General features: G+C 42.4%; 10 protein-coding genes, 1 long non-coding RNA gene and 1 pseudogene across 48 annotated transcripts in view; 7 read left to right on the top strand and 5 right to left on the bottom strand.

The window, feature by feature from the left end:
• The window catches only part of si:ch211-15d5.11 (nuclear receptor coactivator 7), a 342,600-nt gene extending 296,123 nt beyond the window's left edge, over positions 1–46,477 (bottom strand). Inside the window, exons 1-3 of one of the 2 annotated variants that reach the window (XM_059654361.1) lie at positions 46,129–46,477; positions 38,750–38,878; positions 15,429–15,493 (exon numbers count right to left, since the gene is read on the bottom strand). The gene's annotated coding sequence lies outside the window, so the exon portion shown is untranslated. The remainder of the gene's footprint in view (positions 1–15,428; positions 15,494–38,749; positions 38,879–46,128) is intronic. The other variant, XM_059654362.1, reaches the window with a different exon arrangement.
• LOC125464921 (eyes absent homolog 3-like) lies at positions 46,207–115,920 on the top strand. 9 transcript variants are annotated; one of them, XM_048557812.2, is made up of 20 exons: positions 46,207–46,472; positions 47,070–47,117; positions 74,894–74,953; positions 75,751–75,800; positions 79,036–79,151; positions 79,685–79,762; positions 85,683–85,749; positions 86,855–86,991; positions 87,732–87,854; positions 93,547–93,641; positions 93,723–93,903; positions 95,652–95,791; positions 97,889–97,972; positions 100,206–100,295; positions 101,463–101,521; positions 101,929–102,089; positions 102,203–102,317; positions 102,925–103,046; positions 109,455–109,555; positions 113,780–115,920. In XM_048557812.2, the coding sequence occupies exons 2-20, from the start codon at positions 47,112–47,114 to the stop codon at positions 113,858–113,860; spliced, it is 1,866 nt and encodes a 621-aa protein (XP_048413769.1). In that variant the 5' UTR covers positions 46,207–46,472; positions 47,070–47,111; the 3' UTR covers positions 113,861–115,920. The 9 variants fall into 9 exon arrangements, with proteins under 9 accessions (XP_048413769.1, XP_048413771.1, XP_059510352.1 ...); XM_048557813.2 differs by lacking the exon at positions 46,207–46,472 and adding an exon at positions 46,812–46,827; XM_048557810.2 differs by lacking the exons at positions 46,207–46,472; positions 47,070–47,117 and adding exons at positions 57,293–57,338; positions 60,149–60,189.
• A 7,533-nt stretch (positions 115,921–123,453) lies between these two features.
• smpdl3b (sphingomyelin phosphodiesterase acid like 3B) lies at positions 123,454–189,937 on the bottom strand. 7 transcript variants are annotated; one of them, XM_048557865.2, is made up of 11 exons: positions 189,849–189,915; positions 189,212–189,326; positions 185,917–186,127; positions 179,217–179,314; positions 171,841–171,984; positions 168,042–168,211; positions 166,912–167,092; positions 151,782–151,915; positions 136,591–136,799; positions 129,071–129,261; positions 123,454–126,085 (listed from the first exon to the last, which is right to left on the bottom strand). In XM_048557865.2, exons 3-11 carry the CDS (start codon positions 185,958–185,960, stop codon positions 125,364–125,366), a joined length of 1,893 nt encoding a protein of 630 aa, XP_048413822.1. In that variant the 5' UTR covers positions 185,961–186,127; positions 189,212–189,326; positions 189,849–189,915; the 3' UTR covers positions 123,454–125,363. The 7 variants fall into 7 exon arrangements, with proteins under 7 accessions (XP_048413822.1, XP_048413821.1, XP_059510354.1 ...); XM_048557864.2 differs by lacking the exon at positions 189,212–189,326 and having other exon boundaries at positions 189,849–189,937; XM_048557866.1 differs by lacking the exon at positions 189,212–189,326 and having other exon boundaries at positions 125,395–125,544; positions 189,849–189,937.
• rpa2 (replication protein A2) lies at positions 160,562–240,447 on the top strand. Of its 6 annotated transcripts, none has more exons than XM_059654374.1 (13): positions 160,562–161,036; positions 167,469–167,604; positions 167,851–167,911; positions 179,266–179,332; positions 206,194–206,312; positions 208,704–208,805; positions 210,945–211,058; positions 217,177–217,251; positions 217,993–218,103; positions 219,108–219,224; positions 223,591–223,685; positions 223,768–223,872; positions 236,735–240,447. In XM_059654374.1, exons 2-12 carry the CDS (start codon positions 167,531–167,533, stop codon positions 223,850–223,852), a joined length of 1,020 nt encoding a protein of 339 aa, XP_059510357.1. In that variant the 5' UTR covers positions 160,562–161,036; positions 167,469–167,530; the 3' UTR covers positions 223,853–223,872; positions 236,735–240,447. The 6 variants fall into 6 exon arrangements, with proteins under 6 accessions (XP_059510357.1, XP_059510356.1, XP_059510355.1 ...); XM_059654373.1 differs by having other exon boundaries at positions 223,768–223,868; XM_059654372.1 differs by lacking the exon at positions 236,735–240,447 and having other exon boundaries at positions 223,768–224,078.
• Positions 232,522–342,432, bottom strand: themis2 (thymocyte selection associated family member 2). 3 transcript variants are annotated; one of them, XM_048557871.2, is made up of 7 exons: positions 341,728–342,432; positions 304,538–304,678; positions 286,769–287,206; positions 271,647–272,740; positions 247,041–247,200; positions 243,682–243,801; positions 232,522–237,416 (listed from the first exon to the last, which is right to left on the bottom strand). In XM_048557871.2, exons 1-6 carry the CDS (start codon positions 341,798–341,800, stop codon positions 243,710–243,712), a joined length of 1,998 nt encoding a protein of 665 aa, XP_048413828.1. In that variant the 5' UTR covers positions 341,801–342,432; the 3' UTR covers positions 232,522–237,416; positions 243,682–243,709. The 3 variants fall into 3 exon arrangements, with proteins under 3 accessions (XP_048413828.1, XP_048413831.1, XP_048413829.1); XM_048557874.2 differs by lacking the exons at positions 232,522–237,416; positions 243,682–243,801; positions 247,041–247,200; positions 341,728–342,432 and adding exons at positions 260,785–261,525; positions 316,303–316,461; XM_048557872.2 differs by lacking the exons at positions 232,522–237,416; positions 243,682–243,801; positions 247,041–247,200; positions 341,728–342,432 and adding exons at positions 265,713–266,021; positions 316,303–316,461.
• On the top strand, positions 263,580–293,835 carry LOC132210932 (uncharacterized). Its single transcript, XR_009447187.1, has 3 exons — positions 263,580–263,662; positions 267,319–267,409; positions 293,657–293,835. It is a non-coding gene; the product is annotated as an uncharacterized LOC132210932 (long non-coding RNA).
• Positions 342,407–664,148, bottom strand: LOC125464900 (receptor-type tyrosine-protein phosphatase U-like). Its single transcript, XM_059654370.1, has 32 exons — positions 664,045–664,148; positions 593,480–593,599; positions 588,202–588,473; positions 579,834–579,915; positions 560,850–560,965; positions 557,876–558,053; positions 533,276–533,569; positions 519,033–519,341; positions 504,248–504,357; positions 495,049–495,250; positions 487,156–487,258; positions 485,805–486,078; positions 473,516–473,552; positions 471,427–471,544; positions 450,610–450,734; positions 439,344–439,531; positions 425,812–425,899; positions 422,491–422,553; positions 414,205–414,226; positions 400,045–400,073; positions 395,408–395,505; positions 390,933–391,049; positions 381,694–381,848; positions 377,545–377,680; positions 373,091–373,240; positions 368,262–368,435; positions 366,240–366,380; positions 364,746–364,871; positions 347,401–347,406; positions 347,189–347,340; positions 345,426–345,561; positions 342,407–342,507 (listed from the first exon to the last, which is right to left on the bottom strand). The coding sequence occupies exons 1-32, from the start codon at positions 664,112–664,114 to the stop codon at positions 342,457–342,459; spliced, it is 4,242 nt and encodes a 1,413-aa protein (XP_059510353.1). The 5' UTR covers positions 664,115–664,148; the 3' UTR covers positions 342,407–342,456.
• A 36,079-nt stretch (positions 664,149–700,227) lies between these two features.
• Positions 700,228–805,005, top strand: mecr (mitochondrial trans-2-enoyl-CoA reductase). The gene is made up of 10 exons (XM_048558046.2): positions 700,228–700,440; positions 725,232–725,329; positions 732,360–732,491; positions 740,344–740,487; positions 760,120–760,222; positions 769,227–769,329; positions 784,875–784,948; positions 785,552–785,612; positions 795,266–795,338; positions 804,501–805,005. The coding sequence occupies exons 1-10, from the start codon at positions 700,274–700,276 to the stop codon at positions 804,656–804,658; spliced, it is 1,113 nt and encodes a 370-aa protein (XP_048414003.2). The 5' UTR covers positions 700,228–700,273; the 3' UTR covers positions 804,659–805,005.
• Positions 805,006–834,260: 29,255 nt separating this feature from the next.
• On the bottom strand, positions 834,261–915,936 carry LOC125464905 (transmembrane protein 244-like). 14 transcript variants are annotated; one of them, XM_048557779.2, is made up of 8 exons: positions 870,644–870,754; positions 870,178–870,308; positions 861,556–861,605; positions 856,579–856,664; positions 847,213–847,286; positions 839,674–839,799; positions 837,257–837,301; positions 834,261–835,929 (listed from the first exon to the last, which is right to left on the bottom strand). In XM_048557779.2, the coding sequence occupies exons 4-8, from the start codon at positions 856,608–856,610 to the stop codon at positions 835,838–835,840; spliced, it is 369 nt and encodes a 122-aa protein (XP_048413736.1). In that variant the 5' UTR covers positions 856,611–856,664; positions 861,556–861,605; positions 870,178–870,308; positions 870,644–870,754; the 3' UTR covers positions 834,261–835,837. The 14 variants fall into 14 exon arrangements, 13 of the variants coding, with proteins under 13 accessions (XP_048413736.1, XP_059510361.1, XP_048413738.1 ...); XM_059654378.1 differs by lacking the exons at positions 870,178–870,308; positions 870,644–870,754 and adding an exon at positions 915,407–915,936; XM_048557781.2 differs by lacking the exons at positions 870,178–870,308; positions 870,644–870,754 and adding an exon at positions 915,401–915,936.
• LOC125464904 (serine/arginine-rich splicing factor 4-like) lies at positions 915,440–931,050 on the top strand. 2 transcript variants are annotated; one of them, XM_048557770.1, is made up of 6 exons: positions 915,440–915,650; positions 923,223–923,365; positions 924,295–924,407; positions 926,213–926,427; positions 928,968–929,057; positions 929,699–931,050. In XM_048557770.1, the coding sequence occupies exons 1-6, from the start codon at positions 915,544–915,546 to the stop codon at positions 930,522–930,524; spliced, it is 1,494 nt and encodes a 497-aa protein (XP_048413727.1). In that variant the 5' UTR covers positions 915,440–915,543; the 3' UTR covers positions 930,525–931,050. The 2 variants fall into 2 exon arrangements, with proteins under 2 accessions (XP_048413727.1, XP_048413728.1); XM_048557771.2 differs by lacking the exons at positions 915,440–915,650; positions 923,223–923,365 and adding an exon at positions 923,439–923,922.
• A 115,588-nt stretch (positions 931,051–1,046,638) lies between these two features.
• Positions 1,046,639–1,082,153, top strand: LOC132210936 (uncharacterized; annotated as a pseudogene).
• Positions 1,082,154–1,095,259: 13,106 nt separating this feature from the next.
• LOC125465046 (transmembrane protein 200A-like) lies at positions 1,095,260–1,116,439 on the top strand. 2 transcript variants are annotated; one of them, XM_048558115.2, is made up of 3 exons: positions 1,095,260–1,095,337; positions 1,095,510–1,095,688; positions 1,112,072–1,116,439. In XM_048558115.2, exon 3 carries the CDS (start codon positions 1,112,091–1,112,093, stop codon positions 1,113,414–1,113,416), a length of 1,326 nt encoding a protein of 441 aa, XP_048414072.1. In that variant the 5' UTR covers positions 1,095,260–1,095,337; positions 1,095,510–1,095,688; positions 1,112,072–1,112,090; the 3' UTR covers positions 1,113,417–1,116,439. The 2 variants fall into 2 exon arrangements, with proteins under 2 accessions (XP_048414072.1, XP_059510362.1); XM_059654379.1 differs by lacking the exon at positions 1,095,260–1,095,337 and having other exon boundaries at positions 1,095,462–1,095,688.
• The last annotated feature ends 28,606 nt before the right edge of the window (positions 1,116,440–1,145,045 follow it).

The raw sequence follows: 1,145,045 nt of genomic DNA on the forward strand, positions 1-1,145,045 counted from the left end.
TTCCCTCACTGATGCCCAGGATTGACTAGGAGCAGCCACATCCCCTGAAAAAAAAAAGGGAGACATGCTGGACTTCAGATGAGACTGAAACGTTGGGGTTTCAAGTCTCCTCTCCCCACCATACTCTGAGCAATTGTCCAAGCCAATGAGAACAAAATGGATGATTGAAAGCTGGATTCACCTTCCAAAGGAACTGAGACACTGCTGTGTGCTCTGTTTTACAGAAGTTTGGCTTAGTCCTGCTATACCTGACTGTGCTTTACAACCTGAGCATTGCTCAATTGACCAAATGGGCCACTTGGCGTCCTCGGGCAAGGCAAGGGAAGGTGGGGTCTGCCTCTTAATCAACACTTCCTGGAACTCAAACGTTGCGACCCTGGTGAGTTACTACTTCCTAGACCTAGAATATCTTAAAGTGGTATCCCTACTATCTGTAACTTGACCTCCTGACCCATTGACCATAATCAATAAGGACAGGTGACAACACCTCCTCCACCATAATCTTCAACACCTGTGCCCCACAAATCTGCATACTCAGCCCCCTCCTTATACCCCTTATACACTCATGACAGAGTGGCCAAATTCTGTCCCAACTCTATTTACAACACCACTGTTGTAGGCCACTTCTCAAACAAAGAAGAGACAGAATACAGAAAAGATATTGACTGCTTAATGACATGGTGTCAAGACAACAATCTCTCCATCAACATCAGCAAAATGAAGTAGCTGGTCATTGACTTCAGGAAGCAAAGTGGAGGACTCGCCCCTATCTCCATCCAAGGTAGAAATCGTCGATAGCGTCAAGTTCCTAGGAGTGATGATCACCAACAATCTGTCCTGGTTCACCCACGTTAATGTGATGGTCAAGAGAGCACAACAACGTCTCTACTTCCTCAGGAGGCTGAGAAAATTCGGCTTGTCCACAAGGACTCTTGGCAATTTTTATAGAGGCATTATAGAGAACATCCTATCTGGATGCATCACAGCTTGGTACGGCAACTGCTCCTCCCAAGGGTGTGAGAAACTACAGAGAGTCATGAACACAGCCCTGTCCATCACACAAAGCAGCCTTCGACCCACTGACTCGATCTATACTTCTTGCTGCCTTGGGAAAGCAACTAACATAATCAAAGACCCGTTCTTCCTTGTTATACCTTCCTCCACCCTCTTCTGTTGGTAGAAAATATAAAAGTTTGAATATACATACAAATAGATTCAAGAACAGCTCCTTCGTTGTGGTTATCAGACTTTGAATGGACCTCTCAGGTTAATTCTGATCCCTCTCTCTGTGTACCTTCTTGGCGGCTGTAACACTGTATTCTGCACACTGTTCTGCTACTGTGATGCAATTTGGAAAGTACGATCTGTCTGCACAGCACACAAAACAGTACTTTTCACTGTATCTCAGTATGTGACAATCAATCAAACCATAGGCATATGACACAAATAATTAAAGTAGTCAGCCCCTCAGAATGAGAGACAGAGAAGTGGAGAGGTTTTCTGAAGGAATTTAGATTTCAGGTCCACAGCAAGTGACAAACGGTCGAACTATTAAAAAAATGGCTGAGAAGAGGTCAGAATTAGAAGTAAAAAAGAAATTTTGAAGGCTTGTAGGACAAGTGGGGATTGTAGAGTGGGCGGGGAAGGGATGGCTAGGGGTACAATCACAGAGTCCACAGAGGCACATCGGACAGCGAGTTGGAGAGACCTGACCTGGTGCTAAAATGCCCCCGGACCGTCTCCATGAGAAAGGAACAGCCTCAGTCACCAGGTTCTGCCTGGGAGGGATAAAGTGAGTGTAATGAGGTCAGCCAGCTGGACCTCAAAGATGTGAGATCCCTAAATGGGGCTGCTGTTCTGGTCCAATCAAGGAGCTCTGGCTGATGTATCATAAGATTGAGGGCCAGTGATACTAAGACTCTGGCACCTGATTCTGAATGAGGCAGTAACATGATCAAGGACTGTTCATGCATAAATAAAGGGCACCTTGGTGATAGCATCCTGGGCCCTATGGAGTATTTCAATTACAATCCACTAGACATGGAGAAGAAAAATTTTTACATTGATATGCCTTTTGGTGCATCTCCAGCCCATTTCAGAGTACTTTGCAACAAATGAATCAATTTATGAAATGTAACTCTAGGTTGTTATGTGGGGGAATGCAGCAGTTTATGTGCACAGGAAGATTCCACAAATAGTAATTGTGATGAATGATCAATACCTCTGCATTTATTAAAGAGTTTTCTTTTACCAAGAATCTTTGCTCTTCAAATTGGACTTTTTGGATCGACTTTTAAAGGAAATTTAGACTAACTGTGCAACCAAGAAGTGGCATATTCATCAACACAGCAACTCCTCAAAAATTCAAAGTCTTTGAAAACAAACATGGTTGTTTCGGCACAATGTTCATGTCACTGCTGCCGGGCTAAAAGATCTATGTCAATTCCCACTAATGCACTGAATGTCTCTCAACATACATGAACAGGTTTCTTCACAATATTTATAACGTGATTTAGCCCATTCTGTGTCATTTACTTGATATGGGACAGCGGTAGTGTCCCTGCCTCTAAGCCAGACATTTTGGGTTCACATCCCACCTCTACCAGAGGTATGTCATAACCTGTAGCGTAAATGTATCAATGACAATTTACAGAATTTCTAACGAAACCTGTAAAGATAACAAATGAACCATCCATATAGCCACTGCTGCCGTGCAACTGAAAGCAATGCTCTCCATGGCAACAATACAACCATGTCCTAAAATTGAGCAGGGGTCAGGTGTCAGACTTGAAGTGAGGGAAGAGTGAAATGACGTGGTTTTATTGAAGGAATTCAGATTTCAGGGCCAAGGCAGAGTGTCAAAAGATGGAGCAAATTAAATTGTGGCTGAAATGAGGCCAGAATTTGAAGAAACAATAAAAGTTGAAGGTTTGTAGGACAGTGGGAGGTTGTAGAATGGATCAGGGAAGGCTGGCTAGGGTAGCAATGAGAGACAAGTCCACAGAGGCATTTTAGAATTGATATTTTACCAGACTGATGGTAATTTAGCTCAACACATTTAAGACTGACATATTAACAGAACATGATGAAATATGGGCAGCAGAGTTTTGGATGAACACAATTTGATGTCAAGTGAAAGGTGGGAGGATGTCAGGCATCCACTGGAATCAGTAAATCTAGACCGGATGAGAGTTTCAGCACCTTGGGCAAGGCTGGCATCGAGAGTGGCTTCTGGGATTTTCTTACGAGGACAGATTGAGTAAATTGGCCTTGTATTTATTAGAGATTGGAAGCATGAGAGGTGACCTTATCGAAACGTATAAGATTCTTTGGCAGCTTGACAAATGTGCAGCAATGAAGAGTTGCAGACCTCTGATTGGCCGGCAGCTCAGCTCTTAGAGTGCAGGATGCCTACTCCTACGATCCGTGATCCTGAGGAAGGTCTGTCATGATGCAATTAAATGTCAGCTTTAAAGGCTGCTGCTTTTTCCTCAGATGGGAGTCTTGCTGGTTCTCCAGCCACTGGGTGAGAGCTCCCATCAGCAATATTGAACGATCCCGGTGTGAGAGATATTGACCCTAATCCCCAACACCATGCTGTATCATTTTCCTTTATCTTCAAAAGGTTCTGTCTCTAACCCAGTTTCCTTCATGCAGTTGTTAGCTTGCAGAATGACATCCTGGGCTTTCATGGATGGCTTGTGGCTTCACTTGGCCTTTGCTGTTGTTGAAGCCATGATTTGCATTATTTATCAGGGTATACATTTCCCTTCTTAATATTAGTCACTTTTGGCTACTTGCTTACAAACATTTTAATCTGTTTGAATGGAAACTTTTTTGTTAAAATCTGAAATGCCTATAATCTCAGTGAATTAAGTGGGTTAATATCAATGTCAAATAACCACTGAAAGGATTCCATTTGAATGCATTGCATATGTCAGCACAAATGCTCAGAGTTTAATCACACAATATTTACTGAGTGTCCTTATGATTGACAAACAAAAAATACATCTTAAAGTTACTGCATTTATTTTCCCCTTTCACATTTTGGACCTACTCATCATCAACTCTTCAAACCAGAATTTAGCCAACAACCAGTTCTAACCTCAGTTGCAAACTCCCCTGAAGATTTTCTGATTACTGTCAGTGCTCAAGAGCCTACTGAAGCTTTCCTTGGATTCTCCTATGTTCCTAATGGAGATGAGACTGACTTACAATAAACCAGTGGGACTATAATGTCCTTGTATTTTAAAGAGCAAAGTATAAATGGAGGTACAAATCTTCTGCACATTGTGCACCCTAACAGCATAAGAGCTCTCTTCTCAGAATCTCCTTTGCTGAAGAGTTTCTGTGTAGGAGTAATTGCAGACTTCAGAATTCATCAACTTCAGAGAACAGATCCTGTGAACCCTGCTCCACAAAGTTTGACAACATATGAATTTTCACACACTTAATTTTTCCCTTTCAGCCTTGCAATACTATACAAGAGGAGGTGTTATGAATAACTGCCCGCCTGCAATATGTCATGACTAAGGAGAACATTCTTCAGAGTTACTCATAGTAGATGACCTCCAGCAAAGCAGCAAAGTCTGTCAAACATTTGACTAACAAAGTTTTTGATCAAACTGAGACACTGTTATATATTTTCCTTTTGAATCAGGGAAGGATTTGGAAGAAAATCTGTCCCTACTTCTCAGATGGTTTGTTTGAGTGGGCAATGCCAATAAAGTTTGATGAAACGGTTTTAAGGAGAAAGGCATTTGCCTACACAGAATCTAATTCACAGATTACCCTCAACGGACCGGAAAATGTCTTACATTCCACACAAGAACTGGCAAATTGTTAGTGGAGTCTTTCACTGAAGTAATTAATGACAATACAGTCAGGAGCATTTGCAACAAAAAAATTAAACCAGTAGATCCTAGAATTTTCAACACCTTTATTTCCACAATAAGGTGTGTCAGCAATTTTGACAGAAGTTAAGAGATATTGATGATATTGTTGGTATTGCATCGACTGAAGAGCTTGTTTTAATGTTTTAGAAGAACAATTTAATTAATTTAATTAATGTTTTAGAAAGAACAATTGTGTTGAGAAGGAGACATGGAAGAAGGTGCTCAGGCCCTAAAGTTAATGATCTGTCCTGAAAGCTATAGAGGACCCCTTTTCCCCACACCCCACACACCTGGTCATGTCATCACACAGGCTGCTACCACAACCAACCCATTGCCGGCTACAAATGGTACCCATTCACAGCTATTGATTCTTTCAGGGTGACCATTAGCCATTCCTTTGTCTGCACAACTGCTGTTCTCTCTTTCTGTGATACATTTCCACCTATCGTTTATTCCTCACCGCCCCCCCCCAACTCTATATTCAGTATATGCACCAGAGTGTGCCTAACCATAATCTGTTCTGAAGAAGGGTCATTAGGCCCAAAATGTTAACTCTGCTTTCTCTCCACAGATGCTACCAAATCAGCTAATTTTGGCCATCAATTTCTGATATTGTTTCTGATTTCCACCACCTGCAGTTCCTTGAATTCTTAAATGTTTATTTGAAATTAACCTTTGATCTATTGAAGACAACAGTTAGTATTTCGCATCAGATTTATTGCAGTTACTTGTCCTTCAGTTTAGATGAACACGCTGTATGAAATTGTTCCCAACTCACTAAATTTCTCACTACATCCTAATATGAATCAACCTTTTAAGTTTTTGTTTTAACTCAAAAAGACAAGGTATAGAGTCAGCAGTATGACACCAAGTCTAAAGAAAGTGTATTCAATAAACCCAAACTGGGTTGTGTTTTCAAGGCCAGATGGATGTAGCAGGAAGGAGAGATTTTGAAAGGCTGGGGAGAAGTTAGTTTTGGAGTTCTTCAATTTGTGAGGCTGTAGGGCTGGCAGGGATTTAGTTTTGGGAAGGGGGCTGGTAGCGAACGTTTTAAATTAAGACTCATAAGGATGATGGGAGATAGGGATCAAATTCTAAATTGGCTGTTATATTGTGGGAAGTAAAGGGGGTTGTGATGCAATGGGAAGAGGTTCATTGGATACTCCAATATAAGACCATCCATGTGGAATGTGGCAGTAGCGCTAGCACAATTTAGGAAATGGACTATTCATTTGCTGAAAACTCCTAAATAATTGTTGACTTGATATTTCCTTCATAGTTGGAAGATTATGTTTAGTTTCTCTTTAATTTTGCATGTTGTAAAAAATGATCCCTTAGAAACATTTGAAATGAGATGCAGCAGTATTTAAAATGTTGTGGTACATATTCTGGGATTTTTCCTGACTGTGTTGTAACAAGGTCACAAAGCCCCAGGTTGAAAAATCAAGGAATAAAGGTAAGCAAGCTGAAGTATGCATATCGGAGACCATGTCCGAGCTAATGGTTGAGAAAAAATGAGAACACGTGGAATACAAAATGGATATTTTTACTCCAGAGAAGTTAACTAAATTGTAACAGAAAGATGTTACACATGTATCAAAAAGTGTAAGTTGAAGAAGAACCTGAGAGCATCCAAGAATGTTCCTGTCTTAAAAATTGAGTGATAGAGTAATAGATATGTACAGCACAAAAACAAATCCTTCGCTCCAACTGGTCCATGCTGACCAGATTATGAAGACTGTCACACATTCAGAAACGGGCAGAGGTTCATCAAGTTGCATTACCAGTGGATTATAGAAAGGACATGTTGTGGGTAGCCCAGGAATTAATTTGGGAGAAGGAAATGTCATGCCAAAATCCATAAACATTTCTTTTGGCCTGGACTGCATAAAGATGTGATTGAATTTTGCGGTTATGTTATATGTCAGGTAATTGGTAAATGTCAGGTAGCGATAAAACCAACCCCCTTAATACCCATTCCCACTTTTGATGAGCCTCTTACAAGGGTCTTGATCTGATTATATTTCTGTGGATAGTATGCACCTAGTACAAAATTTCTAAACTCCTATTAGCCATGATACTGCAAAATGGAATGGCGTCTGGAAATCTAGTAAACACATCCAATATGGTTAGCAAATACCAATCCCCATTTTTTGTTTTAGGTAGAGAACCTATGGAATCAATCAAGAGTCAGGTTTTACACCAAAATTATTCAAGGAAGTTATGGATAGATTAGGAATAAAATAACTCAAATCTAATGCATTGAGACATAGTAAGAATTGCCGATGCTGGAGTCAGAGATGGCACAGTGTGGAGCTGGAGGAACATAGCAGGCCAGGCAGCATCAGAGGAGCAGGAAAGCCAACGTTTCGGGTCAGGACCGTTCATCAGACATGGGTTTTTGAAGATTTCTGATGGAAGGTCCTGAACCAAAACTTCAGCTTTCCTGCTCCTCTGATGCTGCCTGGCCTGCTATGTTCCTCCAGCACCACATTGTGTTATCCAAATCTAATGCATGCCTTCCAGAATCACAGGGAGTGTTAGAATGGAGGCATCAAACTTTAAAGAGCATGTTAGGGGCTTATTGCAAGAATGTCCAGAGGACTGGAACAAAGGAATTTCATTTGTACCTTTTACAAATAGTGGCACCAAACAGATCTACCAAATTCAGTCCATTTCAATTAGTTTTTGTGCATGTGCTGACAGGACCACTGAAATTAATTAAGGAGAAATTGGTGAGTCAGAGTTCAGACATCGCATATTTGGACTATGTGTCAAATTTTACAGAAAGATTAAATACAGCGGGTGAATTGGCTAGACAACATTTAAAGGTGACATAGAATGTGTTCAATTGTAAGCAGACAAGACATCAAAAATTCATAATTTTTTGTGTTACTTCCAGTGGCAGGTGAGTCCTTAAAAGCAAGGTTTAGTGGGCCTTAACAAATTGAAAGGAGATTGAGTGAGGTGAATATTTGAAAAGAATGTCAGATAGCAAGAAATCACACAGCATGCTCCATGTGAATATGCTCAAAAGGTATTTTGATAGGGAAGGAAAGCAAAAGGAGAATGTGTTACCGAATACAACAGAGTGAAGAACCAGGTTCAGAGGATTCAGAATTGGACACTCATCAAAATAAATTGGTTAATGAGGAAGTTCTCAAAAATTGGGATAAATAATAGCTATCTTCCAGCGGGAAATCAAAATGATGTGAAAGAGTTATTACTATCGCATGGGGAGATATGTGGGAACAATCTGGGACATACTAATCTAATTACGGATGATGTAGAAATGGGAAATGTTGTTGCAATTAAGCAAAATCCTTATTGACTGAACACTCTAAAGTTGGCACAGGTTCGAAAAGAGATTGAACACATGCTCAAAGGCAACATACTCGAAGTGAATTTTAGTGATTTGAACTCATCCAAAGTAATGGTGGCAAAACAAAATAGTACCCAATGATTATGAAAAGACTACTGCAAAGTCAATGCGCTCAAAAAGTATAATTCATATCCTATTGCACGTTTGGAAGACTGTATTGAGAAGGTGGGATAAGAGGCTCATATTCCTAAATTGGGACTTAGTCAGAAGAAACCGGCAGTTATCTTCATCTGAAAGAATAAAGACAATTTTGCCTTTCATGACACCAAATGGACTATTATCAATTTAAAGTCATGAAATTTGTTATGCATAACATGCTAGCCTCTTTTCAAAGACAAAGCAACAAAGTCATTTCTGAATTACACAACTGTGTGCTAAACATTTACAACCTGGTGATTTTTAGTGACACAGGGAAGGAACACTTGCAGCATCTATCGGAATTGTTCATTTGACTTTGGGAGCTGGGCTTGATGATGAACCAGGCTAAGAGTGAATTCACAAAACCCCAAGTCTCTTTCTTGGGGTGTGTTATTGGACATAGAGAAATGGCCCTACAGCATATGAAAACAAACATTTTTGTGGCATTTCCCGAACCATCAACGAAGAAGGTGCTACTATGAATGCTGGGATTCAGTTGTTCTTATCAAAAATTTGTATCCAATTTTAGCAGTGTGGTTGCTCCACTAACTGAATTATTGAAGACTTGTAGAAAATTTAGGTGGCGAGGTGAGCATCAGAAGGCATTTGACTCCTGAGGCTGTGTTCACCCCTGCCCCAGTGATAGCTACAGCTCATTACGCAAAGCCATTCAAGGTGGCTATCAGTGAGGGTTTTGTCAATTCTGGTGCTGTACTCATAAAACAAGATGATGTAAAGATAGAAAGGCTAGGTATTTTTCCAGAAATGCTGAATAATCATCAACAGAAATATTCCATGATTGAGCAGGAAATCTTGAGCTTGCTGTTGGTGTTACAACACTTCAATCCATATGTTGCCAAGAATAACATCTGAGACAATTGTGTATCCTCATCATAAACCCCTGGAGTATTTGTAGAAACTTAAGGATAAAAATTCCTGACTGTTTAGTTGGAACTTATTATTGAAGCTATTCAATTTGAGAATTATAAAAAATGGCAGGATGAGAGAATGTAATTACTGATGGCTTGTTGTGATTTTGATGAAGAAACACACACAATTTTGGAGGTAGGAAGAAACACAGAATCAATGGTCAGCACTGCTGCCTCACAGCTCCAGGAACACGGGTTTGGTTTGACTCTTGGGCAGTGGAGTGTGGAGTTAGCACATTCTCTCTGTGTCTGCATGGGTTTACCGTGTGCTCCAGTTTGCTCCCACAGTCCAAGATGTACAGGCTCGGTGGATTGGCCATGCTAAATTTCCAAAGTGTTCAGGGATGTGTAGATTAGGGTAGGTTAAGGCCGATGGGTCTGGGGGGGATGCTCTAAGGGTCGGTGTGGACATGTTGGGCAGAAAGGGCCTGTTCCTACATTGTAGGGACTCTATGAAATGGACCATCATCGTGAATGTTTGCTTAGAGTCAATGTATTGCATATTTATTGTAGTGTAGTGATCTTAAAAATGAAGCCTTCTTTGTAAATGGATGCTTCATTTTTTTAACGGGGGAAGTGTGAGGATTCTGTGGCTTTAAGAGTTACATTTTGTCCTGGTTTCTTTTAACAGAGAGATTGCTTGTCACCTCTTGTTCAATCTGTGGTAATGTAAACTGCTTGTGAGCCCTTGGGCTTCCTAAAATTGAGAACAATAGCAGTAGCCTGAATGGTTATGGCCAGCTCTTACAGGCCAGGATTTCTCGCTTTTCCTTCGTCTTCAGATTTCATAGAAGCGGCTAGAGTTGTGAAGAAGGAGAAGCTATTTCTTGACCTCTCTCGGCTACAGCTCGAAGCTGGGGGTTCTCTTCCTACTGCAGACATTGCATATGAGAAAATTTGATTTCTGCATTTGCCTTTTTGGCAAGGAGTGTGTTCATTGAACGTTACTATTTTGTAACAGTTAATTAGAATTAGTCACTTTATCTATGATTTTGTTAAGTTTTCTGTTCGACTTAAGTTATTCTAAGTTCTTCTTTATTTTGTTCTATTTTAACTCAGGTGTTTGAATAAATTGAGGTTTGCTCAATGCTGAGTAGTTTTACCAGATGAATTGCATCTGAAACAGTTAACTTTACATTTTGTCTTTAAAATAAGAAAAAGGTAAGGTGTAAACAACCTTCTTAAAATACCTTGATTGAAACATATTAAATTCTGGGGCATCTGGGAAGCTGGATGTGGTGGGGGTGTTTGCAATTTTGGGACAATGGAGATGTTGTCCATTTAACACTGAGATGAGATGCTTTTCTTTTCTCTCTTGAATCCCTGTAACTGAAAAGGTGTTTAAAGGTGAAGTCCCTGAATATTTTTCACACCAGGATAGTTAGATTCTTCATAAACGATGGGTTAATTAGGAATGTGCAGTTTCGGTTCTCAACAAAATACGTTGATCCTGCAAAATTGCATAGTAGGCCTGGGGCTAAATGACTTATTCCTGATTCTGACATTCATGTATGTTTTTCAGTGAGAAGTCAGCAATCCAAAGAGGTGCAGAGTAAAAGTGAATTCTTGTTGATAGAGTGATGGAGCCATAGTGCTGTACAGCATGGTGACAGACCCCCTGGTCCAAGCCAACCAAATATCCCAAATTAACCTAGTTCCATTTGTCAGCATTTGGTCCCCAATTTTACAGGATCAACGTATTTTGTTGAAAACTGCAACTGCACATTCCTATTTATCCCATTGTTTATGAAGCACCTATCTTGGTGTGAAAAAGTATTCAGAGACTTTAAACACTTCTGTTTCCGTTCAATACAAGGCAGACATTGTCCATCATGTTCCATTGAAGCAAAAAAGTCAAACTCCATTTAATTTGCAAAGCATTTCTGACATTTTACAGAGGCTGTAAACTTCACATGCTTTCCGCTAAAGCCCACGTATCGGGATCAGACTCACTGCATCACATCAGCAAGTGTAAACAATTCATAGGATTTCTAAGCAGCACCCCGCAGAACTGCAAAAGTAACGAGTGAATCATACATGCAGTCGCTGCTGCTTTTCCAATTGAAAATAAAGTTCGTCATTGGAAGCACAGAGCCATGTTCTAAAATTGAGCTGGGTTCTGATGGTAAACGTGGGACTTTCAACTTTATTCTCACCTGGAACTTGTTGAAGCCGCACGTTCTATTTCCAGAGGCCGATGGAACACCAGAGGGCAGTGTTGCTGCATAACAATGCCAGAGAGCGCAGAGCGCGCAGTGTCACTGAACACAGACCTCAGCGCCCTTCTGCAGCTCCTAAGATGCTGCTTCACCTGCTATGTTCATCCAGCTCTACACTGTGTAATCTGGGGATTCTCCAGCGTCTGTAGTTCCTATTATCTCTATGTATCTGAGTCAATTATGTATTCCGATCATAACCCCTCAAAGTATGTGTAGAAATTTAAGGATAAAAATTCCTGACATATTATCGCAGCTATTCAATTTGAAAACTATACACACAACAGGATGAGAAAATGTAATTGCTGATGCATTGTCACGGTTTTGATGAAGAAATTTGCAGGCTTTTGAGGGCAGGAAGAAACAAAGACTGAAATGGACTGTCATCCTGAATGTTTGCTTAGAATCACTACAATATATACGTGTTACCGTATTGTGATCGCGTAAGACTAAGTGTTTTTAAAAAATGAAGCCATCTTTTCGAATGGATGCTTAATGTTTTTAGCCGGGGTTTGTGAGAATTTTATGGCTTTAAGAGTTACATTTTCATCGGGTTTCTTTTAGGAGAGGGATTGAACAAGAGGTGACAAGCAATCTGTGGTAATGTAAACTGTTTATGAGCCCTTGGGTTTTTAAAAATTTAGAACAATAGAAGCAGCCTGGATGGATATGGTCAGCTCTTACAGACCAGGATTTCAGGCTTTTTCTTAGTTTTTGGATTCCACAGAAGCTGCTGGAGTTGTGAAGAAGGAGAAGCTATTTCTTGCCCTCTCTCGGTTACAGCTCGAAGCTGGGGGTTCTCTTCCTCCGCAGACATTGCATATGAGAAAATTTGATTTCTGAATTTGCCTTTTCGGCAAGGAGTGCGTTCATGGAATGTTACTATTTTGTAACAGTTAATTCACGTAAGTTGCTCTATGTATGATAGCGTTTGTTCAGTTTTCCATTATAGTTAAGGTACTCTCAGTTTGTCTTTCTTTGTTGTATTTTAACTATGGTATTGGAATAAATTCAGTTTTGCTGTGTTGAGTAGCTTGCCCAGAAGAATTGCATCTGTAACACACAGCCATACATTTGCCTTTAAAATAAGAAAAAGTTAACGTCTAAGCAACTTTCTGAAAATATTTGGAAGGGGCTAGTCTGGTCTGGCCCATTGCTTTATTCAGAAGGAATGAGTTTGCTATTTATGCTTCATATAGCTTCCTCCTTCCTGACACTCATTCCATCCAAATGGTTAATCTGAAAGAAAGTTCATCTAGATGAGATCTTGTGTGGATGGATTTGTGGAGAACTGGCCTATGCATAAAGGAAAACGCCATTAAAATATCTGCTAAAACTGGACATCCTGTTAAAATATGCCCCATTCAGGGATTTGGAGAGCCATCTTCCTAGTCTATCCCTGTTGGAATGCTTGGATTATTTGCAGGACATGATCCTGGCATAATGGGTGAGATTAGCTGAAGCAGGCAAGTATATCCATTCCAGTGAGGTGAGAATTACTAATTGAAGAGCTACAGCAATACAAAGGCTAAGGTTTGTTAGTGAAACATGTGCTTGAGCTGAGTGCATGAAGTTATATTTATTCATTCATGGTATGAAGGTGTCACTGTCAGGGTTAGCAATTAATGCTCATTCTGGGTACAGGGAATTTCCCTGGGTCTCTGGTATAGGATTGCAGTGATATAATCGCTGGGCCATCATCTCCTCACAATAAAATGCATAAGACATGTGGAAAAGACACCAGGATCAAAATCAAATTGACCTCTTGAGCTTATGCCATTCTTCCTCTGTTGACCAGTGACCAAATAAATTGAAAGGGGCTAAAATTTGGCTTTCATTAACAGGGGGATTGAGTTTAGGAGTCGTGAGATCTTGTTGCAGCTCTATAAAGCTTTGGTTAGACCGCACTTGGAATACTGCGTCCAGTTCTGGTCGCCGTATTATAGGAAAGATGTGGATGCTTTGGAGAGGGTTCAGAGGAGGTTTACCAGGATGCTGCCTGGACTGGAGGGCTTATCTTATGAAGAGAGGTTGACTGAGCTTGGTCTCTTTTCATTGGAGAAAAGGAGGAGGAGAGGGGACCTAATTGAGGTATACAAGATAATGAGAGGCATAGATAGAGTTGATAGCCAGAGACTATTTCCCAGGGCAGAAATGGCTAGCACGAGGGGTCATAGTTTTAAGTTGGTTGGTGGAAAGTATAGAGGGGATGTCAGAGGCGGGTTCTTTACACAGAGTTGTGAGAGCATGGAATGCGTTGCCAGCAGCAGTTGTAGAAGCAAGGTCATTGGGGTCATTTAAGAGACTGCTGGACATGCATATGGTCACAGAAATTTGAGGGTGCACACATGAGGATCAATGGTCGGCACAACATTGTGGGCTGAAGGGCCTGTTCTGTGCTGTACTGTTCTATGTTCTATGTTCTAAAATGAGGGATAAAAGCCAGAAACAATTCAAAAAGGTAAAGAGGAATCTGTGAGATTCCCTGAATGAGGAGGTAAATGTAGTGGAGAGATGACCTTTGATATTGACATTGCTTGATATTGCTAAGCCACAATAGCAGGCTGTTAACTCTGAGCTGTGCACTGACAATTATCGAGCAAATCAACATTCAGAATGCAAACATTGAGAGGGGTTCCAATCAGCTCTCAGAAGGGGAATGTCAAATGTCTAATAACTTTAGGCTTGATTCCCTGGAGTTTTAGCAGAATATGATGTAACTTGATTGATACATATTAGATTATGAGGGGATTGGCAGGCCGAATCTGGAGGAAATGTTTCTAATTTTGGGACAATGGAGACGCTATCCATTTAAAACCGAGATGAGAGGCATTTTTTTCTCTCTTGAATTCCTGTGGCTGAAGAAGTGTTTGAAGCAAAGTCTCTGAATATTTTTCACACAGAGATAGTTAGATTCTTCACAAGCAAAGGGGTAAATAGGAATGTTGTGGTTTCGGACAAATTGCCTTGTTCCTGTTAAATTGCATAGCAGGTCTGGGGCGAAATGACTTATTCTGGATTCTCACCTTCATGTATGTTTGTTGGTGAGAAGTCAGCAATCCAAACAGGTGCAGAGTAAAACATGAATTCTCATTCATAGAGTTGTACAGTATGGTACAGACCCGCCAGTCTAACCCATCCATGCCAACCAAATATCCTAAATTAACCTAGTCCCATTTGCCAGCATTTGGCCCATACTCCTGGAGAAATGACATCAACTCTTCATGCCTCTCATAATTTTATAAACTTCTTTATGGTCATCTTTCAACCTCCATTGCTCCAAGGAAGGTATTCCCAGCCTATTCAGCGTTTCTCAAATCCTCCAACACTGACAATATCTTTTTAATCTTTTCTGAACCCTTTCCAGTTTCACAACATCCTTCCTATGGCACAGAGAGCAGAACTGAATGCAATGTTTCAAAAATGGCCTAACCAATGTTCTGTGCAGCTTCAACATGACCTCCCAACTCTTATACACAATGCACTGATCAATAAAGGCGAGCATATCAAACGTTTTCTTCACTATCCTGTCTACCCGCGACTCTCCTTTCAAGGAAATATGAACCTGCACTTCAAGATCACTTTGTACAGGAATACTCCCCAGGAGCTTATCATGAAGTGTATAAGTCCTGTCCTGATTTGCCTTTCCAAAATGCAGCACCTCACATTTATCTAAATTAAATTCCATCTGCCCCTCTTCAGCCCATGGGCTCATCTGACTAAGGTCCCATTGTACTCTGAGGTCCTCTTCTTGGCTGTCCACTACACCACTCATTTTGACGTCATCTGCAAATTTACAGACCATATCTCCCATGTTCACATACAAATCATTTATACATATCACAAAAAAAGATTTATTTAAAATCACCTTTTCCCTCTGCTCTGTTTCCAGCAATTCTCTTTTTATTTCACAACAACAATGTACGGTCATATCTGTAAAAGACAGAATAAAAATTGAAAGACGTGCAGATGGTGTAAATCAGGAACAAAAACACAACAGTTTTGAGGAATGTTCACTGGACCTTAAAAGATGCTGCCCATGCTCCTGAGCTTTTGCAGCTACTTCTGTTTCTGTTCAATAAGAGACAGACTGTCCACGATTTCGATTGAAGCAAAAATGTCAACCTCCATTTAAAATGCAAAGCATTTCTGACATTTTCTTGAAGCTGTAAACTTCATCCACAGCTGCGTTTGTTTTCACGTGCTTTCTGTTAAAGCCTCCATGTAGGGATCAGACTCTCACTACATAATATAAGGAAGTGTTGTGTGAATGTGTGATTCTGATGTTCCTCTGCATAATAATTGAATCCTGCCTCTACCGAAGCAACGTCAAAAGCTGTAAAGTTTGGCCAAAAGAATGACTAACAATTCATCGAATTTTTAAGAAGCACCCCACAGAGCTGCAAAAGTAACGAGTGAATCATAACATGCAGTCGCTGTGTCCATTCCAATTGAAAGTAAATGTCCTCCATTGGAGCCACAAAGCCATGTTCTAAAGTTGAGCTGGATTCGGAACGCAGACGTCCAAGTTCAACTTTATTCTCACCTTGAACTTATTCTGTTTCCAGCTGCTAATGGAACACTAGAGGGTGGTGTTGCTGCCTAACAATGCCAGAGAGCCCTGAGCGCGATGTGTCACTGAATACATACCTGGCCTTTCTACTGAAATCATTGTCAGAACTTCGAAAATAAAGAAATGTTACACCATGGTTCCAACAAAATGTGATTTGTATTTGCACTGGTCACTAACATTCCATGAATGGTGATGAAAACCCTGCAAGAGCATGATACCTGGAACTGGAATGGGTCAAAAGATTTGAAATTTGAAGTTGAAATGTTGAGTTTCAGTTTGTAACACATGCATTAAGGATGAATCTCCGAAAGTGAAAATGTTTTCTGAAGCAAGAATCCGAAAGACCTGTGGATACTGTAAATCAGAAACAAAAATAAATTGCTGAAAAATCTCAGCACGTCTGGCAGCATCTATGGAGAGAAATCAGAGTTACCCTTTCAGGTTCCATAACTCTTTTTCAGAATGGAAGAGATTGCAATAATTACTGCTGAGATCGCCCAGCAATTTCTGTTTATGCTTTCGATTTTAAGTTGATTTGGAGGAGGTTCCTAAAAGAACAACACCTCCAGTATAAATCAAGCATGAGCCAGTGATGTAGACTGTCTGAAAATTTACACAATCCATTCTGTTTTATTATTTTTCGAGCACTGTTTAAACCTATTATGACAAGTCCATCAGGAAGTGGTCAGCGCTGTTGTGTGCTTCAGAACCTGTGGGAAAAGGAGAGGGTGGGTCCTGTCACATGGTTCCCTGAGCAGATTGTCAAAGACATTTGGCAAAATGCATCACCAGAACTTTCCAACAAGCACCAAGACAAATTGTTTTCCAATCCTCTAAATTTCTCATTTCAGTATAATGTGAATCAAAATTTAAGATTCTGTTTTACCGCTAAGAAGACTACATACAGGGCCAACAGGATGACACCAAGTCTAAATAAAGTGGATTCAATAAATCCAAACTGGGTTATATTTTAAAGGCCAAATGGATATAGGAGGAAGGAGATTTTGAAACGCTGGGGTGAAGTTGGTTTTGGAGTTCTTCAGTTTTATGAGGCTCAAGCGGTGGCAGGGATTTAGGTTAGGGGAGGGGGCTGGTGGGGAATATTTTAAATGAAGAATCATAAGGATGATGGGCGTAGAGATCTAATTCTAAATTGGCTGTTAAATCATGACAAGTGAAGGTGGTTGTGATGCAATGGGAAGAGGTTCATTGGATACTTCAATATTAGACCATTGTGTGGGATGTGGCAGTAATGCTGGTGCAGTCTGTTGGTATATCAATGACTGATGAGATTGCAATTTTGAATTTAGACTCTTTAGTCACTAAAATGGCTTAACTAACTGTTATCTTGACACTTCTTTCATATTTGGAAGATTATGTTTAATTTCTCCTTATTTTTGCATGTGGAAAACAAAAGGATTATTTGAAACATTTTAGAGTCAGAGTTAGAGGCATACAGCATGGAAACAGGCACTTCAGTCCAACTTATCCATACCAACCAGTCATCTCAATCTGGCTTTGTCCCATTTGCCAGCATTTTGCCCATATCCCTCTAAACTCTTCTTATTCAAATAGCCATCCAGATAGCTTTTAAATGATGTGATTGTACTCTACCACCACCACTTCCTCTGGCAGCTTGTTCCATACATTCACCAACCTCTGTGAAAAAGTTACTCTTCAGGTCCTTTTTAAATCTTTCCTCTTTCACCTTGAACTTATTTAAGATGAGATAGAGAAGCTGCAGGACATATCTTAGAAACTCAGTAAATATTTATTTTTATAATCCTAACAGTACTGAATTTGACAGCCATGTGCTGTAGTTGGCTTTTGAAGCCTAGTTTTCAAGTATAAATTGTGGTAGAGAGGGTAGATGTGATCTAATGATGCTTTGGCTCAGTATTGTCACAAACATCCTGACAATGTATAACGATAAGCATGTCATTCCTTGAACACCCAATTACTTTTGGAAAGAGCAAATTGGCTTAGACAACATTGGGCTAAAGTATTAGAACTGGGATCAATTTGAAAGGAATTAAGAACACAAGTAGATTGAAAATTGTAAGAACTATTTTCCCTCTGGTCTATCGGTTCCAGAAAATCTAGATCTCGTACTGGGGTGCAAATAACAGGGAAAAGTTAGTATATCTGGAAACATTAGACGTTTATTCAGAAAGAGTCAGTCTGCAATTTTTACTAGAACCAGCTATTGCTTTTGTGACGCCCATGGTCTCCAAACAGTTAATTGGAATAAATGTCCACCTAGATTAGACTTAAATATAGACTCAATGTTTCCTCCCTCACACGTCTTCATTCCAGGGACTGGCCACGTGAACTTCTGAATTGCTTATGTTAAATGTATTTCATTCCGTCACTAAAGGAACCATAATAGGATCATATGAAAAACTGGCCATCCTATTGAAATCTACCTCATACAGGGATTTGGAGTGGAATCTCCCTACTCTATCCCTGTTGGAATGCTTAGATTACTTCCAGGGTGGAGCCTGGTTTTAATAATGGGCGATTAGCTGAGGGTCTTTCATTGGCACCCAGCCTCTGGGTTCTTAACCAATTATGGTGGGTGGGCATGACAGTACAGCCATCTGGTGGGGGGTGGAAATTACTAATTGAAGAGCAAGGACCTCACACTGCAAGACAGGAAATGGCTGAACATTGTCTGGTGCCAGACCCTGAATACTGCCTCTCTCAGCATTCTTCTGCAACAGCATTCTGCAGGATGAAATACCTTGCAACTCCACACCACCTTCTCTCACCTGGGGCCTCACATCTGCTTCACAGAAACAACACTCTTGACCTATTAACTTCTCAAACCCACATTCAGGGAAAGTGAGCACACAATTTGACAGAAGCAGAAAGTGGAGGTTAGGGTAGCCATCCAACGACAGATAGCTGTTCAGGCATTGCTAATGCATGTTGAATGAAATAGAATGCTGTCTCCATCAGGCTGCAAATTTCAGCAAAGATACAGAAATGACAGGCTAAACATCCTGAAGGATCAGTGCTCAGACATACGTGGAAAGCTGAAGGTTGTTCTGTCAACCAAATGTTTAGGCACAATGCAAACCTGAAAAACTATTCACAGGATAAGGGCATTGCTGGCTTGAACTCTATTTATTGCCCATCTCTAATTGCGAAGGTCAACCACATTGCTGTGGGCCTGCAGTCACATGTTGACCAGACCAGGTATGCAAGGCAGAGATAAAAGGAAGTACAGATGCTGGAGAATCTGAGATAACAAGATGTAGAGCTGGATGAACACAGCAGGCCAAGCAGCATCAGAGGAGCAGGAAGGCTGACATTTTCGGCTTAGACCCTTCTTCAGAAAAAAAATGGAGGGGCTAGGGCTGAAACATCAGCCTTCCTGCTCCTCTGATGCTGCTTGGCCTGCTGTGTTCATCCAGCTCTACACCTTGTTATCTCAGGTAAGCTAGGCAATTGTCTAAAGGGCATTAGTGAACCGAATGGGTTTTTCGAGACAGCCAACAATGGTACTCTGGTTATCATTCGGCTTTTAATTCCAGATATTTATTGAATTCAAATTCCAACATCTGCCAATGCAGAAAACATGGAGAAATTACATTGGGGTCAAAATTAGATTGAGCATTTGAACTTATGCCACCTGTCGACCAGTGACCAAATAATTTGAATGAGGCTTACTAAAACGAGGGACCGGAACCTGACCAAATTCAAAAGAGGAAGACAAATCCGTGAGGTTCCCTGAATCATGAGGTAAATGTAGTGCAAAGCTGACCACTTGCCCACATAATGGTGCTACACTCTGAGAGTTTCACACTCCTCTGAGATACAATCACCTTTATGCAGGACAGGGGAGTGGACGCCTGCCCCAACAGCCTGAATCAGGAGACGGCCTTTGACAGAATATCACACATCTACATGCAGGACATGCTTTCCAAAGCAGGATTTTGGGAGGGAATTCACAACTGGATCCGACTGCTCTACACAAGCATCGTTCCTGCAGTCTCAATCAATGAGTAGGAATCAGAAAGGTTCCCGATCAGATCTCGAGTCAAGCAGGGCTGCCCATTCTCTCCTGCCTTGTTTGTCTGCTAAGGCCATCAGGAAGGATGTGAGCCTGAAAGCAGTGAGTATTCCAGGAGGCATACATGAATGATGTCACAGTTTTCTGCTTTGATCTACTGTCAGTGTGCAGACTCATGAGCATCTGCAACCAGTTTGAACTGGTGTCAGGTGCCAAGTCAAATCAAGGAAAAAGCGAGGCCATGTGCTCTGGGAACTGAGCCAACCAATCCTTTATACCCATCACCATCAGGGCAGATTACCTGAAGGTGCTGAAAATATGACTTGGAGCAGCTGGGGTGTGTGCAAAATCTTGGGAGGAGCACATTACCAAGGTGAGGTAGAAATTGGTCTTTTGGGAACACCACTCTCTCTCCATTGTGGGTAAAAATCTGGTCACCGGGTAAAAGGCACTCTCTCTGTTGTTGTATATGTTGCAGGTCTGGGTCATTCCCCTGAAACTGTGTCGCTGCAGTCATCCGAGCCATGTTCCACTTCAGCTGGAGATCTAAGATGAGTTGAATCCACAGGGGCACCATGTACAAAACACTGGGTAAGGGGGAAGAATGCACCCAACACCAACCCCGTCCTAATGGTCACCACTGTGTGCAGCTGCATCAAGCTGTGCGTAGACCCTCGATGTGCAAACATGAAGTGTCACTGCATGTTGAGGTTCTACTTGGCCCTTGTGTTCTGAAGGATGGGACTGGCCTCACTGCTGTGGAACACTGCAAATAGTTGAACAATTCCATATCACCTGTCCTTCGTGGAGAAACTCACAACAAAAAATACCTTTGACCACATGTCCATTAGGAAGTGGTCAGCACGTAGTGTGCTTGAGAACCTGTGGGAAAAGGAGAGGGTGGATCCTGTCACATGGTTCCCTGAGCAGACTGCCAAAGACATTTGGCAGAATGCCTCATCACAAGAACTTTCTAACAAGCACCAAGATGACACTTGGCTGGTGGTGAGTTGGGCAATACCTGTGAGTTGTGTCATATTCGCCTGGTCAGTCTGTGCCACTGCACACTGCCTTCCAAGCAGCTACAGGGGAGTTGAGACAGTCACACATCTATGAAGGGAATGTGGGTATTTAATGAAGTCTGGAGAAAGATGCCATTGATATTGTTGCAGTTCGTCCCCAGCAGGACACTGACACAACACTCTGTGCTCTACAGTCTGTTCCCTAGGAAACACACTGAGAAAAACATCGACTGTGCCTGGATGACCATTAACTTGGTGAAAGGCACTCTGGTGTGTTTTTAACTGCCGGTCTTCCAGAGCAAAGAGTTGACCTTGACCAAGTGTTGAGACTGGTACATTTCAAAGTCAGGACTACATGGTGAGGGACACACTAAAGCTTGGGGCAGCTGCCACCAAGATACGGTGGGGAAAGACCATTGTCTGAACTCTTTCTGCTTAAGTTAAATGGGGGTCTGTTCAGCTACCAAAAACTCTCCTGGTGCCTTAAATGCATGTAAATATAGTCTTGCAAAAGAAAGAGGTGTCTTTGGTTTGTTTCCTGGATAGAGTCAAATGGTAATGTTTGCTTGTTTTCTCCACATGCTGTTACACAGAACAAACTTGCATTTGAGATTCTTGAAAAAGAAATCACAGGAGACTGTAAACTCAGCTGTAAGCTGTTGTACACGGACATCTTTTGAGCCAAAGCAATGTTCGGAATGCAAACATTAAAAGAAGGTTTCAATCAGCTCTCAGAAGAGGATATTCAAATGTCGAATAAGTTTAGGCTTTCTTTGAGTGGTGTTTAGAAGAATGAGATACAACTTGATTTAAACATATTAAATCTGAGGGGCTTGGCAGGCTGGATGTTGGCAGGGTGTCTCCCTCCTGGTACAATCTAGGGTTCATCCATTGAACATGAGATGAAATGCAATTTTTTTTCTCTCAGAGGATTATGAGCCTTTGAATTTCTGTGAATAAAAAGGTGATGTAAGTGTCTGAATATTTGGAAGGACAAAATCACTATGGTCTTATGAAATGGTACAACTTGGTTGGTGCTAAATGACCTATTCTTGTTCCTAACCTTTATGAAGGTTCATTAGTAAGGAGTTAGAAATCCAAACAGATTCAGAGTAAAATGTGAATTCTTGCTGATATTTAAACTTGCCTTTTCTCTCTGCTGCATGTTCCAGCAATTCTCTTTTCAGTCCACAGCAAACAATGCCTATCGGATCAATAGACAGATAGACTTTGTTCACGAGATAATGGGAAATGCAGATGCTGGAGAATCCGAGATAACAAAGTGTGGAGCTGGATGAACGCAGCAGGCCAAACAGCATCTTAGGAGCACAAAAGCTGAAGTTTCGGGCCTAGATTTTGTTCATGGTTACCACTGAACCAAAAAGTTTAATTCCATTTAAATTGCAAAGCATTTCCTATATTTTCCTGAGGTTGTAAATTTCTCGCTCCACAGCTGGGTCTTTTTTTTACAGGTTTTCTGCAGGGATCTTGCAGGGATCGGAATGACACTGCATTGTGAATCGTAAATGAAAGCAGTGTTCTCCATGGCAACAATCAAGCCAGGTCTTAAAATTGAGCAGAGGGTGGATGTCTGATTTGAAAGCTTCAGTTTCACTCTTACCTTCAACTTGCTGAATGCAAACATTTCATTTTCAGCTGCAGATAGAACACTAGAGAGCATTGTTGTGGCATGACAGCGGTGAACCGCTGAATGCAGACCTCAGCCCTTCTGTTAAAATCATTGGGAGGACTTCGAAGAGAACAAAGTGCAGAACCTTAGTTCCAATTAACTGTGATCTGCATCTGCACTGGTTACTAGAATTCCATAAATATGAGAGAACACAGGAGAAAACACTGCATAAATAAGCTCATAAAGTCAACAGAGATACAAAGTGTAAAGCTGGATGAACACAGCAGGCCAAGCAGCATGTTAGGAGCACAAAAGCTGGCGGTTTGGGCCTAGACCCTTCATCAGATGAAGGGTCTAGGCCCAAAACGTCAGCTTTTGTGCTCCAAAGATGCTGCTTGGCCCGCTGTGTTCATCCAGCTTCACACTTTGTTATCTCGGATTCTCCAGCATCTGCAGTTCCCATTGTCTCTGATCATAAAGTTGACAGGAGCCTAACTCCTGGAAATTGAACGGAATAAAGTGAAAGGTTTGAAATTTCGTTGAGAAGTAGGTGTTACAGATGCGATAAGGAGAAATGATAAAGTTTGATTAAGAAATTTTAGAGGAGCATCAACAGCAGTATAAGTCAACCACGGGCTTGTAGTGTTGGTTACAGGTGAGTAACTGACCTCCTGTTTACCCAAAGCCTGTCTACTACCATCTAGAAGGCACAAGTCAGCATTGTGATGGTATACTCAAGTTTGTGATGAAATACAGCATGTGGTCTGCAGTGGTTCAAGAAAGCAACTACCACTTTCTCAAGGACAACCATGGACAGTCGCTATATGCTGTCCCACCCAAAAATACTCATGTCCAACAACTGAATAGTAAAGCTACAATCCATTCTGTTAAATTCCTTTTGCTCACCATTTAAGCTCCTTGAATAAATACATTAAGACTCTCAATGAAACAGCAGACAGAAATTCCATAGTACCACGTTAAATTCATTTGAACGAATTCAGATTTTCAGGCCAAGACACAGCAACTAAAGGTGGAACAATTAAACTCTTGGCTGAGTAAATGGCCAGAAATAGAAATAAACAGAGATTTTAAATGTTTGTAGGACAGGAACAGATTGGCCACAGGAGGGTTTATGGTGGAGTGATGATTGCCAAGTCCACAGAGGCAACTGGAATTGACGTTTTACCAGACTGTAAGGTAATTAGGTCAGCAAGCACAATGGTAACATGGGAACATGACCTGCGTTAAAATATGGGCAGTTAGTTTTGAAAGAACAGAAGTTTTAAGTCAAATGGTGGTGGGTGGGGGTGGGTGTAGGTGGAGGCTCATCAGGCATCTATTGGAATAGCCAGATCTGGGGATTGCAGAAGCACAGATGAGAGTTTCAGCAGCAGATGACCATTAAGATTGGGTCGTTAAGTCTATTCAAGGCTGAGATGAACAGATTCTGAATCAGTGAGAGCATCAAGGGCAAGGGAGGGGTCAAGAGTACCAGGAGACGCATTAAGGAGGAAGCCAAGAAAGTGAGAAAGTTTGCTCAATTTGTTTCCTAAGAGGCTCTTACAGAGCAACAACTCCAGCATAGACCAAGCATGACATGGTGCTGTAGGTTTTCTGTACATTTACATAATCTGTTCTGTTCAGTTCCTTTTGTCCACTGTTTAAACCTTCCATACGGAAAATATTAATGCCCTCAGTGAACTAGCAGACATAGAATTTCCATACTCCCAAAATCCAGGATAAGGAAGGGCAGCAGCAAATTTTTTTATAGGTGGGTACCCGAATGGCAAAAGAAAATTCCGAACAGGAATCATGTCACTGAGGGATTCAGCAACAACAACAACAATTTACATTTATAGAGTGCTTTTAGCACAGCAGAATGTCCCAAAGTTTTTCTGAAAGGTATTGTCAAGGAACGTCTGCCACTGAACCACAGGGGATCTCAGGTTCGGTGATCAAAATCTTGGTCAAAGAGTGAGGTTTAAGTAGCATTTTAAAGAATGGCAGAAAAAGGAGAAACAAGAAAGAGACAGAGATTGATGCAGACAGAAGCAGAGAAATTTTCCGTAGGACTTCAGATTTTATGATTCCGCTATAGCAACTAAAGGTGGAGCAATTAAAATTGTGGCTGAGAGAGGGCTGCATTAGAAGGAACAGAACAGGGTTACTCGGGGAGTCACAGTGACATTTTAGAACTCACATTTTACCAGAATGGAGGTCAACAAAGTAAGGGTGACAAGTGAACAGAACATGATCTCAATTTAATTACGGGTAGCAGAGCTTTGGATGAACATAAGTTGGTGTCAAGTGAAAGGTGGGAGGCTGTTGAGCATCCACTGGAATCGCTAGATCATAGAATCTCTACAGCATGGAAACAGGCCCTTCAGCCCAACAAGTCCACACCGACCCACAGAGCGTCCCATTCAGACCCATCCCCCTACAACCCACCTAATTTACACATGTCTGAACACTTTAGTATGGCTAATCCACCCTAACCCACACATCTTTGGACCGTGGGTGGAAACTGGAGGAAACCCACGCAGACACGGGGAGAATGTGCAAACTCCATACAGGGTGTGTGGAAATCTGAAATGAATGAGAGTTTCAGCAGCAGATGAGCTTAGGCAGGACTGACATTGAGTATGGCTGCTGGGATTTTCTTATGAGGTCAGATCGAGTAAATTGGCCTTGTATTTATTGGAGATTAGAAGAATGAGAGGTGACCTTATTGAAACATGTAAGATTCTTTGGCAGATTTTCAAGTTGCTGACCTCTGATTGACCGGCAGTTCAGCTCTTAAAGGGCAGGTGTCTCCTCCCAAAGTCTGTGATCCTGAGGAAGGTCTGTCATGGTGCAGTTAAGTGTCAGCATTAAAAGCAGCTGGTTTTTCCTTAAAGGAAAAACCTTGCTGGTTCTCCAGCCACTGGGTGATAGCTCCCATCAGCTATATTGAATGATCCTGGTATGAGAGATATTGACGCCAACTCCCAATACCATCCTGGATAAATATCCTTTATCTTTGAAAGGTCCTCTCTTTAACCCAGTTTCGTTCGTGTTAGTTGTTTGCTTGATAAATGACATTCCAGGCTTTCATGGGTGGCTTGTGGCTTCACTGGCCTTCGCTATTGCTGAGCCCCTGATACAAATGATTTATCAGAGTATATGGTTCCTTTCTTAGTATTAGTCACTTTTGAGTACTTGCTTACAAACATTTTAAACTGTTTGCATGGAACCTTTTTTTGTTAAAATCTGAAATGTCAATAATCTATGTGAATTAAATGGGTTAATAATGGTAGATGACCGCCACCCGAGCAGGAAAATATGTCAATCATTCAACTAACAAAGCTCTATCAACTCAGCTACTGTCACGGCAAAACATTTTCCTTTGAATTCAGGTCAAATTTGGCAGAACACCTGTCCCTACTTCTGAGATGGTTTGTTTGGGAGGGAAATACTACTATCATTTCCCAAAAGAGTTTTAAGGAAAATGGCATTTGCTCACACTCAATCCAGTTCACAAGATGACCCCCCAAATGACAGCAAAATGTCTGACTTTCCACACAAGAACTGACAAGTTGTTAGTTGAGTCTTTCATAGCTGCTGTCAGACCTGCACAGCTTATCCAGAAGCTGCTGTTTTTGTTCTGAAGAAGGGTCACTGGACCTGAAACATTAACTCTGCTTTCTCTCCACAGATGTTTGAGATCGGCTGAGTTTTGCTATCAATTTTTGATTCTGTTTCTAATTTCCAGCACTTGCAGTTCTTTGACTTTTAAATTCTTAATAGATGTTAATTTTGAAAGACTACATGAAAGACTACAGTTAAAATTTCGGCACCAAAGTTAATTCAGCTGTCCTTCAGTTTAGATGACAATCCATACCAAATTGTTCCCAATTCTCTAAATTTCTCACAACATCATAATGTGAATCAACCTTTGAGGTTCTGTCTTAACTCCAAGAAGACTAGACACAGGGCCAGGAGGACAACACCAAGTCGAAAGAAAGTGGATTCAATAAATCCAAACTGGGTTATGTTTTAAAGGCCAGAAGGATATCGAAGAAGGAAACATTTTGAAGGGCAGGGGAGAAGTTGGTTTTGGAGTACTTCAGTTTGTGAGACTCTACTGGTGGTAGGGATTTAGTTTAATAGAGGAGCATGGTGGGGAATATTTTAAATGAAGAATCATAAGGATGATGGGAGTAGAGATCTAATTTTAAATTGGCTGTTAAATCAGGCGAAGCGACGGGGGTTGTGATAAAATGGGAAGAGGTTCACTGGAGACACCAATATTAGACCATTGTGTGGAATGTGGAAGTAATGCTAGTCCAGTCTGCAGGTATGTCACTGACTGATGAGACTGCATTTGGAATTTAGACTCCTTAGTTACTAAAATGGCTTAAATAACTGTTCTCTTTATACTTCTTTCATATTTGCAAGTTTATATTTAATTTCTCCTTATTTTTGCATGATGTTAACAAAAAGATTCCTTTGAAACATTTGAGATGAGATAGAGGAGTATATGAAATGCTGTGGGACATATCTTAGAAAATCAGCAAATATTTAATTTTATAATCCTCACAGATCTGAATTTGACAGCCATGTGCTGTAGCTGACTTTTGAAGCCTCGTTTTCAGGTGTGCATTGTGGTAAGAGGATAGCTGTGATCTAATGATGCTTTGACTCAGTACAGTTGTTAACGTTCTGACAATGTCATAATCATAAAGATGTTATTTCTTGAAAAGCCAATTGCTTTTGGAAACAGCAACTTGGCTTACACAACATTAAGCCCAAATGTTAGTACTAGGATCAATTTGAAATGAATTAAGAGCACAGCAGCAGATTGAAAATTGGTAGAAATATTTTCCCACTGGTATATTGGTTCCAACGTGCTTTATCAATTTAGTGAAAAACCTGGTATCTAGTATTGGAGTGCCAATTAATGGGGAAGAAAACATTAGAAGTCAGTTCAGAAAGAATGAGTCTGCAATTTTTCCTGCAAGCAGCTTTTGCTTTTGTGACGATCATGCTTTCCAAACAGTTAATTTAAATGAATGTGCACCTTGATCACACATTGTGCACATATGTTTGTGGAGAACTAGCCTAAGTCTTTAGTCTGGAAAGACATTAATGTGTAATCTTTATGCTGGTTGATGTACATATGTAAATTGTGGATCTTTAGATATACACTGCATATTTGTAAGATGATATTCAGCCTTCCCAGAAATTATTGATTTAAGATTAGAAATGTGTTAAAATTCATCTCTTATTCTTCTAGATACCAATAAATACAACTCAATGTTTCCTCCCTCTAACCACATTCCAGGGATTGGCCACATGTACTTCTGAATTGCTTATGTCAAATGTATTTCATTCCATCACTAAGGGAATCATGACAGGAACATGTGAATAAAACGGCTATCCTACTGAGTGGAATCTCTGCACTCTATACTCTGGAATGCTTGGAACCAGGCTTTAATAATGGGAGAGTAGTTGAGGCTCTTTCATCAGCACCCAGCCTCTGGGTTCTTCAACCAGTTAGGGAGGGTGGGCATGAAAGTACATTCATTCTGGTGGGGGGAAAGTGACTAATTGAAGAGGTACAGCATTACAAGAGCTAAAGAGCAAGGATCTCACGCTGCAAGACAGATGATGGCTGAACACTGCCTGGTGTCAGGCCCTGAATACTGCTTTGCCAGCATTCTTCTACAACAACACTCTGCAGGATGAAACACCTTGCAACTCCACACCACCTTCTCTCTCCTGGGGTCTCACATGTGCATCTCAGAAACAATGCCCTCGACCTAGTACCTTCTCACAACCACATTTAGGGAAAGTGAACACATAATATGACAGAAGCAGAAAGCGGAGGTTAGGATCGCCATCCAGTGACAGACAGGTGCTCGTACATTGCTGATGCATGTTCAATGAAATAGAATGCTCTTTCCATCAGGCTGTAAATTTCAGCAATGAGCAGTAATGACAGCCTGAACATCCTGATGTATCCGTGCTTCGACATGCTTGGAAAGCTGAAGGTTGTTCTGTCAACCAAGTGTTTAGGCACAATGCAAACCTTAAAAACTATTATTCACAGGTTAAGGGTATTGCTGGCTAGAACACCATTTATTGCCCATCGCTAATTGCTGAGGTCAACCATATTGCTGTGGGTCTGCAGTCACATGTCGAACAGACCAGATAGGTAAGGCAGTTACTTGTCTAAAGGACATGAGTGAACCCAATGGGTTTTTCAAGACAACTAACAATGGTACTCTGGTTATCATTCGGCTTTTAATTCCAGATATTTATTGAATTCAAATTCCAACATCTGCCAATACAGAAAACATGGAGAAATGACATTGGGGTCAAAATCAGATCGAGCATTTGAACTTATGCCACCTGTCGACCAGTGACCAAATAATTTGAATGAGGCTTACTAAAATGAGGGACCGGAACCTGACCAAATTCAAAAGAGGAAGACAAATCCGTGAGGTTCCCTGAATCATGAGGTAAATGTAATGCAGAGCTGACCACTTGCCCACATAATGGTGCTACACTGTGACAGTTTCACACTCCTCTGATATACAATCACCTTTATGCAGGACAGGGGAGTGGACGCCTGCCCCAACAGCCTGAATCAGGAGACGGCCTTTAACAGGATATCACACATCTACATGCAGGACATGCTTTCCAAAGTGGGAGTTCGAGAGGGAATTCACAACTGGATCCGACTGCTCTACACGAGCATCATTCCTGAAGTCTCAATCAACGGGTAGGAATCAGAAAGCGTCCCAATCAGATCTTGAGTCAGGCAGGGCTGCCCATTCTCTCCTGCCTTGTTTGTGTGTTGTCTAGAGCCATAGCTGTGTCCATCAGGAAGGATGCAAGCCAGAAAACAGTGTCAAATCAAGGCCAGAGCGAGGCCCCGTGCTTTGGGAACTGGGCCAACCAATCTTTTGTCCCCTTCACAGTCAGGGCAGATTACCTGAAGCTGCTGAAAATATGATTTGGAGCAGCTGGGGTGTGTGCAAAATCTTCAGCGGAGCACAATGCCAAGGTGAGGTAGAAATTGGTCTTTTGGGAACACCTCTCCCTCTCCATTGTGGGTAGAAATCTGGTCACCACTAAAAGGCACTCTCTCCGTTGTTGTATATGGTGCAATATTCCCCTGAGACTGTGTTATTGCAGCCACCCGAGCCATATTCCACTTCATCTGGAGATCTAAGATAAGTCGAATCCACAGGGACACCACATACAAAACACTGGATAAGGGGGAAGAATGCACCCAATGCTACCCCCATCCTAATCGTGACTTTTGTGTGTGTAGACCCTCGGTATGAAAACAAGAAGTTTCACTGCATACTGAGGTTTTACTTGGCCCTTGTATTCTGAAGGATGGGACTGTCCTTACTGTGAAACACTGCAAATACTTGAACAATTCCATATCACCTGTCCTTCGTGGAGAAACTTACAAAGAAAAATACCTTTGACCACAAGTCCATTAGGAAGTGGTCAGCATGTAATGTGCTTGAGAACCTGTGGGAAAAGGAAAGGGTGGCTCCGGTCACATGGTTCCCTGAGCAGATTGCCAAAGACATTTAACAGAATGCCTCATCACCAGAACTTTCCAACAAGCACCAAGACAATGCTTGGCTGGTGGTGAGAGGGGCACTACCTGTGAGGTGCATCATATACACTGGTCTGTGCCACTGCACACTGCACTCTAAGCAGATATGGGGGAGTTGAGACTGTCACACATCTCCAACTGGAATGTGGCTTTTCAAAGGAAGTTGGAAGAAAGATGCAGTGGTCATTGTTGAAGTTCGTCCCGCGCAGGTCACTGACACAACAGTCTGTGCTCTACGATTCATTCCCCGGGATGCACACTGAGAGAAACATCATCCATGCCTGCAGGACGGTTAGCTTGGTGAAGGGGGGTTCTTTGGTGTGCCTGAAACCTGCTGGTCTTCCAGAGCAAAGTGGTGACCTTGACCAAATGCTGCAGACTGGCAGATTCCAGGATCCAGCACTACGTGCTGAGGGGAGCATGAAAGCTTGGGGCAGCTGCCGCCAAACTGCAGTGGGTAAAGATCATTCTTTGAACTGTTTCTAATGAAGTTAAACAGGGGTCCATTCAGTTACTAAACACTCCTGGCACCTCAACAGCATGTAAATATAGCCTTGCACATGTAAGAGTTGTCTTTAATTTGTTTGTTGATTTGTTGAATAGAGTCAAACTCCAAAGTTTGTTTGTTGGTGCTAAATGACTTATTTGTGTTCCTAACGTGTATGAACAATCATTAGTAAGGAGTTAGAAATCCAAACAGGTTCAGCGTAAAATGTGAATTCTTGTTTATATTTAAACTCACCTTTTTTCTCTGCTGTATGTTTGAGCAATTCTCTTTTCAGTCCACAGCAAACAATGCCTATCCGAGCAATAACAGATGGACTTTGTCCATGGTTACAATTGAACCAAAAAGTCAAACTCCATTTAAATTGCAAAGCATTTCCTATATCTTCCTGAGACTGTAAACTTCACGGTCCACAGCTGGGTCTTTTTTCATATGCTTTCTGCAAAAGCCTACTTGTTGGGACCAGAATCACATTATATCGACAGCTCTTGTCTGAATGTATGATTATGAAGCTCCTCTGCTTAAAATCAACTCCTGCCTCCACTGAAGCAATGTCAAAACCTATAAAGTTTGGGTAAAAGAATGATTAACAATTTATAGAATTTCTAAGGATGATCGTGTGCAGTTCTGGTCACCCCATTACAAGAAGGATATGGAAGCATTGGAAAAGGTGCAGAGGAGATTCACCAGGATGTTGCCTGGTCTGGAGCGCAGGCCCTATGAAGAAAGGCCGAGGGTCTGTTCTCATTGGAGAGGAGGAGGCTAAGAGGGGATTTAATAGAGATATACAAGATGATCAGAGAATTAGATAGGGTGGACAGTGAGAGTCTTTTTCTGAGGATCATGACTTCAGCTTGTACAAGGGGGCATAGCTACAAATTGAGGGGTGATAGATTTAAGACAGATGTCAGAGGCAGGTTCTTTACTCAGAGAGTGGTAAGGGCGTGGAACACCCTGCCTGCCAATGTAGTTTACTCAGCCACATTAGGGGCATTTATACAGTCCTTGGATAAGCATATGGATGATGATGGGAGCGTGTAGGGGGAGGGGCTTAGATTAGTTCACAGGTCGGTGCAACATCGAGGGCCGAAGGGCGTGTTCCGCGTTCTATGATCGCACAATGCTGTGAAAAAGAACTAGTGAATTCATATATTCAATCCCTGTTGCTATGCAGTTAAGAGTAAAGTTCTCCATGGCAACAATCGAGCCATGTCCTAAAATTGATCACGGGTCAGATATCAGACTTAGAAGCTTCAGCTTCGCTCTCACTTTGAACTTTACAGCTGCCAACAGAACAGTGGAGAGCAATATTGCTCCATAACAATGCCAAAGAGCTCTTAGAACAGTAAGCCAGAGTACACACTTTAGCCCTTCTACTAAAATCACTGGGAGTACTTCTAAGACAATGAAAAGCTGCACCTTGGTTCCAACAAAATGTGATTTGGGATGTGCACTGGTTACTAAAATTCCATAAATAGGGGAGAACACGGGGCAAAACACTGCATGAGTAATGTCATAAACTTTACAGATCCCAGTTTCTGGAATGTGAATGGGGCAAAGGGTTTAAGATTTCATTGAGTGATGGTAATAGGAAATGCATTAAGTAGGAAGATAGGAAAGTGAAAACGTTTACTTAAGTAGTTTTGGAGGACATTCCGAAAGCAGCAACAATTCCAGCTTGGATCAAACACAGGCTAGTGCTGTAAATTTTCTGTAAATTTATTTAATCCATTCTCTTAAACTCCTTTTGTTCACTGTTTAAACCTCCCAGAATGAATAAATCAGCACCCTTGGTGAAAGAGCAGACAAAAGAGTTCCATACTACCAATTAAAGTACAATGTCAAGGATTATAAAAAAGAAGCAAAGTAGTTAATAGGTAGACACATAAATAACAACAGAAAAATTAGAACTGGAATCCGGTCACTAAGGGATATAGTAACAACAACAATTTACATTTATACTATAAATATAGCACAGCAGAATGTCCCAAAGTGTTTCACAAAGGCTTTGTGAAGGAAAATCTGTCACTGAACCACAGAAAATATCAGGTCAGGTCATCAAAATCTTGGTCAAAGAGGGAGTTTTCAGGAGTATTATTTAAAAATAGCAGAGAAATAGAGAGCAGGAGAGAGACATCGCGGGAAGGAGAAGTGGAGAGATTTTTTGAAGAAATTCAGATTTCAGGGCCAACGCACAGTGACAAAAGATTGAGCAATTAACATGGTGGCTGAGAAGAGGCCAGAATTAGAAGTAAGGAAGCACAGTGTGAAGCTGGATGAACACAGCAGGCCAAGCAGCATCAGTGTAGCAGGAAAGCTTGACGTTTCGGGTCAGGACCCTTTTTAGAAATTTCTGAAGAAGGGTCCCAACCCGAAATGTCAAGCTTTCCTGCTCCACTGATGCTGCTTGGCCTGCTGTGTTCATCCAGCTTCACACTGTTATCTCAGATTCTCCAGCATCGGCAGTTCCCTATCTCTCTTAGAAGTAAGGAAGAAACTTTCACAGTTTATGGGAAGCAGAAGGCTGCAGAGTGGAAGGGTTGGCTCAGGGAGAATCAGTGGCTAGTCCTCAGAGGCATTTTATAATTGTTAATTTACCAGACTGGAAGGCAATTCCGTTTCATAGGTTTAAAGGTGACATGTGAACAGAACATGACCTGTGTTAAAACACGGGCAGCACAGTTTTAAATGAACACAAGCTGATGTCAAATGAAAGGTGAGAGACTGTCAGGCGTTCACTGGAATCGCTAAATCTAGAATGGATGAGAGTTTCAGCAGCAGATGAGCTTAAGCAGGGCAGGCATTGAGTGATGGCTTCTGGGACTTTCCAATGAGGAGACATTGAGTAAGTTAGTCTCGTACTTATTCAAGATTACAAGAACGAGAGGTGACATTATTGAACCATACGAAATTCTTTGTGAGCTTGATAAGTGTGGCTGACTGGCAGCTCAGCTCTTAGAGAGCAAAATGGCTACTCCCATGGTCCTTGATCCTGAGGAAGGTCAGACTATGCTTGAGATTAATTTTAGCTTATATGTTCATAAGATGTAGCGTCAGACATAGACCATTCAACTTTTCAAGTTTGCTCTGCCATTCAAAGAGAGTCTGGGTTTTTTGATAACACAAAACTCCACTTTTCTGCCAGACAGTGTTTTGGTTTGCTTTGCTATCTTGTTACTGTTCATAATGCAACAGATTATACAGAGAGAAGGTTATTGTTTGAATTGATGGCTTGGGCTCTCCGTCAAATACTTACCTTCAGACAAACTGACTACTTGCTGAAACAGCTGTATGGAAACATAGGAAGACAAGCTAAGCAGCTATTGGTTCAAATTAATAAAAAGTAATTATAGGATAATGAAATGTCAGATAATAAATATTAACACTCAACACGTTCATAAGAAATGGTTTAAGGAAGAAGGATAATGATACAGCTAAAACTGCCAGTGACAGAGGAATCAATTGTTTCAGAAGCTGAGACAATCTTTTGTAGTGTTGACTAGCAGTTTCAGATATTTGGCTGTGTCACATGTGCTAGGATAAAAGACAGTGGTAACATAAGTCAAAATATGAGTAAAAAAATGCTGGAACCATCAACAATAAGGCAACATTTCGAGAGAGAGAGAGAGACAGACAGACAAACAGAGTTAACATTATAGTTCCAAAGAAGTTTATCAAAACTGGAACAGGTTGGAAATTTAATCTGTTTTTCGAGAAGTGTGGGTTTATAACATAGAGATATAGAAGCTAGGAGATGGTCATTTGGCCCTTTGAACCTGCTGTGCCGTAATCATGGCTGATCCTCTAAATCATACAGTCAAACAGCATGGAAACAGACCCTTCTGTCCATCCAGTCAATGCTGAGCATAACCCCAAAGCCAGTCCCACCTGCCCAACCCTGGCTCATATCCCTCCAAACCTTTCCTATTCATGTACTTATCCAAATGTCTTATAAATGTTGCAATGGTACCTATATCCACCTCTTCCTCAGGAAGCTCATTCCACATGTAAACCACCCCCTACATAAGAAAAGCGCCCCCTATGTCTTTTTAAAATCTCTCTCCTCTCACCTTATAAATGTGCCCTCTGGGCTTGAAGTCCACCATTCTAAGGAAAAGACAGCTACCACTAACTCTATCTATACTCCTCATTATTTTATGAACTTCTATAAGGTCTCCTCTTAACCTCCCACCCTCCAGTGCAAAAAGTCCCAGCCTATCCAGCCCTTTCTAATAACTTAAGCCATCCATACCTGGCAACATCCTGGTAAATCTTTTCTGAACCTTCTTCATCTTAATAGTATCCCTCCTATAACTTGGCAACCGGAACTAGACACAATATTCCAGAAGGGGCCTCACCAATGTCCTGTACAACCTCAGCATGACTTCTCAACTCCTATACTCAAAGGATTGAGCAATGTAGGCAAGTGTGTCAAACACCCTTTAACCATCCTGTCTATGTGATGCAAACTTCAAAGAATTTTGTACTTGAACCCCTAGGTCCCTCTGTTCTACAACACTACCCAAGGTCCTACCATTCATTATGTAAGCCCTACCCTTGTTTGTTTATTTTACTAAAATGCAATACCTTGCATTTATCCAGGCTGAACTCCATCTGCTATTTTTCAGTCCATTGATCCACTGGATCAAGATCCCTTTGTATTCTTAGAAAGCTTTCTTCACTGTCTACTTTGCCACCAGTTTTAGCATTGTCTGCAAACTGACTAACCATGCCTTCTATATTCTTAGCCAAATAATTTATATAAATGACAAAGAGGATCTAGAACTGATCCCTGTGGAACACCAAGGGTGACAGGCTTCCAGTCCAAAAACCAACCCTCCACCACTGCACTCTAGTCTCCTGCCGTTAAACTATTTATGTAATCAATAGGCAAGCTCACCCTGAATCCCATGTGACCGAACTTCACCAAATTGTTTACCTTGCAGAACCTTGCAAAGGCTTTACTAAAATCTAAATAAACAACATCCACTACTGTGCCCAAATCAACATCCCCAAAAACCTATCAAGTTTGTGAGACATTATTTTCCTTCTGCATGAGTTCAAAGTGAGAGGAGGAAAGTTTAAGGGAGATATGCGTGGCAAGTTCTTTACGCAGAGGGTGGTGGGTGCCTGGAATGCATTGCCAGCGGAGGTGGTAGACGTAGACACGTTAGCATCTTTTAAGATATATTTGGACAGGTACATGGATTGGCAGGGAGCAAATGGACACAGACCGTTAGAAAATAGATGACAGGTAAGACAGAGGATCTTGATCGGCGCAGGCTTGGAGGGCCGAAGGGCCTGTTCCTGTGCTGTAGGTTTCTTTGTTTCAAACCATGCTGACTATCCCTAATCAATTTTTGCATCCCTAAATGTCCATCAATTCTATCTTTTATAATCACCTCCAACAATTTACCCACAACCAAAGTCAGACTCAGAGGTCTATCGTTCCCCGGTTTCTTTGATTGAAATGTATAAAATTTGAACAGAATTAGACAAAGGTACAACACTCCTTAGCCACCCTCCAGTCATCAGGCACCCAACCATAGTTATAGATGCTGAAAATATTTCTGCAAGGAGTCTCAAAATTTCCTCCCTTATTTCCCACAACATTCTGTGATACATTAGATCAGGTACTGGAGATTTATCTATCTTCATATTCTCTAAGACCTCCCAAACTTCCTCTTCTGTAATGTGAATTGTTTCTAAAACATCAAAATTTATTTCTCTGCACTCTCTACCCTCCATTTCTTTCTCGACAGTAACAACCAACACAAAATATTCATTTAGTATCACATCCATCTCCTGGGGTACAACACAAAGTCAAACTCCTTGATATTCAGGGGCCTTACCCCCTCTCTAGTTAGCCTCTTGTCCTTAACGTATTTGTTAATGATAATTCAGAGAGATTCTACCTTATCTGCCAATGCTATCTCATATACTCTTTTTGCCTTCCTGATTTCTTTCTTAAGAATGCCCCCAGTGCCACATTCTTGCTTTCTCTCCATTCGCCTTGATGCCTTTAAAATTTAAACGCTTACCTATTTCTTCCTGGAATATATTCACTGACTTGGCCTCTGTAGCCTTCTGGGAGTGGAGGATTCACAGTTTCACTGTTTTCAAATGAAGACATTTTTCCTCATAACAGTCCTAAATGAGCTACGATAATAAAGTGCAAAGCTGGATGAATACAGCAGGCCAAGGATCTAGGCCCGAAACGTCAGCTTTTGTGCTCCTGAGATGCTGCTTGGCCTGCTGTGTTCATCCAGCTTCACACTTTATTATCTTGGATTCTCCAGCATCTGCAGATCCCATTATCCCTAAATGAGCTACATTGTATTTTGAGACAGTGCCTCCTCGTTCTAGACTCCCCAACTGGGAAATTGTTCTGCCTGTGTTTAGCGCTGTTCAAATTTTATACATTTCAATCATCCCTCTTCATTCTTTTAACCACTACTGAATATGGGCTCAGCCAAAACAATCTTTTCTCACAGAACAGCCCTACCATCCCTACTCTCAGCCTAATGAGCCTCCGCATGCACTGCCTCTAAGGCAAGTATAAAATTTTCTTAGGTGGGGAGACCAAAGCCACATGCAATACTCCAGGTGTGGTCCTACTAAGGTCTTGTATAACTACAGTAAGTCAACCCTACTTCTGAATTCAAATTCTCTTGCAATGAAGGTCAAATATCATTTGTCTTCCTAATTGCCTGCTGCACCAGTTTGCCTATTTTTACTGACCAATTTTCAAGGACAGCTAGTTTCCTTTATGTATCCACACTTCTCAATACATCACTGTTTTTCACATCAAAGTGTATAACTTTACATTTGGCCATGTTATACTGCTTCTGCCTTTTGTTTGCCCACATGCTCAACTTGCCCAATGACCTTGACGTCTCCTCGCACCCTCCTCACAACACTGTCCAATTTTGCGTCATCAACAAACCTGTAAATATTGCACTTGGTTCCCTCAATGAAGCTTCAGCTGGGAATTGAGCCCAGGAACTCTCACATATCTTTCTACAACTCATTCCAAAGCCCCCAGACGAACAAGCCAAATTAATGCACAGCTAGCATGCGTTTGTCAAAGGAAATTCATATCTGGCTAATGGGATTGAGTGCTTTGGTTAACAATTAAAGACTTGATGAAGGTAGTATAGTAGATGCTGTATTGAGGGACGTCGAAAAAAATAATTTTATAAAGCTCTGTCCAGAACTTGTCCAGAAAACAGAAATACATGGGTATTAAAGTGATGACAAAGATATTTAATTAATGAGCACAACATTATTTCAGGAATAGGTACGAGAAAGGGCAAAGTGGTGATGTAAGTTTACGTGAAAGAATTAAGTATGCACGGGGTCCTCAGGAGTCAAAATTAGGACCTTTTTTTCAATATATACGATAACTTAGCAGGACATTAAAATGAAATGTTAGTCAATACTTTTAATACTGGGCACAACTTGCTGATGGAACACTATCTATTCCTCATCAGCTGGTATTTGTGATGGTTTCCATTTCATCATTTATACTTTGTCTTCCAAGTAGATACCAGGATACTGTTTCTTCCTGAGTTGGATGTGTGGTATAACTCTTAATTCTGAATCTGTCTGTTGCATTTCTATTCATGACTTAACATATCATCAGCATTCTCTCTACCATCATCCCTTTCTTTCTATTTCCAGTTACTGAATCTCCAAATCATCTCACTGTTTCATAGAATTAGACAGAGAAGAAAAGGAATCTGTGTGCCTGGGATTTAGTCACAACAGTGAAAAAACAATCTGGGATATTCATCTTGTAACATTTCAATTTGTTTTACCTCTACGTTAACCAAGGGTGGTGGAACAACCCTTGAGTGAAACAGAGGGCGGCTAAGAATCATCGCAGTGGAATTCTGAGAGACTGCCACAGTCATCACGACTGTACAGGAGATCTCCGCAGGACACCCCTGCAAGACAGTGAAGAAGGGCAGTGAATAAGATAGCAGCTGACAGTCATCACAGCAGAATTCTGAGACATTGCTACAGTCTTCACCTGTACATCAGGTCAGAGAGAACCTGGTGTTAAGGTGTAGTTAAACCTGAAGCATTACATTGGTGTTTCCCACCTTCCCTGACCAAAAAAATGACTCTGTAAGGAAGATAAGGAGGGTCCTGAACTAAAACCTCAACTTTTCTGCTCCTCTGATGTGTGCCTCTAGCTCCACACTGTGTGGTCTATAATTAGCAAGGTAAAAGTGTACAAGGGAGCAGCCATTAAGAGACTGGGCCAGCATTACAATTGAAGTGTTGAGGCCATTGCTTGAGAAGTTTTGGCATGAGGATGTTAAACAGGGGTACAGGGAATTCTACTCTTTTTCTGTCTGGACTGAGGGCAATGGTCTGCTCCTCTTGCAGGATGTTGGAGATCAGGGAGACTTCCAGGGTCACTGGTGGCTACACCTGCGAGAAGTGCACCTGACTGCAGTTCCGGACAGACCGTGTTAGGGAACTGGAGCTGGATACACTCGGGATCATCTGGGGTGCAGAGAACATCATTAATAAGAGCTATAGTGAAGTGGGCACTCCTAAGGTGCAGGCTGTAGGTTGGGGGGGGGTGCGGTGGTGGTGAAGGCAGATATTGCAGGGTTCCCTGTGGCCATTCCTCAATAACAGGTATACCACTTTGGATTCTGTTGGGGGGGAAATGACCTTTCGGGAGCTAGCAGCAGCAGTCAGGTCAGTGGCACTGTGATCGGCTCTGAGGCTCAGAGGGAAAGGGTGCAGTCAGACAGAGCGATACCGATGAGACTCAGTTGAGGGGGACAGACAGGAGATTCTGCGGCTGCAGAAGAGATATCAGGATGATGTGTTGCCTCCCGGATGCCAAAGTCAAGATGTCTCTTGAGTAGTTTCAGAACATTCTGAAGGGGGAAGGTGAACAGCTAGAGATAATTATGCACATTGGTACAAATGACATATGTAGGCAAAGAGATCGGGTCTTGCAAAATAAGTATAGGGAGTTAAGTAAGAAATTAAAAAGCAGGACTTCAAGGGTAGCGATCTCCAGCTTACTCCCAGTGCCACCTGCCAGTGACAATAGATAATAGAAAGATAAGCCAAGTGAATGTGTGGCTAAGCAGCTGGTGTAAGAAGCAGGATTTTCAGTTCTTGGATCATTGGGATCTCTTCTGGTGACCTGTACAAAAGGGACAGGTCGCACTTGAACTGGGAGGGGGGCCAATGTTCTTACAGGGAGGGTGCATTTGCTAGTATTACCCAGGAGGGTTTAAACCAGTTAGCAGGGGGTTGGGACTCTGAATAAGGCAGGGGCCACTGAGGAGTCAGGGGAAAATACATTAACCATCAAAAGCAAGTTTACTATTCAGGATAGCCAGGGGCACAGTAAAAGCAGGGAAAGGACTCCTGGTTTAAAGTGCATTCATTTCAATCCACAAGGCCTGCCTGGTAAGGCAGATAAGCTCAGAGCATGGACTGGCTCTGAGGACTGGGATATTATAGCCATAACAGAAACATGGCTGAGAGAAGGACAGGTATGGCAGCTATACAGAAGCTACAGGCCTGACAGGACTACAAATAAGCGAGGAGGGGGAGTTAATAAAATGTGAGGCTGGATGAACACAGCAGGCCTAGCAGCACCTCAGGAGCACAAAAGCTGACGTTTCGGGCCTAGCAGAGGAGGGGGAGTTGCCCTTTTGATAATGGAGGACATAACAGCAATGCTTAGAGAGGATACTCTTAAGGGGTCATCAAATGATGCCATGTGGTTAGAACTTAGAAACAAGGGGATGGTCACTCTGTTGGGACTAGATTATACGCCCCCAAATTGCCAGCAGCTACTAGAGGAGCAGTTGTGTATAGAGATTGCAGATAATCTGTAGGAATAATAGAGCAGTATTGGTTGAAGATTTTAATTTCCCCTGTACTGACTGGGCCAGCCACAGTGTAAAAGGCCCAGACAGGGTGGAATTTGTCAATTATGTCCAAGAAAGCTTCCTAAATCAATATGTAGAGGGAGGGTGCCATAGCCTACTCGGGAGGGTGCAACACTGGACCTCCTCTTGGGAAATGAGGTCAGGCAAGCGACTGAAGTGTCTTTGGGTCCAGTGGCCATCTCTCTCTTAGTTTGAATATAGATGTGGAAAAAGATAGGACCGGTCCACAGTTTAAGGTGCTGAACTGGAGCAGGGCCAATTTTGGGGCTATTAGGCAGGATCTAGCAGACGTCAGTTGGATGAGTCTGTTTGAAGGAAACAGAATGACCAACAAATGGGAGGCTATTAAAAGTGTGAAATCAAGAATCCAGGGACAGTATGTCCGTGTTAGGGTAAAGAAAATAGCTGGTAAGTTTAGAGATTCCTGGCTGATGAGGGTTATTGAGGCTCTGCTCAAGAAAGAGAAGGCATCCATCAGGCTCATGTAAATCCCTAGATGACTATAAACACCGTAAGAGCACACTGAAGAGGGAAACACTTAAGAGGGAAATCAGAAGAGCAAAAACAGAGTATGAGATGGATCTGGCAGATAAAGTTAAAGATATTCCCAAAAGATTCCATAGCCATTTTAAGAGCATAGCTACGGAGAGAATAGGTCACCTTAAAGTTCAGCATGGCCATCTATTGTGGAACAACAGGAGATTGGGGAGATTTTTTATGAATATTTTTCCTCAGTGTTTACTGAGGAGAGAATCATAGATGCTAAGGGAAACAAGTGGCAATGCTTTGTACCGTATACATTTTATCAGAGAGGAAGTGTTTGCTGTCTTAAAGCGTATTAAGGTGGATAAATTCCCAGGCCTGATCAAGTCCATCCTTGGATGTTCGTTGAAGCTAGGAGGAAATTGCAGAGGCCCTTGCAGAGATTTTTGCTTCATCTTCAGCCAAAGGTGAAGTTCCAGAAGACTGGAAGGTGGCTAATGTTGTTCCATTGTTTAAGAAAGGTATCAAAAACAAGCCAGGGAAATACAGACCAGTGAGCCTCACATCAGTGGTAAGCAAGTTATTGGAGAGGGTACTGAAGGACAGGGAAAACCAACATTGGGATAGTCAAGGTTTTGTTTCCATGCTGAAGTGTTTGTTTCCATGCTGTATTGCTCTCTGACTAAGGCAGTCACTACCCAAAATAAAGTCAATTTATTTGAAAGGTTTTTCTTTCATTATTATCATGACAACGTTTCCGTTTACGAAATAACTCTTTAATCCAACTCAGTATGATATAATTGGTTTGTAATCTCTATTTATATCACCAGTAAATATTTCTACTTCATTATGCCCCTAGAAGACATCAACCAGCATCAATAATTGACCTGTGCTAATGTCTCTTAATATCTGTATTGGTTTACCTCATTAATTCAAAAGATAAAGAAAGATCTTTGAGATAAAGTACTCAGAATCTGCAGTGATCTGATTTTCCTTCTGAATAATCAATAAAGATTTTGCATGGTCATCTTGAATTCTCTTTTCCTTCTTGGTACATTTCTAAGAAAACATGTTCTCTTTGTACTAACACTGCAGTTTTAATACTCATTTCCTTCTGATTCCCCAATTACTGAGATTCCTTAGACATTCCTACAACGTCAATCAATCTCCCATTTAACACCTAGCAATTGTATGTCCCATCTTATTACAAAGGAAGCACATTCATTTCTTTAAATCTCTTGGCTCTGATCTTTCCATTTTATTATTTTGGCAGCCCGTTCATCTGTTCTCTAAAATTAGTGCCTCATAGATCGCAGATTTTCTATTCCTCCAATGCCTTGTCGTTTTCCAACTGACCATCTCCCTATCTGTAACTGTGTTAGATTTACTAGGTATGTACCAGGACTGCTCCTTTACTGAAATTTTAATATTTGACACTAATCTAAATAAGGCTTTAAATTTTCAGGAATGAAATTTTGAATTCTTCCATGATCATAATTTCGCTTACATTCTCCAGTTTTTCTTCTGGCTTGAATGATCTAATACACTGATCTCAACATTTCTTTCTCCCTTTATAAATACCACAAATATCTGATTAGGGTTCTTTCTTATAGCTGCAAATGTTAATTGATAAGCTGAAGGGACAAGCATATAAGCATTGAGTATTTCCTTTCAGTAGTTTCACACTCTGCAGATTGTACTTTTGACAAATTGTATGGTGTACACAGGCATGATAGTACTTGTCAAAACACTTGATAGTACTGAAGTGCAAATATCTTTTCGCCACTTCATCAGTCCAGATACGTTAAATTAGGTAGGATACTTTTTATCCCTAGAAAACATAGACACTAAGTGCAGATTCTGAATTCAATCAAATCCCACACTACAATCCGAATCATCCATTGAGCTACTATCTCTTCCTTACTTCCATGGTAACTCAGGTTCTCTAAGATCCCTTTCTCTTTGGTGTCCACGTTTTGTCCATGTCTTTTTCCATGATTCCCCATTTTCTTCTTTCTTCCTTCTATGTGAAGTTTTATTAACTCTATGCCCCCTTACGTTAGTCTGTTCTCCTCCATCCTACACCTCTTTTGATCTGTTTCTCTTCTACCTCAAGGCTCTTAATTCACAACAATATCTTAGCTAATTCCAGTTGTGACATCAGCTTTACCAATTTTCTTTCTTTCAGTTCTAAATATTGGATATAGGTCTTGCTTTCCATTCTACCTTCAATTTATCTGCTAACTGTCTGTTTAGCTTTAGTCAAAGTTTGCAAATAACCCACCATTATATCTTCCATTTCTGGAAATCTCTCAACAACATTCAAAGTCACTTTTAAATTCCTTGCAGTAAACTTCAACACAACGTAGCTATTTTACGTCCAGATTAACCATGTACCCATTACTTAGAAAATGACACAGATCCCTTTTAAATTTAGTGAATTTAAATGCCACAATAACCTCACTTGTTATGATCCCAGCTGTTGTTACTACCAGTCAAATTTGATACTAAATTGAAATATGACTTGGTAGATCATATTTATTTCTTTAACAATGCAGTTTTTCACTGAATGTCAAGTATACATTGCTACAGATCTGGTTTTAAATATAAAACAGAAATTTATGCACAAAAGATAAAATAAACCAAGCTACTTACACATAACACAAATTCAAAAGTTTCAAAACACACAGTAAAAATAGAATATTCCATCTAATCAAATACCATTCCTCTCTCGTATTCAAACTCCACAGAGAATTACACCTATAGGTTTGATTTATGTTGTGCTTTCAATTTCTTGTCTTGAGGATCTGATAGCCTCTTTCTTCAGTATTCACACTAATGAGCTTAGATTTTCTCAAACTCAAATAAGCCTTTCAGGGATCTAACCAAACACTTCTAGTCTAGAATTTTAAACGAACCCCTGCACCGATTTCCTTGACCCAGGAGAACTATGTCTTTACATCTAACTTCAACCAGGATTTCTGCAAATGGAAAATAAAATCTTTCAAAGCACAGTTGATTCACCAAGCTAAAAAAAATCCTTATTCACTCTAACTAAATGCAACCTAATGCTTTTCAATGCTTATCTGCAGCTAAAAATCTTCCCATGCAAACAAATTCACACTAGCACTGGAAGAAGTATCTCTATCATAACAGTTTTTAAAAAATGCTTCAGAAATAGAGAAATCATCATGTCCATCATACAGACTAAAAGTTTCATACCACGAGTTAAAAATTCAAAGTCTAAATAAATTATGTTTATATCAAAATCACGTGTTACAATATGTAAGTTTCAGAGAGATCCGTCATTTCTAAACTGGAGGAATTTGAAAGGAAGGAAATAACCATCAAATGCATAAGTTTCCTTTACTTGACAGTTAACAAGCTTAACTAGCTGCACCTCTCTTAACAAAAAAGGGACACTTTGTCTGGCATAACAAAGTGTGGAGCTGGATGAACACAGCAGGCCAAGCAGCATCTTAGGAGCACAACAGCTGACGTTTCGTGCCTAGACCCTTCATCAGAAAAGGAGGATGGGGAGAGGATTCTAAAATAAATAGAGAGAGAGGGGGAGGCAGACTGAAGATGGATAGAAGAGAAGGTAGGTGGAGAGGAGAGTATGGATGGGGAGGTAGGGAGGGGATAGGTCAGTCCCGGGAGGACAGACAGGTAAAGGGGGCGGGATGAGGTCAGTCGGTAGGAAATGGAGGTGCGGCTTCAAGTGGGAGGAGGGGATAGGTGGGAGGAAGAACAGGCTAGGGAGGCGGGGACGAATTGGGCTAGTTTTGGGATGCAGTTGGGGGAGGGGAGATTTTGAAGCTGGTGAAATCCACATTGATACTGTTGGGCTGCAGGGTTCCCAAGCGTAATATGAGTTACTGTTGCCGCAACCTGCCCCCACATCTCCTGCCTCACCCCCATCCCAGGCCCCAAGATGATTTTCCACATCAGGCAGACGTTTACCTGTACACCCGCCAATGTGGTATACTGCATCCGGTGTACCCGTCGTGGCCTCCTCTACATTGGGGAAACCATGTGGAGGCTTGGGGACTGCTTTGCAGAACACCTACGCTCAGTTCGCAATAAACAATTGCACCTCCCAGTCACATACCATTTCAACTCCCCCTCCCATTCCTTAGACGTCATGTCCATCCTGGGCCTCCTGCAGTGCCACAACAATGCCACCCAAAGGTTGTGGGAAAAGCAACTCCTATTCCGCTTGGGAACCCTGCAGCCCAACAGTATCAATGTGGATTTCACGAGCTTCAAAATCTCCCCTCCCCTTACCGCATCCCAAAACCAACCCAGCTCGTCCCCGCTTCACTAACCTGTTCTTCCTTTCACCTATCCCTTCCTCCCACCTCAAGCCGCACCTCCATTTCCTACCTACTAACCTCATCCTGCCCCCTTGGCCTGTCCGTCCTCCCTGGGCTGACGTATCTCCTCCCTACCTCCCCACCTACACTCACCTTTACTGGCTCCATCTCCGCCTTTTTAACTTGTCTGTCTCCTCTCCACCTATCTTCTCCTCCATCCATCTTCGGTCCGCCTCCCCCTCTCTCCCTATTTATTCCAGTTCCCTCCCCCCATCCCCCTCTCTGATGAAGGGTCTAGGCCCGAAACGTCAGCTTTTGTGCTCCTGAGATGCTGCTTGGCCTGCTGTGTTCATCCAGCCTCACACTTTGTTATCTCGGATTCTCCAGCATCTGCAGTTCCCATTATCTCTGATCACACTTTGTCTGGCATTTCTGTGTTTGTTTGACGACACTGGAACAACTGACCCGCCTGCACGTGCTACCATCCAGGGGATAGAAACGCCGTCCGCTAGCGGCAAAGAGAGCGGTTCGAGCCATGTGACCGTTGGAAGGGCGGGGAAGACGGAATCCCAGCGTGCAGTGCGGTTCTGCAATGGTGGTCCTTAACTCCTAGCGAATGAACAAGGGCGATGAAAGCGGAGATTAGGGCAAGTCAGCTTTGCGAAGTCGCTGCTGTTCGGTTTGTTGCTTACTATTTTCCTCTGTCAGTTAGTTAGAGCTTTGGTACAGTTTGCTGTTGTGCGAGCTCTGGAGGAAAGAGGTTCGATGGGGCAGCCCGGACCCAGGCCCCGAGTGTCCTCTGCCAAATAGTGAGTATTCATTGACAGGAGCGGCCGCGCATGCGCTTGACCTCAGTACACACTTCCTGCACAATTCTATACCTCTGTGTATTAAGCCGTAGTGAAGTTAACTCCTGCAGCTCAACAACGTTTGGGAATATCTCCAGCATCTGCAGTTCCTACTATCTCAGGAATAGAATGGGCTCTGGTTTATTTTTCTGATGAAGGGTCTAGGCTCGAAACGTCTGCTTTTGTGCTCCAAAAATGCTGCTTGGCTTGCTGTGTTCATCCAGCTCTACACTTTGTTATCTTGGACTCTGGTTAATACGTTTCTTGTTATAGGATTAATGCAGTGCCACAATTTGAAATTCATCAGATTGCAATGGTAAAAAGCTTTTGTAATTTAGATAAATTTAACGCACAAGTTTTGTTTATTGTACTGTTCAGACCTTGTATGTAGCCAAGTTGGTTTCAACGTTTTTTCCTTAAAACACAAACTTTGTTGAAGCACTAGGACAAAAAAAACCTGTCCTATTCAACCCGTGTTGAATTTAAAAATACAAAGAAGTAAATTGTTTGGATAGTGTTCTTATTGATTTGTGGTATGCACACTTTATTACCCTTTAGTGACTGCTGACTTGAGAAGCTGATGGTGAACTGCTTTTTTGAATGCAGGTAAATGGCTTTTGATACAATTTTAAAATAGTTACTGTTGTGTAATTTTTTAAAAAATCAGTCAATGGCTGTGGATCTTGCTATTAGAGAAGGAGTTCCAGGATTTTGATCCAGCAACAATGAAGGAATAGTGATGTCAGGATGATGAGTGATTTGGAGGGGAATTTGGTGGTGTTATTCCCATGTATTCAGATGCCCTTGAGTGGTGTTGGACGTGCACTCGTCGAGATGACAAGTGGTGAGTATTGCCGTCAACAACTTCAATCGTGCCTGGTAGATGGTGGACAGGCTTTAGGGAGTCAGGAAGTGCAGTATTCCTAGCATTTGACTTGCTGTTGTAGCCACTGCATTTATATGGCTAATTCAGTTCAGTTTCTGGTCAGTGGTAACTCCAAGATGCTGATAAGGATTCAGTGATGGTAGTGCCTTTTGAATGTCAAGGACTGATGGTTAGATTACTAAATTGAAGAAATGTGGAACAAAATGAATCACTGATATCAATAATGGTGACCATATAACCAACTGCCTCTTATTGAAGCCAGTTATTGTCTGTCATTTGTTACTTGCCATTTATCAGCCCATGTGTGGGTATTGTCTGGACCTTGCTGCATTTGGACATTGACTGCTTCAGTAAATGAGGCGTTGTGAATGGTGCTGAAGTGTGCAGTCATGAAACAGTAACACCATACGTGTGATAACTGCAAATTTCCTCAATGACGTTGTAAAAACCAGAGCAGAAATTGCTGATGAAACTCGACAGATCTGGCAGCATCTGGTGGTGGAAAGAAAGTAGGGTTAAAAATATAAGCTAAATGCTGAGAACAGTGGGTCTGTCAGTATGCCAAGGGCAATAAAAATCCTCAGCACCCTGATGCACATCCACTTCCCTTGTTCTGAAATATGATCCACACCCCTCGCCCCATCCCCTGACAATTGTAACTATGTAACCTTGCCACCTGTAGTCAGATCTGTACTTGATAAAGTAACCATTTTGAGGAAAGGCTATGTGGAATACACGAGACAGTTGATGTGATAGAACATAGAACATAGAACATAGAACATTACAGCACAGTACAGGCCCTTCGGCCCTCGATGTTGTGCCGACCTGTCTTACCGATCTCAAGCCCATCTAACCTACACTATTCCATGTACGTCCACATGCTTATCCAATGATGCCTTAAATGTACCTAAAGTTGGTGAATCTACTACCGTTGCAGGCAAAGAGTTCCATTCCCTTACTACTCTGAGTAAAGAAACTACCTCTGACATCTGTCCTATATCTTTCACCTCTCAATTTAAAGCTATGCCCCCTCGTGCTTGCCGTCACCATCCTAGGAAAAAGGCTCTCCCTATCCACCCTATCTAACCCTCTGATTATTTTATTTGTTTCAATTAAGTCACCTCTCAACCTTCTTCTCTCTAATGAAAACAGCCTCAAGTCCCTCAGCCTTTCCTCGTAAGACCTTCCCTCCATACCAGGCAACATCCTAGTAAATCTCCTCTGCACCCTTTCCAAAGCTTCCACATCCTTCTTATAATGCGGTGACCAGAACTGTACGCAATACTCCAAGTGCGGCCGCACCAGAGTTTTGTACAGCTTCACCATAACCTCTTGGTTCTGGAACTCGATCTCTCTATTAATAAAAGCTAAAACACTGTGCCTTCTTAACAGCCCTGTCAACCTGGGTGGCAACTTTCAAGGATCTGTGTACGTAGACAAGAGATCTCTCTGCTCATCTACACTACTAAGAATCTTACCATTAGCCCTGTACTTTGCCTTCCGGTTACTCCTACCAAAGTGCATCACCTCACACTTGTCTGCATTAAACTCCATTTGCCACCTCTCAGCCCAGCTCTGCAGCTTATCTATGTCTCTCTGCAACCTACAGCATCCTTCGTCACTATCCACAACTCCACCGACCTTAGTGTCGTCTGCAAATTTACTAACCCATCCTTCTACACCCTCATCCAGGTCATTTATAAAAATGACAAACAGCAGTGGACCCAACACCGAGCCTTGCGGTACACCACTAGTAACTGCTCTCCAGGATGAACGTTTCCCATCAACTACCACCCTCTGTCTTCTTTCAGGAAGCCAATTTCCGATCCAAACCGCTATATCTCCCACAATCCCATTCCTCTGCATTTTGTACAATAGGCTATTGTGGGGAACCTTATCGAATGCCTTGCTGAAATCCTTGTTGCTGAAAATTAAGTTGAAATAATATAGTAGGGCAAAATGGAACGTTCAGAGTCAAAATAGTGTTACAGTAATGAGCTATAAGGAGGTTAGTCACATGTTGGCAAATATTTTCATGAGGCTAATTGTTCATAACCTTGGGTTGTTGAATTGCATTGGACATGACAAGTGCGTATTTTATTCAGAGCTGTTCTATGGTCTTATTGTATAGTATAACTGTAGAAAAAAACTTTAGCATCTAAGGTTTAGCATTATCCAAAAGCTGTAAACACTGTGCTGTGGAATAGTTGGAAAACAGGGTGACAACCACTTACTGTATTTCCAAATTGTTTGTTAAAGCACATGTTTAATTGACTTTGAAGAGCATGAAGCGCAAATGTCAGTATTTCTTAACAATTGGATTCACTTGAAACTTATATAAGATATTTTGGCAATGTGTTTACATTGTTCTCCATCATGTCTTGAGATGTTGCTATGCTTGCAAATGGTAAGGAATTCTTTCTTAAAATGAAACTTTCTTTGAGTTTGTAGGCATCCTATGCTATACCTAAACCCTGCATGTCTTAGTATTTGAAATCTTGGAAGTGCCTACTGTGCATAGAATAGAATTCGATCCGTGACTTGCGATTCAGGAAGTTTGGACGTCTGTGCCTGTGTCTCACTTATTAATGTTTCCATAATCTGTTTATGACTACATCATAATTTCAACTTCTCATGGGTTTTTTTTCTTTTTCAAAGATACAACAAATACTGGTTTTGCCAAATGTTATAGCAATGGACTTGATGATTAGTGTTTGAGAAGCCAATTTGTATCTTGACTTCAGCGTCCCTTTGAGCATTAGCAGCATTTCACCTAGGGTGTTTACTGTCTGAAGGCATTGTTTTACCTTTGAAATGTTGCCCTGATGGATTTTTTTGGAAAGTAAAAAGCAGATTTAGGTGCTGCTTAAGAAAGATGGCTAAACTGTTTTGGCCTCATATTGAATGAACCTGATGCTGTGTCTTTTCATTTGTGACATCTGTAAAGAGGTGACTGTATTCTAGGAGATGGTTAACTGGTTGCCTAAGTTTGACAACATCATAGTGGGCTTTGTTTGAGTTGGTAATTAGAACATTAAGAAAATTAAGAGCTTCTGTGTTCTCTCAGGATGCTATAAGCGTGTCAAGCATGAAGGGATATTAGATGCTATATTTCAGTTTTAATGCGATGGTAGGAATGAAAATGATTTGAAAGAAGTCAAACAATGAAATACTGTAACTATAGAGCAGAAAAAACTTTGGGGGTGAAAAATTGGTCAAACTCAAAAGAACCAGATTGCATTTATCTACAATCCTGAGGGAACGTGACTTGAGTTTGGATATGAGCTTAATGCACTTGTAGGGATAAAAAAGCACTATCTTACATTTAAGTTAAAGTGAATATTGCTTTAGTTCTCTATTTGAAATTGACCTTTTTCCCTCTCTACGTAATGTTACTTTGAATTGCATCTGAATCATCAATTCACCTGATCCTTGATGTTTCCAGGATTCATTCTCACTGTAAAACCCAAATTCTCTGATTCTAAAAATTGTCCTTTCTGTACTGTTGCCTGCGTTTCAGTGGTTTCACAAATTTGTTGACATTGTGGCGTACATTTTCTGTCATATTGCCTATTGTCCCCTTTGCACCAGAATATTGCTGGAAAGGAATGCTTTCCAAGGATGTTTTTTATGTCTATGCCATTTGTTCTTGTAGTGTGTGGTCATTTTAAATGTAACTCGCTGCAAACAACGTGTTGGCACTGTTTAAGAGCCGAAATGCCAGCACAGTGTGGAATTTTTGCAGTCTTGCATACAATTTACTGAACTCCCATTATGCACCTTCTGATGAACTATTTTAACTCTTTTGTTTTAAACTTGTCCGAATATGACCATGTCATATAAGCAACCAGTACATGTTTTTGATAAATTTTATCTGCAAATGTTAGCCATAACTGCTAATTGTCCTGTTTTTATATGATAGTGAAGGTGCCTGGACATAGCTCATCTTCTGTTTAGTAAAGAGGTAACCTAGGTCCCTCGGATCACTTTATAGTTCCACAGGTCATAAGGGTCATATTCAGAAAACATGGATGGATACCCATACCCTGAAACTTTGCATTTTTGAATCATCCTTCGCTACCAGTATGGCTCACTAAAAGTTGAATGCATTTATAGAGAGTCCAGGTGTACATTTTCCTATTAGTCTTTTTCAACCAACCACATGGCATAAAACACTCCTCCTGTGGCTGACTCTCCTTTTTTTTAGTCAATTGTGTTAAAATGTATATAGTTATTTCACTACAACTTTTTGCTTGTTATCTTTAACATCCTAATAACTGAATTAGATATTAACATCAGCAAGGACGTTGTTTCCTGTTAAGCTTGCATGCTGCCTATATATTTTTTAAACAGTCACAGGGCCAGCCATTCACGTCAACACAGATGTGTCTGAACTGTTGTGCAGCATGTGAAGGGATACTGTAGAATCAGGACTGTACAAAGACCAGTGCGTGGACCCCAGGGCAGTTAGGTCTCCAATCCTGGGAACCAATATGTGCAGTTAAAAGTTGGTGATGGGGCTGAGAAAAAGCCCTGGTAGCTGTCTGGAAAACTGGGGCTCAGAAGAGCAACTGGGAAACAATGATAATTCAATGCAGCTGAGATTGGGGGTGACCTGGTGATCCTTCCTCAGAAGTTCTTTTGGTTTTTATCCAAAAGTTATTTTACTGTGATTGAGAAATATTGGAGTTTTTTCTATTTTATTCATAGGATATGGTGTTACGGCATGGCCAGCATTAATTGCCCAACCCTAGTTACTCTTTGAAAGTGGTGGTGAACAGCCTTCTTGATCTGCTATATCTGCTTCTCCCACCCTTCTTGATTGTAGACATTGTGGGCTTGGAAGGTGCTATATAATGAGCTTTGAATGGTACACGCTGCTGCTATTGAGCATGCAGTGGTGAAGGAAGTGCGTGTTTGAAGATGTGGTGCCAGTCAAGTGGGTTGCTTTGTCCTGGGTGGTGGCAAGTTTTTTTTGTGTTGTTGCAGCTGTACTTAGCAAGGCAGCAGGGGCATAATCCACCACAATCCTGACTTGTGCCTTACAGATGGTGAACACTCTTGGGGAATTAGGGGCTGTCACTCACTGCAGTATCCTAGCCTCTGACTTGTGCTTGTGCTTGTTGACACTGTATTTGTTGGACCAATTCAATTCATTTTCTGGGCAGTGGTAACGCCAGTGATGTTGATATTGAGGGATTCAGTGATGTTAACGACATCGTGTGTCAAGGTCTGATGTTTAGATTCTTCCTTGTTGGAGACGGTCATTACCTGTCACTTCTGTGGCAAGTGCTGTACAGTGTTGCCACTCTCTTCTTAAAACATAGAAAAATAAACCATAACTTAGAATATAAAAGCAGAAAAATGAAGAAATAAAGTAAGTGTCCAAGTTGACAGTCCTTGTTAAATGCTCTATTATGGGCCTGGTGGCCAGGCATGATTCCCCTTTGCTGTGCCACTGCTGCCGGAATGAAAGTCACCACTCTTCAGTGCCATCAATCCATTACTGATATAACCAGCGCCATCTTGGTTACGCATTTGATTACAAAACTGGAATTAAAAAAAAACAAATAAAGGAAATGAAGCCAAAAGGAATGAGAAATGTCCAGGTAATAAAATCTTACTTCAGTCTTATTTCCACGCAGGCAGCCGGGACAAGCCACAGCCTGGAGTCTCAGGAGGAGCTGATGCTGCTGTCTCTGATTCTATAACTACCAGTGATGCGGCCGGGTCCTGGAATGTGCTCTGGCAGGGCCCTCCCACAGCCCCTAATCAGCGGATCCCAGAACATGCTGAGGCAGGGCACACTTGTAGCCTCCAGTCACCTGGCCCTGTAACCCACTACGGCAAAGACCATAACCAGTGCTTCACCGAAGGAAAAGACTTTAAACAAGGGGGAAAAACAGAAAGAAACAGCAAAAAAATTAGACAAAGTGAATGAGTTCAGGAGTACAAACACATTACTGCTACTCTGCAGCCATCTTTGAACCGAACAATTTGGATTTTGAATGCTTTGGTGTCCAAGTCATGAATGGTGTTGAACGTTGTGCAATTGTCAGCGCACACCTCTACTTCTGATCCCATGATATATGGAAGGCCATTAATGAAGTTGCTGAAAATGGTTCGGCCTAAGACATTGTACTTTAATATCCTTTACAAGTTTAGAATCATGGGATTCTAAGTTTAAGCATATGGGTTTGCCTATGTCATGACTTAACAATTAAAAACTATAACAGCCCTAATTCCAAGTGAGGACATTTCCCTCAGAATTGTGGGTTTTACACATACGGCTGAGGGCAACAATTTTAAAGACTGATTCATTCCAGACTAGGGAAACCCTTCCCAAGGGGAAGTACGAAGCTTGAATGCTAAGGGTTCTTCCGATATCGAAATGCGTGCTTAGCAGCGTTCCTAAGAAAATGAGTTCAAAGCGATGAAATTATCTTTAGAGTGAGAAATTTTTATTAATCTCAGTGTTGGGTTATAGTCGGAAAAAGAGTTTTCAAACTTTTTTAAAGAACTTCACAAAGGGTTGTAGTTGTGGTAGTGACAGTGGAGCACTGGAAGGAAACCAAGCAGCATAGTAACTGATAATGCCAAGTGAAAGGGAATTACCCAGAGTTCCTAGGGAATTATGCAGAGGGGTATTTTCCAAATTGATTCAGTCTGACCTGGGAAGCCATTCAAAAGAGAAGTATGTGTCAAGCTCCTATGTCGAGGCCTTTTGATAGGAATACTACCTAGCACATTGTTACTCTAAGAAGTTATCTTGGAATAGAGGGTTATTATTAGTCCCACACCAGAGTGTTGGGTTGTAGTTTGTGGAAATGAGTAAAGTTACATTTCTTTTTTAAAAAAAAGTTTCTGATGGGTAAACATGGCACTGGAAGGAAATCAGGATCATAATAATTAAAGTATCTATGGTTTCAGCAGATAAGTCACAATTTCATTAACTCCAGGGAAGTGAATGGGACAGCTACATGTTCTTAGACTGGCAACAGTGTTAGTAGCAATACCAGGATGTACAGCTTCACACACATCTGTTGTTTCAGTTCATTTTATCGAGTGAATGGGTCGCTTCTACTGAAAACAACAAATGCTGGAGATCACAGCAGGCCAGGCAGCACCCATGGAGAGATGGCAAGCTAACATTTCGAGCCTGTGTGTGTTTAAAAATCTTTTTAAAAAGTTTCGAAGAATAGTGTTTATCTCTGCTTTTCTTTTCCGTCATTAATATGCTTCTTTGTTAAACAAAGACTGCAGCATTGTGTGCTGTTGTTTCAGTGAAAAGAAAGCATAAAATTATAATCTATTCAGCAGTTTCTTGTTGAGAATCTGACTTATCCTGTACTGATACCAATTGGACATTTTCCCCCATAATTGTTGAAGCCACTAGGTCAAAATAACTGGGGGTTTATCTGAGATCTTTGAATTAATGACTGAAGTGATGCTGAGATATAATTCAGTTGCGTTGTAATTAATTGCATGACATTTGAAGATGACTTTGAATGTTTTAAAGAGTTTTATGGAATTGGAATATATAACAATATTATTTAAAATCTTTGACGAAAGCTAAGCTGAAGAGTTTGGCAAGTAAATTGAAGTTAGGAATAAAAGCAGGATCTTGTTAAGGATGAAGTACTCCAAGTGATCATTACAACAAAATTACAAGAAAGGAAATTTGAAAAAGGGATATTATTTTTGGAATTAGCTAAATCAGCTTGCGAAGGCTCTTGAGGAATTATAAATCTGTTTATAGGAACAGACCAGGAAAAACTGTTGTGACTGTTCATGACATTCGTATGGGAGTGCATTATCAAGAAACCAGTGCTGTGGACAAAACTAGTTTGGAGCGCGCATGTTTTCAATGAGGATTTGATCCCCAGCAGCCATGTTACTCAGTCACTAACCACTTCCAAACTAGTACTGACTGACAGAATGCGAACAAAGCTTTCAAGGAAAATGAGAGACTATTGGGAAGTCAGGATCACTAGAAGATTCAAACAAACTAAGTTATTCTTATTCAAATGTGAAATTTGCTATTGAGCAGATGATTTTTTTTAACATTACACACCTTTAAGGAATTGAATAAACAGGACTTTCATTAAGAATTCAGAATTGGATCAGTGTCTGTTAAAGGACTCTGTTAATACTATTTCATACTTCAAAAGTGCTGAAGAACTGGAAACAGAAGAAGTCTAAAATACAAAATTTCATGAAATTATGTTGCTACAGTGAAAAACTTCAACAGCCTCCTAAGACGTCAGAAACGGGATACGACCGATATACTACCCTGTGTTGTCCGGTACTTCCCTAGAGCGAAGAAACTGCACCATATTCTTCATAGTCTTCAACATGTCATCAATGACCACAAGCATCTCACCAACATCGTCCCTATGCCTCCTGTTCTTATCTTCAAACAACCGTCACATCTTAAACAGACCATCGTTCGCAGCAAACGATCCAGCCTTCAGAACAACATTGACCACAGCTTCACAACTCTGCCACTGTAGACATGCCAGATCATCAACATAGATGCTACCATCACAGGTGGGAACACCACCCACCACATACACAGCAGATACTCATGGAACTCGGCCAATATTGTCTCCCTCATACACTGTAGCCAAGATGCCCTGAGGCATGGTATATTGGTGACACCCTGCAGATGCTAAGACAATGGATGAATGGACACTGCGCAACAATTGCCAGATAGGAATGTTCCATCCTGATCACTTCAATGGTCAAGGATATTCAGCCTGCAATCTTTGGGTAAGCATCCTCCAAAGTGACCTTTGAGATACGCAACAATGCAGAATTGCCAAGCAGAAACTGATAGCCAACTTCTGTACCCATGAAGGTGATCTCAATTGTGATCTTAGCTTTTTGCCGCACTACATGTGACTCCACTGTTTTGTTCTGTAAAATTTTGCTCACTGATCTGTTTTGATACCATCACTTTGATAATTTATGATCGCTCTACCTTAGTTTGTACAGTTTTTCAGATTACTTGTTACTTTGGTTAGACCGGACTGTAATACCTACATGTTATTCCAGTCATTTGGCTTATCTTCAGCACCACCTTATTTTTAATTTTTTTTTTTGTAATCATCTCTCTGCTTCAATTAATTGGATTATACATCATCCCTTCAGTTGTTATTTAGCTGTGATAATGGAAACTGCAGATGCTGGAGAATCCAAGATAACAAAGTGTGAAGCTGGATGAACACAGCAGGCCAAGCAGCATCTCAGGAGCACAAAAGTTGACGTTTCGGGCCTAGACGCTTCTTCAGAGAGGGGGATGGGGTGAGGGAACTGGAATAAATAGGGAGAGAGGGGGACGCAGATCGAAGATGGAGAGAAAAGAAGATAGGGGGACGGGATAGGTCAGTCCAGGGAAGACTGACAGGTCAAGGAGGCAGGATGAGGATAGTAGGTAGGAAATGGAAGTGCGGCTTGAGGTGGGAGGAAGGGATGGGTGAGTGGAAGAACAGGTTAGGGAGGTGGAGACGGGCTGGTTTTGGGATGCAGTGGGGGGAGGGGACAAGCTGGGCTGGTTTTGTGATGCAGTGGGGAGAGGGGAGATTTTGAAGCTTGTGAAGTCCACATTGATACCATTGGGCTGCAGGGTTCCCAAGCGGAATGTGAGTTGCTCTTCCTGCAACCTTTGGGTGCCATCATTGTGGCACTGCAGGAGGCCCATGATGGACATGTCGTCTGAGGAATGGGAGAGGGAGTTAAAATGGTTCGCGACTGGGAGATGCAGTTGTTTATTGCAAACCGAGCGGAGGTGTTCTGCAAAGCGGTCCCCAAGCTTCCGCTTGGTTTCCCCAATGTAGAGGAAGCCACACCGGGTACAATCGATACAGTATACCAAATTGGCAGATGTGTAAGTGAACCTCTGCTTAATATGGAGAGTCATCTTGGGGCCTGGAATGGAGGTAAGTGTAGCACTTCCTGCGGTTGCAGGGGAAGGTGCCAGGTGTGGTGGGGTTGGAGGGGAGTATGGAGCGAACAAGGGAGCCACGGCGAGAGTGGTCTCTCCGGAAGGCAGACAAGTGTGGGGATGGAAAAAATGTCTTGGGTGGTGGGGTCGGATTGTAGATGGCGGAAGTGTCTGAAGATGATGTGTTGTATCCGGAGGTTGGTTGGGTGGTGTGTGAGAATGAGGGGGATCCTCTTGGGGCGGTTGTGGTGGGGGCGGGGTGTGAGGGATGTGTTGCGGGAAATGCGGGAGAGGCGGTCAAGGGCGTTCTCGACCACTGTGGGGGGAAAGTTGCGGTTCTTGAAGAACGTGGACATCTGGGATGTGCGTGAGTGGAATGCCTCATCCTAGGGGTGGAGGCGGAGGAATTGGGAATAGGGGATGGAATTTTTGCAGGAGGGTGGGTGGGAGGAGGCATATTCTAGGTAGCTGTGGGAGTCGGGCTTGAAACAGTTTCTAGCTGGTTCCCTGAGATGGAGACTGAGAGGCCCAGGAAAGTGAGGGATGTGTTGGAGATAGCTCAGGTGAACTTGAGGTTGGGGTGGAAGGTGTTAGTAAAGTGGATGAACTGTTCGAGCTCCTCTCGGGAGCAAGAGGCGCCGCCGATACAGTCATCAATGTAACGGAGGAAGAGGAACTGTTCCACGTAACCTACCAAGAGGCAGGCATAGCTTGGGCCCATGCGGGTACCCATGGCCACCCCCTTTGTAGGAAATGGGAGGAATCGAAGAAGAAGTTGTTGAGGGTGAGGATGAGTTCGGCTAGACGGATGAGGGTGTTGGTGGAGGGGGACTGGACAGGCCTGCGGGACAGGAAGAAGCGGAGGGCCTTGAGGCCATCTGCATGAGGAATACAGGTGTATAGGGACTGGATGCCCACGGTGAACATGAGGTGTTGGGGGCCAGGAAATTGGAAGTTCTGAAGGAGGTGGAGGGCGTGGGTGGTGTCACGGACGTAGGTAGGGAGTTCCTGGACCAAAGGTGAGAAAATGGAGACCAGATAGGTGCAGATGAGTTCAGTGGGGCAGGAACAGGCTGAGACAATGGGTCGACCAGGGCAGGCAGGTTTTTGGATTTTGGGAAGGAGATAGAAACGGGCCGTGCGGGGTTGGGGAACAATAAGCTGGGAGGTCCCCTGAGGTAATGAGGTCATGGATGGTATTGGAGATGATGGTTTGGTGCTCGGGGGTGGGGTCACAATCAAGGGGGCAGTAGGAGGTGGTGTCGGAGAGTTGGCGTTTAGCCTCGGCGATGTAGAGGTCAGTGCGCCATACTACCACTGCGCCTTCCTTGTCTGCGGGTTTGATGGTGAGGTTGGGATTGGAGCGGAGGGCTGTGTTCTGCGGGGGAAGAGGTTGAGGCGGTTAATGTCTCGACGGCAGTTGGAGCGGAAGAGGTCGAGGGAGGGGAGGAGGCCTGGGGGTGGTGTCCAGGAAGAGGACTTGTGTTGGAGGCGGGTGGAGGGAGGGTTAGGCTCCTGGTTAAAGAACTAAGTGTGGAGGCGAGGGTGGCGGGAAAAACTGCTCGATGCCCAAACGTGACTTGTATTCGTAGATGTGTGGGTGGAGGGGGACAAACGTGAGCCCCTTGCTAAGGACTGACTATTCGTCCTCAGTTGGTGGGAGGTCTGGGGGGATGGTGAAGATTTGGCAGGGCTCAGTGTGGCTGTCTTCTCTAGGGTTGCTGGCTGTGGAGGTTGTGGGCGGAGCGATGAGGTCGTTGGCTGTGGGTGGGGTTCCGTTGGCGGTGGGACAGGCAGGGTGGGTGGCAGCAACAGCGGTGAGGGTGATGTGTGTGGCGTTAGTTCTGTAAATGGAGGCGGTGACTGCAGCAGCAGTCGCATTCGCAGTCCTGGAAGTGGCGTGCCCAGCGCTGGCAGATATGACATCGGTGGGTTCACCGGCTGTGTGCTCGTGGTCAATGGCGGCGAGTGCGTGCTGGGGGAGGTGCAGGGATGGGCTCGGAATTTGGGAGGTGCAGGAATCCTTTTTAAGGTGGCAGGAGCCAGTGAGTTTGTTGTACTTACGATTTTTGATGTTCAGTGAAGCTGAGTAGTACTGGGTGTTCAGTCTGTGGATCCTGTGGAGGGTAAAAAACAGGAGAGGTCCTTTGCAGGTCTGGGAGAGGGAGGCTCTGAGCTGGGGCAGGTTGGATTGCAGTGCCTGGAGATGCCGGCGCATGGCTGCAAGTGTCCGTTTCAGGACTGGCAAGGAGAAACCCTTCTGAAGGGTCTGAATGTTCTGGGTGTAGAGGTGGTCACGGTTGGGGCCAAATTGGGAAGGCTTGAATGTAGACTGTAGTCCATTGGGGATGGTCTGGTTCCGTAGGAAGGTGATGTGACTGTGGTACCTGGTTTGCTTCAGGACATGGAGCAGTTTCAAGGCTGAAGAGATTACAAGAGAGTTGCAGTGGGAGAGAGATTCCCTGAGGTTGGTCTGGAGGGAGGAGGGTAACTTCTTCAGGTTAGGCCTCCCTGGAAGAGGCTTCGCAGTGAGGTTAAAATTGTATCAGTGATAGTGGGAACTGCAGATGCTGGAGAATCCAAGATAACAAAGTGTGGAGCTGGATGAACACAGCAGGCCCAGCAGTGTCTTAGGAGTGCAAAAGCTGACGTTTTGGGTCTAGGCCCGAAATGTCAGCTTTTGTGCTCCTAAGATGCTGCTTGGCCTGCTGTGTTCATCCAGCTCCACACTTTGTTGCGAGGGACATTTGATTAAGGACAAATCTCGTGAACCTTTTTTTTGCCCATCTGCCATGACAATAATAGCTTTCCCAAGACAGAACACAAAACTGCATACAGAACTCCAGGTGAGGTCTAACCATGTTCATACACAACTGATGCAAAACTTCTTGACTCCTGTTGTCAAATCCCCTTCTGATAAGGACTCGTGTACCATTAGTCTTTCTAATAGCTTCCTGCATTGGTTGTTAGCCACATAATATTCCATCTATGTTCTTGCTGTTTGCTAATTCTGTCCAAATATTTCTGAAAGCATTTTACATCTACCTCACTATTTATTTTTTTGTTCAGCTTGTGAATGAAGCATTCTGTTACTATCGCACAAATCACCCAGCATCTGCCTGTAAGGAACAGAACCTTTGAATTGAAAGACCTTCTTGTGGGGCACTATGCCATTCTTAAGAAAACTGTATGTCTCTCTTAACCTCTTATAGTTGCATAAAACAGCTGCAAATTCATGCTAATTGCCCTTTGAACTCACATGAAAATGTTTAGTCTTATGGTTGATCATACAAGTCACCCTCCCTGGCTCAAGGAGCCATCTGAATCTCTTAATATTTAGTGAAGTTTTGTGGGAGATGTTTAAAACACATTAAAATTTAATTTCTTATCTTAATCCAGTCTTTTTTTTCTTCTATTTGTCTGTACTTGATTTAACTCCCAATTTAACTTTCTTCTCCATCCTCCCTATTTCTTTCTTAATCCTAAAGTCTGGTGAAGGAGCTAGACTTGTAGTTCCCAACACAAGGTTGTTGAATTGCTCGCTGCGCTGGTTTGTTTTTGTTCAGATGTTCCATCACCATGCTAGGCGACATTGTCAGTGGAGCCTCCGATGAAGAGATATTGTTCTACTCTGCTTGGAATTTCGCCATAATGGACCAGACAGTCTAAGTTCCAAGTGGAGTGGAACAACGTCAGTTCATCGGAGGCTCCACTGATGTCATCTAGCATGGTGATGAAATGTCTGAACAAAAACAAGCCAGCTCAGCGAGCAAGTCAACAACTTCATCCACAACCCAAGCTATAAATCTCTGCCAGTACTTTAAAGTTCCCAATATTCCAGATGTCCCTTTTATCCTTTGTGGAGTTAAATTCTTGTATGAGCTGTGCAGTGAGGAGCATAAGTCGAACAAATGACATACATCAAAAGATGCCGAAGTACAGAAACTTTTGGACTAGTTTCGTGAATTAGCTTTGCATTTCAAAGCAGTTTATACATTTTAGCTTTGGGCATTATGATGGTACTGGTCTTGCAATAACCTATTTATGAAGGGATGAAGGCACTGTGCATCAAAAACAGCCCTATATTTCTGCTAATGGAGCATTGTAACTTTTCTTCAATATGCTTGTTCAATAGCTGCAAACGGTTTTGTCATTTCTTGTTTTCTTTTGGCTCCCATGTGCTAGAACCAGTTCACGGGAGGTTCACTTGACTAATTTCAGGAATGAAGGGACTATTTTATGAAGGAGGATTGAACAAGTTGACCCTTTACCCATTGAAGTTCAGAAGAATGAGAGGTGACCTTACTAAAACATACAAGGCCCTGAGGAGGGCTTGATAATGCTGAGAGGATGTTTTTTCTTGTGAAAAAGACTTGAGCTAAGGGATAAAGTAAGAGATTTGCATTTTAAAATTTGAACGAGAGAATTAAGAGTGCTTTGTGTCTCATTCTCTTCCTCAAAACAATGGAGTGTGGATAATTGGATTTATTCATGGCTGAGTTAAGTTTTTTTCTATAGCCAATGGAGTCTAGGGTTTTGGGGAGCTGACAGGAGAGTGGAGCTGAGACCATGGCTAGTTTTGTTGTGATATTATTGAATGGCAGAGCAGGTTCAAACAATGGTCTCCTATTCCTAAGTCCTTTTGGCCTAGGTTCCCTCTTGTGGGTTTCCCTATTACCTCTATTTCAAATTCAACCCATTTAGCAATCTATAGATCAGTAGTTGATGTTACCTTCCTATTGGCTTTTAAGTTGTCTTGTAAGACAGTTGTATACAGAGAAGCAAACATATTGAATATGCATATTCAAATGTGCTAATTGAATTGTAGCAGTATAAAAAGCCTTTTTGGATCTACCATAAATGGGCAGCATGGTGGCTCAGTGATTAGCACTGCTGCCTCACAGCACTAGAGAATCTGGTTTGATTCCACCCTTAGGCGATGTGTGGAATTTGCATATTCTCACTGTCTAATCTATATACTTCAGTTTCCTGTCCCACTCAAAAGACATGCAGGCTAGGTGGATTGGCCATGCTAAATTGCCCATAGTGTCCAGGGATAATGGGAACTGCAGATGCTGGAGAATCCAAGATAATAAAGTGTGAAGCTGGATGACCACAGCAGGCCAAGCAGCATCTCAGGAGCACAAAAGCTGACGTTTTGGGCCTCAACCCTTCTTCAGAGAGCAGACAGTGTCCAGGGATGTGGTTTAGCGTGGCAAATGTAGGGTTACAGGGATATGGTGGAGGCATAGGCCTGGGTGGGATGTTGTGCGGAGGTTCGTTGTGGACTCAATGGGCCAAATGACCTGCTTCCACACTGTAGGGATTCTATGATTCTCTAAATTATTTTTGTATAAGGAATCAAATTGTATTCTGCCTCTAAACAACAATAAATGGAGCATTGTCTGTCTATATAGTAATTAATTTAATTTTCTTTTGAGTACCTGTGAAGTTATGCATTTGGGTAGGAAAAATAGTGGAGGTGAATATTATTTAAATTAGACTGCAGAAAAATGCAGGAGGGGGAGATTCTGGTGTCCTCATGCATAAATCACAAAAGACTAGCATACAAGTTCAGTAAGGATCAGGCAATGCAAATGGAATGTTGGCCTTTTTCTAAAGGAGTGGATTAGGAAAATAGAGAAGACTTGCTAATTCTATACAAGACACTAGTTAGACCTTGCTTTGAATATTTCCAACAGTTTTGAAATCTTCATCTAAAGAAAGATATACTGGCAATGGAGGCAGTAAGAGATGGTTCATGAGGATGAATCTGGGTATGGAGGAGCTTTCTTATGAGGAGAGGCTGAGTAAGGTAAGCTTGTATTCATTGAATTTAGAACTAGAGGTAACCTTATTGAAATGTGCTGGATTCTTAGGGGGCTGGAAAGGCTAGATGTAGAGAGGTTGTTTTGCTCTTGTGAGAGAGTCTAGGAACAAAGGGCATAATCTCAGTAAGGATGACCAGTCAAGACAGAATTGAGGAATTTCTTCTGTCAGAGTAGTGAACCTGTATAGTTCTTTACCACAGGTAGTTGTAGAGGTTGGGTCATTAAGGATATTCAAAGCTGAGGTAGCATTTTCATCAAAAAAGGATTAAAGGGAAAAGTTAGGGAAGTGGAGTTCAGGATTATCAGATTATTGAATAGTGGAGCAGACTTGATGGTCAACTGGCCTCCAGATCCTACATCTTTTAGTGTCATTTTTCCAGTTGCCACATATATGCAGTTCACTGATGTCAGGCCCATGAAAACAGTACAACTGCTATTTTTGACACATCTTTGTCAGAATATTTAGTTATCATCTTTGAAATTGATGCCTGTTGACTCAAATGTATTAATCTTACTACAGTTTCAAGTTATTCTTAATCTGGTTGAAAGTATTAAATTTAATGCAGTCAGAGCTCTGATGAAGATCATCTAGACTCCAAATGTTAGCTTACTCTGTCTGCATGGATGCTGCCTGAACTGCTGTGATCTCCAACACTTTTCAGTAGACCACTTGGCCCTTCAATCCTGTTTTGCCAATCACTATGACCATGGCTGATCTGATCTTAACCTCAGCTCAAAATTCATGTGTAACCCTGATAATCTTTCATTCCCATGTTGGCCATCAATTATATTTTCAATCAACATATTGGAAGATGCGGATGATCTTATTAAAAGTTATATCTTAATTTGGTTGTAGATTCATTTCCCACTGCATTGATGAAACTGGTGTAACAGCAAGCAAAAAGCTCTGTGACGTTATATTTTTCGCCGTTTCCATTGTAGTTTCCCTCTAGAGAGATGGCTGGGAGGGGAGGGGGAGTTGAAAAGAAGCTTTCCATTGGAAAAGGTGTTTGTGAAATGTAAGGTTTAACCCTGAAGTGCTATGTGCTAGTGGCTAGACAGGCCAGAACAAGCTGGAGGATCAGCTGCTGGCTTGTTAGTCTAGAAGTATGATTCTCACTTGGGTTGATATAGAGACTGAGAGACGCCCTGGGTTCAAAGCCCAGATGAGCCCTTGTTTTCGGGGCAGCACAGTAGTTAGCACAGTTGCATCACGGCACCAGGGACTTGGGTTTGATTCCAGCCTTAGGCGACTGTCTGTGGAGTTTGCACATTCTCCCCGCGTCTGTGTGGGTTTCCTCTCTCAATCCAAAGATGTGCGGGTTAAGTGGATTGGCTATGCTAAATTGCCCATAACATCTAGGGTCGGAAATGTAGGGATAAGGTGGAAGGTGAGTCTGAGTGGGATGTTCTTCGGAGGTTCGGCGTGGAATTGATTGGCCAAATGGATTGCTCCCACACTGTAGGGATCCAACGTAGATGGTCAAGTGTCAAACTTCCACTTATGGTAGTGAATGTATGGAAAAACTTTTTTTTTGTTATTGAATAACAAAAACCTTGATTACTTTTGAGCAATTTTTAATGTAGCAATGCTCCTTCAATAAGCACATTTGGAAACACTTCACAAATAGAATGATAAAGCATTCAAGACCATTTAGACCCCATACCCATGGCAGTTCATTGGAAAGCATTTTATTCTGCTGTTGCTCCTGCCGTGTACCAAACAACTTTCTCCTGTATAATTATTTACTTAATTCCCTTTCCAATGTTGTTATTAAATCTGGTACCACCATGTTTTCTACCTATAATTCCAACAACATGTGCCTGATTTGTGATAATATACTACTTGCAAAACTCCCAGCAGTGCAGAGGAATAAGTGAATGCCAGAAGTCAACATGCCTGGGTAGGTTCCTGTTCACTCAGCTCATTTTGCCTATTGTCTGCCTCAACTAATGTTGGATATGTCCGCAGCCTTTCACCTCTAGATGAGAAATCTTTATATATGAGGTGAGATGTAGTGTTCTATTTGTGTATTGTCCAGTTTATTTTTGTATTTTTATACAAACGATATGCTCGTTCTAGTATCAGAGATAATAGGAACTGCAGATGCTGGAGAACCCAAGATAACAAAGTGTGAAGCTGGATGAACACAGCAGGCCAAGCAGCATCTCAGGAAGATGAGATGCTTCCTGAGATGCTGCTTGGCCTGCTGTGTTCATCCAGCTTCACACTTTGTTATCTTGCTCGTTCTAGTACTTCGTATAATGGTATGGAAATATAATCAAACGTGCATGGGTTTCTTTGAGAATATGTTTCAAATTTGCTAAAGATTCTAATATTTGCTGAATATAGTGATTTTCAGGAACTTAACTGCTGCGTTAATCAAGGGCTGCCTGTATGAAGGGTATCAGCTGGGACGTGGATTTATTGTGAGGGGGCAGCGATCTCCTCTGAATAAATCTGCTGTCAGTGAAAATACCGATGTCTTGTACTTTTTAACCATATGGCTTGGATTCATTTAACATAGTGCTATGCCTCACCGGGGTAATGTGCTGGAAATCAAGCCCTGCTATTCCTAGAGTCATTACCGGGTTTAAAAAATTGTCTATCAAAGTATGCAATGTCCCCATTGTCTGATAGCCCATGGTTTTTGTAACTTAAGTCTATGTTTCTGGTCTTTACAAGAATTACTGGTTATTTTAACTACAAGTAAACAACTAAGTTGTTGGCTTACAATTCTAATATGATTAAAACCGTAATCCCCTTCTAAAATCTCCTCGTGCAGACAAAAAACCCTTCGGTGTTATTGGTAGAGGGAATAAAAGAAACTGGCATTGGTTTAAATTGCAAGTTCTCAGGATTCGATGCAATGTCCCTGTTGTTTGCCCAAATCCTTCATGTCCCAGATTATTTCCTTCATTTCCTTTCACTTAACTGGTGGTACAAAGCAATTGGTTTGCACAGGACCAAAAGTAGACCATTCAGCCATTTTCAGTCTGCTCTGCCGTTCATTATGATCATCCGTCTCCGTGTAACCTTTTGAGCCTTACAAGTTATGTATAATTTCTTGAAACCATTCAATGTTCTGGCCTCACCTGCTTTCTGTGGTAGAAAAAATACACAGGCTCACCACGGGTGGGGGAAAAAAAACTCTCCTCATCTCAGTTCTAAATAGCCTACCCCATATCCTTAAACTGAGACCCTTTGTTCTGGGCTCCCTTGTCATTGGGAACATCACAGAATTTAAAATCTGACTTATCGATTAAAAGCAACAGCTTACAGTGACTGGTGGCAAGAAAGCAACTGGTGTTTTTTGACTTCCAGTATTTTACTGGAGAGAGTCATCACCTCCTTCCAGGGGTCTGAGGCCTTTTTACTCTACGGTTCACGACCGCAAGCTGCTCAGCTACTAGGAAACAATCAGGTAGTTTTGATATGCAGATGGTCTTTAATATTCACAACTGGTCATATCTGAATGGCCTGTTGTCACCCCAGTCTCACTTTACACCGACCCCTACAGCTGGCCAGCTTAAAAATGTTTCTGTCACTGCTTGTACAAAGCAGCAATGTAAACACCACACACAATTCATTTCGGTTATTGACTATTTAAAAGCGCATCAATTCCTTCCCCAGTCTATTTTGAATTATAATCCTTTTCCAAATTCGGTGCACAGTCAAAAGAATGTGAAATAAATAGTCTTTACACTGCTAACAGAGAGTGATTGCTTAAAGATGAAAGTGGGAGCTAATATTCTTTTTAGGTAAAAGATTGTAATCTAGTTTAGTTTTGAGACGAATGGCTCAAGTGTGAAGTGTTAGGACGCGACTTTACACTTGAGTCTGAGTCTTATTGATGAAAAATGAAGTGGACATGTAGTCAAAGGTTATACTCCTGAAGAAAAATCAAAGTGTATGGTCTTTGGCCCTGTTGCTTCCTTCCAAAGGCAGGGTCGGGGATAGAGTATTTTCAGAGTCGGAAGCTCATCAGATGGACTGAGGAAGATTTGGATATTCTACCACAAAAGATATAATAAATGCATGTGTGGTGTGATGTAACTTTAATAAATTTGGATGGATTTTTATCCCATGGAAGTTGTGAATGTAATTTGGCAAGACTGCATACAACTTTGTAGAAATTCTATTTGGAAATCTTTAATGTAACATTTGCTTTCAAATTGTTTTGTTGTGCTGAAGTGTCCCGTGTTGTTGAGCTTTGGTTGTAATAGGTGTTATATTCTCAGTGGGTGGTACTCTAAGTGACCAGATGTTTAAGGCTTTTTAAAAGATATTTCTGGGAAGATTGTCTTTTCCAGCAGCTTTATGACATAACTGGATTGGGTATAGGTGTTGAGAACGTTAGAGAATTATAGTCAAGAGAAAGGAGGGTGATGCTTTTTTTTCCCCCTAGAGCTAGTAGACCAGAATGGAGTGATAATAGCAAAATAATGAACCCCCAAGGTTGGTTGGGAATCATTGTGTTTTCAGACAAGAGTTGGTAACATTTATGTTGTAAATTTTGCATAATGAATTTACAATGCTTTAGAGTGATAGAGACGTACAGCATGGAAACAGGCCTTCGATTCAACTCATCCATGCTGACCAGATAGCCTAAATAAATCTAGGCCCATTTGCCAACATTTGGCCCAAATCCCTCTCAAACCTGGCTATTTCATAAACCCAACCAGATATCTTTTAAATATTGTAACTGTACCAGCCTCCTCCACTTCCTATGGCAGTTAATTTCATAAATGCACCACCCACTGCATAGAAAAATTCCCCTTTAGGTCCCTTTTAAATCTTTCCCCTCTCACCTTAAACCTCTATAAGGTCGCCCCTCAGCCGCCAACGCTCCAGGGAAAATAGCCCCAGCCTATTCAGCTCTCCCTGTAGCTCAAACCCTTCATCCATGCAAAATCCTTACAAATTTACCCTTTCAAGTTTCACAACATCCTTCCTAGAGCATACAGGCCAGAACTGCAAGCAGTATTTCAACTGTGGCCTAACTGTACAGCCGCACCATTATTCCCCCAACTATACTCCATACACTGACCAACAAAGGCAAGCATACCAAACGCTGCCTTCGCTATCTCATTTACCTGAGGCTCCATTTTCAAGGAACCACAGAACTGCACTCCAAGGTCTCGTTGTTTAGCAACACACCCTAGGACATTACCATTCATTATGTAAGTCCTGCCGTGATTTGGTTTTCCAAAATGCAGCACCTCTCATTTATCAAAATTAAATCTCAATTATAATGAATTTCTTTGTTTACTTTTTCAGTTCTTGAAATATACCTTCATTCTACTTTCTTGTCTGTCTTTGAATATTTTGGTTTGTGATGAACCACTGGTTTTGATCTACACCTCAGCTGTTGCATGAGAGTTTACAATCCAGATGCCCTGTTTCACCTCAAGACAAGCTCCAGATAAAATATTATAAGCTATCATTGCCTCCACCATATTTGCTTATCAGGATCAGTATGTCAGACATTTAGGGAAAAGAATCCAAGTTTGGATCAATGTTTGATAATCAAATGGTCCATTTCCAGTCATGTAACGTTACTCATCACCTATATTAAGATCAGAAACAGAAATACTTGGAGAAACTCAGCAGTTCTGGCAGCATATGTGGCGAGAAATCAGAGTTAATGTTTCGGGTCCAGTGACCCTCCTTCAGGGGAAAAAAAACCAGAAGTTGCTGGAAAAGCTCACCAGGCCTGGCAGCATCTGTGAAGACAAATTATCAAAGTTAACGCTTTGGGTCTGATGATGCTTCTTAAGAGCTGTTTGTTGCTGGGAAAGGGTTAATATATATGCTGAAGAGGGGAGGAGTAAACAATAGGTGGAAATGGAGCTGAATTTCAGTATTTGTCTCCTGATATGTTAAGCTTTGAAAGAATTACTTAATGTGATTCACAAAAAAGTATTGAAGGATATGTGATGGCCTATTGCAAGCCTCCCATTAGCACAAGACTTTAAATCCAAAGCTACTTTTTCATTAAAGGTGTGAGACAAGGACTGAAACCTTTTGTTTTACTTTTCATCGACATGACATCATTCACTCTTTCTCTGGTAGTACATGAGAAAGACAGAAAGCATTTGTATGTAAAACTGCGGTAAAGTGCATGGACTGGAATGCAAGCACTAGCTTAATTGTAACTGCTAATGAAGAATTTTTATGTGCAAATATAAAAACCTTTTAGCGACAAACTGCAGCTGAAAGTCAATTCTGCAGTGGGTAATATGAAAAAATCATGACATTATGAAAGAGTTGCTTCTTGGATCTTAGGTAAATGAACAATTGTAAGCTAATACCTTTCCTGGGCATTACAGGATTGGCATTACAACTGAAGAGCTCATGAGATAGTAAGGGCTGTGGTCTGTGTCACTCAGTCTTGGACAAATTCAAAATTACTTTTAGTGATGTGAGATCATCCCTGGTCTCAGAACGGTCTGCAATTAAATGCATGATTTCTGCACAGTTGAATCCCATCTGTGCAGGGAGAAGGACATTCATCGAGGCAACAGTCTCTCAAAATTTGCTAAACCTTTTAACATTGGACTGGACCTTCAAAGGTAAACTTTAATCCTGGGCTTTAGTATACCTTAAAACTGTCAAAGTGTGGAAGGTCCAGGTGAAACAATGTGGTGTGATTAAAAAGAAAGTAATTGTCCAATGGTCTAGTAAAACTATTAGATAACATTGATCAATCCCAGTTATTTGGGATTACAAACTTGCAGAATCTGATCAATTCAAAGGTTTTGAGACATTCTGTAGCTGTGCAGGAATAGTCAGCTGGGCCCCTCTGATCTGCTCTGGCATTCAATAAGATCATGAGTAATGTGATTTGCTCCATACTTCCATATACTTTAATCCATTTGATTATTTCTTACCTTTCACATCTCACCTGCACTGGAAAGCTGAGTGGGTTGATTCAAAATACTTTCTTACTACTTACCTTTCTCCTCCATTATTCAAGTGTACTGCTTCCTCTTCCTTTTTGACAAGGCCAGAACACCGGGTTATAGTCTTAAAGTTTTATTTGAAAACCTGGTGTTGTGTGATTTTTGTGACCTTGTTCACCCCAGCCCAATAAGGTTCCCCATGGTAGGTTCATTCAGAAGGTCAGGAGGAATAGGATACAGGGGAACTTAGCTGCTTGGATACAGAATTGGCTGGCCAACAGAAGACAGCGAGTGGTAGTAGAACGAAAATATTCTGCCTGGAAGTCAGTGGTGAGTGGGGTTCCACAGGGCTCTGTCCTTGGGCCTCTACTGTTTGTAATTTTTATTAATGACTTGGATGAGGGGATTGAAGGATGGGTCAGCAAGTTTGCAGACGACACAAAGGTCGGAGGTGTCGTTGACAGTATAGAGGGCTGTTGTAGGCTGCAGCGGGACATTGACAGGATGCAGAGATGGGCTGAGAGGTGGCAGATGGAGTTCAACCTGGATAAATGCGAGGTGATGCATTTTGGAAGGTCGAATTTGAAAGCTGAGTACAGGATTAAGGATAGGATTCTTGGCAGTGTGGAGGAACAGAGGGATCTTGGTGTGCAGATACATAGATCCCTTAAAATGGCCACCCAAGTGGACAGGCTTGTTAAGAAAGCATATGGTGTTTTGGCTTTCATTAACAGGGGGATTGAGTTTAAGAGTCGTGAGATCTTGTTGCAGCTCTATAAAACTTTGGTTAGACCGCACTTGGAATACTGCGTCCAGTTCTGGTCGCCGTATTATAGGAAAGATGTGGATGCCTTGGAGAGGGTTCAGAGGAGGTTTACCAGGATGCTGCCTGGACTGGAGGGCTTATCTTATGAAGAGAGGTTGACTGAGCTCGGTCTCTTTTCATTGGAGAAAAGGAGGAGGAGAGGGGACCTAATTGAGGTATACAAGATAATGAGAGGCATAGATAGAGTTGATAGCCAGAGACTATTTCCCAGGGCAGAAATGGCTAGCACGAGGGGTCATAGTTTTAAGCTGGTTGGTGGAAAGTATAGAGGGGATGTCAGAGGCGGGTTCTTTACACAGCGAGTTGTGAGAGCATGGAATGCGTTGCCAGCAGCAGTTGTGGAAGCAAGGTCATTGGGGTCATTTAAGAGACTGCTGGACATGCATATGGTCACAGAAATTTGAGGGTGCACACATGAGGATCAATGGTCGGCACAACATTGTGGGCTGAAGGGCCTGTTCTGTGCTGTACTGTTCTATGTTCTATGTTCTAATACTGGCACCTCCGCTTTTGAGGAAGACTGTTTGAACAATTCACAACAGAAATATTTTTGCCTTGTCTCTATCTTAAATGGGCTGTACCTTATTTTTAAACAGTGACCTCTGGTCGTAGATTCTTCCACAAGAGGCAATGCCATTTCCATGTCTACCTTGTGGAGACCTTGCATAATGTTTCTTAGAATCGTAGAATCCCTACAGTATGGAAACAGGCCCTCCAGTCCACCAAGTCCACACCAACCCACAGAGCATCCCACCCAGACCCATCCCCCTCTAACTCACCTAATCTACACATCCCTGAACACAATGGGCAATTCATATGACCAATTCACCCAGCCTGCACATCTTTGGACTGTGGGAGGAAACCCACACAGACATGGGGAGAATGTGCAAACTCCATGCAGACGGTCGCCCGAGGGTGGAATGGAACCCAGGACCCTGGTGCTGTGAGGCAACAGTGCTAACCACTGTGCCGCCCCTTCCTACTCTTTCCTACATACATTTCTAGACTCTAATGGATACAAGCTTAATCTGTTCAACCTTTTTTATAAGCGAATTTGTCTATTCCCAATGTTAGTGCAGTAAATCTTCTCTAAACTGCTTGCAACAAGCTTTCTTAACTAAGAGGATTGATACTGTATGCTACTCTGAATGTAGTTTCACTGGTCTCCTGTATAGTTAAGACATAACCTTCCTTTATATTTGGTATTCCTTGAAGTAAACAATAACATCTGTTAGCTTTCCTAATTACTTGCTGTACCTACATGCTATTTTGAGACTCGTACCAGGAAACCCAAATCCCTCTGCATCTCAGCTCTGCAATCTCTCACCATTTACTAAAATGCTTCTTCAGTTATCATACCACGATGCAACATTTCAGATTTTCCCACCCTATACACTCATTTGCCAGTTTTTTTTGATGAGCTGAATGCTTCTACTTCAACCACCAAATAGGCATTGAATTCCATAGTCGCACCATTTTTCTTGTATTACTTAGAATACTTCTGGTTATTTTAAGTCCGTGTTTGCTGGTAACTTACCTCTCAGTCAGGGAAACACATCTTTCCTGTCCACTCTATCAAAGCCCCTCATTATTTTGTACTCCTCAATTAAGTCATCCCTCAGCTGCGTCTGTTGTAAAACAAACCTAGCCAGCTGAACGTTTCCTCGTGCTTGCAATTTTCACTCACTAGCAAACTTTTTGAAGATCTCCTCTGCTCACTGTCCAGATCGATTATGTACTTTCTGTAATGAGGACACCAGAACTGCGCACAATTCCAGCTGTGGACATGGGTGGAGGAATTGAGACATTTGAGAGCCCTCTCAGTACACTACTTGCTTAATGTGCATTCCCTTGTTGTTTGCCCTCACCAAGAGCATAACTTTGCACTTCTCCAGATTGAATTCCATTTGTTACTTTTCCACTCAACCAAACCATTGTAATCGTCCTTCTGTTGACCGCTATCATCATCACTATCAACTGCAAGGCCGAATTTTGTTGTCTGCAAATTTCCCACTTATGCCTTCTACATTAAAGTTTAAATTAATATTACCACAAACATAGAGACCCAACCTAGTTCTGTGTAAAACCAGTAGGAAAAGCTTCTCATTTGAAGAAAAAAATAATCCATTGCCTTCTGGTTCCTGTCACCTAAGCCGATTTTTTGAGCCCAACCTACCACATTTCCTTGTGTCCTATGGTCTACTTTTTCTGATCAGTTTTCCATGTGAGATCTTTGGCCTTACTAAAATCCAAGTAGACAACATCCACTGCATCGCCTTCATCAATCCTCCTTATTCCCTCAAATTTAGTTCTTAGTAAGACATGATCTTCCCTTTAACACCATTCTAACTACCTTGATTTAATCTGCATCTTTATAAGTAATGGTTCAACTTGTCTCCATATCGATTCTAACAATTTGTTTGCTACTGAGGTCAGACTGACCTGCCTGTAATTATTTGCCTATTTCTTGCATGCTTTTTGACTAATGGTAAAATATTTGTGGATCTCCAGCCCTGTAGTACCTTGCCTGCATCTGGTGAGGTTTAAAAAATGCCCCTTAGAGCATCCACCTTTTTCCTTCTGCCCACATCGTCTGCATTCATGCCAAAGGCATCCTGTATACTTGATGATAAACCCTCCTATTTCCCGAGTTATTCTCTCGCTTTCAGTGTGCATTTTTGGATGAAACATTGTGGGATTTTCCTTAATTTTAGTTACCAGTATTTTCCATATCCTCTCATTTATTTATTCTCCTAAATTCACTTTTTGTTTCAACCTCATTCTGTATTTTCTGTATTCCTGAGGTTTCTTAATTAGGGGATGTGGGCATAATTGGCTAGGCCAGCATTCATTTTCCAGCCTTACTTGAATTTGAGAAAGTGGTGCTGAGCTGCTGCCTTGAGCCACTGCACTCCATTTACTGCACTGTCTTTGGGAGGGAGTTCTAGGATTTTGATCCAGTGGCAGTGAAAGGAACAGTGATATATTTCTCATGTGAATGGCAAATGGATTAGGGGAGAGCTTGCAGGTGCTAATGTATTTGCTCCCATGTCCTTCTAAATGGCAATGGTCATGGGTTTGGAAGATGCTGTGTAAAGAACCTTGGTGAATCTTTGCAGTGCATCTTGTCTGTGGAACGTACTGCTGCAACTGACCATTTGTGGTGGTGGGAGTGACTGTGGATGTGGTACCAATCAATGTCAAACTGCTTGAGTGTTATTGGAGCTACACTCATCCATACAGGTAGTGATTATTTCATCCCACTCTTGACTTGTGCCATTTACATGGTGTACAGGCTTTAGGGAGTCAGGAGGTGAGTTACTTGCTGCAGGCTTCGTAGCCACTATATTTATCTGTCTTGTCCAATTGAGCTTCTGCTTACTGGAAACCCCCTAAAGATGTTGATCATGGGGGGTTCAGTGATGCTATCAGTATTGAATGTTAAGGAATAGTGGTTATGTTATATCTTGTTGGAGATGGCCATTGTCAAGTATGGCACTTGTTTATAACACAAATTCTCCAAGAACACCTTTCTTGCAACTCTCATGCATTCAGAAGAGAGAGTTTTCTTTTTCTTCTACTTATTGGATATCAGATTACTTCACCCCTCAGTGGCAATTCCATGTGAGTATATTTTTCACCTATCAAAGAGACTTTGAGATTTTGCAGGATAGCAACTACACATGGCTGTGGCCCTGATAAGTCCACATGATATCCTTGTATATTGAACATGTCATCCTTTCTACCCAGCTATTGGAGCTGTTTTGAGATTAAGTGTGCAGGTGTACTTTATATTTTCATTCACCAAAGTTAATGACAGGGATTTGTTGCAGATCAGGTTTCTTGTCACATTGAAATAATTAAGTTACTTGAGAGCATTTGACCTCAGACAATCTGTTGTGATCAGGGTATATAAGACTGAGAAAGCTCTTGCAGACATTATTGCCTTTGAAGATAAACGGTCATCATTGTTCCATTCCTCCAAAGGCGCGAGAACCACAACACTTCACATCAATGGAAGATCCACAGGACTGTCAGGAGCAACCTGTAAGTCATATGATGCTTCAAAAAAAAGTATGAATTTATACTGTATTTTTGTGTAATATTAAATCATGGTTTTTACTGAAATGATTTAGATCTGAGTGAACCATGGCCAGAAATGTTTTTATTAGTGCTGAGCAGATATTTTCGTGCAATTTCAGAGATGAAGATACTGTAGAAACATTTTCCTCTCCAGCTCCATCTGTCGCTATCTCTCGACCTCCTCTTCCACCCTCCTGCTCCCCTCTGTCCCTCTGCCCGCCCAAACTTCCTCCCTCTCACCCATCTGACCTCTGAGTTCTCCTTCCATCCTGACCTTGCCTCCCTCTCTACTGACAATTCTGCTCATTTCTAGGCTCCTTCTTTTCTCTGACTATCTTTATAAACACTTCTGCATATTGTCACATCCATCCCAACACTTTTTTGCTCCTTTCACACCCTTCCTCTTCCCTCCTTCTTGCTTGAAACATTGAGCTGCTAATGTCGCAGTCTATAACTGTGAATCCTTGCTATTGTAGTAAAGCTCCCCTGATGTCAATAGATGATGCATTGTCTCATTCTTTGGCAGTGTACTTTTTTGTATATCATCCACTCTTATCAGGATATGGAAATTTCTCAAGATTGAGTTTTCCTGTCTGTGCTTATTATAAGTAGTAGAGCTGTATAGCAAGATGCATATGTTTGTTGCTTGAATGTAACCAAGACCATTTCCCAATCTTTTTAAAGATCCTTAAATATCTTATTTAATTTTTTGAAAATCTGTTATCTGTGAAGATTAAAAAGTTAATATCTTTCCTTGTCAGGCAAAGAAATCACGCCGTGATTTAGATTCTACAGATGAGCAAGCTTTAAGGTTTGTCAGTATTGTTACATAATGGAAATCTTTCATATGAATGTTTTTGTATTTTGTCTATGTATAGATATATTTATATATCTGTACATGTATTAATAAGGCAGGAAGAAATTTCACTGCTTGCCTTCACCCTATCTCGTGACCTTTTAATACCATGCCACTAATTTCAGGTTTATAATATTGCTGAGAAACTTCTGCTTGAATCAATGCAGAATAAATGAAGGGTATATTTGTTAGTCCTCCAACTTTAGAGGGTGCAATTTCTACAGAGGCACACTGTCAGTGGAAGAACTTGAATGTGTTTCCTTAGGAACTGCATTCTATCAGTATATTTATGATGGAGAGTCTCCTCACTTCCATTTTAAATTTACCCCCTCTAATTCTAAGGCTGTGTCCATGGGTCCTAGTCTCCCCAACTAATGGAAGCAACTTCCCAGCATCCACCCTTTCTAAGCCATACATTATCTTGTGAGTTTCTATTAGATCTCCCCTCAACCTTCTAAACTCTAATGAGTAGATCGGGCAGCATCCGTTGAGGGAGAGTAACAGTTGATGCTTCAGAATTCAGTCCGTCAAGCCTGCTCAGCCATTCAGTATGATCATGATTGATATTTATCTTGCCACAATAGTCCCAATCTCTCCCTATGCACTTTGATACAATTGGTCCCTCAACTTCTCTTATTTTCTTGAATATGTTCATTGACTTTTCCTTCACAGCCAAATGTAATAGAAAATTACACAGGTTCACCACCTTCTGAGGGAAGGAATCTTTCCTTAATTCAGTCTGAAATGACATACCATGTAGCCTGAAACTATGACAACCTGTTCTGGATACTCCAGCAAAGGAAACACTATATTTCCATCCAGTCTGATCCAACCCTTTTAAATGTTTGTGTTTCAATGTGATCTCTCATTCTACTAAACTCGAATGCATTCATGCTCAGTGGACCCAATCTGTCCTTGTATAATAAACCTGATATCCCACAAATGGCCAGCTGTGTTCATCCAGCTCTGCACCTTGTTATCCCAGAAATCAGTATAGTGAACGACTGCTCCATTCCCTCTCTGTCAAGTACTTCTTTCCTAAGGCGATCAAAGTTACTCACCACGGCCCAGTAAAGCTGCACTTAGACTTCCTAGCTTCTGTGCTTCAAGCCTGTTGCAATTAAAGTTAAAATAATATTTTACTTTTTGAACTGCTTGCTGCAACTATGTGCTTGATTTGAGTGACCAGTGTACAAAAAAAACTCAGGACCCTTCAGTTTATCCTACTGAAGTGGTCGACTTATGTTTATCTATGCATTTGCCCACAGAACTTAAAATCTGCTTGAAGCCGACTTGCATCTTTCTCACCACTTGCAATCCCACCTAGTTTCATGTTGTCAGCAAATTTTAGATAATATGATTGATTCCCTTATCTACACCAATATCTTGTGAATAGATTGTACCCTGCATCCATTCCAAAGAGGACCCATTTATTGTCAGTATATTGCTACCACATGTTTTATTTTGGCACACAAACCTCTTATGTCGGGCTTTGTCAAAAGACTTCTGAAAATCCAAATATACTACAGCTATTCATTCTTGCTTATCTGTTTCACTAGTTATATCCTTTTTTAAAAAAAAAACACTCCGTTAAGTTTGTCAAAAGTGATTTCCCTCTTGTAAGCCCATTGTGACTTTGTGTAATCCCTTTGGTATTTTCTATGTGTCCAGTTGTCACATACTTTTAAGCATTTTGTCCACTACCGACGTTGGGGTAACCAGATTATAATTCCTGATTTTCTCACCTTCAATTTTTTTAAATAGTGGGAGTAAATGTACTGCTCTCACTAATTAATAGCACTTCCCTGATTCCTTTTTTTGTGTTGTTCAGTTTACGGGCTTGATCATTTTGTAGCTATATCTTGCTAATTGCAATCATATCATATCTATTTACTAATATTTGTGATATTAATTCATCTACCTTATTGCGAATGTTCCAAACAATCAAAATTGTACCTTCAGATTTGTCTTCGTATACACTTAATGCATTAAGGTCCTAATTGTAGTTAGCCTTCCTTTCTCGTAATTTTCAATTTAATCTGTAATTAAAATAAATATTTCTTGAAAATATTAAAATCAACCAATGTGGGGCTTGCAATGCAACCCTGTAATTGAGTCTTATCATCTACCAACTGAGCTATCTGGGTTATCTGGGGAATCTCTGTAAATAAAGAGGCTTTGTCACAGAAACAACCCAGAGGACCATCTGGGGGGATAAGAAGTATTGGAAGAACTGGATTGCCTCACATGCTCTGGGGATTAAGGTAAATGATTCAACAGGGAACATTTCATACAATTATGGCTTTTGAAAAACTTGAAGGAACCAGTCAACAGTGATTTTGCTTGGAAAAATTGATGGGCTCCATTGTGCACTTTGCACTGTTACTTTTCATGCCTTTTTGCTTAAAACCTCAGTCATGCGCAAGTTTGCAGATTCATGCTACTGCAATAATCAGAGTGATCTGAGTTGAGAAAATATAATGTAACCAAAAATGGGCAAAAGCTTCTGAATATTTTATTAAAAGCAATTTTGCAGTAAAACATATCAAAATAAAATATTGTTCAGCGGTTACTAATGAAAAATAAAACTGGTTCAAAGAGGGACACCTGTTCATATATTGAAATGTACAGCTAATCCTTCCATCTCTCAATCTACCTCTATAAATGCTAAGAGATAGCAAGAACTGCAAATGCTCGAGTCCGAGATAACAAAGTCTGGAGCTGGAGGAACACAGCAGGCCAGGCAGCATTAGATGAGCAGAAGAGTTGACGTTTCGGGGTTGGTGTCCCAACCCGAAATGTCAATTTTCTGTTTCTCTGATGATGCCTGGCCTGCTGTGTTCCTCCAGCTCTATACTGTATTATCTATAAATGTCAAGTTTGTTTTTAGTATTACACATTGTCAAAAAGGTAATTTTCAAATCTCTGTCTTCCATTTTTGACACGCGTTTAAACAAAACAGGGAAAGAATGCATTGCTGCCGAAATGTAAACTAGTAATAGGAAGGTTTGATGAAATTCCATTGACTAGATCACTCAGCTTCCAGTTGTGTGAATGTTAGAAGTGGGCATCAGATATGCCGACTGTTCGTTCTGTTAAAATTAACTAGTTGATAAGCAGAGGGTTTCATTGACTGCACCTCAATTAATATATTATGGTTGAAGGAAACTAAATTCTTCTGTCTCCTTAGGACTGAGGAACTGCAGGACGTAATTCAACCGCACAGTCAAACAAACAGGAATGAAGGGCAAAAGTCTAAGTTTGACTGTCTGTCTAGTAACTTTACTGTGCTGAATGAAGCAGAAGGTGAGTTAAACTCATGGTTACTTTGACCACTGAGAGGCATTGCTACAAAACCCATCAGTTAATCCAATTTCAGTGGTGCCAGGCAATGACCATTGCCAGCAAGAATGAAAATAACTATCTCCCCTTGACGCTCAATGGCATTGCCATCACTGAATCTCCCACTGTCAGTCTTTTGGTGAGCGTTGCCATTGATGAGCAACTGAACAAGAGGCGACTACCCGAGCAGTTCGGAGGCTAAGGAATTCTCGTAATTTTGCTATTTACTTTCTGTTAATGAGCTGCTGTTCCTCTTGTCTTTGTTAGTTCTTGCAGGTTTTATTTTATTTTCTTATTGGTTAAAATTTGCTTTTATAGCTGAATTACAACAGTTTCCCGAGGGTTTTTAAAACGTTCTTTCTATTTCTTCCCCATTTGTCAACTGTGGCACACAGTCCCACTATGGGTGGATTATTTCTCCATTTTAGAACAAGGCTTTTATGTTTCAGAAGATTTTTGAACCAGTCTTTATTTTTTAATCTTTGATCTTTCCATAGTTAAAAATGAAATGATACAAAGCAGTGTGTCTGAAACACTGACAAGGAAAAGATCTGCTGTTATACATCCGGGATCAGGTAAAATCTTACAAGTAGATATCACTACTTTTCCGCTACCTTATTTACCACGTTTACTTTGCGAAAGAAGTTAAAACAGTTTATGGATTTATACTGAGAGAAGTTAACTAACACAAGATCTTTTGCAAATCATGGGATATTGGCAACAGTTTTGAACAAAAAGTAATTCACGCCGGTGGGATTAGTTTCATCCAAACCATTGTGGGGTCTCGACGAGAAGATAAATAGGGAGATGGCCAAATTTTTGTCGGTAAATAGTTGGGAGAGCAGTATTATAAGAAATGTAAGCAGTCGGAATGTAGCCAGGGCAAGAGAACATAGGTAAATGCATCAAGGACATTAATAAGGAGATTAATAACATTACAGAACCAGAAAAATAAAATAACAATTGTTACAACAATGCAAAAGTCTCTGTGCCATAAATCAGAGGAGTTGGAGGCAGTCATCTTTTGGGAAAGACCAGACATGGATTACTGAGAAAACAGGACTGGGAATTAAACATTACAAGGTGTAATAACAAGATCGAGGGAAAATGAACAATGGAGCAGCTATACCTATTTAGGATAACATAATGCAGTGGAAGGAGGACAACTTTCACAGAGACAAAAATAGAATTCATATGGATTGAGGTAAGAGATAATCCAAAACCCATCACCCTTGGAACTTAGAGACCACATAAGTGTAAGTGAGGTGAAGGAAAAAAATCTGCGCTAAATGGCGATTTGAATAAAAAGCAAAGACCTTGATTATTCCAATAGGATTATTATCGTTGCTGAAGCTTAAACTAGAGTTCTGTGTCAGGATCATGCAGAATTCCTCGTGCAGTTGACTGTGGGAACTACCAGGGAATTTCAGACCTCCAACTGGCAATTATGTACAATCTGCAATGTTCCAAAGTCCGCAGCTCTGAGGTAGAGACTTTGAAGTGTTCAGACTCGCTTAGTGGTAAGCCAGGAAACGTTGAAGGAATTAACACCCATTCTAATTGCCAGCTAACTATCAAGCTGAAACCCTGATCCCACGTGGGCACGTACCATCCTTTTGGACAAACACTCCCATCCTGTAATGAGTTGTAGATCAGAAGCAGTATACACTAACGGGTCAAGGCTTAGATAATGTTGGATTAAATTCCATTCTGGAAATCTCAGCCAGTATCCTAAGCAATTGACATCCACATTTGTCAAAAGATGCTGCCAGTGTGAGCAACAGCCAGTGTTTATGGAGCCCCTTTTCTAATAAAACATCCAAGGCATGTGATAGGAGCAACATCAAATCGCTGAATCTCGTAAACCAATATTAGGACAGATGACTTAAAGTTTGAGAAAAGAGTTAAGATTTAAACAGAGATCATGAGATTCAGAAAAGGAATTCTATAGCTTATGGCCTAGGCATCTGAAGGCAGAGCTATGTATACTGATTTACACTCGAGACACAAGAGGACAAAATGGTAGTATGCAGAGATGTCAGTGGCTGGAAGTCTGGGCTAGGTTACAGAGTGAATTCATGCAAAGGAATTGAAAACAAGGATGAGAATTTTAAAAATAGAAGTGTTGTCAGACTGGGAGCAGTATAGGGGAGTGAACATGGGTGAGTCAGATAAATGAGATTATAACCATTTGGGAAAGTTTGCTGATTCTTGAGCCTCACTTCTCATCAGAAAAGTTAATGATTTAATCAAAGCAAACAAATCAAAACAAAGCCTTTACTTTCCCTGTCTACTGGAATCAAGTTACCAGAAAATACTAACCAGATTACTGTACTTAACAATTACTATTGCAAGTACAAGCACAAGTACACAATTGTGAACTATCAACGCGTTACGCTACGAGCTAAAATTCAACCTCTTAAATTCCCTACCTGCCCACACAGACTGCCACAAACCTAGGAAACACTGGTTTATGGATGGAGGGAAAGAAACAGGAAAGCACAGATCATCTGCGCTGATCCATGGGCATTGTGGACTTGTTCATTTTGCTTACTAGACTTTGTTCTCCAAACTGTCTTTTCCAAGCTCTTTATTCCATTTTGCAGGAAACAAAAAAAAAACTGTTGTTGGAATAACTACAAAGCCTCTTCGTTAGTGGTTAAAAGAAACAGCTTAACAGCTAGTGGGAGAAAATAACTGACTTTCTTCAGACTTCACAAAAATGTTGCCACACAGATTGAGAGGGGACACACGTTACCCTGACCTTTCAGCAGCCTGAAGACTTGTGCCTGTATCATTCACAGGTGTAAGCTGTTCTGTCGCCCAGGAACCAATCACATATTATCAGGCTGATGACCTTTGTCACCCATGACCTGTTATAATTGTATGAGACAATCAGCTAATTGTTAAAACAAATTCCACTGTACTCATACTCTGGTGACCTGCATTCTATAAACAACAGTGCCCCACTGCTTGAGCAAAGGAGCAGTGCAAAAACCACACTTTAAAACAGCCGTTTTCTGTTTTAGTCCACAAAAATACAGAAGATATAATGATACAGTCTTTGCAATGGTATCCAACGCTGATATAAGTAGCTGAATGTTGAATGATTTAAATTTAAAGAGTGCAAGGTAGAAGATGGTCCATTGGAATTGACAGGCCTAGAGATAAAAGAAATGGTTGAGGATTTTGACAATTGATGACCAAAGACTGGACTGACTTGAACAGTGTTCCAAAGATGGCAGTACATAGTCAAATCATTTGCACTACCATTTGGAGCTTTGAAACACTGGTACCCTGTACAGGTAAGGTTTTATAAAATTGAAATTTTGTTCTTCAAAATATCTTGCTAACTATTTTTTAAAAATGTCTTCCAACTTGGACGATGAGATCATGGGAATTAAGTTTCAAACTTTGCCCATTGATTTTTTTTTTTCATTTCCTGATCAACATTGACAGACACCAGACATCTTGCTGTTATAGTTAGACATAAATTTAGGATTTAAAGGGAGTTCCAAACCACAGTACCCTGCTATATTCTTCTGTTGGCCTCTTTCAAAGCTAAAGCATGTTTAAGGTGGACAGATAGGAGCTTTGGGGCTTGTGAGAAAAAGATCAAACATCATCATATTGACTGTCTGAGCAGGCTCATGGGATCATATCGTCTACTCCCTGTTTCTCGTGTTTTTGTGTGCTTGTTAATCAGTCCGAAGAGTTTCAGACAGGAACTAAATGTAAGTTAAAATAACTGGTTAGAAAATAAATTACATACAATAATGAAAATTTTAGAGCACACTGTTCTTAATTACTTAAAGCTTTGTTTTAAAGTGCATAGAACATTACAGCACAGTACAGGCCCTTCGGCCCTCGATGTTGTGCCGACCTGTCATACCTAGGTGCAAACTTGGGACAAAATGTAAACTGGCAGTAACTTGTGTGAAATTTAGACATATTGGGCCAATATATCTGTTTCTATGGACTAAATCTCAATAGTATTTCCAAGTGTCAATTTCATAAAGTTTAATGGACAGTTTCTCTTTGATGCATGGTGAAATTTCTTGTAGTATCACTCTAAACTTGCCTCATTAGCTACCTATCAAGCTTCCATGGTGCCTTTATTGCCTAATGTTAGCCCAATTCTACCACTTTGCTGTACTCAGAAGAACTCATCACTCGCTGGCGATCAGCACTCTTTTAAAAGACTGTTGTGTACCCACAAAAGCACTCAGTTCTGAGCTGCCATCCCAGGATGTGGAAAATGATGATCCAGTTCTCCAGACAGGCACTGGGAGGTGCTAGTGAATAGGATAGTGAGAAAGTTATTTTCTTTTCAAATGGATTTTTTTAAAGCAATTAGATTAGGGTCAAAGGCAGAGATCAGAGTTGAGCTGTTGGTTTTAAATAGATTACCCAGACAGATTATTTGTACATCTTATTAATGACCACCAATAAAAATTGAAGACCTATTTAGTTTGATTGTTGAAATCTGCTACTATGCATATTTGGAGATATTGGAAACTGAATAAAAGTTGGCTTGCAGAAGAGAAGAAACTGGTAGTTAGGAGACACATGCTATTCTGTACAGACGAATTGAAGTGCTAAATTTGAAAGTGGAAAACAACCCAAAACAAATGCTTGACTGAACAAACGTAGAACCGAAGAGGCAGATGCATAATTCTTTCACATCAGAATGCAGATAGGTCTTAAATGGAAATCTAGGCTTTATGCATTGAATAAAAAAATTTGGGCAGCAATGGTAAATTTAAATAAGGCTTAGCATGCAGTTTGGATTCTCAATTTATGGAAGGGATGAAGTCATGAGATGATTGACTTCAATGTACAAGAATTGACAGACTTAATTAAGAAAGCAAAGAAAAATTGAGATTTTTTTTCCTCTATTAGACCAGAGGGATGATTTTTAAAATAATTTTTATTCTAAGCTTTTGCAAACCTTTTTGAAATGGCTTGCTGTAAAAATCTTACTGTATTTTAACTGCTTCATGTACAGTAAGTATCATCTATTGAACGCATTAAACCATGAGGTATAGGAACAGAATTAGACCATTCAGCTCATGGTCTGCTCCACTGTTTGATCGTGGCTAATATCTTTCTCAATCCCTTTCTCCAGCCTTCTCCCCGTGACCCTTGCTCCCTTTACTAATCAAAACCTATCTATTTCTGTTCTGAATACGTTCAATGGCTTAGCCTCTGCAGTTTTCTGCGGCAGTGAGTTTCACAGATTCACCACTCTCGGCTGAAGAAATTCCTCCTCATCTCAGTTCTAAAGTATTGTCCCCTCAGTCTGAGGTTGTGCCTTCATGTCCTACTAATGGAAACATCTCCACACCCAATCTATCCGGTCCGCTCAGTATTCTGTAAGTTCAATGCGAACTCCTCTCATCCTTCTAAACTCCCATCAACTAGAGTCCTTTACAGCTGCTTATATGAAAAACCTTTCAACCCTAGCATCATTCTTGAAAACTTCCTCCGAACACACTCCAGCACCAGCATGCTTCCTTGAATATTGGACCCAAATCTACTCTCAATATTCCTAATAGCCTGGCCAGACCCTTACATTGCCATAGCAGTACATCTCTGCTGTTGTATTTTTGCCCTCTTGAAATGAATGCTAACACTGAATTTCCCTTCCTAACTGCTAACTGAACCTGAATGTTAACCTTAAGAGAATCCTGAATTAGGATACCTAAGCCCCTTTTTCAGATTTCCAATGATTTTCTGGTGTAGAAAGTAGTCTGCTCCTCTAGCCTTTCTACCAAAGTGCGTGACTTCAAATTGTCCCAGTTGTATTCCATCTGCCACTTCTTTGCCCACTCCTCTAGCCTTTTTGCTGGCTCAACACTACCTGTCACTCCACCTATCTTTTTGTCATATGCAAACTTAGCAACTTAATCCTGATTCGATTGCCTGACTAAAGCAAATATTTTGAATGTTTAACAATTTTAAACTGGGCAAGTAGGACAAAGCGATTTTTGTGTTCAATTTTAATTCCAGGTAATTGAAATGAAAATCTTCATAAGACAGTTAGGAACAGGAGCAGAAATTAGGCCATTCAACCCATCGTGCCTGCTCCACCATTGAGTCATGGCTGACTAGTTTCTCAACCACTTTCTGCCTGTAACCTTTGATCCACTTGACAATCAAGAACCAATCTATCTCTTAAGTATTGTCAATGACCTGGCTGTCTTCAGCCTTCTGTGGCAAAGAATTCCAGCGATTCACCACTCAATTGCTGAAGCAGTTTCTCCTCATCTGTGTTCTAAACAGTCTCCCCTTTACTATAAAGCTGTGCCCTTGGGTCTTAGTGTCTCCTACTAATGGAAACATCTTGCCAACATCCACCCTGTCCAGACCGTTCCGTATTCTGTAAGTTACAATTAGATCCCCCCTTATCCTTCCAAATTGCATTAAGTATAAATCCAGAGTCCTCAAACATTTCTCATATGTTAAGTCTTTTATTCCTGTTTCTTTTTACAGTTATAACCTGCGCGGGTTCTAGTCCACATGTGCCAAATCAAGATAACGTGCTAATGTTTCCTACAAAGTAAGTTCCAGCTGTTTTGAATCATGTTGATTTTAGGGTTTCATTGGTTTTTCAATTGGACTAAACAATAGTTTTAAGATTGTGGTTACATAGGATACATAAGTTCTTTTTTAAAAGTAGTAGAGAAGACCATTAGGCACAAGTACGTGTATTTCATAGATCAAGCTATCTCAGCTGCCTTTTTTTTTTCCATCTCCCTCATTCTGTCCTCCCTCATCTTGTCTTTCAAATCCATTCAATCTTTCAGTTTCAAAGACCTTTCCTGGCAATTTGTTAAATATGACTGTGTTGCTGCTTGAAATTTTTTCATCTGATTTTCCTTTTTAGCTATTTATAATTTTATAGCCTTGACATAAACTCTGTCCTGTAATGAATAATTGGTCCAGATAAATATATTTTGATTAAATCGAGTGAGGAGTGGTAGTTTCTATAGTTACATAGCTCAGTTAAAAAATGTAACTGAGCAAGGATGTAGTAAGTTTTCCCACAGGATGGAAAATCGGGCAAGTTAGTACCTACATGAGACAAAAAAAATCACTTCCTTGCTGGTTCGTGTTTTGTTTAGAAATTAATTTAAACTAATTGCAAAATATTTTGCATTCCAATTGGTTTTGTCACCTTGCTGCATCATGGGTGGTGGACCACTTTTTCTTTGGCTTTGTGTAATTTGCTCTGTGAATTTTCTTCATAAATTGTGTTGTTTTGGAAAGCATGCAGTTTTTTTGCACTTGTGGCCCATTAATTGGCAGATTTCTTCTCATATGTTTGTCATTTTATAAGTCCTTGCAAACTTTTGAACTTTCAAGTACTAATAGGAAATTTTCTTTATCTTGGTGATTTTTGCATTGGTGCCAGTGCTGTACCTTGTATTCCCTGCACTTGATAGCTACATCATGTATGTTTTTTTTCCACTGAGAATTGCTGAATTACTGATCCTATTGCTCAGCTGTTGTGGTAATGCTCCAGGACTCCCCCTCTGCTAACTAGAAATAAGTGCAACTTATCAATCTGTCATGAAAATCAAATCATCTCGCGTTGTAGTGAAAACAGCTTTTAAATTTACTTAAAGATGCTTTAGTCTAATATGTTTCCAACCTTTTTATAGGCCATATCCACATTTATTTTCTCCACCAATAGTTCGAGCTGCTTATTCAGAAGAAGCTCGATACCCAGCAGCGCAACCATCAACATCTTACACATCATATCCAGAACCAAATCAGCCTTATGGACTACCTCCTTTTGGTAAACTTATTCTGCATTTTCCTTGTGTCCATTAATTGGATTGAATAATTTTTTTGAAGTACTTAAGTCATTAGCTTTTCTCAAAATTGTGTATTCAAGTATTGGCCTTGTGTGACATTAAGCTTAAAGAGCCTCAAAGTTTGAAATGAAACTGTAGAGGCAAAAGGTAAGAGTGGATCAGTGAATGTATGTTGTTTTTGCTTCATCAATTGTGCATTTTTCAGCAATGCTAGAATTTGCTTGGATGAAATCACAGTTAATTATGCTGGGCAGTCATCTTTCTTTGAACAGTCAGACACTCTGCAGATTGAGCCTTGAAAGTCATTTGGTTTTGTCCTATTATAGAAAAGACAAAGGGATATCTTGCATGCACTCCATCTGGTCTAGTTTTATACCCAGGTTCCAAATTCCATTTTACCCTCCTCTCCATTCCCATAATAGTACTTTCCTGAAGGAGTAATAAGTGGTGGCTGTTCTATATATGGCATGTATAAACTTTTCTTTACAAATTCTCCTGACTTTGAATTGTATACAAATGTTCAATGAGTTTTGTAGTATTAGAAAAGCTATGGTGATGTGTTCGACTGAAACTTTAAATATTTTCTTGACGCGTTGCAGAACAGCCTCCTTAATAGTTTGAGTGGAAATAGGTTTGCATTAAATACTTTCATTCGTGTATTTTGGTTTTGATCATCTGGTTATGTAAAAGTACTACTAATTAATAATTATTTTTATCTTAGGTGCATTGTGGCCTGGTGTGAAAACAGAATGTGGATCGTCCAGTCAGCTTGGATACCTTTGTTATGATACAGGGTTTAGCACAAACCAAACCAGCCCAGCACATTACACACATCCTGCACAAGGTAAATTTGTGACATCAATATTAACGTCATCCCATCCTGCCCCTGTGCTCTCCTCCCTCCACATTGTGCCTATCATAGTCATACTGCATGGAAACAGACCCTTGGTCAACCTGCACTGGTTGAACCTATGTTCCCAAACTAACTTTGTCCCATATCCTTCAAAGTCCTATCCTATTTGTGTCTTTTAAATGTTATAACGGTACCTGCATCTACCACTTTCTCTTACAATTCATTCAACACAAACCACTCTGTGCTTTTTAAAAAAAAGTTGCCCCTCGTCCTTTTTAAATCTTGTTCCTCTCACCTTAAGATATGCCGCTAGCTTTGAACTCCACACACCCCCCTCCCCTCCACCAGAAAAAGAGCCCTATCGTTCAACTCATTTATGCCTCTCAGGATTTTATAAACCTCAATAAGGTCAGCGCTCAACTTCCTATCTCTAATCCTCCATTCCAGCAGACATGCTTCTAAATCTTCTCTCAAGTTTGCCAACATCCTTCCTTTAGAAGGCAACCAGAATTGTAAGTGGTATTCCATAAACGGCCTCACCAATGTCCTGTACAGCTGCAACAAGACATCCCAACTCCCTATATTCAGTGTTCTGACCAACGAAGGCAAGTGTACCAAAGCCACCTTCACTACTCTGTCTACCTGCGACTCCACTTACAAACAACGATAAATTCACCTCAGGCCAAGCAGTATCTTAGGAACAGGAAAGCTGATGTTTTGGGCCTAGACCTTTCATCAGAAATGGGGGAGGGGAAGAGGGTTCTGAAATAAATAGGGAGAGAGGGGGAGGCGGATCGAAGTTGGACAGAGAAGAAGATCGCTGGAGCGGGGACAAACAAGTTAAAGAGGCAGGGATGGAGCCAGTAAAGGTGAATGTAGGCAGGGAGGAAATCGGTCAGTCCAGAGAGGACGGACAGGCCAAGGGGGTGGGATGAGGTTAGTAGGTAGGAAATGGGGGTGTGGCTTGAGGCGATAGGTGAGAAGAAGAACAGGTTACAGAGGTGAGGATGAGCTGGGCTGGTTTTGAGATGCGGTAGGGGGAGGGGAGATTTTGAGGTTTGTAAAATCCACGTTGATACCATTGGGTTGCAGGGTTCCCAAGCAGAATATGAGTTGCTGTTCCTGCAACCTTTGGGTGGGATTGTTTTGGCACTGCAGGAGGCCCAGGATGGACATGTCATCTGAGGAATGGGAGGGGGTGTTGAAATGGTTCGTGACTGGGAGGTGCAGTTGTTTATTGTGAACCGAACGTAGGTGTTCTGCAGAGCGGTCCCCAAGCCTCCGCTTGGTTTCCCCGATGTAGGGCAGGCCACAACGGGTACAGAGGATGCATTACAGGAGGTTGGGGACCACATTGCAGAGTATACTGCATCCGTGGGTACCCACATGGTCCCAAGCTATGCCTGCCTCTTTGTAGGTTATGTGGAACCATCCCTCTTCTGTACCTACACAGGCCCTAAATCCCACCTCTTCCTCCGTTACATTCATGACTATATCGGCGCCACCTGGTGCTCTTATGAGGAGCTCAAATGGTTCATCTGCTTCACCAACACCTTCCACCCTAACCTTAAGTTCACCTGGACTATTTCTAAACCTCCCTCATCTTCCTGGGCACCTCTGTCTCCATCTCGAGCAACCACCTAGAAACTGATATCCATTTCAAGCCCACCAACTCCCACAGCTACCTAGAATACACCTCCTCCCACCCACCTTCCTGCAAAAATGTCATCCCATATTCCCAATTCCTTCGCCTCCGCCGCATCTGCTCCCAGGATGAGGCATTCCACTCCCGCACATCTCAGATGTCATCGTTTTTCAAGGACCGCAACTTCCCCCCTGCAGTGGTTGAGAACGCCCTCAACTGTGTCTCCCACATTTCCTGAAACTCGTCCTTCACACCCCGGCCACAATAACAACCAAAAAAGAATCCCTCTCGTCCTCCCATATCACCCCACCAACCTCCGGGTCCAACGCATCATCCTCCCCCACTTGTGCCATCTGCAATCCGACCCCGCCGTCAAAGACCTTTTTCCCTCCTCACCCTTGTCTGCTTTCCGGACAGACCGCTCTTCCTTTCCGTGACTCCCTTGTCCGGTTCGCACTCCCCTCCATTCCCACCATACCTGGCACTTTTCCCTGCAACCGCAGGAAGTGCTACACCTGCTCCCTCACCCCCACTCCAGGCCCCAAGAAGACTTTCCACATCAAGCAGATGTTCAACTGCACATCTGCTACTGTGGTATCCTGCATCTGCTGTACCCGTTGTGGCCTCCTTTACATCAAGAAAACCAAGCGGAGGCTTGAGGACCGCTCTGCAGAACACCTACGCTCGGTTCACGATAAACAACTGCACCTCCCAGTCACGAACCATTTCAACCCCCCCTCCCATTCCTCAGATGACATGTCCATCCTGGGCCTCCTGCAGTGCCACAATGATGCCATCCGAAGAGGTGCCGTTCCCGCAACCTATTTCCGCTTGGGAACCCTGCAGCCCAATGGTATCAATGTGGATTTCACAAGCTTCAAAATATCCCCTCCCCCTACTGCATCCCAAAACCATCCCCACTTTCCTAACCTGTTCTTCCTCTCACCTATCCCTTCCTTCCACCTCAAACCACACCCCCATTTCTGATCTACTAACCTCCTCCTGTCCCCTTGACCTGTCCGTCCTCCCTGGACTGACCTATCTCCTCCCTACCTCCCCACCTACACTCACTTTTACTGGCTCCATCTCCACCTCCTTTAACCTGTCTGTCTCCGCTCCGCCTATCTTCTCCTCTATCCATCTTTGATTCGCCTCCACCTCTCTCCCTTCCTGTCCCCAATTTCTGATGAAGGGTCTAGGCCCGAAACATCAGCTTTCCAGCTCGTAAGATACTGCTTGACCTGCTGTGTTCATCCTGCTCCACACTTTATCTCAGATTCTCCAGCATCTGCAGTTCCCATTATCTCTGATATAAATTCACCTCTGTCGTCATGTTCGGCAACATTCCCCAGTACCCCTACCGTTTACTGTATATAGCCTACCTTGGTTTGCCTTACCAAAATACAACACTTCACAGTTTTCTAAATTAAATTCCATCTACCACTCCTCGGCCAATTGGCCCAAATGATCTTGGCCCTTTGTACTCTGTGATAACCACCTTCGTGGTCCACTAACCACCTATTATTTTGGTGTCATCCGCAAACTTAATAACCGTACCTCCTATACTCGCATCCAAACATGTGTAAAACGAAAAGCAGTGGACCCAGCACTGATCTGTGTGGCACACCACTGGTCATAGGCCTCCTGTCTGAAAAACATCCCTCCACCATCCGCCTCTGTTTCTTACCTTGAACCCAATTTGGGGATCCAGTTGGCTAGCTCCCCCTCAATCCCTTTTGATCTAACCTTACTAACCAGTTGACTGTGGGGAACCTTGTGGAGCACTTTACTGAAGTACATGTAAACAATGTCTAATGCTCTACCTTCTTCAACCTTCCTTATCTGTCTTTAATAAACTCAATTAAGTTAGTGAGACACAATTTCCCACAAACAGAAAGCCATGCTGACTATCCCTAATCAGTCCTTGCCTTTCCAAATACATGTACATGCTGAGCCTCAGAACCCATCCAACAGCTTATCCACCACTGAGGTAAGGCTCACTGGGCTATATTTCCTAGCTTTTCCTTACAGCCTTTCTTAAATAATGGCACCACATTAGCCAGCCTCCAGTCTTCTGGAACCTCCCCTATGGCTGTCGCTGATACATAGGGCTGAAAACTGGGGCCCAGCAATCTCAATTCTGGGAAACATCTGATCAGGTGCTCAGGATTTACCTACCTTTATGCGGTTGAAGACTTCCAGCACTTCTTTTGAAATGCATATGCTTTTCAAAATATCACGATTTATTTACCCTTTCTCGCTTCCATGTCTTTCTCTACTATAAATATGATGCAAATCACTCTGTCAGTATCTCGCCCACCTTCTGTGGTTCCACAAATAGATGCTTTTTGTTGAACTTTAAGGGGCCCTGTTCTCTTCCTAGTTACTGTTTTGTTCTTACCTCCTTGACTCTGTTTGCTAAAGCTATCTCATGACCCATTTTTTTCCCTTCCCGTTTTTCCAGTCTAAGTTTCCTTCTGCTGCACTGATACTCTTCTAGGATTCACTTGATCTCAGCTGTTTATACTTGATAAATGCCTCCTTTTTCTTGACCAGAACCTCAATTTCTCTAGTATCCAGCATTCTCCATACCTTCCAGCCTTGCTCTTCTCACTAACAGGAATGTACTGTCTCTGAGCACTCATTATCTCATTATTAAAGGCCTCCCACTTCCCAACCATCCCTTTGTCTGTGAATAACTTCTCCCAGTCAAATTTTGGAAGTTCCTGTCTAATGCATTCAAAATAGGCCTTACTCCAGTTTAAATTTTAAGTTTTTGATCAATTCTATCCTTTTCCAAAACGCTCTCAACATTGCTAGAATTATGATCACTTGCCCCAAAGTGTTCCCTCAGTGACGCTTCATGCACTTGCCCCACCTTATTTCAGAAGATCAAGCATTGCTTCTTTAATGCATCCACAAATTGAATAAAGAGGTTTTCTTGTACACATTTAGCTAATTGCTCCCCGTTGAAGCCCTTAATACAATGATAATTCTAGTCTATGTTTGGAAACTTAAAATTCCCTACAATTACGACCAAATTTTTCTTAAACATTTTTTATATCTCCTTACATATTTGCTTTCCAATTTCCCACTAACAATTGGGGGGTGGGGGGTTTATGATACGATTTCAACAAAGTGATCGACACCTTGTTATTTTTAAGTTCACCCATATAACTTCCAAGTGCAATCTCCCAGGAGTATTCTCCTTAAGTATAGCCGTAGTGTTCTGCTTAAACAAAAATGCCATTCCACATCCTCTCTTGCTTCCCTTTCTATTCTTCCTGTAGCACCTGTACCCCAGAACATTAAGCTGCTAGTCCTGTCCTCCCTGAGCCATATCTCTGTAATTGCTATGATATTCCAGTCCCATGTTCCCAACCATGCCTTGAGTTTATCTACCTTACTTGTCAGGCCTCTTTCTTTGAAGTAAATGCAGTTTAACTTATCAGTCTTGCTTATTGTCTGCCACGTTCTTGTCTATCTTGACTATTAGACTTGCTCTCCGTATCTACTATAGCAGTCTCAGCCTTTTTTCTATCACTTTGATTTCCACCCATCCACAAGACTAGTTTAAAGCCTCCTGAGTAACACTAGCTGTGGAACCTGTCCCTGTTATTCAGGTCATTTCTACCCCTGAAGAGATCCCAATTATCCAAAAATGTGAATCCTTGCCCGCGTACCAGCTGTTCAACCACACATGCATCTGTTGTATCACCTTATGCCTACTCTCACTAGAACATAGCACCTGTAGTGTTGCAGATATTACTACCCTGAAGGACCTACTTTTTAACCTCCTTCCTAGTTCCCTATATTGTCCCTGCAGAACCTCGTACCTTTCCACACCAGTGTTGTTGGTACCAATTCTTAACAACGACCTCCTGGTCACACTCCCCTTTCAGAATATTCTACACCTTCTCCAAGACATCCTTGACCTTGGCACCAACGAGGCAACACATCATCCTGATGTCCTGTTGATTACTGCAGAAATGTCTGTTATATTGTATGCATGTAAATTTTAGCTTTTATTTTTGACAGGTGCCTGTTTCCCAAGAGCCACTAGTTATTCTGGCAGTACTGCTGCTGCTGCTTTTGTTGTCACCAGTTCTGCGAGCCTCAGCAGCTCTAATCAGGTACATAATTTTTTTTCGTGTCGTATTTGAAACCACTTTAATTAAGCAATATTATCACCCTTCTCCATTTTGTTTCCACAGGATCATCCTTTCTACACGTCTCTTGGACAAAGCCAATTTGTGTCATATGTTCCCAATTCAAATCGTGGAACCACTACTCCAAATTCTCTGCCTGCCAGTAATCCCTCAACAACTGTTATTTTCCAGATGCATAAAATGCAAACAAATAGTTCCAGTTCATCAAGCCAGGATTACCAAGCTGGTAATGCATTTTTGTAGAATTCTGTTTATAAGCTAGTCTGTTGAACGTCTATAATATTGCCACGTGGAACTGTAATACTTTTTATATTGAGATTTATGATAGTGCAATAGCTTTTCTTTTATTAATCAGATGAGGGAGATCAAGGGACGTATAAAATCTCAGTCTGATGATGAGGTAAATAAGATTAAGCATTGCACCCTTTCAGCTTCTCTGAAGAAAATTGCTGCTGAGATCCAGAGGCACACTTGACTTGCATTCAGATCCGGTTTTCCTTTGCTCCAATAGTCGTGTCCTTTCGTTAGAAGTAAAAATTTTTATTAAATAGATGGCTAATATATTTTGGAACCTTTTAAAGTCAATTTTAATGACACTGCTAATTAAAATAACGATTGCTTTTTGGCTTTTTTTGTTGACTATGGGAGTAGTGAACTGGTTGAAAAATGATTTTTCTCACAAATTTAATAAAAACAAAACTATTGAAGAGTTAATGCAGACTATGTGCTTCTGTCACAGGGAAATCTGAGCATTCCCAATGCTATGTGTGTGCATCTGCAGTCTCAATTTTTAGCAGATAAAGGGAAGAAGTGCAGTTTGAAATTTAACAAGGGCCTGAATCACCTTTTGATAATGTTGTGAGGATTTTAAAAAAATATTAAAAAATTATTTTCAGAATGAAACATTGACAAAGGGCACTGATATAGTTGACGTACTAATAGTTCCCGGTTGACTTCTCAAACTTGTTACAATGCAAAAAGAGGCCATTTGGCCCATCATTTCTTTGAGCGGTTTATGTTGTGCCATTCCCCTTTTTCCCCATAAAACTGTACACTTCCTGTTCATGTAATGGTTCAAATCCCACCTGAATGCCTCAGTTGAGCTCGTCAGAGTCTCACTGTGTGAATTCTAAACATTACCACTCTGTGTAAAAATTATTATTCTCATTTCACCTTTGTTTCCTTTGTATTCGCTTCAAATCTGTGTCCCCTCTTCCTGGATATTTTCAAGCATGGGAATAGTTTATCTACTCTCTTTAGCTCTCTCCTGATTCTGAATACTGCCATCAGATCTCCTTTTTGGCCTTTTTCCTCTGAAAAACAGTCAATATGCCTCCAGTCTAGTTAGCATTCCTCCTCTTTGGAACCATTCTCATGAATTTTTCTGTATCGAATATAAAACCCCGTGACTCCACATTGTTTCTGAAGTGGTGGGTCCAGAACTATTTGAATTTTTCTTGCTGCGGATTCTACAGTAGCGGATAAATGGATTGAACTAAAAGTTGAGAAAACTTGAACAGAAAACTGTATTTTCCCAAATCAAAAGCTGCACATTTTTTCTGCCATAATGATCATTCTTCTTCAATATCAAAATCTTCTTGATGTTATTTCATGAGTTAGAGAACTGACATGTAGACTTTGAAACTGACTGTGGAACATTATAAGCTGGAAAAGGTTTTTGTAGGCCAGTCTGCTGAAAATGGTTGGTAGTGTAAGAGGAGGACAAAGCTGTTGAAAGTGCTGTTGTATTGTTTGAAAAAAGCTCCAACTGAACAGTATACGTGGCAGCTGTGGATCAGAAATTTAATTGGAGCAAAAATAAATGTTGGTTAAAAGAGAAAAATTTTAAAAGACACCACTTTAGTTTTTGCAGTCATGCAAAATGTCAAGATATTGATGTTTTTGAGGAAATGTAATCTTAAAATTCCATATCCACCCTTCAAAGTACTGGCGTAATTTTTCTTTTTCGCTTAGGAGATTCTGGTGCAAGTCAAAGTGCAACACCCGTAGTAGTGAAGGAACTTGAGGAGCGATCTCGTAAAACTCCAGGTGGCAAGTCCAAGGGGAAAGGAAAGAGGAATTGTTTTTCCCCACTGCCTGATAATGAACTGGAGGTTTGTTTTAGCTTTTGACCAAACTTTGTGTAGGAGAATGAGGGTAGAATGGGCAAGCTATTTACTACAACTCCTGCCATTGACAGGAAATGTACACGGTTTTGTGAATCTGCCTGTTGACATCACCATTGAATAAGTGTTTATGTTGTCAGTTTCTATTGATGTATTGTCAGATCTCTGCAATGACAACAAAGTAGAGAAAGTACTGCAACGTCAAAGAGATAAAGCGAACCCCAGACAGAACACCAGTTAACTTGCCAGAACCTATATCAGGCCATGGAAGTTATCATGATATGGAGCTTATTTAAATATTGTTTTCTGGCTGGCATGTTGAGGCTTTACATTGAGCGCTTTTCACAGCCCAGCTAGCTCAGTTGGATAATAATCAGACCTTTAATCCCAGGGGCATTGTTTTGAATTCTATGAGATTAATAAATTATGTATTTTGTCTTAGGTAGGTGCTCATTTTTTTAACAAAAAGTTAGTTAATTCTCGACAAACTGAGTTAATTGTCGTCTGCAAGGTGTTAGAAAGGATTCTGAGGGATAGGATTTATGACCATCTGGAAAAGCATGGCTTGATCAAATACAGTCAACACGGCTTTGTGAGGGGTAGGTCATGCCTCACAAACCTTTATCGAGTTTTTTTGAGGATGTGACTAGAAAAGTTGATTGAGGGTCGAGCTGTGGATGTGGTGTATATGGACTTCAGTAAGGCATTTGATAAGGTTCCCCATGGTAGGCTCATTCAGAAGGCCAGGAGGAATGGGATACAGGGGAACTTAGCTGTCTGGATACAGAATTGGCTGGCCAACAGAAGACAGCGAGTGGTAGTAGAACGAAAATATTCTGCCTGGAAGTCAGTGGTGAGTGGGGTTCCACAGGGCTCTGTCCTTGGGCCTCTACTGTTTGTAATTTTTATTAATGACTTGGATGAGGGGATTGAAGGATGGGTCAGCAAGTTTGCAGACGACACAAAGGTCGGAGGTGTCAACAGTATAGAGGGCTGTTGTAGGCTGCAGCGGGACATTGACAGGATGCAGAGATGGGCTGACAGGTGGCAGATGGAGTTCAACCTGGATAAATGCGAGGTGATGCATTTTGGAAGGTCGAATTTGAAAGCTGAGTACAGGATTAAGGATAGGATTCTTGGCAGTGTGGAGGAACAGAGGGATCTTGGTGTGCAGATACATAGATCCCTTAAAATGGCCACCCAAGTGGACAGGGTTGTTAAGAAAGCATATGGTGTTTTGGCTTTCGTTAACAGGGAGATTGAGTTTAAGAGTTGTGAGATCTTGTTGCAGCTCTATAAAACTTTGGTTAGACCGCACTTGGAATACTGCGTCCAGTTCTGGTCGCCGTATTATAGGAAAGATGTGGATGCTTTGGAGAGGGTTCAGAGGAGGTTTACCAGGATGCTGCCTGGACTGGAGGGCTTATCTTATGAAGAGAGGTTGACTGAGCTCGGTCTCTTTTCATTGGAGAAAAGGAGGAGGAGAGGGGACCTAATTGAGGTATACAAGATAATGAGAGACATAGATAGAGTTGATAGCCAGAGACTATTTCCCAGGGCAGAAATGGCTAGCACGAGGGGTCATAGTTTTAAGCTGGTTGGTGGAAAGTATAGAGGGGATGTCAGAGGCGGGTTCTTTACACAGCGAGTTGTGAGAGCATGGAATGCGTTGCCAGCAGCAGTTGTGGAAGCAAGGCCATTGGGGTCATTTAAGAGACTGCTGGACATGCATATGGTCACAGAAATTTGAGGGTGCATACATGAGGATCAATGGTCAGCACAACATTGTCGGCTGAAGGGCCTGTTCTGTGCTGTACTGTTCTATGTTCTATGTTCTAATTGGATATTACCAATTTCCTGATGCGCACATCTTCATTGTCTTGAACTTGCTGTTTGTTTTGGTCATAATTGTTGAGAATGGAATTATCGAACACTGATCAGATGCAAAGTAAGAAGCCTAATGCAATACAACAGTGTTGAATATGAAGAAATATTTTTAAAAAATGGTATTTCACAAAGCTTGGAAGATTTGGAATGGCAACTTAAAAGTTATGTATAATAATCTTCCCATATGTTCCTTTACAGCGTGTGTTTGTGTGGGACTTGGATGAAACCATTATCATCTTTCATTCACTACTTACTGGGTCATATGCACAAAAATTTGGAAAGGTTGGTACAACAATGATTTGAAAGGCTTCATATAGTGCAAAGTATTGGAAATGGAACAATACTAAATTTGTAATGGAGTTTGTTTTTAAAAAGTCTATTGTTCTGCAAATCTGCATAACAATTTTTGCCACATTTATTTAAAAAACACAATTGTTTGCATTAGGCATGCAAGCTAACTCAACAACGCAAAATGCTTTTACAGGCTTCAGGTATAAAAATCTAAACACAGAAGAACTACAGTTGCTAATTGACCTGAATTCCTGTTAGTGATGCAGCCTTCAACTGACCCAAGGAAGCCTCAATTGCAGCTTGTTCTGTTGGAGTACATATTAAGTTTTGTATATAGAAACACTTCAGTAAAATAATACTTTGATATTACTTTCTATTTCTTTTAAATGTCCTCCAGCATTCTATGATCAGAACACCAGGTGATCTTCCAGTTAATTTTCTTCATAAATTTCCCAGAATCTGAACTGGAAATTTACACAATTGTAGTGAAATTAGTAAGTGTCCGAATCTGCAGCTCTGTAATATAGACTTTCAGCATTAATGAGTGCAGCAGAGCTGAACTAACAATAGCTTAGAACTGATAGTTAGAGTGCCAGTTGACAGCTGATTTATTAATAGGCAAAAGTAGACATGCTAGCACTTTTAAGCCAAGTTAACTTCAAAGTGGCTATAAGGAAGAGGTACGCAGTTGCGGATTAGATCTGGTAGAATTTCCTTTTAAATGCTTGATGTGCCATGTTTGAACTTGGGACGGTGTGGTGGCTCAATGTTTAGCCAGGGACCCGGGTTCGATTCCACCCTCGGGCGATTGTCTGTATGGATTTTGCACATTCTCCCCATGTCTGTGTGGGTTTCCACCGGGTGCTCCAGTTTCCTTCCACATTCCAAAGATGTGCAGGCTAGCTGGATTGGCCGTGCTGAATTGCCCATAGTGTTCAGAGATGTGTAGGTAAGGTGTGTTAGCCATAGGAATTGTGGGGTTACAGGGAAAGGGTAGAGGGATGGGTCTGGGTATGTTGCTCTTCAGAGGGTCGGTTGGACTTGTTGGACCAAAGGGCCTGTTTCCACACTGGAGATTCTATGATTCACTATTCTTATAATATACACCTGATGCTGTTTCTGATTTTACAGAATATCGCTGTTTTATCATTACACCACACTGGTTTTTAAATGCCATCTCTAATTTTCTCCTTGCACAATTGTGTAGTTTTACTAAGTAATTCTGTTATTTGGAAATTTGGATACATTTATTTTTCATATATCAATCTAGACACAATGTTAATCCTTTTAGTATTAGTGATTTAGTTGAAATTCCATAGCTTCCTCAAAGTGGCAAGACAGATGGATAAGTTGGTAAAGAAGGTGTATGGCATATTTGTCGTCATTGTATATAAAAATTGTCAAGTCAAATTGCAGGCATTTAAAACTTAGGCCACATTTGAAGTAGTTCTGGTTACCACACCACTGAGATGGATTTGGAGAGGCTGCAAAAGGGGCTTACCAGGATGTTGCCCAGATTGGAGCGTATTAGCTATAAGGAAAGATTAGACAAACTGATGGTTTTCATTAGAGCGTTGGAGGCTGAGAGGTGACCTGATTAGATGTACATAGAAATATTAAAGGCAAAGGGTGGATAATTGGAGTTTTTGATTTTCCAGTGTGAAAATGTCAAATACTAGGGGCCATTGTTTAAGGTCAGATGGGATAAATTTATTGGAGATGTGCAAGGCAAGTCTTTTACACAGAGGGTAGTGTGTGCCTGGAACCCACTATCAGTGAAGATGGTAGAAGCAGATACTGTAGCAACATTTAAGAAACATTTAGACAGACGCATGAACAGGCAGGGAATAGAGGAATATGGACCATATGCAGGCAGATGGGATTATTTTAGAATGCCATCATGATTGGCACAGACATGGCAGGCTGAAGGGCTTGTTCCTATGCTGTACTGTTCTGTGTTACGTAGCTATACCCGGTCCTGTTCAAGAGGCATTGGATGCTGAAAAGGGAGGAAGGAAGGAAAGGGAGCTTTGAAGCATCTGTTTCTTTCACTTCAGTCCTCCGATTACACTCCAGAGTCTCAGTAAACTATCTTTGGTGCTGCAATTATATTTTCCTCCTATGCCAACTAATTGGCCCACGTTATTTTTTTAAATCTTCCCTGAAACATTACGTAAAAGTCATGTGTATGCTGACTTTTTTGATGTGTTTGATTGTTTTACAGGATCCAACATCAGCATTGACATTGGGACTACGAATGGAGGAAATGATTTTTAATCTTGCTGACACACACTTGTTCTTCAATGACTTAGAGGTAATAAAGAATGATTAGTGACCAATTATTAGCATGTCAAAAGATTTAACATGTTCCCATGTAAGCTTTAAACTCAAATTCTAACCATTAGAAGCAGGAGTTATTTGGAAAATTAACTATATCAAAATCCCATTTTATTCAGGCAAAAACATTGCTATTCTGTTTAGTGTTAGTACCACCTACAGAATAATAAGTTGTGGATTGGTGTTGGACTTTACATATCTTTATTACTCGGGCATTGCTGTGCAAAGACTATGCATTTTTGCAGCAGTTAGATAATGAACCCTGAAGGTTAATTCAAAACGAGACTTTATCCATTTTCAGGACTGGTAGGCTGAGATATCATGTTGCAGCTAATTCAACATTAAGGAGTAATCACAGCTTTTTCTTTCTTTTCTCCGTGCTATGTAACATAATCAGTGATGCCTCCAATGAAGCGATGTTGTTCTACTCTGCTTGGAATTTCTACTGACCAGTCCATTATGCCTCTAGGAATTCCTATTCGTGTCTGCGGCAATGACTGCCATAAGCAGTACATCAAACAGACAGGAAGGAAACTAGCCATCAGAATACGTGAACATCAGTTAGCAGCAAAATGACACAATGAACTTTTCTTAATTTCAGAACACTTGGACTGTGAAGGCCATCAATTTAACTGGGACAACATAACCATCATAGCCCAAGCCAAATGTAGACACGCACGGGAATTCCTAGAGGCACGATTCTCAACCCATAATTAAAATCAACAAACATAAAATTGGACCCCATATACAAACTCGTACAGAAGAAAACTGGAAATGACACTCCTCACCATAACAGACTGGACAGTCTAAATTCCAAGCAGAGTAGAACAACATCACTTCATTGCAGGTCTCACTGATGATGTTACCTGGCATGGTGATGAAACGTCTGAACGAAAACCAGCCAGCTCGAACAGCAGGTCAACAACCTCACCCACAACCTGAGCTACAGATCTTTGCTAAAACCTCAAATAGTGAAGTATGATACAGAATCCCATGGATAGTTGGTACTATGCAACATGCAATACATATGATTGTATCACTATTCTTGTGTTAGGCCTCTAATATTAATGTGGAGGCTAGAACCTTGAGTTTGCTTTCTCTGTATAATTCCTAATTCATATTTTTTGCCTTAATTACTCAACAGGAGTGTGATCAAGTTCACGTGGAGGATGTTGCAGCTGATGACAATGGACAAGACTTAACGTAAACATTTTAAGCTATGACACAGTTATGGTTGAAATTGATAACTGTCTGAGACTGGTTGTTTGCATTTTTTCCTTTTTGTTTTATACTTGTGTTTCTTTTATTTTTAACTTCACTCAGAGTACTGGAAATCTGGAACTCTCTCCTTGAGCATAACTATAGAGAAAATTTAAGTTGATTTTTCTTTTTGTTGGCAAGGGTATTAACTTAAAGAACACAGGCAAATCAGTGAAGTTGAGATACAGATGAGCTTTGACCTAAATGAACGGTGGAACAGGCTGAGGAGCTAAATGGCCTACGCCTGATCCTGCACATTCTGTAGCTTTGCTTGTGCTTTATTGATGAATGTAAGTTTTTTTTTTACATTTGAACAATATCTAATAAGCTGTCTTAATTTTTGGTTTCAGTAACTACAACTTTACTACTGATGGTTTTCATGGATCAGTGTCTGGTTCGAGCCTTTGCACAGGTGGTGGTGTACAGGGAGGCATTGATTGGATGAGAAAGCTGGCCTTTCGATATCGCCGTGTAAAAGAAATATACAACATGTACCGTACAAATGTTGGAGGTAAGCTTTTTGTAACAAAGTAGTAAGTAGGCGGCTTTGAGAACTTTTTTCCCATTTGTTATTGGAAAAGGGACAAAAGAAAATGAACAAGTATCATTCTGTTATGTCAACAGATCTGCTCAGTCCAGCCAAGAGGGATTCCTTACAGCAGTTAAGAGCTGATGTTGAAGTTTTAACTGACTGCTGGCTAACAACTGCATTGAAATCACTATTGCTAATTCAGTCAAGGTAACGGACTTAAATAAAATATATAAAAAACGTAAATGTTTTTGAATCCTGTTGACAATATTTGTTTATTGTGTCATTCTTCTGCATTTTCATCTAGACAGTGCTGTGGTATTTCAAATTTTAAAAAAAAGCCAATTCCAATTCACCAGGTTCAGATTTGTACAGACTTTGTGGTAGCATGTTTGAAATTATAATATAATGTCTTTACTTCCTTGGAAGGCTCATCTCTCAAGTGCAAATAAAGAATTTGAGGATGTGCTGCATATTGTTTTCCTATTATTTTAACTGAGAAATGTTTGAAATTGTCTGCTCATTGTAAGTAACGTTAAATTGAAGTTTTCAGTCTTAGTCTGCAATAGTTGCTGGACCCCTGTATAAAACTGCTCATATTTAAGCACTAATAATCTTGCTTGGAAAGGGCTTTTAGGTGGTTGATATAAAAAGTGAAGGAATTCTAAGTTGTATGAGAAGTTGAAGCTAACAACTGAAGTGACAGACTTCAGTTTAGTAATCTCCAAAAGAATTAAATTGAAAGGTAGGGGAAGGAGGAAAATAATAAATTCAGCAAAATAAACAGACAATTTGAAATCTTGGTTCTTTGTTCCAGAAGAAACTGTGTTAACATCCTGGTCACGACAACACAACTAGTTCCAGCTCTGGCTAAAGTGTTGCTGTATGGACTAGGGAAAATTTTCCCTATTGAAAACATTTACAGTGCCACAAAAATAGGTAAGGGATTTGGTCTGAACTTTATTTTCACTTATTGTCTTTGGATGGTTTCCTATTGAATAATCAAATACAGCTTCATTGGCACAGCAAATTGGGTAGGTTTCTTCAAACTTCACACATTGCATTACAAGTACGCCTGGTCAATATAAAGTAGAAATTCCTGTTTTATGACTGTAACAATTCTGTGATTCTGATTAGTGTATGAAGGAGGCCAATCAACTAATCATGTCTGCATTAGTTCTCTGAGAATTTAATTTAGTGTCAATTTTCTGCCTTTTTCTTTCTTTCTATTCTACTCCTTTCTATTAAAATAATCATAGCCTTTTCAAATTGAATTTTTCTCCTCCACACTCCCAAGATGTACATTCCATAACCCAACTACCCACTGCGTGAATTTGTTTCTCACACTTTGCATTTGCTGTTTCTGCAAATTACTTTAACACTGTGCCCTCTGGTACTTGATTCATTTGTGAGTGGGAACAGTTTCTTCACGTCCACTCTGTCCAGACCCCTCATGACTTTGAAATCTTCCACCAATCTTCTGTTTGTCTTCTCCTCTTGAAGGAAAACAATCTCATCTTCTCCAATCTTCCCTGGTCTAACATACTTGTTAGACTAGGGAAACCCAATAGATGTTATCTATCTAGATTTCCAAAAGGCCTCTGATACAGTGCCTCACGGGAGGCTGCTGAGCAAGGTGAGGGCCCATGGTGTTCAAGGTGAGCTACTGGCTTGGATTGAGGATTGGCTGTCTGACAGAAGGCAGAGAGTTGGGATAAAAGGCTCTTTTTCGGAATGGCAACCGGTAACGAGTGGTGTCCCACAGGGTTCAGTGTTGGGGCCGCAGCTGTTCACCTTGTGTATTAATGATCTGGATGAAGGGACTGGAGGCATTCTGGCGAAGTTTGCCGATATTACAAAGAAAGGTGGACAGGCAGGTACCACTGAGGAGGTGGGGAAGCTGCAGAATGATTGAGACAGTTTAGGAGAGTGGCCCAGGAAATGGCTGATGAAATTCAATGTGAGCAAATGTGAAGTTTTGCACTTTGGAAAAAAGAATACAGGCATGGACTATTTTCTAAATGGTGAGAAAATTCGTAAAGCGGAAGTACAAAGGGATCTGGGAGTGTTGGTCCAGGATATTCTCTAAAAGTTAACTTGCAGGTAGAGTCCGTGATTAAGAAAGCGAATGTAATGTTGTCGTTTATTTCAAGAGAGTTGAAATATAAAAGCAGTGATGTGCTTCTGAGGCTTTATAAAGCTCTAGTTAGGCCCCATTTAGAAATTTTGGGCCCCACACCTCAGGAAGGACATACTAGCTCTGGAGGATGTCCGGCGGAGATTCACACGGATGATCCCTGGAATGGTAGGTTTACCGTATGATGAACGGCTAAGGATCCTGGCTCATTAGAGTTTAGAAGGTTGTGGGGAGATCTAATAGAAACTTACAAGATAATGTATGGCTTAGAAGGGGTGGACGCTAGAAACTTGTTTCTGTTAGGCGGGGAGACTAGGACCCGTGGGCACAGCCTTAAAATTAGAGGGGGTAAATTTAAAACTGAAATGAGATGACATTTCTTCAGCCAGAGAGTGGTGGGCTTGTGGAATTCATTGCCACGGAGTGCAGTGGAGGCCGGGACGTTAGATGCCTTCGAGGCAGAGATTGACGAACTCTTGATCTCACAAGGAATCAAGGGCTACGGGGAGAGTGCAGGGAAGGGGAGTTGAAATGCCCATCAGCCATGATTTAAATGGCGGAGTGGACTTGATGGGCCAAATGGCCTTACTTCCACTCCTACGTCTTATGGTCTTTCCTCATGGCCTCGTGCTTTTATCACTATATTATTAATCCAAAAATGCAGCTAATATTCTGGGGATCTGAGTTTAAATCCCAACACGACAGACCAAAGAAATCTGGAGGGACCACTCGACTTGACTCCCTTGTCTGCTCCACATTCTCCTCCAACCCCACCACACCCGGCACTTTTCATTGCAACCGCAGGAAGTGCTACACCTGCCCCGACACCATCTCCCTCGCCCCCATCCCAGGCCCCAAGACGACTTTCCACATCAAGCAGAAATTCACCTGCACATCTGCCAATGTGGTATACTGCATCTGCTGTACCTGTTGTGGTCTCCTTTACGTCAGGGAAACCAAGTGGACGCTTGGGGACTGCTTTGCAGAACACCTACGCTCGGTTCGCAATAAACAGCTGCATTACTCAGTCACGAACCATTTCCACTCCCCCTCCCATTCCTCAGATGGCATGTCCATCCTGGGCCTCCTGCCATGTCACAATGATGCCACCCGAAGGTTGCAGGAACAGCAACTCATATTCCGCTTAGGAACCCTGCAGCCCAATGGTATCAATGTGGATTTCACAAACTTCAAAATCACCCCTCCCCCCTACCGCCTCCCTTACCTGTTCTACCTCTCACCTATCGCCTTCTCCCACCTCAAGCCACACCCCCATTTCCTACCTACTAACCTCATCCCATCCACTTGACCTGTCTATCCTTCCTGCACTGACCTATCTCCTCCCTACTTCCCCACCTGTCCATCCCCGCCTCTTTAACTTGTCTGTCTCCTCTCCACCTATCTTCTCAGCTATCCATCTTCGATCCGCCTCCCCCTCCCTATTTATTTCAGAACCCTCTTCCCCTCCCCCATTTCTGATGAAGGGTCTAGGTCCAAAACATCAGCTTTCCTGCTCCTCTGATGCTGCTTGTCCTGTTGTGTTCATTCAGCTCCACACCTTGTTATCACGGCAGATTGAGTTGAATTTTAAGAATATCTGAAATCAAAAATCCACTGATGATCGTAAAACCATTGTCTGAAAAATCCATCTGCCTTACTAATGTCCTTCAGGGACATCCTTGCCTGATCTGACCTACATGTAACTCTCTCCTCTGCACTAGAAGGTCCAGATGTTGGGACAGTAAGTTTTGATGATTAGAGCCTTCTCTGTTTCATTTTTGTCATTTTCAGTTCTGAAATTTTGTGTGTTGGGGTAAGTAATTTTATTGAAAAGCCGGCAAAGTATTATTTAAACAAGCTATAGCTGACATTGAAAACATTAGTTTGTGTCGGGGATATAGTTGCAATTTAATTGTGATATTCTGAACACAATGTGCATATTAAATAAGCAGGAATAACTGTTGAAAAGGACAATTAGAACACTCAGTTCACACTTAGGCCACAGGTATGAATCTAGCTCAAGCTATTGGATGCATTGGACAACTGACAGAAAGCTCAGCAGAATAAATTTGGCCGATCTTAACTTGGCCCCATATGGGCATGAATTCATGGTAACATTCTTCTGTTACAATGCCTTACATTAGCTAAGCCAAGGTGAGTTACTTAGTAATTCTGCCATTATGCGAATCAAATTCTCAAAGGTGCAAGCAGTTGGTTCTCTGATTCCAAGGTGCATATGTATGCTGTATGCTTAAATGTCTGAGGAAGCCAAAGTGCCTATCATGTACAATACATGATACTGGAGGAATGCACGTTACATCTGCCAGTGCATTGGCATCATTTCAGTAGCCAGCTATAGTGCATCTCATCAGAGACACAAACAATAAAGGTACATCCGTAAACATAAGTGTTTAATCTGCATATAGATTGGGCAAATCAAATCAGTAATAATACCACAGAGGAGAAATTTCTGGAGTGTATATGGGATGGTTTTCTGTATCAATAAGTTGAAAAACTAACTAGAAAACAGGCCATCCTGGACTGAGTATTGCATAATGAGAAAATTATAGTTGAATATAAGGACACTGTAGGAAAGAATGACCATAATATGACAGAATTCCTCATTAAGATGGATAGTGATGTAGTTGATTCTGAGACTAAATAAAGGAAACTATGGTGCTGTGAGCTGCAAGCTGGCCCTGATAAAATAGGGATGTTACTTAAAGGGATTGGTATAGATAGAAAATGGCAAGCATTTAAAGAGCACGTGGGGGAACTGCAATAACTCTTCAATCCTGTGTGGCAGAAATCTAAAATGGGAATGATGGCTCAATGATGGCTACCCAGGAAAATTTATGGATAACATTAGATGCAAGAAAAGGGCATAGAAATTGCCCCATAAAAGCACAATACTTTGGGATTGGAAGCAGTTTAGATCTCAGCAAAGGAGGACAAAGGGCTTGATTAAGAGTGGCAAACTGACAAACTGTAAAAGCTTTGAGACGTGTGAAGAGAAAAAGAATGATTAGTGAAGACAAATATAGGACAAATATAGTCAGAAACAGGAAGTTATAATAGGGAACAAAGAGACAGCAGACCAATTAAATAAAGCCCCTCTCTGATGAAGGGTCTAGGCCCGAAACGTCAGCATTTGTGCTCCTGAGATGCTGCTTGGCCTGCTGTGTTCATCTAGCTCCACACTTTGTTATTTTGGATTCTCCAGCATCTGCAGTTCCCATTATCACTGATACAATTAAATACATATTTTGGTTCTGTCTTGACAAAAGAGGATGCAAATAATGTCAGAAAAATGTTGATAACTCAGGGTCTAGTGAGAGGGGTGAATTGAATAAAATTGTTGTTAATAGGAAAGAGGTGCTGGGGAAATTGGGAATAAAGCCCAATAATCTACATCCTAGCAAAATTAAGGACGTAGTTCTAGAAATAGTGGGTGCATCCATGGTCATCTTTCAAAATTCTAAATATTTTGGAACAGTTCCTTTTGGATTGATAGGTATTTAATGCAAACTCACTATTTAAAGGAAGCAGAAAAACAATTTATAGATCTGTTAGCCTGGCATCTACAGTGGGGAAAATGCTACAATCTATTACAATAGCAGAGCACTTGGAACAATTGTGACAGGATTGGACAGAGTTGCAATCGATTTATGAAAGGCAAGTCATGCTTGACAGATCTACTGGAATTTTGAGGATGTAACTGGTAGAGTTGGTAAAGGAGACACCAGTGGATGTCATTTACTTAAACTTTCAGAAAGCTTTCGATAACATGTGACATAATAGATTAACCTGTAAAGTTAAATCCTTGGGATTCAGATTAGTCTATGGACATGGATAGAGAACTGGCATGCAGAAAGTAAAGAGTTGATATAAACTTTTTCCAAATGGCAGTGACTAGTGGGGTATTCAGCGATCAGTGCTCGGACCCCAGTTATTTACATTATATATTTATGGTCTAGGTGAAGGAACTAACATTAAATGTAAATGTAAAATCCCTACATTTGCAGATGTGGAGAAAGTGGGAACAGGGTAATAGGCTGAATGATCAGCCATGATCATACTGAATGGCAGGCTTGAAGGGCCAAATGGCGTATTCCTGCTTCGTTTTCTGTTTCTGTTTCTATCTTCGTGCTCACAGTGATGGAATATGTTGCACGTGGGAGTCTGAAAAGTTGAGATTGGGCTGCAATTATGAGCAGGTTTTAAATTGAAATGAAGTTTGGTGTCACTTTTTTATTTAATTTACCCAATGAATAACAACTCAACAGGTGTGAAGTTAGCATAGAACTCTGTACAGTGGGGATATAAGCAGTTGCTAAAACATGCTATCATTGTAAGTGAAGCAATATTCAGTATTCAATTTGTACTTCACACTAGTGTTAGTTGGTAAAAATGAATATATTCTTGTTCTCAGTTTGGGCCACTGATTTTTTTTGCCACTTCAGATCAATGTTTTCAGAAATATATAGGGATTGCATCAAAATATGAATGAATTTGCCACATTGAAGAACAATTCTTTCGTGTTCACTTAATGCATTGAGTGCCTTTATTTACTAGCTTGTTGTAAACAATATACAGTCTATTTGTCTGTGTTGTATGTTGACTTGCAGCCGACTGCTCCATGCAGTCTTATTCAGCTGGCCGGTTTAAACTGAAACAGTACAGGTTCCAGCTGCTTAGAACATTTTCCTGAGAGATCTGTCCGATCACCACCCTGAAAATTTGTGAAAATCCTTTCTCAAGAAGAAACGTTCTGTGTCGTCAAAGCATTAATCTTGTCTAAGCTGGGAAAATTAGGTCGTTGTTTATTGCCAAATGAGTCCCACAGACAGCATTCTGATTTTGGTGATTTTTTTTTACTTTTACAGACATATACTTATTGGACGATTTCCTCCTTTTCATCAATTTGTCTTGAAGGTGAAGGAAGGTTTTTTTAATACCTTCTGAATGGATAAAGAGCATTAGTTTAACATCACAACATTCAATATATGTGAAGTACATCGCCACACCTTGTTATGCTCCCAAGAGTCTTTTCCGCAAAGTTTGTTTGATTCAAGCTACTATTATCAGGAATTTTTTTTTAAATTTAACATTGGCCTTGAAGGGCACATGGAAGGAATTCATGAAGCCTAAATAAACAAAACCTCTTCTTGGCTAAGCTGCAAAAATCAATGAATTTGTCATTCTTTCAGGCAAAGAAAGTTGTTTTGAACGGATTGTGTCCAGATTTGGGAAGAAAGTTACATACGTAGTCATTGGGGATGGTCGAGATGAGGAATATGCAGCTAAACAGGTAAACTTGATTTTAAAATGGTTTGCAATGAATGTAAGTTATGACAAAGGTTTGATACAAAAGTAGCAGACACAATGGCAGTAATGCAATTAAAGGATTAAGTGTCAAAAATTGAAAATGATACATTGTTGAGCAAAGTTGACAGCAAAATATTGGAAATGATAGTTTCAAACTGTCATAATGTATGGGTTCTTTTTGAAGAAAGTGGGATTTCTCTTAAAGTAAGTTTTGGTAATCACTGCATAATTAACTTTTTTGGGTAAGTTTGAACCTAACCGATCAAAACAGGGTAAATTGCTTTCTTATACTTAAAACAGAGTCAAATTCAGTTGTTTGGAAAATGCACTTTAAACGTACATTACTTGAAAATCCTAGTTTTTTTTCGTCCTTCATTTGCTTTGTTTGAAATTTTGCCAAAATTTGCTTATAACCTTCTCTGAATCTATCAAGTCTTAATGTGCAATAGGTCAGAAATCACACAAGCTTTTGAGTCTCAGTCCTCCTTCAGGTGTTAGGCTCTGAAAGCTTGTGTTTTCAAATAAACCTGTTGGACTATAACCTGGTGTCATGTGATTTCTGACCTTGTTCACCCCAGTCCAACACTGGCACTTCCACATCATTGATGTGCAATAGGTCTGAGCTTAATGCTAACATCGGAGTACACATTAAATACCTGAAATGATCACACTAAACTGCCATATTGACCTGTGAAATGGATTCTGAAACTTGATCAAGCATTTTATCAGTTTTATTGTTAGTTTTTTCTGTGATTTATTTTTTCCATAATTAGACCTATTCAGGTTTTCAGCACCATTTGAATGTTGCATTGTTTAATTTCTTATTTTCAAACAGATTTTCCTTCTTATCGTTTACATTCACTGGCTACTTTCATTTGTATTAATTGTTGCGTTCCTGTCTATTTTCATCCATATTAACTAATTGTGCCTCAAATTAAAATTTGTTTGTAAAAAAATTCTCTTCCCTGAGAGACAACAATTCCAAAGATGCATTCTTAAACAGGATTGTAACTTCTTAGCATACTTTTTAATTAGGGCCTAAATCAGTTTATTTTCTGTACCACCAATAGATGAAAAAGGACCAACTTGCATTATATCTTGTCCTTCATGATCTGTCCGTCAACAGTACTTAAAACCTCATTAGTTACTTTTGGAAATTTTCCAGGTATACACAACAACCAATTTCTACACAGCCAGAAGCCACAAACAACACAAAGAATGGTTAAAAATAAAAACTAGTGTGAAAGTTGGGGAAAGTTAAAGGTTCAAAGTGTAAATGAAAGAGTATATCATTCCTAATCTATCAGTAGGTAGTCTTTTGTTACATTTCCTTTTGATGTTTCAATTTGCATTGCAAAATATACCAATGGGCTGGATTTTCCAAGGAGTGGCACTCACTCTCTATTTTTTAAAAATTGGGAAAGAACTTCATATTTCTGATGAGGTTCTGATCAGAACTCCTTCAAAGATTCAGAACAGTTGTTTTAAATCTTACAGCTGCCTATTAATACTGGATAGTTGGGGGAATGCAAGCCACCCTCTCTTTCACTTGCCTCATTCTTTGATTTGTGTCCAACGTCAAAGTCAGCCACTTTAACAGCTCCTGTGAGCAGGTAATTACGTAAGTCTGGTATTGGAATGCCAGAGGGCAAAGTGGGAAGAGGGCCAGGAGAGTGAGTGTATGTTGGGGGTGCAAGATATTGGGTTCACTGGAAACGGTTGTTGGATCCAGTGGTAAGAGAGGGGTATGTTTTGAGCCCACTAGTGGGGAGGGGGTGTGGGTGTCTGTTCCAGTGGCAGCAGCAAGGATGGGGCATGGTTGGGTCTGGTGGAGGTTTGTCGCATTTCCCACAGTATGGGGACTGGGATCTGAGGGGTGTGCGCTACTGGGTTAGGATCTAGGGATGTAAGGGAGGTGTGGATTATCCACACCTCCCTTACATCCCTAGATCCTAACCCAGTAGCGCACACCCCTCAGATCCCAGTCCCCATACTGTGGGAAATGCGACAAACCTCCACCAGACCCAACCATGCCCCATCCTTGCTGCTGCCACTGGAACAGACACCCACACCCCCTCCCCACTAGTGGGCTCAAAACATACCCCTCTCTTACCACTGGATCCAACAACCGTTTCCAGTGAACCCAATATCTTGCACCCCCAACATACACTCACTCTCCTGGCCCTCTTCCCACTTTGCCCTCTGGCATTCCAATACCAGACTTACGTAATTACCTGCTCACAGGAGCTGTTAAAGTTAGACCATTAGAAATAGTCTTGCGCCTCCTGAGTACCTATTCACGTAGCTGCAGTGCATCCCTCTGAATTCTCTGGCTGAGATGGATATTTTCAGAAAGTTCCAGGCATGGAAGAATTGCCCAGTGAGATCTTCAATTTCCCAGGCAGTTCCTCACCTCTGCAACCTTGGGATTCTGCAGGATCCCAGTGCGCAACTCCACCTCGGTTGCAGGAATGACTCTGACCATCAGAAAATCAAAGCTGATATCTCTGGTCATAATCCAGTCCTTCAGAAGAGCAGAGATAATAGGAACTGCAGATGCTGGAGAATCCAAGATAATGAAGTGTGAAGCTGGATGAACACAGCAGGCCAAGCATCATCTCAGGAGCACAAAAGCTGACGTTTCGGGCCTAGACCCAAGGGTGGGTCTAGGCCCGAAACGTCAGCTTTTGTGCTCCTGAGATGCTGCTTGGCCTGCTGTGTTCATCCAGCTTCACACTTTATTATCTTCAGAAGAAGCACATTGGAATAAAACTGTTGCCAACCTTGTTTTAATGTAATCATGCACTTTTCTGTGTCATTGCAAATAGCTTGATCTCATTGTATTGTAATAGATATTTTGCCTTGAGCGGATTGCAAAACATGCCCTGTTGATGACCAAGTAGTGGAGTCTTTCTGTGGAGATATATTCAAAATTTTCTATTTATTGCATTTCATACACCTAAAAATCTGCTATACTGTATAGAATAGTTTTTTTTTGCTTCTGGTATTTTTGCTGTTCATGACAACTGAAAACAGTGATCACTGGAACAGAAGTTCACTTTATTGTAGAATTCCATAGAATTCCTACAGTATGGAAACAACCCATTTGACCCGACAAGCCCACACCAACCCTCCAAAGAGCATCCCACCCAGACTCATCCACCTACACTTTGTGTAATCCTACATTTCCCGTGGCATACACACCTAACCTGCACATCCCTGTACACGATGGGGCAAGTTAGCATGGCTAATCCATCTAATTTGCACATCTTTGGACTGTGGGAGGAAACTGGAGCACCCGGTGGAAATCCACACAGACCTGAGGAGCACCGACAGTCACCCGAAGATGGAATCGAACCCGCATCCCTGGTGTGGTGAGGCAGCAACACTAATGACTGAGCTACTATGCATTATCTATAAAGATTGTCCTGAAGAATTAATCCAAGAGTGGGGGATGTGCATGAGTTCTTACATGGATATAAGCAAATATCCATCACATATATTGGGGGTGGGGCAAAAATAAATCCAGTGGCAGCACGCTGGCTCAGTAGTTAGCAGTGCTGCCTCACAATGCCATTGACCTGGGTTCGATTCCACCCTTGGGCAACTGTGTGGTGTTTGTACATTCTCGAATAAGACTTTGGCTTTGACAAAGTTTGTACAGTCCCATCTAATTTATTCCGAAATTTACCTGCAGCTAACCCTTGTGTATCTCACTTCGATAAATCTAAGACCTAATGAGTAATATTGCAGATTAAAATGTCCTTTAGTACATGTAACCCTCTCTCTGAAGATTGACTGCTGGACTTAACCCCGTGCTTTGCAACCCTAAATTGAATTGAAACAAAAACAGAAGTTACTGGAGAAGTTCAGTCCATCTGGCAGCATTCCGAACACAGATCACTGGACTCAACGTTAACTCTGTTTCTGTTTCCACAGATGTGGCAAGACCTGCTGAATTTCTGCAATTTCTGTTTTTATTACAGATTTCCTTCATATGCAGTTCTTTGTTTTACTACACAGGTTATGTTTCCAGTTTTACATCATGCATTTTGTCACTTCACGTAATTTTGCCCTCTGCTTTAATCTATTTTCAAAGTGGACCTTTTTCTATTTGTAATATTTGATTCAAAAGTTTTTCTAAAATTGTTTGAGTTGGCATTTACCTGTTGTTCATACTTAATGATATGCATACTGTTATTTCCAGCACAACATGCCATTTTGGAGAATATTGGATATTGGTGATCTGATGTCATTGCATCGAGCTCTGGATTTGGACTATCTGTGAGAAACTGGAAAAGGACAAGTTAAGCTACTGTGACAAATGCCTTACACCCTGTTTGAGGATGGACCACTAGTTTTATTCATTGTGATTCTTGTTTAACCCAGGGTAAGCCAGTTAGGACTGTGGGCAGTTGAACTATGTGAACAAACTCTTTGTTTAATGTCAGGCAAACACGTACGAATATACACATCTGCAGGAACACAAGGAAGTTAAATTACTGTCCTTTTGTGTAAAAGAAAAATGATATCTGAAACCTCTGGCATTAATAGAGGCATTATGTAAAGCATTCTTTGGAAACTTTACTGTATAATGTTCCTGAATATACATCGACATTAGCTACACATCAACCCTGATCCAGCAATGTGTTATACTGGGAGGTTCAGCTGCAGAAATGGTACTTGATGAGAAGTATAAATAAAAGTTTTATCTTTGTTTCAAATGGACCATGATTTCAGCTGGGGGGTCTTTTTTTAATTGTAATTTTCTGTGGTTTGTTTTTAATAAACCCCCTTAGTTCTAGACAACTCTGAATGCTCTCATGGTGATTGAGGTTCCGTTTGGTACCGAGTGGACCTCCAATACAGCCATGAACCATTCCAGTTTAACACTACATGACAGTCAGAGAGGCCGATGATATGCTGACCTTAGTATTGCATAATGTCCTTCTTTCACTCTATCCCTTTAGAAGTTAAGTCACTTCTTCTAATTTTTCTTTTGTCAGCAACAGAATCACTATATTAGTGATTTTCTGTTGTTCGCAACTCCACTCGATTTGTTTTTCAGGAATATTTTTACAATAGTTAGAAGCAGACTTTAATATTATACTTTTTATAGCTGCCACCCTGTAGAAAATATCTGGTTTGAGCAATTTGGATATTTGAGATGCTGGTAATAATGTGTATTAGTTCATCTCTGAATGAATAAAGAGACATGGAAAAACTATAGTTGGCTGTGCCTACTACTCTCTGTTTAAACATTTACAAACTATTTATTCCAAACTATAGAACGCAATTGAAGTTTTTGAAAATGAATTGGACAGGTAGTCAATTCAATGTGTATACTGTGCATTGTGCATTTCGCATTTCAAAATAAATGCAACATCAGTTGAAGTTAAATCAGGTCATGTAAAATACCACAACTGTTACATGTGAAGTTGCAATGTGGTCCTTTTTTCAGGAAGAGAATTGCATATCTTGGAACTACCCCTGAGATGATGATTTGCATTCTGTAGCCTAAGTTCAATGCGTGCAGTGGGACCAAACCAGAATCTTTATGGATAACTGTGGTGAAACTGAGATTCATATATGTGTATTTTAATATCATTTACTGCAAGTTTTTGAGTTTTTTGGATTTAAGTTAAATATATGTTTTAAGTCTGTGTGTTTGGAGTTAACCATTAGCTTTTAAAACTACAATGGCCATAAATCTGAGTGAGAGGAAGTTATTCAGAGTTCCCAGGAAACTATCCAAGGGGCTTAGGGGGAAGAACTTTCCAGACTGACTTACATTTGTGTGCTGGGAAATTTGTTTGAAAGAGAAACGTGTATCAAGTTCCAAAGTGCTCAGAAATTTTTAATGGAGTAACATCTGCTAAGTAGGACAAGTTTTCATTAATCATAGATCAGAATGTTAGTATACAATCAGTGGAAAGGAAGTGAGGTTAAAATTAAAAAGAAAAGGAATTGAGGCTGCATTGATGATAGCTTCGCTTCATTGTCATACTAAGTCAGCAGCATTATAATAATTGAGACACCTATTTACAATCCCATTTAAATGAGTTGAGATTTTAATTGCTTCAAGTCTGTCAGAGTATTTTTCAAAAAAAGTCTCTTCCCCTTTGGAAGTGAGCTGGAATGGGTCTTGCACTAGATGTTCTCAGAATTGCAACAACATAGGATGTAAAATGGTGTCTTGATTTTGATACAAGGCTGTCGTTTTTGTTCAAACTATAAAGAGTTCTTGAGTTATTTCTACTAAAAAACTTTGTAACAGGATTCAAAGAGAATAGTGTTATTATTTCTTGTTTATCTTCTTTTCAGATAATAAACTTCTCATTCTTAAAACACAGACTGCAATGTTGCGTGCTTATGTTTTAGTAAAAGATCATTGGCAACAAAACAAAATGATGATCTATCCAATCAGATTACTATTGGGGCCATTAGATCATCATTACTGGGGGCTAATTGAGTAGGATATTTGGTTTAGCAATTATGAAGTGGTTCTGAGACATAAAGCAGTTGGTATTGTAGGCAACTTTATTACATGACATTTAAAGTTAGTTCTGGAAGTTGCTAAGAGGTTTTTTGGGAGTGTAAGACATAGGTTATTTTAAATCTTTTTGACAAAGGTTAAACTGAAGTATGTAGTAGATAAATGAAAGGTAGAAGTAATAGCAAGGTATCACAAGGATTAAATTCAAGTTGCTGCAACTTGTTGGGATAGCACACTGGAAGCTCTGCAATTTTTGCACTTGTGACAAAAATTTAAGATTTTAAAATTACATAATTCTCTAATTTACCTGATTTTCAGACCCAGATTGCCAGAAAGTGCAGACCAGATTTCTGCACTTAAGGCTCATTATTTATTACAAGTAGTTAGACTATCAACTGTTAGCATATGACACCACAAATTAAAACTTCAACCTGCTTATAAACTCCAAACCCACATGGACAAACAACAGTCTACATTTCATTGAATCGAGGAAAACTTGGAGGCAGTTCAGTGGTTTTTGCTCATGGGCCGCTGAGATTATTGTAATGCTTGTCAAAGTTTTTTCAGTCATCTGACTTCCAGTGCTTTCGCCAGATGACTGACTGATTTCCAATAAAGGTCTCTGACTTCCCAGTTAAAACTCTCAGCCGACAACTGCTGAAGAAAAGAAGAACTGGTTTACTTCAAACTTATTTGACTGCTGCAAACAGAGAGACAGTTTACGTGCTGGTAGAGATCAAAGCAGTTCTCTCTCCCTTGTCCTCAGTTCCAAGCTGTTCAGCTACCTGAGAACCAATTACTGGTTGACAAAAGGCTTTTATCATCAACAACTGATCACTTGTCGATAAATCAATCAACTCTTGTTGATACCCAGCTGCATTGGTAAACAACCCCTTAGCTCCACTCATGGGCAACCACTTCAGCGGTTTACGTGATACTTGCCATGACTGTCAGATTACTTGATTTTCAAAACATGCAGCAATCCTTTAAAACACAGGTTTTAGAACAGTCTTTTTCATTTCAGTCCAAAATTTCAAAAGCATAAAATTCTGAGTATTGTAAGGAGATTTTATAAATGGCTTATGAAATTTCAATGGCAGATAATTTGCAGATTAAGAAAATAAAGGCTAAAAATATTAAAACATTTTTATTGATCAGGATTACATAAATAGAACTCTTTTGTTAGACATGCTATGCATTGAGTCATGGAGAATCCCAAACTTTCAATTAAACCTATGTCTTTAATTCTAGTAATCAGCTTTTGAAGAACCGTTTAGCATGGTCTAAATAGGTTGTGTTAGACTCCCAGCTAAACCTGGAATAGGAACAATATAATTTCATAATTCTAATGATTTTAATGTTCCCTCTAGATTTTCTGAAGCAATGCCTCTATAGGAAAAAAAAAACTGCAAAAGCTGTAGTGGAAAAGTTAGCTTTATTTTAAATTGAGATACAGATAATCCAAAGAAATACAACCAGACCTAGGTTCAAATTTTATTCTACAAAGTTTAAAGAAATAATAACTAGTTCTGGAATTAAATAATTTATATCTTTTGCTTATCACCCACAATCTTCAGGTGCATCGGAAAGATAGTATTAGACTTTGAAAATTACGATAACTTCTAAATGATTAAGAAAAGGGAATTCCTTTATTACGATTTGCCATTAGGGATGCTCTTTAATGAGTACACAGGCTTTAGTCCTTTTGACATATGGACATGAGGTAAGAGGCTGACTTAATTAATGAAAATTCAGGAACAATGCTTTCAATCTAAGTCTCAAATTTTCAAGAGAAACTGACAAATGTATGCAAGCTGGCTAGAAAACATCTGAAAGAACCCAACAAATAATGAAAAATAAAGCAGACAAGTCCAAAGATAAAACTTTTGTCGGAGAAAATAAGGTGTCAGTGTTGTTGCTCGACTCTGGGAAACAATTAAAAGCAATGTTCACTGGACCTTACCAAATTGAGAAGAAACTGAATAATATAAATTGTGTAGTGAGTGCTCCCAGACAGAAGAAAGTGTCAGCAAGTGTGTCAAGTTAATATGTTGAAAAGATAGGGATAATGGTGAGGAGAAAAGTGTATTTATATTAGTGAAGGAAGTAAGAAATGAAAAAGACATATTAGAGCAATTGAATGAAGTCTAAAAGGGAAATTTCGGAAGTTAACACTCCAACAATAAGATTGGAAAAACTTGGTGCTTAAAAGGTTGAAGACTGTAATGTATTATCTTCCAGAAAATTATTGAAGTAACTAACAAAGGTTCTTACAGAAATATAAAATCAATCAATCGAGGAAAAACTGTTTCAGTTTTCATGATTTAATATGGACAATGGATTACCTATAAGGTAATACCAATCTGGGTTCCATCTGGAGAGATTGGCTGAGGTGAGGGAAGAGATTAAGTTCTTGATGGACAACATTATAGAATGGAGTCAAAGCAGCTGGAATTCATCTATCTCGATGGAGCCAAAACTAAATGGGTCACAAATATTTTGTATTGTCATAAAATTAATATGGCAATGAAGGTGGACTCATATCCTATATCAAGACTTGGAGGACTGTATAGACTAAATGCACATGCACAGTTGGTCACAAAAGTTGACTTTGTACAGAGATATTGGCAAATTTGTTTAACAGACTAAACTAACAAAATAACAGCTTTTGTGACATTGGATGGACTTTGTTAGTGCAAAAGCATGCCATTTGGAATGAAAAGTGCACCAGCAATGTTTCTATAGTTGACCACTGAAGTAATTAAAGGACTTAACTGCACAGTTTATATCAACAATTTGGTTGGTTTTAGCCAAACTGGAGGAAAGCATTTACATCTTTGACTCAACTGTTCAAGTGAATGCTACAAGACATGTTGGATATAAATATGGCTTAGAATGCATTTGTCAAGGCTCTGGCAACTTATTTAGGCCATACTGCAGGGCAAATATCATTGAAAGAAGTAAAAGTACAAGCTATTTTGGATTTTCTCAAAGACCAAGAATGACATTTTAAATTAAATTAGCAAGAGCAGATTGTATTGTATGTTTGTTCTAACCTTCATTGTTGGTGGTGCACCTTTAAAAAAACTTGTCAAAAAAGAGCAAAATATTTGAATGTAAATAGCAGTACAAATTGCCCTTGTGAAGCTGAAAGTTCTATGTACAACAGCATCACAGCTGTGCCAAATTATGCAAAACCATTCAAATTGGCTATTGATGCCAGTAATATTGGTATGGGAGCTGTTTTACTGCAAGATGATGCAATGAGAATTGAATGGCCTGTCAGTTATTTAAAAAGACTGAACATAGATGAACAGAAATCTTCTGCAGCCCAGTTAATTTAATTGGATAAAGAAGTATCAGGTTTTGTGTCAGCTCTACATTGTCTTACATTGGTAACAGTATGGAAAAAACTATTTGTACAGACAACCCTTTGGCCTTCTCAAAAAGATAAATGTCATTGTCAGCTATTTGAGTGTACACAGCAGAGATTGTGTAATGAGTAAAGTGTCTGCTGTACAGCTCATTATATATTTAATTTCAACATGTCATTATCATTAGACTGATATAGAAATAGTGGTAAGATCATTTTGATACCTCTTTCAGATCCATTTTAATTCTTCTTCGAGGAAGGTGTGATGAAACTGTGATATATATATGGGTGTGGTTAATATCATTTACTGCAAGATTGGGTTCTTTGAGTTCGAAGTTAAATATATGGGTTTCTCTGTGTGTTTAGAGTGAACAATAAGCTTTTTAAATAAATAAATAAATAAAACTACAACATGAATAATTTCAAGGGAGACAAGTCACCTAGAGTTCCCAGGGAACTACCCAGATTCTAGGTTGCATTTCTGTCTGTGCTGGAAAGCCATTCGAAAATGAAGCATGTATCAAGTTCTGTAGAACTGAGAAGTCTTTCAACGTAGTTGACATGTACTAAGCACTGTTCCAAAGGAAAGGAGTTTAATGTAATGACATTTTTGTAGAATAAGAAGTTATTGTTAATCTCAGACTGGATTGTTGCTATACAGTCAGTGGAAAAAAGTTTTTAATAACGAAAGGTATTTAAGTTGCATCAAGGATAGTATAGCATTGGAAGGAAATGAAGTTAGGGGCATAATAATGAAAAAAGAGTTATGTACCGTTCCAGCAGATGAGTTGAAAGACTTTTGTTTCTGTTCAATCTCAAGAAAGTTTGGGTTATTTTTAATGTGTGTTTAAGGGAGCAGAATGAGTTTCTTTATCTGCATTTCTGTTGTTGACAAACTTTTGTTTTATTATTAAAACAAAGACTGCAACAATATATGCTTATGTTTTAATAAAAGATGATTTTGGTAAAGATGTTGCTAGGATTGAAGGGTTTGAGCTAAAGCAAGAAACAGGCCCTTTTCTCCCCTGGAGTGTCAGAGGCCGAGGGGTGACCTTATAGACGTTTATAAAATCATGAGGGGCATGAATAAGGTGAATAGCCAAGGTTTTTTTTCCCTACGGTGGGGATGTCCCAAACTAGACAGCACAGGTTTAAAGTGAAAAGGGAAAGATTTCAGAGGGACCTGAGTGGCAACCTTTTCACACAGAGGGTGGTGCATGTATGGAACAAGTTGCCAGAGGAAATGGTGGAGGCTGATACAATTACAACATCTAAAACACATCTAGATGGGTACATGGATAGGAAGCGTTTAGAGGGATATGGTCCAAATAATGGCAAATGGGACTATATCAGTTCAGGATGTCTGGTCAGCATAGACGAGTTGAACCGAATTGTCTGTTTCTGCACTGTATAGCTCTGACTTTATGTTCTATTTATCAAGATTTGCGACTTGTTCCTTCCTCACGCTAAGGGAAGTTGTTGGCACTGACTCAGCTGAGATCAGATAAATTGGAAACCTCCTGGGATATATGGAGCTACTGATATAATTTCTTAATCTCCCATTCATTTCTACAATTTAATTAATGCCCTGATTCCAAGAGCACCTCAATTGCTGCCAGGGCGGCCACCTCACTGCTCTGCTGACTGATGTTCTATACAGAAGTTAGAATCACGTAGAAGGTGGCCATTGGCCTATTGAGTCCAGCTGGATCCACCAAATCAAAACCACTTTTGAAATTTAGTTGCACAATAGAAAAAGATATTTTTGTACATATATTATATGTGTTTTTTCATTCAATATGTGTAAAAAGAAACACGCTTATGTAAAAATAAGAACAGCTGACCCGTTTAGGTACCAAGTTCAGATAAAGATGGAGTCTTCAGGGACAGCTGGTATATTCTCAGACAATCCAGAGTTAAACACACTACATTTCCATTTCTTTCATGAATTATATGTTATAAGTAGTTCAAACTAACTAAATCAGAATCACCTTTCTGCAGCCCAGTTAATTTTAATACTTACATTTCCTCGGAGAAAGTGATGACGTTTTAACTTAACCTAATTTCAATCTCTGTGTTTGACCTTCTAATGGTACATACAATGGTTGTCAAATGTATGGTTGCATATGACCACCATAAGCAGATGTGGTGGCTTTTTTGGGACAATTGGGACTTCCTCTCCATTGTGGTAGATAGCAAAATCATAAATGCATTCTTTAGAAATGTCTCATTTGCCATATCATGCACCAAAGGAAATATGCCCATGCTTACATTTTATCTCTATTTGCACATAATATATTTGGTTATATTTCTGTCAAGCTAACACTTGTTAAATGTAATAAAATGTGAGGCTGGATGAACACAGCAGGCCAAGCAGCATCTCAGGAGCACAAAAGCTGACGTTTCGGGCCTAGACCCTTCATCAGAGAAGGGGATGGGGGGAGGGAACTGGAATAAATAGGGAGAGAGGGGGAGGCGGACCGAAGATGGAGAGTAAAGAAGATAGGTGGAGAGGGTGTAGGTGGGGAGGTAGGGAGGGGATAGGTCAGTCCAGGGAAGACGGACAGGTCAAGGAGGTGGGATGAGGTTAGTAGGTAGCTGGGGGTGCGGCTTGGGGTGGGAGGAAGGGATGGGTGAGAGGAAGAACCGGTTAGGGAGGCAGAGACAGGTTGGACTGGTTTTGGGATGCAGTGGGTGGGGGGGAAGAGCTGGGCTGGTTGTGTGGTGCAGTGGGGGGAGGGGATGAACTGGGCTGGTTTAGGGATGCAGTGGGGGAAGGGGAGATTTTGAAACTGGTGAAGTCCACATTGATACCATATGGCTGCAGGGTTCCCAGGCGGAATATGAGTTGCTGTTCCTGCAACCTTCGGGTGGCATCATTGTGGCAGTGCAGGAGGCCCATGATGGACATGTCATCAAGAGAATGGGAGGGGGAGTGGAAATGGTTTGCGACTGGGAGGTGCAGTTGTTTGTTGCGAACTGAGCGGAGGTGTTCTGCAAAGCGGTCCCCAAGCCTCCGCTTGGTTTCTCCAATGTAGAGGAAGCCGCACCGGGTACAGTGGATGCAGTATACCACATTGGCAGATGTGCAGGTGAACCTCTGCTTAATGTGGAATGTCATCTTGGGGCCTGGGATGGGGGTGAGGGAGGAGGTGTGGGGACAAGAGTAGCATTTCCTGCGGTTGCAGGGGAAGGTGCCGGGTGTGGTGGGGTTGGAGGGAAGTGTGGAGCGAACAAGGGAGTCACGGAGAGAGTGGTCTCTCCGGAAAGCAGACAGGGGAGGGGATGGAAAAATGTCTTGGGTGGTGGGGTCGGATTGTAAATGGCGGAAGTGTTGGAGGATAATGCGTTGTATCCGGAGGTTGGTAGGGTGGTGTGTGAGAACGAGGGGGATCCTCTTGGGGCGGTTGTGGCGGGGGCGGGGTGTGAGGGATGTGTCGCGGGAAATGCGGGAGACGCGGTCAAGGGCGTTCTCAATCACCGTGGGGGGAAAGTTGCGGTCCTTAAAGAACTTGGACATCTGGGATGTGCGGGAGTGGAATGTCTTGCAGCCATATGGTATCAATGTGGACTTCACCAGTTTCAAAATCTCCCCTTCCCCCACTGCATCCCTAAACCAGCCCAGTTCATCCCCTCCCCCCACTGCACCACACAACCAGCCCAGCTCTTCCCCCCCACCCACTGCATCCCAAAACCAGTCCAACCTGTCTCTGCCTCCCTAACCGGTTCTTCCTCTCACCCATCCCTTCCTCCCACCCCAAGCCGCACCCCCAGCTACCTACTAACCTCATCCCACCTCCTTGACCTGTCCGTCTTCCCTGGACTGACCTATCCCCTCCCTACCTCCCCACCTACACCCTCTCCACCTATCTTCTTTACTCTCCATCTTCGGTCCGCCTCCCCCTCTCTCCCTATTTATTCCAGTTCCCTCCCCCCATCCCCTTCTCTGATGAAGGGTCTAGGCCCGAAACGTCAGCTTTTGTGCTCCTGAGATGCTGCTTGGCCTGCTGTGTTCATCCAGCCTCACATTTTATTATCTTGGAATCTCCAGCATCTGCAGTTCCCATTATCTCTGATACTTGTTAAATGTAAACTAGTTGATAACTTTTCAGTCATACTAAATACTTGCTGCGTTCTCCAGATTAGCTAAATTCAATAACAATAAAATGCACAAAGAGCTCATAATCTCTTCCTTAATGATCTCCTCTGTTCAGCATTCATTAACTGCAGTACTCTGCTTTAAGCACTGCCCTGTACCTCATTCATGTTGCTACTACTTCTTATGTGAGTCTTGACTATTAGCAACATCATAGCCTAGACTGACTTCTCCAACGTCAACTGGTAGGGAACTGTAGCAATTGGGTGAGAAGAACTCCCTCTCCACAATCAATTTTCCATCTCCAAGACTAAAATGTCACAGTTAGTTACTTTGCTGCTCAAGAGATTCTGGCAACAATCAACTGAGTTGACATAAATAGGGCATTAAGCCTTGAACTTTCTCACCATCACGGCTTTCATTCTGATCCAACTCCGAAAGCCTTACTTAATAATATCTTTCATTTTAGTTGCCTAGCTGGTAACTGATTATACAGCCCAATTTCTGAATTTGTAACGATAAATGATGTAAATTTCTCTGCTGCATCATGATATACTTTCAGAATTTTTGAAACTTTTTGATTTTGCTGAACTCAGCTAACTGAACTACATTTTGTTAATTTTGAGTTGGTTAAGGCAGTAGAATTGAATCTAATTTTCTTTCTGTTGTACAAGCTTACAATAAAAATGGAGAAATATACCATAGACAAATCGACATCTATAATAAGAAAATTCAGCCTGAAGTACTAAGGCCAATTTGGATGTTCCCATTATGGCTCCAGCTGAGCTCAGCTAAGCCAAAAATCTAACCTGGAAACAACGAAGAAGCAACTAAACAGGATTGCAACATAAATCTGAATTTAAGACATCCAAAAAGTCTTTGAAAATTAAACAAACTGAAAAATATTGGACATGAATAAGGGGCATAGAATTTGGGAACTATGGTTTCTACGGTTATAAAATAGTTAGAAGTAGAAAATTAATGAGAACTTCAAGGCAGCTTTATTTCTCAGAAGGGTGACAGTCGATAATAGTAACCCATAAGAATCTGTTCCAGTGTTGCTTCTGTTAGTTTCTATATCAATACTATAAATATGACTCTAGAGCAAGTAGTGTCCAAATTTGCCACTGATAATAAAATAGGTATAATGAATAACTTTGAGTACAAAAAGAATCTGCCCAATGTTATTGATAAGCTGTTGCGATTGGTAATTCAGTCAGAAGGTGAAGTAAATTTAAAAAGCAACAATTACATTTTGATTTTGAGAAGCTGTTGTGTGTGCATGCAGGGTCACATATGTGGATTAAATGTATCAGACTAAGAATAGGGAGCAGAAAAAAAATCCAAATATTCACAAATGTCTTTTAAAAAGAAATGTATCACCTGAGTTCGTGACTGAAGCAGATAACATCAACACTTAAAGCAGCTTTTGGTTGAATGAAAGGAAAGCGATATGGGAATGAGGCAAAAACATTGGTTTTGACTTATTGGTCATGCAGTTTGGCCTGTATAATTTCTACATAACTCAATATATCAGGAAAAATTAACGCATCACATTGATGGAGAAACTCCTCTTCACTGACTCAGGGATGGCATCTCTATTCCTTGATGCTGATTTTAAGCATATTAATTTGTTGAACACCCATTATATAAGCTGAGATTGGCAGGAGTGGAGAACATCAGAACAAAAATTAACTGAAGAACCATGTGCTCCAATTGTATACATTCTCCTTTGTGCATTTTGACCTGAAATACACGTGACATGAAGTTTAATAGCAGTGAAACAAACCTTTACATAAACTGACATTCAACAGAATACTGGAGCTTTAGATTTTAGTTTCCTCCATATCTGAGTGGCATTTGTTTCTGCCAGGTTTAGAAGAGTAAAAACAATTGGATAGGATTTGCATTCTCTTGTTTATCAAAGGTCTGCTCTCACAAATCGATCGAAATCCAACCTCTTGTAGAACGTCTATTTCATCAGTTGATAGCAAGTCTGCCGTGACCCTGGGATGAAGATACTTGTAATAAGTACACTTTACAATCACCCCAAGAAAATATGACGATGATATTGCAAAAAGGAGTGGGAGAGCATAGGAAGCGGTTAAAACTGGATCTCTATAAATCCACCAAAATCCAACTAAAATCCCACAATCCACAGCCAAGAATGAGTGATAAATAACTTGTCTGATGAATGTTTTTCCCTCAGCAACATTAAGCCAGGTGAAATACAAGATCACTGCTACTGCACCCCTGTAGAATACCTCTTCAGGAAGGTTGTTCATAAAGTCTGTGCCTTGTTGGCAAGTCCAGATAAACATGGGCAAGCATATAAGAGCAAAGTGCAAGAGGACATAGTGTTTGAATATGATTGCAAATAGGGCAATGCTACAAATCCTAGGACAGATGAGTAGCAGGTTAAAGATAAAATAAGTCACCGCAGACTTGAATCTAAGATGCATTTTGTCAGAGAGAGAGCTGCGCAGGGATTTGTGAAAGTCCAGGACGGCCCAGGCAATGGAGAGGAAAGACGCCACAATGGAGAAACCTGCGGAAATTGGAATAGTGAGAGGGCAATCATTGAGAAGGTTTTTCACGTTATTAGTTGCTTAAGCAATTGAATAGCAAAGAATTCAGCTTTGTGTCTTTATGTCAAAAAAACCTGCCAAAGTCTGATTCACATGATAACACCTTTAAGGGTGTTAAATAAGTCTCATTCAACGGTAATTTATAAAATATTTGGCAATTACAACAAAATATTCGGTACAATAAAACTACTATTGTGCAGTTTCACTGTAAGCTGCCAACTTCAAGTACTATTTAACTGGCCCTTAACGTGCTGTATATTTATTCAAGTAACAAACGTCACAATGTTACAGAAAACACCTTCCTTTTAAATCGAGCAAGAGCAAAGTTATAAAGTGCCAAAATGATCACTTATTTTTCACCTAATAATTTGTTTATTGGTGGTGAAATGTGGGGGTGAAGAGTTGAAATTAGCTAGGGAACTATCACCCAGTGATTCTTCTCAGAAAGTGTTTGTATGGGATTTCATTAAATAAATGCAGCTGCAGGACAAAATATAATCTTAAAATTCAGTCCAAAAATCATGAACAAAATGAGGACTGACTTTTTTTTGCAAAGCAAGTTACTGTTTCCTAATGCAATCTGCAATAGCTGTCCAACTTGGGAAGTTAAATGGGATAGGATGATACTTCATAGTCAAATAACCTCTTGACACAAAGGACCCAGCTTTAATTCTGCTAAAGTCAATGGTTACCAGTGCGTAAAAATATCACCTTATCTAAGCCGGTTCTAGATTTGATCCAAAGGACCATCACAAAGGACCAACAAGAATCAAGCTCCTGGAAAAAAAACCACATGGATACCAATGATTGTGTGAAGTGGTAAAACAAGAGAAAGGGGACACTTTTTAAAATAGTTATGGAAATTGTGGGAATGCATTTGTGATGGTGTTCTCTTAAAAAAAACTATAATAGCTATTCTGAAATAGCTTCGTCTATATTTTGTTTGTCAAAACAATTCTGTATTGAACAGCAACTATCAGAGGCATGTATTTTCACGAAAAGGCCTTTGCAAAGTTAGATTTACCACATAATTTAGTTAGCTGACCTCCTTTAAATGAAATGTGATTCCACCACTTACGTCAGTCAGTGGCACCAAGTGAAATATATAAAAAGCAATATCTCTTTTTAAGATATTTTCGAATCAACCTGCTCAGAGATTGTGTCATACACCTCTAGAACAGGTGCTTCTTGAACCTAGGCCTCCTGCACCACAAGATTTCTATTTAACTGTGACATCTTGAAATCCTCCCACCTGTTGTACTGTAATTGGCCACAGTAAGGGGTTGATTAGAAATCTGATCAAAGCAGAAATGATAACACAGTTATGTTACAGACTGGAATTCATGGTCCTGGACTAATGATCCGGAGACGAGTCCAAATTCCACAAAAACTTCCCAATTGGGAAGGTGGTGGCCTAATGGTAAGGTCACTGGCTAATAACCCCCAACCCTGAGTTAATGTTATGGGCCAAGGGGTTCAAATCTCACCATCATGAAACTTGAATGCAATGCAATCCAACAGCAAACATATGACCATTATTGTAAAAATTCATCTGGTTCACCAAGGGCAGGAAATCCATTGTTCTACATATGACTCCAGACCTACAGCAGTGTGGTTGTCTCTTAACCGCACCTCAGGCCTAATGAGAAACACAAACAGAAATTGCTGGTGATATGGTCCAGACCAAAGCCCCTCAAAATACATTATGAAGATAGCCTAGATCCTAACTTCTTCTCATTTTAAAGTTTAAGGTGTTGTGTTCCAGATGCAATTTGCTTGGTTAAACTGCTCGACTTAAGCAAAATACACTTAATTTTTATGGTTCAGTAAAATACAGGCAAAATAAAAATAAAAGAATTGGCTTTACTGAAACTCTTAAAATGCTTAACAAATAATATATATTAACCACTACTAATTAACCGTTCCAATATAGTAATAGCTCATTAACACATCCTTGGCAAAGGCAAATTCAGTAAAAAAGATTGTTTCACATACAATTTTAGCAACAGGAAGAGAACCCCAGCTTTTAGCTGTAATGGGAGACAGGAATAAGAGCTTCAACATCCAGATTCAAGACATCTGCAATTGCTGAAAGCTAAAACAAAAAATCCTGGTTTTGTGGGAGGTTCACATTCAGGCTGCTTCTACTGCTCCAACTTGAAACAAAAATACCTGAGGCCTCACAAATTGTTTACATTGTTGACTCTGAGCAGACTACTCAGTTCCTCTATCTCAACTTTTCTTCATGAAAAAAATACACTGGAAAAGCTCTGTAGATCTAGCGGCATCCGTGGAGATAAAACAGAATTAACGGTTCATGTCCACTGGCACTTCTTCACAACTGCGGTTTCATTGGACCAGAAGCATTAGTTCTGCTTTCTTTACCCTGATGCTGCCAGATCTGCTGAGTTTTTCTAGCAATGTCTGTTTCTGTTTCTGATTTCTAGTGTCGACAGTTCTTTGTTTTTTTTTGTAGGCCTAGTGAGGTTGTTCCTAAAAAAACCTACCTGGTTCAATACCCTTCAAGGGAAGAAAACTAAATTATCCTTACTTGGTCTGTCCTATGTTAGACTCTAGAAACAATATAACAAGGTGTGGAGCTGGATGAACACAGCAGGCCAAGCAGCATCTTAGGAGCAGGAAAGCTGACGTTTAGGGCCCAGACCCTTTTTTGTTGAAGGGTCTAGGCCCAAAACGTCAGCTTTCCTGCTCCTAAAGTGCTGCTTGGCCTGCTGTGTTCATCCAGCTCCACACCTTGTTATCTCAGATTCTCCAGCATCTGCAGTTCCTATTATCTTTAGAAACAGCGTGATTGGCTTTTAGTTGGGCCCATGACCAAGCAAACCACTTATCAAGATGGCAGGTTATCATCTTCTAGTGCACAGCACATAGTGATGGTCACTGGATGGCATTCTGATCTGCTTAAGGCAGTGGTTAGCACTTACACTGGTGAAGCTTCATCTGGTTCTTCAACATCATGATGTACAGCATCAGTGAGAGTTGAGGAGCACTTTCAAAAATACTCTCAAAGAGTCGTAGCATGCTGATATCACTGATCAGGTAAATAACATATTGCAAGCCAAAAGTGTCCCTCTCTTTGTGCATTCGGATCCCCACCTCCAGTGCAGTTATATACCTGATGGAACAAAGTACAATTCATAAAGTAAGACCATGGTAGATCTTGCATCTTCTGTTTTTTACCCTTTGAGATTGCAATGGATGACAAAAGCCATTCTGCCCATCATGAGCCATCGATCACAAAGCCTACATTTCCTTATTACAGTATTAAACTATTTTGTGTATGATTTCTGCACACTCAGCTGAACCAATAAACTTGTCCTAGGGACTTAGGATACTTTGTGTGAAAAACTAACAAGAACAATAACTTCATACATTAAAAGTGCCTTATAAATGCGTAGCATTTCAAAGCAACCTCGCAGGAACGTACTAAGCCAAAGTATAATGCTGAGGCACACAAGGATGTGTTAAGTAAGATGACCAAAAGTTTGGTAAAGAAGGAAGGTTTTAAGCAGCAATCCTTCTTAAATTTATTTTCCGCTGCCCAAGCCTCCAAGGCACATGCATGGCACAACTTCTAGAAGTGGAAGTCCATGCTGCGATTGGGGATTTGTTGGTGAGTACTTGCATGGGAGCTGGTGGATCTATTGTGGTTCATCATGACCACATCCGTAGCAAGTGTTGGTTGCTTTGTATTCCAGCTCAGTTGATGTGTAAGATTCTGAGTTTCAAATTGTGGCATATCAGGGAAGGGAAGAGATAACTGTGTTGCTGTGTTTCAGGAGGCAGTCACACCCTATAAATTATGTACTTCAAACATGGCCAGTGGTCAGGGATGGGACGGTGTAATTACAAGTGAGGCAGATGGAGGGATCCTGAATTTAACACTGGAGGAGTGTCAGCTCTTGATTTTGTCCAACAGGTTTGAGGTACTTGCTGTCTGTGCGGATGAGGAAAAAGACCATAGGAAGGATAGGCCAACTGACCACTGCCCTGTGGTACAGGAGGCCATTGGAGCAGGGGGAGCAAAAAGAACAGCACAGTAGTAATGGCACGGATATCTACAATGATACGCACAGCCACATCCTTTATAAGCAGGATCAAGAGTCTCACACGGTGTATTGCCTGTCTGGTGCCAAGGCAAGGGGCATTGTGAGCTGGCTTAAAAGGATTTTGGAGTGGACAGGGCAGGATCCAGTTATTGTGGTTCATGTTGGCACAAACAACATAGGCAAGAGGTCCTCTTTGGGGAACATCAGGAATTAAGAGCACAATTAAAAAAAGATTGGAGTGGAATAGGAAAGTAGGGTTCCATTTCATGGTGCACTACTATTAGTATTAGGACAGCAGTGGATGAGCTTCATCTGAACTGATCTGGGACCAGGGTCCTGGTGGGAAGGCTAACTAGGATGGTAACAAGGTTTTAAGTGAGTTAAAAGGAGGGCTCAGGAGATGCAATTAAAATTTCCAGAACATGCAATAGGACTTAGAGTACTGAAAGGGTCCGGTGTCTAAGTCATGGCATGGCAGATAAGTGGACAACAATGAAAAGGGGTTCAGTCAATACGAAATATCCAAGGATGTGCATCCAATCAAAAGGATAGGCAGACATGGCAGGGTTGCCCTGTTAGTAAGAAGTGAAATGAAATTGACAGCAAGACGCAAATATTCGTCAGAAGCTACGGAATCTGTGTCACTAGGATTGAGGAACTGCAAAGGAAAAAGAGCTTGATGGGAGTTATGCACAGAACCCCTAGCAGCAGTCAGGGTGTGGGGAAGAAAATAAATCAGGAGACAGAAAAGGCACAAAAGAAAAATGCTAATACGATAATCATGGAGGACTTCAATATTCAGGTGGACTAGGAAAATTAGATTGGAAGTGGATCCCTAGAAAAGGGATTTGTGGAATGCCTACAAGATGTTTTTGGAGCAGCGTGTGGTACAGTCCCCTATAGAACAGGAAATTCTGGATTTGGTGACAAGCAATGAGACAGACTTGGCCAGAGAAATTAAGATGAAGAAAACCCTAGGGTCCAGTGACAATAATATAATAGAATTCACCCTGTAGTTTGAGAGGGAGAAGCTGGAATAAGATGCAACAGTATTACAGTTGATTGATTGATTTTATTGTCATGTGTACCGAAATACAGTGAAAAGCTTTGTTTATGAGCAGCACAGGCAGATCACAGCAAGCAAAGGATGTACAGATCAAAAAGACTTTCAGCATTAAACTATACAAGTTACATTGCAGATTGCATTATTTGAGGCTAGAATCCATTCAACAGTCTGATAACGGACAGAAAGAAGCTGTTCTTGAACATGCTCGTGCGTGTCTCCAAACTTCTGTATCTTTTACCTCACAGAAGAAAATTAAGGAGGTCATTACCAGGTGCGACGGGTCTTTGATGATGTTGGCTGCCTTTCCGTGGCAGTGAGCCATGTAAATAGAGTCTGTGGATGGCAGGTTGGCTTTCATGATGGAATGGGCTGTGCACACAACCTTCTGTAGCTTCTTATGGTCCTGGGTAGAGCAGTTGCCATGCCAGGCTGTTATGCACCCAGACAGTTTGCTTTCAAACACGCATCTGCTGAAGTTGGTGATGGACCTTATGGACATGGCAAATTTCCAGAGCCTCCTGAGGAAGAAGAGGCGCTGTTGTTCCTTCTTGACTGTCACATTTACGTGGGAAGTCCAGGACAGGTCATCGGTTATCATTACTCTGAGGAACTTGATCCCCTTCACCCTCTCAACCTCAGTTCTATTGATGTTGATGCAGGCGTGTTCTCCTCCTGTCTTTCTGAAATCGATGATCAGTTCTTTAGTTTAGCTGACATTGAGAAACAGATTGTTTTCATCACACATCACCAAAGCCCTCTATCTCCCTTCAGTATTTTAACTCGTTGTTGTTAGATATCCGTCCCACTATGGTAGTGTGATCAGTGAACTTGTAGATGGCATTTGTTCAGAATTTGGAAACACAGCTGTAGGTGTACAGGGAGTACAGCAGGGGGCTGAGGATGCATCCTTGGGAGGGGGCTCCAGTGATGAGTGTTATTGTGGAGGAGGTGCAGTTACCTATCCTCTCTGATTGTGGCCGGTGGGTCAGAAAGGCGAGGATCCAGTTACAGAGGGCGGAGCCATGAACAAGTTCACGTAGTTTTGAGATCAGTCTGAAGGGGATAATGGTGCTAAATGCAGAGCTGTAGTCCACAAGCAGGAGTCCGGCATAGGTGTCTTTGTTCACCAGATGTTCTAGGGATGAGTGCAGGGCTAGGGAATTGGCATCCTCTGTGGATCTGTTACATCGGTCGGCAAATTATAGGGGATCGGGGCAGGCTGGGAGACTGGAGTTGATGTGGGCCATGACCAGCCTCTCGAAGCACTTCATGATTATTGTAGTCAGAGCCACTGGGCGGTAGTCATTAAGGCACAATGCACATGTTTTCTTGTGTACAGGGATGATGGTGGTCTTCTTGAACCAGTTAGGGACTTCAGCTTGTAGAAGAGAGAGTTTGAAGATGTTGGTGAATACCTCCACCAGTTGGTCCGCACAGGATCTGAGAGTTTGGCTGGGGGCACTGTCTGGGCAGATCATGTTCCTTGGGTTGACTCCCAGGAAGACAGATCTGACGCCAGCAGCAGTGACAGAGGGAACAGGTGTGTCTGGGACTGTCGGGACAGGTGATATTGCAACATTGACATTCTGCTCGAACCAGGTATAGAAAGCATTGAGCATGTCGGAGGTGGTGGGGGCGGGGGGATGTGTCTTTGTCTGCTATCTTACACTGTTTCATTTTGTATCCTGCAATGCCGTTTAGGCCTTGCCTTAGACGGTGGGAGTCCATTTGGTAGGTCTGCGCTTCTAACTTGGTGTGGTACTGCTTCATGGCCTCCCTGGTTGTTTTGTGGAGGTCATACCTGGATTTTCTGCATTAGTCCGGATCACCCAACTTGAAAGCTGCACATCATATTTAGTAGAGACTGGATTTCCTGGTTCATCCAAGGGTTACTGTTGGGGAACACTCGGACTCAGTTTTTTGGCACACAGTCCCCCACGCATTTGCTAATGAAGTCCATGATAGTGGTGGCAACTCATCTAAGTTTTCTGATGAACACGGTCCAGTCCACTGAGTCCAAGCATTCCTGGAGACAGTCTTCTGTTGCCTCAAATTAGCACTGTACTTCTTTTTGTGAAGGATTCTCCTGTTTCAGCCTCTGCTTGTAAGCTGGGAGGAGGAACACAACGCTGTGATTTAATTTTCCAAAGTATGGGTGCAGGATGAGTGTTAGTGTGGTGGTTGACGGTTGTGTGGCAGTGGTCCAGAATGTTCGGTCTTCTGGTGGGGCAGGAAATGTGTTGGTGGAATTCTGGCATCACCTGCTTGAGGCTGGCTTGGTTGAAGTCGCTGGCCACAATAGGGACTTGGGGAATTTTTTTCCCGTTGTGTTTTTGGCAGTGTAAATCACATCTAAGGCATTCTTTACATCCATGTGGGCTGGCAAGTGGACTGCTGTCAGGACGGCAGATGTGAACTCTTGTGTTAGTAGCAGGTAAGGTATTCTAGGTCCAAGGAGCAGTGGCTTTCCAGGACACTAGTAATGGTAACTACAATAACATGAATGAGGAGATGGCTAAAGTTGATTGGAAGGACAGCCTAGCAGAGAAGACAGTGGAGCATCAATAGCAGGAGTTGTGAGGGTAATTTTGAAGGCACAGCAGAAATTCATCCCAAGGAAGAAGAAACATGCTAAGGGGTGGAAGACGCAACCATGACTGAAAAGGCGAATCAGGGACAGCATAGAAGCAAAGGAAAAAGCATATAATATATAAGATCAGACAGGGGCAAGACAGGGCATTGGACTGATGGAAAATGAAGTGGGAAAACTAGTAATGGGAAATAAAGAAATACCTCAGAGAACCGAATGGGTGTTTTGCATCAGTCTTCATGGTGTGTAGCATGAGTAGAACGTGAAGACCATCAGGGACAGAGGTGAATGTCATGACTATGCTGGGGAAGGCAAAGGGTTTGAAGGTGAATAAATCACCCAGCCCAGATGGACTACACCTCAGCATTCTGAAGGAGATAGCTGAAAAGATTGTAGAGGCATTGGTAATGATCTTTCAGGAACCACTGGAGTGAAACAAGTCCCATAGGATTTGAAAATGGCTAATAAAACACCTCTGTTTAAGAAGAGAAGAAAGCAAAAGGTGGAAAATGATACGCCGATTAGACTGACCTCGTTGGTTGGTACGATTTGAGAGTCCAATATTAAGGATGAGATTGCAGAATACTTGGAAAGGCATGGTACAGCAACTGCTCTGCCCAGGGCCAGAAGGAACCACAGAAAATTGTGTGCACAGCCCAGACTATCACCTTCCATCCATGGACTCCATTTACACGCCTTATAGCCACAGAAAGGCTGCCAACATCATCAAAGACCCCTCCCAGCCCAGTAATGCTCTCTTCCAACCTCTTCCATCAGGCAGAAGATACAGAAGCTTGAACACACGCACCAACAGGCTCAAGGACAGACTCTTCCCTGCTGTTACTACACTGCAGAATGGACCTCTCTAACTTCAATTATGTTGATCTTGTTAATGCTGGTCTTGCTTTGTGCACCTCCTGCGCAGCTGTAACCTTGTAAGCCTCACACTGTCTATGCCCTTGTTTGCTATCATCTGCTTGTACTGCTCGCAAAACAAAACTTTTCACTGTACTTAGGTATGTCAAATCAAAGTCACACCTGACGAATCTGTTAGAATTCTTTGAGGTGGCAACAAGCAAGTTAGACAATGGAGAGCTACTAGACATGACCTATTCAGAATTCCAGGGTAAACAAGGTGTTGCACAGGAGGCTAAATAAGAGCCCACAGTATTAGCAAATGGATAGACGATCAGCTGACTGAGAGAAGGCAGAGAGTGGAGATAAAGGGGTCTTTTTCAGGATGACAGCTGATAACTAATTGTATTCCGTTGAGGTCAGTGTTGGGTCCACAACTATTCACATTATACTTTAATGATCAGGATGAAGGAACTGAGGACCCTGTTGCTATGTTTGCAGGTGGCACAAAGATAGGTGGAGGGACAGGTTGTGTTGAGTGAGCAGAAAGGCTGCAGAAGGAGTTGGACAAGCCAGGATGGTGGACACACAAGTGGCAGATGGAACACAATGTGGGAAAATATGAGTTTATGCACATTGGTGGGAAGAATAGAGGCGTAGAGTATTTTCTATATGGGGAAAACCATTGGAAACTTAAAGCACAAAAGGACATTGGAGTCCTAGTTCAGGATTCTCTTAAAGTTAACATGCAGGTTCAGTTGAGAGTTAGGCAAATGCAATGTTAGCATTCATTTTGAGAGGGCTAGAATAAAAGATGCAACTGAAACTGTATCAGGCTCCCATTAGATAGAGTATACGTGAAGAAAATGTTTCCACTAGTCAGAGAGACAAGGGCCTGAGGCCACAGCCTCATAATGAAGGAATTTTTTCAGCCAGACAACAGTAAATCTGTGGAACTCATTTCTGCACAGCGCTGTGCAGTCCACGTCTTTTAGTATATTTAAGACAGAGACTTGATTAGTAAGGGGCTCAAGGGTTACAGGGAGAAGGTAGGAGAATGGGGTTGAGAAAGATATCAGCCATGGTCATAGGATGGAGCAGACTGAATGGGTGAAATGGCCTAATTCTGTTCCTATGTCATATGGGCAGAACCGCTATGACACATCTTTGGAGCAGGTGAGACTTGAACCCAGGCCTCCTGACAGAGTAATGCTGCATTACACTGCAAGCGACTCCCAAAAAAGGTAATTCGGATTATTTTAATGAACCTGATATACCATGACACACTTGCGGGATAGGTGGGACTTGCAACTTGTGGCTGCTAGACGCATATGTTACCAGCATGCCACAAGACTCCTCAGGTGTAAATATCCAAGGGTGCCACATTCGCTGTTGCAGTCATGAGCCCAGTAACAGTCTCCCAGTACTCCGGCCACATGGGGAGCTAATAGAAATATACCCCAGCTGTTGCTGCTCCCTCAGAAGGAATGTAACTATTATACAGACTATTGGTTGCAGTATTGCCCGAACAGGAAATTCGCCAGGGACTAGATCAATTTTGTGACCATCGAGCTCTTCCTGGTACCTCTGAGCGGGACAGTCAATTTTCCACAGTGGGTTTCAAATCTTCCAATCACCCCCTCTCCAACCCCGCAGTAGATCGCTAACCACTTACTCCCCTCCTTCTGCTTCTCACATCCTGCTTTACTTTCATCATGTCTCACTTTCTCCCTGACCTGGTCGTTTTCCACTGCTGGTTTCATTTAGTTTTTCTTTTCTCTTTAGTTTCCTCCATCTTTTTTTTCAACATTTTACTCCTCGAAGCAGCAGCCATATCTCTCTACTCCCCTGTTATGGGTTTTCTCCGCCCTATCAGTCACTGACCTGACCAGAAATCCCAGTTGCAGTCCGTGTAAAAGCCGCAGGGCACCATCTCCTACCGTGGTCTTGAAGGACGGAAGAAGTCCGGAATCGGATAGGCTCTTCAATTGCTCTCGATCCCCGGCAAACCAGAACCAGCTGAACAGCTGAACGACCACTGAACAAAACAGCACCAGACATAACACAGCAGCACCCCAGAAATAATCTCCTGCCTGAAAGAAAGAAGCCACCACCCAGGCATCAGTCCCCATATCGAACAGAAAGGTGGCCAGCCCAAGACAGATGAAGACCAGATCAAGCAGCGAGAAACGAAGCTCATCGCCCGAGCCCATCGTTGTAACAAAAGGAGTAGAGGAATTTGTCATTCCCTTCAGAGCTGACCGCTTACTTCGAACTTAGAAACTTTTAGTTCCACTTTAGGTTTTTGCTGCTGTCGACTCAATCCGCATCTTCTGGATGGCATAGTTTTCACTTTATTGATCTAGCTGAGCTCAGTTGTAACGTTTCAAGGCATTTCTTTTTCCTAATACCGGAGAGTAAATTATTAAAAAGGACACAACATGGAGAGAAATTGAAACAGGGCAAGAGGGAACAGAACTTGAAATATTTTTCAGTGGCACCCTCTAGTGTTTCTTCCCTCAGTCCGCGTAAGATTCCTGCTCAGACTGACAAATCTCAGTAAGTCGGACAGAAAATACTGATACAGAACGTCTGATTTTGTTTTTTTATTTACTGCAAGTGTATATAAGGAGCTGACATTGACTTGAAAATTGCATCTAATTAGTACCTCAAATGTTAAGCCTGCCTTTTTTTTTGGCCTGCCTTTTTTTTTGGTTTAGCATCTCCAGGGAATGTCAAATCATACAAATTAGAAATTAGAGCCAAAATAAGCTTCCATATTAAAGCATACCCAAGGAATTGGCAATTGGAAAAAGCCCACCACAAGATGCCATAGCTAGAAGAATATTTAGTTTGGGGGGTCATGTGATTTACAGGGGTTACAGAAATACAGATATTAAAATATGAGGTGGATCTTATTGAGGGGACAATGTGAATCAGTAGCAAATGTAGGTCTTCTTTGATCAGAGCAATGGGTAGCATGACATAATGCTGGATACAAAATGGGCAGCAATATTTTGGAATAACCATAGCTTAGAAAGCATGGAGAATTTTACCAATTAGAGGAGTACTGGACTAATCAAGTCCAGCAGTGATAGACATTTACAAAAATTATTTTTCATCAATCTATTCAGAAATGTTATTCCACACCTTTGGAGTAGGTCTGACTTGAACCCAAGCCACCTGCCCCACAGGTATGACATTACCACTCAGCCACAAGATCACTCATTATGACATCTATTTTGCTTTCTAATCAGGTGGGACTTGATCTCAAATTTAAACTAAAAATGTTGGAAATACTCTGCATGTCTGGCAACATGTGTAGAGAAGAGTAACAGTTAAATTGCAGATTTGAGGAACAACACCTTTATTTTCTGACCGGGCACCCTACAGCCCAGACAACTTAACGCTAAGTTCTCCAATTTCAAATAACCTTCCCACCCATCCCCCATTCCCTTCCCAGCCCCACCTCCTCCCTTCCTTCCAGCTACCAACCAGATTCATCCCTCCCATCAACCAACAAAGTCGTACATACTACTGGTGTTCACCTATCTCCACCATTCTGCTACCCTCTCGCCACCCCTTTATCTGCAGTTCCCCCTACCTCCACATCTAGTACTTGAGAAGGATAATATCCAAAATGTTGATTTCTCCTCCTCCAGATGCTGCTTGGCTTGCTGTGTTTTTCCAACTTCCTGTTTGCCTACCTTGGATTCCAGCACCTGCAGTTTGTTTTTGTCTCTAACAGAGTTAATGTTTTAGGTTTCAGACATTTTCTTCAGTGTGAAGGAAGATAGAAATTAAAGAGGTGAGGAAATAGATTAACATGTGGTTCTTTCACTTCTGGGATACTGTGTTCACAGCTGTCAACATAGTCACCTGTACATTGGGGAGACTAAATACAGACAAAAAAATTGGGGTGACTGCTTTTATCAATAAACTACAGTCTAGAACTCTGGGCCAATGTTCTGGGTTTGAATTTTAGGATTCAGGTGGCAAAATTTGAATTCAATAAAATGTGGAATTAAAAACTGATCTAATGGCAACCATGTAACCAGTGGTGACTGTTGTAAAAACCAAATGGTTCACTAGTCTAGCCTCTGTGGTACTCCAGATCCAGAGTATTATGGTTGACTCTTAAATGCCCTTTAGGCAATTAGGGATAGGCAACAAATGCTATAAATAACTGGCCAGTGATGCCCATTTCCTGTGAACAACTAAAACATAAACTACAAGAAGATGTAACTGCACGAGAGAAGATGCAGGAGGTTTACCAGGGTGCTATCTGAACTGGACCTTTTCAGCTATTCAGAGAAACTAGATAGGCCGGGGTTGTTTAGTTTAGCGCAGAGAAGGCCGAAAGGGAACCTGATTTGTGGTATAGAAAATAAGTGGCACAGAGAGGGTAGATAAGAAGAAATTTTTTTCACTCTAATCGAGTGATCCATAACCAGGGAGTTATTTTTAAATCAGATTTAAGGTAAGAGGCAGGAGGTTTAGAAGGATTTTTTTTTCACTCAGATGGTAGTGAATATAGGAGCTGATTGCCTGAGAGAGTGGTAGAGGCTGGAACCATCACAACAATTGGGATGTGTTGAAATGAATGCTTGAAGCGCCATAGCATACAAGGCTCTGGGCCAAGAGCTGGAAAATGGAGCTAGAGTAGATAGGTAATTGTTGATGGGCCAAAGGTCCTCTTTCTGTGCTATAAAACTCCATAACTATTATTCTGTTATTCATACTCATTCTGGACAAATCCTTTTTCTTGAACACAACAATTATTATTCCTTTTGCTTTTTGTGCCATGAAATCCTTTGTCATATAACCTCTCTGCTGTCCATCCTATCACAGGCCTCCTCTTTTGTTCTTCCAGAGCCTTCCTTCCTTCAGCTTGTACAAAATCTATTTCCGGCTGATTGCCTTGCATAGAATCTGGAGCTGTGAGCTGATTTCTCCCTTCTCAAATCAGGAACACTGAAGTCAATTACAGATCATTGCCAGCACTCCAGCCACACCTGAGTTTAGCTAACTCAGCAGGATCAATAGGCGGATTTTCCTTCCAGGAATATGAAATAAGGAACAGAACTGTACCTGAGTCCCAAGCCCTCAAAGCTGGAGTGCCAATTTGAGGTCTTCTAGCTTGATTAATCGATTTACTGTTTTTACATGTACTGCGATACAGTGAAAAGTGTTATTTTGTGTGATCTACAGGCAGATCATACCATACAAAGTGCACCAGGGTGGCAGAATAGAGTGCAGAATACTGTGTTACAGCTGCAGAGAAGGTGCACAAAGAGAGAGAGATCAGAGTTAACATTTGAGAGGTCCATTCAATAGCCTGATAACAGCAGGGAAGAAGCTGTTCATGAATCTATCTGTGCATGTATTCAAACTTTTATATCTTCTGCCCAATGGAAGAGGGTGGACAAGGGTATGACTGGGATGGAAGGGCTCTTTGATTATGTTGGTTGCTTTCCCAAGGCGGCATGAAGTACAGTTGGAGTCAGTGGAAGGCTGGCTTGCATGATGGATCAGGTTGTGTTCACAACTCCCTGTAGTTTCTGGCAGTCTTGGGAATAATAGTGGCCAAAGTACACTGTGATGCATCCAGATAGGATGCTTTCTCTGCATCTATAAAAATTGGTAAGAGTTCTTGTAGATATGCCAAAATTTCCTTAGCCCCCTGTGAGGAAGTACGGTGTCACTGTCAGAGATAATGGGAACTGCAGATGCTGGAGAATCAAGGATAACAAAGTGTGCAGCTGGATGAACACAGCAGGCCAAACAGCATCTCAGGAGCGCAAAAGCCGATGTTTCAGGCCGAGACCCTTCACGTCAGCTTTTGTGCTCCTGAGATGCTGCTTGGCCCGCTGTGTTCATCCAGCTCCACACTTTGTTATCTAGGGCTGTCGCTGTGCTTTCTTGGTTGTTGCATGACATGTGTGGACTAGGATAGATTGTTGCTGATCATCACTCCCAGGAACTTGCTTTCGACCATCTCCACCTCAACACCATTGATGCAAACAGGGCCACCTCCTGAAGTCAATGACCCATTCCTTTAGTTTGCTGACATTGGTGGAAAAATTGTTTTTACACTATTTTGCTAAGCATTCAATCTCTTTCCTGTATTCTGTCCTGTCGCTGTTTGAGATCCGACCTACAAACAGTGGTGTCGTCAGCAAACTTGGACATGGAGCTGGGGCAGAATTTGGCCACAGAGTCGTGAGTGTGGAAGGAATATATTGGGGGCTGAGTATGCAGCCATGTAGGACACCGGTGTTGAAGTTTGTGGTGGAGGGGATGTGCTTGCCTCTTCTCACTGACTGTGGTGTACGGGTCCAGAAGGATCCATTTACAGAGGGTAAGCCAAGACCTAGGTCTCAGAGTTTAGAGATGAGTTTGTTTGAAACTATGGTGTTGACTACAGTTCCACCTTCAATATGTAAGAGCCACATGTAGCTTGAAAGGTGCAGTAGGCTGTGATGCAGGATTGAGTAAGACAAGGTGCCCTCCCTCTAACCATTTTAAATTTCAAATTAGAAAATGGATCTGGTGGTCAGGCTACATGGGTGGGGGAATGGGAGTCCTCTTCACAGTGGTTTACTGTTGCACCCAGGGAGCCCTTTAACCCTGCTAGGATGTTGCTTCCCCCAATTGGCCGTCAGGAGCTTAATGCAGCTAAAATGTCCAATGCTCTGCTTCCCTTAATTGGTCTCAGGTGGCTCTTAACAAGTTGTGTCTGCTCGCCTTCATTGGGGGTCATGGGCTTTAGACCTGCTGGCATATCCCATTATTCTACTTCTGCAAAAATAGCTGAAAGGGACACTGGCCAGGGAGATTAATTCTAGCTCCCACCTCCAATTTTAGCCTTAATCCAGAACTGGAGTTTCCAGTTTTGTTTTACACCACTGTTTGCTGATTTAGTCTATCACTGATGTTAATTGAGGAAAATTGAGTTTCTGCCCCTCAGAAAAAGGGTTCAGTGACTGATTTCTTTTTGTCTTGTCAGGTGATTTATTTTTAAAATTTTAGTTGGAGGAGATGAAGGTGGGAGTAATTTATTTATGTGCACCATACATCGTGTTACTGTAACTGTTTTCTGTGACTAACACAATATTGGGTATTTGACTCCTATTTAAGGATTTTTTAAAAGTCATTTTGATTGTCATTAAAACAGTTGTTGGGGGCTGCACAGTCCTGATGTGGTTTTACTATTGAAAACAGTAAAATGAGAGGGCCCAAAAGTCAAAGTTTATTGAAGAAAATCAATTTTTCTTTTGAGTGTCATAAATGGATATAAATATGCTTATGTTTCATGACAGACTATTTCTAACAGGACAATATATTTTGATGTTGACAGGTGCATTGTTAACTAATGAAATCAGTAGTTAAAGAAACAATGACCATCTTGAAGCACAAATGTTTTTTTTTTAATACTTTCAATTAGTTGTATACATTATATTGCAATGTATTAATCTCGTAAACATCTTATTATCGAAACTTTTTAGAAACTTCATTTTGTACACTTTTGTTTCCAAATGTATCATCATGTCGTAATGCTTGCAAAGAACATGCTGTGACCCTTAGTCTGATACAGATCCAACATTCCAAATTTGTCTGACAAAACTGAACCACCATTGGGCTGTTTTTTTTTCCTGATGAAGGGTCCAGGCCTGAAATGTCAGCTTTTGTGCTCCTAAGATGCTGCTTGGTCTTCTGTGTTCATCCAGCCCTACACTTTGTTATCTTGTATTCTCCAGCATCTGCAGTTCCCATTATCTCTGATCACCATTGGGCTGGAATATCTTACCACATTTAACTGAAAACTATTTCTTGGTTCTGGTATCTACTGTTGCCTCTCTACAGAACTTTGTCTTTGTCTTTGTATCTAAGTCACAAATTTCCTGACTCCTCCTATGATACTACTGATAATAGGGTGGGGTTGGTTGAGTAAAAATTAACCACATTAGAGATTAAGTAGTTTTTTTTTTAAGGGTGAGGTCTATTTGCTAACTATTGCAGTGTTCAGTCCCATTCACAACCTCCTGAGGAAGCAGTTCATGTCAGCCTACAGCAAGACTGATAACTTTGACATTTTAGGTGAACAACAAGATAATGGACATATGAATAACACAAAGCACAAACCCTAACTTCTAATACCTGTGTTTTTCATCAATGTCCAGAAGTTTAACCGGACAATGTGAATAGGATACAAGCTAGATGCTTCAGCATTCTGCTATTTTCTTTTGTTCACAGAATTTGGGCATGCTGGCTAGGTATTTATTGCCCATCCCTAATTGCCCTTCAGAGGTTACTGTGAACCACGTATTTGAATTGCTGTAGTCCTTGGACATAAGAGTGCCTGCTATAGAGGAAATTCCAGGATTTTAAGTAACAGTGAAGGAACGGTTATGTAATTCCAAGTCAGGATGTTGTGTAATTTAGTGGGCTGCTTGCAGGTGGTGGTGGTGTTCCCAAGTATCTGCTACTCTTGTCCTACTAGGTGGTAGAAGTTGTGGATTTGGAAGCTGTGGTTAAAGGAGTCTTGGTGAGTTAGTGCAGTGCAGCTTGTACACTGCTGCTACTTTGTGTCAGTGGAGGGAGCAGATGTTGAAGGTTATAAATGGGATGCCAATCAAACGGGCTGCTTTATCTTGGATGTTGTAGAGCTTTGAGTGTTGTTGAAGCTGCACTCATCCAAGGAAGCTGAGAGTATTCCATTATGCTACTAATTCAAGCTTTGCAGGTGCTGGACCGGAGACAAATTTTATGCTGCAGAATTTATTTCACTGGTCCAGTTCAGTGTGGGGTCATTGGTATCCTCCAGGATGTTTACGGGAATTTGCTTTTTTAAGTGGTCAGGAGTTATTGAATCTTCCCTTACAGCAATTTAATCTGAATTGAGAATGGTAATTCAGGCACTTAACAATTTCTCCAAAATAATCAAAGGAACTTTTATTCAAATGAAGAAACAATCACTAAATTCCCACTGGACATTTAGAACTCAAAGACTGGAGCCAATGTGTTCAAAACAGCATATTCAAGAGTCAAAGGGCATCAAGAGATGGACAACGAAAACTGGTCTGCCCAGTTACATCTCATGAAAGAATAAAGAGAAAAATAAACCTGAGGTGCTTATGTTTGAATCTGATCTCAAAGTAAATGTGGCTCAAGGGTCTGGAATGAGGGGCATTATCTTGATGTGTGGTCAGCTACTTAAGACTGAGAGGAGGAGAAATCACTTCACTCAGGGAAAATTGAGAATCTTTGGAATTCTTCATTCCAAAGTGCTGTGGATGCCTTGCTTTTAATGCATGCAGGGTCAAATTGATAGATATATGATTGGGAGGGAGCACAGAATCAGGATCTGACAGCCTATTCTTACTCCCCTTTCTTACCTTTCAATTAGAGGGTATATTTGCCAATTTTGACCTGATCTTTTGATGACTTGGTAGAAATCCATTAATCTAATGCTTAATTGGTACTTAACCAAAAACAAAGAACTGAAGATGTTGCAAATGAGAAACAAAAACAGAAATTGCTGGAAAAAGCTCAGCAGGTCTGGCAGTAGTTGAGAACAGTTCTGAAGAACAATCACTGGACCCAAAATGTTGACTCTGCTTTCTCTCAACAGATGTTGCCAGACCTGCTGAGATTTCTAGAAATTTTTGTTTTTGTTCCTATTTTGTACTTCCTTGCCTCACTCACCATACCCTTACTTTACCACAAAGTAGGTCCTATGTTGTGTTGAATAGTATGAGTCAGCATCCACGTGATGACTTTAACCACTAGCATCAGTAACATTACTGACATGAATTGGCTATGTATAGCAGCAATGTATGAGTTAACAGAATTTTCAAAGCATTGATTAACAATCAGGTTCTTTACATTTACCCCAGCGAAATCTATTCTGAACCTGAAGTCGTTACAGATGTTTGGAGATTTTTAGGCAATTTGTGAAATAACTGTGGGAGATTGCACAGGAGATTTACCACAATGGTTCCATGAATGACAGATTTTAGCTCCAAGATTGGTTGGAAAAGCTCAGATTCTCTCCTTGGGACAATGAAGATTGTAGGTGATCTATTAGGAATGTTTCAAATCATGACAACAAGTTTATAAGTAGACTAAGAAAAGCTGTTGCCAGTAGCTGATATCATCAGAGGACACTGCTTTTAGTTTTAGAGAGATGCAGTTGTTTGTGAGGAATAACATTTTAAGTCTTTTGTTAGAAAGCTGTAGTGGTAGGCTTAGAAATGATGTATTCAAACCAGACCATTAAAGGTTAATGAGCATGAAAATGGACAACTGAAATAAGGTGGAAAAATGCTGGAAAACAGACCCAATGTGATCACAGATAATAAAATGTGAGGCTGGATGAACACAGCAGGCCAAGCAGCATCTCGGGAGCACAAAAGCTGACGTTTCGGGCCTAGACCCTTCATCAGAGAGGGGGATGGGGGGAGGGAACTGGAATAAATAGGGAGAGAGGGGGAGGCGGACCGAAGATGGAGAGTAAAGAAGATAGGTGGAGAGGGTGTAGGTGGGGAGGGGATAGGTCAGTCCAGGGAAGACGGACAGGTCAAGGAGGTGGGATGAGGTTAGTAGGTAGCTGGGGGTGCGGCTTGGGGTGGGAGGAAGGGATGGGTGAGAGGAAGAACCGGTTAGGGAGGCAGAGACAGGTTGGACTGGTTTTGGGATGCAGTGGGTGGGGGGGAAGAGCTGGGCTGGTTGTGTGGTGCAGTGGGGGGAGGGGATGCACTGGGCTGGTTTAGGGATGCAGTAGGGGAAGGGGAGATTTTGAAACTGGTGAAGTCCACATTGATACCATATGGCTGCAGGGTTCCCAGGCGGAATATGAGTTGCTGTTCCTGCAACCTTCGGGTGGCATCATTGTGGCAGTGCAGGAGGCCCATGATGGACATGTCATCAAGAGAATGGGAGGGGGAGTGGAAATGGTTTGCGACTGGGAGGTGCAGTTGTTTGTTGCGAACTGAGCGGAGGTGTTCTGCAAAGCGGTCCCCAAGCCTCCGCTTGGTTTCCCCAATGTAGAGGAAGCCGCACCGGGTACAGTGGATGCAGTATACCACATTGGCAGATGTGCAGGTGAACCTCTGCTTAATGTGGAATGTCATCTTGGGGCCTGGGATGGGGGTGAGGGAGGAGGTGTGGGGACAAGTGTAGCATTTCCTGCGGTTGCAGGGGAAGGTGCCGGGTGTGGTGGGGTTGGAGGGCAGTGTGGAGCGAACAAGGGAGTCACGGAGAGAGTGGTCTCTCCGGAAAGCAGACAGGGGAGCACAGCCTGTTTTGACTGAAAAATAGTAATGTGGTATGAATTTATCAGTGAGCACTGTCTTGAAGAGCTGTTACACAAGGCTACCTGGACATGTTATTCCAGCATAACAGAATTCTGGAAAAGTCCTGCGAGTACCGTGGAAGGATGATACAATGTGTAATCTTAGATTCAGGTTAGTGTTTATATTGGAGGCTTTGTTCTATTCAGGGGACTTCACCTTGGACTGAGATTGCCAATGGTGCCAAGAATGTAGAGTTCTCCAGGCCAGCCGTCGTAAAGTGGGCAAGGGACAGTGAGACTCATTGTTGAACACGTCTAAAGTAGTTTCAGCACTCATTAGTTTATTTGTGTTTAATATACATATGTGTACTTGTTAATTAGTATCACATGACTCAGAGTATTTTGTTACATCCTACCACGACAAGAGCAAACGGTAAAGAACTTATTGGCTGTGAGAGAAGTAGGAATGGAGTCAATTAATTTCGAAAAGATATTTGCAGACATGAGGGAAATAGACCTGTGGGGCTACAAGGACAGAACTGGAGAATGAGTGACTGAATCTTTCTGTAGATAGCCAGCATAGTCTTAATGTGATGAATTGTCATTGTCAGTGCTGTAATGATTCTGACTCCATTTATATATTTTCTAACCAACTTGTTTAGATATTATTACACATCTGTAGATCATATAGGACTTGAACCCAGACCTAGGGGGAGGGGCAGGGGCAATACTACTGCACCACAAGAAGGCCCCCTCTGGGTCACAGTTAATGTCATGATGTTGGTTGTTTTTAAGTGTGTCTGTGGAGATTATCTTCAGCATGGACTGGGTGCAGTAAATGCAGTTTTGTTGCATTTTTTCTTCTCAATTACCTTTAGCTGCATAACTGTACATAAAGTGAAAGGAATAAATGGGTTGGTTGAGTTTAACAAAGACCCAATCCAAATTAATCATACTGGATAAATTACATGCAGATTTAAGTATAATTATCGTCAGTTAGGTATTGTCTGTTAAACAATGTCTATGATCTGTTATATGCTAGAACTGGAGAAGCACAATGGAAAGCAACAGAAAAGAAATAACATGCACTTGGGCAGTAACAGCAGAACAGGAGCTTTCTCTTTTCACACAATCTTCATATTTAGCAAAATCAACTTCCTTGATTGCACAAACCTGATCAATTTTGCAGCTCATGTCACATTCAGCTAAATCATAGTTTACAGAATTAAGTTTATAATATTTCTGTAGATAGCCGTTTTCACAGTATAACTTATCCAGTACTGTTTGCATTGACTTAAATGTACCATCTGGAACCTTAAATGCCTCTGTTAAACGGTATTCCAATTGCCACTGTGGAGCTATTGCATTTGCATGGCTTAAATTGAAAAAGTATGTCACCATATCCTAAAGAAAAACCGAAAGTTACATGAATTAATGACAATCATAATAAATCAATTACAGCTCATGCCTAAAGATGATAAATAATTAAAAGGTTGACTGTGGGGTTTTCAGGTGTTTTGACATTCGGTAGTCAGCATTTGTTGTAGTTACCCTCAATTGGATTGCAATTTTGGATTTAGCGCAAACAGACATGATGGAGTTGTGCAATATTTGTATTACAGAAGGGAGGCCACTCAGCACATCATGTTAGTACTAGCTCTAAGAATTACTCAGCAAGTGCAACTTCAAGGTATTTCCCCGAGCACCATAAGTTTATTTTCTGATAATATCCAATTTCCTTTGAAAATATTAATTAAATTTGTCTCCTCCAAATTCTCAGACAGAGCAATCCATATTCTACCCACTTGCTGCATAAAAGGCTTTTCTTTATATTGCCTTTGCTTCTTTTCCTAATCACCTAAGCTAGTGTATCTGTTCATTGACTCTTCCACCAATGGGAACAGTTTCTCTTGATCTACTCTATTCAGACCTTTCAATTTTGACATTTACATCAATTTTCTTCTCAACCTTACATTCTTCTATGGAGAATAGCTTCAGCTTTAAAACTCGTGTGAATCTTTTCTCCACCTTCTTCCTTGTGTTCTCTCCTGTTCTTACATCACTGTTTAAAAACCCCATTAAAGTTACGCTCTGTAAATGAGTTGTAACTGAATTCTTGATTGCGATCTGACCAAAAACTACTTTTAAACATACGAAATAGGAACAGAAGTGGAATAGTTACCCATCAAGTATGCTCAGCCACTTAATAAGTTCATCGTTAATGCATCTGTGTTTCAAGTTCCACATTCCCACCTACCCCCAATAACCCTTGATTTCCTGTTAAAATCTATCTACCTGTGTCCTAAAAATGTTAAATGATCCCACCTCCAACTGACCTATGAACTGCTGTTCAATGTTTAATTAATTACTAGATTTGGCTAACTAGATCTTGTTGTATAAGGTATGGTTCTGAAAAAGTGAATGTTCACTTTATATTGGCCTATTCTACTGATGTCACACAGTTGGTTGTTGGAAACAACTTGTTCTTCTCTCGCTTTTGGAGAAAGCAGTTGTTATCTGTACCAGTTCTTTAAGGTCCCAAATGTTGTTGTATTCATTGCTACCATGTGATCAACCTTCCTGTCATCTAAGAACAATGTTTCTTCTGCAGATACTCTATCGTGAAATGTCCTCAACCAATTAGTAGACAGGCCCAAAGCATAGGCAAAAATGTTTGGTAGCAACAAACGACCTCAAATAACCTGTACCCAGTACCATTTTGAATGTGAATAAAGGAGGAATGGTTAGTAAATTTTCAGATGACAACAAAATTGGGGGTGTAGTGGACAGTGAAGAAGGTTCTCTCAGAGTACAATGGAAACTTGATCAGATGGGCGGATGAGCTAAGGACTGGCAGATGGTGTTTAATCTAGATAAAAGTGAGGTGTTGTATTTTGATAACGCAAATCAGGGTAGGACTTGTACACTTAATGGTAGGGTCCTGGGGAGTGTTGCCAAACAAAGAGACCTTAGGGTGTAGGTTCATTGTTTCTTGAAAGTAGAGTCATAGGTAGATAGGGTAGTGAAGAAGGCATTTGGTACATTTGCCTTTATTGGTCAGTGTACAGTCAGTTCTGATATAACACAACAATTCCATTCTCATGTGATCTCACATTATAAGAAAATCACACAACAACATTTAAAGTGACTATATCATGTTATAGCCAATACAAGTAGGGAAAGTTTGCATTCTACAAATAGCATTCTACAAATTTTTCAATTGTGTTAAAACCATTTCACATTGCAGAAACATACATTATTATCAGGACTGAATGTAAATAGTAAAGGAGTTGGGATGTCATGTTGTGGCTGAACAGGACACCAATTAGGCCACTTTTGGAATATTGCTTTCAATTCTGGTCTCCCTGCTACAACGAAGATGTTGTTAAACTTGAAAGGGTGCAGGGAATATTTACCAAGATGTTTCCAGGGTTGGAGGGTTTCAGTTATAGGGAGATGCTGAATTGACTATGGCTTTTTTCCCTGGAGCTTGAGAGTTTGAGGGGTGACGTTATGGAGGTTTATAAAATCATGAGGGGCATGGACAGGGTAAATAGACAAGGCCTTTCATCCCAGGGCAGTCCAAGACTAAATGGCATGGGCTTCAGGTGAGAGGGGCAAGATAAAAGAGACCTAAGGGGCTACTTTTTCACACACAGGGGGGTGAGTAAATGGAAATGAGCTGCTCGAGGAAGTGATGGAGGCTGGTACAAAAATACCATTTAAAAGACATCTGGATTGATACGTGAATAGGAAGGGTTTAGAAGGATAAGGGCCAAATGCTGGCAAAAGGGACTAGATTAGTTTAGGATATCTGATCAGCATGGACAAGTTGGACGAGCCTATTTCTCTGCTGTACTACCCCATATGACTCATCTGGAAGGGTACTAACTACGATGAAGTGCCAACAGTGGTCATCTGAAAAATAGCATGTCTCAAACTTGACTTCACTGTATAAAATCTTTATGAAAGGAATAGGTTACTAAGCAATTTCATGGCTGGCTGAGTATGAGAGTTCTTTAACGTGATTGGGCAGCTTGACGACATCACTACAGCTTGATCTGTGAATCATAGACTACCTACAGTGTGGAAATAGGTCATTCATCCCAATAAGTCCACACTGACCTCCAAAGAGCATCTCTCCCCAGACCTATCCCCCTACCATTTCCCTGTAACACTGCATTTCCCATGGCTAAAGCACCTAGCTTACATAAGCCCAGACACTATGGGCAATTTACCATGGCCAATCCACCTAACCTGCACATCTTTGGACTGTGGGAGGAAACTGCAGCATCAAGCAGAAACCCACACGGTCACGGGGAGAGTGTGCAAACTCCACACAGACAGTCGCCTGAGGGCGGAAACCACCTGAGCGACTATGCCATCCGGTAGCATTGTGTAATGGGAAAGACAGCTAAACTTCTCACCACAGGGATTGCAAGAATTCTGAACATAGCTGTCTTCAAGGTCAGCACCAGTACTTCATCATTGACACAAAATCTGTAGTCCTTTCCAATAACTGTTCCACTAAAAAAACCACGTGAGTAGAGAGAAGCTGATTCTTTCAAACTCTATGCATCATGACTGGGTCACATAAAAAATGGCAGTTTTTATTGAATGTATGTTTTACTATAATCTTAAACTTTGTCACAGAAAGTAACTTGCAAATTTGCCCACATTTAGAAATTGAATTTATTTCTGTCTTGATGCGAGCCAGGTCAATAGAATGATAACTAATATTGTAACACATGGAAAAGCGGAGATAACTTGCCTCCTTAAAATGTGATTAGTTCCTGTATGGAATTAAAGCACTTTCAAATTGGAAATGATAATAAATAAATAACTGGATAATTACAATTGTTCTGCTTGACACAAAATCAACTAAACTAAGTAAAGATTTAGAATGCATTCTGTCTCAAGATGAAGTAGAATCCAGCAATGATTAAGTGATGTCTTATTTTCATTAATACCCAGATAGAGACAAAAACATATTCACTCAATATCATTACAGCTAAGCATTCATTTCAGTTTTATCATGTTAGGAACTTTGGAGTTGTGATGTGCCAGCACTTAATTGGCCAACAAGAGATTGACTGGACACAAAGTGTGGTGAAGTTTACCTAAAAGTGAAGGCAAGGCTGTAGAGATCTGAGTGTGCACTGCTCAATTTTTGAGTTTCTGTTACATAAATGAAGTATTCCTTCTACCCCACTCTCCTGAAGGCATTGGCTGTTGAATAGTTCCAGATGTGCTGACATGCTCAACAGGCCTTTCTTCATGTGGGTATAAATGTGCTATTCTTCAATGGAAGGCACCATCCCTATTTATTTCAGAATCGTCTCCCCATCTCCCTTTTCTGATGAAGGGTCTAGGCCTGAAAGGTCAGCTTTTGTGCTCCTGAGATGCTGCTTGGCCTGCCGTGTTCATCCACCTCCACGCTTTGTTATCTCGGATTCTCCAGCATCTGCAGTTCCCATTATCTCTGATCACATATTTAACATGCACACCTTTTCTGTTACTAAACAATCATTTGACAACTTTTAGAGCTGACACTTCAAATCATTTCATTTTAACTAAGTGAGGCTGATTGTAACATTTCAAGTGTTGTTCTGGTTAATTTCATATTAGAAAAAAAAAACTTGGGAAATACTGGTCTAAAATTCATGGTGTCTGAAGGTATGGCACTTTTACTTGCTAGAAAAGAATAACAAAGGAAGCACTTAAAGTGTATCTACAAAATTATGAAGTGCTGAGATTTTAAAACAGACAGCAATCGTACCTGGATTTCGAGTGTATATGTGTTGTACTCAAATATCCGAATTGCTGGGTTGTTAGCTCCATTCTCCACACCAGGCAGTGTTGTTTTCCATGGAGTAATGCCAGGTGTGACAAACATAACTCCTATGGGAGAACCTGGCAGAAACATCAGAAGATATATATTTGACTCTTGCTTTTTGTTGACTCCTCGAAATATTCATGGTCCATGATCACAATATTCTGTCATGGTACTCAAAACTGAAACTACTCTAATGAGTCCTCTGGCACCCTGTCCCTTTCAAAGTCTTGGTGACCATAAACACTGTCCTTGCTGATCTACATAGATTCTTGTCCTTCAAAAGATCTATTCAATAACCCTGCCCTTGGATGAAGAATCTTTGAATATGTTTTAGGCAGCTGTAGATAGGCTCTTGAGAGATAATGGGAACTGCAGATGCTGGAGAATCAAGGATAACAAAGTGTGGGGCTGGATGAACACAACAGGCCAAGCAGCATCTCAGGAGCACAAAAGCTGACGTTCGGGTCGAGACCCTTCATCAGAGAGGGGGATGGGGAGATGGTTCTGAAATAAATAGGGAGAGAGGGGAGAGGCGGACCAAAGATGGATAGAGGAGAAGATAGGTGGCCAGGGGATAGGTCAGTCTGGGGAGGACAGACAGGTCAAGGGGGAGGGATGAGGTTAGCAGGTGGGAAATGGAGGTGCGGCTTGAGGTGGGAGAAGGGGATAGGTGAGAGGAAGAACAGGTTAGGGAGGCGGGGACGAGCTGGGCTGGTTTTGGGATGCATTGGGGGAAGGGGAGATTTTGAAGCTGGTGACGTCCACATTGATACCATTGAGCCGCAGGGTTCCCAAGCGGAATATGAGTTGCTGTTCCTGCAACCTTCGGGTGGCGTCATTGTGGCAGTGCAGGAGGCCCATGATGGACATGTCGTCTAAGGAATGGGAGGGGGAGTTAAAATGGTTCGTGACTGGGAAGTGCAGTTGTTTATTGCGAACCAAGCGGAGGTGTTCTGCAAAGCGGTCCCCAAGCCTCCGCTTGGTTTCCCCAACGTAGAGGTAGCCACACTGAGTACAGTGGATGCAGTATATCACATTGACAGGTGTAAAGGTGAACATCTGCTTAATATGGAAAGTCATCTTGGGGCCTGGGATGGGGGGGAGGGAGGAGGTGTGGGGGCAAGTGTAGCACTTCCTGCAGTTGCAGGGGAAGGTGGCGGGTGTGGTGGGTTGGAGGGGAGTATGGAGCAGACAAGGGAGTCATGGAGAGAGTGGTCTCTCCGGAAGGCAGACAAGGGTGGGGATGGAAAATTGTCTTGGGTGGTGGAGTCGGATTGTAGATGGCGGAAGTGTCGGAGGATGATGCGTTATATCCAGAGATGGGTGGGGTAGTATGTGAGGACGAGGGGGATTTTCTTAGGGTGGCTATTGCGGGGGCGGGGTGTGAGGGATGTGTTACGGGAGATGCGGGAGACACGGTCAAGGGCGTTCTCGACCATTGCGGGGCGGGGGGGGGGGGGGGGGGGGGGGCGGAATTGCGGTCCTTGAAGAACGCGGACATCTGGGATGTGTGGGAGTGGAATGCCTCATCCTGGAAGCAGATGCGGTGGAGGCGAAGGAATTGGGAATATGGGATGGAATTTTTGCCAGAATGTGGGTGGGAGGAGGTGTATTCTAGATAGCTGTGGGAGTCGGTGGGCTTGAAATGGACATCAGTATCTAGCTGGTTGCCTGAGATGGAGACAGAGAGGTCCAGGAAGGTGAGGGATGTGTTGGAGATGGCCCAGGTGAACTTGAGGTTGGGGTGGAAGGTGTTGGTGAAGTGGATGAACTGTTCGAGCTCCTCTTGGGAGCAAGAGACGGCGCTGATACAGTCATCAATGTAATGGTGGAAGAGGTGGGGTTTGGGGCCAGTGTAGGTGCGGAAGAGGGACTGTTCCACGTAAACTACAAAGAGGCAGGCACAGCTTGGGCCCATGCGAGTGCCCATGGCCACCCGCTTTGTCTGTAGGAAGTGGGAGGAATTGAAAGAGAAGTTGTTGAGGACGAGTTCGGCTAGGTGGATGAGGGTATCGGTGGAGGGGGACTGGTCGGGCCTGCGGGACAGTAAGAAGCGGAGGGCCTTGAGGCCATCTGCATGAGGAATGCAGGTGTATAGGAACTGGAAGTCCATGGTGAAAATGAGGTGTTGGGGGCCAGGAAATTGGAAGTTGTGGAGGGCGTGGGTAGTGTCACGGACGTAGATGGTGTCATGGACGTAGGCCCAACTCGTCCTCGCCCTGAACAGCTTCTCTTTCGATGCCTGTCCATCTGATCAACTATTGAATCAAATAACGACTGTTACCTGATAAACAGTAACATGTCACCACTGATAAAATCAAAAGGGCTGAGTAAAATAAACCTTAATTTGTGTTTGGAACTTTGGATCTTTATTTACCTTGTTTATATTCTTTTTTCCACCCATTGTATCTGTGTTAAACCATTTATCTTTTATCTGTCTTAACTGTGTGTGTGTGTGTGTGTGTGTGTGTGTGTGTGTGTGTGTGTGTGTGTGTGTGTGTGTGTGTGTATTTACACATGCATGCATGCATGTGGTTTTCAAGTTTTGGAAGGGGTATAGTTTAAATTGCATAGTAGTTGTCTACTAGTCTTTTTTTCCTGCTGCTCTTGTCAAAGTTAGCACTTTTTAACAAATTGTTATTTTGCTGTTACTTACAAAACCTGGTGTGAATTGCTTCCGTCCTGAGTAGCAATCAGTCAGGCAAATTGGTCATTTTGGTGGTCCAAAATGAGCCCAAACTGAGCTTTATCAAGTTTATAGATCAGTTGTGTAAAGTGTTTTGAAGAAAAAGAAATCACTCAATTTAAGGGTTTGCAGTGCAAAAGATCATTTGGCCCAATTTATCTGACAGTGTTTATTGTCCATATGAATCTCTTCCCATTACTCTTCCAAACGTTTTCTTTTCAATCCTGGCCATCTGCATGAGGAATGCAGGTGTATAGGAACTGGAAGTCCATGGTGAAAATGAGGTGTCAGTCACACACTCTCTACTTTTTCCTTAAATGCATCTGTGCTATTTGCCTCAACTTTGATGCCATCTTTCAAACCCATGACTTCAGCCATCTAGAAGGACAAAGGCAGCAGATGATGGAAACATCATCACCTGTACATTTCCCTCCAAGTTACACACTATTCTGACTTGCAACTATATCACCGCTCTTTTGCTGTTACAGAGTCGAAATCGTGGAACTCCCCAACGAACTAGAGCACTGCGGTTGTGTCTGCACGGCATGCATGCAATATTTAAGAAAGTTGCTCTCCACCCCATTCTCTCCTGGCAGTTAGGGGTGAACAATAAATTTTGGCCTTGCCAAATAGTCGCTGTTCCAACACTGACCCACGCTGAAATTCACTAGTCACCTGCTGCCATCCTGAAAAATACCCTATTATCCTTGCTCTTGGTCTTTTGCCAATCAGCCAATCTTCTACTCATGCCAGAATCTTGCCCCTTACACCATGGGCTCGTATCTTAATTAGCAGCCTCCTGTGGCACCTTGTCAAAGGCCTTCTGGAAATCGAAATAGATCACATCCGCTGACTTCGCTTTGTGTAATTTGCATGTTCCCTCTTCAAAGAATTCTAACAGAAATGTCAGGCAGAACCCCCTCTTAATGAAATTATACTGACTCATCTCTATGTTCCTATGCACTTCCGAGTACCTTATTCTTAATAATGGGCTCTAAATCTTACTGATGATTGGAGTCAGATTCAAAAACAAAGTTGCTGGAAAAACTCAGCAGGTCTGGCAGCATCTGTGAAGGAAAAATCAAAATTAATATTTTGGGTCCGGTGATCCTTCCTCAAAACCCTGCTGAGCTTTTCCAGCAGCTTTGTTTTTGTTCCTGATTTACAGCATCCACAGTACTTTCAGTTTTATTTGAAGTCAGACTAATTGGTCTACAATTTCCCATCTTTGGCTTCCTTCCCTTCTTAAACAGACGTGTTACATTAGCCATTTTCCAGTCCACTGGGACCTTCACTGACTTCAGTGATTCCTGAAAGACCACCACAATTTCCTTAGACCTGTCCTTCAGTACCCTGGGGTGTGGACCATCTGGGCAAGGTGTATTATCCACCTTTCAACTTCTTCTGCACCTTCTCCCAATTGATGGCCATTACACTCAACTTGTGATAGAATATTAGTGAATGCAGGGAATCAGAGAAGCTTCAAACTGAAGGAGTTGATTTAACTCAGGAAAGGGAAGCTAGTGTGCCGTACTGAATTTTCCTTACTCTCTCTCTGTATTTATATTGGGAAATTAAATACCAAACTGGAGAGGTCATGCTTTAGTTTCTTTTATTCATTCATGGGATGTGGGCGTCACTGGCTAGGCCAGTAATTTGTTGCCCATCCCTAACTGCCCAGGGGACAGCTAAGTGTCAGCCAACATTGCTGTGGGTCTGGAGTCACATGTAGCCTAGAATAAGAAAAGGATGACAATTTCCATCCCCAAAGGACATTCGGAACCAAACGGGTTTTTCCTGACAATCAACAATGGTTTCGTGGTCCTCGTTCACCTCTTAATTCCACATTTTTACTTGAATTCAAATTCCTCCATCTACTATGTCAGGATTCAAACTGAGGCCCCCAGGACTTTACCAAGATCTCTGGCCTAATAGTCTAGTGATGATACTACTAGGCCATTGCCTACCCTTTTAATACAGGGTATTGGGGAGATTTGTGCTTCTGAGGCTTTATAAAGCTCAAGTTAGGCCCCATTTAGAATACTGTGTCCAATTTTGGGCCCCACACCTCAGGAAGGACATAATGACACTGGAGCATGTCCAGCGGAGATTCACACAGATGATCCCTGGAATGGTAGGTTTAACATACGATGAATGGCTGAGGATCCTGGGATTGTATTCATTACAGTTTAGAAGGTTGAGGGGAGATCTAATAGAAACTTACAAGATAATGTATGGCTTAGAGAGGGTGGATGCTGGCAAGTTGTTTCCATTAGGTGGGGAGACTAGGACCAGTGGGCACAGCCTTATAACTAGAGGGGGTAAATTTAAAATGGAAATGAGGAGACATTTCTTCAGCCAGAGAGTGGTGGGCCTGTGGAATTCATTGCCACGGACCACAGTGGAGGCCAGGACATTAAATATCTTCAAGGCAGAGATTGATAAATTCTTGATCTCACAAGGAATCAAGGGCTACAGGGAGAGTGCGGGTAAGTGGAGTTGAAATGCCCATCAGCCACGATTAAATGGCGGAGTGGACTCGATGGGCCGAATGGCCTTATGGACTGCATGTGTAGTACTGCGTTCAGTATTGATCTCGTTGATTAAGGAAGGATGTAAATTTGTTGCAAATAATTCAGAGAAGATTTAACAGCTGGAATGAGTGAATTTTCTTATGAAGAAAGGTTAGCACGTTCTGATTGTATGTACTGGAGTTTCGAAGACAAAACAAAGACTTGACTGAAACAAAGGCTTGATAGGGTGAGTATGGAAACGATGTTTCCTCTAGTGGGACAATCTAGACTTTGGGGTCACTGCTCAAAAATAAGGCCTGCCTGTTTAAAGCAGAAAAGAAATACTTTCTTAGCGGAGTCTTTGTAATGATCTTTTTAATGGCAGAGCAGCTTCCTCCTGTTCCTAATTCATGTGTGGCATATATATTTGCATGTTAATACATGTTAAGCATGGTGGTGTTCTACAACTGTACAATTCACAGTGTTAAACATCATCTGGGCAGTTGAACCAACTAAGTATGCTCATGATAGTTCACAGGGAGTAAACTAAAATCTGTGATCATACCTTTTTCCTGTTGCATATCATCTCTGAATGGGATGTTATGACAATAGACCAAGAACGACAAATCTGTTTTTCTTATGGCTAACTGTTGGATGAAGCCATGTGTGTAATTTCAATAGTGCCTTCGCTTCTGCGGTCCGAAAGCCGTGGTTTCCAATACCACACCAGATATTTAGTATACAATTTCAAGTGATGGTCTAGTGCAGTACTAGAAGAATGGCACACTTTCACAAGTGTTAACTTTCAGGTGGGATATTAAACTGAGGCTAGACTGCTCTGCTCTGTTAAGCTAATGTTAGAAGAGCTCATGCCACTGTTTTGAAATGAAACTATGCAATTCTTCCTGTGTGACTTGGACAAGAGATCCTCATCAACCATTACTGGTTATCTGGTTGTTTGTGCTACCTTACTCTGTGTAAGACAGCTGCTACATTTCCTACAACAGTGACTACAGTTCAAAAAATACTTAATTGTCTGGAATGCACTTTGGGACATCTGGAAGCCTGAGGAAAGTGCAAATCTTTCCTTAGTTATAATTCCACCAAACAGATACTTTAAAAAAACGATTAGATCAGAAACATTCAGATATACAATAATGGATTTTCATAATGTCCAAAAGGAGATAGAAAGCAAGTTCTCATGAACAGCAAGGTCACATCTCACTCCCTTACCACTAGAATCTTGTGACCAAGTCCACAGACTGAATCATGAACTCACAACATTGATTTGGGGATCAGAGGTAGGTAACTTACATTGTCATGAAATCGAAGAGTCATGCAGCATGGAAACAGGACCTTTGGTCCAACTCATCCACAATGACCAGACATCCCAGTCTGACCTAGCCCTATTTGCCAGCATTTGGTTCATATTCCTTTAAATCCTTCCTACAATTTACTCATCCAAGTGCCTTTTTAATGTTGTAACTGTATCCAACTCCTCCACTTCCTCCAGCAGCTCATTCCATACACACACCATTCTCTGTGTGGAAAAAGTTACCCCTAAGATCCTTTTTAAATCTTTCCCTTCTCACCTCAAACCTCTACTTTTGGACTCCCCACCCTAGGAAATATATTTTGGCTATTCACCCTGTCCATGTCTCTCATGATTTTATAAACCTCCATAAGGTTACCCCTCAGTCTCCGACACTACGGCTAAAAAAAAACCCAGCCTATTCAGCCACTCCCTATCAGTCAAACCTTTCAGTCCTGACAACATCCTTGTAAATCTTTTCTGTGACCTCTAAAGTTTAACAACATCCTTGCTTTAGAAGAACAACCAAAATTGTATGCAATATTCGAAAAGTGGCCTCACCAATGTCCTACATAGCTGCAACATGACATTCCAACTCCTAAACTCAATGTTATGACCAATTAAGGCAAGCATGCCAAACATTTTCTTCACCACCCTGTCTACCTGTGACTCCACTTTCAAGGATCGATGTACAAGTTGTTGGAGGTGATGCTGAGAGACCGGATTTACATGCATTTGGAGAGCAGGAACTAATTAGGGATAGTCAGCATGGCTTTGTGTGTTGGAAATCATATTTCACAAAATTGATTTGAGTTTTTCAGGACATATTCAAAAAGATTAACGAGGGCGGAGAGGTAGATGTTGTCTACGTGGACTTTAACAAAGCCTTTGATAAGGTTCCGCATGGTAGACTGATTAGCAAAGTTAGCTCACATGGGATTCAAGGACACCTTTTTCGGTTGGATACAAAATTGATTTGACAGGGCACAGAGGGTGGTGGTGGAGGGTTGTTTTTCAGACTGGAGGCTCCTCTGACCAGTGGTGTTCTGCAGGGATGAACACTGGGTCCACTGTTATTCGTCATTTACATAAAAGATTCAAAGGAGAATTTAGGATGCAGGGTTCTTAAGTTTGCAGATGACACCAAAATTGGTTGTATAGTCAACAGCGAAGGTTATCTAAGAATACAAAGAGATCTTGATCAATTAGGCCAATGGGCTGCGGAGTAGCAGACGGAGTTTAATTTGGATAAATGCAAGGCAAAGCGAACAAGGGCAGGACTTATACAGTTAATGGTAGGGCCCTGAGTAGTATTGTTGAACAGAGACCTAGGGGTCCAAGTACATAATTCTTTGAAAGCTGTGTCACAGGTAGACAGGGTGGTTAAGAAGGCATTTAGCATGCTTGCCTTCATTGCTCAGACCACTGAATTTATGGGTTGGGACGTAATGTTGAGGCTGTACAGGATGTTGGTGAGGCCTCTTTTGGAGTACCATGTCCAGTTCTGGTCACCCTGCTGTAGGAAGGATATTATTAAATTAGAGAAGGTTCAGAAAAGATTTACCAGAATGTTACGAGAACTGGAAAGTTTGAGTTATAGGAAGAAGGTGGATAGGCTGGGACTATTCACTGCAATGTAGGAGGTTAAGGGGTGACTGTAGCGGTTTATAAAATCATGACAGGCATAGATAAGATTAACAGCAAAGGTCTTTTCCCTCAGGTTGGAGAGGTGGGGGAACGGGAACTGGGATGGTGTCCAAAACCAGTGGGTATATTTTTAAGGTGACAGGAGAACGATTTAAAAGGGATCTAAGAAGCAATATTTTCACACAGAGGGTCATTCATATGAACTGCCAGCAGAAGTGGTAGATGCAGGTAAAATTACAACATTTAAAAGTCATTTGAACAGGTGCATGAATAGGAATGGTTTAGAGGGATGTGGGCCAAAAATCGGCAAATGGGACTAGTTTTTGTTTGGGAGTCTTGGTTGGCATGGACAAGTTGGACCGAAGGATGTGTTCCTGTGCTTTATGGCTCTGAGGGTGCTATGCACATAATTTCAGCTGGAGTATGGAATCATATTGTGATATGAAGGCTATGAATAAGAAACAACATTGTTGTTTTGATCACACTGATGTTATTTCTGAACTAGTCAGATTCCAGACTGAAACATGGATTGATAAATCATTTTTGCTTTTTGAGTGCGAGCAGCAGCGGAGGCAAGACGGACCCGGAAGACTGCAGCTAAGGTAAAGCAGTTTATTTTTAAAATTACTTACCGGTAGCGGGCAGCGGTGTTTTTTTTGCTCTTTCAGAGAAGGAGCGGGAGCATCAGAGGAAGTGACGAGGACCAGAGGGGCAGCCGGGAAGGAAAGCAGTGAGTATAAATACTCACCCTTCGACGCCAACGGCCTTTTTGAGTGCGAGCAGCAGCGGAGGCAAGACGGACCCGGAAGACTGCAGCTAAGGTAAAGCAGTTTATTTTTAAAATTACTTACCGGTAGCGGGCAGCGGTGTTTTTTTTGCTCTTTCAGAGAAGGAGCGGGAGCATCAGAGGAAGTGACGAGGACCAGAGGGGCAGCCGGGAAGGAAAGCAGTGACCATATATCTCAGCAAGGCGGCTTAACCTGAGACTCTACAACTGTAGTGTCTCCCACCCGCCCTCCTCCTCTAACCTAGTTAATAAGGTAAGGTTCATTCTAAACTTTCTCTATTGAACATAAGTTTGTTATTAATTTGTTATTATTACTTGAAGTGAGCTTTCTGCTTTAGTACTGAGTGGGTGTTCAGATAAGTGGGGTATGGATGCTAGGGCAGTTGCTTGCTCCTCCTGCAGAATGTGGCAGTTGGGAGATGTGGCACACGTCTCCGCTGGCTACATCTGTGGGAAGTGCACCCAGCTACAGCTCCTTGAAAACCGTGTTAGGGAAATGGAGCTGGAGCTGGATGAACTACGGATCATTCGGGAGGCAGAGGGGGTAATTGAGAGGAGTTATCGGGAGTTGGTCACTCCTAAGGCTCAGGACGAGGATAGATGGGTTACAGTTAGGGGGAGGAAAGGGGACAGACAGACAGTGCAGAGATCCCCTGTGGGCATTCCCCTCAGCAATAAGTATACCGTTTTGGATACTGCTGGGGGGGTTGACCTACCAGAGGAAAGCCATAGTAGTCAGTTCTCTGGCACTGAGTCTGACACTGTGGCAAAGAAGGGAAGGGGGCAGAATAGAAAAGTACTCGTGGTAGGGGACTCGATAGTTAGGGGAATCGACAGGAGATTTTGTGGGCAAGATCGGGATTCCCGGAAGGTATGTTGCCTCCCTGGTGCCAGGGTCCGGGACGTCTCCGATCGGGTGTATAAAGTTCTGAAAGGGGAGGGTGAACAGCCAGAAATCGTGTTACATATTGGCACAAATGATATAGCCAGAAATAGGTTTGAGGATATAAAAAGTGATTTCAGGGAGTTAGGATGGAAGCTGCAGAGCAGGACGAACAGAGTAGTGTTCTCTGGTTTACTACCGGTGCCACGAGATAGCGAGGTGAGGAACAGGGAGCGGGCGCAGCTGAACACGTGGCTACGCAGCTGGTGTAGGAGGGAGGGTTTCAGATATGTTGATAATTGGGATGCCTTCTGGGGAAGGTGGGACCTGTACAAGAAGGACGGGTTGCATCTGAACTGGAAGGGGACCAATGTCCTGGGTGGAAGGTTTGCTCGAGTAGTTCGAGAGGGTTTAAACTAGTATGGCAGGGGGGGTGGGAACCTGAGCTGTATACCAGAGGTGAGCGTTGATGCAGGTGAGGCAGTAGCAAGAGGTAGACCAGCTAGTGGGAAGGATTTTCCTGGGAAGGAACCAAGGGATCGGTTAAAGTGTGTTTGCTTTAATGCAAGGAGTATCAGGAATAAAAGTGATGAACTTAGAGCATGGATCAGTACCTGGTGCTATGATGTTGTGGCCATAACAGAGACATGGGTTTCTCATGGGCTGGAATGGTTGCTGGATATTCCAGGGTTTAGAACATTTAAAAAGAATAGGGAGGGGGGAAAAAGAGGAGGGGGTGTAGCACTACTAATCAGAGAGGGTATCACAGCTACAGAAGCTTCCATTGTCGAGGAAGATCTGCCTACTGAGTCAGTATGGGTGGAAATTAGGAACAGCAAGGGAGTAGTCACCTCGTTAGGGGTTTACTACAGGCCCCCCAATAGCAGCAGGGAGATTGTAGAAAGCATAGGTTGACAGATTTTGGAAAAGTGTGGACGCAGTAGGGTTGTTGTAATGGGTGACTTTAACTTTCCTAATATTGATTGGAACCTCCTTCGAGCAGAAGATTTGAATGGAGCTGTTTTTGTAAGGTGTGTTCAGGAGGGTTTCCTAACGCAGTACGTTGACAGGCCGACGAGGGGAGAGGCCATTCTAGACTTGGTGCTCGGAAACGAGCCGGGGCAGGTATCAGATCTTGTGGTGGGAGAGCATTTTGGTGATAGTGACCATAACACTCTCTCATTCTACATAGCTATGGAGAAGGAGAGGATTAGGCAGAATGGGAGGATATTTAATTGGGGAAGAGGAAACTATGATGCGATTAGACACGAGTTAGGAAGCATGGACTGGGAGCAGTTGTTCCATGGTAAGGGAACTATAGACATGTGGAGATGGTTTAAGGAACAGTTGTTGGGAGTGATGAGTAAATATGTCCCTCTGAGACAGGCAAGACGGGGTAAGATAAAGGAACCTTGGATGACGAGAGCGGTGGAGCTTCTAGTGAAAAGGAAGAAGGTAGCTTACATAAGGTGGAGGAAGCTAGGGTCAAGTTCAGCTAGAGAGGATTACATGCAGGCAAGGAAGGAGCTCAAAAATGGTCTGAGGAGAGCCAGGAGGGGGCACGAGAAAGGCTTGGCAGAAGGAATCCGGGAAAACACAAAGGCATTTTACACTTACGTGAGGAATAAGAGAATGGTCAAAGAAAGAGTAGGGCCGATCAGGGATAGCATAGGGAACTTGTGTGTGGAGCCTGAGGAGGTAGGGGAAGCCCTAAATGAGTTTTTTGCTTCTGTCTTTACGAAAGAAACGACCTGTGTAGTGAATGAAACCTTTGAAGAGCAGGTGTGCATGCTGGAATGGATAGAGATAGAGGAAGCTGATGTACTGAAAATTTTGTCAAACATTAAGATTGACAAGTCGCCAGGCCCGGATCAGATTTGTCCTCGGCTGCTTTGGGAAGCGAGAAATGCAATTGCTTCGCCACTTGCGAAGATCTTTGCATCCTCGCTCTCCACTGGAGTCGTACCTGAGGACTGGAGAGAGGCAAATGTAATTCCTCTCTTCAAGAAAGGAAATAGGGAAATCCCCGGCAATTATAGACCGGTAAGTCTCACGTCTGTCGTCTGCAAGGTGTTAGAAAGGATTCTGAGGGATAAGATTTATGACCATCTGGAAGAGCATGGCTTGATCAAATACAGTCAACACGGCTTTGTGAGGGGTAGGTCATGCCTTACAAACCTTATCGAGTTTTTTGAGGATGTGACTAGTAAGGTTGATGAGGGTCAAGCTGTGGATGTGGTGTATATGGACTTCAGTAAGGCATTTGACAAGGTTCCCCATGGAAGGCTCATTCAGAAGGCCAGGAGGAATGGGATACAGGGGAACTTAGCTGTCTGGATACAGAATTGGCTGGCCAACAGAAGACAGCGAGTGGTAGTAGAAGGAAAATATTCTGCCTGGAAGTCAGTGGTGAGTGGGGTTCCACAGGGCTCTGTCCTTGGGCCTCTACTGTTTGTAATTTTTATTAATGACTTGGACGAGGGAATTGAAGGATGGGTCAGCAAGTTTGCAGACGACACAAAGGTCGGAGGTGTCGTTGACAGTGTAGAGGGCTGTTGTAGGCTGCAGCGGGACATTGACAGGATGCAGAGATGGGCTGAGAGGTGGCAGATGGAGTTCAACCTGGATAAATGCGAGGTGATGCATTTTGGAAGGTCGAATTTGAAAACTGAGTACAGGATTAAGGATAGGATTCTTGGCAGCGTGGAGGAACAGAGGGATCTTGGTGTGCAGATACATAGATCCCTTAAAATGGCCACCCAAGTGGACAGGGTTGTTAAGAAAGCATATGGTGTTTTGGCTTTCATTAACAGGGGGATTGAGTTTAAGAGTCGTGAGATCTTGTTGCAGCTCTATAAAACTTTGGTTAGACCGCACTTGGAATACTGCGTCCAGTTCTGGGCGCCCTATTATAGGAAAGATGTGGATGCTTTGGAGAGGGTTCAGAGGAGGTTTACCAGGATGCTGCCTGGACTGGAGGGCTTATCTTATGAAGAGAGGTTGACTGAGCTCGGTCTCTTTTCATTGGAGAAAAGGAGGAGGAGAGGGGACCTAATTGAGGTATACAAGATAATGAGAGGCATAGATAGAGTCGATAGCCAGAGACTATTTCCCAGGGCAGAAATGGCTAGCACGAGGGGTCATAGTTTTAAGCTGGTTGGTGGAAAGTATAGAGGGGATGTCAGAGGCAGGTTCTTTACGCAGAGAGTTGTGAGAGCATGGAATGCGTTGCCAGCAGCAGTTGTGGAAGCAAGGTCATTGGGGTCATTTAAGAGACTGCTGGACATGCATATGGTCACAGAAATTTGAGGGTGCATCCATGAGGATCAATGGTCGGCACAACATTGTGGGCTGAAGGGCCTGTTCTGTGCTGTACTGTTCTATGTTCTATTAAAAAGTGAGAGAACTGTGGATGCTGTAAACCAGAAACAAAAACAAGAACAGAAATTGCTCGAAAAGCTCAACAGGTGTGGCAGCATCTGTGAAAAGAAGTCAGAGTTAACATTTCAGGTGGAGTGTCTCTTCCTCAGAACTTGGGTTTGAGGAAGGGTTGCTTGACCTGAAACATTAACTCTGATTTCTCTCCACAGCTGTAGGACCTGCTGAGCTTTTCCCACAATCTCTTGATAAATCATTATTGTTTCTAATTTAATAATGTGGTCTTTCACTGATGCACCAGCACACAATGAATTTGAATTTAACAATAAAACAAAAGTTTATCAACAAAAGATAAAACAAAATAAACTGAGATACTTGCGTATCACAAGCTGAAAGATTTTGAAATGGTAAAATGACAATATTTTGTCTATCACAACAGCATCCCTTTATAACACTCAAATTTCAAAGAGAGAAATGCCTTCTTTAGATCTGAAGGTTTGACTTTAACTATTACTTTCAATTCCCCAACTTGACAGTCTGATAGTCACTTCCTTGAGTGTCCACACAATTAAATTTATACCTTCTCAGCTTCAAAAAAAACCTCAGGGCTCTAACCAAACAAGTATGGTCTGGAGCTTTCAAGCTAAAACCCTTTCTTTGAGCTAACCTATTTCCTAACTTTTCTGAACTAATACCTTGATTCAGGAGAATTGTTTTATACGTCCAACTCCAACCAGGACATTTGTGGATTGAAAACAAAGTTTCTAAGCTATGAGTATTTCCCTTAAGCAAGAAGATACCAACCTTTGATTCTTCAAACTGACAGCAAGTTAAAATGCTTCAATGTTTATTCTGTCTGCTCATGAAACTCTCCCAATACAAATAAATTTCTATGAGTACTCTAGGAACTGTCCTTCATGTTGTATTTATTAAAAAGCATCGCTCCAGAAATACTGACATTAATCATCAAACCTCCTCATACACAGACCAAAGTCGATATGTCACTAGTTCAAAATCTAAACTCAAAAATAGATGACATTAATATATATAAGTCACACAGCATACATCACAATAAAAGACTACTTTGTAGCTTTATCACAGAAGTGGTATACAGTCATGGTTGATCACATAATCTCCTTCTGCACTGTATGATTCTATTGTTTTGGTAAAATTACACCCAAAATTACAGCCTCACTCAGTCAGCCTCTGAACATATAGTTGCATTATTTATAAATTGTATTATTCTGAGATTTCCATTTCTACAATCAGAATGTGTCCTGCATCTGTGTCAGTGAGCTTATACCACCCAACACTGTGGCAAGGAGTGTTTCCCCTAATTTTTGTTCCTGTTGTATGGGCCTCTGAGGCCTGTGCATGGAAGCAACTTCTGGAACAAAAACAAAGTTGCTGGAAAAGCTCAGCAGGTTCCAGAACTTCTGGAATTGGAGATCAATGCCCCGTTCAGTGTGCTGACCCTGATCACTGTGCACAGAACTGTAAACTTTGAGGGAACATTGGTAATAAGGAGTCCAAACTTGAATGGCCAGTTTAAAATCAACAAACTGTTCTGATTGTCTTGGCTACAATAACAGTAGGGGGTATCTTTGGGCCAAGAAGAAAGAAACATCAGTCAAAGTTTATGCTCCTGATCATTACCGCAGGCATTGAGTGGAAAATGTGTGTTTGCAGACACCTGGATCGGTCAGTTGACTAACTGAGTAACCAACTAACAGTTAACTAACTAATTCAATGCTCATGCAGTGAGTGGGTAAATGTAGTTCAGTCTGTGGACCTTCACTCTAACACAGGAATCGTGTCAATGGGACTGTGAGGGGGGAAAAAAAATAAAAAATGCATTAAAAATTACCTGATTGATTGTAGAACATCCTGAAGCTATCTGTATGGTGGTGTCCAAAGAACTGACCAGCTATCACACTGTGATACTTTTGGATAATTTCAACATATCTGCTATTGAAGTGTTCCAGAAACCAAGATGTCCACCTCTTCTTTTCAAAAAAGCCAGGTGGCACATGCCCAATGATGTAAACCTGTAAATGTTGAGAATACACAGTTAGCCCATTAACCAAACAATTTGATTATCATTTGACTAATTGTTTAATAATGAGCTGCTTCCTGTTGATAATATTAAACCATCCTTGGTATTTTGAGTTAGCTGATCTGAGCATTAATATCGCTCAGCTTATGATGACCAACTGCTGCATCTTGAGAGAGGGGAAAAAATTCCAATGTTTCTCCTCTTGATATTTATTCAGTAAACTTTTCCCTGATGACAGTGGTGTAGTGTGTATGCTCTTGTATGATGGCACCAACGTCCAATTGGCTACAATCCATGTTGGTGACATGGTGATGGTTAACAATAAGGAGATAACTGATGTTAATTGATTCTTTCACCTCACTTAACAGGGACAACTGAGACATCCGGAAATAAGGATAAAAGATCTGCAGGCCATACATATCTGCAAAGCATGCATATCAATAAGGTTGTTCCTACATCTGAGCCAGGATGTTCAGGTTTAAGCCCCACCTACTCTAAAGGCAGGTAACAGGTTCATTAAAAATATCTACAATCCACGAAAAACTCTATCTTAATTCTTGCTTCATTGAACAAAAAAATACTTGTACCTTCTCTGTCTGTCTGTTGGTATACCTGAAAACATTTGTTCCAGGTTTAATTTCCCTATCTTCTAAATGGCTAATCTATTCTCCATAAATTCCCTGTATGGCGGTAGAATGACTAAAAAGGACCTTTTAAACAAACTTGGTTTTATGTTTTTTCACATCACAGATATTTTCAATCAACAACTCTGGAGCAGGTGGGACTTAAACCTGAACACCCTGTCTCAGAGGTAGGGACAATAAACTTTGTCTTATTCCACACCTTATTTTCAATGGGGCAAAAGACCTCACCTCACTCACCAACTTCAGTTATTTTTAGAAAAACTGTAACATGTACGTATATTTCAAGTTGCCACTTACTTTTTCTTTTGCTACGATTGCATTTGAAAGAACCTCTTCAAGCCATTGAAACTGCCCAGCAGGGTCATTAGTCTCAACATTAAGCTTATTGCTCCTGTAGTACAGATTTGTGTTCAAAACAATGATCCTCTGGTCATTCTGACCCAGCAGCTTCTCAGTGTAGAAAGCACCTAAAGACAATCAAGATTCAGTAAGAGGATTATTTTAACCATAGCCAATTCTTCCTTATTCCTTTACAATTCCTATCAATCTTGAGTTTTTCTCCTTTTTTCCTCACATTGGCCCTTTTTATGTAAGCTAATAACCAGCTTCTCCCTACAATCAAAACAAAGGAGTTCCATTGAGCCTGCTCCATCATTCAGTGAGATCATGGCTGATCTCATAATCCTAACTCAACTTTCTTGCCTTTTCTCATAATCCTTGATCCCCTCACTGATTAAAAATCTGTCTATATCAGCCTTGAATATACTTAACAGCTAGCCTCAACAGCCCACTGTGGTAAAGAATTCCAGGAATGCACCAAAATCCTCCTCATCTCTGTCTTAAAATGGTGGCCCTTTTATTCCAAGATTCCTTAGACCTTTGGTCTCAAACTTTCCCACAAGGGGAATCAAGCTTCTTGCACCTAACCTGTCAAGTCACTGAAGCTCCATGACTTGGGAAAGAACAAGACTGTCAGTGTTATGGTCCCAGCTGATAGAACTATTGGACAAGTTATATCCCAGAATGAAATATGGCTCAATTATTTTCTTTTCTAATGTGGTAATTAGTTGGAGTCATATTCACACAAGGCTGTAGATTATCTTTAACAACAGAAGTTCCTTACATAAAAGAATAAGAAACAACCAAGCTATTTAAACATCAAAGACGAGTATGATATTAAAATACAGCAAAGCAAAGTCCACATCAATTTCCTTACGTAGTCAATTTCAGGGATCCAAATCCAGAAAATTTACCCCAACTCAACTCTTAAATTTCTAACTGAACTGTTTATTTGCTGTGGACTGTGGGACAATTCAATTAGTCCTTTACAAAATTGGCCCAAATGAAACTTTTCACAAATCTGAGAACCTAAAATCTCTTAGTTCTAATAACCTGCGGATTTCCGGTCAAATTCTCCAGTTTGACAAACCAAACCCTTCTAAAGTGACTTGTTCCCCAACTCTTTCTAGGTGAGAAAATACATTGGATTCCAAACTCAACCTGGTATCTTCTGAACTGAAAACAAAAGCCAATTATCTAAAATACTTGCCCTACTTGGCATAAATCCAACAGCACAAACATTGTTTCTATTAACATCAGAGAGGTCTACAGTTACTTGGTCTTTGATAATATGTCCGATATAGTCACTATTCCAAAAGGATTCTGCCTTGTTCGTTTAAAGAAGCGCTTCACAGAAGTAACCAATGCACATCTACTGTTATTTTTAAATCCATATTCCAAAAATGGCATTTACATATAAACTATAAATTTTTAATCATAACAACCATTCATTTCCATTGCCTGTCTTTGATCAGCAGCCTAGTGTAGTTGGTGGATTTCAATGAACCAAAATGCCAGAGATAGTCAAGAGTATTAAGCAAATTATCAGATATGTTTTTGGAGATTTGTTCATTAAAATTATTGCCCCTTCAGTGGAAAAAAATCAGAAAACTAAATGCACGGTCAAAACACTATCAAACAGTACTCCAGACAGAACTTAAATCAAGTCAAGGTATTCCACATCCATATTGGTCTGTTATAAAGTGGATGCTAGCAGGACTTTTACATAAAACACCTTGTAACCAGAATGAGGTAATTAACTGAAGAAATAAGCACCATGTCCTGACTTCACATCTCTAACTTCCCTTGTTCTGAGATCTCTGCAATCCTCCATATTTGGTGTCTTGCACATCCAATCTTAATTGTTCCACCATGGGCGGCCATTCCGAATCTGCATGAGTCCCGAGCTCTACAAGTTCTTCCTGAAACCTTTTCAGCGGTCTCTCTTCCCTCCTCAAAAACCTATCTTTTTTATTCAAGGCTGTAATCACCTGCCCTAACATATCATTGTTTAAACTGGTATCAAATTTGACCTAATAACGCTTCTATGAGATTGTCGGCAATATTTTGCAATGTTGAAATGCAATATAAATATAAAATGGTGTTCTACCTCAGGATGTCCTTGGTCACTGTGGTAGCCCATTTATGAATAATAAAGTTGCAAAAATATCAACTAAACCAATTTTAGTTTTGTTTCTTGAGTAATAAATATTGGCCAGAATAATTGAAAAAAATTCTCAGCTCTTATTAACGTCAGTGTTACAGGATCATGTAGTACACTTGAGAGAGCAGAGAAGATATTAATTTAATGTCACATCAAACCAGCAGGAGTTCTTTGTGACTCCTGTCAATATCTGACAATGGGAACAGATCTGGGTTCATCTCTGCTGGCCACTTTTATGCACCCCTGACAAGTATGTCTAGACGGCAGTAGCTGATTGGCCATTTGAACTGTAAGGCTACAAAATAGGAGAAGGACATTAGCCCTTCAGGTCTCTTACATTTCCCACACTTCTGCCCTCAAACTCCCTCCCCTCAAAAAAGACAGAATCCCCTTTGTCCTTGCATATCACCCCACCAACCTCCACATCCAGGGTATCATTCTCCAGCACTTCTGCCACCTACAATCTGACCCCATGACCGAAGAGATATTTCTCTCCCCACCCCATCTGCTTTTCATAGGGACCACTCTCTCCGCAACTCCCTCATCTGCTCCACACTCCCCACTAACCCCACCACAGGAGGGGCAACCGCAGCAAGTGTTACACCTGCCCCATACACCTCCCTCCCTCACCTCCATTCAAGGCCCAAAACAAACATTCCACATTAGACATGGGTTCACCTGCACATCCATCAACTTGGTCTACTGTATCTGCTGCTCCCGATGTGGCCTCCTCTACACTGATGAGCGTAGACTCGGAGGCTGTTTCATAGTGCATCTGCACTCTGTCCGTGACAAACAACAACACTTTCCGGTCGTCAACCATTTTAACTTTCTCTCCCACTCCCTGGGTGACATGTCCATCCTGGGCGTCCTCCGGTATCACAATAACATCAACCATAAACTGGAGGAGCAACACCTCATATCCCACCACAGGAGTCTACAGCCCGATGGCCTAAACATAGAATTCACCGGTTTAAAATTTCCCCACCCTGGCCTCACCCCAAGTCCAATCCTCCCTCTCAACTCCACCTTCTTGACCTGACACAATCCGTCCATCTTCTCTCTCACCTATCGACCCATCCATCCCAATGACCAATCCCCACCACTTCCTACCTGCATTCACCTATCATTATCCCACCAACCTTCTCCAGCCCGACCCCTGCTCTCTGTATTTATTTCCCAGCTCCCTCCCCACTCCCAATTTCTGGAGATGGGTCCCAACCCAAAACGTCAACTTTCCTGCTCCTCTGATGCTGCCTGGCCTGCTGTGTGCCTCCAGTTCCACTCTGTAATTGTCTTTGACTCCAGCATCTGCAGTCTTGCTATCTTTGAGCCCTTCAAGACTGCTGTGCTGTTCAATTCAATCACGGCTGAGGTGTCAACAGCTCCACTTATCTGCCCCATTTCTCCTCATACCTCTGGTTAATATTAAGTCTGATCTCAGATTTAAAATTAACCATTGATCTATTATCAGTTTTCATTCATGGGAAAGTGAAGAAAACTGAACAGTGATTCCATAGGCAAGATAGAAATCTACAATTTGTATTTAGATTGTGTCTCAGAGAACAGAGGACTGTTTTCCTTTTAGCCAACCTTGATTAAAGAGAGTGATAGATTGATGGTCCATCCACGGTGCCCATAGCTCAGCCGTTCTGTTGTAAATCTTGTGATAGTTACCAGGAAACTGATTTTTTGGATGGAAGTCATGATTTCCCATTGCAGAGTAGACTTTAGTGCCTGTTGAGATACATTCAATTAGTATAGAAACAAATCTATTTAAATTTATAAGGACTGATGATATAGTAATTAAGACCTTTGCAAAAACAAATTCATTGAAGAAGCTAAATGTACATTTTAACCATACCTAAAAGAATAAAAACTGAAGTCACATGACACCAAGTTCTGGTCCAACAGGTTTATTTGAAACCATAAGCTCTCGCAGCTGCTCCTTCATCAACTAAAGTGTTCACCTGATGAGGGATCAATGCTCCGAAAGCTTCTAATTTCAAATAAACCTGCTGGACTATAACCTGGTATCATGTGACTTCTGATTTTGTCTACCCCAGTTCAACACCAGCACCTCCATATCAAAATAAATTGTTTTGTTTCTGGAACTCTGAGAAAGAACAGGATGTGTGTCAAAAACGTAGGGCTGGATTTTACATAAAAGATGGAATCTCTCTGTCCCACTGTAAATTCATAGGGTGGGATTCAGAGATGGAATTCCAGAGTTTAGGTCCAATGCAGGCAGCTGAAGCCACAGTTGCCAACAGCGGAGTAATTAAATGTTTAAACAAAGATCTGTAAATGGTGATGGAACTCTAATGTTGTTTAAGGTAATGGCTTTGAAGAAGTTGATAATCATGGCCTTCATCAAAGCGTTCAACGAGGTTCCACATGGTAGACTGGTTAGTTAGATCAGATTAGGGGGAACTAGCCAATTAGATACAACATTGGCTTGACGGTAGGAGACAGAGAATGGTGGTAGTGGGTTGCTTTTCAGACTGGAAGCTTTGACCAGTGGTGTGTCATAAGGATTGGTGATGCGTCCATAGCTTTTGATATTCATATAAATGATATGAATGTGAATATAGGAGGCACAGTTAGTGAGTTTGCAGATGACACCAAAATAAGTGACGTAGTGGACAGTGAAGAAGATTTATCTCAGAGTACAATGGGGTCTTGATCAGATGGGCCAATGGACTGTGAAGTGGCAGGTGGTGTTTAATTAGATAAAAGTGAGGTGTTGCACTTTGGTAAGACAAAACAGGACAGGTACTTACACACCTAATAGTAAGGTTCCGGGAAGTGATGCCAAACAGAGACCTGGGGTTCAGGTGCATAGTTCCTTGAAAGTGAAGTTGCAAGTAAACTGGGTGGTGAAGAAGGCATTTGGCAAGCTTGTCTTAATTGCTCACAACGTCGAACATAGGAGCGGGGACGTCACGTTCTGTACAGGACATTGGTGCGGCCACTTTTAAGTATATTGCGTACAATTCTGGAAGCTCTTCAAATTGCCCATAGTGTTCAGGGGTGTGTGGATTATAGGTGAAGGGGTCTGGGTGGGATGCTTTAAGGGGCGGTGTGGACTTGTTGGGCCGAATGGCCTGTTTCCACATGGTAGGGAATCTAATCTAATCTAGTCTTCTGTAGGAAGGATGTTATTAAACTTGAGAGAGTGAAATAAAAGATTTACATGAATGTTGCCAAGACTGGAGGGTTTGAGCTATTAGGAGAGGCAGGATAAGCTGGGGCTTTTTTCTTGCTGAGAGGTGACCTTATAGAAGTTTATAAAATCATGAGGGGCATGGATAGGCTGAATAGCCAAAGTCTTTTTCCAAGGGTGTGGGAGTCTACAACTAGAGGGGATAGGTTTAAGGTGAGGGGGGAAAAATTTCATAAAGACCTAAGCAGTAACTTCTTCACACAGAAGGTGGTGTGTGTATGAAATGAGCTGCCAGAGCAAATGGTGGAGGTGTGTACATTTAATAGGAACCTGGAGAGGCAAATGAATAAGAAGGATTGAGAGGGATATGGGCCAAATGCTGGTAGAAGGGACTAGGTCAGAGCGGGATGTTTGGTTGGCACAGACGAGTTGGACCAAAGGGTCTGTTTCCATGCTGTATGACTCTATGATTGTGTTACTGCGATTCCACCCATTCTACTGATGTCACAGTCTGTAGATGGAGATAGGGAATCTCATCTCAGCTACATAAGGAACATACATAATTATACCAGCATCTGAAGGTCCTAGTAATTATGCCTGACTAAAATGTAGTTTCACTTGCTTGCATAATGCAATAAACCTCTTTATTATTTAAGAATAATACCTTTTCTGTAGATTCTCTATGGTGGGGTATCCCTCATTGCTAGTCACTAACTTGACCCAAGCCAAAGCAAAGACAAAGAAGGATTGAGTGGCAGCAATTGATGACTACCTTAAAACAAGCCTTACCCAGTACCACATACTGGTAGACGTGGCAAATGCCACAAGGTGCCACAAGTGGCCAATTGGGAAAATAGCACAATTGACTCCTCACAGGGACATGGTGCCCAGAATCTTAAGTCGGAAAGAAGAAAAGAAAGAGCTGTACTCAGTATTCTATACAATCAATACAAGGCTACAGGAACCTCCAGAATGAAAACAGAGGGCAGAATTTAGATCTCAATCTATGGTATCAGCTGTGGTAGGTTAAATCATAGACAGTTCAATCCTTCAAAGTTTGGGATGTTTAAGACACTAGAGTTGAAGAAATTCAGATATCTTCAAGATTTGCTACCTTCCCTTAAAATGCTGTTTAAGGTCAAGCTATGTTGATTGATTTTATTGTCACATGTACCAAAATACAGTGAAAAGCTTTGTTTACGATCAGTACAGGCAGATCACAGCAAGGAAAGGATTTATAGATCAAAAGACTTAGAGGCATGCAGGTTACATTATTTGAGACTAGAGTCCATTCGCCGGTCTGATAATGGCCGGAAAGAAGCTGTTCTTGAACCTGCTTGTGCGTATGTTCAGGCTTCTGTATCTTCTGCTTCACAGAAGAGGTTGTAGGAGATCATTTGGGTCTTTGATGATTCTGGCCACCTTTCCACTGCCTGGAACCATGTAAATAGAGTCCATGGATGAAAGGTTAGCTTCCACGATGGTCTGGGCTGTGCACACCACTTTCTGCAGTTTCATACAGTCCTGGGCAGTGCAGTAGCCATGCCAGGCCATTATGCCAGGACAGTATGCTTTCAATAGTGCATCGGTAGAAGTTGGTGAGGAACCTTATGGACATACCAAATTTCCTGAGCTGCCTGAGGAAAAAGAGGTGTTGCACCTTCTTGACTGTTGCTTTTACAATGGGAAGTCCTGGACTGGTCGTCATTCATCATCATTTCAAGGAATTTGATGCTCTTCGCTCTCTCAACCTCAGTTCTGTTGACGTAGATGGGACTGTGTTCTCCTGTCTTTCTGAAGTCAATGATCAGTTCTTTAGTTTTGTTCAGAGACAGACTATTTTCATTACACCACATTACAAAGCCCTCTATCTCCCTTCTGCATTTTGACTCGTTGTTGTTAAGATATCTGTCCCATTACGGTGGTGTTGCAGCGAACTTGTAAATGGTGTTCGTTCGGAATTTGGCAACACAGTCGTAGGTATACGAGGAGTGCAGTAGGGGGCTGAGGACAGATCTTGTGGAGGAGGTGCAGTTACTATCTTCACTGATCGCAGTCTGTCGGTGAGAAAGTTGAGGGTCCAATTGAAAAGAGTGGAGCTGAGACCGGAGTCTCTCAATTTTATGATCTGTTCACGTGCTCATTTTGTCTTGTGTGGCTTGGTGTCTAATTTTGCTTTATAACATCTTTATGCACTACTTGTCATTATCAGACTTGAGGCAAATAGTTGCTCAATCGAATGGCATGATAAAAGAGTTTCAATGTTGGTAAAGGAACCAATGAGATGTTAAGCATCATTTGTTTTCTTTAAATGTAGAAGGCTTCCTTGGTGTGGAATGGCCAGTCTTAAAGAGTAGCCAAAGCAGACTGAATAATACTTTCCAAAAGGGAATTTAGTACATACTTTAGGGGAAAACTTTGCAGGAAGAAGAACTGGTGAATGGGGCGAGAACCGAAAAGTCTCACTGGTCTCAATGTTGGCTTTAATTCTCTCTCTTATAGATGATTTCTTCCAACAATTTGTGTTTACTTAAGACATCCAGCATCCACAGAATTTTGCCACTTTGGAGTTTGACTGTTTGGATAGCTCCTTCTGTGCTGCATGATTCTACATTAACTTCATTTTATTCACCCATGAAATGTAGACATCACTGACAAAGCCAGCAGTTATTGGGCATCTCTAATTGCTCTGATACTGAGAGTTTGCTAAGCCATTTCAGAGGGCTGTTAAGAGTCAGCTACATTGCTGCAGGTCTGCAGTTACATATAGCCCAGATCAGGCAAGTATGGCAGATTTCCTTTCCTAAACAATAATAGCAAATCAGATGATGTTTTCTATAAATTATTATGTTGACTTTCAACTATTAAATTTCATAGTTTGTTCCTAGGTGATAAATAAGCATTTTGTAGATATAAGATGGCAGTGGAGTTGTAATAAGGGCCTTAGAAAACTGCTCTCTAGGGTGACCAATATCCTGAGTCTTACGATGAGGCCAAGACAGCCAATGTAGAAAAATGAGAAGGGAAGTACTAATAGAGCAACTGAAAATAGTAAATGTTAACCATAACACATGATCAAAAACTGTGACAAGTGGAAGTAAGGGTCAGCAACAGAAAATCAATTTATTCAAGTTGTAAAATATATTGATGTTTCCTCTGAATTCCAAGTATCTGTTATCACAGTTCACGCTAGGTGTGAATTCCAGCTGCTTTGGCATGATTGTTTAACTTGCCTACATAGTAAGAATAGATTTCCTCATGAACTAGAGAAAGTCTCAATACTGGACATGTTATCCGAAAGGTTTCAGTAAGGAACTAAGGAGCAATGTGCAGATTTTCTTAACTATTTCACAAGAATCTGGCACAAAATGATGAAATGGATCTACTGCAATTAATTTTTCTCTCTCTCTCTCTCTTAGGGAATCTTTAAAGATCTAAAATGCAATATTTGAGAGTTGTCACGATAATGTAAATAAGAACTATTTAATTTTAGTGTCCACTATCTAACTTTTACAATCCAGACATTTCAGGGCCAAAGTGTGCTTCTCAAAGATTAAGATTCACTCTACCTGTGTTTCTCATCTCAGAAAGTAGCACACAGTGAAAAGTATCCATTCACTGAGAACTCAAAAGATATTTAAACTTAACCATTGCTGAGGATTAGGTTAACCATGACACAATGACAGCCATTCCAACTCAGGAATTCACAGGCAGCACAGACATGTCCCTACACCGGGTACAGCGGATGCAGTATACTACACTGGCAGATGTGCAGGTGAACATCTGCTTGATGTGGAAAGTCATCTTGGGGCCCGGGATGGAGGTGAGGGAGGAGGTGTGGGGGCGGTTGCAGGGGAAAGTGCCAGGTGTGGTGGGGTTGGAGGGGAGTGTGGAGTGGACAAGGGAGTCACGGAAACAGTGGTCTTTCCGGAAGGCAGACAAAGGTGGGGTTGGAAAAATGTCTTCAGTGGTGGGGTCGGTCACTGCTTTACAGGAAGACATAATTGTTCTCGAGAAAGTACAGAGGACTTTTACAAGAATGTTGCCATGGCTTGAAAATTGCAACTATAAGTATGGATAGAAAAGGGTTGTTTTTCTTAGAACTGTGGAGGCTGAGGAGTAACTTAATTGAGACATAAAAATAATGAGAGGTCTAGATATAATCAGGAAAGATTCAGTTCCACTACAGGAGACATTAGTTATCAAAGGCACAAATTAAAAGTGATTGATAAAAGGACTAGAGGACACATGAAGAAAAACATGTCATCCAGAGGACAGTGGGTGTCTGGAATTCACTACCCAGTTTAATGTCCAAACAGAAGCTCTCAACCCATTTCAAAAAGGTACCTGGACCTGTAAGGGAAGCACTGGAACTTCCACCTGGTGTAGACACGATGAGTTGAATGATCTCTTTCTGTGCAGTAACATGTTCTGTGGTTTACTGTTGTCTCAGGTCAATAATCTAACACTTCAAGGATTTTATACTGCATTGTCTTTATTCTTCATGTCTCATAAAACTTATCACCTGTTTTTGTTGTTATGCTCGCATCTCTTAATTCCCTCTCTAACACCCTTCAGGTTAGTAAGTAATAAAATTCTTCTTTTGTAAAGAAAACCTTGCAATTAGCTTCTTCATTTTGATTTAGTTACCTCATTCTTAACTGATATTTGATGTAATTGTGAACTCAATAAGATAAAAATATTTATTGTGATCAACTAAGGAGTTTTTAAAAAGGGGTTGAATTATTCTTCCTCATAGGATTATAGTTGTAGATGCTGACCACACATCCCAATCTGATCTAGTCCTATAAGCCAGCATTTGCCCAATATTCCTCTAAAGCGTTCCTATTCGTGTGCCAACCTAGATTCCTTTTAAATGTTGTAACTGTACCATTTGGTTGTCATCGTGGAGATGCAATTGGATAATTATCTGAAATGAAAATGGGAAAGGACATGGGAGCAGAAATGCTCTTAGAGAGCTGGCATGAAGACAACAGACTAAATAGTGATTTATGTAATAAGAATTCTATGATGCTATGATATTGAACTACTTAAAGAACCACAGGTGTATCATACTCTATGGTTTCCTTAAAGGTATCATGAAAAAGTGAAACTTCTTAAGTATTCAAATGAAATAACAAGAATGAGTTAAACATCCTTTTGTTAACTTTATGTACCACATTACTGTTTCCAACGTGGCTCTCCCTCCCTTATACCAGAACAAAAGTTTTGCCATAATTTTGTTTCTCATGAAGATAAGATTCTTTTAAATGGCATATTTAAGCAATGCAAGTCTTCTGGAGAAAAACACATGAAAAGTCACCACATTGGTGAATTAGAATTGGTATTAGGTTTTATTATCATGTGCACTTAAGTACAGAAGTGCAGGAGTGTAGTGAAAAGTGCACAAAGGTGTCATTCACTGTCAGCATTTTAGACATAAAAACCTGAATTTTTAAAAAAAAATTATCTAAGATGCTAATGATTTTTTTAAAATGTAGAAATACAAAATAAAACAGAGCCAAGAAGAAACAGGAATTGTTCCAGATCTAAAAATCAAATCTCCATGAGGCAATCTATCACCATAAGGTAACCTCTTGCCCCAAAGCCTCAAGTCTCAATGCCACCGCAGGTTCTCAGAAATTGCTCCTGCTGCTGCTGCAGGCCTTTGGAACTTGCTCTCACTGCCACCACAGGTGAGTAGTTATTCTGGTTGGTCATCTAGTTTTTTTCAGGTTAGTGCACTTCAGACATTTACACTTAGTGTTCACTCTGCTAATAAGAATTTATAGTTGCCACATACCTGGAAAGACCACTTGTATCAACTTGGTTAACTTGCTTATTATCCGCAGGACTGCATCCTCACCAAGCTTCTCATCAGCGACATGAGGAGTGTCATCACTGAATGTTACATAAAAGGTAAAGGAATGAATTTCTTAAAACTGCAAGCACACATTGATTTGTGCATGGAATTATAATACAACTGCAGGTGATCTTAATCTAGCACTGTTCGACAACATTGCCAGAGCAAATTTTGAGCAAGCTCATGATGTTCACTAAGATTGAAAACCGAAGATGTAGAAATTTGCCACACAGCCCCTTCCTAAAAATTCTAAGAAATCACAGGCACTATCATAAGGTACACTTGATTCCTTGCAAAATAAGCCTGGGTAGAATTGGAAAGCTAAAACGAGTACATTAAATCTTAGTTGGACAAAGTACTCTGTGTTGTTCATATTATTACATTAATATATATTATATAATTAAACAGTTTCCATATTATTAAAAAGAATATAATGACACTGGAGAAGGTGCAATAATGATTCACAATACAAGAGCTAAGATTATACTTATAGCTGTACAGGGTTGGGTTCTTCAGTGTAGAGCCTGATCATGTGGTATATTCAAGGCCAAGACAGAGATTTTTTAATCAGTAAAGGAATCAATGGTTCTGAGGAAATGCAGTAAAGTTGAAGATTATCAGATCAGTTATGGTCTCAGTGAATGGTGGAGCAAACACAATGGGCTTAATGGCCTACTTGTGCACTAACGTCTTATAGTCTTTTCACACGTGATTAAAATTAAAGTGGTTTGATAAGCTAGATCAAAAATATGTTTCAGAAAATCAAAAAATACTGAAAGTCTGGTGGCATCTGAAGCAAAACGGAGCTATCATTTCAGGTCGGTGATTCTTCATCAGAACTGGAAATAAAAATGAAAATATTTTTGTATTTCAAACTAAAGAGAAAACGTCTCTTAGTTACCACTAGTTTTAAAACTAAAGGGAATTCAGGAAAATCTTTACAAAGACAGTGCAGAACTTACAACTACTGTCGGTGGTCGAGGCCTCTAGTATCATGTATTTCAGGGAAAGTTATGAGCACATGATTGTGAAATAATTTTGAAGGCTATGTTGATAGAATGAGATGGATGGAGCTGAGGGTGGTTTGCCTGGATCAGGGAAAATTGCGACATAAGTATGCTTTTGTACGGTCCACAATGTAATTCTCTCCACAGCTGCAGTTTAAAGGGGTTATACGGCTCTGCAAAGCAGCCCTATGAAATAGAGATTCTGTTATATATTGATGATTACAAGAGCTATCAGAAAAATATTTTGTGCTATATTCAATGGAATTGAATTGTTGTTTCGACACAGCCCCACTGAAGTTCCCCTGTCAGATTGTTCATACTAACATTTGCAGAAATAGGAATACAGAAATCTGGTGCAGTCAGTGGCCTCCTGATGTATCCTCATGGTTTGGATACAAAGACCAATGAAGGGTGACAATTTTAGAGGTGAAGAAAACCAGGATATATGCAATTCATATTTCCTCCTGACTGGCTTGTCTGTGAAACCACATAGATTCTGCAGTGCAGTTGATCCACCAGCATCTGGTTAATGGGCTCTGTCAACTTAAATTTCACCCTACTTTTGCCACCCATGTTCAAAAACTATGCTTTAATATGGTACCTATTCATCCACATGTCATTAGCCGCATCCGCTATAGACCATAGAATCCCTACAGTGTAGAACCAGGCCAATTAGCCCACCCAGACTGATCCCCCTACCATATCCCTGTAACCCTGCATTTCCCATCACTGACCCACCCAGCCTGCACATCCATGAACACTATGAACAATTTAGCATGACCAATCCACCTAATTTGCACATCCTCGGACTGTGGGAGGAAACCAGAGCACCTGGCAGAAACCCATGCAGACACGGGGTGAATGTGCAAACACCATACAGACAATTGCCCAACAGTTGAACCTGGGTCCCTGGCACTGTGAGGCAGCAGTGCTAACCACTGAACCACCAGGCTGCCCTATAATAATTTCCACAATTACAGTATATGGCACAGAGAGTAACTTCTTGTAAGTGCAAAAACCTTTTCTGTGAACGTTTTGCTCACTTCCACTCATCCACTCATGCTGTAGGACACTTCCAAGGCATCCTTCACTACCTCCTTTGTTATTTATTGTGTATATTGACAGTGAGTGTTTCCAAAACTTCTTCCATTATGAAAACATCAGCCCGCCCAAATTCAATCGTTGAGGGTTTTCCAGTGAAGGAAGGCTGCTGGATGATCATGGTGTCCACATCTTCAGTTACCTTGCTCTGAAACTCTACAACTCCCTCCTTGCACCTGTCCTGTCCCTTTCTTCCATTAAGATGCTCCAGAAAAAAACCTACCTCTTTGACTAAGAGCTGGATAATCTTTCTTAACAGTGTGTCACGTGGTATAGTATCAGGGTAATAAAATGTGAGGCTGGATGAACACAGCAGGCCCAGCAGCATCTCAGGAGCACAAAAGCTGACGTTTCGGGCCTAGACCCTTCATCAGAGAGGGGGATGGGGTGAGGGTTCTGGAATAAATAGGGAGAGAGGGGGAGGCGGACCGAAGATGGAGAGAAAAGAAGATAGGTGGAGAGGAGAGTATAGGTAGGGAGGGGATAGGTCAGTCCAGGGAAGACGGACAGGTCAAGGAGGTGGGATGAGATTAGTAGGTAGGAGATGGAGGTGCGGCTTGGGGTGGGAGGAAGGGATGGGTGAGAGGAAGAACAGGTTAGGGAGGCAGAGACAGGCTGGGCTGGTTGTGTGGTGCAGTGGGGGAAGGGGAGATTTTGAAGCTGGTGAAGTCCACATTGACACCATTGGGCTGCAGGGTTCGCAAGCGGAATATGAGTTGCTGTTCCTGCAACTTTCAGGTGGCATCATTGTGGCACTGCAGGAGGCCCATGATGGACATGCCATCTAAAGAATGGGAGGGGGAGTGGAAATGGTTCGTGACTGGGAGGTGCAGTTGTTTATTGCGAACCGAGCGGAGGTGTTCTGCAAAGCGGTCCCCAAACCTCCGCTTGGTTTCCCCAATGTAGAGGAAGCCACACCGGGTACAATGGATACAGTATACCACATTGGCAGATGTGCAGATGAACCTCTGCTTAATATGGAAAGTCATCTTGGGGCCTGGGATAGGGGTGAGGGAGGAGGTGTGGGGGAAAGTGTAGCACTTCCTGCGGTTGCAGGGGAAGGTGCCGGGTGTGGTGGGGTTGGAGGGTAGTGTGGACCGAACAAGGGAGTCATGGAGAGAGTGGTCTCTCCGGAAAGCAGATAAGGATGGGGATGGAAAAATGTCTTGGGTGGTGGGGTCGGATTGTAGATGGCGGAAGTGTTGGAGGATGATGCGTTGTATCCGGAGGTTGGTGGGGAGGTGTGTGAGAACGAGGGGGATCCTCTGGGGGCGGTTGTGGCGGGGGCGGGTTGTGAGGGATGTGTTGCGGGAAATGCGGACAAGGGCGGTCTCGACCACTGTGGGGGGGAAAGTTGCGGTCCTTGAAGAACGTGGACATCTGGGATGTGCGGGAGCGGAATGCCTCATTGTGGGAGCAGATGCGGCGGAGGCGGAGGAATTGGGAACAGGGGATGGAATAGAGCAGTTTTTCCACTGCCCACGGTTGGACATAGAGCAGTTTTTCCACCGCCTTCGCCTCCACGCTTACTTCTTCAACCAGGAATCTAACCCTCCCTCCACTCACCCCTTCGCCCGCTTCCAACACAAGTCCTCCTCCTGGACACCACCCCCAGGCCTCCTACCTTCCCTCGACCTCTTCATCTCCAAACTGCCGTCGAGACATTAACCGCCTCAACCTCTCCACCCCTCTCAACCACTCCAACCTCTCCCCCGCAGAACGGGCAGCCCTCCACTCCAATTCCAATTCCAACCCCAACCTCACCATCAAACCCGCAGACAAGGGTGGCGCAGTGGTAGTATGGCGCATTGACCTCTACATCTCCGAGGCCAAACGCCAACTGTCCGTCACCACCACCTACCGCCCCCTCGATCATGACCCCACACCCGAGCACCAAACCATCATCTCCAACACCATTCATGACCTCATCACCTCAGGGGACCCCCCACCCACAGCCTCCAACCTCATTGTTCCCCAACCCCACACGGCCCGTTTCTATCTCCTTCCTAAAATCTACAAACCTGCCTGCCCTGGTCGACCCATTGTCTCGGCCTGTTCCTGCCCCACCGAACTCATCTCCACCTATCTGGACTCCATTTTCTCCCCTTTGGTCCAGGAACTCCCTACCTACGTCCGTGACACCACCCACGCCCTCCACCTCCTCCAGAACTTCCAATTCCCTGGCCCCCAACACCTCATTTTCACCATGGATGTCCAGTCCCTATACACCTGTATTCCACATGCAGATGGCCTCAAGGCCCTCCGCTTCTTCCTGTCCCGCAGGCCCGACCAGTCCCACTCCACCGACACCCTCATCCGCCTAGCCGAACTCATCCTCACCCTCAACAACTTCTCTTTCGATTCCTCCCACTTCCTACAGACAAAGGGGGTGGCCATGGGCACCCGCGTGGGCCCCAGCTATGCCTGCCTCTTTGTAGGTTACGTGGAACAGTCCCTCTTCCGCACCTACACAGGCCCCAAACCCAACCTCTTCCTCCATTACATTGATGACTGTATCGGCGCCGCCTCTTGCTCCCCAGAGGAGCTCGAACAGCTCATCCATTTCACCAACACCTTCCACCCCAACCTTCAGTTCACCTGGGCCATCTCCGGCACATCCCTCACCTTCCTGGACCTCTCAGTCTCCATCTCAGGCAACCAGCTTGTAACTGATGTCTATTTCAAGCCCACTGACTCCCACAGCTACCTAGAATATCCCTCCTCCCACCCACCCTCCTGCAAAAATTCCATCCCCTATTCCCAATTCCTCCGCCTCCGCCGCATCTGCTCCCACGATGAGGCAATCCACTCCCGCACATCCCAGATGTCCGCGTTCTTCAAGGACCGCAACTTTCCCCCCACAGTGGTTGAGAACGCCCTTGACCGCGTCTCCCGCAACACATCCCTCACACCCCGCCCCTGCCACAACCGCCCAAAGAGGATCCCCCTTGTTCTCACACGCCACCCCACCAACCTCCAGATACAACGCATCATCCTCCGACACTTCCGCCATCTACAATCCGACCCCACCACCCAAGACATTTTTCCATCCCCACCCTTGTCTGCTTTCTGGAGAGACCACTCTCTCCGTGACTCCCTTGTTCGCTCCACACTGCCCTCCAACCCCATCACACCCAGCACCTTCCCCTGCAACCGCAGGAAATGCTACACTTGCCCCCACACCACCTCCCTCACCCCTATCCCAGGCCCCAAGATGACTTTCCATATTAAGCAGAGGTTCATCTGCACATCTGCCAATGTGGTATTCTGCATCCACTGTACCCGGAGTGGCTTCCTCTACATTGGGGAAACTAAGCGGAGGCTTGGGGACCGCTTTGCAGAACACCTCCGCTCGGTTCGCAATAAAAAACTGCACCTCCCAGTCGCGAACCATTTCCACTCCCCCTCCCATTCTTTAGATGACATGTCCATCATGGGCCTCCTGCAGTGCCACAATGATGCCACCCGAAAGTTGCAGGAACAGCAACTCATATTCCGCTTGGGAACCCTGCAGCCCAATGGTATCAATGTGGACTTCACCAGCTTCAAAATCTCCCCTTCCCCCACCGCATCCCAAAACCAGCCCAGTTCGTCCCCTCCCCCCACTGCACCACACAACCAGCCCAGCTCTTCCCCGCCACCCACTGCATCCCAAAACCAGTCCAGCCTGTCTCTGCCTCCCTAACCTGTTCTTCCTCTCACCCATCCCTTCCTCCCACCCCAAGCTGCACCTCCATCTCCTACCTACTAACCTCATCCCAGCTCCTTGACCTGTCCGTCTTCCCTGGACTGACCTATCCCCTCTCTACCTCCCCGCCTATACTCTCCTCTCCAGCTATCTTCTTTTCTCTCCATCTTCGGTCCGCCTCCCCCTCTCTCCCTATTTATTCCAGAACCCTCACCCCATCCCCCTCTCTGATGAAGGGTCGAAGCCCGAAACGTCAGCTTTTGTGCTCCCGAGATGCTGCTGGGCCTGCTGTGTTCATCCAGCCTCACATTTTATTATCTTGGATTCTCCAGCATCTGCAGTTCCCATTATCACTGGTATAGTATCAGATTCTGTTTCAGAAAATTGCTGTGAAGCACCTTGGAACATTTTTATCATATTAAGTAACACCAGAAAAATATGCATGGTTGTAGCAGCAACACAGTCTCGGGGTACAAGAGATATCGCTCATGGTCTATGAAAAACCTTCTATTTCAATAAACTATTGCAGTCCAAATAATTTGACATTCTTGATAAAATATTACTTATTAAGGGCATTGGAATGGGACAGAGAGATTACCAACATAAATATTTTAAAATCGTTTTCCTTGTAAAAAATGTTTTTGTGATATAAATTTTTGAAAGAAATTATGTAATAAAATGAATCATCTTAAGTGATTATATGACCTACAAGTGGCATTACCATCATATAAACTCAAACTATTCTGCTCCCTATACAAAACAGCAACCTTTGGTACCTTTAAGGACAATCTTAATTGATTTATTCCACAATCTATTTTTTATCTTTTGATTTCCAAACATTTACCCAGTCCAAAGAATGAAGTCTGGCTCAGGGTGAAGGGCTTTCATGGTATAAAGGGTCAGATTGATGAGGTTCCAATTGGAGTCACATAGGTAGCTGCCCCACTTCCCTGGGTTTGGTACAGGTTTCGAAGATGAAGGACACACGGTGTTTGGGTTCTCTGTGATTTTATAATCAGGGTCCCAGTGAAGATCTGTGATGTGCCAAAAGTGACCTGGCAAAAATAAATATTTGGACATTTTTAATCAACCTATTTAGACATGTAACAATACCAATCTAAGACAGGCGGTACTTGAGACCAAACCTTCTGCCCCAGAGGTTGGAACAACACCACTGTGCTGTAAGATCCCAAAACAAACATTTCCATTGGATTAAAATGCAATTCTTGCTTTCTCAGCCCATGGCCTATCTAAATTACAGCAGCTACAGAATAGGCCTGATCCACACATTTTGTCATAGTGCATATATTTAAATTTTTCCAATTAAAGTGAAGCTAATGTGATGTTTAACCAATTGGGGGTAACAAATCATGTTCAATTCCTGATCCAAGGGATTTCCTGAGGAGTGGCAATCTCATGCAGAGTGGGGCAGGGTCCAGACTGACCTAGCTAATGGGGTGCAGTCTCATGGATCAGTCGAGTCAGTTATGGCAGGCGTTGGGGGTTTGCTGTGAGTTCCGAGGGGTGCTGGGGGATAGGGGACAGATTCTACAGGGGGCAGGGGAGTGGGGTCAAGTATGGCCTTGTTCATGCTTGTCTTAAAAGATAGATCTCTTACTTTTAAATTATGTCCCTAATCTAATATTGCCCAGAAGAGGAAACATTCTCCTGCTCCACTGTGGTATCTGTCATCCTCGAGAGACAATGGATCTGCACCTGGAGAGTTTTGATTCAGCTGCTGATGATAGTGCGGCATCTGTTGTGGCTGTACAGGCCCACACGGGAGTGACAGTCTTGGTTACAGCGACTGTATTTGAAGACACTCTCCTCCTGTGTTGCCATGTTGCTGTCTTTCCGTCAAGTGCGCTTTTCCTCAGCAGCAAGCTTCAGCTTCGCCTCTCCTCACTCCAGCCCTCTGCGTAGTTCCCGTCTCCAGCGTGAGCGATGGTTTGTGATGTCTTCCCATCGACTTCATGTCCCTTTTGCAGACGTCTTTGAAATGAAGATGAGGTCGTCCTCGTGCTCTCTTGCCAATGGCCAATTTCCTGCACAGCAATCTTTCGGGATCCTCCCATCTGGCATACAATGTACGTGACCCAACCAGTGGAGGCAGCATTGTTGGAGTAGGGTGAAGAGGCTGGGTACCTGGACGCGGGTGAAGACTTCGGTGTTGGTGACTTGGTCGGTCCACTTGATGTCCAGAATGTGTCTCAGGCTGCGAAGGTGGAAAGCGTTGAGACGCCGCTCTTGTCTGGACTAGAGGCTCCAGATCTCGCTGCCATACAGCAGTGTGCTGAGGACGCATGCCCTGTAGACTCCAATCTTGGTGTTCGTAGTCAGCTTTTTGTTCTCCCAGACTTTCTTGGTCAGCCTGCGAAATGTGGAGGCTGCTCGTCCAATCCGCCTGTTGATCTTAGAGTCCAGGGAGAGGCTGTCTGTGATGGTGGAGCCGAGGTATGAGAATTCGTGGGCTACCTCCAGCGTGTAGTAGTTGATGGTGATGACAGGGGAGTGCTCAATGTCTTGACCCAGCACATTGGTCTTCTTCAGGCTAAATTCCTGGCAGGCTCTTGACAGGTTGTCCATAAGGCGCTGCAGTTGCTCTTCAGAGTGTGCTGCCAATGCTGCGTCATCTGCAAACAACATGTCTCTAATGAGTACTTCACGAACCTTGGATTTTGCCCTCAGCTGGGACAGACTAAACAGCCTTCTGTCCGATCTGGTGTGGACGTGGACACCATCAGTTGATGTTCCAAACTCGTGTTTCAGCATGACTGCGAAGAAGATGCCGAACAGGGTGGGGGCAAGCACAAAGCCCTGCTTCACACCGCTGCGGATGTTGAAAGCCTCCAAAGAAGAGCCGTCAAATTGAACGACGCCTTTCATATCCACATGAAACGACTGGACTATTCTGAGGAGTCTCAGAGGGCAACCAATCCTGGCCAGGATTTTGAACAAGCCGTCTCTGCTCACAAGGTCGAATGCCTTCATGAGGTCAATGAAAGCGATGCAGAATGGTTGTCTTTGCCCTTGGCATTTCTCTTGTAGCTGTCGGAGGGAGAAAATCATGTTGATTGTGGAGCGTTCTGAACTGAAACCGCACTGGGATTCGGGGTACACCCTTTCAGCAATTTTCTGTATTCTGTTCAGGACCACGCAGGCGAAGACCTTCCCAACTCCTGCTATTCACTCTATTAAGTCCCTTCAGGATCTTTTATTGTTTAGTGAGATCATCTCTCTTTTTTTCTAACTGCCATTGGATACAGGCACAAACAGTTCATCTTTCTTCATAAAATAAACCCCTCATTTCAGGAAGGAGTGGAGTGAACCTTCTCTTAACTGTTTCCAACAGAATTACATTTTTTTTTTACAAATAAGTTTTTACAAAACTTAACAAAATTATCCTCCAGATGTGATTTGACCAAGATGTCATACAGCTGCAGTACTACTTCCCTAATATATTCCAATTCCCTTGCAATAAATAGCAACAAAGTATTTCTCTTCCTAATCACTTGCTGTACCTGTATCTAACAGTTCTATAAGGTAAGTTTCCAAAAGGATTAGCACGGGAGACTGCATTAAGCTCCACCCAAAATGATGACATTATACAGTCTTGGCTGGGGAAATGGGCATAATAGCTTTGGACATTTAAGGGGAACAAAAGTGTCATCTGTTTCCCAATAGCCTTAGCAACAATGTCTAGCCAGCCTAACTTGTACCTTTACTGCTACAAATAAACTGTATAGTGTTAAGATGAGAGCTACTTCTTTTTAGGACTCTGTGCAGTTATTTCAGGGGCTGGTACCCTGTCATCCTTTGGTTACCTGGGCACAATACACCAGCTCAGAGTCAGTCCCCTCAACTGGGCAGATTCTAAATTTATATTTATATAATTTATATTGGACAGCCTGGGCTTCCTGATTGGCCCAAGTTAACAACTCCGCTCAAGGACCTAACAGTCGACAAGATCCACCTGGTTTCAAACACTATAGATTCACATGCAGTTGTCTCCCTAGTATTGGAAACTAAATTGGCCCTTAGAAACAAACAAACAAAGAAAGAGGAACGGTAGTAGCATCCTTCTACACATAAATACCACACTAAAGTTTTGTCATCGTGTACCTCAATGGTGCCTTTACCTCTGTCCTGGTGTGGGTAGGTAGCTTCCTGGTACGTCAGATACCTTCACTTCCCTGTTGTGACTCTGAAGGTACATCAAAGCTGACACTTGAAATGAAAATCCAAATCTAGCTCCTAAATGAGAATGATAGCAAGCTTGTTAATGACCTGAAGTGGCCATTTATTAAGTTCCAGTGAGTTGCTTCTGTCATCATCTTCCAAATTCTGAGTAGCTACACTAGGAAATGAATTTAAGAATTTGCCAGTCGTTTAAAATAATCCAAAATTCCACCCAGGGTAGGATTCAACACAACATTAAAACTCTTTGTTAACAGCTGATTCACTCAAAAGTAAATGATGATGACCTTTGGACATGCAATACTGTACCTCAACTGTGGTTTTTATGTGTGTGGGTATACTTGCAATAATAAATCAAGGCATTTAATATAAAAGCAAAAACATAACAGCAAAATGTATTACTCGCTGTTCTGTTCTGGCCTCAGTCACAATAACAACTTAGTTTCATGTAACATCATTCATGAAATTTCAGAGGCTGATCAGCATACCGTGATCAAACAGACAATTTAGGAGTTAACCAAGTACATGATATTTTCATCTCCAATTGAATTAAGTAATTTAAAACTAACCAGGCCTTACCTCCCTGGCTGAAAATGATCCCAAAGTTAGTAATAAAGAGAAGAAAGCCTAGAAGTTTCATTGTTACGAGAGCAGTGTGTGTACTGTTACTGATCACTCAACTGAATTAAAGGCCAAAGTTCCAGAGTTTAAAGTTTTATTATGGCCCAAATGAAAGAACTTTGAATGACACCCAAAATCCTACTCTAAAAGCCATTTATACCTTGTTAAACCTCAAGATAAAACCATCTGTAATCATTTCCCTCTACACATCTCCTTACACCAGCAGAAATTAATCTAGCTCATCACCCAGATTATTTCCCACTGATTACATGCTGCATTGCCACTCACAGCTTTACTGCTAAATCACAACTGTGGCTCAGTGGTCATAGTCTTGTTTCTGTAAGAGAAAGTTGTAGGTTCAAGTATCAGGCCTGACAGTTAAGCACAAAGGCTGATATTCCATATAGTACTGACGGAATGCAACACTGTTGGAAGTGCTGCATTTCAATCAAGATGTTAAATCAAAACTCCATCTGTGTGTTCAGGTGGGTCTAAAAGACCTTATGGGACAATTTTGAAGTGAAGTATGGGGCTTATCCCCAGTACGCTGATCAAATCTAATCCTCAACAATGTTGCAGAAAAAGATCATCAGATCATTTTCACCTTGCTGTATTTCTTACCTCACCAGTTGTAATGGAAAGATAGTCCGCTGCAAATAGAACAGTTCTACGAAACATTACTCAGCAGAGACCTTGGTGTCTTTGTACGTAAATATTGAAAATGGCACTTACTCAAGTTTTTAAATTGAGATTATCTTGTAAAAATTAAGAGATAATGGCAGAAATTTAGAAAACATTGATTAGGTCTCAACAATAACAGAAATATATACTTATACAGCACTCTTTAATGTAATTTAATGTCTCAAGGTGCATCACAGATTATGTGAAAAATTACGATACTGAGCCACAAAAGGACATTATAGCTCGGTGAACAAATGCTTGGTCAAGGAGGGAAGAACTGGAGGTATACTCTGAATAATTCTGTGCAGCACACTTCTGGAAAAAGTTAAATAGCTTTAAAGAATAAACCACAACCAGGGAAGAGGGATGTCCGTTCTGAGAAGTCATTAGAAGCATTGGATCTATTTTCCTTGGACCACTGGAGATTTTAAAGGCTGTGAGAGGATTTGAGTTTACAGAAAAAATATTCCCTTTCTAGAGGGGGAAACAAGGAAACATTCCCTCAGTGAGTTATAGAATCTGGAATGCTCAACTGGAAAGGGTGGCAGTAACAGATCAGAAGTGGGGATGTATGCCAATGATTACACAATGTTCAGCATCGTTTGCGCCTTCTCAGATACTGAAGCTGTCATGTTCAAATGCAACAAGATCTGGACAATATCTAGGTTTGGGCTGCCAAGCGACAAGAAACATTTGTGCTACACAAATGCCAGGCAATGATCATCTCCAATAAGAGGCAATCTAACTACTGCCCGTTAATATTCAGTGGTGTTACCATCATTGATAGCCCCACTACCAACATCTTTGGGGCTACTATTGACCATAAACTCGTGTCTCACAATCTTGATTGAGATTTTTTGAGGCAGTAACCAAAACGATTGATGAGGGTAGAGTGATAGATGTCATTTACACTTAATAAGGCCTTTGACAAGCTTCCATACGGGAGACTAAATAGTAAAGTTGTATTGCATCGGATTCAGGGAGAACTTGCCAATTGGATAAAAATTGGATTGATGGTAGGAGGCAGAGGGTGGTGGTGGAGGGTTGTCTTCCATACTGGAGGCCTGCAACCAGCAGTGTTCCACAGGGATCAGTACAGGTCCACTTTTGTCATCATTTATATAAAAGATGTGGATAAGAATGTAGGAGGCATGGTTAGTAAGTTTGTGGGATGACACCAAAATTGATGGTAGAGTCGACAGTGAAGAAGGTTATCTTAAGATTACAAAGAGATCTTGATCAATTGGCTCAATGGGCTAAGGAGTGGCAAATGGAGATTAATTTAGATAAATGCAAGGTACTGCATTTTGGTAAAACAAACAAGGGCAGGGCTTTAATAATTAAAAGTAGATTTTTGGGGAGTGTTGTTGAACAGAGAAATCTAGAGGTTCAAGAAAATAATTCTTTCAAGTTTGAGTCACATGTAGACAAGGTGGTCAAAAAGGCATTCATCACATTTGTCTTAATTGCTCAGATCTTTGAATACAGGAGTTGGGATGCCACGTTGAGGTTGTATAGGTCTTTGGTGAGGCTTCTTCAGGTAACAAGAGTAAAGTACATTCCTAAAGAAACTGAGTTACAATAGCCATCTTAAACTTGGAGTAAGCATTTCTGGTATCATACTGTTATTTGGGAAGCTTGTCTCATTTGACTCTGTTGCCGAAGATTGGGCCCAGCCTGTGAAAAGAATTTTGCTTTTTCAAGGCAAATGACATTGGGAAGGATGAAGAGCAATGAGTAATTCTCCTGATGGCTTGTGGATTGGCAGCTTTTTAAGTCATTAGGAACATAGCTTTCCCTGTGGCACCAGATACTAAAACCTTTCAAGAGTTAACAGATTTAGTTAAGGATTATTACAACCCCAAGCTTCCCCGAATTTTGAGACGCTATCGTCTTTACTCAGCAATTCAAGAACCAGGGGAATACGTATCGGAATTTTTGGCTAGGTTAAGATGACTAGCAAAGGCATGTGACTTTGGTTTAACCCGTAATGAGATGCTGAGAGACCATTTGGTATGTGTGTTTAATGATGTAACTACGCAAAAGCGCCTATTGACTAAAGCCAAACTGGACTTCAAATAGGCATTATAAGTGTCTTCATCATAAGAAAGTGCAGGAAGTGGAGCATATGAGCTGCCGGACATTTTGAAGGAAGTGGACATCCTCACCAGTCCGAATGAGCTTAGGGCACACCACTTGAGTTAATATCCTGAACAACAGGACTCTAGGTTAGCCCAAAGCACGACCCAAAAACAAAGCCAAACCTCGGATAAATATCTGATAGTTTTGTCAGGATTGGCAAGCCATTGTAGTTGCTGCCTGAATGTGGACTCGACAGCAAAGTCTAAATGGAGTAAAAGAACTCCTAGCCCAGTGTTGAGGAAACTGCACATAGTGGAAAGTCCACCTACATCGTTTTGGAACAGATAAATTACGTAGCAATATCCCAATCAGAGCCAATTAAAATAAATGTTTGGTTAAATGGTCATCTAGTTCTAATGGAAGTCAATACTGGTACTGTCGTTTCAGTGATTGTAGAATCAGTCTTTAATGAAATTAGTTCTGGTCTCTAACACTTAGGTTTGCACAAGACCTTGACTAGACTAAGAACCTACACTAGGTAACCTTTGCAGATTAAGGGTACAACTTCAGTTCTGGTCTCGTATGAGAAGCGGCTGGTTCAGTTACTGCTGACTGTAGTAAACGGCTCAGGCCCAAGCCTGAAGGAGTGAAATTGGTTGAGAGATTCACCTAGATTGGCTCAACATTTTTCAATTAGAAAATGGCTGCCTGAGTGAAGTCCTAATTAAATATCTGGAAGTCTTTCAAGAAGGTCTAGGACTGTCAGAAGGGCCGAAGTTACTTTGCATACTGACCAGGAAGCAATTCTGAATGGCCCAGCGCCATTTGCCTTATGGGCAAAAGTAGAGAAAGAAATCAAAAGGCTGGAAAGCGAAGGAATCATGAAACCTTTCCAGTTTGTGGAAGGAGCAGCACTGGTTACGCTGATTGTGAAACCCGATGAACCAGTTTGCCTTTGTGGGGATTTTAAACAGATAGTAAACTGCTTTTTGCAGCTGGATAAATACCTAATACCTCACAGAGAGGATTCAAACACAAAGCTGGGAAGGGGGAACTCTCTTTCATGAAACTGGACATCAGCTATAAGCACTTGCAATTGCGGTTACATGAGGATTTCTAGAAGTACGCGACCATTAGAGTTATCGAGTTGTACAGCAAGGAAATAGACCCTTCGGTCCAACTCGTCCATGCCGACCACATATCCTAAATTAATCTAGTCCCATTTTAAAATTCCCTCTTATGATAAAACTAAGATGTAGTTAAGTTGTACATAAAGAATCATGAATGTGTACCCATAATCTAAGCGACTCCACGGAGCAATATATTAGGACACTGCAGCATGCAATCCTTCCTTCACAATCTCTCTTTCGCGAAGATCTTCTTCACAGCTGGTTTCTTTTTTAAATCCAAACTATGAATTGAAGCTGTTATCCATATCAATAGAACCATAGAGGTGTACAGGATGGAAACAGATCCTTCAGTCCAACCCGTCCATGCGGACCCGGTATCCTTAATTAATCTACTGCAATTTTTCAGCATTTGGCCTATATGCCTCTAAACCCTTTCTATTCATATACCCTTCCGCATGCCTTTTAAATGTTGTAATTTTAACCACCTCCACCACTTCTTCTGGCACCACCCTCTGCAAGAAAAGATTGCCCCTTAGATCCCTTTTAATCTTTCTTCTCTCACCTTAAACCTATGCCCTCCAGTTTTGGACTCTCCCAGTCCATGAAGAAGACCTTGGGCTATTCACCCTATTCATGCTCCTTTATAAGCCTCTGTAAGATCACCCCTCAGCCTCTGATGCTCCAGGGAAAATAGCCCCAGGCCATTCAGCCGCTCCCTAAAACACAAATCCTCCAATCCCAACAACATCCTTGTAAATCTTTTATAAATCCTTTCAAGTTTAACACCATCTTTCCTTATGCAGGCAGACAACAACTGAATGCAAGATAATAAAATGTGAGGCTGGATGAACACAGCAGGCCCAGCAGCATCTCAGGAGCACAACTGAATGCAGTCTTCCAAAGTGACCTAGCCCATGTCCTGTATAGCTGTAACTTGACCTCTCAACTCCTATACTCAATGCACTGACTATGAAAGACAAGCATACCAAACACCTTCTTCACTACCCTGCCCACCTACAGCTCCACTCTCAAGAAATCATGAACTTGCACCCCAAGGTCTCTTTGTTCAGTGACACTTCCCAGGACCCTATCATTAAGTGTATAAGTCCTGCTGTGATTTGCCTTACCAAAATGCAACATCTCTCTTTTGTCTAAATGGAACTCCATTTGCCACTCCTTGGCCCATTGGACCATCTGATCAAGGTCCTATTGTACTTTAAAATAATCCTTCTTTATTATCCACTACATCACCACTTTTGTTATCATTGGCAAACCTACTAACCAGATCTCCTATATTCACATCCAAAGCATTTATACAAATGACAAAAAGAAGTGGACTCAGCACCAATCTTTGTGGCACACCACTGAACCAAGGCCTCCAGTCTGAAAAACAACCTTCCACCATCACCTTCTGTCTGGGCCACATGATCTCCTTCTGTGCTGTATGGTTCTCTTTGCCTTTAACCTTTTACAGATTTCCTTTGAAAACTGTGTCTGATAACTAAACATCTTATCTAATTTTATGTGTCTAAGACCTAATCACACCACAATCAGAAAACAATCCAGGATGTTCTTTTTGTAACATTTCGATTTATTTTATCACCACTAATTGTTTTAGCACTCCTGATGAAGCCTATATTTTTAACCTGCCAAGTAATTTCCTAAAATAATATCAATTCCCTCCACATGAATTTGTTTCACTACTCCAATTACCACGTCACTGTGTAATCCAATCTATGTAATAAGACTTGCTTATAAGCTCTACGTATATCCCCAATTAATATTTCCCCTTCATCAACTCCTCTGGAATGCAAATCGTGTCATCAGCTAACATTACGTGTAAATATGCTGCAGTATCTCATGGTATCTTGATTGGTTTATGTCTTTAATTTGAAACATAAGGAAATGACTTCCCTTCTGGGATGAAATATTTAGAACTTCCGACAGTCTAATTTTCCTTGTCAGTGTTCAAAACAGAACTTTCATGCCCTGAGACTTCACTTCCTTCTTAGTACATTCCAGGGCAACATGTTCTTTTGTATAAGTGGTAATTTTAGCACCCCCTTCCTTTCTTGATGCCTCCTTTTTTTAAGACATCTTATATTTACTTAATGCTGCTATTGTTCTCTCATTTTATCCAGCCATTAACTTTGGAATGTTCGATCTTATTACAATGAAAATATGTTAATTTCTTTACATCACTTTTCAGTTTCAGCCTCTACCCTTCATTACTTTGACGCCTTTCTGCCTACACTTTAAAATCTCTTTTATCTTTTTTTTATTATTTCCCTCCTTTCTCGTAGCTGATTCATGGTCAATTTAAGTTCTTTAGTTTCTCTGTCTTTGAAGCTCAAGTGTTTAAAATACGATCTTTCAATGTGTTTTTCTCTGCTCTTCTCTGTTATCCTTTCCTCTTATTCTCTGGGTTGCTTTTTCTTCAATTTCAAGATTTTAATTTATTTTTTTCCCTTTAAGTCAAGTTCTTTTAAAAACTTCTTGGATCTTAGCTATTTCTAGCTGTGACATCCTATTTCCAGGCTTCCCATATTCCAATTACAAATGCTGCAGTCACTTCAAGCATCTCATCTTTACAAGATTCTTTACTTCCACCTTCATGTTATCTGTTAAATCGCTCAGTTTAGCCTTAATCAAAGGTTTTAAATAATTCACTATTGTGCTTTCCACTTCCAGAAAACTCTTAGCAACATTCAAAGCTATCTTCAAATTCTGTGTGATAAACTACTTTTCTTCAGATCCCTCTAAAATCCTGGAGGAGCTACCAATTTTATGATCTCAGTTGATATCATTACTAGACAAGTTAGATCCCAGAATGAGACATGGTTTGGCAATCATATTTTGATTTGGTATTAAGAATGTGGTCTTTCACTGAAACATTGAAACACAATGTTGCAGATTTTGTTTAAATAATAAAATAGAAGTTTACTAACGAATGCAATGAAAACAAAATACAGTATACCAAACTATCTACTATACAAAATCCCATCAATCCCCAAACACTTATATTTATAAACTGAAACGAAACACAGTTTTTGTATTGTACCCAAAACACATCCTGTTACAACAGTCAAAAACACACCTAGTACAGTATCAAAAAACAGCACTCATAACGTACTCACCCCAGAGTCACTGTCTCTAACAGGTTTATCTCATTTGTGCTTTTGGTTACAGACTGGAACTGCAGATTGTTTCTTCAGGGAACTATTCACGCACTTGAGCTTAAACATACTCAGGCCCAAGTAAGCTCTTCACAATTTTATCCCAACACTTCTAATCTGATACAAACACTGACTCTTACTGTAAAGCAATCTCGTTTCACTATGCCTTCCTTTCTCAGGAGCTGTGGTACATACAAGTATCTTCATAGAAGAACTTCATAGGATTGTTTAAAGCCACTGTAAGGCTGAAAAAAAACTATGTTATCTAAGCTGCCTCCCAGCACCAGCCTGGAACAATAAACAAGTTTCAGAAATCTCCAATAAAACTTGAGACCTCATTACTAACGTTGCTGGGTTACCAACAAGTAAATAATAATCCGTCATTGGTGCCCAAGTACCTCCAACACATTATAACGGAAATAAACATGGCTACAGAAATATTTACAATGATTAAATTCAGACACACACAAAAAAAAATGTATCTCACTAGCCCAGAGATAATGGAACTGCAGATGCTGGAGAATCCAAGATAATAAAGTGTGAAGCTGGATGAACATAGCAGGTCAAGCAGCATTTCAGGGGCACAAAAGCTGACGTTTCGGGCCTAGACCACTCATCAGAGAGGGGGATGGGGTGAGGCAACCAGCTTGTAACTGATGTCCATTTCAAGCCCACCGACTCCCACAGCTACCTAGAATACACCTCCTCCTACCCACCCTCCTGCAAAAATTCCATCCCCTATTCCCAATTCCTCCGCCGCATCTGCTCCCACGATGAGGCATTCCACTCCCGCACATCCCAGATGTCTACGTTCTTCAAGGACCGCAACTTTCCTCCCCACAGTGGTCGAGAATGCCCTTGACCACATCTCCCACATTTCCTGCAACACATCCCTCACACCCCGCCCCTGCCACAACTGCCCCCAGAGGATCCCCCTCGTCCTCACACACCTCCCCACCAACCTCCGGATACAACGCATCATCCTCCCACACTTCTGCCATTTACAATCCAACCCCACCACCCAAGACATTTTTCCATCCCCACCCTTGTCTGCTTTCTGGAGAGACCACTCTCTCCATGACTCCCTTGTTCGCTCCACACTGCCCTCCAACCCCACCATACCCGGCACCTTCCGCTGCAACCACAGGAAGTGCTACAGTTGCCCCCACACCTCCTCCCTCACTCCCATCCCAGGCCCCAAGATGACTTTCCACATTAAGCAGAAGTTCACCTGCACATCTGCCAATGTGGTATACTGTATCCATTGTACCCGGTGTGGCTTCCTCTACATTGGGGAAACCAAGCGGAGGCTTGGGGACCGCTTTGCAGAACACCTCTGCTCGGTTCGTAATAAACAACTGCACCTGCCAGTCGCGAACCATTTCAACTCCACTTCCCGTTCTTTAGATGACATGTCCATCATGGGCCTCCTGCAGTGCCACAATGATGCCACCCGAAGGTTGCAGGAACAGCAACTCATATTCCGCTTGCGAACCCTGCAGCCCAATGGTATCAATGTGGACTTCACCAGCTTCAAAATCTCCCCTTCCCCCACTGCATCCCAAAACCAGCCCAGTTCGTCCCCTCCCCCCACTGCACCACACAACCAGCCCAGCTCTTCCCCTCCACCCACTGCACCCCAAAACCAGTCCAACCTGTCTCTGCCTCCCTAACCTGTTCTTCCTCTCACCCATCCCTTCCTCGCAGCCCAAGCCGCACCTCCATCTCCTACATTCTAACCTCATCCCACCTCCTTGACCTGTCTGTCTTCCTTGGACTGACCTATCCCCTCCCTACCTCCCCACCTATACCGTCCTCTCCACCTATCTTCTTTTCTCTCCATCTTTGGTCCGCCTCCCCCTCTCTCTCTATTTATTCCAGAACCCTCACCCCTTCCCCCTCTCTGATGAAGGGTCTAGGCCTGAAACGTCAGCTTTTGTGCTCCTGAGATGCTGCTTGGCCTGCTGTGTTCATCCTGCTTCACACTTTATTATCTCACTAGCCCAGATCTCTCTCAGTTTACATCACAGGAGGAAATGTGTTTCTATCTCTAACTTCAACCAGGAACTCTGTAAACTGAGATCAAAAGCTTTCCAATCTGTGTATTTTTTCCTTAAGCAAAGAAAACCTTGATTCTTCTAACTGAAAGCAAGTTAATGCTGTTCAATGTTTACTCCATATGCTCATAAAGCTCTCTAAGTGAAATAAAGTCAGATTATGACACCAGGAACACTCTCTCACATCGATTTTAAAAATACATGGCTCCAGAGTACTGACCAGTTGATCATTAAAAGCTTTCATATACACAGACCAAAACTGAATACCACGAATTGAAAATCCAAACTCCAAAATAAATGACATTTAAAATGTACAAAATTATACATCTTATGTCACAATGCATGCACTCAGAGGCCAAGATACAAGTTTTATCATTGATGCATTAATGGAGGAATATGAAAAGTTTACCTTAGGCTAAACACTTGGAAAATAAAGGTCCTCTACCAACTTCCTACCACTGCGCAACATTGTCCGACTATCACAATCCAAAGTGAGCCATGGATAAGGTGAATCCAATTCCCTTATCTCAGGGGCCTCCTTTCAGTCAGGACTGACATGAACAGTGAAATTCAATGTCATCTCCGGTATGCTGGTACAGACTTTAGCAGGATCAAAGTGACTGAACCATGACCTCAAGCCTGACAACAATGATGAACATCTGCAGGGCAGCAGTATTACAAGCACTCCTTTTTGAACTATGAAGGCATAAACAACGTATAGATGAAGCTCAATCTCTTGAAAAATATCATCAGAGATACTCCTACAGATCCTTCAGATTTGATGCTCCAGTACCAATGTCCTCACTCAGGCCAATACTCACTGTATCCAGGCACTGACCAAAAGACATAGTAGTAGAAGTACGTGCTGGCTACATTCAGTCAGCTGCATTGGGTGTGCCACATTATCTTCATCAAAACCAGAAATTGCTGGCAAAATTGCTTGAGCTTAGGCTTGCTGGAACACTGTAGCAGATCAGCAACAGAAATGTTGTAATGGGAACATGGTGTGGTGAAGTAGCAGGCGACTGGAAGCTCAGTGTCATTTTTACCAACAGAATGCAGGGGTTTTGCAAAGAAATCACACAGTCTATGTTGCTTTTCCCCGCTATAGACGAGACCATACTGTGAACAGTGAATATAGTAGACTGGTTTGAATGAAATGCGGGTAAGTTGCCACTTCACCTGGGAGGTATATCTGGGGACTTGGAGGGTGAGGACGGAGAAGGTAGAGGAGGGAGGTTTTGTACCTTCTACTATCACTGTATTGGTGTGGGGAGGTGTTGGGAATGAAAAAGGAGTAGGCTAAGGTGACTTTAAGGGAGTGGTCCCACATATTAGTGACAAAGGAGGAAAGGGAAAGATGTGAAGCTGGATGAACACAGCAGGCCAAGCAGCATTTCAGGAGCTGCTTGGCCTGCTGTGTTCATCCAGCTTCACATTTTGTTATCTTGGATTCTCCAGCGTCTGCAGTTCCCATTATCACTGATACAAAGGGAAAGATGTGTCTGGTTGTGGCATCCTGTTAGAGCTGATGGAAATGGCGGCTTACAATCCTTTGGATGCACAGGCTGGTGGGGTGAAAGTGAGGACCGAGGACCCCTGCTGTGGGAAGGAAGAGAATGAGTGAGCCTCAGCACAAGCTCAAAGAACAGCATCTCATTTCCTGCATAGGGACCCTGTAGCCTCTGGCACACAACGTCTGAGTTCAATAACTTTAGAGCTTGATTCCATCCATCTATGTTGTTTACATACTCCCACACCCAGTTCTATTATGACATCTATGTTGTTTACATACTCCCACACCCAGTTCTATTATTTTGTAAGGTGTGTTCAGGAGGGTTTCCTAACGCAGTACGTTGACAGGCCGACGAGGGGAGAGGCCATTCTAGACTTGGTGCTCGGAAACGAGCCGGGGCAGGTATCAGATCTTGTGGTGGGAGAGCATTTTGGTGATAGTGACCATAACACTCTCTCATTCTACATAGCTATGGAGAAGGAGAGGATTAGGCAGAATGGGAGGATATTTAATTGGGGAAGAGGAAACTATGATGCGATTAGACACGAGTTAGGAAGCATGGACTGGGAGCAGTTGTTCCATGGTAAGGGAACTATAGACATGTGGAGATGGTTTAAGGAACAGTTGTTGGGAGTGATGAGTAAATATGTCCCTCTGAGACAGGCAAGACGGGGTAAGATAAAGGAACCTTGGATGACGAGAGCGGTGGAGCTTCTAGTGAAAAGGAAGAAGGTAGCTTACATAAGGTGGAGGAAGCTAGGGTCAAGTTCAGCTAGAGAGGATTACATGCAGGCAAGGAAGGAGCTCAAAAATGGTCTGAGGAGAGCCAGGAGGGGGCACGAGAAAGGCTTGGCAGAAGGAATCCGGGAAAACACAAAGGCATTTTACACTTACGTGAGGAATAAGAGAATGGTCAAAGAAAGAGTAGGGCCGATCAGGGATAGCATAGGGAACTTGTGTGTGGAGCCTGAGGAGGTAGGGGAAGCCCTAAATGAGTTTTTTGCTTCTGTCTTTACGAAAGAAACGACCTGTGTAGTGAATGAAACCTTTGAAGAGCAGGTGTGCATGCTGGAATGGATAGAGATAGAGGAAGCTGATGTACTGAAAATTTTGTCAAACATTAAGATTGACAAGTCGCCAGGCCCGGATCAGATTTGTCCTCGGCTGCTTTGGGAAGCGAGAAATGCAATTGCTTCGCCACTTGCGAAGATCTTTGCATCCTCGCTCTCCACTGGAGTCGTACCTGAGGACTGGAGAGAGGCAAATGTAATTCCTCTCTTCAAGAAAGGAAATAGGGAAATCCCCGGCAATTATAGACCGGTAAGTCTCACGTCTGTCGTCTGCAAGGTGTTAGAAAGGATTCTGAGGGATAAGATTTATGACCATCTGGAAGAGCATGGCTTGATCAAATACAGTCAACACGGCTTTGTGAGGGGTAGGTCATGCCTTACAAACCTTATCGAGTTTTTTGAGGATGTGACTAGTAAGGTTGATGAGGGTCAAGCTGTGGATGTGGTGTATATGGACTTCAGTAAGGCATTTGATAAGGTTCCCCATGGAAGGCTCATTCAGAAGGTCAGGAGGAATGGGATACAGGGGAACTTAGCTGCTTGGATACAGAATTGGCTGGCCAACAGAAGACAGCGAGTGGTAGTAGAAGGAAAATATTCTGCCTGGAAGTCAGTGGTGAGTGGGGTTCCACAGGGCTCTGTCCTTGGGCCTCTACTGTTTGTAATTTTTATTAATGACTTGGACGAGGGAATTGAAGGATGGGTCAGCAAGTTTGCAGACGACACAAAGGTCGGAGGTGTCGTTGACAGTGTAGAGGGCTGTTGTAGGCTGCAGCGGGACATTGACAGGATGCAGAGATGGGCTGAGAGGTGGCAGATGGAGTTCAACCTGGATAAATGCGAGGTGATGCATTTTGGAAGGTCGAATTTGAAAGCTGAGTACAGGATTAAGGATAGGATTCTTGGCAGCGTGGAGGAACAGAGGGATCTTGGTGTGCAGATACATAGATCCCTTAAAATGGCCACCCAAGTGGACAGGGTTGTTAAGAAAGCATATGGTGTTTTGGCTTTCATTAACAGGGGGATTGAGTTTAAGAGTCGTGAGATCTTGTTGCAGCTCTATAAAACTTTGGTTAGACCGCACTTGGAATACTGCGTCCAGTTCTGGGCGCCCTATTATAGGAAAGATGTGGATGCTTTGGAGAGGGTTCAGAGGAGGTTTACCAGGATGCTGCCTGGACTGGAGGGCTTATCTTATGAAGAGAGGTTGACTGAGCTCGGTCTCTTTTCATTGGAGAAAAGGAGGAGGAGAGGGGACCTAATTGAGGTATACAAGATAATGAGAGGCATAGATAGAGTTGATAGCCAGAGACTATTTCCCAGGGCAGAAATGGCTAGCACGAGGGGTCATAGTTTTAAGCTGGTTGGTGGAAAGTATAGAGGGGATGTCAGAGGCAGGTTCTTTACGCAGAGAGTTGTGAGAGCATGGAATGCGTTGCCAGCAGCAGTTGTGGAAGCAAGGTCATTGGGGTCATTTAAGAGACTGCTGGACATGCATATGGTCACAGAAATTTGAGGGTGCATCCATGAGGATCAATGGTCGGCACAACATTGTGGGCTGAAGGGCCTGTTCTGTGCTGTACTGTTCTATGTTCTATGTTCTATGTTCTATGACATTGGTTGTTTTTAGCACAGCCAACCCATATTCACCCACTGTCAGGCCATTTACTACATTACATGATTTACTTTCAGCATAGGCTTCCCATTTTCTGCTACCTGCAGCTCACATTATCACTCATTTAGCTTCTCTTCTGCCCTGGCCTGCATCCATAATACCAGACTTTTCATATTTCTCCCTCTTTCACTGGTCTCCAACCCAAACTAACCGCTCACGTCTCCCTTTATCTCCCTCTTAAGCATGGATACCAGTTTTTCTTACCTGCTATAGTTCTGATAAAGAGTTACCAGACTTAGATCATAGAATCCCTACAGTGTGAAAGCAGGCCATTTGGTACATCGAGTCCACACCGATTCTGCAAAGAGCGTCCCATCTTCCTGTTCTATAACTTTGCATTTCTCATGGCTAACCCACCTAGCTTACACATTCCTGGACACTCTGGGAAATTTTAGCATGGCAATCCACCTAACCTGCACATCTTTGGACATGGGTGGAAACCACAGCACACCCACAGAGGCATGGGAAGAATGTGCAAACCCACACCAGCAGTCACCCAAGGACAGAATTCAACTCGGGACCCTGGTGCTGTGAAGCAGCAGTGCTAAACATGGAGCAACTCTGCTGCCATAAACATTAGCTTTGCTCTCATCCCATAGATGATGCTGGATTTTTTTTTCTTTATTCATTAATGAGATGAGGGCATCGCAGGCTAGGCAGCATTTACTGCCTATCCCTGATTGCCAAGAAGGCAGTTCAGAGTCAACCACTCTGTGGGTATGGAGTCATATGTAAGTCAGACCAGGTAAATTTCCTTCCCTAAAGGACATCAGTGAACCAGACAGGCTTTTCTGACAATCGACAACAGATTTATGGTCACCATTAGATTTTTAATTCCAGATATCTTTTTTGAATTCAAATTCTGCCATCTGCCACGGCAAGCATTCAAACCCGCATGCCCAGATCATTATCTGAATCTCTGGATTAATAGTCTATTGATAATGCTGCTAGGCCATTGCCTCCCCCTGAGATTTGCCAGCAGTTTCTGATTTTGTTTCAGATCTACATCAACAGGTTTGTTTTATCCCATTATCCAAGCACTTGTTCCAAAACAAGCTCTTTACTGCAAGCATCATTAATGAAAAGGATACCAGGAGTAAACATTTTACAGATGACTGCAAACCTCCCTGAAGAAAAACAATATCCTCACCGACTGGAAGAAATCCCAAGGCTAAGACCACCCAAACTGGAGAAGCAGCATTTTCGAAGGACCCAAACTTTTCGAGGATTGCTGTGGATTGTGACAGTCAGTAAGGGCAATACTGTGCATTGGGCGCAAGTTGATACAAGATCTTTTTCCTTGCAAATAAGGTCACACGCTTCTATTAATGTATCAATGCTAGTCCCAAGCTTGGCCCCTGAATGCACACGTTGTGATGTAAGGTGAATAATTTGTATATATTTTAATGTCATTTATTTTGAAGTTTATAATTTCAACTAGAGAAACTTGATTTTGGTTTGTGTATATGAAAAGTTTTAATGATTACTCTGACAGGCCCAGATGTAGCGTTGGAAGGAGAATGCAAAAATCCTTATCATCCCAAAACTTCAAACATTACCGACCTCCCTTGTGGTAGAGCATGCGAATCAAACATTGGGCTGCTTAGTCATTTCGAGACCCAGGACTTTGGGGTGGAAGAAAGTCACTGTTGATACCGAAGGACTGCCCAAGAAAAAGAAGCTGTGATTATGTGTCATGAAGTATGAACTTACAGTCTTGACAACAATCATGGAAAAGAACTAGAAACCAAACCAGCCCTCTGGCAGTAATAAAAATTGCAGCGGCCAACAGTGCTTCACTATGGTAAACCAATCACAGGCGGGGGAGCGAGGGGGCGGGAACATACTAGCACACCACCCGGAATCCCTGGCAACGGTTGGGCGAGGGATTTGAGCATTGAGGCCTGTGAATGGTAGACTGCTGCGCGCGACCTGCTTGGCGCGTTTTGTCCAGTCTGAGTGCATTTTCGTCCGTTAAACGGTCGCAAAAGGGGAATGATGTGGAACAACCCGGGTGAGGGGCGTTGAGAGCTTGTTTGTTTGCGTCTTCCACTTTTCTGGGCAGATGGCTTCAAGTTGGGGGTTGCATGATGCAAGAACGGTTCAGCCGATTACAGGCCCGGACGGAGCGGTGGGTCGACCGGCAGCCGTTGCCTGTCCTGTTCTCTTGCGTTTCGATCCCCACTTCATCCGGTGGCTTTAACGGAGTGAAACAAACCGAAAGTGCATTTTAGGGAGGGGAGGAAATGATTTTACGAAGCAGGAGGTGACAAGAAGTGAGTTGAGATGTGAGTCGGGTCATGCGGATGGACAGGGAGGGTAGAATAGGGTATTGAGGCCTAGATATGTTTGTAAACTCTGGTTGTGATATTTGTTCCTTAAAAGAGGTGTGCTTTTTAGGAAAAATAAAATCATACAGTTTTAAAAGTCATACGTTGTAAAATACCTTATGCACTTTCTTTATAAACTGAATTTGTGATGTGAATTCTTTTTACTTGTGGTATTTCCTGTCTCATTTCAGTGCTAAAGCCACACAATTGTCAGAGTGGGTGGCTCTTTCGGGAGTGGACTTCTCATCAGTGGCCAAGGTTCTGAAATGTTAATTTTTCTCACTCCACAACTGCTGCCAGATTAACGTTGTCTTTAATGTAGGAGGATGAGGTGAACAATTTAAGGGAGGGAATTTCAATCAGGAATATTTAAGGGGCCTGCATTAGGTGAGTTTAGGTATCTATGGATGGCAGAGCTGGGAGGGATTATAGCGATGGAGTAAGGAGGCTAGGGAGTGTTTGTATTTGGGCCATCTGTGCAGGATGGAAAATACTTTTTAGAAATAAATGAAAACTGTTATAAGATGCAAGTTGTAAATGTAGCTTTGTTTTGATACTGTAACTGACCTCCAACAATCTCTTCTAGGTTCTTTTGGTGGAGGCTATGGAGGTTTTGGAGATACTGGTGCAGGAGCAGGGGGCTACTTGCAATCACCTGGAGGGTTTGGCTCACCAGCTGGAGGCAGCCAAAGTGACAGAAAAACTGTAAGCACGGACACTTACAAGAAAGAATGAGACTAGCAGTAGGCCATTTGACCTTTTAAGCCCTTCCTATCATTCAACACTATCATAGCTAAACCCCTCTCCCAATACTCTCTTTTGTTTCCTTTATCTCTTGAAACTTTTAGCCACTAAAACTCAGTTTCTTTCTTAAACACTTCCAGTGACTTGACCTTCACAGTCTTTTCTGAGAAAATTCTGCAGGATACTACCATTTAGGTGGAGAAGTGTGTCCTCATCAGTCAGAAATGGTCACCCTCTATCCTGAGCATGTCATATCCTGTTCTGGATCCCCAGCTAGGGAAACAACATCACTGCATTTGGTCTGTCTAGACCAGTAAGAAGTCTGCTTCAATAGCTTCTCCTGTTGCTTCCCCCGCCTCATTATTTCAAAACTCCATTGAATACAGGATCCGTTGACTGATGACCTGAAAATGACTTTCTCAAAAGTCATCTGAAAATCAAATCCACCACCTCTAGTCTTAGTTAAATCTTTAAGAAGCTTTTTCTTTGTCAAACTTTATTTAGTTTTCATCAACCTGTGTTGACTTTGTGTAATTCTGTTGGTATTCTCCATTATTCACCCTTTATAATGGATGCCAATGTTTTCCCTACCACTGATGTTAGGCTAACCTGTCTGTAATTCTTGGTTTGCCCCCTTCCTCCTTTTTAAAATAATGGGTTCTATGTCTGCCACTCTTCAGTCTGTTGGAACTGTTCCAGAATCTACTGAATTTTGGAAGATGACAGCCAAAACATCCACTGTTTCCACAACCACCTTATTTAGTACCCTGGGAAATAGATTATTAGGCCCTCTGAGTTATCAACTTTTAATACTATTAATTTCCAGCACACTTTTTAAAGCCAGTAGTAATTTCCTTTGATTCTTCCTCCCCAATAGACCCAAACATCTTGGGGAAAGTTATTTTGTTGCCTTCTGTGAAGATCTAATTAAAATAGTTGTTATTGATCTGCCATTTTCTTTTTTTTTACTATTGATTCTATCAGTATGGGGCTTTATGACTCTGTGGGTCTAATGCTACCTTTAGTTTAATTTGTTAGCCATGGTTGATGTGCTCTTATTGTGTTCTCTCACCCAAAACAAAGTTGTAATTCATGCATTTGTTCCTTGCGTGTTAGCCATTGCTTATTATTGTCATGCCTTTTTATTGAAGTTGCTGAATCTCTTTCAGCCAACTCATCCCTCATACCTTTGTAGTTTCCCTTGTTTCCATTTAGGATCTGAGTTTCAGATTGGACTACTTCATTTTCTGTGCCACTTATCGCTGCAGTTCTGCTTGTGGAATGTAATTATAAAATTGGGTGTTAAAATGCATATCCTTTTATTCAGAATGTAGAAATTGGTATTGGCCTTGTTTAAACTACCAGTGATAAATTTGTAAAGAAACCAAAAGAACTGCAGATGCTGTAAATCAGGAACAAAAACAAAGTTGCTGGAAAAGCTCAGCAGGTCTGGCAGCATCTGTGAAAGCGAAAACAGTTAACGTTTTGGATCCTAGGACGTGTCACCAGACCCAAAACATTAATTCTGTTTACTCCTTCACAGATGCTGCCAGACCTGCTAATGATAAATTTGTGATGTGCTATATTTTTGTTTATTTTCGCAATCTGAGTTATTTCACCTGATCAAAAAAATGGTAGGAATTTATAAAGTCTCTACCAGTTTGTAAAAACTTACTTGAATATGTTGAAGAACAGCAACAGCTGGGGCCATAAACTGTAGCAGGTTTTGTGAACGTGATAGGTGCAGTGTACTTTTACACTGAAATTTAAAACTTTGTTTCCATTTAAACAATTTGAAACAATCTGCAAACTAAACAAGGTGACACCAGCATTACTATCACAGTTTTGTTTAAAATTGCATTTACTGGGTTTGCATAAGCCAATCAGTAAAAATGTTGTTATTTGTTTTACTTTGCACCGTTTGGCTACTCTGACCTGTTGCAATGTCAGAGTTATGATGCCCTCAAAATATACATAATTCTGTAATACAATCCTGCAATCAAAATAATGACTAATCATGATTAAGTGGCAAATAAATGCAATTCTGACAGGATATGGCCTTGTACCTGTGGTTTCCATTTTGCACTGCGATTTATTGCAAAACCCTGTAATATTGTTATTAAAATCTTAAAAGTGCTCTGATTAATGCATCATTGTAACAAAATGAAACAAAGTAATTACTTAGTGCAGTTTGTAATATCTAAAATGTATTGGGGTAATTACTTTGTGTGTGGGGCATAGTCTATAAATTTTCTTATACTTTTGTCATTGAACCAACTCTTTTTCTCTGTTTCTGTGAACAAACCTATTTGAGATCTGCTGAACTAACCTTATTATTAATTCTTCTATCAGAGGTCACGTGCCCAGCAAATAGTTCCTTGTACAGTGTCACAGTTACTGGCTGCTATTCAAACAGAAGAAATTTTCAGGATTGGAGAGGTGGAATTATCTCAGGTGATTGAAAATCTTCTCACTATTGAACATTCCAAATTCATCAATATGATTTTGAAATGATTTCTGGTATATCAGTGAACACCATCTTTGTGACTTATTTTAAGGTTTATAAGACCAAGTATCTTATTTAGATGTAATATTAAGGGTATAAAGACTTTTTGACCCTGAAACAGTGTCACTTCCTTGCTTCCCTTAGGGTGACAAGGAGATATTCGGTCATTAGCAAAATGTGAAAGTTTTTTTTAAACTTCAGTAAGGGTGTAAAAATTGTAGTGTGCAATCACCAAATTTGATTTGACCTTTGCTTGCTAATCCATTTTAAAAGACTGTGTATTCATGATCCTTTTTTCTTTTGAGGCTTAATCTGATAAGTATTTCTAGTAGAGGACTTTGAGTGTTGCTGAAAGATGACACTTGGTTGAAACTTGGCGGGGGTGGGGGCGCAGTGTGAATCAATGATGGTAATCCCATTGAATTTTTCTTGTTGGAGATGGTCATTGCCTGGCATTTGTGTGGTACGAATGTTACTTATCACTTTGTCAGCCTAAGATTGGATATTGTCAAAATCTTGTTGCATTTGAACATGGACTGTTTTGTACCTGAGGAGTTGGAAATGGTGCTGAACATTGTGCAGTCATTGGTAAATCCCTCCACTTCTGATCATATGATGGAGGGGAGATCCTTGAAGCTGCAGAAGATGGTTGGGCCTACCTGAAGGAACTCCTACAGAGATGTTCTGAAGTTGACATAACTGACCTCCGACAACCACAATCACCATTGATCACTTGGCAAATAGATTGTGTGTGGAAGAGATTACAGTGAAGAATGCACCAGTCAGATAATGACTAGCACTTGACTGTCAAGTTACGTACAAATTAACCCAGGATTGTTGATTCTGGTCAAGGGATTGCCCTGAGAAATGAATCTGAGAATATCTATCGGTTTTTTTAAAAACTAAAGCAAGTGCAGTGAGAGCAGGATCAGACCCTTGAAGTACTATGGACATATTTCTAAATCTATTCCAAATTGTTATTTTGTTAAAAATGACTGTGAAGATAAATTAGGTGGTGTTTGTTTGTCAAACTTTTGTGGAATCCATGGAATGTCGTATCTGGAGAGTGCCCTGGACACTTCAAATAGAGACACTTAACAGGAAGAGATAGAAGAGTTAACTATATCCCTCCTTTGTCAGCAGAGAGCTACCACTTGCAAGCATTTTTCACTGTGCAAAAGAAAAGTTATAAACCAGTTTCAACCTTGGCCTGGTTGTAGTAACAGAGAAGGTGAGCTTGTGAGCAGAGGTGATCATGGATACCAGCCTGGCTTGAGATGCTGTAAAGTTCCTGATCAGTAAAGCACAATAAGTCACTGCTGCATTGCTGGTAAAATGAATAGAAGATTGCTGGAAGTAAAATAGCTAGCAAGCCAGTCAGAAGGAAACAGAGTAGGAAAAGCATTCATGCTTTGAATGCTGCCAATCAACTGCCATTGAAAGGATTTCTAGAAACTGGCAAAAGCCAAGAATCCTGAAATTGACTTCAACTTATAGATAGCAAGGTAGTGTGTTATGGCAGACTGTGATAACAAGTTAGCATGTTATCACATAGTCTGCCATGACGCACTACCTGTGGTTAGTGACTAACCGTCTCCATTGACAGCTATTCACTCTCCTAGCCAAATCATTATACACTTTTTTTTGTTATTCCATCTGTTCTTCTCTCTTATTGGGCTCTATCTCCACCTCTCATTTACTCTTTACCCTCTTCCCAACAGCTGCCCCCCACCACCACCAACCTAACAAACCTTTTTTCTACATATAAACCAACATTTTTCTTGCTACTATCAGGTCTGAGGAATGGTTACCGGACTCGAAACATTACCTGATTTGTCTTCACAGATGCTGCCAGACCTGCTGAGCTTTTCCAGCAATTTCTGTTTATCTTTTTGTTTGTAGTTAACTTTAGTCTGCATCAGATGTCCCTATTGGGGTACTGGAGCTTAAGAATGTGATTTCGAATTTTAGTATATAAAGTGTTCTTCGATTTTAAAAATAACATTAAGTTTTTCTTTAATCATTAGCTCTGTAGTACATTTCATCTAACATTTGAGCTTTTATGGGTGTGTGTTTCCTTTACTTAGGTAACCCTGGTTGGCATGATTAAAGATGCAGAAAAAGCACCAACAAACATTTTGTACAAATTGGATGATATGACTGCCCCCCCAATGGATGTAAGACAGTGGGTGGATACTGATGTAAGTATCTGAATTTTCCATATGTTTAACATATCTCCTCAACCCTGAGGCCGTCAAATTTTTGTTTCAATATCAACCAGTTTTTTTTTTAGAATCGTAGATAACGTTTGAAATCCCACCTTCTCAAGAATAAAGCCATGAGTTTCCACGTGTTTGAGCAAAAATCCATTCGACTATGTTAAGTTGGAATGGTGTTACGAAGCAGAGATGAGGTCAGCATTTCTCTGACAATTAAAACCGAAACACACGAAGCTTGCTTCACGATCTGTTAAAGGAAATGTGAAAAGTGGCATAACCTGTCTCATACCTCCCAATCTGTTATAAACGAGAGGTGAAATAAAATGAACTCCTGACAGTCACTCTACAATCAACAAGTAATAATGTATCTAACTCTAACAGTGAACAAATTAAGTGTTTCTAAGTCACCAAACAATTCCCCCTTAACTACTGACTATTCCCTGCTGTTCCATTAGACATAAGTCCCACTTAAATAATCCAAATTAATACAAAAAAAAATTTAAAAACTTTAATCTCTTGAATTTACAGCTAGGATAAGCTTTCCGTAATGTTTTTTGCCTTCTCTGCTGTCCTCCAGTCAGGAATGCCTTCCTCAGTCAAATTCTTGTGTGAGGAATATTAACTAAGTGCCTTGGTATCTTTTATTTAGATGGTGCTTTCTGAGAGCTTGGAGATACTTATGAGAGCCAGTAAGTTTCTCTTCAGATGGCAGTTTGGTGTCTCAAGGTTTTTCAAATGCTTTCTTCTTTTGTACCCTGAATGACCTGTTAATTTCTTACAATAGGATTGGTCCTAAGTTGCCAAGACCACCAGATTTAAATTTAATTTTTTTTCCTAAGTGCTTGGTTCAGATTAATTGACTGATTTTCAAACTGGTTGCCTTAGTGACAAAACAAGACTACTGTCTGGGTTGTTAGCCATACAGCTTTTCCATACGGTATTTCAATTTTAGGAGCTTTCTGAATATCTGAACGATTATTTTAATCTCCAAGCCTCAAAAAAACCCAACCCCACACTCTTTCTCACTCCCCCTTACCCCCATCATTTAACAAACATCAAATTTTAACATCCTGCCTTCCAATCCATGAATGCTGTACTCAACTTCACCACAAACGGTAACACAACCTTCAAATGTATAGAAGTATGTACTCTGACATCCAGAATTGGAGGTAAATATTAATAACAGGCAAACATTGGTTGAGCACCTTACCAGTATGTCAAAAAGCATATATGATTATCCTCCAGATTTTTCAGCAACCTACCCCAGATATTAGTGAGACTAAGTTGCCAAACTTAATTTAAAACTCTACAAATTGCTCAAATTGTGCAAATCTAGCTTTAGAGCTCCCTTTGATTGCTACATTCCATCCTACCTTGATTAGAACACATGTCCTGGTAGTTCACTCTCCTTTCTTTGAGACTGCCTTTCTTGATACTTTAGACTACGTCCCAGCACGTGCTCATCGGCACACTTCTACCTTTACCACAGATAACTAGCTTCCCTAAGGATTTCCTCAAGCCCCAATATCGGTTATACCAGCAAATGTCTTTCACCCTCATTCTTGGCTGCATTGAATTATTAATAGCTTTTGTGCTTTTTCTTTTCCTTATTCTTGGAATAGGGGCATTGCTGGTTAGTGCAGCATTTATTGTTGATCCCCAGTTGTCGTATAACTGGCTTGCTAGGCCGTTTCAGAAGGCCATGATGTGGAGTTGCCACTGTTGGGCCGGGTTGGACAATATCAGAGGTCACATGACACCAGGTTACAGTCCAGCAGGTTTATTTCAAATCTCAAACTTTTGGAGCACTGCTTCTTTTTCAGGTAAAGTTTGAGAGTTCAAATAAACCCATTGAACTATAACCTGTTATTGTGTGACCTTTTTATTTCAGAAGGCACTTATTGTGGATGTAGAGTCACATGTAAAGATGATAAATTTGCTTTCCTGATGAATTAGATATGTTTTTATGACCATTAGCAGTGGTTACACAGTCACCATTAGGTTAGTTTGTAGTTCTGCATTTTCTGTTCAATTGTATTTGCATTTTAACCGTCTGCTATGGTGGGATTTGAACTCATGTCTTTGCAAGATTACCTAGGTTTCTGAATTACTGGCTCCGTCACATTACCACCAGACCAATGAGGTCCCCAGTCCCCAAGTCTGTAATCAGCTCCTAACATGCTTTCTGAGCTGTAACTCCAATAACTGGCTGTTTCTACTGACTCCTGACTGCTTTAGTTATGTTCCAGCAGAGCCCTTTTTGGGATGGAACCTCTTTTTCTTGCAGCTGACCACCAGACTCACTAACTCTGGCTTATAGAATCGTAGAGTCATACAGCATGGAAACAGTCCATGTCTTCAGTCGAACCAATCCGCACTGAGCCTAATCCCAAACTAAACTAGCCCTCTCTGCCTGCTCCGGCCAATATTCCTCCAAATCTTTCCTATTCATGTACTCAGTCAAAAGTCTTTTAAATATTGTAATTGTACCTGTGCGTGCACACATGCTCCACCCCCCCCCCCCCCCCCCCCCCCCCCCGCAACACCCAACTTATTCAGGAAATTCATGCCACACATGAACCACCTTCAACTTTTTTTAGATCTCTGTCCTTCCACTTTAATATGCCCTCTGGTCTTGAAATCTACCATCAGAGTTAATGGTAGGTGTCTTTTTCCAATCTATACCCGACATCATATTATAAACATCAATAAGGTCATCTCTCAACCTGCTGCGCTCCGCTGAAGAAAGTTCCAGCCTTCTTTACAATTCGCATCATTCATAGCCAGCAACATGCCAATAAATCTGTTCTGAACCTTCCCTGGCTTAATAACAACCTTTCTACAACTGGGCAACTAGAACTGGACACAGTATTCCAGAAGAGGCCTCATCAATGTCCTACATCCTTCATATTATCCTGTGATCTAGTCTTCATGCCAGTCACATAGTCTCCACAACCTATAGCACATTCCTGATGGCTGGGTCTTCCAAATGTTTAAAAATACCGGCATGTACAGCCTGTCTTGCTGCCATCCAAAGTATACTGTTAATTTAAACCAAGCACGTGGTGATTGAAAGCCAGGTGAATTTAAATCTGATGGTTTTGACAGCCTTGGACCGATGCTATTGTGGAAAAAAAATCGGTATGTCATCCCAGATATATAAGGAGAGGGTTTTTGGTATAAGAGTGAACTGCCATCCAAGAAGTAAACATCTAGCCCTCACAAGAAATCACTAATCTTCTCTAAGAAAGCACCATCTATCCATAAAAGGTACCGTGGAACTTCTAGCTCAGATTACTCACAGATGACTTCACAGAGAAAGCATTCCTGACAGCTGGATCAGCAGAAGAAAGATATTCCGGGGCAGCTCAGTGGTTAACGCTGCTGCCTTACAGTGCCAGGAACTTGGGTTTGATTCCAGGCTTGGGTAATTGTCTTGGTGGAGTTTGCACATTCTCCCTGTGTCTGTGTGGGTTTCCTCCCACAGCCCAAAGATGTGCAGGTTAGTGGATTGACCCATGCTAAATTGCCCATACTGTTCAGGGATGTGTAGCTTATATGGGTCATAGGGGAATGGGTCTAGGTGGGATGCTCTGACAGTTGGTGTGGATTTGTTGGGCTGAATGGCCTGTTTCCCCACTGTAGGGATTTTGTGATTCTGTGTTTGACTTGAGAACAGCAGAAAAAAGGCATGTAGACTTTGAGAGACTAAGTTTTAATTTATTTTCTTATTACTTGGTCTTCTATAAGTGACCTTGTGTTTGCTGGTACAGCAAACCAATAGAATTTAGTTCAGTTAGGGAATGTTAGTAGTTTTGGGGGAAATGTTCAGATTGTTAGTAATTCTACTAATTTGTTCACTGTTAGGGTTGAGTAAATAATTACTTGTTACTTATAAAATGAATATCAGGGATTTTCATTCATTTAATTTTCCCTCCTCTGTTACAGATTAGGCAGGCTTCTCCACATGTTTTGGGTTTAATTAGACGGGGACCTGTACTCCTGCTGTAACAGATTGGGGCTCGTGTTTTGATTTTTAATTATCAGAGGGGTTCAACCTCTCCTTCCTAACAGTCTGTTATGATTTCCAGGGACTATTAGGAAATGGAGTCCTCACTGGAGTCTAAAACTGGATATTGTATGTTCAGATTTCGTAACAGTATAAATTAGGTCAGTTTAAAAGTATGCTGTATTCCCTTGTCAGCCCTTTCAAGTTTTATGTTTTGCAGATAATTAGTCCTGGACAGACTGTTGATGAATCGGTGTTTAAGTGTGTTAGTTTGAGTAGGTCAAGTTCATTGTTGGAAAGAGCACTTGATGTCTGTAAATGGGAATAGTTTGGTGCAATCCATTTAACTTTATTTGCATTGATCACTTAATTTCCTGTCTAAACTGAGTTGAATCTCTTCCAGCTGGTGGTGGCAAGTTGAATGTTATTTCAACCCTGCCACATGTTTGTATTCACTCATTTGAAATTGAGAATTTACATCAATTGTATTTAATGAACTTGAGCTCTGTGCTGTTTTAATGAAGTCTGCAAATTTCCCTTATTTTAACAAGTTAAAAAGGCTTTGCCTTAAATTTGCAAAACTCAACATGGTGTATGTTATTTTGTAGTCATAAAATTCTTGTTTGCTTTATATCACGGGAATAGGTTGATTATTTTCACTTGCATGTGTAACATTTTAAATTTAGTGCTGAAATGAATAGTAACTTTGCTTCAGTAAATTACAACAGCTCCACATACATCCACTGTATATAATTATCCTAAACTGCCCTGTAAATCTGTTGTAATCATAAATTTGAATTTATTAAACTATCTCTGTTCAACAAACATCTATTGCTATATACCTTAACTCTGAAACCTGAAGACTTGTGTTAAGCCATATATTTCCTTTTGCAGCTCTGGACAAGAAAAGATCAAGCATTTTTAAAATGACTTTAGCATTGAAACTAATCAGCTTTAAGCAGCACATGTAACGTAAAATACACTTTTCTACTGATTTGCACACAGGATGTCCATTTGATTCAACTAGTCCATGTCATTGTTTATGCTGTGTTTGAGCCTCCTCTGTTTCCATTGCAAATCCATCAGGATAACTTTAGTTCATTTCTTATGTTCTTTCTGTAATTAAGTGCACAACAATACTACAACTTAGTTTAACTGAGGTCTGTACAGTTTAACCATTATCGCTTATGTTCTGTGCATCTAACTGTAAACCCACAAATTCCAGTTAATCTGATAGTCATACCTACTTGTTGGAGGTTCTGGTTTGTTTTGTTTAAAATCTTAGTGATAATTTTGTTTGTTCCAAAGAATGTTGTTTTGATTTCCCCCTGCTGTCTGCCCATCTGGCTAACTTCCATCATGTTCTCCATTTGCTATCCATCCTCTCCACTTCCCTGACCTAAAAACTTTAGTCCCATCTGTATATATCAGTCACATCCTTTCAAATTTGTTATTAACTTACGTGGCCTGATTTTAAGTCAACTTTTTTGTTTGGTAAGCCTTATCTGCAGTGCACGAGATTTTTCTTGTGCTCCCAAAAATGAATTTGCGGATAATTCTAATGAAATTGACTTTAAATTAAAGGAGCGGTTGTGTAATAGTGTTAAATACCTATAGCAAGACTTATCTGGAATGTTTGATGTTATAAAACCACTAGGGTACTAGTGAATAAAAACCATGATCAATGTATGTTCTTCAAAGACATTTTAAAGATTTATCTAACGAATACTGGTTTTTGTCCCACCATTGCCAAAATGCATCACGGGCTGCTTTGGGTGAGCAAGTTGTATCTCTGGTGGGAGTATGCTTTTGATAACTCCCATTTGTTCAGTTCTGACTGTCCTTGAATAGCTCCTGTTTCTGGAAGTGTTTATAACTCATCCAGCATAAACTGAACTTGTTTATTAACAAATCCATTTTGAGCGTGCAGTTGTCATTCATACCTCAGTGTCACTTTCCTTTTCCCTCCAGATGTTATGACAAAATTTTAACTTCACAAAGCTGTTTAAATTTCTTTCAGATTCGTGTTTTATTTTGGCTGTTTGAAGTTACCTCTGATTTTAATCGTTCTAACAAATTTTCTAAACACAGGAAGTCGGAAGTGAGAATATTGTTGTTCCCCCTGGTAGCTATGTAAAGGTAGCTGGTCATCTCCGATCGTTCCAGGTATGCACATTTACACATGCATTGATACTTTAGACATCTCTTTTGTTTTGTCTCATTGCATTTGCTTCCTATACTTTACCAATTTAGTATTTTGGGACATAACGAGTTATTCATAACACTCTATTTCTCCAGATTTTTTGTTTATTTAATGACCTAATTAAATGGAATAGTATTCATTAAAAATATGAAGCCTATATTTATAGAAATAAAATTTAACTGGGGGGAAATATGCTGGCTGAAATATATTACCTGAGTAACAATTTATACAATTCTTTTTTGAAAAGTGCTACTGAATGATTTGATGAAGATTTTTGATTGCTTTGTGTAATCATGCCATTGGGAGCTATCCAAAGTCGCAGTTCAAAGAATTGTAACGTTGAATGTGTTCCTGATTTTCTTGTGTTTCTGAACACTTGGCATTCACCATATCTTTAGAGAAAGGAACTAAGCTGAATCACTTTTCAGTGAGGGAACAATTAGTGTGTGGATATTTTTTTTAAAAAGTTTACTGGCGTATTCATGCATTTGTAGCTTAATGATAGCCTCTGCTTTTGAAGTTAGGCAAAACAAACCTCGTCAGTCTTTTGTATCTATTAAAATAGAACAAAATTAGAGGTTACCTGTAACACTTCAGCTTTTTATTACACTGTAATATTTTATCTACTGAATTCACTTGTAACATTTGATTCTGTGTGAATGTTAAATCTAATCTTGAACTTAACTGTTACTTTAAATTGACAGAACAAGAAGAGCTTGGTGGCATTTAAAATCATGATTTTGGAAGACATGAATGAGTTAACATCGCACATGTTGGAGGTGGTGCAGGCTCACTTGTTGCTAAACAAACCACAGGTGAGTATAAGGCTAAACACTTGAAACAACATCCTGATAGGATACAACTAATGTATGTTTCAAGATTTGAAATTGTGCTGCATTGTATAATAGCTAGCTAGAAAAGGACAACAACTGTTACTACCTGGCTTGTTGAATATTTGTATTTGGAGAGAGAAGCAGGATGCCATAGAAAGAGCAGCTGGTTAAGGATGCTGAAAGGGGAAGTGTTTGCCATCGTGCTGGAGGAGTGGTGGATTTGGCTGGTGACAGAAGTGGAACATAAGTGTGATAGAATGTTTTCCACTTGCCTGGATGAATACAGATCTAACAGCATGCAAACTCAGCACCATCAACACCATAGCTGCCCTCTTGATTACCAGTGCTTCAGACATTCACTCTTTCCTCATAGTAGTGGCAGTGCGCGTCATCTACAAGATGCGCTGCAGCATCTTGTCAAGGCTCCCTTGAAAGCACCTTCCAAACATGCAACCTGTTCTAGATAGAAGGACAAGTGCAGTGGGAGTATGGATGTGCTACAACATGCAGGATTCCTTCCAAGTATCTCATGATCCTGACTTAAGACTATATTGCCATTCCTTCAAAGTTATGGGACCAAAATCCTGGAAAACCCTTCTGGACAACACTGGATGTAGCTATCCGTCATGGACTGCAGCAGTACAAGAAGATAGCTCACCACCAGCCCCTTAAAACACTTTAGTATAGACAATAAATGCTGCTTGAGTCAGCAGCATCCATATCCTGTGAATGAATAATAAATTCAGCATCTTGAAGAGTGGAAATCATTGGAAGATATGGGCAATGGGCGTTAGAAAAAGATCATTGGTCATGAGTTGTTCACTCTGAGCTTCATTGCTACTGAATAATTTTTACAGCCAATAAAATTAAGTGCATTTTAGATTCAACTAGGATTAAGACTTTACACCAGCTTACTTATGAAAAGTCATTAATGAAGAATTGTTCTGAAGTTTCACTTCTTCAATTTTTAAATTTTTTTTTGTCAGCCTGTGCCTGGAGGATCTCTAGCTTTGCACACCCCAATGCGAAATGAAGGTACAATGGGGCTATATGGTGGTGGTAATGATGCATTGATGAATGGACTAACAAGTCAACAAAGTCAGGTAAAACTCACTGGGAAAGAATTGTGAAATTGTCTCATCTGAAGTTAATACGGTAGAGTTAAGAGAAAAGCAATAGTTTATCTCCCTCTAATTGCAATGTTAAATTTGTGGTGCAATGTCTCAAACAGACTGAACACAACTGACAAGATATGAAAAAAAGCTGGTTTAATGTGTATCTATGCCCACAATATTGAAAAAAATCCCTTTTCTTTGGGATACAGTACAGATATGACAGCCTTCTGTGCTGTGACTCTTCTCTAACCCCTGTTGTTTCAAGGCAATGCTTTGGTTCCCCTTGCAAACCCAGGAAAATCAAACCAATTTGTAATTAGTTTGCCGCTTTGTACTATTTGAGTTTTTGTAGTGCTGTTTGGAAAGGGCTGTTATAGCATTATTACTGCAAATAACTTGCATAGTTTCATTGATAATGTTAGCAAGAGTTTGTTTTTAAACGTTACGTACAGCTCCTTCAGGCTTAGACCACTACTTTGTTTAGTTGAATGCATTTTAGTTTGAACAGAATTGTATTTAAACGTGCTGGTTTGATTCTAGGGATGGGGCATGATATGTTAATTAAATTTTGTGCTGACTATCCTTTAGCAAAGGTCCTCAATATCACAGATGCCAGTCTTGAGCCAGTTTGATTCTTTCCACATGATATCGAGAAATGGTTGGAGACAGTGGATACTGCAAAGGCTGGGAGCCCATGCTACATTCCTGCAAGTGTAGTGAAAGGTGGCACTTAGAATTTGCTCCACGCCTTGCCAAACTGCTCCAGTGCTGGTACAACATTGACACTCGACCTAACAATGTAAAAAAATTGCCCAGGTATGTCCTGTATGTACAAAGCAGGACAAATCCAACCTGGCTAAAAACCACTTTATCAGTTTTCTTGAGATCAACAGTAATGGAAGTAGTCATCAACAGTGCTATCAGGAAACACCTGCTAACTAGTGACCAATGTGGTTTCTGCCAGGACCACTCACCTCCTGACCTCATTACAGCCTTGGTCCAAAATAATTGAATTCCAGAGGTGAAGTGAGAGTCACCAATCCTTGCTATCAAGGCTGCGTATGACAGTGTGACACCAAGGAGTCCTAACAAAACTGGAATAAATGTAGACCTGGTGGTGATGGGGATCTGACCAGTAGTTGGAGTCATATCTGGCATTTGGGAAGATGTTCTGCTTGTTGAAGGTCAGTAATTTCAACTCCAGTACATCTGTGCAATAATTCCTTAGGGTATTCTTCAGCTGTTTCATCAAGCAACTTCTGTCCATCTTAAGGTCAGAAGTGGAGGTGTGCCATGATGATTGCACAATAGTCAGCACAATTCTCTACTACTCAGATACTGAATCATGCCCAAATGCAACAGGTCTTCGGCTGAAAAGTGACAAGTAACGTGTGCCGCACGACAACCGTTCCAATTAGAGAATCTAACAACTGTCCCTGATATTCAATGTCCTGGGGATACTGTTGACCAGAAACAACTGGACTGCCATATAAATGCACTGGCTACAAGAGCAGGTCAGGGGCTAGGACTGTTGCTGTGAGTAAATCCTCTGAATACTCAAAGCCTTTATGCTATTTGACAAGGTACAAGTCAGGAGTGTGATGGAATACTCCCCATTTGACTGAGTGCAGCTCTAACAACACTGAAGAAGCTTGACCCCATTCAGGGCAAAGAAGCCCACTTGATTGGCGCTCCCTCCACCACTGACACTTAGCAGCAAGGTGTGCTATCTGCAAGATGCAATGCCAAAATTTACTAAAGATCTTTAGCACCTTCCAAAACGAAAAACCGCATCCATCTAGTAGATGAGAGCAGCAGGTACATAGGGGCTCCATCCAAGCCACACACCATCCAGATTTGGAAATATATCACCATTCATTCAATCACTGGATCAAAATCTTGAAATTCCCTCCCTAAAGACATTGTGGCTTACCTACAGCAAGTGGTCTGCAGCAGTTTAAGAAGTCAGCCTGCCACCATGTTTTCAAGGACAGATTGGCTAGTGAACAACGAATGCTGGCCCAGTGGTTAGGCCCCATGTCTGCAAGTGGATAAAGTTAGATCGCATGGAATTTGAGGAAAGCTAGCCAATTGGATACAAAATTATATCAGAGATAATGGGAACCGCAGCTGCTAGAGAATCCAAGATAACAAAGTGTGGAGATGGATGAACACAGCAAGCCAATCAGCATCTTGGGAGCACAAAAGCTGAAGTTTTGGGCCTAGACCCTTCATCAGAGAGGGGGATGGGGAGAGGGTTCTGGAATAAATAGGGAGGGGGCGGAGGCGGACCGAAGATAGAGAGAAAAGAAGATAGGTAGGGAGGGAATAGGTCAGTTCAGGGAAGACGGACAGGTCAAGGAGGTGGGATGAGGCTAGTAGGTAGGAAATGGAGGTGCGGCTTGAGATGGGAGGAAGGGATGGGTGAGAGGAAGAAGCGGTTAGGGAGGCAGAGACAGGCTGGGCTGGTTTTGGGATGCAGTGGGGGAAGGGGACAAACTGGGCTGGTTTTGGAATGCATTGGGGGAAGGGGAGATTTTGAAGCTGGTGAAGTCCACATTGATACCATTGGGCTGCAGGGTTCCCAAGCAGAATGAGTTGCTGTTCCTGCAAACTTTGGGTGGCATCATTGTGGCACTGCAGGAGGCCCATGATGGACATGTCATCTGAAGAATGAGAGGTGAGTTAAAATGGTTCGTGACTGGGAGGTGCAGTTGTTTATTGCGAACCAAGCGGAGGTGTTCTGCAAAGTGGTCCCGAAGGCACCGCTTGGTTTCCCCAATGTAGAGGAAGCCACACCGGTTACAATGGATGCAGTATACCACATTGGCAGATGTGCAGGTGAACCTCTGCTTAATATGGAAAGTCATCATTCCGCTTGGGAACCCTGCAGCCCAATGGTATCAATGTGGACTTCAGCTTCAAAATCTCCCCTTCCCACAACCAGCCCAGTTCATCCCCTCCCCCCACTGCATCCCAAAACCAGCCCAGCCTGTCTCTGCCTCCCTAACCTGTTCCCAAACTGAACTAGTCCTACCTGCCTGTATTTGACCTATATCCCACCAAACTTTTCCTATTCATGAACTTGCCCAAATGCCTTTTAAACTTTGTAACTGTATTGCACCCACTTCTAGTAGTTCATTCTGCACAGGAGCCACTGCTTTTTTGAAAAAATAAGTCGTCCTTCATTTCTTTTTAAAATCTTTTCTTCCCTCACCTTTTGCAAAAAAAATGTGCCCCCCCCACTTAGTTTTAAACTCCCCTACCCTAGAGAAAAGACCCTTGACATTCACCTTCTCTGTGCCCCTCATGCTTTATAAACCTTAATAAGGTCAGCCCTAAACTCATGCACTGCAGTAGGGAAAGAAAAATGTCCCATTCTTTCCAGTCTGTTTCTATATTTCTAACCTCCATTCCCAGCAACATCCTGGTAATTTTTTTTTTCTGAACTGCTCTAATGGTTTTTGGAAGTTGCTGGCTGATCATGTATTGCCTGTCCTGTCTGCCCTTGGGGGGGAAAAAGTGGTGGTCAGCTATGACTTTGTAACTGGGATTAATTTGGTGTTGGTACCTCTGCAGTGTTAGGGAAGGAGTTCCAGAAGTGATCCAATGTTACTGAATCCAACTGATGCTAAATTGGTTATCAGCATAATTCTTTGCGTACTCAGATTATCCAGCCGATTACTGTCCAATGATAATGGATACAGTTTCAAGTTCTACATGTGCAGACTGGTTGGGTGTACACAGTGTGTACCTTGTTGCAGTAGCCAAAGGGATATGCTGCTCGATAAGATCCACCACTCTGTGACGTAGGATCTACATGCCTGGCTTCAGATTAGCACTGCAGTTCTTATACCAGGTTACTTGTTTGGGTGATGAGCAGGATGTCTTTTTGGCTGAAGATCCTGTTTGTTGCATACACAATTTGTGTTGGTACTTAGCTGAATGAAGCAGCTAGCTTTGCTAGTAGCCCAAATGTTTGAGGATACGTTGTTCTTCTAAAGTAGTCTGGGCAAGTTTAATAACTAAATGTGAGACTGCCTTGGGGCCATTCACGAGTTTGTGTGGTATATGATAAATTCTCTGATCAGGGCAGTCACCCTATCCAGAAGCATGGCTTTAATGTGCCCTACTTACTGCTTATGTACTGAACAAATATCATGGGCCCAATTCATTAAGTTGTTGATAAGGCTAATCTAATGTGTTGAACCTTGGGAACCTCAAAGTGTGTCCTCTCCTTTCAAACACTTTTAAATTATGGTTTTCCCCTTAAATTGCTAGCTGAAAATTTTTTTTTTGTTTTGTCAGAATTAGACTTTTATTTGTGGTAGCTAAAACAATGCTTTCCTTTCAGGTACTGAACTTGATTCGCAATTGTCGAGAACAGGAGGGCATGAGCATTGACTACATGAGGAAAACACTGAAGAATATGAACATCATTGCTATCAAGTTAGTGTTATTTTCATTTAATATTATTGTGTTAAATTAAATATTTAACATCTTATGATTACAATTTTTTTTTTCTATATAGGCAAGCAGTAGAATTTCTTAGCAATGAAGGACACATCTATTCTACGGTGGATGAGGATCATTTCAGGTCAACAGATGCTGAATAATTGAATAAAAAGATGTGTAGGTAAAATTCTGAACCCATTCTAAAACCTGCAGAGTCTATCATCCTGTAGTATAATGTAAATAATCAATTTTAACATGAAAGAGTGGGTGTCTCTATGTTCTACTTGGATTTTGGACATTGTTTGATTGCAAACAGCTGCATTTTTGGTTTTGTAAATCTGCACCTTTTTTGTATCATGATAGAAAATAAACTTTTTTTGATCTTGACCATAGCCGCCTCCTACACTATTGAGGCATGGAAGTGTGTTCTGTATCTCTCTCACTACCTTCAGATTGGGAATGTTACTACTAATATTTGGATATAACATTGAAATTTTGACTAAACTGGCATCATAAGTAGAGAAGAATAAATGCTTGTAAATTAACAATGCCAAATGTAGTAAACTTTTTTGATTTTATTGGATTTTATTAAAATCCAATGCAGCATTTTGATTTAAGACATTGTTTTCTAATTGAGCTCCTGAATAGTTGGTCATGTGATGCATTGTTGAACTTTGTCGATGCATGTTTTATAAGTTTGACCTTTGATAGAGTTTGTTTCTTTTGCTCATCCATCAGATTGGGATGGGTAAATCATATGGCAGTGTTCATAGTGTCTCTCATTTAAAGAGCATAAAGAAAAGTAAATATCAGCTTTTACATATCTAAGTGCAGATCTAAATTGGATGCAAACAGCTCCAAATTATGTGCAATAAAAAAGAAAGAACTGTGGATGCTGTGAATCAGGAACAGACATAGAAGTTGCTAGAAAATTATATTCATTGTTTGTTTATTCTAGAATTGCAACATGAACTTCAGGATCCCAGTAGCATCTTGCTTAGAAATTTAGTATTTTTATTTAGTCTAATTTGAGAATTCTTTAGAATTATAACTTTATGACAACAGGAATAATCAGTGTAATATCTGATTTATTTTGTACTTTAGAGTTTTCCTTGACCAGCATGTTATACCTCTAGTATGTTTTTCGCTTCTGTTGTGGGACGTGGGCATTGCTGCTGGGCCAGCCAGACTCTAGTTGCCCTTGAGAAGGTGGTGCGCTGTTACCTTGAGTCACCGTGGTCCACATGCTGCAGGTAGATCCGCAATGCCATCTGAGAGAGAGAATTCCAGGATTTTGACCCTGTGACAGTGAAAGAACAGCAATATATTCACAGCTCTGCCTTTGAGAGGTGGTGGTGTTCCCATGTATTTGCTGCCCTTGTTCTTTCTAGGATAAACTGATCATGAGTTTGAATGATGCTGTCTAAGCATTTTTTGGACAAATTTGTAGATCATTTGCAGTATTAGAGAGAGTTAATGTTTGTGGATGCACCAATCAAGTGGGCTGCTTTGTATTGGATGGTTAGTGTCAAACTTTGAGCTGTGTTGGAGCTATATTCATCCAGGCCATTTGGGAGTATTCCATTACACAGAAAAACAGAAGTTGCTGGAAAAGCTCAGTAGCACTGGCAGCATCTATGAAGAAAAATCAGAGTTAACATTTTGGGTACAGTGACCCTTCCTCATGCCCCTGACTTCTATGTAGATGGTGAACAGGCTTTGGGGTGATGTATTACTTACTGCAGTATTCTTGGACTCTGACCTGCTTTTTAAACCACTCTCATTTGGCAAGTCCAGTTCTGTTTCTGGTCAATGGTGACCACTACCCCTCTCTTCTCAAACCCCTCATCTCTGGCATCAGTCTAATGGACTCCTGAACTGTGCCCAATCCAGTTATAAGTCGCAAGTAAGGGGAATAAAAATGTGTGCAATACTCAGTTTGTATAATGCATATCATATTTTACTTGTGAACAAATGAGGCAGGAAAGAGTTGAAACTGAAGATCAACCATGATTGTATCGAATGGTGGAGTGGGTTTGACAGATGGAATGTTCAAAGTTGCTTCTATTGTTTAGCAAACTTAACCTTAAACATAATAATCTCTGGGATTGCCTCCAGGAGGCATGTGTGCAACTGCACCCCCAAGTTGAGCCACCAGTGCAGTAAAACAAGGGCAGAATTAGGTGGACAGAAGCAGTTTTTGGTTAGGGGCCTAAAACTGGCTAAATTGATCTGGCACCACAAACCATCTGGAAATGATATGAAGACTGTTCAAAATGTTGGCACCAGAAAGGTGACATCTCTGGGAAGAATGGCCTGAATAGGACTCTTGTTGAGGCAGCAGCCTGGCCTAGCAGCAGAATGAGGAACTCCTGGTTGTAGTCACCGTAGGCCTGGAGCAGGGACTCTTGATTATTAGCACAGCTGGGATCTTCTGGTTGCGGAACAAGTCTGGGTTCAACATGGGACCCACTGTTGACAAGGTGTGCCCAGAGGTGAAGAGATGGCACCGAAAGAGAGCCAACTCCTATGCTGGTGAGTCTGGTACAGGCAGTGGAGGAACAGGTGTCATTGGTGAGCTGGCTCAGGACTCATGGCAGAGGCAACAGAACAAAGATAGACTCTTGCAGTTAATCTTTACTCTTAAACTATTCAAAATTGTGCTGGATTGTGGTAACAGTCAAAGCTTTTGTATTTTACTGTATTATTCTCCGTGAAATGCAAGTGACAATAAGAAATCAACTAGTACCATGTGCAAGTGAGTATAGAACTGAAAGGATAAGGCTGTGGATAATGCGTGGCTGGATAGGTGGATGAGGGTGAAGGGAAGAAGAGAGAAGATTCTTGGGGCAGTGGGACTAGTCTTGGGGAAGATGGCACTTTGTAAAACCAGATGAGTTGTACCTGAACAAAACTGGTACAGAGTTCCTAGCCAAGTTTATTTTTTAGTACTATTGGGAATATTTTAAACTAATCAGACGGCAGCAAAGGAACCAATAGAATATCTAGGAAATACCAGGATGCTTAGAATGATTGGATAGATGGTACTTCTGTAAAGAATAATGAAGATTAAATCAGGATTAATGTGGATACACAAGGTATAGGGGAGTTACAGGTACAGTTTGCCAATATGGAGTTAAGACATTATGATAAGACCTGGTTCAAGGAAAGGCAGGACTAGGTGTTAAATATTCCTGGGCATGAGATGTTCAGAGGATGCAGTACTGGAAAAAGAATGTCCAAGGCCAGCATCAATCTCGTCAGACCTAATGTTGCAGTCATACTGCTCGATGTACTAATTAGGCAAACAGCTAGTTTGAAGGATCTAGATGCGAAAAAAATACACTAATTCAGGATGCAAATACTCCTGAGTAATTAAAATGGGGACGTCAACTGCAGAAATTAGACTGCAACAATGGCAGCGTGAGGGTAGAGTGGAGTACCATTTCTAGAAATTGTTGTAGGAACTTTTCCTGAACATTGTGTCCAGTTCAATAAGAAATCTTTAAAAAAGATCTGCACGAAGTTTTTAAAATTGTGAAAGGTGTGGATATAGTTGACAGGAAAAAACTATTCCTGTTCATCTTTTTAAAAAAAAAATCACAATGAGAGGGTGCAGATTTAAAATGATTTGCAAATGTTGAAAAAGTTTCTTCAAATCACTTTTGCAACGTTGGCTTGTGAAACTGCCCAAGTGCAGTGATCAAAAAGAGCACTAGATTGTTTCTGTTCAAATAACAATGTACAAAGATATAGGAAAAAGGTAAGAGAATTGTAGTAAGTTGTAACACTTGTTTGATAGCCAGGGCAGCCACAATGAATTGAAAGGCCTCCTGCATTGAATCACAAAATTGTTACAATGATGTGAATTCAAAGGATGGGTCTTTGCAGCAAAATACCAAAATCAGCAATGTGATACTGATGATGATCTTCTCTTGGGATACTAAATAAGGACTATTGAGAGGCAATTGGACACAAGCAAGAATTTCCTTAATGTTAAATAAAGTGCCTTAGCATTTCTGATGAAGGATCTAGGCCCAAAACGTCAGTTTTTGTGCTCCTAAGATACTGCACGGCCTGCTGTGTTCATCCAGTTCTACGCTTCGTTATCGTAGAATCTATTGCGTTTACCTATGAGGAACCTCAGTTTAATGTAGTGCTTAAGCTAATTTTTGTCTATCATTATAGAAAATACCATTTCCTACTGTACAAATTTCCCTCTGCTACAATGGATTTTTGTGCTTCATGTTTTAAAGTTGGACATGCTGTCAGTCTTTTCAGGTGAGCATGTTGCCAAAAGTCTCACTGACATATTGAAGACAACTGTCCTTTTATTTACATTTTGCTTTAATTCTGACACAAATATACGAAGACCAGAAACAAAGCTAACATATGGCTTCTTTAAATGGTGGAACTAGGATCTTTCTGGAAAGTTTTAGCAGTATTCTTGCAGGCTTATCTATCAATTGCATCTAAATAAATAACAATGCTAAAGCTCCTGTCTGGAAGAATACAAACAAAATGTACACAATAAAATGGAACATATAGTACTACTGTTTTAATGTAGCAGCCTCTGTCTATTTGTAGTTCATAATGTTCATCTTTTTATGATGGCAAGAATAAGAGGCGAGCCCCAAGGGCTACCTCAGCTGGTATAGGGACTAAACCCACACTTCCTTTGCCACTAAATTCATCAATTTAAATGTAAGAAATTGATATTCCAGAGATAACACAATGTGAAGCTAAATGAACACAGCAGGCCGAGGAGCAGGAAAGTTGATGTTTCAGGTCGAGACCCTTCTTCAGAAATGGGGGAGGGGAAGGGGATTCTGAAATAAATAGGGAGAGGGGGGAGGTGGATAGAAGATGGATAAAGGAGAAAATAGGGTGAGAGGACACAGACAGGAAAAGGGGTGGGGTTAGAGCCAATGAAGATGAATGTAGGTGGGCAGTTAGGGAGGGGATAGGTCAGTCCAAGGAGGACAGACTAGTCACGGAGGTGGAATGAGGTTAGTGGGTAGGAGATGAGGGTGGGACTTGAAGTGGGAGGAATAGTTAGGGAGGCAGAGACTAGCTGGGCTGGTTTTGGGAATTGGTTGGGAGAGGGGAGATTTTGAAGCTTGTGAAGTCCACGTTGATACCCTTGGGCTGCAGGGTTGCCATGCAAAATATGAGTTGCTGTTCCTGCAGCTTTCAGGTGGCATCATTGTGGCAATGCAGGAGGCCCAAGATGGACATGTTGTCCGAGGAGTGGGGAGATGGGTGCGGGGCGGGGGGGCGGTGCTGTGTGTGGCGGGAAGAAGATTTGAAATGGTTTGTGACTAGGAGGTGTAGTTGTTTTTTGCAAACTGAGCGTAGGTGTTCCACAAAGCAGTCCCCAATCCTCCACTTGGTTTCCCTGATGTAGAGGAAGCCGCAACAGCAGATACAGTGTATCACATTAACAGATGTGCAGGTGAACATCTGTTTGATGTGGAAGGTCTTCTTCGGGCCTGGGATGGGGGTGAGCAGGGAGGTATAGGGGCAGGTGTCGCACTTGTTTCGGTTGCAGGGAAAAGTGCCAGTTGTGGTGGGGCTGGAGGGGACTGTGGAGTGGACAAGGGAGCCATGGAGAGAGTGGTCCCTCTGGAAAGCTCATAAGGGTGGGGAGGGGAAAAATGTCTTTGGTAGTGAGGTCAGATTTCAGGTGGCGGAAATTTCGGAGGATGATGAGTTGGATTTGAAGGTTGGGGTGGTACGTGAGGACAAGGGGGATTCTGTTTTGGTTATAAATGCGATTTAGGGGCTGTGAGGGATGAGTTGTGGGAAATGTAGGAGACACAGTCGAGGGCATTTTCGATCACTGGAGGGGAAGTTGTGGTCCGTTGGGGGGGGGGGGGGGGGGTGGGAGGGGGAGAAGCTGGGATGTTTGGGAGTGGAATGCCTCATCTCAGGAGCAGATGTGGTGGAGGTGAAGGAATTGGATTAGAGGTCGCCTTTTTACAGGAAGGTGGGTGAGAGGAGGAGTATTCTAGGTAGTTGTGGGAATCAGTAGGCTTAAAACGAATATCGTTTCCAGGTGGATGCCAGAGATGGTGACAGAGGTCCAGGAAGGAGAGGGAGGTGTCAGAGACGGCCCAGGTAAACTTAAGTTTGGGGTGGAAGGTGGTCGTGAAGTTTGAGCTCCTCGTGGGAACATGAGGCAATGCTGAAACAGTCATCAATGAACAGAGGAGGAGATGGGGGATAGGTCCAGTGTAGCTTTGGAAGAGAGATTGTTTCAAGTAGCCTACAAAGAGGCAGGCATAGCTTGGGTCTATGCGGGCACCCATAGCCACCCTGTTTGTGGGAAGTGGGAGGAATTGAAGGAGAAGTTGTTGAGGCTGAGGATGAGTTCAGATATCCAGGTGAGGGTATCAGTGGAGGGGGCCTGGTCAGGCCTGCAGGACAGGAAGAAGTGGAGGGTCTTTAGGCTATCTGCATGGGGAATACAGATGTAAAGGGGACTGGACGTCCATAGCAAAAATGAGGTGTTGGGGACTGGGGAATTGGAAGTTCTGGAGGAGGTGGAGAGCGTGGGTGGTGTCGCGGACGTAGGTCGGGAATTTCTGGACCAAGGGGGAGAAAATGGAGAGGGCACTATACAGGAACAGATAAGTAAAACCTCATGGATCTTTTGATAAGATCATATGAGGGTTAAGGATGCATGATATGATCTTGGGATGCCAATGTAAGCGTGCAGAAGCGATTCTTACCTCAAGTAACAAACATAAGGAAACGCACAAAACAAATGCACTGAAGAACAGGTCTCAGACATGTACACATACTTGACAAAAGGTTAGTGGCTAGGAAGAGGATAAAAACATATCTTAAAAGATAAGGCACTGACACATAATCCATGTAGAAAATTGCTTGAAAACAGTGACAGTGAACTGGACTGAAATGGCCTAAAAATGTTAACATACAGATACCTCTGAAAGAGAGGGGAGCCATAAACTCGAGGCAAAGCCTGATGAGCGTATTGTAATTTGTTACAGCTGAATTGTTTGATATGTACAGTGCAGACCTGAAGGGGTGCTTGCATTTGGAGGTAGTTACCGCACAATGACACAATCATTCATAAAATTAGCAAAGAAGGAAAAATACTGAAGTATCCTCATGATGAGTACAGATGAAGAGAACTAGCGAATTCTGAGTGCATGCATGATGTTAACAAGCAACCAGTGACTGAACTTGAAGCTCGATAAGAACTGTTACTACCAACTTCCCCCATCTCGGGACAAATATATTACAAGCCGTCTGTATTTTTAATGTTTGCCTACTAGTAACTTGCTAAATTGCTGCACCAGAAGGAAGACAAAGCAAAAGGGAATTGCGTGTAAATACTTTTTTGTAACAGGCAGCTACCCTAGAATAGATTGCCAATGACACAGCCCAAGTTTAGATAACATTAGTGCAGAAATAGTGGCCATCCAGTAAACAGCTTTGTAGAACAGGATGACCCTTGATTTGATGTTAGTGGGGAAAGAAGGCACTGATCAGAGCAGAGTGCTGTACACATGTCCCTGACAACTCTGAGGGAATCACTGACCTGGCAGCACACATTTGGAAAGAAATGGATAAGCTATAACAACTCCCACCCTCCACTCTGTGGAGTTGGGCAACAGGCTGGTTGGGAACTTTGACAACCTCTTTGCTGCAGGGTATAGTGTTAATTGCAGTAATTCTCATTTTATATGATTTGTTTTTGTTAATCAAATGTAGTTGCCAACAGTTGGCTTCTGCTGCAGCCCCGCAGGTTAGGCTCCTGAAAGATAAGCATCCCATGAGGCAATCCTTTCACAGAAAGCCTTGTAGTTCACTTAAGGGGGAATCACAAGGTGATTGTTAGGGGTGTCCATGACAGAGCTGCACAAAATGGCCAACAGCTGCTCTGACAAACCCTGCAGAACATGGATGACGGTAATTAGAGAGTGGGAAAATGTTTTCTTAGTTTAGTCTTAGCAACTAGAACAAAGGCAGGACTGTTTAATTAAGGCTACTGTCTGGGATGGAATGTACAGCTGCAATTATTTACACAGATAAGAACATTTTACCTTGAAGTGCTGTTTCTCAAATTATTTAATCACCAGTTACAATATTAAAAGTAGGTTTTAGTTCAGACCCTTAAGATAATCATAGATATAGATTCTAAAATAGTTTTAGATCCACATGTATACCGAAAAAATCACCAAAAGAAAATATTCAGGCTGTAGATTGTGCCCTGCCCCCCTCCTTATCATTAAAGTCTGTGAAAACATCATGACTGTGCATAGACCACAAGCCTGCCCATCTCTTTAAGATGCTGCACCAGAGACCCAATCACGGAGGGATAACCTGGTTAGCTGCCAACCAACAATATCAAAAAGGAGGACGTGCGCTCTAAGTTTTAACAGTATCTCATTTGAAGTTTTTGTGTCCTATTGCAAAGAAAATCTGAAGCTAAAATAAAGTTGTACCTGAACCTACTACTGGGCGTGGACTCTCATTGGATAAATGAGATCAAACAGCTGTCGACAGTTTGATTTTGGCAACAAGAACCCAGTGGACCATGAGAATTAATCTAATTTGTTCTGTTTTTTAGACATTATCCGACAAGGGTGATTTCCTTTTACCTTTTGCAAAAATATTGTTCTAATTTTGGATTTTAGTTTAGATATTAAACAGCCTTACTTCATTTTAGAAACGAGTTTTGTTTCACAATAAACAGACTGTATTTGAATTCATTGAAGAAACCTGTTAAGTCTTTTATTCTGGAAAGCAGAACAAAAAGGAAACAATGAACGTTAAAGCAAAACATTTGATCGTGCAATTCCTACAGTAAAGGAACTTTGATTACCAGCGTAGTCATAGAAATTTGTATAAATCAATATAAATTTAAAATATTCATATGCAGTTTTTAAAAATACGTTCAAGTTTTCTACAAGTTTTATGAGCTATAGTAATAAGTACTTTTTATGCATGACTCCAATTTATAACATTGATTTGGTGATATGCAGTATCTCATTTTAATAGAGATTATAGTAAATATTTAGCTGTTTCAATTGCTTTGCAAAGCAATGATTGCATAAACAGTCAATCCTTTGGCATTTTAACAATACTTAAAAACAATTTCAATTATTTTGCCATTTTAAAAAGGATTTACACTTGCAAACAGATGTCTTGTTGTATAAACCACTCAACCTACATCATATATTTACAATGACGATGAAAAACATATACTAAGCACATATTCAAATAGCATCAGCAATCCCACTTAAAACAAAATCTCGTTGCATTCTCATCAAATATAAATTTAAAGCTGATCAGTACAGACTGTTATTTGATAAGACATATTTGTTAAATAGCCATAGTCTGTACAGATGTTTAATGGTCAATTTGACATGAGTCAAGTGGAGTTCAGAGAAATGATTCAGCCTGCTTGCTGTAAGCCGTATCCATGAATAGTCATGATATCCGGATTTTGTGAATTTACCATACTGCTAGTTAAAGCTAAAGCAGTCTGAAGTGAATGGCCTTGACTTGTACTGTATTATTTTGCGATAATTTCATATATAGCTCCTAACGCATAAGCCACTCACCAAAGTATGGAATAAATTGTGAAGTGTGAAGCCATTTGAGGGTTTAGTCCCCTTTTCCCTTTTTGTTACATTTCCTTTTTTTATGTTTGCTCTTTTTCACTGTACCCTCACTCCAGTGACCAGCTCATTCTTTAAAAATGTGAATTGAGATGACTAGACCCATGCATTTATAAATGGCTGTATTGTTCTTTTACAAAATTACTTTTGGTTTTTTGTTTGTTCTGTAAACTTACTTCAAGATGACAAATGTTTCTTCAGATATTGCATCACCCAAGTGTGACTGTATTTTGAACCCAGGAGGTAATTTGAGTCTCACCTTCTAACATTTTCTCAATATTCACCCACTATTTCTCTTAGTTCATCCAATATAGGTTAAGGGATGTGATCAGAATGGCAGCTCAATCATATTTCCTTGAATACTGTGTCCCAGCTGGGTTCAACTGACTATGCCCAGTGAAAGCAATACCATACTAAGTGTTGAATTTAGTCATTTGGAAGGAATTTTGTTTATTGTCCTAGTGCCTGTGATGTACTGTGGGTTTCAGAGGAAGATGTTGGGCTGGCTGACAGAAACACTCAAACATGATCATTGATAGTTTGTGCATGGAGCTCAAGATGCTAGGAGCACAGAGGACTCTGGCTTCAATTTGGCATGTGGTGCCTTGCCCATGTGAAAGTGATGGTGAAGCCCAAGACAGCATTTAAGGGCCCACCAAAGTGCAGCATCAGGTATTTGCTAGCTCAGCTTCTTTCACCATCCAGGAGAAATGACCTGTCCTTGCAGAAAGATAGCATTCATCTTCCTACCACTGCCATGCTGAAAGTGTCCCTGTATTTGTTGAAAGGGTCAGTAGGCTAGTCTACCTTTGCCTATGCTAATTTAGTGCAGTCTGAAGCCAAGTCCTCAAAGCCAAAAAAAATGCTTGAGGGTCTATTGCAAAGCCATCTGCAGTCTTCCCCAGTGGAGATCAGCAGGCTAAACTTGCATAACTCATGCTTCAGAGGTCAACCAGCAGATGGTAGTGTTCCAATTGTTGTCTGAAGCAGGATATCTCTGAGACCCCCACAGACTCCTCAACCAGTGTACACAATATTAATTTACTCCAGAACCATAGCATATATCAGGAAAGGACTGCACAGTACAAATCTGCAGTCAGCAAACATGATGCAACTTTATTTGAAGACAGCAAAATTAAGAATTTACACTTCTAATAGCTCTTCTATCTGATTTTTCAGAAACTTGAAATACTTCCCAGATACTTGTACATTTGCTGGTATAACAAATTGTTCAGTCTGTTCCTCTCCTCATGGGTTGATGCACTCTGGCTCTCACATGTCTCTGGTCACAGGGCAAGCTTCTCCAGTCACTGCCATTTACCAAGGGGACACAGTCAGGTGGAGAGTACCCACCACAATCCTCACCTTCACCACTGCCACAGAGTCCTGCCAGGCTGGGTTCTTATACCCTGCTAATTACCTTCCAGAATTTTCCAAGGACTTGACAAATCAGAGGTCTTGAATTAATTGGCTTTATTATTTGAAATGCTGCTGCTAATGGCTCTTGATGGGGGATGTTCATTAATGAAGCATTTAACGATGGGTAGATGTTGGACATTACCTTGAACTCTTGCAGTGGTATCCCAGAGCTGAGTGATTAGCCTCCAAAATAGCAACTGTCTTTGTGGCAGATATGATTGGAAACATTGGAGATTTCAATTTTGAGAGGTTGTGTTGATATAAAGTACATTTATGCTCTGTTCGCTTCTGGAACTTTGTTCTTTTGTTCATGGAAAAGGGCTGTGATGAAGGCTGGAATTGAGTGCTTCTAGTGGACCCAAAGTGGAATATTGTTGAGCAGGTAATTGCTGAGGAGGTGCTCTTCATAGCACTTGTAATAACATTTTACACTGCTTTGCAAATTGAGGTTAAACTGATGGAGTGGCCATTGGCTGGATTGGATTTGAGCTGTTTTTGTGAACATGGCTTGCCTGTGCAAGTTTCTTCATTGTTTGGTAATACCACTGTAGTAGCTGTGCTATAAAACTTGGCTAGGGCACTCACTATATCTGGAGCAAAAGTGACTGTAGCTGGGCTGTTGTCAGGATCATTGCCATTTCCAGCATTTGTTTTTCAGTCATTTTCTTGATGTGATGTAAACCAAGGGATTTTTACATGTAACTTTTAATGTTATTTGTTGTGAATTTGGATTTCTGCTTTTTGAGTTAAGAGCCAAATGGTTTTCTTTGTGTCTGAAATTGATAATTAACTTCCAGGCATTTCTGTAACTATGCCTATTTCTTCTAAAGCATTTTTGAAGCTTGGCTGTAGAGTCTATGGGTTTTATGCATTACAAATGGATTTTTGCTTGTTTTGAAACCAACCTGGCATATAATGGCACCTTTGTGTTTATTGGAGTGTTCTGGACTATCTTTTTTAAGTGAAAGGAAAACATCCAATAGAGAGAGAGGGGAGAGACTTGTAGTTTCACTTTTAACCTGAGTCGGTCAGTCCTGTTAGTTCCTTGGAATAGGATGGATATGCAGAATAGTGATCTTGAAAAAGGAGGCATATGTATTCTGAAGAAGGATGACTGGACCTGAAATGTTAACTGTTTCTCTCTCCACAAATGCTGCCATATCTGCAGAGTTTCTCCAGCAAACTCTGCTTTTGTTTTAGATTTCCAGTATCCCCAGTTCATAATTTTTTTTGCTAAGGACATGGAGTGAATTGGATTATCTTAAAGCAAAGAGTTGGTGTTAATCCCAGACCAGGAGTGTTGGAAGATGTTACTTAAAGCTAAAGACACTTAAGTGTGATAGCACAACAAGAAAACTATCTGCAGATCCAGTCTAAAAGTTCAAGTCACAACTGATACCTACTATGGTACAGGGACTCTGGTATGAGTAGTGCATGAGTGATACTTTGGGTACAACATGAAATCTTTTTTATTTATTTCCATAAAATCTCTATAGTACAGAAAGAAGCTATTTGGCCCACTGAGTATGTACTGACTCTTTAATGAGCGTCCCATCCATATCCAGCTCCAACATCACCTCCCCTGTAACCCCACATTTACCATAGCTAATCCAACTGGCCTGCACATCTGTGGATACTATGAGACAATTTAGCATGGCCTATCAACCTAGCCTCCACATGTCTGGACTGTGGTAGGGAAACCAGAGCATTTAGAGGAAGCCCATGCAGAATAAGGAGAACTCCTTTCAATCTATAAATGAATGGTTTGGGAATATACTTCCATTGTGTGTTTAAGTCTTTGACATTATAATCTAAATAATTTCAATTCTTCTATTTTTGTTTATTTCCTCTGTAATAAACTTTTATTGTATTGTTCAAACAAAATCTGCAGCTTTGTATGCTTGTGCTTCAACGAGAGGCCCCTCTTATTAAAATTAATACAAATCAGAATATGATCTATCCGGCCAGGTTCCTGTCTAGAATATGACTACAACAGCTGCAATCATAACATTGATGTCACGAGGGGTGGATTAAATTGGCCAAACATTACCATCTAGGATGCTGGGCGCCTCAGGAAGAGACTGAGATGCATGGTCCATTCAGCTGGGCAAATGCTTCCTCATCATTGAGAGTGGAGATATTTGTGGAGACTGTTTCCAGAAAACTTTTGATTGTCCATCTTCATTCTCAACAAGAAATAGTGGACTGCGCAGCTGCAGAATCATAAGCTATGCCTGGCTGAGTAATATTCTGGCTGAGTAGATTCATTACAATGACAAGTGGGGCAACCGTCCATTTGGAAACACAGCAAATGTTGAATGTTTCTCAATGTTCCTTTTTTTTAATGGATTAACGTAACAAAACAATATTTTGCTGTAATGCTATCCATGTGCATGCAACTATTAAATGTGTTTTAGCTGACTGAAAGAACGTTTTGATCTGTCACCATTCAGCAACCACTCAAATCTGCAAACAAGTTCTGGAGTGAGAGTTTTTTTATACTGATTCCATTTTCCCAAAAAATGTCTTTACTTCTTTCCAAAGTAACAGTTCTTTTGTAATACTTGGGATTAAACAATTTCTTATCGATGAAGCTAAGTTTGCAGTCAGCTAGATGTAGATTCTGGAACAAGCTATTTATCCTTGATCCCTGAAGGAGCAATAAGCAAAATTTTTTTAAAAATTAAACATTTTATATTGATATTAATCACTAGAACTCAGTCTAATATAGACCATAGTTTTCTTGAGGTTTGTAAAATACAGTCTAATATAATGGTAAAAGAAAGTCTCTGCCAGAACAAGAAAAGCTATTGTGATATTGATTAACCTTTGTCTGCCACTAAATATCCACCCAGAATCATAGAGCTGTACCACATGGAAACCCTTCAGTCCAACTCGTCCATGCCGACCAGATATTCTAAATTAATCTAGTCCTATTTGCCAGCATTGGACCCATATCCCTCTAACTTCTATTCATATACCCATCAAGATGCTTTTTTAAATGTTGTAATTGTACCAGCCTCCGCCACTTCTGATGGCAGTTCATTTTATCCAAGCACCACCCTCAGTGTGAAAATGTTGCCCCTTAGGTCCCTTTTAAAACTTTGCCCTCTTGCCTTAAACCAATGCCCTCTAGTTTTGGACTCTACTGCCCTGGGGAAAAGACCTTAGGTTATTACCATATTTGTGTGCCCCTCATTATCTTTTAAAGTTCTATAAGGTCACCCCTCAGCCTTCGACACTCTCTGGAAATTAGATCCAGCCTATTCAGCCTCTCTATAGTTCAAACCCTCCAGCCTTGGCAACAACCTTGTAAATCATTTCTAAATCCTTTTGGTTTCTTCAATCATTCTCCTTTGTAACAAAGATTACACAAACAATGTTACATTTGTTTTGGATTTATACTTCTTGAGAATTTAAGGAGTGATAAAGATTTGGAAAAGAAGGTGGCATAACAATTTTAATCAGGGAATTTAGTAGTGTTAGGATACTCTGCAAGTTGTATTAAGAAAAAATTCAAATGGGTAGAATTATGCAATTGGAAAGAAAATTGCATATCTTTTTGGTGTGCTTTACAAATTGCAAAATACCAGATAATGAAGATTTAATAGAGTATGACATCCATAGACATTTCAGAGAAATATGCAAGGACAACAGATGATAATAATGTGATTTTAAGTCTTTAGCAATCGATTGTATGTGGTCAAAAACGCAGCAGGCCAAGCAAGCATCTTAGGAGCACAAAAGCTGACCCTTCATCAGTAAAAGGGGAGCAGGGGAGAGGGTTCTGAAATAAATAGGGAGAGGTGGGAGGCAGATCTCCTGATATGATGGACCTCGAGGCTAATTTGCAAATTTGCTTGATTTATGTTTTGGAATTTAAAGATAAATATATAATCTCAGGAGTATAAATGGGAAAGGTAGAATGAAGTATAAAAGAAAAGGCTACTGTACTAGTTTTAAAAAAAAGTTAGTTCAGTAAGACTAGATCGGACAGAAGCCCAATGACTTTGGCTGGAAAGGTTGGACTAGAGTAGCAAGGAAAATCAGGAAGAATGCCGAAATGTGTAGTGGTGAAGTAAACGGTCATTAGAAGGATTTATTGGTGTTGCCTGGATTGGAGAAAAGCTAGGAAATGTGCTATTCAGAAGCAATAAAATGCTTTGATAAAGGATTATAGATTTCCTTGAGAAAATAAACAAAAGCTAATTGCTTCCTCTCTTCCGTACTTAAAATATGTCACTGTAAAAGTGAATAAGAAAAATAGAAACGCAACTGCTAAGAAAATAACTTTTTTATGCATTTAACCAATAAGATTTTGTTAAATGGTTATTACAGTTGTACAGTCCAAAAGTAGTGTGAGAAGAATTGAGCACTTGTTGATTACTGCTGGATGTGTTGGAAATTACTTGTGTGAAGCTAAGTTCAGACTGGGATCAAAGTCTGTAATGGCTCCAAAATCCCTTAATCACAACAGATTACTTAAAATAGTAAAATCATTATACATACTTCGCATGTCATTCATAATTAATGACTCCTACATCTTAATTTAGTGTCATAAAATAATAACAATCAAGGAGTTTTGATAATTATTTGACCAAGTTTTGTCAACATGTGGAGTCTATTTTATTACATTGATTTTAATCCGTTTCATATGAGTATTGGACATTTTGTGATCCTATACTATTGGTTCCATGCCTGTGTCACTCTGGTGTTACAGAAAGATCAATTGTTAGGGCTGAACTACGTAAATAAATTCTTGAATGCTCATTCAGGAAAGAATTCCAGCTAAAAGCCTAGCCTCCCTGGTTGGCTTACTATTCAATTGAAACCCAAACACTTAGGTGTTAAGGATAACAACATTCCCTTCTGTTTTTAGAGTAAAGAGAAATGTCAGTTAATAGCAATGTGATTTGGAATGATGAACAATAGCCAGTTCTTATTTCTGAAAAATTTAGATTTCGTCAGTAAGTATTTTACTATTCCAGATTTTCCAAGAGCAAGGCTTCATTTCAATTTAATTGAAATACTTATAATGTCCAGATAGGTTGTTTTAATTTTCCATGCTACATGGTCAAAGCAAAACTAATAAAAGATAGTACTTTTTTATGAAAAGTAAAATGTTTGCTTTGTTTCTAAAACTACCAAAAATAATGGATATTGACAATTCTTACTACATATTTGAATTGTGACGATACTATTGCTCTAAAACGTGTATATTTTTTGTCCTCGTTGTTTGATGGAGAGAATTTGAGACAGAGGTGAGAGTGGTCTGTTCCAAACCTAAAAAATAAACAGCTTGTGAGGCCTTTGGATTTTTTTAAAAGCTGGAATGCTAGAAGCAACATGTAGAGGTGGGGTCAAGCTCCCACAGAACCAGGATTTTAGTTAACTTGCAGCCTGCTATAGCAAAACATTTCAGTTCTCTCTCTATCTCAGAGTTTCTGTTGATGTTCTTTTCTCCTGGACTGGAGAATTACATAAGAGACACTGTATTTTACTGAATTTGCCCTTCCCAAGGATGTGTTTATGGGATGTTACTATATTGGAACAGTTGTTGTTTAGTAATTAAATAATCTACAATTTTGTTAAGTTTTCCAATAGAGATGTTATTCCATTTCTTCTTTCTTTTGTGTGTGTTTTAACTGTGTAGTGTATGAATAAAGTGTGTTTTGCTTCAAGCCTTGTAGTTTGACCAATTGAATTGCATCTGTAACACAATCCCTTACATTTGCATTTAGAAATACAATAAAGTTGGCGTCTAGGCTATCTTCTTAGTACATTTTGATGGGCTTTAGTCTGGTCCAAAATAAAGTATAATAGAAATGTGAATTCAGAAATAGATTTACATTTTCTCCAATATACCATTGCTTTTGACATAGTTTAAAGTAATATTTTACAATATATCTTGGTATATGTATTGTTTATAGGCCACTAGCCTTATTGGTTAACAAGATACTGTATTTTAATACACTTTTAGATCTTTTGGCCCTATTATTTTTCAAATCTATTATTATTTTGAGTTATTAATTTTATTTGAGTTAATTAACAGACCAAAAGAATTACCTGCTGCATTCTTAGCACTATTAAGTATATTCTAATTTCTTGAAAAAAAAATTGTCGACTATCATATGTTTTGGTTTTATGAGATTGTGTCAACTATTATATGTTTAGTTTAATGAGAGACCCAATCATATCCTCGCTAAATGGTCTACAGTTGATAAACAAGTTAGACTTCTTCCCTTTGTCTTCAGCTTGAAAATAATCTTCCTTCTAATTTGCTGCAAGTGTGTGCTGTTAACTGCGCAGCAAGGGCAAGAGGGCATCTAGTTAAAGACTTTGCTCATCAAGGCTCAATGAGGTTTAGGGATTGAGAAAGAAACAGAATGAAAAGAGTCAGATCATGGAGAGAAAGTAGGATAGGGAAAGGAGGAATAGATTAAAAGATGCAATAAATTTAAAATTTTAAACCTAAATTTTAAAGAAATGACTATATGTAGGAATGTGACAGGTTGAATTTTGTATTTCCTTTTAATCAGAGGTGAGTGTTGCTGGCATGCCCAGTAGTTGTTACTCATCCCTAATTATCCTTGAACTGAGTGGCTTTAGTACCTGTATATGTATATAAAGACTCTTTTTTTTATGATTTAAAGTATATCATTGCAATAAGAAAATTCTGATTACCATCAGTAATAGGAAGACGATAACCTAGTGGTATTATCACGAGGCTACTAATCTAAAAACTCAGCTAATGTTTTGGGCATGGGGTTTGAATTCTACCATGGCAGATGGAATGCATAGAATTAGAAATGTAGTGATGACCATGAAAGCTTTGTTGATTGTTGGGGCAAAAACCTATCTGGTTCATTAATGTCTTTCAGGGAAGGAAATCTGGCATCCTTACCTGCTGTGGTCTAAGACCATAAGATAAAGGAGCACTTAGGCCTTTCAGCCAATTGAGTCTGTTCCACCATTCGATCATGGTTGAAATGTTTCTTAACCCCATTTCTTTCCTTCTTCTCAACCCTTGATCCTCTTACTTATTAAGAATCAGTTTTAAATCCACTCAATAACTTGGCCTCCACAGCAGTCTGCGGCAATGAATTCCACTGATTCACCACGCTCTAGCTGAAGAAATTTCTCCTCATCCCAGTTGTGAAGGGTCATCCTTTCACTCTGAGGCTGTGCCCTAGGGTCCTAGTCTCTGTAAAGATTTTCTCCACACCCACTCTGTCGCGGCCTCTGAGTATTTTGTAAATTTCAGATTCCCTTTTATCCATCTAAACTCCTTCAAGTACAGACCCAGAATCCTCCTGTGACAAGCCCTTCGTTCCTGGGATCATTCTTGCAAACCTCTTCTGAACCTCCTCCAAACCCAGCACAGCTTTTTTTCGATATGGGGCCCATAAATGCTCACAATGTTCCTAATTGTGTTGTAGCTCTCTTGAAATGAATGCCAACATTACATTTTTCTTCCTAACTGCCAAATGCATGTAACCCCAGAACCACACCAATGTGGTTAATGCTCAAATGACCAAGCAGGCCACTCTGTTCTATTAATCTCTACTAAGTCTCAACAAAGAAATGAAACTGACATACCAGCTGGCATCGATCTAGGCACCAGAAATGACAATGGCAAAAACAATCCAGTTGACCCTGCCAAGTCCTCCTTACTGACATCTCCGGGTTGGTATCAAAATTAGGAGAACTGTCTCAAACTAATCAAGCAATAACCTGACAGACAATGTTCCAGACACTACCATCCCCATTCCTGGGTAGTTCTTGTCCCATCTACAGGTCAGACCCAGAGAAGTGGTGACACTGTGGTATACAGTCAGGAAGGAGTTGCCCTGGGACTCCTTAACATTGATTTTGGACCCCATGAGGTCTTGTGTTATCACGTTAAACATGGGTGAGGAAACGTCCTGCTGCTTACCACAGACTGTCATCCCTTGGCTGATGAATCAGTACTCCATCACATTGAACAACAATTAGAGGAAGCATTGAAGATGGCAAGGACACAAAATGTATTCTGGGTTGAGGATTTCAATATCCACCATCAACAGTAGCACAACTACTGATTGAGCTGGTCCTAAAGGTTATAGCTGCTGGATTGGGTTTGCAGCAGATGGTGACGGAACAAACAAAATGGAAAAATATACTTGACTTCATTCTTACCAATCTGCTGACTGCATGTGCATCTGTACATGACAGTATTGGTAAGAACGGCCATTGCACAGTCCTTGTGGTGACAAAGTCCCATTTTTACATTGAGAATAACCTCATTGTGTTGTGTGGCAAATCACCATGCTAAATGGGCCAGGCATTTGAACAGATCTAGTAATTCATGATTGGGCATCCATGAGGCTCTTTGGGCCATCAATAGCAGCAGAATTGTACTTGAACACAATCTGCAACCTCATGGCCCAGCACATCCCCCACTTTATCATTACCATCAAGTTAGGGGATCAACCTTGGTTCAATAAATAGTGTGGGAGGGCATGCCAGGAGCAGCACCAAGTATACTTTAAAATGGTGTCAACCTTTGTGGAGCTACTAAATAGGATTACCTGCATGCCAAAAAGCACAAGTAGCAAGTAATAGATCTAACATACATATCTTTGGACTGTGGGAGGTACCTGGAGCACCCAGAGGAAACCTACGTAGACATAGGGAGAAAGTTGTCCAGGGTGGAGTCAAACCTGGGTCTCTGGCACTATGAAGCAGCAGTGCCAATCACTGAGCCACAGTGCTGCCCTCTTGTTGTCTTCCTCTTTATTGTTTCACATAAAGAGTCATTTACGGAATAAATCATCTCTTAAAAGCCATTAGACAAACTGTTTACATCTTGCATTTCCTGAGGATTTTTTTTTGTTCATTCAGATTCATTTCTCCAGTATAATATATCTACTTACCAAACAGGCTGAGCTTGTTTTACACATACTAAAATGCCCATTTTTTCATTTTCTGCAAAGCCGTCAGGGTAACTCCTTCTTCAATCTGTTCATAGTCATGATCACTGTCATCACCTGACTCTGGCATTTTAGTGAAGGGAAGAAGGAAGAACTATTAAAGTTTAACTATCTGATCTTTCATAGGTGATCTCAGCAAATGCATTGTGAAGGAGGTTACATTCTCTTCACAACTGTCAGCATTAAATGACATTACATATGCTACCATATCTAAATCAAACCATGTGTTGCCTTAGTTCTGTATAAAGAACTTCCTTACAACAGTCCTACGTTAACCTTTCACCGTTTGGCACCTACCTTACTATTGTAACTTTGTTTGAATTGTTTTCTATACCTGCTTTGTTTTTAATTATTTTTCACCTTGGAAACTCCTGTAAGGCGAACAGTCAGAAATCTCTTTCAGCAGTGAAAAGCTCAGATTCCTCCAGTCTTTCTTCATAAATCAGGCTAGGAGCTTTGGGAAATTAGCTTTGTTGTTCTCTGTTTTCTACATTCAGTATTCTAAAGTCTCCACTTCTAAAACTTAATACAACGCTTAACAGTGACAATGGGAACTGCAGATGCTGGAGAATCCAAGATAATGAAATGTGAGGCTGGATGAACACAGCAGGCCAAGGAGCACAAAAGCTGACGTTTTGGGCCTAGACCCTTCATCGGAGAGGGGGATGGGGTGAGGGTTCTGGAATAAATAGGGAGAGAGGGGGAGGCGGACCGAAGATGGAGAGAAAAGAAGATAGGTGGAGAGGAGAGTATAGGTGGGGAGGTAGGGAGGGGATAGGTCAGTCCAGGGAAGACGGACAGGTCAAGGAGGTGGGATGAGATTAGTAGGTAGGAGATGGAGGTGCGGCTTGGGGTGGGAGGAAGGGATGGGTGAGAGGAAGAACAGGTTAGGGAGGCAGAGACAGGCTGGGCTGGTTTTGGGATGCGGTGGGGGAAGGGGAGATTTTGAAGCTGGTGAAGTCCACATTGATACCATTGGGCTGCAGGGTTCCCAAGCGGAATATGAGTTGCTGTTCCTGCAACCTATGGGTGGCATCATTGTGGTACTGCAGGAGGCCCATGATGGACATGTCGTCTAAAGAATGGGAGGGGGAGTGGAAATGGTTTGCGACTGGGAGGTGCAGTTGTTTATTGCGAACCGAGCGGAGGTGTTCTGCAAAGCGGCCCCCAAGCCTCCGCTTGGTTTCCCCGATGTAGAGGAAGCCACACCGGGTACAATGGATACAGTATACCACATTGGCAGATGTGCAGGTGAACCTCTGCTTAATATGGAAAGTCATCTTGGGGCCTGGGATGGGGGTGAGGGAGGAGGTGTGGGGGCAAGTGTAGCACTTCCTGCTGTTGCAGGGGAAGGTGCCGGGTGTGGTGGGGTTGGAGAACAGTGTGGAGCGAACAAGGGAGTCATGGAGAGAGTGGTCTCTCCAGAAAGCAGACAGGGATGGGGATGGAAAAATGTCTTGGGTGATGGGGTCGGATTGTAGATGGCGGAAGTGTCGGAGGATGATGCATTGTATCCAGAGGTTGGTGGGGTGGTGTGTGAGAACGAGGGGGATCCTCTTTGGGCGGTTGTGGCGGGGGCGGGGTGTGAGGGTTGTGTTGCGGGAAATGCGGGAGACGCGGTCAAGGGCGTTCTCGACCACTGTGGGGGGAAAGTTGCGGCCCTTGAAGAACTTGGACTTCTACAACGCTTAACATATAGTTTGACCAGAGCAGTAGGAGTGATTTCCTTTTACTTGTATCGTGCTGTCTAGCTGTATGGTTCACCCATCTCTTTGGTTTGTTAATTGTTCCTTGCAATGATTAGTTGTGTATTTTGAAACCTTTGGATCACTTAATATCACCCTTAACCACTTCAACACTGCCCCTGAAGTGTGTATGTCATCCATATTTTTGTCACATGCTTATTTGGCCTAATTAAATTTAATTTGCCATAATTTTGTAGTCCTTGATCTATCTGTACAAGGCAAAGTGCCCTTCCTATTATGAGGCTGGAAGAGTTAAATAAGGAAGATAGGTTGGATAGTTCGGGGTGGTCTTCCCTTGAATATGGAGGATTAAATGGTGATCAAATTTTTGTGTTTAAAATTATTAAAACAATTGAGAGAAATTATTTCATCTAGTCCAGATTAAGTTGATATAACCATAAAATTGGAACTATATCGTTCAAGAATGATGTCAAAAATTCCTTCACATGTCAGGTGGTGGATAAGTTCAGGACTCAGATTTTTGTTAAGTAATAGTATTAAAGGTTATGAAATCAAGTGAGCTTAATTGGTAATTTATTTATGCTGAACTAATTGCAAATACCTTACCGTGTAAAGAATAAAAGACAGATCTAAACCTATTTTGCTATGTATGAAAATGAATTATAACAGCTTTGAATAATAACCCTGCCCTAAATTTGATTATATTTTCAACTACCAATTCTGAGATGTTATTACGCACTCAAGGACAGGGGTGTCTTGAACCTATATCTCCTGGCTTAGAGGTAGAGACACTACCACTACGTCAAGAGAATCCCCTGACCTAAATCTACAATTGAATGAGTGCAGCATAGGAAACAGCTCCCTCTGTCATCCATGAATTTCAATATGTCAACAACAGGTCATCTATCACCATCCCACCTACCTTCCCCAGTCCCACCCCACCTCTCTATTTATTTCCCAGCTCCCTTCCCTCTCCCCATTTCTGAAGAAAAGTCCTGACCCAAAATGTCAACTTTTCTGCTCCTCTGATGCTGCCTGGTCTGCTGTGTTCCTCCAGCTCCATACTGTGTTATCTCTCACTGCAGCACCTGTAGTTCTTGCTATCCCAACAATGAGTGAAGTGCATTTACTAAATACAGTGACTTGTGGAGTATTTATTATCTGTGTAATATATGCCACAATAAACATCATTTTTCATAAATTTCTGCTGAATATATTAATAATGTTGACATTTTTTTCTGAACACTTGTTCTCACTTGCTGACCAGACTCAAAATTTTAAGATTTAGAATTTCTCAGCCAGAAACAAATCATTTAAAGAACAGTGGCTCAAAGATAATAATCAATTCTCGTCATCATAAGCCAACAGAAAACACACTTTGCTGCCATTCTTAATGGCTAATTTGCCAACCAGAAATTTGAATTTGTCAACAAATTTCTCCATGTAGTTAGCAATGAGGCAGCTTTGTGTGAGAAACAAGACTATGCTAATTTGGTTTGCTGAACTGGAGAAACAACTCTCTTATAATTGCCTGAAAAGGTCAATTATAACTCATAAAACTATAAAACATAATACTTTTCTGACTGCTCAACTTACGTTCAGGGCGTACAGGAGACACCTTTGTTTTCCCTTTTTGTACTTTGGTATATTCATTAGGAGCAACTTGTAGAGGTTGCCTGGAAAGGGGTTTTCCCGAACTTGGTAGCGTTGCTTCATTCTCGTTGATGATGTTATGTTTTAGGGGCCTAGGAGTTCCCTTAGCGAAAGAATGAATCAAGACGTTACTCGACCATTTTTATGAAGTTTTTATTTGTGTTTTTAAATATATAAGCACTCTTCATTTCAGCTCCTCACCTGAAATTATTGACTCTTCCTGGGATTATGAAGCATTTACAGATCCTCAGCATCTAAGCCATACTGCACAAATGGATACAGTCTGGTGATGAATAACAGTATGCCTATGGATCTGACTTCTACATAGTCAGTTTCAAGCAGGTTATCACTGGAGAGTGATGAGAGCAAAGGTGGCCTGGCTCACTTACACATTCCTAGCCCTTGTAACTCTAATTTGAAAACAGGAAAATCACAGCCTGAATCCAAAAGCCATGATGGCTGACCCTGTTCACATCAGCTCCCTTGGCATAGACAAGGATAACATCTGGAAGTTTCCACTTTGTATGATTTAGTATGATGTATCTATTAGGCTCCGTAGGAATTTTTAATAAAATGACATCAATTGTCTCACAGTCTGAACCACTCTTTTACTTTTGCTTTAAACTCTCCAGGGTTTGTGCAAGATATCTTTGCAATTTTATTTTAATTCCCATAGATGAGAGTTCTAAACTGTAATAGCGATGCTTTAAAAATTTGTGACCTTTTGCATTTAAAATGGTTGACACATATCGAAGCTGTTCATCTACATTTGTTAAAATATTTCCTGTAAATTCACCTATTGTCAAAACTCTTGACCACACTTTGTGTCAACCGGTAACATTCACATTCTGGTTGAAAACATCTTTAGAGTGAATTCTGTGTATAAATAGTTGCATGCGACACTAGTAATTGGATTTATCTAGTAACTGAACTCAATCCCAGCACTATCCCCTATACAAGAGGACAGGAGTGATGGCACAGGCAATTTATTATAATATCAATACATCTGGATGAGGTAAGGTAATAACTGAGCAATACATATCAAAATTAATTCCATCCCCAACTGGAACACAAATAGATATATTTTCAACCTTGAAATTTGCTGACTGAATCAGGAGCATGCAAATATTTTGATCTGTGTGAGAGAAAGCCCTTTCTCTGCTTTATTAACCTACAAAATCATTCAAGTAAGTTAGCCCTAATGTAGAAAATACAATCTTCATTGCATCAAGTCAATGTCAGGGAATGATACAAGGATTATGACTTTATCTTGCCTTTTGATGTGACCTTTTCTGATTCTGACTAATGTAATTGCTGTCTTCCAAAATAATCTGACTAATGGGCTGTAATTTATATGGTGTGTTCTTTTCTGTTGGTTGAAAGGTTAAGCGTGCCACCTGGCATTATATGCTTTCACACAGACCAATAAAATTGCAAGAAGCTAAGCTGCTGTGGAGCCTGCCATCTGGTCAACCTGAGCATTTCAGCCTTGTGTCTGTCTCTAGGTCCTATGTATAATATCTAGACTTACCCTCAGTACACAAGGCAACAGGTAGCAGTTAAGTTTTCATGTATTCTTCCTTATGGTGTAAGCATCACTGTCAAGACAGATTTCCTGCGCATCCCTAATCAGAGGACAGTGAAAAGTTAAATATTAACAGACGTCCGAAGCCCTATGTAGGTATGCCCAAGTAAGGATGGCAGAAAGTACTAGCTTGAATGGTAGTGGAAATTTGCACATGGTCTTGATATTGGTGTACATAACAATTTTCATTCATGTATGGTTGGGTACCTTGAGGGACAAGATTGGTACTAACAGAATCGTACTCCAAGGTACTTGAACTGAAAACTGAAATAATTATCAACTCAATTTGTTGTTGATTAACTATGAAATGGAGTAACGATTTGTACGCTGGGACATTGAGCCCTGGGGATTTTTTCATGAGCAGAATGACACAATGTACATGAAAACTGCTGATAGATCAGGTGAGTATTTGTAGCAGCCTTTTATTCTATTATAAGCTCCCAAGAAACCTTTCAAGCCTCTTAATTTTGTGGAGACAAAGCAGAGTTAAGGTTTTTGATCAATTAAACCTTCTCAAGAACAGAATACACTGAAGTCAAGGTTGGTGTATGTGATAAACATTTGACCATCAAAGTGGGGGTGGGGAAGTGGGGAAAGAGCTATAAACATTAGTTGGAGATGGAGCCGGAGAGAGACGACAACAGTTGTGTGGACAAAGTAATGGGTAAATGTCAGCCTGGGAGAATGAACAGCTGTAATGAGAAACTTTAGTGGCTGACAGCAGGTGGCTGTTGTAGCAGCCTAGGTGATGACAAGACCTGGTGTTGGTGTTGGGGTAAGGACGTGGGAGAGGATGCTCAGCCTGTGAAATTATTTAACCCAATATTAAGCACAGAAGGCTGCAGGGACTAAGTGGAAATTAATTTGTTAATTAAATTTTTTAGCAATTTGCAATGACAGCATGTCCATTTTGAATCTCACTACCCCTTTTAAATTGTAAGGCCTCTGACTCACTCTCCACCTTAGCGAGTCAGGCACCATTCTGGACTGGATCGCAAAATGATCTCAAAGCCAATTATGGGTCTATGCAGTGAAGGTTCAAGTGCCGAGGCATGGTAAAGATCCAAAATACTCCCAATCCTGTCTAATTAACAAATAGAATACTCAGTGAGAGTGCCACACTATGTCAGGGCATCTGAGCTTAAGGGAAAGGTTGGAGGAGGGGAGTCTCTGTGCAGCGTGGAATATAGCTGATTTCATTCCCTGACCAGAGAGAATCACCGGCTGCCTCCCAGGCTGTCATCGAGTGCCCGGGCCAGTCAGTTTTGTTGATTAATCTCAACAGAGCTGTTACTGAACTTAAATGGAAAGTTTATTTGGACTGGACTGTGCAGAAATTCTTGATAATAAAGTGTGAAGCTGGATGAACACAGCAGGCCAAGCAGCATCTCAGGAGCACAAAAGCTGACGTTTCGGGCCTAGACCCTTCAGAGAGCTCTCTGATGAAGGGTCTAGGCCCGAAACGTCAGCTTTTGTGCTCCTGAGATGCTGCTTGGCCTGCTGTGTTCATCCAGCTTCACACTTTATTATCTTGGATTTTCAAGCATCTGCAGTTCCCATTATCTCTGTGCAGAAATTCTTTCCATTTTTATCATGCTTTTTTTAAAAAATCAAATACTCAAAAATATTCTCTGCAAAGTGACTGGATTAACTGTTTGATTTGAAAACTGCTATCTACTTCATGATCACCTCATACGTTACTCAGGAAATAAAATGTAAAGGACACTCTTCTCACCCACCAGGTAAACATTTCATATGACCTTTTCAAATTGAACCCACTGTATTAAAATTAAGTAAACAATTCAAGTAACTTGAAATCAGCAGCTGAAGCTTTTACAAGAGCTCTCATGTCCTCACAAACTCTGGTACTCACGCTGAGGATTCTGGTAGTTAATGAAATTTTTAGCAAGGTGTTTGAACTGAAAACGCAACCAGTTTTCAATTCAGTTTGTTGCTGACTAACTGTGAAAAGGAGTAGTCATTTGTACACTGATACGTTGCGCCCTGGGGTTATTTCATAATATGCACACAGAATATATCAAAACTGTAACTGTTTTTCCTGAGATTGCTGTGAAAGAAACAAAATGAAACAGTTTTGAAAGTATCTCATGGAAAAACTAAATAACAAGTTGTGTGACACTAGCTACAAATGGGATAAGGATATTGGAGAAGATGAAGATGCTGCAAAATTATTTAACTTGAATATTTAGTCCAGAAACTCGCAGAGACCCAAGTGGAAAATGAGATGCTGTTCTTCCAGATGACATTGAGCATTGCTGGAGCACTACAACAAGTCTGAGGCAAGGAGATATTGCCAGGAAACTTAGTTGTGCATTGAAGTCACAGGCAACATGTAGCACTGGGTCACTTTTAAGATAGAACATAGGTGTCCTATAAAACGGTTGCCCAGTCTGCATTTTGTTTGTCCATTGTAATGGAGACCACACTGTTAGTAGCATATTGAAGTGGATCTGGGGCTGGTACAACATTACATGCTCAGCAGTGGATTAAGTTCAATAACAGCTTTTGTGCTCCTGAGATGCTGCTTGGCCTGCTGTGTTCATCCAGCCTCACATTTTTATTATCAATAACAGCTCTGTTGAGATTAATCAATGAAACCGACTGGTCCGGGCACTCAGTGGCAGCCTGGGAGGCAGCCAGTGATTCAGCTGTGTCAGGGAATGGAATCAGCCATATTCCACTCTGCGTAGAGACACCCCTACTGCAATCTTTCCCATTAGATCACATAACCTCACATACGCTGGTGGCTCTCGCTGAGCAGTCTTATTTGTTAATCAAATTTTTAGCAATTTACAATGAGAGTACATCCATTTTGAATCTCACTACTCCGTTTAAATTGCAAGGTCTCTGACTCACTCTCCAACTTATAAGAGTCAGGCACCTTCGTAGGCTGGATAGCAAACTGACCTCAAAGCCAATTATGCGTATATGCAATGAAAGTCCAAGTGCCGAGACATGGTAATGATCCAAAATACTCCCAATCCTGTCCACATGGAAAATTCATTTGAACTGGACTGTGCAGAAATTCTTTACCACCAGTTAAACACTTCTTCATATAAGCATTTCAGAGTGAGCCATGGGTATTAAAATTAAGTAAGTAATTAAAGTAACTTGAATTCAGCAGCTGAAGCTCAAACACAATGTTTATCACATCAAGTGAATCTCATAGATCTATATAAGGGTTATGACTTGATCTTGCTAAATGAAGAGCCTTCTCAGATTCTGACTAATGTAATTGTTGTTTTCCAAAATAATCAGGTTAATTGTTTATTGTTTACATGTTGTGTTCCTTTCTGCTGGTTGAAAGGATTAGTGTTATATAGTTTCTCACAGACCAAGAACCTTGGTAGAAGCTTTATGCTGCTGTGGAGATTGCCATCGGGTCATCCTGAGCATTCTGACCTTGTGTATGTCTCCTAGTCCTGTGTATATTATTTGGACTTCAGTACATGAGGCAACTGGTAGCAGCTAAGTTTTCATGTATTCTTTCATAGAGTTTGAGCATCGCTGTAAAGGCAAAGATTTCCTGCACATTCATAATCAGAGGGCAGTGAAAAGTTAAATATTAACAGAGCTCTGAAGCCTCATGTAAATATGCCTAATTAAGGATAGCAGAAGGTGGTATTGGTTTGAATGGCAGTGGAAATTCACACATGGTCTTGATATTATTGCACATAACAAATTTCATTCAGGTATGGTTGGATTAAATGATAGAGAAGATTTTTGACAATAGGATAATACTCGGAGGTGTTTGAACTGAAAACACAATTTTCAACTCTGTTCATACTTAATCAGTAACAGACTTAGAACAGCAGCACAGCACAGGCCTGTCGGCCCGTGATGTTGTGCTGATCTTTTACCCTAAACGTAAGGTCTATCTAACCTCCTCCCCTATCTTTTATACTATCATCCATATGCCTATCTAATAGCCGCTTAAATGCCCCAAATGAGGCCAACTTCACTACCCTCTCCGGCAATGCATTCCACGCCCCTACCACTCTGAGTAAAAAACCTACCTCTGACATCTCCCCTATATCTACCTCCACTCACTTTAAAACTGTGCGCCCTCATAGTATCTACCTCCACCTGAGGAAAAAGTCTCTGGCTGTCCGTTCTATCTATAACTCTGATCATTTTGTACATCCCTATCAAGTCACCTCTCATCCTTGTCATTCTAAAGAGAAAATCCCTAGCTGCCTCAACCTTTCCTCGTAAGACCTTCTCTCCATTCCAGGCAACACCCGGGTAAATCTCCTCTGTACCTTTTCCAATGCTTCCACGTCTTTCCTGTAATGAGGCTACCAGAACTGGACGCAATACCCCACATGTGGCTGAATTAGGGTTTGTACAGCTGGAGCATAACTTCTCAGCTCTTGAACTTAATCCTTTTATTAATGAAAGTAACACACCATACGCCTTCTTAACAACTTTATCCACCTGGGTGGCAGCTTTCAGTAAACTGTGAACATAAACCCTAAGATCCCTCTGCTCCTTCACACTGCCAAGAATCTTTCCATTAACCCTTTAGTCTGCTTTCAAGTTTGACCTTCCGAAATGAAGTGGAATTGTGAGTTGTATGCTGGTACGTTGAGTCCTTTGGGTTATCTCATGATATGAACACAGTTTATATGAAAACTGTAGCTGTCTTCCCGAGATTGCTATGAAAAAAATAAAATGAAACAGTTTTAAAAGTATCCTGTGATAAACTAATTGCAAGTTGTGACTCTAGTTACAATATGTTGATGTGTTTGTTTGAAATTTATCTTATGAAATTTATTATTAATTTGTTTCCAACAGCTTTCTGAATCTAGTTATTTTCCATAATGAATACCCACTGTCAAGTTTCACAGTTTGTGAAGATCGTGCTTAGTTGTACACTCTCATCTTTTAGCGATCACTGGGACCATTGAGGGCAATGTACCTAACTAGACTTTTGTTCCCTGCCCTGCTGCCTTTCAAATTGTCTCAAGGTCCAATTCCTCTTCATTTCTGTGAAGTGCATTGTGTTACAAATTGTATGACATTGTGTGATCTGCAGCATGCACACTGAAGATTTTTCATTTGCTTCCCACGATTAACGATCAAGAAAGTTGTAAACTCTGATAGAAAAGCAAATAACTGCAGAATCTGGAAATTTGAAGTAAAAACAGAAAATGCTGGAAATACTCTCTAAGTAGATTTTAAAGATGCTGCCAAATCGGTGAGTATTTACAGCAGCTTTTAGTTCTGTTACGAGCTCCCAAGAAACCTTTCAGAGATAATGGGAACTGCAGATGCTGGAGAATTTGAGATAAGGTGTGGAGCTGGATGAACACAGCAAGCCAAACAGCATCTTAGGAGCATGTGAAGAGAAAGCAGAGTTAAGGTTTTTGGACAATTGACCCTCCTCCAGAACTGACTGTACCGAAGACACGGTTGGTATATGTGATGAACATCTGATGGCCGAAGCGGGTAAAGAGGTATAAACATTAATTGGACATGGAGCCAGAGAGAGAGAGAGAACAGCAGTTGTGCCGACAAAGGAATGGGTAAATGTCAGCCTGGGAAAATGAACAGCTGCTAATGAGAAACTTTAATGGCTGTCATTGGGTGGCTGTTGTAGCAGCCTAGGTGATGACAAGGCTGTGGTTGCCATGGCGTAGTGGTGAGCACGTGGGTTTGTGACCGCTGGGATCTGAGTTCTAGTCCCGGGGCAGCCTATTTCCTGGTCACTTTAGTGCTCAGCCTGGGCAAGTCCCTTTTAACCACAAAGGCAAAAAAACTGTAATGGGAGTTATGTAGGGACCTCCTAACAGTGATCAGGACCAGGGGCACAAGATGCACCGAGAAATAAATAGGGCATGTCAGAAAGGGAAGGTCACAGTGATCATGGGGGACTTCAATATGCAGGTGGGTTGGGTGAATAACGTTGCTGGTGGATCCAAAGACAGAGAATTCATGAAATGTTTGCAGGATGGCTTTTTGGAACAGCTTGTGATGGAGCCCACAAGGGAGCAGGCTATTCTGGACTTAGTGCTATGTAATGAGCCAGACTTTATAAAAGATCTTAAAGTAAGGGAACACTTAGGAGGCAGTGATCATAATATGGTAGAGTTCAGTCTGCAGTTTGAAAGAGATAAGGCAAAATCGGATGTAGTGGTGTTACAGTTAAATAAAGGTAATGACAGGGGCATGAGAGAGGAATTGATGAAAATCGACTGGAAGCAGAGCCTAGCCGGGAAGATAGTGGAGCAACAATGGCAGTAGTTTCTGGGTGTAATTGAGGACACAGTACAGAGGTTCATCCCAAAGAAAAGAAAGATTATCCGGGGTGGGATTAGACAGCCATGGCTGACAAATGAAGTCAGGAAATATATCAAAGAAAAAGAGACAGCCTATAAAGTGGCCAAGAGCACTGGGAAATCAGAAGATTGGGAAGGCTACAAAAACAGAGGATAACAAAGAGAGCAATAAGGAAGGAGAAGATCAAATATGAAGGTAGGCTAGCTAGTAATATTAGAAATGATAGTAAAAGCTTCTTTCAATACATAAGAAACAAACGAGAGGCAAAAGTAGATATTGGGCCACTCCAAATTGATGCTGGAAGGCTAGTGATGGGAGATAAGGAAATAGCTGAAGACCTTAAGTACTTTGCATCAGTCTTCACTGTGGAAGACATGAGTAGTATGCCAACAATTAGGGAGAGTCAGGGGGCGGAGTTGAGTACGGTAGGTATTACAAAAGAGAAAGTGCTAGAAAAGCTAAAAGGCCTAAAAATTGATAAATCTCCTGGCCCCGATGGGCTACATCCTAGAGTTCTGAGGGAGGTGACTGAGGAAATAGTGGAGGCTTTGGTCGTGATCTTTCAAAAGTCACTGGAGTCAGGGAAAGTCCCTGATGATTGGAAAATTGCTGTTGTAACTCCCTTGTTTAAGAAAGGATCAAGGCAAAAGATGGAAAATTATAGGCCGATTAGCCTAACCTCGGTAGTTGGTAAAATTCTAGAATCCATTGTCAAGGATGAGATTTCTAAATTCCTGGAAGTGCTGGGTCAGATTAAAACAAGTCAGCATGGTTTTAGTAAGGGGAGGTTGTGCCTGACAAACCTGTTAGAATCCTTTGAAGAGGTAACAAGTATGTTAGACCAGGGAAACCCAGTAGATGTTATCTATCTAGACTTCCAAAAGGCCTTTGATACAGTGCCTCACGGGAGGCTGCTGGGCAAGGTGAGGGCCCATGGTGTTCGAGGTGAGCTACTGACTTGGATTGAGGATTGGCTGTCTGACAGAAGGCAGAGGGTTGGGATAAAAGGCTCTTTTTCGGAATGGCAACCAGTGACGAGTGGTGTCCTGCAGGGTTCAGTGATGGGGCCATAGCTGTTCACCTGATATATTAATGATCTGGATGAAGGGACTGGGGGCATTCTGGTGAAGTTTGCCGATGATACGAAGATAGGTGGACAGGCAGGTAGTGCTGAGGAGGTGGGGAAGCTACAGAAAGCTTTAGACTGTTTAGGAGAGTGGACCAGGAAATGGCTGATGAAATTCAATGTGAGTAAATGTGAGGTTTTGCACTTTGGAAAAAAGAATACAGGCATGGACTATTTTCTAAACGGTGAGAAAATTTGCAAATCAGAAGTGCAAAGGGATCTGGGAGTGTTGGCCCAGGATTCTCTAAAGGTTAACTTGCAGGTAGAGTCCGTAATTAAGAAAGCGAATGTAATGTTGTTGTTTATCTCAAGAGGGTTGGAATATAAAAGCAGGGATGTGCTTCTGAAGCTTTATAAGGCTCTAGTTAGGCCCCATTTAGAATACTGTGTCCAATTTTGGGCCCCACACCTCAGGAAGGACATACTAGCCCCGGAGTGTGTCCAGCGGCGATTCACAAGGATGATCCCTGGAATGGTAGGTTTAATGTATGCTGAACGGCTAAGGATCCTGGGATTGTACTCGTTAGAGTTTAGAAGGTTGTGGGGAGATCTAATAGAAACTTACAAGATAATGTATGGTTTAGAAGGGGTGGACACTAGGAAGTTGTTTCTGTTAGGCGGGGAGACTAGGACCCGTGGGCACAGCCTTAAAATTAGAGGGGGTAAATTTAAAACTGAAATGAGACGACATTTCTTCAGCCAGAGAGTGGCGGACTTGTGGAATTCATTGCCGCAGAGTGCAGTGGAGGCCGGGATGTTGGATGCCTTCAAGGCAGAGATCAACAAATTCTTGTTCTCAGAAGGAATCAAGAACTACGGGGAGAGTGCAGGGAAGTGGTGTTGAAATGCCCATCAGCCATGATTTAAATGGTGGAGTGACTTGATGGGCCAAATGGCCTTACTTCCACTCCTATGTCTTATGGTCTAAGGCTTGGTGTTGGTGTTGTGTTAAGGATGTGGGAGAAGATGCTCAGTCTGTGAAGTTATTTAACCCAATATTAAGTACAGAAGGATGCAGGGACTAAGTGGAAAATGAGATGTTGTTCTTCCAAATGGCAGTAAGGTTTGCTGGAGCATTGCAGCAAGTCTGAGACCGGAAGTTTTGGCCACAGGACTTGGTGGTGTGTTGAAGTTGCAGCGATAGGGAGTTCAGGTCATATTTGAGACAGAAAGTAGGTGTTCCGCAAAGCGGTTGCCCAGTCTGCATTTTGTTTGCCCATTGTGCCGCAGACTGCATTGTGAGCAGCATATTGAGGTGGGAGTGTGGCTGGCGTGGCTTCATATCTGCACATGTGCAGCAGCCCATCAAGTTATGTAACAGCCCTGTTGAGATTAATCAATGAAACTGACTGGTCTGGGCACTCAATGGCAGCCTGGGAGGCAGCCAGTGCTTCAGGATGTCGGTGAATGGGATCAGCCATATTCTACTCTGCATAGAGGCTCCCTTACTCCAACCTTTCCCATTAGCATGTCAGCTTACTCTGGTGGTTATTGCTGAGGATTCTATTTGTTAATTAAAGTTTTAGCAAGGTGTTTTGATCTGAAAACACAACTAATTTTCAATTCAATTTGTTGCCGATTAACATGAAGAGGAGTAGTTATTTGTACACTGGTACATTGTGTCCTGGAGTTATTTCATGATACGAATGCAGTGTATATGAAAACTGTAGCTGTTTTTCCTATGATTGCTGCGACAGAAACAAAATGAAACAGTTTTGAAAGTATCTAATGAAAAAATCTAAATTACAAGTGGTGACACTCGCTACAAGTACATTGACTTGTTTGTTTGAAATTTCTTTTGTGAAATTCAAAGTAATTCATTCATTAATTCATTTCCACCAGCTTTCTGAATCAAGTTACTTTCATAATTAATACCCAGTGTCAAGTTTCACAGTGTGTGATGATCGTACTATGACGTACCCTCGTCTTAAGCGATCGCTTGTGCAATTAAGGGTATTCTTTCTAAATAGACTTTTTTCCTCTGTCCTGCTGTCTTTCACATTGTCACAAAGTCCAATTCCGCTTGCATTTTATAATGTCTATTGTGCCATATGCAATATGTATGTTGGTTATTTTCATTTAAGAAAGTTGAAAACTGACAGAAAAGCAAACTACTGCACAGTCTGGAAATTTGAAGTAAAAACAGAAAATGTTGGAAATTCTCTCCAAGTAGATTTTAAAGATGCTGCCAGACAGGGTGAGTATTTTCAGTAGCCTTTTGTTCTATTATAAGCTCCCAAGAAATCTTCCAAGCCTCTTTCTTCATTTTGTGTGAGAGAGAGTACAGTTAAGGTTTTTGGTTAAATGACCCCTCTCCAGAACTGACTGAACCAAAGACAAGGTTGGTATATGTGATGAAAATGTGATAGTCAAAGTCAGGGTCAGGGAGTGGGGAGAGAGGTACAAACATTAACCGGAGATGGAGCCAGAGAGAGAAAGAGAGAGAGACAAACCACAGTTGGGCAAACAAAGGAATGGGTAAATGTCAGCCTGAAAGAATGAACAGCTGCTAATGAGGACCATCAGTGGGTGGTTGTAGTAGCAGCCTAGGTGATACCAAGACCTGGCGTTGGTTTTGGGTAAGGGCATGAGAGAAGATGCTCAGGCTGCAAAATTATTGAACCCAATATTGGGTACAGAAGGCTGCAGGGACTGAGTGGAAAATGAGATGCTGTTCTTCTAGATAACACTGAGCTTTGCTGGAGCACTGCAGCAGGTCTGAGACAGGGAGATGTTGACCGTGGAACATTGTGGTGCGTTGAAGTTGCAGGCAACAGGTAGCTCTGAGTCATATCTGAGACAGAAAGTAGGTGTTGTGCAAAATGGTTGCCCAGTCTGTATTTCGTATGCCCATTGTAGAAGAGACCACATTTTGAGCATGAAATTGAGGTGCGATTGGGGCTGGTAGGGCTCCATATCCATACATGTGCAGCAATGGATTCAGTTCAATAATGCTGGAAATACTGTCCAATCAGGTTATAAAGATGCTGCCAGATTGGGTGAGTATTTGCAGCAGCCTTTCATTCCATTATAAGCTCCCAAGAAACCTTTCAACCCCCCTTCTTAATTTTGTGGCGAGAAAGCAGAGTGAAAGTTTTCGATCAATTGTCTCTTCACCAGAACTGATTGTACTGAAGGCAAGGTTGGCAGATGTGATGAACGTTTGAATGTCAAAGTGGGAGTAGGGGGAGTGGAGAAAGATGTGTAGACATTAGTTGGAGATGGAGCCAGAGAGACACAACAACAATTGGGCAGACAAAGGAATGGGTAAACGTCAGCTTGGGATCTCAAGAAAAGCCACGTACTGCAGAATCTGGAAATTGGAAATAAAACAGAAAATCATGGAAATACTTTCCATGTATATATTAAAGGTGCTGCCACATCAGCTGAGTATTTGCAGTAGCTTTACCTTTTATTATAAACTCCCAGCAAACCTTTCAAACCTTACTTAATTGTATTCTGTTCTTGATACACCACCTGAAGTATGTGTAGCATTTTACATTTGCCGATCTTAAACTTTATCTGTACTTTTCTTGTTTCGATGCATAAGTGATCTGTGGTGCAGGGAAGGAGTCCCAGGTGGAGGCCAGGGAGGGGAAGCGACTGTCCTGACCCAAAACGTCATCTTTCCTGCTCCTCTGATACTACCTGGCCTGCTGTGTTCCTCCAGCTCCACGCTGTTTTATCTCTGGGAAAAAAACTTATCTTGGAGCAGTTGAGACCTGGTGCTTTGTGGACTAGAGGCCTAGATCGGAGCGGGAATAGTTGTTGTTCTTCGGTCTGGTGCAGGCAGTCAAACCACATGTGGAAGCCCCTGTGCTTAGCTACTGCAATGTAATGTTTATTTGTAATTTGTTTATATGACTACCTTTCATTTATATCAAATTTGTCACTTATTCTATGAATCATTGTAAAGTAATGCACTGCTTCTCTTTTTATTCCTCCTTTGTATTAAGATATGTTCTTGGATAATTGTACCTAAGATGGTGCCATAAGAGGCGATATTGCAAAACTTTTCACTGTTCTCCTGTATGTCTGTACTTGGGTACTTGTGACATTAAAAGACATTCTAATTCTATATTATCTCGGTAATTAAATTGAGACTAAACAACTGAGAAAGCAGTTGAAGAGAAAATATAGTAATTAACAGCAAAATTATATGCATGGCTGTAACTGTATAAATCTATTGTATCTTTCATGAAAAGAAGTGATGACACTGTACAGGAAGAGAGAAAATGTAGAGGTGATGAATAAGGAAATGACTAACAGGCTCGGTTTAAAGACAATGGGAAAGATACCCCATTGATAACCAGATAGCCAGAAGACGAGAATTAAAGAGAGAGACACCCTGCTAATCCCAACCTTGTTATTTACACTATGGTTCTTGCTATTTCCAATTTGGAATTCAGAAAGTAAAGCTTTCTTTGCTGAATTGTCTAATTAATTCTAATCAAGCTGCTTCCCATTGTAACATCTTCAGATGCCTCTAAAATAGCCAAACACGTTTCACAGTTCAAGAACAATTAGGGATGGGCAATAAAAGTTGGCCTTGCCAGTGATGCCTGATAAACATCAGAGAATAGAATATTGGTTAGACAGAGTCCAGGCCTATACTTTTCCAGTCAGATTTTTATTACTCTTCACATACAGTCAATTTGATTTTATTTGTTTATTGGCACATGTATATAAGTACAGTGAAAAGTTTTGTTTATGAGCAGTACAGGCAGATCATAGTAAGCAAGGACATACAAATCACAAGGTAAAAAAAATGTAGACAGAGGCATACAAGTTACATGGCACAGGGCATGCACTAGGTAAGATGAACAATAGCAAGATCAGCATTATTTAAAGTCAGAGAGTCTATTCATCAGCCTAATAATAGCCGGGAAGAAGCTGTCCCCGCATCTGCTGGTGCGTGTGTTCAGGCTTTTGTATCTTCTGCCGGGCAGAAGAGGTAGGAAAAGAATATTATTGGGGTGGGATGGGTCTTTGATGTTAACAGCCTTTCTGCAGCAACAAGCCGTGTAAATAGAATCCATGTTTCGGAGGTTGGCTTCCATAATGGTCTGGGCTGTGCACACAACCTGCTGTAGTTTCTTACAGTCCTTTGCTGAGCAGTTGCCATACCAGACCATTATGCACCCAGATAGCATGCTTTCGCTGGTGCATCTGTAGAGGCTGTGAGGGTCCTCACGGACATGCCAAATTTCCTGTGCTGCCTGAGGAAGAAGAGGTGGTGTTGTGCCTTCTTGACTGTCACGTCTACGTGGAAAGTCCAGGGCAGGTCGTTGATTATCGTCACTTTGAGTAATTTGATGCTCACCACCCTTTCAGCCTTAATTCCATTGACATAGATGGGGGCGTGTTCTCCTTCCTTCTTTCTGATGTCATTGATCAAATCTTCAGTTTTGCAGCTGTTGAGACAGAACTTGTTCTCATTGCACCACTTCACCAAGCCCTCTACTGCCTTTCTGAGCCAATTCTAAAACGACTGATTACTTGCTCCCCATATGACCGGTGAAATTCTTAACTAATTACCCTCGTATTACGTATACCTGTGCCTTTATTCTACTTGGCCTCACGCAGAGTGCCACTAGATAATAAACATGACTACATTCTAGGAAATAGTAGAAAATAAAACTAACTTCCAATAGGAATAACAATTGGGTAATAAAATGAGGCAGAAGGTGATTGGAGGCTTGGGTAGCTGTGTAGATGGGAGAATTAGGCACTTTCTCTTATACCTCAAATTCTTTCTATCACAACTGGGCTCCAAGCAGAACATTTACTTCAGGAGTCTGGTGTCAGTCGTATGAGTGACTTGTCCTGCCCAAAAGAGCTGGTTTTGACTGCTTAATGCTTAGATATTGGACATGTTGGCTTCGAAGAGTGTTCTGATTTTGCCATTTGATTTAGAGAATCTTGGAAAGGCACCACTGGCAATGTTTCTACAGTAGTTTGAAGTGCTTCTGTAAGTTCTCCAAGCCTCCAAAACATAGAGAAGCACAGAGATTACTGGTGCAAAGTAAACCATGGTTTCAATCTAGGCTTTGAGATCCCAATCCACAATTTTTCTTCTCTCTAATTGCCTGAAGGCTGAGCTGGCACATTGGTGATGATGATGAATTCCATTGGCTATGTTTGCCTTCACCTGTGGGAGGTTCCCAAGACATGGAAAATGGTCCACATGCTGTGGAATCTTGGTGTTCATTTTAAGGCATAATACATATATACAATATAAGACAGGTACGTATTTGTCAATCCACGTAGAATCTGTACTAAAAGCATTAAAAGACTGGTAAGACGTATCTCTCTTTTCCAAAAGTGAGCTTCTGAGAAGCAACTAACGTAAACGGCATTTGGATTCAGTAAGTTCATACTAGTGTTTATCCTGTGCATGCAGTAATGGCAATCCCATGTGCATTCCTTCTCCACACATCGCCTTTTCCCACCTTTCTTTCAAGTACCTAAGCTGTCTTAAAAGTTGACATAGCTGTTGATTTTAACTCCCTTCTACCCAATGAGCATGGTACAAGAGATAGACATAAGATTGCCTGAAGGTGGACCAGAGGGAGAGAGAAAGACAGTTGAGCAGACAAAAGATTGATATCAGTAATAAGAGGTAACAAAGTGTGGAGCTGGATGAACACAGCAGGCCAAGCAGCATCTTAGGAGCACAAAAGCTGACGTTTCAGGCCTAGACCCTTCATCGCCCTTTTTCTCTGAAGGGTCTAGGCCCAAAATGTCAGCTTCTGTGCTCCTAAGATGCTGCTTGGCCTGCTGTGTTCTCCAGCTCCATACTTTTTTGTCTCGGATTCTCCAGCATCTGCAGTTTGCATTATCATTGATATCAGTAAGCCAGGGAGAAAGACAAACTGCTAATAGGAACCATTAGTAGCTGGGAATGGGTTGGCTGTGCTGAAAACAGCCCATGTGATGACAAACCCTGGGGTGTGGGGATGGATGAAGTACAAGGAAGAAGGTGCTCAGGCCCTAAAATTATTGAGTTCTATATTGTGGCCTGAAGGCAGCAAGTTGAAAATGAGATGCCTTGATGGAACACAGTATCAGACCCACACAGAAATGTTGCCATGTGAACATGGTAGTGCGTTGAAGTGGCAGGCAACTGAAGCTAGGAGTCATTTTTGTGGACAAAACATAGATGTTTTGCAAAGTGAACATCCAGTTTACATTTGTCTCTGCAATGTACAGGGCAGCATATTGTGAACATCATCAGCAGGCTTTCTTTCTCCCTGGCTTACCATTATTAGTCCATTTGTCCAGTCAACTGTCTTTCATTTCTTTCGGGCTCCATTCCCACCTATTGCTTATTCCTTTTTAAGCCTGTCTCTAGCCCCAGTTTTCAATGTGTATATAAGCTATTCCTAGTTACTATCTGTTTTGAAGAAGAAATGTTAACTCTGCTTTCTCTCCACAAATGCTACCAGACATACTGGGTTCTTCCAACAGCTTCTGTTTTTGTTTCAGATTTCCAGCGTCTGAAATTGTTTGTTTTATTCCAGATGATCTGGGCTAATTTACAGGCCAGAGGTAAGATCAATCCCACCTGTTAACTGTGCTTGCAACATGTAAATAATTTCAGCATCAGGTGGTTTGTATCCACAGTTCAGTCTAACCTATATTTCTGTGACGGTATGCATACACTAAGTGTACGTAATTAAAAACCAGACCGAAAGAAGAATTTGAATGAGTGGCTGATTTCAAAATGAAAGAATAAGGGATCAGAGGGATATTTTAATATATTGAGATGAGGCAAGGTTGGAAGAAGCTTATGTAATACATTGACATCAACCGATACCATTGGACTGAATGGGCTGTGACTCTGCTGACAGATTCTATGTCATGAACACACCTCTTTTTAATGACATTGGTGTCAGTCCAGACTTCTGTTATGATTGAGAGGGCCCAGGCTAATTTGAAAATTGTTGCTTGATGACATCACTCGTGTCAAAACATTATTTTTATGATGGCCCACATTGAGATTTCTATGTGGGCAAACCTGTCAGTTGAGACTGCTGGTGAGAAACCTGGCAGAATGTAGCAGTGTACCCCAAAGAGATTGAAGTTAAGTGATAGTTTTTATTCCAGTTGGAGTTGAGAAAACAGGGAAATGTTGACCTCTCTCTTGCTCTTGGTCCTCCCTTTTCCCTCTCCAACACCAGTGTCTGCTTGGGATTAGTGTGTATCCCTATCTTAAACACTGGAGCTCTTCATACTGGTCTCACCTGTGATAGGGTCAGGGTAAGTCCACTCACTCAGCTCTTCGGCGGATGGTTCATGCTCCCAATTCCACTCATCAACCTTTATCTCATTCTAACATCAGATTTTAAATCTTAAAGTGTAGCTTGAGAATTAAATTTAGCTAGGGCTTGCCTCTTTCATATTGCAATACATTCTACAGTTTGGCTATCTCAAGCAATAAATCTACCTCCCCAAGGTCTCTACTTCAATCATTATTAATAAACAACAACACATGAAGAATCTAACAGCAAAGTTATGCATTTGCATTATTTAACATGTCAGAGAGATGAATTGAAGAATTGTAAGTCAAATAAATTTGTCTAACCTTCCATTAAAGACTTACAGCATTGCACTTTTCTTTCAGGATTATCAATTTGTCATTTGTCCCAAACTGACTCAGACCCTTTGAGACTTTTAGACTACTTCTCAGCTTCTTTGAGAGTTATTTTCCTTAAGAGCCTGCCTCTCATTTGAATAACGTTGCAAAACAGTTGAGTTTTTGAAGAGAGGGAGGATGATGTCAACATGAAATGACTTAATGAGGCAGTTCCAGTGAGCTGGGTGAGAATGACAGCACCAAAGCTGCTGTGAACTTTCGCTGAAATCCAAGTGACTGATTCTTGCTCTCAGCATTTTAATGCATTCGTAAAAAGTGCTGGTAATTGATTAGAAGTCTATTCCTGATGGTTAGAATATGACATTTGCCCAATGCAGTTTACGAAAGCTTTGAAATCACACATCGAGGAGATAATAAGATTTTGTAAATATCAAAAAATTGTGATTTATAAATTAGAGGTTAATAACTAGCAAAGAAATTGATTTACATGATCATTTATGATAGTGAACTTGTTGTATCTTCCTGCTTAGTAACAGTTGCCATAACAACTGTTTCTCAGAGATGTTCCCCCTTAATGGGATCAGGTGTTCTTTTGGTATTCTATCAATTGCAGTGATAATCTAGATTTAATTGGAAATTTAAAAACTTTTGTGGAACATGTGCTGACATTTTAAATGCTGTTGTGTTGCAAAGATATATTAACCTTTAATGTTAATACTTCTCTGACATGTCAAATTAGGCATTGGGTGAAGGAATGTAAATAAAACAGTCATATACTATGACATGGGATTAAATTTTCAGGCAATATCTAGGTGTATCTTGTTTAAAAATATACCATTTCTCATCAGTATCTAGTGACTCCCTGCTGTTAGATACATTAATGTGATTTTTTTTTTGTTAAGATAATAAAATGTGAGGCTGGATGAACACAGCAGGCCCCAGCAGCATCTCAGGAGCACAAAAGCTGACGTTTCGGGCCTAGACCCTTCATCAGAGAGGTTAAGATAGCTTTGAAATCTCATTATTGGCACCAGGAAAATTTAAATTCAATTAATTGAATAAGTCTGGAGTGACAATCTAGTGCTGCTAATGGTCACCATGACATTACTGGATGGTTGCAGAACGATGTCATTAGGGAAAGAATACGACTGTCTCTACTCAGTCAGGCCTGCAGGTGACTCCAGACTCATAGTAATGTAGCTGATTGTTAACTGCCGTCTAAAGTGGCTGAGAAAGCCATTCATCTGTATTCAAGAAAGTAGACCTGTACTACCTTCAAGCATAATTGGGGTAGACAACAGATGCCGAATCCTGTAAACAAATGAGAGGAGGTTAAAAAAAAGCCACAATTGACCAGCTTTGATAATACTTCAGTCTTTATACTCTTAGGTTTTAGCAAAGAGCTGTAGCTTGGGTTGTGGATGAGTTGGTTGACTTGCTGTCCAAGCTGGCTTGTTTTCAATCACCACGCTAGGTAAGACCATAAGACATAGGAGTGGAAGTAAGGCCATTTGGCCCATCAAGTCCACTCCGCCATTTAAATCAAGGCTGATGGGCATTTCAACACCACTTCCCTGCACTCTCCCCGTAGCCCTTGATTCCTTCTGAGAACAAGAATTTGTCGATCTCTGTCTTGAAGGCATCCAACATCCCGGCCTCCACTGCACTCCGTGGCAGTGAATTCCACACGCCCACCACTCTCTGGCTGAAGAAATGTTGTCTCATTTCAGTGTCATTTCTGGCTTTGTTCTGGATGGGTTTGCATATGGGGTCCATTTCTATATGTTTGTTGTTTGCATTATGGGTTGAGAACCATGATTCCAGGAATTCCCGTGTGTGTCTATGTTTATATGAGCATGGTGGTGAAATGCCTGAACGAAAACCAGCCAGCTCGGCGAGCATGTCAACAACTTCAGTATTTATACTCAAATACAAATAAAATAGAAAACACGAGAGAAACTCAACAGGGCTGGTGACATATGGGGAGAAAGAAACAAAATTAATGTTTTGAGTCTAGAATGAGTTGCTTTCAGAAGAGGGTTTAGAAGAGTTCCGAAGTCATATCGAACTTGAAATATCAACTCCGCTTCTCTCTTCTACAGGTGCTGCCAGACTTGCTGATTTTTTTCCAACATTTTCTTTTTTTTTGTTTTAGATTGCTAGCCTTTATGGTAGAAATAGCCATTTACTTGGAAACTAAAGGAACCAAGTGATAGGGGAATTGGGGCAAGTGGAATTGAGGTCAAAGATCAGCTATGATCTTACGGAATGGTGAATCAAATTCTAGGCACTGCATGACCTATTCCTGCTCCTACCTTTTACGTTTTTACATTCAAAACAATTTTCAACAGATTTTGGGGTAATAAAGGAAGTTGTGCAGGAAGCTTTTGTTGAGGCAGAAAAACCAACTGTGATATTAATTAATAGTACAGAAGACTTCAGTAGCTGAATGGTTCTCTCCTGCTCCTACTTCATATGTTTTAACAGGTCAAAAAAGTTGAGAAACAGGAAAAAAATGAGGTGGGGAGCTGAAGGAATGGTAGAATCAGGGCATTACGCTAAAAAGGATATAGTACTTATTTAATTTTATGCTCATTCTGTCTTTTAGAATTCCCACAATAGTGTATCCTTGTTGAATCCTATGAGTCAGAGTTCCTTGAACTTGAATACCAATAATTCCTGGCTGTAACATACCAGAGGTAAGAAACCCAACATTGAGCAATTTCCAAAGAAATATTGTGACTCACATCTAATTTGGCAGCTTTCCAGCAGAAAAAAATGCATAAAAACTAAAAAACAAAATTTTGTGTGCCGATTTACACACAATGAAACTTTCTTTTAAGTTCTGTTTTCTTTCTCTTCCCCTGAAGGTACTAATTCAAGTTAAGATTTAATGCATAGACTTATAGTGTCATAGAATTCAAGCCATTGTGTCAATTCAACTCTTTGCAAGAACAATTTACTAACCCCCATAGTCCTTCAATCAATTTCTCATCAGGTGCTTGTCAAATTCCCTTTAAAGGTCACACTCAAGCAGTGCTTCCCAACTGTATGAGATTCACTCTGCTTAAAGATTTTCTTCACGTCACCTTTAGACCTGTAAATTAAGGCTGTAGCTTCTAGTTTTTAACCGTTTGATGAATGGAAACAACGTCTTTCTATCTACTCTATCCAGACCTTTTCAACATTTGAAAAACCTGTGAAAAGACTCTGCTCGTCCTTCTCCGAAGAAAATACATAAATGTAACTTTTATTTTCATGTGCAGGTCATGATGATAGGGCAAGCTGCAAATGTGTTTAATAAGGTCTGCAGGATCCTAAACTTTATGAACAGGGGCTGAGGGTACAAATGCCAGAAAAGTTATGATGAGCATTGATATAAAACTTGGCCCGGTTCTTTTTGCTAAATTTGTTGGATATAGTCAGGGCTCTAGTTGTCAGGCACTATCTACAATTAGCAATTTTCATCTGTAGGCGAGCTGTATAAGCTAAATTATAAAGCAGAATCTCCAAAGTAATAATCTCTGGATTACTACCTGAACCATGGTCAAACTGGCATGGGGGTAAATAAAGGCAATGAGTTAAATGCATGGCTGACAGAGTGGTAAGTGGAATGGATTTCAGTTCATGGACACTGACACTAGTACTGGGGTAGAAAGGACCTGTTCTGGTGGGACAGTGTTCACTTGAACTGGCTGGAACCAGAGTTCGGGTCCTATCAAATAACTAGGGCTGTAGAGGGAGAGAGACATGTCCATCATGGGCCTCCTGCAGTGCCACAATGATGCCACCTGAAGGTTGCAGGAACAGCAACTCATATTCTGCTTGGGAACCCTGCAGCCCAATGGTATCAATGTGGACTTCACAAGCTTCAAAATTTCCCCTTCCCCTACTGCATCCCAAAACCAGCCCAGCCTGTCTCTGCTTCCCTAACCTGTTCATCCTCTCACCCATCCCTTCCTCCCACCTCAAGCCGCACCTCCATTTCCTACCTACCACCTCATCCCGCCTCCTTGACCTGTCCATCTTCTCTGGACTGACCTATCCCCTCCCTACCTCCCCACCCATACTGTCCTCTCTACCTATCTTGTTTTCTGTCCATCTTTGGTCCGCCTCCCCCTCTCTCCCTATTTATTCCAGTTCCCTCTCCCCAGCCCCCTCTCTAGGCCCGAAACGTCAGCTTTTGTGCTCCTGAGATGCTGCTTGGCCTGCTGTGTTCATCCAGCTCCACACTTTGTTAACTAGGGTTGTAGAGATGGTTTTAAACTAATTGGGGTTGGTGGAGTTGGGAAAGGGGGATGTAAACTTACAAAGCAAAATGATATGACAGCATTACAGGAACAAATTGGATAATGATTCCCAGAATGGACTGAGTGCTCGGCCTCCATATTTAGCTCTGTGGGTGTACCTACACCATGGAGGACTGCAGCAGTTCAAGAAGGCAGCTCATCAGCACCTTCTCAATGGCAGTTAGGTATAGACAATGAATTCTGGTGGATTAAGAGAAGCCCACATCCCTTGAATGAATTAAACTAATTAGTCTTTCTCTTTCTATGAAGGAGAAATTACTTTGCACAGAGTCATGAATCTGTAGAATTCATGACCAGTATACAGTGGATGCTGGGACTTTGAGAAAATTTAAAGAGGAGATAGACAGATTTTTTAATTAGTGGTGGGTTGAAGCGTTATGGGGAGCAGGCAGAAAAGTGGAGTTAAGGCTGATCATATGTGTAGAACAGCAGAGAGAGCATTGATCAGAATAACAAGGAGAAAACGATGCTGCTGAAGTGGGCTATAGGCTGCTTAGCAGTAGATATATGGTAAGACAGTGAAAACAACAGGAGATAATGAAGGCGTGTTTAAAAAAAAAATGTAGTGCATTATTCATGGGATACCTTAATCTTCGTGTAGATTGGGAAAGCAAGCTTGGCACAGGTGATTGACCCTAGCAAAATTCTGCCAGTAGTATTAAAGACTTCTGCTCCAGAGTTTGTTGCTGTTCTAGTACAGATATAACACTGGCACGAATCAACAATTTGGAAAAGTGCTCAAGTGTGTCCTGTATAAAAAAAGTGGACACGTTCAACCCAGTCAATCACTGATCACATCAATCTACTCTCACTCTCAGTAAAATAATAGAAGTTGTCATTGACAGTGCTATTAAGGAGCAACCACTCACCAGTAACCTGCTCAGTGATGCCCAGTTTGAGTTGCACCAGAATCACTCACCGCCTCATTACAGCCTTGTTTAAATTTATACTAAAGAGCTGAATTCCAGAGGTGAAGGAAGAGTACAGCCCTTGACATCAAAGCCACATTTGGCTCAGTGTGGCATCATCGAGCCCTAGCAGAACTGGAGTCAATGGGAATCAGGGAGAAATCACTTTGCTGATTGGAGTCATATCTGGCACAAAAGCAGATGGTTGTGGTTAATGCAGGTTAGCCATCTCAGCTCCAGGATCATCTTTAGCAATTTCACGAATGACCTCCCCTCTATTATAAGGTCAGAGGCAGAGATGTTCACTGATGGTTGCACAATGTTCAGCACCATTCTGGACTCCTCAGGTGCTAAAGCAGTTCCACGTCCAAATGCAACAAGCACTGGACAATATCCATGTTGGTGCTGAAAATTGTTAAGTAACATTCATGGCACGCAGATGTCAGGCAATGACCACCTCCAATAAGACACAATCAAACTAGTGCCTGTTGGTTTGCAGTGGTGTTACAACCATTGAATCCCCCATTGTCAATACCCTGGAGGTTACCATTGTCAAGAAACTCAACTGGACTTGCAATATAAATACAGTATCTACAAAAGCAGGTCAAATGCTAGGAATACTGTGGTGAGTAGTTCACGTCCAGATTCCCCAAAGCTAGTCACCATCGACAAAGCTTAAGTCAGGACTGTGATCGAAAACTCCCCACTTGCCTAGATGAGTACAGCTTCAACAACACTCAAGAATGCAGGAGAAAGCGGCCTGTTTGATTGGCATTATATCCATAAGTGTCCATTCCCTCCACCACTGACACTCAGTAGCAGTGTGTGTACAATCCACAAGATGCACTGCAGAAATTTACTAAAAATCCTTAGACAGCACATCCCAACCCACGACTACTTTCATCTGGAAGGACAAGGGCAACAGACACATGGGAACACCATCACCTTCAAGCTCCCCTGATGCCACTCACCATTCTGACTTGGAAATGTATAACTACTGGGTCAAAATCCTAGAATTCCCTCCCTAATGGCATTGTGGGCCTACCTACAGCATCTGGTCTGCAGCAGTTCAAGAAGGCAACTCACCATTACCTTCTCAAGGGCAATGTGGTTTAGCCAGCAAAGCCCACATCCCATGAGAGAACTTAAAAAAAAAAATCAGTAACTGCTGAAACACAGACACTGTTTATTACATCTCAGAGCACAGGTATATAAGAACAGGAGGAAGCCATAGCCTCTTAAGACTGTTCTATATTTACTTGGTTTCCTATTCCTTGATACCTTATCCAATAAAAATCGAACAATCTCAGAATTGAATCAATCAATTAATACTAGCTGTAATACCTTTCCGATGGTGAAATTCCAGATTTCCACTCCCCTTTTGTATTTGTTGGCATTATCTCTGGATGGCCTAGATTTAGTTTAAAGCTTCTGGTTCCTTGCAATGGAATTCTACCAACAGAGGTAAGGTCTTACCTCCAAATTCTGTGTCAACTCCTTTAATTATCTAAAAAGCTTCAATTAGATCACCTCTTAATCGCGTGTGTTCAAGAGAACAAAAACCTACTCTTTGCAATCACTTCTCATAATCTAACACTTTCAGTTCTGGGCTTATTCTGGTGAATCTTGATTGCAATCCTTTCAAAAATCTTCTCCTTTCTGAGGTATGGTGCCCAGAACTGAGAACTATACTTTTAATGACATCAGATAATTCTTACCTTAGGGGGTAAAGGTGGTTGTTGCTGCATATAACCTGGAATAGGAGAACGAGAAGGGGGTTGAACTGGAGTGGAGTCTGACAAGACAGTCTCTTTGCTTGGTTTTTTGGGTGGCCGAGGTGGTGGGCACAGATTTGGAGAAGAACATTTCCGTAGATTGTAGTACATGAAATCAGTCAACTCTTCCACTGAGGTTGCATTTTTAAAGTTACAGTCCTCCATAGGAAAGTCTTCTAGATGACAGACTGTCATGGTTATCCATTCAACTGGAATAGAGAAGCACTCAGAAGGCTGTTCATGAAAACTGACAACCAAACTAGGTACCATAATTATTTCCTCTAGCTTGATTGCTGGGAAGGCTGTTAAGATATCACTTGGTAAAGTAGGATCTTTTGATGTGACTTTTACTTGAAAAGGTAGCTTGAATTTATCACATATTTCTGAGATTTTGTATCTCTTGGTGTCATGGAGTTCTTCCACAAAATGACCCTCCAGGTATAAAGGAAGCATCAGAGTCTCGTCCTCATCCTCATCCTCATCTTCTGTGATCTTGTTGCACATGAGCATGTCCACATTTTGAATTACACCATCAAAGCTCAGTTGTGTAGTGGTCCTAAACATAGTGACCAAGCGGTCACCCATGCATAAAGAAGATAATCCATCTTCATTCCACATACAGTCTTTTGTAACCACAACATTCAAAGGACTCTGTTGGCTGATGGCATTGCAAAGATCAAACACAGTCACAAACTCTCTAGGCCGCCTTCTGAACATTCCCTTGTAGTTTATAGAGATTAGGAAATGCCGGTTCACCTTGTTGAGCATGGATGTTGCCAGGACGTGCTTCAGCAACTGCTTCTTATAAATTTTCAAAATTCTACCCTTTCTCAGTGAGTGAAACCATTCACCCTTAAAGGGGGGCTGCTGTTCCGGGGCATCCAGAATTTTGACGAAGATTGGAAATTGATCGTATGGCTGGTTTATAATATCAGACAATGACAATGGTTTGATGAACGTGATATCTTTTTGCTCCTCTGTTACATCCCTCACATCAACTTCCAAAGTTGAAGGTATTTTCACAATCTCTTTTCTGTCTGCAGGAAGAGTTGATAGCAATTTTAATAAGCATGCTTTCAGACGTTACATAGACAAACCTCTTTGGCATTATTCACAACATGAGATATTTTTTATCAAGTAACCTGTAATAAAAATCTCATTATTATCTTATTTTGCCTGCACCCCTATTCCCTTTGTCATTTAATCCATCTCGCCTTCTGCCAAAACTTAGATTTTACCTTTGTCCTTTCCTCTCCACCCCACTGCTTTTCCCTACCTCTAATACTTCCTTAAAGCTGGTAACATATCCATGTTTTTTCAGCTCTGATGGCAGTTGTCTATCTGAAACATAGCCTCTACTTCTGTCTCCATAGAAACAGCCTGAACTGTTAAATATACAGTTGATAATACTGATACAGCCACGTCAGTTTTTATTTCAGATTTAAGATGGAAAAGGTCATGGGTTTTGAAGGCACTATAGAAGAAATTAGTGTTGATGAGTTACTGCAGTGCATTTTTTAAGTGATATATGCCTCTTCCACTGTGCACTGGTGTGGAGAGTGAGTGTTTAAAGGGGACAGGATGTGATCAAGCAGGCTGCTTTGTCTTGGATGGTGTTGAGCTCCTTGAATATTAGATCATAGAACATTACAGCACAGTACAGGCCCTTCGGCCCTCGATGTTGTGCCGACCTATCGTACCGATCTCAAGCCCAACTAACCTACACTATTCCATGTACGTCCATATGCTTGTCCAATGACGACTTAAATATACTTAAAGTTGGCTAATCTACTACCGCTGCAGGCAAAGCGTTCCATTCCCTTACTACTCTGAGTAAAGAAACTACCTCTGACATCTGTCCTATATCTTTCACCCCTCAATTTAAAGCTATGCCCCCTCGTGCTCGTCATCACCATCCTAGGAAAAAGGCTCTCCCTATCCACCCTATCTAACCCTCTGATTATTTTATATGTCTCAATTAAGTAATATTGTTGGAGCTGTACTCATTGAAGCAAATGGAGAGTATTCCATTGCCGTTGTAAATAGTGGATAGTCTTTGGTGACTCAAGAAGTGGGTTACTTAGCACAGAATTTCCAGACTTTGAACTGCTCTTGTAGTATTTATTTGGTTGGACCAGTTAAAATGCTGAGCATTGGTAAACCGAAGGATGCTGATAGTGGAGGATTCAGCAATGACAGTGCCATTGTATATCTTTTATCCAATAATATGTATTCACTGTAGCATAAAATAACACCGCAGTCATTTGTGAACACCAATGCTTGAGAAACATTAATGAGATGTGTGACCAATTCATCTGATTTTTAATAACATCAGTTGAGGGTTATATTTTGGCCATTGGTACATTAGGACAACATCCCTGCTTTTCAAATAGTTTTAGGGTTTATTTGCATCTCCAGCAATTCAGCAATCTATAAATGCACACCAAGTGTGAATAAAGATTACCATCTGGGGCCTCTGTTTCCGGACCCCAAAACATCAACTTTCCTGCTCCTCTGAAGCTGCCTGGCCTGCTGTGTTTGTCCATCTCCACGCTGTGTTATCTCTGAATACTGTTCAAGATCATTTCAGAGGGTTGTTAAAAATCAGCTACATATGGATCTGGAAGTATCTGTAAATCATTTCTGTAAGACAGCAGGATGGTTTGGTGGGGTTTCAGTGCAATCTGACAATATCATGGTCACTGCTACTGATTCCATGTTTTTATTTCATAGTTTAATTAATTAAATTGTAATCCCTCAGTTGCCTTCATGGGATTTGAATTTATAAATCCAGAACATCAGTCCCAGTCTATGAATGATAAATTCATTGTAAGCGTTAATGTTTAAAGAGATTTGATTATGCTCATATAATGAATGCAGAAAATCAACTGATAGGTGCAGCAAGCAAATAGGATTTTGGCCTTTATTGTAAAGGGGCTAGAGTGCAGGAATAAAGATGTCTTGGTAAAATGTACAGCAGTATGGTGAATGGCTTTGGTCTTGACATTTAGGAGAGCATGTATCTATAATGGGTGTCTGTTCCCTGCATGACAAATTTGTTTGATCATAAGTAAATTGAGGCTATATTGTATGGTCTTTAGAAGAATGAGAGGCAATATTGTTGAGAAATACAAGGGGCTTGAAAGGATAGACATTAAAGATTGTTTCTGTTCAATCGTGACGAGGTAAGCCAGGTGGTCCTCATAGAATATCATTCCTTGACTAGGGCTGCTATCTGGTCCAATCAGGGATCCCTGACTGACAGATATAAATGGGAGCATCAGCGATTCTGCTCATTATGAAAGCTGGCTCTGAGGAAGCTGGACCAGCATCAAATACTATGTATGAGTAAATAAAGGATGACATGGTGATGGGATGCACGACCAGTGGTGCCACCAAAGGAGGGGTCTGTTCTGGTTTTAAACTTTCTGCATAACTTTCCATTATTGCTGAAATATCAGACTGTGGATGTAAAAAGATATGGTCCTGACAAAACTAAAACAGCGAGTTGTGATGGGAAAACAAAAAGGCCATCACAACCAAGATATTGGCTGAACTCCACCAGGGTCATCCAGGGGTCTCCTACATGGAGATGTTGATGAGAAATTATGTCCGGTGGTCAGAAGCGGACGCTGACCTAGCCACATTGGTGGGACAGTGCCCAGAGTGTAAACGAGGGCAAAAATTGCCACCAGCATCTCAAAGATTTTAGGGGATGGCTGGGTAAATGCTGGACTCAGTTACCTGTTGCCAATGCTGGTCCTTTCATAGGCTCTTTGTTTTTAGTTATTATGGCTGTCCATTCAAAGTGGTTGGCTATACATAGAATTCATTCATCAGACATAGGGACAATGATTGAAAAATTATGCGCACCTTTTGTGATACATGGACTTCTAAAGGTTTTGATCACAGACAACGGGCCATCATTTATCAGCAGAGAATTGAGTATTTCCTAAAGTTGAATGGCATTTGGCATATAAGAACAGCTCCATACCATCCATCTTCCAATGCTTTGGAAAGAGCAATCCAAACTTTGAAGGCAGTCTTAAAGAAACAGCCTACAGCTTCACTAGATACCAAACTGCCCTGGTTCCTGTTTGATTATAGGATCACCCCTCACACAACTACAGGGGCATCTCCAGCAGAGTTGCTATTGGAGAGAAGGCTCTGCGCTTTGTTGAATCTGATCTTCCCAGTCCTGAAAGAGAGGTTGAAACAGCATCAAGAACACCAATGCCTGGCACAAAACTTCTCTAAGCGAGAGAGGCACTTTACTTCCACAGACACAGTATGGGTAAGAGGCATGGTTGATATGAGGATAGGTTCTGAAACGTATAAAGTTCAGGTAGGAGAAACGGTCCTGAACAAGCACATGGACCACATGAGAGCTGTGACATTGCAAATGGGGCAAGAGCAAAACATGCCTGGCCACTTGGAACATCCAGCAAGGCTGTCAGAACCCATGGGTTCTCCCCATCCACCTAATGTTGAAGAAACCTCTGAAGATGAGATGGACATGGTAGATGTCAGAGCCTCAATGTCATTTATGCCTGAAGGAAAAGAAGATTTTCAGCCAAGACACTCTGGGTTCAAGAGGCGGGCTATGGTCTGATTATGCATCACCAGTATCTGAGACAGAGTTGGTAGAACCAGATGTGGTGCGAAAATGCGGAGAAGCTACCAGAAGAAGAATGGATCTACATTCCAGGAATTAGAGGGAGAGGGATGTAGTGATCAGAACGAGATCAGCCAGATGGATATCGTCAAGTACGAGTTCCTAAATTAGGGTTGTTAATCTGGTCCAATCAGGGAGTCCTGGCTGAGAGATATAAGCAGGAGTGTCAGAGGTTCTGTAGGAACTGGCTCTGAACTAACTGGACCAGTGTCAAGTACTATACACATGTAAATAAAGGGTTACTTAAAGATGATACACCGACCTCTGTGGAGTGACTTTAGTTTCCACTAGCTTAGGGAAGTTAAAGCATCAAACGAAGCAAAATTATTTATATCATAGGGTTGAACATCTATCGAGTTCTCTACCCAAAAGGGTTCTGGGTGCTTCACTGTAAACTATGTTAATAGCTGGGCTGGACAGATTTACGGAATCGGGACATACGTAGAGGAGAACAGGAATATAGTGATAAAGCCCAAGATCAGCCATGATTTTATTAAACAATAGAGCAGGCTTGATAGACTTCATGGTCCACTCCTGCTCCTATTTCTTGTGTTCTCATGCACACCCTTATAAGGCACTTTCCTGTATGTTTCTTGTTTTTAAACTATGTTGCACTCAGGGTAACATTAGTTTCTGTTCTCATTTTTCTACAGCTAATGTTAGCAACTTCTAACTGGAAATGTAAAGTGGGGGTTTTTATCTTTTTAAATGATTTCTAGAGTCCAGGTTTAAGATGACTGAACAAGTCAAATTTTTGAAAAAAAAATGATCTTTGAAATTCCACCCATTTTTCCAGGAAAACTACAGATGTTTGATCTGACCTATCATTTCTTCATGCTGCCTCATTTACCTTTCATCTACATTCACAAACCTGCTTCATTAATGACCATCCCCCCCTTTTAAGGTCAGAAGTGGACATGTTTGTTTATGATTGCACAATATGCAGTGCAATTTGATACCGAAGCAGCTTATTCCCATATAAAGCAAGACCTTGACAACATTCAAGCTTAAGTAAATGGTAATTAAAATTCACACCACTCAAGTGCAAGGAATAACACATCTGCAAATGAGACAATCTGTGTCTCTTTGACATTCAGTCATGTTTCTGTTGCTGCATCCTCCAGTATCAACCTCCCAGGGATTACTACTGATCACAAACAATGCTGCAAACATATAAATATTATAGCCACAATAGCATATTAGAAGCTAGGTATTCTGCAGTGAGTAGCTCACCACCTGACTCCCCAAAATCTGTTCATTATCTGCAAGACGCTAGCCTGGAGTGTGAAGCAAAAGTCTTCGCTTGCCTGGATGAATGCATTTCCAATAACACTCAAGAAGCCTACCAAGCAATCAGGACGAAACAACTTTTTTGACTGGCACCCAATCCATCATCTTTAATATTTCATTCCCTTCACCACCAACATACATGGAAGCAGTATCTACTATCTATAATACGCACCATAGCAACTCTCCAAGGCTCTTTAACAGCATTTTCCAAATCCATGACCTCCACCAGCTAGGAGGACAAAGATAGCAGATCTGGACACCACCACCTGTACATTCCCTTCCAAGCCACGCACTGTCCTGACCTGGAATTGTATCTCTATTCTTTCACTTTGCTGCATCAAAGCCACAGAACTTCCTCCCTAATAGTATGGTAGATCTACTCATGGCAGATGGACAGCAGTAGTTCAAGAAGGCAGCTCACTGTAATTTATTGACAATTGGGGATTGGCATTAAATGCTCACTTAACCTGCAATGCCACATTGTGCAAAAGAATAAATAAAAATTCATCCAAAACTAACAGTAACGCACTCCCAGTAAATAATTCAACATCACTTGGACTAACATTGGTCAAGCTATGGGTATATGCACTTAAACACATGCAGACAGCATGTGTCTTCTAACTTCTGTGAGATCTTCTATCAAGTTGTAGAATCAGTAAAATGTTTTGCATTGACTGAGGCTATTCAGTTCCTCAGGTCAATACTCGCACTCTGAAGTAATAACCCACTTAATCCTGAGCCCCTGTCCTTTGCCAATACTCTTAAATTTCTCTTTTCCAAATATTTATCCACATCACTTTCAAAACTATTGGCTCAGATTTTGTTGTAGTAATGACAGTGGAAGTCTCACATTTGCTGCCATTACGCCATCAAAACTGACAGCAACTTCCAGAGTCCACTCCGCATAAAATAATACAGAAATCTAGGACCTGCAGTAAGTTTATGTGTTCCTCCAGAGGGTGTGTTGTTGAGGCATTTTGAGATCGCACCAATGGCAAACAACTGAATTTACAAGAATTTCCACTTTAACACTGTGCCTCTTAGTATTAAAACCCTTAAAGGCTCACCGTATTTCATGAAATGGATTTGGGTTTTTAATGGCATAAGAACATCAGAGTTATTGCTAAATATCCTCACAGTGGCCTTGAAATGCTAATTTTATCTTTTTATAATGTCAAATTTCTCCATGATAAAATGTTCCTGGTATTTATGTTTTGTTAAAAAAACTCAAGTTTAGCTCCTTTTTTTATTTCAATTAATCATTTATTATATTATCTGAGCATTTAAATTAAATATCAAGGATATTAAGTTTTAGTTTGCTACATTTGACACAATTACTGCTTCCCTGCTTGCTGACATCACAGCTGTGGATGTCTGGATATCTCCTTAACTCGGCAAGAGATACAACATGCCTTTGGGTGTGCTACAGTGTTCATTAGAGCTATGTGGCCAGTTTTCTTAGTGGTTGTTGATGAATGCCCTTGCTTAGTTATTTACTTTTTTATGTTGGCTCACAGAATGTGGGCATCGCCCGTGGGGTCAGCATTTATTGCCCTAATTGCCCTTGAGAAGGTGGTGTTAAGCTGCCTTCCTGAACTGCTGTAGTCCATGGGCTGAAAGACAATCGCTGTGGTATTAAAAAGGGAACTCCAGAATTTTGACCTAGTGACAATGAAGAAATGCAAAATTCAGTCCTATTTTCATCACTTTTCTTTGTTTGGCATTTATTTGGGCACAATAAGTTAGTCTATGGGAAGAAAGAAACAGGCAGTTTAAAGTGAGGGACAGGAAGGAAGACGGTACTGATTGACAAGTTCACTGCAATCTACATTGACACTACTAAACAGCTTGAAAGCCTCTTAAAGTGCCCTTTGAATAATCACATCTTTCATGTCAGCGCCAATGAATTAGTCTTATTCATATACCGATCGAGATACCTTTTAAATGTTGTAATTGTGCCAGACTCCACCACTTCCTCTGGCATACATTCCATACACGCACCACCCTCTGCATGTAAAAGTTGCCCCTTAGGTCCCTTTAAAATTCTTCCCCTCTCACCTTAAACCTATGCCCTCTAGTTTTGGACTCCCCTACTCATGCGAAAAGACAATGACTATTAACCCTATCCATGCTCCTCATGATTTTATAAATTTCTACAAGGCCACACAATATGGTCCCTCTTCTGATGCTGCAGAAAAATTGGCTTAACCCTATTCAACCCCTGTCTATAGCTCAAACCCTCCAAGCCCATCAACATACTTGTAAATCTTTTCTAAAATCTTTCAAGTTTAACAACGTATTTCTGAGCAAGGGTCACTGGACCCAAAAGGTTAACTCTGATTTATTTCTCCTCAGATGCTGCCAGAACTACTGAGCTTTTCCAGCAACTTCTGCTTTTGTTCCTGATTTATAACATCCACAATTCTTTCAGTTTTTATTTACGTATTTCCTATAGGAGGGAGACCAGAATTGAACACACTATTCCAAAAGTGGCCTTACCAATGTCCTGTACTGTCACAATGTGACTTCCTAACTCCTATACTCAATGTTCTGACCAAGAAAGGCAAGAAATCCTATGTCTTCTTCACTACCCTGTCTACCTGCAACTCCACCTTCAGGGAACTATGAGCCTGCACAATCTAGATCTTTACCCTAAAGTGTATAAGTCCTGTACTGATTTGCCCACCAAAATGTAGCAGCTCTCTTTTATCTAGATTAAACTTTACCTGCCACACCATAGCCCATCGAGATCCCTTTGTACTCTGAGGTAACCTTCTTTGCTGTCCAAGACACCAACAATGTTGGAGTCATCTGCAAACTTACTAACATACCTTCTATTTTCATATCCAAATCATTTTAAAAAATGACAAAAAGCAGTGGACCCAGCAGTGATCCTTGTGGAGCAACACTAATCACAGGCCTCCAGTCTGAAAAACAACACTCCACCACCACCCTCTGTCTCCTACCTTCGAACCAATTTTGTATTCTAATGGCGAGTTTTCCCTATATTTTGTATGAGCTTGGTACTTGCAGAAATTCTAATGAACTTTCTCCAAAGTCATATTTGTTCCAGCCATGTTTCCCATCATAAATGGGAATGTTCCCATTTTGTGCCTTTTATCAACTTTCTGCTATAGCCCTGTGGACTTTATTTTGTTCTGTGTGTCATACAACAACAACTTGCATTTGTAGCCCATCAACAAACCTGAAAGACAGTCAGACTTTGTTGCATTTTATAGCACCAAAATTCGTCATTCAGCCTGAACAGATGAAGTGGTAGATGCAGGTAAAGTTACAACATTTAAAAGACATTTAGATAGGTACATGAATAGGAAAGATTTAAAGGGATGTGGGCCAAACTCAGGTAAATGGGATTAGTTTAGTTTGGGAAACTTGTTTGGCATGGATGAATTGGACCAAAGGGTTTGTTTTCATGTTGCATAAATCTATGACTCTATAAAAATAATCTCCCAATTGCTCCCTTATCCCTTAATGTGATGATCATCAATTTATGATGTTCAAGGGGAGGAGACAGCCTAGTGGTATTATCAAAGGACTGCTAACCCAGAGACCTAGACAATTTTTAGGTAACGTAGGTTTGAATCCTACCGTGGCAGATGGTGGAACTTGAATTCAATAAATATTTGGAATTAAAGAGTCTAATGATGACCATGAATTCTTTGCTGATTATTAGGGAAAAGTCCATCTGGTTCATTAATGTTCTTTAGGGAAGGAAACTACAGTCCTTACCCAGTCTGGCCTAGGTGTGATTTGAGATCCACAGCAATGTGGTTGACTCTGAATTAAGCAATTAGGAAAGAGCAAGAAATGCTGCCTGACCAGTGATGCCCTCATCCTGTGTGAATGAATAAAGAAAAATTACCAATATTATCAGCTTTTCTGAATATACTTCATTCAAACCTCTCATAATTTTGAACTGGCTCTCATAGAGTCGTACAGCATAGAAACAGGCCCTTTGGACCAACTTGTCCATGCTGATCAGATTTTCTAAACTGATCTATGAGGTGTGTTAACCATGAGAAACTGGCTCATATCCCTGTACACCTTTCCCATCCATGTACCTATCCAAATATATTTTAAATGTTGTAATCCTCCAATGAAAAAGTATCACATTTTTCTACTCCCACCTCATAACCAAAACTGCTGATTAATGGCACCAGGTGTTTTGGAGTCATCGAGTCATAGATTTGTACAGTGCAGAAAAAGGCCCTTTGGTCTATTGAGTCCACATAAACAATAACTGCCAAGCAAGGTGCACTAACCCCAATTTTCTGCTCTTGTCCCATATCCTTGAATATTATGATATTTCAAATGCTCATCCAAATATTTTTAAAGGTTTCAAGGTTTTCAGACTCCACTACCTTTCCAGAGAGTGCATTCCAGACACCCATCACCCTCTAAATGAAAAGTTTTTTTCTCAAATCCCCTCCAAATCTCCTGCCACTTACTCTAAAACAATGCCCTAAAACTATGATTCCTCAATCAAGGGGAACAGCTCCTCCCTACTCATCCTGCCCAAAGCCCTCATAATCTGCTACACCTTGATGTCTCCCCCCAGCCTTCTCTGCTCTTAAAAGAAAACAATTCAAGCCTATATAATCACTCCTTTAGCTCCATCCCAGGCAACATCCTGGTGAACCTCCTCTGCATCCCATCTAGTGGTATCAGATCCTCCTGTAGTGAGGTGACTAGAACTGTACACAATATTGCAGCAGTGGCCTAACCAACATTACCTCCTTGCTCTTACATTCTATGCCACAACTAATAAAAACAAGTGTCCCATTTGCCTTCTTAACTATCATATTCTTGAGCTCTGCCAACTTCAGGGATCTGTGAACAATTATCCTAAGAGCCTTCTATTCCCCTGAGTTACCAGCATTCAGCCATTCATTAAATTTTCGTCATCTCCGTTCTTCTTCCAAAGTACATCACCTGGCACTTATCAGGTAAAATACTGCCCATCTGACTAATTCATCTACATCTTCTTGTAACCTACAATCATCTTTTTCACTATTAGCTACCTGACCAATCTTGCTGTTGTCTGCAGATTTGTTTATTTCCTCCATATTTTCACCTGTATAGGTAATATATATATAGCAAACAATAAGAGTTCCAGCACTGATTGTTGTGATACACTGATGGACACTGGCCTGCAGTCACTTGAACAGCATTCTTCCACGAGCCTTTATGTCCTATTACTAAACCAGTTTCTGATCCATCATTGATAATGGGAACTGCAGATGCTGGAGAATCCAAGATAACAAAGTGTGAGGCTGGATGAACACAGCAGGCCCAGCAGCATCTCAGGAGCACAAAAGCTGACGTTTCGGGCCTAGACCCTTCATCAGAGAGGGGGATGGGGAGAGGGAACTGGAATAAATAGGGAGAGAGGGGGAGGCGGACCGAAGATGGAGAGTAAAGAAGATAGGTGGAGAGGGTGTAGGTGGGGAGGTAGGGAGGGGATAGGTCAGTCCAGGGAAGACGGACAGGTCAAGGAGGTGGGATGAGGTTAGTAGGTAGGAGATGGAGGTGCAGCTTGGGGTGGGAGGAAGGAATGGGTGAGAGGAAGAACAGGTTAGGGAGGCAGAGACAGGTTGGACTGGTTTTCGGATGCAGTGGGTGGAGGGGGAAGAGCTGGGCTGGTTGTGTGGTGCAGTGGGGGGAGGGGACGAACTGGGCTGGTTTTGGGATGCGGTGGGGGAAGGGGAGATTTTGAAGCTGGTGAAGTCCACATTGATACCATTGGGCTGTAGGGTTCCCAAGCGGAATATGAGTTGCTGTTCCTGCAACCTTCGGGTGGCATCATTGTGGCACTGCAGGAGGCCCATGATGGACATGTCATCTAAAGAATGGGAGGGGGAGTTGAAATGGTTTGCGTTGTTTATTGCAAACCGAGCGGAGGTGTTCTGCAAAGCGGTCCCCAAGCCTCCGCTTGGTTTCCCCAATGTAGAGGACGCCACACCGGGTACAGTGGATGCAGTATACCACATTGGCAGATGTGCAGGTGAACCTCTGCTTAATGTGGAAAGTCATCTTGGGGCCTGGGATAGGGGTGAGGGAGGAGGTGTGGGGGCAAGTGTAGCATTTCCTGCGGGTTGCAGGGGAAGGTGCCGGGTGTGGTGGGGTTGGAGGGCAGTGTGGAGCGAACAAGGGAGTCATGGAGAGAGTGGTCTCTCCGGAAAGCAGGCAGGGGTGGGGATGGAAAAATGTCTTGGGTGGTGGGGTTGGATTGTAGATGGCAGAAATGTGGGAGGATGATGCGTTGTATCCGGAGGTTGGTGGGGTGGTGTGTGAGAACGTAACCTACAAAGAGGCAGGCATCCCTACCTACGTCCGTGACACCACCCATGCCCTCCACCTCCTCCAGGACTTCTAATTCCCTGGCCCCCAACACCTCATTTTCACCATGGATGTCCAGTCCCTAAACACCTGTAATCCGCATGCTGATGGCCTCAAGGCCCTCCGCTTCTTCCTGTCCTGCAGGCCCGACCAGTCCCCCTCCACTGGCACCCTCATCCGCCTAGCCGAACTCGTCCTCACCCTCAACAACTTCTCTTTCGATTCCTCCCACTTCCTACAGACTAAGGGGGTGGCCATGGGCACCCGCATGGGCCCCAGCTATGCCTGCCTCTTTGTAGGTTACGTGGAACAGTCCCTCTTCCGCACCTACACAGGCCCCAAACCCCACCTCTTCCTCTGTTACATTGATGACTGTATCAGCGCCGCCTCTTGCTCCCCAGAGGAGCTCGAACAGTTCATCCACTTCACCAACACCTTCCACCCCAACCTTCAGTTCACCTGGGCCATCTCCAGCACATCCCTCACCTTCCTGGATCTCTCAGTCTCCATCTCAGGCAACCAGCTTGTAACTGATGTCCATTTCAAGCCCACCGACTCCCACAGCTACCTAGAATACACCTCCTCCCACCCACTCTCCTGCAAAAATTCCATCCCCTATTCCCAATTCCTCCGCCTCTGCCGCATCTGCTCCCACGATGAGGCATTCCACTGCCGCACATCCCAGATGTCCAAGTTCTTCCAGGACTGCAACTTTCCCCCCACAGTGGTCGAGAACGCCCTTGACCGCGTCTCCCGCATTTCCCGCAACACATCCCTCACACCCCGCCCCCGCCACAACCGCCCAAAGAGGATCCCCCTCGTTCTCACACACCACCCTACCAACCTCCGGATACAACGCATCATCCTCCCACACTTCCGCCATCTACAATCCGACCCCACCACCCAAGACATTTTTCCATCCCCACCCCTGCCTGCTTTCCGGAGAGACCACTCTCTCCGTGACTCCCTTGATCGCTCCACACTGCCCTCCAACCCCACCACACCCGGCACCATCCCCTGCAACCCGCAGGAAATGCTACACTTGCCCCCACACCTCCTCCCTCACCCCTATTCCAGGCCCCAAGATGACTTTCCACATTAAGCAGAGGTTCACCTGCACATCTGCCAATGTGCTATACGGTATCCATTGTACCCAGTGTGACTTCCTCTACATTGGGGAAACCAAGCGGAGGCTTGGGGACCACTTTGCAGAACACCTCCGCTCGGTTCGCAATAAACAACGCAAACCATTTCCACTCCCCCTCCCATTCTTTAGATGACATGTCCATCATGGGCCTCCTGCAGTGCCACAATGATGCCACCCGAGGATTGCAGGAACAGCAACTCATATTCCGCTTGGGAACCCTGCAGCCCAATGGTATCAATGTGGACTTCACCAGCTTCAAAATCTCCCCTTCCCCCACCGCATCCCAAAACCAGCCCAGTTCGTCCCCTCCCCCCACTGCATCCCAAAACCAGTCCAACCTGTCTCTGCCTCCCTAACCTGTTCTTCCTCTCACCCATCCCTTCCTCACACCCCAAGCTGCACCTCCATCTCCTACCTATTAACCTCATCCCACCTCCTTGACCTGTCCGTCTTCCCTGGTCTGACCTATTCCCTCCCCACCTATCTTCTTTTCTCTCCATCTTCGGTCCGCCTCCCCCTCTCTCCCTATTTATTCCAGAACCCTCACCCCATCCCCCTCTCTGATGAAGGGTCTAGGCCCGAAACGTCAGCTTTTGTGTTCCTGAGATGCTGCTGGGCCTGCTGTGTTCATCCAGCCTCACATTTCATTATCTTCTGATCCATCAAGCCAAGTTTCCCTGAATTCCTTGTGCTTTAAATTTCTCCATCAGTTTTCCATGTGGGACTTTGTCAAAAACTTTGCTAAAATCCATATAATCTATATCAACTGAACTGCCTGATCCACACACGATCACACTTTCGAAAATTCTGACAAATTTGTTAGACATGATCTCCCTAATTAACCCATGCCTTTCTAAGTGCATATTAATTCTCTCCTTCAGAATTTTCTCCAATAGTTTCCCTACAACTGACGTGGACTTATCAGTCTGGAATTTCCTGATTCACCTCTAGCACCTTTCTTGAAAAGTGGAATCACATCACCCATTCACAGGATGTGAGCAGAATTTATTGCCCATCTCTAATTGCCCAGAGAGCAGCTGAGAGTTAACCACATTGCTGTGGATGTTCAGCAATCTGAAACGCATTTCTTTCAATCTTCCGTTGAAATAACTGAAAATGGAAACTAGGAGAAATGCATAGGCGCCATACACTATCGTCTCAAGCTAATATAACCCCAATATTCAAACTGCATCTTCAGCAATGATTTCTGTGCTTTCCCTCTGAAAGAGCTGATGAGACAAACTTTAGTGAAACATCCGAAGCTTCTGTACTGGCATTTATTGCGGAAAAGGCAGAAATCTCGTCATGGATATTGTCACACCAACAAACTCAGCCCATACTAACTACATATTTCGAACAGAAGGGCTAACGCGCACCTGCCTGGCCTGCTGCATTCCTCCAGCTCCACACTGTGTTATCGCTACCACCTTAAGTGGGATACTTTATGGAAACTGTGCCCAGTTTTGTCATGGTCACTCATATAATATATTAATTCTCCCATACTTAGGGTTCACATAATGCAGTTGAACTGTTTTTTTTGCCACGGACGAAGTCGGAAAGAAATGAAAACCATTTGCTAAAATGTTCACTTACAGTGCATAATTGCTTGAATTTCATATACAGGTGACAGCACCAATGCCCCCTGAAAATGTTTCGGCATGCAGACACCCTTCACCTCAGCAAGCCTCACTCTTCTTTTGGTCAGGATTTTCGATTCCACGATGTCTTTAATAGTATATAGCTTGTTGTCTTCACATTCATAAAACTCCCCTTTCAAAGCAAACGACAGTGCAACGTGGACCTGCTCAAAATCTCCATCCACAATACAATTTGCATATTTGTGTCCCTCACGAAACTCAGTGGATGTGACTGTTATGGGGTCTCCCTTTCCAATTACAAAATCATCTGTGATGATATCTTTAAGGGACTGAAAGGTGATCAATTCTGAACGCTGATTTTCAATATCTAATGATTTAATGATTTCCTCAACTGATGTGTAAGGGTATCCATCGGGAATAAGCTTGAAGTGCCCTGTTAAGAAATAAAAAAAAGCTTAATTATTTCCCATGTCATTACTCTACATTCCCAAAATTTACCCGTTCGAACACAGCTCGCGGACAAGTGGGATTTGAACTGGGATGTTCTGATTTAGAAAAGGGACATAATTGTTGCGCAACAAGACCCTCAAAATGACATTACTTCATAGATTATTAAAAGTACCTCAGTTAAAAGAAGGCTGGAGATTTAAATAGATATTTTCTAATCAACCCGTTCAGAGATGAGACACCGCAAGTGCAATTTGATTATAATTTTGCTCTAGAATTACACCGGATAAGTATACATGGCGTTAAGAAAATACAGATATTTTTCCAGTCAACTCGTTGAGAGATGCTATCACAAGCCTTTGAAGAAGATGGGACTTAAACACAGATCTCCCGACTCAGATGTATGCCACAAAAGTCGTAGGCGATTAAAGTACTGATCCAATGTCAATAAATTTCACCAGAGCTGCTTGGATAAATATAGTGAATTTTACTCTCTAAATTGATACTTGGCTAAAGCCAAACAGAATTCTCTGGTGAAATTCAGCAGGTAGGGCAGCATCTGCAAAGACAAAGCAGAGTTAACGTTTCTGGTCCAGTGACCCTTCTTTAGAACTAACGGTAAGGTCAGAAAAAGTGGAACACATGCTGAAGACAGCGGGGAGAGGAAGAAGGCGTAAGTATCTCCAACTATTCGCTTAGTCCATCCCCCGTCTTCAGCATATACACCAATTCTTCTAGCTGCCAATAGTTCTGAACAAAGATCACTAGAGACAAAATGTTAACTCTGCTTTCTCTGCACAGATGTTGTCAGACCTGCTGAGATTCTCCAGCAATATCTGTTTTTTCTTTCTGATTTCCTGTTATTTGTTTTACTTTGGTGCTTAATTAAACCAAACGCGTATGTGAGAAAAGCCAATTGTAAAGTAAACAATTTGAATTAATGGTACAATTGCTGCAATATTAAATCCATTAAAGGAGGTGAAGTAACAACTTTCTTCAAATCACTGCAGAGTTGTTGAATTAAGGAACTTTAAAACTGCAGACTTTTTTTTGGCTTTGGCATTGCAGAACACCATATTGCCTCAAGCCAACATTCAAATACAGATGTTGCATTGAAAGGCAGGCACCAGGGAAATAAACACTAGCATTCCTCGGCCCGTACCTTACTTGTGAACTCTCACCTGATGCCGGTCTTTAATTTGGCTCTCCAACAATCCTCAAAGGAACATGAGAGACTCATTAGGATATAAAGGTCCAGGGGCCTATATATAAGGTGGACTTATTGCCATTTTAGTTTTATATTAGCACACAGTGTCTCCCTTCTCACATCCCACTTCAAGCACCCACATTGGGGATATCTTGACAGTGGATTTACATCATCTCTCCTGTGTCACAATGAAAATCTTCCCAATCCAATTCTTGCTAAAAGTAGTTCTAAAAATGTAAAACAAAATATGTATTTCTCAGAGATAAATGTGAGGCCTTTCCTAAGACTTGATCAGAAAGGAATATTTTAATAAAAAGTCAAAAAAGTCCATATGGTAGAGGAAAAACACACAAATCTGAAATACATATCAGCCAAGAGCTGCTAAAATGTACATATTCCAGAAACACTAACCCTTTTATTTTCAGAAGCTTCATGGCCAAATAGAAATGCTCAATTCAAAGAAACAAGATTTGATGGGAAATTCATGCTCATCTGTGAATTTGATTCATTCTCTGTTATGATTTCATTGGTTTTCAAACTTGTTTATCCTTCAGGCATTCATGTCATGGAAATGACCAATGACCAATAAATAGCCAACTGACACCCCCACCCCATGTACCTCAAAACCCCTCCCATATTGAGGTCTCCACAATATTCTGAATAAGCTCTTGAATCTCTGCACTTCAACTAGGGACTGACTGGTTCAATAACCAGACTACAAAGACATGGATTCCTGGAACCCGTTAGGATAACCTTTGACTGGAATCAGATGATCCCCTTGACTAACTGTGGTACCAATTCCTGATTAGCCAGAATTCACCTTAATCCCACTAAGAACTTTGAATTTGACTTTCAGACATAGCCATTTGTTTGTCATGCATGCAAAGCATCCTTGCAATGTAAGCAGCTGGTACATAAGTGCATGTGTGACATAATTCTATCAATGTGCTATACCGGAACGTGTCCACCCCCTGAACTCCTTATTGCTGTGAACAGTGACACGCTGTCCGCCTCTCCTCCTCTTAAAAAGCAATGCAAGACATGGAGACTGGTAGCCCCCAAGTAAATCTAAAGGGAGTGAATACTAAGAAACAAAGCTAAAAGTGATAAGAGATACCTATACATCCCTGTGCGCAAATTGTCTTGGCAGAAGCATGCAAGTTATAGGTGTTCCTCAGCTCCGAAGTGAAGTCCTGAAAGGGTGAATTGATGTGTGAGTTAGTCTGAAAGTAGTCATGGCGATTCACTTGGACAAAGGGTGGAAAAGGTTGGTGTACATGGACCATGGAATGATGTAATGAAGACAAAATTGTCTGAGAAACAAATGGTAAGCTGCTGCAGCAGTCAGGTTTCTGCTGTGAATTAGATGTCGGGAATTGGGAAGGAGAGGAGAATTGGAATATTATTTAAATGGTGACATATTCATGCCTAACCAAACTTGTTCTTACCCTTAACAACTTCTCCTTCAACTCCTCCCACTTCCTCCAGCCTAAGGGGGTGGCCATGGGGACCTTCATGGGCCCAAGCTATACCTGCCTCTTTGTAGGACACGTGGAGTAGCCCCTCTTCCATTGCTACACTGGCCCCATCCCTCAACTCTTCCACCACTATATCGATGACTGTATCGGTGCTGCCTCCAAATCAGTGCTCCAACTAGGAGTTTGACCAGTTCATCAACTTTACTAACACCTTTCACCCCAACCTCAAATTCACCTGGACCATCTCCAATACCTCCCTCTCCTTCCTGGACCTCTCTGTCTCCATATCTGGTGACTGCCTTGAAACCAACATCTATTTCAAGCCCACTGACTCCCACAGCTACCTCGACTATACCTCCTCTCACCCACCTTCCTGCAAGAATCTAATCCACTACTCCCAATTCCTCTGCCTCCTCCACATCTACTTCCACGATGGGGTGTTCCATTCCCAATCATCCCAGATGTCCTCTTCTTTCAAGGACTGCAACGTCCCCCCCCCCCCGGTGATCGAAAATGCTCTTGACTGCATCTCTTGGGTTTCCTGCACCTCTGCCCTCACATCCCCTCTCCGCAACATAAACAAAGACAGAATCCCCCTTGTACTTGTGTATCACTCCACTAACCTCTGTATTCAAGGTATCATTCTCCACCACTTCTGCCACCTGCAATCCAACCCCACAACCAAAGATATATTCCCCTCCCCACTCCTATCTGCCTTCCGTAGCACTGCTCTCTCCGCAACTCCCTCATCGGCCCCACACTCCCCGCTACCTCCAGCACCTTTCCCTGCAACCGCAGTAAGTGTTGCACCTGCCCTACACCTCCCCCATTCACCTCCATCAAAGGCACCTTCACATCGGACAAAGGTTCACCTGCACATCTGTCAATGCAGTCTATTGTATTTGCTGCTCTTGTTGTGGCCTCCTCTACATCAGTGAGACCAAGTAGAGACTTGTAGACCGCTTTGTAGGGCACCTGCGCTCTGTTGGTGACAAATGACAACACCTTCCAGTTGTGAACCATTTCAATCCCTCTCCCACTCCCTGCATGACATGTCCATCCTTGGCTTCCTCCAGTGTCACAATGATGCCACCCGGAAAATGGAGGAGCAGCACCTCATATTCCGCCATTGGGGCTACAACCCAATGGTCTTAATGTGAACTTTACCAGTTTCAATGTCTCTCCACCTCCGGCCTTATCCCATAACCAACCCATCCTCTCATCCCTGCCTCCTTGACCTGACACAACCTGTCCAACTTCTCTCCCTGATAACAAAGTGTGTAGCTGGATGAGAACAGCAGGCCAAGCAGCATCTCAGGAGCACAGTGCTGCTTGGCCTGCTGTGTTCATCCAGCCACACACTTTGTTATCTTGGATTCTCCAGCATCTGCAGTTCCCATTATCTCTGATCACAACTTCTCTCCCTCTTATCCACTCCTCCCACCTCACTGACCAATTCCCACCACTGCCTTTTTGTACTCACCTATCACCATCACACCCACCTTCCCCACCCCCACCCCTCCTCTCTCTGTTTATTTTGGAGCTTCCTTCCGCTCCCCATTTCTGAAGAAGGGTCCCGACCCAAAACGTCAACTTTCCTGCTCCTCTGATACTGCCTGGCCTGTTGTGCTCCTCCAGCTCCACACCATGTTATCTCTGATTCCAACATCGGCAGTTCTTACTATCTCCGTCATATGACCCCTACAGTGTGGGAGCGGGCCATTTGGCCCATTAAGTCCAAACCAACCCCCCAAAGAGCATCCCACCCAGTCCCAAGGCATTACCCTGCATTTCCCATGCACAATCCACCAAGCCAGCACATCCCAGTACCCTCTGGGCAATTTAACATGGCCAGAGACAAGAATATGCCATCTCAACACAGGCAATCACCCTAGGCTGGAATGAAACCCGGGGGTCCCCGGCGCTGTGGGATAGTGGTGCTAACCACCGAGCTCAGCCACTGTGCCAGTGGGGAGAGGAGAATTGGAAGCTGTGTAGAAAATAGGTGCAAATGCACTGAGCTTGGATTGTTGCCATTTTTCAGCTGGATTCTGAAATCACGATTCAAATCTTCATGGAAATTTGAAATTGATTTTGACATTGAGTTTCAAGTTGTTTCGTTTTTACACATTTCCGACCATTATTTGTTATTTCCTATGCCACTCAAGGGAATGGAAAATTTTACCATTGGAATATCAACAACTGCAAGTCCTCCTCTAAGAATTGCAGTATAGAATACGCAGCAGGCCAGACAGCAAAACTGAAAATAGACTGAAAATATCTCAGTAACTTTCTCCAGCCCTACAAGCCTCTAAGAATTTCGACTTTCTCCAACTCTGACATTTGGTATGTCACCAAATTCCTTTGTCTCTTGCCATATCTTCGGTGGTCTTGGCCTTATGCTCTACAATTTTGTTGCTAAAATTCTCAACCTCTCCATTTCTCTATTGTTCCTTTAAGAGGTTCATTAAAAAGCAGCATTTTCACCACTCTTCCTATGTCACTTTATTGAAACAACAAAATTTATGCTCTTTCATGCTTCTATGAAGCAATACATTCATGCTCACATGCTTTGTTAAAGGTACAACGTACATTTTTATTCTCAATCACAGAGTGTGGCCATCGCTGGCAAGGTCAGCATTTACTCCCCATCCCCAGTTCCCCTTGAAAAAGTGTTGGTATGCCAACACCTTGAAATGCAGCAGCTTGTGTGTTCATGGTATTCCCACAGTGTGCAAGGATAGTCCATGCAATAATGAAGGAAGAGCAACCATGATGGTGTGTAATCTAGATGGGAATTTGAAGAATAACTTTGTTGTTAAGATGAACTTTGTGTAATTTCCTTTCACTTAGAAGGATCCTGAATGTATTTGAGGGAGATAGCAAGAATTGCAGATGCTGGTTTCAGAGACAACACATTGTGGAGCTGCAGGGACACAGCAGGCTCCTCATCAGAGGAGCAGGAAAGTTGATGTTTCAGGTCGGGACCCACTTTTCTGAAGAAGGGATCCAACCCAAAACGTCAATGTTCTTGCTCCTATGATGCTGCCTGGCCTACTGTGTTTCTCCAGTTCCACACTGTGTTGTCTGTAAGTGTAATTGTAGTTGTGATTTGAGTGTCGTTCCTAATGGAGGCAGCGTTGGAGCATCCGTTATTTACATCATTTGGAAGTAATTGCATTTAGAGAGGCTGAAGGATGGTTGGTGTTATGAATGTTACACAGGTGAATCAAAAAATCATAACAGATTAACACCAGAGAAGAGAGATGTTGAGTCTGTCCAGAGTCTTTTTCAATGCATCCTTTATATTTGTGGTCTACAAATATTAATCCAATTCCATTTAAATGCATTAACTCTGCCTCATTCGCAACTGTTGTTAAAGCATTCTGTGTTCCAATAACCTACAGTATGGAAAAATAATCTTTTAAGTTTTGGGTTTTGAATGATAGTCTAGTCTTGGGGAATTCTGAAATATGGTTCAGAATGTTTCCATCAATCTCATGTCATTTTCTAAAGCCAATAGAGGAGGAAATAATTATTCACAAAATTTGTAAAATTCAACTCTATAACATTCTACTCTAAAGACTGTACAGATGTTAACACATTAATATTGAAAATTCCTAGGTATGAAACATAATTATTGAACAATGATAATGACAATGTAATGAGACGGAACAGCATGGTGTTCTTTTAACAAAGGTGAGAGTACCAGAATAAATCTCATATACATTCACTGTCCATATTTTCACAGGCAACTCTCTGGAGCTCAACCTATATTATTTTATTGAGATCCCCTGCTGATGAGGAGCATTCATTTCTGGAACGAGAGTGGATGCAGCCTTCACTGAATCCAGAGGCAGAGCTCCACAAGTGATGTCGCTGTTCAAAAAGTGATGTAGGGCAAGAAAATTGGCAGCCAGGGAAACAACTTTACAGACTGAGTGAGTCGTACCAAGATGGAGTTAAAGTGCAATGCCCTTATTTTTGCTGTTTTGTCATTTGCTAGGTCATGAGAGAGAGAGAGAGAGAGAGAAGTCTGATTTGGTGAGCAGTGGATAAGATTGAGTAATTGCTTCCTAGTTTATTGTGTGTCGTTAATAAGGTTCACCCAGCTCCGTGGAATGCTGCTCCTGCAATAGGTGAGAAATGAAGGACATTTCTAGTTTCCTTGGTAATTGCATACACAGCAGGTGTGTTGAGCTGTAGTTCCTAATTAGCTGCATGGAGCAGCTGGAACTGTGAATGGACTCACCATGGAGCATCTGTGAGGATGAGGACATCATGAATAGTACATCTAGTGAGCTGGTTGCACCACAATTAAGGGCTAAACTGGCAGAAGAGCATTGGGTGACCACCAGTAAATGTGGGCAGCCTGTGCAGGCGTCCCTGTGGCCATTCCCTTCCTAAACCGATGTTCCGTTTTAGATACTGTTAGGGGGATGTTTCTCAGGAGAATGCAGCCACAGCCAAATTTGTGGCACTATAGTTGTCTCTGCTGCACAGCAGGGGAGGAAAAAGGCTGGAAGAACTTTGGTGATTAGGGACTTGATCGCAAGGGAAATTAAAGGTTGTTCTGTGGCAGCAAATGAGACTCTTGAATGATATCTTGCCTGTCTGTTGCCAGAGTCAGGGATGTCTCAGAGTCACTGCTGGGCATTTTGATGCAGGAGGGTGAACAGTCAGCAGCTGTGGTGCATGTCAGTACCAATGACAAAGGTGGAAAAGGTAACAAGTTGCTGCAACAGAAATTTAGAGAGTTAGATAGTATATCTGCTTTTAGGTAGTGTTATTGCTGGATTACTCACAGTGCCAAGTGCTTCTGAATGTGCAAACAGGACGATAGGTCAGATGAACACATTGCTTAAGGGTTGATGTGTGAGTGAGGGCTTTAGATTATTGGATCATTGGGACAGCTTCTGGAGTAGATGGGAGCTGTACAAGTTGCACAGGTTTCAACTGAACCAGAATGGGTCTAGTTTTCTTGCTGGGAGGTTTACTTGTGCTGTTGGGAAGGTTTTGAACTAATTTGGCAGTGAGGTGGGACACAGAGTTGGGAGCAATGTTTAATCATATGAAAAAAGAATACTTAGGATATTTTAAGAAGACATGGCCAGAGTAAAGACATGGGAGGTCCAAAAAGCTAAATTATATCTATTTTAATGCAAGGAGCTTGACTGATAAGGGAGATGAACTTAGAGCATTGATTAGCATGTGGGACTATGGTGTTGTTGCAATCACTGATACATGGTTGAAGGAAGGACAGTGCTGGTGGCTCAACATTCCAGTGAATAGAAGTCTCAGGCATGATGGGGAATGGGGTTGTAAGAGAAGTGAGGCCATATAGTAAGGGAGGTGTCCTAGAAAGGTCTTCCTAAGGCCATCTGGGTGGTGCTTAAAAGTAAAAAAAGGGGTGATTACCTTGCTGGGGTTATACTAGAGGCCTTCCAACAGTTAGAGGGAGATAGCGGAGCAGTTATGTATGCAAATTACAGAAAGGTTTGAGAGAGAGATATTTATAGTTATTGGGATTTCAACTTTGCTGATATTAATGAGATTATCTGAATGTGAAGGAATTACATGTGGTGGAATTTATAAAGTGCATCCAGGAGAGCTTTAGGTAGTTGTACATAGATAGTCCTACTAGAGATGGAGTAGCGTTAGACCTCATTTTAGGGACTGATGCGGGTCAAGTGGTTGAAGATTTAGTCGATGACCATTTTGGAAATAGTGATATAACTTTGTAAGTTTCAAAGTCTTTGCAGAAAGGGATAATAAGAGTAAGGAAATTAAGTATCTAAATTGGAGTAAGATCAATTTCAATATCACTACATAGGATCTGGCAAACATAGACTGGGGCAGGTTATTTTTTGTTTTTTCATTCATGGGATGAGTGTTTCACTGGCCAAGCAGCATTTATTGCCCATCCCTAATTGCCCTGAGGGCTGTTAAGAGTCAACCACATTACTGTGGGTCTGGAGTTGCATGTTAGCCAGAGCAGGTAAGGATGGCAGTTTTCTTTCCCACAGAACATCAGTGAACGAGATGGGTTTTTTTCCTGACATCAGCTATGGATTTATGGCCATCATTAGACCCTTAATTCCAGATATTTATTGAATTCATTTTCCACCAGCTGCCATTTACAGGTAAGTCTAGATTTGGAAAGTGGGAATCTTTTAAAAAGTAGTATAGTGAGCATTCCTGTAAGAGTGAAGGACAAGAGCGGCAAATCTAGGGAACGTCGGATGTTAAGGGATACTGTAGGTTTGCTAAAGAAAAATATGAAAGCACATTTCACATACAGCACATTTAAATCAGGGAAGGCCCTTCAAAAGTATAAAGTGTAGGGTCGCCTTAAAAAATGAATTTGGAAGGTGAAATATCATTGGCAAATAAGATCAAGAGAAACCTGACTAAACCTTTTATAAGAATATTAAAAGTAAGAGGATTACCAAGGAAAGAGTAGGACTTATTAGAGATCAAAGGGGCAACCGACCATGGAGCTGGTGAACGTGAGTGAGGTCTTTATTGAATATTTCTTGTTTGTCTTCACAAAAAGAGAAAGACACTATAGCCAAGGATTTCAGTTGGGATGATGAGGTTCTAGAACATGTTAAGATTAATAAGAAGGAGGTATTAGATGTTTTAGTGGGCAATAGGATGCATAAATCCCAAGGTCCCAATAAGATGTATCTCAGCTGCTATTGGAGGCAAGAGAGGAGATAGCTGCATTCCTGGCAGAGCTATTTAATGCTTTGCTGGCCACAGGTGCAGCGCCAGATAACTGGAGGACAGATAATTTGGTTCCTTTTTACATGAAAGGCAGCAGGGATAGACCAGCTAATTACAGACCAGCAATTAAAGAAGGGCAGCATATTCCCAGGTAATTACAGACCATCGATTCCCATCATACTCACTCCTTTTCTTTGTCCCATTACAGAAATAAATAGCCTATCCACCTACACCCGCCCTTCACAACCCCCATCATTCTCATGTCTCCACAACATCCTGAATAGCTGTCTTGAATCTCTGTACTAGAACTGGGGGACTGACTGTGGCCAAATACCCAGACTGCAAAGACATGGATCCCTCGATCCTGTTAGGATAACTTGCGTGGCTAACCAGGACCAACCCTTTGACAAGAATCACATGACCCCCTTGACAAACAGTGGGAGCGAACCCCATGCAACCAGAATGCCGCTTGATCCCACCAAGAACTTTGACTTTGGTCATTTAGTTATGCATGCAATGCATTCTTGCAATGTAAGCAGCTAGCGTATAAGTGTGTGACATTGATATATCATGGTGCTATACAGGAACATGTCTACTCCCATGACTGCTTATTGCTCTAAACTGTGACATGCTGTCTGTATCTCCTACTGCTAAAAAGCAATGCAAGACACAGAGACTGATAGCCTTAAAATGTGAGTACTAAGACACAAAGCTAAAAGTGATAAGATGATCCTTTGCCGGAAAATGAGATGCACGTATGGCCCTCTGCAGAAATTGACTTGACAAAATCTTGTAAGTCATAGGTGTTCATCAGCTACAAAGTGAAGTCTGGAAAGGCTGAAGTAATGTATGAGGTAGTCTGAAAGCAGTTGTGGTGACATGGTGAGACTGGTGATTTGCTTGGACAAAGGGTGGAAGAAGATGGTGTACACTGACCATAGAGTGATGTTGTAATGAAGACAAAATTGCCTGAGAAGCAAATGGTGAACTGCTGCTGCAGCCAGATTATTGCTGTGATTTACATGTCAGGAATTGGGAAGGAGAGGCAAATTGGAATCCAGGGAGAAATGAGGTGCAAATGCATTGAACTTCGATTGTTGCCTTTATTTTTAGCAGGATTCAGAACTCACTGTTTAAACCTGAAGGGAAATTTGAAATTATTTTTCTTGACATTTGAGTTTGTGATTTTTCTTCATTTATGCCACATTTCCCCCAATTTCTTGCTATTACCCAGTGCCAATTAAGGGAATAAAAAATTTTACCAATAAAATGTCAACAACTGCAAGTCCTCCTCTAAGTCACATAGCGTCCTGACTCAGAATTATATCTTTGTTTCTTCAGTGTCACTGGGCCAAAATCCTGGAAGCTTCCCCTAGAAGTCTACCTACACCACATAGACTGCAGTGGTCCAGGAAGGCAGTACTTCACCGTCTTCACCAGGGCAATTAGAGATGGACAATAGACTATGTTCTACCTTTCAAAATTTGCAACCCTTGAATGAATAGAAAAATGCTTGTTCTCACTAGACATCCACAAGTATGGAGTCTCCAGTTGAAGTCATTAGATACTGAGCAGGAGTGAGGATCCTCCCCTGTCATGTCTGAGCACTGAGATATTTTGGCTTAGGGCAACTGGTGTCCTCGCTGCAAGCTAAGAATGCAGCACAAACTACTTCCAATGGTCTGTTTGGTTTGGCAGTGCATCATCTATTGTGTTCATGCCCTTAGACTGTGAGCAAAATATACGCTATGTTTTGAATCTGAAAGTGTGGATTCACTGATCGCACATTCATAACAGAGATCCTGTCATAAACATGGGAGGACAGGAATAGGAGAAGCATCAACCCCTCAAGCCTGCTGTGTCATTCAGTGGGATTGTGGCTGATCTATATCCTCACTCCATTTCACTAATTGCCTCCAAATACCTTCACTTTCTTATCAAGTAAAAAACTATCAGTCTTTGGACGAGAATTATTAATTGAAAACACAACTTTTGTAAGTGAGTGCCACATTTTTACAAGTGCTTGCCTGAAGAAATGTTTTTTAATTTCTCTCCTGAATGGCCTGGTACTGATTTTAAGATGGTCTCTTTCTCCTAGTCTCCCCCCATCAACAGATTAAGTTTGTCTCTCCTGTAGACTCTTTAAAAAGCTACATCAAATCATCCCTTAATCTGCCAAATTTGAGTAATTACAAGTCAAGTTTATATAATGGCTCCCCGTAATTTAATCAATTTGATACTGATAAGAATTATGTAAATTTGGTGAATGAAAAGAAATAATAGAAAAGAAGAAAAAGATATTTTAAAAGTGTAAAGAGAATATGTAGAAAAAAAATCACTGGAACAGGCGGGAAATATGGGATAATCACACATAAATTTAAAAATACAGAAATCAAGTGAAATATTCAATACTGTGAACCCTTTTGAAAATGAAATATTTCCAGACATGGCCACTGTTGGCTGCCACACTCCACCTCATCAAATCTATCAACTTTAACAGAGGTGCAATTTCATTAAAGCTGCTAGTCCCTGTCTGACAGCCAGTTCTTGACTTGAGGTCAACAAGTAATCTGAAGTTAACAATCAAGACTCAGATTAGAAATGATAAAGAGGCTGGGTCACTTTTCGCTTGTAAACAGAGGGTAGAGGATGACATAATACATGCGTTTAAACTTCTGAACGGTTTTGATGAACTAGGTGCAGAGAAATGTTATCCAATTGTGGGGAAAGAAAACTAGATATGAGATAGTCCATATGAAATATTTACCAAAATAATTAAATGGGGAATCAGATAAAATCAGTTCATTCAGAGGGTAATGAAAATTTGAAACTTGCTAGTACTGAGAGTGGTTTGAAGAAAATAGTATGGATGTATTTAGAGGGAAACTAAATCAGTACTTGTGGGAGAAACAAAGAGAACAGTATGTTGATAGGCTAAGTGGAGTGTAGGTGACAGGTGGGCTTTGTGACATGTAAGCCCTAGTACAGACCTGTTGGGCTGAATGGCCTGTGCATGTGCTGCAAAAGCTAAGTAATTCTATAAATATTAAGTGGGAGGGCAGACAAACAGAACTGGCTGACACAAGAAAATCAAATAGCAGCAGAGTCTGTCATGAACTCTATCTATAAATGGGGAACTAAACCAGGACATGGTCAGAGAAAAGAACATGTAAGGCAAGCAATGACAAATCAAATTGCTTGAAGACATCTTACTGACATGCCATGTTTGAAAAGAAGAACATGAGTCAAACTGAAATTTTAGAGATTATTATGAGTAACAGTAAAAGTAAATAAAAGCAACACGTTCAATGTTTAAGCTGAGTTGGCAAGTCTTCTAACACAATGGTTAAGAAGAGATCAAAAGGCAAAAGAGACAAATTTGTACAGGGCCACAAAAAGACAGTAAGAAACATGTGATATGTGAAGGTAGACTGAGAATAAGAAGTAAAAGTTTGAAAACAATGCAATAAAAATATGGATTATAGTAGTGGCAAGAAGGTTTTAACTATTGGAAGAGCAAATGATTTGGAGGACTGAGGGAGAAATTGCAGCATAAATAAAAATAAATAAATTCTGAGAATAGACAGCAGACCAGGCAGAAACATTGAAAAGAGACTGAAAATATCTCAATAACATTCTCAAGCCCAACAATATTCAAGCCTGAATGATTCTGACATGCTGCAACTCTGACATTTGGTATGTCACCAAATTCCTTCATCTCTGGCCATATCTTCAGTGGTCTTGGCCTTATGCTCTGCAATTTCCTTCCTAAAATTCTCAACCTCTACAGTTCTCTATTTTCCTTTAAGAGGCTCCTTAAAATGCAGCACTTTCACCACTTTTTCTATGTCCCTTTATTGACACAACATTATACCCTTTAATGCTTCTATGAAGTAATATATACATGCCTACATGATAACAAAGTGTGAAGCTGGATGAACACAGCAGGCCAAGCAGCATCTCAGGAGCACAAAAGCTGACATTTCGGGCCTAGACCCTTCTTGGCCTGTTGTGTTCATCCAGCTTCACACTTTGTTATCTTGGATTCTCCATCATCTGCAGTTCCCATTACCTCTATGCATGCCTGCATGCTTTGTTAAAGGTACTACATATATTTTTATTCTCAATCACAGAATGTGGCCATCATTGGCAAGGTCAACATTTACTCCACATCTCCAGTTCCCCTTGAGGAGGTGGTGGTATGCCATTATCTTGAAATGCAACAGCTTGTGCATTGAAGATATTCCCACAGGGTGCAGGGATAATCCATGCAGTAGTGAAGGAAGGGCAGCAAGGATGGCATGTGATTTGGATGGGAATTTGAAGATGGTGGGCTTTCCATTTTCCTTTAAAGGAAAGCAACACCTGCAATAAAAATAAAAACCAAAAGATCTGTGGATGCTGTAAACCAGGAACAAAAACAAAATTGTTGGAAAAGCTCAGCAGGTCTGGCAGCATCTGTGGAGGAGAAAACAGAGTTAATGTTTTGGGTCTAGTGACCCTTCCTCAGAACTGACTGTGGTTGGGAAAACATCAGTTTATATGCAGAAAATAGGGAGGTGGGTGGGGTAGGGAGTAAATGATAGGATAGATCCCAAACAGAGAGGAAGACAGTTGGACAGACAAGAGACTTGCTAACATCAGGCTAGAGGGGGGCGAATAGTTGTTAATGGGACCTTGTAGTGACTAAGTGTGTAGTAGCAGGCTATGTGGTAACAAGACCTGGTGTGTGGGGTTAGGGCTGCGACATGGGAGAGTTTAGGCCCTAAAATTATTGAACTCAATATTGAGTCCGGAGGGCTGTAGGGTCCCCAAGCGGAAAATGAAGTGTTGTTCTTCCAGCTTGTGCTGGGCTTTACTGGAACACTGTAGCAAGCCAGAGACAGAGATGTTGGCCAGGGAGTAAGGTGGTGCATTGAAGTGGCAGGCAACAGGTAGTTCAGGGTCTTTTTTCCAAGCAGAATGTGGTCTCCTCTACATTGGAAAAATCTGCTCGCAGAAAATACCCTGAACTATCTGTTTCCTGCCACTTCAATGCACCACCCTGCTCCCTGGCCAACATCTCTATCTCTTGCTTGCTGCGCTGTTCCAGTAAAGCCCAACACAAGCTGGGTCCACTTGGGGACCCTACTGCCCTCCAGACTCAATATTGAGTTCAATAATTTTAGGGTCTAAACCCTCCAAATCCCAGCACCCCCCACCCCAAACACCACGCCTTGTTACCATATAGCCTGCCACTACACACCCCATGTTGTTAGTCACTAACAGTCCCCATTAACAATTATTCACCCTCAGAGCCTGATCGTTAGCAATTCCTTTGTCTGTCCAAATGTCTTTCTCTCTCTGTGGGATCTATCCTATCATTTCCTCCCTACACCAACCACTTCCCTATTTTCTGCATTTAAACTGACGTTTTCCCAACCACAATCAGCTCTGAGGAAGGGTCACTAGACCCAAAATGTTAACTCTGTCTTCTCCTTCGCAGATGCTGCCAGACCTGCTGAGCTTTTCTAGCATCCTGCAATAAAAAGTTGTTGGTTGGTGCTCCCAGGTCTTTCGACTTTGTGCTCACTGAGAGTAATCATGAGATTACCATAACAGCAATAGAGGCTGCAGCTTGACCAGCATGGGGATGAGCTAGGGCTATATTACATCTGGAAGAGCCTTCTCCACTGTGTATTAGACTTTGTTGTTAAGATGAACTTAGTGTAATTTCATTTCACTTGCGAGGATCCTAAATGTAATTGAGATTGTGTTTTGAGTCTTGTTCCTAATCAAAGCAATATTGGAGCATCCATTATTTGCATATCTGGAAGTAGTTGCATTTAGAGAGGCTGAAGGATAGTTGATGCTATAAATGTTACTTAGGTGAATCAAGAAATAACAGAAGAGATCTGTTGAATCTGTGTGGAGTCTTGTTTCCATGAATCCCTCTATATTTGTGGTCTTCAAATGTTGATCCAATTTCATTTAAATATGTTTAACTCTGCCTAATTAGCCACTGTTTTTGAAGCATTCTGTGCTCCAATAACCTGCAGTCTGGAAAAATGATCTTTTAAGTTTTGGAGATAGTGGGAATTGCTGATGCTGGAGAATCCGAGATTACAAAGTATAGAGCTGGATGAATACAGTAGATCAAACAGCATCAGAAGAACAGGAAAGCTACTGTTTCGGGTCTAGATTGATCTTCAGAAATGGAGGATGGGAAGGGGATTCTGAAATAAATAGGGAGAGAGGGGAAGGAGGATAGAAAATGGATAAAGGAAGAGATAGGTGGAGAGGAGACGGACAGGTCAAAGAGGTGGGGTTGGACCCAGTAAAGGTGATTGTAGGTGGGGAGTTAGGGAGGGGATTGTTCTGTCCAGGGAGGACAGATAGGCCAAGGAGGCGGGATGAGGCTAGTAGGTAGGAGATGGGGGTGGGGCTTGAGGTGGGAGGAGTGGATAGGCGTGAGGAAGGTCAAGTTAATGAACCGGGAACTTGGGGACTTGGTTTCCAGGTAGTTGCCAGAGATTGAAACAGAGAAGTCCAGGACAGAGAGAGAGGATGACCTCTCTGTTTCCATCTCTGGTAACCACCTGGAAACTGATATCCATTTCAAACCGACCGACTCCCACAGCTACCTAGAATACACCTCCTCTCACCCACCTTCCTGCAAAAATTCCATCCCCTATTCCCAATTCTTTTGCCTCCATCGCTTCTGCTCCTGAGATGAGGCATTCCACTCCCGGACATGCCGGATATCCTCGTTTTTCAAAGACTGCAACTTCCCTTCCACAGTGGTTGAAAATACCCTCGACCGTGTCTCGCATTTCCCGCAACTCATCCCTCAAACTCCCTCCCTGCAATAACAACCAAAGCAGAATCCTCGTCATCCTCACGTATCACCCCATCAACCTCCGGATCCAACGCATCATCCTCCAGCACTTCTGCCGCCTGCAATCTGACCACACTACCAAAGACATTTTTCCCTCCCCATCTTTATTTGCTTTCCGGAGGGACCACTCTCTCTGTGACTCCCTTGTCCGCTCCATACTCCCCACCAGCTTCACTATCCCTGGCTCTTTTCCCTGCAACCACAGGAAGAGCTACACCTGCCCCTACACCTCGCCCCTCACCCCCATCCCAGGCCCCAAGACCTTCTGCATCAAACAGATGTTTACCTGCTCATCTGCTAATGTGGTATACTGTATCCGCTGTTCCCAATGTGGCCTCCTCTGCATCAGGGAAACCACACGGAGGCTTGGGGACCGCTTTGTGGAAACGAACCATTTCAACTCCCCCTTCCACTCCTTGGATGACATGTCCATCCTGGGCCTCCTACAGTGCTACAACAATGCCACCTGAAGTTTTCAGGAACAGCATCTCATATTTTGCCGAGGAACCCTGCAGCCCAACGGTATCAATATGGACTTCACAAGCCTCAAAATCTCCCCTCCCCCGACCGCGTCCCAAAACAAGCCCAGCTCTTTGACCTGTTTGTCTCCTGTCCACCTATCTTCTCCTTTATCCATTTTCCATCCGCCTCCCCCTCTATCCCTATTTATTTCAGAATCCCCTTGCCCTCCCCATTTCTGAAGATGGGTCTAGACGCAAAACGTCAGCTTTCCTGCTCCTCTTTTAGGTTTTGGGTTTTGAATGATGGCCTTTGATGGGGAATTCTGAAACATGGATCAGAATGCTTCTATCTTTTTCATGTCATTCTCTAAAGCCAATACAGGAAGAAATAACTATTCACAAAATTTGTAAAATTTGACCCTTTGAAATCATAGTATACAGACTGTACAAATGATAACACACTAATATTGAAAATTCCTGAGTATGAATCATAATTATTGAACGTGATCATGACAATGTAATGAAATGGAGCAACACGGTTTTCTTTTAACAAGGGTGAGAGTACCTGAATAATCTAATGATAGATCAAATTTGCATTCATTTTCCATATTTTCACAGAAAACCTTCTGGAGCTCGACCTGTATTATTTTTATGAGATCCCCTGTTGACAAGGAGCATTCATTTCCTGACATTTCATAGACTGAACCTGTGAGAGATAAAGTGCATACAATAAAACAGAAAAATCAGTAAGACATGACAGTGTAACAGTTTAAAACATTTCATATCCATAGAATTTGTTAATGGGGCTTTATCTGAAACATTATGTGATTGACTCTGTGAGGTGTTCCCCGGGACACACTCTGAGATAAACTTTGGCCTCACCTGGAGGACCATCAGCTGAATGAAAGATGCTCTTTTGTCTGCCTGAAACTTATTGGTCTTCCAATGTAAAAAGTTGATCTCGACCAAGTGATGTAGACTGGCACGTTCTGGATTCAGGATCTTTCCTGAAGGTCCAGGATAATGTGCTGAGGATGCACTAAAGCTTGGGGTACACCCCGCCAAGATGACATGGGGAAAGACCACAGACTTTCTGTCAAAGGACAACAGGCGTCTGTTCTGTTATTGGACGCTCCTCATTGCCTCAGAATGAATGTTAATAATGTCCTGCATGAGTAGAAAATCATTTTGATTACAACTTCAGGGAAGCACGAAGAATTCAAAGTCCATTGTGTTTGTTTTTTTATTCTGCTTTGCAAAGACAGTACAAAACTGTCTTTGTCCCTTCTGTACATACACAAAGGTTTTTAATAGATTAAGTATAATTTTGCAATTAAAAAAATGTGATTGACTTGCTAAAGCAGTATCATGCCATTCACCTGCTAAATTTAATTTGGGGTGGGAGTGATGGTGATTATTGACTCATTTGAAAATGGGTCCTTTGTGTAAATGAGAATTAGAAGCATTGCATTAGAACAGTGTTTAATGAGTTTGAGCCATTTCTATTGCTGTGTATTTTTAACATTTTTGCTTTATCCTCTCAAAGGATAAAATTTTACCAAAGTTTTTCTCAACACTGCTTGTAAATCTGCCAAACTTTTTCTCAACACTGCTTGTAAATCTGCATCACAAAGCATAGAACATCCAGTTATGAGAGCAACACAATTCTCCATTCTCACCGATTCATCTACTGGGTTGTCAACTGATATGAAAGAGTAATTAAATTCTGCAAAATATGTCTGGAGTAACGGGATTTGACTTTTGGTTAGTTGTGAAGGATTTTCACCCATTTGGGCAGCCTCTTCTGAATAAGTTGCTAAAATATCCATATCTGCATTTTGGACTATTCTTCTGGTATTGATGAGAATTTCAGGAGAGATGTTTTAAGGTTGGCTTGTGTTCAAAATCATCAAGTGTAAGTCAGAAGGAAGAAATTAAACAAAGTGCTTAACATTATGTATTTCCTTTAGAAATTAGAAAGGGAGGAATTGCTTGTTCAGGTTGGTTTAGGTAGAATCACAAAGGTTCAAATTGAAGACAGACAAAACAGTGGTTCAGAAAAAAGATCCTTTGTTTGTTGCAAAATCATTCATTTAACATTTCAAATAGAGTGATTTTAAATTTTAGTTTTTGAGTTAAGGAGTGACAATTGCATTGTAAAGCATCTAGTACCATTTCATGAGCTGAAAACTTTCTAATGAAAGCCCAGTGAAATATTAAACTTGGATGACCATATTAGACCAATTTCTGGACTAGTTAGTAATATATTCAATAGTTATCATTTACAGAGGAACTGACAGATGCTGATTCAATCCACTTCATAGAAACGAGAACTTGTGGTTGGCACTTCCTGTTCATTAGATTAAATGCTTCAAGTTAAAGTGGGCCTTGACTGTGATCTTTTGGTTCAATACAGTTTGGTTGTTAAACCAGTGAATGATAACATTACAAAGAACAAAGAATAGTACAGCTCAGAACGACCCTGTCTAGATACTTCTTAACCATTTCTATTGTATCTACCTCCATCACCTCCTCTGGCAGCATGTTGCAGGCATTTCCCACCTTCTATAAAAAACAAACTGCTTCTCACACGTCCTTTAAACTTTTCCCCTTTTACCTCAAACCTATTTCCCCTAGTCACTGCCATTTCTGCTCTGGGGAAAAAGACTGTATTCTTTCCATGCCTCTTAATTTTGTCTGTCAGGTTGCTCCTATCTTTCGACTTTCAAGTGAAAATAAACTAGACTTGTCCAATCTCTCCTCATAGCTAATACCCTCCAAACCAGAATGGCAAACTATTTATGTACCCTCTCCAAAGCCCCCACATCCTTCTGGTAGTATAGCAACTAGAATTATACACAACATTCCAAATCTGGCCAAAATAAAGTTTTACATAGTTGCAAGGTGACTTACTAATTTTTACACTCCAAGGTCTGACCGATGAAGGCAAGCATGCCTTTTTGTCCACCTGATCCATTTGTGTTGCCACTTTCAGGGAACTGTGGATCTGCATGCTTCAATCCCTTGGTATGTTAATGCTTCTAAAAGTTCCTCTATTTCGTGTATTCTTCCTCCTACATTAGACCTTTCAAAATGCTTCACCTCACGTTGTCCAGATTAAACTCCATCTGCCATTTCTCTACTCTAGTCTTCAGTTTAAAGTCTGCAAACTTACTAATCAGGCCACCTACATTCTCCTCCAAATCATTCATATATTTATTATGAACAACAGGGGTCCCAGCACTGATTCGAATGGAACATCACTGATCATAGATCTCGAGTCTGAAAATCACCCTTCCACCACTACTCTGTCTTCCATGACAATGCCCATTCTCTATCCTTATTACCGGCTCACCACAAATTCCACGTGATTTCACCTTTTGTGTCATGAATATGATGGTTGATGGACCTTGTCACAGGTCTTGCTAGAGTTCATATAGGCGACACTGACTGCCCTGCCCTCATCAATCATCTTTGTCACTTCCTCAAAAAACTCAAACAAATTTGTGAGACACAAAAAGCCATGTTGCCTATTACTAATACGTCCATATTTTTCCAAATGTAAACAAATCCTGCCCCTGAGAATCTTCCCCAACAATTTCTGTACTACTGATTTCTAATTTCCCAGATTATTCCTGTTACCCTTCTCAAACAAAGGAAAAATGTTGACAAATCTCTGTTCTTCTTGGACCTCTCCTGTAACTAAAGAGGATACAAAGATTTCATACAAGGCACCCCCAATTTCATCACCTGCCTACTTCATCATTCTGGAGTCTTGTTTACTTTACTGCTTTTTGAAACAGTAATACCTCCTTTTGTATATTGACATATCCTAGAATATCAACAAAACCCTCCTATGACTCACCATCCACCATGTTCTTCTCCTTTGTGAATACTGATGCAAAGTATTTGTTAAGGACCTCATCCACTTCCTCTGACTCCGTGCATAAATTTCATCCTTTGATGGACCCACCCTTTCCTTAGCTACCCTCTTGCTTGTCATATATGTATAAAACACCTTGGGATAGTGCTTCTCCATTTTTGTAGGGAAATTGGCCATTTGGCTTTAACCTGAGCTGAACTAGGATATGAAAAGCTTCTTTGACAACTACTGAATTGTATTTACACAGATAATAGAAACAGGCCATTCTACCCTTCTATGTATGTGTGGCTGAATGCTTTACAGAAGCAAAAACTCAAGTATGCTCAAAATCTCCAGAAGGCTCTTGTTAATACACTAAACTTTGAAAACTTAATAAGGTTGTGATATGATTAAACAGGCCTCAGAGAAATAACAAAATCAACTTGGATAATATATTGTTTCATCAAATACTGCATTGTAGCCATGCTTAAAGAATCTTGTTATTGACAGGCAACAAGGAAAGCTATTTTCTTAAACCATCATCTATTCACAGTCTAACTTCAGAACCGTGTTGACAAAAGGAACTTGCTAACTTGCATGATGTCTCAAAATGCACCTCACCCAATTAATTCCTTTTGAATTGTGATCATTATCAAGGTAGGCAGATGCAATAGGAAATTAGTCCACAGTGTAATTCAAAATTGATAATGAGATGAATGACTAGCTCTTTTTATTTGAGATTGACAGAGAGGAGGTGGTAATGTCCTAAATGAATATCACCTTCCTTCTTTAAATAGTACTGTAAGGTTCTTCATATACACCTGAACAGGTATTCACTTCAATATCTCATGTGAAAGGTAGCAACTCTGACAATGCCGCATTTCCCAATTCCCAAACACCCTGAGGTCACCCTGCACTAAAAATGCTCAGATCTTGGGAAAGGGTTTGAATGTACAATTTTCTGCCTCATATTTCTAACTATTATTATACTATGACACAAAATGTTGTAACAATGTAACATTTGAATAAGAATAGGAATGTAGAATTTCTTAACAGAATAACTCAGAATAAGATATCTCTAATAACAACATTCAGAAACCTTTAAACATTATATTGACCTATGCTAACCAAATTATCCAGATACAAACACAATGGTCTGGATCTTCCATGAGGTTTCAATCACTGTTAGATTGCCTCTCTGCTTCTAATTTTCTGCAGCCCACAAGAGCCCCCATTTGTGGCTAGGTCTTCCAATCCCCATTTAATTAGAAGTATGGAGGAAAATGTCCCATGGAGAACTCCATCATAGCAAGCTGCTGTAAGGTAAGTTTAAATGTCCAGAGTGAATATCAGTGATGGGCAAAAGGATGCAAGTGAAAGACTTAATGGGTGAATGAGTGAATAGGCAGAGTAGTAAGGTGGGCAAGTGGGTGTGTAGTGGGTCGGCGTTGTGAGTCAGTGGCAGCTAGTGTTGAGTCATTGTGAAATGATTGGGATGTTAGTGTATCCTTACTTAGATGCCCTGGAGTTAGACTCAGATTTCACATTTCCTGGGTGCACATAAAAATGTTGCAACTATCTGATGGTCCCAGGAAGTTCAGACTTCCCGCACAGTGTCCACAGAGTCCATACTTTGGGACACATGCCTTAGTTTGTTCAACCAGATTCCAAAAACTCTGATATCGGATAATTAGGCCATTTTCCTCCATTCATTTGAGCAGTACTGTGAGTAGATTCAGTGATTCTCTAAGTTTTCTCTTAGTATAGTTTGATTATCTTTAATATTTTAGCAATTGACATTGATTAGGCATTGGTATGATAGTCATACTACACCTTAGCCCTGATCAGATATATCAAGGTTCAACAGAATCCAAGATAACAAAGTGTGGAGCTAGATGAACACAGCAGGCCAAACAGCATCTTAGGAGCACAAAAACTGACATTTCAGGGTCTAGGCCTAAAACATCAGCTTTTCTGCTCCTAAGATGCTGCTTGGCCGGCTGTGTTCATCCAGCTCCACACTGTGTTATCTCAGATTCTCCAGCATCTGCAGTTCCAATTATCTCTCTCAACAATCCATTTTGTAAATTCATTTATAGGATGGACATCACTGGTAGCGTTTATTGTCTGTCCCTAATTGCTCAGAGGGCAGTTAAGAGTCAACCACATTGGTGCCTCTCTAAGATCATATGTAGGTTAGACCTGGTAAGGATGACAGATTTCCTTCCCTAAAGGGCATTGGTGAGCCAGATATGTTACTGCAATGATAGAAAGAGGTTGCATGGTTGCCATTAAGCCAGTTCTTTATCCCAGAATTTTATTGATTTTGCTCTCGCCATCATGGGATTCAAACCCCTGCTTCCAGAACATTAGCCTGGGGTTCTGGATTAAATGCTCAGTTACATTAGCTCTATACCACATTGGGATTTGTACTCGGGTGGGGCTGATGTGATAGATTAATAGCTAAAGGAGATTGTGTTTTGTGAATTTTGACTATTGATTTTCTTCACACACCAAACGAAACAAATTGAATTTATCCACCTTTCACCACATGCGTGAATATGGGACTCGTACATTCCACTCCTCTGAGTCTGCTGTCCAAAACTATAGAACTCGATGAAACCTTCAGTCAACTTGTTCATTAAATAAATGCTAGAACAAAACTAAACATATCAAAACTTCATACATAGACATCAGTATCCTGATAAAGAGGAAACCTTTAGCAGAGCAGTAATGCTGGAGACTCATACACAAAGACAGAAAAGCCTAGAGGCTTGTAGGCAACTTCAATTAAGTCCAAATCTGTCCTTGACCAAAATAACAAATAAAAGTCAGGTTTTTCTAAATCATCAAATCTCAAATCATTTTTGATTCATCCTTTTGGATCAATGTTTAACTCTGCAAAGCCGTACTTCCATCAATGAGCAAACTGTGCATATTTTTAGTCTTTCAAGTTTTGTCTGAAAAGAAGAAATTTCACGATGGAGCTTTTTTAAGCCTGAAATTATGCTCCTTCTATATCCTCAAAAAATATTCTGTAAATTTACTGGAGATTAACAAATCACAGTCAACCTTTTACAATTTCAGATGACACACCATTTCATAGTTAGTTCATTTTTCAATGATTGGGCTGTGTTACAGTATGTCACGGATATTTCTGACGCCACAATAATAAAATACTGATTTTTTAACTGGGAACTGCTAGCTGTCATGGCAACCAGCCAACAATGTGGAACATTAATCATCTAATGATTAGAATTCTGATCAAATGAAGCACAGTTCACTGCCTGAAGAAGAGCATTTTTCATGTTAAGTGTTGGAGTCTTGCTCTATCTCTGTCTCTCTAATGCCGTGTGTATTGCATTTCCTAGGATTTAGAGAAGAAGAGAAATGAGATTTCTACCAGATGTGGATATGGATGTAGTGACTTCGAAATATATCACTGTTCCTTCATTGTCTCTTGGTCAAAATCCTGGAATTCCTTCCCTAAGGACATTGTAGACCTACCTACAGCACATGGACTGCAATGTTTCCCGGAGGAAGCTCAGCCCCACCTTATCCTGGGCAACTAGAGATGGGCAATAAATGCTGGGCCAGTCAGTGATGCCCATGCCCCATGAGTGAACAGCTGCAGGCTGATACTTTCTCTGTCTAGCCAAATGCTAATTCACAGCTCAGGAATTAAACATGGAACAGCAGCTAATGTTAGTATTCCTGTTCCATAACTTTGTTCGAAGCACGGCATTTAAATTGACTTGTCCCTGCACATCCAGAGAACTGTGATTGTGGAGCAAGAGAAACTCTCAGATAATTCACAGTTGTTATATTTGCCCCTGGAACAATACTGACTGCCATTCAGAACATTATTAGTTATAAATATCATTTCAAAGAGTGTCAAAAAAAGTGCAGTAAAACGCAATCTTCTTTTTAATTGCTCTCAGGATTTTGGCAAGGTCACTTTTTAATTAAAAGAATTGCTCACACTTAATTGTCCTGAGAAATTGTCGATAGGGTTTTGCCTTGAAGTGCTCCGGTCCTTATGCTGACAGCAGTAAGTCAAAGTTGCCAGGTAGGGAATTTTAGTAATTTGATCCAGCTGTGATAATATAAATAACAGCAACATATTTCCAAGTCAATATGGCATGTGATTTAGTGGTGATGGCATTCCAATGACAACGCTTTTCAAAACTACCTATTTATTCAGTTATTGGAAGTGAGTGTTGCCAACTATGCCAGCATTCTTAATTACATTTTAGAATGTGGCAGTGTGCCATTTTCTTGAACAACTGTAATCTTAGCAGTGTAAAGGAAGAGCAAGTGTGCTAAGGGATTATCTAGTAATGCCGAAATGTGCACTATTGAAACAGAAAGAAACAAGAAGCAAGACAAAGTTCAAAATAAAGGACCAAAAATGGCAAAATCAAAAACTGCAGATTCATAAACTATAAATTAGAAACAGAAAATGTTGGAAATTTCCAACAGGTCAGGCAGCATTTCTGGAGGGTAAGCAGTCATTTCAGGTCGACGATCCTTTGTTCTGACAAAAAAACTGCATGCTGATTGATATGCTACGTATTCTGTTGAGGAGGAAATTTAAATTTTGACAAAAGAGTACACAATGAAGAACAAGAGATAAAATCGATATCTACCTCTTAAAATTGCCTATATATTAAAAAAAATTGCTGAAGCACATCAAATATATTGGCACTCTGAAGGGTTTTTACCATAGAAAATCTTTTGCTTGTACATTATATGTAAAAGAACTGTTTAAAGTTACATTACTTTATAATACATACCATGTTTATCATGCACTGTCGCATTTTAATAGCATTAATTCTAAAAGGTAAACAGGAATTTGTAAGAACAGAATTCTTAAAGCTGGAAAATTATCCCCTTTGTTTCATTCAGGTATTGACTGCATTTTCATTTTTTAGCTCTGAGTGCAGATTTGGATTGAAATTCTGTTTCTGAACAGATAAACCATGTAAGCTGTGTGCAAACCATGCACATAGAACAGAATTATTGTAATACCAATGAACAACAAAACAAAATTTAACTCCACTTCGCTGAGCAAAATCTTCATATGCAACAGCTTTTAAATTTTGTTTTGTAATGTCGTGTGTCTTTATTTAGATGATTTCTCAGGAAGATTTCTTGAAAAGGACAATTCTGCAATGTAAGGGGATACAAATAGATTAAAAGCTCTTTTAAGGAACCTGGACAGACTTGATGAGTCAAATGATTTCTTCTGTGCAATAAAACTCTACGATCAGCTTTATTTTGTGTCATCTCAAAATTCTAAGCTGGAGGTGATTCGATGATAAGTCCATAAGATATAGGAGCATAATTAGATCAATTGGCTCATTGAATCTGCCCCACCATTCAATCATGGCTGACATGTTTCTCAACCCCATTCTCCTGCCTTTTCCCTGGAACCCTTGATCCCCATAATATTCATGAACTTATCTACCTCCATCTTCAATATGCTCAATGACTTGGCCTCCACAGCCCTCTGCAGAAATGATTTCCACAGATCCACCACCCTCTGGCTGAAGACATTCCCCCTCATCTCAGTTCTAAAGGATTGTCCCTTCACCCTGAGGCTGTTCTCTTGGGTTCTGGGCTCTCTTACTAGTGGAAACATCTTCTCCGTGTCCACTCTTTACAGGCATCTAAGTATTCTGTAAATTTCAACCAAACCCGCTTTGTCCTTCTAAACTCTATCAAATATTGACACAAAGCCCTCAAACACTCCTCATATGCTGTGCCAATCATTCCCAGTGTCATTCCTATAAACGTCCCCTGGATATCCTCCAAGGACAACTCATCCTTCTTTAGAAACAGGACCTAAATCTGCTCACAAGATTCCAAATGCAGTCTGACCAGAGCCTTACATAACCTCATCAATATGCCTCTGTTCTTTTAGTCTAGCCCTCTTAAAATGAATGCTATTTTGTATTTGCCTCCCTAACTGCCCTGCATGTTAACCTGAAGAGAATCGTGAACTAGGACTCCCAAGTCCCTTTGTTCTTCAGACCTCCAATGGCTTTCCCTATATAGAATATACTCTATGCCTCTAATTGCCTACCAAAGCTCCCCAATGATACTTCTCCTAATTATAGCACAGCTATCTGTACTTGTTTCCCACGGCAAGTGCTTTAAGAAAGTTGGTTAATGAATTAAACTTGCCCTCTTTTGCTTGCCATTTGCAGTAATTTTAATGTATTCAGCTGTTCAGTACAGCTTCTCCTCTCCTAGCAATGCAGTTGTAAATATTTTGTACATCTTACAACATACCACCCTGCTGAACACATAATAACAGTTGATATTTAATAATAGTAAGTCCTCCCTGGACTGACCTATCTCCTCCCTGCCTCCCCACCTGCACTCACCTTGACTGGCTCCATCCCTGCCTCTTTGTCCAGTCTGTCTCCTCTCCACCTATGTTCTCCTCTGTCCATCTTCTATCTGCCTCCCCCTCTCTCCCTATTTATTTCAGAACCCCCTTCCCCTCCCCCATTTCTGAAGAAGGGTCTAGGCACGAAACATCAGCTTTCCTGCTGCTATGATGCTGCTTGGCCTGCTGTGTTCATCCAGCTGTACAACTTGTTATCTCTAATAATAGCTGAAAGCTGCTTTGCTTCTTCTGCGTCTGAGCAAGACCTAAATGGAGTGAATGTTGCAAAGTCAAACAGAATGCAAAGCATATCTGCAAAGGAAACTGCTCAAGCTATGACAGGTAGAGCACCTCTCCTTCAGAACAACAATATTGTCCATTCGGAAATTGCCTTTAACATTGTGAAATTCCCCAAAACAACTCACAAGAATGTTACCAAACATAATTTGACTCCCAGTCACACTAGGAGACATTGGAGAAGATGACCAAAAGTTTGGTCAAAGAAAAGAGATCTTATGGAGCATTTTAAAAGAGGCAAAGTAGAGAGGAACAGAGATTGGGGGAGAGAATTCCACAGTTTAGGGTCAAGGCAGCTGATGGTGGCGTCATGTAGATTTGAATTGCGTAAGAGGTCAGAATTGGAGGAGCTCAGAGATATGACAGGATCAGAGATCTGGAACAAGTTACAGAGATAGGGAGGAAGGGGTGAGGCCATGGAGGGATTTTTAAACAAACATATTTTAAAATTGGGGTGTTGCTGGATCAAGAGCAAATAGAGGTTTGTAATAGAAATGGCTGTAAAAACTCAGCAGGTCTGACAGCATCTATAGGAGAGAAAACAGAGTTAATGTTTTGGATCCAGTGACATTTCTTCAGAACATTTTGGGTTCAGTTCTGAAGAAGGTTCACCTTGACCCGAAATATTAACTCTACTTTCACAGATGCTGTCAGACATGCTGAATTTTAACAGCAATTTCTGTTTTTTTTTGTTTTTAATTTCCTGCATTTGTGTTTTTTTGTTTTTTCCACTACAAAGGTAATGGGTACATGGAATTTGGTGTCATTGTGCATATCTTAAGCATAAGGCATGCTTATCATACTGTGCTGAAATATGAATCAACTCTGTGTATATTTCAGCTACAAGTGGTTGCTACATAACCAACTGTTTCTAATGATTGAAGTGCTCTGTTAAAAGAAAAATTGTCTCCTAATCATTCAGCAGATCATAAGGAAATAGCCTCAGGAATGCTGTCCAATACTAATGTGATGTTTCCTTGTGTTGATTTGCTCATTGAAGGTGGTAAATGGGCAGATCTGATTTTGTTGGAAGCAGGAAAAAATAATTTTTGTCCCTTGAGTGTGTTCTTGCCATTCATTGAGATAATGGCTAGCTTGAGACTTAACTCTATATAACCACTTATATCCAGTATCCCTTAATATCTTTGGATTAAAAAAAAGTAACAATTTTTGTTTTAAAATTAGCAAAAGATCTAGCGTCAAATTTTATTTGAATAAGAGTTGCAAACCTCTACCAGCCGTGTGAAGCAGTGTTTCCTCATTTCATTGTGAAAGTCCTGGTTCAAATTTCAGTCCTTACCTTCCAGATTCTCCAAATAGAGGAAACCGTTGTTCTTTATCTACTCTTTCTGCCCCCTTAGTTAATTAAAATCTGATCAGGTCACCCCTTAACTTCTCAAATTCCATCAGCATAACTCTAGTTTTTGCAATTTTATTTCACAAGCTGACTTTGAGAGTCCAGCTGTCAAAGCATTAATCTATCTTTCTTTTTTAGAAGTTAGTTCCTGACTGTGTTTCACATTTCTGGCATTTCCTACTTTTTCTTTAGAAACGTATAACTTCTCCTTTTTGCGTTTTTCATACTAGAATTAATACAAAGGCTATTATTTCTGACTAACAATTTGCATCAGAATAGAGTAATACACATAAGAGAACAGAACACAGCAATGTTACTCGTGAAATTGAACTGTAAAGCCTAATGAAATGTCAGACTGAACGCAGTTGTGGCAGTCTTAAAAGCTGTAAATAGGAGGATGCTCTTGCTTTCACATACCTTGAAAATACACTCCAGAATGGATCTCCAAAATCCTGGGAAGTGTGGAAAGATTCAAAGAACAAATAAACTCTTGTAATGAGGAAATTTGTGAATCTGGATGGTAAAAGTCTGCCATGGTACACAGCCTAGTCACTTGAATTATGAGCTCCTCACCAACATAACCATAGACATCAGGCAAAATGATATACTGGGAACTCAGCTAATAGTTTCAGTGAGAGAAGAAAAAGAGCACTTCTGGTTTGAATTCTTATCATCACAAACCACCGTGATGACAATGAATCTGGCAAGATGCCAATAGCCAGAAAACAACACTTAAATGAGAACAAACATCCGTTGGTTTCAATTTATCCACATTTCTTGCAAAACTGATATATGTTCATCTATGTAGTATTATAAGTGGAGATGTATGGTATCACAATCTCTAACCCACATTATCACAAACACCCCCTCCTCTCCTCTTTTAAAGTCTGGGACAAAAAAGGCGCCTATACATATATCCTCATGACATCCCCTTAGGTTTGATTTCTGAGAAGTGGTTTGACAGTTTTTTAAAATTTATTCACAGGATGGAAGCATTGCTGACTAGGCCAGCATATATTGACCATCTCTAATTGCCTGGAGACAGTTAAGAGCCAATCACATTGCTGTGGGTCTCAAATCACATGCAGGCCAGACTAGGTAAGGATTTTTCCCTGACAATTGATTCATAGTCATCACTAGACTCTTAATTCCATATTTTTTATTGAATTCAGATTCCACCATCTGCCATTAACTGGGTCTCTGGATTACAAATCCATTGATAATACAACTAGGCTATCACCTCCCTTTGTGGTGAACAGGATTATGATGGGATAAGGTGGACAAGGAAATTTTTTTCCAATCAGCTGATGATACAAGGGAAATGGGATGCAGATTTAGTATCTTAGGCTAGAGAAGTAAGGGGAGTCTGAGGAAGAACTTTTCACGCAGTGAGTGGCAATGAAACTAACACTGAAAATGCTGGAGAAGCCCATCAGGTCTGGCAGCATCTTGGGGAGAGAAACAGAGTTAACATTTCAAGTCCAGTCTGATTCTTCTTTGGATCAACAAAGTGATGATAAGTTGGAAGTCACTTTCCACCAGGTGGTCATAATGGGAACAATCTTTGATTTCAAAAGGGAATTGGATGGGCACTACAGCATGTGAACCTGCAGCTCTACAGATCAAATAGAGTACTGGGGTGTTTCCTAGATTTTTTTCACTGAGCTGGATCTGAATCAATAGATTTCTTTTAACTTCACTCATGGGTTGTGATATCATTGGTAGAGCCAGTATTTATTGCCTGTACCTTGTTGCTCTTGAGAAAATGAGCTGCCAATCCACATGCTGTAGGTGGACCCACAAGGCCCATAGGAAGGGAATTTCAGGATTTGACCTAGTGACAGTGAAAGAGTGGCTTTAAATTTCCAAGTCAGGATGGTGTGTAGCTTGGAGGGAGAACTTGTAGTATTACCATGTATCTGCTGCACTTGTCCTTCTAGATGGAAGTGGTCGTGGATTTGGAAGCTGTGGGCTAAAGATCTTTGGTGAATTTCTGCAGTGCATCTTGTGGATGTTACATACTGCTGCTGCTGAGTGTAGATGGTAGTGTGACTGAATGTTCGTGGATGTGCCCACCAAGTGGACTGATTTGTTTTTGATGGTGTCAAGCTTCTTGAGAGTTGTCTGACCTGCACTCATCCAGACAAGTGGGGAGTATTCCATCACAATTCTGTCCTTTGCCACGTAGAGTGAACAGGCTGTGGGGCATTGGGGGCATACTATTTACTGTCGTATTCTTAGCCCCTGACTTGCTCTTGTAGACACTATTAATATGAGAGCCCAGTTGAGTTTCTGATCAATGGTAATCCCCAGGATGTAGCTAGTGGAGGATTCAGTGATGGTAAAACCATTGATTGTCGAGAGATGGTTGTTAGCTTGTTTTATTTTAGAGATTGTAATTGCCTGGAGTGGGAACATTACTTGCCACTTTTCAGCCAAAGCCTGGGTATCATCCAGGTTTTGTTGCAGTTGGACACAGACTGCTTCAGTATCTAAGGAGTCATGAATGGTGCTGAACATTGTGCAATCATCGGCAAACATTCCCACTTCTGGCCTTATGATGGAGGGAAGGTCATTGATGAAGCAACTGAAAATGTTTGGATTGAATGCTGTAGTTCTGTACTAGAAATTAGTTTTGACTTTTAAATTTCAGGTTGCCTCCATATTGTTTTATTTCATTTCAAGCCTCTCATTTTTGTAGCATTTTCCTTTTCTGTTGAAAGGTGATTAACCTGAAACGTTACTTGTTTCTTTCCCCGTGGATACTGCCAGGCCTGATGAATATCACCAGCATTTCCATTTCTACTTAGAAAGGATGAACACTGAATAGCCACCTGGAATGGAGTGTGGGAGAATATGGGCACCATTCCTAATTTGTTATCTTCCTCATCTTGCAGCACTGAGACAAATGCAACATTCTTGTCATCTGCTTAACTGTGATCAACAATTGCAGCCTCAATCACTCATGATCTCTATGAAATAAGAAAGAAACATACAGCAAAATTGCTGAAGAAACTCACGAACAAAGCTGGGATCATCTGCAGAGAGAAAACAAAGTTATATTTCAGGTCCAGAGACCCTTCTTCAGAACAAGAAATGTTTTCACTCGCTGAATTATTGTCAGAACACTCGAAAGGAAGATGCAATAAAAAAAGGATCATTTTCTGAAGAGGAAACATTTAGAGGGAAACGGAGAGAAGGCAGGGGAATGGCGTAACTCATGCAGAAAGTGGGATCAAGCACGGCAGACAGTTTGGCCTCCTGCTGTAACTCAAGAATTCTAAATGTCTCAGGCAAGGTATCAAAGTATTTTAGTCTGCAGGGGGAATGGAAATCAATGGTCTACCTGTATTTTTGTAAATAAATGCTGCTTTATTTGTGCCTAGCTATTGACTGAATTTTACTAGTCCTGTGAATTCAATGAGAAAAAGCACAGGAAGGCATCAGATATGTTTACATTCGCTTGTGATTTCTTTTTACGGAGTTGCTTTCAGGAAGGGCATGGAGCAGCGATAAGATGCCAGTGAAGGTCATCAATTGGAGACCATTTTCAGAAGGAACTGGAATTTTGCTAGTGGCACTCGAGCTGGACATTACCCACAGTGGTGGGCGAGAACACCATGTGATGTATTGGCAGTTGTCGCTTTGGTGGTCTGAATTGGTAAACCCCAGTTCATTCCCACAACTGCACCTCTGAATCCATGTGCTTTGCTACTGGATATTGCTGTTGAGTCTGTAGGATGGACTGCCAGACTCATCATGATGACAGCATCCCATTCCGGCTTGTTGCAGCTCAGCATCTTCCAGGGTGGGAATGCCTGGCACCAACTGATTGACCATCCTGCACCTCTGGGGCACTTATTTGTGCTGATGAGATGCCAAACAAGTAGCTTAACCTGCTCATAGACCACCTCGCTTAATATTAAGCTGATGTTTGCTTTGTGACAATGAGTGGAGGGAGATGAAATTGATCACACCTCCTGAATATTTTCAATGTTGGGAAAATTAAACCTCACATGAACAACCAGCAGAAATGGGAATCGTTGGTCCATACAGGTGGTAGGTATTTTCTCTTTGAAAGATGAAGACCTCAGCTTGAGTTGGATTTATGGTGGAGCCTGAGATATCTGAAAGTTGGTGATCTCAGTGGAAAGTTAAAACACAACAGTTGCTGTTTGTTTTCAGAGGCCTGAACACATTATATGGGCTGATTCTTGCAGCGCTAGTAGCGAAGATGGGCAGCACTTTCAGAGGTGCCATTTTTTGGATTAAATGTTTCACCCAGGCCTCTGTGAAATGAACTTTGAAGGTTGACTTTGAGGAAGAACAAGATTGTGACCTACAGCAGAATGATTCATCAACAAAAATAACTAAATAGCATTATTTTTTCATTGTTGCGCTGTTGTTTGTAAGGGAGCACATTTTTTCCTATGACTATATATTTATTCTTTCTAGCAGGGCATTACAAGTGTTTAGAAGAGCAAGTAGTGGGGTTAGTTGACATTGAGAGCTACCTGCTTCCTTTCTACCGGCAGGGTTGTTGATGTTATCCTGAAGGCTGGGTAGTTTGCTGCAAAAAAATGGTCTGTTTAAGATTTGGCAGTTGTTTGAAGGTGAGAAGTGGAAGTGTAGGAAATATCTTGGCGAAGTGCTCATTATCGTCGATGACATGTTGAAGGCTGCTAAGAACATTGTGTAGTTTCTCCGCTCTGAGGAAGTAGTGGACGACGAAGGATATTTTGTTGGTCGTATCCTGTGTCTGTCTTCTGAGGAGGTCGTTGTAGTTTTCCACTGTTGAAATGGGTGATCAATGAGTTGAGCTTCATATCCTGATCTGATGAAGGTGCCCTCCAAAACCATCAGGTGTCTGCCGCATTCCTCCTTGTCTGAGCAGATCCTATATATGTGCAGAACTTGTCCATAAGGGATGGCTGCTTTAGTATTTTTAATGTGGAATCTAGTGGATTGCAGCATTGTGAGGTTATCCATGTGCTTTTGGTAGAGTGTGGTACTGAGGTGTCCAAACTTGATGGAGATGTGCGTGTCCAAGAATGAGACTGATTCTAAAGAATAGTCCATGCTATGTCTGATGGTGAGGTGAAACTTGTTGATAATACTATGTCATCATTTCAGTAATTCCTTGCCATGAGTCCAAAGAAAGAAAATGTCATCAATGAATCTGGTGTATAGTGTTAGTTGGAGATTCTGCACAGCAAAGAAGTCTTGCTCGAACTTGTGCATGAAAATGTTGACATTTGGAGAGCAAATCTGGTCCCCATGGCTGTTCCGTGTGTCTGGAAGATGAACTGTTTGTTGAAGGTGAGGACGTTGTGGTCAAGGATGAAGCGGATGAGTTGTGGGATGGCATCTGGAAATTGGCAGTTGGTGGTATTGAGTACTGAGGCTGTTGCAGTAATACCATCATCATGGGGGATGCTGATATAGTGTGCTGAAATGTCCATTGTGACAAGGAATTTTCCTGGTTCGACTGGCCCGTGGATGCTGAGTTTCAGTAAGAAATCTGTCGTGTCACGACAGATGCTGGGGGTTCCCTCTACAATGGATTTCAAGGTGCCCTTGACATAACCAGAGAGGTTCTCACACACGGTTCCATTGCCTGATACAATGGTATATTCAGGTATTTTGGCTTTGTGTATCTTCAGAAGGCGGTAGAATCCCCTACACGGGGAGCACATGGTTTGAGAGTGCATAGGACAGATACTCTGAAGTTCTGGATCAAAATTCTTGATTGGTCTGTTCTGTTGATGGGTGTGTTCTTTGGTCAGATTGGCAGATAGTTGTAGTGTTCCTGGTTGTTCAGTTGACTGTCTACTTCTTTGCAATAGTCTGTTTTATTCTGTATGACAATAGCTCTGCTTTTGTCTGCTGGTTTGATGATAATGTTGAGGTTGGTCTTAAGAGCACGGATGTCATTGCATTCTGCTTGGATGACATTCTGCGCTACCTTGTGAATGCGGCTGATGAATCTGGTGTCAATGTATCTCCTGATGGCTTGAGCATACATGTCAAGCCCAGGGCAGCAGCCTTCTGCAGGGGTCCAATTTGACTCTCTCTTCTTCAGTTGCTGCGCTGCAGATTTCTCTGTGGATTGTTCCTGTTCATTGGTCGTTTGATTGGGCTCACTGTTAACATCTTGGGGTTTGTGGAAGAGTTCCTGGAGCCTCATTTACCTGATGAATTCCTCTTTGTCTGCTACGAGCCCAATGGGGTCCATTTTAGCACTGGGGCAGAAATTGAGCCCTCGGATGAGAGCTTCAATTTCGTCCAGTTGAAGTGTGTAATCAGATAAGTTGATGATGGATTTTCCTGTAATGGTATCGTTTTCAACTGTGGTACCTGGGGAGGCTTGGTTACAGTTGGTGGTGATGGCAATTTTCTCCAGCTTCTAGTTCTTGGTGTGCATGTAAGTGGTGTAGTTCAGTTGCCTCGTCTGTTTGGCAGCATTTCGTAACAGTTCTGCTGTATCTTGAGATCTACCTTGATAAATTGTTACAATCTCTCTACCTCAATCAGTTTGCGCAGTTTTGAATTTGGTATGCAATTCTAGTTATTGAGTTTGTCCCCAACATCACCTTATTCTTAATTTTTTGTAATTATCTCTCTGCCTCATTTAATTGGATTATAGGCCATCCCTTTTCTGGTTATTCAGCCGTTGACATGTTACTCAACGTCTAACACTCTTGCTGAGACTTATTATCTGATGCTCCACTCGTACCAGTCGTATGAACGTTTGATCTCACTGCCTTGGATCTCTCTGCCTATAAACTTTGTGTCTGTGTGCTGTCCTCTCTCACTGCATCTGACAAAGGGGCCACACTTCAAAAGCTTGTGTGATTCCAAATAAACCTGTTGGACTATAACATGGCGACGTGGTACTTCTGACTTTGTCCACCCCAGTCCAACATCGGCACCTACACATGGTGGCTACTGAGGCTGAGATGAAGACCGGGTCTGCTTTTATAACCTCTTAAACAGTAAAGATATGACTCAGTCACAATTTTTCTTGCAGTGCAGGTGATGTTAGGGAGCATAGACTGACAAAGTGAGCGATTAGACAGAGCACCACTGCACTGGTGAAAAAAGTGAAAAACACATTTTACTTTGTCCTTATCATTTTTGTGAAATCCTCTCCATGGATGTTGCCTGCCCTGCTGTGATCTCCAGCATTTTTGTTTTCAGTTCAGATTCCCAATTCTGCAGTAATTTGCCCATATATACATTTGTCTGTTTTGAAAAATCCGCATAAATTAGTGCAAAGCATCGTGAGACAATTGAGTAAAGGAGCTATTCTATGAACAAATTTACAGAAATGTGACAGCAGTTCTCAAAGTTTTGAAATCAGCTGTGCTTTCTTCATATTTTGGTATGAGATGCTGAAGCTGTCAAATGAGAGCACTGAAATGAGTCAACATCTCATGCATTTGGAGAAGAACATTAACTGAAGTTGCCACTTCTTGTTCCTTTCCAATTTCTCTCGTTAGGTTTTCCTTTTCCAAATATTCTTGTGATAATCAGCCAACCTTCAACATTCACTCCCTTCACTGCAGATGTACACTGGCAGAAGGGTGTACCATCTATATGTTTCACTGCACTAACTCACCAAGACTTCCCAAACCTCTACCACCTCAAAGAACTCTAACAGATTTTTCAGGCATGACCTACCCTTGATGAAGCTGTGCTGACTCAGCCTCATTTTACCATGCACTTCAGAGTTCTCTGTAATCTCATTCTTCATAATGGATTCTAAAATCTTACCAATGACTGGGGTCAGGATAACTGGCCTATATTTTTCCATCTTCTGCCTCCCTCCCTTCTTAAATAGGCCTGTTACATTAGCCATTTTCCAGTGCTGTGACTCCAGTGATCCCTGAAAGATCACCACCAATGTCTTTTCAATTGCCTCAGATATCTCTTTCAAACTCCGAGGTGTCGTCGATCTGGTCCAGATTTATCCACCTTTAGACCATTCAGCTTCCCTAGCATCTCCTCATTAGTGATGGTCAATACATTTATGTGTGCCACCAACTCGCTTGAAGTTCTGGAATGCTACTGGTGTCTTCCACTGTGAGATTGATGCAAAATACCTGTTCAGTTCCCCCACTATTCAACTCCACACTTTGTTATCTCGGATTCTCCAGCATCTGCAGTTCCCATCATCTTTGCTCCCTATTCCTACTTCTCCAGCTTCATTTTCCAGCAGTACAGTGTTCACTCTTGTCTCTCTTTTACCTTTTATATATCTAAAAGAAACCTCTTATATTACTAGCTAGCTAGCTCTCATATTTCATCTTCTCTCCCCTATTGTTTTTCTGTTCTCCTCTGCTGTTTTTTTAAAGGCTTCTCAATCCCCTGGCTTCCTACTAATCTTCACTACGTTGCCTGCTTTTCATTTTTATTTTATGCTGTTCCTGACAACCATTGTCAGCCACACTTGCCTCATCTCCCCTTAGCATTTTCTTTTTCCTTGATGAATAATGCTTTATGATTGTATCTCCCGAATTACACCCAGAAACTCCTGCCATTGCTGCTCCACTGTCTTCCCTGCTAGGGTCCTCTTCCAATCACCTCTGCCCAGCTCCTTCCTCATGTCTTTTTAGTTACCTTTATTCAATTGTAACAGTGTTACACCTAATTCCAGCTTCTCTTTCTCAAACTACAGGGTGAATTCTATTATATTGTGGTCCCTGTCCCCTAGGGGGTTCTTTCAACTTAATTTTCCTGATCAAGTCTTCCTCATTACTCATTGCCAAATCAAGAATTGCCTGGCTACTAGTGAGCTCTACTACAAGCAGCTCCAAAAACCCATCTCAGAGACATTCCACAAATTCCTTTCTTGAGATCTGCTACCAACCTAATTTTCCTTGCCAACATGCATATTGAAGTCCCCCATGACTATTGTCTTAGTAGCTTTCGTACATGCCTTTTCTATCCCCTGATTTGTTTCTACCCCTGACTACTGACAGAGGCCAGTACATAACTCCCATCAGGGTCCTCTTCTTTTGCTGTTTCTGAACTCTACCTGTACAGATTCTATGTCTTACGACTCTATATCACTTCTTAGAACATAGAACATAGAACATAGAACAGTACAGCACAGAACAGGCCCTTCAGCCCACAATGTTGTGCTGACCATTGATCCTCATGTATGCACCCTCAAATTTCTGTGACCATATACATGTCCAGCAGTCTCTTAAATGACCCCAATGACCTTGCTTCCACAACTGCTGCTGGCAACGCATTCCATGCTCTCACAACTCTCTGCGTAAAGAACCTGCCTCTGACATCCCCTTTATACTTTCCACCAACCAGCTTAAAACTATGACCCCTCGTGCTAGCCATTTCTGCCCTGGGAAATAGTCTCTGGCTATCAACTCTATCTATGCCTCTCATTATCTTGTATACCTCAATTAGGTCCCCTCTCCTCCTCCTTTTCTCCAATGAAAAGAGACCGAGCTCAGTCAACCTCTCCTCATAAGATAAGCCCTCCAGTCCAGGCAGCATCCTGGTAAACCTCCTCTGAACCCTCTCCAAAGCATCCACATCTTTCCTATAATAGGTCGCCCAGAACTGGACGCAGTATTCCAAGTGCGGTCGAACCAAAGTTTTATAGAGCTGCAACAAGATCTCACGACTCTTAAACTCAATCCCCCTGTTAATGAAAGCCAAAACACCATATGCTTTCTTAACAACCCTGTCCACTTGGGTGGCCATTTTAAGGGATCTATGTATCTGCACACCAAGATCCCTCTGTTCCTCCACGCTGCCAAGAATCCTATCCTTAATCCTGTACTCAGCTTTCAAATTCGACCTTCCAAAATGCATCACCTCGCATTTATCCAGGTTGAACTCCATCTGCCACCTCTCAGCCCATCTCTGCATCCTGACAATGTCCCGCTGCAGTCTACAACAGCCCTCTACACTGTCAACGACACCTCCGACCTTTGTGTTGTCTGCAAACTTGCTGACCCATCCTTCAATCCCCTCATCCAAGTCATTAATAAAAATTACAAACAGTAGAGGCCCAAGGACAGAGCTCTGTGGAACCCCACTCACCACTGACTTCCAGGCAGAATATTTTCCTTCTACTACCACTCGCTGTCTTCTGTTGGCCAGCCAATTCTGTATCCAAGCAGCTAAGTTCCCCTGTATCTCATTCCTCCTGACCTTCTGAATGAGCCTACCATGGGGAACCTTATCAAATGCCTTACTGAAGTCCATATACACCACATCCACAGCTCGACCCTCATCAACTTTTCTAGTCACATCCTCAAAAAACTCGATAAGGTTTGTAAGGCATGACCTACCCCTCACAAAGCCGTGTTGACTGTATTTGATCAAGCCATGCTCTTCCAGATGGTCATAAATCTTATCCCTCAGAATCCTTTCTAACACCTTGCAGACGACAGACATGAGACTTACCGGTCTATAATTGCCGGGGATTTCCCTATTTCCTTTCTTGAAGAGAGGAATTACATTTGCCTCTCTCCAGTCCTCAGGTACGACTCCAGTGGAGAGCGAGGATGCAAAGATCTTCGCAAGTGGCGAAGCAATTGCATTTCTCGCTTCCCAAAGCAGCCGAGGACAAATCTGGTCCGGGCCTGGCGACTTGTCAATCTTGCTATTGATTTAATTTTATTTCTTGCTGACAAGGCAACACCACCTCCTCTGCCCATCAGCCTGTCCTTTTGACAGGTTTTGCATCCTTGAGTATTTAGTTGCCCGCCCTGATGGCCTTGTAATCAGGTCTCGGGATACCTGCAATATTGTACCCACTGATTTCAGTCTGCGCTACAAGCTCATTTATCGTGTGTCATATACAGAGTGCCTTTAACTTTAACGTGCACAGTGCTGTGTCAACTGCCCCCCTTCTCATCATTGCCGCTTAGCTGCTGCATCTGAAAATAGACTCCTGACCATTTACATACTCTCAATTCCTTGTTCCTTGTTCTGGAAACTTTAACAACCCCTGATTAAACCTCCCCTCTCCTGAACTTTTTTCATAAATTTTCCATCTAATATACCACCCTTAACCCACTACTTAGTTTAAAGCCTTATCTTTCACATACTGATTCAAAACAAAGAACAAGCTTGCCCACATTAGAATTCATTGTATTCCACTGAAACATTGTTTTTAAGCTGTCCTGCAGAATTTCCACTTTGTCTGCCTCAGTGAGAAACTCAGAATTTTATCTTTGCCTAAACCTGACTGCTCAGCCTTCCTGTTTCAAGCAGCTAGCTCTCAGAAAGAAAGGACTTTTGAAAACAACAGGGTGACATCCATTACTGAGGAAAGCTGATGAATCGCTTATTCTTCAACTTCAGGGAAATAGTGAGCATATAAACCACATTTGATTTAGGTGACTTTTTAATGCTTGTGGCAATACACTTTCCTCAGAGGACTTTTTAAACATAGCTGTTCAAATTCTGCCTCTAAGGGAATAATAAGAAAAAGGAAATGTTGCCTTAGCTAGGCAGATATATTCTAGGACTTAAATAACCACGTTATTAAACTTATTCCTGAGTCAGTTGGCATAACTGCTAAAAGGATACTGCATTCACTGAGACACAAGACATACATTCTAGCCCTGGAAGTGATTCAGATAAAAGCCACAGGACTGATTTTTCCTATCATGAGGACTGAATTATGAAGAAAAACAGCAGGAGTGTGGGCTTTTCTGCCTCGAAGGAAGACAGCTGTGAAGTGGTCTTGCAAGAAACTCCGATACAATAGCATAATGCTTGCGTTACTGAACTAATAATTCAGAAATGTGAATTAATGATATGGTGACAAAGATCCTCAAACAACATTTTCCAAACTCACAACTACTTTGATGTAGAAGGACAAAGGCAGCAGACATATAGGAACATCACCACCCTCAAGTTCCCCTCCAAGCTACGCACCATCGTGACTTGGAATTTTATTAACGTTCCTTCACTGTCGCTGGGACAAAAACCTGGAATTCTCTCTCTAAAACACACGCAGGAGGACTGCAGAAGTTCGAAAAGGCAGCTCATCACCATCTTCTCAAGGGCACCTAGGGATAGACAAGAAATGCTGGCGGCCAGCAACACCCACAGCCCAGAAATGAATAGAAAGAAAGTTCAAACCCTCCACCAAAAGTTGGGAGTAAATTCAATCAAATGAAATCAGAATAAGTAGCTAGTGCTAGTAATAATAACAATTTCAGTTAATTATTGTCAAGAAACAATTTATTTCCCTAATAATTTAAATCTGTCGGCCTATGTGGGCTCCTAAATCCACTGAAAGGTGGTTGACAAACTACCCTCTGAAATAGATTGGTAAACCATGCAATTGTATTCACAAAAGCACTACCATCTTCTCAAACAATAATTAGGGATGGGTATTAAATACTAACAACAGCAAAGTCAACATCCTACAATAGTTCAATATTGATAAAATAGATTTACAACTCTTATCGCAAACTAAATACAAAGGTCATGGATTGAAAGGCAAGAAATGCAATGGGCCAAGTGCTGGAAAATGAGATTAGTATAGTCAGGGATAACACGTTGTGGCGCTGGATGAACACAGCAGGGCAAGCAGCGTCAGAGAAGCAGGAAAGCTGACATTTCAGGTCGAGACCCTTCTTCAGAAAGATATTAGTATAGTCAGGTACTCGTTTTTGACTGACATGGACGAGATGGGCTGAAGGGCTTTATCTGTGTTATAAAACCTGTTAGCTGCGGCTGATATCAAGTCTTCCTTCTTTGCACAGAATGATCAGTATATGAAATGAGGAGATAACTTCAAATTGTTTTTAAAAGAATGCTAAGATTAGTGTTCTGTGGAGTCTTTCTAGGTGGATGAGCTCTTGGGAGAAATATTAGCTTTATAATGCTGTGATAAAGGAATTAAAGTTTCACATTTACAGTCTCTGGTTGTAATGTTCTGTCCCTTCTGGGTGAAGAATTGTGCAATGCTGATGATAGATGCAGAATGTCAGCTGTAAGTGTTTAGAAAGCCCAAACCAGTATGTTGTAATCAAACTGCTCAGTGACGTGTGCTCTTAAAGCTGTCAATATTACCTAGTCTGGGCACTTCTCAATGTTTGATGATCTAATATAATAGTCACTGATACTGATATAATTTACACATTCGTTTTTTGACATTAAGCAATCATGTTCCCACAATGAGCTTTTAAGAACTCATTATTTTCTAATTTAAATTTCCATGACGCCAACACCAAAAATCATTTTTTTCATCATTTCATACTTGTCACCACTGTAAAGAGTGTATCATTTTATTTTCTGTACTATTCATTGCAGACTAAAATGAGAAAAGAACTGTTTTACAACCCAAGACTACATAAATAATTGCACAACTCTTAAAAACAAGTGAATGAAACTCATTGTGTGAGATATTTACATTGTTGCTTTTTTCAAGCAGCTGGGCAGGTGTTTGTAGGTTGCATGGCAACATGGCATGTGTGCAGAATGAGATTTGGCCAGCACCAAGTAACTTATTGGCCTGTGCAATTCTGACTAGTCATGGATGACAGCGGTAACAAGTCGCTGGTTTCCGGGCAATTGAATGGCCTATGGATATGAAGGATACACAGAGAATCCTTTTGACTACTGGTACAGCAGGTCTGTATCTCTGCACTAAAAATGTTAGAAGCCTGAAGAAAGCTATTTTTGTTCTTCATCAGTTGTAATTAATCTGCCAACTGCCCTGTGCTTCCTGTGCAGAAATGAAAATGTTTGAAGAAAGGAAATTAAACACGGAAATTTCTGACAAGACTAAAGGAACAGCACAACACACTCCCTGAATTTAGATTATTTTTTCCCCAACTTTTTTCTCTTCATCCATAAAACCAATGTTTTTTGTTCATGTGTCTGTCTATTTATGTGTGTAGTGCTTTTAAAAAGAGGACTGACTGCTGTTTTAACAGATAGAGCCATATGTTGACAGTTTATAATTTTGTTTTCTGCTGACTAGAATTTGTTTGTTTGTCATTATAGGTTCTTCATAAGTATAGGTGCCTGGTCAGTAATTTTTATTAACTTGATGCCAGCAGACAGATGAATTGAGAATTTTGCCAACTTTGATGAAGTTGTCAGAGACGCTTGTGTCATTGTGGTAATGACTCTACCTCTGAGGCAGGAGACCTGGACTGAATTTCCACCTGCTTTCTGAGATGTGTGAGGATATCACTGAGCAGGCTGATAAAAATATCTGATTAAATTGTTAACTGTACAGTACAATATTCAGATGCGTCTTGATAGGAGAACCCCAACACCCCCACCACGGCCCCAGGTGGGGATCTAGAACACAAGGGCGCAGGCGTCTGGATGAGGCATCAGTCATTTAGACTGGGATGAGGAGAAATTTCTTCACTTGCAAAGTCGTAACTCCAGCTAATTCTTTACCCCAGGTGATTGTGGATCACAGAATGGTTACACTGTAGAAGTAAACTATTCAACTTATAATGTCAGTGGCAACTCTCTGAAAATCAGCTCATCTCACTTAGAGTCATAGAGTTAGAGAGTCTTACAGCAAGCAAACAGGCCCTTCAGCCCAAACTGGTCCATGTCATCAAAACGTCCATCCACATTAACCCCATTTCCCTGCACTTGGCACATATCCTTCTCAACCTTTCCTATGCACGTATTCATCAAAATGCCTTTTAAATGCTGTTAATGTATGCACCTCAACCATTTATTCTGGCAGTTTATTCCATATGCGTACCACCCTCTGTATGAAAAAAGTTACCCTTCCAGTTCCCATGTATTTTTTCCCCTCTTACCTTAAATTGATGCCCTGCAGTCGTCGATTCCCCAACTCTGGGGAGAAGACTGAATGCATTCACCCTATCCATGCCTCCCATGATCTTACACACTTTTATAAGATCCCCCTCACTCTCCTACATGCTAAAGAAAAATGTCCTAGCTCATAGAACATAGAACAATACAGTGCCGAACAGGCCCTTCGCCCCTCGATGTTGCGCTGACGTGTGAACTAATCTAAGCCTCTCCCCGTACACTATCCCATCACTATCCAAATGCTTATCCAAGGACTGTTTAAATGCCCCTAATGTGGCTGAGTTAACTACATTGGCAGGCAGGGCATTCCACACCCTTACCACTCTCTGAGTAAAGAACCTGTCTCTGACATCTGTCTTAAATCTATCACCCCTCAATTTGTAGCTATGCCCCCTTGTACAAGCTGAAGTTGTCATCTTCGGAAAAAGACTCTCACTGTCCACCCTATCTAATTCTCTGATCATCTTATATGTCTCAATTAAATCCCCTCTTAGCCTCCTTCTCTCCAATGAGAACAGACCCAAGTCCCTCAGCCTTTCTTCATAGGGGCTGCGCTCCAGACCAAGCAACATCCTGGTAAATCTTCTCTGCACCTTTGCCAATGTTTCCACATCCTTCCTGTAATGGGGCGACCAGAACTGCATGCAATATTCCAAATGAGGCCGCACTAGTGTTTTGTACAATTGCAGCATGACATCACGGCTCCGGAACTCAATCCCTCTGCCAATAAAACCTAACACACCGTAAGCCTTCTTAACAGCACCTTCAACCTGGGTGGCAGCTTTCAGGGATCTATGTACATGGACACCAAGATCCCCCTGCACATCCAACCTGTCCCTATAACTCAGTCCCTTGAGTTCTGGCAACATCCTTGTAAATTTCTTCTGCTCTCTTTCCAGTTTAGTAAAATCCTTCCTATAGCAAAGTGACTAAAACTGAACACAATATTCGAAGTGCAGCTTCACCAATGTCTTGTACAACTGCAGCATAACTTCCCAACTTCTATATTCAATACCCTAACTGATGAAGGACAGTGTTCCAAAAGCCTTCTTCATTGCCCTGTCTACCTGTTACGCCACTTTTAGAGAACTGTGCACTTGAAGTCCAAGGTCCCTCTGTTCCACTATATTCCTTAAGGCCCTACCATTCACCATGAAACTCCTAACTTGATTCAACTTTTCAAAATGCGACACCTCACATTTATCTACATTAAACTCCATTTGCCATTTCTTGGCCCACTTCCCCAGGTGATCAAGATCCTGCTGCAATTTCTGATAATCTTCCTCACTATCCATGATACCACCTATTTTAGCATCATTTGAAAATTTACTAATCGTACCTTGTACACTCTCATCCAAATCATTGATATAGATAACAAACAGCAAAGGGCCCAGCATGGACCCCTGAGGCACACCACTAGTCACAGGCCTCCAGTCTGACAAGCATCATTCTACGTCACTTCCTGTTTCCTACCATTAAGCCAAAAGTGTATCCAATTTGCCAACTCTCCCTGGATTCCATGCAATCTAACATTTCAGAGCAGCCTACCATGTGGAATCTTATCAAAGGCCTTATTGAAATCCATATAGACCACGCCTATTGTCCTGCCCTTATCAACCTTCCTGGTCACTTCAAAGAACTCTAACAAATTTGTGAGGCGTGATCTCCCACATACGACGCCATGCTGACTATTCCTAAATCAAACTCCGTATTTCTAAATGCATGTATATCTTATCCCACAGAATCTTCAAGAAACTTACACAGATGTTAGGCCTATTGGCCTACAATGCCCAAGTTTTTCTTTGCAGCCCTTCTTGAATAAGTACACAACATTTGCTTACCTCCAATCTTCTGGGACCTCACCTATGGCTAATGATGATGTAAATATATTAGCTAGAGCCCCCTCTATTTCTTCTCTAGCTGCTTGCAGGGTTCTTGGATATATCTGATCAGGACCAGGAAATTTATCCACCTTCATATATTCTAATACTTCCAACACCTCCTCTACTGTGATATAGACTGTCCCCAGGACATCGCAACTGACTTCCACAAGTTCCCAAGTCTTCATGTCTTTCTCTATGATAAACACAGTAGAGAAATATTCATTGAGGACCTCACCCATTTCCTGCAGTACCATACATTCATGTCCACTTTTGTCCTTGTGGAGTCCTATTCTCTTTCTAGTTATTTTTTTCCTTTAATATACTTAAAGAATCTCTTTGGATTCACCCTAATTTTCTCAGCCAAAGCTTATCTCATGCCCCCTTTTCGCCCTCCTGATTTTCTTCTTCAGTAAACTCCTTTTTTTTCTGGTAAAAACCTGAATATCTCTTGTCATCCATGGTTCCCTATTCCTGCCAACCTTCCCCTTCACCCTCATAGGAACATTTGGACCTTGAGCTCTACCTAACCTAGCACCTCCTAACACTTTTACAGGAATCCTGCAAATCATTTCTGTTCAAATGGTTATCCAATGCACTTTTGAACATCCAATACATTTCCATGACAACCTCAGGCACTACATTCCAAGCCTTAACCACATGCTGCTTAAAGATGGTCATCTGTTAATGAGACAGAAAGACACTCAATCTCTTAGGAAATTGATGGACAGATGTGAAAGTGGTGATGAGAGACCAGATCAACACCAATTTTCATTTGCATTCTCTGGAGAAAGTAAAAAGATTGAGGGGAAACAGTATCTTCTCAAATTCAGTTGTTAGATTTAAATATAGTTATTTTTGAGGCTTTCAGATAGAAACATACAGTATAAGAACAAAGAAGTCATGATAAACCAGTTTTAAAATGTCACTGTTAGACCTCAACTACTATATCCAATGCATAATGCAACAATACATTTCAAGCAGGCTGAAGAAGGTACAGAGCTGATTCTTTTGGACAACATCAAGGATGAAAGACATCAATTACATGGAAGGACTTGAGAAACAGATTTTTCTCATTAAACCAAAGAAGTCTAAGGGAATATTCAATAGAGATCTTCAGAGATTGAAAGAGTAGCTATGAGGAAACAGCTTCTGCCACTGATAAGAGGATCAATCACCAGAAGACATGGATTTGAGATACTCAGCGAGAGAGCCTATGAGTGGATTCAAGATTTTTTTATGTAGCTGATGATTTTGATCTGAAATATACTGCCTGAAATGTTGGTGAGGGCATGTTGAAAATAACATTCAAAAGGACTATGACCTATGCATGAAAAGGAAAATGTTTGCAGGGCTATGGAGAAAGGACAGGGAGTGGATGAATTGAAGATTGATTAATTAATGCAATTTTTAAAAGGGCTCGCAAAAGCATGATGAGTTGAATGATTGCCTTCCATGCTGAATAATTTGTAAATCCACATGTAACTATGCACACTGAAATAGTTTACTTCAAGTTTTAAAGCAAATGTGTGAAAACTCAATGCAAACCCTTACTGAACTCAAAGAAAGATGCTGAAAATTTACGAAAGTGTCACATTATATGATTTCTCTTTGTTACTTCACTAGACAACTGGGACTAAAAATAATTTGTACTTGTCACATGCTCTATCTACATGGAATTTTCATTGCAGTTTCAGTTAAAAAGGAAATTTCCCTTTCTTGCTTGCTCATTGTTCAACCACTCCCTGTGGCAGCAAATTCGCCTGTAAAGAAGTTTCTTCTGAATTCCCTGTCAGATTTCTTGGTGACAATTTTATATGGATGGCCTTGAGTTATGCTCTTCCCACGGCACCTTATAAGTTTAAAGTTCTCTACTAAGTCGCTATTCAGCTTTCTTTTGTGAGAAAAAAAACAGCCAACTTGTCAATACCTAACATATGTATATCCTTGTGTTTCTAATATTGCCCTTGCCCTGTAAGAACAAAATTTTATGGTCTCTCATCGGAAGGTTTGCAGGTAGGGATACCTATAAAATTCCCCAGGTAACCCTCCCAATAGCTTTTACCTGACTGTAATTTGACACGGTTTGTATAAGGCACAGGACAGCCTTTCTACCTTGACCAGTTATTGTCCACTTTCTGGTTCAGGCTCAATTTTGAGGCTGGAAGCAATTCAGAGACGCAGGGTAAGTCCCACAGACCAACCTGCTCAGGTCTCAGGTGTGAAATAGGGAGCCTCCATGAAAAGCCCCTTCTCGTGTTAGGCAACAGCCCAAATCACAAAATCTTCTTCCCATGAATGGCCTCTTTTACCCCCATGCCTCTCCATACAGCACTCCATTCTCCTGAGGCCTGTTCTCACCTCCCTAGCATACAAAACCCAAAAGCTTATCTGGTTACGTACTCTGAGACATATAATCTGGGAGCTGCAATTCACCCCAGTCTTATCCACTGTTGCTGCTTAGATAACAGTAAGGAGCAGATGACAGATTTGCTGGCAACTCTGAAGTGGAATTTATGTCCATCATGCTGTTGCAAGTCCAGCCTCCAGCAGATTAACACTCCTTGAAGTGAGAAAACCGGACACCTGAAAATTCCTGTCTTAGGTATAAGGTATTGCCATTGGCAAAGCTAACTTCAATCCATTGATTACTACATTAAACTGCATATGAACAAACCCTGTGGGAGAGGGAGGTGGGTTGTTTCAACAAAAAAAACAAAAGAACTGCTGATGCTGTAAATCAGAAACAAAAACAGAAGTTGCTGGAAAAGCTCGGCAGGTCTGGCAGCATCTGTGAAGGAAAAAACAGTTAATGTTTTGCGTCCATGATAATGGGAACTGCAGATGCTGGAGAATCCAAGATAACAAGATGAAGGGTCTAGGCCCGAAACGTCAGCTTTTGTGCTCCTGAGATGCTGCTTGGCCTGCTGTGTTCATCCAGCTTCACACTTTGTTATCAACGTTTTGGGTCCAGTGACCCAATGTTAACTCTGTTTTTACCTTCACAGATGCAGCCAGACTGGCTGAGCTCTTCCAGCAATTCAGGTTGTTTCAATAGTTTATTGTTCAGTAAGAACAATATAGGCATGCAATTTCTATTTCAGTTTTGGGTTTTACACATTTTGAAGGCTTCCTGAAACCCAGCAGTGAAATCAAGATGAAAACAGCAGTTGACGTGGCTAAACACATTAAAGAAATATGGTAAAGAAATATAGCAAGAAATTTTCAGTGCTCTCCTAACAGCCTGTTGGAAACAGATTGTTTGTTTTATTCATGAAGAGAGGCTACTTTACATACTTGGGAGGTGTGACTTACACTTGGAGGTGCAATCTATCACATAAATACAAGTGCTACTTATTCTGAAATAAGGTCAGGATGTAAAAACCTCATTGTCAAGACACTGCTGTGAATTATTTTTCAACCCTAAAGAAAATGGGGCATCAGACGGCCATAGCTCACTAGAAGTCACATACCTGATTTATGAGGAATTCAGGCAGTAGATAAGATTTTCCAATGTGTCTGAACACCAGTGTCTTAGGATATTAAGATGTTGGTAGATGTTTTCAGGCTGCTGAATCTAGGCAAACAGCAGCTGTCGAAGTTACCACTACCCTCAATTTGTGTTGTGAGCTCCGTATAGGGAGAGTCACTTGCTGATATACTGTTAGCTTTGCCAATGGTAACACCTTATACTTAAGACAGGAATTTTGAATTTTTAGGTGGCTGGTTTTCTCATTTCAGGGAGTGTTAATTTGCTGGAGGGTGGACTTGAAATAGCATGGACATAAATTCCACTTCAGTGTTGCTGGCAAATCTCGGCTAGAGACAAATGCAAAGACTTGGAGATGGCAAATAAATGCTTAAGATAGGTGACCAGTGATTTGCTTCTCAGGGCTGGCAATCATGACAACTTTGCAGGTGAGAATGTCAGTCAGAATGAGATGGTGCTTGGGTTGACTTCCACAGTGGCAGTGCTGCCAAACATGCAGGGAAGCTGGCTTCAACCTACTGCAATTAACTGCAGTGAGCATCTCCCTCAGGATAGACAGGTTCGAAATTTCAATGTCTAGGGACAGTCTGATAACTTAGAGCTACAAAGTGTTAATCGGTGGACAATTCTCCAAAGTAATGAAAATAAAATCTCAGAACCAGTATTGTGAGTAATATTCACAATGTGAGGTTTCAGTTTAACCTGTCATTTGCCATTATGCTGTCACCTTGTTTTCACTGGTCAGTTCTGCAAAGCTTACAAATATTCCAAATACTTGTGAAAATCACTTTTCATGAGCGATTGACATATTGAAATTGCCAGCCTTCATTTTTCATGGGAATTACTCTCACACGTGGTCTAATGACTCATGGTTAAAATACAATAAATTGACGTGATGCAGCAAGCTTCTTGATGCACTATCAGATTGAATTTACAAATCCTACCAGGGCAGAGAGATCGAGGTAGGTAGGGGCAAAAATATAGCTCAAGTTCACTGCCTCTTGTCTATTTTTTAAGATTAAATTTAATTAGCCTGTTTCAGATGTGTATGATACATCTCCGGACCAGATGGCACTTGAACCCACGTCTTCTAGGCTCAAACATTATCGCTTGGGCTATTTTTACTAGAAACTGAATCAGTGTCAACAGGTAGTCAATTAGCCTTATTAAGGGCCTAATTAAACCCAGTTAGGTGAGGCCAGCTAGAATTTTTCAATTAATTTCTAGTTTTGCATGTCAGCAGGGGCCAGGTTAGGTGCCCGAACCAGGCACACAACTGCAGGCAGGCTGACAGATCCTCCATGCCTACTTAGATGCAAACAGCAGCCATATGACATTCCGTAACCACAGAGATCTTACCCCTGGCCCCCATAAGGAAAACCCTAGGACTTAATTCGAGCACTTTTAAGCCAGAACCTCTTCTGGAACTCGAGATCCTGAAAATAAAAATCCCTCCAATGATCTCTCCACAAAGCTAACTCATCCACTGAACAAGGGTCAGATTTTTCTATTTCTTCCGTGTAAAACCACAGATGTTTTTAAATCAAATTGTTCAGATACATTATTGTACAAAATGCGGAGGAATCCATTGTACAAAATACGGAGGAATGTATTGTACAAAATGCAGAGGAATGGGATTGTGGGAGATATAGTAGTTTGGATCGGAAATTGGCTTGCTGAAAGAAGACAGAGGGTGGTAGTTGATGGGAAATGTTCATCCTGGAGACCAGTTACTAGTGGTGTACCGCAAGGGTCGGTGTTGGGTCCAGTGCTGTTCGTCATTTTTATAAATGACCTGAATGAGGGCGTAGAAGGATGGGTTAGTAAATTTGCAGACAACACTAAGGTCAGTGGAGTTGTGGATAGTGACGAAGGATGCTGTAGGTTGCAGAGAGACATAGATAAGCTGCAGAGCTGGGCTGAGAGGTGGCAAATGGAGTTTAATGCAGACAAGTGTGAGGTGATGCATTTTGGTAGGAGTAATTGGAAGGCAAAGCACTGGGCTAAAGGTAAGATTCTTGGTAGTGTAGATGAGCAGGTGTCCATGTACACAGGTCTTTGAAAGTTACCACCCAGGTTGATAGGGCTGTTTAGAAGGCATACAGTGTTTTAGCTTTTATTAATAGAGAGATCGAGTTCCGGAACCAAGAGGTTATGCTGCAGCTGTACAAAACTCTGGTGCGGCCGCACTTGGAGTATTGCATACAGTTCTGGTCACTGCATTATAAGAAGGATGTGGAAACTTTGGAAAGGCTGCAGGGAGATTTACTAGGATGTTGCCTGGTATGGAGGGAAGGTCTTACGAGGAAAGGGTGAGGGACTTGAGGCTGTTTTCGTTAGAGAGAAGAAGGTTGAGAGGTGACTTAATTGAGACATATAAAATAATCAGAGGGTTAGATAGGGTGGATAGGGAGAGCCTTTTCCGAGGATGGTGACGGCGAGCACGAGGGGGCATAGCTTTAAATTGAGGGGTGAAAGATATAGGACAGATGTCAGAGGAAGTTTCTTTACTCAGAGAGTAGTAAGGCAATGGAACGCTTTGCCTGCAACAGTAGTAGATTCGCCAACTTTAAGTACATTTAAGTCATCATTGGACAAGCATATGGACGTACATGGAATAGTGTAGGTTCGATGGGCTTGAGATCGGTATGACAGGTCGGCACAACATCGAGAGCCAAAGGGCCTGTACTGTGTTGCAATGTTCTATGTTATCACATTACACTGAAGCAGGTAGGACTTGAACATATGCTTCCTGGCCTAGATGTAGGGATATTACCAGTGTGCCACAAGACCATGCTTATTTGAACAATTGCACATGTTAACCCTTACTAATTTGTGTACATGCAGATTCAACACAAGTCCTTAATTCTGGAATGAAAGATACTAATGTTGGGAATGCATTCTGAGGCTAATCATTATTAGAAAATAGCAAGACATTACAGTAGTGAGTTAGACCCGTCATCATTACTGGAAGATCTTTAGTTCACATTTCAGTGATTGTAGTCAGACATAATAATTACTAGCACATGAATGAGTAGGTAATAATGTGGTAATATTGGCCTATTTGTTGTTTGTCACAAATTTAATCAGTAAATATTGAAAAAAGATGTTCAAGTCAAGGTTAATTGCGCACTTTTACTCAATGGGGTACAAAGAGGCTATCCGAGTTAATACTTCCAAATATGCAAAATAGTACACAGATTGACAGTTCTAAAAGGCAAGATTAAGGCAAACACCAGTAAATATTTTGTATTACACACAGCAATCAATAGTTAAGTAGCTGTTAGAAATGGCTATGAGGAAAAGATATTGGTATTGTTTAAGAAGGAACTAAGTGCTCCAATGTGGCAATATTGGGGGAGAATTTTGGAAGGCAGCGGCCAAATGGACTAAAGGGTCTCCTCCATTCAGATGGGCATTTTGCTAATAGGGATTCATTAACTTTATCTCTGGGCCAGGGCACACTATGCAATACAAAAGCCACATACACAAACAGATATTTCATACTTTAGATCTCATTTTTGTGAATGTATACTGGTTGTGGTGAAGCTATGTATGGTGAGTTTGTTCAATGTTGGTAGAATGGGCATTGAGAAGAAAACTTATACCTGATCAAAGAACTGCATTTTTGGAAGGCAAATGGGAAGACCCACAGAATTTTGCCAAGAATCTGAAATTTCTTGAGTCCCATCACATTATTTCTAGGATTATAACAGTGTCTGCTAGATTCCATCATTTAGACATATTAGAGATAGTACCTTTGACAACTGCTGGTCTTTATTCAAGCATTGCCTTGAATGATAAGATCCAGGGAAAATACATCTTTGAACAGGATAATGATGTAATTAAAGGCCAGAACAAGTATTACCTAATATAGCATACAGTCACAGAAAACAAAAAAAACGGACATTGCAATCAATTTGCCTCCACAATCAGGTAGACGGGTTTGGTCAGCTGTTTTGAAACTTCATCAGGTGATCTGTTGATGAATTGACCAACTCAGACAGATCTTAGTTTATAGGACTTATAAATAATCAATGTCATTGTGAATTTCTCCTGTTGCTTTACAGTGTCATAAATGTGTACGATAAAAGTAGAGTGGTATCCAAGTTGTTACATGACATTGATATCTGGACCGTAACTTTTGGCTTGAGGGAGTTTTATAATTATTCGAATTCCATTGATTAACTGCATATAAGTAAGGTGAGTCGGGGAAAGGGAATAAAAATGGAAAAGAAAACTCCAACTGAATAAGAAAAGTCCCTATAATTTAAACATTTGTGAAGCCCTAGGAACAGTACAACTTAAGTATTTTTAGACTTTTTTTTCATAAAATAAGCAATGTCCAATGTGAAACAGGTTTGCAACCATTCCAGATAATTTATTTTATTTGACATATTCAGCAAACATCGTGACTGAAAGAAAATATAATTGTTACTTGCACTGAAGCTAAAGTGTCAGGACCCTTTATACAACATTAATTTACAAGATTTCACTGAATCAAATAAGAACAAAGAGCAATACAGCTCAGGAACAGGCCCTTTGGACCATCAAGTATGCACAGATACACGGCAACTTTCTAAGCTAAAGACCTTTTGTCTCCTGTGGTACGTATCCCTCTATTCCCTACCAGTCTGTATATAAAAAAAAACTCTTGCCTCTCTCAACTGCATTATATTTTCCCTCTTTCATCTTAAACCCATGTTCCCTAGTAGTTGAGATTTCTATCCCGCCTTTCAATTTTGTAAACTTCTATCAGGTTGCCCTTCAGCCCCTGACGTTTCAAGTGAAAACAAACCAAGTTTGATCATAACTCTCCTCATAGTTAATACTCTCCAAACTAGACAACATTCTGATTAATAAAATATGAGGCTGGATGAACACAGCAGCCCAGCAGCATCTCAGGAGCACAAAAGCTGACGTGTGCTCCTGAGATGCTGCTTGTCCTGCTGTGTTCATCCAGCCTCACATTTTATTACCTTGGATTCTCCAGCGTCTGCAGTTCCCATTATCACATTCTGATTAAACCATTTCTGCACACACTCTAAAGCATCCACATCTTTCTGGTAATGTAGTAATCATAACTGTACATAATATTCCAAATGTGGCTGACTAAAGTTCTATACAGCTACAACATGATTTACCAATTTTTTTTACCCAATTCCATGAATGATGAAGGCAAGAATGCCATATGCCTTCTTGGCCACCTTATCCACTGTGGACCTGTATACCTAGATCTCCTTGTATATTAACGTGTCTAAGGTTTCTGCAGTTTACTGTTTCCTTCTCCCTTGCATTAGACCGTTTAAAATGCATCACCTTGTATTTGTCCAGATTAAATTCCATCTGCCATTTCTCTGCCCAAGTCTCCATCCTATCTGTATCCTCTGGCAATCCTCCTCACTAACCACAGCTCCCCCAATATTTGTGTCATCCACAAAACAAAGTGACACACACAACACACACACACACACACACACACACACACACACACACACACACACACACACACACACACACACACACACATAAACAAGAAGGGCCCAAGTACTGATACTAGCAGAACACCACTCCATTTAACAGAAATCACTAGTTTAAAAAAAATCCTTCCACCACTAGTCCATCATTTATGACCAAACCAGTTCTGTATCAATCATACCAGCTCACCATGGATCTCACGTGGCTTCACCTTCTTGATCAGTCTGCCATGAGGCCTTGTTAAAGCCTGCATACACAACATCCAGCATTCTATCCTCACACATGCCTGTCACTTCCTGAAAAATCTGAATCAAGTTTGTGAGACATGACCTGCCCCGCACAAAGCTATGCTGCGCATCACTAATAAGTCACAGATTATGAATAAAAACACAAATCCTTGGCTGTAAGTTGTCATCAAGTTAAACAGACCACTAAATGACGAGGAAATCAATTTTTACCTCAGTGAGAAAAGATGAAATAATTCAACAGTGAAGTAAAAATTGAGATTTTCCACCATCATTGTATGTATAAGTAATACTCAGGATGATAAATTCAACTATTGAGATAAAAAACTTATACAAGACATCAATAGGCACATTACATATAATACTACGACCACGTCCTTAATGGAATTAATCAAAAGCAATGTTTGAAATCCTTTTCCAGTACAGGTTAAGGTGCAGCAGTTTTAACTTGCAACCATTTGGAAATTTCACTCATTTACTACTGCATGGCATCTATTCAAAATATTGGCTGAGGTTCAGTGGTTTAGGCCGGATGTGGATTGACATATTCAGATATTGATATATGTTAAATCCAATCTGAGTATCACAAAACATGCTTGAAAACTTTAAACAAAATAAAAGTACAAAAACAAAGATGCTTTTCGGCCACTGATCATTCTGTGCTGCTTGTGTCCTAGAACTCCAAGTAATCAAGTGCAATGTCGTAGCAGAAGCGGTATTGTTTCTGAAAAATAAGGAACAAAGATACAAGTTTAGTTCAGGATCTACCTTCACTGTCTAAAATTTCCCCTTTCAGCTTTTTTTGGTATTGCTAATTTCCCCGTTTTCCTCCTGTCTACTAAATGCCCTTCTTTATTCTTGCAGTACATTTCTAGTGTCATCTGTCGTTTTCTGGCACCAAGCTTGACTCACCATTTTTCACAGGTGAACAGAACAGTGGAGGTGATTAGGACATTAAATTGTCTCAATTTTAGCTTCACCTGATGTCCACATGCACAAACATTTAAAAGATATTTGAAGAGTCACACTGTACTTGAAACATTAACTCTTTCTTTCTCCACAGATGTTGCCAGACCTGCTAAGGTTCTCCAGTACTTTGTTTCTGTTTTATCTTGTAAATAGAAACTCTTAGTTGAAGTTAATCAGTTATTTTGGAGGGAGTGTTGAACAGTTATGTCTTTCAACAAATATCTCAAAATACTCAGCTGCTAATGAGTAAAACCTAAGTGATTACAGTGCACAGCACATCTTCTGTGCATAGAAAACCAAACCAGCATGTTTCCTTAGAAACAGCAGTTGGGAACAATTCATCACAAAACCTATTCCTGTTATTCTACCTGTGATGTTTCAAATAATGAAGAAGTAAGATTTTCTGTTAATAACTAATTCTATATTATAATTATCATAGAAAGCATTCTGTGCAGCTCCAAATAAATTTAACTATAATAGCTATGTGCTTCTTGTTACAGTCATTTAATATTCAACAGGTGTTCTTCTTTAAAGTAAAACACTTGCAGGATACACCTTATAATTTCTCATTCAGTGTAGGCCGTAGCGGATATGCATCAATGGTAATATAGTGTTATGATGGACTTCAGCCAATAATTTTGAACAGGGAAGGTATACATAAAATAAGCAGCCTGAGCCTTAATTCTGATCATGATTTAGTGCTAATTGGTCCAGAGACGGAGCTGTCTTACTTGTAGCTCAATGAATAGAATGTTCAACTACCTCACTCCAAAGACTTGCTTAGATGATTCAGGCTGATAGTCTCATGAAGTGTGAAGAATGCAGTAATGTAGAGGTGCTACTTTCATAGGAGACATTAAATCATTGTCTATCTTTTCTGGGAAAATGCCAAAGATCCTAAGCCTCTACTTAAACTTAGAGTCCTAGCCAGTATTTGTCCCTTAAACAGCATCATAAAAACCAAAAGAACAGCAGATGCTGTGAGTCAAAAACAAAAACAAAGTTGCTGTAAAAGCTCAGCAGGTCCAGCAGCATCTGTGAAAGAAAAGGCAGAGTTACTATTTCAGGGCTGGTGACCCTTCCTCAGAATTATGGTGGCTGGAAAATGTCAGTTTATATGCAGAAAATGGGGATGTGGGTAGGGTAGGGAGAGGCAAAGATTAGATAACGATCAGGCTGGGAGGGTGAATAGTTGTTAATAGGGACTGTTAGTGTCTAACAATAGGTGGTGTGTAGTGGCAGGCTATGTGGTAACAAGGCTTGGTGTTGTGGGTAGGGAGCCGAGACATGGGAATAGATTAGGCTCTAAAATTATTGAACTCGATATTTGTGTCCGAGGTATTGTAGGGTCCCCAAGCGTGAGATATTGTTCTTCCAGCTTGCATTGAGGTTCGCTGGAACACTGCAGCAGGCCAGAGACAGATGTTGGACAGGGAACAGGGTGGCATGTTGAAGTGGCAGGCAGCAGGTTGTTCAGAGTCTGTTTTGTTAGCAGAACGTAGATGTTCTGTGAAGCAGTCACCCACTTTCATTTCTTCACTTGGAGACCAGATTGTGAGCAGCGAATGCAGTAGACTAGATTCTGAGAAGTGCAGGTGAAGTGTTGCTTCACCTGGAAGATATGTTTGGGTCCTTGAATTCTGGGGAGGGAGGAGGTAAATGGGCAGGTGCTGCACCTTTGCTGGTGACAGGGGAAGGTGCTGGGGAGTGGTGGTGTTGGGGGTGAAGGAAGTGTGGGCCCGGGTGTCCCAGAAGAAACAGTCCCTGTGGAAGGCTGACAAGGGAGGGGAGGGGAATGTGTGTCTGGTGGTGGCATCTTGCTGGAAGTGGTGGAAATGGCATCACAAGAACAGATAATCTATTCTTTTTACATTGCTGTGTACAGAACCTTGAAATAGACAAGAAGGGTCCTGAGCCGAAACGTCAAACTTTCCTGTTCCTCTGATGCTGCTTGGCCTGCTGTGTTCATTCAGCTTCACACCGTGTTACCTCTTAAAATAAACAAATTTGCTCCTGTATTTCCCACATTACAGTGCAAAAGTACTTTATTTGGAGTACCATGAAGTTAAAAAAAATGTTATTTGTAAATATGTATATTCTAAATGTAATGGATGAAAATTGCTGAGCTTTGGTGTCTTGTAGACTATGATTACGGCAGGCTAAGTGAAGACTTCCTGCTGATTTCTTATACGCTAAATTAATATATAAATGTCAATGAATAGCTGTGAGAGATCAACAAACCCAGACTGTATGAAGCCTTTGCAGCGAGTATGAAAATTTAAGCGTTTAAAATGTGTTTTTGATCAAAAATTAGAATTCAATGTCTAATTTTGAAAGACAGAATTGAATTTTAGTCGTCAATATAATCTCACACTAATCTACCCACCCTAATTTTTGAAAGTTTCAATTAACTCAACATCACCAGATTTTTAGAGGCAATAACTGCAGTTTGTTTATATTGTGCACCTTTGAATGTCAGATGCATATAGAGAACACACGCACACACACCATATCACAAAGCTACAACAGTTGCTCAAAGCACTTCACATTCAAAGGCTGCAGTCCCATCAGATACTTCAATTCATAATGGTGTAAAGCTAATCATATTTGTGAAAATTTGGTTCATGGATCTTGGAAGCCACTTCTGGTTTGACCTGCACAGCCCCCACTCACCAGGCAGTCAACCATGTTTGGTTGGTTGTTGCGTAAAGTCTGTACTGCATGGAAAACATCCACCATCTTTTGGTATTTGATCATCTCCATGATGGAAATAGATGCACAGAGTATTCCACTCTGCCCTCCTCCATTCCTAAAACAAGATGGTCAAAGATTAAACAGGCTTTCATTCTTTCCACTGTATTAAAATTCCTACCCATTACCAGCACTATTTGTTCATTTGTACAGATAGACAGATTTACAGCCACCAGGGATGAAGCGTTTGTAAGGAATTGACAGAAGTGGTACATTGAAATTGCAGCCTTGCCAGGGCAAGAAATTGAAATGGGCAGTACTAGAAGTTACTCTGTGAGTGCCAACGAACTGGCATTTCAGCTATCTCAACACACTTCCTCCATCTTGGGCCATTTTCCTAGTGATAAAAAGTGGCAAGTGACGAGCCTACCCACCTGACTACAGCACGTAACCAATAAAAATAATTAGCAGCCTCATAAGGCCAACCGAATTAATCTGATAGGCTCCAGTAAGCAGGGTTAGTTTAGCTACTGAAAGTAGTTTCCCAGCAGCTGACTGTGTAGGTCAACATTCCAGGCAGGCCTGCAGGCTCACCTTGCATGCCTAGGTGCAGCAGTAACCACTGCAGTGCGGGCTTCCCATCACCCCATCTATACACACCTGTCCCCTGCTTTGGGGGCTTGACAACAAAAATTATTTTTTAATTTCAAATTTAACATGTTGGAGAGAGCTTCACTCATTTCTCTTCCACAGCATGCATGCAGCTGCTTTCAAACTGGAAGGTCTCTGTTGATCCATCAACCTTAACTGGATAGTGAGACTGGCCTTTAATTGGCTGTATGGAAAATCACAATGAATGGCTGTTTCCTGCACAGTTGCTCACTGCCTTTTGAGCCTATCAGTGTGATTCAGGAAAATGCAGGGGAAGCCAGTTACTATTACTATTCCAGGAGTCTGGTATTCCTTTTTTTTCCCTCTCTTCCAAAACAGAACTTTGAACTACTTCTCTGGTATCCAGTCCGATAGTTAATGAAAAATATCATAGGGAAGCAAAGGTGACTTTAAAAAACAGTTAAGATGAGTTTTTAATAATTAATTCTTCAAATGTGAGCTTTGAAAACTGTGTTCTGATACAGTGCCAGAACCTGATGAGCCAAAACATGGCAAAAACAAATTGACAAAAAGGAAAACAGGAAAAAGGGGAAAGTTTTTGGAGGTTTTACTTCCTACAGTTTGTGAATATTAAAAGGGACAAGCTAGTATAGATTTTCCAAGGGAGTTTGTTGTGACAAATGTTTAAAATATCTACTTGTATAAATATTGTACATTATCAACAGTCTATTTAACAAATAGAAGTTGTCTTAATTTATTCTTTTCAATTTCTCCACTGTTGCTACAGTTCAATCCAAATCAAAGTATTGTCCATAGCTACTATTGACTGGGCTCTTTATCTATCAATCAATCAATCAATCAGGTGTACGTTCACAGGCAAGAAACAAACAGTCTTGACACTTTGCTCACATAATTTGGGATAAAATAGACTATCCAAATATTAATTATCAGTCATCTGTTCACAAGACAACTGTGCGAAGAGTTTGAATAGTTGACTGAGGAATTGATCATTTGGTTGAATGGTTGTTGCTCCATCAATAAACATGCAAAGTTAACCTTCGGACATCTCAATCATTAACCTGTACAGTCATCTATTTCAAACATGAGAAATGGCCGATAGCTAAATTACTCACAAACGGTGAATGACAATTCGCCCATCACCACATTTTGTCTGCCATTGTTCAATTTTCCTCAGTAGGTTTAAGAATGATTTCTTGCATTTGGGTACACCACTGTTTGTAGGCCACTGAAGGTATTGGAAATGTTTCACTCTCAGATATTTTTCCTGTAACAGAGACAATATGAATAATTAGTGTTAAAAGAAACTCTTGAGTTTCAATTTAACCTCAAGCTGTAATTATGTGTTTTTACAGTAGCTGAAATAATAACCCTCTTCTAAGATTCGTGCTCCAACCTTACTGCTCCCCTAGCCATACTCTCCCAGTATAATTTCAACAATGGCATAGACCTGACAATATGGAAAATTGCGAGCACTGTAAACAAAAAGCAGCACAAATTCAACTCTGTCAATTACTGTCCCATCATTTTACCCTCAATTATGAGTAAATTTAAGGAAAATCAGGCAGCACCCATTTACAGTTTGGGTTCCATCAAGGCCACTCAGCTCCTGACTATGTGACAGCCTTGGTTCAAATATAGACAAAAGAGCTGAATTCCAGAGGTGAAATGAGAGCAACAGCCCTTGACATTAAGACTGTATTGACTGAATGTGGAATCAAGGAGCAAACTCTTCACTAGTTGAAGTCATGCCTGGCACATAGGAAGACAGTTGTGGGTGGTGGAGGTCAGTCACCTCAACTCTAGGACATCTCTGCAAGAATTAATTAGGGTAATGTCCTGGGCCCTATCATCTTCAACTGCTTTATCAATGACTTTCTGGCCATGATAAGGTTAGAAGTGGGGATGTTTACCATTTGTAACTCCTCAGATACTGAAGCAGTCCATGTTCAAATGTAACAAGACCTGGACAATTTCCAGGATAAGGCTGGCAAATGGCAAATAAGTTTCATGGCATGCAGTGCCAGGCAATGACCATCTCCACGAGAGACAATCTAACCACTACGCTTTAACATTCACTCATGTTAACATCACTGAATCCCCAATATCAACATTCTAAGGGTTACCATTGACCAGAAACTCAATTTGATTTGCCACATACACAACGGCTACAAGAGCAGGTCAGAGGCTAGGAATACTGTGGTGAGTAACTCACTTCCTGACTCCCCAGATTCTGTTCACCATCTAAATAGCATAAGTCTGGAGTGTGCTGGAACTTTCCTCATGTGTCCAGATGGGTGCAGCTCCAGCAACACTTAGGAAGCTTGACACCATGCAATACAAAGCAACCTGCTTTACTGACACCACATCCACTCCCTGCACTACCGACACTCAGTAGCAGAGGTGTGTATTATCTACAGGATATGCCATGGAAATTCACCAAAAATCCTCAAATAGCACCTTCCAACCCAAGGGCCATTTCCATTTAGAAGGACAAAGGCAGAAGATATACAGGAACACCACCACCTCTAAAACCCCCTCTGAGCTATTCATCATCCTGACTTGCAAATATATCACTGTTCCCTCACTGTTGCTGGGTCAAAATACTGGAATTTCTTCCCAAAGTGCATTGTGGCTCTATCTAAAGCATGTAGACTGCACCAAGCTTGAAGGCAGCTCACCATCATCTTCTCAAGGGTAACTAGGGATGGGCGATAAATGTTGGCTAGCTGGAGATAGTGGTAGCTCAGTCACTAGGAAACAAGCCAGTTGCACATGTGAGTGAATTCCCAAAGTCATAGTTGAATTTTCCCTTTATTCATTTTTTTGTTGCATAAAGTGGCACAATAATATCAATTAGTTTCTTGCTTTGTAAGATACAAGGTGACCTCAAGGTCAGAATTGCTTGAGACTTCTTCTCCATCCTCAATCTCTTGCTCTCTCTCTAATCTTTCACCACACAGCCTAGAGTCTGCTCTTGGTATGACAGGACTTCTGATGTCTGATGTCCTTTTCTGTGACTAAATTAGCATTTCACTCCCAGGAGGTGTTATTACACATTAATTGTGCAGTTAGAACTCAGTAAAGCTTGGAATGTCAATCTATTCTGGTATTGCAGTCTAACGTCACATTTCTGAACAACAGACTTTCATATATCATAGACAAAATCCACAGGATCCATTTAAGATCCCACATGAATTTGAGATCTTCTGTTACAAAAGCCAAGACATTTAATTCAGAATTTTGCTTCTCAATACTTCACCTCTATTTTTCCCATCCACTGATACAAAGGTTGATTTTGTTCCAAGTGTCTTATTTGTTTTGTTTCATTCTGTTGACAGGATTTTTGCAATAACGGTCCTTCAACATAAGTTTTTGTTCTGTTCATTTCAACTGACTAAAAAATGATTTTTTGACAATTTTTTCTAAGAATATTTAATCATCTTGGGTGCCCTGACTGCTGAAGCAGTGTGCTGTAAATCAAGACTCAATATTCACATAAGGACTTTGTTTTAAAAATAATGAAGATATGCAGAGTACCTCAAATTTACTTGACTCTGTTCAAGGTACACAGAAAGCATTGACCACATTTATACTTAAAAGAATTTTTAAAATAAATAATTAGACTATAGCTACAAAGCAAACAGGTGTAAACCATTGGATTACAACACTTCAACTAAAACTCTAATCACAGCTCACATCAACTGCTGCAGAGAAAGTTTCAGATTTTCTTCAAACTTCAACTAAGTTGCTTTTAAACTACAGAAAACAGGCAATTTCTGCTGGGGAGAACAACTGCACATACTTGCATGTCTTTTTCTCTGTCCCTCCGCGTCTCTGTAACTCACTTCCAGTGACAACTTGTTCAGTTAGCAGAGAACTAATTACCTCCACTCATAAGTTCCTCAGCCTCTGCTTGTCTGTACACTGCAGAAACCCGTAGTCATAAGAATACAGAGTTTGAAATAGGTACTGAATTCCTTGCTGTGAAATTATGCAATCATCCTGTCTAAGCCTGCATTATCTGCCCAGTTGCCCTTGAGAACGTTGTGATGGGCTGCCTTTTTAAATCACTGCAGTCCATTTGGTACAGGAGGATCCTCAGTGCCATTCCAGGAACTCGATCCATTGACATTAAAAAAAGCTGTGGTACAGTCATTGGGGTCATTTAAGAGACTGCTGGACATGCATATGGTCGCAGAAATTTGAGGGTGCATCCATGAGGATCAATGGTCGGCACAACATTGTGGGCTGAAGGGCCTGTTCTGTGCTGTACTGTTCTATGTTCTATGTTCTATGTTCTATTTCCAAGCCAGGACAGTAAGTAGCTTGGGGGAGATTGCAGATGACTGTTGCCGCGCTCTTTTCCTTTTAGATGATAATGATTATGGGCTTGGAAGGTGCTGTTTAAATGGCCATGGTGAATTTCTGCAGTGCATCTTGTAGGCAATGCACACTGTTGCTACTAAGTGTTGGTGATAGAGGGACTGAATATTTGTGGATGTGAGGCCAGTCAAATGGGCTGCTTTTTCCTCGACAGTGTAAAGATTTTTGAATATTTTTGGAACTGCCGTCATCCAGGTAGGTGGGTAGTAATGAATGATATTCCTAATTTATGAGCTGTAGATAGTAGACATGTTTTGGGGAGTCAGGAGTTGGCCTACACTCTGCAGGATTCCTAATCACTGACACACTCTTTTAGCCATTGTGATTATGTGGCTAGTCCAGTTCAGTTTCTGGTCAATAGAAGATATTGATCATTTGGGATTCAATTATGGTGATCCCTGGTGAATGACAAGGGGCAATGGTTAGATTCTCTCTTGTTGGAGATGGCCATTGTATAGGATGGGAAAATAGGCTGGGAAAGTTAATGATGATATTCAATAGCTGCATGACCTTGAATAAGTCCTGTGAACATTCCTTCACTGGCCGAAGACGGCACCAGCAACTTGTTGTTCTGTAGCTGTTTTCTGTACTAGCTGTTTGTTACACAATAGAAGAGAGAGAGTGTGTCGTTCCGAGATTTGGACCTCATCTCGGACCAGGATTGTGAACGGTGCCAGGAATGAATCTAAGATTCTAGATCTGCCATCGATCAAGGGTCCCCAATGGGCAGATGTGCATCAGACTTGTTGCTTTCTCTTTTCTCTTTTCCATTTATTATTAACATTATCGTTATTATTATTACTTATTAAACATTCCTATTTAAGCAAATTGCAGTTGTCAAGTCTTCGCTTAATTATATTTAAATGAAACCAAAATAACCGCATGGATACACCCTGTGATCCAAGACATTTTGACATATGGGGTTCGGAAAAATATTTAAGAGAAGGGTAAGGCAACCTAATGCTCCAGAGACCTTCTGTATTCCAGGATGGAATGTGGCACACTCTGGATTTGGGTGCATAGCTAAACTGTGAGCACAATTAGGACCCTCGCAAGAATGAGGGACAGTTACAACTGGAAGAGAGAAAGGAGGGTTATTCATACAGGCTGCCATACATGAGTGCTTGTAGAAAGCAGACCTCCTCAAATGCAAGGATAGTGTACTGCAAATGGGTTGGATACTGTTAACAAGGGTCTAGGCCTGAAACGTCAGCTTTTGTGCTCCTGAGATGCTGCTTGGCCTGCTGTGTTCATCCAGCTCCACACTTTGTTATCTTGGATTCTACAGCATCTGTAGTTCCCATTATCACTGGATGCTGTTAACAGCTTTGCACTCTACACATAGAGAATTGGAAGAGTGCCAGTCCAAAAACAGGCAGCCTGAGGCTACATTTGCAGCAGTTGAACAGTGTAACAACCGACAGCACAGGAGAGAGCTGAGAATGTGGAGGAAAAACAGAACCATATAGTTTGCTGTCTGGCGACGGTACAACAGAAAGAGAGAGCAAAATGGTGCAACTAGAAAGTTGACCCAGTCAAGGAACGCACGTTATTAACCTCACAATGGGACCCTGACCATTGGGATGGGGACATTTGGTATGCATCTGTTTCAGAGTATCAGTGGTAGACAGAAAAGGTGATGCTCCGTCTCCATAGCCATCCTCAGGACAGGGACTGATAGAACATCCCCGAATAAAGAATAAGGCAAAAAAGTGAGAGGACAAAATACACAAAAGTTGAGAATAGTGAAAGATTACTCAATGTACAAATTGCAGGATTTGGAGTGGAGTTTTAAGCAGAAGTTGGTGAACTCTTGGTCTCTTGGCTAATCCAGTTATGGGACCAGGGTTCTTCCCATATTATGCAGAATGCCACAGAGCGGGGGAATTTGAGAGCATGAAGTGTTGCTCCACATGTGAACAATGTCTTTAGAAACACAGGGCAAACTGGATTGCTGTAGAATGCACTGACACTAGCAGTAGGACTCAAGTACTTTCCCTGATAGGTTGGGATGGTGATGTTGAAAAAAATGGGAGAGCATACCAGAAGGTATAAAATGTTTGAGGGATTTGCCTACACAAGCGGGTATGCATTCTCCACAATTTCAGAGTCCAGACAAGGAAACTTTCACAGCTGAAATGAGGAACTCTAATGCAAAGTGGTCTGGGCTAGATGAGAGGTGCTCTGTTAGTCCTATTAGGGCCAACTCAGGGAAAGACTGTGGGACAGGTATGTTTGTTGTTAGGACAGTTAGAGGATGTGGAGGCTGGAGGGTGAAGACTGAGAACCATCCAAACAAATGACAAACAGGGACAACAAAGAGGAGATGGGGTGGGTTTGAAGGTGAAACAAATGATAACCAGAAGGGAATTGTTCGCAGCATTATTAAAAACAGGAATAGAGAGGAGTAAGATAGGCAGAATACCTACAAATGCCATGTACAATATGTGGAGGATGCACTTCTCTCCAAAGAGTAAGGAAATAAGAAAGACTGAATCAGATGTGGAGGCAGCAAAGGAAGCCACACTGACTGCATCTCCCACAATATCCCTTTACCCTAGCCTGAAGGAAGTTGGGCAATTGTAGCTAGCTAGTCAGCCAATTGATTAGGGCTGGGGCCAGGACTCTGGGGTCTGTGTACGGTGTTTGGTAGGGTGACCAGACACCTGAGGCTTCATCACTGTTTATTGGAAGAAAGACAATGTGCAATAATAAGACATTGCATTATTAGACACTGGGGAAGAACTTACGACTGCACATGGCAATCCAGACAAGCATGTAGGACTCCGAACAACCATTAATAGATTTGGTGGGGTGATAACACCGGCAGCTAGAACTAATATTAGAATGGCCTTGGGGAATGAACCGTCATGAGTAGTCCCGGCATGGATTTTCAACATAGCAAAAAATATTATTGGTATGGGCTTATTAAAAAGGTACCAGCTTGCAAACCCCACTGGGCAAATTCTCTTTTGGTATACAACCTGTGATGGTTACTGCTGGCAAGGCAAAATGGGAGCCCCTCATTATTCTTCTGCTCATAGGTGGTTTCAATGAAACAGAATCATATTCCAGGAGGACACAAAGAGAATTGGGATACTATAAAGATGTTGCTTGGCCTACTGTGTTTATCCAGCTTGACACTTTGTTATCTCTACTATATCGGGCCTATTGGATGCAGGGATTGTGACACCTGCATAGAGTGGCCCTGTATGGCCTGTAAAGAAGCCTGATGGAAGTTGGCAAATGACAGGTGATTACTGTGAATTCGATAAATATGCTCCTCCGCTATCGGTGACGTTGCTCACTGTAGTCACTGTTATAGAAAGTTTGTCTTGGGGCTGGCTGCCTGGTACACTGTTATTGACCTAGCAAATGACTTTTTCTTGATACCGATAAACCTGGGAATCACAAACTCAGTTTGCTTTTAAGTTAGAAAGTTGCCAATATACCTTCTGTCACCTACTACAGGATACCTACACAGCTAAACTTATGCCATGGGCTAGTAGCAAGGGACTTAGATTTGTGCCCGCTGCCACTGGACATTCCCGTAGCACATTATATTGATGACATGTTGATCCGTGGACAAATGGAAACCACACTGGCGGAAGCTCTGGCCACACTGGTGCAACATATGCAAGACAGAGCCTGGGACGTGTACTCAACAAAGATACAAGGAGCAGCACAAAGCTTCAAAATGGTGGTAAGAGATGAGGAGATATGTAATTCAGAAGGAATATTGCCAGAAAAGGTGGTAATACGTAGAATTCACAGTGAGAAGAGCAGGGTTCCATTATATAAAGTGAGGTTGGAAAGTCTCGTGAAAAGTTGTGAAGCGATGGTAGATGCAATAGAGAAGTTCTTGGTTCTAAAAATACAGTTTATCCTTGGCAATGATTTAGCTGATCACAGGTGGGAGTGATACCTACTGTGGTTAAAAAGCCAGTGGAAAATCAGGGAACTGAGGGGTTACCAGATATATATCCTGGGATTTTTCTTGACTGTGCAGGGGGAGAAATCAAAGAATAAAAATAAGGAAATTGAAGTTCAATTATTGTAGACTATGTTTGAACAAATGGCATGAGAAAAACCCAGAACTGGTGGAGGACAAAGTGTATATTTTTAGATTATAGAAATTCACTGAATTGCAATGGAAAGATGAAAAATCAAAGCAATTGTATCAAAAAGTGTACACAGAAGAAGAATATGAATGTATCCCAGAATGTTGCTTTCTTAAAAATGGAATCTTAATGCAAGAAATGGATGCAAACACATATTCTGGTGGATGAGAAATGTACAGAAGTTCATCAGTTTCTAGAAAGGAAATATTGTGGGTAGCACATGAATTACCAATAGGAGGTCATTTGAGATTAAGGAAAGATCAAGTCAAAGTTCAAAAACATTTTTATTGGCCTGGAGTGCATAAGGATGTTATTGACTTTAGCCAGACATGTCATATGTGTCAGGTAATTGGAAAACCTCCAGGCAGTGATAAAATCAGCACCCATAATACCAATTCCTGCATTTGACGAACTTTTTACAAGGGTCTTAATTAATTGTGTAGGTCCCCTACCTGAAACAAAATTTGGAAATCAGCAATTGTTGACCATACTGGATGCATTTATTAGATTTCGAAAGTCCATTTCATTTTGCAGTATCATGGCTAAAAGGATTGTAGAAGAGTCACTCAAATCTATTGGGACGTACAGACTATCCCGTAGAGATACAATTGGATCAAGGGTCAAATTTTACATCAAAATTATTCAAAGTAGTTATGGATTGCTTAGGAATAAAATAATGCATACCCATTGTGTACCATCCACAATTGCTGAAAGTGTAAGAATGGTCACATCAAATATTAAAATTCTAGTCAAAACTATCCAGAGAAATGGGACAAAGGAATGCCATTTGTACTTTTCACAATTAGAGATACACCAAATGAATCAACTAAATTCAGTCCATTTGAATTAGTTTTTGGGTGTGAGGTGAAAGGACCATGGAAATCAATTAAGAAGAAATTGGTACATCAGAGTTCAGGAACTGCACATTTGTACTTTGTCAAATATTAGGGAAAGAATAAACAGAGCGGGTGAGTTGACTAGAAACAGGAAGCAGACAAGAAATCAAAAATTCACAATTTTGCTTGAAAAGATAAAGTGTTAGTGTTACTTCCAGTGGTAGGTGAACCTTGAAAGACAAGGTTTAGTGGGCCTTATCAATTCAAAAAGAGATTGAGTGAGGTGAATTATTTAATAAGAACGCCAGATAGAAAGAAATCTCTTGGAGTGTGTCATGTGAATATTTTCAAAAGGTATTTTGATAAGGAAGGAAAACAAAAGGAGAATGTGTTACTGATTACAACACAGAATGAATGACGAACCAAGTTCAGAGGATGCTGAATTGGACATTGCTCAAATTAAATTGGACAATGAGGAAAAATTGAGTTAAATTACTAAGTTACCTTCCAGAGGAAAATCGAAATGGCCTAAAAGAGTTATTACACTCATACAGACAGATTTGTGGGAATAAGCTAGGAAGTACTAATCTAATTATGCTGCATATAGATAAAGGAAATGCTGTTTCAATTCAGTAACATCCTTACAGAATTAAGTTCTGAGGAAGCTTCACTCGACCTGAAACATTAATTCTGATTTCTTGCCACAGATGCTGCCAGGCCTGCTGAGCTTTACCAGTAGTCTCTATTTCTGTTTCTAATTTACAGAATCTGCAGTTCTTTAAGTTTTTATTCATTATAGACTTAACCCTCTAAAGTTGGCATCAATTCAAAAAGAGATTGAACGTGCTCAAAGACAATATAATTGAAGTGAGTTGCACTGAATGGAAGTCACCCATAGTAATGGTGCCAAAAGCAGTTCGTGCCCAACAATTATGTGTTGACTATCGCAGTTAGTGCAGTCACAAAATCTGATTCATATCCTAATTCACATTTGAAACACTGCATTGAGAAGGTGAGACAAACAACTTTTATTTTAAAGTTGTACTTATTCAGAGGATCCAGGCAGGTACCTTTATCCAAAGGAGTGAAGGAAAATTTGGCTTTTCAGACACTGAATGGATTGTATCAGTTTAGTCATGCTGTTTGGCATGCAAAGTGCACCAGCCACATTTGAAAGACTGGCCATTAACGTCATTTTGGAATTACCCAATTGTATGGTGTACATCGATGATCTGGTGATTTTTAGTCAAACATGAAAAGAACATTTGGAGCATCAATTGGAATTGTTCATTTGATTTTGGGAGGCGGGCTTGATGACAAACCTGGCACGGTGGCTCAGTGGTTAGTACTGCAGCCTCACAGCACCAGGGACCCGGGTTCGATTCCAGCCTTGGGTGACTGTCTATGCAGAGTTTGCACATTCTCCCCATGTCTGCGTGGGTTTCCTCCAGGTGCTCCGGTTTCCTCCCACAGTCCAAAGATGTGCAGGTTAGGTGGATCGGCCATGCTAAATTGCCCATAGTGTTCAGGGGTGTGTGGGTTATAGGGGAATGGGTCTGGGTGGGATGCTTCAAGGGGTGGTGTGGACTTCTTGGGCTGAAGGGCTTGTTTCCACATTGTAGGGAATCTAATCTAATCTAAAAGTGAATTTGCAAAAGCCCAAGTCACATGCCTGGACATGGACCAATGGCCCCAAAGGATGTGAAAACAAAGGTTAGTGGAGATCTTCCCATACTATCAATGAAGAGGGAAGTACTATGATTTTTGGGACTGAGTATTTTTATTGGAAGTTTGTACCAAATTTTAGCAGTGTGGTTACCCCACTGACTGACTTGCTGAAGAAGTGCAGAAAATCTCACTGGACAGAGAAATGCAAAAAGGCATTCGACAGCCAGAAAGCTGTGTTAACCGCTGCCCCAGTGTTAACCACACCTTAACACACAAAGCCTTGGAGGTGGCTATCGATGTGAGTGATGTGGGTGTCGGTTCATACACTTACAAGAAGATGATGAGAAGATAGAAAGAGCTGTTGGATATTTTTGCAGAAAATTGAATAATTATCAACAGAAACATTCCATGATTGATATGGAGACCTTGAACTTGGTGTTGTCATTGCAACATTTCAACATTTATATTGCCAGTAATCTGTCTAAAACAATTTGCATATATTGATCATAAACCTTTAAAGGTTTTAGAAAAAATTAAGGATTAAAAACTCCAGACAGAGCTTATTATTGCAGCCATTCAATTTGTTTGTATTGTTCCAACTTTTAAAAAAATTCCCAATGCCCACAGATTATTTACCTTATGTGCTTGGAACAAATTGCTCATCAACCCCATGTTTCAACCTCTGTTCATAAAGGAAAACTAGGACAAAAAAATGCCTCTTAAAGCAATAGCATTGTCACAGCCCTAATGAAATAAAAATTCTTCTATTCTGGGTTATAAATGGACAATCCCTTATTTTTAAAACAGACTTTCCTGGTTCTGGATTTCCCCACAAGAGAAATGTTCTTTCCACATCCAACCTGTCAAGGCCCCCAGGTACTTCATTTCTTTCAATCAAATCACCTCCTACTCTTCTAACATCCAATGATATAAGACTCCTGTGTCTAACTTTTCCTCAAAAGACAAACTGCACTCATTATTTAGATAATTTCTTTTTTGCAAAATAAACAATTTCACATTTTCCCTCATTATACTTTATTTGACAGATCTTTGGCCAATCATTTAGCCATATCTCATTGTAGATTCTTTGTAAGAAGAAAGAGGAGAAGAGAGGTCTTTTGATCCCCCAAGCCTGTCCTGCCATTCCTGCTGATCTATCCCAGGCCTCAACCCTTTTCTTGAATCAGCTCCTCACAGTCCTCAGTTCTCCAATATTTCAAAAATCTACCTAGCTACTTCTTAAATATGTTCAATGATAAAACCTCCACAACTCTCTGGGCTAAACAATTGCAGACATTTACTGCTCTCTGACAGAAGAAATTCTTTCACATCTCAGTTTTAAATGAGCGCTCACTTATTCTGTAACTATGTTGCCTAGTTTGAGATAACAGTTAGCGTTTCAGACCTGGTAGTAGCTCGGAAAAGGTGGTACAGATGCTGATAGTGGGGGAAGGGAGGGTGAAAGGAGTGAGAAGATAGATAGAGACAGACAAGAGAGAGAGAAAGAAAGTTACACAGACAAAGGGCTAGTTGATTGTAAGCCATGGAAGGAGAAACAGTGATAATGGGGACCATAAGTAAATGGAAGCAGGTTTGCTTTGGGAAAACAGCCCATGTCATAACAAAGCCTGTGGTGTGGGGGTGGTATAAAAGACATGGAAGGAGGTGCTCAGGGTCCAAAATTATTAAACTCAGTATTGAGTCCTGAAGGCTGTACAGTCCCCAAACAAAATATGAGAGATTGTTCTGCCAGCTTGCACCGAGCTTCACCGGTGCACTGCTGCAGACTCAAGACAGAAATGTTGATCTGGGAAGACAGTAGTGTATTGAAACGGCAGGCAGTCAGAAACCCGGTCATCACTCAGAACAGGAGAATATTGTAGAGGAGATGACCAAGTTATGGGCTACTAGAATTGAAAGGATTAAGGTTAGTAAGGAGGAGGTTTTATCAATTCTGGAAGGTGTGAAGGGAGATAAATTCCCTGGGCCAGATGGGATTTTTCCCGAGGATTGTCTGGGAAGCTAGGGAGGAGTGGCGGAGCCTTTGGCCTTGATCTTTGAGTTCTCATTGTCTAAAGGTTTAGTACCAGAGGACTGGAGGATTGCAAATGTTGTGTCCCTGTTCAAGAAGGGCAGTAGGAATGACCCAGGTAATTATAGACCTGTGAGCCTTACGTCTGTTATAGGAAAAATTTTGGAAAGGATTATAAAAGATAGGATTTATAATCATCTAGCAAGCAACAATTTGATTGGAGATAGTCAGCATGGATTCATCAAGGGCAGGTCGTGTCTCACAAACCTCTGAGTTTTTTGAGAAGGTGACCAAGCATGTGGATGAGGGAAGGGCAGTTGACGTGTACATGGACTTCAGTAAAGCCTTTGATATGGTTCCACATGGTAGGCTGTTGGAGAAAATACAGAGGCACGTGATCGAGGGAGATTTAGCAGTTTGGATTAGAAACTGGCTTTCTGTAAGAAGGCAACGAGTGGCGGTTGATGGAAAATATTCAGCCTGGAGTCCGGTTACTAGTGGTGTGCCTGAAGGATCTGTTTTGGGACCACTGCTGTTTGTCATTTTTATAAATGACTTGGACGCAGGCATAGGTGGATGGGTTAGTAAGTTTACAGATGACACTAAAGTCGGTGGAGTGGTGGACAGTGTGGAAGAGTGTTGCAGGTTGCAGGGAGACTTGGATAAACTGCAGAATTGGGCCAAAAGGTGGCAAATGGAGTTTAATACAGATAAATGTGAGGTGATTCACTTTGGGAGGAATACCGGGTCAATGGAAAGATTCTTGGGAGCGTGGATGTGCAGAGGGATCTTGGTGTCCATGTACATAGATCCCTGAAAGTTGCCACCCAGGTTGATAGTGCTGTTAAGGCGGCTTACGGTGTGTTAGGTTTTATTGGTGGAGGGATTGAGTTCCGGAGCTGTGATGTCATGCTGCAACTGTACAAAATGCTAGTGCGGCCTCACTTGGAATATTGTGTGCAGTTCTGGGCGCCGCAATACAGGAAGGATGTGGAAACATTGTAAAAGGTGCAGAGGAGATTTGCCAGGATGTTGCCTGGTCTGGAGTGCAGGCCCTATGAAGAAAGGCTGAGGGACTTGGGTCTGTTCTCATTGGGGAGTAGGAGGCTAAGAGGGGATTTAATTGAGATATACAAGATGATCAGAGGATTAGATAGGATGGGCAGTGAGAGTCTTTTTCCAAGGATGATGGCTTCAGCTTGTACAAGGGGGCATAGCTACAAATTGAGGGGTGATTGATTTAAGACAGAGGCAGGTTCTTTACTCAGAGTGGTAAGGGTGTGGAATGCCCTGCCTGCCAATGTAGTTAACTCAGCCACATTAGGGCCATTTAAACAGTCCTTGGATAAGCATATGGATGATGATGGGATAGTGTATGGGGAGGGGCTTAGATTAGTTCACAGGTCGGCGCAACATCGAAGGCCGAAGGGCCTGTTCTGAGCTGTGTTGTTTTATGTTCCATATGTTTTATGTTCTATTTTTACAGACAAAACATAGGTATTCTGTAAAGCAGCCATGTAGTCTGTGTTTTGTTTTCCCATTGTATAGCAGGCCACATAGTGAGCTGTGAATGCAGTAGACTAGAGCGAAGTACAGTAAATCACAGCTTCACCTGGAAAATGTGTGTGGAGTCTTGGATTGTGAGAAGGGAGGAGGTAAACAGGCAAGTGTTGCAACTTCTGCAAATGCATGTAAAGTAGCCATGGGTGTGTGGGGGAATGCTGATTATGGATAAGGAGTGGAGCAGGGCGTCCTGAAGGGAACAGTCCATGCGAAATACTGACAAGGAAAGGCAGGGCAATATGTGTCTGGCGGTGGTATCCCACCAGAGGTGGTGGGAATGGCAGCTTTAATTGACATTGATGATTTATCAGCAGACAAATAGACTACTATAACCAAAGGAGCACCTCCTTTCCTTCTCCATTCAATTGTCTTACGAACCCAACTCCTAGCATTCTGTTCAATGCCACACTCATGTTGAATTGCACTGATTGTGCCTCTAATTATATGCCTTGAGTTAACTTGGCTCAATTTGAATAAAAGCCAGTTTCAGCTAGTTTCCTTAACTTACTAAGTTTAGCTGCAATCTAATGGAGATCTGTTTATCCCTGTTTAAGCATGGATACATTTTAGAATTTAAATGATACTTTTCCACTAAATATTATGTGTGTATTACAAACAAAATAAGATGTTTGGAAAGGTGTTAAGATTCCACTCACATGATTCCCAGCTCTCAAGTCAAAATTGCATTTAGGTGTACCTGTTTATATGGATATTTTTAAATCAACCAGTCCAGACATTTCATGGTACGTATCAGGAAGTTGAAACCAGGCCTCTTGTTCTGGTAATAAGGACACCATCACTGCACCACAAGAACACTTTCATTAACTCATTCAGAGAGGTTATTATACGCCCCCACAGCAGGTGGGACTTGACCCTGGGTCTCCTGGCTGAATTCGAAGGATACAACCAGTGTGCCACAGAACCCTTTCAGCTATATTTTTATGCTCTGAATTAGCTCAGGCCATATCATAAAAAGTTTCCATAATTAATTGACATCAGCTATTTTCCAGTCTCCAGATTCCATTTATACTGATTATCTTAAACCCTTTTGTGGCGCAGTGATAGTTTCTACCTCTGAACCAGGATCCCTGGGCTCAAGTCCCGCCTGCTCCAGAGGTCTGACATAACATAACATCTCCGAACAAGTTGTTTAGAAAAATAGTTCAATCAAAAAATACTGATTGTCCCAACTGTCTTCTGTGACATATTGGTTATACAAGTTCTACTGAACTCTCTTCCCCTGCCTTACACCTCTTATTTCACTTACTCATTAACCATTCTGAACAACTGTGTAATGTGTATCTGTCATTCTGATGCCCCACACAGCCAGTCCTGTATTTAATCACGTCACTAGGATAGGTAATTGACAAATTGAGGGCATTAACTTGCACAAATGTTTATAAGGATGAGAACAACAGTAATGCCTTCTATTTTAACAGCTTACCATCAACAAGGTGCACTGCAGTAATTTGACAGTATCTTCAAAGCATGCAATCTCCATGACCAGAAGGACAATGCAGCAGAATGCATCAAACACCACCATCTGTGTGTTCCACTCTAAGCTACACATGATTTGGATTCGGAAGAATGTCACCTTTCCTTCACTATTGCTGGATGAATATCTTAGAACTGCCTCCTAACAGCACCGTGGATTAACCTGCACCAAATTTCTCAGCCGTTCAAAAAAGTAGCTCATCACCATGTCCTCAATAAAAATTATAGAAAAGAGAAAATGTTCGCCTTGCCTGTAATACTCACATACAAATAACTAATAAAAATAAGTCTTAGCCTTTCACTCGTTGCCTGGGATCTGGGACTATATCCCCCAGAACAGCTTCCTAGCTCAGTCAGCATTCTGTAGCCGTGTGTGTTGTGGAAAGGTAGAAAGACACATTGTGGGTGCAGTTCATTTTCACACAGGTATCTGTTGAAGAATAAAACGGAATGACAGCAGAACAGGTGATCCTCAACTGCCTATTTTCCTCTTGCAGCACAGTAAAATTCAGCCCATCAGTAGCAAGCCTGCCTAGGGCCTCGAGACAACAGAGAAGCAGACTGCACTGAACCTTGGATTACAGTATATAATGAGCATCGAGGTTGAGCCCAAAAAGTGCAGACACATCACAATAACTCTAACTTAGCAATGGTGTTAAATACCAAAGTACTTTCAAGGCATTGTAGAATAAATACAGGGCATTCCAACTACAACCTTGATTTTTACTCTAGCGACATTACAATTCACCCAAAAAGTGTCTTGATTATAATGATCAATCGGGTCTTTGTGCCACAGAGTTTATGCCATTTCTCTTAAATAAAAACAAACTAACACAAATGCTAAAAGTCTGAACTAAAACCCGAACGTGTAGAAAACACTCAACAGCTCAGGCATTGCCTGTAGATAAAGAAACAGAGTTAGCATTTCAGAGATAATGGGAACTGCAGATGCTGGAGAATCCAAGATAACAAAGTGTGAAGCTGAATGGACACAGCAGGCCAAGCAGCATCTCAGGAGCACAAAAGCTGACGTTTTGGGCCTAGACCCTTTATCAGAGAGGGGGATGGGGGGTGGGTTCTGAAATAAATAGGGAGAGGGGGGAGGCAGACCGATGATGGAGAGAAAAGAAGATAGGTGGAGAGGGGAGTATAGGTGGGGAGGTAGGGATGGGATAGGTCAGTCCAGGGAGGACGGACAGGTCAAGGAGGTGGGAGGAGGTTAGCAGGTAGGAAATGGAGGTGTGGCTTGAGGTGGGAGGAGGGGATAGGTGAGAGGAAGAACAGGCTAGGGAGGTGGGGACGGGGGTTTTGGGGTGCAGTGGGGAAAGGGGAGATTTTGAAGCTTGTGAAATCCACATTGATACCAGTGGGCTGCAGGGTTCCCAAGCGGAATATGAGTTGCTGTTCCTGCAACCTTTGGGTGGCATCATTGTGGCAGTGCAGGAGGCCCATGATGGACATGTTGTGTAAGGAATGGGAGGGAGAGTTAAAATGGTTCGCGACTGGGAGGTGCAGTTGTTTATTGTGAACCGAGCGGAGGTGTTCTGCAAAGCGGTCTCCAAGACTCCGCTTGGTTTCTCCAATGTAGAGGAAGCCACACCGGGTACAGTGGATACAGTATACTACATTGGCAGATGTGCAAGTGAACATCTGCTTAATATGGAAAGTCATTTTGGGGCCTGGGATGGGGTGAGGGAGGAGGTGTGGGAGCAAGTGTAGCATTTCCTGCGGTTGCAGGGGAAGGTGCCGGGTGTGGTGGGGTTAGAGGGCAGTGTGGAGCGAACAAGGGAGTCATGGAGAGAGTGGTCTCTCCGGAAGGCAGACAGGGGTGGGGATGGAAAAATGTCTTGGGTGTTGGGGTCGGATTGTAGTTGGCGGAAGTGTCAGAGGATGATGCATTGTATCTGGAGGTTGGTGAGGTGGTATGTGAGGACGAGGGGGATCCTCTTCGGGCGGGTATTGCGGGGGTGGGGTGTGAGGGATGTGTTGCGGGAAATGCGGGAGACACGGTCAAGGGCGTTCTTGAGCACTGTGGGGAGGAAGTTACGGTCCTTGAAGAACGTGGACATTTGGGATGTGTGGGAGTGGAATGCCTCATCCTGGGATCAGATGCAGTGGAGGCGAAGGAATTGGGAATAGGGGATGGAATTTTTGCAGGAGGGTGGGTGGGAGGAGGTGTATTCTAGGTAGCTGTGGGAGTCGGTGGGCTTGAAATGGACATCAGTTTCTAGCTGGTTACCTGAGATGGAGACTGAGAGGTCCATGAAGGTGAGGGATGTGTTGGAGATGGCCCAGGTGAACTTGAGGTTGGGGTGGAAGATGTTGGTGAAGTGGATGACCTGTTCCAGCTCCTCTTGGGAGCAAGAGGCACCGCCGATACAGTCAATGTTAGCATTTCAGTTTGGCCATCTCTTTCTTACAGAACACTAATGGGTGCAACACACGAACTCACGTTTTTTTCAGTCTCTCTTCCATGGATGCTCCCTGACCTGTTGAGTCTTTCTAGCATTCTCTGCTCTTAATTATCATCTCACTTAATAATTCTGAAGTAAGAAATGTCAAAGAACCTTACCTTTGATACACTTCTGACCTCGAACAAGGTGTCACAGATTTCCTCATTCATTGTGCAAGAGACGAATTTCACTTGTATGGGGCCATATTGCCAAACTCCATTCATTGGCCAATACTGTAAGCTTGGCTGCATAGTGACAAGCAAGAAAATAAAAGCCAAGATTAATATATCACCAAAATACATATGGACTCATAATACAGGAGGTACTTATTTTCCAAGTCAGAATGACATATTATTTTAGATAGTACAATGCAAGAAAATTCAGGAAATATAGGATTTGTTACATCTTAAGGTAGCAATGTATAAGCACCATGATGCAAGTCTAACATTTTCTGTAGGATTTAAATCAGATTCAAAATTTGAGAGTGTATCTTATTATCATAATGTATGTCTGATTGCACTTACTTTGGTTCAAAACTGTGGCTTATTTTATAGCATAAAGTAAATAACCTGAGCTGTAGGAGAAAACAGCTGTGTGATATTATTGCATAGAGTTTTAATTCCTTTGTTTGTTAAATGCAATGAGAGATCAGCCCATCGAAAGCAAATTGGTTATTGCTCCCATTAAAGTAATGCATACTACAGACTTGATGCAACAATCATTTGGATAAGATGGTACTTTTCATTTGTGTAAATGAGAGGTAGTTATCTCTAATCATATTTCTGTGACATGGAGACATTAAGGACTGCAGATGCTGCGAGGCAGAGTCTATAGGTGTGAAGCTGGAAAAGCACAGCAGTTCACACAGCATCAGAGGAGCGGAAAAGTCAATGTTTCAGGCTGAAACCCTTCGTCAGAGCTCTGATGCCAGATTAGTGGCAATGCCAAGTCGATAACAATGCACTCACAGAAGATGCACTGGGACAGTGCATCAAAGGTGACAAAGAATCTTCAAATTTACTATAACACAAGCTGGCACTCAAATGACTCATCTACAAGACGCACACTGCAATAATGCAAAAGTGAAATACTATAGGCACTGGAAATCTGGATTAAAAACAAAATGAACTAGATAAATTCAACAGGTCAAGTGGTATCTGTGGAGTTAAACTGAGTGAATGCCTCGTTATCAACCTGCAATGTTAGCAATGTTTTTGTTCACAGATGTTTTCTGACCCATTGAGCTTTTCCAGCTTTTTTGATTCTTGGATGCTGCACTGCTTACAGACTCTGCAACACCATATTAAGCACAGTGGCTACAATCCCACCCTAAAGTCACAAAGTAATTTACCATATAGGAGGAGGCTACTCAGCTGAGAAAACTGCTTCTTAGGAGTTACAGATGATGCTTACACACTTCCACGTAAAAGTAATAGTCTGAACTGAAAAACGATGACAATACACAGAGGGTTGGTTAATATTTGCAAGAGAAACATGGTGTTTGGAATACCTTTCACCAGAATATTACAGGTCTTGCTCAAAACGTTAACCTGGCTTTCCTTTCTTTTGCTTAATCTGGATTTGCAGCTTTTCTGCTTTAATCACTAACTTACCCGAGCAGAGTTTAATTCGTCAAGTTGGTTCAGCATGATTATTAAAGAACAATTGCAGTTGTACACAAGTCTCCAAAAGTCTGCTGCGTCATTTTGAAAAGGATGTGGGATCACCACAAAAGCTTTTGCTTGGCAGTAGCTCTAAACAGAAATGAGATATAAAAGCAGTTCATACATAAGCCTTTTATCCAATCCAGAGTTTTTTCCATTCTAATTTACGGTATAAATTTATTCTATTCTTTTGTAAACTTTCTTATCACACAATGCACCAAATTTGTTAGAATGTAATTGTTTTCCAAATAAAGTGTATCTGACCATTACACAAAAGATTTGTTTAGCACAGGATGCCACTATTTTACCTATCAGGTTTGTGCTGGCTCTTTGAAAGAAATATCTAATTAGTGTCACTTCCCGATTCTTTGTTTATAATCTGAAAACATTTCCTTTTCAGGTATATTTTCAGTTTCCTTTTGAAAGGTATTATTGTATTTGTTTACATCTGACTTTCAGAGAATGCATTCCAGATCATAAAAATCTCAAGGTTTTTTCTCATTTCCCATCTGATTCTTAAATGTATCACAAACTGTTTCCACAGGTCACCAATTCTATTGTTACTGGCAACAATTTCTTTTCTCTTACTCTCTCAAAAGCCCCCATTAATTTTGTTCACCTATATTTTTAGTTTCTTATAACTGTCTGCTTTCCAATATAACTGAGGGTCTTCATCTTTTACTCTACTAAATTTTAGTTCTTTGAAGGGGTGACCAAGAAAGTAGATGAGGGCAGTGCAGTAGATATTATCTACATGGATTTTAGGATAACCTTTGACAAGGTACCACACGGTAGGCTATTGAGTAAGGTTAAATCTCATGGGGTCCAGGGAGAGCTAGCCAAGTGGATATGAAATTGGCTTGATGGTAGAGGGTGCTTTTCAGACCAGGGACCTCTGTTCAGCAGTGTGCCACAGGGATTGGTGCAGGTCCACCATTATTCATCATTTATATAAATGATTTGGATGAAAATGAGGAGGCATGGTTTGTAAGTTTACAGATGATGCCAAGACTAGGGTGGTATTCACGACAGTGAAGGAGGTTTACTGAGAATGCAGTGAGATGTTGATCAACTGGGCCAGTGGGCTAAGGAATGGCAAATGGAGTTAATTTAGATAAATGAATTTTAGTGGGGAAAACCAGGACAGGACTTACACAATCAATGGTAGTGCCCTGGAAAGTGTTGTTGAACAAAGAGACCTTGGGGAACAGGTGCATTGCTCCTTAAAAGTGGAATCAGAGGTAGACAGGGTGGAGAAGAACGCTTTTGGCATATTTGCTTTCATTGGTCACAGCATTAAGTTGGGATAGTACAAACTTTGGTGATGACACATTTTGGACATTGCATGCAGTTCTGGTCACCCTACTATAGAAAGAATATTATTAAACTAGAAAGAATGCTGAAAAGATTTACTAGAATGTTACCTAGATGAGATGGTTAGAGTTATTAGGAGGGGTTGGATCAGGTGGGCTGGGACTTTCTTTCCTGGAGTATAGGAGACTGAGAAGTGAGTTTATAAAAGTCTATAAAATCATGAGAGCCATACATAACATAGATAGCGAATAGCTTTTTCCCATGGTAGCACAGTCTAGAATTAGAGGGCATAGGTTTAAAGTGAGAGGGGAGAGATTCAAAAGGGTCCAGAGGGGAGATTTTATCTCACACAAGTGGTCAGTGTCTGGAATAGGCTGCCAGAGGTAGTGGTGGAAGCAATAAATTTAAGAAAAATTTGGAAGATACTTGGATGGGATAGGTATGGAGGGATATGGATCAAACACAGGCAAATGGGACTAATTTAATTGTGAAAACTGGGCTGCAAAGGGCCTGTTTCCATGCTGACACCTCTATGACTCTATGTCTAAATGACCCATACATCGTCTCCAAGGTCTTCAGATTGATTCTAAATCCTTTAAGTCCTCTTCATAATTTTGAACAACTCTGTTAAAAGTACACAATTATAAAAAGACGTACATCCAACAAGGTAGCATTGGTGTACTTGTTACTTTCATCATCCACAGTAATGAGCAGTGGAAGGCATTCATCAGGTGGGACGGTGTCCATATTACAGTTGTTTGCTTGATTCTGAGGTAAGGGAGAGATGCTGGAATCTTCATTATCTAGTTGAGAAGTCACTGAATTAAGAACCTGAAATTGTTATAAGGATACAAACTTCAATGAGTTGACTTTGAATTATAGGCATATTATTGAAAAGAAATGCCCAGGCACATACTTCAAATACTTTCGTTGAGCTCAGTAGAATCTGAAAGAAATAAATTTATATGGCATCTTTTACCACATCAGGTCATTTGAAAGTCCTGCAATTAATGAAGCAGTTTTGCTGTATAATCTCTGTTGCAATGGAGTGGGCATGGCAGCCAACTGAGCACCAAGCTTCCACTTAAAAGCAATTTAATAAATGGTTTGGAAAAATCCACTTAAACTCCTCCTCCCACTGCCCTGTGGACATGTCCATCCTTGGCCTCCTCCACTGTCAGCATGAGGCCAAATGTAAACTGGAGGGACAACACTCAGATTTCGCCATGGGACCTTACAGCTCAATGGCCTGAATATTGACTTTACCAGCTTCAAAATCTCTCTGCTTTCAAGTTATCCATCTTCCTACTCACCTATCCACTCCACCCTTCCCGTTGACCAATCACAATAGCCACCTATGTGCATCCACCTTTCTCCATCTCATCTCCCCTCCACCCAGCCCCACCATCTCCGTCTACTTATTTCTAGGCTCTCCTGCCCCTGCCCAGTACTGACAAAGGATGTCCAACCAAAATGTTGACCCTCCTGCTCCTCAGAAGCTGTTTGACCTGCTGTGCTTTTCCAGCTCCACCTTTATTGACATTGAATTAAATAAATGACATGTTTTTCTTCTATTTGTTCACAGAATGTGGGTGTCACTAGCTAGATTGCATTTATTGTCCATCTTTAATTGTCCTTGAGAAGACAGTGATGAGCTAATTTCTTGATCTGCTGCAATCTTCGGGGTTCTGGATGTTAAGGATTTTCTGGATTTTGACCTTGTGACAGTAAGGAAGTGGCAATACAGTTCTGAGTCAGGATGGTATGTTGCTTAGAAGGAAGGTTGCAGTTGATGACGTGCTCATGTACCTTCTGCTCTTGTTTTTCCAGGTGGAAAAGGTTGTAGGTTTAGAAAGTGATATTTAAAGAGCCTTGGTGAGTTATTGCAATGCATTCTGTACACAAAACTTTGTATCTATGGTGAAGGGATTTATTTTTGAAGGCAGTCGATGTGGTGTCAGTCATGTGGGCTGCTTTGTTCAGATTTGTACAGCTTCCAAATGTTGTTGGAATTGAACTCATCCAGTCGAGTAGAGAATATTCCACCACACTCTTGATTTGTGCCTTATTAATGGTAAAAAAACCTCGAGGCATGAGGACGCAGTTACTCACCACAGAATTCCCAGCCTCTGACCTAGACTTGTAGTGGTCTAATTCACTTTCCGGTCAATGTTAATCCGCAGGCTATTAATAGGAGGATACAGCAAAGTGAATGTAATGCCAATGAATGTAAAGGAGTGATGGTGGCTACATTCTGTCTTGTTGGAGATGATTATTCTCTGATACTCGTGTGGTGTGAATGTTACTTGCCACTTAGAGCCCAAGCCAAATATTGCTTTGATGTCAGGCAGTCACTTTCACCTCAGTACTTGAGGTTAGCTCTTTTGTCCATAATTAGACCAAGGCTGTAATAAAGGCAGGAGTTGAGATGGCCTGGTGAATCCATACTGAGCATCAATGAGTAGAGTTTTCCTTTGCAAGTGCCACTTAATTGCACTGTCAATGACTTCTTCCATTATATTGCTGATGATCTATATTTGAATGATTGGACGATATTTTGCTTTTTTACATTCATACACAGGATGAGACCATCGCTGGCTGGGCCAGCATTTATTGCTCAATACTAATTACCCAGAGGGCAGTTTAAGAGTCAAATAAATTGCTGGGGGTTTGCAGTCACATGTAGGTCAGACCAGGTAAGGATGGTAGATTTCCTTCCCTAAAGTGTTGTTATTAGTTAACATTAGTGAACCAGATGAATTTTTCTGACAATTGACAAACATTTCATGGTCAACATTAGACTCATAATTCCAGACTTTTTTTAATTGAATTCAAATTCCACCATCTGTCTTAGCAGGATTTGAACCTGGGATCTGGGCCCCCGAACATTACCTAGGTCATTGGGTTAATTGTTCAGAGATAATACCACCAGGCCATTGCTTGATGGATTTATTCTGCTATTCATGCACAGGGTATTCCTAGACAATTTTCCATAATGTCAGGTAGATGCCGCCGTTGTAGCTCCGATAGAACAGCTTGGCTAGGAACGAGACTAGTTCTGGAGCGCACATCTTCAGTACTATTGCAGGAATGTACCTTTTTTTTGCTGTCATGTGAAGTGATTTGAATTGGTTGATGACTGACATCTATGATGCTTGGACCACAGCAGCAGGCTGAGATGGATTATCCACTCTGCACTTCTGGCTAAATACTGTTGCAAATAGTTTCATCCTGCCTTTTGCACTGATGTATGGCTCTCTCATTGTTGAAGATGGGGCTACTTGTTCAGGACGCAGCTGGATTTGTAAGTTGGTTTTGTGAAACAATGGGATCTTGACACATTTGTCCACAGATTATGAAGGCAGAAGGGCATGTTAGTAGGGTGGTGAGAAAGGCATATGGAGCAATTGCCTTAATCATTTGAGGCATAGATTACAAAAACAGGGAAGTCATGTTGGAATTGTATTGAACATTGGTAAGACCACAGCTAGAGTACTGTGTGCAGTTCTGGTTGCCACATTGCAGGAAGGACATGGTTGCACTGGTGTGGGTGCAGAGGAGATTCACCAGGATGCTTCCTGGGATGGAAATTTAAGTAGAGAGGAAATATTGGGTAGGCTTGAGTTGTTTTTGTTGAAGAGAAAACCAAAGGGTGATCAGATTGAAGTGTATAAGATTATGAGGAACATGGACAGAGTGGATAAGGAGCAGCTGTTCCTCCAAGCTGAAGGGTCAGTCATGAAGGGACATGGGTTCCAAGTGAAGGACAGGAGACTTGAGGTATGTGAGGAAAATATTTCTTGCCCAGAGAGTGGTGATGGTCTTGCTGCAAGTGTGGTAGAGGCGGGTTTCCTCGCATTCTTTTAAAAGTAGCTGGATGAGCATTTGGCATATCATAACTTCAAGGCAATGGGCTGTGTGCAAGTAGATGGGATTAAGTTCAAAGTCGGTGTTTGTCACACGTCAGTGCAAATTTGATGGTCCAAAAGGCCTCTTCTTCACTGTATGATTCTTTGATTCTATGTTAGTTAATTATCCACCATCATTCATAACTGGATGTTGCAGGACTGCACAGCTTAGATGTTACCCATTGGTTGTGGGATCACTTCGCCCTGTCCATTGCTTGTTGCTTCTTTTGCTTGGCAAACAAGTGGTCCTGGTTTTGTAGCTCCACCAAGTTCATTACTTATTTTTATATCTGCCTGGTGCTGCTCCCTTCATGGAACCAAAGTTGTTCTCCTAACTTAATGGCAATGATAGAGTAGAGGATATGCCAAGCCTTGAGGTTATAGACTGTGGTCCACACTTCCTCATGGATGCCCAGTTTTGAGTTGTTAGATCTATTTGAAGTATGTCCCATTTAGCAGGGTGGTGGTGCCAGGCAACATGGTGGAGTGTGTCCTCAATTTGAAGGTGGGACATTGTCTCTACAAAGACTGAGTGGAGATCATTGTACTAAGAGTGGATGCATTTGTTATAGGCAGACTGGTGTGGATAGGGTCAAGTAGATATTTTGTTCTTGTTGGTTCCCTCATCACTTGCAGACACAGTCTAGCAGATTTGTTTTTTCATACTCAGCCAGCTCATTTAGTAGGGGTTTACAACGCTACTTTTCCCAACCAAAGGACTTTCTAAGTTTTTGGTACTCTGAATGCTTTCTCCAAGTGGTGTTCACATAGGGGAGTATTGATTCATCAGCTGAGGTGGGCAGGAGGTTTCCTTGTCTACGTTTTATGCTATGAAACTTCATGGGAATCAGAGTCAATATTAAGGATTCCATGGACTCCTTGCCAGTTGTATACAGTAATATTGCCACTTGTATGTCCTGCTGATAGAACAGGATGGTCAATGGTGTTGTCTCGTACATGGTCTGTTGGCTGTGATTCTGACTATATCAAGTATGATGTAGCTCTTTTAATTTTGTCATAAGCCTCCAATGTTGGTAAGGAGAACATTGCAAGGACTGTGGAATCTGTACTGAATAGAGCAATATCAGTTAAGTGAACCTCAGAATATGGATTCCAAGATTGGGGCTGTTAATCTGGTCTAGTCAGGGAGCCCTGGCTGACAGTTATAAAGAGGAGCGTCAGAGGTTCTGTTCACTTAGAATCCCAGGGAGGCTCAGTGGTTAGCACTGCAGCCTCACAGCACCAGGGACCCGGGTTCAATTCGAGCCGCAGACGACTATCTGTGTGGAGTTTGCACATTCTCCCTGTGTCTGCGTGGGTTTCCTCCCACAGTCCAAAGATGTGCAGGCCAGGTGGATCAGCCATGCTAAATTGCCCGTAGTATTCAGGGGCATGTGGGTTATGGGGGATGGGTCTGGGTGGGATGGACTTGTTGGACCAAAGGGCCTGTTTCCACACTGTGGGGAATCTAATTTAAATAAAAAGATGATTTGGTGAAGGGATACTGGCCTTAGTGGAGTTATTTCAACCAGTTCCCTCCCATGTGAATTATTTCGATTAGAATGTAGGGCTACTCACCTGAAATTCTTCATTGAGCTTTGAGGAGTTACTCTGAGGGTTGACTCTGATCATTTCTTCATAAGTAGATTTGAATTTCTCAACTGATATGGAGGTGTCACCACACAGATGGGCTTCCAAGATCGCATTGTGGATGAAAACATACTGTTCCTTCAAATAAACAAGAAGTTCATTGTTATTATCCAATAGATTTAGTTTACAGTTCATCTAAAATTATTATTCCTTTCCTATTTTTTAAAGTATGCTGTTGTGTTTTTTTTGGATCTGGAACATTTAAGATGTCACAGCTCAGATGCCATAAACTATGATCATGAATAAGGGACTTCGAATTGAAAATAAAGTGATTAGACTGAGAGTGCCCTCGTACATGGGGTGTAACTTATTACTGATGTATATATTCAGCATTCTTTCGCTTTAAGTACTTAAAACCCAAAGGGGACAAAAGAATAATTTATGTTCCAATGGAATTTAGATTTTCAACACTCGGACATATTTTCCTGTAATTTTACTGCTATTGTCAATGAGGGTGCTGAAATTATTTTATTTAACTGAATAACTGGAAACTGATCTAATTGTTATTTCTTGGTATTAATTTATTTTCTTCATACTTCGAAATTTCTTTCTACAAATAACTTAATTTCCTTTAAAAATGAAGAACAAAGAGTTTGAAATAATGCATGACAATTTTCATTTTTAACAATCCTTCTTCATGCTGTCTCTGCCCACCTAGGGCTGTGCTCAGAGATGGGTCTGAGAACTTTGTATCAGAGATAGTAGGAACTGCAGATGCAGGAGAATCCGAGATAACAAGGTGTAGAGCTGGATGAACACAGCAGGCCAAGTAGCATCTTAGGAGCAGGAAAGCTGACATTTCAGGCCTAGACCCTTCATAAGAAATGGGGGAGGGGGATCGACGATGGATAGAGGAGAAGATAGGTGGTGAGGAGACAGATAGATCATAGAGGCGGGGATGGATCCAGTAAAGGTGAGTGTAGGTGGGGAGGTAGGGAGGAGATAGGTCAGTCCAGGGAGGACGGACAGGTCAAGGGTGCTGGATGAGGTTAGTAGATAGGAAATGGAGGTGCGTCTTGAGGTGGTAGGAGGGGATATGTGTGAGGACGAACAGGTTAGGAAGGCAGGGATGAGCTGGGCTGGTTTTGGGGTGCGGTAGGGGGAGGGGATGAGTCTCCAAAAATATCCCCATCCTCAATGATGAAAGACCCCAAAATATCAGTGCAAAATCCTCAGCTGGAAGCACTCATCACAATTTTCAGCCAGATGTGTCAATTGGATGATCAATCTTGGCCTTCTCCAGTGATTGCCAGCATCTCAGATGCCAGTCTTTAATGAATTTGATTCATTCCTTGTGATAGCCAAGAAACGGTTGGAGGCATTGGATACTGCAAAGGCTATACGCCTTGACAGCATTCCAGAAACAACACTGAAGATCTGTGCTCCGGAATGTGCAGCTCCCCTACCTAAGCTGTTCCAGGACATTTACATCAATGGCATCTACCTGCCTACATGGCAAATTTCTTAGGTATGTCCTGTATAAAAAGCAGGACAATCCAAGGTGGCCAAATATTGCTCCAAGGAGGTAGCAAGAAGGGCACTGGAGGAGGCCTAGGATAGACATGTCACCAAGGGAGTGGGAGGGGGAGTTAAAATGGTTAGCGATTGGAAGGCGTTGATTATTGGGAATGGAGAACAGACACTCTGAAAATCTGTATCCGAGTCTATGTTTGGTCTCACGGGATACTCAGAAGGCCACATCAGGAGCAACGGATACAGCAGACCACTTTGGAGGATGTACAGATAAACCTCTGTCAGATATTGAAGTTTGTCTTGGGCCTGGGATTGAGGTGAGTGGGGAGATGTAGCACATCTTGCGGTTGAAGGGAAAGGTGTCGGAGGTGGTGAGGTTGGTGGGGAGTGTGGAACAGACGAGGAAGTCATGGAGTGAGCAGTCCCTACAAAAGGCAGATAGGAATGGGGGGGGGGACATATGTCTTTCATGGTGGGGTTGGATTGTAGGTGGCAGAAGTGGTGGAGTATGATGTGCTGCATGTGGAGGTTGGTGGGGTGGTTTGTGAGGACCAGGGGGACTCTGTCTTTATTTTTGTTGGGGAGAGGGGGATTTGAGGGCAGAGGTACAGGAAATGCAAGAGATGCAGTTGAGGCCATCTTCCCTCGGATGTCCAGGAGTGAAATGCTCCAACTTGGGAGCAGATGCACTTCCTCTCATCCACCCCCCTGCAAGAATGGGATTTCTTATTCCCAAATCCTGTGACTCCACTTCATCTGGTCCCAAGATGGAGCATTCCACTCCCAGACATCCCAGATGTCCTCATATTTCAAGGACCACAATTTACCCCCTCCATTGATCGAAAATGCCCTCAATCACATCTCTTGCATTTCCTGGACTTCTGCCCTCAAATGCCCTCTCCCCGGTCCTGATGAAGGGTCTAGGCCCAAAATATTGACTCTCCTGGTCCTCTGATGCTACCTAACATGTTGTGTTCCTCCAGCTCCATACTGCATTGACAATATTGTGCCACCAGTCTACTCTCAAATATCAGCAATGTGATGGAAGGTGTCATTAACAGGCTCTAAGGCAGCATCTATTCAGCAATAACCTATGCCTTATGCCCAGTTTGAGATATGCCAGGGCCAATCAGCTCTTGACCTCATTATAGCCTTGGTTCAAACATGGACAAAAGAGCTGAATTCCAGAAGTGAAATGGGAATGATAGCCCTTGACATCAAGGCCTCATTTGAATGAGTATGGCATCAAGGAGCCCTAGCGACACTGGAATCAATGGGAATTGGGGGCAAAATGCTCTGCTGGCTGGAGTCATACCTAGCACACAGGAAAATGGTTGTGCATTGTTGGAGGTCACTCATCTCAGCTCCAGGACATCTCTGTAGGAGTTTCTCAGGGCAGTGTCCCAGGCCCAACCATGTTCAGCTGCTTCAAAATAACATTTCCCCCCATCATTAGATCAGAATCTTTGATTGCAATATTTTCAGCATCATTTGCAACTGCTTAGATACTGAAGCTGTCTATGTTCAAATGCAACAAGACCTGGATAATGTCCCAGCTTGGGCTGACAAATGGTGAGTAACATTCGTGCCACTCAAATGCCGGGCAATGGCCAGCTCCAATAAGAGACAATCTAACCACTGCCTCTTGACATTCAATTGTGTTATCAACACTGAATTCTCTATTATCAATACCCTGGGGTTACCATTGACCAGAAACTCGCTGGACTTGCCATTAAAATATATTGGCTCTGACAGCAGGTCAGAGACTGGGAATAGTGCAGTGAATAACAGACGTCCTGAATGCCCAATGTCTGTCCACTGTCTACATGGCACAAGTCAGGTCGTTGAGTCATAGAATCCCCACAGCATGGATACCAGTCATTCAGCCCAACAAGTTCACACTGATCCTCCAAACACCATCCCACCCAGATCCAATCCCCTACTCTACTCCTGCATTTCCCATAGCTAATGCACCTAACCTACATATCCATTAACACTAAGGGCAATTTAGCATGGCCAATCCACCTAACCCATCTTTGGACTGTGGGAAGAAACTGGAGTACTCGGCAAAACTCCATGCAGGCATTGGTAGAACATGCAATCTCCACACAGCGGGTCACCCGAGGTTGGACTCGAAGCAGCAGTGCTATGGAATACTCCCCTTTTGCCTGGATGGGAGCAATTCCAAAAACACTCAAAAACTTGGCACCATTTTACTAGAATATCTTATTCAAGATTCTGTCATATACGTCAGTGCCAAATCAAAACGGATGAAGGTTTAACGAAATTAGCCCTTGGGCTTCAACCATCAATGAGAGATACAGGTGATGTTCCCACTTCCATATTAACTTTACATAAATGGAGCAATATATTTTGGGCCTACTGTCTTACTTGACCACTGGGCCTCAGGAAATTCCCATAATGAGAAAGCCACCAGTGGCTGGAAGAATTTCTTTGAATTTGGAAGAACACTCTCGTCCTCCTTAGCCCATCGGAACATTTTGTTTTAACTGAGCTTTTGCTGGTGAGTGCAGAAATTTGTGAGGAATCCTGAGCTCAAATGTGGGCTGAGGCATCTCCAACTCTTTGGCGATTGATATCTTGTTGGCAATACTGTAGCTAGGCATTTGATTTACTGACAGGACACCAAGAAAAGCACCATGAATTTAATTATATGTTCATGCATAGTCAGGTTCGGTGGGTACACCCAAATGACAGCATGTTTTGTGCAAAATTTTATGTCCCAAAGAATGGTTAACATGTACTAATTTCTAACCACCCATATTTAGAGATGTAAATCTTTCAAATTTGCCCCAACAGCACACCCACCCTGCTTTCTTTACCGTGCAGGTTAATCATGCACTAAATGGTTGGGAGGGATAAGAGTTCTTAGAAGCTTTCACTCTTACCTCAGTCTGAATCATGTTAATGTGCCATGAGGACAGAGTCTTCACACAGTTGTAAACATCAATAACACCTTCATACGTTGCCATGTCCATCATCATGTCCAAAACAATGTAGCATCCAGTTCTCCCGGTACCAGTGCTATGATGCCCAAAACAAAGAGTAGGTTGTAAAACTTGTTGAGCAGTATCTGACACGAGGTAATTAATAATTAATGAATACTGTTCATATCACTCATTGTAATTATTTTATCAACATGCTACATTGACAAAATTAAAATTAACTTAATGGAAGAAATTGTGCAGCAGAACGTTCTTATTAATGTGAAACAAACTTCCTGAAAATTTTCAGCAGAATAATTACGTGTACTCATGAATAATCATTGATATCTAATTTATCATCTTGTTAATGTTAAACTAGTGTCTGTTATTAGACATCGAGTATTTACATACACGTCTATTAAGCACACTGTGATGATGAACCTGTCATGTTGAAATAAAGTGGATAATAGTTATCGTTGAGTGCAAAACACAGAGGATTTATTTTTGGTCTGTTATTGGTTGCTTTAATAATGCCAAATTTATAAAAAAAAATCATTGCATCAGTTTTTTAATCCTCACTCTGTATTTGAAAATTAAAGGATTGCCTGATATATGAAGCCAGCAGAAAATTGGTTCTGCTGTCGAAGAAACATACAGGATTGAAAAGGCACCTAAATTGGCTCTTTAAATACTTTAATTCAATTTTGTCACACATGTCACGATACACCTTCAGAGTAGGTAGGACTTGAACACAAGCCTTATGGCCTAGAGATGGGGTCAGTGCTACTACATCACACAAGCCTTTAAATTGGTTTCATACATTAAGCAAGATTGCAATTAGCTCTTGATATGCAAGTCTGGCTCATGAATGTCTCATGAAATGAGTCAAATACAGGAAGATGAGCCAGAAAATGTATGCATTCTTCCAGTTACTACCTTCATTGATTCTGTTAAGTTTAATGGGGGATATGTCAGTGGCATTGACATGAGACTAGAATAATAACAAAGTCAGCTTTATGTTGTTCATGCTTTGGATATTTTGAACAATTTATTAAAAACACCACCCTTGCTCTTGTTGGTAAGGCAGACAAAGGATTACAGAATGCAGTATGTGGTTCAACTCGAATTTATTAACAAAATATTCCTTTTTAAAACATTATGTGAGCATTTCCCAAATTCCCACAATATTTAGTCTATCTGGCTCTATCTGTCTGAGAAAGGATATTATCTGCGATGATCCATCTGTTTAAGTTGGGCTGCTGGAATCTCCACCCTCTCTTCCACAAAGTTGGGTCTCACAGGTCAGGGTGGATTTTCTCCTGGGTCTTTTGCCATGAGTCTTGCTGTGCGTCTTTGCTAACTTCCAAGTGTGTTCTTATTCCTCTTAACCTGGACCTTTCTGAATGTTGTGACCTTTGGCCAATTAGATCATGAGCAGGGTAGAAAGTATCCAGTTGCTTCCCTCCAACACTCTTCATTGTTGCTAATGCAGGGGAGGTGTAAAGTGCACGGCCTCAGGCACTGGAGGTCAAGATGCCAGAAATTCTCATCAATACTCCTCCATTACGCATTCCACAAGCTGCTTGTAATGGGTTCACACTGAAAATGTGATCTCTTTGACCTTGGATTCCATTGTTTTCTGTTGCCAATAGCTGCTGGCTGGTGTTTAATTTAGTTTGGCCAATTTTCTACCAGGTCTGATTTCTCTGGATGTGGGTCAATTGAAAAAGTCCAATTTTGTGGGCCCATGGTCACTTGAGCGCATATTGAAAGGTACTGGAGATTGGTAACGTACGCATTTATTTTCTTAAATATGTGCATTCGTGGTTTAAAGCAAGTTGTAAAAGGAATTCTACAAATCCCTACTCAGGGCAGCATGGCAGCTCAGTGTTTGGCACAGCTGCCTTACAGCACCAGGGACTTAGGTTTGATTCCAGCCTTGAATTTGCACATTCTCCCCGTGTCTGCATGGGTTTCCCCTGGGTGTTCTGGTTTCCTTCCACAATGCAAAGATGTGCAGGTTAAGTGATGTCAAGGGATGTGTAGGTTAGCCATGGGAAAAGTGGGGTTATAGGGTGGGAGGAACGAGTCTGGATGTGATGTTCTTCAGAGAGTTAGTGTGGACTTGTTGGGCTGAATGGCCTGTTACCACACTGTAGGGATTCTATGAATATGGAACCAAAGTAGTAGATAAAAAAGCTCTAAAGGTTATTTTGATACGGCAAAGTAGGCAATCCTTATGGAATTTCTGCCTATTATATAGTACTTATTGAAAGAGTAAATATCAGAAATAAAGATAAAATTAAGTAATACAGCACTTTAAATAACAGCTGGATATCTCAATACATTTTACAGTCTATGAGTACTTTTGAAGTTCTAGTGTGCACATAGTGAACCTCCCACAAATATCAATTGACAAGATGACTATAATCTGTTTTTGTGACATAATTTCAGGGATAATATTAGCCTGAGCATAAGGGATAATTTGCTGTCCTTTGAAATACTGTCATAGGGTATTTTGCATCCATTCATACAGGTAGATGGTACTTGGTTTGTGAAAGATAGAACTCCTGTACTGCACTTGAAAGTCAGTCTTTATTTCTGTGCTCAAGTGTTGAAGTGGAACTTGAATCCAGGTCTTTTCACCCAGAAGCAAGAACAATGCCAATTGAGCCAGAGTTGTCATATCGACAAGAAACAAACCAAGAATGTCAGGCCAGAAAACAGCATTTGTAAAGAATTTATGGTAAAAGGTATCACCCTGAAACCTTCGCTTTGTTCATCTTGTCACAAACATTGCCTGACAAGCTCAGTGACTGGCATATCTGCTTTTATTCCTTATCCACTTCTAATTAATACACGGCATAAAGGGTGTACAAGAACATTTGACCAAGAAGAGAAGAAAGCAATACGATTCATATCAAGTGTAAAGAAGATGAGGAAGGATTATCAACATTTAATGCTTCAGTGTCTGGAATGAAAACATTTAAACTGTAGACAAGATAATCCCAGAACAATAATTTAAAGTAATTCGGGAATTTTGACTAGAAGATGTAAACAAAAATCAGAGAAAACTGAATAATCTGAGTGATGAAGATTTCAAATTAAAAAAAGTAATTGGTCATGTGAGGCAGTGGTGGACTAAAGAGAGTTTTCGCATTCTAATTGGAGATTTTGCTTTCAAATTCCAGAATGATAAAGCACCGAATTTGTCCCATTGTGCTTGTGCTAGCTACTTGGGAGAGCCAACCAACTAGTTCCACAACCTCATCCTTTCCTGAAAGCCCTAGAAATTTACATTCAAACATTCTCATATAAAATTTATTTTTGAATTTGCTTCCACTGTCTTCATACCCGAGATATGGATTTTATTAGGTGTCTTAACATTTTATTCCCTTTGACTTTATTTTGTTTAGGCCAGAGTATACAGTATCAGAGCAATAAGCAACATGTATGGTTCGTGGAAATTCAGACTTTGCATTATGATCTTTGGATAAGCATCTATTTATTGTGGAAGGTACAAATCAGCCAGGCTTTGCCTCCTAAATCTGAAAACCACTTCACGCACACTTCCCAGTACGCGTCACTAAACAAGGGGCAGCAGAAGGAACAAAGCTGATTTTCCTAGCTGAAGCTAGAAAGCTTTCTGGTTTCTGTTTAGAAATTGCTGAGTTTGGAATCCAAAATAACTGCATAGAGGATGGTGTCACTACGTCACCACATATTTACTTATGCACAATACGCTGTGACCAGCAGTTCAGTCAGTCCACTAAACTGACGAGATTCTAATCTCCTGTTAATATTGGTTTGCCAGGGCTTTCCTGATTGGCCCAGGTTAACGTCCCCAATCAAAGACCTTACGTTCAGCAGGATCAATCTGGTTCCAATCATTACAAAATCCAACTGCAGAGAAACAAGCAAATCTGGTCTGTCGCAGTTTCATTACACTTCTGGCAGTACATTTTGCCAGTAAATCAATGGGGAAATCTTATGCTACCCCAATGCCTAAACACTTTTCCCTTAAAAAAAACTTTAAAAGATGGCTCATTTCAGACAGCAGTTCACTGTTGCTTAACTTTAAGTTAATGTCTGGGTTGTTATTTGGTCTCAAACCTGCAGTGGATGACGAGTGGTCCAGATTCAGAAGAATTAGCAGCCTTGACACGACGAATAAATGCGAGGAGACCTGTTGCATGACAGGGAACTCCATGTTCTGGCCAGGCTGTGAAATGAAACTGCTGAATTTCACGTCTGGCTGCGTAACCTGTCTATAAGAAATAAAAGGGACTCTATAAATGAGTTTGTCAACAGTTGAAGACAGAAGAAAGCAAATTCACAACAGCCATTTAGATTGTCCATGAAATACTTGGAACTAATAGAGAAAAATTATAAGCAATTAATTTGATTTTCTTTATATATTGGTTTGAATTGAAAATGTGTACCTTAGTTTTGAAATTTATAAATATGGATACTCATCAAGATGAAGTCTGTTTTGGTTCTACATTTCAGAGTCCAGCTATGCTAGCAAGTGGACAGCAGATTTGCCAACCAAATTGAAAGCATTATTATTTAGCAAATCTTGGATCCTTTGGACTAATTTTGGTTTGTTACTTAATTGACTCTAAAAATGTTCTGCCATAAATAAAATGCACAGTGGTTCAATTAAACTTTAGGGAACAGCGTTGAATGGGTGACATCGAATTGAACACCAACTAAATGTCCTATCCTGAACTTATTATTGCTGTGTTGTCAACTTATGTACAGATATATTCCTAATGGGATGGTGGAAAGAAGAACATTCTCTGGGACAATAAAGGATGCCTGAGCTCCTTCAAATAAAGCCAATGGACCATTGGTTTTAGGCAGGCAGAACCTCAAATTAACATGTCCTCTAGAAGACTGTACTGTTGTAGATGTAACTCCACCTTTGCACTGAGCTGGAAAATCAGTCTAGATTATGTACTCAAGCTGGTGGTGCTGCAGGTGGTGGTCAGGGACAGGGTTTGCTGATGGGATTGTAGTAATGTCACTGGGCTAGTAATGTAGAAATCCAGGTTAATGTTTTGGAGACTTGGGTTCAATTTGCATCATGACAGATAGTGAAATCTAAATTCAATAAAAATTTGGTTCAAAAAGCAAGCTTTATTGACGCACATGTAACAACTGAGAATTGCTGCAAATGAAACATCGGGTTCATTAATGTCCTTTTAGTAAAATAAATCTGCCTTCCTTACCTGGTATGGCTTACATATGACTCGTGATCCACAGCAAAGTGGTTGACATATAACCATCCTCTGGGCAATTAGGGATGTGTAATAAATCTCCCAGTTTCTCCAAAATTTGTTTGTCTCTCTGTTTGTTTTGGATTTACAGCCTATGCTATATTTCTCTTTCAAAAAAAACTCTATTCTGCTCTTTAACTTGACACTGAAGTTGAGCAATCAAATGAGCTCTCTTTCCTTGACATATTATTTTAGGAATCTGTCAATGTGTTTCCATTATGATATATAGAAAACCTTGATTCATTGGTCAATATACATGTGGGGATTCCTACACCTCCAGACATTATATTGCCTCTTTGGCAATATCACAAGTAGGATTCTAACCATCTGCTCATTGTGTAAGCTGTGAGAAGGCCTACTAAAATTATGCTGCATGATGATAGCTAGCCTGATCAAATCATTACTTGCTGTATATTACAAAACTAATGAAAGGACATTTGTCTACTATTTTTGACCCTGAATGGTGCACAATAAGAGGAAGATATCTCAAAAATTTGAACAATTGGTGGAGCCACTTTCTCATGTTGTCACAAGTGGCATTTTTCACTAACAGAATGCTGTTAACAATCAAAAATGACATTTTGCCTACCATGCAAACGGGTGATGGGATATCGGTTTTAGTGCTGCTGGGTTGGTAAGTAGGCTGTATGTCCCAATGACTGGTGGACCATATCAGAAAACATGTCCTTTAGATCATTTGTAGCCGGTAGCAGGCAGCAGGCTGATTGTACTCAAGCACTATGTGCTTGCATGCCTCAGAAAAGTATGTTCATGACAAGATGTCATTCTAATATTGGAAACTGAAAGGGGAAAACCAGTTAAAATAACAGCTTAAATAATCTTACATATGATAGTAATTGGAAGAAGTAATGCAGTGAAGGAAAAATAGTTGAATTAATCCAGTACATTAAGGTTGCATGAGGCCAGACATGTTAGCAGAACAAACAGGGCACAACAGAGGAGAAAGGATTAAAGTGAATGGTCATGTTGCACAGTTATAAAAGAATCATACAGGACAGTGAAATTATGCAATAATGTAGTGATTGGAAAAACGGCCATGTGGATCTCTGAGCATGAAATCTCTGATTGGTGTTATTAACCTAGGCCAAACTGGCAGCTCTGGCTGACAGATATAAGCAGGAGTCTTAGAGAGGCTCCTCATTCGGGGGACAGGCTCTAAGCTACTCAGAGTCCATCCACAGTGCACATGTAAATAAAAACTGACTTGGTGATGTGATATCTGCCTCCTTGGAGTTATTTCAGCAGCAATGAGAGAAAACAGCATGCTCCTGAAGAACATTTGCTCACAATAGTTGACTTTGAGGTGGAGTAAGGATCTCTGGCATCATGCCTTTATTTGGGAAGTTTGACTTGTTCGATACTTCCATCAAAGGCTGGACCCAGTATGTGGAAAGAATGCGTTTTTTTTCTGGGCAAATGACATTGGAGCAGATGAAAGGTAACAATTAATTCTTCTGACTGCTTGTAGGTCCGCGGCTTTTTTGGTTATTTGGAAACTAACTTTCCCTGAGGCATGAGATACTGAAAACTTTTAAGAGTTGACAGATTAGGGAAGGAATATTATGACTCCAAAGCAACTCTAGTTCTGAGATACGATCAGTTTCGTTCAGCAGTTCAACAACTAGGGGGATCCATGTCTTGATTTTTGATGAGGTTAAAACAGCTGGCAGAGGCATGTGATTTTGGGTTAACTTTGAATGAGACACTATTTGGTACATGGGATTAATGATGTAAGCATGCAAAAGTGCCTACCAGCTGAAGCCCAACTGGATATCAAACAGGTACCACAACTGGCTTTATCAATGGAAAATGCAGCAAGCGGAACATGAGAACTACAGGATATCCCAATGGAAGTAGACACCCTCATCTGACTGACTGAGCTTGGAGAATACCTCTTGAGTGTGGGCAATCACATAGCCTCCTAAGCAGAGGGATTCTAGGTCAGCCCGCAGCAAAAGCCCAAAACAAAGCTAAGCCATGGCAACTAGCTAATAATTTCTTCAGGATCCGGGCCGGCAACTCAAATCTGCATACTGGCAGCAATGACTATAAGCCAGTAAAGGAGGCTTATGACACCTGACATGAGTAAGGCCAATATCCAGGGAAGAGTATACCCTGGAAAGTCTACCTACATGTGGCTTAGAACTGGTAAATTGCTTTGTAACATCCAAATCAGAACCAAAAATAAATGTCTAGTTAAATCGTCACCTTCCAATAGAGATCGATACTGGTACACTCTGGACTCCAATCCTTAGGTTTGTGCAAGACCTCAGTCAGACTGAGAACATATATTTGGGAGCCTTTACAGGTTAAGGTATGGGCTTGGTTCTGGTCTCCAATGAAATGGCATTGGTGTACTTACCACTAATTGTTGCAAAAGGTTTGGGATTGGGCAGAATTTGTTGAGAAAAATTCACGTTGATTGCCTCAACATTTTTCAATTAGAAAATGACTGCCTGAGTGAAGTCCTAATTAAGTACCTGGAGGTTTTTTAGGAAGGTGTAGGGACTATCAAAGAAGCTAATGCCACCCTACATGTTGATCAGGAAGCAATTTGCAATTCTGCAAGGTCCACCCAGTGCCATTTGCATTATGTGCAAAAGTACAAGCAGAAATGAGAAGTCTGGGGAGCGAAGGAATCAAACTATTTGTGAGTGGGCAGAATCAGTCGTACCAATTATGAAGCCTGGTCAACTTGCTTTTGTGGGAACTTTAAGCAAACGTTAAACTGCTTCTCATAGCTGAATAGACATTGAAACTCTTGTATAGCTGATTTGTACGTAAAACTGGTCGGGATTTGTCCTTCATGAAGATGGACATGAGTCAAGCATATGTGCAATTGCAGCTAGATGAGGAGTCCAAGAAGTATGCCACAATTAATACCCATGTGGGTTTGTACCAATATTCAAAACTGCCATTTGGGGTACATAAAACTGTGCCCTTTATCAGCAGATTATGGAGAACATTTTACAAAGTCTACCCCAGGTTGCCATTTATCTGCCTGACATGGAAGACTAATAAAGAGCACTTGGAGGACCTGGACATAGCGCTCAAAGATTTCCCTCAGCCAGGTGCATGCCTTATGGGGGGTGAAAATGAATGTTCCAGGCACCCCAAGCGACCTACTTGGACTACAGAGTTGACAGGACCAGGTTACACCCATTGGAAGATAAAGTGAGGGTGATCAAGGGGGCCCCGGCTCGTGCATCTGTGCCAGAGCTGAGGATTTTCCTTGGGTTGGTGATTTATTACAGAACATTCAAACGTAACCAGGCCTCCATCTTAGCAACCTTAGACTTAAAGGTTCAGCGTTGGAATTGTTACATAACCAAGAAGTAGCCTTGAGAGAAGTAAAGAAGCAGCTATCGCCATCTAAGGTGTTGGCCCACTGTGGTACCAAGTGAGATGTGGCACCAACATGCAAGGCCTTCCCATACAGTACTGGGGTAGTATTGGCTCACTGGTGGCCTAACAGAGTGGAACGCCCGATAGCGTATGCTTCCTGGACTTTGGCTGATGTCGAATACAAATACGTCCAGATAGAGAAGGAAGGTTTGCCCATCATTTTTGGTGCGAGAAAGTTATACCAATATCTTTATAGATGTAAATTTGTAAAGTAAGGGACAACAAACCTCTGCTAAGGCTACCTAAAGAAGACAGGGCTGTGCCACCAATACCTTCTGGTTTAATTTGGCGGTGGCCTCTTATTCTGACTGCATACAATTGCAAGTTAGAACGCTGTCCGGGCAGCCAAAAGGCAATTGCTGATCCCTTAAGCCACCTCCCTCTGGCAGCTACACCACCCCTGGAAAAGTCCATTTTGGTTTTAGACTCCCTGGACACCCTTCTGGTCACTGCTGACAATATCCAAGTGTGGACACAAAAAGATCCCATCCTGGCAAAACTAAAATAATTGGTGGTGATAGGGGGAACAAAAGGGCTATCACAACCAGAACTGAAAGCTTTCTGGACCCAGTCAGACTGGATCAACTGTGGAGGACAGCATATTATTATGGAGAGCTAGAATGATTGTCTTGAGTAAAGGTTGCCGCATGAACTCCATCAGGGTCATCTGGGAGTTTCCAAAATGAAAATGTTGGCAAAACTTTATGTCTAGTTTCCAGAATTGGATACTGACATAGCCTCTTTGGTGGGGCAGTGCCCAACATGCCAACAAGGACAAAAACTGTCACCAGCAGCTCTCTTATGTTTGTAGGAATGGCTGGGAAAACACTTGTCTGAATTACACCCAGAGTATGCTGGTTCTTTCATGAGCTTAATGTTCTTGGTCATTGTGGATGACTGTTCAAAATGATTAGACATGCATATCATTGAATCAACAAACTCAGGGATGACAACTGAAAAGCTGCATGCATCATTTACCATACACGAATTCCCAGAAGATTTGGTCACGGACCATTGGGACGTCATTTACCAGCAGTGAATTTGAGTATTTCCTAAAGTTGAATGGCTTTCAGCATGTTTGGATAGCTCTATATTATCCATTGTCCAATGATCTGGTGGAAAGAGCAATCCAAACATTGAGGGCAGTCTTAGAGAAAGCTTCACTTGATACCAAACTGTCCTGGTTCCTGTTTAATTATAGAACCATCTCTCATACATCTACAGGGATACCTCCAGCAGACTCCTTTATTCTTTATTTATTCATGGGATGAGGGCATTGCTGGCCAAGCCAGCTCATCCCTAATTGCCCAGAGGGCAGTTAAGAGTCAATCACATTGCTGACAGTCTGTAGTCACATGTGGGCCAGACCAGGTAAGGATGGCAGTTTCCTTCCCTAAAGGACATTAGTGAACCAAATGGTGTTTTTTTCCTGGCAATTGGCAATGGATTCATAGTCATCATTACCTTAAATTCCAGATATTTATTGAATTCAAATTCCACCATCTGCAATGGCAGGGTTTAAACTCAGGTGCCCAGAATTTTATCTGGATCTCCAGATTAACAGTCCAGCAATAATACCACTAGGTCATTGCCTCCCCTGATCCACACCAACTAAACCTCATATTCGTGGACCTGAGGAGGGAGGGTGAAACGGCAGTAGGAACACAAATGCCAGCCAAATGCCTCCTCTAAGCAAGAGAGACAGTTTACTGCAGGGAATGAAGTTTAGTTGTGAAACCACTGAAATGGTGCTGCCTGGGTAAGAGGTGAGTTTGATGTGAAGTCAGATCCGTGACGTACAAGGGTTAGGTTAGGTGAGGCAGTCCTGAACAAACATATGGAAGCTGCTACCTCACAAATGAGGCAGGGACAGAGCATAGCTGGCTCATCAGAACAGCCAGAAAGGCTGTCAGAAACCATAGGTATTCCCCATCTGTCTTGAATCGAAGAAATTTCAGAATCTGAGGTGGATGCAGCCGATGTTACAGCCTTGATACCACTACCTCCTGAAAAATAGCAGGAAACTCTCCTGAGATGCTCCAGGTGCAAGAGATGTGTTATGACCTGGTAAACATTACCTGAGTCCGAATAAGAGGAATCTGAACTGGGAAAAAAATGTCCCAGGAAAAATTAAAAGAAAAAGAATAGGCTGATATCTCTGGGCTTAGGTGGGGAGGGATGTAGTGATTAGAACGAAGGCCAGGTGGATCTCAGCATGAGATCCTTGATTGGGGTTGTTAACCTGGGCCAATCAGGGAGCTGTGACTGATAGATATAAACAGGACACTTTGTGATTCTCCTCATACTTGACACTGGCTTTGAGCAAGTTAGTCAGAGTCCATATACTGTGCACATGTAAGTAAAATGTGACTTGGTTATGGGATAGTTGCTTCCTTGGAGTTATTTCAGATAGCCTAACATGTTGCCATTTATGTGGATCCTCATTATTTTGCCTTTACTTTCATCATTTTGGTTTGGAGTAGTGAATAGTGAGTGGAGAGCTGAAGTCGACCTTTGTACTGTGAGCAGCAGCTTCTTTTTAAAAAGAGAGAGAGAGAGAGAAAACAAACAAACTAATATTTGCTTATGAGGCTAGGCCTAAAAGTTAATTGCAGATGGATTCTTGTTCAAAGAACCCTAAAGATGTTTCATGTCTGGAGAAGCATTGTGCTCAAGCAGATGGCAGATTTTTAAAAATTCATTTGTGAAATATGAATGTCACCAGCTGGCCAGCATTTCTTACCATCTTTAGTTGCCCTTGTGAAGGTGGTGGTAAGCTTTCACCTTGAACCACTGCAGTCCTCCTGCTGTGGGTTGATCCACAATGCAGACAGGGAGGGAATTCCAGCATTTTGATCCAGTGACAGTAAAGTAATGCTGATATATTTCCAACTCCAGGATGGTGAGTGGATTAGAGGGGAACTTGAATACGATGGTGTTCCCATATGCCTGCTGTTCTAGATGGAAGAGGTCATGGGTTTGGAAGGTGCTATCCAAGCATTTTTGGTGAATTTCTGCAGTGCATCTTGTAGATAGTACACACTGCTGCTACTGACCATTGGTGATGGAGAGAGTGGATGCCTGTGAATATAGTGCCAATCGAGTGGGCTGCCTTGTCCTGGATGGTGTCAAGCTTCTTGTGTGTGATTTAAGGCTGCACTCATCCAGGAAAGTGGAGAGTATTCCATCACATTCCTGACTTGTGCCTTGTAAATGGTGGACAGACTTTGAGAAGTCAGGAGGTAAGCTACTCATTGCAGTGTTCCTAGCTTCTGACAAGATACTAACTGGAGCATCTCAGGGATACCAGTGTCAACTTTTTCAAGGAAAAGAAACAAGTTTTTGAACAGGTTTGAACTTTTTTTTTTCAGAAAGATTGTGGTGCCAAAGCTAAGGAAAGGAGGTTTGCACTCTGGTTATCCTCCTATTATCAATTTATTGAAAGTTCAGAGACTAGAATCTCAGTTATCAGGATTAAGGGAATATTTTTTGAAGCTGTTTCGACTCACTAGTGTCCTCAGAAACCAAGCAAGGTACAATCTCATGTGCCTGTATTATTGTGGATCATGGGAATTGCTTAAGTGAACTGTTTAAGTGAACAATTATATCTCTCTTTTGTTTTGATTTATCCACTAACTGTCTCTGTTTTGTGAGAGTAGGGATTAGAATCAAAGAAGATTGAGTCAAAAACAGACATTAATTAGATTATATTATTGTTTAACTTTGCTTTGCTAAAACTATTGTATTGTTAATTCTTTTTTTTTTAAAGCTATAACCTTGGTGTTTGGTATCAGTTATTTACAAAGTCTGGTTAGAAACCTTTGGGATAACTTTGAGGGTCATTGAATGCCTTAATTTTACTGTTTTTTGAATACAGGAATTAGGAAAGTGGCTTGATTTGTTTGTCTGTCCCTGTCATAACCCATTGCATTGGGGGCAGTAAACAGATAAGATGTTCCAGTAAGTAAAGGTACCCCATCAAAACAAGATTAGAAACATGGTATCAGAGATAATGGGAACTGCAGATGCTGGAGATTCCAAGATAATAAAATGTGAGGCTGGATGAACACAGCAGGCCAAGCAGCATCTCAGGAGCACAAAAGCTGACGTTTCGGGTCTAGGCCCGAAACGTCAGCTTTTGTGCTCCTGAGATGCTGCTTGGCCTGCTGTGTTCATCCAGCCTCACATTTTATTATCTTAGAAACATGGTAGTTGGCCGTCTGTTTACCTCCCATCCATGGATGCTGTCTTACCCACTGTAATCCCCACTGTGTTCAGTACAGATTCCAGTATCTGTAGTAATTTGTTCCTACCTAAGGTCATTGGGTTAGATGGGAATGTGGAATCTGAAACACAAGCAGCACAACAATGATCTTATTGATTGGCAGAACATGCAAGAGGTTCTGAATGGCCTACTTCCAGTTTTGTATACACAAGTGTCACTTTGCAAGAAATGAGTCAAAACATATGGCAATTTTAACTTTAAAATACTGAAGGGTTTTGACCCGAAACATCAGCTTTCTTGCTCCTCGGCCTGCTGTGTTCATCCAGCTCTAAACCTTGTTATCTCATTCTCCAGCATCGATAGTTCCTACTATCTCTGAACTTTTGAGGCTGCTCAGCAGAGAAACCTTTGAACCATACCTTTTGAAGTGAGAAGATTCTGACAGTATATTCTGCTCGAAACTCTGCTTTAATGAAAGTAACACTTATGTCTCCATACAGCTCTTTGTCATCAGGCCAGTATTTGCAGCAGTTGACCTGTGATATAGACAAAATGCCAAATTTAACCTTTATATAGCTCAATTTTGTTTGCAATTCAATGCTATTAAATATGATTCATTTCTGCCAAACTTTCACTCAACTGGTGAAGGGAAATGTGCACTATTAAATCAGACTATCATACTGTTCTTGACCGCAGACCACCAGACAACATCTTCAGATTGGTTATCCTCATACAAAAAATACTGCCTGCTGCTTTACTTGAATTTCAATCATAAAGGCCAGGCTTCTAAAGCCCTTGGAGGCTAACATCTAATCCAGGGATAAGAGCTATGCATGAAAGTCTGTTCCAGGCCTACAGCCCTGAGGAAAAAGCTCAAAGTACTACTGAAGACTGGTAGATCCTTCAGCAAGCATGGTAAGGGACAGGGTGAATACTGTCTAGAATAGAAGGAATCTTGAAATACTGTTGGAAGCCACAACAAAGAGAAACAAGGGAGATGCTGGAGAACACTGAGAAAAGGAAAGATTCTGAAATACAGATCACTGTGCCTTAATGAGAGAAGATTTCGAGAATCCTATTTGTTTGGGAGACAGCAGAGAAGGACTTTCCCCAGAGTGTCACACCCTAGCCCCAAATAGTATTACACTCAGTATAATTTGGCTTTATCAACTTTTGACTCCATCTCCAAGTGGATGAGGTTTCCTGTTACTAATGCGTGCTTCAAACATTACTCTTCTGTTAAATTAGTCTCATTGTATGCCTTTGGGAGATGAATTCAGCTGTAACTCCCACTCTGACTGCAATCTAGTGTCACCTGCTAGAAAGGGCATGAACCTAAAGGTGGGGTAATGACAATGGAGGCCTTGATTACAATGCTATTCATGGTTAAGTAGTCATCTGACACTTACTTAAAAACCTGTCACAAATGATTAGAGGTTAGCAACCAGTCCCCAGATGAGAGAGATATCTCATGTTTACAGTTTTTAAGGACATTAAAGGAGAATATTGAGAGATGCAAAGAAAAACTTGAAAAAGAAAGGACTTCATTAGAGAAAGTTGAATCTTTTGCAATATGTTGTTTGTCTGGAAAATCATGGTTTCTGACTAGCTAATCTCCTGATCCATGTTCTGGGCTATAATGTGTCCCTAATGTTTCAGAACATATGTCAAACTTTGATCATTTGAAACTGCTGAGACTTGAAGTTATTTATGAAACCACTTGTAGTGCCAAATCTGAGATTTTTGAGAATCATTATTTAGAGTAATGGGATTGGCTACTGAGTGACATTGGTCTGTTCTTTAACAATGATAAGGGCAGAATTGCCCAGATCTGACCTCAAACTGCCCACTTCATGCACCCTGTTTAATGTTTGAGTCCATTCTCTCACAATGCAGATTCACCAAGAAGAAAAGTTGAAGTGGTAATCAATTGGTATTTTGCATCATCCCATCTTCCACGTCCATCTGTGTATTATACTGTCCAATATGGCCTCATATATAGTGATACTATACTGTATGTCAACAACACAGTCATGCCTAATTTCATTGCACTAATGAACATGTGGGCATACACCAGCACGTGCACGTGCACACACAGTGACATGGTAGAAAATTGTTGGAGTGATAGAAAACTGTAAAATTCTGCAGTCTCTGGCCAGGCCAGCACTTATTGCCCATTCCTAATTATGGTACAAGTCAACCACATTGCTGACGGTCTGGAGGCACACATAGACCAGACCAGTTAAGGATGGCCACTACCTTCCCTAAAGGATATCAGTGAACCAGCAATGGTTTCATTTTCACTATTACACTCTTAATTCCATATTTTAAAAAATTAATTTAAATTCCACAATCTTCAAGCTGAGGTTCAAACCCAGGTCCCAGAATATTACCTGGGTGTCTAGAATAATAATCAGTAATAACTGGCTTTGCCTCGCCTTTCATCTTTAAAGAATGGCTGGTTATGTTTGGAAATTTTATACATAAAGCGGGTGAAAGGCAAAGGTTAAGGAAGTGATTGGACACAAGATCCTGTAGAGGGCTAAGAAATAGCACTAGGAAGGTGACCAAGGATGGAACAGAGGAAATAGAAAACAGCATCACCTACTCGAGGAAATGCACCACAACTTTTAATTGTCCTGCGTCCTTTTCTATTTTAAATATATAATGCATTAATTCTTACTTCTGTCAAATAGGCGTAACTATTACAACTAAGTGTTTTTTCAATTTTGGGATGCGAACATCACTGGCATTGTCATGAAGCAAAGTCTTATTGCTCTTGAAGATAGCGTTGAGCCACTTCCTAGTCGTGCTAGCGAGACCATTTAAGAAGGCAGCTAAGAACCAACCATAATCCTGCAAATCTGGAATCACATTTAGCCTAGACAGGTGAAGATGGTAAATTTCCTACCCTAAAAGGCACTAGCAAGTCAGATTTTTGACAATCTGGCAGTTTCACAATCACCATTACTGATATAAGCTTATTATTCCAGATGTAATTTAATTGACTGAATTAAAATTCGTGAGCTGCTTTGATGGGATTTGGGACTCTACAAACATAGGAGCAGTGGTGGATCATCAAGTTCTTTGAGCATGTTTTGCTATTCTAGATCATCGCTGGTCATTTATCTGAAAGCCATTTTTCCACTCTATCCCCATACTTGAAATCATTAGAATATAGAAATTTGTTTATCTCTGCCCTACATGTACTCAATGACTGAGTTTCCACACCCCTCCATGGTCGAGAATTCCAAAGATTCACGAGCCTCAAAATGAAAAAGAAATCCTCATCTTAGCCCAAAGAATCTTGCCCTTTATTCTAAGACTGTGTACCCCAGTTCTAGACCCCTAGCCAGGGCAGCCATCCTTTTTGCATCTTCCCTGTTGGCCACATTAACAATTTTGTAGATTGAAATCACCACTTATTCGTTTAAACTGAAGAAGATGAGCACAGTATCCGCCATCTATCCTATGGACAGTTCTGCCATCCCAGGAATTGTCCAGTTAGCCTCTGTTAATGAACATGATGCTGCCATATATAGTGCCAGTATAAAAAAAAAATGAGCTGAATAAAAATTAACAATCCCGGATGCCTTAGAAACAAACATAGACAAACTAGCTCATAGAGGCCACTCTATCATTAAAGTTATTGATATTGTGTACCTCAGCTCCACTTTTTCACCTTTTCTTAACATCCCACAATTACTTTAACAAACAAAAAATTTGATTCTTGCAATGTCTTTGATTGCATGATTGTTGGATTATAATGCCTGCTTCCTATCCACGAATCCGAACAAAAGGAAAGCTGGATAAACTCTAAAGATGAGTGTGCTCCTCCCAATTATTCCATATTTGTTGTGGCTAACTGATCATGAACATATAGATGGAGGATTAGGAATCCCTGCAAAATGTTTTTCATACTTTAGTTGCCTCTAGACTTGACTTTCAACACTCGTCTGCCTGGTCTCCCAACTTTCTCCCTCTGAAAACCTGAGCACATCTAAAAGCATCCCATGCAAATTCTAACTCGCATCAAGTTCTGCTAACCTGACCCCATTAAGCTACATCACACTTTCACCAGTACAGCTGTTTGATTCTCATCCGTGATTTAAATCTCTCCAGGATTACAATCATCTTCACTAGAGAAGGAGATTTCGTAGCTTCCTTTATATTCCTCAAGGACCTTATCTGATTTCAGTTTCTTAAACCTTACATATGCTTCCTTTTTTCTAGTAGTAGTATTGGATGGGCTTATAGCAAACTGTGCAAGGCACAACTTAATCACAAGAAAAATGGAAAATTTCATGATGCATTGGGAACTGCTTCAGTGTTTAAAACACATCCAGCTGCAACTGACTGGAATACAGCACACTGAGGGAAAGGGATGAAAAATAACGAGCTTTCACTCACTGGTTTCTTCTCCCGTTATACAATTATAGATACTTTAAAATTCCTTGAGGCTCCAGTTCTTGAAACCTTTAGATTACTTTTAGGGAAACATTTTGGAGATCCTATTTCTTGAGAAACTGTACTGCACATGACAACATCAGGGAATAGAAAATGGGAAATAGGTTCTCTGTTATGCCCAAGCTTCCCCATCACAAAGATGGAGAAAACCAATCCTTATTATGCCCTACATTTAGACTTCTTGTTAAAACTGATTGATAGATAAACAGACAGACAGACCTCTAGGCTCAATGTAGCAATGAGTCCTATCAGACCATTTATCAACACAACTAGACTGTTGGTAAGGAGGGACTCTGAAGTCATCCAAACCTTTCACTTTGTCAAGCCTTAATGGAAATGGATGGCATTTTTATATATGAGTTCAAATCAATGTAAGATTCAACCAATCTTTTACTTACTCTCTGACAAACTGTGGTGCTGTGCTTACCTGTCCAACTTCCACCAGTTTGGTAATCATCACGATACATTTACAATGCTCCTGCCACACCATCCTCCAGAAGTCATACATCATTTCTCGTTTGGGTCCTAAGAAATAAAGAAAAATATTCAGGTTTGAATCACACTTTCAACTGATTAAACACAAAAACAAGACAAGGCCATTTAGTCCCACAAGGCTGATCCACCATTCAATGATATCGTAGCTGTTTTAATATAATACGATCGGGATCAAGTTTGACTTTCTCCCTCTCTGCTATTGTCAGCCTGGACTTGCAAACCAGGCAATAGTTGGACAGCTGATATTTGCTGAAGCAGGTGTGTGGAATGTATGGAATTTTGCATTCTTCTGCTATTTGCATTTGGCTTCCATCTATGTTTGTCGAGTCCCTGAAGCATTTCCTCTTCTTTCCTCTTCTCTGCACATAACACCCCTTGCAATCAAAAATCTATCAGTGTCAGATTTCAAAATTTTGAATCAATTCAGCATCAATTACAAGTTGAGGAAAAATTTTCTAAACACAAAATGGGGTGGCATGGTGGCTCAGTGGTTAGCACTGTTGCCTCACAGTGCGAGCGACGTGGGTTTGAGTCCACCCTCGGGTGACTCTGTGTGGAGTTTGTACATCCTCCCTGTGTCTGTGTGGGTTTCCTCCAGCTACTCCAATTTCCTCCCACACTCCAAAGATGTGCAGGTTAAGTGCATTGGCCATGCTAAATCACCTGTGGTGTTCAGGGACGTGTAGATTAGATGGGTTTATAGGGGAATGTGTCTGGGTGGGATGCTCTGTGGGTCAGTGTGGACTTGTTGGGCTGAAGGGCCTGTTTCTACACTGTAGGGATTTGATTCTATGAAAGACTGGGAAACATTGAAAGTTCCCTAATCTCACTCTTGAAGCACCTGGCTGTCATTTTGGGCAATGCTCCTAATCCTAGAATCCATGTCCACCAAAAATATTTCTCTCTACCCATCCTGTAAGCTCCCTATAATATCTTCAAACTGCATTCAGATCAACCCTCCACAGTTTAAAGTTGAGGAATTTGACTCTAGTAGTTTCTCTATGTAATTTAATCCTTCAATCCAGATTTCATTGTGGTGTATGTACGCTGCACTCCTTCCAAGGCTATTGTATTCTTCCTAAAGTCGGGTGTTCAGAACCCAAGACAGTGCTTTAAGTGTGGTCTATTTGCAGATTTGTACTATTGTAGCATGAGATCTTCCATCCTGTATTTTAATTCTTGAGAAATAAACAACCATACACATTAATCTCTGATAATATTTAGTACCTGCCTGAGACATTTTATTAACTTATGTACATGGACTCCTAAATTACCTTGGACCTCCACAGTTTTCAGCCCTTCATCATTTATGAAGTAGTCCACTCTTTCCTTTTTTGGACCCAAAGTAGATCACGTCACAAATCTGACATTCAAATCCATTTTCTACAGTTTTACCTACCTACTTAATCCATTAATGTTGCTGTTCAATTTACTGCTTCCATCTGAGCTGATTGTAATGATATCTATCTTTCTGTCATCAACAAACCTAGAAATGTAATCATCCATTCTATCATCTCAGTTGTGAATCAATGGATTTTCCTATGATCACACTTAAAAAGAAATCATTTATTGCGAAATACTCTGGGATTCACAGTGGGATGCTATATAAAATTGCAGCTCTCTTTACTTCCTCTCATTAACCTGCACAGCAAATCTTGCATCTATGTTGAACATCTTGCTTCCATTTGCTGTTGTTTAAGTTCTCTCGCAGCAAATTCCATCTAATGGTATGTGATAAAATCCATTCCCTACTCTCTACCTAAAGTAATTTGTGGTTCACATTGCTACCCTTCCTATGTTCTATTTGTAATTTGCCTGCAATAGGCCAATGAATAGTTCAAATTACACAATGAATTTGAAGTATGAACTTGTGTTCAATGCTGTATTGAAGAACATTGCAGCTCAAATTACTTTGGCATAAATCGGTATTTGTGTATACTTCAATCTGCTTCATAAAGGGAGAAATATACATATAGTAAAAGGTTTTCAGTGGAAGAAAGAACATAAGAATTAGGAGTAGGAGGAAAAAAATGCAGACTCTCGAGCCTGCTCCACCACTTAATATAATCGTGGCCAATCTCATTTCAGCCTCAAGTCTACTTTCCAGCCCATTCTGTATAACCATTCGACTCGTTACTAGTTTAAAAATCCATCTATGTCCTCCTTAAATTTATTCAATGCACAGCATCCATCACACAGATTCACTACCTTTTAATTTCCTTTTATCTTTGTTTTAAATTTACGATCCTTTATCCTAAAACTTTGACCTAGATTACCCCACATGGGAGATATCTTTCCACATCTACTTTGTCAATCTCCTTTAGTAGCTTACATAGCTTAGTAAGATCTCCTTTCATTCTTTTAAATTCCAAAGAATATAGACCTAAATGGCTCATAAAACAAACTACTCAACTCGAATCAATCTAGTGAACCTCCTCTGACTGCCTCCAATAGAAGAAGAAGAATGAAATCTATATGCAAGTGCAGTCTCACTCGTACCTTGTACAGTTACAGCAACACTTCCCCACTTTTATTCTCCCTCCTTTCAGCAATAATAGAGAGTTGGAATAACAGATAAGTATTCAAATTAACACATTGCAACTCGTGGTGTTCTACAGGGATCTGCTTTGGGGACCTCAATTATTCACAATATTCATTAATGACTTGGATAATGGCATAAAAAGTCAAATATCCAAATTTGCTAATGACACAAAATTGGCAGCATTGTAACAATGTTGACTACAGCATAAAATTACACAGAATATTAATAGACTAGGCAAATGAAAACAGTATGGCAGATAGGCTTTAATATAAATGAATGGTAGGTTATCCATTTCAGACCAAAAGAAGTATACTTCATTTAGAAGGCACCAAGTTAAATACAATGGATTTCCAGAGTGATTAGGGAATTGGACTCCACTTAGGGTACTGTGAGCAGATCTGGGCATCCTTGGGAACGATGGTTTGGCCCTGGAGGGAGTTCAGGAATAAAATGATTAGATAAATTAGGCCTTTATTGTCTCTTAGAAAATTAAGAGGTCATGTAATCGAGATCTTCGGATATTAACAGTGAAAGATGGGGTAGATAAATTATTTCCACTGGATGGTGATTCGAGACCCAGGGCATAGTCTATTCAGGAGAGATGTTAGAAAGCACATCTCAAATACAAACAGTAGAGTTTTGGAACTCTCTTCCTCAAATAGTGGCCGATGTTAATTCAGTTGCTAAATCTGAGACAGACACATTTTTTTCTGCAGGTGTGTTGTGGGAAATGGGCCCAAAAGAAGCACATGGAATTCAGCCACAGATCAGCAATGATGTTGGAATAGGTTTGAGGGCTTCAATGGTCTACCCCTGTTCCTATGTTCCCAAATATTGAAGTGCAATTTTCCTTCCTTATTATCTGCTGTACCTGCATACTAGCTTTCTATAATTCAAGCGTGTGGACATCGAAATCCTTCTGCACTGAAGTACTGCGAAATTTCTCTCCATCTAGATAATAAATTACCTCTATACCTCCCACCAAAATAGATAATGTTGCCCTTGTCCACACTAAATTTTGGCCCATTCACCTAACCTATCCTTACCTATTATTAAATTTCTTATTTGCTTGTTGCAACTTACTTTCCCACCTATTTTAGTGTTATCTGCAAATTTGGCTATAGTAATTTCTATCCCCACATCCAGGTCATTAATATAGATAGTAAGTAGTTTGGGTCTGAGGACTGCACCCTGTGGCATCCCACTGGATACATATTGCCAATTAGAAAAAGGCCGAATAATTCTGACTCTTGCTTTCTGTTGGTCAGCTAATCCCCTACCTAAGCTGATAATATTACCTCTAACTCCACGTGATCTCATCTTATGTATAAACCTTTTGTGTGGCACCTTATCAAATGGTTTCTGAAGTTCTGATGGATGACATCTGCAGGGAACCCCATTATCCAAATTGCTTGTTACGTCTTCAAAAAACTTAGCAAATTAGTCAAACATGATTTACCCTTCATAAAATCATAATGACTCTGAATTGCATTTTGACTTTCTAGATGTCTTGGAGTTACTTCCTTAATGGATTTTAACAACTTCCCTTCAACAGATGTTAAACAAACCAGTCTGTAGTTTCCTACTCTTTTGATTTTTTTGAATAAGAGTGTTATATTCACATTTTACCAATCCAGTGAAGCCTTTCTCACATCCAGGGAACTTTGGAATATTATAACTAATGGATTCACTATCTCTGCTGCCACTTCTTTTGAATAGACCATCAAGCCCTGTCTTCAACCCCACTAGTTCGTTTATTATGTTGTCCCTGGTGAAGATGGTTGTTCTAAATTCTGCATTACCTGCTTCATATGTAATTATGACCACAGTGGGATTCCAATGGAGATCCAAAGAACAGTCATAATTAACTCAACGTTCACTCTTTCTCTCTCCACAGATGCTGCCAAATCTGCTGAGTTTCTTTAGCACTTTATTTTCATGTCAGATTTTAAGCATCTGCAGAATTTTGTTTTGCATAATTTTACAATGTTAAATTTCTGTCATTCTACACAGATTTGTAGACTTACCTTGTGCTGCAATGAATTGTTTTGCTTTAAGATTGACCTGTAGAGGTCATCAAAAAAAACTGTATTAATGAAAATACATTTTGCATTTACTGGAGAATGGCTGCATGCACAACATAATTCAAACCAAACTGTGTCAGTTACTTCAGAAGTCATGTCAACTTTATTCAGTGTTTACTTATATATACGGTGCCTGTTAATGTGGACATGGTTCATGGGCACTATAATGTGGTTTTGCAGGAAAACATTCATTCAATTTCACACAGAGCTGATGAATTTTTATTTGGACAGTTGCTACCATTTTAAATGAGGATGATAACAGGGTTTCACAGGGTTTAATTGCATTTACTTTTGCCCAGTGCCTACACAAAGTCAGCAACATTTCAAATATTCTCCCAATCTCAGTGGCAGAAAACAAACATTAAATAACGGCATAGGTAACTGAAAATTTAAACAAAATAAATTCAATTCGAGCTTTCGAAGATGTGGAAACCTGTTTTAATCAATTCAAGTACTGCACTGAAACTAATCATTAGATTATAATCAGCAATAGGTATTATCTGCAAGAAGTTATGTTTCATTGAAAATTGGACTGAAAGGCATTGCAGAAAATTACTGGATGGGAGAGACTACTGATTTCACCTCCCCGTTGATCAGTTTTCACCACTAGGGTGAAATTAGCAATCTTCCATCTGTTCAGCTGCACTGAATGATGTGATTCCAATCTGTCACCACCTACTCCACTGTATCATATTTTATGTTTCTCAAATAAACACATCATCTCTATCTCACATTTATGTGTTACCCACATTTATGTTTCCAAAATTGCCACATCTGTTACATTGGAGCTTTATTACAGACTCACCCTGGGAATCAAAGCTGACTCTCAACTGGATTTAAACATTCACTTAAGGCAATGACAAACACATTCACAATAAAATATGCATTAAGCAGTAACACTGCATCTCATATACAGCACAATATATTCTTCAAGTACGCACTCCTCCCTTATCCACTCCACATACACAAGTCTGTAAATGCATCCTTCTTTACCAAACTATCACTCACACCATGCAATGATGTATTCTTTTCAAGAAATATACTACTAATCTGCAACAGTTGCTCAGAACACACATGGCTCAGCTGCATTCTAAGAGGCAACGTTCTATCAATTCTAACATACTAACTGGAAGTTCTCATGTAATCTCAAATCAACTGAGCATGCCAGGACATCTCAATGTGTCAGTCAACAGACAGGATAAAAGACCATCACGAATTTGATGATGGATAATATTAAATCCTGCAACTTTTTGAATAATGCATAGTTAGAACAAAATGGAACAGCTAGTGAACATAACAAAGTTGCTACAGTACTGACTTATTCTTGTTTTCATTGATATGCCTTCCTCAATAGTTCAACTAAAAAGATCTGTAAAAGGCACAACTATATTTCTGTAAAAATTATGTATTTTTACACTGTGAATCCAATCTTGGATTTGTGAGAACTGGGTTCTGGAATTTAGATGGGTTCCCAACCATTACCTAACTACTTCAAGTGTATACAGCTTCTCCAGTCCCCCATCTCACCCGCAACCACGCTTATCACATTCCAATACATTCTATGTTCATCTGCATTCACAGAGTATGAGCTTCTTGTAGTTGTGCAATTTCATTCAACCAACTGTCATTGCCACTTACTGAAGGACTGAAAAATCAGGGAAAAGTATCTGGCTGAAGATTTCTCTATCACTGCATTCTTGTGTCCCATCCTTTTAATTGAGGCGCAGATCAAAAGCGTCAAGTTTCAGGTACATTCCAAAGCATTGAACAGATGAACATATGATTGAGGGGCAGTATCCTTTGTATTACATCAGTGCTTTCCCAGATGGAGTCAGAGTCCAATATATCAATTTCTAATGGCATGCAAAATTCACTCAAATTCTTTATATAAAAGAGTGCTCCTAAAACTGGCAGGAGAAAAAAAAAATCAACTTGTCCACAAATTTTAAATAAAAGACAAATAATTAAAATTCACCACAAGAACTGATGTACTCTCAACACGATGCATTTTGTGTTATACTCACTTCACTGTTCATCTTTGCCTACACTCCAGATGAGGAAGGGGTGTAAAAACCAACAAAGACACGAGTATATCAGAAAAGGAAAAAATCCTATCAGGACACATCATAAAAATAAGAAATTCTCACGTACAATCAATTCTTTTGCATAGCAAATGTGCAAAACTCTTTTGCAGAACCATTTGGCAGATAAGTCTAATTCAAAAAATGAATTTCAGTATAACCTTACACTATAAATGACTGTTGTGGGTTATATGATACTCTCTTTATTCTTTGCCATTTCGCTGGCACATCACATAAGTAGCCATCATTAATGCAAGTCTTGCGATGACAAATAGTTTCATCATGGTGAGGAGGGGGAAGATTAGGCAATAATCCCAGTATATCCTAATTTAATCTGATACCTGTTTGTGCACTCTCAAGAACTATCATTAAATCACATTGAAGAACAGGATCCCTGATCAATTTTCTCCTTAATCTAACAGTGCTGAGTTCAATTGTGGTATTCCTACTTCTAATCCAGCCTACTCGGACCAAGAACTGAAGGTGAGACATGCCTATTCTTTGATTCAATTGTTTACTGGGTGAATGTGCTCAGCAAATGGACAAATAATATGTATCATATTTGTTCAGAAGACCAAGAGACCCTTGTATGTATTTGCATTTTTTATGCACTAATGATGAATCAAAATGGTTGGGAAGTAATTTGAATAGTGTTTTTATATATAAAGATTCATACTTTATGACCTTATCTCCACTAATTATAATTTTTCTTTAACCATGACAAATTGCAAAATGAGAACACTTAAATCACAACTCAAAGGCTTTTCTTTTCCACGCTTGTTATTTGGTCTGAGCTCCAGTTATTGTGAATAGTGGAGATTGATAATAATTAAAGTCCTAATAACATTTCAAATTCTGGACTCTCACTTTCAAACCTTTTCTGAATTGACCCTGGAACTCTCCCCTTCCTGACTGCACTTAGATGAATAGATGTATTCCAGAATCTGGATGACCTGGCAGTTGAGTTTTTTGCTCTGTATAAATACTCACCCTTCGATGCCAACGGCCATTTTGAGTGCGAGCAGCAGCGGAGGTAAGATGGACCCGGGCGACTGCAGCTAAGGTAAAGCAGTTTATTTTTAAAATTACTTACCGGTAGCGGGCAGCGGTGTTTTTTCTCCTTCAGAGAAGGAGCGGGAGCAGCGGAGGAGGTGACGAGGACCAGAGGGGCAGCCGGGAAGGAAAGCAGTGACCATACATATCAGCAAGGGTTACAGTTAGGGGGAGGAAAGGGGACAGACAGACAGTGCAGAGATCCCCTGTGGGCATTCCCCTCAGCAATAAGTATACCGTTTTGGATACTGCTGGGGGGGATGACCTACCAGAGGAAAGCCATAGTAGTCAGTTCTCTGGCACTGATCCTGACACTGTGGCAAAGAAGGGAAGGGGGCAGAATAGAAAAGTACTTGTGGTAGGGGACTCGATAGTTAGGGGGATTGACAGGAGATTTTGTGGTCAGGATCGGGATTCCCGGAGGGTATGTTGCCTCCCTGGTGTCAGGGTCTGGGACGTCTCCGATAAGGTTCTAAAAGGGGAGGGCGAACAGCCAGAAATCGTGTTACATATTGGCACTAATGATATAGCCAGAAATAGGATTGAGGATATAAAAAGTGATTTCAGGGAGTTAGGATGGAAGCTGCAGAGCAGGACGAACAGAGTAGTGTTCTCTGGTTTACTACCACTGCCACGAGATAGCGAGGCGAGGAACAGGGAGCGGGTGCAGCTGAACACGTGGCTACGCAGCTGGTGTAGGAGGGAGGGCTTCAGATATGTAGATAATTGGGATGCCTTCTGGGGAAGGTGGGACCTGTACAAGAAGGACGGGTTGCATCTGAACTGGAAGGGGACCAATGTCCTGGGTGGAAGGTTTGCTCGAGTAGTTTGAGAGGGTTTAAACTAGTATGGCAGGGGGGGTGGGAACCTGAGCTGTATACCGGAGGTGAGAGTTGATGCAGGTGAGGCAGTAGCAAGAGGTAGACCAGCTAGTGGGAAGGATTTTCCTGGGAAGGAACCAAGGGATCAATTAAAGTGTGTTTGCTTTAATGCAAGGAGTATCAGGAATAAAAGTGATGAACTTAGAGCATGGATCAGTACCTGGTGCTATGATGTTGTGGCCATAACAGAGACATGGGTTTCTCATGGGCAGGAATGGTTGCTGGATGTTCCAGGGTTTAGAACATTTGAAAAGAATAGGGAGGGGGGGAAAAAGAGGAGGGGGTGTAGCACTACTAATCAGAGAGGGTATCACAGCTACAGAAGCTTCCATTGTCGGGGAAGATCTGCCTACTGAGTCAGTATGGGTGGAAATTAGGAACAGCAAGGGAGTAGTCACCTTGTTAGGGGTTTACTACAGGTCCCCCCCAATAGCAGCAGGGAGATTGAAGAAAGCATAGGTCGACAGGTTTTGGAAAAGTGTGCACGCAGTAGGGTTGTTGTAATGGGTGACTTGAACTTTCCTAATATTGATTGGAACCTCCTTCGAGCAGAAGATTTGAATGGAGCTGTTTTTGTAAGGTGTGTTCAGGAGGGTTTCCTAACGCAGTACGTTGACAGGCCGACGAGGGGAGAGGCCATTCTAGACTTGGTGCTCGGAAACGAGCCGGGGCAGGTATCAGATCTTGTGGTGGGAGAGCATTTTGGTGATAGTGACCATAACTGCCTCACATTCTACATAGCTATGGAGAAGGAGAGGATTAGGCAAAATGGGAGGATATTTAATTGGGGAAGAGGAAACTATGACGCGATTTGACATGAGTTAGGAAGCATGGACTGGGAGCAATTGTTCCATGGTAAGGGAACTATAGACATGTGGAGACTGTTTAAGGAACAGTTGTTGCGAGTGATGAGTAAATATGTCCCTCTCAGGCAGGCAAGAAGGGGTAAGATAAAGGAACCTTGGATGACGAGAGCGGTGGAGCTTCTTGTGAAAAGGAAGAAGGTAGCTTACATAAGGTGGAGGAAGCTAGGGTCAAGTTCAGCAAGAGAGGATTACACACAGGCAAGGAAGGAGCTCAAAAATGGTCTGAGGAGAGCCAGGAGGGGGCACGAGAAAGGCTTGGCAGAAGGAATCGGGAAAACACAAAGGCATTTTACACTTATGTGAGGAATAAGAGAATGGTCAAAGAAAGAGTAGAGCCGATCAGGGATAGCATAGGAAACTTGTGTGTGGAGTCTGAGGAGGTAGGGGAAACCCTAAATGAGTTTTTTGCTTCTGTCTTTACGAAAGAAACAAACTTTGTAGTGAATGAAACCTTTGAAGAGCAGGTGTGCATGCTGGAATGGATAGAGATAGAGGAAGCTGATGTGCTGAAAATTTTGTCAAACATTAAGATTGACAAGTCGCCAGGCCTGGACCAGATTTGTCCTCGGCTGCTTTGGGAAGCGAGAAATGCAATTGCTTCGCCACTTGTGAAGATCTTTGCATCCTCGCTCTCCACTGGAGTCATACCTGAGGACTGGAGAGAGGCAAATGTAATTCCTCTCTTCAAGAAAGGAAATAGGGAAATCCCCAGCAATTACAGACCAGTAAGTCTCACGTCTGTCGTCTGCAAGGTGTTAGAAAGGATTCTGAGGGATAGGATTTATGACCATCTGGAAGAGCATGGCTTGATCAAATACAGTCAACACGGCTTTGTGAGGGGTAGGTCATGCCTCACAAACCTTATCGAGTTTTTTGAGGATGTGACTAGAAAAGTTGATGAGGGTCGAGCTGTGGATGTGGTGTATATGGACTTCAGCAAGGCATTTGATAAGGTTCCCCATGGTAGGCTCATTCAGAAGGCCAGGAGGAATGGGATACAGGGGAACTTAGCTGTCTGGATACAGAATTGGCTGGCCAACAGCAGACAGCGAGTGGTAGTAGAAGGAAAATATTCTGCCTGGAAGTCAGTGGTGAGTGGGGTTCCACAGGGCTCTGTCCTTGGGCCTCTACTGTTTGTAATTTTTATTAATGACTTGGATGAGGGGATTGAAGGATGGGTCAGCAAGTTTGCAGATGACACAAAGGTCGGAGGTGTCGTTGACAGTATAGAGGGCTGTTGTAGGCTGCAGTGGGACATTGACAGGATGCAGAGATGGGCTGAGAGGTGGCAGATGGAGTTCAACCTGGATAAATGCGAGGTGATGCATTTTGGAAGGTCGAATTTGAAAGCTGAGTACAGGATTAAGGATAGGATTCTTGGCAGTGTGGAGGAACAGAGGGATCTTGGTGTGCAGATACATAGATCCCTTAAAATGGCCACCCAAGTGGACAGGGTTGTTAAGAAAGCATATGGTGTTTTGGCTTTCATTAATGGGGGATTGAGTTTAAGAGTCGTGAGATCTTGTTGCAGCTCTATAAAACTTTTTGGTTAGACCGCACTTGGAATACTGCATCCAGTTCTGGTCGCCTTATTATAGGAAAGATGTGGATGCTTTGGAGAGGGTTCAGAGGAGGTTTACCAGGATGCTGCCTGGACTGGAGGGCTTATCTTATGAAGAGAGGTTGACTGAGCTCGGTCTCTTTTCATTGGAGAAGAGGAGGAGGAGAGGAGACCTAATTGAGGTATACAGGATAATGAGAGGCATAGATAGAGTTGATAGCCAGAGACTATTTCCCAGGGCAGAAATGGCTAGCACGAGGGGTCATAGTTTTAAGCTGGTTGGAGTAAAGTATAGAGGGGATGTCAGAAGCGGGTTCTTTACACAGAGAGTTGAGAGAGCATGGAATGCGTTGCCAGCAGCAGTTGTGGAAGCAAGGTCATTGGGGTCATTTAAGAGACTGCTGGACATGTATATGGTCACAGAAATTTGAGGGTGTATACATGAGGATCAATGGTCGGCACAACATTGTGGGCTGAAGGGCCTGTTCTGTGCTGTGCTGTTCTAGGTTCTATGTTCTAAACAATTTCTCTAATTTTACACTGATGTCAAGGTATTATTACAATTTCTTGTTTGTTTTTGATAATACTGAAGTCAAAGTTGATGTAACCAGAAATAGACCAGTTCTGAGAAAATGAGCTAAAGTCACTCTATTGGCACACTAGCCAGCCATAAATACAAATAAAAATTGCCTGAACAAATCTAAATAAAGCCATATTTGCCTTTGTTTAAAAAGACTTCTGAACAAATTTGGACTGGCAAAGTGATTGAGATAGTTCCTTTACAAAAGGAGACAGGCAACAGATAGAAAACACATTCCAAACATTTGAGCCTTTCAGACTTCATGAGCTGCAGGTTCTGAGACTAGGAAATTTGCAATATATTTGAATAATATATGCGGGATTTGTATGGCTGATGGGAAGAGACAAATATTTATGTTTGACAATCAGCAATTAAGAGCTCCTAAAATCTAGTTGTAGTTATTTTCAACTTCTGTCACTGAGCAGGGAGGTCCCAATTTTACTCCCCTCCAGCTTGGTGATGGCTTGCATCTGAATGCCTGATATCATTTTGGAAGGATTTTGCAATCTGGCAAGGAACCAACAGTTCCAAATCTAAAATCTGAACTCAATTCTAGTGTGTGTCAATATCATGACCATGCCTTGAAACATGCAATATGAAGGAATCAACTGACTTTCAGCCTTATTGGTCATGAGTTAATCTGACATTTGAGTTACCGGAATCACTGGCTCACCTAAATATTCACATACAAAAAAGTATTGTTACTAGGATCAAATATTTGGCCCTGTGCTGAACATATTTCAAGTTATTGCCTGAAAATACTGGAATCTCAACCAAAGTTTGGCCATTTGTGAATTAAGAATTCCAAAAAAACTTAATAAATTTGTGTTTTTACCTAATAGTTCTGCAGATTATAACGTAGACATGTTCATGAAACTGATTAAGGGATTTGAATTTGATGAAATGTCAACATTAAAATGAATGTGTGGAGACAGGGAAAGAGGAGCTCTGTCATTGTACACCTTCAAGGGACTAATGTCATGGTCAATCAGAACTTTTTTTTTCCCCCATTTCTAGCACTAGCCCAACAGAGATTAATCTTTCTTGTCTCCACCAACCCCTTCCAACAAGCCATGCAGTCTCTGGACTGCAGGATTCTGAGAAGATGAGTCGTCACCACTTCCTCCAGGGCAATTAGGGATGAGTAATAAATGTTGATTTAGCCAGCAATGCCCACCTCCCAAGAATCCATACTAAAAAAAACTATAATGGTTTTGAGACTAGATAATTCAACTGTCTTAATCTAGAGTGATTTCAGAACATAAATCTAATTCTGGTTTTAGCACAATTCATCGAACAATGACAGTTATATTCAGAGTGGCTCAAAGGGTGGCTGGTGGGGGAAACAATAGAACTGTTTAAGGTTATCGCAGTATGTTTTGGGAATTATGGTACAATGTTGGGAAGAGTAGAGAGAATATTACTTTGTACTGAATGTGCACTATCTTATCAAGAATTGTTTGCTGTTGATGCCCTAATCTTCGAAATCATAAGAAATCAAATACAAAAAATGAATTGTATACAATCTTCTATTGTAATGAATAATATTTTAATTCGATGCAAATACAGAGAATGTTGGAGAAACTCAGCATTCCAGAAGAAGTCATACTGGACTCAAAATGTTTGCTCTGTTTTTCTCCACAGAAGCTGCCAGATTTGTTGGTTTCTATGGTATTGTCTGTGTTTATTTCAGATTTTCACCATCTGCAATACTTTGCTTTTATTTTAATGTTTAAATTTGAAATTGTTCTATGAGCTTATCACTTTGTTGGGTTAGCCAAGTTAAGTTTTCAATATTAAACCATATCTTGTTTGGCTTAATAACGTATCTACAATAGCCAAGGAACAGATAAAGTCTAATTAGGTTGAAAGCCAAAATATTTTGTTGTTGATTTCTGACAAATCTTATTGGATCACTCAGGATCTTTAATGATTGAATTACGTCGTGTAGGTTTAGGTTTTTAGATTAATGAGAAATTGACTAACAAAGTTAGTTAGATTATAGTTGACACATGCAAAGTGGTGTCAGCCAGGAACCCTACTGGTTATCAGAATAATTCAATAATAATGATCATCTTCATTACTGAACTTTGGCCTGCTTCACTCCAGCATTACTCATTAGTGCCACGATATTTATGAATATTTGTTGTATATTTTCATCATATCAAGAATACCAAAATCTCATTATCCAATCTTGAAACTACTAATCCTATTCTCCATAGGTAATTTATCAACCTCAGTTCCATTTTCAGAAAGCCCATTCCACACTTGAACTTCTTTCCCCAAAAATGCAGTGGATGTTGGACCAATTAGAATTATTAAGACGAACATAGATAAACATGTTGTTAGGTGAGGATTTCTGTGTTATGCCAATTTTGGCCTTGAACATACCCCTGATTTTTAGCACATACAATTGGCAACATCAAATTAAGCTCCAGAATGTTAGCCCTAAGCCTGTATCTCTCTGTCTCCTCCTTCAACTTGCTTCTTGGCCTCATTGGCCAAACTTTAGGTCGCTTGTCCTAATGCCTTGGTGTCAGATTTTGTCTGATAACGTCTTGGTGAAGTGCTTTAGTGACATTTTATGACATTAAAGGCATTATATATATGCAAGTTATTTTTGTTGTCAGTGTATCCAGGAAGTCAGAGCAAAGATGGCATACAAAGACAGTGTGGAAAGGTTTATTCCTGCTCCAAATATCCTGTCAACTATAACTACCTATATGCTTGCATGAGTTGTCAGCAATCAAACGTGTAAATGATATTGGTTTTTACTTGCTTCAGAATAAGTTGCCATTGTAACTACACAATGTTAAAGAACTATTCTTGCTGATCACTTTCCATCATGCAGTAAATAAGGTACATACCTTAAACTTCATTGCACACAGAAGATTATACCGCATTTTAGTCCCGTTTATGTTCAATCTTCTATATTCCTTACTCTGTAGATAGGCCAAGCAACGACAACTTGAGGTTAGTTGGAACAATCTACTCATGTACCATTTCCCTTTATACACAGTTTATAGCTTGAAACACATTCATTTGACAATTAAGGAATAAAATACAGCTATTTGGAGACTTGGTAGTTCAACAATTTAAGATCAGTGAATGTCAATCATTAAAGTTTTGATAAAGTGAGTATTATAGTTTTTGGTTTGACCAGGTTATCTCCTTGGTATAGAAATTTCCATTTATGGAAGTCAGGAAGTGAATTTCCACCAAGTATACTAAAGAAATTCCTTACAAAGGAGGCTATAATTTAGTTTTAAAGATCACTCAGAACAGAGCTTTCCTCCGATTGGAAATTTGAAAACCTCCAATTAAGGATGCCCAAAAATACTGGCCTCATTAGCAATATCCACATTCCACGATTGAACAGGTAGATTATTCATAAGTTTTCTTTATATAAATGAGTAAAATTGTGTGGATGGTGGTGGTGTTAGGAACAGCTCTCTTGACATCGAAAGACAACGGCACAGTTTATTTTTAATTGATAGATTAAGAATAGATAAGCAAAGCTAAACAGCATGTATATTGTCAGTATCATATCATCAACTACATTAAAATGGGTCTGGGTTTTATATATAGGCCAAGCCCATCAAATGAGGGCAGATTTCCTTCCTTAAAGAATACAACAGAAACAGTTAATGTCAATGTGATAATTTCATGGTTTCCATTACAGTTGCCATTATTCCCAACCTATTTATTGAATGGAATTCAAATTCCCCAGATGCCATGGTAGAATTTAGACTTATGTTTCATGTATCAAGAATCTAGGCCCCTGGATTACTTAAATAGTAACATAACAACATTCTACTGTTTTCTCTACTTGCATCACTGGTCTGCTGAGTAGCTTGATCTGAAACAAATGGTTACTGTTGGTTCGGAATGAACTGACTCAACCATTAATAACTATTGCAGGTTTGGCTTTGGTGAGCCTAATGTTCTACAAAGTGATTATTTAACTTTAAGTTCTCAGGTTTAAACTGGCTAAAACAAAAAAAAACACACATTTACACATCAGCATTAATATGTGCTATTGACTAAAAGCACCTCCCACCTTTAAAATGCACAGTGAGATCCAGCAATCAAAAATATAAATTATCCCAATTTTGTTTTCAGAAAAGTAAACAAGAAAATCACAAGCAAAAAGGTTAATTATAGTTTGAAGCAGGACAGGCGAAATAAAGAGATTTGCATTTATTTGACATCTTTCATGAACTCAGGTCACCAGAGCACTTGAGAGACGAATGTATTTGAAGTGCAATTATTTTTATTCACTCTGGGGAGGAGTGTGTCATTGGCTGAACCAGCATTTATTACCCATTTCTAATTTCCCAGAGGGCAGTTAATAGTTAACCAAGTCAACAAAGTAGGGATGGCAGTTTCCTTCCCTAAAGGACATTAGTGAACCAGATGGGTTTTTCTGACAATCGACAATGGATTCACGGTCATTGTTAGACAGTCAATTCCAAATTTTTAATGAATTCACCATCCACCATTTACCGTGGTGGGATTCAAACCCAGATCCCCAAAACATTAATGGAGTTTCTAGATTAATAATCTGGCGAATACTTCTTAGTCATCGCCTTCCCAAAGTTACTGTTGTAATGTGGCAATAAGAAAATGGGAATTAGGGCAAATGGAATTAATTTAACTTTTAAATTTTCAAAATATTAAAAGTAATTTTAAGCAATTAATTTGATATATGTAGGATCAATATAGTATCGATAGCTTACTTTATTTGATTGCTGTAATAATATGTCTACTGATATTTAAATAATTCCTATAATTCAGGTGTTTAATCTCACGATTTTAAGAACTGGAAAGCAAATTATCACCACAGAGAGACCGTCCAGAGAGCTGTAATTGCGTACGATGGTGAAACTAATTTAGTCCAGATTTTCTGATAGGAGCATATTCTCCCCATTTTTGCATGGGTTTCCTTGGGTTGCTCCGGTTTCCTCCCACAGTCCAAACGTGCGCAGGGCAGGTGAATTGGCCATGCTAAATTGCCCATAGTGCCCAGGGATGTTTAGGTTAGGTGGATTAGACGTGGAAAATGCAGGGATAGGGGAATGGGTTGGGTGGGATGCTGTTCGGAGGGGCAGTGTGGACTCATTGGGCCGAATGGCCTGTTTCCACACTGTAAGGAATCATGATTCTATGATTCTACAAACATTGCAGGAGCACAGATAGAAATTGTGCTTCAGGATGTGTGTCAACACAGCTGACTTCCTGAGAATTATTCTGGAAGTTGATGCTTTCTATGATCAATTTCTTGGCATTTCACCTGACTAGAAATTGGGAGTGGAATTTTCCCAGTATCTGAATGATGTAGGCAGTGGCGACAACTTGGAGGAAATATGATGAGAATGAAAAAATAAGATTCTCAACACTAAGAAAACAAAGTCCCCTTAAGGTTTCAACAGTTATATGGAAATCTTGCTAGTAAATTAGAGGGCTCTAACTGCATGTACTAACATCTGATTATTAACTAATCTCGATGCGTTTTTATGCAGATTGTTATTCCCCCTAAAAAAATGTGAGGAACTAGATCGTACCAATTCCTAACTTGAAAGTTAGAGTGCTTAACTGGTTGATTCAATTTGTCAGCATCTTCTCTGGGACTGCAGAGTGACCAGCATTTCTAATGACTCAGGCCACATATGGAAGCTGCCATTGTCAGAGCACGAGCGCAACCAATTCATCGTGGCTCACATCAGACTCACTGAGAATACTGTACAGCACTTCAATACTCCACTTTGGAACTGATATGTTGCAATACTGCTGCCACCACAGTAGATGGTGGAATTTGAATTCAATAAAAATCTAAAATTAAAAGTCTAATCATGATCATGAAACTATCGTCAATAGTCATAAAAAGTCATTTGGTTTACTAATATTCCTTAGAGAAGGAAACTGACATAATCACCTGGTCTGGCTATATGTACTACAGACTCACAGCCATGTGGGCTGCATGGTGGCTCAGTGGTTAGCACTGCTGCCTCACAGCCCCAGGGACCAGGGTTGATTCCAGCCTTAGATGACTCTGTGTGGAGTTTGCATGTTCTCCGTACATCTGTGTGGGCTTCCTCTGGTTTCCTCCCACAGTCCAAAGATGTGCAGGTTAGATGGATTGGCCATGGGAAATGCAGAGTTACAGAGATAGTATAGGGTAGAGGTGTAGATCTGGGTGGGATGCTCTTTGGAGTGTCAGTGTGGACTCAATGGGCAGAATGGCCTACTTCCACATTGTAGTAATTCTATGTAGTTGGTTCTTAACTGCCCTTTGAAATGGACAAGCAAGTCATTGGTTTGTATCAATCACTTAAAATGAGAAAACAAATGAAACTGGATAGACCACGGCCATCAACTAAGGCTCCCAGAAATGACAATAAACACAGCATTATTGACCCTGCAAAGCCCTCCTTACTAACATCTGGAGGCTAGTACCTCCTACTGATTACCATTTACTACCTCTATCAGCTGATGAGTCAGTACTCCTCCATGTGGAACATCACTGGGAGGAAGCACTGAAGGTGGCAAGATGTGTAATATACTCTGGGTAGGGTACATTCAATTTCCATCAACAAGAGTGGTTTGGCAGCACCACTATTGGCCAGATTGGTCGATAAGAGTGATCAACGCATTGTTTTCATGGGCACAAAGTTCCCATGTTCATATTGAGAATACCCTTCATTGTATTTGTGGCACTATCAACATGTAAATGGGAAAGACTTTGAAAAGATCTAGGCATACAAGACTGGGCATCCATTAGCTGCTGTGGGCCAGCAGCAACAGCCAAGTTGTACTCTGACTCAATCTGTAACCCATGGAACAGCTTATACCATTCTCTACCATAGCCACAAAGGCAAGGATCAAACCTGGCCCAATTTACAATGCAGGAGGGCATGCTGAGAGCAGCATCATGGGTACCTAAAAATGAGGTGTCAACCTGTTGAAGGTACAAAACAAAACTACTACAAACAGCTTAAGCAGCAAGTGACAGATCTAAATGCACCAACCACCAATGATCACATCTAATATTTACAGTGCTGCACCATCTAGTCTCGAATAGTGGTGGGCAATGAAATAACTCACTGGAGGATGAGGTTCTACTAACATCTACATTCAACTCAATCACTGATGGTTCAACTCAGTCTACTCCAGAGGTCCCCAGCTTGACAGCTAACTCAATTTAGTCTTCATGATATCATGAAATGATTGAAGCACTGGTTACTGCAAAGGCTATATGCCTTGATAATAGTGCTATAATAGTACTGAAGACTTGTACTCCAGAAGTGTGCCTCTGGCCAGACAGTTCCAATATAGCTACAATACTAGCAACTACCCATGTGGAAAATCATACAGCTGTGTTCTGTACATAAAAATCAGGACAATTCTAACCCAGCCAATTACTGCCCTGTAAGTCTACTGTCAATCATCAGTTAAATGATGGAATGTGCCATCAAAAGTGCTATCAAGCAGCACTTTCTTAGCAATAATCTAATCACTAATGCTCATTTTGAGTTCCACCAGGGATACTCAGCTCCTGACCTCCTTACCACCACCATGGTTCAAACATGTGCAAAAGACTTGGGTTCCAGAGGTAAGGTGAGAGTGACCGCCTGTGGCATCAAGGCCACATTTGACCAAGTGGAGCATCAAGATCCTAAATGAAACTTGAGTTAATGAAATCAGAGGAAAACTGCCCACTGCTTAGAATCATACCTAGTACCAAGCAAGATTCTCGTGGCTAGAATAATAGAATCAGACAGTACAGAGGAGGCCCTATGGCCCATTGAGTCTGCTCTAAAAAAAACTGTTCTAAATCTGCACGAGTCCTATTTTCCAGCACTTGGCTCATTGCCTTGAATGCTATGATATTTCAAGTTCTCATCCAAATACTTTATAAAGGTTGTAAAGTTTCCTGCCTCAACTATTCTCTCGGGCAGTGCATTTCAGATTCTCAGCATCATCTGGGAAAAAATAATTTTCCTCAAATCCCCCCTAAGCCTCCTGCCTTTCTCTTTAAAGTTATACCCCTTGTTACTGGCCCTTCAACTATGGGGAACAGCTGCATTCCATCCACCCTGTCTATGTCGCTCATATTCTTATACATCTCAATCAGTTCCCCCCTCAGACTTCTCTGCTCTAAAGAAAACAAACTGAGCTTATCCAGCTTCTCTTCATAGCTATGTGGTTGTTTGTGGGATCAGTCACCTCAGTTCCACAACATCTCTACCCAGTTCCTCTAGGTAGTGTCCATGGCCCAAGCATCTTCAGCTACTTTATCAATGACCTTCATGGTATCTTAAGGTCAGAAGTGGAGGTGCTCACTGATGATCGCACAATGTTCAGCACCATGTTTTAAATTTATTCATTCATGGGGTGTGGGCATTGCTGCCTAGGCCAGCATTTATTGCCCATCCCCAATTACCCAGAGGGTAGTTCAGAGTCAAGAACATTTCTGTGGGTCTGGAGTTACATGTAGGTTGGACCAGGTAAGGATGGCAGTTTCCTCCCCTAAGGGACATCAGTAAACCATAGAGTTTTTCTCACAATCAGCAATGGTTTCATGACCGTTGTCAGACTCTTAATACCAGATTTTTATTGAATTCAAATTCCACCATCTGCTATGGCAGGATTCAAACCTGGGTCCCCAGAACATTTACCTGGACCTCTGGATTAATAGTCCAGTGATAGTACCTCGAGGTTGTTAGCCTCTCCAACACCATTTGTGACTCCCCAGATACTGAAGCAGTCCATAGCTAAATGCAGCAGAACCTGGACAACGTCCAGTTTGGTTGATACGTTAACGCTCATAGAACACAAGTCCCACCAAATGGCAATCTCTCACAAGACATAATTTAATCATCATGATATGACATTCAATATCATCACCATCACTAAATCCTCAACTATCAATATCTTGAGGGCTCCCATTGATCAGACTCTGAACTGGACTAATCATTCACGTACTGAGATTTCAAGAGCAGGTCTGAGGCTATGCAGTGAGCAACTCATTTCCTGACTCCCCAAAGCATGCCCACCACCGACAAGGCATAAGTCAAAAGTGTGATAGAATGCTTTCACTTGATTAGTTGAATCGAGCTCCAAAAACACTCAAGAAGCTTGACATCATCCAGGACAAAACAGCTTGTTTGAATGACAACAGCAACAAACATACACTCTCTCCACCACCGATGCTGAGTAGCAGCAGCGTGTCCTATCTGCAAGATGTAATGCACAAGGTTTCCAAGACTGTTAGGGTAGCAAACCCATGATCAGTGCCATCCAGAAGGACAAGGACAGCTGATATATCGGAACACCACCACCTGCAAGTTCCCTTTAAAGCCACTCCCCATCCTGACTTCGAATATATTGCTGTTCCTTCAATGTCATTAGGTCAAAATTCTGGAATTCCTTAATAGTATTGTGGGTGTACCGACATTAATTGGACTGCAAAGAAAGTAGCTCATTGTCACCTTCTTAAGGGCAGGTATGGATTGACAATAAATGGTGGACCAGCTACGAACACCCTCAACCAATGAATTAATAAGAATATAGTATCAATCGTGATTTCACTTCATAGAAAGATGATTTTCAACATGGAATCCTAAACAATGAAGTCACTTTATTTTCCCTGTAAGTTAACTAGCGTTCTTAAATTAGAATTTCCTCTCTTTACTTAACTACATAACTCAAAATTTTTGGGTTCATCATAAATGCTGCAAACTTTCCTGCCTATAGAGATGGCTTCTGAGGTACTGGGAAAGGAAATTCAGTTGGTTATACATTTGGATGGCTCCCTAATGCTGATCTCTCCTCTGGGCAAATGTGGCTGTCAATGGAACTGACAACATTTTGCGCAGAGGGATGTGAAGTCGATTCAGACACCACTCAATGGCTGTTTATAGAACCGGTCAGAATTTTTTGACATCAGACTGACCACAGCCTGAGTCCAGGACTTGGAGGTTACTTGGAGACAATGGTCCAAAGAGGCATGGGTAGAAAGGCAACATTCAAGGCCACAATCATCCTGTAGAGGGGCACTACTTCCACAATTATGGTTACAAAATCTCTGAACCTTCTTTATTTTTAAGTTCTCTGCAGGCACTGGGGAGAATGTTGTTGAGATATCCTGGTTGTAATTCTCTTTATACCTAGCAACAGCCACACGGCAAATGTCTCATGCTGTGTGCCCTTCGATCGGGCTGCTTATGTTGGTGTTTCACATGATGTTCTAAGGTGGGGAACAAACATTTCACAATTGCCTGGTAAATGCAGAAGCAGTCTCTTAATTGGTCAGTTCTGATTGTGTATTGTTGGGCATTGGTAGGGTTGAGACTTGGAATTGGTCCTGACATGAGAATTCTATCAATGCTGAATGAAATATTCAGTCCCCTGGCTTTGCTGGGCTTCTATTATGCTAACAAATTTTTCCTGTCCTCTGAAGAATCAGGCAGAATCTTCCATTTCAGCCAGGTGTTTGTCAGAGGCTCAGCTCACTTTAGAAGCCATCTGTAAGCTAGCTGGGTCAGTGTCATGTACTATGCACATGTAAATAATTGGTGACTTATTGACAGGATACCAGCCTTTGTGAAGTTATTTCAGTGGTGATGAGAGAAAAACATGCCCCTGAAGACATTTGTTCATAACAGTCAACTTTGAATTTGGGTAAACATTTCTGGCATCATTCTGCTTTGGGAAGCTTTGCTTGTTCGACCCTGCTGTTGAAAACTGAGCCTTGTGTGTGGAAAGAATGCATTATTTTTTTCTGGGCAAATGATATTGGAGCAGATGAAAAGTAATGTGCAATTATACTGACAGCATGTGGACATGCAACTTTTTTTGGTTATTAGGAGCCCTACTTTCACTGAGGCACCAGAAACTAAAACTTTTCAAGAGTTCACAGATTTAGCTAAGGAATATTACTACCCCAAAACTCCTTGAATTCTGAGATGCTGTCAGTTTTACTCAAAAGTTCGAAAACCAGTGGAATCCATTTAGAACAAAAACAAAGTTGCTGGAAAAACTCAGCAGGACTGGCAGCATCTGTGAAGGAGAAAACAGAGTTAACATTTCGGTTCCGGTCACCTTTCCTCAGAAATAAGAATGGGTTTCTGGACCCGAAACGTTAACTCTGTTTTCTCCTTTACAGATGACACCAGACCTGCAGAGCTTTTCCAGCAACTTTGCTTTTGTTCCTGATTTATAGCATCTATAGTTTTTTAATTTAGAATCCAAATAGAGATTCTTTACGAGGTTAAGATGACCAGCAGAGGCATGTGATTTTGGTTTAACCCTAAGTGAGATGCTGGAGACTGGTTATTATGTAGGATTAATGAAGTGACCCTGCAGAAGTGCCTAATAGCTGAAACTCGACTGGACGTCAGACAAGCACGACAACTGGCTTTGTCATTTGAAAAAGTGGCAAGTGGAGCTAATGACGTATAGGTATTCCAATGGAGGTGGACACTCTTGTCAGGTCAACTGAGCTTGAGGAATGCCACTTGATTGTAAGCAATTGCATAGCCTTACAGAGGACATATCCTGAACAGAGGGACTTGAGGTCAGTCCACAGCAAAACCCCAAAGCAAAACTTGGCCAAATAATTAACATTCCCTGGAGGATCATGGCTAGCAGAACATTGTCGGTGCTGCCACTATATTGGCTCGATACAGCAAAAGATTCCCACTAGGTCCAAGTTGAGTAAGAATTCACAGGCTCATATCCAGGAGAGTACACACCCTGGAAAGTCCACTTACAACAGATTCAGCACAGTTAAATTGCTTAGCAATATCCAAATCAGAATGAATCAAAATAAACACCTTGCTAAATGGTTACCTGGTTCCAACGAAGGCCAATACCAGTACAGCTGTATCCGTGGTTGCCAAACCAGTCTTTACCAAAATTTGCTGTGAACTTCAATCTTTACATTTGCTAAGACCTCAGCCAGACTGAGAATCTATACAGAGGAACCCCTACAGATTAACGGTCCAACTTCGGTTCCGGTCTCTTATGAAAAGCAGCTGGTTCAGTTAACACTAACTATTGTCAAAGGCTTAGGCTGAAGTTTGATGCGGTGAAATTTGTTGAGAAAGATTCAACTTGATTGGCTGAATATTCTTCAATTAGAATTTGGCTGCCTGAGTGAAGTTCTATTTAATGACCCAGAAGGTTTGCAGGGAACTTTACGGGCTGTAAAAGGTGCCAAAGCTACTTTACATGTGGACCAGTAACCAAACCATGATTTTGCAAAGCGTGGGAGAGCCATTTGCCTTATGGGCAAAAGTAGAGGCAGAAATGAGGAGGCTGGAAAGCGAAGGAATCATCAAATCAATCCAAGTAGTGGAATGGGCAGCAACGGTTGTACCAAACGTGAAGCCTGATGAGTTGGTTTGCCTTTGAGGTGAATTCAGACAAATGGTAAACTACTTTTCACAGCTGGATAAATACTCAATCCCTTGTATAGAGAACCTCTTTGCAAAACTGGTGGTGGGCATGCCATTCCCGAAACTGGACATGAGCCAAATGTACCTGTAATTGCAATTAGATAAGGATTCCCAGAGTATGCTACAATTAATACCCATAAGGGTTGTACCAACATATGAGACATCCTTCTGGGATATCATCAGCCTGTGCCATTTTCCAACGGACAATAGAGAACATTTTACAAGGTCTGCTCCAGGCCGTCATTTATCTGGATGATATGTTAATAACCAGGAAGACCAATAAAGAGCATTTAGAAAACTTGAACATAGTGCTTTAACATTTCTCCGAGGTGGGGGTATGCCTTAGGAGGGAAAAGTGTGTGTTCCAGGCACCCCAGGTGACCTACATCAGCTGCAGATTCGAAATGACCAAATTATGAGAGTTGGAAAAAAAAGTGAGGATGATCAAAGACACCCTAGCTCGTACATCTGTGCTGGAGCTTAGGCCTTTCCTTAGGCTGCTGAATTGTTACAGAAAACTCATATGTAACCAGGCCTCCATTCTGGCACTGTTACATTTGCCATTGAAGAAGGGACAGCTTTGGAAAAGGTCTCGTAGCCAAGATGTAGCCTTTAGGGAAGTGAAGAAGCAGCGATTGCCGTCTAAGGTGTTGGCGCAGTGATCCAAAGCAAAATGCGATGTCTCCCTGTATGGTATTGGGGCTGTGTTGGCTCACAGGTGGCCTGGGCTTCCTGGGCTTCGGCTGATGCCAAACAAAAATACAACCAGATAGAGAAGAAAGATTTGGCAGTCATCTTAGGTGTGAGAAAGTTCCACCAATACCTTTACAGATGTGAATTTGTCATGGTCACAGCCCACAGACCCTTATTCAGGCTATTTAACGAAGCAAGGCATTGCTTTCCATAGCTTCTCGTTGAATTCAGTGGTGCAGTCTTATTTTCATCGCATACAATTACAAGTTGGACCACTGTCTGGAATGTCAAGTAGTAAATGCGGATGCTTTGAGCCACCTCCTACTGGTGGACACACCAATGGTGGTGCCACCACTGGAAGAGACTGTTCTGGTTTTAAATTTTCTGGACACCCTTCCAGTCACCATTGACAATATCTGATTGTGGACACAAAAAGATCCCATTCTGGCAAATCTAAAACACCTGCCGGTGATGGGGGAAACAAAACAGCCATCACAACAAGAATGGAATCCCTCCTGGGCCCGGCAAGATCAGATCACCATAGAGGATGATGTGTTATTATGGGAAACAACAGTGATTGTCCAGGGCAAAGGTCACTGCCAAATACTAGCTGAACTCCACAAGGGTCATCCAGGGGTTTCCAAAATGCTGATGATAGCGAGACATTATGTCTAGTGGCCAAGATTGGATACCAGCATAGCTGGTTGGGGAGGCAATGCCCAGAGTGCCAACAAAGACAATAATTGCCACCAGCAGCTCCTCCACATTTGTGGGTATGGCCGGGTAAACCCCAGAATTGGTTACACCTTGACTAGGACTGTCCTTATATGGGCTGTATGCAGACGCCGATTCAAAATGGTTGGATATGCATAGAGTTCATTCATCAAATACAGGGACAATGATTGAAAAGTTACCAGTATCTTTTTCAATGCATGGACGCCCGAAGGTGGTGGTCACAGACAGTGGGCCATCATTTACCAGCAGGAAATCTGGACTCTAAAGTTAAATGACTTTTGGCATGTAAAGAAAGTTGCATACCATCCACTATCCAATGGTTGGGTGGAAAGAGCAGTCCAAATGTTGAAGGCAGGCTTAAAGAAACAGCTGACTACATCACTTGATACCAAGTATCCTGTTTGATTAAAGGACCAGCCATAACACAACTACTAAAATAGCTCCTGCAGAGTTGTAAATGGGGAAAAGACTCTATACCAGGTTACATCTGATCTTCCTGGACCTGGGGAAAAGGGTGAAACAGCATCAGGAATACCAATACAACAGAATTAGTTTCCGTTAGGAGATGAAGCTCACTGTCAAAACATGGGAATGGCCCTGCATGGGTAAGAGGCATCATTGGCCTGAGGTCAGATCCCATAATATGAAAGATTTAGTAAGAGGACTCAGTCCTAAACAAGCATGTGGACCAAATGAAACTGCAACTTCACAAACAGGGTGGGAGCAAAACATACCTGGCCCCTCAGAACATTGATAAGGCCATCAGAACCTATGTGTTCTCCACTTCCGTCAAAGAATCCTCTGAGGACAAGATGGACATTGCAGGTGCTGCAGCCTTGACGCCACTACTGCCTGAAGAAGATGAGTTTAGGCCAAGATGTTCTGGGTGCAGGCAGTCTATGGTCTGGGACGTGCTGCCAGTATCTATGTCGTAAAGTTGGAGTAACTGGGCCTGGTGTGAAAACGCCCCAGGAGAAGCTACAGGAAAAAGAACAGGCTTACCTCCCAGGACTTAGTTGGGGAATGATGTAGTAATTACAATAAATTCAGATAGGTGCATTTCATAGAATATGAGTTCCCTGATTGAAGGTGTTAACCTGGTCTAATGAAGGAGTCCTGGCTGACAAATATAAACAGGTGTTCGGCATACTCTAGGAGCTTGAGCTAGCTGGGTCAGTGTCATGTAGAGTGCACAAGTAACTAAAGGGTGATTTGGTGATGTGATACTGGCCTTCATGGAGTTATTTCACATTGATTTCCCAGTTAAGTGAGCTGACTCTTCCAATTATGACTCCTGCACAGTTCTAACATTGCTAGTAGCTCCTTAGTGCCTTCTCCAAATTATCATTCTTCGTTCATGAGCCTAGAAGAATGAATATAGTCAAGCTATTTTCTCTTAACCTCAATGTACGGCAACTTATTTTGTCAAAATAGGGAGATTTGTGCATAATTATGGGCAGCATCACTTACTTCTTCACGATTCAAATAAATAAATCCAGGATCTTCCAAATATGGAGGTAACTTGGTTTGACGACAATCATCTGCAAAATATTTTTTATATGCTCATTAGATGTGGTGATAATAGCTTGTGGTGTACATACTGGAACTGAAACAAATGAGTATGACTGAGTAAACGTCCATAGAAGGGACATTCATCATCCATTCTCTGCAAAATAGCAAACTTCTCCCCATTAGAAAATGCCTGTGTCTCCTCCACTCTCATTTATGTATTTTAAATGCTTTGTAGAGTTAAAAGTAAAATCCTGATAAATAACAATGCAACTTATTTGCTTGGAACTTTTAATCAAGGGTTTAATATTTTGAAAAGAACAATTCTCAACAAGATAAAAATTCTAAACAACAGTCTCCATTTTTTTGGAAATGTGGTCAGATTTCTAAAGACACTACAGTTTCTGGGACAGTGATTGGATGGGTTGACTAAGTTTAGTATTATGACCATTGTAAATGCTTCTGTCAAGGCTTACATGGCAGCTTAAACAGGGCAAGTGTCAGAGGTTACCAATACCCACAGTACCCCAGGCCAAATGGAATCAATGTTTTTAAGAATAAGGAAAAATAAAGATTCTTTGAAAGAAAATTGAAAGAAAGGAGCAGCAACTTATTCCCATAAAACTGGGAGCCTGGAGATAGCTGGTCAAGATTTATATAACATTATTATGTATCACGATTCCAAATTGATGACAGTGAATGAGGAATACTTCAGCACACTGGAAGTCTACAGCTGTATTTTTAAAATGCATTGTGGTTTATGGAAGAAATTGTTGATATAATGAAAGTATATCAAATCTGATTCAGCAGTAGTAATTTCATGGTAACAAAGTGTGGAGCTGGATGAACACAGCAGGCCAAGCAGCATCTTAGGAGAACAAAAGCTGATGTTTCAACCTCTCTGATGAAGGGTGTAGGCCAGAAATGTCAGCTTTTGAGCTCTGAAGATGCTGCTTGGCCTGCTGTGTTCATCCAGCTCCATACTTTGTTATCTTGGTTTCTCCAGCATCTGCAGTGCCCAATATCTCTGATCACAATAGTAATTTCATGCCTGGATTTGAATTATTCTGACTGGTTTTACATTAATTGGCATTCGATTGCCTTGATCCTTCATTATAGAGGATTCTCTGTTACCCCCTTATATCGACTACAATTTAGTATATTTCCAAAATGTAATCAAATTAACTGAGTTCACAAGCACAGTAGCCCCAGTTCAAGTCGACAAATCTCTCACATTGGAGACACAGGTAAACTGCCAGAAATAGGTCGCAATTCTAATCTGCAGAGCCAATTTATCAATTGTCCAAGAAATGTAGCTGTATCCATGTATTAAAATAAATATACGAAAATAACATTGTAAGGAAATGCCAAAGAGTAATACAAAACAATGTTTCCACAATTCTGTTCAGTCCTCTAAATTTACTTGAGCAGTAGACCATTGAGTTAATTATTGAAAAGACTATCAGACAAATAGGTAATTTCGAGAGCTTCAAAGGATATATGGTGTTCAAAACCTATTGATTCTCAGGTTTTTAGTTTGTCTCTTTTATTTGCTTTTCTCAATTTACTCTCTGATGGGTCCTAGTTCATCAATTCACAAACTATTTATTGAAGGACAATATGGTCTTGGAATAGACTGCATTTTGTTTGTTTTCAATGCCAGTGCCTGCCACTATTTACTACTGGTGGGAAACTAGGTACCTTTCTTGGAAAAAGGAATGCCACCATTTAAATTTCAAATAATCAGCAATATCATACCCCTTATAATAAAATGTGAGGCTGGATGAACACAACAGGCCCAGCAGCATCTCAGGAGCACAAAAGCTGATGTTTCGGGCCTAGACCCTCCATCAGAGACTGTGATGATGGGTCTAGGCCCGAAACGTCAGCTTTTGTGCTCCTGAGATGCTGCTGGCCCTGCTGTGTTCATCCAGCCTCACACTTTATTATCTTGGATTCTCCAGCATCTGCAGTTCCCATTATCACATGTCATACCCCTTGGCAGTTTTATTCAAGGCGTCATTGGTGGAGTTAGTTTGTGTGAAGAATGTACTTCGCTTTGATTTATTCTCATTTTGTGTATCCTTTTCAAAATGCATTCACTCTCTCCTGAGGGTTGGTTTAGCAGTTTCACACCACACCAGCAGAGATAAAGCTGGGAGGAATTCAGGCTGACAAAGCCAGATCTCTAGGGTTCAGAATTAACACTTGGTATAATATTGAGCTTGATAATACAATTTCACTGCTCTTCCACTGTAACATCAGTTGACATCCTGCTCCTACACTGCCATATGCTTCATGCTCATACCCTCATCATGCTACGAAGCAGAAATCAACCAGGGATGAATGACTTCAAATACATGAAGAACATAAAGAAGCTTATTCTCCTTGGATGTGAGATTTAATCGTGATAAAGACAATGAGGGGTTTGATTAGATAAATAGTGAGAAACTATTGCTACTGGCAGGTGGGCTCATTACTCAGAAGCACAGATCTAAGGTAATTAAGCAAACCAACCAGAGAAAAGTTGTTTGTTTTTTAAGCAGCAAATTGTTGTAATCTGAAATTCACCATCTCAATGGTGATGGAACCAAATTCTATAATAACTTTCAAAAGGGAATTGGATAAAGATTCTCAGGGAGGGGAATTTCATGGCAAATGAGAAGGAGCAGCCTTATGTTGTTAACTGGTGAGCCCTATTAAACACCTGATAAAAGCACAATGGGTCCACCAGGATCTTTCTGTGCTTCTTCATTCCACAGTCCTATCTCATTATTTTTGTGAAGGCACCTAGTGATGTGGCATAACAAGCAGTCTGAAGGACTGTATGATTAATGTTTTAACAAAGATCTGTAGCTCGTGTTGTGGTTGGTGGTGTTGATTGGTTTGCTGAACTGACTGGTTTTCATGCAATGTTTCATCTTCCTTCTAGGTGACATCATCATCGCTGTCTGGCCTCTATGTGATTCATTTTTTTTTGTTAAAAAGGAATGCCACCTGAATGATGCCTTTACTTTGCAGCTGATCAGATCTTTAGCTGGAACATTTGAGGTGTATTTGCATCTTCTATTGCATGGAGCAGATGGGAGTCAAAGTCGTGGCACTAACATTTGGCTAGCCCTTTGAAAGTGAAGTGCCCTCCCAGTGATCCTGCAAACTCCTGCAATAGATCAGTGTTCAAAACACCAATAGACATCATCTCAATTTAAAATGGCAGATTCACTAGAAATAGAAACTTGAAGCCCAACACATTCAACAGTGTCTCAAATAAGTATTCTCTGCGTACTTACAGACAGTGATGTTTACATATCTACTTTCAGAACGTCGTACTTTCTTCTTTGACATTTTGTGACAGGAAGACTTGCGCTCAAAGAAGCTCTGAGGAAACAAAAGTCCAATTAAAATGTTCCATAAATGTACAACCTTTGCCTGCTTCATTTGTTCTTCATTCTTCTCTATAACAGTTTTCTTGAGGTGCAACTTAATGCTTTCCTTTTAGGTGAGTTTTGAAATCGGGGGGCGTTTAATCAGATGGAGGGTTGACAAGTGAAGCTTCTGCTGCTTTCCTGATTGAATCCAGTGTAGTATGACTACATGTCCACTTAAGCGTATCATATTGTTGCAATTGGCATTCAACAGGTAGTGGCAGGATCTTGTCAAGTGGGGAACTCAAAAACAAACCCTGTCATTGTGACCTGCAGGCTCACAGGGAAGACATTCTTGATTCAAAAGCAGTCAGTGTCTGATCAAAGGATACTGATTGTGGATGATCAGCCATGATCATAACAAATGGTGGTGCTGGCTCGAAGGGCCGAATGGCCTATTCCAGCACCTATTGTCTATAAGGTGGGGGAGGGGGGAGTGGGGATGTTGAATGCATCACACTGCCCTTGCTGTTGAACCCCTGCCATCTCCTTGTGATAATCCCTGCCCTGTGCTTTCATTCTGCCCTCATATACCTTTGGCATGGAGTTTCTCAGCGATCCTGGTTCTCTGCTCGGTGTATTGCCAGCAGCTGTTACTGCACCAACTGGCACTACATGCAAAGCAGAGCTGTTGGCTTCTGATTGGCTGCCAGTTCTCAGGTGAGATTCTCGTAAGGTGGACCCTCTTCCCCCTTGCTAGCTAAGTATGTAACTGGCACCAATGTGGGATAGGTCTTCAAAGGAGGAGCGAAAATAGCTTTTGCCACCAATATGTTTGCTGATCAAATACTACACTTGCTATGGGTATGCTTCGCTGACATCAATATCCATCAATGTTGTGCAGTTATGCTTGCAATCACATACTATATGAACATGAACGTTGGCCCATTTAAACATTTCATTATGTAAAAACCATTAAGTGACTTTCAAGGAAGTGAGCAAATACGCTTAAGGTAAATATGGCACAAGTCTTGAGGGGTAAATGGGTTGCTGCTGTGTTTTCCCTAAATGTTGCCTATCCCCACTCATTCATCAGGAAAGCTGCATTTGCATTGTAAACTACTCTGTTTATTCACAGACAAAATGATAATTTTTTTTAAGTTCACCATCAACATTACAAGAAGATTGTCCAACAAATCACATTGAAATCGAAAGTTCATCTAATAAGTGTGAACAGATGATCTTACTACTGATTAGGTTTCTCTAAAAATGGTTTAAATATATCCTTGAAACCAAAAGATGGGCTGCCATTCTTGCTCATGTAGGTCAGAAATTGCTAATCCAATGTATTTTGCTCACAGGCACCTGACTGTAATTGCCATAGAGACAAAATAGCAGCAATTTTACCCTATTGTTGAGGACTTCTAAATGAAGTAAACACTCCCAGAAATTTTGCTCTTATGTACAGGACTTAGAGTCATAGAGTAATACAGCATGGAAACAGGCCCATCGGTCCAAACTGGTCATTGCTGACCGTGGTGCTCACTCATCTAGTTCCAATTGCCCACATTTGGTCCATATCCCTCTAAACACTTCTCATCCATGCACCTAGCCAAATTTTATTTTAAAGATTGCTATTATACCTGCCTCAACAACTTTCCATATATGCACTACTCTCTCCGTGAAGAAGTTCCCCTCTCACCTTAAATTTGTGCCCTCTAGTTTTCAATTACCCATCCCTGGGAAAAAGACATTATGCACTCATTCTATCTATGTCCCTCATTATTTTATACATGTCAATTAGGTGATCCTTCATTCTCATATGTTTCAAGTAATAAAGTCCTATCCTGGCCAACATCTCCCTATAATGCAGGCTTACTAGTCCTGGTAACATCCTCCTAAATCTTCTTTGCACACTTTCCAGTTTAACTATAACTTTCCTGAAACAGGGTGACCAAAACTGTACATGATACTCTAAGTGCGGCCTCACCAACGACTCATACAACTGTAACATAACATCCCAACTCCTGTACTCAATACCTCGAATGATGAATGAACAGCATTCTAAATGCCTTCTTCACCACCCTGTCTACCTGTGATGTCGCTTTCAATGAATTATGTTCTTCTACTCTGAAATCCTTCTGCTCCACAACACTCCTCAGGACCTTACCATTTACAGTATAAATCCTACCTTGGTTTGACTTTCCAAAATGCAACACCTCACAATTATCTGCACTGAATTGCATTTGCCAATCCTCAGCCTGCTTCCCCATCTGATCAAGATCCTCTGTAATTTTTGATAACCTTCTTTGCTATCAATGACACCTCCTAATTTTTATCATCTGCAAACTTACTAATCGTGCCTTGTACATTCACTTTCAGATCATTTATGCAATTAACAAATAACAAAGGTCCCATCACTGACCCCTGTAGCACAGCAGTAGTTACGCATCTCCAATCTAAGAAACAAGCTTCAACCACCACCCTCTGCTTCCTACATTCGAGCCAATTTTGAATTCAATTAGCTAGCTTTCCCCGGATCCCATGCAACCTAACTTCCATGACTACCCTATCATGTGGGATCTTGTCAAAGGCCTTACTAAGGTCCATATATAAACAACATCCATTGCCCTACCCTCATCGATCCTCTTGGTTTCCTCTTCGAAAAACTCTAAAAGATTTGTCAGACATGACTTACCGCGTACAAATCCATGCTGACTATCCAAATGTTGGTTGATCCTGTCCTTGAGTGTCCTCTCCAGTAACTTGCCTACCATTGACGTCAGGCTCACTGGCCTCTAGGTCCCTGGCTTGTCTTTGCTACCTTTCTTAAACAATGGAACAACATTACCTACGTTCAGTCTTCTGGAACTTCACCAGCGGCCAAAGATGAGGCAAAAATCTCTGCAAGGGCCTCTGCAATTTCTTCCCTAACCTCCCACATGTCGGAGGGTGAACTTGATCAGGTCCAGGGGATTTAGCCATCTTAATGCCCTTTAAGGGCGCAAACATCCCTTCTCTGGTAATGTTTATGCTGTCCAAAACATCCCCACTTGTTTCCCTTAATTCCACAGCATCCATGATTCTGTCCTCAGTAAATGCTGAGGAGACCTATCCATTAAAATCTCTCCCATCTACTGTGGCTCTACACAAAGACAGTCATGCTGATCTTTAAGGGGACCTATTCTCTCCCCAGCCACCCTCTTACACATAATAGAGTAATAAAACCTCTTGTAGTGATCTTTAACTTTATCTGCCAGATTTATCACATACCCTCTTTTTGCTCTTCTGATTTCCCTTGAGTGTGCTCCTATACTTTTTAAAGTCATCTAAGGATTCACTTGATTCCGATAGCTTAAACCCAATGTATGCCACCTTCTTTCTCCTGACCGGAGCCTCAATATCCCCTGTCAGCCAGGGATTCCTAAACTTGCCAGCTTTTCCCTTCACCCTAACAGGGACATACCTGTCCCTGAATTCTTGATATCATACTTTTAAAAGCCTCCCATTTGCCAGGACATTTGAAAAATCATATGTACATGACTAGAATTGAATGCCCAAATGTGAAAGTGCCAATTAATGATTGTTCACTTAGAAAATACATTCAATACATGAACATTTAGGCTGGCAATAACAATCATAAAACTATTAAACATTTCAACATATTAAAATGGGATTATATTGTTAAAATTTAATTCACATGCTAGCAACAACCTACTTTTAATTCCAAGTTATTTAATTCCAGATATACAAAAATTCAATATTCAGCACTGAATTTCTATTTTGCTGTGTTATTTTATAGCTGAACTAGATTGGATTTTTTAAACCATAAATCTCACCTTAAATTATCAAAAGTAAACTAGAAAATACTTATATAAACATAACAGAGCACTGATGTGAAACTGGTCAATTATTCAGTTACATTCAATGGTTTTGTTGAAAAGAAATGACATGGACCGCAATAGATTTCCAAGCCAGTGGCTAGTTTCCATAGCAAACTTCCAGACAGTATAAATGTTTGTCTTGTTGGTCGCAGATGAAATAGACAGTCTCAATTCAGGGGGTAAAATTAGAACTAAATGGGTGACATCACTTGGAACTACAAGGGTGAGATATAAGTGAAACAAATATCTCTTTCGTACAACAGGAATAGGGATATAGAAACATGTTAAATAGAGTAGGACATTCAGCCCCTTTGGCATATACCATCAGTCACCGCATCATGACTGGTCTGTGTATTAACTTGGTTTACCCACTTTGGTTACATAACCATAAATATATTTGTATAATAAAATCTCAATTTTGAAATTTACAACCAAAATATCTCAACGGCTTTTTGGTTAGTGAGATCACCCATGAACATCCTAGCTGTAATTTTAAGGATATGCCACAACCCCCTAACAATGCTCCCAAACAATGCCCCCCCAACCATTCAATGCTTCCCCTCAAAACAATCCACACCCCAATTCAAGGTTTCCCCAGCAGGCAGAATAGCTTGAATTTATCTATAAAATCCTTTAATCATTCTAAACATCTCAAATACCTTATACACAAGGGAATACAAGTTAGCAACCTCTTCTAATAAGTTTGCCCTTTTAGATATTTTTAAATCAACTATTCAAAAATATTATATCACAGTTCTGGAGCAGATGAATCTTGAAGCCAGGTGTCCTAGTCCAGGGGTTGGGAGACTACCACTGTATCTCTAGGGCCCCAAGTTTACCGTTTTATCGAAGGTGTTTGTCTGGAAGTCAGCAGAGACAGATTGCCTGAGCAGCGTAGATAAATTTTACTTTGTGCTGTATCTGACCAGGAAATTTTTGATGCCACGTATAGATATCTGTAATGATTAAATATTCCCTTTCCATGTGAGTGACATTCCTAACTTTGAAGAATCCAAAATTTTGTCTGAATTAATATTCTCTATCAGTTATTGCAGATTCAGCTCCAGGTCATAAAACCTTGACCTTCTTTTTATTCATTCATTCATAGGATGTAAACATCACTTGCCGTACCAGAATTTATTGCCACCCATAACTGTCCAGAGCACTGTTAAGAGTCAAACACATTGCTGCAGGTCTGAAGTCACATATAAACCAGATCAGGTAAGGGTGGCAGTTTCCTTCCCTGAAGGACATCTTTTTCACAAGATTGAACCAGATGGGTTTTTCCAACAATCAACATCAGTTTCATGGTCATCACTAGACTCATTTCCAGATATTTTATTGAATTCAAATTTCACTATTTGCCAAGACTGGATTTGAACCCAGGTGGCTATTACATTGCTGCGGTCTCTAAATTATGAATTAATGGTCTAGCAATAATACCACTAGGCCACTGCTTCCTCTAAGGGAGCAGAAGTAGGCTATTTGACCCATCAATTCTGCATCGCCATGCAATTAGATCATGGCTAAACTGATAATACTCAGCTCCACTTTGCTGCCTTTTCTCCATTACATTTGATTTCCTTACTGATTAAATATGTATCTGTCTCCACCCACAACAAACTTACTGATCTAGCCTCTACAGTCCTCTGTGGAATAAAGATTCCACAGGTTCGTTAGCTACTGAGAGACAAAATTCCTCCTTATCTCTTTCTTAAATGGGAGAACCCTTACACTGACATCATGTCCTCTGGGTCTAGATTCTTTCACAAAGAGAAGAAACTTCTTCACCTCTTCCCTGATAAGTTTCTTTCAAGTTTCATACACTTCAATTGTGATCACCTCTCATTCTTCTCATAGTCTAATGAGTTCAGGCCTAACCTACTCAATCTCTCCTCATAAGACATTACCATATTCCCATGATCAACTGAGTGAACCTTCTTTGGGCTGTCTCCAATGCCAATATATAAAGTGACCAAAGCTGTTCACAGTACTCCAGTTGTAGACTGATTAGTACCTTATACCGCTTTACTTACATTTCCCTATTTTTAAGCTGTCGTTTGGTGGAGGGGGAGTTTGGTAGTGGGTGTAGGGAGCTGGTGGAGAAACAGAACTTAACTGAACTCATCTTTACCCTTAACAACTTTGCCTTCAACTCCTCCCACTTCTGAAAGACTAAGGGGGTAGCCATGGGAACCCGCATGGGGCCAAGCTACGCCTGCCAAGATGGAAGATCCCAGATGTCCTCTTATTTCAAAGGACCGCAACTTCCCCCCTTCAGTGGTCAAAAATACTCTCGGCCGCATCTCTTGTGTTTCCCAAACCTCTGCCCTCACATCCCCTTCCTGCAACTAAAATAAAGACAGAATTCCCCTTGACCTCACATATCACCCCACTCCGTATTCAATGTACCATCCTCTGCCACTACCGCCTGCAATCCAACCACACAACCAAGGATATATTTCCCTCCTCACTCCTATCTGCCTTCTGTAGGCACCACTCTCTCGTCCCTCGTCCACTCCACACTCCCCACTACCCCTGGCACCTTTCCCTACCATTGCAGGAAGTGCTACACATGCCCCTCCACCTCCCACCTTCACCTCCATCCAAGGCACCAAACAAACCTTTCACATCAGACAGAGGTTCACCTGCACATCCACTAATGTGGCCTACTGCATCCGCTGCTCCTGATGTGGCCTCCTCTACATCGGTGAGACCAAGCAGAGGTTTGGAGACTGCTTTGTAGAGCACTCGTGCTCTGTTTGCAACAAATGGCAATACCTTCCAGTCATGAACAATTTAACTCCCCCTCCCACTCTGAGTGACATGTCCATCCTGAACCGCCTCCAGTGTCACAATGATGCCACCCAGAAACTGAAGGAGCAGCGCCTCATGTTTCGCCTTGGAACCCTACAACCCAATGGTTTCAAAGTTGACGTCAGCAGTTTCAAAAGGTCTCCCCATGGCTGGCCTCATTCCATGACCAACCCTCCCTCTAATTCCAGCCTCCTTGGCCTGACACAACCTGTCCATCTTCTCTCCCACCTCACTGGCCTATTCCCACCATTGTCTACTGCACCCAACTATCACCATCCCACCTACCTTCCCCAGACCCACCGCTCCTCTCTCTATTTATCTTGGAGCTCCCTTCCCCCTCCCCCATTTCTCAAAAAGGGTCCCCTACCCGAAACAAACTTTCCTGCTCCTCTGATGTTGTCTGGCCTGCTGTGCTCCTCCAGCTCCGCACTGTGATCGCTGACTCCAGCATCTGCAGTTCTTACTATCCCTACTGGAGAAATGATCTTGATCAGAATAAGTGATTGGAATGTGAGTTTGGCAAAACAATTGTTACAGAGATAGAAGGAACTGCCGATGCTGGAGAATCTGAGATAACACGGTGTGAAGCTGGGTGAACACAGCAGGCCAAGCAGCATCAGAGGAGCAGGAAAGTTGACGTTTCAGGTTGAGACCCTTTTTCAGAGGGTCTCGACCCAAAGTGTCAACTTTCCTGCTCTATTGGCAAAACAAAGATGGGTTTCCTGCCAGACTTGAAAGGACAGTAATTGGGATGTGCGAAGGGGAGAACGTAATAACAAGTTAAAAGAAAGGGAAGAAATGGTTTACAATTTAAAGTCAGTATTAATATACAATCTCAGTATTAAGTCCAGAAGCCTGTAAAGTGGCTAATCTGAAGACGAGATGCTGTTCCTCCAGTTTGCGCTATGACTCACTCGAACACTGCGGCGTACTTAAGGCAGACATGTGGGCAAGCGAGCAGGATGCTGTGTTAAAATGACTCACTATGGGAAGATTGGGGTCCTGCTCACATACAGACTGTAGGTGTTGTGTTGTATTTGTTGCACCCAATGTAGCCTACTCTGCATTGCAGAAACTAAACGCAGACTAGGTGACTGCTTTGCAGAACACCTCCAGCCTGTTATAACAAGGTGTAGAGCTGAATGAACACAACAGGCCAAGCAGCATCAGAGGAGCAGGGAAGCTGATGTTTCGGGCCTAAGCCCTTCATCAGAAAAGATCTGAATTTCATTTTCTGAAGAAGGGTCTAGGCCTGAAACGTCAGCTTTTATGCTCCACTGATGCTGCTTGGCCTGCTGTGTTCATCCAGCTCTATACCTTGTTATCTCAGACTCTTCGGCATCTGCAGTTCGTACCATCTCCAGTTTGTTATTTTGTCTCCCCACCCGTCAACCCATCCCAGTTACTGTCCTTTCAAGTCTGACAGCAGACACACCATTGTTCTTCTATTCCAATCACTTAATCTGAACTATCAACATTTTTTCTCCACCAGAAACCTTCACCTCCACCTGTCCACCCCAAACTATAGCATAAATGCTGTCCGCTCCTCAATTCACTTCAGCTCCCACGAAGAGTCATCTAGACTTGAAACGTTGCCTTGCTCTCCCTTGATGGATGCTGTCTGGCCTGCTGTGATTTCCAACATTTGTCATTTTCAGCACAGATTCCAGCATCTGCCATAATTTGTTCTCTACTTTTATACCCCACTTACTTTAAAATTAAGGACAGCAAAACACTCATTTCCTTATCACCCTCTGAATTTGTAAGTATTTTTAATTAACTTGTACAGATATGTTATGACACAGAATTAGACTTAGAATCCAGGCCGCTACCACACACCATAAGAGCACTCAGGCTGAACTTGGAAACTGGCTTTTTGTGATTTATTCAAGAGGATCCATGAACCCTTGTTTGCTGTGACTTTTGAAGTTTTCCTTTATTTGCATAACATGCAGCTCCCCTACTCATCCTGTAAAACAGCCTGCCAAGATTTTTCCTACGTATTTTAAAAAAATTCATTTACAGGATAAGGGTATTATGCTCTATAAACTGTTTGCATTGTCTTCACCATCTGCCTTCCCATCTATTTTTGCGTCACCCACAAACTTTGGTGATACAACATTCATATCCCTTATCTAAGTCATTGATGCATATTATAAGTAATTTCACAACTGTGGCACTCTAGTTACAAGTTGCTATTCTGAAAATGACCCCCTTATCCCAACTTCCATCTCCTATTTATCAGCCAATCCTCTATTCATGGGTTATTATTAAATAGCCTTACATCTGGTGCCTTTTTGAAAACCTTTGGAAATCCAAATGTATTACAGCTACATGTTTATCTATCCTGCTTGTTCCCTTCTTAAAGAATTCTAATAAATTTGTCAGACATGATTTCCCTTTATGAAGCCATGTTGACTCTACTTGATTATATTATGTATTTCTAAATATTTTATTGTTACATCCTTTATTAAAAATACTAATATTTTCCAATGATTGAAATTAAACTAACTTGCATAGAGTTATCTGTTTTGTTTTGTAATTCACTGTTTCTGAATAAGGGCATTACATTGGCTGTTTTCCAGTCCTCTGGGATTTTTCTAGAATCTAAGATTCTTGAAAAATCATAATCAGTACATCCATCTTTGAAGCTACTTCTTATAATATCCTAAGATGCAACCAATTAAGCCCAGATGACTATCAGCCTTTAGCTACCATCGAGAGTGGCTCGGCAGCAGTACTACTGATCGAGCTGGTCAGGTCCTAAAGGACATAACTGCTAGACTGGGTCTGCGACAGGTGGTGAGGGAACCAACAAGCGGGGAAAAACATACTTGACCTCATCTGTACCAATCTGCCAGCTGCAGTTGTATCAGTCCATGACAGCATCACTAAGAGCGACCATCACAAATCCCTTGTCGAGACGAAGTCCCGTGTTCACATTGAGAATAACTTCCATCAAGTTGTGTGGCACTATCACTTGGCTAAATGGGACAGACCTCACACAGATCTAGCGATTCAAGACTGGGCACCCATGAGGCGCTCTGGGCCATCAACAGCAGCAGAACCGTACTCCAGGACAATCTGTCACCTCATGGAATGGCATTTCCCCACTCAACCATTACCATCAAGCCAGGGGATCAACTGTGGTTCAATGGAAACTTCAGGAAGGCATGCCAGGAGCAGCACCAGACACACTTAAAGATGAGGTATCAACCTGGTGAAACCACCAAACAGAACTACTTGCACACCAAACAGCGAAAGTAGCAAGTGATAGACAGAAATATGAGATCCCACAACCAATGGATCAGATCTAAGCTCTGCAGTCCTGTTGTGAATGGTGGTGGACAATTAAACATCTCACTGAATGAGTAGGATCAACAAATGTTCCCATCCTCAATGGTGGAAGAGCCCAGCACATCAGTGCAAAAGATAAGTCTGAAGCATTTGCAACAATCTTCAGCCAGAAGTGCTAAGTGGATGATCCATCTCAACCTCATCCAGCGGTCCCCACAGATACCAGTCTTCAGCCAATTTGATTCACTCCACGTGGTATAAAGAAATGGTTGAAGATACTGATACTGCAAAGGCTATGGGCCCTGAAAACATTCTGGCAATAGTACTGAAGACTTGTGCTCTGGAACTTGCTGCCCACTCAGCCAAGCTGTTCCAGTACAGTTACAATGCTGGTATCTACCTGATAATGTGGAAAATTTTACTATGTCCCGTATGTCCTATACTTGGCAGTTATAGGAAAAGCAGGACAAATACAGCCCAGCTAATTACCGCCCCATCAGTCCACTCTCAATCATCAGTAAAAAGTGATGGAAGGTGTAATGAATAGTGCTATCAAGCAGCACCTGTTCACAAATAACCTGCTCATATACGCCCAGTTTGGTGTCTCCCAGGGCCACTTAGCTGCTGACCTCATTACAGCATTGGTTCAAACATGGATAAAAGAGCTGAATTCCAGAGGTGAGCTGAGAGTGACAGTTCTTCATGTTAAGGCTGCAACCAACCAAGTGTAGCATTAAGGAGCCTGAGCAAAACTGGAACAATGGGTATCGGGGGCAAACTCTTGGATGGTTGGAGTCATACCTGATACATAGGAAGATGTTTGTGATTGTTGGAGGTCAATCATCTCGGCTCCAGGTCATCTCTGCAGGAGCTCCTCAAGGTAGTGTCCTTGGCCCAACCATCTTCACCAGCTTCATCAATGACCTTCCCTCTATCATAAGATCAGAAGTTGGGATGTTGGCTGATAATTGCACCATGTTCAGCAACATTCGTGACTTGGCAGATACTGAAGCAGCCCATGTTCTGCAACAGGATCTGGACAATATTCAGGCTTGGGCTGACAAGTGGCAAGTGACATTTGTGCCACAGAAATGCCAGGCTATGACCATCATCAAAAAGAGACAACCTAACCACCACCCCTTGACATTCAATGGTGTGACCATCACTGAAACCCCATTATCAAAATCCTGGGTGTTATCATTGACCAGAAGTTCAACTGGACTCACCACACAAACACAGTGACTACAACAGCAGGCCAGAAGCTAGGAATATTGCGACGAGTAACTCACCACCTGAATCCTCAAAGCCTGTCCACCATCTACAAGGCACAAGTCAGGAGTGTGATGGAACACTCCCCACTTGCCTGGATGAGTGCATCTCCAACAACACTCAAGAAGTTTGACACTATCCAAGATAAAGCAGCCGCTTGATTGGCACTACATCCACTCCCCCCACCTCCTACGTTCAATAGCAGCACTGAGTACTATCTACAAGGTGTACTGCAGAAATTCACCAAGGATCCTCAGACAGCACCTTCCAAACCCTTGGCCACTTCCATCGAGAAGGGCAACAGACGTATGGGAACAACACCACCTCCAGGATCCTCTCCAAGCCACTTACCATCCTGACATGGAAGTATATTGCCGTTCCTTCACTGTTGCTGGGTAAAAATCCTGAAATTATGTCCTTATTAGCATTGTGGGTCAAGCCACAACAGGAGGACTACAGCAGTTCAAGAAGGCAACTCACTACCATTTTCTCAAAGGCAATTAGGGATGGGCAAAAAATGCCGGTCAGCCAGCGATGCCCACATCTCACAAATGAACAGAGAATTAAACAGAGATAGTGGGAACTGCAGATGCTGGAGAATCCAAGATAACAAAGTGTGAGGCTGGATGAACACAGCAGGCCAAGCAGGATCTCAGGAGCACAAAAGCTGACATTTCGGGCGTAGACCCTTCATCAGAGAGGGGGATGGGGAGAGGGTTCTGAAATAAATAGCAACTCATATTCCGCTTGGGAACCCTGCAGCCCAATGGTATCAATGTGGACTTCACAAGCTTCAAAATCTCCCCTTCCCCTACTGCATCCCTAAACCAGCCCAGTTCGTCCCCTCCCCTCACTGCACCACACAACCAGCCCAGCTCTTCCCCCCCACCCACTGTATCCCAAAACCAGTCCAACCTGTCTCTGCCTCCCTAACCGGTTCTTCCTCTCACCCATCCCTTCCTCCCACCCCAAGCCGCACCCCCAGCTACCTACTAATCTCATCCCACCTCCTTGACCTGTCTGTCTTCCCTGGACTGACCTATCCCCTCCCTACCTCCCCACCTACACTCTCTCCACCTATCTTCTTTACTCTCCGTCTTCGGTCCGCCTCCCCCTCTCTCCCTATTTATTCCAGTTCCCTCCCCCCATCCCCCTCTCTGATGAAGGGTCTAGGCCCGAAACGTCAGCTTTTGTGCTCCTGAGATGCTGCTTGGCCTGCTGTGTTCATCCAGCCTCACATTTTATTATCTTGGAATCTCCAGCATCTGCAGTTCCCATTATCCCTGAATATTTAATTCCCAGGTTTGATTTCCTTATAATCAAGTCTTTGTTATCACCAGAAGATCATACACATTAAGCTTTATTTCTATCATTGTTTCATTTCTTTTTCTGTGTATCATGTGCTTTCAAGTGAAGGGCCATTAATTTTGACTTTTAACATGCTTTCCCCTGTTTACCCAATTTAGTGCATTTTTTTAATGTTTGTATACTTTATCTGTTCATGTACCATTCTGGATATCGTTACCTAACTAACTATTCTGCAATGCTGCCATATACCTTTTGATATGTAAGTCTACATTTCTCCTTTCTCAACTCCCCTCTCACCTACATTATGTTTAAAGTTTACAGAGATGGGAGGAACTGCAGATGCTGGAGGATCTGAGATAACAAGGTGTACAGCTGGATGAACACAGCAGGCCAAGCAGCACCAGAGGAGCAGGAAGGCTGATGCCTCAGGCCTAACCCTTGGGTCTAGGCCGAAAGCATCAGCCTTCCTTCTCTTCTGGTCCTGCTTGGCCTGCCGTGTTCATCCAGCTCTACAACTTGTTATCTCAGATTCTCCAGCATCTGCAGTTCCTCCCATCTCTGAAATAATTTTACCACCACTGCAAAGCCTCTTCTAAGGATGCCTACCTTCAAGAAGTTACCCTCCTCCCTCCGGTTTAAAGTTTACAGTCCTGTTTATTCAAGGTTTTATTTCTGTGATGTACGGCTGGTCTATTTTTGGATAAGACTGAAAACTGACAGCCAAAGGAAATATCTTGGGATCATCACAAAATTAATCTAATGGCTTATGCCAAAATCACAATTTTGTTTCATTCCTTTGAATAGAAATATTTAATACATGTTTAGACGTGTGCCAAGAGATTTGAAATAATCTCAGCCTCAAACATGTTCTCTGGTCATCACCTCATACTCTTGCTTGAAGCCATAGTCCTTTGATGATTTCATTTGATTGATGTGCTCTTTGAGGTCAACCAGTCGGATTGCAGGGTGCAGCTCCTGAATCTGGTAAGGAAACCCAGCTCGATGACAAGGTCTCTGGGAGAAGTTCTCTGATAAGCTGCTTGATATACTCATTGTGCTGTGCTGTTCATCTTTTGGAAAGTTTGGGAGGAAAGAAAAGGGAAGAAAGTTCAGCTGTTAGTAGCCCAGGGAGACAAAAGTTGTCCAAATGAAACAACACAAATCTTTGGTGGTTTAAAGTTGAAAGGTCCACTTGTGGGATGGTTAAAGTGAACTGTCAAATATTTTTGGCTGTTTTTGACAAGTCTTTTAATATGAATATTTAAAAGAAGCACTTGTGACTTTCTATACATTGCAAATAGAAATTTTTTTCTCCTCGTGTGAATTAACCTCTTAAATTTCACTGAACAGCAATGTAACAGATGCTTAATGTTGCAGCATTACTTCTTTCAGATCCATTTTAGAACTGATGGAAAAATATTCCGTTACTTCCTCTGAATTGTTTGTGAAGGAGGTTGATTAAACGTGTTCATGTAAATGTAACAACATTGAAATATTAACATGATTCAGAATTGGGAAGAGCAAATCAGGATAGAGCAGCACATCATATTCCACCCTGGAAGCCGACAACCCAGTGGTCTCAATGTGGACTTTACCAGTTTCAAAATGTCCCCACCTCTGGCATCATCCCAATCCTCCCTCTCATTCCTGCCTCTTTGACCTGACAATCTGTCCATCTTCGCTCGCACCTCTCCGCTCCTCCTACCTCACTGACCAATCTCCACCACTGCCTACCTGTACTCACCTATCACCATCCCACCTACCTTCCCCAGTCCCGCCCCCTTGTCTCCATTCATTTCAGAGCTCCCTTTCCCTTTCCCCATTTCTGAAGACAGGTCCTGACCCGAAACATCAGTTTTCCTGCTCCTCTGATGCTGCCTGACCTGCTGTATTCCTCCAGCTCCATTCTGTTGTCTCTTGTTCGAAGCTTTGGCCTTTTTAAAAATATTTATTGTTTACAACTATTTGTACCATCTGTAATTTTTGGGTGAGATGCCGTATGACTGGAAAGTGGCTCTGACTTCAGTGGCGGGTAAGTTGCTGGAGGTGATTTTGAAAGATTGGATTTCTATGCTTTTAGAGAAGCAAGGGATAATTAGGGATAGTCAGCATGATTGTGTGTGAGGGAAATAGTGTAACAAACATGACTGCATTTTTTGAGCAAGTAACCAAGATTGGATGAGGGCAGAGAGTGATAGATATTGTTAATTTGGACTTTAGTAATGCCGTTGATGAGATTTCACGTGGTAGACTAAGTTGGATCACATGGGATTTAGGTGATCTTGCTAATTGGATTTCAATTGGTTTAATGGCAGGAGACAGTGTGATGGTACAAGTGATACTGGGAACTGCAGATGCTGGAGAATCCGAGATAACAAAAGTGTGGAGCTGGATGAACACAGCAGGCCAAGCAGCATCTCAGGAGCACAAAAGGAGGATGATATGTTGTATCCGGAGGTTGGTGGGGTGGTATGTGAGAACGAGGGGGATCCTCTGGGGGTCCAGGAAGGTTAGGGATGTGTTGGAGATGGCCCAGGTGAACTTGAGGTTGGGTTAAAGTGGATGAACTGTTCGAGCTCCTCTGGGGAGCAAGAGGCGGCGCCAATACAATCATCAATGTAACGGAGGAAGAGGTGGGGTTTGGGGCCTGTGTAGGTGCGGAAGAGGGACTGTTCCACGTAACCTACAAAGAGGCAGGCATAGCTTGGGCCCATGAGGGTACCCATGGCCACCCCCTTTGTCTGTAGGAAGTGGGAGGAATCGAAAGAGAAGTAACCAGCTCAGGTAACCAGCTAGAAACTGATGTCCATTTCAAGCCCACTGACTCCCACAGCTACCTAGAATACACCTCCTCCCACCCACCCTCCTGCAAAAATTCCATCCCCTATTCCCAATTCCTCCGCCTCTGCTGCATCTGCTCCCAGGATGAGGCATTCCACTCCCGCACATCCCAGATGTCCATGTTCTTCAAGGACCGCAACTTTCCCCCCGCAGTGGTCGAGAACGTCCTTGACCGCGTCTCCCACATTTCCCGCAACACATCCCTCACACTCCACCCCCGCCACAAACGCCCCCAAAGGATCCCCCTCGTTCTCACATACCACGCCACTAACCTCTGGATACAACGTATCATCTAATGAACTTAAAAGACCCTATACAGACAACAAATAAAACGAACGTCATCTACAAAATACCTTGCAAGAACTGTGACAAACACTACATTGGACAAACTGGCAGAAAGCCAGCCACCAGGATACATGAACATCAACTAGCCACAAAACGACATGACCCACTATCACTCGTATCCTTACATACAGATGAGGCAGGACACCACTTTGATTGGGACAACACATCTATCCTAGGACAAGCCAAACAGAGACACGCACGAGAATTCCTAGAAGCATGGCATTCCAACCGGAACTCCATCAACAAACACATTGGCTCCAAATCAATCTACCATCCCCTGAGAAAAAGAACAGAAAATGACAGCACCAATGCAGGAAATGACATCACCAACCCAAGGAAACCTAACCAGATAAATAGAAAGCGGGACATAACACCAGCGCTTCGTTGGAGGCTCACTGTTGATGTTACCTAGAATGGTGATGAAACATCTGGGAACAAACGTTCAAGCTCAGTGAACCAGCTTACATCTTGAACACAATAAAGACCCGCTCTCTTGTGGACCGAGAGGAGGAGAGTGCTATCTTGGAGGTGAAAGGAGGATGTCGGGTTGGCTGTGCACCCTTGCGACCAGTGGATCTTAATGCTGGCTTCGGCCTAATGCTGATTCAGGGGAGCAGCCAACCTGCAACGATGGCTGCGGCAAGTGCTCGTGCCCCGGGTCAGGGGGTCCGGAACACCATTCGTGTTTCCGTGAAGAAGGTGGATGAAGGTGCACCTGTGGACCGCACCTTCTTCGTGAAGAGGGTCCTGTTGGACTGTTGTGGGTTCGCTGCTGCGGACATTTACTGCCTGCAGGATTTCCCCGGAGGAGGTTTTTACGACATCACCTTCAGGAGTGCCAAGCTTTGCGAGCGCTTCCTGGAGGTTTTCAAGGAGAAAGGAGGTGAGGGCCCCCTCTCTGTACTGACCGCTGTCCCACTGTTTGTGATGCCAGCACAGAGGAGCCGTATGGTGACTGTGCATATGTACAACCCGCATGTGCCAGCAGTTGATGTCCTGACCTTCCTCGGAAGGTACGTGAAGGTGGAAGGGGACCTAACTGATATCGTGGGCCCCTTTGGCATCTGGACGAGTAAGAGGCAGGTCAAGGTGACGCTGAGGATGGGCGCAGACGGGAATGTCGCACACCCACCGTCCAGCTTCGTGATCGGCGGGAGCAGGGGCTACCTGACCTATGCAGGGCAACCTAAAGTCTGCCATGCCTGTGGTAGGTCAGGTCACGTGGCGGCCGACTGCAAAGCCACCATCTGCAGGGAGGAGGGACACCTTGCAAAGGATTTCCCACGAGAGAAAAGCTGCAACCTTTGCGGGGAAGCGGGCCACTTCTATAGGGCATGCCCGCGGCGGGGTACCACCTATGCCCAGGTTGCTGGCAGGGGAAATGCGGGGCCAGCCCCCCCGGAGGAGAGGAAGGCACCACGGCCCAGCAAGGACCCCACTAATGTGCAGGAGGGCCAGGCCGTGCAGGAGGGCCCAGCCCTGCAGGATGGGCCCGAGGCCAGCAAAGCACCCCTGCAAGCTCCGATTTTCCCCCCCTCACCGACAACCCGGAACCAATGGAGGCGGCGACAGGCAACCCAGGGGAGTGGACAGGAAAGCGAGAAGGAAGGTGCGTCGACGGGCCCAGGAACCGCAACCATCAGGCGGGAAGAGGCAGCTACAGGGGGGCTATAAGAGCTCCTCTGACGAGGAGGATTCGGAGAGGGCCCATCCGAAGCAGAAGTTAAAGATCTCGAGGGGGAAGGAAAGCAGCACCCTGCTTCCAGGTGACGGGACGCATCCTGAGGCTCTCTCCGACACCCAGTCAAGTGCCACTGGAGGGCCCCCCGGAACTTCCAGGCGGGAAGGAGGAAACAGCACGTCCCCTGCCTGACCCGGAGCCGGACCCTCCTGCCTCCGCACCCCTGATGGGGGGATGCCACCCAGAAGGCAGCACGGACGGTTTCCTGAGCCCGAAGAGCGTCCAGCAGTTAGCCCGGGCAATGGGCATGCAGGGACAGATGGAGGGGCTGGACCTTGGACTTGGGGAGGGTACTGCGGTCACTGCCCACAATGGGGGTACGAGTTGCGAGCATTAATGTGCGCAGCGTTAAGTCAACCGCGAGATGTGTGTCCACGTTGGCCTACCTGACCACCGTCAAGGCTGACCTCCTGTTTCTGCAGGAGTGCGGGATACCGCACCTCAGCAGGTACGGGAAATGGTCTGGCGCCTGGACCTGTGGGCCTTCAATCTGGTCGGGGGGTAACGACTGTCGCTCCTGGCTATTCTGCTGCGGGGGCGTGACTTCACCATCTCTCAAGTTCAGGAGGTGGTAGGGGGGGCGCCTCCTAGTGGCTGATGTCACCTACAGGAACACTCCCCTGAGGCTGATCAACGAGTACGCCCCAGCGGTACGGAGTGAGCGGTTGGCCGTCCTGCAGCGGCTTCCACCCCTGCTGGCTACGTCCAGGCCGCTCATCCTAGGCGGAGACTTCAACTGCATCATTGATGCAGATGGAAGATCCGGCGTGGGGACAGCGGGTGGGTGGAGTCAACTGGACGTCACGTCCAGATTCCTGATGGGCACGGTGAAGGACGCCAAGCTGCTCGACGTCTTCAGCACCCCTGCAGACGGAGCGCAGCAGAGGTACACCTGGTCGCGGCCAGACGGGTCTATCCGCTCAAGGATAGACTTCCTGTTTGTGTCACGGACGTTCTCGGTCAGGTCCACCGGCGTCGAGCCAGTGTTCTTCTCTGACCACTGCCTCCTGCGGCCGACTGTCACTTACAGGACGACCAGCCGGCCGGCAAGGGGACGTGGAAGCTCAACACGACTCTGGTGACCCCAGAGAACGTCGAGGAGCTTAAGAGGGAGTACACCGGTTGGAGAACCGTGAAACCCCTCCTTGAGTCTCCGTGCGACTGGTGGGAGACAGTGAAGGAGAACTTCAAGAGATTCTTTGTCCTCAAGGGTGTTCAGAAGGCAAGAGAGAGGCGGGGAAAGCTGTCGTGACTCCAGAAAAGGGTGCAGAACCTGCTCCTTCTGCAGTTGATGGGGGTCGATGTCACAGAGGACCTCCGCGAGGTGAGGGGCCAGCAAGCCTCGCTCTTCGCCGCGGAGGCCTCCCGGATAATCTTCCGGTCCAGGGTCTGCTCCGTGGAGCAGGAAGAGACGTGCTCGCGTTTCTTCTTTCAGAAGGTGCACAAAGAGAGCTCTGTTCTTAGCCGGCTGAAGGAGGACGACGGCTCGGTGACGTTGTCTCGGCCCGACATTTTGAGGATCAGCAGATCCTTCTATGCCGGACCGTACGACATGAAGCCCACGGACAGCACGGCCTCCGAGTCGTTCCTGTCGTCTATCACGGAGGTCTTAGACGACGGCACGAGGGAGTGGCTGGACCGGCCGATATCCCTGGACGAGCTGGCCAGAGCCCTCAAGTCCTTGGAGAGGAATAGGACTCCCGGAAGCGACGGCTTACCGGTCGAGCTGTATTCCGCTCTGTGGGGCCTGGTCGGCCAGGACCCGCTGGAGGTGTACGATAGTGCGCTTCGGGCAGGGGAAATGTGCAAGTCCATGAGGGAGGGCATCATCACCCTCATTTACAAGAGGAAGGGGGAGAGGGAAGAAATTAAGAATTGGCGTCCCATTTCACTTTTGAACGTGGACTACAAAATCCTGGCCAAGGTCATAGCCAACCGGGTCAGGTCTGTCCTGGAGTCGGTGATTCACCCTGACCAAACCTGTGCTGTGCCGGGCAGGAAGATCGCTGAGAGCCTCGCGCTCATCAGGGATACGATCGCCTACGTACACGGCAGTGGGGTGGACACCTGCCTTGTCAGCCTGGACCAGGAGAAGGCCTTCGACAGGGTCTCTCATGCTTACATGAGGGACGTCCTCTCCAAATTGGGGTTCGGGGACGGCATCCGCAATTGGATCCAGCTGCTCTATGCCAACATCGTTAGCGCAGTCTCGATCAACGGGTGGAAATCAGACAGTTTTCCTGTTAGATCTGGAGTCAGGCAGGGCTGCCCGCTCTCTCCTGCCTTGTTTGTGTGCTGTGTGGAGCCCTTTGCCGCCTCCATCAGGAAGGACGTGAGCCTGAAGGGCATGACTATCCCAGGCAGCGGAGGCCTTCAGGTCAAGACTTCCCTGTACATGGACAATGTCGCCGTCTTCTGCACCGATCGTCCGTCGGTGAGTAGACTATTGGACATCTGCGGCCAGTTTGAACTGGCCTCGGGTGCCAAAGTCAACAGGGGTAAGAACGAGGTTGTGTTCTTCGGGAACTGGGACGACCGCTCCTTCATCCCCTTCACCGTCAGGACAGACTACCTGAAGGTGCTGGGTGTTTGGTGCGGTGGAGCTGGGGCGTGCACTAAGACTTGGGAGGAGCGTATCGCCAAATTGAAACAGAAGCTGGGCAGGTGGACGCTCCGGTCCCTCTCCATCGCGGGTAAGAACCTGGTTGTCAGGTGCGAGGGGCTTTCGGTACTGTTGTATATGGCGCAGGCCTGGCCTATTCCCTGGACCTGCGCCACTGCAGTCACCCGGGCTATCTTCCACTTCATTTGGGGGTCGAGGATGGACCGGGTCCGCAGGGACACCATGTACAAAGACCTGGGAAATGGGGGGAAAGGGCGTACCGAACGCCACCCTCGCCCTGATGGTTACCTTTGTGTGCGGCTGCATCAAGCTGTGCGTGGATCCTCAGTACGCAAACACCAAGTGTCACTACTTACTGAGGTTCTACCTGTCCCCGGTGTTGCGAAGGGTGGCCCTGGCCTCGTTGCCGCGGAACGCTCTGAGTAGTTGGACCATTCCGTACCACCTGTCCTTCGTGGAGAAATTTTTGAAAGGAAACACCTTTGACCACAAGGCCGTCAGGCAGTGGTCAGCGCATAGTATCCTCGGGACCCTTCGGGAAAAGGAGAGGGTGGATCCCGTCGTGTGGTTCCCCACGCAGACTGCCAAAGTCATTTGGCAGAATGCCTCATCGCCAGAACTTTCAAACAAGCACAAGGACATTGCTTGGCTGGCGGTGAGAGGGGCTCTGCCAGTGAGATCCTTTATGCATGCCTGAATCTCTGCGCCACCGCACGCTGCCCTCGAGGTGGCTGCGGGGGGGACGAGACTGTCGATCACCTCCTTCTGGAGTGTGCCTATGCGCAGGAGGTCTGGAGGGGGATGCAGTGGTATTTGTCGAGGTTCGTCCCGAGCAGCTCCGTGACGCGGGACTCTGTGCTCTACGGGCTGTTTCCGGGGATGCACACCGAGACCAACATCAACTGCGCCTGGAGGACCATCAATGTGGTGAAAGACGCTCTTTGTTCTGCCCGCAACTTGCTGGTCTGCCAGCTGAAAGAACTGACCCCGACCGAGAGTTGCAGACTGGCGCACTCCAAGGTCCAGGACTACGTGCTGAGGGACGCGTTAAAGCTTGGGGCAGCCACCGCCAAGGCACGGTGGGGAAAGACCACAGTATGAAACCCCTCGTCCAGAATAGAAAAAAGGGCCCTATCTGGTAACTGGGCCCAGCTGGCGCCTTCCCCAACTGGTCAGGGGGCCAACTGGGACTATGCGGGGTGACGACTGCCAGGGCGGTTTCTTTGCTTTGTTTTGTTTTTCTCTGTTTTGTTTTTTTCCTTTTTAGTTGATGTACGTACACCCTGGGTAATCTGGAGTGGTTTGCATGACTGGGTAGGTGTATAAATGTTTTATTTTTTGTACATTCTATGAATAAAGCATATTTTTTCAAATAAAAAAAGGTGACGAAACGTCTGAAAACTAACCTTCCAGCTCAGTGACCAAACTCACATCCACAACGTATCATCCTCCGACACTTCCACCATCTACAATCCAACCCCACCACCCAAGCTATTTTCCCATCCCCACCCTTGTCTGCCTTCCGGACAGACCACTCTCTCCGCGACTCCCTTGTCGGCTCCATACTCCCCTCCAACCCCACCACACCCGGCACCTTCCCCTGCAACCGCGGGAAGTGCTACGCTTGCCCCCACACCTCCTCCCTCACCCCTATCCCAGGCCCCAAGATGACCTTCCATCTCAAGCAGATGTTCACCTGCACATCTGCCAATGTGGTATACTGTATCCATTGTACCCGGTGTGGCCTCCTCTACATTGGGGAAACCAAGCGGAGGCTTGGGGACCGCTTTGCAGAACACCTCCGCTCAGTTCGCAATAAACAACTGCAACTCCCAGTCGCGAACCATTTCAACTCCCCCTCCCAATCCTCAGATGACATGTCCATCATGGGCCTCCTGCAGTGCCACAATGATGCCACCTGAAGGTTGCAGGAACTGCAACTCATATTCCACTTGGGAACCCTGCAGCCCAATGGTATCAATGTGGACTTCACAAGCTTCAAAATCTCCCCTTCCCCCCACTGCATCCCAAAACCAGCCCAGTTCGTCCCCTCCACCCACTGCATCCCTAAACCAGCCCAGCCTGTCTCTACTTCCCTAACCTGTTCTTCCTCTCACCCATCCCTTCCTCCCACCCCAAGCCGCACCCCCAGCTACCTACTAACCTCATCCCACCTCCTTGACCTGTCCGTCTTCCCTGGACTGACCTATCCCCTCCCTACTTCCTCACCTATACTCTCTCCACCTATCTTGTTTTCTCTCCATCTTCGGTCCGCCTCCCCCTCGCTCCCTATTTATTCCACTTCCCTCTCCCCATCCCCCTCTCTGATGGGTCTAGGCCCGAAATGTCAGCTTTTGTGCTCCCGACATGCTGCTTGGCCTGCTGTGTTCATCCAGCTTCACACTTTTGTTATAGTGTGATGGTACAAGCTTGCTTTTCAGATTGGAGGCCTCTTATCAGTGGTGTTCACAGGATTTCAGTGGTGCTGGATCCACTTTTGTTTGTCATTTATATAAATTATTTAGATGACAATATAAAAGGCATAATTATTAAGTGTGCAGATGACACCAAGATCACTGGTAAAGTGGAGAGTGAAGAAAGTTAGCTCAGATTATAAAGAGATCCTGATCAACTGGATCAACAGGTTGAAGAGTGGCAAATGGAATTCATTTTGGATAAAAGCAAGGTATTGTACTTTGGTCAAACAAACAACAGCAAGACTTATACAATTAAAATTAGGGCCTTGGGCAGTATTGTGGATCAAAGAGGGGTTCAGATACATAATTTTTCAAAGTTTGCATCACATAATCGATAAGATGGTTAAGAAGGGGTTTAGGATGAACTTTGAGTATAGGAGTTGTGATATTATGTTGAGGTCATACAGAACATTGGTGAAGCCTCTTCTGGGATACCGTGTCCAGTTCTGATCACTCTGCGACAGGAAGGATATCACTAAGCTGGAAAGGATGCAGAAGAGATTTACCAGGATGTTGCCAGGGATGAAGGGGTTGAATTATAAAGGAGAAGCTAGGGCTTTTTCATTGGAGTATAGGAGGTTGAGGTGTGACCTCAGAGGTTTATAAAATCATAAGGAATAATTGATAAAGATGATTCTTGTAAGACAATATTACCCTGTATATAACTGCCAATGTGAGACATCATAGATAGCCGCCAGGAACCCCTACATTGTTATTGGTTATTCTGGTCTTCTAAGTGAGATTTCAGACTGTAATCTCTTTTCCAGTATTAACATAACTTTTAGTTTTACAGCTTGGTTGCTTCGGTTGACACTGAATATATTCACATTAGTTTGTCAATATAATTTTAATGAAAGAAAATGTTTATCACAGAAAGGAAAATTTAAAAGGCAAAATATAAAAACAATATAGAAAAATAACAAAAAAAACTTAGCTTTTTACCAGCAATATCCTTTACAGTCAGGCACTCAACTCTAGCAAAGTCTCACTCCTGTCTTTACTCTTTAATCTCTTCCTCAACTGATGAACTTGCAAGCATTCCTTTTCATTAACTTTCTGCGTATTTACCAGATGTATTCTCTTCCTCTCTATTTGAGATGCAAAGACTCATTGATTTTTCTCACTGAACTCTCAGAAAAGAAAACTTAAAGCTTTTTCCACTTATTCTGACAACTTTGGGGCAGCCAAACACCACATCTGCTGTTGTGGATGTTTTCTTCTAAACTGAACCTGCTCTTTCTGGGTAGTAAAAAAATCGACTTAGCAAACTCGTCAGCAGTTATCTCACCAGGTACTTTGTCTACACATATCTTCAGACTTTTAAAATTCACTCATGGGATGTGGGCATCACTGACTGGCCAGCATTTATTGTTTGTTCCTAGTTGCCCTTGAGAAGGTGGTGGAAAACTACCATTAGGGAGGGAATTCCCCAAGTCACATGGCTTCTCATGTTTTGATGCAAGGCTAAAACAATGAGTTTCTGACTCTTAAGAAAAAGCAGGCAACTTATAGAATTAAAAGCCAAACACATGTTTATCTCTACCTTAGAACCCAAGTTCTGAAATCATGTTATATTACAAACCTTCATCGCAATGGGCCAGATGTAACTCAGTTACAATCTCAAACAGGTGCAAAACAAAACAGACACTTTTAAAAGCTAAATGATTAGTAACTGAGCTTCTGAACATCAAACCTTCCATGAAATAAAAGCGTCTTGAAAGCAACAAAGTGGTGTCCATGGCTTACATGCACATTTTTAGGGCAAATCACGCCAGATGCTGTATTGCCATATCAAATAACCAGGAAGCATGTGAGAGGATTTGCTGCTTGTATTACATTGACTGAGCTCACCCTGCTTCGATTTTGGGGAGCTTTGCAATCTTGCTCCTGTAATATTTTCAGATGGTTGTTTCAATGCAAGCATCATATATTGCATCTAGATCAGTTAAGTATTCCACAATAACGGGCAGTTCACTGCATCATTGAAAACCGTATTCTGCATATAAAGCATATGGTCTTTCATGGAGAAAATTACCAGAGTGCAGGGAAGATATTTTCCCACAAATAACGTCAAGAGATAAAAAGGATTTATAATAGATGTTACCCTTCTGAATAACTTACGACTGCTGCTGTTAAGTGTTTCTCGCAGGGTGCCCTGGTCAGTGGAGCTCGTTTCCATGACATTCCTCCTGTGTGTTTCTTCACACTGGGAACTCGCAAAAGTCTTGGCTGTTTGGGTGCATTTCCTATTGGAATGCATTCAAATCAGTTAGTAGATTGTGGCTTTAAAATAAGCAAGTCTTTCTGTAATTCAGAACGCATGGAAATAAATTAAAATCAAAGACAGCACTAAATAAGTTTACTTAACGATCAATGCAGATTATCATAGTTTCAATAAGATAATGATAGAAAACATGGGCACAACGGAAAAACATAATGTAGTTTTGAAACTGAGATTGAGGTGGATGATATGCTTTCTCACAGTCAAGGTCAAATGTCATGATGTCAAATATATCCATCATTCCATAATTAGTCTTGTGCATTTTAAAAACTAAAGACTTATTTTTGCACTGTGCTTTTGCACAGTGACTAGAAAGTGGATGCTAAAAGGTACTTGCACTTTATTAGCGTTAAAGAGAAAAGCTTCAAGGACTTTCAATGCAACATGTTTACTACTCTGTAACTTTGAAGACATGATAACAAATCTACTCCTATATTTGCAAAACAACTTACTAAAACAAGACCAGTACAGATTATAGGTGACTGGTGTTTCATAATTTCCTAGCAAAAGGACCCTCAAGGATACATGCTTTTTCAAAATGACTTCAGTTCTCCTTCGTGTGTCTACAAACTAGAGTTAAAGTTGGTATTCATAGTAAGTGTCGCCCCCATAAATCTACAACAATATATATTCTTTAGATGTAAATGATCCACATTACTATAAATCAATGTAAAAGCTTGACTGGAAATGGAAAGTGCTGCATCAAAAGATATTGATCCGCCTCTGCACGTAACCACTCATTTACAATATTTCCTCACAAAACTATAAAAATTTATTGAATAGATTTTCATAAGAAAATGTTAGTAGAAATCTGAAACTCTGCCTTCTAAAGTGCTGTTGTTACTCAAGAGAATTGGCATTTCATGACAGAGAAATAGGTTTTTGCAAAGGAAATTACAGGCCGGTCAGCAAGATATCTGTCATGGGAATGTGTTAGAATTGATCATCAAGAACATTATAGCCAGGCACTTAGAAAAATTCAAGTGAATCAAAAAGAATCAGCATGGTTTCACGAAAAAGAAATAATGCTTCACCAATTTATTGGAGTTGTTTGAAAAAACTAACTGGCACTGTGAATAAGGCAAAGACTATTAACATGCTATCTGGAGATTTCAAAAAGGGATTTGACATAGAAAATTGCCTGGTACTCAGAAAACAGAGAATATGCATAAATTAGTCTTTTTTTGTGACCAGTGAGCTTTGCAGGGATTTGTGCTGGAGCCACAACTGTTTGCGATTTATGAATTAATGTCAAAGGCTTAATTGAAGGGAACAAAGGCCTGGTAACTAAATTTACAGATGACAAAAATATAGGGAAGTAAATGTGTTGTGAAGACGACATAAGGAGTTTGGAGACCAAAGTAGATGGGTTGAGTGATTGAGCAAACATCCAGTTGATGCTGCAAAATAGAGAAAATATGAACTTGTTCACTTGGCAGGAAGAATATAAAAAGTGTATTATCTAAACAGAGAACAAGTGCAGAATTCTGGGGTGCAAAGGAGTTTAGGTGTTTTAGTACATGAGTCACAAAAATATTAGTATGCAAATACAGCACATAGTCAAGATGACAAAAAAGATACAACTCTTTTTATAAGGAGAATTGAACATAACTGTTATTCTTCAGTTAAAAAGCAGATTGATAAAGACTAAATCTTGAATACCGTGTGTAGTTTTGATCTCCTGATTTAAGGAAGGATATAATGCCCTTGATGGCAATTAAGATGAGGTCCATTAGTGATTGATATCTGGAATGAATGGGTTTTGTTACCAGGAAAGGTTGGACAGGCTGCCCTTGCTGTCACTGGAGTTTAGAAGATTGAGCAGTGACTTGATTATGTATGCAAGATTTTGAACAGCATTTACCTCTTGGTAAGTCCAGATCTTGGTCACTTTTAGAAGTCATCCTATTAGGACAAAAATCACAAATTTTTCTCAGAATTGAGGAGTTTGACTTCCAGCCTCAGAAGGTAATGGACGTGGTATCATTGAATATTTTTAAGGCAAATGTAGACAGATTTAAATGAAAGAGACAAAGGTTATTTGGAGTAGATGGGAATATGATGTTCAAAATGAAACAGATCAGCCATGATCTTATCGAATGGCAAAACTGGCTTAAAGAGCCAAATGGCTCACTTGTGCAACTAATTTACAGTTTTTTTTTCCATTAAAGGAAATGGATCAAAGGAAGATAGAGTTGAGCTTAAAGGTGGCTTTCTCCTGTTTTTATAAGATCAATTGATACAATAGTAAGCACTGTAGCTCGCAAAGATCCCATTTTTGAGCCTGCCCTTTTTGTTTAGCTGCGACTGTTGTATGTGTATGCCAGCTCACTGTACTGCTGCTCATGATAAAGGCTACCATTACACTGTTTCAGTGGAAGAAACGACAAGACCAGTTTAGTGTAGCAGAGAAAAGTTACTTGCTGGTTCAACTAGAAACGTCTAATATCATGTTAGTAATTAGTCACAGGTTACATTGACACGGTTGTTATAAAGCCTTTGAGGAGAACCAAGGTTAGGTCGCAGTCCTTTGAGATCCTAAGTTGTTGTGTCTACAAGTACACATGACATCATAAGATGCTCTTGATATTCCTCAGCATAAACATTGAGGTCCAACACAGCATCTCTAAGCTGAAGAATGAAAAAATTTAAGAAGAGTTCCTACTATCCAAAAACTATTGCTGGGAAACATTAATGGAGACTCCTACAGCTAATGACAAGCCTGCCATCAAAATCAACAAAGAAAGAGTTGTCAGTTGGCATGAGGTGACTGTTAGCACTCAGAGGACCATGTCTCCATCATAAGTAGGAAAGAATATAAAAACAGGTGCTCGCAGCAAGTGCGGATATTTCAATGTCTAGCAGTAAATCAAGCAGTTCTACTATTAGGTCCAAGTCAGTAGGCTGTAAGTTGAGAACAGTGAACTGCCTGTTGCTATATCGTAGTCACTTCCATTGAGAAAAGTTTGTCTTTTCTCATTCAGGCAGTGGTCTTCTAATATAAGGGCCTTCAATAATGGGAGAGAGGGAGGAACATTAGTGTAGTTTTGGATAGTTTGCCAACAAGATTTGCATCAGTGGTTAGCCATTTATATTGAAAGCAGTCACCCTGAAAGCATTGGCTAATGTTCATGTTGACACTTTTAATGTAAGATGGAAAGCTGCCTAATAATAGACAGAAACAATATTAATCCAGAAACTAAAATTAGAACTGTTGGAATCACAGGGTCCCACTCAACAACAATACATGAAATGGAAGAGTTTTAATCATGGACCCTGCATTCAACCTTGAAAATCAACTGTAAAGCAGAATGTTCTTATCTTGTTTCTGCAAAACAGACAGCCTTGACACATTAATAAGTTGCCAGTGAAGCAAATAAAAAGTTGAAAGAACCATCATAAGTCATGTTAGTTGACATTTTCTTCTACACAGATGATTAACCAATGAGGAAGATCATTCCAACTCTGTATGGGACAGAAAAATGTGTTTTTTAATTTAACTCACATTTAACGGGTTATATATTGACAACAACTTGTCTGAGTAAAGGTAAGGCAGTCAGGAGTTAATCAAATCAGCAGATTTAAGGTTGCCATAGTTCTAGACGACCACAGGTTGATCTCTGATTAGAGATATGGCTAGCGGCAGTTTAACCTGGTATTGCAAAACAATAGCTTTGGGCGCTTACAGGTAACAGGAAAATGTAAAATTGCTCATCCTAACAAATGGAATTATAAAGGGCAACCAGGGAAAGAGTGAAAAATTCAGTGAATTAAAAAATAAAATGAGTGTAGTTTCATTATTATTTTGATAATTCTAAAATTTAAGATGAATAATAGTCAAAATTTGCTCACTGATTGGTTGTTTAATATTTCATTATTAAAGGGACACCAGTTTAATGAGGTTATGTTTGACCATGCCTCATTATTTCCCTTTGAAGAGAGAATGCTGGAAGGTTTGCAATGAGGATCTTAGTTGAAGCAATAACCCACATGTTCTTTTGAAGATCTCACTTATTTCTGGCATTTCTCCCATTTTGTCATTGTAAGGATACTGTTAGTTTTGTCATGACATCCCACTTCAGCAATGCAACAATATTATTTCAATGCAATATCTGTTGTTCTGTCATGCATCTGGCAGGCACTTTGTATCGTAAAAGCAGTGTCTCTTTAATGAAAGGTCATTGTGCAAAGGGCCTCAAAATCTAAATAAATAAATATTAGTCATTTGGTTGTACAGAGCTGAGTATTACTGAGAAAAGAAGTACTTTGTCAAACCTTTCCTTCTTCCACTCAGCAGGATAATTTGCAAACATATAATTTTAAGGGAAAACAAACATTCATCCCCCCACTGCACCACACAACCAGCCCAGCTCTTCCCCCCCACCCACTGCATCCCAAAACCAGTCCAACCTGTCTCTGCCTCCCTAACCGGTTCTTCCTCTCACCCATCCCTTCCTCCCACCCAAAGCCGCACCCCCAGCTACCTACTAACCTCATCCCACCTCCTTGACCTGTCCGTCTTCCCTGGACTGACCTATCCCCTCCCTACCTCCCCACCTACACTCTCTCCACCTATCTTCTTTACTCTCCATCTTAGGTCCGCCTCCCCCTCTCTCCCTATTTATTCCAGTTCCCTCCCCCCATCCCCCTCTCTGATGAAGGGTCTAGGCCCGAAGCATCAGCTTTTGTGCTCCTGAGATGCTGCTTGGCCTGCTGTGTTCATCCAGCCTCACATTTTATTATCTTGGAATCTCCAGCATCTGCAGTTCCCATTATCTCTGATTCATAAGTGCTGATTAGTTGGCAAGTGGACCATATTCTGTAGAGGCATTACCATGGGCAATGTACCAGATTATGATAGCTGAGTGTTAACTATGAGTGTTTTTAAAAGTTGAAAAATGGTGGCTCAGTGGTTAGCACTGCTGCCTCACAATGCCAAGAACCTGGGTTGAATCCTGGATGACTGTCTGTGTGGAGTTTGCACATTGTCCCCATATCTGTGTGGGTTTCCTCCGGGTGCTCTGGTATCCTCCACAGTCCAAAGATGTGCAGGCTGGGTGGATTGGCAATGCTAAGTTGCACGTCAGGGATATGTAGATTAGGTGGGTTATAAGGGGATAAGTCTGGGTCAGAGGCTCTGAGAATCGATGTGGGCTTGTTGGGCCAAAGGGCCTGTTCCCACACTGTATGGATTCTATGATCTATGATCTATGATCTATGATCTAAACCAGGCAGATTGACTCTTATAGTTCAAGGCATTGCCCTGAGAAATTAACTCACGAATGGCTGTCACCTATTTTTGTTGTATTGAAAACAGGCAAAATTCATATACCTACTCTTTCTGTCCTGGGCAGGTGGAACTTGAATCTAGACAAACTGGCCTAGAAGTAAGGACTAGCAGTCATAAATACAGAGTTGCAAGTATTAGAATCACAGAGAAATGGCCTGAAATAACCCCACAAAGGCCAGTCTCCAGTTACTAAGTCACAGATTAAAACCGAAAAAACTGCAGATACCGTAAATCTGGAACAAAACCAGAAGTTGCTGGCCAAGATCAACAGATCTGGCATCATTTGTAAAGAAAAAATCAGAGTTAACATTTTGAGTCTGGTGACCCTTCCTCAGAACGGTTCCTGGACGTGAAATGTTAACTCATCTTTTCTTTACAGATGTGCCAGACCTGCTGAGCTTTTCCAGCAACTTCTGGATTATTCCCATTTATTTATACATTGACAGAGCTTGACACTGATCCTCAGAGCAAGCTCTCAGAATGAGCAGAAACTCTGACACTCTAGTTTATATCTATCAGCCAAGGCTCCCTGATTGGATCAGGTTAAACATCCAAATCAGAGAACTCATATTCATGAAGGCACTACATCCCTTCCCCTCTCTGTCCAAGGACACAGGCCAGTTCTTATTTTGTAGCTCCTCCTGAGGCAGTTAGCAGTGCGTCAAGTTCCACCAACACTGTCTCTGAAACAGGTGGTGTACAACACACAGTAGTTCACTCTTGAACCCAGAGCATCTTGGTCTTTATGCGGCAAAAGCATTGAGGCACTGATATCTGCTGTGCTCATCTCAGATTCCAAGCTATCTTTAATGCTTGATGGACAGGGGGAGCCCAAGAATTCCGAAACAGTCAGAAAGGCAGTCGAAGAGCCAGTCACTTTGTGCTCCCGATTGTATGTGAGGTTGCAGCTTTCACGTGGTCCATGTGCTTGTTCAGGACCATTGCACCCTCTGAATTTTATACATCACTGCACCTGACCTTGTGCCAATCATGCCTGTTATCTATAAATGGCCATTCTTGTGGTTCCAATACCAAGCACTGCACTCTGAAGCAAACTGTCTGTCACATTTTGAGGAGTCTTGGGCCAGGCATTGGCATTCCTGAAGCCTTTTCACCCTCCTTCCCTGGTCCAGAAAGATTAGATGCAACTTGACACAGAGTCTTCTCCACATTAGCAACTTTGCTGGAGCTGTCCCTGAAGTTGTACGAGGGGTGGTCCTATAATGAAACAGGAACCAGGGCAGTTTGGTAACATGTGAAACTGTAGGCTGTTTCTTGAAGCATGTTTTCAAAGTTTGGACAGGTCTTTCTGCCAGACAGTTGGGTAATGGGTGGTATGGAGCTGTCCTTAGATGATGAATACCATTCAATTTTAGGAAATACTCAAATTGCCTGCTTGTAAACAATGGCCCTGCATTATCTGTGACCAAAACTTCTGGGAATCCATCTATTGCAAAAGATGTGCAAGCTTCTCTATTGTAGTCCCATGTTTATAGAATGAACTCTATGCATGTCTAGCCACTGTTAGTGGGCGTCCACAATGACTAAGAACATTGACCCCATGAAAGGACCCGAGCAGTAAAAGTGATTGAATCTAGTGTCTACCCAACCATCCCCGAAGCTGCTGGCCGTAACTTCTGTTCTTGTTGGCACTCTGGGCACTGCCCTACCAACACAGCTATGTTGCATTCTACCCTGGTCACCAGACATAATTTCTTATCAACATCTTCATTTTGGAAGCTCCTGGATGACCCTGGTGGAGCTCAGCCACTATCAGGTAGCAACCTTTGCTTGGGACAATCACTCTTGCTCCCATAATAGTATGCCACCCTCTACTGTGATTCTTTTTTCTCTCTAGGTTCATAAAGGTTTCAGTTTTGTTTGTGATGACCCTTTGGTTTCCCTGATCACCACCAGCTGTTTCACTTTTGCCAGGAATAGATCTTCCTGGCTCTAAAGTCTGATATTGTGAGCTGTGACTGGAAGTGTCTCCAGAAAACTTAAAAGCTATTGCAGACTCTTCCAGTAGTGCCACCACTGCTGGAGTGTCTGCCATTGGGAGGTGACTCAACGCATTCGTATTTGCTACTTTGCCTCCTGGCCAGTGTTGCAACTTGTAATTATACATACACAGTATCAGAGCCCACCACTGAATTCGGCCTGAAGCTATGGGCAGTACTGCCTTGACCTCTTTAAGAACACCTAGCGGGGGTTTGTGGTCTGTTGTTACTATAAAAAGGTATTGGTAGATCTTCCAGACTCCAAATATGACCAAACATTTCTTTGCTATCTGGACATATTTACACTCTGCATTAGCCAAAGTCTAAGATGCATTTGCTATTGGGAGCTCTTTTCCATTGGGCCATCTATGAGCTAATACTACCCGGATGCCATACAGGGAGGCATCGCATGTCAATACCAAATCAAATTTGGGAACATAGTGTGCAAATATCTTACAGGATGATAACCACTTCTTTACTTCCCTGAGGTTCACTAGGCGACCATTTCCAAGGCTTATCTATGACTGTTGGTATCTATTATCTACATCTGTTACTATCTTAAAAATGGCATTTTGACAAGGAAATGGAAATCATCATGCATTGAAGTGGATGAAAAATGCAGAAGTTCATCAAATTGTAATGTCAGTGGGTTATAGAAAGGGGATTTTGCGGGTAGCACATGAATTAACAGTAAGTAGTAATTTGGGAGTAAGGATAACTCAAGCCAAAATACAAAAACATTTTCATTGGCTTGAACTGTGCAAAAATGTGTTGGAATTTTGCTGGGCATGTCATAAGTGTAAGGTAATTGGAAAACCTCACAATAATAAAACCAGCACTATTAATACCTATTCCAGTTTTGAAGAACCTTTTATAAGAGTCTTAACTCTTAGGATCCCTACATAAAACAAATGTGGGAATCAATATTTGCTGACCATATTGGATATGTCTAATTGATTTCCAGAGACCATTCTTTATGCAGTATCATGGCTACAAGAATTGCAGAAGATTTACCCATTTTTTAAAACTGTGTACAGACTATCCACAGATATGTTGTCAACTCAAGGGTCAAATTTTACATGAAAATTATTTATAGAAGTCATGGATGGCTTAGGAATAAAGCAATTCAAATCCACTGTGTCATCCAGAATCGTAGGAAACATTAGAACAGTGGCATCAAACTTAAAAGACCATGCTGAGGGCTTGTAGTCAAGATGATCCAGAGGACAGGAATAAAAGAATTCCATTTGTACGTTTCGCAATTAGAGCTGGGCCTGATGAATAAACTAAATTCAGTCTATTTGAATTAGTTTTTGGGCATGGGGTGCGAGGGCCACCAAAATAATAATAAGGAGAAATTGGTGAGTCCACATATTGGTGAATTCAGAAACTAGATATTTGGATCATGTGTCAAATTTCAGGGAAATATTAAATATAGCAGGGGAGTTGGTTAGACAGCATTTGAAAGTTGCACAGCATGTGATGAGAGAGAATGGGAACTGCAAATGCTGGAAAATCTGAGATAGCAAAGTGTGGAGCTGGATGAAAGTAGCAGGCCAAGCAGCATCTTAGGAGCACAAAAGCTGACGTTTTGGGCCTAGGCCCTTCATCAGAAAAGGGGGAGAGGGGGGAAGAATTCTGAAATAAAGAGAGAGTGCGGGTGAGGCAGGTCGAAGATGGATAGAGGAGACAGACAAGTTAAAGAGGCAGGGATGGAGCCAGTAGAGGTGGGTGTGGGTGGGGAGGTAGGGAGGGGTTAGGTCAGTCCAGGAAGGATGGACAGGTCAAGGGGACAGGATGAGTTTAGTAGATAGGAAATGGGAGTGCGGCCTCAGGTGGGAGGAGGGGATAGGTGAGAGGAAGAACAGGTTAGGGAGGCAGGGACGAGCTGGGTTGGTTCTGGGATGGAGTAGGGGGAGGGGAGATTTTGAAGCTTGTGAAATCCACATTGATACCATTGGGCTGCAGGGTTCCCAAGCGGAATATGAGCTGCTGTTCCTGCAACCTTGGGGTGGCATCGTTGTGGCACTGCAGAATGCCCAGGATGGACATGACGTCTCAGGAATGGGAGGGGGAGTTGAAATGGTTCGTGACTGGGAGGTGCAGTTGTTTATTGCGATCCAAGCGTATGTGTTCTGCAAAGCTGTCCCCAAGCCTCCGCTTGTTTTCCCCAATGTAGACGAAGTCACGCCGGGTACAGCGGATGCAATATACCACATTGGTGGACGTGCAGGTGAATCTCTGCTTGATGTGGAAAGTCTTCTTGGGGCCTGGGATGGGGGAGAGGGAGGGAGGAGGTATGGGGGAAAGTGTAGTACTTCCTGCGGTGGCAGGGGAAAGTACCAGGTGTGGTGGTGTTGGAGGGCAGTGTGGAGTGGACAAGGGAGTCACAGAGAGGGTGGTCCCTCCAGAAAGCAGACAAGGGTGGGGATGGAAAAAAGTCTTTGGTGGTGGGGTCAGATGGCCGAAGTGTCGGAGGATGATGCGTTGGATCAGGAGGTTGGTGGGGTGGTACCTGAGGAGAAGGGGGATTCTGTTTTGGTTTTTATTGCGGGGATGGGGTGTGAGGGATGTGTTGCGGGAAATGCGGGAGACACTGTCAAGGGTGTTCTCGACCACTGCCTGGGGTTGCGGGGTGGGGGGGGGGGGGGGCGCGGGTGGAGGTGGGAAAGAGTTGCGGTCCTTGAAAAACGAAGATACCTGAGATGTATGGGAGTGGAATGCCTCATTCTGGGAGCAGATGCGGCGGAGGCGAATAAATTCGAAATAGAGGATGAAAGTTTTCCAGGAAGGTGGGTGGAAGGTGTATTCTAGGGAGTTGGTGGGCTTGAAATGGATATCGGTTTCTAGGTGGTTGCCTGAGATGGAGACAGAGAGGTCCAGGAAGGTGATGAGACAGGAAGCAGGCAAGATAAAAATTCGCAATTTTGCTCACAGAGATGAAGTGTTAGTGTTATTCCCAGTGATAGCTAAAACATTAAAAGCAAGGTTTAGTGGGTCTTTTCAAATCGAAAGGAAATTGAGTGAGGTGAATTATTTGACGAGAACACCAAAAAGAGAGAAATCTCACAGAGTGTGTCATATGAATATGGTCAAAAGGTCTTTTGATGGGGAAAGCAAAAGGAGAATGTGTTACAGCACACAAGTGAAGAAAGAAGTTCAGATGATTCTGAATTGGGGATTCTGCAAATTAAATTGGATAATGAGGAAGTTCTTAAAAATTGAGAAATAATTGTTGAGTTCCCTTCCAGAGGAAACTCAAAATGGATTAGAAAGAGTTATTAGAATCAGATGTGGATATATCTGGGAATAAGCTGGGAAGTACTAATTTAATTACACATGTTGTTCATGTAGGAAATGATGTTCCAATTAAGTAATATCCTTATAGACTTAACCCTCTAAAATTGACACAGTTCAAAAAGAGGTCGAACTTATGGTCATAGACTATATAATCAAAGTGAGTTGCAGTGATTGGAGCTCACCCACAGTAATGGTGCTAAAACCAGATGGTACCCAGTAATTACGTAATGAGTGTCACAAAGTCCATGCAGTTATAAAATCTGATTCATATTCTATTCCACATTTGGAAGACTGTATTGAGAAGATGGCACAAGTATTTCTAAGTTAAACGTACCCAGGGAATATTGGCAGGTACCTGTGTCTGCAAAAGCAAAGAAAATTTTTGGCTTTTGTGACACCAAATAGACTGCACCAGCCTATACTGGGGAAGACTTAAAAACTGAGTGCAGGAGTATTCAGACCTCGGGTATGTCCTTGGGAAGTGCTAGCAGCAGAAGCCAGATGGAAGAACTTGGTGTTGGAAAATGAGCATTGCCAGGTGATCAAAGTTTCACTGGGGGAGCATTTTGGGCATAGTGACTATAATTCTATACATTTTCAGATATTTATAGATAAGGACAAGAGTGGACCTTGGATGAAGGTGTTAAATTGGAAGAAGGTGAGCTATAACCAAATTAGGCAGGAATTGGAGAATGTGGGTTAGGAGTAGCTGTTTGAATGTAAATTCAAATCTGACATGAGGGAGTCTTTTAAATACAAGTTGATTAGGGTGGAGGTCAGGCATGTTCCTATGACGAGGAAGGACAGGAATGGCAGGATTTGGAACCTTGCGTTAAGGGAAAATTATCCCCTTAGTCAAAATAAAAAGGAAGCATACCTAAGGTGTAGGTAACTAAAAACAAAGTCCTTGGACAATAGAGAAAATAGAAAGGACCTCAAATGGGGATCTAAGAGCACTAAAAAAGTGGCCATGAAATGTCCTTGGCCAGCATGGTTAAGGAGAATCCCAAGGCATTTTATAAATGTATTAGGAGCAAGATGACAGCTGAGGAGACAGTGGGACCATTGAAGGATAAAGGAGGGAAGTTATGTATGGCGCCAAAGGAAATGGGTGAAATCTGAAATGATTACTTCACATTCATAGTCACCAAACAGAAGGACATGCAGGGGAAGGTGTGTGAATGCTCTCAGGCAGGTTAACATAATGAAGGAGGAAGTATTGAGTGGCTTGAAATGCATTAAGGTAGACAAATCTCCAGGACCAAATGGGATCTATCCCAGGATACTGTGGGAGGCAAGGGAAGAAATAGCTGGGGCCTTAATAGATGTTGTTGCATCCTCTCTGGCCTTCGGCAAGGTTACAGAATGGCTAATGTTGTTCTTTAGTTTAAGAAGGGATCAGAAATAATCCAGATAATTACAGGTTGGTGAGCCCAACGTCAGTGACAGGGAAGCTGTTGGAGAAGATATTGAGAGACAGGATTCATTCACATTTGGAAACAAATGGACTTGTTAGTTATAGGCAGCACAGGTTTGTGTGGAGAAAATCAAGATTGAGTTTTTGAGGAGGTGACAAAAATAATTGATGAGAGACTTTATTCAGACATTTCATAAGGTAAGGTAAGGTTGGGGCTGTACTACAGGCCTCCCAACAGCGAGCGTGAGATAGAGGTACAAATATGTGAACAGATAATGGAAAGGTGTAGGAGAAACAGGGTGGTGGTGATGGGAAATTTTAATTTTCTCAACATTGACTGGGATTCACTCAGTTTTAGGGGTCAAGACAGAGCAGAATTCGTAAGGTGTGTCCAGGAGAGTTTTCTAGAGCAGTACATATGTAGTCCAACTCGGGAAGGGGCCATACTGGACCTGGTGTTGGGGAATGAAACCGGCCAGGTGGTTGATATTACAGTAGGGGACTACTTTGGCAAAAGCGACCACAATTCCGTAAGTTTTACAATACTCATGGACAAGGATGGGAGTAGTCCTAAAGGAAGAGTACTAAACTGGGGTAGGCCGACTATACCAAGATTCGGCAGGATCTGAAGAGTGTAGATTGGGAGAAACTGTTTGAAGGCAAATCCACATTTGATATGTGGGAGGCTTTTAAGGAGAGGTTGATTAGTGTGCAGGAGAGACATGTTCCTGTGAAAATGAGGAATAGAAAAGGCAAGATTAGGGAGCCATGGATGACAGGTGAAATTGTGAGACTAGCCAAGAGGAGAAAGGAAGCATGCATGAGCTCTAGGTGACTGAAGACAGACGAAGCTTTGCAAGAATATCAGGAATGTAGAGCGAAACTAAAACGAGGGATTAAGAAGGCTAAGAGAGGACATGAGATATTGCTGGCAAACATGGTTAAGGAAAATCCCAAAGCCCTTTATTCATATATAAAGAGCAAGAGGGTAACTAGAGAAAGGATTGACCCACTTACGGACAAAGGGGGGGAAGTCAGAGTCAGAGAAAATGGGTGACATTCTTAACGAGTGCTTTGCATTGGTATTCACCAAGGAGAGGGACATGACGGATGTTGAGGTTAGGGATAGATATTTGCTTACTCGAGGTCAAGTTGAGATCAGGAAGGAGGAAGTATTGGGTATCCTAAAAGGCATTAAGGTGGACAAGTCCCCAGGTCCGGATGGGATCTGTCCCAGGCTACTGAGGGAAGATAGAGAGGAAATAGCGAGGGCCTTAACAGATATCTTTGCAGGGTCCTTAGACATGGGTGAGGTCCTGGAGGACTGGAGACTTGCTAATGTTGTCCCCTTGTTTAAGAAGGGCAGCAAGGATAATCCAGGTAATTATCGACCGGTGAACCCAACGTCAGTGGTAGGGAAGCTACTGGAGAAGATACTGAAGGATAGGATCTAAGCCCATTTTCTTGCAAATGGGAATATCAGTGATAGTCAACATGGTTTCGTGCAGGGAAGGCCCTGTCTTACCAACTTAATAGAATTTTTTCAGGACATGACAAAGTTGGTTGATGAGGGAAAGGCTGTAGATGTCGTATACATGGACTTCAGTAAGGCATTTGATAAGGTTCTCCATGGCAGGCTGATGGAGAAAGTGAAGTCACATGGGGTCCAGGGTGTGCTAGCTAGATGGATAAAAAACTGGCAAGGCAACAGGAGACAGAGAGTAGTAGTAGAAGGGAGTTTCTCAAATTGGAGACCTGTAACCAGTGGTGTTCCACAGGGATCTGTGCTGGGACCACTGTTGTTTGTGATATATGTAAATGATTTGGAGGAAGGTGTAGGTGGCCTGTTCAGCAAGTTTTCTGATGACACTAAGATTGGTGGAGTAGCTGATAGTGAAGGGGACTGTCAGAAATTACAGCAGAATATAGATAGACTGGAGAGTTGGGCAGATAAATGGCAGATGGAGTTCAATCCGGGCAAATGTGAGGTGATGCATTTTGGAAGATCAAATTCAAGGGCGAACTATACAGTAAATGAAAAAGTCCTAGGGAAAATTGATGAACAGAGAGATCCGGGTGTTCAGGTCCATTGTTCCCTGAAGGTGACAACGTAGGTCAATAGGGTGGTCAAGAAGGCATATGGCATGCTTTCCTTCATTGGACAGGGTATTGAGTACAACAGTTGGCAGGTCATGTTGCAGTTGTATCGGACTTTGGTTCGGCCACATTTGGAATACTGTGTGCAGTTCTGGTCGCCACATTACCAAAAGAATGTGGATGCTTTGGAGAGGGTGCAGAGGAGGTTCACCAGGATGTTGTCTGGCATGGAGGGTGCTAGCTATGAAGAGGGGTTGAGTAGATGAGGATTATTTTCATTAGAAAGATGGAGATTGAGGGAGGACCTGATTGAGGTCTACAAAATCATGAGGGGTATAGACAGGGTGAATACCAAAAAGCTTCCCCCCCCGCCCCCCCAGAGTGGGGGACTCAATTACTAGGGGTCATGAGTTCAAAGTGAGAGGAGGAAAGTTTAAGGGAGATATGCGCGGAAAGTTCTTTACACCGAGGGTGGTGGGTGCCTGGAATGCGTTGCCAGCGGAGGTGGTAGATGCAGACACGTTAGCGTCTTTTAAGATATATTTGGACAGGTACATGGATGGGCAGGGAGCAAATGGACACAGACCGTTAGAAAATAGATGACAGGTTAGACAGAGGATCTTGATCGGCGCAGGCTTGGAGGGCCGAAGGGCCTGTTCCTGTGCTGTAATTTTCTTTGTAACTCATGTCAGGCTGGTACAAAAGGTAAAGTCTATGGGACCAAGGTGTACTGGCTGGACGGATACAGAACTGGCTTGGTCATAGACACAGTAACAACAGAAGAATGCTTTTCAGAATGGAGATCAACAACTAGTGGTGTTCTGCAGGGATCAGTGCTGGGACCTTTGTTGTCTGTAATTTATATAAATGATCTGGAGGAAAATGTAGGTGGTCTGATTAGTGAGTTTTGTGAATGACAAAAAAAATTCGCGGAGTTGCAGACAGCAAGGAGGACTGTCAAAGGATACAGTGGGATATAGATAGATTGCAGAATTGGACAGAGAAATGGCCAATGAAGTGTAATCTGAACAAGTGCGAGGTGATGCTTTTTGGAAGATCAAATTCAGCTGAGAATTATTCAATAAATGGCAGAACCTTTATGAGCATTGACATAGAGGGATTTGGGTGTACAGGTCCACAGATCCCTGAAAGAGGCAATGCAAGTTGATAAGGTAGTCAAGAAGGCATACAGCACACTTGCCTTCATCAGCTGGGGCATTGAATATAAAAATTGGCAAGTTGTGTTACAGCTGTATAAAACTTTATGTAGGCCACATTTCGAATATTGGGTGCAGTTTTGGTCACCGCATTACCAGAAGGATGTGCATGCTGTGTAGATGGTGCAGAGAAGGTTTACTAGCATGTTGCCTGGTCTGCAGGGTTTTAGGTATGAGGAGAGGTTGGATACATTTGGATCTTTTTCACTGAAAAAAGACGAAGGTTGAGAAGCAACCTGATAGAGGTCTACAAAATTATGAGAGACATACATAAGGTGGGTAGTCAGAGGCTTTTTCCCAGGGTGGAAAGAATGGCTACTGGATAGCACAGGCTCAAGGTGAGAGAGAGAAAGTTTGGGGGAGAAGTGCAGTTAAAGCTTTTCACCCAGAGGGTGGTAGGTGCCTGGAATGCACTGCCCCTGGACATCGTGGAAGAAGGCATGGTAGCAAAGTTTAAGGCATAGCTTGATAGACACATGAACACGAGGCAAACAGAGGGCTAGAAACCATATATGGGCAAGAACGAGCTGGTCTAAGTAAGGAATAGTAATTGGCATGTGCTCGATGGGCCAAAGGGCCTGTTCCTGTGCTATATTGTTCTTTGTCCTTTAAAAGATGGAATATGGTTAAAGCTACTTATTGTCGAAGCCAAAGTTAGGATCTTGCATACATTTTATTGCTTGTAAAAATATTATATGTTGAAATACTGTACTATACATGTGCATGACTATGGGTTACAATAGTTTGCAAAATAAAATAAATCTTTAAATACAAAAAAACTCTTATCAGAATACAACTTTAAAGTATTAGTTAATTGAAATAGTGTATATTTCTAAATGCTGACATTCATAAACAAAATAATTTTAAAACAAATACACTTAAAGATATGGAAGAAAAACATTATTACCATAGTTGGTTGAAATAAATGTTAAAATATAACTTAAACTAAAACAAATCACTGGAGAAACTCAGCATCTTTGGAGGGAGAAACAGAAACTGGATGAGTTCTGAAAATTGTTATTGGACTTGAAATGTTAACTCTGCTATATATCCAGAATTTCTGTTTTTGTTTCAGATTTCCAACATCCACAGTGCTTTGTATTACTAAAATTTAATTTATCTGATTGAATTTTAATTGACCAGACTCCATCCAATGGTAGAATGTCGTTGGTGCAGGTGGAACTCCCCACACAAGCCAACTTCTGTCATTAGGTGGAGACCAGGACTTCAGTTCGAGTTTAGAAAAGCAGCCAGGATAGAAACAGAGATATTGAGGTGAAGAGGAAATAAGGTGAAGGGAAATAATCAGATCTAGCCGATTGCTAGAAAGGAAGCACGTGAAAAAAATCTAGTGAACAGGTAGACCATGCAGAGATCCACTGCAAGCAACATCATGTAAGTTGGAATGTTGTCTCCTGATGGCACTTGTAAAGCTACACCAAGGCTTGTGGTTTTGGCTATCTGCAAGTAAAGGGACATCTGGCATGTCAGAGGGTTTCAAAAATGAGATAATGGGAGTTGAGTGACAATATGTTCCTGCAGTGAGTGAACGGCAAGGCTGCAAGGCATATTGAACACTGGATGACAAGAGATACGAAGGCTTTGGTCAAGAAAAAGGCGGCGGCATATGTTGGGTGTAGACAGTTGGAGTCAAGAGAATTCCTCCCAGTAGTCAATAGGAAGTTGGGGAACAAATATGTAGGGAGATCTTAGATTTCTGTAAGAAAATAACTTGAATAGTTTTTTGAAGAATTAACAAAGAAGATTGATGAGGCCAGAGCGGTGGACATGATCTGTATGGACTTCAGTAAAGCATTCAACAAGGTTCCTCATGGTAGACTGGTTAGCAAGGTTAGATACCATGGAATACAGGGAGAACTAGGTATGTGGAAACGGAACTGGCTCGAAGATAGAAGACAGAGGGTGGTGGTGGTGGAGTGTTGCTTTTCAGGATGGAGGCCTGTCACCACTGCCTTTTGTCATTTATACAAATGATTTGGATGTGAACACATGAGGCATGGTTTAGGTAGTTTGTAGATGACACCAAAATTAGAGGTGCAGTGGACAGTGAGGAAGGTTACCTCAGAGTACAAAGGGATTTTGATCAGATGAAGCAAGGAGTGGCAGATGAAGTTTAATTTAAATAGATGTGAGGAGCTGCATTTTGGAAAGGCAAATCAGTAAAGAACTTACTCACTTAATGGCAGTGTCCTGGGGAGTGTTGGTGAACAAAAAGACCTTGGGGTTCCTTGAAAGTGGAGTTGTAGGTAGATAGGATAGTGAAGAAGGCATTTGATATGCTTGCCTTTATTGGTCAGTGCATTGAGTTTAGGAGTTGGGAGGTCATGTTATAGCTATACAAGACATTGGCTAGGCCACTTTTGGAATACTGTGCGCAATTCTCGTCTCCCTGCTATAGGAAAGATGTTGTGAAACTTGAAAGGGTTCAGAATATATTTACAAGGATGTTGTCAGGCTCGGAAGGTTTGAGCTATAGGGAGAGGTTGAATAGATTGGGGGTATTATCCCTGAGGGGTGACTTTATAGAGGTTTATAAACAATGAGAGACATGGATAGGGTATATAGGCAAGGTCTTTTCACCAGGGCAGGGTAGTCCAAAACTAGACAGCACATGTTGAAGGTAAGACAGGAAAGATTTAACAGGGATCTAAGGGGCAACACTTTCACGCATGTGTGGAATGACCTGTCAATGGAGGTGGTGAAGGCTGGTACAATTGTAACAATTAAAAGGCATCTAGATGGGTATATGAATAGGAAGTGTTCAGAGGCATATTGGCAAAATGGCAAATGGGACTATATTTATTTAGGATATTTGGTCAGCATGGACAAGTTGGGCCAAAGAGTCTATTTCCATGCTGATTCTATGACTAATAATAGGCTTGTAATGATGGGAGATTTTAACTTCACAAGCATAGACTGGGGATGCCATAGCATAAAGGGCTTTGATGGGAGGAATTTGTTAAAAGTGTTCACAAAGGTATTCTTATTCAGTTTGTGGACATACCTACTAGAGATGGATCAGGTGCAGGCAAATGGGACTAATTAAGTTTGGGATACCAGGTCGGTATGAAAGAGTTGGACTGACGGGTCCGTTTCTGTGCTGTGTTACACTATGACTCTATATGAGTAGAATCACAAGTGGAAGGAAAAGCAATTTTGAAAGTGTTTTTTGCATGTTAGAAGCAAATGCTTGGCAGTATAGATGGATTGATATTAAAGTGGCATGTCTGCTGGCAGGTCAGCCCAGAAGGAAACATTCCTTTATCCTCCAAAAGCAGTACCAAATGAAGTGCAGTCACTCCGGAAGTTAAATAAATTGGATAAGGACTTTAGGATCTGGACAGTTTCCTTTTTCATTTGGCTCTGTTTCTTTTATTTCTTCTATTGTTTAATTCTGGTTCTGTGTTTTGTATTTTAAGATGGCACTGGAGAGTGGCAACTTTATACACTTTTCACTGCACTCCTGTACTTGAGTACATGTGACAATAAAATCTAATTCCAATTCAGATTCCAAAATGTATGATTAAATGCCTCCAGAACTTGATACTCTTTATTAAAATTGGGCTGTCTTCCATTAAAAACAGGTGACATGTTTTACAGGCACCTTGAGAGGCATCTTTGTAAGAGGAAATGTTAGCCCCATTGCTATTAGTCAAAGTAGGGCTTCACAAATAGATATAGTGGCTTTCAGAACTGAAATGGATAGCAGAATTGGCTGAGAACCCAAAGAAGGCCAGATGCCAGTTTTGAAGTGCAACTATAATAAGGTGGAAGTTATTATTCAGGCAAAAAAAAACATGGAAAAGAAATGAAAAATGGAGCATCTTGTTTCAAAGTTTCCATCATTTGGGAAATGCCAGGAAAATGCAATTTGTTTTTAAATTATGCCTCTTGTACCAATGGAATTTATTCTTGGGAGAAAAAGAAGTAATGGAGGGAAGCTAAAAACATATCAGAACAGTAAAGAGTACACTTAGCGGCAGAAACTCTCACTTTTTAATGAGGTAGTAAACTTGAAATTTGTCTTGGTGAAAATATTTTTAAAAATTAAGGGATCCAGCAGCAACGTCTATTGAATACTACAATCGATAATAAGTGAGTGATTAGGGAAAGGTACATTCAACAAAACTATTTTTAAAATATTCATTCAGGGCATGTGGCCATTGTTGGCCAGGCCCAGCATTTATTGACCATCCCCAATTGCTCAGAGGGCAGTTAAGAGTCAACTACGTTGTTGTGGGACTAGAGTTATATGTAGGTCAGACCAGCAACTACTGCAGTTTCTTTCCGTAAAGAACATTAGTTACCCAGATGGACTTTTCCTGACAATAGACAATGATTTCATGGTCACCATTAGACTCTTAATTCTAGTTCTTCTCTAAAGAATTCAAACTCCACCATCTGTCGTGACAGGATTTACATCCAGGGCCCTGGATCATTTCCTGGTCTCTATAATACCACCGGGCCACTGCTATCCCAAAATGTGTGAATGAAAAATGATTGATGATAATGCAATTTTAAAACAGTCATTGGAGAATAAAGAAATTCAACACTGATATAGGTGAACAGCAGTCAGTTATCTGACTGTTTTGCAAAGAAGGAAGTAAAGTTCAAGAAACTGTTGGACATGTTGGGAATATAGAACAATGCTTGGAACTTTAAACTGCTAAGAAATAAATTGAACATAATATAAATTGACAGGATGCTTGAGAACCGAAGGAACACGTGTATTAAAGAACAGTTAATTGAGCTGTGAATAGATTATATAAATCAGAGGAATTTGTAGCGAGTGTGGCTAAGTGAAAAAAGTTCAACTAAAAGAGAGTGGACTCTGACTGTTCGAAAACATTTATTTACAAGTGTATAACATTATTTATCAATGAGATTAATGGAAAATCTATGTTATTAGCAATGTTATTTAATTTTAAGTTAATAAAAATTGCTTACCTGTGACATTTTACAATTCAAGAGAAACCTACAATAAGCACTGGGATAGCACAGAGTCACAGACGTACAGCATGGAAACATAACCTTCGGTTCCCCTCATCCAAGCTGACCAGATATCCAAAATTAATCTAGTCCCATTTGCCAACATTTGGCCCATATCCCTCTAAACTCTTCCTACTCATATACCCATCCAAATGTGTTTTAAATGTTGAATTGTACCAGTCTCCACCAAATATGTCTTGAGAATTGTTTATTTACTCGTAATATGAGCTAGACAAAGTATATATGCCATGCTCAATCCCGGCATGAGAAAAGTAACGGATGTACTATTTTTTGCCTGAAATTCAATTTTGCACTTCAATGCTTACCCCTTCTTGACATACAAGAGAATCAGGACAAACAATGCCAAGCTTCCAACGCAGATGCCCAGGATCAAGCCCATTCCATGAAAATGTGGAGCAGCCACTTGTCTTCCTTTATAAGCAGCTGTTGACAGATTGGGAAAGGGACAGAGAAAAGACAACAACGTAGCATTATTTTCCCGAAGATCAAACCAAATGTCCTTGGACTGAGTTTACTCAGTTTTCTTGAAAGTACAGAGTGCAATAGAGTCCATTCTAAACCAGAACTGGCTGAAATGCTAGTTGGCACTGAAAATGTTTCATTTACTCCAATAGTCCTATTCCAGCATTAAGTTTTGTAGGAATGCACTACAGGAGGTTAATATTCATTGTCTGGACAATTATAGTTGTTATAAAAAAAAACAACTTAATTGTATTAATGGGCAATTGAGTCAGAAAGAAACAAGAACTTTTAATACTCTTACCTTTTTCTGATCTACTCCTTGATGTCATCAGCTAGAAATAATTCAGTGCAGGAAACCTTTAATTGTATTTGAGAAAGAAGCCTGGTGATTCTGTTCATACTTTTACACTTTCAAAAATATGGAAGGGTGAGACTTTTCTTTATCTAGTGTTGATTTTAACTCAAACCCTGTGGAGAGGATCACTGGCATAGGGATAGTAATTATGTTGCAATGGAATGTGTTATTTTCTGGGCACTTGCAATAGATATTATATATATTCTGTGATGTGATTTTCATACACCAAGTTTGGGCAATAATTCTCCCATTTTAATGTGTAATAACATCCATATGTTAGGTTTCTGATTTAGAAGCTGAAAGGCTGAATAATTAATTAGAGTTGAACTTGAAATTCTTACCACAAACGTTTATGAAAACATGAAATTTTAGAAGTATCAACAAACCACATGAGCTCTCAATCTTGTACTTAAGTCACTTAGACTATGTGTGATCTTTACCTCCAATCCACATTCCCACCCACCAATGACACATTCACTTTGTGAACGCTTTGAGACTGCAAATTTCAAGTGAAAAGTTAACTTCTCTTTTGTTTTAAGATAACAAAGTGTGGAGCTGGATGAACACATCAGGCCAAGCAGCATCTTAGAGACATTCAAAGGTAAGAAGTGAACACAATTAGTATGCAACACATAGTGTCTTATCCTTCCTCCATTAAGAGTCTATACTTTGTAATCAGACGCTCCTCTCCATCTGCAGGCATGCTCTAGTTCAAAGCACAGATCTTTCCCATGTCAGCTGATCATGGAGCTCCATGGTGAGAAGAGCGTGCACTAGCACAAACTTTCATTCAGTAACTTTAACTTTGAAAAAGAAAACAAAGGCTGAAAGTCATCCATTCAAATAAAAGATGTGTTTCCAACAAAGAGACTTAAAAACAAGCATGCTGCTTGACAAGGCATACATAATATTTTAATTATCTAGCACAATCTTTTCTTTTGAAAAAAGGTCATATTTCACTCAAATGAACTAGACGTTGTGTGAAAACTCATTTAAAAGAAATCAAAGCTTTGTGAAATAACTGCACAGATAGTGGTATCCTATCACCATGTCACCCTTTATTTAATTGGGCACAGTACACTGGCTATGATCAGCCAGCTCAGAGTCAGTCCCCTAAGGAGATTCTAAATCCCCTGTTTATAGTGGTCAGCCAGGACTTTCTGACTGCCCCAGGTTAACAACCCCAATTAAGGATCTCATCATCAAGTTCCACCTTTGGCAAATAAAATAGTGGGGAAACCACTAGTTTTAATGTGATTAGACAGATTTACTCCATAAGATGTCAGAATCACTAATGAATTTAACATATTTGGATTTTTACATGGTTGGGTGTTGGGTGGGAAGGCAAAGAGAGCAAACTGAACAGAGAACAAGTCTCAAATGCTTCAGATTTTGTCACCATGTAATATGGCCTTTTTATTTAATCAACATTTTTGTATCAAATGTTTATTACCAAATAGAAAACCTGGAATGTCCTTTTACTACTAAAAGATGATATTACTTCAATATAACAAAACAAATGAAATGCCAAAGTAATGATCAGGCAAACACTACATTAACAAAACAAAAACCTTTACCTTTCTCAGCAATTAACGTACAGTTTGTTTTCTTTTCCTGCATGTAATACGTAAAAACAAATAAAAAAAAATCAATAACCCTTTCATTTTAAATTTGTAGCAGAAAAAAAAGCAATTTATTCAGTAATGGCTGATCTGATTTTAGCCACAACTACAATTTCCACCCCATTCTCCTTAATCTTTTAACTCATTACTAATTGAAAATGTGTCTACTTCTTCTTAACATAAAATATACTTTGTGACGTTCTAATAATTCTGTGCAAGTTAACTTGAGACATAGACAAACATATTCAGGATCAAGCAAACTATTATATTCTGGTAATTGGAATACAAATTAAATAGTGACCTTGATGTTCAAAATCCAGAAACAGATGATGTGAAAACATTAATATCTTCAATTTTACTTGTGGCCATACACTGTAATCTGAAATTGTAGTTTGAACTTAGCAAAGTACAGCTCTTGAACATGTTTCTAAAAAAAACACATAATTATTCTTTCTACACATCTACCACAGTTTAGTTACTGTTATTTCCATATTGATTCTTCTTCAGGAAGTTGCTGAAAGCAAGGAGGATGCTTGTCATAAGGTAAAGCTTAAATCAAAAGCCTATCTGTATGGTCCTTCAATGTGGGGAGGCTATTGCACTGCAGATACCAGTAGGTTGAATAGAAAACTGCAACAGGTGCAGCACATAATTTGCAGGCTGTAAATGAACCAGTTTAGATACATCATTAATGCACTTTGGTAGCTTTAAGACCTGGAGTGGGACATCTCAGCTTCTGGAATGGAGTCAAGGGAGCTACTTATTTAGCCACAAGGGTGAGGATTAAGACTGTAAGAAACAGAAACAGGTGTTCAGCCCCTTGAGCTTCTCCACCATTCAACTGAATCAAGACTGGTCTGATGTTCCTCAAATCCAGTCTCCTGCATTTTGTCTGGAAACCCTGATTCTGCGACTGATCAAGAATCTATCTCGGTCTTAAATATAAAAAAGAACCCTGCCCCATAGCCCTATATGGCAAACCATTCCAATGGCCCATAGCCTTCTGACAGAAGAAATTCCTCCTTATTTTCGGTCTTAAAATGGTACCCCTTTATTCTGAGACAATGGCCTTCTGATCCAATCTTCTCCAATAGTTTTTCAATTGTTCTGACAAGTAAATAAATTTTAAAATTTATTTAATTGGATATTAATTAAAGTGTTGGAAATACTGAGCAGGTCTCATTAAGTCAAAGTCCAGTGATTCCTGTTCACATGCCTGAATGGAACAATTAGGCTTGTATACGTTGATTCCTAGTTTTCATATGTTTATGGCAAAGTCTCTGCCAGCCCCTACTAAAACTGACACTATCTGGTTGGGAGTACTGGGTAGGAATCCTGGGACTGGAGGTCCTTTGTCTGCCATAAGATTAATGAAGCATTGGTGACCATTACATTGAACAAAGCAGGCAAATCGGCTGATCACCTGCCAACAGGCAGCATATAATTAGGTGATCCGTCTACCCCAAAACCTTGTAATAGGTTATGCATTTACTATCATCAGGTTATCCACTGTCATTTTACATGGAAATATATGCTGGCCTAGCCAGTGGCATCTACATTCCATCAATGAATTAAAAAAAAGTCACACAGATTATTGTTGTCTATTTTGGGTCTGTGACACAGAATACCTCCAGCAAGTTTATCAACATCATGCAGATATTAGTCCACACATCAGGACACTGGGAAGGGCTCTGTGGTTCTGTAGAGGTGATATGTAGCTATAGGATATGGCAGTAATGCAGGGCAGCAATGTAGATAGTGAAACCCAGAATGGGACAAGTGTACAAACAAAAATAGCAGCAAATAGGTTCCAAAGGAGAAAAAGTGTCGAAAGAGCAAAATTAATATCACTTAACTTAAATGCATGTGGTATTCCATACAGGCAACTACGAACCAAGAAATGGCAGATGGGGTTGAATAAGTACTTTGAATCAATTTTCATGATTAAGCACATGAATAATGTTCCAAAGATACAAAATAATCAAGGGGCAAAAGACAATAAGGGTAAATAAACATAATAGCTATTACTAGAGGAAAAGGTATTGGAGGAAACTTTTGGATCTAAAGGACCAGTCCATGTAAACCAGTTCACTTGCGACTGTAAGTATTGTGTAGGTAAGTTTATGAAGTATCACAATTATTTTTGTAGTGTACCTTGTTTTAATAAAAAAAAGCATATTCTGTTGTCAGGACTGCCTTGGGTTATTGATATCCAGAGTAAACCTGGTGGACCAGGGCAAGAAGAAATAAATACCTAAGTAGCCACAGAGATAGTGGATACACTGGTAGTAATCTTCTAATATTCCTTAGATTTTGGATAAGTCTCAGTTGAAAAACTGCCAACATAATACCCTAATGCGAAAAAGAGGGGGGTGCAGGAGACAAGAAAACAGGTAACTGTGGACTAGTTACTTTTAAAATGTTATTGGAAAAATGTTGAGTTTATTGTAAAGGATGTAGTAGCTGAAAATGTAGAAATACATGATATAATCCAGCAGAGTCAACATGGCTTCTTGAAGAGGAATACATGCCTGGCAAAGTTATTTAGAATTCTTTAAAGAGGTAACAAGCAGGATGAATATAGGGGAACTAGATGTAATATATTTGAATTTCCAAAAGGCATTTGATTAGGCACCCCACTTAAAGCTATTTGAAAAGATAAGAGCCCATGGATTATTATGTAGAATATTACCATGGATAGAGTATTGGTGAGTTAATAGAAAATGTTGGGGTCATTTTCGACAAGGATCAGTGTTGGAAACACAATTGTTTACAATATGTGTAAGGTATGTGATAGCCAAGTTTGCAGTAATTACAAAAATAGGTGGGAAGACAAGTGGTGAGGATAGCACAAAAAGCAGCATTCTTGCTATAGGAGTGCAGATATTCTTGCTGTAGGAGTGCAGCAAAAGTTTACTAAACTGATTGTTGGGATGGCAGGCTAATGTATGTGGAGAGATTGAGTTGATTAGGATTATATTCACTGGAGTTTAGAAAAATGAAGGTGGGTATCTCATAAAAAATCTATAAAATTCTAACAGAGCTAGACAGGTTAAATCCAGGAAGAATGTTCCTGATTGGGGTAAGTCTGAAACCAGGGTTATTGTTTAAATTTAAGGGGTAAACCTTTCAAGACTGAGGAGAAATTTCTTCAGCGAGACGATGATGGGCCTGTGGAATTCACTGCCACAGAAATTGGTTGAGGCCAAGACATTGGAAAGGGTACAGAGGAGATTTACCAGGATGTTGCCTGGTATGGAGGGAAGGCCTTATGAGGAAAGACTAAGGGACTTGAGGCTGTTTTCATTAGAGAGAAGAAAGTTAAGAGGTGACCTAATAGAGGTATACAAGATGATCAGAGGATTAGATAGGGTGGACAGTGAGACCCTTTTTCTTCGGATGAAGATGGCTAGCATGAGGGGACATAGCTTTAAATTGAGGGGTGATAGATATAGGACAGATGTCAGAAGTAGATTCTTTACTCAGAGAGTAGTAAGGGCATGGAATGCCCTGCCTGCAACAGTAGTAGACTCGCAAATTTTAAGGGCATTTGAATGGTCATTAGATAAACATATGGATAATAATGGAATAGTGTAGGTTAGATGGGCTTCCGTTTGGTTTCACAGATTGGCGCAACATCGAGGGCCAACGGGCCTATACTGCGCTGTAGTGTTCTGTGTTCTAAGATATTATGTGTTTTCAAGGGGGAGGTAGGTTTTTCTCTTTGGCTAAAGGAATTAATGGATACGGAGCGAAGGCGGCTCAATGATTAGCCATGACCATATTGAATGGCAGAGCAGGCTTTAGGGGTAATATTGCCTACTCTTGCTCCTATCTTCTTTGCTTCTGTTTCTTCTACTGCTCCGACATCTTATGTAATTTAATAATTACAGCTCAAATGCTAATTCATGTCATGCAACAAGACAGGAACCTGGATCAGATTGTATTTAAAAGCCACACACTGTGGATCCTGGAAATCGAAAGAAACACAGAGAATACTGGGGAAACCCATACTGTTAACCCTGTTGCTCTCTCCACAGAGGCTGCCAGAACTGCTGGATCCTGTAGCAACCTTGGTTTTTGTTTTGATTTTATTTATCCTGATCCAAACAGACAACAATTTTGAGGAATCTGAAATCAGGGGAGGCAGTGGTCTAATGGTATTATTGCTGGACTGTAATTGCAGCAACACAGATAATGTTCTGGGGACCCAGGATCATATCCTGCCATGGCAGATGGTAGAATTTGAATTCAATAAATATCTGGAATTAAGAATCTAATGATGACTGTGAATCCATTGTCAATTGTCGGAAAAACCCAACTGGTTCACTGCTGTCCGTTAGGGAAGGAAACTACCATCCTTACCTGGTCTAGCCTACATGTGACTCCAGACCCACAGCAATGTGGTTGGCTCTTAACTATCCTCTGGGCAATTAGGGATGGGCAATAAATGCTGCCTAGTCAGCAACACCCTCATCCCATGAATGAGTAAAGAAAAAGAAAATCATACAAAGGAGTTTACCAAGGGCTACTGAGCTGGTTGTTGCCATGTTGGAGATTAAAATTTATGTAACCTATTATTAATAAATCAGGTTCATTGAGTTGTGATAATGCCACTGGTCCCCAACATACTGAACTCTCACTGTGCCCTTAAAAAAACATCGGGCATCTTTCAAAATTACACCTATACTCAAGTTTTTGCAAATGGCCCTAGGTGAAAGACAGAAGTTATTCACATAAAAAGTGCTAGAAAGAGTTAACAGGTTGGGCAACATCCTGAGAATAGAAAAGAGTAAACATGCTGATTTTTCTTTTATGGACTCAATTTCCACTGTTGGGATGAAATGACGAGCAGAAACTCACAAATGACTCTGGGTGATTTTGTTGGACATAACCAACTGTGACTGCTCCAGAAAATCCCATTGAATTAGGAGGTTGTCCAGCAGTGTCAGAGTGGCAGCTCAACTATCTGAGGTGGGAGCTACTGAGGGCACGTCTACCTCCGATTGCCAGCCACAAATTACTTAAGTAGGAGGGTTGGAATCTCCCGGGCATCAGGAGGAAAACCCCTACAGTTCTGAGGCCCACAGTCAAAGTGTTACTTCCAAATAGCCTGGAGAGTCCAGCTATCTATTCTGCCATGGGGAGTGTACCACAATTTTTTGGATGGCTTTCTGACGCAGCAGATACCAATGCATCAGGTCGAACATCTTGTTGAGGTTGGGGCTGTATCCTAAGGATTTTTCTCAACAGTCTCTTTGGGAATTTAGAATAATGGGAATGGAGGTCAGGGCAGTTGAATGTTCCTCCTGCAGAATGTGGGAGGTAAGGGTCACCACTAGTGTCCCTGCTGACTACATCTGCAGGAAGTGCACCCAACTCCAGCACCTTGAAAACCGTGTTAGGGAACTGGAACTGGAGCTGGATGAACTTCGGATCATTCGGGAGGCAGAGGGGGTTATTGAGAGGAGTTACAGGGAGGTAGTCACTCCTCAGATACAAGAAAAAGGCAGATGGCTTACGGTCAGGGGACGGAAAGGGAACCGGCAGGCAGTGCAGGGATCCCCTGTGGCCATTCCCCTCAACAATAAGTATACCGTTTTGGGTACTGTTGGGGTGGATGACTTACCAGGGGAAAGCAGTGGGGCACAGGTCTCTGGCACAGAGTCTGTCCCTGCTGCTCAGAAGGGAAGGGGGAAGAGGAGCAGAGCATTAGTCATTGGGGACTGCATAGTTAGGGAGACAGACAGGAGGTTCTGTGGGGACGACAGAGACTCATCGTTGGTGTGTTGCCTCCCTGGTGCCAGGGTTCGTGATGTCTCTGATCGTGTTTTTGGGATCCTTAAGGGGGAGGGGGAGCAGCCCCAAGTCATGGTCCACATAGGCACCAACGACATAGGTAGGAAGAGAGATGGGGATTTAAGGCAGAAATTCAGGGAGTTAGGATGGAAGCTTAGAGCTAGGACGAGCAGAGTTGTTGTCTCTGGTTTGTTGCCCGTGCCACGTGCTAGTGAGGCGAGGAATAGGGGGAGAAAGGAGTTGAACACGTGGCTACAGGGATGGTGCAGGAAGGAGGGTTTTGGATTCTTGGATAATTGGGGCTCTTTCTGGGGTCGGTGGGATGAGTACAAGCAAGATGGTCTTCACCTGAACCAGAGGGGTACCGATATCCTGGGGGGTAAATTTGCTCAGGCTATTCGGGTGAGTTTAAACTAATTCAGCAGGAGGATGGGAGCCAAAATTGTAGTTCGAGTATAGGAAAGGTTGAGAGTAGGGATGTCCCAAATTAAGTTTCAGGGACGCAAGATGGCACCGGCAAGCAAGACGTCGGTTTGAAGTGTGTCTACTTCAACGCCAGGAGCATCCGAAATAAGGTGGGTGAAATAGCAGCATGAGTTGGTACCTGGGACTTCGATGTTGTGGCCATTTCGGAGACATGGATAGAGCAGGGTCAGGAATGATTGTTGCAGGTTCCGGGATTTAGATGTTTCAGTAAGAACTGAGAAGATGGTAAAAGAGGGGGAGGTGTGGCATTGTCGGTCAAGGACAGTATTACAGTTGCAGAAAGGATGTTTGGGGACTCGTCAACTGAGGTAGTATGGGCTGAGGTTAGAAACAGGAAAGGAGAGGTCACCCACTTGGGAGTTTTCTCTTGGCCTCCGAATAGTTCCAGGTATGTAGAGGAAAGGATAGCAAAGATGATTCTCGATAGGACTGAGAGACACAGGGTAGTTGTCATGGGGACTTCAACTTTCCAAATATTGATTGGGAGCACTATAGTTTGAGTACTATAGATGGGTCAGTTTTTGTCCAGTGTGTGCAGGAGGGCTTCCTGACACAGTATGTAGACAGGCCAACAAGGGGCAAAGCCACATTAGATTTGGTACTGGGTAATGAGCCCGGCCAGGTGTTTGATTTGGAAGTAGGTGAGCACTTTGGTGATAGCGATCACAATTCTGTTATGTTTACTTCAGTGATGGAAAGGGATATGGTGATAGCGATCACAATTCTGTTATGTTTACTTCAGTGATGGAAAGGGATAGGTGTATACCACAGGGCAAGAGTTATAGCCGGGGGAAAGGCAATTACGATGAGATTAGGCAAGATTTAGGGAGCATAGGATGGGGAAGGAAACTGCAGGGTATGGGCACATTAGAAATGTGGAGCTTATTCAAGGAAAAGCTCCTGTGTGTCCTAGATAAGTATGTACCTGTCAGGCAGGGAGGAAGCTGTAGAGTGCGGGAGCCATGGTTTACGAAGGAAGTGGAATCTCTGGTCAAGAAGAAGAAGAAGGCTTATGTTTGGATGAGATGTGAAGGCTCAGTTAGGGCGCTTGAGGGTTACAAGGTAGCCAGGAAAGATCTAAAGAGAGACCTCAGAAAGCCAGGAGGAGACATGAGAAGTTGTTGGTGGATAGGATCAGGGTAAACCCTAAGGCTTTCTATAGGTATTTAAGGAATAAAAGAATGATGAGAGTAAGATTAGGGCCAATCAAGGATAGTAGTGGGAAGTTGTGTGTGGAGTTAGATGAGATAGGGGAAGCACTAAATGAATATTTTTCGACAGTACTCACTCTAGAAAATGACAATGTTGTCGAGGAGAATACTAAGATACAGGCTACTAGACGAGGTGGGATTGAGGTTCACAAGGAAGAGGTATTAGAAATCCTACAGAGTGTGAAAATAGATAAGTCCCCTGGGCTAGATGGGATTTATCCTAGGATCCTCTGGGAAGCCAGGGAGGAGATTGCCGAGCCTTTGGCATTGATCTTTAACTCGTCATTGTCTGCAGGAATAGTGCCAGACAATTGGAGGATAGCAAATGTGGCTCCCCTGTTCAACAAGGGAAGTACAGACAACCCTAGTAATTATAGACCAGTGAGCCTTACCTCAGTTGTTGGTAAAGAGTTGGAAAAGGTGATAAGAGATAGGATTTACAACCATCTAGAAAAGAATAATTTGATTAGGGATAGTCAGCACGGTTTTGTGAAGGGTAGGTCGTGCCTCACAAACCTTATTGAGTTCTTTGAGAAGGTGACCAAACAGGTAGATGAGAGTAAACCGGTTGATGTGGTGTATATGGATTTCAGCAAGGCGTTTGATAAGGTTCCCCACAGTAGGCTATTGTACAAAATGCGGAGGAATGGGATTGTGGGAGATATAGCAGTTTGGATCAGAAATTGGCTTGCTGAAAGAAGACAGAGGGTGGTGGTTGATGGGAAATGTTCATCCTGGAGTCCAGTTATTAGTGGTGTACTGCAAGGGTCGGTGTTGGGTCCACTGCTGTTTGTCATTTTTAGAAATGACCTGGATGAGGGTGGAGAAGGATGGGTTAGTAAATTTGCAGACGACACTAAGGTCGGTGGAGTTGTGGATAGTGACGAAGGATGCTGTAGGTTGCAGAGAGACATAGATAAGCTGCAGAGCTGGGCTGAGAGGTGGCAAATGGAGTTTAATGCAGACAAGTGTGAGGTGATGCACTTTGATGTACTTAGAGTAACCGGAATGCAAAGTACTGGGCTAATGGTAAGGTTCTTGGTAGTGTAGATGAGCAGAGAGATCTCGGTGTCCATGTACACAGATCCTTGAAAGTTGCCACCCAGGTTGACAGAGCCGTTAAGGAGGCATACAGTGTTTTAGCTTTTATTACTGGAGGGATCGAGTTCCGGCACCAAGAGGTTATGCTTCAGCTGTACAAAACTCTGGTGCGGCCGCACTTGGAGTATTGCGTACAGTTCTGGTCACCGCATTATAAGAAGGATGTGGAAGCTTTGGAAAGGGTACAGAGGAGATTTACTAGGATATTGCCTGGTATGGAGGGAAGGTCTTACAAGGAAAGGCTGAGGGACTTGAGGCTGTTTTCATTAGAGAGAAGAAGGCTGAGAGCTGACTTAATTGAAACATATAAAATAATCAGAGGGTTGGATAGGGAGAGCCTTTTTCCTAGGATGGCAACGGCGAGTACAAGGGGGCATAGCTTTAAATTGAGGGGTGAAAGACATAGGACAGATGTCAGAGGTAGTTTCTTTACTCAGACAGTAGTAAGGCAATGGAATGCTTTGCCTGCAATGGTAGTAGATTCACCAACATTAAAGTCGTCATTGGACAAGCATATGGGCATACATGGAATAGTGTAGGTTAGATGGGCTTCAGATTGGTATGGCAGGTCAGCACAACATCGAGGGCCAAAGGGCCTGTACTGTGCTGTAATGTCCTATGTTCTGTGTCTAGTTTCCTATCTCATTCTTGTGGCAGCTGTTATTCATGACCCACCAGTTCTGCCAAAACTGCTGGAGGTGAGACCATTTTGGAAAGCTGGCTCACTGATGAGGGTCAGACTGCATCTTACCCTGCCTCCAGTCCTGCTGGCTCCGTCAAGCAAAAAGTGAGCCCAATGTTTCAGATCAATGACCTTGCATACATGTTGAAAAGTTAAAGAGTATACATATTAACATAGTGGGAAGAATTTTGTGTGTGAGGAGAGGGGAATCAGAGTGGGTCGGTGAAAAGAGAATCAAAGGAAGTGTTTGTAATAGCCTAAGAGTGGATTTAAAACCATGAAGGAAATTCTATTTCTCCAGTTTTGATGAGAAAACATCAACTGAAAAATTAACTGTTTATCTCTCCACAGCTAGTCGTGCCGAGCTTTTTCAACATTTTCACTTTTCTAAATATAAATTTTCAGCGCCCACAATATTTTCCTTTCCACTGAGGTTAACAATGTTTATTGACATTGATATAATTATGACTTGTGACCTGCACATGGGTTGGCTGGGAATCCATAGAGATTTATTGCATGTTGGCATGTTATTAGATTTGTATTTACATGAGCAGCAGAGTGGCACAACCCAATAATTTTAGAACTTACATGCTCATTTCAGTGACAGTGGCAACAGTATCTTTAAAGGCAATGTTCTTTTCTTCCTACAGGGATATTGTGAGCTTGCTGCCTCCTCCTATTTCGAAATTTGTTTCTCTTTGCACATGTACGTAGAACCACAACAGGATGCAGAGGAGAGAGTCAAACCATATCTTAATATGACAACATAATCGAAAGACACTAGACATCACAAACTAAACAGCTTGTAGTTAGTAACTGATCCTAATGCTGTTGCTGTGCTGCATTTGAAGGACCCAAAAAATTTTAGAACTATGAAACAGGTAGCCAATTTTGATATGGGTTATGCATCTTCAGCTTGCGGAAATTAGTCCCAGGAAAGGAATAAATTTGCTTTATTGGAGCAACAAGCAGTACAAAAATGCAGAACATTATTGCTCACATTGGGTAATATTACTTTCTTGACACACATAGAATGCAATATTCAAGCACTCTGGGGTTGTTCTCCTCAAGCAATTAAGGTTGAGGGGAGGCTTAATAGAGATGTTCAAATGATGTGCATCCTTAGCCAAGCTGTTCTGGTACATCACTGAATTGGCAACCATCAGGCGATGTGTAAAATTGTCCATGTACGTCCTGTCTGCTAAATCCAACTTGAACTACTGACACTTTACTCTTTCTCATCAACAAAATAATTAGCTCACTGAAACTCAGCTTGGGTTCCACCAGCCTGACTCAGCTCCTGTCACTACTGCCTTGGTACACATATGGACAAACGAGCTGAACTTTTGAGTTGCGTTGTGCATGACTGAACTTGACGTCAAGGTAACATTTGACTGAAAGCAAAAAACACTGGTAAAACTGAGAACATTGTGAATTGGGGGAAAAGAAAAAAATCTTTACTTGTTGCACTGATACCTTGTGCAAAGTAAACTCATTGTGATTGTTTCAGGTCAGCAGTTTCACAGGATAAAGATCCAGGCCCAACCAACTTCAGCTACTTAATATTAACCTTCTTTCCATCATAGGGTTAGAGGTGGGGACACTGATTGTGTTTATTTTCTTCTTTTACTCACTCATTATCTGTGTTACTGCAATTACAATACAGCAATAATACCATTAGACCACTGCCTCCCCTGATTTCAGATTCCTCAAAATTGTTGTCTGTTTGGATCAGGATAAATAAAATCAAAACAAAAACCAAGGTTGCTACAGGATCCAGCAGTTCTGGCAGCCTCTGTGGAGAGAGCAACAGGGTTAACAGTATGGGTTTCCCCAGCATTCTCTGTGTTTCTTTCGATTTCCAGGATCCACAGTGTGTGACGGAGCCAGCAGGACTGGAGGCAGGGAAAGATACAGTCTGACCTTCATCAGTGGGCCAGCTTTCCAAAATGATCTCACCTCCAGCAGTTTTGGTAGAATTGGTGGGTCATGAATAACAGCTGCCACAAGAATGAGATAGGAAACTAGACATGTTCCTTGAGGATATAGTCCCAACCTCAACGAGATGTTCGATCTGGTGCATTTGTACCTGCTGCATCAGGCAAGATGGGGCCATTTGCGAGCTCCCTACAGCAGATCTGACTATCATTTCTCATAACCATTCTATTCTTTAAAACTTCAATTCTAAATCTGCAAAAATGACCAACAATGTTTCTTTTTAAAACAAAGTAGCTTGTACCTCTGTCTAACTTGTTTTGATCTGTACATCCTTGCTTAGTATGATCTGCCTGTACTGCTCGTAAACAAAGATTTTTACTGTACTTTGACACACATATCAAGAAATCAATCATTCATTCAATTAATCAATCAATCAATCATTCAGCTATGAAGAATGGACTGGATGAACATTTCAGTGGAAAATTTGATGTGGAAAGTTGCATCGTCATAACAGCTAGATTTTTCATCCATCAATTTAGATGAGAGGAAATTATGCAGCCTTTTTTAATAAGAATATAATTTATCATGCATTATTCTCCTCACAGCACAGGAATCCTTTTACATACAAGAATGATCAGAGGAAATGTTACGCATTCTTCCCCTAAAAAAAGTCCGCTCCAGTCTTCTATTGTTGACACAGTGCCATAGGCCCCAGAAGCTCTGCAGCGCTTTGACTGACCGGTTTTTATCTGTTATATTCTCATTTTGACAGAAATAACTGCAATGGTTTGGACATGTTCCAAGAATGGAAACAGCTGGAATAGCTTCTTTACAAGCAGAGGTATATGGAACAAAGAAGACCAAGGAGGTACTGGAGAGGCAATGTCAAGAGTGACCTGTCATAAAACAGGATTGAGATCCAACTAGTTCAGAACTAACTACAGTAAAGTGAATTACTTGGCTCCATCATTGCTGCTGAACAAATGGTTAGGAGCTGAATGCTTAGTTGTAATCATTGTATACAAACCCCATTGAAATTGCTCATAGCTTGGAGGTAGATGCTATAGTTCTTCATGGATTCTAGTGGTGCATTCAAGTAGCCACTGTAGATGTTATTATCTCCAACAGTGAAAGGCCTGGGTCTTGTAAGGCTTCTGGGTATGAGCTCTGCACTGTAATAGTGTGGAATGCCTTCAGCTACAGCCACTTCCCATGTAATGGACAAAGGAAAGCACTCTTGTGTTCTGGGTTCTTGCTTCACTTTACGTAGCTTGTCCTCTTTCACAATGATGTGGTAAACACTTTAAACACACAATGCACAGAAGAAATTTATAATTAATAAAATTGTATGCTCAGCTTATTTGGAAACAATTAGAATAAAAATATAACAACATCCTTCCTTAAAATGTTAAATGGATAGTCTGGAGAAGATGGGGTTATTCTCTTTGAGGCACAGAAGATTAAGGACAGATATGATAGCGGTCTTCTAAATTATGAAGGGCCTAGTAGAGTAATTAAAGATATACTATTGTATACAACAGAAAGGCCGGTAGACAGAGGACAGATTTAAAATAATTTGCAGCTGTGATAACATGAGAAAACATCTTAAGGTGTAAAGCAAAAGCTGAGGTGAAGCATTTAAACATGGTATTTCATCTCTTTTCAGATGTGTGGCTTTGTGGGAGGTAGTGAGTAATGAGGTGAACCTCTGAGAAGACCATAAAGGGATCATTACCCATGCCGAGTCTCACGTAAAATAAATAGGAAACTTCATTATAAGAAAATCGTATCATTTATTTTCTACTTAAATTTAAGTCCAGAGTAACAAATATATTGAAATTTGTTGATTTTTCAAAGAAATTCTTATGCATAACTGCCATTATAATTCCTCCTGTCCTATTACCTCTTTTGGAGATATGTGAAAATAATTGATTGACATGTGGAGTAACAAGGTAGATGCATACAGGAAGGTAATCCAACCAAAATAATGCACCATGAAAGGGATGATGTCTAATGGCTATGTAGCTATTTTAATGAAATTTTAGAAACATACTTTTGAATATATTTAGAAGGTTGCTATTGGTAGTATGTAAATTTCCAAAACCAACCCTTTCCCGCATACATCCTTTAATGTATGTGCACATTTATCTGTGTTTTGTAAAAAAAAGCACAGACTTGCCCAATGTGATATGTGATACTGCATGTTTCTAATTTTTCTTCCATTTGGAAAAGTCAAAAATCAAAGATCTTGAGATATTGAACTTCCCCACTGTTCATAAATCTTTTGTGATAGCAATCTGCATGGAATATATGGCTCACTATGGGGTGACCGATGCCTTCCCAATTTCCACAGTTTCTTTGCCAGCAGGAAATCTCACCTGATTGGAGCACCACGGCCTCGTGCTGGCTTCAGCTGGACAGTAATGGTGGTGTTTGTTACAGCCAATGGAGAAGGCATGCCATCATATTCAAAGGAAGGAGCTGTGGGAGTGAAATATTTCAGATATATGATCAACCATTTTAAACTGGGATAGACAGAACCCACTCTCTGATCCAAAGACGACTAGAGGCATTCCAGGTTCGCACATCTTGACGAATTGCTGATCAATTCTACCAATATTTGATATATTTCGTGGAGATGACATGGATAAGGGGCGTGGAAGCATAATCATCAGGGCAGCATGGTGCCTCAGTGGTTAGCACTGCTGTCTTATAGTGCCAGGAACCCAGGCTGGACATCAGCCTTGGGTGACTGGCTGCGTAGACTTTGCACATTCTCCCTGTGTCTACGTAGATTTCCTCTGGGTGCTCTGGTTTTCTACAGTCCAAAGATGTGCAGGTTAGGTGTATTAACCACCTGTTAGGTGGGTGGAGTTGTGGATATTGTAGAGGGCTGTTCTAGGTTACAAAGGGACATTGATAGGATGCAGAGCTGGGCTGGGGAGTGGCAGATGGAGTTTAACCTGAAAAGTGTGAGGTGATTCATTCTGGAAGGAAAAATTTGAAAGCAGAATACAGGGTTACCGGAAAGATTCTTGGCAGTGTGGAAAACAGAGGGATTTTGGAGTTCATGTCTACAGTTCCCTGAAAGCTGCCTCCCAGGTGGATAGAGTTGTTAAGAAGGTGTTTGGTGTGTTAGCTTTCATTAATAGAGGGATTGAATTCAAGAGCTGTGAAGTTATGCTCCAGTTATACAAAACCCTCAGCCACATCTGGAGAATTGTGTCCAGTTCTGATCGCCTCATTACAAGAAAGATGTGGAAGCATTGGAAAAGATGCAGAAGAGATTTACCAGGATGTTGTCTGGAATGGAGGGAATGTCTTATGAGGAAAAGTTGAGAGACTTAGGGCTTTTTTCTTTAGAATGATGAAGGGTGAGAGGTGACTTGATAGTGTCTACAAAATGTCAGAGGTATAGATAGAGTGGACAGCCAGAGATTTTTCCCAAGGGTGGAGGTAGCTATTATGAGGGGACATAGTTTTAATGTGAGTGGAGGTAGATATACGGGAGATGTCAGAGGTAAGTTCTTTACTCAGAGAGTGGTAGGGGCATGGAATGCATTGCCAGAGAGGGTAGTGGAGTCGGCCTCATTTCGGGCATTTAAGCGGCTCCTAAGTATGCATATGGATGATAGTATAAAGTAGGGGTGGAGGTTAGATAGATCTTAGGTTTAGGGTAAAAGTTTGGCACAATATCGTGTGCTGAAGGGCCTCTACTATGCTGTACTGTTCTATGTTCTATTTAATGTACAGGGATGTGTAGATTAAGTGGGTTAGCCCTGGTAATTGTGGGGTCATGGTGATAGGGTGGGGATCTGGGTAGAATGCTGTTCTGAGGTTGGTGTGGATTTGATGGGCCAAATGGCTTCTTTCCCCACTGTAGGGAGATTCTATGTTTATGTACTAGTAATCGAGAAAGCTCAGCTGACAGTCCAAGAGAACTGAAATCCCACCATAACAGCAAGGACACTTAAATCTATAAATACATTTGATACAATAAAAAACTGTCAGAAATGGTAACATTGATTTTCTTAAAAACCCATCCCATTTGCAGGCAGGATAGCTGTTGTCCTTACCAGGTCAGGCCTACATGTTACTCCCTTCCGAGAATATGTAGTTAGCTTTTAACTTTCCTATAATGCCCCAGCAAACCACTCATTTGTTTCAATATGACAACTCACCACTATTTCCTCAAAGGGATGGCTTAAATTCTGGTCTTTACATATTCATTCATTGAAATTAAAAAGACTGCAATATGTTTTCTTTTTCTCAATGAAAATTGATTTGAAAAGAACGCTCAAAGGACATTAGCCCTAAACCCACAGCATAAACAGTTGTGAATATGTCATGACAACTCTGTTTTCTGAGACAACAATCAGAGCACTGTGTGATGGTTATGGGCCTGACAGCTGATTCCGCATCCTGGACTAATAATTCAGACAGAATACTTCAAACCCTTTTTGGCAGTTTGAGATTTTGAAGTCAGTTTAAAAAAATCTGAGATTAAAAGAAGCTGGCCTTAGCAATTGTGATCTGAAGCCACCAAATTGACATAAAAATCCAACAAATCCTTTGAGAACTCGTTATCCTTACCCAGTCTGACATATATATTCATACCTCTCAGTTCCATTAGATCATAAGATATAGGAGCAGAATTTATCCATTAGGCTCTTTGAATCTGTTCCGCCAATCATTCATGGCTGATTATTCTCTTGCCTTTTCCACATAACCCTTGATCCCTTTACTAATGGAGAACAATCCACCTATGTCTTAAATACATTCAATGACTTGGTCTCCACAGCCTTCTTTGGCATATCATTCCTGCACTTAATCACCTCCTTGCACCTCCTCTGAAGTGTTCCTTTTCCCTAGATCTCACTTTGCTTTAATGATAATGGGAACTGCAGATGCTGGAGAATCCAAGATAACAAAGTGTGGAGCTGGATGAACACAGCAGGCCAAGCAGCATCTCAGGAGCACAAAAGCTGACGTTTCGGGCTTAGACCCTTCATCAGAGAGGGGGATGGGGAGAGGGAACTGGAATAAATAGGGAGAGAGGGGGAGGCGGACTGAAGATGGAGAGAAAACAAGATAGGTGGAGAGGAGAGTATAGGTGGGGAGGTAGGGAGGGGATAGGTCAGTCCAGGGAAGATGGACAGGTCAAGGAGGCGGGATCAGATGGAAAGTAGGAAATGGAGGTGCGGCTTGAGGTGGGAGGAAGGGATGGGTGAGAGGAAGAACAGATTAGGGAAGCAGAGACAGGCTGGGCTGCTTTTGGGATGCAGTGGGGGGAGGGGGCGAGCTCGGCTGGTTTTGGGATGCAGTGGGGCAAGGGGAGATTTTGAAGCTTGTGAAGTCCACATTGATACCATTGGGCTGCAGGGTTCCCAAGCGGCATATGAGTTGCTGTTCTTGCAACCTTTGGGTGGCATCATTGTGGCACTGCAGGAGGCCCATGATGGACATGTCGTCTGAGGAATGGGAGGGGGAGCTGAAATGGTTCGCGACTGGGAGGTGCAGCTGTTTGTTGTGAACCGAACGGAGGTGTTCTGCAAAGCGGTCCCCAAGCATCTGCTTGGTTTCCCCAATGACTTCACAAGCTTCAAAATCTCCCGTTCCCCCACTGCATCCCAAAACCAGCCCAGTTCTTCCCCTCCCCCCACTGCACCACAAAACCAGCCCAGCTCATCCCCTCCCCCCACAGCATCCCAAAACCACTTTGCTTTAATCCCACTTGAATTCAAGCTAAAATATATGGAACAGCTTTGAATTGGTACATAATTATTCTCTATACCTTGAATGTACCTGAATGAGAAATCCTAGGCAAAGAAGTAAAATCATACTTGCTATGTCCTGTCCTTCCACCTCACTACATTTATTTTTATTTGTCCTTGGAATACAGCAATGTTAATGAGTGAGCATTTTTAATACCTAACATTAGTCACTAGGGACCATGAACTATCAGTCACAAATTTTGCAACAGCAATTACATGTTTTTTGTTCCCATCTCTCAAGGAGATTGGTAAATCTGTTGTGATTTTTTTCTATAATCTAGCAGCTTCAATGGTCATTGATTTCTGTTGCTAACCCTCAAACTGCTACATTTATTAAATTAAGCTATGTCTTACAGTGGGATTTGAACTCAGGATGTCAAGCTTTCTAATCTGTTGCTATGATGTTTGGTAGGTAATTAAGCCTAATCTTGATGTGGACATGAGTTAATTGATTAATATGTATATGTAAATCCCCAAATTTCTTTCAAGTCAGTGCCCTGAGAGAACTAAAGGATTTATCAGTGTAAAGAAGAGGTCACATTTTAGGTCAGACAGTACATGACAGGTGCAAGATCTTGTTTAGAATCTGTTTGTGTTTTGATTTGGAGTCAGACTAGTTTTATTTCAAAGGTAGGAATTTATGAAACGACACATTGACACACGGCAACTGAGGAATGGATACTGCGCTAATAGTACTGAAGACTTATGCTCCAGATCAAGCTGTGCTCTTAGCCATTCTGTTCCAGTACAGCTACAACAATGGCATTCAATCAACTATTTGCAAAATTGCCCAGGAATGTTCTGACCATAAAAATCCAGGCCAATGCAAATCCAATCCAGAAAATTACCCCCTACTCAGTCTCAGCTTGACCATCAATAAAGTGATGGAAGAAGTTATCAGCTGTGCTATCAAGCAGCACTTGGACTGTAATCAGAGATAACAGGAACTGCAGATGCTCGAGAATCCAAGATAATAAAATATGAAGCTGGATGAACACAGCAGGCCAAGCAGCATCTCAGGAGCACAAAAGCTGACGTTTCGGGCCTAGACCTCTGATGAAGGGTCTAGGCCCGAAACGTCAGCTTTTGTGCTCCTGAGATGCTGCTTGGCCTGCTATGTTCATCCAGCTTCACACTTTATTATCTTAACTTGTTCTGTAATAACCTGTTTACTGACGTCCGTTTTGGATTCAGCAGGGACACTTATTTCCTGACCTAATTACATCCTTGATCCAAACACTGCCAAAGGATCTGAATTCCACTGGTGAGATGAGAGTAATTGCCCTTGGCAGCAAGATAACATTTAACTGTATGGCATCAAAGAATCCTGGCAAAACTGAAGTCAAAGAGAATTGATGGGAAAATTCTCTGCTGGTTGGAGTCATATTTTGCACAAAGGAAGATTGCCATATTTTGTTGGAGGTCAATTATCTCAGTCCCAGGACAGCATTACCGGAGTTCCTCGGGGTAGTGTCCAAGGCCCAACCAACTTCAGTTGCTTCATCAATCACGTCCCCACCATCATAAGATAAAATGTAGGGATGTTTGCTGATGATAGCAAAATGTTCAACACCATTCACTTCAGTATTTGAAGTGGCTTGTGTCCTAACACAGCAAGACCTGGATAGTATCCTGGCTGGGGCTGATAAATGTCAAGTAACATTCACAGGTGAAAAATGTAAGGTGATAACCATGTCTAACAAGAGAGAATCTAAGAGTTGCCCCCTGACATTCAATGCATGACCACTGCAGTCAAATCCCCCGTTATCAACATTCTGGGAATTATGTTTCATTAGAAATTGAACTTTAGAAAAGTGTCTCAAATGATGTAATAAGAAATGATGTCTGCAATATCCATAGATCATGGATACTTGGGAAATGAGAGAAAACCTGAGATACAATAATGAGGCTGAGACACTCCTATGGATGAGTAACGTGCACTCATTAAACCTGTTACAGAACAGAGAGCATGGCCTCACTGGCTGCCAGCTCAAGAGTTTAACAGATGTAAATAAGATTAATTGTGTGATAATATGCTAACTGACATTGTTCTGACAATTCCTGTTATACCAGGATCAACACCCTCTAAGACAATATATAGAATGGAGAATATTGGGATAATTGTGGAATAGTGTTACATGATGTACTATAATATCCCAGCATATGCAGTCGAGATAGGAGGTGATACACTAAGTCTTTAGATAGATGTAATATAGCAGTCACTTCAGTCATTGTTGTCCTCTGATATATGAGACAGAAGAAGCACAGTTCAGATTTAATGCAACTGTAAACTGTATGAATGGAAGCTATGTCAGCTGTAAGGAACCAACTCAAATTACACATACAGGTACAGGAAGATGTAGTATCACTACATCACAAAAGGAGTATCAATATGTGAACAATTGATCCTGTCCTAAAACCATTCTTGCAGTACATCAGTAGTCAAAGGTACCGGCTAGGGTGGGAAAGATAAGAACTGGTGGAAATCTACAGGGTAAACTTTATGGAAAGCCTGACACAGTATATGGGCTAATTCTCCCATGTAATCTCACTATTACCTGAGCACCTTAAAGTTATTAAAGATGATGCCTAATGAGAGCATAGAAAATATGATTCCCCTGGATTTCACGTGATCTAAACTTGCTAACCAGTCAACTGGGTGGGATCTTGTCAAACACCCAACTAAAGCCCACAAAGACAACATCTACTGCTCTGACTTCATCAATCTTCTTTGTCACCTCTTCAAAAAATCCCAATCAAGTTAGTGTGTCATGATTTCCCACACAAAGCCATGCTGATTATCCCTAATTAGTACTTGTTTTTCCAAATGCATGTAAATCCTGTCTACAGCACCATGTGTCTGGGGGAATCCAGCTATGTTTCTGATTCCTACTTCCTCCAGCACTGACTTCATCATTGAAAGGAAAATGAAAAGTTGTGGCATGGCAGAGATTAAACCAGCCAAAGTCACAGTGCGGATGTATTTATGGGTACATGACTGGGAGATCCATCGCAGGTCATCTGTTGCTCTCTGGAAGAAGCTGGAAGTTCAAAGAGCCTGTCACGTTCACAGCCACTGGGAGCGGATAGCCTCCCACTCCTGCAGTCCTCATGTCCTGGTCCAGCAATGGGTATAGTTCTATTGTAGCATCCTGTGACGTATGGAGCCTACACCAATACTGAGCCTCACTCATTCCCCTGGAAATGGAGTTGGGGTCAAGAAACCTTGGTGGCCTTATAGACTGCACACATCTTGAGGGCCCTGCGGCTGCAAAATCTCATAGGCTTGTCATCTTCCATTTCAACCAGCTGCTGCCCCTGGGCTTGACATCAAGTCCTGCTCTTCCTATACCCACCTTCAACATTTGCAGCTGAAATGGGACTCGTGGCCTGGCTTAGCAATGGAGACAGGGAATCTTGGTTGTGGGCTGAGTGTGGGTTCCACAGTATCAGTGAAGTGGGCCCAGTGACAAACAGATGGTGCCTAAGTGGGTTCTGGCAAAGTGGCGGCGAGATCTCCCTTAAGCCCAGGTGCCCGCATGGACTGGGTCAGAAAGACTAATATTCTGAACATTTTACTTCTCGATGTTTCTAACTCATTCTTATGACCTATAATGCTGAACTATTTATTTCTTAACTTTACCAATTTTTTTTGTTTCCTAAGAATTTGATCTTAAGTATCTGTACATAGGTACCTTTGAATCCAGAATGGTGCTGTAATATGGCGACTGCAAACTTTTAACTGCACTCATTTGAACATATGTGACAATAAAGCTAATTCAATTCAATATTCACAAGAAAGTTACTAACGTTCCTTTAACAAAATAACACAAGTTTATTACAGCAAAAGTAAGAAAGCAAACCTATATATGACAATTTGAAAAGATCGTTTTATAAACAGCAAAAAGAAAGATTCAACTCCTTTTCCCCTGAAATTTCCCTTATAAGCATTCATCACTATCTTCACTTTTTAACTTCCTACTTAACTGCTGTGCGTGCAAGTTCAACTTTTTGTAAATTTCTTCACTTCCATCAAATGTGATTCTCTCTGCTTCTTCCCAGGTCACAAGGGCATAGACTGACCCATTGACTTCTCTTTATGAATGCTAATAAAAAACGTCAGGGATTCCTCCAGCTACTTTGAGTGCTTTGGACTGCTAAGCAGCATACTTGCTGCTATAGATCTTTTCTTCTAAATTGTTTTTGGCCTGTAGCCTCTCTTTCTCTGAAATAAAAGCTCAACTTTGTGAAAAAAATCGGCAATGATCTCAGCAGGTAGCCTGTTTAATCATTTACCTCACAAGTTTTTGAAAATGTTGTTTTGACCAGCAGCAAAAAAAGTTTCTGATCTTTAGATGAAATCACTGTTACAGAACTGAAGACCAAAAACACTTTTATTTCTTCTTTAGGATCCAAGTTTCCAACAATAATATACTACAGAGCTTTATTACAAATTTTTATGTATCATTACTGCAGCCACCACATTGGACCTCTTACCTTTTATGTTTGTGGTGATCATAGAAAATACTCTCAAGCCAAATCCTTTGACAGTGGATGCCCTAATTGAGAAACGATAAGTAGTGCCCGGTTCCAAATTCTTAAACTTGTGGTTGGTCTCAGTCCTGGGTTTCAAGAGAGTTTTCTTTGGACAGGGTACAATCACTGCTGGGTCAGAGGATTTGGTGCATTGATAGCTTACCTGATGAACAGAAAACATTTTAACTAGACACATAGTTGTGCTTTATAAACTATCATTTTTCATGTTTCATTGTACACCTGTTCAACTCATAGTACCCAAAAATAATTAAATTGTACAATGGTTACACCATGAGGCCATTCTGCTTGTCATGTCTATATCTGTTTTCCACAACAGCAATTTAGCTAGCCTCATTCCTTTTGCATGCCTTTTCCCTATGACCCTGCAATTTTCTTTTCTCTTTAGGTGCTTGTGAAATTCCCTTTTGAAAGCCATGATTGATCTGTGATCATCAAAGCATCAGGAGACACATTCCAGAATCTAATCACTTGTAATATGAAAGATGTTTTCTTGAAATCATCGGTGTTCCTTTTGCCAATCACTAAATCTCTGTTTCCTAGATCTCACCCCTTTCATCAAGGGGAATAAGTACCCACTATGCACTTTGCCAAGTCTGCACATGATTTTGAATACTGCTATCTTATCCTCCCCATTCTTCCCGAAGAAAAACAACTCCAGCCTCTCCACATTAACCAAATAGCCAAAATCCCTTATCTTTAGAACCCCATTAACTGAGATTTTTTCTGTAATTATTGAAATTCATTCATTCCTAAAGTACCAGTTGAGGTCAAGCCAAGGTTTCATAGCTTTTTAGCTTTTGAACTGTTTTGGAGAAAATAATAAAAAAAAGTGAACCAGCAAACATGAAAAACATGGGAGCAGAGATTATGATCTAAAATTGTTGAACTAAATGTCGAGTTCAGACTCTTTCTCTTGTTTTTTTTCCTTAATCTCTTTAAAATTTCATTTGGTTACCTGCTGTCCAGCTATTTACATCTCATCTTGGCACACCTTTAGTTTTATTTTACCTTGCATATTACCACTCCCTTAGCTTTTGTGAACTTTTGCCATTTAATCTCGCCTGCCCTCTGCCCTGTCACAGCATTTTCTCTTTATATTTCAAATATTAAGCATCTGTAGAAATTTCTTTAATTTAACTTATTAATTCATATTCACTCTTCTTCCAGGTATACCCACCTTGAGGAAGTTTTGCTCTTTTCTCTGGTCATAATTCTGTTTTAGTCTGTTGGTTTGTTCAACTTCATTTCATTTAATTTCTCTTCTAGTGTTCAATAAAGTGTTTCCAAAACCCAGTTCATATCCGTATTTAATTCCTCAGTGACTCTTCCCAGCTCTACATTACACTGCACGAATTCCAATAGAATCCTTCATGTTCAGAATCCACCCAAATTATAGGTATCTTCCTGACATACAATGCTCCTCACGCAGCTGTTCCTGCTGCATCCCAAGATCCTTACTCATCGTCATGCACCACCACATGCGCATTCTCAACCTGTCTCTTCATCAGCACCACCTCACACTATCTCAATATTGTTCTGGACCCTCTTCATCAGCACCGCTTCACACTACCTCAATATTGTTCTGGTTCCTCTTCATCAGCACCGCTTCAAACTACCTCAATGCTGTTCTGGTTCCTCTTCATCAGCACCGCTTCACACTACCTCAATGCTGTTCTGGTTCCTCTTCATCAGCACCGCTTCACACTACCTCAATGCTGTTCTGGTTCCTCTTCATCAGCACCGCTTCACACTACCTCAATGCTGTTCTGGTTCCTCTTCATCAGCACCGCTTCACACTACCTCAATGCTGTTCTGGTTCCTCTTCATCAGCACCGCTTCACACTACCTCAATGCTGTTCTGGTCACTACTTTCATTTCATTTTTCACCTCATTTGATGTTTTAACATTTGGTGCTTTGATCCTTTTCAGGTGTTATGAAATGCAAGCTCCAAATAGCTCACAGGACAAATATCTCCTAATTTATCTCTCCCTTCCCTTTCCCTCCAATTCCATCCTCCTTTTAATATCACCTCTTGCCTTGTATTCACTGTACCTATGGACCTTTCCCTTTCTGATGCTGAACAATCTATGTTTAGCAAAGGACTAAGTTTCAGCCCTTTACGACCCCACCTCAATGAAAGTTCAGCAGGGTGTGACATTGAAGTCTTCTTCCATTACCTTCTTCTCTGTGACTACTTCTCTGGACAGGGGTCCATTTCTAGCCTTGCAGGCCCTTTCACCCATCTCCAACACATCACATCCATCTGGACTTCTCTATCTTTCTCTAAAAGCCTTTTACAAGCACTTGATATCTTCATTCAGAACTGTTGATATGACATCTGCTGTCTTAATTTCTCTAATATAAAAATGAAGAGCTGTGTGTTCTGGATATCTGAAACATAAACAGGAAGTGCTGGACACCCTTTCGAGCTCCATTTTGATTTAGGCTCCTTCTCCTCTCCTTCACTCTCCCTCATCTTTGATGGCTTGCATCACCACTTAATAGGCTTTGTTTGTAAATAAATCAATTGGAAAACATAGGTGATTTGCTAGTGGTGTTTCATAGATGAAAAAGATAAACAACAGGTGATCTGGTGATGGAAAAAACATTCAATTACGTGTAAGAACACTTCTGAATATGAAAAAAAAAGCATGTGAGAAACTCAGCAGGCCTGGCAGCTACTGTAAAGAGAAGAACAAGTTAAGATTTCAACTCCAATGACCCTTTGTCAGAACATTCTCACTAACCCAATCACTAATCAGGTTGGAAACTGATGGAGGTGCTGGTACCTTGGAGAAATGTAGTCAGAGCCAAGCTCCTGGCAGACAAGTGGCCTGACTGTACAGGAGACGAGGAAGAATAAAGGAAGAGCAATCGTGATAGGGGATTCTTTAGTCAGGGGAGCAGGCATGTGTTTCTGTGGCCGAAGACATGACACTAGGATGGTGTGTTCCCTCCCTGGACCTCAATGGTTGTAATCTCTGGATTATTCCTGGTCCAATATTATTCAACAGAATAATAGGGCAGATGAATGCATGGCACAACAGTTGGTCCAAAAGGAAGGATTTTAGACTTCAGGCTCACTGGGACCGATTTTGGAGAATGTGGGACATGTAAACATGAAGGTCTGCACCTGAGCCACAATGGGACCAAAATCCTTGCAGGTAGGTCTACCAGCACTAGAAGGAGTCTGGAGAGGAAGGGGACACAATATCGATGAAACAGACACATGGCACGACAAACAAGGAACCAAGTCATAGTGAGTTCAGTTATGTTGAGTGTCATAAGAGTAAGGCAAGACTGATGGTCTTCAATGCTAGGAGTGTTACAGGTAAGAATGATGAATTAATGGCATGGATTGACACATGATAATAATAAAATGACATTGCTGCCATCGCAGAAACATGGTTGAGGGAAGGGCTGGAGACACAACTCAACATTCCTGGGTATAGGATCTTTAGGCATGACAGAGGAGGGTGTAAAAAGGGTGGTGGTGTAGCACTATTACTTAAGGAGTCAATTGTTATAATAAAAAAGATATTTACAGAATCCCTACAGTGTGGAATCAAGCCACTCAAGCCATTGAGTTCACACCAACCCCGTGACAAGCATCCTACCCAGACCCAGCACCTACCCTATCTCTGTAACCCTTCATTTCCCATGGTTAATCCATCCAACCTGCATATCCCTGGACGCCATGGGCAATTTAACATGGTAAATCTACAAAACCTGCAGATCCTTGGACTATGGGAGGAAGCCCATGCAGACACAGGGAAAATATGTAAATTTCACATAGTCGCCTGAGGCTGGAATCAAAAATGGGTCCCTGGTGCTGTGAGGCAGTAGTGCTAATCAGTGAGCCTGTGTGTTGACCTTGGAAGGGCCCTCGAACGAGGCTTGTGTGTACAACTTAGGAATGTTAAGAGGGCAGCTACTTTACAGGGAATATATTATAAGCTCCCAAAGACTCAGCAAGGAAGGGGAGCAAATGTGTAGACAGTTCACAGAAGTGTGTAAGAGTGACAATCGGGTAACTATACTGGGGATTTCAACTTTCCCAACATAATTGGGATAGTCATAGTGTTAAGGATTTAGAGGGGGTGGATTTCTTGAAATGTATCCAGGGGAGGTATTTGTACCAAAAAGCCCAACAGCATAACGCTGGATCAGGTTCTGGGGAAAGAAGCCAGAAAACTGTTTGATGTGGCAGTGAGGGAAGATTTAGGTGATGGCAATCACAACACAGTTCGGTTCAAATTTGTTCTGAACGAGGAAAAAAATGGCCTGCAAAAGATGGCTTCAGATTGGGGAAAGCAGATTTTATTAAAATAAAGCGGGATATTGCCACAGCAGACAGGGCAGTTCTAATGGGTAAGGCTGCAGTGGAGAATTGGGGGGACATTCAAAAAGGAGCTGGGCAGAATACAGGTTCAACATGTACTCTTAGAGGGAAATGCAGGAGCATTAAGTTCAGAGAACCCTGGATGAAAAGGACAAATCAGGACTGGATGAAGGAAGAGTATAGCTTTTCGCAAGTCCAATGGGAGCAATTCAGCTACAGGTCTGGAGAAATTCAGGAAGTGGAGAAGGGGAACTTAAGAAAGCAATTAGAAGCTCAAAAGGAACCTTGAGAAAGGACATGCAAACAGGGTTAGGCAGAATCCTAAAATATTTTATAAATACTTTAATGGGAAGAGGTTAAGCAGGGAAAGAATAGGGACCATTAGGTACCAAGGGGGAAAACTGCGTGTGAAGCCGTACAATACTGGTCATGGCTCACATTAACTCCAGCCTCCCAGCCTGCCTCAATCCCCTCAAATTTGCTTACTGACAAAATTGGTCCACAGCAGATGCCATTCCCCTAGCCCTACACTCATCCCTGAAATACCTGGTTAACAAGGACTTCTATGTCAGGCTCCTACAGTTCCACCTTCAACATCATAATCCCTACCAGACTAATCCCAAAACTCTGAGAACTAGGTCTTGGCTCCGCCCTCTGCAAATGGATCCTCAGCTTCCTGACCCACAGACCACAATCAGTGAAGATAGACAACAGCACCATCTCCATGATAATCATCAACACTGGCGTCCCTCAAGGATGCAATCTCAGCCCCCTACTGTACTGCCTGTACTCCCATGACTGTGTGGCCAAATTCCATACAAACACCATCTACAAACTTGCTGATGACACCACTGTGATAGGATGGATATCAAAAACATTGAGTCAGAATACAGGAAGGAGGTAGAGTGCTTGGTGTCATGGTGCAATGACAATAATCTCTCTCTCAATATCAGTAAAACTAAAAAACTGATCATTGACTTCAGGAGGAAAGGAGGAGGACATGCCCCTATCTACATCAACAGAGCTGAGGTGGAGAGGGTCGAGAGCATCGAGTTCCGAGGAGTATGATAACCAACAATCTGTCCTGGTTCTCCCATGTAAATGTGACGGTCAAGAAGGCACACCAACATCTCTTCTGCCTCAGGAGGCTTAGGAAGTTCAGCATGTCCATAAGGACTCTCACCAACTTTTACAGATGCACCACAGGAAGCATTCTATCCACGTATGTAAAAGCCTGATATGACAACTGCTCTGTCCAGGACCGTAAGAAACATCAGAGAGTTGTGTGCACAGCCCAGACCATCATGGACTCTATTTACACTTCTCATTGCTGCAGAAAGGCTATCAACATCATCAAAACCCTCCCACTTTGGTAATATTCTCTCCCAACCTCTTCCGTCAGGCAGAAGATACAGAAGTTTGAACACAGGTTCAAGAACAGCTTCTTCCCTGCTGTCATTAAACTGATGAATGGACCTCTCTAACTTCGAATAATGTAGATCTCACTAATGTTGATCTTGCTTTGTGCTCCTCCTGTACAGCCATAAACTTATACACCTCACTGTCTAAGCACCCTATGATCTGTATGTCCTTATTTGCTATGATCTACCTGCACTGCTTACAAAACAAAATTTTCACTGTACTTAAGTAGATGTGACTACATTAAATCAAATCAAATCAATATTATCAATATTGGAAGGGTGTTGAATGAAAGACCTTTCTTCAGTCTGGAAAAGGAGAATATAGGTATGGAATTCAGGAAAATAGACTATGAGGAACTTGCACAGTTTAACATCAGAAATGGGCAGGTATTGGAGGATCTGTTGGGCTGAAAAACAGGCAAATTCCCTGGCCTGGCTGAATTGCATCCCGGGCTGCTGTAGGAAGTGAGGCAGGAAATTGCAGGGGCTCTGACACAAGTTTTTATTTCCTGTCTGGCCACAGGGTAAGTGCCAGATGACTAGGTGACAGCGAATATAGTTCCACTTTTGAAGAAGGGTGGTAGAGATACGCCAGGAAATTACAGACTGCTGACTGTTAAGTCAGTGGTAATGAAACTATTGGAGAAAATTCTGAAAGGACGAATTAATACCCACTTGGAAAGGTTGGGGTAATTAGAAATAGTCAGCACAGCTTTGACAGAAGGAGGTCAGGCCTAACAAATTTATTAGAATTTTTTGAAATGTGATTGAGGGTGTTGATGAGAGAAGTTCAGTTGATACAGTTTATTTGGATTGTAGCAAAGCTTTTGATGGTCCAACATGAGAGATTGATTGAGAAGATTAAAGCACATGGAATTGAAGGAAACTTGGCGAAATGGATCGGAAACTGGCTTAGTAATAGGACACAAAAGATAGTGGTAGAACACTGTTTGAGTGACTGGAGACACCCAAAGTTGGCTTGACTTACATCTTCACACCCTGCTTTCTGTAATGGTTCCATTCATTCTACTAGATTCTCTCTGCCATTGCTTTGGGGCACCTCCAACATGTCGCCCTTTTTTTCTCAACTAAGGATTTCCTCCAATACCCTTTCTTTCCCACTCAGTACAACAGCACTTACTTTCCATCCTGTTGGTCTCTGACCATCCTCTGCCATTTTCACCACTTCCAGCAAGAGACTACCACCAAACATATCTGCCTCTACCGTCTTTCCGTGCTCCACCAAGACTATTCCCTCCACAACACCCTGGTTCACTGCTCCATCACTCCTATAACCACCCCACCAGGCAACTCCAATGCAACTGCAGAAGCTGTGGCATTTGCTCTTTCACCTCATGTCTCCTCACTGTCCAAGGCCTCAAATGCATTCCAAGTGAAGCAGAATTTTACTTGTACCTCTATCAATCTAGACTATCATTTTGCTGTTAACAATGCAGTCTTGTTTGCATTGGCAAGACTAAACACAGACTAGATCGGCACTTTGGAGAACATCACTGATCTATCTGTAAAAATGACCCTAAACTTCCAGTTACTTCTGTTTCAATAAACCAGTTGCTTCCATACTATTACTTCCATCCACGCAATTACAGTGTTCCGCTGAAGCTCAAGCCAAGCTGGAGGAGTGATACCTCATTTTCTGCTTCAGTCCCCTAGACTCAACATTGAGTTTAATTTCAGAGTGTGACCTCTGTCTTCCAATTGTATAGGACCATGACGCCTCTGCCCCAACCATGTATTATTTGTGCCTGGAAGAATATAGCAGGCCTGGCAGCATCTGGAGGAAAGGAGCAGTCAACATTTCAGGTATTACGTTTCTTCAGGACAGACGGCTTTACTCTGAGCAGAGAGGATCCATTTTCTCCATTTCACTACTAACAAATTTATACTTATTTATACTATGCATCTTTTGTGTACATTCTGCAGTCCCTTTGTCTTTTGCACTTGGCACCCTCAACTTCCTCAACCCTCCAATAGCTCCTCCTCCCCCTCTGTCAACAAAATAAAAGTCAATATTTTCCAGCTCCTTTCAGCTCTGAAGAGGAATCATATCAGACTTGAAACATTAACTCTTTTTGTCTTACCACAGATACTACCAGACCTGCTGAGATTCTCTCGCACTTTCTCTTTTCATTACTTAGCATTGTTGAGTAATAAAAACATAAACTAAATTGTTAAGAAACAGATTAATAAAATTCCTTCAGTCTTTAATTTATATAATGTGCAGTTAGAAAATTATACTTAATAGATGAAAGATACATGTACAAACTCATTAGTATGGCATATAATGTTCTGTAATCTGATTTCAGCTTACATAAATCACTCAGTGTGAATACCAAACTAGCTCACTGATGGTTGAAAATTTACCAAACTACTGCTTTAAGTTATGCAACATTTCCATTGTACAATTAGGGAATATTCTCAAAGTGTATCTGCCAACAGGACTGTTTGCTGGTGATTGCAGTGAAAGGCCAGAAGTCTGCAACACAGTATCAGAAGTTTGTGGCCTGAGACAGAGCAAAAGGGAGAGGTATGAGGAAATATGGAAACAGGGAAGTGAAATAATTTCATGGAGTCTGGTATCCCTTAACCAAGTTACCCTTTTTTTAACATGTGGGGAGTCCTTGACCCTGGTACAGATTCCACAGAGTCAGCTTTCAGAGTGTGCAGAACCTCTGACACTCCAGTTTAGACCTGTCAGCCAGGGCTCCCTGATTAGATCAGCATAACAGCCCCAATCAGGGAACTCATATTCTATGAGGTCTACCTGGCTTACTCCGTTGCAATCACTACAAGAAAGATTGAAATGTCTACTCTTCTAGCTTAAGGAAGAAACTAACGGCTAACTCAGTGTGGGTAACATGTATTTGGTGAAACTTGAGTGATGTTCAGTGATGGCGTTTGTAACAAAATGAGCATGCATCAAACATTCTCACTTAGTGAGGTATCAAGCAAACAGTATTTTGTCACAACTATTGTGAACATCTGTCTTCAGGTCTACATTCCATCATTTCAACAAACTGCTGATCATAGCTGCACTGTTATATATATGCCCAGGCCTAGAGTGAAAGAGCAAAACTAAAGCACTGTTACATTCGTTACTATAATGGTTCTGCTTCTAAGGATTGGACAGAATTTGGATGCCAGTTGGAGATATGTGGTCTGGAAACGCTGAGAGGAAAACGAGAACACAAATCATCCATACACCTGAGCATTCATTCACAATTTGTTCTGTTGATAGAATCTGATTAGGAGAATCTTTGAATGACTTTGCAATTTGCAAATGACTTTTCTATTATCTATGTGACCAATAATCTTTTGCTCTAATGTTGACCAGCTACTTATCACAATAATTACCTCATACTGTGTGATAACACCATTAGTCTCCTGTGGTTCATTCCATTCCAAAAATGCCGTATCCTCTGTGGATGAACTCCTGATGGACGATGCTGGAATTCTGCCAGGTACTGAGGAAGAAGAAGAGTAACCACAACACGCTATATTCTTAATATACATTGTTATAATATTCATACGTATTTAATCAGTAGCCCTCCATTTATTGATATAGAGGAGTTCTAAGAATGTAAATAAAAATTGTCAGTCTTGAAGTTGCCCCATTACGTGGATATACTTGAGGTCCAGCTGACACTCAGCTCAACTGGTATATGCTGACATTTCCTACCTACTTTCATCTAGAACTATCAGAATATCCTCTATACCTTGTTCCCTCATATGCGTATCTAGCTTCCCGATAAATTTACGCAGACTATTTGTTGTTTTTCATTCTTAAGCTAAAATGCTATGATCTCAAGTAATACTTGAAAAGATAGATCCGAGAGTGAAATATGGCTTGACAGATCATAAGTCTAATTTTTGCAGTTGGTTGCTGTGACGGTCACTAAATGTATTCATACCAGGCTGCCAATTTTTTAAATTAAATGACACAATCTTATTGTGCAAAAGAAATCAATAAACAAAACAACATGACAATTTACGAAGTCTTAACATAGAAAGCAAAGAAAACAAAGTTCTAACTTGTTATCCAACAGTATCCTTTACAGATACTCAATTCTTTACAAGATACTGGTATCTTAACTTCAATACTCCTATCTTAAATCTTTTTGTTAATTTATTTAACTGACTGTTTCTAGGTTTGTTGGGCTAGAGACCTCCTTCCAGTTCCAATTACTTAAATTTTAGTTCAGTTCGGAGCTTAAACATCTATACTATTCTCACAGACTTCACAAACTATACTCCTGTTGAGTGAAACTGTTCTCTTGAATCTGATTCTGAATTGAACTCAGATCAGTAGCGGCTCCGAGTCTGTTTCAACAGTTTAACCCTGCAAACACTTTATCAGTTAACATTACAGGAAACTTGGTCAGCATGTAATAAAAATCACATGCTTTCTTGGAAATTGTGTAGCTCCAAATGACTTTCTGACCTCTTTTTAAAATGCTTTGTGCAGAACTGAAACTACACATCTACTTCTCCTTTAAAATCTAAATTCCCAAGTTTCACATTCTTTGCTTTCCTTAGGTAAAGAGGTTTTTCCGGAATTTCCTACTGGATATATTGTGACCATCATATATTTGTGGTTCCCCATTTTGGTTTCCCTTCAAATGACAATATCTTCTCTATGTGTAACCAATCAAATCTTTCTGTGATCGATGCAGAATTTACAACACATTTAAACTGAGTTCAGCAAACAATAGAAAGTATTCACTGCCCGTCTCATAGGCGTAGATAGCACAGACGCTGTGCAAAATAAAAGTAATGGCTGCATTTTTGTACAAATGTGGCCTTTTGATCTCAGGACAGAGTGAGAGTGTCTGGGTCCTATGCAAGTTGTCAGATTGCTCGACAGTGATCTATTCCACGTGGTCCCTAATTAACTATTTTTTTGTTCGTTGGCTATGGTTCCTCAGGTGAAAGATTCAATCAGAAAGCCTGCACCCCAGATCAGCCAGCTGGCTGGCAGGCCTTTTGGGAGAAGTGAGACCTTCAGATCCGGACAGAGGAAAGGCAGGGCGTCTCAAAATGGAGGTGCTGTCTGAATATTCAGCAAGGTTAAAAACAAAGCATGCTGACAGCTGTCAGGCCATCATTAGTGAGTCCTTGACTCACCTCGCTATGCTTCTTTGAGTCCATGGCTTCAGGATTGGAAAGAGACATGGGAAGAGCCTGGCCTGGTCAGAGAGGTCAGTTTCAGGTACCTACTGGACTTTGCCCTCAGCAGAAGGGTTATCTAATGCCCAGTGATCCTGGTAGTTGGATCAATTTTGTCCTCAAGCAGGCATTTATGTGTCCTGCTGGTGCAGATTGCCAATACTGGTTTGATCTTGCCCCCAGCAAAATTATCCAGAGGTTGAAACACGTCAGGGAGGTGGTGCAATGTACTATTTTCTCATTTGGCCTCTAGTGCTTGGGGGTTAAGGTGGATTGCAATGTTTTTCTGTTCCTTTATTTCAACGTACATTGTTTTTCCAAGAGTGGATTTTGTTTCATTAACTTAGAACGCGCTAATTGTGGGATGAATTGTTTGGTTTTTGTTCAATTTTGTAGCTGTAACTTTAGTCATGACTCAGTTTGATGTCAATGTTGTGAAACTATTTCTCTCTGGCATAATGCAGTTTTAAAGTTTAATTACTGAATTCAAGTTTGAAGTAAGATAGAACCTTCAAAGTTTCATTTTTGTCTTTCCTCAGCTTTCTAGTTTCTCAACTTTTACAGTGGCTTTACTTCTCATAACCAAAGTTTTAATTTCTTCAAATCATGAAACAGTGTCTAGAGTTCCACTACTCTGTGTCATACAAACATCCAAAATAGGGGCAGAAGTAGACCATTCAGCTCCCCAAACCCTGTCTCTGCTGTTTAAGAGGATGTTGGCTGATCTATTCATGCTTCAAATTGCACATTCCCATCTATCCCCAAACTCCTTCTAGCAAATATTTCCACCTGTATCTTAAAAACGTTCAATGACTTCACATCTACTATTTCAAAGTCAACAACCCTGAGAGATAGAAAACCTCCTTGCCTTTGTTGTGAAACCACACCTGTCTCACCACCAGGTAATACCCCTGGCTTTATAATAATCCCAAAAGAGTGAAATACTACAGATGTTGAAAATAAAAATAGAAACATCCAGGACCATTTGTGGAGACTGAAATGTAGGGTTACTGTTTTAGGCAGACATCTTTTCAGTTTCACTATTATGCTCACCCTCTCTTCCAATATCCACAGATGCAGCTTCATCTGCTGAGCACTTCCAGGTTGTTATAACCCTGGTCTTGTCAAGAAAGGCTGCAGAGGTTAAACCCGTGCTCTGGGTAGTTTATGAGAGATATCATATTGAAATACGTAAGATCTTGAGGGAACTTGATAGGGTGGATATAGGAGGTGAATAAGAACTAGGGGACATAGTTTAACAACAAAAAGATCCTGCTTTCTTGTGTAGCAAACAGTGGAGGTAGGATCATTCAATTTATTCAAGGCTGATCTACATAGGCTTTTGATTGACAAGTGAGTTTAGGGATATGCGGACCAGATAGGAAAGTATATTTGAGATTGTGAACAGAACAGCAGTAATCTTCTGGACTAAATATTGCGTTCAAAACCTTCAAATTGTGAACCTACTCCCATACCCTCCCTTTTTTTTAGCTTCACTTATTACATTGTCTGACACTATTTCCTCTCTTCCATCCCCCCACCCCAGTGGGACTGTCTGTTATTTCATGTCTGGCAGTTAGACACAACAATGTTCTGCCATTCTTACATTCCCATCACTTAATCTGAACAATCAACATCCTATTTCTCCTAGCACTCTACAACCCAGCATCCACTGCCACCACCACCCCCAACTATAGCATTAATGCTGCCCCCTCCACACTGCACTTTTATCTCAAAATTTAATTATTTAGTCTTGAAACTTCAGCTTGGTCTCTCTCCATGAATGTGTCTGACCTGCCATAATCTCCAGCGTTTGTTGTTTTCAAAAGATCCATCCTGACCTGCGAGATCCACCTTCATGGAAGAGCCCCAGTCCTACACCAGAGAGGAAAGAGATTCTGGCCCAGCACAAAAACATGGGTCATTACGGGTAACATTCTTCCTCAGACGATTGAGGCAGATACAGAATAAATAGTGTAGGAATTTCAGAAATGCTCATGTGGTATTTTTACGAAGGAATATTTTGTTAATAAAATTGAGTTGAACTACAAACTGACAACAGCACTTTGGTGAAGTGTTTTTAATACATAAATTGGTTGAACTGTCCAAACATGGCAACATTTCCTTCCTTGAATAGGGCTTTGATTAGAAGTGTTCGTATAACCTTAAAAATCAAACCCCAACAACTTTGAATTGTCAGACATCCAGCCTGAGCCTGAATAAAAGGGAAACTGTTCTCACTTGACAGCCAGGTTTCAAGTGGGTGAAAGAGAGTGAAGGACAATCAGTGATCAGGCCATAAACTAAGTGCTCATAACGTGACGCCAAAGAGCCAGATTTGCTACAGGGTTGAGGACCTATAGAAAGCAGAGTCAAGGAAGTCAAATACACAAGATGGTGAGAATCTAGACATTGGGCCAGGGACCCACGAGCATACAGAGAAGCTAGAGTAGGGTCAGGGATCCATGAGGTAAACTACAGGGAAAAGGGTTGGAGACCCAGAGTTAGAGAGAAGTGAAAAAGCAGCTAATATAGGGTCAGGGTCCCGCAAGAGAGAAAACAGAGAGAGAGAGAGAGAGAGAGAGAGAGAGAGAGAGAGAGAGACAGACAGACAGACAGACAGGCAGACAGAGAGCAGTAAATTGAAAGGAAAAATGTAGAAGAATTGGCACAGTGCCCAGAGTGGGAAGACGTACTAAGAAAGAATATTAATAAAAAATAGTGCAGGTGGGTCAACCATTGCAGTGAGCAAATATCTGGTCCAAAATCTGTGGGACAAAGATGCTTGGAGGAGGCAGAGAAAATGGAAGGGAAGCATGCTTTAAATCTCAGCAAGGCGATAGCGATACCCAGATACATGAAGGGGCTGAGAGGTAGAGAATGAGAGAAGGTGAATGCAAGTACGGAGCTGGAGGAAACAGGAACTGGTGAAAGTGAGAGTCAAAGCAGCAAGGCAGGAGCAGCGGAACCAGATGCATGTGGTGCCCAGTGCAATAGAGTGTGACAGGAGATGGGGCGTATGATTAGCGATCAAGACACAGCACCAAAATGCCATGGATGAGGTGAACAAGAAACATGAAAACCAGAATACCAAATCCAAAAGAACTACGGATGCTATAATTCAGGAAGAAAAACAAAGTTGCTGGAAAAGCTCAGCAGGTCTGGCAGCATCTGTAAAGAAACAAAATAGAGTTAAAGTTTTGGGTCCGGTGATCCTTCCTCAGAACTGATGGTACCTGGGAAAACATCAGTTTATATGCAGAAAATAGGGAGGTGGGTCAAAACAAGTATAAAGCAACCGGTTGCTCTCAGAGTCCTGTGCCAGGCAAAGAAAACAGAGCCCATGCAGTGAACCATTCAAAGTGCCAGTGTCAGTTTGAAAAATTAAAGAGTCAGCTTTCTGCACAAACAGAATTTTATGCCCATTTGGAACAAGAGAATCAGATGGGAACAGTGATTATGAGATAAACTGAGAGGCCTGCAGATATGCCAAGAATGGTGAAGACTGGGGATATCCACCTCCCCTTCTGGAGGGAGTAGATCATTCAGTATTCCTACGGTCTTACCCCGCCCTGATGGACTGACCACAGCTCGTCAAGGCAGCTAGAACAATTAACCAATTACTTGTATAAACTTGTCTACAGTAGCGCTATTGGCAGAGATAGCAAAAACATCTCATATGTGAGACTACAGCTGACTCTCACATGTTTTTCGATAGTATCCTCCAGCAAAGATTTGGCCATGGGCTCAATGACGTCGTGGAGGTAAAATTAGTGTTAATGTGCCCAAGTCCTGCAATCCATACTGCCTGACCCAATCCATAGAATGTGGAAGAGGGGAACTACACCCCATGAAAACAGCAATCCTAGCTTCTGTGGGATACAATGGGGAGATCTGTGGAGGGATTAAATGAGTATAGGCTGTGAAAGGGAGAGCTTACAACAGCATTTGCCAGGCACCTGCAGACAGTTCACAAGACTTTTTGGTAACCTAGACTGGACTGCCCTGACACCGCAAAACAGTGCAAATTGGACCCAATGCTTGTCTCATGCGCCACTGAGGCATCAAGAAAAGTCTGTGAAAATCATGATCCCACAGAAAAAACCCACACAGAACAATGAAGAGAATTGTCCAGGTTTGTGAGAGATTCTTGAATCAGAGTACGCCAAACCAAACAAGCAAAAAGTGCACCTAACAAAAGCTTCAAACCCCAGCTCCATGTGAATCAATGAAGGGGGAGACTGAAACAAGGTGAGTTATCATCGGGCCATCCACTTCCAAGTGCCCATTCCACATTGAGAGATAAGGATCAGTGGTAGGGAAGTCTGAGGCATCAGCTGCTGCCACAAAGGAAATGCTACAACTGAGGGTGAATGTCCACTTCCCAAGGGACTGCGAGGTACCCAGGCATTTAGCTCCTGCACAGGTGCCAGGCTCAAAACTTCGGTCCATGCGCTGGAAGGACCGAAAGACAAGCAACAGTTAATTTGGTTGGGGAGATCACACAGCCAAATTTAGTGAAAGAAATCCCGCACTTTAAATCCTTGTTTTCCTGCTTGGGGAAAACTCTAAAAGCATCATTGGGACTGTGCCTCTTCTTACAGAGTGTGTACAACCAGATGGATCAGTGTGGGGCAGCCCCTGGTAGATGTTGAGGTGGAAAGCTGCCTGTCGAGATTTTATGGGACGTACGAGTCCAGGATGACACTTAACATATCTCGAGATTATGACAACACATGGCGTACCCAGAAGAAATATTGTCCAAACAGATTTAATGGACACCTACCCAAAGGGGTGGAAATAGAACTTCTTTAGAATCCCTACAGTGTGGGAGCAGTCCCTTTGGCCCAACAAGTTCACAACGCCCCTCACAGCATCCCAGCCAGACCCACCCTATTACTCACCTGATCTACACATCCATGAACACTATGGGAAAGTTAGCATGGCGAATCCACCTAGCCTGCACACCTTTGGGCTGCAGGAGGAAACCGGAGCAACCAGAGGAAACCTGCACAGACACAGGGAGAATGTGCTAACTTCACACAGACAGTTACCCGAGTGTGGAATCAAACCCGGGTCCCTGGTGCTGTGAGGCTGCAGTGCTAACCACTGAGCCACTGTGCCAGCTTTTTACTACAGAGGTTAGATTGGGAGACATGGTCTGCCACCTCCCAGCAGAACTGCTTAATCTCCATACGGACAGCAAGCACATTTTAGGCTCGGACCTTATGAGGAAGCGTAATTCATCTTTTGACCCAGCCAGTTGTTGTTTTTGGCAAACGCTGGCGCTGGATGAGGCACTGGTGGAGACTGCAATGGGCACATACACACAGAGAATTTGTACCAGAGGACAACTGTGGATTAGACCCACCAAAGAACTGAGGACCCAGCATCACAGGCAATTTTCACAGAGCATCAGTGCATTCGCCAGACACAAACACAACTGTGCTTGTACAGTGGGTGAGGCAGTGATACATGGACTGGATCAAAAGAGACAAAGACAAAACACTTTCCCCAAGCAGCAGAGGGGAAAGTGGCTAACAATTTCCTCCTGCAGACAGACAGGTGAACAGAATATTTCACTCTGTTGAAGGAACTGTTAACCCTCCTGACCACCCCTAGATGAAAAAGTAACCCCAAGAAGACATAGAACATGAGACTCCAGGCATCATATCTGGTAACTGTGAGAACTCAGGGAAAACACAAAATAGAAGGAAAGTGCATCGAGGCCATTTGCTACCCAACAGGGATGTGAGTATGTTGTGTTACTTTCTGGACGTAGTGGGATACTGTTGGAGTCACGTTGATGGTTTCACCACTAAATCCGGCTCATCGTCTGTCCTCCTTAAAAGAAATGTCCAATGGTAATGAACTGAACAGCTCATGGTTGCTGTTGCTAAATTTAAAAAGGCCCTGGGCAGAGCCTCTGCACTGCTGGTACCTGACCCAGAATTTCCCTTCGCCTTGGAAGTTGCAGACACACCGGCAGCCACACTTCTCCAAGAATAACAGAATAAACACGGACCAGTAGCCTATGCCTTCCAGACTCTTTCACCAGGAGAGCAGAGCTTCTCTATATGTGTGAAGCACTCGTTAGCTGTGCCCTGAGCAGTACAACATTTTGCCTAAATTATCAGCCTGAACGCAATAACCATTCTGACAGATCACATTCTCATTCAAATTTTGCTGGATGGCAAGGATAGAGAAGGCACACTGTCAAAACCATAAACTGGTTGCTGATGTTACAGAGTTGCAACATTGCGGTCATACATACCAAAATGCCAACCTTCTTAGTCAACAATTTGAACTATGGAAGAAAACCCGACGAGTGTCAGGCAGTAGCAACACATGTTATCAAGAGACTATTTGTACCAAAGCAAAATGGTGGAAGACCCAAGGGAACCTGGGGAGCAGATGACAGACTGTCCCCATAAGAACGTTCATGGGCAGATCTGCCACCATGGAGGATGGATGCTGAAAGATAGAATGTGATACATATACAATGAAACCACAGACGGAAATTCCTATTAGCATTAGTGCTGATGCTCCCCAACAAAATGAGCACTCAGGCAGCTGTAGCCGACCTGCAGAGCATTTATGTCTACAGCGGTTTAACTGACTTTCTGCCACTGTAGAAAGCTTGAATTTTCATCTCGCAAACAGGAGACCATTGCCTCTGCACTTCTGCTCAAATATATTCTCCAAACTGTCCAAGGCATCATTAAGGTTGCAGCCCACCTCCAAACTTCCACAACCAGTAACATAAAGACAGATGAGTTGGTGAAATGAGTGCCTGCAAAGGAGAACTATGGCAACACCCCTAATCCAGAGTAAACAGATGCTGTGACTGTGATCCAAATCAAGGTCAAAGATCTGGTACAGGCTCAGGGCAGCGACACTGAGTTAAAGCAGGTACAGGAAGGGATGATCTCTGCCTCACATAGCTAGTGGGAGGGCAAGTAAAGTATTAAGGACAGATATTTTCTCAATGTTGGATAGTACATGGTACCACTCCAGGACTGAAATCAAGCGACTTATCAGTGCCACAATGTCCAGCATCATTAACGGACAGAAGCCATGGCTGACAGAATTAAGGGATTATGTTAGTTGCCAGAAATGGGAAAAGACATGAAATATTACATTGAGAATTGTATTGTCTGCACTCAGAACAATCTAGAAAAGTATGCCAATAAAGAAAAATTAAATCTTAGCCAGTAGCAGGACCATGGACTACCTTCAAACAGACTATGTCAGCCCTCTACCATGATACTACATGAAAGTGGCGGTAATAACAAATGGCTCCACACCAGCCTGTTCCTATTTGGACCAGGGTCAAGCGTCATCACCTCAGCACTGTTTTGATCTACCTTGCTGCAATGCTATACCTCACCACCGACACGATCCCTGCTGGAGTGGAGCTAACCTACAGAACCAAAGGAAAATTATTCAACCTCCATCAGCTTCAAATCAAAAGCAAAGCTCACCCCAACCAGTGTCATCGAGCTGCAGTACACAGTTGATGCTTGTATATGGGCAAAATCAGAGGACAAACTCCGGACCATCATCTGCACCTTTTCCTAGGCAAATGAGAGCATGGATCTCACCCTGCAACATTTGCAAGATGAAGGTCCTCCACCAACTTGGCCCAGCATTGTGGAGCAAACCCCCAATCATCAAAGTCCACGGGAAGGCTTCAGAGAACGTTGGCTTCCAATACCTCAGAAGTGTGCTGTCATTAAAATTAGCTATTGATGAAGAGATCCAGCACCACCTCTAATGTGCTAGCTCAGTCTTTGGCTGCCTGAAGAAAATGGTGTTCAAGGACAACAAACATCATATCCGACACCAAGCTCATGGTATACAGAGCTCTGGTGGCTCCTGCCCTCTTATGTGGCTCTTAGACATGGACTAAGCAGACACCTCAGGGCAGTGGAGACGTACCACCAATGCTGCTGCACAAGATCCTGCAAATCTGCTACGAAGGAAGGTACATCAATACTATCATTGTCAGCCAGGGCTTGTCCCCAGCATTGAGGTGTTGACTACCCTTGGTCAACTGCAACGGGCTAGGCACGTTGTCTGCGTGACCAACACGAGACTCCCCAAGCAAGTGCTCCACTCTCAGCTCCAAAACAGCAGGCAAGCCCCAAGTGGGCAGAGGAAGCGCTTCAAGGAAATTCTCATGCCCTCCCTTGTGAAATGCGGCATTCTCACCAACAGCTGGGAATGACTGGCCCAAGACAGAGTGACTGGTGCAAAGTGGAGGAGAAGCATCCGGAAAGGCATCAAACACCTCAAGACTTGCTGTCGGAAAAAAATGGAAGCCAGGTGAAAACAGCATAAAGAGCACACTGCCATACCAATGCCTCTGCACATCTACCCCTTCCCACGACTACCTTCTGTACCAAGTGTGGTAGAGTCTGTAGAAGCTGCATTCGTTTGGGCAGCCACCTACACATTCACCCAGAGAGTGGAAGAGAGTCATCCTTGCCTGCGAGAGATCGCCAATGATGATGATGATGGTGTAAAGGATTATATAAGTATATCTGCATTATTGTGGACAATTTTAGCAAATGAATTGAGGTGTTCCCCACTTGAACATACACCACTAAAGTTGCAGTGGGCATTTTAATTCAGTACATTTTCAAAGATGAGGTCTTCCCTGCAAAATAGGTTCAGACCAGGAAACCCATTTCACAACCAAGCCACACAGGTGATGATGAATAAATGTGGTGTCAGCCAAAGGTTCCACTTCGTCTACTTTCCTCTATCCAGCAAGACTGTAGAGAGGTCGAATCTCAACCTCAAAGGGATTCAGTGAAAGATCACCCAGCAAAACAGCTTGACCTGGAACACAGTTTTACCCTTTGTCTTTATAAGGAACACACCTTCCAGTTCAAGAGGATTCAACCCATTATAGCAAAAGAGGTCACTTCTCAAAGATATGATCCAGTCTGAAGGATATACCAAACAACAGTTAAATTATTCCTTATCCAACATGTAAATTCATATCTTGGAACAGAACCTTAAAGAAGACATCAATACTGCAAGTAAATAAGATTCTTTACATGAAAAACACAACGTGCTACTTCATTTCTTCCTAGGGGACCCAACAATGATATCCAATGCTAATAATGGAGCAGAAGATACATAACTACCTTGTAATTCTCAAACATGTCCACAGTTACATCACTACAAGTTTCTTCAGTCAGTCTGATTAATCTCTGATCTGGCAGAAGCAAGCAAAGTCAACCAAGGTAGCCAACAATAACTTGAATGTATCCATGCCTTGTCATAGATTACCTGACCCACTTTTAGAAACATAAGAATCAAGTTGAAGGCTTGATGAAGCGTAGAAGAAATAAAGAAAATATATATAATAAAGTTACACATTTATATACATATATATTGTATAAATATACATTAAATAAGAAAAATCTGAGTGACTTATTTAAGTATATGTCAATCAATGTTCATGATAGAGGCAAAAACTCTTGGGAAGGAGTGGTAGAAAGGGTTTGAAGACTCTAGGCCAAGCTTGCAATGATGTCACAAAGCTGCTTTTTATTGGGCATAGTGTGGGTGAAAGTAGTTTGATCACAACAGAAGACATATAAGTTCGAAGAAAAGAACTGGAATAAATAGAAACGTTAGCATATGCACGTGAACTCATGAAGAAGATAAGCCAGTCCTTACTAAATGTAACGATAATTCAGAGCCTGGTAAAATACTACATTCATGGTAAATATGTAATAAATAATGTTACTTGGAAGTTTAAGCCTGAAAACAGTTCTTGATTTTGCATGCTGTATCTGAATACGTGTAGTGATTGTAATAAGTTAGAGAAGTTTGTGGGACAATTAGTACTAAATAATTATAGCTTCACAGCTATTATGGAGATGTAATTGCAGGATAACCAGGACTGGGAACTAAATATTCAGGGATATTCAATGTTCTGGAAAAACAGACAAAGGTAATAGACAGTGGGGTAGCATGGTTATTAAAAAGGAGGTATCAGCGCAGTGGAGAATGTGATATTGGTGCAATAGATGGTGATGTGAAACCTGTTTGGGTTGATGTAAGGAATGGCGAGGGGAAAAAAAGTCACAGGTGGGAATTATTTGTGGGCCAGGAAGAGCTGCCTTGCAGTCAGACCAAAGCATAAATTGTAATATCACTTAAGTGGTTAATTTAATTTAATCTGGGAAAGTGTGACATCATACAATTTAGCAGAAAGGACTAAAATGCTGGCTGTTATCTAAATGAGAGACACTCCAAAAGAGTACAGCACAGAAGAATCTGGGTTTTTTTTGTGCAAGGAACAGAATAAGTTAGCATGCAGGTGCAGCAAGTAATTACATAAGCAAATGGAATTGTTAGTTTTTACTTGTTCACTCAGTGGATGTGAGCATCAATGGCTGGGCTAATATTTTTTGCCCATTCCTAGTTGGCCTGAGAAAAATGTTTTAATGCCAGGATGCCATGTTACAAATGTACTGGGTGTTGGTTAGGCCACACCTGAAGCACTGTGTGCCATTTTGATCCCCATATAACAGTGGGGCTATACTGGCATTGGAGAAGTTCAAAAGAAATCCATAGGCTGATCAATGACTGTGACCAGCCAAAGCAGACAACTACTGCCAAGCCCAGAACTGTACACAGACTGCGCCCACGACTGACAGGAGCAGGATCCTCTGACTGACATACAAAGGGACTTGGGGGTACTTGTGCACAAAACACAGTTATAGCAGGTAATCAGGAAGAGCTAAGGGAATGCTAACCCTTATTTCAAGAGTATAAAAATCTTACTGCAATTGTACGAGGTACTAGTGAGACCACAACTGGAGTACTGTGAGCAGTTTTGGCCCTCTTTTTAAAGATAGTCAGGGTCTTTTTTACAGTCTATAAATGTCAAATAATGGAGAGCATAGATTTAAGGTGAGAGGGGAAAAGTTTAAAGGAGGAAAATCTTTTACTCAGATGGTGATCAGTACCTAGAACATGCTGCCAAGCAGAAGCAGATACAATAGCAGCATTTAAGAGGTGTTTAGACAGGGCTTGAACAGGCAGGGAATAGATGGATACAGACTATGTGCAAGCAGATAGGATTAGTTCAGACTGGCATCATAGTCAGCACAGACATGATGGGCCAAAGGGCCTGTTCCTGTACTGTACTGTTCTACATTCTTTGTTCATTGGAGGCTGTTCAGAGAAGGCTCACTAGGGTAATTTTTGGTATGCATTGTCTTTTGAGCAAAGATTAGACAGGTTGAAACTCTATTCACTGGAATTTCGAAGAATGAGAGGTGACCTCATTGAAACATACAAGATTCTTAAGGGTCTTGACAGGGTATAAACTGAGAGTATGTTTCCCCTCATGGGACAGTCTGGGATTGGAGGACATAGCCTCAGAATAAGGGGGTACCAAATTAATAGTAAGGTATGGAGGAATTTCTTTTATCGGAAGGTTGAGAGCCTTTGGAATTCTTTGCCATGAAGACCTGTGGGGTAGAGTCCTTGTGTATATTTAAGGCTGAAATAAATAGATTCTGGATCAGTAGGGAGATCAAGAGTTACAGACAAAATGCAGGAAACAGGGTATGAGGAATATCAGATCAGCCTTGATCTAATCGAATCATGGTGTAGAAGTAATGACAGACTCCTGTTCCTATTTCTTTTCATTGAAGCCAATGATCTTTGTTGATTGGTAGAGGAAATCAAAACTCATTGATATGTTTCCAGCTGATATTATTATTGGTCAAGGTGCATCCCAGAATGAAATCTACCTTGATGGATCATATCGTTGACAATTAACATGGTGGTCTTTCACATAAACATAAGCACACCAAGTTACAGATTTGGCCTTATAAATAAAATAAAAATATATTAAACAAAATTAAGATAAAACAAAATGAAGCTATCCACATACAACATAGTTTAAAAGATTTCAAAAAACTTGGGAAAAAAATCACATTTGCTCCCTAACCCTGCTACTTTAGAGTTAATTAAAATCCAGAGAAATGTTCTTTTCATATGAAGTTTATGGGATAACAACTGTATTTTGCTCTGTTCTGCTGTTGTCAGCTGTGAAGCTTTTTTTTAAACTCATACAAAGGATGTCTTGGACCTTCTCAACTTTAAACAACATGTGTAGATTTCTAACCTAACACTCCTGGTTAGGATTTAATTATAAACTAAGCCCTTACATAATCCTTAACTGCTCTGACAAACCCATTTCCTAGGAGAAACCATGCTTATATATCTAAGTGTGGAGCTGGATGAACACAGCTGGCCAAGCAGCATCTCAGGAGCACAAAAGCTGACTTTTCGGGCCTAGACCCTTCATCAGAGCTCTCTGATGAAGGGCCTAGGCCCAAAACGTCAGCTTTTGTGCTCCTGAGATGCTGCTTGGCCTACTGTGTTCATCCAGCTCCACACTTTGTTATCTTGGATTCTCCAGCATCTGCAGTTCCCATTATCACTCACCAATGCTTATATATCTGACCTCAATCAACTTTTCTTTGAATTAATTCAGAAGCTTATAATGGAAAAAAAACCGTACTCATCCTTCTGCTAATGTTTCAACTAGCATTCTTCTGCCAAGCTAATGGCTTTTTAAAGCTATATCATACCACCAAACTTTGAATAGCAGTCCAGGAGGTCTCCAGTTGTCTGCTCTCTGACTCTGATTATGATTCTGAAAAGCCTAAATAATTAACAATTAAACCCTTTTACACAAGCAGACCTAGCCCATATCACTAGTTTAAGAACTAAACTCTAAGAAAAAATATTTACAAATATATTTGTAGATGTATTTTACAACTCACGTAGTTTCATTACAACATCAAGTTTCACCACCATTTCTAGATCATTTTTCCAGCAGTTTAGTTCAGGCTGTTACTCAGTTAATTGAAGGAGAAAGCAACCAAACCATGTTGAATGGAAGGGGAAAACAAACAAAGAGTGTTCTTACCATCTTCATCTGTCTGAAAGTTAAGTTCTTCACTCTCTCTCCTTCCTTCAGAATTGTGTACCGTGATCTTGGCGTAGACATTAGTATAAGGTTGGAGATTTCTAATGATGAAGGAAGAGGTGTCTTGTGTAACAATCTGGCATTCTTTGAACGTCTGAATGTAGCCACCTCTGAAGGTGTAGTGGTAACACACAGTGTAAAAATAAGTCTGGCATAGAGTGCTGTTATATCCCAATGGGTCCCATCGTACAGTGGCTTGCCTTGACTTGATCCCAGAGAAGGTGATGTCTTTGGGTGCCCGCACTGGTTCTATGATTAAAAATAATCAGCTCCAGATCAATGCCCTCAAATTATTTAATTACATTGAAATATGTGTCATCAAGAATTTTGTTTCATTTTCATTGACTACAGCAAATTATGAATAAAAACTGAGTTGGATCATGCTGCCTAGAGATGACAGAATCAGCTACACATACGAAAAGCTTCATATCAGTGGTTTTATAAATTACTCATAATATTGAGGTGTTTTATTACTTTGTAAAATCTTAATCACAGCCTCACACTCTCAATTTTTCATATTCATTATGTGTAATTGTACAAAGCAATAAATACCTTGCACTTATATATTATTCTGTCGTTCACAACATCTGACAGCCAATGACTTTGATATTCACATCCTCATGATGGGCAGAAGAGGATGTCAGTGTCATTTATGACACAATTTTCCTGGTATCAAGGCAGACAAGTGATCCTCATTGAGTTGTATGGTCAATGTTCTTAAAGTTGGTGGTATACAGTGCAACTGGAAACCTGCTTTGAAGTGAACTGTTTCCTTGGGGATTGAAAAATGCAGCATTGCTAAGGAGACAAGAGCTTCCAGTTCAATTATTTTTTCAGGACTATTTTGATTATATTGAGAAACTGGACTGCTTATAATAAAACTTCTGGCCCCTCTCAGCTCCGATTCCCCAGCTATTCTTCAACTGGCTGACCACTATTTCCTAATATTTTTTGTGATTCTCAACAGTGCCCATCCCCAACTCTGGTTTCTCAACCAAAGCTGCCTTTCACATTTCCTAGTTGCCAGGTACCATCCCAAAAGTCTATAACTTTCATCGCCTGCTTCTGTTTTCTCCAACAGACCTCTAGTCATGCTGTCGATTTGGGTGAAGCAGAGCTACAAGTTGTTAATGAACTCCTGCCATTATGGTTGCCAGGACTCCCAAAGCCCATATTCTGGTTCCTCAGCTGTATTTGCCTTGGTAGTATTCTCTTTCTCAACAATAGAGAACTACTTTTGGAGAGTGGGCAACTGAAAATCAACAGGGAGAATCAGTATTTGAAGGGTTAATGTGTGCACAGGCATTTGTCACCAAAATCCCTCACCAAAATCTCTGTTCCCGCTTTGAGCTTAGAAAATGTAGGCTGATTGTCTTCCGAAAGGATATTGCCCTTTGGCCTTTGATTATTATGTAAAAGCAGCGATTTATGTAAATTTACTGAACAAATTCTATGGAGCCCTGAACTGTTGTTGCACTCTCTTTTAGTATTCATGAACAAGTACATAAAAGAGATGTACTAACTGTCAGTTCTAAAATTATATAAACTAAATATTTTTAGTGTTTCTAGCCCACACATTCAGAAGGTACACTTCTCTTCTTTTGCCTACTCTTTGAACTCCCTTATGCTGCGATAATGCAGGGCAGAATTAAATAGATTGAGAATTACAAGATCAAAACTTAAACAAATTGCTGATGACGAAGGAGAACACAACTACTGGATTGACACCTGAGAAAGAAGTCACACTGTTGAAAGGTTTTGGCTTCCACTCATGACAACAGACATGAGACTGCAAATTTCAAATGATCATAGCAACTTAAACTGTTTGAGAACCATTACTGATAGATTAACAAGTCGTCTCTGTTTGGTTGATGAATTGCCATGGAGAATGCACTGGGGAACTACTGCTCCCCAGACTTGAGTTTAGTTCCAAAAAGCTGCAATACGTGGAAATGTTCCATTTGCCTAGAGAGGCCAGGTCCATTCATATGAACGTATGTCTACATATAGCACATGAATTTCAGGGCTGGTGTGGCTCCAGGAGTGTGGGTGACATAAAACAACATGTCCCTTTGGCTAAGATAATAAAGTGTGGAGCTGGATGAACACAGCAGGCCAAGCAGCATCTCAGGAGCACAAAAGCTGACGTTTCGGGCCTAGACCCTTCATCAGAGAGGGGGATGGGGTGAGGGTTCTGGAATAAATAGGGAGAGAGGAGGAGGCGGACCGAAGAGGGAGAGAAAAGAAGATAGGTGGAAAGTAGAGTATAGGTGGGGAGGTCGGGAGGTGATAGGTCAGTCCAGGGAAGACGGACAGGTCAAGGAGGTGGGATGAGGTTAGTAGGTAGGAAATGGAGGTACGGCTTGAGGTGGGAGGAAGGGATGGGTGAGAGGAAGAACGGGTTAGGGAGGCAGAGACAGGTTGGACTGGTTTTGGGATGCAGTGGGTGGAGGGGAAGAGCTGGGCTGGTTGTGTGGTGCAGTGGGGGGAGGGGACGAACTGGGCTGGTTTTGGGATGCAGTGGGGGAAGGGGAGATTTTGAAGCTGGTGAAGTCCACATTGATACCATTGGGCTGCAGGGTTCCCAGGCGGAATATGAGTTGCTGTTCCTGCAACCTTCGGGTGACATCATTGTGGCACTGCAGGAGGCCCATGATGGACATGCCATCTAAAGAATGGGAGGGGGAGTTGAAATGGTTCACGACTAGGAGGTGCAGTTGTTCGTTGCGAATCGAGCGGAGGTGTTCTGCAAAGCGGTCCCCAAGCCTCCGCTTGGTTTCCCCAATGTAGAGGAAGCCACACCGGGTACAATGGATACAGTATACCACATTGGCAGATGTGCAGGTGAACCTCTGCTTAATATGGAAAGTCATCTTTGGGCCTGGGATAGGGGTGAGGGAGGAGGTGTGGGGGCAAGTGTAGCACTTCCTGCGGTTGCAGGGGAAGGTGCCGGGTATGGTGGGGTTGGAGGGCAGTGTGGAGCGAACAAGGGAGTCACGGAGAGAGTGGCCTCTCCGGAAAGCAGTCAAGGGTGGGGATGGAAAAATGTCTTGGGTGGTGGGGACAGATTGTAGATGGCAGAAGTGTCGGAGGATGATGCGTTGTATCCGGAAGGTTGGTGGGGTGGTGTGTGAGAACGAGGGGGATCCTCTTTGGGCTGTTGTGGCGGGGGCGGGGTGTGAGGGATGTGTTGCGGGAAATGCAGGAGACGCGGTCAAGGGCGTTCTTGACCACTGTTGGGGGAAAATTGCGGTCCTTGAAAAACTTGGACATCTGGGATGCGCGGGAGTGGAATGCCTCATCGTGGGAGCAGATGCGGCAGAGGAATTGGGAATAGGGAATGGAATTTTTGCAGGAGGGTGGGTGGGAGGAGGTGTATTCTAGGTAGCTGTGGGAGTCGGTGGGCTTGAAATGGACATCAGTTACAAGCTGTTTGCCTGAGATGGAGACTGAGAGGTCCAGGAAGGTGAGGGATGTGCTGGAGATGGCCCAGGTGAACTGAAGGTTGGGGTGGAAGGTGTTGGTGAAGTGGATGAACTATTCGAGCTCCTCTGGGGAGCAAGAGGCGGCGCCAATACAGTCATCAATGTAACGGAGGAAGAGGTGGGGCTTGGGGCCTGTGTAGGTACGGAAGAGGGACTGTTCCACGTAACCTACAAAGAGGCAGGCATAGCTGGGGCCCATGCGGTTGCCCATGGCCACCCCCTTTGTCTGTAGGAAGTGGGAGGAATCGAAAGAGAAGTTGTTGAGGGTGGCGACGAGTTCGGCTAGGCGGTTGAGGGTGTCAGTGGAGGGGGACTGCTCTGGCCTGCGGGTCAGGAAGAAGCGGAGGGCCTTGAGGCCATGTGCATGTGGAATACAGGTGTAAAGGGACTGGACATCCATGGTGAAAATGAGGCATTGGGGGCCAGGAAATTGGAAGTTCTGGAGGAGGTGGAGTGCGTGGGTGGTGTCACGGACGTAGATAGGGAGTTCCTGGACCAAAGGGGAGAAAATGGAGTCCAGATAGGTGGAGATGAGTTCGGTGAGGCAGGAACAGGCTGAGAAAATGGGTCGACCAGGGCAGGCAGGTTTGTGGGTTTTGGGAAGGAGATAGAAATGGGCGGTGCGGGGTTGGGGCCAATGAAGTTGGAGGCTGTGGGTGGGAGGTCTCCTGAGGTGATGAGGTCATGAATGGCGTTGGAGATGATGGTTTGGTCATGTCCAAGTTCTTCAAGGACCACAACCTTCCCCCCACAGTGGTCGAGAACGCCCTTGACTGCGTCTCCCACATTTCCCGCAACACATCCCTCACAGCCCGCCCCCGCCACAACTGCCCCCAGAGGATCCCCTTCATTTTCACACACCATCCCACCAACCTCCGGATACAACACATCATCTTCCAAGATTTCCGCCATCTACAATCTGATCCCACCACCCAAGACATTTTGCCATCCCCACCCTTGTCTGCTTTCTGGAGAGACCACTCACTCCGTGACTCCCTTGTTCGCTCCACACTGCCCTCCAACCCCACCATACCCGGCACCTTCCCCTGCAACCGCAGGAAGTGCTACACTTGCCCCCACACCTCCTCCCTCACCCCTATCCCAGGCTCCAAGATGACTTTCCATATTAAGCAGAGGTTCACCTGCACATCTGCCAATGTGGTGTACTGTTTCCATTGTACCCGGTGTGGCCTCCTCTACATTGGGGAAACCAAGCGGAGGCTTGGGGACCGCTTTGCAGAACACCTCCGCTCGGTTCGCAACAAACAACGGCACCTCCCAATCGCGAACCATTTCAACTCCCCCTCCCATTCTTTAGATGGCATGTCCATCATGGGCCTCCTGTAGTGCCACAATGATGCCACCCGAAGGTTGCAGGAACAGCGACTCATATTCCGCTTGGGAACCCTGCAGCCCAATGGTATCAATGTGGACTTCACCAGCTTCAAAATCTCCCCTTCCCCCACCGCATCCCAAAACCAGCCCAGCTCATCCCCTCCCCCCACTGCATCCCAAAACCAGCCCTGCCTGTCTCTGCATCCCTAACCTGTTCTTCCTCTCACCCATCCCTTCCTCCCACCACAAGCTGTACCTCCTTTTCTTACCTACTAACCTCATCCCACCTCCTTGACCTGTCCGTCTTCCCTGGACTGACATATCCCCTCCCTACCTCCCCACCTATACTCTACTCTCCACCTATCTTCTTTTCTCTCCATCTTTGGTCCGCCTCCCCCTCTCTCCCTATTTATTCCAGAACCCTCACCCCATCCCCCTCTCTGATGAAGGGTCTAGGCCCGAAACGTCAGCTTTTGTGTTCCTGAGATGCTGCTTGGCCTGCTGTGTTAATCCAGCTTCACACTTTATTATCTTGGATTCTCCAGCATCTGCAGTTCCCATTATCACATGTCCCTTTGGCTGTTTGCAACAAGCAGAAGATTGGCAAAAGTCTATGCTTGTAAACTTCAGAACATGATGCCTAATTGACATTAGCCATTGGACATCATGTACTCAACAATCTCATCTTTTAAGAATTATGCAAGTAACGAATCATGTGTAATATGATGCACTTAGATCTACTGTAATTTACATACATTCACACAGAGAAACCTGTCCTCTGCAAGGAAAAGGACTATATCCAAGCATTTAAGCACTGTTTGTATTTAACATAGTACAGCCAAAATATTTTGTAGGTGCTCTCTCTATTGTAACATGTCAATCAATCAGACTTGACATGCCAACAAAATTGTCATCCTTTTCTGAAGTAGGAAATTTGACATTCTTGTTTCTATTCCGAGGTGTGCTAAATGTGAAGTTTCTCAGGAGTGTAGGAAATAAGATGATTACACCATTCAGCTCATCATGCCTGTTCTGCCATTTGACTGGATCATAGCTAACTTTCTACTTTGTCACCATTTTCCCACATTATCACAATGGTGCAGAGTGCAAATAACTCCAAATTTGCAGATGATACTAGGCTGTGAAGAACACTGAATAGTTAGGATGATGCTGAGAAACTTCAAGGAGACATTGACAAGTTGGCTGCTTAAGTGTGCAGAGAAATGTAAGGTATTTTGATAGAAGAAACATAGAAATACAATACATGCTCAATGGTACAACTTTGAGGGGAGTACAGGAGCAGAGGGACCTTGGTATTCATGTGCATAATTCTCTGAATGTGGACAGAATGTGGCAAACATTTGTTAAGAAGGCTAATAGGATTCTTGGGTTTATAAACAGAGGCTTAGAATATTGAAGCAAGGAAGTAATGCTAAACCTCTACAAATCACTGGTCAGAACACATCTGGAGTATCAAAAACAGAAACAGAAATTGTTGGGAAATTTAAACAGGTCTTTCAGCAACAAAAACGGAAGTTGCTGGAAAAGCTCTGCGGGTCTGGCAGCATCTGTGAAGAAAAAATCAGAGTTAACGTTTTGGGTCTGGTGACCCTTTCTCAGAACTGGATAAGGAAGGGTCACCACAGACAAAATGTTAATTCTGATTTTTTTCTTCACATATGCTGCCAGACCCACTGAGTTTTTCCAGCAACTTGTCTTTGTTCCTGATTTACAGCATCCAGAGTTCTTGTGGCTTTTATTAGGTCTCCAACAAAGACAGCTTTCTTGCAATTTCTGTAATCTTTCCTTGAATCTAAAATCCCCCATTCCTGGTTTACTTCTTTTAAATCTCTTTTGAACTCTCTCCAGGGCTTTAACACTCTTCCTTAAATAAGGTGCTCAGAACTGAATGCAATAATGTAAATGTGAACTAAACAAAAAAACCGAAGGAACCACAGATGCTGGAAGTCAGAAATAAAAACAGGAACTGCTGGAAAGTTGGATTTCTTGGTAGACTTGCTGCATTTTTCCAGAAATTTCTGATATTGTTTCTGATTTCCTGCAACCACAGTTCTTGTGGAGTTTTATTTATTGCACATTCAGATTATTGTGTTTAGTTCTGGGCACTATATTTAAGGAAGTATGTTAAGTCCTGGAGAGTTCAAAGGAGTTTTAGTGGAATGAAACCAGCAATGTTAGAAACAAAGAAAGATTAGAGAAGTTTCGCTTATCCTCCTTGGAACAGAGAAGATTAAGAGGTGGCCTTATTGAGGTGTTCACAACTATAAACAATTTTGACAGAGTAAAGGATATTCTGTTTTCACAAGTTGGTATGCAAGTAACCCGGGGTCATAATTTCAAGGTTTTCAGCAAGAGAGTAAGATGAAGAGAAACTTCTTTACTAGGAACGTTGTTAGGATTTGAAAAGCACTGCCTTGGAGAATGGTGGAGGTGGATACCGTAGGAGGTTTCAAAGAGAGCTGGATGTATGCTTGGAAGTGATGAATTTAGATAGTGGGTTGGAGAATGGAACTAGCTGGGTAGCTGTTTCAGGAGCCAGCACAGACACAATGACCAAAGTGTCTCCTTCTCTCCTGTAAAATTGTATAGCTCTAATTTACTGGAGGAGGCTCCTCAAATATCCCTGTGGAATACCTAAGGCTTAAGTAGTCACAACAATCAAGCAGTGGATGATCCATCTTGGCCTCCTCAAGAGGTCACCAGCAGCACAGTTGCCAGTCTTCAGCCTAGACAATTCACTCTAAATGATGTCAAGAAATGGTTGGGGGTACTGAATGGTGCAAAGGTTATTTTGGTCCTGATGATATTCCACTAATTATACTGAAGATGTGCTCCAGAAATTGCTGTGCCCCTAACCAAACTATACAACTACAAAACTGGCATCTACCTGACAAGTGGAAAATTGTCCACGTGTCCAGTACACAAAAGCAAGGCAAACCCAGCCCAATCCAGGGAATTACTACCCCGTCAATATACTCACAATCATCAGTAAAATAATGGAAGGTGTCATCAATAGTCCTACCAAGCAGCACCTGCTTAGTATTAGAAATAATGGGAACTGCAGATGCTGGAGAATCCAACATAACAAAGTGTGAAGCTGGATGAACACAGCAGGCTTACCTGCTTACCTGCTAACATACTTCACCAACACCTTCCATCCCAACCTTAAGTTCACCTGAGCCATCTCCAACACACCCCTCACTTTCCTGGACCTCTCAGTCTCCATCTCAGGTAACCAGCTAGAAACTGATATCCAATTCAAGCCCACCGACTCCGACAGCTACCTAGAACACACCTCCTCCCACCCACCCTCCTGCAAAAATGGTATCAATGTGGACTTCACAAGCTTCAAAATCTCCCCTTCCCCCACTGCATCCCAAAACCAGCCCAGCTCATCCCCTCCCCCGACTGCATCACAAAACCAGCCCAGCCTGTCCCCGCCTCCCTAACCTGTTCTTCCTCTCACCTATCCCTTCCTCCCACCTCAGGCCGCACCTCCACTTCCTACCTACCCACGTCATCCCGCCTCCTTGACCTGTCCGTCTTCCCTGGACTGACCTATCCCCTACCTACCTATACTCTTGTCTCCACCTATCTTCTTTTCTGTCCATCTTCTGTCCGCCTCCCTCTCTCTCCCTATTTATTCCAGAACGCTCTCCCCATCCCCTCTCTGATGAAGGGTCTAGGCCCGAAACGTCAGCTTTTGTGCTCCTGAGATGCTGCTTGCCCTGCTGTGTTCATCCAGCTTTACACTTTGTTAACCTGCTTAGTATTAACCTGCTCACTGATGCCTAGGTCACTCAGCGCATGACCATAGTACAGCCATGGTTTAAACATAGACAGAAATGCTGGAAAAGCTAAGCAGGTTTGGCCGCATCTGTGGAAAGAAAACTGAAATAACATTTGGAGTCCTGAATTTGGATTCCTGGAAGTGACAACTGATCCATAACCCAACTCTGGAAAAGCCAAAATCCTTAATCATTTAGAAAACGCCACAGGTCATGTCAAAGCATATTCAAAGCATCAAAACTTCCCAATATTTTCTCAACTGAATGAAAATTCTAACCAACCTATGTAATTTGTATATACTGTGTGAGAAAACGGCCAATCAACAAAATAAATGTGTATTCTTATTTCTGAGATTTCAAATGGTTCAAAGTTTGGGGCAGGTTTCATGGTTCTAGCACAAACACAATGAAGGCATGACCATGCAGGCCTATGGTGTTACAAAACGTGCAATCAAGACTGTCATTTTTGGTCTTTCTGGATCAGGTTGGGAAACCCTTTCAAAACCACTTAACCAGCCAGACGATAAGAGATGCAAACATTGCATTTCTTGATTTAAAGCTGAGCCTTGGGATCTCATTACTGCAGAATTTGCGACGTGTGCACAGGGATGGACCAATGCAAACTCAATTGTTTTTCAGCAAGAAGAATCAGTTTCAAGTTGCAGTTCAGGTTTGCACTTCTGTTCCTTCCACTGAAGGTCCATTCAAGGCAACTGTTTAGTCCAGCTTGACAGTCAATTTGGCCAGGACTAGAAAACACATTTGCAGTGATATTGACTAGTCAGATGTTTCTGATGTTTAGAGATGTTTCATTTGCTATCAGTCTTGTTTTCTGAACCTAGAACTAGATTGATAACACTAATATCAATCAGCTGTGAAAAATTTCAGTATTGTAAATGCTACACACAGGTTGAAAAGGGAAGCTGTTCAGTCTCAGACAGAGCTCCATCATGAAGCTTCCATGCCCAAATGCACCAAGACCTGGACAATGTCCAGGCTTGGCTTGGAAGGTGGCAAGTAACATCCATGCCACACAAACACCAGACGATCGTCAGTCAATCTAACTATTGGCCCTTGACATTCAATGGTGTTACCATCAAGAAATCCTGCATTATCAATATCCTCGGGTTACCATTGACCAGAAACTCAACTGGATTAGCCATATAATAGAGGTGAAGGCCTAATGGCATTTTCATTAGACTATTAATCCAGAGACCCCGGAAGTATTCTGGGGACGCAGGTTTGAATCCTGCCAGTTGGAAAAATTTGGATTCAGTAAGAGAAAAGAAATTTAGAGTCCAATAGTGATCATGAAACAACTGGCAACTGTTGAAAAAACCTACCTAGTAAATCTTTCTGATCTGGTCAACATTTGACTTCAGACCTATAGCAATGTGGTTGACTCTTAACTCTCCTCTGGTCAATTAGGGGTGGGCAATAAATGCTGGCCTGGCCAGCAACATCCAATCTTGTAAAACAATGAAAAAAATGGTAAATACAGAGGCTAAAAGAGCGAGTCAGTGGCTTAGAATGGCAGCGACAATGAATAACTCACCTCCTGACTCCCCATAGGCAGTTCACCAGCTACAAGGCCCAAGTGAGGAATGTGTTAGAATATTTCCCCATTTGGCTAGATGAGTGCAATTCCAACAACTTTCATGAAGCTTTGAAATATCTAGGCCAAAGCAACCCACTTGTTTGTCATTACATCTACAAATATCCTCTCACTCCATGATCAATACTCAGTAGCAACAGTGTACTATCTCCAAATGCCAAGAAGAAATTCACCAAAAGATCATTAGTCAGCCTTCTAAATCCATGACCATTACCATCTAGAAGGACAAGGACAGCAGATGCATCGGAATACCACCACCTACAATTTTCCCACCAAGCTTCTCATCATCCTGACTTGGAAATATATTGCTGTTCTTTAAGTGTCCTTGATCAAATCATGGAATTCCCTCCCTAATGTCATTATGGGTTTACCTATAGCACATGGACTATAGTAGTTCAAGAAGACATCTCATCTTCTCAAGGGCAACTAAAAATAGGGAATATATGCTAGCCCAGAAAGTGACATCCACACATCACAAGTGAATTTAAAAAATACTCTATCCTATAAGTATTAGCATTGCTTCCAGATAGCTTCTAATCAACCATTCGAAAGAGGTTATTGCACTAGCCATATAATACGGAGGCAATGATCTAAAAGATATTATCACTTCACTACTAATCCAGACAGCCAAGAAGTGTTTTGAGGACCCAGGTTTAAATCCTTTCATGCCAGATAGTGTAATTTGAATTCCTGGTCTCAGGCCTAGACAGGACCTGAACCCAAGCCTTCTGGCTCAGCTGAAGGGAAGCTGTCAATGCACTTCAGGAGCCCTGTACCATCACTTCCAAAACTATTGGCTGAATTGCCTACATTAGGGTAAATCATGCAATGTAATTGAAATTAAATTGTCTGTAGATAAATTAATTACTCCACCCCTAAATATTCATTAACTTGCAGTCCAAAACATCAGTGCACCATCTTTAATTGATAAATATTTACAAAAATATGCTGATGTTTAATAAAGGATGAGGCATTTTTGAGTGATCAAGGAGATTAAATTTTATGAATTTATTGCAAAGGTTTCCAGAATTCCATGTTAACATTATTACAATTATTATGTGACAAAATTTGATAATGAGTGATGTGTCAGGAGGTTTCTTTGCTTCTGCCAATCCTGTTGATGAGTTTGTCAGTCAGATTTGAAAGATTTAGCTGCAATCAACAGCATCAAATATAGAAACCAAATTTAGCTTTTGTTGAAAATACAAAGGCTAAAGCATTTTAAATTAAGTCAAATTTCATATTGTCTGTTAAATGAGATATTTTGATAGTCTCTGGTACTGCTATCCCATTTATTGGTAAATAGCCTGAATGCTTCGTCAACCTCAGGAAAGTAGACAAAAGGAGTAAATGCTGACAGAACATTCTGATTAGAGTGCCTCAGAAATTCATTCATTATCTATCTGGCAGCTTTTTGGAAACTGCTGCAGCAGAATTGATAGCAAATAGTACTAATTTAGTTATTATCTTTGAACAATACTAGCAATGCCAAGAGGTGGGTCTTGGTTTGGAAACTTTAAGTTTCCATCTTGTAAATCTTTTCCTAATCAACACACTACTAGAGAAGGTGGGACTTGAACCTGGACCACCTGGTCGGGAGGTGGGACACTACCATACATAATTACAGCCTGCCGATGATCTTGCATATATTGATGATGCAAATTACAAGGCTCAATGTTGACAATGCTGCGCTGCCAGAAACTTGGCTTAGTCAAGGTAGATCCCTTTGAGAAATACTATACCTTTTTTGGTTGGGGGGAGCCCAAGAGGCCCAAGATCTAACAATATTGCAAGTTAGACACTTGGAATATTGTATTCAGTTCTGGTCACCTCATGAGAGAAAAGACATGGAAGCTTTAGAGACGGTGGAAAGGAGATTTACCAGAATGCTGCCTGGACTAGAGGGCAGGTCTAATGAGGAATGGTTGGGGAAGCTAGAGTTTTTTTTCATTGGCACAAAGAAGGATGAGAGGTGACTTGATAGAGGTGTACAAGATAATGAGAGGCATAGATAGAGTGGGTAGTCAGAGACCTTTTCCCAGGGAAGAAATTACTATTATGAGGGTGCCTAGTTTTAATGTGTTTGGAGGAAGGTATAGGAGAGATGTCAGAGGTAGGTTCTTCATACAGAGAATGGTGAGCATGTGGAGTGTGCTGCCGGCAGTGGTAGTGGAGTCTGGTACTTTAGAGACTTTTAAGCGACTCTTGGATAGGCACATGGAGTTAGTATAAGATAATAAGATGTGAGGCTGGATGAACACAGCAGGCCAAGCAGCATCTCAGGAGCACACCTGCTGTGTTCATCCAGCCTCACATCTTATTATCTTGGAATCTCCAGCATCTGCAGTTCCCATTATCTCTGGAGTTAGTATAACGTAGGATATGCAGGGTAGATTGATCTTAGTAAGATAAGAGGTCAGCACAACATCGTGGGCTGAAGGGCCTGTACTGTGCTGTACTGTTCTATGTTCTATAAGCATGGCATGGGGTTTCACATTCAAAGTCCAATCACGATGACTGAAGCTCACCACAGAAGGGTCAGGGGGCCTTCTTACTCATCACTTGGCAAGAAGCATGAAGCCAGTTGACTTCATCTGCATTTACGCTCCAAAATTTACCAAGATGTCAAGGATCAATTCTGTAAGCATTGGACACTGCCACCTGCATAATTAGCACTCAGGGGCTATATCTTCAAGGAAATTTCAGTGCAAAGGTGGTTACCAGCTGCACAGCATGACGAGAGTGCATATGAAGCCAAGATTACAGAAAAGATTACAGAAACTTGTTTGAGAGAGGGACACAACTGGTTGCAGAACATTCCAGGATTTTGTAGTTTTAAGTGAAGTACAGAGAGATATAAAAGGAGCTGGGGAGATAAAAGAGGTGGAGGAGTTGTATTACTAATCAGGGAGAATGTCACATCTGAACTCAGAGAGGACATACTGGTCAGGTCATCCACTTAGGCAATACGGATAGAACTCAAAAAAAGAAGGGTGCAATCACTGATGCCACCAGGACATTGAGGAACAAATATGTAGGCAGATTATGGAGAGGTGCAATGACCAGAAGACAAAGGAGCAGAAATTAGGCCATTCAGTCCATTGGTAGAGCTCCACCATTCAATCATGGCTGATAAGTTCCTCAACCCCATACTCACGCTTTCTCCCCATAACCCTTGATCCTCTTGATAATCAAGAACCTATCTATCTCAGTCTTAAATGTGCTAAACGACCTGGCCTCCACAGCCCTCTGTGGCAGTGAATACCATATATTCGCTACTCTCTGGTGAATTCCATATATTCACCACTCTCTGGCTGAAGAAGTTTCTCCTTATCTCCATTCTATAAGGTCTTCCCTTTACTCTAACGCTATGCCCTCAGGTTCTAGTCTCTCCTACCAATGGAAGCACCTTCCTAACATCCACTCTGTCCAGGCCATTCAGTATTCTTTAAGTTTCAATTAGACCTCCCTCATCCATTTAAACTCCATTGAGTATAGTCCCAGAGTTCTCAAATGTTCCTCATCTGTTCAGCTTTCCACTCCTTGGATCATTCTCGTGAACCTCCTCTGAACCCACTCCAGGATCAGTACGTCCTTTCTGAGATATGAGGCCCAAAACTGCACACAATACTCAAAATGTGGCCTGACCAGAGCCTTATAAAGCATCAGTAGTAAATACCTGCTTTTATGTTCAGGTCCTCTCAAAATAAATGCCATCATTGCATTTGCCTTCCTGATTACTGACTCGACCTGCAAGTTTATCTTGAGAATTTTCTCCCCATTTAGAGAAAAATTCATGCTTTTATTCTTCTTACCAAAGTGCATGACCTCACACTTTCCCACGTTATACTCCATCTGCCATTTCTTTGGCCACTCTCCTAACCAGTCCTTCGAAATCCTTGGATGTATCTCAAACAAACAAAAATAGAAGTGATTTACCTGCACATTTGGTCTTGCTGATGAGTTTGGGTCCTGGCTTTCCTTGCCCTCCCTCACCAGGCCGAGTCAGTCGGATGTTGATCTGGTATTTGGTGTCTGGGTCTAAGTCTATCAGCTTATAGTTTGGACCGACAACAGCCTGGACTTCTACCTGGGAATCTGAGATCTTCTGGTATACCATCTCTTTCTGAATAATGGGACCATTTCCAATAGTGTTGTTGATATTTAGGTCCACCATCAGGAACGTTGAGCCAACCTCTATCACTCGGGGTGCAGCTGCTGGTGTTGGAGGTTCTAAAAAGGAAAGAAGAAAACAAAGTGCATTTACTTTACTTACAGCTTTTCCAGTAGGTGATTGTAACAAAGTCAGACAGGTGGACATCATAGAATATGAGTTCCCTGATTGGACCAAGTTAACTGCCTCAGTCAGCGAACCCTGGCTGACAGATAGATATAGAACATAGAACAGTACAGCACAGTACAGGCCCTTTGGCCAATGATGTTGTGCTGACCTATTATCCTACTCTATGATCAAAACTAACATGCACACCCTCCATTTTAATACCATTCATGTACCTATCCAAGAGTTGCTTAAATGTTCCTAATATATCTGATTCTATGACCATCGCTGGCAGTGCATTCCATGTACCCACAACTCTGTGTAAAAACCCTACCTCTGACATCTCCCTTATATCTTCCTCCAATCACCTTAAAATTATGCCCCCTCGTGATAGTCATTTCCGCCCTGGGAAAAAGTCTCTGGCTATTCACTCTATCTATGCCTCTCATATAAACAGAAGAGTCAGAGGTTCTGTTCATTCTGACAGCAGGCTCTGAGGATGCCAGACCAGCGTCAACCATTGGGCACGTGCAAATAAAGGGTGACTCGGTGATGGGATATTGGCCTTTGTGGAGTTATTTTCATGCAACAAAGGAAAAAAGTATGCTCCTGAATAAATTCATTCATAATAGTCATCGTTGAATTGGAATAAACATTTCTGGAATCATGCTGTTGTTAGGGAAGCTCAATTTGTTTGATCCTGCCAGTAAACACTCAGCCCAGTATGTGGAAAGAAAACATTATATTTTTCTGGGCATAAAGGTTAAGACGACAGGCGTGTGACTTTGATTTAATCCTTCACAGACTCATACAGCCATATAGCATGGAAACAGACCTCTTGGTCCAACCGATCCATGCCAAATATAATTCCAAACTAATTTAGTTCCACCCGCCTGCTCCTTGCCCATATCCCTCCAAGCCTTTCCTATTCAAGTACGTAACCAAATGTCTCTTACACATTGTAATTATATCCACATCTATCACCTCTTCAGAAAGTTCATTCCACAAACAAACACCCATGTGTAAAACATTTTGAGATGCTTTGAGCTCATTTGGTATGTGGGATTATTGACGTAACCATGAAAAGCACCTACTAGTTGAATCTCAGCTGTACTTCAAATAGGTTCTACATCTAACTTTATCTTAGAAAATGCAGCAAGTAGAGGTTATGAGTTACAGGGTATGCCAATGGAAGTTGACACTATTGTCCGGCTGACTGAGCTTGGGGGACACAAGTGGAGTGAAGTTAATTGCATATCCTTGCTCAGGATATATCCTGAACAGAGGAACTCCAGGTCAGCCCACAGTAAAACTCCAAAACAAAGGCAAGCCTCAGCCAAACAGTTATAATTTTCTTGAGAGTCTAGGCAGCCAAGCCAGTGTAATTGTTACTGGTATGTGAACTCAAAACAGCAAAAGAGGCCCACTAGGCCTGACCTGGGTAAGAGAACAGAGTGGCATATATCCAAGAGAGTGCACACCCTGGAAAGCCCACCTACATCTGCTTTGGAACTGGTATATTGCTGAACAATGTCCAAATCAGAAGCAATCAAAATAAACATCTGGTTAAATGGTCACCCAGTTCTAATGGAGGTTGATACCAGCATGGCTGTATCAGTGACTGCAGAACCAGTCTTTAACAAAATTTGCTCTGGACTCCAACCCTTAAGTTTGCATTAGACCTCGGCTAGGCTGAGAACTAAGGTTGGGCAACATTTATAGATTAAGGGTACAACTTCATTTCTGGTCTCATATGAGAAGCAACTGGTTCAGTTACCACTGATTGTTGCACAAGGCTTGGGCCCAAGCTTGACAGGGAAAAATTGGTTCAGAAAGTTTCATCTTGATTGGCTCAACATTTTTTGATGAGAAAATAGCTGCCTGAGTGCAGTCCTACTTAGATACCTTGAAAATTTTCAGGAAGGTCTAGGGACTATTAAAGGAGCCAAAGTTACCTTGCATGTTGACCAGGAAGCAATTCCACAATCTTTTGTTAAAGACTGGTTCTGCACTCACTGATACACCCATGCTTGCATCAATTCCACAGTGCCATCAGCCTTACATGCAAAAGTAGAGGCAGAAATCAGAAGAGTGAAGGAATCATGAAACCAATACAGTTTGTGGGATGGGCAGAGCCAGGTGTAGCAATTGTGAATCTTGATGGGTTGTTTGCTTTTGTGAGGATTTCATACAAATGGTAAACTGCTTCTCTTAGCTGGGTAAATATTCAATCCCTCGCATTCAGGACATATACATAAAGCTGACAAGAGATTGTCCTTCACTAAGGTGGACATGAGCCATGCGTACCTCCAATTATGGCTAGTTGAGGATTTCCAGAAGTATGCTGCAATTAATATCTGTAAGTGTTTGTACCAATATATGAGACTGCTATTTGGGATATCATCAGCCTGTTCAATTTTCCAACGGGCGACGGAGAACATTTTGCAATGGCTACTTCAGGCCACCATTTATCTGGATGAGGGCTAATAAGAGGGAAGATGAATAAAGAGCACTTAGAGAACTTGGGCATAGTCCTTAGACATTTCTCCAAAGCAGACATACATTTTTTCCATTCTCGGGTGTATGTTCCAGGCACTCCAGGTGACCTAATTGAGCTACAGAGTTATCAAGACTGGGTTATGCCTGTTGAAAGAGACAGTGAAGGCGATCAAAGGAGCCCCAGCTCCCACATCTGTACCGGAGATCCGATCTATCCTTGGACTGGTGAATTATTATGGAAAGTTCATACATAACCTGGCTTCCATTCTGGTACTCTTACATCCGCTGTTGAAAACGTGTCAGCCTTGAAAGTAGCCTTGTAGTCAAGGCAGAGCCTTTAGGGAAGTGAAGAAACAGCTATCATCATCTAAGGTATTGCCACACTATGATCCCAACTGAGGTCTGGTGCTGCCATGCAATGCCTCTCCATAATGTATTGAGATAGTATTAGCTCACAGATGGCCGGATGGAGAACAACACCCAATAGCGTGTGCGTTGCGGACTTTGGCTGATATAGAGTGAAAATACGCCCACATAGAGAAGGAGAATTTGGTGGTCATGTTTGGTGTGAGAAAGTTTCACAAATCCCTTTCCAGGCATGAATTTGTAATTAACAGATCACAAATCCCAGACAGGGCTAATCGAACAGGGCACGGCCATGCTGCCCATAACTTCAGGTCAAAATCAATGGTGGGCTCTCATTCTAAGTGCAGACAGTTACAAGTTGGAACTGTCTAGGAGGTCAAGTATCAAAGCAGATGCCTTTAGCCACCTCCCACTGGCAGATACACTACCAGTAGTGCTGCCACTGGAAGAGTCATTCTGGTTGTTACCTTTCTGGACGTCCTTCCAGTGACCACTGAAAATATCAGACTGTGGATACAAAAAGATCTGGTCCTAGTAAAACTAAAACAACTGGTGGTAATGGAGGAAATAAAAGGGCTATCACAATCAGGACTGAAATCTTACTGGACTTCGTAAGACCAGGCTACCATAGCGAATGGTATTTTGTCATGAGGAGCAAGAGTAATTATCTAAAGCAAAAGTTGCTGCCAAATACTGGCTGAAGTTCACCAGGATCATCCAAGATGAGAAGTCATGTCTGGTAGGCAGGATTGAATGCTGACGTTGCCACATTGGTGGGGCAAAAATTACCATCACCAGCTCCTCCAAGTTCAGGGGAATGGCCAGATATACTCTGGACTATGCTAGCCCTTTCATGGGCTTAACATTCTTGGTCATCATGGATGCCCACTTAAAGTGCTTGGATATGCATAGAGTTCATTCATCAAACACGTGGACAACAATGGAAAAGCTGCAAGCACCTTTGCAATACAAGGGCTCCTGGAGGTGTTGATCACAGATAACAAGCCATCATTTACCAGCATGGAATCTGAGTATTTCCTGAAGTGGACAGCATTCAACATATAAGGACAGCCCGTACCATCCACCCTCCAGTGGTCTGGGGAAAGAGCAGTCCAAACTTTGAAGACAGGCTTAAAGAAACAGCCTAGAGCTTAACTCCACACCGCACTGTCCTTGATCCTTTTTGGTTATTGGACCACTCCACACACAACTACAGGTCCAGCAAAGTTGCTAACTGGGGAGAAGACTCAAAACTAGGTTAAATCTGATCTACTGGGCCTTGTGGGGATGATGAAATGACACAAAAATGCCAAGCAAGACACAAGACTCCTCTAAACAAGACAGACAGTTTACTTCAGCGGATGAAATTTGGTACCGAAACTGTGGAAATGGCCCTAAGAGACACTGTCAAGGTGAGGTCAGATCTTGGGACATACAAAGTTTGGGTAGGAGAGGTGATCCTGAACAAGCATATGGACCACATGGAAGTTGAAAACTCATGAATAGGGCAGGAATAAAACATACCCAAAAGCTCAGAACAGACTGAACAACTGGTGGAACCTGTGGATTCTCCAATTTGTTGATGTCACAGAAACATCAGAGACTGAGATGGATATAACAGATGTTGCAGCCTTGACTCCGTTATTGCCTGAAGAAGAGGACGGATTTCTTCCGAGACACTCTGGGTACGGGAGGCGGGCTACAGTCTGGTACACACTCCCTGTATCTGAGGCTAAGTTGGAAGATCCAGACCGGATGTAAAAATGCCCCAGGAGGCGCTACAAGAGAAAGAGCAAGTCTACATCCCTAGACCTAGAGCAGGACCTGTAACAAGGTCAGCCAGGTGGACTTCATAGAATATGAGTTCCCTGATTGGGGCTGTTAACCTGTTCCAATTGGGGACCCCTAGCTGATGGATATAAACAGGAGTGTCAGAAGCTCTGCTCACCCTGAGGATGCTTCTGTTGCAAAGTCACTGTGTGTAAGATTGTAAAAATGAGGGAGGGAAGAAAAGCAGTGCATTGTACCTTCAAAAGATGGTACTTTTAGTGGTGCTGAGAGTTAAAATGGATGTCTGAACAGCAGCTTAAAGTGCAGATGCATAGACAGCACCCAAATTGAAACATTTTGTATTGAACCGCCAAGCAGCATTTTTACCAAGGTAAGTGATTTTAAATTTAGCCAATCAAATTAAACAAAGCTCTAAAAACCTAATACTTAAATCTGATTGTAATGAAATGAATAGGTCATCAAGATTATAAAGATGATGGCATGTGGAAAATCAGACAGCAAACTGCCATATGAGAAATAAGCATTGGGTTCTCATGAAGTCACTCAGCTCTCTAAGAAGGCACCATCTTATCCATCAAAGGTACCACTGCAATTTTTTTTAGCTCAGAGTGGTCAGGGGAAATTATACAGAAAACATACATGGCAGCAAAATCAGCAGAAGAAAGACATTGATGGCTTCAGATCCACGGAAGAAAGGCTGGAGAAGGCAGGGTGTTCCAGGAGACATAGTCTATGCAATTTTGGAGACAATAAGTTTTTAAATTTATTATTGTCTTATTGATTTGGGTTTATATGAATGGGACTTGTGTCTATTTAAACAGCATTCCAGTAGAACTTAGTTCACTTTAGGGAATGGTGTGTATTTAGGAGGGAATTGTTCAGTTTATTAGTAACACTGTTAATCTGTTCATTCCTACGGTTAAATAAATAAATTGTTACTAGTTTATGAAGCAGAACAGGATTTCCTTTCTTTTGACCACTCTTTTAACAGATTATGAGAGGAAAGACAAGCTTCTCTGGGTTAATTATTAGAAGGGAACCTCTCCACTCCTGTTTTGCTTTAATCAACAGAGGTTTGACCTTCCCTCACTTTGTAACAGTTCAGAGTAATAAAGCTACAGTCAGTGGCATGAGACTGTCCTGTCAATGTACACTTAAACATTTAAATTAGGAGCAGAAGGTCATTTGGTCCCAACTGTAACAAGCCAATTTTTTTGGGGGGGGGGGGGGGAAGAAGAAGCAGAAGGAGAAGGAGAGCAGATATCCCCAAACTGAGAATTAAAACCCAGCAATAACACTAGCTGTGAGCCTAGAAATCAGCCAAGGAGGGGTGGGGGGAGGAGGGTTATTGGTCAGCCAAGGCTTTCCTGATTGGAGCTGTTAACCTGGGCCAATCGAGATCCAATTGGTTCCATTCACTACACTGAAACAATCTTTCAGTGCTTTTAAGACTGAGGCAGATAGATTTCTCAGGAGTGAGGATATGAAGGGTTATTGAGCAGGACAGGAGTATGGAATAATCTGATCAGCTGTATTCTTGTTGAATGGTGGAGAAGATTTGAGGGTCAAATGATCTTCTTTTGTCCCTAATTTAAATGTTTGTGTACATTTTGATATGGTGTGGGGGTGAGTATCTTGAATGTACATTGTCTAAAACTTTCTCTTATGGTGTGTTATGGTGGGATTTTGGGGTCTGGTTAATGCTCCATTTCTCTGCAAATTGTTGACTGATTTGCTAACTTCCTGCTCAGTAGGATTAGGGGATTTGTATTTTGCTGTCCCTATTTTCCTGTAAGTTGTTTGTTGACTGTTGCCTTAATTTGTTTTCTATTTTCTACAGTTTAATTGAGTATAATCAGGAGATCTGAATCTCCTCATTTGAGGCTCAACTCTGAACTGACTGACCACAGCCAGCATATTATGCCTTAATAAATAAAAGGTGACTTGGTGATTGGAACTGGCCCTTGTGCAGTTATTTCATTGTATTACCTTTTTTGTTTTTAGGAAGAGAATTCCAAATACTCATGGCACTTTTCTGCTCAAGAAAAAACCCTTTACTAGGCACCCATTTATTTTTGTGATTTGCTGCAAATTGTGGTTTTTGTCTTCACAAATGTTCAATACCTCAATCAATACCACTTTTTAAAAAAACAGCTTATTTGACTAAGTGTTGAGCTGGAGGAACACTACAGGCCAAGCAGTATCAAGAACAGGAAAGCTGGTGTTTTCCTGTGATTTCTTAAGAGTCCTGATCCAAAAAGTTAGACTTCCTGCTCCTCTGCTGCCTGGCCTGCTGTGTTCCTCCAGCTCAACACTCTTGTCTCTGACTCCAGCATTTTGAGGTTCTTGCTGTCTCTGCTTACTTGACACTTCATCTCACTTCTATTTACTTGTTGGATAGTTTGGTTTTGCTCCCTTTACATACATGGCTTCCATGCGGTGCCATGACCATTTAGTTCATCCATCCTGCAGCTGTTATTCCATCCAGTTGAAAGTGGGAGCTGTACCACTCACTGGCCCACACCAAGTTTATAATTTAAACAAAAATAGATAACTTATCAATACTATAACATTAGCAGGATAAAGTTAAATAAGCTAACCTTACTGGATTTACATCAAATGTTAATCTTCCTTGGTGCTGGGTCCACTGTTCTGTAGAACTGCATTATTAGGGAAGTAGGGATTAATTTTAATCCTTTATAGGAGTAAAGAATAATTGAGGGGGAAAACAGTCACCTCAGGAGAAAGGTTTAGTTTGTGCAACATACAAGGCAGCAGTATTTGATTTGAAATCTGAGTTACTAAAGCTGTAAGAGTTTAACCTGTTTGGGAGTATTTATGTAGAAAGGTTTCACAAATCATAGGAAAGAAACTGAACAGAATCAGATAAGTAAACTTACAGATTTGACAAAGGCGGTTAACTTCTCCACATTCGGGAAACTGATGTGAATTAACCTTATCAGTAAGCAGGTCTCTGACTAGAAATCCTATCAAAAGCTTTGATAGAGCCCAAGTAAGTTACTTTGAATGCATTGCTTTCATCTAAACAGCTAGTTACCTCTTCCAAAAAGTCAGTCAATTTGATTGACAGCTTTCTTCACAAACTGTTTGTTTTTCATCCTTGCCTCTCAAAGTGCAGATTAATTCTGTCCCTTAGAATTGCTACTGTTAGCTTCCCCATCGCTGAGGTTAGATTGACTGGCTTATAGTTTCCTGGTACATCCCTCGTTCCCTTCTTGAATAACAATATGACACTGCCTGTCCTTCGATCCTCTGACAGCTCTCCTGTGGCCAGAGAGGAATTAAGAATTTTTGCCAGCACCCCTACTGTTTTCCCCCCACCTTTGTCTCACTCAGCAGCCTGGGATACATTTTGCCCAGACCTGGACATTTACTTATGTTTATGCTGACCAGACCATTCAGAGCCTTGTCTGAAACAATGCTAATTTCTTTAAGTATATTAGTCTTTCTCCCTGATTTCTATACCCCCATTGCTCCTCCCACTAGTGAACACTAACACTAAGGAGCACAAAAGCTGACGTTTTGGGCCTAGACCCTTCATCAGAGGGGGGGATGGGGTGAGGGTTCTGGAATAAATAGGGAGCGAGGGGGAGGCGGAGCAAAGGTGGAGAGGACGGGATAGGTCAGTCCAGGGAAGACGGACAGGTCAAGGAGGTGGGATGAGGTTAGTAGGGAGGAGATGGAGGTGTGGCTTGGGGTGGGAGGAAGGGATGGGTGAGAGGAAGAACAGGTTAGGGAGGCGGGGACAGGCTGGGCTCGTTTTGGGATGCGGTGGGTGCTGTGTTCATCCAGCCTCACATTTCATTATCTTGGATTCTCCAGCATCTGCAGTTCCCATTATCACTGATACAATTTCAACCTCACTGCGAAGCCTCTTCCAGGGATGCCTAACCTGAAGAAGTTACCCTCCTCCCTCCGGACCAACCTCAGGGAATCTCTCTCCCATTGCAACTCTCTTGTAACCTATTCAGCCTTGAAACTGCTTGACCATGTCCTGAAGCAAACCAGGTACCACAGCCACATCACCTTCCACAGCACCTGCCTACGGAACCGGATCATCCCCAAGGGACTACAGTCCATATTTCAGCCTTCCCAATTTGGCCCCAACCATGACCACCTCTACACCCAGAATATTCAGACCCTTCAGAAGGGTTTCTCCTTGCGAGTCCTGAAACAGACACTCTCAGCCATGCGTCAGCACCTCCAGGCACTGCAATCCAGCCTGCCCCAGCTCAGAGCATTCCTCTTCCAGACATACAAAGGACCTCTGCTGTTTTTTATCCTCCGCAGGATCCACAGACTGAACACTCAGTTTCACTCAGCTTTACTGGACACCAAAAATCGTAAGTACAACAAGCTCACTGGCCCCTGCCACCCACAAGAGGATTCCTGTGCCTCCCAAATCCGGAGTCTGTCCCTGCCCCTCCCCCACCATGTATCCGCCGCCATTGACCATGAGGACACGGCTGGAGACCCCACCGATGACATCACATCCGGCTCCGCCGGCCACACCACTTCCGGGACCGCTGCTGCAGTTACCGCCTCCACTTCCAGTTACACCACCCTCACCGCAGCTGCTGCCGCCCACCCCGATCCTCCAACCGCCGACAGAACCCCGCCCACGGCCGACGCTGACGGAACCCCGCCCACAACCTCCACAGCCAGCAACCCCAGAGAAGACAGTGACACTGAACCCTGCCAAATCTTCACCATTCTCCCCAGACCTCCAACTGAGGACGAACGGTCAGCCCTTAGTAAGGGGCTCACCTTTGTCCCCCTACAACCACACATTGACGAATACCGGTCACGGTTGGACATAGAACAGTTTTTCTGCCGCCATCGCCTCCACGCCTACTTCTTCAACCGGGAGCCCAACCCTCCCTCCACTGACCCCTTCACCCACTTCCGACACATGTCCTCCTCCTGGACACCACCCCCAGGCCTCCTACCTTCCCTCGACCTCTTCATCTCTAACTGCCGTCGAGACATTAACCACCTCAACATCTCCACCCCTCTCACCCACTCCAACCTCTCCCCTGCAGAACGGGCAGCCCTCCGCTCCCACCGCAACCTCACCATCAAACCCGCAGACAGGGGTGGCGCAGTGGTAGTATGGCGCGCTGACCTCTACATCGCCGAGGCCAAACGCCAACTCTCCGACACCACCTCCTACCGCCCCCTCGATCATGACCCCACACCCGAGCACCAAACAATCATCTCCAACACCATTCATGACCTCATCACCTCAGGGGACCTCCCACCCACAGCCTCCACCTTCATTGTTCCCCAACCCCACACGGCCCGTTTCTATCTCCTTCCCAAAATCCACAAACCTGCCTGCCCTGGTCGACCCATCGTCTCAGCCTGCTCCTGCCCCACCGAACTCATCTCCACCTATCTGGACTCCATTTTCTCCCCTTTGGTCCAGGAACTCCCCACCCACGCCTGTGACACCACCCACGCCCTCCACCTCCTCCAGGACTTCCAATTCCCTGGCCCCCAACACCTCATTTTCACCATGGATGTCCAGTCCCTATACACCTGTATTCAGCAAGCAGATGGCCTCAAGGCCCTCCGCTTCTTCCTGTCCCGCAGGCCCGACCAGTCCTCATCCGCCTAGCCGAACTCGTCCTCACACTCAACAACTTCTCTTTTGACTCCTCCCACTTCCTACAGACTAAGGGGGTGGCCATGGGTACCCACATGGGCCCCAGCTATGCCTGCCTCTTTTGTAGATTACATGGAACAGTCCCTCTTCTGCAGCTACACAGGCCCCAAACCCCACCTCTTCCTCCGTTACATTGATGACTGTATCAGCGCCGCCTCTTGCTCCCCAGAGGAGCTCGAACAGTTCATCCACTTCACCAACACCTTCCACCCCAACCTTCAGTTCACCTGGGCCATCTCCAGCACATCCCTCACCTTCCTGGACCTCCTCAGTCTCCATCTCATGCAACCAGCTTGTAACTGATGTACATTTCAAGCCCACCGACTCCCACAGCTACCTAGAATACACCTCCTCCCACCCACCCTCCTGCAAAAATTCCATCCCCTATTCCCAATTCCAATTCCTCTGCCTCCGCCGCATCTGCTCCCACCATGAGGCATTCCACTCCCGCACATCCCAGATGTCCAAGTTCTTCAAGGACCACAACTTCCGCCCCCCCCCCGCCCAACAGTGGTTGAGAACGCCCTTGACCGCGTCTCCCGCATTTCCCACAACACATCCCTCACACCCCGCCACAACCGCCCAAAGAGGATCCCCCTCATTCTCACACACCACCCCACCAACCTCTGGATACAATGCATCATCCTCCGACACTACCGCCATCTACAATCTGACCCCACCACCCAAGATGTTTTTCCATCCCCACCCTTGTCTGCTTTCCGGAGAGACCACTCTCTCCGTGACTCCCTTGTTCACTCCACGCTGCCCTCCAAAACCACCACAACCGCAGGAAATGCTACACTTGCCCCCACACCTCCTCCCTCACCCCTATTCCAGGCTCCAAGATGACTTTCCACATTAAGCAGAGGTTCACCTGCACATCTGCCAATGTGGTATACTGCATCCACTGTACCCGATGTGGCTTCTTCTACATTGGGGAAACCAAGCGGAGGTTTGGGGACCGCTTTGCAGAACACCTCCGCTCGGTTCGCAACAAACAACTGCACCTCCCAGTCGCAAACCATTTCCACTCCCCCTCCCATTCTTTAGATGAGATATCCATCATGGGCCTCCTGCAGTGCCACAATGATGCCACCCGAAGGTTGCAGGAACAGCAACTCATATTCCACTTGGGAACCCTGCAGCCTAATGGTATCAATGTGGACTTCACCAGCTTCAAAATCTCCCCTTTCCCCACCGCATCCCAAAACCAGCCCAGCTCTTCCCCTCCACCCACTGCATCCCAAAATCAGTCCAACCTGTCTCTGCCTCCCTAACCTGTTCTTCCTCTCACCCATCCCTTCCTCCCACCCCAAGCTGCACCCCCATCTCCTATTACTAACCTCATCCCACCTCCTTGACCTGTCCGTCTTCCCTGGACTGACCTATCCCCTCCCTACCTCCCCACCTATACTCTCCTCTCCACCTATCTTCTTTTCTCTCCATCTTCAGTCCGCCTCCCCCTCTCTCCCTATTTATTCCAGTTCCCTCTCCCCATCCCCCTCTCTGATGAAGGGTCTAGGCCCGAAACGTCAGCTTTTGTGCTCCTGAGATGCTGCTGGGCCTGCTGTGTTCATCCAGCCTCACATTTCATTATCTTGGATTCTCTAGCGTCTGCAGTTCCCATTATCACTGACACTAAGTATTTGTTTAGAATGCTGCCAATATTCTTTGGCACAAAATACCACTGTGGTCCTTTAAAAGGACCTAAACTTTCCCTAGTTACCATTTTATCCTTAATGTTATTGTAAAATAATGTAGGATGTTCCTTTATTTTTCATGTTCTTATTTTATGTCCTAAATTTGCTCTCCTAACTTTAAGTTTCCCCTTGCCCATTGTATACCCATCAAGGACATCTGGTGTTGCTCGCCTTCCTTTTTTCTCTTTAGCCAATCCTATATAATCCCTTGATATCTAAGGTTGACAGGTTTGTTGGACACACCTCTGCCCTTTTTTTTTGGAACAAGTTGGCCCTGTATGGTGTCGCTGCCCACCCCCCGCCATTTCCTCCTTGAATTTCCCATTGCTCTGATACAGATTTGCTTAAAAGTATCTGCTCCCAGTCCATTCTACCCAACTCATACCTAATCTTATTAAAATCAGTCTTTTCTCCCCCCTCCCAGTTTAGAACCCATCCTTGTCCTTTTCCTTAACAATCTTAAATCTAATGGAATTATGTTTGCTTTCTGCAAAATGCTTCCCCTGCTGATACTTAACTACTTGCCCAGCTTCATTATCAAAAATTAAGTCAAGGACTGACCCCTCTCTGTTAGCCCTTCTATGTGTTGTCTTAAAAAGCTCTCTTGGAAACAATTTAACAATCCCACTCCATTTAAACCTTTCAGATTATCATTATCCCAATTAATGTTGGGCAAGTTAATCTCCTAATATCACAAACCTGTGACTTTCCTGAAATTTGGCTATATATCTGTTCATCTATTTACTTTGGACTCTTCAGGCCCATAATACTCACCCAGCAAGGTTATAGCTCCTTTATGGCTTTTAAATAATACTCATTTGGCTTCATTTGAGATTTTTTAAAAGATGTCATCCCTCCTTTATTACTGTAATACATTTCCTGATCAAAATTACGACACTCTTGTCTTTTATCTCCTTTCCTATTTTGCCTGAAGACCCTATATCCTGGAACTTTGAGCTGCCTGCCTGCATCTCTCTCAACTATGTCTCTCTGATGGCAAGTACATTGTACATCCATGTTTTGATTTGTTCTTCAAGTCATCTGCCTTGTTTGTCAGACCATTATATTAAAATAATTACCATCCAACTTTGACAAACTTACTTGTGCCTTAACCAGCCTGTAATTCCCAGGCTTTCCTGACTCTCTTGCTGTCTCTTCTAATCTTGGCTGTTCATCTTCCCCTGCTGAACATTCTGTCCAGATCCCATCCCCTATCCAGTTAGTTTAACCCCTCCCCCAACATTGCTAGAAAACAATCCTACAAGGAAAGTGACCCCATTCTTCTTGAGGTGCAACCTGTCTGCAGTGTACAGGTCTCAATGCCACCACCACACCCACCTCACCCCCAAAGACAGTCCTAATGTCCCAGAAATCTAAAACCCTAGCACCCACACCATCTCTCTAGCCATCCATTCATCTGACTAATGTCCTATTGCTATATTCACTAGACATGTACTGGAAGTAATTCGGAGAACTTTTTTTTGGGTCCTGTTCTTGAAACTACTTCCCACCTTCCTAAATTCTGCTTGCAGGATCTTGTCCCATTTTCTACATATTGTTGGTTCCAATATATACCATAGTATCTGTATGTTCACATTCACCTCTCCCCCACCCGCCTCCCCTCCACCCCCCCATCTTCAAAATGCTCTGTAGCTGTTCAGTGACATCCCTAACCCTGGCACTAGGGAAGCAACATACTATCCTGAAGACTCTTGTCTGTTTTCCTTACATTTCAGTCCCCTACCATCACAGCCCTGTTGCTCTTCTTCCTCCCCTCTTGTGCAGTAGACCATGCATGGTACCATAAAGTTGGCTCGCACTACTTTTTCCTGCACAGTCATCTTGCCCAAAGGTATCTAAAATAATATCTCTTAGAAAAAGGGATGGACACAATGGATTCCTGCACTACCTGCCCTCCTCTACTCTGCCTGGTGGTCACCGATGCCCTTTCTGCCTATTCAATCTTCACCTGTGGTGTGACCACTCACTGAACGTGCTAGCCAAGAACTGTTCACCTTTCGTTTCACTAGCTTAAAAGTCCTAGTGATCACCCTGTTTAGCCTTTCCATTAGAACACTGGTTCCAGCTTGGTTCAACTGATATTGTCCCAACGGTGCAAATCACTCCTGTTCCAAAACTGATGCCAATGCCCCATGAAAAGGAATCCTTTTTTCCCCACACAGCTCCTTTAGCCATGAGTTTACTTCCCTAATTTTCTTACCCCATGCCAATTTGCACATGGCTTGGGTAGTAGTCAGAGAATACAACCCTTGAGGACTTGTTCCTTCATTTTGTTCCCAGAGGTTGATAATGTCCAAACAGGTCCTCCTTCCTAGCCTTACCTATGTTGACTGGATCCTTGCTCTCCCCCTCCAATATCCTTGGTCAGAGATGTCTCACTCTGCACTGGGAAGACAACACCATGCGGCACTCTCAATCCTGTTTACAAAGGTGGTTATCTATCCCCCTAATTATAGAGTCCCCTACAACTACCACTTGCCTTTTGCTCCCCTCTTGAATGGCCTCCTGTACCATGGTGTAATGGTCAGTTAGCTCATCCTCCCTACAGCACTTTTCCTCCTCATAGGGAGCAAGTACCTCAAACCTGTTGGACAAGATCCAGAGCTGAGGCTCCTCTGTTACTGAATTCAGGATCTCCCTACCTGCTTCATTTGCAATTACACCATGCCATTCCTGATCACTCACTGAATTTGAAGTAATTAATCTACCAGATGTGACCACCTCCTGAAACAAAGCTCCCCAGGTACTTCACCTTCTCCCAAATGTGCCGCAGTGTCTGAAGCTCAGATTCCAGCTCATTGACTGAGCTGAAGTTCCTTGAGCAACCAACACTTGCTGCACATGTGGTCACTGCAGCTCGAAATGGGATTAGCCGGCTCCCACATCATACAGCAACAGCACTTGTTCAGCCATCTCTCCTTGATTAATTGATCTGTTAGTTAATCCCAGTTAGTTTGTTTTAGTTCTGGAGTATCCTCTTTAAATTTAGAGCAGATTTCCTACCAGCCAATCAGGTCACAGCTCTTCTGTGATATCACCATTCCAGTTAGGCTTCAGTTATCAGAGATAATGGGAACTGCAGATGCTGGAGAATCCAAGATAACAAAGTGTGGAGCTGGATGAACACAGCAGGCCAAGCAGCATCTCAGGAGCACAAAAGCTGACGTTTCGGGCCTAGACCCTTCATCAGAGAGGGGGATGGGGTGAGGGTTCTGGAATAAATAGGGAGAGAGGGGGAGGCGGACTGAAGATGGAGAGAAAAGAAGATAGGTGGAGGGAGTATAAGTAGGGAGGGGATAGGTCAGTCCAGGGAAGACGGACAGGTCAAGGAGGTGGGATGAGGTTAGTAGGTAGATGGGGGTGCAGCTTGGGGTGGGAGGAAGGGATGGGTGAGAGGAAGAACAGGCTAGGGAGGCAGAGACAGGTTGGACTCGTTTTGGGATGCAGTGGGTGGAGGGGAAGAGCTGGGCTGGTTGTGTGGTGCAGTGGGGGGAGGGGACGAACTGGGCTGGTTTTGGGATGCAGTGGGGGAAGGGGAGATTTTGAAACTGGTGAAGTCCACATTGATACCATTAGGCTGCAGGGTTCCCAGGCAGAATATGAGTTGCTGTTCCTGCAACCTTCGGGTGGCATCATTGTGGCACTGCAGGAGGCCCATGACGGACATCCCATCTTAAAAATTGGGAGGGGGAGTGGAAGTGGTTTGCGACTGGGAGGTGCAGTTGTTTTTTGCGAACCGAGCAGAGGTGTTCTGCAAAGCGGTCCCCAAGCCTCCGCTTGGTTTCCCCAATGTAGAGGAAGCAACACCGGGTACAGTGGATGCAGTATACCACATTGGCAGATGTGCAGGTGAACCTCTGCTTAATGTGGAATGTCATCTTGGGGCCTGGAATAGGGGTGAGGGAGGAGGTGTGGGGGCAAGTTCTTCAAGACTCCCGCACATCCCAGATGTCCAAGTTCTTCAAGGACCGCAACTTCCCGCCACAGTGATCGAGAACGCCCTTGACCGCATCTCCTGTATTTCCTGCAACACATCCCTCACACCCCGCCCCGCCACAACCGCCCAAAGAGGATCCCCCTCGTTCGCTCACACCACCCCACCAACCTCCGGATACAATGCATCATTCTCCGACACTTCTGCCATCTACGATCTGACTCCACCACCCAAGACATTTTTCCATCCCCACCCCTGTCTGCTTTCCAGAGAGACCACTCTCTCCGTGACTCCCTTGTTCGCTCCACACTGCCCTCCAACCCCACCACACCCGGCACCTTGCCCTGCAACCGCAGGAAATGCTACGCTTGCCCCCACACCTCCTCCCTCACCACTATTCCAGGCCCCAAGATGACATTCCACATTAAGCAGAGGTTCACCTGCACATCTGCCAATGTGGTATACTGCATCCACTGTACCCGGTGCGGCCTCCTCTACATTGGGGAAACCAAGCGGAGGCTTGGGGACCGCTTTGCAGAACACCTCCGCTCGGTTCGCAACAAACAACTGCACCTCCCAGTCGCAAACCACTTCCACTCCCCCTCCCATTCTTTAGATGAGATGTCCATCATGGGCCTCCTGCAGTGCCACAATGATGGCACCCAAAGGTTGCAGGAACAGCAACTCATATTCTGCCTGGGAACCCTGCAGCCTAATGGTATCAATGTGGACTTCACCAGTTTCAAAATCTCCCCTTCCCCCACCGCATCCCAAAACCAGCCCAGTTCGTCCCCTCCCCCCACTGCACCACACAACCAGCCCAGCTCTTCCCCTCCACCCACTGCATCCCAAAACCAGTCCAACCTGTCTCTGCCTCCCTAACCTGTTCTTCCTCTCACCCATCCCTTCCTCCCACCCCAAGCTGCACCCCCATCTACCTACTAACCTCATCCCACCTCCTTGACCTGTCCGTCTTCCCTGGACTGACCTATCCTCTCTCCACCTATCTTCTTTTCTCTCCATCTTCGGTCCGCCTCCCCCTCTCTCTCACTATTTATTCCAGAACCCTCACCCCATCCCCCTCTCTGATGAAGGGTGTAGGCCCGAAACGTCAGCTTTTGTGCTCCTGAGATGCTGCTTGGCCTGCTGTGTTCATCCAGCCTCACATTTTATTATCTAGGCTTCAGTTATTCCGGCTCCTCCACCCTCTGACTCCGCTCCTGGAAACAAGGCCTGCGGTTATGTTGCCACTGGACATAACTCCTCACTATTTTGGAGATCCCTGGTGGAATTCACCCAGTATTCAATGGCAGTTGGTGCTCAGGACAATCTCTCTCCCCATAACAACATGCTGTCTTCTGCCACGAGCCAGTCTATCCACATTCAAAACTCTTTCAATTCTAGATGCTACAGCTCTTTAGGTTTCCCCCACTAATAACTGTTGTTTATGTGGAAAATTCTGGATCATTTTGTGTCCCAAGGCTAATATTGTTAGCAATATTCATAAAATTCAATGTAATGACACTCTTCCATTGGGAGTACCATGGGTGGCATATCTGCAAATGGAAGGCAGCTCAATGCACCCACTTTTGCTGCTCAGCCCTTTAGACAGTGTTCTAATTTGTATTATAATCACTTAATATTAGAGCCCATCACTGAATGCAGTCCAAAGCTATGGGCAGAACAGACTTAACTGGCCTCTTTCTGTTCCTATTTCTCATGGCCTTAAGGGAAAGGATGTGATGTAATGAATCTAGGTGTCCTTATACAGCAGTCACTCAAAGTAAGCATGCCAATGCAGCAGGCAGAGCAAATGGTATGATCTTCATAGTAAGAGGGTTCAGGTACCGGAGTAGGAATGTCTTGCTGCAATTGTACAAGTCTTTGGTTGAGGCCACACCAGGGGTATTATGTGCAGATTTGATATCTTTATCTGAGGAAGGATATTCTGGCTATGGAGAAAGCACAATGAAGATTTACCAGGCTGATTTCAGGTATGGTAGATCTGACCAATAAAGAGAAATTAGATTAGTTAGGATTACATTCACTATGTTCCATTTAAAAGAATGGGTGGGTTGGGTTCTTGTCAAAGCAAATAACATTCTAACAGGATCAGACAAGGTACATTCAGGATTAATGTTTCCAATGATCAGAAAGCCCAGAACCAAGGGTCACAATCGAAAGCTGAGAGTAAGCTATTTAGGGCTGATGAGAAGTTTCTTCACCAAGAGAGTGGTGAGGCTGCAGAATTCTCTGCTGCAGAATGTAGTTGAGACCAAAACATTGAATGTTTTCCAGAAGGAGTTAGATATAGTCCTTTAGGGATAAAGGGACCAAAGTGTATGGAGAGAAAATAGGAACAGGAAGCTGAGTTGGATGATCAGCCAGGATCATATTGAATGGTGGGATCAGGCATCAAGGGCTGAATAGCCTATCCTCCTCCTCATTTTCTGTTTCTATTACTATTTCTGTGAATATCTATAGTTGGGATCACTAAGGACACTAAGAAGATATCTCTTTTCTGACTAGCAAGACATTTGTTCCCTTTGTTAGACAGCATATATTAACATTTTTCTGCCATGGCCATAGTGCACATATGATTGGTGGTGACTTGGCTTGGCTATTAATAGATTTTGAAATTATACAATTTGAATTGAACGTTTAAGTTGTTCATAGAAATTTGTTTAGATTCAGAGAGGTCTGCCAAAGGGTTACTGGACTTGAAACATTTACTCTGTTCTTTTCTCTACAGATGCTGCCAGACCTGTTGAGTTTCTTCAACACTTCGTGTTTTTGTTTTAGATTCTCAGCACCCTCAGTTCTTTGTCTTTAATGAGACAGATGAAGTATATTCATCACTTCTAGAGTTATAGAGCATGGCAGCCCTTTTGGTCCAACTCATCTATGTCGACCAGATATCCTAAATTAATCTAGTCCCATTTGCCAGCATTTCACCTAAATACCCCTAAACACTTCCTATTCATGTATCCATCCAGATGCCTTAATGTTGTAACTGTACCAGCTGCCACTATTTTCTCTGGCAGCTTGTTCCATACAAGCACCACCCTCAGTGTGAAGAAAGACCCTCAGGTCCTTTTTAAATCTTTCCCCTCACATTTTAAACCTATGCCCTCTGGTTTTGGACTCCCCTACCCTGGGAGAAAGACCTTGGCTATTCACCCAATCCATGTCCCTCATGATGTTATAAATCTCTATAAGGTCATCTCTCAGCCTCTGAGGCTCCAGGGGAAAAAACATTCTTATCAACAAAACATCACATTGTCCTTGTAAACAGCAGTTATTCATTTGCAGGAAAGGCCCTCTGTGTTAAAAGCGATAGAATCACTGCGAAGATGTTTATTCTGATAGGAAATTCCTACTTTCCCAAACCAGATGAACAAACAATGCTACTAACTTGCCAAATTAGGATTCTGTGGGCAGTAGCAAACTTTATTAACTCAACCAAGTAACTACTCTGACTGTGAAAGCTTCAGAGATGACTACAAATGTAGTCTGTTTTCAGGGGGACATTGCCAATAACCAACAATCATTCCACTCTACAGTGGTTCCTGACATTTAAAGTATCAAGGCATACTTCAATGATCAAATAATGACACAGCACACCAAGTGATACAGGCAGTCTACACATGCACAGCTGTGGAGACTTGCACATGCACAGTCAATAGGGGTGCCTGATATCAGCAGATACTGTTTTCAACAATAGACACCAAGGTTTCAAAGCATGTCAGAAGCGCAGATGTGGCCTTGACATGCAGGTAAAGCAGCATTCATTCTTCAACATATTCCAGCACTTTTCACCTTGCCATGGCACACAGTTGAAAACCATTGCAGTAATTTTCAGGATCTGGGACTCAGGATTATATTTGACCACTTAATCTAAAAGCATGTAGATCAACAGTAGTCCCCATTCAATGCAATCTTAAACAGAGAAATCTTATCCAACTTGACGTTCTATAATTCATGGTGCTTACTAAGACAGTAAAAGAATCAAGGGCGGCACGATGGCTCAGTGGTTAGCAATGGGCTGCAAAGCATCACGGACCCGGGTTTGATTCTAGCCTCAGGCAACTGCCTGCGTGGAGTTTGCACATTCTCCCCGTGTCTGTGTGGATTTTCTCCAGGTGCTCCGGTTTCCTTCCACATTCCAAAGATGTGCGGGCTAGGTGGATCAGCCATACTAAATTGCCTGTAGTGTTCAGGGGTGTGTGGGTTATAGGGGATGGGTCTGGGTGGGATGCTCCAAAGGGTGGTGTGGACTTGTTGGGCTGAAGGGCCTGTTTCCACACTCTAGGGAATCTAAGGAACTGAACTTCGCTGGATGCCATTTACTTATTACACTAGAATTGTGCCTGATAATGGATAATACCTTCCAGCTATGACCCTGAAGGTGGATGAGAATTCTACCTCGGGCACTACTCAGACTTTCACATCCCCCTTGCACACTGGTAACCCTGGCACCTGTGTGATTGCCTTTCCTTAGGCTGCATGGCCTTCTAACCTTGAAAGATAACTTGGGTTAGAACTCGTGTACATGAAACTGAACTCTATAATGTGGACACATAGTAATTCTTAGATTAAGAAGTCCTCACCACTTGCTCCAGCCTTTGATCACCATTAACCTTGGATAGAATATCAGATGATTAATGTCATACACAGCAAAGAGGAAAGAAGAGCACAGATACAATCAGGTCTCCCCAATGTTTTGAAGTCAAGGAATGAATGGCTTTATGTACAAGTAAGGATGGTTATAGGTTCAGTCACAAAATAGGACTATATCTTGAAAGATTAAGATGTAGAATTTGTTTGGGTGAAGACAAGAAATTGTAAAGGCTAAATAGACATTTGTGTGTCAATACAAAGTCTTCAAACAGTAGTTACAAGGTCAGAATAATTAGAAAGAAATAAATGGGGTAAAGACAAATTTATGGCAATAATCATGGGGAACTTATCTCATGTAAATTGGAAGAACCATTAGCAAAAGGTAATTTAGAAATTTAGCTTACAGAATATCCTCAGGGCAGCTTCTGAGAGCAATATTTTCAAGAGCCAATGAGGGAACAATCTATTCTACACCTGGTAATGTGTAATAAGTTAGGATTAATCACTAACCTCTTCCTAAAGAAGAATACAGCTGACAGCAATCACAACACAATAGAATTTAATATTTAGATTGAAAATGAAAAGCATGGGTCTATGACTAGTGTTTTAAGCTTAAATAAAGATTGATCCAGCTGAGGTGAACTGGCACCATTTAATAATTCTCAGCCTATGTTTCTATGTAAGGTTATACGTTGCACCACAAGATATTAAAATTCAAAGCCATTTACTAGCTTTTGTAATAATTTTGCAACAGTTATTACTTATTAATATTCTATGCATATGTGTTAGCACTGGACTTAAATGATTTATAAGAGCATTCAGATATTCTGAGGCTGTAGCTCAAAAATAATGTATTCTGAAAATCTGATTAACACACCTCCTTTATATAATTTCTTTTCCAGTATGGATTCACAGTTTATCAGATTTACTTCAGGTAAGTTGGGAGACAGTCAGCTTGCCCCAGTTCCTCAAAAGTAGAATGCCACAAGGTTTTTATTAGCAAGCATACTCTTCAATGGCTACAGAAGTGCTATATCTTCAATAAAATTGCTTAACTTTTTAATATGTAGATGATCTTGTTCTATCATTCATGTAACTGTCGTTGACAACATAGAACTTGCTTTGAACAAGGAACTAAACACAGTAGGGGTTTAGGATCTGCAAGCTCAAGCCAAACTGCCACGGAACAGCAGTCATTGCAGTCCATCTTGAGAATACAGACATTAAGTATGCCCTGAAAGTGAATGTCTGGGTACATCCCATTCCCATTCATCTTAGAATGAAGTTGGACTCCAATGATTCCATCCACTCATAATTATCTGAAAAGAAAGCTACTTACTCGAAGATGAAAGTAAACTTGGTTCTAAAACTGGTGAACACAAGTTTGAGCATCAGCTTGAGTGCCTCACGCTTCAATGGCTAATATACTCCACAGCTAGGTATTGTCCAAGTCAAGTGTGGCTACTTCTCATCTTGACTCTTGCTGTTTACAAACTGAACAAACAGTTTGCAATACATCATGAGAACTCAAGTCAATCCCAACAGCATACACATCTGTGTTATTGCATATCAGCCATCCATCAACTTTCCACGATGCAGTAACCCCTCAGGAAATCCAACTAATTGAGGAAAAAACAAAATCTCTCCGTATGCTAAGATCTGAATAGTGATCGTCAAAACGACTAGGCAGCTTGCAAACCTTTCTAAACCCATGTGCTTGGCTATCATGAACACAACTTCAATCCTAATGAAGGTGGGAAAGCAGGATAGATATCATAAGAAGTCATTAATGCCTCGTAAAAGACCTGATGCAGGAGATTTCTGACTGGTTTGCTGTGATGATTGAATGCGTAATTACAGCTGTTACATTTTATGAGAATGAACGTGACCTTCCATTTCAATAAACCATTTGCTCCTACGCTAACATTTCTATCCTGTACTATCCTAGTATTCCAATGAAGCTCAGCACAAGTTCATGAACAACTGATTTTCTGCTTCAGCACCTTGCAGGCTCTGGGACTCCACACTGAATATAACAACTTCAGAGCATGACCTCTGTCCTCCATTTTGATTATAACCGCTTACTCAATTACAGCTGTAATTATCTGCATCATATTGATGGTGCTCTCAGCGATGAAAACCTATTTTCTCTTTTGACACTTATCACGTACGCCTGTTTTAGATCTCTATCTCCTCTTTACTGCCATTCACACCCTTTGTCCTTTACTCTGGGTACCCTCACCAACTGAAGCTCTTGCTCCTCCTGCCTCTTTGTTAACTGCATAAAAGCACCATTTTCTATTCCTATTCAATTCTGAAAAGTTGTTTGAAACTTGAAACATTACTCTGTTTGTCTCTCTCTCTCTCACACACATGCTGCCAGATCTATTGAGTTACGCCAGCAATTTTTGTTTTATTTCAGATTTCCATTATCTCTAGTCTTTTGCTTGTCTCAGTAGACAGATCTTTGCTGTCTCCTTTAGTAACATTTCTGTAATAAATTGATGTCACTAAAGGGGAAGTACATGCAGCTACTAAAGATAAAATGGAAGTTCCAATACTTTCAGCTTTAGAAAATGGTCACAATGATTTTTCAAGCAACAACAAACAGTGAGCCAGATGAGATTTACAAAATTGTAGAAAACAACTGCACTTCAGAAACATCTTTTGGCAGTAATAATGATATTTTACTTTTGAATGAGAGCCTATAGAATGTAGAAACCTAGTGTTCCCAGTTTATTGTCAGAAATGGAAGTGGTCAACTTTGGAATTCTTATGTTGTCTTCTCAGGGAGAATGTTTTGCAATAGTAACAGATGTGGTTTCAACAATCCTGACAGCAAATCTTCCTGTGCCTAAAGCAGTCCTAAAGAGATTCTTATTAATGATTTGCAGCCCTAGTATGAGACTTGAGAAGTGAATCTATAGTCTGCAGTCTTCCTGATGATCCATTGTTCTCATAAGAACCTCGAGGTATCATTCAACTGTTATTGTAGTTGAATGCTGATACATCTCAGCTCTTCATGGGTGCTGCAACTTCAATGTGCAAAGGTCTTTTGTTGTTGAATATTTTTCAGCATAAAATATAATGCAAAAGAAGAAACTAATTGGTGTCCAGTCAAGATGAACCGATATACCCTCTCAAAGAACACCCACTTATCTTCAAACTGAAGTGAAGAGGATTTGGAATGGTGTTAATCAACTCATTTAATTTCAGCTGCTGAAAGTAGTTCCAGGCCAGTCTTTGGCCACTGCCTTCCTACAGCATTTCAAATGCCTGTATCGGAGATTAAGGAAGTATGAAAGACTCTGAAATTGCTGGAGAAACTCGGGTCTGGCAGTATCTGTGGAGAGAAAGCAGAGTTAAGTTTCAAGTTTGCTGACAACTTTTTCAGAATTACTGTACAGGAAGTCTGTTTTCATTCTGTAGATGCTACCAGATCTGCGGAGTTTCTCCAGCAATTTCTGTTTGATTTCCAGCATTTGCGGTTCTTTGTTTGAAAATATAAAAATTCTTGAAATTGCCAGGGAAAGAGTCAGGGACTAGGACATGAACTGACTTAAAAAGTAACTGCATGCTAACAATAATTAGCAATCTTACACTAGTGTACTGTGCAAGAAAATCTGAACAACAAAGTTACCTTTCACAATCAATGCTGCAAAGTTAGACACTCCAGATCCATTTCCAGACTGAATCACACAACGATACAGGTCCTGATTTTGCTTTGTCAACTTATGTAGCTGAAAGATTGCAACGAAGCTTTTGGGGCCAAGGTACCTTAGATGTGCTGGTGGGCCGGTTAAGCCTCCGTGTTGTCTCTGTTAAAGAAATCAGCACAATGTTAAAATACAACAGCAATTCAGGGAGGAAAGGTGCAAAATGTTTAATCAGGATGTCACTCAAACAGCACAACTTGTTCCAGTGTACGGTGGTTTTTAATGTGCACTGACGTAAATTGTATGGTGTAGTTTGGACATGATGACATTCATAGCACAATTAGTGGAGGGCAGTAAACATCACACTGAAATGGTAACCTTACAACACAGCAAATAACTGCGTCCAGACTCCATGTTATGGAGGAAAAGGTTCCATTGATATCCTGAGATTTTTTTAAGTTAGTCTCATGCGCTACCAGTGTGGCAGTGAAGTAATTCTTTGTTGTGATGCCAGAGTTGCAGTAGAAGCAGAAATAATTTGACTTTTATTGCACCAAGACTAAACTCTCCACACCCTGGAAACTCCCAACCATATTGCTTGTGTGGCCTTCTGTCATTGCAAATCTATCGTGATGAGAAGGTGTGAAGTGATTAGTTGCAACCAGCGTAATGCAGCCTTAAAAGTATCAGCTGTGACTCAGTCAGTAGCGCTACCCTTGTCCCCCAAAAAAGCATAGCAGGCCCATCTCCCGACACATGCACAATGGTCATCTAAAGTTTCAGACCCCAGTTATTAGGCTCAAGCCTCACTTTACAGATTTGAGACAAATCTAGACCTGTACTTCATCTTTTTCAAGACATTAAACCAATGACCCATATGCTATCTTGAATATAAATTGAAGATCCTATGGACCTACATTGAAGAAAAACAGGAGATTCCTCCACTCTATTCTGACTAGTATTTATCACTCGTACATAATCAAAGCAGACGATTTGGATACCATCACACTGTAGCTTGGGTATCCATAAAATGGTTGTTACATTTCCTGCATCACCAGATACACAGCTCTTCAAAGGAGTATGTTTTGATGTGATGATCAACAGAACGAATTCATCTTTTTGTGGTGGACTTTGCTGTTCACTTAACTCATTTGAAATGGTATAAGCTCAAACTGTACTGTGTACTTGTTGACAATCATGTAATCACTATTTATTTATGTACAGTAGGCAGAATTTAAGAAGCTTGCCTGAAGAATAGAAGCTTACAACCAAGTCAGTTCTCCAGGACAGGCTTGGTAATTTGATAATCAAATTAAGCAGGTCTGTAACACGATAGAGCAATGTGGGTAACTAACCAATTGATTCTGTTCATTTTTAGATTCGAGAGGCATAATCAGTTCATGGAGTGGTGGGGAATGCGGGTGTCACTTTTCTTCAAGTCCAGGGAGCCTTATAGAACATAGAACATTACAGCACAGTACAGGCCCTTCGGCCCTCGCTGGTTTCACAGGTTGGCGCAACAATCTGATGCCCATCCATTCTACACTATTCTATTATCATCCATAAGTTTATCCAATGACCATTTAAATGCCCTTAAAGTTGGCATGTCTACTACTGTTGCAGGCAGGGCATTCCACGCCCTTAGTACTGAGTAGTGCCTCTGACATCTGTCCTATATCTATCACCCCTCAATTTAAAGCTATGTCCCCTTGTGCTAGCCATCACCATCTGAGGAAAAAGTCTCTCTCTATCCACCCTGTCTAATCCTCTGATCATCTTTTATGTCTCTAAGTCACCTCCTAACCTTCCTCTCTCTAAGGAAAACAGCCTCAAGTCCCTCAGCCTTTCCTCATAAGATCTTCCCTCCATACCAGGCAATATCCTGGTAAATCTCCTCTGCACCCTTTCCAATGCTTCCACATCCTTCCTATAATGCGGTGACCAGAACTGTACGCAATACTCCAAGTGCAGCCGCACCAGAGTTTTGTACAGCTGCAACGTGACCTCATGGCTCAAACTCAATCCCTCCACCAATAAAATCTATCACACTGTACGCCTTCCTGACAACCCTATCAACCTGGGCGGCAACTTTCAGGGATCTATGCACATGGACACTGAGATCTCTCTGCTCATCTACACTACCAAGCATCTTACCATTAGCCCAGTACTTTGCCTTCGGGTTACTCCTACCAAAGTGCATCACCTCACACTTTTCCGCATTAAACTCCATTTGCTACCTCTCAGCCCAGCTCTGCAGCTTATCTATGTCCCTCTATAACGTGCAACATCCTTCCGCACTATCCACAACTCCACCGACGTTGGTGTCATCCACAAATTCACTAACCCATCGTTCTACGCCCTCATCCAGATCGTTTATAAAAATGACAAACAGCAGTGGCCCCAGAACAGATTGTAAGTGAATGACCTAATGGGCTCCACAGCAGTAATATTTCTTCTTGATGGAGATAGTTTTTGCTTCGCAAATGTGTGGGAGCGATGTTACCTGCCTCTTTCAGCCAAAGCCTAATCTGCTCAGTTTCTTCAACACTTTCTGTTTTTATTAAATCTGAATGTTATCCATGTCTTCCTGCATTTAGACATGGACTGCTTTAGTGGTACTAACTGGGTCTGTTGATTAAGTGTCTTTCAGAGGGATTGGTGAATGAATAAAATGCTGCAGTTGAGGTTTCATTTTTGGAAAGTTTGTAATGATCCTTTGAAAATGAACTCCTAATGTAAAAACTGTAATCGTACGCTTGGATGGATAAAGCTTTGAAAAGCAGAAACATTTTGGTTCATGCAATTTAGTTGTTAGAGGTTTTAACTCTCAATTATTGCTTGACAATTATTTGATGTTTTCATCTTTCTCTGTAATCCTCAATTGGTCTAGAGACTGAAGGGATGCCAAAGATAAACTTTAGTGATTGAAGTTGATCAATGCAAAACTGACTTATTTACCTGCATTGAAAGGCTTTGTGCCTTATTTATTTGTCCATGTACAATACAATGGAATGCTGCATCCTGCCCAGAATTTGTCTCCGCATCTTCAAGCAGCTGGAAGTATGCCGTTTTAGCTACAAATAGAAATAGAGACTGACCATTCACGTTTTCACTGAAAGCTTTTGCAAGACAATTAGGACAGTGACTAAAATGCATATTAAGTTTAGAATTGGATAATTTTAATTTTCTGGGCATCTCAATCCAATATGAAACAAACAACATTTTTTCTTCTCCACATTAAATTCTCATCAGCATCAAAGCAGGTATTAAAAGTGAAGTATAATGTCCCTTATATGTTTTGGTTGGTAAATGCATTTAGTCTATCCCCAATCCATAATCGCTCACATCGTGCTCTCAATTTAAATTTGCCTTCTTCACCTGGGACTCCATATAATTGGATAAACAGAGGGGAATTTTTTGTTTTCTTGTTTAGTTGAGGACTGCTTTTCTTGTTAGTGAAGGAACATTTGAAGTAGAGATAACAAAGCTCTCCTGCTCCCATGATGCTGCTTGCCCTACTGTGTTCATCCAGCTCTACACGTTGTTATCTCAGATTCTCCAGCATCTGCAGTTCCTGCGATCTCTGAGAGCATTTGAAATAGCTGGAACTTTAATAGTTGTGCAATGTATCAATTGTACATCTAACCAGGAGTTTGTCCCAATTTCACACGAACAGCAATCAAACTTAAATCAATTTCAATCAAAAGAAATGTATTGTCAGTAGCATGAACTACAATATCAGGCTGACGAGAGAATTCTGAGAAATGCTTTAACCATACAGAACCAGGGTGGAAGTGTAATTTACAACAATATTAAAAGACAAATTGGTAGGCATTTGTGGGGAAAAAACAACAATATGAAAAAAATAAGGAATTAGAAATAAATAAATAGATGTACTTAAAATGTTGGTGCAGAATATATGGTACATTATAGCTCCCCGTGCCAAAAGGATTCTATGACTGTGATTCCTATGGACCAAAAAATTAATTGTGCGGCATTTCATTGAGTCACTTGGGGGGTAAGAAGATCTCAAGGCGAACATTTGATTTCAGTTGGTAGCCAAACTTGTCAGGGCATCAAATTTAAGTATTGACTCTTGCTTTGTTGACCAATACAGAGTTTAAAAAGAACTCGTCCAATTAACTTCACCAACCATGGGCAATATTCAATATGACTATTACCTTGAGTTCAGCATATTGAGGGTAAGAGAGGATAATAGCAAAGATTCATATCCTCTGAATGAAGGGACTTCTACTTATCTCCATCCTAAATAATTACTCTATTATCCTGAAACTGTGCCCCCAGTGTTTTAGATTCTTCAACCACAGAAACAATCTATTAGCATCTACCCTATTCAAGCCCTTTCAAAATCTTGCATATTTCAGTGAGATCGTCTCTTCTTCTTCTAAACTCTGAGAATATAAAGCAAAATTACTTAGTCTCTCATCTTTGGACAGCTTCCTTCATCCTTCGTCCCAGGGATCAATTTCATAAATTGTTGCTGTTCTTCATTCAATACAACTATCTTCTTAAATATGGAGATCACTTGCTAGCTATAGAGTTCCAGAAACCAACTGCAATTTATGTCTATCTCTATCATTGTCAGTTACCCGCTTGCTGCCAGCCAAATATGCTATAAATTCATCTTTCAATCATTCCAGGAATCTGGTGATTGAATATTATTGTGGTCTTAAGCTGTCAATTTTCTATTGAAAAGCAACCTTTCCTTTAGAATATCATTGCAGAACAATATTATAAACAGCAGGCAGGAAGCATTTATATACATCAAGAAATAAAGACAATGCCAAGGAATGAAGGGAGGTACAAATGACTACATAATTAGTTAAGATTTTTACAAGTAAATATAATCCCAGAGTACTTAATCACTGAGTATTTAAGGAAGTAGCCCCAGAGTTAGCAGATATATTACTACGCCATGTTGCTGAAATGAATTGAGATCAAGTTGGCAGCCAGGTAGCAAAGAGTAGGAAGAAATTTGTTTTTTGTTGGCCAAGTGGCAAGCAGTGATTAGTGGAATCAATGCTTTGATTCCAGATATTCACAACATAATTGCTTAGATGAGGAAACTCTGGGTCATATCTCCAAGTTTGTAGATTACACAAAGCTGGGTGGAGGGTATACTATGAGGAGGATACAGAGAAGTTTCAGTGTGATTTGGACAAGTTAATGGAAAAACACATGGCAGATACAGCACTATGATAAATGTGAGATTATCCAAATTGGTAGCTAAAGCTGCAAGGTAGATTATCTGAATAACAATAGAGTGGAAAAAGGGGAGATATATCCTGACTACATCAAGTTACATGGTAAATCCACAGGAACAGATTCAGGAATGCTGAGTGTTTATTTCACATCTTACGTGCATTCTCAAATTTGTTCTAATCTGTGGCATTACTCTTCTAAAAACTATGGACTTTTTATTATTCGGTTGTGAGACACGGGTGTTGCTGGTTGGCCAGCATTTATTGTCCATCCCTAGTTGTCCTTGAGAAGGTGGTGGTGGGCTGCCTTCTTGAAACGCTGCAGTCTACCTGCTGTAGGTTGACTCACAATGCCCTTAGGGAGGGAATTCCAGGATTTTGACCCAGCAACAGTGGCGATATATCGAATGACGATACATTTCCAAGTCAGGATAGTGAGTAGCTTGCAGGGGAACTTGAAGGTGGTGGTGTTCTCGAATATCTGCTGCCCTGGTCTTTCTAGATGGAAATGGTCATGGGTTTGGAAGATGCTATCTGAGGATCTTTAGTGAGTTTCTGCAGCTCAACCTGTAGATAGTACACACTGTTACTCCCTGCACTGGTGGAGGGAGTGGATGCTTGTTGATGTAGAGCCATTCAAGAGGGCAGTTTTGTGCTGGATGGTGTCAAGCTTCTTGAGTATTGTTGGGGCTGCTTTCATCCAGGAAAGTGGGGAGTATTCCATCATACTCCTGACTTGTGCCTTGTAGATGGTGGACAGGCTTTGAGGAACCAGGAGGTGAATTACTCGCTGCAGCATTCCTAGCTTCTGACCATCGCTTGTAACCACTTTATGTGGTAAGTCTGGTTAAGCTTCTGTTCAATGATAACCCCCAGGATGTTATTGTTTGGAGATTCAGTGATGGTAACACAGTTGAATGCAAAGGGGGCTGTGGTTAGATTGTCTCTTATTTGTGGTAGTCATTGCCTGGCATTTGTGACATGAATGTTGCTTACCACTTGTCAGCCCAAACCTGGATATTGTCCACATCTTGTTGCATTTGAACATGGATTACTTCAGTATCTGAGGAGTTATGAATGGTGCTGAACATATGTGCAATCATTGGTGGACATCCCCATTTCTGACTTTATGTTGGAGAGATGGTCGTTGATGAAGCAGCTGAAGATGGTTGGGCCTAGGACACTACCCTGAGGAATTCCTGTAGACATGTCCTGGAACTGAGATGATTAATCTCCAACAACCACAACCACCTTCCTATGTGTCAGGTATGACTCCAAACACTGGAATGTTTGCCCCCCCCAATTCCCACTGATTCCAGTTTTGCGAGAGCTCCTTGATGCCACACTCGGTCAAATTCAGCCTGGATGTCAAGGTCTGTCACTGTCAGCTCACCTCTGGATTTCAGCTCTTTTGTCCACATTTAGACCAAGGCTGTAATGAGGTCAGGAGCTGAGTGGCCCTGGCAGAACCCAAACTGGATGTCATTGAGCAGTTATCACTGAACAGATGCTGCTTGATAGCACTGTTGACGCCACCCTCCATCACTTTACTGATGATCAACAGTGAACTGATGGGGCACTAAATGCCCAGGTTTGAATTGTTCTGCTCTTTTATATACAAGACACACAGGCAATTTTCCACACTGTCGGGTAGATACTAGTGTCATACCTGTACTGGATCAGCATGGCCAGGGGAGTGGCAATTTCTGGTGCACAAGTCTTCAGTACTATTGCTGGAATGTTGTCAGGATCCATAGCCTTTTGCAGTATCTAGTATTGCCAACTGTTTCTTTATATCGCATGGAGCGAATTGAGTTGGCTGAAGACTGGCATCTCTAATGCTGGGGGCACTGGAGGAGGCCAAGATTAATCATTTATTCAGCACTTCAGGTTGTAGATTGCTGTGAAAGATTCAGCCTTACCTTTTTTGCACTGGTTGTCCTAGGCTCTTCCATAATTGAGGATATTTGTGCAACCACCTCCTCCTGTTTAGTTGTCCACCACCATTCACAACTGGATGTGGCAGGACTGTACAGCTTAGATCTGATCTGCTGGTCGTATGATCACTTAGCTCTATCTGTTCCTGCTTATGCTATTTGGAATGGAAATAGTACTGTTTGGTGGCTTCACCAGATTGACAGCTTATCTTCAAGTGTGCCTGGTGCTACTCCTGACATGCCTTCCTGCACTCTTCTTTGAACTAGGGTTGATCCCTGGCTTGATGGTAATGGTTGAGTGGGGAATATACCAGGCCATAAGGTTACAGATTGTGCTGGAGTATAATTCTACTGCTGTTGATGGCCCACAATGCCTCATGGATGCCCAGTCTTGAGTTCCTACATCTGCGCAAAGTCCGTCCTATTTAGTGGTGATAGTGCCACACATCACAATGGAGGTTATTCTCAATGTGAAGGCGGGACTTCATCTCAACAAAGGCCATGCAGTTGTCACCTCTTACCAATACTGTCATGGACAGATGCATCTGCAGCTTGTATTATGGTAAGAATAAGGTCAAATATGTGTTCCCTCTCGTTGGTTCCCTTACCACCTGTCACAGATCCAGTCTAGCAACCATATGCTTTAGGGCACAACCAGCTTGATTAGTGCTGCCAAGCCAGTCTTGGTGATAGACATTGAAATATGCTACTGAGAGTATATTTTGTGCCCTTGCCACCCTCAGTGTTTCCTCTAAGTGTTGTTCAACATGGAGTACCAATTCATCACCCAAGGGAGGATGGTACACGGTAATCAAGCAGGAGGTTTCCTTGCTCATGTTTAACCTGAAGTCATGAGTCTTCACAGGGTCCAGACTCAATGTTGAGGTCTTCCATAGCAACTCTCTCTCTTGATTATATACCACCGTATACCACTGCGCTGCCACCTCTGCTGTGTCTGTCCTGCCAATGAGACAGGACATGTCCAGGGATGGTGGTGGCAGTGTCTGGGACATTGTCTGTAAGGTATAATTCTGAGTATTGCCATATCACGCTATTGCTTGATTAAGCTGTGAGACAGCTCTCCCAGTCTTGGCACTAAATCCTAGATGTTAACGAGGATGACTTTGCAGGGTCAACTGGGCTATTTCTGCGTTGACTTTTTTCTGATGCCTTGGTCAATGCCAGGTGATCCATCTGGTTTCATTTCTTTGAGACTTTGTAGCAATTGACACAAATGAATGGCTCGCTAGGACATGTCAGAGGGCAATTGAGAGTCAACCACATTGCTGTGAGTGTGGGGTCACATGTAGGCTAGACCAGGTGAAACCAGATTTAACTCCCTGAAGGACATTACTGAACCAGATGGGTTTTTCCGACAATCAACAATGATTTCATGGTGATCGGTAGATGCTTAATTCCAAAAATTTGTTAAATTGAATTCAAATTCCACCAACTGTGGCAGAATTCAAACCCAATTCCCTAGAATATTAACTGAGTGTCTGGATGGATTAATAGTTGAGCAATAATACCACTAGGCCATTATCTGACCCTTTTTTTTAAAATGGACAGCGAAGTGGAATTTGCATTCAATTCTGTTCTCACTAAGTCCTCAGCAAGAAACGACGTGATGAATCAAATAGGTTTAAACCAATTCTAACATAGGAGTAGCCCCTCAAACGTGTTTTATCATTCAACTAGATTATGTTTTATCAGCAAAATTCAATGATGATCTATAAGCAAACATAAAGAAGACAATGGGAAATTGCCTCATATATCCTTTTCCTCAAATGTATTCATCATTGAAGTTGAAAATCGGAGGCTCCTACAAGTAATGGAAGGAGAAAGATTAAGACTATAATGTGCAAACAAACGAGCAGAAGTCCTTCCCTGAGGCAGATTGCTGCTATTAAATTGCATCTCACCATCTGTATCATTTTAATATGGTTCCATGACTCTCGAGCACTGTCACCCAACAAATACCTGTCAATCTAAGATAATAGGAACTGCAGATGCTGGAGAATCCAAGATAACAAGATATGGAGCTGGATGAACACAGCAGGGCAGACAGCATCTTAGGAGCAAGAAAGCTGACGTTTCGGGCGCGAGTAAAGGGGAGTAGGTGGGGAGGAGATAGGTCAGTCCAGGGAAGGCAGACAGGTCAAGGGGGCAGGAGTAGGTTAGTAGGTGGGAAATGGGGGTCTGGCTTGAGGTGGGAGGAGCTAGGCTGGTTTTGGGATGCAGTAGGGGGAGGTGAGATTCTGAAGCTTGTGAAACCCACATTGATACCATTGGGCTGCAGGGTTCCCAAGTGGATTGTGAGCGCTGTTCCTGCAACCTTTGGGTGGCATTTTTGTGGCACTGCAGGAGGCTCAGATGGACATGTCGTCTAAGGAATGGGACAGGGAGTTGAAATAGTCCGTGACTGGGACGTGCAGCAGTTTATTGTGAACTGTGGAGGTGTTCTGCAAAGTGGTCCCCAAGCCTCCGCTTGGTTTCCCCAATGGTAGGAAGAGGCCACAATAGGTACAGCGGATGCAGTATACCACATTAGCAGATGTGCAAGTGAATCTCTGCTTGATGTGGAAAGTCTTCTTGGGGCCTGGGATGGGGTTGAGGGAGGAGGTGTGGGGGCAGGTGTAGCACTTCCTGCGGTTGTTGGGAAAGTGCCGGGTGTTGTGGGGCTGGAGAGGAGTGTGGAGCAGACGAGGGACTCACCGAGAGAATGGTCCCTCTGGAAAGCAGACAAGGGTGGGGAGGGCAAAAATGTCTTTGTTGGTGGGGTCGGATTGTAGATGGTGGAAGTGTCAGAGGATGATGTGTTAGATCCGGAGGTTGGTGGGCGGTATGTAAGGACGAGGGGATTCTCTCTTGTTATTGCAGGGACAGGGTGTGAGGTATGAGTTGCCAGAAATGCGGGAGACACGGTCAAGGTTTCTCAACCACTGGGTGGGGGGGGGGGGGGCGGGGGGCGCGAAGTTGTGGTCCTTGAAGAACAAGGACATTTGAGATGTACGGGAGTGGAATACCTCATCCTGGGAGCAGATGTGGCGGAGGAAAAGGAATTAGGAATAGGGGATGGCATTTTTGCAGGAAGGTCGGTGGGAGGAGGTGTATTCGAGGTAGCTGTGGGAGTCGGTGGGCTTGAAATGGATATCTGTTTCTTGGTGGTTGCCCAAGATAGAGACAGAGGTCCAGGAAGGTGAGGGAGGTGTTACAGATGGTCCAGGTGAACATGAAGGTTGGGGTGGAAGGTATTGGTGAAGTGGATGAACTGTTCGAGCTCCTCCGTGGGAGGACAAGGCAGCGCCAATACAGTCATCAATGCAACAGGGGAAGACGTGGGATTTAGGGCCAGTGTAGGTGCAGAAGGATTGTTCCATATAACCTACAAAGAGGCAGGCATAGCTTGGGCCAATGCAGGATTGGTTAGTTGAGATTTGGTGCTTGCAAAGATTTCAATTTCAACTAGGTTTGCTCAGGTACTTCAGGGGGACAGGAACAGACATACGGAATCTGCTACTTTTGGTGAATGTGATGGGGTTAGAGAAGGGCATAAAAAGTAGACTGAACACAGAAGAAGACACAAGACTTAAGAGAATTGTAGATGAGGGTAAGGATTAAACCTGCTCTGGGTAGCCTGATGTGACAACAACTGACACCTTTATCCATTCAGCTACAGGGAACCGACTATTTTCCCTTTCCATGATCAAAGTTACCTACTACTTGAGTTGTCACCTTTTGTTAGGATCAGAACTGCAGAAAGAGGATAAGGAGAGATATACCTCCAGGGTTGGAGTTCTGATAATCTTGTTGCTGCAGTATGTAACAAACATTAGATAATCTGGTAAGAGACTATTGTTTTGAAAAATGTCATTTTTCAGGGCCATTCTCCAAACTGGCAGCCCTGTTGTGAAGCCACTCAGAAAACACTAGGCAAGAAGCCCAAAGGCTCCTAATTTATAGAATCATAGACCCTTCAACCTAACTTGTCCATGCCAATCAGGTTGTGTAAACCTGAATAAGTCCCATTTCCCTACGTTTGGCCCATATCCCTCTAAGCCTTTCCTATCCATGCAGCTGTCCAAATGTCTTTGAAATGTTGTAATCTCTACCACTTCCTCTGGCAGCTCATTTCTTACATGCAACCATCCTCTGTGTGAAAAGGTTGCCCCTCAGGTCCCTTGTAAGTTTTTCCCCTCTCACCTTTAGCCTATGTCCTCTCATTTTGGGCTCCACTACCCTGGGGAAAAGATCTTGGCTCTACACCTTATCAATGCCCGTCATAATTTTATAAACCTCTACAAAGGTCAGTCTGCTACAATCCAGGGAAGAAATGTCCCAGCATATCCTTCCTCTCCTTTATAATTCAAAACCTCAGTCTTGGTAACATCCTTGTAAATCTTTTTGAATCCTGAAATAAGTCCACATCCGTAAAGTATTATTAGAACTTCCAGATTCCAAATATGATCGCCAAACCACCTTTCTCTATCTGGGCACATGCATGCACTGAATTAGCCAAAGTCTTGGATGCATATGCTATTGGGTGCTCCCATCCTTTGGCCCACCTGTGAGTTAAAGCTACCCCTATGCCATATGGGAAGGCATCGTATGGATCATAACATATCAATACTTAATAAAGTATGACAGCTGTTTCTACACTTCATTAAAAGCTATGGCTTGGTGACATGACCATTTCTAAGGCTGATCCATTAAGAGTTGATGCAAAGGTGCTAAGTTAGAGGCCAGGTTATGCATGAACTTTCCGTAATAGTTCACCAGCCCAAGGAAAGGCATGAGCTCTGGTACAGGTATGGGAGCAGGGGTACCTTTGATCACCCTCTATCTTCCAACGGGTGTAACCTGATCTTATCAACTGTGTATCACAAATAGGTCATTTTTGGTGCCTGGAACACATTTTTTCCCTTCTAAAATGTGTGCTGCTTGGGAGAAGAGTCTAAGGACTATGCCCAAGTTCTTTAAGTGCTTATTATTGGTCTTCCCTATTATCTGCGTGCCATTGAGATATACAGCGACCTGGGGTAGACCATGTGAAATGTTTTCCATCATCTGCTGAAAAATTGCCCAGGATGACGATCCCCCAAAAGGCAGTCTTGTATATGGTACAAACACTTATGGGTATTAATTGTAGCATAATTTTGAGAATCCTCATGTAACTACAAGTGTAAGTACACATGACTCATGTCCAGCTTTGTGAAGGACAGCCTCACTGCCAGCTTCTGTATAAGTCCTCTAAGCGAGGGATTGGGTATTTATCCAGCTGTGAAATGCAGTTTGCTGATTGTTTAAAATTTGCACAAAGGCGACCGACCTATCAAGCTTCACAATCCATACAACCAGCACCGTACGTTCCTCAAACTGGACTGGTTTCATAATTCCTTCGCTTTCCACCCTTGTGATTTCTGTCTCTAGCTTTGGCTGTTAAGCAAATGGCACTGGGCGGGCCTTGCAGGATCATGGAATTGCTCCCTGGTCAACATGCAAGGTGGCCTTAGACAGTCCTGAAAAATGCCTGGGTATTTAAATAGAACTTAACTCAGGCAGCCATTTTCTAAACAAAAAGCATTGAGCCAATCTAGGTGAATCTTTCTTAACCAATTTTGTTCCGTCAAGCTTGGGTTCAAACTTTTTATTACAAGCTAGTAACAGATCTAGCTGCCTCTCATAAGAGACTGGAACCAAAGTTGTACCCTTAACCTGTAGGGGTTACCTGGTATAGTTCTCGGTCTAACTGAGGTCTTGTACAAACTTAAGGGTAGGGTCCAGAGCAAATTTTGTTCAACACTGATTCTGTGATCACTGAAACAACCACAGCAGTACTGAGCTCCATTAGAAGCAGGAGGCCATTTAACCAGATATTTACTTGAATTGGTTCTGAGTTGAATGTTGCTAAGCAACTTAACTGTTCCAAACTAAATGGAGGTGGGCTTCCCAGGTTGTGCAATCTCCTAGATACCAACCTATGAGCTCTCTTACATAATTTCAGTCTTGCTGGAATCATCAAATAAGGTTTTAATAAAGTATGCAATGTTTTGCAATTCACCTGTCAGCCCCAGGTTGATAGAAAGCACAGACCAGATTTCTGTACTACGAGAATTACTAAATTATAATTAATTGGACTCAGCTATAGATAAACAATTATAAACCATCAGCATCTAACATTACTAACTCCAATACTTTATAAATTTTCCACCTCACCCTTACTTGCGCACACACAGACAAATAGACAACATTAACTATGTTAAGAGAGGATAAACAGGAATGACAGTGAGAATGAGTCTTTGTCCTTAGCTATGTTGTTGAAATGTTCCTTTTGATTCTTCTGCTGGCTAGCACATTGCTTCAGTCGTCCTTTTCCAGATACTTCCATTGATTGGTAAGAAACATAAAGTGGCTAGTTCCCTAAAAGTCATTGACTTATCAGTTAAAAGTAACAACTTATAACAACTGTTGCAGGGAAGATATGCTGGTTTACTTCCAGTTCAGTGAGTTTTGATTGTAGATAGTGTTATGGGCTAGACCAAACCCCTGCAAAATATTCACAAGATAGGCTAGACCCTAACATTATCTTGCTTTAAAGGTTAGTCGAAGTGTTGTGTTCCAGATGCAATTTGACTTGTCAAATTACCGGATTTGAAGTAAAACACACTTTATTCATATGTTATAGTTAAAATACTGTATCAAATCTCAATTCCAGCATCCAGTTCTTGCTATCTTTTAGAATCAGAAGACTCTCAATGTCCTATTCATATTTGTCAGTCAAAGCTCCCTGATTGGTGTAGGTTAACAACCCCAATCGAGGATTTCAGTCAATGAGATTCACCTGGCGGTCATTCCAATCAAATCATTGAGGGGTGGCACGGTGGCTCAGCGGTTAGCACTGCAGCCTCACAGCGCCAGGGACCCGGGTTCAATTCCAGCCTCGGGTGACTGTCTGTGTGGAGTTTGCACATTCTCCCCGTGTCTGTGTGGGTTTCCTCCAGGTGCTCCAGTTTCCTCCCACAGTCCAAAGATGTGCAGGCGAGGTGGATTGGCCATGCTAAATTGCCCATAGTGTTCAAGGGTGTGTGGGTTATAGGGGGATGGGTCTGGTTGGGATGCTTCAAGGGGCGGTGTGGACTTGTTGGGCTGAAGGGCCTGTTTCCACACTGTAGGGAATCTAATCTAATCTAATCCCTCCATCCCTAAGTCCAGGGATGTCGGCCTGGACAAGTTACTGGAAATGCTCAGCAGGTGACTTTGGCTGCTTTGATAGTCCTTAGACCTTCCTAAAATACCTCCAGGTATCTATCTAGAATTTCACTCAGGCAACTAGTCAAATCCAGCTGATAACGGGCTGGTGATCCTTATGACAGTGGAAGGGAAATTATTGGAGAGAATTCTTCGAGACAGGATTTACTATTACTCGGAAATAGGTGGGTGCATTAATGAGAGGCAACATGGTTTTGTGAAGGAGAGGTCGTATCTCAGAAACTTGGTTGAGTATTTTGTGGCAGTGACAAAGATGATCGATGACAGTAGAGCAGTAGATGTTGTCTACATGGACTTCAGTAAGGCCTTTGACAAGGTCCCTCATGGCAGGCTGATACAGAAGGTAATGCCACTTGGGGTCAGAGGTGAGCTTGCAAGATGGATAAAAAACTGGCTTGATCATAGAAGACAAAGGGTAGCAGTGGAAGGGTGCATTTCTGAATGGAGGACTGTGACTAGTGGCATTCTTCAGAGATCACTGTTGGGACCTTTGCTATTTGTAATATATATAAATGATTTGGAGGAAAATGTAATTGGTTTGATCAGTAAATTTGTGGATGTAAAGGTTTGTGGAATTGCAGATAGCGAGAAGGTCTGTCAAAGGATACAGATCGGTTGGTGACTTGGGCAGAGAGATTAATCTGGAAAAATGTGAGGTAATGCATTTCTGAAGGTCTAATCCAGATGGAAAATACACAGTAAATGGCAGAACCCTTAAGAGTACTGACAGGCAGAGGGATCTAGATGTACTGGTACACAGGTCACTGAAAGTGGCAACACAGGTGGATAAGGTCAGCAACAAGGCACATAGCATGCTTGACTTCATCGGCTGGGGCATTGAGTTTAAAAATTGGCAGGTAATGTTGCAGCTTTATACAACCTTAGTTAGGCTGCATTTGGAATATGGTGTTCAATTCTGGTTGCTACCAGAAGGATGCGATGGCTTTGTAGAGGGTACAAAAAATATTTACCAGGATGTTGCTTGGTTTGGAGGGCATTAGCTACAAAGGAGAGACTGGAGAAACTTGGGTCATTCTCACTGGAACGACAGAGGTTGAGGGGTGACTTGATAGAGGTCTACAAGATTATGAAGGACATGGACAGAATGGACAGTCAGAAGCTTGTTCTCCAGGGTGAAAGAGTCAGTTATTAGGGGCCATAGGTTTAAGGTGAAAGAGAAAAGGTTTAAAGGTGATGTACGAGGCAAGTATTTTTTTTAAAGAGGGTGGTGGGTGACTGGAACTCACTGCCGGGGAGGTAGTGGAACCAGAAGCAGTAGTGACTTTTAAGGGCTGTCTTGACAAATGCATGAATGCATGGCAATATAGAGGGATACGGTCCCAGGAAGGGTAGGGGCTTTTAGTTGTGATGTGCAGCATGTTGGTGTAGGTTTGGAGGGCCAAAAGGCCTGTTCCTGTGCTGTAATTTTCTTTGTTCTTGTTCTTTGCAACCATTTTCTAATTGCAAAATATTGATCTAATCAAGGTGAAACTTCTCAACCAGTTCCACCCCATCAAGCTTGGGCCAAAAGCCTTTTACCACAATCGATCTCATAAGGGTTTGGCACAATCCATTTCTCATTGGAGACCGGAACTGAAATCATACCCTTAATCTGCAATGGTTCCCTGATACATTCTCAGTCTAGCCAAGATCTTTTGCAAACTTAAGGGTTGGAGTCCAGAGCAACTGTTTCTGTAATCACTGACACAGCTGCACCAGAATCAGCCTTCATGAGAACCGGGCAACTATTTAACCAGGCATGTATTTTGATTCTGATTTGGATGTTGCTGAGCTGAGCAATTTAGCTGTTCCCGACCACACATAGGTGGACTTTCCAGGGTGTGCAGCAGGAACAGAAACCCCGCCAGCTTTTAGCTGTAGCTGAGAAAAAGAAAGACAGCTCCACATTTTCAAGACCCCAGCAGCAACTGATGCTCAAACAAAAAGTCCATGTTCTGTGGGATTTTGCCCCCACACATGCAGGCTTCCTCTATTGTTCTGACTTTAGAAAAATGCCCAAGGCCTCACAAGCTATTTAATGTAGTGGCTCTGTGCAGACTGCTCATTACGCCTGCGTTGAAACCTCTCTTCAAGAAAAAAGACAATACACCTCTTAAAGCCACGGTATGATCACAACAATGAGACTATTCCTGAGCTGGAGAAGAACCAAAAACTTCTCTTTGTCTCTGTCTCTGTCTCTGTCACTTGTACCCAGATCCAAGGCTTTCAGTCACCTGAGAAGCGATCACATTCTGCTGGTAGGCAAAATGGTCTGCCTTTGATAACTGATCATTTGTCTATAGACCAATCAACTTCTTGTTGCTAGCCAAAAGCTGCAGTTGTACATCCGCCTCAGCTCCAAATCTTCTGTGACTCAGCAATTACTGGTTGTTAAATCAGTTGCTTAAACAATGCCTGCAAAGCTTTCAAAAACTGCTGTCGCTTTCTCATACACTGAAATTTAAAACAGCTGTTATTCAGATTCCAGCTTTTAAAAACACAAACTAAAAGGACAGTTCTCACAAGAATGCAAAGATGCACAAGGAAAATGATCAAAACAACTGCTTCCTGAAGTGCAATAATTAACAGTGGTTATATACTCAGAATCATAAAGCCCATCAAGTTTGCACTTATAAAAACTACTCTAAATCTACATTAGTTCCACTTGCAAGCATTTGGCCCATAGCTTCATTGTAATGACATTTTAAGAGCTCACCCAAGTATTTGTAAAGGTTGAGATTTTGCATCTGAGCTATCCTCCCAGGCAGTGCATTTCAGATTCTAGTCTTTTACAAGAGGGTGATTGGTGCCTGGAACACACTGCCAGGAGAGGTAGAAGTAGTTAATAATAGCAACATTCAAAAGGCATTTAGAGAGACACATGAAGAGGCAGGGAATAAAGTGATACGGACGACGTAGTTTAGTTTAGAATGGCATCATGGTTGGCACAGGCATGGTGGGCCAAAGAGCTTGTTCCTATGCGTACTGCTCTATTTCCTTAAGTACAGAAACCTAGTCCACACTTTTGGTCGGTCAACCTGGGTATATAAGACTGGTAAATTGGAGAATTTTGAGTGTTTTTATAAAATCTTTAACTTTTGCGATGATTCCAGGAATAGCAAGCTTGACTTCCAGGGTGCGCCCCTCATGAGAATTAACACTGTAACCAAAAACCTAGGGCTGAAATTAACTTTTGGAGACTGGTCACAAAATGAGAAGGGTGAAAAAATGATGGCAGCACACATGGAGGGATCCTCAACACTTTCCAACCACCATGGGATATTACCAGTGGTTGGTACCATAGTAGCATGGCCACGTTCTCTTTGCAAATTCAGCAGGGGCCATCTCCATTGACTATGCTGGGAAGACGATAGGTCCACTGATTGTATTTCCTAGTGCTAGGCCCAGTCTTAATAGTCTTTAATAGTCCCAACAGCAGTTTCTTAATTGACCTTCATGGTCATGATGTGGTGTTGATATTCATAGAACATAGAACATAGAACAGTACAGCACAGAACAGGCCCTTCAGCCCACAATGTTGTGCCGACCATTGATCCTCATGTATGCACCCTCAAATTTCTGTGACCATATACATGTCCAGCAGTCTCTTAAGTGACCCCAATGACCTTGCTTCCACAACTGCTGCTGGCAACGCATTCCATGCTCTCACAACTCTCTGCGTAAAGAACCCGCCACTGACATCCCCTCTATACTTTCCACCAACCAGCTTAAAACTATGACCCCTCGTGCTAGCCATTTCTGCCCTGGGAAATAGTCTCTGGCTATCAACTCTATCTATGCCTCTCATTATCATGTATACCTCAATTAGGTCCCCTCTCCTCCTCCTCTTCTCCAATGAAAAGAGACCGAGCTCAGTCAACCTCTCTTCATAAGATAAGCCCTCCAGTCCAGGCAGCATCCTGGTAAACCTCCTCTGAACCCTCTCCAAAGCATCCACATCTTTCCTATAATAGGGCGACCAGAACTGGACGCAGTATTCCAAGTGCGGTCGAACCAAAGTTTTATAGAGCTGCAACAAGTTCTCACGACTCTTAAACTCAATCCCCCTGTTAATGAAAGCCAAAACACCATATGCTTTCTTAACAACCCTGTCCACTTGGGTGGCCATTTTAAGGGATCTATGCATCTGCACACCAAGATCCCTCTGTTCCTCCACACTGCCAAGAATCCTATCCTTAATCCTGTACTCAGCTTTCAAATTCGACCTTCCAAAATGCATCACCTCGCATTTATCCAGGTTGAACTCCATCTGCCACCTCTCAGCCCATCTCTGCATCCTGTCAATGTCCCGCTGCAGCCTACAACAGCCCTCTATACTGTCAATGACACCTCCGACCTTTGTGTCGTCTGCAAACTTGCTGACCCATCCTTCAAGCCCCTCATCCAAGTCATTAATAAAAATTACAAACAGTAGAGGCCCAAGGACAGAGCCCTGTGGAACCCCACTCACCACTGACTTCCAGGCAGAATATTTTCCTTCTACTACCACTCGCTGTCTTCTGTTGGCCAGCCAATTCTGTATCCAGACAGCTAAGTTTCCCTGTATCCCATTCCTCCTGACCTTCTGAATGAGCCTACCATGGGGAACCTTATCAAATGCCTTGCTGAAGTCCATATACACCACATCCACAGCTCGACCCTCATCAACCTTTCTAGTCACATCCTCAAAAAACTCGATAAGGTTTGTAAGGCATGACCTACCCCTCACAAAGCCGTGTTGACTGTATTTGATCAAGCCATGCTCTTCCAGATGGTCATAAATCTTATCCCTCAGAATCCTTTCTAACACCTTGCAGACAACAGACGTGAGACTTACCGGTCTATAATTGCCAGGGATTTCCCTATTTCCTTTCTTGAAGAGAGGAATTACATTTGCCTCTCTCCAGTCCTCAGGTACGACTCCAGTGGAGAGCGAGGATGCAAAGATCTTCGCAAGTGGCGAAGCAATTGCATTTCTCGCTTCCCAAAGCAGCCGAGGACAAATCTGGTCCGGGCCAATTCATCTGGTCTGGTCTGGTTCCTCTGCATAGGCTGAGGACAGGAATGGCCACTGTGATTATTAAACTTGACTATTGTATGGAATCAAGGATCTAGATTTCCTTTGTCCAAGGGACTCCACTGGGAGTGCCAATGGACATTTCAGGTACACTTTCCCATGGCTTTCTGATAATTAGAATTAAAATATGCCTTCCTGACAGCACTAAGCAGCCTTAAAGTAAACAATCCAAGGAAGAGTCTGTGCACCCCAAACAGTCCCCCTCCACAAAATTTCAAACCAGTAGGAATGTCAACAGAAGCCAAATGTTTTGTTACTGTTTTTTTTCTCAAATCAACATGCAGATGGTCTCAAATTGACAATCATTGCCATTGCCATCTGTCCTAATCCCTCTCTCGAACTTGCTACCCTTCTATTTTTAAAGGATGATCCTGCAATGAAATTCTACCCAAGCTGTGATAGTGATCTAAGCTTGAAGATACAGGCAGGCACTTGTTCATTTAAGCAGACACCATTTCAACATTAACTCTACTCAAACTGGAATGAACCTCAGAAACATATAATTCAATCCTGACTTTCAAAAGGAATTGGAAAAGATTAAAAAATTGCCAAGCAACGAAGGGGGTACAAAACAGGAGAATGGGCGTAAGTAACTGTGTTTCTCTTACATATAGCCAGCACAGCATGATTGGCAACAAGATCCCCCACTGTGCTGTAACTATTTTATGATTCTATAGAAAGGTATAGAGCATAGAAGGATGCCATTCACCCAATCCTTCAATGTCTATTTCAAAAAGATGTCCAGACTATAGAAGTTATTTTTTGACCTTTCCGTGTCCTCAAGGACTCAAGCCTGAGTTTGACATTAACTAACCATGATTTTATGCTTTTCTCTGGTCATCTCTCTCTTTCATCCTTTGGATCCTGCAACTGTGCAGGCTTTGGACCTTCAATTTTGAGAAGCACAATATTTCCACTGGTTAAGGGACTATGTGGAGAACAAAATATAAATGAGATGTAAATTTAAAGGTTTGATTTTATTCCACTTCTGATTTACATCCTTAATCTGGAAATGTTTTAGTTCAAACAATGAAAAAAGGTAAAAAGAAAGTCCACTGTCTTTTACCAATAGACTGTGAAAGCATTTGTTTACAGTAATTTGGTCAGAAACAAGCATGACCTCCTATGCTATTTTAGAATGGAAAATAGTTGCATTAGAACTTCACAGCAGTTTACATAATGGCTTTAAGACCCAGATTTTCTGACAAAACAAACAGCCAGTTGGTATTTTTTCACAGATTGAAATTGTGTTTGCCGAATTCTCATCGTAGCACGTTCCAAAGAAATTTCTCCTTTAAAATTGGAGAATTTGAAGAGATCCGATTAAATTAAGAAAATAATTACTCAGTAAGAGTTAGCCTACTAAATATATTGCCTAATTCCTGAGTAACTGTTCAAGTATCCCATATTTATCTCTGGCACCATTAGACACACCTCTCTCAGACAACTTACAAACCCCTGACACTGACCAGACTCTACCCATTCTATCCCCATGGCAGCCAACATCTCCACCACATTAAACCTGCTCCCTGGCTTCCCCTGCTCCTGACTAATCCCTCTACCCCTGTTCTTGACCTGGTACCCTCTACCAGACCAGGCCTGCTTTTCCCCTAGACCTGGCTCCTTCTTCCTTCAATCCACATGAGTTCTGCAACCCTCTCTGGAACTCGTGCCCTTCCCTGACTCCAGGGGCACAAGCACCCATCCCTTCTCCAGGCCAGTTAGTAATTCTCATTCATTGTTAGGGTTAAATAAATAAATAGATACTTGTTGTTATTTATAAAGTGGATTATAGATTTTCTTTCTTTTAACCATTCTTTTAACAGATTACGAGGGGAAAGGCAAGCTTCTCTCGGTGTTTGGGGTAATTATTAGAAGGGAAACTGGACTCCCATCATAATAGATTGGGGCTTGTGTTTTGTTTTAATAATTACAGGATCTCAAATTCCCCTTTATAACAGAATTCTCAACCTTTAAACTTCAGAAATACAGTAGCTGACTGCTGTGAAAAGGAGGCATTGGTTTGCCTTCCTTGGCAGTTCAGCACCAAAATGGAACATTTGAATGGAAGTATGACTCTGCATTGCTGAAGGAGCTCCACCTTCTGTGATGTGGAGTTCTGATTTCATGAAAAAGATGCTGCAAATCCAGTACATGGAATGATATAACAATGAAGGGAGCCATTTGGCCCATTATGCTTATGTCAATTAGATAATAACATAATCCTCTTAGTGTCATTCCCCTGTCCTTATCCAAACTTTTACCATTTCTTTTTTCCTTTCCATGTATCAAGTAGTATTGATTTTGATTCCACTATTCCTTTTAAGCAGTGTTTTTCAGATCATTGTAAGTGTCCGATTAACGCAAAAAAATTCCCTCATCTCATCCTTCAGCTTTTTATTCATAAGTGGAAAGACAGAAGAGATTGTTTACTTACTGCAGGAGGAATTTGCAATCAGTATATCATCTAATGCGATATAACCTCTTTGTTCCGTCAAGATCGCTGCTTCAAAAATAACCTGGTATCAATTAGAATCAAAGAATATCATTAAAGTCACATAATAAATTCTAATGGTTGCAGACAGATGGACAGTCGTGGAAAATTTGCAAATAAAAAGCTGAGTCCTAGGGTTATCTGAAATTATTACAGTTTAGTCTGAATTAGTTAAAAGTACAACTGCTAATATTTGGACCAAATTTTTGTTTTAATGGCTACCTCATTTTTCCCTGCCAATCAACAAAGATCTAATTGTACTCATCCCATTTTCCAGCTTTTAGTCCAGAGCCTTGGAGGCTATGACAACACAAATGAATATGTAAGTGTTGCTTAAATTATAAGAGTTTCTGAATAGTTATCCTGCTTACTGACTTTTCTACTAATGAAAATGTGCCATCACATCTGCCCTATCAATGTCCCTCATAATCTTATACACCTCTATCAGATCCCCTCTCAACCTACTCTACTCCAACGAAAGCACCTCAAACATACCTATAGTGATTGGAACCAGGTCGACCTCATTTGACGATGAGATTCTTGATTGGGGTTGTTAACCTGGGCCAATTAGGTAAGCCTTTGCTGACCAATATAATCAGCAGATTAGAATCTCCTCAACTGAGGACGGACTCTCTGAACTGGCTGACCACAACCAGTGTACTGTGAACAAGTAAATAAAGGGTGACAGGAACCAGCCTCTGGGCAGTTATTTCAGTATCCAAACTTTCCTCATATTTCTGACCCTCAAGCCCAGGCAGCATCCTCTCACCCTAATTAGGTCAATCGCATCTTTTCCATGATGTGGTGATGAGAACAGCAAGCATTACCCCTGTTCTGACTTAACCAGCCTTTTATACAGTTCCTGTGTAACTTCCTTACTCTTGTTTCATATGCCTAGGCTGTTAGAGGTAAGTTTTCTAAATGCCTCTTAACCACCTTATCTATCTGCCCTGCTACCTTCAGGGATTTTTGAAAGTGCACACCAAGGTATCTTTGATCTTCAGCACTTTGCAAGGTCCTATCTTTCATAGTGTATTTCCTTGCCTTATTAGAACCCCTCCCCACGTGAATCATCTTACATTTTTCCAGGAAGAACTCCACTTGCCACCACTGTACCCACCTAGCCAGTCTATTGATATTGTCTTGTCATTTATGGCTGTCCTCCTTACTACCACCCGGCCAATTTTCATATCATCTGCAAACTTCTTTATCATACCCACTATGTTTAAGTCCAAATCATTAATGTTCACCACAAACAACAAGTGCACAAACACAAGCCCAGCAGAACTCCACTGGAAACAGCCTCCCAGCCTCAGAAGCAACTCCAATACCAAGGACGTTACCAACTGCTCACTAAAGCCCATGAAGGCCTTTGGTAATATTCTTGGTTATAGTCACAAACTTTTCGAACAAATTTGTCAAATGTGCTCTTCCTTTAACATATTCACTTTGACTATCACTGATTAATCCATACCTCTCCAAGTGCAGCTATATTCTGTCCCTCAAATCTTTCTAATAACTTCCCCACCACTGAAGTTAGGTAGGCCTGTAATTTCCTGGTCTATACCTACCTCTCCTTCTTGATAACGAGTCCACCAGTCCCTTGGAACCACACCAGTGGCCAGAGGAATTAAAAATTGCTGTCAAGGCACATGACATCTTTTCCCTTACCTCTCTCAATAGCCTAGCATACATCTCTCAAACCTGCAGATTTATCCACTTTTGAGGTTGCTAAACCTTCTAACAATTTATTTATCTCCATGTTAATCCATAGCCGTCCAGCTGAAAGACTGTGCCATTCTTCTCCATTGTGAAATTCAATGTAAACTAATCATTGAGGACTGTTCCCACATCTTCTGGGTCCACACAGTTTATTACTTTGGCCCCTAACATTTTCCTTGTTATTCTCTTGACCATTCCATTTGAAAAAAAAACCCTTTTTTTGCAATTTTTTAAAATTCCAATTGCAATGCTTTCTCATCCACTCTCTGCTTTCCCAATTTCCTTTCTAAGTCAGAAAGATTTAGTCTGAAATTTCCAAGGTAGGAAAGTTTTTAGTTTGGAAATCTGCAGGTTACAAGAACTGAGAATGCTTATGCTCCCAGATTTGTGGAAAAGCTCACAGCGACATTTTGAAAAGGACTCAGTGCATTACATCCATTGTTGATGGCAAAGAAACTTGCAGATGTCAGTTATATAGAACACTAAGAAATGAAAGGTGAAGTTTCCCTGCATGTGAATTTCTGTAACGGATAATGGCTGAGGGAGGAAGGGGACAGAGAGGGCAGGTGTGGAGAAAGGAGAGGGGAGGAAGTGGAGAGTAAAGATAAGAGAAATGGGAAAGCGGGTAGCTGTGAAGTGGGAGTGCAGTTGAAGCGTCAGTGAACAAGAGGGGAGAAAGAAAGATGCATGAGAGAAGACAGTAATGAGTGGCCTGAGGCGGAAGGTGGGTGGGAGCAGGAAAGGAGAAGGAATTAATGACAAAGCATAATGAGCAGCAGCGGGAGAAAAGGGATTAAAGGAAGCAGGCAAAGAGAAAATGTGTGGGGAGACAGGAGGGGTGAAGAGAGGAGAGGATGGATTGAAAAAGTAAAGATAGAGCAATGGGGTAAGGGAGAGGAAGAGGGTGAAAAGAGAAGGAGGGAGACGGAATGTGGATAGAGACTGCGGAGGGGAGTTGGGAGAGAGAGTGGAGAGGGAGTGGTGAGAAAATTAGGGGGGATGAGTTAGAGATGGAGAACACTGTACAGAGGAGGAAGGGGAAGAGGTAGCGGGGGCATCAGAACAAGTGCAGAGAGCAGGTGGTGGTAGGAAGTGAGTGTGGAGGGGGAGAGATGAGCTTGAGGGGATGAGAGGAATCCAAAAGGAATGGAGGGAAATGGGTAGAGAGGCAGGAAAGGAATAGGGAGAGGAGGGAAGAGGAGAGAAGAGATGGTGAGAGGGAGGAGGGGAGGGGAAGATAGAAGATTGCGTGAGAGGGAAGAGGAGAGGAGGAAAGTTAGCAGAGAGAGAATTGAGGTTTAGAGAGGAAAGACTGTAGAGAGGAGGAGGGGCAAAATGAGGAGAGGGAGAGGCAGAGGGTTTCTCAGAACCTCTTTGTCTTCACTCCTCCCTTGTCCTCAATCATACCTTTTTCTCAATCTCTGAATTTCTCACTCCCCTTCCCACACATCGTCAAAACACATCAAAACTATTAGTTTTGAAATCTGAAAACAAAAAACTTAAGCTTTCAGTTCAGATGCAAGTTGTAGCTTCCTCGTAACAATCAAATTTTAGCTTAATGGAAGAAGTCATCATAGAAATAATGCCTCCGTTTGTGAAATTTCCAAGCTGGAGAATTCAAATAGAAATCCTTGATCTGAAAAAGTTTAGTTCCAGCCGGAAAACTTGGAAAGAAACTGTAAAATTGTTTCAGCAATCGATGAAAACGAAAGTGAGAAAAGTCAGGGAACCGGCAACTTAAGGAGTTGAGATGGGAGTCATATTTCTCTTGAATTGACCATCTGTAGATAAATAGCTTTGGGAACAAGTTGAAACTTTGTTTTGTGGTTTGTACTAAGATTTTAGCCTTGTTTACTCTTTTCCTCTTTAGTGTGATAAATTTAAGTTCTATTGTCAAATATAATTTGCAACTATTGCAAATATATTTCAGGAACTAACCCTTATGGTAGCCAACAGCAAAAAATTAAATAGATAGTCATTCTAAGATCAGTGCTGTGTCCCTCATTGTTTACATATATCACAAACAATGTCGATGAGAATATGAGGAGGAAGATAAGTAAGTTGATGACTTGAAGATTGGCCGGATGATTGACAGTTATGAAAAAAAGTCTGAGGTTACAGGTGGCAGATCAGTGGCAGATAGAATTTAACCCTGATTAAATGTGAGATGATGCACTTTGGAAGAAAGAACAATACAAGTAAATGTTCAATGAATGTTAGAACACTAGGAAATTCAGAAGAACAGAGGGATCTTGGAGTGTTTGTCCACAGATAGTTGAAGGTGATAGGACATGTTAATAGGGTAGTTAAGGTGGTGTATGGGACACTTGCCTTTATTAGTCTCAGCATAGATTAGGAAGGTTATGTTGAAGCTATACAGGACATTGATTAAGCCACCACTGGTGTACTCCATTTTCTTCCCCTTGGTCCACGAACTCCCTACCTATGTCCATGAAACCACCCACACCCTCCATCTCCTGCAGAACTTCCAATTGCCTGGTCCCCAAAACCTCATTTTTACTATAGACATCCAGTCCCTATACACCTGCATTCCCTATGCAGATGGCCTCAAGGGCCCCGGCTTCTTCCTGTTCCGCAGGCCCGACCAGTCCCCCTCATCCGCTTAGCCGAACTCTTCCTCACCCTCAACAACTTCTCTTTCGATTCCTCCCACTTCCTACAGACTAAGGGGGTGGCCATGAGTACCTGCATGGGCCCAAGCTATGCCTGCCTCTTTGTAGGTTATGTGGAACAGTCCCTCTTCCGTACTGACACTGGCCCTAAACCCCAACTCTTCCTCCGTTATATTGATGACTGTATCGGCACCACCTCGTGCTCCCACGAGGAGCTCAAACAGTTCATCCACTTCACCAACACCTTCCACCCCAACCTCCAAATCACCCGGGCCATCTCTAACACCTCTCTCACCTTCCTGGACCTCTGTCTCCATCTTGGGCAACCACCTAGAAACTGATATCCATTTCAAGTCCACCGACTCCCACAACTACCTGGAATACGCCTCCTCTCACCCACGTTCCTGCATAAATGCCATCCCCTATTCCCAATTCCTTTGCCTCCACCACATCTGCTCCCAGGATGAGGCATTCCACTCCCATACATCTCAGATGTCCTAGTTTTTCAAGGACCGCAACTTCCCCCCTACAAAGTAGTTGAGAACATCCTCGACCGTGTCTCCCGCATTTCCCGCAACTCATCCTTCACACCCCGTCCCCGCAATAACAACCAAAAAAAAATCCCGCTTGTTCTCACATACCACCCCACCAACCTCCGGATCCAACGCATTATCCTCCAACATTTCTGCCATCTGCAATCCGACCCCACCACCAAAGACATTTTTCCCTCTCCACCCTTGTCTGCTTTCCGGAGGGACCACTCTCTCTGTGACTCCCTTGTCCGCTCTACACTCCCCTCCAGCCCCACCACACCTGGCACTTTTCCCAGAACCGCAGGAAGTGCTACACCTGCCCCCACACCACCTCCCTTGCCCCCAACCCAGGCCCCAAGAAGACTTCCAACGTCAAGCAGAGATTCACTTGCACATCTGCTAATGTGGTATACTGCATCCGCTGTACCCGTTGTGGCCTCTTCCCAGGCTTGGGGACCGCTTTGCAGAACCCCTCCACTCGGTTCACAACAAACAACCGCACTTCCCAGTTGTGAAGCATTTCAACTCCCTCTCCCATTCCTTAGACAACATGTCCATCCTGGGCCTCCTGCAGTGCCACAGAGATGCCACCTGAAGGTTGCAAGAACAGCGCCCACAATCCGCTTGGGAACCCTGCATCCCAATGGTATCAATGTGGATTTCACAAGCTTCAAAATCTCCCCTGCCCCTAACGCATCCCAAAACCAGCCCAGCTCATCCCCGCCTCCTTAACCTGTTCTTCCTCTCACCTATGTCTTCCTCCCACTTCAAGCCACACCCCCATATCCTACCAACTAACCTCATCCCATCCCCTTGACCTGTCTGTCCTCCCTGGACTGACCTATCTCCTCCCTACCTCCCCACCTACACTCACCTTTACTGGCTCTATCCTCGCCTCTTTGACCTGTCTGTCTCCTCTCCACCTATCTTCGCCTCTATCCATCTTCGATCTCCCTCCCCCTCTCTCCCTATTTATTTCAGAACCCCCTTCCCTTCCCCCATTTCTGATGAAGGCTTAGGCCCGAAACGTCAGCTTTCCTGCTCCTAAGATGCTGCTTGGCCTTGCTGTGTTCATCCAGCTCTACACCTTGTTATCTTAGATCCTCCAGCATCTGTAGTTCCTACTATCTGTGAGGAAGTATAGTCTAGGTAACTGTGAGAGTCAATAAGTTTGTACTGGATTTTGGGGACAGTCCATTCCAAGAAATGGAAATCATGATGTCAAGGAAGGGAAGGAAAGAGTCCAAGATCAACCAGGTGAAAGTGAGAGAAGGATGGAAATTAGAAAAAAAACTGATCGATTTTTCCAATTCAATAAGAGCAGGACATAGTACTGCTGACATAATTGATGTATTGGAGAGCCATTTGTTGATGGGAGCCCCAGGAGGCCTGGAACAAGGAATATTCCACATATCCAACAAAGAGACAGGTTGAACTATAATCCAAAGCCAGACATTTGACTTGGAGAAAATGAGCCCATTCTAGGTATGTCTAGTAAACCTTGTCTGGATATCTCCAATGTGTTTATATCCATCACAATCAAAACTGTACACAGCTGTAATCCCACCAGTGCCCTGTATTACTGAAGCATAATTTTCCTATTTCTGTCTTCAATTCCCCTCATGATAAATTATAACATTCTATTAGGTTTCCTAATCCTGAGGCCACCCAGATTCTTCTGCATTTCAGAGCTTTGCAATCTCTCACTTCTTAGATAATGCGCTTCTTTTGAATTTTACCACCCAGGCCCTTACATAATTGCTCAACAGCTGTTGTCAGAAGACTGGTATGGTTAACCCTTTACTTGACATTTCCTCAAGTTCATTCTTCCAACAAACTGTTAACTTCATGATCTACTTAGCTTCCACCTCATTACCCATCGTCAGCTCTCTAATCAAACAGTGTTTTCTGCACTAATGGAGGATATGTAAGAACTCCCTGATGAGTTTCCTGATTGTCTCAACAGAAGTCAAATACATTGGTGAAGTAGGCTGGTAGCTTCTCACAACACTGGTACCTGGGCAGTGACACTTAAGCAGATTTTGATGTGAAAACAGTGAAGACCAAGAAAGAAAGACTGATTCACGTGACAAATCTCCAGGATTCAAACTATCACAAACCTCGGAAAAAAAGACAACAGTCTGAATTTTCAGTCTTGACTTCTACTGCACTGCATACCTGGGGTACCCAAAGGCACCTGCTTGATAAAATGAAGAACTTTTGGATCCTATGAAGAACTGAGCCTGTTTCATTCACCATGACGGTGGTGACAAAGGAAGTAATCAATATTTGATACAGGAATGGAGCTAATAGTCATTAAGGAGAATGGGAGGATGCCCCTAAGATAATGCTGGAGGTGAGGAATTGAGAAATTTCCTATAACTCTGTAGGTAGATCTTTTTTTAAAAAAAATCATTCATGGGAAGCGGGCATTGCTAGCTAGGTCAGTATTTACTGTCTATCCATCATTACACTTGAAAGGTGAGTTGCATTGTTGAATTGTTGCATTGCACGTGATGTAGGTACCTCCACAGTGCTATTAGCAACAGAGTACCAGAATTTTGTTGCAGCAACAGTGAAGGAACAGCAGTATAGTTCCAAGTTAAAAAGGTGAGTAGTTTGGAGGGAAAATTACACATGGTTGAGTTCCTTTTTCTTCGAGGCAAATCCACCCCAGTCAATTAGTCCACTGTCTGTCATCAGTAAAATGTTAAAGGTGTCACCAGTAGTGCTATCAAGCATGTTTGCTGAATAATAACCTACTCACTGATGGTCTGTTTGAGTTCCACTACAGCTACTCAGCTCCTAACATCATCACTGCCTTGGTTCAAGCATGGACAAAAGAGATGAATTCTAGAGGTGAGTGAGTGTTTGCCCATAAGGTTAAAACCACATTTAACTGAATGTAGCAAGCAAAACTAGAGTCAATGTGAATTGGGGGAATTTCTTCACTGGTTCACTCCAAGAGGGATTCCAACCATCATCCTTTGACATTCAATGGCAATACCATTAGTGATTCTCAAACTGTCATCACCCTGGGGGTTACCAATGACCATAAGCTGAACTGAGCTGGCCAAATGAATACTGTGGCGACAAGTGCTAGGAATTCTACAGCAGCAAACTCACCTCTGGATTCCCTAAAGCACCATCTACAAGGCATGTCAAGAATGCAATGACACATATGTAAATTCATGAGCTGTGCCAGCTATTTTACAGGCCTGAATTGTTTTAAGCAGTAACATGAACTGATCTGACTGCAAGTAGCTTTATTTCTACCCTTCCTACTTTGAAATGATATTTCTACAAATCCTGAAGTTGTCTTGACAAAACTACTCATCCAGCTCTACACCTTGTTATCCAGGATCACAGCTTAGGTGTGAATGTCATTTTATTTGTCCTGAAAAGAAAATCTAAAGGTAGTACCTGATAATTATTTGGGTTTCTGATATTGACAGCGACTTCAGCCTGGAACCATTGCTTCCCATGCGATTCTGACATATTCCAAACTGAGTTACCAAGAGATCCGTTGTTGGCCCTGATGAAGATATTGAGTGAAATCGGTCTAAATCCATCTCTATCATAGAGGAAGTAGCTGAATTGGATACAGTGAGCACAATATTCAGTGAAAGGAGGGAGCATGAGTTGAGCTTTCTGGCCTTGAATGTGCTTTGAAGAGTTCACCATCATATAGGAGCCTAAAGAAAGAAAAACACATTTCTCGATTGAAAATGTAGCCAAGCTAGGTATTATTCTTCTTGGGGTACCAACAGTTAAAGAAAGCATTGGCACCTAAATTTTTATTTCGGGAGGCAAGAGTGGATCAGCATGGCTTTGTCAGAGGGAGGTCATGTTTAACAAAATCTGGTAGAATCTTTCGAGGAGGTGGTCAAGTGTTTAGATAAGAGTAGTGCAGTTTTTGTAGGTTATATGGATTTCAGCTAGGCCTTTGACAAGGTCCCTAATGGGAGACTGATAAAGATGGTAAACCCACATGGGATCTAGAGTGACCTGGCAAGTTGGATCCAAAATTAGCTTAGTGGCAGGAGACTGAGGGTGGTAGAAGGCTGTTTGTGTGACTGGAGGCTGGTGTCAGATGACATACCACAGGATCTGTGCTAGGTCTCTTGTTGTTTATGATTGTATGTAAGCAATCTAGTCAAAAATGTGGGCAAGGGGTGGTACATGGTGGGCACGAAGATTGGCCAGGTGGTGACAGTGAGGGAGAAGGTGTTAGGTTACGAGGGGATATAGATGGATTGATCACATGGCCTGATCAGTGGCAGATGGACTATAACCTATAGGAGGGGTGTTTTGAAACTAAATGGATTCAGAAAAGATTTACAACGATGTTGCCAAGGTTGAAGGGTTTGAGCTATCGGGAGAGGCTGAACAGCCTGTGGTTATTTTCCCTGGAGCAGAGGCTGTGGGGTGATGGTATAGAGGTTTATAAAATCATCAGGTAAACAGGAATGGTCTTTTCCCCAAGGTTGGTGAGTCCAAAGCTCGAAAGCATAGGTTTAAGGTGAAAGGGGAAAGATATAAAAGGAACCTAACTGGCAACTTTTTCACATAGAGGGAGGTGTGTGTATGGAATTAGCTGCCAGAGGAAGTGATGGAGGCTGGTACAACTACAAAATTTAAAAGGCATCCTCTTGGATATATGAATAGGAAGCAGTTAAACTGAAATGGACCAAATGCTGGCAAATAGGACTAGCTTTATGTACAATATCTGGTTGGCATGAACAAGTTGGACCAAAGAGTTTATTTCTGTGCAGTACATCTATATAGCTCTACAACTCTAAGTGTGAGATATTGCAATTTGGAAGAAGTAACAAGATAAGGGAATATTCAGTGAATGGCAAGACATGAGGGATCTCATAAAACAGAGGGATTTTGGGGTGCTTGTCCACAGATCCCTGGAACCAACATGATAATCATAAAGGTATAGAGGACACTTGTCTTTATCAGTCAAGGCACAGATTAAAAAGGTCAGGGAGGTTGTGTGGGAGTTGTGCAGGACTTAAGGTTTGGTCACAGCTGGTGTGCCATGTGTGGCTCTGTTCAGAACATTATAAGAAGGGTGGAATTGCACTGGAAGGGTAGAGAGGAGATTCATCTTGCTCAGCATCTTACCCATGAAGGCAGCCTGGATAAATTGGATAAACAGTTCTGAGGAAGAGTCACCGGACCCAAAACATTAATTCTGTTTTCTCCTTCACAGATGCTGCCAGACCTGCTGAGCTTTTCCAGCAACGTTGTTTTTGTTCTGGATAAACTTGAGTTGTTTTCTTTAGAGAAGAGATAGTTGAAGGGGCATCAGATCAGAGAATCCCTAGAGTGTGGAAGAAGGCCATTTGGCTCATCAAGTTCATAGCAACCCTCCAAACAGCATCCCACCAAGACACACCCCTTCATTGTAACTATGCATTTCCCACGTGGTTAATTCATCTACCTGCACATTTTGGGCAATATAGCGTGACCAATCCACCTAACCTGCAGATCTTTGGATTGTGGGAGGAAACCAGCGCACCCGGAGGAAACACACGGAAATGTGGACGGAATGTGCAAACTTCATACAGTCACCCAAGGCTGGAATCAAACACAGGTCCCTAGCATTGTGAGGCAGCAGTGCTAACCACTGAGCTACCATGCCAACTAGAAGTATAAAACCTGTGTCCCTGATACTGTGAGGCAGCAATGATAACCACTGAGTCACTGTGCCACCCCTGATAGAGATGTATAAGATAATATTGAGCATGGACAGGGTGGATAGAAAGCAGCTGTTCTCCTAGTTGAAGGGCCAACAGCTGGGGGTATATTTTTTAAGGCGTATTTTTAAGCAGCTTTACAGGGACTTAAAGAATGGATTTTTTTTCTCACAGAAGTAGTAGTGGTCTGAAATGCAGATCCTGGGACACAGATGAGCACTGGCTATGGGCCTTATGCTACAAAGTGGGATTAGTGTAGATTTAATGTATTTTCACAGTACAGACTCAATGGACCAATGAGTCTCTTCTGTGTTGTATGATTTGATCTACAGCTAAGTTGAAGGCAGTCCTAAGGAGTGAAGCAATTTTGTTGCTTTTGATTTCCCAAGTCGTTTCAAAATGGCAATTGATTCTTGTGACTTGGGGTAAAATATCATCTTGTTACATGATGAGTCATGTTTAAAGAAGCCAGTGAAATAATCCTCCAAGGAAGTAGACTAGTATCAGAAGTAGCACTTCTTTCACCATAGAAAAAGAAACTTTGGGATCGTCGTTGGCTCTTTGAAATTTGAAATCTTTACAAGGTTACAAGGAAATGCTAACTTACAATAATCTTCATTGTAAAGCTTAATATTCAAAATGAGACCATCCAGACGGAGGCTTTCATTGCAACCACTTAATTATTGATAGTGTTGGAAAAAAATAACACCATTGCCATGCATTGTCCCAAGTGTAATGTGTTGGAATGAGTTTAAGGAATGCTATGATGGTCTCAGGTTGTAAAAGAGAGGAGGAAAAATGAATGATTGTAAGTCTTGAGTTTTGTGCATCTCATTTTCTCTGAAACATCTTTTGAAAAACAGTATCTTTCAGTTTATCCCTAATTTTTATCTGTGGATTTAAATGGAAAAATAACTGCTTTGAAAGACAAGGATTGCTGGAGGATTGCAGTATGTTTTGAAAGCGAGTAACCTGACATAGGAACATAAGAAATAGAAGCAGGTGTCAGCGGTTGCAGGGGAAGTGATACACAACCGCAGGAAGTGCTACACTTGCCCCCACACCTCCTCCCTCGTCCCCATCCCAGGCCCCAGGATGACCTTCCACATCAAGCAGATGTTCACCTGCACATCTGCCAATGTGGTATATTGTATCCATTGCACCCGGTGTGGCTTCCTCTACATTGGGGAAACCAAGCGGAGGCTTGGGGACCGCTTTGCAGAACACCTCCGCTCGGTTCGCAACAAACAACTGCACCTCCCAGTCGCAAACCATTTCAACTCCCCTTCCATTCCTCAGACGACATGTCCATCATGGGCCTCCTGCAGTACCACAATGATGCCTCCCGAAGGTTGCAGAAACAGCAACTCATATTCCGCTTGGGAACCCTGCAGCCCAACGGCATCAATGTGGACTTCACAAGCTTCAAAATCTCCCCTTCCCCCACTGCATCCCAAAACCAGCACAGGTCTTCGCCTCCTCCCCCCACTGCATCACAAAACCAGCCCAGCTTGTCCCCTCCCCCCACTACATCCCAAAACCAGCCCAGCCTGTCTCTGCTTCCCTAACCTGTTCTTCCTCTCACCCGTCCCTTCCTCCCACCTCAAGCCGCACCTCCATTTTCCACCTACCACCTCATCCTGCCTCCTTGACCTGTCCATCTTCTCTGGACTGACCTATCCCCTCCCTACCTCCTCACCTATACTCTCCTCTCTACCCATCTTGTTTTCTCTCCATCTTCGGTCCGCCTCCCCTCTCTCCCTATTTATTCCACTTCCCTCTCCCCATTCCCCTCTCTGATGAAGGGTCTAGGCCCGAAATGTCAGCTTTTGTGCTCCTGAGATGCTGCTTGGCCTGCTGTGTTCATCCAGCTCCACACTTTGTTATCTTGGATTCTCCAGCATCTGCAGTTCCCATTATCTCTTAAGCCTGAAGAAAGACAGTTTATTTTTCCTTCAGCAGCTGCTGTAAGCTGTGACTTTTAACTAAAAGTACAAAAATTAATTAATGACATTTTAATGGTATGAACCAACCCCTCCACCTCCTATAAGCCAGTGAAAACATCTGGAGAGGCAGTGCTCTAATCAGCATCAGAACCATCTCTACAAATACTGTTCCCAGTTTTCACCTGTCCGTCACACCCATGTATTTTTTTCATGTCTCTGTGTAAGATGGAGTTAACAATGGGATTAGTATTTTAAATGTATGGTTATGTGCAAATAGTCCACAAATATTAACCTACAGATATTTACCTTTACCTAATAGTAATTCTTGGTAAATACAGAAACCTGGTCAACCTAGTTCTAAAACAGATAAATCAGGAAATTTTGCACACTTCTATGGATTTTTAACTTTCATGACAACCCCAGGAATCGTGCGGCTTGATTTCCAGCCCACTCCCCCAGTGAGATGTGACATATGAGTTAGGGGCATTGCTAGCCAGGCAAATATTTACTATTCATTTCTAATTGTCGTTGAAAAGATAGCAGTGACCTAAACTTATAGTCTCCATTGTTCACAGTTACAGTTGTCTGATACCTGCAAAATAAACTGCGTGAATACCACACAACAGAATTCAGCACTGTAGCAGAGATGTTCTTTGAAATATCAGTATCCCATAAATTCACGGATCGTGTGTTTCAATAGCATCAGCTTTAATTATTTAATGTACACTTAACTGACTCATTATGGATTTTTTCTTCTACTGTTTAGATAACTAAAAAAATCTACAGCAAGCAGTCCTACTGCTTGCGTAGCAACATCACCCATAGAAGAGATAACATATGTACCTATAATTTCCAAACTGCAATTTGTTTAAACATACACCTCCAGTTTTCTGATTTGCTGCCTTGATAAAATGATAATTTAAGTTAGTCACAAAGGGACAGCCTTGATCACAATGCATTTCCAAGGTGATTTTATGGCTTTGGCAACCGTATATTTCCATAATCTATGCCGTGGAAATAGACGGGAAGAAAATAGAAGCAACTGACCTTGAAGGAGGTCTGACGTCTGTCCAGATGGATTTTGGATTTCAACATGCTGCCAGTCAAAGTCATCATCAGTGCCTTGGAAATAGTCACACGCATTATCCTCACCAAAAGTGCACATTTCTGTGGATAATAAAAGAGACAGTTTAGTTTTCCCATGGAATTTTCCAAGGTCTACTCAACTCAGCAAACTGAGTCAGCAAGAAGCCAAAAGGAAAGGGAAGTGCAAACTCTTCAAAGATAATCTGATAACTGTGCCCAGATGACCATTATCACCTGCAAACACACCTGTGGGGGGGGGGGGGGGAGGATTTCATCACAGGGACCATCACTGCAAGTTTTAATTCGCATTTGCTGACCCCACACACACATAACATTAGCAGATGTTCACAGTTAATGATAGTGGTATTGTCAATAGATCAGTAATCAAGAGACCTGCATTCAAATCCCACTATGCAAGTTGGAATTTGATTTCAATGAAAACCTGATATTAAATTTTAATAATGTTCATGACACCACAGTTGATTGTCATTAAAAAACCATTTGGCTCACTATCATTCTTTAGGGAAGGAAATGGCCGTCCTTACCTGGTCTGGCCTACATGTGACTCCAGACCCAGTGTAATGTGACTAGCTCTGAATGGTACTGTAAGCTATTCATTTGCATCAACCACTAAAATGTCTTCAAAAAGAAATGAAACTAGATGGATCACCCAGGATTGACTAAGGGACTGGAAACAACAGCACACTTAAGCTTGTTAACTCTTCAAAGCCCTCTATATCAATATCTGGGGCGTAGTGCCAAAACTGAGAGCGCTGACTCATAAACTAGACAAGATACAATGTCCTCACCAACAGGATAAACCCAGTAGAGGTGATGACACAGTTGTGTGTAATCATAGAATCTCATTTAGCACATCACCAGGTATGCCTAAAAATGAGCATTAACCTGCTCACTACTTGCATACCTAACAGTATACATAGCATGTGATATATATGGCTAAGCAATCCACAATCAATAGATTAGAACTACTCTCAGAACTGGTCATGCCGCATTCAGGTGTGGACTTCTAATAAGTACACTGGAGGAGGCAGCTCCACAAATATGCCCATCCTCAGTGATGGGAAGACCCTAGCATAACAGTGCAAAAGTTAAAGCTGAAGCGTTTGTAAAGATCAACCAGAAGAGCCAAGAAGATAATACAGCTCTGTCAGCTCCAGAGGTCTTTAGCATCACAGATGCCAGTCTTCGGCTGATATGATTCACTCCACATGACATCAACAAAATCTATGGGCCCTGAAAATATTCCATCAACAGTGCTGAGATCCAATACCCAGAAGGGTACAGCCCTAGCCAAACTGTTCTAATATAGCTACAAGAAGTGCATCCACCTGTCAATGAGGAAAATTGCCTACGTATGTTTTGTACACAAAAAGCAGAGTAAATCCATCACAGCCAGCTGCCAACCTATCAGTCCACTCTCAATCACAGCAAAATGATAAAAGTTGTCATCAACAGTGCCATACAGTGGCTCTTTCTTAGCAAGAACTCCTCACTGACCATTCACTGTTTAAAAGAGCAAGTGCTGATTCCAGGAGAGTGAACCTCCTGGAGTCTAGACATGGAGCTTTGATGTTTACAATTGCCAGTGTGACATGAATTGGATGAGTATTAATCTTTATTCAATTTAATTTTAAAAATTTGGTTTCGTTGGTTGGTAAGTAACTGCTAATTTGAATACCTATTCTAAATTGCTTTAGGGTTAAAAGTAAATAGGAGAAACATCTTACAGATTAAAAAGCTAAAGGCCAGTAGAAAATTCAAAAAACATACTAAATAAAAAGACATGCAATATCAGATGATGTGTTATACCTGCATGATATGCAAACTGGTTGAACCCACTGTGGTTCATAGTATTCACGTCTGCAGCAAGCATTGATTGCTTGAGGAACTCTGGCTCAGATACTGTTACACATCAGGGAAAGAGAGTGTGACCTAGATACTGTGTTTCAGGAGAAAGTCACACCCCTTAAATTGACAACAAGCGGTCAGGGATTAAAGGCGGTGTGGTAGATAAAGAAGTCCAGGAGGTAGTGCTACAGGAGTCTCAACCCTTGGCCCTGTCTAACTGTTTGGAGATTCTTGCTTTCTACGTGAACAAGAGCAGAAACTGTAGAGAGTACGAGCAAGCTCATCATAGCACCAGGCTGCTGGGGAGCCATTCAAGTGGCGGGAGAACAGATAAATGTAGTCATGCTCATGGATGCTATAGTTAGTGGAATAGACACTGTTCTCCGTGGACAGGATCGAGCATCCCAAAACCTGTTTAAGGATTTGTCATCTGGACTGCAGAGGAACTTAGAATGGGAGGGGAAAGATCCAGCTGTTGTAGTCCATGTGGTTACCAATGATATAGTTAGAAAGAGGAAAGAGTTTCTGCTGAGGGAATGTGAGCAGCTAGGGGTTAAATTAAAAAGCAGGACCGATAAAGGCAATAATCTCTGCAGATAAAAATGCGTGGAGCTGGATGAACACAGCAGGCCAAGCAGCATCCTAGGAGCACAAAAACTGACGTTTCAGGCCTCGACCCTTCATCAGAAAAGGGGGATGGGGAGAGGAGTCTGAAATAAATAGGGAGAGAGGGGGAGGCGGATTGAAGATGGATAGAGGAGAAGATAGGTGGAGAGGAGAGTATGGGTGGGGAGGTAGGGAGGGGATAGGTCAGTCCGGAGAGGACGGACAGGTCAAGGGGGCAGGATGAGGTTAGTAGGTAGGAAATGGAGGTGCGGTTTGAGGTGGGAGGAGGGGATAGGTGAGAGGAAGAACAGATTAGGCAGGTGGGAATGAGCTGGGCTGGTTTTGGGATGCAGTGGGGGGAGGGGATTTCACCAGTTTCAAAATCTCCCCTCCTGCCATTGCATCCTAAAACCAGCCCAGCTTGTCTTCACCTCCCTAATCGGTTCTTTCTCTCACCTATCCCTTCCGCCCACCTCAAGCCGCACCTCCATTTCCTACCTACTAACCTCTTCCCACCCACTTGACCTGTCCATCCTCCCCGGACTGACCTATCCCCTCCCTACCTCCCCACCTATACTCTCCTCTCCACCTATCTTCTCCTTCGTCCATCTTCAGTACGCCACCCCCTCTCTCCCTATTTATTTCAGAATCGTCTTCCCATCGCCCTTTTCTGATGAAGAGTCTAGGCCCAAAATGTCAGCTTTTGTGCTCCTAGGATGCTGCTTGGCCTGCTGTGTTCATCCAGCTCCACACTTTTTATCTCGGATTCTCCAGCATCTGCAGTTCCCATTATCTCTGATATCAATAATCTTTGCAGTACTGACAGAAGGAATTCTTAAGGGCTTGTCCACTGAGTTCATATTGGATAGAACTAAGAAATAAAAAGGAGAGATCACTTTGATAATATTGTACTTTACGTCCCCCCAGTGGTCAGCAGGAGATTAAGGAGCAAATATGCAAGGAGATTGCAGATAGCTGCAAGAATAACAGGGTTGAAATGGTTGGGGTTTTTCACTTTCCGAACATTGATTGGGACTGCCATCCTGTTCAGGGCTTGGATGGAGAAAAAATGGGTTAAATGTGTTCAGGAAGAATTTCTCATGCAGTCTGTAGATGGCCCAAGCAGAGAAGAGGCAAAACTTGACTTCCGCTTGCCAAGGCAAATGACCAAAGTGTTAGTCGGAGAGCACTTTTGAACCTGTGACCATAATTCCAATAGTTTTTAAATAGCTATGGAAAAAGGATAAGTCTGTTCCACAAGTTAAAGTTCTAAATTTAGGCAAGGCCAATTTTGATGGTCTTAGACAGGAACTTTCAAAAGTTGATTGGCTCTTTGCAGATAAAGGGACGTCTGGTAAGTGGTACACTGTCGAAAGTGAGTTAATGAGGGTTCAGGGCCAGCATATTCCTGTTAGAGTAAAGATTAAGGCTGGCAGGTGTAGAGAACCCTGGTGATCAAAATTATTGAGGCCCTAGTCAAGAAAAAGAAGGAGGCATATGATATATATAGGCAGCTGGGATCAAGTGAACTCCTTAAGAAGTAAGATAATAAAATGTGAGGCTGGATGAACACAGCAGGCCCAGCAGCATCTCAGGAGCACAAAAGCTGATGTTTCGGGCCTAGATCCTTCAGCAGAGAGGGGGATGGGGTGAGGGTTATGGAATAAATAGGGAGAGAGGGGGAGGTGGACCGAAGATGGAGAGAAAAGAAGATAGGTGGAGAGGAGAGTATAGGTGGGGAGGTAAGGAGGGGATAGGTCAGTCCAGGGAAGACGGACAGGTCAAGGAGGTGGGATGAGGTTAGTAGGTAGGAGATGGAGGTGCGGCTTGGGGTGGAAGGGATGGGTGAGAGGAAGAACAGGTTAGGGAGGCAGAGACAGGTTGGACTGGTTTTGGGATGCAGTGGGTGGAGGGGAAGAGCTGGGCTGGTTGTGTGGTGCAGTGGGGGGAGGTGACGAACTGGGCTGGTTTTGGGATGCGGTGGGGGAAGGGGAGATTTTGAAGCTGGTGAAGTCCACATTGATACCATTGGGCTGCAGGGTTCCCAAGCGGAATATGAGTTGCTGTTCCTGCAACCTTCGGGTGGCATCATTGTGGCACTGCAGGAGGCCCATGATGGACATCTCATCTAAAGAATGGGAGGGGGAGTGGAAATGGTTTGCGACTGAGAGGTGCAGTTGTTTATTGCGAACCGAGCGGAGGTGTTCTGCAAAGCGGTCCCCAAGCCTCCGCTTGGTTCCCCAATGTAGAGGAAGCCGCACCGGGTACAGTGGATGCAGTATACCACATTGGCAGATGTGCAGGTGATCCTCTGCATAATATGAAATGTCATCTTGGGGCCTGGGATAGGGGTGAGGGAGGAGGTGTGGGGGCAAGTGTAGCATTTCCTGCGGTTGCAGGGGAAGGTGCCGGGTATGGTGGGGTTGGAGGGCAGTGTGGAGCGAACAAGGGAGTCACGGAGAGAGTGGTCTCTCCGGAAAGCAGACAGGGGTGGGGATGGAAAAATGTCTTGGGTGGTGGGGTCGGATTGTAGATGGCAGAAGTGTCGGAGGATGATGCGTTGTATCCGGAGGTTGGTGGGGTGGTGTGTGAGAACGAGGGGGATCCTCTTTGGGCGGTTGTGGCGGGGGCGGGGGTGTGAGGGATGTGTTGCGGGAAATGCGGGAGACGCGGTCAAGGGCGTTTTCGACCACTGTGGGGGGAAGGTTGCGGTCCTTGAAGAACTTGGACATCTGGGATGTGAGGGAGTGGAATGCCTCATCGTGGGAGCAGATGCGGCGGAGGCGGAGGAATTGGGAATAGGGGATGGAATTTTTGCAGGAGGGTGGGTGGGAGGAGGTGTACTCTAGGTAGCTGTGGGAGTCGGTGGGCTTGAAATGGACATCAGTTACAAGCTGGTTGCCTGAGATGGAGACTGAGAGATCCAGGAAGGTGAGGAAGGTGATGTGCTGGAGATGGCCCAGGTGAACTGAAGGTTGGGGTGGAAGGTGTTGGTGAAGTGGATGAACTGTTCGAGGTCCTCTGGGGAGCAAGAGGCGGCGCCAATACAGTCATCAATGTAACAGAGGAAGAGGTGGGGTTTGGGGCCTGTGTAGGTGCGGAAGAGGGACTGTTCCACGTAACCTACAAAGAGGCAGGCATAGCTGGGGCCCATGCGGGTGCCCATGGCCACCCCCTTAGTCTGAGGGAAGTGGGAGTAATCAAAAGAGAAGTTGTTGAGGGTGAGGACGAGTTCGGCTCGGTGGTTGAGGTTGTCAGTAGAGGGGGACTGGTCGGGCCTGCGGGACAGGAAGAAGCGGAGGGCCTTGAGGCCATCTGCATGCAGAATGCAGGTGTATAGGGACTGGACGTCCATGGTGAAAATGAGGTGTTAGGGGCCAGGGAATTGGAAGTCCTGGAGGAGGTGGAGGGCATGGGTGGTGTCACGGACGTAGGTGGGGAGTTCCTGGACCAAAGGGGAGAAAATGGAGTCCAGATAGGTGGAAATGAGTTCAGTGGGGCAGGAGCAGGCTGAGACGATGGGTCGACCAGGGCAGGCAGGTTTGTGGATTTTGGGAAGGAGATAGAAACGGGCCGTGCGGGGTTGGGGAACAATGAGGTTGGAGGCTGTGGGTGGGAGGTCCCCTGAGGTGATGAGGTCATGAATGGTGTTGGAGATGATTGTTTGGTGCTCGGGTGTGGGGTCATGATCGAGGGGGCGGTAGGAGGTGGTGTCGGAGAGTTGGCATCTGGCCTAGGCAATGTAGAGGTCAGTGCGCCATACTACCACTGCGCCACCCTTGTCTGCGGGTTTGATGGTGAGGTTGGGGTTGGAGCGGAGGGAGCGGAGGGCTGCCCGTTCTGCGGGGGAGAGGTTGGAGTGGGTGAGAGGGGTGGAGAGGTTGAGGCGGTTAATGTCTCGACGGCAGTTAGAGATGAAGAGCTCGAGGGAGGGTAGGAGGCCTGGGGGTGGTGTCCAGGAGGAGGACTTGTGTTGGAAGCGGGTGAAGGGGTCAGTGGAGGGAGGGTTAGGTTCCCAGTTGAAGAAGTAGGCGTGGAGGCGAAGGCAGCGGAAAAACTGTTCTATGTCCAATCGTGACTGGTATTCGTTGATGTGTGGTTGTAGGGGGACAAAGGTGAGCCCCTTACTAAGGGCTGACAAAGAGGGTGTAAGAGTACATTTAAGGGAGAAATCAACATGGCTAAAACAGGACACAAGATAGCTCTGGCAGATTAGGTAAGGGAGAATCTGAAGAGATTCTACAATACATGAAAGACAAATGAGGAATTAGAATGATTATAGCGCCTCTTAAAAATCAACAAGCTTTTCTATATAGAGTGACAAGACATGGGTGAGATCCTCTTTGAATATTTCTCGTCAGTATTTATCATCAAGAAAGGCATTGATGGAACTTGGCAACTTGGGAAATTAAATAGTGACATCTTGAAGAGTATCCACATTACACAAAAGGAAGTGTTTGAAGTCTTAAAATGCATTAAGGTATATAAATCCCCAGGACTTTGTGAGAAGCTAGGGAAGAAACTGTGGGGCACCTAGCAGAAATATTTGTGTCATTGACAACCATGGTTGCTCAAAGATTGGAGAATGAGTAATGTTGTGCCATTATTTAAGAAAGGCTGCAGGGAAATGCTTGGGAACACAGACTAGTGAGCCTCTTACATCAGGAGTCTAGGGTGGAGAGTGCTACATCCATCAGTCCCATGTAACCAGCAACTCAATAAATTTACTGGGTGTCAGATCACATACACATTCTGTGGTCTAGAGGAAATGGTGTTTCACATTTATGTTGATTGTTTTTGCAGCTCCTTTTTACTTTTTTCAACAGGCACCCAGTGCTGGGAGGGGTGAACAAATCTAGGAAAATACTTGAAGCTTTGCTCCTGGGCTTGGTCAAAATGTCTATTAACGGGTCCAAGGAGAGAACCGAGAAAGGGCTCTGGTTCTGACTGTCTGCCCCTTTTTGTGGTTACGTCCTCCTGTGCTCAGGTGTCCCTGGAGCGGGAACATGCAGTACTCATCAGTACTGTGAAGGCCTTTCATGATTGATGTGTGCCGCAGGGCCTGGAAGGCATCATCAGTTTGAGTAATGATATTTTGATTTAATAGTGCAAGGTTCCATTCAACTTTTTAAGTTCTCGGATTTGTGCCCAGAAAAGGGCTGCTTTACTTTCCTTTTGTATTGATTTTTTGACCCCGTTAAAGGAGGCTTTTGTTTAAACCCCATACCGTCCCTGTCAATAAGACCATAAGACCATAAGACGTAGGAGTGGAAGTAAGGCCATTCGGCCCATCAAGTCCACTCCGCCATTTAAATCATGGCTGATGGGCATTTCAACTCCACTTCCCTGCACTCTCCCCGTAGCCCTTGATTCCTTCTGAGATCAAGAATTTGTCGATCTCTGCCTTGAAGGCATCCAACATCCCGGCCTCCACTGCACTCCGTGGCAGTGAATTCCACACGCCCACCACTCTCTGGCTGAAGAAATGTTGTCTCATTTCAGTTTTAAATTTACCCCCTCTAATTTTAAGGCTGTGCCCACAGGACCTAGTCTCCCCGCCTAACAGAAACAACTTCCTAGTGTCCACCCCTTCTTAGCCATACATTATCTTCTAAGTTTCTATTAGATCTCCCCACAACCTTCTAAACTCTAATGAGTACAATCCCAGGATCTTTAGCCATTCATCATACATTAAACCTACCATTCCAGGGATCATCCGTGTGAATCTCTGCTGGACACGCTGTTGGGCTAGTATGTCCTTCCTGAGGTGTGGGGCCCAAAATTGGACACAGTATTCTAAATGGAGCCTAACTGGAGTTTTATAAAGCCTCAGAAGCACATCGCTGCTTTTATATTCCAACCTTCTTGAGATAAATGACAACATTACATTCGCTTTCTTAATCATGGACTCTATCTGCAAGTTAACCTTTAGAAAATCCTGGACCAACACTCCCAGATCCCTTTGTACTTCTGCTTTATGAATTTTCTCACCATTTAGAAAATAGCCCATGCCCGTATTCTTTTTTCCAAAGTGCAAAATCTCACATTGAATTTCATCAGCCATTTCCTGGACCGCTCTCCTAAACCATCTAAATCTTTCTGCAGCTTCCCCACCTCCTCAGTAAACCTGCCTGTCCACCTATTTTTGTATCATTGGCAAACTTTGCCAGAATGCCCCCGGTCCCTTCATTCAGATCATTAATATACAAGGTGAACAGCTGCGGTCCCAACACTGAACCCTGCAAGACACCACTCGTCACCGGTTGCCATTCCAAAGAAGAGCCTTTTATCCCAACTCTCCGCCTTCTGTCAGACAGCCAATCCTCAATCCAAGCCAGTAGCTCATCTCAAACACCATGGGCCCTCACCTTGCTCAGCAGCCTCCCGTGAGGCACCGTATCAAAGGTCTTTTGGAAGTCTAGATAGATAACATCTACTGAGTTTCCCTGGTCTAACATACTTGTTACCTCTTCAAAGAATTCTAACAGGTTTGTTAGGCACGACCTCCCCTTACTAAATCCATGCTGACTTGTTCTAATCTGACCCTGCACTTCCAGGAATTTAGAAATCTCATCCTTGACAATGGATTCTAGAATTTTACCAACTACCGAGGTTAGGCTAATCGGCCTATAATTTTCCATCTTTTGCCTTGATCCTTTCTTAAACAAGGGGGTTACAACAGCAATTTTACAATCATCTGGGACTTTCCCTGACTCCAGTGACTTTTGAAAGATCACGACCAAAACCTCCACTGTTTCCTCAGCCATCTCCCTCAGAACTCAAGGATGTAGCCCATTGAGGCCCGGAGATTTATCAATTTTTAGTACTTTTAGCTTTTCTAGCACTTTCTCTTTTGTAATGCCTACCATACTCAACTCTGTCCCCTGACTCTCCCTAATTGTTGGCATACTACTCATGTCTTCCACTGTGAAGACTGACGCAAAGTACTTAATAAGTTTTTCAGCCATTTCCTTATCTCCCATCACTAGCCTTCCAGCATCAATTTGGAGCGGCCCAATATCTACTTCTGCCTCTCGTCTGTTTCTTATGTATTGAAAGAAGCTTTTACTATCATTTCTAATATTACTAGCTAGCCTACCTTCATATTTGATCTTCTCCTTCCTTATTGCTCTCTTTGTTATCCTCTGTTTGTTTTTGTAGCCTTCCCAATCTTCTGATTTCCCATTGCTCTTGGCCACTTTATAGGCTGTCTCTTTCTCTTTGATATATTTCCTGACTTCCTTTGTCAGCCATGGCTGTCTAATCCCACCCCAGATCATCTTTCTTTTCTTTGGGATGAACCTCTGTACTGTGTCCTCAATTACACCCAGAAACTACTGCCATTGTTGCTCCCCTGTCTTCCCGGCTAGGTTCTGCTTCCAGTCAATTTTCTCTCATGCCCCTGTAATTACCTTTATTTAACTGTAACACCACTACATCCAATTTTGCCCTCTCTATTTCAAACTGCAGACTGAACTCTACCATATTATGATCGCTGCCTCCTAAGTGTTCCCTTACTTTAAGGTCTTTTATAAAGTCTGGCTCATTACATAGCACTAAGTCCTAAATAGCCTGCTCCCTTGTGGGCTCCATCACAAGCTGTTCCAAAAAGCCATCCTGTAAACATTCCATGAATTCCCTTTCTTTGGATCCACCAGCAACATTATTCACCCAATCCACCTGCATATTGAAATCCCCCGTGATCACCATGACCTTGCCTTTCAGGCATGCCCTATCTATTTCTCAGTGCATCTTGTGTCCCCGGTGCTGATCACTGTTAGGTCTGTACATAACTCCCATTATAGTTTTTTTGCCTTTGTGGTTCCTCAACTCCACCCACACAGACTCGACATCCTCTGACCCTATGTCATTCAGTGCCATAGACGTAATTTCATTCTTAACTAACAAGGCAACCCCACCCCCTCTGCCCACCGCCCTGTCTTTTCGATATGTTGTGAATCCTTGGATGTTTAACTGCCAGTCCTGAACTCCCTGCAACCGTGTCTCTGTGAAGTCTACCACATCATAATCATCCAAGAGGATTTGTGCTGTTAATTCATCTACTTTGTTGCAAATACTACGAGCATTTAGATAAAGTCCCTTAATGCTAGCTTTCTTATCATTATTAGAGAGATTGGAAATCTTAAGATGTCTTGAGGTATCCTTTCTTTTTGCTGTATTCCTAGTCTGCCTCGAGCTTAAACCCACCTGCACACAAGCTATCCTGTTGCTTATCTTTCCAGTTAACTCCATACTCCCTGCCTCTTTCACTTTCCCTTTCCCCCGACTCAGAAGTTTCAAGTCCTACTGACCACCCTATTTATCCTTTTCACTAGAACACTGGTTCCAGATCGGTTCAGGTGGAGACTGTCCCAACGGTACAGATCCCCCCAGTTCCAAAACTGATGCCAATGCCCCATGAAATGGAATCCCTCTTTCCCACATCAATCCCTTAGCCATGTGTTTACTTCCCCAACTTTCTTTTCCCTATTGCAATTAGCATGGAGATTATGACCCTTGAGGACCTGTACTTCAATTTCTTTCCTCGTGCTTGATGATCCCTGAACAGGTCCTCTACCCGAGCTTTGCCTATGTTGTTAGTCCCAACATGGACCACAACAACTGGCTCCTCCCCCTCCTGCTCCAATATCCTTTCAAGCCAGTTGGAGATGTCCCACACCCTGGCACCGGGCAGGCAACACACCATGCGGGACTCCCAATCCGGCTTGCATAGGATACTATCTGTCCCCCTAATTATAGAATCCCCTACAACAACTACCTGTCTTTTTGCTCCCCCCTCTTGAATGGCCTTCTGCACCATGGTGCCGTAGTCAGCTGGCTCATCCTGTCCACAGTCCTTTTCCTCATCGATACAGGGAGCAAGAATCTCGTACCTGTTGGTCAAGGGCTGAGGCTCCCGCACTCCTGAACTCTGAGTCCCCCTACCTGCCTCACTTACAGTCACACCTTGTCCCTGAACACTTTCTGAATTTGAGTTATTTAATCTACCGGGTGTGACTGTCTCCTGAAACAAAGTGTCCAGGTAACTCTCCCCCTCCCGGATGTGCCGCAGAGTTTGAAGCGCAGATTCCAGATCATTTACTCTGATCCGGAGTTCTTCCAGCAACCAACACCTGCTGCAGATGTGGTCGCTGCCGTTCACAATGGGATCAGCCAGCTCCCACATTATACAGCTACAGCACATCACCTGTCCAGCCATTACTACTTATTTAGTTAACTTTTACAGTTTATGTATTAAATGCTTTCTAGTACTTCTCCACAACACCCTTTTTCAATTAAGCAATTAAACTTTTAATCAATACACAATACCCAAGGATGTAAATTGAAAAGCCTTACCTTAACAACACACAAGAGTCCTTTTCGGTTACGGCTCCCACTCTTTCTGCTGCTGGAGCAGGAATGGAGGGCTCCGCCGGTCAAGGTGGGTATTTGCTAAACTTTAAAACAGAGACTCACCCATCTGTAGGCCTCTGATCGACACTCCCGCTCTTTCTGCTGCAAGTCTGTGGACTTTTAATTAGGTTAGAGGAGGAGGAGGGCGGAGGGAGGCCTAACTGTGTAGGGCCTGGGGCTTCGAGGTAAGTGCTGAAATAACAATCACTTACTTTCCCAACTGCCTCTCTGCTCCGACTTCACTTTCGCCCAGCTCCCGCTGCTCTCTGCTGTGTCATGTTTCTCTATTTCATCAATATTCTGTGTCCCCCTGCCCCTGTCAGACTAGTTTAAACTCCTCCCAATAGCACTACCAAAGCCACCTGCTAGGACATTGGTCTTAATGTGGTTTGGATGTAGACCGTCCATTTGTACATATCTCATCTTCCCCAAAAACGGTCCCAGTGATCTAAGGGTATAGAACCCTCCCTCTTGCACCAACTCTTGAGCTTTGCATTCAGCTGTCTTATTTTCCTACTTCTATCTTGCTAGGATACGACCATTGAAATCCTGTTTTTAAATCCACTGCCTGACTTCCTCAATTCTTAATGCAAAACCTCATTCCTCACTTTTACCATATTGTTAGTACCAACATGTGTCATGACCATTATCCTCCTCTTTTAGGACACCCTGCAGCCGTTAATTAACATCTCTGACCCTGGCATCAGGAAGGCAACACACCATTCTGGATCCATGTCTTCTGCCGCAGAAATTCCTGTTTGCTCCCTTGACTAAAGAATTCCCTAACACTATTGCACTTCCTTTCTTCTTCCTCATCAAAATTCCCCCCACCACAGTCCAAGCAGAAGGATGGCTAGTACTGCTGCCAGGGCCTCCCCAAGTTTGATTCCACCCTTGGGTGACTGTCTGTGTGGAGTTTGCGCATTCTCTCCGTGTCTGCATGTGATTCTTGCAGATGCTCTGGTTTCTTCCCACAGTCCAAAGATGCTCAGGTTAGGTGGATTCGCCATGCTAAGTTGCCCATAGTGTCCATGAATGTGCAGACTAGGTGGGTTAGCAAAGGGAAATGCAGGGATAGGCTGAGAGAGTTGGGTCTAGGTATGATGCTCTTTGTAAGGTTCGTGTGGATTCGATAGGCTGAATGGCCTGTGTACACACTGTAGGGATTCTATGACTGCACTCTTCCACGATACTAGCACCCTCATGAGCTTTCAAAATGGAATACTCTTTATTAAGTAGGACCCCAGGGGATTCCTGCATTACCTGCCTGGTCCCTCGACTATCTGGTAGTCACCCATTCCCTTCTATCTTCTCGTTCTTTGAGCTGCGGCGTGACCACCTCTCTAAACATGCTATCCATGTGACTGTCAGCCACACACCAAAGTGTCTCCAGCCATTGCTCAATCTCTGAAACCCAAAGCTCCAGCTTCTGCAGCTGGGAGCATTTGGTGAACATGCGCTTCACCCAGGATAGTGGTAGCATCCGCCACTTCCCGCATATGGCAAGCTACATACTTTGCTCAGCTGTTGTCTCTTGACATGTTTTAAATTTACAATTAATGCTTTAGACTAGAACCAGTCTAGATACAGATTATATATTTTATTTTTCCCAATAAATAATACTTTTTTTAGCTTCACATATATGAACACACTCCCTAATATCAATTATTTATCAACCAATCAATTTAATGCTTTCCTGTGACATCACTCAATTTTGTTTTTAAACTCAGCTCATTGTTTGAAGAGGAGTTATCTGTGCTGCAAATGTGAGTTTATATTAGCTGTGGGTGATTGTACTACTTTTCAATTTTATGAAAAACCTCTTTTGTTGTGCTTTTGGTTGTCTTTCAGCCCCATGCTCTTGATATTTCTGCTTCTGGTGCAGAGGCTTGCATGCAAGGCAGGGGATTTCTCTTAAGTCTTTTACTAGGCCTGGCCAAAGTGGCAACTAACTAGTCCTGACAGTGGACTGTGCAGGGGATCAGAGTTGACAGCTGCCTGCCCCCTTGCATAGCTATGTTCATGTTTGAATGTCCCTGAAGAGAAACCGCATAGTGACACCAATAGTTTTGATGCCTTTAGAGAGGTTTGGAGTGCCTTAACTCTCCTTTCTTCCAATTCCATTTTCATTTACGTCACATCCCCTTCTCCCTACCTTTTTAAATATTAATGCATTGTCCATCATGGCTCTGCATGTAAATTGGATGATTGGAAACATTGGTGATTTACTGGTGATGGTTAATTAGTGAAAATTGCCACAGATGATATAGTGATGAAAATGGCCATTCAGCTATGTGTAACAAGACTTCTGGATCTAAAACAAACAGAGACTAGGATCAGGAGGTAATAGCCTATTGCTATTATCATTAGACTATTAATCCAGACACTCAGTTAACATTCTGGGGTGGGAGCCCTCTTGTGGTAGTGTCCCTGCTGCTGGACCAAGAGACCAGTGTTCAAGTCCCATCTGTTCGAGGTGTGTAACAACATCTCTGAACAAGTTGATTAAGAAAAATTGCTTAATGAAGTTCAAATCCTGCTGCAACAGTCAATGGAATTTGAATTAAATAAGCATCAGGAATTAAGAATCTTGTGATAACAATGAAACCTCTGCCACTTGTTGGAAAAACCACCTGGTTCACTAATGCCCCTCAGGGAAGGAAACTGACATCTTCACTTAGTCTGGTCTATGTATGTGACAGAGCTATAAGAATGTGATTGACTTTCTGGCCCTCTGATATGGCTCAGCAAGTAGCTCAGACAACAAAGTGTGGAGCTGGATGAGTGCAGCAGGCCAAGCAACATCTTAGAAGCACAAAAGCTGATGCTTCTGGGCTAGACCCTTTGTCAGAAAAGGGGACAGGGAGAGGAATCTGAAATAAATAGGGAGAGACAGGGAGGTGGATTGAAGATGAATGGAGGAGAGTATAGGTGGGGAGGTCGGGAGAGGATAGGTCAGTCTGGGGAGGACTGGGGGTGGGATGAGGTTAGTAGGTAGGAAATGGAGGTGTGGCTTGAGGTGGGAGGAGGGGATAGGTGAGAAGAAGAACAGGTTAGGGAGGTAGGGGTGAGCTGTGCTGGTTTTGGGATGCAGTGGGGGTGGGGGGTAGATTTTGAAGCTGGTGAAATCCACATTGATACCATTGGGCTGCAGGGTTCCCAAGTGGAATATGTGTTGCTGTTCCTGCAACTATGCGTGGCATCGTTGTGGCACTGCATGAAGACCAGGATGGACGTGTCATCTAAGGAATGGGAGGGAGAGTTAAAATGGTTTGTGACCAGTGATTCTACGCCAGAACTGATAATAGCTGGGTGGGCAGGGGAGCAGAGGAGAGCCTGGGGAGGGGTGGGTAGGTAGGGAAGGGGAGGGGGAGTGAGAGAACAAACACCATCCAAGGAAGAGTTGTGAAGAGGTCGCCTCCATCACAATGAGAAGATGCTTTCAAAGGATCTGGTGCTCAACAGAAGAGAGAGCATCAGAGAACATTGGTGGGAAGTGACTGAGGATTCTGGGAGGATTTTGGATTTTCCTCTTTAAGCCGAAAAGTATCATGAGTGGCTGGATTTAGTTTTCTCTCTCTTCTGTCTAACCTGTCATCTATTTTCTAATGGTCTGTGTCCATGTGCTCCCTACCCATCCATGTATCTGTCCAAATATATCTTAAAAGACGCTAACATGTCTGCGTCTACCACCTCCGCTGGCAACGCGTTCCAGGCACCCACCACCCTCTGTGTAAAGAACTTTCCACGCATATCTCCCTTAAACTTTCCTCCTCTCACTTTGAACTCATGACCCCAGTAATTGAGTTCCCCCACTCTGGGGGGAAAAAGCTTTTTGCTATCCACCCTGTCTATACCCTCATAATTTTGTAGACCTCAATCAGGTCCCCCCTCAATCTCCGTCTTTCTAATGAAAATAATCCTAGTCTATTCAACCTCTCTTCATAGCTAGCACCCTCCTTACCAGGCAACATCCTGGTGAACCTCCTCTGTACCCTCTCCAGAGGCCCGAAACATCAGCTTTTGTGCTCCTGAGATGCTGCTTGGCCTGCTGTGTTCATCTAGCTTCACGCTTTTTGTTATCTTAAAATAGCTGAATATGAGAAGGCAATTGAACAGTTGAGTTACAGTTGAAAGTGAGGAGAAACAAAGAATAGCCCTAGCAAAGGAAAGGGAGAGCACAAATTTGAACTTGGTGTTGATGATGTAGTGACATTTGACTGAATAATGACAAATAAAAGTAAAAGGTAGGGGCAGTGATTGGAGAAACTAAGGAGAGAATATTGATCCTTCAGGGGCCCCAAGACTGTCTGTGAGGAACCAAAAGAGAGGTGAAATATTAAATGAGTGTTTCGTACCAGTGTTTACAGTGAGAACGTCATAGGATCTAAGGAACTCGGGGAAAGAAATAATGATATTTTAAAGTATCCCTGTTATGGAAGAGGAGGCGCTGGAGGTCTTAACGCATAAAGGTGGATAAATCCCTGGTACGTGGAGTATCCCAGAACTTTGTGGGAAGCTACGGAAGTGATTGTTGGGCCATTGCTGTGATGTCTATCATTTAGAGCCAAAAGTGAGGTGCCAGAACAAAGGTTTGGTTACTATGGTGCAATTATTTAAGAAAGGTGGTAATAAAGCTATAGATTTGTGAGCCTGATATCAATAGTAGGTAAATTGTTGGAAGAGAAACTGAAGGCTAGGATTTGCGTGCATTGGAAAGGCAAAGATTGATTAGGTTTAGTCAACATGGCTTTGCATGGAAAAAGTGTCTCAACAAATATTGAGTGATATTTATTGTTTGTTTTTTTTTTGAAGATGTGACAAAGAAGATTGAAGACTTCAGCAAAGCACTTGATGAGGCTCCACGTGGAAGACTGGTAAACAAGGTTAGATCAGATGGAATCCAGGAAGAGCTAGCCAGTTGGATCCAAAATTGGCTTGATGTTAGGAGTCTGTGATGGGAGAGGTTTTTTCAGATGGGAGGCCTGTCACCAGTGGTGTGCCTCAAGGATCAGTGCTAGGTCCATTACCTTTTGTCGTCATTATAGAAATGATTTTTGATCTGAACATAAGAGGAAATGAAAGTGAGTTGCAGATGACAGCAAAATTGGTACTGAAGTAGACAGTGAAAAAAGGTTATTTGAGTACAGAGGGGCTTTCATCAGATGGTCCAATCTGCTGAGGAGCGGCATATGGAGTTTAATTTAGATAAACGTTAGGTGCTGTATTTTGATAAGGCAAATCAGGGCAGGACTTGTATGGTTAATGGGGCTCTAGGGAGTGGTGCCAAACACAGTCCTAGGATTGCATGTGCACAGATCCTTGAAAGTAGAGTCACAGAAAGACAGTGGTGAAAGTGGTATTTGGCACACTTGCCTTCATTGGCATGTGCATGAAGTGTAGGAGTTGGGATGTCATGTGGCAGCTGTACAGAACATTGGCGAGGCCTAGAATATTGCAACCAGTTCTGGTCTCCCTGCTATAGGAATGATATTAAACCTGAAAGGGTTCAGAAAAGATTTACAAGGATTTTGCTGGGAGGGTTTGAGCTATAGGAAGAGTTTGTGAATAGACTGGAGCTATTTTCCCTGATGAGTCGGGCTGAGGGGTGACCTTTTTGTAAAGATTTATAAAATCATGAGGGCCATGGATAGGGTCAATAATCGGACCTCTTTCCTAGGGTAGGAGAGCCTAAATCTAGGGGGCATAGGTTTAAGGCGAGAGGGGTAAGAGGACCACTAGGGCTGAGTGGTTAGCACTGCTGCCTTAGTGCTGGGGGTCCAGATTCAATTCCACCCTTGGGTGACTGTGTGGAGTTTACACATTCTCCCTGTCTCTGTGTGGTTTCGTTCCACAGCCCAAAGAAGGGCAGATTAGGTGGATTATGCAGGCTAGGTGAATTAGCTATGGAAAATGCAGGGTTTTGGGGATGGTGTGGGGGTTTATGGTGGGTCTGGGTAAGATCCTCTTCAGAGGGTCAGTGCACCTCACTGGGAATTCTGATTCTATGACCAGCTTCTTAAAAGTAAGAATCGGTGAGGCAACATTCAGAGACAACATTACTGGGCTGTGTCAAATGTTAAGAACAGATTTAAATAGAAGTTGAGATAACAAATATGAAGCTGGATGGACACAGCAGGCCAAGCAGCATCTCAGGAGCACAAAAGCTGACAAAATCTAGACCCTTCTCTAGGCCTGAAATGTCAGCTTTTGTGCTCCTGAGATGCTGCTTGGCCTGCTGCGTCCATCCAGCTTCACACTTTGTTATCTTGGATTCTCCAGCATCTGCAGTTCCCATTATCACTAAATAGAAGTTGAGTTGGCTAGACAGCAGTTAAAAGTAGCATAGCATGGTGATTAAACAGGAAGCAGACAAGAAATCAAATTCATAGTTTTGCTGGAAGAGATAATGTGTTAATATTACTCCCAATGGTAGGTGTACCTGAAAGATGAGGTTTAACAGGTCTTATCAAAACAAAAGGAAATTGAGTAAGGTGAATTATTTGATGAGTTCACCAGATAAAAGGAAAAGTGTCATGTGAATATGTTCAAACAGTATTTTGATAGGGAATTAAAACAAAGGAAAATGTGGTACTTGAAACAACTTGAAATGAGAACCAAATCCAGATTCAAGATGGCAGCACAGAAGCAGGGCTGAGCCTGGGGCATGTCTGCCCTGGTATGCTTTCTCTTTTCCATTTCTTTCTGTTCTCTAAAGCCTGGAGAGTGGCAGGTGAATGAGGAGCCCTCCAGCACCAGTGGCAGTAAAGCAGGACCAGTTGGACATGGCTGCACCCCAGCTTGGGGAGTGAGGGTCCCAGGCTAACTGCCTGGGACTCGTCAGCTGAGCTGAGGCTCCAAGTCCACAGCTAAGCCCAGGTGCCTGATGGAGTGGTAGTGTCAATAAAAGGGATGGTGGAGCCAGGACCAATGACTAGCAGTGGTGTCTGGAGGAGTGTCAGATGGGGAACAGGAGGTAACCTACGAATCTCCTGCCCATGTCTCCAGCTCAGACACAGCAGTCGCAATTGTGGCAGCAGTGGAGGCTAGTGCTAAACCAAATCACAAAATGTTCTTCACACGAAAGATTAATGAAGGTTTGAGTGGGACCCATATGGAACAAGTAAGGGGGAGTGCTCACTGAGGATATGGCAGAGTTACCAAATGAATATTTCGCTTCTGCTTCTACCAAATTAGAAGATGGTGACAGTGGCCCATTTGAAAACATGGATGTTGAGCAACTGAACAGAATAGTGAAATATAAAGAGGAGATGCTACAAATGCTGGCAGCACTCCAAGTAGAAAAGCCAACGGGCCCTGATGGGATACATCAAAGGTTGCTGAGTGTGTTAAGGGAGCAAATTGCAGAGTCATAAATAGTAATTTTCCAGCCTTCTCTGAACACTAATAGCCCCAGGGTACTGGAGGATTGCATGCGTGACACCATTGTTTCAGGAAAGGGGCAGTGAATAGGTGGTGGAGACTGGTACAACTAGAACCTTTCAGAGGCCTCTGAATGGGCATATGAATATGAAGGGTTTAGATGAATATGGGCCAAATGCTGGCAAATGAGACTTGATTAATTCAGGGTGTCTGGTTGGCATAAATGAGTTGGACCTAAAGGTCTGTTTCCATGCTGTGCATCTCTGACTCTGATACCCCAAGAAACTACAGAACTCACCGTGACATCAATAGTGGGGAAAATTGAGGCCATAATATGGGATATGGTAAATATACAGTTTGAGAAAACTAATTAGATAGTGAACATGACCTGCCCTTAACAAAGTTATGTATGACAAATTTGACCGAGTTCTTTGAGGTCACAGAAGCTGTGGATGTTGTATATTTGTACTTTCAGAAAGCATTTATCTGGGGTGATGGCAGGTTGTTTAGCAAATTAAAATTTTTGGGATTGATGGTCCTTGGCAACATTGATTAGAAGATGGGGAAACGGAGGTAGGTATAGAATGGGGTTAAAATTGATTCGGAGATAATAGAAACTGCCACTGCTGGAGAATCTGAGATAACCTATTCACCTGTGTGTCTGCTAATGTGGTACGCCATATCAGTTGTTCCCCTTGTGGCCTCCTCTACATCAGGGAAACCAAGCAGAGTTTTGGATACTGTTTTGTGCAGTGCCTACGCTTGGTTCATGACAAACGACTGCACTTCACAGTCATGAACCACTTTAACTCCCCCTCCCACTCCTTGGACAACATGTCCATCCTGGGCCGCCTCCAGTAGGCAACAATGCCACCTGAAGGTTGTAGGAACAGCACCTCATTTTTCGCTTGGGAACCCTGAAGTCCAATGGTATCAAATGTGGACTTCACAAGCTTCAAAATCTCTATGTTCCCGACCTCATCCCAAAACCAGCCCAGCTCGTCCCCGTCTACCTGACCTGTCTGTCTTCTCTCCCCACCACCTGCTCCCCCACCTCAAACCCCACCCCCATCTCCTTGACTTGTCAGTCTTTCCTTGACTGACCAACACCCATCCTAACTCCCCACCTACACTCACCTTTACTGGCTCCATCTCTACCTCCTTGATCGGTCTGTCTCTTCTCTACCTATCGCTCCTTTATCCATCTTCTATCTGCCGCTTCACCCACACCCCACTTTATTTCAGAAACCCCTTCCCCATTTCTGAAGAAGAGTCCAGGCCCGAAACGTCAGCTTTCCTGCTCCTCTGATGCTGCTGGGCCTGCTTTGCTCATTCCACTCTACACATTGTTGTTCTTAGGTAGAGAATGGTATTTCTTGGATTAGAGACAAGTTTGAAAATAGTATTCCGTAGGGATCAGTGTTGGGATCCTTGCTTTTTCTGATTTATATAGACAAGTTGGAGATGGATATGGAGGATCTAATCTCTAAATTTGTAAATTTTAATTATAAGGATGATGCAGAGCGACTTGAGGGATAAGTCAATGGGCAGACACTTGGCAGATGAATTTCAATTCAGAGAAATGAGGTAAAGCATTTTGACAGAACAAACATGAAGACACCATATAGGCTCAGTGGTACAACTTGTGAGTAAAGGAGCAGAGGAACCTGGGGGTACACATGCATTATTCTCTGAAGGTGGTCAGGCAAGCTAAGAAGGCTATTTAGACTACATGGTCCTATTAGAGGCAGAGAATATAAGAAGCAAGGAAGTGATGCTACGCCTCTACAAATCATTGCTCAGACTATGTTTGGAGTATTGCATTGATTTCTGGGAACCTTTATTTAAGGATGGATGCGAAAGCCCTGGAGTGAGTTCCATGGAGATTTCTGTAGTGATACCAAGAATGAGGGATTCTAGATACAAGGAAAGATTAGAGAAATTGACCTTATTCTCCTTGGAGCAGGGAAGATCAACAGGTGACCTTATTGGGGTGTTCAAATTTATAAACAACTTTGACTGAGCAAAGAAGGATATTCTGTTCACAAGTAGGACTGTCAGTAACTAGGGGGTCACAATTTCAAAACTGCCAGCAAGACAGCAAGATGAGGGAAGAACTCCTTTTACTTAGTTGGTAGGGTTTGGAATGTGCAGCTCAGTGGCGGAGGTGAATCCCATAAGGGGTTTCAAAAGTGCACTGGATACATTATTTGAAAGTGAATTTAGAGGGCTATAGAGAGGGGGTTGAAGAACAGGAACAGCTGGGTAGCTCTTTAGGGAGCCAGTACAGGCACTGTCAAATGGCCTCCTATACTGTAAAACTCTGTTCAATAATAATGAGAGCTAAGAGTAGGGGGAAAAGAAGTAGGCTGCACTGAAAGCAACCCATGTCATGATAGGATTAGGATCTGGGGGTAGCTTCAAAGTTATTGAACTTGATATTGAGTCCTACAGACAACAGGGCCTGCAGAAGAGTAAAAGGAAAAGGAGAGATGACAAGACAGGAGAAAATAAGTCTGGACAAGCAGTACAAAACAGGACTATGAGCAAAGAACATCCATATAAGGGAAGCTAGTGTAGTTTAGGTAGCTTAACCACAAGAACATAAAGGGAACAATTAGAAGTTAATGGAGGGGGCAGCTGTTTTTATTGATCAACAATGGCTCCCAGGTCACAGATCGTTATCACACAATACAGTCAGAAATTACTGTATGGCGTAAGATACCAATCTTGAAGTCTTGCGTGTTGGAGCAGATGGTATAGACAGAAACGTTGAGGATAACATGGAAGTGGATGTTTTATTAGAATTACAGCACTTGGTGCTTCACAAGAAACTAAACCATATCCTATTTTTGAAGAAAAAGTTGACGTATAAATTTTTTTACGCTAATGTTGCATGTAACTATTGTGATGCGAAAATGTATAAATTTGTTTTGATCTATAATCAGTAGGGTCTTGGAGCATGACTCAGACCTCTCCTGCATGCCTTGGTAAAAATATGAGAAAAGATGACCCTGTTATGATCTATCATACCAAGGATCAGGTTTGTGCAATAGGGTTCCTCAGGAAAAGATGAGAAGCCCTTCTCTGAACTTGTGCTGAATCTCACTGCAGCACTACAGCAGGCCTGATTAAAAATGTTGGCATGAGAACTTGGGGTGGTGTTTTGAAGAGGCAAGCAACTGGAAACTCAGGTTCTTTCTAATGGACACAATGCAGGTGTTAATTGATCATTCAGTCTGTATTTTCTTTGCCCTATATAAAGGAGAAAAAAATCACAATACCAGGTTATAGTCTAAGATAACGAAGTGTAGAGCTGGATGAATACAGCAGGCCAAGCAGCGTCTCAGGAGCACAAAAGCTGACGTTTTTCGGGCCTAGACCCTTCATCAGAGAGGGGGATGGGGTGAGGGTTCTGGAATAAAATAGTCCAACAGGTTTATTTGAAAACATTAGCTCCCAGAGTTACACTGGAGGAAGGAGCCAAGTTAAGAAAGCTGTGTTTTTTTTTAAATAAACCTGTTGGTCAATAACCTGGTGTCATAATTTTTTGACCTCATCAACTCCACTTCAGTCCAACACCAACTCTAAAACCTCCACAATATAAAGCAGACCACATTGTGAACAGTGAATACAACAGACTAGACTGAAGTGTAGGTAAATTACTGTTCACTTGAAATATATATTTGGAAACTTGACTATTGAGAAAGGAAGAGTAGGTGTTACTGGTAGGTGTTACACCTTCTGCAGTTGCATGGGAAAGACTCTGGAGTGTGGAGAGGTGTTGGGAGTGGACCAAGGTGTCCTGGAGGGAACATTCCCTGTGGAATGTTGATAAAGATGGGAAGGGGAATATATGTCTAGCATATCTCCCCCTGAAGGTGACCAAAATAGTGGCTTATAATCCTTTGGATGTGAAGACTGGTAAGGCAGTAAGTGTGGGTGGGTGTGGAAGCCTTTAGTTGTGAGAGGGAAAAATGGGGTCAGGGCCCAAATTGGGAGATTGGTTAGACACAGCTAAGGACCCTGTCAACTAAGGTAGCAGGGGATCCTCAGTTGAGGAAAAAGGTGGACATTTTGAAGCCCCTAAATGGGAGATGGATGTGGGATTGCTTGAAGCGGAGGCAGCTTGTGGCTACAAACTGGAAATTTAAGGACCTTCCTTTCCTGCCTGTGTCTCTGGCTCTATCCTTCTAACCACACCTCTCTTGTCAAGTGTTTACTATCTCTTCTAACCTTCAGCTCTCTGCTGAATGTTCTATATTGAGCTAAGGTCTTAGATTAATCCTTCTGCACCTCCACTCAATGAATTTCAAGCACAACTTGACATTGAACTTTTCTTCTGCCAAGCCACCTCCATGTCCACTCTTTGACAAGTCCTCCCCCTATCCCACAGAACCCTTCACCCACCTCCAATGCTCTCCCTGGATCCTTCCTTCAAGTCTTTTACCTGCATTCAAACTGTTCATGGAGAACTGTCAACATGAGATTCTTAATTTATTTCCTCCCTTCACCCATTCCATCCTATCTCCTGCCAAATTAATCACACTCCATGTTCTCAGGTCCTATCCCGACTTTGTCATTAAACCTGCTAATAATGGTGGTGCCGTGTCTTCTGGCATACTAATCCCCCACTGTGTAGACTGAGGAAGCTCTTAAATACTTTGTTCTATATCCTCCGGACTATGATCCCATTACCTCACCGTTGAATATCAGGCCACTGTGCCCAGGACTGTCACCAACCTCATTTTCATCCGGGAGTCTTCCCCAAACAGCACACTTTAATCTTCTCCCTAAAATCCATAAACAGTTTATGTTCCTACCATACAAAATTTATTATTTTTTTCCTTACCTTGAATTGATGTTCCTTTTTCCTCTCCCCTCTCCTTCTCCCCACTTCCATCCGTGGTTCAAGAAAAGGTTGGACATGCTAGACACTGCAAGTTCAGGTGCCCTGACAGCATTCCAGCCATGGTAATGAAGACTCGCGTTCTGGAGCCTGCCACACCCCTAGCCAAGCTGCTCCAGTTTAGGAATTATGGGAAGGATATAGACTGCTTAACTGCACAGTGTAAAGACGACAATCTCTCCATCAGCAAAACAAAGAAGCTGGTCCTTGACTTCAGGAAGCAGAGTGGAGGGCAGACCCCTGTCTGCAATGGTGCAGAAGTGGAGATGGTAGAGAACATTAAATTCCCAGGCATGACCATCAACAATCTGTCCTAGTCCAGTCACGTTGATATTACAGTCAAGAAAGCACAACCTCACCTTCCTCAGGCTAAGGAAATTCAGCACACCCATAAAGACACTTACAAATTTTTCTAGGTGCACCATAGAATCTTATCTGGATGCATCACAGCATGGCACTGCAACTGCTCTTCTAAAGACCAAAAGAAACTACAGAGACAAAAACAAAGTTGCTGAAAAAGCTCAGCAAGTCTAGCAGTGTCTGAGTGAGCAGCTAAATGGTTAATGTTTTGGGTCCAGTGACCCTTCCTCAAACAGGAGACACCGACTCAAGTCCCACCTACTCTTAAAATGTCCAAAATTAGGTGACTGAGGGTCTTATTGAACAAAGAATTAGGAGCAAGGGTAATCAATTCAGCATCTCAAGCCCACTGTGCCATTGCATCCCTTGCAAGAGAATCAATGCCTATAAGATTGAGAGCAAATTATAATACCCGTTGTGTCTTTAACAGCTCCTGACTTCCTCTTTTGTGCAGCAACTTGATACTTCTGTTGTAGCATCCTGAACTACAGATTTGCATTTGCTGCGTGCACAGAATGTGTCACCATGCAAAAGGGTTCAGTCTGGTGTAGAAATCTTTGTTACCAGTACGCTATATTGCACCTCCTGTATATTCCTTTCAAACTGATGGATCGCACTGGGAAATGAGTGAATTCACAACATCACTGCTTTAATTCCAAAGGTACCCTGCTTAAAATGCTGAAAGGCCTCTGGTTTTGAAATGCCTAGCCCACGTTATTTGTTACTCAGTCAACTGCCCTCACTCTGGCTGATTCACCCTATTAAATCCCAAGAGGAGAAAAAGTACCATAGGTAAATAAAATACCCATCCACGACAGAGCTGCTCACTACAAACATAAGCAAGTTTTCACTTTCCTCAAGGACAATGTTGGACTCCAGTTCAATTTTGAACAACTTCTTCTGCACAATAAAGCATTTCAGGAGTCTGGACAATCCTCTGCCAAATTAAAGCTGGAGAAATAGATACAATTGGCTTGATGGTAGGAAGCAGAGAGTAATTGTGCAAGGGTCTTAATAAAAACCAAAAGAACTGTGGATGCTGTAAATTGGGAACAAAAACAAACTTGCTAGAAAAGCTCGGCAGGTCTGGCAGCACCTGTGAAGGAGAAAACAGTTAATGTTTCGGGTTCAGTTCAAGGCAGTGAAGAATGCTTTTGGCACACTAGTCTTCATCAGTCAGGGCACTGAACATAGAAGTTGGGAAGTTATGTTGTAGTTGTACAGGACATTGGTGAGGCCACATTTGGAGTATTGTGTTCAGTTTTAGTCGCCTTGCTACAGGAAGGATGTTCAATAAACTGGAAAGAGTGCAGAAGAAATTTACAAGAATGTTGCCTAGACTTGAGGGATTGGCTTGTAGCAGGAGGCTGTCATGCTGGGACTTTTTTTTTCTTTAGAGTGTAGGAGACTGAGGCGGGATCTTGCAGAAGTGAACGAGATCATGAGAGGCATGGACAAGGTAAATGCATTCAGTCTCTTTCCTGCAGTTAGGCAATCTAGGACTAGAGGGTATCAGTTGAATTCAAGAGGGGGAAAGAATACATGGGAACCTGAAGGGCAACCTTTTTAAAACAAAAGGGTGGTACACATATATGGAATGAGCAGCCAGCATAAGTGGTTGAGGTGGGTACGTTACCAACATTCAAAAGGCATTTGGATAAATGCCTGGATAGGAATAAGTTTAGAAGGATATTGGACAAGTGCAGGGAAATGGGGTTAGCATGGATGGACATTTTGGTTGGCATTAACTAGTTTGGGCTGAAGGGCCTGTCTCCATGCTGTAGGACCATGACTCAGTGGTTCATGGTGCCCAGGCCATGGTGACATGAAGGATAGAAGGATTCAAAGTCAATAAGGAAGAGGTCTTGGATAGATTATTGGCACTTAAAGTTGGCAAGCACTGGGACCAGATAAGATGCATCCAAGGATTTTGAAGGAAGAGAGAAGTAGAAATTGGGAGACACTGGTTGTAAATGTTCAGTATTCCCTGGACTTGGGAGGTGCAAAAAGACTGGAGAATTGTGAACGTTACCATGTTCAAGAAAGGTTGTAAGGAAAATCCCAGCAATTACAGATCAGTTAGTTTTAGCTTTGGTGGGGTAACCTAGAAATACATACTTAAGTATAGAAAACAGGTTGCATGGAAAAAGTGGGCTGATTAGGAAAGATCAACATAAGGCTCATACACAACAAAAACAGACCCTTTGGTTCATCTTGTTTGTGCCAACCAGACAGCTCTTCTGACCTAATCCCACTGGCCAGTATTTTGCCCCTATCCCTCTTAAACCCTTCCTATTCATGTACCCATTATATGTCTTTTAAATACTGCACTGTATTTGTAAAAGACTCCACTTTTTCTGGCAGCTTGTTCCATAAAAGCACCATCCACTGCATGAAAAAGTTACCCCTCAGGTACTTAGTCTTTCCTGTCTCACTTTGAACGTATGCCCCCTAGTTTTGGGCTCCCACCCTAGGAAAAAGACCTTAGCTATTCACGCTATTCATGATTTTTATAAATCTTCCATAAGGTCATCCCAGAGCCTCTGCTCCAGAGTAAAAAGCCCAAGTTTATTCAGCCTCTCCCCTTACCTCAAACCGTAGAGTCCCACAACATTCTTGTCGATATTTTCTGCACCCTCTACAGTTGAACAAATCCTATAGAAGGGTGGCCAGAATTGTATGAAGTATTCTAAAAGTGGCTTCACTAAAATGTCCTGTAAAGCCACACCATCCCAACTCCCATATTTAATGTTCTGACCAAGGAAAGCAAGCGTACCAAAGCCTTACTTCACCACCCTCTCTACCTGTATTTCTAAAAGGATATGTGAGTGTATTTAACTTGCTGGAGGTTTTGAAGGGATAGCAAAAAAGGTCATGATGGTAATGCTGATATGGCATACATGAATTTCCAGAAGGTGTTTGATACAGTGCCATATTTTTCAGGCTGGATGATGGTTTGTAGTGGAGTTTCCCCAAAGTTGGTATTGGGACCCTTGTTGTTCATATCATTAATATATCAGGAATGGTTTATAAGAATGGTTCCAGGAATGAGAGATTTCAGTTATAAGAATAGATTGAAGGAGAACAATCCCAACTTCTAGGAGTGAAGATGACGAAGAGGAGACTTTTTAAAAAATCATGAGCAGGCTGACCATGTAGGTAGTAAGCAGCTGTTCCTACTCGTAGAGCATAGGGTGCATAGATTGAAAGTGATGTGCAAATGAAGCAAGATGATGAGAAAATACTTTTTCAGTGAGTAGTTAGCATATGGAATGCACTGCCCCTGGAAATGCTATATAAGCTGATTCAGTTTGGAAATTCAAAAGAACAGATTATTACTTTTATTCAAATAATGTGCAGGGATATGGAGGAACAGGCAGGAGAATGGTACTAGGTATAAGAACCATTGAGGGTATACTGGCCAAATGGCTGCCACCTCTGCTGTAACAATTCTGTGATTCCAGGATTTTAAGGTATCATTAATTGGTGAACAGGGGTTTCCTGGTATGAATTCTCAGCCTGGCCAAGGTCTACCTTCAAGTGTGGAGTCCAGAGCAAATTTTAGAATAGACTTGTTTCACAGTCTCTGATACAGGCATGCCAGTAATTGACCTCTGTTCAAACTGGGTGACCATTAAACTAGGCGTATGTTTGGATTGGATGAACACAGCAGGCCAAGCAGCATCAAAGGAGCAGGAAAGTTTGACGTTTCGGGTCAAGATCTTTCTTCAGAAATGCTTCTGCTTGGCCTGCTGTGTTCATCCAGCTTCATACCATGTTATCGCAGATTCTCCAGCATCGGCAGTTCCTACTATCTCTGTAGGATGTGTTTTGATTGGTTCTGATTTAGATGTTGCTGAGCAATTTAACTATTTCAAACTGGCTGTAGGTGGACTTTCCAAGGTGTGCAGTCTCCTGCATACCAGGCTGAGTCCTCTCTCTCAATTCAGGCCGAGTGGGACTCTCTCTTGCTGTTTCTAGTCCACGTACCAGCAGCAAATATAATGCTTGCTGGTCCAAGTTGGAGAAAATTTTAACCATTCGGCTGAAGCTCGGCTTTGTTTTGGGCTGACCTAGGGTCGGTGAATTCAGGATATATTCTGAGTGCGACTTTGCAATTGTCTTCACTCGAGTGGTGTTCCCCAAGCTCAACTATCCTTGCCAGGATGTCCACTTTAATAGAATACTCTAACTCATTATCTCCACTTGCCACATTTTCTCATGACAAAGCAAGTTTGTAGTGCCTATTGTTTGAAGTCCAGATAGACTTTAAGCTAGTAGGTGCTTTTGCATGATCACATAATTAATCCCACATACTAAACAGTCCTTCATCTTGTTTGGGATTAAACCAAAATCTCATGCCTCTGCCAGTCATCTTAACTTTGTCAAAGGTCCCAATATACAGAATACCTTGGCTCTCAAACTGTCAAGTAAAACCATAGTATCTCAGAATTAAAGGAGCCTTGGGATGGTAATATTCCTTAGATAAATCCACTATCGTTAAGGTTTTAATATCTGGTGCCTTGGGGAAAATTAGGCTCCTAAAAGGGAAAAGCTACGCATGCTGCCAGGAAAATTGCTTGTTGCTCTTTGTCTCCAGTGTCATTTTTCTGGACTTGGGAAGCATTTGTTCCACATATTGGGCCCAGACTTTAACAGAGATCAAATGAATTAAGCTTCCCAAATAGCAGCAAGATGCCAGAATTTGCTTATCCCCCAATTCAAGGACGAATCTGAAATATGGTGTAGAGATGGATGAACACAGGCCAAGCAGCATCAGAGGAGCAGAAAGGCTGGCCTTTTAGGTCTGGACCTTTCTCCAGAAGTGGGGGAGGGGAAGGGGATTCTGAAACAAATAGTGGGGGAGGGGGGAGAGGGGGAACAGATAGAAGATGGATAAAGGAGAAGATAGGTGGAGAGGAGACACAGGTCAATGAGGTAGGGGTGGAGCCAGTAAAGGTGAGTGTAGGTGGGGAGTTGGGGGATAGGTTGGTCCAGGGAGGATGGGCAGGTCAAGGGGGCAGGATGAGGCTAATAGATAGAGGTGGGAGGAAGGACCTGTTGGGAAGGTGGGGACAAATTGGTCTGGTTTTAGGATGCAGTAGGGGGAGGGGAGATTTGAAGCTTGTGAAGTCCACATTGATGCCATTGGGCTGCACGGTTCCCAAGCAAAATGAGGTGCTGTTCCTGCAACAGAGGTATTCCACAAAGCGGTCCCCAAACCTTCACTTGGTTTCCCCAATGTAGAGGAGGTCACGCTGGGTACAGTGGATACAGTATACCACATTAGCAGACGTGCAGGTGAACATCTGTTGGATGTGGAAGGTCTTCTTGGAGCCTGGGATGGGGTAAGCGGGGAGGTATAGGGGCAAGTGTAGCACTTCCTGCGGTTGCAGGAGGTGGTGGGGCTGGCGGGGCTGGCGGGGAGTGTGGAGCAGACAAGGGAGTCACGGAGAGTGGTCCCTCCAGAAAGCAGATAAGGGTGGAGAGGGAAAAATGTCTCTGGTAGTGGGGTCAGATTGCAGATGGCGGAAGTGCCGGAGAATGTTGTGTTGGATTCTGAAGTGGGTGGGGCGGTACGTGAGGACGAGGGAGATCCTGTTTTTGGTGTTTGTTGTAGGGAGGGGTGTGAAGGATGAGCTAGTGATGTGGTCGAGGGTGTTATTGACCATGGGCTGGGGGGGGGGGGGGGGGGGTGGCGCGGAGGTGCGGAGATGAGAAGAGAAAGAGTTGATGTCCAGGAGTGGAATGCCTCATCCCGGCAGTGGAGGCGAAGGAATTGGGAACAGGAGATGGCATTTTTTGCAGGAAGGTGGGTGGGAGGAGGTGTATTCTAGGTAGCTGTGGGAGTCAGTGGGCTTGAAATGGACATGAGTTTCCATGCCTGAGATGGAGACAAATGTCCAGGTGAACATCAAGGTTGGCAGAAGGTGTTGAAGTGGTTGAACAGTTTGAGCTCCTTGTGAGAGCGTGAGGTGGTGCTGATACAGTCATCGATGTAACGGAGGAAGAGGTGGGGTTTAGGGCCAGTATAGGTACAGAAGAGGGATTGTTCCACATAACCTACAAAGGCAGGCATAGCTTGGGCCCATGCAGGTACCCATGGCAGCCCCCTTTGTAGGAAGTGGGAGGAATTGAAGGAGAAGTTGTTGAAGGTGAGGACGAGTTCAGCTAAGTGGATGAGGGTGTCAGTGGAGGGGGACTGGTCTGGCCTGTGGAACAGGAAAAAGCGGAGGGCCTTTACCCCATCTGCGTGGGGAATGCAGATGTATAGGGACTGGACGTCGATGGTGAAGATGAGGTGTTGGGGACCAGGGAATTGGAAGTTCTGGAGGAGGTGGAGGGCGTGGATCGTGTCACAAATGTAGGTGGGGAGTTTGTGGAGCAAGAGGGAGAAAATGGAGTTAGGTAGAAATAAGTTTGGTGGGGTAGTAGCAGGCAAAGGCAATGGGTCAAACAGGGCAGTCAGGCTTGTGGATTTTGGCAAGGAGACAAATCTCTTCAGATTTTCCTCCCTCCCATCACCACTGAAATAACTTAGAGGTTAGTATTTTGTTACCACATCACCCTTTATTTACATGTGCATCGTATAAGAAACCGATCCAGCTAGCTTTGAGCCAACTCCCAGAGTGAGCAGAATTCCTCACATAATAAAATGTGAGGCTGGATGAACACAGCAGGCCAAGCAGCATCTCAGGAGCACAAAAGCTGACGTTTCGGGCCTAGATCCTTCATCAGAGAGGGGGAGGAGACGGTCTTGAAATAAATAGGGAGAGAGGGGGAGGCGGACCAAAGATGGATAGAGGAGAAGGTAGGTGGGGAGGGGATACGTCAGTCCGGGGAGGACGGACAGGTCAAGGAGGTGGGAAATGGAAGTACGGCATGAGGTGTGAGGAGGGGATAGGTGAGAGGAAGAACAGGTTAGGGAGGTGGGGATGAGCTGAGCTGGTTTTGTGATGCAGTGGGGGGAGGCGGAGACGAGCTGGGCTGGTTTTGGGATGCAGTGGGGGAGGGGGAGATTTTGAAGCTTGCGAAGTCCACATTGATACCATTGGGCTGCAGGGTTCCCAAGTGGAATACGAGTTGCTGTTCCTGCAACCTTCGGGTGGCATCATTGTGGCAGTGCAGGAGGCCCATGATGGACATGACGTCTAAGGAATGGGAAGGGGAGTTAAAATGGTTAGTGACTGGGAGGTGCAGTTGTTTATTATGAACCAAGCGGAGGTGTTCTACAAAGCTGTCCCCAAGCCTCCGCTTGGTTTCCCCAATATAGAGGAGGCCACACCGGGTACAGTGGATACAGTATACCACAATGGCAGATGTGGTCCCACTTCCTACATTTGGCCATGGGTACCCGCATGGGCACCAGCTATGCCTGCCTCTTTGTAGGTTACGTGGAACAGTCCCTCTTCCGCACCTACACAGGCCCCAGGCCCCAAACCCCACACCCCACCTCTTCGTCCATTACATTGGCTGTATCGGCGCCGCCTCTTCCTCCCAAGAGGAGCTCGAACAGTTCATCCACTTCACCAACACCTTCCACCCCAACCTCAAGTTCACCTGGGCCATCTCCAACACATCCCTCACCTTCTTGGACCTGTGTCTCCATCTCAGGCAACCAGTTAGAAACTGATGTCCACTTCAAGCCCACCGACTCCCACAGCTACCTAGAATACACCTCAATCCATCTTCGGTCCGCCTCCCCCTCTCTCCCTATTTATTTCAGAACCCTCTTCCACATCCCCCTCTCTGATGAAGGGTCTAGGCCCGAAATGTCAGCTTTTGTGCTCCCGAGATGCTGCTTGGCCTGCTGCGTTCATCCAGCTCCACACTATCTTACTCAGTAGCCCACCCTGGTTGGGGCAGCAAATACCACAAGATATTGGGAGTGGTCATCTGGGAACATACCACTTTTTTTAAAGTTGTTGTTCAATTTGTTTCTATTATCACTTCAGATATTCTGATCTAGATTAGAGCAACCTGGGCTTGAGATTTCTTATCACATTTCTTGTGAATTATCTCTGTCTTGGCATTATTAGGATTACAAAAAGGAGGAGGGTAGATGACAACTATAAGAAAATTTGGCCTCTGGCAGTAGTTACTATCCTATGGCAATAAAATTTGATTATTTGTCAATGCCTTTTGGAGTCTGAAGCTGCATTTTCCATCACTAAATTTTAGTTTTGGTCTGAAGATACTTCAAATCATACAAACGTCCAAGATGTGCACCAAGAAAACTTAGCTTTCAAAACATTCAGGAAAAATTAGAGGAAAACTATATAAATGAAACAATCTGCATATTTAGTACAATTCTGTACACTCGATTGTAAAACAAGTGTTTTACAAGCCAGGAAACAAGTTTGAAGAGCACATGTTATGTGAGATGTGATGAAACATGAGAAATTGTTTCCGGTGACTTAATCTCTTTTAAATAATGCATCTCCTTGTGGAAGAGAGTCAGGCGAAATGCTGCCTTATAAAACCTGTCATTTTCACACATTCCATGGCCTCGGGATAGTGCGAAGCACTAAGCAACCAATTATTTTGAATTAGAATGAGTAGCCAAGACAACCGGAATGTTATGCCTCAGAGATAGTAGGAACTGCAGATGCTGGATTCTTGTCCCCCGGTGAACTTGTGCATCTAACTGCCTCAAAGACCGGGATATCGTTTTACACAATGTTTAAAAAGAAATGGTTTGGATGCAGCAATTTTGCAAAATTCATGCAAATAACCAGGTTTTATTAAATGCACACAAAGCCGCGTACTTCCTTTAGATGTCATTATGTTCCATATTTTGTCACTTTAGAGGGGACAAATAATCCAAGTGGGTTTCTGTTTCCGATAATTTGCGTGTCTGTTTGAATAGATGAGAATTTAAGACGTAAAACTTTGTTTCAAATTTTCACCGGCACCATCACACTTTGAACTAACTGTGTGTGTTGTTTTTATCCTATTCACACCAGAGTGGGGGCTGAGGACTGAGAGTTCCCTTGCCGCTGTCCCCCGGGACCCTCCAGCTGCCCTGCTGGGGTGAGTCTACTGACTGATAGCTGCGGCTGTTGTAAGGTCTGCACCAGGCAACTGGGCGATGTGTGAGACTCCGGGCAGCTGTGTGACCAACTGTACTGCCACCTACCCACACTCTCCAGCGGGCAAACTGGCATCTGCGTGGGTAAGCTCCTGCCGTACCTGACAACATGCCTGAAGTAAAAGGGCGCTTTTACCCCTTCCCATTAGGAAGTGGTGGCTATTTATGGTGTCTTTCACTTGCTTAGATACCCTTATTCTGGATGAACTACGGATCATTCGGGAGGCAGAGGGGGTAATTGAGAGGAGTTATCGGGAGTTGGTCACTCCTAAGGCTCAGGACGAGGATAGATGGGTTACAGTTAGGGGGAGGAAAGGGGACAGACCGACAGTGCAGAGATCCCCTGTGGGCATTCCCCTCAGCAATAAGTATACCGTTTTGGATATTGCTGGGGGGGGATGACCTACCAGAGGAAAGCCATAGTAGTCAGTTCTCTGGCACTGAGCCTGACACTGTGGCAAAGAAGGGAAGGGGGCAGAATAGAAAAGTACTCGTGGTAGGGGACTCGATAGTTAGGGGAATCGACAGGAGATTTTGTGGTCAAGATCGGGATTCCCAGAAGGTATGTTGCCTCCCTGGTGCCAGGGTCCGGGACGTCTCCGATCGGGTGTATAAGGTTCTAAAAGGGGAGGGCGAACAGCCAGAAATCGTGTTACATATTGGCACTAATGATATAGCCAGAAATAGGATTGAGGATATAAAAAGTGATTTCAGGGAGTTAGGATGGAAGCTGCAGAGCAGGACGAACAGAGTAGTGTTCTCTGGTTTACTACCACTGCCACGAGATAGCGAGGTGAGGAACAGGGAGCGGGCGCAGCTGAACACGTGGCTACGCAGCTGGTGTAGGAGGGAGGGCTTAAGATATGTAGATAATTGGGATGCCTTCTGGGGAAGGTGGGACCTGTACAAGAAGGACGGGTTGCATCTGAACTGGAAGGGGACCAATGTCCTGGGTGGAAGGTTTGCTCGAGTAGTTTGAGAGGGTTTAAACTAGTATGGAAGGGGGTTGGGAACCTGAGCTGTATACCGGAGGTGAGCGTTGATGCAGGTGAGGCAGTAGCAAGAGGTAGACCAGCTAGTGGGAAGGATTTTCCTGGGAAGGAACCAAGGGATCGGTTAAAGTGTGTTTGCTTTAACGCAAGGAGTATCAGGAATAAAAGTGATGAACTTAGAGCATGGATCAGTACCTGGTGCTATGATGATGTGGCCATAACAGAGACATGGGTTTCTCATGGGCAGGAATGGTTGCTGGATGTTCCAGGGTTTAGAACATTTAAAAAGAATAGGGAGGGGGGAAAAAGAGGAGGGGGTGTAGCACTACTAATCAGAGAGGGTATCACAGCTACAGAAGCTTCCATTGTTGGGGAAGATCTGCCTACTGAGTCAGTGTGGGTGGAAATTAGGAACAGCAAGGGAGTAGTCACCTCGTTAGGGGTTTACTACAGGCCCCCCAATAGCAGCAGGGAGATTGAAGAAAGCATAGGTCGACAGATTTTGGAAAAGTGTGCACGCAGTAGGGTTGTTGTAATGGGTGACTTTAACTTTCCTAATATTGATTGGAACCTCCTTCGAGCAAAAGATTTGAATGGAGCTGTTTTTGTAAGGTGTGTTCAGGAGGGTTTCCTAACGCAGTACGTTGACAGGCCGACGAGGGGAGAGGCCATTCTAGGCTTGGTGCTCGGAAACGAGCCGGGGCAGGTATCAGATCTTGTGGTGGGAGAGCATTTTGGTGATAGTGACCATAACTGCCTCACATTCTACATAGCTATGGAGAAGGAGAGGATTAGGCAAAATGGGAGGATATTTAATTGGGGAAGAGGAAACTATGATGCGATTAGACATGAGTTAGGAAGCATGGACTGGGAGCAGTTGTTCCATGGTAAGGGAACTATAGACATGTGCAGACTGTTTAAGGAACAGTTGTTGGGAGTGATGAGTAAATATGTCCCTCTGAGACAGGCAAGAAGGGGTAAGATAAAGGAACCTTGGATGACGAGAGCGGTGGAGCTTCTAGTGAAAAGGAAGAAGGTAGCTTACATAAGGTGGAGGAAGCTAGGGTCAAGTTCAGCTAGAGAGGATTACATGCAGGCAAGGAAGGAGCTCAAAAATGGTCTGAGGAGAGCCAGGAGGGGGCACGAGAAAGGCTTGGCAGAAGGAATCCGGGAAAACACAAAAGGCATTTTACACTTACGTGAGGAATAAGAGAATGATCAAAGAAAGAGTAGGGCCGATCAGGGATAGCATAGGGAACTTGTGTGTGGAGCCGGAGGAGGTAGGGGAAGCCCTAAATGAGTTTTTTGCTTCTGTCTTTACGAAAGAAACGAACTTTGTAGTGAATGAAACCTTTGAAGAGCAGGTGTGCATGCTGGAATGGATAGAGATAGAGGAAGCTGATGTGCTGAAAATTTTGTCAAACATTAAGATTGACAAGTCACCAGGCCCGGACCAGATTTGTCCTCGGCTGCTTTGGGAAGCGAGAAATGCAATTGCTTCGCCACTTGCGAAGATCTTTGCATCCTCGCTCTCCACTGGAGTCGTACCTGAGGACTGGAGAGAGGCAAATGTAATTCCTCTCTTCAAGAAAGGAAATAGGGAAATCCCCGGCAATTATAGACCGGTAAGTCTCACGTCTGTCATCTGCAAGGTGTTAGAAAGGATTCTGAGGGATAAGATTTATGACCATCTGGAAGAGCATGGCTTGATCAAATACAGTCAACACGGCTTTGTGAGGGGTAGGTCATGCCTTACAAACCTTAGATTTTTTTGAGGATGTGACTAGAAAAGTTGATGAGGGTCGAGCTGTGGATGTGGTGTATATGGACTTCAGCAAGGCATTTGATAAGGTTCCCCATGGTAGGCTCATTCAGAAGGTCAGGAGGAATGGGATACAGGGGAACTTAGCTGCTTGGATACAGAATTGGCTGGCCAACAGAAGACAGCGAGTGGTAGTAGAAGGAAAATATTCTGCCTGGAAGTCAGTGGTGAGTGGGGTTCCACAGGGCTCTGTCCTTGGGCCTCTACTGTTTGTAATTTTTATTAATGACTTGGATGAGGGGATTGAAGGATGGGTCAGCAAGTTTGCAGACGACACAAAGGTTGGAGGTGTCGTTGACAGTGTAGAGGGCTGTTGTAGGCTGCAGCGGGACATTGTCAGGATGCAGAGATGGGCTGAGAGGTGGCAGATGGAGTTCAACCTGGATAAATGCGAGGTGATGCATTTTGGAAGGTCGAATTTGAAAGCTGAGTACAGGATTAAGGATAGGATAGGCAGCGTGGAGGAACAGAGGGATCTTGGTGTGCAGATACATAGATCCCTTAAAATGGCCACCCAAGTGGACAGGGTTGTTAAGAAAGCATATGGTGTTTTGGCTTTCATTAACAGGGGGATTGAGTTTAAGAGTCGTGAGATCTTGTTGCAGCTCTATAAAACTTTGGTTAGACCGCACTTGGAATACTGCGTCCAGTTCTGGTCGCCCTATTATAGGAAAGATGTGGATGCTTTGGAGAGGGTTCAGAGGAGGTTTACCAGGATGCTGCCTGGACTGGAGGGCTTATCTTATGAAGAGAGGTTGACTGAGCTCGGTCTCTTTTCATTGGAGAAAAGGAGGAGGAGAGGGGACCTAATTGGGGTATACAAGATAATGAGAGGCATAGATAGAGTTGATAGCCAGAGACTATTTCCCAGGGCAGAAATAGCTAGCACGAGGGGTCATAGTTTTAAGCTGGTTGGTGGAAAGTATAGAGGGGATGTCAGAGGCAGGTTCTTTACGCAGAGGGTTGTGAGAGCATGGAATGCGTTGCCAGCAGCAGTTGTGGAGGCAAGGTCATTGGGGTCATTTAAGAGACTGCTGGACATGTACATGGTCACGGAAATTTGAGGGTGCATACATGAGGATCAATGGTCAGCACAACATTGTGGGCTGAAGGGCCTGTTCTGTGCTGTACTGTTCTATGTTCTATGTTCTATATTCAGAGATAGTAGGATCTGCAGATGCTGGAGAATCCAAGATAACAAGGTGTAGAGCTGGATGAACACGGCAGGCGAAGCAGCATCATAGGAGCAAGAAGGCTGACATTTCGGGCCTAGAGCCTTCTTCAGACCGGTCCAGACATGAAACATCATCTTTCCTGCTCCTCTGATGCTGCTTGGCCTGCTGTAGTCATCCAGCTCTACACCTTGTTATCTAGGAATCTTTTGCTGCTCTACTCAAATGGTGCTGTGGGGCGATTATATCCACCCAATAATGCACGTAGGGTGTCAATTTAACATTGCATCCAAATGTTTCAGTATCAAACTACCAACTTTATGACCCCAAGGCAGAGAGCTACCAGCACTTTCAACCTGAGTCAAAAGGAGACTACAATCAGTCATGGTACGTAGAACAATACAGCGCAGAACAGGCCCTTCGGCCCTCGATGTTGCACCGACCTGTGAACTAATCTAAGCCCATCTCCTTACACTATCCCATCATTATCCATATGCTTATCCAAGGACTGTTTAAATGCCCCTAATGTGGCTGAGTTAACTACACTGGCAGGCAGGGCATTCCACGCCCTTACCACTCTGAGTAAAGAACCTGCCTCTGAATCTGTCTTTAAATCTATCACCCCTCAATTTGCAGCTATGCCCCCCCTCGTACAAACTGACGTTGTCATCCTAGGAAAAAGACTCACTATCCACCCTGTCTAATCCTCTGATTATCTTGTATGTCTCTATTAAGTCCCCTCTTAGCCACCTTCTCTCCGATGAGAAGTCTTCTCCTCTACAATATTCTCCTTTTCCTGAGTGAAAACAGATGAGAAATATTCGTTTAGCACCTCTCCAATCTCCACAGGGTCAACGCACAACTTCCCACTTCCGTCTTTGACTGGCCCTATTTCTACCCTTGTCATCCTCTTATTCCTGACATACCTATAGAAAGCTTTAGGGTTCTCCTTTATTCTACCTGTTAATGTCTGCTCATGTCCCTTCGTTGCCGTTGACTCTCTCTTTAAATCCTTCCAAGTTAATCTGCAACTCTCCATTGTCTCATCTGAACCATCTCGTCTCGTGGTCACATAAGCCTCCCTCTTCTGCTTAACAAGAGATACAATTAACCCTAACCCTATCGCAGATTCCCTTACCTAATCACTTCCTCCCTGCCTGACAGGGACATACCTATCAAGGACACACAATATCTGTTCCTTTAAACCAGCTCCACATGTTGATTGACTCCATCCCCTGCATTTTGCTACCACATTCTTTGCCTCCCAAGTCTTGCCTAATCACATTCTAATTTCCCTTCCCACAGCACCCCCCACCCCAATCTATGACTCTTGCCCTGCAGCATGTTCCTATCCCTTTCCATTGCTAAACGAAACGTAACCTAATTATGTCACTCTCAAATGCTCACCAACCACTAAATCAAACACCTGGCCTGGCTCATTACCAAGTATGAGATCCAGTGTGGCCTCCCCTCTTGTCGGCCCCTCGACATACTGTGTCAGGAAGCCGTCCTGCACACATTGGACAAAAACTGATCCATCTGACGTACTAGAGTTGTAGCATTTCCAGTCAATGTTGGGGAAGTTAGTCTCCCAAGATGACCACCTATTCCTTTCACTCCTGCCCAGAATCATTTTGCCAATCCTCCCCATGTCCCTGGAACTTTGCGGAGGCCTATTTTTAAACAAAAACTCCCAGCAACTGTAGTACTGTACAATTCAGAAATAGTATTTTGAGTGTACAGTTAAATCAAAGTACACAAGTATTCTTCGCTTTAAGTTATACTATTCTTCTGTCATTGTCCCACTATAAATTTTAAAATAAATTAATTGGATTTGGGCATTATTGGCATTTATTACTTAATTGGCTTTGAAGAAGTTGATGGTGAAATGACACTGTGAATTTGATGTGGGGGACCCAAATGCTATTCAAGGGTAGATCTCCAGAAGTTTAACCCAGCTACACCAGTTGAATAACAGTGTATCTTCAAGTCAGGAAAGTGAGGGGAATTTGCAGGTGTTATTCCCATGTAACTGCCACTCTTATCTTTCAAAATGATGATGGATGTGGGTTTGGAAGGTGCTATCTTAAAAACTTAGTGAATTGTTGCCACTGTATTGTATTGTTGGAAATCCATTCAAGGCAAGTGGAGAGTTTGCCATCACACACTATGCTTTGTAGATGGTGGAAAGGCTTTGCAGTCAGGATCAATCATGATTCCAAGATTCTGACATGGTCTCGTTGCCACAGATTTGGCTTGTCCATACAGTTTTTGGTCAATGGTAACTGATGGGCTACTGGTAACAAGTGATTGAGTGAAGGTAATGTCATTGAATGTCATGGGGGGTGATTTAGATACTCTTGGAGATGGCCATTGCATGGGAATGTTACTTGCCACTTGTCAGCATGACCCTGGACTGTTTCAGTAATAAGAAATGATGAATGGTGCTGATACACAGAAGCATTTTAAAAAAGGAGTAGGCCATTTGGCCCTTCGAGACTGCTCCACCATTCATTATGTTTAGCCAGTTCCTGATTTTTAGTCCATATTCATAAAATCCCTATGGTGTGAAGCACACTATTTGGTCTATCAAGTCCACACTGATCTTACGAAAGGCAATCAACCCAAACCCACTGCATCCGTGATAGCCTCACATTTCCCATGGATAACTTGTCCACCACTCCCATCCTTAGACACAATGTGCAATTTTGTACAGCCAATCCACTGAATTTCCACATTGTGGACCGCGGGAGAAAAATCAAAGCATGCAGAGGAAACCTATGCAGATACAGGGAGAATGTGCAAATTCTACATTGACACTCACCCAAGTGTGAAATTGAACCTGGATCCTTAGTCTGTCAGGAAGCAGTGCTAACCACTGAGCCACATGCCACCCTATGTTTCTATGAATACACTCTCTCATGTCAGTTATTGCAGTGTTCTGCTAAAAATGGAAGACCAAGACAGACACCAATAGGCTAAAATGTTTAGTGATGCACTGATAGATTGAGCACATGTGTTTAATAGAGAGAGAATGCAAGAGATGGCTGAAGTTTGTAAAGTTGGTCATCTGTAAAAGAAGGAGCAGCTTGTTCTATGATAATTTAAATACTGAACTAATTGTATAATGTCTTTTGCTCTTGGTTAACCATGCTTCATAGATTTGAGAGAACAGCACCCCTAGCCTGTGGTGATACTCTTTTGTGGCACAATGACTCACCAGAGAGGGAGGGAAAAACAAATCAGGAAGTATACTTCAACACATCTTACATCTAGGCAATTTAGCCTGCTTAGGCTAAGACTGAAAACTTAGCCTCCCCTCCCCCATACAAGCAAGAGGAAGTAATAACATCTGCCCTCTTGAAAGACAACAGACCAATACCTTACATTGCAATTAATTTTCCAGCCTCTTAGATTGTCTTCACACTATTTATGAAGCTAGTGACTAAAGTCTACTGATCTCTGGCACGGCCAGCAGCCATTGTGAAAATAAAACCACAGTCAAAAATGCCAGTGTTTTTCTGGTACCAGAACTGGTATTGACCTTCCTAATGATTATGGAGCTCAACATAGTTGTACCCTGAACAACAATGAGTGAATAAAATTGATTACTGTACTTGACGTTAGAGGGGAATTAGATTGGTGGTTTAAGGGAAGGACAAAAAGTCAGTTTTTATTTCAGTGAGTAGTACTAAAAGTGCTCTCACCAAAAGTCAAGTAAGAACAGGATCAAGCACAATTGTGATGCCATGCACAGTTGAATAACTTGCCAAAAAACACACTCCTGTGTAACTTTGACAATAAATGAGTGAAGTGATTTGAGTAAACTATTGCACATCTGACAGTGATCATTCTTTTAAGAAAAAGGACCGAAACTGACCAGAGAATTCCTTCTGCAATTTTCTTATTATAGTATGCTAGTCATAGTTTTCCTGGAATGGTGGATCAAATATGTTTATTGAAGTTCAACTTTAAATCTGCTCCCAGTATCTCCAGGGATGAACATATGCCAGAGTATAATAATTAGTATGACATTCATGTGCTCATTTAAACTCATGACAATCAATGATTATTTAAATATATGGCACCATTAGTCATCGCTAAAGAGAAGCATTTTCTCATCAATACAAGTTAAGAGATGATAAAGTGCTACTGCCTAATATTAGAGTTGCCAGTCAGATCCAGGAGTGCAAAAATGTTAGTTCCTGAAATTTATTCAGAACAAGACACGGTCAAATATTGCTGTGATTTCTCAGTTGCCTTTGCACAATAGCCAACGCCAGCCAACCCGAGTGCATTGCAAGTGAATCTTTCAGAGCAAATTATCTATCACGGCTATAGAAAAGAATCCAGTGGCTGATTCCACTAGTGTTTATGGTAATTATCCATTGAAATTTGTTTAAAAATACCATGGTCAGGATTTACAATATCATGTCCATCCAAATCACACCAGGGCAATTTGAAAACCTTGATCTTAGCCTTTCATCACTATTTTCAGTCTCACTGCAAATCAGTTTTCTTGTGCTGTTTTCTTATTTTCTATACATTTTATTTATTAATAAATTTTAAAACCAAAAAGCAAGGCTGTTGGCATTGTATAGTTGAGTCATATTTTACATCAGTGTCCTCCATGCTTCTGCATGTTATCCTTGATTTGAAGAAATGATTTTGTAAGAACAGAGAAATTGTCTCATTCCCACCAATCCTGTAGAAAACCTGTTTCAATAGTGTTGCTATGAACCTGCTGCAAAAAGATCTTAAAATAAAAACAGAGAATTCAGTGGAGCACCAACAGCATAATATGGAAAACATTAAGAAATCAGTATTGCGATACATTAAAACAGGACAAGTAGATGCAAAGGACCAGTTAAAAGAACAGACAGGGTACATTCACAGTATTATAAACAAAAACACAAAGCTGGATAACAAACATTTTATTATAGTGATGAAGATTGTCTGTATTTAACAACTACAGAAATCTGTGGCTGACGGATTTCTCAAACTAATTGTTCATTTGAAGTCAGTCTTCAAGAAAATCTTAATTTCTTTTTGGACGCTAACAATCAATGGCCCACTGAAGAATACAGATTTAACACCAAAAATGCTACATTAGAGACAGTGGACTCAATGTAGAGAGTAATCATTTTTATTGCCTGTTAGTTGAAAACAAACAATATGCTATAACCAATCACTTAAACAAACACTTTAGATACTAAATGGAGCAAAACATACAAGTACATGATGAATATTAACATTCAGAATTTGTCAAGTATTATTATCACACTTGGAAAGAATGCACATGGACTCATCATTAAACTAAATAATATGGCTTCCTTTATAAGTGGATCTGCGTTCACGAAGGGAAGCTCTCTCTGATGAAGGGTCTAGGCCCAAAACGTCAGCTTTTGTGCTCCTGAGATGCTGCTTGGCCTGCTATGTTCATCCAGCCTCACATTTTATTATCTATACCAGAAATGTTGGAGTGCAGAGTCTCGTGAGAAGGAACTCTAGGAAATCCATATTAGTAGGGAAATTTTTGAGGGATTGAAAGCCAGTAAATCCCCAGGGCCTGATAACTTGCTTCCCGGCATACCTAGATGGTGCTAACGTAATGGATGCATTGGTGGTAACCTTCCAAAATTCTTTTAGACTCTGGGACAGGTTCCTACAGTTTGGATGGTGGGTAATGTAACCCCTGTATTTAAGAAAGGAGGCAAAGAATTATGGACTAGTCAGACTAACATTGGTTGTAGGAAAAATGCTAGAGTTGACTGACCAAGGTTAAACAATTTAGCACTTGAAAAACAGTGGAATGTTCAGACAGTATCAGAAAAGAAAATCAAGCTTGACAAATCTGCTGGAGTGCTTACAGGATACAACTAGTAGAGCAGGCAGAGGGGGGCAGCCAGTGAATGTTGGTAATTCGGACTTCCAGCAGGGTTTCGTTATAAGATATTAATGTACAAAACTAAACACATGGAATTGTGGGTAGTGTATTGGGACATATTGAAAACTGGTCAGCAGAAAAGAAACAAGGAGTAGGAATAAACCAGTATGTTTTAGAATGGTAGGCCATGACTTTTGGGATACCTTAAGGATCAGTGCTAGAATCCCAATTATTCAGAAGAAACATTAATGATTTAGATGGGGGAACCAAATGTAATATCTTCAAATGTGCAGATTGCAAAAAGCCAAATGAGAGGGGGACCTGTAAAGGAAAATGCAAATGTTTCAATGTGATTCAGACAATGAGTTAGTAGGCAAATGCATGGTGGATGAAGTATCATGTGGATAAATGTGAGGTTATACATTTGGACAACCACAACTGCAAAGTTATTACCTGGAAAGGCACAAATTGAGAGAGGGGATGGTTCAACAAGACTTCTCTGTAAAGCAGTCTTTGCACAACACTTGCATGCTTACTTTCAATGGATGGTAAAGAAAGCAAATGGTATGTTGTGTTCACAGCGAGATACTTGAGTCCAGGCAATTATAAGGGCTTTCAGACCACATCTGAAGTATTGTGGGCAGTTTTATTTTAGACTCAATCTGAAGAAGGATGTCCTCACCAAATAGGGATTGTAGTAAAGGTTTACTAGGTTGACTCCTAGGGTGGCAGGACAGATGTATGAGCAAAGGCTGCAGTTATGATTATTTTCGCTAGACTTCAGAAGAATTTGGAGAGTGAGATGGAGTGTATCTCAAACTTCTAAAATACTAACAGGACTAGTCAGATACAGGAGGATTTTCCCAATGGTGGGTGAGTTAATAACCAGAGATCACAGTCTAATGATACGGGATAAACCATTTAGTACTGAAATGAGGAGAAACAAAATGTTTGTCCAAAATAAAAGGTGTGTCTGTGGAATTCACAACCAGCGAAAACAGTCAAGGCTAAAACTTTGCAAAACATTGATTTCAAAAAGGAATTGGTTAGAGTACTTCAGGCTAAAGAAATCAAAAGATATTGGGAAAAGCAACAAACTATTGAATTGGATGAGCAGTCATGATCAAAATGAATGGTGGGGCCAGCTCAAAGTATCTACTTCTGGTCCCATTTTCTGTTTCCATGTTTCTAAGGTTGTGTGCCTTTCTAATTCCATGCCACAGTGAACTATGGACAAAAAGGTCACTGAATATTTTTAATGCAGTTGTAAATAGATTGCTTAATAAACCTTTAACTTTCTTGTTAGTCAATCAGTAGGATATGGATCAGAGGCCACAATCAAATCTAACAGAACATGATTGAGGACCTGAATGGCCTACTTTTATTATGTGTTTGTTCAGAAGATGTGGGTGTCACTGGCTAGAACAGCATTTTCCCCGTCCCCAATTGTCCAAAGGGCAGTTAAATGTCTACCACTTTGCTACGGATCTGGAGTCTTGTGTGGGCCAAGACAGGTAAGGACAGCCGTTGCCTCCCCTAAAGGATAATATCTAACCAGATAGATTTTTCCTGACAATTCATAATGATTTCACAGGTATCATCTGACTCAATTTCAGCATCTGCCATGCCAGGATTCAAACCCAGTAGCCAGAACGTTGCCAGGGTGTCTGAAGTAACAGTCTCGAGATAATACAGCTAGGCCATCACCTCACTCCTGTCCCTAGTTCATATGTTAGGAAATTAACATCACAAGAGGCCATTCAGCCAAATGTGTTCATGTTAGCCAACAAAGAAAAATCAGCTACACTAATTCCATTTTCTAGCTCTTGGCTCAAAGACCTGGGGTGTGCAGCAACACCAGTTATCTAAACATTGCTTAAACATCACGCTAGTTTCTCACTCAATGAGTTCTACCCTCTGAGCAAAGAAACTCAACTCTACTGTCAGCCTTCTATCACTTATCTAAGAATCTATACTCCTTGTTCTTTACCTCACTACCAATGGAAAAAGTGCTTTCCTATATATATTAAATCAATGTCATATGCCTCTATCAGGCTCCCTCTCGACCTTCATTGCTCCACTTAAAACAACCCCAGCCATTCCAAGCTGTTCTCATCTCAGACCCTTCACCCAATTTTTCCCTTCTTTTCTGAATGAGATCCAGACTGCCTTTATCCATTGGGCTGTGTACAGGCTGAAAACATTCTTCTGGTGCATTTAAATAATGCTCCTTCCCCACCCCTCCCAACATTGGATACTAAAATCACCCCATTAATATTTTAGGTACTTAATCTCAACTATTACCATATTTTGATCTTAACCACACGACCCCTTTTGATGATCCTTCCAAGATATCATCCTCACTCTACTGTAACTGGTAGTTTCCTTAATATTGCAACCACCATTCCCCATCTTGTCTGAATGCACCATAATCAGGAATGGTGAGATTCTAATTCTCCCCATATTGAATGAAGTCTCAATCATGGCCATGATATGCTTTCACATGCCTTTCTGTGCCCTCAGTTCATCTGTCTTACTCCTAAGATTGCATATCATTTTGTCTTCCTAAGCTTATTTCTTTCTCGACTAGCCTGCTTCCTCACATCAACTCACTCGCATTTTAAATTTATCATTCTATCTCAGCTTCTCTCCCTTCTATACTACTTGCCAGAATCCCTGCTCCTCCCTTTCTCTCTTTCTCACTTTGTTAACCTCATTAAAGATGATACACCATCCTAGTGTCATAACTACAGCAGCAAAGCCACCTGTCTACTCCCCTCGCTAAAAAATTCCCTACTGCTAGACTTCTTACTCACACTTTATGCAGCTGGGCCACAAAGTTAACTTCCTGCTCCTCTGATAACAGTGTGAAGCTGGATGAACACAGCAGGCCAAGCAACATCTCAGTAGCACAAAAGCTAATGTTTCGGGCCTAGACCCTTCATCAGAGGATCTAGGCCCGAAACGTTAGCATTTGTGCTACTGAGATGCTGCTTGGCCTGCTGTGTTCATCCAGCTACACACTTATCTTGGATTCTCCAGCATCTGCAGTTCCCATTATTCCTGCTCCTCTGCTGCCTGGTCTATTGTTCCCCCAGCTTCACACTTTTATCTCTGACTCCAGCATATGCAGTTCTTTCTATCTCTAACTTGGCTCTGGCTGGCTTCCACAAAAGGAACCATTGCTCTCAACCAAGGCTAAGAAACAGTCAAACAGGGCAATGCACTTAAGGGAAAGGAAAGTGCTGAATTAGCTTGGGGTAGGAGTTATATAGAGCTGGAGAAGGTTCCATTTACCAGTAGTGGGGTGTCATGAATGAATATGAAACAAGTCACTGAGAATTTTTAGCTTTCAACATAGACCTCCAAGTTAAGCAAGAGTTAAACAAGATTTTCTCTTCAGTGCCAGTCAAAGGCCAATGTAAAAATTCTGGCTGTCCCCAGGTTTTTGGTCACACCTCCTAAAACTTTTTTGACTATGACCATCTTTGACCTATTAAAGCAGCCGAGAACATTGTACAATATCCTGACATCCAAAATGTTCAATACAAAAACAGAAATTGCTGGAAAAACTCAGCAGGTCTGGCAGCATCTGTTGGGGGCGGGGGGGGGGGGGGGGGGGGGGGGAAGGAGAATTAATGTTTTGTCTAGTGACCCTGCATCACAATTGTTATTGGCTTCTCTTCAATCGCCATTGACTCTAACACTTGCTGCTAGAGTCAGGAAAAACAAAGTTTGCATCTCAACGACTCAAGCTAACATTACAGCATTGAAGTCAATCTGGCAAGGAGAGTTGCATTGTTAACATAATGTTGAATTCTGGATCTTTCCAAGTCCTCAACAATTTACACCTGATTCCTACTATTGAAGTGTATCATGTACAAGCAGCATTGCTTTCTTATAACTTTGACAAGAGGAGTGGGCTGGAAATCAAGTCCCACGATTAAACTTATCACATGTCTCAACTCGGATATCTTAAGTAATCACCAAAATTCAAAGTTTGTTTATCTTCATTATTGTTATCTTGACCAAAGGGTTTTCCATTTTTTAAAAATTAACTCAACTCAAATTTATCCCTTAGACATATGGTATAACTAGTTATCATCTAAGCTACTATGTAGAATTAAACTATATCCTCTTAATCCCAAGCACACACAATTATACAAGACAACATGGCTCTGCAAAGAAGTCCAGTTTTAGAAAATTTTTGACAATAAAAAATCAAAATCTCGTAGGTCAAAAGTATGAGTTCAGAAGACAGATTGAGTTCCTGTTGACAAGATCTGATTAGGCAGTCATAGAATGATGCACGATCATCAAACCAGACTTCCCATTCAGCTGGGAAACAGGAGTCCTGCTCCATTTTAAAATTCAGATTTCACAAGTATTTCAGAAAGACAACACTCTTCACACTCCAGCCTATTAAGCATCATAGTTACATACCTGGTGGAAAATTCTCTTTGCAACCTGAATGTAGCTGAAAACAAAAAGATTCAGCATGGGGAAAATGTTAGACTATTAAGTAGTTTTCTAACTCCCGAGTAACTATTCAACAGATCTTTCACCGCTCTTCCCCCCCACCCCCAACCCCATACACCAAACCGACCCGATTCTCTACTCCATTACACCTATTCCAGACTTCAATACTTCACCTCCATTTTTAAGGCAGAAAAATATCTCTGGCTTTTCAGACAGATTTAATTCAAATTTGAATGCTAAGCCAAAAAGTATGGTATTTTAAAATGGATCTTCAGAAGTAGAGAACAAGATGGGTTTTGAGAGAATACTCAGACGTTAAGACTAGACAGCTAAAGGCACACAAAGAATGGCAGAAGTCAGAGTGCAGGGAGCCCACAGCTCTGGTGGTAAGAGTGCATAGGCTGGAGGAGATTTCAGAAATCAGGAAGGATTTAAACACGCTGGGAAAAGAGTTTAAGTTGGACCCTGAACCAGTGTAGTTCAGCAAGGTGGCTAGCAATGGTTAATTGGAATTTAGTGTAACTTAGGTTTCTGTGGCAGTTAGGCAAAATAACACTGAGTGAAAGCTGGAGGGGTGATCTGATAGATGTTTATAATATCATGAGGGGCATAGATAAGTTGAATAGCAAGGATATTTTCCCGGTGTTCAAAACAAGGGGACATATTTTTGAAATGACAGGAGAAAGTCTGAAAGGAGAATGGGCAACTTTTTTTATTTTAGAGTGGTTCATGTATGGAATGAACTACAAGATGAAGTGATGGATGCAGATGCAGTTACAGCATTTAAAAGACTTTTTGGATTGTTGTGTGAAAAGGAAAGGTTTGAAGTGATATGGGCTAAACACAGGCAAATGGGACTAGTTTAGTTTGGGAATATAGTTGGCATGGACTAGGAAACAGACCCTTCAGTCTAACCTTATTGTATGACACTCAATTAATCTGCTCTTCGTCCTACAGGACCTGCCAATCCCCCTCCATGAGGTCTGACCAACCCCCCACCTCCTTCCACACCGGATCCTATGTTCCCTCTCACCACTACCCAACCTCTGGACCAGACATCCATTCCTGCAGCACAAGCCAAAAAGCAATCAGTGCCCAGTGATAATAGGAACTGCAGATGCTAAAGAATCCAAGATAACAAAGTGTGAAGCTGGATGAACACAGCAGGTCAAGCAGCATCTCCTGAGATGCTGCTTCGCCTGCTGTGTTCATCCAGCTTCACACTTTGTTACCCAATCACTGCCCTCTTACCAAACCAGATATCTCCCACCCACACTTAATCTACTCACTTACCTGGATCCTTGCTCCCTTATCCTCCCTGGTACAAGCACAAATTCACCATTTCACAGGAGTTGACAAAATGGCTTTCTATAATGCTGGACCTTACAGAATATGACAGCTGACTAATGAAAAGGGGAGTCATTTGCCTTCCACTGACAAGGAACCAATGCACTTTGGAGAAAACAGGGATGTATGCTTCAACTTGTTTTCTTTTAATCTTCCATTCGCAGTGAAAGTTTGCAAATCCATTTTTCTTTGAGAGATTTCATGGTTAAACTTATTCTACACTGCAATGAAATGTTTTAAGTGACAGTTGAGAACAATTCAAATCATACTTAACCCATATACAACTGAGCTTCTACACCAAGGTAGTAGTTAGATCATAATGAAAGATCATATCTGAACTGATAAGACTGCTTAAAGCAACTGTAATAGCTTAAAAAATGAAGCTTATGGCTTCATTCTTCAAGTTGAAAAACTTTATTTTCAGCAGTTTGTAATAAAATAACTCATTTAAATGAGACAGCAACTGAAATAATTCACACGTAACTCCATGTACTGGATATTCACCATTTAAACCCTAACTCTAATTATAAACCTCCTCCACTTTCGTGAACTTTATACCCGGTTGAAACATCAGGTAAATAGAATGGAAAGCAGACCAGGTTGGGCTGTTACAACGATACAAAGTGTTTCAGAACTTGGGGATCATTGAGAATTATAACGGCATACACACTTTTCTTCAAAAAAGGTCAGTTTTCACAAAAATCTAAGCTGATGTTTGAATATTGTTGGGAAAACATTTCCAGACCAAGAATTGAAAAATGGAAGATTTGGGAAATTCCTGGATTGTAAAAGGATTTAGCATGTGGCTGTTTGTTTGGAATGCAGAATGATGAAGTACAGGGGCTTGTCTGCTTTTTGCAAAAATGCAGAGTGACTTTGGAAGAAAGCAATTTTAACAAAAAGGAAACTAGAAGGCATAGACTTAAGGTGAGAAGGGGAAGATTTTAAAATGGGCTTAAGGGGCAACTTTTTCCACACAGGGTGGTGCATATATGGAATGAGCTGCCAAAGGAAGTGGTGGAGACTGGTACAATTACAACATCTAAAAGGCATATATGAATGGGTATTTGAATAGGAAGGGTTTAGAGGGATATGGGCCAAATACTGGCAAATGGGAGTAGATTAATTTAGGATATCTGGTCAGCATGGATGATTTGAACTTAAGGATCTGTTTCCATGCTGTATGACTGAGCATTTAATGGCCTATGGCTGGATAAACAAACTGGTTTTGGAGGGGAGACTTGCTTGAAAGTTGCTTAGCAACCCGATGTATTTTCCAGTGCACTGGTTTGGCCAGTTGAAAAATAACCTGGCTGGATGCAAAACATTCTGACTCTCCTTACATGGTATTTGGAAGAAGCCTGTCAAGGGCAACTAGGGAGCAGCAATAAATACTGGCTAGCCAGCAAAAAGCATGTCTCACAAGTGACCACAGGAAAAGGGAAAAACACCTGTCCCTCTGTGAGCAGGAATAAAATATCATTAAAACAAAAACTATCTTAAAAATGGCTCTCTGAAGTTGTCTGAAAAAGCTTTATCATAGAACATAGAACATTACAGCACAGTACAGGCCCTTCGGCCCTCGACGTTGTGCCGACCTGTCATACCGATCTCAAGCACATCTACCCTACACTATTCCATGTACGTCCATATGCTTATCCAATGACGATTTAAATGTACCTAAAGTTGGCGAATCTACTACCATTGCAGGCAAAGCATTCCATTCCCTTACTACTCTGAGTAAAGAAACTACCTCTGACATCTGTCCTATATCTTTCACCCCTCAATTTAAAGCTATGCCCCCTCGTGCTCGCTGCCACCATCCCGGGAAAAAGGCTCTCCTTATCCACCCTATCTAACCCTCTGATTATTTTATATGTTTCAATTAAGTCACCTCTCAACCACCTTCTCTCTAATGAAAACAGCCTCAAGTCCCTCAGCCTTTCCTCGTAAGACCTTCCCTCCATACCAGGCAACATCCTCTGCACCCTTTCCAAAGCTTCCACATCCTTCTTATAATGCGGTGACCAGAACTGTACACAATACACCAAGTGCGGCCGCACCAGAGTTTTGTACAGCTTCACCATAACCTCTTGCAGTATCCGCAGTATTCTTTTTACATCTGTGAATCCTTCACCTGACATTTGCTATAAACATGAGTGTGTTTATTGTTAAATATCCTATACAAATCCAAACAAACACAATTGATTTTATAAAATAAATACATTTTTCTTTATCTTTCACATTAAATTTCAATGTTTTAAGAAATATGGAGTTTCATATATGAATACTTTTAAAATCAGATCTACTTTTGCATGAGAAAAATCTGAATTGTCCAATAATGCATATTAAGAAGTATAAGTGACTTAGCATAGAAAGCATTTATGGCTTGAAACAGATCTGAAAAAAACCTTACAGGTTACAGATCAGTTTTGGATCTAAATAAGTAGGATGTACTCTACAGAATGGGATAGTTTATGTGCTAAGTTGAACCATTAACTGCAACATTCTGTATTGAAATTCTAGGGTCCCAATTTTAACTTAAATACATTGATTTGGGATTGGCTCTCATTTTGCACCCCTCAAGATTTTACATCTGTTGACTTTGCATGGTGGGTAAAATGAGCAAAATTTAACTTGAAATTGCTCCATTTTCACTACTTGAGTTAGGACAAAATCAGTGTTTAATTCAACTTTTAAAACTAAATTATTTTGCACATTGAAGTAAATAAATATGATCTGCTAGCCCTTAAAAATGGTTTCAAGATGACACGCATTGGCGCTGAAGATTGAGGGTTATATGTTATTTAAGAAGAATTGCAAGCTAGGTGAAGGTGAAGGGGTAGCATTGTTACTCATGGATTGCATTTGCTTAATAGAAATGATTTTGGCTCAGGGATTCAGGATGTAGAATTGGTTTGGATGGTGATAAGGAATAAAAGGAGAAAGAAACCACTAGTGGGAGTAATGACAATGTGGAACATAACATAAAAGAAGGCATATTAGGTTCCTGTGATAAAGGGACAGCAATGATCAAGTTTCAGATATCAGGGATCCTAATGGTTTCCTGTCTGAATCCAAAATGAAGATCTTCCATTACGTTCGACTGATAGCAACTTGATCTTGCAGCCAGGAAATCAACAGAATTGTAAAAAGATAGTTTATTCTACATTTTAAATTTGAACTTGTGATCCACAAGTTAGTTTCTTTGCCCTTTTGTCTTCTAAACACATTGTACCTTGCAGAACGGTGTTGTCTTGTCTGGTCTGTGTAAGAATGTATATGTTAGGATTGTGGGGATTTGTTCAAGTCTGCGTAGTTATCTAAAACCATTTTCCCACTTGTTTAAAGAATAATTTTGTTCTCAAACAAATTTGAATTTATTGAAGAAATATGGTGAGAAAGGAGAAAGAAATAAATTGACCATTTTTGTGAAAAGGACTGACAGTTTTATGCATTACAGTTCATGCAATGGGATTTAGTTTCAATACAATACAGCATAGGAACAGGTCCTTCAGCCCACCGAGCCTGTGTTGATTCCTAGTCCTTATTTAGATCCACTACTTATTTCCCATGCATGGAATCTATCCCTCTGTTCACTTCATGGTCATGTGTCTACCAAGATATGCCTCAAACATTAGCTCCCACCACCTCCACTGGCAATGCATTTCCAGGCATCCATCACCCTCTGAAAAATATTCCCTGCAGTTCTCCCCTAACCTGAGCCCTCTAGTTGAGCTTTCCAACTTGGGAAAATGCCTTAGGGTGGCTAGTCAATCAGTCTCTCAATTTTGTATTCATCTATCAGGTTGCCCCATCAACTTATTCCTTTCCAGTGACAACAATCCAAGTTTATCCAATCTCTCGTCAGACTAAAACCCTCTAGACTAGGCAACATCTTGGTAAAGGTTCTCTGAAACATTTGCATCCTACTGGTGGTGTGGCAACTAGAACTGCATACAATATACCAAATGTGGCCTAACTAAAAAGTGTTTTTTGTTCAACTATAAGATGACCTGCCAACTTATATAATCTATGTCCTGGCCGATGAAGGCAAGCATGCTGTATGCCTTCGTGACTATCTGTGGACCTGTACATTCAGATTGTTCAGCAGGGCACTGCTCATAAAAAGGTTCTGCCATTTATTGTATAATTCATACCTAAATTTGATCTTCCAAAATGTATCACCTTGCATCTGCCCAGATTAAATTCAATTTGCCACTTTTCTGCCTAAATCTGTTATCTATATCCTGCTAAATCCTGCTGTATCCTTTGATAATCCTCTTCACTATCTGAAAAACTGCCAATTTTGGTGTCATCTGAAAACTTACAAACGAGATCATCTATATTTTCCTCCAGATCACAGCAGCACAATGGCTCAGTGGTTAGCACTGCTCCCTTAGTGTCAGGGACCGGGGTTCAATTCCAGGCTTGGGCAGCTCTGTGTGGATTTCCTCCCACAGTCCAAAGATGTACAGCTGAGGTGGATTGGCCATGCTAAATTGCCCATAGGTGTTCAGAGATGTGTAGATTAGGTGGATTAGTCCTGCAAGACGCAGGGTTCCAGAGATAGGATAATGGGGTGAATCCAGGCAGGATGACGTTTGGAAAGTCACTATGGACTTGTTGGGCCGAATGGCCTGTTTCCACACTTTAAAAGATTCTGTGATCATTTAAATATATTACAAACAAAAAGGTCCCAGCATTGATCCCTGCAAAACACCACTAGTTACTGATCCTTTTTTCCCCAAAAAGCACTCCTTCACTGCTGCTTCTATGACCAAGCTAGTTTTGTATCTCTCTAGCTCATTCACGATGGTCCCTATGATACTTTACCTGCTATACCAGCCTGCCATGAGGTATTTTAATCAAATGTCTTGCTAAAATCCACGTAGACAACATCCACTGCCCTTGCCTCAATTATTCTTGTCACCTCCTCAATCAAGTTGGTGAGACATGACTTTCCCTGCACAAACCCACGCTGCCTATTGCTAACATGTCCATTTGCTTCCAGATATCCTGTCAGAGTCATTATGAAGTTGAAGAAATTTGAGTCATTTTGTTAGACATTGTAAATTGAACTTACACTAACTGGTCTTTTTCACAAGCCACCACACTGGCTGCACTTGTCCACCATTTTGTATCTGTGTATCAGTCACCTACTCCCATGCCAATGGTCCAAGATAGCAATGTGTTTTTTTGTATTTGGTGACTAGATTGTAATCTATATTTAGTGTGAACATTTACATAGAAAGTTTTGCAATGTAAAGAGTTCTGTGTGCAACTGGAGTATTATTAGCTCAGTCACACATTTAGAACATAGAACATTGAACATAGAACATTACAGCTTAGCACAGGCCCTTCGGCCCTCGATGTTGTGCCGACCTGTCATACCGATCTCAAGCCCATCTAACCTACACTATTCCATGTACGTCCATATGCTTGTCCAATGACGACTTAAATGTACCTAAAGTTGGCGAATCTAATACCGTTGCAGGCAAAGCGTTCCATTCCCTTACTACTGAGTAAAGAAACTACCTCTGACATCTGTCCTATATCTTTCACCCCTCAATTTAAAGCTATGCCCCCTTGTACTCGCCGTCGCCATCCTAGGAAAAAGGCTCTCCCTATCCAACCCTCTGATTATTTTATATGTTTCAATTAAGTCAGCTCTCAACCTTCTTCTCTCTAATGAAAACAGCCTCAAGTCCCTCAGCCTTTCCTTGTAAGGCCTTTCCTCCATACCAGGCAATATCCTAGTAAATCTCCTCTGTATCCTTTCCAAAGCTTCCACATCCTTCCTATAATGCGGTGACCAGAACTGTACACAATACTCCAAGTGCGGCCGCACCAGAGTTTTGTACAGCTGCAGCATAACCTCTTGGTTCTGGAACTCGATCCCTCTATTAATAAAAGCTAAAACACTGTATGCCTTCTTAACAACCCTGTCAACCTGGGTGGCAACTTAAGGATCTGTGTACATGGACACAGAGATCTCCCTGCTCATCTACACTACTAAGAATCTTGCCATTAGCCCTGTACTTTGCCTTCCAGTTACTCCTACCAAAGTGCATCACCTCACACTTGTCTGCATTAAACTCCACTTGCCACCTCTCTGCCCAGCTCTGCAGCTTATCTATGTCTCTCTGCAACCTACAGCATCCTTCCTCACTATCCAAACTCCACTGACCTTAGTGTTGTCTGCAAATTTACTAACCCATCCTTCTCCACCCTCATCCAGGTCATTTCTAAAAATGACAAACAGCAGTGGACCCAACACCGAGCCTTGCGGTACACCACTAGTAACTGGTCTCCAGGATGAACATTTCCCATCAACTACCACCCTCTGTCTTCTTTCAGCAAGCCAATTTCCGATCCAAACTGCTATATCTCCCACAATCCCATTCCTCCGCATTTTGTACAATAGCCTACTGTGGGAAACCTTAGCGAACAAATACTTGAACAAAGAATAGGTTATCAGCAGCACAGAATTTTTAAAGCAAATAGGAAGAACAATTGAAGGCCACCACTGATGCAGGAAAAAAACTGGGGAAGCACAAGATATTTATTGTAATGCAGAAAAAAAGTGTAATGAATGGCGTGCAATAACTAGGATTTAGGATTGTGGCATTCTGATAAATGTGAAGTTTTACAAATGGAAATGAACTTGTACAGAAACTAAAGGCAGGATTCTTAAAAGATAGATATGTCATCTAATCTAAACCTGGAGAGTCTTCCCGCACGCCCCCCCACTTAACGTCATTAAATTCTAACTAAGTCAAGCAGACAAGTTCAAGTTAATCAGAGATTAAGGGTCACTGGACTTAAATTGTAACCATGCTTTCTCCTCACAGATGCTGCCAGATCTGCTGAATTTCTCCAGCAATTTCTGTTCTTGTTTCAGATCCTCAGCAATAGCAGTCCTTTTGTTTTATGTTAATCAGAGGTGTTGTTTTGTCAGGAAATGATGCTGATTGAAACTGACTGTACTGCAAATCGATCACAAAGCAGCAGCCAGAATTAGGCTTTAATTGCAATAAATTGTGTACAACTAAAAGGTCTTAATGTTCACAAATTAGGAATGTAGCATATCAAGCAAGTCTTTGATTTAGTACAGATCAAACAAATCCCAAATTGCATACTTGGTTTTGCATCCTTGTTCATAGTTAAAACAAAATTGACCTGGAACCTAAAGTCCAGTTGTAGTTTATGACTTCCAATCAACCTTTTGGAATATGCAAGCAACTACAATTATTTGGATTGCTGTAGGGAAGCAGTGGTCATGAAAAGGAATAGCTCAGATTAACATGTTAAATAATACAAGTGATTCCTGAAACCAGCTCAAGTAACACCATGGGAAATTTTCTGGAATGTTTACAAAATGGACAATACATCTCCAAATACCATGTTTCCGAGCCCAACCCAAACATTACAACTCTGTGGATAAACTGAATTGAAAATATCACCAGTGATTTAAAAGGTTAACAGCATCATTTGATTAAAAACTTACATATCTCAGCAGCCTCCGAGTTGATCTTCACTGGTGTCACAACAGCTTAAGTGGAACTACAATTGCCCTGTGCTGTTGCACCCCTTTTCCAAGAAAAGGAACATTCCTTCTACCAGAGGCTCAAATTTACATACAACTTCTCAAATGTTGTGTACAGCGTTGGCTGTTTTGGCTGGCTCACCTCTAAATGTAGAAGCCATATTCAACTAACACCACTTCTGTCCACAACTATAATTCAGAACTAAAAACCAAAAGAAATGCAGATGCTGTAAATCAGTAACAAAAGCAGAAGTTGCCAGAAAAGCTCAACAGGTCTGGCAGCTGTGAAGGAAAAACCAGAATTAACGTCTTGGGTCTAGTGACCCTTCCTCAGAACTGATGGTAGCTGGGAAAAATATCAGCATAAAATAGGAGCAGGATGGGGTACAGTGAATGATCGGATAGAGCCCAAAGAGAGAAAAGAGCAGTTGGATAGATGAAGGAGTTGATATCGATCTGGCTGGGAGGGTGAATAGTTGTTAATGGGGGCTGTCAGTGACTAACAATAGTCAGTGTGTAATGGCAGTCTGTAATAACAAGGCCTGGTGTGTGGGGTAGGGGCAAAGACAGAGCGTTTAGGGCCTAAAATGATTGTGCTCAATATCGAGTCTGGAGGGCTGCAAGGTCCCTAAGCAGAAAATGAGGTGGTGTTCTTCCAGCATAAATGGAGCTTTGCTGGAACATTGCAGCAAGCCAGAGCGAGATGTTGGTCAGGGATCAGAGTGGTGTGTTAAAGGTGGTAGGCAACAGGTAGCTCTGTCTTTCTTGCAAGCATAACAGATTTTTTTGTAAAGTTGTCACCCAGTCTACGCTTTGTTTTCCCCAATGTACAGGAAACCACGGTGAGAAGTGAAAGCAATAGATTAGATTCTGGGAAGTGCAGGTGAAGTGTTGCTTAACCTTGAAGGTATGTTTGGGCTCCTGGATACTGGGGACAGAGGAGGCAAATGGGCAGGTGTTGAAGGTGAAGGAAAACCAGACCAGGGTGTCCTGGAGGGACTAGTCCCTATGGATGGCAAGCAAGGGAGGGGAAGGAAATGTCTGGTGGCATCTCGCTGGATGTGGTGGAAATAGCATCAGATGACCTTCTGGATGTGGATGCTGGTGGGATGGTAAGTAAGGCCAAGGGGAACCTTATCACTGTTATGAGAGGGAAGAGAAGGGTAAGGGCAGAAATGCTGGAGATGGGTTGGACCCGGTTGAGGGCTCTATCGACAATGGTGCTGAGGAATCCTCAGTTGAGGAAGGTGGACGTGTCAGAGGATCCCTTGTCAAAGTTGGCCTCATCTGAACATCCGTGACATAGACGGAGGAATGAGAAAATGGGATGGAGTCCTTTATAGGAAGCGAGGTGTGAGGATGTGCAGTTCAGGTAGCTGTGGGAAACCGTGGGTTTGTGGTGGATACTAGTGGCCAGTCTATCCCCAGAAATGGAAACAGACGTCAGAAGGAAAGGTGAGAAGTAAGACAGAGGCTTGGGCCTAAACTCTCCCAGGTCTTAGCCCCTTACCCCACACACCAGCTTTGTTACCATTATAGCCTGCCATTACACATGATCTGTTATTAGTCATTAATAAAACTCATTGACAACTATTCACCCTCCCAGGCAGATTGTTATCAATTCCTTTGTCTGTCCAACTGTCTCTATCTCTACCTCTCCCTCTCGGCTCTATCCTATCATTTACTCCCTACCCCGTTCCCCCTCCCTATTTTCTGCTTATAAGCCGATATTTTTTCAACTACCAATCAGTTCGAAGGAAGGGTCACCGGACCTGAAACGTTAACTATTTTCTTCACAGATGCTACGGGACCTGCTCAGCTTTTCCAGCAACTTCTACAATTAAGAACTTCTTGCTGCAGAGCACTGTTCCTTCCTATTCCCACTAACTAAGTGTTTCAGACAATTATTGTATACTTCAAGAGCAAGTATGTCTTTCTAATGGACGCTGTGGCAATCAAGGTGAAAACAAAAAAAAACACTTAGTAACTTCTGATGTTAGCTGTAGTTTTTTTTTAAAGCAGGAGATGCTAATAAATTGAGTTAGATATTTGAAAAGAGAAAAAAGTAAAGACAGGCAGATCACTTGGACTGAAAAGTGTTTTGTCAACACAGTGCCTTTGATTTCTTTTATCACTCAATTTGGTGTTTCTAAGCCTAACTGGTATGTTTTTTTTTCAGTCTTTTCTAAATTAACTTGTTTAATGGCCACATCCCCAACTGAACTCTTTTTCCAAAGTTTGAATATCTTTGTTCCTCCTCTGTTTTATCTTTTACCCTAAAATTTTAATAAAATGCTTGGATTTGTCTTTTATTTAACGTGAATTGGAAACATTCCAATCCAAAAACTGCTTACCTAACCACTTCTATTTACAGAAGATGCTGCATACCTTCATTATAAACAGCATGTTTCCAAAAATCTCCCACCTGTATTTATTTTTCCACAAGTTCTTAAGGTTTAGGTTGCCTGAACATAAAATTTCCTTCTGGAGTTTCTTAATGTTAATTGAGAAATTATATAGCACTGGACAAGGAATTTTCACCAGCAATATCAGCAAAGACAAAAAGGTGAAGACTAGTACTGAAGACTTTCCATAAGGAACTAATTTGATCAATTCACTAAGTAATTGCATCATAAATTCCTTCACATGCCTAACTCAAAGAATGTGTGGACTGAAATTAGAACCCAGCAAATTGCAAGAATAAGTGAAAGAAAAAAGGCTGGCAAAGAGCAAGCAAATACAACCCAACTTAAGATAGCTGGCCGATAGCAGAAACAGAAAATGGAGTGTATATGCTATGATCCGGATTGATATTATGATGAGAAAAGTCAGATCCAGACTGAAATCTGGTTCGATAAGATTGCATTTTAAAATTTAATGGAGGTAGTTACTCATTGAAACACAAGCACACTTTTACAGATCTGGTTTAACAAAAAAAGGACAAACAAAGCTACAGAATAATTGAAACATTTCAAAATATAATAAAAGGTACAGTATTCCATTTAGCCCAACAGTATCCCTTTACACTAGTCAAACACAAGAATTCTGTTCTGTCATAAGTTTGACTTAGCTATGTTTTTCAATTCCCAGTTGAAAGATTTTCTCAGCTTCAAACAACCCCTTCATGGTTCAAACTAAATACTTCTAGTCTGGCGCTATCAAGGTAAAACCCTTACCCTGGGGTAAGGTTTGTTTCTCAAGGAGAAACTTGTTAGTTCAGAAATATTTCATATTCAAAGTCATCCAGGACATCTGTAAACTGAAGTCAAAAGTATCTCAAGCTATGATTTGATTTGAATTACAAAACACACTGAAAAATGTTGAGTTGTAAAGTGTTGCCACTCTGAAGCCGTCTTACAACAGAAAAAAAACAAATTGAATATAAAAGCAAAAAAATTGAAGAAATAATGGGGGGAAAAAAGGTGTTCAGTTTTACTGTCCTTCTTGTTAAGTGTTCTGCCATGGGCTTTGCCTGGCCCCCAGGCCCAGAGTCCCTTTAGCAGCTTCTGGAGCAAAAGTCGCCACTTTTCAGTGCTGTCTTGCCTCCACCACTGTGAATTCTGGTGGATCACGCCACCAAGTACCGATCTGGCCTAAACTCCTGTCCATGAGTCATGAGTCTGCATCTCACTGTTGCAGCCACTGCTCATGCCATCAGGTCTCGAGCTGGGTCAAAATATGCCTCCATTGCCAACTCCGTGAATCTGTGCTGGATGCAGTCGCTGTTGGGAACCCAAACTTGCTTCAGGTGCCACTGCACTGCAGGGCATGCTCGCTGCTGCCGAAGCCGCCGCCACCACAACCAAGCTTCTAAATGTACCCTCGAGCAAAAACAAAGAACAAGCACTGATCTTAACAAAGCAGTTTACTACTCCTCAAATGTTTATTTTGTCTGCTTTAAACTTTCCCAATGAGTAAGTTCCCATTAGCAATCCTGGAAACTTCTCTCTCTCTCAAAAGAGATGACTCCAGAAATACTGACAAGTTAAATCATTAAACATCCTCGTACACAGGTCAAAGCCCACAAGTCAAAGTTCAGAACCCAAAATGGAAGATAAATAATTTACACCTTAGTGGTAAACTGACTAACATTTGATACCCTAATGGGAATGAATTACTATGGTGCAAATATTAAAGTATGTTTAAAATTCCAGAATAGGCAAGTGAGAGAGTTCTGCATTTGCCTTATGGGTTTGGATGATTCTTAAAAATGGAGGGACACCATGGATTTTGGTATTTATCAGAGAGAACAAGTTCAAATCTTCTGGATTGAGCTGTTTGAACAATGGACTCTAGCGCTGTTTTGAAACTAATTAATAATGGTTTACACAATGATGCAATTAGTTGTTGTTCTTCTTCAGTAATATTATAATATTATGTTTAGATTATTGGCCTGAGCCTGAAAAGTAGCTACTCTGAGTGGGATATTATGCATTGCACTGAGGCAAAGTGAATAATTATTATTCTGACAGCAGATTTTCCAGTTCACCATGCACTAAATACCAATATTCCTTCCATAGGCAGTATGAATTTTGAACATAACAGGTATTTTTTAAAATGTGAGCTGGAATTTTAGTGTGTTAGGAGGATGCCCTAGTTGAAAAGGATTAAAATGCTAAGTGCAATAATTTACACTCAAAAAATTACAACAGCAAAGGCATCTGCATTCCTGCCCTCTGCACCTGTTGCAGTTGGTCATTGCTCTTTCCTTTGACTATGATAAATCCAGGACACCTTGTCAGTTACATTGTCTCTGCATGATTTACGCAGTATATACAAGGGTCCCAACCCGAGACGTCAGCTTTCCTGCTCCTCTTATACTGCCTGGCCGGCTGTGTTCCTCCAGCTCCACACTGTTATCACAAACTTCAACTAAGTACGAAAGGCATTAACACAGTATAAAGAATACATCCTGTCAACAGTCATCTTGGATAGATATAATCATCAACGAAACAAGGAAGGAATGCATATTAGCACTCAAGAACCAGACATTTAAGTTAACAGGTCATTTAGCAATCAACAAAGCCTTTCAAATCATCACTAGCCATTAAGCAGGATATCCTTGATAATGGGAACTGCAGATGCTGGAGAATCCAAAGATAACAAAGTGTGGAGCTGGATGAACACAGCAGGCCAAGCAGCATCTCAGGAGCACAAAAGCTGACATTTCAGGCCTAGACCCATTAGAGAGGGGGATGGGGAGAGGGGGAGGCGGACCGAAGATGGAGAGAAAACAAGATGGGTAGAGAGGAGAGTATAGGTGAGGATGTAGGGAGGGGATAGGTCAGTCCAGGGAAGATGGACAGGTCAAGGAGGCAGGATGAGGTGGTAGGTAGGAAATGGAGGTGCGGCTTGAGGTGGGAGGAAGGGATGGGTAAGAGGAAGAACAGGTTAGGGAAGCAGAGACAGGCTGGGCTGGTTTTGGGATGCAGTGGGGGGAGGGGGAGATTTTGAAGTCCACATTGATACCATTGGGCTGCAGGGTTCCCAAGCGGAATATGAGTTGCTGTTCCTGCAACTTTTGGGTGGCATTGTTGTGGCACTGCAGGAGGCCCATGATGGGCATGTCGTCTGAGGAATGGGGAGAGTTGAAATGGTTCGCGACTGGGAGGTGCAGTTGTTTGTTGCGAACCGAGTGCAGGTGTTCTGCAAAGCGGTCCCCAAGCCTCCGCTTGGTTTCCCCAATGTAGAGGAAGCCACACTGGGTGCATTGGATACAATATACCACATTGGCAGATGTGCAGGTGAACATCTTGATATGGAAGGTCATCTTGGGGCCTGGGATGGGGGTGAGGGAGGTGGTGTGGGGGCAGGTGTAGCACTTCCTGCGGTTGCAGGGGAAGGTGCCGGGTGTGGTGGGGTCGGAGGGGAGTGTGCAGCAGACAAGGGAGTTGCAGAGAGGGTGGTCTCTCCGGAAGGCAGACAAGGGTGGGGATGGAAAAATAGTTTGGGTGGTGGGGGCGGAAGTGTCGGAGGATGATACGTTGTATCTGGAGGTTGGTGGGGTTGTATGTGAGAACGACGGGGATCCTCAGGGGGCAGTTGTGGCGGGGGCGGGGTGTGAGGGATGTGTTCCGGGAAATGCGGTCAAGGGCATTCTCGACCACTGCGGGGGGATAATTGCAGTCCTCGAAGAACGTGGACATCTGGGATGTGCGGGAGTGGAATGCCTCATCCAGGGAGCAGGTGCGGCGGAGGCAGAGGAATTGGGAATAGCGGATGGAATTTTTGCAGGACGGTGGGTGGGAGGAGGTGTATTCTAGGAGGCTGTGGGAGTCAGTGGGCTTGAAATAAACATCAGTTTCTAGCTGGTTACCTGTGATGGAGACAGAGGTCCAGGAAGGCGAGGGATGTGTTGGAGATGGCCCAGGTGAACTTGAGGTTGGGGTGGAAGGTGTTGGTAAAGTGGATGAACTGTTCGAGCTCCTCTGGGGAGCAAGAGGCGGCGCCGATACAGTCAATGTAACGGAGAAGGGTCTAGGCCCGTAACGTCAACTTTTGTGCTCCTGAGATGCTGCTTGGCCTGCTGTGTTCATCCAGCTCCACACTTTGTTATATTAAGCAGGATATCCTGGCTGGTTAAAGCTACGAAAAGATTCAGAAGAGACAGTAGGAACTGCCGACGCTGGCATCTGAGATAACACAGTGTGGAGCTGGATGAACACAGTAGGCCAGGCAGCCTCAGAGGAGCAGGGAAGCTAACCTCTTGGGTGTGAACCCTTCAGACTTTTTTCCGAAGGGTCCCAACCAGAAACATCAGCTTTCCTGCTCCTCTAATGCTGCCTGGCCTGCTGTTTTCATCCAGCTCCACACTGAGCTATCTTAGAAAGACTCAGAAGTTAGGGGTACAGATCTAAAACATAGGGCTTACCTTAGAGAGAGGGGAGAACCTGCTGCGGAGGGAGAGATATAGAGAGAGACACGCGCTCGCGCGCACACACTAACACTGGCGCGCGGCGAGAGAGAGACATGCTAGCACGCGCGCGCACGCACACAAAGCAGGTGTTCCAGAGCCAGAGTAAGCAAGGCATGAGCTGCAAGTGTGTAGCAGAGTCTAGGGAGAGTCTTGAGGAAATCAGCTTAGAGGGGCCAAGTGTTTGCTTCTTTAGAGAAGAATCCAGAGGTGTTGCTAGCAACAAGAAATTACGAAAGAAGGTCACTAAAATAACCACAGCATGCAACCCAAATCAGAAGATTCCCCCAGCCAACTAGCTTAGATTAGATCACTGCGTGAGCACTTGGAAATTACAAGTGATGAACTGGAAACGTTATAGTTTATAATTAAAGAGCTGGACACCAGAATGCAACAAAACCTGATCCACGTGGTTAAATCCATGCCCAATATGAAAAGGCCTACTCTGAAAGAACTGCAGTTGGACAGGGAAGCTGCCAAGCCCCGATTATTAGGCTTAGAACAGCAATGCAAAGAGCTGCAGGCAGCAGTAAGAATGCTGCGCAATTGTAATACCGGAAAAAAGTCAAGACTAGGGTGGACAGTGAGAGTCTTGTCCCTAGGATGACGTTGGCTTGTACGAGGGAGCTGCAAATTGAGGGGTGATAGATTTAAGACAGATGTCAGAGGCAGGTTCTTTACTCAGAGAGTGGTAAGGGTGTGGAATGCCCTGCCTGCCAATGGAGTTAACTCAGCCACATTAGGGGCATTTAAACAGTCCTTGGATAAGCATATGGATGATGGTGGGATAGTGTAGGGGGATGGGCTTAGATTAGTTCATAGGTCGGCGCAACATGGAGGGCTGAGGGGCCTGTTCTGCACCATATTGTTCTATGTTCTAAGACTGTTACAACTGGGAAACACATAAGGTGCTCCGACAGGATAGAGAATCTAGAGAACCAGATATTGGCCAGTAAATGCATATGATCTGCCGTTGCGTAACACCAAACATGGGAGATAGTGAAAGTTCAGACAAGGGGGAATCAATACAGACCCTGTATACATCCAACAAAAAGGAACACCTATGAGGACGCCCGCTTTCTTTCCCTGAAGCTACCGTCTCATTAGACCCCCCACCTCTCTCCTGGAACCCATGAGCCCCCTGGACACCCAGTGCAGAAACAACTACCTTGTCAAATATCCCCCCTCACACATACACCCCTCCTTGTCAAATATCCAATTGGCCAACATTAAGGTGTATCAGAGATAATGGGAACTGCAGATGCTGGAGAATCTGAGATAAGGTGTAGAGCTGGATGAACACAGCAGGCCAAGCAGCACTTTAGGAGCAGGAAAGCTGTTGTTTCGGGCCTAGACCCCTTTTCTGATGAAACATCAGCTTTTGTGCTCCAAAGATGCTGTTTGGCCTGCTGTGTTCATTCAGCTTCACACTTTGTTATCATTGCTAAGGTGGTCACGGTTCTTGACGCTACTTCAGACCCGTACTCCTCGGAAGAAATTTGTCACCAGTCCCACAGTACATTCAAGCTCTGCCAGATCCACAAAATATTGGCGGCGGAATTCTGGAAAAAATGAAGACAGAGGTCTTGGTTGCTGCCAAGCATGACAGGGGTGTGGGGAGGGAGGATGTCATAGGCAGCTTGCGTAAGAGCCGCTAAGGGAAGGGGGAAATATCCCACCCTCTTTGCCTGCCAGCTGTGTGTTCTATTCACCCATGTACGAGGGAATATGGACCAATCCCAACTCACTGATCAACATCAAGTCAAAATGGGTATATACTCCCATTACACAAACTGCTAGGAGCGAGCCCAGGCCTGTGAAATATTTGACCCAACACCAACTCACCATACTGAAGCCCAGACTCCACAAGCACTAATCCTAGTGTGGCGGAGGGAAGTTAAGAAACAGGACAAGGTAAAGCCTAGTGCCCTCTGCACATCCCACAGCCCTTCTCCAGACTAGATGAACGCGGGGGAGGTGGGGGGGATGGGGCTGAGGCAGAAATAATTACACGAGACTTAAAAGAATAATAATACAAGTCACCCATCCCCAGAAGAAGGGAATTCCCACAAACGAACTCTAAACTAAACATGTGCTGTTACTGTGTGACCGAACGAGCCACTTCATTCAGGACATTCTACCCTGGCTGGGAAATCTGGAAAAAAGGAGTCTAGAAACCAAGGTGCCATCCTGGCAGCAACAGCTAGAACAAAAGCAAGCTATAGCTTATACAGAGATAGTAGGAACTGCTGATGCTGGAGAATCTCAGATAATGAGGCGTAGAGCTGGATGAACACAGCAGGCCAAGCAGCATCAGCGGAGCAGGAAGGTTGACGTTTCAGGCCTAGACCCTTCTTCAGAAGTCCAAAGCGTCAAGGCCCGAAACATCTGCCTTCCTGCTCCTCTGATGCTGCTTGGCCTGCTGTGTTCATCCAGCTCTACACCTTGTTATCTCTGTTGCTTACACACTGAGGGTGACAGGGGCAACCCTGTTACAGGAAGCTTGAAAGCTCCCCAGAGTGCACAAGCTGCTCAGCTTGCTACAGTCACATACATGGTGTTCAGTCAGGGACAGCTCATATCACTGCTTCACATCCATCTGCACACAGTGACAACCCACCCCTCCACACTACATCCTGCATAGAGAACACGTATTCTATCACCGTTTTTGTACTCCTTTCTGAAAGAAAAGGGCCAGAAATAGGTGAAAATTGGGCATCTTGACAATTTTATAGTGCCCTGTAGCACACAGTGCCAGATAGGAGACAAAGACATTTCCAGACAGTACTCTGTTCTCTTTTTGCAAAGTGCACAGGAGTGGCTACTCCAAGACAGCAATGTGACCCTTCCACAGTATTTATTGTGTATTATGTATAATTATTTTAAGGACTACAATTAAAATATAGTGCAGGTGCATGGGAAAACAACGTATCCACAAAACCTATGGTACGAACAACCAGATGCTGCAGTAAGTCGAGATTGATGTCCCCCCCACCCCTGAAATCGGTAATATTCAGGTGTAACAACCAACTCATGGTGTACAAGAAACCTATTGTGAGTTCCACATTGTGTTACATGAGCACAGGGATCATAGACGATTAATGGGGTCTCTTCAAGAACTCACGCATGGTAGTGGGATACCTAGCACATTGTCCAGACAAGGAGACAGAGTTAGGACAGTGATGCCCGGGAAGGTTGACCAAGGAGAATTCTCAGAGTTGAAGTTAAAAAGAGGGACTAAGACCAAATGCAAATGCTCCTCCCCCAAGCTTGTCCCATACAGACCAGGCCCTTGCAATGGACTAGTTATTAAATACACAGGTTAAAATCTTGTTTGATAACATTCATCACGAGCTAATGCCAATAATAACAGATATATCAGGGATACACAGTTACCAGAATGGTGTCCTTCCCTTAAAATGATTATATTCTCACCCGACCCATAGAATGGCATGGAGGGGTGGACAAGGACATATGGGGAGAAAACCCACACCAGCAGTTAATAGGCAAAGGAGAAGGGAATTCCTTAATAATCTGGCCACGGTATATGAAGCAGGAGTGTCTACGGTCAATACCCTTGATTGAGCTAATTTGATAAAGTCAGGATTTTGATCCAGCAAGCCAAATGAGCACTAGAAGAGCTGCAAAAACAAAGTTCCTGGAAAAGCTCAGCAGGTCTGGCAGCATCTGTGAAGGAGAAAACAGAGTTAACATTTTCAGGTTCGGTGACCCTTCCTCAGAACTGATGGTGGCTGGGAAAACGTCAGTTTATATGCAGAAAATAAGGCGGTGGGTGGGGTAGGGAGTAAACGATAGGATAAAGCCCAAAAAGAGAGAAAGACATTTGGACAGGCAAAGGAGCTGCTAACGACCAGACCTGATTCACAGCATCCGCACTTCTTTTGGTCTTTACCTAGAAAGGCTGCATTAGACAACCAGCAAGAGTCCGTGGGACAGCTAGCGGAGAATCTGTTTAGCCACCATTTAGTGACCATATTAGAGCGTCACTCCGAGGCGATTAACCAGATCATCCAAAGAAAAATCAAGGATAACATTGAGCAGCAAATCCACTCCCTATACATGGATATAGGGGCCATAAGATGGCTGGAACTTCCAAGGTTCTCAACATTGCCAATTCTGTTTGTTCTGATTTATGAATGTTGTCCATACCCCACAATCCCGCATGGATTGTCTTGACGTTATTTTTTAAAACCGAATTCTGTACGTAACTAAGCCTCAAACTCTCAAGACGTTATTACGGTGGGTTTCTTGTTTTATGAACATATATCCTTTATCAGACTTGTGAAAATAAGCTTCACCAATGTGCACAATGGCTTTCTCATTGATATGTAGCCTCCCCTGTCAAGAACCAGAACCAGCATTCACAAATACACTTGAATTTTATTTGCATAAACTTCTTTCTGTTCAAAGAGGAGGAAATTTAGCAGCCACGAGGCTGCTACAACACAGATTGATAATTTGGCCAAACAGCAAGGGATGTTAATAGTGAAGTAAAACTCAAGTCACAAAACCCAGAAATCAAACAGACAGCGACTAGATGCTAAAAATATTTGCATAGTGTAAAGGACACATGCTGTCAACAGTCATCCTGGATAGACACAGTTCATCAACTAAACAAAGAAAGGACGCGTACTAGCGATTAAAAACCAGGACATTTCACAAATAAAGCCATTCAAACCATCAGTCATGAGAGTGAGCGAGAGCGAGAGCGGGAGACCGCGAGAGAGCAGCTTTGCAGTCTCACCGACAGAGAAAGACAGAACGAGAGACTGCATAAATCTACAAGAGACTCGGGACGTCTTGTAATCGAGTGATAAGATTAGTGATAACAGGGTATAGAGCTGGATGAACACAGCAGGCCAGCAGCATCGGAGGAGCAGGAAAGGTGACGTGATAACAAAGTGTGGAGCCCGATGCACGGGTCTGGACCCTTCTTCAGAAAAATGTAAGCAGTGATTTGAGTAGTATTGCGGGACACCTGGGAAAATTCATTCATAACATTCTGATTGGAGTTGTCTAACGTTTTAAAGGAGAAACTATACAACAATACCTTTAAGAGATTTGCTCATGATATATAATAATCACAATTATATCATGCAGGCAGTTGATGACTTGCAGCAATTTTCTGCTAGTTTATTGAGTTTGATAAAGAAGCGGCAGTTTAGATATGATACATGAGTTAATCAGATGAAGGAAGTAAGTATACAACTGTCAGAAAAAATGATCATTGATCTTGAAGCTGTATCCACAATTATTTGAGATTTTGAGATAAACTGGTGTCGTGTGACTTCTGAATTTGTCCGCCCCAGTCCAACACCAGTACCTCACAACATCATTGCTGACCATGTCAGTTGTTTCAGGAAAATAAAGTCTGTCCAGTCAGTCAATCGCCTGCTACGTCAAAGAGGTTGCCTAGGCAATGCAAGGCTACCAAGATTTGTAGAATTCCAAGCCAGCCTGGGTTTATAGACAATGAACAGCATATTGCTGAATGTCTGCGGGGGTCAGTTAGTTATTCGGCTCAATTTAGGAGAATAACTTGCCCTTTTTCAAAAGACAAACGCCCATCCATCTGGAACTAATCAACGGAAATACTTTTACTGCTTGGTCATTAAATCGACATGCTCTGCACACACTTTGAATTTGAACGTGGAAAGAAGGGTAGCTCTAACGTTGAGTAATTTTGAACCAAGAAACAACACCTCGCCCCACATCAAAAATACGACTATAGTCAGTAATATCGCAGTCGATCTTACAATTGAAAACAAGAAAAAAAAGACTTTCCAAACTTTAAATAAAACTGCCTACCTGAATGCAGGCATCTGCATGGAAATTTTTTTCCGTTTGAAAGATTACTAAATTGACGTTTTGATGGGCCGAAAATAAGATGCGGCATGCCAATTATTAGAGGGGCAACTGGAGTTTCATTTGGTTTTAGCCTGTTTTATTCCAGTATTAAAGACCACAGTGAAAGCACACCCCCGCCCCCACCCCCCCCGACACCATCCACCACCACCCCACCTCCGCGCCTGCACCTCCCGCTCTTACCTCTCCACTTCTGGTGGTCTGCTATGTTCTTTATAGGTTTATACATAAATCAAATAGAGAACATGGTGATTAAGTGATAGGATAAAAACATTCATTTGTGCAAGAACACTTCAAGATATAAAAATTCTGAATCAGAATTATTTTAAATACAGCTAACGTAAAATCACAAAGATTCATGCGAGTTACTTTTAAAACCGATTCTGGTTCGTTCTTAAGATCGAGTATTTCAAATTCTTCAAACTTATCACATGAACGAGTAATGCAACCTAAATTGACCAGGATCTTTTCAAACGAAAAGCAAGGATTCCGTCTATGGCTTTAACAGGTGCTCTCAGGCAGCTAAATTCATACACGTTGCAAATAAACTAACTTCAGTAACACCTACCCACTAACATAAATAGTTCAGTCTGAAGTCACACGACAACAGGTTATAGCCGAGATAACAAAGTGTGGAGCTGGATGAACACAGCAGGCCAAGCAGCATCCCAGGAGCACAAAAGCTGACGTTTCGAGTCGAACAGGTTTATTTGAAATGACACGCTTTCAGACCGCTGCACCTTCGTCAGGTGAAGTGACCACTGTTGTGTGCCTTCTGACTTTCCCCAGCCCAGTCTGGCACTGGCACCTCCACACCATAAATCATTTAAAAATGTTTGCATCTCACCAAAATATGTCTGGCTTCTTATTCTGATGAAGCTGATAGCTGTAAGAAGAACGAAGTAAAATTGTCCCATGTTGAAACTTCCACGATAAACGAACACAGCTGAGATGAATACAGAATAGGGATCGACAACCCTTGCGCTGGAGTTAAATAGAAGCCGGTTTTATATAACTGACGTCAAGATTTATCACAGCGCTTCTGCGTGTGACTGGCACTTCCAAAGAAAAGCGTGTTTCTTGAAAGCAAGGCATGCAGTTTTAAACAAATCTTTTTTCAGGTTGGAGGCAGCCAAGCGAACCGCAGTAATTAAATAAAACTATGAACTACTGACTGACAGGAAGATGTCACAAAACGCCAAATTATCGTCCAACAGGTCTGTCAACATCTGTGAAAAAAAATTATGAAGATGGGTCTAGACCAGAAACGTCAGCTTTCCTGCTCCTCTGATACTGCTTGACCTGCTGTGTTCATTCAGCTCCACACTTTGTCATATCGAAAAATATCGGGTCTGGTGACACTTACGCAGAACCAGACCCGAAACATTAGCTCTGATTTTTTTCTTCACAGATGCTGCCAGACATGTGGAGCTTTCCCAGCAACTTCTGTTTTTGTATTAGAGATAATGGGAACTGCAGATGCTGGAGAATCCAAGATAACAAAGTGTGGAGCTGCATGAACACAGCAGGCCAAGCAGCATCTCAGGAGCACAAAAGCTGATGTTTCGGGCCTAGACCCTTCATCAGAGAGGGGGATGGGGTGAGGGTTCTGGAATAAATAGGGAGAGAGGGGGAGGCGGACCGAAGATGGAGAGAAAACAAGATAGGTGGAGAGGAGAGTATAGGTGGGGAGGTAGGGAGGGGATAGGTCAGTCCAGGGAAGATGGACAGGTCAAGGAGGCGGGATGAGGTGGTAGGTGGGAAATGGAGGTGCGGCTTGAGGTGCGAGAAGGGATGGGTGAGAGGAAGAACAGGTTAGGGAAGCAGAGACAGGCTGGGCTGGTTTTGGGATGTTGTGGGGGAGGGGACGAGCTGGGCTGGTTGTGTGGTGCAGTGGGGGGAGGAGGGGAAGAACTGGGCTGGTTTTGGGATGCAGTGGGAGAAGGGGAGATGCAACTTTCCCCCCGCAGTGGTCGAGAACGCCCTTGACCGCGTCTCCCGCATTTCCCGCAACACATCCCTCACACCCCGCCCCCGCCACAACCGCCCCCAGAGGATCCCCCTCGTTCTCACACACCACCCCACCAACCTCCGGATACAACGCATCATCCTCCGACACTTCCGCCATCTACAATCCGACCCCACTACCCAAGCTACTTTTCCATCCCCACCCTTGTCTGCCTTCTGGAGAGACCAATCTCACTCTCTCCGCGACTCCCTTGTCCGCTCCACACTCCCCTCCAACCCCACCACACCCAGCACCTTCCCCTGCAACCGCAGGAAGTGCTACACTTGCCCCCACACCTCCTCCCTCACCCCCATCCCAGGCCCCAGGATGACCTTCCACATCAAGCAGATGTTCACCTGCACATCTGCCAATATGATATATTGTATCTACTGCACCCGGTGTGGCTTCCACTACATTGGGGAAACCAAGCGGAGGCTTGGGGACCACTTTGCAGAACACCTCCGCTCAGTTCGCAACAAACAACTGCACCTCCCAGTTGCGAACCATTTCAACTCCCCCTCCCATTCTCTAGATGGCATGTCCATCATGGGCCTCCTGTAGTGCCACAATGATGCCACTCGAAGTTTGCAGGAACAGCAACTCATATTCCGCTTGGGAACCCTGCAGCCCAATGGTATCAATGTGGACTTCACAAGCTTCAAAATCTCCCCTTCCCCCACTGTATCCCAAAACCAGCCCAGTTCTTCCCCTCCTCCCCCCACTGCATCCCAAAACCAGCCCAGTTCTTCTCTTCCCCTCACTGCACCACAAAACCAGCCCAGCTCATCCCTTCCCCCCACTGCATCCCAAAACCAGCCCAGCCTGTCTCTGCTTCCCTAACCTGTTCTTCCTCTCACCTATCCCTTCCTCCCACCTCAAGCCGCACCTCCATTTCCTATCTACCACCTCATCCCGCCTCCTTGACCTGTCCATCTTCCCTGGACTGACCTATCCCCTCCCTACTTCCTCACCTATACTCTCCTCTCTACCTATCTTGTTTTCTCTCCATCTTCGGTCCGCCTCTCCCTCTCTCCCCATTTATTCCAGTTCCCTCTCCCCATCCCCCTATCTGATGAAGGGTCTAGGCCCAAAACGTCAGCTTTTGTGCTCCTGAGATCCTGCTTGGCCTGCTGTGTTCATGCAGCTCCACACTTTGTTGTCTTGGATTCTCCAGCATCTGCAGTTCCCATTATGCCAGAGTAAAAATAGTATTCTTTATCGAAAGACGATTAAAGGAAAGCATAAGCATTACTTATGGAGGTAGTTTCCACACAGTAAAAAGCTTTCAAATTACAACCTGCTAACAGCAGCCCAGCATGTAGTGGCGGACCCAAGTCTAGCAATTATCCCACATCTCTGCAGCCTCCAATCTGCTCCTCACCACCACTCAGCAGCAATCAGGCAAGTCGCGCTGTACTGGGATTTGAACTCAGGCCTCCATCCATGGCTAAGGAAGGAACTTAAAGATAATATAACAACAAAAACTAAGATGCACCATAATGCAAAGGCAGGTGGTAGGCTGGAAGTTTGGGACACTTTCAAAGCATGAGGAAAGGATTACAAAAATGTATAAAAAAGCAAAGGTAAATTATGAAAGAAATTAGTACAAAACATAGCAAAAACTTCGGTAAGTGTATACAAGGAAAGACAGTGGATAAAATTAATGTCAGTGCCTTTGAGGAAGAGACTGTGGAGTTATTGATAGGAAATACAGAAACGACAGACACTAAGAAAACATTTTGCCTCAGTTTTCACAATGGAGGGCACTAATACCATCACAATAACAATAGGCAATGTGGAAGTAATGGGAAAGTGATGAAATTAAAACAATTTAAGTTCCCAGGGCCTGAGGACTCACCTGTGAGGGTTGTAAAGGAATTGGCAGCAGTGAAAGTACATCCATCGGTTTGAATATTCCAAAATTACCTGGGTGCTGTAAAGATTCCACTGAATTGGAAAAATGCTAACATAATGCCGTTTTTCAAAAAAGGAATGAGGCACGGGGTAGAAGTTAGTTTAATATGTCTCACTGAGAAATTGTTAGAATTCATTATTAAGGAAGTGGACATTCGGAAAGTCAAAACGCAATCCATCAGAGTCAGCATAGTTTCATGAAGAGTAAATCATGTTTGACTAATTTGCTCGAGTTCTTTGAATATGTAACTAGCAAAGTGAATAACGGGGACCGTAAATGCAGCACATCTGAACTTTCAGAAGGTATTTGATAAGTGCAAAAGGTTAGTACACATGGTAAGATCACATGGGATTGGTGTTGTATAGAGTCACAGAATCATACAGCACAGAAACAGACCCTTCAGCCCAACTGGTCCATGCTGGCTATAATCCCCAGCTAAATTAATCCCACCTGTCTGCACTTGGACCATATCCCCCCTAACATTTCTTATTTATGTACTTATCCAAATGTCTTTTAAAGCTTGTAACTGTATCTGCATCAACCACTTCCTCCGGAAGTTTATTCCACACATGAACCACACACTGTTAAAAAAAAAGTCCCATGCCTTTTTAAAAATCTTTTTCCTCTCACTTTAAAAATATACTCCTTAGTCTCGAAATCTCCCACTCTAGGGAAAAGAAACCAGCCATTCATCTGATCTACCCCTCCATGATTTTATTAACCTCTATAAGGTCACCCTTAAACTTTTTAGACTCCAGTGCAAAATGTCCCAACCTCTTCTTATAACTCAAACTCTAATCCCAGCAACATCCTGGTAAATATCTTCTGAACCTTCCTCAGCTTAATAATATCCTTCTTATAACAGCACAACCAAAATTGGACACAGTACTCCAGAAACAGGCCTCACCAATGTCTTGAGCAACCTCATGATGTGGAGGTGCTGGTGTTGGTAATGGACTGGAGTGGGCAAAGTCACACAACACCATTTTTTGCCCAACAAGTCTATTTGAAATCACAAACTTTCAGAGTGCTGCTCCTTCATCAGGTAAAGTAGAGGAAAGAGCACAGGCACAGGATATATAGGCAGAGAGACAATGGTAATATAATTTCAGGTAAGTAAGAGTGTCAGAAGGTAAGTAAAAATAATATGAGTGGAGTGTACACAGGCAGGAGCAAGTCTTTGCAGGTGATCAAAAGTATCAAATGGTTTGATTAAAGTGTCAACAGCTCAATAGCAAATGAGAGCTGGACCTATGAACTCATTAATTAAGACAGAGAGATAATTACAAAAACTCAAAACTAAGATGGTGCTACAGACAAACCACATGGCTGAAATAACATGATAGATATAGGAGTCACATGACAAGGGTCTAACCAAAGTAACAAGTAATACAAAATTGTACAAACTAAATAAGGTGGAGAGATAATGACAAGTTATCAAGGTGATGGTATCAAAACAGGACTGTAAGAAAGATTTTACAGATACAGCACCATATGGTGAGATTGCATGTACTGTGACATGAACCCAAAATCACAGTTGAGGCCAACCTCATGGGTACAGAACTTGGCTATCAGTTTCTGCTTGGCGATTCTGCTTAGTTATGTATCTCAAAGGCTTACAAGACCTTTTCAAACTAGGAAAGGCTGCGCTGAAAGTGGGAGGAGATTTCTTTGGGAGGCATCACATCTTGATGTTGTGATCAAAAGAAGAGGAGCTGTGTAAACCATAAGTCCAGTGGATGGACAATTGCTTTTAGCTGTGGTTCCCCAGAATTGAACACAGTACTCCTGTTGTGACCTGACCAGCAAATTATATGTGTTCAACATAACCTCCCAGTTGTTTTATTCTATGTGTTTGCTAAGGAATTAAATACCTAATATGTTGCTTTTCACAATGCAATGCGGTCACATGTTTGAAAGGAAGCCCAGCTATTTCTGGAGCTGTCACAAATGATGTGAGCTGTCAATGCCACGATTCCCAGTCTTTCAGGCTGAGAGTTTGTTAATTCACGAACAGCAGGACACAGAAGGAGCAGTGAGCAATAGAATGATTTCCCAGGAGCCTTGAGGAATAACATGTGTCCCTACAAGCAGTGAGGAATAGCAGGATTCCGAGGGAGAAATGAGCAATAACAGGACATCTCCCTGATCTGCTTTGATACACTCTCTGGAGTATATTTTAGTTTGGAGGAATTGATTATCTCATAGAATCCCTACAGTGAGGAAGCAGGCCATTCGGCCCATCAACTGCACCCTGACTCACCCCATACCTATTCCTATAACCCTGCATTTCCCACGTCTAGCCAATCTAACCTGCAATCCTTGGACACTACAGGCAATTTAACATGGCCAATCCACCTAAACTGCACAGCTTTGGACTGTGGAAGGAAACCCACACAAATTAGGGGAGAATGTGCAAACTCCACACAGACAGTCACCAAGGCTGGAATTGAACCCGGGTCCCTGGTGCTGAGAGATAGCAGTACTAGCCAATGAGCCACTGTGCTGCCCTCATCTCCTGAAACATCTGCCACTATCAGTCCTACCTTTCAGTCCACAAGGGTCAAATCATTCTCAAACAAATGTAATTACATTTGGTTAACTCTGGAACACTAGTGTGGGAGTTACATTTCTCATCCTCAGACTGAATTTTATATTCTAGCATGGTATGATCACTCTTCTTCTCTAGAGGATCCTTCGCAGTGAAATTGTTAATTAGTCCTGTGCACCAAGTCCAGAAGAGCCTATTCCCCGACTGGTTCTTTAACAAATTGTTTCTTGAAGCAATCTCTAATACATTCAATAAATGCTCCCTCAAGCTCACCCTTGCCAATTTGATTAATCCAGTCTATACGCATATTAAAATCACTCATGATTATTGCCAAATCATTTGTACAAGCCCCAGTGTGCCCTACAATGGAATTTTGGTTGGGACCTATGGATTATTCTACCAGGAATATCTTTCCTTTGCTGTTTTATATTTCTCCTCAGATTGATTCTATACCTTGGTCTCCAGTGCCAAAACCATTTCTCACACAGCACTGATACTTTCCTTTAGCGACAAAGCCACACCACATTCTTTTCCTTCTTGCCTATCTTTTTGAAACACTTAATATCCTTGGATATTCAATCCCAAATCTTGTCTCTCTCTGTAACCACATTTTAGTAATTGCCACCTAATCATGTTCATTTGCACTGCTAACTCATTAATTTCATTTCAAGTGCTTCATTGATTCAGACGCAAAGCCATTGAGTTTATTCTGTTATAACATTTCTGGACTTTTTTGTGATTCTTTGGTACAAGATGACATTCACACCCTCTCTCTTCCTTTTATTTTCTAGTAACAATAATCCTAATCGTATTGAGCCACATGTTTACCTCTTTAATTTTTTTTGACTCTGTGCCAATTAGCCTGGGGTTCAGGCAGTATTTTGGAGATTATTATCTTCTTAGTTCTTTTTTTTAACTCAGCACCTAGCTACTCATATTCTCTGAGCAGAACCTCTTTCCTCGTTCTTTCCATATGATTAGTACCTACATGGATCATGACAACGGGATCTATACTCCTACACTCCAAGTTCATCTGCAGCCCAGATGAAATATCCTTAATTATGGCACCAGGTAAACTCTTGGGGCTCTCAATCCCAGGCACAGAGAGTGTCTATTTCCTTTTTAATACCATCTCCAATAATGACAACATTTCTCTTTTCTTGCCTGACTTTAATGGCTCACTGTACCATGGTCAGTTTGCTTATTCCCCTATAGTCCTCATGCTTGTCCACACAGGGAGTAAATATTTCAAACCTGTTGGCCAAAGACAAAGTCTGAGGCTCATATAGCACCAGTTCCTGGACCCCTCGATCTATTTCACTCATTGTCACACCCTCCTGTTCCTGGCCACTTACTGGATTCAAGGTAGTTAGTCTAAGGGGTATGACTGCTTCCTGAAATACAGTGCTGAGGTAATTCTCCCCTTTTCTGATTTGTCTCAGCATCCAAAACTCAGACTCTAACTCAACAACTCCTCAAGCACCAACTTTCTACAGATGTGTTCACCATGAACTACAATGGCATCCACCAGCTCCCATATTATGCAGCTACAACACATGGCTTGACCTTGCATTTCTAGGTTAATTAATTCATTTTTCAATTTGTTTTTAAATTTACTACTGACCTTTAATTTTTCAATCTGTATTTCTCCTATCTAGCTTTAATCTGAGGGCAAGCCAGAATAGATATTTAAATTAGCAGTTACTTACCAACCAATGAACTTACGAGTTTCTTGCAATATGTCTTTTTTTACACTGTTTCTGGTGATCTCAGAATCTCTGCCCTCATTGCCTCTGCATTTTCTGGTCTCCCAGGTAAAAGTGTGAGCCTTGAATCTTATGTTTTCATTTCCTGGTTGGCCATAATCTCCATCCTCCCTGGCTCTGCTCTCCATTCTGCCAGGTAAGTGACAATGGCATAACCAAGCAACTGCTACATGTAGGTAAGCTGAGCTTCCTTAGTTTAAAAAAACTGAACTTTCTGTTTTAAAAGCTGTAATTTATTCAGGATAGCACCATATTTAAATTGTATTAAGCCTATGTTTGATGTTTATCACTGTGAGACCAGAAATAAGGCTAATAGTTCTTTTTTAACAGAAGAAACCTGAGTGATAGCTTTTGTTGGCTCATGGCCAGAGTTACCTAATACATTTGTATTAAGAAAATAGCAGTTTTAGATATGGCACAATATTTAATGAGAAAAAGAAAGCAAATATATAACCCACAACTGATAGAACACTTGGCTGATCCTCAACCTATTCCTTAAAGTGGAGAAGCAGAGACAATAAACCCCGTGGTTTGGTGTAATGGGATGTTCATCATTGATGCTTCACAGTCTTAAGTTCACAGTTTTGTTGGTAACTGTGTTTGTTCTTCTCTCAGGGGAAATTCAGGTCTTCTCCCAAGAAGGCGATGCTTTGCACCCTGGACTCTCTCTATCTTACTTCCCACTGCCACTGTTAACATATCTTATTTTTGGGTAGGAGCTTTTCACTTGTATGTATTTCTTCAGCCAATGAGCATGGAATAATTAAACATGGATACGACTTTCAGCCATATATCGTGGATCTAATCAAGGATCCCTGCCCACTTTCATATGAAGGTTAGTTATCCTGTTTTCTATGAACAAATTTCATAAAAGAGCACATAGGGATCCTTATTTCTTGTTCAGGTGTGTTACAACACAGAGACGGACAACTAAATCAATTCTTCCACTTCTGTATTTAGAACACAATAAAATTTAAACCTTCAAAGATCCTCAAAATTGATCCCAAATGGTTCCTAACTGTACTTTTGAATAATAAACCATTTTGTTAAAAAAAACTTGTCTTTTATTTTGCTTTGCTCAAAAATTCCTATTGTTTCAAAATATTTGCGCATTTTGAAATGTTTCCCACCCAAGGTTTTTTTTAACTGCAATGAAAATTCTAAAACCACAGCAATTAAAGAGGGACACTAGTTTAAAAAAAAACTCGATAATCATAACGTTTAATTTTCCTGAAGATTATTTCCTTGTTCTGAATTCAAACTGGATTTCTGAAAATGTTTTGGAATCAAACTACTGCTTTCATAACCTGCATTAACACAGCTCAGAAATAGCGTAACGTTACATATTACTGTGAAGTTCATCCAGATTTTCAAACTTACTTTTCATGCTAATTTTGTATTTTGCATATTTGAGAACAACAATCCATTTTAGCAATGACTATACTCAAACGGAAGGTATGTTCTCATTGTAACGGTCATGTAATCTCTCTGCAAGTACACACCAATTTTCAGTGGGGATTTCTTTAACTTCACTGGGGCAAAGGGAATTGTTCAGCATTCTAACATTTCCCAAAGGATACTGGAAGATCCATCACTTGCACCTTCTGCTTTGTCCATTCCCTGTCCCAAGTAACATTGCGCACTGGCTTCACTTCACTGTATTGGAAAAGTAAGGCAGAGAGATAAATATTTTCAAATATGCTTCCATTCCTGATGGAAATACTAAGGAATCCAGTTTCTCCCACACTCTAGCAGGGAGGTTCAAGGTTACCAGGCCACTTTTACGGGATAGCTGTCACAACTGCCTACTTTTTGCAGGTTTCTGCCTGAGCCTCTTTTGTTCCTGGCAGTAACTTGGATCCCATTTAATTTCAACTTGATGGCAAGAGATATGTCTACTGAAGGATTTGTGGTGAATATTTTGTGGAATCTGGACAGGTGTCATGGATCATTGTGTGGGGGAACCAGAGTCAACTAGTATTACTTGCTAATGGCTTCCATTATAAACAGAATGGACTATTGGTCTCCCATAACTATCTTAACAGAGAAATGACGCCATGTCTCTCTCTGGGAAGCTGGCAGGAGTCATAATGGGGTCTGGTTCATTAGCTATTGTTGCTTCCATTCTCGCTAGATGCAGTTTGACTGTGTCAGGACACATCTATAAGGGAGGAGGAGATGGCAAGCAGGACTCACTCTCCTGTTTGGATTCTTCCCCATTTTGTTTACAGTGGCAATCACATTGTTGTGACCCAGCTGACTGCAGCAGAAACAGTGAATTTGTGTACTCCTTCTTTGCACAGGGTTCTTGGGCATTTTAGAACTCTGACTGGACAAGAGACTTTTAACAGTTCCTACCTTAGCCTTCACAGTGCCTGGGTAAAGTTGGGATGTACTTGTCCCCAGGCTACATTAGCTTAGTGGATCAAATCATCTCAGATAACAAAGTGTGAAGCTGGATGAACACAGCAGGCCAAGCAGCATCTCAGGAGCACAAAAGCTGACGTTTCGGGCCTAGACCCTTCATCAGAGAGGGGGATGGGGAGAGGGAACTGAAATAAATAGGGAGAGAGGGGGAGGCCGACCGAAGATGGAGAGTAAAGAAGATAGGTAGAGAGGAGAGTATAGGTGAGGAGGTAGGGAGGGGATAGGTGAGTCCAGGGAAGACGGGCAGGTCAAGGAGGTGGGATGAGGTTAGTAGGTAGGAAATAGAGGTGCGGCTTGAGGTGGGAGGAAGGGATGGGTGAGAGGAAGAACAGGTTAGGGAAGCAGAGACAGGCTGGGCTGGTTTTGGGATGCAGTGGGTGGAGGGGAAGAACTGGGCTGGTTTTGGGATGCAGTGGGGAAGAGGAGATTTTGAAGCTTGTGAAGTCCACATTGATACCATTGGGCTGCAGGGTTCCCAAGCGGAATAGGGAGGTGATGGCCCAGGTGAACTTGAGGTTGTGGTGGAAGGTGTTGGTGAAGTGGATGAACTGTTCGAACTCCTCTGGGGAGCAAGAGGCAGCGCCGATACAGTCATCAATGTAACGGAGGAAGAGGTGGGGTTTGGGGCCTGTGTGGGTGCAGAAGAGGGACTGTTCCACGTAACCTACAAAGAGGCCGGCATAGCTTGGGCCCATGCGGGTACCCATGGCCACCCCCTTTGTCTGTAGGAAGTGGGAGGAATCGAAAGAGAAGTTGTTGAGGGTGAGGACAAGTTTGGCTAGCAGTGCAGTGCCACAATGATGCCACCCGAAGGTTGCAGGAACAGCAACTCATATTCCGCTTGGGAACCCTGCAGCCCAATGGTATCAATGTGGACTTCACAAGCTTCAAAATCTCCCCTTCCCCCCACTGCATCCCAAAACCAGCCCAGCCTGTCTCTACTTCCCTAACCTGTTCTTCCTCTCACCCATCCCTTCCTCCCACCTCAAGCCGCACCTCCATTTCCTACCTACCACCTCATCCCGCCTCCTTGACCTGTCCATCTTCCCTGGGCTGACCTATCCCCTCCCTACCTCCTCACCTTTACTCTCCTCTCTACCTATCTTGTTTTCGCTCCATCTTCGGTCCGCCTCCCCCTCTCTCCCTATTTATTCCAGTTCCCTCTCCCCATCCCCCTCTCTGATGAAGGGTCTAGGCCCGAAACATCAGCTTTTGTGCTCCTGAGATGCTGGTTGGCCTGCTGTGTTCATCCAGCTCCACACTTTGTTATCTTGGATTCTCCAGCATCTGCAGTTCCCATTATCACTCATCTCAGCTCTGATTTTACTGTTGTAAACCCCAATGCACAATGGGCTGATGGTGGAACCTTTTCAGAAGAGGTAATTGGACCTTAGGACTAACAGTATTCACCCCCATCTGGGTCCTCCCTTTTCTGTGACCAAATCTTCTGGGGTTTTTGGTGGTAGATTGTTTAATACTAAGTGATAAATTACATTAATATCTTTTTACATCTATACACTTTGTGTGCCATCTAGTTCCTTTAGCAGGCCTTTGGTCTTAGTTCCAGGTTCAGTTTTTTTTTAAATCTCGGAAATATGCAGCAAGTAAGGTGTGTTTAAAATCATCTCTAACTCTGGTTATGAGATTCTGAACATTTGCCATTTTGACGAGTAGAATATGAGATTCATTACTACTGCCTCCCTCAGGGCTCTTGCCTCAGCTGGTGACAAGGGGCCTCTGCATGATTCTGACCTCTTTAATTTGCATTTCCCTCGGCTTCAGTTTTTCTCATGGTTCATATAAAAACATGTACTAGTTTCTGCTTCACAAGGTAGAAGATAGGTGAGGCAGGGCAGAGGTTTTTTTCAACTATACTGCCCAGTAAGATCAGAAATCACAGAGGAAATAACTGTCCCAAAATTGATTTGTTACTTTTCTCACGAGAAGAGATTACGGCTGTCAAAGTTTTTTGTTGGCTAATTTGTGTCTGGTATTGTCTAACGATGTTCTGTACAAGAGGTGTGATCTGCTTCAGGGGATGCTACATTTTAATTATAGTTTCACAGCACAGAAAGGGACCTTTAGCCTGTTGTGTCCATGTCAAACATCAAGAACCTACTTGCTTTCGTCCCATTTTCCAGCTCTTTGCCTATAGCCTTATGTGTTTTGGTGCTTTTTTGCACTTCGTTGTATAAATTGCAGTGTCAAAGCAGTCGTTGTATTTCCTAGTGCTTCCAATCTGCCATTCTCTATTCACACCTTGGTGTTTTGTTCCAGTGTTTGATCTGTCTGCTTCATTTTATAATGTGCCTTATCACATGCTTCTTTCACTCATCCTAACTGAATGTAGAAGTTGTCACTTTCTCTTTGGAATTTTATCACTCATTTTCTTGTCTCCTTGTATTTTTTTATTCAGCTGTAAGGTACACACATTGGTCTGTCATATCCCAGCTTATTTCATATATTTTTTTAAGAATTAGAATCCCTACAGTGTGGAATTCTGGACGTTTGAAAAAAAATTAGCTTAGCTTTCCAATCAACCTGTTCAGAGATGTTATTACATACCTATCAAACACAAACTTGGGCCTTCTGGGGGTAGGGACACTACCATTGCACCAAAAGGTGGCCCTTCTCAACGGGTTTTAGCTTAAAGTGGATGGACAAAGGGATCTGGATGTCCTTAAACACCAATCAATGGAAGTAATCAGACAGGTGCAGCAAGAAATTAGGAGGCAAATGATATAATGGCTTCTCTTGTAAGAAGATTTGAGTTCAGAAGTAGGGATGTCTTAACTGCAGTTATACAGATGAGACCACATCAAAGTATTGCATGTAGTTTTCTTCTACCTATACGGGAAAGGGTATACCTACCATAGAAGGAGTGCAGTGGAGAGTCACTAGGCTGATACTGGGGAGGGAAGAACTTCTCTATTCTTTTATGGGATGTGGGCATCGCTGGCTGGCCAGCATTTCTTGCCCATCCCTAGTCACCCTTGAGAAGGTGGTGGTGAGCTGCCTTCTCAAACTGTTGCAGTCTTCCTGCTGTGGGCTGACCCACAATGCCATTAGAGAGGGAATTCCAGGATTCTGAGACAGTGACTGTGAAGGAACAGTGATATTTTTCCAAGTCAGGATGATTTGTGGCTTGGAGGGGAGGTGGTGGTGTTCCCATGTCTGATGCCCTTGTCCTTCTAGATGGAAGTGGTCGTTGGTTTGGAAGATGCTGTCTGAGGATGTTTGAATTTCTGCAGTGCATCTTGTAGATAGTACACAATGCTGCTACTGAGCATCGGTGGTGGACAGAGGGGATGCTTGTGGATGTAGTGTCAATCAAGCAGGCTGCTTTTTCCTGGATGGTATCAAGCTTCTTGGGTTTTGTTGGGGCTACACTCATCCAGGCAAGTGCTGAGTGTTCCATCACACTCCTGACTTGGGCCTTGTAGATGGTGGACAGACTTTGAGGAGTCAGGAGGTGAGTTATTCATCGCAGTATTCCTAGCTTCTGGCCTGCTGTGGTGGCCACTGTGTTTATGTGGTGAGTCCAGCTGAGTTTCTGTTCAACTATACCAGCCAGGATTTCGATAATAGGGGATTCAGAGTTGGTAACACCATTGAATGTCAAGGGATGGTGGTCGGATTATTTCTTATTGGTGAGGGTCATAGCTTGGCATTTGTGTGGCACGAATGTCACTTGCCACTTATCAGCCTGAGCCTGGATATTGTCCAGAACTTGTGGCATTTGAACACGGACTGCTTCAGTATCTAAGGAGTTGCAAATGGTTTTGAACATAGTGCAATCATTGGCGAACATCTCCACTTCTGACCTTATGATGGAGGAAATGTCATTGATGAAGCAGCTGAAGATGATTGGGCTAAGGATATTACCCTGAGGAATGCCTACAGAGATGTCCTGCAGCTCGGATGATTGATCTTCAACAACGGATGATTGATCTTCAACAACCACAACTGATTTCCCATGTGTCAGGTATGACTCCAACCATCGGAGAGTTTGTCTCCTGATATCAATTGATTCCAGTTTTGCTAGGGCTCCTTGAAGCCACACTTGGTCAAATGCAGTCTTGATATCAAGGGCTGTCACTCTCACTTCACCTCTGGAATTCAGCTCTTCTGTCCATCTTTGAACCAAGGCTGTAAAGAACAAAGAAGAACAAAGAAAATTACAGCACAGGAACAGGCCCCTTGGCCCTCCAAGCCTGCCCCGATCAAGATCCTCTGTCTAACCTGTCATCTATTTTCTAACGGTCTGTGTCCATTTGCTCCCTGCCCATCCATGTACCTGTCCAAATATATCTTAAAAGATGCTAACGTGTCTGCATCTACCGCCTCCGCTGGCAACGCATTCCAGGCACCCACCACCCTCTGTGTAAAGAACTTTCCACGCATATCTCCCTTAAACTTTCCTCCTCTCACTTTGAACTCATGACCCCTAGTAATTGAGACCCCACTCTGGGAAAAAGCTTTTTGCTATTCACCCTGTCTATACCCCTCATGATTTTGTAGACCTCAGTTAGGTTCCCCCTCAATCTCCGTCTTTCTAATGAAAATAATCCTAATCTACTCAACTTCTCTTCATAGCTAGCACCCTCCATACTAGGCAACATCCTGGTGAACCTCCTCTGCACCCTCTCCAAAGCATCCACATCCTTTTGGTAATGTGGCGACCAGAACGGCACACAGTACTCCAAATGCGGCCGAACCAAAGTCCGATACAACTGCAACATGACCTGCCAACTCTTGTACTCAATACCCCGTCCAATGAAGGAAAGCATGCCGTATGCCTTCTTGACCACCCTATTGACCTGCGTTGTCACCTTCGGGGAACAATGGACCTGAACACCCAGATCTCTCTGTTCATCAATTTTCCCTAGGAATTTTCCATTTACTGTATAGCTCGCCCTTGAATTTGATCTTCCAAAATGCATCACCTCGCATTTGCCCAGATTGAACTCCATCTGCCATTTATCTGCCCAACTCTCCAGTCTATCTATATTCTGCTGAAATCTCTGACAATCCCCTTCACTATCTGCTACTCCACCAATCTTAGTGTCATCTGCAAACTTGCTGATCAGACCACCTACACCTTCCTCCAAATCATTTACATATATCACAAACAACAGTGGTCCCAGCACAGATCCCTGTGGAACACCACTGGTCACAGGTCTCCAATTTGAGAAACTCCCTTCTACTACTACCCTCTGTCTCCTGTTGCCTTGCCAGTTTTTTATCCATCTAGCTAGCACACCCTGGACCCCATGTGACTTCACTTTCTCCATCAGCCTGTAATGGGAAACCTTATCAAACGCCTTACTGAAGTCCATGTATATAACATCTACGGCCTTTCCTCATCAACCAACTTTGTCACGTCCTCAAAGAATTCTGTTAAGTTGGTAAGACATGACCTTCCCTGCACAAAACCATATTGCCTATCACTGATAAGCCCATTTTTTCCAAATGGGAATAGATCCTATCCCTCAGTATCTTCTCCAGTAGCTTCCCTACCACTGACGTCAGGCTCACCGGTCGATGATTACCTGTATTATCCTTGCTGCCCTTCTTAAACAAGGGGACAACATTAGCAAGTCTCCAGTCCTCCGGTACCTTGCCCGTGTCTAAGGATGCGGCAAAGATATCTGTTAAAGCCCTCGCTATTTCCTCTCTCGCTTCCCTGAGTAGCCTGGGATAGATCCCATCCGGACCTGGGGACCTGTCCACCTTAATGTCTTTTAGGATACCCAACACTTCCTCCTTCCTGATGTCAACTTGACTTAGAGTAAGCAAACATCTATCCCTAACCTCAACATCCGTCATGTCCCTCTCCTTGGTGAATACCGATGCAAAGTACTCGTTAAGAATGTCACCCATTTTCACTGACTCAGCGCATAACTTTCCTTCTTTGTCCTTAAGTGGGCCAATCCTTTCTCTAGTTTACCCTCTTGCTCTTTATATATGAATAAAAGACTTTGGGATTTTCCTTAACCATGTTTGCCAGCAATATCTCATGTCCTCTCTTTGCCCTCTTAATCCCTCGTTTCAGATTCGCTCTACATTCCCGATATTCTTGCAAAGCTTTGTCTGTCTTCAGTCGCCTAGAACTCATGTATGCTTCAAAAGAGGTCAGCAACTGAGTGGCTCCGGCAGAACCCAACCTGGGCGTCTCTGAGCAGGTTATTGCTAAGCACTTCCTGCTTGATAGCACTGTTGATGATACCTTCCATCACTTTGCTGATTAAGAGTAAACTAGTGGGCTTTTTGTGTACCAGACATACTTGGGCAATTTTCCAAATTGTCAGGTAAATACGTGTTGTAATGGTACTGTACCCTAGCTTGGCTAGGGGAACAGAAAATTCTGGAGCACATGTCTTCCGTACTGTTGCCAGAATGTTGTCAGGGCCTAAAGCCTTTGCAGTATCCGATGTCTCCAACCATGTCTTGATATCATGTGGAGTGAATTGAATTTGCTGAAGACTGGTAGCTATATTGCTGGGGGCCACTGCAGGAGGCTGAGATGGATCATCGACTCGGCACTTCTGGCTGAAGTTTGCTGCCAATGCTTCAGTCTTATCTTTTGCACTGAGGTACTGGACTCTTCCATCATTGAGGATGGGGATATTCGTGGAGCCTCCTCCTCCAGTGAATTGGAGATCTGCTGTAGGAGAAGAGATTCAGTTGACTGGGTCTGTATTCACTGGAGTTTAGAAGCACAAGAAAAGCACAGAAATGCATAAAATTCTCACAGGGCTGGACAGACTTAATGCAGGGACAATGTTTTCTCTGGTAGGGGAATCTAGAACTGGGGATCACAAACTCAGGATACACAGCAAGTCACTTAGGTCTGAGATGAAGGAATATATCTTGACTCAAAGAATAGTGAACCTGTGAAATTATTTGTCATAGAGGCTGTGGAGGTCCAGTTACTCAAACTATTTAAGAGTTATATATATAAAATCTATATTAGATTTTAAAGTTATCAGTAGGTATGGGGAGTAAGTAAGAATATGGCTTTGAGATAGAAGATTAGCCATGATCATACTGAAAACAGTTTCAGGCTCAAAGGGCTGAGTGACCTACTCCTGCTTCTATTTTCTGTGTTTTAATCTTAGCCTTCTGAAACTCCTTAGGAAGTCAATCAAACAGGGTATCAAAGATAGACTCAATCTCTGTCACATTCTACTATCACCACGTTCATCCCTTGGACCAGCTGCCCAACGTTCATAGTCAAACTCCCTATCAACAATTCCCCAGCATATGCCAATGCCATCTTAACTTCTGGTTACATTTAAGGAATACCCCATGCCCACAAGTGTTTAACTAGAATCTACGACTGCTGCTTATCTGCTTCTCAAACTTCAAGTCAAATATATGTCAACTCTCATGGATCCCGCTCCTGAAACCAACTGTTTGATTTGGGGGATTTCTGATCAGTTACCTAATATAGGCAGTTGAACATTCTTAAGGAATTTTCAGGTAATTTATTAAGAAACAACAGTTTTAGACAATGATGCATCATTTAATTAGACAAAGCAAGGAAATCTGATGGATTACAGTTACTAATTCTGAGCCCACTTGTTAAAATGGAGAGGCAAAGGTAGTGGACCCCTATAGTTTAGTGTGGTGGGATGTTATTCTCTTGTTGGTTGGCAAGCTTTGGCTCACAATCATTATTTTTATCTCAATCTGAAGTAGGGGAGCTCCTGGTCCTTTCTCAGCTTATTCCCCTGGACCAATTCCACCTCATTTTTCGCCCACTCCTATGATACAGCTTTATTGAATCATTGGTAACCGATACTCTGTCAATCACTAGTTGGATTTAATTCAGCCAATGAGCATGGAACATGATTGAGTATAATTGCTCCCTGCTCACCATCATCTGAAGTTAGTTGTCATGTTTACCAAGAAGAAAACTTCTCTTAATCTGTCAAATACTGCATGTAGCACCAAATAAATTTATAGTGTAAATTCAAGGCAATATTGTAAACATGTTGATCATAGGTTCCAATAATACAGAAGAGATCCATTAGTTCACCAAGTATGTACCACCTCCCCACTTCTTCATCCTGGTGATCCTTGTGGCCTTTCCTGTATGTTCCCTTTGTCTTTATTTAGTCAAAATTAGTTTGTGTACAGGCAAAGGCTAATAATTTCGGAGCAGACATTATATGGATTCCTTAAATACTGGAAAAGTTCAATTTGGAAAGGATCTCAATTTAAAGCAGAGGGCTTCTGGTTTGATAGAAATTTAAGAATGTCGAAGGTATGTTCATTTTCTGGTTGTTTAATTCACAGATTGGTGCTGCTTGTTTTCTGAATACTTTCAACTCGAGGGATGACAACCAGCTGATCTTCAATTAGGCTTTAATATGTTTGTTGTTGAGGACTTGCTTTCTTCCATAAATAGCCACTGCTACTTACCGTGCTACCATCATGCTGCCACTATGATGTGGACTTTTGTCTTCAGCAGTGTATTTGTGTCCAATGATACAATACTTTTGTTAACTCTTATAACATAAGCTCTAGACATGGGTAACATAGCACTGAAAATTTTAACAGACTTTTATTACAGACTTTTATTATTTTATACTGGAACATTTATATAGTACAACCACAGGCATTTCAGTGTCTAGGCTCTCATTAAGCTATTCAGATAAAAACAGCAATGTGATTCCATCAGCATATAATACATCATGAGGTTTACCGATGATTGCACAATGTTAAGTACCATTTCCAACTCCTCAGAGATTGAAGCAGTTCATGAGCAAATGCAGCAAGACCTGGACAATATCCAAGCTATGGCTGACAAGCAGTAAATCTGCACCACACAAATGGCAGGCAATGATTGTCTCCAACAAGAGAGAATCTGAGCATCATCCCTTGTTATTCAGTGGAATTACCACTACTGAATTCCACATTATCAACATCTCGGGAGGGGTGGGTGCATGCTACCATTGACCAGAAACTGAATTGGACTAGCAATATAAATACTGTGCCTACAAGACTAGAACAGATGTTTGGAATCCTGCAGCAAGTAACTCACCTCCTGACTCCCTAAAGGCTACCTACTATTTTCAAGGTGCAAATTGGAGGGTTCTGGTTTGTAATTAGGTATTTTCTGATTTTTGAGTAGTTTGAAACACCCCCAGATCCCTGGTTCTGGACACTGGATTTACTTAGGAAATGTGAAATGAAGAGACCGTAGACAGGTGTTTTGGTGCAAAAGAATCTTCCCGCTTATTTAAAATACAAATGATAAGTAGAATACAAGAAAAATAGGTAAATGCAATAAACAAGGAAACTGACACAAATAATTATACAGAGATCAGAAGTATTATTAAAGACACTATTAGTCAGATTAACACTATAGAGCCTTAACCCACTGACACACACAGAATACCAGTTTTAATTACAAAGTCATTAATCAGAATTCCTACCCTATGGTCTGAATGCACTGTCATGTCCTGCCTTCCCCTCCATGCTAACCAGATCGGAACTTTGGGATCTCAGGAGTTCAAGCTCACCACTCAAAGCCTGATTTTGAAGTGCACCTCATTGCTAAGTTTCTTGCCATCAGTTCTCTTGGTTCAAAATAGGTACGTGTCTGGTAGCTCTTGTTTGGGAGGTCCTTTATTCCGATGAGGCTCTTGGTTTGGCTTCTGTATTAATAAAAAGTGAGGCTGGATGAACACAGCAGGCCAAGCAGCATCTCAGGAGCACAAAAGATGACGTTTCGGGCCTAGACCCTTCATCAGAGAGGGGGACGGGGAGAGGGAACTGGAATAAATAGGGAGAGAGGGGGAGGCGGACCGAAGATGGAGAGTAAAGAAGATACGTGGAGAGAGTATAGGTGGGGAGGTAGGGAGGGGATTGGTCAGTCCAGGGAAGACGGACAGGTCACGGAGGTGGGATGAGGTTAGTAGGTAGATGGGGGTGCGGCTTGGGGTGGGAGGAAGGGATGGGTGAGAGGAAGAACCGGTTAGGGAGGCAGAGACAGGTTGGACTGGTTTTGGGATGCAGTGGGTGGGGGGGAAGAGCTGGGCTGGTTGTGTGGTGCGGTGGGGGGAGGGAACGAACTGGGCTGGTTTAGGGATGCAGTAGGGGAAGGGGAGATTTTGAAACTGGTGAAGTCCACATTGATACCATTAGGCTGCAGGGTTCCCAGGCGGAATATGAGTTGCTGTTCCTGCAACCTTCGGGTGGCATCATTGTGGCAGTGCAGGAGGCCCATGATGGACATGTCATCCAGAGAATGGGAGGGGGAGTGGAAATGGTTTGCGACTGGGAGGTGCAGTTGTTTGTTGCGAACTGAGCGGAGGTGTTCTGCAAAGCGGTCCCCAAGCCTCCGCTTGGTTTCCCCAATGTAGAGGAAGCCGCACCGGGTACAATGGATGCAGTATACCACGTTGGCAGATGTGCAGGTGAACCTCTGCTTAATGTGGAATGTCATCTTGGGGCCTGGGATAGGGGTGAGGGAGGAGGTGTGGGGGCAAGTGTAGCATTTCCTGCGGTTGCAGGGGAAGGTGCCGGGTGTGGTGGGGTTGGAGGGCAGTGTGGAGCGATCAAGGGAGTCACGGAGAGAGTGGTCTCTCTGGAAAGCAGACAGGGGTGGGGATGGAAAAGTAGCTTGGGTAGTGGGGTCGGATTGTAGATGGCGGAAGTGTCGGAGGATGATGCGTTGTATCTGGAGGTTGGTGGGGTGGTATGTGAGAACGAGGGGGATCCTCTGGGGGCGGTTGTGGCGGGGGCGGGGTGTGAGGGATGTGTTGCGGGAAATTGCGACTGGGAGGTGCAGTTGTTTGTTGCGAACTGAGCGGAGGAGTTCTGCAAAGCGGTCTCCAAGCCTCCGCTTGGTTTCCCCAATGTAGAGGAAGCCGCACCGGGTACAATGGATGCAGTATACCACATTGGCAGATGTGCAGGTGAACCTCTGCTTAATGTGGAATGTCATCTTGGGGCCTGGGATAGGGGTGAGGGAGGAGGTGTGGGGGCAAGTGTAGCATTTCCTGCGGTTGCAGGGGAAGGTGCCGGGTGTGGTGGGGTTGGAGGGCAGTGTGGAGCGATCAAGGGAGTCACGGAGAGAGTGGTCTCTCCGGAAAGCAGACAGGGGTGGGGATGGAAAAATGTCTTGGGTGGTGGGGTTGGATTGTAAATGGCGAAAGTGTCGGAGGATGATGTGTTGTATCCGGAGGTTGGTAGGGTGGTGTGTGAGAACGAGGGGTATCCTCTTAGGGCGGTTGTGGCGGGGGCGGGGTGTGAGGGATGTGTTGTGGGAAATTGCGACTGGGAGGTGCAGTTGTTTGTTGCGAACTGAGCGGAGGAGTTCTGCAAAGCGGTCTCCAAGCCTCCGCTTGGTTTCCCCAATGTAGAGGAAGCCGCACCGGGTACAATGGATGCAGTATACCACATTGGCAGATGTGCAGGTGAACCTCGGCTTAATGTGGAATGTCATCTTGGGGCCTGGGATAGGGGTGAGGGTACCTGCCTGCGGAACCAGATCATCCCCAAGGGACTACAGTCCACATTTCAGCCTTCCCAATTTGGCCCCAACCGTGACCACCTCTACACCCAGAATATTCAGACCTTTCAGAAGCGTTTCTCCCTGCGAGTCCTGAAACAGACACTCGCAGCCATGCGCCGGCACCTCCAGGCACTGCAATCCAGCCTGCCCCAGCTCAGAGCCTCCCTCTCCCAGACCTGCAAAGGACCCCTGCTGTTTTTTATCCTCCGCAGGATCCACAGACTGAACACCCAGTTTCACTCAGCTTTACTGGGCACCAGAAATCGTAAGTACAACAAACTCACGGGCCCCTGCCTCCCACAAGGGGATTCCTGCGCCTCCCAAATCCCGACGCTGTCCCTGCCCCTCCCCACCATGCACCCGCCGCCATTGACCATGAGGACACGGCCGGAGACCCCACCGATGACGTCACATCCGCCTCCGCCGGCCACAGAACTTCCGGAACCGCTGCTGCAGTCACCAACTCCACGTCCAGGTTCAACACCCCACACACCACCCTCACCGCAGCTGCTGCTGCCCACCCCGATCCTCCCACCGCCGACGGATCCCCGCCCACGGCCGACGGAACCCCGCCCACGGCCGACGGAACCCCGCCCACGGCCGACGACCTCATCGCTCCGCCCACAACCTCCACAGCCAGCAACCCCAGAGAAGACAGCCACACTGAGCCCTGCCGCATCTTCACCATCCCCCCAGACCTCCCACTGACTGAGAACGAACGGTCAGTCCTTAGTAAGGGGCTCACCTTTGTCCCCCTACAACCACACATCAACGAATACCAGTCACGGTTGGACATAGAGCAGTTTTTCCGCCGCCTTCGCCTCCATGCCCACTTCTTCAACCGGGAACCTAACCCTCCTTCCACTGACCCGTTCACCCGCTTCCAACACAAGTCCTCCTCCTGGACACCACCCCCAGGCCTCCTACCCTCCCTCGACCTCTTCATCTCCAACTGCCGTCAAGACATTAACCGCCTCAACCTCTCCACCCCTCTCACCCACTCCAACCTCTCCCCTGCAGAACGGGCAGCCCTCCGCTCCAACCCCAACCTCACCATCAAACCCGCAGACAAGGGTGGTGCAGTGGTAGTATGGCGCACTGACCTGTACATCGCCGAGGCCAAACGCCAACTCTCCGACACCACCTCCTACCGCCCCCTCGATCATGACCCCACACCCGAGCACCAAACCATCATCTCCAACACCATTCACGACCTCATCACCTCAGGGGACCTCCCACCCACAGCCTCCAACCTCATTGTTCCCCAAACCCGCACGGCCCGTTTCTATCTCCTTCCCAAAATCCACAAACCTGCCTGCCCTGGTCGACCCATTGTCTCAGCCTGCTCCTGCCCCACCGAACTCATCTCCACCTATCTGCGCTCCATTTTCTCCCCTTTGGTCCAGGAACTCCCCACCTACGTCCGTGACACCACCCACGCCCTCCACCTCCTCCAGGACTTCCAATTCCCTGGCGTCCAACACCTCATATTCACCATGGATGTCCAGTCCCTATACACCTGCATTCCGCATGCAGATGGCCTCAAGGCCCTCCACTTCTTCCTGTCCCGCAGGCCCGACCAGTCCCCCTCCACCGACACTCTCATCCGCCTAGCTGAACTCGTCCTCACCCTCAACAACTTCTCTTTTGACTCCTCCCACTTCCTACAGACTAAGGGGGTGGCCATGGGCACCCGCATGGGCCCCAGCTATGCCTGCCTCTTTGTAGGTTACGTAGAACAGTCCCTCTTCCGCAACTACACAGGCCCCAAACCCCACCTCATCCTCCGGTACATTGATGACTGTATCGGCGCCGCCTCTTGCTCCCCAGAGGAGCTCGAACAGTTCATCCACTTCACCAACACCTTCCACCCCAACCTTCAGTTCACCTGGGCCATCTCCAGCACATCCCTCACCTTCCTGGACCTCTCAGTCTCCATCTCAGGCAACCAGCTTGTAACTGATGTCCACTTCAAGCCCACCGACTCCCACAGCTACCTAGAATACACCTCCTCCCACCCACCCTCCTGCAAAAATTCCATCCCCTATTCCCAATTCCTCCGCCTCCGCCGCATCTGCTCCCACGATAAGACATTCCACTCCCGCACATCCCAGATGTCCAAGTTTTTTAAGGACCGCAACTTTCCCCCCACAGTGATCGAGAACGCCCTTGACCGCGTCTCCCGTATTTCCCGCAACACATCCCTCAAACCCTGCCCCCGCCACAACCGCCCTAAGAGGATCCCCCTCGTTCTCACACACCACCCTACCAACCTCCGGATACAACGCATCATCCTCCGACACTTTCACCATTTACAATACGACCCCACCACCCAAGACATTTTTCCATTCCCACCCCTGTCTGCTTTCCGGAGAGACCACTCTCTCCGTGACTCCCTTGTTCGCTCCACACTGCCCTCCAACCCCACCACACCCGGCACCTTCCCCTGCAACCGCAGGAAATGCTACACTTGCCCCCACACCTCCTCCCTCACCCCTATCCCAGGCCCCAAGATGACATTCCACATTAAGCAGAGGTTCACCTGCACATCTGCCAATGTGGTATACTGCATCCATTGTACCCGGTGCGGCTTCCTCTACATTGGGGAAACCAAGCGGAGGCTTGGAGACCGCTTTGCAGAACACCTCCGTTCAGTTCGCAACAAACAACTGCACCTCCCAGTCGCAAACCATTTCCACTCCCCCTCCCATTCTCTAGATGACATGTCCATCGTGGGCCTCCTGCACTGCCACAATGATGCCACCCGAAGGCAGGAACAGCAACTCATATTCCGCCTGGGAACCCTGCAGCCATATGGTATCAATGTGGACTTCACCAGTTTCAAAATCTCCCCTTCCCCTACTGCATCCCTAAACCAGCCCAGTTCGTCCCCTCCCCCCACCGCACCACACAACCAGCCCAGCTCTTCCCCCCCACCCACTGCATCCCAAAACCAGTCCAAACTGTCTCTGCCTCCCTAACCGGTTCTTCCTCTCACCCATCCCTTCCTCCCACCCCAAGCCGCACCCCCATCTACCTACTAACCTCATCCCACCTCCGTGACCTGTCCGTCTTTCCTGGACTGACCTATCCCCTCCCTACCTCCCCACCTATACTCTCTCCACCTATCTTCTTTACTCTCCATCTTTGGTCCGCCTCCCCCTCTCTCCCTATTTATTCCAGTTCCCTCTCCCCATCCCCCTCTCTGATGAAGGGTCTAGGCCCGAAACGTCAGCTTTTGTGCTCCTGAGATGCTGCTTGGCCTGCTGTGTTCATCCAGCCTCACATTTTATTATCTTGGAATTCTCCAGCATCTGCAGTTCCCATTATCTCTGGCTTCTGTATTCTTGTTTCTCAGTTTGGCCTCTGTGGCTTTTGGTTCTAAAGCTGCTTATTGGGGGTAGAAGCCTATGGGGAAACTGTTTGTACAGAAGTTTGTTGTTGACAACAGGTTCCCCAAGGGTGAGGTCAGGGCTGGCAGTTATAGTGACCATGTGCCCAGTCATCTCCCCTCAAATCTGTTGTTTTCATTGACCTCTAGAATTTCCTTCTGAAATTAATTGGTTTCCTGAAGGTTAGAGATTATGTGAATGGATTTTGAGGGTGAATTCCAGTATCTCTGTAGGTCCTATTCTGACTGTGCTATGTAGACCAAGGTGTAAAAGCTGTTTTGGGCTAGAGTCCCTTGGTTTGGATTGATTGGCTTTTTAGACAGGAGGTATAAATTGGAATTCCAGGCTGAACAATGCTTCCAGAGAGCTATCTCAGCTCCATCAGTTGTGTTTGTTTTAAAAGGGACCGAAGGGGCAACGTTTTCTCACAGAGGGCAGTGCGTATATGGAATGAACTGCCAGAGGAGGTGGTGGAGGCTGGTAGAATTACGACCTTTTAAGGGTAAATGAATGTGAAGGGTTTAGAGGGATATGGGCTAAATGCTGGCAAACGGTTCTAGTTCAGTTTGGGACATCTGGTAGATGTGGACGAGTTGGACCAAAGGGTCTGTTTCACGCTGTACAGCTGTACGACTCTACCTGTGCTTCTGCTTGTGTGATGCAAAGTGTCTTGTTTTACAGTGCAGCGTGCCCACAGTGTTGACTGGCCTGTGAAGCCTGGTGTGGGACTTTTGCTTCCGCGTGGAGTAAGCTGGTGTAGCCCGCAGCAGGACTCTGGCAGTGACAAGGCGTAGGCTTGTGTACCTCAGAGTGGGACTCTGGTGGAAGCATGGTTTGGGTTGGTGTAGCCTGGAGTGCAGATGGAAGTGGGATGTAGTAGCGGAGAAGGAAAAGTTGGACTCTAGTTAAGTTATCATGTTTTTTTAAAACAGAATTATTTTCAGTTAATGTGGATGGTGCCTGTGCATGGCAATGGTACACAACTTTCACTGTATTTTATGTTGAGTACAAGTGACAATAAATGATTCGACTCCATTCAATTCACTGTACTGCTCCTTCTCAGAGCCACACTAGGGGTATCACTTGAAGTATGGTGACGTCATGACAGTGAAGTGGACCAAACCTCTCTGAGTTGGGCTGAGCGATCAGGAGTTGGTGGCAGAATGGAAAGGTGATCATCGGGAGTCCTAGGTTATTGCTCTAGGAACATAATTCAAATCCTACCACAGCATATGACAAAATTTGACTTTAATTTACAAATCTGGAATAAAAAGCTAGCCCGACAGTAACCACTGTCATGAAAACAAAAACTTGAATAAAAGCAAAATAATGTGGATGGTGGTGAGCTGAAACAAAAAAGAGAATGTTGGATAAATGCAGCAGGTCTGGCAGCATCCATGTAGGGAGAAATAGAGTTAACGTTTTGAGCCTGGCATGTCTTTTCTTCAGAACTATGTTCAACTTGACATGAAAGATTAATCCCATTTCTCTCCCTCTCTCCACAGATGCAGCCAGATCTGCAGGATTTCTCCAGCATTCTCTTTGTTCACTTGTGCCCTTTAGGAAAGGAACTCTGCCAAACATACCTGATCTTACTTGCCCATGACTCCAGACCCACTCAATGTGGTTGTCCCTAACTGGACAGATAGGGATGGGAAATAATTGTTGGCCTGGCTTAGATCATACAGCATGAAAACAAACCCTATAGTACTCAGACCAGAATTGAAGGCATGTGACACCCATACCTGATGCAATACAAACGTACTGTATGCCATGCTGCAGTTGTGTACAATCACAGTCCCATATACTGCTCCTCTAGGAAGGCCACCCTCATGACCTTCAATAAAGGACATGGATATGCTAACTTTGACCACCTTCTATGCCCATCCTTGTAACATAATTATGTTCAAATAAAATGGGCGAGTTTTAATGGGAGCAGCAGCACTTTAACTTTTATTGCTCTCTAGGTATTCTGTTCTCTGTATCACAGCACATTGTGTATTTGTTAAAAGCAGCATTAGTGCAATTGACTTGTGGATTTGGCAACTAACTTGTATTGTCATGAAAAGTTTCATAAAAGCAAGGTGATCTTGGTGTCATTATAGAACGTAGAACATAGAACAGTACAGCACAGTATAGGCCCTTCGGCCCACAATGTTATGCCGAACTTTTACCTGAAACCTAAGGTCTATCTAACCTCCACCCCTACCTTATACTATCATCCAAATGCCTATCTAATAGCCGCTGAAAAGCCCCTAATGAGGCCGACTCCACTACCCTCTCTGGCAATGCATTTCACGCCCCTATCACTCTCTGAGTAAAGAACCCACCTCTGACATCTCCCCTATATCTACCTCCACTCACTTTGAACAATGCCCCCTCGTAATAGCTACCTCTGCCTTAGGAAAAAGTCTCTGGCTGTCCACTCTATCTATACCTCTGATCATTTTGTACACCTCTATAACTCACCTCTCATCCTTCATCATTCTAAAGATAAAAGCCCTAACTCTCTCTTTCCTCGTAAGACCTTCCCTCCATTCCAGGCAGCACCCTGGTAATTCTCCTCTGCACATTTTCCAATGCTTCCACATCTTTCCTGTAATGAGGTAACCAGAACTGGGCACAATACTCCAGATGTGGCCGAACCAGGGTTTTGTATAGCTCGAGCATAACTTCACTGCTCTTGAACTCAATCCATCCATTAATGAAAGCTAACACACCATACGCCTTCTTAACAACTCTATCCACCTGGGTGGCAGCTTTCAGGCAACTGTAGATATGAACCCCAAGATCGCTCTGTTCCTTCACACCGCCAAGAATCTTTCTGTTAACCCTGTATTCTGCTTTCAAACTTGTCCTTCCAAAATGAATCACCTCATACTTTTCAGGGTTAAACTCCATCTGCCACTTCTCAGCCCAGCTCTGCATCCTATCAATGTCCCTTTGTAACCTAGAGCAGCCCTCCACATTATCCAGAACTCAACCTACCTTCCCATCGTCCGCAAACTTACTAATCCACCCTTTCACTCCTACATCCAAAGCATTAACAAAAATCACAAATAGAAGAGGACCCAGAACAGATCTTTTTGTAGTTCATATGCTACACTTGCCACATTTTCCAGTGATAAAGCTAGTTGTACTGCCTATTTGAAGTCCAGTTGGGCTTCAGTTAGTAAGCGCTTTTGCACAGTTGCATCATCAATCCCACATACCAAATGGTCTCTCAGCTTCTATTTAAGGGTTAAACCAAAGTCACATGCCTCTGCGAATTGTCTTAACCACAGCAAAAATCCCAATACCGATTCCCCGGTTTTCGAATTGAGGTGCCTTCAGGGAAAGCTAGGTTCCATTAAGTGAAAAAGATGCAGGTCAACAAGTTGTAAGGAGAATTACTCATTGCTTTTCACCTGACCCAATGTCATTTGCCAGAAAAAAACCACATTCTTTCCACATACCGGGCCTAATCTTGGGCAGCAGGATTGAACGAGTCAAGCTTCCCAATAACGTCTGCGCTCTATCTTTGAAATGGCCCCAAGCTTCCAATTGCCTTTCACTTTAAAACACCATCATGTTCCCATGCCAATATCTCTGTTTCAGGCCTGCTGCAGTGCTCCAGCGACTTGGAGAAACAACACCTCTTCTTCCATCTAGGCACCTTAAGCCTTCAGGGCTCAACATTGAGTTTAACAATTTCAGAGCCTGAGCACTCTCCTCCATGTTCATTACCTACTGCCACACCAAGGTCCTGTTTTATATGGGCAGCTTCCAACAAGCTAAACCATTTTCAACTATTTTACATTTCTTGTTAGCACCCCGTCTAGTATTTCTCACTCCCTGGCAGTAATCTCCCTGTTTGTCTCTTCCTTTTTTCTCTCCATCTGATCAGTCTCCACTGCACACCATTCACTCCATCCATTCCTCCATCCAACCACACCATCAGCATAAATATCAGAATTTTCCCAGCTGCTTTTAGTTCTGATGAAAGGTTGCCGGACTCAGAAAGTTGGATTTTTCTCTTTACAGATGTTGAAATACTCCAGACACTCAGGCAGTGTGGATCTTGCAGGTGCTCCTGGGATTGCAGGCTTAGGTAAAGATTTATTATAGCTTTTTCACAGTTATTACAGTATTATATTTTATTAATGTAAGATTTTCATTCGTTTTGTTCATTAAATGCAAAAAATCCAAAAAAAATTCATTTTTAAAAACATACTTTTTTAAAAAATGAGCTTTAAAGGGTCTACAGCAAAATGGCTGAGGGTTGTATTATTCTAAACTCATAAGTTAAAAAGGTCTATATGTGTTTTTAAGGGGCTGTTCACATTACTAAGGTTTTTAGAAGTTTTTTTTGCATTGCAAAGAGTGTTTCTTTGAAAAACTGAAGGTTTTTTTTAAAATATGGAGTTATGTTTTTGTTTTGTGGAGTCCTACTCATGGTCAGCTCTAGAGAAGATCTTTTTCTTCGAGGAGTTTATTGAGGGGGAATTGCTTTTTATTCACTTAATCAGGTAAGTGTTGATTTTATTAAGTTTTATATGTTTGATACATATATTTTTCTTTTTTTCCTTTTTTAACATTATTTTCTATAGGCAATGAAAAGTAGTTTATTTTATATATAAGGTGTTATTGAAACTTTTTTTTCGGCTTAATGTTATTAAGGGCATCTGTGAAGTAAAACATGAGATGACTAGAGGACTAGATAGGGTGGACAGTGACAGCCTTTTTCCTTGGATGGAGATGGCTAGCACAAGGGGACATAGCTTTTAATCGAGGAGTGATAGATATAGGACAGAGTTCAGAGGTAGATTCTTTACTCAGAGAGTAGTAAGGGTGTGGGGTGCCCTGCCTGCAACAGTAGTAGACTCACCAAGTTTAAGGGCATTTAAATGGTCATTGGATAGACATATGGATAATAATGGAATAGTGTGGGTTAGATAGGCTTCAGTTTGGTTTTACAGGTCAGCGCAACATCGAGAGCTGAAGGGCCTGTACTGCGCTGTAGTGTTCTACGTTCTACTAGTAGATTTAGAAAAGTTATTACACAGCAGGATCAGTCAGATAGATGGATGACTTTTGGGAAAGGTAAGAAGATAGTTCAGAAGTCTCCGGTGGCTACTCCTTGATCAAACAGACACTCAGTTTTGGGAACTGTATCTCCAGGGAAAATGGAAGGGCCAATCAGTTATTAGACACTTGGAATGATTCTTATGTTAGGCAGAGTTTGAGAAGATTTAATAGAATTATTGTTATAGGGACTCTCCTATCAGGGGCATTGACAGGGGATTCTGTGAAGGTAAGCATAAATTTAGGGTGGTTTGTTGCTTTCCTGGTGCTAGTATTAAAGATGTCTTTAAACGTTTTAAGCACATTGTTAAAGATAAGATTGAGAAGGCAGAAATTATTATACACATGGCATTTTTAGGGAAAGGAGTAAAGCAGTATAGAGTAAATTTAAAAGCTTAGGTAAAAGGTTAAAAAATAGAACCTTGAAAGTAGCAATTTCAGGTTTACTTGCAACGCCAGACTCAAACGAAGGAAGAAACAAAAGGTTAAAAGAGATGAATCAGTGGCTGAAGAGATGGTGTATTGCTCAGGGACTCAAGTTTTTAAACAACTGGAATGTCTTTTGGAATTGAAAAGACCTGTTCAAAAATAATGGGTCTAACCTAAACTGGAAAAGGACCAATTTCTTAGCAAGTAGATTTGCTCATTCGAGTAAGGAAGACTAGTGGAGGAATTTTAAGGCGCAGTGTAAACAGAAGGATTAATGGGGAAGGTTCTGAATGTGAGGAGAACACATCATTTAGGAAAAAAAGACAAGAAAGAATCAGAGTATGTAGTAACTCTGAAGAAATAAATTGCATTTACTTCAATGTGCAAGAAGTCATACAGGTAAGGCTGATGAACTCAAGGCATGTTTAAGAACATGGGATTGGAACAGCATAGCTATTACGGAAACTTGGCTTGAGAGATGGACAAGACTGGCAGTTCAATGTCCAAGTTTCAGATGCTTTAGGAAGGATCGAAAAGGAGACGAGAAAGGCGGGGGGTGGGGGGAGCAGTTTTGATTAAGGAATACATTACTGTTGTAACTAGGGAAGATATTTCTGAAAAATCATCCAGTGAAAATATATGGGTAGAAAGCACAAATAAGAAAGGAAAGATCACTTTAATGGGATTGTACTATAGGCCTCCTAATAGTAAGAGCGAGATTGAGAAACAAATATGTAGGGTGATCTCAGATATATGTAAACACAGCAAGGTTGTGATAATGGGCGATTTTAATTTTCCAAATATTGATGGGGCTACCATATTGTTAAAGATTTGGATAGTGAAAAATTTGTCAAATCTGCTCAGAAAATTTTATTTATCAGTATGTGGATGTTGTTACTACAGAAGGTGCAAAACTGCACTTTCTTTTGGGCAATAAGGCAGGGCAGGCGACTGAAGCAAAAGTGGGGGCACACTTTGGGTCTAGTGAACACAATTCGATTATTTTCAAAATAGTTATAGGAAAAGCAGAAGCCTTCCATAAAAGTTAAAGTTTTCCATCGGAATACGACAAATTGTAATGGCATGAGACAAGAACTTTCAAAGGTAGGCTGTTCGCAGGGAAAGCGCTGGCCTAGTGCTATTATTGCTAGACTATTAATCCAGAAACTCAGCTAATGTTCTGGGGACCCAGATTGGAATTCCACTAAAGCAGTTGGTGGAATCTGAATTCAACGAAAAAAAATCTGGAATTAAGAATCTACTAATCACCACGAAATCATTGTCAAAAAAACCCATCTGGTTCAGTAATGCCCTTCAGGAAAGGAAATCAGCATCCTCACCTGGTCTGGCCTACATGTGGCTCCAGACCCACAGCAATGTGGTTAGCTCTAAAATACCCTCTGAAATGGCCTAGCAAGCCATTCAGTTCTACCAATCGCTAGAAAGTCTCAAAGAAATGAAACCAGACAGATCACCAGGCATCAACCTAGGCACCAGAAGAGACAATGGCAAAAACAGCCTTTAGATCCTAACTAACGTCTGAGGGCTACTGCCAAAATTGGGAGAGCTGCCTCACAGGCTAGTCAGGCAACGGCCTGACATAGTCATAGTCACGTCTTCATACCTTACAATGTCCCACTATCACCATCCCTCGATATGTCCCGTCAAAGCAGCAGTACCGATCCAGCAGAGGTGGTGGCACAATGGTATATAGTCAGGAGGGAGTTGTCAACATTTACTTTGGACCCCATGATGTCTCTTGGCTTCAGGTTAAACATACTCAGGGAAATCCCCTGTTGATTATCGCATACCGTCCTCCCACAGCTGATGAATTGGTACTTCCTCATGCTCAGCAACATTTAGAGGAAATACTGAGAGTGACAAGGGCACAAAATGTACTCTGGGTGAGTGATTTCCATGTCCACTACCAAGAGGAGTATGACAGCAAAACTACTGATTGAGCTAGTCAGGTCCTAAAGGACATAGCTGTTAGACTGGGTCTGCAGCAGGTAGTGAGGGAACCGACAAGAGGGAAAAATATGCTTGACCTCATCCTTACCCATTTGCCAGCTGCAGTTGCATCTGTCCATGACAGTATCGGTAAGAGTGACCACAGCACAGTCCTTGTGGAGACGAAGTCCCATCTTCATATTAAGAATAACCTCCATTGTGTTGTATGGTATTATCACCGTGCTAAATGAGACAGAGCTCACACAGATCTAGCAACTCAAGACTGGGCATCCATGAGGCACTGTGACCAATAAACAGCAGCAGAACTGTTGTCCAGCAGAATCTATAACCTCACAACCCAGCATATCCCTGCTCAGCTATTACCATCAAGCCAGAGGGATCAACGGTGGCTCAATGGAGAGTGCAGGAGGGTATCCCAGATGCAGCACCATGCATACCTGAAGATGAGGTGTCAATCTGGTGAAGCCACCAAACAGGACTACTTGCATGCCAAACAGCAAAAGCAGCAAGGATCTAAGCGAACCTACAACCAACGGATCAGATCTAAGCTCTGCAGTCCTGCCACATCCAATTGTGAATGGTGGTGGACAATTAAACAAATCACCGGAGGAGGAGGTTCCAATCTGACATGCTCATTGATGGAAGAGCCCAGCATGCCAGTGCAAAAGATAAGGCTGAAGCATTCACAGCAATCTTCAGCCAGAAGTGTCAAGTGGATGATCCATCTCACCCTCGTCCAGTGGCCTCCAACATTACAGATACCAGGCTTCAGCCAATTTGATTGAGAACATTCCAGCAATAGTACTGAAGACTCGTGCTCCAGAACTTGCCACTCCCCTAACCAAGCTGTTCCAGTACAGTTAATACACTGGTATTTAGCAATCTGGAAAATTGCCCAAGTATGTCCTGTACATAAAAATCACGACAAATCCAACCGAGCCAATTATCACCCCATCAGTCTGCTTTCGATCATCAGTAAAATAATGGAAGGTGCCATCAACATTGCTATCAAGCAGCACCTGCTGAGCAATAACCTGCTCAATGACACCCATTTTGGGTTCCACCAAAACCACTCAGCTCCTGACTTCATTACAGCCTTGGTTTAAAATGGACAGAAGAGCTGAATTCCAGAGGTGAGGTGAGAGTGACATTCCTTGATGTCAAGGCTGCATTTGACCAGATGTGGCATCAAGGAGCCCTAGCAAAACTGGTTTCAAAGGGGATCAGGGGGCAAACTCTCCCGTGGTTCAAGTGATATCTGATATCTAGGAAGATGGTCGTGGATGTCGTAGGTTAATCATCTCAGCTCCAGGACATCTCTACAGGAGTTCCTCAGGGTAGTGTCCTCAGCCCAATCATCTCAGCTGCTTCATCATCCCTCCATCATACGGTCAGAAGTAGGGTTGTTTACCAATGATTACAAAATGTTCAGCACCATATGCAACACCTCAGACACTGAAGCAGTCCATATTCACATGCAACAAGATCTGGACAATCTAATAACCATCCCTTGGCATTCAATAGTGTTACCATCACGGAATCTCCACTATCAACATCCTGGGGGTTTCCCTTGATGAAAAACTGAACTGGACTTACCACATAAACATAGTGGCTACAACAGCAGGTCAGAAACTAGGAATACTGCAGTGGGTAACTCGCCTCCTGACTCCTCAAAGCCTGTCCACATCTACAAGACACGAGTTGTGAGTGTGGTGGAATGCTCTCCACTTGCCTGGATGAGTGCAGCCCCAACAACCCTCAGGAAGCTTGACACCATCCAGGACAAAACAGCCCACTTGATTGGCACTACAAACCTCAAGCATCCACTCTCTTCATCACCGACCCTCAGTAGCAGCAGTGCGTACTATGTACAAGATATACTGTAGAAATTCACCAAAGATCCTCAGACTGCATCTTCCGAACCCATGATCATTTCTATCTAGAAGTTTAAGGGCAGCAGATATGTGGGAGCATCACCATCTTCAAGTTCCCCTCCAAGCCACTCACCATCCTGACTTGGAAATCTATTGCTGTTCCTTCATTGTCGCTGGGTCAAGATGATGGACTTCCCTCCCTAATGGTGTTTTGGGTCAACCCACAGCAGGTGGTCCGCAACAGTTCTAAAAGACTGTTCACCATCACCTTCCCAAGGGTAATTAAGGATGGGCAATAAACGTTGGCAGCCAGTGATGCCCACATCCCACAAATGAATAAAAAGAAAGGACATCTGACAAATGGGGGACATTCAAGTGTGTGATGACGTGAGTTCAGAGGCATTTCGTTCCTGTTAGAGTGGAGGGTAAGACTGGTAAGATGAAGGAGCAATGGACGAATAAAGACATTGAGTTTCTTGTCAAGAATAAAAGAGAATTTATGGATATTTAGAGAGGCAGTAATTGTTTGGGGATATTCAGTATAGTTTTGTGCAAGGAAAACTGTACCTCACAAACTTGATGGAGTTTTTTGAGGAAGTTACTAAAAAGATTGATGACGTCAGAACAGTAGACATTGTATATTTACATTTTAGTTAAGCCTTTGACAAGGTTCTGCATCTTAGACTAATTCGTAAATATAGGTCACATGGGATTCAGGGTGAACCTGCCAATTGGGTAGTTAATTGGCTTAATGGCAGGGGACAGAGAGTAATGGTGGAGGGTTGTTTTTGGACTGGAGGCCTGTGATCAGCTGTAGTCCACGGGGATCGGTTCTGGGTTCTCTTTTGTCATTTATATAAAAAGGATCTGGGTGAGAAGATAGAAGGCATGGTTAGTAAGTTTGCAGATGACACCAAAATTCGTGGCATAGTGGACAGTGAAGAAGATTTTCAAAAATTACATAAGTATCATGATGAAATCAGTCAATGGGCTGAAAAATGCAGATGGAATGCAATCTGGATAAACGTGAGGTATTGTAGTTTGGTACAACAAACAAGGGTATGGCTTACACCCAATGGTTGGGCCTCGGATAGTGTTATAGTTAAGAGACACCTGGGGATTCGGGTACATACTTCTTTCAAGTTTGTGTTAACAGGGTGGTTAGAAAGATGATTGGCATGCTTTGCTTCATTGCTCAGTCCTTTTGAATACAGGAGTTGGGAAGTCATGTTGAGGTTGGACATAACATTGGTGAGGCCTCTTCTGGAATACTATGCCCTGTTCTGGTCACCGAGTTATAGCATTATCAAGCTGGAGAGGGTTCAGTAGAGATTTACTGGGTATGGAAGGTTTGAGTTGTAAAGAAAGGCTGGATAGGTTGGGACTTTTTTCACGAGAGTGTGGGAAGTTGCGAGGTGACCTTATAAAAGTTTATAAAATTATGATTGATATCTATGTATAAATAGAGTTAATGGTAGTTGTCTTTTTCCTACAATGGGGTATTTCCACAGTTGGGGGCATGATTTTTACGATGAAAGGAGATTTAAAAGAGATGTGTGGGAAATGTTTTACCTAGAGGATGTATCAAGTATGGAATGAACTTCCTGAGGAAGTGGTGGATGTGGTATTACAATGCTTAAAAAGACATTTGAATAAGTGCATGAAAAGGAAGGGTTTGGAGGGATATGGGCCAAATGCAGGCAGGTTGGACTAATTTAGTTTTGGATTATGTTAGCATGGACCGGTTGGACCAAGTAGTCTGTTTCCGTGCTATAGCACCGTATGCTGTTGATCTGCTGAATTTGTTCAACAATATCTGTTGTTTTCTAACAAACTAACCAGCTATTCTTCAAAGGGTCATCGGACCCGAAACGTTATCTCTAATTTTGTTTTCGTCACAGATGCTGCCAGACCTGCTGAGCTTTTTTAGCAACTTCTGTTTTTCTTCTGCTGTCGAGCTCGTTTGCCCTGCAGACCCTTTAGCTCCCGACCATATTTTAGAAAGATATTGGCTCTGATAAACTCACCATACACCAAACACATGATAGCTTTTTTAAAAAAAACTCTTTAATAACGTCATTGCAGCGCGCCGGTAATGCCGCTGTCGTCATTAGAAGGAGGCCACGGCCGTTGCCTGAGTAACGGAGTTATGGCCTTGAGTTGGTTCTGTGTCCGGGTGCTGTGCCGGAGGGGACCCGGCCGCTGGGGTCCTCTGTGTCGTGTAGTGGGCCGGGTTTTGACCAGCTCAGCAGTGGCTCGGGAACGTTGCGAAGCTCTGGTTTACCATAAGCACGGCGACCCGCTCCGTGTCATCCGGTAAGAGAGTAAACTGGATTCAAAGTAACTGCTGGAGGAAGAGTGTTACCAATCTAGTTCAGGCCCTGCTCTAGACATCCCAGTCTGCCACTCTGCAGCCAGCTTTTGCCACCCATTCATATTGTCTAAGAGTGAAATCTTCATGTGTTTTTTTTAAACTTGTCACCCTTGTGTCACTGAGTGAATAATCCAGCATTTGTGCACCTGTGAAAATGTAGGACTACAAATCTAGCAACACTGTTGTTCATTTTTCCCTCAGTAGTTGGTTCTACATATGCTGTCGTGAGTTTGCAGACGTTTCATTACGTTTCATTCTTGGAGAACCAAGCCTGTTGAAATTTACAGACTTGCCTCTGTTTGGCCTGTCCTAGGATCCTGATGTCCCAATCAAACAGGTGGTTCTCCTTATTCGTGTGAATGGTGATGAGTGAGTACTGGTCATGGCTTTTTGTTGCTCGTTGGAACTCATGTATTCTAATGGCCAGTTTCCTTCCTGTCTGTCCAATGTAATGTCTGTTGCAGTCTTTGCATGGGATCTTGTCAATCACCTTGGTTCTGTTCGTAGTGGGTGAGTCTTCGGTTCGAATTAGCAGTTGGTGTAGGGTTGATGTAGATTTGTATACCACTCTGATGACCGATGGTTGTAGAAATCTTGTGGTCAGTTTGGATGTGTTCTTGATTTATGGTAACTTGATGAGTATGTCAGGGTGTACTGTATCTTCCTGTTATTGTTTGTGTGATAGGCATCATCGGACCAGCTGTTCAAGTATCCATTATCCTTCATTACATGGTAAAGGTATTCTTTTTTGTTTTGGCATAGTCCTGGGTTGCTGCAGTGTGTTGTCGCTTGTTCAAATAGTGTTTTTACGCAACTTTGTTTGTGGGTGTTGGGGTGGTTGCGGTGGAAATTCAGGACTTGATCCATGTGTGAGGCCTTTCCATATACCTTTGTCAGAAATTCCACGAGTAGGCAGTCAATAAACACGTCAAATTAGACCCTATATATGCAACACTGCAAAGAAAATCCAGAAATGAGGTAACCAATTCTAACCAACCCCAGAGTTCAAATACCAGGTGGGAAAACACAACAGCGCTTCATCGGTGTTACCCAGTAGGGTAATGAAATGTCTGCATACTAATGAACCAGCTCGACAAGTGAACCTACCACAGCATCCACAACTCAAGCTACAAATCTACTAGAACCTTGATTCTGCATGTTTCAGTTTGAAGTTCAGGCAATATTTGGAAACTGGCCACAGTAAGCATAAAACAGTACAAGTTACCAGAAAATGTGACAGTAGTGAAAACTATACATAATTAAGATGACTACTGAAAAATAACAACATCCTCCTATCATGCATGCAACATCTTGGAGTTGAAGATGAAGCTGAGTTTTACAACATTTTGTGGTATGCCCGAGAAATCTTTTGTTTTCTTAGTGTCAGGAAGCCTTTCCTTACTTCCAATGTGAGTAATTCATTGACTTTGGGAAGCTGATTTAAATTTCATTACTTATTTACAGAGACTGAGTTAATGTGACTTATACATAGACTGTCACAGTATTAAGGGCTTGGATGGGGAGGAATTTGAGTTGATGAGAAAGTTCTGAGCATGTAGATGGCCTGCAAGAAAAGGGGCAAAACCTGAACACTTGGGAAGTAAGGCAGGACAAGTGATTGAGGTGTTAGAAGGGGAATATTTTGGGACCAGTAACTATAAATCTTTTAGTTTTAAAATATGGAAAAGGATATGAATTGTCCACAAGTTAAAGTTCAAAACTGGGACAATACCATCAAAGTTGTCATTAGGCAATATCCTAGTGGTATTCTCACTAGACTATTAATCCACAAACCCAGCTAATGTTCTGGGAACCCTGGTTCGAACCCTACCACAGCAGATGGTGGAATTTGAATTCAAGCTTTTCTTAAAAAGCCTGGAATTATGAATCTGCTGTTCACCATGAAATGATTGCAAATTGTTGGAAAAACCTATCTGGTTCACTAATGTCCTTCAGGGAAGGATTCTGCCACCTTCTCTTGGCCTGGTCTACGTGTGATTCGAGACCCACAGCAATGTGGTTCACTCTCAGTTGTCCTCTGAAGTAGCCGAGCAAGCCACTCAATTGTACCAATCATGACAAAGTCTCAAAGAAATGAAACTGGGTGAATCACCTGGCATCGACCTAGGCACTGGAGAAGACAACAGCAGAAACAGGCCTGTCGACCCTGCACAATCTTTCTTACTGACATCTGGGGGCTAGTGCCAAAATTGGGAGAGCTGTCTTACAAGATAATAAAATGTGAGGCTGGATGAACACAGCAGGCCAAGCAGCATCTCAGGAGCACAAAAGCTGACGTTTCGGGCCTAGACCCTTCATCAGAGAGGGGGATGGGGAGAGGGAACTGGAATAAATAGGGAGAGAGGGGGAGGCGGACCGAAGATGGAGAGTAAAGAAGATAGGTGGAGAGGAGAGTATAGGTGGGGAGGTAGGGAGGGGATAGGTCAGTCCAGGGAAGACGGACAGGTCAAGGAGGTGGGATGAGGTTAGTAGGTAGATGGGGGTGCGGCTTGGGGTGGGAGGAAGGGATGGGTGAGAGGAAGAACCGGTTAGGGAGGCAGAGACAGGTTGGACTGGTTTTGGGATGCAGTGGGTGGAGGGGAAGAGCTGGGCTGGTTGTGTGGTGCAGTGGGGGGAGGGGAGCAACTGGGCTGGTTTAGGGATGCAGTTGGGGAAGGGGAGATTTTGAAACTGGTGAAATCCACATTGATACCATTAGGCTGCAGGGTTCCCAGGCGGAATATGAGTTGCTGTTCCTGCAACCTTTGGGTGGCATCATTGTGGCTCTGCAGGAGGCCCATGATGGACATGTCTTACAGATGCCTTAAGCAACAGCCTGACATTGTCATGGTCACAGAATTGTACCTTACAATGTCACAGACGCCACCATCACCATCCCTGGATATCTTGTCCCGGGGCAGGACAGACCCAGCAGAGGTGGTGGCACAGTGGTATACAGGCAGGAGGTTGTTGGTTTAGGAGTCCACAACATTGACTCCGGACCCCGTGAAGACTCATGGCTTCAGGTTAAACATGGGTAAGAAAACCTCCTGCTGGTTACCACATACTGTCCTCTGCCAGCTGATGAATTGGCACTCCTCCATGTGGAAGAAGCACTGAGGATGGCAAGAGCACAAAATATACTCTGGGTGGGGATTTCAATGTCTATCACCAAGAGTGGCTTGGCAGCGGTATTACAGATCAAGCTGGTTGGCTCCTAAATGACCCAGCTGAAGACTGGGTCTGCAGCAGGTGGTGAGAGAACCAGCAAGAGGGAAAAAGCATACTTGACCTCATCCTTACCAACCTGCCAACTGCACTTGCATCTGTTCATGATAGTATCCGTAGGAGTGACTATCACACAGTCCTTGTGGAGACGAAGTCCCACCTTCACACTGAGAAAAACCTCCATCCTGTTGTATGACACTAACCCTGTGCTAAATGGGACAGACTTCGCACAGATCTGGGAACTCGACTGGGCATCCATGAAGTGCTGTGGGCCATCATCAACAGGAGAACTGTACTTAAGCACAATCTGTAACCTCAGGCCCAGCATTACTCCCAACTCGACCAGTGCCATCAAGCTGAGTGATCAACCCTGGCTCAGTGGATAATGCAGAGGGGATTGCCAGCAGCAGCATCAAGCATACCTAAAGATGAGGTATCAACCTGGTGAAGCCACTAAATAGGACTACTTGCACACCAAACGGCAAAAGCAGCAAGTGATAGACAGAACTAAGCAATCCCACAACCAACGGATTAGATCTAAGCTCCGCAGGCCCATTACACCCAACTGTGAATGGTGGTGGACAGTTAAACAGCCCACTGGAGGAGAAGGCGGCTCCACAAATATCCCCATCCTTAGTGATGGGAGAGCCCAGCATGTCAGTGCAAAACAAGGCTGAAGCGTTCACAGCAATCTTCAGCCAGAAGTGCCAAGTGGATGATCCATGTCAGCCTCCTCCAGTGGTCCCCAGCATCACAGATACCAGGCTTCTGCCAATTCAGTTCACCCCACGTGATATCAGGGAATAGTTGGGAACACTAGATACTGCAAAGACTATCCTGACAACATTCCAGCAATAGGACTGATAATATATGCTCCAAGACTTGCTTCCCCAGCCAAGCTGTTCCAGTACAGTTATAACACTGGCATCCATCTGCCAATGTGGGAAATTGCCCAAGTACATTCTGTGCATAAAATGCAGGACAAATCCAACCCGGCCAATTACCATCCCATCAGCCTGCACTCGATCATCAGTTACATGATGGAAGGTGTCGTCGACAGTGCTATCAAGCAGCACCTGTTCAGCAATAATCTGCTAAGTTGCGCTCAGCTCCTGACTTCATTACAGCCTTGGTTCACTTATGGGCAAAAGAGCTGTATTCCAGAGGTGACGTGAGAGTGACATCCTTTGACATCAAGGATGCATTTGACGGAGTGTGATATCACAGCCCTAGCAAAACTGGAATCCGTGAGTATCGGGGGCAAATTCTCCGGTGGTTGAAGTCATACCTGACACACAGGAGAATGGTTGCGGTTGTTGGAGGTCAATCCCCTCAGCTCCAGGACATGTCTGCAGGAGTTCCTCAGTGTAGTGACCTTGGCCCAACCACATTCATTGATGGAGCAGCTGACCTTCCCTTCTTCATAAGGTTAGAAGTGGGAATGTTCGCTGATGATTGCCCAATGTTGAGTACCATTCGTGACTCCTCAGATACTGAAGTAGTCCATGCTCAAATGCAACAAGATCTGGACAATATCCAAGCTGGGGCTGACAAGTAACACTTATGCCATACAAATGCCAGGCTATGACCATCACCAATAAGAAACAATCTTACCACTGCCCCTTGACATTCAATGGTGTTACCATCACTGAAACCCCGCTATCAACACTCTGGGGTTATAATAGACCAGAAACTGATCTGAACTCACCACATAAACACTAGCTACATGAGCAGGCCAGAAGCTAGGAATACCTCAGAGTGTGTAACTGACTACTTGACTCCTCCAAGCCTGTCTGCCATCTACAAGGCACAAGCCAGGAGTGTGATGGAATGCTCCCCACTTGCCCGAATGAGTGCAGCCTTAACAACACTCAAGAAGCTTGACATCATGCAGGACAAAGCAGCCCACTTCATTGGCACTGCATGCACAAGCATCCAGTCTATCCACCACCAACACTCAGCACACACTGCTGGTACTATCTACAAGACGCTCTGCAGAAATTCACCAAAGACCCTTGGACAGCACCTTCCAAACCCACAGCCATTCCCGTCTTGAAAGACGAGGGCAGCAGACATATGGGAACGTCACCGCCTTTATGTTCCCCTCTAATCTACTCAACATCTTGACTTGGAAATATTTCGGTGTTCCTTCCCTGTTACTGAGTCAAAATCCTGGAATTTCTTTGCTACCGGCATTGTGGGCGAATCTACAGTTGGTGGAATGCAGCTCACCACCATCTTCTCAAGGACAACTAGGAATAGGCAAGAAATGCTGGCCAGCTAGTGACACCCACATTGCACAAATGAATAGAAAAAAAAAGGCGCAGGTACTTTCAAAAGTTGGTTGCTGGAGGCTGTTTGCAGGCAAAGGGCCATCTGGCCAGCAGGAGGCTTTCATAAAGCTAAATAATGACAGTTCAGGGCCAACATGTTCCTGTTATTGTGAACGCCAAGGTTGGTAGCAATAGGGAACGCTGGATGACTAGAGATATAGTGGCTCTGCTCAAAAAAAAATCAGGCATATGTCAGGTATAGGCAGATGGGATCAAGTGAATGTCTCAGATTTTGAAGTTGTAGGAATACATTTTAAGAGGGAAATCCAGAGGTCAGAAAGTGGACTTCTGAGAGTTTTGGCAGATAAGGCAAAAAGAGAATCTGAAAATATCCTACAAGTATATTAAGGTGAAAGAGTAGTTCACAAAATAATAGGGCTCCTTAATAGTCAACAATGTTATCTACACCTGGAGTAGCAAGAGCCTCAATGATTATTTTTTTGTCAGTGTTCACTGTGAAGAAAGACATGGAAGCTAGGAAACTGACAAGTAAAGAATGAAGTTTTGGAAAGAGTCTACGTAAGTGTAAGTAGATGAATTAACAGCTCAAATCCTCTTGAATGATTATGATGTGGTAGGCTTCACAGAGACACGATTGCAGGGAGTTCAGGACTGGCAGTTAAACATCCAAGGATTCACAACATATCGAAAAGACAGGGCGGTGGGCAGAGGGAGTGGTGTTGCCTTGTTAGTTAAGAATGAAATTACGTCGATGGCACTGAATGACATAGGGTCAGAGGATGTTGAGTCTGTGTGGGTGAAATTGAGGAACCACAAAGGCAAAAAAACTATAACGGGAGTTATGTACAGACCTCCTAACAGTGATCAGGACCAGGGGTGCAATATGCACCGAGAAATAGATAGGGCATGTCAGAAAGGCAAGGTTACAGTGATCATGGGGGACTTCAACATCCAGGTGGACTGAGTGAATAATGTTGCCGGTGGATCCAAAGAAAGGGAATTCATGGAATGTTTACAGGATGGCTTTTTGGAACAGCTTGTGATGGAGCCCACAAGGGAGCAGGCTATTTAGGACTTAGTGCTATGTAATGAGCCAGACTTTATAAAAGACCTTAAAGTAAGGGAACACTGAGGAGGCAGCGATCGTAATATGGTAGAGTTCAGTCTGCAGTTTGAAAGAGAGAAGGCAAAATCGGATGTAGTGGTGTTACAGTTAAATAAAGGTAATTACAGGGGCATGAGAGAGGAATTGACGAACATCGACTGGAAGCAGAGCCTAGCGGGGAAGACAGTGGAGCAACAATGGCAGTAGTTTCTGGGTGTTATTGAGGACACAGTACAGAGGTTCATCCCAAAGAAAAGAAAGATGATCTGGGGTGGGATTAGACAGCCATGGCTGACAAAGGAAGTCAGGAAATATATCAAAGAAAAAGAGCCTATAAAGTGGCTAAGAGCACTGGGAAATCAGATTGGAAAGGCTACAAAAACAAACAGACGATAACAAGGAGAGGATCAAATATGAAGGTGTTCGAGATGAGCTACTGGCTTGGATTGAGGATTGGCTGTCTGACAGAAGGCAGAGAGTTGGGATGAAAGGCTCTTTTTCAGAATGGCAACCGGTGACAAGTGGTTTCCTGCAGGGTTCAGTGTTGGGGCCGCAGCTGTTCACCTTGTATATTAATAATCTGGATGAAGGGACTGGGGGCATTCTGGCGAAGTTTGCCGATGATACAAAGATAGGTGGACAGGCAGGTTTACTGAGGAAGTGGGGAAGCTGCAGAAAGATTTAAACAGTTTAGGTGAGTGGTCCAGGAAATGTCTGATGAAATTCAATGTGAGTAAATGTGAGGTTTTGCACTTTGGAAAAAAGAATACAGGCATGGACTGTTTTCTAAATGGTGAGAAAATTCACAAAGCAGAAGTACAAAGGGATCTGGGAGTGTTGGTCCAGGATTCTCTCAAGGTTAACTTGTAGGTAGAGTTCCTTAATTAAGAAAGCGAATGTAATGTTGTCGTTTATCTCAAGAGGGTTGGAATATAAAAGCAGCGATGTGCTTCTGAGGCTTTGTAACGCTCTAGTTAGGCTCCATTTAGAATACCGTGTCCAATTTTGGGCCCCACACCTCAAGAAGGACATACTAGCCCTGGAGCATGTCCAGCGGAGATTCTCACGGATGATCCCTGGAAAGGTAGGTTAAATGTATGATGAACGGCTAAGGATCCTGGGATTGTACTCATTAGAGTTTAGAAGGATGAGGGGAGATCTAATAGAAACTTACAAGATAATGTATGGCTTAGAAGGGATGGACGCTAGGAAGTTGTTTCCGTTAGGCTGGGAGACTAGGACCTGTGGGCACAGCCTTAAAATTAGAGGGGGTAAATTTAAAACTGAAATGAGACGACATTTCTTCAGCCAGAGAGTGGTGGGCTTGTGAAATTCACTGCCACGGAGTGCAGTGGAGGCCGGGACGTTGGATGCCTTCAAGGCAGAGATCGACAAATTCTTGATCTCAGAAGGAATCGAGGGCTATGGGGAGAGTGCAGGGAAGTGGAGTTGAAATGCCCATCAGCCATGATGTAAATGGCGGAGTGGACTTGATGGGCCGAATGGCCTTGCTTCCACTCCTATCTTATGGTCTACGTTATGGCAAGAAGTCTTAAAATGCATAAAGTAGCTAAATGCCCGGAAATTGATCAAGCATATCCCAGGACATTTTGAGAAGCAATTGTGGTGCCCCTAGCAGAAATATTTGTATCCTTGATGGCTGTGGGTGAGGTGGCAGAAGACTGGAGGTTGCTCATGGTGTACTGTTATTTCAGAGGCTGCAAGAAAAATCCAGGAAACTGTAGACTAGTGAACCTAACATTAGTGGTGGGTAAGTTAATACAGAGGATTCTGGAAGACCGACGTCCACGTGCATTTGGTGGGGCAAAAACTAATTAGGCATAGTCAGCATGGCTTTGTGCACAGGAGATCATATCTGTCAAATTTGGTGAGTTTTTTTTTTGAAGATGTGACCAAAAAGATAGATGAGAGCAGTGTGGTAGATGTTGTCTACGTGGACTTTAACAACGCCTTCAATAAGGTTCCGCATGATAGACTGATTTGTAAGATTAGACCACATGGGTGCTAGGGAGACCGAGCTAATATACAAAGTTGGCTTGATGGTAGGAGGCAGAGGGTAGTGGTAAAGGGCTGCTCTCCTGCAAAGGGCAGTGCGTGTGCGAGTTTGCACTCTATATGTTGCCTGCATCTGTTAGTTGAAGACTGAAGTAAGAACACCTTCTGTAAGCAAGTTTTGAGAAGATTTGTAGCTCAGTTTGAGGTTCTAGATGTGAGTTTGCTCGCTGAGCTGGAAGGTTAGTTTTCAGACGTTTCGTCACCATTCTAGGTAACGTCATCAGTGAGCCTCCGACGAAGCGCAGGTGTTATGCCAAATAAATGTCAGATAAATAGAAAGCGGGACATGACACCAGCGCTTCATCAGAGGCTCACTGATGATGTTACCTAGAATGGTGAAAAAACGTCTGAAAACTAACCTTCCAGCTCAGCGAGCAAACTTGCATCCAACACCACCTGTAACTCTGAGGAGCTGCTGCTGCTGATTTGAGGCCAAGTGTGTGGGGCCTTGAGTGCTGCAGCCTGGTAGGCTGGAGGTACGAAGCCATTGCTGCTGCTTTTCGTTGCCTGTGTCCGTCCTTAATGAGTTAGTGTAGTGATAACACTTGCGCCTGGGAGGAGTTGCTGCTGCTGATTTGAGTCCTTGAGCATGGCCTCTCTGCTGCTGCCCTGAAAAGCCTGGTGGCTTGCATTTCTAATTGGTTGGTGTCAAGAGTGGTGATTCCTGAAGCGTGGATGTTTTTTCTTCAGTTAGCGGATTCAGGCCTGGGTGTTAATTGTTTGGGCCCATGTGAGTAAGTGCTGTACAGCTGTCTCATCTCAGGATATATTGTGGAAGCTCGCAGAGTCCTGTGAGAAGACCTTCTGCAGGTAAGCACGGAGCGGCTCAATGCTTACCCTGTCCCCACAAACCCAAGTTTGGAAGATCTGATTGGTGCCCTTGACTGTCTTTCCAGGGGCAAGTCCCTGGGCTGGATGGGTCAACCGTAGCATTCTTCAAGGCATTCTGGGATGTCCTTGCTGGGGGAGGTGACTGTGCACATGTCCTAGATGAACATATTGCGACTGGACGGTTACTGCTTTCTTGGCACAGGGCCTAAGGGGGATATCTGTTTGTTTAAAAAATTGGTGCCTGGTCTCCTTCCTCAGCATGGGCTACAAAATCTTTGCCAGGTATTTTTGACCCATCTGAGCAATATGCTTGACTACATGATCCACTAAGACCAATCCTTCACTGTGCTCGGCCAGAACATCTATGGCAGCCTCTACCTGGTCCAGGAAGGGATTCTTCGTTCCCACAGGATCGACTTGTCGAGTGCTATATGGTTGACATGCTCTTGCATGTTCACCTACCCAGCTGACTTGTGGAGAAATGTGCGAGTGCCAGGAGGTCTGCTCTGCTGTGTCCTCTGAGAATCCACTGGGGCAAGTGCTAGGACTTTTGACTAATCAGTGACAGATGTATCCCCCGCCGGAGGAGATCTATTGCTTCATGTCCTGTACCTTGGATTTCATCTTTGCCCTGCTGAGGAATCCTGGTGGGCAAACTGGCATGAGTTGGACATAATAAAGGTGACTGCCCGCTTAACAGCTGGATAGGGCTGGTCTGAGTTTTTGTCTTACAGAGCTCAAGTGCTGGTTGTAAACCTACTGGTAGCCACCATGTTATGATAACGGCAGGTCACTTTGTTCCCTCCCCCAGCTTTGCCACGATGATCCAGGGAAAAACTCAAGTCTCCCAGAGATGCCTTTTGTCTGGGACTGGTCTGCCTTCGCATCCAGATAGCAACCTACTTCCTTTAGACTCTGTAGCAATACTTTTGCATTGAGCCTCCTCCAAGGTGGATATGGCCTGATGATGTATTCTGTAAAGTCTACAGTCTCCGAAATGATGCACATTAGTCCCAGCCTCAGTTCACCTTCTACAAATTGCCTTTTACTTGCTTACAGTCTGGAACACGGCCAGCTTGCCCAAAACCTCTTCCTTCTACAGGTGTGGCTGCTGTCATCAGGGAGCTGCTGCTGAGGAACTTGTTTGGTCTGGAAGAGTTGTGCTTGCCATCTGGGTATATCTTGGTATGGTGTTTTGCCCTCCAGTGGTGAAAATCACGAGTGGAGGGCCCTCTACAAAGGAGTCCTCTCCTCTTCCGTTAAAGATCTGGGGTGGAGAGTGCTGCATGCATCAGTCCCATGAACCCGGCATCTGAGCAAATATACTGGGTGTCAGACCGTGTGCACGTTCTGTGGCTTGGACGAAATGATGTTTCATGTTTCATGTTTATGTTGAGTCTTTTTGTTTGCAGCCCTGTTTTGGTTTTCTGACGGGGCTGTTGTTAGAAGTTTGGTTGCATTTCAACCCAATACTCCTGATCTACAGACACTTGGAGCGGGAAGAGGTGGACAAGTCTATGAGCCTTCTCGTGGCTTTACTCCTGGGCTTGGCTGAGATGACCATCACCAGGTCCCGGCAGCAGGCCAAAGTGGGGCTCATTGTTCCTGACTGCCTGGCCTTCTCTCTCGGTTACTTCAGTGCTGGGGTGTCCATAAAGAGAGCACACAATGCTTATTGTCGTGGTTGAGGCTTTCAAGCCCACGGGATACCAGGGCAGCTGGAGTGCATTATCAGCTTACGTAATGATAAACTGATTTAGTTAATTGTTTGTATAGTATAAGCTTCCATTTTCCCTTTTAGGGTTGCGTTTGTTTTTTCAGTTTGGTGCCCTGGGAAGAGGGCTGACTTATTTTCCCTTTGTTCTGATTTTGGAACCCTTGGAAGAACCCAGTGGGTCCTATTTTAGCCCCATACTGTCCTTATCCCAGATGTGTTTGATGGGGATTGGTGAGAAGGAAGTTGTGTTTTCTTCTGGTGAAATGAGCAATGGAACCTCTTTGGATTTTAAACCATTGTTGTCCCTGTCCCAGGAGTGTTCAATGGTGACAGAGCAAAAGAGGTTGGTGGAGATAGTCAAGGGAGCACCTTTTTCTTTTAATTTGTTTTTGTTTTTGTTTTTGCCCCAGAGTAATAGGCCCTTTTTATTTTTGTTTAACTAAGTCAAGGTAGCTCTACTTTCTATATTGATAGGGCAAAGCCATTCTGCTCTATGTTTTACCCTTTCCTGTCCCTGTTCCTGGAGTGTCTAATGGGTCATTGTTAGGAGCTCCTTCTATTTTTTTTATTTACACCTTTTCATTTAAAAGAATTGAGGGTTGTTTTTCAGACTGGTGACCTATCACCAGCAGTGTTCCACAAGGATCACTTGTGGGTCCACTTTTGTCATTTACATCAATGACTTAGATGAGAATATAGAAGGCAGGGTTAGTATGTTAGTGGATGACACCAAATTTGGTGGTATAGTAGATTTTGAAGGTTTCCAAAGGTAACAAAGTGATATTGATGAAATGAGTCAATGGGCTGAAAAATGGCAGATGGAGTTCAATCTCAATAAATGCAAGATATTGCATTTTGTTACAACAAAGAGGGACTGAACTTGGCTCATGTTATATAACAGAGGGATCAAGGGATCCGGGTACATAATTCTTTGAACTTTATATCGTACATAAACTGGGTGGTTAAAAGGGCATTTGGCATGCTTATCTTCATTGCTCAGTTCTTTTTGAGAATAGGAGTCAGGAAGTCATGTTGAGGTTGTACAGATCATTGGTAAGGCCTCTTTTGAAGTACTGTGTCCAGTTTTGGTCACCCAGTTGCTGGAGGGGATTCAAGAGATTTGCCAGGTCTGGAAGGTTTGAGTTATAAAGAAAGGCTAGATATCCTGGTTTTCACTGGAATGTAGGAAGTTGAGGGTTGACCTTTTATCAACATTTATGAAATCATGAGGTGTATAAATAGGGTTAATGCTGGTGTCTTTTCTCCAGGATGGGGAATTTAAAGAAGGGGGCAAATTTTTTTTTAAGGTTAACAGAGAGCGATTTGAGAAAAGACATGAGGGGCATTTTTATTTGTTTTACAAGAGGGTGGTTTGGATGTGGAATGAATTTCCTGAAGAAGTGGTGGATGTGGGTGCAATTACAATGTTTAAAAGACATTTGGATAAGTGAATGAATAGGCAAGGTTTGGAGGGATATGGGCCACGAGCAGGCAGGTGGGAACAGTTTATTTTGAGATTATGTTTGGCAAAAACTAGTTGGATGGAAGGTTCTGTTTCTGTGTTGTCTTACACAATGACTTTTAGACCCTTGCTGCCCCTGACCCAAGAGAATTCAATGGGGATGGAGCTTAGGGGTCTTGATTTTTAGTTTCCTTTGTGTTTGACTGAGTCAATGAATATTCATTCCACACTTCAACTCCTTATCGCTCCTACCCCAAGGTTGATTGGGGACAGGGTCGAGGAAAGCCCTTTTCTTTTCATTATTTTTCTTTTTACCTGAGTCTGTAGTGATAATCCTCTGGTTTAAAGAGGTGTATTTTGTCCAGTTTTTTTTTGAGAGGAAAGTTCAAGACAGGGGTCCTGAGCAGACTTCTCTAAAGGCAATAAAGTAAATGGCTTATGAGACCTTGATTTCCTTTGAAGTTGGAACAATAAAAGCAACCTGAATGGGTGGGGTCAAGCTCCCATAGAACCAGGATTCCTTTTTAAGTTTTAGCCTTCAGTAGCAATCGCTGGGGTCTTGAAGTTGGATGTGAAAGTTCTATTCCTATCTCTCTCTCTTACAGCTAAAAGCTGGGGTTCACTTCCTGTCACTAGAATTGAATGAGATCATCTATTTTACTGAATTTGCCTTTGGCAAAGATGTGTTTTTGATATATTACTATATTGGAATAGGTAGTAGCAGTTAATACTTGTTTTTTCGTTAGACATTTCTAATTAACTTATTTTTATTTTGACTATATTTTAATTATAGTGTACGAATAAAGTGTTTTTTGTTTCAAACTGATAATTTGACTAATCGAATCATTTCCAGAACACCGCACCTACTGCTTACCTTTCAAATAAGACTTGGGTTTGGGTCTTTGCTAAATTTTGAGGTGTTTTGGTCGAGTCCATTGTACACTTGAGGGCTCCTGTCAGGATCAAAATCTCTTTAAGTTTCAGATTATTGGACTCGAAGGCAGTGAGTGGTTAGTGTTGGTGTTCTCTTTAGGTATTGAATTTGGTTGATTTTTAAACCGGATGTGCCTTATGTAATAAGGGCTCTATTAGCTACTAAGAGTTTCCTGGAAGAAGTCATCTCAGAGTTTTACGGAAAGTGAGCAAGCCAAAGCTGTTTGTTAAATCAAAAAAGCTGGGGTCGGGGTTGTCTTTGTCTGTGCAACAAGGGAATGTATTTACAGCCATAACTTGATGTGATGGTATTTCCATCGATTGTTTACAATTGTTGGAAATGGCTAAAATTCAACTGCAAATAAAGCAACTTGTACGTGCCAAGGAAATAAGGTATGAGTTACAATTGAAAGCAGAGGAAAAAAGAAAGGAAAAGAAGGCTCCAACAGAAAAAATGCACAGAGGTTGGAACTGAAAACTAACAGTCAACTTAAAAGGGCGGAGATAAAGGTGAAAGATAGGTGTAACAATGAGGATAGTGACTGCGAGCAGTCCCGTGGTAGCCAAAGACCTAGTGAAGATCTGTTTAAATCAAGTGTTGCCAAAGTTCAAAGAGGAAGTATGTTGAAGCCTTTTTCATTTTATTTGAAAAAGTAGCTAAACAAATAAAATGGCCACTGTCTGTTTGATCCCAAATAAAGTTGTTACGTAGAAGCAGTGAGGTAATTGTACCACAATCAGTGGAGGTATCTGGGGAGTATGATGAGGTGGAAAAAAAGCATTTGAAGTGCATGTGAGCTGATGCCAGAAATCTATTGACAATGTTTTAGGAATCTAAGAAGGGCACCTAGTCAAATGTACATAGGGGTTGAAAAGATCAAACAAAGTAATTTTGATATGTAGATAAGGACATTGAGAATAGGTCAAACATATAATTTTCTGAAAGAGACACCAGAGCAAAACAGTCTTTGGAAAGAGATAAGGTATGTAACTCAGAAGGAGTATCGCCCAAAAAAAATGATAATATGTGGAATTCACACTGAGAAGAGCAGTGTTTTTGGATGTAAAATGAGGCGAGAGAATCATTTGCAAACTAGTGAGACGGTGGTAGCAGTGGTAAAGAAATTCTCTGTTCCAGAAATAGTTTATAATGATATAGCTGGATCACAGGTAGAAGTGATGTCCACTGGAATTGAAAAGCCAGTGGAAAATCAGGAATTGAGTTATTGTAGGAAGTATATCCTGGGATTTTTCCCGACTATCTGATGAACACCGGTCACACAACCACAGGTAGAAACAGGAGGAGAAATCAAACAATAAAGATAAGGAAGTTGAAGTACCATTATCAGGTACCATGTTTGATCAAATGGTCGAGGCGGGAGGAGAGAAAAGCAAGTAGAGAATAAAGTGGATATTTTTAGTTCCGAGAAATTAGCTGAATTATAACAGGAAAAAATAAGCTGCTGTGTTAAAAAGTATACATAGAAGAAGAATCGGAGGGTAACATTCTGGGATACAATCTTAAAAATGAAGACTGGATTATAGAAGGGAGGTGTTGTAGGCAGCACATGAATCACCAGTAGGAGGTCATTTTAGAGTAAGGAAAACTCGAGTGAAAATACAAAAGTATTTTTATTGGCCTGGACTGCAGAAGTATGTGGTGAAACTTTGCCGAACCTTTCATACACGCCAAGTAATTGGAAAAGCTTAGGCAATGATAAAACCAGTACCCTTGGTACCCATGATAATAAAATGTGAGGCTGGATGAACACAGCAGGCCAAGCAGCATCTCAGGAGCACAAAAGCTGACGTTTCGGGCCTAGACCCTTCATCAGAGAGGGGGATGGGGGGAGGGAACTGGAATAAATAGGGAGAGAGGGGGAGGCGGACCGAAGATGGAGAGTAAAGAAGATAGGTGGAGAGGGTGTAGGTGGGGAGGTAGGGAGGGGATAGGTCAGTCCAGGGAAGACGGACAGGTCAAGGAGGTGGGATGAGGTTAGTAGGTAGCTGGGGGTGCGGCTTGGGGTGGGAGGAAGGGATGGGTGAGAGGAAGAACCGGTTAGGGAGGCAGAGACAGGTTGGACTGGTTTTGGGATGCAGTGGGTGGGGGGGAAGAGCTGGGCTGGTTGTGTGGTGCAGTGGGGGGAGGGGATGAACTGGGCTGGTTGAGGGATGCAGTGGGGGAAGGGGAGATTTTGAAACTGGTGAAGTCCACATTGATACCATATGGCTGCAGGGTTCCCAGGCGGAATATGAGTTGCTGTTCCTGCAACCTTCGGGTGGCATCATTGTGGCAGTGCAGGAGGCCCATGATGGACATGTCATCAAGAGAATGGGAGGAGGAGTGGAAATGGTTTGCGACTGGGAGGTGCAGTTGTTTGTTGCGAACTGAGCGGAGGTGTTCTGCAAAGCGGTCCCCAAGCCTCCGCTTGGTTTCCCCAATGTAGAGAAAGCCGCACCGGGTACAGTGGATGCAGTATACCACATTGGCAGATGTGCAGGTGAACCTCTGCTTAATGTGGAATGTCATCTTGGGGCCTGGGATGTGGGTGAGGGAGGAGGTGTGGGGACAAGTGTAGCATTTCCTGCGGTTGCAGGGGAAGGTGCCGGGTGTGGTGGGGTTGGAGGGCAGTGTGGAGCGAACAAGGGAGTCTAGAATACACCTCCTCCCACCCACCCTCCTGCAAAAATTCCATCCCCTATTCCCAATTCCTCCGCCTCCGCCGCATCTGCTCCCACGATAAGACATTCCACTCCCGCACATCCCAGATGTCCAAGTTCTTTAAGGACCGCAACTTCCCCCCCACGGTGATTGAGAACGCCCTTGACCGCGTCTCCCGCATTTCCCGCGACACATCCCTCACACCCCGCCCCCGCCACAACCGCCCCAAGAGGATCCCCCTCGTTCTCACACACCACCCTACCAACCTCCGGATACAACGCATTATCCTCCGACACTTCCGCCATTTACAATCCGACCCCACCACCCAAGACATTTTTCCATCCCCACCCCTGTCTGCTTTCCGGAGAGACCACTCTCTCCGTGACTCCCTTGTTCGCTCCACACTGCCCTCCAACCCCACCACACCCGGCACCTTCCCCTGCAACCGCAGGAAATGCTACACTTGTCCCCACACCTCCTCCCTCACCCCCATCCCAGGCCCCAAGATGACATTCCACATTAAGCAGAGGTTCACCTGCACATCTGCCAATGTGGTATACTGCATCCACTGTACCCGGTGCGGCTTTCTCTACATTGGGGAAACCAAGCGGAGGCTTGGGGACCGCTTTGCAGAACACCTCCGCTCAGTTCGCAACAAACAACTGCACCTCCCAGTCGCAAACCATTTCCACTCCCCCTCCCATTCTCTTGATGACATGTCCATCATGGGCCTCCTGCACTGCCACAGTGATGCCACCCGAAGGTTGCAGGAACAGCAACTCATATTCCGCCTGGGAACCCTGCAGCCATATGGTATCAATGTGGACTTCCCCAGTTTCAAAATCTCCCCTTCCCCCACTGCATCCCTCAACCAGCCCAGTTCATCCCCTCCCCCCACTGCACCACACAACCAGCCCAGCTCTTCCCCCCCACCCACTGCATCCCAAAACCAGTCCAACCTGTCTCTGCCTCCCTAACCGGTTCTTCCTCTCACCCATCCCTTCCTCCCACCCCAAGCCGCACCCCCAGCTACCTACTAACCTCATCCCACCTCCTTGACCTGTCCGTCTTCCCTGGACTGACCTATCCCCTCCCTACCTCCCCACCTACACCCTCTCCACCTATCTTCTTTACTCTCCATCTTCGGTCCGCCTCCCCCTCTCTCCCTATTTATTCCAGTTCCCTCCCCCCATCCCCCTCTCTGATGAAGGGTCTAGGCCCGAAACGTCAGCTTTTGTGCTCCTGAGATGCTACTTGGCCTGCTGTGTTCATCCAGCCTCACATTTTATTATCTTGGAATCTCCAGCATCTGCAGTTCCCATTATCTCTGACCCTTGGTACCCATGATGTGATAATGGGAACTGCAGATGCTGGAGAATCCAAGATAATAAAATGTGAGGCTCGATGAACACAGCAGGCCCAGGAGCACAAAAGCTGATGTTTCGGGCCTAGACCCTTCATCAGAGAGTGGGATGGGGTGAGGGTTCTGGAATAAATAGGGAGAGAGCGGGAGGCGGACCGAAGATGGAGAGAAAAGAAGATAGGTGGAGAGGAGAGTATAGGTGGGGAGGTAAGGAGGGGATAGGTCAGTCCAGGTAAGACGGACAGGTCAAGGAGGTGGGATGAGGTTAGTAGGTAGGAGATGGAGGTGCGGCTTGGGGTGGGAGGAAGGGATGGGTGAGAGCCCAGCTCGTCCCCTCCCCCCACTGCACCACACAACCAGCCCAGACTGTCTCTGCCTCCCTAACCTGTTCTTCCCCTCACCCATCCCTTCCTCCCACCCCAAGCCCACAGACGTACAATTGGCTTAGTGGTCAACTTTAAATCAAAGTTATTCAAGAAAGTTATGGATAGCTTAGGAATAAAACAATTCAATTCAAATCCACTGGTGCCTTCCAGAATCTGAGGGAGCATTAGAGCAATGCATCAAATTTCAAAAACTTTGTTGGCTTATAGTCAGGACTATCCAGACAATTGGGATAAAGGAATTCCATTTGTATGTTTTGCCATTATGGATGCACTGAATGACTCAACTAAATTCATTCCTTTTGAATTAGTTTTCGACAAGAGTTGAGAGGACCAATGAAATTAGTTTGGGAGAAATTGGTGAGTCAGAGTTCAGAGACTACATATTTGCACGGTGTCAAATTTTAGGGAAAGATGAAACAGAATGGGTGACAGCTATACAGCATTTGTAAGTAGCTCAGCATTATATGGAACAGGAAGCAGGCTAGAAATCAAACATTTATAACTTTGCTACTGGCGACAAAATGTTAGCATAACTCCCGGTGGTCGGTGAACCTCTAAAGGCAAGATTTGGTGGACCATATCAAATCGAAAGGAAATTAAGTGACATGTATTATTGAGTAAGAATGCCAGGTGGGAAATAATTTCACAGGCTGTGTCATATTTATATGCTCTAAAGGTATTTAGAAAGGGAAGGAATGTGTTACTGGTTATAACACCAACTGAAGAACAGGGTTGGATGGCTCTGAATCGGACACATTAAGTAAGGAAGTTCTCAAAAATTGGGTTAAAATATTGAGATCAGAGATAATGGGACCTGCAGATGCTGGAGAATCCAAGATAACAAACTGTGAAGCTGGATGAACACAGCAGGCCAAGCAGCATCTCGGGAGCACAAAAGCTGACGTTTCGGGTCTAGACCCTTCATCAGAGAAGGGGATGGGGAGAGGGTTCTGGAATAAATAGGGAGAGAGGGGGAGGCGGACCGAAGATGGAGAGAAAAGAAGGTAGGTGGAGAGGAGAGAATAGGTGGGGAGGGTATAAGTCAGTCCAAGGAAGACGGACAGGTCAAGGAGGCGGGATGAGGTTAGTAGGTAGGAAATGGAGGTGCGACTTGAGGTGGGAGGAAGGGATAGGTGAGAGGAAGAACAGGTTAGGGAGGCGGGGACAAGCTGGGCTGGTTTTGGGATGCAGTGGGGTGAGGGGATGAGCTGGGCTGGTTTTGGGATGCAGTGGGGAAAGTGGGGATTTTGAAGCTTGTGAAGTCCACATTGATACCATTGGGCTGCAGGGTTCCCAAGCGGAATATGAGTTGCTATTCCTGCAACCTTCGGGTGGCATCGTTGTGGCACTGCAGGAAGCCCATGATGGGCATGTCGTCTGAGGAATGGGAGGGGGAGTTAAAATGGTTCGCAACTGGGAGGTGCAGTTGTTTATTGCGAACTGACCTGTGGTGTTCTATAAAGCGGTCCCCAAGCCTCTGTTTGGTTTCCCCAATGTAGAGGAAGCCACATCGGTCTAGGTCCCCCAGCTACCTAGAATACACCTCCTCCCGCCCACCCTCCTGCAAAAATTCCATCCCCTATTCCCAATTTCTTCGCCTCCGCCACATCTGCTCCCAGGATGAGGCATTCCACTCCCGCACATCCCAGATGTCCACGTTCTTCAAGGACCGCAACGTTTCCCCTCCACAGTGGTCGAGAACGTCCTTGACAGCGTCTCCCGCATTTCCCGCAACGCATCCCTCACACCCCGCACCTGTCACAACCACCCCAAGAGGATCCCCCTTGTTCTTCCATACCACCCCACTAGCCTCCGGATACAACGCATCATCCTCCGACACTTCCGCCTTCTACAATCCGACCCCACCACCCAAGACATTTTTCCATCCCCACCCTTGTCTGCCTTCCGGAGAGACCACTCTCTCTGTGACTCCCTTGTCCGCTCCACACTCCCCTCCAACCCCACCACACCCGGCACCTTCCCTGCAACTGCAGGAAGTGCTACACTTGCCCCCACACCTCCTCCCTCACCCCTATCCCAGGCCCCAAGATGACTTTCCACATTAAACAGATGTTCACCTGCACATCTGCCAATGTGGTATATTGTATCCACTGTACCCGGATTCTTCCAGAAATGAGGAAATACTGATCATCTGGATAGTGAGAAAGACACTTTCTGACAGGTGGATTGTTGTTGTAAATGCCTACACAAATGTGAGATGTCAAATATTGCATGTTTGATGTTTCAGATACCTGCATTCACCTATTCAGTTTAAAATTCCTGTCAGATAACTTAAAGCTCTCTTTCAACTGACAACTGGTTGCTATGAATTTTATTTCTCTTTAAATGTTTAAAATTATTAGTCTCTACAAAGGATACTCTTCAAATAATTCTTCAGAAGTGATTTTATTTTGCTGATTGTTAGTGAGTAGAGAGTCTTTAGTTCAAGCTCAAATAGTAAGTTTGCTGTTTTATATTAATCTCTAAATGTGGCAGCACCAAATCATTCAGCGTTACCATATGTGCCATAAAACAATTAAGAATCAAATTAGTAGTTCTAGTATTATTAATGTTTTGGATGAAAAAAATGCTGAACTCTAGAAAAGCTAGCCCTTTTTGCAAGTGAGTTTAAATCATGTTGGAATAGCAACTGAAAATATTTCATTTTTTTTCCTTGCTAACACACTTGTTTTTACGAACTATTTGAATGCACAGATACTTTAAAGAATGTTACATGCTGGGAAATTGATCTGTTTTGCTTTCACAAATTATGGTTCTGAAGTCAGTTCTGTCAATCAGTGATTAAAGCAGAAAGCATTCCCTGTGGTATTCAGGTTTCTTTTCAGAACTGCCGTTCTGAAGAAGGATCACCAGACTGCTTTTTCTCCACAGATGCTGCTAGACCTGGGATTTTCCAGCAATTTCTGTCTTTGTTTTTGATTTCTAGCATCCACAAAAAAGAGATTTTTCTGTGATGAGTATCCACAGTGCTCTATTTAATATTAATCCTTTTTATATCCTGATCCATGCAGAATGTTTAGTTGTTTCAAATTCTGATTAATATCACAAATGAAAGCAAGATAAATAGGTAGAAGTTTGATATTCCCTTGAGTCAGCCACCAGGAGCTTTATGTTGTTGGTTATAATGTTTTGGTGTACTTAAAGTAAGAGGAGGGAAAATTGTGGTTTGTTGAAATAAAACGTAGAACCAATCATCTGTTTATTGTGCAGTAAAATAGACAGATGTTTCTTCTGAAGGTGTAATCTGAGTTTCTAAAAGAAAGAGAAAGGAGGAGAGTATGCCCCCATCTATGTCAATGTGGCTGAGGTTGAGAGGATAGAGAGCATCAGAGTTCCTCAGCGTGATGAGAACCGACAACCTGTCCTAGACTTTCTGCGTAGATGCGATGGTCAAGAAGGCACAGCAATGTCGCCTCTATCTTAAGCGGCTCACGAAATTTGACTTGTCCATAAGGACCCCCACCAACTTTTCAAACGCGCCATTGAAAGCATACTGTCCGAATGCATAACAGCCAGGCAGGGTGATGTGCATAACCCAGAATATCAAGGAAGTCAGCCTTCCATCCATAGACTCTATTTACATGGCTCGCAGCCAAAATCATCAAAGACCCAAGGCACCTAGGTAATGCTCTTCTACGACCGCTTCCATCAGGCAGAAGATACAAAAGCTAGAACACGCACACAAGCAGACTCAGGAGCAGCTTCTTCCCTGCCATTATTAGACTGATGGGTGGACTCTCTAGCCTGAAATAACACTGATCTTGCTAACATTGATCTTAGCTAGCGCGCACTTTGTGCAATGTAACCTGTATGCCTCTAGGTCTTTTTGATGTGTACATCCTTGCTTATTATGATCTGCCTGTACTGCACACAAACAAAACTTTTCACTGTTCCTTGGTGCATGTGACAATAAATCAATCAATCATATTTGATATTTTTAATCAACCTGCTCAGATGTGTCATGATACACCTCTGGGACAGACTTTCTGGCCCAGATGTAGGAACACAACCTCAACACAACAAGATCCCTCTCTGATCGTTTTACACCTGAGATTTAGATAAGCTGTTCTGATTGTGCTGCTTATTTTGTACTATTCTTTATGCCTCGCATGCTATAGAACTCTATAAGCACAGAAAGGTCACAGCATAAAAGGGGACTGTTTGCTCTATTGTGTCAGTAGCTGTGTACAATTGCAACTCCCGTATTCCCATTCCTTTCCTTTCGATATAGCCCAACAATTTTTTTCCCTTTAGATAATTGTCTTATTTTCCTTTGGAAGCCAGGATTGTAACTTGCTCTCAGGGAGACATTGCCACATCTTAAACTCTGACTGTAAACATGAAGGTTTCTCCTCATGTCCTTATACTTATGGCAACCATCTTAAATCAGCATTGTCTGCTTCTTGACCAATCTGCCAAAGAGATGAAGCTGTCCAAATTGTCATGATTCTGAATGCACCTGTCAAATCTCATCTTAATCTCTTCCTCACAAATAGCAGCCCCAGCTTCTCCGGCCAGGGTAACGCACGTCCTCAGACCCTGGAATGGTTTTCATGAAACTTTTCTATGCTTTGAAATTACCTTCACATCCTTTGTTGTAGTGCCGATATTGGGCAAAAAAAATTCCTGTTGAGCCAAACCAATTTTTTTTTTGTTCAACTTCATCATAACCTCTTTATGCATTTGTGCTCAATGGCCCTACTTATAAGGTTCAGGATCCTTGATCTGCACCCTGCCACTTTCAATGATTTATACCCACATATCGGTGGGTTCCTCTGCTCCTGAATGTTCTATTGAATTGTACACTTCACTGCCTAACCTTGTTCTGTTATTGAAATGAATGACTTAATGCACGTCTGCATTAAATTTCATCGGCCATTTGTCTGTTCTACCAGCCTATGTCCTCTTGAAGCTCATAGTTGTACACTGTTCACAATACTTCCATGTTTTGTGTCATCCATAAGTTTTGAAGTTGTATCCTGTATAATTAATAACAGAAAAATCAGGAAACCTGACACGCCTGAACAAACCAGCTGTATACCTCTCTCTAATTATGCTGCCTTCTGGATTTAGTAACCAGTATCCATCGTAACTGTAGAGTTGTTAATGTTAATCTCCGGTAGCCGTAGATTTAAGCTCCTTTGCCCAAGCTATTCCATAGAATGCCTTCACTGCAGTAAATTTACCATATACTCATGTTTTTGATTACATTTGCTTCTATGTCTGATCATCTACTAAGCAAACTGGAAGATGTGAAGTGAAAGCAAAAATTGAAAGCTCGTGATTTCATAAAATGAGAGTATATTATTATTTTGAAAAGAATATTAAAGAAGAGGTGATTGCCTAGTGGTATTATTGCTGGACTGTTGACCCAGAGATCCACATAATGTTCTGGGGACCTAGGTTTGAATCCCATCACAGCAGGTCATGGAATTAAGAGTCTAATGATGACTGAATCCGTTGTTGACTGTTGGAAAAACCCGTCTGGTTCACTAATGTCCTTTTAAGGAAGGAAACTGCCATCCTTACCGGATCTGGCCTACATGTGACTCCAGACCCACATCAATATGGCTGACTCTGAACTGCCCTCTGGGCAATTAGGAGTGGGCAATAAATTCTGCCTAGCCAGGGACACCTTCATCCATGAATGAATCAAGGAAAAAAAATAATAATTGACGTGCTTTTTCCAACTGATTGTGTGAAAGACGACAGTGGGAATAATTCCTGTTATGGACATGGTTGATTTTTTTTTAGAACCCCGAATTCAGTTATAGTATGTTCACTGCAGAGTAAGGCTGTCTGGGCTCCACTTTTAAGAATATATGCGAATGGCAGCTTCAGAATTTTGGTAGAATATTTAGGTATTTTTATTGAATGGCATGGATTTGATGTGCTGAAGGACCTTTTTCATAGAATCAAAGCATCCCTACATTGTGGAAGCAGGCCATTCAGCCCATTGAATCAACATTGACCGTCCAAAGAGCATGCCACCTAGACCCATCTCCCCACCCTATCCCTGTAACAGTAAATTTTCCAAGGCTAATCTATCTAGCTTGTACATCTCCGGACACTGCTGGCACTGAGGCAATAGTGCTAACCACTGAGCTGCCATACTGGCCCAAGAATTTTCTATGTTGTAAACTTCTGTGACATTACATGGTTTCCATTAGCCTGGCCTAGTTTCTGGAATCGCCAGTGACTGTACTGTAACCTACAACACTGATAGCAGATGACCACTTCAAGGTAAAATAATAGTGATATTTGTTCCTTTCTTTTGCAGTTAAAAAATAAATTTTGTGACTGAAGGCCTTGTGTGTTATGAAATCGTATTACTGTAATGGGGGTTCGTACTGTGGTAATCCATGCATAGAAACCATTCCATTAAGGGATTCTTTCACGTAAGGTGATTTGAATGTATGTGTTTCACAAATGTAGTGGTTATATAAAGTATTCAGCAATAATCAAGGGAAGTCGATCAGTTTATTGATTAGGCTTTTGGTTATAATTATGTTCCTCCATAGGAAAAAAAATCTCAAAAACCGATAATGTGCTTTTCATTATTGGCTTGTTAAATAGTTTGTTCAGTTTGGAATTAGGATTTTTCAAAAAGTTAATAATTTTGTAATCTGTCAAGTGCACTGTTCTTTTGTTGCAGGCTTGAAACCCTCAAACTTCCTCAGCTTGGCGATTCAGATATTCGAGCCCAAATGTTAGCAGCACCTATCAATCCATCGGATGTGAACATGGTGCAAGGTAATGTGGTATATTGTTTCTAAGGTTAAGTGTTTTCAACAACAGGTACATGAATTCTGATTACAAATAATTTTGATTCACAAAATACGTATGTTCCTGCATTCACTAAATCACAATTATATCTAACTTGGCTTTAACTAGATTTACAGCTTTGAGAGAATGTTGTTGTTGTTGAACCTTAAACCAGAATTGTTATAAATATAGCAACATCCGAAGGGGAAATAAAATACTCTAATTAAAAGCATTAAACCATCTTTTCAGTTATGAACAGTCTTGTTCAGTTTGGCTTTTTATTTTGTTTCAGAATTCCTGCATTAGCATCTTTTTATTAACCTGTTTCCAAGTAAGGCATGTTGCTCAAAATTACTTAAAGCAGAAGTGACTCCACAGAGGCTGGTATCCCGTCAATAAGTCACCCTTTATTTACACATGCATAGAAGTTGACACAGGTCCAGCTTCCTTCGAGTAAACAGAACCTCTGACGCTCCATTTATATCTTTCAGCCAGGACTGTCTAATTGGGGCTGTTAAACTGGCCAATCAGGAAACTCATTTTATGAGACCTGACTGGCTGACCTCATCACAATCGCGATATCCTTCCACCTCAAAGTCGGGGAATGTTGGCCTGTTCTTTCTCTTGCAGCCTCTACTGGGGCATTTTCACACTTGCTCTGGTTCCTTCGACTCAGCCTCAGATTTGGGTTGCATGCACCAGACCGTAGCCTACCCCTTAGGCCCGTAGCATCTTGGAAGAAATAAATCGACTTGAGTCAGCAAAGGTGTCAAGGCTGTGCATCCACTGTGTCCATCTCAGACTCCAAGGTTTCTTTGCTAGTCAGAGAGGAAGAAACCACATGAGATGGAGAGGGGGCTCTGAGACCCTTTCTGACTAGCAGGTTTTGAGAAGATTTATAGCTCAGGTTGAGGTTCTGGATGTGAGTTTGCTCGCTGAGCTGGAAGATTAGTTTTCTGACATTTCGTCACCATTCTAGGTAACATCATCAGTGAGCCTCCGACGAAGCGCTGGTGTTATGTCCCGCTTTCTATTTATCTGTTTGGGTTTCCTTGGGTTGGTGATGTCATTTCCTGCATTGGTGCTGTCATTTTCTGTTCTTTTTCTCAGGGGTTGGTAGATTGATTTGGAGCCAATGTGTTTGTTGATGGAGTTCCGGTTGGAATGCCATGCTTCTAGGAATTCTCGTGCGTGTCTCTGTTTGGCTTGTCCTAGGATAGATGTGTTGTCGCAACAAATACTGAACTACAGGAGCAACCATCCCAACACCCACAAACAAAGCTGCATTAGAACATTATTCCAACGAGCCACCACACACTGCAGCACAGAGGAACTACGAAGAGCAGAAGAAAATCACCTATACAGCGTATTCAAAAGGAATGGGTACCCAATGAATACAGTCCGCCGATTTCTCAGCAACAAACCCAAACAAACAGACAAAACGGGCCCAGAAACCATAACCACTCTCCCCTACATCAAAGACACTTCAGAAATGACTGCCAGACTACTCGGACCTCTTGGCATCAGGGTAGCCCACAAACCCACCAACACACTAAAACAGCAGCTAATGAGTTTAAAAACCCTATACAGACAACAAGCAAAACGAACGTCATCTACAAAATACCTTGCAAGAACTGTGACAAACACTACATTGGACAAACAGGCAGAAAGCTAGCCACCAGGATACATGAACATCAACTAGCCACAAAACAACATGACCCACTATCACTCGTATCCTTACATACAGATGAGGCAGGACACCACTTTGATTGGGACAACACATCCATCCTAGGACAAGCCAAACAGAGACACGCACGAGAATTCCTAGAAGCATGGCATTCCAACAGGAACTCCATCAACAAACACATTGATTTGGAGCCAATCCACCATCCTCTGAGAAAAAGAACAGGAAATGACATCACCAACGCAAGGAAACCTGAGCAGATAAATAGAAAGCGGGACATAACACCAGCGCGTCGTCGGAGACTCACTGATGATGTTACCTAGAATGGTGACGAAACGTCTGAAAACTAACCTTCCAGCTCACATCCAGAACCCTTTCTGACTGTTCTGAGGAGTGAGGTATGTTTTGCTCGTGCCCTGTTCATGCGTTTGCATCATGCGTTTGCATCATGCGTTTGCATCATGCGTTCGGTCAGTATGCTTGTTCAGGACATGCTCACCTATCTGAGCTTTGCATTTCATGGTACCTGACCTCTTGTCACCCATACCTGTTACCCATTCAGGATCATTACCATTGTTTCTGCACCAAACTTGGTCCCAGAAGTAAACTTTCCCTCTTGTTTAGACAAGTCTTGCATCCAGCATTGGCATGCCTGATGCTATTTCATCCTCCACTCTAGGTTTGGGAAGATCAGATTTAATGCAATGCAGAGTCTTCTCCCATTAGCAATTCTGCTGGAGCTGTCCCTGGAGTTTCATGAGGTTGGTCAGGTAATCAAATACAAACTGGGACAGTTTGGTATTGAGTGAAACTACAGGCTGTTTCTTAAGCCTGCCTTCAAATTTTGAACTGCTCTTTCTGCCAGACGATTGGACAAATGGATGTTATGGTGCTGTTGTTGTATAGCAAATGTCACGAGTTCAGGAAAAACTCATTCTGACTGTTAAATGATGGCCTACTGTCTGTGACCAAAACTTTCTGCAGACAGTGTATTGCAAAAAATGCTTGCAGCTTTTCCATCGTCCCCATGTTTGACAAATGAACTCTATCCACAGTGACTAAGAGGCTTACAGAGTCAATGTGTAACCAAGTCTAAGGTTTACCCGGCCATTGCCATTTTGTGGAGCTGCTAGCTGTAATTTTTGTCATCGTTGGCACTCTGAGCACTGCTTCAGCACTGCAGCTACATGCATCCCATCCTGGTCACTGGTTATAAATTCTTGCTAACATCCTTATGTTGGAGACCTCTGGATGACCCTGGTGGAGATAAGCCTCTATCGGGTGGCAACCTTTGCTCAGCTGCTCACTCTTCTGATCTGTAATAAAATGCTATCCTCTACAATGATCTGGTCTCGCTGGGTCTAGCAAGGTTTCAAATCTGGTAGTGAGGGCCCATTTAATTTATCTCCCATCAGCACCAGCTGTTTTAGTTTTGTTAAGACTGGATCTTTTTGCATCCAAAGTCTGGTTGTCAGCGGTGCTTAGAAGGGTGTGCAGAAAATTTAAAACCAGAACCGGTGGTGTACCTGCCAGCAGGAGGCTGCTCAAGGCATCCATATTTGCTCCTGGACAGTGTTCTAACTTATGTTTGTGAGCCCAGTGCTGGCAGTGGTTTGTGGCTTGTTACTGTTACAACTTTACATTCATAAAGGTACTGGTGACAATTTAACCATTGTTTATTTTGGTTCTGATTTGGATGTCGCTGAGCAATTGGACTGTTCCAATCCAGATATAGATGGGCTTTCAAGGGTGTGTACTCTTGTGGCTACTGGCCAGTGAGTTCACTTGCTCAGTTCGGGCCAAGTGGGATTCATGCTGTCTTGCTATGATGGTTTGCCGGCCCAGATCTCGAAGATCATTTTAACTGTTTGGATGAGGCTTGGCTTTGTTTTGGGGTTTTTCTGTGAGCTGACCAAGAGTCCCTCTGTTCAGGTTGTGAATGAGGCTATGCAATTGCCTTCAGTCAAGTGGTGTCCCTAAGCTCAGTCAATGTGGCATGGGTGCCCACTTACAAGACCATATCCTGTAAAACACATGTTCCACTTGCTGCATTTTCTAATGATGAAACCAGCTGTAGTGCCTGTTTGAAATCCAGCTGGCCTTCAGCTATTAGGTGCTCTTGCATGGTTACATCATTAATCCCACTCTTTTTTTACCAGTAGAATAACTCCACAGAGACCAGTATCCCATACTAAGTCACCCTTTACTTGCACTTGCATATTACTTGACACACGTCCGCCTTCCTCAGAGCCAGGTCTGAGTGAACAGAACCTCTGTTTATGTCAGAAACTCCTGTTTGTCAAATGTCTCCAACTGGATCAGGTTAAACATTCCAGTCAAAGAACTCATTCAGTGAGGTTCACCTGCCTGACCTTGTTACAACTACTACAAAAGCAAATCAATTGGTTCCTGAATAAGAATTTATTATGAAAATTGTTTATATTTGAGACCTTTAGTCTTCTAAGAAAAATGTGTAATTGCTTTAGCTTTGCTATATTGTTTGATATGGGAAGGAGACACTATCGAAATTTGACTGCGTTATAATTGAGACAGTGGGTATAAGTTTGCATAATTTAACAACAGATGTAAGGCTTTGAAGAAGTAAAATTGAGCAGTCACTTGCAGCTTGCTTTTGCATTGACACTGAAACATATTTAAACCTTGTAAGAAGGAAATACTGCTATAATTAATATATAGTGCTGTATTCTGAAGAAGGGTCCTGACACAAAACGTCAATTTTCCTGATGCTTCCTGTCTTGCTGTGTTCCTCCAACTCCATACTGTGTTGTCTCTGACTCCAGCATCTGCAGTTCCTGTAATGAAGTGTTTGTCAGCTGTAACATTTCTGTGTCAGTGAAGCTGACGTCAAGAGTTATTCTGAACCAAAATTTAGATTTATTTTTCCTTAGATAACATGCATTTAAAACAATAAATGTTCAGCTTTTAAAGTATTTAAATTGATGAATAATTGCAATAAAAATGTTTGCATGTGATTTTAATGGGGCGCAGTGGCTTAGTGGTATTACCTCTGAACTAGTAATTCAGTGGTCCAGTTGACATCTGTGAATATTTGTGCACATGAGTGCAATTTAAATTCAGTCAACAAAATTTGGTATTTGAGATTAGTCCAAGTGATGGTAACCATGACCTGTATTCGTTATTGTAAAAACCCAACTGATTCTCCAGTGTCCTTCAGGGAAGAAAATCTGTCTTCCATACCTGTCCTGGCAATCCCGTCCTGGCCCTCAAATGTCACCAGACACCAGCAATATATTTGATTTTTAACTGCCCTCTGCAATGGTCTATAAAGTTACTCTGTTCAAGGGAAATTAGGGATGGACGATGAGTGTTGGCTTTATCGGTGATGTCCACGTTCTCAAAGGGTAAGAAAAATTATTCTAATGTAAATTACATTAATTAATGTAATTTGGAGCCACATGCATTCTCTTGCTTTCAGCTTGACTTGATTCAGCAAAATTACTTTGGACTATTTTTAAATAAATTATTAAGCTAAATTGTAATCGTCATTTCAATTTTAAGAGGGTAATGTCACCTCCAACTTTACGTCAGCACTTCTAGGAATGAATAACTGGGGAAAATGTGTTTGCATATTCAAATAGCTGCACAGAGCCTGGTATCTAATCATCAAGTCATCAGTTATTTACATGTGCGCAGTACATTGGCTATGACCAATCAGCTCAGAGGTAGTCCCCTGAACTGAGGAAATTCTGAATCTCCTGTTTATATTGGTCAGCTAGGGCTCCCATATTGGTCCGGGTCAACAACCCCAATCAAGGATCTCCTAGTCAACAAAATCCACCTGTTTCCAAACATTACAGATTGACCATATCATGTTTATTATGGTTTTTAATGAGCCAGCAAGAATAAATTACAAAAGCTGATGCGTTTAATCTGACAGCATCGTCTGTAAATGCTTTTGCTACTCATTTTTACAAAAGAATCACATTTTATAATGTTAGACAAAACATGCTGATTCTAGCTGGAATAATTTGCTATATTTTTGCCCTAAAAGTATTTTCAGCAGGAAAAGTAGTCAAGCAAGAGTCAAAAGCAAGCAAAGTATTTTCATTTACTGCTCTCAATAGCTATTGTTGCTGCTCCTAATACAGTTGTTTGTTTTGATATTTGACGTGTTTTCCAGAGGTATGTTGAAAGTAATTTCATTTTATAATACTACTACTTTCTTTCACCCCACAAAAATGTCTCCTAATGGTCTTCCTAAATGAAGAAATTCCAAGTTTGCAAGTCATGAAGCAATCTGCCGAGTAGATGTCACATTGGATCTGTTCACTGGGAGCTGCACCGCTGTGATGTCATAAGGATCTATGACACAATCATTTATTTTAGCAAGTTCAAATGGCAGGTGTCTTTTTAAGGAAATTGCACTTGCTTCATTCTGAGTCTGGTCTGAATTGTGTCGAAACAGGCTATTTCATTTTCACATCAATTGTTCTCCAGTGCTGGCAAATCAATTTTGCCAAGTTAGGACTTGTTAATGAACGTTTCGCTTTATGAAGTTCTAGGGATACTATCGTAGAACTGTTTAAAACAGCCATTAGAGAAAGACATAGCTCAGTGTGAACGGTACTTGAACTTTTTTTGAGGGGGAAAATGCTCTGGATTTATAAATTTATTTCTAGAATTTCATGTTTTTTTTTGTTCCTTCATGGTATGTGGATGTTGCTGATAACCCTCATTATTCTTGTCAAGATTGTGATGTGCCACATTTTTGACAACTGAGTAACTGGTTAAGCCATTTGAGGGCCATTTTGGTTGGTCTGGAGAAACATATATATGTGTTGGTTTGGGCAAGGACAGCAGGTTTTCTCCCTCCCTCCCTCCCTCCCTCCCTCCCTCGCGCTCTCTCTCTCTCGCGCTCTCTCTCTCCTCCTCCTCCTCCTCCTCCCCCACCCCCCATCCCCACAAAGAATATGTGTGAACAACTTGGTATTTTATGGCATTCTGGTGGTTAAGTGATAAATAATACTGATATTATTCTTTTTAATTTCATAAATTTTCCTACCTGGTGGGATTTGATCTCATCTTTGAATCATTAATCCAAAATCTCTGAATTTCCAATCAAGTAACTTAACCATTACATTAGTTTCTTTGAATAAGCAAAGAAAACCAAAGCAGAGTAACAGTTTTGGTTTGCAAGTGGCTTAAGACTCTCACTTCAGTCATAACAAGCAAGCAGCCCCCCTTTACCCGTATTTCGTCATGTAGTCCAGCAGACTGGACAATTAACAAAGTAATACTAACAGTTGAGTGCAGTCTATTCGCACTTTGTTACGTATGGGTGTCTTTTTGCAGGTACCTATCCTATTCTCCCTGATCTACCAGCAGTTGGAGGAAATGAGGGAGTAGGACAAATTCTGGAAGTAGGCAGTAAAGTAACCAATCTGAAGCCAGGAGACTGGGTGATACCATCCGATGCAGGGTTGGGTAAGTTTCTATATTTGCTTCACTTCAAAGATGTGGCAAACAAGGAATAGAGTCAAATGAGAGATAATGGGAACTGCAGATGCTGGAGAATTCCAAGATAATAAAATGTGAGGCTGAATGAACACAGCAGGCCAAGCAGCATCTCAGGAGCACAAAAGCTGACGTTTCGGGCCTAGACCCTTCATCAGAGAGGGGGATGGGGAGAGGGAACTGGAATAAATAGGGAGAGAGGGGGAGGCAGACCGAAGATGGAGAGTAAAGAAGATAGGTGGAGAGATTATAGGTGGGGAGGTAGGGAGGGGATAGGTCAGTCCAGGGAAGACGGACAGGTCAAGGAGGTGGGATGAGGTTAGTAGGTAGCTGGGGGTGCGGCTTGGGGTGGGAGGAAGGGATGGGTGAGAGGAAGAACCGGTTAGGGAGGCAGAGACAGGTTGGACTGGTTTTGGGATGCAGTGGGTGGGGGGGGGGAAGAGCTGGGCTGGTTGTGTGGTGCAGTGGGGGGAGGGGACGAACTAGGCCGGTTTAGGGATGCAGTAGGGGAAGGGGAGATTTTGAAACTGGTGAAGTCCACATTGATACCATATGGCTGCAGGGTTCCCAACCAAGCGGAGGCTTGGAGACCGCTTTGCAGAACACCTCCGCTCAGTTCGCAACAAACAACTGCACCTCCCAGTCGCAAACCATTTCCACTCCCCCCTCCCATTCTCTAGATGACATGTCCATCATGGGCCTCCTGCACTGCCACAATGATGCCACCCGAAGGTTGCAGGAACAGCAACTCATATTCCGCCTGGGAACCCTGCAGCCATATGGTATCAATGTGGACTTCACCAGTTTCAAAATCTCCCCTTCCCCTACTGCATCCCTAAACCAGCCTAGTTCGTCCCCTCCCCCCACTGCACCACACAACCAGCCCAGCTCTTCCCCCCCCACCCACTGCATCCCAAAACCAGTCCAACCTGTCTCTGCCTCCCTAACCGGTTCTTCCTCTCACCCATCCCTTCCTCCCACACCAAGCCGCACCCCCAGCTACCTACTAACCTCATCCCACCTCCTTGACCTGTCCGTCTTCCCTGGACTGACCTATCCCCTCCCTACCTCCCCACCTATACTCTCTCCACCTATCTTCTTTACTCTCCATCTTCGGTCCGCCTCCCCCTCTCTCCCTATTTATTCCAGCTCCCTCTCCCCATCCCCCTCTCTGATGAAGGGTCTAGGCCCGAAACGTCAGCTTTTGTGCTCCTGAGATGCTGCTTGGCCTGCTGTGTTCATCCAGCCTCACATTTTATTATCATAGAGTCAAATGGTCTGCTGCTCCTACTTGTTGTTTCTTGAAGTCCACAGATAAAAAATCGATCACTGTTTCTTATGTATGTGATTTGAAACTTGATGACTATCTTTAATGAAATATGATACGAGATTACCTACTCAAAGTAGTAACTTTCAAAAAATAGTCTGGCTTGTATACATTGCACTTATTAACTGAGTTATTTTCTACTTGGGGAAGAAATCAGAATCTGCAGGAGTTTTAGTAAAGCAATTTTACTAAAAGAGTAAAAGCAAAATACTGTGATTTCTGGAAATATGAAGCAAATACAGAATGCTGAATGAACTCCGGTCTGGCAGCATCTGTGAAGAGAGAAACAAAATTAACATTTGGTGTTTAACAAAGCCATCTATTTGTAGATTTCTTCATTCACTCCTGAAGAGGAGTCATACAGGACTTGAAATGTTAACTTTCTCTCTCCATAGATGCTGCCAGACAAGCACAGTTTCTCCAGCATTCAGTGTTTGTTTTAACAGAGAAATGGGTTTGTTTTAAATCTTAATAAACTGAATTTAAAAGAAGTAGATTCACGTGAAGATGGATTAATTTTTATGAAGAATGTAGACAGTATTGTGCTGATTTTTGTTCCCATCTTCAGTTGGAGGGGTGAGACCAATCACAGCAATTCAATTGTTTTAGCAGCTGGGAGGCCATGCAACAATCTGACATTTCACACATGGGCCACAAAAAAATTAAGTTTACTGTGCACTTAAGTCAGCTGCACATTTCAACAAAAACAATTAGATAACTTGTTTTCTACAATATTGTTATCGTTTTGCCCAGTATGTGGTGTGCTTACTGAGTCAACACAGACCTTTTTATCAAAAGCCAAAATAATTTCCCCTGAATATAATAAAATGTGAGGCTGGATGAACACAGCAGGCCAAGCAGCATCTCAGGAGCACAAAAGCTGACGTTTCGGGCCTAGACCCTTCATCAGAGAATTTCCCCTGAAATTCCTTTTGCAAAACGTAAAGCTACATCAGGGTATGATGTGTACACCAGCTTTCATTATACACTGTAAAGGAAATTGAATATTCAATAAGTTCTGTTCTAATGTGTGCAAATACATTGGAACAAGTTATCAAAGGTATCAGTAATGTTTCCTGTTAGTTTTGCAGTTTAACTGACTTCTTGAAGGAGCCTGCCTTTTCTCAGTAATTGAAACTTGAAAGGTCTCAAGGAAATGTTATTAATGATGAGCAAGCCCGTTTATACGAAAGCCCTTCCTAATGGTGAACATTAATGGCATTGGAGGCCAGAATTATTGCCAAATGTACTTTGTGTGTTGCTTCTCAAAATGAGTCAGATTTTGGATGTGAGTTTGCTCGCTGAGCTGGAAGGTTAGTTTTCAGACGTTTCGTCATCATTCTAGGTAACATCATCAGTGAGCCTCCGACGAAGCACTGGTGTTATGTCCCGCTTTTTATCAATAATACCCTTTACTGGCATAACATTCACAAAAGAGGAGGAAAACAACAACAAACTGCCATTCCTAGATGTCACAGTAGAGCGAACAGTCAATGGGGAACTTCAAACCAGCATCTACAGGAAAACAACACATACGGACCAAATACTGAACTACAGGAGCAACCATCCCAACACCCACAAACGAAGCTGCATTGGAACATTATTCCAACAAGCCACCACACACTGCAGCACAGAGGAACTACGAAGAACAGAAGAAAATCACCTATACAGCATATTCAAAAAGAATGGGTACCCTATGAACACGGTCCGCCGATTTCTCAGCAACAAACCCAAACAAACAGACAAAACAGGCCCAGAAACCATAACCACTCTCCCCTATATCAAAGACATTTCCGAAATGACTGCCAGACTACTCGGACCTCTTGGCATCAGGGTAGCCCACAAACCTACCAACACACTAAAACAGCAGCTAATGAACCTAAAAGACCCTATACAGACAACAAACAAAACGAACGTCATCTGCAAAATACCTTGCAAGAACTGTGACAGACACTACATTGGACAAACGGGCAGAAAGCTAGCCACCAGGATACATGAACATCAACTAGCCACAAAATGACATGACCCACTATCACTCGTATCCTTACATACAGATGAGGCAGGACACCACTTTGATTGGGACAACACATCCATCCTAGGACAAGCCAAACAGAGACACGCACAAGAATTCCTAGAAGCATGGCATTCCAACAGGAACTCCATCAACAAACACATTGGCTCCAAATCAATCTACCATCCCCTGAGAAAAAGAACAGAAAATGACATCACCAACGCAAGGAAACCTAAACAGACAAATAGAAAGCGGGACATAACACCAGTGCTTTGTTGGAGGCTCTCTGATGTTACCTAGAATGGTGACGAAATGTCTGAAAACTAACCTTCCAGCTCAGCGAGTAAACTCACATCCAGAACCTCAACCTGAGCTACAAATCTTCTCAAAAATTGAGTCAGATTTCCTTCAATTTGATTCAAAAAACATTTGAACTAAATAAAACTAACTGCCTGATCCTAGATTCTGCTAAACAATGCCTTCATGTTTCCTTTCTTTCATTTGTTAACCCCTGTGCAAACACACTTCTATTAACACTTGAGAAGGCACATGCTGGTTAAAATCATGACCTAGTTAATTTTAAATCCCTTCACAAAAATAAGCCAACACCCCTATGCTGTTAGTTTAAAAGTCTACTAGTTGAAGCTTTTACAAAAGTGACGTTTGTTTTATAACACACACAACTTTCTCACATTAGCCTCTACCACACATTTGGAGACATGAGAGGGCACAACACCTCATCCTGTCAACTTGGGAATCTCAACATAAAAGGCTGAATCAATAAATCTTAACATTTCAAGGGAAAGAAAGAAAGTGGTTTAATTGCCACGGTGGTCTTTTGCTTAGCCTAGCAATTTCATTACAATTCTATTCTTATTCTCAAAGGTATAATTTATTAAGGGTTTCTCACACTGAACAATGCAGACTTTGACCTGCTTTTCCCATCACTGATACAGTTTTTCTTCAGTCGCCAACTCCATTTTCCGGTTTAATGCATTGAAAACACCTTTTTTAAAAAATTGTGTTCTGGTGTATGTGAATGTTGCAGTTGTACAAAGGTAACTGAACTAGCAAGCCTGAAGCCTAAGCCAATGCTATGGGCACATAGCCACACAGTGTGGAAATAGACCCTTCACTCCAAACAGTCCATGCTGAACATAATCCCAAACTAAACTAGTCCCATCTGCCTGCTCCTGGTCCATAACCCTCCAAACCTTTCCTATTCATGTAGTTATCAAAGTGTCTTTTAAGCATTGTAACTGTGCCTACATCTTCCACTTCCTCAGGAAGTTCATTCCACACAAACAACCCTCTGTGTTTTGTAAAACAAAAATTGTGCCCCCTATCTTTTTTTAAATCTCTTTCCTCTCACATTTAAAAAATCCCCTCTAGTCTTGTGTTGAAGTTACTTGTGTACTTTGTCATTATATGTACCTTGTTTTTCATTAATTTTTTAAAAATCACTTGAGGTTGAACCATCTTTTAGACCCTGGTTCTGTAACTCTATTTGAACTCTTGCCAGGAATGTCCTCCCTTTTAATTTTTCCTATACTTTTGCATGTTTGCATTTACACTGCTTGAACCCAAATATCCCTAGTGCAGCTGGTGGAATTTAAGTTTATTTAACAAAATAACATGAAATTAAAAGCTAAATTTGGTAATCAAAGTAATGGAAGGAATCATGGATAATGCAATCCAGCAGAACTTTCTCAGCTATAACACGCTCACCTATGATTGTTTTAGATTCTGCCAGAGCTACTCAGCTCTTGACCTCATTAATACCTTAGTCAAACATGAGCAAAAGAGCTGAACTCCAGGGGTGAAGTGAGAGTGATAGCCCTTGACAAAAAGGTAGAATTTAACTGTGTATATTGTCAGGAAGTCGTAGCAAACCTGAACTTAGTAGGAATCAGGGATAATTGGTCCACTAATTGGAGTCATACTGGGCCCAAAGAAAGACAGTTAGGGATCGATCATCTCCATCATCGGCATCACTGCAGGAATTCCTCAGGGTAGTGTCCTAGACCCACCAATCTGCAGCCGCTTCTTCAGTAACCTTCTGACTGTGTAAAGTTAGAAGAGGGGATCTTCACTGATGATTGTACAATAGTGATATTGAATGATTACATCATTATGACTCTTCACATACTAAAGCATTCCATGCTAAAATGAAGCAAGAGCTGACCAGTTTCCAGGCTTGGGCTAATTAGTAGCAAGTAATATTCACACCCATAATACCAACACAGTTCTCTGATAACCAAACAACTGAAACAAGATATAGAAAGAAATGGTCAGATCTCTGCTAGTTGTGGAGCAGTCTGTCTGTTCTCTGCAGTCAAAACCCACTTTAGACATGAAGAAAACCTGTTTTTTTTAAAATTGGGTTGCAGATTGTCATTATTGCGTATCTCTAATTACTACTTGAACTGACTGGCTTGCTTAGGACCATTCTGTAGGGCCTTTAAGAATCCACCATATTGCTGTGGGTTTGGTGTCTCTTGTATGCCAGACTATTAGTGTTGCAAATTGGTTTCTACAACAATCAGCGGTAGTTCCACCATTAGTGATTTAATTTGAAATTTTCATTGATTCAAATTCCACCATCTGCCATGATGAATTTCAAGCCTCTGTCCCTTAAATAATTAGCCTAGATCTCTGGATTATTAGCCCTGTGACAATACCACTTTGCCGCCACCACCTTTTCACATTGCTGCCTCTTTCTGCAGTTGTTTTAAGTTGTGACTTATTTTTATTGGTAAGTTGGAGACCATTTCTAAGTGAACCATTTATTTCACCCTCACGTACCTGTCTACATTCCTTTTTAAAATAAATTGACTAATGTAACGATCTTTAATCAGGATACTGTGTCTAAACAAATATTTTGTTCTAAATGGCAGTGAGCAGCATTTTTTAATACTTTTAACAATACAGATGCCATTTTAAAGATGTATGTCCTGTAGTTTTACATAGAACATAGAACAGTACAGCACAGAACAGGCCCTTCAGCCCACGATGTCGTGCCAACCATTGATCCTCATGTATGCACCCTCAAGTTTCTGTGACCATATGCATGTCCAGCAGTCTCTTAAATGTCCCCAATGACCTTGCTTCCACAACTGCTGCTGGCAACGCATTCCATGCTCTCACAACTCTCTGTGTAAAGAACCCACCTCTGACATCCACTCTATACTTTCCTCCAACCAGCTTAAAACTATGACCCCTCGTGTTAGCCATTTCTGCCCTGGGAAATAGTCTCTGGCTATCAACTAACTCTGTCTATGCCTCTCATTATCTTGTATACCTCAATTAGGTCCCCTCTCCTCCTCCTTTTCTCCAATGAAAAAAGTCCGAGCTCAGTCAACCTCTCTTCATAAGATAAGACCGCCAGCCCAGGCAGCATCCTGGTAAACCTCCTCTGAACCCTCTCCAAAGCATCCACATCTTTCCTATAATAGGGCGACTAGAACTGGATGCAGTATTCCAAGAGGGGGTCTAACCAAAGTTTTATAGAGCTGCAACAAGATCTCACGACTCTTAAACTCAAACCCCCTGTTAAGAAAGCATATGGTGTTTTGGCTTTCATTAACAACCCTGTCCACTTGGGTGGCCATTTTAAGGGATCTATGTATCTGCACACCAAGATCCCTCTGTTCTTCCACACTGCCAAGATTATTTCAATAATTTACTTAGCATTTTCAAATCCTACAGACATAGGTAAATATATAGTGAATTGTTTTAATCGCTATTTAGTGCTTCAAAAAAGCATTCATCTATGATGTGACTGTTCATGCAGGAGGTTCACTAGCCACATTAGTGCTTTGACTGTATAATTATCTTTACAGCTCAGAACATCAGGGGCATTGCCCAAGCAGAGAGCTAGGGATAACTTGAACTACATCCCTCTGAGGGAAAGGGCTAAGCTGCAGGATGCAGTGCTATTTCAGATTGACAGGACAAAGTTGTCTTTTTGAGCTCACCGTTTAAAGTAGCAGATGACATGAGCTCAGAAAGTCTTAACTAACTTCCTCATGAGCTTTGATCCAGAGTAGAAAGATGCTAGCAGACTAATGGCAAATTTGGCATCCAGTCTTTTGGTGATTATGTTGTTCTGGTTCCTTGGTGGGTGCATGTCATGGTTTGAGAATAACACACCAGAGTTGCTGTATCTGTTCATTGAGGGGTCCTACCCGGCTTATATTCGACCCTGAAATGAATGTTCAATTGTATTCACACCTCACCTTATGCAAGCAAAAATACAGTGGATAAATTGAGCATATCACAATCGCAGAATTGTTATGGCATAGAAAGAAGCTGTTTGCATCTGTTGCGGAATGTGTATTGGGGTTGTGCACTGATGTACCAAAAATGGGCAGTGGAGAAAGATATCATGGATGTGTATTAATTACTTAAACTAGCAATTCATTTTAAAACTTGGATTGTTGAATTTTAGACTCTTTTTACTTCAACTTGTGTTATTTTTACAGGAACCTGGAGACTGGAAGCAGTGGGCAATATGAATAGTTTTAGTAAAGTTTCAAATAACCTGCCTCTTCTATGTGCTGCTACCTTGGGTGTCAACACATGTACTGCCTACAGAATGTTGTGTGATTTTGAGACACTGAAGCCTGGTATGTATCCCTATTCAATTCTAAATTAACAATAAACTTTGAGAATTGAGCTTAAATGTGCAATTTCTGCACATGGATAGAGTCATATAGATGTGCAAACAGACCTTTCAGTCCAACTTACCCATGCCGATGAGGTATCCTAAACTGCACTCGTTCCATTTGCTTACCTTTGGCCCGTATTCCTCTAAACTTGCCTTGAACTTGTATCTGTCAAAATATCTTTCAAATGTTGTAATTGTACCCACCACTGGTTCCATTGCCAGCTCATTCCATATATGCACCACCCTTCGTGTGAAAAAATAGCTCTGCAGGTCCCTTTTTATATCTTCCCCCTCTCACGTTCAGCCTATACTCTCTCTAGTTCTGGACTCCCCTATCTTTGGAAAAATACCTTGGCTATTCACCTTACCTATTCCCCTATAAGGTCATTACTCAGCCTCTAATGCTCCAGGGAAACAAGTTCCATTCTATACAGCCTCTCTTTTTATATCTCAAACAATCCAGTCCTTTGCAAATTTCTTCTGTATCCTTTCCAGTTTAACGACGTCCTCCCTATAGCAGGGCGACCGGAATTGTTTGCAGTATTCTAAAAGCAGCCTCCTCAATGTCTTGTACGGCTGCAAGGTGATGTCCCACCTCCTAAGCTCAACTTTATGACCAATGAAGACAAGCATACCAGTGCTGCCTTCACTACCCTTTCTATCTGCGACGCCACATTTGAGGATCTATGAACCTGAACCCCTAGGTCCCCTGTTTCAGCAACATTCCCCAGAGACCCTAGTATTAGCTATGTGAATCCTGCCCTTGTTTGCCCTACCACAATGCAACATCTCACGTTTATCTAAATTAAACTCCATCTGCCACTTCTTGGCACATTGGACCAGATGATCAAGATCTCATATCTTGAATGACCTCCTTCACAGTCCACTATAATACCAATTTTGGTGTCACCCCCAAACTTACTAACCATAACTCCTATATTCTCATCCAAATTGTTGTTATAAATGACGAACAGTCAAGCTAAAACCAATCTTGCGGTACATCACTGTTCACACGCCAAATAACAACCCTCTGCCACTACCATCTTCTACCATCAAGCCAACTTTGTATCCATTTGACTATCTCTTCCTGGATCCCATGCGATATAACCTTACTAAACAGTTTACCATGCATGTACTTTTAACTTCACGTTGTGGAAAATATATGCTTGTTTCCCATGATAGCTAATTATTATAAACATTGAGGATGGAAGTGGATACCAGTCACTAAGGCTGAACAAAGATGGGATATTTCAAAATTGTCCGAAGAGAAGTAGCAAAGGTGACACAAGCAACTAAGAGACCTCGTACTTCTCCATGATCTGAATCCCTGTGGGAGTTTTGGGTTTTGGGTCAGATTGGACTGCATTTGGCTGTGATTAAGCCTGAAATGAACAGCCCATGAAAAAGAATGGCTATCTGGATAGAATTCCAGAAGAACTGTAATCCAGCTGAAATCGGCTTTAATGGAGGAGAAGACCATCAGTCCATAAGAATTAGAAACAGGAGTGAGCTGTTGGATCTGTCAAGCCTGCTCTACCATTCAACAGGATCATGGCTGATCCAACACTCCTCATATCCTTTCATGCCCTTTCCCCATTTCCCCTACTGATCAAGGCTCGGAGATTTACAAGGACTGTGTGCCTCCAACTGCTGACTATGTCCCCAGTGCGCTCTATAGTAAGCAGTTCCAAAGAGAGACAACCTTCTAAGAGAAAATATCATCTTGGTGTCCATTTTAAATTGGCAACCCTTTATTTGGAGACTGTGCACTTTGGTACTATATTCTGCCATGAGGGGAAATGCCTCTCGGCATTTACTGTGTGAATCCTGTTAAGAATCCTATATGTTTCAATCAGATCACTTCTCATTCTTCTAAGTTGCAATGATTTGAGTCATGACCTGTTTACGCTTAGCTTATAAGATAATCGCTCCATGATGGGAATCAACCCAGTGAACCTTCTCTGAACTGTTTCAAATGATTTAAATCTTTCTTTGAATAATGGGACTGAAAGTACTGTCAGTACTCAAGATGTGTTCTCTCATCAGTAGCTTGCAGTAAGACCTCCATGCTGTTATACTGTAAACTCCTTGAAATAGGGGCCAACATTCCACTAACTGTCCTGATTACCTGCTGCACCTGCATGCAAGCTTTGTGTTTCATTTTCGAGTACCCCCAGTCCCTTTGTGTTGCAGCTTAGTGTAAATTTTCTCTCATTAAATAGTACCCATTCTTTCATTCTTCCTTGCAAAATGAACAACTTCACATTTACCCACATTAAATTATTTTAGCCATAATTTAACCTGTAAATATGCTCCTGTATACTGTTTATGTCCTGCTCCTGACCTGCCTTTCCACTTATTTTTGTGTTGTCTGCATGTTTGGCTACAGTACATTCGCTTCCTTCCTCCAATATTTAATATATCTTGTAAACAATTGCAGTCCCAGCACTGATCCCTGTGGACCCCCAGGTTGCCAACCTGAAAAAGAACCCCTTTATCCCAACTCACTATTTCCTGCCCATTAGCTAATCTCTATCCATGTCAATATACTCCCTACAACAACGTGGTCTGGTATCTTACAATGTAACCTCTGGAAGCTACCTTGTCAAATGCCTCTGGAAGTCTAAAAACAAAAGACAGCTGGTTCCTCTCTAATCAATCTGGCTAAGAATTCCTCAGAAAACTTATTAGTCAGACATGATTTCCCTTTCATGAAGCCATTCTTCCTTTTGACTCCAATACTTTTCTAACAATTGGTGCTAGGCCAATTGGCCTATAGTTACCCAGTTTTAGCCTCCCTCACTCTTTGAATTAGGCTATCACATTGGCAATTTTCCAATCCTGTGATACTTTTCCAATGAGTTTTGTAAAATTTCAACCAATGCATCTACTGCCTCTGTAGCTACCACTTGTAGGATCCTCGGACACAATTTAGAATCCTCAGGTACAAGCCATTAAGGGCCAGGAGACTTGTCTGCCTTTAGCATCATTAATTTATCTAATACTGCTTCTCTAGTGATGGTAATGGTACTTATTTCTTCCCCTGTATTCTTTAGTAGTGAAAACAAGAGTATTTTTTATACAAAATTAGCTTACATATTCTTAAATGGCAACCTCTCCTTTTAAAAATGCATCTGTCTGACCCCAAAATCAATTATTTGGCTGAAAAAGATATGAAGAAAAATGTGATAACTGGTGTAATCATGAAAGACTTGGTTGCTGCTGAAACTAATTATATTAGTCTATTTGATTATTAAGTAATGCATGTATAAAATATTTTCATGAGTATACTTTAATACTTTGAGCTTGAGGGAATGGTTTTGGATAAATGTATTTTAAATGCTTCTTGTACAACTCATAGTATCTTTATAAATTCAGTCTCACCTAGTATATTGTTTTCAGATAACTGAGCTGCATTTTTGAAGTTCTTTCTCCGTGATTTAGATAAGCTCTTGCCTGCTATTTCTTCCTGCTTGTCCCTGACTGTTGGCTGTTATTTTCAAATTATAAATATTTTTCCCAGATCCATTCATTTAAAGGTGTTTGAGTGTTGTCTTCATTGCATGGCTTTTGAAGTGTTAATATTTTGAAATGTGCAAATTAAGATGCTGTAGTGTGTAATCTGTTCTTTACAAAATTTTAAAAACCTGAAGATGTTTTGTAAGCATTTGATGCAATTGTGAGTAGCAAATATACAACAGGATAGGCTGTTAACTCTCAAATCTATTCCTGTGCAGCAACATCTTCCCAAGACTGGAGAAGAAAATATTGTCCTCAGAATTTAAAAAGGGAAGCTTGACTAACAGAGATTATAGCATTAAATTGATTTCCTGTTTTTTTTTGTGTGAGCTTACTTTGGAGCAGTGTTGGTCAAGGAGAAATCTTTATCTTTGGAGTTATTCTGGTGCTTAATAAGCCAACTTGAAGGGTTTAAAGTAAAGACTAATATGTTAGTTGTTTATCTAAGTGCCTTTTTATTGTACGCTACCATTCCACCTGACCACCTACTGTTTGTTTCCTGCTCTTTAATTTAAAGCAATTTCTGTTGTGCATGTTACAAAAATAGATTATTTTCCATTAAAAGTGAGGCATTTCTGAAAGGTTTAATCAGGTGACATTTCATACTTATTATTCACATGGCAGGTATCAGCTGTTACTAAATTGACCAACTTATTTCCAAGCTTTGATTTCATTTTCAGTTGTTGAATGGTATGAACATAATATGCCGTAAGTACAAAATATGAATGCAAACACAAATTTTGATTGATTTTCGAGATAAACAAAACCTCCAAACCTAAAGGGTTGACACTCAATGCTGTTAGGGAGGATTTTGTTAAGAAGGATGGTGAATAGCTTGGAGGGGAACTTGCAGGGGATCATGTTCCCATGTATCTACTGCACTCCTTCTAGATGGAAGTGGTCATTTGTTTGGAAGGTGCTGTCTAAGGATCTTTGGTGCATTTCAGCAGTGCATCTTGTAGATCATACACACCACCTCAGTGGTGGAAGGAGTAGATATTTGTGGATGCGGCGCAAATCGAGCGGCTGTTTTGTCCTGGATGGTATCAAGTTTGAGTGTTTTTGGAGATGCATTCACCCATGTAAGTGGGAAATGTTCCATCGTGCTCCTGACTTGTGCCTTGTAGATGACGGGTAGGCTTTAAGAGTCAGGAAGTGAGTTGTTCAGTGCAGTAACCCTAGCCCTTGACCGGCTGTTGTAGCCATTGTGTGTATGTTGCGAGTCCAACTGAGTTTCTGGTTAATGGTAATTCTCAGAGTATTGATTTTTATGGTGATTGGTCATGGGATGTTGGAATTCAGTGATGGTAACACCACTGAATATCAAGGCGTAGTGATTAGATTGTTTCTTAGTGGAGATGGTCATCGCATTTATGTGGCATAGATGATACCTGGCACCTGAGAGCCCAAGCCTGGATATTGGCCAGATCTTGAACGTGATCCCTAGTTGAACATGGACTGCTTTTAGTACCTGAGGAGTTGTGAATGGTGCTGAATATTGTGCAATCACCTGTGAACATCTCCACTTCTGACCTAATCATGAAGGGGCGGTCATTGAAGCAGCTGAAGCTGGTTGGGCAAGGACTTTCCTCTGAGGATTTCCTGTAGAGATATCCCGAGGCTGAGATGACTGCCCTCAAACAACTGCAACCAACTTCCTAAGCACTAGGTATGACCCCATCCATTTAACATCCTAGCAGAGAATAGTTACCCAAACGTGAAGATTGGAATTAAATATCTTTTTATAGAAGAATGTATTTTAAAACTGCATTAGGTTTGAACCAATCTCCTCAAAAGTAAGTATCAGGGAATGATTTCCTGCATTGTACTCTGAATCTGAGCTTTATGATCAATGGAAAAGTAAAGTAGATATGCAGACATGGGTTTTGTCCTTTTCCATTTATCAAACAGAAGGATGAATAGCTTCAACGAGAAGGGTGTTCAAATTAAGAACACATGGGCAGGCTTGAATGACCAAAACTAAAAGTAAAAATGTGTATTTTTAAAAATATTTTAAATACCTAAAAAAACTTCCAATATTTTAAAATACAGGAGGTATAAAATGTTGCCTATTGTCTCTTTTATGTTTTGTGTCTTATTTTGCCAGTTATTTCAGTTAGGAATGCATGGTGTCATTACATGTATGATACAGTATTTCAATTTAATTTTTTTCCCGAAAAAAATCAATGAATCAACTGGCTAGAACATTTATTATTGTGAGAACCTATAAGTCACAAAGTCTAACATAAAGGTGTGGTTTTTCAGAAATGCAGCAACAACTTTGTGAGGACTTCCTATGTGATGATTGATTTGCAAAGTTAGAAATGCTTTCCTTGGAGACAAGACTGAGAAGAGATTTCATTGAGATACTCATTGAAGTTGCGAGGTGCCTGGATAAATTGGGCGAAGCTGTCAACATTTGTAAAAGTTTGTTGGATAAGCTGATACAGTGTGAAAGTCATTGACAGAAGAAGCAAGAACAATGTCAGGGGAAAGGAACTTCTGCACGTAGCAATTGCTTAGGACCTGGAATGCACTACTGGTGATCATGGACCTCCAAGGTCCACGTGCGGCAGTGATGCTGGAACTAGACATTGTGTGTCAGTTACCACAAAATACCTTTAGTTTGGCTGCTTATTAAGAAATCTGTGAGACAATCAAGTATTGAAACAATTATTTAAACTTTTTCTGTATGTGGCAACCAAAATAACATCCCTCAAGTAAGCAAGTTAAACCTCGCAACTCAATTTAGCTGTTCCCCAATTTAATGGGGGAATTTAACTACAATTTCAACCAACACCATCTGTCTCTGGTTGTGTCCCAGGCACAATCCTTGCTCTGCAGCTGAAGAATCACTGTTGAATTCTCAGGATTTTTGTCTTGTGAAGATTCTTATTGATAATTCTTTAGATCCGATCGTCTCCAATATTAATTACACTTGCAGAGTAATCAAGTGTGTAGATTTTCTTTTTTATCAGAAGTAGCTTTCCTGTTCCTTGTATTTGGCATTTAACTTTCTGTTTGAAAGCTTAAACTCTTTAACTCAGGACATTAAGGCTGCTTTTAGAAGTAATTGCCCATTTGTCACAAGACTGCAGGTTATCAAGCAGTATTACCTTCTCTGTCCCAGGAAACACCTTATTTATTGCTTTGATTCCTTCCCAGGAATAGTTAGTCATCATGTTGCTTTTAATTCCTTTATAATAGTTTCCTTGTTCCTTTCATCTCAGGAAACAGTTTATTTCAGCAAAAGTTATTGCTGATTCTTTCAATTCCTGAACAGTTGTTAAAGTTTTGAAGTATCACAACATCAAGCTGCGAACAGCATGCTGCTTAGTGTGCAACCTCTCAGTATGGCTACTTAGAACTTATAGTCCCACAGCAGCTTAGAGGGAATGCTGCCTGATCGTGTGTAGGCAGGTTAAATCAAAAAGGAATTAGAATGACATTGAGTGAATTCACAATGTCATAGAGTCATACAACAGGGAAATAGACCCTTCGGTCCAACTAGTCCACACCAACCAAGTTTCCCAAACTAAACTAGACCTACTTGCCTGCATCTGGCAAGTTTATATCTACTCATTTTACCTGTCCGTATCCTTCTGTAGATTCCTTTCGCCATTCTCACCACTTGCCTTGCCACCTATAATTGTGTCATCCACAAACTGGCGATAGTACACACCATCGAAGTCATTAATGTTTATTGTAAATAACTGTGGTGCCAGCAGTGATCCCTGTTGCACGCCACTAGAGATAATTTGCAAATGGCTCGAATTAGTATCCTGGAGTCACCAAAGGTAATTTTGACCTCCCAAACAGGTGGTTTTGAAAATCTTTCAAAGTCTCTGTCCTGAATCCACTCAAACAGAAGTTCAGACCACTTCAGATTTTAAACAGAGATAAAGGTGGCAAAGGGCATCCAACTAGATTCCAGGGAGTAGATTCCTGAATTAAATATTTGATTGAGCCTGCCTGTTTCCGTTTTTATCTCATTTTACTAACATTGGGCAGCCAAGTTACTTCAACCTTTGAGGACTGATGTCTGCTAATACTGCTTGAGGACCAGAAGGAGTCCACATGCTTCTCTGTGACACACCAAACTAACAGGCTTCCTTCCACTCAACCAGACCTTTCATTCAACCTACATAAACACCCTGTCATCAATCCTGCCTTTTGCCCACTGTGGTAAGACACCACTTGTATCCTACCACATCAAGTGACTACCCCATTCTGTCTGTATCCTGACATATCTCATACTCCAAAGCAATAAACCTACTAGGTCCTGGCCAGCAACCTCTGCTGCAACATTCCTCACCCAGCATTGAGCCGAGCCGAGTGGCACAGTGGTTAGCACTGCTGTCTCGTTGTGCTAAGTGCATATTTGGATAAGTTATGCAATCAGGATGGGCTGGATGGCCACCTTTTGGAGTGCAACGTATCTGTGCTTCTGCATCCAAGGAGTAAACAGACTAGGTAAGTAGTAGCTTGATTGGACGGTTAAATTTATCTGAATGATCTTTGTTATAACATATTCAATCTGAGTACATAACAAAACAGGCTAAAGTGGAAGAAGTTCACAAGACAAATAAAACCCCAAATAAATTCAAAAATATTTGCACTCACTTTTATTATCTGGCACCTGTGGAACCATGAGTTTGGCGATTGATCAAATATTCTGATAATCAAGAGGTCCACATAATCTAAAAACATGCACTAAGTAATAGAAGTGTAATGCAGGTGGTATACATCTCTGTTCTACTTAGCAGCATAAATCACTTCATTAATTAATGCAACTTAGCCTTAAAACTTAGCATCCGAGAGCCTTCTCACTCGCACACTCAATGACTAACTCGGCATCAGTGTTTGAAGAAAAGTTGGCTCAAAATTTGAATCACCTATTGATTTTTCACTAGCGAGTTTTGAGAAGATTTGTAGCTCAGGTTGAGGTTCTGGATGTGAGTTTGCTCGCTGAGCTGGAAGGTTAGTTTACAGACGTTTCGTCACCATTCTAGGTAACATCATCAGTGAGCCTCCGACGAAGCGCTGGTGTTATATCCCGCTTTCTATTTATCTGCTTAGGTTTCCTTGGGTTGGTGATGTCATTTCCTGTGCTGGTGATGTCATTTCCTTTTCTTTTTCTCAGGGGATGGTAGATTGATTTGGAGCCAATGTGTTTGTTGATGGAGTTCCGGTTGGAATGCCATGCTCCTAGGAATTCTCGTGCGTGTCTCTGTTTGGCTTGTCCTAGGATGGATGTGTTGTCCCAATCAAAGTGGTGTCCTGCCTCATCTGTATGTAAGGATACGAGTGATAGTGGGCCATGTCGTTTTGTGGCTAGTTGATGTTCATGTATCCTGGTAGCTCGCTTCCTGCCAGTTTGTCCAATGTAGTGTTTGTCACAGTTCTTGCAAGGTATTTTGGAGATAACGTTTGTTTTGCTCGTCTGTATAGGGTCCTTTAGGTTCATTAGCTGCTGTTTTAGTGTGTTGGTGGGTTTGTGGGCTACCCTGATGCCAAGAGGTCCGAGTAGTCTGGCAGTCATTTCGGAAATGTCTTTGATGTGGGGGAGAGTGGTTATGGTTTCTGAGCCCGTTTTGTCTGTTTGTTTGGGTTTATTGCTGAGGAATCGGCAGACTGTGTTCATAGGGTACCCATTCTTTTTGGATACGCTGTATAGGTGATTTTCCTCTGCTCTGTGTAGTTCCTCTGTGCTGCAGTGTGGGGTGGCTCGTTGGAATAATGTTCTAATGCAGCTTCGTTTGTGGGTGTTGGGATGGTTGCTCCTGTAGTTCAGTATTTGGTCCGTATGTGGATGACACCTTTGTCATCACTAAACAAAACAAATTAGAGGAAACCTTCAAGACCATCAATAATACCCTGACGGGCATAACATTCACAAAAGAGGAGGAAAACAACAACAAACTGCCATTCCTAGATGTCACAGTAGAGCGAACAGCCAATGGGGAACTTCAAACCAGCGTCTACAGGAAAGCGAGCCACCAGGATACATGAACATCAACTAGCCACAAAACGACATGACCCACTATCACTCGTATCCTTACATACAGATGAGGCAGGACACCACTTTGATTGGGACAACACATCCATCCTAGGACAAGCCAAACAGAGACACGCACGAGAATTCCTGGAAGCATGGCATTCCAACCGGAACTCCATCAACAAACACATTGGCTCCAAATCAATCTACCATCCCCTGAGAAAAAGAAACGGAAATGACATCACCAGCACAGGAAATGACATCACCAACCCAAGGAAACCTATTCAGATAAATAGAAAGCAGGACATAACACCAGTGCTTCGTCGGAGGCTCACTGATGATGTTACCTAGAATGGTGACGAAACGTCTGAAAACTAACCTTCCAGCTCAGCGAGCAAACTCTCATCCATTGATTTTTCACGTTGTTCAATTGAGCAACGAGTATATTTACATTGAGGCAAATAAATTAAAATCTATAGTAATTGGACAGAACAATACAGTGAACCTTGCAGTATTTGAGGTATATAATTTTATGGATAGTGCCAGTTAAAACAATTTGCTGTACTCTGATGGTTTATGACATGCAGAATAGGCAATTATCTTATTTTCAATTCAGAATAAGGATGTAAGAACTAGTATTAGGCATAGGCAAGTCATCCCCTGAAGCCACTCTGGATGATCTCATCTTGACCTCAACTCCACATTCCTCTCCATAACCTTACAACCTATTACCAATTAAAAATCTGTCAATCACCAGCTCAAATTCAGTCTGTCCCAGAAACCACTGCACTCTGGGGTCGTAAATTCCGTCGATTCACGATCCTTCTGAGAGAAGTTGTATCTCATTTTTTTTAAATCACTCCCCCTTATCCTAAAAGGATCTCGTTTGAAATTGCACCTTAAAGGAAATATTCCAATTTGTATCTTTTACACCTCAATTATGTCTAACTCTTCTAAACTAAACACTAAACCCTGTATGTAGGCCTAAACTGCCCAATCTTTCTTCGTAAGATGATCAAGTCAACTCTGTAATCAATCTGGTGAACTATCTCTGAATGCCTCCAATACAACTGCATGCCTCCTCAAATAAGGGGCAAAAATTGTATGCTGCACTCTAGGTGCAGTTCAGTAATGCCTTGTACACGCAACACTTCCTTCCATTTATCCTCTATTCCTTTTGTAACAAATGTGAAAATTCCATTTGCCTTCCTTACTACCTGTTGTACCCGCCTATTAGTTTTCAGTGATTGATGCGCAAATATACCCAGATCTCTCTGCACTGAAGCACTGTTGTTTCTCTTGATTTAGATAATAAGTTGCCTTTCAATTCTTTTGACAAAAATAGATAAAAATGGATTATTTGGCACTTTCATGAAATGTCACTCCCACATGCTAGCTTTTGGTGATTAGTCCATTTGGACACCAAAACTTTCCAACTTCTCATCTGTCTTTTTTTTCCCCACAGAAGCAGACAATATCATTTATTCATAGAATGTAGAACAGTATAGCACAGGAATGGGCCCTTTGGCGCAGGATGTTGTGCCAAACATATTGCCAAATTAAACTAATCCCTTCTACCTGCCATTGGTCCATATCCCTCCGTTCTTTGCATATTCATGTCCTTATCTAAAGTCCCTTAAACACTTCCCTCATATCTGTGTCCACCACTACCACCACCACTGGCAGTGCGTTACAGACATCTACCACTGTTTTTCAAAAAAATATTGCTCCTTGCATCTCCTTTGAACTTTTACCCCCTTCTCACCATAAATGCATGCCTGCTAGTTTTAAACATTTTAACTCTTTGGGGGGTGGGAAAGATTCTCACTGTCAACCCTATCTATGCATTCCATAATTTTATAGACTTCTATTCAGTCTCCCCTTAGCCTCTGCCAGTCCAGAGAAAACAACCCTCATTTGTCCAAACTCTCCTCATAGATCATACCCTCTAATCTAGGCGGCATCCTGACAAACCTCTTTTGAACACTCTCCAAAGCCTCCATATCTTTTCTGTAATGCAGCGACCAAAACTGAACGCAATATTCTGTGTGGCCTAACCAAAGACTTATAAAGCTGTGCTATGACATCCTGACTCTTGTACTTAATTCCTCAACCAATAAAAGCAAGCATACCGTACACCTCCTTTCAGGGAGCTATGGATTTGAAGCCCAAGATCCCTCTGTACATAATGAGTGCTGGCATTTACTGTATGTTTTTCCCCAAAACACCTCACATTTTGGGTTAAATGTCTTCTGCCATTTTTTTGCCCATATCCACAACTGATCTATGTCTCGCTGTATCTTTTGACAACCTTCTAACACTAACCACAACTCCACCAATCTTAGATTCATCTGCAAAATTGCTATACAACCCATCTACATTTTCATCCAAGTCAGGCATTGGGAGTGTACGTGGATAAGTAACATCTAGACCTTTTGATATGATCACACGAGTCAAGAATTCATGACCTGGTCTTGGGATGCTGATGTAAATTTGCAAAAGTGATTGTTACTTTAGAGGTCGCAAATATGAGAGAATGTTTCATAAAACACAATTACCCTGAAGAATGGGTCTCGGGCATGTACACCTACATGACAAATGGATTATTGTGGCTTGGAAGAGCACAAGAGCACAGTTTTCATCCAAATCATTTGTATGTAAATCACAGACAGCAGAGGCCCCACTATGGATCCCTGCGGAACACCACTGGTCATGGAGCTCCAGAGAAAGACCCTTCCACACTGACCAAGCCAATTCTGAATCCGTGTGGCCAAGTCATTGTGGATCTCATGCGTTTTAATTTTCGGATGAACCTATGATGAGGGATCTTGTCAGAAGCCTTACTAAAGTCCATGTAGACAACATTTACTATTCTACCGTCATTTAGCATGTTTGTTACCACCTCAACATTCAATCAAGTTAGTAAGGCATGACCTGCCCCGCACAAAGCCATGCTGACTGTCCCTAATTAGCCCATGCTTTTCTAAATGGGTGCAAATCCTATCCCTAATAATGCTCTTCAATAGTTTCCCAACCACCAATATGAGACAACAGTCTATAGTTGCCTGGACTATCCCCATGCCCCTTCTTGAAAAGGGAACAATGTTAGCTGCTCACCTGTTCTCTGGGATCTCTCCGGTGGCTAGTGAGGATACACTCCATCTGCCATTGTTGCCCAAAAAGGAGTACTTCAGCCTTTTGCTCAGGTATTTTTCCCTTGTGTGGCAGACAGAAGGCAAAGAGTTAACTCAAATTTTAATTAAATGAACCCTTCTTTAATTAACCATTTAAGTACTAATAATCAATACAAAAGCATACATTTGTTACAACATTTACTTTTCTTCATCTAAATTGACTCCAACTTTAACTCGCCTCATTTCACTTCACTTTACTTGACTTAATTGACATTTAAATTCTAACTTTAACTCTATAAGCTTGACTTGAATCAAATACTACCCTAATTCAAATGATAACAAAGTGTGGTGCTGGACGAACACAGCAGGCCTTGCAGCATCTTAGGAGCACAAAAGCTGACGTTTCGGGCCGAAACCTCTGATGAAGGGTCTAAGCCCAAAGCGTAGGCTTTTGTGCTCCTAAGATGCTGCTTGGCCTGCTGTGTTCATCCAGCACCACACTTTGTTATCTCGGATCCTCCAACATCTGCAGTTCCCATTATCTCTAATTCAAATGAAGTGGCCAAATTTTGCTCTCGATGAGGGTCTTGCCTCACAATTCTTTGTCTTCTCTGAAAATGATTTCAGGGTGCATGCTTCTCACATGTTGGTCTCATAGGCTACTCCTATGAAATCCTTTGTTGTTCTAACTCTTATCACAAGAAATGTGCTTATCTTTCCAGAAATGTCTCTGGCATTCAGGCAATGCATTGACAAAACCCTGATCACGTGCTTGGATCCCAGTCAATGAAGTTTACTGGTGGAAAACATGTCCAAAATATTTGGCTAACACTGGAAACTGCAAGTCACAGCTTACAGCACTAGTCATAACATGTCCTGGCTGCAGCTTTAACCTATGTCAGAATTTAAATTAGCTTGACAAAACTTCCCATCATGCTTGATTGTAGCTCTTAACCAGTCTTTACTATTTCGTCTGCTGACCACATCATGTTTCTTTTCAATTCATTATGTCTGTCCAACCAGCTTGAAGGCTCCTTACAGTTTCCTTACCTTATTTCCACTATTTGTGTCAACAACAAATGTGGAAATAGTACGATTGATCCCTACATCTAAATCAATTGTATACATTATAAATAGCTGTGCTAATAGCACTGTTGTTTGTAGTACCTTGCTAGTAGCAACCTGTCATCCTACGTTTCCATTTATCCCTATTCTCTGCTTTCCTTCTGTTAACTAATTCTCAATCCATACTAATTATTGCTTTAATATGTACTAGAATTTTATTCATAACTTGTGTGGACCTTTTAAAGTGACATCCTGAAAAAACTCCAGCAATTTTATCAAATGTAGATTTTCCTTTCATAATGACATTGTCTAATTTTGGCATTCTTTAAATGTTATCAAATCTTTTATGGTTGTAATGGTACTGTGCTTTAAGGGAGATTTCTTCTGCATTGTTTGTGTTGCAGAGAAGTGTTACCACAGTGGCACCAGAGTGTCGTTTCAGGATGAACTTTTTTTTTCATAAAAGACAAAAGAAGCAGGAGTGGGTAGAAACGGGCTCACGCAGACCCAAGGTTTTAGTTTTGCTTTTAGCAGGGATTTGGAGTTGGCGGTTGAAGCTGATGGATAAGCACGCTCTCGCGCTCTCTCCTCTCTGTCTCTCTTCAGCAGCAATACATTTGAGTCCTCTCTCTGCTGATAAATTACTTTTTTCGGTGTTCCTTTCTCCTGAACATGAAAGGAGATAGCATGTGTGGACCAATCAAATCAGATCTGAAACACTGCCTTTTAATAAACAAAAAGTTAGGTCTAGGCTATTGCCTTGATATATTTGAGGGCGTTTGGTGTGGTCTACAACACGATAAATTCTAACATTGTTCCCACAACTGACATCAAGGTATGGTAGCGCGGTGGCTCAGTGGTTAGCATTGCTGCCTTGTAATGCCAGAGACCCGCCTTAGGCTACTGTGTGGATTTTGCACATTCTCCCGGTGTCTGCATTGATTTTCTCTGGGTGCGCTGAATTTCTCCCACCGTCTAGAGATGTGCAGGTTAGGTGTGTTGGCCTTGCTAACTTGCACATAGTGCCTAGGGATGCGGTTAGGTGGATTAGGCATGAGAAATGCATGGTTACAGGGATACGGTAGGGGGTGAGTCGGTGTGGACTTGTTGGGCCAAATGGCCTGTTTCCACACTGTAGAGACTCTATGACAATAGGCTTTCAGCTCTTTCCCTCCCTTACGCAAATAGTGGAATTACATTTGTTACTTTCCAGTCAACAGGAACCTTTCCAGAATGTACAGAATTACAAAAAGTAACCATCCAATTTCATTAGTGATATCTTCAAGCTAGTGAAGCTGATCTGGTCCACAGATATATCAATTTTTAATTTAGCCAGGTTTTCAAATCCTACATCTTTGCTAAGCTAAGCCCTTTGTTTACATGGTTTTTGAGAGATTTTGTACATCATATTCAATGAAGATTGATGCAAAGTAACTGTTTATTTTTTTTCTGTCATTTCCTTTGTTCTTTGTTGCAAATTAATTTGTTACCACCTGTAATGGGTGTAAATCTCTCCTAGCTGATCTTTTTCTTTCCACGTACATAAACTTTTGTGCCTGCCTTTGTCTTGCACTGACTTTCAAAATTGTTCTTTCTGAACCAAAAATCAATTCTTGATTATTGAATAAGTGTGAGGTCTGAAATGTGCGAAGGAGGCTCCCAAGATGAAAAAATTGGTCCATATTTTATAGGATCTCACTGTTCATATTTGAAGTGCTGTGGGTTGGGAGCTTTGTGGAAGAGGACTTAGTTTTCCCAGCTATTGTTGAAGGACCCATTTTCTGATATATTGATAGCATTTAGGTAACAACGTTGTCAAGATTTATTTGTGACTTTACAGGTCTGCTGTAAACTTTGTGCACTAGCGATTATCAGGAGTAGATGGCAAAGAACAGCAGTGCTGGCTCATTTTAGGCCAAAGTTAAATACATGTATTGCTAATGGTATCCATTTAATTTTTCAGCAAGCAGTACTTCAACAGAAGCATCTTCAATGCTTGTCTTATTTATATTCTAGCGTTGCCTCCATTAGCAATGCTGTTGTTTAAATTTGCTATATTGTCATAGTGAGCATCTCTATGTTTATTTAATGGAAGCAACCAGAATTCTAATATCAAATTTAACAAGTACAAAAGTGCCAACAAAGTACCTTGTAGTAAGAATCTGCTAAACAAAGAAACACTGGAGTGGGCTGTTCCTAACAAGTCAGTATTTTCCAACCAACCCCACCCCAGAGGGAATAAAAGCACTTTCTCATTGTTGTTTTATTGAGAATTGATTATAGCACTGTATTAAAGCCAGATTTTCAGCTCATGATTATTAATAACTGATACCTTGCTGAAATTGAGTATTTATCAGGGCACACTGGGGAGCTGGAGTACATCATATGAGAAGACTGACTGAAGAGATCTAGTTAGTATTTTTAGGTTAATGAAATGGTTAGATTCAGTGCTGTAGGATCAGTTATTTGAATTGAATAGGTTATACAGAATCAAGTATATAAGTAATAAGTTAGGTTAAACGGTAGATGAACGTTCAGTGGCTCAACATTCGAGAGACGTAGTCTTACTGCATCTATGCCATTGAAAGTCTCAAGACACAAATGCACTAAGTGTAACTTGGATAAAGTTAAACAAAATACCAATCACAGAACAGCACAGAAGGAGATCATTCAGCCTGTCCTGTCTGCTCAAACCACCGAACGTACAACATACATAATCACATTTCCCTCATAGTTACCCCATAACCCTGCATATTTTTCCATTTCAGAAGATAATCCTGTTCCCGCTTAAATATCTCAAGTGATCCTACCTCCTCCACGTACCCAAGCAGTGCATTCCAGATCTGAAATTTATAATTAAATTGCTGCAAGAGCAAAGTCTCTCTCCATGTCAAATTACCTTAAAACTGTGTGATCTTATTCTTGATGTGTCCACCTGGAGATCAGGACTATATGGGTTTATGGACTACACCAAACCCCATCAAAATGTATTAAGAAGATAGTCGAGACCCTAACTTTTTCTTACTTTAAAGGTACGCGTAAGGCATTGCATTCCAGATGCAATTTGGTCAAACAATTTGATATCAAGCAATTAACAAAACAGAGTTCAAATGCAAGAAAAATTGGCTTAACTATAATTGTATTGAAGGACTTAACAAAATAATAAATACATTAACTACTAATTAACTACTTCAATATCGTAACATCCTTGGCAAAGGCAAGCTCAGTACAATGGATTGTCTCACGTAATTCCAGCAATAGGAAGAGAACCCCAGCTTTTAGCTGTAATAGAGAGAGAAATAAGATCTTCCATTCCAGCTTCAAGACTCTAGCAACTACAGAAAGCTAAAACTAAAAGTCCAGATTCTGTGGGAGCTTGACCCCACCCATTCAGGCTACTTCTATTTTATAAAAAAAAGTTTTAAAAGCCCCAAAGCCTCAAAAGCTGTTTATTTCATTGACTTGTGCAGACTGCTGATCACCTCAGTCTCAAGCTTTTTTCATTTTGCTAAAAAGGACAAAGTATACCTCCTTAAAGACGTAGTATTGTCAAACAAGGAATATAAATTCTGAGCTTATTTTGAACATGGTTCATATGCATTGTCTTTTATCCACAAAATTGAGCCTTTGGTAACAAAATAGGACTTCAACACAATCTCAAAACACATAGCTTGTCCATCATTCATTACGATGCATCAAAGATTCTTAATCATGTTTTATTACATGTTTGTTGGAAATAAATATCCATTTTTGTCATTTTATTTCATATATATTTAACGGACATTTGGAAGACTGTCTACAAAGCTCAACTATCTCTAAATTGCCTTCTTCCCATTTTGAGAACTCAGCCAGCTAACACAAATTCATGCCAAACAGCTAAAGTTCTTTTTAAATTATTTATTCATGAGATAAGAGCATTGCTGGCTATGCCGTCCCAGAGGGCTGTTATGAGTCAACCAGATTGCTGTGGGTCTGGAGTCACATGTAGTTGAAATCTGTTAAGGATGGCAGTTTCCTTCCCTAAAGGTTGTTTGTGAACCATATGGATCTTTTTAAACAATCAACAGTGGATTCATGGTCATCATAAGACTGTTAACTCCAGATTTTTATAGAATTAAAATTCCGTCATCTGCCATGGCATGATTCGAATGTAGGTCCCTAGAGCATTACCTCTGGAATAACAATCTAGCAATAGTACCCACTAGGCAGTCACCTACCCCAATGAAGATAAAGAATTTCCTGCTGAGAAAATTAAGTAATTTGTTAGTGGATATGACAACCTGTAAAACGCAAAGTGCACCCATTGGCGTCTGGTCATATTGAAGGTAAAACCTGAATTACAATGATGGATAATATTTGAAATTAAAACATAACCTAAAGAAAAATGAAAGGAAGTTTTAATCCTCTCATTGCTGATGTATAGCACAAAATAGGGCAACTCTGGACAGTAGCATCCCTCAGACCACCTCTGACAAACCTTTGGCATGTGTTACCTTTCTAAGGTCTTTATGCTTTTTATCTTTTGTTGCGTAGCAGCTTCATCTTACATTTGAGTGGCTGGCTGAGAGGAATGCGTAAAGGGCTTTTTGTTTTACTTTGGTTGGTTAACTTCCTTCACTCTTCATTGTCAGACCTTTTGAGAAATCAGTGAGAATTGTTTGTTTTTATAAGATGCCAATATTTTAACTGTTCTGACTGCTTTGCTTAATTTTGATTTGTATGTTCCTACATTCTCAGTTCTGATTTTAGGTGAGACAATGAATAAAGAGTGACAACGGAAATGTTTGGGAAAAAATTACCCACCTGTAATGGGATCATTGCTCTATCCATGTAAGAAAAAGATATTATCATCGATGTTATCCATTTCTCTTTTGTAAAATAAATGAAGATTTGCATTTATATAGTGCTTTTCACAATCGTGACATTTCTCAAAGCAGTTTAGTCATTGGAATAAAGTTTAGTTAAGTAGCAATTTTTGTGTGTGAAATTAGTCATTGAGGGTTGGTAAGAAATTTAAGGATATGGGATATGTTGCATCTTCAGACATCCTCCATAGCATAATCACAATTGACAGCCCTGGATGATTTTTCATTCCCTAATTTAGGGTTGCTGACACCAATTATGGCATCCTTCATTGGAATGAACCCTGCTGAACCAACAATCACCTGGATTTGTATGGTAGATAAACTGGCTGGTACATCTGACAGCTTGACATTTTAAGATTCTTTTTAGTTCAGTTTTCACGTTTTAAGATCAATATTCACTACCTGTCCTATCGCTGCAATGTTTTGCAAAATCAACAGTCAAAGTTCCACCTGCACCCATTTGTTGTGATTTTTTTTCTTCTAAATCTACAGAGTTGTCTAACCAACAGAGTAAATAACTTTATGACAAGCACAAGTGTAACAAAGGTATTAGGCACTGCGCTGTCGACATTCTTTCACTTCCAAGGCTATCTGTTTGTCAGGATGGATGCTTTTGAAATGATGTGATTTAAATTATACGGTTGCTTGTTTTTATTATATGGAGATCCTCAGTGACAAATTACTGCTCAGGTTTCTTTTGTGTTCTGTATGTTAATCATGTTAGAAGTGCAAGACTGACAAAAAGCATAACTAAGTTTTTCTCAGATTTGATGTTGTTGATTTGTGACTCCATCAAATATGATAGTTACATAATTATCTCAACTGGTCATCAATAGGAGGAAAAGTACATTTTGATTCTGGCATCTAAGATATACTGTTTATTGTAAGTATAAGTGCATCAACAATAGAAATATGGAAGTGCATATCTTGTGCGGATAGGATGATTCCATGTCTTGTTTGAAGTGCATTTGAAAAATTGTGGAAGTCTGTCACACTCTGGTATTTTACAGGTGACTCTGTGATACAGAATGCTGCAAATAGTGGTGTAGGCCAAGCAGCAATTCAGATAGCCAAAGCTATGGGATTGAAGACCATTAATGTTGTCAGAGACAGGTGAGTGTTGGTTAACTATTATCTCTAGGTCTAGATATTTTAATCACCCCAACTCTCACATCGTTAGAATCCCTACCGTATGAAAGCAGGCCATTTTGCGCTTCGAGTCCACACCAATCTACTGAAGAGTATCCCACCCAGACCTTCCTAACATAGATCCTGTCTGGTTTACAAGCTGCTTGATTTTTGTTCCATTAATCTGCTGCTCCAATTAGAATTCAGACAACAAAATTCAAAATTACTTCCACTGTATATTTATTTTTCTTCAATGAGCATTATTTTGCACTTCTATATGATTTTTCTTATTTGCCTATTTTCAAAGTTGTGCAGTTCAACGTTTCTCCAAACTTGCCTTGCATATCAGTCAACGGATGTCACTATTTAAAAACTGAAAGAACTGCAGATGCTGTAAATCAGGAACAAGCTGAAAAAGCTCAACAAGCCTGGCAGCATCTGCAAAGAAAACAATTCAGAGTTAACCTTTTGGTCCAGTGACCCTTCTTCAGAATAGTTAACGTTTTGGGGCCACTTCTGAGGAAAGGTCACCAGACCCAAAACGTTTACTCTGATTTTTTTTTTCTTCACAGGTTTTGCTGGACTTGCTGGGCTTTTCCAGCAACTTCTGTTTTTAGACCCACCCTTCTAAAGAAGGGTCTATACCTGAAACGTTAGCTTTCCTGCTCCACTGATGCTGCTTGGCCTGCTGTGTTCATCCAGCTCTGCACCGTGTTATCTCAGTTTATGATTTGAATCTGTTTCATACCTTTATATTTTCATATATATTCTAATCAGGTTGCATATCTCTGATGTCTTTCTTATGCACATAGAAAATAAAGTTGTCCAAGAAGGATATATTCACTTGTCATGTGAGTCTAACGTGCAATTCAGAGCAAAAGAATAACAAGTACCCTAAACAGTAACTTGCCTATGGAACTTTATGGAAGAGGCCGAACATATAATTATAGAAGTACTTGTAAGTGATGTTGGTTCAAATAAACATGATTAAATTAGTTAACAGAATGACAAAAATGAAAACTTGATTGAGTTCTGATGACATACAATCTGTATTCTGATGAAGGTATAATAGTTTTCTACAGCCCTTTGCAATTGTGTCAAACGGTCCCTGTTCCAGCAGAGAGAAGTTGATGAGTCAGCAAACTTGAGGCCCGATTAAAATTATCTTGATTGCGGGTACTCTCCAAGAATCGAATGCAGAATGAAAGTGATCAACACTGGGAAACTCCACAGAGGCCGCAATCCTGTCACCAAGTCACCCTTTATTTACACATGAATTGTCCTTTACTTTAGTACTGCCTCATTCAGAGTCAGGTATCTGTGTGTCAGTAGCTCTGGCACTAAGCCTTTCTATGTCAGCCAGGACTTCATGATTTGGGCCATTAATCATGGAACTCATTCTATACATTGTCACAATCATTACAATCTGAGGACGGGTCACTGGACCTGAAACATTAACTGTGTTTTCTCCTCCACAGATGCTGCCAGGCCTGCTGAGCTTTTCCAGCAACATTGTTTTTGTACCAAGTCAGAAGAACCTGATCCAGCAGCCCAAAAAAAAAGAACTAGAAGACTTGGGGGAGGGATATAATGATTGTGACGAAGTATGGAATGAGTTCCATGATTAATGGCCCACATGAGGAAGCCCTGGCTGACATAGAAAGGCTTCGTGTCAGAGCTACTGACTCTCAGATGCCTGACTCTGAATGAGGCAGTACTAAAGTAAAGGACAATTCATGTGTAAATAAAGGGTGACTTGGTGACAGGATTGCGGCCTCTGTGGAGTTCATCTGTTTCCCAGTGTTGATCAGTTTCATTCTGCATTCGATTCTTGGAGAGTACCCGCAATCAAGATAATTTTATCGAGCCTCAAAGTTGCAGACTCATCACCTTCTCTCTGCTGGAACAGGGAACGTTTGACACAATTGCAAAGGGTTGTAGAAAACTACCGTTATACCTTCATCAGAATACAGATTGTATATCATCAGAGCTTAGTTAGGTTCTCATTTTTGTCATTCTCTCCTCCACGGATGCTGCCAGGCCTGCTGAGCTTTTCCAGCAACTTTGTTTTTGTTCCTGAATAACAGCATCCGCAGTTCTTTTGGATTTTCTTCTGACTTGGTGTCTGACACGGGTGGCATGTAACTAATTGGAGCTCACCTATTGCACCAAGAGCACATCGGTAAAATTTCACTTTCCACTTCTGGCAGCAACGGCATCATGGTACTTCCATCATGTCCATCTCTGATTCCGAAGACTCAACAACACTTGATAGAGAGGCTGAATCTATAGGTTCCTGCAGCATTCCCTAAAGTTCCAATGAGCAGTGCACATTTTACCTGTGCACTACTTTTGAGTTTGTGGCTTTCATATGGTCTACATGCTCATTCAGAGCTGTTGCACCTACCTGAACTTTATGCATCACTGGCCCTGACCTTGTGACAACTATGCCTCTTACCCATGCAGGGCTTTTTTGATGATTCTTGCACCAATCTTTATTCCTTGCATCAGACTGTTTCTGTTGCTTGGTGAAGTCTTGGTCATGCCAGTATTCGTGCACCTGATACCAGGTCCAGGAATATCAGACTTATCCTGGTGTGGAGTCTTTTATCCATTAGCAACTTTGGTGCTATCCCTGTAATCACATGTAGGGTGGTCCTGTAACCAAATAAGAACTGTGACAGTGATAATGGGAACTGCAGATGCTAGAGAATCCAAGATAACAAAGTGTGAAGCTGGATGAACACAGCAGGCCAAGCAGCATCTCAGGAGCACAAAAGCTGGCGTTTCGGTCCTGGACCCCCCTTCAGAGATTGTGACAAGAACTGTGACAGCTTGGTATCTAGTGAGGCAGAAGGCTGTTTCTTCACGCCAGCCTTCAAAATTTATACTGCTCTTTCTGGCTGGCCATTGGATGATTGGTAGTATGGAGCTGACTTTGTATGTCGAATCCAAGTTGACTTGAAGAAATAATGAGACTCTCTGGCAAATGATGGCCCATTATCTGTGACCAACACTTCCAGACTCGGTGCATATAAAAGATGTGTGCAGTTTTTTTTATCACTTTGTGTTTGACTAATGGACCCTATGCAATCTAATCATTTTGAGTGGACATCCAAATGACTAAGAACAGTGAATACACGAAAGAACTACCATTGTCGAAGTGCAACTGAGTGCAAAGTTTACTCGGCCATAAACCACAGATAAGGGGGAAGTGCTGGTACCATGAGCTGTTGTCTCCAGGCCAAAAAAAGGTTCCAATTCTAATTGTGACAACCCTTTTAGTTTCCCCCATTAATAACCAACTGTTTCAGTTTTGAAAGGACTGAATCTTTGTATCCAAACTTTGATAATGTCTGCTGTGACTGAGACCCTGTCCAGGAAATTTAATATCTTTAAGGACTGTTCCATTGGGACGACCACCGATGTTGGATCTGTTAATGAGAGGCACTCAAATCATCTACATTTGCTACTTGGCGTCCAAGGTAGTGCTCTAATTTGTATTTATAAGTACTTAGCATTAGGCCGCTTTCAGCTGTGGCCTCTAAAGCAATGGGCGGCACTTCCTTGCCCTCTTTAGCAGACCAAGTCGGGGTTTGTGGTCCATGATTATCACAAATTTTCATCCGTAAAGGTATTGACGTAACTTGCTGATTCCAAATATGACTGCCAATCCTTATTTTTCTATGTAGACATATTTAAGCTCTGCATTAGCCAAAGCCCTGAACGCATACCCTATTGGACATTCTTCTCCATTGGGCCACATATGAGCTAACACCATTCTGTACAGGGAGGCATCGCATATCAGTACCAGATCTTTCTTGGGTTCATAGTGTCCCAATACCTTTAGAGGATGATAACTATTTCTTTACTTCATTGAAAGTTAGGGCTTCTTTATGAACCTGTTTCCAAGACTGATTTTTTTTTAGGAGATGATACAAAGGTGCTAGGATGGAAACAGGGTTATGCATGAAATTTCCACATAATTTACCAGTTCCTGGACAGAATTGGAGCCAGGGCACCTTTGCTTACCTTTACTTTATCATCCAAAAGCTATAACCTGGACTTGTCAATTCTATAGCCCAAGTTGGGCAGGTGGGGGTGCCTGGAACACACATTTTTACCCTTCTTAGATGCAAGTCTGCCTTGGAGAAACACCCTAGACTTATCCAAGTTCTCTGAGTGTTCCTTATTAGTTTTCCTTGTAATTAATATGCCATTGAGGTAAGTGGTGATCTGCGCTAGATCTTAAAGTTCTCCATTGTTTAGTGAAAATTAGCACAGGCTAACAATACCCCAATGGCATTCTTGTATATTGGAACATTTATATTGCAATTAAACATGCTCCACTCCAGCTTTGTGAATGGCAGCACATCCAACACCGCCCCCCCACCCCCACCCCCCAACCACCGCCACCACCACTTCCCTCCGGAATGGGCTAAGGGCTAACCTAGAGTTCCTCTGATCAGGAAATGTCCTGAGTGAGGCTCCACAATTGCCTGCATCATGTGGCGTCCCCCAAGCTCAGTCAGACTGGCAAACATGTCCACTTCCTTTACAATATCCTGCAACTCATATGCTCCACTTGCTGCATTTTCCAATGATAAAGCCAGTTGTTATGCCTGTTTGAACCACAAGCCCATAAGACACAGGAGCAGAAATTATGCCGTTCAGCCCATTAAGTCTGCTCTGCCATGCAGTCATATCTGATAAGTTTCTCAACCCCATTCTCCTGCTTTCTCCCCGTAACCTCTGATCCCCTTGACAATCATGAACCTATCTATAATACCATATGACATAGGTCTTGAAGCCCAGTTGTGCTTCAGCTGGCTGGCATTTGGTGGAGGAGATATTGAACACACATTCTGTATCAGTGTTACTGTGGAGAAGGGTATGGAAGAGAACATGGGTAAATAAATGGCGACGTCTTGAAAAATGTCCATATTACAGAGGTTCTGGATGCCTTAAAACACATTAAGGTGGATAAATCCCCAGGACCTGATCAGATGTACCCTAGAACTCTGTGGGAAGCTAGGGAAAGGATTGCTGAGTCCCTGGCTGAGATATTTATATCATCGGTAGCCACAGCTGCAGTGCTGGAAGATGGGAGGTTGGCTAATGTGCTACTATTTGAGAAAGGTGGTAAGGAAAAGCCAAGGAATTATAAACTGGTGAATCTAACGTTGTTGGAAGGAATCCTGAGGGATAACATTTACATGTATTTGGAAAGGCAAGGACTGATTAGGGATAGACAACATGGCTTTGTATGAGGGAAATCATATCGCAATAATTTGAGGTTTTTGAAGAAGTAATGAAGAGGGTTGATGAGGGCAGAATGGTGAATGTGATCTATATGGACTTTAGCAAGGTGTTTGAGAAGGCTCTGCATGGTAGACTGTTAGCAAGGTTCAGTCACATGGAATGCAAGGAGAACTAGCTATTTGGATACAGAACTGGCCCTAAGGTAGAAGACAGGGTGGTGGTGAAGGGTTGCTTTTCAGACTGGAGGCTTGTGACCACTGGTGTGCCACAAGGATCATTGCTAGGTCCACTGCTTTGTGTCATTGTTATAAAATGATTTGGATGTGAACATAGGAGGTATGCTTCGTAAGTTTTCAGATGACACCAAAATTACAGGTGTAGTGGACAGCGAAGAAGGTTGCCTCAGTACAACAGGCTGTTGATCTTTCTCCAGTGGACCATGGAGTGGCAGATGGAGCTTAATTTAGATAAATATGAGGTGCTGCATTTTGGAAAGGCAAATCCGGGCAGGACTTGTACACTTAATGGTAAGGTCCTGGGGAATGTTGCTGAAGAAAGAGACCTTTGGCATACAGGTGTATAGTTCTGTCAAAGTAGAATCACAGGTAGACAAGATAATGAAGAAGATATTGGCGTGATTGCCTTTATTAGTCGGTGCATTGAGTACAGGATTTGGGAGGTCATGTTGCGGCAGTGCAGGACATTAGTTAGGCCACTGTTAGAATACTATGTGCAATTCTGGTCTCCCTGATTTAGGAAGGATGTTGTGAAACTTAAAAGGGTTCAGAAAATATTTACAAGATTTGCCAGGGCTGGAGGGTTTGAGCTATGGGGAGCAGCTGAATAGGTTGTGGCTATTTTCCCTGGAGCATTGGATACTGAGAGGTAACCTTACAGAGGTTTATAAAATTATGATGAGCATGGAGTGGATAAATAGACCAGGTCTAGCGAGTTTTGAGAAGATTTGTAGCTCAGGTTGAGGTTCTGGATGTGAGTTTGCTCGCTCTGCTGGAAGGTTAGTTTTTAGACGTTTCGTCACCATTCTAGGTAACATCATCAGTGAGCCTCCGACGAAGCTCTGGTGTTATGTCCCGCTTTCTGTGTATCTGGTTAGGGCCTCTTGGCACCAGGGTAGCCCACAAACCCACCAACACACTAAAACAGCAGCTAATGAACTTAAAAGACCCTATACATACAACAAATAAAACGAACGTCATCTACAAAATACCTTGCAAGAACTGTGACAAACACTACATTGGACAAAATGGCAGAAAGCTAGCCACCAGGATACATGAACATCAACTAGCCACAAAACGACATGACCCACTATCACTCGTATCCTTACATACAGATGAGGCAGGACACCACTTTGATTGGGACAACACATCCATCCTAGGACAAGCCAAACAGAGACATGCATGAGAATTCCTAGAAGCATGGCATTCCAACCGTAATTCCATCAACAAACACATCGATTCGGAGCCAATCTACCATCCCCTGAGAAAAAGAACAGGAAATGACATCACCAGCGCAGGAAATGACATCAACCCAAGGCAACCTAACCAGATAAAATAGAAAGCGGGACATAACACCAGTGCTTCGTCGGAGGCTCACTGATGATGTTACCTAGAATGGTGTCGAAACATCTAGAAACTAACCTTCCAGCTCAGCGAGCAAACCCACATCCAGACCAGGTGTTTCGCCGGGAGTAGGGGTACCGAAAAGTGGAGGGCATAGGTTTAAGGTGAGAGGGGAGAGATTTAAATGAGACCTAAGGGGCAACTTTTTCCTGCAGAGAGTGTTGCGTGTGTGGAATGAGCTGCCGTAGGAAGTGGTGGAGGCTATATAATTACAACATTTGGATGGGTATATGAATAGAAAGGGTTTAGAGGGATATGGGCCAAATGCTGGCAAATGGAGTAGATTAATTTAGGATATCTGGGTGGCCTGAATGAGTTGGTCTGAAGTGTCTGTTTTCATGCAGTACATCTCTATGATTCTATATAAATACCCCATAATAGCGTTTCCTAACAATGAATCGTTTTTGACTACTTTGGATTATTTCTTTGCTGGTCATAATGCAGAGAAATTTACCATTGGTTAGTATGAAATAATTTGCTAGTCTGTTGAGCGTTAATTTGGCCAGCACTCATTTGACAAAGGAAGAAGCAAAAGCTGAGCTGTTTCGTTCATGTACCCTTTTCCACCATTGTCCTGGCCTGTGCTTAAAATTGACCTCCACAGCATTGGCAATAGGCACTGCATGATACTTATTATTTTGTGGCATCTGGTGAGAACGTGCCAGTTGGATACAAAAATGGCTTGGCAGTATGAGACAGAGGATGGTGGTAGAGAGTTATTGATCAGGCTGGAGGCTTGCGACCAGCAGTGTGCCCTTAGGATTGGTGCTGGGTCCACTAGTGTTTTGTCATTCACACAAACAATTTCGATGAGAATGTAAGCAGCATAGTTTGTAAGTTTGGAGATGACGCTGAAATTGGTGGTATAGTGGACAGTGAAGAAGGTATTTGAAGAGTGCAATGGGATCTTGAACAAGTGGGCAAAGGAATAGCAGGTATAGTTTAATTCAGATAAATGGGAGGTGTTGCATTTCGAGAATACAAACCAGGGCAGGACTTACGTAGTTAATTTGATTCGATTTATTGTCACGTTTACCTAGTACAGTGAAAAGCTTTGTTTGCGAGCAGTACAGGCAGATCATATTAAGCAAGGATGTACAGATCATAGGGTGAAGATAAACATGGACAGAGTGAGGCATTCGATTTATACAGCACAGGACATGTGCAAAGCAAAATCAACATTTGAAGTTGGCGAGTCCATTCATCAGTCTAACGGCAGGGAAGAAGCTGCTCTTGAACCTGTTGGTGTGTGTTCAGGCTTCAATATCTTCTACCTGCCGGAAGAGGTTGTAGGAGAGCATTACCAGGGTTGGAAGGTTCTTTGTTCGCAGCCTTTCTATGGCAGCAAGAGATGTAAATGCAGTCTAGGGCTGGAAGGTTGGCTTCCTTGATGGTCTGGGCTGGCCGGCGCCCTGCTGAGTTTTATTGAAGAGAGAGACCTAGGGATTCAGGTACATACTTTCCTTGAAAGTGGCATCACAGGTAGACAGGATAATGAAGAAAAACCATTTGGCACACTTATCTTCATCGTAGAAGAACATTGAGTACAGGTATTAGGGCATCATGTTACAGCTGTGCAAGAAATTGGTAAGGCCCCACCTGGTATACTGCTTACAATTCTGGTTGCCCTACTGTAGGAAGGATGTTATTAAACTGTAAATCATGCAAAAAACATTTACAAGGATGTAACTGAGACACGAGGGTTTGAGTTGTGAGGAGAGTCTAGATAGGCTGGGACTCGTTCCCTGGAGCATAGGAGGCTGAAGGGTGACTTCAGAGAGGTTTATATAGTCAAACGACTAATTCAAGAAACTACAATTAGAGTAGTTCTGAATGTACTCTCTGTAAACCAGGGTTTTGAACATTTTTAAAGATGCTAATCCTCATAGATTTTATGTTGATACATGTACAGTCCTCACAATCTTCACTGTTACATTGTGTAGAAGCAAGATCAAATTTGATTTGAAATGCTTCAGGTGGTGATGAAAGTTACATTTAGCTAACCTTTACCCAAGAATATAACAAAAGTGAAATCTTTACTAGCATGAATTCCTAATCTTTTTCCATCCCTTGATTATTCCTTCCAGACCAAACCTGCAGCAATTGACAGATAGCATGAAGTCAATGGGAGCTGACTATGTAATTACAGAGGAGGCTCTCAGAAAACCAGACATGGAAGAATTATTCAAGGTAGCTTTTGGAGAAGTTTTAATTTCTGTTGCCATTCCACTCACCAATCAACATTTGTATGTTTGGCTATGTCACAGAAGAACAAGGCTGTAATTTTTGCCTGAGCAACTTTTTCTTTCCCTGATATTTCTGCAACTCATGGTTTTAGTTCAATGGACTAAATTGTAGAGTACAGGCAGGCATTCATGCTGTACACAGTTTCCTTTTTTTGAACTAATTGTTACAAGCTTGAACTCGCAAAGGAGGACTTGACAACATTAGAACTAACTAGTCAGTAAATAAATATAAGAAAAGCTGGTAGGAAAAATATGCATTACGAAAATTGAAACGAGCATAGAGACGAATGATTAAATGTGTATTGGCATCATACAAATTCATTACAGTTTTAAGAGTTCACCTCAAGTTTGTAAGAAACTAAACATTTCTGCTTATCTAAAATGAGAGAATGTGCTATTTTCATCTGATCTAGATTGGTAAGATTTCAGTTATAGTTAGCATAGCCAAGAACGTTACAAATTTAGGTTTTCTGATATTTGATTCTGTAGTTCACTCATACACAAGTTTCTGTAAGCAATCAGAGCTTTTAATTAGTTAGAGAGAAGAAGGTTGAGAGGTGACTTAATTGAAACATATCAAATAATCAGAGGGTTAGATAGGGTGGATAGGGAGAGCCTTTTTGCTAGGATGGTGATGGCGAGCACAAGGGGCATAGCTTTAAATTGACGGGTGAAAGATATAGGACAGATGTCAGAGGTAGTTTCTTTACTCCGTAGTAAGGGAATGGAACGCTTTGCCTGCAACGGTATTAGATTCGCCAACTTTAGGTACATTTAAGTCGCCATTGGATAAGCATATGGACGTACATGGAATAGTGTAGGTTAGATGGGCTTCAGATCGGTATGACAGGTCGGCACAACATTGAGGGCCGAAGGGCCTGTTCTGTACTGTAATGTTCTATGTTCTTAACTTCAGTGAAAATTGATCAGGTTCAATAGCTCATTCTACCCCAGGATGATTTGAAGTGGAGCTATGTCACCTGTACACTTTGTCACATGGCGGAACAAGATGCTTATTATTCATGTACTTCTACAACCTGTTCAAAGGTTGACTAAACAAATACATGGTGAGGTGAGACCCAATTAAACAATCGTCAACTCTTAGTTCAATCAGCACAACGTACCTATACAAAATAAAGAATGCACCATCCTTCTTCCTGTTTTACTTCACTTGAATGTTTTTTGGTTGTTTTAGTCCTGCATTTCTGATTCCTGTGAGCCTGTCTAAAGTTTTACAGGTTACTGTTTTAAAAAGCTGGCTGCCATCCCAGTCGTCTCATTTTAAAAAGTTTCTGCCTGTCTTTACAGATAAGAGGACTTGATGACATTTCCACATATAGAATATCTCTTCAATTATCTGAACAATACTGTATTTCCCATCTCATTCCCTCTTCAGACAATTAGCTGACTGTTAAACAACTGAAATGCATGTACTTGCACACAAACTAGAGAGAGAACAGGCACAAAAGAGCTGGTAAGCTGTAAAACATATAAAAGTGTGCATTAATTCCTACTATTCTGACGACAGCGTGAACACCCTTAGCATTCCCATTGAATGTTGTTTGCGAAACAAAACTTAAGATACCTTCCTTCCTGCAACCCAAATGTGATAGGCACCACATCTTCATATCAGCCTCCTTACCTCTAACTTCGTCTAGTTCTACAGCCTTCGGAAATTTCAAGCAGATATATAGCAGGCTTGATTTCGTTCACTACTCAAGAAAACTTGTATTGAAACATTCAGTGCTTCAAGATCTGCATTCAGTTAGATCACAGTTGAGGAGGGGAACTATGGTCCCTTCAGCCCCTGTGCCACCATGTGAATGAATTCTACACAACCTCGATGTCTAGCTCTTTCTCAGCTGCCTCAACCTCTGCACCTATTGCTTTGAAACAGAATCCAATCCACCCTCTGACACCCCCTTCTGCCTGCGTCTGCCTCGCCGAGCTCCTCTTACCTCGACTCCATTCTTTCACTTTTGGTCCAGGAACTCCCCACCTACGTTTGTGATACAACCCACACCCTCAACCTTTCCCAAAACTTTCAATTCCCCAGCCCCCAACACCTCATCTTCACCATTGACATTCAGTCCCTATACACCTGCATCCCCACAAAGATGACCTAAAAGCCCTCCACCTCTTGCACTCCCTTAGATCTACCCAGCCCCTCTCCACCAACACACTCATTTGCTTGGCGGAACCGGTTCTCACCCTCAGTAACTTGTCCTTTGATTCCTCCCATTTCCTATAAAACAAAAAGGTGAGTGTAGGCACTCGCATGTGGCTGAGATTTACCTGCCTCTGTATTGTGCTGCGTTATGCTCCCATGAGGGGCTCAATCAGTTCATCAACTTTGCCAACACCTTCCGCCACGCCCTCAAATTCACCTGGATCATTTCTGACACCTCCCTCCCCTTCCTGGACCCCTCTGTTTCCATCTCCAGCAATTGACTCACCATTGATAGCCATTTCAAACCTGCTGACTCCCACAATTACCTTGACTACACCTCCTCTCATCCACCCTCCTCTAAAAATACTATTCCATACTCTCAATTTCTCTGCCTCCACTGCATCTGCTCTGAGGATGAAGCATTCAACTCTAGGACTTCCCAGATATCCTCCCACTTCAGCGACCATGGTTTGCCCTCCTCTATTATTAAGGATGCCCTCAACCGCATCACCCCCATTTCCCACGTTTTTGCCCTCAAACCCTTTCCCACCAGCAACAATAAGAATTGCTTCCATTGGTGCTGGATAAAGAAACTTTACTGTCCTAACATGGTGTTTTTCTTCCTAACACACTAAATCTGCGGCTACAACATCCTTATTAAGATGTAGTTGGGGTATTTTCCATTCCATTTAAAAAGTGTTCATGACTATAATCATGTATAAATCCTAAACTTTTTAACTTAAAATTTAAAACAATTATTTAGACTTCATGGACCAATATTCGTTATTAAAAATTGCATAATGTTGTTGCAGCTCTATAAAACTTTGGTTAGACCGCACTTGGAATACTGCATCCAGTTCTGGTCGCCCTATTATAGGAAAGATGTGGATGCTTTGGAGAGGGTTCAGAGGAGGTTTACCAGGATGCTGCCTGGCCTGGAGGGCTTATCTTATGAAGAGAGGTTGACTGAGCTTGGTCTCTTTTCATTGGAGAAAAGGAGGAGGAGAGGGGACCTAATTGAGGTATACAAGATAATGAGAGGCATAGATAGAGTTGATAGCCAGAGACTGTTTCCTAGGGCAGAAATGGCTAGCACGAGGGGTCATAGTTTTAAGCTGGTTGGAGGAAAGTATAGAGGGGATGTCAGAGGCGGGTTCTTCACACAGAGAGTTGTGAGAGCATGGAATGCGTTGCCAGCAGCAGTTGTGGAAACAAGGTCATTGGGGTCATTTAAGAGACTGCTGGACATGCATATGGTCACAGAAATTTGAGAGTGCATACATGAGGATCAATGGTCGGCACAACATTGTGGGCTGAAGGGCCTGTTCTGTGCTGTACTGTTCTATGTTCTATGTTCTGTAAAAATACTGACAGGTGAATGGATCTTTGTATGTTTCTCAAGTTCCATTATCTGAGTTATGCAATATTTCACACTGTCCCACTGTGAACTTAGATAATAATTTGCTCTATTTACTCACTCAGCGGCTCAGCACAACAAAAAACACATGCTGGGTAGGTGCTGCATAGTAAATTAATTTCATGAAAAATAGGCATACCCAAGCCAAAAGTGCAGTACAGCTTTGTTTCACTTCTTCTGTCCTTTTGTCCAAAGGGGATGACTAGCACTTTAGCAGCTAAGCAACAGGATTCTGTTACAAGTATCATATCAAGATTTGAGCGCAGAAATAGAGACATCCATTTGATTGTAATACTGAGGGAGATGCACTGCTGGAGGTGCCAATTATCTGCTTGAAGTTTCAGAAGTTTGTAGAACTGGAGGAATTTAGAGACGAGGATGTTGATATGAAGGTATGGTGTCTTTCACACTTGGGCTGCAGGAAGATAAGTACATGAAGTTCTGCTCATCAAACAACATTTAATGTGATTCTAAGTGTGTTCATGCTAAGTGTGGTCAGGATAGTAGTAATTAGTGCACCCTTCTGTTTGCTTTACAGCTTGCCACCCTGTTTATTATCTGTTCTCTATCTAGTTTGCGTGCAGAGGTATTAAATTGAAGTCCATCTACCTGCTTAAGTGGATGTGAAGGTCCCTGTACCACTATTACGAAGATAGGCAGGGGACTTATCCCTGATTGATTAGCCAACATTCATCACCTAATCAAGATCAGAAAAAGCAGATTAATGCTTATTATCTGCATTGCAGTAAGTAAGATCTTGTGTACATTTTGACTGTTGCATTTCCTACAAAAATGAGTGCACCTCAAAGTACATAATGAGCTGTCAAGAGACATCCAGTGAAAAGTGATAAATTTACAAGGTGCCGCATACAGGACAGCTAGTTAAGGTAAGAGCACGTGGCATTAGGGGCAAGGTACTGATATGGATAGAGGATTGCTGACTGACAGAAGGTGGAGAGTATGGATAAAGGGATCTTTTTCAGGATGGCATCTGGTGACTAGTGGAGTTCCGCAGAGGTCAGTGTTGGGACTTCAACTGTTCACGTTGTATATTAATGATCTGGATGAAAGAACTGAGGGTGTTGTTGCTAAGTTTGCAAATGACAAAAAGTTAAGTGGAGAGACTGAATGTTGAAGAAGCATTGAGGCTGCAGAATGACTTGGACATGTTTAGTGAGTGGGCAAAGAATTGGCAGGTGGAATATAATGTGGCAAAATATGTGCTGTTATAGATTTCAATGAGAAGAATAGTCTATGTCTCTATCTTCTAAATGCGGAAAGGCTTCGGAAAACTGAAGCACAAAGGGACTTGGGCAAACTAGTTCAGGATTCTCTCTTAAGGTTAGCATGTAGGTTTATTTGGCAGTTAGGAAGGTACATAAAATGAATGCCAACATTACAAGAATGCTAGAGTACAAGAGCAGAGATGTATGGCTGAGGCTAAATAAGGCTTTTGGAATATTGTGAAGAGTTTGGGCCTTGCTCTAATTTAGAACTTAAACTTTTAGATCAAGTCTGTCCTTTTCCATAGCTATTTTAAAACCAACACGTTTATGTTCACTGGTCCCAAAGTGCTCCCCCACTACACTTCAGTCACTTGTTTCTGAAGCAAAAGTCAAGTTTTGCTCTTTCTCTAGTTGGTACATCTACATACTAAAGAAGAAAGTTTTCTAGTACACACTGAATAAATTCCTCCCCATTCAATGCCTTAACACAATGTTAGTCCCAGTCTATGTTTTGGAAAGTTAAAACCCCTACCATTACAACTGTATTCTGTCAGACAGCTGAGATTTCCTTACAAATTTGCATCTCAATATCCTACTGTCCGTTGGGTAGGTCTATAGTACAATCCCAGTAAGTTGTTCATCCCTTTTTTACTTCTCAGTTCCACCCAAATAACTTCACTGGACAAAATCCCAGAATATCCTCCCTAAGTACCAAAGTAATGCTATCCCTAACTGAAAATGCCTCCCCCCTCCTCTCTTGCCTCCCTTTCTACCCTTTCATTAGTATCTTCACCTTGGCACATAAGCTGCCAGTCCTGTCCATCCCTGATAACGTGTGGAGCTGGATGAACACAGCAGGCCGAGCAGGAAAGCTCTTAAGATGCTGCTTTGGAAATCTGAAGCAGAAAGAAACTTGAGTACAAACTCATGATTCTCCAAAGGTTAATATGTAGTTTCAGTCAGCAGTTAGGAAGACAGATGCAATGTTAGCATTCATTTCAAGAGGGCTATACTATAAAGAGCACAGATGTACTGCCAAGGGCTGTGTAAGCCTCTAGTTAGACCACATTTGGAATATTGTGAACAGTTTTGGGCCCTCTGTCTAAAGAAGGATTTACTGGCCTTGGAGCAGGTCCAGACGAGGTTTACAGAAGTGATCCTGGATTGAAGGGCTTGTTGAATGAGGCATGATTGAGAACTCCAGATCTGTACTCAATGGAATTTAGAAGGATGAGGAGAGATCTGATTTGAAATTTACATATGTCCCAGGAAGAACCTTTTGGAACTGAGATGAGGAAACATTTCTTCAGCCCAAGGATGGCTAATCTGTGGAATTCTTTGATGCAGAAGGCTGTGGACCCCAAGGCATCGACTGTATTTTAGACAGGAAAATGGGTTCTTGACTAGTAAAGGGATCGAGGGTTATGGGGAGAAGGCAGGTGAATGGGGTTGAGAAACATAGGGTGGAGTGTGCATGGAATACGTTGCCAAAAGAGGTGTTGGAAGCAGAAACAAGAGCAGCATTCACAAAGCATGAATAGGCAGGGACTAGAGGGACACAGACAGTAAGAATTGCCGATGCTGGAATCAGAAAACACAGCATGGAGCTGGAGGAACACAGCAGGCCAGACCTCATCAGAGAAGTAGGAAAGTTAATGTTTCGAATTGGAACCCTTCTTCAGATCTACAGATCCTGTAAATGAAGGCAGTTTTATTATGGAAGGGCAAAATGTGACATTGCAGACTTGGACGGCTGAAGGACCTGTTCCTGTGCTGTATTGTTCTTTGTTCATGTCAGCCTTGATAAAATGTCAGAGGAGTCTTGATAGGCTGAATGGCATAATTCTGCTCCTATATCTTATGACCTTATAGACTGCCATGTAAATATGTCTGGTTTTGAACTGTTTTTGTCAGAAGGATTGTAACTGCCAAAGCCACAGGAAGGAGAACTGATTGCTCTCTGGTTATCCTCCCATCTATCAACTTATTGAAAGTATGGAGAATAGGATCTCAGTTATAAGTTTTAAGTGAATATTCCTGGGAGCCCATGGAAGCTATTTGCACTGATCATTGTCTTTAGAAACCCAAGTAACATGTAGTTCAAGTGCTTGTGATATTATGGATCATAGAGCCTGTTTAGGTAAACTGGCCACTTATATCATTTTATTTTTCTTTTGATTTTACTCTTATCTGTGTGTCTGTCTTTGTGTGACTGGGAGATAGAATCAAAGAAGATTGAGTTTATATTACCTTGTTGTTTAACATTGCTGTGATAAATCTACTGTATCATTAATAAACTGCTAATTATTTTGTTTAAACTATAAATTTTGTGTCTGGTGTCAGTTATTCACAAAGCTTGGTTAGGAACCATTTAGGCAATTTTGAGAGTCATGAGTATTCTAATTTTACTGTGTTCCAAAGACAGACAAAGAGAATCTGATTTGATTTTGCTGAATGTCTTGGTGTCATAACACTTGTTTGACTTTGTTTAACTACACTTAGTGGATTTAAACAAAAATCCTTGGAAAAGGAGTGCTTACGTAAAGGGGCAGTGTTAAAACACAAAATGAGCTTATAAAGTCAGAGTCTCTTGCAGCTTGTATATTTCATTGCAGAATTCAAGATTTGCTCGTGTTTGCTTTCTACTGAGAGGTGACCTGACTTCTGTGTATTGTGTAAATATGGTAAATTGTCACTTCAAGTGACCAATCATGGGAAGTGATAATGATGCCGTTGGCCACTTTTGACAAGAAACTGCTCTCTTTAAGCTTGCTGCCTGTAGATTGAGCACCATAATAAAGCTCCTGCTGTTTGTGGCTTTGCCCTCCTAATCTTTCTTGGAACTTAACACAGGAAGAAAATCGGCACCAAGGATAAAAGCTTCTTCAAAATTCATTGATTCAAAAAAAGAAGCCAGCTCTGGGAAGAGGTGAACAGTGCAGAAGAAGCTCACCACGTGCCTCGTCCTAAAGGAACACTGAGAAATGAATATCCAAATGGATGGAAATGTCTTGAACTTGGGGTCTAGACTTAAATGAACAGGCAGCCTCAAGACTGTCTTGCCTTTAAATGGAAGGAAGCGAGGTGATATTAACTTTTTTTTGTGGAACATCATGCTGCACAGGTCCTTCGCATTTTGTTAAAAAAATTGTGGGGAAATTTGGCACCCTGGGACCTTATGATGAAACCACAGATATCTGGAACTCCTACACAGAGACATTCCATTATTATGGTCAAGCTAACAAAATTGAAGCAATTATAGACATCCCTGCATTCCTGGGTATTGTCAGGGAAAAAACTGTTAACCTCCTGAGAAGTCTGGTGTGGCCAGAGAAACCGAGCTCCCAAATTTATGAAAAAATAGTAGGAACCCTACAGAGCCATTTTTCACCAAAACCCATTGGTAATTTCTAAAATGTTCATATTCCATAAACATAATTGGCATGATGGTAAAGCTGTCTCCCAGTTTATAGCAATTTTAAGGAAGTTAGCAGAGTTCTGTGAATTCAGAGACACCCTAAATGATGCTGTCAGAAACAGACTGATGTGTGGTTTAAGATGTGAAGCAATGCAGAAGAGATCATTAACGAAAAGGAAACTAGACATAAAGGAAGCTTTGGAAATAGCAATCCCAAAAGAGCTTGCAGCCAAGGAAACTCAACAGCTGCATTCAAGCATGCAAGTTTACAAAATGATGTTGAAACACAAGCACCAAAACAGGCTCAAACTCATTGATGTGTAAAACAGGATGCATCTGCAAATTTCTAGTATATTGAAGCTATGTACAGAAACTGCACCCAAAAGAGCACATTGAATGGTCATGTTTGAGAAAGAAATATGAACATACATTAAAACTAAAAAAAAACTGAATTTAGGAAGAAAATCTACATGGAACCCAAAAGCAATGGGAAAAGTCCACACTCTTAGTCTGAAGAGGAGCTGTTATTGAACATACTAGCAATTGCTAGCAAACACCAAGCAATGTTGGATCTCTCCCCTACTCAATGGCAAACTGGTAAGAGTGGTGGAGAACAGTAGAGTGCCAGTTTTGTTATGTGTTGAACCTTCATTTTTATTTTTCTCATTTTTGGTCAGCACTATGAGCAGTGAAGATTAGTCATGGTCTTTGAGCAGCAGCCTGTTTATTTTTGGAAAGAACAAACAAACTGATATTTGTTTGTAGAACTTTGCCTGGAAGGTTAACTGCAGGCTCATTTTTGTTTAAAGAGTACAGTAGATGTTTCACCTCTAGAGATGCATTATGCTCAAAGGCTGGAAAATGCTTGGATGTTGAAAGGAGGCTGACACTGAACTGTCTAACAAAGAATATTGAAAAAATTTTGAAGTTTTGTTTGCTCTCCAGTTGTCCTCCTGTTATCATTTTATTGAAGTTTGCAGAATATAGCCCCACTTATAAGAAATAAGTGAATAATATTCCTCAGAGCCAACTGGAAGCTATTTGCATTGACTGGTGTTGTCATAAGTCAAACAAGATACAATCCCACATGTCTCTGGTACTACACATAGTTGAAAGTGCTTAAGTGGCGAGCTGGTTACATTTCTTTTATTTTTCTTTCAATTTATCACTTAACCGTGTCTGTCTGTGAACGAGTGGGGAAATGTTCAAAGAAGATTGAATTTAAATCATAGACATTAATTAGACTATCCAGTTGTTTCAATTTTACAGCATTGTAAGTACAGGGATAGGGAGGCTAATTCTGTCTGGCTTTCTGTGCTGTGACACTATACCTGACTGTGTGTCAGAGGTAGCTAATTCACATTGCTCTAACTATATGTATGCATCGTACCTTTTACTGGGTTGCATCAATGTGAATTTTCAGTTCAGTAGTTAAAGATTGTGACCTTTTACGTTATCAAAGGAAATTTTTCAGTTTTATTGGAAGAATGTAGTTGGTGAAAATCAAACTCAAGTGGGCTGAAGTAAATCACTTGTCAGATTCTGACACTGATCTGTCACAACTTCTAAAGAAACATGCCATTATTTTCAGTGAGCATGTGGGAAGCATGGAAAAAATCTTTGTCAAATTGAAAATCAAGATCAAAAATCAAGCAGAATGTTGCACTATTGAATCAGTGCCTTATGTAATCGGACCAGAGATTGAGACAGAATTGGAGAGGCTGGTCAAGACAGAAGTCCTTCAATCCATGAGTGATTAGGCCATGTCTATCATACATCCAACTTTCTTGATCTTCTGTATCTGCATCTGTGGTGATTTTTAATGTCACTATTAATCCGGTATTGTGTGCTGAGCAGTATCCATTGCCTTTAATCTAAGACCTATTGTTGGACTAGCTAGAGGTCAGCTTTTCAATAAAACTGACCTTTAGTTGAGCCTATCTCCAGAAGAATGTAGATCCTGAGTTACAGAAATACTTGACAATTGTAACACACAAAGGGCTATTCAAATACAAGAGACTTCCATTTGGAATCTCATCTGCACATGTTACTGTGCATGGATCAGATTTTAAGTTGATTTGAACTAGTCCAGTGTTACCTAGATGATATTTGACTCATTGGGAGAAAAGAAGAGGAATGGCTCTGCGGTATTGGCAAAGATCTGTAGCTCGGGTTGTGGATGAGTTTGTTGACTTGTTCACTGAGCTGGCTTATTTTTGTTCAGACGTTTCATCGCCATGCTAGGTGACATCATCAGTGGAGCTTCCGATGAAGCAATGTTCTTCTACTCTGCTAAGAATTTATACTGCCCAGTCCGTTATGGTGAGTACTGTCCCTTCCGGTTTTGATCTTTATGGGTTTATATATGGGGTCCAATTCTGTATGTTTGTTGATTGATGTATGGGTGGAGAATCATGCCTCTAGGAATTCCTGTGAGTGTCTGTGTTTGGCTTGGGTAAAGCATTAGTTGCACATGGCATTTTATTTGCTGAGGCTACCAATTACAAAAGCCATTATTGATAGGAAGCAATAGAATCAGAAAAAACAAGGAGTTTTCTGAAAAGGTCAAGAAGTTTTGCTGAGGGGGTACGTGGCTACTTTGTTCCAGTTAAACTGATGGCCTTCATTGTCTGAATGTACAGATATTCAGGAGACTTCATGCCATTTTTGCTGCTGGTTGATGTTCCTGTATTCTGATGGCTAATTTCCTTCCTGTCTGTCCAATGTAATGTTTGTGGCAGTCGTTGCATGGTATTTTGTAAACCACATTTGTTCTGCATCTTGTGGAAATGGGGTCTTTAATCCTTGTAAGTGTTTGTCGTAGAGTGGCTGTGGGCTTGTGGGCCTCCATGATTCTGAGTCGTCTTAGGAATCTTGTCAGTTCCGGTATGTTCCTGATGTAGGGAAGTGTGGTAAGTGAGTTAGGTCATACTGCGTCCTCGTCTGATTGCCTTCAGGTCATTCTGTTACAATTAGTTTTCGGCAATCCACCTTACATGAGAATGCTTAAGGGCTCTCCAGATTACCTTTACCAAATGAGTCGAGTACGAACAATCAGTATGTCAAAGGGTCTAGACCCGAAACATCAGCTTTCCAGCTCCTCTGATGCTGCTTGGCCTGCGGTGTTCATCCAGCTCTACACCTTGTTATGCTGTATGTCAACATGCTTGCTTCAAAGATGTAGAGAACACTCTGATAATGATAACCAGGGCTCAACTTCAAAATTGAGGGGAAGGTTGGAGCTTGTGCAAGAATTTGCAATGCACCTCCATTAGCATCATTATACGCATGGGAATAGACAGAAAGGCTATGACAAAGAATCCCTGTTGACTACACCGGACCTCTTGGAAGATGAATTTTTTAATAGTGCTTGATGCCCATATTAAACGGCCTGAAATTTCCAACGTGAAGACAACGTTTCCAGAGAAAACCATTGAAAGACTTGGGGGGATCTTTATAAGGTTTGGTTATCCAGACTAACTTGTTAGTGATATTGGTCATGTGCTATCTAAAGCAGAACAGACTTCAACATATCTGAGCAGCTTCTTATTTTATAGCCCCAAATGGTTCAGCAGAAAGGTTTGATCAGACAATGAAGCATTCCTTAAGGGTAACTTGAGAACAAAGATCATTATTAAGAAAACTGAGGCAGTTTTTGTTAACATACCAGAACATAACTCACTCAATGACTAGGAGTCTCTGGCATGACTCATGGTAAAGCATCAGTTGCACATGGCATTTTATTTGCTGAGGCTACCAATTACAAAAGCCATTATTGATAGGAAGCAATAGAATCAGAAAAAACAAGGCTAAACAAGGAGTTTTCCGAAAAGGTCAAGAAGTTTTGCTGAGGGGGTACATCACTGCTAAGTAATAGATACCAGCCATCAATGAAGCACAAATTAGACTGGTTTCCTACACGGTACAGATGAGAAACAATGTAGTATGGAGAAGACATGCAGATCAACTGTTAGCATACAGAATGAATGTGCTAGAGACAAAATTAATTGAAGATCTGCAAAAGGCTGTGCCAAATAGAGACCAGAGCATCTGAGGGAGACAGTATTTTGGTGAAGAATACCATGACATTGTGTGAACCTCCAAGCATTCAGTTTTCTTACAAAAAGACAACAATGGATGATGCTCCTAGTTTGCCTAGCTAAAAAGAAAAACAGACGCTAAAGTTGTGGCAACAATCAGAAAGGAATTAATATCCTCCAGAATGTCTTGCATACTGACTGTTGTGTATGTATAATTGTAAATATTGTGAATGTTTTCATTGCAAGAACCTTTGATGTAAAGGAGGAAGGATCTTGTGTATTTGTGTAAGTACAGTGGCCTGTCAATTTAAGAGTCCAATCATGATATTGCTGGAAGCTCTGATTAAGTTTGCTGCCTATAGAGTGAACACCTTGATAATAAAGCTGCTATTTAATACTTCTGCTTTCTAGCCCTTCTTGAAACTTAATTTCTTAGAGGTATTCAAAATTGAAGGAACTTGGTAGGACAGAAATGTTTTCACTTAGTGGATTGAGGAGCGAGTAGCCCATAAGAAGAGAGGTAATAAATACTTAGTAAATGTTACATATATCCTTGTCATCTATTTAATAATCTAATGTATTTAATTATTAAATTATTGTTAAATTTTTACTAAATAAATCCTGTAAGGAAATTAGGGGAAACTTAATGAGAATATGTAACTTGTTACTACCTGGAGTAGGTGAGCAGAAGGGCATAAGTTTGCAGAGAAGGGGAAGGAAATTCCCTGATATTCATTTTACAAGTAACAAGTAACAATTTATTCATTTGACCCTAACAGTAAACAAATTTAGCAGAACTACTTAAAAACCAAACAATTCCCCATCCCACCCCCAACACCCAGCTATTCCCTAACTGAACAAATATGTGGAATTAAAGAATCTAATGATGGCCATGAATCCAGTGTTGGTTGTCAAGAAAAACACACCTGGTTCATTAATGTCTTTTCGGGAGGGAAACTGTCGACCTTACCTGGGCTGGTCTAGATGTGACTCCAGACCCACAGCAATATGGTTGATGCTTAACTGCCCTCTGGGCAATTAGGGATGGGCAATAAATGCTGCCTGGCCAGCAATGCCCACATCCTGTGACTGAATAAAGAAAAAAAGTTCTACTGGTACGCTGTTCCAATAAACATAAGTCCCACTTATATAATCCAAATAGTAAGAAAAAAAACAATTTAAGCCTTAAGTTTCTCAAAGTCCACACAGAATGTGTCTTCTGGAATGCACCTCTTTCTGCACTGTCTTTCCAGTCATAATGGCCTTTCTTCTGCTGTTCTTGAGTCATAAATGCCTTTCTTTATCTGATCCTGCTGTCAGGGATATTTTCTCTATGAAGACTCTTAGCTAGAAGTGCTGTGGTACCTTTCTCAGAGAGCTTAGTGATTTCTTGTGAGAGTTAGATGCATATTTTTCAAATGGTGGTTTGCTCTCACACTAATTTTCAAAAACTTTCTTATATACCTTGGATGACACATCAATTTTATTACAATAGCATAAGTCCAAGGTTGTCAGAACCATCAGATTTAAACTCCCCTGGCTTTCAATCACTAGGTGCTTGATTTAAATTAATTGGATGATTCCAGCTAGTTGCCAAAACATCAGAACATGCCTGAGATTTCCAATTACACAGCAAATTGATACATGTTTCAATTTCCAAACTGGTTGTACTGGTTCAGCTACATATAGATGCTGTTTTTCTCTGTATAAATCTCTCAGCTTGGAAAGCACTTTAATTCCAACTACTTAACAGTAATTGCATAAGGGTTTAGCTAAGCACATGAGGGAGGAAGCAATCAGAAGGATATGTTGATCACCATGTGGTGAGGAAGATTGAGCAGGTTCACAGAGTGTGAGCACCACAGGACAAATTACCTGTTTCTATGATGTAAGATTTATATGCAATGTAATAATAGTGATTAAGCAGAAGTTTTGCAAATCAGTGAAATTTTTATGGATTGTACATTTTTCTCAAAGTTTCATTCTTTAATGCATATGTCAAAATTTAAATGTAGCAGTTTACAATTTCAGCATAAGATTGTCTTATTTACTGGGAAAATGCTTGCAATTTGGGATATTGATCAAATGGGTAAATGAGCTGAAAAATGGCAGATGGAGTTCAATCTCAATAAATGCAAGGTATTGCAGATTGGTGCGACAAATGGGGTAGGACTTGTATAATTAATGGTAGGGTCTTGGGTGGTGTTGTAGAACAGAGGGACCTAGAGTTTCAAGTATATAATTCTTTGAAGTTTTGAAAGGTGGTTAAAAAGGCATTTACACACCTGCCTTCATTGCTTAGTCCTTTGAGTATTGGAGTTGGGAAGCCATGTTGAAGTTGTACAGGACTTTAATGAGGCCTCTTCTGGAGTATTGTGTCTAGTTCTAGTTGACCAGTTATAGGAAGAATATTATTAAACTGGAAAGGTTCAGAAGATTTATACCAAAATGTCGGCAGGTATGGAATGTTTAAGTTATAAAGAAAGGCTGAATAAGCTGGGACTTTTTTCACTGGAGTGTGGGAGGTTGAGAGGTGACCTTATAGAGGTTCATAAAATCATGAGGCGTGTAGATAGGGTTAATGGTAGGTGTCTTTTCCCTGGGATTTCAAAACTATGGGGCAGATTTTTAAGGTGAGAGGAGAGAGGTTTAAAAAGACATGAGGAGCAAATTTTTTTTTTATTGAGGGTGGTTTGCACGTGGAACGAACATCCAGAGGAAGTGGTGGATGTGGGCACAGCTACAACATTTAAAAGACACTGGGATAAGTGTATGAATAGGAAAGATTTGGAAGTATATGGGCCAGGTGCAGGGAGATGGGGCAAATTTAGTTTGGAATTAAATTTGTCATGCACTGGCTGCACCGAAGGGCCTGTTTCCATACTGTGTGGCTGTCTTGAATCTTGTAAAAATGATACTATTTTCATTGAGCAAAGCAGTTCGTAACAGTTCCATTTCAGGATTTGTAGTTTATTGGCTCAGGAATTAAAGCACATATAAATTAATTGGGCCCAAAGACTTTCTGCCTGGTCTTTGTGTTTTCAGGCTTTTGTATGATATGTGAGAAACTTAAATACATACCCACTTGCATGTGAACTAGCTACTGTGTAGGCAATAGACTTTGTTAACTTACAGTCCAAATTGAAATTGATTGCATAGATAATTTCCTCATTGCATTTTAAAAAAATATATACTTGTCCTGCTCTTCCTACAAACAGGAAGTCCCAAGACCACTTCTGGCATTGAATGGTGTTGGAGGTAAAAGTGCTACAGAGATCTTGCGGCATTTAATGTGAGTAACAAGACTTCAGCAGACAAGGTTACCACTTTGATTTAAGGATATGCCAATTACAGTAGAAGAAATTATAATGGGTTTACCTGAAAGATGTACTTCTCAAATGAGCCCGAAAAGCATGTTGATAAGGAGTTGCTCACGAGTTTGTGAACGGGACCCTATCAGAGACCTTTTTTCTTGTATTATAACTTTTATTTGTTGACCCAAACTAATGCCAGCTCTTCTTTTATGTATATTCCATTGTTCGCTATTGCATCACTACAGTTACTATCTACAGTTCACCTTCTCATCCTTGTAGTTTTTAATGCTCAAATTTTATGTTACATGGATCCCTTGAAATTGATTGTTGTAGCACAATGCAAGTGCCCTTGCTGGAGCATAACAAGAAATAGTTGTGACTATTTGAGCTTTGAAATGGAGTTGAGAACACCAAGGAGCAAAAAAGTAACAATTGATTTGGTGAATAACAGCAAACTTTATAAATTCTGTACTTATCAATGATAATATTATTTTCTTCACTAATTGCAGGCATGTTTAGAAATGTATACTTTTCATATTTTTTTGTTACCAACACACAGTCCTTGTGTCTTTTAATTGCAGGAAAGGAGGGACTATAGTAACATATGGTGGAATGGCAAAGCAACCGGTCATAGTTCCAGTGGTAAGGAAGTTCATCTGTTTTAAAGTACAAAAATTTTTATCATTGGATCATTTTCCTCAGGTCTGTGTGCAGTAATTTGGTTAACAAATGTGGAAAGATCTTTTTCTCGGAAAACAAGAGATTTGCTCAAAATACCTGCTATCTATTCACAGAAGCACAAAACAAAACAGCCAGTAACAAATCAATCCCACAATCTCCTCAAAGCAAACACAGCAAATCTGGCTAAGCAACCTGCTTCCTGATCTCAGACAATAAAATGTGAGGCTGGATGAACACAGCAGGCTCAGCAGCATCTCAGGAGCACAAAAGCTGACGTTTCGGGCCTAGACCCTTCAGAGAGGGGGATGGGGTGAGGGTTCTAGAATAAATAGGGAGAGAGGGGGATGCGGACCGAAGATGGAGAGAAAAGAAGATAGGTGGAGAGGAGAGTATAGGTGGGGAGGTAGGGAGGGGATAGGTCAGTCCAGGGAAGATGGACAGGTCAAGGAGGTGGGATGAGATTAGTAGGTAGGAGATGGAGGTGCAGCTTGGGGTGGGAGGAGGGGATGGGTGAGAGGAAGAACAGGTTAGGGAGGCAGAGACAGGATGGACTGGTTTTGGGATGCAGTGGGTGGAGGGGAAGACCTGGGCTGGTTGTGTGGTGCAGTGGGGGGAGGGGACGAACTGGGCTGGTTTTGGGATGCGGTGGGGGAAGGGGAGATTTTGAAGCTGGTGAAGTCCACATTGATACCATTGGGCTGCAGGGTTCCCAAGCGGAATATGAGTTGCTGTTCCTACAACCTACGGGTGGCATCATTGTGGCACTGCAGGAGGCCCATGATGGACATGTCATCCAAAGAATGGGAGGGGGAGTGGAAATGGTTTGCGACTGGGAGGTGCAGTTGTTTATTGCGAACCGAGCGGAGGTGTTCTGCAAAGCGGTCCCCAAGCCTCCGCTTGGTTTCCCCAATGTAGAGGAAACCACACCGGGTACAGTGGATGCAGTATACCACATTAAGCAGAGGTTCACCTGCACATCTGCCAATGTGGAAAGTCATCTTGGGGCCTGGGATAGGGGTGAGGGAGGAGGTGTGGGGGCAAGTGTAGCATTTCCTGCAGTTGCAAGGGAAGGTGCCGGGTGTGGTGGGGTTGGAGGGCAGTGTGGAGCGAACAAGGGAGTCACGGAGAGAGTGGTCTCTCCGGAAAGCAGACAGGGGTGGGGATGGAAAAATGTCTTGGGCGGTGGAGTCGGATTGTAGATGGCGGAAGTGTCGGAGGATGATGCGTTGTATCCGGAGGTTGGTGGGGTGGTGTGTGAGAACGAGGGGGATCCTCTTTGGGCGGTTGTGGCGGGGGCGGGGTGTGAGGGCTGTGTTGCGGGAAATGCGGGAGACGCGGTCAAGGGCGTTCTCGACCACTGTGGGGGGAAGGTTGCGGCCCTTGAAGAACTTGGACATCTGGGATGTGCGGGAGTGGAATGCCTCATCGTGAGAGCAGATGCGGCGGAGGCGGAGGAATTGGGAATAGGGGATGGAATTTTTGCAGGAGGGTGGGTGGGAGGAGGTGTATTCCACCTAGAATACACCTCCTCCCACCCACCCTCCTGCAAAAATTCCATCCCCTATTCCCAATACCTCCGCCTCCGCCGCATCTGCTCCCACGATGAGGCATTCCACTCTCGCACATCCCAGATGTCCAAGTTCTTCAAGGGCCGCAACCTTCCCCCCACAGTGGTCGAGAACGCCCTTGACCGCGTCTCCCGCATTTCCCGCAACACATCCCTCACACCCCGCCCCCGCCACAACCGCCCAAAGAGGATCCCCCTCGTTCTCACACACCACCCCACCAACCTCCGGATACAACGCATCATCCTCCGACACTTCCGCCATCTACAATCCGACTCCACCGCCCAAGACATTTTTCCATCCCCACCCCTGTCTGCTTTCCGGAGAGACCACTCTCTCCGTGACTCCCTTGTTCGCTCCACACTGCCCTCCAACCCCACCACACCCGGCACCTTCCCTTGCAACTGCAGGAAATGCTACACTTGCCCCCACACCTCCTCCCTCACCCCTATCCCAGGCCCCAAGATGACTTTCCACATTGGCAGATGTGCAGGTGAACCTCTGCTTAATGTGGTATACTGCATCCACTGTACCCGGTGTGGTTTCCTCTACATTGGGGAAACCAAGCGGAGGCTTGGGGACCGCTTTGCAGAACACCTCCGCTCGGTTCGCAATAAACAACTGCACCTCCCAGTCGCAAACCACTTCCACTCCCCCTCCCATTCTTTAGATGACATGTCCAATCTTGGGCCTCCTGCAGTGCCACAATGATGCCACCCGTAGTTTTCAGGAACAGAAACTCATATTCCGCTTGGGAACCCTGCAGCCCAATGGTATCAATGTGGACTTCACCAGCTTCAAAATCTCCCCTTCCCCCACCGCATCCCAAAACCAGCCCAGTTCGTCCCGTCCCCCCACTGCACCACACAAACAGCCCAGCTCTTCCCCTCCACCCACTGCATCCCAAAACCAGTCCAACCTGTCTCTGCCTCCCTAACCTGTTCTTCCTCTCACCCATCCCCTCCTCCCACCCCAAGCTGCACCTCCATCTCCTACCTACTAACCTCATCCCACCTCCTTGACCTGTCCGTCTTCCCTGGACTGACCTATCCCCTCCCTACCTCCCCACCTATGCTCTCCTCTCCACCTATCTTCTTTTCTCTCCATCTTCGGTCCGCCTCCCCCTCTCTCCCTATTTATTCCTGAACCCTCACCCCATCCCCCTCTCTGATGAAGGGTCTAGGCCCGAAACGTCAGCTTTTGTGCTCCTGAGATGCTGCTGAGCCTGCTGTGTTCATCCAGCCTCACATTTTATTGTCTTGGATTCTCCAGCATCTGCAGTTCACATTATCACTGCTTCCTGATCTCCACTGGTGGCACTCTGAATAACTGATCATGTTACAACATGAAAACATAAGATAGAGTCTCACTGACGTTTAGCACTTCTTGTTTTGCACTTATATACCTATACACCAGCTTTTAGTGATAAAGGTGCATGAATCCCTTTCCTCTTCCATAACACTTGAGTTTTTCACAGTTTCAAACAAAAATGTATTTCTCAAATTCAAAGAGGATGGCTTCATAATTTATCACAATTCATTCTATTTGTCATCATTTTGCCTACTCATTTAATCTATGTCTCCCTGTAGCTTCCTGTTACCGTATCTGCATCAATTAATTTAGTCATCTGTGAACTTGAATATATCCCTTCATCAAAATTATTAATATATACATCAGTAAGCAAAGACCCGAGCACAGATGTGTGGAGAACATCAATTATTACATCTTGCCATTCAGAAGATTCCTTTTTCTCCCTTCAACCATGTTTATAAATTTTATTCAAGACCCTTGCCATGACCGGACGTCTGTGAGCCTGCAACTTATAATTCCATTGTGCAAGTGTTCAGTCATTAAATTTTATTAAGTTATCAGCCCGTTTAGTACTTGTGGCACTTCAGTATGTCAGTGTTGTTTCTCCACTTTCTTGAGCTCTTCTTTAGGAAACTCCTTTCCTTTTGTGCTTATACCTGAGGTTGGATTTTCATGATTTAACATCAAGCACATGCTGCATTGACCAATATGCATAAATCTATTAAAAGACATACTGATACCAGTGCTGTCCCTTTGCATGTTCTTATTCTTGGATATTAATTTAAACCTCCCTATTGTCTGTTTTAACTGCTGTGGAACTCAATGCCAATCTATTAAAGTGTCTCTTGTAATACAAATATGTTGCATCCCTGCTATTGATAACAGCTCTGATTTCAGCAGTAACAAGTAAATAAGTCAGCAACACTACTTGATGATGTGCTAAGTGCCACCAATATAAAAATTTGGACTGTTACCTATGATAAACAAAGGAATTGATTATATCTGATTCATGCAGTCATACAATTTTGAATATGAATTTTGCTTACATATGTCCATCAAGTTCAGAATGCCCACAGCAGTTTGTGTAGACCTCATATTCAATACGCTGATTTTTTAAAAAAATTTGAAATAAAAATTGAATTCACATAGTTCTATAACCTCTGGTTAATTGTCATATGTGACACCCTGAAAACAGATTTGATGTTCAGGTTCATCTGACATGGAAACATGAATGTCCAATTGCATGATTACAAGAAGTAACATTGTAAAGGGGACCCACTTTGAATGGATTGCATACAGGAATGTGTAATAAATAAAATCTGTATCTGCTCTTCAGTCATTCTATGTGTGTTAATTTCAAACTTAAAAATTGTTTAATTTAGTTGTAACTGGACTTCTGTGAAGTGGTTTTGACCATAGTAACCGAGACGTATTGTAACTCTGCCCAAAACTCTTGTCACTTTGGTTTGGCGACAATTTGCCTTTACCTTAAACAAGTATATCTTAACTACCCTATGTGTTCCCTTACTATCTTGAAGCTTCAATCGAATTAGCACCAACCTTTTAAATTTCAGGGAATACAGCCTCAATTTTGCCCTGTAATTCAACCCTCAAAGTCCAAGTGTCATTCTAGTAAATCTATGTTGCAACCCCTCCAAGGCCAGCATATTCTTCCCAAGGTGAGGTGCCCAGAACTACTTGTAGGACGCCAAGATGTCAAACCAGGAATTTGTAGAGCTGAGGGGTAAACTCTGTTCTCCGCGTTCCATTCTTCTGTAACTTCTTTTGTTGAACAGTTTTTAAGTATTTTAATCTTGGGTAATATCTAACAGAGGGAAGACTATTTCTGCCATTAAAAATGTTGGCATTGATGGAGTAGTTAAAAACAGGGATGTTCAAGAGACTGGATTGAAGGTGCCCATGCAAGAAGGCGGTTTTGGAACTGAGATAACAGAGATAAGGAGGGGTGAGGCAGTTGACGGACTTGAAAAGAAAGATGAGTATTAACAAAATTGAGACATTGCACTACTGGGAACCAGTGTAGGGACATGGACAAGAAGGTTTTGGATCATCTCATGTTCATGGAGGTTACAACTTTTCATAGCCACTATTTCTCTGTTGGGAAATTGACTTGTACCAAGACACCAAGGTATAGGGTTTATTCATTGAATTTGTTTCACTATGAATTTAATTGGGAATAAATTTCATATTGCTGGCCATGGGGGATGTTTATTCATTCTTCTAATGTACCACTACCTTTTACGGTGTCTGAAATGTCAAGAACATTGCTTTGATTAATAGTAACATCTGGGAATGGATTTATTTCTAATAGTTTTGATAAGCTTGAACTTGAATTATCCACTTGCAGATCTTTTCAAATGACTTAGAGAATTACCCTTTTAACAGTTCCCATTAAATTGCTTGGGGCATTGCTCATAATCGTTTGAACGATATGAGCCTCTTTTAACATGGTGGTAGTTTGGGAACTTTAGAAATTTGCTCCATTGGACCTCTCTGTGTACAGTGCTGTGCCTATGTGTGCCCAGTTTGTACAACAAACTGGAATGATAAATCTTGACCGGGTGATTTATCTTGGTAAATGTCAATGGCCAAAAATGTTGACAAATAATGTGCAGCATTTTTAATGAAGTATATACTTCAGTATTCTTCCAGAGATTTTCCAAACTTTAAACTTTAGTGAGCCACTGGTCAGCTTTTTTTTGTTGGAGGACAAGTCTACTTCTGCAACTTTTTTTTGATCTTTTTCAACAAATATTCCTTCCCCCTCCTTTTGAAAGTACTTTCTCATCTTGACTTTTCCTCACGTGCTAACTGTCTTCCTTTGTCGTCCCTTTTCTTTCCTTCCTGTGCAAGTGCATGAGCTCTTACAGTGTGGTGATAGTGTACCTACTTCTGAACCAGGAGACCTGGGTTCAATCCCACCTGTTCCAGAGGTGTATTAAAACATCTCTGAACAGGTTCATTAAAAAAAATCTACCCCCTACTTTGACCATCCAATTCCACAAACGCTTGTTCCAGGTAAATTATTTGTAAGTATTTCAATTTAATATATATATTTTTAACTCTCTGCTGGGATGTGGGCTTTGCTGGCTGACCAGCATTTATTGCCCGTCCTTAGCTACCCTTGAACTTGCTAGGCCATTTCACAGGGATATTGAGAGTCAACCACGTTGTCTGCTGCTTCTTGTGGCCGCTCTCTACAATGGGGAGACAAAGCACAGCTTGGATACCAGTTTGTGGATTTGCTGCAGTCTGCAAGCATGACCTTCGCTTCTGCTCAACTGGCTCTGCCTCTGACCTTTCTGTCTTTAGTGTCCTGCAATTTTTAGTGGAGGCCGAAGTATGCTCTAAAGTCATTATCTTTTGATTTATTAGAAAACAAAACAGCCTAGCAGTAACTTTAAGTAATTTTAAATTTGAACCTGCCCCAGTTTGTTACCTTTTTCTCTACTAATATTGACTTTTATTGATTTCTTGCGTTTTGATAGTACATGTCATGATTCTGCCATTCATGCCTCTGCAGACGACTTTTGTTTCTTTACAAAAGCAAAATACTGCAAATGCTGAAAATCAGAAATAAAAGCAGAATTGCTAGAAGTATTCAGCAGGTCAAGCAGAATCTGAGAGAACCCTTCTACCATTTAATGTTTCTTGCTTTCAACCCTATTACAAAGTTTCCTGCATGACTTCTCTCATTGTTTCTTCTCTTCAAACCCCGTCTACCCCAATGCTCCGTTCACTTGTTTAAAACTTGCAACATCACTCCTTTCTCCACTTCTTTTGAAAAGCCATGGAGCTGAAATGTTACTCTGTTTCTTTCTCTACAAACATCTTCCATATTTTTTGAGCATTTTGATGTCAGATAGCATTTCACAGTATCTCAGTCTGATGACTCTTCACATGCGAACTGGAGCCAGTAAACAAAAAGGCCCCTGTTCCAAACCCAAGCACTGTCCTTGAAGGATGAACTGACTCTTGCCTTCCAGTCAAAATACACTTAACTCAAATCAATCAGGGTTTGTATTTTGAAACTAAACCTTAGTGGCTTTGTATAATGTAGCCATTTCAGATGTTTAAAATAAAATGTTACCAGACAGTTGCACAGAATTCCCTACTTTTTTCAGTCTTGCCCAGCAACTTTCAAACCAGTGACTTCTACAAAGGCAGCAGTCACGTGGAACCACCACCATAGAACATAGAGCTGCACAGCACAGGAACAGGCCCTTTGGTCCACAATGTCTTCCATGCCAACCATGATTCCATTCTAAACAAAACCCACCTGCCTGCATATGGCCTGTATCCCGATGTTCCATGCCTGTTCACGTGTCTGTCTAATGGCTTTTAAATGTTGTTATCTTATCTGCTTTTACACCTCTCCTGGCAGCACATTCCAGGCATCTACCACCAGCTGTGTAAAAAAAAAAAAAAAAAATTGTCTTGTATATCTCCTTTAAACTTTTCTCCCTCTCATTTTAAAACTAAGGTCATTAATATTTGATAGTTTTCATTCTGGGGAAGTGATGAATAGTGGTCAATAGTGACTTGCCACCCTGTCCATGCTTGTAAATGTTAATATACTCCTATCAGGTTGCTCCTCATCTACAAAACTGTAGTGAAAACAATCCAAGTTTGTCCAACCTCTCCACGTAGTTAATACACTCCAATCCAGGCAACATCATGGTAAACCTTTCAAACCTCCACAGCAGAAGGATGACTAGAGCTGCACACAATACTACAAATGTGGTCTAACTAAAGTTTTATACAACTGCAACACAGCTTGCTGACTGTCATTCTCAATTCTGTGACTGATGAAGGCAAGCATGCTGTATACCGTCTTTACCACCTTATTTACCTGTGATGTTAGTTTCAGGGAACTATGTACTTGTACCCCATGATCTCTGTGCATATCAATGTGCCTAAGGGTCCTGCCATTTACTGCATACTTTTCTCTTGCATTTGACCTCCATAAATACATCACCTCTCACTTGTCTGGATTACAGCCAGACGCCAGTATATTATAGAGATAACCTAGACCGTACTGTTTCATACTTCTTAAAATGCAAGTGTAAAATACTGTGTTCCAGATATGATTTGATCGGTCCACTATTATGCTTTAATCAAAACACATTTTATTCTTACAATACAGTTAAAATACAACAAAAAGAAGAATTATCATAACTTTACTCTGTTGAAAAACCTAATGGGGATAATGTTTTATTTGACCACTATTCATCAACTATTCCAGTATAGGCAGCATCTCATGTACATAATCTTGGCAAAGGCAATTCAGCAACGCAGTTATTATTCTTACATGCTGTCTCTCTCCAGTCTAGTAGAAAGAAAGAAACAATTGGCTCCTTTTGATTTTTAAAAGGAAACATTTCTGTCTAAGACTTCACTCTAGCAGCAGAGAACTTAAGCTTTCAGCTCCAGAATCTAGCAAACACCACTGACTAATTGAAGGCAAAATTGTTCTGGGTCTGCATCTACCTGACTCTTGCCCACTCATGATTCTTTTGTATTATTTTAAAAAGAAACACCTAGGGAGAATTCAAAGCTTTTTACTAGCTGCCTGTCTGAAGGAGACATTTTGGTGCCACTGTGACAACATACCTCTGCATGAGAAGGAGGACAAACATCTCTTAAAAGCAAAGTATCAACTGTTCCTAAAATGTTCTCCCATTGAAACTTTGATCACCTGGCCAGGGTCATTCCTCAGTATGAGGTCTGCTACAGCACCTTCCCTAATTGGACTAGCTACATGTTGTTTCAAGAATACTGTTGGATGTGCCTAACAAATTCCACCTATCTAAGCCCCTGGAACTAAGGGAGTATCAGTCAATAATGGGAAGTTAAAATTACCACCACAACAATTCTCTGTTGATGTTACATCTTTCCATGATCTACTTACATATCTATTCCTCAATATCCCACTGGCTGTTGGAAGGTCTATTTGTATGGCCTCTTCATGGTGATTGCTGTGTTTTTTTTGTTATTCCTGAGTACTACACCATATGGTCTGCTGAACGACACCTCCAAGATGTTGTCTTTTAGTGCAGCTGTGACATTCTCCTTCGTCAGTTGTGCAACTTCCCCCACCCTTTTTACATTCCTCTCTATTACTTGTGAAACATCTAAACCCTGGAATTCTAAGCTACAACTGCTGTCCTTCTCTCAACCAAGGATCTGTCATGGCTACAACATTGTAATTCCATGAAATAATCCAGACTGTAAGATCATCTACCTTTATCTGTTATACTCCTTGCATTGAAATAACCACAGTTGAACCATCAATCCTGCCATGTCCCCCCTGCCATGTTCCCTACAAGTTTACCACTTACAAGCTTCCTTCCAACTCATACATCATCCTGACCTGGAATGCTATCACTGTTGCTTCTTCATTGCTGCCTCACAGCCTAAAACTCTATCTCTAATGGAACCATGCGTATAGTTGCACCTTGGACACCAGCAGTTTAACTAGGTTTCTCATCACCACCCCTAGGGCAATTACAAATGGGTAATAAACGCTGGCCTTATCCCCAGTGCCCAGATTCCATGTATGAACATAAAGGAAAATTCACTGAACGTTCAGAGAATTGTTGTGTCTACGTCCTGTCTAAAAATTATTGATTCCACACAAACATATTGAGAAAAATAATGCATAGTTTGATCATGATAGTTATGTTTTAGTTTTAACATTTTCTGCTTTTTTGCTAGAGTGCGCTTATTTTCAACAATGTTAAAGTCCGGGGATTCTGGATGACACAGTGGAAACGAGATCATGGGCATGGTGAGTGGAACATTGAGGCAGAAATCTACATTAACAATTTTGCACATATTGATGAAGTTAACTCTGATGGGGAATATGAAATCATTTCTGAAGAAGGGTCTTTACCCAAAACGTCAAGCTTTCCTGCCCCTCTGATGCTGCTTGGCCTGCTGTGTTCATCCAGCTTCACACCGTGTAATCTCAGTTTCTCCAGCATTGGCAATTCCTACTATCTCTGCAATTGTAAGGAGTTGAGTGGGGATATATGTCTTAAAGAGGACTTTTTTCTTTATTCACAATGCTGATTTCTCTGATAATTTTAAGGCTATTGAACTTGTTTGCCTTGCTCAATGCAATACACAATAGGAAAATGATGAGAAATTAAAGACCAAAGAACTTTAGAAGTTTGGACAATTCAAAGATGTCTTCATTATGTGTATCATGTTTAGATACACACAGTAAGCCTGTGCAGTGCATAAATTTACAAAAATGCTCAGGCAAATTTTGAGACGATTGGAGAATTCAACCATAACAAGAGGACTGGTGTAATTACAAATGAAGTTTACACATTTGTCTGAAAATGAGTAGAAGAGGGCACATGAAGTTTGCATTTTGGACTAGACATGACCCCCTCAAAATATTTTAAGAAGGTACCCTAAACTCTAACAATTTCTTATTTTAAAGGCAAATGTAAAATGCTGTGTTCTAGATGAAACATGATTGTTCAAACTACTTTACTTTAACCTAAATAATTTGTTTAAACGCTATAGTTAAAATACAACCAAGGAAAAAGGAATTTAGAATAACAACTCTATTGGAAAATTTGACAGAATAATAGGTACAGTAACTATTATTAATTAACTGTTCCAATTTAGTAATATCCCATAAACACACACTTTGGCAAAAAGACAAATTCAGAAAAACGTATTTTGTGTCACAGGCAATCTAACAACCTAGGAAGAGAGCGCCTAGCTTTTGGTTGTAACTGTGAGGGAATAATAACCTCCAATTCTTCAAGCCCGCAACAGCAACTTCTTAAAGCTAAACCTTAAAATTTAAAAAAAACCTAGAAATCTGGTCTGTGAGAGCTGGTCACACCATTACAGGCTGCTTCTCCACATTTGAAGGAGGCCTGACAGAATAATAAATTGCAGGTCAAGTCAATAAGTAAAGAGATTAGACTGATATGGAAGGAAACCTGCGCTGATACCACAGCCATTAAAATGGGGGAGGCAGATCTAGGGTAGAAAGAGGAAAAGTGAGAGAAAAAGAAACAGGGCAAGGGGTAAAGGACCTGGTGAGCAGAGGAACTCTGAGTGTCCTACTCTACTGCCATCTTTTAAAATGCCAGAGACAGAACCCAAAGTAGAAATGAAAGTCGGAGATTTACCACTGAAAACAACCACACAGTCTGTTATGTTATCCTCTCAGTCTCCATCTCAGGCAACCAGCTTGTAACTGATGTCCATTTCAAGCCCACCGACTCCCACAGCTACCTAGAATACACCTCCTCCCACCCACCCTCCTGCAAAAATTCCATCCCCTATTCCCAATTCCTCCGCCTCCGCCGCATCTGCTCCCAGGATAAGACATTCCACTCCCGCACATCCCAGATGTCCAAGTTCTTTAAGGACCGCAACTTCCCCCCCACGGTGATTGAGAACGCCCTTGACCGCGTCTCCCGCATTTCCCGCGACATATCCCTCACACCCCGCCCCCGCCACAACCGCCCCAAGAGGATCCCCCTCGTTCTCACACACCACCCTACCAACCTCCGGATACAACGCATTATCCTCCGACACTTCCGCCATTTACAATCCGACCCCACCACCCAAGACATTTTTCCATCCCCACCCCTGTCTGCTTTCCGGAGAGACCACTCTCTCCGTGACTCCCTTGTTCGCTCCACACTGCCCTCCAACCCCACCACACCCGGCACCTTCCCCTGCAACCGCAGGAAATGCTACACTTGTCCCCACACCTCCTCCCTCACCCCCATCCCAGGCCCCAAGATGACATTCCACATTAAGCAGAGGTTCACCTGCACATCTGCCAATGTGGTATACTGCATCCGCTGTACCCGGTGTGGCTTCCTCTACATTGGGGAAACCAAGCGGAGGCTTGGGGACCGCTTTGCAGAACACCTCCGCTCAGTTCGCAACAAACAACTGCACCTCCCAGTCGCAAACCATTTCCACTCCCCCTCCCATTCTCTTGATGACATGTCCATCATGGGCCTCCTGCACTGCCACAATGATGCCACCCGAAGGTTGCAGGAACAGCAACTCATATTCCGCCTGGGAACCCTGCAGCCATATGGTATCAATGTGGACTTCACCAGTTTCAAAATCTCCCCTTCCCCCACTGCATCCCTAAACCAGCCCAGTTCATCCCCTCCCCCCACTGCACCACACAACCAGCCCAGCTCTTCCCCCCCACCCACTGCATCCCAAAACCAGTCCAACCTGTCTCTGCCTCCCTAACCGGTTCTTCCTCTCACCCATCCCTTCCTCCCACCCCAAGCCGCACCCCCAGCTACCTACTAACCTCATCCCACCTCCTTGACCTGTCCGTCTTCCCTGGACTGACCTATCCCCTCCCTACCTCCCCACCCACACCTTCTCCACCTATCTTCTTTACTCTCCATCTTCGGTCCGCCTCCCCCTCTCTCCCTATTTATTCCAGTTCCCTCCCCCCATCCCCCTCTCTGATGAAGGGTCTAGGCCCGAAACGTCAGCTTTTGTGCTCCTAAGATGCTGCTTGGCCTGCTGTGTTCATCCAGCCTCACATTTTGTTAACACAGTCTGTTATCTCAGGAGGAAAGTACAGGAGGTCTTTAAGTCATATTTCCTTTGGCAAATTTGATGTGGAATTGACTAGTTATTGCAATAAGAGCATTCCAGTATCAGTGATGCTAATGGAATATAATGATACATCACTTCATTTGCCACTGGTAGGAGATGGTAACAAAAAAACTTTTTTCTTATGGGCTGAAATTGGCCTTATGGTTAAATCAATTAAATAATTCACAGCAGGAATCAGTAAAGGTATCCCTGACATTGAGGAAAGCAAAGAGTACACAAAGTGACCTTTAACAAGAAAGACCAAATGATAAAAAATAGGCAGCACAAGGCTGAAGTCAAGTTTGCATCCAGTGATTGACTCTGAATCTCTCTCTCTCATCCTTCCAGCTACATTTCTGCAACTAGCAGGTTTTAAATGACTTCGTAGAGGGTGATTTATCACTCAGAAAACCTGTCTTAACAAACTCACATTCGGGTGGTATGGTGGCTCAGCAGTTATCACAGCTGCCTCACAGCGCCAGGGGCCCAAGTTTGATTTCATCCTCAGGCAACTGTCTGTGTGGAGTTTGCATGTTCTCCCCATGTCTGTGTGGGTTTCCTCCGGGTGCTCTGGTTTCCTCCCACAGTCCAAAGGTGTGCAAGCTAGGTGGATTGACCATGCTAAATTGCCCATAGTGTGCAGGGGTGTGTGGATTAGGTGGGTTCTGGGGGGTGGGTCTGGGTGGGATGCTCTAAGAGTTGGTGTGGACATGTTGGGCCAAAGGCCCTGTTTCCACACTGTAGGGATTCTAAGATGTATATATTTTTAGAAAATGGAAACTTTGTACACAGGAACAAAATGTGCAATGCACAAGAAATTGATTTTTATTCCCCTAAAGGCCACAAATCTTCTGCACCCCTCTCTATATGTGACTTAGCCTGAAAGAATTATCTGCAAAAAGGGGCCATGTTTAAAAAAAAATTCAGGTGCAGACGTCAGAATGGCTTTTCTGACGGTTCTGTAATTAAACCTATTTAGTTTAAAAATGATAATTGCTGAAAAAACATTTGCTATATGTGTAAAATGCTACCTGATTTACTCAGTTTTTTCCAACAGTTTCTGTTTTAATTTCAGATTTTCAGCATTCTCAGTATATTGCTTTATTGATATTTAAGTTTATGAAGATTATTCCATGTGACATCTTGTAAATGCTATTCGTTGAGTGAGATGTTTCCACGAAGCAACCTCAAAACAAGATCATGCATTTTAAGAGTTGGGCTTCAGAAGTGAACATGGCAGTTAGTTATCCATTTGACTTTTGTTGCTTGCAAGTGTTCCATGGTGTCATGTGTAACATACCCTACTGCAAGGGTATCCACCTGACAACAGAGAAGACCATACGACATAGGAGTGGAAGTAGGGCCATTCGGCCCATCGAGTCCACTCCACCATTTAAATCATGGCTGGGCGTTTCAACTCCACTTCCCTGCACTCTCCCTGTAGCCCTTGATTCCTTCTGAGATCAAGAATTTGTCGATCTCTGCCTTGAAGACATCCAACGTCCCGGCCTCCACTGCAGTCCGTGGCAATGAATTCCACAAGCCCACCACTCTCTAGCTGAAGAAATGTCATCTCATTTCCGTTTTAAATTTACCCCCTCTAATTTTAAGGCTGTGCCCACGGGTCCTAGTCTCCCCGCCTAACGGAAACAACTTCCCAGTGTCCACCCATTCTAAGCCATACATTATCTTGTAAGTTTCTATTAGATCTCCCCTCAACCTTCTAAACTCTGATGAGTACAATCCCAGGAGCCTTAGCCGTTCATCATAGGTTTAACCTACCATTCCAGGGATCATCCGTGTGAATCGCCGCTGGACACACTCCGGGGCTAGTATGTCCTTCCTGAGGTGTGGGGCCCAAAATTGGACACAGTATTCTAAATGGGGCCTAACTAGAGCTTTATAAAGCCTCAGAAGCACATCGCTGCTTTCATATTCCAACCCTCTTGAGATAAACGACAACATTACATTCGCTTTCTTAATCACGGACTCTACCTGCAAGTTAACCTTTAGAGAATCCTGGACCAACACTCCCAGATCCCTTTGTACTTCTGCTATACGAATTTTCTCACCATTTAGAAAACAGTCCATGCCTGTATTCATTTTTCCAAAGTGCAAAACCTCACATTTACTCACATTGAATTTCATCAGCCATTTCCTGGACCACTCTCCTAAACTGTCTAAATCTTTCTGCAGTTTCCCCACCTCCTCAGTACTACCTGTCTGTCCATCTATCTTCATAGCACCTCCAGGAATTTAGAAATCTCATCCTTGACAATGGATTCAAGAATTTTACCAACTACCGAGGTTATGCTAATCAGCCTATAATTTTCCATCTTTTTGCCTTGATCCTATCTTAAACAAGGGGGTTACAACAGCAATTTTCCAATCATCTGGGACTTTCCCAGACTCCAGTGACTTTTGAAAGATCACGACCAAAGCCTCTACTGTTTCCTCAGCCACCTCCCTCAGAACTCTAGGATGTAGCCCATCGGGGCCAGGAGATTTATCAATTTTTAGACGTTTTAGCTTTTCTGGCACTTTCTCTTTTGTAATGCCTACCGTACTCAACTCTGCCCCCGGCTCTCCCTAATTGTTGGCATACTACTCATGTCTTCCACTGTGAAGACTGATGCAAAGTACTTATTAATTTCTTCAGCTATTTCCTTATCTCCCATCACTAGCCTTCCAGCATCAGTTTGGAGAGCGGCCCAATATCTACTTTTGCCTCTCGTTTGTTTCATTGAAAGAAGCTTTTACTATCATTTCTAATATTACTAGCTAGCCTACCTTCATATTTAGAACATAGAACATTACAGCACAGTACAGGCCCTTCAGCCCTCGATGTTGTGCCAATCTGTCATACCAATCTGAAGCCCATCTAACCTACACTATTCCATGTACATCCATATGCTTGTCCAATGACGACTTAAATGTACTTAAAGTTGGCGAATCTAATACTGTTGCAGGCAAAGCGTTCCATTCCCTTGCTGCTACTCTTGAGTAAAGAAACTACCTCTGAAATCTATCCTATATCTTTCACCCCTCAATTAAAACTATGCCCCCTCGTGCTCGCCGTCACCATCCTAGGAAAAAGGCTCTCCCTATCCACCCTATCTAACCCTCTGATTATTTTATATGTCTCAATTAAGTCACCTCTCAACCTTCTCTCTAACGAAAACAGCCTCAAGTCCCTCAGCCTTTCCTCGTAAGACCTTCCCTCCATACCAGGCAACATCCTAGTAAATCTCCTCTGCACCCTTTCCAAAGCTTCCACATCCTTCTTATAATGCGGTGACCAGAACTGTACACAATACTCCAAGTGCGGCCACACCAGAGTTTTGTACAGCTGCAGCATAACCTCTTGGTTCCGGAACTCGATCCCTCTATTAATAAAAGCTAAAACACTGTATCCCTTCTTAACAGCCCTGTCAACCTGGGTGGCAACTTTCAAGGATCTGTGTACATGGACACCGAGATCTCTCTGCTCATCTACACTACTAAGAATCTTACCATTAGCCCTGTACTTTGCATTCCAGTTACTCCTACCAAAGTGCATCACCTCACACTTGTCCGCATTAAACTCCATTAAACTCCATCAGTATTCTCCTCGACAACATTCTCGTTTTCTAGAGTAAATACTGTTGAAAAATATTCATTTAGTGCTTCCCCTATCTCCTCTGACTCCACACACAACTTCCCACTACTATCCTTGATTGGCCCTAATCTCACTTTCGTCATTCTTTTATTCCTTAAATACCTGTAGAAAGCCTTCGGGTTTACCCTGATCCTATCCACCAACAACTTCTCATGTCTCCTCCTGGCTGTTCTGAGCTCTCTCTTTAGGTCTTTCCTGCCTATCTTGTAACCCTCAAGTGCCCTAACTGAGCCTTCATATCTCCTCCTAACATAAGCCTTCTTCCTCCTCTTGACCAGAGATTCCACTTCCTTCGTAAACCACGGCTCCCGCACTCTACAGGTACATACTTATCTAGGGGACACAGGAGCTTTTCCTTGAATAAGCTGCACATTTTTAATGTGCCCATCCCCTGCAGTTTCCTTCCCCATCCTATGCTCCCTAAATCTTGCCTAATCTCATCGTAATTGCCTTTCCCCCAGCTATAACTCTTGCCCAGTGGTATACACCTATCCCTTTCCATCACTGAAGTAAACATAACAGAATTGTGATTGCTATCACCAAAGTGCTCACCTACTTCCAAATCTAACACCTGGCCGGGCTCATTACCCAGTACCAAATCTAATGTGGCTTTGCCCCTTCTTGGCCTGTCTACATACTGTGTCAGGAAGCCCTGATAAAAACAGACCCATCTGTTGTACTCGAACTATAGTGTTCCCAGTCAATATTTGGAACATTGAAATTCCCCCATGACAACTACCCTGTGTTTCTCACTCCAGTCGAGAATCATCTTTGCTATCCTTTCCTCTATATATCTGGAACTATTCGGAGGCCTATAGAAAAAGCCCAACAGAGTGACCTCTCCTTTCCTGTTTCTAACCTCAGTCCATACTACCTCAGTTGACGAGTCCCCAAACATCATTTCTCCAACTGTAATACTGTCCTTGACCAACGATGCCACACCTCCCCCTCTTTTACCATCTTCTCTGTTCTTACTGAAACATCTAAATCCCGGAACCTGCAACATCCATTCCTGTCCCTGCTCTATCCATGTCTCCGAAATGGCCACAACGTCGAAGTCCCAGGTACCAACCCATGCTGCAAGTTCACCCACCTTATTCTGGATGCTCCTCGTGTTGAAGTAGACACACTTCAAACCAACTTTTTGCTTGACGGTGCCATCTTGCATACCTGAAACTTTATTTCGGATCTCCCTACTCTCAATCTTCTCTATACTCGAACTACAATTTTGGTTCCCATCCCCTGATTTGATTCTCTCCTTCCTTATTGCTCTCTTTGTTATCCTCTGTTTTGTTTTTGTAGCCTTTCCAATCTTCTGATTTCCCAGTGCTCTTGGCCTTTTTCTTTGATATATTTCTTGACTTCCTTTGTCAGCCATGGCTGTCTAATCCCACCCCGGATAATCTTTCTTTTCTTTTCTTTGGGGTGAACCTCTGTACTGTGTCCTCAATTACACCCAGAAGGTTGAGCAGATTCTAAAAACAGAGGCATCGGAGATCAATGACGGTCTCAAAACACTGAGGGATTATGTATTATTCAAAGTTCATCCCTGCCTTGGCCAAATACATCCCTCCAATATTTCAACTGCTCAGAGATAGAATACCTTGAAAGTGACTGTGGCATGTCAAAAACATTTGTCGAAGTGAAATAAGTAAATAGTGATGTATTACTAACTAGTGGTGCTGTTTTTAACCACTAACAAGTGGCTTTAATGTGCAATGTCTCATTACGAGAGGTAGATATAGTATGATCCTGCTTAAGATAATGTGGAGAAGCTTTTAGCATATGGTTCATGCACTTTAAGTCAGCAGAATTACTCTAGATGAGAAAGAGTCCTTCATGATCACATATAACAAACTTTTCCAAATATCTGTCAGATAGGAAGCTCGTGTTGTTCATCAACCACCAAAACCTTACAATCAAATTTTGTTCAACGAAAAGATACCATCTGAGTAATAGAAAGGCTGAAGAGATGGGTGTTGATTTTGATGGCTCATCAGTACAATGTTAAATACAATAAATGAACACATTGTGCAAATGCAGATGTTCTTATGGCATTTCCCATGAAGACTAAGTAGTAACCAATAGTACTGAATACTAACTGGTTATCTGTGCATTACTTTACTTACTCTGTCAGAGAAAGGAGTGAAGAAAGTTATAAGGATGTGGAGCTTACTACCCCCTCCCCTGACTAGGGTCCAGGTCAAGCTTCACCATGGATATTTCGTTATGTCATTATTGGTATGTTGGGCAAAAATTATGACTGGAGAAGCAAGTAGCACATCTTCTGTTTTAACAAAAATTGTTGGGCCATTATCACATACTTCAGAAAGGCAGTAAATCTAGAGGACAAGAGATAATGGGAAGTGCAGATGCTGGAGAATCCGAGATAACAAAGTGTGGAGCTGGCTGAACTCAGCAGGCCAAGCAGCATCTTAGGAGCACAAAAGCTGACGTTTCGGGCCTAGACCACGCTTTGTTATCTTAAATCCAGAGGACGAGGTGGTTCTGCCATTTCTATCTAATGCCTCGCAACTGACAACGTGCCGTAAGTATGAAAGGGACAGATCTGCTTTCTGATCGTTTACACGTTGTTGTTCCTGCACTGCCTTGGTGTAGTGCAACAATATAGAAAATTATAACCTTCATAGTTGATTCAAAGTTGTGTTTGTATTTTGTCAGACTTGGTGCAGGAGATGATCTCCGTGCTGTGTGACTTCATTCAAGCAGGGAAGCTGAGGGCACCAGTTTGCACGAAGGTCAAATTCCAGGACTATCAGACTGCTCTCAAAGCTGCAACAATACCATTTACATCCAGCAAACAGATCTTAATTATGTGACTTCTTTACAACTGTAAGCAATCTAGTAAACAATTACAAAATATGGTAGAGTCTTCAGAAAGACAGTTTTCAGTTTCTTCCAATCCAGGCTGTAAAATGTGACAGCCGGACCACTGTATCTTAAACAAATCTGTAACTGCCGTAATCTTTGAAATGCACCGTATCTGTGCTTTGTATGTGTTAAATCATTGTGGCTGATGTTACTTTTTCACCATCTGAATTTTCACTGTGTAGACAGCAGCTTAGTGAAGAAGCAGATAGAAATGCAAGACATAAAGAGGATGCACAATACCTATCACCAAAAATGAAAATAAATATATAACTTGAAGTCAAAAGCAAATATGAAATAGTTTTGACTTTGCAATTTTTTTACTCCATTATTGAATAGAAAAGTAGGAGAATGAGAGCTAGTATCGCATTGAAACAGCACCGACTTTTTCAAAGTGCAGTTTACTATAATTAGAAATATCTTTCCCAATCAAGTTCTTATTCAATATTCTTTAGAAGGAAACACTTTGAATCTGTATCCACCAGGATTGACATAACATGCCAGATGCAGATCAGTTGCAGACCTTATCAATCCTGACTATTGATTGTCCAAATACTACTGTTTTCTTAAACTTCGTTGTACTCTCGTGATTTGAATATACGACCTAATTGTGATGACAAGCACAAAATCCAAGCTAGTACTTCAGTACTGTGCTGCAGAAGTGTTGCTCTGTTGGAGGTGGTTTTCGGATGAAATGTCAAACTTTTAAAAATCCAAAGGCATGATTCAAAGAAAAGCAAGGAAGTTCTTCTCTTGTGTCCTGGTTAATTTACTCCGTGACCAGCGCTATGAAAATATAGGTAGATTGCCACTGCTTGGAAAATCCAGCCCAATCTCAGACTGCTATTTTTTTTAAACTAAAATGAGGGACCTTCACATTTCTCGCAGGAGAATCCAATCAAGGCTGTTTCAGAAATGCAGAGCTGTACTTCCAGTCTGATCATTCTTTATGATGGAGAAATATTGGGGCAAGGCAAAACATGACCCATGTCTATAGCAGTATGCTTTCCTTTTATTCGTGGAATGTAAGTATCACTGGCTAGGTCAGCATTTATTGGCATTTCCCTGAGAGCAATTAAGAATCAAACACCTTGCTGTCACTCTGGACTTGCATGTACCAGGGAGGAACATCAGTGAATCAGAAGGGTTTTCCTGACAATTGACAGTGCTCATGATCATTGTTAGACTCTGAATTCCAGATTAGTATTGAATTCAAATTCCAATATCTGCCACAGTGGGATTCAAACCTCTGTGCCCAGAAAATTGCTTGGGTCTCTACATTAGTAGTCTAACAATAATACCACTAGGTCACTGCCAAGTAGGTATTCTGATATTTCAAGACACAGACAGTCACTTTGACAGCTGCTGCCTAACATTAAGAATATATGTTAAATACATAAAAGGTGCTGGGAGAGTAGCGTGCCAGCTGAGAAGGGATCTGGGGGTAAGATTTAGGTTAGTAGGATACCATGTGAATAGCATGCCAAGAGGCAAGGACGCCCAGGTAGGTGTATATTGTAGGTGGATGGGTTTCAGGGTTTGAGGAGTGGTTGGACCTACCAAAGGGGGAAAGGAATTGGGTATGGTGTGAAGAATGGGAGGAGCATGTCCAATGACAACCAAAGGGGGTCAAGTAGTGACCCTGGATCTGGAGGTGGTCAGGCCTAGTGAAGGGAAAAGGATTCAAAAACGAAGTGAAGAAAGGGTTAAGCATGTCCATGGCATGGAAAGGAAGGTCAAGATCTACAAGCTGCAAGTAGCTGGGAAAGGCGTAGTGGGAGGTAAGTATGCGATCATTTATAGAGTAATACAGTGCACAAACAGATTCTTCAGTCCAACTCATCCATGCCAACCAGACATCCCAATTTCACAGACTCCCATTTGCCATCATTTGGTCCATATCCCTTTTAAACCCTTCCTATTCATGCACCCATCCAGATGCCTTATAAATGTTGTAATTGAACCTGCCTCCACCACTTCCTCTGGCAGTTCCTTCCACCCTCTACATGAAAGAAAGGTCATCCCTCAAATCCTTTTTAAATCTTTCCCCTCTCACCTTAGACTTATGTCCTGTAGTTTTGGACTCCCCCACACTAGGAAAAAGAAGTTTCCCATTCACCCTATCCTTGCTCCTTGTGATTTTATAAACATTTATAAGGTCACCTCTCGGTCTCCAACATTGTCAGGGAGAAAAGCCCCTTATATTCAGCCTTTCTGTAGAGCTCAAACCCTCCAACCCAGGCTACATCCTTGTAAATTTTTTCTGTGCGTTGTCAAGTTTAACAACATCCTTCCTATAGAAGGATGACCAGAATTGTATACATTATTCCAAGGTGGCCTCACCAATGTCCTGTACAGCCACAATGTGACATCACTGCTCCTATACTCAGTATTATGACCAATGAAGACAAGCGTGCCAAATGCCTTCTTCACCACCCTGTCTGCCTGTGCTGCCACTTACAAGAAACTATGCACCTGCTCCACAAGGTCTCTTGGGCAACACTTCATGGGGCCTTACCATTAAGTGTATATGTCCTGCCCTGGTTTGCTTTACCAAAATGCAGCACCTCACATTTATCTATTTTAAACTCTATCTGCTGCTCCATCTGATCAAGGTCCCATTTTACCCTGAAATAATGATCTTTACACTACACCTCCAATTTTGGTGTCATCTGCAAACTTACTAACCATACCTCCTATGTTCACATCCAAATCACTTATATAAATGAAAAAAAGCAGTGGACCCCACACTGATCCTTGTGGCACACTACTGGCCACAATAGAAAAGAACAGTAATTTATTGTCACATGTATTTTTACAGAAAAAAAGTACAAAGTTTTATAAGTTGTCATACCATGGCAACTGTAATAGTCACAGCAGTCATAGATAAGAAAAAACGTATAAATTAAGACAGAGTTCACTTTACATCAATTTCAGTTCAGGGAAGTCGATTAAATTGAGTGTTGGAATACCTGGAAGCCACCGCTGAAGAAGATCTCCACGCCGGGTCAAGACTGCCAAACCTGAAGTCCACCATGCCAAGTACAGACAGCTCCTCCAGGATGAGACCACCACCCAGGGCTTCTTTCTCACCATTTCAAAAAACTCAAATAAATTAGTGAGTTACGATTTCCCACACACAAAACCATGCCGACAATCCCTAATCAATTGTTACCTTTCCAAAAGGATGTAAATCCTGTCTGTCAGAATCCATTCCAGCAATTTAACTGACATTTTCAAAAGGCTAACTGGTCTATAGTTACCTGGCTTTTCCTTACCACCTTTCTTAAACACTGCATTAGCCAATGTCCAGGCTTCCGGCAACTCACCCATGACTATCAATGATACGGATATCTCAGCAAGAGGCCCAGCATTCACTTCCCTAGCTTCCCACTAAATTTCTAGGAAACACTTGCTGAGCTCCTGGGGATTTAGCTACCTTGGTATGTTTTAGGACCTCCATCACCACCTCTTCTGTCATATGAACTGTTTAAGACATCACTAGTTTTTATTTCTCCGGGTTCCCTACCTTCCATATCCCACTTCACAGTAAATACTATGCAATATATTTCTTTAGTATCTCACTCACCCCCTGTGGTTCCGCACAGATGGTCATATTGATCTTTAAGGGGGCCGTATTTTCTCCCTACTTACGCTTTTGCCCTTAATGTATTAACCTGTTTGGATTCTCCTTAACTTTGGCAAATAGAGTTATCCCATGTCCTTTTTTTTGCCCTCCCGATCTCCCTCAAGTATACACCTGCTACCTTTATATTCTTCTCATGATTCACTCAATCACAGCTGTCAATACCCAATATATGCTTCCTTCTCCTCCTTGACCAGAGCCTCACGTTCTCTAGTCATCGAGCATTCCTTAAGCGTACCAGCCTTTCCCTTCATGCCAACAGGTAAAGGATTTATCACAAATAAACCCAAGCTGGCTATCCCCAATCAGTTGTTGCCTTTCCAAATGCATGTAAATCCTGTTCCTCAGAATATTGTCCAACAATGTGTCCACCATTAATGTAAGGCTAACTGGTCCATAATTCCCTGTCTTTTCCTTACCACCATTCTTAAATAATGAAAGCACATCAGCCAACCTCCAGGCTTCCAGCACCTCACACATGGCCATGGATAATACAACTATATCAGCAAGGTGCTCAACAATCACTTCCCTATCTTCCCACAAATGTTGCGGGAATCACTGATCAGGTTCTGGTGAATTATCTACCTTTATGAATATTAAGACCACCAGCGCCTCCTCTTCTCTAATATGAACTATTTTCAACACTATTTATTTCCCCAAATTGCCTATCTTCCACGTCCTTCTCCACAGTAAATCAGATGCAAAATATTCATTTAGTATCTTACCAATCTCCTGTTGTTCCACACATACATCTTTAAGATGACTTATTCTCTCCCTCCTTATACTTTTAGTCTTAATGTATTTATAGAATCTCTTTGGATTCTCCTTAACAATTTGCCGAAGCTATCTTATGTCCCCTTTTCTCCCCCTCCTGATTACCATTGAGTATTCTCATACTGCCTTTATATTCTTCTTGGGGTTTACTCAGTCCCAGCTGTTTATACCTGATACATGCTTCCTTTTTCTTAACCGGAGCCTCACTTTCCCTAGTCATCCAGCTTTCCCTACATCTACCAGCCTTGTCCTTCACACCAACAGAAATATACTGTTTCTGAATTCTCGTCTCATTCTTAATGGCCTCCCACTTCTTGGTTGCCCCTTTTCCTGAGGTTAACCTCCCCCAACTAAATTTTGAAAGTGCCTGGCCAATAATATCAAAACGGGCCTTACTCCAATTTAAAATTTTAACTTTTTGATAACTTCTATTCTTTTCCTTAACTATTTAAAACTAATAGAATTATCATTATTTGTCCCAAGGTGCTCCCCCACTCACACCTCAGTCAGTTGCTCTGCCATTTTTCCCAACAAAAGGTTGGGCATTGCACCTTCTCTCATAGGTACATCCACATATTGAATAAGAATGTTTTCTTATATGCAATAAACTATTTCCTCCCCGTCCAAACCCTTAACACGACAGCAGTTGCAGTCTATGTTAATCCCCTCCCATTATAACCCTATTTTTCTTACAGGTACCTGAGATCTCCTTAAATATTTGCTTCTCAATTTCGCACTGACTATTGAAGGAGTCTCCTATAATATAACAGGTGTTCATGCGTTTCTTACTTTTCACTTCCACCCACTGTATGATCTCCCAAGATTATCCTCCATAGCTGCAGCCAAGATGGTCTCCCTAACCAAAAATGCCACTCCCCCTCCTCTCTTTCCCCCATCCCCACACCACCACCACCCCAACCTCCATTCTATCCTTCCTATAGCATCCATACCCTGGAACGTTAAACTGTCAGTCCTGTCCATCCCAGAGGCACATCTCTGAAATAACTATGATATCCCAGTCCCGTGTTCCTAACCATGTCCTGAGTTGATGGGATAGTGTAGGGGGATGGGCTTAGATTAGTTCACAGGTCGCCACAACATCGAGGCCCGAAGGCCCTGTTCTGCACTGTATTGTTCTATGTTCTATGTTCATCTGCTTTACCTGTCAGGCCTTTTGCGTTGAAGTAAATGCAGTTTAATTTATCAGTGTTACCTCATTCTCTGCCAAGCGCTTTTCTGCCTTGTCCATTAGATTTGGTCACCTTATCTACTATTTCAGCTTCAGCCTTTTTCACTATGGCTTTGCTTCCCACCCTGCCCCTCACTAGTTTAAAACCTCCCGAGTAACACTAGCAAATCACCCTGCCAGGATACTGGTCTCCTTCCAACTCAAGTGGACCCCATACATCTTATATAGGTAATTTGTACCCCTGAAGAGATCCCAATGGTTCAAAACTGTGAATCCTTGCCCCTGCGTCGGCTCATCAGCAATGCAATCATCTGCTCTATCCTTCTACTCCAACTCTGACTAGCACATGGCATTGGGAGTACTTTTTAATCTCTTGCCTAGTCTTCTATATTCTTTCTGCAGAGCCTCATCTCTTTCCCTACCCTAGGTCATTGATACCAACATGTATAACAATCACCTGCTGGTCACTCTCCCCTTTCAGAACATTCTGAACCCTCTCTGAAATATCTAAAACCCTGACACCAGAGAGGCAACTCACCATCCTGATGTCTCTGACAGCTGCAGAAACATCTGCCTGTGCCCCTCAACAGAGAGTCCCCTATTATAATTGATTGCTTGGAGCCCGACTTAGCGCTCATTAGGGTAGAACCAGTCACTATACCAGAAATCTCATGTCAGTGTTTTACTCCCCTGAGAGGCCATCCTCTGCCCTACAGTATCCTAAATGGCATACCTATTCAACTTGCCAATTACCACAGGTGACTTCTGCACTACTTTTCTACCATTCACAGCACTTAACCATCCACCTGACTGCATCTACAGTGTCTTTACCTTCCTGAAACTGCCATCCATCTCACCCCTAGCTCTTGTAAACTCGTTATCTCTAACAGTCAGTCGAACCAATCTATTCAATCCAATAGGATTTGCAACTGAACCTCCAGGAACATTCAAAATCTGTCACATCTCACAAGAAGAATACATCACCCTACTAAGAGCCGTTTCTGCCCCTTTAACAATCTACAGACCCAGAAATGACTTGAAAACAAACACAGCGTTAGTACAGTCTTTCTGCTCAAAAGCCCTGCTGTGGGATAACTTAATACCAATCCATAGATAGATCACTGTATAAACACAAGAAAAAATTGCCTTCACCTTACTATTCTAGATTTACATAAAAAAACAGATTATGAGTAAGATGTTTTATCAGTCTTAAACTAAACAGTTAGTCAGGAATTAGGCTATTTACTCTATCAAACTGACTGAATTCTCAGACTGAAATGAAACTTTCAGTGTGTCCTGGGTGTAGAGAGATTGCACAGCAGAATCTTCAATACCCCAGGAAACTCCTTCAGAGTCTGCAGGGTCACCTCTGAAGTAAAGTGGTTTCAGAAATTATGGTGCATTAAAGTGCTGTATTCTCAGAGCCAATTATAGTAGAATGAAGTGCGCTTTTATTTCTGTAGCAACCAGGTGCTCCTGCTGTTGCCTCTGTCTCTTACCCTTGCCTCAATGACATGTCAATTTTACTGTTGGAAGTCTGGCTGTTAGTGAGAGACATTTTCTCACTAACTGCAGTTCTTTCTCCTAAATTATTATCAAATGCTTTTCACAACATTTTCAAGCTGAGCTGTCATGCTGATCAGCAACAGGGCACAATAATTCTCATTTAAAAGGCCACTGTCAAAGAAATGTAGTGTGAGAGAAGGCAGAAATCAGAAAGTAAAGCATTCTGAATTTGATTCAAAACCTTTTTACAAAATAAATCTAAGTAATCTAAAATTAATACATGATGGATCAAATGAGGAGCATCTTTGAGAAAATATAGTTTGGATCAAATGAGGAGCATCTTTTCAGAAAATATAGTTTAACGTGAAATATCAAGCCTTTCTTAAAGCTCCAGATAGCAAGTCAGTCATAGTCAAGAACAGAAATATATCTTTCCTCTTTGCAAATGCTGTTGTTGTTGTGTATTATCAATCTTATGTGATTTATCTGTTTGCCTATGTAACTCATTATTCTAATATGTTACAACCAAGTGGTTTTACATTCAAGATAATGGGAACTGCAGATGCTGGATAATCCGAGATAACAAAGTGTGAGGCTGGATGAACACAGCAGGCCAAGCAGCATCTTAGGAGCACAAAAGCTGATGTTTTGGGCCTAGACACTTCATCAGAAAAGGGGGAGGAGAAGAGGGTTCTGAAATGAATAGGAAGAGAGGGGGAGGTGGATCGAAGATGGATAGAGGAGAAGGTAGGTGGAGAGGAGACAGACTAGTTAAAGAGGCGGGGATGGAGCCAGTACAGGTGAGTGTAGGTGGGGAAGTAGGGAGGGGATAGGTCAGTCTAGGGAGGACGGACAGGTCAAGGGGGTTAATAGGAAGGAAATGGGGGTCCGGCCTGAGGTGGGAGGTGGGGATAGGTTAGAGGAAGAACAGGTTAGGGAGGCGGTGACGAGCTGTGCTGGTTTTGGGATGCAGTAAGAGGAGGGGAGATTTTGCAGCTTGCTGCAGGGTTCCCAAGCAGAATATGAGCTGCTGTTCCTGCAACCTTTGGGTGGCATCATTGTGGCACTGCAGGAGGCCCAGGATGGATATGTCATCTGAGGGATGGGAGGGGGTGTTGAAATGGTTGGCGACTGGGAGGTGCAGTTGTTTATTGCGAACCGAGTGTAGGTGTTCTGCAAAGCGGTCCCCAAGCCTCCACGTGGTTTCCCCAATGTAGAGGAGGCCACACCGGGTACAGCAGATGCATCCCAAAACCAGTCCAGCTTGTCCCCGCCTCCCTAAACTGTCCTTCCTCTCACCTATTCCCCTCCTCCCACCTCAAGCATACCCCTATTTCTTTCCTACTAACCTCATCCTGCCCCTTTGTCCTGTCCGTCCTCCCCGGACTGACGTATCCCTCCCTACCTCCCCAACCACACTCACCTCTACTGGCTCCATCCCCGCCTCTTTAACTTGTCTGTCTCCTCTCCACCTATCTTCTCCTCTATCGATCTTCGATCCACCTCCCCCTGTCTTCCTATTTATTTCAGAACCCTCTCCCTCTCCCCCTTTTCTGATGAAGGGTCTTGGCCCAAAATGTCAGCTTTTACGCTCCTAAGATGCTGCTTGTCCTGCTGTGTTCATTCGGCTCTACACTTTGTTATCTTGGTTTTACACTAGGATACCTAACATCTCCTGGAGACAAATATTCACATCATTGCAAAAAGATCAGTCAACACCATGCATGCATAAAACCGAGAAAGATTCACAATGCAAAAGGCAGTCATTGAGTTCAGTGGCAGTTAAGGACAAGCTATCCTGTCAACTCCCTTTTCACCTCTTGGTCCATAGCCTTGTGAATTGCAGCACCTTGGTTATGTATAAATAAACATTTTTTTTAATGTGCTGAAGGAATTTTGATTCTATCACCTTTTCACGTCGTAATGTTCATATATCGCCTCTATCTGGGTAAAAATAATTATTCCTCACTTCTATTATTTCCAACACTTTAAGTCATTGCCTTCTGGTTATGGACAAGTCTGTTAATGGTGAGAGGTTGGTCCTTCCTATTCTCATTTCTCGTGCCCACAATTACATATAGCCTCAGCCTACTTTGTTGCAAAGAAAGTATGGCTAGCTGCTCCAAAACGTCCTCACTTTTTCCATTCCAGTTAACATCTCTGTAGATCTCTTCTGATAATCTCTCCTAATGTAGTTACATCTCCTATGGCACTTGTAATGCAGTGAGCAAAACTGTTGCACATACTTTAGCTGCTGTCTAACTAATATTTTATACAATTCCAGTTTAATTTCTATGTTTTCATACAATAAACCTCAGCAAATGAAACTGGACCTGTCCTTCAACATACAAACATCTGATAATATACACTCTTTGTTCCACGATTCATATACTTTTTTCAAAATTCTACCTTGTATTAAGTGTCCATTCAATTGGTCTTCTTTGGCAAATTAGCTACTTCACGCTTCTCAGGATTGAATTCTGTTTGCCGCTGTTAGGACCGTAAGACCATAAGACATAGGAGTGGAAGTAAGGCCATTCGGCCCATCAAGTCCACTCCGCCATTTAAATCATGGCTGATGGGCATTTCAACACCACTTCCCTGCATTCTCCCCATAGCCCTTGATTCCTTCTGAGATCAAGAATTTGTCGATCTCTGCCTTGAAGGCATCCGAAGTCCCGGCCTCCACTGCACTCTGCGGCAATGAATTCTACAAGCCCAGCACTCTCTGGCTAAAGAAATGTCATCTCATTTCAGTTTTAAATTTACCCCCTCTAATTTTAAGGCTGTTCCCACGGGTCCTAGTCTCCCTGCCTAACGGAAACAACTTCCCAGCGTCCACCCCTTCTAAACCACACATTATCTTGTAAGTTTCTATTAGATCTCCCCTCAACCTTCTAAACTCTAATGAGTACAATCCCAGGATCCTTAGCCATTCATCATACGTTTAACCTACCATTCCAGGGATCATCCGTGTGAATCTCCGCTGGACACGCTCCAGGGCTAGTATGTCCTTCCTGAGGTGTGGGGCCCAAAATTGGACACAGTATTCTAAATGGGGCCTAACTAGAGCCTTATAAAGCCTCAGAAGCACATCGCTGCTTTTATATTCCAACCCTCTTGAGATAAACGACAACATTACATTCGCTTTCTTCATTACAGACTCTACCTGCAAGTTAATCTTTAGTGAATCCTGGACCAACACTCCCAGATCCCTTTGCAATTCTGATTTGCGAATTTTCTCACCGTTTAGAAAATAGTCCATGCCTGTATTCTTTTTTCCAAAGTGCAAAACCTCACATTTACTCACATTGAATTTCAATTCCATCCACCTAAACATTTCGTTGATACCTATTAACCAATCACTAATTTTCTTTTCATCTGCAAATTTTTAATAACACACCTATATTTAAATGTAACTCATTGATATATTTCTTGAATAGCAAGGATCCTGTTACTGAACCCTGTAGAATGCCACTGGAAACAGCCTTCAGTCACGCTCTCCATCAAAAATCTTTGCTTACCTTCCACTGTCAGTCTACCATGTGGGACTTTGTCAAAAATCTTGCTATGGTGTATAGTACTTTGAATACATTAGACTTATCTGCCCTTCTTGTTACTACTGCCTCAAAAAAGCTTATCAGACACAGTCTCCCCGATCAAATATGCCACTAATCCATGTCTCTCAGCAATGATTTATTTCATCTCAGAATACTTTTCAATAATTGCCAGTAACTAATGTATATAGCTGTCAGTATGATGACAGTACATTTAGCTTTTAGAATTCTGAATCACAAACTAGATTTTGTGAATTATTTTTGAAGGTGCTTATGGTTTATGATGCTTTTTGAAAGTCATACTTTGTCATTATCATCTTTGATTAAGAGCATCTTTTCCTTACCATCTAACCATGATGTACCTGATCTATGTCTCCCTGCTGTTAACACTATATGTTGGAATTGGGAAAATGTTCCAGTCCAAAGCATGAAATTAATACAAGAGCTACCTATAATAATATAGCACTTTTAATCCAGTAAATAGTCCCAAGACACTGAACAGGAGTTTTCCAAATTTGTGCTTTATATCAAAATGGCTTAAAATCTTTATAAAAACAAAAGAAGTGCAGATGCTGTAAATCAGGAACAAAAACAGAAGTTGCTGGAAAAGCTCAGCAGGTCTGGCAGCACCTGTGAAGAAAAATCAGAGGTAATATTTTGGATCAGGTGACGCTTCGTCAGACTTTATATCTGTACTGGTTGAACATCATTGAATATTAATAGATGAAATCAACAGTTGCTAAAATAGCTGCCAGGACTCACACTCAGATCTCTGGAAAGTACTTAGTTCGACAGCATTAATGCAGCATGTACTATGGGGATGTCAGTTTACTTGCTGTATGAACTTCTGCTCGTGACGAACGTTGATGTCCCTGTCGTTTCTAAATCCACAAACTTACAGGGTCTGTTTTCCTTGGTGTGGTTGAGGATAATTACTTCCTGGGTGTCACTCAAAATGTCCCTTGTTCTTAACAAGATAAAATTAATTCCATGTCCCCAGCTAGTTACAGGCTTTATTGATGTGATAGACATTGTCACAGATACTTGAGGAGGATGAGATGTTTCAATGCTGAAAGATCCTAAGCTGTTCTGCTTGCAAATCCATATGATATCACCACAGTGGGTGATACTTCTAGCAATCCTCAACAGAAACCATTTCAGACCTTTTAAAGTCCATGAACAATAGGACTCCCCACCTGGATGAGCATACTGGGACAAAACTATGCATTCCTAGACAAAGTGGGTCAGGTCTTCTACTGGCCAGGTAGTCATTTTGTGAATGTAGATCAGAGATATGCATAGTGACTCTCCAGAATCCTCAAAGAATTGCCCGGGAAATTGAACTTTTGCCTGGCAATTCCATTATGTCCTAGAACCCCACCCCCACCCCCACCTGTGCTGATATCCCCTTCTCCTGGGACCTGACACACCCCTGGAACTGACACCCCCACTCCAATCTGCACTCAAGCCCCAGACCCATCAGACCTGACTTCTCCAAAATGACCTCTACCCCCCACCCATAGTCCACCAGCATCAGCCCTGATCCCTCCTCATCCAACTGCCAGACCCAACCTGACACTCCTGCCACTGGATGTCTAATCCCTTTTGCCCACTATACAGCTTGTGCCGGTCTCCAATCCTCTGCTGGACCCAACCTGATTCCTCACTGCTGAACCCAAACCCCTCAGACCAAACACTGCTCTCCCCATTAAACTCAATTTCTCCAGTCCACCCCGAATTACCCTGAACACTTAACTACACCTTTGCCAAATTACAGTTATCCTAGCTGGCACCCTACCCAACTAGAATCTTATCCTAACCAACCTGGCAACCTACTTACCTAGCATGCTACTTCTCAACCATCTGACATCCCAATGCCTGGCATCCTAACTTCCTGTCTGCACCCTACTCACTAACCTAACCCTCCAAGCATCCTAACATATCACACAGTACATACTTATCTTTCACAGCAACTGTCAAAATGGCTGTCTTGGACTTGTGAATTTTAGACTACAGCAGCTGACTGCGATGCTAGGGAGGAGTGGTTTGTTGACTCTGATGTTCTTTACTATGAAAGAACTATCCAGATGGAATTATGCTTCTGCATTTCTGATGGAGAACTGAGAGGAATCTCCTGTTAGAAATACTGAGCACCCTGCTTTCATTAAAAAAAATACAGCCAAAAGTGTGTAAATCTGCATGGGCTTATCACTCACTAGAAAACCTGGCTCAATGCCTCTCACTTTGACACTTAACTCAGAAAATTACTAGTGTGAATAGTCACCAAGCATTCATCATTGTGTGACTTTGAACTTGGAATTATTTGGGTGAGCAATAGAAGTCCTGATCATTTGGTCACATGATCAAAACTGGTTCCTATGCCAAAACCTAATACTCCCAAGAGTGATGAAGTAAGTTAGACTGAAAATATACAGAGGAAATGAGATTCCAGAGTACATGCCCTCTCTCTGTACCCATTTCACAATCCCATGTGCTGTTTTACTATCCACACACTACAAGCAGAGACATTTTTAATAATCAACACAGATGTTGCCGCCTTCAAAAGGAAAACTAGATCAACCTAAAGCATCCTTCACCTGACTCAGTTCTGAATCCTGGTGGACCACTGGTCTCAGCCCAGATCCAACCAAATCATCAAACTGCAGTATCCGTAGAACTCAAGTATTTGTTGGACGTTAAAACATCAATTATTCTCTCACTTTATAAACTGTGTGTGTGCATGAACCTAAGTGCATGTGTATGTGAATGTGGGAGCATTTTTTTGTATTTTACTTACACTAGGTGAAATACAATGAATTTCAGTTTTTTTGCAAAACATCTCAAGGTGATCTTTCACAGTCACAGCATGAAAATGGTTAAATACTTAATGAATTGGCAAGTATATCCTCTTCTTGAGAAAAACCTGTTGCAAATAAAGAGTGGAAATTGATGTCGCTGTTCTCCCTCCCCTGTCAACAAGGACATTAACAAGCAAAATTTAATACTAACCTCCACAAGGATATATTCAGAAAGATTGTCAAAAGCTTGTTCAAGAATGTGGGCTTAAAGAGACATGTTAAAGGAAGAGAGAAGGTAGTTTCCCCTCTGAAAATACTAACTTTCTCCAGGTTATCTTCCCATTGCTGTCAAATTCCAGCAGGTATGTTTGAACTGTTGGTGAGACTCATTGAGTTGTTTGCACTGAGAATGCTGTATTATTGGTACTTAATCCAACAAAGGTTCCTGGCTTGTGAACAGGAGCAGGAACTGTGGCTGATGTTTAATTCCTCTCCTGGGAATATGTCTCAGTGGTTAACCATCACATTAAGTAACTAAGTTAAAAAGAACTGATCTATTAAGTCAAGTTTCATTCTGGAATCTTATTTGGTGAGTAGTACTGGGATTATATTGTAATGAGCAGTGGGAGCAAGCTTGAAAGGTAGAATGACCAACTCCTGCTCCATATTCCTGATTCTTAGTTCCGCTAGTGTGACCTTCAGAGCAAATTTTTGCTTATGTACAAATATCTCATTCCAAGTATCAGGCACGTACAACAAATACATTTCAGATGAAAATTAAGAGATCTTATGTGACTTATGACTTTGCAGTGCTTCTAATATTCTTGTGCACGTAAAATAAATATTTTCATTTCTGCGCATCTTTCAGAACAGAAGAACACGTAAAAAATTCCTGACGTCTTCCTCATAATGTTTTATAATTGTGTTAGAACTCTTCATGAAATGAGAATTGTAAGCTGAAGATGACCTTTGGACTATAGGCAACAGTTTGTCGGGGGGGGTGCGGGAACAGACAACAAACAAGTTGGTGTGTGTTTGTTTCAAAGACCTGGCCGGAAAGTTGGTTGCAGGTTGGTTCTTGAACAAGATGCAGCACAGACACTTCAACATCAAGGGACAGCAGAATGTTTAAACAGATAGCAGATATTTGGCTGTTAACAAGGTCAGTACCTTTGGAATTGGTTCCAGCAAGTCTGGGAAAGACCTTATGTTCCAGCAAATGGCAGATGTTGAATGGTAACTGTAACCTCATGGGGAGACGGTCAGTCTGACGGAGAGGCCAGAGTCTGCACTGGGTTTTAGACTGTGTTTTTTGGGAGAAGGAGTTTAGCTGTTGATGCGGCAATATGAAAGCTCTCTGCCTAACCTCCAATTATCAGCTATTGGAATTTCAGACAATAGAAACTAAGTTATAAGTCTCATTGAATTTATCAGAGGTGGCATTAAATGATGTTCTGGATGTGAGTTTGCTCGCTGAGCTGGAAGGTTAGTTTTCAGATGTTTTGTCACTTTTTTTTATTTGAAAAAATATACTTTATTCATAAGATGTACAAAAAAAAACATATTTACACACCTACCCAGTCATGCAGGCCGCTCCGGGTTACCCAGGGGGTACGTACACCAACTAAAGGGAAAAAAAAACAAACAAAGAAGAAAAAAAAAACAAAGCAAATGAAAATACCCCAACAGTCGTCACCCAGCACAGTCCCAGTTGGCCCCCTGACCAGTTGGGGAAGGCGCCAGCTGGGCCCAGTTACCAGATAGGGTCCTTTTTTCCTATTCTGGGCGAGGGGTTTCATACCGTGATCTTTCCCCACCGCGCCTTGGCGGCGGCTGCCCCAAGCTTTAGCGCGTCCCTCAGCACGTAGTCCTGGACCTTGGAGTGCGCCAGTCTGCAACATTCGGTCGGGGTCAGTTCTTTCAGCTGGCAGACCAGCAAGTTGCGGGCAGACCAAAGAGCGTCTTTCACCGCATTGATGGTCCTCCAGGTGCAGTTGATGTTGGTCTCGGTGTGCGTCCCCGGAAACAGCCGGTAGAGCACGGAGTCCCGCGTCACGGAGCTGCTCGGGACGAACCTCGACAAATACCACTGCATCCCCCTCCAGACCTCCTGCGCATAGGCACACTCCAGAAGGAGGTGATCGACAGTCTCATCCCCCCCGCAGCCACCTCGAGGGCAGCGTGCGGTGGCGCAGAGATTCCGGGCATGCATAAAGGATCTCACTGGCAGAGCCCTTCTCACCGCCAGCCAAGCAATGTCCTTGTGCTTGTTTGAAAGTTCTGGCGATGAGGCATTCTGCCAAACGACTTTGGCAGTCTGCGTGGGGAACCACACGACGGGATCCACCCTCTCCTTTTCCCGAAGGGTCCCGAGGATACTACGCGCTGACCACTGCCTGACGGCCTTGTGGTCAAAGGTGTTTCCCTTCAAAAATTTCTCCACGAAGGACAGGTGGTACGGAACGTCCAACTACTCGGAGCGTTCCGCGGCAACGAGGCCAGGCCCATCCTTCGCAACACCGGGGACAGGTAGAACCTCAGTAAGTAGTGACACTTGGTGTTTGCGTACTGAGGATCTACGCACAGCTTGATGCAGCCGCACACAAAGGTAGCCGTCAGGGCGAGGGTAGCGTTCGGTACGCCCTTTCCCCCATTTTCCAGGTCTTTGTACATGGTGTCCCTGCGGACCCGGTCCATCCTCGACCCCCAAATGAAGTGGAAGATGGCCTGGGTGACCGCAGCGGCGCAGGTCCAGGGAATAGGCCAGGCCTGCTCCACATATAACAGTACCGAAAGCCGCTTGCACCTGACAACCAGGTTCTTACCCATGATGGAGAGGGACCGGAGCGTCCACCTGCCCAGCTTCTGCTTCAGTTTGGTGATACGCTCCTCCCAAGTCTTAGTGCACACCCCAGCTCCACCGCACCAAACACCCAGCACCTTCAGGTAGTCTGTCCTGATGGTGAAGGGTTGAAGGAGCGGTCGTCCCAGTTCCCGAAGAACATGACCTCGCTCTTACCCCTATTGGACTTTGGCACCCGAGGCCAGTTCAAACTGGCCGCAGATGTCCAATAGTCTACTCACCGACGGATGATCGGTGCAGAAGACGGCGACATCGTTCATGTACAGGGAGGTCTTGACCTGAAGGCCTCCCCTGCCTGGGATAGTCACGCCCTTCAGGCTCATGTCCTTCCTGATGGGTGCGGCCAAGGGCTCCACACAGCACACGAACAAGGCAGGAGAGCGCGGGCAGCCCTGCCTGACTCCAGATCTGACGGGAAAACTGTCCGACTCCCACCCGTTCATCGAGACTGCGTTAATGATGATGGTGTAGAGCAGCCGGATCCAATTGCGGATGCCCACCCCGAACCCCAATTGGGAGAGGACGTCCCTCATGTAAGCCTGAGACACCCTGTCGAAGGCCTTCCCCAGGTCAAGGCGGACGAGGCAGGTGTCCACCCGCCTATCCTGCACGTAGGCGATCGTATCCCTGATGAGAGCGACGCTCTCAGCGATCTTCCTGCCTGGCACAGGGCAGGTTTGGTCAGGGTGAATCACCGACTCCAGGACAGACCTGACCCAGTTGGCTATGACCTTGGCCAGGATTTTGTAGTCCACGTTCAATAGTGAAATGAGACGCCAATTCTTAATTTCTTCCCTCTCCCCCTTCCTCTTGCAAATGAGGGTGATGATGCCCTTCCTCATGGACTTGCACATTTCCCCTGCCCGAAGCGCACTATCGTACACCTCCAGCAGGTCCTGGCCGGCCAGGTCCCACAGAGCGGAATACAGCTCGACCGGTAAGCCGTCGCTCCCGGGAGTCCTATTCCTCTCCAAGGACTTGAGGGCTCTGGTCAGCTCGTCCAGGGATATCGGCCGGTCCAGCCACTCCTTCGTGCTGTCGTCTAAGACTTCTGTGATAGACGACAGGAACGACTTGGAGGCCGTGCTGTCCATGGGCTTCATGTCGTACAGTCCGGCATAGAAGGATCTGCTGATCCTCAAAATGCCTGGCCAAGACGACGTCACCGAGCCGTTGTCCTCCTTCAGCCAGCTAAGCACAGAGCTGTCTTTGTGCACCTTCTGAAAGAAGAAACGCGAGCACGTCTTGTCCTGCTCCACGGAGCGGACCCTGGACCGGAAGATTATCCTGGAGGCCTCCGCGGCGAAGAGCAAGGCTTGCTGGCCCCTCACCTCGCGGATGTCCTCCGTGACATCGACCCCCATCAACTGCAGAAGGAGCAGGTTCTGCACCCTTTCCTGGAGTCGCGACAGCTTTCCCTGCCTCTCTCTCGCCTTCCGAACACCCTTCAGGACAAAGAACCTCTTGATGTTCTCCTTCACCATCTCCCACCAGTCGCCCGGAGACTCAAAGAGGGGTTTCACTGTTCTCCAACCGGCATACTCCCTCTTAAGCTCCTTGACGTTCTCTGGGGTTAACAGAGTCGTGTTGAGCTTCCACATCCCCTTGCCGGCCGGCTGGTCGACCTGTAAGTGACAGACAGCCAGCAGGAGGCAGTGGTCGGAGAAGAACACCGGTGAACCTGACCGAGAACGCCCGTGACACAAACAGGAAGTCTATCCTTGAGCGAATAGACCTGTCTGGCCGCGACCAGGTGTAACTCCATCTGCAGGGGTGCTGAAGATGTCGAGCAGCTTGGCGTCCTTCACCGTGCCCATCAGGAATCTGGACGTGACGTCCAGTTGACTCCCCCGACCCGCTGACCCCACGCCGGATCTTCCATCTGCATCAATGATGCAGTTGAAGTCTCCGCCCAGGATGAGCGGCCTGGACGTAGCCAGCAGGGGTGGAAGCCGCTGCAGGACGGCCAACCGCTCACTCCGTACCACTGGGGCGTACTCGTTGATCAGCCTCAGGGGAGCGTTCCTGTAGGTGATGTCAGCCACTAGGAGGCGCCCCACCACCACCTCCTGAACTTGAGAGATGGTGAAGATGCGCCCCCGCAGCAGAATAGCCAGGCCCGAGGAGCGACAGTCGTTACCCCCCGACCAGATCGAAGGCCCACAGGACCAGGCGCCGGACCATTTCCCGTACCTGCTGAGGTGCGGTATCCCGCACTCCTGCAGAAACAGGAGGTCCGCCATGATGGTGGTCAGGTAGGCCAACGTGGACACACATCTCGCGGTTGACTTGACGCTGCGCACATTAATGCTCGCAACTCGTACCCCCACTGTGGGCAGTGACCGCAGTACCCTCCCCAAGTCCAAGGTCCAGCCCCTCCATCTGTCCCTTCATGCCCATTGCCCGGGCTAACTGCTGGACGCTCTCCGGGCTCAGGAAACCGTCCGTGCTGCCTTCCGGGTGGCATCCCCCCGTCGGGGGTACGGAGGCAGGAGAGTCCGGCTCTGGGTCAGGCTGGGGACGCGCTGTTTCCTCCTTCCCGCCTGGAGGTTCCGTGGGCCCCAGTGGCTCGTGGCTGGGTGCCGGTGGGAGCCTCAGGACGCCTCCCATCACCTGGAAGCGGGGTGCTGCTTTCCTTCTCCCTTGAGATCTTTAGCTTCTGCTTTGGGCGGGCCCCCTCCGAATCTCCCTCGTCAGAGGAGCTCTTATAGCCCCCCTGTAGCTGCCTCTTCCCGCCCGATGGTTGCGGTTCCTGGGCCCGCCGACGCACCTTCCTCCTCGCTTTCTGGACCATCGTCCACTCCCCTGTCGCCGCCTCCATCGACTCCAGGTTGTCGGGGGGGAGCGGAGCCTGGAGGGGCGCTTTGCTGGCCTTGGGCTCATCCTGCGGGGCTGGGCCCTCCTGCATGACCTGGCCCTCCTGCACATTAGTGGGGTCCCTGCAGGGCCTTGGTGCCTTCCTCTCCTCTGGGGGCGCTGGACCCGTATTGCCCCTGCCGGCGACCTGGGCGTAGGTGGTCCCCGCCGCGGGCATGTCCTGTAGATGTGGCCCGCTTCCCCACAAAGGTTGCAGCTTTTTTCCTTTGGGCAATCCTTTGCAAGGTGTCCCTCCTCCCTGCAGTTCCTGCAGATGGTGGCTTTGCAGTCGGCTGCCACATGACCTGACCTACCACAGGCATGGCAGACTTTAGGTTTCCCTGCATAGGTCAGGTAGCCCTTGCTCCCGCCGATTGCGAAGCTGGACGGTGGGTGTACAATGTTCCCATCCGCGCCCATCCTCAGCGTCACCTTGACCTGCCTCTTACTGGTCCAGATGCCAAAGGGGTCCATGATGTCGGTTAGGTCCCCTTCCACCTTCACGTACCTTCCAAGGAACGTCAGGACATCAACTGCTGGCACATGTGGGTTGTACCATGTGTACAGTCACCATACGGCTCCTCTGTGCTGGCATCACAAACAGTGGGACAGCGGTCAGTACAGAGAGGGGGCCCTCACCTCCTTTCTCCTTGAAAACCTCCAGGAAGCGCTCGCAAAGCTTGGCACTCCTGAAGGTGACGTCGTAAAAACCTCCTCCGGGGAAATCCTGCAGGCAGTAAATGTCCGCAGCAGCAAACCCACAACAGTCCAACAGGACCCTCTTCATGAAGAAGGTGCGGTCCACAGGTGCACCTTCATCCAACTTCTTCACGGACACGCGGATGGTGTTCCGGACCCCCTGACCCGGGGCACGAGCACTTGCCGCAGCCATCGTTGCAGGTTGGCTGCTCCCCTGAACCAGCGTTAGGCCGAAGCCAGCAGTAAGATCCACTGGTCGCAAGGGTGCACAGCCAACCCGACATCTTCCTTTCACCTCCAACAGCGGTCTCCTCCTCCCGGTCCACAGAAGGGTCTTTAGTTTGTTCCAGATGTAAGCTGGTTCACTGAGCGGGAAGGTTCGTTCCCAGATGTTTTGTCGCCATTCTAGGTAACATCAACAGTGAGCCTCCAACGAAGCGCTGGTGTTATGTCCCGCTTTCTATTTATCTGTTTAGGTTTCCTTGGGTTTTTGATGTCATTTTCTGCATTGGTGATGTCATTTCCTGTTCTTTTTCTCAGGGGATGGTAGATTGGCTCCAAATCAATGTATTTGTTGATGGAGTTCCGGTTGGAATGCCATGCTTCTAGGAATTCTCATGCGTGTCTCATTCCAACTGGAACTCCATCAACAAACACATTGATTTGGAGCCAATCTACCATCCTCTGAGAAAAAGAACAGGAAATGACATCACCAACACAGGAAATGACATGACCAACCAAGGAAACCTAAACAGATAAATAGAAAGCAGGACATAACACCAGCGCTTCGTTGGAGGCTCACTGATGATGTTACCTAGAATGGTGACGAAATGTCTGGGAATGAACTTTCCAGCTCAGTGAACCAGCTTACATCCAGAACAAAATAAAGACCAACTCTCTTGTGGACCGAGAGGAGGAGAGCGCTGTGTTGGATGTGGAAGGAAGACGTCAGGTTGGCTGTGCACCCTTGCAACCAGTGGATCTTAATGCTGGCTTCGGCCTAACACTGGTTCAGGGGAGCAGCCAACCTGCAACGATGGCTGCGGCAAGTGCTCCTGCCCCAGGTCAGGGGTTCCGGAACACCATCCGTGTTTCCGTGAAGAAGGTGGATGAAGGTGCACCTGTGGACCACACCTTCTTCGTGAAGAGGGCCCTGTTGGACTGTTGCGGGTTCGCTGCTGCGGACATTTACTGCCTGCAGGATTTCCCCGGAGGAGGTTATTACAATGTGACCTTCAGGAGTGCCAAGCTTTGCGAGCGCTTCCTGGAGGTTTTCAAGGAGAAAGGGGGTGAGGGCCCCCTCTCTGTATTGACCGCTGTCCTGCTGTTTGTGATGCCACCGCAGAGGAGCCGTATGGTGACTGTACACATGTACAAGCTGCATGTGCCAGCAGCTGATGTCCTGACCTTCCTTGGAAGGTACGTGAAGGTGGAAGGGGACCTAACCAACATAATGGACCCCATTGGCATCTGGACAAGTAAGAGGCAGTCAGGGTGACGCTCAGGACGGGCGCGGACGGGAACATTGTACACCCACCGTCCAGCTTCGCAATCAGTTGGAGCAAGGGTTACCTGAACTACGCAGGGCAACCTAAAGTCTGCCATGCCTGTGGTAGGTCAGGTCACATGGCGGCCGACTGTAAAGCCACCGTCTGCAGAGAGGAGGGACACCTTGCAAAGGATTGCCCAAAAGATTAAAAACTGCAACCATCAGGTGGGAAGAGGCAGCTACAGGGGGGCTATAAGAGCTCCTCTGACGAGGGGGATTCGGAGGAGGCCTGCCCAAAGCAGAAGCTGAAGACTTCCACTGAGAAGGAAAGCAGCACCCTGCTTCCAGGGGACGGGAGGTGTCCTGAGGTTCCCTCCGACACCCAGCCATGCGCTGCTGGGGCCCGGCGAGGGGGGGGCCTGGAACCTGCAGGCGGGAAGCAGGAAACAACGTGCCCCCAGCCTGACCCAGAGCCAGACTCTCCTGCCTCCATACCCCTGATGGGGAGATGCCACCCGGAAGGCAGCACGGACGGTTTCCTGAGCCCGGAGAGCATCCAGCAGTTAGCCCGGGCAATGGGCATGAAGGGACAGATGGAGGGGCCGGACCTTGGACTCAGGGAGGGTACTGCGGTCATTGCCCACAATGGGGGTATGGGTTGCGAGCATTAATGCGCGCAGCGTCAAGTCCACCGCAAGATGTGTGTCCATGTTAGCCTACCTGACCACCGTCAAGGCAGACCTCCTGTTTCTGCAGGAGTGCGGGATACCGCACCTCGGCAGGTACGGGAAATGGTCCGGCGCCTGGTCCTGTGGGCCTTCAATCTGGTCAGGGGGTAACGACTGTCGATCCTCGGGCCTGGCTATTCTGCTGCGGGTGGGCAACTTCACCATCTCTCAAGTTCAGGAGGTGGTGGGGGTTCGCCTCCTAGTGGCTGACGTCACCTACAGGAATGGTCCCCTGAGGCTGATCGATGTGTACGCCCCAGCGGTACGGAGTGAGCGGTTGGCCGTCCTGCAGCAGCTTCCACCCCTGCTGGCTACGTCCAGGCCGCTCATCCTCAGCGGAGACTTCAACTGCATCATCGATGCAGATGGAAGATCTGGCATGGGGACAGTGGGTGGGGGGAGTCAACTGGATGTCATGCCCAGGTTCCTGATGGGCACGGTGAAGGATGCCAAGCTGCTCAATGTCTTCAGCACCCCTGCAGACGGAGTGCAGCGGAGATACACCTGGTCGTGGCCTGACAGGTCTTTCCGCTCAAGGATAGACTTCCTGTTTGTGTCACGGGCGTTCTCAGTCAGGTCCACCGGCATTGAGCCGGTGTTCTTCTCTGAACACTGCCTCCTGCTGGCCGACTGTCACTTACAGGACAACCAGCAGGCCAGCAAGGGGATGTGGAAGCTCAACACGACTCTGTTGACCCCAGAGAACGGTGAGGAGCTCAAGAGCGAGTACGCCGGTTGGAGAACCGTGAAACCCCTCTTTGACTCTCCGGGCGACTGGTGGGAGATGGTGAAGGAGAACATCAAGAGGTTCTTTGTCCTCAAGGGTGTTCGGAAGGCGAGAGAGAGGCAGGGAAAGCTGTCGTGACTCCAGGAAAGGGTGCAGAACCTGCTCCTTCTGCAGTCGATGGGGGTTGATGTCACAGAGGACCTCTGAGGTGAGGGGCCAGCAAGCCTTGCTCTTCACTGCGGAGGCCTCCAGGATAATCTTCCGGTCCAGGGTCCGCTCCGTGGAGCAGGACGAGACGTGCTCACGTTTCTTCTTTCAGAAGGTGCACAAAGAGAGCTCTGTGCTTAGCCAGCTGAAGGAGGACGACGGCTCGGTGACGTCATCTCGGCCGGACGTTTTGAGGATCAGCAGATCCTTCTATGCCGGACTGTACGACACGAAGCCCATGGACAGCACGGCCTCCGAGTCGTTCCTGTCATCTGTCACGGAGTTCTTACCTCCCTCAGCAGGTATGGGAAATGGTCGGGCGCCTGGACCTGTGGGCCTTCGATCTGGTCGGGGGGTAACGACTGTCGCTCCACGGGCCTGGCGATTCTGCTGCGGGGGCGCAACTTCACTATATCTCGCAAGTTCAGGAGGTGGTGGGGGGGGGGCGCCTCCTAGTGGCCGATGTCACCTACAGGGAGTGGCTGGACCGCCCAATATCCCTGGACAAGCTGACCAGAGCCCTCAGTCCTTTGAGAGGAATAAGACTCCCGGGAGTGACGGCTTACCGGTTGAACTGTATTCCACTCTGTGGGGCCTGGTCGGCCAGGACCTGCTGGAGGTGTACGATAGTGCGCTTCAGGCAGGGGAAATGTGCAAGTCCATGAGGAAGGGCATCATCACCCTCATTTACAAGAGGAAGGGGGAGAGGGAAGAAATTAAGAATTGGCGTCCCATTTCACTATTGTACGTGGACTACAAAATCCTGGCCAAGGTCATAGCCAACTGGGTCAGGTCTGTCCTGGAGTCGGTGATTCACCCTGACCAAACCTGTGCTGTGCCGGGCAGGAAGATTGCTGAGAGACCCGTGCTCATCAGGGATACGATCGCCTACGTGCAGGACAGGCAGGTGGGCTCCTGCCTCGTCAGCCTGGACCAGGAGAAGGCCTTCGACAGGGTCTCTCAGGCTTATGTGAGGGACGTCCTCTCCAAATTGGGGTTCAGGGAGGGCATCTGCAATTGGATCCGGCTGCTCTACACCAACATCGTTAGCGCAGTCTCGATCAACGGGTGGGAATCGGACAGTTTTCCCGTCAGATCTGGAGTCAGGCAGGGCTGCCCGCTCTCTCCTGCCTTGTTCATTTGCTGTGTGGAGCCCTTCGCCGCATCCATCAGGAAGGACGTGAGGCTGAAGGGCGTGACTATCCCAGGCAGCGGAGGCCTTCAGGTCAAGACCTCCCTGTTCATGGACGATGTCGCTGTCTTCTGCACCGATCGTCAGTTGGTGAGTAGGCTGTTGGACATCTGAGGCCAAAGTCAATAGGGGTAAGAGCGAGGCCATGTTCTTCGGGAACTGGGACGACCGTTCCTTCATCCCCTTCACCGTCAGGACAGACTACCTGAAGGTGCTGGGTGTTTGGTTCGGTGGAGCTGGGGCGTGCACTAAGACTTGGGAGGAGCGTATCACCAAACTGAAGCAGAAGCTGGGCAGGTGGACGCTCCGGTCCCTCTCCATCATGGGTAAGAACCTGGTTGTCAGGTGCAAGCGGCTTTCGGTACTGTTGTATGTGGCGCAGGCCTGGCCTATTTCCTGGACCTGCGCCGCTGCGGTCACCCGGGCCATCTTCCACTTCATTTGGGGGTCGAGGATGGACCTGGTCCGCAGGGACACCATGTACAAAGACCTGGAAAATGGGGGAAAGGGCGTACCGAACGCCACCCTCGCCCTGATGGCTACCTTTGTCTGCGGCTGCACCAAGCTGTGCATTCACCCTCAGTACGCAAACACCAAGTGTCACTACTTAGAGGCTCTACCTGTCCCCGGTGTTGCGAAGGATGGGCCTGGCCTCATTGCCGCAGAATGTTCCGAGTAGCTGGACCGTCCCGTACCACCTGTCCTTCGTGGAGAAATTTTTGCAAGGAAACACCTTTGACCACAAGGCCGTCAGGCAGTTGTCAGCACGTAGTATCCTCGCGACCCTTCAGGAAAAGGAGAGGGTGGATCCCGTCGTGTTGTTCCCCACGCAGACTGCCAAAGTCGTTTGGCAGAATGCCTCGTCGCCAGAACTTTCAAACAAGCACAAGGACATTGCTTGGCTGGCGGTGAGAGGGGCTCTGCTAGTGAGATCCTTTATGCATGCCCAGAATCTCTGCACCACCGCACGCTGCCCTCGAGGTGGCTGCGGGGGGGATGAGACTGTCGATCACCTCCTTCTGGAGTGTGCCTATGCGCAGGAGGTCTGGAGGGGGATGCAGTGGTATTTGTCGAGGCTTGTCCCGAGCAGCTCCGTGACACGGGACTCCGTGCTCTATGGGCTGTTTTTGGGGACGCACACTGAGACTAACATCAACTGCGCCTGGAGGACCATCAATGCGGTGAAAGATGCTCTTTGGTCTGCCCGCAACTTGCTGGTCTGCCAGCTGAAAGAACTGACCCCAACCGAGAGTTGCAGACTGGCGCACTCCAAGGTCCAGGACTACGTGCTGTGGGATGCGCTAAAGCTTGGGGCAGCCGCTGCCAAGGCACGGTGGGGAAAGATCACGGTATGAAACCCCTCGCCCAGAATAGGTAAAAAGGACCCTATCTGGTAACTGGGCCCAGCTGGCGCCTTCCCCAACTGGTCAGGGGGCCAACGGGGACTGTGCGGGGTGACGACTGCCGGGGCGGTTTCTTTGCTTTGTTTTTTTCTTTGTTTTGTTTTTTCCTTTAGTTGGTGCGCCCCCTGGGTAACCCCGAGTGGCTCGCATGACTGGGAAGGTGTATAAATGCTTTTTTTTGTGCATTCTATGAATAAAGTGTATATTTTCAAATTTAAAAAGTGACGAAACGTCTGAAAACTAACCTTCCAGCTCAGCGAGCAAACTCACATCCAGAACCTCAACCTGAGCTTCAAATCTTCTCAAAACTCTTTTATTAAACCTTTAACTGTGTTTGTTCATCTGTCTGTCTTTTGTGTGCATGAGGGTGAAAACAAAGAGCTTTTGGATATAAAGCATAGAAATTAATTGGATGATTTTGTTTAGTTTTGCTCTGATAATGTTACTGTATTGCTAAGACTTTGTTTAAGATAAAAACTGGCGCCTGGAATTGATCATTCGCAGAGTGCGGGATTAGTTCTTCAAAACTCTGGTGAGAAATCATTGGGTGCAATTTTAAGGGCTTTTGAAGGTTTTAATTCGACTGTTTTGTGAATACAGGGTAGAAAAGCTGATTTGGTTCGTCTGTCGGTCTCAATGACATACCATAACTAGGGCAGAAGGCCTGTATTTTTGAAACACATAATGTAGTTCTGAAATTGGATTTTGACACTTAGAGTGGATAGTCACCAAGTTTGTACTCATACATAAAATAGCAAAGAATATTGTTAGAGAATTTTTGAAAATATCTGAAGTTTCCCTAGTACAGTTGTGAGTGAAACTAAACTAGCAGAGTTAGGCAGCAAACTAAAAACAAAGTTGTCAGAGGAAGCCAAGAAGGCAGTCATTACACATTTAGGAATGAAACAGGTTTAATGGAAATTGAGAGGCCTGCATGGGTTTACCACTCACTAGAAAATCTGGCTCAATGCCTCCCAGTTTGACACTTAACTCAGAAATTACTGGTGTGAATAGTCACCAAGCATTCACCATTGTGTGGCTTCGAACTTGGAATTATTTGGGTGAGCAATAGAAGTCCTGATCATTTGGCCAGACCCAGATAACAATGAAGATGCCAATCCTCTGGCACCATTTTTTGTCACTGGGTCTACCTTATGGACATCACCTCTGTCAATGTAGCAGCCACTGATTCTGATGCCAAGTCCTGTGCTCACCCTGGAAAAGTAAGTAGGTCCTTGCTCACCACTGCTGCTGGGTCCATGCCAGGCCCACTTGAGTTGCACTGGGATTCCTTGCCATGACCAATGGTAGTAAAGAGGAGTAATTATAAAGGGGGGAAAAAAAAGGGAAGAGATCAGAGCAGATGGGCCCTGGTGCAGGAACCCTACTCCACCGTCATCTTGATGACACCAAGAAGTAGATGAGCCACTGAAAGCAAAGTTCACTCATCCTTCCAAAGTAGTTAAAGGGGTTGGTGATTTACTATATTTAATTGATAATCCTAATCGTAGGAAGGAGAATTGATAATGTCATGTGATAATGTTTAAAATTGTACAATCACGGAGAAGATGATGAGAATGTACAGGCGTGTCAAGTATTGAGTCTACTGCAGGAAGGTAGAAGAAAGAAGGATAAATGCCAAAGAGAGATGAATCATTTTGAAAATGATTCCACTACTTTAGCTTCACAAATGCAGAAGCATTTGACAATTTAGACACTATTTTCATATTTGGAGAAAGATCAACACAGAGATGTAATGAAATTGCTCAGAAAATACAAATGAGTGTGCAAGGAAATACTTGACATCCAACATTAACTAAGCAGAGAATCATGGAATGGTACGGCAGGGAAACAGACCCTTCGGTCCAACATTCCCACTTGCCTGCTCCCAACCCATATCCCGCTAAACATTTCCTATTCATGTACTTATTTGAATGTCCTTTAAATATTGTAATTGTATCCACATAATTAACATTTCAATAAGATCACACTTGTTCTTCTTAATTCCAAGAGAAAAGCCCAATCCTGTTCAATCCTTACTCACATCCCTCTATTCTGGGGATCATCTATATCAGAATGTCAACCATGTTGCTGTGAGTCTAGAATCACAGACCAGGTAAGGAGTTTCCTTTCCTGAAGGACATCAGTGAACCAGATGGATTTTTCTGACAACCGACAATGATTTCATGGCCATTATTGGACTCTTAATTCCAGATAATGTATTGAATACAAATTCTACCATCTGTCGTGGTGAGATTCAAACATAGGAGCCCAGAACATGAACGCAGTCTCTGGATTAATAGTCTAGTAATTATACCACTAAGCCATTGTCTTCCGTTGCTGCCATTTCTAGTGGGTTGAGAAGGACAAATCCTGAAATGGTTTCTCTAGCTGGTGCAGAAAGGGTTTTGTTTTTGCCTAAATGCATATTTGTGTGATATGTTGGTATCTTCAAGGAAGATATCTTTGCCATATCTTGAATGGTTTTCACATAGACAAACTTTACAATAAATTTAGTATTGTCATCTTAGACATGTGAGAGCTTAGCTACTGTTTGAAAGGGAAAATAGAACAAACAATTAACCGATCATCGGTACTTGTGGTGGCTCCGGCTTACAATCCTGCTTTAACTCATTCTGAAGATAACAGAATGTTTAAAGACTGGCACACAAAGAAACTCCTTGGTAACTATGGAACCAATTTTACGACAAGTCCATCATCGTAAAACATATTTTACATCTATTCAGCCTCCAGTAACTCTCAATTTTTGTCTGTCACACCTTGATTTTCAAAGCATCAAGAAATACGTAACCAAAGTTGCTGTTCTAGCTCCTTTAATAGATTTCAATTTCTTTCTTAACTGTAATCTGGTGTTACTGAAAAGATCAGATATCCAGTTTTACATTTAAACTTTATCTTTCCATAATTGGTCCAAATTAAGTATTTTTCCAAGATCTTTGAAACATTTATTGTTTTGTCACAGGTTTTGTAAGTTAAATAAACCCAGTGTGAATTGTACAGTGTTATTTGACTTTTTTTAAAAATAAAACTTTTGTTTCTTGCCTATAACCTGTAATATAAATTCTCTCAGCATTTAATTTGTTGAAAGAGATCAACGGTGTACGATAGAATCAATAAAAATAGTTTTTATTTAGTTCAAGAATGTGAACTGAAAAGAAACAAAAAGCCTGGACTTAGCTATGGAAGCAGATTGTTGCACTGGTCATTTTAAGGATAGCTAGAACTTGCTGAATTCTATGTCTACCCTGTCTGAGTGCCAATCAAGAACGACCAAAATCCAATAAAAGCTGGCTTTTAAGGATCTCGGCCCAAAACGTCAGCTTTTGTGGTCCTAAGATGCTGCTTGACCTGCTTTGTTCGTCCAGCTCCACACTTTGTTATCTCGGATTCTCCAGCATCTGCAGTTCCCATTATCTCTAGAACTATCAACTGAACAGTTTCCTGTATCAAGAGCCTAAATTCACAAGTCATATTTTGTCCATATTTTATAGTTTTTTTCAATTTGCCATGTTTTCTATGTCAATTGGATATATGACAGAAATATTCTTCCTCTTAGAACTAAAGAGGGTCTAATTTTCATATTATTTCCAAACATGGTTCATAAAAATATAAGGTACGGTTTCATAATCCAAATAAAAATGAGTCCAAAAATAGTGGGATGTGGCTACAACAGAAATCTGAGTAGACTTAATTTTTCAATCACCTTTGACGAATTTTGAAATATACTAGCATGTTCTGAAAATCAAGAAAAATAAAACTAATAAATTTAGAAGAACACATGAAAACCTTTAAATTTCAGTTATAGATTGAGTTGATATAGTTTTACATGTTCCATTTTCACTTCCTTATTTTATTTATATTTTAGTCTTGCAGACTTACATTTAAAAGAAACGTGTAATGAAAATTCAAGATGCCTTTTATTGAACATTAATACATCCAGGTAACTCTCAAATTCAACAGTGAATAGGCACCCAGTTTTTCCAGTCTTGAGTCCCATATGTCTGCACAAGATATTGTATAAATTTGATGTCAATAGTAAAAGAGAATATTGTTTACTTAGCAACCATTGACCAACACCACTTCCCCACCATCAACATTTAAGTGATAAACCAACAACAAAAAATTCTCTTCACAGCAGATAAAGGGTAAGATAATCAACCCAGATGTAATATCGATAAAGATAGCTAAAACTTGGTGAATTATACAATATACTGTGTCAGAATGCCAAAGCAAGAGATACCAAAATGTTATAAAAGATGGCAGCTTGCCAACTTTGCAAAGCTAAACTCAAATTAACAACTGAATAGTTTCCCATGTCTGTAACAGTGATAGTCAGGATTTGAGTTCCACCTGCCTTGGGCATGTAGTTTGTCAAACAAATTGATCAAAAATAATTTATTTTATAATGTTGAAAAGATTTAAAAAACTCAGTAGACAAGGTAGAGTTGTCGATCCATTACAGTTAAGAAATCAATTGCATTAAATCCAGAATATGGTAAGAAATGTTCAACTTGAAGGACATTTTTTATGTTAAAATTGAATTTGTTAGAAGTCCATATATTACCTATTAACATTTTAAAAGTAAAGGAAGACATTGATCATTGAATGATTTAGCAAATGCAATAAAAACGGTTAAAAATCCTGAAGTGCGTGGTCATTTCCTCATTTCCCCCCTCAAAGGTAATTATTAAACATTTTAACCTTTTGTGAGCATACAATTTCTTTACCAAGTGGGAAAACAACAGATTTGTTTACATATTTTATATGAATACTGTGAATTAATATTTTTGGGAGTTCTTAGATTCTATTTTAAACCTATTTATTATTTACAATGCATGAACTTTTCAATTTAGCATAAAGAAAATTTGCTTCTGAGTTATCTTTGAAGAGATCCTTTAATTCTCAAATGATTCTTTAAGCATGACACACTATATTCTCTTTTGGTTTTCATTTTAATACTGTACAGTTGGATTATTCACATAAAGACCTGATCAGACATGTTTATAAGAGGTCCCAATTACTTCCTGACATAGTACTGCTGCACTAATTCTGATGCTTTACCATGCCGGTTAGATACCACATTTTCCAACCAGATGTATTTCACACTGAATTGGACAAAATTAAAATTACCTCCTTGCTTGGTGCCTTCAATGGAACTACCTTTACAAAGCAACAATGATCAAAATTCAAAGAATATTGGAGAAATCAAGAAAGATCTGGTTTTAAAATCACTAGTCTTGCTTTTAAGCTGCCCATGATCCACTTGGCTTTTGTGTGAAAAACAGACCTCCTCTGGCAAAACATCGGACATTTAAAACACAAGTTGTGATTTTCAAACATCTAACGCTAATTATTTCTGATGGTGGATTTGTTTTCTCATACCACTAAAATCACTGCAGGCCTGTTAGCAGGTCATGCAGCCAGGGAAATTATCTTGAACATTGGATTTTTGTGGCTCCGTTTGATCATTTTCTCTCAAAGATTACTCGAAGAGTAAGCAGGATTGTTTTGGCAAACAAAGTGTACCACTAGCTGGCCATTACAGATCATCATCAACAAGCCACCACCTGCAAAAACAGCAAAATATCATTAAAGTTCTTATTCTTGTCACTGTTCCAAATATGATATTTCTAATTCACAAAGAGTGACAGTGCATAATCAGTTCAATATGCTTTGATAATATACCTCAAAACTAATAGTAAAGAAAGTATGTGATAGGCTAGGTTAGATAGGCTAGGGCAGTTTTCACTGCAGTGTAGGAGGTTGAGGGGGTTACCTTATACAGTTTTATAAAATAATGAGGGGTGTAGATAATGTAAATAGCATATGGCTTTTTCCTAGAGTATTTTCTTACCGAGGGGAAATTTCAAGACCCTGGGGTATATTTTTAAGGTGAGACGAGCAAGATTTAATAAAGACATGAGGGGCAACTTTATTGCACAGAGTGTGTGTGGAATGAACTTCCAGAGGAAGTGGTGGATGTGGCTACAGTTACAATGTTTAAAAAACATTTGGATAAGTACATGAACAAGAAATGTTTGGAAGGAATTGCACCAAATAAAGGCAGGTGAGACTAGTTTAGTTTGGAATCATGGTCAGTGTGGACTGGTTGGACCAAAGGGTCATGTTTCCATGTTGCATGACCACAATGAATCTATAACACAAAACAGTATCATGCCCAATACAGTATGGGAAGGAGGTAGATACTAAACCATAACCACTCAGAGCAAACTGCGAAACCATCATTTGTAAGTGATAGCTGGCGAGGATGCTGATCTCTGTAAATCTGTAGCAGAGTACTAGCAAAGTTAATACAACTGCTCCAGCTGATTCTCCTCAAAAATAATTCAAACCAGGCCTTCCCTAATGATTTAATCACAATCAAGAAAATGTCATGGAACGTGGCACTTTGTCATCCATCTTGGAGTGGCTCAATGAGCCAAATATATGCCTCCCCTCCCCCCGCCCCCCACAATTCCATCTTTCTGATTTACATTTTGTTATGACTTGACAGAGCCTGGAGAAACATCCAGGCAAACCTGGAATTCTTCACACCCACAAAAGAATGTTTTACTGCTTAAGACTTAAATTCATTGCTCTTCATTTGGATCGGTGTCAAATTTCATCTTGGGACCTGATTTGGGACATTTTTCTTTGTTACAGGCTCTAAATAGTTCTGGCTGTTGCTGCTCCCTTCATATTTTGTGCTTCTTTCAGTTTTAACAGTGACATTGACAGATCAATTCATGTAAATGTGTACTTCATCGCTTTAGAACTATGAAAGGAAAATTCATTGAGCATCAGAAGCTGATTCACTGCTTATACGTTGGAGATTTGGCTAAATAGCCTATCACAGGTTTGTAAAATTCTTAGGAAAAAGCTGCTCTGACTTACCCAAAGCCAACCACCACTGCCACGCTAATGGAAACTCAGCCATCACTGCAATTGAAATAAAACCCAGGAGTTACTGAAAAGGTAGGAGTTACCAAGGTGGGACAAAAGGGCATCAGACCTTGACAACATGAAAAATTGGCCAAATTACTGATCTATGTTGGCCTAGAATTATTTACTGATATTTAAGGCTAAGCATTGGTTCAATAGTGCTGTGCTTTTATTGTAAAGAGGATTTTATTGGAAATAAAATCAGAAAATATCATTAAATCCCAAGTAATTCTCAATGAAGACTGTGTTGGCACAGTAATGTGTAGCCCAACAGAGTAGAGGTAAATTCATAATAGTCTTATCAGACCATAGGACTGCTCTCTCAGACAGAGATGACTGGTGCTGGTTAAACCAAAGGTGACCATATCCCAGATGGGGAAAAAGATTGAGGAGGAGAGTCCTTACTGGTAACCTCAGCAAGTATGGGAACTGAACTCATGCTGTTGGCATTACTCTGCACAAACAAGCTATCCAGCCAACTGAGATAACCAATCCTGCCTCCACACCCTAACACAACAGAACACACTATAACACATACACAGCAACATTTTTGTAGCACTTTTAATGTTGTAACACATGCACTTCAGAGGAGTATGTAATGTCCACACCTCTTTACTTCTTTTGTTTTTGGACTGTGGACTAAAAGAATATTGCTTTAAACCAAGGAGACTGTGCAAAGAGATGACTGTGGTTTTAAAAATCATAGAGTACATTGTGAGTTGTATAAAATATTGCATTTTCTGGGAATAGTGAGAGCAAAAAGTAGGCACCACAGAATTGATAGATTCTAGACTAAAGAAAGATTGCTTGACAACAATGTTGTGATTAGGTCCCACTCAGCTGACCAGAGAACAGCTCAGCAGAAAATCTGCTACCCTTAAGAAAAGTAGTACACCTAACTGGGGTACTGTGTTGGAAATCAACCTCTGTTATTCCTGGTGCCATCACGAATGTTAAAGATTTTATAAAAATACTCAAAATTGCTCAAATGTATATAAAAATCCCTAGCAAAATAGCAAGTAATCAGAAACCATTAACATATAACTGTACAAGTGAAAACTCTAACCTCATTATAAAATTCACTCTGCAAACATGTACAGACAGACAAAGACAGACATAAACCCATGGGTAACAAAAAATGGTTGCTGGAGAAACTCAACAGGTCTGGCAGCATCTGTGGAGAGAAAGCAGAGTTAGCACTTCAGTCCAATGATCCTTTTTCAGAACTGATTTTAATTCAGAAGAGGTTTATATATATATAGGGGGATGGGGAGTAGTAAACAATAATTGAAAATGGAGCCCCAAGAGAGAGAAAATAGTGACTGGGCAAACAAAGGAATGGTTTGAGGTTGGTCTGTGAGAATCAATAGCTGCAAAAGGGGATGATTCGTAGCTGACAATGGGTTGTTTGTGGTAACAGACTGTGTTATTCTAGCACTCACCAGGACTAGGACACAAGAAAGAGAAGGAATAAAAAGACACCAATTTATACAGCATGGAAAGAAGGTACTGATTGGATGGGCCATTGTTGACAGAAATGCAGCACAGAAAGTTAGCCAGCAATCATAGTTTTTAGACAAGATAGGTAGACTGTGATTGACAGGATGTTGCCATGAAAATGGTTGAGGCAAATCAGCAGGATCCTATTGCGAATGGTTAATGGAATGTCATTTGATACAGTCCACAGGTCATTGAAACATAAAGTCTACATGCAGCACAATGCATTGAAACTAATATCACATTACCTGGCATACGGTAAGTAAAACATCCATCAGGCTTTATCCTGTCAGCAGAGAAAAACCACTCAGGTTTACACTACGGTAATAACACAAGTCAGCTAGCTTCACCTGTTGTTCTAATTTTTCAGACATCTTCCCTTTTCTGTATAATCTCAGGTACTGGGTACTGTTCAGGGCCAAAGTGGTGAACACAGGCCCTTTCATGATTTTTTGAGGTATACAGTGAGTGACGATTTGATTAACAAAGGATCCTGTCTTATTTTGACAAAGGAAATCATACATTACACTTTTTCATGGAAACAAAATGGCCTTGGAAACTGTCAACCTCAGCTGCATTCTCACAGCAACACCCTGACCAATCAGAATGTACATGTCTGGTATAAGAACTAAGATTGATAGCCAACTGGTCTTATTGCATCATAATGCCAATGATTGTCAAAACAATTAAGGTCTTCTTCTCAGACTGTATAAAAAATGACATCCCTGAGCTCCAGTCTGTTTCTTATGTCCTATTTCTGAAGGGTGTAACTCTCCTCTTAGTAATGTTCCAAGTTTCTGCACCATCAAGCAATTATTTCATCATAGGTTTTGTCAGAAAGCCTGGTTTGTCCAGGGTTATTGAGCACTCACCTGCAGAGCTCAGTATGACGTGGATGAGTGTAACTGTGATTGAATAGTCCCACACCCGCTTCCTGACTATTATTGCAAACAGGATTCCACTGGTAAAATATGTGAGTTCCATAGATAGCAGATTCACTGGTAGAATCAGAACAAAATGCAAATAAATGTTAAAACTAGTTTTGTATTAAGTATGTAGCAAATTAATAAAACACACTAATGGAGAAATTCAAGGTGCATTCCAACTTCCTCACATTTGAATTTTCTAAAAATAACTTGGGTTTTTCTTGTTCTTAGCAGGCTTAAAAGACAGCTTAGCTTATTTGCTACTGAAAATTTAATCAACTTTTTTTATATCAGGAGTTCGCTGTTCCAAGATTTTCCTGAACAGTCTCCAATCTTCTACTCTTTGTAAATTTGAGCTCATCCAAAATTCTACTGTTTGTATCCTCGCTTGACCAAATCCCATTTGTCCATCATTCCTTGCTTGCTGACCTGCACTGGTTTCCACCTGTCAATGCTTCCAATATTGACATGTATATCGTTGTTGTCAAATCCATCCCAATCTCTTTCAGCCCCAGAACCCTCCAAGTTGCCTGCGCATTTCTATCCTACATGTTCCCAATGTTTATTGCTTCAACATTGGCCACAATGTCCTCAGCTGTATAGCCTCTAGAGGCCTGGAATTCTTTTACAAATGTAACAAGAGATTCAAATACATGGATGATCCCCAAAGATTATCAAGCAGGGATTATTTATTCCACTGGCACTAGGAAGAGTAATTAAAGGTAAACTAGGAACTAGTTACACTGAATACATGGAGTGATTGTATGGATTGCATTGGGATAAGGAATTCTTTTGTCTGACCTCTCTCCCTTTTCTGATCTCTCTCCCCAAGTCCAACAGAGTCTATTCAACTGCTCTAGCTGGCCCACTTGCTCATAGAAGTCCCGGAGAACTGCTCAATTCCTTTGTTCAGTGCCTCCATCATCATCATCACTTGCTCCTGGAGGTTCTGTTACACACTTCCCCACTTGAAGCTTGCTGTGGCAGCAACTGCACATAGCTCATAATCACTGTGTGCTAAGCAGTTGTGTGATGAGCAGGTTCAATGAGCTGTGATGGTTAATATATTTAACTCCACATTAATATAAGCGTTCTCTTCATGACCATTGAACTAGGCGAACGGTAAGAGTTGGGGTGAGGTCGAGCATTTACTAGGGAAGATCTTCTCAGTTTTTTATCTGCATCACTACTTTCCAAAGGATCCAGGCTTTGTGGAGGATCATCCATGATGACAGTAATCACGTTGAGAGCTCTACATGTTGTATGATTGGTGGAATTTATTGCTTCAGTTCCTACCTCGCAGCAGATCTTCCCTTTGCCAGTTCCAAAGCAAGATTAGGCCTTCCCACAATGAATGACCCCCTGGATTCACAACACAAGTTAGTCCAGGATTCCTCATTACTATCTAACTCCACTTGAGCCATCACCCACTTACATTTCAGTTTCTGCAACACCAGAGGAAGATACTCACCTCCACATCATCCATCAGACTCCTGAAATCAAGCAACTTCCCTTGCTAAACCATTTACTCCCTTCCTCCTGCCTAGCTCCTGATTCAACAGCATAAGAATGGCCACCCATGTCCAGCCACTTGTTGATTCTATGGAGTTCAGGGTCCAACACTTTCTGCATCTTGTTCTCATCCCTGATGTTCAGATTTTGGAGGAATATCCACATTTTGTTCATTAACACAGCTATTCCCATCAGAAGATGTGGTGAGATCAAAGAGATGGTCCACATGAAGCACTGCCCCTAAGCCAATGAAACTGATGCCAGTTCCTACTCTGAAAGGAGGTGGACATCTGCATGGCTGAGATCAGATGATATAACAAACTTCTGCTTGAGGTTGAAATAGAATGTTCACATACTAGGGTCCACGTGACTTCGAACACTCTTTACTAACCACTCTACTCAGCAAATAATCAAATGGGGCAGCCAACTGTGCAGAGCCTTACACAAACCTCTTATAGTATGCCACTAAACCAAGATACCCACAGTTTCCTCCCTGTCTTAGGCCAGGGCCACCTTTCTTCCGCTTGGATTTTCTTATCATTGGAAGGAACGACCCCCCCTTGGTAACAAACTGCCCAATGTCCTGTATTTTTGGCTGGAAAACTTGGCATTTGACTTTCAATGTGAAACTGCAACAATAGATAAGATAGTGTCTGGTCTTGCAAGTGTCTTCTTGAATGTTGAACCAAAGAAGAGTATATCATTCAGATACACCAACAGGGACTAGAAACTGAGGTTATCAAAAGTTTTATCTATCACACAGATGAAGATGGCATGGGCATTACAGAATCTAAATGATTGAAACTTCTGCAATTGGTCCTGGACTTCCTCACACCAATGGGATCGGATCCAATGGTAAAGAATCTTTACTAGATAGCCATCTTAACTCACAATCCTTTGACTTACCAGGTCATAATAGCCGATGCCATTGTCACTTTACTGAAAAGTTGCCCCGCACTCGCTAAGTAGAAACAACCTGTCTCCTCTGGGTCTCCAATTTGCCGATTTCCATCTTTGAAATGCAGTTTAAGATGTCTCTTCTGGTTTATTCACTAGCTACAAGGCTTAAGGATATTTATTGGTGTTGCTGGTTGCTATGTTACTGAAATTGCACGATCAGCATGGGTACCCTCCCCTTTTCTCTCACAGTGATGAGGGCAGCTCCCAGACTGAAACTAAGTAAGAAGCCTGCTACATGCAATACATAATTTTCTAGCGAGGCCTGACACTGACCAGTTGGAGGCAGCTGGAATGAGCCTTCAAGAACAGGGATGGTACGGGCAGGTAAAAGAACAGCCCAATTCTCAGCAACCCAAACAGCTCTACAGACCCATGCAGCCTGATACTCCTTGATCACAGGGAGTAAGGTCAAAGGCTACTAAACTGTGCCAACCTCATAATATGCTGCTTATAGTAGGACACATTTTGTATGGCGGTCTGAATATCTGTTAACATGTTCAACCTAAACACCACAGGCATTGTCAACTTTCTTCTTTCCACTAAAGTATCGGTTGGATCACATACATACCAGAAGCCCCAGGCTGTGAAAAGTTATGATTGACAATAGAATGAAGAGCTCATTATAGCCAACCCCTACAAAGCAGAGACCCAATGAGGGAGGAGACATCAATGGAATGCTCACTGATGAATGGTGACAGTAGACACCATTGCTCCTGTGTCAATAAGCCACAGTGCTTCTCTATTGACAAATTTCATGCTCATTTTGAGCAAATCTCTATCACTTCACATAAGGCTGAGCCTCCCCCTGAAGGAACCTTGCCCCCATCTGGCTTTTTGTGGGAAACTTCACTAGTTTAACATAAGGTTACTGGAGAAGAGCCTGAACTGGGGGTCTGTATCTGACAGCAATGATGGCCAGGAATATAACGAAAGGTTTGAACACACATGGACAGTTCAAAGGTTATGAAGCAGGGATTTGTTAACTCACTGGCACCCGATCATTACAAATAGGAAGGGAAATTAAGAATAAACAATTAATTATTTACACTACGTACATGAAATGACCATGTGGGTTACACTAGGTTGTGGAATTCCTTTGACTGACTCGTCTTCCTTCTCATCAGCCTTCTTTCTAAAGACACACTTTCTTTTCCGGCAAGAGTCTATTCAACAGCTCCAGCTTCCCTTGCTCTCCATCAATACCTGCCAGTAGAGGTCCCAAAGAACATCTCACCTCCCTCGCTCTCAAATCCCTCCATCACCGTCACCACTGCTGCTCGAGATCCCCTAACATTCAAATTCTCCCATTCTAACCTGTCTCTTTGACCAATATTTTGGTCACCTGTCCTAAAATCACCTTATCTGATTCGGTATCAGATTTTATTTGATCATGCTTCTGTGAAAAGTCTTGAAATATTTCCTATATTGAAAGGTGCTATATATAATGCCAGTTGTCCCCTTGCTTCCCCTTGGTATCAAATTAATGTTGTGGAACGGAATGTTTTTCCACAATAAATACACAACATCAATATTGGGTATCTGCAGTAAGCACGATTCAATGTCAAGAAATTAAGCTCCTCCCTCATAGTTTTGTTTACATCTAGAGCCTTCGACCACTGTCCCATGCTGCTTCTCTCCAGTTACATTCCAATTTATTCTATTTGTTTGGAGGTGACAACACACTACATCAGGTAGCACCTTCTCAATATCAATGAAAGATTTGATTTTGATTTGATTTATTGTTGTCACATGTACCTAAGTACAGTGAAAAGTTGTGTTGTGAGCATCTAATATTATTTAAAATAATTTATAAATCTGCTTCAATACTGGTTTGTAGCAGCAAACTGTCGTGATGGAAATTGTGGGATTGGGACATATATATTTGTGTATACATTTAATTTAATTTATGACAAGTTTAGGTTTCTAGATTGGGTTAGTAACTTGAACATTTTCTGTGCGCCTCAAGTTAATAATGAACTTTTAAGTATTTCTGTAGCTGTGGTGATTTAGCTTTAAACAGTTTTTGAAGCCTGGCTTTAGAGTAAATGGGTTTGTGCATATCACTGATGGATTTTTGTTTATCTTAGATTGTTAAGAGACCAAGCAAGGTAGATAATGGAGCCTTAAGGTTTGCTGAAAATTTTGGGAAATTAATTTTTTTAAATTTATTCACAGGATGTTGGTATCACTGCTAAGTCTAACATTTATTGTCCATCCCTAATAGGCCAGAGGATAGTTCAGAGTCAACCACATTGCTGTGAGTCTGTAGTCACAGTTGTGCTTCCCCGAAGGACATGAGTGAACCAGATGGGTTTTCTGACAATTAACAATGTTTTCATGGTCATCATTCGACTTCGAATTCCAGTCTCTTTTTCTTTGAATTCAAATTCCGCTATCTGCCATACTGGGTTTTGAACCTGGGCTTGTAGAACATTACCTGGGGTTCTGGATTAATAATGTATCGATAATACTATCACTACTCCCCCCCTCTTTTTCCCCCATGTATTTAAGATCAAGGAAAATTCCCATAGCTTAAAGAGACAGACCGTTGGTTTCAGTTTTACTTTGCATTTTGAAACAGTCCTAAGAAACCCAAGTTTCTGTGAAGGGAATAATTATAGTGAACGAACTTAGAGTGAAGCATTCCTGTTAGTTCCAGACCAGCAGTGTTAAAAAGGTTCCTTAAAGCTGAGTATGTTTAAGCTCGGATGTATGATAGCTCCAGGAAGAAGCAATCTGCAGGTCCAGTCTAAAAATTAGCTACAAGGACTCTGGTAAAACTACGAGTCATGTTTTGGGTACTGTTCCAGAGTGTGCTTTAGGTACTATATAAAAGCTGTCTGTCATTTCTTTTGTTTTCATTTTTTTTAATCAATGTTTGTTTATCATCAAAGCAAAATCTGTAGCATTGCATGTTTTTGCTTAAGTAGGAAACCACTTTGTTAAAACCAAAACAAATCAAAACATGATCTATCACAACAAGTTTCTGTCTGGGATCTGACTTGTCTGGTAATAATATCGGCTGGGATCTTAACAATCGTTCCCAGCGGATGTGCTTAAGAGGCGCTTAAAAATCTGAGTGTAAAGCCATTTTGTTACGAGATAACAAAACAGTTAAAGTTTCAAGTAAAAATAGAAAACAAAGACAAACAACTGTTGGAAATGCGCAGCATTATCAGCATTTGTAGCCAAACAAGACAGGATGCTGTTTTGAACATTTTTCAGTTGCCAGTTTGGACACTGTGTCCACATTTAACAGACAGTTTATATCTGGAATTAGCTTGTTTTTTCAACTGATGCTAATAATCAGATCCACTTGTACTCGCAACACTTTGTTTCTATTTTCAAAGATTTTCTTTTCCAACAACAGCTGGAATCGCAGCTGTTTACAATATACATTAATGATATAGACAAAGGCATTAAAAGTAATATTAGCAAATTTGCTGATGACACAAAGCTGGGTGGCAGTGTGAAATGTGAGGAGGATGTTATGAGAATACAGGGTGACTTGGACAGGCTAGGTGAGTGGACGGATGCATGGCAGATGCAGTTTAATGTCGATAAATACGTGGTTATCCACTTTGGTGGCAAGAACAGGAAGGCAGGTTACTATCTCAATGAAGTCAAGTTAGGTAAAGGGGAAGTACAACGAGACCTAGGTGTTCTTGTACATCAATCAATGAAAGCAAGCATGCAGGTACAGCAGGCAGTGAAGGAAGCTAATAGCATGCTGGCCTTCACAACAAGAGGAATTGAGTATAGGAGCAAAGAGGTCCTTCTGCAGCTGTACAGGGCCCTGGTGAGACCGCACCTGGAGTATTGTGTGCAGTTTTGGTCTCCAAATTTGAGGAAGGACATTCTTGCTATTGAGGGAGTGCAGCATAGGTTCACAAGTTTTCCCGGAATGGTGGGGCTATCATATGTTGAAAGACTAGAGCGACTGGGCTTGTATACTCTTGAGTTCAGAAGGATGAGAGGGGATCTGATTGAGACGTGTAAGATTATTAAGGGATTGGACACTCTGGAGGCAGGAAGCATGTTTCTGCTGATGGGTGAGTCCAGAACCAGAGGACACAGTTTAAAAATAAGGGGTAGGCCATTTAGAACGGAGTTGAGGTAAAGCTTCTTCACCCAGAGAGTGGTGGCTATACGGAATGCTCTGCCCCAGAAGGCAGTGGAGGCTGACTCTTTGGATATTTTCAAGAAAGAGATGGCTAGAGCTCTTAAAGATAGTGGAATCAAGGGTTATGGGGATAAGGCAGGAACAGGATACTGATTGTGGATGATCAGCCATGATCATAATGAATGGTGGTGTTGGCTCAAAAGGCCGAATGGCCTACTCCAGCACCTATTGTCTATTGTCTAACAAAAAAAATTGTCGGATTACGTTCAAAGTGGTTTAGCTTTTCAAACTTCATTGTCTACTTTTGACTTCTCTGCAGCCTAAGTGAAAAGCATAATAGTTGAGAAAAGAGAACAATCTAAAATAATCCTCTTAAATTGACTGTTTCAGAATTGCAATTAAGAAAAGCAAATTTTTGGGAGAACAGCTGGACAGCATTATGACAGTTTCTATAGTTAAAGGTGGCACACAGCAGAATTAACATGGTCACCACCTGAAAATCACACAATGGTTTGCTCAAAGTAGAAACATTTTTTCTTATTCCTGTCACAGCATATAATCTCTAATAATTTATCAAATCAATTATCCTTCAAAATGAATATGCTCCTTTGAAAGAAGTGTAGCTGGTCAATTCATATCAAACCTATGTAGAGAGACAAAAGCAAAATGAATAACTGGAACCTCTGGTCAGGAAACTAAAGTCCCCGCTGATTGCAAAGGTCCACATTATCTTTTCTTACAACAGCAATAAGTGGTGTTAAATTGCCAGTTTCACACATGCAATTAAATTCGGAGTGCAAGGCCACTTTTCTTTCAGTAAAATTCACATGAGACTGAGACGTTATTTCAGATTTCCCACATTCGTATTTATTTCAGTATTCTTCACTCACCTAGATATTTAGAGATAGACTTTTCTGCTTGTGTTTTAAAGTCAAATGGAAGCAACCCATCAAATGAATCAAGTCTGTAAAAATAAATGATAGGAACAATCATCTGTAAGGACTACCAAACAAAATAGTGACAGCTGTTCCCACAGCATACAGATTCATCATTGCATCATACAGTACAGAAGAGGCTCTTTGGCTCATTGTGTCAGAATTGACAGAAAAAACTAAATTATATCTACACTGGTCGCACTTTCCAGCACTTGTCGTGACAAATCAAGTGCTTAAGCAAGTGTTAAAGGCCATGAGATTTGCAACCTCAACTACATCCCAAGCAGTGCATTCCAGATCACCACCACACGTTGGATGAAAAATCTTTCTTCCATTACCCTCTAAACTTACTGCCTTTCACGTAAAATTATGCCTTCTTTTTATTGACCATTCCGCAAAGGGAAGAGCTGCTTCCTGTCTATTCTGTCCATGTCCCTCATAATCTTATATACTTTAATCAGTGCCTCTTCAGCATTCTCTGCTCTAAAGAAAACAACACAAGTTTATCCAGAGATAATGGGAACTGCAGATGCTGGAGAATCCAAGATAATAAAGTGTGAAGCTGGATGAACACAGCAGGCCAAGCAGCATCTCAGGAGCACAAAAGCTGACGTTTCGGGCCTAGACCCTCCATCCAGGGTCTAGGCCCGAAACGTCAGCTTTTGTGCTCCTGAGATGCAGCTTGGCCTGCTGTGTTCATCCAGCTTCACACTTTATTAACAAGTTTATCCAGCCTCTTTTCATAGCTGAAATGTTCCATTCCAGACAATATCCTGGTGAATCTCCTCTGCACTTCCTCCAGTGCTACCACATCCTTCCAACAAGTGACCAGAACTGCACACAGTCCTCCAGCTGTAGTCTGACAAAACTCCTGTATAGATCTGACATAATGGCTCTTGCTCTTACAATCAATGTTTGACTGATAAAGGGAAGTGTTTCGTATGCTGTCTTAACTAACCTGTTAATCTAACCTGCCACCTTTCAGGATTTGTGGATAAACATCTCAAGATTCTTCTGTTCCTCTCAGCTTCCTTGTGTCTTACCATTCATTGAGTACTAACTTGTTTTGTTACTTTTTCTAAGATACATCAGCTCTTACTTATCAGGGTTAAAAATCTACGGTGGGATAAAATTTGGTTTAAATTTACATATGAAGATATGGAAAATGGAATGTAATGTGAATAAGTGTAAAAACTTCCACATAAAAAAGAAAAACAGAATATGTTTTAAATGGTAAAGACTGGGAAATGTTGGTGTCCAAAGGGACCTGGGTGTCATCAAACATTAACACGCAGGTGTAACAATAAAGAAGGCAGGTGATATGACACGTTGCTTTTCATTGCAAGACAGTTTGAGTATGGAAGGAAAGATGTTTTACTGCAATTGCATGGAGTCTTGGTGAGACAACACCTTGAATGGTGTGTATAGTTTTGGTCTCCTTATCTAATACTTGCCGTTGGAGGAAGAAGTGGAAATTGGCCTGTACTTTCTAGATTGTTGAAGGATGAGAGGTGATCTCAGTGCAAGTAACAAAGTTCTCATAACGTATGATAGGATGGACATAGATACGATGCTTCAACTGGTTGGCGGTTCTATAATCAGGGGCATAGGCTTAGAATATAGAATTTGCCCTTTAGCACTGGGATGAGGAGGAATTTCTATGAGGGAAGGTGATGGCCTTATGATATTATCAGTACACTATTAATCCATGAAATTCAGCTAACGTTCTGGGGAACCCAGGTTCAAACCCTGCCAATGCAGATGGTGGAATTTGAATTGAATAAAATATCTGGAAATAAGAATCTAATGATGACCATGAAACCAGAGCTGATTGTCAGAAAAAAAAATGCCCTTTAGGGAAGGAGATCTGCCATCCTTACTTAGTCTGGCCTACTGCAATGTGGTTAACTCTCTGGCCTTGTGAAATGGCCTAGCAAGCTACTCAAACAAAGAAATGAAACAGGACAGACCACCTGGTTATCAACTAAGTCACCAGAAATGGTAATAGCAAAAACAGCTATATTGGTACTGCAAAGTCCTCCTTACTAACATGACTTGTGCCAAAGTTGGGAGACTCGCACACAGGTCAGGCAACAGCCTGACACAGCCAAACTTAAAAAAATGTCCCAGACATCATCATCTCCATCTCTCAATTTGTCCTGTCCCACTGGCAGGAAAGACCCAGTGAGGTGGCGGCACAGTGGTATACAGTTGGGAGGGAGTTTCCCTGCAAGTCCTCAACTATTAAACCTGAGCAAGGAAGCTTCCTGGTGATTACCGTGTACCATCCTCCTTAGGCTGTTGAATCAGTGCTCCTCCATGTTGAAAAGTACACAAAATGCACTCTGGTACTGGATTTCAATGTTCACCGGAAAGAGTGGCTCGGCAGCAGTACTATTGATCAAGCTGGTCGGTCCTAAAGGACATAGCTGTGAGACTGGACCTGAGGCAGCTGGTGAGTGAACCAACAAATGGGAAAATCACAATTAACCCCATCCTTAGCAGTTTGCCAGCTGCAGATGTATCTATCCATGACAGTATCGCTAAGAGTGACCATCGCACAATCCTTGTGGAGACAAAGTCCCATCTTTGCATTGAGAATACTCCCACTGTGTTGTATGGCACTATCACTGCGTTAAATGGGACAGACTTCAAACAGATCTAGCAACTCACAACTGGGCATCCATGAGGCGCTGTGGCCCATCAACAGCATCAGAACTGTTCTCCAGCACAATCTGTCACCTCATGGCCCAGCATATCCCCCACTCAACCATTAGCATCAAGCTAGAGAATCAACCCTGGTTCAATGGAGTGTCCAGGAGAGCATACCAGGAACAGCACCAGGCAAACCTAAAAATGAAGTTTCAGCCTGTTAAAACAACCAAACAGGGTATGTGTACACCAAATAGCATAATCAGCAAGTGATAGACAGAGCTAAGCAATCCCACAACCAGCGGATCAGATCTAAGCTCTTCAGTTTTGCCACAAACAATCATGAATGGTGGTGGATAATTGAACAATTCACTGGAGAAGATTCCTCCACAAATATTCCCATCCTCAATGATGGAAGAGCCCAGCACATCAATGCAAAAGGTAAGGCTGAAGCAATTGCAGTAATCTTCAGCCAGAAGTGCCAAGAGGATGATCCATTTCAGCCTCCTCCAGAGGTTCCCATCATTACAGATACCAGTCTTCAGCCAATTTAATGTATTCCATATGATATCAAGAAACAGTTGGATGGCCTGGTTACTACAAAGGCTATGGGCCCTGACAACATTCCAGCAACACTGTTGAAGATTTATGCCCCCAAACTTGCAGCTCCTGTAGCCAAGCTCTTCCAGTACAGTTAAAACAGTAGCATTTACCCGACAATATGCAAAGTTGCCCAGGTATTTCCTGTACATGAAAAGCAGGACAAATCCAACCTAACCAATTACCCCCCACCAGTCTTCTCTCAATCATTAGTAAAATGATAGAAAGTGTAATCTGTAATGCTATCAAGCAGCACCTGCTCAGCAATAATCTGCTCAATGATGCCCAGTTTGGGTTCAGCTAGGGCCACTCAGCTCCCAACGTTGTTGTAGCCTTGATTTAAGGTGAAATTGACAGCTCTTGACATCAAGGCCACATTTGGCTGAGTGTGGCATCAAGGAGCCCTAGCTCTACTGGAATCAAAGGATATCGGAGACAAATTCTGCTGGTTGGGGTCATACCTCGCACTTACAAAATGGTTGTGATTGGAGATCAGTCATTTCAGTGCCAGGACATCTCTGCAGGCATTCCTCAGGGTCATGTCCCAGGCCCTAGTCATCATCAGATACTTCATCAAGACCTTCCCTCCATCATTAGGTCACCAGTGGGGATGTTTGCATGAAGTTCAGCACCATTCTTGACTCCTCGCATACTGAAGCAATCCATTTCCAAATGCAACAACATCTGGATGATGTCCAGGCTTGAGCTAAAAAATGATGGCTACCATTTACACCACATAAATGCCAGGCAATGACCATCTCCAGCAAGAGACAATCCAACCACCATCCCTTGACATTCAATCGCACTACCGTAATGACTGTAACGAGGTCAGCCAACTGAATCTCATAGAATATTAGTTCCCTCATTGGAGCTGTTAATCTGATCTAATCAGGGATCCTTGGCTCACATGTAGAAGTGGTGTGTGTCAGAGATACTAACACTGACTCTGTACGAGGCAGTACAAAAGTTAAGGACTGCTCATGTGTAAATAAAGGGTGACTTGATGGCAGGGTACTGATCTCTATGGAGTTATTTTCAGTTACCATCACTGAAGTTACCCACTACCAACAACCTGAGGGCTATACTAACCAGAATCTCAATGGGGCTTGCTGCAGTGGCTACAAGATCAGGTCAGAGGCTTAGAATACTGCAGGAAGTGACTCATCTCCTGACTCCCCAAAGCCTAACCTCCATCTGCAAGGGACAACGCAGTAGTGTGATGGAATACTCCCCACTTGCCTAGATGGATGCAGCTACAACAACACTCAAGAAGCTTAATACCACCTCGGTCAAAGTAGCCTGCTTCATGGGCACTACATTCACAAGCATGCACTCCCTCCACCACTCACACTCAGCAGTAGTGGTCTGCACAATCCACAAAATGCAGGACAGTAGTTTGCCCAAGATCCTTAGTCAGAGCCTTTCAAACCCTTGGCCACTTGCATGTAAAATGACTAGGGCAGTGTATACGTGGGAACACTACTCCTGCAAGTTCCCCTATAATTTTCTTAATGATGTTACAGGTCCACAAAGGATCTCATATTCCTAGCACTGCACTCATCCCTGGAACATCTCGACAACAGACACCTACGTCAGACTCCTGCTCATTGGCTACAGTTCTACCTTCAACACCATTATCACCACCAAACTGATTTCAAAGCTCTGTGACCTTGGCTTCAGCTCCATCCTCCGCAACTGGATCCTTTGCTTTCAAACCCACAGACTGCATTCAGTGAGGATAGGTAACTGCACCCCCTCCACATTAACACTCAACACTGGAGCCCTCCAGGATGCAATCTCAGCTCCCTACTGTACTCCCTGTACACCTATGTCTGCATTACCAAATTCTAAATGAATGCTATCTACAAGCTCACAGACAACACCACCATAGTAGGATGGATATCTAACAATGACAAGTCAAAATACAAAATGGAGATAGAGGGTTTGGTGACATGGTGCAATGAGAACAGCCTCTCCCTCAACATCAGCAAAAAGTAAAGAACTGTTCGTTGACTTCAGAAAAAGGGGAGAACAACCACCCCCACCCCATCCAAACCAACCAAACTGACGTTGAGAGGGTGGAGAACAATTAAGTTCCTCAAGGTGATGATAACCAACAACCTGTCCTGGACTTTCCACGTAGACGTGACAGTCAAGAAGGTACAACAACACCTCTTCTTCCTCAGCGGCTCAGGAAATTTGGCATGTCCATAAGGTCCCTCACCAACTTCTACAGATGCACCATTGAAAGCATCCTGTCCGGGTGCACACCGGCTTGGTATGGTAATTGCTCTGGCCAGGACAGTAAGAAATTACAGAAGGTGCTGTGCACAGTCCAGGCCATCACAGAAGTCAACCTTCTATCCACAGACTCCACTTACATGGCTTGCTGCTAGAGAATGGCTGCCGCCATCATTAGGGACCCATCACACCCCAGTAATGACCTGCCACAACCACTTCAATCAGGCAAAAGATACAGAAGCCTGAACACCCACACCAGCAGGTTCAGGAACAGCTTCTTCCTGGCTGTCATTAGACTGATGAATGGGCTCTTTATCTCAAATAATGTTGATCTTGCTAATATTGACCTTGCCTTGAACACATCCTGTACAATGTAACCTGTGTGCCTCTGTCTGAGTCTTTTTACAACCTCTGATCTGTACAACTTTGTTTACTATGAGCTGCCTGTACTGCTCATAAACAAAACTTTTCACTGTAGTTCAGCACACGTGACAATAAATCAATCAATTAAGTCACTCACTACCCTGACTTGGAAATATACCACTGTTCCTTCAGTGTTGCTGGGTAAAAATCCTGAAATTCCCTCCATAAAGTTTATTCCGTGTCAGGCTATAGCACATGGACTGCAGTGGATCTAGAAGGCAGCTCACTACCAACTTCTCAAGTGCGATAAAAATGTTGGCTATCCAGTGAAGCCCACATCCAACAACAGAATTGAAAAACTTGAAGGGTGGGTGAATCTTTGGAATTCTTTGTCCCAGAGGGCTGTGAAAGATTAATTACTCAGCAAATTCAAGACAGAAATCAATAGATTTCTGGAGTCTCATGTCATCAAGGGATATAAAGATTACACAGGAAAATAGTGTTGAGGTGGATGGTTACCTAACTAAATGCAGGTTGAATGGCCTACTGCTGATCCTGTTTTCCTAAATAAAAATTACAAACAAGACTAGCTGTCCAACAGCACTGTCCTATATAGACTTGTTGCACTGACTACATGTTGCTCACCAGCCCCACCCAGCAACAGTTACATAATCACCTTGGTACCCTTTCCATCTCCCTCCTCGAATTTAACATTCATTTGCATATTGGAAAACCCACTTGCATTTATTGAAAATTAAAATATTCAATGGCTGCTATATTTTAAACAAGATTCATTGGAATATAAAGTGACACCATTGATTAAATTATTCCTGGAGATGTCACTATGTGATGTCCTACTTCCAACCAGTCCAACCCCAACTCCCCACTATTGTCCATCCATCACATCCATAGTCATGGCATCCAGTCATTTGGGAAGTTAACAGCCAAATGGATGATTTCTGACTTTCTAAAGCCATTTAACTCCTTTTCAATATCTATGCAACCAAGGAAACTATAGGAAAAGGGCACAATTATTAATACATCCACGACTTTTTTTTATTTCAGGATGTTGCTTGCAACTGCATTCCGGTGATCAATCTTCAATTCCTAGAAACAAGCTGCAAAATAACTCCAGAAAGTAATTTCAGAGAGCTTTCATAAATGCAAAATTCTGCAAATGCTAGAAATGTGAAACAAACACAAAGAATGCTGGAGAAACTCAACAGGTCTGGCAACATCTGTGGAGAGAAAATCAGAGTTAACATGTCAAGTCTGATATGTTTCTTCTTCAGAAAATTCAAAGAACAGTCATACTAGACTTGAAACATTAACTCTGTTTCTCTGCCCACAGATGCTGCCAGACTTGCTGAGTTTCTCCAGCATTATCTGTATTGTTTCAGAGTTATTCGCCACTTGTGTTTTCAATCCTTCTGTATCGGCTATGTTAAAATGTTTGAGTAAAGTGAATGAATCAGCAATGAAATCACGAGAGTTGCGAATGTTGTATTAGGTGCCTTCCTGTAACAGTCCGACATACTTGGTCCTCTAGCATCCTCCTCATGTGCTTTTTATCAGCTGTATAAAAAAGCTTTCTTTACATCAGTGTTGTGAGATTAGCATTTTCTCCTTGACTCCTGGGTTTTGCTGAAGACTGAATTTGTGACATTGCATTTCCAATGGGAGTCTGAGCTATTTTAAGCCAATATTACCAATTCTGGTATTTGATTTGCTGAGCATTGTATGGCTCCACATATAAAATGAAATAGGGAGATCAGCCTCATAGCATAAGTGGCGTTGTTGTATAACAACAAATTATTAAAACGTGTTGGAAAAAATTTCAGTCATTGACTTATGTCGGGCTCCCAAATATTAGGGGAAGGTCATGGCACAGTGATCTTGTCAATTGATCACTTAAGTCATTCACCCAGCCTGAAGGACTGAGAACACGGGTTCAAATGCCACCAGGGAAGTAGATGAACTCTGAATTCAATTAATGGATCTAGAATTCTAAAAAAAAATCATAAGATAAGTAGTCATTTACAGAATCATAAAATCCCTACAATTTGGAATCAGACCATTCAGCCCATCAGGTCCACAGTGACCTCCATAGAACATCCCACCCATACCCACTCCCCCCATCCTATCCCTGTAACCCTGCATTCTCCTCTAATCCACATAGCCTACAAGTCCCTGAATACTACTGACAATTCAACTTGGCCAATCCATCTAATCTGCGTATTTTTGGACGGTGGTAAGAAAGTGGAGCACCCAGAGGAAACCCACACAGACACGGGGAGAATGTGCAAACTGCACACAAGTAATTGCCTGAGGGTGGAATTAGTACCTGGCACTGTGAGGCAACAGTGCTAACCACTGAGTCAACATACTGCCCCATTCAGCACACAGAGTTTGCGCCATCATTGATCATGGCTGATATGTTTCTCAACCATATTCTCTTGCCTTCTCCTCACAACCCTTGATTGCCTTACTCATCAAATACCTATCTATGTTTGTGTTAAATACACTGAATGAATTGGTCTCCACAGCCTTCTGTGGCAATGAATTTCACAGAGTCACCACCACCCTCTGGGTGAAGAAATTCCTCCTCATCTGAGTTGTAAAGAGTCATCCCTTCATCTTGAGGCACCCCTTGTCTCTTTTACTATTGGAAACATATTCTCTATGTTCACTCTGTTCAGGCCTTACAGTATTTTTTAAAATTCAAATAGTTCCCCCCTAATCCTTCTAAACTCAAGTATGGGCCCAGAGTCCTCAACCGCTCCTCATCTGAGAAACCCGTCATCCCCAGGATCATTTCTGCAAATCTCCTCTGGACCCCCTCTAACACCAGCACATCTTTCCTATGAAACAGGGCCCAAAACTGCTGACAATATTCCAAATACAGTCTGACTAGAGCCCTATGCAGCCTCAGCAGTACAGTTCTGCTCTTGTTTTCTAGCCTTTTTGAAATGACTACCAACATTGCATTTGACTTCCTAATTGCCAACTGAACCTGCAAGTTAACCTTAAGAGAATCCAGACTTCCGAAGCCTTCTCCTGTTTAGAAAACAGTCTACACCTCTATTCTTCGTAAGTGAAGAAGCTCACATTTTGCTAAATTGTATTTTATTTGCCACTTCTTTGCGCCCTCGCTCCAAGTCCTTCTGCAGCCTCCCCATTTCCTCAATACTATCTGTCCCTCAACCTATCTATGTATCATAAATGGTCAAATGCTGACGATAAAACAATTGATGGAAAAACCCATCTGGTTCATTAATACCCTTCAGGGAAGGAAAGCTACAATCTTTATTCTATCTGACCTACATATGACTTCAAACCAACAGCCATGTGGTTGAAATGGCCTTTTGTGATGCCCACATCCCATAGAAGAATATAAAATAATGTTTTCAGACATTTTTCCCGTAGGGCTAGTAATCAGAGGAAATCTTCCCCGTTTCAACTTACCTGAATGCTCCAAAACAAACGCTTCCAATCATGTAGTACAGAGTGTAGAATACCAATGAACACTGCAACAAATTTGAGAGGACAGTCTGAAAATAAAAATGCAATGCCAAATTGGTTAGGTTTTAATACACTTGGTCTGATCTTCAACTATGTGTAACAATGACAGCAATAAATCCGCTGCCAGGAAAATGATGGAATCAGGAGCAACAACGTTTCATATGCTGAATAAAAACACAGGATTGCTGGAAAAGCTCAGCAGGTCTGCCAGGATCTCAGAAGAAAAATCAAAGTTAAAATTTCAGGTCTGGTGGCCCTTCCTCAGAACTCTGTTCTCAAAACTCTAAGTTCTGAGGAAGGGTCACTTGACCCGAAACGTTAACTCTGATTTTTCTCCTCAGATGTTGCCAGACCTGCTGAGTTTTTCCAGAAACTTCTGTTTTTGTTCTTGATTTACAGAATCTGCAGTTCTTTCAGTTTTAATCATTTATACCCTGCCTGATGATGAGTCATTGAAATCTGCAGAAAATAGGGAGGTGAGATCTACTTTGTACTGGTTTGGCCTCAACTCAAGTATTTTGTCCAAGTTTAACATTATATATTTTAGGAAGAATGTGCAGACATTGCAGCAGATGAAAACAATAATTACAAGAATGGTTCCAGAGAAGAGGGACTTCAGTTGCATGGAAAGGCTAGAGGAGCTAGGATTATCATTCTAGAAAGGGCTAGAGGAAACGTGATAGCAATGTTCAAAATCACAAGGAGTTCAGACAAAGTAAATGGGGAAAACCAGTTTCCATTGGCTTAGGAATTGAAAACCAGAGGACTCTAATTTCAAGTTAATGGCAAAAGAACCAGAGTAATCGGGGAAAAAAAAAGAAACTTTTTTAAACAGTACATAGTTTAGAGGTAGCATACTGTTGCAAAGTTTGGTAGAGTATTTGTGGATTGGGAAGCAGGAATTTAGAATTTAGTGTTGGTAAAATGTTCGGGGGGAAAGCACTGCGTAGTCTGTTTAAAAGGTAAAGTGTTTTTTCTGTCCTTAATACATTCAAAACGAATGTCTGTGAGCAGCAGCTTGAAAGTTTTCAAGTACACAGTTCCAAATTGAAACAGTTGTATCAAAAGGCTGTATGGTTAGCAGTTTTTATTAAGGTAATACGTTTTTGAATTTAGCCAATCATTTTGAACCAGGCACTTAGATACTAAAAAGCAACTAAATTTAAATACGATGGATTTGACAACATAGGACTAATCCTACTGCAAACAATACTGATACATCATCAAGGGTATAAAAGGAAGGGGCAGTTGGACAAAACCCCAGGGAGATAACTTCCGTCTGCCAGAGTTAACAGCCCTCAGCTCTCAGGGGGGAATCGCTGGCTCTCACAGGCAGAAAACAGCGTCTAAATAACAAAGGTATCAATGGCACATCTAGCAAATATTCCTGACAGAGGAATGGATGGAGAAGGCACATAGCAGTCCGGAAGGCACGTAGCCTCGCTGTAATTTTGAGAGACTAATTTTTTTTTAGTCTCATATAAATGGGAGTTTTATTTATTGGAACAGCATACCATTAGAATCTTGCTTTATTCAGGAATAGTTAGTAGTTAGAAGGGGTTTATTTGATTTGTTAATAGTTTAGTTAATTTGTTCACTGTTCAAAAAATAAGTTATTACTTATTGATTGCAAAGTGAATGCTAGAGATTTATTTTATTTAACCACTAGTAGTTTTTAAAAGGCAGATTACACCACATTTCACACCTCTTTTACAGATTATGGGGCGAGGTGTTCCAGTTTTGTGTGTTTTGGTTTTAGTTCTCAGATGGGGGTCAACCTCCACTTTATAACAGTACACTGCCTGAGAGTTGATGTAAGCAGAGTCAAGTATGATTTTCAAGATGGAACTGGGTAATTATCTGAAGAGAAAGTAATTGCAGGGTTAAAGGAAAGGAGTGGACAAGGAGTAGCTGAGTTGCTCTTTCAGAAAGCTGACGTAAGGCTGTCCATGCTGTAACCATTCTATGATTTAATAAGTAGAGGTGAGCAGGGTACATAAAGACAATTCTCAGTAAGCCTGTTTAAAATTATCCTAATGTTACTATACATTAGTTATAGAATTGTCGAATCACTTCAGTGTGGAAGCAGGCCATTTCGCCTGTCGGATTCATACTGACTCTCCAAAGGACATCCCACCCAGATCCAACCCCCTATCCTATCCCTGTAACTCTACATTTCCCAGGCTAATCCACCTAGCCTACACATCCTGGACACTATGGGCAATTTAGAATGGCCAATCCACCTAGCCTGCACAGCTTTGAACTGTGGGAGGAAACTAGATGACCTGAAGGAAACCCATACAAACACGGGGAGAACGTTGTTCACAAGCTCACTGATTTTTGTCATTTATATAAATGATTTGGAGTGAACATAGGAGAAACGGTTAGCACGTTTTCAGATGACACCAAAATTGGCAGTGTAGTGGAGACTGAAGAAGGTTATCTCAGAATACAAGGGGATTTTGATCAGATGGGCTGAAGAGTGTTGGATTAAGTTTAGTTTAGATAAATGTGAGGGGTTGCACTTTGGTAAAGCAAATCAAGGCAGGACTTACACACTTAACAGTAGATCCTGGGGAGTGTTGCCAAACAAAGAGACCTGGGAATTAAAGTTCTCAAATCCTTCAAGGTAGACTCACAGGTAGATAGGGTAGTGAAGAAGGCATTTGGTGCACTGGCCTTCATAAGGATCTAGGCCTGAAACATCAATTCTCCTGGTCCTTTGATGCTGCCTGGCATGCCATGTTCCTGCAGCTCCACACTGTATCAACTCTGACTCCAGCACCTGCAGTTCTTGCTATCATTGAGTACAGGTGTTGGGAAGTCATGTAGCGGCTATACAGACATTGGTGAGGCCACTTTTGGAATACTGCATTCACTCTGGTCTCCCTGCTATGGGAAAGATGTTGTTAAAATTGAAAGGGTGCAGAAAAGATTTACGAGGATGTTGCCAAGATTGGAGGGTTTGATCAATTGGGAAAGACTGAATAGGCTGAGGCTATTTTCCCTGGAGGTTGGGTGGCTGAGATTTATAAAATCATGACTGGCATGGATAGGGAAAATCACCAAGGTCTTTTTCCCAGGGTCGGGAAATCCAAAACTCAGGGTATAGGTTTAAGGTGAGAGGAGAAAGACACAAAAGGGGCCTAAGGGGTAACATTTTCACACAGACAGTGATGCGTGTATGGAATAAGATGGTGGAGGAAGTGGTGGAGGCTGGTAAAATTATAACATTTAAAAAGCATCTGGATGGTACATAAATAAGAAGGGTTTAGAGGAATATGGGCCAAATACTGGCAAAGGGGACTATATTAATTTAGGATATTTGGTCGGCATGGATGAGTTGGACCGCAGGATCTGCTTCTGTGCTGTACAACACTATGACTTCAAAAGTGTACCATGACTATGGACGAGGTGTGCTAACATCTGCAATTAACCCACATGCTGAATTCCAAAGTTCAACAGTGCTGCTAATGGAGGTACCAAGGGACAGTTATGCATTTTCTGTCTGGTAAGAAATAACAGGAGGAGCTGCCTAAGAATTGTGCTCTTAACATTTCTAAGTGGCATTGGTGGATCTTAGGGAGCAAATCAGTTCGCAGCATCTGATATGAGAAATAGTCTGCACAGGTTTAAGTGTTCTGCAGTATTGTTGTGATATCTCCCACTACCAATGTTCCTTCTAAGCTGCTAGGTCATGCAGCAATCTGGAATATACTGCCCAGTGAAATTAACACGCCACACATGTGACAAAGAAAACAGAGAGAATCTCTACACCCTGTCTAACCCCTCTGCTCATACACAAATGTGCTGTTAGGGTTATGGAGCCAGAAGTATGTTTTGTTAGAAGGATTGCTGATGACACAGTGGTGTTGCCTCACAGCACCAGGGACCCAGGTTCGATTCCGGCCTTGGGCGACTGTCTGTGTGGAGTTTGCACATGCTCACTGGGTCTGTGTGGGTTTCTTCTGGGTGCTTTGGTTTCCTTCCACAGTCTAAAGATGTGTACAGTAGATGGCTTGGCCATGCTCAATTTCCCATGGTGTCTGGGGCAGGAAATGCAGGGACAGGGTCTGGATGGGAAGCTCTGAAGCGTTGGTGTCAACTCAATGGGCCAAATGGCCTGCTTTCACTATGTGGGGATTCTACAAAGCATCTCAGGAAAAAGAGGCCATGTCTTAAACAATTAAAAAATCACAACTCAACAAAAAACAAAGTCAACTGTTTACACATTGATGAAAAAAACAAGATAGTAAATACCAAGCACTGAAACAAAATCATAAGTTGCTGGAAAAACTTATGACAGGCAGCATATTTGGAGAGGAAGACATGTTAACGTTTTTGATCCAGTGACTCTTCTTCAGAAACAAGCATGGAAACTTGAAATTAAATTTGTTCTGTGGGACTCCAAATTTTATATATGGGATATAGGTGAAAGCAAAGGAACAATAATGTTCATGCCCTTAACATTGGAGAATTTCAGACTCTAAGCCTTTATCCAAAACCTGGCTGATATTTTCACTGCAACATTGTGACTGTGTTGCATTACTAAATTTGCTGCCTTTTCAGTGAGATATTAAACTAAGGTTCCATCCACTTGATTGTGAACATTTCACCAATATTTTGTTGAAAAGCAGAAAATTCTATTCTGGCTAATCTTTCTCAACTCATTTAACCAGATCTGCAATTTCTTTTAGATTTTCTTCCCTGCAAATGTGCTGCATTTCCCAGGTAACCAGGAATTAATTTGAGTTCTTTTAGACATAATGTAGGCCTAAAAGTCTTTTCAATCCTCCTCCCTTTTAAAGCATTCCACTTAAGTGGATATATAAAATGTATATAGAAAGCATCCATAACCTAAGACCCTTGCAGTGGGGAGGACTGAATGTAATGAGATCAAAACAATCATATACTTCATACCTATGGTGCACTGAGGTTTTTCAGAACACTTCCTTTTTTAAGGACCAATCCTTTAAGAAAGAAAACAGTATTCTCTTAAACAGTTTAACAATTTTTCCCAAACTATTAAACAAAGACCCTTAATTTTCAGTGCACCCAATTAATTTAGCTTATGAAACACAACTGAACTTTCAGATTTGAAACAGAACACAGAGAGCATAAAGAAATTGGTCATACTCGTACGTTATTTTTAAATGCTTACACTTCTGGAAAATAGATAAAGGTCAAAAATATTTAATAAAACCACATTATTCAGCTATCCTTGTACTGAGAAATGTGACTTTATTTACTTCTCCAAGATAGGTTTATCAGCCTATTTGTCTATATTTTTACTAGTTTATTGTTAGCAATCTATCACAAAAGTTTACAGAGTGCAACAAAACTTGGAACATACAAAGGGTTTGGTCCAAGGAAGAACAATTTTTTTTCATTCATTTAATGGATGTGAGTGCTTCACTGCTCATTCCTAGTTGTCCTCAAGAAAGTAATGGTGATCTGCCTTCTTGAACTACTACAGTCCACATGGTAAAAGTACATACATACAATGGAAGGAGAATTCCAGAATTCCAATTGAAGGGAATTCCAGGATTTTGACTCAGTGTCAAGGAACAGCAATATATTTCCAAGTCAGAGTGGAGTGTGACTTAGTAGGGAACTTGCAGGTGGTGATGTTCTCAGTGTGTACCTGCAGCCCTTGTCATTCTAGATGACAAATGTTGCAGGTTTGGAAAGTGTTTACTAAGAGTATTAGTGAATTGATGGAGTGTCTTTTATAGATGGTACACACTGCTGCCACTGCATGTGGTGGAGGCAGTGAACTTTGAACGAGTTAGATGTGGTTCTAATCAGGTAGGCTGGTTTGTCCTGAATTATGTTGACCCTTTTGAATGTTGCTGCAGACGCACTCATTCAGGCAAGTCAATTTAGTCTTCCATCACATTCTTGTGCCTAATAGTGGACAGGCTTTGAGGAGTCAAGAGGTGAGTTACTCACTCTCAGGCTCTGACCTGGTCTTATAGCCACTGAGACAATACTGTAAGCTTTAAAAGCTGTATTTTGTCCTTTTTTAATGAAGAAAGATTGAGACAGAGGCACCAAACAATCTTCTCAAAGCCAATAAAATAAACAGCTTGTGATGCCTTGGGTCTTCTTTTAAGTTGGAACAATAGAAGCAGCATGAATAGGTGAAGTCAAGTTTCCACAGAGCCAGGGTTCTTAGTTTTAGTTTTCTGCGGTTCCTTGGGTCTTAAAGTTGGATGTGGAACGTCTTATTCCTCTCTCTGTTACAGCTAAAAGCTGGAGTTCTCTTCCTGATACTAGGATTGCGTCTCAGGTAATTTATTTTACAGAATTGGGCTTTATGTTTGTGGGATGTAACTATATTGAAGTAGCTAAGTAGTTGTAGTTAATATGTATATTATTTTGTTAAGCATTTAAATAGTTATAGTCAAGCCAATTCTTTTATTTTTATTTGTATTTTAGCGGTAGCATAAAAATAAAGTGTGTTTTGCTTAAAGTCGAGTAGTTTGACCAATCAAATTGCATCTGAAATGCAACACCTTATACATACCTGTAACATCAAAAAAGGCTAGGGTCTAAACTATTTGCTTAATATATTTTCAGAGGATTTAGTCTGATCCCTAACACCACAACATTTATTTGTCTGCTCGGGTTGAGTAACTGGTCAACAGAAACCCCAAAATGTTGACGGTGAGGAATTCGGAACATAATGACATTTAATGTCAAAGGGTAATAGTTGAATTCGCTGTTTTTGGAGTGAGTAATTATCTGGCAATCATGTATTGCAAATGCCGTATACAGATCCTGCTGTATATGAACATAGACAGTTTCAGCACCTGAAGAGTAGCAAATTGTGCTGAAAATGATGCAATCATCAGCTTTTGATGATGCTGAGGATCTCAATCCTCTGCTTTATTCTTCCAAACAATTATCACTAAAATGGTTAGATCAAACAAATTGACATTTTTCTTACAATGTTGTAGGTCATTTTGTTTAGAATGCTGCGGAGCATCTCTTCAGTAGAATTTGGTACCACTGTCAAAAACATGAGCACAGAATTTTTGGAGAAGATTGTTGGACGTGGATTGGCCTGAAGTTTCCTTAATGAAATGAGAGCTTTGTAGTCACAGAACATCAAAGTGGCAGGGAAAAGCCTCCAAAAAAGGCAGTGAAATTGCAATATTGTTGAGTTAACACACATTGGTTCACATGCACTCTTCTCAGTATACTTTCACTTTTTCTACTATATAATTAGATCACTTTACAAGTTGGAGAAAGACATTAATAGCTTATTCCCTTTTTTTGTGGCATTGGTTAATTGAAAAAATATTAGCCAGGGCACTGGAGGAGAACTTATCCATTCTTCTTTAAATATTATAGTGGTGCCTATTTGGGGTTGATGTCCCCCCCAAGAGGCAGTAACTCCAAAAACGCAGCATTCCCTCAATGCTGCACACAAGTGTCAGTTTAAATTCTGCATTCTTGTCACTACAGTTAGATTGGGCTACAGACAAGAAAAGTGGTCCAGGTGTGTACAGCAAAATGCAAAGCAGGTTATGCTGGAACTATATGAAACACTCGTTACATTACAGCCACAGTAAGTACAGCACCATGTTACACAAAGGATTTGATCATAGAAGAGGGAGTACATTTATAAGGATTGTGCCTGGAAGGGAGAATTTTAGGATAAATTGGATAGGTTGGCTTTGTTTTATTTGAATTAGAGAAGTTGAGGGAAGGTTAAGTTTCCATGTATAAAAGATAGTGTGTACAAGAAGAATCTACTTGCTTTAGCACGAGCTTATAACCAGCTGCCAAAGGTTTAAAGCAATTAGTAGAGGAATTAGAGGGAAGTTCTTTCACCCAGGTATCTGGAACTAACTAAAATTACTGGTAGCAGCAAAAACCCTTGTAATATTTAAAACTTAGATAATCACTTGAGGTGGCACAACCTACACGGCTACAGACTGAGTTGGAAAATGTTATTAAACAGGATAGCTCTCTTTTAAGAAGCACAAACACAATGTTCTGAATGGTCTCCCGCACAGCATAAATCTTTCTCTTTTTCTCTGTAAGAATAAAATACTAACTAGGGATTGGGTAGTCATGTGGGGGAGGGTAGTTATCTATTGATTGCTCCTAGTGTTGTCCTTTAGTGAGTAAAAACAGGATTCAGATCATTACTGTGTCATTTTTGTCATGGTAGAGGAATGGTTTTGAAGTCTGCAATTCTGGGGCCAGTTCTGTGGTAGCACGTTCAACATGGGCTCATACTTCAACACAGTTAGGGCCAGATCCTAACTGGAAACCTAGTCAGTGCTAGGGGATTGTTTAAACTAATTTGGCAAATGGTTAGGCATCTAGATATAGTACTGAAAAAATGGCAAAAAGGTGAATAGAGAACTGAGACAGAGTTAGAAATGATGAAGCATCAGATGTGATCATAAACCACTGCGTTTTCTAAGTTGTGATCATAGGCCACTGTATTTTTTAAGTTAAGTTTAGATTGTATGTGTATAAATGCACAAAGGTTAATAAGGTTGATTAGCTGAAAATAGTCAACAGGGAATATAGTGGCAAATACAGAGACCTAATCCGAAGAAAGGAGAACGAGATATGTAATATTCCTAGGCAGATGGTGTTCAGGAAAGATAGGGAAAATAAAGTGTAGAAGGCAGGGAGTGGCAAAGAATTTGAAGAGGAAAACATTGCAGTATTAGGCAGAATGTCCTTGAGGGATAAAGATAAAATAAAGCACTGTTAAAAAGGGTGGTGGATGCAACTGCACTAGCAGCCTTCAAAAAGTAATTGGATAAATACTGGAAAAAGAAACTTGCAGGTTTATGGGGAAACAGCAGGTGAATGGAACCAAATTGACTGTTCTTTGAAAGAGGTCGTACAGTCACGATGGGTCGAATAGTCTCCTTTTGAATTGTTTTGTTCTAAAATTTAATGACACTGGCCCTAGCTCACTGTCCAATTACCACTCGCCTGGTGTAGAGATTAAATTAAACTCTGAAGCTGGGGCAATCAAAATGGCCCGCTAATATTCACTGTAAATAGGTATTCAGGCAAGTTAGCAGGCAGCTGCCAGTGTCTTTGGAACTATACCACTGCATGAGCATTTAGGACAGCAGGGTGGAAAACTACGTAAATAAAAACATGGTACAGCACATATGTGCACATTCACAGCTATTGGACACTTCTGTAAAATTCTTTGGCAACGAACGTACACAATTATTTCCACAGAATTAAAATTTTAAATTTCAACCTTCTTAAAGCATCCTTTTATTTTAGTCTTGTTGCTATTTAAAAAAACTACTGTTGCCCCAAAACTATTTTGATTTTACTCACACATGAAGTGTTAGTTTTTCAGAATGACAGAGCAAGTCAGCTGCAATACTGTCTCTCCAGTGATTTTCCTTTGAAAAGTAATTCATTGCAATGTTTTCTCTGTTTTTAATAACCAGCTCCATGGAAGAATAGAATCATATAGATGATGGTGCATTAGTGAATTAAATGATTGCTTTGAAATGTTTACTGTTATGTAGTCTTTAGTAAATGCAATATGTAATGAAGTGTCACATACCTAATTTACATTTGTGGTGGTTAGAAGAGAGCTCATGTTCACCATTTTATTGATCTCACCAGTTCTGTAGCTATTTTCCACTACTTGTTAAAACTGTAGCCATGGTAACCTTGAACATCTACTGCAGCAAAGTGTCTCTTGTGGAGGTTAAAGGAGAAATCAAAAAGAACGTAATTGCACATTCACTGTTACATGCTTGTGCATCATCATTTCAGAGGCATGGGAGCATGTAGTGATTTTCACAGATTCATCAGTAGTAATTTGATCTAATTGAAATAAAATAGAAAGATTCATTCTCTCTTTTAACGAAAATTATTTTTCCAGGTATATCTTAAATTGAAATTAAAAATGCAGCTTGTTTGGCTTTGAGGCAAATTCAAAGATATTATCCTGACATTTGTATCAAAAAATGACAATAATAGTTCTATGTTAGTTGGTAGCAATATTATGTACTGTGATATTGAACCACATGAGCAAGAAGCTCCCAGATTCTAATCCTGAGCTCTGATGAGTTAAGACATCTTACCCACAATCTGAACAGGATTGATAGAACTGGCATCAGTGGTCCTGGGAGGATAAAAGTTATTCATGGTTCTAGCTCTCATGACCTCTCAAAAGCTCTACCTCAGCTGCAAAATCTGCATGTATGTAATATGAATGAAAGGAGAACAGGACTTGTGCGATGAATTCTGATGGACTAGCCTATTGATGCAAAATGAGTAATACCCATATGTGAAAGGTACCACAGAATTATCAATCCATGTAGAACTTGATCTCAGAAATTGTTAGTATATTCAAAACAGTTAGGAAGAAGTGTCTATGTGCAGTGACAGAGTATGGCGGGGTTGTGTGAAGGCAGGGGAAATATTCCTTCCTTAACTATTTGTTCTTCAAAAATTAAAACAGGGGCAAATTGGAAAGAGCTCACAGTAGTCAGCTTCAGATAAACAGCTAGAACTGGGGTCATATGGTCTTTGTATCCAATATCTATGGTTATATTCTGTGATATCAGAATGAAAACATTCTGTGAAAACATTAATGCCAAGCAAAACAATTTAGAATTTCTTGATTTTTCATAATTTATTATCGTCAGTTATCACTGATTGTGGTAAAACTGATCTGCTTTACTGGAGTCCTTGAGGGAAAACAATCTACCATCCTTACTCTGCATGTGATTCCAGACCCATAGCAATTTGATTTTTGACACTGAAAACTTCAGACCTTTAATAACTGTTCATGCAATGAAGGAATCTGCATTAATTCTTTCTGGAATAAACTGTTTCCTGAGGTAAAACACACAAAGGCAAGCAGTTAGAAAGGAAATAAAAGTAACAATACAATTAACCATCCCTGAGGAAAAAATGTTGATGCAGCATAGACAAACTGTTTCCTGGGAGAGAGGAGGTAACATCTGCTTGATGACTAGCTGCCATGTGACAAATGGGAAATTAAGAGTGCCTGCAGAAGAATTTAAGGAGTTAATGGCAAGACAGGCTGTGTTTTGACAAGACAGCTAACACTGAATGTAAACAGGGAACAGAGAAACTAGGTTGAGAGCAGCTGGCATTCAGTTCTAATAAGAAAGCAAGCCACACACTTGGTGACCTCATAAGTGTCATAAGTAATATCACATCATAAGCTTAATGAGACAGAAAATACTAAAGAATTCAACTTCAGGATTTTTGAACAGCAGAACTCTGGAGAACCGAACTGCACAAAAATCCAGAAAGCAGGAAATGCAGATGCTGGAGTCAGAGATAACACAGTGTGGATAACACAGCAGGCCAAGCAGCATCAGAGGAGCTGGAAAGGTGACATTTGGGGTCAGGACGCTACTTCAGAAATGGAGAGGGACAAGGGAGCTCAGAAATAAATAGAGACGAGGGGTGGGGCTGGGGAAGGTAAGTGAGATGGTGATAGGTGAGTGCAGGTAGGGAGTGGTGGTGATTGGTCAATAAGATGAGAGGGGCAAATAGATGGGATAGAAGATGAACAGGTTGTGTCATGTCAAGGAGGTGGGGATGAGAGGGAGGGTCGGACATAGGATGAGGCTGGGGGTGGGGAGATTTTGAAACTGATGAATTCCATGTTTTGCCCATTGAGTTCTAGGCTCCTGGGGCGGAGTACGAGGTACTGCTCCACCAGTTTGCGAGTAGCATCATTATGAAACTGGAGGAGGCACAGGATGGACATGTCACCCAGGGAGAGTCAGTGGGAGAGGGAGTTGAAATGGTTCATGACCGTAAGGTGGTGTTGTTATCAAATGTGGTCTACTGCATCTACTGCTCCTGATATGGCCTCCTGTATATCGGTGAGACCAAGTGGAGGTTCGGAGGCTGTTTCGTAGATCACCTGCGCTCTCTTTGTGACAAACAACAACACCTTCTGGCTGCAAATCATTTCAACTCCCCCTCCCACTCCCTGGGTGACATGTCCATCCTGGGCCCCCTCCAGTATCACAATAATACCACCCGGAAATTGGAGGAGAAGCACCTCATATTCCACCTGGGGGGGCCTACAGCCCAATGACTTAAATGTAGATTTTACCAGTTTCAAAATCTCCCTACCCCCAGCCTCATCACATGACCAACCCTCCCTCTCTCATCCCTGCCTCCTTGACTTGACGCAACCTGTCCATCTTCTCTCCCACCTATCCACTCTTCCCACCTTACCGACCAATCCCCATCACTCCCTGCCTGCACTCACCTACCACCATCCCACATACCTTCCCCAGCCCCACATCTCCTCACCATGAATTTCTGAGCTCCCTTCCCCCTTCCCATTTCTGAAGAAGGGTCCTGACCCCAAAGGTCAACTTTCCTGCTCCTCTGATGCTGCCTGGCCTGCCGAGTTATCCACACTGTGTTGTCTCTGGCTCTAGCATCTGCAGTTCTTACAGGTTTTTAAAGCCGAAGCATTTGCAGTAATATTCAGCCAGAAGTGCTGAGTGGATGATCCATCTCAGCCTCCTCCAATGGACTCCAGCACCACAGGTATCACTTCAGCCAATTCAATTCACTCCACGTGACATCAAGAAATAATTGGAGGCACTGAATAATTCAAAGGCTGTGGATCCCGACAATATTCCAGCATTGGCACTGAAGATTTGTGTTCCAGAACTTGCTGTTCACCTTGCCAAGCTCTTCTGGTACAGTTACAACACTGGCATCTAGCCAATAATGTGGAAAGTTGTCCAGATATGACCTTTACACAAAGAACAGGGCAAATTCAAACTGGTTAATTACTGCCCACCAGTCTACTCTCGATCATCAATAAAAAGTGACACAAGATGTCATCAACAGTGTTACCTGCTCAGTGATGCCCAGTTTGGGTTCCACTAGGGCCACTCAGATCCTTACCTCATCCCAACCTTGCTTCAAACATGGACAAAAAAGTCGAATTCCTGACATGGGGTGACAGTGACCTTGTTGGTAATTGTCATTTCAAAAACAACAAAATTAGAGCATCGCAATTTCCCACTCTTCGTCAGATACAAGCCTGCAGCTCAACCCCACGCAGTATCTATATGTTAAGTTAAAAATAATTCGTTTTGCAAGACTATTCTTGATTATTTAAACAATGTGCTGGTGAGGAAGTACAAAATGGATTTGGCTAAGTAATTTATAGTTAAGAGGTGAACGCCGGTTGCAAACTCCTGTATTAACGTAATGCGTATATTCCATTATCTGTCAGTGCGGCCGATGTCGAAAACAATGGCATTTTCATGCATTGAAAAATAATATTGTCTGTTTGCATTTAAATGCAATTATTTAAAGAATGACAAAAACCCAAGGCAACATCTCTTCGATGCGCTGAGGAAAGAGGGCAGTCTATTTATATGTCCAGCTGCGTCGTTCAAACTTCGGAAATGGGGGTTTACTTCCGCTTCTGAGAGAGAGGATTGTGATTCACCAACTCATCCTCAACCTTTCACAATGCACTGTTAATCTCCGACCGTCTCCCAATGCCCATACCTTAGTGCCGGCGGTTTTGCCCTTGAATGCCATGAAACTATCACATCGACTTAGAAGAGTCTGGATAGTGTCCTTCACTCATTTCTTTCCACAATCACCTCTTTTCCATGTCTCCACAGGATGTCTTCGATCTAAAGTAAGAAACAGCGCCTACCACAGATCAAATGGAAAATAAAACGCCTAATTCCTAGCCCACCCATTTCCACGGTCGTAAAGCTTGTTTAAGTTTTTTGCGAATCGTATAACGTGTCTTTTCATCTGAAGTTTTCTGCATGAAACAGTACAAGTACCGGGATTACAAAGTGTGGAGCTGGATCAACACAGCAGGCCGAGCAGGAGCTTCTGATGAAGTGTCTCGGCCCGAAACGTCAGCTTTTGTGCTCCTGAGATGCTGCTTGGCCTGCTGTGTTCATCCAGCCTCACACTTTATTATCTTGGATTCTCCGGCATCTGCAGTTCCCGTTACCTCGGATCCAAGTGCCGGGATGCTAGTTTGGTTAAATACCGAAAAGGGTCACGACCTGAATCGTTAACGTTGATCGCTCCCCACAGATGCCGCCGGAACTGCTGAGTAAGCCTTACCAGCAATTTCTGTGTTTAAATTATTTATTTGATTCAGATTATAGCACTCTGGGTTGGAAAATGTGAACTGGACGTCAGCACATAGTTAAAAACAGATGTACGTTAAAATATCGCCTCAATGTCCGAAAGCGCTTTGCAGTCTGTGAAATGTAATCACTGTTGGAAAGTAGGAAATGGACAGATAACTGCCCACAAACAGCAATGCAATAAATCTCACTGGTGTCCATTGAGAAATAAATATTCGCCAACGAGTCACTTGGGAGATCTTAAGCCCTACTTGCACCTGCTTTTCTTCAAAATGCTGCTATGGGATCTCTTCTGCAAGAAGAAGCAAGAATATTGTTTAAAATTTAAGATGAAAGACTGCACTTTCAATTGTGCGTTTAGGCACTGATGCGACGTACACAATTTTCTACATAAAGCTGTGTGTTAAACCCACAACCTTATGACTCAAAGTCAAGGGCACGACTCCCACCGTGTCAAATCTGACTCCGAAATCTACACGGAGCCCACTACAGCACAGTACCGGAAAAGGACTGTATTCCCAAAAGAAAGAGCTGGTAATACTGGCTCCAGTGGAAAACCAGTATATTAAGGTCGAAGTAAATTATTGCAGATGCAGGACTCTATATTAAAAACAAAGAAAAATCTGGAAATCACAGCGCGTATAGCAGTATTCATGGAGGGAGAGCAAGCTAATGTTTCATGTCTAAATTAGATAACACAGTGTGGAGCTGAAGGAACACGGCAGGCCAGGCAGCATAAGAGGAGCAGAAAATTTGACATTTCCAGTCAGGATCCTTCTTCAGAAATGCCGAAGGGGAAGGAAGCTCAGAAATAAATAGGGGAGGGGTGGGGTTGGGGAAGCTAGGTGGGATGGTGATAGGAAAGTGCACGTAGAGAGTGGTGGAGATTGGTCAGTGAGGTGGGAGGAGTGGATAGATGGGAGAGAAGATAGACAGGTTGTGTCAAGTCAAGGAGGTGGCGATGAGGTGGTGGGTTGGACATGAGATGAGGGAGATTTTAAAACTGGTGAAATCCATGTTTAGACCACTGGGCTGTAGGGTCACGAGATGGAATATGAGGTGCTGCTCCTCCAGTTTGTGGGTGGTGTCATTGTGACACTGGAGGAGGCCCAGGATGGACGTCACCCAGGCGGTGTGGGGGGAAGTTAAAACGGTTCTCGACCAGAAAGTATTGTCATTTGTTGCGAACAGAGCGCAGATGCTTTACAAAACAATCTCAGAGTCTCCGCTTGGTCTCATGATGTACAGGAGGCTACATCGGGAGCACTGGATGTTGTAGGCCAAGTTAATGGATGTGCAGGTGAACCCCTGTCAAATGTGGAAGGTTTGTTTTGTGCCCTGAGTGGAGGTGAGGAAGGAAGTCTAGGTGCAGGTGTAGCACTCCCTATAGTTGCAAGGAAAGGTCCGGTGTGTGCTGGGGTTAGTAGGGAGTGTGGCACTGATAAGGGAGTCGCAAAGAGAGTGGTCCCTTTGAAAGGCAGATGGGGTGGGGAGGGAAATATATCTTTGGTTAGGGTCGGATTGCAGGTGGCAGAGAATGATACGTTGGATGTGGAAGTTGGTGGGGTGTGTGTGGACAAGGGGGATTCCGTCTTTGTTTTTGTTGGGGAGAGGGGGCGTGAGGGCTGAGGGGCACGAAATGCAAGAGATGCAGATGAGGGTTTTTCAATCGCCAAAGGAGGATACGCTACAGTCCTTGAAATGGGAGGACATCTGGGATGTGTGGGAGTGGAATGCCCGACTGTGGGAGCAGATGTGGTAGAGGCGGAGGAATTGGGAGTAGGGGATGGCATTCTTGCAGGAGGGTGGGTGAAAGGAGGTGTGGTCTAGGGAGCTGTAGGAGCAGTTAGGTGATGGAAAATAAAAATATAGGGGCAGACAAAGGGTTAAATCTTACAGTGATCAGTAGGATCACGTACTGAATTATGGAATGTTACAATAATCAATGAAATGCTGTACCTTAATAGAATGAGGTGCTTGAGCATAGGTCAAGGGAGTGTAGAACAATGGTAGTATAACTAGACTAGCTATTAACAGCAGCTTAATTAGGTTAATTAAAACATGTAACACAGAAGTAAGGACTAGCATGATGTAATGGGGCCTACCCGAGGCAAGGACTAGCATGATATAATGGGGTCAACCCGAGGTGAAGGACCATTATGGCAGATGTAGTAATAAATAATCACTATCTTATAAATTAAGTTTGAAGTAGAAGGGACCATTGTGGCAGAAAATAATCATAATCTAATAAGATGAGAAATAATTGTAGCAGAGATGATGCAGCAGATGAATAGCTCGGATAGATAATGCTAATTAACACAATTGGTTATGCTGGCAACCTGAGAAAGAGCATGATAACTGAAAATGTAGAAAGGATAACAAGCCCCGAGGATTGGGGGCGATCAGAAAACCACTTTCTGATTGTCACAGCCTTTGTTTACAAATAAAGGTTTACTTTCTTGAAGAACTCTCTACGTCTCCTGGTCATTTCTCCATGACACAGGCTTGAAATAGATGTCAGTTTTGAGGCGGTGACCAGATTTGGAGACAGACAAGTCCAGGAAGGAGAGGGAGGTATCGGAGATGGTCCAGGTGAATTTGAGGTTGGGGTGAAAGGTGTTAGTAAAGTTGATCAACTGTTCAAGCTCCTCGTGGGAGCATGAGGCAGCACCAATACAGTCAACAATGTAGAAGAGGTAGGGGATACTGCCAGTGTAGCAATGGAAGAGGGACTGTTCCACGTATCCTATAAAGAGGAAGGCACAACTTGGGCGCATTCGGGTGCCCATAGCCACCCCCCCTTAGTCTGTATGAAGTGGGAGGAGTTAAAGGAGAAGTTTTAAGGGTAAGGACAAGTTCAGTTAAGTGGATGAGGGTGATGGAGGGGGATTCTTTGGGCCTGCAGGAGAGGAAGAAGCTGACAGCTTTTAGTCATCCACATTGGGAACAAAAGTGTACAGGGATTGGATGTGCATAATGAAGACGAGGTGTTGGGGTCCAGGGAATTGGAAATCTTGGAGGTGGTGTAGGGCATTGGGCCCTGGACTTAGGTGAGGAGTTCCGGGACCATGGGGGAGAAAACAGAGTCAAGGTAAGCAGAGGTAAGTTCAGTGGGGCAAGAACAGGCAGAGGCAATGGGTTGGCCGGGACAGTCAAATTTGTCGATTTTGGTAAGGAGATAGAAACGGGCAGTGCAGGGTTGGGAAACAATGAGATTAGAGGCTGTGGTTGGGAGGTCACCTGACGTGGTGAGGTTATGAATGGTTTGAGAGATGATAGTTTGGTGTCTAGGATTTTAGAGCAGATTTGTATGTTTTGGTGGTCAGGAGTAGGATCATGATCAAGGGGGCAATAGGAGGAGGTGTTAGAGAGGTGGCTCCTGGCCTCGGTGATGTAAAGGTCAGTGCGCCGTACCACTACTGCATTGCCCTTATCTGCGGGTTTGATGGTGAGGTTAAAGCTGGAGCAGAGGGCTGCATGTTCTGTGGGGGAGAGGTTGGAGTGCATGAGTGGGGTGGAGAGGTTGAAGCAATCATGTTGCGATAGCAGTTGGAGATGAAGAGGGAGAGTAGGAGGCCTCGGGGTGGTGTCTAGGAGGATAAGATATGTTGGAGGTGGGAGAAGGGGTTGTAGAGGGTGGGTTAAACTCACAGTTAAAGAAACAGGCGTGGAGACAGAAAAACTGTTCGACATCCAAGCGTGAACGGAATTCATTGATGTGTGGGCACAGGGGAATGACTGTTCGTCTTCAGTGAGGGGGGTGATCAGGGCAGATAGTGAATACCTGGCAGGGCTTGGGGCTGGGACTGGGTGTAGAGCTGGTAGCTGGGTTGGAGCTGTGTATGGGGGCAGAGTTAGTGATGTCTAATTGACTCTTCTTCAGAGCTGACGTGAAGTGTGGAGGAGACACCATTATTAGACAATGGTGCAATGGGTAGCTCCTGGGGGAGGCATGGATGCTGACTGTCCCACTGTAATTTCCAGTATGTTATATTACTTACTTCCAATAATAATTCAGAGTGATAATCCAGCCACAGTACTTCAGATAAAACCATCCTAAGCTGCCTGCTCCAAAGAACATGAAACATCCCAAGGTTAAATTTAAAGGAGAGTAGAGAGTACTGCTGATAAATAAGCCCTTTCCTCAACCCAAAAATGATACAGCTGGTTATTTGAAGGGTCCCGACCTGAAATGTCAAGCTTTCCTGCTCCTCTGATGCTGGTTGGCCCGCTGTGTTCATCCAGCTTCACACCGTGTTATCTCTGGTTATTTGTGAGATTTGATTGTACTTTATTTCCCTACATGATTATTGGATTGTCAGCTCACCACAGGTAAGGTAGATTACCACCGGCGTACCGTTTTACAATGATTTATCTGCTGATAGTTGCATTAGAGAGGGAGTGAAGTTAGGCAGCTAATTTTTGATTGTCAAGAGAAGTTTAAAAAAAATGATGTAAAACATAATTTAGAAACTGGGATCATTGTGGTTCTGGGTTTATGAAGTCTTCAAATTTCAGTCCCCACATAATCAGATTTCTGCACTGTCTGTAATAAGTGACATAGGAACACACTTCCTTTCTGTACCCCAGTGTACATTGCTGGCAAATATGAGGAGTGAGGTGGGGGGGACGGGTTAACAAGTAACCAAGGCTCCTTAGGCAACACCTTCCAAACCCATGACCATATACCACCTCGAAGGTCAAAAGCAGCAAATACATTAGAACACCACCTAATGACTATTCCTCTAATGTCTCTGGGTCAAAATCCAGGAACTCTCTCCTTAACAACATTATGGATCTACCATACCAAACAGTTTGAGTAGTTTAAGAAAGAAGCTCACTACTACCTTCTCAAGAGCTACAGGCTCGCCCAGGAATGGAGACCATATCCCTTTAATAGCTTTTTTGTAAAAAAAAGTTTTAATTTATGTAAATTATATTAGTTATTATATTATTATATTATGTACAAAGTTGTACCATAGCTGTTTAATGAACTATTCAAATGACTTGGGTGTGGCAAGACTGCCAAACTGATCTGATCTGTTGCTTATGGATTGTTCAGCTCTGCCCATCGTATACATGGCAAGTAAGTAATACGGTCCTTCACCAGGTTGACACCACAATGTACTGCTTCTAGTATGCCATCCTAGCTGTGTCATAAGGATAAAACAATAGTTGCAGAAGAGTGACATGCTGCTCACAGAATGGGCATACAATAACTTGCTGAAAGTCAAATCCATAAATTAAATATTCTACTATGAAGAAAAAATAAACTAAATATTATAATTCCCACAATCTCCTTTCAAATTAGGCACAAATCCCTTTTTCAAGTCAGCTTTCACTATTCACATGCTGCGATACCTTAAATTCCCTCTATGTTGCCATGACACGCATTTTATGATGTTTTTCAACTGTTGACTACTTGTGTCATTTCAGTCCTTTCTACCATAAGAAAAATTGTTAACATTGCTTCCCTTCTTTCCAAGTCATTATCCTAAGATCTGGATTTTTACTTGTTGCCATTTTAATTTGCTCAGAATGCTACAATTTTTTGTAAATTTAGACTATAAAGGAGAACATCATGCTGCAATTCCATCTCAGTACATTTTACAAAATGCTAGTATCCTGGATAGATACAATGTAATTCTGCCTCTATAGTCTATTTAAAACAGCAATCATTGACATACAATATGATAGTTTATCAGATTTTGAACTGTCATACTTTAAGCATTTCCTAATTGCTCTGTCATACCGAACAGCCTATTCATTGTTGAGTATTTTGTTATTTGGCATCTCACATTTACTGATAAAAAAATGAATATGTCATTTATTTATCCCTAAGAACAAAGGAACAGGAGTAAGCCATTTATTCTTTTGAATCTGTTCAATTGCTGTAAATCCTTCTGCACCTTTTTGTAAAATCTTTTTCTGCTCAATGATGTTTATAAATATGCTATTTATAACATTTTCAGTGAGTTAACGCCAAACAAAATAAGCAATACAAAATACAGGTCGAGCTCTTGACAGAAGCTAAAATGCAAATCAGTCATCAAGCTGTTCATTATATCATCATTGATGTCAGATCTAATGTAACATCTCTGGTTTATATATGAGACAATGTCAGAAATCATTCTTGTGATTACTGTATAAGTTTATTCCCTTTAGAGAAATTGTCCTATCTCATAATAGTTAATTCTTTGACTTACAATTGGAAAATATTCCTGAGTAAAGCCAGCATACAAATTCAGGTTGTCGTCTAAACAGAATACCCTGTTAAGGGTTTGAGTGAAGATTTGTAGCTCAGGTGCTAGTTGTTAATGTTGGTGTGTTTGCCAAGCTGGGAGGTTTGATAGCAGATGTTTCGTCCTCTTACGAGGTCACATCCTCAGTGCTGTGGAACCTCCTGTGAAGTACTATTGTCTCATGCCTGTTCGAATTTATACGGTCTGGTTTTTGCTGCTTCTAGCTGTGCGTTATAATGGTTGGTATATCGGGTCTAGTTGAATGTGTTTGTTGTTGCAGTCCGCAGATGAATGCCAAGTCTCCAAGAATTCCCTGGCTGTCCTCTGTTGGCTTGTCCAACGATAGTAGTGTTGTCCCAGTTGAAAGTGCGGTTTATCTCATCTGTCAGTATTGAAACCAAAGAGATCTGGTTGTGTCATAGTCTGGCTGTCAGTTTTGAGGTGTTTTTTATATATTGTACGGTGGTTATTGTTTCAGGTTTTGGTGTATCCTGGATGTGTTTGTTGGCTAGGCATCTGTGGATGAAGTTGCGGGGGTATCCATTCCTGGTAAAGATCTTGTAGGGGTATTCTTCTTCTTCCTTATGCAGATTGGGTGTGCTGCGGTGTGTAGCGGCCCTTTTGAACAGGGTCCTAACACAGCTCCTCTTACGTGAGTTGGGGTGGTTGCTGTGATAGTTTAAGACCTGGTCAGTACGTGTGTGGATTTCCTGTATACTTTTATCGTGAAGTCACCGTTCTCTTTTCTTTCCACCATCATTTGCAGGATTGGGAGTTTGTTCTTGTTTTCCTCCTTTCCGGTAAATTTAGTCCCCCTCTGTATGGTGTTGATGAGTCGGTGGGTGTTCTAATCAGTAGTTCAAAACATTCCATACAGTCAACACAAGAATTCCTGGACAACATCCAGAATACTAAAATATACAAAGAAGAAGTGATGATCTTGTTTGATGTAACAGCATTGTTTACATAATCGACAGAAACCTAGCCAAAGAAACCATGTCCAACCTACTTGACGAACACAACAGCCGACCAGACAAGAAACAATTCAACAAACACTGCACACTCAAACTACTGGACTTATGGCAAGATATATGAGCAGATTAAAGGGCTCCCATGGGCTCACCATCTCCAGACTGGTAGCTCTGTAAAGACTGGAACAAACAGCCCTCACACAGATGCAACCCAAGCTCTGGATCAGATATGCGGATAACACTTCTGTAATTATGAAAAGAACAGAAATTGAGAATACCTACCAACTCATCAATGCCGTACTCACAGGGATCAAATTTACAAGAGAGGAGGAAAATAAGAACAAACTCCCATTCCTGGACAAGATGGTGGAAAGAAAAGGGAATGGGAACTTCACTGCAAAAAGTTTACAGGAAATCCACACATATTGACTAGGTCTTAAACTGTCACAGCACCACCCCAACTCACACAAGACCAGCTGCGTTAGGACCCTGTTCAAAAGGGCTGCTACACACTGCAGCACACCCGATCTGCAGAAGGGAGCAGAGCACCTCTACAAGGTCTTTACCAGGAACAGATGTGCCTGCAGCTTCATCCACAGATGCCTAGCCAACAGACAACACAACCAGGACACAACTAAACCCAAAACAATAACCACCATATCATATATAAAACAAAATGACTCAGAACTGACAGTCAGACTAAGACTGCTAAGAATCATGACAGCGCACAAACCAGCATCTACACTAAGACAGCAATTGACCAGGGTTCAAGACCCAATAGATACCATGGACAGGATGAATGTGGTTTACAAGATAACATGCGGAGACTGCACAAAACACTATATGGGACAAACAGGCAGACAATTAGCAACCCACATCCACGAACACCAGCTAGCAACTAATCAACATGAACAAATGTCCTTGGTTCTAATACACACAGACGAGAAAAACCACACTTTCAACTGGGACAACACTACTATCATTGGATAAGCTAGAGGATAGCCAGGGAATTCTTGGAAGCCTGGCATTCATGGACTCCATCAAACACATCGAACTATAGCCAGTATACTGACCATTACAATGCACAGCCGGAAACGGAACCTACCGGAAGCAACAAAAACCAAACCATATAAATTGGAATCGGCACAGGACAACAGCGCTGAGGATGTGATGTAGAACAGAGAACATAGAACATTACAGTGCAGTACAGGCCCTTCAGCCCTCGATGTTGCGCCAACCTGTGAAACCAAAAGTAGTAAGGGGATGAAATATCTGCTATCAAATCTCCCAGCACAGCAAATACACCAACATCTAGAATACTCTCTACCACACTGCCTCATTGTCTCCCTCCTTGAAAAGGCTCCTCAAAGCCTGCTTGTTTGTCTTTCACTTTGGTCACCCAGCTAGAGAATCGTCCTTTTTTTTTGTTGCCTCTTTTCTGAGTAATTCAAGCAAGTCAAAATTTATATATCCACCTCCAGATTTTGAATAATTCCAAATCCTCATTCAGTATCTTTAGGTGACCATGAAATCTCCCCTTCCTAGCAGATGATGTTCTATTATACGAAATTGTCTCAGATGTTGCTTGGTCTCTAATTGAGCCTCCACTAAGCCAAATATATCTACTTCCCTTTATAATTGACCAAATTCAAATTCCAGTACCTTTGTCTTCATGGTGTGCTATGCAATGAGGACACAACTTGCAAGCGTCTTGTGGCACAGTGGTAGTGTCCCTACCTCAGAGTCAGGAGGCCTGCATTCAAGTCCCACCTACTTAAGAGGCACTTCATAACATCTCTCAACAGATTGATTGAAAAAATGCAGGTTTAGAATGCTCTAGTCTAGCACGATGTCACAATAAACGACAATGTCCGATTATGAGCAATCACAATAGCTGGATATTTAAACAGATCAGAAAACGTTTATTTCCAACTTTATGATCTGCAATCCTGAAAGGTGTAATACTTTATTGGCTCTAATTGATATCTTGCCCAAGCAAACACACGATTCATCACACGTTGCAGTCATAACTTTAGGTTTGTGACTGTAGATTTTCAAGGGATTCATAGCTATTCCTGATTCTTTTCTCACATCCCTCACTCTCACACTTAAGGACAGAATTCCATCTCAAAAATCTGACGTTTTTGTTTCTTGACTATAATGAAACTGAATTTCAGGTACTGTGTGTAAGGGCAACTGATCTAATTTCAAGCTTCTCCATCATTGCCCAAGACAAATTTCTGCACCTTGGACTGTAAGACCATTAAGGGAAGGCAACAGCCAAATGGTATTATTGCTAAACTATTAATCCAAAAGCTCAGGTAATGTCCTGGGGACCCAGGTCCAAATCCCGCCACAACAGATGGCGGAATTTGAATTCAATAAAAAAAAATGGAATTAAGAATTACTGATGATCACGAGATCAATTGACAATTGTCAAAATAAACCCATCTGGTTCACTAATATCCTTCAGGAAAGAAAATCTACCATCCTCACCAGGTTTGGCCTACATGTGGCAATGTGGATGATTCTCAACTCCCTTCTGAAACAGCCTAGCAAGCCATTCAATTGTATCAATTACTACAAAGTCTCAAAAGAAATGAAAGCTGGATGCGAGTTTGCTCACAGAGCTGGAAGGTTAGTTTTCAGTCGTTTCATCACCATTCTAGGTAACATCATCAGTGAGCCTCCAGTGAAGCGCTGGTGTTATGTCCCGCTTTCTATTTATGTGTTTAGGTTTCCTTGGGTTGGTGATGTCATTTCCTGTGTTGATGGTGTCATTTCCTGTTCTTTTTCTCAGAGGATGGTAGGTGGGCTCCAAATCAATGTGTTTGTTGATGGAGTTCCAGTTGGAATGCCATGCTGCTAGGAATTCTCATGCGTGTCTCTGTTTGGCTTGTCCTAGGATGGATGTGTTGTCCCAATCAAAGTGGTGTCCGTCCTCATGAACATCAACTAGCCACAAAAAGACATGACCCACTATCACTAGTATCCTTACATACAGATGAGGAAAGACACCACTTTGATTGGGACAACACATCCATCCTAGGACAAGCCAAACAGAGACACGCACGAGAATTCCTAGAAGCATGGCATTCCAACCGGAACTCCAATAACAAACACATTGATTTGGAACCCATCTACCATCCTCTGAGAAAAAAAATGACATCACCAACCCAAGGAAACCTAAACAGATAAATAGAAAGCGGGACATAACACCAGCAGAGGCTCACTGATGATGTTACCTAGAATGGTGACGAAACATCTGAAAACTAACCTTCTAGCTCAGCGAGCAAACTCACATCCAAAAACTCAACCTGAGCTACAAATCTTCTCAAAACTCGCTAGAAATGAAAGCAGATGGATCATCTGGCACCACTGGAAAAGACAACAGTAGAAACAGCCCAGTTGACCCTGCAAAGTCCTTTTTACTAATATCTGGGCACTATTGCCAAAATTGGAACAGCTGTCACACAGACCGGACAAGCAACAGCCTGACATAGTATGATTCAGTGAGGTTGACCTTACAGATAATGTCCCAGACACTATAATCACCATCCCTAGATATGTCTTGTCCCACCAGCAGGACAGACCCAGCAGAGGTAGCGCTACAATGGTATATGGTCAATAAATGATGGCCAGCCAGCAATGCCCACATCCCAATGAATAAAATTGTAAGAAATGGACTCAACCCTTCGAGCTTGCTCCACCATTCAGTAGAATCATGACTAATCTCACATTACTCACATCCATTTTCCTGTGTTTTTTTCAGTCTTAAATATACACAAGGACTCTGGCGCCACAGCTCTCTATGCCAAAGAATTGCAATGACTCTCAATCCTCGAAAAGAAGACATTCCTCCTCATCTTAGTCTGGTGCCTTTATTCTGAGGCTATACCCTCTGGTGCTAGACTCTCCCACAAGAGGAAACAGCCTCTTAGCATTAACACCGTAAGTCCCTTACGTATCTGACATGTTACAACGAGATCACGTCTGATTCTTCTAAATTCCAATGAGCAGGGTGCCAACCTTTCCATCCTTTCATCAACATTTTCTGAATGGGAAGGAGGGGTTTTAGCAGTTCTCCTCCTCCATAGCCCAAGAACAGGTGAAACTAGTTAAAGGATCAGTACAACCACCAACACCAATGGCAAGTACTGAGCACAAACTGAAAATTTATGATCTGAGAAGCTTGTGCCTTTTCTGTTGAGATCCAAACATCAATTCACAACTAAGATAACAAAATGTGAAGCTGGATGAACACAGCAGGCCAAGCAGCATGTGCTCCTGAGATGCTGCTTGGCCTGCTGTGTTCATCCAGCCTCACACTTTATTATCTTGGATTCTCCAGCATCTGCAGTTCCCATTATCTCTCATCAATTTACAACTGGTGAGTTTGCTGTTCTGAGCCATGCAAATCACGGCATATGAACAATGAAGCAGTGTGTTACCTGGAAACAAAATTAAGAAAATCTGAAGAATCAAGAATGAGAAAGGAAAATATAACAATTCAAATCACCACCAGAAACTGTGACATGAAACTTGCTTTTGTAGGAAATGCTACAAGGATCTGAATAATATCAAAGCAGTTGCATATCTGTAACTTGTAATTAAGACAGGGTATTCAGTCTTGGCAACACTACAGGCAAGAAATAAGACATCAGAATTAGGTATATTGTCACATGAGTGCAGTGAAAAGTTTACAAAGTAACCACTTATGGTGCTAACTTAGGTACAAAGGTACCTAGGTACAGGATTTTAGGAATAAATTAGAAAAATAAAGAAATAAAAAGTTCAGCATTACAATCCTTCAAGTACACCAGGCCAGGCCCTGCCACCACACTGCACTGGGCCTTGAACCCAGGTCATGCCAGGACGTTGCCTCCAGACTGCACCAGCACCTCTCCTCCAGCCCACACCGGGACTCACCCCCAGACTGTATGATGCCTTCACCTCCATTCCTGCTGGGCCTCGCCAAACTCAACCTTATACTGCACAAAGGATTCAGCCATGCTCCAGGCAGCAAGCTCTGCCACACACAACAGCCCACCAAGTTTTTGAGTCCAGGCGCTGTGCATACCAACGCCAAGAATCTTCGATCTGGGCACCACTACCTCTGCTGCGATGATCCTCCAATGCTCCTGCAGGTTCTCCATGACATTAGAAGATGAAAGAAAAGATACGAGAAAGAAAAAGATGGAAAAGCAGAGAGAAAAAGAAGCAGGCAGCCAGCCTCGAACATATAGGCTCAGGAGTTCTAACACTCCCTATCATGGCGATCTCGCAAAATATCTGGCAAGAGCCTATCCTGTAGCAGCAGTTCAACTGGCAATCTAATAACAATTGTAATTAAGGTTTCATCCAGTTTTCTGCTGGATTGAGGGTCCACAATTTAACTACCGTACAAATCTTTCGGCACCTGGTGTGGGGAGGGGTAGTGGGTAGGGTGGGGTTAGAGGACCTTCCTTGTGGCCCTGCCATCAGCAGGGCCGTAGAAGGGTTAATAGTTCCAGCTCAGCCTACCCTTTTTCTGCAACCACATTTGTGCCTGGGTGTATTTAGAAAGGGAGCATGTGACATCCACCAACAACCTCAAAGCCTTAAGAGAGAGAGGGATTCCTGTCGGGCAGTGCTTATTAAAATAGCAACTTACTCAATACATGGCTCATTGGGTGGGGGTTATTACAAAAGGAGAGCTAGAATAGCAACTGGAGTCACTATGGTGCATGCTGAGAGATGGTAAATAGCACCTTTTTACAAATTCTTCCATTGGGTGTTGTGCACACCAGTGGTGTATCAGCTAATGGGAGGCGGTTCAATGCATTCACAACTTGGCCTCTCAGACAATGTGAATTTTCTATTATACCCTGGAAGACTTCTGGGTATTTCAGGCAACCATTTGAGCCATCAAGTCATACAACATGGAAAAAGACCCTTCAGTAAAGCTCGTCCATGCTGACTAACTTGCTAAATTAAACTAGTCCCACTTGTCTGCATTTAGCCCATATCTCTCTAAACATTTCCTATTTGTATACCTATCCAAATGTCTTGTAACTATACCTGCATCTACCACTTCCTCTGGTAATTCATTCCACATATGATCCGCCCTCTGTGTGGAAAAAGTTGCCTCTCAATCCCTTTTAAATCCTTCTCCTCTAGCCTTAAAAGTATGTCCCCTGTTTTTGAACTCACTCAGCCTAGAGAAAAGACCTTTTCTATTCACCTTATCTAAGCCCATCATGATTTTATAAGCTCAACCTCCTACTCTCCAGTGGAAAACGCCCCAGCCTAACCTTATAACTCAAACCTTGCTGTCCCAGCAACATCCTAGCAAATCTCTTCTGAACCTTCCTCAGCCTAATAATATTCTTCTTATAACAGGGTGACCAGAACTTGACACAGTACTCCAGAAGAGGCCTCAATGTCCTGTACAACTATACTCAAAAGTCTGAGCAATGAAGGTAAGCGTGTCAAATGCGTTCTTAACCACTAAGTCACTCTGTCCTACAATACTACCCAAGGCCCTACTTTTAAGTGTATAAGTTCTGCACTTGCTTATGTTACCAAAAATGCAATACCTTGCATTTATCCAAATTAAACTCCATGTCACTCTTCAGCCCATTGACCCAACTGAACAAGATCTCTGTAAACTTTGTTAACCTTTATGTTTTCAAAGACCTCCAGCATTTCCTCTTCTGTAATGCGAGCTGTTTTCAAAACATCGCTATTTATTTCACTAAGTTCTTTAGGCTCGATTTCTATCTCCACAGTAAAACAGATGCAAAATATTCTTTTAATATCACTCCCATCTCCCGATGTTCAACACAAAGATGATCTCTTTGATCTTTAAAGGGACCTACTCTCTCTCTAGTTGCTCTCTGGCTCCTAATATACTTGTGGAATCTCTCTGGAATATCCCTAACTTTATTTGTCAACCATTTCATATTGTCTCTTTGCCTTCCTAATCTTTCTCTTAAGAATGTCCCTACATTCTTTTTACTCTTCAAGAGATTTATTTGAACGCAGTTGTCTATATTTAATATATGATTCTTGCTTTATTCTTGACTAGAATCTCAATATCTTTATACATCCATTGTTCCCTAATCTTACCAGAATGGTAGTACCCAAAATATTGACTGTTCCTTTCCTCCAGATGCTGCCTGGCTTGCTCTGTATCTTCCAGCCTTCTATTTATCTACCTGGGATTCCAGCATCTGCAGTTTTTTTTTTACTCTAACAGGAACATTGTGAATCTGAACTCTCGTTATCACACTTTTGAAAGCCTTCCACTTGTCAACTGTCCTTTTACCTGATAACAGTCTACTCCAAACAACTCTTGAAAGTTCTTGTCCAATGCCAATAAATTTGTCTTACTCCAATTAAAAACTTTAATTTTATGAAAGGCTTGTCTTTTTCCACAACTATTTTAAAACAAATAGAATTATCATCAATTGTCCCAAAGTCCTCCCCCAATAATACTTCAGTCACTTGCCCTGCCTTATTTCCCAAGAGAAGGTCAAGTTTTGCTCCTCCTCTAGTAGGAATATTTACAACTGAACATATTTAACAAAATGCTTCAACATCAAAATCTTCAACACTATGATAGTCCCAGACAATGTTTGGAAAATTAAAATCACCTACTATTACAATCTCATTATTCTTAAAATGTATCCGAGATCACTCTACATACTCATTCCTCGGTTTCCCTTTGATTACTAGGGAGTCTATAGTACAATCCCATCAAGGTGCTCATTCATTATCTTATTTCTAAGTTCAATCAACATAATTTCACTGGATCATTTTTCAGAAATATCTTCACTAGTTATAGTAGAAATGTTTTCCTTAATCACAAACACCACTCCCCCTCCTTTTTTGCCTCTCTTTCTATCCTTCTTTAATACCTGAAACCCAGAACATTAAGCTGCCAGTCCTATCCATTCCTCAGCTAAGTTTCTGTAATAGCCATGACATCCCAATCAAATCTTCCCAAACATGCCCTGGGTTCATCAGCCTTACCTGTAAGACCCTTTGCATTGAAATAAATACAGTTTAATTCTTCAGAGTTCCTTTGTTCCCTGACTTGCTCTTGTCTGTCTTTTCTAACTAAATTGTTCTTTTCAGATTCAAAACCATCCTCATCTATCTTTCTATTTGCTCTGCTACTTAGGATCCCCCCACTCCTACTCTCTAATAGTTTATTGTCTCCCTTAATAGAATTAGCAACTGTTTCTGCTAGGGTATTAATCCCTTTCCAGTACAAGTGAAAACATCCTTTATTAAAATTTCTTTTCTGCCCCAGAAGAGAGCCCAATGATCCACGAACCTATACAGCAGTGCTCACTCACAGCTGACCCTCTGACAGTAAGATGGTCCCTCTGCACTGACCCTCCAACTCTGCAGCACCATCTCAGTCCTCGTCCTTTGACAGTGCGGCTGTCTCTACATAAGTGTGGCACTCGCTCAGTAGATCCCTCCCTGATAGTATCAAGAAAGTTGTTTAAAGTGGGCTGGGCTGGGAAAATAGACTAAGAGTAAGATCAGTAGATGATCAGTGGCAGGCATTCAACCAAATAGTTCATAATGCTCAGTGACAATTTATTTTGGTCCAACAGGTCTGAATGAGAAGGATGGACCACCCTTGATTTAACAAAGACTTTCAAAGAGAGCATCTAATACAAAGCTAATGCATACAAAGTGATGAAGACTAGTGGTAGGCCAGAGGATTGGGATTTTTACGCATTTAATTGTAGGCCCTGCAGTGTTGTCCAACAGAGAAACCGATGAGTTCAGGTACACAGTTCCTTGAAATGGTATCACAGGTAGACAGGGTGGTAAAGAAAGCATTTGGCACACTTGCCTTCATTGGTCACTGAACTGAGTATAGGAGTTGGGACATCATGTTGCAACTGTACAAGATATTGGTATGGGTCACTTTTGGAGTGAATCATGCAGTTCTGGTCACCCAGTAATAGGAAGCATATTATTAAGTTGTAAAGGGTGCAAAAAGGATTCATAAGGATGTTAACAAAATCAAAAGTTGCTGGAAATGTTCAGCAGTTCTGGCAGCGTCGGTAAAGAGAAAATAGGAGTTAACGTTTCGGGTCCGGTGATCCTTCTTCAGAACTGATGGTAGCTGGAAAAACACTAAACTGAATCCCCGAACACTGTACTCTCTTCAGCCATTGATTTATCTCCATTATCCTTTCATTCTTTCACTCATTTGAGCTTGGCACCAGGAGTGAACCAGAGATTACTACTTTTGAGATTCTTTTTTTAGTCTTCTACCTAACCTACCTAACCTCTTATATTCACTCTGTAAAGCCTTATTGTTTTCCGAACTGTGTTATTCCAACCAACATGTATAATAGCTTCCAGTTTCACACTCTTCCCTTTAACAACATGCTTCAAACGTTATGTGATGTCTTTAATCCTAGCGCCAGGAAAGAAACATACTATCCTAGACTCACGCTCACTACCACAGAATCTCCAGTCTATGCCCATGACAGGAGAGTCCCCATAGCAATTATTCTTCTAAACTCTGTCAAACCCCACATAAGATTCATTCTTAGTGTCCAAGATCTGACTGCCTCTTCTATTTGCTTCTGAGAAACTATTCTTTTCAACTGTACTCATAACTGAATATCTGACAGACAGGAATAGCCACAGGAGACTTCTGAACTGCCTTCCTACCTTTCTTGACAGTCACCCATAAGAACACTAAAGTCAACGATGGTGAGATTATGGTATCCTTTGATGTCATAGCACTATTCACATTCACTGACATACCACTAGCCAAAAAAAAAACTTACTACATTACTAGATTCAGAAGAAACGCTGACTCCAAACAGTTCCATCAGCAATGACAACATGCTCAGACTGCCAGACCTATGCCTCACCACACACTTCATCTTTAACGGCCAAAGATAGAAACAAATCAATGCTACACCTATGGAGTCACCCATCTCAGGACTTATTGTAGAAGCAGTCATGCAAAGACTGGAACGTACTACCTTCCCTCATACAGCCAAAACTATGGATTCAATATGTGGACAACATGTTTGTTATTATTAAACGCACCAAGGTCAAAGAGATACACCATCTAATCAATGTTTTCACTCAGATCAAATTTACGAGAGACGTGGAAGACAATCAACTTCGTTTCTAGACACGAGGGTAGAACGAATGGCCAACAGGGATTTCCAAACCACAGTATATAGGAAGACAACATGCACTGCCCAAATCCTCAAACAACACAAAGCCCACAAACAAAGCTGTATTGGGACACTATTCAAACAGGCCACAACTCACTGCAACATGCCAAAACTATGCAGGAAAAGGAGCAGCACCTATACAAGGTCTTTGCTAACAACAGATATCCCAACAACTTAATGCAAAAGTGCCTACTTGATAGACAATGCCAAGAGGATACGGTACTCCCCGATACACTAGCCACACTACCCTACATCAAGAACACATCAGAACTGACAAAACTCCTAAAACCACTAGGAATCACGGTAGCACACAAACCCACAGCCACACTACGACAAACACTTATAAGGACCAAAGACCCCATACCCATGAAATGCAGGACCAATATGGTTTACAAAATACCTTGCAATGACTGCAACAAACATTATATCGGCAAGATCAAAAGGAAACTAGTCATCAGGATACAAGAACACCAGCGTGTAGCAAAACGATACAACAAACTTTCCGTCATCTCAGTGCACTTGGACATTGAAGGCCATCAGTTTAATGGGGACAACGTGACCAACCTAGCTCAAGTCAACAGACACACACAAAAATTCCTAAAGGCCTGGTTTTCGACCTGTAGTGTAATTAACAAACAAGTGGAATTAGAGATCGGATCACATAAATATCAAGTGGAATACAGCAACATCGCTTCATTGGAGGCTGCACTATGATGTTAACTAGCATGGTGACAATGTCTGTACAATAACCAGCCAGCTCGGCGAGCAAGCCATAAACCTCAGTCACCCATCTATCTGACTGATCCTGCTGTGTAATTACTTCTCTAAATCTACTAACCATCTAAGTCTGTGTCTCTTGTATGTCCTTAATGACATTTAGCTTAAAAAGAAACAGCTTACAATTGCACCTTATTATGAAATAAACTACTTTTCCTAACCCAAAGATTTAATATTAAGCATGTAAAAAAAATAAGAATTTTTTTTAAAAAATCAATACATAAACCTTAAATAAAATCAACCATTTAGCTGAACAATCAAATAAAAAAATGACTCAAATGGTCCAGCAGACAGCTTTCAATCTTTTGATTAAAAAAAAACTTACTCCAGAGCCTTCCGCATGTAGGCCTCTTCAAAAACTCTTTTTACATCGAGTTGCACTTGTGGAAAGTCTCTTCCACAATTTAAAAACAAATCTCTTCAGTAATGTTAAAACAAACTATGCTTCTACGCATGTAATTTTAGAAAAAAAACTACCACCCACTTATAGGCCTCTCTAAAAGGTCCATTAACTGAACTCTATTTGAAAAATAAACCACATGCTTTTTTAGTGCATTTTTGACTATGAGAATGAAAAATGAATCGAAATAAAAATCTCATACTACTGAAATGTAATAACTGTAAGAAATCCATACATAAATCCAAAAGTAAGCCTGCAATCTCAGCAGCAGCTGCAGGATCCACACTACTGTCAGTCCACCATTTTAGAATCTTCTGTAATGTGGACTGTTTTCAAGACATCAAAATTTATTTCCCTAGCCTCCTTTACTTTCTCCATAGTAAAAGCTGGAGCAAAATATTTGTTTAGTATCTCTCCCATCTCCTAAAGTTCCACACATAGGTGACCTTGTTGATATTTAAGGGGCCATATTCTCTCCTTATTGCTCTTTTGCTCTTAGTATTCTTGTAAAATCTCTTTGCATTATCCTTAACCTTATCTGTCAAGGCTGTCTTATATACTGTCTTTGCCTTCCTGCTGTCCCTCTTAAGAATGCCTTTACACTGTTTATTCAAGAGATTCATTTGAACTCAGTTATCTATATCCAATACATGACCTTTATATTCTTGATCAGAGCCTCAATATGTTTATGCATCTATTGTTCACTATACCTACAAGCCTTACCGTTAACTCTAACTGGAACATGATGCCTCTGAACTCTCGTTATCTCACTTTTGAAAGCCTCCCACTTGTCAATCGTCCCTTTACCTGCGAACAATCTACTCCAATCAACTCTTGAAAGTTCCATTGTAACATCACAATGTGCCTTACTCTAATTAAGAACTTTAATTTTTATACAAGGCCTGTCCTTTTCCAAAACTATTTTAAAATTAATATAATTATGATCAATGGCTCCAAAGTGCTCCCCGACTAACACTTCAGCCACTTGTCCTGCATTATATCCCAAGAGAACATCAAATTTTGCTCCTTCTCTGGTATGCACATCCACATATTGATAAAGAAAATTTTCTTGAACACATCGAACAAATTCCTCACCATCTAAGCCCTTAACACTATGGTAGTACCAGTCTATGTTTGGAAAATTAACATCACCTTCTATGACAAACCTATTATTCTTACACATATCAGACATCTCCTTACATATTTGTTCCTCAACTTCCCTCAGACTACTGGGGGGGCCTATAACACAATCCGATCCAGGTGATCATCACCTTCTTATTTCTGCGTTCCACCCATAAAGCTCCACTGGTTGATCCCTCAAAAATATATTCTCTAAGTATAGCAGTAATGTTTTCCTCAACTGAAATGCCACTCCCCCTCCTCTCTTATTTCCCTTTCTATTGCATCTAAACCTGGAACACTGAGCTGTAAGTCCTGTCTGTTTCTCAGCCATGTTTCTATAATAGCTACGATGTCTCAAAACAGTGTTCCCATACAGGCTCTAAGTTCATCTATCTTACTTGTAAGACCCCTTGCATTGAAATAAATAGTTTAATTCTTCAGAGTTACCTCATTCTCTAACTTGCTCTTGCCTGCTCTTTCTAATTAGCTTGCTCTTTTTAAATTCAGAGCCATGTTATCTATTATCTATTCTCACAACTACTTAGGATCCACCCACATCCCCTCACAAGTACTTTGAAGGCTCCCAAATAGTACAGGCAAATCTCCCCACCAGCATATCGGCTTCCCACCAGAGTTCAGAAGAAACTCCTCCCTGAGACAGGTCGCTTTTGCTCAAGAAGAGATCCCAATGATCCAGAAATCTGCATCCTTGCTCCCAACACCATATCGTCAGCCACTGATTTACCTGCCATTTCTTCTTACTCCTATTCTCACCAGCATATGACACTGAAGGTAATCCAGGAATTACTACCTTTGAAGTTCTCCTTTTAAAATTCCTACCCAACTTCCTATATTCACTCTGCAAAGCCTCAACCCTTTCCCAATTTAATTGTTCTTATCAATGTGTACGACAACTTCCAGCTTCTTACTCTCCCATCTGACCTAACATACCATCCTGACTTCACAATCACAGCTCAGAACCTCCTGTGTGTGCCTCTGACAGGAAAGTCCCCTATAACAATTACTCTTTTGAATCTTGACAAATCCTGCTAAAAGAAGATGCAATCTTGGTTCCCAAGATCTGGCTAACACTTCTATTTTCCAAAGAGACTATCCTCCTCAGTGCCCAAAATGGTACATCTGCTTGAGACAGAAATAGCCATAGGAGACTTTTGAACTATCTTCCTATCTCTCCTGACAGTCCCCTACCTACTTGACTGAACCTGTTGTGTCACCACTCTCTAAATCTAATAACCATCACACTCTGTGCCTCCTGTACAGTCCTCAATGACTCTAACTGCTTCTCCAGCCAATCAAACTGGTCTGATAGGAGACTGATCCAAACACACCTCTTGGAACAAAGTCTCCAGTGGTAGTCAACTGTTCCCTATGTCTGAAAGGAGGAGCATACCGCACCACTGATTGCCATAATTGCCCCTTAATATTTGCTCACCTAGATGTACCTAAAAAGACCCGCGCTTTTCTCAAATCCAGTATTTGTAGACTGATTGCTGCTGACATGCTATGCTGGGAGAAAACTATATAAAAAAAATATATATATTCTATTATAAGGCCAATAAAGAAACTCTGAAAAAAATACTTTAAAAAAAAAACTTTACTTTCTTACAGTGTTTTAATTTTAAGTATGCAAAAGAGAAAAGACATACTTGCAATCTTAAAAATCCAGCACTTCGCTGAAACTCTCAGCAAGTGAACCCAGCCTCCTCCTCAAGTCCTCTATCAATAAGATCTCACATCTCCAGATCAGAGAAAAGGAATGCCAATTCCCGATCCCAATGTTATTTAAACCACTTCTCGACAAACAAGTTGAAAAAGGTCAGTCTTCTGAGTTCAGTGCAAATAATAAGAAAATCTCTATCTGGAGCCTTGGACACTTAGACAAACATGTAAACAGGCTCCTCCCATAAGCTCAGTGTAATCTAATTTCTCTTTCCTCACGTTATTTTTCCTGTCTCATTTTTTACTATTTTTTGGATTGTAGAAAATTCAAGAATACTTTTAAATGAAAAATGTTCTGCTTCTGCAGGAAGATCACAAGAAAAATCTCCAAACTCAGGAGCAACTGCAAAATCCACACTACTCTCCTTCCACCAATTTGTTTTTCAAATCTAGGTGAATCTCTCACAAACAATTTCACCCTATTAAGCCTGGACCCAAGCCAATTACTACAATCACTGGTAACTGAACCAGCTGTGTCTCATAAGAGATTGGCACTCATGTTGTACTCTTAATCTGTAAAGGTTCCCCAGCACAGGTTCTCAGCCTAGCTGAGGTCTTATGCACATTTAAGGGCTGAAGTCCAGAGTGAATTTCATTTAAAACTGGTTCTGCAATCACTGATATCAATGTTGATTAGAACCGGATGACCGTTTAACCAGACATTTATCTTGATTGGTTCTAATTTGGATATTGCTAAGCAATTTAACTGTTCCAAATTAGATGTAGGTGGACATTCCAGGGTATGAACTCTTCTGAACATCCTCCTGAATTCTGGATTATGAATCATCTTACTCAATTCAGGTCTAGTAGGACTCTTTTGGAGGTAAAACCTAGTGAAAGGGTCAGGCACCCAGAGTCACAGATAAACAACAAATCAGTTCATATAGGATCAGGGATCCATGAGAGAGAGTGAGACAGCAATAGATAAATAGAGAAGGAAACAATGGAAGAATAGCACAGTGCGCAATTTGGGAGGAGATACTAAGAAAGAATCTAAGTAAGAAGTGGCCCAGGCAGGTCAACCACTGCAATGAGCAAATACTTGGCCCAAGACTCGCGGGAGAGAAATGCTGGGAAATGGCATGGAAAGCATCCTTTAAACCTCAGCAGGGCAATAGTGATAGCCAGCTGCATGTCAGGTTTGAAAGGGAGAGAATGGGAGAAGGTCAATCTAAGTATGGAGCTGGAAGAAGCAGAAACTGGTAAAAGTAAGAGTCAAAGCAGTAGATCAGGAGCAGGGGAAGCAGACGAATGTGGTACACTTAGGACAGTTTCACGTCCAGTGCAATAGTGTGTGCCAGGAGATACAGTGCATGGTTTGTGAGTTGAACACAGCCCAAAATGCTGTGGATAAGTTGACCAAGAAACCTAAAAACCAATAGGTTGCTCTCAAGAGTCCTGTGCCATGCAAAGAAAACAGAAACCATGCATCGAACCATTCAAAATGTCAGTGTGAGTTTGAAAAATTGAAGTCCCAGTTTTAGAACATAGAACAGTACAGCACAGAACAGGCCCTTCAGCCCACAATGTTGTGCCGACCATTGATCCTCATGGATGCACCCTCAAATTTCTGTGACCATATGCATGTCCAGCAGTCTCTTAAATGACCCCAATGACCTTGCTTCCACAACTGCTGCTGGCAACGCATTCCATGCTCTCACAACTCTCTGCGTAAAGAACCTGCCTCTGACATCCCCTCTATACTTTCCACCAACCAGCTTAAAACTATGACCCCTCATGCTAGCCATTTCTGCCCTGGGAAATAGTCTCTGGCTATCAACTCTATCTATGCCTCTCATTATCTTGTATACCTCAATTAGGTCCCCTCTCCTCCTCCTTTTCTCCAATGAAAAGAGACCGAGCTCAGTCAACCTCTCTTCATAAGATAAGCCCTCCAGTCCAGGCAGCATCCTGGTAAACCTCCTCTGAACCCTCTCCAAAGCATCCACATCTTTCCTATAATAGGGCGCCCAGAACTGGACGCAGTATTCCAAGTGCGGTCTAACCAAAGTTTTATAGAGCTGCAACAAGATCTCACGACTCTTAAACTCAATCCCCCTGTTAATGAAAGCCAAAACACCATATGCTTTCTTAACAACCCTGTCCACTTGGGTGGCCATTTTAAGGGATCTATGTATCTGCACACCAAGATCCCTCTGTTCCTCCACGCTGCCAAGAATCCTATCCTTAATCCTGTACTCAGCTTTCAAATTCGACCTTCCAAAATGCATCACCTCGCATTTATCCAGGTTGAACTCCATCTGCCACCTCTCAGCCCATCTCTGCATCCTGTCAATGTCCCGCTGCAGCCTACAACAGCCCTCTACACTGTCAACGACACCTCCGACCTTTGTGTCGTCTGCAAACTTGCTGACCCATCCTTCAATTCCCTCGTCCAAGTCATTAATAAAAATTACAAACAGTAGAGGCCCAAGGACAGAGCCCTGTGGAACCCCACTCACCACTGACTTCCAGGCAGAATATTTTCCTTCTACTACCACTCGCTGTCTTCTGTTGGCCAGCCAATTCTGTATCCAAGCAGCTAAGTTCCCCTGTATCCCATTCCTCCTGACCTTCTGAATGAGCCTTCCATGGGGAACCTTATCAAATGCCTTACTGAAGTCCATATACACCACATCCACAGCTCGACCCTCATCAACCTTTCTAGTCCAAACTTTCTAGTCTCCCTTTTCTGTCCAAACAAAATGTTATACCCATTTGGGACAAGAGAACCAGATGGAAACTGTGATTATGGGATAGACTGGGAGGAAATAGAAGATCAAGCCTGCAGGTACACCAAGAGTGACGAAGGTTGGGGATACCCACCTCCCTTTCCAGAGGGAGTAGATCCTTTGGCTAGAATCTTACCCTGCTCTGAAGAACTGGCTACAATCTAGTAGGGTAGCCAGAAGAAGTATTCAATTACTTATACAATGCTGTTTTCAGTGGCATGCTCCCAATCCATAGAATGTGGAAGAGGGGAACTGCACTCATGAAAACAGCAATCCTAGCTTCTATGGGATACAACAGGGGGGATCTGTGGAGGGATTAAATGAGTATAGGCAGTGAAAGGGAGAGCTTACAACAGCATTTGCCAGGCACCTGCAGACAGTTCACAGGACTTTCTGGTAACCTAGACTGGACTGCCCTGACGCCGCAAAACAGTGCAAATTGGACCCAATGCTTGTCTCATGCGCCACTGAGGGATCAAGAAAAGTCTGTGAAAATCATGATCCCACAGAAAAAACCCACACAGAACAATGAAGAGAATTGTCCAGGTTTGTGAGAGATTCTTGAATCAGAGTACGCCAAACCAAACAAGCAAAAAGTGCACCTAACAAAAGCTTCAAACCCAGCTCCATGTGAATCAATGAAGGGGGAGACTGAAACAAGGTGAGTTATCATCGGGCCATCCACTTCCAAGTGCCCATTCCACATTGAGAGATAAGGATCAGTGGTAGGGAAGTCTGAGGCATCAGCTGCTACCAAGAAGGAAATGCTACAACTGACGGTGCATGTCCACTTCCCAAGGGACTGCGAGGTACCCAGGCATTTAGCACCCGCACAGGTGCCAGGCTCAAAATTTTAGTCCATGTGCTTGAAGGACCAGAAGACAACCAGCATTTACTTTGGGGAGATCACACAGCCAAATTTAGTGAAGGAAATCTCACACTTTAAATCTTTGTTTTCCTGCTTTGTTACACTCCAAAAGCACAGTCGGTCTGTGCCTCTTAGTGAGTGTGTTCAGCCAGATGAATCAGTGTGGGACAGCCTCTGGTAAGCGGTGAGGTGGAAAACCACCTGTAGAGATTCACTGGGACTTGCGAGTCCAGGATGAGACTTAACATATCCCAAGATTATGACAACATATGGCACACCCAGAAGAAAATTTTTCTAAAGGGTTTCACTGGACACCTACCCAAAGGCGTGGTGACAGTACCTACAGAGGTTAGATTGGGAGACATGGTCTGCCACCTCCCAGCAGAACTGCTTAATCTCCATACGGACAGCAAGCACATTTTAGGCTCGGACCTTATGAGGAAGCGTAATTCATCTTTTGACCCAGCCAGTTGTTGTTTTTGGCAAACGCTGGCACTGGATGAGGCACTGGTGGAGACTGCAATGGGCACATACACACAGAGAATTTGTACCAGAGGACAACTGTGGATTAGACCCACCAAAGAACTGAGGACCCAGCATCACAGGCAATTTTCACAGACTATACAAGACTGGCAATAAATAATGAAAAAAAAATTCACCAGTCACAAACACAATTGTGACTGTGTAGGGAACGAGGTAGTAATAGATGGACTGGACCTTTTTTCACATTATTCATTCAGGGAATGAGGGCATCACTGGCGAGACAGCATTTATTGTCCACCCCTAATCACCTAGAGGGCTGTTAAGAGTCAGCCACATTGCTGAGAGTCTGGAGTCACATGTAGGCCAGACCAGATAAGGCTGGCAATTTCTTTCCTTAAAGAGCATCAGTGAACTAGATGGGTTTTCTGACAATCAACAATGGATTCATGGTCATCATTAGATTCTTAATTCCAGATAATTACTGATTTCAAATTCCACCATCTGCTGTGGTGGATTTGAACCTGGGCCCCCAGAATGTTATCTGGATCTCTGGTTTAACAGTCCAGCGAGAATACCACTATGCCATCGCCTCCTCACCACCTGAGGAGACAAAGACAATACGCTTTCCCCAAACAGGCAGAGGGTAATTTGGCCAAGGTCATTAGTAGCTTGTTAAAGCAAGCAGTCCCACACCCTGTGGCATCTACCAATAAATTATCAATGTGGCCAGTTAAGAAACCATCAGCTCTTGGCAGGTCATCATCAATCATGAGGAACTAAATAAACCAACCTAATCACAACGCCAATAGTAGTGTCTAGCCCCAAAACCATGACGAGGGAGGCCTGATTGGCAAAAATGTCATCAGACTGGACATTAGCAACGGATCATGGTTCAAATTCCCTTCACTGACACTATAAGTGCTAGTACACATGGGTCTGCTTGGCCCAAGGTTTTCAAAATTCTCTGTCAATACTTCATCAGAGGCTGCCTAAAGGACTGGAGAGGTTTTCCCAACCTGATTGCTTGGTACGGTGCATGGATGATTTCCTTCTGTTAACAGAGATAAGGATTGAACATTTGACAGTGCTGAAGGAACTGTTAACCCTCCTCACCACCCTAACATGAAAAGTTAACCACAGGAAGACAAGACGACAAGGTCCCAGGCCCCATAATTGGGAACTGGGAGATTTCAGGGAAATGTGAAATAGGAGGAAAACGTACAGAAGCAATTACCCATTTGTCACTCAACAGGGATGTAAGTGCATTGTGTTCCTTTCTGGACAAGTGGGATGCTGTTGGAGCCACATCAATGGTTTTGCTGCTAAAGCTGCCTTAATCTTCCATGCTGTAAAGGAATGGCAGCCTGTGTGAAGAAAAATCAGAGTTAACATTTCAGGTCTGGTGACCAACCCTCAGAAAGGTCACCAGACCCAAAACATTAACTCTGTTTTTTCCTTCACAGATGCTGCCAGACCTGCTCGGCCTCTCCAGCAATTTTGTTTTTGTACCAAAGTACCAACCTTCTTATCCAACAATTTGAACTATGCAGGAAAACCCCATGAGTGTCAGGCAGTAGCAACACATGTTATAACATAGAACATAGAACATTACAGCACAGTACAGGCCCTTCGGCCCTCAATGTTGTGCCGACCTGTCATACCGATCTCAAGCCCATCTAACCTACACTATTCCATGTACATCCATATGCTTGTCCAATGTCGACTTAAATGTACCTAAAGTTGGCGAATCTACTACCGTTGCAGGCAAAGCGTTCCATTCCCTTACTACTCTCTGAGTAAAGAAACTACCTCTGACATCTGTCCCATATCTTTCGCCCCTCAATTTAAAGCTATGACCCCTCGTGCTCGCCGTCACCATCCTAGGAAAAAGCTCTCCCTATCCACCCTATCTAACCCACTGATTATTTTATATGTTTCAATTAAGTCACCTCTTAACCTTCTTCTCTCTAATGAAAACAGCCTCAAGTCCCTCAGCCTTTCCTCATAAGACCTTCCCTCCATACCAGGCAACATCCTAGTAAATCTCCTCTGCATCCTTTCCAAAGTTTCCACATCCTTCTTATAATGCGGTGACCAGAACTGTACACAATACTCCAAGTGCGGCCGCACCAGAGTTTTGTACAGCTTCACCATAACCTCTTGGTTCCGGAACTCGATCCCTCTATTAATAAAAGCTAAAACACTGTATGCCTTCTTAAGAGCCCTGTCAACCTGGGTGGCAACTTTCAAGGATCTGTGTACATGGACACCGAGATCTCTCTGCTCATCTACACTACTAAGAATCTTACCATTAGCCCTGTACTTTGCCTTCTAGTTACTCCTACCAAAGTGCATCACCTCACACTTGTCTGCATTAAACTCCATTTGCCACCTCTCAGCCCAGCTCTGCAGCTTATCTATGTCTCTCTGCAACCTACAGCATCCTTCCTCACTATCCACAACTCCACTGACCTTAGTGTCGTCTGCAAATTTACTAACCCATCCTTCTCCACCCTCATCCAGGTCATTTATAAAAATGACAAACAGCAGTGGACCCAACACTGACCCTTGCGGTACACCACTAGTAACTGGTCTCCAGGATGAACATTTCCCATCAACTACCACCCTCTGTCTTCTTTCAGCAAGCCAATTTCCGATCCAAACTGCTATATCTCCCATAATTCCATTCCTCCGCACTTTGTACAATAGCCTATTGTGGGGAACCTTATCGAACGCCTTGCTGAAATTAAAGAGACCATTTGTACCAAAACAAAATGGGGTAAGCTCTAGGGAACCTAGGCAGTAGACATGAAACACCCCTCCCCCATTAGAATAATCATAGGCGGATCTTCTATAGTGGAGGATGGACGCTGAAAGATGGAAAGTGATACATGTATGGAGAGCCCACAGATAATAGCATTAGTGCTGAAGATCCCCCCAAAAAAAGAGCATTCAGGCAGGTGTAGCCTACCTGATCATCCACCTTGAAAAATTTCCCGCAACAGCAGACATACACTCAGACAGCATATATTTCTGCAACAGTTTTGCTGACATCCTGCTACTGTAGGAAGCTAGAGGATTCATCTCACAAACAGGAAACCACTGTCTTTGCACCTCTGCTCAAATATATTCTCCAAACTGTCCAAGGCATCATTAAGGGCAGATGAATTGGTGAATTTGGTATCTGCAATGGAGAACTTGGCAGCCTCCCAATCCAGAATAAATAGATACTGTGGCTGTGAGTCAAATCAAGGTTCAATATCTGGTATAGGCTCAGAGAAGCGATACTGAGTTAAAGCAAGTACAGGAAGGAAGTTATCTCTGCCTCGTATAAGTGGGAGGACAAGTTAAGTATTAAGGACAGATTTTTTTTCTCAATGATGGACGGTACATAGTACCAATCCAGGACTGAAATCTAGTGATTTGTCAATGCCATGACGTTTGGCGTCATCAAGGGACATAAGTTATGATTGACAGAATTGAGGATTGTGTTCATGGCCAGCGATGGGAAAAGATAGAAACCATTATGTCCAGAATAGTATCATCTGCACCCAGAACGATCCCGAAACATCAGCTTTACTGCTCCTCTGATGCTGCCTGGCCTGCTGTGTTCATCCAAAGTTAAGTTTTGGCCAGTAGGAGGGCCATGGACTGGCCTTCAAGAAGATGATGTCAGCTCCCTACCACCCTGTAAAGGATGATATAAGTTTATCCTCATCATCACTGACATTTTTAGCAAATGGATAGAGACATTCTCGACTCAAATGAACACCACTAAAATTGCGAGTATCCTAATTCAACACATTTCAAAAGTGGGGTCTTCCTTGCAATATAGATTTTGACCAGGAAACCCTTTTCACAGCCCAGGTCATGCAGGTGGTGAAGAATATATGTGGTGTCAGCCGAAGGTTCCACATTGCCTACCGTCCTCAATCCAGTGAGATTATGGAGAGGTTAGACTCACCTTAAAAACTGTTTGGTGAAAGGTCATCCAGTAAATCAACTTTACCTTGAACACAGTTTTACCCAATGTCCTTATAAAGAAATCACCTTCCAGTTCAACCGGATTCACCCCCTCCATGTTCTAATGACCAGACATGTCATCATAAGTATCAAGCCCTTGATAGAAATCTACTTGACAAAACCTGAATTTGATGTCATCTGGCATAAGAAAACTGTTAAAATTCTATGACAAATGAGGTGAATACAAAGCAGCAGACATCGGAATATCAAAAATGAAAAAGCAGACTAAGGCATACTTTGATGGGAAGGTGAACTCGTGGAGTACTAGGTAGGGCATGTGGTATTACAAATTTTCCAATCAGGAACATTTCTGTCCCCAAGATATTCAGTCCCCACTCCTGGTGGACAATGCCAACCTGTCTATATCCAGAATTTTCCTAGATAATTGAAAAACTAGGTGCTACCATGTTAGAGATAATGGGAACTGCAGATGCTGGAGATTCCAAGATAATAAAATGTGAGGCTGGATGAACACAGCAGGCCAAGCAGCATCTCAGGAGCACAAAAGCTGACGTTTCGGGCCTAGACCCTTCATCAGAGAGGGGGATGGGGGGAGGGAACTGGAATAAATAGGGAGAGAGGGGGAGGCGGACCGAAGATGGAGAGTAAAGAAGATAGGTGGAGAGGGTGTAGGTGGGGAGGTAGGGAGGGGATAGGTCAGTCCAGGGAAGACGGACAGGTCAAGGAGGTGGGGTGAGGTTAGTAGGTAGCTGGGGGTGCGGCTTGGGGTGGGAGGAAGGGATGGGTGAGAGGAAGAACCGGTTAGGGAGGCAGAGACAGGTTGGACTGGTTTTGGGATGCAGTGGGTGGGGGGGGAAGAGCTGGGCTGGTTGTGTGGTGCAGTGGGGGGAGGGGATGAACTGGGCTGGTTTAGGGATGCAGTGGGGGAAGGGGAGATTTTGAAACTGGTGAAGTCCACATTGATACCATATGGCTGCAGGGTTCCCAGGCGGAATATGAGTTGCTGTTCCTGCAACCTTCGGGTGGCATCATTGTGGCAGTGCAGGAGGCCCATGATGGACATGTCATCAAGAGAATGGGAGGGGGAGTGGAAATGGTTTGCGACTGGGAGGTGCAGTTGTTTGTTGCGAACTGAGCGGAGGTGTTCTGCAAAGCGGTCCCCAAGCCTCCGCTTGGTTTCCCCAATGTAGAGAAAGCCGCACCGGGCTACCATGTTAATTAGTTAAAGGCCTACACAGCCCAAATGAACAGCCAGCAACTCCACGTGCTTCAAGGATACTGGAGTAAGCAGACCCTAACCAAAGTTCTGATCTAGAGCCCAGACCAGACTTTGATCCAGACCCAATCTGAATTCCCAATCTCGAATCAGGCCCAGCCCCATTTACTGATTCAGGCCAGGATCTTTGACTAATCCAGGACACAGCCTCTCCCGAGGTCTCAACCTTGGAAACCGAACAACTGGAACCACAAATTCCAGCCGACTAGGCAGGCAGTTGCATGGAGCAGTCCTAAAACAAAAGGGATAATTAGAGAAAGTCCATTGAAAAAAGCATCCTTTGCGGCACTCTCGCCAGAAACAGAGACAACTCCCATGAAAGCAGTCTTTCTGGCACTCCCATTAAGACGTGGTGAAAGAACAACTCCCTGGAAGCCAGAGCCTTTCCACCTAGATAGGAAGCCTGATTCAGCACATGCACACACACACATACACCCTAACTCTCGTGCTCCACTAACTCATCTTCCAAATAGAACATTGTCATAAACGCCTGCGATCACTGTAGCTTAAATCTGCCAGTCCATCCTGATTATTCACACAGGGAAAATCCTGCATTACAACATACACCATAGAGTCATAGTTATTCAGTGTGGAAACAGACCCTTCGGTCCAATGCCTCTTTGCCGACCAGATAGCCTAAATTAATCTAATCCCATTCACCACCATTTGACCCACATCCCTCTAAACCCTTCCTATTCGTATACCCATACAGACACTTTTTAAATGTTGTAATTGTACCAGCCTCCACAACATCCTCTGGCAGTTCATTCCATACATGCACCTCTCTCTGCATGAAAAAGTTACCCCACAAATATTAGCAGAGATGTTAGCTACACTCAGAAACCAGCTGCCAGAATTATGCCTTCCTAACTTCAGAAATTAATCTTGTATTTAACCCGTCAGCTAGTACAACAGAATGATTAACACGGAGGAAGCCCGACCCAGGCTAGAGGACAGAAGCAAAAGAGCTATGCTGAATGATTTATAACAGGATTGTCCACAGTCAATACCCTCAATTTGGTTAATTTGATTAAGAAGTTCAGATTTTTAACCCAACAAATTAAGCAGACATTGGACAAAATAAATCTGAACAGTCAGCAAGATGCTGAGAGGGTAAATAAAAGAAAATTAGGCAGCCCATCACCTGGCAACGGTGCTAGAAGGGCATGCCAGGACCATAAACGTGATCATCCAGGGGAAGATAGCTGGTGACAGCAGGCAGCAAAATAGGACCCTGTGCAGCATTTATGGCCAATGGACGACTGAACATTTGAGGGAGAGCCTCAAACAAGCTCAGCAAGGCCAGGACCCCACTTGGATCAGTGATGACAGATAGACCACTTGTTCTGTAGGAAGAATTTCAGATTGTCAATTATGGCCAAGGTATGATTTAACGACGATTGTCAGGGAACCTTAGAACCCTAGGAAAGGCTGTGGGAATGGTACTGGGAATGCTGATCATAACGCTAAATCAAAATGGGTTACAAGTCTTCAAGGTGGAAAATGTCAGCATTATCCAAGAGGGAATATGGTTAAAATGTGATGACACCTTTCCATATCCTGTTGAGAAAGAGAGAAGGCTCAAAAGTACTGCTATGGATAAATGTCAGCGGACAAAAGAAGTAAATTGTGTCTATCCAACCCAAATATTCAAATTGACATGCCCCGAGTGGTTTTCAGACAAACACCACTCTAAATTAAACTATAGAGATCTAGAGCCTGAACACAGACATCACCAGGGTAGTGTATAGAGGGAAGGAAGAATACTGCATCTCAACTTCCCTAAAACACTACCAATACAGGATCTTCACATGTAACATCCAAAACAGCATTTTTGTACTGGACCACACATACCAGCCAGGTTAGGTTTAATTAAGCTTGTAGACATCCTTAGGAGGAGTGAGTTCAGACAAACTTTAGGGGATTATTGGGAGAAGTATGATGCTAGCATTGATGTCCTACCAGAAAAATTATTGTAGATAAGACCACAACTGACAAATGCATGTAAAGATTTTGCCAGTTATTCAGTAGACAGAGCAAACTCAAAATGCTATCAGATAAGTTGAAGCAACAAATTAGTGAGATGATTTCTAGGAATGAGACTCAAATATGCAGAGGTACACATGGTATGTCTCCTTCACAACTGGCTGTGGTCGTCCTGTCACTTTGATCTACATTGTCAATCTCACGGTTAAATTCATTCACTGGAAGAAGGAACTCATTCAGAAACTATGAACTTATGCACCAATAACAGAAACCAAGAAATTGGCAAAGATCTGTAGCTCGGGTTAGCCAACTTGGTGAGCCAGTCAACAATCTCTGAAGCCAAGAAATTAATGAATTTAGACTGCATTGTGAAATGTAAATTTTGCAGTCTGAATTTTTCTCTGTAGTGTTGCTAATCACCAAAGAGGCTAGAGTACAAGTTACTGTATGTAAAAAGTGGCTAGTTCTCAATTTATATGTTTAGTTGTTTATATACAGTACTGTTAAGCTTATTGATGATTGTATAGGGTATTGTTGTCTACGTACAACAATAGGGAAAGCAGATATTCAGGGAATTAAACAATCCATCTGAGACTTGATATGTGCCTGTACAGTCTGAGCCTGTGATCCCATTCTCACTAAACACTTCAAGAAATCAACAGGAAGGACTGTGGTCAAGTGACCATGGGCTTAAAATTGGACATTCAAATTGACCCACAGCTGAAGAAATCTGGCCTGTCAGAAATTAAATTAATTTAAACGGTATCCAGCAACTATTGGCTATTGACTCTCACAGATCAAAGGGGTTGCAAAAGTTTAAGGTGAACCAGTTACGGCTACCCCAAAGTTTATGCATTGGACGAGTGTCAATCATTCTCTTCTTCAGGTGGCATCTGCTGTGTCCACCTGAGATTCTGCGAGCTCTTCAATGCTTTATAGACAGGGATAATCCATGGGTTCCTACAGCCTTACTGTCTGCTCCGAGGTGCCAGGCATGCTCTGCACCCTCTCCCACCTCTTTTGAGAGTTTGCAGCTTGCATACAGTCCACATGCTTGTTCAGACCGTCAAACTTATCAGAACTTAATATTCCATGGACCCGACCTCACATCAACCATGTTTCTTACCCATGAAGGGCCATTCCCATGGTTTTGGCACCAAACTTCGCCCCCTGACGTAAATGTCTCTGTCTCTTGCTTAGTGGAGCCTTCTTTCCGGCATTGGTGTTCCTGATGCCATTTCACCCCTTCCTCCCAAAGTCCGGGAAGATCAGATTTAACCTGGTGTCAAGTCTTCATCCCATTAGCAACTCTGCTAGAGCTATGCCAGTATTTTCATGAGGGATGGTCCTATAATCAAATAGGAACCAGGACCGTTAGTATCTAGTGAAGCTATTTCTTTTCTTTCAGCCTGGCTTCACAGTTTGGACTGCTGTTTCTGCCAGGTCATTAGACGATGGATGGTATGGAACTGTCCTTATATGTCAAATGATGTTTGACTTTAGGAAATACTCAATTCCCTGCTGCCAAACGATGGCCTCTTATCTGTGACCAACACTCTTGGGAGTCTGTGTATTGCAAAAGGTGCGCACAGTTTTGCTATTGTCATCCCTTTCTTTTTACGAATGAACTCTAATGCACGTCAAACCACTATGAGTGGGTGTCTGGAATTACTAAGACCATTGAGCACATGAAATGACCAGCATTGTTGATGTGTAACCAAGTCCGAGGTTCACACAAATGTGGGGGAACTGTAGGTAATATTTTTTGTCATTCTTTGTACTTTGGGTACTGCCCAGCAATGTGGCTGTGTCTTCATTCAGTCCTGGCCACCAAAGATAACTTCTCATCAACATCTTCATTTTGGAAACCCCTGGCTGACCCTGGGCTCAACACCAGCTGTATCAGTTGCCAGGACCGGATCTTTCTGCATCCAAAGTCTGCTTTTGTCAAATGCGTCCAGGAAATTTAAAACCATTATGGACTCTTCCAGTTGCAATACCACTGGTAGCGTATCCGCCAATGGGAAGGTGTTCTAATTTTACACAAGAAAACCTGAAAGAACTGCAGATGCTAGAAATCAGAAACTAAAACCGAAGTTGCTGCAAAAGCTCAGCCGGTCTGGCAGCATCTGTGCAAAGAAATCAGAGTTAACATTTCAGGTCCCATGACCGTTCCTCAGAACTGATGGTAGCTAGGACAAAGTTGGCACAAAGCTTTCTTAATCAACATGACTGAACACTCTCTGTCCTGTTCCTTTGTTAATGTGTGCCCCTTCCCCCCACTGGACTAATTTAAAATCTCTGAACAGCAGTAGCAAATCCACAAGTGGTTGTGTTAATCTCAGTCTGGTTAAGGTTAGACCTTCTCACTAATACAGGTCTCAACTTCCCCACAATCAGCCCCAGTGATCCAGGATGGCATGCTTCTGGAGTTTCGAGTCACAGAATCATGGAGCTATACTGAGTGGAAGCAGACCCTTTGGTTCAACTCATCCATGCTGACCAGATATCCTAAACTAATCTAGATCCATTTGACAGCATTTGGCCCATATCCTTCTGAACACTTCTTATTTATGCACCATCCAGATGCCTTTTAAAGCTGTAACTTTACCAGCCTCCAACACTTCCTGAGGTAGCTCATTCCACACATGCACCACCCTTTGCGTGAAAAAATTGCCCCTTAGATCAATTTTAAATCTTTCCTCTCTCACCTTAAACTATGTTCTTTAGTTTTGGACTTACCTACCCTGGGCAAAGACCTTGGCTATTCACCATGTCTATGCCGCTCATGATTTTATGAGGTCACACTTCAGCCTCTGACACTCCAGGGAAAATAGCCCCAGTCTATTCCACATCTCCCTATGGCTCAAACCCTCCAATCCTGGCAACATCCTTGTAAACCTTTTCTGCACCCTTTCAAGTCTCACAACATCCTTCCTTCATCAGGGAGACCAGAACTGCCCACAGTATTCCAAAAGTAGCACCTAACTATTGTCCTGTACCACCACAACATGACCTGCCAACTCCTATAGTCAAAGGACTGGCCAATAATGGCAAGCATACCAAATACCTTCCTCAAAAGTGGAAGGTGCCATTCAGCACAGGGTTATCATTCTCACTTGGACATTGGTTTCATCAGAATTCAGCTGCACTGGGTCACTTTTGACTGTTCTAAATTACAGATTGTTTTCAATTGCATGGCACTGTTAACACTGCCTGCATCAGGCTAGTATAGTCAAAATGTAATTTCTATCTTCTGACACTGTTGTCCTTAAAAGTACTTTGTACTGGTGGGAGGCCCTCCTGTGGTGGAGTGGTAGTGTCACTACCTCTGGACAGGAAGGCCTGGGTTCAAGTCCCACTGCTCCAGAGGTGTGTAATAACATTTCTGGACAGGTTGGTTAGAAAAGTAGAAAAATATCAGTCAAGTTGCCTCTTGTATCCACTAGAACGAAGTTCTTACAGAAAGAGAATAAAAAAAACTTCAGATTAAAACACAAAGGCTAAAAAGGAAGTTGCACTGAAAACAAAGAAAACCTCTGCATCAGAATGAACCACGAGTCAGAAAAACACACCCATTTTTAGTCAGTCATTCCCAAAGGTTTGTACTGAACAATGATCTTCCAACAAAGTGACACCACATTTACAACGTCTCATATCTCCATCCCCTTACCTCACAGCTTTACGTGAATCAATACAAAAAAAGAGGGGTCATCACAAGATGACATCTCACCAAATGCATCGTGTTGGAGCTGAGACACGGAATACAATTTTACAGCTTAGTCAGTTAAAAACCTATATTTAGTGTATAGAAGATTGTATTCACTTTCTCACATTCAGTTCAATTAAACACTAGATTGTTTAGGCACTCAGATATTTTACGGAATGTCACTTTTAAATCTCAAAGACAAGGCTTTCTCCAAGTTTACAAGGGACTGTTACAAACATTGCCCAATAAAGTATCACATTGATTGCTTTATTTGATTGCTTATTTCACACAAACAATTATTATAGATAATAGATTGATGTCCCAAATGCAAGTTCCCACCCGAGCCTCTCACCATCCAGACTTGGAAATAGCTTGTCATTCCTTCATGTCACCAGGTCCAAAGCCTGGAATTTCCTCCCTCAGAGCATTATGCAGTCTGTATGCAGCACATGGACTGTAGCGGTTTGAAGAAACATCTCATCACCAGCTTCTCAATGGCAATTAGGGACTGGCAATAAATGCTGATGTGCCAGCAATGCCCACGTCTAAGTGTATAACTTCACACTTTATTATCTTGGATTCTCCAGCATCTGCAGTTCCCATTATCTCTGATCCAAAAAGAACCTCTCAGTTCTCTTTGTCATGCCCGGCCAATAGCTATTTTGTCACCGTGACCATTCCCAACTGGTTCCTTTTAAAGATTAGCAGCCAACCTGAGAGAACATCTTCATGTCATTGTAGCATGTACTACATCCACTACCTACTTTACTACTTATGAATATAAAAATCACCTTGCATGCGCTGGTAAAAACAATCATGGCCATATCTAACCAGTTTACCAAAAAAATTCATCACGACGAATGTATGCCTATTTTGTCTGTGTTTGGGAAGCCTAATTTTAACGAGTCTGATGAACTGCCAGCCCAAAATGCATTTGCTATGAAAGGTACTATCAATCTGGGGGAGAAGATTCAGTGGAGGGACCAATTTTGAAGGATTCGCAGTAGCACTTAAAGAGGAGTGCTGGAAGAGCTAAAATGGAAATAAAGTACCTTTTAACAGCAGGACTTCTTTGTAGCACTTAAGAGATGGAAACAGATTAAACAGTGGAATGCTTTAGCACTTTTAAGTCACAAAAAGCCACAGGAAAAAAAAGTGGCAAAATTTTCCTCAACCGCAGTTGATCATTTGTTTCAATTCTATTCAAAATGCTTGCCTTGCAATTACTACCACCTTCTACACATGAGCAAAAACTTCAGTAGATATGAGGATAATTTTAAAATTTGGAATAGGGATTATAATCTAATTTGTATTCTTTAAGGAGGCTCCTGTTGGCGTTCAACTGGAGCTCTGGGCAGCAGGAGTAAGCTTCATTCTGAAAACTGATACAGGAAACAACAGAGTTAGCCTGTACTTCAGGTCTGCTCCGTGTTATTTCCTTGCTTGCCCTGTTTTTAGACAGATATGTGATCTCACCCTAATGAAGTCTATTATTTTAAAAATGCTATTACAAAATCAATTTCAAATTAAATGGAAACTATGTAAGAAATAATCATTGATTTATAGATATCTAGAAAGATAATATTTCTTATACCAGTTGCTTTGCTTTAAATATACTCAGAAAAGAATGATGCTAAATCAAATGCAAAAAACTTCAGCATAGACTACCTCTTAGGCTTACATCCCACGCTGTAATAAGTACATGTGCAAACATAATAATGAAACACATCATTTATGAATAAAGTAACTAACTTCCCTACATCTAAAAAATTGCTAAGAAGCATATTTTGAATTGTAAAATAACCAATCAATAGATTATTAAATCCAAACAGATTAATAAATTTCAGTGCCTAATTTATTGGTATTGAGCTGAAAGCCATGAACCATTTTTGTGATTCAGCCCCATGGCGGGATACTGGATATGATTACATTAGATTTTGAATATCATTGCCATGTCTGAGAGCTTGATATGGAATCATAGAGACACATTGCATGGAAACAGTCCCTTGGGTCCAACTCCATCTATGCCAACCAAGTTTCCAAAATTAATCTTGATCCATTTACCTACATTTGATCCATATCCCTCAAAACCTTTCCCGTTCATGCCCCTGTTCAAATGTCTTTTAAATGTTGTAACTGTACCTGCATCTACCACTTCCACTGGCAGTTCACCCAAACACACACTATGCTCTGTATGAAAAAGTTGCCCCTCGGGTCCCTTTTAAATCTTTCCTCTCTCTCCTTAAACCTATGCCCTCTAGTTTTGTACTCCCCTATCTGAGGGAAAGGCCTTTGCTAAGCACCTTATCTTTTTGTGTCATGATTTTATAAACCTTTATAAGCTCGCCCCTCAACCTCCTACGTTCCAGGGAGGAAAAATGTCCCAACAATCCAGTCTCTTCACATAACTCAAACCTTCCAGTACCGGTCACGTTCTAGTCAATTTTTGATTTGATTTATTATAGACACATGTACTCAAATACAGTGAAAAGCTTTGTTTTGTTATCAATACGGGTAAATAATAGCAATCGAGGACATACAAATCACAGAATGCGAAGATACAACAAGACATACAAAGTTATGGCTACACAGGGGGTGCACAAAGCAAGATCAACATGAGCGAAATCAACATTATTTGAAGTTAGAGAGGTTCGTTCAGCAGTCTAACAATAGCAGGGAAGAAGCTGTTCTTCAAACTGTTGATGCATATGCTCATGGTTCTGCATCTTTTGCCTGATGGAATTCTGCATCCACAGAGCACAGAACACCACAGGAACAGGCCCTTCGCCCACTATGTCTGTGCCAACCATGATGCTATTGCAAATTAATTCCATTTGCCTACACATGGTCCATATCCCTCAATTCCCTGTTCACATATCTGTCTTAATGCCTCTTAAATGATACTGTCATTATCCACACCCCTGGCAGTGTACCACTCTCTGTGTAAAAAGCTTTATACTTTGCCTCTTTCCTTTAACCTATGCCATCTATATTTGACATTTCCACCCTGGGGAAAATGCTTTGACTGTCCATCCTATCCATGCCTCCCATACTTTTATATACTTCTATCAGGTCATCCCTTAGCCTCTGACGCTCTAGGGAAAACATTCCAAGTTTGTCCTACCTCTACTTATAATGTAGCTAATAAACTCCAATCCAGTCAACATCACAGGATGCCTCTTCAAAGCATTCACATCCTTTCTACAGTGAATCAACCAGAACTGCACACAATATTCCAAATGTGGCCAAATTTAAGTTTTGTACAATATCAACATGATCTGTCAACTTTAATACTCAATTCCCTGGATGATGGAAGCAAGCACGCCATATGCCTTCTTTACAACATTAACCACTTGTATTGACATTATCAGGGTGCTTTTGGACTTACACCACAAGATGCCTCTGTGCATCAGTCCTCCCAAAATGCATGACCTCACACTTGCCTGAATTAAACTCCATCTGCTACTTGTTTGCCTTTCCAAGTTAAAAAATTCTTTCTATAGCAGGACAACAAGACCGTATGCAGTACTCCAAATGTAGCCTCACCAATGTGCTGTATAGTCACAACATGACGTCCTATCTACCCTACTTAAAGCTCTGACCAATGAAGGCAAGTATGCCAAATGCCTTTTTCACCTCCCCGTCCACCTGTGATACCACTTTCAAGGAACTATGTACCTGCACTCCTAGGTCTCTCTGTTCAACAACACACCCCAGGGCCCTACATTAACTGTGTAAGTGCTATTGTGGTTTGTCTTAGCAAAATGCAACATCTCACATTTATCTAAATCAAACTGCATCTGCCACCCCTCAGCCCATTTTCCCACCTGATCAGGATCCCTTTATATTCTTAGATAACCTTCTTCATGTCGACTATATTACCAATTTCAGTATCATCTACAAACGATGCTTCCCTAAATAGCATCGAGAGGATAACTTGATGCATAAAAGTCTAACAAAATAGACTCTTTGGTTCAACGTGTCCATGCCAATGTTTTCTGTGCTGTTTCTCTCTGTGACTCTAAGTGCTGAAGATAGGACTAGATGGGCACTTAATGACTAGCATGAACATGATGTAGGTACCACCTTTATGTTGTAAAAACTGATTAAATTGAATGAAGCATTTCCTTCTTTCCGCCTCCAATCTTACTTCTTTAACTGCGAGCCTAACCTTCCCTCTACTGACCACTTCTCCTGCCTCCAACACAAGCCCTCCTCTTGGACACCACCCCAAGGCCTCCTACCCTCCCTCGAACTCTTCACCTCCAACTGTCGAGACATCAGTCGCCTCAACCTGTCCACCGTCCTCACCCACTCCAACCTCCCCCATGCAGAACGTGCAGCCCTCCACTCCAATCCCAACCTCACCATAAAACCCGTGGACAAGGGAGGTGCAGTTGGAGTATGGCAGTGACCTCTACGTGGCTGAGGTCAGGCACCAACTCTCCGACACCACCTCCTACTACCTCCTGGATCATGACCCCATCCCCGAACACCAAACCATCATGTCCCAAACCATCCACAACCTCATCACTTCAGGTGACCTCCCACCCACAGCCTCCAACCCCGCACCGCCCGCTTTTATCTCCTTCCCAAAATCCACAAACCTGCCTGCCCTGGTCGACCTATTGTCTCCGCCTGCTCCTACCCCACCGAACTCATCTCCACCTATCTGGACTCTATTTTCTCCCCCTTGGTCCAGGAACTCCCTACCTACGTCCGTGACACCACCCACGTCCTCCACCTACTCCGGGACTTCCAATTCCCCGGTCCCCAACAACTCATTTTCACCATGGACATCCAGTCCCTATACACCTGTATTCCGCATGCAGATGGCCTAAAGGCCCTCCGCTTCTTCCTGTCCCGCAGGCCCGACCAGTCCCCCTCTACTGACAACCTCAACCACCGAGCCGAACTCGTCCTCACCCTCAACAACTTCTCTTTTGATTCCTCCCACTTCCCTCAGACAAAGGGGGTGGCCATGGGTACCCACATGGGCCCAAGCTATGCCTGCCTCTTTGTAGGTTACATGGAACAATCGCTCTTCCGTACCTACACTAGCCCTAAACTCCACCTCTTCCTCCCTTACATCGATGACTATATTGGCGCCAGCTCATGCTCCCACGAGGAGCTTGAACAGTTCATCCACTTCGCCACACGTTCCACCCCAATCTCAAGTTCACCTTGACTGTCTCTAACACCTTCCTCACCTTCATGGACCTGTGTCTCCATCTCAGGCAACGACTTAGAAACCGATATCCATTTCAAGCCCACCGAATCACACAGCGACCTAGAATACACCTCCTCCCACCCAACTTCCTGCAAAAATGCTATCCTCTAATCCCTATTCCTTTGCCTCTGCCACAAGTGCTCCCAGGATGAGGCATTCCAATCCGATACATCTCAGATGTCCTCATTTTTCAAGGACGGAAACTTCCCCTCTGCAGTGGTCCAGAACGCCCTCAACTGTGCCTCCCACAATTCCCGCAACTCATCGCTCACACCCCGTCCCCACAATAACAAGTAAAGAAGAATCCCCCTCATCCTCATGTATTACCCCACCAACCTCCGGATCCAACGCATCATCCTCTGACACATGCACCATCTGCGATCCAACCCCACCCAAAGACAATTTCCCTCCCCAGCCTTGTCTGCTTTCCAGAGGGACGACTCTCTCTGTGACTCCCTTGTCTGCTCCACACTCCTCTCCAACCACACCACACCCAGCACTTTTCTCTGCAACCACAGGAAGTGCTACACTTGCCCCCACACCTCCTCCCCCACCCCTATTCCAGGACCCAACAAGACTTTCCACATCAAGCAGATGTTCACCTGCACATCTTCCAATGTGGTATACTGTATCTGCTGTACCCATTGTGGCCTCCTCTACATCGGGGCTACCAAGCGGAGGCTTGGGGACCGCTTTGCAGAACACCTACGCTCAGTTCGCAATAAACAACTGCACCTCCCAGTCGCGAACCATTTCAACTCCCCCTCCCATTCCTTAGACGTCATGTCCATCCTGGGCCTCCTGCAGGGCCACAACGATGCCACCCGAATTTTGCAGGAACTGTAACTCATATTCCACTTGGGAACCCTGCAGCCCAATGGTATCAATGTGGATTTCACAAGCTACAAAATATCCCCTCCACTACCGCATCTCAAAACTAGCCCAGCTCATCCCCGCCTCCCTAACCTGTTCCTCCTCTCACCTATCCTGTCCTCCCACCTCAAACTGCACTCCCATTTCCTACCTACTTACCTCATCCACCCCTTGACCTGTCCGTCCTCCCTGGGCTGACAAATCTCCTCCCTACCTCCCCACCTACACTCACGTTTACTGGCTCCATCCCGGCCTCTTTGACCTGTCTGTCTCCTCTCCACCTATCTTCTCCTCTAAAGATCCGCTTCCCCCTCTCTCCCTATTTATTTCAGAACCCTCTCCCCCTCACCCTTTTCTGATGAAGGGTCTAGGACTGAAACGTCAGCTTTTGTGCTCCTGAGATGCTGCTTAGCCTGCTGTGTTCATCCAGCTCCACACTTTGTTATCTTGGGTTCTCCAGCATCTGCAGTTCCCATTATCTCTCTCTCCGCACCTTGCTATCTCGGATTCTCCAGCAGTTCCTATTACCCCCTTCTTTACACCTTCTGGGTACAGATCGAACTTAACAGCAAGCAACAGAACATTGCCAAGCCCGAATGTCCTCTCTACCACGACCCTAGATGTGGGGCATGGTGAACGTTTGCACTTTGAAAAGTATGCCGTAAGTTATCAAGCACTTTGGGATGTCCCACGACCAAAGGAACTCTGCCCACGCCAATAAACGTTATCTGGGACGCCCAGAAGATGAAAATAAGAGATAATAAAGTGTGAAGCTGGATGAACACAGCAGGCCAAGCAGTATCGCAGGAGCACAAATGCTGACGTTTTGGGCCTAGACCCTTCATCAAAGAGGGGGATGGGGTGAGGGTTCTGGAATAAATAGGGAGAGAGGGGGAGGCGGACCGAAGATGGGGAGAAAAGAAGATAGGTGGAGAGGAGAGTATAGGTGAGGAGGTAGGGAGGGGATAGGTCAGTCCAGGGAAGACGGACAGGTCAAGGAGGTGGGATGAGGTTAGTAGGTAGGAGATGGAGGTGCGGCTTGGGCTGGGAGGAAGGGATAGGTGAGAAGAAGAACAGGTTAGGGAGGCGGGGATGAGCTGGGCTGGTTTTGGGATGCAGTGGGGAGAGGGGAAGAACTGGGCTGGTTTTGGGATGCAGTGGGGGAAGGGGATGAGCTGGGCTGGTTGTGTGATGCAGTGGGGCAAGGGAAGATTTTGAAGCTGGTGTAGTCCACATTGATACCATTGGGCTGCAGGGTTCCCAAGCGGAATATGAGTTGCTGTCCTGCAACATGCGGGTGGCATCATTGTGGCACTGCAGGAGGCCCATGATGGACATGTCATCGAAAGAATGGGAGGGGGAGTTGAAATGGTTCGCGACTGGGAGGTGCAGTTGTCTATTGCAAACTGAGTGGAGGTGTTCTGCAAAGTGGTCCCCAAGCCTCCGCTTGGTTTCCCCAATGGAGAGGAAGCCACACCGGGTACAATGCATACAGTATACCACATTGGCAGATGTGCAGGTGAACCTCTGCTTAATATGGAAAGTCATCTTGGGGCCTGGGATAGGGGTGAGGGAGGAGGTGTGGGGGCAAGTGTAGCATTTCCTGCGGTTGCAGGGGAAGGTGCCGGGTGTGGTGTGGTTGGAGGGCAGTGTGGAGCGAACAAGGGAGTCACGGAGAGAGTGGTCTCTCCGGAAAGCAGACAAGGGTGGGGATGGAAAAATGTCTTGGGTGGTGGGGTCGGATTGTAGATGGCGGAAGTGTCGGAGGATGATGCATTGTATCCGGAGGTCGGTGGGGTGGTGTCTGAGAACGAGGGGGATCCTCTTTGGGCGGTTGTGGGGTGTGAGGGATGTGTTGCGGGAAATGCGTAGACGCGGTCAAGGGCGTCCTCGATCACTGTGGGGGGGAAGTTGTGGTCCTTGAAGAACTTGGACATCTGGGATGTGCGGGAGCTGAATGCCTCATCGTCGGAAGAATTGGGAATAGGGAATGGAATTAAGCGATACACACTCCCACCGTTTACGCAGATAACGTGTGACGAACCCCGCCGTGTTTACGTCAGGCGGTGTGGTGACGCATGTCGGCCGGGAACCGGAGCAACGGTGATTTCGTGAAAGCGCGCGAGTGAGACAGACAAGCAGCGAGAAAGAAAGATGCCTCGGGTTTACATCGGTAGGCTCAGTTACCAGGCCCGGGAGCGGGATGTGGAGCGGTTCTTCAAGGGCTACGGTAAAATCTTGGAGGTGGACATAAAGAACGGGTGAGTCAGACAGTCGGACACCAGCGAAGAAAATGGCGTCTGTGCGGCGAACGCCCATCAGGTCCCTCGCCACGGTGGAGGCCCCGGACCCTGTGGCTCCAATCGTACTCCTCCCTATTCAAAAAGGGGAGAAACCCGCCTCTCTCTTTTTCCTTTTCTCTGGGAATTGGGTGGTGGGCGAGGAAACGGGCTTTTCTTGATTTCTCTTTGTCTTTGTTGAGGCTGGAGGTGCGTCACGAGCTGCAGAGGCATTGCCGCCCCTCCCCCACGGTGCGCGCTGTTGATGTGCACGCGCTCCTATTCCCCCTGCGTGCGCGCGTCCACCACTATTGTACGCGCTCCGGGTGCTGCGACACTTCACTGCGGGACATTTTCTATCTCTGCTGTTTCTATCGGAACGTACTGTGATATTGGAAGGGGAATCCCGTTCAACTCTGGCTGGGCGGCTGGTTTGCAATGCCCAAGTAACTCCAATACTATGAGTTCAAATCTCAGAGGTTACCATGAACACTGATGCTCAAACTCTCCCCGCGGTCTGATAATACTGTGGCAACTACAAGATAAACGCCTCCGTCCTAAATAGGAGATAACAAAGTGTGAAGCTGGATGAACACAGCAGGCCAAGCAGCGTCTTAGGAGCCCAAAAGCTGACGTTTCGGGCCTAGACCCTTCATCAGAGAGGGGGATGGGGAGAGGGAACTGGAATAAATAGGGAGAGAGGGGGAGGCGGACCGAAGATGGATAGAGGAGAAGATAGGTAGGAAGGGGATTGGCCGATGAGGTTAGTAGATAGGAAATAGAGGTGTGGCTTGAGGTGGGAGGAGCGGATAGGTGTGAGGAAGAACAGGTTAGGGAGGTGGGGAAGAGCTGCGCTGGTTTTGGGATGCAGTGGGGGGGAGGGGACGAGCTGCGCTGGTTTTGGGATGCAGTTGGGGGATGGGAGATTTTAAAGCTTGTTAAGTCCACATTGAGACCATTGGGCTGCAAGGTTCCCAAGCAGAATACGAGGTGCTGTTCCTACAACCTTTGGGTGGCATCATTATGGCACTGCAGGAGGCCAGGATGGACATGTCATCTAAGGAATGAGTGGGGGAGTTAAAATGGTTTACGACTGGGAGGTGCAGCTGTTTATTGTGAATCGAGCAGAGGTGTTCTGCAAAGTGGTCCCCAAGCCTCTGGTTGGTTTCCCCAATGTAGAGGAAGCCACAACGGGTACAGTGGATGCAGTATACAGCACTGGCGGACGTGCAGGTGAACATCTACCGCACTTGCAGATGTGCAGGTGAACATCTACCGCACTGACTCACCCCATCCCAGGCCCCAAGATAACTTTTCATATCAAGCAGATGTTCACCTCCACCCCCTGCCCCACTGCATCCCAAAACCAGCCCAGCTCGTCCCCGCCTCCCTAACCAGTTTTTCCTTTCACCTTCCCCTCCTACTTACTAACCTCATCCCGCCCCCTTGACCTGTCCATCCTCCCCGGACTGACCTATCCCCTCCCTACCTCCCCACCTATACTCTCCTCTCCACCTATCTTCTTCTCCATCCATCTTCGCCCTGCCTCCCCCTTGCACCCTATTTATTCCTGAACCTTCTCCCCGTCCCCCTCTCTGAAAGGTCTCGGCCCGAAACATCAGCTTTTGTGCTCCTGGGATGCCTCTTGGCCTGCTCTTGTTCATCCGGCTCCACACTTTGTTATCTTGTAGACTGATGTGATGTTGGTTTTCTTTGTGTTGCTACAACATTTTGCTTTTGCCTGAATTATATGCAGCAGGGTATGAATGTTATTTTCCTGCCGGGTGCTCTGGGAGTTTTTACCAATTGGGTAAACTATTGAAGGAGAGATAATGGGAACTGCAGATGCTGGAGAATCTGACATAAGAAAGTGTGGAGCTGGGTGAACGCAGCAGGCCCAGCAGCATCTTAGGACCACCAAAAATGACATTTCGGGCCTACCCCCTTCATCAGAAAAGGGGAGTGGGGAGAGGGTTCTGAAGTAAATAGGAAGAGGCAGATTGGAGAGGAGAGTATAGGTGGGGAGGTAGGGAGGGGATAGGTAGTCTGGGGAGGACGGACAGGTCAAGGGGGCGGGATGAGGTTAGTAGGTAGGAAATGGAGGTGTGGCTTGAGGTGGGAGGAGGGGATAGGCGAGAGGAAGAACAGGTTAGGGAGGCGGGGATGAGCTGGGCTGGTTCTGGGATTGCAGTGGGGGGAGGGGACGAACTGGGCTGGTTTTGGGATGCGGTGGGGCAAGGGGAGATTTTGAAGCTTGTGAAATCTACCTTGATACCATTGGGCTGCAGGGTTCCCAAGCGGAATATGAGTTGTTGTTCCTACATCCTTCGGGTGGCATCGTTGTGGCACTGCAGAAGGCCCAGGATGGACATGTTGTCTGAGGAATGGGAAAGGGAGTTGAAATGGTTCGCGACTGGGACGTGCAGTTGTTTATTGCGAACCGAGCATGTGTTCTACAAGCGGTCCCTAAGCCTCCGCTTGGTTTCCCCAATGTAGAGGAAGCTACAGCGGATACAGTATACCATGTTGGCAGATGTGCAGGTGAACGTCTGCTTGATGTGGAAAGTCATTTTGGGTCCTGGGATGGGGGTGCGGGAGCTGTTGTGGGGGCAAGTGTAGCACTTCCTGCAGTTGCAGGGGAAAGTACCGGGTTGGAGGGGAGTGTGGAGCGGACAGGGGAGTCACAGAGAGAGTGGTCCCTCTGGAAAACAGACAAGGGTGGGAATGGAAAAATGTTTTTGGTGAGGTTGGACTGCAAATGGTGGAAGTGTCGGAGGATGATGCGTTGGATCCGGAGGTTGGTGGGGTGGTATGTGAGGACGAGGTTATTGCGGAGAAGGGGTGTGAGGGATTAGATGCGGGAGACACGGTCGAGGACTTCCACGACCACTGCGGGGGTGGGGACACGTTGCGGTCCTTGAAGAACGAGGACATCTGGGGTGTATGGGAGTGGAATGCCTCATCTTGGGAGCAGATGCGGCAGAGGCGAAGGAATTGGGAATAGGGGATGGAATTTTTGCAGGTAGGTGGGTGGGAGGAGGTGTATTCTAGGTAGCTGTGGTAGTCGTTTGGCTTGAAATGGATTTCGTTTCTAGCTGGTTGCCTTGAGCTGGAGACAGAGGTCCAGAAAGGTGAGGGATGTGTTGGAGATGGTCCAGGTGAACTTGAGGTTGGGGTGGAAGATGTTGGTGAAGTGGATGAAATGTTTGAGCTCTTCTTGGGAGCACGAGGCAGCGCCGATATAGTCATTGATGTAATGGAGGAAGAGGTGGAGTTTGGTGCTAGTGTAGCTACAGAAGAGGGACCGTTCCACGTACCCTGCAAAGAGACGGGCATAGCTTGGGCCCATGTGAGTACCCATGGCCACCCACTTTGTCTGTAGGAAGCGGGAGGAATCAAAAGAAAAGTTGTTGAGGGTGAGGACGAGTTTGGCTTGGCAGTCGAGGGTGTCAGTAGAGGGGGACTGGTCGGGTCTGTGGGACAGGAAGAAGCGGAGGACCTTTAGGCCATCTGCATGGGGAATGCAGGTGTATAGGGACTGGACATCCATGGTGAAAATTAGGTGTTGGGGACCGCGGAATTGGAAGCTCTGGTGGAGGGCATGGGTGGTGTCACAGATGTAGGTAGGGAGTTCCTGGACCAAGGGGGAGAAAATGGAGTCTAAATAGGTGGAAATGAGTTGTGTAGGGCAGGAGCAATAGGTCGACCAGGGCAGGTGGGTTTGTGGATTTTGGGAAGGAGATAGAAGCGGGCGGTGCGGGGTTGGGGAACAATGAGGTTGGAGGTGGGTGGAAGGTCACCTGAATTGATGAGGTTGTGGATGGTTTGGGAGATGATAATTTGGTGCTCGGGGGTGGGTCATAATCCAGGGGGTGTTAGGTGGTGTCGGAGAGTTGGTGCCTGGCCTCAGCAATGTAGAGGTCAGTGCGCCATACTACAACTGTGCCTCCCTTGTCTGCAGGTTTGGTGGTGAGGTTGGGATTGGAGTGGAGGGCTGCACGTTCTGTGGGGGGGAGAGGTTGGAGTCAGTGAGAGGAGTGGAGAATTTAAGACGATTGATATCTCGACGGCAGTTGGAGATGGAGTTCGTGGGAGGGTAGAATGTCTGGGATGGTTTCCAGGAGGAGGACTTGTGTTGGAGGCGGATGAAGGGGTCATGGAGGGAGGGTTAGGCTCCTGGTTAGAGAGGAATTGCTTTTTTGGGCTGCTTTATTAAATATGCATGCCCTGATATATAGACGAGCTATGAAGTACAGCCCTCAGCCATCCTTTCACAGATTTGGAATTTAGGTTTTCTGATCATGCTCGGCAATCTGACCAAAATATTTTAAATAATCATAGGCTACTAATTATCAGAGATAACGCAGTGAGGTTAAAATAGTATCAGAGATAATGGGAACTGCAGATGCTGGAGATTCCAAGATAATAAAATGTGAGGCTGGACGAACACAGCAGGCCAAGCAGCATCTCAGGAGCACAAAAGCTGACGTTTCGGGCCTAGACCCTTCATCAGAGAGGGGTATGGGGGGAGGGAACTGGAATAAATAGGGAGAGAGGGGGAGGCTCCCATATCCAGGCTTCTGCATCTGATCTAATTTGCTATAGTGATGGCATTGCAGTGACAGGACATTAAGTAGCAAGGAATACAACTACTGGCAACGTATAAAAGTTACTGAATTTTTAAAATCGGCATACATTTATTGTGTACATTTAGATTTTCAATGAGTAGTTTAATTTTAACCAGGAAGGTAAGTTAAAATATTTTTTATTCAGGAGTTGATCCCAGAAGGTTAAGTTACCTTTACCTTGGCAAAATGTCCCATGAAACTTGACACCAAACAGCTTTAGATATCAGCAATAAAATATTTAGGTCTGTGGGGCATTTTTAAGGAGTGTGATGCAAAGCGGCCTATGGACGAATCTAGCAGCAAAGGTAAATGATTATTCAAGTCTTTAACACAAACCAGAGTTAGAGAAACATGGACCATGGAGACATGTGGGCCTGAGGTTAGTGTCGAGGAAGGGAGAATGCCATGGCAATAAGGTTGAGAGTTTAACATTGAAATGTCATTAAACTTGCAACCAGTGTAGGATTGCAGATACAACAGTGGTGGCTGAATGGGAAACTTGGTGCATATTCAAATGTCGGTTTTGAACGAGTTTATGAAGGGTGAAAGCAGGGCTGCCAATTAGGAACAATCTATAAAATCTACGTGTAATAAAGTCATAGTGGAAGCTTTCAACAAATTACCTGAAGAACATGAGGGGGATAAACACTGCTAACATAAATGCAGTAGGAGGTCTTTTGTGAACAGTTACTTCAACCTCAGATGGAGCATGATAGATTTAGTAGTTGGGATAAGAGTTTGTGGTAGAGTCACAATAGCCTTGTCCATTTCAATATTTAACTGGAGAAAATATCTTCATTTGATACTAGTGAACATTTTTCTAATTAACCTGTTCAGAGATGTTATTCCACAACTCCAGTGGTATGATTTAAACCTAGCGCTTCTTGCTCACTTTGCACTGGCTGTCAAACAAGCAAATGACTATCATCAATTAGTACGTTATTTGAAGCTATCTTTGATCAGTTAATTTCTGCTGTCTCTATTGAAAAACAAACTTAACGTTTATCCCGTTATACAAGATTTTGAAAACTTGCAATATTTAGAAATGCAAGATAATAAAATGTGAGGCTGGATGAACACAGCAGGCCAAGCAGCATCTCAGGAGCACAAAAGCTGACGTTTCGGGATCTCTGATGAAGGGTCTAGGCCCGAAACGTCAGCTTTTGTGCTCCTGAGATGCTGCTTGGCCTGCTGTGTTCATCCAGCCTCACATTTTATTATCTTGGAATTCTCCAGCATCTGCAGTTCCCATTATCTCTAATATTTAGAAATGTCTTGGATTACTAAAACTTAAAGCCCATTTTTTAAAGATCAAATTTGTGGTACATTTAAATGCTTTATGGACTTGGCATGCCAACTTTTAAGGTTTTAAGCGTCAGATCACCATGTTGTGTCTGAGCAGACTTGATGGCCTATTTCTGAACTTGTTTAAAGATTTGAGAATATTTATGTTCAAACCCATCTGCTTTTGGATTTTCACTTCCTTTCTTCTGTCTCTTTCTCTCTCTTCCCTATCCCCTACCCACTTCAAGGTATATTTTAGATTATACTGCCCTCCATGTTTCTGCTACCAAAGTATGTTTGTACATATTTGAATGAGAAATGTAGAAACGGAGAGCAGTTGCTCCTCAAGAATGTTTATCCATACAATAAGGGCCTGGCTGATCTGCACCCAAACTTCATTTACCCACCTTTGTCCAATATATCTCAATATCTTTGTATAACAAAAATCTACCAAGCATGCTCTGATTTTTAATTTACTATTGATTGTAATTACAATTTTCATTTGGAGCAGAGAGTTCCATGCTTCGGCCATCCTTCACCTATGTAGTAATGATTCCTAATTTCTTCTACAAAAAAAATTACGAATATTCAGTACATAACCTATCAATATATTGCAACTGCCATTTCATCAGTCTGTCCATGCCCTGGTAAAGTCTACAACTATCCTTGTTATTTACTGTATTACTAACATTTGCATCAAGGCTCAATATATACGTTCAGGTCAGTTCATATAATAAGTGACCCTAATACTGTGTTGGGGAGGGCGCTTCGTGCGCTGTATGCTTCTCTCCAGTAAGAAAAATTATTCACATCTACTCTCTACCTCCTATTTCTTCGTCTGTTACCTGGTATTGACATATTGACTGTGATAGTTGAAATGTGCAACAGTTACAGCGGGAGTTTTCATCCTTCTGTTGCTGGTTTAAGAATGTGTTGTGTTAGGTTGTTATGAAATGTTTACAATGCATCATGAGAACCAGAATTTCTTTGTGCAGAAGGTAATGGTAGAAGTCAGATATCTGCAGGATATAGTAATATGTGCAAAAGAAGCTGTAAACTGTGAAAACCTGGTCTTTGGAATTATGTCATCTGATGATTAATGTATTTTGCAGAAACACTTTTTTAATTTTTACTTACATGGCAGAAAGTTATTTATTTCAAATGATTAACTCTAGCTGAAACATAATTTCTGACCAGATGAGCCAAATGATCAAACACTTCTACCAGAGGCGCCTGCAGAAGCTCAGTCCTTGAGAGTATTTAGGTTAAAGATTGATAATCTTAAATCTTATCAATGGCATACAGGTTTATAGGGCTGGATGGTGAAAGTCACCAAAGTCTTTGAATGACCGCGATGGTTTTGAATGGTGGTGCACGTTCAAGGCATCAAATTGCTCACATCTATTCTTAGTACATCAGTTTGCGATTTGTGTGCTGGATTAGATTTCTACATGACCTTGGATCTAGGAAAATTCCTTGACATTTTTTCTTTTACTACCATTTACTGCGCAAGTTACAACCCATTGTAGCGTATTAGGATTGTTTGTGCAGATGCTGTGTGTACACTTTGATTCCCAAAGCCACAACCACCACCACAACAACAGTGTGGAATACTTCACATTTCTTTGCTTTTTTCTTGTAGATATGGCTTTGTTGAGTTTGATGATCCTCGAGATGCAGATGATGCTGTTTATGAGCTGAATGGCAAAGAGCTTTGTGGGGAACGAGTAATTGTTGAACATGCGAGAGGTCCTCGAAGAGATGGTGGTTATACCTCTCAACGCAGTAAGCATTTTCATTTTATTAGTTACAATTGGAATTTTTAATTGTAAATCAATTTTAAAAAACTGTACAAAATCTAAATTGCGCATAGAATAGCTAGCAGCAGTTTACATTTGTAATAACTCTAAACATTTGCATGTTAAATTGTTTTCTTTTGGAATTTGTATTTAGCATTGCATATATTTAATGTTCATTATTTGTCAATTTTTGCTAGAGTTTATTATAATATCATTTAAAATTATAATTGAATCGATGTTTTCATTGTGATTGTTGATACCATAGTCTTAACAAAGACCTCAATGTTTTAATTAAAAGAGTCCTTTGAGGCTAAGATGACTGCCTGTTCCATATGCTGGCCTTGGGTTACCTTTCCATGAGTGGCTCTAAGACCTAAGACCATTGACCTTTGGCTGACCTTAAGGAAGCCATGTGACGACTGCTACTCTTGCCATTAGACCTGGGTGGTGAGGACCCCAAGGGTTAGAGGCAGATGTGATAAAACTGAAAATAGGTGCCTGAAATCTTTTTCATGTCAGATATTCTGAAAACCATTTTTCACCGTAAGTATAGATGGTAATTGGCTTAGTGGTTTGGTTACTTTATCAAATCATTATCATTTTCATGTAATCTATTATGCATGCTTGTGTAAATCATTCTGATTCTATTAAAACAGTATCTATAAAAAATAATAATTCTGTTATGTTTAATTCTCATTCAATAGTTCGGATCTGTGAAGTAATAAAACTACAAAGTAATGTTAATTTTTATATTGTAATTGAATGGTTTAGTTTAAATTGCTGGAACAAAATGTTGACATTTAGATGTTGCGTTTATGGTTTTTTTTCAAGAAGACCTATTTTCAGTGGGGAATTAAAATCAATGTATGTGCAGTATCTAAATTGTTACTGTTGTATTTACCTGTCACCTTAAAGGTGGTTATGGTTATAGAAGATCTGGAAGAGACAGATATGGACCTCCAACCCGTACAGAATATAGACTAATTGTGGAAAATTTATCTAGTCGGTGCAGCTGGCAAGATTTAAAGGTTTGTTAATACTGCGCATAACTGAAACGTTTGTCTAAAGTAAATGTGAAGATTGCTTTTTTTAAAAAGAGAAGGGAGGGAGGATGTTTACAAAACCCCTTGTTTGACCTGGACCTAAACAATGCAAGGAAATATTCTGAAATGAAGTTTAGCTGTAGGTAACTAGATGCAAGTTCACCTCGTAACATTCAGTTCCATTTAGTGTTTTTTTTAATCTTTCCAGTTTAGCAAGATTTGATCTGGATGCCCAGATCTAAAGTGTGTGTGTGTGTGTGTGCGCGTGTGCGCGCGCGTGCGTGCCGTTCAGCCATGTAGACTGTGAATGCACAGCTGTTTGATCCCGTGCGGTGTTTGATACCAGTACGTGGTTAATACAGTTGCCATGAGCGCATTTGGACTAGAGCGGGGGTTAACATCGAGATCCCTTCTCTTGAACTCTGTTGAAAAGTGCACCTGAGTGGAAATCAGATGAGAACTGTCAGGTTCAGCTTTGATAACCCAAACTGTCATGCAGTCTCTCATTAAAAGATTAGAGCATGATGGGTTTCCTTAAAATATACCCCAACTAAAATGAATGCCATTTAAAGGAATGGGGAAATAATTGACTTTTAAAAAGCTATTTTTAATATTGAATATACCTGTACATGTTTCAATAACTTGTTTCATGAGTACTTTTTGAGCAGATTCCTGAATATAATGCACCGTCCAATGATCAAAATAATGACCTATGACCACGTATCTAAATATAAATTTGTAATATAGTTTCTGGGCCTGTAGAATAGAAATGGCTGAGTATTTCAAAGACTTAATAAATGTGAATAATGTAACACTAACGTAAAAATTACTCTAGATTTAAGGAAATTGAAGTGGAAAGCAAAAATGGAAATTGTAGTACCCGAAAATATTTTTACTTGTTCTCGGGATGTTGGTGATGATGGCAAGACCTCATTTATTGCCCATTCCTAGTTGCCTTGAGGTGGTGATGGTTGGCTGCCTTCTTGAACCACTGCAATCCTTGTGGTGATGGTGCCATAAAAGTAGACAGTGGAACGTCAGGTGGATTTCATTTCTGAAGGTAAAGTGCCTGCATAAGAACCACTGGAATAGTATGTAAGGTTGAAGTTTAGAAGCAGGATTAATGATGGATGTTTAGAAATTTACCATTTTAAAAATATTGAACATGGTCATAAATAAGGAGTGTTTTCTGATATTCTTAGTATTGATCATTGGTTTTAGGTGAGATAAAGGCAGTTGCTGGAAGACAGAAGGCAGTCGGCAAAAGCGTATACTCAACAATGTGATACAAAGTATCAGGATTGCTGATCAGATAATCTGGTCAAACGATTACTTCCTTGTTTATAGTGAGAAGTACGAAATGTAAAAGCTAATTTTATGGCCTGAGATTTATATTTTAACCAAATACGTATCCTGAAATATAATTCCAATCAATATTCATGTTGCAAGTTACATTGGATTAGATTTTTTGATCAAACCACTAATGCAAAACTGCAACATGTTCACATCGTATTTCATGGATCTTGGCAGTAAAAAATTATTTGTAAAAGACTGCTTTAATTGAGGTAATGTGAATGAGTTTGGTTTAGTTCAGAATGATTCATAAAGTGTAATATACCAGTTTAATATTTTTATGTAGCTGACTAGTAATTATAAAACTCCAATAATTCTTAGACAATATATTCATCTGCATTGTTAGAAGTTTTAAATCTGTCTGTAGATGATGAAATAATAAAAATAAGAAATACTGAATGCAACGTAAAGAGTGAAATCCTACTGTAATTTTGTAGGATTATATGCGTCAAGCAGGTGAAGTTACATATGCAGATGCGCACAAGGGAAGAAAGAATGAGGGAGTCATTGAATTTAAATCCTATTCTGATATGAAAAGAGCACTTGAAAAATTGGATGGCACTGAAGTTAATGGCAGAAAGATCAGATTGGTTGAAGACAGGCCTTCGTCACGGCGACGACGCTCATATTCTAGGAGTCGCAGCCATTCAAGGTATTTCTGCATTAATTTTAAGCATGATGTTGAATGTCAGCAAGAGTTTGTCAAAATTTACAGAATTTTTTGTTATTGAAACTTTTTTTAAGGACTGAAAACCTCCCACCTAAATATCAAACTATTTCAAATTATATTTGCTTGTGGTTTTACCAGAAAACAGATTTAAGTAAGGCACTTTGTATGTTCCAAGATCAATATCGTAAAGAATATCTGCCGTCTTTGTTCAGGTTGGCCAGAGTTAATTTTGATTCATAGTTTTGATTGATTTGTAATGGCTCTTCACAGTGTGGCTAATGCTATAATGTTGCTGTCTGTACCAATATTGATTTGTTTAACCATTTATTATCTACAAAATTAACCGTGTCACTTCTCATAGAATCCCTACAGTGTGGGAGAAAGTCATTCAGCCCATCAAGTCCACACCTATCCTCAGAAAAGCATCCCACTCGGACTCCACCCTCCCACCCCCGCCAGTTTCACTAACCCTGCGTTTCCCAGGGCTAATGCACCTGGCCTGTACATCTCTGGACACGCTGGGCAATTTAATGTTGCCAGTTCACCTAACCCTGTGTTCTTTTGGGCTGTGGGAGGAAACCGGAGCACCTGGAGGAAACACCCATTCGAACAAAGGGAGAATGTGTAATCTCTAAACAGACAGTTGTCAAGGGCAGAATCGAGTCCAGGTCCCCGACGCTGGGAGGCAGCAGTGCTAACCACTGTGCTGCCCTTCTAGTTGACCTCATTTTCTTTATATCCTCCATAAATCTGAACTTATTCAAGACTCTGCCCAAATCCTTTCTATCTTGCATCAAGTCCTGTTCAGGCATCTGTGTTCACTGGTTTACGTTTGATGTCCCCTTAATAAACATTATTTTAAAGTTCCATTACGCTCATTCAGAAGGCTTCCGTACAGCACATTTATAACTTTCAGACTACAGTCTCTCCTGTCTTCAGCTCATGTTTGCTATTTATGCATGCCCTCTTTATCCCCTACGATTGGAGGTCATATCTTTATTGCTTTTGGCCCCCATTCCAGATTGCCCTCCCTAGATGTCTTAAAATCTACCTCTTTGATCACACATTGACTCATCAAAACAATGGAAGATATATTAGTACATATCACTTTCTTTTTGTCCCCACCCTTGATGCCTTTATCTTCCTGTTAACTTGATAATAAGTTTTAGAATTATTTCTCCTAGTTTCTCTGCCTACTTCTTTAAGGCCTTCTTCAAAGTTCAGCTGTCTTATGAGGCTTCTGATCACATCATGTTTAGAACATAGAACAGTACAGCACAGAACAGGCCCTTCAGCCCACGATGTTGTGCCGACCATTGATCCTCATAGAACATAGAACATAGAACAGTACAGCACAGAACAGGCCCTTCAGCCCACAATGTTGTGCCGACCATTGATCCTCATGTATGCACCCTTAAATTTCTGTGACCATATGCATGTCCAGCAGTCTCTTAAATGTCCCCAATAACTTTGCTTCCACAACTGCTGCTGGCAACGCATTCCATGCTCTCACAACTCTGTGTAAAGAACCCGCCTCTGACATCCCCTCTATACTTTCCTCCAACCAGCTTAAAACTATGACCCCTCGTGCTAGCCATTTCTGCCCTGGGAAATAGTCTCTGGCTATCAACTCTATCTATGCCTCTCATTATCTTGTATACCTCAATTAGGTCCCCTCTCCTCCTCCTTTTCTCCAATGAGAAAAGTCCGAGCTCAGTCAACCTCTCTTCATAAGATAAGCCCTCCAGTCCAGGCAGCATCCTGGTAAACCTCCTCTGAACCCTCTCCAAAGCATCCACATCTTTCCTATAATAGGGCGACCAGAACTGGACGCAGTATTTCAAGTGCGATCTAACCAAAGTTTTATAGAGCTGCAACAAGATCTCACGACTCTTAAACTAAATCCCCCTGTTAAAGAAAGCCAAAACACCATATGCTTTCTTAACAACCCTGTCCACTTGGGTGGCCATTTTAAGGGATCTATGTATCTGCACACCAAGATCCCTCTGTTCCTCCACACTGCCAAGAATCCTATCCTTAATCCTGTACTCAGCTTTCAAATTCGACCTTCCAAAATGCATCACCTCACATTTATCCAGGTTGAACTCCATCTGCCACCTCTCAGCCCATCTCTGCATCCTGTCAATGTCCCGCTGCAGCCTACAACAGCCCTCTATACTGTCAACTACACCTCCAACCTTTGTGTCGTCTGCAAACTTGCTGATCCATCCTTCAATCCCCTCATCCAAGTCAGTAATAAAAATTACAAACAGTAGAGGGCCAAGGACAGAGCCCTGTGGAACCCCACTCACCACTGACTTCCAGGCAGAATATTTTCCTTCTTCTACCACTCGCTGCCTTCTGTTGGCCAGCCAATTCTATATCCAGACAATAAAATGTGAATTTTCTTTTAATGATAACATTTCCCAAGATGCTTCAGTGTTACTACATTAAGGATGCTATGTTAAACGATAAAATTGAATTTGATTTTTTTCTCCTTTTTTTAAACTAACATCAACTAGGTCTCGTTCTCCAAGCAGAAATCGTTCCCGTTCTCATAACAAGAGTCGAAGCCATAGTGGAAGCAGTAAGAGCAGTCAATCTCCATCTAGGTGTGTGTTTAGCATCAGTTCACTTTCATGTACATAAAATATTGGGCTCGGATTTCATGCTCAGTTTCTGCTTTTGCTTTGAAATTGAGAGATGAATCTTGAACATTAATTTGACATGAAAGGAAATCTAATTGAAATTAACTGAGGTGCAAATTTTCTGCGGAAGGGCAAATAAAAGACGTAAAAGAAGTATTAGTAATTTAAAAGCATTTCTCCTGCTGAAGTCTTAAGTATTTTGTTAATTATGTTGAGAATGTAATTTCAATGCAAACATGGAAAATTACAGATATGAGAGTAATCCAGGAAGTTTGTCATTTGTAGAAATCTGTATAATACGGGGGCTGAAATGGTATGCATACATTTACTTTGTGTCTATGATGAATGGCAGTTTTTGCATTCTCTCTGAAACCTCACCAGTTTGGCACAACAGCATGTTTATAAATAACACACAGCTTGACTGGGATTGTTGTACAGAAACTGAGAGGCAGTAATATACTTTCTGAACAGATCTGTCAATAAAATATAATGCTGCAGGGACAGATAAATCATGTCTTAAATCTGTTTTTGTAAATTAAGTTAGTGTGTAGCTTGTTTTGATTCAACTTATTAATGTTTAACATTTTCAATCCTTTTTTTTCCAGGTCTGGCACCCACTCTAGGAGCAAAAGTGGAAGCCGAAGCAAAAGCCGCAGTGTGAGCAAGAACAAAAACAAGAGCAGGAGCAGAAGTAAAGAGAAGAAAATCCGAGCAAGTAGTAGGAGTGGAAGTGAGGGGAAAAGTAGGAGCAGGAGTGTTGAAAAGATGAAAGACAACAATGAAGAAGAAACTGAGGTCAGAAATGAAAATGGCGAGAAAGAAAGGAGTGTTAGTAAAGAGAAGAGTAGAAGTCGTAGTAAGAGTAAAGAAGGTGAAAACAGTGTTAGTAGAAGTAGAAGCAAAGAGAAGGATAAGAGTAAGAGTAAAAGTAGAAGCAGGAGCAAAGAAAAGAGTAAGAGTAGAAGTCGAAGCAAGAGCAAGGAAAAGAGAAAAGGCAGGAAGAGGAGCAGAAGTGAAAGCAGAAGTCGGAGCCGGAGTCGGAGCAAAAGTGAGAAAAATAAAAAGCGTAGCAAACGTGAAAGCAAGACTAAAAGCACCAGTAAGAGCAGGAAGAGAAAAGGTGACACGGAACAGTCTAGGTCTAGGTCAAGATCAGAATCAAAAGAAAAAGAGGAAGAGGCTAGGGAAACAGACAATGAGAAAGAAATTAAGGGTGAAGGTGGAGATATGGATGGGGAATCAGACTCTAATGAACAGACAAAACCAAGTCCTGCATCTTGTTCTAGGTCAAGATCCAGATCGAAGGGCAGAACTAAATCTCGTTCCAGGTCCAAATCGATCACCAAAGCTGAATCACATTCAAAGTCATGTACCCCTTCTCGGTCTGTGTCGAGATCTGTGTCTCGTTCCAGGTCACGCTCAAAGTCCTAAGTCTTACCCTGCCCCCCCACCCTCTACATTTTCTATGAAAACTTTGACATTTTTTTTCGGCAGGTCTGTTAGCTGTACCACAGACATTACAAACAATAAATGCTGTACATTTTTCATAATAGAAAAGATGTATTTAGTGCTAAATTAAAATTTAACGATGGCCCTATACTGTCAGGAGGACTCTTAGGTAGGCATGCTGTATTCAGAGTAATGCCCATCGCTGCTGATTCTTTTCATATGTATAATGAAGTCTTTAAAAAGTTACATTCAGCTGTATTGATCACTTTAAAAATAAATTCTGTTTCCAATGTTGTGGACTTCATAGCCAAAACACAGCAAATTGTAAAATTTTGCCAATGTAGTGTAATCAGAATGTAGAGATTTTCCTCCATTGTGAGGGGGGGAAAAAGAAGCTCTTTGCCCAAGTTTCTGCTTTTTAAAAGTTTTTTTTCAGCTGGCTGACGTGCGTTGCTTTTGTTTTTTGTTTGGTTCAATACAATGCTAATAAATGTCTGCCTGGAATCCATTGTTGACTTGAATCATTCGTTGTATCCAGAAAAGTAGCTGCAAGAAAATCAACAGCTATAGATGAACTACTTAAACTCGGGAAAGAAGGGTGATGAGCAACTGTATACATTTCGAGGGCATCAAAACAAGTGTTAAGAACACATTATTTTGTTTTATGCTTAAACTCTCGTCTCTTACAGTTCGGTTGATCCAAATAAAAGCATTTTGACGTGATGAACATATAAATCATGAGTAGGCCATCTCCTCTTTGAGCCAGCAACACTATTCAATAAGATCATGGCTGATCTGATTGAGTGTAACCTCATGCACATTTCTCTCTCTTCCAATAAACCTTTTGGTCAACAAGATATCTATCTACCACTGCCTTAAACATTTCTGAAAAATTCTGCTTCCTAAGAAGATGGAAGCAGAATTCCAAAGACTCAACCGCTAGTGAAAATTACACCTGAACTTTCCTTGAATGGGTTGACTGCTAGATTTTACATCAGTTACCCCCCCCCCCCCCCCCAATTCTCTAGACCTCTTGTAAGGTAAACTGTTCTCTTCATGCCTATTCCTCAGTTCTGTTTCAATCAAGTCACTTCTAATTCCACCAGATACAAACCTCCCCTGATGAACATTTCCTCGTAAGACAATTTATCTGTTCCAGGTATTGGTCTAATAATCCTGTCCTGAAATGACTGACCTTCCTGAAATGGGGTCAACCAGTTTTGTGCACATTATTCCAAATGTTATCTCATCAATGCCCTGTGTAGTTGAAGCATAACCTAATTATTTGTAATTTGTCTCGCAAGGGCAGATGGATCAACATTGTCATGTCTCCACATCTCAGGTCTGCAGTTGGGGCAACATTTAGGCAATGTTTATTTTTAATGCCTTTCTCTATTCATTTGTGGATGTTTATTGTCTGGGCCAACATTTAGTACCCATCCATAGTTGCCTGTGACAAGGTGGTAGTGAGCTGCTGCATTGAAGCACAACAGGCCATGTGCGATTGGTAGACCCACAATGCCTGAAGGGAATTCCACAATCTTGACCCAGCAACAGTAATATATTTCCAAGTTAGGGTGGCGAATGGCTTGTTGGGGAAACCTGCAAGTGGTGGTATCTGCTGCCTTTGTCCTTCTAGATCATTGTGGTAGTGAGTTTCAAAGGTGCTTTGAATTTCTGCAGTGCATTTTGTGGATAGTAGCAGTGTGTGCTGAATGTCGTGGAGAGAGTCGATGCTTGTGGATGTGGTGCCAGTCAAATGGGCTACTTTGTTCTGGATAGAGTAAAGCTGCTAAAGTGCTATTGGAGTGACAGGAAAGAGGGGAGTATTCAATCACTGCAGACTTGTGCTTCATAGATTTGCAGGCTTTGTGGAGGCAGGGGTGAGTATTCCAAGCCTCTGACCTGTTGTGGCTGCTATATTTATGCAGCAAGTCCAGTTGAATTTCTAATCGATGGTAATCCTCAGGATATTGATCGTGGTGCATTCAGTGATGGTATTGCGTTGAAAGTCAATGAGTGGTAGTTAGTCTCTGGACATTACCTGGCATTTATGTGATGTGTGTTGCTTGCCATTTGCCAGGCCAAGCTAGATATAGTCCCGAACTTGATGCATTAGAACATGAACTGCTTCACTATCTGAGGAGTTAGAAATGTTGATGAATGTTACACAATCTTTGGCAAATATCTGCATTTCTGACCATTTATGATAGAGGAAAGGTCAGTAATGAAGCAGCTGAAGATGGTCCTTGCTTCCACTCTGAACTCCTGCAGAGATGTCCTCGAGTTAAGATGGTCTGACTTCCAAAAATCATGATCATCTTCCTATGTGCCAGGTATGATTCCAATCAATGGAGAGTTTGTCCCCTGATTCTCATTGAGGGCACACTGTTGAATGTGACCCTGATATCAAGGCCTGTCTTGCCTCACCCCTGGAAATTAGTGCTTTTGTCCATGTTTGAATCAAGGCTGTAACAATGTCAGGAACTGAGTGGATAATTTCACATTTTGCAGCATAATACTGACTTGATATGACTTGAAAATTTTTTTGTAGCGTCTTTGTTTCCTTTTCATAATTATTTTCATAAATGTTCACACAGTAAATCAGAAGGCTGAAAGCACTAAAAAGACCCTTCAGTTTGGAATTCTGAGACCAAAATAAATCATTGGCCAAAGATGCAAGCTGAAACAAAACAATAAAATGACATATTTCATTATTAAAGTTTGCTGTGGCAATAATTCAACATTAGACCTCTCTTTGTATTTTGTCATGACTATATATGCAACCTCCTGATTTGTATATAACCATCCTCCCTTAGATGATGAATTGGTACTCCATCTTGAGCAGCATTTGGAAGAAACTGAGGGTGGCAAGAGCACAACTGTACTCTGGGTGAGGGATTTCAATGCTCACCACTAAGAGTGGCATTGCAGCAGTAGTACTGGTCAGCGTGGGCGCATACCAAAGGATATAGCTGCGAGACCGGGTCTGCAGCAGGTGGCAAGGGAACCAACCAGAAAAAAAAATGACCATCTTTATGCATCTGCAGTTGGTAGATTGGTTTGTCTTTGATAGTATCAGTAAGAGTGACCACCGCACAGTCATCGTGGAGATGGAAGTCCCATCCTCATACTGAGGATAACCTCCATTGTGTTGTGTGGCACAGTGCTAAATGGGACTGAATTTGCATAGATCTTGCAACTCAAGACAAAGCATCCGTGAGGCCCTGTGGACCACCACCAACAGCAGCAGAATTGTACTCCAGCAGTCTGTAACCTCATGGCCTGACATATCCCACACTCAACCATTAACATCAAGCCAAGGTATCAACTGCATTTCAATGGAAAGGGCATGTCTAGAACAGCAGCAGGCATACCTGGAGATGAGGCCCTGACAACATTCCAGCAATAGTACTGAAGACTTGTGCTCCAGCATTTGCTGCACCCCTCGTCAGCTCTTGCAGTACAGTTACAACACTGGCATACATCAGACAATGTGGAAAAATGCCCAAGTATGTCCTGTATATAAAAAGCAGGACAAATCCACACCGCCCTGTCAGTCTACTCTCAACCTTCAGTAAAGTGATGGAAGGTGTCATCAACAGTGCTATCAAGTAGCACCTGCTCAGCAATAACCTCCTCACTGACATAATAAAATGTGAGGCTGGATGAACACAGCAGGCCAAGCAGCATCTCAGGAGCACAAAAGCTGACGTTTTGGGCCTAGACCCTTCAGAGAGGGGGATGGGGTGAGGGTTCTGGAATACTGACACCCAGTTTTGGTCCAACTAGGGCCACTCAGCTCCTGACCTTATTACAGCCTTGGTTCAAACATGGACAAAAGAGCTGAATTCCGAAGGTGAGGTGAAAGTGATAGCTCTTGACATCAAGGCTGCATTCAGCCTTGTGTGGCATCACAGAGCCCTAGCAAAACCGGAATCAGTGGGTATCAGGGAAAACTCTGGTGATTAGTATTATATCTGACAAGTAGGAAGATGATTCTGGATGTTGAATGTCAGCTATCTCAGCTCCAGGACATCACTGTAGGAGTTCCTTAGGGTAGTGTGATTGGCCCAGCCATCTTCAACTGCTTCACCAATGATCTTCCTTCCATCATAAGGTCAGAAGTGGGGATGTTCGCCGATGATTGCACAATGTTCGGCATTCATCACTCCTTAGACACTGAAGCAATCCATGTCCAAATACAAAATCTGGACAATATCCAGCCTTGGGCTGACAAGTGGCAAGTAATATTCATGCCACACAAATGCCAAGCTATGATCATAACTAACAAGAGACAATTTAACTACCACCCCTTGACATTCAAAGGTGTTACCATCACTGAATGCCCCACTATCAACATCCTGGGAGTTGTCATTTGATCAGAAACTCAACTGGACTGACCATATAAGTGCAATGGCTACAAGAGGTGGCCAGAGGCTGGGAATACTGTGGCAAGTAACTCACCTCCTAACTTTCCAGAGCCTACCCACCATCTAACCTTCTACAAGGCACAATTCAGTAGTTTGATGGAATATTCCCTACTTACCTGGATGAATGTAGCCCCAACAATACTCTGGCACAATGCAGCCCATTTGATTGACACTGCATCCGTAAGCACTCCACTCCCTCCACCACTGATGCTCAGTAGCAGCAGTGTATACTGTAGGATTGAGCAAAAATCCCCATATTCTGAAATCCTGAACTAAAATCCAAGACTTTGCAAATAATTTTTCAAAGTTTAAAAAAAAGCAGCTGGGCTATGCTCTCAAAAAACTGCACAGAGAGAGATACCTGATTGGAACCATTGTTCAGCCTGAAAATCCAATTCACACCTTAACTCTAAAAGAACGATTAACCAGGCCTAACCTTCTAGACAGAAAGTAACTTTTAACCCAGACATTACGGAGCCTATACAGTTACCAAGACTTTCAACTTCAATCAATATTCATTTAGAGAGAGATCGGACATTCAAACTCAATCAAACTAAATTCACACATACTCTCAACTATCAGAAAGCCAACTACCTCAAAGAGAACACAAGAAACACAATGAATAACACAGTTTTAAGAGGAGATAATGGAGCACACAGTCTGTACAACTGATCTGGGAGTGGGAGAGCCTTCTCAACAACAAGCTCCTGCAGAAACAGCTTCCCCACAGGCTGCAGCCCCAACAAGAAACTTTGGAAACAAGAGCCACTTAGGGATCCCAAACAGCTTTGAACCAAGAGCTAACTGCACAGTTATCGATGGAGAATCCTGATGCCAATCCCAAAACCCACCTGCACAGCCCCGTTTTGCACCAGGGGAACCAACAGCAACCAACCATGATCAGCAGACCTGAAACCAACATCCTCCGAAACCCGCTGACCTGACCACGAGGCCTCAGGGACATCCTGAGGTGAAAACTGGCTTGCAAAACCACCACAGATTAAGAAAAAAACCAAGTACTTACCCAAAAAATCCAAAACATGTCCTACCGCATCACCAGGCTGAAGGTCCACACCACACGAAGCCCTCACCGAAGCACCGGGAGCAGCAAGTAGGAACGTTCAGCTGCCCTTCAAAGTCTCATTTATCCCCAGCCGTCAGTTTATATTCTTGAGAATCCAAAATAACGAATCTAGTTACCAGGGAGTGGAAGGTGGGTGCTGACACTGCAAGGAACCCAAGGCTAGGAAGTCTGATTAAAGTATCTGTGTTTAAAACTATTACTTAGCTTCGAATAGCATTTAACCTGTGTTTAATTTAATAGTGTATTTAAGTACTGCCCTCTATATAGCTGATAGTGTCAATTTTATTGTTTTGTCTTTGCCTTTATTTCTTGTAATATATTCCCCTTTTGTATTTAATAAACACGGACATTCCTTTTCCCCTGAAACACATGTCTACTACCTTTTTCATTTCACATTCCCTAAATAAATCCAGTGTCAGAATGAGGGATTTGGAGCTGATTAGAACCACCTACAAATCAACAAATTACTGATCGCAAACCAAAATCCCTACAATACTATCTACAAAATGCACTGCAGAAATACACAAAGATCCTTAGACAACACATTCCAAACCCATGATAACAAAGTGTGAAACTGGATGAACACAGCAGGCCAAGCATCTTAGGAGCACAAAAGCTGACGTTCCTTCAGCTTTTGTGGTCCTAAGATGCTGCTTGGCCTGCTGTCTTCATCCAGCATCGCACTTCGTTATCTCGGGTTCTCCAGCATCTGCAATTCCCATTATCTCTGATCAAATTCCAAACCCATGACCACTTACAACTAAAAGGACATGAGCAACAGACATATGGGAACACCACCACCTCCAAGCTCCTCTCCAAGTCACTCACCATCCTGACTTGAAAATATATTGCTGTTCCTTCACTGTCACTGGATACAAAACCTGGAATTTACCACCCCAGGGGCATTGTGGGTCAACCCACAGCAGATGGACTGCAGGGGTTCAAGAAGGCAGATCACCATCACCTTCTTAAGGGCTACCAGGGACTGGCAATGAAAGCTGGCCAGCCAGCAACACCCACATCCCACAGCATGAACAATTCCTTTTAAATTAGGCTTTTGCACTTTGAAGATGAGTTACTACTCATGCATGACCTCTGATCCATACAGTGGAGAATTTTCCCTCTGATTCTCAACAAGTCCAGTTTTGCTGTCGATCATATCATGTTTGGTGCAATTCCATCCTAAATTCAATGATAGTTGCTATTGCTTTGGAGTTAACCTCTTCTTTTACTATTTTTGGACCAAAGGTGTAATGAGTTGAAAAGCTAAGGGGACCTGGCAAAACCCAAACAACCTTGGTGAGCTGCTAATTTCTGAGCAGGTGCTGGTTCATAGCACAGTCCGTGACAGCTGTAATTTCTTTTTGAAACAAGTTATAAAGACTATTATTTTCTGTAGTTTTGAGTATTGACTGAAATATGAAAAGGATAGTTTTAAAACCTAAAACTGGAATGAATTGCTGCACATTTAAAAGGCAAGGTACCAGCATTTGTTTTAAGTGTTTGTTCAACTAGTTGGGGAGGTTAAATTGCAGATAAATGGAGTGAGGGGGTAGGTACAAAGTGAGATTCTGTGGAGTGATGACCATTTATTGATGACAGAGTTTTCTGCTTGTGAACAACTGTATTGGTCCATTGTATTTCAGGGGATGGTTTCAGATTTTTGAATCATTGGAATCTCTTCCAAGGCAGATGGTCCTGTACAAAAGGGTTGCAGTGCAAACTAACTGGAGGGGTATCAGCATCCTGGCAGGGAGATTTCCTAGTGCAACTCAGGTGGATTTAAACTAATAAAGCATGGAGATGGGAACCTAAGCAGCAGGTAAGAATGTGAGCAGAAGGCAGTGGTTAATAGGATAAACAGACAGACCCAGTCTAATTACCATAGTGTGCGAAGGAATCATAAAAAATCAAAATGAGAGTTGAAAGTTGGGATAAATGATGAAAATGAAGGTCAGTATTATCAAGGATTAATAAATAAGGTTGGAGAGTGTGGAAGTGAAATGCACAAGACAATATCAAAAGAGGAGGACAAATCAGTAAAACCTAGTTTAAAAACCTCGTACCTAAATGCATACAGTGTTTGGGAAATATTTGATGAGCTGATGGCACAAATATAGACAAATGGGTACGACCTAGCGTGGATTATTGAAACATGATTACAGGACTATCTTGTCTGGGAGTTAAATATCCAAGGCTACTTAGTATTCTGAAAGGAGAGACATGAAGGAGCAGGGAGTGGAGTTGCTTTATAGGTTAAGGATAATATCAAGACTGTATTACGAAATAATATTTGTTCTAGGGACCAGAACATCGAATCAGTTAGGCTGGAAATAAAAAGCAAGGCGAGAAACCTCTTGGGTAGGAGTAATTTACTGACCCCTGAAAAGTACTTCCAAATTAGGGAAAAGTATAAACCAAGAAATATGAGGGCTTGTATGAAGGGCACAATGGTAACTATGGGTGATTTTAACATGCATATTAGCTGGATTAATGAATATGGCAAGGCTAACCTCAAGGAAAGGCCTATAAAGTCTATGAGGCATTTTTTCTTAGAACAAGATGTTGTGGAGCCAGAGGACCGGCTACTTTAGGTTTGGTATGATGTAATGAGGAAGGATTGATAAATGAACTTGTAATAAAGGATCCTCTTGGACAAAGTGATTGCAACATGCTACAGTTTCAAATTTAGATCGAAAGAATGAAGACTGAGTCGCATGCAAGAATTTTAGTGTTGGACAAAGGTAAGCCTGAGGAAGGAGCTGGCCGTAGTGGACTAGGCAAAAATATCAAAGGACAGGACAGTTGAAGAACAGGGGCAAATGCATAGAGAGAGACTAAATACCTCTCAATTACAGTATATTCCTGAGAGGAAGAGGATTTGTAAAAAGGTGGAAAATCATCAATGGCTTATCAAAGAAGTCAAGGATAACACAAAGGCAAAAACTAGGGTACATCAATCTACAAATGGTAATGGCATTTTGGAGGTTTGGAAAAATTTCAAATGTTAGCAAAGGGTTACTAACAACAAAAGAGTCACGCTGAAATATGAAAGGAAACTAACGGAAAACATCAGCACTGATATCAAAAACTTCTGTAAGTGTATAAAAAGGAAGAGAATAATGAAAGTAAATGTTGGTCCTTTACAGGATGAAACTGGGTGAGGTAATAATGGGAAACTCAGAAATGGTAGTGGCACTAAACCAATATTTCGTCTCTGTTTTAACAGTGGAAGACAATTTGTTCCCAAAAACTATAATTACTACAGATGAACTTGGTGTAATTACTATAACTAGAGATATAATATAAAGTAAACTGATGGAATTAAAGGCAGATAAGTCCTTGATACCTGATGGCCTACACCCTAGGTTTCAAAAGAGGTCATCGAAGATATAGCGGATGCATTAATTATAATTAGTTATAATATTTCAAAATACCCAGGATTCTGATTAGCGTAGAGTGGCTTAAATAGAGGATTGGCTGACTGACAGAAAGCAGAGGGTTGGGATAAAAGGGCCCTTCTCTGGATATAAACTGTAACTGGAGCGGTGTTGCAGGGTTCAGTTCTTGGACCTCAACTATTTACAATCTACATAAGTGATCTGCAAGCAGGAACAGTGTACAACGTAGCAAAATTTGTGGATGATACTAATATAGGTGGGGAAGCAGGTTGTGATGAGGAGATAAAGTGTTTATTGATAAGCGAGGAGAATGGACCAGAATCTCGCAGAAGGATATCATGTTGATAAATGCGAGGTTGTTTATTTTGGCTAGAAAAATGAAAATGAAAATTATTATTTAAATGGGAGGCAGATTCAAAGTGCATCAGTGCAGAGAGATCTGTGTGTCCTCGTGCATGAATCACAGAAAGTGGAAGTGCGGCATATAATAAGAAAGGAAAATGGAATTCTGACATTTTTTGCAAAAGACTGACTTGTAAAAGTAAAGAAGAGTTGTTACCATTATATTAGGCATTGCTAAAACCACACGTGAAGTATTGTGTTCAGTTTTGGTTTCCTTGATGATGGATGCGGTGGTAATGGAGGTTCACCAGATGGACTCCAGGGATAAAAGGACTGTCGTGTGAGAAGCTTTTGAATAACTTGGGCTTGTTCTCATTGGAGTTCAGAAGAATGAGTGGGAATCTGATTGAGATATATAAAATGCAAAAGGGGATTGATAAGGTGGACATTGAACAGATGTTTCCTTTTGTGGGATAGTCTTGAAAAAACCGACATGGATATAGAGTGGGAAAATATGGTTCCAAACTGGGCTGAGGAGAAACTACTTCTCTTGGAGGATAGTAAATCTGTGAAACTCATTGCCCTAGAAAGCAGTGGAGGTAGAATCAATCAACATATTCAAGAAAGAAATAGATATTTTTCTGATGAAAATCAGGACAAAGAATTATGGGAAGCAGGCAGGAGAGTGGAGTTGAGACCAGGATAAGATCAGCCATAATCATGTTAAATGACAGGGTGGGGTCAAAGGGTTGAATTGCCTACTCCCATTCCTAATTCACTGCGAATCCGTTGTTGATTGTCGGAAAAACCTATCTGGTTCACTATGTCCTTCAGGGAAGTAAACGGCCTACATGCGACTACAGAGCCCACAGCAATGTGGTTGACTCTGAAATGCCCTCTGGCAATGGGGAATGGACAATAAATGATGCCTAGCCAACGATGCCCTCATCCCATGAATAAATAAGGAAAAAAAATTCCTATGTTCCAAGATAACAAAGTGTGAAGCTGGATGAACACAGCAGGCCAAGCAGCATCTCAGGAGCACTCTGATACTCTCTGATGAAGGGTCTAGGCCCGAAATGCCAGCTTTCATGCTCCTGAGATGCTGCTTGGCCTGCTGTGTTCATCCAGCCTCACACTTTGTTATCTTGGATTCTCCAGCATCTGCAGTTCACATTATCTTCTATGTTCCAAGATTATTTTTATCCAGGTTCTCTATTGAGGAACAATTTCTCCTGCAATGTACCCAGAGGTCTTTAATTCTGAGGTGAGGTTGAAGCATTTTTTTAATACCTCCACACCCAGCTCTGTGCAACAAATAAATCTTTATATTAGGGGTCTAACAAGTGTTGCTTCAATTAATCCACACAGAAAAAAAATGTTCTTTGCTAAAATAAATGTGAAAGCGGACTGGGCATGTGTATATAAAGACGGCATGACCTAAACAGTGACTTGATATAGACAAAAAACAGAAATGGGACATACTGTGGATGCTGAACCACAACGGTTACAATATCAAAATTACCAGATTAAGGACATACTTAAAAGTAATGAGTGTCTGTCCTTTCACGAAAGAACATGTTTAGCCTTATGTGATAATGTTCAGAGGAGGCAACGACCAATTGGTAAGATCACTGTCTATTAACACAGCAACCTATGTAATGTAATAAAATGTGAGGCTGGATGAACACAGCAGGCCCAGCAGCATCTCAGGAGCACAAAAGCTGACGTTTCGGGCCTAGACCCTTCATCAGAGAGGGGGATGGGGAGAGGGAACTGGAATAAATAGGGAGAGAGGGGGAGGCGGACCGAAGATGGAGAGAAAAGAAGATAGGTGGAGAGAGTATAGGTGGGGAGGTAGGGAGGGGATAGGTCAGTCCAGGGAAGACGGACAGGTCAAGGAGGTGGGATGAGGTTAGTAGGTAGGAGATGGGGGTGTGGCTTGGGGTGGGAGGAAGGGATGGGTGAGAGGAAGAACAGGTTAGGGAGGCGGAGACAGGTTGGACTGGTTTTGGGATGCAGTGGGTGGAGGGGAAGAGCTGGGCTAGTTGTGTGGTGCAGTGGGGGGAGGGGATGAACTGGGCTGGTTTTGGGATGCGGTGGGGCAAGGGGAGATTTTGAAACTGGTGAAGTCCACATTGATACCATTAGGCTGCAGGGTTCCCAGGCGGAATATGAGTTGCTGTTCCTGCAACCTTCGGGTGGCATCATTGTGGCACTGCAGGAGGCCCATGATGGACATGTCATCTAGAGAATGGGAGGGGGAGTGGAAATGGTTTGCGACTGGGAGGTGCAGTTGTTTGTTGCGAACTGAGCGGAGGTGTTCAGCAAAGCGGTCTCCAAGCCTCCGCTTGGTTTCCCCAATGTAGAGGAAGCCACACCGGGTACAGTGGATGCAGTATACCACATTGGCAGATGTGCAGGTGAACCTCTGCTTAATGTGGAATGTCATCTTGGGGCCTGGGAGAGGGGTGAGGGAGGAGGTGTGGGGGCAAGTGTAGCATTTCCTGCGGTTGCAGGGGAAGGTGCCGGGTGTGGTGGGGTTGGAGGGCAGTGTGGAGCAAACAAGGGAGTCACAGAGAGAGTGGTCTCTCCAGAAAGCAGACAGGGGTGGGGATGGAAAAATGTCTTGGGTGGTGGGGTCGGATTGTAGATGGCGGAAGTGTCGGAGGATGATACGTTGTATCCGGAGGTTGGTGGGGTGGTGTGTGAGAACGAGGGGGATCCTCTTTGGGCGGTTGTGGCGGGGGCGGGGTGTGAGGGATGTGTTGCGGGAAATGCGGGAGACGCGGTCAAGGGCGTTCTCGATCACTGTGGGGGGAAAGTTGCGGTCCTTGAAGTACTTGGACATCTGGGATGTGAGGGAGTGGAATGTCTTATCGTGGGAGCGGATGCGGCGGAGGCGGAGGAATTGGGAATAGGGGATGGAATTTTTGCAGGAGGGTGGGTGGGAGGAGGTGTATTCTAGGTAGCTGTGGGAGTCGGTGGGCTTGAAATGGACATCAGTTACAAGCTGGTTGCCTGAGATGGAGACTGAGAGGTCCAGGAAAGTGAGGGATGTGCTGGAGATGGCCCAGGTGAACTGAAGGTTGGGGTGGAAGGTGTTGGTGAAGTGGATGAACTGTTCGAGCTCCTCTGTGGAGCATTGCTCTCAGAGACCTCTCAGTCTCCATCTTGCTCGAACAGTCCTTTAGAGAAGGAATCTGCCATCCATACCTGGTCTGGCTTACAAGTGACTCCAGACCCATAGCAATGTGGTTGATTCACAAACTCACATCCTGTGAATGAATAAAAGACACAAAACAACTGGAGTAGTCAACTGCAAAAACTCGACTTATGACCTAGGGTCTAGGCCTGAAACGTCAGCTTTCTTGCTCCTCTAATGCTGCTTGGCCTGCTGTGTTCATCCAGCTCTACAACTTGTTACCTTATGATCTACCAAGAAAGGTTTAACTCTTGAATCTGATATATCCAGCATTACCATCAACTGAAATAACAATACTCTAAAAAAGGCATTTTAGTTCTGATATAACCATTGTTATATACTTGGGTTATTTTATTTCATGCCTATTCCCTTTGCCTCTAATTTCCCAGACAGTGGTTTAGAGACAACCATATTACTGTGGATCTGGACTTACATGCAGAATCCTAGAATCCCTACAGTGCAGAAAGAGGCCATTTGGCCCATTGAGTCTACTCTGAGCCTCTAAAGGGCATCACACCTGGTCCCACCCCATTCCCATAACCCCACATGGGGTTTGTACCATTGCTAACTTGTATACTATGGCCCAATTTAGCATGGTCACTCCACTTCGCCTGTACATGTTTGGACTGTGGGAGAAAACCAGAGCATCTGGAGGAAACCCACACAGACATGGGGAGAATGTGAAACCTCTAGCCAGACAGTTACCTGGGTCTGTAGCACTGTGAGACAGCAGAGTTAACCACAATGCCACCAGACCAGGTAATGATGGCAGAATGAAATTTCTTAATCTGTGCAACTCATTGCCACATCAGGCTCTGGAGGCAAGCAATCGAGTACGTTTAAGACAGACAGATAGCTTCTTGATAAGTAAGGAGATCAAGAGCTACAAGGAGAAGGAAGGAGAATAAAGGTGAGAAACATATCAGCCATGATCAAATGGCAGAGCAGACTCAGTGGGCCAAATTGCTTAATTCTTCTTCTATATTTCATGGTCTATCAAGGACAATATTTGGACTTCAATGTTCCTGAGAAAATATTCCAAAATCTAACATCAAAGATATATGTTGCCGTGGGAAACCTGGAGGTGAATGAAATGTAGAAACAGCACTTGTATTAAAAGAAGGTTCCTTGAATGAAAATTCAGGAGCTGAATCTATGAATCATTTGCTTGATGTAAAAACATGAACAGAGAAAACATGTCTGGTTGCGATGACATTGTGAAGCTTAATTGTAGCTATAAACCTAACACTATAATCCTGACAATTTAACTGAGTCCCAGACCACTAGTCCCAACATTTATCCCAGTTGCAACAAAAAGCCCAAATAAACAAATAGATTTCAGCAATGGAATGAAAGATAATGGTTTACTGATGTGCATCCACATTTATTGATGTATATCTAGATTTCTATGTATTTGCATGGCAAACTTTCCCAAAATTACATGATATTCCCTATTTTATTTGTGTAACAAACTTGTACTTGCAGCCTCACAGCGCCAGGGACACGGGTTCAATTCCAGCCTCAGGCGACTGTCTGTGTCGAGTTTGCACATTCTCCCTGTGTCTGCATGGGTTTCCTCCGGGTCCTCCGGCTTCCTCCCACAGTCCAAAGATGTGCAGGCTAGGTGGATCAGTCATGCTAAATTGCCCGTAGTGTTCAGGGGTGAGTGGGTTATAGGGGAATAGGACTGGGTGGGATTCTTCAAGGGATGGTGTGGACTTGTTGGGCTGAAGGGTCTGTTTCCACACGTTAGGGAATCTAATCTAAAATCTAATCTAATCTACATAACTGTTTCAAACTGCAAACCAGAAATATTATCAAGGAATGTAATTAAATCTAGTCCACTCTATCATAATGATTACTGATTGTGTAAATTGTACATAAAACCTTATTGCTATCTTAGGAACAGACAGTATTACGTGATGTCAGGCATTTGCATTTCACATCAAGATATGGATTTCTTCCAGTACAAGGTACTTGTGAAAGTATGGCACGCCAACCAACCTGAACACCTACAACCTGAGCTACACATCTACTCCAAACCTTATGAAAGGTATAGAACAATGAGAATGTACAATCATTTTGATAATATTCTTTCTGTGTAAAATAAATCTGCAAGTATAGATGCTAATGTATTTATGCTAATGTACAATATTAGTTTTCAGAGGTTAATGGGGGATTAGTGGTACATGCAAGGCTGAAAGTCTGCTTAGAGTGTCCAGTACTCTTGTCCTGGTGATGCATTCATTAAGCAACTGCTATTACATCTGATGGCACGAACAAACACTGTTTGAATTCTAAAGGACAAAGCTGCTAGATTGGGACGGTGGTATTGTGAGGGAGCCAACAAAAGGGAAAATGTACTTCACCTCATTCTTATCAATCTGCCTGTCACAGACACATCTGTCTAAGACAGTATTGGTAAAAGTCACCATCGCACAGTCCTTGTAGAAATAATATCACACCTTCACATTGATAATACATTTCATCATGTGTGGCATTATCTCTGTGCTAAATGGGATATACTTCAAACTGATCTAGTTACTCAAGACTGGACATCAACAGCAACAGAATTGTACTCCAGCATAATCTGCAACCTCATAGCCCAGTGTATCTCCCATTCAACCATTACAATCAAGCCAGGGATCAACCATGGCTCAGTGGAGCATGCAGGAGGACATGCCAGGAGTAGCACCAGGCGCACCAAAAATTGAGGAGTTAGCCTCGTGAAGCTACCAATCTGGAGTACTTGCATTCCAAAAAGCATAAGCAGCAAGCAATAGACAGAGTTAAGTGATCCCTCAACAGATCGGATCTATGCTCTGCTGTTCTACCACAAACAGTTGTGCCAATTGGATGAACTAAAATGCCTGCTTTGGAGTGTTATTATTTCAGTTCACGGTAACGCTGGACATATCAGGGTGGTGGACAAATAAACAACTCACTGAAGGAGTTGGCTCCACAAATATCCCCATCCTCATTTGCAGCAGTCCAAGAGATAAGGCTGAAATATTTGCAACAGTCTTCAGCTAGAAGTGACAAGTGGATGCTTCATCTCAGATTCTTCCAGTGGCTCCCAGCATCATAGATACCAGTCTTCAACCAAATTGATTCACTCCACATATCAAGAAACAGTTGGAAACACGGGACGCTGCAATGGCTATGAGCCCTGGCAATTTCTCGGCAATAGTACTGAAGTCTTGCGTTCCAGAACACATTGCTCCCCTAGCCCAAGCTGTTCAAGTGCAGTTACAACACTGGCAATTAACCAACAATGTTGAAAAATTGTTCAGATATGTCCTGCACATAAAAGTCAGGACAAATCCAACCCAACCAGTTGGTGAAATGGAAATAGAAATTGCTAGAGAAACTCATGAAGGTTGGCAGCATCTGTGGAGAGAAAGCAGAATTAACATCATGATCACTTTACTGATGATCGACTGTAGACCAATTGGCCAGTTCTGAAGAAAGGTCACTGGACTAAGATATTATCAATATTGCTATCACACAGCTCCTGCTTAGCAATAATTTGCTCAACGGTGCCCAGTTTGGGTTCCATAAGGGTCACTGAGCACCTGACCAGCCTTCATTTTAACATGGCGTAAATGAGCTGAAGTCCAGAGGTGAGCTGTCAGTGACTGCGTCTGACCAAATGCAGCATTGAAGAGCCCTAGCAAAATTGGAATCAAAGGCAGTCGGGGGTGGGGGTTGAGGGGGGGAATGTTATGCCAATTGGAGTAATGCGTATTACAAAGAAAAATTGTTGAAGTTGTTGGAGGTCAGTCATCTCAGCTGCACGACATTGCTGTATAAGTTCCTCCGGGTAATGTCCTAGGCCCAACCATCTTTAGTGACTTCATCAATGTCTTCCCTCCATCATAAAATCATACGTGGGATGTTTGCCAATGATCGCGCATTGTTTAGCACCATTCACAACTCCTCAGATGCTGAAGTAGTCCATGTTCATGTGCCAAAGATCCGGACAATACCCTGTTTTGGGCATAAATGTGGCAAGTAACATTCATGCCACATAAATGCCAGGCAATGACCATCTCCAATATGAGGCAATCTGACCACTGCCTCTTCACATTCAAAGGTATTACAACCATTGAATTCCCCACTGTCAACACCCTGGGAGTTACCATTGACCAGAAACTGACCTGGACTAGCTATGTAAATATAATAGTTACAAGAGCAGCTCAGAGGTCAGGAATCACCTGTTGAGGAACGAAAGCCCTTCCATCATCTACAAGGCAAATGTTAGAAATTTGATACACTTCTTCCCACTTACCTGGATGAGGTTAGCTCCAACAACACCCGAGAAGCTTAACACATTCCATGACACAGCAGCCTGCCTGACTGATGCCGCATCCAGAAACAGTAACGACAGTGTGCACCACCTAGTAGATGCCCTTCAGAAATTCACAAGTTAGGCAACATCTTCAAAAGCCACAACCACTTCAGTCTGGGAGAACAAAGGCAACAGATTCCTGGGAACCATTTGCAAGTTCCTCTCCAAGCCACTCGCTATTCTGAGTTGGAAATATATTTTCACTCCTTCAATGTAACTCAGTCAAAACCCTGGAACTCCCTCCCTAATGGCATAGTGGGTTTACCTACAATACGTCATCTGCAGTAGTTTAAGAAGGCAGCTGGCCATCATTCTCAAAGGCAATTAAGAAAGGGCGATGAACAGCCAGTGATGCTCACATCCCATGAATGAACTTAAAAAGTTAGAATAGGGGTACCAACATGATTAATGTAATGAATAAATTAAACACAATAGGCATGGTGAAATCCAGGTACAACACCCATAAGGCCATTAGACTTGCCAAGAGGCACTACTGGACTAAGCCAAAGACTCACAGACACCCACTATTTGTGGTAAGGTCTACACGACGTTACAGGCTACAAAGCAATGGGAAGGCAATCACCTAGTGGTACTATTGTTGGACTATTAACTTAGAGACCCAGACAATGTTCTGGGGACCTGGGTTTGAATCCTGCCATAGCAGAGTTGGAATTTGAATTTAATAAGTATCTGGAATTAAGAGTCAAATGATGACCATGAATCCATTGCTGGTTGCCAGAAAAAAACCCATGTGGTTTATTAATGTCCTTTAGGGCAGGAAACTGCTATCCCTGGGTGGGGAACCTTTTACCATTGGAAGGTCACATTTTATTTAACCGAGATCCTACTAGGTTGTGTGCTGAGAGTTTAACATATACAACAAAATGTCATATTTCTGTCAACATATTTACTAATTTTAATTAAAGCTTGCTATTAAATGCAGACTTTAAACAAAATAAAAATTCAGCAAAGATACATTTATTTGTTTGGCAAAGTTGACAATAGAACTAATAGAACTAATAATAAGTGAGAAAACCATTTAATGACATTTTTGTGCTTGTGTTTTACAAGATGGGAATCGCCTATTTGGTTCCAACATCACTGAGAGTAGCTTTAATTGATCTTCTAGGTGAATATGCATCATCTGAGATCTCCAGCATGTTTTAATTTGTGGCACATATGAAAATGTTAAATCACAACAGTAGGATGTACCAAAACAAGATAGCATTCAATAAGCATGTTGGTGTAGATGTGGGTATTCAATGGCATTTTTCCATATTTCAATGGGTTCCTTCTACATGTCAAATAGAAACTTCAGAATATTACCTTCTGAGAGCCCAATCAATTCCATCAGCAAGTAATCAGGTGCTTTGGAGACATCAGCCAGGTGTAGTTTAAAAGCTAGTTTCAGGGTGAGATCAAATTTCTCAAAATCTGAAAGCCTTTCATTGTATTCTTCAATCAGGGAGTCTAGAACAGCTATGTATTCTCTCAAGTTGCATTTCCTTAATGATTTGCTTGTATACTGATCTGGAAAGTGTTCAGCTGAAAGTTCCAATCTGGCAAGGAGAGTTTCGTAAAAAGACAGCTTTTTCCAAAATGCCTGGATTTTTAGCCACATAACATATATAAATTTAGTTTTACCTTGCAAAAAATTTTCAAATCTTTTTGCTTTGACATTTATCACACAAAAATGCAGGGCGGCACGGTGGCTCAGTGGTTAGCACTGCAGCCTCACAGCGCCAGTGACTGGGGTTCAATTCCAGCCCCGGGTGACTGTCTGTGTGGAGTTTGCACGTTCTCCCCGTGTCTGCGTGGGTTTCCTCCGGGTGCTCCGGTTTCCTCCCACTGTCCAAAGATGTGCACGTTAGGTGGATTGGCCATGCTAAATTGTCCGTAGTGTTCAGGGGTGTGTGAGTTATAGGGGGATGGGTCTGGGTGGGATGCTTCAAGCGGCGGTGTGGGCTTGTTGGGCTGAAGGGCCTGTTTCCACACTGTAGGTAATCTAATCTAATCTAATTTCAGCAGAAATCCTCTTTTGACAATTCATATGATTTATTCAGTTCCTCAAAAATCTTGTCATTTATTTTTGCAACGATAAAAGTTTACAAGTATTTGTCCTTGTGATAACCACCGCACTTTAGAATGATATGACAATCCACACTGAATATTTCATCACCAAGCTGAAGCATGTTGCGAAATTGATGATACCATGATGCATTTGCTCAACTGTAGTTTACAATATCTATAAATTTATTTAATGTGTCACTTAAAACAGTAGATTTGGCACAGAGATTCTGTTGATGCAAAAAATAATGAAAGGAAATCAAAGTATCCGAATTTCTTTTTGTAGTAATGCAACAAATCCTTCACGTTTTCCTCTTATGGAAGGTGCACTGTCTGTGCATACGCTTACAAAATGACATAAATTCCGTTTCACTTCACAACATTTTTCTTTCAAGATAGTGAAGATGTCAATTCCATGTGTCCGTGCTGTAGGGGTATCCAATGCCAATAACTCCTCATGGCAATGAAAAGCTGCAGCCATAACACAAATAAAAAATAACACCTGCACTGAGTCAGTGATGTCAGTGGATTCATCCAAGGCAGTTGAATAATAAATGTCTTCACTTTGGCATATTGCATGAAGTTGTTCTGTTACATCGAGGGCTAATACATGTTGCTAATCAGTTATGGTCCTTCTTAAAAGAGGTAGCTTTTTTTTAACTTATCAATCTTATCTGAATCTAAACATCCTACAACTTCAACAAGCATTTTTATGATTTCCACGTTACTAAATGGCTTACCTCTTCTTCCAAGTACTTTAGAAGCTGCTTTAGCAATGTCAGTCCCTTGTTCTGACATTGTTTTAAATAATTGTTGTTGCTGCTGCTGCTGCTGCTGCTTTTGATCTTTCAGTTTCTTAAGTGCAGACTTTTGGGGTTCTCCTTCCAGTTTGACATATTTGTTGTCCTTATGAGTTGCAAATGCTGGCATGCTTTGTATTTCTTCATTACTGCAATTATAGCATCACAGAGCAAATGCATCATTTTAACTTTTACAAAAATTACGTAATACCACACTTCCCATTCTTCATGTTAATACTCTGTCATCTTCCTTTAATGTTCTTAGTTTTTGACATGACTAGGTTACCAGTAAAAATTTTAAAAATGGTAGACAGATTTAAAAAGGTGGATTCAGCGTTTGCGGACAAATAGGTAAAGGCCGCTACTAGTACCCCAAAAGGCGACATGCAGCCTTAAGGCCACAAGTTCCCCAACCCTGTGCTATCCTAACCTGGTCTGGCCTAAATGTGACTCCAGACCCTCAGCAATGTATTTGATTCATAACTGCTCTCTGGGCAATTAGGGATTAGCATTAAATGCTGGCGTAGCCAGTGATATCCTCATCTCATGAATGAATAAACAAAAGCAAAGCAGAACAGCAGAATAGTGGACAAAAATACATCCCTTTCTGATGTGCTTAATGCATCTTCTGCTAAGTTTGAGCAGAAGGTCACCTGCCCTGAGAGCCTTTGATGCACCTATACCCGCAGTCACGGATGTACACATCAGATCAGTCTTTCTGAGAGTGAACGCATGGAAAGTGACTGGCCCAGATAGAATCCCTGGCTGTGCATGCAGATCCAAGCATACTAGCTGGTGTGAATATTTGCTGACATCTTTAACCCTTCCTTACTACGATGTGGAATCCCCACCTGTCTCAAGAAGACCACCAGCATCCTGGTACCAAAGGAAACTCACATGGTGTGCCTCAATGATGACCACCTGGTGGCTCTGTTTTCTATTATTGTGAAGTGATTCAAGAGGCCAGCCAAGGCACACATCAACTCCAGCCTACCAAAATTGCCTTGATCCTTGGCAACTTGCCTACTAGCACCACAGATCCATGGCAGATCTATCTCCCTGGCCCTATACTCATCTCTAGAACATCTGGATAACAAAGATATCTACGTCAGGCTCAGGCTCCTACTTATTGATTACAGTTCCGTCTTCAACACCATAATTCCAACAAAACTAATCTCTAAACTCTGAGATTAAGACCTCTACTTCTCACTATGAAACTGAATCCTTGATTTTCTGACCCACAGACTGCAATCGGTAAGAAGAGATGACAACACCTCCTCCACAATAACCATCAACGCCAGGGTCCCACGAGGCTGCGTACACAACCCCTTACTGTACTCCCTACACACTCATGACTGTGTGACTAAATTTCATTCTAACTCCACCTACGCTCATGACAGCAATGTTTTAGGCCACATCTCAAACAATGGCAAGACAGGACACAGGAAAGACATAACGTTTTTGGTGACATGGCCAAAAGAGTGGTGCGCCTGTAGAAGTAATTGATGCCAAAACATTGAATGCATTCAAGAGGCTTGGGGCGAATGAGATCAAGAAAGCGGGCTTAGGCTATTGAGATGGATGGTCATCCATGATCATGAAGAATGGTGGAGCAGATTTGAAGGGCCTAATGGCCTGCTCCTATCTTTTATGTTTTTGGTGTTTCCATGTACATCAGTATGATCCAGACTGAAGACATCTGTTGATTGTGCTTGTAGCTCAAGCGAATTTGAATCCAAAGGAGCTGGAGTCTTAGGTACAGACATTGTACCACATCAAGAAGAAGTAAAATTATCTCCAGGTTTTTGTCCCACTGGTCATATCAGATTAATCCATTCAGTTTTGGTCTTTCCTCAAGGGCAGGAGCATGTGACTGCAGTTGAGGCAGGCATGGAGCCCATAGGGAAGCATTTGAGGTGTCTCAATTTCTACAAATGTCCAACCCTAGTGATATTCTTGTAAACTGCATAAATGAGAGCAGGGACTGCAGGCAGGATGAGCGGAGTAACCAAGGAAATGTGGGACAGGGATTTATTCAAGTGTGGTGAAGGAAATAGAAATGTAGGAGTAGGGGGCAGTGAGAAAGACTGACAGTGTCCTCTGCAGCAATCAGTGAGATTCTTGTCAGCTTTCTTCCTTTCCAGTGCCAAGCGTACGGGCATAAAACCATAAGGTATATAGGGCAGAATTAGGCCATTTGGCCCATTGAGTCAGCTCTGCAATTCAACCATGGCTGATATGTTTCTCAAAATCATTCTCTTGCTTTCTCTCCATAACCATTGATACCTTAGTGCCTGAGAGGATTGTACAGAGGAAGGTGTAAGATCCAGTGTTTGTGGTCCATGTAGGTACTAACAACATAGGCAAAACAAAGGAAGAGTTTCTGTTTTGTCAGTCTGAGGGGCTAGGCAGCAAATTTAAGAAGCAGAACTTCAAAGGTAGTAAGCTCTACCTTATTATCTCAGTTACTTGTCTTTTGGCATAAGGTAAGTAAGATTAAACAAGTAAATGCATGGGTCAAAGACAGCAGCGACAGGAGAGGTGAGTTTTTATTCATATGGTATGGCGCCAGTATTGAGGAACTTGGGAAGTGCTGTCCTGTTGGGGTGCTCTCTGCCTGAACCATACTGGGACTGGTGTCCTAGTGAGAAGCATAACTAGGGAAGTGGGGAGGAGTTTCATCTCAGTTATGGGGGCAAAGGATAAAATTTGGAAAGATGTGGTAAATCAAATATGAGAGAAAAGGCAGGGGAGAAAGCTATGACAGGAAGGGTTAGAAAATTCAAATCTAACAGGAAATCAACAGATAAGACTACAAGTAACCACAAAACAGAAAAAATAAAATAAAAATTAAAGGTTTTGCTCCTAACATTCAAAACAAAACAGCTTATTAACATCAGATTGAAATAAATTGTGAAGTTACAGCCATTACAGAGTCTTGGCTACAGGATAACAAAAATTGTGATTGAATGCTCTGATAAATTTAATAAATAGTACATTATCAGAGCTATAGAAAGTGAATGTGGGGATTTAATAATGGAAGGAAAAATACTCAGATGCATTGAACAGATGTCGTGCATCAGGCTTCGCTATAGAGAATAAAAATAACGTAAATCTCAAAATTAAAGGGAGGGTGAAGAGCAGCAGAATTATAATCATATAAAAAGATGCCAATTTCATGCTTTTCCTCAAATTACCTACTTCAAAATCATTTCAGTGAGGATAAAGACGGGCGAAGAAATAGGCCTTTCATATGAGCCCATTAAAAGCAAGCAGAAGATGATGACAACCAAGGTTTGGAAGGACTGTGTTTCAGAGGATGGAACAACATTACGCAGACATTGTCAAATGGAAAATTAAAGTGTACTTGATGTTAAGAAAGCATATTAGAAATGAATAGAAGTGCAGTTTGAAGTAAAGGTCATTTTTAGAATAATCTTCAGGATAGAATTTAATTTATCATCCATTTACCTGAAGAACAGTGAATTTAATTTGCAGGATTGAACCCCTTTCAATTGTGAGTTAGTACAATCTGAGCCATATGGAGGATTACCCAGCACTGCAGGAAGAAGGCAAATGCCCTTTTCCACCTCCCAGCGGAGGTGTCATCAACTTCCCTCTGCCACCTCAGGATTGCTGCAACTATAACCACCTCCATCCAAGGATCATGCTGTGCCATTGCGAACAACATCTTCCCTCACACACCTTCATCCACTCCTACACCCAACAATCCTGACCCTGCATGGTCTCCGCGCTGCCTACTCACTTGCCCAGAACACCTCCTGACCTGATGAGCCACCCACTTTCATCTCCTGCCAGTCTCTCATTCCAGGAGGCAGCAAACTTAAGCAGCAGAATTTCAAAGGGGGGTAATTTCTACAATATTATTTCAGTTACATGTCAATTGGCAAAAGGCAAATAAGATTAAATAACTAAACTCAAAGACAGCAGTGACAGGAGAGGTGAGCTTTAAATCACAGGGCATGGCACCAGTATTGAGAAATTTGGGAAGTGCTGTCCTGTTGGGGTGCTCTCCACCTGAACCATATTGGGACTGGTGTCTGAGACAGCAGCATAACTAGGGAAGTGGAGAGGAGTTTCAATGAAGTAATGGGGGCATTTGATGAAATTTGGAAAGATATGATAAATCAAACTGTAGAGAAAAGGGAGAGGAGAAAGATATGACAGGAAGGGATACAGAATTCAAATCTAACAGTAAATCATCAGATAAGGCTAAGAATCACCAAAAAAAAGCGCTGAAAATATAAACTGAAAGACTTGCATCTAACATTTAAAACAAAACATTTGAATTGACATCAAGTTGAAAGAAGTATAAAGTTACAGCCATTGCAGAGTCTTGGCTATAGGATAACAAAACCTGACACTGAATGCTTCTATAAATTGAAGCAAGTGTTAATGCAGTATAATCCTTCACCAGGAATATAAAGTAAATCTGGAGATTTAATAATGGAGTATCAGAGGTTCAGTTGCATTGAGCAGGCCCCATTCATCAGGCTTTATTAAGGTGCAGATAACATGGCAATTGGTGAACCAGGAAAAGGAACAGTGGGTGGAGTTTAAATTACAATTTGACATAAAGATGCCAATTAAATTGTAAACTTCAAAATCTTTTTCAACGAGGATAAAGACAGATGCAGAGACAGTTCTTTCATATGAGTCTCTGAAAAGCAAGCAGAAAATGATGATAATGAATGCTTGTAAGAACTGCATGTTAGAGAATGGAACATCATTATCACTATTACACAGGCATTGTCAGAAGGAAATTTAAATGTGTACTCGACCTTAAGGAAGTATAAGAGAAAATAATAGAAGCCCAGTTTGAAATGTAGGTAATTTTTAGAGTAATCTTCAGTATAGAATTGAGCTTTTCAGTTACTTACCCGAAGAACCGAGGTCCCCAGAACATGATCAGAGTCGCTGGATTAACAGTGCAACAATATCACCACAAGATCATCACCTCCCCTACAAACTACAACATTAGGCTCAGTGCACATCTTTACTGTATCAGGGACATCTAATGAATTAACTGGTTTCATATGTAAATTAGATGAAATTTACGATAAACAGTGCGTATCATTTTGATACGTCATCAGTAGATGTTTTCTAATGAAGCCAAGAAAAGCAAATTCGTTGGGTTTTTTTTCTGGAGATTGAATCAACGTGCTTTGGGGGCAGCTTACTGTTGCTGTCATCTGGAGTTAGTGTCCAAGTCACCCAAACTCCATTCCTTTTCCTTGTGTATTAAACAAAATAAGTCAGATCTATACAAAAAAAAAGATGAGAACAGAATGGTGCATTGTGATTGGCTATTTCAAAGGCAGTTGTGTGGAAGACAAACTCAGAATGGATTTTAGCAAAGTTCAGAGATGAATGAAAACTGGGTGCGGGCTGGTTTGTCTTGGTGGACACAAGAAATGGAAAGCAAGCAGTGGAGCCATCTGACCAACAGTTGAAGGCACTAAATTATTATTGTTATTGACTTCCAACATCTCATTCTCGACAGAAATGATGTATTACTCAGGGTAATCTTTTTGAAATGTCTATTAGGAAACACTAGTCCCATTGTAAAAGATTCCTAATGTTAACTAAACCATGAGTTACCAATATCCCTAATCTTCACTTTCTCTTTTGCCAATGATGAAGGCACTGTTCTCCAACATGGGAACACAATATTCTGTCGCTTTTTTTAGAGGAAAATTATGTATTAAGTTGGCTATTGGCAGATTTACCAGCAATTCAAGTGAAAGTACAGAGAAATAAAAATGCAAACTTCCTTAGGTCATTGAGCAAGATTTTCCAGAAAAACAGTTAACAGTCAACCATGCTTCTGAGAATTTATAAAGCTCTAGTTTGGCCCCATTTAGAATACTGTGTCCAATTTTGGGCCCCACATCTCAAGAAGGACATACTAGCCCTGGAGCGTGTCCAGCGGAGATTCACACGGATGATCCCTGGAATGGTAGGTTTAACGGATGATGAATGGCTAAGGATCCTGGGTTGTACTTATTAGAGTTTAGAAGGTTGAGGGGAGATCTAATAGAAACTTACAAGATAATGTATGGCTTAGAAGGGGTGGACGCTAAGAAGTTGTTTCTGTTAGGCGGGAGACTAGGACCCGTGGGAACAGCGTTAAAATTAGAGGGGGTAAATTTAAAATGGAAATGAGACAACATTTCTTCAGCCAGAGAGTGGTGGGCTTGTGGAATTCATTGCCACGGAGTGCAGTGGAGGCCAGGACGTTACATGCCTTCAAAGCAGAGATCGACAAATTCTTGATCTCACAAGGAATCAAGGGCTACGGGGAGACTGAAGGGAAGTGGAGTTGAAATGCCCATCTGCCATGATTTAAATGGCAGAGTGGACTTGATGGGCCGAATGGCCTTACTTCCACTCCAATGTCTTACGGTCTTATGGTCTAACCAGAAGATGAAATTATGCAAATCGTTTCTATTGACAACATTAACATCAAGTTCCTTCGTCCTTACGAATGATTTGAGTGAATATGGAGCATCTAGGGCAATTTCATGACAATATTCTAATGAGAATTGCTGGTAAAGCTTAGCAAGTCTGGCAGCATTTGTGGAGAGAAGTCAGAGTCAATGTTTCAGGTACAGTGACCCTTTCTCACAGCCTAACCCAAAACTGTTATCTGGGAGCTTGCCTGTACGTTACCTGACATTTGCTCTGAACCTGGTGACAGGGGTAATTGCCCTGGACAGGGTGGAGCTGACACAGGATTTACTCCTCTCCCTTTCCTCGCCCCCAGCCCCAGCAGTAGCAGTAATGGCCTGATGCCCTGCCCTCATCAGCCTGCTCAAAAGCTGCACCGTGAGTTTGTGTAATCTGAGCCATCTGGAGGATTACCCAGCACTGCAGGAGGAAGGTAAATGCCCTTTTCCACCTCCCAGCATAGGTATCACCAACTTCCCTCTGCCACCTCAGGTTTGCTGCAACTATAACCACCTCCCTCCGAGGATCATGCTGTACCGTTGTTAACAGCGTCTTTCCTCGCACACCTTCATCCACTCCTAAACCCAACAATCCTGACCCTGCATGGTCTCTGTGCTGCCTACTCACTTGCCTGAACCCCTCCCTACCTCATGAGCCACCCACTTTCATCTCCTGCCTGTCTCTCATTCCAGGAGGAAAAGTGCTGACATTCAGGCAGAAAGACTCAAGACGAGTGGTGGGCTGCACAACATTCAACTCCTCACCCCTCACATGGATAGGATCCTGACGCTGACCACCCCAAGCAGCTGACTGACATTTACCAAGACCCTGAACTGATACTGAATGCTGTCCTCGTCTTATTGTGATGGGACTCCATGGGTGAAGTCTATCCCTGTTGACAACGTAACAGGGTTCGGGCCTTTGTGTCTGCACTAAACAGTCATGCAATACAGAGTTAATGAGCCCCGTATTACAGGCTAAGAGAGCAAAGTGCACAAAGGCAAGGCGAGACAAGGCTGCTGAGTTTATCCAAGTTGGCTCAGGCTATTTGAGTGCTTTAGAGCAAATGTAGAGCCCGGAGCTGCAGCCCGATTGAGTCCATGAGCTTGGTGTATGTGCCCCTTGCTGCAACTACACAAGGACATTTGGTGGTGCATCCTGAGGTGCAGCATTGGAGTGTAGAAATGAACTGGAGATGTGCCATGAGGATTCTTAGTGGTTTGTACATGTCAAATGACAACGTCAATGGATTTGACTGCATTTGGTTGGGTGCCGTGGAGCGTGCCCTGAGATGTTGCTGGTCAGTATCCAACGTGGAGGTCCTTTGGAGCAAGAAGTGACGTGAAGTGGCTCTGATTTCCATGTTCTGTTTCTTGATGGCCAACCTGTTTGGTGACACAGCGAGGCTGAAAATTAACAAGGGCAGGTTTTGTCATTTATAAAACATTTAACATGCTAACTTACGAGGTCTCTGAATAATAACCAAAAGAACTGCAAATGCTGTAAATCAGGAACAAGAACAAAGTTTCTGAAAAAGCTCAGCAGGCCTGGCAGCATCTGTGAAGGGAAAAACAGAGTGATCGTTTCGGGTCCAGTGATGTTACTTCAGAACTACCGGACCTGCTGAGCTTTTTGCGGAACAAAATCGCTGAGCAGCTCACAGCTGCCTGGTGAGAAACATGCGGTGCCATTCAGCAAAAACATATAAGATGCAGCAAGATGCTCCTGTCAGCGAGAAAGGCCTTGCTGGACTTCACATCCAGTCTGTCACAAATCTGGCTTCAGCTCATGTCATTCAGATTCCACCTCAAGAATCTAAAACTTCACCTGGTGGCATGTGCACTCTGTTTTGTGGAAGTGTTACCACGGAGAAGGCATCAGGTAATGATGATGATTGGAGTATTCTTGATCATGGTGACTCGTGGTAATTGTCACACATTAGTAGCTGGTGCATTCTCTGCAGTAACATCTGCACCAATCAGAGTCACTGACCAAACAATCAACACATTTGTCTCAGACTCATCTATCAATGCACAATAGCCATCACTTTCCAGCTCCTTTCAGTTCTGAAGAAGAGTTCAGCTGGATTGGAAACATTAACTCTGGTTTTCTCTCTCCACAGATGCCGGCAGATCTGTTGAGCTTTCACAGCACTTTCTCTTTTTATTTGGAGTGCAGTTGTTCTGTCATTGCTGGTTCTGCTGCTGGAACGTGAGCAGCAATGGCACCTGGGAAGTTAGAAAACCGTCTTCACAGGCAGGTACCTGCGTGTTTAAAGGTAAGTTCAGCAAATAAGAAAAAAGACTCGTGTGAAAATCAGGTATTTGTTTGATTGAAATGCAAAGTTGTCATTAAGTCATTGCAACTAGAACTTCATATGTTTGCCGGCTTAAGTTCTTTAGCTTTGAATGTTCAAAAGACAAAATAGTTGTTAATGACATCGCGACATGTTTGAAATCCTCATATAAGTAATGCAGTAATACAGCCCACAGTTTCAGATATTTTTATTGCTACTCAAATACAAATGCAACATCCATTCTTTTTACTGAAGTATATTGAGATGTTAATGCATTAGACTCTCCCTTGACCTCTGTTCCCTCCATGAAGGTGTGTTCAAAGTCTGTCTGTTCAAGCTGCAGTCACGTGCCTAACGTTTTCCTGGGGGCTTGGCGTTAAATTTTGTTTGATACGATTCCTGTGAATGTGATAATACATACAGGGTGCAATATAAATGAGGGTTGTTTTGTTGAATAACGCTCACCTTCATTTCATTTGTCAGTTTCATTAGCTAAAGGCATGAAATTACATTTTGAATCATTTGGCAGCGACGTGGAAAATAGACTACAGAGCTATGCTCTGTTCACGAAACGCAACAGCAATCCTATCTGGCTAATTGTATCCAGCAATGTATTCGAAATGAATCAGCAACCTCTACTGTGATTACCAAAACCAATAGGCTGGTTTATCTTTGGCATCCAAGAACAACATCGTTTGGATTAAACCACTCATTTAATTTAATACGCGTCTGAAAGAAAATATATAAAGTATGTGTGAGAATTCACCAATAGCAGAAAGTGTTGAATTCAAATGCTGTACAGTGTACACATCATATGAAAGCAAAGTGCAGCAGATGAATGAAATTGGTCAAGAAAAAGACGATGGCTTCTGGCAGCAATAAGCAGCAGGGATCGAGTGAATCCTGAGATGAGTATAAGGGCAATAGGAACATACTCAAGAGGGAAATTTGGCGGGTAAAAGAGGACGTGAGATGGCTTTGACAAATTGGGTTAAGGATGATCCAAAGAGACAAAGTAAATATATTAAGGTCAAAAAGAGAAACTAGGGAGAGAATAGGCCCCTGAAAGATCACAAGGTCATCTGCACCCTCTCGAAAGCTTCCACATCTTTCCTATAATGCGGCAATTGCTTTCTCCTGGAGTGAGACACAGGGAGGGATTGACTGAGGGTAATAGGTTGGCATAACGTTGTGCGCTGAAAGGCCTGCGCTGTGCTCTACTGTTCTATGTTCGATGAGACGAAAGAAGATGGCACAGCTGTTAGTGCTGGTCGACAAAGGAGAAAGATGGTGAAGTGTCCCAAAGTGAGTGAGTAGGCAGAGGGTATGGAGGGGAAGTGAAGTGAAGGTACCCCACCCCAATCTGTATATAATGATCGAGATTTGGATCTGCCCAGTGCGATTTCGAAATTTGCACATGATGCAAAACGTGGAAGATTTTCTGAACAGTGAGTAAAATAGTGAGGAACCTGAAAAGAACAAAGAAAGGCTCGTAGAATGGGCAGCAATATGGCTGGTGAACTTGAATTCAGAGATTGAGAAACAATTTGTTTTGCCTGGGAAGATAAGGAATGACATGAAAGTCACAATGCTCATGCGGTTTCACATGTGCAGGATAAGCTGGCGACCCACACAAAGTAGAGAAATCATTGAAAATGGTTGGCCATGTTTTGAAAACAGTCAAAAACGAGTGTGGGATTTTGTGCTTTAAAATGGGGACATTGAGTATGAAAACAACCAGGACAGGGGGAATCTTTGTAAAACGCAGCTTCCATTTCAACTTGGGGTTGCACCCAGTTTTGGGCACCACAATGTAGATACTGGAGACAAGATTAATAAGAAAGCCCATGTTGATGAGAGCCTTTATTTCTGCCGATACATTGGCCAAGTTCGGGCTACACTCCTTTGAAAAGCCCGAGAGGAGTTTTGTACAGATATTCAATAGCCTGGATGTTCTGGACAAAGTATACAGGGTAGTACTGTGCCTATTAGCCAACACATCAACTTGTTGTAGTTGGTAAACGAACGACAGCAGAAATGGAGAGAAACATATTTATCCAGCATGTGATGAGTAATAATGTGAACTGCAGATGCTGGAGAATCCAAGTTAACAAAGTGTGAAGCTGGATGAACACAGCAGGCCAAGCAGCATCTCAGGAGCACACAAGTTGACGTTTTGGGCCTAGACACTTCATCAGAGAGGGGGACGAGGAGAGGGTTCTGGAATAAAGAGGGAGAGAGGGGGAGGCGGACCGAAGATGGGGAGAAAAGAAAATAAGTGGGGAGGAGAGGATAGGCGGGGAGGTAGGGAGGGGATGGGTCAGTCCAGGGAAGACGGACAGGTCAAGGAGGCGGGATGAGGTTAGTAGGTAGGAGATGGAGGTGCAGCTTGAAGTGGGAGGAAGGGATGGGTGAGAGGAAGAACAGGTTAGGGAGGCGGGGACAGGCTGGGCTGGTTTTGGGATGCAGTGGGGTGAGGGACGAACCGGGCTGGTTTTGGGATGGAGTGGGGGAAGGGGAGATTTTCAAGCTTGTGATGTCCAAATTGGTACCATTGGGTTTCAGGGTTCCCAAGCAGAATATGAGTTGCTGTTCCTTTACTCCCCTTTGTCCAGGAACTCCCTATGTCCGTGACACGACCCACACCCTCCACCTCCTCCAGAACTTCCAATTCCCTGGCCCCCAACACCTCATTTTCACCAGTCCCTATACACCTGTATTCCTCATGCAGATGGCATCAAGGCTCTCTGCTCCTACCTGTCCCACAGGCCTGACCAGTCCCCCTCCACCGACACCCTCATCCGCCTAGCCAAACTCGTCATCACCCTCAACAACTTCTCTTTCGATTCCTCCCACTTCCTACAGACAAAGGGGGTGGCAATGGGAACCCGCATGGGCCCCAGCTATGCCTGCCTCTTTGTAGGTTACGTGGAAGTCACACTTCCGCACCTACACAGGCCCCAAACCCCACCTCTTCCTCCGTTACATTGATGATTGTATCGGCACCACATCTTGCTCCCAAGAGGAACTCAAACAGTTCATCCACTTCACCAACACCTTCCACCCCAACCTCAATTTCACCTGGGCCATCTACAACACATCCCTCACCTTCCTGGACCTCTCAGTCTCCATCTCAGGTAATCAGCTAGAAACTGATGTCCATTTCAAGCCCACTGACTCCCACAGCTACCTAGAATACACCTCTTCCCACCCACCCGCTTGCAAAAATTCCATCCCCTATTCCCAATGCCTCCGCCTCCGCCGCATCCGCTCACAGGATGAGGTATTCCACTCCCGCACATCCCAGGTGTCCACGTTCTTCCAGGACCGCAACTTTCCCCCCACAGTGGTTGAGAACGCCCTTGACCGAGTCTCCCACATTTCCCGCAACACATCCCTCACACCCCACTCCCGCCACAACCGCCCCCAGAGGATCCCCCTCGTTCTCACACACCACCCCACCAACCTCCGGATACAACGCATCATCCTCCGACACTTCCGCCATCTACAATCCCACTCCACCACACAAGACATTTTTCCATCCCCACCCTTGTCTGCCTTCCGGAGAGACCACTCTCTCCGTGACTCCCTTGTTTGCTCCACACTCCCCTCCAACCCCACCACACCCGGCACCTTCCCCTGCAACCGCAGGAAGTGCTACACTTGCCCCCACACCTCCTCCCTCACCCCCATTCCAGGCCCCAAGATGACTTTCCACATTAAGCAGACGTTCACCTGCACATCTGCCAATGTAGTATACTGTATGCATTGTACCCGGTGTGGCTTCCTCTACATTGGGGAAACCAAGCGGAGGCTTGGGGACCGCTTTGCAGAACACCTCCACTCGGTTCGCTATAAACAACTGCACCTCCCAGTCGTGAACCATTTTAACACCCCCTCCCATTCTTCAGACGACATGTCCATCATGGGCCTCCTGCAGTGCCACAATGATGCCACCCGCATGTTGCAGGAACAGCAACTCATATTCCACTTGGGAACCCTGCAGCCCAATGGTATCAATGTGGACTTCACCAGCTTCAAAATCTCTCCTTCCCCCACTGCATCCGAAAACCAGCCCAGCTCGTCCGCTCCCCCCACTGCATCCCAAAACCAGCCCAGCCTGTCTCTGCCTCCCTAACCTGTTCTTCCTCTCACCCATCCCGTCCTCCCACCTCAAGCCGCACCTCCATTTCCTACCTACTAACCTCATCCCACCTTCTTGACCTGTCCGTCTTCCCTGGGCTGACCAATCCCCTCCCTACCTCCCCACCTGTACTCTCCTCTCCACCTATCTTCTTTTCTCTCCGTCTTCAGTCCGCCTCCCCCCTCTCCCTATTTATTCCAGAACCATCACCCCATCCCCCTCTCTGATGAAGGGTCTAGGCCCGAAACGTCAGCTTTTGTGCTCCTGAGATGCTGCTTGGCCTGCTGTGTTCATCCAGCCTCACATTTTGTTATCTTGGAATTCTCCAGCATCTGCAGTTCCCATTATCTCTGATACAGTTTACAACCCACGGTCAGAATCATTCACTATTCGTGTGCTCACTTCAGTGGTGTTGGGCCAGTTAGACTTCAACCAATTATTGGTGGGAAAATCTGGATCTCAACAATGGGATACATTCAAAGAGAAGATGGATCATACACAGTCAAGGCCTATTCCCCCAGAAGGAAAACTCGGCACAAATACAAAAATCCCTGAAAGGAAAAAGATAGAAATTAAAATAGAGAAGAAAAAGTATGCATTCGGCACATGTCAGCTCTCGTGTACATTAGGGAATTGAAACTGAATATGCAACATTCTGAAGGGAGTTGAAATGGCAAAGAACTGAAGCAAAGATTCTGAAAGAAAGGTGGCATGTGTCATCAGATCAATCTCAAAGTCTCCTCTGGGAACATATTTCGTGAAAAGAGTTGGAAGGTGATGAGGGACCATAAAAGAGACTTGCATGTGGAGGTAGGGGACATGGCTCGGGTATTAAGTGATCTTTACCAAGGAAGTAGACGCTACCCAGGCCATGGTGACAGTAGAGGATTTGCCGAATAGAAGAGGAAAAGCTGTTGGATAAACTGACTGTATTTGGAATTGACAAGGCACTGGAGCTAGATGAGATGCTTCCATGGCTATTGAAGGAAGTGAGAATGGAAATTGCAGAGGGAGTGCATATAATTATTGAATTCTCTAGGTTCATAGGTGGTGTTAGAAGACTGAAGAAATACAAACATTACCCTATTCTTCAAAACATTTCTAAGAATAAACCCATGAATTATAAACCATTCAGCTAAACCTCGATTGAAGGAGAAGCATCCTGAAACATTGAGCCACTTTTCTGATTGCTCAGTCAGACTGCCACTCTGCTCCTTCTACATTGTATAAGAAGGAGCTTGGCACTTCTGGCCAGAGATGTTGATCACAGCTCCACCAGAAATATCCAACATACCCTAATGCAGTCATGTTCCCTATGCTGGAGGGGAGCTGGGGGAGTTTAAAGCTAACCCCTTTTTCACAGCAGTAGCTGCTGTATTCTGTGATTCTGACAGGTGCTGGGGAAGAGCCTATTTGCCATTGATGCAGCACAAATGGACATATGAAAGGCATTCAGTGCTGTACTACATAATAGACTTTTGAGAATAGTTACAGCTCATGGATTAAAAGGGTCACTTATGACATGGGTACAAAATTGGCCGAGTTACGTAAAACATAGAAATTGTTCATTAATATTTTTCTGGCTGGAGGAAATTTGTAACGGAGTTTTCCAGGGGTTGGTATCAGGACCCTTTTGTGACTTTCATTATGTTCAGAAGATGTGCTTCTCCTTGTCTGGTCCAGAGACACATGGACACACTAAGTCATGGACTCTTCCTCACTGAATTCGAAGATATGCTTCGATTTCTTTATTCCACCCATGGCTACTCAAACAGCTGAACAACATAAGACTTCTTTCCAGCTCTGATGGCTGGAAACTGCCAAGACTAACCTGCTCTAACGGTTTCAATTGGCCTCCCCCATTCCAGGCCCCAAGATGACATTCCACATCAAACAGATGTTCACCTGCACATCTGCCATTGTGGTGTACTGTATCCACGGTACCCATTGTGGCTTCCTCTACATTGGGGAAAACAAGCGGAGCCTTGGGGACCACTTTGCAGAACACGTATGCTCGGTTCGCAATAAACAACTGCACCTCCAAGTCGCGAACCATTTTAGCTCCCCCTCCCATTCCTTAGACGACATGTCCATCCTGGGCCTCATGCAGTGCCATATTTATGCCACCTGAAGGTTGGCGGAACAGCAACTTATATTCCGCTTGGGAACCCTGCAGCCCAACGGTATCAATGTGGACTTCACAGGCTTCAAAATCTCCCCTCCTCCCACTGCATCCCAAAACCAGACCAGCTCGACCTGCCTCCCTTACCTCATCTTCCTCTCACCTATCCCCTCCTCCCACCCCAAGCTGCACCTCTATTGCCTCCCTACTAACCTCATCCCGTCCCCTTGACCTGTCTGTCCTCCCCGGACTGACCTATCCCCTCCCTACCTCTCTACCTGTACTCTCCACCTATCTTCTCCTCTATCCATCTTCGGTCCGCCTCCCCCTCTCTCCCTATTTATTCCAGAACCCTCTCCCCATCCCTCTCTCTGATGAAGGGTCTAGGCCCGAAACGTAAACCTTTGTTCTCCTAAGATGCTGCTTAACATGCTGTGCTCATCCAGCTCCACAAGTTGGTATCTTTGCTCTTGTGGTGATGTAGATCTTTTGGTTCTTCTGAACTGACCCCGCCTTCCACGCAGTTTTATTCGCAGAACAAATTACATACGTCCATTGCCACTGAAAGGCGTGTGCGTGTAAATCAGTGTGGTCCATTTGGCAACAACTCGCGGGGCAAGGAAATTAACAGTGACACATTTAAAAGGTGGCCAAAACTCAAAAGCCCCTATTTCCCGCAGCGCGGCACTCACTCTCGCTGTGAAACAGCATCTCCTGCGGGAATGTACAATATCACACGCGAGAAAACAAAATAGAAACCCAGACATAGCTTTCTGCAAATAAAAGAACAGAAAAAGTTTGCAATGACGGGCGTCTCGCGGGTCGGTGAGAGCAGGTCGAAATGATTTGAAAGGAATCAGGAAAACTCTGCGAGGGAAATAGGGTCGGATTGAGAATCTGCCTGTGATTAGACAGTGATAACAATAATGAAGCAGAAGGCGGCGGCGCAGTGATTGAGGGTTTTCTTGCGCCGGGAAAACTTTGGCGAATTCTGCAACAAGTTTTGCCAGGAGCTTGTTCCCACCTGCGGAGAAGGTGCGCTGCTCTCAGCCGCACTTCACAACTATTGGGAAGAAAGGAAGGCGCGTTCCCTGTAAATGTAGGGCGACAAAATAAAGCTGAATTCCTGTGGCTCCGTTTTATTGCGCAGGCAGGGCTTTGAGGCAGTTTTTTTTTTCTCATTTTGTACCAGGGTTCCCTGCACTTTCAGACAATTATTGCAACTAACTTTGACGTTGCAATTTCTTTCTGGAACCGAGGGATGAAGACATTTTTCCCATTTTCAGCTGAAAGTTTTCTTTTACATTCCATCAAAGGAAGATACGAGAGTTTTTTTGGAATGGGATTTTAGCAAAATAAAATGGGAAAATGGCTTAAAATACACACATTTCCAGAGCGGGAGGCGGAGGGACAATCTATTCTGAAACGAAAAGGGTTGAGGAGAGTGTGTGTGTGTGTCAGGGTGATGGAGGACTCTAATGTTGTGGAGTACATATTTTGGGATGTGTTTGCTTAAACCTCAGCTGCTGGGCTGCAGAGGGATTTGTGCTGAAGTGAGGCTGGAGGGCTGTGAATTGAATTCTCAAGATGGTTTAGTGGGCAGAAGCCCCTTTCTCTCTATTTTAAAAGAAATGTAATCCCTGGCAAACCGAAAAAGATCAAGCGAGCGGCGGCTGCACCTCGTCCCCAACGAAATTTCCCCGAGCTGTGTATATCTCTCAATATAAAACTACCGTCACAGCCCGGCAGCATTCTCAACGATAATTCTTTCCCACTCGGGACTTCACCTCTGCAAGGCCCCGCATTTTGGTGAATGCATTGCAGTTGTTGAAACAGTTAAATTGTCGCAAATGCAAAAGACGATTTGGGCGATAGAAAAATTAAAATCGATTCAATTTTTCGCTGAATATCTCAGCTAAGCTAAAACAAGCATTGAATATTTTCCGGTGCAACATGTAGATCGGGAAGGCAGTGGATGTACAATTCGGGCTCTCTTTCGTCAATTCTTTTCCATTCATACTCAGAGCTGTAAATCCGGAAGGCTGGGGGGTCAACGAGATGCGCTAAGAGCGCGGCTCCCTGTGCTCAGGTCAATGGTTTTCGGGGATGGGGTCTGTTTGTTTCTGCCCTGTTTGTATTTAATGCAGCAAAAGTACTTTACAGAAGTGTTGGCGCTGAGTTACATGCAGTACAGCACATGTGATCAAAGGTTTAATCAAAGACTAAGTTTCCAAGGGCCAAGCGAGCCAGTGACTGGGCGGAGGGGAATTCCAGAAGTTGGAACTTCGGGTGGCACTACAGTAGTGGACGAATGAAAATTTCGGATACTGTCAAGTCCTGATGTCTTTGTGTGCCTGCCTTTTGCTTTTCCACGCTAAACCTATTGAACACCTTTTCACCATTGCGAGTCCAATGTTCACTTAGTTTTGTTATATGCTTTAAAACTTCCTGAAGCTTTGTGGGCTGCTTACTCTGAGTATGCATCGTCTGCTTTGTTCACTGCAAAAAAATCGCCATTGACGTGGTTTTTGAGGAACACATCCCCTGTAAATGGTGGGACTTTTCCTGTGCGCAAGCGAGTACATTTCGGAATTTAGATACCATGAAAGGTTATAGGCTTCATGGAGTTTAGAAAAAGTGATGGAGGTCTTTAAAAAGAGATGAGAAGTTTAATATTACACATATCCTTCAAGTATATGTCATTTTCTTATCCAGGCGTTTAAAACATCCTTACTTTATCCCCTCGTGTGCTTAGTTTTCAATTCTTAATGTTTAGTTTTGCAATACTGCATGGTAAACGGTGATTAATTCCATTTGGTACTGCTTATCTAAGTGGATTGCAAATGTTTTCAGACGAATTTAGGTGATGTGCCGTTGCACCGCTTGAGTTTCAGTTCAGCTGCATGATAATTGCACAGAGGTGGAAAATAAAATAATTTTAAACTTAATGTTTTAAGATTCTTTTTCAACAACGATCTCATCTTTATATCTAACTGACAGAGTTTCTGACTTTTAAATGAGATTGTTGACACAGAAAACATTTGGCCTTGCCAGTCCATGCTTTTATCCGCAGGCTTGACATTTAAAGAAGCTGTTAAGGATGTTGATTTCCACATTGCCAGAGTCCACAATGCTTCGCAGGCAGGAGTGCAATACTGCTGTCAATTCCAGCCACAAGTATAAATACAGGTTCTGCTATAAAAAATGACATCGCTGCTACTGAGACTGGACAAGCCTTTTTTAGATTTAAATGGTTTGTGAAGAAGAGTACAGAAGTTTCTGCCTCCCCTTTTCAACTGCTGAAAGCTCCATCCATGCTTTTATTATGTTTTAGACTTGCTTGTGCTAATGCAGTCTTAGCAAGCCTCTATAATTTAGTGAGATGGTCCAGAACTGTGCTGCTGATGACCTTCAGCCGAGTTCCATCCATTACTGATGTAACTCACTGATGTACACTTTTGCTCCCAATTAAGTGATACCTCAGTTTGTAAGGTGCATAGCATTAGCCATAGCGTTAACAATGAAAATTTGGCATGGACTCCACAGCTGGAGATAATTGGAATCATGACCAGATTGTTAAAGAGATAATGTTTTAAGGAATGCCTGAAAGGAGAGACATTAGAATTTTATAAGTCTCTAAGATACCCCCTCATTTGTCTGAACTTCAGCAAAAACAATCCCAACCTAGTCAACAGCTCCTCATACATCTGTCCTGCCAACCTGGCATCAGCCTGGTCAACCGTCGCTGCACTCCGTCGAGAGCAAGAGCATCCTTCGTCAGAAAAGGAGAGCAAAGCTGCATGCAATATTCTAGGTCCGGCTTCACCAAGGTCGTGCATAACTGCAGCAACACATCCCTGGTCCTGTTCTCAAAATATCAGGCAATGAAGGCCAACAGACCACTTGCCTTCTTTACCGCCTGCTGCACCTGCATGCTTACCTTCAGCAGTTGGTGCACAAGGACACCCAGGTCCTGCAGCACAGACCCCAATCCCACTTTACAGCTATTCAGGTCATAATCTGCCATCAGTCGTGCAGCTGTGAGAACTGGGGATGTGCACAACTCCTATTCTACTCACTAATGTGGATTTACAAAAAGAATCAATAGGTTTGCACCTTCAGCTGTTCCCTTGCTGTGAGATCTCCCACAAAGGTTTCTCCAAGGTCAGCTGTGAATCTCACTGATTGTTTATTTTTCCAGGAATGAACTCTGATGTCCAGAGATACTTGTTGCGAACAGCAGAGGTGGTTAGCTGTGCACGTTTACTTCTCTATTTGTTTCACCACCCACATGGTACCTGCTGTCTCTCCCTCTCTCTCTGTTCCTCCTTTTTGGAAGGGTGTTGTTGTTCTCATCATTTTTTCCCCCAAATTTCCAAAACATTGTAACAGCGTATAAAATAGTCATTACTGTCCCAAAAATTTGAGGAAATTGGCTTCAACACGGAAAACCCATTAAAAAAGGAGCAGCCCTTTTAGCTGTAATATTTTCCTGCACTTCATCTTGGATTACCCGGAATGAGTAAATGGGCTTTGACGATCCTGTGGAGAGAACCTATCAACACATTGTTTTAGCTTATCTATGAAGTCGCAAGTCAGGAGTGTAATGGAATACACTGTACCTGAGTGCATGTCTATTGTTTCATAAATGATCTGGCTCAATGCCTTTGAGGACAAAACAATCGACATAATTGGTATTTCATCCAGTGTTTCCACAATCAGATTATTGTAGCCATGTGGGACTGTCATAGAATCATACAGGACAGAAGCAGACCCTTTGGACCAACTCATCCATGCCATTCACAATTCCTCAACTGAACTCGTCCCATTTAGCTGTGTGTGGGCTCTAAATGTCTCCTATCCACGTACCTGTCCAAATGTCCTTTAAATGTTGTAATTGTACTCACCTCGACCATATCCTTTGGCAACTCATTCCATAACACGCACCACCTCATGTGTCAAAAAGTTGCCCCATGGGTCACTTTAAAATCTTTCTGTTCTCAACTCAGACCTATGTCCTCTAGATTTGGAATCCTTACCCTGGGGAAAAAGCCTTGGTTATTCACTTTGTCTATACCAGTCATGATTTTATAAACCTCGACCTGTCATCCCTCAGCCTCCTATGCTCCAACTTATGCTGCGTCTCCTTATAACTCAAAGCCTCCAGTCTTGGTAACATTCTTGTCTGTCCCTTTCTGGACCCTTTCCAGTTCAGGAACACCATTGGTAAAGCAGGACAACCAGAATTAGATGCTGTACTCCAGACATGGGCTTACCAATGTTTAGTACAGCTGCAACCATTCCTGTACTCGATGCTCTGAATGCAGAAAGAGAGTATGACAAATGCCATCTTCACCATCCTGTCTACCTGTGATGACACCAGGTAGCTGCACCATGGCTTGTCTGACCAAAATGCAACACCGCGCGTTTATCAAAATTAAACTTCATCAGCTATTCTTTGGTCGACTGGCCAGTTGACCAAGAGGCCATTGTACTCCAAGATTACCTTCTTCACTGTCCACTCTACCATTAATTTTGGCGTCATCTGCGAACTTACTAACCATTCCTCATGCAATCTCCTCAATGCTGGCATATTCTTAAAATCTGCTTGATAAGCTACAAAAATGAATACCGGGGGTGAGATATTGGTGACTCAGTGGTGAGCAGTGCCACCTTACAGTGCCAGGGACCCAGGTTCAATTCAACACGAGGGTGGCTGTCCATGTGGAGGTTGCACATTCTCCCCGTGTCTGCATGGGTTTCATCTGTGTGACCCGATTTCATCCGACAATCCAAAGGAGTGCAGGTTAAGTGCGTTGGCCGTGCCAAATTGCCCACAGTTTCCAGGAATGTGCAGGAGATGACGATTACCATGGGAAGTGCAGAGTAATAGGATTCGGGTAGAGTGCTAGTCTGGGTCCAATGCCATTCAGATGGGGCAGTGTGGACTTAATGGGCCAAATGGCCTGCTTCCACATTGTAGGAATTTTACTCTATGCAGTAAGTTTTGACATCAAAATCGACCTTCCTTGCAATCTCCTACAAATTGCTGGCATCTTCTTAAAAGCGGTGGTGTTTTTTACAGAAATGTGTAACTCGGTGAGATAACAGCTTTGCACAACGAAACCAACATTGACTGGATGCACTGCTGCAACTCATCAAATGTTTTTCAGCAGCAACCTGAAAAGCTGCAACTTCCATCACCATGGAGGTTGGGACGGCTGGCTCATAAAAATCTCAAGAAGGATACTATTCTGATACTGTGGAAAGGTTTACTTACATAACACAACCGCAGTGCTGCGTAAGAAATTTCCAACCTCTGTTATATGGGTGAGGAGGAGCTCTGCTGTCCCAGAGCAAAGGACGGAAATTTGTTGTGCCGGTTTCTCTTGGCTACCTTCGTGCACGTCCCTCCTGCAAAATGGGCAGCATCCCGAACTAATCCTGGGCAGGTTGCCCCCTGCCAACTCAGTGCAGGAAGTTATTGGAGGAAGAAATGTATGAAATTGGGGAATTTGAAGAACAGTGGGAAGTGGAAGGTCCAATTTTGATAGCAACAACACAGGCAGAACAATGGAGGAGGAGCTATCCAGCAAATTTAAGGAGCAGGATTTCAAGGCTGGGTAATTTCTACAATATTATTTCAGTTACATGTCAATTGGCAAAAGGCAAATAAGATTAAACAAATAAACTCAAAGACAGCAGTGACAGGAGAGGTGAGCTTTAACTCACAGAGCATGGCACCAGTATTGAGGAATTTGGGAAGTGCTGTCCTGTTGGGGTGCTCTCCACCTGAACCATATTGGGACTGGTGTCCAAGTGAGCAGCATAACTAGGGAAGTGGAGAGGAGTTTCAATGAAGCAATGGGGGCATTGGATGAAATTTGGAAAGATATGATAAATCAAACTGCAGTGAAAAGGGAGTGGAGAAAGATATGACAGGAAGGGATAGAGAATTCAAATCTAACAGTAAATCATCAGATAAGGCTAAGAATCACCAAAAAAAAGCGCTGAAAATATAAACTGAAAGACTTGCATCTAACATTTAAAACAAAACAGATGAATTGACATCAGATTGAAGGAAGTATAAAGTTACAGCCATTGCAGAGTCTTGGCTATAGGATAACAAAACCTGTCACTGAATGCTTCTATAAATTGAAGCAAGTGTTAATGCAGTGTAATACTTCACCAGAAATGTAAAGTGAATCTGGAGATTTAATAATGGAGTATCAGAGGTTCAGTTGCATTGAGCAGGTCCCATTCATCAGGCTTTATTAAGGTGCAGATAACATGGCAATTGGTGAACCAGGAAAATGAACAGTGGGTGGAGTTTAAATTACAATTTAACATAAAGATGCCAATTAAATTGTAAACTTCAAAATCTTTTTCAACGAGGATAAAGACAGGTGCAGAGACGGTTCTTTCATATGAGTCTCTGAAAAGCAAGCAGAAAATGATGATAATCAATGCTTGTAAGAACTGCATGTTAGAGAATGGAACATCATTATCACTATTACACAGGCATTGTCAGAAGGAAATTTAAATGTGTACTCGACCTTAAGGAAGTATAAGAGAAAATAATAGAAGCCCAGTTTGAAATATAGGTAATTTTTGGAGTAATCTTCGGTATAGAATTGAGCTTTTCAGTTACTTACCCGAAGAACCGAGGTCCCCAGAACATGATCAGAGTCGCTGGATTAACAGTGCAACAATATCACCACTAGGCCATCACCTCCCCTACAAACTACAACATTAGGCTCAGTGCACATCTTTACTGTATCAGGGACATCTAATGAATTAACTGGTTTCATATGTAAATTAGATAAAGTTTATGATAAACAGTGCGTATCAGATTTTTATGTCATCAGTAGATGTTTTCTAATGAAGCCAAGAAAAGCAAATTCATTGTTTTTTTTTTCTGGAGATTGAATCAATGACCTTTGGGGGCAGCTTACTCTTACCATCATCTGGAGTTACTGTCCAAATCGCCCAAACTCCATTCCTTTTCCTTGTATATTAAACAAAATAAGTCAGATCTATAGAAGAAAAAAAAATGATGAGAACAGAATGGCGCATTGGGATTGGCTATTTCAGAGGCAGTTGTGTGGAAGACAAACTCAGAATGGATTTTAGCAAAATTCAGAGATGAATGAAAACTGGACGCGGGCTGGTTTGTCTTGGTGGACACAAGAAATGGAAGGCAAGCAGTGGAGCCAACTGACCAATAGTTGAAGGCACTAAATTATTATTGTTTTTGACGTCCAACATCTCATTCTCGACAGAAATGATGTATTACTCAGGATAATCTTTTGAAATGTTTATTAGGAAACACTACTCCCATTGTAAAAGATTCTGAATGTTAACTAACCCAGGAGTTACCAATATCCCTAATCTTCCCTTTCTCTTTTGCCAATGATGAAGGCACAGTTCTCTAACATGGGAACACAGTATTCTGTCGCCTTTTTTGAGAGGTAAATTATGTATCAAGTTGGCTATTGGCAGATTTACCAGGAATTTAAGTGAAAATACAGAGCAATAAAAATGCAAACTTCCTTGGGTCATTGAGCAAGATTTTCCAGAAAAACAGTTCACAGTCAAAAGATGAAATTATGCAAATAGTTTATATTGATGACATGACCATCAATTTCCTTCCTTATGAATAATTTGAGTGAATATGGAGCATTTAGGGCAAATTCATGACAATATTCTAATGAGAATTGCTGGTAAAGCTCAGCAAGTCTGGCAGCATCTGTGGAGAGAAGTCAGAGTCAATGTTTCAGGTACAGTGACCCTTTCTCACAGCCCAAGCCAAAACATTAAATTTGATTTTTCTCAACACATGCTACCAGGGTTATAGATTTGTAAAATCCCCACAGTGGAAACAGCCTATTTGACCAACAAGTCTCCACTGACCCTTTGAAGTCCACACAGACAAATGCCTCAATCGCATCGGTGCATTACCCATTTGCTGGGCTTTTTCCAGCAATTTCAGTTTTCATTTGATTTCACCACCTGCAGTTCTTTTAGATTTTAAACATTGTTGGCATTCTGAGATGGTAGGGAAGGATTTCCTCAGCAGCAGAACTCGAGAATTGAAATATGCATTGAGCTATTTAAGGGATGATATGAGAAACCATCATGCACATGAAAGTTAGTAAAGGTTTGGTAGTCTGTCCCCAGTAACGTATTGATATTACGATGGTTGAGTGGGAAGGTCCATGTCAAATCTGAGATTGATGGGTTTTTGAAGGGCAATGGAATTCAGGCTTGTGGAAAAAATGGCAGTGATGTGGAAGGGCATGTCGCAATGCCTCATAATAATAGAATACTACTGGAGTTTTAAACTCCTATTTTCCAAGTCTGTTCCTTTCAAAAAGGACTGCTACAGAGATAAAATGACCGAATATCAAGGTCCTGTGTGAGACTGATGGAATGTAACAGCAGGAAGTGTCAAAGACACTTCAAAAATAGAGAAATTTGGGTGAAAATGACAGGGCTGCCCACTCCCCATCCTTTCTTGGCAGAGGTTCACAACTTGCAGATATCTTTGTGGTTTCATCTTCGAGAAACACTTTAAAAAATGGCTGAGTGAGAATGTGAATACTTGTCCCATGTTAATATTGGGTTGCTGTGGACTAGATTTGTCGAGTAGGCTGTGAAGTTCACAGTTTAAGAACAACTATTAGCCACCTCGATACCACAGCCCATTGTGCTCCTGGACCAACACTGTTTTCTGGAGCTTCCCTATCCATTACCTGACATTTGCTCTGACCTTGGCAAGAGGGATAATTTTCCTGCACAGGGTGGAGCTGACACAGGATTTACTCCTCTCTCCTTCTTTGCCCCCAGCCCCAGCAGTAACAGTAATGGCCTGGGGCCCTGCCCTCATCAGCCTGCTCCAAAGTTGCACCATGAGTTAGGACAATCTGAGTCATCTGGAGGATTACCCAGCACTGCAGGAAGAAGGTAAATGCCCTTTTCCACCTCCCAGCGTAGTGTCATCAACTTCCCTCTGCCACCTCAGGATTGCCGCAACTATAACCAACTCCCTCCGAGGATCATGCTGTACCGTTGTTAACAGCATCTTCCTTCGCACACCCTCATCCACTCCTACACCCAACAATACTAACCCTGCATGGTCTCTGTGCTGCCTACTCACTTGCCTGAACCCCTCCCTACCTGATGTGCCACACACTTTCATCTCCTGCATGTCTCTCATTCCAGGAGGAAAAATGCTGACATTCGGGCAGAAAGACTCAAGATGAGTGGTGGGCTGCTCAACAGTCGACTCCTCACCCCTCACATGGATAGGATCCTGACTCTAACCACCCTAAGCAGCTGACTGAGATTTACCAAGACCCTGAACTGGTACTGAATACCATCCTCGTGTTACTGTGATGGGACTCCATGGGTGAAGTCTATCCCTGTTGACAACATAACAGGGTTCCTGCCTTTGTGTCTGCACTAAACAGTCATGCAAGACAGAGGTAATGAGCCCCGCATTGTAGCCAAAGGGAGCAAAGTGCGCAAAGGCAAGGCGAGACAAGGATGCTGAGTTTATCCAGGTTGGCTCAGGCTATTTGAGTGCTTTAAAGCAAATGTAGAGCCCGGAGCTGCAGCCCGACCGAGTCCATGAACTGGGTGAATGTGCCCCTTGCTGCAACTACACAAGGACATTTGGTGGTGCAGCATTTGAGTGTAGAAATGAACTGAAGATGTGCCATGAGGATTCTTAGGGGCTGGCACATATCAAATGCCACCGTTTGTGAATTTGGCTGCATTTTGTTGGGGGCCATGGAGCGTGCCCTGAGATGTTGCTGGTCAGTATCCCGTGTGGAGGTCCTTTGGAGCAAGCAGTGACCTGAAGTGGCTCTGATTTCCATGTTCCATTTCTTGATGGCCAACCTGTTTGGTGACACACTGAGGCTGAATAAAAACCAAAAGAACTGCAAATGCTGTAAATCAGGAACAAGAACAAAGTGTCTGAAAAAGCTCAGCAGGCCTGGCAGCATCTGTGAAGGGAAAAACAGAGTTACCTTTTCGGGTCTGGTGATCTTTCTTCAAAACTGACAGACCTGCTGAGCTCTTTGCTGAGCAAAATTACTGAGCAGCTCACAGCTGCCTGGTGAGAAACATGCGGTGCCATTCAGCAAAAACATATAAGATGCAGCAAGATGCTCCTGTCAGCGAGAAAGGCCTTGCTGGACTTCACATCCAGTCTGTCACAAATCTGGCTTCAGCTCATGTCATTCAGATTCCACCTCAAGAATCTAAAACTTCACCTGGTGGCATGTGCACTCTGTTTTGTGGAAGTGTTACCACGGAGAAGGCATCAGGTAATGATGATGATTGGAGTATTCTTGATCATGGTGACTCGTGGTAATTGTCACACATTAGTAGCTGGTGCATTCTCTGCAGTAACATCTGCACCAATCAGAGTCACTGACCAAACAATCAACACATTTGTCTCAGACTCATCTATCAATGCACAATAGCCATCACTTTCCAGCTCCTTTCAGTTCTGAAGAAGAGTTCAGCTGGATTGGAAACATTAACTCTGGTTTTCTCTCTCCACAGATGCCGGCAGATCTGTTGAGCTTTCACAGCACTTTCTCTTTTTATTTGGAGTGCAGTTGTTCTGTCATTGCTGGTTCTGCTGCTGGAACGTGAGCAGCAATGGCACCTGGGAAGTTAGAAAACCGTCTTCACAGGCAGGTACCTGCGTGTTTAAAGGTAAGTTCAGCAAATAAGAAAAAAGACTCGTGTGAAAATCAGGTATTTGTTTGATTGAAATGCAAAGTTGTCATTAAGTCATTGCAACTAGAACTTCATATGTTTGCCGGCTTAAGTTCTTTAGCTTTGAATGTTCAAAAGACAAAATAGTTGTTAATGACATCGCGACATGTTTGAAATCCTCATATAAGTAATGCAGTAATACAGCCCACAGTTTCAGATATTTTTATTGCTACTCAAATACAAATGCAACATCCATTCTTTTTACTGAAGTATATTGAGATGTTAATGCATTAGACTCTCCCTTGACCTCTGTTCCCTCCATGAAGGTGTGTTCAAAGTCTGTCTGTTCAAGCTGCAGTCACATGCCTAACGTTTTCCTGGGGGCTTGGCGTTAAATTTTGTTTGATACGATTCCTGTGAATGTGATAATACATACAGGGTGCAATATAAATGAGGGTTGTTTTGTTGAATAACGCTCACCTTCATTTCATTTGTCAGTTTCATTAGCTAAAGGCATGAAATTACATTTTGAATCATTTGGCAGCGACATGGAAAATAGACTACAGAGCTATGCTCTGTTCACGAAACGCAACAGCAATCCTATCTGGCTAATTGTATCCAGCAATGTATTCGAAATGAATCAGCAACCTCTACTGTGATTACCAAAACCAATAGGCTGGTTTATCTTTGGCATCCAAGAACAACATCGTTTGGATTAAACCACTCATTTAATTTAATACGCGTCTGAAAGAAAATATATAAAGTATGTGTGAGAATTCACCAATAGCAGAAAGTGTTGAATTCAAATGCTGTACAGTGTACACATCATATGAAAGCAAAGTGCAGCAGATGAATGAAATTGGTCAAGAAAAAGACGATGGCTTCTGGCAGCAATAAGCAGCAGGGATCGAGTGAATCCTGAGATGAGTATAAGGGCAATAGGAACATACTCAAGAGGGAAATTTGGCGGGTAAAAGAGGACGTGAGATGGCTTTGACAAATTGGGTTAAGGATGATCCAAAGAGACAAAGTAAATATATTAAGGTCAAAAAGAGAAACTAGGGAGAGAATAGGCCCCTGAAAGATCACAAGGTCATCTGCACCCTCTCGAAAGCTTCCACATCTTTCCTATAATGCGGCAATTGCTTTCTCCTGGAGTGAGACACAGGGAGGGATTGACTGAGGGTAATAGGTTGGCATAACGTTGTGCGCTGAAAGGCCTGCGCTGTGCTCTACTGTTCTATGTTCGATGAGACGAAAGAAGATGGCACAGCTGTTAGTGCTGGTCGACAAAGGAGAAAGATGGTGAAGTGTCCCAAAGTGAGTGAGTAGGCAGAGGGTATGGAGGGGAAGTGAAGTGAAGGTACCCCACCCCAATCTGTATATAATGATCGAGATTTGGATCTGCCCAGTGCGATTTCGAAATTTGCACATGATGCAAAACGTGGAAGATTTTCTGAACAGTGAGTAAAATAGTGAGGAACCTGAAAAGAACAAAGAAAGGCTCGTAGAATGGGCAGCAATATGGCTGGTGAACTTGAATTCAGAGATTGAGAAACAATTTGTTTTGCCTGGGAAGATAAGGAATGACATGAAAGTCACAATGCTCATGCGGTTTCACATGTGCAGGATAAGCTGGCGACCCACACAAAGTAGAGAAATCATTGAAAATGGTTGGCCATGTTTTGAAAACAGTCAAAAACGAGTGTGGGATTTTGTGCTTTAAAATGGGGACATTGAGTATGAAAACAACCAGGACAGGGGGAATCTTTGTAAAACGCAGCTTCCATTTCAACTTGGGGTTGCACCCAGTTTTGGGCACCACAATGTAGATACTGGAGACAAGATTAATAAGAAAGCCCATGTTGATGAGAGCCTTCATTTCTGCCGATACATTGGCCAAGTTCGGGCTACACTCCTTTGAAAAGCCCGAGAGGAGTTTTGTACAGATATTCAATAGCCTGGATGTTCTGGACAAAGTATACAGGGTAGTACTGTGCCTATTAGCCAACACATCAACTTGTTGTAGTTGGTAAACGAACAACAGCAGAAATGGAGAGAAACATATTTATCCAGCATGTGATGAGTAATAATGTGAACTGCAGATGCTGGAGAATCCAAGTTAACAAAGTGTGAAGCTGGATGAACACAGCAGGCCAAGCAGCATCTCAGGAGCACACAAGTTGACGTTTTGGGCCTAGACACTTCATCAGAGAGGGGGACGAGGAGAGGGTTCTGGAATAAAGAGGGAGAGAGGGGGAGGTGGACCGAAGATGGGGAGAAAAGAAAATAAGTGGGGAGGAGAGGATAGGCGGGGAGGTAGGGAGGGGATGGGTCAGTCCAGGGAAGACGGACAGGTCAAGGAGGCGGGATGAGGTTAGTAGGTAGGAGATGGAGGTGCAGCTTGAAGTGGGAGGAAGGGATGGGTGAGAGGAAGAACAGGTTAGGGAGGCGGGGACAGGCTGGGCTGGTTTTGGGATGCAGTGGGGTGAGGGACGAACCGGGTAGGTTTTGGGATGGAGTGGGGGAAGGGGAGATTTTCAAGCTTGTGATGTCCAAATTGGTACCATTGGGTTTCAGGGTTCCCAAGCAGAATATGAGTTGCTGTTCCTTTACTCCCCTTTGTCCAGGAACTCCCTATGTCCGTGACACGACCCACACCCTCCACCTCCTCCAGAACTTCCAATTCCCTGGCCCCCAACACCTCATTTTCACCAGTCCCTATACACCTGTATTCCTCATGCAGATGGCATCAAGGCTCTCTGCTCCTACCTGTCCCACAGGCCTGACCAGTCCCCCTCCACCGACACCCTCATCCGCCTAGCCAAACTCGTCTTCACCCTCAACAACTTCTCTTTCGATTCCTCCCACTTCCTACAGACAAAGGGGGTGGCAATGGGAACCCGCATGGGCCCCAGCTATGCCTGCCTCTTTGTAGGTTACGTGGAAGTCACACTTCCGCACCTACACAGGCCCCAAACCCCACCTCTTCCTCCGTTACATTGATGATTGTATCGGCACCACATCTTGCTCCCAAGAGGAACACAAACAGTTCATCCACTTCACCAACACCTTCCACCCCAACCTCAATTTCACCTGGGCCATCTACAACACATCCCTCACCTTCCTGGACCTCTCAGTCTCCATCTCAGGTAATCAGCTAGAAACTGATGTCCATTTCAAGCCCACTGACTCCCACAGCTACCTAGAATACACCTCTTCCCACCCACCCGCTTGCAAAAATTCCATCCCCTATTCCCAATGCCTCCGCCTCCGCCGCATCTGCTCACAGGATGAGGTATTCCACTCCCGCACATCCCAGGTGTCCACGTTCTTCCAGGACCGCAACTTTCCCCCCACAGTGGTTGAGAACGCCCTTGACCGAGTCTCCCACATTTCCCGCAACACATCCCTCACACCCCACTCCCGCCACAACCGCCCCCAGAGGATCCCCCTCGTTCTCACACACCACCCCACCAACCTCCGGATACAACGCATCATCCTCCGACACTTCCGCCATCTACAATCCCACTCCACCACACAAGACATTTTTCCATCACCACCCTTGTCTGCCTTCCGGAGAGACCACTCTCTCCGTGACTCCCTTGTTTGCTCCACACTCCCCTCCAACCCCACCACACCCGGCACCTTCCCCTGCAACCGCAGGAAGTGCTACACTTGCCCCCACACCTCCTCCCTCACCCCCATTCCAGGCCCCAAGATGACTTTCCACATTAAGCAGACGTTCACCTGCACATCTGCCAATGTAGTATACTGTATGCATTGTACCCGGTGTGGCTTCCTCTACATTGGGGAAACCAAGCGGAGGCTTGGGGACCGCTTTGCAGAACACCTCCACTCGGTTCGCTATAAACAACTGCACCTCCCAGTCGTGAACCATTTTAACACCCCCTCCCATTCTTCAGACGACATGTCCATCATGGGCCTCCTGCAGTGCCACAATGATGCCACCCGCATGTTGCAGGAACAGCAACTCATATTCCACTTGGGAACCCTGCAGCCCAATGGTATCAATGTGGACTTCACCAGCTTCAAAATCTCTCCTTCCCCCACTGCATCCGAAAACCAGCCCAGCTCGTCCGCTCCCCCCACTGCATCCCAAAACCAGCCCAGCCTGTCTCTGCCTCCCTAACCTGTTCTTCCTCTCACCCATCCCGTCCTCCCACCTCAAGCCGCACCTCCATTTCCTACCTACTAACCTCATCCCACCTTCTTGACCTGTCCGTCTTCCCTGGGCTGACCAATCCCCTCCCTACCTCCCCACCTGTACTCTCCTCTCCACCTATCTTCTTTTCTCTCCGTCTTCAGTCCGCCTCCCCCCTCTCCCTATTTATTCCAGAACCATCACCCCATCCCCCTCTCTGATGAAGGGTCTAGGCCCGAAACGTCAGCTTTTGTGCTCCTGAGATGCTGCTTGGCCTGCTGTGTTCATCCAGCCTCACATTTTGTTATCTTGGAATTCTCCAGCATCTGCAGTTCCCATTATCTCTGATACAGTTTACAACCCACGGTCAGAATCATTCACTATTCGTGTGCTCACTTCAGTGGTGTTGGGCCAGTTAGACTTCAACCAATTATTGGTGGGAAAATCTGGATCTCAACAATGGGATACATTCAAAGAGAAGATGGATCATACACAGTCAAGGCCTATTCCCCCAGAAGGAAAACTCGGCACAAATACAAAAATCCCTGAAAGGAAAAAGATAGAAATTAAAATAGAGAAGAAAAAGTATGCATTCGGCACATGTCAGCTCTCGTGTACATTAGGGAATTGAAACTGAATATGCAACATTCTGAAGGGAGTTGAAATGGCAAAGAACTGAAGCAAAGATTCTGAAAGAAAGGTGGCATGTGTCATCAGATCAATCTCAAAGTCTCCTCTGGGAACATATTTCGTGAAAAGAGTTGGAAGGTGATGAGGGACCATAAAAGAGACTTGCATGTGGAGGTAGGGGACATGGCTCGGGTATTAAGTGATCTTTACCAAGGAAGTAGACGCTACCCAGGCCATGGTGACAGTAGAGGATTTGCCGAATAGAAGAGGAAAAGCTATTGGGTAAACTGACTGTATTTGGAATTGACAAGGCACTGGAGCTAGATGAGATGCTTCCATGGCTATTGAAGGAAGTGAGAATGGAAATTGCAGAGGGAGTGCATATAATTATTGAATTCTCTAGGTTCATAGGTGGTGTTAGAAGACTGAAGAAATACAAACATTACCCTATTCTTCAAAACATTTCTAAGAATAAACCCATGAATTATAAACCATTCAGCTAAACCTCGATTGAAGGAGAAGCATCCTGAAACATTGAGCCACTTTTCTGATTGCTCAGTCAGACTGCCACTCTGCTCCTTCTACATTGTATAAGAAGGAGCTTGGCACTTCTGGCCAGAGATGTTGATCACAGCTCCACCAGAAATATCCAACATACCCTAATGCAGTCATGTTCCCTATGCTGGAGGGGAGCTGGGGGAGTTTAAAGCTAACCCCTTTTTCACAGCAGTAGCTGCTGTATTCTGTGATTCTGACAGGTGCTGGGGAAGAGCCTATTTGCCATTGATGCAGCACAAATGGACATATGAAAGGCATTCAGTGCTGTACTACATAATAGACTTTTGAGAATAGTTACAGCTCATGGATTAAAAGGGTCACTTATGACATGGGTACAAAATTGGCCGAGTTACGTAAAACATAGAAATTGTTCATTAATATTTTTCTGGCTGGAGGAAATTTGTAACGGAGTTTTCCAGGGGTTGGTATCAGGACCCTTTTGTGACTTTCATTATGTTCAGAAGATGTGCTTCTCCTTGTCTGGTCCAGAGACACATGGACACACTAAGTCATGGACTCTTCCTCACTGAATTCGAAGATATGCTTCGATTTCTTTATTCCACCCATGGCTACTCAAACAGCTGAACAACATAAGACATCTTTCCAGCTCTGATGGCTGGAAACTGCCAAGACTAACCTGCTCTAACGGTTTCAATTGGCCTCCCCCATTCCAGGCCCCAAGATGACATTCCACATCAAACAGATGTTCACCTGCACATCTGCCATTGTGGTGTACTGTATCCACGGTACCCATTGTGGCTTCCTCTACATTGGGGAAAACAAGCGGAGCCTTGGGGACCACTTTGCAGAACACGTATGCTCGGTTCGCAATAAACAACTGCACCTCCAAGTCGCGAACCATTTTAGCTCCCCCTCCCATTCCTTAGACGACATGTCCATCCTGGGCCTCATGCAGTGCCATATTTATGCCACCTGAAGGTTGGCGGAACAGCAACTTATATTCCGCTTGGGAACCCTGCAGCCCAACGTTATCAATGTGGACTTCACAGGCTTCAAAATCTCCCCTCCTCCCACTGCATCCCAAAACCAGACCAGCTCGACCTGCCTCCCTTACCTCATCTTCCTCTCACCTATCCCCTCCTCCCACCCCAAGCTGCACCTCTATTGCCTCCCTACTAACCTCATCCCGTCCCCTTGACCTGTCTGTCCTCCCCGGGCTGACCTATCCCCTCCCTACCTCTCTACCTGTACTCTCCACCTATCTTCTCCTCTATCCATCTTCGGTCGGCCTCCCCCTCTCTCCCTATTTATTCCAGAACCCTCACCCCATCCCTCTCTCTGATGAAGGGTCTAGGCCCGAAACGTAAACCTTTGTTCTCCTAAGATGCTGCTTAACATGCTGTGCTCATCCAGCTCCACAAGTTGGTATCTTTGCTCTTGTGGTGATGTAGATCTTTTGGTTCTTCTGAACTGACCCCGCCTTCCACGCAGTTTTATTCGCAGAACAAATTACATACGTCCATTGCCACTGAAAGGCGTGTGCGTGTAAATCAGTGTGGTCCATTTGGCAACAACTCGCGGGGCAAGGAAATTAACAGTGACACATTTAAAAGGTGGCCAAAACTCAAAAGCCCCTATTTCCCGCAGCGCGGCACTCACTCTCGCTGTGAAACAGCATCTCCTGCGGGAATGTACAATATCACACGCGAGAAAACAAAATAGAAACCCAGACATAGCTTTCTGCAAATAAAAGAACAGAAAAAGTTTGCAATGACGGGCGTCTCGCGGGTCGGTGAGAGCAGGTCGAAATGATTTGAAAGGAATCAGGAAAACTCTGCGAGGGAAATAGGGTCGGATTGAGAATCTGCCTGTGATTAGACAGTGATAACAATAATGAAGCAGAAGGCGGCGGCGCAGTGATTGAGGGTTTTCTTGCGCCGGGAAAACTTTGGCGAATTCTGCAACAAGTTTTGCCAGGAGCTTGTTCCCACCTGCGGAGAAGGTGCGCTGCTCTCAGCCGCACTTCACAACTATTGGGAAGAAAGGAAGGCGCGTTCCCTGTAAATGTAGGGCGACAAAATAAAGCTGAATTCCTGTGGCTCCGTTTTATTGCGCAGGCAGGGCTTTGAGGCAGTTTTTTTTTTCTCATTTTGTACCAGGGTTCCCTGCACTTTCAGACAATTATTGCAACTAACTTTGACGTTGCAATTTCTTTCTGGAACCGAGGGATGAAGACATTTTTCCCATTTTCAGCTGAAAGTTTTCTTTTACATTCCATCAAAGGAAGATACGAGAGTTTTTTTGGAATGGGATTTTAGCAAAATAAAATGGGAAAATGGCTTAAAATACACACATTTCCAGAGCGGGAGGCGGAGGGACAATCTATTCTGAAACGAAAAGGGTTGAGGAGAGTGTGTGTGTGTGTCAGGGTGATGGAGGACTCTAATGTTGTGGAGTACATATTTTGGGATGTGTTTGCTTAAACCTCAGCTGCTGGGCTGCAGAGGGATTTGTGCTGAAGTGAGGCTGGAGGGCTGTGAATTGAATTCTCAAGATGGTTTAGTGGGCAGAAGCCCCTTTCTCTCTATTTTAAAAGAAATGTAATCCCTGGCAAACCGAAAAAGATCAAGCGAGCGGCGGCTGCACCTCGTCCCCAACGAAATTTCCCCGAGCTGTGTATATCTCTCAATATAAAACTACCGTCACAGCCCGGCAGCATTCTCAACGATAATTCTTTCCCACTCGGGACTTCACCTCTGCAAGGCCCCGCATTTTGGTGAATGCATTGCAGTTGTTGAAACAGTTAAATTGTCGCAAATGCAAAAGACGATTTGGGCGATAGAAAAATTAAAATCGATTCAATTTTTCGCTGAATATCTCAGCTAAGCTAAAACAAGCATTGAATATTTTCCGGTGCAACATGTAGATCGGGAAGGCAGTGGATGTACAATTCGGGCTCTCTTTCGTCAATTCTTTTCCATTCATACTCAGAGCTGTAAATCCGGAAGGCTGGGGGGTCAACGAGATGCGCTAAGAGCGCGGCTCCCTGTGCTCAGGTCAATGGTTTTCGGGGATGGGGTCTGTTTGTTTCTGCCCTGTTTGTATTTAATGCAGCAAAAGTACTTTACAGAAGTGTTGGCGCTGAGTTACATGCAGTACAGCACATGTGATCAAAGGTTTAATCAAAGACTAAGTTTCCAAGGGCCAAGCGAGCCAGTGACTGGGCGGAGGGGAATTCCAGAAGTTGGAACTTCGGGTGGCACTACAGTAGTGGACGAATGAAAATTTCGGATACTGTCAAGTCCTGATGTCTTTGTGTGCCTGCCTTTTGCTTTTCCACGCTAAACCTATTGAACACCTTTTCACCATTGCGAGTCCAATGTTCACTTAGTTTTGTTATATGCTTTAAAACTTCCTGAAGCTTTGTGGGCTGCTTACTCTGAGTATGCATCGTCTGCTTTGTTCACTGCAAAAAAATCGCCATTGACGTGGTTTTTGAGGAACACATCCCCTGTAAATGGTGGGACTTTTCCTGTGCGCAAGCGAGTAGATTTCGGAGTTTAGATACCATGAAAGGTTATAGGCTTCATGGAGTTTAGAAAAAGTGATGGAGGTCTTTAAAAAGAGATGAGAAGTTTAATATTACACATATCCTTCAAGTATATGTCATTTTCTTATCCAGGCGTTTAAAACATCCTTACTTTATCCCCTCGTGTGCTTAGTTTTCAATTCTTAATGTTTAGTTTTGCAATACTGCATGGTAAACGGTGATTAATTCCATTTGGTACTGCTTATCTAAGTGGATTGCAAATGTTTTCAGACGAATTTAGGTGATGTGCCGTTGCACCGCTTGAGTTTCAGTTCAGCTGCATGATAATTGCACAGAGGTGGAAAATAAAATAATTTTAAACTTAATGTTTTAAGATTCTTTTTCAACAATTATCTCATCTTTATATCTAACTGACAGAGTTTCTGACTTTTAAATGAGATTGTTGACACAGAAAACATTTGGCCTTGCCAGTCCATGCTTTTATCCGCAGGCTTGACATTTAAAGAAGCTGTTAAGGACGTTGATTTCCACATTGCCAGAGTCCACAATGCTTCGCAGGCAGGAGTGCAATACTGCTGTCAATTCCAGCCACAAGTATAAATACAGGTTCTGCTATAAAAAATGACATCGCTGCTACTGAGACTGGACAAGCCTTTTTTAGATTTAAATGGTTTGTGAAGAAGAGTACAGAAGTTTCTGCCTCCCCTTTTCAACTGCTGAAAGCTCCATCCATGCTTTTATTATGTTTTAGACTTGCTTGTGCTAATGCAGTCTTAGCAAGCCTCTATAATTTAGTGAGATGGTCCAGAACTGTGCTGCTGATGACCTTCAGCCGAGTTCCATCCATTACTGATGTAACTCACTGATGTACACTTTTGCTCCCAATTAAGTGATACCTCAGTTTGTAAGGTGCATAGCATTAGCCATAGCGTTAACAATGAAAATTTGGCATGGACTCCACAGCTGGAGATAATTGGAATCATGACCAGATTGTTAAAGAGATAATGTTTTAAGGAATGCCTGAAAGGAGAGACATTAGAATTTTATAAGTCTCTAAGATACCCCCTCATTTGTCTGAACTTCAGCAAAAACAATCCCAACCTAGTCAACAGCTCCTCATACATCTGTCCTGCCAACATGGCATCAGCCTGGTCAACCGTCGCTGCACTCCGTCGAGAGCAAGAGCATCCTTCGTCAGAAAAGGAGAGCAAAGCTGCATGCAATATTCTAGGTCCGGCTTCACCAAGGTCGTGCATAACTGCAGCAACACATCCCTGGTCCTGTTCTCAAAATATCAGGCAATGAAGGCCAACAGACCACTTGCCTTCTTTACCGCCTGCTGCACCTGCATGCTTACCTTCAGCAGTTGGTGCACAAGGACACCCAGGTCCTGCAGCACAGACCCCAATCCCAATTTACAGCTATTCAGGTCATAATCTGCCATCAGTCGTGCAGCTGTGAGAACTGGGGATGTGCACAACTCCTATTCTACTCACTAATGTGGATTTACAAAAAGAATCAATAGGTTTGCACCTTCAGCTGTTCCCTTGCTGTGAGATCTCCCACAAAGGTTTCTCCAAGGTCAGCTGTGAATCTCACTGATTGTTTATTTTTCCAGGAATGAACTCTGATGTCCAGAGATACTTGTTGCGAACAGCAGAGGTGGTTAGCTGTGCACGTTTACTTCTCTATTTGTTTCACCACCCACATGGTACCTGCTGTCTCTCCCTCTCTCTCTGTTCCTCCTTTTTGGAAGGGTGTTGTTGTTCTCATCATTTTTTCCCCCAAATTTCCAAAACATTGTAACAGCGTATAAAATAGTCATTACTGTCCCAAAAATTTGAGGAAATTGGCTTCAACACGGAAAACCCATTAAAAAAGGAGCAGCCCTTTTAGCTGTAATATTTTCCTGCACTTCATCTTGGATTACCCGGAATGAGTAAATGGGCTTTGACGATCCTGTGGAGAGAACCTATCAACACATTGTTTTAGCTTATCTATGAAGTCGCAAGTCAGGAGTGTAATGGAATACACTGTACCTGAGTGCATGTCTATTGTTTCATAAATGATCTGGCTCAATGCCTTTGAGGACAAAACAATCGACATAATTGGTATTTCATCCAGTGTTTCCACAATCAGATTATTGTAGCCATGTGGGACTGTCATAGAATCATACAGGACAGAAGCAGACCCTTTGGACCAACTCATCCATGCCATTCACAATTCCTCAACTGAACTCGTCCCATTTAGCTGTGTGTGGGCTCTAAATGTCTCCTATCCACGTACCTGTCCAAATGTCCTTTAAATGTTGTAATTGTACTCACCTCGACCATATCCTTTGGCAACTCATTCCATAACACGCACCACCTCATGTGTCAAAAAGTTGCCCCATGGGTCACTTTAAAATCTTTCTGTTCTCAACTCAGACCTATGTCCTCTAGATTTGGAATCCTTACCCTGGGGAAAAAGCCTTGGTTATTCACTTTGTCTATACCAGTCATGATTTTATAAACCTCGACCTGTCATCCCTCAGCCTCCTATGCTCCAACTTATGCTGCGTCTCCTTATAACTCAAAGCCTCCAGTCTTGGTAACATTCTTGTCTGTCCCTTTCTGGACCCTTTCCAGTTCAGGAACACCATTGGTAAAGCAGGACAACCAGAATTAGATGCTGTACTCCAGACATGGGCTTACCAATGTTTAGTACAGCTGCAACCATTCCTGTACTCGATGCTCTGAATGCAGAAAGAGAGTATGACAAATGCCATCTTCACCATCCTGTCTACCTGTGATGACACCAGGTAGCTGCACCATGGCTTGTCTGACCAAAATGCAACACCGCGCGTTTATCAAAATTAAACTTCATCAGCTATTCTTTGGTCGACTGGCCAGTTGACCAAGAGGCCATTGTACTCCAAGATTACCTTCTTCACTGTCCACTCTACCATTAATTTTGGCGTCATCTGCGAACTTACTAACCATTCCTCATGCAATCTCCTCAATGCTGGCATATTCTTAAAATCTGCTTGATAAGCTACAAAAATGAATACCGGGGGTGAGATATTGGTGACTCAGTGGTGAGCAGTGCCACCTTACAGTGCCAGGGACCCAGGTTCAATTCAACACGAGGGTGGCTGTCCATGTGGAGGTTGCACATTCTCCCCGTGTCTGCATGGGTTTCATCTGTGTGACCCGATTTCATCCGACAATCCAAAGGAGTGCAGGTTAAGTGCGTTGGCCGTGCCAAATTGCCCACAGTTTCCAGGAATGTGCAGGAGATGACGATTACCATGGGAAGTGCAGAGTAATAGGATTCGGGTAGAGTGCTAGTCTGGGTCCAATGCCATTCAGATGGGGCAGTGTGGACTTAATGGGCCAAATGGCCTGCTTCCACATTGTAGGAATTTTACTCTATGCAGTAAGTTTTGACATCAAAATCGACCTTCCTTGCAATCTCCTACAAATTGCTGGCATCTTCTTAAAAGCGGTGGTGTTTTTTACAGAAATGTGTAACTCGGTGAGATAACAGCTTTGCACAACGAAACCAACATTGACTGGATGCACTGCTGCAACTCATCAAATGTTTTTCAGCAGCAACCTGAAAAGCTGCAACTTCCATCACCATGGAGGTTGGGACGGCTGGCTCATAAAAATCTCAAGAAGGATACTATTCTGATACTGTGGAAAGGTTTACGTACATAACACAACCGCAGTGCTGCGTAAGAAATTTCCAACCTCTGTTATATGGGTGAGGAGGAGCTCTGCTGTCCCAGAGCAAAGGACGGAAATTTGTTGTGCCGGTTTCTCTTGGCTACCTTCGTGCACGTCCCTCCTGCAAAATGGGCAGCATCCCGAACTAATCCTGGGCAGGTTGCCCCCTGCCAACTCAGTGCAGGAAGTTATTGGAGGAAGAAATGTATGAAATTGGGGAATTTGAAGAACAGTGGGAAGTGGAAGGTCCAATTTTGATAGCAACAACACAGGCAGAACAATGGAGGAGGAGCTATCCAGCAAATTTAAGGAGCAGGATTTCAAGGCTGGGTAATTTCTACAATATTATTTCAGTTACATGTCAATTGGCAAAAGGCAAATAAGATTAAACAAATAAACTCAAAGACAGCAGTGACAGGAGAGGTGAGCTTTAACTCACAGAGCATGGCACCAGTATTGAGGAATTTGGGAAGTGCTGTCCTGTTGGGGTGCTCTCCACCTGAACCATATTGGGACTGGTGTCCAAGTGAGCAGCATAACTAGGGAAGTGGAGAGGAGTTTCAATGAAGCAATGGGGGCATTGGATGAAATTTGGAAAGATATGATAAATCAAACTGCAGTGAAAAGGGAGTGGAGAAAGATATGACAGGAAGGGATAGAGAATTCAAATCTAACAGTAAATCATCAGATAAGGCTAAGAATCACCAAAAAAAAGCGCTGAAAATATAAACTGAAAGACTTGCATCTAACATTTAAAACAAAACAGATGAATTGACATCAGATTGAAGGAAGTATAAAGTTACAGCCATTGCAGAGTCTTGGCTATAGGATAACAAAACCTGTCACTGAATGCTTCTATAAATTGAAGCAAGTGTTAATGCAGTGTAATACTTCACCAGAAATGTAAAGTGAATCTGGAGATTTAATAATGGAGTATCAGAGGTTCAGTTGCATTGAGCAGGTCCCATTCATCAGGCTTTATTAAGGTGCAGATAACATGGCAATTGGTGAACCAGGAAAATGAACAGTGGGTGGAGTTTAAATTACAATTTAACATAAAGATGCCAATTAAATTGTAAACTTCAAAATCTTTTTCAACGAGGATAAAGACAGGTGCAGAGACGGTTCTTTCATATGAGTCTCTGAAAAGCAAGCAGAAAATGATGATAATCAATGCTTGTAAGAACTGCATGTTAGAGAATGGAACATCATTATCACTATTACACAGGCATTGTCAGAAGGAAATTTAAATGTGTACTCGACCTTAAGGAAGTATAAGAGAAAATAATAGAAGCCCAGTTTGAAATATAGGTAATTTTTGGAGTAATCTTCGGTATAGAATTGAGCTTTTCAGTTACTTACCCGAAGAACCGAGGTCCCCAGAACATGATCAGAGTCGCTGGATTAACAGTGCAACAATATCACCACTAGGCCATCACCTCCCCTACAAACTACAACATTAGGCTCAGTGCACATCTTTACTGTATCAGGGACATCTAATGAATTAACTGGTTTCATATGTAAATTAGATAAAGTTTATGATAAACAGTGCGTATCAGATTTTTATGTCATCAGTAGATGTTTTCTAATGAAGCCAAGAAAAGCAAATTCATTGTTTTTTTTTTCTGGAGATTGAATCAATGACCTTTGGGGGCAGCTTACTCTTACCATCATCTGGAGTTACTGTCCAAATCGCCCAAACTCCATTCCTTTTCCTTGTATATTAAACAAAATAAGTCAGATCTATAGAAGAAAAAAAAATGATGAGAACAGAATGGCGCATTGGGATTGGCTATTTCAGAGGCAGTTGTGTGGAAGACAAACTCAGAATGGATTTTAGCAAAATTCAGAGATGAATGAAAACTGGACGCGGGCTGGTTTGTCTTGGTGGACACAAGAAATGGAAGGCAAGCAGTGGAGCCAACTGACCAATAGTTGAAGGCACTAAATTATTATTGTTTTTGACGTCCAACATCTCATTCTCGACAGAAATGATGTATTACTCAGGATAATCTTTTGAAATGTTTATTAGGAAACACTACTCCCATTGTAAAAGATTCTGAATGTTAACTAACCCAGGAGTTACCAATATCCCTAATCTTCCCTTTCTCTTTTGCCAATGATGAAGGCACAGTTCTCTAACATGGGAACACAGTATTCTGTCGCCTTTTTTGAGAGGTAAATTATGTATCAAGTTGGCTATTGGCAGATTTACCAGGAATTTAAGTGAAAATACAGAGCAATAAAAATGCAAACTTCCTTGGGTCATTGAGCAAGATTTTCCAGAAAAACAGTTCACAGTCAAAAGATGAAATTATGCAAATAGTTTATATTGATGACATGACCATCAATTTCCTTCCTTATGAATAATTTGAGTGAATATGGAGCATTTAGGGCAAATTCATGACAATATTCTAATGAGAATTGCTGGTAAAGCTCAGCAAGTCTGGCAGCATCTGTGGAGAGAAGTCAGAGTCAATGTTTCAGGTACAGTGACCCTTTCTCACAGCCCAAGCCAAAACATTAAATTTGATTTTTCTCAACACATGCTACCAGGGTTATAGATTTGTAAAATCCCCACAGTGGAAACAGCCTATTTGACCAACAAGTCTCCACTGACCCTTTGAAGTCCACACAGACAAATGCCTCAATCGCATCGGTGCATTACCCATTTGCTGGGCTTTTTCCAGCAATTTCAGTTTTCATTTGATTTCACCACCTGCAGTTCTTTTAGATTTTAAACATTGTTGGCATTCTGAGATGGTAGGGAAGGATTTCCTCAGCAGCAGAACTCGAGAATTGAAATATGCATTGAGCTATTTAAGGGATGATATGAGAAACCATCATGCACATGAAAGTTAGTAAAGGTTTGGTAGTCTGTCCCCAGTAACGTATTGATATTACGATGGTTGAGTGGGAAGGTCCATGTCAAATCTGAGATTGATGGGTTTTTGAAGGGCAATGGAATTCAGGCTTGTGGAAAAAATGGCAGTGATGTGGAAGGGCATGTCGCAATGCCTCATAATAATAGAATACTACTGGAGTTTTAAACTCCTATTTTCCAAGTCTGTTCCTTTCAAAAAGGACTGCTACAGAGATAAAATGACCGAATATCAAGGTCCTGTGTGAGACTGATGGAATGTAACAGCAGGAAGTGTCAAAGACACTTCAAAAATAGAGAAATTTGGGTGAAAATGACAGGGCTGCCCACTCCCCATCCTTTCTTGGCAGAGGTTCACAACTTGCAGATATCTTTGTGGTTTCATCTTCGAGAAACACTTTAAAAAATGGCTGAGTGAGAATGTGAATACTTGTCCCATGTTAATATTGGGTTGCTGTGGACTAGATTTGTCGAGTAGGCTGTGAAGTTCACAGTTTAAGAACAACTATTAGCCACCTCGATACCACAGCCCATTGTGCTCCTGGACCAACACTGTTTTCTGGAGCTTCCCTATCCATTACCTGACATTTGCTCTGACCTTGGCAAGAGGGATAATTTTCCTGCACAGGGTGGAGCTGACACAGGATTTACTCCTCTCTCCTTCTTTGCCCCCAGCCCCAGCAGTAACAGTAATGGCCTGGGGCCCTGCCCTCATCAGCCTGCTCCAAAGTTGCACCATGAGTTAGGACAATCTGAGTCATCTGGAGGATTACCCAGCACTGCAGGAAGAAGGTAAATGCCCTTTTCCACCTCCCAGCGTAGTGTCATCAACTTCCCTCTGCCACCTCAGGATTGCCGCAACTATAACCAACTCCCTCCGAGGATCATGCTGTACCGTTGTTAACAGCATCTTCCTTCGCACACCCTCATCCACTCCTACACCCAACAATACTAACCCTGCATGGTCTCTGTGCTGCCTACTCACTTGCCTGAACCCCTCCCTACCTGATGTGCCACACACTTTCATCTCCTGCATGTCTCTCATTCCAGGAGGAAAAATGCTGACATTCGGGCAGAAAGACTCAAGATGAGTGGTGGGCTGCTCAACAGTCGACTCCTCACCCCTCACATGGATAGGATCCTGACTCTAACCACCCTAAGCAGCTGACTGAGATTTACCAAGACCCTGAACTGGTACTGAATACCATCCTCGTGTTACTGTGATGGGACTCCATGGGTGAAGTCTATCCCTGTTGACAACATAACAGGGTTCCTGCCTTTGTGTCTGCACTAAACAGTCATGCAAGACAGAGGTAATGAGCCCCGCATTGTAGCCAAAGGGAGCAAAGTGCGCAAAGGCAAGGCGAGACAAGGATGCTGAGTTTATCCAGGTTGGCTCAGGCTATTTGAGTGCTTTAAAGCAAATGTAGAGCCCGGAGCTGCAGCCCGACCGAGTCCATGAACTGGGTGAATGTGCCCCTTGCTGCAACTACACAAGGACATTTGGTGGTGCAGCATTTGAGTGTAGAAATGAACTGAAGATGTGCCATGAGGATTCTTAGGGGCTGGCACATATCAAATGCCACCGTTTGTGAATTTGGCTGCATTTTGTTGGGGGCCATGGAGCGTGCCCTGAGATGTTGCTGGTCAGTATCCCGTGTGGAGGTCCTTTGGAGCAAGCAGTGACCTGAAGTGGCTCTGATTTCCATGTTCCATTTCTTGATGGCCAACCTGTTTGGTGACACACTGAGGCTGAATAAAAACCAAAAGAACTGCAAATGCTGTAAATCAGGAACAAGAACAAAGTGTCTGAAAAAGCTCAGCAGGCCTGGCAGCATCTGTGAAGGGAAAAACAGAGTTACCTTTTCGGGTCTGGTGATCTTTCTTCAAAACTGACAGACCTGCTGAGCTCTTTGCTGAGCAAAATTACTGAGCAGCTCACAGCTGCCTGGTGAGAAACATGCGGTGCCATTCAGCAAAAACATATAAGATGCAGCAAGATGCTCCTGTCAGCGAGAAAGGCCTTGCTGGACTTCACATCCAGTCTGTCACAAATCTGGCTTCAGCTCATGTCATTCAGATTCCACCTCAAGAATCTAAAACTTCACCTGGTGGCATGTGCACTCTGTTTTGTGGAAGTGTTACCACGGAGAAGGCATCAGGTAATGATGATGATTGGAGTATTCTTGATCATGGTGACTCGTGGTAATTGTCACACATTAGTAGCTGGTGCATTCTCTGCAGTAACATCTGCACCAATCAGAGTCACTGACCAAACAATCAACACATTTGTCTCAGACTCATCTATCAATGCACAATAGCCATCACTTTCCAGCTCCTTTCAGTTCTGAAGAAGAGTTCAGCTGGATTGGAAACATTAACTCTGGTTTTCTCTCTCCACAGATGCCGGCAGATCTGTTGAGCTTTCACAGCACTTTCTCTTTTTATTTGGAGTGCAGTTGTTCTGTCATTGCTGGTTCTGCTGCTGGAACGTGAGCAGCAATGGCACCTGGGAAGTTAGAAAACCGTCTTCACAGGCAGGTACCTGCGTGTTTAAAGGTAAGTTCAGCAAATAAGAAAAAAGACTCGTGTGAAAATCAGGTATTTGTTTGATTGAAATGCAAAGTTGTCATTAAGTCATTGCAACTAGAACTTCATATGTTTGCCGGCTTAAGTTCTTTAGCTTTGAATGTTCAAAAGACAAAATAGTTGTTAATGACATCGCGACATGTTTGAAATCCTCATATAAGTAATGCAGTAATACAGCCCACAGTTTCAGATATTTTTATTGCTACTCAAATACAAATGCAACATCCATTCTTTTTACTGAAGTATATTGAGATGTTAATGCATTAGACTCTCCCTTGACCTCTGTTCCCTCCATGAAGGTGTGTTCAAAGTCTGTCTGTTCAAGCTGCAGTCACATGCCTAACGTTTTCCTGGGGGCTTGGCGTTAAATTTTGTTTGATACGATTCCTGTGAATGTGATAATACATACAGGGTGCAATATAAATGAGGGTTGTTTTGTTGAATAACGCTCACCTTCATTTCATTTGTCAGTTTCATTAGCTAAAGGCATGAAATTACATTTTGAATCATTTGGCAGCGACGTGGAAAATAGACTACAGAGCTATGCTCTGTTCACGAAACGCAACAGCAATCCTATCTGGCTAATTGTATCCAGCAATGTATTCGAAATGAATCAGCAACCTCTACTGTGATTACCAAAACCAATAGGCTGGTTTATCTTTGGCATCCAAGAACAACATCGTTTGGATTAAACCACTCATTTAATTTAATACGCGTCTGAAAGAAAATATATAAAGTATGTGTGAGAATTCACCAATAGCAGAAAGTGTTGAATTCAAATGCTGTACAGTGTACACATCATATGAAAGCAAAGTGCAGCAGATGAATGAAATTGGTCAAGAAAAAGACGATGGCTTCTGGCAGCAATAAGCAGCAGGGATCGAGTGAATCCTGAGATGAGTATAAGGGCAATAGGAACATACTCAAGAGGGAAATTTGGCGGGTAAAAGAGGACGTGAGATGGCTTTGACAAATTGGGTTAAGGATGATCCAAAGAGACAAAGTAAATATATTAAGGTCAAAAAGAGAAACTAGGGAGAGAATAGGCCCCTGAAAGATCACAAGGTCATCTGCACCCTCTCGAAAGCTTCCACATCTTTCCTATAATGCGGCAATTGCTTTCTCCTGGAGTGAGACACAGGGAGGGATTGACTGAGGGTAATAGGTTGGCATAACGTTGTGCGCTGAAAGGCCTGCGCTGTGCTCTACTGTTCTATGTTCGATGAGACGAAAGAAGATGGCACAGCTGTTAGTGCTGGTCGACAAAGGAGAAAGATGGTGAAGTGTCCCAAAGTGAGTGAGTAGGCAGAGGGTATGGAGGGGAAGTGAAGTGAAGGTACCCCACCCCAATCTGTATATAATGATCGAGATTTGGATCTGCCCAGTGCGATTTCGAAATTTGCACATGATGCAAAACGTGGAAGATTTTCTGAACAGTGAGTAAAATAGTGAGGAACCTGAAAAGAACAAAGAAAGGCTCGTAGAATGGGCAGCAATATGGCTGGTGAACTTGAATTCAGAGATTGAGAAACAATTTGTTTTGCCTGGGAAGATAAGGAATGACATGAAAGTCACAATGCTCATGCGGTTTCACATGTGCAGGATAAGCTGGCGACCCACACAAAGTAGAGAAATCATTGAAAATGGTTGGCCATGTTTTGAAAACAGTCAAAAACGAGTGTGGGATTTTGTGCTTTAAAATGGGGACATTGAGTATGAAAACAACCAGGACAGGGGGAATCTTTGTAAAACGCAGCTTCCATTTCAACTTGGGGTTGCACCCAGTTTTGGGCACCACAATGTAGATACTGGAGACAAGATTAATAAGAAAGCCCATGTTGATGAGAGCCTTCATTTCTGCCGATACATTGGCCAAGTTCGGGCTACACTCCTTTGAAAAGCCCGAGAGGAGTTTTGTACAGATATTCAATAGCCTGGATGTTCTGGACAAAGTATACAGGGTAGTACTGTGCCTATTAGCCAACACATCAACTTGTTGTAGTTGGTAAACGAACAACAGCAGAAATGGAGAGAAACATATTTATCCAGCATGTGATGAGTAATAATGTGAACTGCAGATGCTGGAGAATCCAAGTTAACAAAGTGTGAAGCTGGATGAACACAGCAGGCCAAGCAGCATCTCAGGAGCACACAAGTTGACGTTTTGGGCCTAGACACTTCATCAGAGAGGGGGACGAGGAGAGGGTTCTGGAATAAAGAGGGAGAGAGGGGGAGGCGGACCGAAGATGGGGAGAAAAGAAAATAAGTGGGGAGGAGAGGATAGGCGGGGAGGTAGGGAGGGGATGGGTCAGTCCAGGGAAGACGGACAGGTCAAGGAGGCGGGATGAGGTTAGTAGGTAGGAGATGGAGGTGCAGCTTGAAGTGGGAGGAAGGGATGGGTGAGAGGAAGAACAGGTTAGGGAGGCGGGGACAGGCTGGGCTGGTTTTGGGATGCAGTGGGGTGAGGGACGAACCGGGCTGGTTTTGGGATGGAGTGGGGGAAGGGGAGATTTTCAAGCTTGTGATGTCCAAATTGGTACCATTGGGTTTCAGGGTTCCCAAGCAGAATATGAGTTGCTGTTCCTTTACTCCCCTTTGTCCAGGAACTCCCTATGTCCGTGACACGACCCACACCCTCCACCTCCTCCAGAACTTCCAATTCCCTGGCCCCCAACACCTCATTTTCACCAGTCCCTATACACCTGTATTCCTCATGCAGATGGCATCAAGGCTCTCTGCTCCTACCTGTCCCACAGGCCTGACCAGTCCCCCTCCACCGACACCCTCATCCGCCTAGCCAAACTCGTCATCACCCTCAACAACTTCTCTTTCGATTCCTCCCACTTCCTACAGACAAAGGGGGTGGCAATGGGAACCCGCATGGGCCCCAGCTATGCCTGCCTCTTTGTAGGTTACGTGGAAGTCACACTTCCGCACCTACACAGGCCCCAAACCCCACCTCTTCCTCCGTTACATTGATGATTGTATCGGCACCACATCTTGCTCCCAAGAGGAACTCAAACAGTTCATCCACTTCACCAACACCTTCCACCCCAACCTCAATTTCACCTGGGCCATCTACAACACATCCCTCACCTTCCTGGACCTCTCAGTCTCCATCTCAGGTAATCAGCTAGAAACTGATGTCCATTTCAAGCCCACTGACTCCCACAGCTACCTAGAATACACCTCTTCCCACCCACCCGCTTGCAAAAATTCCATCCCCTATTCCCAATGCCTCCGCCTCCGCCGCATCCGCTCACAGGATGAGGTATTCCACTCCCGCACATCCCAGGTGTCCACGTTCTTCCAGGACCGCAACTTTCCCCCCACAGTGGTTGAGAACGCCCTTGACCGAGTCTCCCACATTTCCCGCAACACATCCCTCACACCCCACTCCCGCCACAACCGCCCCCAGAGGATCCCCCTCGTTCTCACACACCACCCCACCAACCTCCGGATACAACGCATCATCCTCCGACACTTCCGCCATCTACAATCCCACTCCACCACACAAGACATTTTTCCATCCCCACCCTTGTCTGCCTTCCGGAGAGACCACTCTCTCCGTGACTCCCTTGTTTGCTCCACACTCCCCTCCAACCCCACCACACCCGGCACCTTCCCCTGCAACCGCAGGAAGTGCTACACTTGCCCCCACACCTCCTCCCTCACCCCCATTCCAGGCCCCAAGATGACTTTCCACATTAAGCAGACGTTCACCTGCACATCTGCCAATGTAGTATACTGTATGCATTGTACCCGGTGTGGCTTCCTCTACATTGGGGAAACCAAGCGGAGGCTTGGGGACCGCTTTGCAGAACACCTCCACTCGGTTCGCTATAAACAACTGCACCTCCCAGTCGTGAACCATTTTAACACCCCCTCCCATTCTTCAGACGACATGTCCATCATGGGCCTCCTGCAGTGCCACAATGATGCCACCCGCATGTTGCAGGAACAGCAACTCATATTCCACTTGGGAACCCTGCAGCCCAATGGTATCAATGTGGACTTCACCAGCTTCAAAATCTCTCCTTCCCCCACTGCATCCGAAAACCAGCCCAGCTCGTCCGCTCCCCCCACTGCATCCCAAAACCAGCCCAGCCTGTCTCTGCCTCCCTAACCTGTTCTTCCTCTCACCCATCCCTTCCTCCCACCCCAAGCCGCACCTCCATTTCCTACCTACTAACCTCATCCCACCTTCTTGACCTGTCCGTCTTCCCTGGGCTGACCAATCCCCTCCCTACCTCCCCACCTGTACTCTCCTCTCCACCTATCTTCTTTTCTCTCCGTCTTCAGTCCGCCTCCCCCCTCTCCCTATTTATTCCAGAACCATCACCCCATCCCCCTCTCTGATGAAGGGTCTAGGCCCGAAACGTCAGCTTTTGTGCTCCTGAGATGCTGCTTGGCCTGCTGTGTTCATCCAGCCTCACATTTTGTTATCTTGGAATTCTCCAGCATCTGCAGTTCCCATTATCTCTGATACAGTTTACAACCCACGGTCAGAATCATTCACTATTCGTGTGCTCACTTCAGTGGTGTTGGGCCAGTTAGACTTCAACCAATTATTGGTGGGAAAATCTGGATCTCAACAATGGGATACATTCAAAGAGAAGATGGATCATACACAGTCAAGGCCTATTCCCCCAGAAGGAAAACTCGGCACAAATACAAAAATCCCTGAAAGGAAAAAGATAGAAATTAAAATAGAGAAGAAAAAGTATGCATTCGGCACATGTCAGCTCTCGTGTACATTAGGGAATTGAAACTGAATATGCAACATTCTGAAGGGAGTTGAAATGGCAAAGAACTGAAGCAAAGATTCTGAAAGAAAGGTGGCATGTGTCATCAGATCAATCTCAAAGTCTCCTCTGGGAACATATTTCGTGAAAAGAGTTGGAAGGTGATGAGGGACCATAAAAGAGACTTGCATGTGGAGGTAGGGGACATGGCTCGGGTATTAAGTGATCTTTACCAAGGAAGTAGACGCTACCCAGGCCATGGTGACAGTAGAGGATTTGCCGAATAGAAGAGGAAAAGCTATTGGATAAACTGACTGTATTTGGAATTGACAAGGCACTGGAGCTAGATGAGATGCTTCCATGGCTATTGAAGGAAGTGAGAATGGAAATTGCAGAGGGAGTGCATATAATTATTGAATTCTCTAGGTTCATAGGTGGTGTTAGAAGACTGAAGAAATACAAACATTACCCTATTCTTCAAAACATTTCTAAGAATAAACCCATGAATTATAAACCATTCAGCTAAACCTCGATTGAAGGAGAAGCATCCTGAAACATTGAGCCACTTTTCTGATTGCTCAGTCAGACTGCCACTCTGCTCCTTCTACATTGTATAAGAAGGAGCTTGGCACTTCTGGCCAGAGATGTTGATCACAGCTCCACCAGAAATATCCAACATACCCTAATGCAGTCATGTTCCCTATGCTGGAGGGGAGCTGGGGGAGTTTAAAGCTAACCCCTTTTTCACAGCAGTAGCTGCTGTATTCTGTGATTCTGACAGGTGCTGGGGAAGAGCCTATTTGCCATTGATGCAGCACAAATGGACATATGAAAGGCATTCAGTGCTGTACTACATAATAGACTTTTGAGAATAGTTACAGCTCATGGATTAAAAGGGTCACTTATGACATGGGTACAAAATTGGCCGAGTTACGTAAAACATAGAAATTGTTCATTAATATTTTTCTGGCTGGAGGAAATTTGTAACGGAGTTTTCCAGGGGTTGGTATCAGGACCCTTTTGTGACTTTCATTATGTTCAGAAGATGTGCTTCTCCTTGTCTGGTCCAGAGACACATGGACACACTAAGTCATGGACTCTTCCTCACTGAATTCGAAGATATGCTTCGATTTCTTTATTCCACCCATGGCTACTCAAACAGCTGAACAACATAAGACTTCTTTCCAGCTCTGATGGCTGGAAACTGCCAAGACTAACCTGCTCTAACGGTTTCAATTGGCCTCCCCCATTCCAGGCCCCAAGATGACTTTCCACATCAAACAGATGTTCACCTGCACATCTGCCATTGTGGTGTACTGTATCCACGGGACCCATTGTGGCTTCCTCTACATTGGGGAAAACAAGCGGAGCCTTGGGGACCACTTTGCAGAACACGTATGCTCGGTTCGCAATAAACAACTGCACCTCCAAGTCGCGAACCATTTTAGCTCCCCCTCCCATTCCTTAGACGACATGTCCATCCTGGGCCTCATGCAGTGCCATATTTATGCCACCTGAAGGTTGGCGGAACAGCAACTTATATTCCGCTTGGGAACCCTGCAGCCCAACGGTATCAATGTGGACTTCACAGGCTTCAAAATCTCCCCTCCTCCCACTGCATCCCAAAACCAGACCAGCTCGACCTGCCTCCCTTACCTCATCTTCCTCTCACCTATCCCCTCCTCCCACCCCAAGCTGCACCTCTATTGCCTCCCTACTAACCTCATCCCGTCCCCTTGACCTGTCTGTCCTCCCCGGACTGACCTATCCCCTCCCTACCTCTCTACCTGTACTCTCCACCTATCTTCTCCTCTATCCATCTTCGGTCGGCCTCCCCCTCTCTCCCTATTTATTCCAGAACCCTCACCCCATCCCTCTCTCTGATGAAGGGTCTAGGCCCGAAACGTAAACCTTTGTTCTCCTAAGATGCTGCTTAACATGCTGTGCTCATCCAGCTCCACAAGTTGGTATCTTTGCTCTTGTGGTGATGTAGATCTTTTGGTTCTTCTGAACTGACCCCGCCTTCCACGCAGTTTTATTCGCAGAACAAATTACATACGTCCATTGCCACTGAAAGGCGTGTGCGTGTAAATCAGTGTGGTCCATTTGGCAACAACTCGCGGGGCAAGGAAATTAACAGTGACACATTTAAAAGGTGGCCAAAACTCAAAAGCCCCTATTTCCCGCAGCGCGGCACTCACTCTCGCTGTGAAACAGCATCTCCTGCGGGAATGTACAATATCACACGCGAGAAAACAAAATAGAAACCCAGACATAGCTTTCTGCAAATAAAAGAACAGAAAAAGTTTGCAATGACGGGCGTCTCGCGGGTCGGTGAGAGCAGGTCGAAATGATTTGAAAGGAATCAGGAAAACTCTGCGAGGGAAATAGGGTCGGATTGAGAATCTGCCTGTGATTAGACAGTGATAACAATAATGAAGCAGAAGGCGGCGGCGCAGTGATTGAGGGTTTTCTTGCGCCGGGAAAACTTTGGCGAATTCTGCAACAAGTTTTGCCAGGAGCTTGTTCCCACCTGCGGAGAAGGTGCGCTGCTCTCAGCCGCACTTCACAACTATTGGGAAGAAAGGAAGGCGCGTTCCCTGTAAATGTAGGGCGACAAAATAAAGCTGAATTCCTGTGGCTCCGTTTTATTGCGCAGGCAGGGCTTTGAGGCAGTTTTTTTTTTCTCATTTTGTACCAGGGTTCCCTGCACTTTCAGACAATTATTGCAACTAACTTTGACGTTGCAATTTCTTTCTGGAACCGAGGGATGAAGACATTTTTCCCATTTTCAGCTGAAAGTTTTCTTTTACATTCCATCAAAGGAAGATACGAGAGTTTTTTTGGAATGGGATTTTAGCAAAATAAAATGGGAAAATGGCTTAAAATACACACATTTCCAGAGCGGGAGGCGGAGGGACAATCTATTCTGAAACGAAAAGGGTTGAGGAGAGTGTGTGTGTGTGTCAGGGTGATGGAGGACTCTAATGTTGTGGAGTACATATTTTGGGATGTGTTTGCTTAAACCTCAGCTGCTGGGCTGCAGAGGGATTTGTGCTGAAGTGAGGCTGGAGGGCTGTGAATTGAATTCTCAAGATGGTTTAGTGGGCAGAAGCCCCTTTCTCTCTATTTTAAAAGAAATGTAATCCCTGGCAAACCGAAAAAGATCAAGCGAGCGGCGGCTGCACCTCGTCCCCAACGAAATTTCCCCGAGCTGTGTATATCTCTCAATATAAAACTACCGTCACAGCCCGGCAGCATTCTCAACGATAATTCTTTCCCACTCGGGACTTCACCTCTGCAAGGCCCCGCATTTTGGTGAATGCATTGCAGTTGTTGAAACAGTTAAATTGTCGCAAATGCAAAAGACGATTTGGGCGATAGAAAAATTAAAATCGATTCAATTTTTCGCTGAATATCTCAGCTAAGCTAAAACAAGCATTGAATATTTTCCGGTGCAACATGTAGATCGGGAAGGCAGTGGATGTACAATTCGGGCTCTCTTTCGTCAATTCTTTTCCATTCATACTCAGAGCTGTAAATCCGGAAGGCTGGGGGGTCAACGAGATGCGCTAAGAGCGCGGCTCCCTGTGCTCAGGTCAATGGTTTTCGGGGATGGGGTCTGTTTGTTTCTGCCCTGTTTGTATTTAATGCAGCAAAAGTACTTTACAGAAGTGTTGGCGCTGAGTTACATGCAGTACAGCACATGTGATCAAAGGTTTAATCAAAGACTAAGTTTCCAAGGGCCAAGCGAGCCAGTGACTGGGCGGAGGGGAATTCCAGAAGTTGGAACTTCGGGTGGCACTACAGTAGTGGACGAATGAAAATTTCGGATACTGTCAAGTCCTGATGTCTTTGTGTGCCTGCCTTTTGCTTTTCCACGCTAAACCTATTGAACACCTTTTCACCATTGCGAGTCCAATGTTCACTTAGTTTTGTTATATGCTTTAAAACTTCCTGAAGCTTTGTGGGCTGCTTACTCTGAGTATGCATCGTCTGCTTTGTTCACTGCAAAAAAATCGCCATTGACGTGGTTTTTGAGGAACACATCCCCTGTAAATGGTGGGACTTTTCCTGTGCGCAAGCGAGTAGATTTCGGAGTTTAGATACCATGAAAGGTTATAGGCTTCATGGAGTTTAGAAAAAGTGATGGAGGTCTTTAAAAAGAGATGAGAAGTTTAATATTACACATATCCTTCAAGTATATGTCATTTTCTTATCCAGGCGTTTAAAACATCCTTACTTTATCCCCTCGTGTGCTTAGTTTTCAATTCTTAATGTTTAGTTTTGCAATACTGCATGGTAAACGGTGATTAATTCCATTTGGTACTGCTTATCTAAGTGGATTGCAAACGTTTTCAGACGAATTTAGGTGATGTGCCGTTGCACCGCTTGAGTTTCAGTTCAGCTGCATGATAATTGCACAGAGGTGGAAAATAAAATAATTTTAAACTTAATGTTTTAAGATTCTTTTTCAACAATGATCTCATCTTTATATCTAACTGACAGAGTTTCTGACTTTTAAATGAGATTGTTGACACAGAAAACATTTGGCCTTGCCAGTCCATGCTTTTATCCGCAGGCTTGACATTTAAAGAAGCTGTTAAGGATGTTGATTTCCACATTGCCAGAATCCACAATGCTTCGCAGGCAGGAGTGCAATACTGCTGTCAATTCCAGCCACAAGTATAAATACAGGTTCTGCTATAAAAAATGACATCGCTGCTACTGAGACTGGACAAGCCTTTTTTAGATTTAAATGGTTTGTGAAGAAGAGTACAGAAGTTTCTGCCTCCCCTTTTCAACTGCTGAAAGCTCCATCCATGCTTTTATTATGTTTTAGACTTGCTTGTGCTAATGCAGTCTTAGCAAGCCTCTATAATTTAGTGAGATGGTCCAGAACTGTGCTGCTGATGACCTTCAGCCGAGTTCCGTCCATTACTGATGTAACTCACTGATGTACACTTTTGCTCCCAATTAAGTGATACCTCAGTTTGTAAGGTGCATAGCATTAGCCATAGCGTTAACAATGAAAATTTGGCATGGACTCCACAGCTGGAGATAATTGGAATCATGACCAGATTGTTAAAGAGATAATGTTTTAAGGAATGTCTGAAAGGAGAGACATTAGAATTTTATAAGTCTCTAAGATACCCCCTCATTTGTCTGAACTTCAGCAAAAACAATCCCAACCTAGTCAACAGCTCCTCATACATCTGTCCTGCCAACATGGCATCAGCCTGGTCAACCGTCGCTGCACTCCGTCGAGAGCAAGAGCATCCTTCGTCAGAAAAGGAGAGCAAAGCTGCATGCAATATTCTAGGTCCGGCTTCACCAAGGTCGTGCATAACTGCAGCAACACATCCCTGGTCCTGTTCTCAAAATATCAGGCAATGAAGGCCAACAGACCACTTGCCTTCTTTACCGCCTGCTGCACCTGCATGCTTACCTTCAGCAGTTGGTGCACAAGGACACCCAGGTCCTGCAGCACAGACCCCAATCCCAATTTACAGCTATTCAGGTCATAATCTGCCATCAGTCGTGCAGCTGTGAGAACTGGGGATGTGCACAACTCCTATTCTACTCACTAATGTGGATTTACAAAAAGAATCAATAGGTTTGCACCTTCAGCTGTTCCCTTGCTGTGAGATCTCCCACAAAGGTTTCTCCAAGGTCAGCTGTGAATCTCACTGATTGTTTATTTTTCCAGGAATGAACTCTGATGTCCAGAGATACTTGTTGCGAACAGCAGAGGTGGTTAGCTGTGCACGTTTACTTCTCTATTTGTTTCACCACCCACATGGTACCTGCTGTCTCTCCCTCTCTCTCTGTTCCTCCTTTTTGGAAGGGTGTTGTTGTTCTCATCATTTTTTCCCCCAAATTTCCAAAACATTGTAACAGCGTATAAAATAGTCATTACTGTCCCAAAAATTTGAGGAAATTGGCTTCAACACGGAAAACCCATTAAAAAAGGAGCAGCCCTTTTAGCTGTAATATTTTCCTGCACTTCATCTTGGATTACCCGGAATGAGTAAATGGGCTTTGACGATCCTGTGGAGAGAACCTATCAACACATTGTTTTAGCTTATCTATGAAGTCGCAAGTCAGGAGTGTAATGGAATACACTGTACCTGAGTGCATGTCTATTGTTTCATAAATGATCTGGCTCAATGCCTTTGAGGACAAAACAATCGACATAATTGGTATTTCATCCAGTGTTTCCACAATCAGATTATTGTAGCCATGTGGGACTGTCATAGAATCATACAGGACAGAAGCAGACCCTTTGGACCAACTCATCCATGCCATTCACAATTCCTCAACTGAACTCGTCCCATTTAGCTGTGTGTGGGCTCTAAATGTCTCCTATCCACGTACCTGTCCAAATGTCCTTTAAATGTTGTAATTGTACTCACCTCGACCATATCCTTTGGCAACTCATTCCATAACACGCACCACCTCATGTGTCAAAAAGTTGCCCCATGGGTCACTTTAAAATCTTTCTGTTCTCAACTCAGACCTATGTCCTCTAGATTTGGAATCCTTACCCTGGGGAAAAAGCCTTGGTTATTCACTTTGTCTATACCAGTCATGATTTTATAAACCTCGACCTGTCATCCCTCAGCCTCCTATGCTCCAACTTATGCTGTGTCTCCTTATAACTCAAAGCCTCCAGTCTTGGTAACATTCTTGTCTGTCCCTTTCTGGACCCTTTCCAGTTCAGGAACACCATTGGTAAAGCAGGACAACCAGAATTAGATGCTGTACTCCAGACATGGGCTTACCAATGTTTAGTACAGCTGCAACCATTCCTGTACTCGATGCTCTGAATGCAGAAAGAGAGTATGACAAATGCCATCTTCACCATCCTGTCTACCTGTGATGACACCAGGTAGCTGCACCATGGCTTGTCTGACCAAAATGCAACACCGCGCGTTTATCAAAATTAAACTTCATCAGCTATTCTTTGGTCGACTGGCCAGTTGACCAAGAGGCCATTGTACTCCAAGATTACCTTCTTCACTGTCCACTCTACCATTAATTTTGGCGTCATCTGCGAACTTACTAACCATTCCTCATGCAATCTCCTCAATGCTGGCATATTCTTAAAATCTGCTTGATAAGCTACAAAAATGAATACCGGGGGTGAGATATTGGTGACTCAGTGGTGAGCAGTGCCACCTTACAGTGCCAGGGACCCAGGTTCAATTCAACACGAGGGTGGCTGTCCATGTGGAGGTTGCACATTCTCCCCGTGTCTGCATGGGTTTCATCTGTGTGACCCGATTTCATCCGACAATCCAAAGGAGTGCAGGTTAAGTGCGTTGGCCGTGCCAAATTGCCCACAGTTTCCAGGAATGTGCAGGAGATGACGATTACCATGGGAAGTGCAGAGTAATAGGATTCGGGTAGAGTGCTAGTCTGGGTCCAATGCCATTCAGATGGGGCAGTGTGGACTTAATGGGCCAAATGGCCTGCTTCCACATTGTAGGAATTTTACTCTATGCAGTAAGTTTTGACATCAAAATCGACCTTCCTTGCAATCTCCTACAAATTGCTGGCATCTTCTTAAAAGCGGTGGTGTTTTTTACAGAAATGTGTAACTCGGTGAGATAACAGCTTTGCACAACGAAACCAACATTGACTGGATGCACTGCTGCAACTCATCAAATGTTTTTCAGCAGCAACCTGAAAAGCTGCAACTTCCATCACCATGGAGGTTGGGACGGCTGGCTCATAAAAATCTCAAGAAGGATACTATTCTGATACTGTGGAAAGGTTTACTTACATAACACAACCGCAGTGCTGCGTAAGAAATTTCCAACCTCTGTTATATGGGTGAGGAGGAGCTCTGCTGTCCCAGAGCAAAGGACGGAAATTTGTTGTGCCGGTTTCTCTTGGCTACCTTCGTGCACGTCCCTCCTGCAAAATGGGCAGCATCCCGAACTAATCCTGGGCAGGTTGCCCCCTGCCAACTCAGTGCAGGAAGTTATTGGAGGAAGAAATGTATGAAATTGGGGAATTTGAAGAACAGTGGGAAGTGGAAGGTCCAATTTTGATAGCAACAACACAGGCAGAACAATGGAGGAGGAGCTATCCAGCAAATTTAAGGAGCAGGATTTCAAGGCTGGGTAATTTCTACAATATTATTTCAGTTACATGTCAATTGGCAAAAGGCAAATAAGATTAAACAAATAAACTCAAAGACAGCAGTGACAGGAGAGGTGAGCTTTAACTCACAGAGCATGGCACCAGTATTGAGGAATTTGGGAAGTGCTGTCCTGTTGGGGTGCTCTCCACCTGAACCATATTGGGACTGGTGTCCAAGTGAGCAGCATAACTAGGGAAGTGGAGAGGAGTTTCAATGAAGCAATGGGGGCATTGGATGAAATTTGGAAAGATATGATAAATCAAACTGCAGTGAAAAGGGAGTGGAGAAAGATATGACAGGAAGGGATAGAGAATTCAAATCTAACAGTAAATCATCAGATAAGGCTAAGAATCACCAAAAAAAAGCGCTGAAAACATAAACTGAAAGACTTGCATCTAACATTTAAAACAAAACAGATGAATTGACATCAGATTGAAGGAAGTATAAAGTTACAGCCATTGCAGAGTCTTGGCTATAGGATAACAAAACCTGTCACTGAATGCTTCTATAAATTGAAGCAAGTGTTAATGCAGTGTAATACTTCACCAGAAATGTAAAGTGAATCTGGAGATTTAATAATGGAGTATCAGAGGTTCAGTTGCATTGAGCAGGTCCCATTCATCAGGCTTTATTAAGGTGCAGATAACATGGCAATTGGTGAACCAGGAAAATGAACAGTGGGTGGAGTTTAAATTACAATTTAACATAAAGATGCCAATTAAATTGTAAACTTCAAAATCTTTTTCAACGAGGATAAAGACAGGTGCAGAGACGGTTCTTTCATATGAGTCTCTGAAAAGCAAGCAGAAAATGATGATAATCAATGCTTGTAAGAACTGCATGTTAGAGAATGGAACATCATTATCACTATTACACAGGCATTGTCAGAAGGAAATTTAAATGTGTACTCGACCTTAAGGAAGTATAAGAGAAAATAATAGAAGCCCAGTTTGAAATATAGGTAATTTTTGGAGTAATCTTCGGTATAGAATTGAGCTTTTCAGTTACTTACCCGAAGAACCGAGGTCCCCAGAACATGATCAGAGTCGCTGGATTAACAGTGCAACAATATCACCACTAGGCCATCACCTCCCCTACAAACTACAACATTAGGCTCAGTGCACATCTTTACTGTATCAGGGACATCTAATGAATTAACTGGTTTCATATGTAAATTAGATAAAGTTTATGATAAACAGTGCGTATCAGATTTTTATGTCATCAGTAGATGTTTTCTAATGAAGCCAAGAAAAGCAAATTCATTGTTTTTTTTTTCTGGAGATTGAATCAATGACCTTTGGGGGCAGCTTACTCTTACCATCATCTGGAGTTACTGTCCAAATCGCCCAAACTCCATTCCTTTTCCTTGTATATTAAACAAAATAAGTCAGATCTATAGAAGAAAAAAAAATGATGAGAACAGAATGGCGCATTGGGATTGGCTATTTCAGAGGCAGTTGTGTGGAAGACAAACTCAGAATGGATTTTAGCAAAATTCAGAGATGAATGAAAACTGGACGCGGGCTGGTTTGTCTTGGTGGACACAAGAAATGGAAGGCAAGCAGTGGAGCCAACTGACCAATAGTTGAAGGCACTAAATTATTATTGTTTTTGACGTCCAACATCTCATTCTCGACAGAAATGATGTATTACTCAGGATAATCTTTTGAAATGTTTATTAGGAAACACTACTCCCATTGTAAAAGATTCTGAATGTTAACTAACCCAGGAGTTACCAATATCCCTAATCTTCCCTTTCTCTTTTGCCAATGATGAAGGCACAGTTCTCTAACATGGGAACACAGTATTCTGTCGCCTTTTTTGAGAGGTAAATTATGTATCAAGTTGGCTATTGGCAGATTTACCAGGAATTTAAGTGAAAATACAGAGCAATAAAAATGCAAACTTCCTTGGGTCATTGAGCAAGATTTTCCAGAAAAACAGTTCACAGTCAAAAGATGAAATTATGCAAATAGTTTATATTGATGACATGACCATCAATTTCCTTCCTTATGAATAATTTGAGTGAATATGGAGCATTTAGGGCAAATTCATGACAATATTCTAATGAGAATTGCTGGTAAAGCTCAGCAAGTCTGGCAGCATCTGTGGAGAGAAGTCAGAGTCAATGTTTCAGGTACAGTGACCCTTTCTCACAGCCCAAGCCAAAACATTAAATTTGATTTTTCTCAACACATGCTACCAGGGTTATAGATTTGTAAAATCCCCACAGTGGAAACAGCCTATTTGACCAACAAGTCTCCACTGACCCTTTGAAGTCCACACAGACAAATGCCTCAATCGCATCGGTGCATTACCCATTTGCTGGGCTTTTTCCAGCAATTTCAGTTTTCATTTGATTTCACCACCTGCAGTTCTTTTAGATTTTAAACATTGTTGGCATTCTGAGATGGTAGGGAAGGATTTCCTCAGCAGCAGAACTCGAGAATTGAAATATGCATTGAGCTATTTAAGGGATGATATGAGAAACCATCATGCACATGAAAGTTAGTAAAGGTTTGGTAGTCTGTCCCCAGTAACGTATTGATATTACGATGGTTGAGTGGGAAGGTCCATGTCAAATCTGAGATTGATGGGTTTTTGAAGGGCAATGGAATTCAGGCTTGTGGAAAAAATGGCAGTGATGTGGAAGGGCATGTCGCAATGCCTCATAATAATAGAATACTACTGGAGTTTTAAACTCCTATTTTCCAAGTCTGTTCCTTTCAAAAAGGACTGCTACAGAGATAAAATGACCGAATATCAAGGTCCTGTGTGAGACTGATGGAATGTAACAGCAGGAAGTGTCAAAGACACTTCAAAAATAGAGAAATTTGGGTGAAAATGACAGGGCTGCCCACTCCCCATCCTTTCTTGGCAGAGGTTCACAACTTGCAGATATCTTTGTGGTTTCATCTTCGAGAAACACTTTAAAAAATGGCTGAGTGAGAATGTGAATACTTGTCCCATGTTAATATTGGGTTGCTGTGGACTAGATTTGTCGAGTAGGCTGTGAAGTTCACAGTTTAAGAACAACTATTAGCCACCTCGATACCACAGCCCATTGTGCTCCTGGACCAACACTGTTTTCTGGAGCTTCCCTATCCATTACCTGACATTTGCTCTGACCTTGGCAAGAGGGATAATTTTCCTGCACAGGGTGGAGCTGACACAGGATTTACTCCTCTCTCCTTCTTTGCCCCCAGCCCCAGCAGTAACAGTAATGGCCTGGGGCCCTGCCCTCATCAGCCTGCTCCAAAGTTGCACCATGAGTTAGGACAATCTGAGTCATCTGGAGGATTACCCAGCACTGCAGGAAGAAGGTAAATGCCCTTTTCCACCTCCCAGCGTAGTGTCATCAACTTCCCTCTGCCACCTCAGGATTGCCGCAACTATAACCAACTCCCTCCGAGGATCATGCTGTACCGTTGTTAACAGCATCTCCTTCGCACACCCTCATCCACTCCTACACCCAACAATACTAACCCTGCATGGTCTCTGTGCTGCCTACTCACTTGCCTGAACCCCTCCCTACCTGATGTGCCACACACTTTCATCTCCTGCATGTCTCTCATTCCAGGAGGAAAAATGCTGACATTCGGGCAGAAAGACTCAAGATGAGTGGTGGGCTGCTCAACAGTCGACTCCTCACCCCTCACATGGATAGGATCCTGACTCTAACCACCCTAAGCAGCTGACTGAGATTTACCAAGACACTGAACTGGTACTGAATACCATCCTCGTGTTACTGTGATGGGACTCCATGGGTGAAGTCTATCCCTGTTGACAACATAACAGGGTTCCTGCCTTTGTGTCTGCACTAAACAGTCATGCAAGACAGAGGTAATGAGCCCCGCATTGTAGCCAAAGGGAGAAAAGTGCGCAAAGGCAAGGCGAGACAAGGATGCTGAGTTTATCCAGGTTGGCTCAGGCTATTTGATGCTTTAAAGCAAATGTAGAGCCCGGAGCTGCAGCCCGACCGAGTCCATGAACTGGGTGAATGTGCCCCTTGCTGCAACTACACAAGGACATTTGGTGGTGCAGCATTTGAGTGTAGAAATGAACTGAAGATGTGCCATGAGGATTCTTAGGGGCTGGCACATATCAAATGCCACCGTTTGTGAATTTGGCTGCATTTTGTTGGGGGCCATGGAGCGTGCCCTGAGATGTTGCTGGTCAGTATCCCGTGTGGAGGTCCTTTGGAGCAAGCAGTGACCTGAAGTGGCTCTGATTTCCATGTTCCATTTCTTGATGGCCAACCTGTTTGGTGACACACTGAGGCTGAATAAAAACCAAAAGAACTGCAAATGCTGTAAATCAGGAACAAGAACAAAGTGTCTGAAAAAGCTCAGCAGGCCTGGCAGCATCTGTGAAGGGAAAAACAGAGTTACCTTTTCGGGTCTGGTGATCTTTCTTCAAAACTGACAGACCTGCTGAGCTCTTTGCTGAGCAAAATTACTGAGCAGCTCACAGCTGCCTGGTGAGAAACATGCGGTGCCATTCAGCAAAAACATATAAGATGCAGCAAGATGCTCCTGTCAGCGAGAAAGGCCTTGCTGGACTTCACATCCAGTCTGTCACAAATCTGGCTTCAGCTCATGTCATTCAGATTCCACCTCAAGAATCTAAAACTTCACCTGGTGGCATGTGCACTCTGTTTTGTGGAAGTGTTACCACGGAGAAGGCATCAGGTAATGATGATGATTGGAGTATTCTTGATCATGGTGACTCGTGGTAATTGTCACACATTAGTAGCTGGTGCATTCTCTGCAGTAACATCTGCACCAATCAGAGTCACTGACCAAACAATCAACACATTTGTCTCAGACTCATCTATCAATGCACAATAGCCATCACTTTCCAGCTCCTTTCAGTTCTGAAGAAGAGTTCAGCTGGATTGGAAACATTAACTCTGGTTTTCTCTCTCCACAGATGCCGGCAGATCTGTTGAGCTTTCACAGCACTTTCTCTTTTTATTTGGAGTGCAGTTGTTCTGTCATTGCTGGTTCTGCTGCTGGAACGTGAGCAGCAATGGCACCTGGGAAGTTAGAAAACCGTCTTCACAGGCAGGTACCTGCGTGTTTAAAGGTAAGTTCAGCAAATAAGAAAAAAGACTCGTGTGAAAATCAGGTATTTGTTTGATTGAAATGCAAAGTTGTCATTAAGTCATTGCAACTAGAACTTCATATGTTTGCCGGCTTAAGTTCTTTAGCTTTGAATGTTCAAAAGACAAAATAGTTGTTAATGACATCGCGACATGTTTGAAATCCTCATATAAGTAATGCAGTAATACAGCCCACAGTTTCAGATATTTTTATTGCTACTCAAATACAAATGCAACATCCATTCTTTTTACTGAAGTATATTGAGATGTTAATGCATTAGACTCTCCCTTGACCTCTGTTCCCTCCATGAAGGTGTGTTCAAAGTCTGTCTGTTCAAGCTGCAGTCACGTGCCTAACGTTTTCCTGGGGGCTTGGCGTTAAATTTTGTTTGATACGATTCCTGTGAATGTGATAATACATACAGGGTGCAATATAAATGAGGGTTGTTTTGTTGAATAACGCTCACCTTCATTTCATTTGTCAGTTTCATTAGCTAAAGGCATGAAATTACATTTTGAATCATTTGGCAGCGACGTGGAAAATAGACTACAGAGCTATGCTCTGTTCACGAAACGCAACAGCAATCCTATCTGGCTAATTGTATCCAGCAATGTATTCGAAATGAATCAGCAACCTCTACTGTGATTACCAAAACCAATAGGCTGGTTTATCTTTGGCATCCAAGAACAACATCGTTTGGATTAAACCACTCATTTAATTTAATACGCGTCTGAAAGAAAATATATAAAGTATGTGTGAGAATTCACCAATAGCAGAAAGTGTTGAATTCAAATGCTGTACAGTGTACACATCATATGAAAGCAAAGTGCAGCAGATGAATGAAATTGGTCAAGAAAAAGACGATGGCTTCTGGCAGCAATAAGCAGCAGGGATCGAGTGAATCCTGAGATGAGTATAAGGGCAATAGGAACATACTCAAGAGGGAAATTTGGCGGGTAAAAGAGGACGTGAGATGGCTTTGACAAATTGGGTTAAGGATGATCCAAAGAGACAAAGTAAATATATTAAGGTCAAAAAGAGAAACTAGGGAGAGAATAGGCCCCTGAAAGATCACAAGGTCATCTGCACCCTCTCGAAAGCTTCCACATCTTTCCTATAATGCGGCAATTGCTTTCTCCTGGAGTGAGACACAGGGAGGGATTGACTGAGGGTAATAGGTTGGCATAACGTTGTGCGCTGAAAGGCCTGCGCTGTGCTCTACTGTTCTATGTTCGATGAGACGAAAGAAGATGGCACAGCTGTTAGTGCTGGTCGACAAAGGAGAAAGATGGTGAAGTGTCCCAAAGTGAGTGAGTAGGCAGAGGGTATGGAGGGGAAGTGAAGTGAAGGTACCCCACCCCAATCTGTATATAATGATCGAGATTTGGATCTGCCCAGTGCGATTTCGAAATTTGCACATGATGCAAAACGTGGAAGATTTTCTGAACAGTGAGTAAAATAGTGAGGAACCTGAAAAGAACAAAGAAAGGCTCGTAGAATGGGCAGCAATATGGCTGGTGAACTTGAATTCAGAGATTGAGAAACAATTTGTTTTGCCTGGGAAGATAAGGAATGACATGAAAGTCACAATGCTCATGCGGTTTCACATGTGCAGGATAAGCTGGCGACCCACACAAAGTAGAGAAATCATTGAAAATGGTTGGCCATGTTTTGAAAACAGTCAAAAACGAGTGTGGGATTTTGTGCTTTAAAATGGGGACATTGAGTATGAAAACAACCAGGACAGGGGGAATCTTTGTAAAACGCAGCTTCGCAGGTTCCCAAGCAGAATATGAGTTGCTGTTCCTTTACTCCCCTTTGTCCAGGAACTCCCTATGTCCGTGACACGACCCACACCCTCCACCTCCTCCAGAACTTCCAATTCCCTGGCCCCCAACACCTCATTTTCACCAGTCCCTATACACCTGTATTCCTCATGCAGATGGCATCAAGGCTCTCTGCTCCTACCTGTCCCACAGGCCTGACCAGTCCCCCTCCACCGACACCCTCATCCGCCTAGCCAAACTCGTCATCACCCTCAACAACTTCTCTTTCGATTCCTCCCACTTCCTACAGACAAAGGGGGTGGCAATGGGAACCCGCATGGGCCCCAGCTATGCCTGCCTCTTTGTAGGTTACGTGGAAGTCACACTTCCGCACCTACACAGGCCCCAACCCCCACCTCTTCCTCCGTTACATTGATGATTGTATCGGCACCACATCTTGCTCCCAAGAGGAACACAAACAGTTCATCCACTTCACCAACACCTTCCACCCCAACCTCAATTTCACCTGGGCCATCTACAACACATCCCTCACCTTCCTGGACCTCTCAGTCTCCATCTCAGGTAATCAGCTAGAAACTGATGTCCATTTCAAGCCCACTGACTCCCACAGCTACCTAGAATACACCTCTTCCCACCCACCCGCTTGCAAAAATTCCATCCCCTATTCCCAATGCCTCCGCCTCCGCCGCATCCGCTCACAGGATGAGGTATTCCACTCCCGCACATCCCAGGTGTCCACGTTCTTCCAGGACCGCAACTTTCCCCCCACAGTGGTTGAGAACGCCCTTGACCGCGTCTCCCACATTTCCCGCAACACATCCCTCACACCCCACTCCCGCCACAACCGCCCCCAGAGGATCCCCCTCGTTCTCACACACCACCCCACCAACCTCCGGATACAACGCATCATCCTCCGACACTTCCGCCATCTACAATCCCACCCCACCACACAAGACATTTTTCCATCCCCACCCTTGTCTGCCTTCCGGAGAGACCACTCTCTCCGTGACTCCCTTGTTTGCTCCACACTCCCCTCCAACCCCACCACACCCGGCACCTTCCCCTGCAACCGCAGGAAGTGCTACACTTGCCCCCACACCTCCTCCCTCACCCCCATTCCAGGCCCCAAGATGACTTTCCACATTAAGCAGACGTTCACCTGCACATCTGCCAATGTATTATACTGTATGCATTGTACCCGGTGTGGCTTCCTCTACATTGGGGAAACCAAGCGGAGGCTTGGGGACCACTTTGCAGAACACCTCCACTCGGTTCGCTATAAACAACTGCACCTCCCAGTCGTGAACCATTTTAACACCCCCTCCCATTCTTCAGACGACATGTCCATCATGGGCCTCCTGCAGTGCCACAATGATGCCACCCGCATGTTGCAGGAACAGCAACTCATATTCCACTTGGGAACCCTGCAGCCCAATGGTATCAATGTGGACTTCACCAGCTTCAAAATCTCTCCTTCCCCCACTGCATCCGAAAACCAGCCCAGCTTGTCCGCTCCCCCCACTGCATCCCAAAACCAGCCCAGCCTGTCTCTGCCTCCCTAACCTGTTCTTCCTCTCACCCATCCCGTCCTCCCACCTCAAGCCGCACCTCCATTTCCTACCTACTAACCTCATCCCACCTTCTTGACCTGTCCGTCTTCCCTGGGCTGACCAATCCCCTCCCTACCTCCCCACCTGTACTCTCCTCTCCACCTATCTTCTTTTCTCTCCGTCTTCAGTCCGCCTCCCCCCTCTCCCTATTTATTCCAGAACCATCACCCCATCCCCCTCTCTGATGAAGGGTCTAGGCCCGAAACGTCAGCTTTTGTGCTCCTGAGATGCTGCTTGGCCTGCTGTGTTCATCCAGCCTCACATTTTGTTATCTTGGAATTCTCCAGCATCTGCAGTTCCCATTATCTCTGATACAGTTTACAACCCACGGTCAGAATCATTCACTATTCGTGTGCTCACTTCAGTGGTGTTGGGCCAGTTAGACTTCAACCAATTATTGGTGGGAAAATCTGGATCTCAACAATGGGATACATTCAAAGAGAAGATGGATCATACACAGTCAAGGCCTATTCCCCCAGAAGGAAAACTCGGCACAAATACAAAAATCCCTGAAAGGAAAAAGATAGAAATTAAAATAGAGAAGAAAAAGTATGCATTCGGCACATGTCAGCTCTCGTGTACATTAGGGAATTGAAACTGAATATGCAACATTCTGAAGGGAGTTGAAATGGCAAAGAACTGAAGCAAAGATTCTGAAAGAAAGGTGGCATGTGTCATCAGATCAATCTCAAAGTCTCCTCTGGGAACATATTTCGTGAAAAGAGTTGGAAGGTGATGAGGGACCATAAAAGAGACTTGCATGTGGAGGTAGGGGACATGGCTCGGGTATTAAGTGATCTTTACCAAGGAAGTAGACGCTACCCAGGCCATGGTGACAGTAGAGGATTTGCCGAATAGAAGAGGAAAAGCTATTGGATAAACTGACTGTATTTGGAATTGACAAGGCACTGGAGCTAGATGAGATGCTTCCATGGCTATTGAAGGAAGTGAGAATGGAAATTGCAGAGGGAGTGCATATAATTATTGAATTCTCTAGGTTCATAGGTGGTGTTAGAAGACTGAAGAAATACAAACATTACCCTATTCTTCAAAACATTTCTAAGAATAAACCCATGAATTATAAACCATTCAGCTAAACCTCGATTGAAGGAGAAGCATCCTGAAACATTGAGCCACTTTTCTGATTGCTCAGTCAGTCTGCCACTCTGCTCCTTCTACATTGTATAAGAAGGAGCTTGGCACTTCTGGCCAGAGATGTTGATCACAGCTCCACCAGAAATATCCAACATACCCTAATGCAGTCATGTTCCCTATGCTGGAGGGGAGCTGGGGGAGTTTAAAGCTAACCCCTTTTTCACAGCAGTAGCTGCTGTATTCTGTGATTCTGACAGGTGCTGGGGAAGAGCCTATTTGCCATTGATGCAGCACAAATGGACATATGAAAGGCATTCAGTGCTGTACTACATAATAGACTTTTGAGAATAGTTACAGCTCATGGATTAAAAGGGTCAGTTATGACATGGGGACAAAATTGGCCGAGTTACGTAAAACATAGAAATTGTTCATTAATATTTTTCTGGCTGGAGGAAATTTGTAACGGAGTTTTCCAGGGGTTGGTATCAGGACACTTTTGTGACTTTCATTATGTTCAGAAGATGTGCTTCTCCTTGTCTGGTCCAGAGACACATGGACACACTAAGTCATGGACTCTTCCTCACTGAATTCGAAGATATGCTTCGATTTCTTTATTCCATCCATGGCTACTCAAACAGCTGAACAACATAAGACTTCTTTCCAGCTCTGATGGCTGGAAACTGCCAAGACTAACCTGCTCTAACGGTTTCAATTGGCCTCCCCCATTCCAGGCCCCAAGATGACTTTCCACATCAAACAGATGTTCACCTGCACATCTGCCATTGTGGTGTACTGTATCCACGGTACCCATTGTGGCTTCCTCTACATTGGGGAAAACAAGCGGAGCCTTGGGGACCGCTTTGCAGAACACCTATGCTCGGTTCGCAATAAACAACTGCACCTCCAAGTCGCGAACCGTTTTAGCTCCCCCTCCCATTCCTTAGATGACATGTCCATCCTGGGCCTCATGCAGTGCCATATTTATACCACCCGAAGGTTGCAGGAACAGCAACTTATATTCCGCTTGGGAACCCTGCAGCCCAATGGTATCAATGTGGATTTCACAGGCTTCAAAATCTCCCCTCCCCCCCACTGCATCCCAAAACCAGACCAGCTCGTCCCCGCCTCCCTAACCTCTTCTTCCTCTCACCTATCCCCTCATCCCACCTCAAGCCGCACCTCTATTTCCTCCCTACTAACCTCATCCCGTCCCCTTGACCTGTCTGTCCTCCCCGGGCTGACCTATCCCCTCCCTACCTCTCTACCTGTACTCTCCACCTATCTTCTCCTCTATCCATCTTCGGTCCGCCTCCCCCTCTCTCCCTATTTATTCCAGAACCCTCTCCCCATCCCCCTCTCTGATGAAGGGTCTAGGCCCGAAACGTAAACCTTTGTTCTCCTAAGATGCTGCTTGACATGCTGTGCTCATCCAGCTCCACAAGTTGGTATCTTTGCTCTTGTGGTGATGTAGATCTTTTGGTTCTTCTGAACTGACCCCGCCTTCCACGCAGTTTTATTCGCAGAACAAATTACATACGTCCATTGCCACTGAAAGGCGTGTGCGTGTAAATCAGTGTGGTCCATTTGGCAACAACTCGCGGGGCAAGGAAATTAACAGTGACACATTTAAAAGGTGGCCAAAACTCAAAAGCCCCTATTTCCCGCAGCGCGGCACTCACTCTCGCTGTGAAACAGCATCTCCTGCGGGAATGTACAATATCACACGCGAGAAAACAAAATAGAAACCCAGACATAGCTTTCTGCAAATAAAAGAACAGAAAAAGTTTGCAATGACGGGCGTCTCGCGGGTCGGTGAGAGCAGGTCGAAATGATTTGAAAGGAATCAGGAAAACTCTGCGAGGGAAATAGGGTCGGATTGAGAATCTGCCTGTGATTAGACAGTGATAACAATAATGAAGCAGAAGGCGGCGGCGCAGTGATTGAGGGTTTTCTTGCGCCGGGAAAACTTTGGCGAATTCTGCAACAAGTTTTGCCAGGAGCTTGTTCCCACCTGCGGAGAAGGTGCGCTGCTCTCAGCTGCACTTCACAACTATTGGGAAGAAAGGAAGGCGCGTTCCCTGTAAATGTAGGGCGACAAAATAAAGCTGAATTCCTGTGGCTCCGTTTTATTGCGCAGGCAGGGCTTTGAGGCAGTTTTTTTTTCACATTTTGTACCAGGGTTCCCTGCACTTTCAGACAATTATTGCAACTAACTTTGACGTTGCAATTTCTTTCTGGAGCCGAGGGATGAAGACATTTTCCCCATTTTCAGCTGAAAGTTTTCTTTTACATTCTATCAAAGGAAGATACGAGAGTTTTTTTGGAATGGGATTTTAGCAAAATAAAATGGGAAAATGGCTTAAAATACACACATTTTCAGAGCGGGAGGCGGAGGGACAATCTATTCTGAAACGTAAAGGGTTGAGGAGAGTGTGTGTGTGTGTGTGTCAGGGTGATGGAGGACTCTAATGTTGTGGAGTACATATTTTGGGATGTGTTTGCTTAAACCTCAGCTGCTGGGCTGCAGAGGGATTTGTGCTGAAGTGAGGCTGGAGGGTTGTGAATTGAATTCTCAAGATGGTTTAGTGGGCAGAAGCCCCTTTCTCTCTATTTTAAAAGAAATGTAATCCCTGGCAAACCGAAAAAGATCAAGCGAGCGGCGGCTGCACCTCGTCCCCAACGAAATTTCCCCGAGCTGTGTATATCTCTCAATATAAAACTACCGTCACAGCCCGGCAGCATTCTCAACGATAATTCTTTCCCACTCGGGACTTCACCTCTGCAAGGCCCCGCATTTTGGTGAATGCATTGCAGTTGTTGAAACAGTTAAATTGTCGCAAATGCAAAAGACGATTTGGGCGATAGAAAAATTAAAATCGATTCATTTTTTCGCTGAATATCTCAGCTAAGCTAAAACAAGCATTGAATATTTTCCGGTGCAACATGTAGATCGGGAAGGCAGTGGATGTACAATTCGGGCTCTCTTTCGTCAATTCTTTTCCATTCATTCTCAGAGCTGTAAATCCGGAAGGCTGGGGGGTCAACGAGATGCGCTAAGAGCGCGGCTCCCTGTGCTCAGGTCAATGGTTTTCGGGGATGGGGTCTGTTTGTTTCTGCCCTATTTGTTCGTGTTATGATTTCGATTAGATCTTCGCTTTAATTGCCCTCAGGGTAAAGGACAAACTGGTGTGTAACTGAATTTAGTAGATTTGTCTCATTGGGATCAATTTGGTATTTCTGATTCAGGAAACAGTGTTCCGGTAGGAAAGGACAACTTGTATTTACAAAGACCTTTAATGCAGCAAAAGTACTTTACAGAAGTGTTGACACTGAGTTAGTACAGCACATGTGATCAAAAGTTTAATCAAAGACTAAGTTTCTAAGGACCAAGCGAGCCAGTGACTGGGCGGAGGGGATTTCCAGAAGTTGGAACTTCAGGTGGCACGCCAGGGGTGGGATGAATGAAGATCTGAGATAAAGTGAAGTCCTGATGTTTTTGTGTGCCTGCCTTTTGCTTTTCAACGCTAAACTTATTGTACACCTTTTCACCATTGTGAGTCCAATTTTCGCTTTTTTGTCTATGCTTTAAAACTTCCTGAAGCTTTGTGCGTTACTTATACTGTACATGTATAGTCTGCTATGTTCAAAATCCACCATTTCCATGGTTTTTGAGGAGCACATCCCCTGTAAATGGTGGGACTTTTACTGTGTACAAGAGAGTAGAGTTTTAGGAGTTTAGAGATCGTGAAAGGTTGTAAGCTTGCAGCAGTTTGGAAAAATGATGGAGGCCTTTAAAAACAGAGATGAGAAATTTAATATTAAAGATATTATTCAAGTGTGTGTCATTTTCCTGTGCAGATGTTTAAAGCATGCTTACTTAATCACCTGGTGTGCTGACTTTTCAATACTTAATGTTAGGTTTTGCAATATCGCACAGTAACTGCTGATTAATTCCATTTGGTCATCCGTATCCAAATGGATTGCAAATGTTCTAAGACTGCTTATGTGATATGTTCTTGCACTGCTTGAGTTTCATATCAGCTGCATGATAATTACACGGAGGTGGAAACTAAAACAAGCTTAAAACTTAATATTTTTAATGTACTTTTCAACAATTATCTCATCTTTATATCTAATTGACTGAGTTTCTGACTTTTAAATAAAATTGTTGACACAGAAAACATTTGGCCTTGCCAGTCCATGCTTTTATCTGCAGGCTTGACATTTAAAGAAGCTGTTAAGGATGTTGATTTCCACATTGCCAGAGTCCACAATGCTTTGCAGGCAGGAGTGCAATACTGCTGTCAATTCCAGCCACAAGTATAAAGACAGGTTCTGCCTTAAAAAATGACTTATTGCTGCTACTGACTGAGACTGGGCAGGTCTTTTTTTAGATTTAAGTGGTTTGTGGTGAAGAGCACATAAGTGTCTGCCTCACCTTTTCAACTGCTGAGAGATTCATCCATGCTTTTATTACATCTTTGACTTGATTGTGCTAATGCAGTGTGAGCAAGCCTCTATAATTTACCAAGATGGCCCAGACCTCTGCTGCTGATGACATTCAGCCAAGTTCCATCTGCTGTAACTCGCTGACCTACACTTTTTGCACCCAGCTATGCAATATCTCAGTTTGTAAGGTGCATAGCATTAGCCATAGTGTTAACAATAAAAGTTTTGCATGGATTCTACATCTGGAGATAATTGGAATCATGACCAGATTGTTAAAGAGATAATGTTTTAAGGAATGTCTGAAAGGAGAGACATTAGTGTGGGTGAGCCAGAGCTAGGGTTCAGGCAGCTGTGGGCATGACATAGAAACGCGGAAACATAGAAGATAGGAGCTCGAGGAGGCTATTCAGCCCTTCAGGCCTCTTCTTCCATTCATCATGATCATGGCCAATTGTCCAACTCAGTAGTCCAATCCTTCTTTCTCCCCGTAACCTTTGATCCCATTTGCCGCAATTGCTACATCTCGCTGCCTCTTAAATTCATTCAGTGTTTTGGCATCAACTATTTCCTGTGGTAATGAATTCCACAGGCTCCCCACTCTTTGGGTGAAGAAATGTCACCTCATCTTCATCCTAAATCATCGCTCCCACATCTTTAGACTGTGACCCCTGGTTCTAGACACATCCACCCTCAGAAACATCATCCCTTCATGTACCCTGTCTAGTCCTGTCAGAATGTTATAAGTTGCTGAGTTCCTCCTCATCTGTCTGAACTCCAGCAAAAACAATCCCAAACTAGTCAACCTCTCCTCATATGTCATTCCCACCATCCCTGAAATCAGCCTGGTAAACCTTCGCTGCACTCCCTCGAGAGCAAGAGAATCTCTCCTCAGAAAAGGAGACCAAAACTGCCTGCAATATTCTAGGTGTGGCTTCACCAAAGCCCTGTATAACTGCAACAATACATCCCTACTCCTGTACTCAACGCATCTAGTAATGAAAGCCAACATACCATTTGCCTTCTTTACCACCTGCTGCTCTTGTATGCTTACCTTCAGCAACTGGCACACAAGGATACCCAGGTCCTGCTGCATACCCCCCCAATCCCAATTTACAGCTATTCAGGTAGTAATTTGCCATCAGTGGTAAGAACTGGGGATGTGCAAAACTTCAGGATTTGGCGCATGCAGGGACTTTTGTGTTTTCGAAAGGTTGCATGAGAAAACAGATGTTTTTCAAACACTGTTGATTGTTTCTAGATTGTGTTTGTTCATGTACACAGAGTTATGAACAGTCCTTCTCACTTTCTCTCATTATTTTTATGTCAGTGGCAATGATACCAACTTCACTCATTGCAGAGGAGACATCCAGCATGGATGGAATCTGTTGCTGCGAGAACTCAATGTGGCAGCCTTGAGCACGTCAGTCATACAGGGAAATTCTGCATTGTGGACTGTGCTCAGCACTACAAAGGAATGTATGTGTTCTTTATGGAAAGCCTTGGACCAATGATTTACTGTTTGCATTATTTACAGTCAGTCTGAAATGAAGTATTTAGCAGACATCATGTACCATGATGGAACAATCAACTAAAAATCATTTATATTCATTGACCAGTAACAGCACAGAAACAGTGTCAAAAACCAAATGTCAATTCACTTCAAGATTTAGATGAATGTGGAGATCAGTCTCAGGTTGACTATTCACAGGAGTGGTCATGGTCAGGTACTTGACTTCTGGAAGGCAGGATTGTCAAGGACTGATATTGCTGAGCCTCCTGGAAATATATATGTGTGGATACGATGGAGCTGTTATTGAATAGGTGGTGTAGTAGCTGTGATAATTGGGGTAGAAATTATCACTATGGTAAATTGAAAACCTTAATTCAATAAATCTGGTCATCTTTGAGACAGCTGTTGGATTGTTGCTGGAAATGCAACTGGTTCATTTTTTAAAGTGGGAGACTATCATTCTGTATTCAGTAAAAAAACTAAAAGAACTGCGGATGCTGTAAATCAGAAACAAAACAAAGTTGCTGGAAAAGGTCAACAATTCTGACAGCATCTGTGAAGAAAAAATTCAGAGTTAACGTATCGCGTCCAGTGACCCTTCCTCAGCTCACTTTTGATACTGTATTCACTGTTGTACAATGGCTGAGATTCTAGCCCAAACAAGATTGTACTTGTATGATTGTTGCATGATTCAACATGTGATGTTCTGGTACACCGGTACACACCTTGCCTTCATTCACTCTGTTTATGTAATGGAATCAGTGTGGTGTCTTTCGTCAGTAAGCTGTAGGTTTATAATTACAGTAAAAACAGTAAGCAAAACATCCAGACTGTCCATAGGTCTGATATTGTAGCTGCGTAAAGAGTGTTTGCAAATGTAAAGATATCTGCCTGGCTCTCTTTCTAAAAAAAAGGTTTACAAGAGGGCCAGGACACTTCCAATGTTTAGAGAAAGATGTTGAAAAATAGTTCCAACCCAAGAAAACACATCTAGAATAAAATGCAAATATAAAAATCACAAAAATGTTTTCTACATTGAAGAGGCCTTACCTTTGTTCAGATGTCAGTTGATTCCACCATTTTCTTTATCCAAATCAGCACAAAACAAAATGTACACATGATGTCATTATTGCTTCAAACTTGCTAAGAATGCCATGTATAGGTAGTAGCGTATAACTTTTAAAGCACTGAGTACAGGAGTTGGGAAGTCAAGTTGAGGTTGTACAAGACATTGATGAGGTCCCTTCTGGAATATTGTGTCCAGTTCTGGTCGCCCAGTTATAGGAAGGATATTATTAAGCTGGAGAGGGTTCAGAATAGATTTATCAGGATGTTACCAGGTATGGAAAGTTTGAGTTATAAAGAAAAGCTGGGACACTTTTTCACTGGAGCATAGGAGTTTGAGAGGCAACCTTGTAGAGCTTGGTGTGGATTGAGTTAATGGTTGTTGTCTTTGCCCTAGAATCGGGGAATTTCAAGATTAGGGGTCATGTTTTTAAGCTGAGAGAAGAGAGATTTTTAAAATGACATGGGGACATTTTCTTTTACACAGAATGGTTCACGTGTAGAATGAATTTCTTGAGGGAGTGGTGGATGTGAGTACAATTGCAATGTTTAAAAAACATTTGGATAAGTCCACGAACAGAAAAGGTTTGAAGGGATATGGGCCAGGAGCGTGCAGGTGGGACTAGTTAAATTTGGGATTATGTTCGGGATGGACAAGTTTTGCGATGAAGGGTCTAGGCCCGAAACGTCAGCTTTTGTTCTTCTAAGATGCTGATCGGCCTGCTGTGTTCATCCAGCCCCAGACTTTGTTATCTTGGATTGTCCTCCATCTGCAGTTCCCATGATCTCGGACCAAAGTTACTGTTTCCCTGCTGTATGGCTCTGACACACTGAATATAATGTAAAAAAGAAATGAGAGATTATGCTCTTTGGCAGGAAGAATACAGGGACTGAATCTTATTTAGATGGGGAAAGATTGCAGAAAGTTGCAGCTCAGGGGAATTTTGAGATCCCAACGCATGAATCACAACAAAATTAGCATCCATTTTCAGCAGATAATAGGGAAGGCAAATTTAATGTTCCCCTTCATTTCAAAGGGAATGGAGGAGAAAAATAGTTTTGTCTTGCTAAAACAGGGCACTAGTTATAGCATAGCTGGAAGACTGAACAGTTTTGATCTCCTTGTCTGGAGAAAGATTTATTGGATTTTGAGGCATTCCAAAGAAGGTTTACAAAACTGATCTTGGGCATGAAAGAATTTTCTTATGAGAAGATGTTGAGTAAGTTTGGTTTCAACTCACTGGGATTTAGAAGAGTGAGGGGAGACCTTATTTAAACACATGTTTATTAGGGAACTTGTCAGGGTAGATGTAGACAGGTTGTTTCCCCTTACAGTGAATCTAGGATGAGAGGGTATAATCTCAAAATAAGGAGTCATCCATTTAAGACAGAATGAGGAGGAATTTCTTCGCTGAGAAGATAATGGATCTGTGGAGTTATGTACCATTGAAGGCTGTCATGACTGGGTCATTAAGTATATTCAGAGCTGAAATGGACAGCCTTTAATTGATAGGGAACCATGGATTACTGGCAAAGGTCAGGAAAGTGGAGTTGAGGATCATAAAATGAATCATGATCTTATTGAATTCCAGAGTATAGTTGATAGGCTGTATTGCCTAAATGTGCTCTGATATTTTATGGCTAATGGAAAATGTTAAAAGTATAATGGATGACATTGTCATGAAAATGATGACTATCAGTTGGACAATTTGTCATAAAGGTTTGTGGTTGTGTGATGTCATATCTTAGCACATCTCACATACTGTGATTTACTTGAAGGGCGGTGACTACACTGGCATGTAATCATGTAATTGTCACTTCACCAGTCTGCACAAAGTGTGTTTCTGATAATGGCATTTTGTGTTAGTTATTGTTGAAAACATCTTTTGCTGCTAATATTGCATCTGGGGAGTTAATGCTTTCTTTGTGCTGTGGCTTTAGGTTTAATGCAGGGTTGATAATTACAGAGGACATTTTACTCATCATACTTTTGAGTCCAACTCCACTCTGTGTCAACACAGACACAGAAGATATTATCACTGTGTGACTGGTCAAGAAGTCAACCAGTGAGTAAGAAAGCAAAAGGAGCCCTGAAAACCTAAAACTGGCCTTTGGGAAAATCTCCAAAGGTGCCCTTTAGGGGAAATAGTTTGACCATTGTGTTGGATGCAACTCCAACAGTCATCCTCAAATGGCAATTGGATCATTATTTGAAAAAGATAAAAATGCAGAGGTATGGGAATAAGTGAAAAAGTCAATCTAATTGGATTGCTCTTTGAGTATTCTTTCGATGAGTCAAAAGTTGGGGTTCTGTGCTTTTTTGATTCTATGGATAGAACCTACCAACACATAATAGTTTACACTTATCTATGAAGTTACAAGTCAGGAGTGTGATGGTATGTTCTCTATCTGAATAGATAAGAATAGTTTCAACAATGCTTCTGCTCAACACCATTGAGGACAAAACAATCTACTTAATTGGAATTCCATCCAATGTTTCCGCAAACAGAGTATTGTGGCTATGTGGATGCTGTTGACCAGATCTACCGTTGCAACCCACCAAAGGTTCTTTGGCAGCAACTTCCATCACCAAGGAGGTTGGAAGGGCTGAGTCATGGGAAACTCTCAAGAACCCTTCTATCTCTTGCACTATTTGATTTGGATTACATTGTCACTGGTTCAAACTCTTGAAACTTTCTGCCTAACAGTATTATGGGAGAAGCTTCAACACTGAAAATGTAGCTGTTTAATACAGCACCTAATCTCCAGCTTCACGAGATTTCACCAGAAACGTCAATGCCCTGAGAAAACAGTTATCAAAAGATGGCTAACTTGGAGAAAGCACCGGAATACAGTGGTTACTTTTCAGTTCTTTGTCTTGATGAGAATAGCACCTTCAGCGAATGAGGGAAAATAGTTAAATTGTGGAATATTGGATACCTTTCTAGCAGTGTGGAAAGGTTTACTAATATAACACAGCCATTGTGCTGCATAACAATTTCCAGTGTTTGTTTTATGGTTGAGGAGTGGCTATGTTGGCCCAGAGCAAAGGATATACGCACAACACAACTGGATGGGTTGAATGGACTAGTTGTGCTGAACTTTCCCCCCTCACCTTAAACGTATGACCCCTTATACTAGACATTTCAACTGTGGGAAAGAGAATCTGACTGTCAACCCTATCTATGCATCTCATAACTTTGTAGATTTCTATCAAGTCTCCCCTCAGTCTCTGCCACTCCAGAAAAGAAAACCCAACTTTTTTTAGCCTCTCCTTGTAGCTCATATGCTCTGAACCAAGCAGCATCCTGGTAAACCTCTTCTGCACCTTCTCCAAAGCCTCTACATCCTTCCTGTAACCTGGTGACCAGAACTGAACTCAGTACTCTTAAGTGTGTGGAAAATGGCAATTACTCATATTTCAGTGAGGCCTTGTGTCGATTACAGCACATGGAGCTTCTTGGTGAGTGATCAATCACAGGAGGTTATCATTGAGGAGCAAGAAAACGTGCTGGATGTTAATAAAAAGGAAATTCTTGATAAAATTGCCTAAAGTGTGGCATAGTGGATGGTGGCAAAATGAGTGGGGAGCCTAATGCCCTAGGAGTAGCAAAGTAAATCTAATAGTTCTAATTGTGAAATGCATGTATCCTAATTAAGTATTTTGAGATTTAGGGGTAATTTTTGAGAGTCTGTGCCAGTGGTGAACAATTCCACTTGCATTGGGAATCAGTGGACCAAATGTCAACATCATTGTTTTCTCAAATTCCAAAATGTGTCAAAAATGTGATACTGCTTACTGCCAGTTCATGCTTGGGAAAATTTTAATTTTGCTTTTCGTTGAAATTTATAGGTACTCTGATTTGAGATTTCAACCGAGTGAGAATCATATTTGGATATTTTTAAAAAAACACAGTAGGAAGACCTGTCACTAGAATCCAAAGAACCAGGGTCAAACCCTGCCATGGCAGATGGTGGTATTTGAATTCAATAAAAATCTGGAATTAAGGGTGTAATGGTGACCATTAAATGGTTGCCGACTTCTGTAAAAACCCATCTCATTCACTAATCCTTTTAGAACCACAGTCTTTGCCTCTTCTTGACTAATGTGATAGGCAGTAAATGCTGGTGAAGCCAACGATACCCATGTCTCATGACTGAATTTAATAGGAAAATTCCGGAAATACTCAGCAAGTATTCAGGAGCTATGAAGGAGCAGGAGGTAAGTTTTTTAAATGTTTAAAATCAGTGCTCTTTCATCAGAATTAATGCTTGAACCATTGTCTTTCAGTGGCTTTATTCTGTTATGGTACTTAGGTTAGGTTGTTAACCTTTTGTAAAATAAAAATAATTCACCTTGTTTTCTCACACAGCCAATGCAGATGCTATGACAACAGATGAATGGACACTGTACAACGCTCACTGGACATGGATGTTCCCTCCCAGTAGCTGAACTCTTCAACGGTCAAGGACATCCAGCCTCCGATCTTTGGGTAAGCATCCTCCAAGGTGGGCTTCAAGATACACAACAATGCAAAATCACTGAACAGGGACTGATAGCTAAGTTCCATACCCACGAGGACAGCCTCAGTCATAATCTTGGGTTCATGTCACACTACAAGTGACTTCTCCACATTATATACTCGCCACACACACTTACACACTCGCACAATTACACAGACCCTCTCTCACACATGCATTCTCACACGTACACTCTCTCACACTCACACTTTCTCAAGTACAGGCACACACATAAGCACACATAGTCTCTTTCTCTCTCTCTCAAACACATACACACACACACACACACACACACACACACACACACACACACACACACACACACACACACACACACACACACACACACACACACAAATTATTTCATCTAAAATGTTTGTGCAGTCGCAGATACATTCTGTTTCACTCAAAAAAAACCTGATCCCAGTTTTGGTGTCAGAGGCTTGGAGAGAAATTGCTGATCAGGACATCAGAGAAAATTTATCGTTCATTTTGAAATAATGCCATTGGCTTCTATACATCAACTGAAAAGTTTAAGAGAAATTACTTGAAAGCTAACACCTTTAACAGTGGACAGCTCTTTCAGCATTTTATAGAACCGTCAATCTAGATTGTGTGTTCAAGTCCTGCTATGATGTTTGGTCAATTAATTAGTCTGATAAATGGAATCCAGTGACAATGCTAACACACTCATCTGCTTAAATTGTTTGAATCATGGCCATGTAAATGAGATTTTTTTTCGGTTGACTATGGAACCATTCAGTCAAGATTAGATGACACTGATAGAGGAGGAAAATAGTTTACCAAATCTTAACTCATTCTTTGAAGATGCTCTTAACTCCCTTTGTGATGCACCTGATCATTAAATGGTTCTAGATATTTTGTCACCATTATAGGCCTGAAGTTTCCTCTCAAGTATTGCATGAAGATAACAAGGAGGCTCTTCTGCAAATGTGAAGATCTTTAAAACTTGGCTACCCATGTCCTAACTTGGACCAAGTCCCATTTGCCTATGACTTGTGGTCATAGAATCATAGATCATGCATAATGGAAACAGGCTCTTTGACCTATGTTGTCTCCTGCTTAAAGCAATTCCTCAATTGTTATGGCTCTTATCATGCTCAAATCATAATCCCCCTTCCTCCAAGCGCCCTAATTTCCTTCGGCTGCAAAACCCTACAAGATAGTTACACTCGAATTCTAGAATCCTTCAAAGATTTCCTGATTTTGGCTAAACTCTTAGCTGTCTAAAGTCTAAGCAGTGGTTTGTTCCCACCACATTTCTATATTTTTCTGCCTCCATTCATCTGCGCCTTAAAATTTATTTCTTTGACCAAACTTGTCAACATCGACCTTAATATTTCCTTCTGTAACTCAGTGTTGTTTTGTATTTAATAATGCCCCTTGGAATGCCTTGCCTTTAAAAGCCCCATAAATAGAAGTGTTCTTTGGAAAGAGCCTGAAGATTGAAATTTAAATGGCATGTTGGTTGGGTGCAGAAGCTTAAGGTGAGGAAAGGATCGCAGGAAGTTAGAAACTCATGAAAAACATACGGTTTCCTTCTTCTACCAGTATCCTCTACTGCTAGCAATGTAGTATTGAAAATTACAATAATATGAGAGTTTGGCATTTTCAAAGTAGACCTGACATTTGAGAGTTCACAAATTATTGGACTCCATTCATTTTTATTACAGATTTTGAAGAAGATGGTTCACGCTTGATTTCAAGGCAGAACTCCACATCGTATTTTTATATGATTGTAGCTTGCATCAAACTAATTTATATTTCCAAAGTCCAAGATTAATGTCACTTGTAGACACGGTATTGACATTGCATTTTCCTGTACTTTGAACTTAGTCACACAGCATGAATTTTAATTTAATCATGATTGTCTATGAAAGAATTCCTGTCAGTATGATTTCTTTTTAAATTTGTAGGATACAATGGCTATATCTCATACCTAAAGTCTTGTAAAGCTCAAACCTCCCCCAAAAATCTATTCTGGTCATTGAGTATGGTGAAGTTTAAAGTGAAGTCGTCAAAGGATGGCATGCTGTGCAAAACAAACAGTAAGGTCTTCTTCAAATATATTAATAGTAAAAGAATAGTGAAGAATAGAGCGCGACTCCGAAGGATCAAGCAGGGTAAGCTGCTACTGAAGCAAAGGGTGTGCCAGAGGTACTAAATGAATGCTGTGCTTTTATCTTTATCAAATTAGAAGATGGTGAAAATGGCCCGATTGAAAACATAGCTGCTCAGCAACTCAACAGTACAGTGATAGATAAAGAAGACATGCTAAAAAGGCTGGCAATATGCCAGATAGAGAGGTTCCCAGGCCTAGATGGGATTGCTGAGAGAGTTAAGGGAGTAAACTGTGAACTACTGACAGAAATTTTCCAGGCCTGTATGAACATAGGATTAGTCCGAATGGACGAGAGGGTTGCAAATGCGATACAATAGGAGCAAAGGATAAACTAGGGATCTACTGACCTGCCAGCTCAGCATCAAGAGTTGGAAAACCGATGAAGACCATACTATGGGGATGCGATAGATATACACTTAGAAAGACAAGGTAATTCTAACATGGCGTGGGGAAGACTGAAAATGAAAACTGCTGGACTTCACAGTGGGTTATGCAACATCCATGGAGAAAGAGCAAGGTAACGTTTTGAGTCTAGATGACTCTTCATCAGAGCTCTAGAGTCTCTCCATGAATGCTGCCTGAGCCACTGTGATTCCCAGGATTTTTTGGTTTTAGTACAGGTTCCAGCTTCTGCGTTAATATCCTCCTGCCCTGGTTTTATCAAGGGCAGATCATGTCTGGCAAATTTAATTGAGTTCATTTACAAGGTCACAGAGGCAATGCTTGAGGGTAGTAGTGTGGTTATTGTACGTTGGACTTCAGGAAAGCGTTTGATGTGTGCCACATGCCAGGTTGGTTAGCGAATTAGAAATGTTTGGGTTTGATGGGTCCTTTGCAGCATGGATTAGATGTTGGCTAAAAGATAGGAAGAGAGGAAGGTATAGATGGGCATTTCTCAGATTGGAGATGAGCAGAAAGTAGTGTTGCCCAGTGATCAGTGTTGAGAGCCTTGCTTTTTCTGATTTATGTAAATGACTGGAGATGGGTCTTGAGGGCAAAATCCCTCAATTTGCAAATGATGCTAAGCTGGAGAGAATAGTGAATTGAGAGAATGATGCTGAGCGACTTCAGAGGGATATTGACAAATGTTGGCCAAATGGGCAGACACCTAGCATATGAATTTCAATGCAGAGAATTGGAAGGTAATGCAGTATAGGCTCAATCATACAACTTTGAGGGGAATACAGAAACAGAGGGATCTTCTGGCTCAAGTGCATAATTCTCTGAATGTGGCCAGGCAAGTTGAAATAGTTAAGAAGGATTATAGGATCCTTGGGTTTATGAATTGAGGCTTAGAGTATAAAAGCAAGGAAGTGATGCCAATCATTGGTCAGACAGCATTTGGAGTATTGTGTTCAGTTCTGGGCTCGTTGTCTAAGGAGGAATGCTAAAGCCCTGGAGAGTGCAAACAGAATTTACTAGAATGTTACCATGGTGAGGGATTTTAAAATCAAGGAAAGATTAGAGAGATTGGGTTTATTTTCTTTAGAGCAGGAAAGAGTAAGGGGTGATCTTATTGAGGTGTTCAAGGTTATTAATAATTTTGACATGGCAAAGAAGGATATTCTGTTTCCACTGGTTGGTATTGTCAATAACTAGGGATAGCAATTTCAGGATCATCAGTAGGAGAGCTAAGAGTGAGATGAGGAGAAACTTCTTTACTCAGAATTGTTAGGCTTTTGAATGTGGTCCATGTGAGAGTAGTTGAGGAGGATTCCATGGGAGGTTTCAAAAGTGAACTGAATATATATTTGAAAGTGATTGATGTGGAAGGCAAGTGAATGAGTCCAGCTCAATAGCCTGAATGGCCTCCTTTACTGTAAAATTCTGTGATTTTATGAAAAAAAACATGTTTTTGAGGGTAGTGGTAACTTCATGTCTTTTTTATTTGCTTCATTAACTCTTTCGGATTTGCAATTTTCCATCAAGAGTAATTAAAAAGTTCTTCTTTTCCTTTTCTTTTGTTTGCAGTCTATCATGCGTTTCGGTTTCTGAGTTAGAATGAATTTAGAAACAATTGATAAGAAGGACTCTCCCTTAAATGTGTGGCTACTATTGCAGATATGGTGGAAAACAATCTGCTGATACACTTTGACAACACTAATGACATCTATGACTATTGGCACAGAATCTGCAATGTATTGATCTAGAATTCTGTTGTAGTACATTATTAGTTTTCATCACAAGACCCATTGAGGCTGCAGTGCATTTACAATTTGTACAAATGTAATAGCTGTAATTTTAAAGAGATAAAAATTTCCATTCATGTTTTGTTGACAAGAAACTGTGTGTGCGCATATGTGTGTGGCTGTGTACAGACTTTGGCAATCTGCTTCATTTCTGCTTTGGAATGAAGCCAGTATCAGTGGTGCATTTGTGTGAATGTGCTGTTAAGTTGTAATTGGATTCTACTTCAAGCAATGATGTACAGAACAAGAGCCAAGTTAATTGAGCGTGACATGTGGATCTTATGCCTGATGTGTACTGTTTATTTTTACTGAAGTAATTTTGTATGACTGACCTGCTGGAGTGTCTTATTAAGGGTACATTTGTGAATACAGTGTCAATCTTGTCAGCCTCATGGCTTCAAGACAATCTATCCAGTGTGATCCGTAAGCCATTGTCACCTTAGGGATTGGCATCAGCTATCCAATGTTCGTAGTTGTCCTTCTTTTGCAATGTTATGTACTGTAAGGAAAATGTGCAGTAAAATGTGACTTCCCCCACCCCACCCCCAGCATCCATTGGCGCTGTGCAAGCATTCAGTCTCAGTTTTCCACCCATCCTAATTCTATGACACTGCACATGATGGGAAAGAGTGACCCATTCCACAAATTCATTCTATCACAAAACCTGCTGCCACACGATGCTAAATGGAATGTATTGACCTCATGAGTATTTAGAGGCAGAAAAGGAGCAAGTAAGTAACATGGTAGAATGACAGTGTTCTTGACTCAGCCCAAGTTCCTGATGCAACAGCTTCATAACACGTTGTGTTTTAAATTATGTTGAATGGCAGAGCAGATTCAATGGATTGAATGTCCTATTTCTGCGCCCATGTTTAATGGTGTGCTGCAAGATTGTAGGTCATAGAATCCCTACAGTGTGAAAACAGGCCCTTCGGCCCAATGAGCCCACACCGACTCTTGGAGCATCCCACCCAGACCCATCGCCCTATAACCCACCTGAGCCTCACATCCCTGAACACTATGGGCAATTTACCATGGCTAACCTGCACATCTTTGGACTGTGGCAGGAAACCGGAGTACCTCGAAGCAACCTACACAGACACGGACAGAAGGTACAAACTCCACACAGACAGTCGCCCAAGGGTGGAGTTGAATGCAGATCCCTGGGGCTTTGAGGCAACAGTGTCAACCACTGAGTCACTGTGCCACCCTAAACTGTACCCACTGTAACCCACTGTAATTTATTTGTGTCTGTAGTTTCAGAGTGCATCTTCTATATTTTGCCATGTAAGTTATTTAGGTGTCTCATTAAGTCCTGTGTTTTACGACCTATCCATTCAGATCCACTCCTGAAGAGTTCAGGACCAGTTTACATCTTCTTAGTTCCTGAGGACAGCCTGCAGAGCTTTGAGTGATTGGAATTTTATTTCCAGGATTTTTTCCCCAATTATGCTAATGTTATTATGTTTAATGGAAACAATCAGATCATTTGTAATTACAGGTACAGCAAACCTTTTATTAATCAGTTCCTATGGAACCAGGCGTGTGCTTGTTGACAAAGAAATCAATGTAAAAGCACACACTAAGTACTGTAATAAAAATGTAATGCAGGGGGTATACGTGTCACTATTGTACTTCAATTACAGCATAAATTACTTAAATAATAATGCAACTTTGCCTCACATAAAGCTTAGTGGCAGAGGGCCTTCTCATTCGCACCCTCAACTGACTATTTTTACATTGCAATAATAAACTTTCAGTAATTGAGGTATATAATTTTGCTAGTATATCAAAAGTGTTGGTCAAACAAACATTGCTACATATGAGTATCAGAGGTTTAGATGTAACTTACAGTCAGGATTTTATCTGCATCATCTACCACAGTTAAAATTTATTGCCTTTTTTTCTATTGCTGTGTGTGATGCTAACAGCATATCTTATCAGTGATAATGGGGACTGCAGATGCTGGAGAATCCAAGATAATAAAATGTGAGGCTGGATGAACACAGCAGGCCCAGCAGCATCCCAGGAGCACAAAAGCTGACGTTTCGGGCCTAGACCTCTACGCCCGAAACGTCAGCTTTTGTGCTCCTGGGATGCTGCTGGGCCTGCTGTGTTCATCCAGCCTCACATTTTATTAGCATATCTTATCATCCGGTTGAATCATGTTGGGAGAATGTTACACTGAAAATCTAAAGGTCCCTGGTTCAGATTCCATTCCCGCCCACTATGGTTGAGAGCTGGGGGTGAACCAGAAGGGAGTTTGCTCTCCATCTCCTTGGGGCGGCACGATGGTTCAGTGGTTATCACAGCAGCAGGCACCCGGGTTCGAGACCACTCTCGTGTGGAGTTTGCACATTCTCCCTGGGTCTGCGTGGATTTTCCACTCCAGTTTCCTTCCTCAGTCCAAAGACACGGCCATGCTATATTGCCCCTTGTCTTCAGGGGTGTAAGTGGGTTAGCCATGGGAAAAAGCAGAATTGCAGGGATGGAGTGGGGTGGGGGAAGCTCTTTGGAGGGTCAGTGGGAACACATTGGACTGAATGGCCTGTTTCCACACTGCAGGGATTCTGTTGAATGTTTCTATTCTATCTGAAATACTTCTAACACACTACCTGGAGAGTCTACATTTCCATTCCAATTGTGAATTCTGTTTAAACAGCATAAACTACAGCGCACGTTCCTTCTAAAGCATTAACAAACTGCTTTCTGTGTTCAGAGATAATGGGAACTGCAGATGCTGGAGAATCCAAGATAACAAAGTGTGTAGCTGGATGAACACAGCAGGCCAAGCAGCATCTCAGGAGCACAAAAGCTTACGTTTCGGTCTCTGATGGGCCTAGGCCCGAAACGTCAGCTTTTGTGCTCCTGAGATGCTGCTCGGCCTGCTGTGTTCATTCAGCTTCACACTTTGTTATCTTGCTTTCTGTGTTCGGATTAGCGCTCTAAAATATTATTTGCTGCATTACTATCTCTATTTGCATCATGATGCACTTTTTTTTTGTGACATGGTACAAAGATACTAAAAACGTTTCCTGGGAGATGTATTTGGAGGACTGCGATGCAGAGGCAGTTCCGGCACGGGCTTTCAGCACGTATAAGGTAACTAACCCCTTTGGGCTCAGCATAAATAAACATAAGCTGAAGAAGGGTCCCAATTCGAAACATCAGCTTTCCTGCTCCTATGATGCTGCCTGGCCTGCTGTGTTCCTCCAGCTCCACACTGTGTTACCTCAGACTCCAACATTGGCACTTCTTGCTGTCGAAGGTCATTGAGCAATCTTTTAATTAGTTTCTATGATAACATTTGCACAGACATAGAAAGATGGGAAATTCAGTCAATGTTTACTGAGGAAGGAGACAAATCGACTTTTTAGTCAAGGAATTTATTACCTGTTGTTACTGTCTTCACTTCTGTGTAATTTTTAAAAAATGTAAAATCTGTTGCAGAAGCCTAGCGCAGAAGAACTAAAGTCCATGATCAGTGCAGCATTTGTCATCAATACGAGTTTGCAGGTCTAACAAGGCTGATATTATTGGCATATACTGTGCAATTCGAGTTCCTTTTGTAGGTTTATTACTTTTTGAAAATACCTGCCAAATAATCTCGAATTTAGATTCACAGTTAACTTTGCGTGTTCATTTAACAAAAAACATTAAACTTTCACTGGCCTCAACTCAGAGCAGAACCTTTTCTTAAACTGGTTGAATCTGGTTGGAACTGCAGTGCCAGGTCACGGTGGATCATGGGACTGTTCCCAACTGACTCAATGCTCCCAATTTTGTCTGCATCTGATGCTTTGAGATTAAGCAAAATCAGTGAGTGTTCATGACTAAGATGCCTTCATACAAACTTGGCTTGTTTAAATAAGGCCCAGAAGAGACCCAGAACCAACTGCCTATCATCCTTGATAACAAAGTGTGAGGCTGGATGAACACAGCAGGCCCAGCAGCATCTCAGGAGCACAAAAGCTGACGTTTTGGGCCTCGACCCTTCATCAGAGAGGGGGATGGGGTGAGGGTTCTGGAATAAATAGGGAGAGAGGGGGAGGCGGACCGAAGATGGAGAGAAAAGAAGATAGGTGGAGAGGAAAGTATAGGTGGGGAGGTAGGGAGGGGAGCATCTGCAGTTCCCATTATCACTGCCTATCATCCTTGACGTGGATCCAGGAGGCTCAGAAAGATGTTGTTGCAACCATTAGTCGGAATAAAATCTGCTCCGCAAAAAGTGAAAACATCCTGCGTTTATTGATGCTGTTCTTGGTGATTCCTGCACTGTTTCCCGAACTGATATATCTGGAAATATAAGTGTGAGCACAGGGCGAGACAGTGCTCTAAAGAGGGAGTGCCAGGCTCCACCCAGAGCAACATGTAATCCAGTGGATAATGTCATTTAAAAGTCAGTTGAATGGGTAATGAGGGTATTGTTTAGTAGAGCTCTCTGTCAGCTTGATAGCATTGTCACTTCTAAGTCAGCAGGTTGTTGGTTCCAATTCTACTCCTGAGATTTAAACATTAAATCTGAGCTGACACTGGGGAAGAATGTCACTGTTACAGATGCTAAACTTTGCGTGAGCCTTTAAACCAAAACCCTGAATGTCCTCTTGGCTGGAGAGTAAATTATGCTGTGAGAATAACAGGGGAACTACCTCCACTGCCTTAATATTTACCCAACAACTAACGTCATTTAAAACAATTTATTTTTCCAAATTTCTGTATAGTCTGTTTGAACGGCCTTTTTGCATTGTCACTTGCATACATTGTAAGGGTAGACGAAGTGAAAGTGAACCCAGTGATGGCATTTAACCTGTGTCACATGGAGTGTTCGACATTACCTGTGTAGGAGGAATGTTTTCAATATTTTGAATGCAATCAACTCATGTCCAATATCACAGGCCAAAGCTTTCATTACTTTGTTAGTCTGGGTCATAACATGTTGTGATGTCTCGTTCGTGACGCATCCTTGAACGAAGAGTCAAATTGTATTTTAATTCCTGACCCTGGAGCGCCACCCCATGGCTTGCATTTGAACGTGAAACTGGAAGCAGTCGATCGGAGAAACCCCGCGCTGCTGAGAGTGGCATCTGTTGCAGATACAGACGATCGTAGAAGGAGGGGACTTCACCATCTGCTGCCTCGCCAGCCCCTCGCCACCACTGAGGAGCGCTTGGAGAATTTTCAGCATTGTACAAGTGCATCATGATGTTGTTTTCTTGATGTTAATTTAGATACGAATTGTTTTGTAACCTTGTATGCACTTACGGTGTAACCAACATAAATTTTGCCTTCCATATTTCCCCTTCAGTGAACGAAGTGTACCATCTTGGAATCACAAAAGGAAAACATATGGCTTCTTCAATGTTACTTCTGTTTTTATTGGAGTGAAAGTGCTAGTATTACATTTAGAAAGACTTGCCGCGAATGGAGATCTGTAGTGTTAAATGTCAGTGATTTCGTTGTTGCGTGGCTCTTGCCGATTTGAAGCATCTCTTGTGGGCTCCAGTATTGGGGATTGTCAATTTAAGTGATGACCAATTTTCAGCAACATATTCCTGGGAAAACGTACTGGTTTTCATGGTGTCAGAGATAATGCCTAGGCCCAAAACAACAGCTTTTGTGCTCCTAAGATGCTGCTTGGCCTGCTGTGTTCATCCAGCTCCACACTTTGTTAAGATAACACCACTGCCACACTTTGTTAACTCTAGTTTTCATGGTATGCATGGTGCACATGATGCTGCTTTTCCCATTTCAGCATTGGGACACATTGACTCAATCTTACTTGATACATAAAATTAGATCTGACCAACTGGGAAAGTTTTGTGACATGCATGACCCTTTGCTCGATACACACTTTCATTGCCAATAACCTCATTACCCCAGGAGACTTCCTGCCTACAGCCTCCAACCACATCGTTCCCCAACCCTGCACCGCCCGTTTCTATCTCTTTCCCATAATCCACAAACCTGTCTGCCCGGCCGACCCATTGTCTCTGCCTGCTCTTGCCTCACTGAATTCATCTCTGCCCACCTCGAATCCATTTCTTCCCCGTGGTCCAGGAACCCGTGGGACACCAACTACACCCTCCACCTCTTCCAAGATATTCAATTCCCTTGTCCCAGTACCTCATCTTCACGACGGACATCCAGTCTCTCTATACCAGTAAAGCCCACGAGGATAGCCTAAAAGCCCTGCATTTCTTCCTCTCCTGCAGGCCCGACCGATCCCTTTCCACCAACACTCCCATCCACTTAACAGATTTTGTCCTTACCATCAACAACTTTTCCTTTAATTCCTCCCACTTCCTACAAACTAAAGGAGTGGCTATGGGCACCTGCATGTGTCCGAATTATTCCCACCTCTTGGTGGGATGAATGCAACAGTTCCTCTTCCACTGTTACACTGGCACCATCCCTCACTTGCTCCTCCACTACATTGATGACTGTATCAGCACTGCCTCATGCTGCCATGAGAAGCTTGAACAGTTCATCAACTTTACTAACATCTTTCAGCCCAACCTCAAGTTCATCCGGATTATCTCCAATACCTTCCTCCCCTTCCTGGACCTCTTTGTCTCCATCTCCAGTAACTATCTCAGGACTGACATCTATTTGAATCCTATTGACACTCATAGCTATCGGGACTACACCTCCTCGAACCTACCCTTCTGCAAGAATGTGATTCCACACTCCCAATTCCTCTCCCTCCACCACATCTGCTCCCAAGATGGACGTTCCACTCCTGGACATACCAGATGTCCTCCTATTTCAAGAATCATAACATCCCCCCTCCAGTGATTCATAATGCCCTCAACTACATCTCTCGCATTTCCCGCACTTCTGCTCTCAAACACCCTTCCCCCCCAACAAAATTAAAGACAGAGTCGCCCTGGTCCTCACATGCCACCCCACCAACCTCCTCATCCAGCATATCATCCTTCATCATTTCCACCACCTGAAATCCGTCTCCACCACCAGAGAGATTTCCCTCCCCACCCCCATCTACCTTTTGTAGGGCCCACTCACTGTACAACTCCCAAGTCCACTCCACACTCCCCTCCAACTCCACCACTTCCGGCACCTTTCCATGCAACACAAGAGGTGCAACACCTGGCCCTACACTTCTCCTCTCACCTCCATTCAAGGCCCAATCTTCCCAAATATGACAGGGATTCACCTGTGCATCCTCCCAGTTTACAGTAACCATTGCTCCCTATGTGGCTTCTTCTACATCAGTGAGACTAAGTGCAGACTTGGTGACTGATACGCAGAGCATCTGCTCCCTGTATACTATAATCAACAGCACCTTCTAGTTACCAACCATTTTAACTCCCCCTCCCACTCCCCTCAGGGATGTATCCATCCTGGGCCACCTCCAGTGCCACAATGACGCCACACATAAACTGGAGGAACAACATCTCATATTCCACCTCAGGAATTTCAGCCAGATGGCCTCAACATTGAGTTCACCAGATTCAAAATTGTCCCATCCCTGGCTGTATCCCATGAGAAGATTTCAGGTTGGACATCCTTAGAAGAGGTTTTGCAGTGGGATTAAAATTGTATCAGAGATAATACGAACAGAACCCGCTTCCCCTCACCCATTTCTGATGAAGGGTCTAGGACCGAAACGTCAGCTATCCTACTCCTGAGATGCTGCTCGGCCTGCTGTGTTCATCCAGCTCCACACTTTGTTATAGAACATAGAACATAGAACATAGAACATAGAACAGTACAGCACAGAACAGGCCCTTCAGCCCACAATGTTGTGCCGACCATTGATCCTCATGTATGCACCCTCAAATTTCTGTGACCATATACATGTCCAGCAGTCTCTTAAATGACCCCAATGACCTTGCTTCCACAACTGCTGCTGGCAACGCATTCCATGCTCTCACAACTCTCTGCGTAAAGAACCTGCCTCTGACATCCCCTCGATACTTTCCACCAACCAGCTTAAAACTATGACCCCTCGTGCTAGCCATTTCTGCCCTGGGAAATAGTCTCTGGCTATCAACTCTATCTATGCCTCTCATTATCTTGTATACCTCAATTAGGTCCCCTCTCCTCCTCCTTTTCTCCAATGAAAAGAGACCGAGCTCAGTCAACCTCTCTTCATAAGATAAGCCCTCCAGTCCAGGCAGCATCCTGGTAAACCTCCTCTGAACCCTCTCCAAAGCATCCACATCTTTCCTATAATAGGGCGCCCAGAACTGGACGCAGTATTCCAAGTGCAGTCTAACCAAAGTTTTATAGAGCTGCAACAAGATCTCACGACTCTTAAACTCAATCCCCCTGTTAATGAAAGCCAAAACACCATATGCTTTCTTAACAACCCTGTCCACTTGGGTGGCCATTTTAAGGGATCTATGTATCTGCACACCAAGATCCCTCTGTTCCTCCACTTTGCCAAGAATCCTATCCTTAATCCTGTACTCAGCTTTCAAATTCGACCTTCCAAAATGCATCACCTTGCATTTATCCAGGTTGAACTCCATCTGCCACCTCTCGGCCCATCTCTGCATCCTGTCAATGTCCCGCTGCAGCCTACAACAGCCCTCTACACTGTCAACGACACCTCCGACCTTTGTGTCGTCTGCAAACTTGCTGACCCATCCTTCAATTCCCTCGTCCAAGTCATTAATAAAAATTACAAACAGTAGAGGCCCAAGGACAGAGCCCTGTGGAACTCCACTCACCACTGACTTCCAGGCAGAATATTTTCCTTCTACTACCACTCGCTGTCTTCTGTTGGCCAGCCAATTCTGTATCCAAGCAGCTAAGTTCCCCGTATCCCATTCCTCCTGACCTTCTGAATGAGCCTACCATGGGGAACCTTATCAAATGCCTTACTGAAGTCCATATACACCACATCCACAGCTCGACCCTCATCAACCTTTCTAGTCACATCCTCAAAAAACTCGATAAGGTTTGTAAGGCATGACCTACCCCTTACAAAGCCGTGTTGACTGTATTTGATCAAGCCATGCTCTTCCAGATGGTCATAAATCTTATCCCTCAGAATCCTTTCTAACACCTTGCAGACGACAGACGTGAGACTTACCGGTCTATAATTGCCGGGGATTTCCCTATTTCCTTTCTTGAAGAGAGGAATTACATTTGCCTCTCTCCAGTCCTCAGGTACGACTCCAGTGGAGAGCGAGGATGCAAAGATCTTCGCAAGTGGCGAAGCAATTGCATTTCTCGCTTCCCAAAGCAGCCGAGGACAAATCTGATCCGGGCCTGGCGACTTGTCAATCTTAATGTTTGACAAAATTTTCAGCACATCAGCTTCGTCTATCCATTCCAGCATGCACGCCTGCTCTTCAAAGGTTTCATTCACTACAAAGTTGGTTTCTTTCATAAAGACAGAAGCAAAAAACTCATTTAGGGCTTCCCCTACCTCCTCAGGCTCCACACACAAGTTCCCTATGCTATCCCTGATCGGCCCTACTCTTTCTTTGACCATTCTCTTATTCCTCACGTAAGTGTAAAATGCCTTTGTGTTTTCCCGGATTCTCCAGCATCTGCAGTTCCTATTATCTCTGATAGAAATTTAACCTCACTGCGAAGCCTCTTCTGAGGATGCCTAACCTGAAGAAATTATCCTCCTCCCTCTGGACAAACCTCAGGGGATCTCTCTCCCACCGCAACCATCTTCGATCCGCCTCCCCCTCTCTCCCTATTTGTTTCTGAAGAAGGGTCTAGGCCCGAAACGTCAGCTTTTGTGCTCCTAAGATGCTGCTTGACCTGCTGTGTTCATGCAGCTCCACACCTTGTTATCCTACATAACTTGGCATCAACTGCAAGCTTCTCATTCCCTTCACCACCGTTTCGCAGTAGTAGCAGTGTGTACCGTTTACAAGATGTACTGTAGTAATTTACCCAGGCTTATTTGACAGCGCCTCCCAAGTTTTCAATCTTCTCCACTATGAGGACATCAGTGACTGTAGCAAAGAGACATTGCTACTACAAGTTCCTCTCCAAGCCACACATCATTATAAGGTAACGTACTTATACAACCATGCCTTCACAGTCACTAGGTCAATATCTTGGAACGCTATACCTAACAGCATGGGTGGATGGCCCTACATCCTAAGGACAGCAGTGGTTCAAGAAGTCAGTTCACTACCTCCTTTCCCACGGCAATCAGAGATGGGCATTAAATGTTGTCGAGTCAGCAATGCACGCATCTGAGAAACCAATTACAAAATGCCACATCATGTGCAGATCTATGGTAATACAATGACTTTTAAAGACTATGTGATGGAGGTTCCCTGAATAGAAGAGTTGGTGAAGCCACTGTATGATTTAATATGTCTGTTAGATTGGGACAGACTCGGTTTGATCCCTGGTATGCACTGAGTTATGTGATCTTCGGTGGACTTCTGATGTGCTTGCTCTAGTTGGCCTTGGAGTGTTCAAGCTGCAGTGAATAAAGATATCCATGCATGCTGCTCCCAATTACTCAGTAAGCCCTTCAGTTTGTTAGCAGAGATTCTTTTTATGGATCACAACAACACTTTTTGAGTAATTTTGATGTGCTTCATAGTATGGTTTTGAAACAGATTTTATAGATAGAGAACATAATGATTAATGGTATACAGAGACAGCAGGTTGATGATTTTTGTACTTTCTAAGCTCTCCGAAGACTATTGGAAACCATCCTCCTTTATAAATATTTTACCATCATCATAGGCCCAGGTCATGGATGAGACTTAGTAACATATCTGTTCCTAAATCCTTTGAAAGCAGTCTATTTAGCATGAACATTTGTAATTGTTTCTTCTGAAGTTACTCCAAAATCCCCACGACTCTCAACAACATTCAACAGCAGCGACAACATAGAATATTCTGTAATGTTACCTGTGATTGGTTACTCCTCAAAGCAATCCTCTGGGGTCATACGTGAAAAATATTTCACTGGAATTTATACTGAAGGGCTGCTGATGTTTTTTTTGTAATGCCTTCATGGGATGAGGGCATCACTGGCTAGACCAGCATTTATCACCCATCCCTAATTGTCCAGGAGGCAGTTAAGAGTCAACAACATTGCTGTGGGTCAGGGTTCACATAAAAGTCAGTGCTGCTATAATATGATAGTTGTGTTCCTGCCAACATTGTGTTATAGAAAATTGCACTTTAGAAATAACAGGGCCTATGGGAAAAGCGGGTTGGGGCAAACCACTAAAGAAACATTCAAAATCACTCAAAAATCACACAAACAATAGCACAGTGTGATTAAATGTTTAATTCATACCTAATAATGAAATAAAAGTAAATTTAACACCTTACCTTTTTAAAATGTCGAGATGACTTGATGGGAAAGGTGGGTTAGGAGTTTGCTCTGTGGTTAATGCAGGGAATGAGAGCCGTGACCACCAACATCATCATCACCATCATTATCATCGCCTTGAGGTGCAGCTGTGGTTGTGGGGTTAGGGCAAAAAATAATTAATCCAAAAGTGGATGGCTATGATTCATTGTCTTCTGACTGTTTCTTGGGGGTTGTCTTAAAAAAGATATTCAGTTTTTGCTGCTTTGCCCGTTATCTTCTTTAATGAAGAAGCTGTTCATTGGGTGCCAAATAAGATCGTATTCCACAACCTGCTACCCTGCTGCTTTCTGCATTGTAATCTTTGTCCTCTAATCATTGCGACTGCTTCTCAATTTCCCTCAGGATTGAAGATAAAACGGAAGTAGAAAGCTGTCGTGGTGCTGCATCCTGGACTTCACCTTCTTCATTTCCAGCTTCCACTTCTCCCTCAGCGACAAGTCATTGTAGGTCAGCTGTGGAGAGGTCTTCACAGTAGGACTGAAGCAGCTCTTCGATGTTCTGTCTTTCCACTTCTTCAAATCCAACTTGCTTTCCAAGATCAATAAAATGTTCTTTGATTGTTGGGAGCTACTATGACAGATCAAAGCCTTTAAAATCTTGAAAAAATATCTGGGAGAATCTGCCGCCAAACTGCATGCAACAATCCTTACTGACATCACCCCAGGCCTCCACAATAATGTCTGTTGCATTCTTGATATTAAAGCTCTTCCAGAATTGAAGACCATTGTCCTTATCCCCCTCAGTTGCTGCAATCAGCCTCTTAAATTGCATTATAACCAACACAAGTTCACATTTTAGAAACCGCATTCCCCTATTTGTCAGAGACAGCAGGAACTGCCGATGCTGGAGAATCTGAGATAACAAGGTGTAGAGCTGAATGAACACAGCAGGCCAAGCAGCATCAGAGGAGCAGGAGCTCCTTGGCCTGCTGTGTTCACTCAGCTCTACACCTTGTTATCCCCTATTTGTCAGTTGTGTTATAGCTAATTTGCACTGGCCTATATATATTACAGTAGAACTGATGTATAGGCCAGGCCAGGTTAGGGTGGCAGTTTCCTTTCTTAAAGGGCATTAGTCAACCAGATCAGCTTTTCCCCTGACAATCTGCAATGGTTTCATGGGACTCTCTTATTTTCAGCCTTTTATTTTATTCAGATTGCACCATCTGCTATGACAGGGTTTGAACCCAGGTCCCCAGAATGTCACTTGGTTTCTGGATTAACAGTCCAGCAATAATGCCACTAGGCCATTGCCTCCCCGTGATACCAGAGGAATTGTTGTAAAGTGGTGAAATGGTGTAAAGTATTTGTTTACAGCTATGCCACCCCACCCTCCTGCCGAACTGTTGTTCCCCAGCCCACATACCCTTTTGCCCATTTCTGAATCAAGGGGGTGTTACAATTGGTGAACACAGCCTTCCAGTAGTTTACCCACGAAGTATAATTCATGTGAAAGTTTGAGGGTTGATAAGGAATGTCCTGTCCCAGAACGGAATCCACACGTTTGCCACCTGAAGTGGTTGTTGGGTAGCACCAGGAGAGAGAACCCTTGCTTGGTTTTTATCTACTTCCACAAAACCCCTCCTCACCTCGTGGAAGCTAATGCTAACCGAAGGACTCTGCCACTGCAATTGTTGAAAGCAGGTACCTCAGCATGGACCAGGAATTGAGCCCAGACCTTTCATGATATATATGAGTCTTCTTTTCATTAGATAAATGCACTCACTCATTGGGGAAACTTACTTTGTTGTTCAACTAGAGATTGTTTACTCAGTTGGCTGGACATATGGTTTGCACTGCAATGTGATGCCACCAATCATGGGCTCAATTCCCACACAGGCTGAGGTTACCAAGAAGAACTCTCCATCTTGACCTCTCCCCTCACTTGAGCCATAATGACATCTGGATTAAAGCACCATCAATCAATAATCTCTTCGAGTTGGAGCAGTTTCCATGTTGTACAGCTCTATGACTCTCAGATGATCATTATACGTAAGTATCATGGTGCTGGGTAACTTGGCAATGCATACAAGGCAGGAACAGACTACCAGACTAGTTTTCTCTAATCCTGATCACTGATTTACCCTTTAAGTGCTGTCACACAATATCTGTAAGCACAAAACAGTGCAGCACTCTATCAAAAGGTAGTTGGGGAATTTCTGTAGAGATTACTGTTTCCAATCCATAGCCTTGAGGTATACAAGGTTTATGAATTAGGAACAGAAAATGATCTTTCAGGCCCCTAATCTTGCTTAGACATTCAAGAAGATCATGACTCGACTATTAATGTTTTGAATTCCACATTTCTGTCTACCTGCTGACAGCCTTTGCTTCTTATTAGGCAATGGAATTAATCTGTCTCTGCCTTAAAAATTTTCAATGGCCCTGCTACCACCACCATCTTCCAAAGTTGCTCAATCCCCCGATAGAAAAATGCAGGAGTCTAATTTGGTGTTATTGTTTGTTTTCTTTATTAAGCTTTACATTACTGTTTTTATCGTTCTTAAAGAAGGACATACTATTGGCGTACTGCAGGGGCTCCATATTACAACTAAATGAAGTCTAGTAGATCAGCATTTAATTGTTTCAGAATCTCTTGCCTTTGCCTATCCAAAGCCTGCAATCTTTTAAAGCCAACCATTTTTAGGAAATGCTTAAATTTGTTTGAAAATTAGGATTGATTGTTGTAAGTTGGAGGAAAAAATGTTTATCTGATAAGAGGACAATGTTTTGATTTCCTAATGCATATATGGCAAATGCACTGTTTTGTTCTATTGCATGCTTCCTTTATTACTGTGTACTAAATGTGGAGAGGATGGACATTTAGTCTAATGGCACAGCTGGCTACCAATGATATAGGAACTTTATCACAGATGATGATGAACCTCTGCAGTCTTGATGTGACTACATCCACATGTGCAATGACCGCTCCATCACCCATGGACCTTGTGATGATGGAACAGAGAAGTCCAGATTTGAACCATTCACTCAGTGTACGTAGCACTGGCCCTGCACTTGTACCTTGGCTTTGATCAGGCTGAGGTAATTATGTCAGAGAAGACCTCCATGGTAGTAATAGGGATAGTATGCAATTAAGAAAAAATTGCCTTTTTATGTTGGTGATGATCATTACCTAGCACTTGAATGTTGTTTTATTCTAGAATACATATTGCACTGATATATTAGTGTTTCAGATAAATTTTGATAGCTTGAGTCATAACTGTGGCTATTGGATAAATGCTGATATGCCAGATATACATACTGCTGGTGGTGTGCTAAAACTGGACATTCACTACAGGCATCCCTTAGTAAGTTATAGTCCTCACTGTGCGTTCACTCCATAGTTTTATATTAAAGCTATTTGTTAGGCTATATCCTCCTTCGACTGCAGAGAGGAATGGGACTGATATTTTTTTTCTGTCTTGATTATGTTAAAAGAGGAGAACAAGCTTTGTTTTCCAGAGTTGAGACAGAGTCAGTTTCTCCTTATATAGTGCCAACATTCTTAACAGCCACTGGTATGAAAAAATTTTCATTTTATAACACATTTCAATTCCTCAGGACATCCCAGAGTGCTTTACAGCCAATGAATTACTTCAAAGTAAAAATCAAAGTCAAAAACAAAAAAAAACTCTGTACTTTTATTCAGCAGAGAATTGCACACAGCAATATTCCCCGCACACAACAATGGGATGAATGGACACTTGATATTTTTTGTGCTGGGAATGGATGTTGAGGATGTTTGTAATGGTAACATTAGGTCTGAAAGTTAATATCTTTTGACCTTTGACATTCTGCTCTATTCCAATCTCTTCATTGCAAGAAAGCTAATCTCCTCCCTCTTCTGGATACTTCGTTTCATTGTAAGTGTATGTGCTATTTTGTTTACAGTTCAGGGTGGGTTGTTGACATCCAGTGGGTGAGGAACCACTTCTGGCAGAAGACTGATCGGTGCTTGGGCCCTTGATCTGTAATTTTATTTTTTCAGTCGTAGTAAAAAAGTTACAATTTCTAGCATTTTATATTTCATTACTATTATTAACTTTCTCGCCGTACGTGGAGTACCTGTATCATCCCCTACCCCCTACCCAAACCATATGAAGAATATATTATCTGAGCGGTCTAGTCTAACAAAGACAAGGTCAGGATTTTACTGGGGGCTTCAGGACGCTGACATTGGAATTAAATAAGAGTCCAGATGAGTGCTCGGAGCCAGGTGAGCAAGCTGCATCCTTATATCTGGCCTCCCAACTAGCTGCCTCCAAATTCACTTCTCAATTGCAGGAAGACGATTGACTCCCTATGTTGTCAACCCAAGCACAGTCTTGGCAGCCCCACTATGAGTGGCAATGGAACCTCAAGATGCAGCAGTTTTCAGGGTTGGAAAAACCATTGAAACTTTTATGCATCTGTAGTGGCATGATTTGGATCTTGAGGTGCCCTTTGCTGCTAACAGGTCCTCTTTGGGGGTTGATGCCTCTGACAACCACAGCTCCCCGTACTGCTGCAGGCAGGGTACTTGTATCCCTCAAGCTGCAAGCCTCCAGTGGCGGTGATGCCATTGCAAAGACTCTTCATCGGGACTACAGGAGACAGATGTCAGTAACCAGTCAGTGTATAGTGAACAGCTGATTTGCATTTCATCCTGGTGGTTGGATGAGGGCTCTTGTGGCACTGTGGTAGCGTCCCTATCTCTAGGCCAGGAGGTCTGGGGTCAAGTCCCACCTGCTCCAAGGGACTGTAAACAAGCTGCTGAGAAGGGGTTGAGCTGCCTCTTTGTGATCCTCCACTCTATTTTCCAAGACACCTGGCTCTACCCTTGCCACTTTAAATTCAGTCAAATTGTCTTCATCCCAATTGTTCATCTGACTTTCTCCATACAGATGTTGATAAACCTTTACTATATTTTACAGCATTTTTGAAAGGCCGGCATTATAAAGTCTAAGTAATTGTGTTTTGTTTTCCCTTACAACAGTTAGATCCTGCTGACTTGGCAGCAATTCCAGGACAAGGAGGGTGACCTACTCCTGGTTATAAATGAACAGGCACATCAAAGGAGCAAGATATGCTGCACATTACACACATGTTAGAGAAATTATCAGGACCACCTGCCTTGTGTAAAATAAAGAATCACTTGTTCTTCTTCTTAAATTTTTGGATTTTCTTTTTACTTTCAGTGATAATATTGAGCATTTAAAATAATTGATGGACATATTGTTAGTAAATAGAAAATTGTTGAAGTTTGAAATAAGACACAGACTCTCTTACAACAATGATATAGCACCTTGTCCATGCTGACCCAAAGACACCCATATGCCCTTTCTGATCCCATTTTCCTGCACACAGCCCATAGCCCTGCAGTTTACAGACAGCACTTAAGATGCAGATCCACACAGTTTTTAACAAGATCTTAGGCTCTTTGCCTCCGCCACCAACTCAGGCAATGAATTGCAGATAAACAGCATCCTCTGTGTAAAAAAGTTTTTCCTCATGTCCACTCTAATCATTTTGCCTTCTGCCTGGATCTTATTCTTTAAGATTAACAGGAGAAGGAAAGCATATTCATTGCATTTCAACAGTCAGCAGTCAGTAGACATTTCTAATTAATTTAACCTCAATAAAAATCTGCATCCTCCTCATGAAAATTAAAAATAAATCATTATTGTAGGGGAGGGGGCAATGTCAGTAACTAAATCTGAAGCAAAAATTTAAGAAAACAGCTGATTTAGTCCTATTGTTGTGCTTGAAAAGTCAGAGCTAAGTGTAATGTTCTTATGACTTAACATTAGAGGTTGAGATCATACAGCAGGGGCATGAAGGTGTGTATCATTTGACATTTTACAACCTTTATATCTGCCTGTATGTAATGAAATTATTACATAGAAATATTACTCTGATAAAATTTATAGCAGTTTGGAGAAATTAATTGGTTGCAACAATGACCATTGTTGTACAAGCTGAGGAGCTGAGAGATACGGATTGAATTACTACGGCATCTCAATTGATGAGAAAGCCAAATTACAGTATCACATGTTTACATGGACAATTTCTATTACATATGCAGACATGTGATTTTCTAATGGAAAAAGATGACAGGAAATGTGCACACTAGTGATATTTTTATTATTAGATCGATATGTCACCACTGTTTAATTATTGGGATATCACTGCCCCTTCTCTTCCATAATAGGTTAATAATGTTGCATCTATGGTGATATGGCATGGAAATACGATTGAGTCAGTTACCTGTCAGCAATGTGAATCACTTTGTAAAGTGACTGTACACAGGTTATATTTTGAAGTGTGAATTTAAAAGTCCTGAAATAGTGATATGTTCTTTTTCTGATTTTGATTAGTTAGTACTCTGTAGTCTGAAATTAACCCCAGTGAAGAAATGTCTCTGCCAGACTGTTTGAGTGGAGACAGACAGTTGCCTGTTACAGCTGCTCAGAAGGTAAAGAAAATGGAAGCACTGGCAATCCCAGTGGCATCAGAGTCCTCAGAAGACACCTTCATACTTAAGAGATTTGTAGTAACAAAACAGAACTCCCTGGTAATTAATGTAGAAGCTTAATCTGAGACTTCCCCTGACTGAAGCATTCTCCACTGTCTCATCTGTTGTTATCATAAAATAGTAGATCATGGAAAAAGGCCATTCAACTCATCTAGTCTATTTCAAGCAGCAATCTAGTGAGTCACACTCATCAGCTGTCCCCACTTCATTACAGTTATTTTTCCCGTTCTCAAATTTTGGTTACCTTTTGAAATAAATCTCTACTCACTGCCCAATTTGCATTCCAAATCCTAGCAGTTGTTGACTGCAAACATTTTTCATCATTCTGCTTATTGTAGATTTCCAGCATGGAGAAATATGTCTTCCATCCCACCCCTTTGATTCATTTTTATATGTAGTCTCTTTGTCAAAAGACACAGACATGACTTGCTCTGGAGCATTTGCCAGTAATCGTCTGTAATTGTTCATCAGAAGTTAAAGATTAATTGCATGCCACAGTCCAATTTCTTAAATGATTCAGCACTTGCTCAATGCTAATTGATTTCAGAATGGGGGCTTAGAAAGAGGGAGGTGAAGAAATGGTGCAAGCATATTATATTATCAATAGTGCTATGGTTAATTTACTTGAAACAAATGTTTTGTGAAATGAATTTTTTTATTATTTAATACAGGGCTATATCCACTTGTAAAGGAACCATATAGTCGCATGGAATCACAGAACCATAACATGATGCAGCTTTTTCAAAATGGCAGCTTTATTTAATTAATACCATACTCCTTTTTTTTTCCCTGTAGTTCTGCTGTTTTTTTTACTTCAAATACATATCCAGTTGTTAGAATGTTGTGACTGAATCTGTCTCCATCGCCCTGTCAGACATTGCACTGCAGAAGGCAACAACATACTGTGCAAAAGTAAATTTCCTCATGTGATATCTGGTTCTGTTGCCAGTGACCTTAAATCTATGTTTCCTGTTTATCAATTATTCTGCCTGAAAACAGTTCCTTCTCATTTACCCTTCCAAAATAATTCATTATTTTGAACTCTTCCAATCTGAACTCCTCTACATCACCTCTAAACCTTCTCTACTCTATGGAAAAATGTTAAATAATGCTGAATATTGTAACCTCATCTCTAACCAGTCTGACCTATATGTTCCTGGGGTCAGGTAAGTTTAATTAACCTAATTCATCACAGGTCCACTCCAACTCCTTAGAATATGCCCGAAAGTATGGTGCAATTGAGTTTCGAGACAGTGATAATGTCTGCCCATAGTTGGGAGATTGCAAGCAGCAGCCAGAAGCTCGGAATTTCCTTTGTTTTCATTTGAAATTGTGTATTTTTTGTAGCTTCCATGGCATTTCACCTTTTTCAGTAATGGCTCCTTGAATCTGAGGAGGGAAGGGCATAGATAATGAGGCCAAGTAACTGCGGGGGTCTGGTCTACAATGGAACGATCCAAGCAACTTGAGTTTCCCAGAAAGAGAAATACATTCAAGGATTTAACTGTCATCCAATCTTTTAAAGCAGAATAAATTAAGTTTTCACTTTACTCAGTGCAAAATTAATTATTAACTCTTTGGGGGCTTTTTTGGAGAAAAAAAAAAGGTTTTGGAAGTATTCCCGACCAAGGTGAGAGTGAAAGGGAATGCCCAGGTTTGTTTTTGGGATCTACAAGGACACTACTGCTCCTCCTGAGTTACAAGGGAACTTAAGAAAATTAATTTTATGCTAATTTACCTTACAGAACCTATTTTCTTTTCTCGGCAAAGGACTTAGTTGTCACACTTGGAGTACTATCTTAGGTTTCCCTTAACTAGGGAAAGATATATATACTGAGATGTTTAGGATTGATACGGGAAGTTTTATCACTTGGGGGATAATGAGTCTTTGAAATTCTCTAATGCTGAGGTCTGTTGTCCTTGACAGTCAAAGCTGAGACTGATAAATATTTTGGCACTAAAAGAATCGAGGGATAGTGCAGAAAGTGAACTTAATGTGGTAAAGTTGCTATGACCTTAGTAAACGGTGGAACAATCTGGAGGGACTGTGGCTGACTGCTATTCCTTAGGCTTATCTTTGGTCACTTTGTTAAAATGATGCTGAACCCAAGCTGCACATTTTAAGAGGACCTGGGTCCACTGCCTCAGGGTGGCTTTTCTTCCTGTCTAGTTTCCATCTGGTAGGAAGAGATTAAACTCTAGGCTGATTGTTGTTTGCTGAACTGTTGACACAATCACTGGCCACTATTGCGGTTTCCTGACTGGCTGGGAAGTGTTTTTTTCAGCAAACATTGTTTCATGGAGAGGCAATGACCTTGTGGTATTATCACTGGGCTGTTAATCCAGAGACCCAAACAACATTCTGAGGACTTGCCACCGCAGATGCTGGAATTTGCATTCAATAATTATCTGGAATTAAGAGTCTAATGGTAATTGTGAATCTGTTCTTGATTGTTGAGGGGGAAACCCATCTGGTTGACAAAAGTCGTTTAGGGAAGGAAACTGCCATCCTTACCTGGTCTGGCCTACATATGACTCCAGACCCCCAGCATTGTGGTTGACCCTTAAGTGCTCTGTGGGCAATAAATGCTGCCTACCCAGTGATGCCGTCATCCTGTGAATGAATAAAGAAATCAATGTTTTAGACAACCACTTGGATCACCTAGGTTGACAAAGTGTACACTGGGTTGTAGGAAGTATGCATCTCACCTCTTGATGTAGCAATATCATTTACTTACCTTTCTGTACTGTTAGATGATACCATATCTTTCTCTTGCATAACAATTCCTTACATTACTATATTCATGGCCATGTAATCAAAATATTTTTGCATCTTTTAGATATAAATTACTAATGGAACATTACTATGTTCCATACTTATTTTTTATTTTGCCTATTGCATAAAACTGTTTAATTTAACATAGAAATAATGAGATTTTGTGTAAAAACATTTGACTGAATTTTTGACATGGAATATGAATACAGAATAAATAAATTGATAAAAAAAAGTTTGCTTTATCATTTTGTTAATGAAGATTTTAAAAAAAGTCCTTCATCAAATAATATTACTGGCTCTTATTTTGGTTAAGACTATCTGACCCATGGATTAAAACTGTCCATTTCTCTTCTAAATTTGTTTCCATTTTTGAATAATCTTTTTTGCTCCACTGGAAAGAAACACTAAAATTTCTGATGCAAATATACATAACTGATGATGGTGACCCAAATATTTTTTAATGTTTTACACTGCTATATAAATTGCATGCACACACTGTATTAGTTTCTTGGAACTTGATTAATTTCCTCTAGTTATTGAATTTACAGTCTTTAGGGGCCCAAAATAATTTAACAGGGTTGCCTTTAAGTCTGAAAATTTCCTAACATTGAAATCTGCACTATTCCTTGTAGTCAGTTAACTGAGGAGTATTAGCCTTTTACATTGGCACCGTTGCTAAGCAAATACCAAATCTTTTACAAATTAATCCATTGCCAATCTCAGTGATTAAATTGTCTGAATAATTTTGGAATAAAATGTGATTGATGATAAGAATTTTTGGCATTCTGCATATTTCATCTTGCAAATTAAAATTGGCAACATTTTAAGATCACAAATTTATCAATGGGAAAACCAAATTTAAATGTGATCACTGCGAATTAGTCTATTCTGAGGAGCGCTGTCAATTTATACAGCTGTTGCATTTTCATTGGAAATGTGGTTTCCCAGCAATATCTTTATAAGACTTTGCCAAGAAGAGTGTCAGCTAATCTGTAAAGATTACAGCTATTTTTGAAAGATTCTGTCTGGAAATGTTATTACATTCCTCTGAAGCAGGTGAGACTTGACCTAGACCTTTTGCCTTAGAGGAGGGTCACTACAGAGTTGCTTTTGTTCATTACATGCATATATCTTTGAATGAGAGCCAGGTAAGGTGCTCAAATCCAGCAATTATTTCTCAAATGAGTTTTTGATATGTTAAATGGAAACTGCCTCTAGCTAGCAAATTTCTGTTTTGCTTTATAGATTGAATTTGTTGAGTTTGAACATTAATTGCACAGGTATCACCCAGACTGAGTTATAGATGTAGCAGCTTTTGTTTTCTCAACTGACACTGCAGCACAATGTTCAGAGAAAACCTCACTGTTGGAGGTGCCATTTTTTGGTTGAGATCTTAAACTGAAGCACCATCTACATGGTCTGAAGGGATTTCTTTCTGGAGTCCTAGCCAATATTTATTTTTCAGTCAAATTACAGAAAACAGATTATGTTTTATTATCTCATACAGTCATAGAGTCATACAGCACGGAAATAGACCCTTCGGTCCAACTAGTCCGTGCCAAGCATAATCCCAAACTAAATAAATCCCACCTGCCTGCTACTGGCCCATATACCTTCAAATCATTCCTATGCATGTACTTATTCAAGTGTCTTTTTACTACGTAACTATACCCACATCCAACACTTCCTTGGGATGTTCATTCCACACGCGAACTACTCTCTGTGTGAAAAAATTTGCTTCTCATCATTTTATCATTTTAAAATCTCTCTCCTCTCATCTTAAAAATGTGTCCCCATGTCTTCAAGTCCCCAATCCTAGGGAGAAGACATCTAATATTAACCCTATGTATACACCTCATGATTTTATAAACCTCGATATGGTCACCTCTCTACCTCCTACACTCCACTGAAAAAAGTCCCAGCCTATCCAGCTTTTCTTTATAACTCAAAACTTCCGTACCTAGCAACATCCTTGTAAATCTTTCCTGAACCCTCTCCAGCTTAATAATATCCTTCACATAACTGGGCAACCAGAACTGAACACAGTATTCCAGAATGGGCCTTACCTATGTCCTGTATACCTCAATATGGCTTCTCAACTCCTATACTCAAAGGATTGAGCAATGAAGACAAGCGTGCTGAATGCCTTTTTAACCACCCTGTCTATATGTGACGCAAACTTCAAAGATTTATGAACCGAACCCATGGGTCCCTCTGTTCTGCAGCACTACCCGAGGCCCTACCATTAATTGTTTAAGTCCTGTAAACCCCCAACACATTTGTTGTACCAAACTGCAATACCTTGCATTTATCCATATTGAATTCCATCTGCTATTTTCCAGCCCATTGACCCATTTGATTGAGATCCCTTTGTAATGTTAGATAACCTTCTTCAAAATTGGTTTACTAATGTGCCTTCTATATTCTCACCCAAATCATTTATATAAATGACAAACAAAAGAGCACCCAGAACCAATTCCTGTCAAATACTACTGGTAACTGGCCTCCTGTCTGAAAAACAACTCTCCACTATTACTCTCTGTCTCCTGTTGTTAAACCAATTATGTCTCCAGTTGACAAGCTCACTCTGAATTCCATGTGTCCTAACTTTAATAATTAGTCTACTGTGTGGAATTTTGTCAAAGGCTTTACTGAAATCCAAATAAACAATGTCTACTGTTCTGCCATCATCAATCTGTTTGGTAACTTCTCCAAAAATACTCAATGAAATTTCTGAGATAGGATTTTCCTTGCACAAAACTCTGCGGACTATCCCTAATCAATTTACACCTCTCCAAATAAATTCTATCTTTTAAAATCACCTCCAACAGTTTACCCACAACTGAAGTCAGACTGACAGGTCTGTACTTCCTCGGTTTCTCCTTACAACAAACAGCTTCTCTTAAACAAAGACACAATGTTAGCCACTCTCCTGTCATCAGGTGCCTCACCCGAAGTTATAGATGATACACATATTTCTGCAAGGGGCCTCACCATTTCCTCCCTTACTTTCCACCACAATACATTAAACCAGGTCCTGGAGATTATCCTGCTTTATATTCTTTAAGACCTCCAGAACTTGCTCTTCTGTAACGTGAAATATTTATAAAACATCAGTATTTATTTTTCCACTTTTTCTAGACACCATTTCTTTCTCCACAGATAAAATTGACACAAAATATTATCTAGAAGGTCTTCCATCACCCAGGCGTTCAACAAGAGATGACCTCCTTGATCTTTCAAGGAGCCCTAGTCGCCCTTTTACTGTTAATATATTTGTAGAATTTCTTTGGATTATCCTTAACCTTATCTGCCAATGCTATCTCATATCCCCTCTTTGCCTTCCTGATTTCTCTCTTAAGAATGCACGTACACTCTTTATATCGATTAAGAAATTCGTTTGAAACAAATTATCTGTCTAAAATACGATTCTCTTTCATTCTTGATTAGAACCTCAATATTTGGGGGCGTGGCAGCACAGTGGCTCAGTGGTCCGCACTGTTGCCTCACAGCACCAGGGACCCAGGTTCAATTCCACCCTCAGGCACATGTTTGTGTGGAGTTTGCACATTCTCCCCATGTCTGTCTGGGTTTCCTCCAGATACTCCAGTTTTCTACCACAATCCAAAGATGTGCAGGCTAGGTGAATTGGCCATATTAAATTGCCTGTAGTGCTCAGGGATGTGTAGATTAGATGGGTTATGAGGGATGCTCAGAGGGGCAATGTGGTCTTTTTGGGCTAAAGGGCCTCTTTCCACACCATGGGGATTCTATTCTACCTTTACTAATCCATCATTCCTTAATATTTCTAGCTTTACCCTTCAATCTAACAGGGACATAATGCCTCTGCACTCTTATTGTCACAGTCTGGAAAGCCTCCCACTTGACAGACATCCTGCAAACAGTCTATTCCAATCAACTTTTGAAACATTGCTGTTGGCTGTGCATTTCCTACATTACAACAGTAACTACGCTTGAAAAATACTTAATTGATTGAAAAGTGCTTTGTGACGTCAAGTGGGTTGTGAAATACAAATTGTTTTCTTTCTTCTTTGTTAACCAGTATTTATCCCATGAATTTGATGGATACTTAACGTGGATCCTCAGGATTTTAAAAGGTGATTCATCATTTTAACAAATGATGTCTTCCAATCGCCTTTCAGTAGAAAATCTCTTTCACAGAATGGTACTGAGATCCGAATCGAAACGTATTACTCGACAGGCCATCCCACCTTGGAAAATGGCCAATCAGAAGGAGTTGAGGCAGAATGTTGAGAAGGACTGACAATCAAAAAGCCCCAGGTGTCAGTTGATGACAAGATATGACAGAGAAAAGAATTCAATGGATATGCTGCCCTCATGATTGTCTTTTTTAAATGATTTGGCTGCTATTTCTCCCTGTGTAATAATGATGTGTCTGTTGTATTTTAAGTTGGACATCCACCTAAGTATTTAAAACTCTAGTTTGTGAAACAAGAAAAGGAAGAAGAAACTGTGGGCTGACTAAAAGAAACAGCAGGTTAATGTTTAACTGGGTGCCCCTATCCAAATGAACTGATGTTATTGTACATTATTATGCATCAGGCTGCCAGGCATCTTTGCTCACATATATTACTTGCACTTGATCAAGGAATCTAGTGTTAGAACGTGAAGGTGGAGTTAACTTTATTGAATACTAGCAGCTGTATGGCTTGCAATTTGCAAATTTACTGAACAAATAAAACTTACCAATTTGAAATCAACATGGTATTGTTAAATAATTGAATTCATGATATTTGTAAATGTGTAGTCCAGTTTCATAGGCTCAACAGCACATAAAGAGATCATTCAGCTCACTGCATTTGCACCACCTCTTTAAAAAGCCATTGAATTAGTTCCTCTTCCCTATTCCTTGCCCACTGCTAGGCACAATTGGCCTTTTTGATTGTATTTCCAACTGTACCCTCAAATTTACTGTTGAATCTGCTTGAATCACAGGTCATTATGCCAGTTGTTTAGGACTGAGATGAGATATTTCTTTACCCAATGTGTTGTGCATCTTTGGAATTCTCGATCCTTGAGGGTGGGGGAAATTCTTCCATTGAACACTTTAAAGATTGAGATAAGCAACATTTTGGTGTCTCAGGAAACCAAGGGATATGGGGAGTGTGGCAGGCCAATGAACGTGGAGCTGAAGATGAGGTTACCCACTTGGTAGCAAAAATAGGAAGGTGGATTATTATTTGAATGGCTGTAAATTGAGATAGGTGAGTGATCAATGAGATCTGGGTGTCCTCATGCACCAGTTGCTGAAAGCAATCATACAGGTGCAGCAGGCAGTGAAGAAGACAAACTGTACATTGGTCTGCACAGCGAAAGAATTCAAATACACAAACAAGTATGTCTCGCTGCAATTGTCTGGGGCATTGGTGAGGCTGCACCTGGCGAATTGTGTGCAGTTTTCGCATTCTTATGTGAGGATAGATGTTTTTGCTGTAGAGGGAGTGCAGTGAAGGCTTACCAAACTATGAGGAGAGATTGAGTCAGCTAGGACGCATTCATTGGAGTTTAGAAGAATGGGAGGGATCTCATGGAAACCTATAAAATTCTAACAGGACTAGAAAAGCGTTATGCAGAAAGGATGTTCCCAATATTAGACAAGCCCAGAACCAGGGGTCATAGTTTGAAGATAAGAGTTAAATCTTTCAGGACTAAGATGTGAACTTTCTTCACCCAGAGAGTGGTAAACCTGAGGAATTCACTACCACAGAAAGTGGATGAGACCAAAATATTACATGCTTTCAAGAATGAGGTAGATACAGCTGTTGCAGAAAAAGGGGTCAAGGGTTCTGAGGGCAGAGAAGGAGTAGGGTATTCAGCTTGATGATCAGCTGTGATGATATTGAAAGGTGGAGCAGGCACAAGGGATTGATTGGCCTATTCCTGCTCCAATCCCCAATGTATGTTTCTATGTTTAAATCATGACCATATTTAAAACCGGACAGACATGAAGGCTGGATGGTGGTCTCCTGATCACATTAAGCAGCAAGTTGTAAATGTTTACAATTTGCTATGTGCAAACACAATTTCCTCTTTCTTTTGATTCTTTCAGTGATTAACCTTCTACATAGCTATGGAGAAGGAGAGGATTAGGCAAAATGGGAGGATATTTAATTGGGGAAGAGGAAACTATGTTGCGATTAGACATGAGTTAGGAAGCATGGACTGGGAGCAATTGTTCCATGGTAAAGGCACTATAGACATGTGGAGACTGTTTAAGGAACAGTTGTTGCGAGTAATGAATACATATGTCCCTCTGAGACAGGCAAGAAGGGGTTAGACAAAGGAACCTTGGATGATGAGAGCGGTGGAGCTTCTCGTCAAAAGGAAGAAGGTAGCTTACTTAAGGTGGAGGAAGCTAGGGTCAAACTCAGCTCTAGAGGATTACAGGCAGGCGAGGAAAGAGCTCAAAAATGGTCTGAGGAGAGCCAGAAGGGGGCACGAGAAAGGCTTGGCAGAACGGATTAGGGAGAACACAAAGGCATTTTACACTTATGTGAGAAATAAGAGAATGGTTAAAGAAAGAGTAGGGCCGGTCAGGGATAGCATAGGGAACTTGTGTGTGGAGTCTGAGGGAGGGGAAGCCCTAAATGGGTTTTTTGCTTCTGTCTTTACGAAAGAAATGAACTTGTAGTGAATGAAACCTTTGAAGAGCAGGTGTGCATGCTGGAATGGATAGAGATAGAGGAAGCTGATGTGCTGAAAATTTTGTCAAACATTAAGATTGGCAAGTCGCCAGGCCCGGACCAGATTTGTCCTCAGCTGCTTTGGGAAGCGAGAAATGCAATTGCTTCGCCACTCGCGAAGATCTTTGCATCCTCGCTCTCTGCTGGAGTCGTACCTGAGGACTGGAGAGAGGCAATTGTAATTCCTCTCTTCAAGAAAGGAAATAGGGAAATCCCTGGCAATTACAGACCAGTAAGTCTCACGTCTGTCGTCTGCAATGTGTTAGAAAGGATTCTGAGGGATAGGATTTATGACCATCTGGAAGAGCATGGCTTGATTAAATGCAGTCAACACGGCATTGTGAGGGGCAGGTCATGCCTCACAAACCTTATCGAGTTCTTTGAGGATGTGACTAGAAAGGTTGATGAGGGTCGAGCTGTGGATGTGGTGTATATGGACTTCAGCAAGGCATTTGATAAGGTTCCCCATGGTAGGCTCATTCAGAAGGTCAGGAGGAATGGGATACAGGGGAACTTAGCTGTCTGGATACAGAATTGGCTGGCCAACAGAAGACAGCGAGTGGTAGTAGAAGGAAAATATTCTGCCTGGAAGTCAGTGGTGAGTGGTGTTCCACAGGGCTCTGTCCTTGGGCCTCTACTGTTTGTAATTTTTATTATTGACTTGGATGAGGGGATTGAAGGATGGGTCAGCAAGTTTGCAGATGACACAAAGGTTGGAGGTGTCGTTGACAGTATAGAGGGCTGTTATAGGCTGCAGCAGGACATTGACAGGATGCAGAGATGGGCTGAGAGGTGGCAGATGGAGTTCAACCTGGATAAATGCGAGGTGATGCATTTTAGAAGGTTGAATTTGAAAGCTGAGTACAGCATTAAGGACAGGATTCTTGGCAGTGTGGAGGAACAGAGGGATCCTGGTGTGCAGATACATAGATCCCTTAAAATGGCCACCCAAGTGGACAGGGTTGTTAAGAAAGCATATGGTGTTTTGGCTTTCATTAACAGGGTGATTGAGTTTAAGAGTCGTGAGATCTTGTTGCAGCTCTATAAAATTTTGGTTAGACCGCACTTGGAATACTGCATCCAGTTCTGGTCGCCCTATTATAGGAAAGATGTGGATGCTTTGGAGAGGGTTCAGAGGAGGTTTACCAGGATGCTGCCTGGACTGGAGGGCTTATCTTATGAAGAGAGGTTGACTGAGCTCGGACTTTTCTCATTGGAGAAAAGGAGGAGGAGAGGGGACCTAATTGAGGTATACAAGATAATGAGAGGCATAGATAGAGTTGATAGCCAGAGACTATTTCCCAGGGCAGAAAAGGCTAACACGAGGGGTCATAGTTTTAAGCTGGTTGGAGGAAAGTATAGAGGGGATGTCAGAGGCGAGTTCTTTACACAGAGAGTTGTGAGAGCATGGAATGCATTGCCAGCAGCAGTTGTGGAAGCAAGGTCATTGGGGACATTTAAGAGACTGCTGGACATGCATATGGTCACAGAAATTTGAGGGTGCATACATGAGGATCAATGGTTGGCACAACATTGTGGACTGAAGGGCCTGTTCTGTGCTGTACTGTTCTATGTTCTATGTTCTAACCTAAATCTGTCCCATTGAATTAGAATGTCAATGAAAATGGTCCTCCTTTCTTATTTTTCCTTTCTAAAACTATCAAACTTTGAAAAACTGCCTCAGTGATAATGGGAACTGCAGATGCTGGAGAATTCCAAGATAATAAAATGTGAGGCTGGATGAACACAGCAGGCCAAGCAGCATCTCAGGAGCTTTTGTGCTCCTGAGATGCTGCTTGGCCTGCTGTGTTCATCCAGCCTCACATTTTATTATCTTTGAAAAACTGCCACTATTTTTGTATTTTCTGCAGTCACCCCTTCTAATGTGAATGAAATTAGAATTATAGGCCCTTAGTACCCGATTTTAAATCTAATGAAAATCCAGATATAATGAACCCATCATTTGCGAGTCTGCACTGTCTGCAACCTCCCTTGTATCTCATGCCCTATTCTGGATAATTTTGAATGTAAATTTAATAATGGACAATTGACAAGCAAGACCATTAACACCCAGTTCACATCAATATTTTGTTTTGCATTTATTATGTAATATGTAACCAATCAAAGCTAATTGCTTTGAGGTCACAAGTTTCAATCTGGCTTTCATTGTTTTTCTGCCATGTTTAATGGCCAAGTTTCTGTGGAAACGGCACATTAGGTGCTTAATGAAGGGAATGTTAGAATTCTGTTGTGGATGCCAAACAAGTACCTTTTTAGTTGCTGTGTAATGAAGGGCTAGCAGTGCACATCATGACAGCAGCTACTCCAAGCTTGTCCACCAGTGAGAAGGAGTCATACCTATGATGTCATGTATTGGTTGGCTGACTGTGGAGCTTTTCTCCTTTTGCCAAATTTGTTTTGGCATTTTGGTTTCACCAGAAACAGACAGGATGGATCTCCATTTCCCATCTGATTGGTTTAACAGTGGCAGACAAGGTTCCAGAGGACTAGAGATTGGCCGATGTTGTTGCCTTGTTTAAGAAAGGCAGCAGAGATAATCCAAGAAAATACAGGCCAGTGAGCCTGACGTCTGTGATGGGGAAGCTCTTGGAGAAGATACTGAGGGACACAATATACACACATTCGGAAGAAAATGGACCAGTTAGTGGCAGGCAGCATAGTTTTGTATGGGGAAGGTCATGTCTCACCAACATGATTGAATTTTTTGAAAAAGTGACAAAGCTCATTGATGAGGGAAAGGCAATAGATGTAGTCTATAAGGGCATTAGTAAGGCATTTCATAAAGTCCCACATGGCAGATTGGTACGAAAACTAAAATCACATGGAATTCGGGGTGGCCTGGCTAGTTTGGTCTTAGAAGACAGAGGGTAGCGGCAGAAGGGTGTTTTTGAGAATGGAGCTCGGTAACTAGTGGTGTTCCACAGGGGTCAGTCTTAGGTACTCTGTTGTTTGTAATACATATAAATGATCTGGAGTAAACTGTGGGTGGTCTGATTAGCAAGTTTGTGTAGGACATGAAGATTGGGAGAGTTGCTGACAGTGTCGACGAATTTGAAATTTCAACAGGATTTAGACAGATTGGTGAAGTGGGCACAGAAATGGCAGATGGAGTTTAATGCAGACAAATGCAAGATAATACATTTTAGAGGATCAAATTTAGGGGTGAATATTGCTGTAAATGACAGAACCCTTGGGAACATTAACATACAGATGGATCTGGATGTGCAGGTCCACAGTTCCCTGCAAGTTGCAACACAGGTGGCCAAAGTCATTAAGAAGGCATATGGCATGTTTGCCTCCTTTGGCCGGAGCTCAGAGTACAAGAGTTGGCAAACCATGTTGCAGCTACAGAAAACACTTGTTAGGCTGCATTTGGAGTATTGTGCACAGTTTGGTTGCCACATTACCAGGAGGATGTGGAGGCTTTAGAGAGAGTGCATATAGGTTTTCACCAGGATGTTGCATGGTCTGGAAGGCTTTGGTTATGAGGAAAGGTTAAAAAGACTTGGATCGTTTTCACTGGAAAGATGGTAGCTATGAGGAGACTTGATAGAGGTCTTCAAAATTATACCAGGCATAGATAGGGTGGATAGTCATAAGTTTTTTTTTCCCAGGTTTGAAGTTTCAATTACAAGGGGGCGCAGCTTCATGGTGAGAGAGGGGAAATTTAAGGGAGATGTGTGAAGGAAGTTTTTCATGCAGAGAGTGGCAGGAACCTGGAACACACTGCCAGAAGAGATAGGGGAAGCAGGCACATCAGCAACATTTAAGAGGTATCTGAATAGTTGCACGAATTGGGAGGGAATAGAGGGATATAGACTCAATGAGGGCAGAAGGTTTGTTTTTTAGATTAGTTAGGGCATGATGATTGGCACAGGCTTTGAGGGCCAAAGGGCATGTTTCTGTCCTGTACTTTTCTTTTTTTCTCTTTTGATCTTTTAAATTTTTTGTAACTTGCGTCTCTCACCAGTGCTAGGTAATGGCATCTCTGAACTGGGCCAGCTTATAAACAATGGCTACCAACTTGGTTAGAGGCTGGGAAATGTGTAGTAAATAACTCATTTTCTGAGTTGCCAAATCCTGTATGCCATCCACGAAGTACAGATGGGAGTTTTGTTAATCGTCTCCACTTGCCTGGATGAGTGTCGTTCCATCAACATGAAAGAAGCTTGACACTATCCAGACCAAAGCAGTCTACATAATTATCATCCCATCTACCATCTTCAGCATTCATTCCTTCATCACTGATGTGCAGTGACAGTGGTATGAGCCATCTGCAAAAAAAACAACAAATGCTGGAGCTCACAGTAGGCCAGGCAGCATCCACAGAGAGAGAACAAGCCTAACATTTCGAGTTTAAATGACTCTTGAGATGAAAAGTCACCTAGACTCAAAATGTTAGCTTGCTCTTGCTCCATGGATGCTGCCTGGCCTGCTGTGATCTCCAGCATTTGTTGTTTTCAGTACAGATTCCAGCATTTTCCATAATTTGCTCCTCCTAGGCCATCTACAAGATGCCCTGCAGCAACTCACCAAGACTCCTACAAAGGCACCTTTTGGACCTGGAATGTTGAACCACTTCGAAGGACAAGAGCAACAGGTGCATGAAAATACTAGCACCTGCAAGTTCTTCACCATCTGGACTTAGAACTATATTGTAATTCCTTTACAAGGTCAAAATCCCAGAATCCTAACCCTATCGCGGGTATCCGTACACCAGATGGGCTGCAGAATTCAAGAAGTAGTTTACCATCATCTTCTCCAGGGCAGTTGGGAATAGGTAATAAATACTGATCTAGGCTGTGATGCCCACATTCAATGAAAGAATAATAGCATTTCATTGAATTAAACGGTATGACTGCTCAAATCCTGGAGTGGGACTTGAACTCACATTTTCTTACTCTTCTGGTCAAGCAATATCTTAATCTTAAAATTCTCATCCATGTTTCCAAGTCCCACCACGATTTCACCCCATCTTATCTCAGTAATTTCGTCTAGTTCCACAACCCAGACTAATTCTGCACTCTTGATTATTCAAATTTTAATTGCCCCATCATTGATGGCTGTGCCTTCAATTGCCTCCTCCACCCCCACGTTGCAGAATTCCCTCCCTGCATTTCTCTGCTTGACCATTTAACTTTCCTCCTTTAGGATGCTCCTTAAAATTTTAACCAATTTCTTGGTCACTTGAACTAATATCTCCTTATGTGGTTTTGATGTCATATTTTGTTTTATAACACTCCTCCAAATTAAGTATATTTGATTATGTTGAAGGTGCAATATAAATATAAGTGTTGATTCAAGGGTTGCGAATGTGTCATCAGCTGAACGGATGCTAATTGTTAATCATGTGGGTAAATTTAAAAAGCAACAAGCTGGTTAAAGTCATTCAAATTGGCAGACAGCCATTGATCTTGCAGGATATGTACTTGCGCGCAGGATGCTAAGTTCATAATGTTTGGCATGACTGTCTTTGACTGAAGTGCACCATCTTTCTCACTTCAACAGCTTTTAATTTATTAGCATCAGGCTATTCTATGCACTTTCCTATTAGCAATTTTGGTTTTCAGGATGAGCACGTAGATTTCAATATAATTTGACCATCAGTCACTTTATCCTGAGGTGAAATTTAATGGAGTTGTTCCAAAATTACAAAGGATTTTGATTGATTAGATGGGGAAAGATGTATTCTTTGGCAAGAGCATCAATAACCAGGGGACACAGATTTAAAATGAATAATAGAATTACCAAGGAAGGTGAAGAGAATTATTTTAGACAGCGGAATTGTTTTGGAATGCTTCTGGGTCAGTACGGGATGTTGGAGTATATCTTTCAAACAACCAGTGCTGGCAAAATGAACTGAATGTTCACACCTGTGGTTTAAAAGTTTATAATTCTGCCATTTTACTTGGCCTGTTAAAAGTTCTGAATTCATTATAGTTACATGTCATTTTATGTCACAGTTACTAACCATCACTATCACAATCAAAAAGGAAAGATAGAATTAATGAATAATATTTATGATTAAAAGGTTGTAAAAATAATTCCTTCTCCATAAACATCACTATATTGTAGGTCCACATCCCAGAACTACCTTCCTAACACCACGGTGGCTGTCCCGACATCCGAAGGACTGCAGCAGTTCAAGAAGGCAGCTCACTACCGCCCTCTTCAGGGAAATTAAACGGGAGCAACAAATACTCACCACCAGCAACAAACTTGTTCCATTTTGATTTTAAAAAACTTTTCTTTAATTATCAATGCATTCCGCATTATTTTATTTTCATTTTGTAGCTATGACAGAGTACATTCTGTTTTAGCAGTGCAGCAATGAACCAGTAGAGAAGGATGTGTGTGGACTGCTAATGCTGAATCCTCAAATACTGATTCAAATTTCATTTTTGTTCATGATGCGGCTTTGGGCTGTACTACGGCATTCTGTACCTTGCAAAAATGTTTTAATCCTTCCGTGTCTGTAGAGAGTGACTACAAGCTACAGCAAGCTCTTCACCAGTCTGTGTGTCTCCCGTCTCTCCAAATCCCATGCATTTTCTTCTTATATTTATTAATTTTGTGGGATATGAACGTCCCTAGCTGGCCAGCATTTCTTGCCCATCCCTAGTTGCCCTTAGAAGATGGTGGTGAGCTGCCTTCTTGAACCGCTGCAGAACACCTGCTGTGGGTTGTCACAATGCAATTAGGGAGCGAATTCCAAGATTTTGACCCAGCAACAGTGAAGGAACAGGATGACGGTGAGTGGCTGGGAGGAAAACGTGAACGTGGTGGTGTTCCCATAATCTCCTGCCTTTGCCCTTCAGGATGGAAGTGGTCGTGGGGTTGGAAGGTGCTGTCTGAGGATCTTTGGTGAATTTCTGCAGTGCATCTTGTAAATTGTGCACACTGCTGCTGCTGAGTGTTGCTGCTGGAGGGAGTGGATGGTTGTGGACGTAATGTCAATTAAGCGGGTTCCTTAGCCCTGGATGTGTCGATTTCTTGAGTGTTGTTGGGGCTACACTAATCGAGGCGACTGGGGAGTATTCCATCACGCTCCTGAATTGTGCCTTGTAGATGATGGACAGGCTTTTGGGAGTCAGGATGTGAGATACTCACCACAGCATTCCTAGCTTCTGACCTGCTGTTGTAGTCACTGTGTTTATGTGGTGAGTCCAGCTAAGTTTCTAGTCAATGATAACCCCCAGAATGTTGATAGTGGGGGATTCAGTGATTGTAACACTGTTGAATCTCAAAGGCAGTAGTTAGATTGTCTCTTATTGGTGATTGTCATAACCTGGCATTAGTGTGGTGCAAATGTTATTTGCCACTTGTCAGCCCAAACCTGGATTGTCCAGATCGTGCTGCATTTGAGCATGGGCTGCTTCAGTATCTGAGGAGTGGCAAATAGTGCTGAAAATTGTGCAATCATTGATGAATGTCCCCATTTCTGACATTATGATGCAGGGAAGGTTATTGATGAAGCAGTTGAAGAAGGCTGAGCCTAGGATACTACCCTGAGGAACTCCTGCAGAGATGTCCTGGAGCTGAGATGACTGACTTCCAACAACCACAGCCATCTTCCTATCCATCAGGTATGACTCTCACCACCACAGGCTTTGCCCTGTGAGACCCATTGGTTCCAGTATTGCTAGGCATCCTTGATGCCACACTTGGTCAAATACAGCCTTGATATCAAGGGCTGTCACTCTCACCTCACCTCTGGAATTCAGCTCTTTTGTACCAAGGCTGTGATGAGGTCAAGGCTGAGTGGCCCTGGCGGAACCCAAACTGGGCATCACTGAGCAGGTTATTGCTGAGCAGGTGCTGCTTGATAGCACTGTTACTGACACCCTCCATCACTTTTTACTGATGATTGAGAGTGGACTGATAGGGCAGTAATTGGCCAGGTTGGGTTTGTCTTGCTTTTTAATGTATGGAACATACTTGGGCAATTTTCCAAATTGCCAGTTAGATACCAGTATTGTAACTATACTGGAACAGTTTGGCTGAGTGGGCAGCAAGTTCTGGAGCACAAGTCTTCAGTACTATTGCCAGAATGTTAAAAAGGCCTGTACCCTTTGCAAATTTAGTGCCTCCAACAATTTCTTGATATCATGGAGAGTGAATGGAATTGGCTGCAGTCTGGTATCTGTAAATCTGGGGACCACTGGAGGAAGCTGAGGTGGATCATCCACTTGGCACTTCTGGCTGATGATTGCTGCGAATGTTTCAGCCTTATCCTTTGCACTGATGTGCTGGGCTCTTCCATCATTGAGGATGGGGATACTTGTGGAGCCTCCTCCTTCAGTGAGTTGCTTAATTGTCCACCACCATTCACGACCGGATGTGGCAGGACTGCAGAACTTAGATCTGATCCACCTTGGGATTGCTTAGCTATGTCTATCACCTGCTGCTTATGCTGTTTGGAATGCGAGCTGTCCTGTTTGGTGGCTTCACCAGGTTGATACCTCATCTTCAGGTGTGCCTGGTGCTGCTCTTGGCATGACCTCCTGCAGCCTCCATCACAGGGTCGATCCCCTAGCTTGATGGTAATGGTTGAATGAGGGAATATGCCAGGCCATGAGGTTACAGATTTTGCTGGAGTACAAATCTGTTGCTGTTGATGCCCAGTCTGAGTTGCTAAGAGTGTGTGAAGTCTGTACAATTTAGCAGGGTGATAGTGCCACACAACACGATAGAAATTATTCTGAATGTGAAGGCGGAACTTTTTCTCCACAAGGACTATGTGATGCTTACTCTTACCGATGCTATCACGGACAGATGCAACTGCAGCCAGCAGATTAGTAAGGATCAAGTCAAATATGTTTTTCCCACTTGTTGGTTCCTTCACAACCTGCTGCAGACCCAATCTAGCAGCAACGTCCTTTAGGACCCAACCAGCTCGATCAGTAGTACTGTTGCCAAACTTCTCTTGGTGGTGGACATGGAAATCACTCACCCAGAGTACATTTTGTGCCCTTGTCAACCTCAGTGCATCCTCCAAATGTTCAACATGGAGGAGCACTGATTCATCAGCTGAGGGAGGATGGTATGTGGTAATTAGCAGGAGGTTTCCTTGCCAATGTTTGATCTGAAAAAGCGGTCCTTTTTGCAGTAGACAGCGGTGGGAGCCGGATGAACGTGAGGTCAGGGCAGAGAGGCTGTGGGGAAGGTAAGTGAGTGCTATTTACATGGGTGTGTTCTCGGCCCTAGGTCCTACACAGTAGGGCCTCCCTCCCACCCTCCTCCTCTAACCTAATTAAGAGTCCACAGACTCACAGCAAAAAACAAGGGTTGAGGGAAGTGCATGGTGAATAAAGTGCGAGTTTTCGGCGAAGAGGCTCAGTGAGGAGATTACGCCACTGTTGAAGAGGTGAAGACATGACTGCCAAGCTGATTCAATGTGCTGCATGCATGATGTGGGAGGTCAGGGACACTGATGTTGTTTCTGGCTTCTATAGCTGTGGTAAGTGTGTACACATTCAGCTTCTGAAGGAGGATGTTGCAGCACTGAAGAAAGAACTAGAAGACCTCAGGCTCATCCGAGAGAACGAGAATTTTCTGGACAGGACCTTCAGCAAGGTCACTACACCGAGGATACCTGAAGAGAGAAGGGGGATGTCAATGACAAAGGAAGACATGAATGAAGTACAAGAGACCCCAAGGGAAGCACCTATTGTAAACAGGTTGACTCTCTTGGAAACTGTCGAGACAGACGACACTGCCAGTTGAGAATCGGACAGGTCTGCGAGTCAAAAATTGGCATAGAGGCAGAGCTGAGGAGTCAGACATCACGGAGAGCTGTGGTAATAGGGGACTCCATAGTGAGAGGGACTGACAGGGGTTTCTGCGGCAACAGGCAAGATTTGAGGATGGTGTGTTGCCTTCCTGGTGCCAGGATCCAGGACGTTACTGATAGAGGGCAGAGAATCCTCGAGGGTGAAGGTGAAGACCCAGAGGTGGTGGTGCATGTCAGCACTAATGATGTCGGGAAGAAAAGGAGGAGCATTCTACAGTGGGACTTCAGAGAACTCGGAAGAAGGCTGAAAAGCAGGACTTCCAGGGTGGTTATCTCTGGTTTGCTTCCAGTTCCTCAGGCTGGAGAGGGCAGGAACAGAGAGATAATGGACCTGAACGTGTGGCTGAGGGACTGGTGTCCAAAGCAAGGATTTAAATTCTTGGATCACTGGGGTATGTTTTGGGGTAAGAATAAATTGTACAGGAGGGACGGTTTGCATCTTAATAATCGGGGGAGCAGCTTTCTGGCAGGTAGGTTTGCCACTGCAACACAGGTGTGTTTAAACTAAGTAATGGGGGGGAGGGGCCAAACTGGAAATTTAAGAATGAAGTTAAAGGGAAAGTGAGAATAAGAGAGGTTAAGAAGGACAACAGAATCAACAAAGCAGAAAACTCAAGAAGGTATCGTACAGTAATGCCAAGTGAAATAGGGATTGATAGGAAGGGTGAGGGGAGAAACAAATTAAAAATATTATATATGAATGCACGAAGCATAAGAAATAAGGTGGATGAGCTTGAGGCTCAGTTGGAAGTTGGCAAGTATGATGTTGTGGGGATAACTGAGACGTGGGTTCAAGTGGACAGGGCCTGGGAAATGAATATTCAAGGCTATACGTGCTATCAAAAGGACAGACTGGTGGGCAGAGGGGATGGGGTAACCCTGTTGGTGAGGAATGATATTCGGTCCCTTGCGAGGGGGGACATAGAGTCAGGAGATGCAGACTCAGTATGGATAGAGCTGAGAAATTCTAAGGGTAGAAAGACCCTAATGGGAGTTATCTACAGGCCCCCCCAAACAGTAGTCAGGAGGTAGGGTGCAGGTTGAATCAAGAGTTGAAATTGGCCTGTCACAAAGGTATCACTACAGTTGTTACGGGAGATTTCAACATGCGGGTAGACTGGGAGAATCAGGATGGTACTGGACCCCAAGAAAGGGAGTTTGTAGAGTGCCTCCGAGATGGATTCTTAGAACAGCTTGTACTGGAGCCTACCAGGGAGGAGGCAGTTCTGGATCTGGTGCTGTGCAATGAACCGGATTTGATCAGGGACCTCAAAGTAAAGGAGCCATTAGGAGGTAGTGACCATAATATGATAAGTTTTAATCTGCAGTTTGAGAGGGAGAAGGGAGAATCGGATGTGTCAGTATTGCAGTTGAATAAAGGGAACTATAGAGCTATGAGGGAGGAGCTGGCCAAAGTTCAATGGTACAATACCCTAGCAGGGATGGCAGTGGAACAACAATGGCAAGTATTTCTGGATATAATGCAGAAGGTGCAGGATCAGTTCATACCAAAGAGGAAGAAAGATCCTAAGGGGAGGCGGGGGCAGCCGTGGCTGACGAGGGAAGTTAAGGACTGTATAAAGATAAAAGAGAAGTATAACATAGCAAAGATGAGTGGGAAGCCAGAGGACTGGGAAGCTTTTAAAGAGCAACAACGGATAACTAAGAAGGCAATACACAGAGAAAAAATGAGGCACGAAGGAAAACTGGCCAAAAATATAAAGGAGGATAGTAAAAGCTTTTTAGGTGTGAAAAGAAAAAAAATGGTTAAGACTAAAATTGGGCCCTTGAAGTCAGAAACGGGTGAATTTATTATGGGGTACAAGGAAATGGCAGATGAGTTGAATAGGTACTTTGGATCTATCTTCACTAGGGAAGACACAGGCAATCTCCCAGATGCAATAGTGGCTGAAGGACCGAGGGTAATGGACGAACTGAAAGGTATTTATATTAGGCAGGAAATGGTGTTGGATAGACTGTTAGGTCTGAAGGCAGATAAGTCCCCGGGACCTGATGGTCTGCATCCCAGGGTACTTAAGGAGGTGCCTCTAGAAATCGTGGACGCATTGGTAATCATTTTCCAAGGTTCTATAGTTTCAGGATCAGTTCCTGCAGATTGGAGGGTGGCTAATGTTGTCCCACTTTTCAAGAAAGGAGGGAGAGAGAAAACAGGAAATTATAGACAGTTAGCCTGATGTCAGTGGTGGGAAAGATGCTGGAGTCAATTATAAAAGATGAAATTACGACTCATTTGGATAGCAGTAACAGGATAGGTCAGAGGCAGCATGGATTTACAAAGGGGAAATCATGCTTGACTAATCTTCTGGAATTTTTTGAGGATGTATCTATGAAGATGGACAAGGGAGAACCAGTGGATGTAGTGTACCTGGACTTTCAGAAAGCCTTTGATAAAGTCCCGCATAGGAGATTAGTGAACAAAATTAGGGCACATGGTATTGGGGGCAAAATATTGACTTGGATTGAAAATTGGCTGGCTGCCAGGAAGCAAAAAGTAGTGGTAAATGGGTCCCTTTCAGAATGGCAGGCAGTGACCAGTGGGTTACCACAAGGTTCGGTGCTGGGACCGCAGCTGTTTATGATATATATTAATGATATAGACGAAGGCATTTAAAGTAATATTAGCAAATTTGCTGATGACACTAAATTGGGTGGCAGTGTGAAATGTGAGGAAGATGTTATGAGAATACAGGGTGACTTGGCAGGCTAGGTGAGTGGATGGATGCATGGCAGATGCAGTTTAATGTGGATAAATGTGTGGTTATCCACTTTGGTGGCAAGAACAGGAAGGCAGGTTACTATCTAAATGGAGTCAAGTTAGGTAAAGGGGAAGCACAACGAGATCTAGGTGTTCTTGTCCATCAGTCAATGAAAGCAAGCAGGCAGGTACAGCAGGCAGTGAAGAAAGCTAATAGCATGCTGGCCTTCATAACAAGAGGAATTGAGTATAGGAGCAAAGAGGTCCTTATGCAGCTGTACAGGGCCCTTGTGAGACCGCACCTGGAGTATTGTGTGCGGTTTTGGTCTCCAAATTTGAGGAAGGACATTCTGGCTATTGAGGGAGTGCAGCGTAGGTTCACGAGGTCAGTTCCCGGAATGGCAGGACTATCATATGTTGAAAGATTGGAGCGACTGGGCTTGTATACTCTTGAGTTTAGAAGGATGAGAGGGGATCTGATTGAGACGTATAAGATTATTAAGGGATTGGATACTCTGGAGGCAGGAAGCATGTTTCCGCTGATGGGTGAGTCCAGAACCAGACGACACAGTTTAAAAATAAGGGGTAGGACATTTAGAACAGAGTTGAGGAAAAACTTCTTCACCCAGAGAGTGGTGGATATATGGAATGCTCTGCCCCAGAAGGCAGTGGGGGCCAACTCTCTGGATACTTTCAAGAAAGAGATAGATAGAGCTCTTAAAGATAGTGGAATCAGGGGTTATGGGGATAAGGCTGGAGCAGGATACTGATTGTGGATGATCAGCCATGATCATAATGAATGGTGGTGCTGGCTCGAAGGGCCGAATGGCCTACTCCAGCACCTATTGTCTATTGTCTGAAGCCACGAGAATTCGTGGGGTCGCAGTCAACGGTAAGGACTCCCAGAGCAACTTCCTCCCGACTGCATACTACAGTGCCACCACCTCTGCCAGCGAGACAGGACATATCTGGGTGACGGCGATGGTGGTGTTTGTGACTTTGTCTATAAGGTATGATTCTGCAAGTATGACTATGTCAGTCTGTTGCTTACCTGAGCTGTGAGACCGTTGTCCCAATCTTGGCACTAGCCCCAGATGTTAATAAGGAGGACTTTGCAGGGTTGATAGGGCTGTTTCTGCCATGGTCCTTTCGGGTACCTAGGTCAATGATATATTGCTGTAGTTTTGGAGTCACATGTAGGCCAGACTAGATGAGGATGGCAGATTTCCTGAAGGACATTAGTGAACCAGGTGAGTTTTTCTGATAACCAGCAATGTTTTCATGGTTATCAGTAGATTCTTAATTTCAGATTTTTTTTTAATAATGAACTCAAATTCCACCATCTGCCATGGTGGGAGTTGAACCTGGGTTTGCAGAACATTATCTGGGTCTTTGGATTAATAGTCTAGCAATAATATCAGTCAGCCATCTCTTTACCTCTCTGTTGGGAACAGCACAGCAAGCTATTGACTGTGGGAGCAGGTAACACAGCAAAGAAAGTGGCAAAGTGGTCTATAGAAGGGGTAATCTGATAAAACAGTTACTTCTAAGAATTAATCTCCTCTATTTCTTAGTACATTCTCCACTTATTCGGCGCTTCAGAATAATTTAGTGGCTTAATATCAAGAATTGGCAACTTCACCTGTTTGGAATAAGAACTGGTTATTTTGGCATGTGTGGTGTGTACTTATGCAACAAATTTCAAAGAGGCATTTGTAGCAGAAATGGCAAAATCTGGAAGTCACCCTTTCTAAGATACCACCTCTGTTCCAAAATTTTAAGAATCCTTCTGCAAATAATAGAACCACTAGGCTCATATTTTTGTCCTTGAAAAGTTAATTGAAGCATACAGAGAGAGATTAGCAAACCACCTCAATTTCTGCCTGTAGCTGTAGATCAGGAGGAAATTTTTTTGTTTTAAATTTAAGTTCCCAGTCACTCCAGATATCTCTGAGTAGTGAATAATTGCACCATAAGAATCAAAAAGATGACAGATTTGATCCTAGATCTGAAATGAAGTAATGATTCTTAATCAAGTTGATGAGACAGTAGCTGAAGTTGGCTTGAGTTTGGTAGAGGCTTGTGACCAGCATTCCCAATTATACTCTCAGTCCTACATGTCTGTCTGGAAGTACAGGGGCCTTGGTATCTAATTCTGTTTTTGGCGCCGCACAGTCAAATATTCTAATACCACCAACTGTTCAGGCTTGCACATAACTATATATCTTTATGGGCAAGGTGCTATAGTGCTGTACTCTAACCTGACTCCATATTTTCAGGATAGCAGGAACATCTCAGTAAAGGTATTTTGGGTCATCCATAGTTCAAGCTGCTCAATATTTTTCAGCTCAAAACTTGCAATCTTCAAAAGTGTTTAAAGTTCTGAAGGCATGTTTAAAATCGGCTACAGGTAGCCAATTTTGTGCAAAGTTTCCCAGGGTGTAAAGAACAAACCATTGTTTTTAGAGAAGAGGCGAGTGGCAAATGGGTGCTCAGTGGCAATAAATGCATTATAGTAGAAAATCTCTTCCGAATAATAGATGTGTACAACACAAGTGGAGACCATTTGACCCAATGAGTACATGTTGCCTCCTTTCTTGGTATCAATCACCAAAATAAAATTGGAGTACCCGAGAGAAGTACCAGTGGCTTTATCAGTAATTGAGCCTGACCAAGTGTAATTATGCTTATTGCTACCCTGCCTCACAGCACTAGGTCAATTCCAGCCTTGGGTTACTGTTTGAATTTTGCATGTTCTCCCTGGGTCTGCATGGGTGCTCCAGTTTCTGCCCATAGTGACACACTGTTCCACTTGTAAACTAGCCTCCAATGTAGGCAATGTACCAGTATCTGAGCTGGGCAGTAAATCCCAGGATGGTTAAGAGACAACCACATTGCTGTGCATCTGGAGTCACATATGAGCCAGAGCACGATGGCAGGAAACAAGAGCACATGTCCAGGCATGGGGACAACTTGCAAGCTCCACATAGTCATCCAAGGCTGGAATCAACCCTGCATCCCTGGTGCTGTGAGGCAGCAGTGTTAACCACTGTGCCACCAAACTGCGCAAAAAGAGTATGAATTTACAATCTTGTCATTCAGAGGATGATGTTTATCTCTACTCGTTCTACTACACCCTGTCAAAAGTTTGAATATCTTTGTTAAATCTCCCTTTAACTTTTACTACTCCAAGGAAAAGCATTCCAGCCAGCTTTAACTCTCTAATACCTGAAGTCCATCATCCCATACATTCTCTGGCCTTGCCTTGAAATTCTAACTCCTGATATACAAAGTTTTAACACGACTTTGTTGTCTTTTTATATTTACATAAGCAATTATCCCAACATTTTCCTAACTGCCTTGTCAATGCACACCTATCCTGCAGACACAATAACATTGCTTTACCAATAGCATCATTGTGATGGTCAATCCATGATATTCTGCTCAGTATGGTTGTGCTTCAGATTATTGGAGGAGCACAGAAATATTGTAAACCTTAGTTTTAACTGGCCATGAAATTGATGAAAATAAACATATCAGTCACCCCCAACTGAAAATGTAATTAGAAATCAATTTATGTAATTCCACAAAAAAAACTGAAGAACTGCAGACACTGGAAATCAGAAACACAAATAGAAATTGCCGGATCAACTCTGTAGATCTGGCACCATCTGTGGAGAGACAGTCTTCAGAAGAAGGGTCACTAGATTGAAAATGTCAACTCTGCTTTTTCTCTGCAGATGCTGCCAAACTTGTTGAGTTTCTCCAGTATTCTCTGTTTATATGTCATTAGACCCTGATTTTTATATTTAAAGGATGGCTGTCAGGGTTCTTGTGGCTTAGTCTGCACCTCTGAGCCAGGAGTCCACGTCCCTTTTCCAGAGGTGTGTTATGCGTCTGAACAGGTTGATTAGAAATATCTTTATATTTTTCATCAACCTGTTCAGAACTGAAATCACACAGTTTTGGAGCAAGTTGGTCTTGAACCTGGATCTCTCAGTCCATGTGTAATGATGCTACCACTGCACCACAAGTGGGTCCTTTTTGAACCACACTTTTAAAAAATTCTGCAAGGGCTCTCTGATGGTGCAGTGTTAGTGTTCCCTATTCCTGGCCAGAGAGACCTGGGTTCAAGTCCCACCCATTCCAATGTGTCTAAGAAGGTGATCACCTGAAACACTGGACTCTTTTAATATTGCTTCATTGCTGAGTGATAATGAGGTTGTAAAAGTTTACTGTCCCTTTTATGAGGCCATTACCAGTTAATGCCTGGTGAATACACGAATATTGACCCCAGGAAGTGAAGGGATTGTATGTAGCTTGAGTGGAACTGCACTGACTTATGTTTCTGGATGAACACAGCAGGCCAAGCAGCATCTCAGGAGCACAAAAGCTGACGTTTTGGGCCTAGACCCTTCATCAGAGAGGGGGATGGGGAGAGGGTTCTGGAATCCAGAACCCTCACCCCATCCCCCTCTCTGATGAAGCGTCTAGGCCCGAAACGTCAGCTTTTGTGCTCCTGAGATGCTGCTTGGCCTGCTGTGTTCATCCAGCCTCACATTTTATTATCTTGGACTCTCCAGCATCTGCAGTTCCCATTATCTCTGACTTATGTTTCTAGTGCTTGGTGGGTACAACTTTTTTTATTTGCTGTTTGCTTCTGCTGCACACATAAACATATATTATTCCTTGGTACACATTAAACATGTTTTTGTGCATGTATACAGTATTATTTTGGGCTATGAAAGATGGTGAATCCTTCAACTGTTTCCCTTGCACCAGTTCCAAGTTAGTCCCAGCTTGAAACCCAGCCCAAAATGCACTGAAGTTATGCGCTGACTGAATAATGGTGCAGAATCTGCCCTGATTTTGTTAGCAATCAGACATCTGATCTTGGCAGATATCTATTTTGCTTCAGTCTAAGTATGGTTCTGTAAAACTAAGCATTAGATTTTTCTAATGCTTATCTGCATATAGAAAGCGTTTTTTATGGCCACGTATTTGGGCTAAGATGAGGGCTGCTTTAAGTTTCCCCTAGTTGAACTGGAATTACTCAGTCAAAACATTGGTTTCTTGGAATCCATGATTGGATCAGTGATTTTTTTAAAATTGGTCTTTTCTCCATTATTTCAATGTTTTGAAAGTAAATCCATGATAATCAACATAACAATGACAGATAACGAAATGTGAGGCTGGACGAACACAGCAGGCCCAGCAGCATCTCAGGAGCACAAAAGCTGACGTTGACAGCTAGCCTTTTGAAAAAGTAGCACTGTTAGTAGATGTCTGAGCAGTAGTGTTTTTATATGTTATTTGTTATGCAGTCTAGAAACATGATTAGAGCAAATGAGATTCATTTCGCAAATAAAAACAGCACTTTTTCTTTTGCTGGTCTGCTGGATAGAATTTTCATACTTGCGTTCATTTGTCACAGTATTCCCAGCTCTTTGGTAACAAGTGGATAAAGTTTCCAGATATTTATAATCAAACTGTTCAGATGTATTGTTACATAGTACCACGCTGCTACAGGAACCATTTAAAGATATTTACTAATCAGTCTGTTTAGAGATATATTATACTTGGACAGACTTGAACCCAGCCAGGGCTCTGAGCTCTTGTGCCACAAGAGCCCTGTACAATAAAGATTCTAGATATTTCCTAACGAACCTGCTCTGACATGTTACTAAGTACTGCTGAAGGAGGTGAAACTTGGACCTTGGACTCCTGGCTTAGAAGTAGAGATGCTACTGCTGCACCAGGAGAAATCGGTAGGATAAAAGCTCTGGATATTTTCTAATGAGACGTGAAACTGGGCCTCCTAGCTCAAAGGCAGTGACGCTACCAATGCACCACAAGAGCCCATAGAATATAGTTTCTACAATCTTAAATTTGACCTATTTTTCTAATCAGCCTGTATGGAGATGTTATTTATACATCTCTGGAGCAGGTGGGACTTGAAACTGGACCTTTCAGCCTATGGGTAGGACACTACCACTGCACCACAAGAGGGCCCAGGAAAACTGTCCTATATAATTTTTCATAATGGGATGGAAAAATGAAGACGCTATTGTGGATAGACTTTATTATTACATATTTGTTTATTATTCCTCCAAAACACCCATGTAGCCAATTGAATGTTTACAAGCAAAGACTGTTCAGGGAAATGCCAACATCAAAAGTGAGAGGGGTGCAGTTAGAGACAGAGGGACGGAATTAAATCAAAATAGAGTGTGAGGGGGAAATAAAGCACTCTATTGTCTGTGGCGCTCAACTCTCTCTGAAGGCATATAGAGCATTGGTGGGCACTTGATGCTCCCTCTGCAATGACATTCTGGCTCAAAAATAACCACAGAAAAGGGGCAGACAGTTGGCAGAGATGTTCCCCTCCACAGTGTGGGCCTGTTTATAACCTGGCTGGCCAGGCCAAGGAGCAGGTGCATGTGCAATTCCTTCACTTTGTCCAGACCATGGACTCCAATGGTTCAAGTGGGCAGCTCACCTTACCCAGGGCAACTAGAGACAGGCAACAATGCTGGCCCAGCCAACGACGTCCTCATCACATAAATGAAATGTTTTTTAAAAAAATCTCTTTGCATCAGATGCCCAAAGGTCAGGAATGTAGGGCTGAAGTGCAATGAAAAACACAATGGAAGATTTTTCAAGTAATTAAAAAGGGTGTTCAAATGCATATATATCTGGTCTGCAGCATCACAAAATAACAGGAGACAGTAAGGACTGCAGATGCTGGAAGCCAGAGTCAATACATGTGAAGCTGGAAAAACACAACAGGTCAGACAGTATCTGAGGAGCAGGAAAGCCAACATTATAAACAGTTGGCCTGGCACTCCGTGAAATATTGCAATCTGTGGTTATATGGGACTGCTGCATTCAATACCCTCCACCCCAGGTCCCCAACAGAAATTGGGAGGACTCCCAAATAGACAGCCTTCCACTGTGGATCCCCATGACCCAGCAGCAAATAAGCGTGCCATGGCACATCTGGGCAGTGAACATAACAGTTGAGGTGGTTGGTAAGGCAGCAGTGTTTTTGCGAAGCACAAGGACATACTACACATATTCAGAAGACGGCTCAGGTTGCGGGGCGCAGGCTCCTGAGGAAGGTTCCGTACCTTGGGGGTGGGAGATGGGGTAGGGTGGCAATGTGAAATTCCATCCAAGCAGAGATAAATGCAAACGGTATTCCATTGCGCACTTGAGCATCCTCCAACTGGTGCATGACGTTGGATCTGAGCACTGCCATTTTCAGGTGACGGATGACATTGGAAGGGCTGAATATTCCCAATTTCTCTGATCAATCTGTTCAGAGATGTTATTGAACACATCTGGAGCAGGTGGGACTTGAACCTGTGCCTCCTGGTCCAGGGTAGGGACACTACCACTGTGCTACAAGTGGGTCCTCAGAATAAAGTTCTACCTACTTTTTTTTTATTAACCTATTTTTCCTAATCAACATGTTCAGAGATGTTATGACACACCCCTGAAGCTAGTGGCACTTGAACCCAGGCCTCCTGGTCCCAGGGTAGGGACATGGCCACTGCACCACAAAAGGGCTCAGGCTAAAGTTCTTTCTTTTTTCTTTTCAGCATAATTTATTGTTGAAAACCAGAATAGAGCCACTACTTGTGATATGCATAAGCTGTTCCCAGCTTGGGACAGGCAATTTTAAAGACGGGTCTGCTTCATTTTTTTTTAAATTCAACAGATTTTCTAATCAACCTGTTCAAAGATGTTACTACACAAGCCTGGAACAGGTGAGACATGAACACAGTCACCTTGGTCCAGGGCTAAACACACTACTGCTGTTCTGCAAGAGGGCCTCTGGGTCAGCTTCATTTTCACTTTTTTTTAATTTAACCAACTTATCTAATCAACCTGTTTGTTATTATATGCCTTGGAACAGGTGGGACTTCACCCCAGGCCTCCTGGTTCAGAGTTAGGGACAATCACTGCACCACAAGAGCCTGAGGATAAAAGTTTGTTTTTAACATATTTAACGTTTTTAACCTATTTTCCTAATCAGCCTGTTCAGAGATGTTAGTACATACCTTTAGGGCAGGTGGGCCTTGAGCCTGGATAGCGAAACTATCACTGGGCCAAAAGAGAGCACCCAAAAAGCAGTCCTTTTTATAATACTTAACCTATTTTTCTAATCAATCTGTCCAGAGATGTCATTGCACACCTATGGAGTAGATGGGACTCCCAGTCCAGGGGTAGGGACAATACTGCTGCACCACAACAGCCTTACAATAAAGGTTCTATCCAGTACGCACTAATGCAGAACAGATGGTCATGAGTTTGATTCTTGCTTAATACTGTGTTAGCAATTGGGTTACTATTTTGGCCTGTGCCCTTGGATTAGGATGAGATGTATTACCAAGGACACCACTTCTATTAGTTATCAACTTGTTTTTGTTGGAGGGCTTGTGTATGCGTGTTGCTTTGGTGTGGGCATGCGCAGGTCAGGATGTAATAGTGAGCAAGGAGACTAGATAAGCAGGGTTTAGACTGAGCAGTAACATCTACCTTAGTGAATCTGCTTGCTGACATTTGTTATTTTAAGTGTGAAGAATGGACATTCAGATGAAATGCTGGAGGATTGCCAGGACTGGTAAAAGAATACTGCAGTGTCTCAAACAAGGAAATTGGAAAATGTGGCAAGAAATTAAATTGTTTTGAGTACACATTCATTTTTTGCTTTCATCTTCTTTGTCTTTACAGCAAGTACTTGGAGAAGCCTTATTGCCACTGACTCAGACAGACATTGTCAAAATTATGAGCATCATACAGGGACTGGCACTGAAGATTTACAATTCCATCCTAATGAATGAATTAGAAGTCTCCTAAAGAATGATAATTTTTTGAAGCACTAGGACCTGTAGACTGGAATGAAATCCAACTTGAGATGAATTGTTTCACTCATTTAACATAAATGAACTAAAATCTGTGGTATCTATCACCATTGGGTGGAATCCACAGCCTTGGAAGACTGACAAGAGTTTCTTTGTTGGAAGAATGATTGTCTTCCCATGTCATATTGTCGTAAGTGACATTTATTCCAGGTATCCAGAAATTTAAAAATGCTAAAATCTCATTTATGGAAATGGACTGAAATAGTTTATAATAACATCCAATGTCTTTTACCCGAACATATCTAGAAATTTGGTCTCTGTCTCTGTGTCCCCTTTTTATTCTTTGCCAGTCTTATTCAATGCCTACTGTTTTTGGTTTCCAGTGGTTATCTTACTGGGAACAGCACACATGAAAAAGTTGTAATGTCGTAGCAGAGGCTGGGAAGAGTTTGTTTTCAAACTAATCTTTGCCCCAGCACCATTGGGTTAGATCAACTCACCACCTTTGGGCTTGTTTGTTCTGCGATAACATGATGTACTATACAATTGAAATGAACACATGAACTGAATCTCAATATGCCTTTGTAGTTACAATCTGAAGGAGCACTATGTGCTGTCCTCTATTCCTTTAACTCTGGCATTAACTGTGATTTTGTCTGATCATTTGTGTAATGAGTTGTGAGAATGTTGAAGTGTCACTGTTGAGCTGCTATTGAGTGTCAAAGCACAAACTAATCATACGCTGCTTCATGTTTAATTTTCAGTGGAGCCTTCAATGTGAAGGTTTCAGTGAGAGATGCTGTTCCCAGAGACGCCAAATTGGCAGACATCACAGGTGCGATAATGAAATGTATGTAATGGATTAAATTGTGAACAGTAAAAGTATATAATAAACATTATAATTGACTAGTTTCCCACTCTGCATCTGACGTAATTTTGTTCAGGAAATGGATAACAATCAAGAGCTGACAGAAGTGTGAAATTTGATATGAGGCAGAATGCAGGTAAGATTTAGAAGGAGGGGAGCTGTTTTCATTTCTGTCATTGAAAATTAAAAGGATTGTTTGGAAGTGACATTAGTGAAGATTAACTCTGGTACTTCCAGCATTGTTACAAACCCAAATTTGGCAAGTTTCTGTTTGATGGAGCAGATTAACTATTTTTACAGTATTCAAACACAATACAAGGTAAATCTTATGCTCACAGGATGCCAAACCAAGTGATTGCTGTTTCTCATTGCAGTCCAATTTCTACTGACATTGATGTAAAATGAGCTGCCAACATGCTATCACCCATTCCACAATAACGCACCAAGTTAAGAGGAGCACATTTCCCTCTGGAATCATTGAAAATATTTTGCGCATCCTCCCCCGTGCTTGTTATCCTCTTATTTTATATTTTCCTTCAAAAGAAATGATGGTGATGCAGACCTTGGCTCTCTTGAATTTTCTTACCATGGGAAATTGAGCATAAATTTTGAATAAGATATTTTAAGGAATAAACATTGTCCTCCCAATAGACGTCTTTGTGTCTTTAAATCTGCATCTGACCCCTGAATTTCCCTTTTAAGAAAAGTAAGTTCATTGATATCCAACAATTGGTGCCAGAATTTACTAGTTTGAAAGGCATTTACACAGTTGACATTCTCTCTTTTGGCAAGATTGCTCCACTCTTTTCCATAGTAACAAGAATATTAGTGTATAACAGAAAAAGAACCTGTTAAAAATTCAAATACCAACGCTACTGGCAAATCCTACATCCTGCCACTCAGTACTGTACAACTTTAGTAAACTAAGCTGCAATACCAGCCAGACTTTTACAAAAGTAATTTTCATGCACTGTAACGAAAATATTCAATTACATGGTGGGCTTTTTGGTGCTCAAGTTCTACCCATACCTTTTGAGGTAAAGATGTAGAGAGATGTCTGATCACTTACTCCATGGTGAGATAAGCAGAGCATAAAGCACATGTGTGCTAATGCCCAACTTTATCAATTCCATCAGAGATGGAAGAACTACAGATGCTGGAGTCAGAGACAACATAGTGTGGAGCTGGAGGAACACAGCAGACCAGGCAGCATCAGGGGACCCTTAAGGGTCCAGTGGACTAGTGGTGTTATCGCTAAACTGGTATTCCAGAGACCCAGATAATGTTCTGGAGCTTGGGTTTGAATCCTGCCATGGCAGATGGTAGAATTTGAATTCAACAAATATCTGGAATTAAGAGTCTAAAGACTGTGAATCCATTGTTGATTGTTGGAAAAATCCATCTGGTTCACTAAATCCTTTAGGGAAGGAAACTGCAATCCTTACCTTGTCTGGTCTATATGTGACTCCAGTTCCACAGTTACCAATCAGTACATGCCATCTACTTGAGCAAAAGGTCTTTCCCAGACTTGCTGGAAGCAATTCCCAAGTACTGACCTCATTAATCGCCAACCTCTGCAATCTATTTAAACATAAGCTCTTCCCCAGTGTGTGCATAATTTTTGATGGAGAAACAACTTGTAATTAACTTGCAGCATGGCCTTATGAATAAACAAAAATTTGTTTCATCTGTTTTCCTTTTAACACAAGCTATTACTCATCATCCAACAGGCATCTTTAGCTCACAATTCCAAGTTCCAAACTAAAGTTTATAAAAGAATAAAAATAAATGAGAAATCAGTGAGAACTTCAACATGCATAGAAGATATAAAAGGTTCAATCTACCTGCTAAACATGGCTTGCAGAATGGGAGAATGTTCACTCGGAACCATGTGAGAATCAATTGGTTTCTCAGTAAAAATGTGGGAAGCAATGGTAGATCCTGTATGTATGCTAGGCAAGAACTGGTACTGTTTAAATATTCAAAAACACATTCAAAAATAAGATAGTACCATAGAACAATACCGTCCATAAAACTAAGATGTTAACAGCAGAAATAGAATGACTCATTTGTATTTTGTCATGTTTGACAATCTCAAAATGCTTCATTTTACTAAGATTTTTTTCTTGAATTAATTAATGCATAAAGTGTGCAGAATGATGGTATTGGCCTGTCTTAATCATAGAAATTTAGAGTACAGGAGGAGGCCATTCGACCCATCATGTCTGCACCAGCTCCAAAAAGAGCTATACAGCTAGTCCTGTCCTCTAGCCCTATCTCTGTAGTCCTCTAAATTTGTCACTTTCAAATATATGAAATCAGCCTCAATATATCAGCTTGCCAATATATCCTTTGAAAGCAGATGCCCAGAACTGAATATAGTACTTGAGATTAAGATTTAAGCAAGGTCCTATACAGTTAAAGGATTTCTTCATTTTGTATTGCAACCCTATGAGATAAAGGCCAACATGGCTTTCGGCCTTTCAATCTTTTTTGTGCCTGTCCACCAGGCTGTTTTTGTTCAGCTTCCCTTGGCATGGGTTTTGGGTTTGCAGCAAGAGACTGTCCTGTCCTGCATAATGTGTGACCACGTGAGTTTTCTGCAAGAGAAGATCTTTGCCTCCCTCTTTAGCTTTACTCAGTCTGTTTAACATCTCTGTAACCATCACTTCCTATGGTGGGACTCGAACCCAGGACCTTCTGATCTAGAGGTTGGGACATTGCCACTGTGGTCAAGACTCTTCTTATTTCCCTCCTGGATCTCACCTATATTCTGATTGTTGATCAAAAGATGACAAAATGTGAGATTCTGCCACTACATTAAAGTGGTTTGGATTTTGTCATTGTGAGGACAGCAAAACTGTTGATGTTTGTAATTCTCACTCTGATAAACTGATATCAACTTCTGGTGTCAATATAGGCACAATGGGGAAATCCATACATTTCTGTCAGTGATTTCCAGCTGTACTATAGTGCTCTGAAAACTAATTTTATAATTGTAGACCATTTCTGTAAAAAAAAAGTAGATTTTTCATCATAGAATCTCTACAGTGTGGGAACTGGCCCTTCAGCCCACACAGACCTTCAGAGCACCCACCCAAACTTATCCCACTAGTGTACAAATCCATAAACACTACAGGCAATTTAGCACAGCCAATCCCCCTCCCCTGCACATCTTTGGACTGTGGGAGGAAACCAGAGCCCACTCACACAGACACAGGGAGAACACGCAAACCCCACACAGTCACTTGAGGGTGGAATTGAAACTAAGTCACTGCTGCTATGGAGCAGCAGTGCTAGCCACTGTGCCATCATGCCACCCTAAATCACTGCTTTGCTTCAGTAGAATGATAGAAGTGAACAAAACCTGCTTGCAAGTTCCTTGTTTGCAGGCTGTAAGAATACTGTAGTATGATTGAATACTAAGCCTGCCTGATGACATTACTGTTGCTGGATGCCATCAATCTCCTACAGCTGTTATCAGGATGAAATTATAGTTGGGAAAGATGAAATGCATAATACAGGTGAGCATTAAATCTTTATAGATAGCTCTCTACAAGATCACTTCACTGTTGACCCCAAACTTCAGAGCAATATCTAATTATGTGATAAAAGTAGTCAAGAACGGTAGCAATGGTATCACTTTTGCAAACTAATCTCAGTACTTGTGACCTTTTTACTTGAATGCTGAAGAAATGTTTAATGACCCAACAAGACAAAGCTGTTTGCTGTCCTTGGATTTGAGGATGATTTATTCAGATTTGGAGGTTTCTTCAATGGATCTTCATGTGACTAAATAGATCGAATCAATACCAATAGATTTTTAGACCTTGGGTACATGATATCCCGTGAGGTAGTGGGATTGGAGACCAGGATTTGCTACCATTTCTGTCACGCCTTTGTCTTGTCATTAAGTAATTTGGACTGAAAATATGATATAATTTGATATACAAGTTGTTGCCCATTCTGTACGATTGGTGGCAAGCTCCTCCCAGTTATTAATGTCAATGCAGCCATGTTGAAGTCATTTATTTGATCTCCCCTGCAATGCTGGCCATTTGGGAATTGAAGAAAATGAGGACATGGGCAAGTTATTAAAATGTTTACATCACAGCTAAGAATTGAAAGATTAATAATTAGGATGAGATCAGTATGTTTCAATGATAATTATTTGTCTTTGAGTACTGTAATAAAGTGAAATAATGAACAAGCTATGCTTTTGCAGATCATGCTGAACTTGTATTAGCTCACAATCGTTTCCTGCATTCTAACCTTGTCATCTCTGGTGGATCACTTTGTTTTATCTTCACCTGTTATATTCAGAAAGGGATCAGAAATAGAATTACAGAACGTTCACAAAACAGTCACAGTCCATGTAGCCTAATATCCTATTGCCAGTGATTATATTCTACACATGTCCTCCTGCTCTGTTTATTCAGCATTTCAACATATATATCCTTGTATTCCTTTCTGCCTTATGCATATATTCACTGTTTACTTAGATCCATCTTTGACTATTCAGCATAATGGTGTATGAGATGCCATGACTGTCCCATGCATAATTATTTGTTAACTGCAGTTGAGTGCGAAATGACATTAACATTAAAACTTTAATGTTTTAACCTGATATTTCCATTCCCTCAGACCATTTTTCTTACCTGTGAGAAAACATGATGCTCCATAACCCAATAATTAAAGATAGCTTTCATTTTACAAAATCTTTCTATGGGAAATATTTGAAAGATGCTAAAGTGCGACTGAAGTTGAAAATAAACCAATACGGAGTACAAAATCTTACAGTGGAAAAGGATTGAGCTTGAAAATAAATGAACAATAGCACACTTACAAATTGTAAGTCTTTCAACTGCAGCCAGTTTTACAATTTGTAGAAGTCAATGAATGAAAAAGGCTGAATATCTGTCCAAACCAGCAATAATCACCAGTTAATTAAACAGCAGCTAGAAGATGCTATTGGACTTCTATTTTCATTATTAGTATCCAATTAAAAATAATGAAGATTCAAGTTTTAAAACCAATTTGTTTGGCACTGTGGAGTTTGTGGACCATGTATATATTGGCTGTGGGTGTTTGCATTCCCTCTTCAGTTATTTGAAAAATTTTTTGTTGTGTTTTTGATTGTACTTCCCTCCTGATCTTTGGGCACTTGGCGTGGACGGACGTGGGCAGATTTGAGGACCTCCTTGTAGGTTCTGCTCCTGGGCCCGGCCAATAAACAAGTCCAAGCAGTGGGTGTGAAAGGGCTTATATCTGCTGACTGCCTGCCCCTCTCCTGCAGTTACATTCAAGCCCAGTGTCATTGGAAGGGGTGCCTGTGGTATTTACCAATGCTGTCAATGCCTTTAGGGACCGGTGGACATGGGGTGGCGGGAGGGGGGGGGGGGGCGGTGGGGTGGAGTGCTTTATTTCCCCCTCCAACTATATTTTGATCTGGACCCCTCCTCTCCACACCCCCACTTTCACTTTTTGATGTAACCATTGCCTTCAATAGGCTTTGCTTGTTAATGTTTTCCTGGTGGTGGAAAAGTACAGAACAAACTCTTGGCACAATACACACACACACACACACACACACACACACACACACACAGACACACACACACACACACACACACACACAGAGATGGGTGATTTGGCGAAAATATAGATTAAAAAATACAATTCGCTTGGCATTGTGGATTCAGAAAAAGTCTTTTGTTATGTTTTTGATTACACTTCAAGCCCATCTTCTTGATCTTTGGGCACCCAATGCAGAGGGATGTCAGCAGATCAGAGGAACTCCTCATGAAGCTGCTCCTGGGCCTGGCCTTGGCTATAAACAGTTCCAGGCAGCAGGCTGTTGACAGGATCATTTCTACTCACTGCCTGCCCCTCTTCCACAGTTACATTCAAACCCAGGTGTTGTTGGAGAGGGGCCATGTGGTGTCTGTCAAAGCTTTTGATGTCTTTAGGGAGAGATGGGTGGCGAGGGGGCTACAGTGCTCTGCTTCTCCCTCCAACTTCATTTTTTTTAGTCCTCTCCGCTTCTACTCTTACCCTTACTTTTGTTGGTGTCAGCATTAACAGTCTTGCTTCTTAATATTCAGTTGCCCACATGGGTGTTTTCCTGGTGTTGGAAAAAATATACATCATAAAGTCTATTCACAATGGTGTCGTTTCTTTCTGTCTCACAATATATAAGAAAATATACATATATAGCCACGGGTAATTTAGGGAACAAAAAGACCCTTCCAGGGTGCTCTTGTGGCACAATGGTAGTGTCCTTATCCTTGAACCAGGAATCCAGAGTTCAAGCCTCACTTGCTCCAGAGGAGTGTAAACATCTCTGAACAGTTAGATTGGGAAAAGAAGGTTAAGTTTGTTTCTTGTAATTATTGATCTTGATATTCCAGCACCATACTTCAAGGAATTGTATTTGGTAGTTTCATATGCTTTTACGCTGAGCTCTAATTTTTTACATTTTATGTTAAAATGTTCTCTGCTAATTAAAATGTATCACTTACCAAAATTACTCCAGTGAGTGATTGTTTTGTTTTGGAATCTATCATGTTGATGGAAGTCCCATTGATATGTTAACGGGGTTTCATATTTTTAGAAGAAATAGATTGGAAGGTATTTCAGGGACAAGAATAAATGTGGTCAGATTACAAGCCAGCAGCCAATTAAGAAAATATCTAACATTTAACAACATAATGTGTGACAATGCTGCAAGCCAGGCAGAGTCCTTAATATTTTTTCCTTTATTCATTCACAGGATGAGGGCATCACTGGCTCAACAGCATTTATTTCCCATCCCCAAATGCCCAGAGGGCACTTAAGCACCAATCACATTGCTGTGGGTCTGGAGTCACATGTAGGCTAGACCAGGTAAAGATGCCAGTTTCCTTCCCTGAAGGCCATCAGTGAACCAGATGGGCTTTTCTAACAATTGACAATGGATGCATGGTCATCATTAGACTCTTAATTCCAGATGTTTTACTGAATTCAAATTCCACCATCTGCCATGGCAGGATTCAAACCCAGGTCCCCAGCATGTTATCTGGGTCTCTGGATTAAGACTCTATCAATAATGCCACTAGGCCATTGCCACCCCAATGCAATACATTTTGCTCAAATGCTGTTATAAGGATGAGAAACCAGATTATGAGAACTCTCCTGCTGATGTAGTGCTAAAACCATCACTAAGTTAATGTTTTCATCACAAAAGATAGGTTCTAGAATCAGTTCAGAAATTGACCTTTATTGATCTCAGCCTCAGCAGCAGTTGGGGGCTTCTTCAAATTTGCAGGAACTAGTTGCTTGTGTGCCCATTCTGATTACTGTGTACTGACTGCTGGAAGGTTTGCATGGACATTGGATGAGAAAAAGATCATGTTCCTCAGTTCTGTTGAGCACGTCACCAAGTCACCCTTTATTCACACATGAACAGCTCTTGACTTTATACTGCCTCATACAGAGTTAGGTCCCAGAGTGTCAGCATCTCATTTTAAATGTCAGCCAGGAGTCCCTGATTGGGGCTGTTAATCTGGTCCAGTTATGGAACTCATTCTATGACGGCCAACTGGCTGGCCTTATTACAATCACTTCCGCTAGCAGTAGTCATTCACTTTTCAATAGAAAAAATAATTCTTGGTATATGAGCATCAATAGCAGGAACAAAAACAAAGTTGCTGGAAAAGCTCAAAAGGTCTGACAGCATCTGTGGAGGTGAAAAAATCGAGTTAATATTTCGGGTCCGGTGACCCTTCCTCAGAACTGATAGTGGCTGGGAAAATGTCAGTTTTTATGCAGAAAATAGGGAGGTGGGTGGGGTAGGGGGTAAACGATAGGATAAAGCCCAAAAAGAGAGAAAGGCAGTTGGACAGACAAAGGAGTTGCCAACGGTCAGGCTGGGAGGGTGAATAGTTGTTAACGGGAACTGTCAGTGACTAACAACTGGGGGGGGAGGGGTGGTGTAGTGGCAGGCTATGTGGTAACAAGACCTGGTGTGTGGGTTGGGGGGCTGGGACATGGGGGAGTTTAGGCCCTAAAATTATTGAACTCAATACTGAGTCCGGAGGGCTGTAGGGTCCCCAAGCGGAAAATGAGGTGTTGTTCTTCCAGCTTGTGCTGGGCTTCACTGGAACACTGTAGCAAGCCGGAGACAGAGATATTGGCCAGGGAGCAAGGTGGTGCATTGAAGTGGCAGGCAACAGGTAGTTCAGGGTCTTTTATGCATGGCCAGGTTTTGTTGCCCATGAGAAGTGTCAGCTACATTCCCGCAACTGAAGTCTGTGTGATGAAGGTACTCCCAATGTTCTGTTAGGGATGGAGTTTCAGAATTTTGACCTCTCAGGGGAAGTAAAAAACATGTAACATTGTGATGCAATGTGGTTTCAGAGTGGCAATGTGTTTCAATGTGCTTATTGCCCCTGGGTGGTGGAGGTTCCTGGTGCTGGAATTTGTTGTTGAAAACACCTCTGTGAATTATGAGATTGCCAGGTGTAGAGCTGGATGAACACAGCAGGCCAAGCAGCATCTCAGGAGCAGGAAGGCTGCCATTTCGGGCCTAGACCCTTCTTCAGTGCATCCTGAAGCAGGCACATACTGCAGCCATAGTAGATCAGTGCTGGAAACATTGAATGTTTCTGGTGATGGGTGAGCATCTATTCCAAATGGTTTGAGGTCACCAATGAAACATTTATCATTAAAGTGAAATTGAGACATTGGAACTGTACCTCTGAAACCTTCAATAGACAGAAGATTGGGGACAACAGAGCGCGAAGTTGCAAAATAATGATGCTGCTTACAGTACTGTAGTGTAATCTGTTCCCAATATGCAAACCTCATAAACTCAATAGTACTAGTAAAATATTTTAAAATGATTAATTACAATTTTTTCAACCACAATGGCTCTTTCTATGTGCTGCCAATTGTTCAAACTTCCACATGGTGCAAGCTCCTGTCATGACACAGCATTAATTATTTGTACATCAGAAGTGTTGAAAAACCCACTGTGCTGGCACAAGAGCAATGGCTTCCTGTTTTCAGAAGCAGCCTAGCTCATGTCTGAAAGGAGCACACCAATTGCACTGAGATTTGGATTCATTAAATCAGGAAGCACTTTAGGAGAAGGAGAAAATGAACCACCTTGAGCTTTGCTACGAAATTTCTTTCAATCAAATGGGAAGCAGAATTAGCAGGAGCTTTTAAGCAAAGAAATCCTACCAGGGAATGCTCTGTCCAACAGTGAAACCTGAAGTCTTTAGCTTAAGAGAAATTCTTGCTTTTTAAAATGTTATCAACTTAGTTTTTAAAAAAATCCATCCACATGATGTGGGTGTCACTGAAAAGGCCAGCATTTATGGCTCATTCTTGTGCTGAATATACTCTAACAGCTGTTTGGTAGGTGCTGCAGGATTTGTGTGCAATGATGGTTAAGGAACATTTCAGGGTGAAGTGTGACTTGGAGGCAAATTGCATCTGTTGGCAATCCCAATGCATCTGTTGCCTTCAGCTTCTAGGAAGTAAGAGGCCATAAGTTTGGATGGTGTCAAAAAACTTCTAATTTCTTAAAACAGTTACTGTATTAAAAGTTGTTTTGATACAATCACATTAATCACTGTTTTTAATGGCATGGAACTACAAGACAAACCCTTTTTTGACAAGCAAATTGTTAGTTTAATGCAATCAAATTCATAATGCTTTTCTGGTATTTAGCACGAATTAAACATTTAATACAATCAAGTTGATTTGTTTTACGGGAATAGCTATTTCATGTTAACTTGAAAAGAGTTCTTTTGACACTTACCTGCTGCATTCATGATTTTGGTGTCTCTGTTAACAGTGATGATGGCAAGAATTCAAAGCGCTTCACATAGACTAGCAACGAGCTCCTTTTGACGCCCCATTCCGTCTATCCACCATCATAATCAAATGATGTTCAAACAAAACAAAACTCCCTTTGCTCTCCCATACAATGTATCTCAGAAGACCAGTAATGCACTAATGTGACAATGCTTGATTTTACACATCAGCAATTATTGCGATCTCAGTGACATTGCTAATTTAGTGGTAATTTCGGATGGTTTTATAAAAACCGAAAGAATTGCGAATGCTGCAAAACGGGAACAAAACGTAAGTTACTGGAAGCTCGGCAGGTCCGGCAGCGTCAGTGAAGAAAAAAATCAGTTAACGTTTCGGTCCGGTGACCCTTTCTCAGAACTCCCAGTCACCGGACCTAAAACATTAACTCGGATAGTTTTATGTTATAGGGTAAAGTTCGGCAGGAATTGGTGCTTTCGGTTGGGACCATTTAGCCAACAAAGAAAGAACCCCAATATTTCATCAGTCCCGTTTGGATTTGAACTGAGATCCCTGAGGTGAATGAGCAATGTTTCTCATTCTTTATAATTTTACAGTTTCGGTTGAAGTCATCTAAAGCTTTTTTTTTGCTTAATTTGTAAATTATATAAATGTTAATGTCACCACGTGATTCTGAAATTATTTCCAAATTGATTAGACAAGGCGGACCCTCTCTGCAATGACAAAATACTACAGGCTTTAAAACCGCAATTTGTCTTAAGCTAACATTGATTATATTGATAAGAATCCTGATTGTCAAAAAAAACAAAACGTCCTCTGACTCAGTCAACAAAGCCACAGGAAATTGCCCGATCTGTAAATTCAACTTTTGCACTTACCATATGTCCATTACATTCCACATGTCAAACTTTGTGACTGATCAACATTTGTACTCATCTACACGTCCTTAGGATATCTACTGCCAGTTGATTAGTTTTGATTTATAATGATTCTGGGAAGTCCTGTGGGATGCTTTACTTTTAAAGGGGTCACTCTGTTTAAATCCTCTGCCCAAAGGCAGGTCTGTCTCTAAGCAAGGGCAAGGAGTTAGTTGGTAAATCTGCTGGAATGGGAATTGAACGTTGCGCTTTGGCACCATTTTTACATCCAGACTGGATCCAGCCAATTCAGCCAATCAGCTTCGCATCCAGTTGCTGTGACAACACATACTTGCGCTGGCATTTTATAATCCTGAGCTGTGAATCGTATGAAGGTGTGATGGTAGAGATTCCACTTTCTTTCCGTCACACAGTTTACCAGGAATCTCTCCCACTCTCACCACCTGCCATTGGCATTTACTACTGGGAGAGGAATATAGCTGCACTGGTGGCAGTTCAGAGGAAATTCACTGGATTGGTTGGAGAGGTGGGGGCTTGACTGCAGGAAGACAGATTGAACAATTTAGGCTTATCCTCTGGAATTTAGAAGAACGAGAGGGGATTTATTTGTGGTATATAACGTGATAAAAGGGATTGACAAAGTAGATTCAAGAGGATGTTTCCCTTTTGGTGCAATTTAGAATGAGAAGTGATAGTTTTAAGAAAAGGGGTAGCACATTTAAAACAGAGATGAGGAGATATTACTTCTCGCTAAAGGCTGTTAATCTGTGAAATTCACTACCAAGAAATGTGGTGATGCAGAGACAATGAGTAAATTTAAGGAGGAGAAAGATGGATTTTTAATTAGTAATACACTGAAGGATTATGTAGAGTAGGCAGGAAAGTGGAGTTGAGATCACCAATCCTTGTATTGGATGGTGGAGCAGGCTGGAGGGGCTGAATGGCCTGCTTCTAGTTCTTATGTTCCGTATGATATCAACCATTCTGATCCTGTTACCCATGCTCCCCCGTTGACCAATTCCCCCCTGGGTCTTGAACCCAAAGCCTCTGGCTTCAGAGACGGGAACATCACCTTCCAAGGGAACTATGTAAATATAAAATGTTGTGATTGACTTGTGGCCACCGTTTTATAACGAAGGCAACGACCAAACACGGAAAAGTGCTGGGCAAACTTAGCAGGTCTGCGGAGAGACAAACAAGAGTTAACATTTGGGGTCCAGTGTGACCCGCCTTCCGAGCAGCGATCGACTGGCCCACAACAGTTTTACACAACCTTCGTCCAGGTCAGCAACGCCACGGGCGATTCACCAGCATTCAAAAACAAACATTGCAATTCAGCTAAAAAAGTGTTCTTTATAAAATGTGAAATAACGTTGCGCGAGGCGCGGAGAATAGAGGGTCGTGCATTGCCCGAGCCCACTGGGGGTTAATATTTGCGATTGTGCAAAAAGATTACGCCAACGCTGTACGACTGGGTGAAACAGTCTGGAATAGACAAGTCAGTCAATGTATAAAGCAGGAATGCGCTGTAGATGCACGATTGACTTACTCTGGCGTTACTCACAGAAGCGGAGAATGAAAACTTGGGACTCGTGGACGCCCAGCTAAAAGGTTCCCGTGAAAACGGGCGTGTAGCACATTAAAAGGGGAGGGAAGGAAGGAGGGGTTCAGAGTAGAGGCGGCACTTCCAGGCTCAGGCTCTTTTTTTGTCCCCTGTTCTCGTTGCGCCCACTTTGTAATTGACGCCGTTTCAGTTTCCTGTCTTGTTCACTTCCCTCCGCAGGGGACACTTTCTTTTGTGTCGTTACTGTATAAAAAGAACCTCAGCTGTGCGCATTAAAAAAAACCCCACCAGGCATCATGTGGAAATGTTACCAGCCGCAACACAGAGAAGCGGGCAGCTCCGGGATCAGCACCAATCCCGGGAGACATGACAGAATAATTTTTATTTCAACAGGCGAGGTAAGAGTCCCCCAGTTCGAGCCTAGTTTTATGGCGTGAATTTGACTAAACCGACGCTTCGCGCCGTGAAAGTGAAGTTTATTCAAGGAGTCTGAAAAATAATTTGTTTTAATCCCTCGAAACACAGTGGCCCAGCTGCTTTTACTGTTGATTGCAGAAAGTTTCTGGTTTTAATTCCGAACTTTAACTGGAGTGAGAGGACGATCTGTGACCCTTCATCGACGGAGTAGTTTAGACATTTGATTAATTAAATAAGCGATTTAATTTCTATTGATTCAATAGGAATTATTTGGAAATGTCTTAAATGTAAGTGGCTTAAGTTCAAAGTGGAATTTGAATAAAAAATAAAAACCGTTATGAAATCTAAATCTCTTTCATTGCATCTTAAAGTACTGCCCAGTACGAGTCAGTATTGTTTCACCTCAGGCAGGGTCAAATCGTGGCCTAGTTTTTATCGTCTCAAAACTTCAGTCGCATTTCATCCTGATCTTGTTTTGTCTTTAATGTATCAATTTTATTGCAAACAGACAGATTTGAATTTTCAGCCTCTCTTGGAAAGACCAAATTTGTGGTTGTAAATGCTGATCCACCTCCTTCATCTTCAATGTACTAGAACAAGACTAACCTCAACTTGTTCGTTATCCAGTTGTCCTCTGCACAATCTCAGACTTCACAAATAGTGTTACCAAGGCATTATTTGTCATTTTTTTTCAATCTGGACTCCATTCAGTTTTGACATGGTCTTTTGTTTTCCCTAAAAATAGTAAACATTAAGACTGAGAAAATATATGGGATTGAGAGCCACAAAATTGCAGTGTTACAAGAGTTTAAAATTGGGAAGGACCATTGTGGATTTATAGAAGTTCAAAAGAAAATGAGACCTGAGAGTGACAAATTATCCAGGCCATCAGACATAATGGGAACTGCAGATGCTGGATAATCTGAGATAACAAAGTGTGGAGCTGGATGAACACAGCAGGCCCAGCAGCATCTTACGAGCACAAAAGCTGATGTTTCGGGCCTAGACCCTTCATCAGAAATGTCAGCTTTTGTGCTCCTAAGATGCTGCTTGACCTGCTGTGTTCATCTAACTCCACACTTTGTTGCCTCAGATTATCCAGACCATGATGGTTTCTACCTCAGTATGTCAGGAGAAAATGACAAAATTTGCTCAAGGTACTGTATTTCCAAATGTCACTGGGTTCTGTAATTACATCCTTTAGAACTAGGTCTGAAGAAAGAAAGATCACTAGACTGAAAACGTTCACTATGTTTCTCTCATCCCAGACCTGCTGCGTTTCTCCAGCACTTTCTGTTTTTGTTTTAGATTTCCAACATCTGCAGTTCTTTCTTTTATTTTAGTATCTACTGTGGTCTACTTGTGCCTTTGTAGATGGTAGACGTGCTTTAGGGAAACTGGAGCTGGGTTATTCACTGCAGAATTCTTAGCTGATGGTCTACTCTTGGAGCCACAATATTTATACAGCCAATCCAGTTTGGTTTTTGATCTTTGGTAACCTCAGGATGTTCATTGTGGGGAATTCAGTTATGGTAATAATGCCTTTTGATGAAGGATGATGGTTAGATTCTCTGTAGGAGACAGTCCCTAAATGTTACTTGCTGCCACTCGTTAGCCTAAACTTGGATGCTTTCCAGGTGTTGCAGTAAATAGACATAAACAGCTTCGGTATCTGTGAGGTGTTGTGAATGGTGCTAAACATTGTGTAATCATCAGTGAACATCCCCACTTTTGACTTTAATGTGCGAAAGATTATTAAATAGACAGCTGAAGAACTACACACCATGTCAACTTCTTTATCCCATTGGGCTCTGGATTCCATTGGGAACTGAGATGCTTGGCCTTCAACAATAACAATCATCTTCCTTTGTGTTAGGTTTGACTCTAACCGGTAGAGCCTTTACCCTTGTTTTTCTAGGGCACCTTGATGCCAAACTCTGTCAAATCTACCTTCATTTCAAATGCAGTCACCTTCACCTCATCTCTGGTGTTCACATCTTTTGTCCATGTTTGAAACAAGGAGTTGAGTGGCCCTGCAGAACCCAAACTGAACACCACTGAGCAGGTTATTGCTAAACAAGTGGTGCTTGATAGTGCAGGGGACACAACTCGCTCTTGGCTGAGAGTTGACATGGTGATAATTGCCTGGGTTGGATTTGTCCTTTTTGTGCACAGCACACACTGGGACAGTTTTCTGTGTTGTGGGGGTAAATGTCAGTGCTGCAATTGTACTGAAGTTTTGACTCAGAATTTTGTTATAGACTTTGCAGTATCCAATATCTTTGACTGTTTCCTAATATCATTGGAGTGAATCAAATTGGTTGGAGACTGGCACCTATGTTGCTGTGGACCTCAGAAAGTAATGTTGAGGTCTCCCAGGGCACCTCTTCTTGACTTAGTACCACTGTGCCAGCACCTCCTGTGTGCCTGCCATGCCAATGAGACAGGAAAGGGATGGCACTGTCTACGGATCTGTCAGATATGATTTTGTGAGTGTGACTGTGTCAGGCTGTTGCTTGACTGGTTTGTGGGCCAGCTCTCCCAATTTTTGCACAAGTCTCCAGATATTGGTTAGGAGAACCTTGCAGATTTGCCAGAGCTGTTTTTGCCATTAACCTAGGCTTCAGAAATGACAATGCTGGGCCATCTGCCCACTTTAATTCCTTCATTTAGAATTTGTAGCAGTTTGATGCAACTATGTAACTTCCAGTGCAGTGCAGCATCAACCACATTGCTGTGGGTCTGGAGTCATGTGTCAGACAGACTAGCTAAGAATAGCAGATTTCAATCCCTGGGGATATTAGTGAACCAGACGCATTTTGCTTATATGGCCATTGGCCTGTCTGATAATTCCAGACAAATATTTAATGCAAATTTCAAATCTGCCATAAGACCATAAGACATAGGAGTGGAAGTAAGGCCATTTGGCCCATCGAGTCCACTCTGCCATTTAATCATGGCTGATGGGCATTTCAACTCCAAATCCCTGCACTCTCCCCGTAGCCCTTAATTCCTTGCGAGATCAAGAATTTGTCAATCTCTGCCTTGATGACATTTAACCTCCCAGCCTCCACTGTGCTCCTTGGTAATGAATTCCACAGGCCCACCACTCTCTGGCTGAAGAAATGTCTCCTCATTTCCAATTTAAATTTACCCCCTCTAATTTTAAGGCTGTGCCCACGGGTCCTAGTCTCCCCACCTAATGGAAACAACTTCCCAGCGTCCACCCTTCCTAAGCCATACATTACCTTGTAAGTTTCTATTAGATCTCCCCTCAACCTTCTATGGTGCGTCTCAAAGCCCTGTCACCTGACCCTTAGCCTGAGATTGTTTATTATTTGTCCAGCAACCTTGCTGTAGCTTGTTATAGCTCCCATGTTAATTTTTACCTCCAGGCTCCTACTGGATGGTCATTGGGAACCATGCTGAACTGAAGTAAAACAAAGTTCTGAATATTTATTACAGCATCACTTTTTTTTTAGAAGTTTTCATTCATGAAAGCTCATTCAACACATATAAGAGTCATAAAGCATGGAACAGACCCTTTGGTCCAACTCATCTATGCCGACCATGTTTCATAAACTGAACTAGTCTCATTTGGCCCATATCCCTCTAAATCTTCCCTATCCTTGTACCTGCCCAAATCTCTTTTAAATTTTGTAATTGTACCTGCCTCTGCCACTTGTGTGAAAATGTTGCCTCTCAGATCCCTTTTAAATCTTTTCTCTGTCACCTTAGACCTATGCCTCTCTAGTTTTGGACTCCCCTAGGCTGGGGAAAAGACCTTGGCTATTCATCTGATGTATGTCCCATTTTGATTTTATTAACTCCACAAAGTTACCCCTCAGCATTCTACACTCCAGGGGAAAAGCATCTCAGCCTATCTAGCCTGTCCTTATAACTCAAACTCTCCTGTCTTGGTTGTATCCTTGAAGATCTTTGTTGGACCATTTCCAGTTTCATGACATCCTTCCTAAACCAGGTCAGCCAGGATTGCACATAGTACTCCAGATGTGGCCTTACCACTGGTGTTGTATAGCTGTAACTTGCTGTACTCAATGCTCTGACCGACAAAGCCAACTGTGCCAAATTCCTTGATAACAAAGTGTGAAGCTGGATGAACACAGCAGGCCAAGCAGCATCTCAGGAGCCCAAAAGCTGACGTTTTGGGCCTAGACCCTTCATCAGGGTCTAGGCCCAAAAAGTCAGCTTTTGTGCTCCTGAGATGCTGCTTGGCCTGCTGTGTTCATCCAGCTTCACACTTTGTTATCTTGGATCCTCCAGCATCTGCAGTTCCCATTATCACTGTGCCAAATTCCTTCTTCACTAAACTTAGAAAACAAATGTGTGTTTATGATCCTGCATCAAAACAGCTAATCCTTTAATAACCTCCTGTGAGCCATCAATCAAACTGTAAGTATGCACCTCCCCCTTGTAAAAACATGAGATTATGTTAGATGAACATTAATAATTATGTAATGATAACGCTCAGGCTTACGTTAACAAACAGCTATTTAAATTGCCAGAGTAGATTTATTTTAATTGACAGATGCAGGCAGGAATTTTTTTAAAATCAGCATTTGGTTTTTGATCTTCAAGAATATTTATGACGACTGTAAAAAGCATGTTAACTTTTAACATTATTCAGATTGCCCTGATGGAGATTTTTTAACCTTGTTTCACTGGCACCCGTGGGAAACAGGTACACAAGCATTACTTGGCTAATCTCAAATTGAGATCATGATAGATTGCGAGGTACAATTGAGCGCTGTTAACTTGGTGTCACTGTAAATCTAGAGGTTGCCACACCAATTATCATTACAGTTTGGATAAGGCTGATGGAGCGACACACTCCCTGCTCTGTTGGCATGTTGTCTTATTTGAAGTAAGCTTTGGGCATCTTGTTTTCAGTTCCTAATGCCTACAATATGTTTTTACATCTCTGATCAAAACAGCTTGCATTCATATGTAGAAATATTTGCATTTATATGTAACTATTGGACATCTCAAAGCACTTTGCAGCCAGTGAGAACTATTACAGTTTAGTCACTGGTGTGATATGGAAAATACACCACTCTTGACCAAGTGAACCTCCTCAAGGCACTTCATTCTGATCAATCGTCAAACGAAAGTTGACACTGAGTTGCCACAGAAGGATTTCAGGACCTGTGGCTTTTGATCAGTAAGTAGTCTATAATTTGTCCAAAATAGATGCTGCTTCTCAAAATGACCACAAAGATTGTTGGTGTGAAGAACAGAACTTTCATACAATTGTTAGAACTGCTGCTCTGAGGCCAGGCACAGCAGGACGTTCCAATTAGCTCGCCACAAAGTGAAAGTGAACAAGATGCAGTAGTAGAAAATATTTCATTTCATTTCATTTCATTGTGATAAAATCTAGAAATCAGTGTTTGAATGATCTTACTTTTAACCTAGAGAGATTAAATAAAGTCAAATAAAACATCCCTTATATCTGGGGAGGTGATTCAGTTGAGCAACCTAATCCGAGAGCTTGGTTCATTGTTTAGATTCCAGTTTATGGAGTAATGATCATTCTGTTAAGGATTTGCAAACATTGTCTCCATGTAACTTGATCTTGGATCACAAAGGCTCCTAATATGTCTGTGCTCCTCTTTTTTCCTTTCAGTGTAGACTGAGTATAAATGGAATTAGGGTTAAGATAGGATGTTGATATTTTTCGTAAGTAAAAGGAGGAAATGAAATTATTATTTTTACTTTATTAACTACTTACCAACATGCCTGCTTTTCTACTAAGAGCAGCCAAAATGATAATACCTTGTGGAATGTGCAGGAGGATTTTCAGCAGATGCCTGACTCTGTAGGAATCAAAACAAAAATAGTTCAGCTTCCTGTTTTCTTTTGAGAAAGCAAGTCTGTAGGACAGTGCAGCCTCTGTAAACAGTATTTTACATATTCATGCCATTGGCATCACCAACTTGCAAAGTTCCAAGATTAGTTCAGTTGACATGTTACAAGTGAAAAATGTGATATATATATTGTGATATCTTGACAGACGTAAGCAACAAAAGCTTTGTGAATCATACACTCTCCTTTTCTAATATTTAATTAGTTACGCAGCATGTGTCTGGGCAACAAATCCTTAGGTTATATGAAAAGCAAGTCTATGCTGTTTAAGTTAATTTGGCTAGTAAATTGTGCACTGCTGTACATTTTAGTTAACCAATTTTCAGCTCAGACACTAAAGTAACTGCTCCTTCAAGATTGAAGTAAAGGGTCCATGGCATTATTTCAAAGAAAAGCAGGGGAGATTTCCCCGGTGTACTGGTCAATATCTATCTCTCAATCAATATCACGAAAATAGATTATAATGTCATTATCATATTCCTTCTTCTGGAGTTTGCTGAGTATGAATTGGCTGCTGTATGTCCTATGTTACGGCAGTTCAAAAGTACTTCATTAGCTGTAAATTGTTTTAGTGTGTGTGATGGCTGTAAGGGATACTGTAGAAATGTAAGGCTGCTATGAATTGCTTCAACATTGTATTTCACATGGGCAGTCAAGAAGGCTTATAATCTTCAGCTGAAGTTAGTGGACGGAAGATAATTGGACCCAGTTTAAAATCATATAGCCATTTTAAAAATGTTTATAAACTCCTATGTAATATTTTAATTGGAAACAGTCTTGAACAACTTGACCTTAATGATATGCTTTTATTACTAGTTACATTTCAGTATCTCCACTGACTAGAGAGATTAGTTCTGATTTCTTCCTTCATCAATTAGCAATTTGGAACCAAGAAGCCAGATTTAAAGGAGTGCATATCATTTAGAGGATTGTGGGACTTGACGGGATTTCAGAGATGGGGAGGATTTGCAAATGAGGGCGTAAAATTTTAAAACCAATATCGATCAAACAGCACAGATTGAGTGGGTGTGAGCTAAGACCCAACAGAGGTATCAATGTTTGGAGTGATCCTAAGACTACAGAGCATAGGATGTGGTAGGCCTTGAAGAGGTTTTCTAAGTAGAAGTGAAAAATGGTAAGGAGTGGGTTGCAAGAGGGAGAATTGAAGACAGCACATCTTGGTCACCTAAAGCTGCCGGTGTCAATAGTGAGGCACGAGAGGTGGAATGCATAAGAAGCTCTAGTCAGTGAAATAGTGTCTTCACTTGTACAGTATAAATGTTGTTTTCCCTTTGTATCGGTGTTCTTGCAAGTTGTCTTGATAAGTATATGAAAATGTCATTTTTCTCAGCAACACACCAATGCTAGCTCTTTGAATAATTGATACTGGAAACATTTTTTTTTAGCAAAAGAATCTAATGTATTTCCTTAAAATAAACTGGAAACATAAAATTCAAAATTTGAGATGGTATAGAGTGCAATATCACATAAAAATATGATAAACAGACCAGATAATTAATTGACCTTTTCATTTGCTTATTCCAAGCCTGAGCAATTCAGTTCTGTTTTTGGTAACGGTGCGTTCATTCAATTTGAAACCTGAGTCTTTAATATAAAGCTGGAGATACTATGTGCTGGGTCTCGGCAGATCCCAAAAATCCTGAATTCAAAATTGACCAATTTGGACCATGTTGGTCTCGTTTTTCGGAAAATCCCAAATGTTTCCTATTGACTTGTAGTTAATTTTGACAATTTTGGTATAGTGCAAGAAGATACGTATTCAGACAAACTGTTTACTATAATTTGCCTAGAATTGATCTCATTAACCTTCAGTAACTCCCTTCACCTGGTCCCAGGCTTTTAGACTATTTTTAATCAGATTATAATATCACTTCATTATTTAAATATTTCAAGATTAATATCCAAGCATGAGCTTTGATGTATGACATTTAAAGCAAAAACAGTAGCAATATTTCATTTTTAAATTATTAACCTAACCTTTTCTACACAGTAAACCAAAACCTCTGTTAAAAGATTGGCTAATACGATGTTTAGCATAACTTGCATTGTAAAAGGCATATGAAACAAAATGATTGTGCATTTCTTGCTGTTTTAAATGAACATTTGATGGTGTGAAAAAGGTTCTCCTGGTCATCAGCTGTGATACATTTCCCTTAGGGGCCACGTGCATTCTATTCCTGAGAGGAATATTCTTTGACTCAACTCATGACAGACGTAATCCATCTGTCACAAAATGAAGAATGTTATTAATAATTCAAAGGCAACATTTTTCTTTATTATTGAGAGTGGCTGGCAAATGACACCTGGTATCTTACCATCTGGCAGTTTCCAGAAAATGAATTTGTTTGTAAAGCCCAGCTTTCTGTGAAGCATGTTAATCCAACAGATGATGTTCATCCTTTTGTGACCTTTGGTTCTATCAAAGGAGGCCCAGCTGTCCCTGATTTTTAAAAAAAAATTGAGTGATATTTATTTACAATGATGTAACTAATTACCGTTCACTGCAAATTCAGAATTATTGACCTTTTTTTATTATCTGAATAATTAAAAATGTTTTCAGAGAAAAACATAGGCAGTTGCTGAACAAACTGATGTTAAGACACAGTTCCCTAGTAAATTGATTTCGTTAGCACTTAACACGATGTCTCGGTTCTCTACATCAATGAGTGACGTTGTAGCCCATTGTGGAATTGTTTGACGTAGTTTAACTGTAATAGCTAAAAGGTCAACTGGTTCTCTATCTCTCTCTCTAAATGCAAGTCTTTCTTTTTAAAGCACTTTTCATGACTATGAGATGCACAAAGACTTTAGGAGTGTAGTCACTGCTGTGGTATAGCAGCCAATATCCAGCAAGCTCCCAAAGACAACACTGATAATGATCAGATTGTCTATTGATGGATGAATATTAGCCAAGGTAATTTTGCTGCTCTTTTTCCAATCAAGTGCCAACATTCACTCAAGCAGGCAGATTGGAAGAATCTTTCTCCTTCAACAACACAGCACGCCCTCAGTATTAGTCAGAAGTTGTATACTATCAAGAAAATTCTGCATTTAATATTTCCATTTAATTGTAAGTAAATATGTTGGATGCTTTATCTAAAAAAATTCCAGTATCAATTATTCAATGCTAGGATTGTTGTACTACTAAGAAGAATGACATAATTGTAAATATTTTCCTCATACACTCAACAGGATAACTTGCAAGAATACCGTAGAATCATAGGGTTGTACAGCATGGAAACCAACTCTTTGGTCCAACCAATCAATGCCAAACATAATCCCAAACTAAACTGTTCCCAGCTATCTGCTCCTGGCCCATATCCTTCTAAACATTTCCGATTCATATATCCATCCGAAAGTCTTTAAATTATGTAATTGTATCCACATCCACCAGCTCATCGTGAAGTTCATTCTACATGTGAACCACCCTCTGTGGGGGAAAAAAAACAAAAATCACCTTGTCTTTTTATAAACCTCTGTCCTCTCAGCTTAAAAATGTGCCCCAAAGTCTTGAAATTCCACATCTTAGGGAAAGGACAACCACCATCAACTCTATCTGCACCTCTCATTATAATGTAAACTTCTATCAGGGTGCCTGTCAACCTCCGACACTCCCAGGAAAAAAGCCCCAGCCTATCCAGCCGTTCCTTATAACGCAAAACTTCCATACCCGGCAACACCCTAGTAAATCTCTTCTAAACTCTCTCCAGCTTGAAATGATCTTTCCTCTAAGAGGGCAAGCAGAACTGGACAAAGTATTCCAGAAGAGGCCTCACCAATATCCTGTACAATCTCAACAAAATGTCCTAACACCTGTATTCAAAGGACTGACCAATGAGGCAAGCATTCTAAATGCCTTTTTGACCATCCTGTCTACATGTGATGCAAACTTGAAAGAATCATGTACCTGCTGCTGAGGTCCCTCTGTCGTACAACACTATTCAAGGCCCCACCGTTAATTGTATAAGCCATACCCTTGTTTGTTGTACCAAAATACAATACCTTGCATTTATCCAGATTGAACAACTTCTGCCATTTTTCAGCCCATTGACCCATTTGATCAAGATCCCTTTGTAATGTAAGATAACCTTCTTCATTGTCTACTATGCCACCAATTTTGGTGTCATCCACAAGCTCACTAACTATGCCTTCTATATTCAAATCATTTATACAAATGACAAACAAAAGAGGACCCAGAACTGATCCCAGTGGAACACAGCTGGTCGCAGGCCTCCAGTCTGAAAAGCAATCCATTACTGTCTGCCTCTTGCCATTAAACTGATTAAGCATCCAGTTGGCAAGCTCATCCTGAATCCCATGTGACCTAACTTGAATAATTAGTCTACCATGTGTAACGTTATCAAAGGCTTCACTAAAACCAAAATAAACAATGTCTTTTCCTCTGTATTCATCAACCTTTTTGGTAACTTGCTCGAATAATTACCTCAAGTTAAAGAGACATGATTTTGCTCACACAAAACTATGCTGACTATTCCTCATCATTTTTTTTTGCCTCTCTAAATGTCCATTAGTCTTATCTTTTGTAATCACCTTCAACAATTTTTTAGAAGGATGAGGGGGGATCTAATTGAAACTTACAGAATACTGAATGGCCTGGACAGAGTGGTTGTTGGGAAGGTACTTCCATTGGTAGGAAAGACTAGGATCCGAGGGCACAGCCTTTAGACTAAAGGGAAGACCTTTTAGAATGGAGATAAGTAGAAACTTCTTTCAGCCAGAAAGTAATGAATCTATGGTATTCACTGCCACAGAAGGCTGTGGAGGCCAGGTCATTGAGTACATTTAAGGCTGAGATAGATATGTTCTTGATTATCGAGGGGATCAAAGGTTATGGGGAGAAAGCAGGAGAATGGCTTTGAGAAACTTATCAGCCATGATTGAATGGCAGAGCAGATTCGATGGGCTAAATGGCCTAATTTCTGTTCCGATGGCTTATGGTCTTATGGAATCACAGGTCTATAGTTCCCTGGTTTCTCCTTACAACATTTCTTAAAGGTACAACGTGAACCCCCACGGCGCCTCACATTGTTACAGATGATGCAAATATTTCTTCAAGAGGTCTTGTAATTTCCTCCATTACTTCCCACAGTGTTCTGGGATGCATTAGATCAGGTACTGGAGATTTATCCACCTTTATATTCTCTAAGACCTCCCGAACCGCCTCCTCGGTAATGTGAACTGTTTTTAAAGCATCAAAGTTTATTTCTCTGCACTCTGTATTCTCCATTTCTTTCTCCACAGTAAAACCTGACATGAAATATTCATTTAGTATCTCTCCATCTCCTGGAGTTCAACACAAAGATAACCTCCTTGATCTTTAAGAGGCCCAACCCTCTGTCTGGCTCTTAATGTATTTGTAGAATCTCTTTGGACTATCTGTAACATTATCTGCCAATGTTATCTGATACTCTCTCTTTGCCTTCCTGATTTCTTTCTCAAGAATGCCCCTAGACTCTTTACATTGAATCTCTTAATCAATGTAAGCCAATTTATCTATATCTAAAATAAGATTCTCTTTTATTCTTGATTCAACATCTTTATTCATCCATAGTTCCCTAATCTTACCAGCCATGTCATTCATTCTAACAGGAACAAAATGCCTCTGAACTCTTGTCATCACACTCTTGAATGCATCCTGCTTGTCAGACGTCCTTTTACCTGTGAACAGTCTACTCCAATCAACTCTTGAAAGTTCTTCTCTCATGCCATTAAAATTTGCCTTATTCGAATTAAAAGCTTTAACTTCTATGGAAGGCTTTTCCGTAACCATTTTGAAATTAATAGAATTCTGTTGGCTAGACCCAAAGTGTGCCTGAACTTTTACCTCAGGCACCTGCCCTGCCTTGTTGCCAGACGAAGGTCTAGTTTTGTTCCTTTCCTAGTAGGAGCATCCACATATTGTTAAAGAAAATTTTCTTCAGCACATTTGACAAATTCTTCACCATCCAGACCTTGAACATTATGGTAGTCTCAATCAATGTTTGAAAAATTAAAACCCCCCATTATTGCAACCTTACTGTGTTTACATGTATATGAGGTCTCCCTACATGTTTGTTTCTCAATCTCCCTCTTACTATTCGGAGACCTAGAGTACAATCCCATCAAGATGATCTTTCTTTTCTTATTTGTGCTTTCTATCCATTTTCACTGGCCGATTTTTCAGAAATATCTTCCCTAGTTACAGCAGTAATGTGTTCCTTCATCAAAAACACCAGTGCAAAAGGCAAAACTACATTTATACTGGACAAGAAGATAATGCTGAATGATTGGCAGTATTGCACTGAAGTGTCAGTTCTGATTTTTGTGTTCCACCTGGAAAGAGACTGGAACTTGGAAGATGTGACTGATACTAACTAAACCACAGCTGAAACTATGAACTTGCACCTTGGCTGTCCTCTGTAATTAACTTGAATACCACGTAAATTGTAGAGTATAGATACTCTCCGCTTCCTATACCGCAAAGCAAGTCAGGGTGAAATGTCCCTGTGTAATTGTGGTCTTAATAAGACCCTATTCCCCAATAGGGTGGGGTCATTGCTACTGTCTTCACACCTGTATTCTTTAAAAATGTTTGGGATTTTCTGGGTTTTATGTCAGCTTTTTATGTAACCAAATATCTCAACCAAAACTGATTAATTGGCCCTTCAGTACTGGAAGCTGGTACTTCCATTTCTAATAATGATAACAACTTTGAGCCCACTTCTAAATGCATTTTGTAATTTGTGCTTATGATCTTTTATTTAACTTGACTCATATTAAAATCACATTCTGGATACATCTTTCGAAGAATTTTTTAAAAATCTCAAGTTCAACTAAGTTGTCCTTTTAAAAATACTCGTCATTTTTTTTTCTCATTGCTGTGCAGGGATTACTGACCTATCTGCATTACTTTGTCTCACATATTGACAGTATGCAGAGCTGCAGAGCTGGGCTGACAAATGGCAGATGGAGTTCAACCTGCATAAATGTGAAGTGATGCATTTTTGGAAGATCGAACTTAAAGGCTGAATATAGGATTAAAGGCAGGATTCTCGGCAGTGTGGAGGAACAGCGGGATCTTGATGTTCAAGCGCATAGCTTCCTCAAAGTTGCCACCCAGGTGGATAAGGTTGTTAAGAAAGCATATGGTGTTTTGGCTTTCATTAACAGGGGGAACACGTTTAAGAGCCACGAGGTTATGCTGTAGCTCTACAAAACCCTGGTGAGACCACGCTTGGAATTTTGTGTCCAGTTCCGGTCACCCTATTATAGGAAAGATGTGGAGGCTTTGGAGAGGGTGCAAAGGAGGTTTACCAGGATGCTGCCTGGACTGGAGGGCTTGTCTTACGAGGAGAGGTTGACTGAGCTTGGACTTTTCTCTCTGGAGAGAAGGAGGAAGAGAGGTGACCTGATCGAGGTGTACAAGGTAATGCGAGGCATGGATGGAATCGATAGCCAGAGACTTTTTCCCAGGGCAGGACTGACTGCCACGAGGGGTCATAGTTTTAAAGTGTTAGGAGGAAGGTATAGAGGAGACGTCAGGGGAGGTTTTTCACCCAGAGAGTTGTGAGTGCATGGAATAGTTTGCCAGTGGTAGTCGAGGAAGTGGAGTCATTAGCGACATTTAAGTGACTGCTGGACATGCATATGGACAGCAGTGAATTGAGTGGATTGTAGGTTAGGTTATTTTATTTTTGGATTAGGATTATTCCTCAGCACAACATCATGGGCCGAAGGGCCTGTACTGTGCTGTACTTTTCTATGTTCTATGTTCTATGTACATGTCATCGTCATCATCAAAATATGTTGAGGTTTAGGTATGTCCTTTTAGTACAAACGCTGGTCTCCATTGTCCATTTTTGCATTTTCTTATCATGCACTCTTAGCTGCTGTGAATTAAAAATTTCCTAACCCTACGTCTACATAGTCACTTCCCTCTTCTGTTTAAGATGACTTGTTGGGGTGCAGTTACACGGATCCTGCCCATCTCTGACATGGAGGTGTTTAATTGTGTGCTTAAAATTAGTTAACAATGAAGCAGCTTTGAAAGGGCCTATTTTTTTTGTGTCAATGAGTTTGACCAAGATTAAGAAGATGTTCAGCTCATTGCTACTTGCAGGACATTGCTTTGCTCAGCATGACTGCAATGTTCACCTACAAGAGTAGCCACACTTCAAAACAATTAACTGCAGTAAGGCATTTTGAGGGTAACACAATAAGGTGTAATGCTTGGATCCCATGTCTTTCTTTCCCTGGGGAAGATGCTTTGGATGTAGAAATTCTTCTTCTCTGGAGGACATCACAGCCAATTATGTACCCCATCCCCAATCTTTTTCACCCATTGTGCTCCCACTGTATTTTCAGGGCACAAATAGAACCTTTATCCAGTAATTTCTAAAGCAGTTTCTTCAAAGTTAGGAAAAATAGTGGCATTTTATTTCGAGGATTTTTTTTAGGACACAAAACTCTGCATTGGATTCCTAAACACATCTGTAATCACTTTTTCCCCCCACAGAGAAACTAATTGCAGTCATTATTAATGGTTATTTTGGCTGCACTATTGTTATGAGATTGTTCTGTTAACTTTTTGATCATTACGTATTTAATTTTTCTTTTCCCTTGCAGCTTGAGAGGTCAAATGAATGATCAAGTTTAGTAGCGCAACTGATGAACGTATTGGGAATTTAATTTTCTCATACATTGCGAATTCTTTGTGAAATAATGGCAGAAGGGTAGCCATTAGCAACCATTTCCAGTACACCTCTTGAGAATCATACCCAAAGCTGTTGGTGCATTTTACAATTGTTAAGCAAGAAAACCTTATTGGTCAGCTCATTTTGTTTTTAAATGCATAGCTTCCTGAAAAGGACCGATAGTTTTTACACTCATGAAATGAAAAAAAAGTTTCATATTTTGTTACATCTGAAAGACATCAACTCAAGGCCAATTACTAATTACTGTCAGTCACTGGAGTTGTTCTGTAGCTGATCTCCCACTTTGCACCCTTTATAAGCTTAAACTGATCTAAAACTCTGGTAAATGAACACAGTCCTGTTCACACATCGCCCCTTGCCTTTGCGGAACTGCATTGACTCCTAGTCCAAAAATCTCTCTTAATTTTTATCAACAAAAAAATTCCTGTATAGCTTCACACCTTTCTATCTCATAGAGTCTATACAGTGTGGAAGCAAGCCATTTTGTCCTGTTGAGTCCACTACGCCCCGTTCCCAGTCCCTGTAACCCTGCACTTCCCATGGCTGACCATCTAACCAGCACAACCCTGGACAATTTAGCATGGCCAATTCACCTAACCTACACAACTTTGGACTGTCGGAGGAAACTGGAGCACGTAGAGAAAACCTACACAGACACGGGCAGAATGTGAAAACTCCACATAGACATTCACCTAACGGTGGAATCGAACCTGGGTCCCTGGTGTAGGTCCCTGGTGCTGTGAAAGAGCAGTGTTAACCGCTGAGCCACTGTGCCATCCAGACTATAGAAATATAACTGTGTTTTCCAGCATGCTCCCTATATTGATTGAACAGAATTTTTCCCATCCATCCACCTCCCTCTGTGGTCGAGAATTCCACCGATTCAAACCTTCTGAGTGAAGAAGTTTCTCATCTCGGCAAACTTGCCCTGGAGTGTCGAAGGCTGAGGGGTGACGTTATGGAGGAGTGTAAAATCATGAGGGGCATGCACAGGGTAAATAGATAAAGTTTTTCGCTGGGGTGGTGGAGTCAAAACCTAGAGGGCATAGGTTTAAGGTGAGAGTGGAAAGATTTAAAAGCGACCTAAGGAGCGACTTTTTCATGTAAAGGTGTGTATATGGAATGGACTGCCAGAGGAATTGGTGGAGGCTGATACAATTACAACATTTAAAAGGCATCTAGGATACATGAATAGGAAGGGTTTAGAGGGCTATGGGCCAAATTCTGGTAAATTGGAATAGATTTACTCAGGATATCTGGTTGGCATGGACAAGTCAGAGTGAAGGGCTGTTTCTGTCCTGTACAGCTCTATGATTCTGCAATAAATTATTGACCCCTTGTCCTGAGACCATGCTCTCATCTTCTGGAAACCCCTGCCAAGAGAAACCACCTTTCATCATGTGCTTCCATGCCCTTTCTCTAATCCTGTGATATTAGGTAATCTAATATCTCAACCAGAACAGGATTAATCGGTCGAATTAAAAACTGAAAGAACTGCAGATGCTGGAAATCAGGAGCAGAAACAGAGGTTGTTGCAAAGGCTCAGCAGGTCTGGCGGCATCTGTGGAGAGAAATCAGAGTTAAACATAAACCATGTCACTTTTGGAGAAGAAGGATTCAGCTTTGACCTTAAAAAGTGAAAGTTTTGCATGCAAGGGTACTTGTAAATGAGCATTGCTTGTCTTTCTGAAAAGGGAAGTTTTTTTTCTGTTTTAATGTAAGTTTTTGTCTTTTTATTTTAAGTGAAATTGAAAACGTCAACATGACAATCACGGTGGAAGATCCAGCTACGAAGATCCAAGAAAGGTTTAATTGTGAACCAGATGTTCCTTTGCCTCCTAAAGCACCACGGCCAAGATATAGATCCAGAGACAATAAAGGACCCAAAGCAAAAATCAACATGCGTTCTCCTTCTGGATTTTTCATTATATTAGGGCTGTTTATCGTCATGGTGGGGATTGCTATTGCAGTTGTCGGCTACTGGCCACATAAGCACAATTCTCGAATGTCAGCAAATCGTGCAGGTACGAACAGTAGTAGATTGAGTGTTGAGAACCAACATGCGAGACTGAAGCTTCAGTCTCAACCTGGGCTCAAGCATGAGAAGCTGAAGTTGATTGGCCCATTGATTATGGGATTTGGGTTGTTCATTTTCATTTGTGCAAACACAGTATTGCAAGAAAACCGAGATAGAGAAACCAAACTTTTAGCACAAAGAAATATCTATGCTCTTGCTGGCCAAGTCTGCAATGGAGAGAATAAAGAACCAAAACAGATTCAACACAGTCCTAGTCCAACCTCCACAGATGCCAACTTTCAATATTTGGAGCAGTACTGTACTACTGAAAAAACCTGCAGGGCAAAACAAGGCCAAGCAGAGATATGGGCCGATTGTCACATGTCTGTCAAACGGAAGATTACTGCCCAGCTGCTGCATCACAAAAGACCTTCTCCTTCTATCTCTCTTCACAGTGTCCAGTCAGACTCTTGCAACTCCAGTGAAAGGAACCTCAATGTCCCCTTGAACTGCACTATTGATGCCTTGGTTTCTGCATCTGTAGTGTTACCGGTTATTAAACTTAACAATTGCATCATAGATACTCCTGATATTGCTGCGGTGATGCAAGATGTTGAACTAGACCAGAAAATTGTCATGGTTTCCACTGAAGATGTAAGCCAGCTGCAGAACTATGGTTACGTTCGGTCCAGCAGTATCCGCAGTGCCGATGATGCTTCTCAGCTTGTGGACATGGACTATTCCCTGCCCGGTAAATCATTCTCCACCAGGTTCATTGGAAAGTTGTTGTCTCCAGGCATCACCAGGAAAGTGTATGGTTCAGACATGCAACTGCACACGACATGTGCTTACTCCAAATCATTTGACCTAGGGAAGGATATGAGTCAGCTCAGTAAACACCAGGTCGAGCAAAAACACAGGAGCTGGCCACGTTTGGAATGCAGTTACATTAAAAAGTATCTGAGACTGGAAAACAGAGAAGACTCTGTGGACAGATTACTTGAACAGATTGAGCGTGAGTATGCCACTGAAGAACAAAACTTTCAGGAACTCGGCACCCCAGAGGAATGAGAGAAATAAAGACTATTGTAAATTAGAAATGTATTGTACTTCTTAAAATATATTCTTCAGGTAGCCTTCTCCAAGAAACCACCTTGATTGCAGACAGTTGAAAATATTCTTGGCTGACAGGAAGTTAATGTCCTTTTTTTGATTGTAGTTGCAATTAATGTCAACACAGTATGGAGCTGGAGGAACGCAGCAAGTCAGGCAGCATTAGAGGAGCAGGAAAGTGGACATTTCGGGTCGGGACCCTTCACTTTCCAGCTCCTCTGCTGCCAACCTGCTGTGTTCCTCCAGTTTCACACTGTGTTGACCCTGACTCCAGCATCTGCAGTTTTTGCTGTCTCATGGTTGCAGTTAAGTCGTCTTTTATTTGATTGACCATAACAGCCTATGTATTTCTACAGACTTCTAAGGTTCTGGGAAACCATTGTGTTTACAGGATTGGTACTGCAGCTAAAACCAGCACTCAGTTCTTATCTGTTAGAGAGATTGAAATGATTCTCTGGCTTTCTAGAAAATAACTCTCCTATTTATTGCTCAACAGAATGTTTGTCTGACCCTCTGAATACTTGTCCACCATGGGGAAACTTCGAACTAGGAGATTTGATTCTGAAAGTATGTTCCTTAAAACTAGTATGTGAAGGAAGGGTGGTGAATGTCAGGAATTTTCTACTCGAGAGAGTTGTGGAGGCTAGATCACTGAAGACGTGGGGGGATATTTGAAATAAGGAGCTGACGGCTATGAGAAGCTGACATGCAAGATGAATTGAGGTCTAGGGCTCAATGATCCTGTTGAATGACAGGGTAGGCGTTTGAAGGGCTGAATGGCCTATTCCTGTTCCTTATGTTTTCATTGTAGTAGGACCTCTTCCCTGTGAATCTTGCTCCTATTCCCATATGATTGTTCAGGAATGGGCCAAGACAGCCTTCTTCCCACTAGCACTTGGTAACATTTCCACATGGATAGGGTGAGCTCCCATTTTGTGCGGATGACTTGTCCCTGTGCCCATCTCCTTTGATTCCTCCAATGTTGCTTGTCCCTAGCTGCATGAGGTAGTGGTTAGATTGTCTCTTATTGGAGATGTTCATTGCATAATACAAATGCAATTAAATGTTACTTTTCACTTCTTAAGAAGGGTCACTGGACCCGAAACATTAACTTTGATTTTTTTTTCTCAGATGCTGCCAAACCTGCTGACCGTTTCCAACAACATCTGATTTAAATCATCCAAAGTTCTTTATCGTTTTACTTTCCACTTGTCAGCCCAAGCCTGGATATTGTCCAGGTCTTGTTGATTCAAACATAGATTTATTGAGCATGTGAGAAGTCACATATGGTGCTGAACATTGTGCAATCATCGGCAAACATCCCCACCTCAGACTTTATGATAGAAGGAAATTCATTGATGAGGTGACTGAAAATGGTTGGAGCTAGGACACTACCCTGAGGAACTCATGTGGAGATGTCCTGGAGGTGAGAAGACTGACCTCCAACAACCTCAACCATATTCCAATATGCCAGGCATGACTCCAACCAGTGAAGAGTTTGCCCTGTGATACCCATTAATTACAGTTTAGTTTGGTATCCTTGAAGCCACACTCGGTCAAATGCAGCCTAAATGTCACTCTCACCTCAGCTCTTTTGTCCATGTTTGAACCAAGGCTGTAATGAGGTGAGGAGCTGAGCGGCCCTGACGGAACCCAAACTGGGCATCGCTGAGCAGGTTATTGCTGAGCAGGTGCTGCTTGATAGCACTGTTACTGACACCTTCCATCACTTTACTGATGATCGAGAGCAGACTGACAGGGCGGTAATTGGCTTGGTTGGATTTGTCCTGATTTTTACGTACAGGACATACTTGGACAATTTTCCACATTATTGGGTCGATGCCAGTGTTGTAAACAGATAATTATTTGATGAAGGAGAACTGTAAAAATATGGAATTTAAAATATGCAAGTCCTCATGGTGCCATATTTTTCCAGTTCTCCTTCAAGTATCTGTTTATTTCTGTTTAAAATATCTGTTTATATTGTCTTATGATTTCAGCTTAGTGTAGAGGGACACAATTGCTGGGATGGTACATAGCTATTTATTCAGCCAAAAAAATCCTCAGGTGATTAGTGTGGAGTTTGCGTGTTCTCCCTATATCAGCATTGGTTTCCTCCAGGTGCTCTGATTTCCTTCAGGTGTACAAAGATTTGCAGGTTATTTGGACTGGCCATGGTAAGTGTAGGGAATAAGGTCGGGGCCTAGGTCCAGTGGGATGCTCTTTGAAGAGTTGCCACAGACCTGATGAGCCAAATGGCCTCTTCCAACATTGTAGGAATTCTATGATTCTGAGTGGTTATAGAGAGAAACTATTTCTATGATTCTATGACACTGCCTTTTAAACAATCATAGTCTGATGTTTAAAACAATAAACAAAATCCTTCTCTAATGGACTAGAAAATGAGCATGATCCTGTATCCAATCAGGTAGACTACCTCAACTGAATCTGTTGGTTACTTAGCGCAGCTTGGGCACAGTTCGAAACAATATCTACATTTTAAACAAGCTCCAGCAGTTTTACCCAACATTTGGTGTGAGCCTGTCATGATCACCTATTCAAACTATTGCCAAACCAAATATTGTTTGGGCCGAGAACAGGACAGCAACAGGTTACTATGTTTTGTGTTATTGCCTTTGAAAGAGGAGCCTTTGAAAGTGTGTGAGAATTGATTAAAATTTCAGTTGCAGACGTGCACCACTCAAGTCTTCTGTTAGCATTTCAATATCCTGTTGCTATATGATAATCTGTCGTGAAGCTGACAGTAAGTAACAGGCTTCAGTATTTATAACTTGTTTATATGTAATGACATTACTTTTATTCTCACTTAATAAAAATAGAAGTGAGAGATGAATTGTAGCAAGGGATTTATTATTCCTAAAAATTGATCAATATCTTCCCTGCCTTTGGAACTTTTGGTACAGAATGGTGGTAATTATAATTATGGCACCCATTCTAAGTGTAGAAATGTGTTGTGGGGTATTGACACCATTCCAAATCACTTTTTTTCTTTGCATATTCAAAAGAACAAAAGAGAAGTGTGGCACAGTAACAGGCCCTTCAGCCCTCCAAGCATGGGCCAATCATTTAGCCCTGACTAAACAAAACAAAAACAAACCTTCTGCCCTTATTTGGTCCATATTTCTCTCTTCCCTCCCTATTCATGTAACCATCCAGATGCCTCTCAAATGCCACCAATGTACCTGCTCCTACCACCTCTGATGGCAGTGTGTTCCAGGCTCCTATCACTTTCTGCGTGAAAAACTTCCTTCGCACATTTCCCTTTAAACATGCCCCCTCACACCATGAACCTGTGCCCCCTTGTAATTGAAACTTCAACCCTGGGGAAAAAAAACTTATGACTATCCACCCTATCTATGCCTGTTATAATTTTGAAGACCTCTATCAAGTCTCCTCATAGCTACCATCTTTCCAGTGGAAACGATCCAAGTCTATTTAACCTTTCCACATAACCAAAGCCTTCCAGACCATGCAACATCCTGGTGAAAACTTATATGCACTCTCTCTAAAGCCTCCACATCCTCCTGGTAATGTGGCAACCAAACTGTGCACAATACTCCAAATGCAGCCTAACAAGTGTTTTCTGTAGCTGCAACATGGTTTGCCAACTCTTGTACTCTGAGCTCCGGCCAAAGGAGGCAAACATGCCATATGCCTTCTTAATGACTTTGGCCACCTGTGTTGCAACTTGCAGGGAACTGTGGACCTGCACATCCAGATCCATCTGTATGTTAATGTTCCCAAGGGTTCTGTCATTTACAGCAATATTCACCCCTAAATTTGATCCTCTAAAATGTATTATCTTGCATTTGTCTGCATTAAACTCCATCTGCCATTTCTGTGCCCACTTCGCCAATCTGTCTAAATCCTGTTGAAATTTCAAATTCGTCGGCACTGTCAGCAACTCTCCCAATCTTCATGTCATGCACAAACTTGCTAATCAGACCACCCACAGTTTACTCCAGATCATTTATATGTATTACAAACAACAGAGTACCTAAGACTGACCCCTGTGGAACACCACTAGTTACCGGGCTCCATTCTCAAAAATGCCCTTCTGCCGCTACCCTCTGTCTTCTAAGACCAAACTAGCCAGGCCACCCCGAATCCCATGTGATTTTAGTTTTCGTACCAATCTGCCATGTGGGACTTTATGAAATGCCTTACTAATGTCCTTAGAGACGACATCTATTGCCTTTCCCTCATCAATGAGCTTTGTCACTTTTTCAAAAAATTCAATCATGTTGGTGAGACATGACCTTCCCCATACAAAACTATGCTGCCTGCCACTAACTGGTCCATTTTCTTTCGAATGTGTGTATAATGTGTCCCTCAGTATCTTCTCCAAGAGCTTCCCCATCACAGACGTCGGGCTCACTGGCCGAGATTTTCCTGGATTATCCCTGCTTCCTTTCTTGAACAAGGGAACAACATTGGTCAATCTCCAGTCCTCTGGAACCTCGCTTTTGGCTAAGGAGGAGTTGAAGATATCTGCTCATGCCCCAGTTATTTCCTCCCTTGCTTCTCCCAAAACCTGGGATAGATCCCATCTGGTCCTGGAGAATTGTTTACCTTAATGCAATTTATGATACCCAAAAATTCCTCCTTCAATGGACTGACATTCTCTTGAGTATTCCACACTCCTCCCTGACCTCAACATCAGCCTTGTCCTTCTCCTTGGTGAACACTGTTACAAAGGTTCGTTTTCAGACATTTCGTCACCATTCTAGGTAACATCAGTAAACCTCCGACGAAGCGCTGGTGTCATGTCCCGCTTTCTAGTCATCTGGTTAGGTTTCCTTGGGTTGGTGATGTCATTTCCTGTTCTTTTTCTCAGGGGATGGTAGGTTGGCTCCAAATCAATGTGTTTGTTGATGGAGTTCCAGTTGGACTGCCATGCTTCTAGGAATTCTCGTGCATGTCTCTGTTTGGCTTGTCCTAGGATGGATGTGTTGTCCCAATCAAAGTGGTGTCCTTCCTCATCTGTATGTAAGGATACGAGTGATAGTGGGTCATGCCTAGCCACAAAATGACATGACCCACTATCACTCGTATCCTTACATACAGATGAGGAAGGACACCACTTTGATTGGGACAACACATCCATCCTAGGACAAGCCAAATAGAGACATGCACGAGAATTCCTAGAAGCATGGCAGTCCAACTGGAACTCCATCAACAAACACATTGATTTGGAGCCAACCTACCATCCCCTGAGAAAAAGAACAGGAAATGACATCACCAACCCAAGGAAACCTAACCAGATAACTAGAAAGCGGGACATGACACCAGCGCTTCGTTGGAGGCTCAGTGATGATGTTACCTAGAATGGTAACGAAACGTCTGAAAACGAACCTTCCAGCTCAGCGAGCAAACTCACATCCAGAACCTCAACCTGAGCTACAAATCTTCTCAAAATTCACTGTTACAAAGTACTCATTAAAGATCTCTCCCACTTCCTGTGGCTCCACGCATAATTTCCCACCTTTGTCCTTGAGGGGACCTATTCTTTCCCTTGCTACCCGCTTTCTTCTAATATATGCATAAAAAGCCTTAGGATTCTTCACGACGCTGTTTGCTAAAGATATGCCATGGCCCCTTTTAGCCTTCCTAATTCTGCGTTAAAGGTCCCTCCTAATTTCTCTCTTTCCTCAATGGCTTTGTCACTGTGTAGCTGCCTACACCCATCGAATACTTCCTTTTTCCTTTTGACTAAGTTTACAATTTCCCTCACCATCCACAGTTCCTGAATCCTGCCATTCTGACCTTTCAGTTTTGCAGGGACATGCATGTCCTGCACTTTGGTCAACTCGTCTTTAAAACCTCCCACATGCCAGATGTAGATTTTTCCCTCAAATAACTGCTCCGAGTACACATTCCCCAGTTTCTGTCCAATGTGGATGTAATTGGCCTTTGCCCAATTAAGCGCCCTCACCCGAGAGCCACTCTTGTCCTTGCCCATGACGACTTGAAACCTTATGGAGTTATGGTCACTAAGCCCAAAATGCTCTCCTGCTGAAAGATTGATCGCTTTCCCTGGCTTATTCTCTATTACCAAGTCAAGTATGGCCTCCAAGATAATAAAATGTGAGGCTGGATGAACACAGCAGGCCAAGCAGCATCTCAGGAGCACAAAAGCTGACGTTTCGGGCCTTGACCCTTCATCAGAGAGGAGGATGGGGAGAGGGAACTGGAATAAATAGGGAGAGAGGGGGAGGCAGACCGAAGATGGAGAGTAAAGAGGATAGGTGGAGAGAGTATAGGTGGGGAGGTAGGGAGGGGATAGGTCAGTCCAGGGAAGACGGACAGGTCAAGGAGGTGGGATGAGGTTAGTAGGTAGATGGGGGTGCGGCTTGGGGTGGGAGGAAGGGATGGGTGAGAGGAAGAACAGGTTAGGGAGGCAGAGACAGGTTGGACTGGTTTTGGGATGCAGTGGGTGGGGGGGAAGAGCTGGGCTGGTTGTGTGGTGCAGTGGGGGGAGGGGACGAACTGGGCTGGTTTAGGGATGCAGTTGGGGAAGGGGAGATTTTGAAACTGGTAAAGTCCACATTGATACCATTAGGCTGCAGGGTTCCCAAGCGGAATATGAGTTGCTGTTCCTGCAACCTTCGGGTGGCATCATTGTGGCAGTGCAGGAGGCCCATGATGGACATGTCAACTAAAGAATGGGAGGGGGAGTGGAAATGGTTTGCGACTGGGAGGTGCAGTTGTTTGTTGCGAACTGAGCGGAGGTGTTCTGCAAAGCGGTCTCCAAGCCTCTGCTTGGTTTCCCCAATGTAGAGGAAGCCGCACCGGGTACAGTGGATGCAGTATACCACATTGGCAGATGTGCAGGTGAACCTCTGCTTAATGTGGAATGTCATCTTGGGGCCTGGGAGAGGGGTGAGGGAGGAGGTGTGGGGGCAAGTGTAGCATTTCCTGCGGTTGCAGGGGAAGGTGCCGGGTGTGGTGGGGTTGGAGGGCAGTGTGGAGCGAACAAGGGAGTCACGGAGAGAGTGGTCTCTCCGGAAAGCAGACAGGGGTGGGGATGGAAAAATATCTTGGGTGGTGGGGTGGGGTGGGATTGTAGATGGCGGAAGTGTCGGAGGATGATGCGTTGTATCCGGAGGTTGGTAGGGTGGTGTGTGAGAACGAGGGGGATCCTCTTTGGGCGGTTGTGGCGGGGGCGGGGTGTGAGGGATGTGTTGCGGGAAATACGGGAGACGCGGTCAAGGGCGTTCTCGATCACTGTGGGGGGAAAGTTGCGGTCCTTGAAGAACTTGGACATCTGGGATGTGTGGGAGTGGAATGTCTTATCGTGGGAGCAGATGCGGCGGAGGCGGAGGAATTGGGAATAGGGGATGGAATTTTTGCAGGAGGGTGGGTGGGAGGAGGTGTATTCTAGGTAGCTGTGGGAGTCGGTGGGCTTGAAATGGACATCAGTTACAAGCTGGTTGCCTGAGATGGAGACTGAGAGGTCCAGGAAGGTGAGGGATGTGCTGGAGATGGCCCAGGTGAACTGAAGGTTGGGGTGGAAGGTGTTGGTGAAGTGGATGAACTGTTCGAGCTCCTCTGGGGAGCAAGAGGCGGCGCCGATACAGTCATCAATGTACCGGAGGAAGGGGTGGGGTTTGGGGCCTGTGTAGGCGCCTAAGAGGGACTGTTCCACGTAACCTACAAAGAGGCAGGCATAGCTGGGGCCCATGCGGGTGCCCATGGCCACCCCCTTAGTCTGTAGGAAGTGGGAGGAATCGAAAGAGAAGTTGTTGAGTGTGAGGATGAGTTCAGCTAGGCGGATGAGAGTGTCGGTGGAGGGGGACTGGTCGGGCCTGCGGGACAGGAAGAAGCGGAGGGCCTTGAGGCCATCTCCATGCGGAATGCAGGTGTACAGGGACTGGACGTATGGCCTCCTCTCTGGTTGGATTGTCAATGTACTGCCTCAAAAAACCCTCCGAGACACATCGAACAAATTGCTCTCTGCACAAGCCCCTGGGTCTAAGGGATTCCCAGTCAATAGGAGGAAAGTTGAAGTCACCCACCACAAGTACCCTGCTTTCTTCGAGATAGCAAGGCGTGGAGTTGGATGAACACAACAGGCCAAGCAGCATCATACTAGCAAGAAAGCTGATGTTTCAGGCCTAGACCGTTCATCAGAAATGGGGGAGGGGAAGAGGGTTCTGAAATAAAGAGGGAGAGAGGGGGAGGCGGATCGAAGATGGATAGAGGAGAAGATAGGTGGAGAGGAGACAGACTAGTTAAAGAGATGGGGATGGAGCCAGTAAAGGTGAGTGTAGGTGGGGAGGTAGGGAGGAGATAGGTCAGTCCAGGCAGGACGGACAGGTCAAGGAGGTGGGATGAGGTTAGTAGGTGAGAAATGGAGGTGCGGCTTGAGATGGGAGGAAGGGATGGGTGAGAGGAAGAACAGGTTAGGGAGGCGGGGACGAGCTGGGCTGGTTTTGGGATGCAGTGGGAGGAGGGGAGATTTTGAAGCTTGTGAAATCCACATTGATACCATTGGGCTGCAGCGTTCCCAAGCGGAATATGAGTTGCTGTTCCTGCAACCTTCAGGTGGCATTATTGTGGCACTGCAGGAGGCCCAGGATGGACATGTCATCTGTGGAATGGGAGGCGAGTTAAAATGGTTCACGACTGGGAGGTGCAGTTGTTTATTGCGAACCGAGCGGAGGTGTTCTGCAAAGCGGTCCCCAAGCCTCCGCTTCGTTTCCCCAATGTAGAGGAAGCCACACCGGGTACAATGGATACAGCATACCACATTAACAGGTGTGCAGGTGAAACTCTGCTTGATGTGGAAAGCCTTGTTGGGTCCTGGGATGGGGGTGAGGGAGGAGGTGTGGGGGCAGGTGTAGCACTTCCTGCGGTTGCAGGGGAAGGTGCCGGGTGTGGTGGGTTGGAGGGGAGTGTGAAGCGGACAGGGGCGTCACAGAGAGAGTGGTCTCTCCGGAAGGCAGACAAGGGTGGGGATGGAAAAATGTCTTTGGTGGTGGGGTCGGATTGTAGATGGCGGAAGTATCAGAGGATGATGAGTTGTATCCGGAGGTTGGTGGGGTGGTGTGTGAGAATGAGGGGGATCCTCTTTTGGTTGTTATTGCAGGGATGGAGTGTGAGGGATGGGTTGCGGGAAATGCGGGAGACACAGTCGAGGGCGTTCTTGACCACTGCGGGGCGGAGTTTGTAATCCTTGAATAATGAGGACATCTGAGATGTGCGGGAGTGGAATGAATCATCGTGGGAGCAGATGCAGCAGAGGTGAAGGAATTGGGAATAGGGGATGGCATTTTTGCAGGAAGGTGGTTGGGAGGTGGTGTATTCCAGGTAGCTGTGGGAGTCGGTGAGCTTGAAATGGATATCTGTTTCCAGGTGGTTGCCCGAAATGGAGACAGAGAGGTCCAGGAATGTGAGGGAGGTACTAGAGATAGCCCAGGTGAACTTAAGTTTGGGGTGGAAGGTGTTGGAGAAGTAGATTAACTTTTTGAACTCCTCATGGGAGCACGAGGCGGTGCCGATACAGTCATCAATGTAATGGAGGAAGAGGTGGGGTTTGGGGCCAGTGTAGGTGTGGAAGAGGGACTGTTCCACGTAACCCTACAAAGAGGCAGGCATAGCTTGGGCCCATGCAGGTACCCATGGCCACCCCCATTGTCTGTCGGAAGTGGGAGGAATTGAAAGAGAAGTTGTTGAGGGTGAGGACAAGTTGGGCTAAGCTGATGAGGGTGTCAGTAGAGGGGGACTAGTCAGGCCTCCGGGACAGGAAGAAGCGGAGGAAATGTAGGTGTATAGAGACTGGACGTCCATGGTGAAAATGAGGTGTTGTGGACTGGGGAATTGGAACCTCAGGAGGAGGTGGAGGGCGTGGGTGGCGTCATGGACGTGGGTAGGGAGTTCCTGGACCAAGGGGGAGAAAATGGAGTCCACGTAGGTGGAGATGAGTTCGGTGGGACAGGAGCAGGTGGAGACATTTGGTCGACCAGGGCAGGCAGGTTTGTGGATTTTGCGAAGGAGATAGAAGCGGGCAGTGCGGGTTTGGGGAACGATGAGGTTAGAGGCTGTGGGTGATGAGTTTGTGGATGGTTTGGGAGATAATGATTTGGTGCTCGGGGGTGGGGGTCATGATCCAAGGGACGTTAGGAGGAGGTGTCGGAGAGTTGCCATCTGGCCTCAGCGATGTAGAGGTCAGTGCGCCATTCCACAACTGCGCCTTCCTTGTCCACGGGTTTTATGATGAGGTTGGGATTGGAGCAGAGGGAGTGGAGGGCTGCCCGTTCTGCAGGGGAGAGGTTGGAGTGGATGAGAGGTTGAGGCAATCGATGTTTCAACGGCAGTTAGAGATGAAGAGGTCGAGGGAGGGTAAGAGGCCTGGGGGTGGTGTCCAGGAAGAGGATTTGTGTTGGAGGCAGGAGATGGGGTCAGTAGGGAGAGGGTTAGGCTCCCGGTTGAATAAGTAAGCGCAGAGGCGGAGGCTGCGGAAAAACTGCTCAATGTCCAAATGTGACTGGTATTCGTTGATGTGTGGAGGAGGGGGACAAAGGTAAGCCCCTTGCTGAGGACTGACCGTTCATCCTCAGTCAGGGGGAGGTCTGGGGGGATGGTGAAGACTCGGCAGGGCTCAGTGTGGCTGTCTCCTCTGCAGCTGCTGGCTGTGGAGGCAGCGGGGTAGGCGGCAGCGGTGTCGGTAGTGCCTGTGGTGTTTGTCTCGGAAATGGAGGCGGTGGCTTCAGTAGCGATGGCGTTCACTGTCCGGGAAGTGGTGTGCCCGGCGGTGGCGGGTGTGACATCATCTGTGGCCAATGGCGGCGGGTACATTGTGGGGAAGGTCCTGGGTACAGCTGGGGATTTGGAAGGTGGAGGAATCCCGTTTTGGGTGGCAGGCACCAGTAAGTTTACTGTGCTTATGGTTTTTAGTATCCAATAAAGCTGAGTAGAACTGAGAGTTCAGGCTGTGGATCCTATGAAGAATAAAAAACAGGAGAGGTCCTTTGCAGGTTTGGGAGAGGGAGGCTCTGAGCTGGAGTAGGCGTGATTGTAGAGCTGGGAGATGCCGGCGCATTGCTGCAAGTGTGTGTGTTTGAGGAGTCGCAGGGAGAGAGGCTTCTGAATGGTCTCAGTGTTCTGAATGTAGACATTGTCACGGTTAGGGCCAAATCTAATATCTGACTACACATCTGCTCCTCTGTCTCCTGTGGAGTTTAATAGAAAACTCCCAACATTGTGATTTCATCCTTCCTACTCCTGAGCTCCAACCAAAACGCCTCACTGCAAGATCCCTCCTATTTATCCTCCTTCAACATATTCATATAGAAAACCTTGTTGGGTTTTGGCTGTCATCTCATAGTGAACCTGCTGATCAGTGGGCCAAAGGTACTTGCTGAGAAAATGCTTTAAGCTGTAGTCCTTGGATATGATCCTTTTTTTTCTGCCCTTCTTAGTACCCACTGTACCCCCAGTCCCCACGTGCTACTTGGGACCCCCAACCCCAGCTACTTTATCTGAGGTTCCTGATATTTACACTGAGATAACAGAAAATGCATAACGCACACTTCCAATTCTGTCCCCTCCCCAAGCTGAGATCAGTATAGCATCTCTGACTTCAATTCCCTTGTGGAGATCCTTAGCATTCCAAATCCTCCTTTCTTCTTACAGCTTTAAACAGTCAAGCATACCATCTCCTAACCACTACTTCTTGATTTATGTCCTTCCCCCCCCCACCCCCGCCACACACCCCCCCCCCCCCCACCCCACTCCTCAATTTCGATTGGTGCCTTGCTGAGAGGCTTCGCAGCTTGGCTAGAATTCACAGACCAAAGCATTGGAATATGAAGACTGATGGAAATTCTTGTCATCAAGGCAACTCTTGGATAGCATCAGCTGCTACATCAAAGAGATTTCCGTTTGAACCCCACCCCAAACAAACCCAGATCTGGAACCTGAAAAATGACTGCAAATGGGTCCTTGGACCCTATCAGCATTCTGCCAGAGCTGGTTATAACTCCGCACCAGAGTAAAGAGATCAGTGTCAAGCTCCCAACTAAGCTGACCTTGCTTTTAGCTGAACATAGTGTCTGCTTTGATTCTATAGGCTATTCAATACGTCTAGCGTTGCATCTGTTGAATACCTTGTCCAACCAAGGCTCCACCCTTGTTGAGTGTCAAAGGCATTCCATCCAGTGAACAGGACACAGCAACCATATCACTTGATAGAAAAGGACACCGAAAGTACAGATTGATTAGAACAATGTACTTCATTTCCCATCAGAATTATTTTTGCTGCTTGGATTGTCAAAAAATTGTTTGCATTTTATTACAGTAACAAATTTTACTGAATTGGGGAAAAAGGATGATCAAAGATGATTACTTTCAGATTTGTAAACTGATGTAAAGGTTCAGAAATGTGCACAGAATTTAGAGACACATCTGGGATTTATACTACATCATTTGATATTCATGTAGATCGGAAGTGTGCCAGAGATGATAACTGTGTACAGTCAGCTGTCTGCTTTCATGGTCTATTAAAGAGGGAAACCTTCCTGTTTCATTGAAGCAAGAAAATATGTCAATTTTATTCAAGATAACTAAAATTCACTCACCACACTGTCAAACACACTACACTGAAACAGCAGGTAACCAACTTGTCATATTTGTATGTGGAAAAATTATAATTTGTACAGTTGATGTGTAATTGAGGAGTCCATGGAATCTGGACATTGGAAACAGGGAATATATTAGGTTTCTGCTGTAAAGTTTGTGTTCTTTTGGGTTGTTTGCCGCTATCGCCCTGGTAAAGCATCAGAACTTGACCCAAATTGGATCGCAGAATTGACAGTTTTATGTTTGATCCCGAATGTAGACTATATGTCACAATTGAACATCATACAACTATAAAGCAAAATTTGAATGTAATTGCCAAGTGAGCATTTAGGCTCCGTTTGGACTGATTCAATTTATTGTTGAAAAACAGTTCTAGAAATGGATTGAGTACATGTTTTAGTCTTAAATGGATATGTATTTGGCAAGAAACAAACTGTAGGCATATAGAGAAGGAAAGGGGCAGATGAGTACATTGTGATTTGCTGTTTTATATTGAACCAGCTCAAGATACAGTGTGGTCTGAAAGATCTTCTGCAGCACATAATTTTAAATTCAGAATTAAATCACAGTCGACTGTCATAAACTTTTCTCCCAGGAACCTTTTTGAAGTTCATTTCAAAATAATGTCAGGCTATTACTTCTAAACCCTAAATATCTCCAGCTGTTTGCTTCAAAAAAAATCCTAACTTGAACCTCTCCATAAATATGAGGTAGAACTTGAAAGATGTTGAAAATAGGTTGGAATGAGTTTATGGGCCAGAGTGGGCAAAGACTTTCATTGTCTTAAGAGTGTTCTTTTCCAAGGAAATAAAAAGAATAAACTGCAAATGGCAGAAGTTTGAAATAGAAACAGAGATTACTTGACAGACATAACCAGGTCCTGAATAAAGCATAGATCATTTAAGACCTCACCTAAACTGTTGTTTTTGTTGCTGTTGATATTATCCTTTACTGTTGATTGGTAAAAGGAAAGAAAGTTTCATATTTCTGTAGTGAGAGACAGTCTCACTGTGTTTTTCCAGCATTTCATATCTTTATAAGGGCAAGGTGTTTACAAATTGCATTTTGAAAGGGCATTAGCATTTCCTTCACCCAAGGCTCAGTCATCACACTGTTAATTGCTGTAATGTTCTGGTCAGAAGTTTGGGCAGCTTTTCTTTCATGGGTTGTGGGGTTGTTGTCTATATCAGTGTTTGTTCCTCATCCCCAACTGTCTTTGAGAAGGTGGCGGTGAGCTGCGCTTTGGAACTGCGGGAATCAATCTGCTGAAAATGCAACTTTCCTGGGGTCTACCGTTGAGAAGAAATCAAACTGGACTCACCATATAAATGCAATGGCTCCAGGGGCAGGTCAGTAGCCAAGAGTCCAGCAGCAAAAACTCACTTCTTGACTCCCCAGATCCTGTCCGCCATCTACAAAGGCACAATTCAGGAGTAAGATTGAATTTCCTCTACTTGCCTAGATGGGTGCAGCTCCAACAACACTCCAACAATGTGACACAGTCCATGACAAAGCAGCCTGCTTGATTGGTGCCACATCCACAAACTTCGACTCCGTCCACCACCGATGCTCAGTAGCAGTGTGTACCATCTACTAGAAGCACTACAGAAATTTACCAAAGATCCTCAGGCGGCATCTTCCAAACCCATGACTTATGACTACAAGGACAAGGGTGGCATAGGCAAAGAAAACCTCCATTTGGAAGTTCCACTCCCCCCTCCCCCACCACCACCAAAGCCATTCACCATACTTCAGTGTCACTGGGTCAAAATCTGGGAATTCTCTCCCTAGTGGCATTGTGGGTCAACCCATAATGGGTGGGCTCAGCAGTTCAAGACAGCAGCTCATCACCACCTTCTCAAGGGCAGCTAGGGATGCACGATAAATGATTGATGAAGATGATATAAAGCTTTTTTCAGAAACCACGTTGCTGGTAGGAAGGTTGGTTAACTCCTGATTTGCTCTTGATTTTTGAAACTGTACAGTACCAGTTGAAATAAGTCTTCAGCAGAATGAGATTAGCTCTCTGACCAGACACCGGGGAAGTACTCATCATCATCTTCTCTTGTACTTTCTTTAACAAAAAGGACAACTTTTGTTGTTAATTCACTTGCTGTGGCCCAAGGTTTTAATTACTTGACTCAGTCCCATCATCCCTTCAGAAAGAAGACATTCCAGCAACCAAGCTGATGACTCCTCTCATACTCTGTCCTGCTGATTTACATCTTAATAATTGTTCCTTGTGGGAATTTTGCACTCAAAGGCTTTCTCCCTGATCCCAAAATGTGATGTGGTTGCAGAAAATATCATTTTATCCATTTTGCCCTGAAATGTAAACCTTGATTTCTCTTCAAGATGCTGCCAGACCTGCTGAGCTTCTCCAGCAACTTCTGTTCTTGTTCATGATTATTGCAGGAATGAAGTCAGATGTAAATGGTGTAGATGTCAACCTTGTACTGTCCACTTCCTTTCATCTTTCTGTCCTGGGCAGCTATGGAGTTCAGTGGGTTCTCCTGTTTCACTGTGTGAAGATTTGCGGTGCTGACCTCCAGCAAATCGTGTCAGAAACATAAAAGAGAACTTGTTGCATATCTTGTTGTTAGCCAATTGGGCAGCTTCCTTTGGCTTCCTCCTACAATTCAAAGATGGAAGGATATGGAATTGTTGGAATAGGTGCAGAGGAGATTTACCAGGATGTTGCCTGGTCTGGAGCGACGGTCTTATGAAGAAAGGCTGAGGGACTTGGGTCTGTTCTCATTGGGGAGAAGGAGGCTAAGAGGGGATTTAATAGACATACAAGATGATCAGTGGATTAGATAGGGTGGACAGTGAGAGTCTGTTTCCAAGGATGATGATCTCAGCTTGTACAAGGGGGCATAGCTACAAATTGAGGGGTGATGGATTTAAGACAGATGTCAGAGGCAGGTTCTTTACTCAGAGAGTGGTAAGGGGGTGGAATGCCCTGCCTGCCAATGTAGTTAACTCAGCCACATGAGGGGCATTTAAACAGCCCTTGGATAAGCATATGGATGATGATGGGATAGTGTAAGGGAATGGGCTTAGATTAGTTCACAGGTCGGCGCAACATTGAGTGCCGAAGGGCCTGTTCTGCGTTGTGTTGTTCTATGTGCAAGTTGGGTAGATTGGCCATACGAAATTGCCCCATTGTGGCAAGAGCTAGAGAGTGGGGGTAAAGGGGTCTTTTACAGAACAGCAGCCAGTGACTAGTGGAATTTTGTAGGAGTCAGTGTGGAACTACAACTGTTCACAAAGAGGGAAAGTGTGAAGTTATGCACTTTGGTAGAAAGAATAGAGGTGTAGACTATTTTCTAAATGGGGAAACTCTTCAGTGCCAGGAATATGCAGGCGAGGTGGATTAGGCATGGTAACTGTACAGTTTCTGGAATAGGATGGGTCTAGATGGGATGCTCTTCGAAGGGTCAGTGCAGATTCGATGGGCCCAAAGGCCTCTTTCTGCACTGTCGGGATTCTATGGTAATAGTCTATGATTCTAATTTTGTATCCATGCTGCTGCTGTACTGTGGGTTTTAGTTAAGACCATAAGATATAGGAGCAGAATTAGGCCATTTGATCATGGTTGATAGATTTCTCTATCCCATTTCCCTGTAACCCTTCTACTAATCAACAACCTAACTCCTCTGTCTTAGATACACTCAATGATTTGGCCCCCAAAACCTTCTGTGGCAATGAGTTCCACAGATTCACCACTGGCTGAAGAAATTCCTCCTTATCTCAGTTCTAAAGGGTTGTCCCTTCACTTTGAGACTGTGACCTTGGGTCCCAGTGTCTCTTACAAGCGGAATCACCTTCTCCACATTCATTTTTCCCATATGTGTTCTGTAAGTTTCAAAGAGATCTCCCCTCATCCTTCCAAATTCCATTAAGTACAGACGCAGGGCCCTCAACCACTCTTCGTATGCCAAACCCTTCATCTCCAGGATCATTCCCTTGCAAACTTCTGGACCCCCTCCAATGTCAAAATATTATTCCTTAGATACAGGGCCCACATCTGCTCACAATAGTTCAAATGCTTTCTGACCAGAGCCTTGTACAGCCTCAGCAGCACATTCTTGCACGTGTATTCTAGCCCTCTTGAAATGAATGCTAACATTCTATTTACCTTCCAAATTGCCAACTGAACTTGCACGTTAAACTTAAGAGAATCCTGAACTTGGACTCCTTTGTGCTTCAGATTTCTGAAGCCTTTCCCCATTTAGAAAATAGTCTACGCCTCTATTCTTCCTACCAATGTGCATACCCTCACACATTCCCACCTTGTGAATAGTTTTTATCCCAACACTGTCCCCTGCAGAACTTCACTAGTCACTGGCTCCCATCCTGACAAAGACCCCTTTATCCCTACTTTTTGCTTTCTGTCAGCCTATACCCTTTCCATGCCCCTAACACCATGGGACCTTATATTATGTGGTAGTTTTCTGTGCAGCACTTTGGCAAAGGCCTTCTTGAAATCCAAATAGATCTTCATTACCTTCTCAAAAAACACCGAACAGATTTTTCACTCAGGTAAAGGAGAATATTGTAGAAAAGAAGACTGAGTTACGGGCTACTAGAATTGAAAGGATTGAGGTTAGTAAGGAGGAAGTGTTATCAATTCTAGAAGGTGTGAAGGTAGATAAATCCCCTGGGCCGGATGGGACTTTTCCAAGGATTCTCTGGGAAGCTAGGGAGGAGGTGGCAGAGCCTTTGGCCTTGATCTTTGAGTCCTCATTGTCTAAAGGTTTAGTACCAGAGGACTGGAGGATTGCAAATGTTGTGCCCTTGCTCAAGAAGGCCAGTAGAGATGACCCACGTAATTATAGACCTGTGAGCCTTACGTCTGTTGTAGGAAAAGTTTTGGAAAGGATTATAAGAGATAGGATTTATAATCATCTAGCAAGCAACAATTTGATTGGAGATAGTCAGCATGGATTCGTCAAGGACAGGTCGTGTCTCACAAACCTCATTGAGTTTTTTGAGAAGGTGACCAAGCATGTGGATGAGGGAAGGGCAGTTGACGTGATGTACATGGACTTCAGTAAAGCCTTTGATAAGGTTCCACATGATAGGCTATTGGAGAAAATTCAGAGGCATGGGATTGAAGGAGATTTAGCAGTTTGGATTAGAAACTGGCTTTCTGTAAGAAGGCAACGAGTGGTGGTTGATGGAAAATATTCAGCCCAGAGTCCGGTTAATAGTGGTGTGCCTCAAGGATCTGTTTTGGGACCACTGCTGTTTGTCACTTTTATAAATGATCTGGACACAGGCATAGGTGGATGGGTTAGTAAGTTTGCAGATGACACTAAAGTTGGTTGAGTGGTGGACAGTGTGGAATAATGTTGCAGGTTGCAGGGAGTCTTGGATAAACTGCAGAATTGGGCTGAAAGGTAGCAAATGGAGTTTAACACAGATAAATGTGAGGTGATTCACTTTGGGAGGATTAATAGGAAGGCAGAATACTGGGTCAATGGAAAGATGCTTGGTAGTGTGGATGTGCAGAGGGATCTTCGTGTCCATGTACATAGATCCCTGAAAGTTGCCACCCAGGTTGATAGTGCTGTTAAGAAGGCTTATGGTATGTTAGGTTTTATTGGTAGAGGGATTAAGTTCCGGAGCTGTGATGTCATGCTGCAACTGTACAAAATGCTAGTGTGGCCTCACTTGGAATATTGCGTGCAGTTCTGGTCGCCCTATTACAGGAAGGATGTGGAAGCATTGGAAAAGGTGCAGAGGAGATTTACCAGGATGTTGCCTGGTCTGGAGCAAAGGCCTTATGAAGAAAGGCTGAGGGACTTGGGTCTGTTCTCATCGGAGAGAAGGAGGCTAAGAGGGGATTTAATAGCAACATACAAGATAATCAGAGGATTAGGTAGGGTGGACAGTGAGTCTTTTTCTGAGGATGATGACGTCAGCTTGTACAAGGGGGCATAGCTACAAATTGACGGGTGATATATTTAAGACAGATGTCGGAGGCAGGTTCTTTACTCAGAGTGGTAAAGGTTTGGAACGCACTGCCTGCCAATGTAGTTAACTCAGCCACATTAGGGGCACTTAAACAGTCCTTGGATAAGCAGATGGATAATGATGGGATAATGTAGGAGGATGGGCTTAGATTAGTTCACAGTTCGGCGCAACATCGAGGGTCGAAGGGCCAGTTCTGCGCTGTATTGTTCTCTGTTCTGTGTTCTCTGTTTGAGGAATGGCTAACTGGTGTATAGTTTCCTGTTTTCTGCCTCCCTCCCTTGCCATTTTCCGGTCCTCCTGGGACACGCCCAATTCCAGTGATTCCTGAAAGATCACCAGTCCCTATACATTCTCTTTAGCTATCTCCTTCAGAACTCGGGTATGTAGCCTCTCTCCAAGTGATTTATCCACCTCAGACCTTTCAGCTTCCCAAACACTTGTGCATTAGTGATAGCCACTGTACTCACCTCTCTGTCCCCTAACCCTCTTGATGTTCTGGTATGTTACCAGTGTCTTCCGCTGTGAAACCTGATGCAATATATTTGTTCAGCTCCTCTGCTTTTTCCTTGTTCCTCATCACTACTTCTCCAGCTTCATTTTCCAGTGATCTAATTGTCCTTTCTTGCTTCTCAGTTACCTTTTCCATACTTAAAACCTCTTACAATCTACTTTTATATTATCAGCTAACTTACTCTCAAGTTTCATCATCTTCTTGTTTCTGGGCTTTTTAGTTTTAGTTCAACAAGTCTATTGCAAATACGTTGTGAAATATGTTTTGGAAATCCACCTACAAATAAACCACACTGCCCACATCAACCCACTCCGTTATTTCATCAAAGAGCACCGCTTGCCTTTAAAACAAAGTCCATGCCAAATGCCAATTAGTTTGGTCCCATATTGTCTACATTACACATGTTAGTCTGACAAACATATCCCTCTTCCATTTTTTGAACGGGGAAGATGGTGGGGGGTTAAGTTTACAACCTTCCAGTTTTCTGGCATGATTCCCGCATCCAAAGGTGCCTCAAAGATTGTGGTCAGAAGCTCTACGAGTTCCTCATTACTCTACAATATATGCCCCTTGCAGAGGCTGACTTTCTTTCTCTTGAAAAGAGCAAGCTTTAAAATGCGTCCTCTATTTTTATTTTATCCAGTAGTGCTATTAGAGTACCTCCTCTGTGACTGCTGTATGTGTCTTCTCCAGCCAAAACAAATGCAAGTACTTTAGTACCTCCTGTCTCGATAGATTAGCCTGATCTGTTGTCCCTAATTAGTTCTCTTCCTCATTTATTATTTATAAGACTGATGTACCCTTTATTTTAGCCACTGAGTGTACACAAAAATAATTTGGTGGAATCATGATTAATAAGGGGATAAAGAGTTACAGGGATAAGGCAGGAGAATGGGGTTGAGTAACATATGAGCCATGATCAAAAGGTGCCTTAATGGGCTGAAAGGCCTAATTCTGCTCCTGTACACTATGGTCTTATGATCTGAAAATAGTGCTCATCAATTTGCTACTAGTGCTTCCAATTCATCAACCTTCTTTACCATAAATCATTTGGCCCTTCGTGTCTGCTGTTAATCGTTAAGATCATTAATGATCTGCTTGTGATCCTCATTTCATACGACCATCTATCCCTGATAACCTTTCATCCCCAGTTTAACAGGAATCCATCTACCTGAGCCTTAAAAATATTGAATGCCTGCATTTTCACCACTTTCTGACGCAGGGTCCCAAAGCCATACAACACTTGGAGAAAAAGAATTCACGGCACCTCTGTACTAAAAGGGCAATGCTTAATTTTGAAATAGTGGTCTCCCAGTCCTGGACTCCTCTTACAAAAGTAAACATCCTTTCCACATCTGTCTTATCAAGACCACTCAGACCATTATAAACATCAATCAAATCATCCCTTGCTTTTCTAAACTCCATGAAAACAAGCCCACTTACTTCTTAAAAACCAAAAGAACTGCAGATGCTGAGTAAGGGTCACCAGACCCAAAGCGTTAACTCTTGTTTTTTCCCTTCACAGATGCTGCCCGACCTGCTGAGCTTTTCCAGCAACTTCTGTTTTTGTCCTACTTTCTTATAAAACAGCCAACTCACTGCAAATATCAATCTAGTAAACCTCCTGTGAACCACTTCCAATACATTTTTATAGTACTTTAAATAAGGAGACTGAAACTACCCACTATATCTGGCTGTGGTCTCATCAATGCCTTATATAAAAGTAAGAATATTGTGCTTCATTTATGTTGGATTCCTTTTGTAATAAGGGATGGTATTCCATTAGCCACCTTAATCACTTGATAATATGTGTACAATAACGATTTGTGACTCATGAACTAGAACACCTGGGTCTTCTGCACCCCCGAATTTTGCATTTGTTCTGTTTAAATTACACAACTTTTTTTTATTATTCCTGCCAAAGTTCCTGCTTATATTCCAACTGTCAGATTTTTTACACACTCACTTAACAAGAATGCACGCTGATGTTGCTAGGTCACAACATACTTTCCTATCTGTCTTTGTCACTGAGCCTTTCATCTCTTGTCAAAGCCACTGATTTGAAACTGTAAAACATTGAGGGCCCAGCTTGTATGACTCCATTCCAGATCCTTGTATGACTCCATTCATCACAGATGCCAATCTCGAATAGACCCATTAATGCATATGCTCTCTCCTGTCTGCCTACCAGCAAGCCAACCTGCTGTCCATGCAAGAGTTACTGTGTATACCATGAACGTCTCTTTCGGCATGTTTCCACATAAAACGTTATTGCATCCTTCTGAAAGTCTGAATGCATCAGTGGGATCTCCTTTATCCACACTGCCACACTACCCTTCAATGAATTTATATTGGTTAGGCACAATTTCCATTTCACAAAACAACACTCTTATTGATTTACCTTTTTGAGTATTAAGTCCCTAGTTATAATCTTCTTAATGATTAATTCTAACACCTTCCCTATGACCGACATCAAGCTAACTAGCTAACAGGGAGGAGGCCTTTTCTGCCTCCTTCCCTACTTGAATAGAAGTATTAAATCTATTTGTATTTCATTAATTGCTCCCTGTCAAATTAGACCTGTTGCTGAACAATATTTTCTTATATATATAAAGAATTGTATTAAAACCAAAGATTGCTGGATGATTTCTGCATGTTTTAATAATTAACCCCCTTTTCATTGTAACCACTGTTTAAACAGCTGCTATTTCCAGCAGTAGAAGTGTTGTTTGTAGATGAGCTGGAACTGAAAGATTACATACAAATGGAGCTTGGGTCAGCAACAAGTAGCTGATTAGTCTGGACTCGTGACCAGTGATTGATGACAAAGGCCTTCTGCCTGCCAAAAGCTATGTGGTTGGTTCTAAGATAGTTGGGCAGCTTGGTGCTGTGAACAAGATAGGGGAATCTTTTAGAATTACAATAACCTTATGAGCTGTCGCTGCAGCAAAAGCCACTTTAAACCCAAAGAAAACTAGATTATTTTTCTTTCAGTAATAGCTCTAGGCTGTGACTTTTAATTAGTATGTCAAAGATCCTTTAAGAGTAAATTAGCCACTCTATGTCTCCTGCAAATAAGTGGATAAGCCTGAAAGAAAGACTGACCAAGAAACAAGGGCCTGATCTGGGCAAGAATCATCTTGGCAAGGCCTGTGAACTGCAACCAGTGAAGTGCCTTCCTGGTTCATCATCCATCCATTATATTATTTTCCTCCTGTCTGTGGTTACATACCAATGGGTTCGGCAGAGCTGTTTACCTATAGCTAAAGTATATTATTTCTGGTTAAGTACAGAAACTTGGTCTGTACCTTTGGTCAACATGAATTTGAAAGTCAGGAAAATTGGAGAATTCTTCAAATTTAAAAAAAATCTTTTAACTTCTGTGACAACTCTGGAAGTAGCATGCTTTGATTTCCTGCACACTATCTCAGCGAGATGTGATGCCTATCATTTGCCTCTCCAGACCCTCTGTGCAGTTTGCTTTTTCTTTCCAATGTTTCATCCTGGTATTCATTAAGTTAAACATTTAAAAAACAAAGTATTTTAATGCTTTTTTAAAAATCTCCAACTGTTATTGCTGCAATGCTCTGTGATGACCTGCCTTTGATGTACATTTTTCAGTTTTTTTTCCAGGATTCTCTTAATTTCCTGCAAGTGTTACTTGTAGTGGCATTGGACCCTAACTTTTTTCAGTATTACCCAACCAATTTGTTAAAATTCACTGTTATTCATCAAGCTCTATAATTATGAAAAAGCTAACTGGCACTTGTTTGTTTACAAACTTACTTTGGAGGGTCACTGATATTGAAGTCATTTTGAACACCGAATTTATCTTTTCGCTAAAATTTGGCCAACAAAAAATGAACACAAAGCCTTCCCCTTTATTATTCCATGTCAGCCTGCGAAGCTACGTTTCACTCACCAGAAAAGTTCCATTTTAATTATGTGATCAGTGTGGAGTTAGCTGATCTTGCTAGCAGTATGTTAGCAGCAATTGGGATAGGGTAGGGTAAGATTTGTCAAGGATACTAATCATGTTGCAGATATTCACATGAATTTACAAAGGAATGGGACAGAGGTCACTTTTAATGCTTTTAGAACTGAATAGTCTCCTGACAACCTCAGTTCCACCATAGACCGAAAAGTAAACTAGTGCCCTGGAAACCATCCTGGAAAGGAAATTGATGCAAAATCTTTACATAGCTTGAAATAATTAGATCATTAAAAACAAAAGGAAGGATTAATGGATTTTGATATTCTAACAAATTCAAGAGCAGATTATCAGGAGTAAACCTAACACTAAAAGAACAAGATGAAACTGCAAAATTCTGTAATGACATCAGTCATGTGACTGTATTGGATTGTCATCCAAAATTACTTGTAGTTAAAAAAAATAGAATACTCTATGGAGCATTCCATTGGATTAAATTCAAGTGCAGTCCAAATGTGGAGAAATGCCTGAACCTATATGAAATAAAAGCAAACTGCACTGTGCGGCTGGCTGTACAGGACTTTGGTTAGACCGGAGAATTTATGGCTGACAAATTTATTACAGATTATGAACTTACAGAGGAAGTGGTGGATGTAGGCACAATTACAATGCTTAGAAGGCATAGCTACATGAATAGGAAGGATTTGGAGGGATATGTCTAGGAATAGGCAGGTGGGGCTGGTTTAGCTTGTGATTCTGGTCAGCATGGACTGGTTGGACCGAAAGGTCTGTTTCTGTGCTGTATGAGTGAACAAGTGAACAACTATTGAAAAACTGCATGCAATTCTGATCTCCCTGCTTCGGTAAGGATGTTGTGAAACTTGAAAAGGTTCAGCAGAGATTTACAAGGTTGTTGCCAAGGTTGGAGCTATAGGGAGAGGCAGAATAGACTCGGGCAATTTTCCCTGGATCATCAGAGGCTGATATAGGGCATGAGTAGAATAAATAAACATGATCTTTTAGCGAGATCGAAGAGTCCAAATCTAGAGGGTATAGGTTTAAGGGGAGAGGGGAAATACTTAAAAGGGGCATTTTTTTCCTCACAGAGGGTGGTGCGTGTATGGAATGAATTGCCAGAGGAAGTGGTGGAGGCTGGTACAATTACAACATTTGAAAGGCAGGTGGAAACATGTATGAATAGGAAGGTTTTAAAGGGATACGGACGAAACGGTGGAAAATGAGCCTAGAAATTGAAGAAGGGTCCCAACCCAAAACATCAACTTTGCTGCTCCTCTGATGCTACCTGGCCTGCTGTTTTCTTCCATCTCCACGCTGTTGTCTCCGACTGCAGCATCTGCAGTTCTTGCCATCTCTCTGACAGATTTTACTGGGCAAAGTTAGAGATGCAGAGACCCCCCAATGTTAACTTTTGACCACTGAAATCACATCCAGTGCCATGCTGTATACCAATGATTATTTTTAAACAATTTTTTAAATAATGGTGTCTAATTGAAAAGGTTAACTGACTCCAGATGTGGCTATGGTGACTATTTCAGACATGCATCTACATTGTCAGAAAATGTCTAATACACCACACCAACAAGTGTATTTCATGTCTGCTAGTACGAGACACCTAGCCTTATTAAGAATAATTAAGGTAACAAAACTGTTTCATTGTACGTTATGGATATAGTACATTATACTGCTCCAAATACATCCCCATAGCATAGGGGGATCTGGTGGGAAAGTGGAGTTAACATTGAAAAATCGGTTGTAATGTTTATTTCCCATTCAGGAAAAAAGTTGTGTTTTATCATTCATGAGATGAGGGCGTGAGGCAGTCAATGCCTAGCCCAGCACTTAGCGTCTAGCCCTAACAACCATTGAGAAATTCTTTCTGAGCTGAGTTTCAGGTAATGTAGATTTACCGACTGTGGTGGTAGTGGAGGTGGTCCAGGCTTTGACCTTGCAACTGTGAGGGAAGAGTGATATAATTCCAGGTCAGGATGCTACGTGGAGGAAAACTTGCAGGTGCCCCTTTGTTGACTTGCTCCAGTGCAGCTTGTAGATGGAATGCACACTGCAACAGTCCAATTTTGGAGTGAATGTTTTATGGTGATGAATGGGAGCTGCTTTGTCCTGAATGGTTAGGAGCTTATTGAATGTTGTTAAAGCTGTACTCATCCAAACAGGCAGATAATATTCAATCACACTCCTTACTGGTGCCTTGCAGATGATGGACAATCATAAGGGAAATCACGTAATAAGTTACTTGTCATAGAATTTCCATCGCTGATCTCGTAGCTAAGGATTTAGATAGCTGGTACAGTTTAATTTCTGGTCAGTGGTAACCCCCAGGACTTGTGTGGTGCAAATGTCACTTGTCATTATCAGCCCAAAGCCTGGATGCTATCCAGATCTTGTCGCATATGGACATGAACTGCTTCAGTACCCGAGCAATCCCAAATGGTGTTGAACATTTGGTGACTGCTAATTACAAAGCTGAAGATGCTTCGACCTAGGACACTATCTCAAAGAATTGTTGCAGTGGCGTCCTAGCAGAGATAACTGATTTCCAACAACCATAAACATTCTCATTTGTGCTAAGTATGATTCCAACCAATGGAATGTGGGAGGGATCATTAAAAACTTGAGTCCAAGATAACTTGGAAAAGTTGCCACTAGAACATATTCCAGAATGTACAAAAAGTCAGAAAACAGGTCAGTATTATTGAGGGGAACCATATTGACAGAACAGCTGTGTTTGAAGATGTATTTTGAGTAATCCAACATTTTTTAAAGAAATGAAAAATTCAAAGTCTGCAGAATAGGGTGGTTTACTGTTTACAGGTCAACTTAATTAAACCCAAGCAATCCATGTGGTTCTATTTGAAGTATGGCTAGAAAAAGACAAACAATAGCATGGCTCCAGGGGTCTTGTAGTGCAATGATTGTGTCCTTACCTCTGGATCAGAGAGTCTGGGTTCAAGGTCCACCTATTGCTGAGGGGTGTCATAACACATCTGAGCAGATTGGTTACATGTAAATGTAGCTCACATATACCTTTCAGGAAGAAAGCTGAAAATTGTCACAAATTATATCTGCATGAAATATTCAAGTTTGGAACAGATTGTGCAGACTTGAGTGACTAACTTGGATACTTATACAGTCCCTTTTGACAACTGAACACGACTGCAGCATTAACGACTTAATGTTAAACAGATGTTTTGCATACAACACTGAAATCTTGTACAAAATCTCTGTACGAGCTTGTTTTTAGCATATTTCTTGCTAATAAATTGCACCAAGGCAAAGTGTGTTGTATTGTTCAAGTATTTAGCTGCATAGTTTTAAAAAAGCATTTATTTACTTATGTCATAATTATATAAGCAACAGAACTGGCTGATTTTTACATTCTCCAACTACAATCCCCACTTGTTCTTGAAAACAAGCAAGAATTCTGATCAAGTGATTAACTTCACTCAGCTTAACATTTACTTTTCAAAGGTGAAGGCTTCCTTTGGCTGAGAAAGGTAGTGACCCCAACTCATTCAGATAGAGCAGGAGGAACCCAGGTTTAAATTCTGCCCCAGATTTAACTGTTCTCAGCTGTGACAGCAGGCATGGTGCCCTTAGGTTATGAAACGGAAAGCTGGCTCAGATTTTAGAATACTGCACTCAATTCTAGCCTCCCTGCTTTAGGAAAGTTGTTGTTAAACTTGAAAGGATTCAGAAAAGATTTACAAGGATGTTTACAAGGGTTTGAGCTACAGGGAGAGGCTGAATAGGCTCGGGCTGCTTTCCCTTGAGCGTCAGAGGCCGGGGGGGGGGGGGGGGGGGGGGGGGTGACCTTGTAGAGGTTTACAAAATCATGAGAGGTATGGATAGGGTGAATAGCCGAGGTCTTTTTCCCGGGGTAGGGGAGTCCAAAACTGAGGGCATAGGTTTAAGATGGCAGTGGGAGGGTATTAAAGAGACTTGAGGGGCAGCTTTTTCAACGCAAAAGAGTGGTGTGTGTATGGAACAAGCTGCCAGAGGAAGTACATTTGCAACATTTAGAAGGCATCTGGATGGGTAAATGAATAGGAAGGTGTTTAGAGGGATATGGGCACTTTAGAATATTTGATTGGTATAGACGAGTTGGGCCAAAGAGTCTGTTTCTGTGCTGGATAATTATGACTACGAGGATATTGTTACTGATTATCACCTAGTGGTCTGTTTTTGACATGTCCAACTACAGACATGACATGCAAAACAAGATCTAGCTTCAAAGGTCTGCAGTCTTAACCACTCATCAGCTCTACACAATGTTTGTTTATTCAAATCTAGCTTGTAATTTAATATTTTCATTAATTTGAAAATTAAAATAATGGTCAAGGTAGTCACATGAATGTCAGCAGCAGACATCCACTAGGCATCGTCACAATAATTACAATTCTCTTATCCCATGAGGAAGTTCATTTCATAGCAGATTAAACTTTAAAATCCTATGATCATTTTCCTCAAACTACAAAAGATGATTTAGCAATACGTCTACAACAGACAATAATTAAACTCTACATTATCATTCACACTTATTAGTTGTATTTTGCAGATGACATTTTCAAGGCAGCACAGAAATCCAGAGATGGCACTCAGAGTAAATGTCGACAAATGAACAAATTGCCTTTGGAAGAAACTAACTTACACAGCAATAACTGCTTTTGATCAGAGTGTTGTCAAAGTCTACTACTCTCTGCCATTGGTGGCAGTAACAATTGGGGATGCAGAAACAACATTTTAAAAATCATGTTTCCTTCTCTTATGAAGGCATTAATTTAGTCTTGTGTTCTGGTTACATTAAATGGCTGCATGTTCAAGTGACCATTATTTAAATAAAAGGAAAACCACAAGCACTGAAAGGCAAATTTGATCAAGAGCAACATTCCAGCCGAACCCAAATATGTCGTCAACAAACTGAAGAACGTATACATCCAAAGGAGGAAACAGGGGTGGGGGCAGAGGAAGGGGAAGGAGGAGGAGGAGCTGGAGGTATACTGATTATGGGATCACTGGATAGCAACTGTTCAACATGAATACCATGCAATCTCCTCCTCTTTTTAAATCAGAATCACTGAATCCTGTTGTAGATCTCCTTGTGCTTCTCTAGTTGAGATCAATTCATTTAGTGAGCTGAACGTGTGTTCCTTCATGATTTAGCATTTCAAACAGCAGAGCTATCAAGAGCTGAGAAATAATGTTACATTATCTTCTGTTTTCGTGAAATTTCTAGAAACCTTCCTTAGTTTTGTGAGGAAACCTTTAAGTTACTTACATTATAATGCTGAAAAACTAAGTGGCCCGGGACTTGGTTAAGCCTTTTGTTCAATGAGAGAAAATGAAACAAATTGAACTCTGGTAACCCTCCTGAATGAGCTTAGAAGGCAGCAGGTAAATGGGTATTTTTGACTCTTTTAGTGTTTAATACAGCAACAGGTAGTTTGCAATAGTACTCTCATACATCTACAGAATAAAGCAAGGCAGAAGTATTTCCTAATGGTTTCTAAAGATAACGTGCTACATTATTGTAATGTTTCTATTTCCCTGTACAGCTATTTTTATCATCTCACTGAAACTATCAATTATAATTGAATGTTGGGCAGTACAGTACTGTAAGATAATTATCCACAAAGATCTGTATTGATATTGGACCAAATTCACCACCCTCATCATTGTTATAGTAAGCAGATGGACTGCAAAAGAGATTCCAAAGATGAAAGGGAAACGTGCTCAACTACTGTGCTAACCACTATTCAGAGCTTTAAGCAGTACTGCTCATGTTGCTGATTAGAATAAAAACACGGTTATACTTAGCGTACACAAGGATCGGACAGACAATTTGCTACCAGCTGTTTTAATTTTATATGTAGGTTGCGCAAACATTAATATTTGAAATATGCATAAGTGTAAACATCTGGCTGCCAACACTCAATTTGAACTCATCACGTACTCCCAGAGAGAAAGAGTGCATAAAGATTTAGTACACAGTCATCTGTGTGCATTCATCGTATTTATTATTGGCTAGTCACAATTTCCATTGAAGAAAGCCAAGATGTACAGTGTTCAAAAGGGTGGCCAACTAAATATAATTATGAAATGAAGCATTACTGGAGCATCAGTCTTATAATGCAATTTCTTGTTAACTTGGAAACTGGTATGAACATTACTTAATATGTTGGATTTACTGTAAAAGCTCATTGCAAATAAATTGAGTGCTGTTCTTCAAATATTCTTTCAGCAATCTGATTTCTGCGTAAACTTGCTAAATCATCAAAAATACATGTTAGAAGTTTACAAAAGTGTTAATAAGTTTGGAAGACTCAACATCTGACACTGTACATTCAAATTACACTTGCAAAATTCTCTTGGTCCATTGTTACCTACTACATGATAGGTCAGGTAATAAATAAAGCCAGGTAGTCAAAAGATTGGTTATATAACCAATCACATTCACAAATACATGAAGGATGATGGACTGAAATTTAAATATTTGTTTTATTTCTTTCGTGTGTTAAGATTCTGAGGTTTCTTTCATAGGGTTGGATTCTCAGCATTTTACACAGTGAAAATGGCAGTTTACATTCAGAATGTTACCGCCTGGTTTCAGAAATAAATAACAACAATGAACTGGATTTTGAATGACAGCAATGGGGATAATTAAGTCCACACAATCACAATGGATTCAAAGGTTTTACAATTCAGTTTTATGATCAAAATGTTTTATTTCTTTAAAATTGTATTCAAAAAGCCATAAAAGGAAGAATTCAGTAAATAGTTCAGGCTACCAAATGCAACTATTGAACTTTCCTATTACATCATCGGTATGATCATGGTGTGATTCAAGTCCCACAACACTGAGATAATTCCTACTAATTAATATCTACAAAGATCCCATGACTTTTTAAAAAAAATCTTCATTCAAACGGTACCCTAATATTAAAATCAATGAGTAAAGATTTTAAAAATCGCTAATTCTATACAAGTGTATAAAAGAACTTTACAAAAATCCTTCAATTGGTAGAGATGACATCCACAAAGAATGGAATTAAAATATGGAGCTACTTTCACAGTAGGATTGGGATCATAAGCTTTTGGATGTTATTTTCAACACTGCACACTGTATATGTCAATGTGCATGAGAAATTGGGATTTTCTTCTGATTTACATCATAAAAACTAAAAGTTATTTCACAGCCTCAAGAGCTGTCTAATCTGCAAATGATACTTGTTTCTTGAGGCACTTAAGTCTTTTATTCAGCAACATCCTGGGCTGGATAACCTCTGCTGGCAGGAAAACAGGAATCTTTATACAGAAACATAACATAATAGATTACAAATAATCCATTAAAATATATTAACAGTTAAATTATCCAGTCGAGACAATGTATATTTTGAAATTTCATCAGACTTTTCTTTAAATTCTGAAGCATAAGTAAAAGAGCATACTTTAAAAAAATTCTGAATAATTTAATCAATTTTAATTAATTTAGCACTGATGATCACAATCCTACCTAATGTGAGTTTTTTTTGGTTTGGTATTCTGAAGCCTTGTACAACTTCCTGCTAATATCAAAGCTGCTATACCCTTTTGCTAAACCCCTTTCCGGGTTTACCTTTAAAAATGGAATAAACATTTTAAAAACTGCCCATCAAACACCGAGAGTCTTTTCATTTTAAGCAAGCTTTTGTGTTTCAATCGTTGTTTATCAAAATCCCATTAAAACTGACCAAACCATCAGGCTTGTACCTGGAGAATTTTGTTTTAAAAGCAGTCGATCTGAAAAAGGATACACCAGCTTGTAAATGTAAAATAAAAAAGGAGGCGGCTCTGGATGGGTGAAATTAAGATTTCCTTTGTTAAGATCTGAGAAATTGAAGTGTCAGAAGTTCACAACTATTCACAGCTCCTTTAATTCACAGTATAAAATGCTTCATGATTAAACAGTGCTGGAATTTCATTTCTCCACTGTCCACACACAACCTGTCAGCCTAAATGCTGAAACTTAATTTTATGCCTTTTACACTAAATCAGCCAGTGGAGAAAGAACACAAAAGCAAAGCAGTTTTCTCAGCATGTGTTTTTAAGTATTCAAATATGTAAAAACCTACAGATCCAAAACTGTATCAAATAGAATGTTTCCATGTAATTTTAAAAAAAAATCAAAGAAAACAGAGTCCAAGTTTACACCATGGCTTGGAATTCTTGTGTCAAATGTCCTTTGTGTACTTGGTTCCATTTTATAAGAATTGGTGATTATTGAAGGTCTGCTAAATAAACAAATGGCAGTGGTCAAATCCTGAAAAGATATAAAAATATTCCATTGCATGGTCAAGCAGTAAGACTTGAAAAGAAGTTGGTTTCAGCATTTTCTTCTGTAAAACAAAAAGAAATTACCACATGGTAGGCCAAACAAACCACCAAGAGTCACAATTTTACATCAAAACTCGCACAATTTAACATGCAAAATGTCTGAGGCTACTTATTCTTATTTAGTAGATTAGAAGTATATTCTTGTCTTCTC

This window comes from Stegostoma tigrinum, chromosome 24 (genome assembly GCF_030684315.1).
Source record: "Stegostoma tigrinum isolate sSteTig4 chromosome 24, sSteTig4.hap1, whole genome shotgun sequence".
Taxonomy (NCBI): Eukaryota; Metazoa; Chordata; class Chondrichthyes; order Orectolobiformes; family Stegostomatidae; genus Stegostoma; species Stegostoma tigrinum.

Bases quoted from the DNA above. Each gene is read 5' to 3' on its own strand.
- themis2 (XM_048557871.2), bottom strand. From the start codon at position 341,800: ATGTTGTGTATGCAGGCTTTAACAAGGCCTCATGGCAGACTGATCAAG. The intron at 287,207-304,537 runs GTACTCTCACCC...ATTTCTTAACAG, and splicing joins TCTATCATTAGATTATTCAG to GGCACTTCAAGCTTATTCCC. The intron at 247,201-271,646 runs GTAAGAATTATC...TCTTTCGCTAAG, and splicing joins AACCACCTTTACCCCCTAAG to GGAACTCCTAGGCCCCTAAA.
- smpdl3b (XM_048557864.2), bottom strand. From the start codon at position 189,909: ATGAAACTTCTAGGCTTTCTTCTCTTTATTACTAACTTTGGGATCATT. The intron at 168,212-171,840 runs GTTGGCTAAAAG...GATTGTCTTTAG, and splicing joins TATCACTCTCTTTAATCAAG to GTGCTTTCTACACTGAGAAG. The intron at 136,800-151,781 runs GTACGATTGCTG...TCTTTCTTTCAG, and splicing joins CATATACACTCGAAATCCAG to GCAGGAGATTATTTCTGGGG.
- LOC125464904 (XM_048557770.1), top strand. From the start codon at position 915,544: ATGCCTCGGGTTTACATCGGTAGGCTCAGTTACCAGGCCCGGGAGCGG. The intron at 924,408-926,212 runs GTTTGTTAATAC...GTAATTTTGTAG, and splicing joins GCAGCTGGCAAGATTTAAAG to GATTATATGCGTCAAGCAGG. The intron at 926,428-928,967 runs GTATTTCTGCAT...AACATCAACTAG, and splicing joins AGGAGTCGCAGCCATTCAAG to GTCTCGTTCTCCAAGCAGAA.
- LOC125464905 (XM_048557772.2), bottom strand. From the start codon at position 869,613: ATGTCAGGAATTCGACTTTTTTGTCCATGTTTGAAGCAAGGTTGGGAT. The intron at 837,302-839,673 runs GTGAGTGCTCAA...TTTCAATTGCAG, and splicing joins CGTCATACTGAGCTCTGCAG to TGATGGCTGAGTTTCCATTA. The intron at 835,930-837,256 runs GTAAGTCAGAGC...CTGTTTTTGCAG, and splicing joins GCAGTGGTGGTTGGCTTTGG to GTGGTGGCTTGTTGATGATG.
- mecr (XM_048558046.2), top strand. From the start codon at position 700,274: ATGGCCTTGAGTTGGTTCTGTGTCCGGGTGCTGTGCCGGAGGGGACCC. The intron at 725,330-732,359 runs GTAATGTGGTAT...GTCTTTTTGCAG, and splicing joins GGATGTGAACATGGTGCAAG to GTACCTATCCTATTCTCCCT. The intron at 795,339-804,500 runs GTGAGTGGAACA...GTATTTTGTCAG, and splicing joins GAAACGAGATCATGGGCATG to ACTTGGTGCAGGAGATGATC.
- LOC125465046 (XM_048558115.2), top strand. From the start codon at position 1,112,091: ATGACAATCACGGTGGAAGATCCAGCTACGAAGATCCAAGAAAGGTTT.
- rpa2 (XM_059654374.1), top strand. From the start codon at position 167,531: ATGCATATCAATAAGGTTGTTCCTACATCTGAGCCAGGATGTTCAGGT. The intron at 218,104-219,107 runs GTGAGTATAAGG...TTTTTTTGTCAG, and splicing joins TGTTGCTAAACAAACCACAG to CCTGTGCCTGGAGGATCTCT. The intron at 219,225-223,590 runs GTAAAACTCACT...CTTTCCTTTCAG, and splicing joins TAACAAGTCAACAAAGTCAG to GTACTGAACTTGATTCGCAA.
- LOC125464921 (XM_048557807.2), top strand. From the start codon at position 56,077: ATGGATGAATGGACACTGCGCAACAATTGCCAGATAGGAATGTTCCAT. The intron at 74,954-75,750 runs GTAAGTCATATG...TTTCCTTGTCAG, and splicing joins AGGACTGTCAGGAGCAACCT to GCAAAGAAATCACGCCGTGA. The intron at 95,792-97,888 runs GTTTGTTTTAGC...GTTCCTTTACAG, and splicing joins TGCCTGATAATGAACTGGAG to CGTGTGTTTGTGTGGGACTT.
- LOC125464900 (XM_059654370.1), bottom strand. From the start codon at position 664,114: ATGGGACAATTTTACTTCGTTCTTCTTACAGCTATCAGCTTCATCAGA. The intron at 533,570-557,875 runs GTAACTTTGTTG...TTTCCTTTTTAG, and splicing joins TGCAGCATTGATTGTGAAAG to AACCTCCAACACCAGCAGCT. The intron at 450,735-471,426 runs GTAAGCATTGAA...GCATTCCAATAG, and splicing joins CTCTTGTATGTCAAGAAGGG to GAAATGCACCCAAACAGCCA.